This window comes from Heterocephalus glaber, unplaced genomic scaffold, assembly GCF_053883595.1.
Source record: "Heterocephalus glaber isolate CG9 unplaced genomic scaffold, H.glaber_assembly_v1.0 deba00001564, whole genome shotgun sequence".
In the NCBI taxonomy this organism is placed as follows: domain Eukaryota; kingdom Metazoa; phylum Chordata; class Mammalia; order Rodentia; family Bathyergidae; genus Heterocephalus; species Heterocephalus glaber.
The window spans coordinates 20,355,471-21,364,988 of NW_028258351.1; the positions used below are offsets into that span (position 1 = coordinate 20,355,471).

A 1,009,518-nucleotide genomic window follows, 5' to 3' on the forward strand; every position below is an offset into this window, starting at 1 on the left:
GAAAGAGTTTCCATTGGATGTTACTCTGATTGGACGGCTCAGTTCACACACTTGACCCCAACCATTGATTGTGGCCCTGGAGATGTGTTCAGTGGCAAGCTTGGATCCCAGTGTTTCTGTGTGTCCCAAAGAAAATCCTCTAGAGCCTTCATTCTGTTTTTCTTTAAAGCACCTGGGAACAGAGACCACTGATCTGAAGCATTAACTGTTCTGATAGGTAATCTGCTCTTACGGCACCTGACATTTTATTTCTGCTCACTTTTTTTGTTGTTCTTTTGAGACAGGGTCTCACTTTGTAGTTCAGGCTGGCCTTGAATTCACTATGTAATCCAGGCTGGCTTCAAACTCACGGCAATCCTTCTGCCTCAGCCTCCCAAGTGCTGGGATTACAGGCATGTGCCACCAAGCCTGGCTGCTCACTTCTTTTCTGGTGATTAATTTTCAAAATTACAGTACAATGAAAAGATATTCATTTGTTATCAGGGAATGTGAATTAAAACCACAATGCATAGCTATTTACCTATGAGAAATGAAAGCATATGTTTATACAAATACTTGAACATGGAAATTCATAAAAGTTTTATTTGTAATAGCCAAAACTAGAAACAATCCAATGTGCACTAACAGGGGTGAATGAATAAACAAATTATACACACAGTGGAATGCTACTCAGAAAGAAAGTAGGTTAAATTATTGATATATGTAACTACCTTATCTTGTATAATAATTAACATAATTTTCCTGTGTAATAATGAACATGGCCTTTGGCCTCTGTTCCTAGGAGGTAACCTGTAAATTCTTGGAATTTTCCAAGTTGTAAGGTTGTCTTTGGTACATTTGAGCTTAGGCTAGTGAAGCAATTTGTGAGGAGCCTTTTGGTAATTCATGCTAATGAACGAAGATGGATGGGGGCTGTCATAGCAGGGAGACCATGCGCGGAGAATGTCAGGACTTGGAGCCATTCGCGATCAGTCTGACTTCTGGGAGAGGAGAGGATGTGATGATTGAGCCACAGGCCAGCGAGTTCATAAAGCATGCCTATGTGACGAGGCCCTCATAACAGACCAGGCAAACTAAAGTCTGCTGCGTCTCCCTTGTGCATCGTTACGTGCCTGTGTGTCCATGCGCGTATCTTCTGGCTTGACTACGGAGGCTAGGGCTATGCATTTTGTTCATCCTTGAATTCCCTACAGTAAGTAACATGGTTCTTTACAAATAGACTAAATAATCAAAACACAAATGTCTTTGGACCCTTGCAGGGTGTGGTGGCACATACCTATAATCCCAACATTATGGGAGGCTGAGGCAGGAGGGTCAAAATTTAAGGCCAGTCTGGACAACTTAGTGAGACCCTGTCTCAAATTAAAAGTAAAATTAAAAAAGACAGGGGGACTGAGGCTGTAGCTCAGTGTGAAGTCCCTGGGTTCAATTCTCAATACCACACACATGCACTCAAAATCTTTGGATCCTTGGGCTGGGGATTTAGTTCAGTGGTACTGCCACCTGCCTCCCAAGCACAAGGTCCTGAGTTTAATCCCTGGTACAAAAAAAAAAAAAATCTTTGGATCCTTAAATCATGACTTCACTCTCCTCTAACCCATTCTAACCCAAGCAGATGCTAAAATTTCCTTGCATGGCATTCCTGCATGGAGGCATCCATCTGACCCTTTGAGCTGTGCTGTAGGCAGCTAAGAATGGCAAACACTCCTCCCTGCTTTCCCTTCCTTCTTCAGGCTAACCCACACTTTCTACCATAACTCTTATGCCAAGTCTTGTTCTTAATCATTTTGTTTATATCAAGGGGACATACTTGTGTTTGTATTTTTATATTATTGTGTGTTCTACTTATAATGGTAAATACTGTCTACTATCCAGTAAATTTCAAATGACAGTGACCTTAATTTCCCTCTTTTATTCCCCTGCCCCCAATTCCTGGCCAAAGACCACACATAGTGATTAGAATCTCAGGTCCTTGAGCCACCAGACCTGAATCCTGACTCTGCTACTAATTAGCTGTGTCTCTAGCAAGTTACTTTGGCCATCAGCTTGGCACTTGTACATTGGAGATGTTAATAAACATCTGTAAATTGAAAATGCTAAAATGACTACATCTTGGGATTGTTCTGAGAATTAAATAAGCTATGTTAAGTGTTTAGAGTAGTATTTGACCTGTAAGAAATGCTCAATAGCCATCATTTTTGTGTCTTTTTCTTTTGCTACATCCTTAACCTATTTTACTTATTTAATTTTGAGACAGAATTTCCCTAAATTGTCCAGGCTGGCCTTAAACTTGTAACCCTCATGCCTCAGCCTCCTGAGCAGCTGGGATTACAAGTGTGCAGCACTGTGCCTGGCAATGGCTATTATTCCTTTCACTGCACACTAGAAGCATTTGCTAAAGAAGTGCTTAGATACTTCTGTAAAGGGAACCAAGTGGATCAGCACTTGATTAACCACATCAGAATCACTTGGAGATTGCATGAAAAATACAAATTTCTGTGCTCCACCCGGGAAATCTTGATGACACCCAGCAACCTGTCTTTTCATATATGCTTCTCAGAATTGCATAGACAGCCAGGCCTAGGAACTACTGGTGTATAAGAAAATGCCCTAATTTTGGGATAAGGAGAATAGGCTCCAGTAGTGTGTCTGCCCATTACCCAGTGGGAGAATTTTCTGAGATTCCATTTTCTCATTTGTAAAATGCAGATTAAAATTTTGGTTTATTCCTAGAGTCATTGTAGGGGTCAAATTGCTGGAGTCATTTCTGTGGGGAAGCTGGCTGACCGGGGTGAAAGGAACGTGGGCTTTGGAAGGAGACAGATTTGCATGTGAATTCTGCTGCTGCTACTACTGTGGATGTTCCTCGCAGATGATCCTATATCCAGTGCTTCTTCCTAACACAACCCTAATTTTGCTGGAGGTGTCACTGTACCCAGCTGAAGATGCTCTGCTTCCCAGACTCCCTTGGGGTGAGTGTGGGAGGATGTGATACAGTTCACAAAGAAGTCAGCTGAGGAGTTCTGGGAAGGCTTTTGCTTTCCTGGTCCTGTTTCCCTCTTTGCCCTATTGTCTTTCCCCTTCCTTCCTTCCTACTGGGACATAGACAAGGGGCCTAAAGGTGCAGTGGCCATCTTGTTATTATGAGTACAAATATGGCAGCAGAGCCTATAGGCTGTGTGATGGAACCAAGAGATAAAAGGGTTTTAGGTCCCCAGTGGCATCACTGGGCAGCTTACCCTTCTCTGGACTGCCTATCCTTAGGCCTCTTCATGAGACAAATGTGTGGTTTATGGCAGACGTACTTTTGTGTTGGTTATTTGTATACTAAAGCTTGTCAGTGAGAATAGAAAGAGAAAAGTCCTAGAAAATGTCTGACCCAGTAGACAGCCATTAACTCTTCCCCTTCTCCAGCTATGAGATATTTTATGCATTTTCACAGTGGGGCTCCTTCTAAATCCAATATTCTGTTTACTTGACTATCAGGTAGAAGAACTGGGCTTTGGGGACTGGCCTCTGAAATAAAGGGCCTTTCTCTGGAGGACAAGGAGGGTTCTCCAGAAGTGGCTGGGCACGGGTACAGAGCCCGGAGGCCCTACCCATGGAGACTGCCACATCCCAATCCAAGCAGATGGCTAAAATCTCCATGTGCTCTTGGGAGGTGGAACATGAAGAATGTGAATCCACAGGACTTTAAATTGCCCTTGCTTTGATAAAAACATGGATGATGATTCTAAGGATCTTTTCCCTCTCAAACATATTTGAGAGTAAGAACGAAAACTACTGACTTCACCACTCCTCCCCCAACACACAGCACAGGGCCATCATTTTCTCTCATTGCAAACTTAAGTCCTACGGTGTGAGCAGGGGCTCCTGCTCATCAGCGGGGAGGGAAAGGAGCTAAGGTGTTCAGTGATATTCTTACTTGCCCAGTATGGCTTTCTTAGGGTCAGGCTAACGCTCCTATGACCCATGAAAATGCTCACAACTCATCCAAGACAGCGGCCCTCTCTGTTTGCTGCATCCTGTAAGTCCTCATCACCTTCCTGGCACCAGCCCTTGCTGGATCCAATACAAACCCGTGTCAAAATAGAATGAATACAAGGGTATTTTTTTTAAAAAGCAAATGCGTTTTCCTCCATTATTTTAAAAAGATTTAATGGCCAAAAAAGTCAAATCACCTTTCATTAGAAAAGTAAAGAAAATCATGCCTTCAGCATAGAATGCCTTCTCTCTCCAAGATCCTTGCAACCCAGGGTGGGATTCTGTTCTCAGCAGACTGAATTTTGTCCAACTCATTAGTTTCTTTCCGGATCAGTGCACTAAGACCTTCTCTCAGCCTCTGCAGTCTGAGTGCTCCTCCCTCATGGCCTTCACAAGCCAGTCCCGTTCTGACCCTGGCTCAGAGTCGCTGGTGTCACTCCCCTCCACAACCAGTAGCTTGGAGTAGTTGATTTTCCGCTCTTGGGGCAGCCTGGGCTGGATGCACAGGAAGACGGCCAGCCAGAGCAACAGGACCACACAGCAGGCACGGTAAAGCATGGCCAGGCTGAAGCTCATCACCACGAACCCCCCCACAAAACTGCCCAGGCTGGAACCCCCCCTGTGGAAGTGGCTTCGGAACATGGTACTCAGAGGCCTCTCTGTGCTGGGAGTGGCCAGGTCCTCCACGGAGGCCTCCACGGCCCACCACAAAACCCCATTGCTGATGGCACTCAGGATCTGAACAGGCAAGACTGACCACCAGCTCCAGAGGAAAGAGTAGTAGAGCAGCTGCCCTGCGAGGCATCCCAACCCCAGTCCCACTGCACCCACCCTGGACAGTTTCCGAAGCAACACAGCTTTAAACGGGTGGAGCAGAATTTCCCCCAGCAAGCTGAGGGCCACTGAGAAGCCCATGACCAGCTCACTGCTGCCATAGTCTTCCATGTGCCAAAAGAGAAAGTTCTGCACCGTGCTGGTGACAGTTCCTATCAAAAAGACAGTGAGGGCTAGGAGGAGGATGCGAGGGTCGTCCCCTAGGAGAGAGAGTGCTTTGATGGTTTTGTAGCCAGGCTCCTGCTGCTGGCAGGTGGGGATAGGAAAGGCAATGCTCACCAGTAAGGACAGGGTGCTGACCAGTGAGTAGCTATAGAAGTACACCACACCCCGAGTACCATTTGTCATCAGGGAGCAGTCCAGCCGCCCCACCAAGGCTGCGATGCCACACACACCTGTCGACATGCCCAGTAATCTCCAGAGCCCCAGGCTTTTGTATCGGTCAGTGGCATCAACAAAATCCAGGTATTCATAAAGGCTGTCATTGGCCACCTGCTCCTGAGGGGCTGTCAGCAGCTCCCAGAACACTAGGAAGCCCAAGGAGAGGAGGAAAGTCCACTGCAACCCTTCTGAGGAGAGATCCAGGGACCCGGCTTCCCTCTTAGCCTCTGACACATTGGCTGGACTGCCCAGCGCTGCATCGCCAGGAAGAAGGAGGGTAGTATTGACCACCTCAGAAGCGCCTTCCCAGGAATTATCTTCCACTCCTGAAGTGACAGGATGGAGAACTTGGGACGTGGCCTCAGCTCCTTTAAGGGAGCCCTCTAAGTGCAGCCCCTTGAAAGGTTCTTGATCACTTTCTCCAGGTCCATCTGGGAAGCCTGAGGCCTCCAAGCCTTCCGGCCTCCTCCTGGCTGGGAGGCTGGGCGGCCCCGCAGGGTGGGTTGTGACAGACTCTCGGGCAGAGGCGACGGTCACAGAGAGTGTGACGTCTGGTGGCAGGACTGTGGTGGTCATGCTACTGCTTCCATTGCAAGAGTGGTACAGAGCATCTCTGTTTAGCGGTGGGACCAGGACCATCAAGAGGCTGGCTCCCGCCGACCCGAGCAGGGAGCCTACCAGAAATACTCTCCTTTTCTGGCAGCTTTTGGCCAGAAAGGCACAGAAGGGACTCCAGCAGGCTGCGACCAGGAGCTTGCTTCCCATTAGGACGCCCACCCAGGGCGCGGCCAAGCCCAGCTGCCTCAGGTAGAGCGTCAGGAACGGGGTTACGCAGGCATCCCGGACTCCACACATCAGATGGAAGAGCCTGGCCACCCGCAGCGCTCTGCTGATGTCCCACTGGGGGTTGGCGCTCATGGCTGCCCCGCTCCGTCAGACTCGAGCCGAAGGAGAGCAGAGCTGCACGCAGGGCGAGCGCGGCGGAAGCCGGGGAGGTCGCGGCCCCATGTCCCCGGGAGAGGCCCGAGGGATCCTGGCTCACAGACAGCAGCACTCCGTCTCCGGGCTCGGGCAGCGCCGCGGTCAGCCGGTAAACCACCGCCCATGTCCGGCCACTGGCCCGGAAGTGGCCCCGCCCCGAGGGGGCGGCTCTGCGGGGCGGGACCCGCACACCTGCAGCCGCACCTGTCACGTCCCGAGGCCTCCGCTGCCCACCTGCCTGGATGTGCGCAGGTGCACGAGGGGCGCGCCCGTGTCCTGCAGGAAGCGCTCGGAGCCAGGCCACAGGCTCCACCCCACCCCTGGCTGCCCAGCGTCGCCCAGACATCCGGGCTAAATCCCTGAACTGGGATCCTTGAACTCAGGCAAGTAAAACCGTCAGGGTCAGAGTCAGGGTTGACGGAGCAAGAATGGATGAAAGTTACTCGTGAGGCACCATCCCTCGTCCTCTTCAGGTCTTTACTCCAATGCCCTGATCAGTGACCACCCCGTAGAGATTATCCCTGCCCACCCTAAGTGAAACTGCCAATCCCATCCCCAAGACACACCCTCCCCTTCCCAACATTTTCTCCATAGTACTTCATTATTTTTTTCATAGTACTTCATTATTGAACACACTACAGTTTCTATTTCTTGTATTTTACCTTGTTTATTGTTTCCATCAGAATCAAAGCTCCAAGAAGGCAAGTATTTTAGTTCCCAGGACCTAGAATTGTTTCACTGCATGGAAAATCTCCATGAAAGAGACATGACCTTGGGTGACACAATTTTCTGCAGCCAGGACAATCCCTAAAGAGGACTGACAGCTGAGGGCAGTCAGATCCAGTCCCAGCAGCACATCACAGCCACTGGACAGCATGTATGTACTGGATAGTTCTAAGCTACACTTATGGGATGTAAGTTGCCCTGTTTGTGTGAGTGCTTAGCTAGAGCCTAGCATAATGGCCTCCATCTGTAATCCCAATACACAGGAGACTGAGGCAAGTGGATCAAGAGTTCAAGGCCAGCCTGGGCTTGATAGCAAGACCCTGTTTCAAAAAAAAAAAAAAAGACACTTTAGAGGAAGCTAATACTAGCACTTCAACAGAAGTGGCTTCGTTAATTAACATAACGGTTTTCACTGGTGAAATTAGTGATATCTAGGTCATGTGGAATAGGTACAATTTTTTTCAGAGGTATTTCCTCTCACTTAAACAGAATATAAGAACCTACTCTGAGTAATTACTTGGAAGATAATGATACACAATATATTGACTGTTGTTATTCTCTTATAATTTTGTTATGAAATTTTATTTTATTTTTCATAAAATAAAAAGAATTTAAAAAAAAAGAATCTAGAAATTCCAGCTGTCAAAACCCTTTGGACTTTTAGGCTTTGCTCCAAAATGGTCTAGTGTCTAGGCACAGATTCAGTAAACTCATGCAAGGTTTGCTTGGAGCACCTAATTCGGGTGGGGTGAAGAGGGGCAGCTTGCTAACATGTCTATCTGTATGTGTATAGGATTTTGGTGTAAGACTTGCTTTCATTGTAAGCTGGTAGAGAGGTAGTTGTGGAGGAGCCCCAGAGCCCTCACCTAACCTTAAAACCTGGCAAACTCTGCAAATATTTACTTTAAAACTTAATGGTTATTAATGCTCAAATTGATATGAATCAGTTTATATCACCCAATGTAGAAGAAATAAAAGCTAGCCATTTCCAGGCAAATTCACTCAAATACAGTGATACTCTATTTCAGTGATACTGTCCTTTCAAGTTTTGACCCACCTCAGTCACAATGAGGCCTGTGTCTAGTCACTCTCCTCCCCAGGTCCTGCATCAGGACGCTGCAGTGGAGGATATAACATCCATCCACATCTTGCTCTTAACTTGCCCTGGGCTCAACTGTACCAGAAGGCAGGCACTTTGCCGTGCTGCTTTTTATCAGGTGCCCAGGTCCACATGTGGACTGCAGATGCCATGTTCCACACTGCTGCCCACAGCTGCACCCTTTATCATCTGAGACCTCCTGGGCTTGCCTGCTTCTGGCTATCTCGTAAAACCTTTGCTGCTTGACTTTCTTTAGGGCTACCCTTGAGTCCAGCTATCCAAGTGCCCTGGGCAATGCTTCTTACACTCTTCATGGCATTAAGAATATGAGACTTGCCCTTTCTCCTGGGGCAATGAGGCCAAGAGTGAAGGGCCCACCTCTTTACTGTTGGACCCCCAAACTTCAAAGGAATTCTTCCACCACCTCTGCCTCCACTGCCATCACCCGAGGGGACTCTGTCCAGGTGACAGGGATAGGCCTTAACCCAAGTATTTGTGTTCTTTCTCCCCCACCCCATACTAGTCCTAGAGCTGGGCTCAAAGTGGGAAAATACTGGAGCTGAGTTATTAATCTCTCCTATTTTACACCTGGATGCAAGTTCTTAAGTTCAGGTGCGAAGAATTTTGATACCTTTAATTTTTGGCTCCTCGAAACTACCTTGCATTCCCACCTATTTTGGTACAGTGCTGGTCAGGAGAATCCTTGAGTTAGGGATGAATGTAGAGAGGAAGGTGCAGGCAGAGACAACACAGCAGTTAATACTTCACAAAATCACTCTGGGTTATATTAAGAACTGTGACCTGTTTTCTATCAAAATACCAATGTTATCCAGTGTTAGATGAGAACAGAAACACATTAGTGTGCATTTATTGACTGACATTCTCCTCTCCACTGGGAGAGTCCCTGGCTGGGGGTGGGAGGGAGCAGGTCCAGTGGTCTTTATCTACTTCTGACTTTCCCCTCATCTACAGGGCTCTGGCTGCACAGCAGCTCTGACCTTGGCTTTAAGGCTGGGAGGGAAGTTTGAGTGGGCCAAGACAGTAGGAGAAGAGGGAGTTAAGATACACCTAAGAGTGGGCATTCTTGGGAGGAGCTGAGCTGTGTGGGTGCTCTCATGCAGTCACTGCTTTGCCTGAGTGATCCTCTGGCCTTGGTGTGGGTCCTTCTCCCTCACACACCTGCACAGCCAGGTTCCCTGGGCTCGCAGGCACTCACTGGCTCCTAATCAAATCCAGAGCTGCCCAGTGGAGCTGGGCTTGTTCTGGCTGTCAGTGTGAGTGCCAGGGATTTCGTAGGGATAGTAGTTCCTTCCTCTTGGGCCCTCTGCCCTTGGACCCAGCTCTTCTGCTATGCAGGCGGGCTCACTGGATGATGCCGGAGAATGTGTTGATGGGCATGAGAAGGGGTTTGGATGTGGCTTGGGTTGTTTCCATCTCCTTCGTTCCGTGGGAATTGAGCAATGCTGTCTTGGACTTCTGGGTCCTGGAACACGGCTCTGGGCAGGGACCCACTTCGAATCTGTGGTGGGAAGAGATGAGCTCAGGGGATCCACCTCAAGGATCAGCTCTGCCCTTGATGTTTGAAAGGTAGACCCATTATTGTAGGGTATATAGGAGAGGGCCACGCAGAAAGAAGAGGATGAGTCAGGAGGAGAAAGAGCCTCATGAACCTGTCTACCTGGGCAAGGAAGGAGATGCCTGCATTGAGTTGCCTGTGTCTCTGTGTTTGCCTCTTTACCTAAACACACACCCAGGAAACCTGAAAGAGTCACATCAACTGAGGCACATATGCCCCGGGGGGTATCCTGTGTGGGATAGGCCAGTGCCAGCAAAGAGGGTGGAATCAGAAGGTCTTCAGGCTGCATGTGCCTGTAGAAATCTTGGAAACATTTAATATCAGTCTTTGCCTAATGTCAGCCATTCATTTGCCCCTTCTTCCTGAATTCAAGTGATAAGGCAGTGGCCTGAGTCCATGTCCACCAGAGAGGGACACCTTCCTGGCTACAGGCTCTGCCTATGACAAGGTGCCCTGGGCTGGCAGACAGAAGGAGCTGGCTTTGGCTTACATCTGCCCCACGGGGCTTGGAGCGCTAGTGGTGGCAGGCTCAGCTTACCTGACCACATCCCTGAAAGTGCGCCGATTGTCCTTGTCCAGCAGTAGCATCAGCAGCCTCTGGTCTTGGCTCTGGATCCGGATGCTGGAGGTCCGGAAGGTGTGTGTCACTGCCTGTAACAGATGGAGGGAAAGAGAGAGAAAGGAGGGAGAGAGAGAGAGAGAGAGAGAGAGAGAGAGAGAGAGAGAGAGAGATGAATATGTAAGTGTCACCTTTGTTCAGCAGATGGCTCTGCCAGCATGATTTTCTATCCTGGAGCCTGGTGTGTTTCCTCCATCCAGCCCACAGGGTCCCTGTCTCTCTTCCTGCAAGTGATTCTGGGCAGTGACCACACTGTATCAACTGCCTCCCAGTTGTCCTTGGATCTCGCATTGTTTCTAGAGTGTTTTGCCCAACCTGTTGTCCTCAGATTTAAACATAGACTAGAATGCTAGGCTAGTGCATGCCAGATGTCTGGATTTGCATGTTGATTTATTCCACAAATATTTACCAAGCACCTCCAATATGACAGGCATGTTTCTATGTGTGGGACTTGGGAATACTTCAGGGTGTTTATAAGTCCTGACCCCAGTTCTGAGCATTCAGTTACATATAAAATTATTTACCTGGGGCATAGACAGAGGGTGTAGAAAGCAGCCAAAAACCCCCAATCTCAGACCAGGCTTAAGGAAAGCAGCCCTCAGGCATCCTTCTAACCCCCAGTCAGAGGGGCCTGCACTGGAGATGCCTGTCCCATGGGCAGAACATTGGGGCATCATGGGTGCTATGCAGGGCTCTCAAAGGACCTTTCTGCATCTCTGACTCACTCCACACATAGGCAGCAGCTTTGGGAAATTCACAGCCACAGAACTCTGGAGTTGAAGGAGGCCTTGGAGTTTGTTTCACTCAAGTGTTCTCAACCTTGGCTGCTTATAAGAATCACACATAAAATTAGACCTTCTGATTTAAGCAGCCTGGAGTTGACAGCAGGCAAGGCTGAGAACCACAGAGTCAATCCATTGTTTCATCATCAGATAACAGCAGCAACCTCAACTGGTGGTGGAAGAAGATGTCAAGCATGTCTGGACTTTCAGTTGGACTCTTGTGGGGTGGAGTAGGGCAGAGAGAAGCATGTGAGCAGTGTGCAAGAATGTCCCAGGAGGAGGGGCAAAAGCAGTCTCTGAGCCACACTGCCCAGGTTTTAATCCTGGCTCTGCCATTTACTAGCTGTGTGTTTTGGAGCATAGTTCTTACTCTCTTTGTGCTATTTAGAAAAAAATAATAATAAAAACTACTTTGTAGGACTGCTCTAAAGATGAAATGAGATAGTATATTTTAAGTGCTTGGAACATCATCTGGGACATAGTGAGAAATGTATTAATGTTCGTCATTTCTTGTAATTGTAACTGTAATTTCCGAGAAGGAGCCAAGCATAAACAGTGTCTCAGTTGCCACTGTGGATTCTTTCTGTCTTTCGTTTGTTGCCTAGGCTAAGCCTCTCCAGCCCAAAACACAGGTCAGTCTGAACAGGTGGATTGTGAGTAAAAACACAAAGATGTATCAAGTTCTCCAGAAGGCAGGAGGACCCCATGGCAGGGGGTGACAAGGGGCTGGGGAACCTCTGTCTGTGTATCAGAAGTGGTGGGCAACAGCTGTGGTGCCCGGGAGCTCTTATCAACAGGGGCAGATGTGGGCACAGCGCAGACAGTGGAGCCTAGAGGCACTAAGTGAACAACTCACCAGATGATTGTCAGCACTAGGAGGCAGGGGGAAGAGCAAGGACAAGTAAACAATTGAAAGCGATGGGTCAAAGAATTGAGAAACCAGACAGAGCAAGGACAATTATGTCAAAACATCAGGAAACTTAACAGATTAAGGTCATCTTATGCTCCCGTCTCCCAAGACTCCCAGGCAAGAGCAAAACCAAAAGTAAAGAACCCTGGCTTTGAACACCATGACACTTTCTCACTTCCTCTGAAAACCTTGTATGACCAGAAACCTCCTCTTGATGGGTGGGCTGAGACAGGTACTCCATTGGGCCATGATTCCTGTACATCCCCAGCTTATAGATCCTCCCATAATCCCAGGACCTTCAGAGACCCAGTACTTTCCCTCATCAGGGCCCCACTTCTACCCTGAGGAATGTACTTTTGCTTCTTTTGATTTTAATAAATCTCACTTATGTTACTCACTTTGAGTGTGTGTCTTGCTCCATTTATTGTGTAGGATATCAAGAACCTAGAAACAACTCCCTGAAATCCTCCATCTGATAACACCAGGATAGCATCGGTAACCTTCCAGAAATAACTGGAAAGACTGCAAGGGATATGGTCCTGCATGAGCTGAGGCATGAGGGAAGCCAGGTGCATTCATTTGTGGCACCTAACTGCACCTGGTGAGGGAATCAAGGTTCCTGCAGGTAAGGAGACTGAGGCCAGGAGGGACTGGATGTGACTAACTGAAGGTTGCACAGTGGCAGGTGTGGGGCCCGGGTTGCTGACTCCCAACTCTGTAGTGTTTCTCCTACATCAGGCAGCTGGGGGTGTCTCTGGCAGGACCTGGCCCTGCTCTCTAGATAATCACTTGCACTCTTGGGGCCTCCTCCTACCTGCCTGCAGCCTTTTCTTTCCCCCCTGTAGTCTGCAGGCTTAGATACACCCTACCTCCTGGGCTTTGGACTGCCAGAAGTCTTAACTACAGTCAATAAATGCCACTGTGGAAGTCAGCAGAGAGGGCCAGCTGCAGAATTTGCAAAAGGTGTGGTTCTCCGCAAGATGCAGGTGATAGGCAAATGCTGCCAGTTGCCTCCTGTTTTCTCTTGGCAGCTTCCTGCCTTCCACATCCTAGAGCCCCAGTTCCTCTGTTCTTGCCATATTTACCATTGCTATACACACTTCCAATTCAGCTACTCATATCTTTGCTGAGCCCTAACACACAGTGCCCTTACACAGCTATTCTCCAAGCTGGAAACACCTAGTCCCAGCTCACCATGAACTTACCCTAGCTTCCCAGTGTTTATTCTCTGATCTATCTGGAGAGAACATCAACATGGACCTGCTAGGTTCCAAGAGGAAGGCACAGCTACTGGATTTTTGCCCCCAGCAGATCCATGCAGGGACAGAGGGAAGTCTCTGGTGTGATAAGTATATAAGTTCAAAAAGCCCCTGACCAGGTTGTTTAAAGAGGTCATCAAAAACAGGCAGCAGTGTAAGGAACTGACATAAGAAAGAAAATATGACATAAGGGTAAATGGGCCCACCTTGCAGTTTAAAGCTTAAACACCATGCTGGTCTATGGGAAGGTTGATAAAAGCCGAAACTATCTCTCTCTCTCTTTTTTTTTCTGGTACCAAACACAGTGCTCCTATGGTGGATAGGCTGTCTTAGCGGGAGAAGAAGGACTTGGCGACTTGCTAACTTCCAGTAAGCCCTGCTGTGAGTTAGACACGCTGAGTGCTATAGGAAATGGGAAACAGGAGGACTGAGGTCAGGGCCCTGGGCCTAAGAAGCTACCATTCAATTTACAGAGTTGCAGATGCTTTTGTGCATGTGTCTCATGATTTTAGGGGAGCCCAGAGATGAGCCACATAACTCATCAGGGAGTGGGAGGAGGGGAGAGAGTGTGGAGGGAAGGGAAAGAACATCAGAAAAGGCCTAGCAGGATGTGACACATACGGTGATGAGGGCTAGGTTTTAGTGTGATTGTCTTTGAATCTGCCCCAGTACTGGTGGAACACACTTCTGGCTGTGATTGCATGGGTCAGGGAAGCATGGCCTTGAGGTCTTTGGGCCCTGGCCTCCTCCTCTCTGGCACTCTTCCCTGCTCTGCTTCCTGGCTGCCATGAACTAAGCAGATTTGCTCTGCCACACCGTTCTGCTGTGCTGTCTCAGCCTTGGAGCCAGCCAGTCAGGGACTGAAACCTTTCCTTTAAGTTGTGGATGTTGGCTATTCTGTCTCAGGGATGAGAAAACTAATACAACACCTGAGTCTCTTCCTGCAGGATTGGTAGGAATTACAAAAAAGGAAGAGTGGGGAAGAGGAAGGGAGAAAAAGGATCTCACAGCAAGCAAACAGCATGAGCAAAGGTACAGAGGTGTAAATTCCAGAACACTTCCAAACTCAATGGTAGAAATAGCCTGCAGGGAGTGGCTGAAGTTGCAGATGGAGAGGAAGAAGAACCAAGCTATGTAATACTGAAGAGTTTTTCTGGCCTTGGAGAATGACAAATGACCGAAAGCTTTGAGATTTGGAGTGATATGTCAGAGTTCCGTTTTAAAAAGATCACTTGGGTACAGGTGTGGAAGGTGGTCTTAAGGAGCATCAGACTGTGTCAGGGAGACCATCTTGGAAGCTACAGTGTTTGTCCAGCAAAGGTGGATAGAGGAAGGTCTGGACTTAATTTGCCATGTTTGCCTGAGACTTTCTAGTCTTAGTACTGAAAATCTCAAGTTTCTTTAGTCTCAGACAAACTATGACAGTTGGTCAAACTAGCTGGACCATAAGAAGGAGGAAAGTGAAGAAGGGAGAGATTTGGGAAGTGTTTGAGAGTGAAAACAAACAGGACTGGAGGAAATGAGGAAGAAGAGGCGTCTGGGGTGCTCTTGGGTTTCTGGTACAAAGAAAGAGTAGAAATGGCAGTGAATAACTAACCATAGAAGGGGAAGGTCATGCATAAGGATAAAAATCCTGGGAATAAGGTTTATAAGCTGGAGGCACTGGGTTCCACAGATGGTGGGGATGAGAAGAACCCTGACAAAGGGGGACTTGGCTGGAAGTTGGTATGAGGAACAGTTAGATTCTGTTGTTGTTTAGCTCTTAAATGCACTCCAGAAGCTCATGTGCTGAAGGCTCAGTCCCCAAGGTAGTCACATCTGGAGGTGGGGCCTTTGGAGGTGATTGGATCATGAGAGCTCCAATCTCAGGAATGCATTGATCCATTTATGGATTCACAGCTTAATGGGTTTGTGGGGGAGGGGCTTTGTTACCAAAGTGAGTTCTCTTTTCGTTTTCTGGCCACCATGGGGCGAGCAGCTGTACCACCACACGCTTCTGCCACAATCTATTGGTTCCCCACTGGCCTAAAACCAAGTGGGCCAAGCAGACATGGGCTGAAACCTCTAAAATTATGAGCCAAAATAAATCTTTCCTCCTTGTAAGATGATTATCTCAGGTGTTTTGTTACCTGATGGAAAGCTAACTGAGATCTCCAGTTTCCACTCAGCCTGGGCAGCCAACCACAGGCACCAGAGAGACAGAACCAAAGTCTACTTGGGGATGCCAGAGATGGAGGAAGATGGAATGGAGGGTGGTGGTGGAATGTGTGAATTTGTTCACAGAACAGGGAAGACCTTGTGCCTTTGTCCAACTCTGCTCCACAGTGACACACCAGCAGCCTTTCCTCCTGGCCTCTCACTCCCCAGAGCAGGAACCTGAAAGACTCTTCTGGAAAAACAAAGTTGTCCTGGGAAAGAGACTTGCAGATACTGAGATTGGGTTTCCTCTGTAGGAAGGACCATGACCACCTGACTACTCATGGAGAAGTCCACCATTGACTCAGCTTTTTAGTGTCTCACTCTTCAATTTGAATAGACAGCCAAAGATCACCAGATATTTGGAGATAAGGATAGAAAGAGAGAGAGAGAGAGAGAGAGAGAGAGAGAGAGAGAGAGAGACAGCGAGCAAACAGGAATTCAGAGGAAACAGGCTCAATTCAGGGAGCAGAAGATATTTTGGAATAAACCATTACATCTTCAGCGGGATAAGATGCTACATCCACGAAGCAGGCAGAGTATTAAAAATGAATAATCGGGGGCCAGGGATATAGCTCAGTGGTTCCACCCCCTGCTTCGAAAGTGCAAGGTCTCCAATTTGATCCCCGGTACCTCCCCCTCCCCCAAAACCCTGCAAAGTCCAAGTTCGATCCCTGGTAGAAAAAAAAAAAAAAGAATAACCAGAAAACATGAAAGATTTCTTAAAATTTGAAGGTTGAATAGGTGAATTGGAAGTACACTCCTCAAAGTCAAAGAAACAATAAACCAAAGAACAAGGAAAGAGAAAAGGTGAGAAAATGAGAGCATCCAGCTAGAACAACTCAACATCTGCCTATCTGTAGTTCCAGAAAGAGATAGCAAAGATATAAAGAGAAATAAATGATTCTTTAAATTGTATTGGAATATATCTCAGAAAATCTGCAGACTGAGAATGTCTACCAAAGGCTCAAAATAATGAAGAAAATAAAAGATGCCTTTGTATACAAAGACGGGACATACGAAGGCATCATATTTCACAACATCAGTAATGAAAACTAATAGAAAATCCAGGTTCCAAGAAATTGAAATGCAATCAACAAAATCAAAACCATGGTAAGAATGTTGACAAACCACTCTATTTTGGAAAGATGAAATGGACAAAAGATTTTTTTAAATGTTTAGATTATAATACTACCATGTGTTTGATTTAATAAACATCATACTTTGCCTTCTATACATAGAAAACACAAGTTTTTTTTGTTGCCATGGGATATTAAAAAGTTCATCATGTACCAGGCAACAAAGAAAATATCAATAAATTCCCAAGAAGACAGAGCTATGTAAGGCAGATGCTCTGACTGTCCCAGGGTTGTGTGCCAACCTCAGGAATCAGAGGCTTCAGGCGGATCAGCCATGGAGGGTGGGAGACAAAGCCTTGGGCCCACAGGAAGCAGGGATTTGAAACTGAGATTCCCTTCAAGGTCTCTTGACAGCTACCTTCTCAGTGAAAGACTAGGTTAGAAAAAAGTCGCCTAGCAGAAAGAGGAGACCACCAGGAAGCTGTCTGCTTCCGCTTGTGCCATGAGTGAAGATGAAAGGTCTTTCCTGAAAATTACCAACTCCAAGCCTGTGCTGATGTGGGTTTGGGGTACACATTTACTCCATCTCTGTCTTTTGAAAATAAACATATGACATCACTAGGGCACTTGGTGAGAGCAAATACTGAATTCTCTAGAAGGATGATTTCTATACCCAGGTTTCCCACAAAGACCCCAAAATAGATCTCATAATTGAGGAAACATACAAGGGGTCACATTACTGTGGGGGCCAGAGAACCCAAAACACAGAAAAATTAGACTCTTAATAGTTCCAGATAATGTAATCATGTAAATCAGACTCTAAAAATGTATAAAGAAATAAAATAAGGAATAAAACCACTAGGAAGTTGTCAGTCATGCTGCTTTTCTCAATTCTAAAACACATCCCTCCCCATATTGTAATATTTGTAAAATTAGGAAGTATCTTGCAACCAGTGTGATAAGAAAGCATTACTCATGTTCAAGCAGCATTGTTTCTTTCCTAATGCAAATTTCCTAATGTGTTTTAATTGCAATGAGATACAGTTTTCAGACATAGGTAATGTATAATCCTATCAAAGGTAGAAATCATTAAAAGAAAATGATTGGTAAATTTTGCTACATCAAAATACAAAGCTGTTTTAGGTGAAAAAATTTTAAGACAAACTAGGAAAAACATTTCCAGAATATATGACAAATAAAGGGTTGATGTCCTCATATTACAAAACAGGGACAGCACAGTAGTACCAGGGGATGAGAAAATAAATAGAAAATACATAAAGGAAGAAACAGAAATCATTCCGCATCACTAATTGGTAATGGCAGCAATGGAAATTAAAATAATGAAAAATTTGACAATTGAAATTACAAAAAAATCAATTAGGACCTGCCGGGTTTAATGGCTTTGGGTCTGCACAACTGCAAACACAGGCGAGGGGTTTGAAATGCAGAGGGACTTAGTGAGTTTCTCGCTGTCTCCAGCGGTGTGGGCTGGGTGAAGCTGGTGTCAGCAGGTTTCCAGAGTGCTGAGGAAGTCCTAGAGGTGAAACCCTCCGAACTCAGCAAAGAAGGTGGGATATCTAAAGAGGAAGCCTTAGAAACTCTGAAAATTGTAAGAAGAGAATGTCTCATAAATAAACCAAGAAATGATAGTACATCTGATACTTCATACAGGAAGTGTACAGCCCTGGTCCTTCTTGAACAGGACCATACCCAAGGCTTCATAGTTACCTTCTGTTCAGCACTAGATAATATTCTTGGGGGTGGCGTACCTTTAATGAAAACAACAGAAATATGTGGTGCACCAGGTGTTGGAAAAACAATTATGAGTGCAATTGGAATTAGATGTGCAGATACCAGAATGTTTTGGAGGAGTGGCAGGTGAAGCTGTTTTCATTGATACAGAGGGAAGTTTTATGGTTGAGAGAGTGGTACTCGCTACTGCCTACATTCAACACCTTCAGCTTATAGCAGGAAAACACATGGAAGAAGAACACCAAAAAGCTTTGGAGGATTTCACTCTTGAAAATATTCTTTCCCATATTTATTATTTTCGTTGTATGATTACACAGAGCTACTGGCACAAGTTTATCTCCTTCCTAATTTCCTTTCAGTTCACTCAAAGGTTCGATTAGTGATAGTAGATGGCATTGTTTTTCCTTTTCGTCATGACTTTGATGACCTATGCCTCTGTACTCAATTACTAAATGGCCTAGCACAGCAAATGATCAGCCTTGCAAATCATCACAGATTAGCTGAAATTTTAACCAACCAAATGACAACAAAGATTGATAAAAATCAGGCTTTGCTGGTTCCTGCTTTAGGGGAGAGTTGGGGTCATGCTGCTACAATTAGGCTAATTTTTCACTGGGACCAAAAACAAAGGTTGGCAACATTGTACAAATCACCAAGCCAGAAAGAATGCACAGTACTGTTTCAAATCACACCTCAGGGATTTAGAGATGCTGTTGCCACTGCCTATTCAATGCAAACGCAATGTTCGTTGAATTCCTGGAAATGGTCTCGAGATCCAGATGAAGAACAGTAACCCCAAAAGTAATCTCAAATATAGAAATATATTGATATTGTGAAGTTGATTGTGTACAAATAGTGTAATCATTACTTGAAAATATAAACACATATCGTGGCATGAACAAATCAGGATTGTATGAAGTTAATGGGAAAAATAAGGAATATGATTTTCTGAAAAAGGTTTTCTAAAGCACTTTTCTAAAATTAAAAAAAATCAATTAATGTATCATTTGTGCTGCACACCACAATGAGGACAGAATTTGAAAAGGCAATTTGGCAAAATATATTAAAAGTCTTGATGCTATATGGATGCATCTGAGTGATTAAAGTTCTGAGTGATTAAAGTTCTTTTTTTAAAAAAGTAAAACCATGATTTTTAACACATATTTAACCCTTTTCAGTGTGCTTACAATAGTGAAAAAGAAGCACACACTCACATGTCCCATAATAAATCATTTAAATAATTATAAGGCACATGGATCCATCATACAATAAATATTTCATTTTCCCCCAATCCCTTGCCCTCCCTTCAGCCCTTCCACCATTCCCTATTTACAAAGACTTTGTTTCCATTTTTTCCTTTCCCTTCTTTCCTTTCCCCTACCCCTCCCATTTCCCCTACCCCTATAGACATTTTCTTCCTATTTCACATTATCAATTATACATTTTGATCCTTATTTACACTTTTAGTTTCTCACACCAGAGAAACTATTTGGTATTTACACGTGTGTCCTATTTATTTCACTTAAGAGTATGGCCTCAATGTGTATCCATTTAGCTATAAATGTCTCTAGTTTCTCATTCTTTATGACTGAGTAGTACTCCATTTAATTAAAAAAAAACTACATCTTCTTTATCCAGTCTCTAGTTGATGGGCAATTGGATTGTTTCCAAGCTTTACCTATTACAAACTGTGCCGCTATAAACATAGGTGTGCATATATCACTGTGGTATGATTCTTTTCGTTCCCAATGATGAATGTAACTATATTGTATACCTAAAATGTACCAATAAAGTTAATGAAGAAAAAAAGTTAATAGTGTTGGGCTGAGGATTTAGCGCAGTGGTGCCACCATGTGCCACCCAAGTGCAAGTTCCTGAGTTTGATCCCGGGTACCACACACACACACACACACACACAATTAATGAGCTATATTTAATGATACAAACAAGGTCCCACCAGTACATACAGACAAGATATTAGTCTATTTTTTTTTTTTTTTGGTACCGGGGATTGAGTATGTTTTTGAGTAAAAACACCACTACATACTTTCACACACTGTAGTTATCAATTATGTAAAAATATATAGGAAAAAAGGCTGGGTTTTATATCTGAAAATGTTAATAGGCATCCTGACCAGTACTGGCATTACTAATGAACTTACTTCTTTGTATTTCCCCAAATAAAAATTGGAACTTTTGTTTATAGCTTCAAATATTATCTTGAAAAGGGGTCAAAGAAATGGACTAAAAAGTGACCCTTGGTCTTGGCAACATGGAGGCAACTCTGTCACAGTGTGTGTGTGTGGGGGGGTCACTGAAAGCAGATGGTCTCAGGCAGGAGAGTCACTGGTAAGGGACTGGAAACTTCTGGAGGTGTCTTTGAGAAGCTTGACTGAGAAGGGAAGGAAGGAGATACAGCAGGTAGGTAGAGAGGTAAAGGGGTCACAGTAGAGTTGCTTTGTTTTTTTGATACTTCCTGATCAAGACATGAGACTATTGTTTTTGTTTTTGTTTTTTTAGGACAGAGAAGACTGGAGCATGCTGGTAAGCTAACAGGGAGCAGTAGAGGGTGAGGTCAAAGCCATGAAAAAGAGAATTGCAGACAAATGAGAAGAGCCTGAGAGACCGTGAGAAAGGGGTTGAAGGACAGCAGGGGTCTGTGTGCACTGAGAGGCCACGAGGTTGCTGGTGCTTAGTGAAGGTGGTTGTAGGATTTCTCCCAAAAGCTCTCAGCCACCTAGGCATACAGCCTCCCAGGTGGCTTGATCTGGTGTCTGCTTAGTGAGTGGTGGACGGGAGTCGAAGATGTCAGCAAGAACAGTTCAGAAATAATCAGAGGTCTCTAAGGTCAAGCTGAGAAGAGTGAAGTCCAGAGAGCCTGCAGGTAGGGAGAAAATGTCTTGATCAGGAAGTAGGAATCAAGGCAAAGCCAAGGGGAAGGGCAGCCATGGGGACGGTGAACTTGAACAATCTGATCTGAGCCTGGCCTGTGTCGTGTGAGAGTCTGACCACTGTGAAGAGCCTGGGGATGACTGACATGGGTGCATTTTGTGGTTATCTGGGGATGTCTCAGTTCCTCAGCAGCAGGTGGACAGGGCCTCGCCTTTGTGTGCCTGACTTGTACCAGGTGGTACTCAGTATTTTAAGCGCACTGATGGGAAAGCAAATTCTTTCTGATGGGAGGCCCCACTACAGTAGAAAGCTCAGAGGCCAGTTCCGCTTCTTTGAATACCCTGCCCTGGGGCTCCCGCCCCCTCCTGGATCCTGTTTGACTGTCCTCCTTCCCCGTCCCCACTCAGGACTTACAGAGAAGGACCTTCCTGCCAGGTTGGAGGACTTCTCAAGCTTGGTCACGCTGACATTCAGACACGTGTGAGCCATCACAGGAGCAGCAGCTGGGGGGAAACGGGGGGATCCTGCAAGTGAATGAGACAGGGGGCTATGAATGGCTCTCCAGGGAAGTAGGAGAGTCTAAGAAGACTGCCACGAACCCATCCTGCCTGCCACCCCTCCAATTTAGCCCCCTACACTCTGCCTAGCCCCACTTCCTGATGCTGCCTTGGTCTAGCCACGTTTCAGGGCCTCCGTCACCATCCATCTCCCTTCCCTGGAAAATGAACAAAGTTTCAGTATCTCAGATCCAGCAGCCATCACTATCCCCAATCCCTATGCCCTACCCTTTCTTCATCCCCCACCCTGCAGCCCCCTTTTAAAAGAGGAAAGTTCTGTTGAATTTCTCTGCTGCTACTGGGTATGCTAAGAGCATAAGGACCACCTAGCCCCAGTGTCCTGTAGGTAGATTCGCCAGTGATTAGGAAGGCGTTAGTACCAAAGTGGAGAGTGTTTCGACTTTCTGAATAGGGCATAATTGTCAAAAGTCGTGATTGTGTGACTGCTACCAGGCCAAATCCCTTCCTTGCCTCCCTGCCCACTGGAGGGTTGGTAGGTGTTTGTGCCTCTAAGGAGGGTTCTGGCATCTCCAGACCAGTCCTGATGGGGTTTAAGGTGCAGTAGGAGAGGTGAGAGTTTTATGCAGGAAGTAGGAAGAATATAGTTTTAACCATACTAGCTAATATTTATCATTTACTACATGCACACAAAATAATTATCTCTATTTTTGAAATTAAAAATAAGTAGAGAGGTCACAGCTAACTTGCCCACCATCACACAGAAGGCAAGTGGCAAAGCTGAGGTTCAAATTCTGCCTCTCTGGCCCTGCTTGACCCACTGCTTTATGACCATCTGTAGGTCATAAGTCAGTCCGTAGGTCATGAGCCAGTAACAAAATTACTTGTCTCCTTTATGATGTTAAAGAACTACAAGTAAGAATGTCTTGCTTTGAGAGTTACATATGTCACCCAAAAATTCAACTCATCTGTAAGCAATTTTATAAGGAAGGGATTTTATTTGAGTTTCTTCTTTGTGCCAGATGTCAAGATAATTGAGGAGCTACAATGCCCTTAGAAGAACACAAATGCAGCTGGGCACACTGATGCATTCTTGTGACCTTGGCTACTGGAGAGGCTGAGACAGGAACATCGAAAGACTGAGGCCAGCCTAGACAACTCAGAGAGACCCTGTCTCATAGAAGACAAAAACACCGAAGAGCACAAATGCATTACCAACAGACAGAGGTCCCAAGGAATGCTAGCCAAGCCACAGAGAATTTTAGAGACAGAATCATTACTGGGCGTTGAATAGGAGAAGAGGGATTAGAGTCAGCTTCTTCATAAGCATTCCAGCTTGTAATGCATATTTCCACTCTATTTCTTCAGGAATATTCCAAATTCATTTGCCTAGTTTTAAAAACAATGCTTTGGTGTAAAGTAGCACTTCATTTATTCAACAAATGTTTATTGAATATCTATGTGCTAGGCACTGTGGACGGAGTGGTGAACAAGATATACATATTTCTGCCCGGTGAACTTTCTTGTTTGCTCAGAAATTATCTACAAGCCTCTGTGGGGTGATCGCTGAAGTCCAGTCTGTTGAGAGCTGGCAGTTCTAGGTATCCAGTGTGGGGCAGAGGTGAGGAACATAGTGTGAAAGCACCCACTCCCAACTCTCCCTCACAGCAGTCACCTTGGGGAAGCTATTTTTTTTTGCCTCAGTTTCCTCTGCAGTAAAATGTTACTGCTAATAATAGCTATTCCATGGGGTTCACTTGCTCCAAGGAGTTCATAGATTTAACATAGAGCATTGTGCAACCCCAACCAAATGCAAGCAATGGTTAGTAAAGCACACTGCCTTCCTTCTTTCTCTCTCCCTGTCTTTCTCTTGCCTTAAATAGGGTCTTACCGTGTAGTCCAGGCTGGCCTCAAACTCACTGTAATCCTCCTGCCTCAGCCTACCAAGTGCTGGGATTATAGGTATGTGCCACCATGCCCAGACAATCTTTCTCTTTAGTCCAGGAGTCCAGCAATCTCACAGTGACAGCTAATATTTATAAATTACTACATGCACATGAGTTGATATTTTTGGGGAAAGACAGTCAAAATCCAAAATTTCCAAACACAGTGTGCCTACCTCCTCAGGCCTAATTCTGACCAGGACCCTACCACACCATGTCCCTCCACCTTCCAGCCACAGAGGCAGAGTCCTGAGTCCTGAGCTAGAGTTCTGGTTACTTGACAGCCATCTGAGGCTGGAGAACATGCATCAGTGAGGACCGCATGAGGCTTGGCCCCTGCATGCCTGAATTCTCTGGTGGCTGGGATGAGGTGGGCCTCCCTGCTGGGTCTCAGCCCTCCCTGCCTCTCCCCAGTGTCCCCTTCTGATCCCTTCTCTCTTTCTCTGCTCTAATTCCCAGCTCCTCACCTTCAGTGTCACTGTCTGGAATGGCCTTCAGGACCAACCCTGTGGCCCTCAGGGAAATGGTGACCTCTTGGGGCCGGTGGCTGGGCAGAGCCTAGGAAGGGGGATGGAGGAGCAGACGGGGTCCTCAGGACATGCTCTCCCCATGAATCTCACATCCACAGTCCCACTTTCTGCCCTGCCCCGAGACCCTCGCCTGTGTCACTGCTTCCAGTGAGGGGCCTACAGAGAAGGCTTAAGAATATTCTAGCCCCAGAGGGCATGGCTACCTTCCAGTCCCAAAGGAACAAGTCTCCAAAGAGACCAGTTCAGGCATCTGGCCAGCTAGGGAGGAAGATAGTTTTTAGCGAGCCATCAGCCCTTTTGGTCCTTAAATCACTTCACCTTCCTGCACATAAGGTCAACAGTGACTCCCCACCTCCATCCCTACAAAACCCTCCAAAGGCTGAGAAACTTTGGCAGCAGCTTCCAGAAAGAGGAAGAAGCTTCATTTGGCTCCAGTGGTGCCCTCCATCCCTGCACAGGTCCCTCAGGCCAGCTTCTATCAGCTGTACCTTTGGCCTTCTCCTGGCCATGCCCATGCACACTGACCTTCTGGTAGCAGATGGAGAGCTCAGCACCTGGGCTCTCAGTGACCCCTCTCCTTCTTGGTGAAGATCCCTCTGAAGGAAGAGGAGGAGAGGCTTGAGGGGCTCCCCAGCCCTCTGCCCTGACTCCCCCTCGCTCAGGCTGGAGTGGAGCGAGAGGCTGTCCCGGCAGCTCAGCCTGGATGGAGAGGCAGAACCCCATGTGGACCAGGAGGCTTTCAGTCTGGGGGAGCTTGGAAGGAGCCGGGGACAGCAGAGGTGCGGGACAGAGCCGGTGCAGACCATTGGGGTGAGAGGAGGGAGGACAATTTCAAGGGAGGCTTAGCCAGGTAAGCTTTGGGAAAAGGACAGCAGGCGCTCACCTTTGGGGAATTTGGAGTCCTGGATCTTCACCTTCAGCTCAGTAAGGAAAATGTCCTCTATAGAGTCCTGGCTCAGGCCGCTGAAGATCTGGAGAGAAGAAAGAGCAGAGAGCGAAGAAGGGGAGGTTTGGCGAAGGCTTACTTGCTGGGTCAGAGGCAGCTGCTGTCTTTGCCTTCCACAGCTGAGGATATCTAGGGGTGGGATGTTGTCCCCACCCCTCCTGCCAGTGCTGAACTTGGAGCTGTGTGAATTGACCACCACAGTCTGAATATCCATAGCTGTAGCAATCGGATCTACAGCCATGAACCATGTAACCAGGGTTCTGTCCACAACAGAACGCATATGTGATGGTGGTCCCCTAAGATTACAGTGGGGCTGAAAAATTCCTCTTACTAGTGATAACATAGCCATTGTAAGGCTGCAAGTAGCACATTACCCACATGTTTGTGGTGACACTGGTGAATACAAACCACTGTGCTGCCCCAGTTGTATAAAAGTATAGTGCACAAAGCTGGACCTGTAATACATGATAACAATAGTGGCAGACAATGTTGCCTGTTTATGTTTTTCCTATGCTATATTTTTATTGTTATTTTAGAGTATTCTATATATTTTTAAAGTCCGGTTTACTGGAAAGAAGTATAATCTGTAAAGCCAGCAGCATCCTCTTATATGTCCTGTTTACTCAGTCTCTTGATCGCATCAAAAGGCCAGCTCAAGTGGCTGACTGCCCCATCCAGATTTATGTAAGTACACACACTCTGTGATGTTTTCACAATGACAGAACCAGCTAACGGTGAAGTTCTCAGAAGTGTCTCCATCATTAAGCAACACATGACTCTAAAGAGTAGGAGAAACTGCTACTGAAAACCCAAACTACCTGAAAACCACTTGTGGAATGGGGAGGGCAGGAGCAGGAGACGAAGCTCATGTCAGGGAGGGGTGGTGAAGTCGCTGTAGACACTGCAAGGACAGTGAGTTCTGGAGAGGACAACCTGGTTCCTCAGTGTGCACAGAGAAGCCGGGGCTGAGGGCAGCAGGGCTGCTGAGAGCTGACTGGACAGTGGGGAGACTCCGGGGCAGAGGGCGGAGAAGAGAGGAGCATGGGTGTGGCTGGGGGGAGACGAGGGGAGCCCCAGTGCCAAGGAAGCGTGGCCAAAGAGTTTCTGAGAACAAGGATGTGAGAAAGCGAGCTGAAGGCGCTGGAGGCTGAGAGCTGGCCTGATGTGCACAGTGAGGCCGTGGTGTGTCCTGCAGATCACAAACAACAACACAGAAGCTGATGCTATTGCTGTGACAGATCAAGCCAAAAACCAGACCACTACACAATCACATCCAAAAGTAGACACAGAAAGGGACCCTGAGCAGCTGTCTCCCTGCTCTGCCACCCCAGCTGTAAGAGTGATGGCTGACTCCTTAGCCTCACCAGAATTGTTGAGATACCCAATCATGGAATTACTTGCATCTCCTGCCAGCATGTAATCCAGAGCAGAATCTTACTTCGGGGAACCCCTACCAACCCTCCAACGTGAGTCCAAATCCCAGAGTAAGTTCCTCCCAGCAGCTCCCGCTGACACCCCCATAGTGTCACATGGCTCCCCCTGGTGGGCATCCTCCATCATTGCAGCGGGCCTGCAAGCGCCGCTGTTTGCACCTACAGTGAGCTCCTGGGGACTGTGGGCTGAAGGTCACTAACAGGTACCAAATCTCTAATCTCAAGTGATTTGTGTTGGTGCCATTGTGAGAGGCTTTTAGTTTATTTTATGTTTTTATTGTGGTTTTTTTTTTGCATTTGGGAACTCAAGGAAAGGACTGCATTGAGGACAAAATCAGAAAGGCGATAAAGAAAATATCTAGCCCAGGATGAAGAGTTAACAACAAGAATTCAGTAAGACAGGAAACTAGAAGTGGAGATGGCTGTGAGGAGTCGATTCCCAGGTGCTTACAGAAATCTCAAAGCCTTCCCTAGAATATATAATAAGCATCTATACTTGGAGTATACTAAGCCTTCCCTAGAATGCGCATTGGGGTTCAGGCAAATATTAATTAGATTTTCAGCAATAGCGTGACCCCAAAAGAGTTCTGGGATGACATGTCTATATGAGTCCATACGTCAGTGGTTGGCTCTGGACAATGAGTGGAATGGACCGTTAGATGAGCACAAAGGACAGGAACCTGGGAGGGCTCAGGAGTTCTTTTCGTCAAGATTTTCTTCTGGCCTAACCCTCTGGTAGGCACTTGACATTTCTGATCTCATGTAATCATCACACAATCCTCCAGGAAGGTATCATCAAAGGGGCCTGGAAACTCAGGCACTAAGATATCAAGCAACTTGCCCAGGGGCACAAGTAGCAAAGCTGGGTTCTATTCCAAGTTCTTCACCACTGTATCAGGATCCTCTGTGTATCTACCTCCTTACCCTCAACTTCCCCCAAGTCCTTATTATATTTTTCTACTGATTTAAATTGTCACAAGAGCTGTACATCTAGTGGAGATTGTTATTCCCACTTTAACTATGACAAAAGTTAATTTTAGAAAGGGAGAGGCATCCATGATCACTCAGTCAGCAAGCAAAAGGACCAAGGTGCATAATTATGAATGTTTTAGTGCACACATTGCTTGTGACTGTATGTTCATCCTACCAGCCAACTGCCCAGGACCTAAGTGACACATTCTCTGAAACACACACACACACACACACACACACACACACACTTTACTGTGTTAAGAATAGGAGATTCAAGATAAGCAGAACATAGTTCCTTATTTCAAGGGATGCCCAGTTTGGATGGGGAACAACACACATGCACAGGTTTATTACAGATTGACACATTACATGACATGCTACAGTCATGACCAGAGCATTATGGGACCACAGACGAAAAGTATGTCTACATTGGTCATCTTCAAAAGATTAATTTCTGTGGCATAGACAAAAGAGTGTTATTAGAAAGATGCTTTTGGGACCAAACTACATTGAAGAACATAAGGTTTTATATAATTGTGATATTTATTACTGCTCCTTTTCTGGTGGACAAAATGTATTCTTGCCCTCTAATTAAATGGGTCTTCCAACATGTTGTTTATGGTGATAATCTTTTGATTCAGACATTTGCCTTTCTCTTACGTTCCAGCCACCTATGATAATAAATACACTTATAGACTGATTTATTTTCCGTAGATGACATCCTATAAAAAGATAGCTACTTAGGGATTCAACCACAAGAACAACCATGATTGGCAATAATAACAGTCTTTTAACTATATTTTTATTTCAAAATGCTTAATATCCAGGTAAAATTATAATAGTTGAGTTCACTACTCCTCTTACAATGCTAATGTAATTGATCTTCTCTTCTGGGTGTTCAACAACCAAAGTTTAGAGACCAGAACTAAAAAGGTATCTGGGCTAAGATGACAGCCAATATTTTGGCCCTGGCCCTCCAAGGTCAACAACAACAACAACAACAACAGCAACAACAACAGCAATAACAACAACAAAAAGATCCAGGACATGAGGGAACCTTCTCTAAGATACTGCGCCTTAGCAAGCACGGAGGAGGTGAGCTGCTCCCAGTGCACAAAAGGAGGCTTCCGGGCCACCATACCACCCCCAAAAACACAGAGTAGGTGAGCCGCATGGGCACCAGCAGCAACACCCACCCCACTGAAATGAGAAGATATGTAAACAAGTCTCACAACCAGACTTCCAGATCACCTACAGCAACCCCAAAGGGAAATGAGATGGAACACTCTGACATTCAACCACCTGGACCCACTGAACTGGCAACAAAAGGGGATCTGGAAAAAATGAAATCAGAAATAATTTCTCAGATAACAGGAGAAATTGTGCTCCTAGTGTAAGACATGATTGACAAATCTAGAGAGGAGCTGAGGAACATAATGGAATCCTAACATGGGAAACAAATGGAATCCATAAAACAGATGCAAACAGATTTCCAAGAGATTAAAAACTCTATTGAAAGTCTATGCAGCAGAATGAGCCAATGTAAGGACAGAATTTCAGATATAGAAGATAAGATTGCAATTAGTGACCAGGAAAAGAAAAATTGCTTCAAAATTGTAAGGGACCACGAGAAATCAATCCAGCAGCTGCTAGACGATGCAAAGAAGAATAATATAAGACTGATTAGAGTCAATGAAGAAACAGGAGAGAGTGCAGATGACATAAGAAAATCTGTTCACAGAAGTGATGGCAGAACACTTCCCAAGTGGGGGGAAAAGAACTTGAAATACAGATAAGTGAGGCAAATAGGACTCCAGCTAGCCTTGATCAAAAAACATCTACACATAGGCATATAATTGTTAAGATTCCAGAAACCCAACAGAAGAACAAAGTTCTATAAGCAGTGAGAGAAAAGAAACAAATCACATGCAAAGCAAAGCCCATCAGAATCACAGCAGACTTCTCAATGCAAACCCTCAAGGCAAGAAGAGCTTGGAGTGATGTATTTCAAGCCCTAAAAGAAAACAGCCTCCAACCTAGATTGATGTACCCTGCAAAATTATCTTTCAAAATTTATGGAGAAATAAGATACTTTCATGACAAAGAGCACCTTGGGAACTTCATGAATACCAAACCAGCACTCCAAAAAATTTTAGACAATATCCTAGGAAAAGACAACGAGGATCACAACCCCAGGAAGCCCAGCAGAATGAATCTGTCAGGCGCGAAAAGAAATTAAACGCAAAGGGGGAGAATCCAACAAACAGAAAAAGTCATGACAATGATAATTCAATATGTATGAGTTACAAACATCAATGTTAATGGTCTCAACTCACCAATCAAAAGAAATAGACCGGCAAAATGGGTCAAGAAGAAAAATCCAACAATATGCTGCATACACAAAACACATTTAATTAAAAAAGAAACGCATAGTCTGAAAGTTAAAGGGTAGAAAACAATATTCCATGTGACAGGAACCCCCTCCCCCCAAAAAAGCAGCAGTAGCTATCCTCTTTGCAGATCAAGTGGATTTCAGACCAAAATCTGGAACACTCTGGTCCCAAGAATTTCAGATAAGGGATACTCAACTTGTATGTACAAATATATTGTGAACATGTGTTTTCATTCCTCTCAAGTAAAAACTTAAGAACAGGACTGTTGGTTCTTAACAGTCATACAAGAAATTTCTATATTGTTTTCCAAAATGGTTTTATTATTTTACATTCATGTTAGCAGTATTAGACAGTTCTAACTGGGTCACAGTTGACATTTGTTCATTTAAAACTTTTAACTTCATCTCCCTAATGAATGTACAATTCAATCTTGTTATTGTACTGATTAGTATTTTTCTGATTCTAGTGTTGCACACCTTTCCTTGTGCTGTACTGGCTATTTATCATCTTCTTGTGTCTACTTTTTAATTGGGTTGTCTATTAATAAGCTGTAAGGGTTCTTTATATATTCTGGCCATAGGTTATATGCATTATAAATATAAATAAGGACTAGTTTTCATTTTCTTAATGATGTCATTTAAAATTCTAAGTTTTGATGGAATCTAATTTATCAACTTTTTTCTTTTATACGTCATGTTTTTTATATCCTAGGAAATTCTTGCCTACCCAAACTTCATAAACATTTTCCCTTATAATTTCTTTTTAAAGTTTTATAGTTTTAGTCTTTCATATTTAGGTTCATAGATCCTTTCAAGTTATTTTTATGTATGGAAATAAAGGGTTGAGGTTAACTTTTTATATCCGGATACCAGGTGTACTAGTGCCATTTGCTGAAAATACTATCTTTCCCTCTGCTCTTGAATTGAGTTTATGTTCTATAAAATGTTAATGTTAAATAATCTTTCAAAACTCAGTGGACCATATATGTGTGGTTCTATTTCTAGATTCTCTGTTTTATTCCAGTGATCTGTATGTCTTTCCTTACACTAACACTGCCTTGATTACTGTAGCTTTAGAGGAAGTCTTAAAATTAGGTACTAAATGTCTTCCAACACCATTTTTTCTTTCTTTTTACTTTTCTAGGTCCTTTCTATTCCTACATAACTTTTAAATTTCAATATTCAATTCTTCGTTTATAACAAGTATACATAGACCTGAATTTTTATATATACCTTGTGTTTTCTAATCCTGCTAAATTCAAATACAAGCTCTAGGGGCTCCTAGAGATTTCTTAGTATTTTCTCTGTAGATGATCATTTCATCTACATATAAAGATTTTGCTTCTACCTTGCCAATCCTATCCTAATTGTGTCATTTTATTGCCAGACTATTTTGGTTTGGGCCTATGTTTCAAAGTTTAATGGACAGATGAAGAGTAGGCATATCTGCCTTTGTTCCGCACTTAGAGAGAAAGCATTGTATCTTCTCCATTCATATAAGGTATTTGTGCTGGAAGTATGGAGTACATGTCTTTGATCTGTTGAGAAGGTTCTGTTCTACTTCTAGTCTCCTGATAGCTTTTACCATGAACAGCTGTAGAATTTAGTCCAATACTTTTTCTCCAACTAGTGACAGGACTATATGGCTTTTTCCTTTCCTCTGTTAAAAGGATGACTTTTGGGAGTGGATCTTCCAATGCTGAACCAACACTGCCATCCCTATAACAAAGCCACTTTGTACATACTGACAGATCTGACTTCTAATAGTTTGTTTTATTAAACAAATTTCTATCTATGTTCATACTATTTTCTTCTATTATCTTTATCCAGTTTTAGTATTAGCACAATGTTGATTTCCTACAATGAGGGGAGAAGTGTTCCTTCTTTTTTCCGCTTTAAAGGTTTGATATAATTTATCAGTTAAAATGTATATGAGCCTGTTATTGTCATATGGGTAGGTTTTCAAGCTAGGAATATACTTTCTTTAATAGGTGCTATTCAAATTTTATATTTCCTCCAGAGTTAGTTTCATTAAGTTGTCTTCCAAGGTACTTCTTAGAAGTTGTCAAATTTATTTCAAAAAAGATTTTTGTAATATGCTCTCTATATCCTTTCAAATTCAGTAAAATCTGTGGTAATGTCTTCTAGATCTTGATATTGTAATTTAAAAAAATGTATAATTGATATTGTGTAATAGGAAGAAAAGGTCTAAAGGAGTAGGGGAAGAGGGAGGGGTAGGGGAAAGGAAAGAAGGGAAAAGAAAAGATATGAGAAAAGAAAAAAATGGAAACAAAGTCTTTGCAAATAGGGAAGGGTGGAGGGGGTGAAGGGAGGGCAGGGAAGGGGAAAAAAAATAAGAACCAAGATACTCATGTAATGGTACAAGATCCCAGTGATGAATGTTACTGTATTTTATATCTAAAATGTACCAATAAGCTTAATGGGGGAAAAAAAATAAGATCCTGCATCTTTGGTGAGTCACCCAACCTCCTGAGCAGGGAGGTTGCTGAACACCAAAACAATAAGATGTAACAAAAAGTGTGCCAAAGGAATGTCACCTGGAGAAAAGAAAATCTCCCATGCTCTCGAGGAAAGCAACATGGTCGAGCAAGGCCGTGACATAACCTGATGGCTGACACTGACAGAGGAGCTAAAGAGGCTCTATGCATGGTTCCAAGACAGTGCCTGCAGAGACTTAATTGACCTTGTTAGATAGCAAGAGGTTAATTTTATTTAATATAGATCTCACCGTAACTTGGCCTTAAACACCCAGTAGAAAAGTATAACTGAAGATAATATTTATTTGAGTTCAACAATAGTTTTTTTTTTTTGGTACTGGGGATCGAACTCCGGTCCTGGCACTTGGGAGGGAGGTAGCGGAACCACTGAGCTAAATCCCCAGCCCAAGTTCAACAATAGTTTTAAGTTTTCTAGCCAACATTGTTTTAAAAAATTATTAGATTTTTAATCCTTTTACAGCTTCAATTAAGAGAAATTTCACCCAAGAGATTTATTTCACCCAAGAGATTTCCAAAAACCGCCCCATGTGCAAAATTAAATTGAATGGCAAATTTTTTACAGGACTGATAGACACAGACACAGATGTGTCCGTGATTAGCACATGCTTTTGGCCATCATCTTGGAGGGAAAAAAACAACTAAAAACATCTCTGGTAGGCCTTGGCGCCCTCCAACAAGTTTTGCAAAGCTCCACTCCCCTGGCTTATGAAGGGCCTGGTGGTCAATTGGGACATATTTGTCCTTACGTAGCTCCCATACCTGTAAATTTATGGGGCAGAGATTTATTGGAAGAATGGAGTGTTGTAGTGACTACTTTGCCCCCTGAAACCTCACTAGGCCTAATCAAATGATTTTCCCCAAAATTATGTAGCATTGCTCCTAACAAAGCTCTCTTTCCACGGAGCTGCTAAGCCAGACAAATGTAGATGTGGAACGGCTGGTGATCATCTTGTCACGACGGCGAAAAAGAGAGAGGAGGAGGAGGAAGAAGAAATAAGTAGGGGAGAGGAAAGAGAGGAGAGAAACTAAGCTCCCAAATCCAACCCTCAGAAGTCATATCTCAGAAGCCATATCAGCCAAATCCTCTGCCACCCGTTAATGCCAGCAAGAGTATGAAGCTTGGAAACAAAGTAAGTGATGAGATGGAGGGCTGGAGAGAGTCTGATCTTGGGCTTCGCCCCCATCAAGCCCTATTGCTATGCATGTGCTTAATGGGAAAATAAGTGGAAACTTCACGGACTCAAAAGGTTTTGTTAGTTTTGGATTAGCAGCAGTGAATGATGGGGGAGGAACAGGTGAAAGCCTTTGGCTGAGAAAGAAGGTCCAGGATGAGGCAGTAGCAGACGAGACAAGAGCATCGACAAAAGGGTTTGTCCTGAACTGGACAAAGCCCCTGTCCACTGGAGGACACTGTGACGATAGCAGTTGGTGTGGATGCATTTTGGGGTGTGAACAGAAATTTGGAGAGGGGACCTAATGGCTTCCATTTTTCTTTCCAGGGGAGGAGTAGGTGAAAAAGGCGTTTGCTAAAGGGAGGGCCTTGAGGAAAATGGTGAAGATTGGAACAGCCATGGTCCCAGAGGAAGCAGCACACTGCCCAGGGAGCTCAGCTGTGGTCCTGGCAGAGGATGGACTCTAGGAGTGTGTCAAGCCACAGGGCCTTGGATTCATTTTCCCAGGTGGTGCTTGGAAGCCCAAGTTGAGTAACAGGTAGGACCCAGGATAGGCTGGTCTGAGCTTGGTTTTGCTGGGTGGGGAGACAGCAGGGAAGGAGTGCAAAGGGAAGTGAGGGACAAGGTAAGAAAGCAGCTCAGATGAGAGACTGAGTAGTAGGAAATGAGGGGAGGCAGCAGGGGACAGTGGGTGTGGGCAGATGTGGGGACCTGAAGGTCTCCATGAGGCTGAGGAGAGGTGTGGTGGGAGAGAAACGAAGTCTTGGAGTGATGGGAATTTGTGACCAAAGACTTTAAAACAGAGTATGGAGCAGACAATCCCTGAGTCCCAATCTTTTGCATGGATATGAGGTCTTATAAGTTAATAATTATGTGACTCATTCGGAGACAAAGAATATAAACTTAACAACCAATAGCCTCTGGGTGTGTTTATGACTAGCAACTTGGTAGCCAGTGTTTTCCTCGACAAGGGTCTTTAGGTTGTGGGGCCTTAGGGTCCAGCAGGCGGGCATGGTACGGCTGGAGCCCAGCAGGGAGGCTTACCTTGACTGTGTAGATCTGGAAATAGATGGGCTGGGTGCCCATGCGAACATAGTAGGTGATGACGTCGAGGATGAAGGGGTCCACAGTCTGAGTTGTGTCCAGACAGAGTGGCTGTGAGGAGATCCGGAATATCTTCAGCCACCTCCCTCCAGTCTACTGTGGTAGGCACCATTTTCTTAATAAACTCCGAAGTCCCTACATACTCTCTGGTCTACAAACCCAGCTGGTCCTTCAACACACTCCAAACCTTTCTGACCACTTGATTTCTATTCCTAATTAAAATACACTACTCCACAGGTCCATCTCCCCAGAGAATCTGATGCATTTCAATTCCACAAAGACATATCGAGCACCTGTATGTGTAAGGCACTGGGTGCTGGATTGGTTACTGGCAAGCCAGGAAACCTGGGGCAAATTACCCAATGCTCTGAGGCCTGAGTATACAGTCAGATGTCTTTTTCAGCTTTGGTGATCTCTGGATCTATCAGTGAACTAATTAGTAAGCTGGGTATGTGGCATCCCAGCTAGTTGGGAGGTTGAGGCAGGAGGATCTTGATTTTGAGACCAGTCTGGCCACACAGTGAGATCCCAAAATAAGTAAATACATAAACAAGTAAACAAATAAATAAACAAACTAAGTAATGTTTGTATGTTGTTGGGAAGGGACTTAGTGCCTTATCCTCCTTGCTGCTCTCAGTCCGACATGATTGTAAAGCATAACAATTGGAGATTTCGGGCAAACAGAACATCTACGTAGAATGTGATACAGGTAGATTGTCTTCTCTGAAATGCCTCAGACCAGAAGTGCTTCTGATTTCAGATTTTTTCAAAGGTTTGGAGCATATACTCATAGATAATGAGGTATCTTGGTGATGGGGTCCAAGTCTACATATGAAATTCATTTATTTCATATTCACCCTGTACCTAGAGCCTAAAGGCAAATTCGTATAATATTTTTAGTGCACCTGTGTTTTGACTGTGACCCTTCACATGAGATCAGGTGTGGAATTCCCCTTGTGGCATCATGTCAGTGCTCAAAAGCTTCAGATTATAGAGCATTTTAGATTTTGGATTTTCAGACTAGGAATACTCAATCTGTAGTATTAGACTTGGACAGAAGCTCAGATTTTATCTCAAAATGGAGCATTTAATACAGTGGCAAGTTTTAAAAAATGGGTAAAAGATGGTAAATTTTATGTTATATGGATTTTTAAAATCAGAATTTTAAAACACCAAAATAAATAAATATGTACAAATCAATAGCTTCCTTTATCATTAGCAATAATTTCTACTCTTAGATCTGTACTGGAAGAAGACCATTCACGACATCAAGAATTAACATGAGTGCTGGGATTTAGCTCAGTGGTGCTGCCACCTGCCTTGAAAGTGCAAGGTCCTGAGTTTGTTCCCCGGTACCAAAAAAAATTAACATGAGAAATAATTTAGCAAGAAAGGGGCAAAATATGTGATAAAATAGTACAGCCATACAAGCAGTCTTTCATAAATGAAGAGCTGTATTATACTTCCAGAGAGGAAAAGTTAACACATTAAAGATGCTAATTCTCCTCTGAATTTCAGTGGGAATCCCAATACAATTAAAAAATAATATAAAAACCAAACTGGAAATGCAATTCTAACATTTATCAGGAAAGATAAATAAGCACATTCTGAAAAATTGTTTAAAGAAGAGTAATGGTGTAGGTTTACCCTGCCAGATATTAAAACATAAACGTACCAATTTATACAAAACTTCATAGATTCATGAGAGACAACAGGTGCCCAGAAGTAAACTGAAGAATGTGTGAGGAGTTAAGTGAATGGTAACAGTGGCATAGCAAATGGATGAGCCAAGATGATTAGGCAATAAATAGCTTCAGGACAACTGGCTAAACCCTTGGAAAAAAACCAATTCCACATATCACATGAAACACTACAATTAACTATAGATGGGCTAATTATTTAAATGTAAAAACTAAGGCACTAAAAGTGTTCAGCCTGACTCCATAAAGAGTAAAAGTGCTTTGCCTGATTATACAAAACCATCAAACTCTTTATGTAAAAAACAACAACAACAACAACAATTAGATAAATTACGAAGTGGGGAAAAAAAAGATGTATAACATCTATGACAGGAAAAGGGGTCTCCTTTGGAATAGATTAAAGCCGTTTCAAGCCAGTTACTTAGAGCAAGTTATCAAATCAAATCTGTAGAATGAGGTTACAGCAATCAGCACCTAGCATTGAGAGGACCTACCTGGTAGAGCTGCTTCAAGAATTCAATGAGCAAGTCCGTTTGTGTAAGCACTCAGTGCAGTACCCGGCACATAGTAAGTGCTCAGCAAACACAGACAAAGGATCTAGGAAGCTCACAAAAGGACTGCAGTTGGCCTAGACACTTGTGAAAGTGTTTTCCTTTGCCTTTCCTAAGGAGGAGCCTGGTTAGGGTTCCCAGTGAACCCCAACCACTGGGCACACAGGACCCCTCTCCTGCCTCACTCCCTTCTCGCCTCATCTTCCCCCAAAGCCCTCTTAGGGCTGACTCTTCAGGTCCAGTGCAATATTTAAAAAGTGGCTCCTCCCATCCCTACCCTGCTTGGGTCCTTCCTCTGCCCAGAATCCAGCCGCTCTCTCCCACCCTCCCTTGAACCCTGGCTGCCCCTACCATCTCAGCCAGTTTGTGGATGGAGGAACACAGGGTGTTGACAGTGCTCTCGTACCAAGGATCTGCGCGGCCCAAGAAGGTGGCCAGCTCTCCCAGCTCAGGAGGCCTGGATGCTGCAGGCTCCTGGGGATAGAGGGACAGGGCAGACACGTCAGGCCCTTCTGGTCAGGTACCCCCCAGGTACCATGGCCTGTGCTTTGTGAACATGATTGGATCATCTGATTTCTTGGGGCCTCAATTTCTGCATCACATGAAGGCAAATTAGTTCTGTTTCACAAATTTAGGGGAAGCTGGAAGAGGCTTGGCCAAGGGCTGCCCTCTAGGGACACTGAAAAATGACCGCCAGCCAGCCTTAGAAGGGGAGAGACAAGTATCGCTTCGATTTGACCACTCCTGGTAGGAAGCAAAGTGTGCGGCAGAAAGTGAATCCTGCAGGTGGGGCTCCATCTCCCCCACTAGATTCATGAGCTTCCACTGCTTGAAACTTTCTCTGCTGTGATCCCAGGAATGGGGAGGGGGTGTGCATGCGCAGAGAGAGCCAGAGAGCACTAGTGACCCTGTTTGAGAAGTTTGCAACTAATTCTATTACACAAACAAAACAGAAGCCAACAGTGGGAAGGTAGCTCCTGTGAGAGAGCTTGACTCTGTCACATATAGACTCTTGAGCACTCATTGGCAGCTTCTAAATCAGAAGACTCTTGAGGCCTCTCCCAGCATCACATTGTAAGGATGGTGCTTCTGGTCCCCAAGCCAAGGGATGCCAGGCTGCAGGGGTGTCCTTCCCTTCTCTTCCAGGACCCCTCTCCTACCTACCCCCTCCTTCCCCACAGTCCCCCAGCCACCCCCTGACCAGTCACCTGGGGTGTCAGCACTGGGATGTAGTAGAGTTGCAAGCTGAGTCTGGGGGTGAGGCAGAACTTCTGTGTCTCCCGTTTCCTGGCAATGGGCAGCAAAGCATACTGGGTAAGAGCAGACGTTTGCTGTCAGAAAGACTCTACTCTGCTATTTATTAGCCCTTGACTTTTGACAGTTCACACTGGCTCTCAGAACTTCTGTTTGCTCATCCGTGAGATGGGTACATCACAACTCTGGCAGAGTATTGATGAGAATTAACTGGGTACAGTGCTCTGTGATGGCCACACACCTGGCAGACATCCCAGGCCCACTCTGGCCTCCCCTCCTGACCCTCTGTTGCCCCTTGCTCATCCTTCTCTAGTCCATACCAGGCCCTCCGACCAGCCCTAGTCCCCACTACCGTGCTTGGGGTCCTACCTGAGTCTGTGGTAGGCCTGGGCCAGGCGTCCCAACATCCTGTCATCCCCTAGCACCAGCACCCGGGCTGTGTGCACCCGGGACACCCCAGGCAACAGCTCCCCATCCCCGCTGGGCCTGCCCGTCCTCCGGTGCAGCCCTGGGGGCCCATCCCAGCTGCCGGGCATGGAGAAATCTGGGGGCCACACATGCTTCTTGATTCCCCCTCTGCGCTGCAGCCCGGCTCGCTCCATCTCAGGACTGCTGGGGGTAGGGAGTTCGTTGGCCCCCAAAGGAAAGTCCCGCTTGATACCACTGTCTGTGAACAGCATGGACACACGGGCAAAGTCCCCGTCTGGCCCAAAGCCCTGCAGGTCCAAGGCTTCCAAGTCAGCACTGAGGCGCAGCTGGGATTTCGGGTGCAGAAAGAGCACCAGCTCCTTCCCTGGGACAGGAGAACAGGGGGACAGTCAGGGTGGCAGGGCCAGGGCTCCAATGGTGTCACAAGGATGTGTCAGCCTCCTGGGTCTCTCTAGAAGGTCTCCCCCGAATCTGGGAACCATAATGTTTTGTGCTTGCCTCCCTCTTGGGAACACTGTTGGCAACATCATGGCCTTGTGGCACAATCTGGGTACACGAGACCCATGGCTAATGCACTGAGCTACTCCAGTGTCAAGAATGTGTGCACTTCTTTCAGACGTGCAGAACAACATGGGCAAAAACAAATAGCAAACACCGACACCCCCATAGACACACACACACACTGCGGTTTCCAGCCTGCTGCCCCTGGGATGTCAGAAGCAAGGGCACGTACAGAGCTGCTCCTGGTCAGTCCACAGGTGGAAGGTGATGTAGGGGCTGGGCAGGGGGATGCTTGGTGGCCGGTCCTGGGGAGGGTCACCTGAAGAAAGGAGCAGGCTGTGGAGACCATGAAAGGAGCAGTGTGGGCTCTTCCTCTGCCCTCTCCCATTTCCCACACAGCTCCTGATGGTACCAGGGACCGTCTCTGGCTTCTCTGGACTTGTAGAGTCTGCTTTTCTTCTGTCACCATCAGCTGGTCCAGGGCCTAATCTGCCTCTGCCTCCCTCCCTGGCCGAGAAGGCTCAGGGGCTCCCTGTTTCCTACAAACCTCCCAGCTCAGCCTTAGGGTCCTCTGCAAAGCAGCTTGGTCTTTTCCAGCCTTTCACTCATTGTCAACCCTGCCCTGATGCCAGTGCTGTATCCCAGCAGTCTGGCTTTCCACGTGTTCTTTAAAAAGACCTGCTTCTCTCAGGCCACTTCTGGTCATTTGTACGCTTCTGTTCCATGCTGCAGAGCCCTCATCACATCAGCTAAGTGCAGAGGGCAGCAGGAAGCCTGGGGGACCCAGGGAGAGAGCAGCGCCAGCCCCTCCTGCTGCCCCTCCTTTTAGAAGTTTCCTGACCACTCCAGTGGTCCACAGTGATCATTCTCTCCAACCAGAACTTGGAGGTCTGCACGTTGGACGCACCTAACCTGTGTCCTTCCGATTCTGTTGAACTCCACACATCAGAGTCATCCTACACCAACTGGGAAACGTGTATTCGGGGATACCTGTCTGGGCTCTTTTGGATTTCCCCATTCACATGGGGCTTCCTCCCAGCAGAGTATGGCATAGTCTATAAGTGTGCAAATAGAAAGGAAGATGCGGGATAAAAGCCTGTGACACCGCATATAGATGATGACTCATCTACTACCTTCGACACTCTGTAGAGGATCTTCTAGTCACCAAATCCCTTGGCTATGGTAGCAGAGTGGTGAAGACCTACTGCCTGGATTTGAAGCTTGGCTCTGCCCCTTACTAGCTGAGTAATCTTGGGCAATTTTAAACTTCGTTCTAACTCTGTTATCATCGCTGTAAAAAAAGGGGTAGTAATAGTTTTAATCTCAGAAGTTCACTGTGAAGATTATATGACTTAATATACGTAATTTAAAACATATTTAAAGTGCTTAGAATAGCTATTGGGGTATAGTTTGTGCTCCACAGGTGTGGGATATCACGACCACATTAGCCACCCTCCCAGCCTCAACTGCAGGCTCCAGGCAGATACAGCGCAGCTCTCTGGCGCCCCCTGCGGCCGCCTGTCCCAGCTAGGCTCCTACCAGGCTCCCCACCTCAGCCCAGCAGCCCGCCGCTTACTGCTGCAGCGCCCCCTCGCGGCCGCCGCCGGACCCAGCAGCGAGCCGTAAATCTCCTTCAGCCTCTCCAGGTGTCTGGCGCGGCTAGGGCTGGCCTCGCCTGCCATCTGCTCCACAGCAGCCACCACAGCGTGGAAGTAGTGCTCCAGGACGCAGCGAGAGGTGGCCTGCGGGGAAGGACGCCAGAGCCTGAGTCCCGGCCCAGCACCCACCCAGCCACCCACCCCAACTCCTATGCCAAGTGCTCAGGGCCAGGGCCAGCCCGGAGCCGCACCTCCTCCCTGCCCCAGCAGACCCATCCGAGAAGGCTCCAGAACCCCACGTCCTGCGCCTGCTCCTGCCCCTGCCCTGCTATAGCTGTTGTCCCATGCTGCCTGCAACTGGGGGTCCCTGTGCCTCTCACACTGTTAGGAGGAGGTGGCCTGGAACGGTTTAAGAAGGGAGATGGCAGTAAAAGGAAGGACCGGTCAAAGAAATGATCTAAGATGTAGGATTCAGACTGGAGAATTTCAGATGAAACACAGCAAGAAGAGCAATCATCCAATGCATTTTAATGAGCAAAGCAAGGTCTAAGTCGGGGCTGGAAAAAAAGGCCTGACCCCTCCCCTCTGCCTGGGCCAAGAAACAGGGTCTAGATTAGTCGGACTCTCCTGGAGCTGCACCCTCCTTCCTGGGTGCCCGGCCCACGCTGTAGCAGCAGGATCACTGTTGAGTCTAGCAGCTCCCCACCTCAGCCATCATCCGATCCAGCCGTCCTTATAATCTACTCATAATTAACCTGTATTAATTAGTTATTTATGGGGAGAGGGAAGGTGACGCGACACAGAAGCAGGTGAGGAGAGCGAGTGCCTGCCGAGGGTTTGCGGGGTTTGGGCATCAGTTACCTGCAGCTTCCTGTGCAGAGCGCCCGCGTGGCAGGCCTCCCCCAGAGCTGCCTGCAGGGCGTGGGAGACCACGTTGCGCATGCAGGCCTCAGGTGTCTGCTGCCCCTGGGCTACCTCGATCTCCAGCAGCAGGGCACTGCACACGGAGGCAGACACCAGCTCGGGATCCACGAAGAGGAACACTCTGAGGAAGGGAGAAGGGAGAGGCGGGGCAATCGGGAGTGGTGGGGACTATGGGAAATAGGAGCATGCGCGGTCCTGCTAGAGAACTGCTAGAGTCCCTTTGGCTGGAGTCCACTGTCTTCGTACAGGAAAGCCGTCCTGATCCTGTGTGTAGGGGAGTCCAAACCTACTTGCTCCTCCCTCCCTCAGCATCCTTGTCCACCCCCTGGGAGGGACCCTAAATCTATCCTGCCAGAAATGTAGCTCTGGATGCTGAATGAAGCCCAGCTTCTCTCATCACCCCCATCACACCAGAAAACCAGTCTCACCCACACTCTCCTCCTCAGCCAAATCTGTCACCCCCCTCTCCAGCACTAGTTCCTCTGGGTCCCCTTCAGACCTCCCTGTACCCTTCCTCAATGCATCTCCCGAAGCCTCAACTCAAGCTGTGTCTCTCAGGGCCAAGTGAGAGGAGACACCTGAGAGAGGAAGGCAACTTCATCACCATCTCTCCAATCTGAGCAATGGACCTTGCTCTACTCCCCACTGCTTCTGTCTTATCAGGATGGCTGCCATACACAGAGCAAAGCCCTCAGATGTCACCGTGGGACTATGGCCCCAGACCCCTGCACTGTGGATATTCTGGAGCCACCTCTGGTCACCTGGCTGGTTTGATGATATATCACAGCCAATGGCAGGATGGAGGTACAAGAGTAGAACTGCAAAGCTGCGCGTGCTGGCACACATATTTAGTCCCAGCATTCAAGAAGATTGCTGTGAGTTCAAAGCCAGCCTGAACTACTACATAGTGAGACCCTGTCTCCAAAAACCAAAAAAAAAAGAACTGCAGAGCCACACCAGAGCCATGTGCACATGAGCAGGGCAGCTCTGACACCAGCCTGTCCTTCCAGTGGTCTCTGGAAAAAGACATAAAGACATGGCCTGACCCTCCTAGAACTGCAAGTTCACTCCACTGCTGGTCAGACATCGTGGCTGCAAAGCTCTGCTCTGGCTTTTCTCAATCCAGCCTCCTCTCTTGTCCTCTGGCCAGCGAGCAGTCACACAGTCTCCAACACCTCTGGAGGTGAAGGCAACAAGGGTTCTGGGGCTACTCACCTCTCCTGGTAGGGATACACTTCACTCATCAGGTTCTGTTCAGCAAGGACCGTCCTCTGGTACAGCGTCCCTGCAAGCCAGTCCGTGTCAGCCCATAAGCCTCAGTCTCTGACTCCCTTTCTCCACCTTCCCATGGAAGGTGCAGAGACCTTTGAGCTCCCTAGCGTCCTGGAGAAGAAGGCTAGATCTTGGGTGGTGCCGAGAGACCAGGAGCTCTCACCTGGGACCGCTATCTCCGTTTTCAGCCTTATGGCGTAGTCCAAAGCGACTGTGCAGTAGGGGGTGGGCAGGGTCAGTAACCTGGTGCAGAAGGCATAGGTTCTACGGTAGAGCTCTTCCGTGATGCCTGTGGCCTGGGTGAGAGGGAGAAGTTGGGGTACCCAGAGCCCTAGTCAGGAAGGTCCTGGGTGGGCTGGAGGTGGGGAAGAGAGGAAGAGGATTGGGCCTAACAGACACACTTGGTTCATGGTTTGCTCCCATATTTGCACCTTCCAGCCCCTTCTGCACTGGGGAACCCCACTCCCGCTCACAAAATAGAAACTTGTTGCATCGCATGCTGCCGGCCAATCAACTCCCCTCCCAACCCTTCTGCTCAGCCCGTAGCACGTTCCCATGGTTCTCCAGGATTAGTGCCTTGGGGTTGCTCCTGAGAATCCATTGCTCCTCACTGGCAGAAAATACTCCACAACAGCCCGGAGACTCCCTTTGATCCCCTTCCTGCTCTTCATCACTGTGCCATTGGCCTTTGCTGGAGCCAAAACCTGTCCTCATCCTGGACGCTCCAGCTGCCCCAGGCTTGTCTTCCTGCTGCTCACTTTCCTCACCGGGCACCCCAGTCTCCCAAGACTGCCCATGGCTCCCATTACTTTCCCCGAGACATTAACAGATACTTTTCGTCATGTCTTTTCCCCATGTAATGATCAGTGGTGCTCACATATGAACAAGCCCACAGATCTCATCGGGGCTCTCAGGCTCTCCACACATGCCCCACACTGCCTCCCCTTCCCCACTGCCTCTCCAATTTTATCTCTGACTGGGAAGGAAAAAGGTGAGCTGGTGCTTACACACCCTTGTGCAGCAGGTGGTCCCAGACTTTTTCTAGGCACCCCTGGTGGAGATGAGGTGGTCACTGAAGGGAGAGAAGAGTAGGTCACCACAACCACCTTGACCCCCAGCCCCCAGCTCACCTTAGTGAGCACGTACATCAGGGTGTGCAGCAGGGGAATGATGATGTACCGGAGGTCCTCGCTCTCTGCCTGGAAAACAGGGAGATTCCCTGACACTGATGTAGCTTGGGCCAGGGCTGGGGTGGGGGGTCATCAGGGGATCCTAGCGGGAGGTGGTTAGGTTGGAGCTGGGTGGAGGGGGGGCAGCAGGCAGTGTTCCACTCTGCCAAGGGCTCCAGTCTGCCCTGAACAGAGCAGGAGTGTGGGGAGAAGTGTAGGGGCCCCTCTGTGTGTGTAGAGGGGGAGGTGAAGGAAACTGTAGGGGAGGGGTGGCACAGACTCAGGGCAGGAGCAGAGAGAAAAGTGACAAGCAAGCCCCTAAGTTGGAGCTCTCCTTGAGTGCAGTGTTTCCCAGTCACAGAAGATGGAGTGGTCTGGAGGAAAACTTCAGGCGCTTCAAGGATAATTGTGAAAAAGTAGAGCAGTTATAGACATACATTTAGAGGTGCTTTCTATCTCTGATGAGTGACATGAGTTTTCCATTAATGGCCATGTTATGGAGTTTCTTTTTGAAATGTTAACTCAAATAAAGCACTGGGAGTTGATGCAAAAAAAAAAAATACATTACTTAGGTAAAGGTCTAGGAGGGAGGTATGATGGTAGAAATCAAGCAGATGACCCACAAATGACCCCGAGCTGCCAGGACTGAGCCCCCAGCCTGGGGGGCCCCTCTTCTCTCTGCTTCATCCGCCTCCCCAAAGCCAGAGAACCCACCTTCTCCAGCTCTCTGAGCAGAATGCGGACCAGCACCGGGTTCCTCCCAGGGTCCCGCTCTACCTTCTTGTGCAGGGACCATCTCCACATGCCTGACCAGGAGAAAGCACAGCCCTGTCAGACCAGGCATGGAGGGGGCTCTTGGAGGAGAGTCCTCTTGGTGGGACCCCGAGCCTGGGCCTCACACTGACTCTCCAGCCATCTCTGACCCCATGGCTAACACTGGGCTCCACGTACACATAGGTGTGCTCTTCCCCAATGAGACAATTCTGATCCTTGGCCCTTTGTGCACAGTGAGTCCCCAAGTTAGAAAGGAGGGGAGGAGGACACAACTGGGGACAGGTGTGTGCATGAGGACCACAGAGCAGCACCGATTGCAGTTGTTAGCCAGCCACCCTCTGGAAGTTCTGCAGGCTGGAGAGGATTTTTGTTTGGAAGTGGAGCTGGGGAAGATGGTTAAGAAAGAGGGTGGCACCCATCTTCATAGCAGCACAGTTTGTAATAGCTAAAACTTGGAAACAGCCCAATTGCCCATCAACTGGAGACTGGATAAAGAAAATGTGGTTTTTAAAAATAAGAATGGAGTACTACTCAGCCATCAAAAATGAGAAATTAGAGACATTTATTGCTAAATGGATGCACATTGAGGCGATACTCTTAAGTGAAAAAAATAGGACACACATGTGTAAATACCAAATAGCTTCTCTAGTGTGAGAAACTGAAAGTGTAAACAAGGACTAAAAGGTATGAAAAATAACATGAAATAGGAAGAAAAGGGGCAAAGGGGAAGGGGAAGTGGGAGGGGTAGGGGGAAGGAAAGAAGGGAATGGAATTAATATGAGAAAATGAAAAAAAAGGAAACAAAGTCCTTGTAAATAGGGAGGGATGGAGGGGTTGAAGGGAGGGCAGGGGAAGGGGGAAAAATAAGAACCAAGGGATATTATGTAAGGATGAAAATTTCCAATGATGAACGCCATTATATTGTACACCTAAAATGTACCCATAAAAGGATATGAAAAAAAAAAGAAAGAAAGACGGTGCCAAGTCCCCAGTCTCTGTCACAGCTGCTAGGAAGGTTGAAGCAAGGTGCTGAGAGGCCTTCTTGGCTCCCCACGCTTAGGTATTCCCACTAGGATGGGGGCTGGCCTGGAAGGCTCTCACCCATGAGCTCCAGGCTGGGTCCTTTCCTGAGTGAGTGGATAGGGCTGGAGGGGTGAGATAGGGAGCCAGAGGGGCAGTTGCCACCTGCCTGTCAGCACTTACCCTGGTTGCTCTGCAGGGCTGGGGCCTGGGCACTAAGCTCCCGGAGCACAGCTTGCACGCTCCTCTGGAGGTCCAGTTCTGCATCTGGAGGGAGAACAAGGGGAATTGGAGGCTTAACTCACCTGGCCTCACTCCTATCCACTCCATTCCCCCCGAGAATGTCTTTAGCCCTCCTATGAACCACAAGGTGTGTCCCAAGGTAACCAACCTAGAGCTGGTAGGCAGCACACTAGTCAGGGCTGAAGACAATATTTTCATCAGAACATTTTCATGTGTAACATTTCCTAAAGTGGGGGATGTATGAAAATCCAACCCCCCCCAAGTTCCCAAAATATTAAGTAGAAAATTCTAGAAGTAAATAATTTATAGGTTTTAAATTGGTTGTCATTCTAAGTAGCACAATAAACCCCTACACTGTCCTGCTCTTTCCTGGCTGGGGCACAAATCATCCCTTTGTCCAGTGCTTGTATCCATGCTGTATACATTACCCACCTGTTAGTCACTTAGTAACGGTCTCAGTTGTTAGATCAACTATCACAGTATAGCAGTGCTTGTGTTTAAGTAATCCTCATTTTACATAATAATGGCCCCAAAGCACAAGAGTTACCAGAGCATAAAGATAAAGGACAGATTAACTCTGGTTCTATGTGGCAAAGCTGTAGGGCATATAGGAAAAGCTATAGGACATGTACAAATAAATATGGTCTATCTGTAAGGGTTCAGTACTATTATGGCTTCAAGGATCCACATACTTCCCATAGATAAAGGGAGACTGCTATATACAAAGTGACACACAAGACAATTTTAGGTGGCATACAAACTATCCTAAAATTTGAACAGTTATGCATTAATTTTAATGTGTATTTGGGAAAATATATATAACTATGTTATGGCTTGTGTTTAGATGTCCTCCTAAAGCCTCATCCAGTCATAGGCGGGGCTTTTACAGAGATAGCTGGATCTAGAGTGTGTGATGCTGGAACTGACTCATGGTGCAATGCTGGGATCAAGGGCACTAGGATTAAGAGTGTGAGTGCTACCTGCCCTAAGTAGCTTGGATAAGAAATAAGGGATGGAAAGAGCTGTGGTTGTCCCTTGTTGCTTTGCTACCTTCTGCTGATCATGAACTGTTTCTCCACTGTGATGCCCCTCTGCCATGCCTCCCTTCCTTGGAGCCAGCCAATTATGGACTGAAACCTCTATAAACTGTGAGATAAATAAACCTTTATTCCCTTAACTTTGGGTGTCAGGTATTTTGTCTCAGCAAAGAGAAAAGTAACTAAGACAGATTTTGGTACTAGAGAAGTGGGGTCATTGCCATGACTGTACTTGACTATGTGGTTTAGGAGCCTTTGGAGCTGGCTTGTGGGAAGAGGAAGAGTTAGGAAAGGTTTGGAGTTGCCAGCTGAAAAAGTAGAGCTGGAATGCCTTAGCTGTACTTGATGGGAGATTCTGCTGAGAACTCAGAAGACCAAAATGCTGACAGAAATTATCCCAGTAAAGACCAGGCTCAGGAGTCTTCTGCTGGGAAGAAGGAATGCATTGTCTGCTGGACTCCAGACAATGTGTGTTACACCATGGAAGAAATTTTGTCTGCATTTTGCTCATGTCCAGAGACTTGCCTGAGACTGGGATTAAGGGTGGCAGACTAATTAATCTGGCAGAAGAAATTTCAAGGCAGTCTAATGTTGAGACAGTGGCATGGTTACTGTTGGGGGATTTTAACCAGATCTATGTTGAGAATCAAGAGCAAAGAGGCCAGCAAAATGATTTAAAATGTTGCGAGTTTGGCCAGAAAGGAAGCTCCAGTAAAGCTGTGGACTGCACAGATGGAGCAGAGGAGATCTTAAATGCTGAGAAGGAACAGAAGAATACAAAAGATGGCCTGAGGATATCACATGAAACAACAGGACTCCAGCCTTTGCGGCCTCAAACTTGCAAAAGGGAAAGACTTTGCTCTGAGGAGAGAGCCACAGAGCACCATGTTCCATAATGGTGGTGCCCTAGGAAAGTCGTTTCTCAGGATTTGGTTCATAGGCACTCCACCCCAAGAGCCAAAGAGAAGGAAGCCTGGCTGCTGCTCTAGTTGGTATCATCCATGTGCTGCTGGTTTTAGGCACATGCAGAATGCAAGAGTTGTGGGGTCAGGGAAGCTTGCACCCAGATTTCAGAAGAAGGCCTAGGAGGCCAGGCAGTGTGCCCCTGAGAGGGCAGTGTGTGAAGCTGTGAGTGTGAAACTGAAGGTGTGGTGGAGACTCCAGAAAGTTGGAGAAGCCAGGAATGTGGATTGTCTGAGGAAAACTGAAGGGAGGGAGCAGAACCAGCCCAAGAGAGAAGCCTTGGGAGCCACAACTACAGGCAGTGCCACAGGGGTGGGGCCACCCAAGCCCTTTGGAATTCACAACTTGCCACAGATTGCCGGGAATGCTGGAAGCGGAACTGTGGGATTTAATGTTTACCCTGCTGGATTTCGGTTTTGCTTTGTTACCACTCCTTGCTATCCCCCTGTTTGTACCTTTTGGAATGGGAATGCCTATGTTGTGCCATTGACTGTTGGAAGTGTTTAACTTTCTTTTTACTTGCACAAGGGCTTGCAGCTAAGAGTTTGCCTTAAATCTCAGAGACTTTGGCTTTGGACTTTTCAGCAGGGTTGAAACTGTTAGGACTTTGGCAACTCTTGGAGTTGATGCCTTTTGCATAAAGGGATGTGCATGAGTCTTTGTCATAACATGACAAAGGTTATGGCTTGTGCTTAGATATCCCTCTAAAGGCTCATGCGTCATAGGTGGGGCGTTTACAGAGGCGGCTGGATCTGGGGTGTGTGATGCTGGAACTGACTCATGGTGCAATGCTGGGATCAAGGGCACTAGGATTAAGAGTGTGACAGGGCTGGGGATTTAGCTCAATGGTTTCACCACTTGTCTTGCAAGCACAAGGACCCAAGTTCAATCCCCGGTAACAAAAAAAAGGAGTGTGAATGCTACCTGCCCTAAGTAGCCTGCATAAGAAATAAGGGATAGAAAGAACTGTGGTCATCCCTTGTTGCTTTGCTACCTTCTGCTGATCATGAACTGTTTCTCCTCTGCGATGCCTGTCTGCCTTGCCACCCTGTCTTGGAATCAGCAGATTATGGACTGAAGCCTCTACAAACTGTGAGCTAAATAAATCTTTCCTCCCTTAACTTGTGGGTGTTGGGTATTTTGTCTCAGCAAAGAGAAAAGTTAACTCAAACAACTAGTTCCTCAATCTGTTCATGAAATGAAAATTTAGCCTACTTAAAGAAACATGGTCTGACCTGCTTCCAGCAAGAATCTTGTTGAGTTGGGTCAGCAGGAGCCCCTCCCTGTGTTGTCCCCTCTTAGGAAGTCCCCACCCCCTGAGGCCTCACTCCGTTCAGCACTGTACATCCTTAGCTGTCTTTTTCTCATTCTCAGAGTTAAGCTGATTTTCTGCTCCCTTCTATATTAACCTTGAATAAAGTGTTTCTTGCCATTTTGACAAGTGATAGGATTATCTTTTCCTTAACAATGGCATGATAATATGGCCATATGTTAAGTCAGTACAAGAATAAGCAAGAGATGTGTGGGAAATAAACCACCTTGCAGATCTCTCACTGCCTCCCTTCAGGGAGTTCACTCGACATCAGGCTCTGCTGCCGTGCTGTGAACTCCATGTCGGTGTGGAGCCAGGCTTACCAGCAACACAGCATAGCCGACTCCTACAGTGCCCCCAAGAGACATGTGTTCTGATGACTACCTTGGGTCCAAGGTTCCCTGACCACCCTGCTGACCATTTCTGGGCAAAGCCAGTCTGAGACATTTCCCTCTAGCCCTGCTTTCCATTCTCCTGCACTGGGATCCAATTTGCATTACTGCCAGGTAGCTTACCTTCCCAGCTCTCTCCCCATTTTCTTTTTCTTTGATTTTCTTTCTTTTTTAAAAATTTTGAGACAGGGTCTCACTATGTAGCCCAAGCTGGCCTCAGGCTCTCAGCGATACTCCTGCCTCAGCCTCTGAGTGCTGGGATTACAAGTATGCACCACCACACCTGACTTCCTCCCCATTTTCTGTCCTGCAAGTGTTTCCTGGAATAAATTCTTGCACATCTGATCTTGTCATGGTGTCTGCTTCTTGGAGAATGTAGAGAAAGATAGGAAGTATGGTGAACACTTCCCACCTGGTAAATTCCTTTTTGCAATGAGCTCCAACCAAGAGTTTGTCTCTACAGGCAAGTATGCAGTCTCCAGTCGCCAGACAACACAAACCACATGCCTCTGGGTTTCCCTTTTTGACTTGGCTGCCAGGAAACTTACAGCCCAACTGAACCCCAACCTCAAAAATCAGCTCATCTCAAAGGATAGGGACCTTTCCTCTTGGCTCCTCTTTGGTACTCTAGCTTTGTGTTCTATTTGATACATAACTTATGAGTTCAATCCCCGGTACCAAACAAAACAAAAACAAACTATATAACTTAAATGCCTCAGATTCTGAAGAATTCCTTCTTCAGAAGGAAGTAGGATAGAAACTACAAATTTCAAAATCAGCAGGTTACAGTCCAAGAGCTAAACTTTGTTTAGGCCAAGGCTCCTTGTGCCCATGGATTCACCAAGTCGTCCCTTCATGGCTCTGGGGTGAGTTGGTGCAAAGTATACTGGGGCCACCTAGCATTTCTAAAGCCTCGCTTTCCTCCTGGCTCTCACTTGCCCACTGTGAGACTCTTGTCCCTGTCAGGGCATGATCCCGAGTCTCCTCAAGGCTCAGAGTGGGCCGGGTGTTACAGCCACATCTGCCAACCTGGCCACTCTGCTGGCTAAGGCAACATCTCCTCAAACTGGCAAGGACACTATTTAGCCTAGCATGGAGGATGGTCACAATCTATCTTTCCATCTATCCATTTCCACCTTGCATGCAGGCTGAATTATTTAGAAATTAATTGGATCTTTCTTTCTTTCTTTCTTTCTTTCTTTCTTTCTTTCTTTCTTTCTTTATTTCTTTCTTTCTTCCTTCCTTCTCTCCCTCCTTTCCTTTCTCCTTCCAATTTTCTTTCCCTTCTTTCTCTCTCCCTCTCTCCCTTCCTCCTTCCTTCCTTCTTCCCTTTGATTTTTCCTTCTTCCTCTCCTCTCACTGTGGACTACACAGAAAGACCTAAAGCTGCAACAATTGATCTCCTCTCTTCCTCTTCATAGAAGGGCAGCCAAGCCTTTGTCTTTTGAGCCCATCACTCTCCTGTTTTGCAAGGGGAGTTATGTTTTTATGTTTCAGAGAAAAATAGAGAAGTTGCCAGTAGCCCTGGGATACAATGTAAATAAAGTTTATTTTCGAAAGTCTGGGCAGCTAGAACAAACTCTCCATCTTTGGTCCACATCTGGCTTGCAGACATGTTTTGCTTGGGCTGTGTAGTATCTTTAAAAATGAACTAACATAGCCAATACTTATGAATCAGGAGATTTGGCACAAAAGTCTGGGATTCTGGCATCACTTGAAAATCTGAGAATCTGTTGACACTGGGCATGGATGGGACAATCTGACCTGGGATAATCTGCAGGACCTGGGGAGCAGCTGCACCTTTGAGATGGATACAGTTTCTCTAATTCTTCACAGTACTTATTCTCTTGGGTTAACTCATTCATTCCCTCTAGCTGGCTTGTGGAGGCATGTGAGTTCAAGATCCCTGGCTAGCTAATTAAACCAATCCACTGGATTGTCCAGAAAGAGTGAGAACGAGGCTGATGCTTTTAGTTAAAGAGTGGGAGATTAGATTCTTCAAGACTGTGAGGGCACAGGGTTGCAGGTTCCAGGGAATGGGGAAGACCAGGGCCAACTTGAACCCAGCTTATGGGTAATAGCAAAGATCAGATGAGGGTAACTAAGCACTAAACTCTGTGCCTCGGCATGTCACAGCAGAGGTCTACTGGGCCACCTTTGTCAGAGCACAGAGATGTCCACCAGGGAGCTCCCATCTCCCTCCAGAGCCTGCACACCTGGCCAACCAGCGAAGTGGACGGAAGACCACAGACTCTTCCCACTACCCAGACTCTGCAAGGCCAGGGCTTCTCACAGCTGCCAAGTAGGGGGAGGCACCTGAGTGGTTGGCATTGGAATTCACATTGATTTTGGAGATTGAAGCTTGAAGTAGATTTGATTTGATTAAGCAGAAGAAAAAAATGGAGCATTTCTTGAGCCTCAAGTTTTTTTTATCTCTGCCCTTCATATACCATATGCATGGCTAATATGGCCATTGACTTAGAAGGGTCAAAAACAAGTGGTATCCATTATTATCATCCTCTTCTGGTAATACAAGATATTACTGTAAAGTATTATTAGTAACATTTAAATAGCACTCAACACAGATTATCTCACAGGTGTGGCAAGAAAATGCTATATGTTCATCAAATCAATTTCACTACATTGCAGGGAGACAGGACTACATTCCCCAGACTCTTGAACCTACAAAGGGGCCATATGATCAGTTCTGGCCAGTGGAATGTGGTGGAAGTGATGTACAGATGTAGTCATGAAATTCTCTGCACCACCCTCCATACTGCTCCATTCCACGGTGACCTTGAAGGACATATGTTGAAGATGATGGTGCCACAGGAAGGAGAAAGCCTTAGATCCTGCAGGATTGTTTGAAATACAGATTAGTCTGTGATATGAGGACAGAATGAGTACTTGTTGTGTTATTCTTCTAGTATTTGGAGTCATTTGTTAGAGCAGCTAGCATTCTCTGATTGACTTGTGATTTTTTTCCCCCAGTGTGTAGCCCATTTAATTCTGAAAAGAGCCCCTTGAGATTGGCAGGACAAATACTATTCTTCATTTTATAGATTCTAGGTCTAGAGCCCTTGCCCTCATCCTGTATTGCCTCTCCAACTGCTGAAGATCATACCTAGAGGGACCCCAGAGCTTCTATTCCCATTTTACAGATGGGGAAGAGAGGCTCAGAGGGGATATGTGATCTACTCAAGGCCACAGAGCTGTTGGAAGCAGAGCTTCTCAGTCAAGCACTCTTCCTTGAAAACCTCCCTCTTAGCTGGGACAATTTGCCTGCTTACTGGGGAAAGACCTAGGAGGGTATATCCAGGTCAGACTGTATGTCTATCTGTGTGCATGCAGCTGGAGTATGAAATGGAGAAATAAGCACTCCTGATGAAGCTGTCTGAAACAAGAGTCCTAGCTCTCACACAGGTATTATTACAGCTAAAGAGACAATAAAAGAGAAAAGAAAGGCCAGCAATATCCCAACCACAGTAGGACCCTGATAGTTCAGGGTCTGTGCCTAGGTTTCAAGCCTTTCCAGTCAGGCTCAGGACTTGGCAATCCCAACCCTCCACTGCCCTGTGACCAAACAGACCCCTCCCTCTGACCTACCCAAGAATGTTTCACTTTTCTGCTGGCTCCCAACTGCGCCTGCACATTAGAAGCACTGGAAAGCTTTAAAATCTACCCACGTGCTCCACCCAAGCCCCATTATATTAGATCTCTGAAGGTGGAGCCAAATCACTGAATTTTAAAAATAATTCCCCAGGAGCTTTGATGTGCAGCTAGTGTGAGAATAGTTGCCTTCGGTGACCAACTTGGAGCCCCAGGTAATTGATCTGTTCGACAAGGAGGGAATCAAGTGACAAGATGCTCAGAGTATAGAAGACCATCCTCCCTGAATTAAAGAGGAAGGTCACAGTGTCAGGATAGCTAGTTCCCAGCAGTGCTCCTGCCTGTCCTTGTGGTGGAAGGATATGCAGAAAAATATAAGTTGGAGAAAGTTGATGTTTGCTATTGTTTGTTAACTTCTTTTTCAATAGATGTAACATCTATACAGGTACATGTGTATATACGTAGTTGTCCTTGCCCAAGAGGTCCCTTCTCCTTTTTCAGGACAGGGATCTTCAAGGGCATTACAGTCTGTGCCCCATGAAGAGTGGTCTTTGACTTGCTGTGTGACCGTTAGATGATACACATTTGCAGGAAGAGTCATCTGTCCTTGCCCCAGGATGATACAGAGTGAAGAATCAAGACTTTGGAATTGGCCCCTTGAGGTTCCAGTCTTGGATTTCCCATGTACTAGCTGTGTGCCATTGAGGATTTTATATAACCTGCCTGAGCCTTAGTTTCCCTTCCATGGAAACAAGATAATCATAATGATATCTCTACATCATAGAATCCTTCTGACACATGAGATGATCCATAGCAAAATCATTAAGAGTACAGATGATGGAGCTAGATTTCTAAGATCAAATCTTGCTTTGATCATACAATCTCATGATTTTTCACATGCTTCAGTTTCCCCTCTGTAAAACAAGAGTAATAGTACCTATCTATGGGGTTGTTATGAAGACTATGAGTCAATATTTTTCAAGTGTTTTTATCACCCTTGATGCATCTTTTATTCAATTGCAAGTGTTTGGTAATACATCTTGGCTAGTCATATCATTATGGTCATTGTCCAGCTCAGTGACCTGCAAGCAGCTGGGGCCTCATAAATGAGTGTGTATGTGAATCATTTGAGATACTCTCACACTTGAGCAGCTGAGTTGAGGTCTCACAGCCTGGCTGGATGCAGGTAGTCCTGCCAGCCCTGGGGGTTTGCTCACCCACAACAGAGGCTTCCCCACTGAGCAGTCAGGCTCCCAGACCCTCTTCCCCCACCACACTGACCTGAGCTCTCCATGGGAGCCTGTGGGGTTTGTGAGGAGGATGTGGTTGTCTTGGGCAGCAGAATGAAAAGCAGAGTGGTTGTTTTTCTGCACAGAGGCGGTTCTGCAAAATAAGAGGCAGTTGGTGTGAGTGGTGGGAAGGTGCAGAAAGTGTATTTGGGACATGGATAAGCTCCTAGGGACCTTGGTTTCTAGCATACTAGAATTGAGAAATACTTTAATAATACTGAAATGGTAGGAAGTCTAGATTTATTTAAGAAATACAGAAATTTATTTAAGAAAGTACAGAAATACATATATGGCACTATGTATCTGTGTAGATTCAACCAACCACTAATGGAAAATAGTTGAGAAAAACTTGCATCTGAACTGAGAACATAAATATTTTTTCTTGTCATTTTTCCCTGAACAATACAGCATAATAGCTATTTACATATCATGTTTTACTAGGTATTGTTAGAAACCTAAACGGATTTAAAACATAAGGGAAGATGTGCACAGGTTATACGCAAATGCTACATCCTGTTATATAGGGGACTTGAGCATCCATGGATGGTGCCCTGAGGGGAGCCCTGGAACCAATCCCCTGGTGATATCAAGGAATGACACCTAAGTAAGACTTAAATACTTAAATGGTGCTTACTAAATGACAGGCATTCTTCTAAGCACTTAAAAAAATCAACTCTTTAATGTAAATATTAAGCTTATGAGGTGGGTACTATTTTCTACCTGTTCCACAGTGGAGGAAACTGAAGCACAAAGAAGTTAAATAACTATTCATGGTCAAATAGGCAGGAGGAAAAGGAATGTGGACTTGAACACAGATCATTTGGTTCTAGAGCCCAGAGCCTTTAGCTTGACCACAGGCTGCCCATTGTGACCCCAGCGGAGGCACCCCCAAAGTCTGGTCCCCAGAACAATAAGCCTGATAACTGAAAGAGAGGAATGGTGAACAAACCCAAGGGCTTGTTCTTTCAAGAGAAAACACTCAAGCACAGGCTTGGGAAAGCTGATGAAGAGAGAAGAAAGTGACAATTTTAAGAAAGATAAATGCCATATGTCAGACCTACGGAATAAAGAAAAATTCTGTTGTTCAAACTGCTCCAAAACATAGAGAAGAAGGTAAGGTTCTTGGTTTTTTGGAAAAAGTCAGCTTAATCTCAATCTCAATAGCTAATAAAAGTAGTTTTTAAAAATAGATCAAGCATTTCACACTCATTGGAATGGCTTATAAAAAACAAGCAAACAAAAAATCACCCCCCAAAAGCCCACATTATTTATAATGGAGAAAAACAAGAATAAATTTTAAATCCCAATAATAGAATATTAATTAAATATTTTATAGTCATTTGTGTTTTAGAATTCTATGAAATCATAAAACAATGATGTGTATGTGTAAACAAAAACCAAAAAAGACCTAAAAGTAAAAAAGGGTCTATTGGGGAAGGAGCAGGAAAAGGAGAAGGAAAGAAAGAAGAGCGCAAAAGAGGGTGGTAGTGTGGATGTGTATGATTAAAGCACAGTATGTACATATAGGGAAATGTTAAGGAAAATAGGAGTTAATATTTATACTAAGTTTTAAAAATGGTGATATGTATCTATATTTACTGAATTCAAAAGACTTTCCAAAGTATTTATTTGTAAGCAGTAGATAACAAAATATCACATTTCTCATATCAATTTTTAAGAGTATTTCTAAGTTTGCACATATGCATTGAAAAACTTCAGAAAAAACAAAGAGCAAAACATGACACAGGAGGTTCTGGTTCTGGAAAAGATAAAGTATGCCCCCTCTATAACTCTCCCACTAGACACAGCTGAAAAGTATGGATGGTGTACCTGGGGCAGCTTCATGAGGATTCTGAAAAGTAGAAGGTATCAGGCAGAATGTCTAAGGAAACTATTACTCAAAGTAAGAACAATCTGACAATGGATTTTGTGGTTTTGCCTCACTAGAATACCCTGTCTGTACAGAGACAGGGCAAGAACTTTTTTCTTTTTAGTTACTCCTGCTATGGCCCCAGGCAATCCTGCAACAGCAATAGGAGTGTTAGCCCTGCAGTTGACTAAAATTCTGAGGCAGGGAAACTCTTCTCTTATAACAAGAGGACCTGCGGTCTGAAGGGCATGGGAAGAATCTCTATTGCTTTTCTCCTTTTTAGAGGAACAAAAACAGCCAGAGCAAACAAAATGAACAATAAAATGGCAGATTTCCAAATGTAGTAAATAATTAGATTAAATGTAAAAGATCTAAACACCAACTAAAGGACTAACTTTATGCTGTCTACAATAAGTTCACTTCAAATACGATATAAATAAGCTGAAAGCTAAAGGGCAGGAAAGTAAAGGCTCTGTCATGCAAACACTAAACATAAGAAACCTTAAATGGCTAAGTGAAATAAATAGGACATACGTGTGTAAATACTGAATAGTTTCTCTGGTGTGAGAAACTGAAAGTGTAACTAAGGATCAAAATGTATAATTGATAATGTGAAATAGGAAGAGAAGGTCTAAAGGGGTGGTGGAAGTGGGAGGGGTAGGGGAAAGGAAAAAATATGAGAAAAGGAAAAAATGGAAACAAAGTCTCTGTAAATAGGGAGGGGTGGAGGGGTTGAAGGGAGGGCAGGGGAATGGGAAAAAAATAAGAACCAAAAAAAAAAATAAGAACCAAGATACTCATGTAATGCTACAAGAGCCCAATGATGAATGTAACTGTATTTTATACCTAAAATGTACCAATAAACTTAATGGGGGGAAAAAATAAGAACCAAGATACATCACGAAAAGGTACAAGTTCCCAGTAATGAATGTAACTGCATTATATACCTAAAATGTACCAATAAACTTAATGAAAAAAACGGTAAGTTAAAATGTGACCTAAGGTGTCTGAGGCAATGTCCTCTCGCTCTGCTAATTAAAAAGAAGAAACCTTAAGTGACTATATTAACATAAGACAAAGTGGATTTTAGAGAAAGAAGACGTACTAGGAGGAAAGAGGAACATTACACAGTGACAAAAGGATCAATTCATGAGGAAAATATAACAATCCTAAATGTACATGAACCTAACAACAGGGCTTAAAAATACAGAAAACAAAATCTAACTGACTTCAAAATACAGAAAAGAAAAACTAATTGACCTAAAGGATAAATGGACAGATTCTTCATTATGGTTGGAAATTTTAACAGGCCTCACAGTAGTTGATAAAACAAGAGATATAAAAGTAGCCAGAATATATAGAAATTAGGCAATTTTATTAACCAACTGAGTTAAATTGGCATTTATAAAACACCATGCACAACAATAGCAGCATACAAATTCTCTATAAGCATACATGCAACATTCCTCAAGATAGATTATATCATGGATCATAAAACAAGCCTTAACAAATTTAAAATGATTACATACAAAATATATTCACTGACCATAATGAAATAGTACTTGAAATTGATAAGATAAAGACTAGAAAAATCTCCAAATACTTGGATATTAAACAGCATGATTCTAAATAATATGTGGGCCCATAAATAAACATTTCCCAACTTATATTTAAATTTCAGCTTTACCTTGACAATAAAACCAAAGATAGTACAAGAAAAGAAAAAGGACAAATTCCAGTATATATGAAAAAATTCTCAACAAAATATTAGCAATCAAGTCCAGCAATATAGAAAAAGACTAAAACACAATAACGATGGGTTCATTTTAGGAAGCCAATACTGGTCCAAAATTTGACTACATCAATCTACTACATTACAGATTTAAAAAGAAAAAAGACCAAATGACTATAACAATTGATGCAGTATAAACTTTTGACAATTACAACACTCATTAATGATCAAGATTTACAGAAAATTAGGGAACTTTATATGAGAGAACTTTATTAATCTGATGAAAGATATTTATAAAAATAAAACCATAACTAACATCGTTAATAATGAAAGACTATTTCTCCTCAAAAATTAGGAACAGAAGGGGCCAGGGATTAAGCTCAGTGATGCCACCACCTGCCTCAAAAGTGCAAGGTCCTGAGTTCAATCCCCAGTACACACACCCCCTAAAAAAAATTAGGAACAGGCAAGGATGTCCACTTTCACCACGCCTATTTAATATAAATTTGAAGTCCTGGCCAGTGTGATAAAGAAAAAAAGAGGAAGGAGGCATGGGGAGGAGAAGGAGAAGCAGAAGGAGGAGAATGAGATGAAGAGGAAGAAGAAGGAGGGAGAGAAATATTGCAAAGGAAGAAATAAAACTATTTTCAAATCATCTGACTCTATTTGCAAGTAACATGCCTACATAGATAATACCAGAGTGAACAAGATGAATAATAAACACAAAGTGACTCTACAAAAATCTAGAATGAGAGGGAGGGAGTGTAGCAAGACCATAAGAAACAAAGTCAACATACAGCATCAGTCATGTTTCTACATACTAATGACAAACAATTGGAAACTAAAATTGAAAACACAACACCACTTACAAATAACTCCAAAAGGAAAAAGAAAATGAAATGCTAAGGTATAAATCTAACAAAACCTATGTAGGATCTGTGCAAAGCAAATTATAAAATGGCGATGAAATAAATCAAAGAAGACCTACATAAATGGAGAGATATGCTTTGTTCATAGTTTGAAAGACCCAGTATGGTAAAGATGTTAATTCTCTCCAAACTGCCTTATAGATTAACATGATTCCAATTAAAATATCAGAGGGATTTATTTTTGTAGGTACATATAAGTAGATTCTAAAATGTATAGGGAAAGGCATAGGATCTTGAGTAACCAAACAATTATGAAAAGGGATGTTAGGATTCACACTTCTTACTATAAAATTAGTATTGAAAAGACAGACTCATAGATCTGATTGCATTTCCTCAACTGTACTTGTACTTATTTATGTGTGACTTATCTATCACTAATACACACTAAACAACAACAGCAACAACAGCAACAAAGAAAGTGACATCACTTATTCAAGCTGTAGGGTTACAGATAATTTTTATTTTAATACATTTCTACATTTTTTGATTTCTTAATATTAAGTATGTTTGACTCTATTTTTACCATGCAGTGGATGGCACACACAAAAGAAGAGAGCTATCATATAGGTACATCATGAAGTATAATGAAAATGAGCTCCCATGAGCCCATCCACCCAGTTTAAGAACACTAACACTGGATTGTGCTACGTAACTTGAAATCTGAACAAAAATCAGATATTTTATTTATTTATTTTTTGGTACTGGGGATCAAACTCGGGTCCTTACACTTATGCAGCAAGCAGCGAAACCACTGAGCTAAATCCCCTGCCCTAGATCTTTTAAAATAATCATTCTTCTCTTCCTTTCTGGGCTGCAAAGACTGCTGAGCTGGGAGTCTGGTCTGCTCTACTCTGTGGGGCTGAAATCCAAAGAATTGAGTTCAAGTCCAGCTCTCCCAATGTTGGCCTGGAAGGTCCACCGCAGGCCTCTTTGAGCCTCAGCCTCCTTCTCCTCCAAAGTGCCAGGTAGAAAGTAAGATGTTGAATGACACCTGGACATGGAGGTCAGGGGATCAAAAGTCCACTGAAGAGAGCAATGTGTCAACCATTCATGCTGTTCTCTTTTAAAATGCTCCCTGGACCAGGCGAGGTGGTGCACACCTGGAGTCCCATCTACTCAAAGACTAAGATGGGAGGAGCACTTGAGTCCAGAAGTTAAAGACCAGCCTGGGCAACCTAGGGAGACCCTGTCTCAAAAAAAGAGAAAAAAGCAATGAACTGTGAAAATTTGACCATGAGTGAAAGACCGTGGTTGACTTGGAGCATTCCCAATTTAAGGGAAGGAGCTAAAAAGGGTCACATAGTATGATCAGAGCCCCCACAAGCAGCTGGACACGGGGCAGAGTTAGCTTCTAACCCCACATACAGTAGTGGGGCAGGGAGGTCAAGAGAAGCTTTTCAAAGGGGACCAAGAAAACCAGGGTTCCCAGGACTTCCTCTATTATCTATGTGGATACAAGGAATGATCTCAACCTTGCTCCAACTCACTGTGTCAAGATACCATTATGTCTTGCTTGGATGGTGGCAGGGCCCTCAATAGGTCTTGCAGCTTGATTTTTCCCCCTGCAACCCATTCTCTGATTAAAGCCCTCCAATAGGTTCTCTTGGCTCTTCTAGTAAAGAACATGCTTCTCTTCCTATGTGTAAGCAGGCCTGATGTGGCCCCACTCACTGCGTTGCACCAGCTTGTCAAGCTCAGCTCTGCCTCAGGGGCTTTGCATCCCTCTGCCTGGAAGACTGCCTTGCAGCTTCCCCCACAGCTGGCTCTGTCTCAACATTTGAGTCTCATTGTAACTGTCACCTCCTCGGAAAGGCCTTTCCTGACTGCCCTATCCTAAACTATCCTTGCAGTCATGCTGTTGCTTTGCTTTGATTTTTTTCACAGCTTTGGTCAATATTGGGAATTGCCCTGGGTCCTGATGAGTTTTCTTGACTAATGATTAGAATTTGCACCCCATCAACTCTGAGTCCTGCCCTATCTTGTTTGCTGTGGCATACCCAGCACCTAGAGCAGCACTGGCTCCCAGAAGACAGTGAATACACTTTTCAGATATTTGATGAATGGAGACAGGTGATGAATCTTGCCAAAAATCACACAGCTCCTGAATAATGGAACCAGGGCTAGAACTCAGGTCTCAGCCTTAGATTGCCTTCTGTAGCCCTTCCTCTCTCCCCTCCAAACCTCACAGAGCCCCCTCTGCCTAATGAATATTCAAGAAAATTTCTATGCAGGCGGGATCGGACAGATAAAGACTAGAAGAGAAGTGTATAGCCAAGGCACTACTGTGGACAGGTGAAGATGTTTGGGCTAATTTTCAATTGAAAATAAAATTGTAAAAAGCCTTAATAATTACTATAATAAGGCCTTCTCACTTTTCAGAAAGCCTCCTGATTGGTTCATTCATTTATCCATTCACTCACTCACTCATCAAACATTTATTCAGCATTTGTATACATTTGTGCAGGTGCTGGGGAAGCTGTGTGTTGCTCCCGTGCTCCTCCTACAGTAGACCTCTGCAATCTATTTCCTGTCCTTTGGGGCTGCTGACCACAAGGGCCCAGCTTGCACGCAGACAGGAAATGGAAACAAGCAGAACCCAGATTGTTCTCGAAATGCATCAGCCTCTCATTTGTCTTCACTTCCAGAATCAGAAGTGGAATAAAACTCATCCTCTTAAACAATACACCACGCCTCTGAATGTTTCCCCAAAGGATCTTGATGAGAGTTGTTGGATGGTGTGTCCATAACACAGTGAAGACTGCAGCACCATTAGTAGGAGAGGACAGGTGCTGTCTGTTGTGGAATGACTCCCACTCTTTGACCTCTAGTATTTGAATCCTCACTTTAGCAATGCTGACTGCACCCTGCGCAGAGGGAGTGAGTGGGGGCTCCTGTCCAGCCCAACACTCCACCGGCCCTTTTGTAATTGACCCAACCAGGGAAGGTGAAGTTTTGTAATTCGCCCATCCAAAAGGGCACTGGCTGCAATCTGTCTGCACAAAGGGGGCGCCTTTCTGATTTGGACAAAGTGCCATCTGAGTTGGCTGCAGCCCTCTCTCAGCCATCTCTGCTCTTTCACCTAGCTGCCAATTGGCCAAAAGCCAGGAAGCCACAGAAACATACATGATCATCTTGAATGCAAAATGCAGAACTGAAGCTTGAGAAACCAACCATTAAAAAAATACAACTTCCATCCATGGACTCAGAGCATCTACTGGCAGGGTGAGGGTAGGGGGTGGCTCAGAGGTCCCTCGGGCTCTATTCTTAGTTCTTGGCAGTGTTTTGAGGTTGCTGAGTAAATCAAAGAGCATCTATGGAACACTACCCATGTGGCAGAAATTGTGGAAGACCGGAGAGTCTATAGGTAAGTGAATGAGACACTTCCTTACGGGATGCTGGTCTACTAGTCTGTAACTCTTTATTGACCACTGTGTGACTGTACTTGCCCAAAAGTTTTGGTATAGGCCTTGCAGAATCTTGGCCCACCGTTAAGATACTGAAAACACCTTATAGACCTGATGTCTACAGCATGCTTCTGATGGTTAGTGTGTGTGTGTTTTACTGAGGATCTAACACAAGGGCACTCTACCACTAACCTACATCCCCATCCTTTTTCTATTTTATTTTGAGATATGGCCTCTCTAAGTTGCTAAGTTGCCCTGGCTGATCTCAAACTTGCCATCCTCCTGACTCAGCCTCCCAAGTAGCTGGGATTACAGGCATACAGCCTCACACCAGGCTTTGATGATTAATTTTAGGTGTCAACTTGATTGGGCCAAGGAGATGCCCAGATACTTGATAAACACTACTTCTGTGTATGTCTAAGCAGTTGTATGTTAGTCAGTATTCTACTATAACGAAATATCTGAGATAATTAACTTATAAAAGGACAGGTTTATTCTATCTTGAAGTTTTGGAAGTTTCATTGTGCAGTGGCCCTGTTGGCTTGAGCCTGTGGTGAGGCAGCACATCATGACAGGAGCACAGAGTGGAGCAAACCCACTTACTTCACAGGCCAGGGAGCAAAAGAGACAGAGGAAGGGGCTGGGGCCCCACAGTTCCTTTCAAGGGGACACCCCCTTGATCTCAACAACTCCCACTGGGCCCCGCCACCTCCCAGAAGTGCCACCCCAGGGACCAGGCCTGTCACATCGGTCTTTGGGACACGTTCAACATCCACACTCTAGCAGAGTCTCTGGAAGAGATTAGCATTGGAATTAGGGAATGAATAAAGAAGGTCAGTCCCACTACCATGGGTGGGCACCATCCAATCCTCTGAGAGCCTGAATGGACAAAAGGCAGAGGTGGGGTAAACTTGCTCTCTCTACTTAGGCTTTCTATTCCCCTGCCCTGGGGCATCAGTGCTTTGGCTCCTAAGCCTTCAGCCTCAGGCAGAAACTCACACCATTGGCTCCCCTGATTCTCAGGCCTCTGGACTTGGATTAGAACTATATGATGAGCTCTCCTGGGCCTTCTCAGCCTTTACAATCTCTGTGTATTCTACTGGTGCTGTTGCTCTGGAGCGCCCTGACTAATACAATCAACAAACTTCCTGTTTCACAGGTTTGCAGGAGGGCACCCTGGAGACTGCTCTGTGGAGCAGGCTCCAAAAGCCACGCACATGGTGAAACCCTAAAGGGCCCAGTGGCTGTATAGGGAAAAGCAAACCCCCTTCTGCCCATCCTCTGGCCCATCTGTTTCCCCAGGAGAACCCCACAGGTTTCGGACCTCTGAATCTGCGGCCAACATTTAAGTCAGACTTCACCTACAAATCAAAATTGGAACTTTTATTTAAAAGAAATAACTGGAAGACTTGGCAACATGGGGCCCGCAGTTCCCCACTGCAATAGTCAGCACACTGAAGAGCAGTTGCCCCCACTGAAGAGCCATGTGATCCCCAGGGTCTCATCCTCTGTGTCCACAACACAGAGGCCCTCAGCTGTGTTGGTGCTCACTACACGAGCACTGTCAACTGGTCTGTGTCACAATTTATGCTACCTGCTGGGCTCTTGAAGGCAGACACACTGGCCAACTGCTTGTTATATCATGGTTCAAGTCCTACTTCTCAAAGTCAAGAGTTAATTAATGCCTGATATGAGCTGGGCATTAGGGTTGCCCCTGGAGCCCTAAGAGTCATTCAACAAACATTTATGGTTCATCTTTGTACCTCTCCACAGCACCTGACACATTTTATTGTGTTTGTTGACTGACTAGTTGCCCCCACCTGAATGCAATTCCATGAAGGCAATGGAGGCAAGGATTCTGTTTTGTGCGCTGTTGTAACCCCATTCCCTGACGTTGTTTGTGTCACCTTTAATAACCTTCAATAAATATTATTGGATGAACAAATGTGAAGTGCTCATAAGAGGACAAGACAGAGTCACTGCCCCCAAGCCACTCTCAAGTTAGAGGACAGACACAAGTCTGCTTGGCACAGTTAGTACAGCAAATGGCTCAGGAAACAGAGACGAGAAGCATGCTGGGGCTTAACATCCTGGCTAAGAAGACAGTAGTCTCATAGGAAGGGGGGAGTCAGAAACCATGGTGAGAAGGACGCTGTGTGTTGTCACACTCACCTGTTGGCCACTCAGTCACCTCTGGTGGCTGATCTATCTCAGGCCCCACCTTGGATAACTCAGGCTACAGTGTCTGGCTGCTGCTTTTGTGCCTCCAAACAATGTGTGAGGCACCGACCAATCACACGGCCTGCCAGAGCCTGTCCACATTCCCTGCCCTCTCCCAGTTACCCCAGTATCATGGGACAGCCAGGATCGGCCTCTGCCCACAACCAGGAGGAAGCCCAGAAGCAGACACAGGGGTGAATCCCAACCACAGGGGCTGTGGCCTGTACTCTGGCCTCTCCCTGCCTCACCTGCTCCACTCATTTACCAGTTCACTTCTCCTCTCACCCATATGCTGGGCACTGTACTACAAAAAAGGTAGGAAAGCCAGGTCTCCCCCTGAAGACTAAGTGAGTAGATGAATTCATCTATTCATTCAATGAATATTTATTGAGCATTTTCTACAGGCCAGATATGGCTCCAGGCCCCAGGGACATAAGGATAGACAAGAATGCCTGTTCTCAAAGGTTGCATACTACTGGGTGTATAGTGGGAAGGGAGGGGACAGGCAATAAACTAACTATTTAAATTGTATATTAAATGAGGACAAATGCTATTAAAATAAGCTGGGAAGGGGAATGAGAAGTTCTAGAGTTGGGGAGGGATATTTGGGGTTTATTTTATATTTTAAAAATTTTTGTTTATATTTACGGTGATGTTATAATATATGTATACAGTGTGGAATTATTAAATCAAGCTAATTAACATATTCATCACTTGATTTAACTTCTTTTTTTTTTTTTTTTTGAGACAGGGTCTCTGTTGCCCTGCCTAGCCTTAAACTTGTGGTTCTCCTTCCTCAGCCTACCAAGTACTGGGATTACAGACAGGCATGTGCCTCTACTTAACCTTTTTTGTGGTGAGAACATTGAAATTTATTCTCTTTGCAATTTGGAAATACAGATGCTTATCAATTTATAGAGAGGTTACATCCTGATAAACCCTTAAGTTTGAAAGTATCATAAGTTGCAAATGCATTTAATGCATTTAAACTACTGACCATTGTAGCTTAGCCTAGAACACTTGAATTAGTCTATATTGGGGCCAAATCATGGAACACAAAGCCTGTTCTATAATAAAGCATTGAATGTCTCATGGAACTCAATACTGTGCCAAAAGTGAGAACAAGAGTGGTTGTGTGGGTATGCTTTGTCACTGTTGTAAAGCTAAAAAATCCTGAATTGAATCATCATAAATCAGGGACCATGTGTATACAAGTACTATTATTAACTATGGTCACCATACTATGCAAAATACTTCAAATAACTTCTTATTCATCCTAAATGAATTTTGAACCCTTCAACTAACATTTCTCCATTCTCCCTACCCACCCCCAAGTGTGTGTGTGACTTTAAAAGGGGACTTGAGTAGAAACCTGAAAGAGACGAGGGAGAGCCATGCCACACTTGCAGGGAAAGGACCCCTAGCAAAGAGAACAAGGAGACAGAGTCTTGAGGTGGGAGGATTCTCGGCGGTGAAATAAGTGAGGGGAGAATAGGGGGCTGTACTCACTTGGTGGGCTCTTTTGAAACCATCTTTTCAGGAATATTTATGTAGCAAACATCCTTGAAAGAGGCTGAGAGCAGATTTATTTGCCACCTATCGTAATAGAGATGTTGACAGGTTTGCTTGCAGCCCATGGGGAAAGCCCGAGGTTTCCTAAGCACAGGGATCCTCTGTTGTGATGCCCAACTCCCATATGGGCTGGCTCCGTGCTGCCACCTGGGACTTGGGTGACCAGAGAAACCAGTGGACATGACACTCACACTGCTCACTGTGTGGTAATAAAGTCCTTTGTCTTTGCAGTCTTGTGTCTTCTGCCTGAATCTACAAATTGTGGTGAGGTTAACTTGTTAGTTCTAAGTAGGACAAGAAGATCCTTCACAGTTTTTGACAAAAGGATGAGACCAGAGACGAAGAATAAACAAATGAATGAAGAAATGAAGGGATGAACAGGGATTCAGAGTGTATCCTTCCTGAAATTCAGAACATTCGCCATGACCTGTCCTCAGGGCGGATGCACACATAGCAGGTCCTTGTGGATAGAATAGGCCCAAGGAGTGAACAGGAGCCTGTTCACCCCTGTACTTGGCATGTGACAGTGTGGGGATGAGTTCCTGGCTACATGAAAACTGAAGAAAGAGGACTTGGAGGCAGATCTGAAGAAGCCTGGCTCAGGATCCTTGTCTCAGCTCTGAAGAATCCAGGTCTGACAGTTCCCTGCCCATGCCAGACCCCATTTCCTGCTCTCAGGGCAGCTGTTTGGACAGTAGGACACCCCTAAACACCTTGCTTCCTTGTGACCATGCCTGCAGGACCAATCCTGAGAAGGAAAGCCAAGGAGCTTCTGGGGGGCCTGTACATAGGCCTCCTTCCCGTCCTGCCCACTGCTCGGCACAGAGATGGCCTGTGTCACTTGTCATCTTCCTCTTTCACCTCCTCACAGGTTCTTTCCTTTCTTTCCCTCTCACAGAATGGTCTCACTCCAGGGTTCCAGGGTGTATCAGACTTGCCAGACAAAGGGTTTAGAGCATGGGATTCATGGACTCTTGGAGAGGGGGAGGGAGAGGCAGAGCTCTGAGTTTAGAGGGGACTCCCTCAGTCTCACCCCCAGGAGGTCCATGAGGATTCACAGATTGCTGGGATGGGGGAGGAGAGTGCTGCTTTCCTGACTGGCCCTGGTTTCCTCAGCCCAGTCTAACCCTGGCTGGGAAGGAAACACCTGGAGGGAAGAAGCCCATGGTGGCGGGAAGCATTGTTCCCTGGAGCAGGAGCCCAGCAGGATCCAAGGGGGCCAGACAGCAGGGAGACATCCTAGCATTCCTTCCCTCGTGCCATCCAGGGCACTCTCTGGAGACAGCATGGGGGTAGTGGGGGCATAGAGCAAGCCCTAGTGAGAGGTGGTGTGGCACAGTACCCTCGGCATGCTGCCTGTGTTCCAATCTGCTTTGTTGCTAGAACCTCTTGGGCCAGTTGCTTTAAACTTTTGTGCATCAGTTTCCCTATCTTTAAAGAAAATCTAATAGCAGCATCTATCTCATAGGGCTGTCATAAGGACCAAAGGAGGTAATATTTGAAAACCACCTAGGACTAAATGAAGGAATAGGCAGGCTCATGCATGAGAGTGCTCCTCAAATTCTACACTTTAATAGCCAAAAGGGGCCTCTTGCTGCCCGTCCCTGATCCTGACTTGTGCATCCCCTTTCTTGCATCTGGGTTTGGGTATTCTGTTTCCCTCCACCGGGATGCTCTTGCCTCATTTCTGCACACCAGGCCCTCCGTTCCCTGAAACCTCAGCTCAGATGCCACTATCCCCAGAGCCCTCCCTGGTCCTGCACCAGAATGTCTCTCCTCCCACTCCAACCACAGCCTATCTCCCTGGGGACCTCAGGGCATTTAATTTCTCTGTCGGACATTCACAGCCGTGCCTCAGCTCCCAGGACAGATGGTCAGCTCCTTGAGGACAAAAGCCAGGCCTCCGCCATGCTCTGCAGAGGGGAAAGCTGCTGAGGCCCTGTGCATAGACAGAATCAGCCAGACCAGTGTGACCCAGGAGAGGGATGGACAGATGAAGTCCCAGGGCGTCATAGACAAGGAGCCAGATGATGCACTTTAAGTCTTGCTGTTCTACCCACCCTGCAATTCTGGCAGGTTGCTTTGCTTTTCTAAACCTCACTCTCCTGACCTAAAAAATGGGCATGAATACATGTATCCAGCCAACTTCCAATTGCTAGTGAGAATCGAATGGGATAATGAGGATATGCTACATTTGGAGCATGGGTCATTAGTCTTGTTAGCACTGGCATGTATAGCATTGAAGGAGAAGAAAGGAGAAGGCCCCTTATAGGGCCCTGCATCCTTTTATTGTATGAAGATGGGTTGAGTGATCTTAACCATGCAGAATGGTCCTAGGAGCTGTGCATCTGGGTAACCCTGCTCAGAAAGGCAGGTTTCAGCAGCTGAGGACTTGGATTCCTGAGAGCCAGGGGTGTCCTGGCTCCTCAGGGGCTCTCCCTCCAATACCTCTCCTCCCCAGCCCCTCTGCCTGCTCTCTGCTTTGCTCAGATTTCTCCTGGCTCTCTCTCCAGAAGCCAACACCCAGCCAGCACCTACCTTGGCTGCACTACAGCTCCTCAGCTCCCCAAATCTTCCGGCGGATGAGCTCCCCCACAGTTCTGTCCCACAAAGCCAGCAGCCCAAGGAATCAGATGTGTGGGAGGATCCCCAACAAGGGTCTTCAGGACTGGCTGTTGGCTCCACATCTGCAGAGAAGAGCCCAGTGTTTCACAGGCTAGTGCTGTCCCTCCCCTTCCTTCCCCTTCCAGTCGCCCTCAAAGCTCCTCCCAGACACGTCCTGCTATGAGGCTGCTTTCTGAAGAAGTCTCTGTGGTCACCCTGAGTCACTGGAGGTTCTGTATTCTGATCTGGTACAACCAACACCATCAGGCAGGATGGGGCACCTCCTTAGGGACCCTCCCCGGCACTGAGATGGCGGAGGCACAGAAGCCCTGACCTCTTTCTGCTCTCAAGAGCCCCAGACCTGCCAACCCTCCCCCATCCCAGACATAGCCAGCCAGATGTTCTTCAAGCAACTCAGACCCAAGAAACACAAACCAAGTTCATCATTTCCCCCAGATACGCCACTCTGTTTCTCACCTCAAAACAGAACCCCCCCCACCTGTTCCATCTAAACTGCACAAAGTCCTGTCAATATTTTAAGAATTTTCTACTTTTTCCCACCCCTATGGCTGTCACTGGCTCATAAGGTCCTTGTGGTTTTTCTCCTGAAACACTGCAACGTCCCACAGGCTCCCTCTAATCCTGCTCCCTCCCACAGCTAGAGGGCTCTTTCTGACAGTGAAATGCAAATCTGATTGTGTACACACCTGCTACAACCTTTGATGGCTCCCTATTACTTTCAAGAGAGTGGCTAAACTCCTTAGTGTGACTTGCATGGTCTGATCTCTCCTTAACCTCCAATCTTGTGTTTTAGCCCCTTCCTCCGCCGCATCCAGGAGGTAATGTAGTTTAATAATCCAGACTGAAGGATTCTTTTCCCAAAGCTTCTCCTAGCTCACTCTTTGTCATCCTTCCCCCAGCAGGGAAGAGCAACAAAAGAAGTTAAAGAGGCAGAAACAAAAGCTGGGGAAGGAAAATGTCAAAGGGAGCGGTGGTCAAGGATATCAACAGTTTGCTCTGGGCAAGGACAGTGGAGCTGGGGAAAGCAAATCAACTGGAAGATGGGGCTGCTGCCAAAACATTTCTAGAACTTTGAAAAAGTTAGACAACATTTTCATCCTGGGCCTAGTAAGCAAATGGGTATGAAGAGAGACAGTTTGCAAACAGCCTGCTTTGAATGTCTGGATTCAGCTATGCCTGAAACCCTGATGTCTAATCTGCTCTTGAACCGATTGACTATATGATCCAATATATTCCCCATCTTTTCTGGATTAAGCCTGTTTGAATTGGGCTCCTGTCACTTGCAACCAAAGCGCTCTGGGGCTCTGAAGTCACTGATCTTTTTCTGTGAGGCCTTGACTGGATTCATTCTGATCTCTTATTTTGCAGAAGAGCCCATTTGAAAAAAAAAAAAAAAGTCCAGAAATGCAAGTCATTTACTGTACTGCTTGCCTCCCTCCCATGGCTCTCTCTCTTTTCTGTCCCCTCCTGTGACTGGAATCACACTCTATCTTGCATCTGCACTGGAGTTCTTAGATCACATGCCTTCCAGGTATCTCCTCTGTGCCCTCAATAAGTTTTGGGAGAGCAGCGGCCAGGGCTTACTCATTAATCTCTCCATCATGGGTTAAGCTCATCAAATAGAACAAATGAATGAATGAATGAACTGAATAAGCTGAGGACACGATTAAGGATCAAGACCTCCCTGCAGGCTCAAGCTTCAGCAGTGGCCAAGCAGCATGGCCCTCATGGGCAGCCCCCTCTGCTTATCAGCTTCTGCCTAACTGAATCGGAAATCACAAGCTGATGTTGGCTTCTTGTGGCTATATTGCTCTTATCATCTGCTGCTGCTTTGGATGTGGCAGCCAGGGAGGGAACATCTGGGTGTCTAGAGACAGCCTTGGAGCTGTCTCTTGCAAAGAGGACCTAAGGCTCCTATGTTTCTGAGGCCACGCACCTCGTAGCCAGCCAGGAACAAAGGACAAAATGAAGAAGTGGAGAAAGGAAAGATCAGTCCCTACCTGGCCCAGTGAGAGCACTGCTCCTACCATCACCACGGAACGGACCCTGTGACCATCCCATGCTGTCCTTAGGGCTTTTCTCACCTGGGTCCTCTGGGTTGTACTGTTAGCAGCCTTCTCATCTGCTACCCTTTCCCAAGAACCTCAACCCTGCCAACAAGGCCGAATTGTTCTTCAGCAACGGCACAGAGATAATGAGATTTCCAGCCTTTGTTGCACTAGATCCCAGATCACCTGAAGCCACCCACAAGGGATCAATGCCCAAGATACAGAAGAAGAAGCCCATCACCCATTCACTGCCACTCCTCTGTCTCGCTTGGCACCCCCTCTGCCAACAGAGGGCCCCCACTCCTTGCTGGCCCCACTGGGCAGAGCTGCTGTGTCATCTTCTCAGGTCCTCTCTCTCATCCAGAAGTCTGTTCTTATAATTCACCTGGGGGCTGTGACATAACTTACCTTTTCTCCAGAGGATGGATTGCTTCTGCTGCATCCTCCTCCTTCTTTCCAGGAGAGCCCCCTCTCATCTTTTCTAGGCAGAAAAATACATCTTAGTATTTCCCTACACACACCAAAAATTCAATCTTCTTGCAACTGTGAACAAGGCGAGAATGGAAGGACAGGTACTGGTATCTGTGAGCTCTGGAGGCCCGGGTATTGGAGTTAGGCAAGAATTATTGGCTCTGAACAAGGGAAACCCAGGGTCATTTGTGTCCTTGGCCCAGCTCTACCTTCTGTAGGAGCTGTCTCTGGGATCATTCAGCATCCAATGTAGAATTCGTCACCTTTGAGTTTTCTAAGGCATCCACTCACATCAAATACTAAGAAGCAATGTAAATTTTACTGAACATTACACTGGGGAGATGAAAGGAATGTACACTGCATACAGGTCTCTTAAACTATTCAAAAATTCTCTGTGGATATTTCTGTTGTCTAGACACCCCTCCTCGATGTCAGGCCATTGGATGGCCTAGGATAGGGCAGGATTTGGAGTTTTTCCCTTTCCTTCTTCTCCCCGAGTAATTTGAACTCACTAGATCCTGACTCCTCCCTCCTAGATTTTCACAGACACATGCAAGTTCTCTAAAATGCATTCAGAGCACTTCAGTTTTATTCTATCCTTACCTTCCAGCTTTGATTCCCAACCTCATTAGCAACACTCAAAACCCAGGTGGCCCTCAGGTTGGGTAGGACCCATTCTTAGAAAACAGTGAGAAGTAAACAAAGCAGAAAATGGCTGTTGAGTAAGAACATTTTACTTGCTTTAATAGGGCCAATTATAGAGTTGAATAAGCCAGAGTTTAAAGGCTCACATCTCTGATGGAAGGGGGACGAGAACCAGGGACTCCTCAGTCGACCTGCCCCACAGGAAGACTTGCAGCTGAGCCAACCTGAATTCCAAATTGCTTATCCTCACTCCAGGAAGGCCAAGGAAGTAGAATGGTTGGGATGCACCTGACGGGCACCTTTGCTTCTTTGTATCCTCTCCAGCTTTAAAACCCACTGCCCAGGGAAGCAGGAGAATGTCACACTCCGTGCCAGTGGTTTCCAGAGCATGGTCCCCGGAGCTGAAAGCATCAGCAACTAGTACTGTCTGCTCTGGCTATTGAAAGGGAGGAAGTGTGAGTACACTGGGAGATTTTCCATCCCTTTTAGCTGCGTAGTTCTGCAGAATGTGTGCATGCAGAATCAGGACAAATTGGGGGTGACGGTTACAGGATGCAGGTTTATGCTTAATATCCAACCTCTTACCTTTTCAGCCGTTCTTAGTTTTTGCTAGAGAGGTTTAAACACCATCAATATATATTATTTTCTTTTTTTGGGGGGGTGCATTTTGAGACAAGTTCTCACCATGTAGTTCAGACTGACCTTGAACTCACTGTGTAGCCCAGGCTGGCCTTGAACTTGCAGTAATCCTCCTGCCTCAGCCTCCTGAGTGCTGGGATTACAGGTGCATACCACCACACCTGGCTCAATACATTTTTTCAAGTTTTAGTGCTTAAAAAAGTATTCAAGCAATTTATAAATATATGTGTATTGTAAAGACACCCAAACATAGGCATATATATTAAGCAAAAAAGAGAGCTGCCTTTCTCCCTCATCACAATCTCTTTACCCTCCCCACCCAATTAACCCCCATTAATAGCTTGGGATGATTTATACTTGAACTGGTACTGTACAAATTGTTCTCCCATTTGCTTTGTTTACTGGGAGATCATTTTATACCAGTACATAAGGATCAACCACATTCATTTCTTAAATTAAATGTATGTATGTTTTGGACTAGTAACAAATTCACATCTACTCTGCAAAAGCAGGCCCTCAGGCTGATGGGAAGACCTTGAGATCCCCTCTTGCCAAGGCTTCCCCAGGTACCACTGTCCCTCTCATTGTCCTGAAGGGTGGGACCTGGCCTGGTCTTCCTCCTTCATTCCAGTGGCAGCCTTGTAAGAGACCAAGCCCACCCTCCTTTCCTGTCCCCAGCCCTGCGGCCTTTAGCTTAGGTCCCTCCCTGGCAGCTTTGGCTAGAGGAGCTGAGATGTGGAGCAGGTCTTCGAGCTGTCTGCATGTGAGGAGGGCCAGGAGTCTCTTGACACACACAGATGCACTCGCTATTTCTTTCCGGTAAAGATGGACAGGCTAAGTAAGCTGGGTGGACCAGGGAGAAAACGCAGAGTCCCACCCCCTCTACCTGTGTAAAAGTCCTGCCCTCTGTGCATGGGTTTGCTCATGCACACATCCACACGTGCATGTGCACACATGGGACATACCCTGTCTTAGTCACTTTCCTTGTTTCTGGGACAAAATACCCAGCACCTGCAATGTAAGGGAGGAGAGGTTTCTTCAGGCTCACTTTCAGTCCATGGTTACCTGGCTCCAAAGAAGAGAGCGCAGCAGAGGGCCAGGACAGAGGAAAACTGCTTACTCCTGGCAGTCAGGAAGCCCGCATGTAGGGAGGAGCAGGCAGGGAGATACACAGTGACCCACCTCTTCCAAACACACCCTACATCCTAGTTGCAAGTCAGCTATACCACCCCATGATCTAATCACCTTCCAAAGAGCCTACCTCAGTTTACCCACCACTCAAATAAGGGATTGAGGGCATTGTGCAATGTCACAGTTAAGAACAGGGACTTTGGACCCCACTGTCTGGGCTTGAATCTTGACACCCACCCCTCCTTTTTTTTTTTTTCGGTACTAGTGCCTGAACCCAGGGCCTTTGCACTAAGCTACATCCCCAGTCCTTTTTTAAAAATTTTAATTTTGAGACAGGGTCTAAATTGCCTAGGATGGGCTCAAATTTGTGATCCTGCCTCACATGTGGCACTGACTTCCCCTTTTGACTGCTTCTGTGACCTTGGGCAACTCAACTTCCCTGTGCCTCAGTTTCCCCGTCTAAACTGGGGTAGTGTACTGAAATAGAGAAGCGCCTGGTGCTTTCATTTCTTTTCTTTTCTTTTCTTTTTTTTTGGTACCAGGGATCGAACTCAGTACCTTGCGCTTACGAGGGAGGCACAGTGCCACTGAGCTAAATCCCCGGCCTTCTCCTTTTCTTTTGCAGCCAGAGTGGGGCCAGGTTTGGCAGAAGGTTGTCACGCGCCCTTCCTTCACTTTCCTCTGCCCTCGCCCCTCCAATAGACTGGGACAACTTGCCTCAGTGTCCTCCCTGGTTATTTAGCAGCTCCTCTCTCCAGGCCGCTCAGACAAGAGTAAAATTCAGACGTCAGCCTCTGTACCCCTACCCGACTTCCACCACTTCAGACACTGCTGCTGCCTCTTTGGAGAAGGGAGGTGGCACACTAATATGGCTAAGGTCAGAGGGGGAGGAATCTGGACCCATTATTAACATCCTCAAACTCCCCATATCCCAGTAGGATGTAAAGAACACAGTTAGCCCTCCAAAGAGTCCCCATTTTCAGCCCTGGAATTTCGCACAGAGATGTGACAACTGTCAATCAAACAGCCCTTGTTCATTGCCCCATCTCCTCACTGAATTGCAGCCCTGACAGCTGTACCTGTCAAAGAGCCCCTACATTCTTGAACCAATCACCTGCCTGCACTTAGGCCAATCAGCAGGCCTAAATTTGAACCAATCACAGGCCTACAATTGGACCAATCAGGTCTGCACCTGCTGTATAAGCAGCCTCCCCTAACATTTCTAGAATTAGTCTAACAGGAGTCCCTCTGGTATACTAACTGATCTCCCCCTATTCCTTATGCACTGGTCGTGTTAAAGACTCACTCTGGTGGTTCTGTAAATCTGCTTGTGATTTATTTTTCTGGTAGTGTGGGCTCAGAAGGTCTTGTAAATTTACTCAGGATTTTTATCCTGAGTAGTGTGGAAAGAGTGGTCATTTCAAAAGAAAGAGCAATAAACACTGCAGGCTCTTAGCCCTGAAGAAATCTAGAGACCAGCAGTCAATGAAAATCAGCAACAGAAACCACCACCCAGAAGGGTTGACCAATGACATCTGGCGTAAGCCAGCAGCAGCCAGCAGTGGTGCAGTGGCACTGACCAGCAGCCAGCTGTATCAACTGATGGCATCCAGTATTATGTGGTGTCATTCAGTGCCGTTGGGGCCACTAGCAGAGCTCATATGAACTGAGCAAAAGAACCTTCAACTGATTGGCGACAGTTCCTTCCTCATGGAGTTGTTGGGAGACATAGGCGAGTTAACAAAGGTGTGAAAAGGACAGGATGGTGCCTGATGAGGGAGAATAAGTGTGGGAGGTGTTTGCTGATAGCTTAGTGTACTCTGGCTGGACATTCACTGATGAGTCCCTTACAGTGACTAAGAGGCTGAGCCTTCCACCTCTAAACCTTCCAGCTCCCTCAGAGGGGTGCATCTACAGAGGTGCTATGGCCACAGCTGCCTTGCATAAGGCCACACATTCGGTCTCGGAGGCCTGATCAGAGCTGGGACATAGGTGTGCCTGCATGTTGGACCAAGAGAGAGAAGTTGGTATTCCTGGTGATGGTCTACTTTGCCCCCAGCGGCTTTCTTTACCCTGATTTCCCTAATAGAGTCAGGGAAAAAGAGAGATTCACAAACTTGGGGGAAGAGGGAACTCAACAGGGTTCTAGTCCCAGGGCCCCAGGTCCCCAGGCCCCTGAACACCTGGCCCTTTTCCTCAGTACTCAATGACTCATTGCAAGAGTGCAAGGACTAGATGAGATATTTTGGCTCAGAGCCCTTTTAGCCTGTGACATCTTAGCTCATGGATGACCTACAGACGATGGTGATTGTATCAGAGTGTGCATCTGATCTAAAGATATCTATCCATGGGTGTCCAACACTGTGGCTTGGCTGGGCCATATTGAGTGACAAGAAATTATCTAGGGCTGTGTATAAAATATATAATATAGTTAATGTATCGGAGCAACAAAACTTCCTTTCTTTTAAAATATTTTTATTATAACATAAAAGGGGAAAGCAGAGACAGGCAGCAGGTTGCACATGGCCACAGTAATTTATGCTGAGGTCTGGCCTAAGGAATCTTCCTAGTGGGGTGATAATAGTCAAGGTATCTGTTCTCTACCCTCATTCATCAGAGTGGCCTGGAGAGAACTTTTAAAATATGCAGATAGGGCCGGGGATTTAGCTCAGTGGTTTCGCCTCCTGCTGCACAAGCGCAAGGACCCGAGTTTGATCCCTGGTACCAAAAAAAAAAAAAAAAAAAAGAACTAAAACTAAAATATGCAGACAACCAGTCTTTATTTCCCAGAGGATCTGATTACATTAGTTTGAACAGTGACCCATATATGAGTCTTTTACAAATGATTAAGGAATTCTAATGTGCAGTCATAGTTGGGATCCACTGAATCAAGTCAATCATCCTGAACAAAAACATATTTTTTAAGCTTGTTAAGTATATTATAATTGTTGACTTAAAGTCCTTGTCTGTTAATCCCAATAACTAGGTTGTATTAGTTTTGGCCTTTGTTGGCTATCTTTTCCCTTAAGAATATGTCACATTTTAATTGAGCATGGTGGCTCACACCTGTAATCTCAGCACTCTGGGAGGCTGAGGCAAGAGGATCATAAGTTTTAGCCCAGCATGGTCAACTTAGTGTCTCAAAATTTTAAAAAATGAGTAAATAAAAAAGCTGTGAAAGGGACTGGGGACTTAGCTCAGTGGTGCTGCCACCTGCCTCGCAAGCGCAAGGTCCTGAGTTCGATCCCTGGTACCAAAAAAAAAAAGCTGCAAAGGGCCTGGATTCAATCCCCTGTACCAGAAAAAAAAAAGTCAAATTTTATTTATATTTTTTCCCATTAAGTTTATTGGTACATTTCAGGTATACAATACAGTTACATTCGTCATTGGGATCTTGTAACTTTACATGACATATCTTGGTTCTTATTTTTTCCCCATTACCCTGCCCTCCCTTCACCCCCTCTACCCTTCCCTCTTTACAAAGACTTTGTTTCCATTTTTTCCTTTTCTCATATTTTTACTTTTCCCTTCTTTCCTTTCCCCTAGCCCTCCCACTTCCCCTACTCCTTTAGACCTTTTCTTCCTATTACAAAATATCAATCATACATTTTGATCCCTATTTATACTTTTAGTTTTTCACACCAGAGAAACGATTTGGTATTTACACATGTGTGTTCTATTTATTTCACTTAAGAGTATGGCCTCAATATGCATCCATTTAGCTATAAATGTCCCCAGTTTCTCGTTCTTTATGGCTGAGTAGTACTCCATTTTATATAAAAAAATAACCTTCTTTATCCAGTCCCCAGTTGATGATCAATTGGGCTGTTTCCAAGTTTTACCTATTACAAACTGTGCCATTATAAACATGGGTGAGCACATATCACTGTGATATGATTCTTTTAATTCTTTGGGAAGATACCCAGCAGAAGAATAGCTGGGTCAAATGGGACTTTTAATCCTAGTTGTTTGAAGTATCTCCATATTGATTTCCACAGTGGTTGCACCAGTCTGCACTCCCACCAACAATGGAGAAGGATTCCTTTCTCCCCACAACCCTGCCACCATTTGTTATTGGTTGATTTCTTGATAGCAGCCACTCTTTCTGGGGTGAGGTGGAATCTCAGTGTTGTTTTCATCTGCATCTCTCGAATGACCAGTGATGTTGAACATTTTTTTCATGTTTATTTGATGCTTTTACTTGTTTGTCTGAGAAATGTCTGTTCATTTCAGATGCCCATTTTTTAATTGGGTCTTTATATTTGGGGAGTCTGATGTTTTTGAGTTCTTTATATATTCTAGATAGTAGACCTTTGAGGAACAGCTGGTAAAATTTTTTTCCCACATTGTAGGTTGTCTCTTAGCTCTGTTGGTGGTTACTCTTGCAGTGCAGAAGCTTTTTAAAAAGATGAGATCTCAGTTGTTGATTCTTTTTGCTAGTTCCCATGCTACTGAGGTTTTGTTCATAAAGTTTTTTCCTATGCCAATGTGTTCAAGAGTTCTACCTAACTTATCTTCCAGCAAGTTTAGTGTTTCTGTCTTAATATTTAGATCTTTAATATGCTTTGATTTTAGTTTAGTGGATGGTGAAAGATAGGGGTCTAGTTTTAATCTTTGGCAAGTTGAAACCCAGTTTTTCCAACACTATTTATTAAAGGGGCTATCTTTCCTCCAGTGAGGATGGTTGGCTCCTTTGTCAAAGATGAGGTATCTGAGTGTGTCTGGAGTTGTTTCTGCATCTTCTAATCAATTCCACTGATCCCCAGGTCTGTTTCTTTGCCAGTACCATGCTGTTTTTATCACAGTGGCTTTGTAGTATAGTTTCAAGTTGAGGATTGTGATATGCCCTGCCATGTCTCTGTTGCCTAGAATTGCTTTTGCTACTCTAGGTCTCTTCTGGTTTCAAATGAATTTTTGGATTGCTTTCTCCAGTTCTGTGAAATATACTGTTGGGATTTCAATCAGGATTGCATTGAATCTGTGTAACAGTTTTTGAAGTATGGCCATTTTCACTATATTGGTTCTTCCTACCCAGGAACAAGGGACGTCTTTCCATTTTCTTATGTCCTCTTCTATCTCTTTTTCCAGAGAGTTATAGTTCTCAGTGTACAGGTCTTTTGCTTCCTTCATTAGATTGATTCCTAGATATTTCATTTTTTGGGATTCTATTGTGAAAGGATTTGTTTCCCTAATTTCTCTCTGTTATTTGTGTACAAGAAGGCTGTTGATATTTTAGTGTTGACCTTGTATCCAGCTGCTCTACTGAGTCTGTCAATTAAGTCTAGAAGTCTTTTGGCAGAGTTTTTTGGGTCTTCTATGTAGAGTATCATAGTGTCAGCAAATAATGACAGTTTAACTTCTTCCTTTCCTATCTTTATTGCTTTTATTTCTTTCTCTTGTCTAATTGCTGAGGCTAATGTTTCCAAAACTATATTGAACAGAAGTGGTGATAGTGGACATCCTTGTCTTGTTCCTGATTTTTAGCGTGAAGGTTTTCAGTTTTTGACCATTTAGTATGATGTTGGCTGTTGGTTTTTCATAGATTGCCTTTATCAAATTGAGATAAAGACCATCAATTCCAATTTTCTGCAGGGTTTTTATCATGAATGGGTGTTGGATTTTGTCAAATGCTTGTTCTGCATCTATTGAGATGATCATATGGTTTTTGTCCTTGGGTCTGTTCATATAGTATTACATTTATTGATTTACATATGTTGAACCCTCCTTTCATCCCTGGGATAAATCCAACTTGGTCAGGATGTGTGATCTTCTTGATGACCCTCTGTATTCTGTTTGCCAGTATCTTATTGAGAATTTTTGCATGTATGTTCATTAGGGATATTGGCCTGTAGTTCTCTTTCTTGGTTGGGGCTTTCCCTGGTTTTGGAGTCAAAGTAACACTTGCTTCCAGGAATGAATTTGGAAGTATTGCTTCCCTTTCAATTTCATTGAAAAGTTTAAAGAGTAGTGGCAATAGTTCTTCTCTAAATGTCTTGTAGAATTCAGCAGTGAAGCCATCAGGACCTGGGCTTTTCTTTGTTGGTAAATTTTTAATTACATTTTCAATTTCACTGATTGTAATTAGGGTGTTTAGAATTTTTATATCTTCTTCATTCAACTTTGGTAATTCATATGCATCTAGAAATCTGTCCATTTCTTCTGTGTTTTCCATTTTATTAGAGTACAGATTCTCAAAGTAGGTATTGATGAGCCTCTGGATTTCTGCTGGATCTGTTGTGGCTTCACCTTTTTCATTCCTAATTGCACAGATTTGAGCCTTTTCTTTCCTTTTATGATAAGATTGGCTAAGGGTTTATTGATTTTATTTATTCTTTCAAAAAACCAACTCTTCAATTCATTGATTTTTTTGGATCGTTCTCTTAGTCTCCATTGCATTGATTTTTGCTCTGACCTTTATAATTTCCTCCCTTGTATGAGTTTTGGGCTTGTCTTGCTCTTCTTTTTCTAGGAGCTTAAGATTTACCATTAGGTTATTCATTTGAGCTTGCTCTGTTTTCCTAGTGTGGGCATTCACTGCTATGAATTTCCCTCACAGAACTGCTTTCATTGTGTTCCATAAATTCCTGTATGTTGTACTGGCATTATCATTAAATTATAAAAACTTTCTAATTTCTTCTTTAATTTCCTCTGTGGCCCATTGGTTGTTCAGGAGAGTGTTATTCAATTTCCATGTGTTTGTGAAGTTCTTGTGATTTCTTATGCTACTGTTCTCCAGTTTAATTGCACTATGGTCTGATAATATACACAGGATAACTTCAATTCCTTTGCATTTACTTAAACATGGTCTATGAACTAGTATGTGGTCTATTTTGGAGAATGACCTGTGTGCAGCTGAAAAGAATGTGTATTCTGATTTTGTATATTCTGATTTTGTCTACACTCTGTAGACGTCTATTCAGTCCATTTGTTCAAAAGCTTGGTTCAGTTCAAGTATTTTGTTGTTGATTTTTTTGTGTAGATGATCTGTCTATTTGTGACAGTGGGGTATTGAGGTCCCCCACTACAATTGTATTAGTGCTTATTTGGTTTTTCATGTCCCTTAATATTAGTTTTGTATAGTTGGGGGAATTTGTGTTTGGTGCATATATGTTTATGATTGTCATCTCTTCCTCTTGGATTGTTCCTGTTACAAGGATGTAGTGACCTTCTTTGTCTCTCTTAATTAGTTTTGGTTTGAAATTTACTTTGTCTGCAAATAAGATACCTACCCCTGCTTTTTTCCCAGTTCCTGTCACATGGAGAACTGTTTTCCATCCTTTTACTTTCAGCCTATGAGTTTCTTTTTGAACTAGGTGTGTTTCTTGTATACAGCATGTTGTTGGATTTTGCTTCATAATCCATTCTGCCAGTCTGTTTCTTTTGATAGGTGAATTGAGGCCATTAACATTGATGGTTATAACCAATCTGTATTAACTTATCATTGTCATGCTATTTTCCTGTTGTTGGCTCTTTTTAATTTTTCCCCCTCTCCCTTTAATTTCTTGCCTTTCCTGATGAAATATTTTGCATTTGCTCTGTTGGGCCTCATGGAGTTGTGACCTTCATTGTCTTTTTCTAGGATATTTTAAAAAATTGTTTGGAGTGCTGGTTTGGTATTCATGAAGTTTCTCAGGTGTTCTTTGTCATGAAAGTATCTTATTTCCCCATCAATTTTGAAAGATAGTTTTGCAGGATACCTCAGTATAGGTTGGAGGTTGTTTTCTTTTAGGGCTTGAAATACCTCACTCCAGGCTCTCCTTGACTTGAGGGTTTGTGTTGAAATGTCTGCTGTGATTCTGATGGGCTTTCCTTTGCATGTGATTTGTTTCTTTTCTCTAACTGCTTGTAGTATTTTGTTCTTCTGTTGGGTTTCTGGGATCTTGATTATTATATGTCTAGGTGTAGATTTTTTTTGATCATGGCTAGTTGGAGTCCTACATTCCTCACTTATCTGTATGTCAAATTCTTTTGCTCTGTTTGGGAAGTTTTCTCTCATTAATTCTATGAACAGTTTTTTATGTCATTTGTACTTTCTCCTGCTTTTTCATGGACTCCTAGCAGTTTTATATTTTTCTTCTTCACATCATCTAGGAGCTGTTGGATTGATTTTTCATGGTCCTTTACTATTTTTAAAAGATCTCTCTTTTCATGGTCACTGACCACCATCCTGTCTTCTATATCTGATATTCTGTCTTCAGATTGGCTCAGTCAGCTGTGTACACTTTCAATAGAGTTTTTAATCTCCTAGATATCTGTTTGAATCTGTTTCATGGTTTCCATTTCTTTCCTATGCTGGGCATTCATGGCTTCCATCATGGTCCTGAACTCATCTTTTTTTTTTTTTTATCTGTTTCTGTTCTAGAGCCTCTAATCATGTCTTTCACTCTGCTCACTATCTCTGTAGTTATCTGGGAAATTATTTGTGTTTTGAATTTCTCTAGAGCCTCATTCATCTCTTTTGTTATTTCCTGTGCTATCAGTTCAGAGTGTCCAGGTAGTTGATTCTCAGACTTTTCCACCTCATTTCCCCTAGAATTTGCCTTTGGTGAGGTGGAAGACTGGGTTTGTGCCTTGCTTAAATGTCTTCTCATTTCTATTTTTGTTGTTGGTACTGTCCTTGTTTTAATTCCTGGGTTGATACTTTAATATTGCTTATTGTAAGCACCTGTACCTGGATCCACACAACAGAGGCTCAGGGGGTCATAAAGGCCATTGTCCTGAGCTCCAGAAGACAGAGCAGAAGTGAACAACAGAAAGAGGGCCTTACTCCATTCTAAGTCCCCATCCCAAAGGGTAAAGTTGCTATATTGAAGAGTTTATTCACTATAAACATATTTTGGGCTAGACCTTGATTTTGATTTAATTCACAGGGTTAAAGGTGATAGATTAATAACTACTACAAATTGTCATTTTCTGAGCTGTGCTTGATAGTATTGTTGTTGCTGATTTTATCACTTGGGGTAAGGTGTTGTGATTGATCTAATCAGTTATCCTTCCTGGTATAATGAAAATGAGATTGCCCCAGTCATTAGCGACTCAAAACCTAAAGACCAGCTATATCTGGAAGACACCTCTAAGAAGCAATCATTCCATAAGGGTTCTAAATACAAGTATCAAAGATAGTCATGGATGGGGGTGGGGCAGTGCCAGTGGCTCCAAGCAGCTCCTTTTTATTTGTATGTTGATCAATTGTGAATTACATTCTGAAGGTCATGATTCATGATTCTGTTATATTCCTATGAGGAGTGTTTATATTTTTGCTTTTATAGGCCTTCACTTTGGTTAGACACAAGTTACAAATTCTATTACATCTTCTATGGGAAGCAGTTGAGATCTCAGTTCAGTTTATTTCATCTTATCTTCAAGATTCTCTGAGCCTAAACCAAAGCATGTATGCATGGCTCAGGGATCAAAGAAAGTCTTGGGTAGAATTTGTACACAGAATTAGGGACTCCATTTTTCTGGTTTTGTCCCCTACAGAATTTTCCTCTTCTGTGGTTTCCAGTAGCCTAACAGTCCTAGGTTTCATCCCTAGTTTCTTAAGTCGATTTTCTATAGAAATTTTAGCCATTTGCATCATACTATGACTCACAATTAATGTTTATTTTTCAGCCATTGGGTCAAGTGTTCTATAAATGTCAGACAGGTCAAATTGGCTGATAGCATTAAGTCTTCTCTCTATCATTAGGGATTTTCTGTCTAGTTGTTATATCTATTGAGAATGGGGTTTTTGAAATCTCCAACTACTTTTGTTTGTGTATTTTTTCTTCCAGTTTTGTTCAGTTTTGCTTCATGTATTTTAGGGTATGTATATACCTTTCTGACAACTATGTTTCTGATATAGTGACCCTTATGTCATTATGAAATGCCCCTTTTTGTCTTGGTGATATTTCTTAACTGAAAGTCTATTTTACCTGATAATAAAATAGCCACTCTAGCTCTCGTTGTTACTGTTTGCATGATGTTTTCCATCTTTTTACTTCCAGCATTTTTATACCTTTGAATCTAAGATGTCTTTTGTATACAGCAAAACTTGGCTTTTGTTTTTCTATCCAGTCCAGCAATCTTTGCATACAGAGTGTTTAATCCATTCACATATAGTACAGTTATTCTGTAGATTTACCTCTGCTATTTTTCTACTGGTTTTCTGTTGTCTCATATCATTTATTGTTCCTCTATTCTTCTGTTCTTCTCTTTGACAAACAATACTTGAAGGTTTCACTGTAATTTTTCTGTTGATTTTTAAATCTTATGTAAATGATTTTGTCTTGTTTTTGTTGCAAAGATTTGTCAACATCTTCACTTCATGATGCCAGAAATATGATTTCTTTATTGTTAAACTGTCCTTATTTATTTGGAATAAATCTTATCTTGTTTACATATAATTACTTAATATGCTAACTTTTCATTAAAGACTTTTAAAACTAAGTTTATGAAGGAAGTCAATCAATAATCTTTTCTAATAACTTTCTTATAATGTTTTAATATGAAGGTTATGATGGCATGAAAATAGAGCTGGAAATTTTCACAGTTAAATCTATTACAGCCTGTAATTTTCCTCTTCCTTTCCCTCCTCCTCCTCCTCCTCCTCCTCCTCCTCCTCTCCTTCCATTTCCTTATCTTCCTCCTCCTTCTCCTCTTCCTTTTCATAGTTAAAATGATGCCTTGACTTCTGATTTTCTGTCCTTCTTGTAAGGAGTTTGGTAGTTGTTCTCATCTTAATATCATGTAAAAAGGGAAATAAACTGAAAATCAATGCCTGTTAGATTCAGGAGAAAACTGTGTTCACAGGACAAATGTACTTCAAACATGAGAAAGATGGACAGATACAAAGTCACAGCTTACTAGAGCTGAAGGCCAAGAGCAGAAACCTCCACATGAACTAGTGCCACAATTAAGAAAGTTTAAACTGTACTTGATAAAACACTGGAGACTCAGTGTGGACAAGCTTGAGAGTTACAAACTGCTGGGGGACCTGTCAAGGATCCTACCCAATTAGGAGTTTTACCTTTAAGAACCCTATAATGTTCTTACAGTGAAGATCAGAGAAAAAAAATGTCTCATGATTCCAGCACTGGCAGATGTAAAGTAGCCATTCTGAAATATGCCCTTAATCAGGCCTGGCCTAAAGAAAAACTATTTGACCAAAGCATAATTGGGATTTTAGCAGACCAGTTGACCTGGGGGAAGGGAAATTTTGAGACCAGCCCACTCTAGGCTGCCTGTGGGAGAAGGGCAGAATACAACCCTAGTCTTCCCTAGCCATCCTGTGTCACCTAAGAGGGAAAACTGAGAAGCTCTTCTGCAGGTCACAGCCTAGGGGATGCAGGCTCCCTAAAAGATTGAGACCTAACCGCAGGGGAGTTGAGACGCGCGGGCGCCAACAGCACCCCCACCCCCACCCCCACCACCCCCGGGTCGAAATGAGAAGACACGTAAATAAGTCTCAAAACCAGACTTCCAGATCACCTACAGCAACCCCAAAGGGAAATGAGATGGAACACTCTGATACTCAACCACCTGGATCCACTGAACTGGCAACAAAAGGGGATCTGGAAAAAATGAAATCAGAAATAATTTCTCAGATAACAGGAGAAATTGTGCTCCTACTGTAAGACATGATTAATAAATCTAGAGAGGAGCTGACGAACATGATGGAATCCCAACATGGGAAACAAATGGAATCCATAAAACAGGTGCAAATAGATTTCTAGGAGATGAAAAACTCCATTGAAAGTCTACATAGAAGAATGAGCCAATGTGAGGACAGAATTTCAGATATAGAAGATAAGATTGCAATTAGTGACCAGGAAAAGAAAAATTGCTTCAAAATTATAAGGGACCATGAGAAATCAATCCAGCAGCTGCCAGACTATGCAAAGAAGAATAATATAAGACTGATTGGAGTCAAAGAAGAAACAGGAGAGAGTGCAGATGACATAAAAAAAACTCTTCACAGAAGTGATGGCAGAAAACTTCCCAAGCAGGGGGAAAGAACTTGACATACAGATAAGTGAGTCATACAGGACTCCAAATAGCCTTGATCAAAAAAAATCTACACATAGGCATATAACTGTTAAGATTCCAGAAACTCAACAGAAGAACAAAATTCTACAAGCAGTGAGAGAAAAGAAACAAATCACATACAAAGGAAAGCCCATCAGAATCACAGCAGACTTCTCAACACAAACCATCAAGGCAAGAAGAGCTTGGAGTGACATATTCCAGGCCCTAAAAGAAAACAGCCTCCAACTCAGATTGATGTAGTCTGCAAAACTATCTTTCAAAACTGATGGAGAAATAAGATACTTTCATGACAAAGAGCACCTTAGGAACTTCATGAATACCAAACCAGCACTCCAAAAAATTTTATACAATATCCTAGGAACAGACATTGAGAATCACAACCCCAGGAAGTAAAGCAGAATGAACCCATCTGATGTGACAAGAAATTAAATGTAAAGGGGGAGAACCCAACAAAAAGAAAAAGTCATGACAATGATAAGTCAATACATTTCAGTTATAACCATCAGTGCTAATGGTCTCAATTCACCAATCAAAAGAAATAGACTGGCAGAATGGGTCAAGAAGCAAAATCCAACAATATGCTGCATACAAGAAACACACTTGATTAAAAATGAAACACATAGACTGCAAGTTAAAGGGTGAAAAACAATACTCCATGAGATGGGAACCCGAAAAAAAAGCAGGAGTAGCTATCCTCTTGGCAGATCAAGTCAATTTAAAACCAACACTGATTAAGAGAGACAAAGAAGGACACTACATCCTTGTAAAGGGAACAATCCAAGAGGAAGAGATGACAATCATAAATATCTATGCACCAAACACTAGTGCACCCAACTATATAAAGCAAATACTAACGGACATGAAAAGTCATATATGCACTAATACAATTGTAATGGGGGACCTCAATACCCCACTGTCACAAATAGATAGATCAACTAGACAAAAAATAAGTAATGAAATACTAGAACTCAATTGAACTCTTGAACAAATGAACTTAACAGATGTTTACAGACTGTTCCACCCCACAAAATCAGAATGCACATTCTTCTCAGCAGCACATGGGTCATTCTCTAAAATAGACCATGTACTCGCTCACAGAACATGTTTAAGTGAGTGCAAAGGAATTGCAGTTATCCCCTGTATATTATCAGACCATAGTGCGATGAAATTGGAGATCCATAGCAAAAGAAACTGGAAACATTTCATAAACACATGGAAATTGAACAACACACTTCTGAATAACCAATGGGTCACAGAGGAAATTAAAGAAGAAATCAGACATTTCCTTCAATTAAATGACAATGACAATACAACATATCGGAACCTATGGGACACAATAAAAGCAGTCTTATGAGGGAAATTCATAGCAGTGAATACGCATATTAGGAAAACAGAATGAGCCCAATTAAACAACCTGATGCTGAACCTCAAGCTTCTAGAAAAAGAAAGGAGACCTAACCACAGGACTATAGAGTACTACCCATGCAATGCACTTACCACCACATTAACAGGGCTCTTATACATCTGGGACATCAAAACAAAGGATACAAGAGAAATTTTAGTCCCTGACACCTTATAGCAAACAGTAATTATAGCTTAAATGCTAGCCAGATACCCATAAAACTTAATGCTAAAGGACAATTTATTTCAGTTCCTCAAAACCAGTTGTACCATGTTGGCTTTAGCAAAAAGTTACAAGACATACTAAATGACAAACAACAAACAACAATAAAACCACCCACAGCAGCAACAACAAAAATCAGCATGAAGAGACAAAACAAGCATCAGAACCAGACTGAAAAATGGCAAAGATATTGAAATTATCAAAGTGAGTGGAAACTTAAAACAACTAAATTAACATGAGAAGAGCTTTAATTTAAAAAAGTGGACAATCTGTAAAAAACACATGTAGTAATGTAAGCAGACAAATAGAAACCCCAAGAAAGAATCCATCAGGGGTACTAAAAATCAAAGGCTTATAACAGAAACGAAAAATGCCTTTGAGAGCTAATCAATAAACTATGTATCACCAAGTGAAGAATCAATGACCTTGAAGAAATGCTAATAGAAACTTGCAAAACTGAAATGAAAAATGAAAAAAGAAAAAGAAAAAGAAAAAAGACTGAACAGAATATCCCACAACTGTGAGATAACTACAAAGGGTTTTACATACACATAACTGGAAAAGTAGGAAAAGAGAGAAAGGAGCAAAAAAAAAAAAAAAAATTGAAACAATAATGGCTAAAAATTCCCCCAAATTAATGACAGACACCAAACCACCAATCCAGGCAGCTCTGAGAATACCAAGAAAGATGAATATCAAAAAATTAGCCAGGTAGGGTGAAGTGGCCTATAATCCCAGCTCCTCAAGAGGCAGAGGCAGGAGGATTTCTTGAGCCCAAGAGCTCAAGGCCAAACTGAACAATATAGTTAGATACCATCTCAAAAAGGTTTGATACCTAGATATATTACATTGTAACTACAGAAAAATGAAAGACAAAGACTTGAAAGAAGGCAGAGAGAAATAAGCCTTGTTTATAGAGAAGCAAGGATAAGAATTACTCAAAATTTCCATTTCTTCTCTCAGATTGGAAAATTATATTTTGATCACTTTCTCCATTTTATCCAAATTGTCAAATTTGTTTAGTAATTTGTAAAATTCTCTTATCTTTTTAATATCTGTAAGATCTGTAGAGATGTCTTCTTTTTCATTCATCATATTGGTAATTCTCTCACCTCTTATGAGCCTTTTAGGGATTTTATTAATTAGTATGTTGATTTTCTAGGTCAATAATTTCTGCTATAGTACTTATTTCTTTACTTCTACTTTCTTAACATTGATATATTCCTCTTTTGCTAGCTTTCTTTTAAGATATAAATGATCACTTTTAGCCTTTATTCTGTTAGAAAATAATGCCTTTTAGGATAATAAATTTTCTTTTTTCATTCTTTCTTTTTTTTTTTTTTTTGAGATAGGGTCTCACTATGTAGTTCAGGCTTGTCTTGAAAATCACTGTGTAGTTTAGGCTGGCTTCAAACTCACAGTGATCCTCTTGCCTCAGCCTCCCAAGTGCTGGGATTACAGGTGTGTGCCACCACACCTAGCATAAATTTCCTTCAAAGCATTGCTTTAGCATTCCATTCATTTCAATATCATGTCTTTATCATCAAGAAATTTAAAATCTTTTCTAGTTTTGATTTTTCTTTTTTTGACCCATGGATTATTTAGAAATGTAGCCTTTACATAGTTGGGATTTTCTTGTAATATTTTTGTCACTGGTAGTTTAATTTCATTGTAACCAGAGAAAAATATTGATTTCTGTCTTTGATATTTCATATTCTACGTGTATCTGAAAATAATGTGAATTCTGCTGTTGTTGGGCATAGTGTTCTATTTCAATGAAATCAAATTTGTTAATTATATTGCTCAAATCTTCTTTACCTCTACTCTATCAGCTATTGAGAGCAGTATGTTAGTCTTTCGCTACAGTAGTGGAGACTTTTAATATGGTCAATGTTTGCTTCACATAGTTTAACGTTATGTTATCGAGTGCACACAGACTTCTAATTCTACTATCTTTTTGTTGGATTGACTCCTTGATCTTAATGAAATGTCCTTTATGTTTGTAATGCTTCTTGGCTTAAGTCCTTGTCTGACATTAGTATAACAGCATCAGCTTTTTGGCTGCCTGGGGTTATCCTTTTTGTTATTTTGCTCTCAACCTCTGAGTAATCTTATGTTTGAAGAGTCTCTCTTGTGAGCAGTATATAATTTAAAATGAAATTAATAGAAAATTCTAGGTGTAGAATTCTAAGTTCCCAATTGCTTTTTCAGCCCTTTAAAGACGTCATTTCATTGTCTTCAGGCCCCCATTGTTTCTGTTGAGAAAGGTACTCTTAGATGAATGGAACTTTATTTCTCTCTGGCTGTTTTTAAGATTTTTCTCATTAATTTTTTTTCTTCAGGAATTTGACAATGAGGGTTATGTGTTAAAAACTTAACTCCAAACTTAATTGAGGGTTTGGCAGTTTGTCCTCTGTTTCAGGATCCAATCCAGGGTTGCATACTGCATTTAGTTTTCAGGTTTACCCAATCTGCTAGATAGGTCGGTGGGTTTTGGAGTCTTTTCTTAGCTTTCAGGACACTGACAGTCTAGAGTAGTATGGCCAGGTCATGCTGTAGAATATTCCACAATCAAGGTTTGTCTGAGGTTTTTCTCATAAATCAACTGAAGTTGTGGGGCTTTGGAAATAACATGAGTTGAAGTGCTCTTCTGGGATTTGCTTTGTCCTGCATGAGATTTAACAAGTTTATCATATCTGCGGGTTGATGTGTCTGGTTAGTTTTGGCCAGCTGGATTTTGGCAGAAGAGATATTGCTCCAACTCCAGGTGCCAGCCCGTGGTGGCACCACATGTCTGTTCACCTATCTTGTTCTAGCATTCTGGCCCAAGGTGCCTGAGACACCCACAGAGCAGATCTGGACCCAACCTGCCGCTTGGACTCACTTAAGAGTCCAACCTAGATCAGGTGATTCCTAGATATCAAGTAGATGCATGGGCAAGAATAAATGCTCAGAGTTTGGATCCAGCAGGTTTGGGCATGCTTCATTACTGGCAATAGCTAGCTGACACAGAGCTAGAGCATCTCACTGTTCCTTCTCTCTCTATCCCAAGTAGTTGCTCTGGGACCTGGTACTTACCTATCTCTCCCAAGTCACAGGTGTCCTCCACTATTCCAACCTCTATGCTTCTCTCCTTCCCTTGACTCTAGTCTAAAATAATTCTCAGATGTGGAGGACCACTGTTGAGCTCTCTTCTCTTCCCCTCAGTTGCATGGTAGGTGCAGGGTCCCCTGTACACCCAACAAAGTACCCTCAAGCCTATCCCCTGTGGGGCTGGGATACAGGGACAGCGGTATACACAGGCTTATATTTCTCAAGTGAAGTTACACAGGAAACCCCAACTACTGAGTCCTTTGGTATAGGATTTTTTGCCAGTATGTATCATGAGGTTTAAATAAAACACTCTACAAATGTATTTTCTATAAAGTGGAAAATTACAAAAGTAGAACAATCCCTCAAGAGTCTTAGTTTTGTTAGGTGTGGAATGATTTATGTAAACTTCCCAACTAGTAGGTAATTGTCAAGCAGCAAAATAATGGTAGGTCATTAAATACAAGAAAATTTGTTTATTTGACAATAATATTAAATTTTATACATCAATTCTTGTATATTTATTGATCATGTAATAGATCAACTTGTTTGCACAATAAAAAGGATTGAAGTTATGTAGCTGACAACTCTTCTGGATGGTTGAAAATTCATAAGGCTAGGACAGGGAGAATGGTGACACAGTGGATCTGTGTACTTCTCTCAAGTCGTGAGTACTTTGGGCTAGGATTTCATGGGGTCCTATAAGCCTGGGACCTTTCAAGAAGCTTAAATTAGGAGAAGGACAGGAAGGAGGGGCCAGCATAGAAACCAAGGTTGTTTCCATGATCACTTTCCCCACAGGTACCAGCCCAAACCCTGGTCATGCCCTCCTCCCTGGAACCCAAGCCAACTTTGTGTCAACTCCTCAAACAAATCCAACCTGGTAGCTTCAAATTTCAGACTCTTCTGTTCTGTCATGTGCTGATCATTTCCCATGCACAAGCCCCATGTGTCCCCAGTCAGCCACTAAGCAAGCTCATGAAGTCAGTCCCTCTACCTCTATCCATCAAAATCTTGCCCGGATACCAGAATAGTGCCAGTGAATTTGTGTGGACTGAAATTGTGCACCAGTCTTTGGGATGAAATGGAAGAGGGAGCAATGGGACTTGTCTGACAGAGAAGGAGTGGAAGTAGAACACCTGGGTGGCCCTCCCTTCCCCCTGGCAAGCACAATTCCTTCTTTAGAAGGTACAACGGATCACTCCTTACTCTCTCAGTCTGAGTTCTGCTTCACTGTGGGTTGGGAAGGAGTGAGGAGCATCCAAGAAGCAGTGAGTACCCCTGAGACCAGAGACAGAGGGTTCAGCAGTGAGAGGGCAATATGCCAATCTTTGCTGAGCATTTGCCAGGAGGGAGGCACTGGGCGAGGAGCTTTATGGATAGTTTCAGCACTATAAGAAAGTCTTACTTCCCTCCCATTTTAGTGCTGAGGAAATGAAGGTTCAAAGAATTTCATTAACTTCCTCTGGCTCTTTAGTTAGAAAGCAATCGAGGTGCTCCAGAATGTAAGCCTGATCTGTGTTCCCAGAATCTCACATCCAGAAAGAGCTTCAAGAAAGAATCTGCACCAGGTCCTGATAGCAGATAGGTCAAATGTTACAAACATTAGTGCTGTTTTGTCAGAGGATGCAGGGAACTGAAGACAGAGAAACAGTGTGTGCGCACATGTGTGTCGGGTGATATGGGAAGTGAAAAGATGGTATTGAAGGTCAGGAAAAAAAAGATTCATCTAGATTTCTCCCACCTGTGTCCCAGAGAGCAGAGGACTGCACTTCAGAAAGACAGACGACAAGTCTTTGACAAAGTAAGGCTGGACCCAGCCAAGGGCTAGGAGCAGAGGCCTAACCATAGGGCGGAGCACCCTGTGGAGGCCAACTCTTCCTTCTTCCTCTAAGAGGAATCTGAGAGGCTATGTGGTCTGCCACTGTCTCCCAATTCCTCCTTCGTTTCCAGTTGTCTGAGGCCCTAGAAATTATCTGCCACCATGCTCGTGGTCTGTTGAAGGCTTATAGAGGGACCATGACCCAGCACAGGGCCATTTGGTTCTCCACAGAAAGTGACTGAGCCAGAGAGGGGTCTGGAGGAAACTGGTACCAGGGCCAGCTAGGGCAGAGCTCCGCTGAAAGTCATGATGGGCAGGCAGAGGAGGGAGCAGAGGTCAGGTGCAGCCTGGGCCAGTGGGTCGGGAGGTCTTTGGGGTGGTGGGCTGTTCTTCTCTGGCTTGTAGCAAGGTGACACTTCACACCTGTGGGACCAGGCAAGGGTGAGTGCGGAGCGATCCCTCCCCCAACCCCTCCAGGACTCTGAAACTGACCTCCCTCCTGGAGCCCTCTTTTGCTAAAGTCAAACTAGGGGCCCCTTTTCCTACCTGATTACACTCTGCAGGATCTTCCTCTCATCCTGGTCCAGACACACAGCAAAGGGGCAGCCGTTGAAGCCAATGATTTGCACTTTGTCCACTTTGATTTGTGACGTGCTAATCTGGAAGGGAGGCCTGTGTCAAACCCTGAGCCTTGGTGTTTCCTTCCCTCAGAGTTGCCCATCTGGTCTGGAGGAGTGAGGGGCAGGAATTAGGCTGGCATTCCTTCAAAGCTAATGACCACGTCAGGGATGGGGTCCTGAAGCCTCCAGCAAGCCCTGCCTTCTCTCTGGCCTCTGCCCTTTCCAGAGTCTGGAAGAAGCAAGTTCCCTAGAGGAGACTGCACTGTCCACCGCCGGTGTCAGAGCCCTGGGGCTCCCTGCCACGGAGCCTGCTCTTCCCTGGACTCAGGGCTCCCCTAGTGGCCCCCATACACAACCTCTCACAAGACACCCTTCCCTTCCTGACACGCCCAACACATGCTTGCGGATAAAATGCCACTGCCCTAGCCCATACCCCTCACATGCCTCTCCAGTCCCATCCATACACCTTGTCATGGACATCCCCTCTCTGCCTCTTACTCACATCCATGTACACATACATACACATGAATACACACACGCACACACATACACACATGCGCTCCCGCATGTGTGCGCGCACCAAGTCTTCCAAGGGTGTGATTGGGAGAAGAGGGAAACATTTACCTGGTTAAAGCCCTTCTTGGACTTGGGGTTCTGCCTTTTCACCACTTCTGTCAGGGTTAGCATCAGGGCCTCCGTGCTGGAGTCTGAAGGTCAAGGGGGGCTCAGGCCAGGCTCAGAACCCTTCCCTGCCAGGCTCCCCCGCAATGGCTGCCCCACTCACCTAGCTCCTCCTGCTTCCGGCAGGCCTTGTTAAGGTTGACAGAAGTACAGACTTTCTCCACATTGCTCCAGCGGCTCCGTCCACTGATGGCTCCCTGGAAGGCAGCACAGCCAGACCTTTAGCCCTGGCACCTGATGCCTTGAGAGGCTCTGGAAGCCAAAGGGATAGATCCCTGTTCCCTAGCTACCTTCTCTCAGCACTCAGGCAAGGGGCTGCTGCAGGGCACTGGAACATAGGAGCTGCCTTTGGGCCCAAGCTCTGGTGGAGGAAGGATCTGGGCAGGCTCCCCAGGGAAAGAGACCCGGAACTGGTCTTACCTTGCTGTAAATAATCTGTAGTGTTAGAGGGACGGCCTCCCGGTCGCCATCGATGCCCAACCGCTTGCTGCCAGGACCTGTGCAGTACACAGACACACTCTTCATACCCTCCTTCCGCTTGCGCTCTTGTACTCCGTAACCCCGCCTCCCTAGGGTACTCCCCCTTTCCCCGCCCCTTCTTTTCAGGGCCACACTCAGGGTTGTCCTGCCCGGGGCCCGCCCACATATAGCCCCACCCTCCTTGGCCCCACCTCCCTCTGGCTCAGACGCGTCTCACCTGAAGCCTTGATGGCTCGAGTGGCAGCAGAGTGACCCAGCTCCAGGGAGTGGATGAAGATCTCTGTTGTCTTCTCCCCAGTGATGAAGGTCAACTGGAGAGGGCGGGAGCACATGCGTCAGTGGGTATTTCTTGGGAGGGGTGGACTCACTTGGCTTTTCCAGCATGACTGATACCAGGGGGTGGGAGTTGGGGGTCTGCATGCCCAGCAGGGCACAGCTGGCACCTGGTGAGTGTGGGGGAAGGAGTGTCACGGCCTTACCTCTGTCTGATAGACCTGCAGTAGCACCGGGCGGGCAGCAAAGCGGCAGTAGTAGAGCAGCATGTCGGCCAGGATGGGCAGCTGAGCAGGGGAGCCCTCCAGGGACCTGGATTCAGCCTTCAGGGACTGCTGTGGCCGGTGCAGGAGCCAGGCCAGAGGGACGAGGACAGAGAACCAGGAGAGAGAAAGAGGCCATGAGAGAAAATGGCCTCATGAGAGAAATGGCCATGAGGGGCCATGAGGCAAAGGCACACAGGTAGAGGTGGACAGAAGGGAAGTTCAGAGGCAGACAGAGCAGGGGAGAGAGAAGGTGAGATGGAAGCAGGAGATGGATGGGGGTGTGGAAACACAGTACAGCCTCCACACACCCCTCACCTAGCATACAGTCCCCCAGGAGGCCCCTGGCCAAGTTGGACAAGCCAGGAGTTGAGGAAGGAAGGTGAAATCGAAGGTCCAGGGGACCCTTCAAGGCATCTCCTGTCACTCCAGTGACCCATGTCCTGTCCCCACCATCCTGAGTTTAGTCTCTGCCCTGCTTCTCACTCAACCTCCCTGATTTTTTCCAAGTGAGTCCTGGTCTTCCATGGAGGCCTCAAGCAGGCTCCCCCTAAAGCCTCAGCCTTTTGAGTGAGGTAGAGTGACAGCAGCCAGTGGGCTCTCCAACCCTACCCCGTGGGACACTTACCTGGCACAGGACTTCAGGGGGCAGGTGCATAAGGCCCAGCACGTTGCGCTCATACCAGGGGTCAAGCATGCCGAGGTAGTGGGAGATGTCATTGGTACTGTCCTCCCGTGGGCCCATGCTCAGCTCCTGGGACAAAGGATGAGAGCCATTCCTAGCTGCCCAGGTGGCCTGGCTATCCCACCTGCAGGGCCTGGGAGCAGAACTGCAGCCCCAAACTGAGCTTCTCCCTGCCCTTGAAGAATGGTGACAATTTCACTCATCGTCATATGGCAAAATGTCATGCCCAAGTGCTGAACAAGGACCTGGGAGTAGGGTGAGCAGGAGGAGGTACCCTGTAGACACAGGTGATTGCCTTCAATAGCTTCCAACAGCTCCCTTCTAGATTCATGGAACCTGTACATCCCCACTACACTTGCCCACCCCATTTGGCCCAGGGCTGGGGATATACTGTAGGACTGGGGTGCCTCAGGGAGTCTGTGGGGAGTGGAGATGTCTTGCTTGGAGGGGCTGGGCAGGTACTAGAGCCAGTACTATGGCTTCGCTTCACAGGCACGTAGAAGAATTGAAGCTTGAAGAACCGAGTGAGGAGTGGGCGAGTGTTCTCCAGCCTCCTGACAAAGAAAAGATGGAGAGAAGTGAACCCTGGGTCACTCTGAGACCGTAAGCCTCAGGCCCTGGTTTCCACCCGCATAACAATCCTACTACACAGATCTGAGGGATGTTTGGCACTGTGGCTCTTACCGGAGGTTACTATATGCCCGGGCCACCTTCCCCGAAATCCGATCAGAGCCAAAGACCACAACCCGTAGTGTGGAAGCCTTGGAGTCCTCATCCCCACTCAAAAAGGGGCGGCGGCGCTGGTGGCATGAAGGGGGTGCCAGGAGCCAGCTAGGCAGCTGGGCACTGAGCTGGGGCTGGGGCAGGGAGTGTGAGCGCTGGGCCCGGGAGTGGAGCTGCGCCGGAATGTCCAGGGGGCTGCAGAGGCTCCCTGCCCGCCGCAGAGGCAGCGCTGTGTCCGAGCTGCCCTCCAGGCCCCGAGAGTCCCTCCGCAGTACCAGCTGGCTGGTGCTCTTAAAGAGTTTATAGATCCTGTTGAATTTCTGTCTGGGCCTGCGGTGGCCCCGGCACTCCTCGCTGTCAGACCTTTTGGGCCACTCAGGGGAACCCTCCTCGCTGTCCTCCACATAGCCACTGTCCATGCCATCTGAGAGGCCCGAGACAAAGGAGGTCAGAAGGTGACGGGAGAGCCCCGGCCCTGAGGCTTGGCAGGAGGCAAAGGACAGGGTGGAGTCGTGAGATGCAAAAGAAATGGTGGAGAGCAGTGAGTCTCTCTCAGCACAATGCCCATGGGTTTCCAAGTCTTCCTCCTCTTCCTCCTCCTCCTCTTCCTCTTCCTCTTCATCATCTCCCAGGATCCCTGGCTGCAGCAGGTCCTGTTCCTTCAGTAGGATTTCCTGCAGGATATCTACAGGGAGGAAAGGGCACTGTCTGGGTGAGTGGCCCTTGAATCCCTATGGAAGGGCACCAGGCTCTTGCAGACTTGAGGAAGAGCAGGAGGGGGATCAGCATGTGTGGGAGTGCAAGGCAGCGGCAGAGACCCAGGGTCGGAAGGAGAGCTTGGGCATTGTGGGGCTGGGAGAGCCCAGGGCCCAGCCCACTCTTACCAAAGCTGTCCTGGTTCCAACTGTAGGTATAGCACCTGGCGACAGGGATGGGGATGGTGTGGAGCTTCCCGGGGTTTGCAGTATCTGTAAGCGCAAGGAGAGCAGGAGAAGAGGGCTGAGGAGGGGCCTTGGGGGATGGCCACCCAGCCTCCTTGCCTTAAAGAAAAGGTCAGACTTAGAAAAGGACTGGCAGAAGGCCAGGCATCTGGACGGGCCGAGGCTGAGTTAGAGCCAGGATGTCTGACTCCCAGCCAGAGGGCCTTCTTTGAGGCACGCCGTGTGGATGCCATGGCCTTTACTAGCTTTGCGGAGATGGCCAAGTCAGAGCCTCTGAGTGTCATCTTACTATGTCCAAATGCTCTATGGCCTGGGCAGGCCCTGTCTATTCAAGTCCACACAAGAGAGATGCCCTGAGGAACAGTGGAGCAATGAGATAGTGAACAGCCCAGACCCTGGCAGGCAGTGGGGAGCGAGTCCCCAGGCCCCCTGGACTGCACACCCTAGGCAGAGCTCCCTGTCCCCAGAGCCTCACCTAAGACCCCAGGGAAGCCAGCCTTTTCTCCTACTGCCTGCAGCTTTGTCCTGAGCCACTGCCGGGCCTCTGCCGCGTCCCCGATGCTGGATGCCAACTCCTGCGCTTCTGCTGTCTCTGAGAAGATGTCCTCGAGCTCTGCCAGGGTCTTTGACTGAAAGCCCAGGAAGAGACAAGGTTTGCTTCTGTGCTGTGGCCTGGCTACCTGCCTTAGTCAATTTCCAGGGTCTCACCAAGGGCAGCAGTGACCAGTCTGCTGCCCGGGCTCATTGCCCACCTCTATGATGACCATCCAGGGAGCTGGGCCTCCCCCTCCCTCCCCTGTACTCTCAGGAAGTGGTCAGGAGAGAAAGGCCCAGAGGCAAGGCATTGCGGAGCAGGAGGGACTTCAGATCCTCACTGTATCCCAGAGGGCCCAGAGTGGAAGAGGCTGTCCAGGGTGACACAGCTTACTGATCCCAAAGCCAGGACTAGGAGCCATTCTTTCATCCAAAACTCACTCCCATTGCCATGCTAAGTCCCTTCTTCTGAGGCACCAGGCGTCAGCCCCCCTGCCCACGGTGCCACCCAACCCTGGCCCTCCAACCACTGCCCTGCTGTGACCTTTGGGCTGAGGGAGGCCAGTGTATACCAGAGACGGCAGCCAAGATGGAGTACAGAAGGGGCTGTGACTCTAAAGAAGTGCTCTGTCAGGGCCCTGGGTCCCTACCTGTAGCTTGCAGTGCAGACCTGGGAAGTCACAGTGGGCCCCAAAGGTGGCCTGGAAGGCATGCAGGAGCAAGGTAGTGTAGGCACTATGGGGTGAGTGCCCAGGTGCACTCAGCTTATTTGCCACGGCGAGGAATTCGGCCTCCACCTCCACTGGGTTCAGCAACAGCACCGTGCTGAGAACACAGAGGGCCAGCTATGGGACACGGGCACAGGTTGCAGGCCGAGGTATTGCTGCATACCCCAGACCTCCTCACACCCCAGCAGGACCTGAGCAAGTGACAGCAGGAGGCCAGGAGGACGGCTGAGGGGCAGGAAGGCCCACTCTCCAATGGAGACATTTGAAGTTGACTTTTGAGTATTTTCAAAAACCTTTTTGAAACTGAGATTAATTTTTTTTTTTTTTTTTTGGTACCGGAGATCAAACTTAGGTCCTTGCGCTTGCGAGGCAGGCGGCCAAACCACTGAGCTAAATCCCCGGCCCTGAGCTTAATTTTTTAAAATGGATTTTGCCCTTATTTTTATATAAACATCTCTTCCTACTGGGTATCTGAGTGGACACAAATTACTCAAAAGAAGAGTTTAGTCAAGGTCCTGGGACCAAGTAATCATTTTGCGAGGGGTGGGGGGACTGCTGAAATTCCTCATGGTGTGGGGTGGCATCTGGTTCTTCTGCTCATGGGAACACCTTTTTGGTGTGCCCAAAGCAGACTAGCATCAGGCTGGGAGAGTGGTGTTACTTAGGCAGCTCCACCTCCCTTCCTGCTGGATCTATAGATTCCCTTTTGGTACCAGTGTTTAAATTTCTTTATTGTGGACCCTTTAAACATACCTAAATGGTAAGAGAATCATGAACCCCAAGGTGCTGGTAATAATTAACCACACGCAGCCTTCTCACTTCCCCCCACCAACCCTGCCACCACTGTGTGATCTCAGAGCAAGCTGGAGCCAACATGGGATCATATCCATAGGTGCTCTAGTACGAACTACTCTAGCTTCTCACAATTCCACACTGTATTGAAACCCAAGGTGAAGCAGCACCATGCAGGTAGGGTTCCTTTTAGGCTCTGTGGATATCTGTCTTAGAGCATGGAGACAGGACAGAGTCCGCATTGATTGGAGAGAAACCAGGTTTCTCCATTTGTGAGACAAGGGAGGCAGAGCCCCTTTATGCTGAGCATTAGATCGTCTTCCCATGGACATGTGCTGAGCACCACTTCGGGCAGGACCAGCCTAGACAAGCCCCTGACCTCACTGGCTTGCACAATTTCTCTGCTGAAGACCTTGTCATTATTCCCACTTTCTAGATTATGAAAGTGAGCCCATCTGCTAACTCTCAGACCTTCCCACTAACCTTTCTGTGCCTCGGTTCCCTTACCAGGAAAACACCTTTCTCACAGAGTTAACTTGAGGATTAAATCAGTTAACATATGTAAGAATGATTAGAATAATGGCCATAGCCCAGTAACTGCCTGAAAGGTGTGGGTGATTACTTACCAGCCCATCTGCCTCAGCCCCCTAAAGGTATCTTTTTTATTTGCCAAACTATAGTAGTCCCCCCTTATCCAAGGTTTCAGTTTCCTGCAGTTAGGCATGCTGTGAAAATATGAGATGAAAACGCCCAGGAACAAACAATCCATCAGTTTTAAATGGCACCACATTCTGTGTAGTGTGTTGAAGTCTTGGGCCATGCAGCTTCATCCCACTGGAACGTGACTCATCCTTGGTCCAACACATCTGAATTGTGTACACCACCCACCTGCTAGTCACAACGCTTGCATCGATTGTGTTTGGGCTCAAGTAAGCCTTATTTTTACTTAATAATGACCCCAGAGTGCAAGAGGAAGGATGCTGGCATTTCAGATACACCAAAAAGAAAATGAAGTGAAAAGTGTCAGAACATGAAGAATAATCAAAAATGTGATGAACGTTTACATTTTTAAAATTATTTCAGCAAAAGGTACATCACCATTAATCCCCCTCACTTTGAACGCACTTGTCCCATTGTTCTTGGCAATGTGTCTCTTACTGTAATGAGTTTAAAACTGGTTAAACATTCACTGTATTTTTCAATCACCCCTGTGTGTAGCGTTCGGTACTATCCAGTTTCAGTCAATGTGTTCCCAGGGGATAAGAGTGGATTGCTGTACAACATCTTTATGTCCTTTCTGTTTCTCTTGACACCTACCAGAGGCTTTCTTGTTTGCTTACTCTTACTTAGAAGTGTTTCGAGTGTCTCTGACCTGGCGGAGGCTGGGCTCCTGGGCTCCCAACATGGCAAAGTGACACAGACAGACAGCACCTACACATTTACAGGCCTCCAAAGGGGCCTCAGAATGGTCCCTCGTTCTGCTACTCTCAAACTGTAGGCCAGCACCCAGGAGCAGGTAATGAAACCAGTCTGGGAAGTCCCAACCAGAACTTATTATTTAAATGAAATCAAGCAGATTAGGCCAGAGAGCTTATCTTAGGTGGTAGGAGTAAGTTTCATTCCATGAAACTTGTTTAGCTCTGCATGTGGTGTGTGTGTATGTGCGCGTGCCAGACTATCATATAAAATGCACTTTTTTTTTTTGGACTGGGGATTGAACTCAGGACCTTCCGCTTGTGAAGCAGGCAGCGGAACCACTGAGCTAAATCTCCAGCCCCTATAAAATGCATATTTAATTATAGGCCTTGTTCAGAAACATTTGGAAAATGCTGTCATAGTAACAGAAGACACTGTGGAATAAGCACAGGCCTTTGAGTAAGATTAGAGATTGAAATGTTTGCTCAGCCATTCACTTGCTGTGTGACCTTGGGGAAGTTACTTGGCCTCTCTGACCGCCAGTTTCCTCATCTGGAAGGTAGAGATGAATGCGTAATGTATGCCCAGCACCTGGCATGATTGATGCAGATCTTTTTCAGAATCTGCAGTAAGATGCTCAGACCAGAACAGTGAGGTTATGCATAAAAATACCACCCATAATTCCAGGGGCTTCCTGGTCCCCTTGAAGCCAGCTGGCTGATGCCTGGCATGGGAGGGGTACAGTGACAGGGGATGGTATATGGATGGGAGGTCCTTGCCCCGCTAATCCCACCCCTCGACACTCACACAGTGGAGCTTCGGTGACTCCTGAGGGGCAGCCCCTGCTCAGCTCTCACCAGCCGCTGGTAGGAGATTCCTGTGGGACAACAACAAAGAGAAAGGGTTCGTGGGCCTGGATGACCAGGTTGGACATTGCTGGATGAGTCCCCAGATGACCCTAGGGAAGCAAGCTTCTGTTTGGGCCCTCAGTGTGCCCTGCACCAGTAACACCCCCAGCCTTCATGACTACAGCCTCTGCCCCAAATCCATCCTGAGCCTCGCCTGCTCTCCTTTGGTCTCCTCAGCCTCTCTGGCCGCCCTCCTTCCAAAGGGCTCCCCTCAGCCACTCTGCGCAGAGCCAGTTCCCAAACTGGGGCAGCCCAGCAGGACATGGAGGGATGCAGGGGGAGTGTTGGCTTTTCTGTGTGGCAGAGGAAGAGGAGGGTCATTTTACCCCCCGGGCCTCAGTTCCTCCCTATAAGAGGCAGCATGGAGAGGTGGCTACTGGGTGCCTGTGATTCCCAGGCCCCATCTAGGCTCCCCTGGCCTGCAATGTTTCCCTTTTAGAGACCTTAGAGGCAGAGCATCCTGGGAGCACCTGGGCCCAGGAGGCTGCCAGTCTCCCCCTGCCCAGCTGTTCCCAGTCCCTGACATCGCTCTGCCCATGGACCTGGCACCTTCCTGCAGTGAGGTGTGTGCCTGGCAGTTCTCGGTCCCTTTGCCCAAATTCACTTCTAGCCTGGCAACAACCTCCTAACCTCTGCATCTCTGCCTGGCTTCCCAGGACTCTTTCACTTCCCTCTCTCATGTGACTTCAAACATGCTAAGAGGAAAGCAGCCAAACATTTCTGCCACATGGCCCTGATTGACAAGTAGTCCCTCTACAGTACTATCCAGTTCCATATTGACCACAGCGAGGAGACTAAACCATCTACTTGGTCTGCACGACCAGGGTAAACACAGACGGGGCTGGGGCTTCAGTGAAGCAGGTCGCCCTCTTGTCAGAGCTTGGAGATAGTCACGGGGAAATCCCCATCTTGGGAGCAGGCCCTCTGGGACTAGGGCTGAGCTGGAGAGAGGGAAAACATCCCCCTGGATAAGCCAAGCCCAGACAACAGGTTTAGGGATGACTATAAACAGAACTGTCATGACTTTTGTTTAGTAAATGGCAGAAAATTGCCAAATCATATTCTTCTAACTTGGGACCTATTTGCTTCGATTGTTTGCCTTTTGTGCCATGTTTAGCTTTCGGAATTGTGCCATGGTTAGAAGCTAATGTTACATGTATTTTGCTAGCAAAGTCCTGAAAGAGTGGCTGTTACTCTCAGGATCTGGAACACCATCTGGTGGCTTATCACATACACTGCAGACAAGAGCCATCCTCAAGGAGATGGCTATTATTTGGAGAGGTCAAGCCTCTCAAAGTAATACTGCATATTCTCCCCAGTCTCCCTCACTGCAAAACACAGAGACAAGCAAAATCCTCTCTTGGCCTTGTTTCTCCCAAGTTTTTTTTTTTTTTTTTTTTTTTTTTTTGGTACCGGGGATTGAACTCAGGTCCTTGTGCTTGCGCAGCAGGCAGTGAAACCACTGAGCTAAATCCCTGGCCCCCTTATTTCTCTTTTCTTTTACTATTTAACTCTTTTTTTCAGTGTCAGAGATCAAACCTAGGGCCTTGCACATGCTAGACAAATGCTCTGCCTCTGACCTACACTCTTAGCCCCATTTAATGTTTTTAATGAGTAACTCACACCTCGCTGACCCTGATCTTCTGCCCCAATTCTGTCCCTGTGGACCCAGGATACACAGCCAGGCACACTTGATAGAACAGTGGGCTGTGAAGTCACCCACCCTCCACCTACAGTAGGTTTCTTCTAAAACCTCAGGGTGTCCCTTTCAACCCCAGTGTCCTCCTAAAGCTTCCTGGTATCTTCCTTGTCCCCAAACCCAAATGGCTCAGCCCTTTCATCATTTCTTTGGACATCTGTATTTGGGATGTTTGATACTGCTGACTACTTTCTCCCTGGAACTCCCTCTTCCCTAGTCTCCATGACAGGGAATGTTTTAACATTGTACATTCCTACACCTATGTATCGTGGGGTTGCAGTGAAGGTAGAGCTGGGGCTGCTTCCTGTTAGCCACTTGGATTCCCTGTATCTGTTTATTTTCCTGAGTTAATGGAGACATTTAAGAGGACACCTGTGTCTTCTAGCACACCCTGACCCAGAGGGAGCTGGTTGTTTGTCTGAATATCTGAGACACCAGCAGTTCCCAAGTGGAGCATACAATCATTGGATAAGTCTCCCAATTCCTAGACACCCCTCAAATTCCCTTCTTGGCCTCTTGTGGTGATGGACCCTGCTGCTTATCATGGAGTTTGGATTTAGGGGGGAATGGATTGGTGGGCTGGGGCCTCAGCATGGAACAAACTAGCAAAAACTGCAATGTGAAAGGAAGTCTGCAAATGAACTCTTTGAGTGGGAATTAGAAATTGTACTGCCAGCTTCCTATTGGTGGATCTTGTGAGGTTAAATTGGATCCCAGCATCTTGCAAGCCAAATGGAACTTGGTTTTCATTCTGTTACTTGGTGGCACTAGAAAGACCATGCCTGCTAAGAGGGATGGGCAGTTTCAATTTCAAGCTCACCCTTAACTCCATCCTCCACTCCCTTGGCAGGGAGGCTACAGCAGGGAGCTTGGGTCACCAGACACCTCTCTCCTTGTGGTCTCAGATCATGCCCTTCCAGTGCTACAGTTTGCATACTGAATGTCCTACAAAGGCCCATGTATAAAGGCTTGGTCCAGGGTGACACTACTGGGAAGGGGTGAAACCTTTGAGAATTGGGGTGTTGTGGGAGCCTCTTAGTCCCTGGGGAAGTGCCCTTGAAGGGTACAGCCCCTTCCTCTCTTGAGGTGAGCAGTTTTGCTCCACCATAGGCTTCCACCATGACATGCTGCTTCACCACAGGCCCAAAGCGATAGGGCCACTTGAAGATGGACTGGAACCTCCCAAACTGTGAGCCAACATAAGCCTTTTCTTTTTGTAAGTAAATCATTTCCAATCTTTTGTTATAGTGACAGAAAGCTGACTAACATACTAGGCCACCTGAACATGTGGGACCAACTTTCTGAGGCTGTGTCTTAGATTAAGGCTACAAGAGCTGAACAACAACACCACAAAAAACTTGCTTGGATTGTTCCTGTCTCAGGTCCTAACAAGTGGGTAATGAAGAGGATCCAACCCACATGGGCAAAGAATGGAGCCTGGCAGGATGGAGTGGCAGCAAGCAGTCATGGTGAAGTTCAAACTCTTTTCCCAGGCATTCAAGAACCTCAATGATTGAGTCAGGTTTGCCCATCTAGGCCTTCCTTTCTCTTTCTTCTCCTCTCCTCTCCTCTCCTCCCCCTTCCCCTCTCCCTCTCCCTCTCCCTCTCTCTTTCCTTTTTTTTCTCTTTTTTTGTGGTTCCAGAAATCAAACCCAGGGCCTCACACATGCTAGGCAAGCGCTTGACTCCTGAGCTACATCACAAGCCCGTTTTTCTTTTATTTTTGACACAGGTCTCATCAAATTGCTCAGGCTGGCCTTGAACTTACTATCCTCCTAGTTTCCTGAGTAGCTAGGATTACTGGCCTGACAACTGCCAAGAAATGGTCACTCTGCACAGAGCAGCTGACTGTGAAGACCAAGGACACAGGAAAACCTACACTTCTGCCATCAAGCAAGTACTGCCATTAGCAACACACCTGTAGATGTGTTGGTGCTGAGGATGTGGGGAGGTTCCTGGGCATAGGTGAGGCAGGCAGTAACTGAGCATTTCAACTCAGTTTCTTCTTACAAAGCAAATGGTGAGATTCTAAGGAACCAGCAGGGCCAATGCACAGCAGGGGCCAGCTTAACTGTATCGCAGTCCCAAAAGGAGACTGTCATGTTAGTTCTCCAGTTTGTATCATCAATGTCAGCTCATAGTTGACAGTTTGCAAGTCCAGCCTATAGCAGACCCAGGCAGGACACTCCCAGCACTCTATTTTTCTCCCAACTAGGGTTCTGTGAGCAGCAGCATCCTGCTCTCCCACCTTTGGAGTCCTGGATTCAGAGGAACTGGAGACTTGTGGCCATGTGGCCTCAGCAGGGCCTGGGTGGGGAGGTAGGAAAAAGCCTCCATGGGCATCAGAGGGGGATATAACCAGGGCAGCCTGGAATCCCTGGCAGCTGGGAGTCTGGGAGCAGAGAGGTGGGTGGGGGTGGGGAGGGCTGTGGTCAGGAAGGCAAGAGGAAAATACTAAAGGGGAGGAAGCTGGCAAACAGATCACTGTGTATGCAAAGTGGATTTCAGTTCATGAAATGAACAAGCCAATGATAACAAAAGACATACATAGCTGTGACCCCACAGAATGCCTGTGGGATGAGGTTTCCAGCTTCACAGAGCCACCAGGCCTGGGAGTAAGGTGATACCTGTCATTCTACCCCTTTCACCAACCTACCAAAAGTCCCCTTAACATGACCAATCTGAGTTTCCCATGCCACTCTTACAAGTCATATCTGGCAGAAACTCCTAGGTATCAACCCAGAATCCCTACTAATGGGACACTTGGCAAAAACACCAGTTGGCAAGTCACTTTTCTCAACTTCCCTTGAAGAAAGTGTTGGGCAGACCCAACTTCCTTCATTTTATTAACTGAGGTGTGGATGTGATGGTCAGAACTCCAGCAGCCATTTTAGACCATGAAGAGCCCTTGAAGACAATGTCTCCAGCTAAGGATGGTGGAGCAGAAAGATGAGAGAAGGATGTTCGTGGGTCACTATGCCAATACTGGACTATCTTCTTCCAAATGTGTGTGTGGATAAGAGAAAAATACACCCCTAGGAGTTTATGACGCTGTTATTTTGGGCTCTGTGAGATAGTCCTAAATGATCATATCCTGTGATTTCTGGGACATCTGTCCTCTGATCCTTTCCCTAAAGCTCCCCCACCCACTAATCAATGCCTGATGTTCATTCCTTCAAAGACACTAAACCTTTCACTCCACACCCATAGACAAAAAATATAAAATTCAAATGTCTGTGATGAGTAATAGCCCAAGGGAAATGTAGTGTCCTGCAGAACACTGACAATTCACCCACCACCAATTGGTAGGCAAAACCGGCTACCCAGGTTTTTCCCTGCAGGTATTTGTGGTGTCCCAAAGGGAGGAGAGTGGGAGAAAGTCCCCAAGGGAGGAAAGTGCTTATAAAAAGACTGCTAGGACAGCCCAGGGTCTTTCTATCACTTATGGTCACCTGTCTGTTTCTTTGTAGAAATAAAGTTTTATTCAAATGCGAGAAGAATATGCTATGGTTTTTGCAATCAAAGACACATATTCAAGTGGTAGAGGTGTGTTAGCCACATGACTGTAGGTAACCTTCAGTTTCATCATCTGAGAAATGGGCATAATACTGACTAGCCAGAGAGGTGATCTGATGGATGCATGGGACCAACATGTGGCAGTGGTTCATACACCATAACTGCATAGTAAATGCAAGCTTCACATCTTTGTCCTCTTCATTGTCACCGCCACCATCATCATCAACAACAATAAAAGTATTGCCTTTAGGGAGACTCAGAGAGCTTAAGCATCTAAGGGCATCAGGTGGTAAGTGGCTGTTGTGTCTTTTGTCTAGATGTTCCCCCAAAGCCTCTGCAGTCAAAGATGGAGCTTTTTGGAGGTGGCTGGATCTGGCTGTGTGATGCTGGGATGGAGGGTATGTGATTACTACATTAGTCCGCTGATTGGCTTAGCATATTTCTGGGTGTGGATAATGGAAAGGACCACCCTGAATGAATGTGAATGAATGGTACCACCCAAAAGGCTGGTAGCCTGGAAGGGATAAAAAGAAGAGGCAGGCTGCTGCTTGCTGCTACTTGCTGTTTTTGGCTGTGCTGCCTCCTGCCTGCTTTTTTCTCCTCTTTGATACCCCTCTGCCATGCCACCCTGCCTTGGAGCCAGCCAATTATGGACTGAAACCTCTACAAACTGTGAGCCAAAATAAACCTTTCCTCCTTTCACTTTGGGTGTTGGGTGTTTTTTTCTCAGCAACGAGCAAAGTAACTATAACAGTGGCAAAGTGTAGGTCTCTCATACCAGGGTTCATATGGCTTCTCTTACACTTGGCTTTGTAGCTTGCCCAAGGGACACCGAACTTCTCTTAGTCTGAGTCTTCTTACATACAAAGTGGGAATGTGAAGACTCCTTCTCACTTTGCAGGGCTGTGGTCTGGGCAAGATGTGATCCTTGACGTTTGTAAGCTTTGACATTGTTGAGAGACTCCTGCATAAGATGCCCACTGTTGCTGTTCAGGATTACAGATCAGTTCTTTCCTGGCAAGCATTGTGGTCTGCATTGCCTTTTGGCAGAGTTAAGTATTCAATAAAGCATGGGGGTGGAGCCCAAGAGGGCTGTGGTGGGCAAGCCAGTGGCACCGTGAGGTTTCCTGCCGCCCCCAGCGTGCAGGCAGAAAGTGACCCCAGTGGAGGTGAAGTCAGGAAGAAGGAGAAGGCCCTCAGCCTTGATAACCAGCACCTTTCCTTTGCCACTTGGCCACAGTCTCCATGGCAACTAGGTCCCTAAGGCTCCATGGGTGGAGGGCCCATCTCCCCAGGTCTCTTGTCCTTTTCTCCCTATGACCATGCCCAGACCCAAGTCTTCGCCTAACATCACCCCAACCCCTACTGCCCCCGGGAGTGTGAAACCAATGTAGGCAGCATCCATCCTCACAAACTGCTCTGAGAGGGAGGCATCACTATACTCCCATTTTATGGATGAAGAAACTGAGGCTCATTAAAGTCAAATGTCTTTCTGAAGGCCCACCACTACTGACCACCAGACCCAGACCTCGGATTTGAAACCACCATGGTCTGGTACTAAGTTTGGTTGACCACTCAGTTATCTGGCCTCTTCTCCAAGGTCAAGTTCCCTGGTTTCCATTCTAGCCTTCTCCCACTGCTACCCATTGCCTCCCTCAGCTAGGATCACTGGATTTGGGGCGATTTAGGAAAAAGCATCACCAAAAGTCATACTAAAGCGTTTTCTAACAAATCTACCTCAAGGTCATGTAGAAGAAGGAAATTTTATATAACCTACTCTTTGCTACTGATTATGGCTCAGGCTCTGTGAAATTAGAGGTTAACTTCTGGAGAAGAGATAAGTTGCAATTGATTTTTCTTTGGTAGAAAAGATTATTCCGAGCCAGGCACCATGGCGCATGCCTGTGATCCCAGGTACGCAGAAGGCTGAGGCAGGAGCTTCCCAAGTTTAAGGCCAGCCTGGGCAACTTAGGGAGACCCGGTCTCAAAATTCTAAAAAGGGTGGGGATATAGCTCAGTGATAGAGCACCCCTGGGTTCAAGCCCCTAGTACTACAAGAAAAAAAAGAAAAGGTAACCCTCAAAGTTACGGTATGGTTTTATTCCCCTCTATGATCATACCTAGCTTACGTGAGACTTACATCAGTTTCTCCTGTCTTTCTTTATATGGTCTTGCTGGTTGCCTCAGCAGTAGTGGAATACATCTCCCACACGGGCTCACTACATAGCTTCATGAGTTTTTCAACTGTTTGAAAATGATCTTCTGACATGAAGAAGAGTTAATGCTTTCCCATTTCAGTTTTGATTTCCCTTGAAAAGGAGAAATTTCCAGCATGGATAGCTGGGCTTGAGCTTTCCTGTCCAGGCACCTGCCCAGAATGGAACTCCTGCCCAGCCACTTACAAAAATATCCCCAGGCATAGCGTGCACTCACCAAAGGTGAGCCAGCTGGCTCTACTTAAAATTGGGAAGCAGTCTCCCCACAAGCGACGCCCCTTCCCCAACCCAACATCTGCCTTGCTGATTTCAAAATAAGGAGTCAGTCCGATGTTCAGTATAAACTGAAGGCCCTGCCATGGCTTATGCATTTAGAATACTCTTTATCTCTCCAAATTATAGAAGGGAAGAAGAGCTTTGCCTCCTGATAAAGGAACTCCAGTCACCAGCAAGAAGCCAAAAGAGGGCCAGATCCTTTTGATTTGGGTGAGTGGGAGGAGAGGATGAAAGACACTGACCTTAAACTCATCTGCTGCCTTGAGAGCTTAAGTGGGCAGACTTTTTCTAATGTTCCTGAGCACCTTTCCAAGCCAAATATCTTTTTCCAACACTGGTTTAAGAATGCCACTTTGTCATATAACAAATTTTTATATATTCATTCTATTTGTAGATACTGTATTTTGTTCAATTACCTAACTATTCTCATACCAATACAGTGGACCGTCAAGTTTACAACCAGCCTGGCATACGAACAACTTGGGTTGTGACCAGAATTTTAGTTTTAACTTACAACCAAAGTCTTGAGTTATGACCCGAAAGCTACAGATTTAACCCTTAAAGAGTTCTGGAAGGGGGCCAGGGATTTAGCTCAGTGGTTTTGCCGCCTGCTGCACAAGTGCAAGGACCCGAGTTCGCTCCTCGGTACCAAAAAAAAAACAAAACAAAGAAGGCTGTGTAGAGGAGCCTGAGCCTTCTGTTGACCAACTTGAGTTACAACCATCCCTCTTGAACAAATTGAGTTCCTAAGTCAAAGGTCCACTGTATATGCTGTCTTTTTGTGTGTGTGCTATCTTAATAACCATAGCCCTATACTACTTTTAAAAGATCTAGGAAGGCAGATATCTCATTCTGACTCTCCTTCAAAAATACATAAATAAAAGCCAAGAGCGATTGCACAGGCCTATAATCTTAGCACTCAGGAGGCTGAGCCAGGAGGATCTCAAGTTCTAGACCAGCCTGGACTATACATATACAGTGAGACCCTGTCTCAAACAAAACAAAACTCAACTATAGAAATATAAATAAATACATAATAAATGCATAAATAAATACTACTTCAGAGGATTTATTCTTTCAAATAGACTTTAGCATATTTTGTTAAAATTTAAAAAGATCTTGTTGATCATGGTTACATTTATTCCTGTAACATCTAATGCCATTATGATATTTATTCAATTCAACAACATGCCTCTTCAATTATCTGTCCTTCAGTAAAGTTGGTTTTCTCTATGTTGGTTATTCACATTTCTTTATTTTATATTTTTAGTTGTAACCATAACATGGTTGTTCCCCCCACTATGTTTTCTTATTGGTTGATGTATGGGAAAGCTCTTAACTCCCTGTTTTCTAGTTCTGAAAATTATTCAGTCAGGTGATTCTCATAGATTTGACAGATAAGCAATTGTACAGTATAATGTTACCTTCTCCAGATGAGGAAATAGTCTTTATGTCTTTTGCATAGGCAAAAAGGCCTATATGCAAAAAGAGAAAGATAACTGAATTTAGTGGAAACACCTCTAGTGTTTCACCTTAGGCTGTTGCCATATTTTATTTATAGCCAGGTATGGTGGAGCACATCTATAATCCCAGCTACTTGGGGGTAGAGGGCTGAGGCAGAAGAATCACAAGTTTGAGGGCAGCCTGGAATTCTTGGCAAGACCCTATCTTGACATTTAAAAACTAAAAATGGCTAGGGATGTAGCTTAACACTCCCTGGGTTCAACTTCCTTGGAATATTAATGTGATAAATTAATATGAGGTGACTTCTCAGTAAATCATACTTGATTATGTTTTTTCTTGCTCTATCAAAGTTTTCTTAGATGTCATTTTCATATCTATAACAGCATTTGCAATTTCTCAAGAATTTCTACTTTTCAGATCCTATACATTAAAATTCGGTCAGCCCCAAGTCCTTGTCCATACTTGTCATAGCGGCCGTGAACCTGTCCATTCCTACCACTGGCCACCTTCCTTGGCCAGAACTGAGGCAACGCATACGTACAATTTCCTTTCTGTTCCTGGAGAAAGAAAACAAGTGAGGGCTTCCAGACAGTATTCTGGGGTCTCCTCTGGCTGACCTGGGCAACCTTAGAGGCCCCTTGGCTAACCAGAACAGAAGCAGACAAGTGGTAAGCCTTGCTTGTACTAAAGACTCTGCTTTGAGTTCCCTCCTATGTTTGTTATCTTTGGCTTACACAGAGTTGGCCATCTGATCCTGCATGCACCACAAAGTGGAGACTCCGAAGTTTTGACCCAAGCTGCAGGCAGAGATGAACCAAAGGTTGCAAGGTGAGGAGAATCATATCTGCAGAACAGTTTCAGAGGCGATAGAAGCATTCTGAACACGTTAGCCCTGCATCTTGTGCCAGCCTCCCCAACACTTACCTGGGGCCTTGAGTTCTGCATTGATGAAGGTGAGCAGTTCCTGGCAGATGCTACAGTAAGGAACAGGCCAGGTCAGGAACTGGTGATAGGTCCTGGCTGCCTTCAGAAGGAGATCTGAGTCTGGTGGGAAATGAGGTGTCTAGGATGGAGAAGGAGCAGCAAGCAAAGATCTGTGTAAGAAAGAGCTCACTGCTATTCCAGGATCACTTCTACTCCCTTTCTGGGATGTTTTAGAAAGGATGAGCATCTTCTGGGAGTAGTGTATCACAGGACAGTGTTGGGAAGAACTAGAAGTGACTCACAGGGAATAAGTTACAGATGCAGGATAGTTCTACAATAAGAGTCTTGTTTCTACCTAACAGACCATGGTTTAGTCAACACTTGAGAGAGCTTCTCTGCAAAGCTATCACTTTAGAGGGCGTTCTAAATGGTGCCATTGCTGCCACTCATTTTGGAGTATGAATTTCAATGCTTAAATCACCTTTATTTAAATATCCTCAGTAGAGAGAAATGTTTATTCCTTGAATGGATTGTCCTGATGCACATGATGTCATTTGGTATCACTAGTCTGGTGAATACAGGGAAAATCAGTGAGTGAAACTAACCATTGGGATGGACTTAAAAAATCTCTCCACAGAATCTCTTTTGTGACTTCTGAACATGCTGTCACAGAAGTTTCTCTATGGAAGCCCAGAGATGGCAGGCACCATGGAGGCCACATGGAGATATTGGAAGCCTCTCAAAATGGCAGCTCTGAAGACATCAGGGATTGAAACCCATATCAATGTCATCACTTGATGGTTTCTCTTTCTGTTTACCCCCCCGGGGTGTGAGGGGTGTGCCCACTTTGGGGATCTTTCTTTCCTTTCTTCCCTCTCTTTCCTCTCTTGCTCTCCTGTCCTAGCCCACCTGGACTTACACAGAGGACAGTGGAATAGAAGAGCAGAGCCAGTGGGGTGAGGAGGTCATAGGTGCCCTTCTCTTGGACCTGCATAGAAAACAGAGAGGTTAAAATGACATAAGTCTCTTGGCCTACTCTGAAACTGGTGGGGGTTAGAGGCACTGAGAAAACCCTACCATCTCTTCTGAGCTTGACAGACTTCAGCAGGGTCAAATTTAGACCTCCCTTTCTCTGTACTATGAATAGAAGATGTGTTTGACATAACTGCTGTCTGAGCTCCTCTACAAAACCCTCTCCTACTGCTACACAGCAGTTGATCCTTTATATTTAGCTTTCTAAATTAAGCTCTCTAGAGGTGGGTTAGCTCTTGAATAGGTTTTCTTGTGATCAGCATATAAAAGCATCAGGCAGGGCCAGGGATTTAGCTCAGTGGTTTCGCTGCCTGCTGCACAAGTGCAAGGACACGAGTTCGATCCTCAGTACCAAAAAAAAAAAAAAAAAAAGCACCAGGCAAAAGATGATGCCAGAACTGTGACTTTGGGTGCCTTGATAAACTTTCTTCTTATAGGAGTGGCCAACTGAGGGAGAAAAATCACATGTTTTCCAAATCACTAGTGCTTCTAAAAGCAAGACAAAACTTAAAAGAGTCTTCTTTATAAAAAGAGCCAGAACCCTCTCTAGGGACACACAGCCAGTCTGAAACCACAGCCCAGGTCAGCATTAAACATACTCCACAGTCATAAAAGCCCCATACCAAACTGTCAGGAGAGGCCTCAGTTCACCTTCCCCATTAGCTTTCTCTTCCATGTCTTTGTTGTTATGTTTTCCTTTGGAGGAAAAGAATTCAATAAAGCTTCCTCCCTCCTTTCTAGCCAATACCCTGACTTACAAGCCATGCCTGTCCTAAGAAACAGCTTACACTTTTGCTCCTGGCTCACCTGTTACATATTCACCCTAGGAAGAATACAGCCCTTTCTAGAACCTCTCAATACACCAACACTGCTAGAATAACAAAACTCATGGGATCCAGGGCCTTGGCCAAGCACCCTCCATCCCTGGTTCAGGTGCCCCAGGACTGACCTATTTCTCAACTCTAGGAGGCCAACCCCCTCTCCACCCTCCAATCCTGGGCTTAGTCTCACCTCCTGGGTTTTCTGCAGGATCTGCTCCAGGAGGATGAGGAAGTGGCCTGGGTCCCTGCTGACGAGCTCCTGTAGGCTCCAGCAGTTCAGACACAGCCCGGCTGGAGAGAGAGTGAAAGAGGCAAGTGGTCAGTGCAGGCCCCGGCCAGCTGCCCTCAGGCAGGCGGTACAGAGAAGGAGAAATCTATGCTGGAACACACCTTACTGCATGTTAGGTTGCACTGGAGCATCGTTTTCTAAAGTAGGAGAGGCTTGGAGAAAATGTTGGACCAACACTCAACCCTGCTGTGCCCCCCTGGGACATAATGACCCATTGCCTATTCCTCTGTGTACAAGAGACTCAAGAGCCATGAGGACTGGGGCTCCAGGCTGGGATCCCCTCAGAGACCAGTGAACATGCCAAGACTAACCCTGCACCTCTGGGGGGGGCATTAGATCCCCACAGCCCTGGTTTCCTGCAGAGGGTGCCGGTACCTGGGAGACCCAAGGCAGTTAGATCAGAGGCAGAGAGGAGCCATGGTGAGCTCCACCTGGAAACCCAAGAGAAAGACTGAGACAGTCTGGGACTTCCCAGGACTGCCTGGCAGTGGAGCTGGGGCAGGGGAAGCTAAATTTATCTATAGTTCAAAAGATAGGATAAGCATTTGTCACTGTAACTTCCCCAGACTTTCTTAAATTGGTTGATCTCTGTTTCCCTGAAGTCAGCGAGGGCAAACCCCTAAAATTTAAGGGGTGGTCACAGGGATAGGGGCAACTGTGTGTCGATGAGTGGAGAGTGACAGCAGAAAGGGTGGAGATGAATTGACGGTGAATTTCATGGACCTCAGCCCCAATCCTCTCAGAGGCCTGGGCTTATTTCAAAGTTCTGGAGCCCCCTTAGATTGTGTTCATGTAGTCAAAGGTATCTGTAAAACTCACAAAAGTCAGATACTTTCATATCTTTTTACTTAATGCTGCCCTAGGCTTGGGCTCCATCAAAACCTGGGTAGGAGGCCAGAAGCAAAACCACTACTGACCACTTATTGCGTGCCAGTGTGGCACTGGGCCTTTGCATATATTTTCTCCAAGTCTCCTACCCTCTCTTTGGGAAAATGGTTCCTGTTATTATTCCCATTTTACAGAGAAGGCAAATAGGGCCCTGAGAGAATCATTGGCTTGTTCAAGGTTGTACAGCCAATGAGACAATTTTAATTCAGATCTGTCTAATTCCAAAGCCAGGAAAAGCTCTCTGAGGCAGTGACAGTTGAGCTGAGACCTGCTATGCACGATTTCACAGGAAGAATTCTAGGCAGCAAGAGCAAAGATCTTGGGGTTAGAAGCAACTAGGTCTGTTTAAAACTGAGACACTGTGGGTATCTCATAGAGCAAAATGAGATACAGGATATAAAATACCTTTTTTTTTTTAAACAAAGTCTCACTATGTAGCCCAAGCTGGCCTCAAACTGTGATCCTCCTGCTTCAGCCTCCTGAGTACTGGGATTGCAGGTATGTGCTGCTACAGCCAGCTCTAACTGGGATAAGGAATTCTTACAGAGAGACACCAGCCTTCAGAGATACAATAGCCCCAGCCTGTAAACACCCTGCTTCTCAGTCCTGGGGAGCATGGAGCAGAGGACTGTGTGGAGAACTGTGTGGAGAGCTACCTGCAAATGCCCAGCTGCTCTTTTGGAATCAGCAGCTGTGGTGTTTCTAAGCAGGGTTGGTACCCTCTTCAAGGGGCTATGCGTCTAATATATGCTAAGGGAGCACAGTACCACCCTGAGCAGGATGAAGAAGATACCTGGGAGAAAGCAGAAAGAGCCACACGCTAAGGACTTATTCTGCATCAGGTGTTATGTCAGGCACTTGACCAGATGAAGTCTAGCGACTTGCTCAAGTCACACACGCAGTGTTTGAACCAGAACCCTCCAGCCCCTACACTGGGCTCAAGGCTGCCTCTGGCCCTCAGAACACCTCCTCTGCTTCCCTAGACTGACCTGACCAAGATGTGGAGCAGCGGCCCAGGGTGAGTCCATGCAAGCAGCGCTCCAGGGCATGCTGGATGCGGTCCTCTGTGCATGTCGTGGCCCCTGGCTGCATCCTGAGTCATTGCCTGCAAGGGAAGACAGACACCAGGTCACCTTGTTGAGCTCCCTTCCCAGAAAGCACCTGGCTTGGGGAGCACTGGGCCCAGAAGAGCAGCAGCAAAGACAATTGGGAATTCCTAGCCCGGTATAGTGAGCCCACCACTGCTCTGCTTGGGTACCTCAAGCGACACATGAGAGGCCCAGCTGTCTCCAGGGCAGAAGCAGCTTCCAGAAGGTCACACCCCAGCCACAGGACTGAGCACTCAGAGGCAAAGCATGAATAGAGGAAGTGAGCAGCCAGGGATGGGAGCAGAGAGGGGAACACAGGCCTGCCTGTTGGCAGGAGGGCTGCCAAGTGCCAAGGAATGCCCAGAGAAAGGCCAAACCCCAGGAGGACCTCGAGGGGAAGTCAAAATCACTTGGAGGATTTTTTCTGAATCTCCAGGCCTGTGACCCCAAGTCCTCCAGGGACAGCTGCATTAGCTGTGTCCATGTACTGGGCACTCCGCCGGTGAAGTGCAGGGCAGGTCTGTGCCTACACATCCCCACTCCTCTCCCACTATGCCCTGGGCTTGGGTACCCAGGCCTCAGGCACCTATGTCCTTTCTGCCTTAACTTCTTCCTTTGCCATCTTTTCTTTCCTTTCTCTGAAGTTTGATGTCTCCAGTTATCCAAAGCTCTTGCCTGGTGCCCCTTCCTCATTCTCCAGGGGATCCTTAGCTTAGCCACAATGCCACCAAGGAGAGGACTTAAGAAAAGGCTTTAGCACCAGATGAGTAACTGGGAGCCTCCAGCAGGGCCAGCCCAGCTTCTTGGTTCTGGGTGAGGGCTGCCTGCATCACAGGCAGTTTGACACAGTGGGTAGGCCTGGCTCTGGCATCCAGCAGTCTTGGACTCAACTCTAGACTCTGATACTTGCTAGCCATGAGACTGACAATAAATGATTTTAACTTGTCTGAAGCTTGGCTTGCTCCTCTATCAAATGGGGATGGCACTGGTACTAATCTCACAGGGCTGCTGGGAAGGTGAAGGATCACAGTGGATGCACTGAGCAAGCCTCCATGGCACCATCACTATGGTACCACAGTCTTCACCACCAATCACCCCTGACCTGGGAATTTCACTACATTCACCCCTTTTGAGCAGATCTTGTCACTGGCCAGTGGGACCAGGTCACAGGCAAAGGCAAGGAAGTGGCAGGCTAGCTTCATGGATCTGGGGGCAGACAAGGAAACCAGGAAGAGGAAGCTTAGAGCATGCAAACGACATGCAAAGAGAGATGAACTCCTAATCCAGCTGTGTGACTGGAGCATTCAGACCTCAGAGTCCCCATGCAGGCAAATCCTACTTCCCCAACTAGTGGGGACCACACACCCAGAAACAAATAAGCCCTTGATGAGCCATTCAGCATCGCCTCATTGATGTCTCCAGGGGGCTGAGCATTAGAAAGCTGGGACTATGTAGGGGTAGGACACACAAAAAGTGGCACCCATAGGGGCCGGGATTTAGCTCAGTGGTTCTGTCACCTACCTCGTAAGCACAAGGACCTGAGTTCAATCCCTGGTACCAAAAAAAAAGTGCCACCCATGAGTCCATCCTGTCACTGATTTACTGACCACTTACTATGTGTTGGGCATGCTCCTGGGTGGGAGGCATACACATTGACAATTAAACAGACAAAGCGGGAAGGAATCCCAGGTGACAAGTGTATGAAGACATGATGGTGCTGTGCGGGGACATATGTAGAACCCATCTAGGTTTCTGGGGGCTCTGAAGAAGAGAGATTTCAGCTGAAGGAGGAAGCCCAGGGAAAAGGAAGGCAAAGAGTATTTCTGAAGGAGGTGACAGCCTGTGCCACCGTCTGGGTGCAGGATTTCACTGGCAAAGGCATTAGACTCTAGAGCATGGGATCCTGGGGCTGAGCAGGCCTCAGACACAGCCTGACCTTCCTTTTCTCTGGCTGCTGGAGTGGCAGACAGAGTCCGGAAAATCTTGCATGAGTGATTCAGGACTCAGGGCGCTGGCTGTTTCCACTAGTGATACTTGGATATACCAAGACATCTCTAGGCCCTTTCGTGGCAACAGCTACCATTGTTTTTGGACCAAATAGAGAGTCCACTGTCCCCAGCCAGCCTGGGGAGATTCCCAGTGCTTTGCCCCTCCCTCACCTTGGACTGTGCAGTGCCTGGCATGGATGAGTCCCTATGAGGATCAGCACGGTGATGGGGCTCTGCCCTCCTCCCTTCGGTGGCATCCCAAAAACAAGACCTGCTGGAGGAGCCAGAATACTGGGTACCTCTCATGGATGACTGGGGTGCAGGTGGCTGGCCCAGCTGTCCTAAGCCCACCCTTTGTCCTCACAAGCTGATTCTTCCCCACTAGCTCCAGGTTAAGTCTCTGGAGGGAGTTACAGGTCTCCCTGGCAGGTCCTTCATCTCACTGAAGAGGAAGATGGGAACTAGAGTGAGTAAGGGGCTTGTACACCGAAGGCAGGGATGGGCAGAGGGAGATCCACTATACAGACCAGGCAGCCTGCTAGGTACACACACTGCCATTGTAGGCTCAGCTGCTCAGCCAGCAAACCCACTCAGCTGCTCCTGTGGGGCCTGGGAACAATGGCAGGGCTGAAGGGCTGAGATGGGGCAGGCGGGGCATCTGGCAGGGCCACTGTAGGGCAAATCACAGACATGAGCTCCCTGGTGAGGTAGGGTGCTGGATGCCAGGATCAAAAGCTAAACTTGAGTGGATCCCTTATTACTTCACCCCAGTTGGCCACCAGCGGGGTGCCAGAAACCAACAGTAAGAGGCTGACAGCTGAACAACCATTGCAGGATGCTAGTGAGACAGGAGGAAGAGATGGGCAATTAGTGGCACAGAGAAGTCAAACAATTTGCCTGAGGTCAAACAGTTAGCAGGTGACGAAGTCAGGGCACTCACCCAGGAAATCTGGGTTCTTAGCCATTACAGTACATTGACCCTTGCCACAGTCAGATGCAGTTACTGGAAGAAAAGTAAAACCAATTTAGGCTTCTACCCAACAAGTGCAGACTCAGTTACCATGATAGAGCTGGGGATCTCAATTCCCGCCAAGTCTCCCTATGCCAGCCGCCCAGCACAGCCCTGCTTCCTCCAGAGAGGAAGATTTCAAGCTCAGAAGATAGCTGGCCAGAGAGGGGACAACCATCAGTCCTCTCCTAGGGAAATGACCATGGTGGCATGCAGGTGTGTGGATCCCAGAGCACAGGCTGAACTGTGTAAATGGGGTTTGAAGTGTCCCCTCAGCCCAGCCCCTGATGTGATGGACGGCTGGTCTTGCCTTGAAGCAAGCAGGAGCCACTTATGTGTCCTACACAGCCACGATGCAAACGCAAGACACAAATACACATTCTCAGCCAAGTCACTCCTACCATGCCCCTGTCTTTAAGGGTGTGAGGCTGTCAGAGCACAGTGTCCTGGGGTCGCTGCCAGCAGGCTTCTTGGAGCACCAACAGCTGCCCCCCAGGGCCCCCTCAAGGCCTGCTGACCATGGCTTCTCCCTCCCTTCTCCCTCTTGGTCTCAGTGTATCCGGTTCAGTGGAGACTGCCAAGGCCTTCTCCAAGGAAGCACCAGTACCCCCGAGTCTCTGGACCAAGTTTCCAGTGTGCCAGCCTCCCTGGCATCTTTGGGCCATCTAGAGCTTGGCCCCAGCTCTTCTTAGAGTCAAGATTTTCTGGGCACTGGACCTTAGGGGCCCAAGGAAGTCCAGTTGAGGGGCCCTCAGCTGAACTGCTCCGGGGTCAGCCCAGCACATAGTGGCTCAGCACCTCCGCCTGGCATGCTCATTTCCGCCTGATGACTCAGTCAGTCAGCAGTCATTCCTTGTGACTTGTCGGCAGAAGCGTGCTGGCTTTGAGGAGGGAGAAGATGGTGGGACCACCTCTCTCCAGGATGATGTTTTCAAAAGCTTGGCAGGCCAGGCCTGGCTTCCCTGATCCCACTCCCCAGCCCCGACTTGGTAAAAGGAGCCCCCATTGTGAAATTCCAGTACTGCCAGGAATGCCCCCCCCGCCCCACTTGGGATGGTGTTGAAACATTCACAGTGGGGCCTGCCCCACCTTCGAGTTCCTCTTCTGAGCCAGCATGGAGGACTCAGAATCCTTCCTGGGGACCCTAAATAGCACTTGGAATTGGGGATGGGTGTGTGGAACCCAGGGGGCACAGGGGAATGCAGGTGTTTCTACATCCTCTTCCCATGTTGACGTGATCCCTTACACAGGAGGGTCATCTGCCACCAGCAATAGGGCTGGTAAGAGGGATGGGGTCTCCCCTGATCTACTCCCCATGGCAGCACCCACAGGGCTTCTTTCCTTGGGGAACTTCTCAATCAGTGCTAAAGGGCAGAACTGGAGGGCCCACATTTTACAGGGAGGGAGACATGGTACTCAAGCTTCTGGATTGCACCTGGCTCTGTACTGCTTTCCTAGTGTTCTGGAATATTCCAGATCTCTGCTTTGCAGCCCTAGTCCCACAGATGGCAAGACACGGGAAGGAGGGTACAAACTATAACAAATTAACTTAATGGCACTGTAAGTGATGAATATAATCACATGGAAGGGGATAGAGACTAAAAGAACTAATTTAAGTAACTTCAGCGCATAGCATTTTGCATGGATACTGTGAAGCAAACACTGTGTTGTAAGAGCCAAAGCCATACATCTAGGTGTCCTGGAGAAGTGAGTGCTCCTCCTCCCCAGGGTGCCCCTCAACCTCAGAGTAACCAATCTCTTTAGCCTCTGCTGCATCCTTCCTGCGTTGGAAGTGAGAATTGTTTCACTGTGTCAGAGAGGAGATTGTGCCATAAGTAGCCACAAGGAGGAGAATGGAGCAAAGAAGGGTGAGTTGGGCCTTGGAGGATGATAGGAAGGGGGAGGTGAAGAGAGACACAGGACTGAAGTGGGTGGAATCAGCTGGAACTGTGGGCCTTGGTGCACTTGTGTTGGTGTCACCTAAAAATACAGAGCATGGCAGGTGTGTTCTTGGGGTCCAAAAGAGATCAAGATTAAACACAATGAATTTACATATGGAAAATGTTTAAAATAATGCCCAGTGCACAATAAGCATTCAATAGCTGCTATCTATTAGCTATCAAAGTGCTTTCATAATGTACATTTTTGCTGCCCGATTCTACATGACTTTGGGATTTCATCAAGAAGTATAATGATTCTGATCCAGTTAGACTTACTGGGGATATAACCCAGAGCCTTTCATATGCTAGGCCAGCCCTCTACACTGAGCTACATCCCCAGGCCCTAGAGTTTAGATTCTGGATGTCTTCCAAAGGCCTATGTGATGGGCCCCAGCCTGTAATGCTATTAGGGGTGGTGGGATCTTTAGGAAACAAGATAGACTTTTTGGGAGGGGGGGCACTGGGGATCGAACTCGGGACCTTGTGCTTGTGAGGCAGGCACCGGAACCACTGAGCTAAATCCCCGGCCCATAAGTTAGACTATTGAGGGCATGTCCTTGAAGGGGCTATACGATTCCAACCCCTTCTCATCTCTCTTTGCTTCCTGGCTGCCATGAAGTGATCAGTATCCTCTGCCAAGTGTTCTCATCATGATGTTCTGTCTCACCACAGGTCCAAAAGCAACAGGGCAATCAACCATGGACTGAAATCCCCAGAACTGTGAGCCTAAATAAAACTTTCTTCCTTATAAGTTGTTTAACTCAGGTATTTTAGGAAGGAAGGAGGGAGGAGGAGGTAGGGAAAGACTGAGGGACAGCAGAAAGAAAGTTAGGCAGGCAGGCTGTTGCTGAGTGGACATTTTCACCTGATTATCCAGTTTAATGATCATAATCACCCCATGATATAATAATAGTCGTCCATAATTCCTGCAGCTCAGGGATAAGCCATTTTCTGCTCAGGTTCCTGTGGTCACAGCTCTTACAGGCTGACAGAACTCCAAGGAAGTTCATCTAAAGTTGGCCTGACTCCCAAAGCCCATGTTCTTTCCTATATGCTGTTCATAAGAAATCATTTCTGCCCTTTTCTAGACATTCAAAGAGCTGAGTACGCTGTTTTGCCTGCGTGTTATAATTTGAGGTTTCCAGAGATGTTTTTCACAAAAATTGTCTGAATGTTTATTATTCATGATTCATTCTCCCTGAGTTAGTGCTGCTTACTTTCTCTGTCTTAGTTTATTTTTTAAGATATAAGAGTCCCAGAGGGATAAGATGAATGACCAGATGAGCCTATTACAGCAGTAACAGTAGATAATGGGCAGCAGATAGACTCCAGTGCCAGAACAGGGAGGAAATATGAAAAGGTAGGTGGCGATGGAGGGTGAGGGAATGGAGAGGAGGAAGATGAAGCAGAAGTGTGCAGAATGGGAGACCCACTAAGCCGTAGAAACAAGTCTTTACCGCTCTTCAACTTTGCGCAAGCCTTCTTCATCAAACACAGGGCACATGAATGCTCAGGAAGACCAAAGTTGTGGTTAAAGCCAAGAGTAATGGGCTGAGGATGGAGGGAGGGGAGGGAAAGACACTCACAGCACACGCCACAAACTCTGGGCCATATACTGTGCTCAGGGCTGTTAGTACAGCATCTCATTATTCTGCACAAACCTAGGACTCACTGAACATACAGCAATTAGGATGAGAAGCTCCGGGTGGCTAAATGATTTTCCCAAGGACACACAACTAGCAAGCAGCATAGGGAGACTTTAAATCCCGGTCTATCTGACTGCTCTCTACCTAAGTAGATAACTGAAAAGAAAACAGGATGATGGTGTTGCCTTCACATATAATAATTATAATAACAGCAGTTAATGGGAACTGAGTGCTTGGTATGAGCTGGGCATTGCTCTAAGTATTTTCTATGAATTAATTCCATTTGTGATGCACACCTTTATCTCCATTTTGTAGATCTATAATGTTGAGGCACAGAGCACTCTCTCTTCTGGTAGGTGGTGTGTCACTAGGAAATTTAGCACCTCTGTCTATGGAGAGGAAACTATCACGGAGCTAGAGATGGGCAAAGTAAGTTACTGCCAAGATGGGGAAGCAGAGATGGGCTGTAAGAATTTACCAGGGTATAAGTACCAGGCATCAACCAAATCCTAATGGCCTCTGGATTACCCATTGGCACCTGGCACTGGAGATTATTTAATCCTGCCACTTTTCACTTTTAGGCCTGTCTTGTTTGTTAGCAAATCCTCACAGTGCCATAAAGGGGCAAACAAATGTAAATACCCAATAAGGATCAATTACAGGTATATTGGCAGCTTTCTGAGTTTTCTAGGAGTAGAAGAATATTAGGGTTGTGACAAATAGCATTCATTATAGGCTGCTCACTCTGTATGGATAGAATCACGCCCCATTTGTTAGATGAATGTGAATATTTCACAGGTTGAGGCAAAGGAGATTTGCTTCCAGAGCACTGTGACTTCCAGATGCTTTACCATCAGATTAACCCTGGATCTAATCTATTACCTCCTTTCTCATCCAGCTTTGCTCCCCTCCTAGAGTAATAAACCATTTACCACCCTATCTTCTCCAATCAATCCAGCAGCAGAAAATTGTTCTCAATCACTGGCACATCCATGTAGTCTAAATTTTTTCACTTTCTCTAAACTCTTGCCCAATTATTTATATATATATTTAAAACCTCTTGCCTTCCCCCTCTCCATCCCATTCATGAATATGGCTTATTAGTGTAAACAAAACTTCTCTACGAGAAAAGAAACTATCAAGCCTTGTGAACAAAACTGAAATCAGAAACTCCCCAATATTTGGCCAGGTGTGGTTTTCATAATGTTTTATGAAGCAGACTCTGATTTCAAGACTCCCATTTAGCTTAGTCTAGAACTCTCCGGAACTCTAAGGGACTGTTTACTATGACATGAGGGTGCCAGGCAGTGATTCCATTTCTCACCCAACTCTCACTAAATACATCATATATTCTCCCATATATATATATGGTGTTTTGGGATACATAATGTATATCACATGTGTCTCTCTGAGAGAGACAGAAACATACATTTCTCTAGATACAGAAAAAAGTTGACATTTGCACACAATTCAAATCAAAGACCAACACTGACAGACCAGAATCAGGGCCCGTCACCTGCCTTCCTCTCCACAGCCTATTCTGTTGGGTCTTCTTGCCTATGATCCTATATTTGGTGATTATTCTCCTGTAATCACCAAAACCATCATGATAGCATAGGACAACATTAGGTCTAAATCAGATGAAAATGTGTGCAGGAAATCCAGGCTTCAGCTCAGGCCAAAGTCTTAACAGAAGTTGTGTGGAGCTGGTTTCATGGCTGACTACAGTTTGGCCCCCAAGGAGGTGTGCATATTTATCAGATACTTGATCTCCTTTTGTCTTCTCTTTTAATGAAGACTAGAGTGTAACATTTGCTGAGATGGAGGCGTTTGGGGAGAGGATAATTTGGGAGGAGAAAATAAAGTTCTACACTGTATAAGTTATGTTCCCTTCTGACCCCAATGGAGAGGTATGGGCTACAGCCTAACATCTGGAGGCTTAGAGAGATCAGTGGTCAGTGAGGCTGTGAATCATGTGAAGAGGAGAGTGGAGAGCCAGGCAGCTCATCCCAGGGCATGCTATGTTTAGAGATGGCACGTGAAGAATTGTCACAGGACACTGAGAAGATGTGGCTCATTGAGTAGGAGGAAAGGATGATGTCATAGAAACTCAAAACGAGGATATTTCAGTGAGGGAGGGTGGCCGCAGCTGCAAGGTCTCCAAAATGAGGCAGAGCAGTGGCCGCTGGATCTGGGGACACAAAGGATTTGGTGATTGTAGAAGGACTTGTGTAGGGCAAGAAGACCCAGCAGAATAGCTGAGAATATGGTTGGGTTTTACGAGATGCCCCATCATCCTTCTGTGGAATTCCTTCTTGTTTTTCCTTACCTAGCGTAAGTTTATTCTGGTAATTTTGACAAAAAGAACCTTAAGATGTTCCCAATCCTATTTTTTGTTTGTGTGTTTCAATCTGTATCTACATCTAAAAAAGAACTAGCCTATACTGGTTATGTGCCAAAGAGAAAATAGCAATTATCACTTAAAGGTAAAATTAGGTACAATAATATTTTTTATTTTGGAGTACTGGGGATTGAATCTATAACCTCTGCACTGAGCCATATCCCTAGCCTTTTAAATTTTTATTTATTTATTTATTTTATTTTTCTTCTTTTTTTTTTTTTTTTTTTTTTTTTTTTTTTTTTGAGACAGGTTCTTGCTAAGTCACTAAGTTGCCCAGGTTTTCCTATTCTCCTGTGAAGTACAACTACAAACCCTGGGTATTATACACATAAGAGACTCTGAAAGGTAGAGGGAGGGTAGACCAGCTAAGGATCTTGGGAACGAGGAATGACATGGTTCCCTGTGTTCTCTTTTTGCCTCATATATTCTAAACTTATAGCAGAAGAACTAGCTAGCAACCTGGAAAAACCAGTGGATACAGATTTCCTAAAGCCTCAAATCCAAAAGCCTGATTTCTTTAACCAAAGGTTGAGGAAAGAGGCAGCACAGCAAGACAGACAACTTTCAAACAGTAACTGCTTTATTCCAGCCAAATCTCACAGAGAAAACTGCGGTGCTGCTTCTACCACTAAAGGCCAAGGAGAAGCCTAGAGTTCCATGTTGGCCATCTATTATGGCTTGTGTTTAGATGTCCCCCCAAAGCCTCAAGCAGTCACAGGTGGGGCTTTTTCTGGAATTGATTCATGGTGTAATGCTAGGATCAAGGGCCTTAGAATTAAGGGTGTGAGCACTACCTGCCCTAAGTAGTCTGCGTAAGCTAAAAAGAGCAGAGAGACCATTGAAGGGCCCTCCCTTGATACCTTGTTGCTTTTGTTATCTTCTGTCTTCCATGGACTGTTTCTCCTCTGCAAGGCCTGTCTGCCATACCATCCTGCCTTGGAGCCAGCCAAATAATGACTGAAATCTCTACGAACTGTAAACTAAATACACCTTTCTTCCTTTAACTTTGGGTGCTGGATATTTTGTCTCAGCAATGAGGAAAGTAAATAAGACACCATCCTATAAAAAGTATCCCCAGCCCCCTGCCATTGGTACTGTCTAAGCCAAGAAGGGAGCCCGGTTTTTCATCCCCACGATGTCACAGACCCTGGGATCAGGGCTTCCACTGGGGACCCTGGACTTCCACTCCCACTGGACAATGAAGAGCCTCTATCCTCCAGTGGGATGGTGTTAGGGGAAGTCTGGTGGAGAATCAAGACTTTCAATACTGCCCAGAAAGTAATGAGATCATCTCATCTCTACACTCACCACCATTGGGATACGGGAGCAGTAATGACGTTTTCACACCCCTCCCAGCCAGATAGGTATCTGTGGAGGTCTAATAGGAAGCTAGAACTCCCACTCCTCCCAGCCAGATAGGTATCTGTGGAGGTCTAATAGGAAGCTAGAACTCCCACTCCTCCCAGCAATGATGAGGATCCCCTCCCCAAAGTCTGGAGACATTAAGTCAGTATAAGCCAGGATTTCCACTCCCACCTGGCAGTAGTGATGCAAAGCTCACCACTTCCTCTGTTGGAGAAGTATTAAAGAAAACCAGCTAAAGTATGATTTAAATATGATTCAGATCCTCATAACTCTCATAATGCCCAATATGTTCAAGATTCAACAAAATCTAACTTGCCACATTAAGAACAAGGAAGATCTTAAACTGAATGAGAAAGGACAGCCAATAGTGTCAATACCCAGATGACAGATGTTAAAAATTTTAAAGCAGGGGCTGGGGATTTAGCTCAGTGGTTTCGCTGCCTGCTGCGCAAGTACAAGGACCCGAGTTCGATCCCTGGTACCTAAAAAAAAAAAAAAAATTTAAAGCAACCATCAGTAAAAATACTTCAATGAGCAATGATAAACTACATGTGCACAAATGAAAAATAAGAGCCTCAGCAGATATATAAGTAAGTACTAAATGGAAATTTTACAACTGAAAAATTTTTAATCAATGGATGAGCTCAACAGCAAAATAAAGGATGCAGAGGAAAAATTGGTTAACTTGAAAATAGAATAATGTTACCTAATCTGAACAACAAGGAGAAAATAAACTGAAGAAATATGAACGGAGCCTCAGGGACCCTAGGACTATAATAAAAAGGTCTAACTCTCATGTCAGTGGAGTCCTAGTAGGAAAGGAGAGGGAACAGGGCTGAAAAAGTACTCAAAGAAACAATGGCTGAAAACTTGCCAAATCTGGCAAAACACATAAAACTACAGATTCAAGAAGCCGTGCAACATAAACAAACTAAAGCCAAGAAATGCATACAAAGACATCTTGTAATGAAACCTAGAAACAAAGAAAAAACTGAAAAACAGCAAGAGAGAAACAACACTTTACCTTGGAGAAAAAACTAATTTGAATGACAAAGGATTTTTCATCAGAAATCACAAAGGAAGTGGAACAATATTTTTCACATGCTGGAAGAAAAGAACTGTCAACCCAGAATCCTATAGCCAGCAAAAATACCCTTCAGGAATGAAGGGGAAATCAATGCATTTTCAGCTGAAAGAAAACTCAGATGCTGTGTTACCAGCATGCCCACCCTAGAAAAATGGCTAAAGAAAATTTTCTAAACAGAAATAAGATGATAATAGAAAAAAAATCTTGGGACATCAGGAAGGAAAAATAAGGTAGGCAAAAATCTGAGTACATATGTCTCCTCTTAAGTTTTCTAAATTATGTTTGATGGTTGAATAAAAAATTATAACACTGTCTAATGTGGTTCTAAATGTATGCAAATTAAAGATAATTACAAATAGGGAGGGTAGAGGGAAATGAAGGTAAGGTTTCTATACTTCACTAGAACTGAGCACATCAATAGACTGTTTTAAATTTTGTATTTATAATATAATATCTAGAGAAACTATTCAAAAAACTATATAAATGGGCTGGGGATTTAGCTGTGGTTTTGCTGCCTGCTGCGCAGGCACAAGGACCCGAGTTCGATCCCTGGTACCACAAAAAAAACCCAACTATATAAATAATATACAAAAACATTGTAGGTGAAATAAAAATGAATTCTAGGGCTGGGGATTTAGCTCAGTGGTTTGGCCGCCTGCTATGCAAGCGCAAGGACCCGAGTTCAATCCTTGGTACCAAAAAAAAAAAAAAAAAATGAATTCTAGGGCCAGGGATTTAGCTCAGTGGTTTCGCCGCCTGCTGCACAAGCGCAAGGACCCAAGTTCGATCCCCAGTACCCAAAAATAAAAAAATGAATTCTAAAAAGTTCAAGTAATATGTAAGGCAGAAAAATAGAAACAATAACTATGAGGGAGCAAGAAAACCAATAATAAAACAGTAGCCTCGGGCCCTGGCATATCAATAATTACATTACACTTAAATGGTCTGAATATATTAATTAAATGAAAGAGATTGGCAGTGAATTACAAAACATGATCCCAAGCATTTGCTGGTATGAAACTCACTTCAAATATGACATAGGGAAGTTGAAAGTAAAAGGATGGAAAATATATTATATTATGCCAACACTAGCCAAAAGGAAGCAGGAATAGCTATATTAACATCAGATACAGTAAACTTCCAAGCAGAGAAAATAATGAGACACAGAGATGGACATTATATAACAACAACAGGGTCAATTTACCAAAAAGATGGAGAAATCTTAAATGTGTCCACACAAAGCAGAGCTGTAAAATATGTGAAGCAAAAACTGAAAGAACATAAAGGAGAAATAGGCAAATCCATAACTGATAGAATAACTATAAAGAAAACCAACATTTAGCGAACACTCCACTCAACAATAGCAGAATACACATTCATTTCAAGTATCCATGGAACGTATATCAAGGTAGATCATATCCTGGACCTTAAGACCAACCTCAATTTCAGTTAATTGAAATCATAGACTGCATTCTATGACCATATGGAATCAAACTGAAAATCAATAACAGGAAGAGAAATTTTTCCAAGTACTTGGAAACTAAATATACTTTTAAATAATCCATAGGTCATAAAGAAGTCTCTAGGGAAAGAAACTTAAAATGAATATACAATGTATCAAAATTTGTAGGAACAGCTAACATAATTTTGAGAGACAAATTTATAACTGAAATTCATATATGAAAATTATCACATGGCTCAACAGTTATACTCCTGGGCAAATCTAGAGAAATTAAAATGAATACACAAAAATCTGGACATGAATGTTTATAGTAGCTTTATTTATAATAGCCTCATCTAGAAATAGTTTTAGAAAAGGACAAAGTTGGAGGATTCATGCTATTTAACTTTAAGATTAAAGCTACACTAATCAAGAAAATGTGCTATCAGCAATATAAAGATAAATAGATCAGTGTATTAGCCCAGTGGTTTGGAAACAGACTGCCACCTAGTTGGTTCATTGAATTTTCACAAAAGCAATCCAATTTGGAAAAGCCAGTCTTTTATCAGATGGTATTAGAACAACTGGACATCAGTTTGACCTGGATTATAGTTCTAGATGTAAAAAGCTAAAACTACGGAGAAGTTAAAACACAGAGGGCCGGGGATTTAGCTAAGTGGGTCCGGTGCCTGCCTCACAAGCACAAGGTCCTGAGTTCGATCCCCAGTACCAAAAAGAAAAACAAACACAAAAAGTGTTTGTAATCTTGCAGTCGGCAAAGTTTTCTTAAGGCACCAAAAGGATGAAATATGAAAGAAAATTTGATTAATTGGACTTCATCAAAATTTTTTAATTCTGCTCTTGAAAGATGCTATAAAGAAAATTAAAAAGCAAGCCACAAACTAGGAGAAAGTATTCAAAATGCATACATATGACAGATGACTTCTATCCCAGATAGATTGGACAGATACTTCACAAAAGATAAACAAGTAAGCAATAAAAACATGAAAATATGATCATCATTTTTAGTTATCAGGAAAAGGTAGATTTAATACCACAATGGGATGACCTGACACTACAATATCTAAAATTAAGAGGATCAAAAATGCCAAACTTATAAGCTTATGATATGATCATAAATTATTAGAACAACTGTGAAATGGCACTACATTGAAAATTAGTTTGCCAATTTTTAGTTACCCAATAATGGATAATGACCCCAATGGAATTATTGTTATTCCCTTAACAATATAGTATGATAATTATTTACATTATCATTCATATTTTATTTGGCATTGAGCAATCTAGAAATTGTTTAAAGTATATAGGAGAATGTACATATCATGTGCAATTACTACACCACTTTATATAAAAGACAGCATCTGGGGAGTTTTGCATCCATCGATGGAAATAGGTGATGACTCTGTACCATTCCCTCCAAGCTCTCTTAAACCTTTCTAGTGTTTTAATCGCTGCCTTAGGACAAATCCAGCCTCCTTATGTAGCTGACAAGACCCTAAGTGTTCTGGGCCCTTACCCAGGCAACGTCACACCCCCGCCTTCCTCTCTGTCATGAACTTCTTCCTGCATTTGCTCTCTACCTGAAAACTTCCCACAGCTTCTCATCGGATCCCAGCACACACTGTTCCATCTTCTGTTTACAGGTCACCTCTTCAGGGAAGGCCATCCAACCCAGGAAGGTGCTGCCCCACCCTCCCAGCTCCCACAGCGCCTCTGCTTCCCCAGTATAACTGCCTGTTTCCTCTACAGCAGTGGCCCATCTACCATGCTATCTGTTCTAGCCCCACTGCCTGGCCATCAAACCTGGACAAATTGTCCCTGGGCAGTGACATGAGTGTGCAAACCAAAGCCCCACCCAAATATGTGCCCATGATGCATGACCTTATGAGCAATCAGGGATATTCCTCAGGCCTCAAGGGGAAATCACATCTATGGTAATGCCCCAGTGAGTCAGTCTTCACAGGTGTTGATTAAGTCATTTTCTGGCCACCCACAGTGTGGGCAGGTTGCCTGGGAGACAAGTTCCTCCTATGTTTCCTCTGCCAGAGACCAAAGGAAGAGATCCGGGTCAAAACCCCAGCTTCCTGGGAGCTGTTCCTGAGATGCCAGTACAAAGACAGGACAGTGTACTGTGCTATTCATTTCCTTCTTTCTTACACTATTCTCTCCCCCTGGCCTGTCCCCATGTTAAAAAGGCACCCACTTGGGAAAGGTTTATGGTAGGAAAGTGAAGCCCTTGGAGTGGGGAGCTCCTGGTAGGAGGGGGCTCAGTGCTGGATTTCAGTTAATATATGATAAATGATTATTTTGTTCCTTTTTATAGACCTTAATTCCTTTTTGTTTTTTCTTTTGAGATAGGGTCTCACTATGTAGTTCAGGCTTGTCTTGAACTCACTATGTAGCCCAGGCTGGCCTCGAACTCACAGTGTTCCTCCTGCCTCAGCCTCCTGAGTTCTGGGATTACAGGTGTGCGCCACCACACCCAGCCTATAAATCTTAATTCTTAAAGGAGTTTTAAATTTACAAAACTACTGAATGGCAAGTACAGAGTTCTCATGTGCTGCCTCTCCTCCCCATCCCGCCCACAGTTTCCCCTATTATTAATAACTTCCATTAGTGTGGTGCATTTTACAATTGATAGACTGACATTGATAGATTTGTGTTAACTAGTTTGCATGTGGGTTGTACAAGTTTATGAAAGCTGCCAAATGTATAATGTTATGTATACACCAGTATAGTTTCATACCAAATATTTTCACTGCTGTGAACATTCCCTATATTATATTCATCCCTTTCTCTCCAGCCTCTGCCAGCCACTAGACTTTTTATTGTCTCCAGAGCTTTGCCTTTTGCAGAATGGCATATAGTTGGAATTATGTAATAAGTGCTTTATCAAACTGACTTCTTTCACTTAGCAATATGTACTTAAGGTTCCTCCATGGCTTTTCACTTTTTAAATCACTGAATAATGTTCCATTGTATGGATTGACAACTTGTTTATCCATTCATCTATTGAAAAACATCATACTGCTTCCACTTTGGGGCAGTTATAAATAAAATTGCTAAAATATTTGTGTGGGGCCGGGGATTTAACTCAGTGGTTCCGTTGCCTGCCTCAAAAGAGCAAGATCCTGAGTTCAATCCCTGGTACCAAAAAAAAAAAAAATTGTGTGTAGGTTTCTATGTGGACATGAATTTTCGATTCATTTGAGTAAAAAATGCCTAGGAGCACGACTATTGGGTGGTAAGAGTATGTTTAATTTTTAAGAAACTGCCAAATTTCCTTCCAAAGTGGCTATACCATGCTGCATTCCCACCAGCAAGGAATGAGCGTTCCTGTTGTCCTACACCCTGGCCAGAATTTGATGTTGTCAGTGTTTCGGACTTTACTCAGTTTAATAGGTATGCCATGGTTTCTCACTATAATTTGTAATTCTCTAAGGATATATGGTATTTTCATGTGTTTATTTTCCATTTTTATATTTTCTTTGGTGAGTTGGCTGTTCAAATCTTTTCCAACTTTTCATTGAATTGTTTATTTTACTATTTGTTTTACCAGTTCTTTGTGTATTTTGAACACAAGTCCTTTGTCAGGTAGGTGTTGTGCAAATATTTTCCCCTAGTCTGTGACTCAATATTTCATTCTCTTACCACTGTCTTTCACAAGAATAAAAGTTTTAAATTTTAATCAAACCCAAGTTATCAATTTCTTTCCTGGTTATGCTTTTGGCATTGTTTCTGAAAATTCATGCCCAAACTCATGGTCATCTAGATTTTCTTTTATGTTATCTTCTACAAATTTTATTTTATGTTTTATTTTTAGGTCTTTGATCCACCTTGAGTGATTTTTTTGTGAAAAGTAAAATATTTGTGTCCATGTTGTAGTTTGTATCTAGATGTCCCCTCAAAGCCTCAAGTGCTTATAGCTGGGGCTTGGGGGAGGTGATTGGATCATGGTGGGCAAGATCCTCACCAGTGGATTAGTCCACTGATGAGTTTATAGCTAAATATGATTTGGGAGGTAAAGCCTGGTTGGATGAAGCAGGTCACTCAGGGTATAACCTAGAAGGGTCTATCTCCCTCCCTCCTCCCTTAATATCTCTCTCTCTCTCTCTCTCTCTCTCTCTCTCTCTCTCTCTCCCCCTTCCTTCCTGTGTCATGCCATGAGCAACCTTTCTTTGCTGTGCCCCTCTGCCATGCCACCTGCCTTGCAGCCAGCTGACCATGAACTGAAGAATTTATAAACTGTAAGCCAAGTAAACCTTTAAATTCCTTTATTTACACCTTTAAATTGTGGGTATCAAGTATTTCATCTCACCAATGAAAAAGTAACTAAAACAGAATAGATTTACCTTTTGTCATGTCACTCTATGTGTTCTAGCACTGTTTGCTGAAAAGACTAAATGTTCTCCATTGGATTGTCTTTGTTCCTTTGCCAAAGATCACTTCAGATTTATACATGTGTGAATCTATTTCTGGGCTCTTTATTCTGTTCTACTGATCTACTGTATTTGTTCTTTCACCAGAATCACACTGTCTTGATTGTTATAGCTTTAGAATAAGTCTTGAAGTCAATAGTGTCGATCCTCTGACTGCCCTTTTCAATATTGCATTATGTATCTAGGTGTTTTCCTTTTCATATAACCTGTAGAATAAGTCGTCAAGATCTACAAAGTAATTTGTTTAGATTTTAGTTGGGATTACACTGAATCTATAGATCAAGTTGGGAAGACCTGGCATCTTAACAGTAGTGAGTCTTCCTAGCCATGAACATAGACTACTTCTCCCCTTACTTGGGTTTTCTTAGATTTCTTTCATCAGTTTTGGTGTTTTAATATATAAATCTTTACATTTTTGGTTAGATTATACCCAAGTATTTCACTTTTGAGGCCAATTAAGTGCTATTGTATTTTTAATTCAAATTCCAATTGTTCATTGCTGGTATATAGGAAAGCAATTGATGTTTATATATTCATCTTGTATCCTACAATCTTGCTACTACTGCTTACTGGTCCAGAAATTTTCTTGTTGTTATTGTTGATTATTTGGGATTTCATACATAAACAATTATGTCATCTATGAACAAAAATACTTTTATATCTTCTTTTACATTCTGTACACCATTTACAGTGGTACCTCAGTTCACGAATGCTTTTGTTTGCAAACAATTTGGCTCACAAACAGAAGCATTTGGTAAAATCTTGTTTTTGTTTGCAAACTCTGCATCAGGTGACAAACATGACCACAGCCATCTTTCCCACACAAACACAAACTCAACCATCTTTTCCAAAATCATGGTTAAGTTTGTAAACCAAATTACCACTGGATTTTCTTTTCTTGACTTTTTGTATTAGCTAGGACTTCCAGTATGATACTGACTAGGAGTGTTAAGAGTGGACAACTTTATCTTATCATAATCTTAATGAGAAAACATCCCATTTCTCACCATTAAGTATGATGTTATCTGTAGCTTTTTGTAGATGTTCTTTATTGAGCTGAGGAAGGTTCCTATGTTATTCATTTGCTAAGAATTTTTATCATGAATGGGTGTTGGATTTTGTCAGTGTTTTTCTGCATCTATTGATATGAGCATATGATATTTTCTTCTTTAGCCTATTGAAGTAATATACTACATTAATTGACTTTCAAATGTTGAATAAGCTTTGTATACCTAGAATGATTCTCTTTGGCTAGGAGACATCTTTTTCATGCATTGTTAGATTCAATTTGCTGTTATTTTTTTGAGAACTTCTACATTTATATGCATGAGAAATACTGATATGTAGTTTTTCTTTCTTGTAATATCTTTGTCTGGTTTTGGTATCACAGTAATGCTGGCTTCATAAAATGAGTTAAGAAGCTTTCTTTTATCTTCTATTTTCTGGAATCAATTGTAGTGAGTTGGTATCATTTTTTTCCTTAAATATTTGATAGAATTCATCAGTGAAACCATCTGGGTCCAATGCTTTCTGTTTTAAAGATTATTAATTATCAATTCACTTTCTTTAATAGGTAGATGTAGATCTATTCAGATGATTTATTTCTCTTTGTGTGAGTTTCAGTAGATAAGGAATTGGTCCATTTCATCTAAATTATCAAATAGGGTTGTCTATAATATTCCATTGTTGTCTTTTTACTATCCATAGAACTGATGCTGACTTTTGCTTTTATATTGAGATATAATTAATTAAACATAGGGGCCGGGGATTTAGCTCAGTGGTTTTGCCGCCTGCTGCACAAGCACAAGGACCCGAGTTCAATCCCCAGTACCAAAAAAAAAAAAAAATTGACATTTCAAAATGTACATGTCAGTGATTTTCATATATTCAATATGTTGTGTAACCATCACCACTCTTGAATTCCAGAACATTTTCATCATTCAAAAAGAAACTCATTTTATATGGAGTCACACAGTACGTGGTCTTTTGCATCTGACTTTTTCACTTAGCATATGTTTTCTAGGTTCATCTGTGTGGTTGTACAGAAGAGTACTTATTCCTTTTCATGACTAAGTAATATCTCAACATGTAGTATTTTTTAAGCAATTGAATTTATGGACCAAGATTCAAACTGGACATCTTCTCTCAGCCCGGTCAAATAAAGAATATTATCCAGGGATGACTCAAATTTACCCTTCTACAGGAAGAAAAATTTTCAAAAACTGAACCTAGCCTGGAGTTTCCTCTGTAATAGAAAAGAATCTTTCTCGAGTCTTTAAGTCCTTCTTGGGCTTCAATAAACTGGCACTACGAGCCACCAACCATGGTAAGACTCCTACTGCCTGCCTGGCGCTGTACTAGGCAGGCACTTACACACACAGCAGTCCTCCTAGGTGTGCATTCTTCATCTCTACTTCACATGAGGACAGCACTGCTCTGACAAGTCATTTTCTTAGGATCGACAGCCAGTGAGAGGCACAGATCTGCCGAACACCAAAGCCCTCCTCAGCTGTCAGGCAACACCAAGAATTCTTAACCTAATTGCTCCAGTAGCAGGCATTCTAACCTGTTTGTGCCATGGGCCTACTTGGCAGTCCAGAGAAGTCCACAGACCCTTCTCCAGAATAATGTTTTGAACGCATAAAATAAAATACATAAGACTGCAAAAGAAATGAATCACACTGAAATATAATTAAGCTATTTTTAAATAATCAGACTTATGAAGTAGTAATATATGTTCTTCAGATTAACGCATTGAATAACAAAACCAAGCGGTAAATCTAATTGATATTATCACTGTGAAGTATTAAAAAGCATAAATGACATTTGAGGTACCCGGCAACCACTGTGAAGTGATACAAACACATCTGGATTTCTGTTGATGACAAAGTGCCAGGTGCTACTGATATGACTGTGGTTTATTGTCTACATTCATAATGGAAGGAAATGCTAACCTTCAGTTAGGAGTGAAGATAATGATGTGATGTGCTCCCCATTTCAGTTCAAGGGCCCCTGGATGAGAATCTCTACTTCCCAGGAGTCCCACAACCCAGAGGAAGGGGGATATGGGCCAGGAGATGAGCGCAGTCCCTCCCCACTGCAGGGCCTGTTGTCACCTATTGGCATTCACTACATCCAGGAGTCCTGGAGTGAGAGGGGGTCACCTTTCTGCCCTCTCTCCTGCCCTAGTCCAGAGTTCCTCTTAGTTTGCTCCTTTCCTGGAAGCGCCCTAAATGTAGCATATTTCACTTCTCACACCAGCCCCCCATCTCAGCTTAGTCTCACACATCTGGACAGTTTAATTTCTCTTCAAAACAACAGCCTCAGTAAGATGTAGGGAGTTTCTAATCTCTCATATCAGACTTCTTATATGACTCCAGAAGGGCAGTCCCTAAGTCCAGTTCCCCTGGGAGAGGCTGGCCCAGCAGAAGGTGTAGGTCCAGCCTCCAGCACTGAATGGAGCCCAGGAGCAGCGCTCAGCAGGGAGGGGGCACCACAGGGCAGAACTTCTCTGTGGAGGGAGGCTCCCTCCTTCTCCTGTCCTGGGCCCCTGCTCAGGGAGTGGCAAACAATGGGTTAGGCCATGGAAGACCTCTGGACCTCAGTTTCTTCAGCCATCAAATGGGACATGGGCCCTTCATTAGTGGCACTTTAGGGGGTGTGGCTCTGCAGCAAGAAGGCTCCAGGATAACCCCCAACCACCTTCCAGACATCCTCCGGACTCATCCCAGCAAAATGAGACCCAGAAAGATGCCAACAGATGCCAGGAAGCAGCGGCAATTTCTGGCACTTTCCAAAAGACCCACCACACAAAATGACCACATTCCCATCTCCGGCCTGCTGAGTCTCAGAAACACAGCTGGGGCGGGGGGGGGGGGGACTGGTGGCTGGCTCAGCCTACTGAAGCTTGGACCTCCTCCTCCTCTTTATTCAAGGGCCCTGAATGAGTTTCCCTCCATCTCAGCCTCAGGGTCCCAACTGACAAAGTGACATCTGAGAGCACCTGCCACTCCTGCCTGGGCCAGCAGGGAAAAAGGACTTCCCATCCCACCCACAGCACCCCAGGTGTGTCAGCTACAGAAGGTCCCCATGAGCAGAAGCCACTTGGCCTATGGTCCAAGCACAGTGCAATGGGCAGGGTGACTGTGGGGCAGAACTGAGAAGGGTGACAGGTGTGGGGAAGCCAGACTCCCTCGAAGCACAGGCCCACTGTGGCGTCCATCACCATGTGTCCATGGTTCCCTCCATCCAGCTCCTCCCCACAGCAGTGACTGGGTTGGGGGAGAAGACAGCAGGATGCAAGAGGGAGGGAACAAAAAGAAGGCGCAGGGAAAGGGAAGGAAGGACAGGAGGAGGCTGGAAGGGCAGGGCCGTGCAGAAACACCCTTTAGACACCCTGATACTGACACAGATGAAAGAAGGTCAAAAACAAAAACAAAAAAAACCTTAAAATGTACAGCAGCAGCCCCAATGTTTCCTGTTTTTCTAGCAAATCACCGATGATTTCCAAGAAAAGCAAGCTGTGCTACACTCAGCCCCGGGCACAGCCGCAGAATTTGCACATCTGGCCTGTGCTTCGAGAGCAGCTCTCGTGCCACCAGGGCACAGGATGTGGCAGAGCAGCCCCAAGGGGCTGCAGCTTGAGGATCCCCAACCGAGCATGGCCAGGAGTGCTCCTACCAGCCCTGCTGTCCATGCCCGGAGAGGGCAGCCTGCTACTCCTGCCAGCCAGCATCCTAGAGCCTCCCAAAAGCTGCCATGCTGCACAAATGCAGACATTACACACATAGGAGGTGAGAGAGGGAAGCAAAAAGAGCTCCTCTCTTCAGAGAGCCCTGTGGAAGGGTTTACATGTGTCACCTTCCCCAGGTCCAGCTGACTTCTCTGAGAAATTCCAATCAGAAGAGCACAGGGCTCCAGGAGGCCCAGTAGGATTGGGATTCCTCAAAGATAAGGAGCTGACAGCTGGAGTAGATGCAGGGCCACCCTGTGTGCTCCTCAGGAGGGGACTGTCCCACCTAGTCTCCAGCTTCTCTCTCTTCTGTTGCAGAAAGTCTCAAAGGGTCTTGGAGCAATGGGCAGGCCCGGGGCTGGGGCTGACAATTAACCTGGTGACCACAGGACCTCCAGGCCTTCTCATGGCCTCCCCAGGAAGCCACACCCTGCCCGTCTGCCTGTCCCCATCCAGAAAGACACAGCCACCCCTGGAGAGCCTTCCATACCCCTTCCCATGCCTCTGTCCTCTGCCCACACTCAGCCTCCTTGGGAACTCCTCACCTGCGTTCTGATATCTCTGGCTTGGGAGAACATTTCACCTTACCTATGGGCCCTTCCGGACTGGGGACTTCACTTCACTCAAACTTCGTGTAATTCAGGTCTGACCAAGCCCAGCCTGCGGCCTGCTCAGTCCCACTGCAGCCCACAGAGGCAGGGCTAGGGGTAAGCTGTGGGGAGACTTGGATGGAAGGAAAGAAAGGGGAAAGGAGGGAGAGAGGAAAAGAAAGGAGGGCAAAAGGGAGGGAAGAAGGGAGGGAAGGAGGGAGGGGAGGAGGAAAGAAGGCAGGAAGGAGGGAAGGAAGGAAAGAAGCAAAAAAGGAAGAAAGAAGGGAGGGAAAGAAGGCAGGAAGGAAAGAGAGGAGGGAGGGAAGAAAGTTTTAAAGCCTCACTTACTCAAGTAAAAACCTTTCTTATCTAGTGACTGTGACCACGAGGAACCTGGCTGAAAGCTGCAGTAGATACAAAGATGACTAATACAATGCCCTTCATTTCAAATACTGAGCTTCACTGATGCCGGCATGGACGTCGCAGTGTTCTGAGGACTAGAATGATCACAGACCACACCAGACCTGCCCCGTCTCAGGCCCTTTGCACGCACTGGTTCCCCTGCTTGGGGGCTCTTTTCCCAGATGCATGCTTGGCTCTCTCTTCCCCTCTTCCTTGCAGTCTTCATATTCTGTCTCAACAAGAACTCCTGACAAATCCTCTTTCGTACAACCTGTCTTACTTTGCAACATCATTATGACAGACTGTCATGCTACATGTTTTACTCTTTTTTTTTTTTTTTTGGTGCCAGGGATTGAGCCCAGGGCCTTCACACTGAGATACATTATTTTTTCCTTTGAGACAGGGTCTTACTAAGTTGCTAAATTGACCGGGTTGGGCTTGGAACTTGTGATCCTCCAGCATCAGCCTCTGAGAGTGCTGGGATCACAAGTGTGCACCATTACACTGGCTCACATTTTACCTTATTATGGCACCTGTCTGTCTCTCACTTGAATTAGAACATAAGCTCCACTAGGGCTTACAAGACTGCCTGGCACATACTTGCTGAATGAATGTATGGATCAATGAGTAAATAATAAAGAGGGTTGAAAGAAGATTAAAGAGAGAGAGAGAGAAGCGCACACAGGAACTGAGGTCTGGATGCTGCTTTTCTCACATGGTTCATAAAGTTGACCCAGAATCAAGGTCTAGGGCTGGCAGGGGCCCTCACCCAGATAGCTGCTGGAAGGCTCCTGAGGATAAAAGCTGAGGATAATCTGGGTCCTCTGGTCTTCTCACCTCTTAGAAGGTCACAGAAAACTATGAAAACCACCATTCTGTTATCTACCTTTGATTCTGACCAAAAGCAATGCAAGGTTCATAAAGCAGAAGTGAGAGAACAATAGGCACAAAATGAGCATATTACCTCAAAGTTTGGAGTCATCATGGAAGAAAATGCTAGACATTGTCAGACACAAGTCACAGATTTTAAGGAAGCAGGTTTCCAAGAGGCCAGAAATCAGAAAGGATGATTTAGAGGGAAAAGAAAACTGAAAATTAAAATCTGAAGGTACAGGTATGGAGTGTCACAGGAAGGGAAGTGGGGAATATAAAGGGCCAGTGTGACTTTCTGAGGTGTATGTAAAGCTGGGAGAGGTGTCCCCAAATAAGAAGGGATACAAAAGAGTGAGTGAGCATCATGAAAACAACACTGAAGATATCAAAAATGACCCTTAAAGTTGTTCCCAGAGCCCAAACCAGGAGCGATCAGGCTAACTGCCCAGAACACTTACAGATGCATAGGAGGAAGTAGGATTCCACTACTATTGCCCTTTGTCACTTTTCTCAAGAATGGTTACCCTCTTGCAAGGGACAGCTCAAAGATGGTTTATTAAGTCAACAGAAAACATATATTAAGGTCTATGATTTGAGGAACTTCACTAGGAATAGGGAGCCAAGAAATTTCACAAAGCCCAAGGTCAGAGGGAAAATGGACCCTAAATGGTCACCACATAATGTTATAGGAACAAAGAAACTACTGTACAAAAACGAAGGACAACCCTATAGAAAAACAGGCAAAAGATATAAAGAGGTACTTCACAAAAGAGAACCTCCAGATGTCACTAAACATGAAGAGGTGCTTGATTTCATTAGTCAGAAAGGAAATGCAAATTACAACCACAATGTGATACTACCACATACCCACCAGAATGGCTAAAGTGAAGACGGAAAACACAAAGTGTTTGTGAAAATGTGAAGCAATAAGAATGCTCACAACCGCTGATGGAAAGGTAAGCTGGGATGACCATTTTCAAATGAAAAACCATTTAGCCATCCTGTCTAAACTCAACCTGTGCTGGCCCCAGGACTCAGCAATTCCACTCTTAGGTATATCTCCAAAGATCATGCACCAGACATTCCAGAGCAACAACATTCCAAATAACCTTCAAACAAGAAACAATCCAATAGGGTCAGTGTCCCAGTAAAGTTACCACGGGACAGGAGCAATAGGAAGTTGGAGAAGGGAGTGTCAACTGGCCAAGCTTCTCCAAAAGGGCACCACCTAGAAAATGCTTAGGCAGGAGGAGCTGGCCTGGAGGAGACTCAAGCATGGAAAATGGACAGGGTAGGAGGCATGAGACAGCATGGTTCCTTCAGGGAACCACCAGCCATTCAGCCCCGCTGGAGCGTAAAGTATGACACAGGGCGTGCAGGGAGATGGAGCTGCATGGGCTGGGTTAGTAGAATGCAAATTACTTTATGTGCCAAGCTAGGTGCTGAAGGACTTACTCAAGGGCCATATGGAGCCACTGCTAAATTCTGAGCTGGTAAATGACACATTGGCCTTGAGATTTTGAAAATCACACCCTGGGGTGAGTTACACTGGGGGAGAAGAGACTGATAGAAAAGGATCTGAGGTCAAATAATTTCACTGCTTAATTTGAGGAAGGGGGATGTTGGAGAGTGAACCCAGGGGCTCAGGCATGCTAGGCAAGTGCTCTACCACTGAGCCACATCCCCAGCTCCTATGGCTTAAATTGAGCTTTGGTTGTAGATGAGGATAAATACACCTGAGAGTCATAAAGAAACTTGGGGTTGAGAAAGGGAACTGCTACCCTTAATCTTTGCAGAATTGGAAAAAATGAAAGATGTGTAAGAGAAAGACAGAGGGAGGCAGAGAGAGGCTGCCCTCAATTAGGGAAACAGAAGAAGAGTAGAATCCTGAAAACTGAGTCTACCAGCGCTCCAACAATGTTCTCAGTGCCTCAAAAGACAGCTTATGAACACAAAGGAAGGGATCCAGGGACTGCCAGGGGTTAGAAGGGATTATAGAGTCAAAGCTAAATAAGTAATAAGAGAAAAATCCCAGAAAAATAATACCCTTTTTTGTTTTCAGTGCTAGGGATTGAACCCAGGGTCTCACATATCCTGGGCAAGGGCTCTAGCACTGAGCCACACCCTCAGCACAATAAGCTTTGCTATAGTCTTGTGACAATGTAAAAACTGAGAGCTGGGGCTGGAGATTTTAGTTCAGTGGTGCCGCTGTCTGCCTCACAAGCACAAGGTCCTGAGTTCGATCCCCAGCACCACAAAAAAAAAAAAAAAAAACAACTGAGAGCTGAATGGTAACATAGAGATGGTGTTACACTTGGCTTGATCATCTCACTCAAAGAGTGTTGAGTATTTTTATTTGGAGAGATAGCTCTTATAAAATGCCAGAGAATTCTAATGTTGGTCTTTTATAGTATGTTATTTTTAAATTGTGGCAAAATATATAGAATCCAAAAGTTACCATTTGAATCATTTTTAAGTATATAAGTACATTTACACTGTTGTACAACCATCCCCATCATTTATCCACAGAACTTTTTTTTATCTTCCCAAACTAAAATGTTGCACCCAATAAATACTAATCACACTTTTCCTTCCCTCCAATCCTGGGTAACTTCTAACCTACTTTCTGTCCCTATGATTTTGACTACTTTAGCTACCTCACATAAGTGGACTCAGATAGTATCCATCCTTTTGTGACAGATTTATGTCATTTAGCATAACGTCTTCAAGGTTTATCGACATTGCAGCAGGCATGAGAACATCTTTCCATCTTAAGGCTGAAGAACATTCCATTGCATGGATATCACTTTGTTTATCCACTTGTCCATCACACTTGGGTAATTAATTCTACTTTTTGTGGTATAGCATGTTTTTTTTCTTTTTTTGGTACCGGGGATCGAACTTGGGTCCTTGCACTTGCAAGGCAGGTGACAAAACCACTGAACTAAATTCCCGGCCCTAGCATGTTATTTTTTAATCATGGTTCTCAATAAGACTTAGAAGCCATGCTTACACCACAACAGAAGGGATAAAGAAAATTTATATGATAGTGAAGATTCCCAAAGAGTTCAAATGTGTATGAAACTGCTATTGTCTTTCCATATCCACTGTCCTTTCTTCAAAAGGACTACAATTTTTAGAAATTTTAGATGACATTTCCCAGACTCTCTGGCAACCAAGTGCAGCCACTGGAATATGAGAAGCCATTGATGAGTGTAATTTCCAAGTCATGCTTTTAAAAGTAAAAGGCATGCCTTTCCCTTCCCCTTCCTAGCTGGAATACAGATATGATGGCAATAGCTAGAGCAGTTGGACCATGAGATGAAGGCTATATGTTAAGGAAGGCAGAGCAACAAAATAAGAGAAACCTTGGTTCCTGACCTGTGAGGCTGCTATGCAATGCCTGGGTCCCTTATGCTTAGATGATTCTATGAGAGAAAAATAAACTATTTTGTTCAAACCTCTAGTATTTTGGGTCTCTCTAATACAGCAGACAAACCAATACACTAATATTTCAGCCAGTGCTGAGTTATCTCATAAATGAAATTACGTTTTTGTTTGTTACTATGTCATTTAGATACAACTGGTGAATTTCCCCCTAATTTGGATAGTATGTTTTATGGTCTGACCTTAAGTAGAGACTGCATGGTGCACCTGAAATTCTCTGGTAGAGGACACCTTATAAAAGCTGAAGTCAACCTTCAGAGAAGCAGCATAAACTTTCTGTATGGATTGTCCACCTGTATGCATCCTACTCTAGAGGGAGCAGCAACAAGGATAAAACAAAGGCCATACATTCTTTGGAGCACTGGATTAGGCAGCTAATTAGTAGTAAAAAGATGGTACCATGAGAATAAATTTTGGGAATTCCCAAACATTTCCTCCTTAAATGAGATCAAGCAAGTGGTAGTATAATAAAAATAGTATTACTACCTCCTCTACTGATCAGGTCTTAGGAGTAAAAGAGCTGATGAGAAGTACTCTCTCATCTTTGAAAATGCTGCATGGGTGGGGGGAGGAGGGGGAATTTTCTGAGAGGCCTGAACTCTGAACCCAAGGTGGACTTGCAGTCATTATCACATGGTGACCATAGCCCCAACCCAAGCCCTTCACCTTTCCTAGAGAGGAGCCTCGACGGGAAACTAGTGAAGCCAAGCTTTGGTCTACAAAGGGGCATCTTCCACAAGCCACATCCATTTCAGAGGCCAATGTTGGGCCATCCTATCCTGGTGCTTAGATCAAGGGGGTCAGAATAAGAGGAGTGGAAAACTGCTACCTCCTTGCTGATCCATGCGTCAGTACATGGCCCAGTATTGAGGGCTTTCTTCTGTTAATTCCACAAGTCCCCACCAACTTGTTCTTCTAACTTGAGTACCTTCTAAAACAATCTGGTGACCCAATCCCCAACTATCTCACATGCCTTGGCCTAAGCACCTTGGCCTCACAAGTTCAGAAATGTGTTTTTCTAAGATGAAAGTGGTGGCCCACATCTGTAATCCCAGCACTTGGGAGGCTGAAGCAAGAGGATACATAATGAGACCCTGACTCAAACAAACAAAACAATAGAAATTGTTTTCCTGACAACTACTAGAAGAAGATATCTAGTCTTGTCAACTCCACCTCTGATCTCCATCCTCCATCCCACCTCAGGCCAACCTTTGCTTTCTCAAAGAGGAGATTTTTATCATTGAGTTCTTAACAGGCCACATTTTTATCACTATTTTTTCTTCTTTTACCCTTTACAGCACACAAACCAACATTTTCACATGACGACCTGCAGAGCATTATGTCACTGTCACAGAAGCTTTGCACCTTGGCCCTACAGCTGAGTGGCTCACACTCTGCATTCTTTCTTTAAAACCATTAGAGAAAGGATGCACCCCAGAAACCAACCTTGGGTCTTCAGCAGCCAATAGTGTGGGTGGGCCCCATCTGTTGATCATCTTTTCTTGGGTCACTCATTTGTTAAAGGGGGAACATAGAGAATATCCCTGTTCCCAGGACCAAGAAATCCTGGAGCACCTTCCAAGACCTTTTCAGACATTTGCATCAGAGCCCAGAAACAAGAGGCTCTGGACACAAGTTTGTGCTTTTGTGGGTGACACAACAATGATTCTAGGCTGATGGGTGGGTGTCCCTAGGCAGCTATAGCTCTTACAGGAAGGAGGGAGACCAGTATCAGCCTTCCTGACCCCTGTGTCAGGTGGGCACGGAGAGAGGGGTGAACTCTGAATCAGAATGGAGGGTCCTTTTCACTGCTTGCTCCTTCCTCTTGAAACCCCTTTTTCCTCTCCAAAGCATAACTTCCCTTCAAAAACTAAAAGGAAAACCAAAAAAAAAAAAAAAAAGAACCATGTCCTTTCTTGCTCGAACTCCTGACTCCTGCTTGGGACTGAGAGAAGGAAGTCTATTTCATTCTAAAGAGTTCCACATTAGACTAAATAAAAGACCATCTCTATAAAGAAAAAATGCTTTGCATTTTTGCCAAGCTGTAAATCAACATGCAAATGCAAAACAACATGCAAATCAATCATAATTATTAGTAATGCTTTATTTGTTCTCAGTTTAAATATCTGTATTCTACATCTCCCTTGCCCTCTTCCAGAGTCAGGCACCTTCCTGGAAATGTTTGAAGAATCCCCAGAAATCCCTCCAAGCATTTCTTTGTCCAGCTCCCCCTGAAAATATGGCTCCTGATTGCCCCACAGCCTGCCAGGCAGGCAGGACAGGAAGCCCCTTGGCCTTGTAAACACCCTGTTGCAAAGAGACACTTCCCTCAACCTCTGCAGACTGGGAGTGGCTTGGGGAGGTGGGGCAGGGGAGGTTCCCTGGGCTTCCCCTACTCTCAGACTTAGAGAACTATTTGAGTCTTAAAGGGTAATTTAGTTTTAAACTACTAATTTAGTCTTTAAGCTGACTAACTTGGAGAGTGCTAAGAGGATTCCCAAAGAGAGGGGTCTCAACACTGGAGATTTGGGGGAGAGCCGCCCAGAGAAGGATATTTGCCTTGTGCTGTTACTCAAAGGCAATGTCTGTTGCCCTTTAGATGTTCATAGAAAGCCAGACATTCACTCAACATGCTAATGGAACACCACCAGGTGCTGGCCCCTGCTGGGTACTGGGGGGGGCGGGGGGGTTCCCACTGACCAAAATGCTTGGGAAGGTTTCCTCATCCTGAGAGGTGAAAGGCAAGTGTTAGTTAGGCCTTGGGAGAACTAGTCAGGCATTCAGCTGGAGATGAGGAGTCGTGAAGAATGGAGTAGAACTCGGCTTTGATCCCTGAACAGAGGACCAAGGACTCGACTTTCTCTGCGCAGCATCTGAACATGGCGATGAAGGAGTTTTCCTAAGAATCTCCCGGAAGGGCTGGGGATTTAGCTCAGTGTTTCCACCGCCTGCCTCGCAAGCGCAAGGTCCAGAGTTCGAACCCTTGTACCAAAAAAAAAAAAAAAAATAGAATCTCTCAGTAGACCAAGGAAGAGCCTGTGGACCAGAAGGCCCATCTGCAGGTATGCAGTGAAGAAAGCTGAGCTGGATGGCAGAGAGAACAATAGGGAAGTGAGAGATGAGACGCAAGAACCATGGTGAGGAGAGCTCCATCGCAATTGGCTGGGAGTGGAGAACAGGGAAGACACAGGGCATACTTGGAGATGACGCAAAGCCTTTGGCCAGGAGTCTAGGCTCAGCATGACAGAAATGGGGAAGTCCACCGAGAAAGCCTGCCTGGTGGATACAGCCAGGCTCCAGGCATATGTTTACACTGAAATGGAATCCAAGTGAAGACAGCCCATGTGTCCTTGGAGACAAGGGTTCAGTGGAGGGAGAGAAACATGGGGGGAGGGTCAAGAAGAAGAACCAGCAGAGGAAGGGCTGGAGGGGAAAGTGGGAAGAGGAAAAGCTCCAGGTGAGAGTCTTGGGTACCAAATGCTATAAAAGCTCCTAAGAAAGATGCAGGTTGGGAAGAGGCCATTGGAATTTGCCAGCACAAAACTACTAGTGACCTTAGAAGAAGCCATCCAATACAGGATTGTGGGCTAAAGGGAGGGATTGCCTCCCTTATGGTCTAAAGAGGGATGAAGAGTCACTGAGTCCTTCCACTAGAGGGGCACCGAAGGGAAGGAGTAGGTCCCCTCTCTGCTCAGCCATTTGGTGCAGCTCCTACAAAGCTACTCACAAAGAGCAATTTTGGAAGTTCTCAGGACAGAATATCAACAGGCTCAGAGAGATGAGACGGAAATCAGAGATAAGCATCAGAAATCATGTCACCCATTCCCTCCTGCATCCCAAACATCACACCACCATTCCCTGAGTCTTCTCAAGCACAACAGCAAGTCAAGGAGAGCTCTGAACTTCTGGTTTTCTCAAAATGAAACTCCCAAGATGTCACTACAGAAGTGAATGCAAAATTCAAAGGCTCATGAAACACTGGCTTGAAAGTCCCATGAATAAGACATCATTCATTCTCAGCTCAATGAGGAGGGTGAGTACTTTGACCCTGACAGCACATAGGACACCCACAGAGCAAGGAGACTCTGAAGTAGTGCTCAATTCATTTATTTCATCAGCAGAAGCCAAGAACAAGAGACCCAAGAAAAGCTCACCCTCCAAGTTTAGTGTATGGGCAAGGATCCCTGTGTCCAATGGAGCTCCCAGCTCTCCCACCATAAATGGTTATGCTTTTCTTTTTTTCTTTTTTTGGTACCGGGGATTGAACTTGGGTCCTTGCGCTTGCGCAGCAGGCGGTGAAACCACTGAGCTAAATCCCCGGCCCCAGTTATGCTTTTCTAACAGAGTACCCCTGCTCTGGGGGACATGCTGTGAAGAAGGGTTGTAGGATTTTTGAGGAACTGCCCTGTTTTGGAATCTAGGCCACTGAACTTCTTAAATTTAAAATGTTTTCAGAATAATCAACTTTTATACCACCAGTGTAAAATCCAGTATAAGCACGAGAGCTAGAGCTAGCTCAGTTTCTATTCTCACAGCTGTCATTTCCACAGTACCCAACATGTATTTTCCTTGAATACTTTCCCCCAGTGAGGAACTCACTACCACAATGCAGTTTCTCCAAGCTTCTTCTAGCAAGCTGATATTTATTTCCTTGAAATTTTCTTTCATTGATCCCTTTTCTATTCTGGAAAATGATCTTCACCTATTCCAAATGATGCTGCTCTCAAACATCTGAAAATAGACATTACCTCTCCTTTGTTTCCTTAGAGAAAATATCTCTACTGCTGTAATCATTTCAAGTTGTGTCCTCACCACATTGGCTACCTTTCTCTGGGTACAAAGTGGTTGGCTGATTGACGTCCCCACAAAAGGCACGCCTGAGATCGAGGTGTGCATCAGTGGTCCTGGCCAGCTCCGTGTGGAAATGGACCTTCCCACACACTCAAGGGCATATGGACTGGTAGGATTCAGTGGCTGACTGTTGAAAGCCAAGAATCAAAGATGACCTTCAAGTGTCAGCTTGGGACACTGAGGTCTACATCTGAAAGGACTGGGGAAGAGAGAAGAGAAGCTTGGGGAGTGGGAATCCAAGAATCCAGCAGCAGAAGAGCTAAACTCCAGAGCCATTCTCCCAATTGTCAAAGAACAGCTCATTTCCCTGCCCTATACTCTGGTCCAGAGTGCAGAAAATGAATTGCATCCAAAATATTTTGCAAAGCCAGCATATCAAAAGCTGATAACCACAACACAGGTAAGGAAAAGAGAGGGCAAACTCCTGAGTTGCTACAGTTTGGCTCATAAATATCTCCCAAAAGCCACTATGTTAAAGGCTTAATCCCCTGTTTAGTGCTTTGGGAGGCATAGGAACATTTAAGAGGTGGGGTCTAATGAGAAGTCTTTAGCTCACTGGGGGCAAGTTCTCAAAAGGCACAGTGGAGCCCCACAGTGGATCGATTTTGCTCCACCATGCACTTATGCCATGATGTGCTGTCTTGTCACAAACCACAAGTAACGGGCCAATTGATAATGGACTGAAACCTTCAAAACTGTGAGCCAAACTAAACCTTTTTGCTTTATACATTAGTTATCTCAATATTTATTATAGCAATGGGAAACTGACTAACACATGAGGACACACACACAAAATCCTAAAGAAGATCAGAGCAAACCAAGCCTAGCCCTGAATTAGCAGAAAAAAACAGCTTGACCAAATTGATTTCATTCCTGAAATGCAAAGAGGAGTTGGTATGAGGGAGTTAATGCTATGATATGTCATATAAAATCTATTGCAAGGTGAAAAAATTCCCTAGTAGGTTTTTATAAAAATATTTGACTTAAAATCCATTCATGTTTTTAAAATTCTTAGAAATGAGGAATGGAAGAAAACTTCCTTCAGACATAGCACTTTACTTCTAATGAATCATGACCAAATCAAAGAAATGAAGCCCCAAGCTCACGCCATTCCCTGGGAACATGGGAAGTTGTTTACATGTGTGGCAAAGAAACAGCAGGGGCCACCTCTCTGTGTCCTAGATTGTTTCTATTCATGCAAATGGCCACAAGCATATTTTCTCAGTTCTAACATAAATCTAGTTCCATAGTTGGGGGTCAGAGTAGAAGGGCTTTTTGTCAGGACTCCACTAGCAAAAGTAATGTTCATTAATCATCTGAGAAATAGGTTAAATTCTAAACTTGATGAGAAGTCCAAAAAACATGCACATGGTGGGTAATCAGGGTGCTCAGTACCCTACCACACCACCTTAAGCTCTCACCAGTGAGTCACTGGGGGTGTCTTGACAGTTTTCATTATCCATCACCAACCCAAGTTTGCTTCTGACAATAGCTTCCTCTCCTAGTGAGCTGTGCTGAGGGTTATCCAAAGAAATCAGCATAGAGAAAATCATGTTTTCTAGAACACAGCTTATTAAGGCCAGTTCCTTAGTGGACTGCAGAGATCTGCAAAGCCTTTGGGATTTTATGAAAATTTTTAAGAGAGAGAGAGAACATGTGATGTGTGCATGTTTATGCTAGTGTGTGTTTGCATGCTTACTGATCTATCACTTCCATCAGCTTTTCAAAGGGGCCCGGTATCTAGAGAGAGTTGGAGACGTTTTAGGAAGATCTGTAGGTACAGATGTAATCTAACAAATGCAAAAAAACATGAGGAGGTTGGCCACCTCAGCCAGCCTGGGTGGAAGTGGTTGTGTGAAGATTTGCCTGACAAGAAGCCACACCACCAAACAATGCAGGAACAAACACTGAGACTAAACACCAAGTAATATGTCTGCACAGGCTGCATCATTCTTGGAGGACAGCTTTGGATGAAGAAGAAAGATGTGAGAGCCAGACAATGACTTCTTAGATGATACAAGAAATCAAGAGTTGGATTCCTGAGCCCTACAAAAATAGCGGCTTCCAAGAGGGGCAGAATAAAAGTGCATGGGGGGGGGGGGGTTCTGAGGATGGGCTTCCTTAGTTACTTTTATTTTATTTTTTATTTTATTTTATTTTTTTTGGTACTGGGAATCAAACTCTGGACCTTGTGCTTGCGAGGCAGGCGGTGGCAACACTGAGCTAAATCTCCAGCCCCTTCTTAGCTATTTTTAAAAATCACATGTAACCTTATTTTACTTTACTTTCTGTGATGCTAGGAGTCAAGCCAAGGGTCTCGTCCATGCTAGGCAAGTGCACTTCCCATTCCCCAAGCTTCTTTTCTTTTCTCTTCTCCAGTGCCTGGTGCTACATCCCCAGTCCCCTCTCTTAGCCTCTAATGGGAAACACAGAGGCAGAAGATTCAGAGTGGGACATGCTCTCTGGTGATGATAGCAAAAAAGAAAAGGAAACATCCCTCTCCCCCACCCATAATGGATTTATGACCCTAATGTCCATAATATGGGGTGAAGGAGGAACATGGAAATGAGTCGCTGGTCCTTACCAGATGTAGAATTAGGTGACTGCCAGCAGCTGTGTGGTTTAATTCCCTTAGGAGAGGAACCCCACATACTGCCCCCCCAGAGTTGCTGAAAAGAATACATGAGATAATGCACCCAAAGAGCCTCAAGCAAGTGTCAATGTTAGGTATTATTATTATCATCACCAACATTTTCTTTTATTTCATATCTCTCAAGTATCAACTCAGATATGATTTCTTCAGGAGGTTCTCCTTAAACCTCACTGCATTAGGTTTGCGGTACACAATCTCACAGTATCACACTATTCTCACGATTGTAATTCAGTGATTTATGTGGCTTGACCACTAGACAGTCATTCTCATGAGGGCAGGAGCGATGTCTGTCTTGCTCAGTGTCCTCGGAGACCAGCCCATGCCCATACACAGAGGGTGCACCATACAAAAGTACTGAGCACAGAAGCCAAGCATGATGGGCCTAGCAGGAGCTGAGGCCTTAAGTGCCACAATCCCATTGTAGAGACAGGGAATCTGATGCCAGAGAGGCACAAGAACATAGCTAGGAGTAGAGGGGTCATGCCAATGCAGAGCCCCCTGACCTCACTCAAAGCAGAAGCTGGAAGCCACACTGAGCCCTCATACCCCAGCCCTGCCCCCTTGAGGAAACCCACAAGCTCATTTGCCTAGGTCAACAACAGCAACAAGAAGGCTCTGGAGGACATGAAAATGAAAAGCACAACACTCCCTGGTGACCCCACCCTCCCCGCTTGTGGATCCAGGCAGCTTCCTCTGGGTGTACACGGATGGGCTCCTCGCCTGTGAGATCCTGGGGAGATTCATGCTAGCAGGAGCTCCAGTGAGCAGACAGTAGCTGTGCCAAGTCACTCACTGGTCAGTCCCCTTAGTCCAGGGCGGTCAGAGCCACAGTGGCAGGCCATAGAAGGCTGCAGAAGGACAGAAAGAGGGATGCTTAGTGGTATCAGGTGAAAAGGGCAGTTGGGGAAGACTTCAGAAGTTTGAGCTCAATGTCAAAGGAGGTGCCTGCAGTTCACCAGGCAGGTAGGGGGAAGGAAGGAAAATCTAGGGAGAAAGAACAGCACATACAAATCCAGAGAGGTTTGCTTAAGAGGTGGACTTAGGCTGGGTGACAGGAGGCCTTGGTAGCCATGGTAATGGTACTGTTCTCCACCAAATGGTAAGGGCAGCTCTGCAGAGTTTTCAGCTGAAAAGCAACTAACTTGGATTTGCTATCTTATGTCACCATGGCAGCAGGAGTGAGACCAGAGGCTGGAGGCCCACTGAGGCCAAACTCTAATGCCTAGAGTCTGGCACCAACTATAGACTTAGTAGACTCATAAAGGACCTTTTTCTGCTTTGTGCCATGATAATCATTTGCTTTCCCCCTGATATCAGCTCCCCACCCCTTTTGTATCGTGGCACAACTATGTCTTGATTATCTGGAAGTCTCTTAATAGGTAGGCTCAATTATCCAGAACCTAACAGCCAACCTAGGAGCAAACAGAGATAAGAGAAAACACTCATGCATGGCCACAGTGCATGCTCCAAAAGGGCAGGGCATGCACTTGACACTCACAGACACACATCAGCTGCCTCTCATGCTTGCTCACCTCTGGTCAAGAGCAGAAGCCAGAGTGAACCCAGCTCTGGCACCTTCTGGTCGAGTGGCCTTGACCCTTAGTTTCCTGGTCTGTAAAATGCAGCAGTAGTTGTACCCATCTCAGAGTGTGGCTGTAAAGATTAAAGGACATGAAGTACTTAGCACAGTGCCAGACACCATAGCCAAAGGAAGAAAGCAAGGGCACAAAGAAGGATCAAAGAGAAAGAGCAGAAAATATGTCCTGAGCAGATCCAGTGTACAAAAGAGAATGGCAGATTAGAACCATTTGATACAAATTTCAAGAAATTATTAAATCAGAGCCAGGAACAGTGACACACACCTGAAATCCTAGCACTCTGGGAGACTGAGGCAGGAGGATCATAAGTTTGAGTCCAGGCTAGGCAACTTAGCTATTTGCTGAGATACTATCTCAAAATAAAATTTTTTTAAAAATCTGAGGATGTAGCTTAGTAGGAAGGCCCTGAGTTCAACCCCTAGTACTGCCAAAACAAACAAACAAACAACCACAAAACCTACTAAATCAGATCTAATGTGCTATATACCTCTTACAAAGATTTCCTTTAAAATGGGATACATTGAAATTTTTGGTGCTTAGAAGAAAGAGCTACTGGAAAAGTGGGCGAAATATGAGAACAACATAATTCTCTGTGTCTGGGTACATATGTAACATAATCTAAGATGCCATCAATTGTAAGATGCACCGTTATTTTTTGTGCCACTAGGAAGAACTATTGCTGCCTATTATAATCGTAAGATATCACAGCTGGTAAGATGCACCTTGATTTCGGCATTGCTAAAATGGGAAAACATTCAATCCTCAAACTGATGAAACCTATCAATATGTAATCTATGTTTCCTATAGAAGTATGTTATCTTCCCTTTGGGCAGAAGCCAGGTGGAGTGTTTCCTCCCTCCCTCTCAGCTATGCCAGAGGCTCAAAAATCAAACTAAATACTTCCTCTTTAACCTGGTGGTGATCACTCTATCATATTCCTCTAGAGGCTTCTTCTCTTAATAAATTGATTCAAGCTTTCAGCCCTCCAGTTGAAGCCAAAAAGGTCTTCTGGGTCCCATAAGCCTGGCCAGATCAGCCCCTCTTTAAACAAAAGCCCTATCTGCCAGCTTGAGTGCTCAGCTGAATCCAGGCTGGAGCTTCCAGATCCTAAGCTGCTCAGGCAAAAGGCTGCTGGGCCCTGTCCTCCCACCTCACACCATCAGCAGGATCCCTAATCAATGGTTAACCCAGCAGAATGGCGCAGCCTCTAAAAGCCAGTCACGCCCACGGCCTTCAACCCCTGCCTCCTCACTCACACCACCATCAACCCCGAAGACACTTGTTGCCCAGTACCACCAGTTAGCTGAGCTATTACCGCCCCCCCCCATTATTCTTGAAAGGAAAAAAAGTGCGTGGGAGAGAGGAAAGCAAAGCTGGGAGGCAAACGTGGTCTGCTTCCACTGAAGCTTGGGGAAGGGAGATAATGAATCATCCATCACCTAAGCTGCAGACCTGGGAACCCCACACAGGCCCAGCACACAAAGACCCCCACAGTCCTGGCTAGTTATGCTGCAAAAGGTACCGGGGTTATCCTGAAACAGAAAGAGCTTGACCATCTAACATGGCCTTCTCCTAGGTGAAAACATGCCAGAGTCCACTCAGACGAAGCAAGGAAACACTTATGCCCAATCTCATTCTACAAACGGCCCTGGAGCTTCTTCCATGCACAGCTGTGCTCATCACAGTTGTCTTCTTTAATTTTCCACACGGCCCTGTAGATCAGTATTAGAACCCATTTTACAGATAAGGAGGCTGAAGCTGGCACAGGGGTATAAAATGCTGAGAGCCACACAGTGGGCCTGCTTGAATTCAAGTCTCTTTTCTACCTCACACATGGTTCTCAAGCTCCAGTACCATCATTTAAGGGGCTTATTAAATTTTTTGAAAAATACAGATTCTAGACCCCACCCTGGAAAGCTGTGCTGCAGGGCTGGGGCTGGGGTATCTTGTGTTTTAACAAATACCCCAGGGGACCATCTCACCTTTGGGAACCAAGGCCTTAACAGACGTCCAGAGTGCAGGAAGAGGGAAAGCATGGATGGGAAGACAGAGCAGCACACGGGTGGGAGGAAGAGCCTGGCAATCCAGAAAAGTCCTTTGAGCCAGATTTGGCCTACTTTTAACCCTCCTTTTGCCTTAACACACCCCTCCTCTCTGCCAGAGGCTTAACTCACTTTATACCACATCCTGCTGCTTTCATCTTGCCTTCCTTTTCCCCCTGAACAATCTCCTTCCTCCTACAGTCCTGAACTTCTTGTGTATTTACCCCTGCCTGGGATGGGCCAGGGCGCCCGCGCACGCGCACACACACAGACACACACGTAGTCACGCGGGGACACTCAGTGTGTAAACATAGATCCTCTGACAGTGCAGAACGTGCACTTCTTAGAACTTCGCTGTCTGGAGGAGTCATGCTCACTAGTAAGAGGCCGCTGAGGCTGGACGGAGGGCACTTGGGCGGCAATTCCACAACTCCCAGGTCCTGACGTTAAAGGAGCTTTGGCCAATGCTCACGCGGGAGCTCTCTGGCTGAGAAGACAAGCTCCGTGACCTCAGGACCCAAAGCGGTCTGCGACTACGGCAGGAGGAGGCTGTGGACACATTCGGCCGAATAGAAGCGTCTAACGCCAGCTACCTAGGTTATGATGAACGGTGCCCTGATGCCCCTCCTGTCTCCGGGATTATCCGCAAAGTGGGTTTAAGACCGGATGCCTGCGCGGGGGACTTTATCCGCGGAATGGAGACAGCAGGTTCTGTCCAGCCTGCCTGCTACAGCTGCGGCTCTCAGCACACCCGACGGTCCCCAACCTGCTCTGGCTCCGCCTTGTGCTTTCACGCGTGCCCTCCTTCGGCGCCCGTCCCGCCACCCAGCCACACACCTGCAGTCCCCGGCGGGCGCCCGGCGCCGAGCCCCTCTCCAGCGGCGACTCCCGGCAATTCACGTAAGGATGGGGACCACTGCGCCGTGGCTGGAGCCCGGCAGCAAGTCCCAGCAGCTGCCCCGCCTCAACAACTCCAGCGGGCTGGGGGCGGGGCCTCGGGCGGAGGCTGTCCGGGGGAGGGGCCAGCCGCCTCGCCGGCCTCTCGCGCCACCTGCTGGCGAGGCCGAGTCAGCCAGGTGCCATCCTGGCCCCGGCCTTCTAGGACTCAAGGTCCGGAACCTGCGGAGCATCTGAGGAACAACCCCCGGCTCGGAGCCCGCCTGCCCTCGGGAGGTACAGGCCCTGCCGGTGTTTCTTGGTCGCCGAAGGACGCCAGCGCAGAGCCGGCCGACACCCCAGAAGTAAGGAGAGGTTCGGTAGGGGTGCGGAAGCACATTTTGGGCCGCGCGGGAGGGGTGGGAGGGGCAGGGGGGAGGCTGGGGGAGGGAGGGCTTCGGGGAAGGAGGAGAAAGAGGAAACTCGAAGAGCTGCTTCCTTCTCTCACTGCTACCCAGCGCCCCACTTCCTCCTACTACTTCTATTTTCTTTGGGTGCTCTTAACCCTTGTAATGCCTGCCCCTCCCACTGGATGAATGGGCACCTTGACCCTCGTCCTTCTACTACCGCCTTGGAAATTTCCGGCCAATCCACACCTAAAGCACAGCTCCTCCAGCCTCTGGTCTCACATCTTTCCCAAGCCCTGCAGCGCCAGGGCCGGCTGTCACTTCAACCGGGTCCCACCTTCCTGGGGGACAGAGATTGGGGGAGTTACTGCCTCCGAAGTCCTGACCCTCTTCTTGCCGCCCTGTTCCCCTCCACAGACAACATGTCAGGCCTTGTTACACCGAGAGTTGCAGTGACTCCTCAGGGAATCTCAGAAGACACTGCACTTCCCAGTGCCTCCATTTCCACTTTTACAAAGTGAGAATAAAAGGGTTTGCTACAGCTGAGGCAGCCCCTGCAATGAAAAACTAGCACTTTTGTTCTAGGGTTGAGAAAGGGCAAGTCTGAAATCTCCACTTCCACTATTGAACCGGACTCTGTCACAATATCTGTTTCAGGCATCCAAAGCCCGCCACGGGTTTATACGTTGTTGGTGAAAAGCCGCAGCCCTACCTGAGGCTTTGAGAGTTGCCAACGCCAATGACTTTTCTTTTCCTGAGTTCCTAAATACCAAGAAAAAGCAACTTCCTCAAATGGACAGAAACAGAAAGTACCCTTGGGTGGGGGCACAGAACTAGTTCCTCCCTGTAGTTAGAGATGGGAAGGGGCTCGGCACCCTTCTCCATCCACCATCCCCACCACACACACCACTGTGTTACATCCAGGGAATTGTTAACCCTAGGCGGCAGCTGTGGAAGGGCCCTCCTAACACCCCACAACTGGATGAGTGGACATGATCTCTGGTTTGTCTTCCCAGGCCCTACTTTCTCCACTGCAAAAAAAAAAAAAAAAAAAAAAAAAAAAAGATGGCATTTGGAGAAAGAGAAGGAGATGGAAGGTGGAAGCATGCCAGAGGTGGCCAGGGTAGGAAGGAAAGGGTAGAACTGTTCTAGAATTGGCAATCGAGTAGCAAGAATGACTCAATGTCTGGCAGCTTGAGATGTTGGATTTTGAAGGATAAAGAAACTGCTGGAGAAATTTGGGAAGCTTGACTTCTTCCTATGGTTGGTGTTCCAAAAACTGAAGATGGAAGAAAGCGGAAACAGAGTTGCTCACTCTGGGAAGCTGAGCATCTGGCAAAGCCAACTCTGTCCCATCCTGCATCCGGACATGGGCACTCTTCTCCACCAGCAGGTAGCACCCAGATGTGAACTTGCATGTTATTCCTCTTCCTACATTGAGCTCTTCCTGTGTCTCCCTGTCCTCACAGCCCAGGCAAATCTCAAGAGCACCCGGCATCCATCTATTGGCCAGAACCTAGAATGACTGCCACCGAGAAACTTCCCAAAGTCCTTCCCAAAGAACTCAAGGTTGTCTCTGTCACTCATCAGGCATCTAGTTGCGTACCACTTTATGTAGTTTTTTATTTTGTTTTGTTTTCCAGTGCTGGAGATTGAACCCAGGGCTTTCACACTGAGCCACATCCTAGCCCTTTTTTCACTTTTTATTTTGAGTCTTTTGCTAAGTCTCTAAGTTACCCAGGCTGGGCTTGAACTTGCAATCTTTCTGCCTCAGCCTCTCAGGAGGCTGGGGTTACAAGCAAGTATACCACGCCTTGCTCTTCTATTGCTTCATTTAAAATGTCTATTTGCAATAGGTCTCCTCCTTTTCATGGCCTAATGTTTTCAGAGAGGAGTCTGCTTTGTCTCTACTTCCTCATCTTACATTTATTCCTCAATGCTCTGAAAGAAGGTCACCAAGGAAACCCCAAATGCCAAATCCATTGTTCTTGTTTTCTTACCTCACTACAGTACTTGATATTATCTTTCCTTCAAAATTCCCCCTTTGGCTTCTGAATTTCCTCTACCTCTAACCACTATTTCTGTTTGCTTTTTCTGGTCTCATTTCCTTCATCATCTCTTGAAGACCGGAATGATGTAGGTTTTATGTGAGGCTGGTTCTCTTTTTCACAGCCAATTTCATCCATTCCCTTCACACTGATCCCTCTCAAACCTACAGCCCAGACTTCCCTCTTGAGGAAGGAATCTCAAGCCAAAGACATCTTATGACCTGATTACTTCTTGGTAGGCCCCACCTCTTAAAGGTCCCACCATCTCTTCACAGTCTCACATTGGAGAAAAAGCTTGCAAAATGTGAACCCTTGAGGGACAGACCACACCCAAACTATAACAGATGTTTACTTAGAAGTTGCATATTCTGCACTTTGTCAATTATATCTCAGTACACATAATATGTGAGAAAAGGAAGTCTGCATTGAGCCTTCATACCTCCTACCCTTCCTCACTCCAATGCCCTAAGCTTAGGTTGCCTCTCCTTGAATATTTACTTGACTGATGATTCCTTACTGTATATTCATGATGGTCAGCAGAATCACCTCAACTGCTATTCTTGGGAAAATATAGATTCCTTCTGGCGAGGATGGGCAAACAGAAAAACTAAAGATGCAAAAGCAAAAAGATTCAAACTTTCAAAAGAAGGGTACACAATCAAAGAAAGTTAGTATCCTTTAAACTAAATTTTCACACAAAAATAATTAAAACTTTTTTCATTCATGTTTTCAATATTTCCTATATAGATGTAGTAGACTGAAATGTGAAGAAATTACAAGCAGAGATTAGGAAACATTTTTTGCTTTCTAAATTTAAAGCTCAACAGAGATAGTGAACAGAGTACTGGGAACCAAAGAAAGCTGAATATATGAATTAGAACATAAAACTAATAATCTGTCCTAGAATTCAGAGGAGAAAAGATGAAAACTACTAGAGACAAGGTGAGCTGTGAAGGCTACAGTACAGAAATCTAATACACATAATAGGAATTCCACAATGAGGGAATAAAATATGTGGTAGAAGAAATTTTCTCTGAACTGAAGAAAGATTTGCATCTTCTACTCAAAATCTTAACTTTCCTAGAATGACACAAATGACCAAAAGTTGACCTAAGAAAAGATGCACCTGAAGTTTTAGAAATCATCAAAGAATTTCTCTCTTGGAAAGATCCATGTCCTGACATCTATCAAAATTTAAAGTACTATGCTTTTAAAAAATACTACAATAAAGAATAGAATGTGATACCTTTCTCATAAGAAGGAATGTGATATAAGAAAATATGCATGCATCTGCTCGTCTGTACAAAAAGAAATGCAGAAAGAACAGCCCAGAAATTAGTTACCTACACAGCGTAGATGGGGATAGCATGGGATGAAAGAAGAAATAGGAATTCAGATCAACAAGATGGAAGAAATGACAATTTTCCAAAGGTGCTTTTTTTGTTTTGTTCTGACTTTTAGAACCAAGATAATGTTTCATACATCCCCATCTCCTCCTAAAAATAAATAACCAATTAAAATGGTGGGAACCCAAAGTGGAATACAAACACTAACTAATGAATCTAACTCTATTGGAAATGAATGATATAACCATAATGAGGAAGGTGGCGATGAAAAGAACTAATTCAAGTCATTTAGGGAAAACATCTTTTGACTACACACTTCAGAGCAAAAGACAAAAGAACTGCACCACATCATGATGATGTTGTTGTTTGAGAGGTCTACAGTCTAGGTAGTAAATCTGTTTCTCGTGGGTGGATGCATTAGCTATTCTTTTTAAATATTTACTAAGATTGGACAAATAAGTAAAATATATTGTACATAGCGAGAACCAGGTTTCTTGGTGTTAATGAAAGAATTTACAAATAAGGGAAAGTAAAAGGCTAGAATGAATCATTGTGTTACACTGGAATCAGATTCAGCATGTATTCATGGTTTTTAAGAAATATATACAGCCATGCACACTGGTGCATGCCTTTAATCCCCAGCATTCTGGCAGGCTGAGGCAGAAAGATCACAAGTTCAATTTCAAGCCCAGACTTAGCAAGACCCTGTGTCAACATAAAAATAAAAAAGGACTAGGAGTGTAACTCAATGTGAAGGCCCTGGATTCAATCATGAATACAATGCACACACACACACACAGAAACACACACACACACACACTCACAAAAGATAGATGCATAGATATTAAAATAGCTAGATACAGATATGTGTGTATTTCATAGCTGTTTGCTGAGAGAGACTAAAAGAAATGATACTCCACCAACAATGAGCACACCTAGCTCCCAGATCTTAGTTTCTAAGTGTCATTCTCCAATGAAAGGAGAAATGGCTAATTCAAAATCCAGGACAAGGAAAGGACAAGATTAATCTGGAGCATCTTGTAGTATTAGAAAGCAATGAAAGCTCAAAAAACTGAAGCTTGTCAAAAGAACACAGGAACCAACTTGAAGGGACTCTCAGTGATGAAATACAGAACATATTGAGTAACACACTAGATAATGATGGCTATGGATTGGAAAAATTGTTAGAATATGACTTATATAATTCCACCAGGCACTCACGTATGAAGTGCTGCAAATGGCCTTTGCTGGCTCTCCTGGAGCCGGTGCATCAGTCCCATGTTCAGAGGGCCTGCTGTGTCCTTTGTAGCAGAACAAGATAAAATAAAGACCTGCCCAGGACCCCCCCAAAAAATATATAGTAAAATAAATATTTGTAAGACCATACTGACATAAATGAATAAACAAGTAAAAAATGAATGAGTAACGAAATGAGCGGAAAAAAAGATAATCCTTTCTATACAATTCCAATGATACTGTAGAATGATGGACATAGACAATCACCATTTGGTAGACATCACAATAATAATTTTTGTAGATAAGAATTGTCAGTAAGTCAGGCATGGTGCCACATGCCTGTAAATCCTGTACTTGAGAAGCTGAAGTAGGAGGATTGCTGTGAGTTCAAGACCAGTCTGGGCTATATAGTGAGACCCTGTCTCAAAAAAAACAAAAAATAAAAATTAAAAAATTGTCAGTGGATCCTGAATGCAGTGGGCCAACATATAATGATAAATGGTGGTATGGTCTGAATGTTTGCGTCCCCTCCCCTCAGTTCATATGTTGAAACCTAATACCCCAAAGTGGTAGTATTAGGAGATGATGTGTTTGAAGATGTGATTTGGCCATGAGGGTTACTCCCTCATGATTAGAATTAGTGCTCTTGTGGAAGAGGCCCAGGGTATCTGTTATGGCTCACCACATGAGGATATTTAAAAGGAGCCATCTACAAGGAACAAACACCACTATACACCAAATCTGCCATTACTTTAATCTTTGTCTTCCAGCCTCCAGAACTGTGACAAATAAATGTTGGTTGTTGATACCAAGTTTATGGTTTTGGTAGAGCAGCCTAGACAGACTAGGACAAATGGGATATTTGCTTAGTCAAGTATCACCCCATAAGATAGTTGGTAGTAGAAAGAAGATGGGAACTTTATGGTGGAGAAACCAGGCAGACACACACTAAGCCAAGTTAACATCACCATAAGGAGACAAAGTAAAATCACATTCTGTAATTCGATACACTAAGAAAGATGCGTTTCTATAGTATTCTTGCTGAAAATGTCTTACCTTGATCTGACTGTGAGAAAAATCAAACTAACAAACTGAGGGCCATTATGCAAAATTTCAACCTTGTCAAGGTTAGAACACATAGAGATTGAGAAAACTGTGTCACAGATTGTCATACAACACCTAAGTGTATTAGGAGATTATTGATTGGGTCCCGGACCAGAAGAAGGACGTTTAGTGGGACTATTGATAGAATTTGAATAAAGTCTGTAAATTACTTAATATTGTTGTAGGGAACAGGGGAAGGGGACGTTACCAGAACCTCTGCAGTAAGTCCTGGTCTTCTGTGAGCCACGGCAGCACACGGCAAATTACAGGAAAGTTAGACAAATGAGACTGGGAAGAAGCTGAGCTTTGGGTCTGATCAGTGCTGCTCTGGGCAGCAAAGACAAAAGCCCCCTAGCTTGCAGCACCTTTTATTCAGTACATTGGGAGAAACAGATGTAACAAGTGAAAAAAAGAGTTCAGTACTTCACATTGGGATAAACAAGGTGTAACAAAAACCTGGGGGGGCAGTGGAAATCTAAAAACAATGAGGAATTATGCAGATGAAGATTTGGTTCCTCCCTGGTGTCTCCCATAGATGTGGTCTTGTCCTGGAGATTGCAGCGTGGGGTGGTGGTGGTGGGGGGGGGGGATCACTCAGGTCTCAGTTGTGACCAGAGGCCAAAATGCAATTATGTCTGGAATGTCCTAGCTGGGCTGTAGGCAGGAGAACTAGGCCTACTCAAATGATTTTTCCTAGAATTATGTAGCATTGCTCCCAACATATTGTACCCATACTGATTTCCTAATTTCAATAATCATACTATATTAAGTATGAAGCTAGTATTTGGGGAAGCTGGGAAAAACCTTTATAGGGATTTTATGTTTGCAATGTTTTTTATAAATCCAAAATTATGTCAAAATATAACTTTAAAAAATCAAACGTTAACAGGTACAAATCTTACAGAGTTCTGAAAAACTTCCCATAACCGTATATTAAAATTACAAATCAGTTCTCCAAAATAGAGGTATAAAATCTGAAACAAAATAGGTACAAGTTGTGTCCAGCCTTTAAAATAGTAATGTGCCATGCCAAAGTAGGGTTTGTTCAAGGAATGGTGACATCCTAGAAGAGCCTAAAGGTAGGTGGACATATTTGATGTCACAACTGGACTGGGTGCCCACAAACAACTGCTGGGTGCCTTGAAAGTCAAGGGATCTGTAAGGAAAGGCTTATTAGTGGGTCCTGAGGTATAACATGAAGAACAGACCTACAGTGTAGTCTTCTTCTTTTGGGGGGCGGGGGCACTGGGGATCAAACTCTGGACCTTGCGCTTGCAAGGCAGGCAGCGGAACCACTAAGCTAAATCAACAGCCCTAGTGGAGTCTTCTTAATAGGCGAAACATAAGAGAGGTTTAGTATTTCTCTGCAGGGTGACCATTTTAAAATTTAGATCAAGGGCCGGGGATTTAGCTCAGTGGTTCTGCCACCTGCCTCGCAAGCACAAGGTCCCAAGTTCAATCCCCGGTACCCGCCCCAAAAAATTTAGATCAAACACATGAGAGAAGCTGATGGAGGTGGGGCCAACCTGCACTCCCATTGCTCTCAAGTTAGCCTTTTTGTATTGCTACTGAAACAGGTGGGACTTCTGTCCCAGATCAGCCTCTGTGGCAGTTACATTGGAGTGTCAACTTGGTTGCTTTGGGGTTTGGCCCCAAGAATTGGTGGAGCACACTTCTGTATATATCCAAGTGGGTCATGGAGGTACGGTCTTAGGGGTCTATGTCTGGTCCCTTGCCCCTTTCTTTCTGGTGCTGTTTTGCTCTGCTTCCCTACCACCATGAACTAAGCATCTCTGCTCTGCCACACCATTCCACCATGATGTTTCTGCTTTGGACCCAGCTGACCATGCACTGAATCTCCTGAAACCATGAGCCAAATAAAATCTCTCTTTAAGGTGTAGATGTAGGGTATTGTGTTCAGCAACAGGAAAGCTTATTAATACAGAAAATTGGTACCAACAGTGGGGTTGTTGCTGTGACTGTATCTAATCATGTGGTTTGAAGCCTTTGGAACTAGTTTGCAGGAGGAGTTTGGAAAGGTTTGGAGACACTGGCTAAAGAAGCCTTAGACTGCTTGTAAGCAGAACTTGATGGGTGATTCTGGTCTGAGCTCAGAAAACTGGAATGCTAATAGAAAAGTAGACAGTAGGGCCGGGGATTTAGCTCAGTGTTTTCGCCCCCTGCTGTGCAAGTGCAAGGACCCAAGTTCGATCCCTCGAACAAAAAAAAAAAAAAAAAAGGAAAAAAGAAAGAAAAGAAAAGTAGACAGTAAAGGCAAGTCTCAGGAAGTTTCAATTGGGATAAAGGACTCTATTGGGAGTTGGACTAGAGTTGTGTTTTATATTTTGGCAGAAAATCTGTCCACATTTTGCCCATGTCCTGACTCTTTATAGGAGACTGAGACTAGGGGTGGTAGATTAATTAATCTGGCAGGGGAAATTTCAAGACAGCCCAACATTTGGGTTGTGGCATGGGTACTGCTGACTGCTGTTGCCCAGATTTATAGTGAGATTTGGGGGGCAAAAGACAGAACAGAAAAAAATTGAAAATTTTAAGTTTTGGCTGAGAAGGAACCACATGTAAAGTTGGGACCAGAAGAGGCACAATTGCTGAAAAAATTAGTGCCATTAAAGAGAAACCAAGTACTTATATTTTGTACAGGGACAAGAATAAAGCTGCCTTGAGGACACCTCAGAAACCAGCAGGTTCAAGAGTACAAAAATGTGAACCTTTCATTTAAGAAGAGAGCTTCTGGGAGCCCTGCTTAAGGAGGACCTCCTGGGGAATTGGTTCCCCAGGATTCATTTCAATGTGTTCAGTCTTCCGGGAACCCAGAAGGCACCACAGCCATAGTTCAAGGATGCCCATCTACTGCTCAAGCAGGCAGCAGACCTAGGCATTGTTCACTCAGTGTTGGTTTTTCAGGCCTGCAGAATCAAGGATTGTGGAGTGAGGTAAGATGCCACCCAGATTTCAAAGGAAGCACTAGGAAACTAAGCAAGAAGTCTTTGAGAGGGAATGAAGCTGAGGGTGCAGTGGAATCCACAGAAAGTCGGAGATGCCAGAAATTTGAAACATCTATCTAGGAAAGCTGCAGGCCATGAGTAGAACCAGCCCAAGAGAGAGACCATATGGGCTGCAACCAGCAAGACCATGGGTGGGGCTGCCTAAGCTCTTTGGAACTCACTTCTCATTACCATGTACCCTAAATGGTAGTTATGGAGCTCTAGGACTTAAAATTTGCCCTGCTAGGTTTTGATCCAAGTCTTTTCTGTCCTCCTATTCCTCCCATTCAGAATGGGAATCTTTACTCGGTGCCATTGACCTTGAGATTATATAACTTGTTTCTGATTTTTGTAGAAGTTCACAGCTAAGAGTTTGCCTTGAGTCTCAGAAGAAATTTGGACTTGCACTTTTGAAAAATGCTGAAATTATTGAAACTTTGGGGGAAGTAACTGTGTTTCTGATTATATGCAGGTAGTTGTATTATGTTAGGTGGACTTATGAACTTGCTGTTGTCTTTATTTGGAGACTAAGTATGGTTTAAGGAGATGTGTTTGTATATGAAGTTGACAAGGGTTGGGATGTGGAAATTAGGATAGAGTTTCAACTAGACTGGTTTTAGGATCTGCCCAGGGGATTAGTGGAGCACACTTCTGTGGGTGTGTCTGGGTGGGTCATGCAGGTGTGGCCTTGGGGTCTATATCTGGTCCTTCACCCCTTTCTCTCTGGCATTGTTACTCTACTCTGCTTCTGGCCACCATGAGCTAAGTGTCTTTTCTCTGCCTTAGAGCCAGCCAACCATGTACTGAATCTCCTGAAACCATGAACCAAATTAAACCTCTCAATCTTTAAATTGTGGGTGTTGAGTATTATGTCCAGTGAAAGGAAAGCTGACTAATCCAGCCTCACAAGTTGGCATCTAAACTTTATGGAAAAACAGCTTCAGAGATAAGCAAAAAATCTATTTTCATTAGGGTCTTTGTGAGCTGGAGCATAGCAGCAAAACAAGGGCATGAGAGGGTCAAAGGAAACACACCTGGCCTCTGGCTCCTTGTAAAGGAAAAGTATTGCTTTAGAACCATTCCCTAGGGTGTTCAGGGAGACTGATGTTAGCACAGTCACTGCTATGAGACTGCCCTGGGGACCCTCAGCAATAACCAAGGAGACTCTGAAAGAATCTAGAGTTCCTGGAGCAGAGATCAGGAGCTCAAATATCTCCAAAGGCCAGGAAGGTCAATGAGATGAGGTTTCCTTAATATAATATGACATTTCATAACAGCATTGTTTATACTCTGCACCTCCTGAAAGAAACCTTGGTAAATGTCAGTCTTTTATTCCCCCAGATCAATAAGATTTTTCTCTCCCTGTATAGCTTTTCCATGTTCTTTTCATGATTTATTTTCTGTTGGCATCTTATATCTGATTCTACCAACAGACACAGTTTTAATATTAAACCTATAGGGATATTCTTCACTTCCTCCAAGCAGTATACTTGTGCTATTACTCTTGAAGCACATAGCCCTCTTGGCCACTTTTATTTTTTCTATATTTTCTAGAGACATAATTGCATGAAATATTTCCCTTTCACTTAATTCCATTATAAGGAAAGTGATTGCACAAACACAAAAATCTGGCAATTGACCCTTGACTCTGATATCTGGGAAACAATAGGATATGTAGACAATAGGGTTTGGAGAAGATGCTAATATGGTAAGTGAGGTGAACTCTAAGGGAGGTCCCTGGGGCTCAGCCTCAGCCCACTGTGGCCATGTGGAAATATAAGACTGGCATAGCCAGATCTTATGATTTTTCGAAGAAGAACCAGAAATTAGAATTCTTATCTGAAATCTACTAATTTTTAACATGGTAACTAATTCAAAACAGTATTTTAAAATCCTTTGCATGCCAAAGTGACATGACCTACAGGCTTTGAGTTTGTGACATCTGTTCTATATTACCTAGGTGGGAGCATGTGCCAGTGAAACCTGAGTTACCTCCATTAATGTGAGCTAATTTGTTCCCACTGGATGGGAGACAATTAGTTTATAAAGGGAAGAATCAATGTAGAAGTTTATTAATGTTGTTCATCACATGAATAGGGCCCAGGAGAAAAAAATCCAGTATAATTGCCCTGATAAGATGCCCCCTGATGAGAACTCTTAGTGACTAGAAATAAAGATGTCTTTGTCGACATGATAAATGGTATCTATCTCAATCAAGCACACAAGATGATACTTAATGATGACCTGGAATGAAGAACAAAGTGATTAATAACAAAATGATTCCTGAAAAAATGAGGAGTGAAATAAAGGTGATTATGTCTCAATAATTTCAACACTATTCTGAAATTCAAGGGAAAACAATGAGAGAAGAAAACAATAAGGGACACAAATTTTGGAAAGATAAATCAAGTTTATCATTGTTTGCAAATGATACATATGATTGTCTACCTGATAAACCATAGCTAATGGGCTCAGAAATGTTTAGAACTAATAAAAGAATTTAATAAAGTCACTGTACATAAAATAAATGTACAGTATTTAATAATTTTCTATACACCACCAATGTGCAAATAGGAAAACAAGCTTATTTGCCCAGCCACAAGAATGCATAAGAATAAAAATGTCAAGGGATCCAGAAGAGCCAAAACCATTTGAAAAAAATGAACAAAGTTCAAGGACTATTGATTTTAAGTCTTTCCAGAAAGCTACAGTGATCATGATGAGAGGTACTAACATAGAGTAGACACATACAACAGTGGAATGAAGCACAGAATCCAGTATAAGCTCTCAAATTTACTGTCAATTCTTTTTTTTTTTTTCCAGTACTGGGGATTGAACCCAGGGCCTTCTCATTAAGCATTCCTAGCCCTTTTAATTTTTTTTTAATTTTAAGACAGGGTCTTAGTTGCTAAGTTTCCCAGGCTAGGCTCAAATTTGTGATCATCCTGCCTCAGCCTCCCAGAGTAATGGGATTACAGATGTGCACCACCACAGTGCCTGGCTTACAGTCAATATTTGACAAGGGTGCCAAGACAACCCAAAGGGGGAAAGAGTTGTTTTTTCCACAAATAGTGCTGGAGACCACTGGATACCCAAATATTGTCAGATTGGATAAAATAGATAAATCCTGATTAGGCCAGCCATGGTGGCACAGCCCTGTAATCCCTGTTACTCGGGAGACTGAGGCAGAAGGATTGAAAGTTCTAGTCTGACCTGAATAATTTAGCAAAATCCTGCCTCAAAATAAACACTTTTTAAAGCTTGCAATGTAGCTCAGTGGTAGACCACTTACCTGCTGTACACAAGTCCTTTGGTTCAATCCTAAGTACTGCCAAAAAAAAAAGTTTAGTTACAGTTTATGAGAGATATTATCTGAGATATGAAGTCACAAAAGGGCTGGAAGTAAAAGGGTGGAAAAAGAAATAAGCAAATACTAACTAAACTAAAGGTGGTTAATTGTGTAAATTTCAGATTAAAATAGACAAGTATTTTTATATCACTTGTGGTTCCAGCTATTCAGGAAGCTATAGCAGTAGAATTGATTCAGCTCAGGAGTTTAAGGCCAACCTGGGTAATATAACAAGACTGTATCTCAAAAAATAAATAAATAAAAGTAGAGATATGGTATAGCAATACAGTCATAATTCACCAGCAGATAAAAAACAAATACAAACTTGTGATCAATTAATTTTAAAAATCTAAAACATACATAAAGCAATAATTAATAGTACTACATGGAGAAATTAAGAAGTTCAACATCATTACTGGAGATTTCAGTGAAATTCTTAGTTGTTAATATTTCAAAAGATAAAATGTAGGGCCAGGTGTAGCTCAATGGTAGAGCACTTGCCTAACATGCACAAAGCCCTGATGTAGATCCCCAGCACCACAAAAAAATTTTAAAAGGATAAAATGTGTAGCTATAGATTTGGTCACAAACAATTAAAATGGAGTTGATAAACATATATAGAACCGTGCACCTAGTAACTTTTTAAAAATCATTCTTCTTGAGCACATGTGGACCAGTTACTAAAATGAGTCACATGCAAGCCCACAGAGTAAGTCTCAATGAGTCTCAAAGAATTGATGTCATATAGATTATTTTTTCTGACCACAGAGCCACTAAATTCAATGTTAAAAACAAAAGAGAAAGTTTCAAATTACCATAAAACTGGACATTTCTAAATAGCCCCTGGGTCAAAGAAGACAAAAACACAGTGGAAAAAATTTTTTGAATACTTAGAACTGAATGATAAAATGTTATATATCAAAACTTGTGAGACACAGTAAAAGTAGTACAAGTCTCTACCCCCACAAAAAAGAGAACATAGAGCTCAGGATATAGCTCAGTGGTAGAACATGTAGTTAGCATACACAAATCCCTGAGCTCAATCCCCAACACTCAATTTTTTAAAAGGAGATAATAAAAATAAGAGCCCAAATCAGTGAAATAAATATTCAACAGAGAGAACCAAATAAAGCCAAAAGATGGTTATTTAAAAACACATTTGGGGCCGGGAATTTAGCTCATTGGCTCCACTTCCTGCCTTGCAAGCGAAAAGTCCTGAGCTCGATCCCCTGTACAAAAACAAAACAAAACAACAACAACAAACACAAAAAAACCACATGCATAAACCTGGCGAGATGGGTAAGAAATAAAAAAACACAAATAAATAATATTAAGGATGAAAAATTGAAAAAAGACAAAGTAATAACTATAAACAGAAATTATAGAAAATACTGTGAAGAACATTATGGTAATAAATATTAAAACTTGAATGGAGTTATTTTTTCCTAAATAAAAGAAAAAACTAGTCCTAGAAGAAATAGAATGACTATATAAATTATTTTTAAAATTGAAGTAGTCCGGGTGTGGTGGTACATACCTGTAATCCCAGCACTTGGGAGCCAAAAGCAGACAGATAACAGCAAGTTCGAGGTCGGCCTGGACTACAGAGTGGGACCCTGTCTCAAAAAAAAAAAAAAAAGAAAAGGAAAAAAAGGGGTAATTCTAAATCTTTTCACAAAGAAAATCCCAGGCCTAAACCATTTTACAGATGATTTCTTCCAAACTTCCAAGGAACAGATTATTCCAATCACACATAAACCCTTAAACCCTTTCAGATAACTGAAGAAGGAAGAATAGTCCCTAACTCCTTTTATGAGGGCACCATAATCATAATATTCAAACTAGATAAAGAGGGCCAGGGATTTATCTCAGTGGTTCCGCCACCTGCCTCGCAAGTGCAAGGTCCTGAGTTCGATCCTTGGTACCCCCCCAAAAAATAAACTAGATAAAGATAGTAGAAGAAAGGAAAATTACAGGCCAATCTTATTTGTGAACCTAGAAGCAAAAACATTAAGAAACCAAAAATGATTATACAATATGACCAGTGGGGCTTATCCCAGGAATGCAAGGGTAATTTGACAGTAGAAAATTCCATGATGTCATTCATCACATTAACAGTGTAAAACTGGAAACACCAAGAAATTATCTGGTTAGATGCTCAGAAGGCACCTGATAAGATTATTACTTTATGGAAAAAAAACCTCTTCGGAAACTAGGAATAGAACATCCATAATTTGAAATAAAGTGTCTAAAAACAGCTATAATAAGCAGTTTTAACAAGAAAACATTGGAAGTTTCCTCTTTAAAATTAGGCATAAGTAGCGGGATGTGGTGGCACACACCTGTAATCCTAGCACTTGGGAGGCTGAGGCAGGAGGATTGCCTTAAGGCCAACCTGGGCTACACAGTGAGTTCAAGGCCAGCCTGAACTACATAGTGAAATCCTGTCTCAAAAAACCAAATAAATAAATAAAACAATATTAGGCATAAGCTACAACATAGATGACCTTTAAAACACTAAGTGAAATGAAAAAGCTGCTATTTACAAAGGACCAGATATTGTGCATTTATTCCATTTATATGAGATGTTCAGAATTACGAATGCCTAAAGTCAGCAACCCAATTGGTGGTTGCTTAAGGTTGGGGTAGCTGTCGAGAAATGGAAAGTTACTGCTAATGGGCCTGGAATTTCTTTTTGATATGATGAAAATCTCACTGTGGTGATGTTGCACAATTCTGAGTATACTAAAGACCAATGAATCCCACACTTTAAATGGGTGCATTATCTGGGTGGGAATATTCTGTCAATGAAACTTTTTTTTTTGGTACCAGGAATTGAACTCCGGTCCTTGTGCTTGCACAGCAGGGAAACTTTTTTTTTTTTAACTAAGCAAAGGGGTTGGGGATTAGCTTAATGGAAGGGCACTTACTGAGCAAGCACCAGGCCTTGGGTTTGATCCTCAGCACCAAATAACTAAATAAATAAATAAAATTTTTAAAAGAAAGAAAAAGCAAGTGAACAGTGAGTTTGGAATAAAAAATATGGATCCAAAAAATGAATGAGGCACCAAACAAGAATGTGCAATAGTACCATTTCTATTCAGAAATGCATTAGAGATCCCAGCCAGAGCACTAAGATAACACAATTTAAAGGCATTACAAAGGATGGGGGGAAAAAAATCATTATTCATAAATTATATGATTCTCTACAGAGAAAAACAAATAAAAGAGCCAGAGAAATCACTAGAAATAAGAATAGAAGTCAACAAGGTGGTTGGATGGATCTTGTTAAAAAATGAATCATGTCTCTGTACCAGCAACTAACAAAAGACTTTTTTTTCCGGCGCTAGGGATTGAACTCAGGACCTTGCACTTGCCAGCCAGGCATGGTGCCACAGAGCTATATCCCCAGCCCAAACTTATTTTTGAAAAGTGTAGTTGGGCTGGGGATTTAGCTCAGTTGGTTCCGCCACCTGCCTCACAAGCACAAGGACCCGAGTTCAATCCCTGGTACCAAAAAAACCAAACAAACAAAAAGTGTAACAGCAGGCTTCATCCCAGGGACTCAAGAATGGTTCAACATACGCAAATTAATAAATGTAATACACCACATAAACAAAAATCACAGTCATATCAATAAATGCAGAAACAGCTTTTTACAAAATCCAATATCCATTCATGATTAAAAAAAAAACAAAACAGGGCCGGGATTTAGCTCAGTGGTGCTGCTGCCTGCCTTGCAAGCACAGTGCCCTGAGTTCAATCCTTGGTACCAAAAAAAAAAAAAAAAGCTCTGAAGAAAATAAGTGTAGAAGGACCTTACCACAATCTGATAAAAGCCATTTATAACAAACTACTGCCATCATCATATTAAATGGGAGAAAGCTGAAAGTTTTCCTTCTAAAATGAGGAATAAGGACACCCACAATCACCACCCCTGTTCATTATAGTTGGAAACATTAGCTAGAGCAATTAGGCAAGAGAAAGAAATAAAAGGGATATGTATAGGAAAGGAAGAAGTCAAATTATCACTATTTGCAGATGACAGGATCCTCTACATAGCAGACCCAAAAAATTCCACCAAACGACTCCTGGAATTAATAACTGAATTCAGCAATGTAGCAGGATACAAAATCAACACACAAAAATCAATAGCATTCCTGTACACCAAAAATGAACATACTGAGAAAGAAATTAGGAAAACAGTACCATTTACAATAGCATCAAGAAAAATCAAATACTTTGAAATTAACCTAACCAAGGAAGCGAAAGACCTCTACAACAAAAACTATAGTACTCTGAAAAAGGAAATCAAAGAGAACATCAGAAAATGGAAAGATATCCCATGTTCCTGGGTAGGCAGAACCAATATTGTCATAATGGCCATATTTCCAAAACTGATATGTAGATTGAATGCAGTCCTAATCAAAACATCAACAGCAATCTTCACAGAAGTAGAGAAAATCCTAAAATTAATATAGAATCAGAAGCAACTCAGAATAACAAAAAGCAATCCTGGGTAACAAGAGCAAAGCAGAGGCATCACAATTCCCAGCTATCAAACTATTACAAAGCTGGGCCTGGGGTTTGGCTCAGTGGTTCTGCCACCTGCCTTGCAAGCGCAGGGTCCTGAATTTGATTCCCGGTATCAAAAAAACCCCCCAAACAAACAAACAAACAAACAAAAACTATTACAAAGCTACTGTGATAAAAAACAGCATGGTACTGACACAGAGACATATGGATCAATGGAACAGAATAGAGGACAAAGAACCCCAGAAACATTCAGCCATTTGATCTTTGACAAAGGGGCAAATACATACACTACAAAAAAGATAGTCTCTTTAGCAAATAGCGCTGGGAAAACTGGCTATACACATGCAAGAAGATTGAAGCTAGACCTCTATCTCTTACCATGCCCTAAACTAAAATTAAAATGCACCAAAGATCTACATATTAAAACAGAAACACTTAACCTGATGGAAGAATAAAATAGGTAAAACTCTTGAGGCCATAGGCATAGGCAAGGATTTTCTGAACAGAACTCCAATTGTACAAGAAATAACATCTAGAGCCAGGTGCAGTGGTGCATGCTTGTAAGCCCAGCACTTGGGAGGCTGAGGCAGAGGAGAATTACCATGAATTTGAGGTCACTCTAAGCTACATAGTGGGTTCAAGGCCACCTGAACAACATAGTGAGACCCTGTCTCAAGAAAACAAACAAAAGTCAAGAATGAACAAATGGGATTATTAAATTAAAAAGCTTTGCACAGCAAAGCAAACAACCAACACAGTGAAGAGACAACCTACAGAATGGGAAAAACAATTTCCCAATTACACCTGGGGCAAAATACTAATAACTAGAATATATAAAAAACTCAAAAAAAATTAGAGTTCTCAAAATAAAAGACATGATCAAAAAATGGGTAACTGAAATAGACACTTCTCAGAGGAAGTACAAATGGCCAATAAATACATTAAAAAGTGTTCAACATCTCGGGCCACTAGAGAATGCAAATTAAAACAACACTGAGATTCCATCTTACTCCAAGAAGAATGGCTACCATCAAGATATCAAATAATAACAAATGCTGGCAAGGCTTCAGGGGAAAAGGAACCCTTCTACATTACTGGCAGGAATGTAAAATAGTATAACCACTATGGAAATCAGTATGGCTATACCTCAAAAAACTAAAACAAGAAATTCCATTTGACCCAGGTATTCTTCTTCTAGATATCTTCCCAGAAGAGTTAAAGACATATTACAGTAATACATGCAGATTCATTTTATAACAGCATAACTCATAATAACTAAATCTTGGAAGCAGCCTATATGTCAATCAACAAATGAGTGGATAAAGAAAGTGTGGTATTTGCCAGGCATGGTGGCACATGCCTGTAATCTCAGTACCTGGGAGGCAGAGGCAGGAGGATTGCTGTGAGTATGAGGCCAGCCTGGGCTACATAGTGAGTTCAAGGCCAGCCTGAACTATATAGGGAGACCCTGTCTCAAAAAAGTGTGGTATTTATACACAATGGAGTAGCACTCTGCTACAAAGAAGGATAAACTTGAATCACTTGTAGGTAAATGGATGTACCTTGAGACCATAATGTTAAGTGAAATAAATCAGACACACGAGATTAAACACCTCATGGTTTCTCTTAAATGAGAGACTCAAAGTAGAAAAAAAAAATCAAAGAACAAAATGAAAGATAGTTAATAGAAAACAGGGAGATAGAGCTTTCACAAATGGGAAAAGGAACAAGGGAGGAAGGGAGGGAATACGGGAAAAGGAGAAGGGACCTAAAAAGAATTAAGATGTGTCATGTACATGTACCAATTCCACACAGTGAATGAGATCAGTAGGTACTACCAACAAAAACAAAAATTAGATAAAATAAAAAATAAAATCTGGGAATGTAGGTCAGTGCGAAGGCCCTGGGTTCAATTCTCAGTATTGAAAAGAAATTAAATTACTAAGCTATGGGTATAGCTCAGTAATAGAGCCCTTGCCTGGTATTTACAAGGTCCTGAGTTCAATCCTCAGACCACACCAAAATATATATGTATATTATTAAAAATGATAATAACAACATAAGCTATAAGAAAAAGTATAAAACATATGCAAGGCAATATGTAGATTATTTCATAAAACATTGCTGAAAAACACTTAAGACCCAAATGATTGGTAAAATATTCCATTTTTCATGAATAAAAGACATAAAAATAGCAACTCTTTCCAAATTGATCTGTAAGATTAAACGCAATCATGGAGAAGTACTTCCAAAATGGCAAAGACCTCCAAAAATTTGTTCATTCATAAAAGCAGTGAGAACACTGGCAAAAAAAAAGACCCCAAAAACAAAAAACCCTGTTTCAGTACTCTGAAATCCAGTTAACCAAGGGTTGTAATAATCTGTGGAGCATTTATTTAAGAAAAATGGCTTACTGTCAGAACAGCAAGTTTTGTGGTATTTTTAACTTCCCTTCTTCTTTCCCTTCACTCACTAATTCTGTGGTAGACTTGAAAATCAGCAGCTGGGAACAACGGTGGCTGTGAAAAGCAAAAACTCTGCAGCCACTGGAGGAGGCAAATGGGTTTGGCACAACCCAAAAAGCCCCAACCCTGGAGAACTGTAACTATTTGACCTGTCTGGCAACTCCCCAGGAAAAGTCCCATTCACAAGTCTTGTATTTGTCTGACCTGACTCAGAACTTGCTCTGTGAGCAAAGTCCTACTTCCAGGACTTTTGCTGAAAGCAATCAATGGCAATTGTTTACCAGCACAGCTGCCTGAAGCAGCAATATCAGCTGGGAAAGACAAAGATGCTGGCAAAAAAACTTCAAAGGAAAATCTGAGGAATGAGCTGTCCACAGGGGGCTTTGAAAAGTTCTGACATGGTCCTAGAGACCTAGAAAGCCTTACACATGTTTAGGGCTATGTGCATGCCGAAGAAAAACTTGACAAGGTCCCAGTCTTTCTCCAATAGTTGACCTTGAGGCTCTGCTCCAGTAGGAAGTAAAAGTTAAGGCAGTGTTATAAAATACTAGAGGATTGAGAGAGCTCCCCAACACACACACACACACACACACACACACACACACACACACACACACTTGCAAAGGGCAGGAGATATATTGGCTTAAGAAATTTAACGAAAGCTCTATTTAATCATTAGCTGACCATTAGCTAAACAAACTAAGCAAGACTTTCTTGGCCTCCATTGCAAATAATACAGACTTTATAAAATTATTTAAGGAAAATCACCCAATAAAAAAAGCAGTAGCAGCAACAACAAAACCATCACCAGCGAGAGAGGGGAAAAAAAAAACTGCTGGGAAAGAGATGTGAATCTGATTTCCAGATTTAAAATGTTCTGTTTTCAATGAAAAATTACAAGACACTGAGAGAGAGAGAGAGAGAGAGAGAGAGAGAGAGAGAGAGAGAGAGAGAGAGAGAGAGGATAGTGTGTCCTTTACATGGGAAATAAAACAGTCAGTAAAACTTTAAAGAAGCCAAGAAGTTAGACTTACTAGACTTTATGTCACCTGGGGTTGTACCAAGGCATTTGTGTAGCATGCGCAAGACTCTGGGTTCAGTCCTCAGCACCACACACACACACACACAAAATCAGCCATTATAAATATATTCAAAATACTAAAGAAAAAGCATGCTTCCTTGGAAAGTATGAGAACAAATTTTCATCAAATTTGATAAAGACTTACTACATTTCCAAGAAAAACCCCAACACAGCATGCTAAGGTGTTTCAAAGCTGTAAGGAGAAGAGCAAGGGACTAAAGATACCTAAGACACTCCTTGAGAAGAATATGTGGGTGGGCAGAGAGAGTAGAGATCTCCTTACAAGAGATCAAAATTTATTATAAGCTATGACTGTGTGGTATTGGTGCAGGTATAGATAGGTGTTATGGCTTGTATTTAGAAATCCTCCCAAAGCCTTATGTGGTCATGGGTGGGGCTTTTTCAGAGGTGGCTGGATCTAGAGTGTATGATTGATTCATCATACAATTCTAGAATTAAGGTGTGAGTGCTATCTGCTCCAAGGGCAAGAGCCTTGATACAATATAAAGGACAGAAAGAGGCTTGTTGCTACTTACCTGTAGTTCCTTGCTTGCTTGTTTTGCTACCTTCTGCCCACCATGAACTGTTCCTTCTCTGCAATGCCTGTCAGCCATGCCACCCTGCCTTGGAGCCAGCTGATTACAGATTGAAACCTCTACAAACTGTGAGTCAAAATAAACTTTTCCACCTTTAACCTTTGGTGTCAGGTATTTTGTTCCAGAAATGAGAAAAAATAACTAAAACAATAGGTCTGTGAAAACAGGTCTATACCTTTGTGGAAGTGTGACTTATAACAGATGGCATTACAGACCAGTGAGGAAAGAAGAAGCTGATTGATTCAGTGGTGCTGGCCTAATTACTTACCCATATAAAATAAAATTGAGGGCAGGGGATTTAGCTCAGTGGTTTCACCGCCTGCTGCGCAAGCGCAAGGACCGAAGTTCGATCCCCAGTACAAATAAATAAATAAATAAATAAAATTGAATCCCTTCTGTCTTGTAACACAGAATTACTTCTAGTTGGCTCAGAATTTTTATTCTGAATAAACATTGAATTCATCAAATGCTTTTTCTGCATCTGCTGGGAAGATCATATGTCTTTTTATATTTTATTGTGTTAATATGATGAATGATATTGTTTTTTAAAATATTAAGCCAATTTTGCTTAATCCTAAAAAATACTCCAATTTTGTCAAAATTCATCAACTCATTTATATATTGATAAATTTAATTTGCTGCTATTCTGTTTAGGACTTTTGCATAATATTCATGCACAAATCCACCTGTAATTTTTTCTTCTTATAATGTCTTTGTGGGTTTTTGGTATCACAGTATATCAGGGTTAGAAAGTCTTTCTTCTTTATGCTGTAATAGAATGTGCATAAAATTGGTATTATTTTTTCCTTAATTTTTAAAAAGAATTTATCAGTAATGCCACAAGGAGGCTAGAGTTTTCTAAATTTTTATCCTTTCTGATGTGTGTGCAATGATATCTAATTGTGGATTCTATTTTTTACAGCTTTTTAAAGATACAATTGTTACACAATAAAGTCCACATATATAAAAAGGGTAATTTGAGAAGTTTTGTTGCATGTACAGACCCATGAAAATACATCACAGCAATCAGGATAATAAACATGTTTATCGCTCCCAAAGTTTCCTTGTACACCTTTTTTTAGTTCCTTCCTCCTGCCTATTCCTATCCCCTAGACAGCCACTGATCTGCTTCTTGTTGCTGTAGATCAGTTTTTGTTCAAATGACTGGAATCATACAGTATATACTCATTTTGTCTGGATTCTTTTATTCAGCATAATTGAACTGAGATTCATTTATTTGCATGAATCAAAAATCCATCCCTTTTTGTCACTAAATAATATCCCACCATATAGATTTATCATAGTTTATCCATTTACTTTTGATGGATATTTAAGGGTTTTCTCCCCAATTTTAGCTGTTTCAAATAAATATGCTATGAACATTCATGTACAAGTCTTTATAAGGATGTATACATTCTTTTTTTTTTTCCATTAAGTTTATTGGTACATTTAAGGTATACAATACAGTTACATTCATCATTGGGATCTTGTACCTTTACATGATGTACCTTGGTTCTCATTTTTTCCCCATTCCCCTGACCTCCCTTCACCCCCTCCACCATTCTCTATTTACAAAGACTTTGTTTCCATTTTTTTTCCTTGTCTTATATTTTTTCTTTTACCTTCTTTCCTTTCCCCTACCCCTCCCACTTCCTACATTCTTCTTTCTTGGGCAAATACCTAGGATAGAATGGTTAAATCACATGGTAGATTTATATTTACTATTATAAGAAACTGACAAACTGTTTTCCAAACTGCCATTCTACATTCCTACAAATAGATATGAGTTCCAATTGTTCCAGAACCTCACGAACACTTGGTATTATCTTTAAAGAATGTATCCATTCTAATAGGTGTGAAATGGTATTTAATTGTAGATTTACTTTGCACTCCCCTAATGACGAATGGTATTAAGGACGTTTTCATGTGTTTATTTGCCATTCATATCTTCCTTGGTGAAATATCTCTTCACTATTTTTCTGATTTGAGTATGTATTCATTGTATTGAGTTTTGAGAGTTCTTCATATATTCTAGATTCCATTCCTTTGCCAACTATACGCTAAATTTTCTTAGTTTATAGTTTCCAACTCACTTGTAGTGTTTTTTCAAAGTGCAGTTCTTAATTTTGATGAAGTCAAATTTAATTTTTATTTTATACAATTGTACTCTTGGTGTCATAGCTAAGAAATCTTTACTCAATCTAAGATCACAAAGATTTTTTCCCCTTTCTTTTCTTCTGCAAAGTTTATAGTTTTAGATTTTAGGATTTTTATCCATTTGAGTTTATTTTTTAAGGTATGTATGCAAGCTCCATTTTGTGTCTATTGTTGTTTTTTCACATATGGCTATCCCATTGTCCCAGCATAATTATTTCTTTGTCAAAAATCTATTGACTGGGGCCTGGGATTTAGCTCAGTGGTTCCAGCACCTGCCTTACAAGCGCAAGGCCCCCAGTTCCATCCCCAGTACCAAAAACTAACAACAACAACAACAACAACAACAATAATAATAATTGTCATATATGTTTTAAAAAATCTATTGACCATTTATGTGTGGGTCCAACGAATGGCTCTCTTTTCCATTTCATTGATCTGTTGTAACTATTCATGTCAATCTCATTCCATCTTTTTTTTTTGGTACTAGGAATCAAACTCAGGACCTTACACTTGACAGACAGGCACAACACCATGAGCTACATCCCAGGCCCACTGAGCTACATTCATGGCCTTCCATCTTGATTACTGTAGTTTTATAATTAGTCTGAAATCAGGTAATATAACCCTCCAACTTTGTTCTTACTCTTAAAAGTTTATAGTTTGGCTATCATATGTCCTTCTCATTTTCATATCAATTTTAGAATAATTTTGTTAATCTTAACCAAAAGTGAAATCCACTGGAAATTAAATTAGAACTGCATTGGCCCGGGGATTTAACTCAGTGGTTCTGCCGCCTGCTTTGCAAGCACAAGGACCCGAGTTCAATCCCTGGCACCAAATAAATAAATAAATAAATAAATAAATAAATAATAAATTAGGACTTAATTGAAGGCATAGATAAATTTGGGCAGAACTAATATCCTATAAATAGTCTTATAATCCATGAACATGGTATATCTCTCCATTTATTTAGATTTTTTATTTCTCTCAGCAATGTTTTGTAGTTTTCAGCATATAGGTTTTTAAATATTTTTATCAAATGTTTTGGTAGTTCATGATTGTTGATGCCATTATAAAAGGTACTATTTTTCATTTCAATTTCCAATTGTTTTCTGCAAGAGTATAGAGATACAATTGATTTTTGCATATTGATTTTGTATCCTGAAATATGGTTTGACTCACTTATTAGTGCTGGTATCTTTTTTTGTTTGTTTGTTTGTTTATTTTTGGTATCGAGGATTGAACTCAGGACCTTGCACTTGTAAGGCAGGTGCTGGAACCACTGAGCTAAATCCCTGGCCAGTGCTATTATCTTTTTATAGACTCTTTTTATAGACTCTGAGGGATTCCTATGTAGTTAATTGTGTTGTCTGTGAAAACAGACTATTTTCCTTCTTTTCTCATCTTTTTGCCTTCTATGCTATAGTTTATATATTTTTCTGTTGATCTGTGTTTGAGTTTACCAGTCCTGTGTTCTGCTGTCAACCTCATGAGAGTTTTTAACTTCAGATATAATTTTTAGTTCTTGATTCTTTTTCAGATCCATTTTTTCACTGGAATTCTCCATCTTTTCATCCCTTTTTATCTGTCTTTTACTCTATTTCATTTAACGTACTTATAATAGTCATTTTAAAAATCTTTGTTTACTTATTCCAACATCTGGGTCCCCTATAAGTCACTCAGTGTTTTTTTTTTCTGCTCTTGATTACTGGTCACATTTTCCTATCCCTATACATGTCATTTTAAAATTTTTATTCCTGACAATTTTTATGAAAGAACCACAGAGAGTCCAGCATGGTGGCACACACCTGTAATCTCAGCACTGGGGAGGCTAAGGTAAGAGGATTGCCTCAAGTTCAAGGGCAGCCTAGGCTATATAGTGAGTTCAAGGCCAGTCTGAACTACATAGCAAGACAATCTCTATAAATAAATAAATAAATAAATAAATAAATAAATAAATAAATGTAAAAAAGAAAGAAAGAATGAATGAACCGTAGAGATTGAAGTCAATATTTTCTGCTAGTGAGGGTTTTTCCTCTGTTAACACTTAGAATGAAGTAGTTCTGGAATGCATTGCAGCTTTTTATTTTTGTTTTGAGACAGGGTCTCACTATGTATCTCAGGCTGGCCTGAACTTACCACATAGCCCTGGTTACATGGCTGACCTTGAACTTGCAGCAATCCTGCTTCGGCCTCCCCATTGGTGGGATCACAGTCATGCACCACCACTCTCAGCTGGATTGTAGGTTTTGTTATTCACTATACCTCTGCTTTCAAATGTGGCCATGGTGACAGGATGTAGCTTGCACATTTGCCTAATATGCCTGATGCCCTGGGTTCAGCCTTCTGAACTACAACTACATACGTACACTACACAGACATATATAATTGTAATTTATCCATTTGTGTGTAGGTCTTGCAGCAGACATTTGCCTCTACTTACTATGTTCTACCTGAAAATAGAAGTCCCTCAGATGGGTTAAACACTGAAATGTGAAAAGCAAAACTTTAAAACTTTGAAAGAAAAATATATGAGAATATCTTGGTGACCCTAAGTTAAGGGGGCTTTCTTAAACAAGATACAAATGTCTTCATCATAAAATCAGGTTTAATTATTTACATTGCCTTAAAACTAATACTTGCTAGTATTTAGAAGATATTATAGCTGAGCATGGTGGTGCACACCTGTAATCCCAGCACTCAGGAAACTGAGGCAGAATAGCCACAAGTTCAAGGCCAGCATGGGCTACATAGTGAGACCCTGTCTCAAAAAAACCAAATAGTAACAACAACAATAATAATAATAAATTAAAAATAAAAATAAAAGTGATTATAAAGAAAGCAAAAAAACAGTCCTAAAGCTTGGAGAATATGTCTAACAAATACAGCTGACATTTAACATTCAGAATATGTCAGGTGCTCTCATAAATGAGTAACTAAAATATCTGAGTAGAAAATGGACAGAAAAAAAAAAGAAAATGGACAGAAGACGTAAACTTGCACCTCAAAGAAAAAAATTCATTGCCAATAGTCACATGAAAAAAATGCAAAACTTCATTAGTAATAAGCCAATTATTAAAGCCACAGAAGGGAGAGCATTGCAGTCTTGTAGAGGGAGAGGACATTTTATCTTTCTGTGGTGATTACACATTTTATAATTATTATAGCAAGTTATACATGTATGCTGTATGACCCCTTCTGATGTATGTTGCATTCCACAACAAGATGAATTTTTTTTCCAGTACCAGGGATTGAACTCAGGACCTTGTGCTTGTGAGGCAGGTGTGGCACCACTGAGCTAAATCCCCAGCCCAAGAAGAATTTTTAAGGTTTGTAAAAGCAGGCAACTCTTTTCTTCACATTGATGTAGGCAGCCATGGCGTGTCTCTTTGACCTGGAAGCTGTTTTTTCCCCTGAAGGTGATTCTGACTGGTTCTGCTAGACTCAATTCTATCTCACCACACCATCTTACTCTTTTTCTCAAAAGGTAACCACATTGCCAGCATTTGTTGGCACCTGGAAGAAATGCTCTGCCACCCTTGGGTGAGGGGAATCCAACTAGTCACATCTCAATTCAAACCACTGCATCAGCAGTGCATCAGTCTAAGGCAAAACATTGTAGTCAACGCCCTTTTTCCCATGCACCCCAGTCCTGGCTGTCCTGAATCCCTGCAGTCTCTACCTCAGCAGCAGAGGAGAGTCAGATTAAAGCAGCTCTTTCTAAAGCAAGGGTCCTTAACCATTTTTATGTCATAGACCCTTTTGGCAGCTGAATGAAGCCTATGGGTCTCATCTCAGACTGTTTTAAATGAGTAAAATTATACTGAATTACATAAATTTATAACTTTATAATATAGCTTTAACATAAATTTTAAAAACTGAAAATTACATGCTTCTTTATTAATGTATTTAATACACAATTTAGTGGTAGATCTAATAGCCAGCATAATTTCTGAGAAGTAATAGACATAAGGGATGTTTTGTGTTATCTCCTACATTAAAGTAATATCAGTTAATTTATTGGTGACAGAAAACACAGGTGGCGTTTGTTGACACCACTGCAATTTTCTGCCTGCGTTCATTCATTATTCAAGGCAGTGCTGAATTTCAGTAGAAGGGGATTGAATATTTACATTCAGGTACTCCATGAACTGGGCTGTGTGACTGGAGACTCATCCCACTAGGGGGTGCTGGCAATTTAGAAAGCTTCTTCCTCCAGCAGAGGGAGACATCTTCTGCCCTTGTCTGGCAGGTATCAGCCCTCACAGCCCCAAAGCATCTCCTAGGCCCTTCCATCCACTTCCAAACCCTCCCACGCCCACCCCAGTTGACAGTGGAGGTACAACTCTTGGTGTAAGGATAGTCCTACCTCTAGGCTGGTTGAGCCAACAAGAACCCACAACAGGTCCATAGGCTCTGATTCTGAGTCAACTGCCTAGGCCCTGGCTCACTTCCTTCTGTCTTGATGGGCAACCAGGGCTCACAGGTGGAGCTGCTGATGAAATCTGAAAAGTTCTCTCTTCCATATTTGGAGTCCCTTCATTGGAGACACTGGTCTGCAAGTCACCTGCACCTTGAGTTGCAATGATGTGATAGTCAGGGCTGCCTGTTTCTGTAAGAGTCCCTGCCTGAATCCTCTCAGGATGAGAATGGAAATAACTTCCTTTGGGACAGAGTCTGATGCTGTTGCTGTGCCAGTCCCCATATGCCAGGCAGGGAAGAGATTTGCTACCCTCACCTCCTGCTCCACGGTAGGTAAGCAGCTTTCAAAAACACTTATGAGGCAGTGTGACTGTGTGGTTAAGAAAGACCCTAGGAGCCAGGCATGGTGGTGCACATCTGTAATCCCAGCACTCAGGAGGCCAAGGCTGGAGAATTGCCACGAGGTTCAGGCCTGCCTGGGCTACATAGCAAGACCCTGTCTCAAAAACAAACAAACAAAAAACCTAGAGTATGGCTCTGTGGTATAGCTCTTGCCTAGCATACATGAGGCCTTTGGTTCAATTCTCAGCACCAGGCAAAAAAACTAAAAGCAGACCCCTGGCAATCTGTGTAAGAAAACCCAGGCCTGCCACCTTTATAACATGATTTTGGGCAAGCTATTTAACCTCTATGCTTCAATTTCCTTATCTCAAAAATGGAGAGGTTCCTCCACCTGCCTGGCAAGCACAAGGTCCTGAGTTCACTCCCCAGCACCAAAAAAAAAAAAAAAGATCAGGAGACAAAAATGGAGAGGGGAACTGGGCATGGTGGCACACACCTGTAATCCCAGCACTCCAGAGGCTGAGACAGGAGGATTGTCATGATTTCAAAACCAACCTGAACTACATAGTGAGGGACTATCTCAAATAAAAAACAAAAATAAAAAAATTTTTAAAATAGAGGGGGAAAGCAAGGAACTTATAAAGTCATTATTATATGAATTCAATGACATGAAGCACAGGACACTTAGAAGCCTACTCAGCCCATAGGAAGTAGCAAATGAGATTTCACTATTGTTAATAATTGAAATACTTCCCACTTTGCTTCCTCTTATCTGGACAACCCACTCTAGTTCCTCCCTCCCTCCCTCCCTTTGTGACTATCTGAGACATTAGGTTCTTTTTCTTAAATTTATTCTAGCTGGCATAGTGACACACACCTGTAATCCCAGCTACTTAGTAGGCTGAGGCAGAAGGATTATAAGTTCAAGGCCAGCTGGGACAACTTAATGAGATCCTATCTCAAAATAAAATTTAGAAAAAGGTCTGGTAGAGGTTTTGCTTAGTATGCACAAGTCCCTGAGTTCAAACTTCAGCAATTGAACAAGCAGCAGAGAAGAGCCTGGAGACGTGGGTTCTAGTCCTACTGCTGGGCTTCCTGTCCCAGAGCCCCAACTTGTTTTAAAATATGGATTTTCTTATTATTCAAGTATGCTGAGGCCAACAGATCAAGAGACAACTGCAACTGACAAGGTGGTATAATGGTGTATTTAGTCAGCTTCCCATCGCTGAGACACAATACCCAATACCCACAGCTTAAAGAAAGAAAATTGAATTTAGCCTGAGTTTTCAGGAAATTCAGTCTGTGGTTGGCAGGCTCCAAGGCAGAAACCTCACGATGAAACAAGATGTTTAGTTCATAGTGGTCAGGAAGCAGAGCAGGAAAATGGTGCCATGAGCAAAGGGTGAGAAACCATATATACTATCCAAGGCCATACATCCATGACCACCAGTCACACCCAGGAACTCAGTTTACTAATCTGCTGGGCATCTCTTAATCCAGTGAGGTTAACGTATCAGAATTAATGGTCACAGTGTTTAGACACTCATAGTTCTCAAGAGCAGGGTACATGCCTGCCAGGCCAGGTCAGGGCTGCACAGAAAAGTACCAAGGGTTCACAAGACAGGCAAGACAAGGCAGGGTAAGCAGGCTTAGGAAGGCTGGGTTGAGTAATTGTGGCAGATTCACAGGTTCAGGGGATCCCTCTCCTCTGACACCTGTTTCTGGTGTGATGACCAGGGAAGGGTGGTTTAACTAGTGAGAGTTCAAATATGGGCTCTAGACTGTTTCCCTTGCATGTTTAAGGGGAGTCCTTTGTTGTCTCTGGGGACCAGCTAACCCTTGTGGGTGGGAAGTCACTCCTGATTCAGAAGGCCCCCGATCCTACAGCATTAAGAATAGAGAAAATAGGGCCGGGGATTTAGCTCAGTGGTTCTGCCGCCTGCCTCACAAACACAAGGTCCTGAGTTCAATCCCTGGTAACAACAACAACAACAACAACAACAACAACAACAAAAGAATAGAGAAAATAAAAGCAGGAATGGTGATATACATTTGTCATTCAGCTACTTGGGAGGCTGAGGTAGGAGGATCAAAAATTCAGTACTCTACTCTGGGTAATTTAGAGACTTAACAAGACCTGTCTCCAAATAAAAAATTAAAAAAGGCTGGGGATGCAGCTCAGTGTGATGGCTGTAGGTTCAATCCCCAACACACACACACACACACACACACACACACACACACACACAAGCAAGCTTCAAATAAGGAAATATAATCAATCCACCCTTCTATTGACCACTTGTGGTATCCCAGGCACAATAGAGTTTCATCAGCCTATTTATACATGTCCAACACACATATTGCTACTGCGACACCATGACTTTTTATCATGGGAGACGCTGACACAGGGGTTAAGAATACTATCTCTAGGGTCAGATCCCTTTCATCCAAATGCTGGCTCTGCTGCTTTGTAGCTGAATGACTTTGGGATAATTACTTACCATCTCTGTGCCTCAGTTTCCTCACTTGTAAAATGAGCTCTGGGCCCTTTGCCTGCCCCATTTAGACCAGAGAGCCTGGAAGAGCATTCTTGAGGCATCCAGCTCCTTGCTGTGGTTGACCAGCTGGCCCAGAGACATCCACTAGCAGAGGTGATGGAATGTGTAAGAACCATGCAGCTGCCCTGCTCAGGAGAGACTTCAGTCTGGGTTTGCTAAAGCAGTCAAATTCCAGGAATACCAGTGAGGGGATCGGGCCATGTCATACCTGCCTCACAAGACAAACAAGCCGCAAGTTGAGGGGGGCAGGGAGATGCCGAGAGAAAGGAAGGGCCAGATGTACAGACCGGAAAAAGCCCCTTTGCAGGTGGAGGTGGACATAATTAATGGAACTTGGTGAGCAAGCCTGTGCATGCTAGTGTATCAAATCCTTGTACTGAGGAGCTGCAGTCTCACCAGCCTTGTCCCTGAGAAAGAGCAAGAATAGCTTGAGATTGACGTGCCCAGCAAATGTACCACAGGAAATCCTCCTAGGCTAGGGGTTTGATCAGAGGCCCTGGCCCCTGTGGCTAAAATCAGGATTATGTCTGTGCTGATTTACTTCCCAGCTGGGTTTCAGGAAAAGCCTCAAAAAGACCACTGGATTGTGCTTGAGATTGGCAGCCCAGCCTCCTTCAGTTCTCCTCTTTCTGGACAAAGGGCTAATACGAAAGGAGATACTCAGAGGAAAAGGCCCCTCTCTTTCTCGAAGCCCTCTCCCTTGAGTCCCAGCTCTAGTTCCAGACAAGAGTATTTGTGTGGGCTAGAAAAAATCAAATGCCTTTTACAAGTTGAGCCCTAAGCAGAGCAAGTGCCAGCTTTGCTAGAAATGCCCAAAGAGGTTTTGATCCTGGACTAGTGGGTCTCAATGGAGATGCTATTGTTCAATTGGAAATTTGTGGGGAAGTGGTTTTGGCTGCCACGGTGATTGGGGGTCACCACTACTATTTAGTAGTCAAGAATTAGAAGTGCCAGACGTCTGCAGTGCATGTAGGGGACAGTCATGCACAACAAAGAATTGTTCTTTTTCATTTAAAATTTTTAAATGTCCCAACGAGCATCCATGGAGATGAAAAATCACTGGTGCCCAGGACCTAACTTTATTTTGTCTATGAACACAAAGTTTCATTTTGTTTTCACAATGTTAATGTACACTAACATTTCCAGAATGGCAACTTGACTAAGAACTGTTGACGGGAAAATCGTGTTGCCCGGGGCAACGCTGCTGAAGGTGTTGGAATCAGGAATGCAACTCACCTCTATCCCGCCTCATTTGTTACTGTGGTCTTGTTGGTAATTCCACAAATACATGCAAGCATTTGTCTATTTCATCATGTCATCTAATTTCATTGTGCCCAAGTAATCTACATAGTAAATGCATATTATTTTACTATATGCGACTTTTTCTTTATATTACTATCAAGGCATTAAATTGATATGGGGGGAAGTTATGGGAATTGAAGTTTACATCATCTATAAATATCTGTTCAGGATGATAAGGAGGTGTTACAAAATCTGTGTTGTAAAACGGAGGGTGGTGCCATGGGAAAACTCTGACGCAAGCTCCAACGTGTTGGTTGCATGACAGTAGGTACCTGGGATGGAGTTGCCATTTTATCCCGACTATGCCCTGGATTTGTAGGCCTGCACTGGTTTCTCTGGATTGAAGAAAACTTTTCCCAGTGAGTGGCATCATTGAGAGAAATTTGCTGTATTATAGGTGATACGAGTATTTATAACTCAGAGATGAAGCCATAACCACAGTACTGTACTAGCACACTCTACCCATCATGTATCAAAGCCCCGGGTTAACGCTGCAAGAGCCCTGGGGGCCATTTTTATTGCCCAAAGTGGTGCGCCTGCGCCACCTAGTGGACTATGGGAAAGTAGTCTATATGGCATCAGTTGATGTGCTCTCCTTTGCAAATACCAACAGCGTGAATAATATCCGCTACCCCACGCCATCACTTTACAAATATTAACGCATTTAATGCTCACAAAATCTGTTTCCCTCATTCTGTACACGTGGAAACTGAAGCACAGAGAAGATAAGTGTCTTGACTTTCCTCAAGTAGCTAGTGAAAGCAGGGCTGGGATTTGAAGCCTGATACCCGGGCTTTAAGATTGTTACTCTTAATCACTCTGCTTAGGGCTTGCAGCTGCTCTCTTGGAGAGTCAAAGACTTTTACAGTGAGTCCCCGACTTATAAACAAGTTCTGTTCTGGGAGAACATTCTTTTTTTTTTTTGTACCAGGGATCGAACTTGGGACCTTGAGCTTGCGAGGCAGGCGATGGAACCACTGAGCTAAATCCCTGGCCCCCGGGAGAACATTCTTAAGTCGGATTCGTTGGGAAGTCCGACAAAGTGAGTCTTATACACCTTTGACACAAATATACAATGTAAAGCATAAAAAAAGAACATACACACAAAAATACAGTAAGTCCTCAACTGTACTGTACTACTGTACACTATCGCACTGTACAGCAAGCACACAGCAACACAACTGTGACAATGTCCAGTAGACACGTGGGCTACTTCTGTGATTTGATCTCATCTAGGAATGTTCATAATTCAAGTCTGTTCGTATCCATGAAAGTTTGCAACTTGAATGTTCCTAAATTGGGACTTGGTGTGTTGAGTCTATATGTAAAGACAGAGAGAAAGAATAGAAAGTTGATATCTCTTAGGAGATAGGAAAAAAAACCTTACCATGTATGGACCATGGAAATCTTTGTGCTAAATAGTGAGGAGGGTGTTATTTCAGCAGATCATTGGGGCCTGGAATGATACCCCCCAATCATGCTGTAAGATTCATGAGAGCAAGGCCCACATCTCCTTGTTCACATGGCTATAGCCAGTACTTAGCCCAGACCTGATATGTATTCAATGGAATAAGAGCTTGCTTGTTTGTTTTGCAGTATTGGGGATTGAACCTATGGCATTTACACTGAGCTACATCCCCAGCCATTTATTTATTTATATATTTATATTTTGAGACAGAGTCTCAATAGATCACCTTGGTTGGTCTCAAACTTGTAATCCTCTTACCTTAACCATCCCAGTGGGCTGGGATTACAGGTGTGGGCCACTATGCATGGCTTGAAATAATATTTTTAACACAACAATTATATTGAGATATAATTTACACACCATCCAACTCATCCATTTGAAGTGTCCGATTCAGTGGTTTCTAGTATGTTCACTGAGTTGCACAACCACCAGAACAATTGACTTTTATCACTCCAGAACAAACCTCACACCTGTTAACAATCACTCCTCATCCCCTCCTACCTACTTCTTTGCCCAGCCCTAGGCAATCACGAGCCTACTATCTGTCTCTACAGATTTGTATATTCTGGACATTTCATTGTAAGTGAAACCATGCAATGTATGTCTTTTGTGACTGGCCTCTTTCACTCAGCATTACATTTTCACAATTTATCCTTGTTGTAGCATGTATCAATACTTCCTTTCTTTTAATGGTTGAATAATATTCCTTTATACGGATGTACCACACTTTGTTTATCCTGTCTTTAGTTGATGAACATTTGGGTTGTCTCCAGTTTTTGGCTATTTATGAACAATCCTGTTAGAAACATTTGTATATAAGTTTTTGTGTGGATATATGTTTTCATTTCTCTTAGGTATACTTCTAAGAGTGGAATTGCTGGATTATACGGCAACTTCAGGTTTAAACTTTTGAGAAACTGCAGACTTTTCCACTGTCTGTACCAGTTGATTTACACTGATAGTACCAATGGATGAAGGTTCCAACTTTTCCACATTCTCAACATTGCAATTATCTACCTTTTTTTTCATACTCATCCTAATCATTGTGAAGTGGCTTTCTTTTTATTGTGGTGCAGGTCATGGCTTTTTAATTATAAGTGAGGAAAATCCCAGATTATTGGAGTTTGCAAGATCACAGCAATCATGGACCCCATTGACTTTATAGAAGCAGTGACAGTGAGGAGAGAATAAGAGAGTAGCCCAAGGTCACAGTTAGTGATAGAGATAGAACCCATGTTACTATAGCCCAATTAGTTATATTAACGGAACCTATAGATTTTTTTAAAGAAAGTAAACTAGAGGGCTGAGATATAGCTCAGTGGTAGAGCATGCACTTACAATACAAGGCCCTGGGTTTTATTTATGGCGCGCGTGCGCACACACACACACACACACACACACACACACGCAGAGAAATAAATAAAAGGAAGGAATAATAAGAAAAAGAAGAAAAGAAAAAGGATGAAAGGTCTAATCTAAAACCTGAATGAGAAAAAAGAATCCTGAGAGAACTATAAAACCAGAAGTCAATAAATGAATCAATAACTAATAACATGACCATAAATTGTTACATTCAGGGCTTCTCTACTGCGTCTTAGGCACATTGCAGAATGAGGTCGTTACATTGGCTCTGCTGTTTAATGCTCGTATGGTGCCTACTTTACAGGTTTTATTTAGTAAAAGAAAAGAAGTTATTTGAAGGTGGGGAAAGGGGGAAAAGGGAGAGGGGAGAGAACAGGCACGGCAGACAGCTACTCTGGAAGAGTAGGGAGAATTCAAAAGTGAATTGCTCCCTATTTTACAGAGTTGTTAAGTATAAAAGGGTCATGATCCTAGAATCCTGTATCTAACTAGCGTCTAAATTCAGAGATATCGAGACAGCACAGACTCAAGTCCGACCTCCAAAAGCCCTTCCTTCCCTCTAAAAGTTACTCCAAGTAGCATTTCAGTGGTGTGAGAAATGAATCAAAATAAGAAAGTCAGGAACGAGGAAGACGTTTACGTTAAAAGAAATGGCAATTAACAATGAAGCTGAAATATTAGTTAATAATCAATGCAGTTTGAAATCTCAATACCAGTGTCCAAAATAATCCTTGAAAGGCCCATGATGTTAAAGTTGAATAATGGCCTGCAGCTAGAGCCGCAGTTTCTGCCCGAAGTCCTCTGCCCCGTAGAAGCTCGATCTCTGCGGAGGGTTCGCAGGTGGCTTTTGGTGTTGGGACTTCAGCGCCAACCTGGAGCTTGGAGAAGGCCCGTGAGTGCTGTCCTCGCCGGGTGAATGCGAGGTTCCTTCCGCCTTCACTGGTGTCCTCCTAAAGTCCTGTTCCACGCTCGGAAATGTGGATGACCCATTTTCCTAACTTACAGTTTTATTTGATCTTCGGTCATTTTAATGGTAACTGGGGGAGGCGCGTCAGCGGGCCATCTTGGACCAAAGGCGAGAAGAGAGGACTGGTTAGCCCAGACTTGAGGCTTATCCTGAGGTGATGGCTATAAGGACCTAAGCGCAGGTCCTTGGGCAAAACTTCTCAGTCTTCTCCTCTCCCACCTCCATCCCTAGCAATGGTTGGAAAATAGATTCTTCCGACTCTCCAGGTCAAACCAAAGGTAGGACAGGTGTGTGGGGGGGTGATTTCTCCCGGATAAAAGTGCGTCTCAAGTTATATCCAACCTGTCCCCACCCCACCCCCACTAGTTCCCCAGGAGCCGGTGGGGAAGGGCTGGGGAGAGCCAGTGGCTGGGGTTCCGGCGGTGGCGGCGGGCAGGGAAGCCGGGTGGCCGCGAGGGCGAGGAGCTCGAGGGCCCGTCCGGCGTGACACCACCTGGCGGAGTCTCAGGGAAGTCTTAAAGGCGCGCGCTGCTCCGCGCCCCGCGCACTCCGGCAGGAGCCGCCCAGAGCTCGCTTCCCTCTGCCGCCCGGCTTCTCGGGGAGGTAAGTGCCATCCGCGGAACCCGAGTCGCTGCCAGGTGGAGGCGGCCCGCGGCGGCCCGGCACTCGCGAAGCTCTGGCCGGGGCTGCGATCTGAGGGCGGCGCCCAAGTTTCTGTAAGGCCTCGGAGGGCAGCTAGAGCCGAGTGTTGGGATCGCAGAGCCTGCGTGCGGGGCGATGACTAGGGTGGCTGCAATCTGCGGCCGTCTCGGGGAGCCCACCCCGAGCGGTGCATCGAAGATAGGCACCGGCGCATGCTGTGGGGCGCACGCCCAAGCCCCAGCCCCGCGCCCTGCGCGCTTGCTGCGCTCTGGCCGCGATCCCGACGAGCCCCAGCCTACTCGGGGCGGCGGCCCCAGCCTACTCGGGGCGGTGACCCCCGCCGCACGCCTTTCTCCCCCTGCCCAGCCTGGGCAGCAGGCTCGCCCCGCGGAGGCGCACGGTCCCGCCGGCAGATCGCGCTCGGCGGCCGGCCAAGCCGACCTCGCCGCGCCCGCGCCCCGGGCCACCCCGCCCTGCCCTCTCGGCACTGCGCCCCTCGCCTTCCCCATCTCCAGCCGCTCGCTATTTTCACACCTCCCAGTGCCCCGGCCCCGGCGCCTGATTCAGTGCTTAGTAATTAATTTGGCGTTTCAGAATGGTCAGCGGGCTGGATAATGGGCGCATTCATCCCCCGGGCTAATCTGAACAGAGGTGGGAAGAAAGGCTTTCACAGACAGAAAATGCCATTCGCTGAGCCCTCAAAGGGGCTGTCACTCCCGGAATAAATCGCCGCCGCGCCCGCAGGCTCCTCTGGCCATTTCCATACAGCCAGGCCTGCGCCGCGGACCCGCTGGCCTCCGCCCGCGCCCGGGAATCACTCACTCGAGGGCCTTCGACGGGAAAGTCGGGCGACCGCGGGACCCAGGCCGGGACAAGGCCGACCGGGAAACAGGAAGCTCGGGTTAAGGCCACGGGATGGGGGGGGGCGGTGACGACAAAGAGATTGATTAGGAAATCAAATGCTGAACTCGAAGGAGGCGCAGCTAATTTAAGGCGCGGAAGTTGGAGCGGGAGCTCCGTCCCTGTCCAGACCCCGTTGCTCCTAAAAGACCCAGAGCCCGTCGCTAGCGCTCCTGAGGTCACACAGCCAGCTCCACGTCTTCCACACTGTGGATGGAATGCGACGCACAGCATAGGCGGTAGAAGCAGGACCCGGCTCGTGCAATTCCGACCAGCACCAGACTTTTCATTTTGGGTTAAGATATCAGATCCTTTGCCCTAAGGACCTGGGAGGTGACTCTGGCGCCTTTTTTACTTTTCCTCCTAGCCTGGACCACAGAGCTCTCCCAACCCCGGGAGCCATAGCTATCAGGTGACGCTGGCTTTATCCTTTGACAGCTTCTCGACCTAGGATGGCCCTGAGTGTTGCACACACATGGCCTGCTGGATCTGAATGCTGATGCCTTTCCCTGGTAGTGCCTCTGGCTTTCTTGTGGAGCTGGCTCTTGTGGTCCGGCTGTGGCCCTAACCCTGTGGACTTGGCACGGATCAGAGCTCCTGCAGGCTCTGAACCCTCGTGGTGGGTAGGGTTGGCTAGGCTCTGTCCAGAGTGGAACTCTTGGAAGTTGGTTTTCTTGCAGTTGGGGCTCAGCACCTGCCCACCTCTCTGAGCAGATTTGGCCCTGGGTCCTACTGCCTAGTGTGACCTTCCCATTGGGAGAAGGGTAAGGGGTGTGCCTCTGAGTCCAAACCTTGGAACGTTGAGAGAGTGGAATGGCAGGGAAAGCTGCTGGAGCAAGAGGCGGTCTTGGAAAGGCCAAATGGGTGTTCCAGGGTGTGTAGGGGAGATGGAATCCCATGCCACTCACCAACTTCTGAGTGGAAGTCACTCCTCCCTGCTGAGGCTCAGTTTCCTCTTTTGCAAAACAAGGATAAAATGAGATCACACTTGGCCCTAAGTGCTGGAGGCCCTCAGTAGGAGAATCCCACACACTACTCACACCTCCAACCACCAGTCCTGCCCTCACACTCCCCTGGCATCTCTCCAAGTCTTCACTAACACCTCCCCTCGGAGTGTTAGTGACCCCATAGTTTCTCTCAGGATGTCTCCACCCAGTCCTTGCTGCTGGTATCCAGCACTCCTTAAACTGTGCTTTCAAAGACCTGAAAACTGCCTTGCAGAGATGCTAGAGCCATTATACAGATGGCAATGCTGAGATTCTAAAGCCATTGTATAGGTGGTGATACTGAGACCTGAAGTGATTTGTTGGTGTCACTCAGCTACTTAGAGGCCTTGGACTAGACCAGATTTCATGGCACAGTACTGGACTCTTTCCCCAGCAGTCCCCTTTCTTCCAGGTCCATGGTTCCTGCTTGTTATCCACGGTACCTATTTAATCAGCAAAACAGTCTTTTCTGCTACCTCCCCGGACTGGCAGCTATAGTGAGTGGAGTCTAGCTTAGGAGATACCTGAGATCTCCCAGAATGTGCAGCCAGCGAGGGAGCAGCAGCGAGTGAGCTCAGCGCCCTGCCAGATGAGGAATGGCCTAAGTGGGCTGTGGGCTGGCTGGACATTGAATCCCCAAACAGGGGCCCTCCTCATACCAACATGCTTTCACAGCTGGACCTAACACTGCATACCGCTGGCCCCACGCAGACAGAACAAATGTGCCCAGAGGCCCCCTTAGCAAGGCAAACCTGTCCACGCCAGGCACACAGCAGCCAGCAATAAGGGGGACCTGTGCCAGCAATAACCCAGGTGTGAGCTGTGGCCCAGAATACCCAGCACCTGCCCTTTCACCACACTGGGGCTCAGAGGAAAGAAGCCAAAGAGGTGGGAAGGGGCAGAGGGAAAGTGGAAGAAGGAAAGAAAGCAGTCAGGGGGCTGAGAAACCACGGAGGACCAGAGGGGGCCCGGGGAGGGACAAGCCCCTATTTATGTAAGCCATTTGTAGCTGTGGATTGTAAAACTGGGCAGAATCCTCCGGAGTAATTCATAGTGTTTGGACAAGACAAACATTGTTCTGCTTTAAACAAACCTCCAGAAAGGTCAGCTTGGTTCATCCCTTTGCTGCGAGTAGCTGAGACTATCCAGATGATGAGAAAATCAGATCTTAGCTGAGGGGGCCCAGGCAGGAGGCAGTGGTCTCCGGAGCCTTTGGGATGCTGGGAGATGACACCCAGTGCAGGGAGAGCCCTTGTCTCCCCTTGAAAAACCTGGCTGCCACTCTTGAGCTGGAAGATATGGGTTATGTGTGTGCACATCACAGATTATGGAAATCTGATAAGGCCAAGGACCATCCAAATTCTAGGGCAAGGCCAACATGACCCATAATGGGAGTTTTCTTTATTCAGGTGAAGAATTGATGGGAAATGAAGTTTCATGGAGAAGAACTGAGTTAGACCCACTAAGTTCATGCCCAAATAGGATCCCATACACCAAAAAAATCAATCTTCCTTACATGAGATGCCCCAGGCTCTTCCATATTCACTCAGCAATATTTCTTCAGTGCCTACAGTTACAAAGCTCTGTCAGGTGTTGGGGATAAAGTAGTGAGCAAGAAAGATGTTGCAAGCACTCAAGGGGCCTATAGTGTAGTGTGTCCTCCCCCTCCCTATCTTTCCTAAGAAGCAGAGCTGCTCACAATTTCATGGCCAGTGGCTCCACCACCACCATTTCTTCACCAAGCCCCAGGCCAAGCCACAGCACATCCGGTCCCAGAATGAGGTGTGACATTTAGCCAAGTGCTCAGTGTTAGCTGTCATTAGGGTTGTGATCACAATGATGACTCCACTCATAAGGGATCTACCTGAACCCCAGCTGAAGTGGATACTTTTATTGATATTTAGTAAGCAGGCTCCTTGTCTTTTTAAATTATGATTCATTAGTAATATATTTTTGTTGCTTATTAATACCAAAACCTGATATTTCTGTAGTGTCCATTGTCACTGTCCTAGTCATGATCTCTGCTTGCTCGGGCAGTTTGTCACCCTCTCAAGATGGCTGCACCCTTAGTGCTGCTTGGTGGTAACAGTGCTGGTTTTGCTGGTTCTATATAACTTAATTAAAATTGCTTAGGATTTTGGATACTTCAGGGTCTTTTGTATATGATTTTTTATTCATTACTCCTCTTATCTGTAGAAAGAAGGGAAAGTACTATTCACATATTTTAGGAGAGAAAGTCAGTGCCAGAGAGGTGAATGACTTGGCCAGTGTCACAGAGATGTCAGTGGAAGGGGCTATTAGGACGGATGCACAATCCAAATGTCCTCCTGGGTCTCTTGGGCCTGCTGACCACCCATGGAGCTCTGTGGGAGACCTCATAACACAGGTGCTCAGCCAGAGGCTAGGAAGTGGCTCCCTAGGTGAGGTCACATCCATCCAAGCTGTGTGTAGTCTCCGGCATCATTCTGGGAACTGGCATGGTGGCACTCCTGCCTGATATCAGCGTCCTTGGGTGGGAGAGAGGGGCCTTCCTGACTCCCAAATCTTAGCTTCCTTTGATACCTTATTACGGTTGAATAATCCATGCACTTTCCCAATGTTTTTGGACTCAGTGATCCATGTCTGTTCTTATCCTGCACTGCCTTTTAGAGTTAAGTCTCTAAATTTTCTCCCTGTGTGAGGTGCCAATAATGCCTCATTTTACTGACATGTGGGGAAAATAAGCTGTTCCACATAATCAATTTTTGCAGTTAACAAAAGCTTATCCCTTTAACTGTAGAAACTTTTTATGTAATCATTTTTCATGAAAAACATTTTTTTCCCAACAAAATCATGATTCTTTTCCCATCTAAATTAGTAGAATGGAATATAGCAGGTGTTGCCCAGGTTGGGTTGAATGGGTAACCTACAACCCATTTCCATGCCTCACAGCTGCCTTTGGGAACATCAGCTTTGGGGCCTCTTGGTCTCAGTTTCCTCATTTGTAATCTAATGAGCTCAGGATGGAGCACCAAGGCTGTACCTGTTCTTCCCTAACTCTGCCATCCTCTGGCAGTAATGCCCCTGGGGATTAGGAGGTTGCTGGACCTGTTTGGATCCCTGGGCAAGGGTAGGATAGATTCTACTGTCATCTGTCAACAATTCAGCATTCACCAGTTCCTCTAAGGAGCCAGGGTTCTCTGATCCCTGGAAAAATGGAAGATGCCCACTCTCAGTTTATAAATGCTTCTGAGTGAGGGACTCCTGGGGTCCCTGTGGACTGAAGTCCCCTGATATTGTGGCTGCTGTTCTCCACAATGCCCAGGAAATGATTCAGTTACTTCTGGACTGAGTTCTGGATCATGAAAGGTGTGGCAGTTTGGGCTCTAAAAAGGAGTTCATAATATGTTAATACAGGCAGCAAGCACTTGGCAACCTTCTGTAGAACACTCTGAACATAGTGCTGTGGGGAGGTAAAGAACAGTTAGATGTGATCACTGCCTGTAAGAGAACCCAAGGAGGACTCAAGGAATGTTTTAAGACTGAGTGTTAGTGATTCCTTTTGTTCTTTCATTTATCCTAAGCTTACTTTTTAAGATGTGAAGAGGATCCTCTTAATTCTGGCATTTTGGGGGGTTGCTGATATATCAGGTTCCAGTGTATGATGGTTTGGATCTCGAATATCTACTATATGTCCATGTGTTAAACGCTTGGTCACTGGGGTGGCACTTTGGGAGAGGGGTGGAGCCTTTAAGAAGTAGGACCTAGGGGGAAGGCTTTAGATCATTGAAGAACATGCACCTGAACAGGATTGCCCAGCCTTTCCTCTTCTTTTCTGTTTTGCTTCCTGTTGATGAGATGAATGGCTTTGCTCCACCATGCACTCCCACCATGCTATGCTGCTTCCCTACAGGCCCAAAGGAAAGAGGGCCAGTAGACCATGTACAGGAACTTCCAAATCTGTGAGCCAAAATCAATGCTTCATCTTTGTAAGTTGATGATGTCAGGTATTCCATTATAGTGATGGAAAGCTGACTAACACACTGAGGCTGTTATAAAATTCCCACAAACTTGGCTAAAAACAAGCGAAGTTTATTCTCTCAGGGTTCTGAAAGCTAGAAGTTTGAAATCCGTATCATCATGTTGAAATCAAGCTGGGTGTGGTGGCACATGCCTGTCATCTCAGGACTACTTGGGAGGCTAGCGCAGGAGGATCACCGCAAGTTTGAGGCTGGCCTGGGCTACAAAGTGAGTTCAAGGTCAGCATGAACTACATACAAGGTAAGACCCTGTTTCAAAAAAGAAAGAGAGAGAGAGAGAGAGAGAGACAGACAACCCCCTGCTCCATGCAGCTCAGCCTGAGCCCAGCTTCGTCACCCAGCTTCGTCACCATGGAGTCCCTGCTTTGTCCCAGGCTCCCACTGCGGGGCCAACTCCTGCCGCGCCTCCATCCTGTTATGCCTCCAGACTCCGGAGAAGCCCAAGGGACAGGGCCCTGCTGCCCGGACATGTGGATGACTGTGAGAAGGAAAACGAAAACCTAACTACACACAGACTTCTCTAGTAGAACTAATAAGAGTCAAGGGCTTCTGTTCAAGTACGGATGTGACTGCTGGTACCACAAGGGCCAGGGGCCACCTTGGGGCGCTGCTACTGAGATGGACGGGGAAGGGTCGCCTGCTGTCTCTGAGCAGTAAAGTAAAAGAAATTGCAAGCACAAGGTCCTGAGTTTGATCCCAGTACAAAAAAAAAAAAAAAGAAATTAGGGGCAAATCTCAGAGATGAGATGAAAACAGGTACACTTGGTAGATGGTGTGGTGGCAAACCTGGAAGACTCAAGAAAATCAACTACAGAACCACTGTGAAAAGCAAGAAAATGCAACTGATATTTGGGTCTAAAACTAAGATTTGTAGTCATCCATGAAATAATAAAATCCTAATATTTGTGGCAGCATGGATGAGTTTGGAGGACATTGTTAAGTGAAACAAGCCAGGCATGGAAAGACAAATGCCCCCTTGTTCTCTTTTATTTGTAAGCTAACAGCTGGAAGTTGATCACGGAAGTAGAGGGTATGCTGGCTGTGGTGTAATCCCTGCACTTGGGAGGCTGAGGCAAGAGGATTGCTGTGGTTCAAGGCCAGCCTGGGCTACACAGTGAGACCCTGTCTCAGAATAAAACAAATCAAGAAAAGGAGTGGAGGGTGGAATAGTGGTTACCAGAAGCTGGGGAGGTTAAGGCAGAGGTAGGGAGAGGTTGGTTAATACAAAATTAGAGACAAGGAATAAGTTCTAGTGTCCATAGCACAGCAAGGAGGCCACAGTTAGTAATTTATTGCATGCTTCAAAATAGAAGGGAGGATTTGAATGATCTGACCACAGGAGGGATAAGTGTTGGAGTGAGAGAACTTCTGCCACCCAAGCTGACTGTCACACACTGTCACGTGTATCAAAATATCCCTCACGTTGCATGGCTTCTCCCACATGAGAAATACAAAGTAGAATTAAACAGCAAAATAGAAGGTAACAGGAAACGCGGAGATAGATCTTTTGCAAATGGAAAGGGCAGCACAAAATGGGAAGGGAGTGAAAAAAGAATTAAGATGTGTTATGTGCATGCACCAACTCTCCATGAGAAATGCAATCAGTATAATTAATAAAATTAAATTGCACTGTACCCTAAAGAGAGAGAGGAAGGGAGGGAGGGAGAGAGAGAGAGAGAGAGAGGAAGAGAGAGAGGAAGAGAAAGAAAGAAAGAAAAAGAAAGAAGGAAAGAAAGAAAAGAAAGAAAGGAGGGAAGGAAGGAAGGGAAGGAAATAGCTCTGCTTCCTGTAGAGGCTGCAGGGGAGAGGGGAGACTATTCCCTGCCTTTTCCAGCAGCTGGTGGCTGTGTCCATTTCTTGCCTTGTGGCTGGACTGCTCTAGTCTCTGCCTATTTTCACTGAGCGTTCTCCTCTTCTATCTTTTAAGAGCTCTCTCTGCCTCTCTCTTATAAGGACACTTGTGATTTCATTTAGAGTCCATCCTGATAATCCAAGATGATCTCTCCATTTCAAGACCCTTAACTTAGTTTCATCAGCGAAGACTCCTTTTTTTCCATATAAGGCAACATTTACTGATTAGAGGGATTAAGGCATGGATATCTTTGGGAGGTCATTTTTCTGCTTACCAGAGCTAGTCACCACTTTCACTTGTCCTGATTCTGTGATCTTTAACTGATTAGTTAGTAATGCACTCCTGTTTTGTTCAAGGTGGGCTATTAAGCACTGAGGATTCAGAGGGCCCAGTTCTTCAAGCTTGTGCATTAATTAGAGAGACTACATGGCAGAGCAAGCAACCAAGGTTTTGGAGGTGCCAGGATGGATTCTGACAAGTTCAAATTCCTTATCATAGTTCTCAAGGCCCTGCATGTCCTAGCTCCTCCCTTGGTTTCTGCCTTTACTGTACCTCTACCACTCCCCACGTCACTCACCAAGCCCCCATCAAACCAGTCTCCTTCCTGTCCCTTACACAAGCTTTGGCTCAGGACCTTTGCATGTGCTGTTCCTTCTGCCTGAAGTATCCCCCGACACACACACAACCATATCCCATAGCTCCCTTCTGCATTTCCTTTACTTTGCTCTATTGGACCCTTCTTAGCTCCTACCAGAGTACTTTGTTTAAAACCCATCTTCCCTCCTGGCACTTTCTGTTTCCTCCTCTGCCTTATGCATGAGCACACCATAATGGAATTGCTCTTGTCTGGGCCACCTCTACCTCTTCAAGCACTCTGAGATGTGATGACTAGAACTTCCCAGAAGATTCTAAATGTATCCTGTTTTATTTCCCGTTCTCCTCTTAAGAATGTATTTAGACTTTTTTTTTTTTCCTGCTTAGGAGCACATTGATTGAATTTCAAATGGAACAGAATGGAGCTAGGAGTGCTCTTCTAAGGGGAATTAATACATGTGAGGAGTTGTGCGTGCGAGTGTGTGTGTGTGTGTGTGTAGGGGAACCTACCAGCATTCGGAAGACAGGACTTAGAGATGTTAAATGTTCCAGTGGTGGGTAGGACCATTCTGCTCTGGGAAGAATATTCTCATTCCAAATGCCAATAGCATCTTTGTGGAATAATACTGTTAAGGAAACTGGTTTTTTTTGTTTTTGTTTTTTGGTACTGGGGAACAAACTCACGACCTTGTGCTTGTGAGGCAGGCACGGTGCCACTGAGCTAAATCCCGGACTCTTAAGGAAACTGTATTGAGTCTCAAAATAATTTTTTTCTAATCTTAATTGATAACCATTCTGTAAGAGTAGTTCAAATTATTTATGCCCACAAACATCCCCTACTAAACCTGTCACACAATTTCTTGAGATCCTTTAAAGCATCCTTACTTTGGAAGCATCTCTAAAGCTGGAGGTCTCACCAAGCGGACCCTTGGTACCAGGGATCGAACTCAGGACCTTGCGCTTGTGAGGCAGGGGCCAGAACCACTGAGCTAAATCCCTGGCCCTGCCTTTGGATTTTATGTTAATGTTAATGGAACTGAGCCCCAACTGAGGGTCCAGAGGCCCCCCCAATTATTTTTTTCCACCCAGGGACTGTCCTTTTATTTGCACCCTTTGTAGCCTTCCTCAGCTGGGTCTTCTATCCATGACAAAGCCTCCAGCCCCCACCATGATGCATTTTCTTCATTTTAATAGCATTTATTATGGGACCTTGTCAAAAGCTTTTTGCAAATGAAAGTAAGTTACATCTGCTGGTTCCCCCTATCCACAGGCATTTTCACCCCTTCAAAGAGTCCTGGTAGATGAAAGGATTTGGCAGACTTCTCTGCCCAGCTCTGGAATCCTCAGCCAAGTCACCCTGCATAGAGGAGGCCTGACTTGAAGATGCAGATAAACAACATTGAGCAAAAGGATAAACCCCCAGGAACCCTACATACCATACAGGCCTGTTCCCCATGTTCTAAACCCTTTTCCAGACACTTATCTCTCTTGAAATTCTGTCCAGGGGCCTGAGATTTCTTGAACAATCCTTCATGTAGCCAACCAGGTGAGCTGGGCTCTAGAGGTCTTGAAAAGAAACGATGCCCCTAATTCTTCCAGCTGAGAAAGCTGGTAGACAGATCTAAGGATTATAATTATTCAAAACAAAACAAAACTGGAGGCCAGAAGTACAGCTCAGTGGTACAGAACTTGCTTAGCATATGTGAATTCTTAGGTTCAATACTGCACTGCCAAAAAAACCCAACAACAACAAAACAAGCTAAAAAACAAGCCAGGCATGGTGATGCATGCTTGTAATCCCAACACTCTGGGAGGCTGAGGGAGGAAGATCACAAGTTTAAGCCAGCCTGGGCAACTCCAAGACACAGCAAGAACCTGTCTTAAAACAAAAAATAAAAAGGGCTAGGGAATATAGTTTAGTGCCAAGGCCCTGGATTCAATCCCCAGTACTGCAAACAAAAACAAACTACTACCATATATTGAGCATACACCCTGAGCCAGCTGCTTTCCTTCTGGTTTCATCTTTTAAATCTCCACAGCAAGTCTAGAAGGTGAGTGTGATTACCCCCATTTCATTATGAAAAAACTGATGCTGAGGTGGGTAAAGCCACTCAATCAAAGTCATGTCAGTAGCAAGTGATGAACTGGAATGAGGCTCATCTGAGTCAGTCTCTTTCCATTTCTGAAGGCAACATAATCAATCCAGGCATGACTGACCATTCTGGAGAAACCAGATGCTTTCTGGTTACCCCTGGCTGCAATTTCCATGTTATGTTGGGGTTCTGGGAACCAAGTTGTCTAATGCCTATCCTTTAAATTGAACCAGAGGTGCCAGGCCACCACTCACTCATACTTCTGGTAGACCCGAAGCCTATCCTCCCACCAGGGATGACTAACACCCAGCCATACCTGTCTTATCATAGGTGTGGAGAGCTCCAAACTCTGGCATCAGACCTATTAGGGATGTGACCTTCAGTAGACTAGGTCTCTGTGTCTGTTTCCTCCTTGGAAGACACTGATAATAATATACTTATGAGGTTTTTAGGAAGATGATAAGTTAATGGCTGTTAAGATGCTTAGAAGAGGGGCTGGGGATTTAGCTCAGTGGTTCTGGCGCCTGCCTTGCAAGCACAAGGTCCCGAGTTTGATCCCTGGTACCAAAAAAAAAAAAGATGCTTAGAAGAGAGCTCTGTACACTCAGTATTATATACACACTTCATTTAAAAAGTAAAAGCCTTGGGTTAGGATGGATAGCTCAGTGGTAGAGCACTTGCTTTGCATGCAGGAGGTCTTAAATTCCATCCCCAGCACCACAAAAATAAAACACATACTGGCCAGCTTGTTTCTCCTAAGCCTTACTCTCTGGCCCTCTGTCGTTACAAACCATCAGCCTGTGCCATCCAGCACTGCCATCCCTGGGGCATGTTCTCACCCTCACGCTTCCCCACAGTGTGGCCCTCCCCAGGGTCTCACCTACACTGCAGTCCTCTTCCCCCTCCCCACATGTACCCAACAACCAGGAGTCCTCTCCAGTCTCAACATCCTTTCCATCTTTATTAAAACAACAACAAAACCAAAAAGCCTCCTCTTTAAGACCAGAAGCACACAGCTATTTTACCTCCTGCAACTCATCCTTAGAATCACCTTCTGTCTCCATTCTTCTCTTGCTCGGGGGACACAAGCACCTGGTTCAGTTTTTATCCCTGCCCTAAGCCCCTATGCTGGCCCCAGGTGCCTTTAATAACCAGGTGACAGCCCACCCAACCATCTTCCTCCTGCTTCATGGCAAAGACCCCTCCCTTGTCCTCAGAGGGTGCTGCCCAGCCCCAGAGCTGCTCCTCCTCTGTACTGCCTTGCCCAGACATCCATAATCCCCCATCACATCTCTTCTTCATCTTCCCGAATCCACCATACCAGTCTTGTCTGGGAGAACTTCCTGTAATGATGGGATTATTCTTTATCAATGCTGTCTAAACCAGGGACAACTAACTGGGCAACTGAGCTCTACATGTTACTAACTTGACTTAATTCAAGCTGGAGCTGAAATAGCCACATGTGGCTCCAGACTCTTGGCTTCTCTTTCCTCTGCTATCCCTACCTTATCTTCACTTCCTTCTCTTTAGCCTTGTCTCCACTCTCTTGTTCTTTGGTCCCACCTCCCAGAAAACACCCTCCAATCTGGATTAATCCACTTATCCTTTCTCTAGGTCTACACAGGGACTGCTAGGAGGAGTGTGTGTGTCCCACGACTTTGCAAGCTGGCCACCAACCTCAGGAGGGCCTTTAATTCTTCCTGGGCATTGTCCTCTCTCCCTAGTGACCAGATCCAGCTCCTCTGTCCTCAAGCCTCAATTCCCTAGCCCCTCTTCCACTCACAGCATGGGTGTCACTTCCTATTTCATTCAAACAAGAGAAGCTTGGGACCACCTGATTGCTGATTTTACAAGGATACTTTTATCTCTCTTCAGCTTCTTTCCTCCTGCTGGCTCCTTCCTATCAACATTTAGGCATGTTCAAATAGCTTTATCTTAAAAACAACAATGAAAAGCCCCTGGCTTCCCTCAATGCCATGTCACCTTCCTGCTGGGCCCTCTCCCCCACCACTTGTAGTCACACTTCTTGGAAGTTGTCTACACCTGCTATCTCCACTTTCTCACCTCCCTTTCACTCCACAACCTGTGGCAGTCTGGCTTCTGTCCCCACCACTGCCCTGTAACTTCCAGTCAAGGTCACTAAGGACTTCCTTGTAGTTTAATCCAAAGCACTCGTTTCAGATCTTATCTTGACCTGTAAGGGATGTGACACTGCTCCCTGTCCCTCCTCCCTCAAAACTCTGTTGCCCATTGGTTTCTAGGACACCCTGAGTCTCCAAGTCCTTCTCCTCCTGTGGCTGCTCCTAGGTTTTCTCAAAATTCTCCCTGTCCCGGAGTGCTCTGTTGTTGGTCTTCGCAGGTAAAGCAGTGTGCCAAGAATGGCAGCTCCCCCTCCTAATGCATTCCTTACACAAACACCTGGGAATTTGCTTTCTCACCCAAGAACCACACTGTTGTTTTGAACTCCAGTTTGTACCCAGGATCCTGCTGCGCTGCTCGGAGCCTGATGTGCCTTCTCCGGTGTGTATTTATAACCCTCACTTTGAGAAGCTCTTGCAGCACTTAGACATCTGTTTTTTTCATTTGTCCCCTCAAAAGGAAGCATGCTTTAGGAAGGGACACTGACAAATTAGAGGGCACTTGGAGAGACCGTTAGGCAGTCAGAAAACCATGTCCTACAAGAAATCATTAACTGGGAGCATTTTTGCCTAGAAGAGATAAAAGAAGAGAGAGAAGGAGGAAGGGAGGAGGGGAGAGAGAGAGAGCCAGTTTCAAAAGTCTAAAGAGACAGGCTTCATCTGGGCTGTGTGCACCATTGCAAGTAGACCAACTGTAAAAGTGACAGGTGGATTTTGTATAGAGGCAGCAATATTCTACTGTATTCCAGAAGATTACAGACTGCTTGAATTGCAAGGTGGTGAGACAGTCCTGCCCAACAGAAAGCACTAAAGAAGGTAAGGTTAGACCTAAGTGACCACAGTAAAAGTGGGGAGTGTCCCCCATGCCTTTCTGAAGATCACAGCCCAAGCCTGGCTAGCAGTGGAGCTGAGCCACATTCCACAGCACAAAATTTCAAATTTGCTGCCCTGCAAGATCCATCAAAGCTCTGTGGACAGAAACGATGCAGCAAGGAGGCTTGTGAAGCTCTCTGGAATTCAGTCTTGCAGATATTCTAGGTTGGGTAGGCAGTGAGCTGAGTGCCCCAATTTTGTCTCTTTCAGACCCCTCCTTCCCAGAATATCTTTCCCTGACTTGTGTTTTGGTGCAATGCCACCAGCTTATATTGAGGGCCATGACAGAAACAGCCCTAGGAGCTCACTGTTGTGACTATTATGGGGATGTTGCCGGGATATTTGCTCATTACCTCACACTGTGTTCCCTTTATGAGGCCCCCCAGGAGAAATTCCCGTTTCATTTTAGTACCAAGAATAGTTGTAGTTCTCTTGAGCAATAGGTCTGTTTTTATCTCATGGACAGTGGGAATTGTGTAACAGACATGGTCTCCTTTTCATTTTGGTTGTAGGAAAGCTTAGGGACAAATTGGTAGCCCACCCACAGGAGGAGAATAGGCTATCCCAGGGTGCATTTTGGCATTATTCCCTTCTCTACTTTGTTTTCCCTCTTGCTTTTTCTTTCCTGTCTTAGCTGTTCTTATTTTACTGTACAAAACTGAGAACATGCAAGGAAAGATAAATCACCTGTAGTCACACTCTCCAGAGATATACACTGTTAACAATGTTGTCTTTTTATGCAGACTTTTTAAAAGTAAAAATGCCTTCACACTGTGCATATTCAATTTGCTTTCTCTCATTTCATATGCCATGAACATCTTTCCATGTAATTGAATGTTCCTTAAATAATTAAAAATTTCTGGATAGCTCTAGCAATTTAATACTAATAACACCTTGTACATGGCTTTATGTGTATTTACATAGCCATATATGTCAAGATACATTCAGGGGTATTACATAACTACAATATGTATTGTATGTACATGCATTATAAGCAATAACATTCGTATGCATCAATTCATTTGATGTTCAAAATCCTATGAGGTGGATAACCTTGTCCCCCTTACAGACAAGGACCCCAAGGTACAGAAAGATGCAAAGGCCTGCTAGGGTCACACAGTAGCATTCAAAGCCAGGTTCTCTGGCTGCAAAGTGTGTCCTCCTAAATGCTATGGTGTCTTTCACTATACTGTTGGGATTTCACAGTCTGCAATGGTTAACTATTTTATTTCCTTTCACTTCACTTCTAATTTATGTTATCTTGCCATATTTTAAGTACCCTTGTAAGTCACCTGAAATCCTTTCTGCCACAAGGCAAGGCATAAATAAACAGAACAGAGTGGTAAATGGCACACAAAGGCAAAGCTGAAGAGCTACTCCCAGGAGAGGGTGAATCCAGGCTGTCCTGAGATGAAATGGATTTATTTCCTGGGGCTGTGGTGAGCCTCCTTTCCTGGAAGAACTGGCTTGGGTGGCCTGCTCTCACAGACTGGGGAAGGCTAGGAAAGGCCTTCTTCCCAAGACACTGAGCTGAGCCAGACAAGCATGAGGCCCCTATTTAGATTTTCAGGGCATATGAAGATGCCAGTAAAACAAAATGAAGCATTTAATGGAACTAATGAATGGGGCAAGACAGCCCTTGGACCAGAACCAGGACCTGAGGCTTTTCCCTTCAGGTCTGTTACTGGGTCACACTCTTCAGCTAAGAAATAAACCAAAAGAAATGTGGTTCCAAATGCTCAGCACAGTAGATCCTTTCCCCTAAGCCCTTTGGCTGCTGCAGCAAGATAATCAAAGGATACTGTCACTGTCCTCAGTCCTTTTGTTTAGGTAACAATGAGGCCAGAAGGATGAGTTTAGTGGCTCCCAGGATGCTCCATGAGTCTATAATCGAGTGGGATCAGCCATTTGACAAATGCAATGGAGAGCAAGGAGCCCAGGTTCCCCCCATACCCCATTCTCATTATGTTGCCCAAGCTGGCCTTGAACTCCTGGGTTCAAGCAATCCTCCTGCCTTAGCCTCCAGAGTTCCTGGGACTAAAGGAGAATGCCACCATATCTGGCTAGGAATCCGAGTTTCTATTTCTCCATTTGATTTTTACTAGCTGAGAGATGTTGGGTAAGTTTCTTCAACCTTCTGAGATCTCAGTATCCTCACCTGTAAAATGGAATAACTATGCTGCCAAGTTGTGGGGATCCCATGAGATACTAGTGTTCCAAAGCACCCTTAAAAATGCAAGTGAGGAGGTACCAATAAACCCCTTCGGGGCTTATCTGGAGGGCTGGGTAGACGACCTTTGAGTGGCGCTAGCCAGTATCCAGATGCATACTTAACCCTTCAGCCTACTGCCCACCACAGTACCCTGGCACGCGAGAAGCCTCCTTCTGGACAATAGGCCCAAGGCATAGTGACAGCTCTGGGGTTGGGGGTTAGGACAAGCAGCCCCCTCACCAGGCCCTTGGGCAGGAGTAAGGAGCAGGCAGAGGTCACTTCCTTCTCCCCTTCCTCACGCCCCGGGGCTGCGTGCCCATAGGGACACGGCCTTGAGCGCGGTGCCACCGGGACGTCAGGCCGGGTTAGAGGAAGGCCCGACCTCGGCACAGCAAAGAAAACAAACACAGATGTGTTTGGCTGGGATCAGGAGTCGTCCCCCCCCCCCCCCCGCCTGCGTGCTCCCCCGGGCGCGGGGGTCCGGGGCTGCACCGAGCGCGGGAGACGGGGTGCGCGCCGGGCCGGCCCTCTCTCCGGGGTTTCCCTGGGCGCTGCTCTGGCTTTCTCTTTGTCTCTGCTGCTCTTTCTCGGGCTCCCCCAGTTCCCACCCCCTCGCGCTCGCCCTCGCTTGCGTCCCGGGCCGGTTCCCTTTAACTTTTCTTCTTTCCCGGGGTTAAAACTTTGCTCGCGAGCGGGCGGCTGCTCGCCGACGTTATTGGCCGGCGCCCCACCCGGCGGCCCCGCCCCCGCTCCCCCCTCCGCCCCCCGCTCCCAGCGCTGGCTGAGGCGGCGGAGCCTTCGGGGGCGTGCGTGCGTGTGTGAGTGCGCGCCAGCGAGCGTGAGTGTGTGTGTGAGCTCTGGGCGCGGGCAGGGCAGCACTCCGACCGCGGCGGGAGCGGAGGGAGCCCGGCGGTCGCGTCGTCACTCCAGCGAGCGAGAGCGGCGGCGGTGGCTGCCTGGGCTGGGGCCGGGACAGCGGCGACCGCTCCGGGCATGGAGCTGCCAAGCCCGCGCTGAGGCTGGACGCGCCCGCAAGAGGCTCTCCGACGTCCGGCGTGCGGGGCCCCCCCAGCCGGGGCCAGACAAAGTTTTCTTTTTCTTTTGCCCTCGCTAGAGGTAAAGTCTCGAGCACGGTCTCCCCAGCGGGGACGCGATCGGGGGGAGCAGAGAGGGACCCCAGGGCTGCGGGACGGAGAGGCAAGGGATGTGCGGGGTTGGGGGACCCCGAGCTCTCCTGCGACTGAGATTTGGGGTGCAAGGCGGGTTGGCTGCGGACGGGCGGACGGGCGTGGGGATGCCCCTTGGGCGGCGTGGAGGCGGGGAAACTCGCGAGCGTTCGCCCGCCGCCCTGGCTCACCGGCGAGGAAGAAGGGGCACGGGCAGTGCGGGCTTGGAGGTGCCCCAACTCGCCTGCCTCCGGAACTTTAGGGGAGCGAGGCGGGCCGTTGCCGCGGGATTGGTGCTCTGCTCCCTGGCATTGGCCCGCACACCCGGCCACCACTCCACTGAGGGCCGGAGGGCGCGGGGCGGGTTGGCTGAGCGCAGCTCCCCTCTCTCCGCAGGCGCCTTCTGCGGCGGGCAGACCGACTCCTCGGCGCGGCGGGGCCGGGGCGAGCTGGAGGCAGCATGATGCGCGCAGTGTGGGAGGCGTTGGCAGCGCTGGTCGCGCTGGCGTGCCTGGTGGGCGCGGTGCGCGGCGGTCCCGGGCTCAGCATGTTTGCGGGCCAGGCGGCGCAGCCGGACCCCTGCTCGGACGAGAACGGCCACCCACGCCGCTGCATCCCGGATTTTGTCAATGCGGCCTTCGGCAAGGACGTGCGCGTCTCCAGCACCTGTGGCCGGCCCCCGGCGCGTTACTGTGTGGTGAGCGAGCGCGGCGAGGAACGGCTGCGCTCGTGCCACCTCTGCAACGCGTCGGACCCCAAGAAGGCTCACCCACCAGCCTTCCTCACCGACCTCAACAATCCACACAACCTGACGTGCTGGCAGTCGGAGAACTTCCTGCAGTTCCCGCACAACGTCACGCTCACACTGTCACTCGGGAAGAAGTTCGAGGTGACCTACGTGAGTCTGCAGTTCTGCTCGCCACGGCCCGAGTCCATGGCCATCTACAAGTCCATGGACTACGGGCGCACGTGGGTGCCCTTTCAGTTCTACTCCACGCAGTGCCGCAAGATGTACAACCGGCCGCACCGCGCGCTCGTCACCAAGCAGAACGAGCAGGAGGCCGTGTGCACCGACTCGCACACCGACATGCGCCCGCTCTCTGGCGGCCTCATCGCCTTCAGCACTCTGGATGGGCGGCCCTCGGCACACGACTTCGACAACTCTCCGGTGCTGCAGGACTGGGTCACAGCCACCGACATCCGTGTGGCCTTCAGCCGCCTGCACACGTTTGGCGACGAGAACGAAGACGACTCGGAGCTGGCGCGCGACTCGTACTTCTATGCTGTGTCCGATTTGCAGGTGGGCGGCCGCTGCAAGTGCAATGGCCACGCGGCCCGTTGCGTGCGCGACCGCGACGACAGCCTGGTGTGCGACTGCAGGCACAACACGGCGGGCCCGGAATGCGATCGCTGCAAACCGTTTCACTACGACCGACCCTGGCAGCGCGCCACGGCCCGCGAGGCCAACGAGTGCGTGGGTGAGTGGGGCGCCGCGGCGACGCGGGCGGTGGGTGGGGACGCGATAAATGGCTCCCAGGCCTCGAAGCGGTAGGTTCTGGGCATCGCAGAAACAGCTGTATCTTAAGGTTTCGGGTTGTGGGGGACATGGGAGGAACAGCAGGAAGCGTGTTCAGGGATGTCCAAGTCCTGAGAGGGCTGAGAACGGGGCTCGAGTGGCGCTCGAAGTGGACACCCGGGTTTGCGCCCAGTGCCCTCTGCGAAGCCAAGAAGCAGTGAGAGAAATGCTACCGGGGGTTGGGAGTGGGAGTTGGAGAAATTTTGTGGAAACACTTTCATTGCCTCCCTCTCAGTTTGGCTAGTCCCTGGGAGTCATCTCTATCCCATCCCCCTTTCCTAGGGCTGCAGCTGGGCGCGCAGTTGGGGACCCTGTCCCTGTTCCCAGGAAGTTTCAGCTCCGTAACTACTAATCCTTTGGGAGAAGGCAGAGAGCACTCTGCAGTTCGGGGCCAATTCAACATCCGGCAAATATCACTCTTGCACCCTCCATTTGTCTTTTTACGGTTTGAAAAATTTCCGTTTCTCTTGAACAGCGTGTTTGTGTTAGCAAAAGAAGAGTGATGTGATTTCAATTAATTACTATCTACAGATTACAAAGGAGGGTTCAGTAACTATTTTAAACTAATTCAATCCTAGTCCCCATAAAAGGAAGTAAACCAGATTTTTTTGTTAGCTTCAGGGTTTGGTGCAATTGAACAGTTTTGAATTAACTAAGGGCCCAGGGTCTGGATTTTTAATGGAGTTTTAATTCCTGAAAGAGAAATCTGTCAAAACCGAGCACTGGTGAATAAGCCTGGATCAGAAATGATGCTATAAAAAGGATACATACGTTCTCCTTCTGAATTGTACAACTTTGTTGGTGCAGAAATTCTCTGGCATCTATTTGTTACTCCCCAGAGAGAGGGGAAATGGGGGAGAGAGAGAGGGTTGGGAATGGGGGAGAGAGAGTTGTTCAGTGTGAGATGTAAATTTCCAAATCCCACATAGATTATAATGAAAAATCATTTTAGCCCATCTATGTGCCATTTGGTGAGCATCTTTTGTGAAGATATAGTTCTTTCCTTCCCCACCCCTCCCCCCAATCCCAAAGAGCCAGCGTGAATCTGTTCAATTGCTTCATCCTCTGAAGCACATTGCAGTTTGCTGGTCCCCACAGACACACGTTTTAACGTCTGCTTCTGATTAATTGTGTCATGTTGTTGTCGAATAGTTTGTGCCTCATGACTGCGGATGCAGACTTTTGAGCAAGCGAATGGAAAACATGTCTTAGAGGGTCGGCTCAGTACAGAGGCCCAGGCAAGGCGCCCTGGTCTGCAGACGCCCGCGCCTCCTGTTGCATGAAGGAGCCTCCATTTTTACTCACCGTGACCCGCTTTTGCAGACCTAATTGTTCATCCTCATCCTTCAAGGGGCAGAACTGGCTTCCAGTTTGAAGAGACTTTTCGGGAGTCTGCAGAGTAGTTATACCCAGACTTAGTGGTCTTGGAGAATTAAGTTCCTTTGATCTGCTCAGTTCCCTCAGAAGTGTTGGTTTTTCTCATCTCATCTGTTCCCTTCCTTTCTTCTTTTCTTTTCTTCCTTTTGTGTGTAAAAACCCTTTATTGACATTTAAAGGGATTCCCAGGGTTTTGCTATCAGTTTTTTTTGGTATATACGTATGAAAGATGACTTGTATGGTCACTAACAGGGCCTAATTGGACAAATGGAAGTGAAAACATTGAGGCAAATGAACTGAATGTCCTGAAAAATGTTACTGGCTTGAAGATTCCTCTTAGTCTTGGCATTGTTCAGATTCTCACCACCCCCATCTCTCCCTGTCACTTTGGGCCTGAAGACATAAGTTGTATTTCTTACAAGTATAGTTGAGCACTTGAAATAATCTATAGTTTAGGATATTTTGTCTTTCCACCAAAGCACTATGTACACAAATTGGATTGACCTTTTTTTTTTTTGCCAAATTGAGCAGTCAACATATTAACTAGTAATTAGCAAGTGTTTTGGTTCAAAAAGTTTAATTAAGCCTAATAAGTACATAATCTACATGACAAATGATGGGCAGAAGATATTTTTCTGGTTTTTACTGAAGTTATTTTAATTCTGAGTAAAATATCTTTAAATCTTGTCAATTATTCAGTCATTTCATTAAAGCAAAACCAATTCAACTCTGTTAAAGTTATTTATAGTTTCCTTTTTGAATAGATGTTCTGATATCTTGTAGATATAACTGGAAACATCAGATTGAAGTTCCCATAAAGTCTTAATTGAAGTCTTAGTGATTTTTCCATCATTCTGTAAAAGAGAAAACCAGCAAGGACAATTTAGGAGTGATTTACCATTAAAGGTCAAGCTTTTTATGAAAAGGTCCTTTAGTGGAGATACGTGAACGAATTAGTATTTGACAGGTGTTCTGAGATACTAAGGGATACTGTGCTAGGAAAAAGCATTAATAAATCCTTCAAACACCAACTTTATACTGTCAGAGACTCAGACCCCCCCCCACACACACTGTCCCATCTTGTGAATTTTACACTGTTGACACATAAAGTCAAGCTACCCAGACTATTTACAAACAAGACATAGTAAAGTACATTTTTTTAATTCCAAAAATCAGTCCTGATAAAAATGGGGCATTATCACTTTGTCATTCTGCTTTTGCTTTTATGAAATATGAGACATGATTTATAGTAGACTAAAATGGCATACTTCCCTAGATTAGTCTTCACTTCCCGCTAAAAATATCCCTAGAAATTTAGAACATGTTGGGGTTATTTGACTGAATAGTCTTTCTACGTAGGGCTGATATACTTACAGATTACTAAGAAATGCACATAGCCTACATGCTTTCTTTCCTCCGGCTTTCATTTCTGCTGTTATTTCAATGTCGGTTTCTCTACAGAAAAAAATGTGAACTCTTGTGAAGCCCAATTTTATTTTTAATACAATTTTGGATTTCTTCTTGAAAAAAAACAAACTCTAGAAACAATATGAAAGACAAGACTATAACATTATAGCCTTGACAGTCCTCAGTGGAATAACTAAGTACTTTCTTCCACCCATATGTATCAGCCACGTTCACATGCTTTTATATACACATGTGCACTTATATTCTCTGTGTAAAGAAACACCCACGCATGTTGTAGGTGTCTACATTCAAGGGAAAATGCGTGAACAATTTTAAACCACCTGGGTTGCTAGGCTTTTTTTCTCTTCCTCCTTCTAAGCTGTCTCTCTTTTTTTTTTTCAAAAGAGCATCTGAAGACCATATTGTGTTTCATAAATTATTGACATCAGTTTTAATCAGTGTCCCCCTGACGTTGGAGCTGTGTTAGTATTTAGTGCCTGACGAAGCATGCTGTTTAATCTTACTATGGGGATGTCAGCATGAGCCCGTGCCTAGTTTGTGACAATTTGAGCTTATGAAAACTCGTTTTGCTACTCACTCTATGGCTTTGCATTGCCCAGCTGTAATCCAAAACCCCCACAAAAGACGCCTCTGCAAGATGAGCACTGTGCTGGGCTGGCCTCCTATGGCCGTGGGTACCTGCAACATAATGCTCATAATTGTTTAAACATGGCTTTGAGGAGGGGCGTGGTCTCACGCTGTAAATGGCTGTGGTGCTTGGGCCCACCCTCGTCCCTGGCAAACAAGGGAGTTTATATTGAAGGTGTTGCCATGAGAAATCCAATGCCCTGCTAAAGATCCTTGCAAAATCAGAAGGCTAAAATTATTTGATGTCTCGTCCAGAGCCTTGTACATAGCTGTGGATGAGTGTATTTTTTAATAGTCATAGTAATTATCATAATTCCTGCCATTATGGTGATTAACCTTTGAGGGTTTATTCTTTGCCAAGCACTCACATTAATTTAGTCATTTAATAATTGTGACTGTGTTAATAATAAGCACCATTATTGTCCTTATTTTAGGGATGAGGAAACTATGGCCTAGGGACATTAAAAGGTTTACCTAAACCTCATAGTAGGTGGGGGAGCTGGAACTCTGGCCTGATTTTTGTGCTTTGGTTTATTGCATTTGCTCTGCTGCCTCTCAGAATGGATGGATGGAAAGATGATTGAGTAAATGATTAGATGAATAAATAGCTGTTACTTATCCGAGTATAGGAGAAAAACTGAAACAACCTGTTACTTTTTGCCAGCACTGGAGGTCGTTCCCTAGTTGTGTTGCGTTGCATTCTATCACATTAGTTTTTCATTATACTCAAACATATCTAAGTATGAAGTTGTATATAAGAAGTTTTCTTCAATATTAGCCAGTGGGCCTTGGGGGAGCTGGGAGGAAGGACTGTAAGTGAAGAGAGTATAAATACTTTGCTGTGGGTTCTTGGCATCCACAAGTGTGGCCAATGGCCAATTCTTCATTTCAGAGCATGTGGTCCTTCTCAAAGGTAGTAAAGCACAGCTGGTAATCTAAAAGTCCTCTTTAAGAAGGCCATGTCTTCTCACCTTCCTTACCATCCCACTGCTTCACCAGAATATATTGAAAGAATACAGAAAGCGGCTAAAAGTGGCACTGCAGTGTGCTTGAGTCAGGGTCTTACTAGCACCTGGTAGCAGAGACCCTTGAGGCGAGGAGGCCAGTACTCAATACTTGCAGCTCCACCCAGAGAAAGAAGGTAAGTTTGTCGGGGAAGGCCTTCTGGGCCATTGGTTTGTGTATTTCTAGGGTCTGCCGGGCTCTCCTTTTGCCCTGCCCAGACTCCTCTGACCTCCTCCTCCTGGAGAAAAATGAGATCCTCAGAAAAGTATTTCAGACTTTATGTCCATAGTGAATATTGGAAAGGCAGTGGGTTTCAATTCAGATGTTCCCTGGAAGGAATCCCCTCATTTTCTACTCACAGCTGGTATCGATATTTCCTTCTTGAGATGAGTTGTGCTTTTCATTAAGTAAATTTTTTGTCTTGGGATTAAACCAACATTGTATTCTTAATAGAGACTTTTATGTTTACACTTCAAAAGTCCACTGGGTTGTTACTCGTGTTATCTTGATGGCTTCTACAGTGTCTGCTATGCACACGGGCTTCACCAAAATAAATGGCTCTCTGGGGAACTGGATTATAAAACAGCCTTATCTGTGGATGCACAAGTACGGATGTTTTGTGAGCCAGTATTTTTTTCTTCCTTTCAGAAGTGATAATCATACCTTGGGTTTCTGCAGTGCCTTTCATTATAGGGAGACGGGAGGTCTCGGAGGGCTTTTGAAATGCTCAGGACTTAAGCCTCATACTTGGAGAGCGGTGCACAGTGTTTTGCCTGTCGTGTGGAAGCCCTTGTGGTCTCCACAGCCTCAGGAGGCGTGGCATTGGTTTGGGTGGCCGGGAAACTGCGGAGTTTAGAATGTCATTCCCAGGTGGTTGTCAGGTTACGTCCCGAAGACAGACCACAAACCCCTACTGAGGGCCAGGCATTGTATGAGGTGCTTTCTGTGTGCTTTGTTCAATTAATAAGATTGCCACAAGGAATGGAAGCTTTTCAAAAACAGATGTCCCCGCCACCAAAGGGCGGTTTGTACACACACAAGACTTAAGTGTGGACAGGCCTGCAGGGCCCATCGGAGAGAGCAGGGGGTATCAGCAGCTTTTGTTTCCAGGGCTGATCACATAAAAGCCATGTCCTATTATAATACCACTTTGAGGGACTGTTGTTCTAAATAGCACTTGGAATGAGTGAGTTGCCTGGGCCAGATCTTTAGACAGGGACGCTTGCCCAGAGCTATCTGCTGTCCTGAGGCTTGACTGGTGTATTGTACTGAGTTCCATGTTACATTTCTTGTATTCTTACTCTAAAAATGTACCTCTATTGCAAAGGCAGAAGTAGATTTCAATTTGCCTTTAAAACGTTAAGTACTTTATGAGTAGGTATGGCAGTACCTACCTGTAATCTCAGCTTCTCAGGAGGCTGAGACAGGAGTATTGCCTAGGCAATTTAACAAAACCTTGTCTCGAAATAGAATTAAAAACTGCCTGGGGATGTAGCTTGGTGGTAGAGTGCTTGCCTAGCACGTGAAAGGCCTTGAGTTTAATCCCCAGAACCAGGAAATTCTTTTTTTAAATTAAGTACCTTATGTAAATTACCCCATTGTCAAAAGGCAGACTGATTCTGGTAGTCACTTCTTACCTGTAGAAGTACTAGTTCCTTTCCATCAGCGACTCTTGGGATGCCTTGGCCAGGTACAGGTTTAGCTCTATCTCTTCTCAGAGCTTTTTTCTCCTAACACTTAAGCTCTTGCCCCAAGACTCAATTTTTGCAGAGGTTGCTGATGGCACTCAAAACACAAGAGGAGGTCCTGTCTAGGGGGACAGGTGTGCTGATGGTTTAGGAGTTCCACCAAGGAACAAAAAGGTGTGTCTGCCTCAGTTGTAGTGTTGGGACTATCCCTGGAGACCCCTGGGCCACATGCCATTGTTACTCATATACTGGCTACAGTTAGGTTGAGATGGATTCATGTTGCACTGCACTTATGTACGTAAAGGAGTTCCAGGAGAAACAGCTCTCCAAGTAGAACAGACTTCCAGATTATGTAAAGAGGTGGCTGTTCAGAAGTGAAAGTAAGTCTACTGGACAAGTATCTTGCAAGCCAGAAGATAATGCGCTGGATACATCCCAACATAGTCAGTGCCTGACTGGAAGAAGGTGCTAGAAGCGTGGCTCACTGGAGGATTCAGGATTAGCCTAGGTGAGGTCTCAGCTCCCTGTACACAGGGTCATGTTTTAGTTGGGGCCCCTTCCTGGCTGGTGCTCTGGCTAGCCATGGGTCCTTTTCTGCCTGCAGATAAGAGAGATTATTGATTATGGTGTCCAATTTTCACACATTCCAGAGGCTCCACACTTAAATTAGACAATCTGTAGGACCACAAGGATCTTTAAAGTGGCTGGCTTTGAAATCTAAGTTTTAGACAACTGAGTCCTAAATGAGGACATAAGATAGATCTCTTAGATTCCTGAGGGCCTGTGTGTTGTCCTAGATTCCATATTTGCATCCTAGAGTGATGGACACTTCCTGCCTGCTTGATTACAATTGTCAGGGCTTCTGATTTCATCTGTTCCTCCTTATAGTTGCTGTGGTGAGTACTGTAGTCCCTCTTATCCACAGGGGTATGTTCCAAGATTCCCATGGGATGCCTGAAACCACACATAGTACCGAGCCCTATCTATGCTATGTTTTTTCCTATATATACACACGAATGACAAAATTCAACTTATAAATTAAGCATAGTGAGAGATTAACTACAATAACTAAAAACAAAACAGGATGATTATGACACTATACTATAATAAAAGTTATGTGAATACACTCTCTCTCCAAATGGTGTTCAGTGGATCTTAGCAACTTCAGTGTGTGACTTTACCTTTCACTTTTTTCTCTTAAAAGAAGCACTTTATGGCTTCTCTTTGGCATATCTGCATTTCTAACGTCTCTCCTCTTGTACTTTGTGGCCTTTATTGAGAAAAATAAGGGTTACCTGAACCCAAGCATTGCAATATTGTAGCAGTTGACCAAATAATTGAGATGGCTACTGAGTGACTAAAATGGGTAGGTAACATATACATTATGGGTACTGTTGGTCAAGAGAAAATGCACATCCTAGGCAGGATGGAGCAGGACAGCTTGAGCTTTCATTATGCTACTCAGATGCCATTACCCATTTTAAAACTAAGAATTGTTTATTTCTGGGATTTTTCCATTTAATATTTCTGGGCTGTGATTTACTACAGGTAAACGAAACCACAGAAAGCAAAACCTGGACATGGGGGAACTACTGTACCTAGCAAATGCATCATGACTCCTCCATTCTGAAACCAGAGCAGACAGCACTAATTAATTGTAGCGTACTTTTCTCCTGAGTCCAGAAATGATCTTACAGTATTAGAATCTTTCTCAATTTCTTAGGTAGTCATTACGCTTTAGGCAGAATTAGCCCATGATGTGAAAACTTTGCCATAACTCATCTTAGAAGATCTTCCCTATGTCTGACTGCCCCCTCTCCCTCAGCCTGGATATCTTGTAAATGGACATTTCTGGAGCCTTCACTGTTCAGGTGACTCTGTCGAGTCTGGGGATGTAAAGAAGTGTAAAGCAGATGCCCTCTGTACAGGTGGAATAGGTTGTTGTGGAGGAGGCTGTGTGCATATAGAGGGTAATGCCTGTCCATGAGTGCTATGTGGTGCATGTGGATGGCCCCAGAGTGGGGAACTGTGCCAAGTGTCCAGAACATGGGGAGAGGCTGAGGTTCTTAAGGGAAAGCAGGTTTCAGATTTGACTTCCATACCAGGGAAGCACTACATTTTCGTCCACATCACACTTTCCCCCTTGATTTGTTCTGTTGTAGTGGTTTTGTTATTTTATTTTATTTTTTTGAAACTGGGTCTTGCTATGTGTTCCAGGCTGGCCTTCAACTTGCAGCGATCCTCCTGAGTGCTGGGATTACAGGCGTGCGCCACCATGGCCAGCTTGTAGTGTTTTAGTGTTCTTCCATATGCCAAGAACTTGAGAGACCACAGTTCCCTCAGAATGGTCATGTGGTCTTCCTAGAGGGTCATTTGGAAGTTCCCAGGCAGGTCCTCCTAAACCACCTTGGCTTTTGAGACAAAAGCTTATCTCTGCTCCAGCCTGGCACAGGGTCAAGATGCCCAGGGCTTCTCTCCCAAGCTTGTTCCCTCCATTTAAAACCACATCTGTGTGGTGTTGGCGGACAAGGAATCTTCAGAAGCCACTGCCCTCAGCACTCTGCTTACATTAGGGCCGGTGCAAAAAGTGCTGAACAATAACCGTTCCAATCCCAGCATGAAAAAGGAAACACATTGTGTTTACAGATACAGAATTTGGCATCTGAAACATGAAAGTACCTTGGGGTTGAGCAGCCCCCCGGGGAGGGCTGTTAGACACTGGCCCCCCTTCCCTCGGCCCTGTGGCCAACTTGTTTTCCTCTCCCTGAAGCCAAACCTCAGAGGTGGGCAGGTTGACTGCAGCCAACTCTTTCTTCCCTGACCCAGCCCTGTCTTACTCTGCTGCTCAGACCTGGAGAGAATTCACCGTGAGAAAGTGCTTAGCCTTCTGAGCTGCTATGAGGAAGAAAATTGCTTCTCACTCCAAGCCACAGAAATCGAAACGATGTTTTGAGGGGCAGATTTGCCTTCGTGGTACCTAGAAATGCTAGTAAAGAAGAGGGATGAGCATTCCTGTATGTTTCTCACTGCAGTGTATTGTTTTAACTAAGGCTAGAGAGCTGTTCTTTCTTCTTTTTTTTTTAATCACAAATATCTGGAGAAAAATATGATTCACATGTAAGTGATCCACATAAAGTGCTTAGTTCTAAATTAAGGTGAGAGCATAATTCTATTTTATAAGGTATGAAATATGAAGACTGTGTAAGGAGAAGTTCTGATGAAAGAAGTTGGCTTTGGTTTCAGGTGCTTGCATTTGAATCCCAGGTTCACCAGGAGTGCAAGCTTGGGAAAATAACTTAAGCTGTCTGTGCTTTTGCTACCTTGGTGGCTTGCAGACCTAGCTCAAGACCACCTTGTGTTGTACCTTAAATGGGGGCTCAGAGAACAGGTACAGGAAGGAGACCCAGAGGATTCTAGACTTAGGACTTTCATCAGCAAGAGTTTCTATAGTCCCTACTGTTACCGTGATCTCTGTCAAACACTTTATACATATTACTTCATTTAATTCTCATAACAGTCCTATGAGGTGGGTTCTAATATTATTATTGAGTAAATGTCTATGATGGTATGTATGCAGTGTGATATGTATAGAGAAAAACACATAGCTCCTGAGTGTTTATCGAAATCACCTGTCACAGAGTGCACACACCTGCATAACTAGCACCCACATCAAGAATACACCAGCACCCCAGAAGCTGGCCTGCACTCCCTTTAGTCATCCTGCCCCCCCACTTATCCGTCATGCGTTGGTTTCATTTTTGAATTTTGTGTAAATGAAATTGTATTTTGGCTTCTTTCTTTTTTTCTGGTCCTGGAGATTAAACCCAAGGCCTTGCATTGGTAGGTAAGTTCTCTTATCACTGAGCTATTCCTATAGCTTAGCCCTTCTTATTTTATTTTGAGACAGGGACTTGCCAAATTGCCTGGGTTGGCCTCAAATTTGCAGTCTTCCTGCCTCACTTTCTCAGGTAGCTGGGATTAGGTGTATTTACACCTGGCTGGCTTCTTTCTTCTGATATTTCCTTTGTGATTTTTACACATGTGCAGTAGTACTTTATCAATTTCATGGCTATCCAGAATTCTGTGCTATAAATGTATTGCATAATATTTCTCCATTCTACGTAGGGCAGATATCTAAGGTTTCCCCCATGATTTTGGCTGTTAAAAATAGCGCAGCTGTGACTGCACTTGTCCATGTCTTGATGCACGTAGGAATCAACTTCTGCCAGGAATGTGTGGAATTGCTAGGTCTTCAGGGTCAGCTGCCTGTTCAGCTTTAGTGTATAGTGGTTATATATTTAGTAGAAAGTAGCTGTACAATTTTGCATTTGTACCCCATTGCACAGGAGAAGAAACTAAAACACATGATGGAGGTTAGGTAACTTGTCCAAAGCCACATAGCTGGCAAATGGTGGAGATGGAATTAGAATCTAGGCAGTGTGGTTCTGGAATCTTGCTTTTCTCCAGGCTGGCCTGGCTGCTTCTCAGTTTTAATCTGTATACACCTTGTCAGGGGGAGCTGTTCATGCTGGGAACCAAAAGGGGCTTGGTGCATGTTCCTGTACTTCTGGGCCTCAGTTTTCTCCTGTAAAATGAAGGGCTACAAAGACCATCTCCGGCACCCATACTCTGCATTGTAGTGCATCGCTCGCCTCCTGGAGCTCTTTTTCCTCTACGTTCCCCATCCCACCTCATTCTGTGCTCACCTAGAAGCAGGTCTACAACTTGATGCATTTTCCTCCCTGCCCCTTCCAATTGGAGCTCCCTCAAAAGACTGCCCAAGCCCACGCCGGAGGCCCTCTTGAGGCCGCCCTCCGAGCCTGCTGGCAGTTTCTTTGGCTCGCACCACCTTGTTCTTCCCAAGGACTGGGAGGGGATGACGTGGGGCCTATTCCTTCTTTGCTCTGCCCAGTGTCAGGTAGCCAGTTATCTCTCCAACTCATGTGTGTTCAGCTAGATGCGTTCACAAAAGTATCTAGCCCTGACATAAAGAAAGAAAACATTTCCAGAAGGCCCCCTAAAGCCCCTCCCAAATACCCTTGCCCCATGGTAGCCACCATTTTGACTCATCTCACCATAGATTAAGTTTTGCCTGTTTTTTATCTTTTCATAAATGAAACCATACTGTATGTTCTCTTAAGTATCTGAGTTCTTTTGCTCAATATTATTCCCTATAAATGTCTTCAACATAGTTTATCCTATGGTCCTTGTTAGTTTGATGGATGATCTCAGCTTCTTGAGGGTACTAATCCTCCTGCTTGTTTTGTCTGCTGACCTTTGCTCATGGTGAATTATTTCCTTACGTATTTTATACTTCTGACTAGCAGCTTATCTTTATATGGGATTTTGTGGAAATCCTGCTGGTCTTAGTTATGGAAATGCCCCTATCCAGTGCTTTTGCATCAGTTCTACCAAACATTTTAGAGGTATTATTGGACTGGGAGCACTCTTTCCATTAATTAATCATCTTGGAAATTCTTATATCAAATGAGGAGTATGCACTTGGCCTCCAGACCTCCCCAGACCTGGGGTATCATTCTCATTTATTATTGACTTTTTTTTTCCCCCCTTTACTCAGAACTTTGGGTGGAGACAAAGTTTTCCTGTAATCTTGGACTGGTGGGCAAAAATTTGTAGTTTTCCTTTCACTTTGTGCATTTGGAAGGTCCAGGTTTTTGTCACCTGGATTGCTGCTACAGTTGTCCCTTTTCCCCACTGGTCTTTTCCCAGCACAGCAGCCAGAGGTGATTGATTGCCTGTGTATCAGCTCCCTGCCCCCTCAGAGGAACACCAAGTTCCTGCCATAGCTGCAGAGCCTGCCTGATCTAGTCCCTGCTTCTCTTTGTACTACCTCCTAGCATTGTCCCTCTCGCTTACTCTGTTCCAGCCCTCAGATATCCCTGCTCTAACACTCCAAGGATGCATACCTCTTCCAGTCTTGGTACTGGTGCTTGCCTGTGGGCAGCAAATGTAGCCACATGTCAAATCTTTGATCAAATAGCCCTTTTTTTTTGTGGTGCTAGGAACTGAACCCAGGACTTTTGCACTGACCTTCTTTTTATTTGTCTGCTTGTTTGTTTGTCGTTTACTAGGGATTACACCAAGGGCCTTTGCACTGAGCTACATCCCCAGCCCTTCATTGTTATTTTGGGACAGGGTCTTGCTAAATTGCTCAGGCTGGACTTGAACTTATGATTTCTTGCTTCAGCTTCCCAACAATGCTGGGATTATAGGTGTGCACCACCATGCCTGGCTAAATATCACTTCTCTAGGAGGCTTGCCCTGACTCACTTACTTAGTATTGGCAAGAGCTCCCCCATCTGTGTCTGTCTCTTTCCCTTATACATGCACACACACACATACACACATATACACACACGTGTGTGCACACATACACTTGTGAGATCACTCTTATTCTGCCCAACTTCTTTTCAGTGACGTGTACCACTTTCTAACATACTGTTTAATTTACTTATTTTTCATGTTCTTCATTGTCTTTCCATCCTTCCACTTGTTCCTTTGTAACACTTGCTTGAATGTAAATTTATGTGAGGCCAGAGGTTTTGTTCACAAGGGGTCTGGAATAAGTAGGAGCTCATTAAATATTTGATAAAAGAAAGAATGCAGACCTCTCATTTGCAGGGCTCATCTCCTATCTGCATGTGAGTGCTGAAACCCACACCCAAAGACTTTTAGCCTATCTGTGGGTCTAATAACCAACCTTTCTTTGCCATCATCTCTCTGTTCCCTTTTCCCTCTCTATTCTCACCTCATGATCATCTTGGACCTTGATGTTTCTCTGAATACTGTGGCTTTCAGATTCTTTTTCCCTCTAGCATGTGAGGATTTCCTTTATTTTTTATGAGATCTGCTGTGCATTAAATTTTTGGGGGAGGGGTACTGGGAATCGAACTCAGGACCTTGCACTTGCAAGGCAGGTGGCGGAACTACTGAGCTAAATCCTCTGCCCAAAATATTTTTAAAAATTGTGTATCATCTAGTATTTCTAGATGTTTTCAGTGGTAGGGGTTCTGTATTATCTCAGTCTACCATGTTGTCAGAACTTGAAGTCATATATTTTTAATCTTTTATCCATCTGGAATTACTTGCAACATATGGTGTGAGGTAAGGATATCCTTTTTTTTTAATCAAGTATTTAGCCACTCAGTGACAACTATTGAAAAATATCATTCTTCCTCATTGATTTGAGATCCTGTATTTATTAAATGCCCAAGTATTATATGAACTTGGATCTGGTTTGTGAATCTTCCATTTTGTTTCACCCATCTATTTCCCTGTCACTTCCTACCTGGATAGTTAGTACATTTCAATGTCTGGTATGCTTTGTATTTTACTCATTTATTCTTTTTCAGTTCTCATTGCTATTCTTTTTTTTTTCTTTTGGTTTTTTGAGACAGGGGCTTGCTGTATAGTTCAGGCTGCCCTTGAACTCACTATGTAGACCAGGCTGGCCTTGAACTTGTGATGATTCTCCTGCGTTAGTCTCCTCCTGCCTCAGCATCCTAAGTGCTGGGATTATGAGCATGCAAGACCATGTCTGGCTCTTATTACTATTCTTATTTATTTATTAATTGGCTTTAGATAAATTTGTCAGGTTTCATTACAAATGCCTTTGGTAATTTGATGGCAGTATTTTTGTGTGTGTGGCACTGGGTAGGGGATTGAACTCAGGAACTTGCGCTTACCAGGCAGGTGTGGCACCACTGAGCTACATCCCTAGCCCCTGATGACAGTATTGTTAGCGTGAACTTAGTGATAGTTGATTACTTCTGTAATTTTTAGATTGTGACTATCAATATGACCATTGTGTATAAGGATTTGATTTTTAAAAAATGTATCTCTTAGGATTGTTACGGTATCAAAAGTATAAGCCTGGAGAAAATCATAAACTGCACTTTGTGTTTCTCTCTGATTCTTCCAGATGAATTTTAAAAACAGATTTATTGAGATATAATTGCCATTCAAAAATTGCACATATTTAAAGAGTGTGATTTGATAGGCATTTACCTATTGCTGTGGTTTATATCTAGATGCCCCCACAAAGCTTCATATGCTCATAGGTTGGGCTTTTGAGAGGTGATTGGATCTTGGGGATGTGATACTCATCATAGATTAGTCCACTGATGAGTTTATAGCTAAATGTGATTTAGGAAGTGAAGCCTGGCTGGAGGAGATGGGTCACTGGGGTGTGGCCTGGAAGGGTCTATCTCCTTCCTTCCCTCCCTCTTGATCTCTCTGCTTCCTGCCTGCCATGCCTTAAGCAAACTTCTGTGATGCCCTTCTGCCATGCTGCCCTGCCTTGGAGCCAGTTGACTATGAACAAAAACCTCTTCAAACTGTGATCCAAAATAACCTCTTCTTTAATTTGTGGGTATTGAGTATTGTGTCTCAGTGATGAGAAAGTAACTAAGACATTTATGAAATCATCACCACAATCAAGATAAAGAACATATTGGGTTTGGCATGTGGCTCAGTAGTAAAGAGATTGCCTAGCATGTGTGAAACCTAAGTTCAATTTTAGTGCCCCAAAACTACGACAAATAAACATATCCATCAGCCCAAAATGTTTCCTAATGTTTCTTGGTGATCCTTCCTGTTCCTTGCCACTATTATGCCTTCTGTTATTGTATATTAGTTTGACTTTCCTAGAGTTTTATATAAATAGAATTATATAGAGTGTATTTTTTGATCTGGTTTCTTTCACTTTGCATTATTTGGGTTATTTGTTCATCCATGATGTATGTGACTGATAACGCATTATATAGATATACCACAATTTGTTTAATTCCCTGCTGTTGGACATTGAAGTTGTTTTCAGTTTTTGGCTGTTACAGATGAAGTAATGGTGAACATTTCTGTGTACATCTTCATGTAAACATATGCCTTTATCTCTTTGGGTTAAATTCCCAAGACTGGAATGGTTAAATGATGCCTTAGATGTATGATTAACTTCTTAAATAGCCAGACTGTTTTCCAAATATTCGTACTACTCCGGGGATCGAACTTGGGACCTTTTGCGCTTGCAAGGCAGGCGCCAGAACCACTGAGCTAAATCCCCAGCCCCACTACTGTACCTTTATACCAGCAGTGCATGAGTGTTCTAGTTTCTCCAGTTCCGTGCCCATCTTTTCAATTTTAGTCACTCTAATAGATATATACTAGATACTTTCTAATTTTGTCTTAAAATGCAGAAGCGTAAAATGTCTCCTTTTATTTGTGTCTTCTTTTATGTCCTTCACTCGTTTATAAATTTGTTTATATTTGAATCATATTTTTAGAAGTTCTCATATTTATAATTTTTTGTTATGAAAGGGAATTTTTTCATTTTCATTTTCTTTCCTGAGTATTGCTGATTTTAGGAAAACTGTCCCCCCCCCTCCCCCTTAGGAATTGAACCAGGGACCTTGTGCACAATAGGCAAGTGCTCTGTCACTGACATATATATATATATATATATATATATATATATATATATATATATGCCCACAGTTCCTGTAACTTTCATGTGTTTCTGCAACCCGCATTTTTACTGAACTCTTAAAATTTGTTCTCATAGTGTTCTTAGTTAATTCTGTTCTCTTGGACTTCAGCTATAAACCGCAAATCATGAATATTTTAACTCTTCTTTCCCGATACTTGAATCTTTTATTTATTTTTCTTGTCTTACTGCATTGGCCAGAGCTTCAAGTAATGATCCATAATAATAGTAAGTGCACCTTTGTCTGGGTCCTGATGAAGTGAGAAAATTTCTAGGGTGTCATCATTGAATATGTTGTTTGCTACTAGTTGTGGAGAGATATTCCTTATTGTATTCAATAGAGAAGACTATACCTGAGGTACTGGGAGGTTTACTCTTTTTATATTTTTTTATACAAGAATATGTAGAATGTTAATCCTTTATATGTCAATCAAAATAATCATACAATTTTTCTTTTTGTTTTTTTGAGACAGAGTCTTGCTTTGTAGTTTAGGCTGACTTGAACTCACAGCCTGACTTGGGCTCACTTGAACCCAAGCTGGCCTCAAACTCATGCTGATCCTCCTGCCTCAGCCTCCCAAGTGCTGGGATTATAGGCATGTGCCACCATGCCTGGCAAAATAACCATACAGTTTTTCTGCTTTGACTATTAACATATTGATTTCTGACATATAATTCACATACCATACAATTCACTTGTGGAAAATATACTATTCAGTGGTTTTTATTGTGGTGTGACCATCATTAAAATTAATCTTAGAACATTTTTGTCATCCTCAAAAGGAACTTTGTATCCTTTAGCAGTCACTCCCCATTCCCCACTCTTGCCTGGGCAGAGAGTCTATTTTTCAGTGCTATACATTTTCCTATTCTACAATTCCTATAAATAAAATTATAAGACACATATCCCTTTGCGACTAACCTCTTTCAATTAGTGTCGTGTATTCATGGTTCACCCACATTATAGTACTTATCAGTGCTTTATTCTCTTTTGTGGTTAAGTAAATACTCCATTGTGTGAACATACCAAATTTTATTTACTCATTCATCAATTGATGGACATTTGAATTGTTTTTAGTTTTTGGTTATTGTGATTAATGCTGCTGTGATCATTGGTGTACAGGTTTTTTTGTGTGGAGATTGCTTTTATTCCTTTAGGAATGGAATTACTAGGTCATATGGGAACTCTTGTGGTTTTCTTGAGGCACTGGCAGAGTGATTTCTCAGCAGCTGCACCATTTCATGTTCCCACCAGCAACATGTCAGGATTCCAGTTTTCCCATATCCTCATCAACACTTAATATATGTATCTTTTTTTTTTTTTTGGTACCAGGGATCGAACTCGGGACCTTGCGCTTGTGAGGCAGGCAGCAAAACCACTGAGCTAAATCCCCAGCCCATATATGTATCTTTTTAATGATAGTCATTCTGATGAGTATGAAATGGTATCTTATTGTGGTTTTAAAATTGCCTAAGTTTGAATAAAATTCTTGGGATGTTGGTGATGTTGGATGTTGGTGATTCTATTTGGTGATGTAGTGTTCTTTAAAATATTTTATTTTACATTTTTATATCTAAGTTCAAAAGTGATATTTCTCTGAACATCTCTGTCCTTATATTTGCCTTTGTATCAAAGCTGTTTTAGCTTTATAAAATGAAGTGGGGAGTTTCTTTTCTATGTTCTGGAGTAGTTTAAGTAGCATGAGAAATAGCTAGTCCTTGTAGACTTGCTAGAATTAGTCCATCTGGGCCCTTCCATTTTTGTAAATAGTTTTGATAACCATTTCAATTTATTTCATGCTTACATGTTTATTCAGGAATTTTCAACTGCTTTTGGAGTCAAATCTAGTAATTTATTTTCCAAGAAAATAATCTTTACCCAGATTTTCATTTTTTAAGCATAGAGTTATATATGGCAATCATTGAAAGTATATTAAAAATTTCCATATGTGGTGGTATCATCTTTCTAATTTCTAATAGCTGACATTTATTCTCAATCTTGCCTTGATTTGTGTACTTTCTTGATTATTTGTGAAAGTGATAATAATAATTGGTCATATTTGTTGAACACTCATTGTGTGCTAGGTCCTGTGCTAAGTACCTTGGTTACATTGTTTAATTTAAAAAATCTTTACAATTCTGTGAATTAATACTATGATTCTCATTTTAACGATGGTTGAGTGATTAAGGCATTTAAGTTGCCTAAAGTCACACAGCTATAAAACCCAGAGCTGGGATTCAAACAGGTTCTGTCTGCTCTATTTGAGGCTCTTGCTTGTTTTTGAACACTTGTTTTCTAATTCTTAAATTTTTTATCTTTACTAATTTTTGGGCTTTTTTGTTATCCTCCTAGTTTTTTTTAGTTCAATGCTCAAATTCAACTAATATTATTTTCTTATTCCTGTAGTAGCAAAACCAGTTAAGGCAATGACTTTTCCTTTCTAGATTAGCTTTGACTGCATAGGAATGTGTATTGTCCTTATTGTCGGTGTTAAAAACAGTGACTATTATCCCTGCAGTTTTGACATCCTTTTTTTTCCCATAGTTATTTATGAGTTGGTTTTTAATTTCCAAATTAGGTCCTTAACAAAATATTTTATGAACATTATTGACCAATTTTATTGCAGCTGATACTTTTTTGTTTTTTAGAATAGTCTTATATATGTAAGATTACCTATGTCAGTATTCCATGGATGATTAAAAATGAACTATATTTAGTGTACAGAGTTTAACATTTTTGTTAAATTAGTTCTGTTGTGATAATATTGTTTTGTTTTTGCCTGCTTGGGGCAAAAAACACATTAATGGAAGACTTTAACATATAACTCTCAATCTTTGACAAATAAAATGATATAGTCATTTAGCCTTTTAAAATTAAATATATGAAAGTATGTAAAGCAATTAGGTACAAAGTAAAAGCAGAGGGTCACAAAATAATACCAGAAAAGTAGAATTCAGAGCAGAGTGAATTATGCATTAAGTCTGAGGTTCTTTGTTTATTTTTGTGTGTGTGTTGGTGATTGAACCCAAGGACTCACATACGATAAGCATATTCTCTTCCACTGAGCTACACTGCAGCCCAAAGCTAGTTAACTTCCACTGACACTTCAGAAAGTGCACTATGCCATGAACTTGAATGGAGCATGATGTGGGCCTCGGTCCCAGTGCAAAGAGGGAATTGGATAGATGACTTCTCAGTCCCTTTCTGGACTCACATTCTATGATGATGGTTTGGGGGTTCATTATTAAGTAGTTCCAGGGATAGAAGTAACTGAGAATAAGGATTAGAAGCAAAGGAAAAGGACAAGATGATGATTCCTCGCCTGAAGCTGGAGCAGTTTGGGCTGACAGCTGGGGCTGAGTTTATTGCTTTGGCTCATTCTCGTCTTTACATGAGCATCTGCCTCATTGCCTTTTGGCCTGGCAAAGGAGATTTGCTGAAATACAAGTAAGCCTGCAAGAACAAGATGGTGAGGCCACAAGGACTCGCTGCCATAGGGTGCCACCTCCCATAGTAAAATATGACCCCAAATGGCTTGGTTTGGCTCTGGAAATACCAGCCCTCTGGAGTTCTCAGCTCTCAGGAAGAACATTTCCATAGATGACTTCCTACAGGAATGGGCAGGGTACCCAGCTTCACACCTGCCTCTGTTTCTCCCCTTGCCAAGGGGTGATTAAATCATGGAAGAAAAATGGATGCTAAAGAGAGAAGTGTGTTTCACAGAATACCAGAAGCACAAGAAAGGCTGAAAATCAATGAACTAAGTACATAATTTAAGAAATTGGGGAAAAATTTAACAGAATAAGCCAGGAAAAAAAGGGTAGGTATAAGGAAGAGATAAAAACAAGAGCAGAAGTCATTGAACTAAAAAAACAAATATTCAACAGAGAAGATCAACCAAAGGCAAGAGTGGGATGTTTGGAAAAACTAATGAAAATAAGCAAATATCTGGAAAGATTGGTCAAGAAAAAAAAAGAGGAGACACAAATAAACAACTTTAGGCATGAAAAAGAAACATAAATAGAGATTGAGCAAAGACTGAAAGAAAAAAGTGCTGGGAGTGTAGGTCAGTGGTAGAACATTTGCCTAGTATGTGCAAGGTCCAAGTTCAATCCCCAGCACCACCCTCCCAAAAAGAATAATTAATACTGTGAATAACTTTATGCCAATAATACATTTAAAAAAATATAACCTCCATGTTATCTTTACCAAACTCTTGGAAATTTCTCATAGATAGGTCCATAGACCACTTGCATCAAAATCCTTTGTAGAGGATGTGGTGGTGCACATCTGTAATCCCAGGACTTGGGAGGCTGAGGCAGGAGGATCCTTATGAGTTTGAGGCCAGCCTGAACTACATCATGAGTTCAAGGTCAGCCTGAACTACACAGTGAGACCTTGTCACAAAAAACAAAACAGGGCTGGGATTTAGCTCAATGATTCCGCCCGCCTGCCTTGCAAGTGCAAGGTCCTGAGTTCGATCCCCAGTACCACAAAAAAAAAAAAAAACAACAATTTAAAAACAGACAAGGGACTGGAGTAGATCTTTCTCCAAAGAAGATATACAGATAACCAATAAGCATATAAAAAGATGCTGAAGATGATTAACCTTCAGGGAAATGCAGATCAAAACCACAGTGAGATATACTATTTCATACCCATGAGGATGGCTTTAATCAAAAGGACAGATAATAACAAGCATTGTTGAAGATGTGGAGAAATTGGAACCCTCATACACTTCTGGTGGGAATGTAAAATGATGCAGCTACTTTTGAAAATAATTCCTCAAAAGGTTAAACACAGAGTTATGATAACAACCTACCAATTCCAAAACTCCTAAGGATATACCTAAGAGAAACAAAAATGTAGAGCCACTCAATAACCTGTCTAGTTCATAAGAGCATTATTCATAATACCTGTAGCTAAAAAGTGGTTATATGCCAAAAGTTCACCAGCTAATGTATGGATAAATAAAATATGGTATACTCTATTATTCAGCCATAAAAAGTAATGGAGTACTGATAAATTTTAAGATGTGGGTATACCTTGAAAACATGATACTAACTGAAGTGAGTCACAAACACATAGTCACATCTTATATAATTCTACTTATATGAGGAATTCAGATTGGGCAAATCCATAGAGACAGAAAGCAGACTAATTGTAGCCAAAGACCAAGGGGAACAGTGAATGGGGAGTGGTAATGGGTATGAGTTTCTATTTGGGGCAGTGAAACTACGGTACTAGAATTAGATAGTGGTGAAGCACAACCTTGTGAATATGCTAAAAGAAAACCATGGAATCCTTTCTTTCCTTCCTCTCCCCTGCCCTCCCCTTCCTTCCTCTCTCTTTCCCTCCCTTTGCCCTCTTCCTTCTTTCCCTTCTGTGGTACTAGGGATCAAATCCAGGGCATCCATCACATATGCTAGGCAATCACTCCACCATTGAGCTAAACCCTGGAATTGTAGTTGGGTAACTCAGTGAAACCCTGTTTCAAAATAAAAATAAATAAATAAATGAAAAGAGTTGCTGATAAAGCTTAGTGTGAGGTCCTGTTTCAATTCTCTATACCAAAAAAAATAAGTTGTATAATATGTGAACTAGATATGAATTTTTAAAAACTGAGCCTTGTGAGGGACTTGGGAATGCTTAATAAAGCATATATTTCTGAGCCCTGACCTGGTTTAATGAAGTCAAATCTCTGGGTATAGGGCCTAGAAGTCTGCATGTTGGTGAGTGCTTTAGATAAGACAAATGCACACAGAGTTTTAAGAGTCATTGTTTACTTTTCCTTCCAGTAGAATTGCAGATAGTAAATGTAGAGAGAATGGTGAATATAGAAAGTCACCATTTGTCAGAGAGTTCCCAGTAATAGTAGTTACAGGCAAGACTCGTGAGGTCTGCTAAAGCTATTGAGTGAAAAGCCAGGTGTTGTGGCACATGCCTATAATCCCAGCACTCTGGGAGGCTGAGGCTGAAGGATATCAAGTTCGAGTCCAGCCTGGACAAGTTAATGACTTGGTGAAACCCTTTCTCAGAATATAAAATTAAAAAAGGATTGGGATGCAGCTCAGTGTAAAGGCTCTGCGTTCACTCCTCAGTACCACACAAAGAAAAAAAAGTTAATGGGTGAAAATATGATGAGAAATAGGGTCTTCACACAGTACTAATCAGAGCAATTTCCTGCAGTTATATTAAAAGGAAAAAGAATGCTTTATAGTGAAGAAACCTGGCAGATGCCACCTTGAGGAAGTGATCCGAATTAACATCGCCAGTAACAGGACATCCTAACTTCATGTGCCATCTGATAGGATGCACTGAGAATGACACAGCATAGCTTCGGCAGGATTCTTGCTCAAAATACATGACTTGAATTTAATCATGAAGAAAAAACAGATAATCCCAAAAGAGAGACAATCTAGAAAATAACTGTATAGCACTCTTCAAAGGTATCAAGGTCATTAAAGACTGACAAACTGTCCCAGACTAAAGCAGACCAAGGAGAGATACATCCAAGATAAGAGTGTGGATTGGATCCATCCTGGGCCAGAAAAGGACCCTAAGGGGGGACAGTTGGTGAGATTTGATGAAGTTTGCAGACCAGATAAATAGTATTGTATCGATTTCAATTCCCTGGTTTTGATCATCTTAGGATGAGTCAGATAACGTTTGGGGAAACTGAGTACAGGATACACAGAAATTCTTTGAACCATTATGCAGATTTTGGTAAGTCTAAATTTACTTCAAGTTGAAACATTTTTTAAAAGTCAGTATCCACAAGTGTCATGAGTCCCAATTTAAAACCCTTGCATTTAGTGAGAAGATCTTGGGTTTTGGAGTCATACAAGCCTTAGCTGGATTTTAGCTCCATTGTGTACTAGCTGGAGCAGAAATCTTTCTTGGCTCAGTTTCCTCATGTGTGAAATCGGAGCATTCATATCTACAACCTGGAATCACTGGACATAGGAAATGATAAATGTGAAATGCTAAATGTAGTGCTTGCATTGCTGGGTGCCCTGGAAATAAATGCCAGTCCCAGCCATCCAAGCACTCAGACATTCCCAGCACCTCAGTTCCAGTCCCTCTTGCCTTGGAGGGAGAGAATGAATCCTCTCTTCTGGGCTGTTTCAGCCTGGCAAGGAGCCATCTCGGCCCCCTTGGTAGCTGGGAAAAGGTGCGTCTCAGGAGAGGAGGGATTCTGAGCAAATGTGAGATGGGGAAGTGGCCCTGGCAAGGGCAGAGAGCACTGTGGGGGCCTCGGGAAGCAGGCTGGCCTAGGAGCTTTCTCACAGGCTCTGCTTGGCAGGCTGCTTAAAGTTACACCGACTTCAAACAAAAAGGGTTTTTACACACAAAAGAAGGCTCAACCTGGCTGGTGCCAGGCCTGGCTTGGCATTTGAGTACAGAACTGCACCTTCTCAGAGCTTGCAGACAAGCCAGCCCATCTCTGATAGCCCCCATTCCAGGAATGCCAAGGACCTGCCTCGGAGCTCTCCTCTGGCCACTCCATTGCTGACCCTGGATGTACTATTCATCAGAGGCAGATCCAAGCCAGCACACCCCGGGGCTTGTTCTGCTGACAGTTGAGACTGTACTACAGGCCCAGAGCTAGTGGGTCTTGCACCTGTCTTTAGCTTTTCTCCGCTTTGAAGTGTGTGGCTGTATGTACTGGGGTGATTTCTTTACTGATTATTTCCCCTAGCTTTTTGAGGTATAACTGACAAAATTACAGATATTACTGGGCATGGTGGCACACACCTGTGATCCCAGTTCTCGGGAGGCAGAAACAGGGGGATTACAAGTTCAAGGCCAGGCTAAGCTATATAGTGAGACCTTATTTCAATCAAACCAAACCAAAATAAAATGAAAAGACCACACATTTATCAAATACAGCATATTTGGATATACATGTACAGTTTGTTCTCTGTATCAGCAAGCAGATTGAAAATGTTAACAAAATAATCTGAACATGTACAGACCTTTCATTATTCCCTAAACAGTACAGTACAACAACTATTAACATAGCATTTATATTGTTTTAGGTATTATAAGTAATCTAGAGATGATTTAAAGTATATGGGAGAATGTATGCAGGTTCTATGCAAATATTATGCCATTTTATGTAGGGGTCTTTAGCATCCGTAGATTTTTGGTATGCATGATGGGATCCTGGAACCAGTCCCCTATAGATACTGAGGAACCACTGTATTTTATTTTCCCTAGCTTTACTGGGGTATAATTGCTAAATAAAAATTGTACATATTTAAGATATACAACATGATATACATATATATATATATATATTTTTTTTTTTTTTCTTCTGGCACTGGGGATCCAACTTGGGACCTTGCAGTTGCCAGGCAGGCATGGAGCCACTGAGCTACATCCCTGGTCTAACAACATGGTATTTTGATGTACAAATATATTGTGAAATGATTAAAATTATTATCACAATCAAGTTAACATATCTGATCTCACATAGTTATTTTTGCATATCGTAAGAACATTTAAGATCTGTTCTCATAGCAAATTTCAAGTGCACAGTATATTATTATTTTGTTTTGTTTTGTTTTGTTTTGGTACCAGGGATTGAACTCAGGTCCTTGCGCTTGTGCAGCAGGCGACGAAACCACTGAGCTAAATCCCAGGCCCTGCACAGTATATTATTATTAATTATAGTTACCATCCTATGCCATAGATCTTCATAATTTATTCATCCTAATTGATCAGTGACTTTGTATCCTTTGACTATTATCTCCCTTTTTCCCAGTCCCCTTAATTATTTTAAAATAAAGCAAAATAGATAGTGTTAGGTAGTGTTAGGGCCATAGTTTTACATAGGCCCCTCTATGTTTTGTCTCTTGGCTCACCCAAATGACCAGAGGTATGCATTTGTAAGAGAGCAAGCCATGTGGTGTTAAGGGCACAGTCATGGAACACTGGTGTCACCCACCTCTCATTGCCCACCCTAGAGAAGTACACCTGCACACAAAAAGGCATCTTTCTATTGTTAATAGGTAAGCCTGTTTATCACCCATAAATCTGGAATAAATACATTTGCATATGCTAGCATCCTGCTAGGCCTTAAGAACCCAAAGATATAAGTCAGAGTCTGTCCTTGAAGGGATCCAAGTCTGCTAGGGTGGGGCAAGCACTTAGGACAGGAAGCATTTCAGAAGTTCTATAGCTAATGGCCACAGAAGACCTGGGTTAGAAAGGGCTTTTGCCAACAAATTTATTTGTGTATTGGAGAGACAAGGCCATATGGTGAGCTTTGTAATTAGTTGATTTGGAATATGAGGTGTAGGGCAAAGGGGAGTGCTAACACCCAAAGAAAAGCTACAGAACCAGTTGCTCAGGGAAAGGAGGCCTATACAGCAGTACATATGTCTGACTTTTAAAATAATCTGAACCACTGGATGACAATCCATGCCCTCGAGTGACTCTGCTTGGACACCTATCCATGTCATTCCTGGAATACCTTCAGGGTCTGAGGCACTGCATCCTCAAGGGGCATTTTTAAAGTATCATTTTTATGAGGTATGGTCAAAATATTTGGTGAATGCTTAAATTTTACAAATTACAATAAAAGATATATCACCTTTAATCCTCCTCAAAATGTTCCACTGTGCTTCAAACACACCTGTCCTTCACTCTTGCCACTTTGTAACGCAGTTAAGTAAGTCCTCTTTCGTGAGTGTCTTTAGTTGCACTGTCCTGGCTGCCTCAGTGTCCTGAATAAATTCAAAATGTTTACTTTTCATGGTCATTTTGACTTCGGGGAAAAGCCAGAAGTTGCACGGTGCCAGATCTAGCGAATAAGGTGGGCAAGGACTCACTGTAATTTTTACCAGATTGCCTTTCAATTGGATCACAGTTGACAGCAGCATTCACCATATTTTTGATCATGCCTTGTAAAGACACAAAAGAGGACTTCCAGAACTTCCTCAGAAAGTGGCATGAACATGGGATAAGTATGTCTGAAGTGAGGGAAAGTATTTTGAAAAAGAGCAATGTGTTTTTTGCTGTAATAATTTTTAAAAATTTAAACATTCACTATATATTTTGATCACATTTCTCATAAAGTACTTGATAGTCTAGGCTTTTACAACAGCTCTCCTAAGCCCCACTGAATTTTACAGCAGCAGCTGTGACAGCCAATTCCTTTCCATGTCCGTCCCCCAAGTCCTAGAAGAACTGGGGCTGGATGGGTAGAAGGGCTTAGGACACTAGTCAGTGAACTTGCAAATTTTTCTGTAATGCCTAGATAATTACTATTTTAAGCTTTGCAAGCCACATGGTCTCTGTTGCAACTACTTAACTCTGCTCTTGTATGGAATCCAGCCGCGGCTGAGACATAAACAAATGGGTGTGGCTGTGGTCCAGTAAGAGTGGATTTACAGAAACAGCCCACAGGATTTGCCACCCCCTGAGCCCTCCTACACTTTGCCACCTATATCCTTGTCCAGTTCAGCACTAGAAACTATCAACTTCAGGCCTGATTCTTTAAGGAATTAAATTAAAAATCCACTTAAATGAGTAGCAATAGCAAACTCAGTTAAGCAGCAAATTACCTGAAGCCAGTGCTATTCTAAAAACAGCTACTGAGGGCCTACTACATACCAGAGTTGTGATGGGGACAGAGATAACGTGTCTTGTATGTGTCAGTCATGGTTGTTGTCTTGATGCATACCTGGTACCACACTCTACATATCACGGAGTCCTGTCCATGAGCCACACCTATAGATCTTTGTTTTTACTGTAGCATTAACCTGAATGGTATGAATACTCTTGTTTAGTTAGCCATGCCATTCTTGGTAGATACTGAGGCTGTTGTCTCTCATATAGACACATCACTGAAAATCATAGAAAGCAGAGAAAAAACTAGTGTCTTGCACCTGGGTAGCCTGGGTAGCTTGCACCAGAAATGGAAGATATCTGTTTACTCAAATAGAATGACCAGTTGTAGAAAGAGCCAGCCAATGGCTCCTGGAGCTAGTAGTTTCATGGGTGAAAAAAGAGTGTTTTGCTTCCCATATTGGAAGGCTCATGCAGGTGGCCCATCTTGCCACGAATGTATTGGCCCCAGGCAGGCATACACATCTTTGTCACTCCAAGACAAGCTCCTCAGGGCTGCTGAGATACTTTTCCCAGGTCTGGGTGGTCTGCTGTTTGCTTGGCATGAATCCCCATCCAGTCCCTGACCTCTGATATTTTAAGCCATGTGTAGGAAATGTGAGGCTGCTATGATAAATGATAACCCAGTCTGTTGGGAATGAAAGGTGGATAGTGACTATGACTCTCTCCTAGAGAAAGAACTGAGCAACTGGGTTAGCATTTTCAGAAGGGGTTTTGTCTGATTTCCAAGCTAATTTCAGCAGCAGGGCAATACAACACTGTGCTACACAGGATAGATCCCTGATGAGCTGAGGTGTTACCTTGCCGGGGAATCACTCAGGCAGGCCTTTTCAGAGCATGGTGACACAAGACCCTTCACTGTGGCAAGCTGCCTGCCCAGGTTTGCCCTCATGGGGGAAATGGCTTCTGCATTCTCTTTGAATAGGGATGGAGGGTGAAGGGAAGGAGGGCGAGAGGAGGGAAGGATTAACCCCCCCCCACACACACACCGTGTTTGTTCTGTAATGGGGGTATTCATCCTCCCTTGTAGAAGGGGTCTTTCATGGAAATGAAAAAGTTCCCCCATGCAGTATTTATCAAAAGGTGCCCTTATGAGACAGAAAGAAAGAGAGAGGGGAGAGAAATTTTGCAAGAACAAGAGTCGGAGAAAAAGAAAACATGCTAAATATCTGAAATAAGGGGGGCAACTTGAGTTTGGCAGCGAGGAGAGAGATCATGCCAAGTGGCAGGGGCAGCATCAAGGGGCTGCATTTCAGCCGGTGCATCTCTGCCTAAGCCCAGCCGTCCATCAGGAACACAAGCCTCCAGCCGAGCAGCACAACAAGAGCTTTGGGATGCTAATGGTTCTTTAGGAATGCTAAATGGAGCATTTCTGTTGCAACAAAGGGGCAAAATGAGGGGAGAAAGGAATTTTAGTTTTGAAGTTTCCTTAGGGGAGGGCCAAACAATGGTGGTTTAAATTGACAGTGTAAAAGTTTTATCTATGTTATGAAAAAGAGGAACAGAGCACACATGCCTTCTTGGCAGCATCTTGGTTGGGTTAATAGCTGCTAGGCGGCTCAGGAGAGGCCGGATGGGAATCTGTAGGTTTTGGCCCCTCAGGGTGAGGGGCAGCCAGTTGATTTGGGGACTACTAGTGGGTCCAATCTGATCTGAGACACTTCTGCTCATTTTGCTGCATTCATTCATGCACTAATCCATTAATTCATGTGTTCATTCATTTTACTCACCCGTTCACTCACTAAACCCACAGTCAGCTACTGAACACCCACTATTTCCAGGAAGAGTTCTAAATGCTGCAGAGCCCACAATGGAAAAGTGAGGTTTCTAGAGCGAGGATGGATATTAAGGAAGTAAAGGATGGGAACTAAAACCAGGTAGTGATTGGAGGGCAGTTGTAAGGCAAGGGGCCAGTGGCTCCTTTTAAACCGAGACCTGAAAGAGGCAAAGGAGCCAGCTCTGCGGAGATTGGCGGTAGGGCCATTCCAGGTCAGAAGAACAAGTGTGGAGGTCCTGAGGCAACAAAGAGCTTGACATGCTTGAGGAGCAGAGAAGAGGCCAGCGGGGAGGAAGGAGAGAAGAGAGGAAGTTAGGAGGGCCACCATCTTGTGTGCACTGTGAGGAGTTAAGATTGTATTCTGAGGACTATGGAAGCAGTTGGAGGGTTTCAGGTAAGGAAGGTGGCCTGTCTGGTTGCTAGTAGATAATGGGAACAAAGGAGAAGCAAGGAAGGGTCCTGGACTGAATGATTTGGGTTAGAGCCCAACCCTGTAGGTCTGGCTGGATGGCCTTGGCCCTCACTCAGAGGCTGTCTGGTCTCAGGTGGATGGGTGGATTGCTGAAGAGGGCACTCTTAATGGTGTAGATCACTGTCCAGGATGAGTGAGGTCATTAGTTTAGCTCATTTGGGAATGTGCCTGTGACCCTGGAGTGTAATGCATGAGCACTTGATCCAGCTTGCCTGGGTGCTGCTGAGAGTCTAGAAGTAAGGTTTCCACCCTGTGAGATGTGATGAAGGCAGAGGACCCAGAACCTGGAGGGGAAACTTAGTAAGAGCAGTTATCTAGCATTGATGGAAGGAACCTTTTTTTCTGAAAGTGAAAGAAAGTATGTTCACACTGGCAGTCTGCTATGTAGCCCTCTGCCCTTCCTCAGGGTGTCTTCACACCCCAGTAGTTATTTCTATGGAACATCCTTTTGCCCTACACAATAGCTGCTAGAGTAGGTAGGGAGTGGCTTACTTGGTGGAGTCATAGAATGTGACTTGGATACATCATCTTCACTTGGGTTTCACCAGATTCAGTGGGGGAGGTCAGGAAGCACCTCCCCTCTCTGAAGCCTATATAGATGAGATTTGAGTAGGTCTCCCAAAAGCTCAGTGCTAGAAGCTTGGTTCTCAGTATGGCGATGTTGGGAGGTGGGACCTTTGAAAGGTAGGGCCTGATGGGAGGTCTTTAGGACGTTTGTGAATGTGCCCTTAGAAAGGATTGTGGGCCCTTTTGGGCCACTGATGACACCAGGCAGGTGAGCAGTATGGAGAGTGGACAGGCTTATGGGGGGACGGGCAGGTGGAAGCCAGTTGGGAGGCTGTTGCTGGAGTCCAGGAGAGGGGCACTCTGGCTGTGGGTGGTCTTTTGAAGGAGGAACTGATGGGTGTCTGGTCCAGTGCAAGGTGAAGAGAGCCGGGGGAAGGGGAGAGTAAAGGAGGTGCCCTCCATGCAATCCACTCTTCAGTCAGTGAAGCAGAGAACCCTCTGTATTGTTCCATGAGCTGCCTTCTTGCCCTAGCTGCTCTTCCAGTATGTTTTAGCCTCAGGAGTCTTTCTCCATACAGACTCATATGTGGAAACTCAGTGGGGAAATCAGGTAAAAGTTGAGTGGAGCTCTTCTAGCTGAAGAACATGTTATTGAACACTGGAGTGCATTGTCTTTGCCTCCCCCCTTGTTTGTCATCCCTGTCACCCCTTTTTATTCCCCTACTCCATTCTGCCATGACCAGAGGACCCCTAAGGCTTGCTGAGACCAACTTAATTTTTGACCACACTGAATTTACTATATAAACAATAGGCAGTGGGAGTATGTTGGCTGAAATAATTTCATCACTTAATCCTCAATTTCACGTGTGACTGATTGGTTGCCCGTGACCCCTGAGTTTGTTTCCTGGTGATTGCTAGCGTTAGCCTGTTCTTGTCTGCTTTCTGCTCTTCCCGGTGATCTGCTTTCCAGGTGTAATGGTGTGACATGTCTGCCTCCTGGTGACCTCCTGTGCTCTCTGGTTCACACACCTGTGTCTGTTTTCATTGATTTTTCAGGTATTTTCCATTGCTATTTCTTCCTTGTTATAATTCATCTGATTGTTGGTGTTTACAAAACATCCCCATTAAACCATCAGGTAGGAAGGCAGGACTGTTGACCCACAGTGAAGCCTCATGGACCAGCCTCATGATTAAATTTGAGAAGTTTTATGTCAGGAAAATTTCTAGCGCATGACGCTTGGCTCCTTGAAGTGTAGTACTTTGTATGTGTGTGTGTGTGTGTGTGTGTGTGTGTGTGTGTGTGTGCTGGGGATGGAACCCAGGGTCTTGCACATGCTAGGCCAATGCTGTACTGCTGAGCTACACCCTTAGCCCCCAAATGCAGCAGTTTCTACATCATCTTCATCATTTTGAATAATAGTCTCTCAAATGTTATATTCACCTGCCTTCTTATACAGAGCTCCCTAGGCATGATCCAGCTTTTTCTTATTGACTCAGGTCATCTGTATGAACATTAATTATTGCATTATATTGAATGTAGTATATGGAAGTATATAGGGCTCTATGTTCTGTCCCTAAATGGTCCCAGATGTCCAAGTCTTAAGAGTTAATGTTGTGCATTAAAATCTTCATTTTTCATATCCATAAAATGGGTATAATTATATCTGCCTTACTGGATTTTTGTGAAGATAAAGGCCTACAAGATACTGACCCAGGGTGGACACTCAACAAACAAACAAAAACAAAGAAAACAAAAGGTAGTTTTAAGGAAAAGAATGACAAATGACAATAGATGCTAAGGAGGCTAGATGTTTTACATTGTGTGATTCAGCCAGGCATGGTGGTACAAGTTTGTAATCCCAGCCCTCCAGAGGCTGCAAAAGGAAGATGGAGAGTTTGAGGCCAGCCTACGCAACACAATGAGTTCAAGGCCAGTGTAGACTGCACATTGAGACTTTGTCTCAAAACAAAAACAGTAGCAACAACAAAAGACTTATACAGATGGGAAAAGCCAAGAGAGAAAGTCCAGCCAGGAGGACTGCATTTGACAGAAAGGGTGAGTCTTTGAAAGGGAGTGTCAGGGAAGCCAGAATGACATCTGTCAGAGGAAACTGGACATGTTGCACATAGTAGGTATGTATGCAAGCAAATGTGTGTGTGCATATTTATAAAAATGGTAGCCACTTTGACTAGGGTAAGGTATATAAATAGAAATGTATACAACAACAGTCTTGGGTGGCCACGTTAACTACCTCCTGAACGATACGAAACATGAGCTTTAGGCCACGTGCAGCAGACAGTTTCAGGAAGTCATAATACTTTTTGCAGAGCACCAGATTGCTTATGTTTTGTCAGTAGCTATCTAGTACTCAAGTATAATCACACAGGGCAGGCAACAAATGTTTAGGAAAGAGCATAAAATTGAGAAAAATAATTCTACCACAATAACCTCAGTTGACTCCCCTTAGACTATTTGCTCTGCACCGGGGAAAGCCTACCATGTTCTTTTGGAGTGGTAGAACACTCTGGTCCAACCAAGAGTCCACAATTCCCAGAGAGGTAGAGAAGGCCTGGTGAAAGAGGTAGGGGAAGACCCAGTACCAGGTACCTTTCCTAAAAATAAAGAATGTGAGTGGTGGTAAAGAATGAGGTGAGGAAAGTATCCTGTTCCAGACATGTGAGTGGAGTGATTCTTATTGCCCAAAGGGGAGATTTTGAAGCTGGCCTTTCCAGGGGACATTCAGACTTGGAGATAGTCTGGCTAGAACTTGGGCTTCCAGTGGGAGATGGTGTAGAGTGTAGGCAAGTGGCTGTCACATTTTGGCAGACCTCAGATGCCCATGTTGATTGCTGGGCCCTTCTCTTGCTGGGCGGTAGGAGGAGGGAATATACCTGTCTAGTAAATGCCAAGGTGCTTCTGATACCCGTGGTCTGGAAACCATTCTTTGAGAATTGATGATAGTCAATGGGGATCCAGGACTAGGTTTTAGTAGAGAACAGGCCTGGAGAAAACAGTACATATGGTGACATGGGATATGGCTGTGAAAGCAGTAACTGATCAAATCTGATGGTTTTGTTCCCGAATCAGTCTTGTATTGCAGTAGATTTTTAGTCCCTGAGTCTCAGACTGCTAACAAAGAATCTTTAAGGTCATTGTTGTATTTTGATAACCAGATTTTCCTAGAATGAAGTTGTCCAAATTCAAAATTAGAGGCTGTGGCCTAACAAAAGATTTTTATGCTGCTTCTTAGGCTGGAGAAACAATCTAGAAAAATGTTGCTTTTATGTGTAAGCCAGCGTTTTGGGATTTCCAGGGTTCTTTAATGAGTTTTAGGGACACTGAGCTTAATATTTGAACTTAGACCATTCCTGAAAATTTCAGGTTGTATGATTATTGAACCAGAATGTTGCTCAAGCTTACTCACAGATTTTTTTGAGAATTCTTTGCAATATTCTGATAGAAAAATATGGCTTCTCCAGGTGTGCATGTAGCACTTGCTCCTTTGCAGAGAGGGGAACCTTCAGCCAAGGGAAAAAGCCCTCCTATCCTTGGTTTCAAAAGGTTTTGAAATGCTAATTCATAGCCTTGAGATATTCTGACAGCCAGGAATGTTATTCAGGGCAATCAGGCACCTTGATTATTACCGATGTGTGAAAGGTAAATTGCTGCTACCCAAGAAGTCACTCGGCTTTTCAAGAGAAAGCTCAGAAAAATAGGACATAAAATTACGTTCAGGGATTACATTTCATGTATCATGTGATGGGGCGATCTGACACCAGTGTATCTGTAGATGTGACAACGTCAACTCATAGTAGAACCTAACAGTATTCTCCAGCTTGCCTTTATGTTAAAAAAAAAAAACCCCACAGGATTATAGCAGAGGTTTTCAGAATTTGTTATATGCCTATCTGAAATCTGAAAGCAATCTTCTTGAAATACTTTTCCCATTTCCCAGTGAGGAATCCTGACCTAGAGATAAGACTATAGACCCCCTCCCTCTTTCTAAGGGAAAGACTGTTTTCCATCCATCTTTTATAAGCACTCTCATTAATGACTTTTAAAGCTCTGTTGTACTTTAGCCACAGTAAGCACAAAATGTGTTTCTCTGTGGTCTAAGCATGAAGGCAGGATTTAGTCCATATCCCAAAGGTCCAACACCCAGTTATGATAGAGGTTTGTTAATATGGGTGACTAGCAGAGCAAAGACTCCTCTAACCAAGACTAATGCTTGCCTTGAGGAGGGACCCATAAGCACTTATGGAAATGAGGAAAATCCATCTCCATCACTTTTCTGAACAGAGGTTTTCCATATAATTTCTTTGTTTTTTCAATCATTAAGAAGTACAGAGCATCCTAGTCACAGAGGTGCCTTACTTGACTATTGCATGTTCAAGGTCTAGTGGGCAGTTGTAGTTACTGCTATCCTTGGAGGAGTGGGAAAGAGGACTATATTGTTTTGTAGGTATTTAGATACCAGTCAGTGGGGACCACAATGAATATATTGAGTAAATCGTCCTGTTACTTTGCTGATTACAGCAGTTGGTTAGGACTGTTTGTATGTAAATCCTTTATATGCATGCATGCATGCATGCATCCATCCACCTATCCACCCACCTTCCTCCTTCCCAGTCATTTTTCTTGCTCTTTCTTCATCTGATCTGCACACTAGAGCTCACCCTTCTTCTGGGATCTTCTGGCTCTTTGCCTTGTCTCATTAAGCCACCCGAAGCCTCTCAGGTTTACCTCTGTGGTTCCAGTCTCCTATCCGAACTCCAGACTCCCCACCCCTCTCTTTCTCACCTCTGCTTGGATGTTTCGTGGACATCTCAAACTGCTCAGGCCAAATTTCTAGGAGAGCCACCCTTAATTCCTTTTTCTTTTGCTCCCAGCCCCCCAATCAGCTCATCCCTGAGACTGATCAGTAGCATCTCCTGCTCAGTCTGTTTGATGTCACCTCTTAAACCGCCGCCTGCCCTGTCCACCTGGATGGCTTGGAGGTCCTTTCCCTGTCTCCTGCTTCTGCTGGCATCTCAGTTTGGTTCATTTCCACATGAAATCAGTGAGCTTGTGAAAAAGCAGTGTCCTGTACTCCCTATCCTGAGGTGCTTCATTGTACTGCTGGTCTGACCCCATCTGCCTTTCCTTTATCCTGCCATGCTACCCTCCCATTCTTGCCACTCACTGAGCTCTGTGCCACCAATCTTCTCTTTTTCTTCGTAGGGTTTTATTTTTCCTTAGGCATGCTTTCCCCAACCCCACACATCCTTATGACCACAATCTTTCAATTTAGTGATTGAAAATTATCTTGTTTACATATTTGCTCATTCACCGTATGCCTCTCTCCTGACACTAGCCTGGGAATGCCTGGGGCAGGCACTGAGTATACTTTGAGATCTCCGGGTCCATGACCTGGTCCAGTACTGGGTCCAGTGAGAGAGTACAGTCACACCCTGCAAGGATAGAGGAAACAACGGCTGACTGTGAACAGGACTTTGCAGACTCTTTGGCCTGTCATTTGGGGATATACTCAAGCATAAGGGAAGAAGGTGGAAATTTAATCACTTTACTATTTACTGAGCAGTTCCAAGAAAAGCAGAAAAGCTTAATTTACACAAATTATTATAATTAACAGAGTTGACCATAAAATACACAAATGCCTTATTTATCATTTTGTTATTCCTAGTGTCTCTGCTAGAATATCTACCTGTTGCTGAGATGGCATAGGCTCATGTATCAGGAGAAAGGTATAAACTGCATGAACAGTATATACAGGTAGGGGAATGTGAAAGAATGGACTCTCCAATGTGGATTGTTAAGACATCAAGAAGAGACAAAATACAGTAATACATATTATTGGCTTATAAGGAAAATATTAAAAACATCATAGATTTGCATCAGTTGCTTTCTGTGTGGGGCAGTTGTAGGGATTTCAATAGGAGAAGTACCAAACAGTGGAAGTGAACCCATGGCATGTTTCAGTAGTGTTGGAGAGGGTGTGATTGGAAGAGTACATGTCCGATAATGATACCTGAGGTTATTAAACATTCAGTGGTGGTTGGAAGTCCAATGTGAGGAAGAAATGTGTGTTAGGAGTTGCACTGAGACACAGAAGGTACTGAATATTTTGGATCTTAGTTTTTGGAGCCTCCTTCTACCATACAATAGTAGTTTTCACTGTGCTCAATACATCTGTCAGTAGCATAAGGTACATTTCAGGTCAGTTCCCCCCCCCCCCGCCCCCGCCCATACATCTATGCTCATACTCATTGTGCATCTGCCCCATGGCCTCTGGGTCTGGCTTCCTTCATGACTATAATTCCATCCTCATCTCTTAGAGAACCAAATCCAAGCTCCTTGGCCTAGAATTTGAGGTCATCCTCCTAATCTCATTAGCCACCTCCTATGTGCCTTAATGCTTTTGCTTCTCAAGTACCTTAGGGTCTCTGAGCTCTTCCAGGCACCTCTGTCCAGCCCCTCAGCAAGTGACATGGGGTGGGGGCTCCAGGTGTGGCTCATGCCTCCAGGAAGTTTAGGCTGCATTTTCAAGCTCAGTGCCACAGGGTCTCCCAGAAGGTCTCACTCACTGAAGATGAATGGACACATGGCCAGGCTAAAAAGGGATTGATAGGTTAAGGAAGTATCTCTTTGGTGTGAAGAGAGGGTCAGGTTATGTTCTGTTTTTATAAGAGCGTGTCTCATTTCAGACCCTTAGGAGGGGGATCTAAGTGACAGGAAGAGGGCTGGCTGGTTTCCAAACCACATGGCAGCAGTATGGACCGACCGTAAGCTCCTCCTGGGTATGCGTCCACCCCTCCATGACGGAGTAAGCTTGTCTGTGCTTTGGAGTCGGAAGCTGAGTTTTTCTCTCCTTGCAAATAACCTCTGGCTTTCTTTCCCGGCTTCCTCCAGAGAGTGTGAATCCTTCATCCCAGGAGCACTATGTGGATGAATTTCACAATCCCATGGGGCCAGGGGGCTGCAAAAACACTTCTCTCAACTGTTAAATTGGAACCTCTTAGGCACCAAGTCTCACTTTCCCTCCCAGGAATTTTCCTATTAAAACATTTGAAAGGTCTCTTCAACTACTTTATAGTTATTGGAATTAAAAAAAAAAAGTAAGTGGAAATTAAGTTTTAGGGACATTTCTTTTTGGTCTTCTTTAATGATCAGTTTAATTTCCACTTTATTGGTTTTTTGTTATTCCAAAGCAGAAGGAGCACTTTTTTTTCTTTCCTATTTTGTAATTAGGAAACCCTCAGCAGCCTCTGTGTGTAAGCTATTTTGGTTTGACTGTGGAATAATCACTTTCACTGTGTTAAAAACAAAATAATGGAGCCAACGAGGTCATTTCCTTTTCAAGAGGAGTTTGAGTCTTCTGAGCAACATCCTCCCTTCAGCTTCTCAGATGCTTTGCCTTGGAGGCCTTGCCCTGGGTCTGTCTCCAGCTTCTTGCCACGAACTGGAATTTTGGGGTCCAGGGATCACAGAAGGGTCACAAGGCAGGAGTAACTTGAAGTAAGAATGTGAAGAACCTGAGAAGTGTTGTTCAGGCTTCCAGTTGCTTCCAGGGAAAAGACTGGCAAGGTTATCAGAATGTTTGAAGTTTTGAGCACTAATTTGTAGCCCCGATATGTCCCACCTTTGCCTCCCTTGGTGAGCATACCAAGGCCCCATATCACGCCACAGGCCAAACGAACCGTGTATGGCTCAACCTGGGAAGAGTTTGGTGGGTAACTCAGATACAAGCAGGCGCCTTTTGGGAGAAAAGGGTGAGCTGGGCTAGTTGCTTTCCCTGGCATGTGGCCAAAAGCTTTCATGGCCAAAGCACACTGGGTGTCCTGCATGCCCTTTTCTCAGGAGGCTGTGTAGTCTGGTGGGTTAAGACATTGACTGTGTGCCACATTGTGTGGGTGCAAACCCTGGTCCTGCCATGTTTTAACCCTGTGACTCTGCAAATGTTTCAGTTACTCTGTGGCTCAGTTTCTCATTCTGTCTGTTGGGGGTGATCATTGTCATTATCCTCATCATACGGTTGTGCCCGTTCATGTGATTGCTGTTAAATGAATTCATTCAAGTGCTTGAATCAGTGTTTGGTTCACGGCAAGTGCTCAGTAAATATTAGCTGTGAGCCTTCAGGGTGGATTTCACTTTAGTTGTGGGCTAGGATGACTTGGAAATTTTCCTCTGTGCTTGTTTCCCCCTCCAGAAAGGGATATGTTTTACTTTTGTCTAAACTCACTTCACTATTCGGAAAGGTCAGAGACATGGGAAATAGACACAGAGCAACCACTGCTTTTTCAGCCTCTTTGGAAAAGTGGAGTGTGATGGAAAGAGGGAATTAGAACCTCAGCCTCCTATCTCCTGGTCTGTGCGCTTACCACTGATCTCAGCTGCCACTGATTTGCTGCTCCTTTGATTTTTTTTTTCCCCCTGTAGCGCTGGGGATGGAATCCAGCATGCTAGGCAAGCACTCTACTATTGAGCTATACCTCCAGCCCCTCTATCTCACCTTTAAGAGACATGTGCTTCACGTTGCAAAGCTATCACTTTGTGGGGCTGGACCTCCAATTTGATCTTTCCAATACTTCTGTCGGGTAGGTACAGGTTTCACTCTGTTCCCATTCCATGTCACCACTTGCGACATTGCTTCTCACTGGAGCCTTTCTGTGGTCCAGGGTCTCCCCATCCCCGAAGACCTCATTTCCTCCAACCTATTGAGAGAAAAGCTGCAAACCACTAAGGCTGGAGCCCAGAAGAGCCCAGCTGCCTCTTACCTCTGTCAGCTACCGCAAGTAAGCTTGCTGTCTCTGGGGACACATATATATTTTCTTTGTGACATGGATGGACTGAAAACTGATAGCCTGGGGCAGAGTGAATTTCTTTAGTATTTTTCAAGCATCTCAAAGCAGCCTCTGAATGGCCATATTAAGCCCTGACATGGTCCAAGGCTTTGCTCTAAGCCTGTTTTGATCACATTTCTAGTACAATGATATTTCTTCACATTCTCCATAATTAGACTATGTAATCCCTCCATTTGATACTGTTTGACCTTTATCTTAAATTAAATTTTTAAATATGAAGTTAAAAAAACCCAATAAAGCCCACAAAACATATTTGCAAAGAAAAGCAGTGTATTACAATGAATTACAGTTTCTAAGTCCTAGACTGTCATGCCTCATAGAAACCAAAGGATTTGGCTCAGAACTGACAGGTCTGGGCAGGATGCATAGCTGCCTACCTGTTTGCCTGGTTGGTGGAAGATGCCTCCCACAAATCTTCAGCAGATTTGAATAGAGGCTGGGGGCAAGGAGGTAGCAATGTTGTGCCATGGTCCGTGACACTTGTATTGTTTTCCCTACACCCTAGAAAGGGACTGAAACTGTCAACATATATCTCCAAAAGTCATGTCCAGGGTCTGTTTCCTTCAAGAATTCCTAAGGTACTCTGAGACCTAGCTTGAAATCTGAATAGTTGCTGGATCTTACCATGGGACGGGGGTGTGAGAAATTGCCTTATATGGCGTGGTGGTACCTACGTGTCACATGTTGCAGTATCAGCATTCCTGCAGAGGAGTGAGAGAAGCCACAGAGGCCTCGAGGAGGTCTGAGCAGACAGGCGGTTGGGAGGGGAGCTGGACTGCGAAACGGCTCTGCCCTTCACACAGCTGAGGTCTGGCAAAATGCTTCTGGGGCTAGAGCCCAAGGGGAGCACCTTCTGTGTGTGACCCATCATTTCCTGGGGGTCCCCATGAAATCTCTCACCCTGGCCTCCAGCTTCATGCCAACTGCCTCCCTGGTGGCCCTGGAGCCTGAGTTATTTGCTGTTTTTTCAAGCACGCACCACACCCTTAGACTGTCTGCCAAGAAGGACCATTGTTCGTGAGAATTCCTCCCTGGCTTCAGCTAACCCTTAGATGCACTGTTATGGGTTTTGTGGATCTGAGTATGTTCTTTTCTTTTCTTTTTTAAACCCCTCAACCATCTCCTGACTTATTTTTGCCTCTTCTCAACCTGACCTCCTCACCAAGCCTCATTTTGCTGTCCAAAAAAACTTTGAGAGGTGGGCAGAGTGTGGAGGCAAAACTCTTCAGGAAAATCAAGAGGCCACTTGATCTGGTCTTCAAAGCAGCTTTGCATGCTGTCCTTGGAGAGGAGGCAGGGAGGCCCCTGAGCTCCAGGCAGAGGAGGATCTCAGGTGACCTAAGGTGAGGGGTGCAGCGGGAAGGAAAGTGAGTGAGAGTGTGGGGTGGGGTGGGAATAAGAAGGTAGAGAAGGTAAGCTAAGAAATGAAAACCAGTATCTCTCCCGAAGCACCGAGCTGATTAACCTGTAGAAATGGAGACCCTGCCAGCCCAACTTCCTTGTTTCCAGAAACCTTGGCACAGAGGCCCCGTCTCTGGCAGAGGCCTGTCCTCATCAAGGGAACCAGCAATGCAGCTGCTGTGATTTTCTTTTTCCTCTCTTTTCTGGCAGTCCTGAATGGGACTGTTTACTTTTTCCTTCCCCTTTCCCTCCCCACCCTCCTGTAGCAGGGAGTTGGTTCTGGTTAATGTTGAAGATCATAACATGATTATCCCAAAGTCTCATGAAATTAAATCACTTTTCTTCAAAGAGAAAGGGATGGGGGTGTGTCTGGCTGGTAGGCCAGTGAGGGACAAGCGGATATTGAGAGCAGGCTGGCAGCTGCACCACTCTCTGCACGGTGGAGGCCTGGCCAGCCAAGGAGCCATGCCTCAGGGCCGGGTCTGCCAGCAGTAGCTTGGAGGCCTTGGGTCTCCCACCTGGAGCCCAGACACCTGTCTCCTGAGTGCAGGGGCTTCACGGTGGGAAATGGGGATCAGAGCCAAGGATGAAGGTGGATATAAAGCAATTCAGAGAGATGAAGCTGAAAATGCGTTGTTGGGGAAGAAATTGAACTCTTTGTGTAAGTCCCTGAGAGAGTTCTCCATCACCTCCTGGCCTGGGAGTTTATGGGGTCACGGCACAAATCTGAGGGTGGCTTTCCTACCAGAATGGCCTTCAAAGGCAAGGCACCAATATTCTAGTGATTGGCTGGAGTAGGGGCAGGTACACATGCGACTTCCCTTGCAGCAGATTTTCCCGGACTCCTTAAATTTGAGGGCAGGAATCCTCTGTGCATTTAACCTCAGCATAGTCAGGTGCAGTTGTGTGCACCTGTAATCCCACCTACTCCAGAGGCTGAGGCAGGAGTATCATGAATTTGAGATCAGCCTGGGCAATTTAGGGAGCTCTTGCCTCAAAACAACAGAAACAGCCTCTGCAGTGCCCCCGCACCACCACCCCAGGGGTGGTTGTCTACTCTCTCATAAGGCCATTTCTTGGAGAGATTCTAGAAATTACACCTCTCAGTCCTGGTTGAATGTTTTAGGGACCCAGAGAACAGTGGTCTGGCTTGGACAGTACCCAGCTTAGAAAGTGCTCACTGTGAATGTGGCTTTGTTTCCAGCATGAGCAGCCTATGGAAGTTTTTCTTACTGGTGTAGCTGGTTCAGCAGCCCCTCTATGGGTGTTTTCCTGGGCTGTTTCCCACCATTTTTTAATGGTTTTGTGAAGGAAACAGGAAAGAAGGAAGTTGTTAGGAAATAGGACCTAGAAGAATCTGTGTGATTCTTATTGCTGGTGTCCCAGCATCCCAAGCTCTTTGGGAACAGAGGCTGACCCAAGAGGCCTAGGACTCAGTGGAGCCGTGAGTGAAGGCTTAAGGGATTGGTTTGCTGGTCAGACAGCACTGCTTTGGCAATGAAAGGAACATTCAACGGAAGATGGTGCGCTGGTCCTCAGTTCAAGGCAAGGAAAGCGAACCAGCGCAGGAAGGAAACTTGACATTGGTCGGGCGGCTTCCCTCAAGAAGTTCAGCAACAACATTTTTCTGAGGGATTAGGGATGGGATGCGGCCAGCTTGCTCCGGTTGGAGCTTGGTGCTGTGACTCATTCTCATCAGGGGTCACTGAATGTCTCTCTGCACTTGGCCTTGGGCTGAACTCCTCACCTGGCCAGCCTTCTCGAAAATGTGTGTCATTCCTTGCAAGGCAGAGCCATGGAGCGGGTAAGCAAGTGTGCACATCAGTGGAAATTCATCTCTACCATTGGAAAAACAACCCCAAGTTCATGACTTGTTGGCTTCAGAGGTGTGACTATGTAGGATAGAGCCGACTTTTTTGTTTTTCACCAAACACCCAAGTGGACAGATCCAGATGAGTGTCCTGTCCATATTAGTAGCCACCTTGGGAGGAGAAACCCTTCTTCCACTGGCTGGATAGCCCTTTAACCAGTCCCTGGGGAAAGCCAGTCTTGTTTCTTTACAGCCACAGTTCATGTTCATCCAAAAACAACAACACCCAAGCTTGATCCCTGAGCCCGTTCACCAGATTTGACACCTAAGGATTGGGGCTGGATGTGAAAGTCCTGCCCAGATCCAGGGGCCAAGGAACTGCCACCATCTGGAATATTCAGAAGTCCCTAAGGGAGCTCCCTGAAACAACTCTTGGAAATGCTTCAGGCACTGGTGGCACAGTAAGAATTAGTCCTCATCCTGCCTTCCCAACACCCAAGGGTCTTACTCAGAGGAATGTGTGGATGCAGCTGTGGAGTGTTCCAGCTTGTTAAAAAGTCACCTTTAGCCAGGGATTTAGCTCAGTGGTTCTGGCGCCTGCCTCACAAGCACAAGGTCCTGAGTTCGATCCCTGGTACCAAAAACAAAAACAACTCTACATTTTAACATCTTTTGTCTTAAAAGAACGCAATAATGTGTGTGCCATAGGTTCGCTACCACTGGCATAGTGGTTAAGAGGTATCACAGTGGAGCCAGGATATGTGAGTTCAAATCCCAGCCCCATCATTTGGTCAAGTTACCTACCTTTTCTGTACTTCTGTTTGTCCATTTATAAAATGGAGTTCTGTGAGTCTTACCTGGTTGGTGTTAGGATGAGTCGACCTTGGTAGGTGGCAGAAATGAAAGCAGAGGCCTGGAACCATCCTCTAGTTCATCATCATTGCCTTTCTTCCCTGGGAGGGGAAGGCCTTGAGAACCTCAGGGATTTCTTCCCTGGTCCTCTAGCTAGGATAGTGTGTGGCCCTGGGTTACCCTGCAGCCACCTGGGGGTATGGCCTTGTGCCAGTCCCAGAACTACAGGAAAGAGGCAGGGGAGAAGTGGGAAGAAAACATGTTTTTGTAGGGGAAAAATAGCTACTTTTGACCTGGTTGGTGCTTGGGAAACTAACTGTCTTTTAGTAGACAAAGTTCTGCATGGAGCCAGCATAGCTAGAGCAGAATACACCCCAGTTGCTTGGGCTAGTTATTGTACTTGAGTCAGTTCCACTAAAAAACTTCAAAAGCTGATCAGTGCCTGTACTTTAAGGCTCCCCAGGCTGGTCTATCCCCAGCGTCCAGTTAGCTCTTGAGGCGAAGCCACCAAACCCTGGAGCCCTTTTCAATATTTTTCAAAAAGTGCTGGTAAGTGATCCCAGAGTCACTTAGCTGGCTGCATTCATGGGAGCTGGTTTGAGAGCCCAATGCAGTGGAGGCCACACAATCCTATTGAGCTCACCACCTTCATTCACATCAGGGAGGACCCCCGTCCCACTGCAGGGGAATCAGCCCAGGTGGGTGGAGCCTGCAGAGTCCCCTGTCTACCCACCCCGTGTGTGCACTCCAGTCACAGCTGGCAAGTGCTTGAACACAGAGGGATGGGAATGCTGGACATGTGCCCTTTACATTTTCTGTTTTAGACTAGCTCATCGTTTCTCAGCCTTCAGCATGTCTGACAACTAGTCCAATGTGAATACATGGAACCATAGACTTGGTACCATTTTTGGTGATATTCTAATATATTTTCATCTGTTGTGTGCCTTATCAGCTACCTACCTACCCCCCCCCCCCCCAGGGAGGATCATCCCTTCATGGATTCAGAGTCCTTTGTCCTGGGTTCATGCCATCAGGCGTGCTTTTCTTGGTGGAGTGGCGGGCTCCCTTGCGCATGTTCTAAGGAAATCTGCTATAGACTCATCATTATCTTGTTGAAATGTGATGCATCTGTAGCACCATGAGTCCTGGTTTGCTGTCATGAGTGTCCGTCTGAGCATTTCACTGATGTTGCATAGCATTCAGGGGAGAGGAGGTTGTGCTTTTGAAGCCGGAACCTGGTCTACTGCTGCTTTTCCCTCTCTTTCCTGTCCTATCTTGTATCGGGTAGTGGTCAGGTGGCTGGGGGAGCATCAAATTGGCCATGTTCTTATGTTCTTTCCTGATTGGAACATCTTGGAATTAACAAAGGAAGAGGAAAGAACTTGATAACTCTTGGAGGTACGGTGTCTTCACAACCTGGGCAGCCAGTCCCAACACTCCAGTTGGAAATGGAAACATTCAAAAGGAAAAAAAAAAAAAGAAAGAGAAATGGAAGCAATGATGTAGATTTTGGCCAGAAAGAGGGACATGGTTTGGAGGAGCTAACCCAGGAGGACAGGAGTTCAGATAAACCAGAGGTGAGAGGGAGGGCATCCAGAGGCAACAGGATATCAGAGGTGGGGCAGCAGGCGGAGAGTCAGCAGACTTCGTTTCCTATTCAGGCCACACCATCAGCTCATTTTAGCAGTCTGAGCAAGTCATGTCTGCTTTGTGAGCCTCATTGTCCCCGCAGAGGATAGCTGAGCGGAGCCTGCAGATGAAGGTAATCATTCCTAGCCCCCTCACAGACCAAATGAGCATTAGCTTATTGGATCAAATCCACATCCCTGACCAATGTGCTACTCGCCTGCAAGGAGACCTGTAGTGCACAAAGCAGCCGGCCTGACCACAGCATGGTGAAGGTGACATTTTAACAAGCCAGAAGATTCTACATCCACATCCACATATTTCTTTGAATAAGACCCTGGGTGTTGAAAAACAGGGTAAGGACTGTTCACTAATTCCCACTGTCAGAAGTCAACACGCAGGCATGCCATTGGTAGTTATTATCATCAGAATAAAATGTAGCTCAGAGAAGGGGTCTTCTGAGAAGAGAGAAACCATCTCAGACCTTCAAATCTGAGGTGCTGATTTTGGTCACATAAAAGGAGCAGCAGCTGAGTTGGGAGATGGATCCAGTACAGCATCCATTCTGCCATTGTCACCATCACTGCCCTTGTCCTTGAAACCTAGGGAATGACTGCTCCTACCCTGCCTGGTGCTCAGGCCTGAATTCACACAGCACAGGCCCAGGTGTCTGGGAGAAAATCATCCCTGGGCCAGGGGGAATTTAGGACCATGAGCCAGACTCCCCACATCTTGTAGATGAGGAAACTGTGGCTTAGAAAACTCCACAAATATTCCAGTCAGCAAATATTTATGGAGTCCCTACTATGTGACAGGCCTATTCTGGGTGTTTGGTAGATCTCAGTGAGTCAAGCAGATGAAAAGTCTGCCTAGAGCTGATGTTCTGGACCAGTCACATGGCTTGTCCAAGTGACAGAGGGAGGTCCATTTTCCAGGCTTGTCTTACTTTGAACCTTTCTTTAGGGTACAAAGAAGCAGATTGAGCAGGTCTGAGGTATACCAGCAAGAAAGATATGGAATGTCTAGGATGTTTCTGGTGGCTACTGTTAGAGTCCTAATGGCTCCTAACATCTCCCCCTAATACATCTAGCCATGAGCTCTGGGGAAGGGGCCTCACTGGCAGAAAGCAAGGCCCCAAAAGACAGTGAAACAGAAGCTCAATGCTAACCCGGCTCTCAGACTCCTTACATAGCCTGGATCTGAGGTCATGGTGAAGGGCATCTGTAGAGCCCCATCCTGTGCTCTGGGAATAGAATTCCACTGAAGGGTAGCAGAATCATCATTCTTAGGGGTTGCAGGGTGACCTGTGGTGACTTGGGCATAATCCACTCTCCACTCTAGCTGTATCTTCAGTGTGTGAAACACCTCTTTCTGAGCTTTGGGCTTTTACTTAATTTGTTTAAAAAGTGTAGTGGTCTGGGGAGCTCATCAGTGTCTCATTCCACTACTGTATATTGGTAGCTTTGGTGGTAAAGAGTGTTTCTTTTTTCTTGAAAACCCTTCCCTTTCTTTGTAATTCTTGTAGCTGCCTTGGCCCCTGAAGGAGTGGACCCCCAGGCGGCCATGGTTTCTGACTCCTCCATCCATTGGGTCATGCCACACCATTAGTGCTTTTTAACTGAGGTATTCAATGACTTTGATAGCTAAATCCGATGTCCCTGCTGGACCTCTCTGAAACATTTGACCACATGGACCGTTCCTCCTGAAATTCTCTTCTCCCCTGGCTTCATGACCACAGCCGCTCCCATATCTTTGCTCAGGCCTAGCCTGGCTCCTCCTTGGCCTGTTCTGCAGCTCCTGAATGTAGGTGTGTTCTAAGGTGAGTCCCACTTTCCACTATGGCCTCTCTGTTTCTGGTCTTGGGCTTCATTCACTGAGCCTTGAGAAGTGGATGATTTCTATTATCCATCTGTGTTCTAGTCTTTCTTGAAACATCTAGTATTGTTACCTCTAACCTAGAACCTTTGCAATCTTATCTTTTGGGGGGGGGGATATCAGGGATTGAACTCAGGACCTTGTACTTGCCAGGCAGGTGTGGCGCCACTGAGCTACATCTCTGGCCCATGAAATCTCATCTTACTAACCGAGTGTACTTCCTCTGTGGCCTTCTCTCTTTATGGCCATCGGAGTCACCCAGGGGGTCCCTCTTGGTTCTCTAATAGTTAGTCACCCATTCACACTGGTTATCCCTTTGTGATGTCCCATTCATACCTGTTCCTTTCTCATTCAAGTTGCCACCACCCAAGCTCTGTTCACAGAGACCTTATTATTATCCCAGCCAGTCTTCTCACCTGCCACCCTCTTACACACACCCTCCAACCCATCTTCCCTGCACATCCACATTTGCTGCCATAAAGTACCACCTTCTGTCACAGCATGTTTTCTGTTGCTCTAACAAAATACCTGAGATGGGGTAATTTGTAAAGGATAGAGGTTTATTTAGCTCACACTTCTGGAAGCTGGGAAGTCCAAGAACATGGGACCTGCATCTGCTCGGTGTTTGGTAAGAACCTTCCTGCTGCATCATAACATGGCAGAGGGCATCACAGGGTGAGACAGAGCAAGCTGCTAGCTTGGGTTTCTCTTCTTGTAAAAGCCACTAATGCCATCACTAATGCGGTGGCTCTCACTCCCATGGCTTCCTCTAATTTTAATTACATCTTAAAGGCCCCATCTCCAAATGGCCTCAGTGTATGAGTTTGAGGATTAAGTTCCTGACACATGATCTTTTGGGGGACACATTTGAACCAGAGCACAGGCCAACAAGGAAGCAGACCTGTGGGCACAGAGCGTTCCAGTGTCAGGCCCGCCTTTCTCAGCATTCTTACTGCTTTGAGGAGACGGTTGATGACAGGCCCGTACAGTTATGAATGGCAGGAAGCTGGGGTGCGTAGGGGGTAGGCTGGCCATAGGGGAAGCTCTTTAATGTTCCACAGTTGAAGGCAGTAGTTGGCTGGATAATCAGATAAGTCAGATAAATATTTAAATGTTCGATTTTAACTTCAGACCTGGAAATGTACACCCATTTAGCAAGCTTTTGATGGAGAGCCAAGACTTCTTTGAATTGGGTCTGCAGGTCCGGTTCTGTGTTATCTGTGTTGCGTAACCCTTGTCCCCATATGTCCTCTCTGTTTCCAGTTTATTCATTAAAGTGAATTGATTCCTTAGAAACTTGTGAAGCTATCAACAATTTAGAATCTTATGTACATTTTAAAAACAATTTCCTCCCAGTCTTCTCCATATCTCATTTGACAGCACTTCTTTGGTAAATGTAGTAACTGGCCCTTTATTTATTTTTTATTATTATTTTTTTTGTGTGTGGTACTGGGGATCAAACTCAGGACCTCAGAACCTTGCACTTGTGAAGCAGGTGCAGTGCCACTGAGCTAAATCTCTGGCCCACTGCCCTTTTATTTTTATATTTGTGGTTCTGAGAATTGAAGCCAGGGCCTGATGATGCTAGGCAAGTACTTGACTACTGAGCTACAACCCCAGGCCTTTTTAAATTTTACTTTGAGACAAGGCTGTACTAAGTTGCCTATGCTGACCTCCAGCTTGGGATCCTCCTGCCTCTGCCTCCTAAGTAGTTGGAATTACGGGTGTGGGTCACCCTACCCTGTCTGGTGCAACTGGCTTTTGTTGAGTCTTTCCAGTTGAGTTTTCATAGGAATAATAGCACTTTTTACACTGTTTCAATTGGGCTGAGAACACACACAGCTGACTGGGGAAGAGCAGCTATGCTGGGACACAACATTAGAGTACCTGGTAGCTATCAGCAGCACATTCCTGGTCTGTGGGTCTCACAGCCAGAATAGAAAGTGTCATTCAGTTGTTGAGCATTTTGGGTAGAGACTGGTCATAGTTTTTTTTTTTTTAAGTTTGGATGACAGTATCATTTTACAAAATGCTCTTGACTGGCTAAAATGACTGAAGCTAATCTAATCAGATGTAAACTTGGGGGGATAAATCTGAAGTCCTTCCTGTGGGTCTAAAAACTGAATGGCACCACTGCATTGTAAACTGACATTACCATAGAGACTTAAGGTTTAGTGAAGGGAGGGTTTATGTGATCTCAGCCATGGGATGTGGCTCCCAAAGGAAGCTGGTGTAATCTTCATCCTACTTGTCTAGTGTTTAGAGTCAGGATGTTGGTGGGAATGCTGATCATCTATCTCCCTAACACCTGATCCAGCCCTCCTGTGTCCTGCTGGTGGCCTCGGGGGATTGTGAGTTGTGTAATTCATCAAGATGATTCCATCCTCTTTGTGACATGATGTAGATCAGATAGCATTTCCCTGGCTACAGAAACTGGTTCAGGAATGGACTTGTGACCCAATTTGGTCTAATGAAGCATGAGAGGCACTGGCTGAAGGCTTTTGTAAAATAAACTACCTAACTCTTATGGAGGTGGGAGCTGATTCTGGAAGCCAGCCTTCCCTATTACCGTGGATGGTGGTATGTGAATACAAAGCCTGGGACTGCTGTATCCATTTTGTCACCATGAGGACACCTACCTATGAAGACCTAGAGGACAGATGGAAGAACCCAAGTTCTTGACATTCCTGAAGAAAAATTAGCTGTACTCCTAGACCATCCAGTTATCCAAACCTATACAGTTCTCTTAAGCCATTTCAAGTTGAGTTTTGGCACAGTCTCAGTTGCCACAGAGATGAAAGCCCTTGCCTCCCCTAAGGGAGAGAGATATGCTTGGAATAGTCCATTTGCTTTTGAGAGATGCACCAAGCAACTACAGAATGGGTGATAAAGACTTGATAAGCTGGGGAAGGGATATGGAATCCCCAGTTAAAAAGCACCTCGAATAGGGACAATAGATTAATACCAGCACTCCTTTAAACCAAAAGCTCACCAGACTCATTTCTAAAAGGATGGAGTTTGTAGAAATGAAGAACTGAGTGCCACAGGCTACGAACCAAGCCTTCAACACATGGACCTTTGGGGAACCTTCGAGAGCAGACTATAGCCAATAGCTTTCACATTAAACCAGACTTGTGCATCCTAATGAGTCAGCTCTGTTTGAAGACTTCGACCTTGTAGAGCACAGATTGGGAAGGTTTAGATTTGAGTCCTCTTGTGAGTGCTCCAAGCTGTGGCCACTTGATCCTTAAACCTGGGGCTGTGGTTTAGGGATAGTGCAGTGTATCTGAGCCATCCATAAAAGGCTAAGTGTCTGCCTCTGAGCCCCAGGGTGACAGAGACGGCTCCTTGGTCATCCTACCCCAGGAACTTGTATTCTACTCAGGACCCAATGGAGAAGCTCCCACTGTAGCAAATGAAGCCTTTTAGTCCCACGGCTCCTGTGCTGTCTGTCTTCCCCAGAGGCTACAGTGGACTTTCCTGGAGAACAAGGCTGCCATGTCCAATGCTGAGGGCAACCTCACTGTGCTGCAGTGAGAGGCCATAATCCAGCTCCACTAAACTGCCATTTGTGGTGAACAGGCCAACTGGTAGGGAAGGGCAGGAGGCAGGAGTAAAGGGGGTTCTGGAGGCTCTATGGGTCCTTGGGGACATCCACCTGTATCTTGGCCTTAAGGATCTTTTGGCCAGCTCTTGTATGGCTTGAAATTTCCCATTGTCCTGCCCTTGATGGTTTTGGGGGACCTCTCATAAGTGAGGATCAGGATTTCTGGATCCTGGGCCTGGATCTATCACCAGCTCAATGGCTCATGTTGGCCTAGTCCCTTCCCCTCTCCTGGCCTCACTTTTGTTTTTATGGTTGACCTTAGATGCTCTCTCAGGTCCCTCCTAGCTGCATTGCTCTGCAGTTTCTGAGCTCCTACCACCCTGGCAAGATGTGCTAAATAGGTGCCCCAGAGAATTGTGTGGGTGAGCTCCGAGTCTGACCTCGTACACTCACAGGGGAGGTTGTACATCTGAGGACTGGGACCTTGTGGCAAACTTGGAAGCCTGGAACACGTTCAGATGTCACAGATGGAGCCTTTTTCTGCTTCAATTATCTTCTTTGCAGGTTTTGGGTTTTCAGACAAGGCTGGCAGCTTGGCTGAGCCACAGTAACCATTTCCGAGCTGGCTAGAGGCACAAGTGGAGGACCTCAGGGTTGAAAATCTGTTCTTCTAGTATCAAGAGTTTGAATGGTTCCAAGTACAGAGAAACAGGCTCTTTTGGAGTTGTGTGTGGCCAACCATCACGAAACTCTCTCACCTGTTTACTCTGTGAAGCGTGATGTGTGTGAAACACTTAAATGGTTGGGTCCACTGATGAATTTCTCCCATCCCCATGCCTGGACCTTGAGTAGCCACCATTGGTATGGGGATAACTGATGCCCACGGGCAGACTCTGTGTCATGGAGACCTGAGATGCTAGGGTTGAGGATCCTGCTTTGTGCTCTACCTTTCTTATGAAATAAATGGTATGTATTTTGGCTACTCAACACTTTCTAGTTTTCACGCTTTGATAACCCATTAGAGCCACATCCTGGTTGACCATGACTTTTTGTTGATAATGTACAATACATTTTGCCAGCAGACATTCTTAGATGTCCCTTGTTCCTGGTCCCTGGTGAGTTTCTTGTTACTTGGTGAAACACAAGCGTTGATTGCCCCATCTGAGAGCTGCTTGTGGGTGCTTCCTGCAGAAGCCACTTTGAAAGTGGCGGGGGCTCTCCAGCACTCTGGGACCTTCTACCTCTGCTCACCCTAAACTCTGCAGCACTGGGATTGTCTGTCCAGGTGGGAGGTGCAGCTCTCTTTTACCACCTGGCTTCCAACACCAGCTTCCTGCAGTTTCCGGGAAGGCTTTAATTGAGCAGCCACACAGATTAAAAAAAAAAACAAAACCCAAAAAACTAACAGAGCTCTTTGGACACAGAGGCATAGTTAATCAGCCAAATGCACATGGCTCTTTTCTGTGCCCCGGAAGTCTTGAATCAGCCCATGTACCGCCTGTCCTGTCTGTGAATGGGGAGATGGACATTTGAGGACAAAGTGGGAAAGAGAAGCTGAGGCCATGGGACATGCTATGACTGTTCGAGCAGAGATGGTGAGCACCTATCTCTTCCTGGCTTCCAGAGTTGATAATCATTTGGTAGGAACCAGGCCATTAAACTTAATTTTTCTCACCTTGCAAAGCCAGGAACACCAAGTGAGAAAGTAACTGAATGTCCCTGGCCATTTGTGAGCAGAAAAATGGCACCTTGGTGCTAGTTGTTAAAGCTTGATCATTCTGAGCCAGCTGCTCAGGAGACCTCGCTGTGGCTGGCTTCTTGCTGTGCCTTCTCTGGCCCCCTGTCTGCTTGGGTACAGAAACCAGGCCAAGTGCCGGGGGAACATTTTGCTTTCTGTTGTAAGAAGGGAGAATTAGAAAGTCAAATGCTGCTCTGGACTGGGAGCCAAGAGAAGGGGCCAGGGTGGCTGGGGGGCCTGGAGGAGGCTCAGTTGTACTTGGGGACCTTGCCCATCCCAAGACGCTACAGGCCAGGAGCTGAGTGGCCCCACTATTCCTTCCTGTGGGACCACTCTGCCCATGCCTGGCAGAGGGAGCAGGGCCTGGCAAGGGGAGCACAGGGCATGTGAAGCTGACCAAAGGGAGATGGACTGAAATAGAGCCAGCCTGAGAAAGGCACTGGATGCCAAATGGAGGAGCCAGCCATGCCAAATAAAAGGTCTCTGGGGTGTCGGTTATGTCTCACTTTCTGCAATCACACCTCATTTGTTTGGCATTATCAGAGAATGAGCTGTTCTTCACAAGTGACTTCTGAAGCGAAGCTCTTCTCGCAGACTTAAAATTGAACTATTTGTGTGTCACGGTTTTTTGTTTGTTTTACTGGGAATTGAAACCATGTCCTCATGCATGCAAGGCAAGCACTCTGCCACTGAGCTACATCTCCAGTACCTCTTCCTTTTTTTTGAGACAAGGTCTAAATGGCCCATGCTGGCCTTGAATTTGTAATCTTCCTGCCTCGGCCTCCTGAATACCTGGGGTTACAGGCATGCACTAATACACCTGGCGCAGGCTTTTAAAGTTATTATTTTAAATTGTGGTAAAATGTACATAAAATCTATTACCTTATCCATTATTAGGGATATAGTTCAGTAGTGTTAAGTACATTCACATTGTTGTCCAGCCACCACCTCTATCCATCTCTAGAACTTTTTCATTTTCCCATATTGAAATTTTGTACCCATTTCTTTATTTTTTCTTTTGGTTTTTTTGAGACAGGGTCTTGCTATATAGTCCAGGATGGCCTTGAACTCACCATGTAGCCCAGGCTGGCCTCAAACTCATAGTGATCCTCCTGCCTCAGCCTCTTGAGTGCTGGAATTACAAGTGTGCACTACCACACCCAGCTGTACCCATTTCTACCACCACCATCACTGGCCCCAGGAAATTACTATTATACTATCTGTCTCCATGAGTTTGATTATTCTAGCAACCTAATGCAATATAAGCAGAATTATACAGTATGTATTCTTTCATGATGGGTGTATTTCACTTAGTAGAATGTCTTCTGATTCTTCCGTGTTGTAGCATATGTCAACATTTTCTTCTTTTTAAAGTCTGAATAAAGTTGGGCATGGTGGTGCATCCTGTAATTGCAGCTATTTGGGAAGCTGAGGCAGGAGGATCCTGAGTTTGAAGTCAACCTGGGCAACTTAGCAAGATCCTGTCTCAAAATAAAAAAATAAAAAGGGCTGAGGATGTAATTTGGTAGAGCAGCACCCCTGAGTTAGATCCCCAGTGACACCACCACTACCAAAAAAAAAAAAGAGAAAAGGATAGAGTCCTGACTAACATCCTGTAGTGTGTCTGTACCACATTTTGTTATGCATTTGTTGATTAATTGGCTATTGTGAGTAATGCCACTATGAAGATAGATTACTCGAGCTTCCTTTTTACAGATAACTTTTTAGAAATGTTTTTCATGTTTCAGAACTATATTCATTTTAAAACATGTAGAAAATGTGGACAAATTAAAAGAAAAAAAATCCACGATCCCACCATTCAGAGAAACTTATGCTGTATATTCTGTTAACATTTTGGTATACAGGTATACAGGTTAAGTATCCCTAATTTGACAATCTGGAATCAAAAATGCTTCCTGAGCCAGAACTATATGAGCATCTACATGACAGCAAATTGCATACCTGACCTCATGTGATAGGTTGCAGTTGGAATTCAGGTAAATTAAAAATACTTTTTTAAGCGGCCGGGATGTAGCTCAGTGGTTCCACTGCTTCCCCCGCAAGTGCAAGGACCCAAGTTCGATCCCTGGTACCAAAAAAAAAAAATATATATATATATATATATATATACTGTTTAAAATTACCTCAGTGTTCGATAAGGAGTACATAAAACAGACATCAATTTTGTGTTTACACTTGGATCCTAGCCCCACGTAATTCATCATATGTACGCAAATATTCCAAAACCTGAAAAAAATTTGATAACTGAAACACTTCTAGTCCCAAGGCATTTCAAATATGAGATCCTCAACCTATATATACTCTGTTTAACTCTGTAAATGTACATGTTCAGCTAAAAACAGGATTTTACATTGAAACATACAACTTACTGATAATTTGACTTCCTCGCTGCTAATTTTTATGATTGCTTAGCAGTTTGGTATATAAGTATACTACAGATTTTTAAAAGTTTCCCACTTTGGGATCTGAAGGTGGTTTCTGGTTTTTCTTTATTACCAACAGCACAGAGAGTTGAACGTTGGAGCAAAACGTTTGATGCATGTAGATGTGTCAGAGGGTAAAGATACATTTAAAAATCTTTGGAGTCTTTTATACATCTTGGGAAATTGCTTGCCATGTACATTTTATTTATTGTTTTTGTGTTCTTCATCAGCAGTACCAGGAAGTGGCAGTTTCCCTCTAACCTTATTGATGCTGTATATTATCAATTTTAAAAATCCTAGTCGGCTTGAATGGTAGGAAATGCTGCCTTTAGTATCACAAGTATGCATTTCTTTGAACATTTACAAAATGTCTACTGGTCCCTTGTGTTCCTTTCCTGGGAATTGTTTACTCATGATCATTGTGTGTGTTTTGTTTTGTTTTTGCATTGAGGGACTACTATTTTGTTGTTCATTCGTGAGAATTCTTTGTGGAGGATGGTAGTGGAGGCTGGGTGTGTAGCTCAGTGATAGAGGGTTTACCTAGCACACATGAGGTCTCAGGTTCAATCCTCAGTGGGCTGGGATGGGAGTAGAAATTAAGCACTTGCAAGCAAAGGTCCCCCAGTTTGTCCTTTGCTTCTTCATTTTGCTTTTGTGCTTGTTGATATTAAAAAAAATACTTCTGGTATAAGAAACTGAAAGTGTAAATAAGGACCAAAATGTATAATAGATGATGTGAAATAGGAAAAAATTGTTCAAAAGGAAGGGGAAATTGGGGGGTGGGGTGGAGGAAGGAAGGAAAAAGAAAAAAATGAGAAAGGAAAAATGGAAACGTGGCATTTGTAAATAGGGAGGGGGAATGGGGGAAAAAAAGAGGAATCAAGATACATCATGTACAGGTACAAATTCCCTATGATGAATGTGATCATTATGTATATCTATATTGTACCAATAAAATTTTTAAAAATGCTTTTTATTTTTACATAGAGGTATTTCTAAGTATTTTCTTTTAAATTTCTGCTTTTGGTGTCATTCTTTGCAGCTCTAAGTTCCCTACAGTGTTCTAGCTATGCATCTATATTTTAGTTTATTCTAGCACTTGCATGCTTCATTTTCACACTTAAATCTTGAATTCATTCCTAAAATGATCTGAAGTCTAATAGAAGGGAAAGAATTCAACCTTAGATTTCCCCAACCTTGTTTGTCCTTTCTCTATGGTTCAAAATGCCCTCTTCTCACATGTTAATTCTCATATATTCTTGGGTCTGTTTCTGGAGTTCTTTCTGTCCAATGATACAAATCTTTGTTCTTTTGCCAACACCATGCTGTTTTAATATTTTAATTATTTCAGGGCATGAATCCCATGATTACAAAATTTCTTGGCTGGTCTCTTGAATTTTCTTTCCAAATGAACTTTAGAATGACTTGGTCAACTTAAAAAATAATTCTGCTGTGATTTTGATTGAAATTACATTAAGTTTAGAAATGTTGAAGGAATTGAAATATTTGTAATACTCAGTCTTGTCATCTGGAACTTCAGTATCCACATGGCTTTTTCATATAGGTTTCTACATATTTCTTAAGTTGATGTGTGGGCAAGGTGTCATTTTCCAGTTTATTTTTAAATTTTTTGCCATTGGTATATATGAAAGAAATTACTTTCTGTGTGTTTATAGCAACAGACGTGGTCACTGAACTCAGGAGTGGTCCTCTTGGTTTCATAGAAAGAACCTCATAACATCTTCAGTGATAATTCCATCTCTTCTTTTCTGTAATTTCTCCTATATTTTTCTTTTCTTGTCTTGTTGCATTGGCTACACCAGCTAGAACAATCAGTCTGTTTATTATTGGGAATTGAACTTGTAGCCTTTGCACTGAGCTACATCACCAGTCCTGTTTTTACTTTTTAATTTTGAGAGAGCATCTTGCTAATTTGCTAAATCGCTCAGACTGGGTCAAACTTGCAGTCCTCCTGCTTTAGCATTACAGGCATGTGTTGCCATGCCTGGCTTCGAACAACTTTAGATAGCAGGAGTGATGTCAAGCATCTTTGTCTTAATTTTGACTTTACTGGAAACATCTCTGGTGTGTCAAATTTTTATGTGTAAAGAGTGTTATATGTAACTTTATCTTCTTTTGATGTTTCAGAGGCATTGGTAATATATAATTTAATTTTGCTATACATTTATATCATCAGGAACCTATAGATCTCATATCTATTTGACTTGGGGGCCCAAATTCTTGTTTTTCTCCACCCTCATTCTTTCTCTTTTGCATTATTGACTTATTAAAACTTTCTTATATTTCTTCTCTTCCTCCAAACTGTTATCAATTATTTTACCTTCTAAAAGTTATCCTTCTGTCCTTTATTTTTCAAACCATTGTGTTAATTGAAGCCATAATTCACAGATGTGGAAAACATTTTAAACATTACAGAAGTGAACATTCAAAGGCCAAAAATCAAAATGCTGCTGTTTAACTTGAAAAAAGTGACATTTGTATCCCTTCAGATATGTTAAATGCCTGTGCCGGGACAGATACAAGTGCAGATTTTTGTATTTTTTTATTAAAAAAAAAAAGCACACTACTCACATGATTAAATGCTCCCCTCCCCACAATTAGTGCTTCTTTACTATGCCATTGAATACATGTAAAATAATTTTATTTAAAGATTCTTCCATATATCCAGGTTTTTCCAGTTTTGCTATAACTAAAACAGCCACAAGTGCTAGGTATAGTGGCACAAACCTGCAATTTCAGGTACTTGGGAGGCTGAGGCAGGAGAATGAATTTGAGTTCAGCATGGGCAGCTCAGTGAGACCCCATCTCAAGATAAAAAAATAATAAAGGATTGGGGGCATAGTGCAGTAGTAGAGAACTGCAAAAACAAAAAATACCTACAAATAAACATCCATATAAATAGAAGCTTTTATTCTCCTTTTCTGATTTTCTGCTCCTGATCTACTTGTTCTGACCTCCCTAAGGAAGGAAAAGAAACTTTTCAAAACTGAATGTAAACTAGAAATAAACGGGCTCTCAAGTTTGCCCCTCCCACTGCCATTGCCAGCAGTTTGGCTGACTCTGTTTGCCCCTGTCACCTGGATCTACCACAAAGATTACTCATCTATTCCTGGTTTCATCAGCGCCCATAGAGGTTTGTTGAGCCTTGCTGAGCAATGTAGAATCCTCAGGAAAGCTCTAGCACTGTGCCCTGGGAGGCACCTGTGCAGCAGGGAGAGTGCTCCCTTGTCAACAGTGACCCATGGAGGGATGAGATAGGACAGGTGATGACTTAAGTCAGTAAGTCTTGCAGGATAACCAGGAGGATATAGTGTATTGTGCCTACCACATCAGGTGGAAAGAGAGACATTAGTGCAGCCGCAGCATCAACTAGGAACTTATCAAGGCTCTTGCGGCGCGTGTCAGACACAGTGAGAAGCTGTTTTTGGACATCCTGGCTCGATGTGCCATTAGAAGATGCTGAGTGTTTCCAGCCACCCTGCACATGCAGAAAACAGCAACCTTAGGAACTAAAATGAGGACTAGGATTGTTAGTGAGATGTAAGGCATGGGGAGATTGTGGTTTGTGGAGAGATGAGCAGGTCTTCTCTTACTTTTCCCTCCCCATGACAGCTTTTGCTTTTAACTTCTAATATTCATTTTCTTTCCCATTCCAAAAACAATGTGTATTCATTTGAGGAATTCAAGAAAATTCAGAAAACACAAAGAAAATACTCTGAAGTCATTCCAATCTAGAGAAAGTATTGATAAAATTTTGGCAGACATTCTTCTGCTGTTTTTCCTGTTCTTTGTACATGAACTTTTAAATGGAATGTAATTATACATATTGTTTTGAATATATCATAACTAGCCCAGGAAAAGATCCAAATTCAAAACTCAACGTATGGTTTTTACTGAATGCATGCCACTTTCCCACTATCTTAAAATTGAAAAATTGTTAAGTCATCCTAGGTTGGGTACCATGTGTAATTTTTTTTACGTTGTGATGTTTACCTTGTAACTGTGGGCTTTGTTTTTTAATCTAGAGATTAATTTTTATGTAATCATAGTATCCTGCTTCATGATTTTGCTTCTGTCATTCTACTGCCAGGCTGAAACTTTTCAGCCAACCCCTCGTTCATGCTGCTCCCCCTTCTGGAGAGCCTGCCCTACTAGTTCTGGTTGTTCAGTCTTCTAGCCACAGCTCGAGTCCATCTCAAACTCCTCTTCCTTCATGAAGCCACTTTGATTTTCTATAAGCAGACATTTTCTCTCCATGAAACTCATTATGTTCTGCTTGGATCCTATTCAGATCTTGCTGGTGACATTTATTACATTCTGTCCTACCATTTAGCCACGTCCAACCTGCTGCCTACATTTTTTTTTTTTTTTTTTAGTGAAAGGGAATTTTCTTGAGTTTCATATAATATAGTTAATTTACATAAGTAAAATATCTTCACTTTTATGTTGTTATAACATTTAGAAAAGGAAAGCAAAAAAGGGGAGGTGGGCTGTAGGTTGGACATGACTAGTTATATTCCTGCAGACTTTAAGCTCTCTGAGGACTAGAACTATCTTTAATGTCTGTGATCCTAATATATCCAATTTAATGCTTGACACATGATAGGTCATCAATAAATATTTGCTGGATTGAGTCATATCAAATTTGGTTGGGTCAAAGGATTAGGTTCAGGTCAGGGGGATGGTTGGTGAGGCTCTTAAACAGGACTAGATCTTGGCTACTGTTATTCCTTTACTGGTTGCAGAATTCTCTGTGATGTTTGTGGTATGTGTCCCACAGAGGAACTTGTTGTTCCAAAGAATTGCACACTTGTATATATGGTATTGTTGGCTTTTTGTATCATTCGTTACCAACCCAATGATATCTGACACCCTTGGCAAAAGGCCTGGTTCTTGGGACACTGTTATGAGCAAACACAATGATTGAAGACTAGGCCTGCCGTGTCAGGTTCTAGCCCAGGGCTCATGACAGCGACCTGGCCAGGTAAGTGCAGTATTAGCCTTATCTTAAGTCATGCAGCACAAGCTAGGATTTCATCATGAACCCTGGTGGGGAGAGAGAGGCTTGAGGAAGCCCAGCCATGTATGATGTTGAGATCCCTGCTTGGTCTTCTTCCTGGAGTTTTGTGACCTGTGTCTAAAGCACAAGAGGGAAGAATAAACATGACCAGGTGCTGAGCTTCAGTAATTATCAGGAAAATGCAAATTAAAGCCAGAAAGCATTATCAGAATTTCTAAAATGAAAAAAGGAAAGAGGATATCAAGTGTTGCTGAAATATTCTGCTAGTAAGAGTATAAACTGGTACAACTATTTTGTGCAATTTGGAAATATCTATGAATTTGATCTAGCAGTTCCCGTCTTAAGTGTATACTCTCCAGAAATGTGTACATCAGCTCTCCGGGAGATATGTATTGGAATATTCATAGCAATGCTACTCATAATAGATCCAATCGGGACACTAGCCATAAATGCCCATAACAATAGAGTAGAAAAATAAGTTGTGATATATCATTTGGTGGAATGCCATGAAAGAGTGAGTATGAATAACCTACCAGTACACACAGCACCTGGCTGAACCCCACAAACATAATGTGGAGGAAAAGCAGCCAGACACAGACTATGTGCTTCCATTTGTGTAAAGTGCAAAAACAGGCAAAGGTCTTGTGTGCTATGGTCAGGATGTTGGCTACCCCAGTTGGCAGTGCGTGGAGTAGTGTAAAGGAGCTTCTGCTGGGTATAAGGTACCTGTCTCCCCCCAACCCTCTCCTGGGGATGGAACACAGGATCTCTCTCACATATCCAGCCCAGGGTTCTGGTTCTTGATCTGGATACTGATTCACATAGATATGTTCAGTTTGTGTAAGTTCCTGCCCAGGACACTGTACAATCAATTTTCTGACAAATTTCATATGCTTATAAAAAGCTGAAAGGTTACAGGGTCCATGCCCAAAACAATTGAAAGCAGGGACTTGAATAGATATTCATGTGCCCATGTGTTCATAGCAGCCCTGTTCACAGAACTGTGTGAACTCATGTCTATGGGTGGACGAGTGGATAAGCAGAATGTGGCATAGACACACAGTAGGATAGTATTCGAGCTTGAAAAAAGAAACTGACATGTGCTACAGCATAGGTGAACGATGAAGACATTCTGCATTCTGCTAAGTGAAATAAGCCAGTCACAAAAGGACAAATGTATGGTTCTACTTATTTCAGGTGCCTAGAATAGTCAAATTCCTAGAGCCGGAAGAATGGTAGTGGCCAGGGACCAGACAGGGTGGGAAATGGGGTAGGGTATTGTTTTACGGGTACCACATTTTGGTTGGGAAAATGAAAAAGTTCATGGATGTGAATGTACATAATGCCACTGAACCGTACACTTAAAAATGGCTAAGGTGGTAAATTTTGTTTTGTGTATTTTCCCATAGTTAAAAAAAATAGATGATTGCAAGTAGTAATAGTACACCAACACACACAAACAGGACAAGGGGCAGACAGAGCTTCAGAACCAAAAATAAACACTTAAGAAAGTGCTTCTGGGGAGCCCAGGATGGGAGCCCTGGGGACAGAGGGGCCCTGGAAAACATGGAGAGGACCCTGTGTGACCTTGGAGTAGCTGTAGGGTGAGACCTGCCAGGCCAGTGGGGTGACATGTAGAGCCTGGCACCTCGGAGTGTGCCCGTGCCAGCCAGAATCAGATTTCCCTCTCTGACTGGCACACATGGGCCATGCAGTCAACACCATGACACCCTGTTTGCTCATTTTCTGCACCCACACAGCATTCTCACCAGGCTGGAGACAGGGAGGTGACCTGGCCCATGGAAGGGTGGGATTTCCCATGTGGGCTTTATTCTGTGCAGTGAGAAATTGGGACTGCAGTCCTGAGCTGGCAGCCAAGGGGCTTTCTGCAAGCAGGATGTTTCAGAGTCAAATTCCTCAACCCTTACCAGGGTGTCCCTGTGCCAGATTGGGCTTTTGGGTGACAGCCAGTGCCTCTAAGTGGGGAGTGGTGGGTGACCTGTGGCTGGGCCTCTCTGTGGGAACGGAGATCCTGCTGACTATGTGGGGCCAGCCAGAGTCTTGGCCCCGAAGGGATCAGGTGTTTGGTTTTTAACATCTACGTTGGAATGGGAAGGCTGGTGGTTCACCCTCTTGCCAGCAGGGACATTCCCAGAGGAGCCTCCCCTCTGGCACCTGGCCTTAAGGAGAGCCTGAAGGAAGACTGGGCACCTGGGTTGGGCTTCCTGGGCCAGCCTCATTGGATCAGCTCAGGCCACTCTGGCTGCCTTGCTTAGGAAGCCTGGCTTCCCTTTCCAGCACCCTGGCCACCCCAGGTTTATTTGTCCTGCAGCAGTCACTTCCCTGTGCCCTTTGTGCAGGCTGTTGGAGCATGGTGTTTATGAATGGGGGTCCTGGACAGCTTAGGAACTTTTGGGGGCTGAAAAAAAGTGCTCCTGGCCAGCAGGAGGATATTGTAAGAAGGATTAATCCAAACTGATTTTTGCTGTTGAGATAGATTTGTTATAAATCTGTCAAGTATAGGAGTTCCTTAATGTTTGTTATATCCCTGGGTTCTGTAAGGAGAGTAGGATGGGGCAGTGGCCCCCTGCTGAGAAGCAGGATTTGCTCCTAGAAGGAATTTGTTCTCTCAATCTCACCCCACCCCCATGCTGTTGGTAGAAAATAAGCCACTGGGCCAGGGGATTTAGCTCAGTGGTTCTGCTGCCTGCCTCACAAGGACCTGAGTTCAATCCCCGGTACCAAAAAAAAAGAAAGAAAGAAAAGAAGCTACTTATTGCTGGTTCCTTAGGAACTATTGGATATCTTCTCTTCCAAAACTTGTGAGTAGGGTAGAAAAAGGAGGCAGCCATAATGTGGAGGGCAAAGAGTTGAAGAGAAGGAAGAGGGGGTAAATGGTGAGTAGACCTGCTCTAGTGCAGGGATGGCTAACCTTTTAAGAGACGAGTTCCCAAACTGCAGCCCAAAACCCACTTATTTATTGCAAAGTGCCAACACTGCAATTAAACTTGAATACTGAGGTTTTAGTTAGAAAAAACACTCATACATTAAAATGTTTTGTCTTAGAAAGAAAAACAAAACACATGCCATAGGTTCGCCCCACTGCTCTAGTGTTTTGGTTACAGCGTGCTCATCTGGGGAGGGTCATTGAGTGGGGGAACCAAGAAATCATCTGGACGAGCATTTCCCAGCAGGATTAGTATCACCTGAAAACTTTTTGGCCATGTAAACTTTTGCGATCCATCCTAGACCTACTGTATCAGAATCTGCATTTTGACAAGATTCTCCAAGTGATTCATGTGCATATTAAAGTTTGAGAGACCCTCAAGAGGCCCCATTTCCTGGTCTGGAGCCAGGAAATGACTTGTCTGTGGTCACACAGGTAGTTAAGTGACCAGATGAGACTTCCAGTCCACTACCTACTCTGACGGTGAGATGGGCAGTAGTACCTGACTCTAGGTGCTAAGGATTTGTGCCTGGGTGAGTTCGTGCAATTGTTTTTTTAAATCAGAATTTTTTCCATGAGCTTTTGTGGGAAAGTGGTAGGATAGTGAAGCTGTAGACTTGGCTCAGAGCTGAATAAGCCAAATGCTGTGGATTTGGTTCTGACCACTGATCTGGTCATTGGCATTTCAAGAATTTTGTTGTATTGTTTTAGTCATCATCATTCTCATTATCACAGCACTAATTCTTTATCAAAAGCTTACTGGGATCCATATCCCATGCTAAACACTTAGGTTATTTCATTTGTCACACCAACCATAAGCTGACCCCATTTAAAGCTGAAGAAATAGAGGCTCAGAAGGATAAAAAATGTGCTCACAGTCCCTCATCTAGATGATGGGGTTTGGACCAAGTCCTGTGTGACTCTAGCATCACACATATATGCTCTCAGGTTAGATGAAATATACAATTTATATTAGTGCTACTCTCCAAATTCTGTGATTCAAGGGCAGAAGTTATCCTTTTAAGTGCCACATTTGTTTAGATGTTATTACCATATGTTAAAGTGTTTCAAGACATTTTATAATACAAACACTAGTGTCTGTGTCAGTTTAAGTTTCCATATGCATTTTAATTGTATTTTAATTAAAGACTGAAGTGGAAATTCTGTGTGTCTCAGCCAGTTGAAAGCAAAGAATTTTAGATGTGCAGATAAAATATGATTTGTGCTATTGCAAAAAATGTGAAGGACATGTGGGTGTGCATTCCCCACTTATGACTGTTTCCAGATTATACATTTTAAGAGCAAGAGAAACGCTGAGAAGGACGATCCTTGTGAATGTGGAGCCACCGGGTTAGAATCCTGCATAGTCAGCTGGGAATGGGACGTACATGCCCAGGGTGTAGCCAACTTCTTCCAGTATCTTGCACAGATTGGAGTCATTTTGAGGATTGGTTTATTGTATTTTTGGCTTATGGTGGGTGGCAAATTGTAAACTCTGGCCCCTGGGCAGAATCCTGGCAGGCACCTGCTTTTGCAAATAAAGTTTTATTGGTACACAGCCACATCCATTTGTTTGCACACTATCATGGCTGGTTTTACATTATGATCATGGTGTTGAGTCATGGTGACAAAACTTGTGTGTCTCATAAAACATTTACTATCTGGTCCTCTACAGAAAATACTTTGCCAAACTCTGTCTTAATATCATCTTTTAGATACTTTCTAAATTTAATTTCTGCTGTATGTTATAAATGTGTGAAACTCAGTCATTCGCTGGCTTACTCATTCATCAAACATGGTTTGATCATAGTGGAATTTCAACTCGGGCTGTGGGTTCACAAGTAAAAATATAATCAAAGATTGTAGGCCTAGCATGAAGAAATGTGCGGTAAACTGGTGTAAGTCAGATCTTTGGCTGCAAATAATGGAATGTACTAATTCAAGCAGAATGGGATGCGTTAAAGATTTTAGATAACTCTCAGAATTGCTGGACATGGGGTCTAAAGAATAGACATTTGGCTTTCTGGAATAAACTTTCAAAATAAGCCACCAAACCATAGCCAGGAAGTTGTAGACAGTGGGGATATTGCTGCTAACGTCAGAACTACAGCTCCTGATAGAGCCCACCCCTTGAAAGAAGAGCTCACAACCTGCCTATTTCCTTACTGAGCTACATCAAAGCCAAGTCACACAGCCTAGCTGCAAGGGAGTCTGGATAAACTTTTCCATCCCAGCTCATGAATGTTGATCAGATAATCCATAGCCACCACCACAGTTTGTTTTTTTTTTTGTCTTGAAAGATATATAAGATGTTCAACTTATTTGCTTTTTACATTAACATTTGACCACTTGAAGCATTATTCAGTAAACATACCAGAATGCCTAAGTAAACATATCAGAATGCTCTGGGGTGGTAGGGGGGACATTCCTAGGCTCATCTCCAAATCCTGCAAATTCATCCTTCAAGGCTTCAATGCCCTATCCTCCAGAAAGCCTTCCCAAGGTGAACGTGTGGTCATCTCTGTCCTCAGCATCCTCATGACACTTGGTATACTATTCAGGAAATTACGATATTCTCCTTCATGGGATGGTTACATCTTACACATTTTATCTTCCATGTCTTTCTTTTTGATTTAAAAAAAATAAAACATGGTTGATAACTTTGAAGTACCTTTCATTCTCTTTAGTTTCATTCAATTCCTTTTCTCCTAGAGACAAATAGTAGTCAATTATCTTTTAGTATTTTCCCACTTTTATTACATATATGTATTTATACACAATACAAAGTGCTATTTTGTGAGTCAATAAGTTTTTCTAAATGCGGTCTTATTAGTACAATTAGAAACAATGGAGCTGAGGAAGTCACTCCCTTCCCTCCATTTAATTCTAAATAGTACCCTATAGTTATTCCTGCTTCCATTGTCCTTAGAGGGGTAAAAAATAAAATAACAAAAACCCAGGAGATCTCTGATTCTCTAGGCAAAAGCACATGTGTGTTGGATCTCCTAGCCTGACTGTCCAGTCGTCTTTATCTTACTCCTTACAGGTTCATAAATATATATTATATGTCATAAATATAACTAAAATCAGAGTGAATTCTGGGACAAGCATGCTTGATGAGAGCCCCTAAGATGACTCAGTACTCTGTCAATCATTCCTGTCAATCACAACTAGAGATTTAGTGGGAGGCACTTTAGCAGAGATGCCTGGCCTTTAAATTCCAAAAACCTGATTTATCTGTGCTTTTTGTTGTTCTGTTGCTTTTGCTACTTTTGTGTGCTTTGACCTGTGTGCAGTGCTTTTCTGTTTCCATGGTACCTTTCTCAGTCTGTGGTATGTCTTTGGTTGGCACAGACTTGCTCTCAACACAACTCCTGTGATCTTCAATAAATGTAGTTGCTTGCTACTTACTACTGGGTGAACACTTGCCAATTCTTTCCTCATCATACACAAGAGCCTAGACTGTTATTGGGCCTTTCTACTGCAATGTTATCAGATACACATTCTGCAATTTGGTTTGTTTTTGAGATGAATCCATGTTGTTACACAGAACTCTATTTCAATTTAAGGCCTATTTGATACTGCATTATATAAATAATATATAATATTCATTTCCTATTGGTGACTGTTCAGTCTTTCTCTTCGTAATAAGCAGCCTTATCTGTATCTCCTGGGGTCATATGTGTGATTTCTCAGGGTAGACACTTAAGAACCATAGTTGTCTGGTCATTTCGCTTTACTAGATAACTTCAGATTGCTGCTCAAGGTGATCACACAAGTTCCTTCTAGCTCTACATGGAAGTTTTCGCTTCCCTTGTTCTAACACTTGGTATTGTCAGACATGTATTTTTGCCAGTCTGATGCGTTTGTTGCTCAAATTTGCATTTGCATTGTTGGTTTAATTTGCATATGACTGACTGTTGGTGAGTTTAAGTGTCTTTTCATATGTTTATTGGCTCTTTAGGTTTCCTTTTCTGAGACATGCATCTGCAGAGCTATTGTATGTGTGTGTCTCATTCTATTGGTTGCCTTTTTGTTATTTATTTGTTGAAGTTCTTTATATATTCTGGTTATAAATCCTTTATTATATGTGTTCCCATTATTTTCTTCCAGTCTGTGTCCTTCCTTTTTCTCTGCTGTTCTTTGTATTTGCTGATGTGGTTTTTGCTTCATGCAAATGCCTGAAAGAGGACAGAAGGATGATGCCCCATCAGGTACAACTTGACTCAGACCGTTGTAGCCTGTATCAGTGAGAAAATCTGAAACCCCTGTAAATGTCCCTTCAAGTGGAAAGAGCAGGGCTGGGGATTTAGCTCAGTGGCACTGCACCTGCCTTGCAAGGGCAAGGTCCTGAGTTTGTTCCCCACCCTCCCCCCCTTAAATAAATAAATGCATGCTGGTGCACATTCTGGGGTCCCCAGGGTATGTAGCCATCCCAAGGACCAGCTTTCCTTTCCAGTGCACTGTCAGGAAGAGGAAGCACATTCCTAGCTGAGATGAGATCCTTGTCCACATGAGGTTCTTGGAGCTTGACAAATCCCGTCTGAATTTTGGAGAGGGATTCAATCTATGCTGTGAATGCTCCCCTTGGGTGTGCTGGAGTTAATTTGGAAGCCAGCATCCTAGCCACTCTCAGGGGGCCTCAGAAGGAAAGGAGATGGCAGGCAGGAGCTAAGGTCTGTGTCCTGACTCATCCTTCCCTCCCAGGGGCAGTGACACATGTCTGTGACATTTCCCGTAGCTACAGGCTCCAGAGACAATGAACAGGCCATGGCTGAGGCCTCTGGAAGCACTGGGCAACCTTGCAATGGAGTCTGATGCTCTTGGCCAGACCAGTGTGTACAGGGAGCCTTTGAGGCCATCAGAGCCAAGTCTTTACTGTCCCTCAAGCCTTGGAGGAAGGGACCTCAGGTCCTCTCTGTGAACAGTGGGAGAATTTTCCTCCCACTGTTTTCATAAAACAAATGTGAACAGAAGTGGGTAGAGGTCCTAGGGTAAGCTGAGTGGCCTTTTCTTTAACCTCTGCATTTTTCTCTAGGGGGCAGATTGTGGAAGCTTCTAAGAGGCCCAGAAAGTGCTTGTGGGTCCCGTCATCTTGTTTAGTTACCTAAGCACATTGTCTCTTGGTGCTGGCCTGGGTGTAGCCATTCAAGCCCTCTTACAGAGGCAAGTGGCTTTGCAGAATGCCCCATGGGGACTGGTGGGGCAAGTGCTTCTTGGTGGTAAGAGTCTCCAATTGATGTCAGCAAACATCTGTGGTGTTGTGACCTATTCACTGTCTAGCTAGCTGTGGAACCTTAGTCAAGTCCTTCACATCACTGGGTTTAGCTTTCCCATCTTCTGCTCCAGAAGTACAAGGTGGGTGACTTCTGGGGACTCTTTCGTTGTTTGAGTCCACTCACCAGTGAGGTGACAGTTTGTGATAGTGGAAGCTTCCTTCTGAGGCCCCAGTCCCCTGCTGTCCTCTTTCTCTTCCCACATCTCTGATTTGCCCATTTCATTTTCAAAGCTTAAATCACAAGCCTTGCTAAAGAGTAGTGGAGCGGCCCAAGATAGTCCTTGCCTTGGCTAAAATCCAGGGCCAGAAAATGACCCCATCCATCACATTCACATTGTCACTTTGGAAGCCTCAGGAGGTCAGCTTCCAGTGGCCTCTCAGCTCAGATTCGGGCTTGTATTGCTTTGGGACCAAGTACCCTTTCTTTCACAGAGATTGTGAAGAAATGCCTCTTCTCCCCAGAAAAGGTGAGAAAGGTATTATTTTAAAGGTAGGCAAGAAGCAGAAGGTGGAGTCATGGTCCACTAGGGTCAAGTACTGTACGCTTAAGGTATTTAAATATTTGTAAGGATGGAGAACATCCTACCTATCATTGATTGCAGATGTCTCGGCTGCTTTCAGGGAGCATTTGGACAGGAGGTACAAGGAGTGGCTTTTGATATGAAAATATGCATTGTGACTCTCTGAATGGGGAGTGGGAGAAGGGCCTGGATGGGAGAAGGACCAGTTTGGCCCGGCCGGGGAGAGGAGGGGCTCCCGTCTGAGCGACACCTGGAGAAACTGTGTGGTGCTTTTGAAAGGGTGCTTTTAGGAAAGTCTGGATCAGACATGATGTTATAGGAAAAAATGCAACGTCTGAGGAGGCAGCGTGTGAATAGAGAGAAAACCCAGAGATGGGCAAGGAAGCACAGAGGACATAAAGCAGATTGTCACTGGGAGGCAGGCAGAGGAGCTCCTGGCAGTAAGGTGGTGAGCTGGAGGGAAGATGGCATCGGACACTCTGCGTCTCAAGGAAGGCCCAAGCATTGGGGTCAAAGGTGTCTGGATGGTTGGGGACACCTGGAGTCGTGTCTGTGAGCCTCAGAAGAATGAGGGCAGATGTGCTGAGCCTCGGGTCCTTGATCTGCCCCCAGCAAGTGAGAAGCTTGTGTAGCTGTGTCCCTGCTGCCTCCACCCCTAAACCTTTGGACTCCACCTAGGGGAAATGGAGCCATCTTGTGCAAGACCCCCATTTTGGACAGCACTGAGGGGCAGGATCTGCCCTCCTTCCTTTTCTCCCTGTGTGGTGGAAGCCAAGAGTGACAAGGGCCCCATCTTGAGGCTGTGTGCCATCCCAGTGGTGCCTGAGAGCATGGACCCTGGATCCTGGCCCTGCACTCTCCAAGTATGTGACCTTGAGGAGGTCACTGATTCCCTCTGTGCCTGTTTTGTCACCTGTGAAAGGGGGAAAACATTAGTGCCTACTCCAAAAGGGTGTGAGGTTTAAGGTTATACTTTAAAAAAAAAATTTTTGAGATATGTCACATACTAAATAATTTCACCTATTTAAATACACAGTTTTAGTATATTCAGAATTGCACAACCATCACAGAAATCACTTTTCACCACCCCAAAACAAGCTCCATACCAATTAACAGCCATTCCCTGTCTTCTCCCTGCACCCTTCCCAGCCCCTGGGAGCTACTAATCTCTCTTCTGTCTCTATGGATTTGCTTCTTCTGCACATTTCATATAAATGAACTCATACAGTAAGATGGCTTTTTGTGACTAACTTCTTTCACTGCGAAGTAAAATGTTTTCAAGGTTCATCCATGTTTGATATGTATCAGTACTTCATTCATTTTTATTGCTGGATAATATTCCATTGTGGGGTATGCCACATGTCTTAGTTACTTTTCTTGTTCCTGAGACAAAATACCCAGTGCCCAAAGTTAACGGAGGAAAGGTTTATTTGGCTCACAGTTTGTAGAGGTTTCAGTCCATAATTGGCTGGCTCCAAAGCAGGGTGGCATGGTAGAGGGGCATCGCAGAGGAGAAATAGTCCATGGTGGGCAGAAGGTAACAAAGCAAGTAAGCAAGGGACAAGACAAGCCTCTTCCTGTCCCTTATACTGTGTCCAGGCTACTGGGATTAGGGCGGTGCCAAACCAATCAGTGCACTGATTTAGTAATCACACACCCTTAATCCTAGCATTGCACCATGAATTAGTCACACACTCTAGATTCAGCTACCTCTGAAAAAGCCCACCTGTGACTGCATGAGGGTTTGGGAGACATCTAGATGCAAGCTGTAACACCACATTTTATTTGTTATTGGACATTTGGGTTGTTTCCACTTTGGGATTATTAATGAAGAATGCTGCTGTGGACATGTGTATCCAAAATTTTGGGTGGACATGTGCTTTCATTTCCCTTGGGCATATACCCAGGAGCATTCACTCTGTTTAACTTTTTGAGAAACTGCCAGACTATTTTCCAAGGTGTCTGCACCACTTTATCTTCCCACCAGCAATACATGAAGGTTCTAATTTCTCCATATTCTCCCCAGCACTTGTTATTACAGGTCTTTATTTATTCTTGCCATTCTGCAAGGTCTGAAATGGTCATCAAGAATCATGTTGTGGTTTTGATTTGCGTTTCCCCGATGGCTAATGAAGCTGAGCATCTTTTAATTTGCTTAATGGACATTGGTATATCTCTTTTGGTGAAATATCTACATGGATCCTTTGTCTGTTTTTACATTTTTTGTTTTGAGATGGAACCCACTATGTTGCCCAGGCTGATCACAAACTTGTGATCCGCTCCTCAGCCTGCTGAGTGGCCCAGATTAGAGGCATGTGTTACTATACTGGGTTGCTCATTGAATTGGTAAATTAGTTCTTAGAAGTGTTTGAAAGGAGTGCCTGACACATGGGAAACACTGTATAGGTGACTAGTAGGGAGCTTCCCTGGGAATAGCATGCCAGGCTTCTCTCCTTCCTATGTTAAAGATTTAGAAGCCTGTGCCCACATCATTAGCCAAACATGTAGGTGTGTAGTATCTTCATGTTTTCTTTAATTTTCTTCAAATAATACCTTCACCTGGGGAGAGGATGGAACATTTTCCACCCACCACTAGCCAAAGTCCCATCTGACCCTTTTTTTGTTTTCCCCAAGTCCCCATGTGTAAGGGGAAATGAAGTCCAAGATGGCTGCACTGTGGTTCAAGGTGTGTGTGTGTGTGTGTGTGTGTGTGTGTGTGTGTGTGTGTGTGTCTGTGTTGGGCGTGGTGGTGGTGTGATTTCCAGGAGACATTAAGTCCAAGTCAACAAAATTGAGCACAGGCACACTTCCCAATGTCCCAGTGTAAATAACTGATATAACCAAGGTCAGCATGGCCAGTCTAAAGAACTGATATAACCAAGGTCATTACTGGGACATAGCCACTATTATGTATATAGTCCCCTTTATACAGCTAGACTGCCACGTGAGTGTGTGCGGCTGAGTCCACCTGAGAATGAAGACCTCTACGTCTCTTCTTCGGGCTGCCTGAATCTCAGGTGAACCTCCCCAGTCTGAACTGGTGACAAGACACCATGGTAGGGCACATGTATTGTCCATACCTGGCTACCTGTGGTGACAACTTCAGGGATGCTCAGTACAGCCAGGCATTGCTTAATGGTGAGGATACATTCTGAGAAGTGTACCATTAGATGATTTTGTCATTGTGTGAACATCACAGAGTGACCTAGATGCTATAGGTCACTCAGTGTGGCCTCCTGATGCAGTTGTGGGATGTGGTAAACATGGGAAGTGTGAGGCTGCTTCTTGTGTCACATGGCATAGTGTACATTAAACTTTTTTTTATAAGCAGGAATGTACTCATAGTATAATAAATATATAAGCCAGTGGACAGTCTATATATAATCGTATGTGCTCTGCTTTTATATGACTGGCAGCACAGTAGATTTGTTGGTACCAATGTCACCACAAACACTGAGCAGTGTGTTTCTCCATGATGTCCATCTTTTTGATGGTTACGGTGTCATTTTGGAAATAGGACTTTTCAGTTCTCTTATAATCTTATAGGACCACAGTGGTCCATGTGGTCTGTTGACTGAAACCTCATTCTGCGCATGGACTGTGTTTGGAGTTTGGTCATCTATAAGCACCCCCCAAGATCCTGCCAGTGAGAGTGTCGGCTGATGTCTGCAGTGCCGATGGGGACCTCATCTAGACTCCCCTAGTCCTGCCCATCCTGCTTTCTGTTGGCCTCCCACTGTGATGTCACCATGTTTATTTCATCCCTGTGTCTGCCTGTGCCAGCTGCTTGCTTTGGGGCTGGGTTTAAACTGTTCTTTTCATTTGTTTTTTTGCTTAAAAGAACTCAGGCTTTGATAGGCAAGCTAGCGCACACCTGTAATCCCAGCACTCGAGGCTGAAGCAGTGGGATTGCCACAATTTTGAGGCCAGCCTGGGCTACAAAGCAAGACCCTGTGTCAGAAAACGAAACAACTCAAGGGTTTCCAACAGTTGATTAGCCCTTGGTGGTGATTGAACTGAGGTCTGACTTGACTTTAGCATTTCCTTGGAGACCAACCTGTCCTGTCACACCACAGGGTAAAGGTGTCCAGAGTGGAGGGACCAGGGGAGAGGATCATCCCCATTTTGGTACAGGGCCCTGTGTCTGGGAATAAAAAAGGAAGCAAGTAGTCCAGATGGACACCTTGAGCCTGGAGCTGGATGTCATAATTAAAATCCCCGCAGGGACTGAGAGGGTCACGGAGAGAGCTTGTTCCTCACAGCCAGCTTGTCCATGAAGCCCTCCCAGTGGTGACATAGCTCCCGTTTCTTCCCAAAGGACAGTCTCCTTCTTTTTCTAGGGGCCATTTGTATTCAAGTTCTAGTTTCCTGTGGTTTGTACTTTTCCCCTGAAATCAGCACCTCCCCAGCCGCTCCCTGTCCTCTCCTTCCTGTGTGGGGGTAGTTAATTTCTCCTTCCACAGGAGAATATCTGGCAATTGTGCCTCTTCCTCTTTTTGCTTTCCTCCCCCTCCTTCTCTGTCAGTCCCTGCCTGCTCTAGGAATGCTTTCCCTGTGATTCCCCTTGCTGAGCCCTGGGGCTCACTTTCTGCCGGAAACCCTGCACAGTTCCGTGTGCACCTAGGATGATGCTGATTCTGGTGCTGTGATCACTTGTGCTCTGTGGAAGTGCTAGTGTCTCCTTTCACCCCTTTTTTGTGACTTTGAGCCATCCAGCACCCCACCCTACTATCCCATAGAAATGTGGTCTGCAGCATACCCCCCCCCCCCCCCCCCCCCCCCCCGGTCAACCAAGAAAGCCCTGGGCCCAGGTGGTGGCTCTGGTCAGTAGCTCATTTCTCCCTGTGCACCAGCTTCCCAGATGTTACAGACCCGCTGGCCTTCCACTCCCACACAGTGGCCCCTAGACATCTTTTCTTCCCCGGGCACTCTCGCCCCTGCTTCCCTGTGACCACTCCCAGTCTTCTCACTGTCTCAGTCTCCTCCCCTGGCATTGTCCAATTTGTCGATGCCACTCTTGATATGGGAAGGCTGGAATATGACTCAGTCTGTGCAAAGGGGATATTATCTTTCTCTTTCTGGATGTGTTTGGGGTTCTAGCAAGTTATAGAATTACTTTTTTTTTTTTTAAAGCAGCAACTCCTCCCTCCAAGCCCCAAAGTTCTCTGTAGTTTGGTTCATAATGAGCAGTTGGAGACTTGGATCGCAGGCTTGGGGATTGGACAGTGGCTTTTATTTCTCAGAGGTGCGAGCAGGCTAGAGGGGTGTGGTGGTCTGACCTGGAGAAGGTAGGGTGGGTCTCAGGGAGCATTAGATGTCAAGACCTGGATGGCTGGTCTAGGCATGACCATAGGCAACCTTGTGGTTTTGTTTCTGATCGACTATGTTATTGAATTTTTCATGTTGCAAAGGCCATGACTGTCCAGTGTACAAAAATCAGAATATACAGTTGGACAAAAGAAGAAAGCAAGTAATATAACAGTTTATCCACTTAGCCATAATGACTGTGTAGACACACAACACCCTAGTATGTCTACTGCCTTTGGATGTGCATACTTTCCTATCCTGTGGAATCACACTACTTTTTACTTACTACATTGTTGTCATCTTTTTATGTTGTTTCACAGTCTGTTTTACAGTTTTGTATGGCTGCATGTATTACATTTTGTGGAAGGACCCTGTCTCAGTTAGCCAGGGCTTTAAACTGGACATTTGGACTGTTTCAAATTTTTTCCATTCCATTTTGTTGTGTAGAATGCCCTTCCAAGCTGACCTTTGTGCCACTCTCAAAGTTCCATTAGAATGAATTCCTAGATGTGGAATTGCTGGATCAAAGTTAGAACTTTGGTCCATGTTGTGTCCTTGCCCTTCCCAGATTGTACCAATACAGAGTTTGGCCAATTTGTTTCCCTGTTTTCTCTGGTGTACCGGGTATTATTTATTCTGAAAAATGTCAGACAACTTGGAAGACAAAATGTGGCATTTGATTGTTTTAATTTGTATGTCTTTGACAATTAACAAAAAAGGTTGGGCACTTTTGAAAATTTTAGACTTTGTGAATCACCTATTGGGATACTAATATATTTTTCTAGTCAGAGTTCATCTTTTTTCTTAATGAACTTATAGAGTAAGATAGTAAATTCTTGTATACCTTTTGTCTTACAGATATTTCTCCTAGGTTGTTACATTGACTTTTTTTTTATGATTGAGGAGAATTTTTTTCAGAAGTATAAAATTTAATAGTAATCAGATGTTCATTCTGGAATCATAAAGACTGTAATAATATTGTTGGAAATGGTATTCAAATGTTTGCCTTACATTCAACCTAGTGTAGAGATACAATAATGTCCAGAATGTATAAAGCAACAAATTGTGCCTTTATGTGTTTTTTTTTCCCCATTAACTTTATTGGCACATTTTAGGTATACAATACAGTTACATTCATCGTTGGGATCTTGTACCTTTACATGAGTCTCTTGGTTCTTTTTTTCCCCCCTTCCCTTGCCCTCCCTTCACTCCCTCCACCCTTCCCTATTTGCAAAGACCTTGTATCCATTTTTTTCCTCTTCTTATATTTTTTCCTTTCCCTTTTTTCCCTTCCCCTACCCCTCCCAATTCCCCTGCTTTTTTAGACCTTTTCTTCCTGTTACACAATATCAGTTACTTTTTTTAAATTACAATATTAAGATCTAGGAGACATTGCCACAGATTTTACAGAATTTAAAAGGATATAGAAAGCATATTACAAAAATCTTTTTTGAAATAAATTTGACAACTTCTAAGAAGTAACTTAGAAAAATTAATGAAACTAACTCTGGAGGAAATTTTTAAATTTTGTGGTGCTTTTTGACATAAGTTTAAAATGATCATATATTCAGATACAGGTTGAGTAGCCTTTATTCAAAATGCTTGGGGATCAGAAATGTTTCAGAGTTTGGATTTTTTTTTTCTTTTGGATTTTAGAATATTTGCATAGATAAAATGAGCTGTCTAGTGGGTGGGACCCAGTTATACACATGTGAAATTCATTTGTGCTTCTTTTTTTTTGCAGTACTGGGTATTGAACCCAGGGTCTCACCACACCAGGCAGCTGCTGTGTCACTAATCTAGGCCTGCTCATCCCCCACTCCTGGCACTTTTTCTGTTTTACTCTGGGTAGGGTCTTTCTAAGGTGCGCAGGCTGGCCTTGAACTCTTAATCCTCTTGCCTCAGCCTCCCAAGTAACTGGAATTAAAGGTGTGTGACACCACATCTGACTTCATTTCTGTTTTTGTTCACCTAATACACATGGCCTGGCGGTAATTTTATATAATATTTTAAATAATTTTGGTCACGAAACAAAGTTTCATGATGTGGAACTTTCCGTTGTGGGGTCATGTGATATCCAGTAAGTTTCAGATTTTGAAGCACTTCAGATTTCAGATCTTAGGATTAGGGATACTCAACCTGTGTATATTTTATGGCTTTTGCTTTTGGTGTCATCCTTATAAAGGCCTTCTTAGTCCCAAGATTATATAAATATTTACTTACATTTTCTTCCAGTAATTCTTGCAGTTTCACTTTTTACAATTAAATACATTGATACAAGGCATGAAAGTAGTCTGTTATTCTCAGATGGTTGTCCCAGCACCTTTTTATCCCATCTGTCATTTCTCTCCCCAATTATTTCATTTTATGATATAGATGGGTCTCTTTTTGGACTTTCTGTTTGATTGAGTTTCTGCTCTGTTCTTATCACACTGGTTTAATTCTTGCAATCTCATGATACATTGTAAGACTTTGAGAGGTTTTGTGAATGGTACACCACCATGAGAACTACGAAAGACCCCTCACATTGTTCAGTCAAATCTATTTAAACACAGGATTTCGATCCTCCCTGGTGAGAATAAATCATCTGTATATTTAAAAAATTTTCTTCCAGAGTCCTGAGTACAGGAGCAGCTTTATCTTTTGGACCAGAAAATGCTCAGGTCTACTTAGCTACATGTGGTTTGTCTCCTGACCCTAAGCCTTGAACATCACCTATTGCCCGGGAAAAGCCAAGTCCCTCTGTTTCAGGGCAGCATCTCATCGTCACATCCATTTTTCTCAAAAATCAGCAGCTGAGCTCTGCTGACTCACGTTCTCTGACTCCTAGGTACTTTCTTTCCATTATTGGGTGTGCCGGCCACAGTCCTGGTTTTTTCCTTCCCGAGGTAGGGACGCAGGGTGGAAATGTGTGGAGGACACAGAGTTTATGTGACTGAGGGCCACCCCTTCCTCGCTGCATCTCTGGGCTGCTACCATAACAGTAGGGTGCACACATCTTGAGTGCACCCCCTCCTTCCTGCTCATCTCAGAACTCCATTTCCTGCCCTCCGAGTCGGCTTGTGGGTGGGAAGCCTGCTGGGTGGTCTGCCCAGATTTCCAGGAGATCCGTGGCCACACCTTATGTGAGGCCTTCTGTGGGCCTGGGCTGCACTCAGACCACACTCAGCTTGCTTTCTTTTCCGATGGGGCTGATGATGACAGTGACGCGGATGTGGAGCCCAGAAGATGACCAGACAGTAGCTGGATGATGAACTGGAAATCCTGCATAGGCTCTCACTCAGCAGTCAGGTTAATTTACTGAGCACCTACCTGCTTCCTGTCCTAAAGGATGGCAGATGCTGTGGAGGTAAAAGAAACCTGTTTTTGCTGTGCTTTTGCATCATCCCTCTGGCCAAACAGTAGAACCAAGTAGCTGAGCTCCCAGGCCCTGGGACCTGATTGTATTGCTTTCAACCCTGACATTGCCCCTGCTATGATCCTTGGAAGAATTAACTTTTCTGTGCCTCAGTTTCCTCACCTATTAAATTGGGATGATGTTTCATAAGGTTGATGTGAGGATTAAATGAATATTTGTGTACATTTTATAGTGTCTGGCAATACTGTGTTTGCAGTTACCATGGTTGTGATTGTGTGTGTGTCTTTCTTGTTGCACACCAGAGCTCTAAGAGAGCCTTTTATCTCTTTTGTATTCATCACACAACCTTCCATAGAATGGGTGCTCAGCATGTATCTCCTAAGTGATAACACTAATGCAGATTATTACTGTCACTTACTTTGTTGGACTCTGTGCTATATCATCAGATTTAGTCTGCACAAAGTCTTGAATTAGGTGTTAATGTCCATTTTATAGGTGAAAAAATTGAAGCTCGGGGAGCCTGAGGACTTGCCAGGGTTTTTTGCAGCTGACACGTGCAGGGCTGGGAGTTGTCCCCACGCAACACACCTACAAAATAGTTGGGATGAATGGGTGGGTGATGCACAGGGTGGAGGCAAGAGAAATGCTTTTGAAAGAATTAGAGAACAATATAGCATTTCATGAATTGAGTGGGATTCATGGCCTGGGTGAGATAGAGCTACCACACTGTTACTTGTTTTGTTAGGGAAATAAAGGCTGGGGGGAGGGCAGATGGAAAGTGCTTGGCACAAGAATGGGGTTTAAACACCCAGGAAGGATCCCCCAGGCTGGTGCTCTTGCCTAACCCCTCCTTCTTGGTTCATTGTGGGACCTAGGTGCTGGGAAAAGTCTCTGGAGACAAGGTGGGTTGGACCTCAGCTCTTGATGATGAGTGGGAGGACAGGAACAGGTGGGAACCATGAAGTCAACCAAGGTTGGAGACATAGCAGGCATATATTAGAGTTACAACCTTGAGAGAGACAGGGTAGAAGAGATAGCTTGGGAGAGGTTATCATTGGGCAGTTAGGTCATGGAGTGCAAGGAAAGGTGTTTAAAGGAGGAACTTATGAGTTCCTTTTCACCTCAGGGGAGAAGGCATGTGTCAGGCTACCCTGTGTCCTCTATCCTTCCTGAAGAAGGCCCTAGAGAGGTGGGTAGAGGGAGACTTGGGGGAGATGGGATCAGTGGTGTGCTGTGGGGGGGGATAGAACATGGGAGGCAAGAGAGGGAGTTTGGATTTTATTTCAACCACAAGGGAAGCTAAGGGTGTGTGTGTTGAGCTGGATGACACAGTTGCGCTTGTGTCCTAATAAGATCCCTGCCCCCCCAAAAAAGAGAAAAATTTGGGCTGGGGATTTAGCTCAGTGGTTCTGCCACCTGCCTCACAAGCTCAAGGTCCTGAGTTTGATCCCTGGTACCAAAAAAAAAAAAAAAAAGATTTTCCTAGTTGTTCTGTAGGAGGTGAGGTAGAGGTTGGGAATAGCCAGGAGGCCTTGGGAGTCTCCAGGTGAGAAATGACAGAAGTTTGGGTGGATGATGGCAACAAGTAGGCACATTAAGGATCTGTGTGTGAGGTAGTGTCTTGTTGGGAGCAAAAGGAAAGAAAGCAATGAGCCATGAGCCTTCTTGAGCATTTGTGAGTATGAAACTTGGTGTTACTCATTGCAGGATATAGGGTGACAGCAAGGGCTATGTTGTCCTCTCTTTGTGGCCTGAGGTTGCGGGGGGGAGGGGCGGGGTATGGTGCACATGGTGGCAGATGCAGGGGAGCAGGGACCAGGCTCTGTAGCTGGGATTATCTGAATTGTGGGTCTCAGATCAGGTCCCAGCCTCCTCTGGGCACTCTTGGTCTTAGGAACCACAGTGAGCACTGGGGGCTAAGGGGCCAGAGCCAGATACCCCAGACTTCTTCCAGCTCACTTGGGATCTGGAAAGTTGTCTGAGAAAACATATGTCACTGCCAGTGACTTTATTAATGACTGGACATGAGCGGCTTGGGTGGAGTTAGTTCTAGATTTCAGGAAGAGAGAGCTCAAGTTCATCCATGGCTATTCCAGACTGACCCAGCTCTACTATTTTTCTGGCTCACCAGTGAAATGGAAAGGGTATTGATGGGTGGGTGATGCTGATGCTGCCTATGGCAGGCTGCCCTGGACCAAGGGAGTCAGCTGGGGAACCAAAGATGGGAGGAAGAAATCCCAGGATCTTTGCCATGCTTGGTCCCTTTGGTCCCCCCCCAGGAACACCTCTTACCCGTTCCATGGGGACCCCTAGTGGAATGTTCCCTCCTAGCTTCATTCTCAGGGTTGCCTGGCTGGATCCCCTAACCCGACTGCAAAGAGTGACAAAATCAGAATCTTCCTAGGATTCCCAGGTGCCAACAGGACAGAATGAAGTTGTTCCTGGACTAAGTAAAAGTCCCATTTGCTGTTTAGTCCATCTGCTGTGGAACAGAAGAAAGAGAATTGAAAAATGAACGCAGGGGCCTGCACCTCTATCCTGACTGCTGTGTGTAGCTCCAGGAAGAAACTGCCTCTCTTCACTTGGAAAATCAAAGGGTGGCTCTGACATCCCTAGGTGTCTCTCCCTAGTAACACACTACTTGATACAGCTCTGGCTTTCATTGCCTCAACCAGCAAAAAGAGAGGTCTGAGATTAACTTTTCCCATAAGTAAGTCTTTGTGAAAGTCAGATTTGAAGAAAGTGAAAAACACCAGAGCTAGCATGGGGCTGGCCTCATAGTGGATCCATGAGGTGTGCCATTCAGGGATCTTCTTGTAGGGCTTTCCAGTGGCTAGGGAGCCCAGTCACCTGAAAACTTCAGAGAGCTGCTTCCACATGGAGGGAAGAATAGTCAGAGATGGAGGCAGAGACACTGAGCTGCCTGATGCCATGGAAAGAATGCTGAATTGCGAGTCTCAGGTCTGGCTTCTGGTCTGAGGCCTGCCACTCTCATTATTTTCATTGGCCTGATTGCTTTTCCTCTTCAGAAAGCAATGGGCTTCTCCAGCTTCAGCATTCAGAGTGATGGGTTGAATTTCATCCTATCTAAGGTTCTGTCAAGTCTAAGGGTTATTTATGTGTCAAAGAAAATATAAATGAAATCAAGAGACCGCCCCCCCCAAAGGACTTTCTACTCAGTGTTTATCACTCTGCATCTGTTTGATTCTTACTCGTCAATGCTTATGTTTCCCACACTGTCACCTCTTTGATGTTTAGAGCACATTGTCTCTGGACTCTGTGGTCATTGTTTCTCTCTCTGTAGGTGGGGACATTCATGAACAGCCAGTGACCATTGAGCCACTCCTGCCAGACCAACAGTGGTCCCAGACCTGGAAAATCTGGGGAAATGTGCATCTCAGGATTGATGAAATATGGAAAATCAGGACCCAACAAAAGAGTATACTAGAAAGTTGTGATTTCCTAGGGCCAGTGATGGTATCTAGACCTTCTCCAGCAGCCCAGCCACCTGAGTTTCATATCTGGATGAAGTGGTGTTTTGTTTGTGGGGAGGCTCTTGATGTGTTGGTGCTTGGGTCCCCAGAGAAGTTATGTCTTGGTGTCTGAAAACCATTGAGGACGTGTTCAGACACCCAGCTGGCAGTCTGGTGACTCTTGGGTCAGGCTAGTGGATGGCTGCCTCTGCTCTTTTTGTGTTGACTGTCAGCCTGGAGGGCTGGGTTCCTCACTTCAAAGACTGGGGTCAGTCTTTTCTCATCTTGTCTGCTGATAGGCTGTGTACTTTTATGAACATTATACATTTCCACCTCCAGACCTTTGCTTCTTCTGTTTCACCTGCCAGGAATGCCTTGCCCTTTGTCTCTTAAAAACTCTTGTGTATCCCTCATCTACTTTGAACCATTCTTCCTAAAGTATATGCTTTATATCCATCCTCCCTGGAAGGAACCTACTTCATGCCTGCCTCTTTGGTTTGAATGTGAGTTTTGTAAGCATAGCTGCTGTACTGTTCATCTTCATGCTCTCCTTTTGGTTAGATGATAGCACCATGTCTAGCTGACCTGTGTGTTTAGTAAATCAGCAAGGAAATGAAGGACACATCCACACTGATAAAACAAAGCTTTGTTTAACAGGATCAGAATGAATGTAGTCTAGCTTGACTCCTGGAGTATTTAAATGCCATTGTTTAAGGGTTCTGGCCAATACCTGCCTAGATTGTATATACTCTCAGCTTGAGATGGGATTTCCCCCACAACTGCTCTCATCACTGGGGGGCGTGTCTTGGCTGGAGGAATGAATTGTTATGAAGGGGCCTAGGGGCAAAACCACATAGGCTCTAGAATGTATGGTTAAAGATTAGGGAAGCATGCTAGGTTCAGCTGTTTTCCTTCCCCCTGCCTGATAAATTGCTTAGATTAACTTTAAAAATGTCATATAGCAGACCTTGTTGTTCTTTGACATCCAAGCTGTTTTTCTTCCTGTACAGCATTTCCCTGCAAAAAAAGCCAAAGAATTCTTGGTTTAGGATGGCTCCCTTGAGACTCCCTCTTGCTGGGTGCTTTCATTGTGACAGTCTTTCTTGGAGTTAGGAGGACCAAGTCTTGTCTCTGAGTAATCTTTTCATCCTCTGAGCCACCACAGTCCCACACTGCAACATTACTGACCACACCTATGGCAAGCCTGAGTCACCAACCACCCTGCCAACTTCTAAATCCTGGAAAACTGTTCAGTCCCCTCTTGTTCCCCTTGAGGGGCCCCGAGATTGTTCATGTGCAGTGGGGAGGTTAGTTGCCCTTGGGGGAGTCCAAGGGATGCAGCTCTTTGCCTTGGCCTGTTAGAACCCATCGTGGACCTCCAGAGAGGCAGATCAAGGTGTCTTTCCTGATTCACCTTTCTGGAGAGGTGGCTTGGCTGTGGTTCTCTTGTTTCACTTATAGAGCATGACTAAGAGGTGAGGCACCCATCCAAAGGCTTATCCCAGTGGTCCTGGTCAGCCAGTGGCAGTAGCAGCACCATGTCTCCCCCTTGCTTCCCTGGTGACTTGCTATGACTAAGTCTTGGCCTTAGGTTTATTTGGCAGATTGCACCCATACTAGTAGTGATTGTTGGTGGCTGTGAGTCAGGGGCCTTTGCATCATTCTTGTCCTGCAGGAAAGTGAGTGGACTGTGATCTTCTGTGCATAGACCTTCCCACTGGATGGTTAAAAGTCCAACCAATCACAGAAATTGGGTTTCCCTAAAATGTTTGCTGATACCCTTTCTTCTTGGGGGCACTAATAGTTCTCTGCCCTCCAAATGAATGATTTCTTGCCAGTCCCTCCTCAGTGATAACTGGGTGCTCACCTTTCTCCCCATCCCAGTATACCCCCCCTCAGTGTTCTTTGCCTGCTGGGGTTGCAGCCATGTCTGCCTCAGACAGGTCTCTGGATCTTGTTTGAAAACTGAAGTTTGGTGTGTTAGTTAGCTTTCTGTTGCTGTAACAGATACCTATGATTATCAGCTTATAGAGAAAAGGCATATTTTGGCTCATGGTTTTAGAGGTTTCAGTTTATGAGTAGTTGGCCACATTGCTTTGGGCCTGTGGCAGCACATCATGCACGGAGCACATGGTAGAGCAAAACTGCTTACATCATAGCCAGAGAGTGAAAGAGAGGAAGAAAAAGAGAGCAGCGTCCCTGAATCCCCTTCTAGGGTGTGCCCCCAGTGACCTCAAGATCTCCAACTAGGTCCCAACTCTTACAGTGTTTCCTACACCTCCCAGTAGTACTAGGCTGGGGAGCAAGCCTTTAATGCCAAGGCTTTTGAGGAACACTTGAGATCTAAACCATAGTAGCTGGGTATGTCATCAAGGCTGGTTGTTTATATTAGAATCACTTGGAACTTTAAAAAACTACCTGTATGATAGCCTCATTCCAGATGAATTAATTAATTGGAATCTCTGGAGCTTCCCAGGTGATTTACTGTGGAGTCAGGGTGGAGAGCTAGCCCTTACTCACAGGGCAGTGTGAACACTCCTGGCCCAGATGCATCTATGTGCATGCCCTCATGCAGACACACATGTATGCACACACACATTACATTCACGTACAACACCTGTCATCCTTGGTTCTTCCTTGCAAGCTCTGAGGCCACTTCCTCACACCTTCCTGGTGTTCTGCTTCATGCTGTTTTCTAGAATCCTCTTACAGTCAGTCTTCCCTAAGGAGAAACTGAGTCACTAAAGAGCAGCTGAGTCCCAGCCTAAGGAAGGGGCAGCTTTTCCCGAAATGTGTGGGCAGGAATATTTCCAGCACCAGGCCAGCAGCTAGGGTCAGCAGGGCCAGCACTGTCCTGCATACTTCAGTCTTTACAGAAGCAAACCAACCTGAACCTCACTATTTTAATCCCAAATCATTAATAATTAGAATAACGTAGTTACAAAAGAGCAGAGTGTAATGGATGCCTGCAGTGCCCACTTCTCAGCTCTATCAAATGGTAACATTATTCTCCATCCCTTTCTTCCTTTCTCTTTTCTTCTTTCCTTTCCTTTTGGAAGATAAGTTGGTCTTTATGACCCCTTCCTTGGCCTGTCTTGAAAACTGGGACACACACTGTGGGGCAGGGAAAGAACTCGGGAACCAAAGGCCAAGCCCTCCCCTCTGCTCCCACCACAGGCTCTTCTACAATGGGAGCCTCCTCTTGCTCTACCCTTTCCATCCTCATCTCTCCTTCCTGCTCCTTACTGTGGCTGAGACAGGAAGGCCTTTGACGCCAGCCCTGATCTCTATGAAAGGAATGTGCAAGGATGGTAGGGAAGACTAAGTGACTCCTCTCTGAGGCTTGTTCCCTGCCTCAGGGTCAGGACAGAGGCGATGGTTCAGAAGTCCCCGTGTCCTACATTTTTGCCATGCCATTTTCCAGTCTACCTGGAATTTCATAATTTTCTCCCTCCCACCACCACCCAGCTTCTACCTATTCCTCAAGGCCTGCTTCGGGTAACACATTGTCAGTGAAGATGTCTCTGATGATCCCCTTAGAAATGATACCTGCATTTTCTCCCACATTATCAATGCCTAGAATTTGAATTTTGTCCATTAATTGTCCTCTCCTGCCAGACCATGAACTCCTGGTAGCTAGTGGCTGTGTTTTGAGTTCATTTTTGTATCTCTGTCCTCCCTCCCAGGCCAGTTATGGTGTGAAGCCAGTGGACAGTGAGTGCTTGCTGAATGAATATTTGTTTCCAGCTGTATCTCCAGTACCCAGTGCAGAACTGGCACGTGGTGGGCACTCAGTGAAGATTTGTCAAAGGAATGAATGAACAGTGTGTAGAGTAGCCTGACCCTGGGTGGACCCATCTCTAAGTTGGTGAGCATCTCTGATCTTTGCGGCTGGACCTGGAGCTTTCCCTGGGTCTGAGTTTGGGAATGAGGCGGACGTTTCAGGATGCCAGGAAAGGGCTCTCATGCCTGTGCTGAGGCCAGTGGGTGGCCTCCGCTGAAGCCACACTGGTTAGTTGTGGAGCACAGGAGCAGTCCCTCCCCAGCCTGGCCTTTGCGCTCCCCACCAGGAGTCCTGTGAGACCTTCAGAAGCCACAGGGCCTCCTGGCAATTCAGGAACCCCATGTTTCCTTTTTCCTTTTTTTTTTCCCCCAGCAAGTGACTTTAAATTGTCTTTTAAATAATTGCTCAACTTGCAAACCCCTCCAGGCGGATGTCTGGGGTGGTTTGGATGGCTGTTCCGAATTTCATTCCTTTCCCCAAATTGCTCATTATTTTATTTGCATAAATTTTAGTGGCTAGATACTGCCCCGGGCCTAGGAAGTGCAAGTAGACCTCTTAATGGAGCAGCAGAGACCAGTGGCTGGGCCAGTCTTGCCCAAGTGCTTGACACTGCATTTTTCTCAGGGTCTGTTCTCAGCTAGAGCTCTGGGCTCAGAAAGGGGACAAAAGTGTCCACCTCCCAAGAGGCTTGTGTCCAGCGGGGCTCAGTGGCCGCACCCCAGACACCACCTCTCTCTGACCTCTGCCAGCCTCTTCTCTCGGCACATTGTCACCAAGGCCCCATGTGGGTAGGAGACAGAGGCCAGACCGACCTTGCTCCCACCTGGGCTCTGGCATCTCCCGCTCATCGGTCCATCCATCTGCACCTGCTTATTGGGCCAGGGTTGTGTACTGACAGCCACCGTGGGCTGCACTGGGGCAGACAGAGCAGCCAGAGACGCAGGAGATAAGACAGGCAGCTGTGTGTCAGGAGCCAGGGGAGAAGCTGGGCCGGCAGGGATAGGGGTGGGAGGAGCGGGGCCTGTGAACTGAAGACAGGGGCTTATAGGGGGTCTTAGCAGCTGGCCTTCCCACTCTGGCCATGAAAGACATGCCCAGGGCTCAAGGCCCCGTGGGTGCCCCCAAGTGTACTGCTTAGATGTTCCCCGTGTCTTGGCACAGTGTGGAGCAGGAGGTTGGTAAGACTGTGCTGGGCATGGCTGTGGACATCGTACAAGAGAAGTTTAGCCAAAGGGGTCTCAGTGACCAGTTGGGTGAGGCCGGAGCAGTCTTTCAGTGGAGGGGATTGTGGAGGTGAGGCCAGCACAGGGATTGGGGAGGTTGTAGGCACCTTGAATGCCGACCCAAGAAATCCGGTCCTTTCCTTTAGAGGCCAGGGCAGGTGAATGATCAGTTTAGGGGCCTGGAAAGTGAGGGCAGTGAGGTGGGTGCTGGAGAAGGGAGTGGGCCAGGAGCTTGGGGCTGATGCCTTGGTCAGAATGGGATTCAGGGAAACCCCAACAAACAGCCAGCTCCTCGACCTTGATCAGCCCCTCCCAACGCCATGTACTGAGGAACTGGTGGGTCTTCACTGTGCCTGGCTTCAGAGCCAAGGGTGAGCTGTTGGGGGACAGACTCTGGCTGTGCCCAGCAGAGCCCAGGCAGGAGCATGCTCAGCACTGACTGGCTTTAGTTACAAGGGAAAAAGTCCTCAGGCCTAAGTTTTCCAGGGACTTTTGCTGGGACAAAATACCTGACACTCACAAGTTAAAGGAGGAGTTTATTTTGGCTCAGAGTTTGTAGAGGTTTCAGTTTATAGTCAGCTGGCTCCAAGGCAGGGTGGCATGGCAGAGGGGCCTGGCAGAGGAGAAAGCTCATGGTGTGGCAGGCAGGAGGCAAAGCAGAGATCATAGGAAGAGGAGGGCAACAACCCTCTCAGGCTGTGCCCACAGGGACGTACGCTTCCCATCAGGCTTCACCTCCCAACATGACGCCGAGCTGTAAACCCATCAGTGGACTAGTCCAGTATCACACACCCACACCATGATCCACTCACCTCCCAAAGCCCCACCTACGAGTGCATGAGGCTTTGGGGGTCATCTAGATGTAAGCCATAAAGGCTTTCTCCCTGTCTCTAGAAACTCAGTCTGTCTGGTGTCTCTTAGTGTCTGCCAGGAGCCTCCTGTGCACTCACCATGCTCCTATGGAGAGAAATAAACTAACTAATAAATGGCATGCTATTTATTTATTTATTTATTTATTGGTACTGGGGATCAAAGTCGGGTCCTTGCACTTGCGCAGCAGGCAGTGAAACCACTGAGCTAAATCCCCGGTCCTATTTATTTATTTTTAAGAGATGGGATCTTGTTGTGTTCCCCAGGCTGAGCTCAAGCTATCAATGTTCCTGCCTCACCTTCCTGAGTACCTTGCATGCCAGCATGCCCAGGATTTTTTCTTTCTTTTCTTTTCTTTCTTTTGAGACAGGGTCTCATTGTGTAATTCAGCCTGGCCTTGAACTCACTGTGTAGCCCAACCTGTCCTCCTGCCTCAGCCTCCCTAGTGCTGGGATTACAGGCGTGTGCCCCCCACGCCCAGTGACACCATGCTCAGCTTCTTGCAACAGCACTTAAACATTTTTGGACTGTGATCCACAGTAAAAAAATATACAGTACTTATATTATGAATCATTACCTACTTCATCTAGATATCCTTCCAGTCATCTACTCACCCACCCACACATCCATCCATCCACATCTATCCAGCCAGCCAAAATAAAAGTTAATGAACTCTTACCATGTATGGTCCTCCCTGATACTTTCTATTTGCCTCTGTTTTTGAAGTATTGCCCACAGTCCTCTGAACTGATCTTGATCCACTTGCAGTGTGGTAAGTATTGGCCACACTGGAAAGCTGAAGCCAGCATCCCTACAGCAGCTAGCAGGTGGCCTAGAAGAGCTGTGTGCTACTGAAAGTCTGTTAGAAGAATGGGCTGTTTGTGCCCTGGGTCCTCAGGAAAAGGCAAGGTCATTGCTTGGATTGTGGCACACAGCAGCAGCTCTAGGGCAAGAGTGGCATCACCGTCATTTCACCTCTGACCATGTGGCAGAATGGATGTCCTGCCTCTGAAAAAAACAGAGACCAAGTACAGGATGAAGCATTTTAAAAATAAGCAAAAACACAAGTTTGAAATTAAACATGCACCACTGCACTGGCATTTGTTGTGGTGTCAAAGTGGAAGCAGAGTTTGTGGAGGTGAGTGAGAACCAGAGCCAGATTTGTATGTAAAGGATATAGGTCGAACCCCATGACTCTGAGTCTCTGATGGCTCGCTAGGACTCAGAGGATCAGAGATAAAGGCAGGGCTTCTCCAGGTAGAAAACTTAACAAGAGGCAACCACAGTAGTTTAAACCTGAAGGGACCACACTTGCCATTTCAGGGCTTTGAGAAATAAACCACCGATGAAGAGGGAGAAGTAAGCAGCCTGGCCTGCTTTGACTTTCATGATGTACTGAGGGGCAGAGGTCTCCTGAGAATATGTAAACACCTGCCACCCCTCAGGAAGGTTGAAAACCCAAATTTGTGACCCCTGTGTGGATCAAAGATGATGATGACTTGGAAGGAGGGAAAGAAGTAGAGGGATTTGGAATCTCAAAGATATAAACTCAGAAGTCATCTCTTCCCAAGGTAATTGAGTAGAATGAGATGCCCAAGGAAGATAGTGGAGTAGAGGAGGGAAGGCCCTACTTCTGGAAGGAGTCCAGCTTTAGTTAGGGGGTGGAGAAGGTCAAGCTTGGAAAGGAGTCAGTGCTGTGGGAGAAAAACCAGGCCTTTGTGGTGTTAGGAAAATCAAAGGAAGAGAGTAGAGCAGCCTCTCAGTATCCTCAAGGGGTTGGTTCCAAGACACCCCTCCCCCATTCCAGAATCTGTGAATACTTGAGCCCCTTACATAAAATGGCTTCTTGTTTGCATAGAATCCATGCACATTCTCTTATATACTTTAAGCTCCAGATGACTGACAGTACCCAATACAGTATGGCTAGGGTGTAAAGAGTTGTTGTACTGTATTGTTCAGGGAATAGTGACCTGAGAAAATCCTGTCTGTGTTCAGTACAGTTCATGCACAGATTCTGGTACCTGTGGAGGTCCTGGGATTAATCCCTCATGGGTACCAAGGCATGACTATGTGTGTAACGTAAGGTAATATATCCAACAAAGTCAGTATGTATTGGAATCAATCCTCTGCCTGGAAAGGGGGACAGTGAGGGCTAAAGAAAAAAGACAAGAGACTTTCATAATTTCAAAATATATGGAGGCCCGGGAGGTCAGTGCCTCAGAGTGGGCAAAGACAGACTCTCCAAGCTAGGAACTCCTTATTTGGTACACACAATAACTGAAGGGAGCATCAGGTGATTTAGGGGGCTGTGATAATCCTATGGCTATGTGGATCTTATGCTGATGAAGATCTTAGGTCCATGATGATCTTATGTTGATGAAGGCAGTAAGGAGAAAATTCTTAAAATAATAGGTGGGATGAGTTAAGCTGATAAGGAATCTATCTCTCCCCAGGTGGAACCTTTCTCTTACTACTTGGTTCTCAAGGAACCAGGATGTCTTGAGCTGATGTAATCTTGCCCTTGAGAATCACAGCATCATGGGACCATCAGCTGTAACCGGAGGCAAAACAGAGTTATGTTTCCGCATACCATAGCTGGCTCGTGGGGGTGGCGACATTGGGCCTTAGACAGCTATAGTCATACTTTAATTATGAAATGATTTTCCCCCAAAATTATGTAGAATGGCTCCTGCCAAGTATGCAAAGTGTATAGATTTTGATGTTGTAAATTGACATAGTATTCAAAATGTGTAAAGTATGTATGGTCCTAGATGACAGAATAGACATGAACAGTGAGTGTGTGCTCTAAGGCTAGAGGTACTATGTAGAAAGTAAGAGCCGAGGAGGAGCATGGGAGGCTGGGTGGGGGCCGCAGATTTTAACCAGGGTGGGCAGGGTTAGTTGCTGAGAAGGGACAGCTGAGCTAGGCCTCTACAACACTGAGGGAGTAAAGGGCAGCTGTGTGGCGATTCAGGTGATCATGGATTTGTGGCTGTGTCCATCTTCTTTGTAGTGGGCTTTGACTAGAAGGGCCAGCAGCTTGCATGGGAATAGAGAAGAGAGGAGAAGGTCATGGTAGTGATGGGCCATCCAGGGAGAGCCCAGGGCCTAGCTTGTTTGCTCAAGTGGATGCTGGTGTGACTGGAGGTTGGCAAGGTCAGGAGGGGAGAGAAACAGAGGTGTGGCCAGGTGGCTGGGTGGGACCTGCAGCAGGTGAACCAGCCCCTCTGGGATCTCACGGTGGTGCATTTTCCAAAGCTGGAACACGAGAGGCACAAGACATTGTCCCTGAGGACTCTGTCACTCTGTAGATGCCAGTCACTTTATTTTCCTCCAACAGAGGGATACTGAGGTAAACTTGCCCCTTCTCTGGTACCTCACACTGCTGTTGTCCCAGTCTTGCCTGTTGTGTCCTCCTTGCTGTCAAATCACAGCCATCCCCTCTTGATGCATTAGAATTCCATGTAAACAGCACGTAAAGACAATCCAGGGAGGGGAGGAGGCCTCTCTTTTGGCTGCTTAGAGAGATAGTTTTCTGTGTCTGTTGCTTTCAGCTGTGTTCTAGATGGTTTGGGTTCCCTAAAGGAGAATGTGTGACAATGAGAAGCTTAGATTTATAGGAACCAGCACAAACCATGTCAGACCAGGGAAGGAACAGTTACATCTTAAACTGGGAGCCCCTTGGAGACGAGCTGCCCTTGCTTCTTCAGTGGCTGAGGCTTCAGAGGCTATGGGGTCTCCTGAGTAAGCCCTGTTTGTGACATCCACCCACTCAGTGGTCCTGAGCACACCACAATTCGCTTTTATATCCCCTTCTGGTGATGAGCTTGTCCCATGTGTAGACCGTCTGTGACCTTGTGTCTTTGACATCCAATAGATCTGCTGGGGATTCCTGGAACTGTGTTGTCAATCATGATAAAAGTAACTTCAGCTGCTGTTGACAGGCGGCTTCATTATTGGTCCTCATTCCTAGATAAGGAAGCTGAGGCATGAGAGGTTAGCAGACACAGCCAAGGTCAAGTGCATGGTGCGAGTCTGGGATTTGAACTCATGCATCCGGCTCCAAGGCTCCAGACTCACCCTCTTCACCTCTGCATTGTAATGAGGCCAAGGCTAAGGCAGTCAGAGGGATTCATTGGCCTTATCTCATCTGATAATGGGGTGCTTGTAATTATTCGTCTTTCATTGATATCAGCTGGGAGGAGCAGGAGAGATCAGGTGACGGGCACAGACTGCACACGTGGGAAGTTAGAACAGCCCCCAGCTCCTTTGTACCAGCTCCCCTGTATCTGTGGTCTTCGCTGGTGACACAAAGGAGCAAATGAGGAAAGCCATCCTGGCCTCCAGCCTAATGAGTCCCGGGTTGCAGCTTGTTTGCATTTGTCAAGTTAATTCATTTTCCAGACAGAACCACAGACCAATGTCCTTGCGTCCTCAAGCGTGTCCCTCTTTTGGGGGTCCTGATGTCTGCCCCATGGGCATTTGGAGCACTAAGCCAAAGGAGGACTGGAGCGAGGAGAAGGGGCCTGGCTGGCCAGGACCAGGGGCCACTGGGGAGGACAGCACTGTGCCCCCTCCCAGGCTGGCCAGCTCCTGGGTGGGGCAGGCACATGAAATCCGAACTCAGGAGGGAAATTTACTGCACAATAAAGGAAGAATGGTCTGCTTTGGGGACAATTAAAGCCACATTACTGTGGAATTACAGAGGGCGCCTGGGGAATTAGCCACATCCAAAGTGGCCAGAAGTGTTGAGCCAAGAAATGTGGCGTGTTCACACATATCTCCCCCACCCCACCCTGACTTGTACAAGAAACCTGTCTGGTTCCCAAACCCCCTTATTTTAGGGACAAAAAAATTTCCAAAGACTGCCTCAGGATAACTCACCGAAAGATAACCTTTGGAGGCTCCCCTTGAGGCTTGAGGCTTGAGGCTATAGTCACCTGGGGAGGAGATGGGGGTGGGGAATTCAAACTTGCTATTTGCTCCTGGGAAGGAGGAAAGTGCCTGGAGCCCGATGGAATTCTAGTCTGTTTTCCCTGTGAGCTTTTGAGTTTAGTCAGGGCCTCAACATCCTATCTATGAAGTGGGGATAACAGAACCTTTCCCACCTGGTGTCTGAGCATGTTGGGTGGATACGACTAGGCCCCTGTGTCTCCTTTATTTTATGACTTGCTTCATGGAATGAAATTACATTTGGATTTTTATATCTGTGGGTTCCACATCAAAAGATTCAACCAAAGTGCAGTCAGTAGTAAAAAAAATTTTGCATCTGCAGTGAACATATACAGACCTTTTCTTGTCATTTTCTAAAAAGTAACAGTATAACAAATATTTTCATTTTATTAGGTATTAAAGTAACCTTGATGATGTAAAGTATACAGGAGGATGTGCATAAGTTACATGAAAATGTTATGCTATCTTATGTAAGGGACATGAGCATCCTCAGATTTTGGTATTGGTGGCGAGTACTGGAATCCATCCCTGGATACCAAGGGATGACAGTAAAATTATAAACCTGGGGTGTTTAGAAGAGCACTAGTTTTTTGTCTTAGTCTCTCATGGGTTAGAAGGTCAGATTTTTGTTTCTAAAGTCCTGAATTGGATGATATGAGCCATCTAGGGTTTGGGAAATTCCCTGGGAGGCCTGGGAACCCTTTCACACCCATTCATCATTTATCTTCAGGGCCAGGTGCATGTGTTTATAGAGGGGCCTGAGGATATGGAGGAGAGAGCAGCTTAGTAAGGTGTGAGGAGCAGCCTTGCAAGGGAGGCTGTGAACAGTGAGTGATCCTAAGTGCCTGGTGCTCTGCACAAGTCTGCTGCTCCATCTTGGAGTCCTGCCTCAACTTCTCCCTTCCACTTTCTTGCCTGTTTTCTACCTCCATCTCCTCTTTCAGCTCATGGGTTGGCATTTGTTCCATGTCTTTTCTTTCTTGGCATCCCTTGAGCTCCTGGCTCCTTCATGACACATCAGAGTTCCAGCACAGCGCTTCCTGCCTGCTTTGAGGCCTCCCAGAGAGGACAGTCTTTCTTATGAACACCTGAGACCCTTGGGACCCAGACCCAAAGCAGGTAGCTAGAGAGATCTGTCATCTCCTCCCTCCTACAACCTTTTGCTGGTTAGCAGGGTAGGAGGGCCCATAGGTTTTTGGAAGAACCCCACCACCTGTACCTGCCCTGGATGCTGAGCCAGAGCACAGTAGGTGAATATCTCTGATGTCAGGGAGCTAGGTGTGTAAGCTCCCTGTTGGCCCTCAAAACAAGTGGGAGAGGAGGGTGAAGGGTGAGGACCTGGAATGTCCTGTACCCTGTCCCTCTACTTGAATGCCGCCAGGGACAGAAAGGTCGCTCTGACCTGAGAATGGCCTATTTCAGGTCCCTTGATCAGTTGGAATCGGCTGCCCTCTGTCACTCCCTCTGTTCCATGGTAGGCCACCTGCATTCTTTTGCAAGATGATTTTTTTTTTTTTTTTTGCAATATGATTCTTAAAGCCTTTAATCATAATCTCATTAACACTTTACTGGTCTCTAAATTGTAACTACTGGTTTGAGTAAAATAACTGGATTCAGAAGTGGGGTTCCGATTTTGATCAAGAACCCTGATGAAAACAGTCTTTTGGTAAAGATGTTGAACCACTTGGGTAATACTTGCTTTCCTCTTTCTTGTCCTCCTCCTTGCTCCCCACACTGTGAAGATCTTTGCAAGTGAGGTTGGGATGTGCTAGGGACTCACAGGACCTCACTGAGAGGCTGGGTGGGGGCAGAGAGAGGTGGTTGGTGGTGGAACAGCAGGGAAAACACTTTTTACATCATATTAATAGGCAGCGTCTTTCCCTCCTTGCACATCTTCACATGGTCTCTGGCACAGGATTTCTGTTCTCAGCAGATGGGGAAAGACAAGTGATTAGGACGAATTGGCATGAACCAAACAAGACCTAAAGAATGAGACAACCCTTTGAGTTAAAGTCACACAGAGAAACAAAACCCAAATAGAAGTTTTCCTTCCTGGGCCTGTTGCATTGAGAGACCCTTTTAACCTCTCTGGGACTCACAGGTGCTAAGAAAATTAGAGTTGCCTTTGATAAAGACTGTCATGTGAACTGAATGCATAGGTTTGATAGGGACTCAGGACCTGTTGGAGTCAAGATTGTCATGCACTCTTCAGCATGGTTTACAAAAAATTATTTCTTACAATTTACATTTAAGTGAGCATCCTGCTTTTTTGGTTTTGTATTTTTTAAATTTTTTTGTGTGAAATCTGCAACCCTAGATGGAGAGTGAATTAGGAAAATGAGAAGGTTCTTTTGCATTGACCAGAATGGCTCACCAGGGCCCCTGTTTCAGCCTGTCCTCTCCACAAGCAGGATCTTCTGTGGATGGGCAGAGGCCAGAGTGCAGTGTGGAATTTCTGAGTGGCTGAGGCTGGTCTCTGGAGCTTACAACCCAAGGCAAAGTGAACTGGAGAGCTCAATTAAATAAGTGGTCAAGGAGAGAGGGTACAGCCCTGGGTGAGGTAGGGCTGGGGCAGGGTGAGTGGGGGAAGGGGAAGGTGCCTGGGAGTTGCACCATCTCCTGCCTGGTGTCAGAGAACAGAGTGGCTGTGAGTCATTAAGCCTGCTTGCAGCCAGCCTCCCCTGCTGCAGCTGGATCCCGCCTTGGGTCTCCGGCCTGGCATGTGCCAGCCTCAGTGATGGGACCCATTACAGATGGGAAATGACTCCAGGGAGCCCCAGGAGCCAGGCTTGGCTGGCTCCACTGGCAAATCAGCCCTCATATGTTCCTTGAAGAAAGTTCAATGGGCATGGGCACCACCTCTGGGGAGCGAGATTGGAAGGGAGCCCCTGGTGCTGTAAGGAGGCATCTGGCAGGGCGCACAAGTCACAAGGCGAAGAAGATTGCATGGCAACAAAAGCTGTAGGGGAAGCTTTGCCCAGACAACCCTTTCTGCTCTGAGAATTCTCTGCCTTTAGGAAGAATTCCAGTGGCCAGGCAGCAGTGTAGGTGGGCTTATCAAGCATCTTTCTACCCAAGACTGTGCCATCCTCCCCACTTGCTGGAGATCTGGAGAGAGCCTTGAAAGTTGTTAGGTGAGGAATTAGTCACACACTATTGCCAGGTTGGTGGCAAGCTCTCTGTCTCCTGGAGAAGAGACGTTGGTCATCTCTTCCATGACGGGAGAGTAAACTAGGAAATCTTGGAAGGCCACGTTACCCCCAGGCTCTTGTGTTTGCCCTGGAAGAACTGTATCCTCCTTCCCTGTTTGGTCTCCAGTGTGGATGGGAGTGAGGGTGTGAGTTCAGCAGGGTTGTTTTATAAGGTAGAAGTGAGGCCACTAGTCTCTGGACTTCCATTTTGCAACCATTTTAGCCTTGAGAATTTACATCTTGTGGGCAGTGTGCAACTATGGAAGGTTCCAGAACAGGGCAGTGACAAGATGAATTTTGAAGTGTGCTTTGGGGTGGAGGGTTACTTGGAGGAAGGGAAGGCCTAGAGTTGGGAATATCACCTAGTGGGCCAGGGCTGACATCCTAAGGGAGGTGACAGGGCAGGGCAAAGCCCACCCTCTGACGAGCCCATCTGGCTGCCTGGGGTGGGGCTCTGGAGAGGGAACAGCAGAGGGAGGATCTGAGGAATACTGCAGACAAAGAATTGATGACTGCTCCGGGCTTACCAAAGACTCCTCGGCATTTCCTCTGCAGAGAGGGGCCTGCCTGCCCAGCCTGCGGGAAGGAGGAGGCTGTTTGTGCAGAAGCCCTGAGCTGTCCTGAGCAAAGGGCCTGGGAGACGTTAGTTAGGAGGGGATCATTTCAAAGCCTTAGGGGGAGGCGCAGCAGCCAAAAAAGGGCAGGGGAAAGAAAAGGCTGAGATGTTTACACAGGAAAAAAATTCAGTGGAAAAAATGACGGTGAGGTCAAGTAGATTTGAGAGATGGCCCTGCAGTCAGTGGGGGAAGGGACAGTGGCCTCACAAGGGGAGAGCGTCACGGTGCCATGGCTCTGCTCTCTGGACTGTTTTGACCATAGCACCTTAATCCTACTGTGGCCCTGGTCCTGTCTCGGAAAAATGCCCTCTCCTGCCTGTTTGCAGGGTCTTCCTGCCCAGTTGGAGCTCACGTTTCTGCAGAAAGGAGACAGGACACTCCAGAACTCAGACTTATCTGGCCCCAACCCAGTCCCTCTCCAGATGCCCAAGAGGCTCTGGGTCTGCTGTGCTCCCTCCCTGCAGTTCTTTTGTCTGCCTTCTTGACAAGGTGTGTGTGTGGGGGGGGCTTTCCCAAGCCCCACAGGTGTGAAGGACTTGTTACTGTAGTGTTTGTTCAGCCCTATTAGTGGCCTGAAGGACTGTTGACAGAGGGCCCCTTTGTGATCAGATTTGGCTAAAGCTCTCTAAGCCCTCGACAAACACAGGACACTTATCTCCAGGGACTTTATCAGAAACCACCTAAAGCCTGTCTTTGGCAGGCCAGACTCCCTCACCCACTCACCCTGGGATCTGGGTTCCACAGGATTTCCCCAATTTGTCTTGTTTTTTTCCCCCCATTTCTCCTACCACCTTGATCCACCCCTGGTCTATTGTGTCCCTGTTATCAAAGCTAAAGCCCAGGTCCGGGGAGGGGTGGTGAGGGGCTTTTGTTTTCAAATTGGAGCTTCAGATTAAAAGGTTGTTTCTCTGGCTCCTGAGAGGACAGGCTTCGGGGGTCCCATGCTGAGGGAAGGCTCCTATTGCTCACTGCCATGCATTAAATCCTCCTACCAGACCCCCTGCCCTGCACATGACCCAGAGCAGGCTATGGTCGCCCCCCCCCTAACTACAGGGGATGTGTCCCCAAGATCCTATGGTTACACAACACCATGGACAGTACCAAACCCTATGGATACTATTTTTTTCCCAATAAGTACATACCTATGATACAGCTTAACTTATAAATCAGGCACAGTAAGAGATTGACAACAACAGTAATAAAATAGAACAAGTATAACAATACACAGTAATGAAAGTTAAGGAATGTGGTCTCTCTCTCAGACTATCTTCTCTCTTGTCCTGTGTTCACCCTTCACCTCTCGGTGGAGTGAGATGCTGCAGTATCTACATGGTGAGATGCAGTAGATGGTATAGGCACAATGATGGGACATCAGGTTGCCGCTGACCTTTCAGTGCCCTTGGCCACTCTCTTTCCAAAGCTGTCCCTTCTGCCTTCAGTGAGGTGAAAGTCTGAAAGATCCTTCTCAGGGCCACCCATGTTGGTGTCGAGTCTCAGGCCATCTGTGCTCCACCTGGGGTGGTCTTACTGCTCCCTCCACAGCCCTGTCACCTGTAGCCCCACCCTGTGGCTCCTCACAGCATCATCACTGCACATGGAGCATGCCCCTCCAACTCCCAGGCACCCCCCATCTGTAGTGACGTGAACCTTCAAATCTGTCCCTTCACCCTCCCAGGGGCTTAGGTATCTGGTCACAGATGTTTAGGGCCAGAAAAAAAAGACCTACAAATGGTCAAAACCAAATGTCATAATTTTTGCGGTGAACACAGAGGCTCAGAGGGGCCAAGTGGATTTCCAGGGTCACACGGGGGTGTGGAGGAGGGGGTGGAATGGGGACCAGAGCCCAAGCCTCCAAATTGGGTCCAACTCTTTCTCCTAGGGATGAATGGCTGTGTGTGGCATAATTTTACTTAGTAACAGCTACACTTGCCTGTGTCTGCCTCTGCTTGATGAGCTCCTAGGTTTTAGGGCTTCAGATACCCTTTTTATTCCTCTGCATTCTCAGTGATTCTCAGGTGTGGTGCTCAGATGGGCAGCACCTGTAACCCCTGAGGACTTATTAGATGGGCATCTTGTCATATCTGTGTGCCACCTATCATGTTAGGAGCTGTGGGGGTGGGCACTGCAGTGTGAGCTTTGGTAGGCAGTCCTGGTGAACCTGGACACCAGGTTTGAGAACCATCCCTTAATGGGGTTTTGGGAGGGGATTAGGGACCACTTGAATTAGAAAGTACAGGTAGAGAGAAGGTTAAAGGAGTCTGGGGTGTTGAGAGCTAAGTTCAGCAATAGAAGTGTCAACCCTGTAGCAGCTGCACCTCCAGACTCCAAGCCTGCCCCCCACCTGGGGGTCCCTTCATATTTGTTAAATGAAAAAACTGAATAAATAGTCACACACAAGGAGGTACTGATGGGGGTGTCACTAGTGGCCCAGGTACCACATCTCTGCTGTCTTGAGGGATTACATCCTCCTTCTTGTGTCATCTAAGAGCCCCATAGAACATTCTCCATCATGTGGGCTCTCTTGCAATGTGGATGGACCTGATATGGGATGATTTTTCTTTCAGACAAGTGAGTTGTGCAGTTCTGGCCATGCCTAGGGGATATTTGCCAGTGGTTCTTTAGATTCGAGGTGAAGCAAGGCAGCTGTAGGTGACTGCAAACCCTAGAGCCTTGCCTGGAACCAGATTGCCCCTGTGTCATGTCCTCAGTCCCCTTGGTGGTGACCCAATCTTTTTTTTTTTTTTGGTACTGGGGATCGAACTCAGGACCTTGTGCTTGAAGGCAGGCAGCGGCAACACTGAGCTAAATCCCCAGCCCAAAAGTGTGTCCAGGAGGTGAACTTTAACCACTCCTCTCCATTTTTTTTAAATTTTTTTTTTTGGTATCAGGGATCGAACTCAGGACCTTGCACTTGCAAGGCAGGCATGGTGCCACTGAGCTAAATCCCCAGCCGGTGACCCAATCTTTTTGGCTCACTCTGGCTGCTCACCATTGCACTGTATCCAATTGGTTGATGTCTCTGGTGACAAGTTTTAAGCCCTGTATTAGGGGTGGGCTTTGGAGTGAGGTGACCATGGCAGCGGCAAAGACGACTGCCCTGCTCACTCTTATAGCCTCAGCTACTTGAGTAGTTTCTGGAATGCAGATGCTCAGTAAAATATTTGTTGACTGCATAAATAAATGTACCTGCTCCCAGATTTGCCAATTATAAAATGAAACCTGTAGTCTGGGCTTTGATTGTTTTGTAAACTTATCTGCGTTCATGAGGCCCAGCTCACCTGTAGACACACAAGGCTGTGGGTCCCAGAAATGCCTGGGCCTGGCCTGCCTCAGCCCATCCCCATCTCAAAGGAAGTCCTTTGAGATCCCAGCTCTGAATGATCTCCAAGGGCCACCTGAAGCCAGGTGGGTGGGAGCCGAGTTTGCCTCCCCCAGGCCATTTCAGGAGCTGCTGAAAACTGGAGTCAGAAAGATACTTACCAGGGGTGAATACTTACAATTTATAAACAAGAGGCTAAATAAATAGCATACTCAGTAGAGTAGCAGAGTCTTAAATAAAGGGGAACATAAGTGACCTGAAACTCTTAAAAATAGCTCCCAAATATTTTTATATCTTTGAACCAATTGTTGAAGGAGAAGTTTCTTACAAATCCACACCTCTGATTTCTACCTCCTGGCAGACTCACCACTGGAAGCTCTCCCTTTACTTCCCTACAGGGCCCTCTCTCCACACAGTGGGTTTTATTCCAAGAGGGTTCTACTCCGATTTGGTCTACGCTGGTCTGCAGCCTGGCTGCATGGGAGGTGTCCTGGGAGCCTTTCGGAAGTGTGTTTGGTGGCCCCCACACAGGTGCAGCTGGAGCAGCCCTGGAAGAATATCCTGTCTTGTACTCTGACTATCTTCTCAGGCCCTATCCCCTCTTCCTTGTCCCAGAAGGCCCAGTAGAATGGCCTTCCTGGCTGTCAGTCCTGACAGCACTGCTCACAGTTGGAAATTGCAGATCTTCACAGATCTGTCACCCCTCTGAGATCAGAAGTACCCAAGGATGGGGCTCTGTCTTGCTTGCTGCCAGGTCTCCTAAACTTACACCAGAGTAGGTTTCCTGGTCCTCACCAGCAGCCCCAGACATAATTAGCAAAGGAACCAGTGGGAGAAATAGCCCCTGGCCCTGGCCCTTCCAGTGCCCCGCCTGGCCATGTGGCCTGGACAGGTCAGAATGTCCCTACAGTCCTGACAGATCTGAGCGGGATGTGTAACCTGCACGTAAGAAGCCCAGGGTTAGGGACTGATTTCTTCCATACCAAGCTCCTGGCCTGGGGTTGGTGGTACTTCTGTGGATTGGTTATTTTGGTCAGTTCATCTGCAGACATGTAAATCCAAAATTCTCTGTTACACAGCACAAATAATATGGGATTACTTTATCAAGAGAATTGCTCTGGAAGGGAGGGGAGACTAATCCTGTGTGCTAGCTGGGTAGAGAAAGGGCCTTGTGGCTGAGACCAGGCCCTTGGTGGGGACTGTCACCAGAGGGCCTTCCTGTTTCAATGGTAGAGCCCTTGAGCTACAAGAACTTGGAGAGTCAGGGCTAGAGTTCCTGAGAGGCAGGGTCAGGATATGGCTCCACAGTGTCTAGTGGATGTTTTCTGGGCCTAGAATCATACTGGTGGGATTAGGGGTTAGTTTGTGTTTTGATAAACTCACCAAGCCAATGCAGGCAGACTTAGGCTCTGTATGCAGGGCCCTTTTTAGATTCCTGGGAGGAGCCCATGGCACTTAAATGTGAATTTTTCTCCCTAAAGCACTGGAGTCTACTTGAGCGGACAGAAATTGAATTGATAAGTTAAAGCAGCAAGATGATTTTAAAGTAGTTACAAGCAGCAGTAAAGTAAATGTCACAAGGCTATGCCTTGTCAGGGTGTGGTCCAGGCAGTAAATCCTTTATCTGTCCTACCTATTTACCTCCTTACCTTCCTACCTGTTTATCCACCCATCTATCCATTCATTCATCTATCCTCTCTATTCTTCCACCTCACCCACCCATCCACTCACTCATTCTGTCCTCCATCTGTCCTTTTACCCACTTATCCTGTCCCATCATTCTATCCATCTTCTCTCTTGAAGAGTCTTGGTCTCTCTCTGATTTGTACAACAAAAAAGTATATTGAGGCTTGCCGTGGGCTGATGGGTATGAGAACAAGCACTATTCCTGTCTTCAGTGAACCTACACAGTTGATGAGAGTGTTTGTCCCACTTGTGTGTACTGATGTGAGTGCTCATCTGCCCCCTGGCACTGTTAGGTGAGGAGCCCCTGGACAAATGAGTGCATTTTGCATCTCTGTATCCTGCACAACCCATGAAGAGGCTGGTGTGCAGCTAGAGCACTGTAAATGTGTTGAATGCCAGTGACCCGGGGGGTGGAGAGGGGCTGGGCAATTCTATGTAGGTGGGGAATTGAGAAAGTCTTAAGGAATGCTGGGAGCTGAGGAATGGCCACAGGTATGAGTTACAGTAGGACTTTGAGGACCTGCCAATGGGGAAGGAAAATAGGAGCACATCTCTTGGTCCCTTGTCCCTGTTGGGGGTTCGGTTGTAGGGCAGTGTTGGGGAGCCCCTCCTCCTCCTCCCTTTGCTCTTCCTGATGCCTGGGTCTGTGATGCAGTCACATGTGATGCATCCTTAGTAATCTCTACATGATAGCTACTGGGGAGCTCAGAGATCTCTCTGGATGGCTGGGGGACCCCTAGGTAAAAGGCAGAGCTGTGCTGGACGGGCAGGAGTCCCTGTCTTGGCCATGCCTATCCCTTAGGAGTTTCTGCTTCCCTGCCCCCTCCTCTCCCAGGCTGACCTCTGTTCTCACAAAGCTGCCCTTTCCTTCCCGTCTTGAAATCTGATAATGAAACTAATACCCAATATTTTTGCCTCTGAGAGAAGCAGGAGATAAACAGGAAGGCACGAGGGATTAAGGTGTCTCTCGGAGGCAGGGAGGCAGGGGCACAGGACAGGCAGGGAGTTGGGTGACACCTCTGTGTGGAGCCAAAGGATCCAGATGTGAGCTGCTTTGCCTTGTGCATTTTTCCATTTGTATAGAGAAAATAAAACAAAGAGAAAAGAAAACAAGCCATAAAATACTTTGCAGAAGTCTGAGCATGGGCAGTTGTCACTTGATGTCCCCTGACAGCTGAGGGGGGGAGTGCTTTTTGATGTTTGGCCTCAGAGTTTTGTGCGTGTGTGACCAGTTGTTTGGGAAGAACCTTTTGTTGGTGTGAGGTGTGCATGAAAGAGCGATTCCAGCCTCAACTTCTCCTTGGTGTGGGGAAGGGGAATATTGAGCTTCCATAAGGGGTTCAGAGGCCTGTTCAGGTTCTGGAAAACTGGACACTCCTTTTACAGAGGAGGATGTGGGATGAAATCTACCTCCAAAAAGGACTGCAAGAAGCCACTCCAAGGCTTTTCTTAGTACAAGAGTGGCCAAGAGGATCTGGGTGATCCTTTCAGATCCCTGGCCCTGGGTAGTTGCGCCAGCCCCTGAGATTTCTTTGCTTTTGGAATGTTCCATATGCTGGCCTGTGATCCAGGCCTAGCTGTTACTTCCAGTGATTCAGGTCCTTTCCTCAGGGGCAGTGGACCAGGAGCTGGAAGACCGATTTGCTGTCCTGGTCCTCCATTCACTGGCTTCTTGGTGCTGGGCTTGCTGGCCATTTCACTTCTCTGAGTACTTCTCTTGGGTGACTAATGGAGAAATGATTTTGGGAAAAAGAGCATTTAAAGAAACTTGTAACATCAGAGAGGAAAATTAAACAGGCAATTTTAAAAAATCACAAATAAAAATAACTTATGAATAAGAAACTGGTAAAAATATTTTCAACTTGTAAAGAAAGCAGATGTCTTTTAATCCAGTCATACATAGAGAAGAGCACTAGGAAACATTAAAAGAAAAACAAATCCACCTTATTTGAAAACTGGGCAAATGGTATGAACAGGCAATGCACAGAAAAAGAAATATAAATAGAAAAACTCATGGAGAAATGCCCAACTTCCCTGGTAATCAAAGATATGCAAATTAAAATCATGTGCGAGTCTTTTCCCCCAGACGAACTGGCAAAGATTAAAAAAATAAGAATGCTGATACCAAATGCGCATTGTTATTCTTTTCAAGGATGTGGCAAAATAAGAGCTGTCACATCCTGCTGGTGAGAGGTGAAGCCAGTACAGCCTTCCTGGAGGGCAATTTTGGATTCAAAGTTAAAAACATGCAGATCCAAGATTTAACTCCAAATTCTGCCTTGAGAAATGTTCTGTACAATAGTAATCAGAGAAGCATACAAATGTGCATGTTCAAAGGTAGTTCAAGGTGATCACTATTGTGTTCAAAGGTGGTTACCATTGTGTTGTTTATAGTAATGACAAACTGGAGCCAGCCTAGCTACCCAGCCCTGGGAGGTCCTACTTCTAAGTGTATCTTCATACTGCAAGGAACCCATGACATATATATCCACATAATAGAGTACTAGGGCACCTTTGAAAATCACTAAGAATGAACTGGAAGTGGTGGCACGTACCTGTAATCCCACCACTTGGGAGACTGAAGCAGTAGGATGGAGAGTTCAAGGTCAGCCTCAAGGTGAATGTCTCACAAGCCATATGTGACTGTGCTGGGTCTGCAGGCTTCAGTGCATTTCTCCCAGATCTGGAGGCTGCAGATCTAAGATCAAGGTGTTGGCAGGGTTGGTTTCTCCTGAGGCCTCTCTGTCTGGCTTGCAGGTGGCTGCCTTCTCACCAGGATCCTATCAGATCTTTTTTCTGCTTGAATGCATCTGTGGAGTCTTTGTATCCAGATTTCCTCTTCTTATAGGGATGCCTTGGAGTAGGACCCAACTTGAAGGCCTTGTTATAGCTCAGCCACCTCTTTAAAGTTCCTGTCTTCAAACTGCACATGATGGTGCATGCCTGTAATCCCAGCTACTCAGGAAGTAGTAGCAGAGACAGGAAGATCTCAAGTTCAAGCCAGCCTAGGCAGCTTATCAAGACTCCATCTCAAAATAAAACACTAGGGATGCAATTCAGTGGTAGTGCACTTGCCTAGCATGCATTTAGGCCTTGTACCAACTCCTAGTACCAAACAAAACCAAATAAACAAAAATGTGTCTTCAAATACAGTGAAATTCTGAGGTGCTGGGGGTTGCACTTCCAACATAAGAATTTGGGAAGACTCTCAGCCATGGTACTTACTATAAGGTGTCCAATCTGGTTATGGGTACAAACCAGGGGAGCCAAGGAAAAGCTCCTAGAGCACAAGGCTGCCTCCCTGGGTCCAGCAGTGGAGATGAAATGGGGAGCTAAGCCCCCCCAGGTGCCCATCCTCTGGCACGCCCACTGCTGATGCTCTCTTCCTGTCTTCCCTGCAGCCTGTAACTGCAACCTGCATGCCCGGCGCTGTCGCTTCAACATGGAACTCTACAAGCTGTCGGGTCGCAAGAGCGGGGGTGTCTGCCTCAACTGCCGCCACAACACAGCTGGTCGCCACTGCCATTACTGCAAGGAGGGTTTCTACCGAGACATGGGCAAGCCCATCACCCACCGGAAGGCCTGCAAAGGTAGGATGCACTCTGGGGACAAGGGGCAGGGGGACCTTGGGGACACCAGTCTTTCCTCTCCTTCTCCTTTTCTGTTTTTTCTAGTTCCCATACAAAGCAGTATAGACTGAGGTCACACACACACACACACACACACACACACACACACACACACACACACACACACACACACACACACACGCCCCCTCCCTGGTATTCAGAGGTGTAAGCCAAAACAAAGTGGTGATGGAGACATGGCTTAAAGGAGAAGAAAGGAGAAGGTGTGATCCCCTACTCGGGGCTTGCTGCTGGCTCCCCCTGGTTCTCCCCCTCTGCACAGGTGTGCTGCATACCACAGGGACTCGAGTCATTTTCGCCAGGCTTACTGTTGGGACAAAAGACCCTCTTTTCCCAAACCCACGCAGACGTACTTCTTTGGATGTGTGCAGGCCACTCCCGCCCCTTGCTACACACACACAGACACACACAGTCACAGCGAGGTTGCCAGTTTCAGGATCGGGGTCTCAGAAGGAACATTTAATCCATCTGCAAATAGCTTTACTTCTCAGGACAAAAAAAAAAAAAAAATTAAAAGGAGACGGGAGACTCTATTTTTGTTCAATGAAGCAAGCACTAATGTTTTAACTTTCTGCTATTTGTTTTTCTCCCACTAATAAAAATGAAGGGATGGTCAGATGACTCAGAGGAGCTGATGAAATGCCAGGGAATTGAGTGATGGTAGAGGGTGAGAAGTAGGCCCCCTGCCCCACATTAGCTTTTGGGATTCCAGGAACCAGGGCTCTTCTGCTCTAAAACTTGGAGTCTGAGGCCAGGGCCTGTCATGAGCATGACTTTCCAAGATGTTTACCCCGGAGGGCCGCTATGCAACACCTTAGCACAACAGGAGGGTCCCAAGCCATGGCAGACCTAATCCCAGATGATGAGCTGCTGTCGAGGAACCCTTCTGGGCCACTACTCAGTCTTTGAGTGAAGCAGAAGTATCATCTTCACAACAGGAAACCCACTAGATGTTAGGCACTTGTGTGCTGAACTGACGACATCATTTGCAGGGTCCAGTGCAAAATGGAAATACAGAGCTTCTTAATAAAAAATGATGAAGATTTTCAAAGCAGTGACTAAAGAGCTTCGGCCAAGTATATGCCCTTTTGAGCATGAAGCTACCTCTGCTTGTGCAGAACCCTTTTCTCAAGCAGACAGACCAAACCAAACCAAACCCACCAGCTTCCAGTCTGTCTCCTTTGGGAGAGGTCTTACCAGTTCCCAGTGCACAGAGATGAGTAGGGTAAGTCCAGGATGCAAGCAACTCTCCCTCTAGGTCTGTGGGCTTATGGCCGTCTCTGTTGGTTACCAATAGAAATTTGAGCATAAAGGTAGCTGGGCTGTTTACACTTCGGAAAGACAACTGTTCCAAGGGACAGCCCCCCAGAGACTTTGAGAATGAGAAGGTGACCCAGGCAAAGGGACCCAAGAGAGGTCTGTGCTGTCAGGAAGATGTGAGCAGGGAGAGATGGCTTGGAGTTTGCAGGGAACATAATTGGAAAGTATCCAGCTCCTTTGCCTGTGCCCTAAGTGTTTATTGTCTCTCTTATAGAAGAAATTGAAACCAGGGTCTTGTAAACAACTGGCTTACACATAGATTAACTGGAGATTTGGCCAAGAAATTTCAGCCTACATCAGCTGCTTAGATGGGCAGACCTGTGCCCTGAGGTTAGAAGGTCTGAGCTCTGTGAGGAAGGGCACTAGTCATTTCCCGTTCTTCCCAGGTCTGTGGTTAGGGCAGAAATGTGTGTCCCTGAGAGAGGCAGAAGGAGCAAGCCCTTGCTCACCTCCCTTTTCCCTCTGTTGCTGAGGACAGAGATGGGGCCCTGTGCTGCACATTACTCAGAGTGAGAGATGTTAGGAAGCCACAAGTTCCTGGCAACCTCCAGTCATTCTCCAGGGTTGCCACTTTTGTTGAAAGGCATGTAAAAGCTCAGCTTCCTTTGGTGGTTTCTGGGGGACACATGCAAGCAGATGAGGGAATGTTCCCATTCTTTGACTTCAAATGTTGGGGCCAGCCTAGGTGGCCATCTTCCTTTTCAGTCCTGGCTAGCAGTTGCCTCTTCACTTGGTGGGAACCCTGGGAGAAGAACTCACAGAAGAGGAAAACCTAAGGATGGGTTCTGCACAAGGAGACACAAGCATATCTTGGTGAGGAAATGTGGAAGGGAAGAGTGGGGCTCTCAGCCTCTTGATTAGAGAAGCAAGACAGTGTTTCAAGGAACCTACCACCTGATTGGTGGGGAAAGACAGTGTTTCAAGGATCTTGCCTTTTAATTCATGAGGAGAAGCATAGCTTGGTTCATGATTGGTAAGAAAAAATCTGCTTGGGCCGGGGATTTAGCTCAGTGGTCTGGCGTCTGCCTCGAAAGCGCAAGGTCCCGAGTTCGATCCCCGGTACCAAAAAAAAAAGAAAAGAAAAAAATCTGCTCTCTGATTAACAAGCAAAAATGTGACCTGGAAGATCTAGCCACCTCACTGGTAAAGAAAGATATCTCCTGAAAGTTCCGGTTCTTTCCTCTCTACTCTTTCCATTCCTGGTGTCACCTAAGGGGATGTGGGAACTTTGAATCCTCAGTTCCCCTAAGGGATGCTTCCTGCCAAAAAGAAACCCTAAGATCTTGGTGAGAACTAGCTTTAGGAGAAGTTCAAACACTGCCTGGCAGGGGAATGTGTATCCCCGAGACCTTCTCTCGGGGGTGTCTTGGTCTACACCCCCACCCCTCTTCCATAACTCCTACCTCAGGAGCCTTCCTCCTTGCCTTTCCAGGGCCATGTGGTTTAAGAAATGCTTCCTTAGCCCCAGCTCCAGGGCCTATGATTGACCTCAGGGAGCCCCATCATTGGCCCCCAGGTAGAAGTCACACTTCTTTGCTTGATTCAGATGCATTTCATAGGGGGATTGGGACAATTGGCTCAGGACCTCCAAGTTGGCTTGGGAATGGCCCTGGGGCCCTCTTTACCCCCTGACTTCTCTAGGCCTGGGAGGGGCCTGGGCAGGGGGCCGAGGCCACCCATATACTGCTGGTGATTGGCTGACTCAGGAGCTTGTTCAATATAAGACAGGGGTGGACCCAGACAAGAACAGCTTGGAGCAAGGGCATTTGATTCCAAATGTTATTATGCAGTCCCCCATTTGGGAAGTTTCATAGCAACAAATTTGTTGGTTTCTTTCTCCCCTCCCCTGGTTTAGAAGCAAACCCAGGCTGGCAGGGTTGGTGCATACAAAAGACTGTAATAAACATGCCCAGGGAACAGGCTGCTGCACTCTCCAGCTATTCAGCCCAATTTCACAGCCCTGGGACGGCCTCATTATGGTGTGGGCTGTTGTCCTATACAAAGTCAGATGAGATGAATTTCTCCCTTTCTCCACAGAATGGATTGTGAATGATACTCCTCCTGGAATCTGTCAAAAGATAGGAGGTTTTGTTTACCATTTGTTTTCTTTATGGACTTTGGGGGCTTTCTTTTTAGAGCCCCAAAAAGAAGACATTGCTCTTTAACCATTTCAGCCGCACCTCTATTGATAACAATGTTAATTTATCATCTTATTAAACCATCTGTGATGGATAAAGACATTCCAGGAGTCTCCCGTGAACCGAATTGCGATGAGATTTAAGAAATTAGCCACCGCATCTAGCATCCCCATACAAAAGGCTTGCGTTCCATCTCACTGAGCAGCCCGTTCCGTTCACTCGTTGCCCTCCCCCTCCGAGTCTGCAGTGAATGTGGCTGAATGACTGCTGCTAAGAAGGTGCTTGAGCCCTAAGAAGATGCAATCATTAGCAGGGCAGAAGCATGTGACTGTCCTCATCATCTTTGCAGTGCATTATTGTAGCTCTCATCGGCCCTTTATTTCTTCCCTCAGCTCTGCCAAGGATTGGGGGTGGGGAGGAAGTGAGCACCTCGGGCCAGTTCCCTTTTGCTCCCTGGGCCACTTTGTGCAACTCCCATACCTTATAAGGGACTCTCAACCTTCATTCCTCTCCTGGCATCATCAGCACATTGGTCTGCAGCTTGTACTGTGGTTCTGCATGTGGGAATCACCTGGGGAGATTGAAAAACGCTGCCGCCTGGGTTCCACCCCAGAGATTCTGGCTTAATTAATGGGTCCAGATGAGACCTGGGCATTGGGAATGGGAAAAGCTCCCCAGGTGATTCCAAAGTGTAGCCGAGGCTGAGAACCAGAGACTAAGAACTGGATGAGAATGAGAAATGAAGGTGGTGCTTCACTGCTGGTGGTGTAGAGTCAGAGATGATGCACAGGTGGCTTAGGTCCCAGGATTTATTCCTGGGAGAGGAAAGATTTGTAATCAAGTGAATTTAAATATTTTATGCCTGTTCTGATGATCACTGGGTTGGGAGAACATTTACAAATTTTTACTATTTCAGTCTTGCTGGGCAAGGCTATGCAGCCTCCTGTCACAATGCAGGTTAAGGCAGGAGGTCATGCATGTGTGTACTTGCATGTATATTTAGATCTGGTCATGTCAGGGCTTAGTCTTAGCAAAACTAAATCCCTGGGACCCCCCTCCCCCTCTTGGTGTTCCTCAAGAGCACCCTTTCATTTTGTGCATCTTTTGTCATAGTTGCATTCCCTGTTGTGTTTTGGGGAGCTGCAGAGAAAGAGATCAGTCATCTGAGGGAGGAAGGTAGTCAGTGGCTGGAGCAGCTCCAGCTTTGAGGGCACAGACCCCAACCCAAGGAGTGGGCTCCATGTTGGCAAGGTAAAGCCAGTACACACCAGGAGTGAGGAAGGGAGCCCTCAGATCCTGCGGTCAGGAGAGAAAATTCCTAGTGGAATTTTCCTGGTTCCCTGGCGTCTGTGTATGTCAAAATCCTATTTGCAGATTTGGCTCCTGTTCAAAATCTATAGGGCATTGAGCCAGTTGTTTGACCTCCTTAGACTTCAGTCTTCTCATCTCTGGCATTAAATTCAGGTTTCTGGTTGCTGAGTCCCTTTCAGCTTTGACATTCCACATTCCTCATGCTGTTCTTGAAGAGTGAAAATCCTACAGGCCCCTGATAAAATAAGATTATTCCTAGTAGCGGTGAAGTTTGAGATCTGGTGACTTAGAAGAGCTGGTAGAGCCAGAAAATTGGGTGGAGGTGGTTTTGTCCCAAGATCTTCACATATATAGTGCCTGGTCCTGTGACTTGGCCTATGCAGTGCTCTGTGTTGAAGCAGGGTCCTCCTGGCCCAGCCCTGAAGCTCATTGCCTAGGCATCCTTGATGTCTTCAACCCTCTGGGTATGAGTATCCTCATCTTTCAGGCCCACTTTTAACCCCATTTCCACATGGACATTCACGGAGGATCCCCCAAAATGGCCTGCAGTCTTCAGGTTTATGGAGCATCCTGGCTTGGAGTATTTAAGGACATTTTACTTGGGAAATAGTGTTTTTGGACTCTTGCTTCCAGGAGAACACCAGGTGGGCCCCAGAAAGCAAGTGTGGGGTAAATAACTTTTAAAAGAACAAAACTTGGCTTGGGTGTGGTGGCACATGCCTGTAATCCCAGCACTCTGGGAGGCTGAGTCAGGAGGGTTGCGAGTTTGAGCCCAGCCTGGGTTCAATCCCTAATACTGCCCTTAAAAAGGAAAAAAGTGGAACGTGGTGTTATTGAGACCAGGGTTCAGGTTTCACCTGTGGCAAGACATTTCTTCAAAGCCTCAGTTTTCTCTTGTAGAAATGGGAATAATACCACACTCTCTTTTCTGCTAGGGATATGTTGCAGATTAAATGAGATGCCATATCTGTAGCCTGACACATAGCTGCACTCCATACTTATTAATGTTGACAATTACTTGTACAAGTCAAGGAAAACAGAAACACAGAATCCTCCATGATTGTCAGTGTACAAACACGGGAAATGGATCCTTTGGCTCTCTGGTTGCCTCTGTGGTTGGCTGTGTCCATGAGCAGTGGTGCTTGGCGAACTGGCCCCCCTGGCTCAAAGGGCTCAGCCCCTACACAGACTTTGTGGTTGATTCCCACAGGAATGGGTGCGGCTCCAGGGATTTGTCCTAATGCCATTGTACACTCTCTGTAAAGGATTTACATGCTTTGGGAGCAAAAATGACAAATGAGTTGAGGGCAGAGATGTGCCCAGCAGCTGCTTATGCAGACTCCGTGGAGAGGTGGGGTTGGCCATGCATGCTCTAGCAGGGATCTGAGAGTGCCACTCAGAAAGACCAGGTGGCCTCTGAGAGGCTCCCTGACCACACGGGTATGCAGCTGATCAAGGCCTGGGCTGGCCCTCACCGTCCTGCTGTACAGGGCCAGGTGTTCCCTGTTCCTGCCAGCCTCTGCCCTCCCACACCAGGCCTGTGCATGCATGCGCACCCACCCACCCACCCACACACACACACACACACACACACAGGCACGCTCACACACACACATGCTCGCACACTCTGGGGACCATTCTCGGGACCTGTGCTTCCCCCCTCAGCTGTAGAACAGGTGCAAGAAAACTGTAGTTAACTAGATCATGGAGGGTCAAATAACCAGTTTGGGATTATGGGGCTCCCCTCCCTTTGCACTTCCTGCTGTCTGCACCTTGATCTGATAGTGGCAGGGAAAAGGTGAAGCCATGCAACTGGAAACATTTATGCTTTTGTGCCTTGTTAGCAACTGCTGGGGGAGGGAAAGCTGGGCTGGGGAGGAGGTTGACATGGACAGCTGAAGTGAAGACTGAGGATTATCTCTGGATCTCAGCAGTCCTCGCTCCCTTGTGAGCATGGAGAATTTCAGAGTGGAGAGTGCTGCCTTGTTGAGGTTGCTGACGACCTAGGATGTGAGGGGATTATCATTCCCGCGTGCCTCCTCACTCTTTCCTCCAGATGCACAGGGGAAGGGAAAGAGGCTTTCACTCGGAGAAGGCAGCCAGTTGGCCCTGAGTTATGTTCCGCTCAATAATGAGATTATTCATTGATTCTTTGTGTTTTTGGAGTACCTACTATGTGTCTGGCACTAGAGTGGCCATGGTGACCAAGACTGACTCAGTCCCTTGGAGCTTGCTTCCTGGTGGGAAGTTGTCAATAATAAAGAAGCAAAAAGATAATTATAGAATGTAGGGAATGCTATGGAGGAAATAAACAGTAGAAAAGGAAAGTAGCTGGGGGAAGCTATTTACAAGCTGATGGGGGGGGGGGTGCCTCCGAGGACAGGATAGGGGAGATCTAGGGTGGGAGAAGGAGGCAAAAGCAAGTGCCAGACAGTCTCAGTCTGGAGACGGGAGAGGGCTTGGTGGGCCTTGGTCAGAAGGGAGGCATGGATGCCCCTGACATTATCATCTTGCACTAGGCCCTGCCCCTTAAAGCCCTTAAGATATTCTGCAAAAGGAGTGCAGGGCAGGGTGGCTCATTGGAGTGTAGGGAAGAGGTAGAGCCCCCTCTAAGAGCAAGGAGACCACTGAAAGTGCAAGGACCCGAGTTCAATCCTCGGTACCAAAAAAAAAAAAAAAAAAAAAGAAAGACTTTAAGGAGAAGGGTGACCTGGCCAATACGTCTGACTTTTCTTTTAAGAAGATCCTCCACGAGTTCAATCCCTGGTACCAAAAAAAAAAAAATTAAAAAAAAAAAAAAGAAGATCCTCCTATAAGACAAGCCATAGATACAGAGAAAATATGTGTGCATCCCGTATCTGACAAAGGATGTGAATCTAGAATATGTAAAGAACTCTCAAAACTCAACAAGAAAGTAAACAGCCCAATTAAAAGTGGACAAAATACTTGATTAGACACTTCTACAAAAATGGACAGATGGCAAATAAATGCATAAACCATCAGTAGTCACCAGGGAAATGCAAATTAAAACCACAGTGAGATGCCACTCATTGAAAATAACGCATACGAACAATTGCAAGTGTTTGGCAGGGACAAAGAACAACTGGAACTCTCATACACTGCTGGTGGAAGTTTCTAAATGGCACAGCCGCTCTGGAACAAACAGCTTGGCAATATCTTACACAGTTAAACGCAGCTCTGTAATAGTGCCCAGCAATCCCACTCCTAGATATTTACCCAAGAGAAATGAAAACCTGTGTTCATATAAACACTGGTACAGGGATGTTTCAACAACATTATTTCTAATTGCCCAAAATTGGAAACCGTCTAACTGTGCTTCAGTGGTTGAATGCATAAAGAAAAGGGTGCATTCACACCAAGGAATACTACTTAGAAATGAAAATGAAAGGACTATTGATTCACACCACACCATGGATGAAGCTTAAATATGTTTGGCTAAATGACAAAGATCAATCTCTATAGATTCAATCCCATTTGTATATGGAAACTTGGTAAATCCGTTTGTATATAGAAACATCGTAAGTACTGTACAATCCCTGAAGAAGACAGTCTGCAAGAGGTGACCCAAGAGGGACAGAGGACCGACAGGTCAGTGGTGGCCAGGAATAGGGGTGGGGGCTGGCTACAAAGGAGGAACAGAAGGGAACTCCTGGGAGGGCTGGGCTGTCCTGAATCCTGATTGTTGTGATAGTTACAAAAATTTATGTGTCTGATAAAATGCATAGAGGTGTATACCCAAAAGCAGCAAATTAAATAAATGTAACAGTAATAAGAAACTCCTTCCCTCAGGCTGTGCTGTGGTTTAGACATGGTATGAATTTGTCCCTACCAGGTTCGTGTCCTGAAAGCTTGGTCCCCAGAGTGGAAATGTTGGAAGGTGCTGGAACCTTTCAGAGGTGGGCCTAGTACAGGATGATTAGGGCAGGGCATCATCCTAGGGAAGAATTCATGTAGTTCTCAGGAGGTCACGGTTCCTGTGAGAATGTGGCTGGGGGTGTAGCTTAGCCTTGGATTCAATCCCTAGCACCAAAACATGGAAACACAAAGGGTGAGCCTAGCCCTTGAGTCTTTCTGGTTTCTTATGTGGTCATGTGACCTCTTCTCCATGCACTTGTTACCCTTTCTGCTTCTCCATTATCTTGTGATACAGCCAATGGGAACTTCATCAGAGGCCAGACTGATGTGGCTGCCCAGTCTTAGATTTTCAGCCTCCAAAACTGTGAGCTAAATAAACCTCTTTTCTTTATAAAGTTCCTAGCCTTGGGCATTTTGTTACAGCAAAGAAAACAGGCAAATATAGGCTTTCTGATACTGTCTTTGGGCCTCCTTATTTCCATTCCTCACAGCTGTGAACTCACTTAGAGGGCCTTTTCCCAGGTCAGGATCCACTGCCCCTTCCCTGGCCCTTCTGAGCCTTCCACCACATTGTGCTGCTTGTCTTATGTGTTACTTGGATCTGACATTAGGTCCCTTGGTTCCAGGTGCCCTGGCAACCGGGCTGGCTTATGTACCTCTCTCTTGATTGTCCACCCTTCACACTCTCTTTTGGGGAGTGAAAGAACAGGAGCCTGAATACCCTTTGTGTCTGACCTGTGTCCTCTCCCCTGTGCCACTTCTGGTGGTGGAGGATCCCCATCAGGCTTTCCCCAAGAGGCCTGACATGGATGCAGAAGATATGGGGACTTGGGGAGCCTTTGGCTCCTGTATTCTCGGAAGACACTTGGCCCTCTCTGTCTCCATGGATCCCGCCCCCCTGCACTGAGCTAGCCCTAATCTCCTTCCTCTCTGTTCTCTGAATCAGCCAGAGATCTGCTGGCCCTCCTGGCAGGGCCACTGTACACCCTGTCTTCTTTGTGGATGGCATTCAGTGTAGAGCTTGTGCTTACTCCAAGCAGAGAAGAATATGTCCCCTTAACCTGCGCAGGCCATGGGCAGATGGAGCCCTTGGGCATGAGCTGCAGGCCTTGGAGGCCCGTGTGTTCTCCTGACTGGCTCTGTGATCAGCCATCCTGGGGCAGCCTGGTGAGGGCCCCACATTCACTGATAGAGCAGTGTCCCAGGATGGGGGACCAGGTGACTTCTCTGCCTGACATTCCTCTACACCTTGGAGGCCTTGAGAGTCATTTCCTTCAGGACTTTGGTTGGTAAGGGTGCCTCTAGCACCTGCTGTTTGAGCACTTTCTTTTTCCAGGACTGGAGCATAGGATGCCCCTTGCAGTCGGGGCGGGCAAAGATGGGGCTGCTCATGGGGCCACGCCCCTGACAGAAGCTCTTACTGCAGGCCTCACGTATCTGTGCACACTGTGGCCTGCAGAAGGTCCTGGGACTCAGCAGTACTCCCCGTCCCAGGCCTCTGCCACCTGACCTTTTGGAAGTAGCCCTCGTATGTAGTCTGTGAGCTGGTATCAGAGCTGGAAGGGACTCTAGAGATCACATGTGCCCTGACAGCTGCTCCAGCAGCTTGTTGGGGCCTTGGAACCCTCAGTGACTTGCTGCAGAGCAGGTTCCCCTCCCCTAGCCAATGTGGTGACTTCCCCAGGGGAGCTGGGGCTGAGGGGGTGAGTGGCAGGGCAGTCTCCTGTGGAGGGGAGGGGTGGCCTGGGAAGGGCTGAAGGGAGAAGCTGCTTGCCTGAGGCTTCACACAGATGTCTTAGCTGAGGCTGCCAGAACACAGTGTGTATAACAGGTGACTCGAACCACAGGTATTTATTCTTCTCCAGTTCTGGAGGCTGGAAGTCCAAGGCCAAGGTGTGAGCTGTGAGGAAAGGATATGCTTGCTCCAGGCCTCTCTCCTGGGCTTGTAGAAGGCGATCTTCTTCCTGTGTCCCCATGCAGGCTTCTCTAACTGTCCTAATCTCCTCTTTAGGACTCCAGTCATGTTGAATTAGGGCCCACACCAGTGATCTGTTTTACCTAAATCACCTCTTTAAAGACCCTATGTCCAAGTCTGTCCCACTTATAGGCCCTTGGGGCTAGACCGTCCCCAAAAGCATTCTAGGAGTGGGAGGCCTGTGATTCAGCCCCCAACACAAGGCCGGCCAGAAGCTGTTTTCAACACTAACTGGAGGCCTGGGTGGTAGCTGGGCTGGTGTCTGAACTGAGGGTTGGTGCTGTAGTCCTTCTGTCTTTCTGGCTCCAGAGGGGATGACGCCCACTGGCTTTACCTCCTGCACAAGCAGAGGCCTGGATTGCTGTCATTTGAGGGGCCCACCTGATCCCCAGGGCTCCTGGAGCCAGAGTCCTCAGGAAAAGTGGCCAGAGCTCTAATGGGAGCTGAGGATGGACTTGCAGAAAGCCTCAATGTGAACTACAGGGGGCTGGGGCAGTCTTGGGCCTGTGGGTCCAGCTGATGGAGGTTGCAGGCCTTCAGGGATCCAGGACTAGAGTATTAGAGGGAGAAACAAAGGCCTTGTGCTGCTCAGGTATGGGAAGCCAGGGAGCAGAACTGGCTGCATTCTGGGCCAACTTTCCCAGGGCTCCTGCCAGTCCCTGGATAGCCTCCTGTTCATGGACAAACTGAGTCTTATCAGCAAGAAGCTCTAGCACAGTGTAGGCAGACCCTAGGGAGGTGGATAGGGAAGGGTGCCTCCCTGCCCCAGGCCAGGACACTGTGAACAATAGCACTAGGGATTAGGGTCCAAGGGTGCTGGCTCCTCCTGTGGTTCCCTTGGAGCTAAGGTGGACATGAAGCCTTATTTGACCCCTGTGGGAGCATAGACCTCCATGTTTACAAATGAGCCACATGGTGTCGAGAGAGAGATGAAGGCATTAACTTAAGGTTGTGGGCAGGGCAGGGCCAGGCCTGGTTCTCCTGTCATGCACCTGAAACCATTTGGGTCCCCAGAGCTGTCTGTCCCTGTCTGATGGCCCAGTGCAGGGACAGCCTGGGTTCTTGGCCTCACCAGGAGTCTGTGCAGCGTGCAGCTTTCGTGGGAAACCCAATCCTGCTGTGTTCTCAGGGCCTGGACTTCCTTCTGGTCTCACCTTTCTCTTTATGGAAAAAAATCTCCGGTAGATTGTTTCCTGTGACCAGGTGCTGCCTGCCCCGTGCAAATAGGGTGACCTTTCTTCTGAAAGAAGTGGCCGACTTCCAGGGAAATGGGAGGCACCAGGCGGGCTTCCTGTGGTGGAGGATGTTCGGACCCAGACCACAGTCTCAGAAGAATTAGGGAGGCTCTCTTTTCATCACCCTCCTCAGAACCATCTCCAAAAGAAAAGCTTTCTGTTTGCCTCACGTCCACCTTCTCCCCATCTCACTCCACCCCTGCCTGCTGCCCATCGTGGTTCCATGTGAATCTGTCTGCATGTCTGTCCGCGTCTGTCTTTGTGGGTCCGAGTATGTCTGTGTGTGAGACTGTAGCAATCTGTATTTTGTGTCTGAGTCTGTGTGAAAAAGAGAGAGAAGAGGAATCTGTGTGTGTTTCTGGGTGTATATGTGAGTCTGTGTCTGTACACTTCTGGTTAGGAAGCAAACAAGACCCTTTGCCTTTTTTCCTAAACCAGGCCCTGAGCCTCCTTTGGGATGCCAGGCCTTAAGGCTCTCCTTCTTTGACACTGATCTCAGGTTCTCTTTCCCCAGCTGCAGAGGCACCCACCTTGCTGGTGTTGTCATCAGTCAGCTCTTTCCATACCTTGAAACTCGTCCTTTGCACAGAGGCTGTGATTTGGGCCATCTGTCCTTCTTCCCAGGTTTTGGGAAAAGCTCTTGGTTTGGGGTCATTTGGCTGAGAATTGAGAGTGAGTGCGGTGCTGGTCTTGGTTAGGATTGGATTAGGGTGCAAGTAACTGAAAACCTACCTGATGTTCATTGAAAAAGATAACAAATTTGTCCATGAGAGACAAGAAGTACAAAGAGGGCCACTCAGAGATGGTGAGGGACTTGGGTGGTCCGCTCAGAGATCCGGGACCTTTCCCTCTCTGCGCCACCTTGTTTCTCCTGCGACTTCCTTGCCACCCTGTGTTCTCCCCAGTTCCTACAGTCACAGCAGTTCCACAGAGCTGTTGTGGAATTCCAGGAGATGACACATAGGAGTGTGCATGGGGTGAGAAGGTCAGCAGGGGTCTGGATGGTCATAGTATCGGTGAAGGGATGCTCTGCCACAGGCAGGTTGACACCTGGTGATAGTCACATTGCCTTGGAGAAGCCTTCAGAACCCCAATGCCTTCACTTCCTAGAACAACAATTTGCTGATGTATAAGTATAAACCATCCTACTGCCCCAGTTAGATGAGATGAATGGGTCCAAGTCTTTGCACAATCTTGGGAGAAAGATTTGGAAAGCCAGCAGTAAGCATAAGTTCCTGATCAATCAAAGGATGGACCGTTAGGAAGTGTAGGCTGCACAAAGCAGATGCAGAACTGCCTGCCATCACCAAGGACGCCTTAGGCTCCAGCAGACCTCAGCTGGTGCCTGGACCCTCCCAGCAGTGTGCCAGCCTGGGCAGCAGAGCCCAGCTGTGCAGGGTTACAGGGAGGACAATGCATGTTCCTGTCCAGCTTTCATCCAGAGTCCACACTGGGCCAGCTCCTGCCAAGGAAAAGATGACCTGGACTGACAGTAGTGTCCTTGTGTGACTTGGCTCAGAAACTTCAGTGACCGAGCAACCTTTTGTGACCTCCCCCAGCCAAGTCCGAGGATCTAGATGTTACTGGCACACAGCTATGTTCCATCAGCATCCAGGGGAGAAGGTCTTGGCATAACTTTTAGGTTTACCAGCAGCTTTGTGGAGCAGGCCAAGGGAGGTCAACTGGTCCAGCCCCTGGAGTCCCCATCCGCCTGGTGCCCTAGCCCATGTCAGAGGTTTAGGGACTGTGGGATGCTGGGCTGTGGGCCTCTGCATTCACACAGCCAACTTAGAGATTTGCCCATAATGGGGTGGATGTAAGGGGCCATAGGGAAAGTCCAAAGGACCCTCCAGCGTTCCCTTCCTTGCCACCATCATCTTAGCTGGCCCCATGGATCATCAAAGTCAAGTCTTTTATTACTGAGTTCTAAAGCAAACTATAGGGTACAGATTGAATTTAGGGTAGATTTAGGAAGACAGTATTCTAACAAAAGGCATCACTCTTAACTACAAAGGGCAAGATTGGAGGAGTCCTGTCACTCTTCCTAGGTCCTGCAGTGTGGGAACCAGCTGGCAGGTGGTCTGCCAGGCCCTGCCCTACTTTGTGCCCACAGGGGCACCTCAGCCAGGACCCTCTCTCTAGTGCTCCCAGAGGCTTTTTTGTCTCCAGACACAACTGCAACAAACAGCTCCTAGCATTCTTCTCCTTTTTGCTTTGTCCTTCTCTTCCTCCTCCTCTTAATTCTCCTCCTGGACCTTGGCCGCTGGGAGAGGCCCCAATTTCATCTGCACACTCTGACCCTCATGCTGAGCAGGGCTCGCTGGGGAAGTTACGCTTTGGCTCTTTTAGGATTCTGTTCTCACTTATTTTCCTGGATATTTTTGTCCCCTTTGGGGACAGAAACACATAGCAATGGGTGGCACTGATTGAAATGGGTGCAAGATAGGGAGGGGTGGAAGGGTTGAAGGGAGGGGAGGGGAAAGGGGAAAAAATAAGAACCAAGATGCATTATGTAAAGGTACAGATTTCCAATGATGAATGTCATTATACTGTATACTTTAAATGTACCAATACAATTAATTTTAAAGATATAAAAAAAAAGAAAAAGAAATGGCTGCAGGATGCCTGCTGTAGGCCACCCCTACCCTCTCTGGGCTTCCCTGGGGAAAGGGGACAGGCAAAACATTTGCCTCCTTTCCAGTCTCCTTGGCACCCACTGCTCCACTGCCTTAGTTCAGATGGGCAGGATTCAGCAGAGCCTCCTGGTGTCCCCTGTGTGCTGGGATAGCTGTTCTTGCCCAGTGCATTACGGTGTGGGTGGAGACATCTCCCAAAGTGCTTTGGCTGCCTCATTACTAGAAATAGACCCTTAGACCACAGCGAGGGGGCCCCAGGATGCAGTGGGACAGGGTGGTCTACCTGACTGTCACCCCTTTCAAAGTCAGTAGGAGTGGCGTGGGCTCTGCTCTTGGGTGCCATGGCCTCTGGCCTGAGAATCAGGGGCCCCACTTCATCTCCAGGCCTGGACACTGCCTTCCTGTGAGGCCCCAGGTGGTTCCTTTACTTCTTTAGCTTTTGTTGGCACATTTAATCAGAGTTTTAACTAAATTATCACTGTGGCCCTTTCTAGAGCTGTAGTGTATGGGTTTTGCGATTCAAAAGCCTGAACCTTGGACATCAAGCTTCCAGGCAGGCGGGGGCAGCAGCCCTAGGAGTTTCCCTCCCCATGCCTTTCTCTGATCTGTAGACCCTGGGGCTCCAGCAGGCCCCAGACCCCACTCCTCCACTCAGAGGGTCTGTAGAGAAAACTAGGGCCCTAGAGTGGGCTGAGGGCAGAGAGTGAAAATGCATCAACTTCTTAAGGGCCAGTGCACCTCAATTTCTAACTCCTCCACTCATATATAACAAGGACTGCGGCAGTAGGCTGTGTCTTTCTGTCTGTTGGTGAAGGGATGGGTAGTTCTGGAGATTTAACCCAGCCTCATGCATACTAATCACAGTACCACTGTGCTGTACCCCAAGACCTTTGAAAACATGTTTGATCATTGGCCTTCCTCTTGCTCTGTTATAGGGCTCCTCAGCTTACTTTTCCTCCTGCCAAAACAACCCTTTTAAGTAGATCCATTTTGATTTTTACTTCTCATCCCCAGGTATACAGGTGGCCAGCCTCAGAGCTTCTGGTCCATGTGTGAGCTTGGCCAGGCCTACCTCCCATGGTGGGGTTCCTGGGACACCCCTGAGTGGACAGGGACCCCATCCAGCCTCTCTGACCCTCCTGTTGTGTTCTTCACAGCCTGTGATTGCCACCCTGTTGGTGCTGCTGGCAAGACCTGCAACCAGACCACCGGCCAGTGTCCCTGCAAGGATGGAGTGACAGGCATCACCTGCAACCGCTGCGCCAAGGGCTACCAGCAGAGTCGCTCACCCATCGCGCCCTGCATCAGTATGTGTGGGACCCACGTTCTCAGCATTGGGATTGGGCAGAAGGAGCCCTGTGGGATGGCTGGTTACTGATGTGGAGTCATTATTGCTTAATGCTTGGTGCTCAGTGAGACCCCATGGGAGAGCCCAAGCTTGGGGCTGGGGGGAAGCATCCTGCAGGAGCAGCTGGAGGCTCAGCAGAGCAGCCTGTATGTGGCCCTTTGTCCTGACAAATACTGGATCTCTGCCTCCAGGGGGAAGGCAAGCCCTTTTCCTCGGCACAGGTCCTATTCTCACATTCTGCCTTGACCCCCAGATCTGGGGTGGGCTGCTGTGGCTGCAGGAATCCCAATCTTCCCTGCGCTGATGCATTGAGAACAGAAAGAACTGAAAGCCCAAGGCCTTTGAGAAAAGCTGGGCCAGGCTCCTGTGCACAGCACCACTGGCCCTTGTGAAGGGTGATATTACCCTAGGGCGGTGGTGGCGATCCTACGGCACATGTGCCGTGGCAGGGTGTTTGAATCATTGAAAGCTCTAAAAGGTTTACCATCACTGCCCTAGGGCCTCTGGAGACCTGTCAGATCAGAGCTACCAGAACATGGAGAGAAGCTAAGCAGGAGGGCAGGGTCACACAGAGGCCTTGACTCAGAAGGGTGTCGGTATTTTACATCTGGTGGGCTTGCGCTGGTGTTACAAGCAGAGAATTAGCCCTGGTTAGAAAGCCCAGGCTCATTGCAAGTTGGCTCAGCCTTGGTCCTTAGCCTTGTTGGTTCCTCCTGTAGTGCTGACCAACCCAAGAAAGGAGGGCAGGAGGAGGAGGAGTCAATCCCAGAAAACAAGGCAAGATCCCAGGAACGAAGTTTGGTTCTCTAGAGAGCAAGGTTGGCAGATGTGGCCGAGGAAATTAGCAGCTGCCTGCTTTTGTATGGCTCAGTAGTTTGTACCTTTTTGAATGGTTGAAACAGAAATCAAAGGAAGACTAGTATTTCATGACACATAAAAAATTATGTGAAATACAAAGCTTAGTGCCCATAAATAAAGTTTTATTGGAATAGAGCTGCACCCCCCCCCCCCCCGCATTTGCGGTCTTTCTATGACTGCTTTTGTGTTATTAACAGCAGAATCCAGTGTTGTAGCAGAGACTTCGTGGCCCACAGAGCCTTGAAATATTTACTACTTGGCCCTTTTGGGGGGAAGTCAGGCAACCCGTACTTCAGAGATTCTCTCTCTTAGTTCTGGGTGGGCTCCTGTGACTGTTAACATTACGAGGTACTTGGAACAACTGGAGAGTCATGAGGCCAGTGCCAGAGGCCACAGTGTGGAGGTGGGGAGTCTCTCACCCCAGCAGCAGTTCGAGTGCTTGAGTGTTTCAGGCCCTGCAGACATCCCTTCCCCTGGCAGGTGGGAGCCTTAGACATTGCACATCTCACCTGTCCTGGAGGAAGGGCCTGCACTTCCTCAACAGGTTGGCTGTGTTAGTCCCAGCAGCAACTCTGACTGGTTTCTGAATCAAGGAACATCTCCAGCTGATAACCACACTGGTCCTGACAGCAAATTACCAAAGTCTGAGCCTTGGGAAATGGAGCTTGATGTCCACCCAGGGCAGAGCAGGTTGAAATGGGTGGCTCAGTGGTGGAGTGCATGCCTAGCCTGGCCTGCACAAGGCCCTGGGTTCCATCTTAGCATCACCTTAAAAGAAAAAAAACCCAGCCAGGCACAGTGGTATGCACTTGTAATTCCAGCACTCCGGGATATTGAGGCAATAGGATCACACGTTCAAGCCTAGCCTGGGCTTGAACCAGGCTAGTGACTTAATAAGAACTTGTCTCAAAATTTGAAAAGAAAAAAGAAAAGAAAGAAAAAGAAAGGCCTGGGATTATATATCCATGTGAAGACCCTGGGTTCAATCCCCAGTTCTGAAAGGAAGGAAAGAAGGAAGAATTTTTGCAATGCCAGTTGTAGAATTTGTAAAAATCCTTTCCTCTGTCCATTCAGAAAGTTGCAAAATGAATATTTTTAGAAAGCCGGGAGAAAATCTGGGGTTATAAAAACATCGGGAGGAAGTGAAGTCTGTCCTTTTTTTTCCTGGTGCTGAGAAGGACCCCAGGGCCTTGTGCATGCTGGGTGGGTGTTGTAGCAGAGAACCACACTTCCAGCCCTAGGTCTTTCTTTTTCTTTATCTTTTTATTCTTTTTTGGCTTATTGAGATGGGGTCTCACTGTGTAGCTCAGGCTGGCCTCAAACGCATGGCAATCCTCCTGCCTCAGGCTCTTGAGTGCTAGGATTACAGGCATGCACCACCAAGCCCAGCTGCTAGGTGTTTCTTTTAAAGGTGTTAAGAGCTGTCAGTTTCTCAGAAATGGCTGGAACCAACACTTCCAACCCCCAAGTGGAAAAAAACCAAGTTTAAAACCAGAGCTGACATTTCAGAATCAGAAATGGAACCCCTGGGAGATGGGAACTCTTGCCTTCCCCCATGGTCTGTACTTTCCCCCCTTCCTCCCACGTAGGGTGGGGTGATGGCTGTAAGCATCCCACCCACCAGTCTCAAGATTCTGGACCCTGCTCTGCAAGGTCCACGAGTGTTGGCTGGGAGCCCTGTTCTGTCGCAGGTTGGAGAGCCTTGGACCCTGTCTGTAGTCCTGAGGCTGGGTAGCCAGTGGGGCTCCCTAGCCATTGGCCCCAGCCCTGTTTGTGGACTTGGAGGACCAGACCAAGCCATGCAAATGTGGCCTGCAGAGTGTTTCTGGTGGGGCCATGTGACTTTTTAGGGCTAAGAACGAGCCTGGTACAGGGTCCCCAGCTTCCCAATGGGCTCCTGTGCCGTGGCACCCATGGGTTGTTGCTAACAAAATCATCTGAGAGCAAGATGTAGTTCTGCATTGAGGACTGTGTCCTCCATCGCTTTTCTATAGGCACAAAGCCTGCTTTCTGAGGGGCTCTCACATTTGCGCTCAGCCTGCGTATTTCTTCTCCAGCCATCAAGCCTCTTCATCCTAGTGCACCTGAAACTGGGGATTAGAGGGAATTCTTACCCCAAAGAGTCAGATGATGGCTACTGTAGTGAGATTGGAGGTCACTACCTGGAGAAGTGAGTTCCTTTCCTGAAGAGACTTCTGACCCATGGTGTGGCCTTGTCCAGAAAAGCCCAGCTTTGATGCCCAGGAGCTGGATTGATAAACAGCAGTGACCTGTGAAACCTCTTCACCTTTGGGGAATACAGGGTCAGGTCCAGGAAATAATAGGAACCAATTGCTATTCCAGGTAGAAAAAGAATAATCAGAAGTATGTGCTTTTATAGGCCCTTTGATCTCCAGTGGTCTCGTCCCATTGTGCCTGTGGGCCAGGAGCCTGTGTGAAGCAGGGCTGGGCTGCAGACACATCTGTGCCGCTGTGACAAACCTTTCCAGGGCCAGGTTCTGGCCCCTTGCACACCATCCCTGCTGCAAGGTCCTTACCCATTCCTGAGTTGAGGTCACAGATGGGCAGGGTCAAGGTAGCCTTTGGAGCACAGAGCCTGAGGAAGACTGTCTGCACCATGCAGGCACAGAGCCGAGTTGATGATGACAGAGTAGAAGTGAAGAGGACACAAAGGCCAGGCCCAGTGCAGAGTTGGCCCTCCATGTCACCAGGAGCCATGACATCCCTTCCAGGAGAAGGGACAGGAGAATAGGACAACATGCCCAGGACTCCGGGACCCTGCTGCCAGCTTTCTCCTCATCTCTCTTTTTTTGAGCTGTGAAGTGGGCAAAGAAGGGAGGGCCCCAGAAAGACCGGGAGGAGTCTGCTGAGTCATTCTCTTTCGAAGGTCAAAAATAATGTCTTCTCACCGTTTTTCCTCCTACCTGTCCTGAACCTCACAAAGAGATCCCTGTAGCACCACCAACCACTGCAGCTAGCAGCGTGGAGGAGCCGGAAGGTAAGCTGTCTCCTGAGTTTCTTGTGTGTCACTTTTGCTCAGTGTGGAATGGGAAGGCGGATTAGAAGGTCCAGACTCCCTGTAACCCCCAGGGCTCTGTGTAAGTGGTACCCTATACTCCCTGCACTAAAGAGGAGGGAGCCATAGGGTACTTTTGGGTGATTTTGCTTCTGAGAATAAGGTAAAAGATGTTTTAACAGAGCCAAAGAGCCCGAGTTGGAGCTCCTGGTAATTGCTGCTGAGGTTAGAATGCTGCCTGCTGGCTACCAGCATCCGGGCCCTCCTTCCTGGAGCCACTGAGGAGGAAGGGGCAGGGCTGGGACTGAGACTTCCTGGGCACAGGTTCCACACTTGGGCATGGGAATTTGAGGGCCCATGGGGTGGACCAGGAGGAGAATCCCACCTTCACTTTCTTTTTTTTTGTACCGGGGATCGAACTCAGGACCTTGTGCTTTCGAGGCAGGCAGTGACACCACTGAGCTAAATTCCTGGTCCACCTTCACTTTCTTGGGCTTCAAACTGAAGATGTAACATTTCCTCCAGACAAACGTGGGCCAGCAACCACAACCTTGTGATGTGGCCACCAGTAGCAACCACAGCTGTGTTCATACCACATTACTGTTGGTACAGATATCATGAAATATTTATGCTCATGATTGCTTCAGAATTACAGGAGTTACTAGACCTATTGCTAGATCCTGATTTACAGTCATTTAAAAAGAAGCACATGTCATCCCAGCATGCTGGGAGACTGAGTCAGGAGGATCGCAAGTTTGAGCCAACACTGAGCTATAATTTCTGGCCCTTTTTATTTTTTATTTTGAGTCTCAGCCCAAACTTGCAATCCTCCTGCCTTACCTGCCCCAGCTTCCTCTTGACAGGTGCTCCTCGATTTAGGTTGGGGTTATATCCTGCAAATATCCTGGGTACAAAACACATTGAGAACACCTCACCCTAGAGTGTCCTCATTCAGCCATACAGTGCACCGAAGAGTATTGTTTTTTTTCCCCTCAAGATTATGGGGCTAATGGAGCTGCCCCTCCCTGATGCTGCCCAACATCAGGAGAGAGGATCAGGAAAAGATCCAAATTCAAAATTTATAGTTTCTATTGGCTATATCTTGCTTCCACACCATGGTAAAGTCAAAATTCTGTATTTCAAACTGTCGCAAGTCAGGACATCTGTGTTTTATTTTAACACTGAAAAATACTGAGAAAGGATCCACAGGTTCCCTGGTGCAGTTTGAAAGGCTTCCCAGCCCTGGCTTTGAGTATGCAGGGGGCACAGAGCCCGGCAATGTGGGGTGCCCTGCTGAGAGCAGTCCAGGCCCACACTGAGGTCCTGGTCGTGGGGATACGTGGCTTCTGTGTACTGGTACTTGGAGTAGGCAGAGTGACAGTGACGTGCGTGCCTGCCCTGGGGGTCCTTCCTCTCTCCAGATGGGACTGTGGAGAGGTGGGGGAGAGCAGCAAATCCGTGTGGTTGCCTGAACTTTGGAACAAAGTCTCTGGATTTGGGGGAGAATTGGCGGTACCGTGGGCACTTGACAGAAAACACATTTGAGCTTGTGCGTGCATAGCCAGCAGACAGCCTGCAAGAGGAAGGACAGAAATGCACTTCGAGGAGTGCCAGAGGCCACCCTGGGGAAAGCCAAAGATAGCCAGGCCTTGGATTGTTGGCCGAGGCTTCTGTTGCTTTGGTTGAGCAACTGCAATGGGAAGGGTTTGAAGGAAACCACATCACAGGGTGCCTGGGAGCTGGATGCCAGAGCTTAGGTGTGGAGGGAGAAAGCCCTCTGCCATAGTACAGGTTATAGCAGCATCCCAGGGTAGTTCAGCTCTGGGAACAATAGATAATTTTTTTTCCTAGTTAAAAAATTATTTTTTCCGGTTACTCAGGAGGCTGAGGCAGAGTCACTTGAGTCCAAGAGTTCAAGTCCAGCCTGGGCAACATAATGAGTCCTAATCTCGCGGGGGGGAGGCGGGAATCTGTCCCCTCCTGTACACTGAGAACAAGGGTAGACATTTTTTCTAAGTTTTTGGTTTTTTTAAATTAAAAACTAGTGGAGGGGCCAACAGTGCAGCTCAGTGGTTGGATGCATGCTGAGCGTGCGTGGCCCTGAGTTCATTCCCCAGCACCATAATCAATAAAAATGAAATGGGGGCAGTTTGGAAGCTAGAAGATACTTAAGTGCAATCTCTGTTCTTGAGACCACAATGGTGATAGTTGTTTAGCCAGTGGTATACTTGAGGGCACTCAGCTGCACAGGCCCTTGGCTTCATGTCATGGGTGCTTCTGTGTACACAGCTCACCTGAGGGCAGGACAGATCTTTTTCCTTTTAAATTATAATTATGAATGCATTTTAATTGTGCAGATTAATGGGTTACACTGTGACATTTAGGACAGACATTTAGGACTTAATGATCTTTCTTTGTCCCCTTTCCTTTTTTTCTACACTTTGCAACCTAATTTTGGATTTCTTGAAATATGGTTTGGCTTTTTCCTTTCCTAAGCAGAAACGGGCAGATGAGGGGAAGGGGGAAGCAAGAGGGAAAAATCCCCTGAGATAATACATAGGCCACACACAGCTGGTATAAAGCATCCAAGGCTCCTAGCTCTACTAGACAAAAGATCTCCCCCCCACCTCTCTCTCTTTTTTTTTTTTTGCAGGGCTAGGAATCAAACCTAAGACTAGGCAGGCATTCTTCCAGTAAGTTATACCCCCACTCCCCAGATAAGAGATTCTTGAGCAGTGCTTTTTATTTTTAATTTTTTTGATACCAGGGATCGAACTTGGATCCTTGTGCTTGTGAGGCAGGTGGCGGAACCACTGAGCTAAATCCCTGTCCCCACAGTGCTTTCTAACATCTCTAGCATCCTCTTTGGAAATGTCTTCCTTGACAGTCCTTGGTTGGTTAATGAACTTTTCTGACTCCTTTCAATGTTGTTGTTGTTGTTTGTTTTTTGGTACCGGAAATTGAACTCGGGACCTTGTGCTTGCAGGGCAGGTGCTGGAACCACTGAGCTAAATCCCTGGGCCTCCTTTCAATTTTGTGACTCTTTATTTCCTTTTTTCTTTCTTTACAAATATGATTTAAACACTTACAAAGTACTTTCCTCACAGGGGGGCTGGACAGTCAGGTTTGGGCCTTGGAGCTCTGACCAGACCCTTGACTTATTCTGGGAGCCCTGAAAGCACATCGTCCCGGGGACAGCAGTGCTGGCCTGCACACCCTCTTGTTAGAGAGAGGCTAAGTAGCCCTGTCTTTTTTTTTTTCCCATTAAGTTTGTTGGTACATTTTAGGTATAAAATACATTTATATACATCATTGGGATCCTGTACCTTTACATGATGTATCTTGGTTCTTATTTGTTTTCCCCATTCCCCTGCCCTCCCTTCACCCCCTCCACCCTTCCCTATTTGCAAAGACTTTGTTTCCATTTTTTTCTTTTCTCATATTTTTTCTTTTCCCTTCTTTCCTTTCCCCTACCCCTCCCACTTCCCCTGCTCCTTTAGACCTTTTCTTCCTATTACACAATATCAATTATACATTTTTTAAATTACAATGTCAAAATTTAGAGGACATTACCACAGATTTTACAGAATTTAAAAGGATATAGAAAGCATATTACAAAAATCTTTTTTGAAATAAATTTGACAACTTCCAACAAGTACCTTGGAAGACAAATTAATGAAACTGACTCTGGAGGAAATATAAAATTTGAATAGCACCTATTAAAGAAAGTATATTCCTAGCTTGTAAACCTACCTATATGACAACAACAGGCTCATATACATTTTAAATGATAAATTATATCAAACATTTAAAGCAGAAAAAAGAAGGAACACTTCTCCCCTCATTTTAGGAAATCAACATTGTGCTAATCCTAAAACTGGATAAAGACCATAGAAGAAAAAAGTATGAATGTAGATAGAAATTTGTTTAAGAAAATAAACTATTAGAAGTCAGATCTGGCAGGATGTAGAAAGTGGTTTTATTATAGGGATGGTAGTGTTGGTTCAGCATTGGAAGATCCACCCCCATAAGTCATCATTTTAACAGAGGAAAGGAAAAAGCCATATGGTCCTGTCACTAGTTGGAGAAAAAGTATTGGCCTAAATTCTACAGCTGTTCATGGTAAAAGCTATTAGGAGACTAGAAGTACAACAGAACCTTCTCAACAGATAAGCCATGTACTCCATACTTCCAGCGAAAACGCCTTATATGAATGGAGAAGATACAATGCTTTCTCCCTAAGGTGGGGAACAGGGCAGATACGCCTTGAGTAGCCCTGTTTTGGTGGGCTGAGAGCTAGAGGCCAGGCGGGCCCAGAAGTAGGGCCTGGGAGCGCAGCATCTCCAAACCTGTCTGCTCTTGCCGTGTTTGAGCAGGGAAGGCCTCTGTGAAGCTGCCTGAGAAAAGCTTATTTACTTTTGCCTGCCAAACAGAAGAGAGAGAATTAATAAGCCATGGATTTGTTCTGAAGGCTGACAGACATAACCTCAAACTGAACTCATCCCCTTTAAGGGCCAACTCAGGGAATGTGCTTTGCCTGCTCCTTGAGCTGGCTGACGAGCTGTCATAGGCCAGACGGCCAGAAAAGGAGAGAGAGACCCTCACTCCAAAAGGGTAGTGTGCCTGAGGCTCCCCAGGCACACACCAGCTTCTTGGTTGCAAAGGCCTCAACAGCCTTTGGTTAAAAAAAGGAACACCTGTCTCCCCTCATCCTCTCTCAACTTGAGGGAAGTCCTTGACTTGCAAATGGCTGGCTTTTGTGGAGGTCACTTGATTGATTGTATGAGCACTGGTTTGGAGCCAGCAGATCTGGGTTGCTCCTTCTCTGGAGCAGGGCTGACCCTCTCCTCCTGCTGGAGTTCCTTCCTCATCCACATCTGATGATTGACTCTACCCACAAGCCCTAGCAGAGGCCTGGGCCAAGATGCCTGGTAGGATATATTTCACACCTGGGATGATTTATAGCTTGTGCTACTTCCCTGGAGTAAATATTTCCACTTGTGGCCTGTTTCAGGTTACCCCATGGAAGAGACGTGCAGGGTTGGCACTCAGAGCCCACAGGAACCAAACCCACTGCACCTTGCTGCGGGCCTGTCCAGGAAGTGGGCTGAGGACCACGGAAAGGGAGGGCGCCTCTGGTGGTCTTCCCAGTTTGAAGTGCTCTGCTGCCTTGGAGTGCAAGCTAGGCCCAGGGCTGGGGTACAGGAGTGAGGAGCCAGCCAAGTCTTGGGCTGCCCCAGTTTCCCACAGGGGTCTTGGGCCCTTACCCCAGCCCTGTCTTCTTGTGATGCTCACCCATTTGGGCCCCTACCCAGCCCTCGTGCTCCAGTGGCCCCAGACTGGGGCTGAGGGTGGTTTCCAAGAGCACCTTGGCTGTACCTCGCAGCCTAGAGATAGAACTCTGCAGGCAGCAGCTGGACCCCTGGAGCTCTGTGTTCATGCCATCAGGTGAGCTGGGGTGGAGGTAATGTTTGCAGTGTCACATTGAGTGACCCCTCAGCATCTCTAATTTCTCACTAAAGAAAATGAGTTTGTATACACTTGCAACCTTGGATTGTTCTCAGGGTAGCCTTTTGTTTCCCAACACAGGGACTAGGTTGGTAAGAATAGAAATTTGTGGCATCAAGAATTGAAGTATGAGTGAGGTTTTGGTGGGCAGGACAGTGGGGAGAAAAAGGTTTTGAATTGGCAGCCTGAGTTCAGCTTGATCTCTTTTGGTTTCTTCCTCTGAAATGAGTAATAATAATCCTGCCGTGTAGGGTTGTTTGGGTGATTAAATGGGATGATCCAAGTAAAGCCTATGAGTCAGTGGGGGGTCTGTTATAAGTGTGCAACAAAAAAGAATAAAACCACATGAAAAATGCAAACACCACAGTGTACTGAGGGGTTGAGCCAAGCTGGCCACGTTTCTGCCAGCTTCTGTTCAGGATAGTGGGATGGGGGGGGTGCTGCGTGGCATAAGGACAGGTGTGGAGAGTTAGCTTGATGTAGGATCAGAAGTAACAAGTTGGGCTGCCTCAGGCAGGAGCAACTGAAGGAGCTGTTTGGTGGCCTTATTAGAGCTTTCTAGCTGCTAGTAGACCCTGAACCAAGCAGAATTAAAGTTTAGAAATTGATCAAAGGTCAAGTCCTTGACTTCATGATAGCCAAATGGTGGAAGTAGCCCAAATATCCATCAACAGGTGAATAGATAAACAAAATGTGGCACATCCATACAATGAAATATTACTCAGCTGTGAAAAAGAGTGAACTACTGACTTTGCTACAACATAGCTAAACCTCAAACATCATGCTAAGTGAAAGAAGCCAGTCAAAAAGACCACAAAGGGTATGATTCCATTCATAAGAAATGTCTGGCATATGGAAATCCAGACTTAATGGTTGCCAGGGACTGAAAAGGAGGAATGGGGAGCAGCTGTTTAATGGGTCCAGGCTTCCTTCCGGGGTGATAGGAAAGTTCTGAAACTAGGTAGCAGTGATGGGTTAGATGGCCTTGTGAATGGTCTTACTGCCACAGAAAGACACACTATAAAATGGTAAATTTTCCATGTATTTTGCCACAAATAAAAGCTAGGGGTTTAGGTCAGAAGCTGCAGTGAATGGTTGGTCCAGGGCTGGGGTCAGAAGGGACCACCACCTGTGGAAGAGGCACTGGGGCACAAACAGCAGTAAGGATCATGCTAGTCCTGTCTTCTCACTCAGTGGGAGCCTTTGGAAGGCAGGGGTGTTTTTTTTTTTTTTTGGTACTGGGGATCGAACTCAGGACCTTTTGCTTTCGAGGCAAGCGCCGGAATCACTGAGCTAAATCCCTGGCTCTAGGGATGTTTCTTAACTTTACTCATCTTCAAGCAGGAATGGCTTGGGACGCGGGCTGAGGGGTGAGGAAAGTGGTGGAAGTGCTGTGCCTTCAGCAGTACAGCTGTGGGTACTTCACCTTGAATTATGTAGGCAAAGTCAGGTCCCACACCTTCAGCCTCCTCTTCTTTGGAGACACCTTTGAAGGGTGTGGTTCCTTGAGTCCCGGGTGGGGGGGCACTTCAGTATTCCTGGAGTAGAGAAAGGGTGGTGACCACCCCATCATTCTGTCAGATGTTAGGTTGTTTGGTCACTTTAGGGTCCTTTTATTATTTTTTTTCTGCCCATGTGCGGCTTCTGATGGTGGTAAGGACCTGAAACCAAGGAGAGATGGGCCACTTAACAGCCAGTGTATGCCTGGGCATGGTGGTGCACACCTGTAATCCCAGCACTTGGGAGGCTGAGGCAGAAGGATCATTGTGAGTTCAAGGTCAGCTTGGGCTACATAGTAAGTTCAAGGCCAGCCTGAACTACACAGTGAGACCCTGTGTTAAAAACAAAAGCCAATGTGCTTTGCAGGTGCCAGTTGGGGCTCTCATGAGTGTGCTTGGTTGGTGGGTGGGGCTGCCAGGACAGGGTCAGGGAATAGGAGAATAGTAGAGTCCTGTCCCTTTGGTCACAAGGCAGCTGGTATGACAGGGCATATACATCAACTAATACCAGAAAGTGGGTGGGCATCATGAAAAAACAACACTGGCAGACAATCAGCTGCAAATTACTGGAACAAAAGAATTCTGGGAAAAGGTCATTACAAAGTTCACATGCAAAGGTTAGTAACTTTTATGCATCAGAAGTGACTGGTTACAAAAGTGTCATATCAAGTGAGTAAAAGCACACAGTGGAATGTTTTCCCTGTAGTAAGTGCTCAAGGGAATGCATCATTTTTGATATTGGAACAAATTTCAGTTAGGATAAAGTGGGGATGGAGGTAGATACGTGTAATGCAGCACTCAGGGAAACTGAGGCAGGATCACAAGTTGGAGCACAGCCTGGGCAACTAAGCAACTTAGTAAGATTGTGTCTCAAAATCAAAAAGGGCCAGGGATGCAAGGTTTCAACCCTCAGTACCACACACACATACAAATTTAAATTAGAGTAGCCATAAAAATGTTAAGCACACAGAGGAGGAGGCTTCCAGGTTGATGTGCCACCATTCCCAGAGCAGAGAAGGAGGCTTCCAGGCCAACATACCACTGCTCCCAACACAGAGGAGGAGTCTTCTGGGTTGACGTGCCACCGCTCCCAGAGTAGAGGAGGAGGCTTCTGGGCCAGCGTATCACCTCTCCCAGCTCGGAGGAGGAGGATTCTGGGCTGCCTTAGCACCACTCCCAGCACAGAGGATGTGAGCTGAGCAGGCACCAGCAGCATCCTCCCACCCCCTGGGGAAATGAGAAAATGTGTAAACAAGCCTCAAAACCAGACTTCCAGATCACCTACAGCAACCCCAGAGGGAAACGAGATGGTACACTCTGATACTTAAAAACCTGGACTCCCTGAACTGGCAACAAAAGAGGATCTGGAAAAAATGAAATCAGAAATAATTTCTCAGATAACAGCAGAGATTGTGCCCATAGTGCAAGTCATGATTAATAAATCTAGAATGGACACAGATGAAAAAATAGAGGAGCTGAGGAACATGATGGAATCCCAACATAGGAAACAAATGGAATCCATAAAACAGATGCAAACAGATTTCTAGAAGATTAAAAACTCCATTGAGGGCTGGGGATGCAGCTCAGTGGTGCTACCACCTGCCCCACAATTGCAAGGACCTGAGTTCGATCCCTGGTACCAAAAAAAAAACTCCATTGAAAGTCTACGCAGCAGAATGAGCCAATGTGAGGACAGAATTTCAGATACAGAAGATGAGATTGCAATTAATGACCAGGAAAAGAAAAATTGCTTTAAAATTGTAAGAGAAATCAATCCAGCAGATGCTAGATGATGCAAAGAAGAATAACATAAGACTGATTGGAGTCAAGAATCAGGAGAGAGTGCAGATGACATAAAAAAACTGTTCACAGAAGTAATGGCAGAAAACTTCTCAAGCAGGGGAAAAGAACTTGGCATAGAGATAAGATAAGTGAGCCATATAGGACTCCAAATAGCCTCGATCAAAAAAAAAATCTACACATAGGCATATAATTGTTAATATTCCAGAAACCCAACAGAAGAGCAATGTTCTACAAGCAGTTAGAGAAAAGAAACAAATCATGTACAAAGGAAAGCCCATCAGAATCACAGCAGACTTCTCAGTGCAAACCCTCAAGGCAAGAAGAGCTTGGAGTGACGTGTTTCAAGCCCTGAAGGAAAACAGCCTCCAACCCAGACTGATGTACCCTGCAAAACTATCTTTCAAAATTGATGGAGAAAATAAGATACTTTCATGACAAAGAGCACCTTAAGAACTTCGTGAATACCAAACCAGCACTCCAAAATATTTTAGACAATATCCTAGGCAAAGACAACGAGGATCACAATCCCAGGAAGCCCAGCAGAATGAATCTATTGGGCACAACAAGAAATTAAATGCAAAGGGGGAGAATCCAACAAAAAGAAAAAGTCATGACAATGATAAGTCAGTACATATCAGTTATAACCATCAATGTTAATGGTCTCAATTCAACAACCAGAAGAAGTAGACTGGCAGAATGGGTCAAGAAGAAGGATCCAACAATATACTGCATACAAGAAACACACCGAATTCAAAAAGAAACTCATAGACTGAAAGTTAAAGCATGGAAAACAATACTCCATGTGAGAGGAACCCCCAAAAAAGCAAGAGTAGCTATCCTCTTTGCACATCAAGTGGATTTCAAACCAACACTGATTAAGAGAGACAAAGAAGGACACTACATGCTTGTAAAGGGAAGAATCCAAGAGGAAGAGATGACAATCATAAACATATATGCACCAAGCACTAGTGCACCCAACTGTATAAAACAAATACTAATGGACATGAAAAACCATATAAGCACTAATACAATAGTAGTTGGGGACCTTAATACCCCACTGTCACAAATAGATAGATCAACTAGACAAACAATAAGTAATGAAATACTAGAACTCAATCAAACTCTTGAACAAATGAACTTAACAAATGTTTACAAAGTGTTCCACCCCACCAAATCAGAATACACATTCTTTTCAGCTGCACATGGATCATTCTCCAAAATAGACTACATAGACTCACAGAACACGTTTAAGTTAAGTGCAAAGGAATTGCAGTTATCCCCTGTATATTATCAGACCATAGTGCAATGAAATTGGAGATCAATAGCAAAAGAAACCACAAAAATTTCATAAACACATGGAAATTGAACAACACACTTCTGAATAACCATTGGGTCACAGAGGAAATTCAAGAAATCAGACAGTTCCTTCAATTAAATGACAATGACAATAAAACATCAGAATCTATGGACACAATGAAAGCAACCTTACGAGGGAAATTCATAGCAGTGAATACGCACATTAGGAAAACAGAGTGAGCCTAATTAACCTGCTGCCGACCCTCAAGCTTCTAGAAAAAGAAGAGCAGGACAAACCCAAGGCACATGCAAGGGAGGAAATTATAAAGGTCAGAGCAGAAATCAATGCAATGGAGACTAAGAGAACAATTAAAAAATCAATGAAGCCAAAAGTTGGTTCTTTGAAAGAATAAACAAAATTGACAAACCTTAACCAACCTTATCAGAAAAGGAAAGAAAAGGCCCAAATCCATGCAATTAGGAATGAAAAGGGTGAAATTACAACGGACCCTGCAGAAATCCAGAGGACCATTGATACCTATTTCAAGAACCTATGCCAATAGGATGGAAAACACAGAAGAAATGGACAGATTCCTAGATATGTATGAATTACCAAAGTTGAACGAAGAAGACCTAAAAATTCTGAACAACCCAATATCAACCAATGAAATTGAAAATGTAATTAAAAACTTATCAACTAAGAAAAGCCCGGGCCCTGATGGCTTCACTGCTGAATTCTACAAGACATTTAGAGAGGAACTGCTGCCACTACTGTTTAAACTCTTCAATGAAATTGAAAGGGAAGCAATACTCCCAAATTCATTCCTGGAAGCAAGCATCACCTTGATCCCCAAAGCAGAGAAAGACCCAACCGAAAAAGAGAACTATAGGCCAATCTCACTAATGAATATAGATGCAAAAATCCTTAAGAAGATACTGGCAAATAGAATGCAGAAGATCATCAAGAAGAACATATACCCTGACCAAGTGGGATTCATCCCAGGGATGCAGGGATGGTTCAACATACACAAATCAATGTAATACACGATATCAACAGAGCCAAGGACAAAAACCATATAATCGTCTCCATAGATGCAGAAAAAGCATTTGACAAAATCCAACATGCATTTATGATAAAAACCCTATAAAAAATTGGAATAGACGGTCTCTACCTCAGTCTGATAAAAGCCATCTATGAAAAACCAACAGCCAATATCATACTAAATGGTCAAAAACTGAAATCCTTCACACTAAAATCAGGAACAAGACAAGGATGTCCACTGTCACCACTCCTGTTCAATATAGTTTTGGAAACATTAGCCATGGCAATTAGACAAGAGAAAGAAATAAAAGAATAAAGATAGGAAATGAAGAAGTCAAATTGTCATCATTTGCAGATAACATGGTACTTTATATAGAAGACCCCAAAAACTCCACCAAAAGTCTTCTAGACTTAATAACCAAATTCAGTAAAGTAGCTGGATACAAGTTCAACACACAAAAATCAATACCTTTCCTCTGCATGAACCACAGACTCACTGAGAGAGGAAATAGGGCAAACAATTCCTTTCACAATAGCATCCAAAAAACTGAAATATCTAGGAATCAACCTAATGAAAGAAATCACAGACCTCTTCTCTGAAAACTATAGCATGCTGAAAAGAGAGATTGAAGATATCAGAAAATGGAAATATCCTGGGTAGGAAGGATCAACATAGTGAAAATGGCCACACTTCCAAAACTGCTATATAGATTCAATGCAATCCCAATTGAGATCCCCGCAGTATACTTCATGGACCTTGAGAAAACAATCCAAAAATTCTTTTGGAACAAGAAGAGACCCAGAATAGCAAAAGCAATTCTAGGTAACAGAGACGTGGCAGGGGGTATTACAACCCTAACTTGAAACTATACTATACTACAAAACTACTGTGATAAAAACAGCATGGTACTGGCCAAAAAGCAAACCTGAGGACCAGTGAAACAGATTAGAAGATGCAGAAACAACTCCAGACACACTCAGCCATCTCATCTTCGATAAAGGAGCCAAACACCCTCACTGGAAGAAAGACACCCTCTTTAATAAATGGTGCTGGAGAAATTGGGTTTCAACTTGCCAAAGATTAAAACTAGACCTATATCTCTCACCATGCAGTAAACTAAAATCAAAATGGATTAAATATCTAAATATTAAAACAAACGCTGAGCTGGCTGCAAGAGAGGTTAGGTAGAACTCTTGAAGATGTTGGTGTAGTAAAAGATTTTATGAACAAAACCTCAGTTGCCCACGAATTAGCACAAACAATTTACAAGTGGGATCTCTTCTTACTAAAAAGCTTCTGCACAGCAAGAGAAACCACCAACAGAAGAGACAGCCCATAATGTGGGAAAAAAATTTCACGTTCTGTTCCTCAGACAAAGGTCTACTATCTAGAATCTATAAAGAGCTTAAAAAAAAAATCAGACCTCCCAAATTTAGAGACCCAATCCAAAAATGGGCATCTGAAATGAGCAGACATTTCCCAAAGAAGTAAAAATAGCAAATAAACATATGAAAAAATGTTCACCTTCACTGGTCATTTGAGAGATGCAAGTGAAAACGCTGAGATTCCACCTCACTCCAGAAAGAATGGCTGCTATCATGAAATCAACCAACAACAAATGCTGGTGGGGCTGTGGGGAAAGAGGAAGCCTGCTCCACTGCTGGTGGGACTGTTGACTGGTGCAACCATTGTGGAAATCAGTATGGAGATACCTCAAAGTACTAGGACTGGAAGTCCCATTTGACAAAGCTACTCCCCTGCTGGGTATCTTCCCCCAAAGAATTAAAAGAATCATACCACAGTGATGTATGTGCACCCATGTTCATAGCAGCACAGTTTGTAATAGCTAAAACTTGGAAACAGCCCAAATGCCCATCAACTGGAGACTGGATAAAGAAAATTTGGTTTTTTATAAAATGGAGTACTACTCAGCCATAAAAAATAAAAAATTAGAGACATTCATAGCTAAATGGCTGCACATTGAGGTAATACTCTTAAGTGAAATAAATAGAACACACGTGTAAATACCCAATAGTTTCTCTAGTGTGAGAAACTGAAAATATTAATAAGGACTAAAAGGTATAATAGATAATGTGAAATAGGAAGAAAAGGGGCAAAGGGGAAGGGGAAGTGGGGGGGGTAGGGGAAAGGAATGGAATTCATATGAGAAAATGAAAAAACGGAAACAAAGTCTGTAAATAGGGAGGGATGGAGGGGTTGAGGGAGGGGAGGTGAAGGGGGAAAAGTTAAAAAAAAATACAGCAAGCACACAGAAATCAATGTAGCAATTGAAAATATAGGATATGTATTTTAAAAAAAGAAAAAGATAAAGGCCGACAAGAATTTAGCAAGGGACAATGAAGACCAGGAGAAAAACGGAAGGTCTTAGCATGTGCTGGAAGGCCAAGATTCAAAATTGTCAAAATCAAGTTGTTCTATAAATAATAATAAATTTAGCATAATTCTGTTCAAAATTCCAACTGGACAGATGATTTTAAAGTTCAGTTAGAAAAATAAACATGTAAGAATAGCCAAGAACTTTAAAAAAGATGACTAATGAAGGGTGATTTTCTCCACTAGACATTTAAAAATATTGTAAACAGGATATTTAATGTGGTAGAAGAGACATCACCAATGCTGAGTAGAAAGTCCAGAAACAGACTCAAACATAAACAGAACTCAGTATACAGCAAATCTCCGATTGCTAATCACTGTGGAAAAGAAGAAACCAGTTGGTATGTGGTACTGAGAAAACTGGCTAGTTAAAAATAACAAAATTATCAGGGCTTGATGGCACATGCCTGTAATCCCAGCATTGTGGGAGGCTGAGACAGGAGGATGGAAAGATCAGGCCCATCCTAGGCAACTTACCAAGACCATGTCTCAAAATAAAAATAAAGGACTAGGGGCCGGGGATTTAGCTCAGTGGTTCAGCCGCCTGCCTTGCAAGCGCTAGGACCCGAGTTCAATCCCTGGTACCAAAAGAACCCCCAAACAAACAAAAATAAAGGACTGGGGTTACAGCTCAGTGCAGAGGCCCTAGGTTCAATCCCCAGTGACAAAAAAAATAATTCATGAATGAATAAAAAGATACAGCATATTGTCAGTGACAGAAACAGACTGCACGACAGATAACACATTGGAGGGGTGACTTCCATGCAGTGACTGGTTCAGAGAACATTTCGATTAAATTGTTTCATTATGTTCTTATATTTCAGTGGTTCTCAACCAGGGACTGTTCTGTCCCCAGGGGACATTTGGCACTGTCTGGAGACATTCTCAGTTGTCACAGCTGGGGAGGGCGTTTCTACTGGCCGCTGGCAGGATGCTGCCAAACACCCCACGTTTGCATACATGGGACAGCCCCACAATAAAGAATCATCCACTCGCGATGCTAATAGTGCTGGGATTGGGAACTCTTGTGGGTTTATGCAGGATAAAATCCATGTGTTCTTTCTGAAAGTATGGAGAGATGCCACGACCTTTATCCATGGGCCCAGCTCACTTACGAGTTATACGTCACAATGACATGGACGCGGCTGAGGATTTAGAAAGCCACATGTCCCCAAGCCAGCAAGCATTTCCTGTGGGATGGAGCTAAACCTTTTGTTTGCCTGTTTCTTTATCTATGGTAAAATTCAGCTCAACCCAAAAGGAAACTTATCCCTAATTTTGAGTTTTACTATAAACTAGTATATTATGAATTAATGTGCTTTGACTCATTATTAAACTTTTTATCATGAGGCATCTCGAAGTAGAGAAAATAGAGTGACCTCATTCTCATCACCTAGACTTAACAATTCGTGTTTTGCCATATTGGCTTGAACAATATTTCTTTGCTGAAAAAACTTAAAACAATTTTTTTTTTTCTTTTTGTAGTGCTAGGGATTAAACCCAGGGCCTCACACATGCTAGGCAAATGTTCTATGACTGAGCTACATTTCCAGTGCTGCTGAAAAACATTTTTTGTTTGTTTGTTTGTTTGTTTGTTTTGAGACAGGGCCTTGCTATATAGGCTGGCCTGGAACTCACTAGGTAGCCCAGGCTGGCCTCAAACTTGTGGTGATACTCCTGCATTAGCTTCTCAAGTGCTGGGAGAACAGGCATGTGCTGCCATGACCAGCTACGTTGAAAAATTTTAAGGAAAAGTTTAAACATCATGGCATTTTACTCTGCAAATTTTCAGAACACATCTCTAAAAAATCAGAACATCTTTTCAGTACCATCATTAGCCTCACTAAATTAACAGGAATTTCTGTAATATCACTTGATACTCAGTCCATATTCAAAAATGTCTTGATTTCCTCCAAATGTCTTTTACATCTGGGTTGCTCAGTGGTTTGATAATATTAAGCCATTCTGCAACGATGTGATATACAAAGCTTATTTATTTATTTATTTATTTATTTATTGGTACTGGGGATTGAACTCAGGACCTTGTGCTTGCGAGGCAGGTGATGGAACCACCAGCACACAAAGCTTTATATTTAGAAATGCATGTGGGGCCCCAATCCTGGGCTGCTTTTGCAAATATAGTGCCCCTGCAGGGACCCGTATAGTGAAGAGTGCTGGGCCTGGGCCATCATTTACCCACAAGCCCTTCAAGAGGAGGTCAGGCCACATCCAGCCCGAGCCCAGGACCAGTGTGTGGCTGGTGAGGGGTGAACTCTGAGCTTCCTTCAGGCTGTCTCCCTGAGGAAGGGTCCCTCTGCACAGAGAGGACCAGGGAGTGTGGTCAGGGACAATATTACATCTTCCTGGTGGGCACAGAGAGTGTGGAAACTAAAAGACCCTGAGTGAATTATTTAAGGTATTTAAACCAAGGTTTTCTTTTTGTGTTATTGAGGCTGTCACACATGCCAGGCAAGTCTACTCCCCCTGAGCTTACACCCACCCCCAGCCCTTTTTACCAGAGTTTAAACCAAGATTACTCAGCCTCAGCACTGTGGCATCAGGGCTGGGAGGTCAGTCTAGCTGCTTTCAGATGTCCCCTGGTGATAAATCAGTCCCCGGTAGCAGCCACTGGGTTAAACTTAGGTGTCCTGACATCAGCTCAGGAGCAGAAAGCAGTGAAGAGCCATGGGGACAAGGGCCTCTTCTAGCCAATGGGACCTGCTCACTCCCCTGGCTTGAGATCAGACCAGTCCCATAGTATTAGGTTGAACTGTATGGAATTACCATTCGGGGCCCCCAAATGGCAATTTGATATGGTCCAACTGCTCTGGAAAGCCTCAGTGAATAGCTTCTCATTCCTTCTTTCCCATTCTCTTCTGTCTGCCCCATCTCTTTCTCTAGATTCTGTCTCTGGTTTTCTCAGTTTTTTGCTTGCTCCTTCTCTGTCTTCTACACCCCCTGCCTATTCTCTTGCTTTCTCTGGATGCCTCCTCCCCTCCCTTTTCTTCCCTTTCCTCTTTTTTGGGGCCTGCACAAAGGACAGGGGCAGAGGTCAGGATGGGGGTGAGCAGGGTGAGAGAGCTCCCCCACCCCCTGCCCTGCTGCCAGGAGCCTTGTCACCCCAAGGAGCACAAAGGAAGCCATTTGCATTGCTGGATTCAGGACCCCATTGTTCCTCAGTCCCTGGGCCTTTGCAGGTGGAGCTGCCACCAGCCTGGAAAAGGATAAAGGGATGAGCTGGGAGGCCAGAGGAGCAAGTGGGGGCGGAATATTTAGTCCATCTTGGGAGCTCTTCCTACTGGGGGCTCGGGGGACTTGGGTGATGGGACAAGTGACAGGTGTCAGGGATAGCAGGATAGGAAACCCCAGCACCCCACCCCCGTATCACAGAGCTGTCACAGAGACCTTACTGGCAGAGGCTGGTGGGGGTGGGGAGGTGCATGCTGTGGAGCTGGAGTGAGGCTGGAGTAGATGCAGAGCCCCCCCTGGGGAGCCCTGCCCAGATCTCTGCCTCAGAGCCCTCAGGATCCTTAGGAGGGCTGGGCTATGGTAGGAGGGGCCACACGCTCTGGCCTTTGGCCTTCGTGCACAGTTCCTGTCACTAACAGGCTCTCCTTGCAGAACCTCAACAGCTACTGCCCTCTGGGGTAAGTGAAGCCCCTTCAACCCTGAGGGAGCTGGGCAACACCCCCAGTGGTCCTTTGATTACTTAAATACCCCACCAAATCCAAAGCTACCCAAGACTTAAAGTAACAATAATATATATAATCATTGAGCCATACTTTGGATCTTGAGGTGTATTTCACCCCACTGCAGTGTAAGCATCTTGCAAGCCACTACTTGGCTCTTCTAGACCAGGTCTTCTCAATGAAGCAGCATGACTGGCTCAGTGACTTATTTGTTCCCCTCCCAGCTCCCAAATTTGGGGCTTCGTTGGAGGCTGCTGTGGATCACCTAGGCCATGCCCTTCATCTTCCCTCATTCTGTCCTCAGCAGCTGGGCAGGGCCTGATGGGCAGAGCCAGCCTGGTATTCTTAGAGGAGAAGGGAATGGACCAAGGACAGAGCTTGCCTAGGAGCCAGGTGCTTCCCTTGGGTGCATACAGGCCTTCCCAGCTGGAAGGACCTACATGGCTTGGAGGCCATGAGGCTATCAGCTGCCTCCTCCCTGGCTATATGATGCTCAGACTGTCTCCACTTCCACCGCAACCTCCTCTCTGCTGCTTTCTCCCTGGGCTCCAAAGCTCTTGGTGTGGCCACAAGAAACAAGTCCCCTGCCTCTGCCTCAAGCCTGGTCCAGAGATATGTCCATGCAGATCATGGACCTGGGTTTGCATGCAGCACAGAGCTTCAGTGTCAGTAAGAGCAGTGGGTTAGCGTCTCAGGAGGGTGGTGGGGTACTGTTCCCACTTCCAGAAAGGCCAGTGGCTTCCCAGGAAGATTGTGAAAAATGTCACATGTGCTGTTCTATGGTCTGCTTTAGAATAAAGTGTATTGTGGGATTGAGGAAAGGTGAGAGCCCTTTGTTTGCAGATGTCAGAAATCATCAGGAGTCTAAAATGAACTTAGCTTGCAGAGAGGTTTGTGAGACTTGGTGGTGCATGGGAGCTGGCAAGTACCTGCTCACACTGTCTCTCCAGAGCTGCTTGTGTGCATTTCATCCTAACTCTGCCTTTGGGTTATCATGCTAGTCTTTGAAATTAGCCATGGTGGGATTATTTACACCATCAAAATTGGCAAATTGTGCAAAGCAAAGCTTTTTTTAATACCCCAGAGAGTACTTGCTAAACATTTCTAATCATAGCGTTGTCCAAAAGGCACTTGGGAAGTAGAGTTCTGAATCTTGACATCAGGAAGAACCTAGAGATTTGTCATCTTTTCTGGTCTCCATGGTGGACAGATGGGAACATTAAAGTCCAGAGGAGGACAGTGACTTGCCCTAGGTCACAGGGATGTTGATGGCAGAACCAAGGTTCCCACTTAACTAGAGTGCCTCAAGCAAGCCATCCTTTTAATCCATAGGTGAGGGAGAGAAATCAGACACAGAGATTTGAAAAGAGCCCTCCTGTTGAAGGGACATTAGAAATTCAAGGATTGTTTGGAGCACTGGGGTGGAGAAAACTGCTTCAAGATTTTCTTTAGGCCCAAGCTGGACTAGGCTTTAATCTATTGCTTTCCTTCCTCTTTCCTTCCCCCACCCAAGCAGGTGGTACATGTCTCTACTTTACTGGTTGAACACTCCTTCTGTCATAGCATGCCACCTTCTGCAGCCCCAGGCTTGGAGAGTGCTCCCTTGAGTGTCTAAAATCTCCCTTTAGCCCTTTACATCTTCACAGGAACCTCCATTGTCAATTCTTAGACCTCTGAGAAGGCAGTACCTTGGGGGCCTGATGGCCCAGGGTTGTCTTGACTCTGGACTTCATCCCTGCTCTTCTTGTTTGTGGCCAATTTATTATTGTGGGTAGATGAAGAGAGGAATGCCAGACATCCATTCGGATGATTGGGGCCCTAGTATTTGGGCTTAGGTTCCCCAAGACCTTGGGGGACCAAGACAGGAATCTCTATGTGGGTGATTCATTGAAGGGTGCTCCAGGAGCAACCTGGAAGGGAGAGGGGAGCAAAAGAGTACAGAGGAGGAAGTCGGGAATACTTGTGGCTTCAGAAAATGTCTAGTCTCGGCCCCATCCCATAGAGCTCTGGAGAGGCACAGTGGTGCCTCAGTTCACGAACTTGATTCTTTCCATGATTCTGATTGCAAACTGAGTGGGATGAGAACCGAATCAAACTCATTGGTTATAGGGAAATTTGATTTGGTTCTCATCCCACTCAGTTTGTGACCAGAATCGTGGAAAGAATTGAGTTTGTGAACTGAGGTACCACTGTAATCATGCCAAAAGAATGGTTCTATTTAAAGGCAAAAGGACTGAGCAATTACACTTGCCCATGTTAGTTGACTATGTGGCTATGGACTGTCCCTTGGGAAGGGCCCTGTGTAACCTCCCAGATATCTGCAAGCAAAATAGTGTCCATCAGCCAACAGTGACCCTTCAGAGAAGGCTACATGTGTGTACCAGGGAAGCTGGCATTGTGGGATGGGTGTGCTGGGCCAGTATATGGGTCAGGGCAGGACCCCTATATCTGCCATAGTTAGCTCTCTGTATCTGTGGGTTGTGCATGTGTGTATCCAATCAACCACAGTTTAAAACTATACAAAAAGAAATTGTATCTGTGTCAAACGTAGACTTTTCTTGTCACTATTCCGTAAATAATAGAACAACTATTTATATAGCATTTACATTGTATTAGGGATTGTAAGTTATCTAGAGGTTGTTTAAGGTATAAGAGAGATTGTGTGTCATTTTTATGCAAATACCACACCATTTTGTCTGAGGGACTTGAGCATCCTCAGATTTTGATATTGGTGGAGGTCCTGGAATTAGTACACCTCTGGTACTGAGGGCCACCTGTACTTGGTAAGTACTGTAATTTCATAGGGAATTTTATTGGCATCTGGGGGCCATCTGTGGGCTTCTATTTCATTTACTGCCTGACACAGTGGTGGCAAACCTATGGCACACATGCTGTTTTTCTTTTTAAGACAAAAGTTGTTAACGTAGAGTTGTTTTTTCTAAACTAAAACCTCAGCATTCAGGTTTAATTGCAGTGTTGGCAGTTTGTGATAATTAAATGGATTTTGGGTTGCAGTTTGTGCAGTCATCTCTGAAAGGTTCTCCATCACTGCTCTAACAGCTCTACACTGTAGAAAGACCTGTTGGTTATGCTCTGGGCCCCCATGTCTAACTGGTCCATCTGAATATCTCACTCCTCTCTATTACCTTTCTTCTCTACTATGCACAACACTCCTGCTGCTGTTTTAGGATAGATTCTACTTACTTCTTATACCCTGCCCCTGTATTGGTCAGGCAGACTGCATGCTGTAAGAAACACCCCTAAGAGTCCAGGTGTTTCTGGCTCATACAGCAGTCATCACCCATAGCTATTCCTGGTTGAGTGGCTTCCTTCACAGCAGTGGGTTAGGGGCCGAGGCTCCTTCCATCATGTGGCTGTGCCATCCTTCGGAGCCTCAGAGTCATCACCGAGAAGTTCATTGGAGACTTTTCTGGGCTAGGCTGAAAGTTTTGGGCATTACTTGTACACTTATCCCATTGGACAGAATTGGTCACATGACTGCCTAACTGCAATGGATCCTGGGTAATGCAGTCCATATGCTCAGGAGGAAAATGAAATAGTATTTGATAAACCACATATAGTCTTTAAGATAGATCTTCTTGGATCACTGTGCTGATCTGTGGCTACCTGTCACTATGGTGTTGCAGCACTTGGAATCAGAAAGTAAGGGTGAGTCTTGAAGGCCTTTTCTCTGTGTTGGATGCAGTTTACCCTAGGCTTGGCCTGGGAGACTGCATCCTGCCCAACAGCTGCTGAGGTTTGGGGTACAGGCAGAGTAACCAAAGGCACCACTGGGTTCCAAAGTATGACCTCATCAGCACTGGCTCAACCTGCTGCTCTAACCAACCAGCCAACCAGCTGGGGGACGCTACAGGGTTTCCAGCATCCCTCTCTTTCACTAGCTTCCCAGGGAGCCCCAGCTTAGCTCATCTGAATCCCAATTTAGTATAACAGCAGTTCCAGTTTGTGTCCACTGTTGGCTGTCACTGGAGAAGTGTACAGAGAGCCAACTGGATCCCTGTTGGGACAGCTTTGTTTTCCCCACTGAACACAAAATCCCCTGTTCAGTGGGAGAGCTGACAAGGAGACCCTGTGGGGCAGGCCCAGTGGGAGCAGATACCAGTGAATACAGCTCCAAATGGCTTCAGCTTATTAAAGGCGAATACATGGGATAACTCTGCCCACCGAGTGGGAGCCAGAATGGGGGACACAGAGCTGTTACAGCAGATTAGCAGCCACAGACTGATGGAGGCAGGTGCAGCCTTTTCTGCAATGTGGAAGGGCTTATGGAGTATGGACCCTGTGTTGTATAAATTCTTCCTTTGGCCTCCTCTGGGCTATAGGCTGCAAATGGGGGATTTCTTGTTCAGCCAGGCTTGGTAGTGGCTTTCGTATTTCTCCTGTCCCCCTGCCAACTTCTAGAATTCCTTCAGAATTCTGATCAGAAAGTTTGTGCATTTGTCCACTTACATATTTTCTGTTCATTCATTCATTCATCAATCATGCATTTATTTCCTCAGGCCTGTACTATGTGCTGGAGTTACAGGGCCGAGAACATGAAGCTTTGCCTTCAAGGGACTATGATGTACCATGTGAGAAAGGCATGTAAGCAGGTAGATTATTCTAAATCATGGTAGTAAGTGTTAGCCAGGTCTCTCTGGTTAGCAGATGCTGGTGTCACTTTCTGTGGCCTGACTAGGAGCAGGCATTGCTGAGAGCCTACTGGGTCTTCTGCCTAATGAGTGCAGCTTTAAGTCTAAGGTGGCTTGTTCCCCTGCAAATGGGCTGCTGTTTCCTAATGGCACAGATGGCAGAGAGGAAGATACAGTAGTCCCTCTGCATCCTTGGGGAATTGGTTCCAGCCTCCCTACCACGAAAATCTACAGATGCTCAAGTCCCTCATATTAGGTAGCACAGTGTTTGCACATATCCTACACATATTCTCCCATATAATTATCTCTACATTACATTACTACTATAATGTCAGTGCTGTGTACATACTTGTTATGCTATATATTTTTAGAGAATGACAATAAAAAGTGTTCAGTACACACAGTTTTTATTCAATATTTTTGACCTGTAGTTTGTTGAATTCAGGGATGGAGAACCCATGATTACAAAGGGCCAAATGTACTTAGAACCAGTGGCATAGCTGGAAATTTGGGGTCTTCAAGCAGAAACTCTAGAAGGCTTATCTTATGAGGCAGAATTTGCATCTTGAAAAAGCATTAAGAGGGTGTCAGCAAGTGTTTCTTGAGTTCCGATGCAGATTTGGTCTACTTATCTTTTCTTCCTAGAGATGGGGAGCCCTCCTCATCTCCCCCATCTGACACTCGTCATCCAGCTAGGTGGTTCGTCTTCCACAGGCAGAAGCATGTACATCTCTGTATACTCTTCCCTCAGGTGGCAGAGCTCATCTCTAGGGGAGAGAGCTTGGAACTTGATCTATGGCTCAAGGTTTTAGTGAGCAAGTCACTGTGAGGAAGGGGTGGGTGGTGGTTTGGCCCTTAGAGCTACCAGAAAGCCCGACTTCCAAGGGAGGAGGCACATGTAACCAGGGGGCTCTGAGTTAGTCTGTGAACTTGTCAAGGGGCTGGGGACACTGTTCCCAGCCTCTGACATGAGCTGATGTTTATGGGTACAAGGAATAAAGCTAAATGGTGTCCTCCACACACAGGGCCTCCCTTGTAGGTGAAAACTGGCTAGTCTTTTCTTTTTTGGGGTACTGGGGATCAAACTCAGGTCCTTGCACTTGCAAGGCAGGTGTTGGAACCACTGAGCTAAATCCCCGGCCCATGGCTAGTCTTTTCTCCATCAGAATTGCTGCTCTGAAAGTGTCTCTCAGAGGCCTGTGTGTGAGCTTTCCAGCACTGGTCGGATGAAATGCGATGGTATCTTTAGGACCCAAAGCAATGCCTGAACTCCTAGGGTACACAGTCCTCTCGATCTACTTCCCTTTGGCCTGTGGATGGTAGAAAGCGACCCATAGGCTGTGAGGAAGTCCTCTAAAACTGGGAAACAAATATGGAATGGTAGTTGGAAATGGTATGTCTGAGAATTCTTGGAGAAAGAAGAGATGGTTAAGTAACAGAAGACTGATATAAATGATGAATTTGGCTTCTTGTTAAAAGCCCAGGATGTGTCCAGGTGAGGAGGGCAGGGCAGGGATGAAGTGCAGGGTATCCATGGGGTGCTTGGTGCATCCTTCCACTTCTGGGCTCCACACAGTACAGTAGCTCTTTGGGAGGGTAGCTTAAAATAGAAAATCCCATACCTGACCTATTATGGCTTATATCTAGATGTCCCCCCAAGGTCTCATGCACTTATAGATGGGGATTTTGGGAGGTGACTGGATCATGGGTGTGATGCTGGATTCGTCTACTGATTGGTTTAGCATAGTTCTGAGTGTGGATAATGGACTTACCGAAGAGGGAAGACCTACATTGAGTGTGGTTGGCACCAACCAATAGGCTTATAGCCTGGATGGAATAAAAAGGGAAAGAAGGAAGGCTTGCTGCTTCCTGCCTGCCACACCATTTCTCCTCTGCCATGCCCCTCTGCCATGTTGCTTGCCTTGGAACCAGCTGACTGTTGGACTGAGAACTCCACAAACTGTAAGCCAATATAAACTTTTCCTCCTTTAATTTGTGGGTGTCGGACATTTTGTCCCAGCAACAAGAATGTAACTAAGACATGACTTCATGTGACAGTGACAGTCGAAACACAGACACCCTAAAAATATACAAAATTACCTTAAGGCTATGTGTATAAGGTGTAAATGAAACGTAAATGAATACTGTGTTTAGATTTGAGTTCCATCCCCCAAATATATCATTATGTATATGCAAATATTTCAAAATCCTAAAAAATTCAAAATTAAAAGTCCAAAGCACTTCTGGTCCTAAGAACTTTGGGTGAGGGATACCTGTACTTTTCTTCTTCATGTGAGAAGGTAGCAGAGTTTGGTCTTGCCAACAAGGTCTTTAGTATCTTTCATGGTTGTGACCTTGTTGTGGCATGAGTGGGTCCCCCTAAATGCAATTTCCAGATTCCTGTGACATTATTCATTGACATGCCATAGAACTTTTCCAAACATATCACCAACTTTCTTGCCTTGTTAAGCCATGCACGCTGAACACAATTCATCTTTGGGGATGATTCATCCACAGCAAGTATTGTCACACAGCCATTGGCTCACATCTTATCCAGCTGTCCTAGGAATGGTGGTTGTATTCGAAATGGCCCTTAGATATCCCACATCTGCTTTCCATACTTGTGTTGTTTTCTGCCTCTTTGCCTCCTGTCCCTAAATAAATGTTGTTGGCCTCCCTGGCCACATGGTCTACATCCCTAGTATCAACCAAGCTCAGATGAAAAATATTTGGAAAAAAGTGCATCTACACTGAACATGTACAGACTTTTTTCCCTTATTACTCCCTGAAGAATATAGTATGACTGTTTCATGGCATTTACATTGTAATTAATCTAGAGCTGATTTAAAGCATTCAGGAGAATATGCATAGGTTATATGAAAATACTAAATTTTTTATAAGGGACCTAGACATCTGTGGATTTGGGTATCTGGGGCAGTCCTGGAGCCAGTCTGCACAGATACTGAGGAATGACTATATGTAGACCCTAATATATAAAGCTTTAGGCATGGCTCTTGCCTTTATGATCATTGTTTGTAAACAAAGAACAATTAAGCTATAAGTGACGACCTGAAGAGATTTCCTTTGTGATACCAATTTGGCAGTTTAGAATTCTTCCTTCCTCATCCTCTTGTAGTCCAGAGAACTGGGATATGCAGCTAAGTGGCTTTTGGTTTAAGTCTGAATTTATAGTCAAAAGCATCACTTTGGGTTTGCATTATACTTTCCAAAGAATATGAAGCAGTTTCACGCTCCACATGCTTACCCATATGGTAAAGAAAGGGATTAGTCTTCCGTTTGCACATCAGGAACTACAGAGCAGAGAGGTGAGGGAGAATGGGCACCGTGGGGCTTCTGAAAGCCATGCGTCTAAGTTTGCAGGAGCCAGGGAGCCTCAGGGTGGGAACATTTTCTCCAAAAGCCTTAAGGGCTGTTCTGTTGGTTAACCAGGTAGATTTGTGCTAGATTCTTCCCGAAGGTGAACATAAGCCACCTAGGGAAGTTGCAGAAGTTAGGTGAGGCTCAGGCGATGGCAGTCTTGGTCCATCCTAGAGCCAGTGGTGAGGGAGCATTAGGCAGTACCAATGGCCACAGGGTTGCAAGGGTGAACTGGCCTCCAGTCTTAAAAGAAGCTTTCAGTTGCAAACGGTGAGTTCTGTGGCCTGTGTCCAATCTGGCAGCCAGTAGCAAATGACAGAATGAATGGCAAGATTGTGTCAGCTTGTGTCAGCAACAAGGAAAATTTTATTGAGTTCTTGGCTTCTTAGGATGCTGTGATTGATTAGCAATGTCTGCTGTGTGGTTGGCTAGAGAACCTGGTGGTCTGTGTGCTGCTTATCCACTTGTTCTCTGTCAATTCTTCCTCTGTCAACCCTCAACTGGCTCCTCATAAGCCTTTCAAGCTAGTAACCCCAGGTGTTACACTGTCTTCTTTTTCTTTCTCCTCTTCTCTGCCTGGACTCTCATTCACCACTGAGGGCCAAAACTCATCTGCCATTTTGATGCAGAATTTCAGAAATAGTTTCAGGAAGAGGAGTTTCTTCCTTGTACCCAGAAATTTCTTGAATGTGACCTTCTTCCTCTGGCAGGCTATGAACATGGCTTTATTTCCTAAAAGCTTGCCTGGTAGCATGAGGAGCATCATGGATGTAGGGGCCACTCTTTGAGAAAGGGTTATGGTGGTGGGAATGGATGGGCCAGGCACATAGAGCTTCGTCCCTGAGGAGGGGGAAACAGAAAGGATGGTCCCTTGAGAAGGGACAGCCGCTGCATTGGGTTGGGAGCAGTTAGGCTTAGTGCCTGGCTGCAGAGCCTAACAAGTTGACAATGGTTTGGAGATAGAGACCTTACGAGTGGCCTATACTACAGCAAGGGCAGCTGATGTTAGTAACCTGTTCTCCTGGCTCACAGCCTTGGACACAACATTCCAGGCTTCCATTGTCTCGTGTGTAATGATCAGGGCAATTTTATACAGTGGACCCTCAAGTTACAACCAGCCTGACATAGGAACAACCTGGGTTGATTTAATGGAAAATTCACCTGCCTCTTGTCATCTATAGCGTGTGCTCAGGTAAACATCCAGATCTCTGCTGTATTGACTTACAACCAACTTGAGTTACAACCACCCCTTGGGAACCAAATGAGTTTGTAAGTCAAGGGTCCTCTGAACTGTACTACTTTCCCTGCCTCCTCCTGTAGTACGCAGGTCAGGTGGGTGAGGGCTGTGCGGGTGTAGCTCATCACCATCAGGTTTTCTTGCCTTAGATGCGACCCAGCTTCCCTCTGAGGCTGAGGCAGCATCTGCAGGCAAGAACTGGGTGACCCCCAAGTCTGGGACTGGTGGCAAGGCAGAGACTGGGGCGACCTTCATGGCAATCCCCTCTGCATATTTGACACTGGCTGGGGAGACCCGGGGGTGGTTAGATAAAATCAACAGATGATTCTGGATGTCCAGAAGCTGGTATAGCCAGTCTGTCTCCTGCCCAAAGTCAGGAGGGCTTTCTTGCAGTCCTGAAGGCTCTGGGCAAGAGGCTTTAATCTAATTACATGCTTTATTTGAGCCAATTTGTTTTTCAATCCATCTTGTTCAGCAAGAAGAAAGAGCATGCTGAGGACTCATTTTCACCCTCTTGTTCTGAGAGGGGAAGAAGGGTGGCACCCCCACTTCATGTGGTCAGTGCGGCCCCCAACCTCTCCCAGCCACCCCACCCCACCCCCGGGCTAGGCGGCAGAGCCCAGCCTGGTGGGTAGAGGGCTGGGGCCACTCAACACTGTCCTTTCCAAGGGAGGAAAGGCCTGGCTGTCTTGTCTCCCATCCCTGAAGCCCAGCCCAGGGCCACTCTGTGTCTTTCCCCCTTGGAGGTTCCTGTGTGTGAGGCAGGACTGAACCAGGATGGACTTGGAGGCCAGTGATGGGGATGCTCATTCATCTAGGGGCTTCCCCAGCTCAGTCTTCCTGGCTGTGCCTCTAAGAGCCACCCTCAGAATCCCAGACTCAGTATTTTAAATCTGCAAATATATTTTCATTATAAGGGAGTGAATTTAAGATCTGTGTTATTAAAGTCCAAACAAAACACCAAAGCCCTTCCAACCTCCCCGGAGAGGGAAGATTTATCGGCTCCCACTCTCTTCCCTAGGCAAGGAGCCGAGGGCTCCAAGCTCTGCCTTTCGTGTTTTGCAGCATATTTGAAAATTGCCTTTTTCCACCCTTCAGCATCCTGTTTCTAGCCTTTCCTTTTGTATACTGTTGGCCCAGATGGCCTCTCGTGCAGGTTCTTTGCAGAGCCCTCTGACTTCCACCTTTAGACAGAGTGGTGGCGAACCTATAGCACATGTGTTACTGTGTTTTTCTTTTAAGATAGAAGATATCTTAAAGACAGATGTCTTAAAAGAAGATGTCTTTTAAGACAAGATGCATGAGTTGTTTTTTCTGTACTAAAACCTCAGTATTCAGCTTTAATTGCAGTTTGGCATTTTGGGATAAGTACACTTTGGGCACTCGGCTCTAAAAGGTTTGCCATCAGTAGACTAGGGTGTGCAAGAACCGCTGGGGCCAAGGATCACTTTGCTGGCCACAGGAGGGTGGCAGCTGGGCCTGCTTTTATTCAACTCATTCAACAAATACTTGCTGAGGGCTATGATGTGTCCTGGGCCCTGGGGATATAGCAGTGATGCCCCTGACTTCTAGAGGAAATAATAAAAAGGGACAATAAACAAATTGAAAACTGTTGAACTGCACAGCATGACAAGGGCCTTGAAGGAACCACACCCCCTAAAGATGGACAGGACAGCCAGAGACCAGTCATTATTCAGTGATCAAGGACGTACTTGAGCTAGAAATATCTTTGGGGCTAAAGAAAAAATAAATGTGCCAGTAAGACAATGAAATGGGTTTTCTGTCATGGTTCCTAAATTAGGGTAAGAATAATATAACTAATATTTTTAGTGCTTATTATAGGACAGGCATCATCTTGTTGGAATTTTAAAAGATTACAGACTTTTATTTCTATTGAATGAATGAGGAATCTGAGGCTCAGAGAAGAACAGCAGTGCCCCAGGACACACAGCTGTGAGTCACAAAGACAGCATCTCGGTGCCTTCGTAGTCTTCCTGCTACCACTAGCCTGCTGGATCCTTGCTGCTCTCCAGTGTCCGGCTGCCCAGAAGTTCCTTGATGTGTGGTCCACCTTCCCACTGGGGCAGCTGATTCTGTTCTGAGGTCCAGGGAGAGTCAATCTGTTCTAGTAAAGCCACACCCAAAGGACAGCATGCTGAGATAACACAAAAGCTTGAGGGTGCCATTCTCAGATGACAGCCTGACTTTGGGTGCCTCTCATCCTCCCCTACCCAATTCATGCCTTCTTTGTTGTCAATGGACTTAGCAGGTTTCAAAGGTGCCGAGGCCCCTCTGTCAGGCTTTCTCACGAGGATCAGCAGAATGACCACATAGGGAGCCGATGACTGTCTTTGTTGGGGAACCTGTGTTTGTAGGTTTGTTTGCCCAGAAGGACTTGGTACCTCAGAAGCAACCACAGCCAGCTTCTTTTACCCTGCCTTGTTCACGGCCCCTGCCACTTGTGTGCCTTTGGGCTTCACCAGCAGTCAGTGGTGATCCACTTGGGCTAGGAGCTGGGAGACCAGCAGGTTTTAGGGTTTACATCAGTTGTCCTGGGCCTGGATCACTGCGTCTAGATCCAAGCTCTTCTTGCACCATGAGGCCTCAGTCTGGCTCTGCTTTTTCTCTGCTCCATCATTTTGCCCTCCACCCGCAGTGGGAGCCCCTGAGGCCTCCTGGAGCTGAAACGTCAGCCTCCGGCCTCCCCTTTCGTATGCACCATGATCATTCGCTCCTAAGTCTTGAGTAGCAGGTAGGTAATGGATCCTTTTTTTTTTTTTTAAACTAGACAGTGGCTTTCCCTGGAGCCCCTTTCCAGTGATTTCCACTTGCACCCTCAGGGTCAGAAGTGGGTCATGGCATGGTGAGCTACAGGTGAGACTTGGAAGAAGAGCATTTTAAGTTGCAAACACTGGGGCTTGCTATTTGGGAAGAGAGGATAATGGATATTGAGGAGCACATAGCAGATCTATTGCATTCTTACAGCATAACTGAGGAAGGCACAGCAGGTGGCTCTCCAGGGAAAGCATGAGAAAGAGGGCTGGCCCTGAGCGCGCCAGCCTTGTTGTATATGACCTTCAGGAGCCTGACCCTACCTGGTCTGACAGCAAAGGGAACCATCTGGATGGTGGCCACACTTGGGGAAGGAGCTAGAAAGAGGGTAGGGTTCCCCTGGGAGCACTTACTGGGGCCCAGTGTCCCAGCTCTAGCCAGCTGATCTTCCAGGTCCCCAGCACAGTGCAGGAGAGGAGCAGTGCTTGGGTTCACACATGCAGACAGCTCAGCTTTACACTTCACCATGCTCACCAGCAGTCCTTGGAAAGGATGAGGCCGATGTAGCGAAGTGCCCCTTAGGGTTCTCAGAGCCAGAACCCTGGCTCTTTGGAACTGTGGTACAGAGTAGAGATCATGTTCAAGTGTGAGGGGTACCTAGGCAGCCAGGGGACCCGCCCCTTAAGGGAGAAATGAGAGCTCATCTGGGCCCTGTGCATCTAAAGGCAGCACCAAGCAGCCCTGAGTGATGCAGGCAGCCAGACAGGCTCTGCAAGTTATCTCTCTGCTCCTCTCCTTGTCACTCTGTGCAGGGCACCTCAGCTTCCATTTCAGCCTCTGGGCCTTTGCACAGGCTGTCCTTGCTTTGCACTCCCTCCCTCAGATCTCCTTGCCCTCAACTCCTCCACACTGCCCAGGGCTACCACCCCAGGAAGCTTCCCCACCACCCTGGAAAGAGCAGCAGCCTCACTCCCAGCTGGGGTGTTACTGTGTACATAGCGGGTGTCCAGTAAGTACCAATTAGCTTGTTCTTTGTCCCTTGGTATTAACGTTCAAGGAGTTAGAAGATGCAGCTTCCCGCATGTACACACCTGCCACCCCTTAGGAAGGATGTAGCACTTCCCAGTGGTTAGGGATGCAAATGTCACCTTGTTGAATATAGATGTCACCCTTATGGGGGATTCTCAGCCCCCATAAGTAAATGGTCCCCATCATCTCCAAAAAAGAGACTCACCTTGGAATATTTTTTAGTATATTTTCTTTTTAACCCAGGAATTGTGTCTTGGTTGTAAAACCTAAAATACAGATCAGGCAGCAAAGCAAGTCTATGACATGCTTAAATTTTTTTTTTTTGTACCGGGGATCGAACTCGGGACCTTGCCCATGTGAGTCAGGTGCCGGAACCACTGAGCTAAATCCCCGGCCCCAAAGCAAGTCTAAAAACCAGCTGTGATCTCACCACCCCCAGCCTTTCTAGAATAAAATCGGAGCCCCCTGCCGTGGCTGACAGTCTCCCATGCAGCCCCTCTTTGGACTCCTTCCACCTGCCTGGGGCTTTGCTGCTGTGGGGCCTCTTCATCCAGTCGGGCCTCGGTGCTCCTCCTGTGACTCTCGGGGCCCGCTCCTTGACGTCTAAGTGTCCACTCCTCAGAATGGCCATCCTGTCTTAGTGGGTCTCCACCTGCCTCCCTGTTCTCTACCTCTGTACCTGCCGTACTGTCTTCATTTCCCCTGCGTCCTTCCTTTACAGATGTGTGATACTCATGGAATTACTCTCTCCCCTCCTGCTGCATTGCCACCAACTATTTTCATCCCAGGGTGCACCCAGCTCTTCCCAGAGCCAACTAGTAAACCTTTTTAAGTGAATGAGTGGCTTATGAAATAATAGAAGTGGGGTTGCTGCCTAGGTCAGCCCCTCCCCCTCCCTCCCTCCCTCCCTCCCTCTCTCTCTCTCTGTGTGGTGGGTTTTATGGGTATAACATTCAATACCACTTACTCTCAGGAAAGTTCATATTTATTTGTTTGCTGACCATATTGTATGAGTGTACATGTACTTACCTTTGCCTGTTTGCTAGGCGGAAGTGCCTGCCTTGCTCCCCCTGGTTTACGATGTGTTTCTTTGAGATTGAACATGTTTACATCTCCTTATCTCCTTTTTATTTCCCCTTTTGGAAATTGCCTATTTCTTTCTTTTGAATTTTAGGTTGCTTATCTTTTTATTACTTCAGAAGACCTCTTTCTATATTAAAGACACCAATCCTTTGCTCTCTGTGTTATAAACAGGGCTTCTTCAACTTGTTTGCAACAGAGGTTGCAAGGCACCCCATGTCCAGCTCTCCTGCCGGACCATTGCTAGAAAAGCTTCTTCATTTCAGGAGTCCTTGGCTTTTCTGTGCCAGGGCCCAAAGTTCAATGAGTGTTAATTGCTGTTGCAGCAGGTAGGGCATGGGGGTGATGGACTGGGGAGATGAGACTGGCACAGGATAGGAGAGGTGTGCAGTGGCTAAAGAACTGCCTGATGCCCAGCTGAACTGGCAAGTGCCTATACCACTGGACAAAGTATGTGTTGGTGGAAGTGGGAAAGTGTCCTACCTGGGAAGAGGGGAGTCACTAAGTCACCTCCCACCTGCGACCAAAAGGCAAGAGTTGGCATCAGGGGTAGTGCCTATCACCCCCTGCCTCCTCTACACTGGCCATCAAGAAACCTAGGCAGATGCCTACAGCACCCTGAAAACTGAACACATTGGAGATGGGGCTCTTGCCTAAGTGAGGATCTATACAGTTTGGTGGCTCCAGGTCAGATGGGAGCAAAACATGCTTTCTGGACCCCAGAAAGCCTGGCTCCACCTGCCTTTTGTCACCTGCTGGTGGGCAGAATGGCCCAGACGAACTGCACAGAGCCAGGTGGCTGCCTGTCCCAGCTCCAGCCGCTCTCCCTTCAAGCTCTTTCTCCCAGGATGGAAGGGACCAGGAACTGCTCTCCTCTGCCCTCAAGGAACCTCGAGGTTTCTCTACCCTGGGAGGCAGACCTCCCCGGCAGGGTGCCCGTGGCTCATTACATCCAGTACCCCTATTTCCTCGGCTCGACAGCCCACGAGCAGAAAGGCAGAGGTGTTGCAAGAAATCTGGCTGGGGCTGCCGAGAGTCAGACCTTTGCCAGCTCCCCGCCTTGCTCCGAGGGGAGGTGCCAGATGCGGTGCCCCTGGCTCCCACCGGGCTCTGCCTGCCATATGCTCAGAGATGAGACCCGAGCTGGCGAGCAGGCCTGCCCAGCAGGATTTTGGCACCTGGGAGAAGAGGCAGACCATCGAGGCCAGCTATCCAAGGTGGAAGGGGAGGTGGGAGGGAGGCGGCCACTGGGATTGGGCCTGCGGGGCCACCTCTTGGCACTTGGCTGTGGGTCGGTCAGGAGAGCAGGTGGAAGGAATGAAAGGGAGGGAAGGCTGCTCCCAGGAGGGGCCAAGATGCCAGCCAGCCAGGATGGGCCTGCTGAGAACTGGGCAGATGGCCACCTCCAGGTCTCAGTGGCCCTCCCCGGGACAGAGTGCGGCCCAACAGGGGGCCAGATGGTGTCTGTGTCCAGCCCTGGTATCCCCTGTCTCTTGTGGGTGAAGGGAGAGGAGGAAGGGTGGCTCTGGTACAGGGCCCCACAGAGATGCCACCATCTACCTGGGCTCCCAACCCAAGTCCCCAGGGCCCTGGAGAGTGTCTCGCGCTGGCTGCTGACTGGAGTCCCAGCACTAGGTGGGGTGGGGTGGGGTGGTAATTTGTTGCGCATAAAATGTTGGGTCTCTACTAGTAGATGAGACTGATGAATTGGCCTTAAGGGCTAGTGTGTATAAAAATACGCCAACTTTTTAAAGTTGCAAAGTGGTCTATTTTCAGTACTTTAAGGTGGTTCATCCTAACTTTCCATCTTTTTCTGCTTCTGAACAACACAGATAGCAAGAAATAGATGTGTCTTTATATGTTTACATGGTCCTGTCTCTGAAACTGGTTTCATCCAGACATTTCTTAAAACTAACTTAGTCATTCACATTTTCCTAGAAATAGTGCATTTTATTCATATTTCCAAGTTTTAGCCTAAAATTGTATACAATAGCCTTATAATTCGTAAAATGTTCTTTAGATCATGATAATATCCTTTTCTCATTATTTCCTAGTGTTCTGTCTGTTTTCTTCCTTTTATTTCTAATTAGACATGACAATGCTTTGTCTTTTTTTTTTTTTCAAGTTTGGGGTCTTTTCAGAGATTTAGGACTTGGATGCATTTATAATTTTTGAGGTTTTTTTCTGTGTTGTACTTTATTAATTTCTACTTCTGTTATTGTTTCTTCATGGTTGCTGTGGGTTTTGTTTTGCTCATTTTCTAATTCTAAAGCTGAATATACTTTGCTTATGTTCATTCTTTCCTCTTTAATAACATAATATTTATTACATTGTGGTCAGAAAACATGGCCTGTACAATTTCAGCTTCTTGGATTTAATTTAGCATTCTTTCATTACTTATGTGTGTGTGTCTGTTTCTCTTTGTATTTCTTTTTTCTTTTTTTTTTTTGGTACCGGAGATTGAACTCAGGACCCTGCACTTGCAAGGCAGGCGCGGCCCCACTGAGCTACATCCCTTGGCCCTTCTCTTTGTATTTCTAACAGTTTTTGCGTAATATATATCAATGAAATGTTACTCCACACTCATTTAAAATAATTCTTTTTTTGTTACTAGGTGATATTCTTTGTCAGTTTTAAACACATTGGCCTTGAATTCTACTTTTTCTGATGTTAGCATTTCTGGTCCTGGCTCATGTTTTTGTTATCATTTCATTTGCTGATATGCCTTTGCCACTACAGAAGTTGTAAGCTTTTAAAAAAGTAGTGTTTAATCTGTATCTTTTATTTATCAGAGTCAAGTATGAAAAAGCATCTTTTACATTCTATTTAAGAATTTTATTCTATTTAAGTATTTTATTCCCTACATCATTCTATTTATTTTTGTTTGTATGGTTCTGAAGTGTCAAATATAATTTTTATGGTTTTATAGACATAGTCTGGTATTTTGTTGTACATATTTAAAAATTATTTTGATATTTTCATTCCATTTTAGAACAAAGTTTGAAACTTATGTGTTTATTGGTTTTGGTGTTCATTACCGATATGTTTATACCATGCTTTTTCCCTAAGCTCATTTTATTTATTTCATAGTTGGTTGGAAAACATTGTCAAGTACTTATTTCAAAAAAGATACATGGATTAGAATCTTTTGTGAGCCCTTGCACACTTGAGAATATCTTTTGTTCATTGCAGCCTGTGTATATATAAGACAGTCTAGCTAGGTATAAAATTCTTGAGTTGTAAGTTTTCCCTGAAGTTCATGTAGGCATTGTGCCATGAGGATCTGACTAACTGTTGTTTTCTAATCTCTTGTGTGTGTGTGTGTGTGTGTGTGTGTGTGTGTGCATGCGTGTGTATGTATACATATATTGCTTTCCCTGGTATTTCATATATTTAGCAAAGGTAGTTGTTGGTTTTTCCTAATTTTCTAAAAAAAAATGTAAATTTCCCTTTCCTTCTGCTTATTAGTTCTGTCTTTGGTTGAAGAATCCTGTCTTTGCTTCTTATTACATCTCCATCTGGCCCCTGCTTCAGTTCTCTTCCAATCCTATGTCAACTCTCCACTCATATCTTTTCCTAGTTTCCATGTTTTTATCCTTTTCCACCAAGTTTTGTGAGTTTCTCTGATGTGTCCTTTATGTTTCTGCATCCTTGAATTAGTTTTTACAGTATCATTTTCTCTTTGCTGCTTCCAAAGTGGATTTAAATTATGCTACTAGGATCTAGATGTTTGCTTTAGTTTTTATTTTTCCACCTCAGTTTTCTTATGCATCATATGGCCTTTTCAACTTAGTTTCATTTCTTCTCCTATTTCATAGAGGCTGTATCTTTTTAGTTTTTCAATCTGCTCTGCCCATTTGGTTACATATTGTTGACAGTTTGTTTTTAACCTACAGTGACAGAATTGAATAGTTGTGACAGAAAGTGTATGATCCTCAGAGCTTCCAACATTTACTGTTTGGCCCTTTGCAGAGAAAGCTTTGCAGATGCTTGTGCTGAAATGAGGACGAGGTTCCCATCTTAGAGCTAAGGCGCAGCGTGCACAGCTCCGACTCCCAGTTGCCACCAGTCTCTTATTTTGCCTTTCTCTTATTTCCACTGCCTGACTTTAATTTAGATAAAATTATAAGTTCAGATAGGCAATTCAAGTGCTGTCTTTCTGGTCCCTACCCTTCCTTAACTTCCCTTCCGTGACAGAGGGGTCACTCCTAGTGCCCCCACTCACTTCCTGCCCATTTGTTTTCTAGTCACTGTCTTTCTGTCCTCCTCCTTTATTTCAGGATCTTTCTGTTCATCAGACAAAGAGCTGTGTCCTGAGGTAAAATCCAGATAGGTTTTGCCTCTTCTACCACCATCTGCCTTTAATTAATAGAGATTGCTCCCAGATTCCAGCATTGGGTCATCTATCAGTTTCATTCTTGGCATTCATGTGAATTTTCATTTTTCATTGTCTTTATAGCTATTTTGGAACAAAACAAGGAGAGGCCCCACGAGTGGCTGCCAAGTAGATGCCATATTGAGGAAGGAATCATGGTTGTATTTTAAAGCTGTGATTTGTCCATCTTGAAGCAGTCTCTGTAGCTTTGTGTGTACTTGATAAAAGCAGCAATACAGGGACATTCTTATTTAGGGACCACTTGTCCAGTGACCTCAGCTATCTGGAATACAACCCAAACAAAGAGCCCACAAGCAGCCAAAGAGCTTTCACAGTATCTGTGTTGTAAAGATTATTCATGTTCCCCACAGGAGAACTTTGCTTCACTCCTTCCCAGCCTGTTTACCTGTACTTTACACACAGTTTTAACAGGCTTGGTCTTTCTGTTTTCCTAGCTTATGATTAAGTTAGAGTCAGTTACACTGAAAGTAGAAGGGGACATTTGGCAACAAGTGTATTGACCTGGTAAGAATTGCCAGCTGCCAGAAAGGAAAGATAGATCCCCCACCCCCTTGCACATACACACCAAGGCAGATACAACTACCAATGCTCTGATATGGACATTGAGTTAACAACCACCTTTCTTTGCCTTTCCTCTGCCAAGCCAGGTGCTGGTTTTAACCCTAGGTGCATATTGGAATCACCTAGGGAGTGTTAAAATCCAAACACTCAGGCCACTCCTAGACCAAGGAAATCAGAACCCCTTGAGGGCAGAATCCAGTGCCAGGATTGGGAACTGGGTTGGGATCTCGGGCTCTGTAGCCAGCCTGCTGCATTACACATACACCCCCTTGGCGAGTGGGCCCCCAGTTTGTTTGGGCTGAAAATTCTCATCTGTGAAAGGAGGCCCCTGGAAGGGGTGAGGGGGACTCAGAGCATCAGAGTGGTACTCAGGCCTCGCCACTGCCCTGTGTCCCACCATCAGTGAGTACAGACTTGGAGATGCAGAGTGATGGAGGTAAATTGCCGAGTGGGGCCTGGGAGTGCGACCTTGCTAGGCAATGATGGGTGCCGTGCATGTCTAGGGTGATTTCTGTCCGAGGTGGGCCCTTGGCTCGGAAGAGAAGAGCTATGGCTATTCCTGCGCCTGGGCCAGTGGTGCCAGAATAGGTCGTGCCCAGACTTGTCTACCTCCCTTCTGCCCACGGGCCCCGGCTTCTCTTGAGCAGGCTGCCCTTGCACCTTTCTGAGCACTGGCTTCCCATTTGAAAGCTGAGCAGTACACCCCTCCTGCAGAGTCCCCATGGCCTCAGGGGAGCTGACAAGTTCAGAGGCGCCCGCTGGCCTGTATTGTCATTGAGTGCCTCTCTCGGGGATGATGTGAGGGGGTGTCCAGTGGTTTCTGACTAGAAATGAAAGTACTGACTTGGGTCAAAACTTCCCCCAAAATAACACAAAGGCACCCAGCAGATTTGAGGTTGTCCCCACAGTGGTGACACTCAGCAGCATCAGGTTCAGCTGCACAGTGGCTTTGCTATGAGCATCATCTGTCTGTCCCTGAGTTGCCACAAACTTGGCTCAGCACAGCTGTTCCCAGCCAGCAAGTACAACTGTGTTGGTTGTGGTAATGTTTGTGTGTTTGGGCTGTCATCCCTCCCATCTTGATCTCTTGGGCTTGGCCACAGTGGAATGAAGGCCGTGCTCTTTGGACAGCCTAGTTTCTGAGAGAGCCTCAAGAGCCTCCTGCTCCAGTAACTGACCCTCTGTCCATCTGGCAGGAGAGACTGATGTTATGGCCTCCAGTGTCCCTGGACCAGGGCATTCTTGGGGAGCTCCAAGGGCTCAACCACAGGGGAACAGGAAGGAGGGCTGTTTCTCTCCCATTTCCTGACACTGATTCCTAACTTTGGGCTGCAGCAGGCTAGCCTGGGGGCAGTTGGGGTTACCAGGCCCAGGCTCCTAGGCAGTGGAGTGGAGCTATGCTAAATAATTAAGGCCCACGTCAGTGTACCCTAGGACTTTGAAGAAGGCAGCTACCTTGTGTGGAACCAGAGATTGCCTCCAGGGAGCTCACTTCTGAATCTCCCCTTTCAACCTTCACTATAGGCTGGGGCAGGTGGCATGGAGAGGCTTAGCTTCCTGCCCTGGCTTTTTCTCCTCCTGCTTCCTGACCTTGCCAGGTGGCCTACTTCCTTTGAGGCTTGATTTTCTTGTCTGCAGAATAGGAAGAACTCTCACACATCCAAGAATGGCTGTAGGAATTGAGTGATTTCTGGCATGTCGAGTGGAGGAGGGGGGATTTAGTGGGACTTGTGATGGGCTGGATCATCATGTCACGTGGGGTCTAGTGATGGAATTGCATCTGTTTGGCCAAAGAGCAAAAAGCCTGGCAGAATTCCTGTCAGGAAGAGGGCAAGCAAGGTTGGAGTGGGGTCTGCCTTTAGGAGGCCAGTGAGACCACTGCTGGGGGCTGCAGTCTGACAGCCGGCAGGCCCAGTCCTATGCACATTTTACCCAGCTCTTGCTCGGGGTCTGGAAGCCCTGAAGTGATACCCAGTAGAGGCAGGCCTGCCTCCATGGCCCTGCCTCTCAGCAGTAGGGCCCATTAGAACGGAACTCTTCTTCGTGGGGCATTTTATTTGCACACTCCAGTGGAGTGGACACCAAAGGGGCTTTCTAATGCTTCATGGACTGCTAATTTCCTCTGTGACCTCTTTTGTTGGGGCCTGACCCCAGCCAGAGGCTCTGCGCCATGAAAGCCAGCGCCTGACACAGACCCGGAGCGAGGGGTGACAATGAGGCCTCTATCAGCTTTAATCAGGCTCCAGTTGTGCCTTAAGAACAGGGGGAATTTATGTGGTGCTCAGAAACCCTGGGTGGCATGATTCAGGAGCCCCCAGAGCCTCTCACAGAGGCCAAGGCAGCGAAAGGATTCGTCAGGCCAGAGAAGGGGGGTCGGGCAGGGGCCCTTTGTCCCAGGGGCCTCTTTAGAAGGCCAGGCCTGCCCTGAATGGCCGCCTGCTTGGCCTGGCCCATGGGTATCACAGGCCTCTGGGTATTTAGGGAGGCAGCCTCCCGCTTGGCCCGCCAGCCTATTCATGGCCAGCCTAATTAGTTTTTGTCTGTGTTCTCCCCCTCCTGCAGACTGCGATTCCTACTGCAAGGCCTCCAAAGGGAAGCTGAAGATTAACATGAAAAAGTACTGCAAGAAGGACTATGGTGAGTGAGAGCCCCCTTTTCTGGGACGAGGCGCATGGGGGTGGGGGGGCGCTGATCAGCAAGGGATGGAGTACAGTTGGCCTGAGGTGCGTGTTGGTCATGGCATCCTTGTGATCAGGGATCCCACCTCCCGGAATTTCTCATTTCTTTTACCTTGGCCCTCAGGGACAGACGGCAGGAAGGGCCACAGGGGCCTGGGTTCTCCCCCTCACCTTACAGAGGGGCACCCAGGCCAGTGAGGACTCCTGAGGCTGCAATTCCCAGGCTGGGCTCCAGCATTCACTCCGCTCTGTGGCTGCAGACTACTCACTTGCCCTCTCTGGTCTGCCACATCGTCATTAATAGAGTGGGCACTCACCTCAAGTCTGTGTTGCTCAAAGAAGTGTCCTCTGGGCATCAGAAAGGGAATAGGAACTCCTAGTGTGTTTAGAATGTTCTAGGCTGCAGCTGGCTGGGGGATCTGCATTGTAAATGGCTCCATCCCGTCCCTGACTCAGGGATCCCGCTGCCCTGCTCTGTAACCCAGGCCTCAGGGGATCCTAGCTGGGCCACCTGCTTCAGCTAGACTTAGAGGTTTTTTTGTAGTATGGACTGTGGTCAGGACCTCTCAGCATAACGAAATGAGCGGTGAGGCCCAAAGGAGTTTTGAGAACATCTGAAGCTTTCTTGTTTCACTGCCCGTGTGTGTGTGAGTTTGTGGGTGCACATGTACACCTCCCCCCCGCACTGAAGCCAGGGCAGGACCCCAGCTCTCTAGACCCCTCCTCACAGCCTGCCTGGCCTCCCACAGGAGGAAGCAAGTGCAAATGGCCTGTTTTATGTGTCAGTCAGAAGTTGCCAGGCTGTGGGCATCCACGTTCACGGTCCCTCTGGGATCCACAGTAAATTCCCAGAAGCCCTTTTAAAATGCAGGCATCGCAGGGCAGCTAGAAACTTCCGACTCCCATAGGGAAATAAACCTGGACCTTGACAACAAACATGTGGTTGTTTAAAGATGAAGGAAACTGCTGTCTCCAAGCCACAAGGAGGGACCAGGTGGTTTTGAAGGAAGCCACAGGGTGTCCTCCCAGCCCTGGGTCTCCAGCGTCTGCTGAGGGGGCTGTGGGGCTGAGGACTTGGGGCTTTTGCAAGGGAACGGGGGCTGCTGGGGGCAGGATTATTTGCTTGTTTGGAGTTCACTCTTAAAGTAACTTTTGGCTAGTGAGGCTGGGAGAAAAGAGAGTTAGATGGTCTTTTTGAAAGGTGCTGGCCTGCAACTTCTGTTCTTCAAGTGAATAAAAGGAAAAATCAGCCTCAATACCCCAAATTGACCTTGTTTTCTACCCGAGTCTCTTAGACTCAGTCTGGTTTCGTTCTCCTTGGACTTTTTTTCCTCCAGTGAATTCTGCCTCCACCACCTCTGGTATTCCAGAAGGCGTCTTGCCCCACTCAGAGCTGTCCTGGCGCCTGCACGCCTCACAGGCAGATCCTCTCTACCTTTCCCACCTGACCCCCTTCCTCTGTAGGCTCAGGAGTCCAGGGGCTTCCCAGAGCCCTTCCCTTGCTGTGGCACCCCTGGGAGTGAGCATCACTCTTGGGGAGAAGCATGGGACCAGCCTCTGGGGTCCCCGTGGACCTCTGTTCCCTGCCTGTCCCCTAGCCCATTCGTTGGACTTGTTCTGGTTGTCAGAGTGAAGCAGGCACCAGGGCAGTGGGCTTCAGTTCCCTTGGGTCACAGATGGGATGTGGGCTTGCTCAGTCACAGCCAGATGGTGGCCCTGCCTCCTCTGCGGTAATTTCCCCAGGACTTTTCCTTCCCTGTCAAGATCAGCCCCGGTACCCTACCTGGCACAAGGCCCAGAGAGGTAAGGAGGGGGCACATCAGCCTCATGGTGGCCCCCTCCTTGCCACCCAGGTGTCTTGCCCATGTCTGTTGCAGGATCAGACTTCAGAAGAAGCAGGTTGCAGGGGAGATGTGAGGTGCCACCACTAGGAGCTGATGAGGCCTGGCACTGTTGTGTCCCCCACTTTAATGTCCTAATCATGTCCCTAGCCTGCTGCGTCATACCACCTTCTCTCATTCTCCAGTATCCTTTGGTGGTGGTGTGTGTGTGTGTGGGGGGGGTCTATATTAGTCTGCATTACGTTTCTGTAAGAAAATACATGAGACTGGGTGATTTATTTTAAAAAAGCAGTTTATTTTGGCTCACAGTTCTGGAAGTCCCAGAGCAAGGTACTAGCACCCATTCAGCTTCTAGTGAGGGTCTCGTGCTGTGTCAGCTCCTGATAGGAAGTGGGCTTGTGCAACAGAAAGGAGAGGATGAAGGAGCAGATGGATAGTTATAAAACCCTATCTCAAGGTCGCTGATCCACTCTTTTGAGAACTACATTAGTCCCTTCATGAGGGTGGAGCCCTCATGACCCAAAATACCTCTGAAAGGCCCCTCATCTCTCAGTGCTCTTATACCAGAGACCAAGCCTCAGCACAAGTTTTGGTGGGGACAAACCACATTCAAACCATAGCAGGAAGCTTCTGGTTCCAGGACTGTCCCTGCCACATAGGGCCATCTAAAAGTTGAGTCTCCCCACCCCAGTTTAGTGTCCAAAGTGTCTGGCAGGGGAGCATGGCTTGGGAAGGAAGGAGTAAGTGGCATCCATGGAGGCTGCATGGGCCACCTGGCAGCAGTGTAGACCTCGCTGTAAGGCTGGGGGCGAGGGCTCTGCTGTGCCGTGTGGAGAATCTTCCATGCATCCTTGGTTGGGACCCTGGATCCTTGCATGAGAAGTGTTTGGGGTGTATCCATCCCAACCCTAGGGAAGATGTAAGCCATGCCAGGGAAAAATGGACAGGAGGGAGCTGGCCTGGGGATCAGAGAGGAGGTGAGGCCAGGCAGGGGTACCCAGCTCCCTGGATGCAGAATCTCTTCTTGCTCTCTGAGTGACACCTCACAGGGGGCCAATTAGGAAATACATTTCCTTTCATCCAGGTACTTAGATATTCCAGAAGCCTCTAATTAGAACCTCAGGTTTGCCACCCCTATTTTGCCAAGAGTGAGGCCCAGCCCAGGTGCCCACAGGCCCTGACCTCTTCTTCCTCCAGACCTGCTCAGGAGAGGCTTGATGAGCTACCAGTAGAGAACACTGGTTTAGGGCTCTGCCTGACCCTGTGCAGTGGCCAGTGGCCAGAAGACTGCCGGTTGAGGAGGCTGATGGGAAAAGACCTGGGCTGGCTGGTCCAGTGTTTTCTGGCTCTGCCCCATACTCTACTCCCATACATGTCTTTCTGTTGTTATGACAAAATAGTTGAGAATAGCAACTTAAAGGAGGTAACGTTACTGGGTTCTAGGGTGCTGGAGTCTCCTTCTGGAGGTTTTTTTCTAGGTTCTTGCTGTCCTGAACAAAGAATTGGACAAAATAAGTGCAAAAGTAATGAGGTTCTACATTTATTAAAAGTAGGAAAAGAATGTGCTTAGCACAATGAGTGTGGGCCAGTTAAAAGCAGGAAATGGGGTACACATTGAGAGCGAACCACTGTGGGAGAGGGAGTACAGTGGCCAAGAGCTCAATGGCAGCTGTCTTTTGTATCTCCCACCCCTCAGGCTGAGGTCAGATCTAGGTTGTCCTATCAGAAGCCTGCTTGAGTTCTCTTGAGAACAATTGAAGACAGCTCTCTCTGATTGGTTCCAAGTGCAAGGCTTTGGGAAATGCTCTGTGCCTGTTTCCTGGAGCTCAGTGATTGACAGGTCATGCTCACTTCCCCAGCGAGTTTGTCATGCCCTGATCTCTTGCCTTAGTGAGGTTTATTTCGGCTCACAGTTTCACATGGTCAGCTGGCTCCATTGTTTTAGGCCTTTGTTGTAATGAGGCAACATCTTGGTGGAAGGGTGTGGTGGAGGAAGACTGCTTACCTCATGGCAGCTTGGAAGCAGAGAGAGGGAAAGAGCCTGTGCTGGAAGACTTCCTCCTCCTTCCCCTTTTGTTGCACCTAGAACCCCAGCCTATTAGATGATGCCACCCACATTCAGGATGGGTCTCCGCCTCGGTTTTCTGTCAACATGCTGATTGTCTCACCTCCACAGACACACCCAGAAGTGTACTTTAATTTCCCAGGTGGTTCTCAATCCAATCAAGTCGACAGTCAAGATTAACTCTCACAGGCTTGAGTCTGGAGACATAGATTCCTAATTTGTTGTGTGACTTTGGACAGGGTCCTTTTCCAGTCTGGCCATCAGTTTCCTCATGTGTTAGATGAGGTACAGTCAAGGGGACCTGATATTGTTCTGAGACAGGGACCACATCTCCTGCCAAGCCAGGCACCATTTCTAAGGGACAGGAGCCCATGATGACACTGTTATCGCACCTGTCCCCACCTCTCCTGGGCTGCCGCAGTCCCCTGTTGCTCTTATGGAGTGGAGCTCACCTTACAAATGCTTGAAAAAGAGCCAAGGTGGGTGTGATAATGCAGGCCTGTGATCCCAGCAGTTTGTGAGGCTGAAGCAGGAGGATCACAAGTTGAAGCCCAACCTGGGCAATTTAGTGACTTAGCAAGACCCTGTCTCAAAATATAAATAAATAAATAAATAAATAAATACATAAATAAATAAATAAATAAACTGCTGGAGAAGTAGCTTAATGCAGAGACCTGGGTTCAATCCCTAGTACTGTCCAAAAAAAAAAAAGTCAAGGAGAAGGGTAAATGTGGAGCCCTTGTTCATAGAAGACAGGTTTTATTCTTTCCAAGTATCTTAGCAACTCCTGCCAACTTTTCAGGACAACCTCGCCTTGGAGGGGCCCTTTCTTGGCGGGATGCTCTAAGTCAGTGTTTGGGTGTGTATGAGTGTGTAAGTGTGCACATTCGCCATCAAGCATACCTCCCACTGGGTGGGCTCAGACAGCAGAGCGAATCCTGGCTGAGTTACCTGCCCTGTCACACATTCGCATGGAGGCCCTGGCTCCAGAGCCCTCCCCTGAGGCCTAGCTTTGACAAGCTCCTTCTCATCTGTCTGCTCTCCTTTCCTGTCTTCCTCCCTCCTCAAACTGTGTCATCCTCCACCCCTGGAGGGAAGGCTTTGCAGTCTGGCCCCCACTCACCTGTTCTTGTTTGCACAACCTCCCTCCTCAGCTCATACAGCTCCTGCTCACAGACACACACACACACACCCCACATACACTAGCACAGCAATGGACATCCACAGAAGTCCCGGTCTCTCACACTCATTCTCTACCCCAGCCATAGCCCCCATGCACATCCACTGAGTGCCTGCTGTATGCCTTATTCAGTTCTAGGTGCCATACTTACAGATTAGCATGACATGGTCTTGGGCCCCAGGGAGCTCACAGTCTAGGAGGGGAGACGGACACACAAGAGCCACAAAGGGTGGGCATGCAGCCTGACAGCTAAGTGGGCCTGTGCAGGACATGGCTTCTCCTCTGCAGGAGCTCAAGAAGGAAGGCTTCCTGGAGGAAAGAGCCGAGTACTGGTGATCACCTGGCAAAGCAGGGATGCCAGGCAGAGGGGAGTCTCCCTGCACAGAAGCTAGACACAGGCTGGTGAGATGGGAGAAGTGCCAGTGTGGGAGTAGTGGGTATAAGACAGCTGCCCAGGGAGACCGGAGAGAGAGAGGACAGTGTTGGCCTCCTAGCCATGTCCAAATGCACCACTCTGATCCCCCAAGAGCAACTCCTGCCCCCTGCTGGCCACCTCAAGTTGCCTGGGCGCTGCTGCCCATCTCTTCCTTTTCCCTGGGATTCAGACAGCACAGAGAAGACAGCTCCCATTCTGAAAGGTGAGATCATCTCACTTGCCAGTTCTTGGAAAAATGATTCGTTCCCAGAAATGTTTATTAGTCACCCCTTTTGTTGAGAGACATTTTGGCACCACCAGATGGAAAAATCAGAATGCTTTTCACCAGATGATCCGTCTCGAGTATTCCTCCTGAGGGTCCCACAAGGATGATTGTGGGGGACACAACTCAAGGGGAAGTGCTGTTGGCATCAGTGGAGAGAAGCCGAGTCTGTCAGGTCCTTTGTGTGTGTGTGTGTGTGTGTGTGTGTGTGTGTGTGTGTGTGTGTGTGCTGGTGTGCATCCTTGGGGACCCTGTGGCCACACAGCCTGGAACCTTGGCAGAGTTTTGATTTGTCTCAGCACCCCGCCACCACCCAGGGTGCCCTGACACCTCCAGAGGCAGGAGGAAACCCAGAGAAACCACTGAGCTGGTGCTGTTTCCTTCCCCTGCAGGCCCAGACTGGGCACTCTGCAGCCCTGCTCTCATCCTTCCTTAATCCCCACAGACACTGTGGGAGGGAGGGATTTTTTATTCCTGTCAGCAGGACACCAAGACTCAACCAGGTAAAATGATGTGATTCAGTGCTCCTTAATGCCAGGGCCTGAGATCTGTCTTCTCCCCTTGCTCCCCTGGCTCCCACCACCAGGAGTTGAGGCTCTAGTGACCGGGAGTGGGCACAGCAGTCCCTTAGAAGGTTCCAGAACTGGTATCTCCACTGGCGCTGGGCTTCTGATAGAACTCAGAGAGGCATCTTTCTCTCCCAGCATCTTCATGGGCAGGCCAGCAGGCACAGTCCCCGTAGTGTGGGAAGTGCCTGAGATGAGAGTGGAGGCCATGGATGTTGTGGCAGGGATGTCAGTGATGGTGGTGGAGGTGGGATTGGCACGACCATTCCAGTGGCAGCCTGGCCAGATGGTAGAAGAATGCCATAGAAGACCCACAGTGGTGGTGGGGGAGACCCGGCAGGCAGTGGAGGTGGTGGTAGAAATGACTGGGTGGTGTGGAGCTTGTGCGGATTACAGGGCATGGCAGCAGTGGTGATGCTGTAATGGTGGAGGTACCAGTGGGGACAGTGGACAGAGCCCAGTCCTTGCTCAGCTCTTATCCAGGGGCTCAGACTGGGAATAAGAGGAGTGTGAGAGACAGGAGCGTCTCTCGAGACTCTGACTAGCCCCAAGGACAGGAGGCCTCCATGGATGATAGGCTCTCCCCTTCCTGAGCACCATTCCCGTCCCCTCCCCTCACTGACCTCGGGGTCGGTAGCTACTCCCAGTCTGGCTCAGTCCTTTCAGGTGCAGAGAACTGGATAGGTCATCAGCCCTGACATGGAGATGACGTTATTACATCTATGGCAAGGAGTGGCTTCGCGGGCTTGGATGTGGGCATGGACATTAGGGGTGCACTGGGGGACTGTCCCCCAAAGGCAGGGCACAGAAGCTCCACTGGGCATCATCCCTGGGCTCAGCAAACAGGATGCACACTCACCAGCAGCATGTGGCATGGTGTTGCAGAGGCTCATGACCCCTCCCTGGGGTCACCAGCCCCCTGGGGATCCTCCGATTTCCCCAGCAGATGTGACCTCCTCCCAAGAGTGCCAGCCCCATATGGAGTCCAGATGTGGAGCTGGGTCTGAGTCAGCCTGAGGTCCTGGAATGCGGGTGACCACCAGGTTGGACAGGGAGGGCCAGTCAGCCTCAGGGACAGCTGGACAGAAAAGCCCTTGTGCCCACATGTGCGTCCCTCCCTCGGGAGCCTGGCTGGGTGCTGTGTGGATGAGGGGCGGGGTGGGGGATGGAGGCAGACTGTTGGCCTTCCTGGCACTGCAACTCCCTGACCCCACAGATGGGGGCCCCGAGCCTGCTCACCCTGCCAGCACAGAGGGGAGAGGCTCGCTGAGGTCTGAGCAGCCCCTGGACCACTCCTTGGCCTAACATCCTGCTTGTAGGAAGGAGGGTGGCTAGGGACAGTTCGAGGGCACCACAGAGGCCATCTGGTGAATAGTGACTCTTTCTGTATGACAGGTGGGGACACAGCCACACAGAGGCTGTTCCTGGGGCTTCTTCCCCAAGACCTTCCTGATTGTCTTCACACAGCCAGCTGTGCTGGGCTTGGGCCTTGAGGTGGTAAAGGGCGCAGGCCCCGGTCCTCCCCAGGCCTGGTACATAGTGCTGCTCACTGTTCTTTGGCTCCTGTTTCAGGATAAGAGACCCTTTTTTTAGGTGTCCTGGTGAAAGCAAGTTTTAAGGGAAGTTTGACTTTTCGGAGCCGAGAGGTTCAGAGCTGAGTCCCATGTGTAAAGGGTACGTAGGTGCTTGCCTTGCTTAGCACCAAGCTCCACATGTGGGTGTCCTGGGAGCAGTCCCCAAGTGAGAGCCCTGCAGCTGGAGGAGGGGAACACTCTTTGCTCTCCTGTAGCTCCCAGCAGGGCTGTCTGTACCTCTTGGTGGGGTGGGTATAAATCTGTAGCCTTGCAGGGTCTCTGGCTGGAAACACCTCCTCACTGGGCTTTCTGGGAGGCCTGCCAGGGAGGGCCTCATGGGGACAGGGTCTCGACCAAAGCCATGCCTGGGAGACACACCCTTTTCCATCTTTTCTTCCCCCAGAGGCCGGGCCCCATTGCTGCCGAGGGGAGTGCTCTTTGCCACTGGGAGGTTCTCGATGATGCATCCAGCAGGCCCCCACATACTGCTGCCCTTCATGGACGGGGCTGGGTTGGGCCACCCCGCCAACCTGGTCTGGGAGTGCCGAGGTTGGGAGGCAGGAGTGAGGGTCTAGAGCTCAGGAAGACATGCTAGGCCTCAGGGGCAGGGAGGAGCCCTGGGCCCATGGGCTCGTCCCCTCTGAGCAGCTCTCTGGCAGCCTTGTCCATCTTGGTGCTGTGTTCCTCCGGAGGTCACACAAGAACACCCTGTGGCATGAGGTGCCAATGCTGACCAGGCCAGGGAAAGGGTGAAGGGCAGAGCTCTGGGTTAGGAGGTGGCCAGGCTATTTTGGTTTCTCCTCACAGGGGAGAGGGAAGCAGCCCTCAGTCCCCAGCCACTAACCCTGGGCAGCAGGCTCCCTGACGGGCTTGCTGCCAGGACGGGGCCGGCCCCTATGATGATGGTGCTGCACCTGGGTCCAGAGAGGCCCTGGGTCCCTGCTCTGACTTGCGCCTCCTGCAAAGCAGGGTGAGCAGGGTGACCTCTCTGACTTGTGAGCCTGTGGGTACAGTGGGGTAGGCCAGACCTGACTGCCCACCTCTCGGGGAAGTGGGTTGATACCTCGGCCTGAGTCTAGCTGATTCTCAAACCTCCTGATGTCCCTTCTTCCAGGGGTCCCCAGGCAACCAGATAGTCCCAGGCACCTGGCCCTTCTCCCCTCCCAAGCACCAGGAGCTAACAGAGGAAACTGAGTCAGTACCCACCTTACTCTTGGTTTGGAGAGAGGGAGTCACGCTGGCACTTCTTTCGTTGAAGGGAAAGCCCTCTACTAGCCCTAGGTTGGATGTGCCCATCTTACCCCAGGTCTAGGCAGGGACTTAAGGGGCATGTGGAGGGAGGCGGCAGTCTGGGATTTCTGAGGCTGAGGCTGGCCACAACCACCTTCCTTTCCACTGATGAAAAACTAGGCAGGGCTGTGACCCCATCCTTGGGCATGTCGCTCCCTCTCTGCACTCCCCAGTAGGGACTCCATGCTTAAATGGGCAAATGAGCACCCCTGGATAGGAAGCTTGGGTGGACTGCAAAGCATGCGGTCAGAGGTACATCTTGGGAAGCAGCTGTGGCTCATGACACGCTTTCTGTACCAGAAGATTTATGGGGCTGTGTGGCTTTAGTGGTTTCTGTGTGGTTAACACGCACCCTCATTTGTTCTGGCTGCTGCCTGAGAGACAGATGGGTGACAAGCTTTCCCTAGCTGGACTGGCCCAACAGGAAGGTATGGCTGGGTGCGGGAGGGGCCGGGAGTCGAGGGTCAGCCACTCAAGCCTCCCTGGGAAGGGCAGCTGCAGGAGGATCGGGAGGCCCACCCCGAGCAGGCCATAAATTAGGAGACCTCCAGAGACGGGAAGCCTTCCTGCTGAGGTGTTCCGCGTGTTTAGGCCTTGCTGGGGAGAGGGGATTGGCCAGCAGGCCCAGGGTCTTGGCTGTTCCCCCAGGGCCATCCCAACAGGTGGCTTATCCTACACCAGACCTTTTCTCTTTAAGTCAGTTCCCAGCAGGCACAAAATGAACTGCATCAGTGTTCCGCTGGCCGGACAGCTTTCCTAGAACCTGGCTCAGGTGGGGAGCTTTAATATCAGCTGGAGTTCCCTCAAATCTTCATGCAGAGGTATCAGTCCATCTGAGCGGACCAACATTCCCTAACATCCCAGGGTGGCAGCAATGCTAGGTTTTCAGAAGGCCCAGAGCTCATAGGCCCTGATGGCCCCCGGGCCAGGGCTGGAGCAAAGGAGCTCCCTCAGTTATGGGTGAGCTGGGGCTCTGGGCGGAGGACAGGACTACTATGGGGCCTCAAGCCTGGAACAATCTGCCTTGCAGTTTGCCTTTGAAGACTTGGCAATTTCCTCAGTGTTGGGACTCTGGGGAGGTGGAGCCCCCCTGGGAAGGATCGGCAGATGCCTGCTCCTTTGGGAAGACATGCAAGTGTCTCACACTGCAGCACCAGTGCAGCAAGAAGCAGGTCCAAGAGGAACATGTCTCAAGGCACCCAGCCTGCCTCCTATCCTCCTGTCTCTTGGCCAGGACCAGCACGGGCCACCCTCAACAAATCTGCTCCTGTGGGCCCTGCCTTCGGCTTCCTTACTCTGGGACCAACAATGAGGCCTCTGGCAAGGCAGCGGGCTTGAATTAGGGCCAGGGATCACTTCTCGGCCTTTTGGCTAAGATCAAGTGTTGAATTAGGGCCAGGGACATCCGTCCTGTGGCTTGCCTTGCCCTGGTGGCTCAGAAGCATTCCTTGTGTGACAGTCCTTCCTGTGAACCCCAGAATTGCTGGATGTGGGGCAGCTGCTGAGCCCTGCTAGATTCTGCAGCTAATACAGGAAAGGGGAATTTGCTATAGTGACGTGAGGAGGCAGCTCACAGACTTCAAAGCCTGGAGACAGTCTAGCCAGAGCTCTAGGCCAGGGATCCTAGAAGCCACCTCCTGGGCTCTTGGGAGACCGTGACTCTCTCCATGCTTTTCCCTGGGGATTTGCTCAATCTGTCAGCCTTGAAGGTTCGAGGTTCCTGATTTTGTTTACACCAAGAACATTCTTTGGTGCAGACCCTGAGAGACAAGTACCTTGCTTTTGGGAGTCACTCAGGCTGGGCCCTCATTTTCTGAGCAAGGGCTCAGAGGAAGAGAGGATGGGTTTGCAGTGCAGACCCCGAGATGGAGCCACTTCTCACTTATGGCAGGCCAGAAGCACCAGCATCTGCCTCATTGACTCCTGTGTATGTTTTAGATAAGGGCCACTTTGGCTCCAGGCTGGGACCTTCTTCCTTTTGACTAGCAGTCTCAAATGCAAGGGACCTCTCATCTCCCAGGTCTGATTTTGCAGTCTGTCCTCCTGAATCCAGTTAGGGATCCTCACCAGAGCCCATGTTTTGGCCTTATTGAGGACGTTTAGGACGTTAGCATAAAGATAGGGAGGGTTTAGGTATCCTAAGGGCTGAGGCCTGGGTTGAGTTGCTTTGGATTGGGTGTGCCTTAGTCTGTTCTGCATGCTGTAACAGGACACTTCAGACTGGATAATTTGTAAACCACAGAGATTTATTGCTTATCGTTTCAGAGAATGGGAAATTCAAGATCGAGGTGTTTGCAGAGTCTGTCTGGTGAGGGCTCATCTCTGTCTCAGAGATGTCACCTTCTTGCTGTGGCCTCACATGATGGGAAGGCCAAAGGGCACTAAGTCCTGTTTGTGAGGTCAATCCTTCATGAGTTGGTCACAACCCAAAGACTTACCTTTTAGCCCTTCCACACTGTGTATTAGGTCCCCGGAGGGACACTGAAGAGCAGGGTATAAGGGCTCTGTCCCTGGGGCCATGGTCCTAGGAATGGGCAGCACTTCCTACAGCTCACACTGCTTAGCCCCCCTGCTTGAGTGATGTAGCAGGGACATCTGGGTTTGTGGGGCCCCTGAGTTCCTTGTAGCCCAGAGACCCTTGGCATTCCCTGCTCAGAGCCAGCAGCGGTGAGAGGTGGCAGCAGCCCTGTGGTGTGCCACTTGCCACCAGAGAGCACATTCCCTGAGCGGGGAGCAGGTCTGTTTGAGGTCACCATTGAAATGTGTACCGTGCATATTTTCAGCTCTATGTGCACTGCAGGGACCTGGCATGTGTGCTGCGTGTGCAGCTTCATACTTGGTGGGCTGTGTAATGCGTGGAGGTGTTGCCAAGGGCAGCGGAAATGTGGAGTATTTCCAGCATAATCATATGAATCCTCAGCACCACCCTCCTCTGCCACCCTATGGCCAGGGTGCTCCCACCTTGGGAGTTACTGGGGCCAGCTGGGATCGGAAGCCAGTTGCTCTGTCCTAACTGACCAGTTCATTGCTTTGTTCCTCTGGATTCTTGAGGACAGAGGTGTCTAGGGGGTCCTCAGTGTTTCATCCTCAGTATTAAGCAGGTCCCTTCAGGCCTGTGCTGGCTGTGGGGAGGGAGGGGATGGGCTGCCCCTAGTGTCCTGTGGGTTTTGCAGGACATTCACCAAGAGGAGAGATGCCTGGGGTGGGGTTAGACTTCCACCATGAAGGGCCGTGTTCTGCCGGGTCTCCTGGGGCACTAGTCCGAGGCTAGACCTTTTCCAGTCAGCTTTCACTCTGACCAGCTCTTCTCAGCCAAGTTGAGAGACCCCAGCAGCATGCCTCGAGTCCAGTTCCTTGAGCTGCCAGACAAGGTACCACAGGTTGCGTGACATCAAAAATCAAAATGAATTTTCTCACAGTTCTGGGCCCAGCAGTCTGAGATCAAGGTGTAGACCTGGTTTTGTGCACAGCCTCACTCCGTGGCTTGTAGATAGGTTCTTCTCTGTGTTCTCAGGTGGTTGCCCTGTGTGTCTGTGTCCTAATCTCCTCTTTTTATAAGGACACCAGTCATATTGGATCAGGCCCACTCTCAGGACCTCATCTTCGTTACTTCTGTAAAGACCCCGTCTTTAATATAGTCACTCTGTAAAGTACACAGGTTAGGGCCTCAGTGCATGAACATGGGGTGGGGTGTGTGGGTTCAGCCCACAGAACCAATCAGTGCTTAGGGCTGGGATCAAAGCTGCATCTTCCAGGGGCCCCAGCCAGCGGTGGCTCTGCAGCAAGCTGGGGAGGCTGGCCCACCCCTGCTGGCTGGGGGACACTGTGGCTGGGCCAGAGGTCTGAGGTGCCATGTAGGGGAATGGCCGTGGCCTGAGGGAGGCCCATCCTGTATTCAGCTCAGCCTTGGGGAGAGGAAACCGGGGCTCTCAGGGATACCAGGTGGCTTCCCCATTGCATAGCTGAAGGGCACTCAGTTGCCACGGTGACCTCCATCTGCACAGTCAAATACACACAGCCCAGCCACTTCTCTGGACTGGAGGGCTCCCCGCCCCCACCCCTCAGAGTTCACACTGAATGTTGAGTCCCTTGGTGACAGAAACATGGAAACGGTTGCCATGGCAGCCATTCTTTGGAGCCCTCAGACTGGAGTGCAAAGTTCAGGATGCCCAGGAATAGCTGAAATGAAAATACAGGAAAGTCTGCCCCTTCCCTTCCCCAGGAGGATGGTTTGACAGTGTTCAGTATACCCCAGGGCCCTGCAGTCCCTGCCCCTCCTGTCACCCTGGGCCAGTCCCCGGGGAGTGAAGGTGGCAGAGTGGCCCCTAGAGACAAGTCACAGGGATGGGGATGTGGCTCAGTGGGAGAACACTTGCCTGGCACGTGCAACTCCCTGGGTTTCATCCCCAGCACCACACAATAGAGAGAGAAGCCAGACAGTGCAGGAGGGCAGGCAGGGCTCTGGTTGGGCCTATGCCTAGGGCTGCATGGTAGGGGTCTGCTGAAACCACTGAGCCACCTGTGTCTTAGTTTCTTCAGGCTGCTTCCTTCCTATTTCTCAGGAGGGTTCAAGTGTACTCGGTGGCCAGGGAAATCCTCAGGTCCACAGGGAGCGTCTCTGCTGAGTGGGATAGAGGGTACGGGGTGTGGAGAGTGGCTCAGCAGGGCAGGCCCCTTTTGACTGTGAGGATGAGGAAGATGGCTGCTTTCTGTGAGTGGAGGTGAGTGCACTGAGGCCTTTTCCAAGTACCCCTAGGACCAGTGGGAAGTGTCCCTCAAGCCCCAGCAGTTTCCCATAAGGCTCTGGTGACCTCACTGAAGGGTCTACAGTCAGGGTTTGGGAAACAAAGTAACACACACATGATTCAGAGATTAAAGGTCCTGAAAAGTTTTGCAGGAGTTGACTTTGGTCAGATAGGTTTTGGAAGCACCAGGTTAAACAAAGTCCCCACCCCTTTTTAAAGCATTTCTTCCTGTTTTTAGAATGTCCCTCAGTGTCCCGCAGAAATACAGTAGTGTCTGTTACTGTGCACTGGATCCTCCATGGCTGATGGGTCAGCAGCATCAGCACCCTGGGAGTGTGTGAGAAATGGGTGCTCTGGGCCCACTGTAGTTAAACTGAATCAGAAACCCTTGGATGGCCCCACAGTGTGTTTGCAGAAGCCTCCAGGGGATTCTGATGAATGTTTCAGTTTGAGAAACAACCACCCCCACCCCCACCCCGGGTCCAGGGAAGGTGCTGACAGGGAATCTGGCTGAGGTGGCCTGGGGAAACTGGGCGGATCAGGGGGAGGCAGCCTGGCAGGGATGTGACAGTTCAGGCATGTGGGGCAGGAGGAACAAGGACCTGGGACTCCAGAAGAGGCACTGGGGCCGCCTTGAAGGGAAGTTCAGTCCTTCACACTTTGGTATTGAGGCTGGGTCAAGATCAGACCTGTGTGTCCATGAGCGTCATGAGGTTCGGTGTCCAGTGAGGGCTCTGGGAGGTGCAGACATCAAGGAGGGTCTCTTCTGCAGCCTTCGAGGAGTGGCCAGCACTGCTGTCTGGGCACCTGCCTTGAGGGTGGAGTGTGGTCATCTCTAGGTCGTCCCCCGCCCTAGAGAGATAGTGGATCTTTAAAAAGCCAAAAAGGTAGTGTTGGGTGGCATCTTCACAGTAAGCAGAAGGTGGGGCTTCTTGTCATGGCCTTGGCCCAGGTCTCAGCAGGGGTGGCTGTGAATCACCCTTGCTCCTACTCACCTACTGCCTCTTGGGTACCTTCTGCAGTTACTGCTTTGGTCTCCTTTTCCTTTGCCCCAGGCCCTGGGAGAGGGAGGAGCAGGGCTGGAGCCCCAGGCCTTGCTCTCCCACCTGTGGCCCACCTGCTGGCCTGTGCTTCCTTGCAGCCGTCCAGATCCACATCCTGAAGGCAGACAAGGCAGGGGACTGGTGGAAGTTCACAGTCAACATCATCTCCGTGTACAAGCAGGGCACGAGCCGCATCCGCCGCGGTGACCAGAGCTTGTGGATCCGCTCCCGTGATATCGCCTGCAAGTGCCCCAAAATCAAGCCCCTCAAGAAGTACCTGCTGCTGGGCAACGCTGAGGACTCGCCTGACCAGAGCGGCATCGTGGCAGACAAGAGCAGCCTGGTGATCCAGTGGCGGGACACGTGGGCACGGCGGCTGCGCAAATTCCAGCAGCGGGAGAAAAAGGGCAAGTGCAAGAAGGCCTAGCGTGGCGCAGCAGGGCGCCACGGCCGGGTGAGCGCGAGCAGGCGGCCGCGGTGGACTTTTGGCCCAGGAGGGCTTTTCCAGGTGGGGGGAGGGGGGCGGGGCCAGAGCCGGCGTGGGGCGGGGCCCTCAACGGCCCCTCCCCCAGCCCCACCCTGTGCGCCCCTGGCGGGAGCTGCGTAAACACACACCATGCAGATTGCCAACGCAGGGTGCAGGGTGCGCAACAGGCCAGGCCCTAGAGAAATGAGGACGAGACGTAGCTACCTCACGGGGCTCCTTCCAGAGCTGAGATGTGCTTCCCTAGGGCTAGGTGGGGTCACCGTGGAGGGGCTGGGGGCAGCCTTCCCTGGTGCCAGGGGACAGACACAGAATGGCACAGGCAGGCCACAGACGCAGGTCGTTGATGGTTATGGAGAAGGGGACATGAGGAGAACTGTGAATTTTTAGGTCCGCAGCCTGGACAGGGGTGCTGAGCAAGTAAACTACCACCCCAAGCCAAGAGACAAAGTCCCTCCTTTTCCCCTGACTCTCTGCTGTCTAGGAATCCCCACAGGGTGCCTAGCTGTGACAACTTGGGCCCCATCTGAAGAGGCTGGGGTGGCACTGCAGGGGGTCTGTCCAGCCAGCGTTCTGCATGTCAGCCTCTGGTCTGCATGGCCACCTGCTGGGTTGGTTCGCCTGCTGGGTGGAGGGTGTGGGAAGGGGGTTCATCTGTGGGGAAAGGTGAGGCTCCCGCTGGTGCCTGCCCTATCTAGCGGGGGGGGGGGGGGGGCTGGCCCATGCCTCTGGCTAGTCCAGCAGTGGGCCCAAAGACACCCCTGAGAAGCCCAAGCCGGGTGGTCACTGCCTCACGCTGGAGCTGCCTGTGGGAGGAGGCATTGCAAAGGCAAAACCTCCCAGAGAGTTTCCTTTCTGGAAACTTGGAACCAGCCCCTTTAATGACATTTTCCAGGGGAGAGGGAAGGGGCACGGGGCACTGGCTGGGTTTACAGCAATGACACTATTTGTGTAATGACATCAGCTCCCACAAGGCCCCTCAGCAGTGTCAACAGCTGGAAAGGGCCTGGACAGGCAGGGTATGCAGCGGCAGGGCGGGCCTTGGGGGAAGGGGCTTGCTGGAGTCAGGACAGGCTTTGCTGGCTTAGCGAAGTGCTGGGGTGCCTAAGCCACAGGTGGGCAGGGCCAGGAATGGCCAGGTTCCTGGGAGCCATGGAAGCCTCGACCACTTCCTGTTGCTGCCCTCACTGTTGGCTTCCAAGGGAAAAGACGAGGCTACTGGGCTAAAATAGCCTGCTGCAGTCACCCTGGGGGCTGTCATTGTCTAGGCTGGGTAGCACCTCACCCGGTCCTTTCAGGGCATCCTCTTTGAAGAGCCCCCCCCCCACCGCCAATGTGCCCAACCCCTTGTCAAACCCTTAGAGACTGTTCTCAAGCAAGCGGCCCCCAGCCTTTTGGTCTGGTTGTCTTGTGGGACCTATTCCTGTGCTCCAGAGCCGCGCGGCTCCCTGCCTTCCTGAGCTGTGCACTATGCTGGGCCTCTGGCCCCATCCAAACACCCGGCACACAGAATGAGAAGCCTGGCTCCCTCTCAGGCAGGAAATTGGTTTCATTTTCCCTGCCAGAGCTTGGCTGCTCTGTATACCAAGAATGAAGCTTAGCCCCTTGGCGATTGGGATTCCCTCTGCTTCCCTTACTTCTGCCCACGTCACCACTGCCATTTATGCAGCACCTGCTTTGTGCCAGGCACTTTATCCCCACACTTCCAGCCTGTTCTCATGACAACCCCGTGGGGATTCTCAACCGTTTTCCACCAGGGAGGGAGCTGGTGTACACTTGCCCAAGGTCATGCTGCAAGTGTGTGGCAGCACTGGGTCGAAGACCCCAGAACCCGCCCCAGCTGCCACCTGCCCTCAATTCCTGTAGCAGGCTGCTGCCTACACCATGGCACCTGCCTCCTGAGGACCTCCGAGCTGGCCTAGAGACAGGAGCCTGGGGTGGCGTAGAAACACGCACAATGTCTTTAGGAGGGACAGCCAGAGTGGTGGGTGGCTTCATCTGAGGGGAGCCCTGGGAGACCCCATGTTCTAGGAAGGCAGGCCTCAGTTCTGAGAAGTGGTTTGGCTGCTCTGAGTGTGGGGCCTAAGGCTGGAGGGATTCTAGGAGAGACTGGCAGAGATGCCTCTGGAACAAGGAGAAGACAACTGCCCTAGGGAGGGGCATTTGCTCCCTGAAACCCAAGCCTAAGGCTGGAGGACAAGGACCTCTCACCAGGCTCTAGGCCTAGCATCCTGCTGCTGGAGCAGTTGTCCTGTTTCTGTCTATATCACCTTACCTAGAAGGACTATGGCAGCCCCAGTACGCCGACTCTGGGTCTGGGTGTCATCTACAGTGAGGACCCCTCAACGGTGGAGCCAGGGGCCTGCACAGCAATAAGGCATCTTGCTGATAATCAAACCAGCCTCCAGCCTTGCCTTCTGGCTCAGCCACCCCTTTCCTCAACAGGGCAAAGGCCATCCACCCAGTGGTGTGGCCCTGGAGGGACTGTGGCAGGGTGGTCAGATCAGCCAGGTCGGGGATATGGTGACTGTTGGGATTGCAAAGTCCATCCCAGGCTGCCTCCCTCATCTTGTGTACCCAGCCAGAATCCAACCCGCCACTCCTCTGCTTCCAGCCTTTGACCTCCATGGTAAGGACCCAGCCTCAGCAAAGCAGCTGCCTTTCCGCTCCGCTCCCACCCCAGGGAGGAGCTATGGAAATAAGAATCAAGGTGTTGCAGTTCCAGTTTGTACAGTTAGAAAGGGATGTAAAACGGAATTAGATTTTAATTTTAAAGAGTATATTAACCAGAACTGTGATACGTAGGTTTTTGAGGACCAGATTAGTCTTTTTTCGTTTTTTAAAACGGCTTCCCAGGGCCTCTTGTCCCTTTTACCAGCTGGGCGGTCTGGTGCTCCTGACAGCTGAGTACCTGCTTTACTGATGCACAGAAACTCAAAAGGTGTGAGGTGGAGGGAAGGGGGAAGGAAACAGGCTGCCCCCCAGAAGCACCTGCAGGCTGTGGCCTCTGCTTACAGCTTCTGTACTTGGAAAGCAAGGTGGGAGGCAGCAACCACAGGTAACCTCAGCTGGGAGGGAAGGACACCTGTGGGGTCAAAGCCCAGAGAGGCTGGGAGCTGCCCCAGTAATATGCAGGAAATGAGTACAGACTTTGTTGGAGTTGCCCCAGGTTGGAATGAGACCGGAATCAGAAGAGACCCTTAGGGACTGGGAAAAAGTTCCTTTGGGGTTGCAATACTTGAAGGACCCCTCCTTTCCCGGAGCCTAGAGAGAGAGCAAAATAGACTCACTGATGTGCCACGGTTCAGGACAGTCATTCCTGTAGACCACAGCCACGCCATACCCGGGGTACAAAAACTGTCCTGTGGGGCCTCGCCCCTGCCCAAACCCACGCCACATCCCCTCCTTGTGTCCTTGGACAGCCCCTCCCATCCCCTGCTCCCAAATGCACTTCCCATCCCCCCACCCCGAGTTCCCTCTTGTGTTGCAGATTTCTGTTCACTCAGAATTGTAAATGTTTAGTTGTGACCATGACATATTGTTTGGGTCAGTGTTCCTTTCCAAGGCATACTAATATATTATGGTTATTATATATGAATATATTTAATGACATGGAAAAAGTTGTGGATTTTTTTTAAGGTTTTTTTTTTTCCTGTTAGAGTTGTAATGGACCCAGATGGAACTTGTAATTTGGGCCCCACATGATAGAACTAAATTCAGATATCATTAAATAAACTCTTGTATACTGTTCTGTCTCCAGTCTTTCTTGGTGGCCTGAGCTATGGGTGATGGGCACGTGGGGAGGCAGAACAGTGAAGTCTTCCCACAGCATTAAGGAACGTGGCCTCTTGCCTTAGGACAACTCCCCAGTAAGACAGAGCCCTGGATTTTTATTTACTTTTTGGTAAAGAGCCCTAACTACCCCCCAAAAGAGGAAAAGGGCAGCTTGCCTTGGAGAGTCTGAGGGACTTGCTGGCTCTGAGTGCTATTTTGAGCTAAAAGGCTCTAAAATGGTACAATACGTATTTCAGTCACCGCTCCTGGGGTAGATCCATGCTGTTCCCTGGAGCTCCCAGACACGGAGGAACTTAGGGTACAGGGAAAAGAGGGTTTCTTCTCACTTGCCCCACATGCAGCAGCAGGGAGAGAGCAACCTTTGACCTTTCCTTGTTTGATTTTGAACCTGGAAGTCATTTTTTTTTTGCCTTTTATATAACTTGTTTCTTAAAGCCAAGTAGAGACCCACAAGGAAATACAACAGGGTTGGTGAAACTCAAGAGATCTTGCAAAAGGCATTTTTCCAATCCATTGCTGAAGGCTTCATGTGGTGCACAGACTGGGCCGGTGCCAGCACCACACAGCTACCAGGAGCTGAGCTCACTGGGTTTCAGAGAGGCTATATTTAAACCTCCAAATGGTTGTGATTTCTGTATTAAATAAACAATTCAGCCATTAGGAACACATTGTGTTGCCATGCAGAGTGGAGCTGATGGGTACCAGGAAGCGATCATTTCTGCACCCAGCTGTTTCCAAGACCAGGCTCAGCCACAGCCTGGTCTGGACCCTCAGTGATGCGGATTCCACTGGCCGCCCTTCCTTGAAAGGCCCAGGAAGCCTTACCTTGCCATGTGGCAAGCTGGCTGGAGGTCAGCTGCTTCTTAGGATGATACTGTGATGGCCCAGCCTCCTCAGGGGCCTGGCTGCAAGGATAAGGAGCTGGGCGCTCAGAGCACATCCATGGACCGAGGGCATACCAGTGAATCTCAGGAGTGAGTCCCTGCTGAATGACAATGACTGACAGTGGTTAGGTGGGGACAGGGCAGGTCTCAGTTGCTAAGGCCAAGGGTAAGCAAGCCTTTTCTGCAGTCTCAGACATTCACCAGGGCCAGCTGGACTGCTGGCAGGATTTAGGACCCACTGACACCCGGGCTAAGAGGTTTATGATGCACTTGGCAGTTTCTCAGCTATGGCCATTTTAGGTCAAGGGTCCAGTTCCCAAGGACTTTCATGATGTTGCTTTTCTCTGTCTAGAAAGTTGTCTGTGCCTGTGAGTGCTGTGCGTCTTTTGGGACTCCAGGACACACAGACCCTGTGCTGGCTGGTACAGCCCCAGACCCATGGCCTACGGGAAACACTGCTGATCAGAATGAGAGCCATGAACAGCCACCTCACAGGGTCTCGCATTCTGGCTGAGGAGACAAGGCATTGACATCTGTCCAACTTGAAATGAGCTGCATCACTGCTAAGCACTGGCCCAAGGTGGTGGGAAAAGCCCATTTTAGAGTCTAGAATGGTTAGGCACAAGAAAGCCCAGGATCCTCATCAGGAATCCTGGGGCCAGTCAGAGGGCCTGCCTGGCCATCCGAGCAGCTGTCAGGTTGGCTCCCATTTACCAGGCCCTCTCTCCGTCCCTGCATCTCCCAGGGACAGGGCCTGGTATGGGGATGCCCACTTGCAGCAGACACACCCCTTGCTCTCAGATTTTGTTTAATACACATCTCTTTCCGTGTTCTTTTTAAGACTAAATAAAGACATGAGAAATGCGCCAAGAAAAACGGGGAGTGAAAGGAAGAACAGAGCCAGTGAGGAATACAGTACAGGGATGGATTAACTTATTGCTTTAGCACACTGGAGACTCGGCAGGACGGCAGGTCATTTCTGGAAAGAGGTCAATGCCTTTTGTTACTAGCATGTAGTTGGGAGGAAGTCTGAGAAATCGTACAATGCAATCAGAGAAAAGAGTCTCAACACACCTTTTAATATAAATAAGGGGGAACCCCACTTAACTTCAGCTAGGCTCAGTTAGAAAATCCAACTAGATAAGAGATGATTTTCAGTCTGCAGAGGCTGCCAGTGTTATCTCTGAACCCGAGAAAGCAGGAAACAGGATTCTGAGGCAGCGAAGGCACTGTTTTCTGACAAGGAGGGAAAAGAGCAACACAGCCAGCTGCTGCCAGTTCTCTGACTAGTCAGGAGAGAGCTGGTCGGACAGTTCTGGAAGCAGAAGGGCATTAAGGAATTCTGCAGCAGCCCCAAGGAAGGAAAGTTCCAGGGATATGAGCTCAGGAAGAAAGCACAATGCCAGCCAGGCTAGCTGGCTGTGCGCAGCAGAAAAAAGAAGCGCAAGGATTTTCCGTATCAAAGCCACAAAGGCCTGGGTGGAGGCTGTGTCCAGGCAAGGCCTGTGGGGTTTGAAAGAAGCAGACTGTCCTGGGGCTAATGACAGCTAAAGTTGAGTGCAGTTATTAATAATCATGAAGCCGAAATGGAACAAAAGTACCAGTTGTACCTGGGTATCTGGATTTCTTTATATGGTATCCTGACCTAAAATGCTTATAATTAATAATCTGATAAGTTAAACAATTCTTATGCTGTTATTTTAATAAAGTTTATTTTCATTGAAAAAGCACCCGAGGTGATGGGTGCTATGCCCCTATGCTGCTGCTCTGCTTTATGCTAGGGGTGAGGGCTTAAGACGCCACCAGCCAATTCCAGAGCACTTGCTGCAGCTCACTCAGGGCTGTGGTGGTGACATGTCTGAGGAGAAAACCAGGCCTTGCAAAGCATGCTGAAAATACTACTACTACTACATGAGCCACGTTACTCTAGGGTAGGTCATGAGGCATTAGGTCCCCCCAAATGGCACAAGTCAGCCACTCGGATATGCCTTACCACCCCCAGCCTGACAGGGATGGTGGGTGTCTCACGTGAGAAACCCACCCCTTGATGAAGACCAAGGGTGGCTGGGACTTTCTTCCTGGCATGTCTGCAGCCTACACTGCCCACAGCATAGATGGCAGGTCCTTGTACTCTACGCTCCTGGGCAGCTTTCCTCACCCTCCACTGCCCATTGGCCCAGAGAAGTGAAGAAACTTGTCCAGGGTCACACAGCTAGCAATGCTAGGGCTGTGCCTAGAGCCCATTCAGCCAAAAGAACAGAAGCTGCTGTGTGCAGACATCGGCTCAGTGTTTTGCTTGAAAGGGCCTTTCAGTGTGATTGAGCCAGGACGCCATGGCTCTGGTTCAAAGATGCCCCACGAGTTGCCGGGGCTCCGTGCTGAGCAAGTCAAGAGGAGGTGAGAAAGTCAAACAGGCTGTCAATGCCACCTCCCCTGAGCCCCCAAGTGGGGGGCTCCAAGGAGATGCTGTTTGTACAGATTTGGGGTTTCACACAGGACTGGTGATGTGGTTCTGGGAATTCTTGGTCTTCCTTTGGGTGATCCATTAGCAACCACCCCACCCTGACAAGAATCGAATCCCAGGGTAAGTTTTGTCCAAAAGCCCTGGTCTCCATGCTGGTCTCTCTCCTTCAGGAACTTACCCACCTGCAACAAGCTGCTTCTCCCTTCCCTTCCCTTTGCAGCCAGGCTCCCTGACAGCAGGGCTCTTTGCCATGGCTGCCCTGGCCCTCATCTGCTCAGCCTCTTGTCACCTCCCCACTGGACATGACCCCCACCATCCTCCTAAGTCTGCTGCAAGGGCCTCAGCATTGTCAGGAGGTCAGTGGGCATCGGGGTCCAAACAGACAGGAGAGCTCTTTTGCCTGGCTGGCTCACTTTCACATCCTCACCAGTTCATCCTGTTGTTCTAGGTTCAAAGCAGGTGGTAGGATCTTGGACTCTGGACTTGGAGACCATATGGCCCACAGGGCCCAGACTTGGGTTAGAGAGAATCATTTTCTCAGCTAAGCCAAGGGGCAGGCCCTGTGCTTGCACGTATAACTCAGTGCTCACAGCAGCCATACCAGGTGGGAAGGGGGTCTCCTTTCCTCCATTTTCTAGATGAGGCTCTGGTCACAGCTGGTACATGGTGTGGTCCTTTGGGCTATCTCTGCATATTTCAGGCACTCTGCCATCAGGAACCTCCTGCCCCTGTGCCGGAGCAGGGCTGGGTAACTAGTTCAGGGCAATGAGTTATAAGCAGAGGTGGTGGATTTGCTTTTGGGCTGACCATGTCACTACTGGCCTCCAGAATTTCCTTTTCCTCTGCCATAGAGTCCTCAATAACTGTCCCATTGGCCTGGGTTCTGGAGTAAGGAGATATGTCAGAGCTGAGCAGCTGTCTGGACCCCTGGACCCCGGATCTCCCTAACACATCTGGAGTCTTTGGTCTCAAAGTTCTAGGAAACAACACCACACCAGGCTGCACTGTGGCTTCCTTCCTGGTGGTTGTGCTTGTCCTGAGGGGACTTCTCAGATCACATTTGAGGAAATCCACAGGAGATTCTCCCACCCCAAGTCCTACCACAAGCCCATTTTTTTTCCTCAGTGAAACTGTGTACTTTGGCAATTACTCTGTCATTTTCCTCCTTCTGACATGAGGACAAAGCAAGCCAGCTGCCCATCCTGCTTCCTGTACAGAGAGAAGGGAAGGCTGATGATGGGCCTTCGGTGCCCTTCTAGCTCAGAACTCACCTTCCTGTGGGCCTGGCATTCTTTGCAGGCCACCCCACTGGCCTGGCCTTTGTGAGACAGGCACCATTGACAAGCACACGTGCACACATTAAGGGTTGTCAGAACCAGTGTCTGAACCAAATAAAGGCAATGCTCTGGCTGGTTGTGGTAACACATGCCTGTAATCTTGGCTACTCAGAAGCCTGAGGCAGGAGGATCACAGTCTGAGGCCAGCCTGGGCGACTTAGTGAGATCCTGTCTAAAATAAATAAGTAATGGCGGCAGATGTACTTCCGTGGTAGAGCACCTGCCTGGCATGCATGAAGTCCCAGATTCAACCCCCGGTACTGCAAATGAGCAAATGAATGAATGGTGACATTCTCCTCACATTGTAACTGCATCTATCTATCAACAGCACTCCCTACACGACCTCACTGGATTCTGGCCTCTTAGATGTTTCGGCCTTGAATAACAAGTTTACTATCACAGAGAAACTGAATAAGAATGTGTCTGAAGGATGAAGGTCCCCCGAGTAGAGCCGAGTAATACTTCTGAGCAGTGGCAGCCAGCACCACTAAGTGTGCTGAACCCCTTGGGGTGCCTTGGGCAGGGTGGGTGGTGGGATGGCAGTTAACTCTCAGACATGGATCTCCTCGGCCCTTTCCGTACAATCTCATGTCACTCCACTACTGGAGTGACAGTGGACACTGGACACAAAATGGCCATTCATTTCCCACATGGGCACACAACTGACTTTCCCAAGCAGACCAGATGTCAAGGTTACAACTGCCTTCTGGATACCCAGCACACTGGGGTGGCTGCAATCCACTGGCAGCACAGGGGCAGTGGTCACCTGAGGGGCCTCTGGTTAGCACCAAAATGACTAAGGTGGAGACCAGAAGAGCCACACTGGGCCAGTGTTCTAGCTCTGTGCCTCTAGTGAAGCAGTGTACATCAAGAGTTCAGAGCTTTGGGAGAGTTTATTGAGAGTAGGTTTTGCATACCAAAAAGATGCTGGGCTTTTATTGGGCACTGGCAGGTGTCACAGCAGGTGGTCTCTTTAATGCTATTAGTTGGTTGGCCAGACTGCAATGACCACAATAGCCACGAGCAGCAATAAAATCACCATTATCATCCCTGAAAAACAAAAGCAGAATATGTCTCTTTTAGTGATCAGACCAGAACAGCAATGCACATTCTATCAAGTACCTACGGAGAGGGAGGCAGACACAGCTCTGGCTTTGCAGGCTGGTGAGTGCAGCAGGCAGGGCCACCAGGGAACCCTGAAACAGCCCTGCCCCTAGAGAGCTGTGCCACTGCTCCAGACTGCGAGACTGAGATGCTGGTGCAGACAGGTGAGGACGTGGGTGCCTGGAAACTCCAGTTCCAACCATGTGGTTACACAGGCACAGATCCTTGCTACAAAGTCAGTATCCATGCTGGACACAGGCCTGAGAGAATGCAGTCCTTTGCTCACTGCCTTCCATGTTCACCGACCCAGTGTTTAAGACTGTGCACTTCCCACACGCTAGGAACTGCAGGGGACCAGTGTAACCTAACAGAGACAGTGCAGGGCCACTACAAAGCAAGCATCCAAGCTGGATGTGGTGGTGCTGGCCTATAATCTCAGTGTTTTGGGAGGCTGAGGCAGGAAGATCACAAGTTTGAGCCCAGCCTGGGCAACTTAGTGAGACCCTGTCTCAAAAATAATAATACATAAAAGGCTGGGGATACAGCTCAGTGCAAAGGCCCTGGTCACCCAAGACTTCCTTGGCCGCCAAGGCCCAAAGCGGGGAAGCAAGCAGATGAGGAAAGGGACATGAAAAGTAACAGGGGGAGCCAAGTGCACAGGGTCACGAGGCCTGGCCAGCAGGGAGGCCTGTGGAAGACCAAGGAGGCTAAGACGGTCAGGATTCCAAGAGTTCAACTCCTTATTCTGCCCAGGAGGCCACAGGTTTCAGGCCAGTCACCAGCATGAGCCACCCTCTGGGCAAGCACTGGCCACCTCTGGTTATTTACATTGGAATAATTAAAATTAAATAAAGTTGAAATTCAGTTTCTCAGCTGCCCTAATCATCTTTCAGTGGTTCAATCATTGTGCACAGCCAGTGGTTACTGTGGCGGACATATATCCCTAAGACTACAAGTTTTGATATGGTGTGATTTCATTGTTAGTTTCTGAATTCTAAGTATTTTTATTTTTTAATTTTTTTTTGGTATTGGGGATCAAACTCAGGACCTTGAGTTTTCAAGGCAGGCAGCGGCACCACTGAGCTAAATCCCTGGCCCCTAAATATTTTTAAATGGTCAGCAATGATTTCTTTCTTGGCCCATCATTACTTAGAAGTATGTTTTTAAATTTCCAATTATACTGAAACATTATAATAAAAATATATGTCTTTTAAATTCAGAGAGCTGTGCGTGGTAGCACATGCCTGTAATCTCAGCACTCTGGAGGCTGAGGCAGGAGGATCACTGTGAGTTTGAGGCCAGCCTGGGCTATATGAGTTCAAGGCCAGCCTAGACTACATAGTGAGACCCTGTCTCAAAACATCAAAACATTAAAAAAAAAAAATTCAGAGATAATATATTGTGATGTGAAAAGGTAGTCACAATAATACTTCTGTGGTTTGCTACCTACATTAGTACTTGAAGGAAATACTAAATCTCAACAAGACATTCATGAAAGAAGAATGCAACTTGCCTTTCCATTCAAATCCACAGACTTCCTGAATTTGATCCACAGATCCTTAGGGTTCAATGTATATCACATAGTGTAAGCTTTAAACCTAACTCATGAAGTACAGCTTGCCCATGGTTTTGAATATTGAGAAAGGAATTAAAATATATGTTAAGCTTCCTTGTCACTTCCCTGGGTGAGTTTTCCTAATGTGCCTTCTTTCTTGGGAATCCTATCTTGTGAGAGTTTCTCCTCTCTAGGAGCCAGGGCTTCTCTTTTTCCCTGTCTTCATGGAACACAAAAACGAAGCTTCCACATCAGGGATCTGCAGACTACAAACTGCAGTCCATGGATCAATTCTGTCTGTGGTCTGTTTTTGCACAATCTATGAGCTAAGAATAGTTTTTATATTGTTAAAGGGTTGTCATAAAGGTAAAAGGAGGAGGAGATGTGACATGCCATCTGTGGTCTGCAAAGCCTAAACCATTTATCATCTGGCACCTTATAGAAGATTGCTGACCCCTGCTGTGTGTCACCAGGACTGATAATGACCCAGCTGCAGCATCAGTTCATTCCCTTGGGTTCTGGTCTTCAATCTGCTCATTTCTTTTATCTAGGGATTTCCTTCCTTCCTTGTGAATTCAGCTATGCACTAACATTGTGCGGTGGAGTATAATATTTTAGCTAGGATTTCTTTTAAGACGCTTGCAGTGAGAAAGGGTACATGTGTGATATTAGTTTAACTTCTAGCCAGAACTAGAAAAATACATCTTTTCATTTACTTCTATCTCCTGAAACATCTTCAGGTTGACCAAAAGTTTCATGGGGATGGGAGCCGCAGTTTGTCACTCTGCTCCATGAGTGATGTTTGGTTGAGAACTTGCTCCTGGCTGGGGTGAAAAGATTACGTGGTGCAGTATGAGGAGAAGAAGAAGATGTGGGGTGGTGGACAGAGCAAGGGGACCTATAGGGCCTGGGCTCAATCCTGGATAAGGGGAGGGCTGACTGAGGAAACAAGGGAGATGAGTAGCAGAGTTTGGGCCAAGGCATGACCCCTGGGTGTGGTGCAGGCGGGCTCACAGTGGGGGAAACGCTGGAGGCCGGAATGCTCCTTGTGCAGCAAGTGGTCTCTACTGAGGCTGTGATGGCCCAGGGCTGAAGCTCATTCAAGTGACCCTGACTTCCAAACCAGGGTGATAATGAGAATAGCTAAACGGGTGACTAGAACAAAGGAATAAAGAATAACAGATGGGGAAGACCAAATCATCCACCTGGTTTATTCACACACATGAAGCTTGAAACACAAGGGAAGAGGCCTTGAGGTGTGGGTGGCTCCCCCAGCTCAGACTCCGACCACTGCAGTGCTGTGCTCCTATGCTCCACGTAGCCCAGGCCCCAGCCATCTTTTTCAATGGAAACTGATCAAGTTGCCTCCTTGCTTCAAGGCCTCCGATGGCTTACACAGATCAGACACTGTGGTGGCCCTGCTGCCCCGCAGCCACACTCTGTGACCTGTGCTCTGGCCACTGGGCCTTTCACTCTCCAACATCCCACGCTCCTGACTGCCCAGAGGCTGTGACACATGCTGTCCTGTCTGTCTAGAGTTCTCCCCTTCTTGCCCCAGCCAGTCCCCCAAACCTCAGCATTGGTGTCGTTTCCTGGACTAACTCCTTGACCTGAAATCAACAGTACCCCTTTGCCACAGTACCCTTTGTCTCCACAGTAACTATCATCAAAATCATTTGGCATCAGCTCCTGTGCATCTCTCCTCTGCAACAGGGACTGTGCCTTCTTGTTCAGCACATATCCTGGTTTCAACCCTGAGCTGGCACACAAAAGAGGTACCATGTAAATATTATAAAGAAATAAATTCACTGAGTATTTGAGAGGGACAAGAAGAGACAACATGAAAGACATAGGAGTGGCAGTAAACAGGGAGGGAGAAGCTTAGAAGCTATGTCAAAGATGATAGTTAAGGAAAAAGTCCAAAAAGTGGTCAGTGTCAACAAACAAATACTGTGGAGAAACACTAAGACAGGGAAAGCTCCTGGGTTCTAGACACCTTTAATAGGACAGTTTTAGCAGAAAGGTGGGTGGGCCTATTGGAATTATTAATATAAGAATGATGTGTGTGGCGGTATGTGTGTGTATTCAGGGCCTGGCATACTGGGCAAGTGCTCTATCACTACTGAGCCACACCCCCGGCCCCAGTGATGCCTTTTAAAAGAGGATCTGTCATTGAAACTGTGAATTAGACAAATTGTGCCTCTGTGAAGGGGTACACACTACCCATGAGTAATCAAAACACAGTTCACTCTTGACACCTTAGATGGTGATTGATAACGTGATAAACTAGGTCCTTGCCCAAAGATGAAAGGGGGAACTTTAAGAGCAATGACAAATGACATTTTTACACCTTAAACCCTTAAACAGCAAACACTGGTTCTCAGGGTGTGTGTGTGTGTGTGTGTGTGTGTGTGTGTGTCAACAGGCTTAGGTAAACTGGTGTGTACTGAAGGTCAGCCGAGGAAGTCATTTTAAGATGGCAAGTGACAGTGATAAGCAAAAGCCAACTGCAGCCTTTGTGCCTAGGAGAAGGTATTTACAGACCTTATCGCTGCAATCCTTTCTTGTGAAGAAGTGGCTCTCTTGGAATGTGAGCACAGGTCTGGTACCTTCCTGATGGGGCCTCTCTCCTCTGAGGGATGTTTTGGGAAGAGTAACTAGGACCTTTCCAAAGCTCCCCTGGACACAGAATATGCTGGGATGCCTGGTTTTGTGCTACAGGCTATGTGTATTGCCTCTCCTCGATCCCCACAATAAATCAATCTCCTTTCCCCTTCAATCTCGAGGAAGTGGAAGCTCTGGAAGTGAACTGTCCTGACTAAGAACCTGGAGCTGGTAAGAGGATGAGCTAGAATGGAATCCAGGTGGGTCTGGCAGGCGGCCATGCTCTTGACCTCTCATTGCACCAGTGGAGCCATTCCAGGGGTCCTGAGCCCCCACAGAGCATGGGGCTTATGAAGCAGAGACCCAGACTCCTTGGGGCTCCAAAAGTGGGATATAGAATTTCTTCTCTTTTCATCCTCTCCCCTTTTCTCTGTCCTTCACTTTTTTATGTTGGAAAACTAAACAGACACAAAAGTAGATAGAAGAGTACATGGAACCGTGATGATCCCATCACTCAGCTTTAGCAAGGGTCAATTCATGGCCAGTCTGGTTTTATCTGCATGCTCACCTGTACCCTGTCTCCACTGTGTAGCATTTGGAAGCACATCCTAGGCACATTTTATCCATAGGCATTTTAGTGTCACTAAAAGATAAGGGACCATGTTAAAGAAGCACCACCACACACACATAAGCACAGAGAGTTGAAACTTCGCAAAGGGAGAGGCAGGGCAAAGCCTCCAACCCATACCAGCCTCCAGGACGCAGGAGGGGCCTGATTCGAGCCATACTGAGTCACATGTGAAAGACAGAACTTAGTTCTTTTGCCTCTGAATAGTGCTCAAGCCTCAGGGGGTCTCGTCATCCATCCCCCAGCTAAGGAAATGTTTGACATTTCAGAACAAGAAAGACAGTTGAACTTCTGGGAACCTGCCAACTTCTAAACAATGACTGCTCTCTGCCCCTGACCCCAGCATGGAACACCTGGCGATCTTCCTGACTCCGGGATCGTTTCCTCCACACTTCACTCAGCTCCTTCCCTGGTACCAGCAGCACCTGGAAGGGCAGATGTCCCCTGCCAGTACTGAAGAGCCCCTTTCAAGGGCAGACATGGGTGCCAGGGTTACAGGAGTGGAAAAAAATGTCCACTTCCTTTGGTCAGTTTACCAGATGAGTATTACTCAACCACTTACAATATTTACAAGTCCAGCTCATGGCAATTAAAAAACGATGTAAGAAAACAAACTCCTTTTCAAACTGGAAAAGGACATTAAACACAGTGTCTCGGGAACAGGGCTGTGTTTTCTAAAGATTGTTCATCTAGATTAATGGTCCATATTTTTTTCCAGTGAAACACTGGAAACCAGCAAGTGACGGTGTAGGTAACAGCTCTCCATGTGCCCTGGCATGGAGGAGGAGAGGAAAGGAGAGCTGAGTACAGAGCCTGCCTTTTCTTGGGAGCCAGAGGATGGGTCTGTATGTTGGCCCCTTCTACCTGTGGCTATAGGCAGCTGGGGAGGGGATAATGACAGGAAGGAGGATGGCAGGGTGTGGGGGAGGGAGGGAGAGGGAGACCCGGGCACCCTTATCTGGAAGTCTTTCTGTCTGCTTTTGTCATAAGGAAATCCATTCTGGCTGCCCACCACTTTTGGTTGTTTTGAACCAAAATACCTATTCTTGTCTGACTTATACTTCACACTGGAAGAGTCAGGACCACCAAGCAATGCCCTCTAACAGTGAACAGAGCACCGTTATGAACGAATCCTGTAGTGGGCTGGTTTTTCTTTTCAGTTGTGCTGCCAGTAGGTGACATTTGCTTATGTATTACCAGTAGGTTCTCACTGATTAAACATGGATTTTTTTTAGAGCAGACTCCTGAGCTGAGGTAGGGAATAAACAGGAGAAGAGACAAAATGGGAATATTTGTTTTCAAAAGTTCATGTAAATGTTCCCTTTAATCCTATTACTAGGCAAATAAGTTAAGAAAAGAGTAAAGGTGGAGAGAAGGTAAGCATATTTACATTCTGATTTTGGGGGAACTGAAGCCACCCTGGAGCTCTTCACCCAGACCTGCCTGCTCTGCTCAGCAGTCTGTGGTGTGGACACGAAGAGAACTAGCAGCCCAGCAGGACCAGAGAACTAGACACTGGTGACGAGAGGGGCATCCCCCTGCCCCTCATCTTGTCCCTCTTGAATCTATCCTATGGTTCTACATGTTAATTTCCCACGAAGAATGCTTTCATTAAAACACTACGCAAAAGCTTTCTCTGGTTTTGTTCTCGGTGTGGCATCTACACCATCCCTCCAGCCTTTCCTTTCTGCTTTGTGGGGCATCCTTTCTTTGCACCTCCATGGCGTTACCCTCCATCTCCTCTGTGGACTTCACACTGTGTGTAACCTCGTCTTGTTCACAGAGTGCTCCAGGGCTGCAGCCTTGATACTCAGCTCAGACTACATGTTCTCCCAAGAGATGCCCAGGCCTACATGTCCTGTCTCCAAGGAGCATTGACATGAACGCTATGGCCCACAAATGACTGTCCTGCATCTCTCAATTCTTCTACTGTTAATAGTTCTTTCATCACAAGATCTCCCAAAACAGTGCTGTCCAATGTGGTGGAGGGACACTGGTTTTACAGTTAAGGATGCTGAGCTTCAAATCTATCACTTATTAGCTATGACATGTTGGAAGTTTCTTAATACTGAATTTGCTTTCACTATCTCTTAAAACAAGACTAAAAAATACCAACTTCATAGGCTTGTTGTGATGATTTGATGATGGGGTTTTTTGTTTGTTTGTTTTGTTTTTTGGTACTGGGGATCAAACTCGGGACCTTGAGCTTGAACCACTAAGCTAAATACCCAGTCCTGTTATGATGATTTGATAAGGGAAACTACATAAAATTTCTAGAACATAACCAGATCTCCATAAGTGGTAGCTGTGGTGACATAATGATCACTCCTATCTTGCACCTGCCTGAGAATTGTGACTTGTATGTACATACATAGTGCCCTGGATATATGACGGATACTCTGTGGACGTCCTATGAAAGAACTGGTCTCTCAATTTAATGAGAGAAATAACATATGTCATTCATTCCAAAAGAGAAGGAAGAGGAACAAAAACAGAGGAACACCTGGGTGGCATTTGGTGCAGAAACAGAGCGCCCAATTCTAGCTGGGCTTGGTGGTGATGACGGGCATCCAGGAAAGGTTGGAAGTTCAGAGTGGAATATCTGGCAGCATCCGCTTCGGCTATTAGCTACAGGAAGGACAGCTGTGCCGGGCGAAGTTCTGGCTGGAGCCAAAAGGCAAGCAGAGCACAGCCAAGTGGACACCAGGTGAGAGAAGCTGTGAAAAACCAAAATGTAAAAGCCTTTGAGGAAGCAGAGGTCAGAGCCAGGGCACAGGCAGAGGACGAGGTCACAGGCAAGAGAATGAGAACGTTAAAAACAAACCAAAAGGAGGACCCAATGCTACCGCACATTCAGCTGAGTGGGAGGAGGGGCAGAGAGGAACCTAGGGGCTGAGGAGCCTGGGGGCCTGGCAAAACTAGGAGTAGTTAATGAAGACGATGCTTAGAATGACCATAGCAGTATAATAAGAACAGAAGTCATAAAATAAGAGTACCCTTATGCCAGTAAATACATGTGCTCATAAAGCTTTACAGTGCCCAAATCCCGTGCTATTCTCATCATAAGGCAATGAGGCCAGTAGGGCAATGATTTCCCCCAACTTACAGGTAAGAAAACAGAGGCTCAGAGGCCAAGCAGGATAAGAAGAGTAAGGCTCCTAATGCCAAAACCATGCCACATTCCCCCAAGGGAGCCCTAGGAAGGCGGCCAGCCAACTGCAGGCCTGGCTTTGGGCAAACAGCCACATTCCCTGACAGGAAGCATTGTGAAGCTGGGCTGAGCTCGGGAGCTGGGAGGTCAGGACAGGAGCAGGGAACCTGGGCAGGACGCAGGAGTCCTAAGGGTGAAGGTGACAAGCCATGGTCTGGGACACACAAGTGACAGTGTGACTCCAAAAACACATTACAAGGCAAAAGCAAAACAAAACAAAACAACGCAAGCAAAATGCCACCAAGTAGGATTGGCCTGTGTTTTGGCTCTGACTGAAAACAGAGAAACACTGGAATTAAACAGATCTTCACTTTATCTCAGCTTTGTGTCATGCTGACTGAATGTAATAAACAGTCTCTGCCTTTTGACAAGACCATGGTCTAGGAACGCAGCACAGTGGGAAGAGGAAGGGCTTGCAGACACCAGCCTGGCCCTCCTCAGCCATCTGTAAGCAACTCAACCAACACGTCTGTAGCCCACTTGCACGAGGCCACAAGAGACAACGCATGCATTTCCCAACCTGGTGGAGACTGAGTGACATTGCGTAAGAGCCCGAGGCTTGGCACAGGGATGGTGCTAACTGGTAGTTGCTTTCTTCTAAAAAGTACCAGCTTTCTGAACGTAAGAACTGGGGTCTTTTTTGAAGTCACTCTGGAGTGGCCAGGCCGGTGCTAACAGGTATCAGCGTTGGATTTCAGCTGAGGTGACTTTGGGAGGACAGAAATATCTCCCTGACCTTGGCACCCCATCCCCCACTGGGAGAGGAGACACCTCTGGGTTCCTGTGGTCCCAGGGCAGTGCCCCATGCAACGCTGACAAGAGGTAACAAATGCTCTGTGGAAATACAGGAAACAGAAGGCAGCAGCTGAGGGAAGAGCGGTGGTGAGAGAGACATCTGGGGGCCAGAGGGAGCAAGAGCACTCTCAGCAGGAAGTAGGGATCAGGGAGGTGACCTGAAAGGAGTGGGGATAGGGATGAAGGGAAAAAAGAACTGGTCTAGAAACAGGAAATTAAAAGGAATTAAGACTGTGAGAGCGGGGGCAGAGAAGCTGGATGGCGGCCTAGTGAGAGGCAGGCTCCGAGTCTGGGCTCCGGAATCTGGTGCATGAGCACCTGGCCAGGCGTCAGGTGGCTTTGGAGCAGCAGTTGCAGCCCCAGGCCACAGCCAGGCCAACACTTGGTTGACAGAGACCCCCATAAGAACTCATCTCACCAGCCAGGGCAGATCAGGTTGCAGCAAGGGCTGCTGACCAGAAGCACTGCCCTGGGTAGGATTTACCTGAGATAGTTAGGTGTACCCACACCAGAACCCGGCTCAACAAATGTTTGTTGAGTGCCTATGTGTGTCAGGTCCAATGAGTACAACAGTGCATATTTGGCTCTTTTGGGACTGCCAGTCTCATGAGCAAGAAAGAAAATCCATTCCATCTCTACTCATCCCTAAAACAAAAAAACAAACCCCTGCAGATGATAACCATTCCCTAGTGGCAGTAGGTAAAACACTTGGCCATTATTGTTGCTTCCTGCACAGAAAGTGCTGAGTAGTTTCTAAGGCCCATCTGTGTTCTTAGAGTGTTATTCATTTCCCTTCCCCGAAATAAGTTCAGCTCAGCAATCACACAATTCAACAGCAGAATTCAATTGTAAATAGATAATCCTTCATATCAGCAATCAAAAGCAGCCTATTATGAGTTGTCAAGTCAATAATTTAATGCCAATTCTCTGGCGCATTAATATTTGCTAAGAAATCTCTCCTTATTGTGCTGCAAGTTACCCCTGGGAATGTGAATCTGTCTGGAGTCTGGCAGGAATTCAAGTGTCTTGGAAAAAATAGTCAGGAACTCTGTTATGGATATCTTGTTTTGACAATTCCCTCCTGACTGAGTGTCAAAAGATTTCTGGATGGCTCCAGCCAGGCAACGGATTCACCACTACAGACCCCTTCATCTGGATTGGGCTACATCAACTGGCACTAATTAGGCACACCTGGCAAGGTGACACAAGGTTACTGCCACTGAAGTTCTCACTCGGATAGAGAAAGGCAAGGCAGAGAGGCACAACTTTGTCAACAAATCAGATGCAAGTCATCTGACCAAGATGTACCAGTAGTTCCAAACCTCAGAACAACATGTCGTAGGTATGGCTGGCACCATCTGTGTTCAACTTGACCCTCTCTTTGCATACACAACTGATGCGACACCCACAGGAGGCCAAACAGGTCATCTTCTCTGGGAATTTTAGATTTTGAACAGCAACTGCCTTCCTTCTGACTCTTCCCTCAACTTGGCTGTCTCCATCATGCCTTAGATACTTCAAGTAACCCATCCTCATTCCAATAAATTCTGCATTTTTTAAAAACCTAAATGAGCCAGGGTCATTTCCTCTTACTTATAACCAAGCTCTTTCAGTGAAGAGATCATCAGCAAGAATAGTTGTCTCTACTCACTTGGAAAAATGCAAAAGTAACATAAGAATGATTTTACTTTACCAGCTTAGTCTTTCTTTTCTTCTTTTTTTCTGTTTTGTTTTGTTTTGAGCAGCCAAGTGTGGCCTTGAACGCACAATCCTTCTGCCACAGCCTCTCAAGTGCCAGTATTACAGGCATGTCACCATCCCTGGTTTCTGGCTTAGTCTTGAAAGGACAGTTCAGAGGCATTACTCCTTGGAGCGTGCAGTCATAAGTTGCATCTCCTTTCTCTGAATGAGTCAAAGACCCAATAGAAATAGCTGGCATTATTAAAACAGGGCCTTCTCAGATACCAAACTCCTCTCTTTCCTTTATCTTTTTTTTTTTGGTACCGGGGATTGAACTCAGGACCTTGCGCTTGTGAGGCAGGCGTCGGAACCACTGAGCTAAACCCCCAGCCCTACAAACTCCTCTCTTTAACAATCACATATCTATTATTATTGCGAAAATATTTTTTGACTAATGCTACAGATATTGTCCTGAAGAGTTGAAATATATAAAAGATGGGCTCATATTCTGGGGCAAAGGTTCTTGGAGCAAATATCAGGGAATAGAGCTCACCCACTGTAAAGAAAGCTAATGATAAAATGGTAAATGGAGCAAACAAGTTGCTTTGAGCCTTCCTGATGGGGAACCCTCCTTATGTTGGGCACCAGTGTAAGAGGCCCACTGAGTACTGTTTTTAGCAGGTTCCAGGTAAACGTATGAAGTTACTGGTACCACAGTGCCTTTTAAAAAAGGACAGTCTCACTATGTAGTCCAGGCTGGCCTTGAATTCAAGATACTTCAAAGCTCAGCCTCCTGAGTGCTGGGAGTACAGGCATATGCCATCACATCTGGTTCAACCATAGCGCTTCTACGCTTCTGGCAAGGGCCCTATCCATCACCATTACTGGTGCTAGGCCTTTTAAATACACTTTGTATACATTATGTACATTACACATTGAATCAATATTTAATCAAGAACAATGTTCAATCAATATTTAATCAAATGATTACACACTGAACTGTTCAATCAATATTTAATCAATAAAGGAAATAGAAAGTTCTCACTCCTGATATGGTTAGGAAAGCAAAAACAATATTGATATCTCTGTATTCTCCATTTCTGGGGGGTAGCTTTTGATTTAGCAAATTCTGATTTAGAATCTATAGTAATGAACAAATCAGACAAAAATTTTTACCCTCACTGACCTGATGGAAGTCATGGGGACAGAAGGCAAAACATGAGTAAATAATGGCACTAGAAGATGCTAAGTGCCATAAAGAAAAATATAATTTATCTCTTTGTTATGTCTTGTATCTAGATGTTCTCCCAAAGCCTCATGCGCCCATAGCAGATGGATGGATCTAGGGTACGTGATACTGAGATTAAGGGTGTGTGGTACTAAATTAACATAGTTCTGGGTTTGCATAATGGAAGCCCCACTCTGTGTTGCATGGCATCAATCAATAGGCTTATATCCTGGAAGGAATATAAAAGGAGAGAGGGCCAGGGATTTAGCTCAGTGGCCTGCCTCGCAAGTACAAGGTCCTGAGTTCGATCCCCAGTACCAAAAAAAAGGGAGGGGGGAGGCAAGCCTGCTGCTGCTGCTTGCTGCTTCGCCACTTTGCTGCCTTCTGCCTGAAACATTTCCCATAAAATATTTATCCTCTGTCTTACCCCTCTGCCATGCCACTTTGCCTTGAAGCCAGTTGACTATGAACTGAAAACTCTACAAACTGTGAGCTGAAATAAACTTTCCTTTCCTTAACTTGTGGGTGTTAGGTATTTTGTCTCAGCAATGACAAAAGTAACTGAGACACTTTTCCTAGCATGTATCCTAGGTGACAGCTCAAAGGCACATGTCTCTTTCCCTCAGGTCTGAGGGGCATATGGGGCAGGGAGTGCTAATACTTTCCAGAAACTGCCACTCTACAGTGGGATTTGGAATAAGATTAGGGTACCTTCCTACATGGCATAGGAAGCTGCCATCCTTAAATGTTAATAATATGTAAGCTTTGAAATAACACATTACGCAGGTTTGCTGGAATGAAGGGTGATGTAATGACAACTGGAAACAGAACGGAGACTTATTATGGAGCACAGAAAGGGAGAATAAGAGAGGAAAAATTTGTCAATGGGCTCCAGCACTTTCCAGGACAGTGGTACCTGGCAAATGAACTGTGTGGTACCTGCATGGTCTGCAGGGGACACAGGGTCTCATGTGATATGAGAAGGAGTGTGCTGCTTCTTGGGTAGCAGTTATTCACCAAATAGTCTGTTTTGACTGTTCTATGCCAAAATGAAAACTATACTTCTTAAACTAATGGCTGTTGCCTTTATTAAGGGCCATTTCACTTCAGCACAGTGCTGGCTCAGAGCTGCAAACTGCTGGCCACCAGCTGGTTGCTGAAATCCAGAGGAAGCCGGTTTTTGGTAGAAGTTAAATAAAACAGGAGAGACAACATGTCACCTAGAGTTGGGAAGAATTCAAGTAAATGCGTTCCTAATAAAGCTGGGATTGCGAGCAGCCCTTCTGATGCTTTAGGTGGAGAGCCATGCTGTCATCCTGGGCAGCACATCTGCCCTCAACTATTCTCACATTCCTATGGCCCCAAGGTGATGCAGACTACATATAACTGAGGGCCATGGTGGTTAGGGCAGCAGAAAGATGACTGTTCAAGACCGAGGGAGAAAAGAAAAATAAGGGCCGGTGAAAGAACAGCCAGACATGGGCCTTTCACTTTAAGAGCTGAGTGTTTTCCCAAATAACCAGAACATAAGTCATAATTACTCAGCATGGCTGTGAGGCCTTATCCCGTTACTGAAGCAGAAAAATTGGTTCCACTATATTCAAAGGTTCACCTCAGCTTTCAAGTGGTCAGCACTAAGTGGTCTTAAGCTCTGTGGCCCACTAGCTTCCAGCACTGCATCATTTTTCACATGTGCAGCAAAATGACAGAGGAAGTCACTGTGTGAACATATGTGTGACTACAAAGTTTCCCTCTTTGGGAAGCTGAAGTTGCATCATGGGCTGAAAGGTCAAACTGCTTATGTTCAAATCACGGATCTATCATGTAGGTAAGAGACTCAAACTTCTAAGCCTAAAATTGAGAGAATAACAACTCTTAGCTCAAAGTTGCCATGGAGGAGAAAGGAGATGTGACGTTCAGTGCTAACTAAGCATACTACCTGGCACATGGTCCCTGCTAAGTTGTTCTTGCTACAACAATGGCATCCACAATCATTGATCCTTTGCTACAAAACACTTTGATCCTCCTCCACCAGTGATCACCTTCAGTCTTCAACACACTGCCCACGTCCTTCCCACTGCACAACACAACCCCAAGAGAGGGACTCTGAGGAGAGCTGGCCAGGCTCCTGCCCTTGGGCCTGACACTCAGCACAACCATACATGGACAACAGGCCCCTCTCCAACAACCTTCCCTCCCTCCCTCCCACATGAGGAGCACAACAGGAAAACTCTTTTTTTTTTTTCCTTTTTATGAAAAAATAAAACAAATTTTTATAACCAAGTAAGAGAATAACAGTAGTTATGATACTGTGCATTATTTTATTTCTTTTTTTTTTGGGTACCGGGGATCAAACTCAGGACCTTGAGCTTTCGAGGCAGGTGCAGTGCCACTGAGCTACATCCCTGGCCCAATACTGTGCATTATTTTCAAAGTAGTTTCGCACTACAAAACATAAACAAAAAGATTCTGACAAAAAAACAGATAACACAAATTAGCATATATATTGAAAAAATTTTTTTTCCTTTGGTACCAGGGATCGAACTCAGGACCTTACACTTGCAAGGCTGGCGGCAGCACCACTGAGCTAAATTCCCGGCCCCCTCTTTTTACATTGAAATATTTTTAAGGCAATGGAATATGGAATTTGGGGAAGTATTTGAACTTTTCCCTACTTCCTACTTATCTTTCTTCATATATATATAAAATTTCTTATATGAGAAACCATGCAAGATTTGAGCTTGTGTGTCTGACTTATTTCACTTAATATTGTGTTCTTGAGTTGCATTCATTTACCTACAAATGTCTCAAGTTTCTCTTTTTTCATGGCAGCATCATATGCCACTGTATATAAATATCACATTTTCCTTACCTATCTGTTGATGGACATATTAGACTGTGAAAACATTTTTTTTTTCCAGTACCAGGGATTGAACTCAGGACCTTGAGCTTGCTAGGCAGGTGTGGTGCCACTAAGCTACATCCCCAGCCCTGTGAAAACATACTTTGAAATTTATGTCCACATAAAATTATCCAAAAGCTTATATGTCTACATGAATAAACATACCTAAATTGAAAGCACATCAATAGAGTGCAATTCACATTTGCTCTATTAGAAGGGAAGCGTATCTTCTGTCCATATTTCCCCTCTTCTTAGGGCTTGGAACATGAATTTAATGCTATTGCTGTGACACGATGCTTAGTGCCAAGGATGGAGTAGAAACTACACACTGGTCATCAGCTAACTTTTCATTAGGAGCAGGATGGGAGCCATCAGTTCTGCGCTGCGTGGGCTTCACCAAGACTGGGGGAGTAAGAACAAAAGCAGAGATTTTGAAGCTGCTCTCTACTGGGTCATGAAGACAAGGGCCTCTTACCCCAAGCAGCATCAGAGCTCACAGGCCCATCTAGGAAACCCAGGAGCACAGGGACATTCTGGCCACAGGGCTCCCACACCAAGTGCACTGTAGGAATATGGGCTGTTCACAGTCCAGTGAAGGAGCTCTCCCTTTGTGACGGTGATCTGCAATGATGTCGCTTCCATTCACTACTACCATCAAACGCTCTCACAACCCCCAAAGGTGAGTGAACAGCCTATCATCTCGGATCTGTAAAACCTGCCCTCAGATAGGGAGGCTTCTACTTTCAGAGCTTGTTGTCAGTGTAGCAGCAAACTGTCAGTATTCCCAAGTGAAAACTCAGGCGAGACCTTGTGCCCTCCTACTGACTTCATGTCTCTGGGACACATGTGCAGGTGTTGGGAGCAGATTTAAGAGCTACCGCTGAGCCTACTGAAAAGACCCAAACAAGGTCCCAGGCCAGAAGTTTTAGAATATTTGAAAACTGGAGCAGAGATTCTACTGGGAAGGAGGATAACTAGAGCTCCCAAGGATTCAGTGCACAGAGCTAAAAGATTGGGAAGCATCTGTGGTCTGTGGGAAGCATTCTGGAGTGGGGCTCAAATCACTTTGGAGGATAAGGCAACCAAGGTGGAAGTCCTTTCTCCCTTCTTAAGATGTTCAGTATGTGTGGCTCAGTTCAGCCACAGAACACATGCTTAGCACATACAGGGAGGCCCTGGGTTCCATCCTCAGCACCACAGTGGGAGCATGTGTGTGGGGAGATGTTCAGTGTGTAAGGGGCTGAAAGAGACTAGAAAGATAATCACAGCAAAAGACACACTGATGACTGTAACTCAGTGTTAGAGGTTACACATTAGCCTATTCAAGCCGATACCAGGGTTTTGCCTGTCACATACCACACAAAGAACAAAAAATATCTGCCTTTCAAATGTGTGCTGTTAGTGCCAATAATAAAAGGTGTTTTGGGATAATATTAAAATGATGTCATCAACTCCTGCTTATCCACTGTTCTGGAAAAAAGGATAGGCAATCCAGAAAGTCAGATTTGGCTGTGAAATATTTGCTGGTTTACAATACACATGGTCTGTCAGACATTTCAGAGGTTTCAGATATTTCAAAGCAAAAAAACAAAAAACAAAAAACAAAAAAAGGTGAGTCATGACACATTCCCAATGAAATGATCCAGTTCTCCCTCCTTGGCCTCCCACGTCCAACACGCCAGGCTCGCTCACACCTCTGTGCCTTGGCAGGGATGGTCCACGTGGACTCTAAGCCTCCTCCAGCTTCCATGTACCCAGCACACTCTTTCCCCAGGAACACTCTCCCTACCCTCACAGCATCTGAGGGCTACTTTATGTGTGTGCATACTAAACACATTCCATACAGAAATTAACATATTACTTAGGTAACAGTTAACTGGGTTTGTGAATTACCACTCCTGATAGTCTGAAAATTCCTGCAGACAACAGGCCATGTGTGTCCATGTCTGTGTCCCCGCGTGAACTGCAGGTGCCTAGCACAGAGATCTTAAGATATGGTTAAGTATTGCTTAACAACAGGAATGGGTTCTGAGAACTGCGCCACTGGGTGATTTCACTGTGTGTGAACATCAGTACAGTGCACTTATGCAGACTAAGATGGCCACAACTTCAGTAGGTGATACAGTCTTTTGGGACTGCTATCATACATTTGGTCAATCACCGACTGAACTGACATTATACAGGGTGTGACTTCATATGTTCAACATACATTTAATGCATTTTGGTTGACTGGACAGCAGCTTACAGTCTAGAATCAAATACTGCCTTGAATATTAGGAGTCACTAGTGTGACTTATTGACAGTTAATGTGGGGATATTTTAGTTGCTAAAATAGTACTTGACACATAGTAAGTGCTTGATAAATATGTGAATAAATGAATGACTAATAAATAAAACTAAACTATCAATAAATGAGGTATTAGGGAGTAATGGTTTAAAAAATCTATAAAAGTTTCAAGTAAAATAAGTACATCGAAATTGATACGCCACTGGTAGGTAGTGGCATGAATATAAAGTTGGGAGGTCATACTCTATTCTTACCTTTCAAATCAATAGTTACATTCTGGTGAAATGTTGGGGTTTCACCAGATGCTCATGGGTTTTTTTCTGAGTTAATCCAGCCATGTGGATCCTTTTCTGTACTGACTCAAACAGCCCCAGTTCACATTTCTTTCATTTTCTGTAACTTTTTAAAAAAAATCACCCTCTGTTCAAAGAAATTCCGGAGAAGGAAGTTACCAAAAGTTATCTAACAACAGAAAACTATGTTGAAATCAGTGCTACTATGATGGGGACCATGCACATTGGATCACCTGAGAGCTTGTGAGAAATACAACTTCAAGGGTGGCTATCCAGGAATCTATATTTTAACAAGATTCTTCTGGTGCTAAAGTTTGAGAACCTGAGGTTTAGAGGTTAGGATCAAATGCCGTGCAACAAAATTTCTGTTAACATGATTGGAAGAAGTGCAGTTTTCTCTGGGCACTACAAGATAATCGTCTGGGGGGATTCTACCCAGAAGGAAGGCCACTGTCCTAGAGGTGAGGTAGGTACCCAGTGGACATATTGTTGATGATACACAGCCTCGTGAGAAGTAGGGCGGCCTGGAATGTGTCTGACACACAACACTTGTTTGCTGTCACAATTCACTCCCAATTTTATGCCAATACTCCCTTGGCTTCATTTGCTCTTGACAAAGAAAGACGGCTTTGTCCTGTGGAGGTCTGCAGGGCCCAGAGCAGCAGCTACAGTGGCCAAAGGACCATTCCTTCTTAGAATAAATAGAGACTTAGATGAATGATCTCCACCAGGTTGCCAGATTTTTCTATCTAGTACTAGGTTGACACAGATGACCTTGGCTGCTAAGAACTCTGACTTTTCTCCCCACAGAGCCTAAGGAAAGGCCTTAAAAGAGGAAAAAGAATCAGAGATGAAGACTATCCAGCAGGAAGAAGGTGGGATGGTTTCGGCTTCAAATGGTCCAGTCTGACATTCATTTCTGTATATCAGGGTCCTAATCTTGGATAACATTTGCATTTTTAAAGCACCCAAAGGACAAAGATTCCAGATTCTAAAGGTGCAAACTAAGTCAAAGGAGGACTGTGTCAGTGCCTGTCACCCTGGACGGTACACCTAAAGCTAGCATGCTGAATAGTTAGTTTCTATGCACAGGCAGCCTCTTCGTGAATGGACTTCTTCGAACACTGTGGGCAAGGAAATGGGAGAGGGAATGTCTAATGATTAGTTCCTTATGGTCCTTACATTCTTGAAGTCTATCTTTACACTCACTGGAACACTTCTGCATTCTTGATAGCAGATTGCAATATAAGTTCTTTTCCTTCTGCGCACTGTCTTTTATTGACACACTAAAATATACTAGGAGCAAGCTTTGCCTCCCTCCCTCCTTGCACTCCTCCTTCCCCACTGCCACACTCTGCACACCGTTCCTTGTTCTCTTTCTAAGAATGCAATAAACATTTCAGCACAATCTTTTCAATCCACATTATTTATAATATTCTGAACATCCATCGAGCCTGGCTAGAATGCTAAGTAATAAATCAAACTTAACAACAACAAAGAGGGAAGGGGAAAAAAAAATCACCCTTTGGCGAGGCTAGAGCCCAAGACGTTTCGTTCCCCAAAGGGTTTTGTTATGTTAGGAAAAGTGAGATGGGGATGAGTCTTGAGGTTTAGAATGACACAGAGTCAGGAACTTGAATCTATAGGCATAATCATAACTTTGTATAAATCTCAAACAAACTTACCTCTCAGGGGTGTCATGAGGATAAATGAGATACGTGGGAAGCAATCTGAGTGCCTTGAATAAAAGCAACTGGAGCCCAGTTCTCCCTTCTGGGTCCCAAAGGTCATCTTCTTGGACCGGAAAGGGCTAAACACACTCCTCCTCTCCTGGAGCTGCAGTCTTTGCTAATTAAGATCTCCTGTAGGTTTCAATAAGGTAGGGGTGTACAGGGGCAGGCACATGATTACGACAGCCTGGTCCCCAGGTTCTGGCTGAGGCTCCGGTCACCAACCTCAGCAGGGACCCTTCCCCCACTGCTATGAGGACCATGCCAGGCCACACACAGCCAGAGGTCTCTCTGCAGGCGATTCATTCTGCTCCTGCTGGTGGGGGCGGGGGGTGGGGTGGAACTTGTCCCACAGCCTTACTGCGTGGCGCTATGCAGGTTTATGTAGTCTGACTTTCTCCTCGCAATGAAAGGATCTGGCTCAAGAGCTTGCTGATGATTTCAAAATTTATCTTAACAAGCATGGAGGCCAGCACAAGCTATGGGCTAATTGCATAACTGGCTTGAGGCCCTTCTGCTTTGGCGATTTCCCACCCATTCTGAAGTCGCACTCTGGAAATTCAAGCTGCTCAGCCTTGCCATGGAGCAGGCGTGTGTTTATGTGCCTAGACCTCAGTTCGGCGGCTCCACTGGTGTATAGTCTAACACATTGTGCAATCTGCTCTAAGTGGTCCCTTCTGACAGTTTCCTGGATGTGAGGTGCTGCTTCTTTTTCCATTCTTGTTCTGTGGGATTGAATATAAGATCTGAATAACTGAATCACAACCTATACTTTTATACTTGATCTTAGCCAAAAGGCTGAGAAGCGATATAACCTGTACTTTTATCATTACAGTCTTATGTTGATTCTGAGGAAATGACTACAACGAGGCCCTCATCATGAAATTTTCTACCAAAAAGCTGACTTTTAACCTTTTTATATAAGATAATTTTTCTTATTCAAGTTATAAAGTCTGCCATCTAATCTAGCTTCACCACTGTACCATTTTGCCTTTGAACTTCATTGGTCTTGTTGCAGGAAAGAAAATGCTTTCCTGTTCATATCTTTCACCCACTTGCTTGACTTGGGGTGATCAGGTCCATTGTTCTAGAATGGATTTGAGCGTTGCTTTGTTCATGTCTAAAGAAACTAATTTATGAGTGATATCCACAAAGTTTTTAAACAAACTCTTCAAAAATGCAATGATTTCTTTATACTCTCCTTAAGTCACAGAAACCCCCACCATCTCCATTACTCGGCTATTAAAGTTAATGATCTGTTTACAATATCCGCTTCTTTTGCTTCTGATGACACAACTATCCATCCTTTTAGCACCAGCCTATCAGGACTGAGCTCTGGGTCCTTTCCTCAGTATACTTCCTTCTCACTCCAAGCATCCATGAGAGTTTCTTCCCCACAGCTGTTATCTCCTAAGCAGAACTCTTTTATCCTCATAACGTTCCCATCACCTCTATATAGAAGCTGGCCTGACGGAGGCAGGGAGACCACGACTCCTCTCTGCACCACCATTCATGCCTTCTCTCTACTCAGTGCAGTTCCATTATTCCCACTTGTCCATTTACACTTGCTATCATCTGTAGAGTAATGAATGAGTGAGCCCAGGGATTTGGTGCAGACTGCCTTGGTTCAAAACCTGGCTACTCTACTTTCCATCTGTGTGATTATGAGCAAGCCACTTAACACATCTGAGACTCACTTATAAACAAGGATAACTGCAGTGTATACAATGTACTGGGAATTGTGTCTATAACACAGTAAGTGCTAAATAATCACTTTCCCATTATGAAGGCTTTGGCAGCCATGCATCATGGTATGCCCACAGCCCATCCCAAGGAAATCTGGTCTGACCAAAGATCCGGCTGAGCAGCGAGCCAAGGTAGCTGTGAGTGATTTATGCACCGTGGTCCTACCCATTGAGGCATGGGGACCTGGGCATACAGAGTGAGGCCAGTACATGAGGCTGAGGTAGGAAAACAGATTCATTTTCTCTGCAGTTCAACTATGAATAGGAGCAAGGCAAGCTGACCAAGTCCCGAACAACGGGAACAAGGCCACTTTTTGTGAAATTGAGTGAGTCTCTGGGCACACTCTGATGAAAAGATTCCCCCAAAGAACAAATGTTTAATATCTGTCTCATACTCTAAATATACATTCTTTAAATAAAGGACAGATTTCAACTAAAGAATAAATTTCTAGCTGGGAGATTTTGGGTCACCAGCAGAATGTGTGCAAGGCTTCCAGCAATTCTGAATTTAGACCTCCCAGGCCATCATTGAGGTTTTCAAGATATGAACAAACATAGTTGCAAGGGGAATGGGGAAAAAATAAGAACCAAGATATATCATGTAAAGGTACAAATTCCCAATGATGAATGTCATCGTATTGTATACCTAAAATGTACCAATAAACTTAATGAATAAAAAAAAGTAGTTTCAGTCACAGTTCTCCTTTCAAACTCACTCCCATTTCAAATCTAGATTCTACAACGTCCACAAGTTTAGTCAGGATGAACACTTTCATGACTTAAGGTGAGTACAGAGCACAGTCCTCGTTAATTTCTTCATCACTCTGGAGAATATCCCTACCACAATTTCTCAAATGAGAAAACCTCTGGAGGACAAGGTGTGGCTGGAGAAACAATGGAAGGAATAGCTAGAAATGAAAGCTGGTGGAGGTTAGTGAAAGCAGGACTTACATGACTCAGAATGGGATCCAAGCTAAGTAGAGAGGAGAAGCCAGTCAGCCTCCGTCCACTGCTAACCCACTCGGTGGAAGGTACCATGTTAGGTTCTGGGAATACAGCAATGCTCAAGATGGACAAGGTACCTGTCCCTAAGGTTTTATAGGTTAGTGAGGGAGACAAACCTTCAGATGATCATACAATGGAACAACACAGATCATGGGTACATGCTAAGCAGGAAACAAACAAGGTGCTATGATAAGAGGTATTTTAAGGAGATGGTCAAATGATGCCCTCTGAGGAGGTGATCTGTTGAGGGCTAAAAGTGAAGTTGGTCAAAGGAAGAACTGATCACAGAATGGGAAGAAAGCCACAATGGCTGGGCATGGCGGCCCATGCCTATGACCCCAGCTATTCATGAGGCTTAGGCAAGAAGATCATGAGTTTGAGGCCAGTCTGGGCAATGCAGTGAGACCAATTTAAAAAAAAAAAAAAAAGCCACCGTGGTTAGAACTGGCCAGGGAGGAGAGAAATAAAGATAAGTTCATCAAGCTAAATTCAGTGAGAGTCAGTACTGACTCTATAGATCCCTGGAGGTCACAATCAGCAGTTGGATTTGATCCTAAGTACAAGGGAAATTATCAATGGGTTTAAGGAGGGATTGGCAATATCTCAGGTTAACAGTCACTACTGCCCCTGGGTGGAGACTGGATGGAGGGCAATGTTCAGGTACAAATCAGCTCAAGACCTGTTTCATGAACTACTTGAGAGAATGCCACCCAGGCAAGAGAGGTGGAAGTGGAGATGGAGAGATCTGGAACATATTTTAGACTAGGATTACTAGAGCTTCCTTTTGGATAAGAATGGGAGGGGGTCATGGTGAGAGAAGGAGAAGAAACAAGGTCTCTACCTTGGATGCTTGGATGAGTGCATGCCATTTGCTGACACAGAGAACAGCAGGGGCTTCTAGATACGTGGAGGGATTTGAGAGGACACAGTGCAAGTAGTAATATAACAGAGCTCAGAAAAGAGGTCTTGAGGGGTGGCAGTGACAGTGAAAGACTGAGAGCCCAAAGAAGTACTGAGAGGAGGGACCAGAGGAGGCCAGAGCAGTAGGGGTCAAAGAGGAGCAGCAGCCAGAAGCTAGGAGAGGGCAGGTGGAAAGAGGGAGCTCAGAGTCTGGGATGGCTGTCTAGGGCCAAGGGCTGGTGGAGGGGCTGAAAGAAGAGTTGGCTTTGCCAGCAGCCACGGTGGACAGCAGCAGCAGCTACTGACAAGATTTCCTGAGGGCTGCTGTGCACCCAGAACTAGGCTCTCCACCTCATATACATCATCTCTAATCCCCTTAGTCACACTGGAAACTGCCATCATCATCACTACCACCACCACCACCCCTGCTGTTACTACTCTTGATGAACCTGAAGCTCAGGACCACTAAGCAGATTATAGATGATTTCGATTTTCTCTTCAGTGTCAGGCTTGGGACTTAAGCCCAGGTCTGAGCAACTCCAACAGTCATAATCATAAAGAGTATACAATTAAGTTATTATTATATATGAAATAGACCCAAGAACACTACTATGGTTAGAATGTTCCCACCAAAACTCAGGGTGAAATGCCACTTCATTGTGAGGTCTTAGGAGGTGGGAGTAGTTGGGACCTTTAAGAGGTAATTAGGAAATTTGCACCTTTACATAGTCTCTCTTGGTTCTTATTTTTCACCCTTTCCCAGCCCTCCCTTCAACCCCTCCATTCCTCCCTATTTACAAAGATTTTGTTCCTATTTTTCCATTTTCTCATATTAATCCCATTCCCTTCTATCCTTTCCTCTAGCCCTCCCACTTCCTTCCCCTTTGCCCCTTTTCTTCCTATTTCACATTACCTCTTATATATTTAGTCCTTATTTACACTTTCAGTTTCTCACACCAGAGAAACTATTCGGAATTTATTCATGTGTGTCCTATTTATTTCACTTGAGTATCGCCTCAATGTGCATCCACTTAGCTATGTAAAGGTGCAAATTTCCAATGATGAATGTCATTATATTGTATACCTAAAATGTACCAATTATTAGAATGAATAATCGATAATGTAAAATAGGAAGAAAAGGTCCAAAGGGGTAGGGGTAGTGGGAGGCACAGGGGAAAAGAAAGAAGGGAAAGGAAAAATGATGAGAAATGGAAAAAATGGAAATAAAGTCTTTGTAAATAGGGAAGGGTGAAGGGCATGAAGGGAGGGCTAGGAATGGGGAAAAAATAAGAACCAAGATGCATTATGTAAAAGCACAATTCCCAATGAGAAATGTAATTGTGTTGTATACCTACAATGTACCAATAAAAGAATTTAATAAAAAAAATAAGAGATAATTAAGTCAAGGGGCCTGTGCCCTTAAGAATTGATTAATGGTTAACAGCTTATCTGGAGAGTGGGTCTATTGTTTAAAGCCACTTATATGTGCATCTCTCACCATATGATGATGGCCTGGCTGCCTCAGGACTCTTCAGAGTCTCCACAAGCAAGAAACCCCTCACCATATGCACCCCCTCAACCTTGGACCTCCCAGTCTCTAGAACAGTGAACTGAATAAACCTTTGTTCTTTATAAATCATCCAGACTGTGGCATTTAGGTATAGCAACAAAAAACAGACTAAGACCAATAATGCAACTTCCAAATCATCCACAGCCAGATGCCGAGTTCTAGACTAGGTGATCAGAGATTTCTTACTTCTTCCTGACCACAGAACATCCCTAGTATCAACATAGTTTTGTTTTTGCTGCTCAAGTCAACCTTCTTAACTGTGAACTCAAAAGCTTAACCACTCCTATTCCTTGGTTTCCCTTCAAGAGCTAGGAGACAAAGTTATTATTTATAGATAACAAGAATGCCTAATGTGGAAATAACAAAATGTAATCAAATGAAAACCTATCTGAACTAAAGTAAAAAGGTTAAAAATACACTGATAGCTTCTAACTCCCTTCTAATAAGCTAGTCATATTCAATTAGAAAATGCAATAAAAAAAGTTACCAATAACTAATGAACAGAAAACAAGGGAATTAATAAAACTGAGCAGAAGCAAAATTTAGAAAATTCTGTAATGTTACTGAAGGACACAAAGGAAAGACATACTATACTTCTGGCTGGGCAGACTGAGTGCTGTGTGCATGTCAATTCTCTTCAACAGAAACATTGAGCTATTTCTCTAAGTGGCCTGAGGTGGTCTGTGAAATTGGTTTGCCATTCACGTGACCAAGATACCCCCACAAAACCACACACATCAAGTTCAAATCTTCACAGTCTCTTAAGGAACACTCATTAAACTGTCCAGGCCATCAAGGATATGCAGATTTGAAAAGCTACCAAGTATCTGAAAGATGTCACTTTAAAGAAGTAATATGTGCCATTCCAGTGTTAAAAATGGTGGAGTTGGTAGGTGTGCCTGGGCCAAAGAGTAGGACTGGACACAGGGTCAGTAGTCCAAAAAGAGGGCTGAGAGCTTTTGCTGCATATGCTTAAAAAGGGACAGAGTAATGCTATGTGTAAGAGTTTAGATGTCGCCTGGACACTTTCTAGTGTACAAAGCATGCAGCATGCACCAGTGCATTGACAGAGCTCATGGTTAGATCAGCCCATACTCCAGCACCCTCATCACATTGAGATGATCCTCACTGAAAAGGAACAAACTGTCTCCACACTAGAGAAGGAGGGTGCACAAAAGATATCCCTGAAGAAAGTGAACAAAAACTTATGACAGTGGAATAAATTCAGCACAAAATATATGCAAATAAAACAACAACAAAGCATTTAACCTAATTATAATAAAAACAGTAATAGACTCTTTTAGGAACTTGCCAAATTACAGAGAAGCAACTAGTACTATTCTCATTTTGCAGATAACAAAATTAAGGCTCAGGTAAAGAAGGCAGAATCCATTTTAAGGAGATGAACACGGGAGCACAATAAGGCCCAGCATAATAATAATCACATAGATGTTCGATGCTGAGCTGTGTGTCTATGTGCGTCGGCCTGAAAGGAGCAGAGTAAGTCACAGAGGGCCTTGAGTGTGGTTACAATGAATATGGGCAATGGAGAGTCTCTGAAAAGTTTTAGCAGGAATAGTGATGGTGGAGGGAAGAGTTTACAAAAGCAAATCTGCATTTTCCAAAGCTCCTTTGAGCTTCCATGGGGAGCCAGGGAGATGGGGTAGGAAACATCCAGAAGATGACAGGGAGCTGCAAGAAGGCTGAAGAAGTGGGGAAGGAAAGCAGTGTATGGATTTTGTAGGCACTAAGGAGGTGGACTCAATGAGAATGGGCCTCTGACAGGATGTAGGGGCTGAGCAGAATCAGGGATGATGTCTGGGGATTTGGCTTGAGGAACTGAGTGGATGGTGGTCTTGTTCATCAAAATAGAGAAAGAGAGAAAGAAAAGTAGGGCTGGAGAAGATCACAAACCCAGTTCTGGATATCTTGGAATTATTGTAAGCAAGTTTTGACAGCACAATATTTGTTTTTCTTTCACTGGGATTACAGAAAACTTGTTGGGTAGCAAGCCTTACAGGAAATGTTCCTATTCTGGTGGTGGTGGGGAGAGTTGTGCACAGACCTACAAGTACTTTGAGTATCAGAAACATGAAGCAGACACAGCCCATCAAATGACTATAGAAGTGTTAAAGGGGCTCTGGTATGGGTCCAGCATCAACAGCTGGTAAAGACTCCCCAGAAAGGCCCTCCTTAGGGTATTCTTCCCTCTCCCCTATCAGTGACCAAGTCAGATGCCACTCTTCTGTTTTTTTCCTCTACTCTGAGACTCCCAGATACACCCTCCTCCCTATTCTAGTACTGGGGTTTGAACCCAGGGCCTTGTGCAAGTGCTCTAGCACTGAGCTACACATCCAGCCTATTTTATTTTATTTATTTATTTATTTATTTTTGGTAGCGGGGATCGAACTCTGGACCTTGTGCTTGCGAGGCAGGCGCCGCAGCCTGTTTGCTTTTATTATATTGAGAGGGTCTCATTAAGTTGCCCAGGCTGGGCTCAAACTTGGTGATCCTTCTGCCTCTACCTCCCAAGAGGTTGGGATTACAGGCATGGGCCATCATGCCCAGCTGCATATTTTTTCTTTTTTTGGTACATTTGATTTTTTTTTACTTGATGCTGATATTTTATTAGAATCCCTCCTTATTTGACACACTAGAATGCATTCCTTCCTTCACTGTATTTTTTCAAACACACTTTCAAATCATGAAAAAGTTTTCAATGGACATGCATGTGACTCGAAGCGTCCTTTCTACTAAACATTAGTGTTATGACTTGGATCTTAAATGTCCTCTAAAGGCTCGTGTGTTGAAGGCTTGATCCCCTGCTGATGGCACTGAGGGAGGTGGTGGACCCTCTGGGTGGGACCCAGGGGAAGGAAGTTCAGTCACTGGGGGTATGCCCTTGAAGGGGATACTGAGACCCTGGTCCCCTTTCTTTCTCTCTTTGCTTCCTGACCACTGTGATGTAAGAAGCTGTGCTTCATGATGAATTCTCCACCATTATGTTCTGCCTCACCACAGGCCCCCAAATATGAGAGCTAACCAACCATGGACTGAAACTTCTGAAACCATGAGCCAAAATAAATTTTTCTCATGCTAAGTTGATTTTCTCAGGTATTTTAGCACAGCAGTGGAGAGATAACACAATTAGTGTCTCCAGATATTCATTTTCTTCACTTATAATTATCCATATCACCTTATAACTTAGACTTAAATATTTATCATTGCATAACAACAACAAAATCAACCAAAGGAAAGAGAGCCTTTTACACTCCTCTGCCCAACCTACACTGCTAAGAAAATTGGAATTTGCCTCTCACCTAGTGGCAGTACATCTAAATTAAAAATTCTGAGAAAAAAATTATTCAGGCAAGAAATAAGCTTACAAACTTGAATACATGAGAGAGCAGCTGGTGGATATAATTTTTTCTCTCTCTCTTTCTCTTTACCAAAACTAAAGAATCGCACATATCTGTGCTCTAGCAAATGGGTATCTAAGGCACCAATAGAGGTTAGGTGGAAAGTCATGAAGCAAGGGACATTACATGCTCATCAAAGTACACAGACAGGGGCTATGCAGGGGATGAAGGATCCTAAAAACCTGATAGGTACCCTCAAGAGGAAAAATGGACCACTCAGAATTACAGACCCCTAACTGAGGTGACCCTGTATGTTTAATATCTAAAAGAATCTATTGGATGAAGCTCACAGTTCTGCTTATGATAACATCTGAGCCTCCTGCCATTGAATAATATTTTTACTGTGACCAAAAGCTGTGAGATAATTAGACATTACTTTTCCTGAGCTGGGGGTGCAGCTCAGTGGTAAAGCATTTGTCAAGCATGCACAAGGCCCCAAGTTTAGTCTCCAACAATGTAGGGGAAAAAATATATTTCTTAAATGAAAGAGCTTTTTTCCTTTCTATAAATATTTGACATTATTCTGTTTGAAAGAGAATGAGTCTGGTACAAATGGGAAGGGGACCAAGAGGCGGAGGGGGATGGGATGGAGGGGAGGGAAAGGGGACGTAAAAAGAATTCAGACGTGTTATATACATGCACCAACTCCCCATGAGGAATGCAATCATCATGTACTGTAGACATGTACTAATACAAATTTTAAAATAGGTACTAATAAAATTTTAAAAAGAAACAGAATTCTTAAAGTTTTCATGTCACTAGTTTAAAATATAAATTTAAGAGAAGTACTCTCAGGTGGGTTGTGCATACTTTTTTTTGGTACCTGGGATCGAACTCAGGTCTTTGTAACTTTTAATCCCAGCACTCTGGGAGGCTGAGGCAGGAGAACTGCAAATTCAAGCTCAGTGTGGGAAACTTAGCAATTTAGTAAGACCTTGTCTCGAAATAAAAATTAAAAAGAATTAAGGATATTGCTCAGTGAAAAGGCCCTGGGTTCAATCCATGGTGCTTTCTTCTAAAAGTACTCACTGTAACAACTCAGAGTGTAGTTTTTGCATCAATTGTATACATTTTTTTTTTTTTTTTGGCGGTGCAGGGAATGGATCTGAAGGTCCATACTAGGCAAGTGCTCCACCAGTGAGTTGAGTTCTATCCCAGCCCTCTACTGTGTGCGTCCTCTTAAGTTAAAAACAATTGGTTAGGGCTGGGGATTTAGTTCAGTGGTTCCACCACCTGCCTTGCAAGTACAAGGTCCCGAGTTCGATCTCCCGTACCAAAAAACAAACAAAAACAATTGGTTAAACAACTAAAATGTTTCCCAAACTTGCTTGAGTCTCTGTGAATTAAGTTACAGTTCTTTTCATTTTTTTGGAATTATTTTACTAATCAAACACAAATTTATTATAGTCTTCAGAAAAGTCTGGTGGAAACTGTAACCTGAAAAATATTTGAGGATTTTCTTTTGAAGCTGAAAGCCAGCAATTACAGTACTGGAAAGGCTATTTTACTATGGTGCATTTCCTCAGGAGAGGAAATGATTTTTGAGAATACTGAAGTCTTTCTTATTCTAAAGCAGGCTAGCAACACCTGTACACAATCTTTCTAGACAACAGACTTTTCTGAAGTTTCATGTCATGACCATTTAATTTAATAGCTCTGAGAGTTTAAACAGGACACTAATACCTCAGTTAACTGGCACGTTTGGTGAACTGGGGATTCTAGTTAACTTAATTTTTCCATCAACTAATAGTAACCCTTTTATGCAACGAAATTTCCTCAGCAGGATATAGGGGATCTGGACAGCTCTTTTCAGGTATGTACAATTGTATGGTTTGTCTCTTGGTTTTCTGTTTTTCTTTTCTTAAATCAGCATTTTACTTTTCATAAATCTTCAAATTAATAAATCAATACTCAAAACACATATGAAAAGGCTCACCAAAACAAAAACAAACAAACAAGGTTAAGGTTAACTCTGATATTCTTCTTTCTATTTCTTTTGGTACAGGGTCTTGCTATGTAGTTCAGGCTGGTCTTGAATTCATTCACTATGTAGTCCAGGCTAGTCTCACACTCATGGCAATCCTCCTGCCTCAGCCTCCCAAATGCTGAGATTACAAACATGTGCCACCATGCCCTGCAAATTTTCTTTTCTTTTTAGATAGGGTCTAGCTATGTAGTTCAGGCTGACCTTGAACTAACTCTGATATTCTTAGCTAAAGAAAATAAACCTAAAGACAAAATAAAACATTTTCATTGTAATTCACGCAGCATTCATTTATCTGCACCTTGGAGATTCAGAGATAAACAATACATTTTTTTAAATCTCAGAAGCTCATAGTTTACATACAGATGAAGTAGGAAACTTCAGAAGATATGAGAAATGACAGTTGTTTAAAGAGCTTTTCCTTAAAAGCCTATTAAACTAGTCTTGCTTTTGAAAAGTCATGGCAAATGAAGAATACTCTTTGAAATAATCAGTGAGAAGAAAATAAATGCAATGTTGCCTCTAGATCTTTTAACCAGTTAGAATAATAGCTGACTTTATTATTTACAATTCAATGTGGCAGAATTAGGAAGCTCCTACAATTCTTAGAAAGGTAATAGCTAAACAAGTTAAATTAACCTAAAAACACTGATTCAACTTGGTTAGGGCCCAAATCTCCTTCTCAGTCTCTCCCTTGGTTTTATGTTTTAATTAAAGATGCAAAGGTTTTTCAAAGTCATGGATGAGGCTCGGTCTATTTCCTCTGATGGTTTCCAGCAGGCAACCTTGGCCTCAGCATCTTAAGTTTTCTGGAATCTTAGGTTCCATTCTCTCAGCTTCCCAGGCCCTAATCCTGGAGATTTTGATTCAGTGGTTCCAGGACAAGGCCCAGGAATTTGTATTTTTAGAAGGAATATTATGTGATGCTTATCATTAGGGAAATTGGGAAAATATGGATCTGGATAAAATGATGTGCTTACCAAGGAAAAGCTGGGACTGGTGCTGGAAGGAAAAGCAGATTCCCAGACTTTGAGGCCCAGAAAGCCTGTGTTGGACTCAGGAATCTCCAATTTTCATTTTACAGTGCTGAGAATTGAACCTAGGGCTTCCAGCATGCTAGGCAAGCTCTCTACCACTGAGCTACATCCCCAGCCCAGGAATCTGCATTTTTAATAAATAACCTCAGGAAGCATCTGGTTGACTACAACATGGTCTTTGGTTCTGAGGAGCCACAAAACTATTCTGCCCATGTTGAATATGAAATATCTACATTCAGGAAAAAGTAATGGGGAAACCCAAAGAAGTGATGATTTTTCAAAAAGAGGCATATCCAGGATATTTCTGTGTACCTCTGGCCCAGACTACTTGCTGTCTTAGATGCAACAGTTTCTGATCTGAGCTACTTGGGTTCATTTCTCTAGGCCTGCCTCCAGAATCAGGGCCAAGCCCAGTGAATTACAGAACATAAGATACCCATGTGTACATATACGGGACAGATCTAGGTGCGTATGGATGCAGGCCTGGTAGTCTGAAACAGTGATCACAAAATAGCAAAACATCACTTGAAATGGTTATGGACTGCTTATATCATCTCTGAAAACTGCAAGTGAAATTATTACTTGTACCATCCACTGGCTGGTTGTAAATGAACACATTGTTTATTACAAATTCTGCTGAAATAAACCTGTCTTCACATACAGTTGCTAAGGTACTTGTGCTTAGGAAAACAAATACTTTAAAGACAAACAATACCTTCACATTTTCCCTTCAAAAATGACTAATTTAAATACTTCTGAAAAGCTGTAACAGGCTTGTTCTGGAATCCTCATGTTACAGCACTTCATACTTGCCAATGACTATATGGATCTCTTTGGAAACGCCAAGGGAAATATCAGACTGGTAAGGCTAAAAAAAAAAATAGGGCAAGGTCATAAGTGGGATGAAAAACTGCTCTTGAATGCTTCCCCATGAAGTCAGTCAAAGTTTCACCCAAATATTTGAACTCCAAAAGCACCGCAGCAGTTCAGATGTCTTGGTTTCAAACCCCTGCCCACATGGCTCAAATTTGCAATGTACGTATTCAGTATAAAAACAAAGTCCTTTAACTGTTAGCACAGAATTCTTCTCCAAAAAAGAGGAAGAAAGGCGCATGGTTCAGCCCACCCACATACAATGATCTTTGACTTCTAAATATCAGTGTCTCACACACAATTACTTTGGCTTTAGAAGACTACGCTGTCTGCTCTGTTGGGGTGGGCAGGTACAAAAAAATACTGTCCCAAACATGCCAGAGCTGACGATTTTATGCATGTACAGTACAAGTGGTTCTTTTTCATTTTGGAAAGAAAACTCACTTTAAAAAGGTTTGGTGGAGTGGTTTGGCAGCAGGATTTCAACTCAATACATCTTTCAAGTTTGGTAGCTTGTAAGCTCAAGGCTTTGGTTCTTGTCTTCAACCTTTAGACAACTCCAAGCTGTCCACGGCAGCTGCAGAGGGTGAGTCTTTAAATGAAATAAAGAAATAATTGCTTCAGGGAACAAAGGTAAGAAAAAGAGCCCTGTTAGCTGAACTATGTGGCTCCATGGGATTGTGTGTGGTATGTAGTCTTGATTAATACTGTCCGATGTGGAAAGGAGGAATCCCTGAGCAATTCCAGAGAATCAAAAAAAGTGTGACGGGGTGGGAGGACGGTGGGTTTCTGAAGTGTGCCTGGGTTCCTGCCACTCATCAGCCAAGTGACCTGAAGAAAGGACCTTCCCCTCTCTGGGTCCTTGCTCCTGGTCTGTGATAGGGCACTAACACTGCCTTCTCCACAGAACTGCAATGAGGATGGGGGTGGGGGGCATGACATAGAACATCCCCCTCCCCATAACATAGAACAACTCCCCTCTACCTAAAGAAAAGAGGGAGAGATGGTATAAAATCTATTAAAACAAAGCAGGAGAGAGAACAATCAGATATAGTAATAAAATATTCAAATATGGAAGGTAAATAGGTAAGTGATAAATGACTTTCAGAAGATGAAGGGACCTAAACAACTGATTAGGGGAAGGAAGGAGGCTGGGGATCCAAAACAGGAAGTGGTTGGTACACTAGGTCCCCAGAAGGCTCAGGGATGAGAGGCGTGGGTCACTCATACTGGGAGCTAAAGGCTGTGATAGGGCACAGGATACATGAGTGCCAGAGTTGCACATTAAATCCCCTTGGCCACCTCCCAACAACCAGCAAAACTTCCTCTGCTCTATATTCTCAGGGGAGTTCACATGAGCCACTGGGCCCAGGGGCTCAAAACATGGGGACATGAAATGCTAGAGGAGGAAGGAAGATGTAAGGTTGAAAGGAGATTACATAAAAGTTTTCATGGAGAATGTTGAGCTTGCCACTCACCTCTCTGCCTGCTGGGCTCCCAGACACTAAAGGCTAAGCTTCCACTTCCAGGTGGTGACTACAGTCCACTGAGCAGAAATAGACTAACCAAAGAGAGAGCACCTACAGACACAAACATTTGGCATCCCCAAATACAATGGACAGGTCCTTCACTGCTTGATAATCCTATGAAATCCCCAATTTAGCAGACCCTATCCATGCGCATGGAACTTTCAAATACTTTTCAGTGCTTTGTTCTTAAACATTAATGGGTAGCCAAGCATTATTAGATATTTGGAAAAGCAGAAAAACAAAACCAGTAACAACAACAAAAAAACAAAACACTCTCTGCAAAACCAGCCAAAGAAATTCAATGAAAAGATACATTGCAAAGAACAAAGGAATATTTCAAAGAAACAATAATTAATATTCTCAAAGAGATAAGGAAACAGAACAACATTTTAAAAAATCAGAAAACTTGGGAGTGAAAAATAAGACAGCAGGAATAAGAAAATCCAATAGAAGGATTTTTAAGATGTAATTGAACTGTCACAGAAGTGAATAAAAAGACAAAGAAATGAATACAGGACAGAAAATAAGAGAATTGGATGATGAAGTCAGAAAGCCTCATATCTGGGTGCACCAGAGAGAAAAGAGAATGCAGACAAGGGAATTACCAAAACTGTAAGAATTTCCAGAACTGAAGGACATTAATTTCCAGAATGAATGATGCACAAAGTACCCAACACAGTTGCAGGGAGTGAAAGAAGAAATTATTCAAAGGCCTTCTGTGTGAAATTTCCAATTCTGGGGCTAAAAAGAGGCTCTTAAGAGCAAAATATGGCATATACTAGGAAGCAGAATGGCACTGAAATTCTCAGCATCAGTACTGGAAGCCAGGGGACAAGGAACAATCCCTTCAAAATTCTGAGCACAAACTCCCACTTAAAATTCTATAAGCAATGAAGTATAAAGGGGTAAAATAATATTTTCAGATGTGCAATATCTCAAGAAATTTATTTCTCAGGTATTATTTCTCAAAAAGCTAGGAGAACATGTATTTCATCACAGAAACAAATTAAATCTAAAAAGAAAAGGGCCGGGGATTTAGCTCAGTGGTTCTGCTGCCTGCCTTGCAAGTGCAAGGTCCTGAGTTCGATCCCCAGTACCATAAATAAATAAATAAATAAAATAAAGAGAAAAAAGTCACAGAAGAAGGGCTCCAACAGAAGAGAGAGGTGATACAAGTCATAAGACAATATTAGAGAGAACTCCTCAAATAGAGGGGGTACAGCAGGAGAGAAAAGAGGAATATATGCTCATGACAGTTTCTTCTTGAATACCCAAGCCATGTGTGTACATTTGCACACACACACACACACAATCTCAATAATTCACAACATGCTCATCAACTCTCCCAAGTGCAACCAAAGCTGTATTAATTCCCTTCCCAAAGAGAGAAAAATCTCAAATCACAAGTTGCTACTGTATATAGAAGAAAAAGCCATGATACCTGTTAAAAGAACTATGACCAGTTCAATTAAACAGTTTACTTGAGCAAGAAAAAGCTTCTAGAACCAGGCAGCACTCTATACCAGAGATTTTTTTTTTTTTCTTTTTGAGACAGAGTCTTGCTATGTGGTTAAGGCTTGAACTCACTGTGTAGCCCAGATTGGCCCCAAACTTGCAGTGATCCTCCTGCCTCAGCCTTCTGAATGCTGGGATCACAGGCGTGAGCCACCATGCCTGGCTCCAGAGACACTTTTGAATGCTCCCCTTTGCTATTTTTATAACCAGAGAGACAAGAAATGAATACAGAGATTAACTGATCGGTGCAACTTGGCATTTACTTTATTAGGGGATGATATGGGATTGGCTGTGGGGTTGGCTACTGTGATTTGTTCAGGCTGAGTTGCTTAGTTACAAGAGTACCCTTTGGTTAGGTTACAACTTGCATGCACATTAAGTTAGGCTGTGTTAATTACATATGGAGGCCCCTTTGAGGGCTAAATCTTTAAGGAGGCTGGTTTAGGCAAAAGATTTACTTCAGTTCAACAGGACTCTGCTCTGTAATCCCAGCATCTGGTTTATGGTTATTCTTTTCAATCCACATTATGACTAAATACTATTTTTACCGGGGATCAAACTCAGGACCTTACACTTGTGAGGCAGGGGGTGGAAATGACTAAATACTTTAATCACTTCCGATACATCCAATATATGCCCATAGATGAAAACCTTGACAAAGCTCCTATTTGGAAAGGGAAGTGGAGAACAGCAATCATTGCTAACCAGACCAAAGCATACCCCTCTTATGTTAGGCTGGAATAGCTGTTCCTCAGGCGACCCATTCCTGAGGAGTGTCCTCTGCTGAGGATTACTCTCCCTTTGATCAGTTTCAGAAAAAGAATGCAGCACAACCATGGGAAATATGGAAACAAATTCTAGGTAGAAATGAGGATGTCATCAGATATAGAAGCAGGATTAACCCAAACAAACATTACTATCACCCAAATGGAGAGGGTTCCTGTGTCCTCCATAAAGTCACTGTAGAATTAGATGCTTCAATTACTATGATAAAATATCCAGTAGCAGGAAAAAGCTTGGCTTTCTTGAAGAAAATGCTTTTTCTTTCCTTTTCTATTAGATATTATCATTGTGTAACACATCATATCTCCCTTTTTGTGTTGGGTTTCCAGGATTCTATCCTTGGTGCTACATTTAATCCTTAAACATGGTATTAGTTTAGGGTTTTGATACATTCTGTTTATGTTCTCTTCTACATTTAAACATTTTCTATTCTCTAACAGCTCTGAAGCTTTTATGTATACACATCTTTTGTTATAAGCTCCCCCATAGCCTCTTTGGAATACATATGTTATAAATTATAAATCCAATCTGTCTTGGAATAAAAATTGGGCTATCTTTTTAAAATTTTGCTCTACAGGGTTCATAGAGCCTGAGATGGGGGAAGAAACTAGAGTTTGGCTAGTCTGCAGGCTTTGCTAGCCAGTCTTCCTTGCTATTTTATCCTTCAGTCTTGGACTACAGGCTAAACTCTATGAATTTATCCATTTATTTATGCTTTTGTGTATATTTTGGTGTTGTTTCCAAGGAAAAGTTCTTTTTGAATTCCTCCAGCCTTGCCTTAGTTGAACTAAGGGGAAAAGTGATTGTTTTTCTCATCTGTCTATGCGTTCTTGAGTGTTGGACATGGTGTTGCCAACTAACCAGACCAGAACTAGATTTGGGGAAGGACCCATTAAGAGTTGAGGGGCAGAGGCACTATGAATCCAGCAGGTACAGAACTGGTCCATGTGTGGATGGCTGATATCCTTGCCCATGAAGTACCTTTACATGGTAAAAAAACAAAACACTAAATGTATGAATCCTACAAGGGTAGAGCAAGGGCATCTTAAAAATGACTGACACAATTCCAGTCATGGCACCAACCAGCCGGCTTTGTTGCTCACTGGCTCTGGAGACCCACCCCTGCTGGTTAGGTGTGTCACTCCTGTGTGGTGGAAGGGGGAGTAACAGGCACACAGAACCAACTGGGCTCCTGGTTCAGAGATTTAGAATGCTTTTCCAAGCCACAGTTCAGAACAAAAATAGACTCTGTTTATTAAACTTGTCTCTTTCATAATACAAAACAGACTTACAACAAAGATGGACTTAGAGCAGTCAAAACAAGAGAAAGTATTGATATATTTCTCTAGCTACCTGCTTATAGCTAATCTCCAGCATGATTCATTCTGAAGCCTACAGGAAGAAGTGTCCTCTTCCCACCTCCAGTTAAAGAGAGGCCCCTTTTGCACTTGGGCATTGAACCCTCAGCAGCACAGTTCTTAATCTGGCTCCAGCTCAGCAGGCCTTGCAGAATCATCTTCCTTAACTACCTCAAGCTGGACTGGAAATGTCAAAATTTTCTTTGGAGCCAAAAAGCAAGCCTCTCACTGTCCTCAGGCTGTTTTCCAGAATTTGCTCTCTAGGTTCTTGCCAAAATGCGCACAAACTACTGATACCCACATATCATGCCCCACCCCTTTCCCCATGCCCACAGTGTCATACTTAGCCATAAAGCAGGTTCTTTGGAGCCCATGCAAAAAACAGATTCAAGTAACTTGACGCAAAGGGGAATACAATGTGAATGTCTGATAGCTTCCATAATGGGCATTGCTTGGTAAGCAAATTTAAATTCACTTTACCAACATTCTTGAATTGGGTTGAATCACTAAATAACCCTAGGGAGATGGTCCATTTCCACTGAGCTGATGAGAAAAATAATAACTAATGGGCTGGGGATTTAGCTCAGTGGTTCTGCCACCTGCCTCATAAGCACAAGGACCAGAGTTCAATCCCTGGTACCAAAAAAACAAAACAAAACAAAACTAGTACAGAGTGCTTACTATGTATCAAGTATTGCTCTAAGGGCTCTATGTGTTATAATCTACTTAATCCTCACAGATCCCCTAATATCAGGCAGATAACATCAATGCCCTTAGTTTCCGGTTAAAGAAACAAAACAGGTGATACAACTACTAAGTGATGGAGCTGGAGTTCAGCCCAGGAAGAGTGCAGAAGCCTCACACTAACCACTGCACGACACAGCAATCCAGGGAAGTCATGCCCTACTTCTCCTCAGTTTAGGAAGGCAGCACTGGAGGTCTGAAAGTTTGGAGACTTTTTTTTTAAGTGAGAGGATTATAACTTAGGCATGGGAAATGGATGTTTTGGGTTCACCAGGCAGCTTTGGAGAATTCTCAAAGACCTCATTAAGGTCTTTTGAGCATGTGTAAGATAGGAGATGTGAGAAGGTCCAATGATCTCAAAAAATGTTAGTATAAAAAGAATTAATTTTGAAATGAATACTGTGCTTTGTACTTTGCAAAAAATATATATACATATATACAAAAACATATATACACATATATACATACATATGTGTATATATACATATGTACATATGTATGTATGTATACATACATATGTACATACGTATGTATGCATATGTTACTTTGACCTTTGCAGTAACTCCAGGATGTTACATTTAACTTATTTATTGATCACAATTTATAGTCATAAGTCTATTTTCTCTATGTTACAGATAAACAAGTGATGACGGTTCTGTGACTTGGTCCATGGATGGACTTTGGTTTGGATCCTCTGCTGCACTATTTGCCATCACATCTTGCTAATTTGGCTCTGGGGTCAGCAAAGAGCTATTAGTGAGAGGAGTGAGCTATTAGTAAGATAGGAACTTAGGGCTGGAAGGTCTGGTGTTGCTAAGGGAAAAGGGGAAGGAAATTACATTTTCAGGGCCCTTACTATGTACAAAACCCTATCCAGGACCCTTAAGGTTCAGGACAGCTGGAAACACAAACAGGATCAGGGAAAGGGAAAATTCCCACACAAAAGATAACTACTGCTTCTCCGTTATGATCACTTTGGAGAATGGGAACATCTGAAGTGAGGTGTTTCTCACACACACACACACACACACACACACACACAACACATCAGTGTCTTGTACTCTTTCAGACAGACGGCAGGAGGGCCAGGGATTTAGCTTAGTGGTTCTGCCGCCTGCCTCACAAGCACAAGGTCCCGAGTTTGATCCCGGAAAAGAACAGACGTCAGGAGCAGGACAGTAACACTGACTTTAAGGGTTTATATCTAAATGACCCCTGCCCCCAAAGCCTTGCACACTCATAGGCACTTCTAGGAGGTGACTGGATTATATGGGTGTGATACTCATCAGTTGATTAGTCTATAACCTAGATGTGATTTGGGTAGTGAAGCCTGGGTAGAAGAGGTAGGTCACTGGGATGTGACCTGGAAGGGTCTATCTCTCTCCTTCTTCACTTGAACTCTCTCTACTTCCTGCTGCCATGCCATGAGCAAGCCTCCTCTGCCATGCTGCTCTGCCTTGGAGCCAGCCGACTATGGACTGAAATCTCTAAACCTTTCCTCTAAATTGTTGATGTTAGTTATTGTGTCTCAGTGATGAGAATGAAACAAAGACACTGACTTAAAGACTCCCTAGGGCTGTGAATTTAGCTCAGTGGTGTCACCGTGTGCCTCGAATGTGCAAGGACCTGAGTTTGATCCCCGGTACCAAACAAAAAAAAGACTCCCTAGGACTGGGAAGATGAATTGCAGATTCTTTGAAAAGCATATGCGAATACAGGGTACCTCAGTGATAACATCAAGAAGAAATGGGGGCCAGAGAACCCCCAGGTATGATATTATACACTGAATTGTTAACACCCCCCACACCCCCACTTATGTTGAACTCCATCCCTCAGTGTGACTGACTGTACTTAGAGACAGGGCCTTTAAGGAGGTAATGAGGGATAAATGAGGTCATAAGGGTGGGGCACTAACCCAGCAAGACTGGAGTCCTTATAAAAAGTGACACTGGAGGGCTCTCTTTCTCTCTGCACAGACACAGAGGAAATGTCATGGGAGGACAGATAAAGAAAGAAGCAGTGTACAACCCAAGGGGAGAGCCCTCACCAGAAACCAACCCTGCTGGCACCTCAGTCTCAGACTTTCAGCCTCCAGAACTGTGAGAAAATAAATTCTTATTTTTTTGTGTGTTTGGCACTGAGATTGAATCCAAGCCCTTGCACATGCTAAGCATATTATCTACCACTGAGCTACACTCCCAGCTCCAAATTTCTGTTCTTTTTAAGACACCCAGTCTGGGGTGTGGCCTTGGCACACCCTGGGGCACCAGCTAATAATTATCTTTCAAAAGATCATTTCAAAAAGTCACACTCACTCTTTCTGTGAGGTCTTCCTTATTCACCACAGGTACTTCCTCCTTGATGTTTCACCTCTACCTAAAGAGATCTGAAATTGGAACGAACCTATAACCCTTTATTGATTTAATTTTTAAAACATATGTCTGTCAGGGGCTGGGGATTTAGCTCAGTGGTGCCGCCACCATCTGCCTCGTAAGTGCAAGGTTCTGAGTTCAATCCCTGGTGCCAAAAAAAAAAAAGGTCTGTCTGCAGGACTTTGGGTCCCTTGAAAGAAGAGATCATCTCATTCAACTTTATAGCCTTAGTCCTTGGAATGCAACAGGTATTTAATTATTTATGGACTAAGTGAAGAAATAAATGAATCTAGGACATTGTCTTAAAAATGTGCATTATGACATGATTTATCCATTCACTCATTTCTTCAACAATCAAGAAGTAAATGCTTGGGAGAAAGTAAAAGAAATAAATTATTCAGAGAAAACTGAAAAAAATTACAAGGGCATCTCTAGTGTAGAGAAATGTCCAGATGAAAGATTCATTGTATAGGAGAATAAAAATACCAGCTATTTCTATTAACCGCTTACCATGTGGCATGATTTATTTATGAACAAATATAAAGGGTGGCTGTATAGAATATAGGCTAAGTGAGCTCCAAAGTGAGACAAATGGGGTAGCTGAATTCTGCTTCTGCTAATACTACCTGGGTGACTTTAGACAAGTAACTAAACTTCTGAATTTCATTAATCTCAACTTATTTTTTTATATGAATTTTACTGAACAAATATACAGAAAAACACCCAAGTTGTTAAGGAAAGAGCTCAATGAATTTACTAGTTGCCTTGTCTTGTAGATGGGGATAATGATAACCACGATCCCAACAAGGAGGTATGAGGTGGAAGGACACGATGCTTTCTTGTGAAACAGTCAGCGGGGAGCCCAATGCACACTGCACCTCTATGACTGCTAGCTTTCATTCACAGTGCCCTCGTTGAATTCCAGTTCTAAACCCAATTCATAGATGTTCAAACCTTCAGTCATTTTGCATATAGCCTAGCAGTACAGGCCAGAATTCACAAAAAAGAAAATAAACGACTGTTAGTTGGGGAGGAAGTCAGAGGCACTTTCCTCGAGGACCATTTGGGAGCCCGCTGTACATTAAGCAGCATTTCTATAAACAGAGCTTCTGCCTCACACTAACAAGGCAGGCAGAGTGGTCACTAATAAGGAGACCCTGATGAGTACAAAGGTGTCCTTCCTGATCCCGAGGTCCATTCCAGCAAGAGCCAGTGAGCCTGAAATCCCACAACAGGTGGATTCCTGTTTGTCAAGGTTGTCATCTTCCTCAGTTTCCATGTAAAATGGAAATGCTGGTGGGAATGTAAACTAGTATGAACACTATGGAGAGTCCTCAGAAAACTAAACATAGGAATTCCATTTGACCCAGCTATTCCCCTTCTAGGAATCTTCTCAAAAGAGTTAAAAGTCATCAGATTACAGTAATACATGTATATCCATGATTATGGCAGCACAGCTCACAATAGCTAAATCTTGGAAACAGCCTGTATGCCCATCAAAAGATGAATGGATAGGGCTGGGGATTTAGCTCAGTAGTTCCGACGCCTGTCTCGCAAGCGCAAGCACAAGGATGTGAGTTCGATCCCCAGTACCAAAACAAACAAACAAACAAACAAACAAACAAACAACAAAAGATGAATGGATGAAGAAAACGTGGTGTTTATACACAATGGAGTACTATTTTGCCATAAAGAGGATATACTTGAGGCATTTGTAGGAAAATGCCTACAACATAGATGCACCTTGAGACCATGATATTAAATGAAATAAATCAGACACATGGGCTTAAACATTGCATCCTTTCTCTATTATGAGAAACCCAAAATATAAATAAAGAGCAAAATAAAAGATAACAGGAAGAAGCAGGGAGACCTTTTCAAATGGGAAGGGGAAGAAGAGATGGAGGGAGGAGGAAGAGAAGGGAACAAGATTTTTTAAAAAAGAGAGAATGGAAGGAAAAAATGAAAATGGAGTCCCCTTCCCCTTTTTTTCCTGCTTTTTGAGACAGGGTGTCACTATGTAGTCCAGGCTGGCCTTGAACGCACTGCAATACTCCTGCCTCAGTTTCCAGAGTGCTGAGATTATAGGCATGCACCACCACACCTGGCCAAAATGGAAATAAAGCTTTTACAAATGAGAAGGGGAACGAGAGAGTGGGAAGGAGCAGGGAGGGGTGGGAGGGGGAGGGTACAAAAAGAATTAAGGTGTGTTATGTACATGTACAAACTCCCCACGGTAAAGGTAATCATTATACACTGTGAACAGATTCTTACTAATAAAAAAATTAAAGAAAAAAACCCGGAAATGTTGCTGTCTAGCAGAACACATTCCGTCTCTGTATCTGAATGGACTCACTGGAGTCCTCTGCTCTTGAGCAAGACACTAGAAAGCTAGGTTACCTGGTGACTGGAGAAGAGTGGATGTAAGTGTAGGAATAGAAGGTGGAACTTTCTTGTCTCTATACCTGTGCCCAGCACCAGCCTGGCACTGAGCATGGCAGAGTCTCTGGCAATGGCAAGGCTGAGGAGGAAGAAGCCCAGGTTTTCCTGCATGCTCTTCCAGCCTCTTCCTTCTGCTGCCCTAACTACTCTCGCCTCATCTTTCTCTCTTTCAAGTAACTCTGTATGCAGATACATTTCTGTTGTTTCACTTTAAAAACCAAAAGCTCTGAGTGGCATCCAGCCCCGCAAACATTCCTGGGCAACTTCTCAGAAGATCCAGGTTCTTCTATGTAGCAAGGGCAGATGTGGCTGAAAAGCAAGATGCTTGAGGGGGATTTACAGCCTGAGACCAATTAGCCAGATGTGCTAACCTTCCCACCTGGTTTTTGTCTTCTTGTTGTTTTGTGAGCCCCTTTCTCTTTCATTTGCTCTCTATTTCTTGAAGAAGATCATTTCCCTTTGGCCCGGGGCTGCAGCAGTCTGAGGGCCAGTTTACATGTGTTCTTGGTCTTCAGATGGCACCGGTGACCGGGACCAGCCTTCTCCAACATGTGTTTAGCACAGGCACATGACCTTCTGTTAGATTCTTATCACACCACAGTTTTCCACACAGATGTGAGTTCCAGCTTCAGCTGGTGCAAATGTGGTCACATGAATAATTTTCAACATATGCACTACAGAATGTTGAATCTTACCATAACCGTACATTGTTTCAAAAGGAAACCGAGGAACTGATTTTCAGCTAGAAGGCCTAATGATTTGTTTCTGTCTTCATTCATTTAAGGTTGCTCTTAGCAGTTCTTGCCTCCCATCAGCTGGGCTATGTTGCCTTCCTCCCTTCAGGCTGGCACTCTAAGTGTAAGGGAAACTCCTCCGCTTTCAGTTTGCGTTTGCCACAGCACACCAACTTTTCCAAAATGAGGAGAGGAAGACAACTTTAAGTGGTTATCTAGCTGAGTTCTTAGAAGCTAGGTATGGCATGAACATAAATCACACAACATAAACATTTATCTCACCTACTTTTTTTTGGTACTGGGGATCGACCTCGGGTCCTTGTGCTTGCGCAGCAGGCAGCGAAACCACTGAGCTAAATCGCCGGCCCCTATCTCACCTACTTTTACAAATTTCTGAAGTTGAAAATTTCCCCATTGTTTCAAGAGCTGAAGAAATTTGATATGACACATACTTCCAAAGATGCTATCATGAATTATACATTCTCTTTCCTTTTCAGGCACAAGTTTGCTTTCTCAAAAAAGTGCCGTTTGCAAACATAAAACAAAATTGCAAATGTCAGTTTTTCAAACAGTTTTTTTAAACTGACATTTCCTCTCCATTTCTTTATACCTTTGGCTAGTGTATGTAGTACATGCTTTTTTATTTAAGTCACCTCTGGCATTCTTGAAAATGTTGTTCAACTTCAAGTTTACTCTTACTGCAGTCCAAAAATAGCCTCACATTTAAAACCCATGTCATCCACCAGTGTTCTCAATAATGTGAAGTTAGCTAAAGCTCTTCACCAACCACCCCCCTCAATTCTTCAGATCTTTTGCACTTTTTCTGTTCTTTTCATTTTGGAAAATTTATTCCCCAAAGCATATGCAAAAATGACAAATTTACAATGTTTAATACCCGCCTTTAGTTGAAAAAGCCAAATATAGCAAGTAATGAGTAGGAAGGGAGAATGTCTTCTACATCTATTGAAATCTCATGCAATCTAGTATTTAGCAAGCAGTCAAATAATTTGAGTGATGGAAGAGTTCAGATGTTAGGTCTCTGAACATCTGATTCAGTAACTCCCTAGGTTATACAAAAACTGTTCAGAGAGATATGCTTTAATAATTAGCAGTTGATATTGGTGGTGACAAAGGATCCATATCTCAAGGCTAGGAAAAATAAAATCATACTGAGATGAGAACATGCAAATTAAGGTGCTTCCTTTTCACTGGGCAGAATTTTCTGAGCTATTCTCAACTACATGTGTTTTTTTCAGATAAACTTAGAATCACGATGCTAAGAAGCCCCAAACTTCCTTTGGAATTTTGAAATCAGAGTGTGTGAAATACATAATTTGGGGAAATCTCTATCTTTACTGTTTGGGAATATGGTATATCTGTACATTTATTCAAATCATCTCTGTCTGTAGCTTTCATCTTTCCTGCCTAGCAACTGCCACCCCAACCAAGTAACACATACTTCTAATAAAATAATTCTGCGTACACCTTTGACCACAGCCAAACATAGTATAACCCATGGCACTATTTCAGGGATAGGCTGGAGATCCCAAATAGGCCAAAGAGAAACTTTCCCCATGACTTCTCACATTACTTTAACAAGGGACACTTCCACGGAGTTAAAAAGAACTTGAATGTGAGGCTGCAAGGGACCATGTTCTCCACCACAAGGAAAAATCAGTCTTTGTAAAGAGTTAGACCAAAGCAGAGATCGAATGTGGACCTTCCCACCACTAACCCAAATGGTGTCATTGTACAAATGAGAAATGAGCACTCTTCTTGAAATGCCATGAAACTGGTGTCCTAGGTATATAAATCTATGATGGCCATTGCCATCATTGTGACAATGAATGACACTTCCTTTGTTCATTCACTGAACAAAGCTTCCCAATGCATACTTTCAACAACTGTATCTTGCAGCCCTAATACAGAGCCCTAGCAGCTTTTTGGAATTGTGTTTTAATCCAGAGCTGCCCTGACTCCTGCCCTGATTTCCTTTGAGTTGCGACCTACCCTGAGTATAAACATAACTGCTCTCCCTTTATTTTGCTTCGGTTAGTTTGAAATGGATTTTAAACCTTAAGAACATTTTATAATTTTCATCACAGATCCTATTTCTTATTGAGCATTTGTAGCTATTGTTAATGTGATGTGTTCTCTGTGACATTTTCTAATTGGTTATGATGCTATATGAGAAAATAATTTTTGTACATTTCTTTTATATTTGGCAAAGGACTTGGCTTTATTTTTTTCAGTTGATTCTCTTGATATTTCCAGGTAGAAAATTAGATTTGCAAATTATAATAATTTTGGTTTCTCCTCTATTATTAATTTTTTTGCATATGATAGAAGTTAGGTCTTCCAAATTAATGATATGTATTAGTGGTAAGAGGGGACATTCTTATTTTGTTCTTGATCTGATCTTCTAATTTTTCATCATTAAGCAAAATGGTAGTATTTAGTTTGTGATAATTATTATTTAGCATGATAATGAATACCCTTTAATTTCTAGTTTCTGAAGAGTTGCTTTAAAAAAAAAAGCCCTAAGAAAAGACACCGAGTTCTATTGAATTCCTTCTGAGTATCTATTAGTGATCGTAGGGCTTTTCTCCATTCTTTAATGAGATGAATAATGTTAATATATTTCCAAATACTAACTTCTCTTTGCATTCTTGAGATTAATTTGGCTCGGGCACAGTGCTTTATTCTTTTAATAGGAACTGGATTCATTTTGCTTGTGCTGAGATTTTTCTTTTTACCATAATTATATTCATAAATGAGACTGGCCTGGAGATTTGTGTGTATATGTTATCTTTGTTAGGTTTTGATATAAAACTTATTCTAATGTTATAAAGTGAAATGGGAAGCTTTATTTGCCTGTTTCCTGAAACAGTTTATACAACATGGAAATTATTTTTCCTGGAAAGTCTGAAAGAATTTGCCTATAAAACTGTCTAGCACCAGATCATTCTTGGAAGATAGTTCTTCGTATTTTTGCTGTTTCTTTCTCAGTTACTGTTCTAAGTTTTTTCATTACTCTTTAAACTGGGAAATTTAGAGTTTTCCAGAAGAACATCTTCATTCAACTACTAGTTGATTTATGTCTATAAATAGTATTTTTTTCTGTATGTGGTACTGGGGACGGAACATAAAACATCATGCATACTAGGCGAGTGCTTTACCACTGAGCTACACCCCCAGCCCTTCTCTTATTTTGAACTCAGCATTTGTGTTTGTATTCTCTTTGCATTTTTCATATGACAGCTTTGGTTTTTTCTTTGTTGCCATTATACTTGACATAATTTATCTTTGGTATTAAAGTACCTTTTTAAATAGACAGTTTTATATTTATTAATAAACCTATTGTTTATATGTTTTCAAACGCACTGATCTCCTTTTTTGTTCTGCATCCCTTAAGTTAATTTTAATCTAAATTCTTTATTGGAATCCTTAAATTATCTTTGCCATTTTCCCCCCAGGGTACTGGGGATTGAACCCAGGGTCTCATACATGCTAGGCAAGCACAGTACCACTGAGCTACATGCCTAAATCTTTTTATTTTGAAATAGGGTCTTATTAAGTGGCACCAGCTAACCTCAAACTTGTGATATATAAGTTATAGATGCATGCTACCACACTTGCATTTTTTTTTAATTCCTTGCATGATTTGAATTCATATCTGTGCTAAAATGGTCACCCTACTCTAAGTGCTATAAATTAGCCTTTTCTGGTTGAGGATAGCAGTTGTGTTCCCTATATTGTATCTCATCTGCTTTAACAGAAATCTTCAAACAAAGAGCTGGGGTGTACTGCATCTTATCTGTAATGACCTCACAGAAAGGCAAAAATCATAAGGCTGGGAATCAGTTTTCAGGGGCTGAGGGGCAGGTTGAGGTTAAGGAGACACTGATCACAAAGAAGTATGAAGAAACTCCCTGGGATGGTGGAGATATTCAGTATTTTGTATTTTGATTGTGATGGTGGTTGTACAAGTATACACTTATCAAAATTCAAAGAACTAATCACTTTAAAATGATGAATTTTACAGAATATAAATTAAACCTAATACACATAACTGAAAAAAAGAAAGAAGAAAAAGACTAACCTCATGGATAAAAGACCTTTCCCTTCAACTTAAGACTATTCACTGCAGAGCTGTTCTGGGAAGTAAAGGTATAAAATGTACTTCTGTGTTCTCTAAGCCCCTATACTGTTAGGACATGGTTGGGTTTCTGTGTTGTAGTAGCTTAGCCTTTATCCTAATGTGTATGCTCATGTGTGTGTATCATACATACATAAAAGTGTTAACATTGGTAATGGTATTAGGGTTATTTCATTTTCGAAGTTTTGTACATCTATATTTTCTTCAGAAAATATATATTAATTTTGTAACATGTAAAAGAAGATATTATAAGGAAAACTGCATATGTTAGATAAAGTTCCAGCCAAAAAGTTAAAATAAATTGCTAGGATTTGAGCCAGGTGTGATGGCAATGCTTGTGGTCCCAGCACTCCTGAGGCAGGAGAATTGCTGTGAGTTAAAGGTCATCCTCAACTACATAGGGGTACTGTCTTAGTTACTTTTCTTGTTGCTGGGACAAAATACCCAACACCCACAGTTAAAGGAGGAAAGGTATATTTTGGCTCCGTTTTTAGAGGTTTCAGTCCATAGTCAGTTGGCTCCAAGGCAGGGTGGCATGGCAGAGGGGGATCTCAGAGGAGAAACAGTCCATGGCAAAGCAGGGCAGGCAGAAGGCAGCTGAGCAATGTAGTAGCGAAGGAGGAGCAGGAAGCAGCAAGTGACGCAGCAGCCCTCTTTCTGTCCCTTATATTCTATCTAGGCTGCTTCTCAAGACAGGTAACACTCACACCCTGGGTGGGGGACCCTTAATCCTAGCACTGCACCATGAATCAATCCCAGCATCACATCTTTAATCCCAGTATCACATATTCTAGATCCAGCCATCTCCCAAAAGCCAGACCTACGACCACATGAGGCTTTGTGGGGACATCTAGATACAAGCCATACTATGTACCCTGTCTCACAAAAACAAACACAAAAATGCCAGGATTTACATCTAATCTTCAAAATTAGTATGTCACAAACAGCACTAGTTTCTCCACAGCAACTGTTGCAAAAGTTAAATGAAATAATCTGTGTGAAGCACTCAATTTATCACCAAATATGCCATCAAAAGAAATGGAGGCCTCAGGAGATTAAGAAAAACCTATTAAGTTTACTCAGGAAAAGCAATATGTGTACCTATGTCATCTGCCTCCACTGTCTTAAGCTTTTGACATCAAGGCTATAATATTCTAAATTCTTGAATTTTATACTTTATAACTTATTTAAATAAAGTAGTATGGCTGGAAAACTCTAAAAAATTAGTATGTCATTAAGATAGCATTCAAAATCAGTAGGAATAAGGATGGACTTTTAAAATGAGTGATGCAGGAACCGAGAAGCCATTTAGAAAGGATATGTCTCACATCAAGATAAATTTTACATGGGTCAAAAATTTAAATGCAACCAACAAAACTATTAGAAGTATAGAAAAATTCCATGAAAGAATTCCTTCACATCTTTGGAATGAAAATAATCATTTTACCATGACTTAAAATCTAGATCTTAAAAAAGACTGATAATTACCACATAAAATCATAAAACTTTTGGGCTCAGATGTAGCCGATGGTAGAGTGCTTGCCTAGCATGCATAAAGCTCTAGGTTCAATCCCCAGCACCCCTTCCCCCCAAAAGAAAATATTTAGAAACTTTTAATGACATAAAAACATCATGAAGTCAAAAGACAAATAACAAATTAGGAAAAAATATTTTGAAACTCATATCACAAAGCATTACTGTCTCCCTAGTTTATGAAGGGTCCTTAAAAATTGATTTTTAAAAAAAGAACTAGCAGTCTCTAGAATACTACACCAGCAACATATCAATAGTTTGATTAGGGAAAAGACAAAAATGGCCATTAAAATACATGAAAAAGTATTCTATTTCACCCACTGTTACGGTTTGGGTCTAGATGTCCCCCCAAAGCCTCATGAGGGGGCTTTTTTGTAGAGGTGGCTGGATCTAGCATATGAAGCTGGAAGTGATACATGGTGCAATGGCTCAAGGGCACTAGGATTAAGGATGTGAGTGCTACCCATCCTAAGTAGTCGCACAAGATAAAAGGGGGCAGAAAGACAGTTTAGATCCCTTGTTGCTTTTGCTACATAGTGGGCACCATGAGCTGTTTCTCCTCTATGACGCCCCCCTGTCATGTGCCACTCTGCCTTGGAGCCAGCCGATTATGGACTGAAACCTCTACAAACTGTGAGCTAAATAAACCCTTTCCTTTTTAACTTTGAGTGTTGGGTATTTTGTCTCAGCAATGAGAGAAAAGTAACTAACATACCCACAAATAGAATACAAGGCTGGGGATGTAGCCCAGTGATAGAGAGCACTTGCCTAGCATGCACAAGGCTCTGGGTTCAATCCTTAGCACAGAAAATAAACAAATAAATCTATGAAATTGAACCAGAAGAAATTACCTGTTTCCTACAGTTTTTAATCTATATAAATGGAAATTTCACGTGGCTCAATCTAAAATCATGAAATAACTTATTTATCAGTCCGGCAAAATTCCAAAGGCCAAGCACCATATTCTTTTGGCAAGCCTGTGAGGAAATAGCCTCATACACTGCAGCTGGGAATATAAAACCATACAGTCCCTATGGAGGACAATCTAGCAAAATTGATCAAAATTCCCATTTCTGGGAATTCATCCTTCAGATACACCTCTATACATACATATAACATAATGTGTGTGCTAGGTATAAGTGAGTGTCCCAAATACGCTCTCTTCCATACAGTCAGGCACCTCATAATGACATTCTGGTCAGCAACAGACATATATGACAGTGATCATGTCAGACGGTATGGCCTAGTGATGGTGTAGTTGGCTAGGTAACTGTGTTGTGCCTTCTGTGTTCCTGTTGGGTATTGCCGATGAAGGAACTACTCAGAGGTTAGAGGTTAGGAGAGGAGTTGGGATGTTTCTTCTCCAATTCTCTCCTTGCTTCAAAAGAGAGTGGTTGTGGCAAAGGTTGCATGCTCTTACAAGAACACTGTGTGCTGGCCTTGTCAATGGTTCTAGTTATCACTAAGCTCTAATAACACTGTTTTCTCCTCTTGTTCCTTGGGGCCAGGGGTAGGAGAGTAGGGGTTTCCTAGTACTGCTGATCCTTAAGGGCCTATCTAGCCTCACAGCACCCTACTCCAACGTACAGTGCTTTTGTAAGCTCAGTCCTTGGAACTGAAGGAGACTGGAAGGCTTAGAAGCAAGACCTTTCTGGCTTTTCCCAGCCTCCTGTCTCTTGTCTACTTTCCCCTGCTAAGCAAGTCACAGAAGCCAGAATCCTCCCCCAAAGCCGGCCATAAAACCTAGAAAGGTAATTCTCTCTTTTCCCTTGAATATCCTCACTCCAGATAGTCCTGGCCCTGGAAGAAGGAAAGCTACATAGAGAGGCCAAGAAAAATCCTGAGAGGCCTGGCTGGGACTGACTGTCTTGCCATTCAATTTTACTTTTTTGTACAACCACATGGCTGTCCACTCTTGACAGAACTTAAATGTAAAAATGGACCATTTTCCCCAGGACTCTTGAGTCTTTATTTCTGAAAGCTCTCATGTCATGTAAAACTTTGATTATGTAAATTTGTTATACTTTTCTTTTGTTGACCTGTCATTTGTTATTGGCATGTCAGCTGTACCTTTTCAATGAGTTAGGAGAGGAACCAAGCTTTTCTGCCCCTACATGCCCTAATATCTCTTGCTGGTTCCTTGTTTCCTGTTTATACCTGAGTACCCAGTTTATCCAGTACACTTTTTGTTTTCTACTAGAAACCTGGCTGATATTCAATCATCTGTTTCTTGGGAAAACCACTCAAGATCTCACTCTTTCTCATTTTTATACTCCAAGGTTCATCTGTTCACAATTTCACACACACACATTTCTGCTCCTGACATATCTTCATTTCCTTCTGTGTATCTATCAGTTGACCAACAAACTCACTTCAATATCCCATACCAGGCATCTAACAGTTCTACTCTCTACTATACAGCATACATTTTTTGAGAGCCTATCACTTACTAGGATGGCAACAACATGTCAAAGCAGACAAGGGTTTTATACCTTCATGGGAGGTTCACTACTTGTGGGGAGAGAGAAATGATAATTTGATCATTAAAAAATGTACAACTAGAGGGGAAAGCCTGAGCAAGGAGTTGATGGGGGGTAAAAATGATCAAAGTATGTTATGTCAATGTACAAATCTGCCAAAATGAAACCCATTAATCTGTATAACTAATATGCACTAATGAAAAAACACATGTGAAAGTACAATTGTAAAACTGCTCTGAAAGAAGGTGTCAGAGTACGTGGACTTCCTGGGATGAGGGTTAGAAGAGATTCCTTGAGGAAGGGATGTGGGAGCTGGGATCGGAAGGTTGGGAAGGCACTGGCCAAGCCAAGAGGGACACCAGAGAGCAGGGCTTCTGGCCATCCTTTCCCACAGCCTCTGTCCCACGGAAACCTGCTCTCTTCCCTCCAACAAACATTCTCAGTTTTACCTGGTGTAATGTGGGAATAGTATCTTTGTTCTCCCCCTACATTGCTTCACTCTCATCTCACTTTCATACCTTAATTTCTATTTTATATCCCATGCATCCCTCTCTTCCTCTAATGATATAGGGCATAATAGTATAATTCCCTCCTTTTGGAGAAAACTATTATTTTTTTCTCAAACAGAGAAACTAGGCTAGAGATGTGGCTCATTGGTAGATTACCAGTGTAGCAAGTTTGAGGTTCCATCCTCAGTACCACAAACAAACAAAACAACTGTACTTTGTACTTAGTGACTGATGTGTTATCATATTAAAAACACCAAAGATAAATGTAAAAAGAATCTCTTTTTAAAAAGTATAATCAGAAAATTTCAGGAAGCCTATTCAATGTTTTTCCTGGACATGATTTTTCTAGTTGTTTGTTTGCAATGAGCAGCTTATTCTTTAAATTCTGACTTAACATAAGGGGGGGGGAGCAAATTAGTGTGATCCATTGGAAGCACAAAAACAAAAACCTCCCCAGACTCTTCTAAATAGCCAACCTTTGCAAAACTCTAAGTCCTATCTCGAGAAGGACTTTTTTCTCATCCATTTATATTGCAAAGGGAAAATATCTTCCATGAAGTAAACATTTATAAGATTTCAGCTTTTCAAATGCATGGTACTTGTGATAAAGGGTGTTTTTAAGCCCCCTTCTTCACTTAACCTGCCAACTCACATGGGAAACCATTAGCTCAGGCTGCTACAATTAACTCAGGGCTGCTTCTAGAAGGCTCACACAATTCCCAGCTACTTATCATGCAAACAACCTGGGAGACTCATTTTCCTTGCAATGCAGTAGGAGGGGTAAATTACTGAGATAAGTAGATTATTGAGGAAAAAGTCACACTCAGAGGCCTTATGAAATGATTAAACCCTGGGAAATTCATCCCCCTAAATCCCTGGCCCCTGATAGTATACTCCCTACACATTCATTATTGGATCCTGGATAATTTACAATGAAGAACCTTCTCTAGAAGCAATAAATACTCCCACTCCACTGAATTTTCATTTAACTTTTCAAACAGTGAGTTCTTTAGTTTTGATGACAGTCATCACATGTGAGGCAAATTAAAGGAAAGAGGGAGGTGATCAGACTTGTAAAATTGTAAAAATTTTCTAAAATCAGAAAAGTACATTCACTATAGCCAATAACATATAACTCTAGGGGAATATGGTCTTACTGACTTCCTTGCATTTACTACTTCATAAATTCTGTATCAACAGAAACAATTTCATATTTGATTAATATCATGTTCAAATCTATTGGGACAAAAATGTATCTTCACTGTAAGAAGGGCTTCCCTCTAGCAAATATTAGTCAATAGTCAAGTTAACTATTAGTAGTCAAGTTGATGAACAGCCTGAAATGATGTTTTAGAAAGGAAATATCCAAGTGACTTAAATAATGCAGCAGTGAGCTGGAGACAGAAAATGAACTCTCACCTTCTGGCAAGAAGGAAAACAAAAACAAAAACAAAAACACTCAATAGCCCAAGAATTCTGATACCCAAAATCTAAATAAGAGAACTTTGTGTTGGAAGCTGTTGCGATCAATGCTGACTTTGTACTTCCAGCTGCCAAACTGTGAACAGGTGGTATGGACAAGCATGACGCTGTACTATGAGGAACCCAACAGCAACCAGGCCATTCCAAAATGTAGCCAGGACCATGCTCAAGGTCACTCTTGGGAATACCAGAGGACTCAACTTTTTAGGTATAGCTGAGCCTATTTGCTTGTCTGATAATCAGCAGTCAGTGACTCTGGAAGTTAGGCCTCCTCCACCTGTCTGACAGAGCAGAGGCAATGGAATGAGGATGCCCTGGAGGGTCATGACCAGAGAGGCTGAAGGAAGCTGCTGGGGCGAGAGCAGTGGGTGAAAAAGTGGTGACTCTGGGCCGGGGATTTAGCTCAGTGGTTTTGCCACCTGCTGCGCAAGTGCAAGGACCCAAGTTTGACCCCCAGTACCAAAAAGAAAAAAAGTGGTGACTTTTTAAAAAAAATTTCATTTTTTCAGTAAAGATTGCTTGGGGGGTGAGGGGTGGGGATATAATCTGCCCCTATGTCCCACTGTGAAACCTTCAGAAAGGCTATGAGCTGGTTTTGTGTGTGAGCGAGGGGCATGTGCTTGTGGAAGGAGAATGAGTGACGATGTGCTGAGATTACTGTAATATTGGTGGGTGAGGTCCATGTCTGTCTGTTCACATTAATTTGACAATGTGGCTATCCCCATTTTTGCAGAAGAAACAGCTAAAACTTAGAGAGGTAATTTGCCCAAGATTTCAATGCTAGAGCAGGAATTCAAACCACACTGCCGATTTGAGGATGCAAAGTCTAAATACTACATTATATTTATCTTAGAAGACAGTAGGGAAAAAATATTAGTTGATATCCCAAATTACTATACTTTATTTGTCAGTGTATGCCTTACTGGAGGTAACAGAATTGATACTTTGAAAGAGAAGGGATCTGTGGGGTAATATAGAAAATCTACCAACCAAGCTCTTTAACAGCTGCCTGAAATATTTATCTGTAAGAGTATCACACTATATTTTGAATTGAGAGTCAAATCAGAATAATATGAGAAAGAGAAATAATTTTCATTAAAAAAAAAATCTTAATGGCTGGGGGTGGTGGCACATGCCTGTAATCCCAGCACTCAGGAGGCTGAGGAAGGAGGATTGCTGGAAGGTCAAGGCCAGCCTGTACCACACAGTGAGACCCCATCTCAGAAAACAAAACAAAAACCTTTATGAATATCTTAATAGTGTATGGCTTTAAGAAACTGCAATATGTAATGTTAACAGTGAGATATTAATCACAACTAGAATTAAATATGGAAATTTTTTTTTTGGTACCAGGGATTGAACTCGGGTCCTTGCACTTGCGCAGCAGGCGGCGAAACCACTGAGCTAAATCCCTGGCCCGGGAAATATTTCTAATATGCCTATAATGATGCATAAATATATTGGGATGCCTAAATTTTCACTAAAATAGATTGAGGGAATCAAAATATAGTTAAGAACACAGACTGAATTCCAGTTCAACCATGTACTAGCTTGTGTGGCCTTGGACAAATCACTGAACATTTCTGTGCTTCAATATCTTTATGTGTAAAATCTGGACATTACATGCCTCAATGGACTGTTGTGAGGATTCAGTGAGTTACTCTATTAAGGTGCTTGGAATAGTGGCTGGTAGATGGTAAATACTATATACACTAGCTAGTGGTATATTCTTATTATTAAACTTAGGGAGAAACCTACACCAGCATGGAGCACTGAGAGAGACATCCTAAGCATGGTAAATACACAGGAAGGTCAGTGGGGTGGAGACTGAATGCTCTGGGAGTGGAGCTGAATGTGCGCAGGTTTGGTGCTCAGAAGGAAAGCAAGCAGGCTGGACTGACTTTGTAAGAGGGATGCACTGTGAGACCAAGGCCACTCTGCAGCTGAAGAGCAGACAGGATGACAGTGAGAAAGTGGTCAAAGAGAGGAATTTTTAAAATTAGAGGTGGAACCATTACTGATATTCGAACTCCAAGCTGTAACCATGGAGATGGAGATATCAGGACCTAGAGGGTTGGAAACACTGCTGCGGTAGAATCTGGCTTCCTCTGTGTGGTGGCAGGGGAAAGGATAAAAGTGGTCCCTGTGAACTGAATGTCAAAATCCTCAAGGAACATGGGTGGGGGACTAGAAAGTCAAAACATATGACGTCCGTGAGGGTTTTAGCATGAAGATGACAACAGCCACTCTGGCTAGTTTATCAAAAGAGGATTTTTAAATTTTTAAACTTAAATTGTTCCTTTACTCTTTATACTTTTGTTAGTGCCTATTAATTTCACTGAATATAATATACTTTGATCATACCCACCCACCCTCATTCCCTTCCTCAAAAGGGGATTTTTTAAAATAAAAGGCCATTGGGACCTTAATCAAGAAAGACGAAGCCAATAAGACATCAGGACAGTTCCAGTAGAATCAGCACCACAGTAGCTCTTGCCATGGGTTACATAGGATGACAGAAATCACATGGGACCAATCACAGTCTTTGCTGAGCCCCCACAAGAAACCAAGCACCCTCCATCCCCAGCCCCTAGAGAAGCTTATCTTCTCCAAACAGCTGACACCTCACACTGGCCATTTCTAGTGCCACGTCTTAGAAGACAGAAGCCAGGTCACCAGTGGAACCCTTAGACAAAGGGGCTGAGAAGTGGACTTTTCTTTCTAACTTTCCAACCTCTGTAATTCCAGAGAGAAAGTTAGGAAGGAGTGGACATGAGTGAGGCAAGAGCCAATCCAAACTATCTGCCTTCCAGACACCAAGGGGTGGGCCTGTAATCTCAGCTACTTGGAGGGCTGAGGCAGGAGCACGGCAAATTTGAGCCAGCACAGGTGATTTACTAAGATCCTGTCTGAAAATAAAATAAAGAGGGCTGGGGCTGTAGCTCAGTGGTGGAGTGTTTGCCTAGCATGTCAGAGGCCCTGGGTTTGATCCCCAGTACCACATACAAAAACTACATAAAAAACTACCTGCCAGAGATGGTAATGAGGAGGCTGAAAAGATGTTGGCATTACACTGCATAGACTGCCCTGGATAGGACAGCAGGAAAGCAGGGTGCTGAGAAGGGACAGAGGAAGGGGGTGTTTTTCTTGTTCTGAGATGCTAAGGTCATGGCAGGGACATGTGCCTCAACTGAACAAGGTGCTATCAGAGGAAACTTGGCCTTCAGTGAAGCCATTGCTGGAAGCAGTGTTCCAGGAAAGGGAACTCCCTCACCATGACATGGTACAAGCACCTTCTGGTTCCAGTCAGGATGAATGTGTCTTTGTGGCCTAGACTCAAGTACCTCCCTCTCTACTCCTTTGTCTCCAGTTGTCTGTGTCCTTGCTTTCAATGAAACATTTTTCAATGGGCCTGCTTTAATTTCCCTTACCCCCCCCACACACATGTGCAAGAAGTAATCTCTCCATTTCCTTTATTTTTTTTTATTTTTTATTTTTTTTGGTATCAAGGATCGAACTAGGGACCTTGCGCTTTCAAAGCAGGTGGCAGAACCACTGAGCTAAATCCCTGGCCCTTCCATTTCCTTTAAATTCCCTTAACATTTTACCTGTACACCTTTTACATCATTGACCTAATTTTGTCTTGTACTTAAGAGGTATTTATACACTTGAATTATCTCTGCCCACTTGAGGCATATATTTGAATGACTTCTGTGTTCTTCCCAGCAACTAGTATAGTGCCTTATACTCTAAAAACCTTTGATGAATGAAGAATGAGTGAATGATTATATACTCTCCAACATATCATTTGGCAATTACCTACATTTGTGAGGAAAAGGACTGCTAGGTAGTCAGCCAGTCCATTTGAAGTTTACTTAATCCAAATTTTAAATCTTTAAAAATGTTCATAATTCTGAGCCTTGCTCTACTTGTGCTATGGGCTTCTCATTAGATTATAAGAATATAAACATATCTTTTACATCTGTATTACCCTATAATGCCTACACACTCAAAGAATGTCTGTTGCCAAAGTCCAAATGTTATCTGTAGCATGAGGATGGGCCCTGAACTTTGTGGCACTAAGTGCAATATTGTGATTCATAATAAGAAATAAGTATTTGGTCATCATCCAGTTTCCTGGCAGTGGATCTTTACACATTCCCACTGTCCCATCAGGAAGCTTGTACCATCCAATGGTAGTCCCATCAGCCTGAAGGGACAGTCATGTATGTACCACTGGTGGTTCAGAGCCACCCAGCTGTGAGACATAGGAATTAAGGTCCCAATGTGTTAAGCCTTTCCAATCTACAAAGTTATGCTTTTTGTGTGCTTATGAGATGACAGATAGCTGGATGCTCCTGGAGAGCAACAAGATGAAGGGATGAAGGCTGGTTGTCAGGAGAACCAACCATCTTGATTACAGGGTTGGAAATTTCAGCCCCACCCCATAGCCTCAAGTGGGAGGAGGACAGAGGGGCTGAAGGTTGAGTTGTTCCTCAGTGGCCAATTATTTAAACCTGCTTACATAATGCAGCCTCCATAAAAACCCAAAGCACATGCTTTGGAGAGCTCTTGGGTTGTGGTTGCTGAACTTATGGAGATGCTGGGAGGGTGTCACGCCCAGCATGGTACACCAAATGATACAATGGAGAGCATCATGGACAAATTCCATGCTCTTGTCCACCTACTTTGCTCTTCTCTTCCATCTGGATGTATTCCTTAATAATAAGTGGGTAAATATAATTAAAGTGGATTTCTGAGTACAAATAATCAAACTTGAGTAGAGATCCTGGAACTCTCAATTTATGGCCAGTCAGTGAGAAGTTCTGCTCAGGCTGCTATAACAAAAGGTCTTACACTAGGTAATTCATGTATAATAGAAATGTGTTTCTTACAGTTCTGGAGGCTGGGAAGTTCAACATCATGGCAACCACAGATAAAGGGTCTGGTGAGGCCTGATTCTCTCTGCCTCATACAAAGTATCTTATTGCTAGGTTTTCACATAGTGGAAGAAAGCAAAGATGGTTATTTCAACCTATTTTTTTTAATAGGGGCACTAATCCCATTTATGGAGGAGGAACTGCATGATTTAAACACTTTCTAAAGGCCTCCTGATACCACCACAACAGGAATTTGGTTTGCTCAAGTATTCTGGAGGAACATAAACATGCAGGCCATGGCAGCATCTGTAGTGGGTCATCATCTTGTGGGGCTGAGTCCTTAATCTAGAGGATCTAACTGTAGGTATACAATATCAGAATTGAGGGGCCAGGGATTTAGCTCAGTGGTTCTGCCGCCTGCCTCGCAAGCGCAACCTCCTGAGTTCAATCCCTGGTACCAAAAAAAAAAAACAAGCTCAATATCAGAATCGAATTAAATTGCAGGACACCCATTTGGTACCCACCAGAAAAATGGTATGTGGGAAAACCCCACACATCTGGTGTCAGAAGTGTTGAGAGCGATGAGAATAGAGTAGGAGAAAACAGATGGTTTTTCCCCCCAGACTCAAACTAAGCATGTAGGCTATAATTTCTATAGATATATTTGAGTAGGTGAATAAAGATAACAGACATTAGATCAGATTTACTCTGCAAGAGATCTGATTTAAGAGGAGATAAAGAGGGGCTGGGGATTTAGCTCAGTGGTTCCACTGCCTGCAAGCGCAAGGTCCCGAGTTCAATCCCCAGTACAAAAAAAAAAAAAAGGTGATAAAGAGCAAAAGATGTTTTTCCAGCTAGAACCATAATGTCAAAGAGAAGAAAAAGAAGGTTCCTGCTGTGTCCAAACCCCTTAAGAAAAAGTGAAGATATTCACAGAGCTGAAGGAACAAGTCTGAGAAACAAGTCTGCCCAAAAGATGCTGTGAAAGGCAAGGAGAAAGCTCATCTATGAAGAAGCCACACAGTATCATAAGGAGTATAGACAGATATACAGAACTGATATTTGAATGGCTAGGATGGCAAGGAAAGCTAGCAACTTCTATATACCTGCAGAACCCAAATTGGAGTTTGTCAAGTCAGGACAGGGCTATCAATGGTCAGAGCCCAAAGGTCTGCAAGGAGTTGCAGCTTCTTCATCTTTGACAGATCTTCAATAGTACCTCTGTTAAGCTCAATAAGTATTCAATTAATATGCTGAGAATTGTGGAACCATATATTGCATGGGGGTACTAAACAAACTAATCTGCAATCATTGCTATGACAAAATCAATAGGAGGTGAATCATCTTGATAGATAACTCATTTACTGCTTGATCGCTTGGTAAATATGCCATCATCTGCATGGAGCATTTTATTTATGAGATCTATTCTTTTGGAAAATTCTCCAAAGAAGCAAATAATTTCCTGTGGCCCTTCAAATTATCTTCTCCGTGAGGAAGAATGACAAAAAAGAACACCCATTTTGTGGAAGGTGGAGATGCTGGAAATAAGGAAGACCAAATCAACAGGCTTATTAATCTACCATGGTACCTTTATGATTGAGTCATTTAATAAAAAGTGGTTGCCCTCACCCCCCCAAAAAAGAAAGATGAAGCGAGGCATGAAAGGGTTATATATAGCTCTTTAACAATGAAGAGAAACAAAAAGGAACCATCAGTGAAAGAGAGAGCTTCACAAACCTCTGGAAGACAAGATGGTAAGCATGACAGGCTAGGCATGGTGGCATATACCTGTCATCCCAGCACTTGGGAGGCTGAGGCAGGAGGATTGCCAGGAGTTCGAGGCCAGCCTGGACCACATAGTGGGTTCAAGGCCAGCCTGGACTATATAGCGAGACTGTCTCAAAAAAAGAAAAGAAAAAAGTAAGTAAGCATGTGAAGGCTGACTACTAAACTGAGGAGGAAGCTGTGGCCTAGAAAACATGTGAGGAGCAGCCAGAAGTAAAGGGGCCGCCAGCTTGCCAAGCAAAACCCCTCAGAGGCTCCAGAGGAGAGAAGAAAGCAAAAGTCAGAGAGGGGGCCCAAAGCTAGGATTTACTGAAGATCTTTACATGGACCCAAGTATTTTCTCTGTCTTAAAAAAATTTTTTTTTCTCTAAAAAAATTGAGCAAACTGTCTCATCAGTACAGCTGCTAGTATAGGCCAACACTGTATTCTAGAGCAGAGGCCTACAGTGGGGGTCTAGGGGCAGGAAGTGGGAGGCAGTGAGGCTTTTCAGTCAACCAGATCAGTTTGTTCAGAGTGAGCATCCTATTAGTCTTTCTACTAACATAGGAACTCACTCCCAAGATCCATCCAGGATGTAAGCAGGACTCAGTACACAAATAGATACCTTGGGGTGTTATCGGGTGAATTTTCCCATGTGAAAATTCCACAAGTGCATTAAAACCAAACAAAAGAAAAAAATGGAACTGTGAATACCTGAAGTCAAAGTTATATAAGATGGAAAATGTAATAGTAGCATACCACTTGATTCAGCAGAAAATGTTATTTATGGTCATAATTCCATTCAGACTGGAAGGAGAGGCCTGAGAGTTTAAAGATCCAGGTCTCCAGGAAGAAAAGGAAATCTAAGTCAGAAAATAAATAAAATAAAATAAAAGCAACTAAGAACTCTAGGAAATATAAAAAACAGTATATAATTTTTTAGTTTAAGTAGGTAGCAACTCAGAGCAAGCAGTCAATGGGCTTCTAGAAGACTAGATTGGCTTCTAAGTAACAGAGTTTGGTAGAAGTTGGAAGATATTAGGAGTATATTTTTAAAAAAAAAAAACACTTTTTTTCTCCCAACAGAAAAAAAAAATTCAGAAGAATTACAAAATAACATAGCTTTAAAAAGTTTAGCAAATTAAAAGGTGGTATTGGTTTAAGTCAATGATGTAAGAAAAAGAATAGATTTGGATATTCTCCTTTGATTAACAAAGGGATCATGACTTAGGAATTGTATAGAAGAAAATACAATCAACAATAGCTCAATTCTTGGTTTTCCAGTGTACAGTATTCATACGGACAAAACATGAAAGCTGTTTAAGTCAGCTTCCAACTTCTGGAATCAACTTTAAAATTACAATATAGAAATCTTGATTGTGGATGAAATGGAATGGAAACTGATACCAATAGTCGATAGAAGCGAAAAGCAGAGAGAGAGAGAAGGGGGGGAGGGGGAGAGAGAGAGAGAGAGACATGGAGGGAGAGGGAGACAGAGACAGAGAAGAGAAAGGTGAGGCAATCATGCTATTTTTAATCAATGGAACAGAAAACAAAGTTTAAGCATATTACTTAAGTTACAAGAATATACAGAGAAATTAAAACAATGATGTAGGACAGCAGAGAGGTATGTATAAAGTACGCGTAACACCCTAAACCCCTACATCAGGAAATCAGTATAGGTAATGTCTAAAGTTGAGAAGTCAAAGGTGAAGTACATAAATATGGTCATACCTCCATATCCAAGGGTTCTTTATCTCTGGATTCAACCAAGGATTGAAAACATTCAGAGAAAAAAAACTGTAATTGTACTGAACAAACAAACTTTTTTCTTTCATCTCCTCCCTTACTCCCAGCCCCCTGCAGTAAAGGGGACTGAACACAGGGCATCTGCACTGAGCTACATCCCCAGCTCCTTTTCCTTTTTTGAGACAGTCTCAATAAATTGCCCAGGCTAGTCTTAAACTTTCAATTGTCCTGCCTCAGCCTCCCAGAGTGCTAGAATTATAGACCTACTCCATTACAACCAGCTTCAGATTTTTTTTTCTTTTTTTTGAGACAGGGTCTCCCTATATAGTCCAGGATGGTCTAGAACTCAGTTACCCTCCTGCCTCAGCCTCCTGAGTGCTGGGATTATAGGCATATGCCACCATGCCCGGCTTAGACTTTTTTCTTCTCATTATTCCTTAAGCCAGTGGTGGTGAACCTATGGTATGTGTGTTATTTGTTTTTCTTTTAAGACAAAAGACACTAATGTATGAGTTGTTTTTCCTAAACTAAAATCTCAGTATTTGGGTTTAATTGGAGTGTTGGCACTTTGCGATACATGGGTTTTGGGCTGCAGTTTGAGCTATTGGGCCAGGGATTTAGCTCAGTGGTTCCACCGCCTGCTGCGCAAGTGCAAGGACCCGAGTTCGATCCCTGGTACCAAAAAAAAAAAAAAAAAGGTCCGCTATCACTGCCCTAAACAATAGACTATAACAGTTATTTACAAGCATTGACATTGTATTGGGTATTGTAAGTAATCCAGAGACGACGTATGTAGGAGGGTGTTTGTAGATTCTATGAAAATACTATGCCATATTATAGAAGAAACTTGAACATCTGCAGTGTGGTACCCTCAAGGGGTCCTGGAGCCAATATGTACATTATTTAATAATACACAAGTAATCAACAGAAAAAGGAAAGGCAAAAATGAACTAAAGTGACTGACTCTAGGGGTCAGGACAGGACATAAGGAGGGATGGGGGAGTGGAATGGTTGTTTTTGTTTTGCTTTGAATTGTGTATATGTATTATTTCTTTTAAGAGATTTAAAAAATATATATTTACTATGAATTCTGGACTTTTGGGTTTGTGACTGCTAAGAAATTAACTGTTGACATGTACTACTAGATATATTTATTTTCTATTAGTACAGTTTCAATCTTTATGTTATCCAGACATGGACCAGCAGTACAAAGGTCCTAGGTAGAAGAGTACCCAGATGGCATCCCATAGGGCATGATATAAGGGGTGTGGGAAGTATAAACTCTGGGTTATCGGTCATCTTCCAGAGTTCTACCCTGAGTCATTACAGAGAGGAAGATCTTCCCCAGGATTACTGCCAGAATTAATGCCTTGGGTCTTACCAGACTTCCATGGTCCTGCTGGACAGAATAAGTAAAATGTCTTATATTTTCCTTTTGAAAGCACTAGGAACAGCTCAAAAATTTGCACAGTAGAATGAAAGAGAAGCTGTCACTGAGTTCCTTAGGACTCACAGCTTGAAAGGAAAGAGGAGGCCCCCAGGGGGCCTGAGGACCAAGCCCTGCAAGGAGACTGAGCACTTCCACAGCCCAGGGGGTGGGACCAGAGCTCTTAAAGCCACAGATCTCCTCTGCGGGCACAGAGACCCTCACAGCAGGGAGCCATTCACACCAGTCACCCTTGGAGACTGCTATTTATGCTAAAGAAATTTATCCCACTCCATTGTATGCTTCTTGTCCAGAGTTCTCTTGGATCCCTTGTTTACGGCCTTAGTTTTATATTGTGAACGGTGCAATGGACAGGCCATTTAAGAGGGCAGAGATGGCTAATGATGGGTCTGTTAGTGCTGCAGTCAGTGTTTCCTTTGTGAACCAAACCCAATTTGGGTGCATTTGCTTAAAAAAAAAAAAAAAAAAAAAAAAAAAAAGCAGAAACCTCATTTGAAGTTGAAGAAATGCTAGCTCTGTTCCATTCTTTTTTCAAGGAAAAACCTGTTGAAAAAAACCAAGAACTTTATATATTTGTGGGTGGCTGAAATATGAAGCCAATTATTGCAGGTGTAGATGCAAATACTGCAGTGGTAGCTTCTTAAAATTAGGAAGACCTTAAAAATTAGGGGGCCTTTCATCACTAGAAAGATGCTAATTTTTATCTTGCAAAAAGTTAAGGGGAAGCCCCTTCTGAAATGTTTTCTTTTGAGGCAGAACTTAAACATATGCCTTGCTTTCATGAATTCTGTGAGCCAAATCCTTTGAGTTGACAGATCAATTATTCCTTTTAAAAGCTAATGAACTAATAACCCTTGGAAATTTTCCTTCTCTGGGTTTATAACGGGAAAAACGCTTTAGAGGGAAAAAATCAATTAAAGAGTACATGGCAATAAAAAACAATTAAATTCATTATAGCTTTTTAAAGAGGGCTATACTTTGTTCAAGAGCTATGATTTTTAAATTAAAAACACATCAAATAACCCTGTATTTTATAAACATCAAATATGCTTAAAAATGCTTTAACCTTATATTGTGTCCAATCAAGGGAAAGGAGCTAAGAGCAGGGGTAGAAAGGGACACAGATGCTGGAGAAGGCAATCAATCAATAGGAATGGTGGGTCCCTGAGCACATCTCTGTGTAAGGCACTGGGACAGGTTCTTGGGGAACCAGAGAGAAGAAAGGGACACATATGTAGAGCACTAGAGAAGCGGGGGTGGGGATTGTGTTCCTCCAGGCTGCCCTGGACTCCACGGTAAAGAGAAGCAGCCTGTACAATGTGTTTTGCTGATGTAGGAGGAGGTGGTGGATACTACAGACTGCCTGTTCAATACAATTGGAACACAGAGCAGGTGGCAGAAAGGAAATGTGTGTGGGCTCTGGGTTGAGCTCTGATCCCAAAAGTGAGGTGATGCTTGCTGGGTGAACAGGGCATGGGAGGACAGAGGCGTGGGTCCTATATCATGAATCCTATATTATGGTCAAGGATTTTTTTTTTTTTTGGTACCGGGGATTGAACTCTGGTCCTTGCACTTGCGCAGCAGGCGGTGAAACCACTGAGCTAAATCCCCGGCCATGTTCAATGATTAACTGATGGGAAAACTGAAACAATGGGCAGTACAGTCAACATCTTGCTCAAGGTCAAGAGACATTCCACACAGGTGTATGTACAAAAAAGTATTTTGGCTGGGGTTTTTTTTGGTACTGGGGATTGAACTTGGGTCCTTGCACTTGTGCAGCAGGCAGCGAAACCACTGAGCTAAATCCCCGGCCCTTGGGTGTTTTTAATTGAGCAAATAGAGTGTTGTGGTGGTCCAACTACTAGCTGATGACCACTGTTCTCCTTCCTTCTGGTGGTGCATTTCTTAGAAATAAAAAGCAAAGTTTCGTTTTCAGTTGAGTGAGTGGTTCATTTTCTATATCATTCTCAGCTGTAGAGAAGGGTGCCCAGAAAACATCATGCTTATTCCAGGGGAAGTCACAGCTGTCCCCTCTGTGAGCTCCTAGTGCCCAATGTGACATGTTCAAAGCAAGGAGAACTTAGGAATCAAGAGAAATGGATTGCAATCACAGATTCCACTGTTATTTAGCCTAAGCTGCTGTGACTGTAGCATGCAGATAATTGCAATTATATCACAAGTCATGAACAGGAAATACAATAAAATAACAATGTTGCTGAGACAAAATACCAGACAAAAGGGGAAGGGGTTTATTTGGTACACAGTTCATAGTTCATAGAGGTTTCAGTCCATAATTGGCTGGCTCCAAGGCAGGGATCACAGAGGAGAAACAACATGATGTACACAAGGTAGCAAAAGCAACAAGAGAGTTTAACAGCATCTTCCTGCTCCTTTTATCTCTCTCAGACTACCTGGATTACCATGGTGCTAAAGCACTCACTCACATGTAGTGGTTTAGTAATCACACGCCCTTAACCCCAGCATCACACATTCCAGATTCAGCTATCTCTCACCGAATGGGGCTTTGGGAGGACATTCAGACCCAAACCTTAACGAACACTGTTACCAGACCATTTGTATGGGTTTAAGATTTGCCCAAGGGTCAACTGTGCACCAATAAAGAACCTAAACCGGGGCCAGATTCATGGGTGTTGACTTTTGTAGTTGCACAGGGGGGCCTAAACTTAGAAAGGTCCGTGGTTGGTTTAATGCCCTACTATCACCATCTTGGTAGTCTTAATAATTCCTGAACAAGGGGTCTTGCTTTTTCACTTTGCACTGGGCCATATTGATTACATGGTCTGTCCTGGATAAAGGTGAATAATTTAATGAGAGAAGCTTAGGAAAAGAATGTCCATCTTTGACAACTCCCAATGGAGCTGGAAGTTTACAGTGGACACATGTTGATTTTTTTTTAGCTGCCAGTATCTGAACCCATTTCTTGTATTTGAGGAATAGTTTGCTATACAAATCTAGATTGGAGGCAGGACCAATCTGGGGTTTCCCTGCCCTCCTACCAGCTGCTGGGCAGCCAGGTCAGAGACTATGACTTTACAGCATGTGATGCTTAGAAGTAAGAGAATTCATTTTGCTGAATTCTGGCAACAGAATTAGTTCTTCAGGGACATCCATAGTGGCAGGTATGGCCGCTGATATTCAGCACTAGCCATGCTAAACAGGTGGGTAGTGGGGTATCTAGCAGTTGTAGCAATGAGATTCTCCCTAGAGGAACTGTGGTAGGGTTGTGGTGATGATTCCAGCTACCTTTGGTTCTTCCCCTCTTTCTAGCCTGATCATCCAGCCTTCACAATTTTTTTTTTTTGGTACCAAGGATCAAACTTGGATCCTTGCACTTTAGAGGCAGGTGGCGGAACCACTGGGCTAAATCCCCAGCCCTCAATGCTTTATTTTTAAAAAACCTATTCAATAACCTTTTATAAGCCGGGTGTGGTGGCACACACCTGTAACCCTAGCACTCCAGAGGCTGAGGCAGGAGGAGTTCAAGGCCAGCCGGGCTGGGGATTTAGCTCAGTGGTTCTACCGCCTGCCTCACAAGCGCAAGGTCCCAAGTTCGATCCCCGGTACCCCCCCCCAAAAAAAAAAATCAAGGCCAGCCTGAGCTACATAGTCAGTTCAAGTCCAGCCAGCACTATGAAGTAAGACCCTTTCTCAAAACATCAAAAAAAAAAATCAATATACTTTTACTAACTGCTTCTGGACTTAAGTAAGTGTCCAGAGATGGTTCATGCTGCTTACATAAGTAAGAGCTTTTCTTGACACAGAGCTGGATTCTGCTATGGAGTTATTACCCTAGGAATTGTTCAGCTGGCTGACAGCTGTGTGGACAGTCCTGTGTCCCGAGGAAAATGCACTGCTGGTCTTGGACTTGGACTCAGTGCTCATGCCCAACACAGAAAAGGGTCCACAGTCCCTCTGAAACTAGGAATCCTTCAAGAGTAACTCAGGATCTGAATAATATTCAATATAGATGCTCCTAATAACCAGACGGTGTGCTAGCAAAAAGCCTTAATCATGGGTGAAACTGAAGTTGGTCAGCTCCTACTTATACCATTCAGGTTCAATGACCATCTTAGGGCTTGTAAGGATATTCCCAACTGTCATCAAATTGTCAAGGCTTAAGTTTGGGGAAATTCCACATCACTTATGGCCAGAATATAAAATGTCACTCCTTCAGAGTAAGTAATTATGATAGTGGCTGAATCCCCAACAGACTTCTTATTCCAAGGGAAACCATATAGCTGTGCACCGTGCGACATGTTCAAGGCATGATGGGCCTAAGATATTCTAGGATTTAGAAAATCAGGGACCCCTTGCCTCAAAGGATAGATTCCATGTACATCTTATGAACATAAGAAAACAAAGGCAATCAGAGGTGCCAAACACAGTGATGCTGCTTCTGTTATCTGAATCAAGATAATCCAGGAAATTATTTTTTCTTCTTTTTACAGGCATGCTCTAATGATGTCAACAATATTCTTCATTTTGCCAAGGTCTGGGAGAAGACAGAGTTCAGAAAAACTAATTTTTTAATATTTGAGCTGAACTCCTGGCTCAAACTAAATCACTTAATCTTTAGCACCACATCTCTTATTTCTACAGTGTCACTTGGCTGGCTGATTTTCCAGCCAGTGGGTGAGCGACACAGGGTCCAGGACAGGGCTATTAGCCTATAAGCACAGAAAGACTCAATTGTGAGGAACTTCCTGGAAAGCCCAGAAGGAAGCCCATGCAAACTCATCTGAATAGCAGCAGCCCTGTCTGTGTATGCTGGGGCAGAAGAGCTGCAGGTTGTTGAGGGGAAGACACAGAGCCATTTGGAGTCTCATTTAGGAGACCAACAAGACAGTCACAAGGTTGGGCTCTGACTGGAACTCACAAGGCAGAGCACTTAATGCCACAGAAGGCGTAAGATTCCATCAGTCAAGCAAATAGCAACCAGGACAGAGATGGCCAAGGGCTGCCAGATCATCACAGATCAGAAGGACTAACACAGATATGACAATGAGGTGGCTATCATTTCTTTGGGAGGGAAGAGATTGAATTCTGTAAACTAATATGATGAAGGGGAGTCAGAGGCCTCAGAGGGACCAGACAAACAACAGCCACGGTTGGTTTACTGGACAGCAGATCTGGAGGGACAGTTACAGCTGGTCACAGACAACAGGAAGGCAAAGGCTTGTGGGACCCTGGCCAGAGGGGGGCGTAGGACAGAGGTGCAGATACCCTGGGAGGTCCCACCAGCTTCAAAGGGAAAGGGAGAGATGGGCAGGGAGAGAGAAACAGAGGGAAAACCCCTCTGTAAGCTTTCCAGAATGAGTAAAGTACTCATACCCAGGGCTTTATTTGAATTTATCACCTCTTATTAGTGCCTTTTGAAATGCGAATTAGCTGATTAACCACTGCTCACAGCCTTCCAACTGTTTTTTATTCTTCAGCATTCAGCAACTTTGTTCTAAATAGGGTAGGTCACAGTAGCCCACCAGGGAGAAATTATTCTCAGGGTTACAAGAATAGCGATGACTGCAAAATTGCGCCCAAAGCCGGATGGGACCAAGTTGAAGGTAAGGCTGTGCCTAGAGCCAGGCTTTGGCCACTTCTGGTTTACATACAAAACATGAGTTTGGGACATTTGTTTACCTCCAGTGTTAGTCTTGTGTCCCAGCACTAGGGCTGGAGAATAGACTCTCTTCTGCCCCCGCCCTGTTTTTTGTTTACGATCTTCATTTTCTGAAAGGCTCATTAGTTCTAGGTCCCTCGGGACTGTCCGTGCACAGGCTGCAGTGCTCTGTTTGGGACGCTGGTGCACATGTATGAACAACAAGGGCTGGCCTCTGGCAGAGCCGCGCTCACACTTGCTCCTGCCTCCAGTTTGGCAACACGACACAAAGGCGGTCTGGCTTGTATACACTTTCCAGGCTGAGCCCCTATTCAGAGGGGGCTGCAGCTTTCGCGTAATGGGCCCCCTACAGACAAAGCCAGCAAGTTTCTTAATTAAGTCTAAGTGAAAGACAGATCCCGCTTACATCTTCAGAGAACCTTCCTTCAGAACTTCAAAAACACCCTAGACTGCCTATCAAATCCGGGCACAAATAACTAGCGAACAATTTTTCCTCTTTTTAAATATAGAAAGCCAGGCCCCCGGCGCCAACTCTTCAGCCCCCTCTCACTTTCCCTGCAATTTTAGACATGCCTCTGGTTTATAAAACAGGAAACAAAGGGACTTCTTGTGTGTCAGAGAAGCCCTCAGAGGGTCTGCATTTCATTCTGGCCTTCCCCAAAGCTCTGTGCTGTCTAAAGAGCTCTTTAACTGGTTTAGTCTCATTAACATTTCTCAGAGGTATCAAAGGGTATGCTAAGAACCCAGCACCCGGGCATATATCACATAAGGACAAATCCTAGTAAGGAACGATATTAAAAATTTAATTATTAGCTAATTGCCTTTTTGGAAATGTGATTTTTCACATCCCTCTGCCCTCCCCCTGCAGCCGTCTTCCACTCTAGCCCCAGAAACCCTCTCTCAGACAGGCTTTCTGTTTTCTGAGCTTTGCTGTAATAATGTTCTTTGCAAACAGAAACCAATTATTCTGCAGCAGTAAGTCACCAGGAGTATGAATTGCTTTAATTTTTTCCCCTTTTAGCAGCTGCCCAGGGTGGGTTGTGAGGTGGCTGCAATAATGAAGCTGGAATGAATACCAAAGCAGCACCGAGGCCGGGTGTCCTGTGGGGAAAATGATGTTCAGAAATAACAGTGTGTTTCTGTGGTGAGCAGCTAATCAATGAGTTAGACATTCCCCAAAATGCGCTTTCTGCTTTGCGCTCTGAATTTGCATCACCAATGCTGCTTTCCCCAATGAGTCTTGTGCACCTGACTAGCTTATAAAAATGTCACCTTACTGTTAAAGTGCTAAACACGCCGTTTTTCCTCGCCTGTTCTCCCTCTTTGCCTTTTTCCTTCTACAATTCTTTGCTTTCTCATTAGAAATGCCCAGCAACGTCTGGCAGACAAAGACATTGCAAACAAAGTGTATGGAAAGGAAAAAAAAAATTAAAAAGGAAAAAAGTGCAGAGGAATTCTTCATTCACTGATCTCTAGAATACATTAATATCTGAAACTGTTGGCACAGCCTAAAATACTTAGGCAGTTAACAATGCAAGCAATGATTCGAAGTCTGGGATCTTCAAATAAACCCCAAATGCTGTCATGGCCACCAGGAAGGAGAATAATGGTGATATTAGCTGACCTTCATCTTGTTGTTTCTTCAGACCTGACTGCTGGACCTCTGTTTGCTTGTTACTAGGATTTCTTGGCTAAAAAATTTTAGCATTTCCCAGGCAGTACAAGAGCCAGTTTATTAGGTAAATAAACCAGGCCTTAAGCAGCCTTTTCTGCTCCATAATGGGAACGGGGCAAAGGGGGAATGAGGGCTGAGTTGGAAGGGGACGAGCAGCTAAGAGGTAGGGAGCTCATCCTATTCCCCTCACCCCAAACACCAATGAACAATGAGGACAGAGTTTACAGATCAGCAAATCAATGTGCTGCCTTGGTTAGCTTAGCCAACATCATCCACCAAGGAAGGAAGATTGGGTTCATTTATAAAAGGAAGCACTGAAAATAGTGGCTTTCTTCTTCTGGAAATCTGGATCTCCCATGGCGTTTCACTTATCCTGAGTTTACGAGTAACTGAAAACTATCTTATAATGCATTCAAAAGGAGCTAATGGTATTGTGTTTCATTCATCTGTCATAATTACTTAAATGCTCTTATGTTATCCAAACCACTCTCTAGTGATGATCTTAATAATGCTGATAAAATGAGTAATGCAGAACTGCATTTATTTTTTCAGAAGATATACAGGGTCTCTTAGCTGTCTAGATTGGTAATGATTGTGTGTGTGTGTGTATACTGTCTCTCCTCCCTCCCACAGCACAATATAAGCTCCCTGAGGGCAAAGACCACTGCTGTATCCTCACCCAGTGTAGCACTGAGCACCCAAGACATATTTGCCAAGGGAAGTGATGATAGCTTTTGGTTACCTTTGGAAAAATGCATCATGTCTTTAAAAGCTTTGGCTGCCACACCTAAAGGGATACAAGATAAAAATGAGATACAACATAGTCCTCCCTCAGTATTCACAAGGGGCTGGTTCCCTCCCCCAACCAGGATACTGAAATCCATGTATACTCAAGACCCTTACATATGCAGAGTATTTTCCTATAACCTATACACATCTTCCCATGTACTTTATTTTAGTGGTGCAATGAATTGAACTCAGGGCCCAAGTTATACCCCTCTGTCCTTCCATATACTTTAGTTCATTGCTAGATTACTATATAATATCTAATATTATGGTCCATCTACATAAATAGTTACACTGTATTTTTTAGAGAATAATGACAAGGAAGAAGAATGTGTATATGTTCTGTACAGGTGTAATTTGTTTTTGGAGTATTTTAGTTGGTTGAATCTGCACATGTGGAACCCATGGGTATAGAGGGCTGACCGTACTTCCTAAAGAGGGATATTTCTTTGCCAACAATCATGAGTCCCAGTTTTCCATGATACTCTATTCTCAAATTATAATATACCATAATGAATGCTAAAAAAGTTTACTCTTGCTTCAAGTAGGAGGTCATGTAGATATATAAACACATTTTTAAAAATTAAAAGTTACAGTCATTTTGTTGGAAAATATGCAAAGATACAGATAATTCTCAGGTAAGTCCCAGCTGGGCCTGGTACCATACCCTTGTAGTTTCAGTACTCTCAGAGGCTGCACAGGATTATGAGTTCAAGACGAGCCTGGGCAACTCAGCAAGGCCCTGTTTCAAAATTTTTAAAAAGAGCCGGGGATGTAGATCAGTGTGAAGCCTCTGTACTGCTAAATAATTAAATAAACAGGAAGGGCTGGGGATTTAGCTCAGTGGTTCCGCCGCCTGCCTTGGAAGCGCAAGGTACTGACTTCAATCCCCAGTACCAAAAAAAAAAAAATTCTCTTTATTAAACAGGAGGAGCACCAGCAGCAGCAAGCTCCATGGTATGTAAGATGGGATCCCAAAATGGATAAAAAAAAGGAAAAGACAATTTACATAAAGCATATGTACATGTAGGAAAAAAAAACCCTGGGAAGATATATCTACAATGTTAATAGCCATTTCAATAAACTTTCTGTAAAAAGACAATATATTAGTAAATGACCCAAATTTCTGATTCAAGAATTTTGATAAATACATATAAATTACAATTATATTAATATAAGAGGTACTTGCGGTATCTCTTACATATACACATACACAGAAAGCATATACACATTGACTTCTGCGCCTAAAGTTACACTTAAAACTATATAGAAACAAAGGAACAGCTGTCTGTGGCTATTTGCTTATTTATTTCTTGAGACAAAGTTGGTACGGGAATCTCAAGGAAGTTTTCTCTTTCTTACCTTGAAGGGACCAGGTTTCACATTTCTGGTTTTAAAGGAGATTATATTCAAGGATGCTCAATTACTTTGAATAGGTGTGACATTCCAGGCTGATGGGTATTCATACCTGTCAACAGCTGTGAATTAGCATTTCAAACCCTTCTAAAGTGACTTATGAACTTGTTCCGAGCCTTTGGCACCTTGCAGAAAAGCAAATGCTGAATGCAAGCCAGGGTGAAAACCCTTTCCGTTGGGAGTACAGTAGTAGCCAAAGGAAGGTTAGAGATCCAGCTGCCAAACACAACTTCACACACCTATAGGTGCAAAATCCCCATGCAAGGAATTAGGAATATAAACACTACTTTAGATTTTTAATTGGGTACTTACAGGGATGGTAAAATGTACCGGGGGGTGGGGGGCTTTAATATGAAATGGGACATTTGGTATTTACTCATCAAGATTTTCCCCTTTCAGTATCATTTTTGTTTCCATTCTTATTCTTACAAGGCCACAGACAGAAAAGGGTAGGAGAGAAATGAATTTCAGTACATTTACATAAATGTCTATTTTAACTCAAAACGTTCCCTTGGAAGTATAATTTTAACATAAAATAGAATCAGGCAGTCCTAACTGCTAAAGAAACAATAAAGAGAACTGAGAGCTTTACATATCAAAAAAACTCTTGGACAATGACTAAGAGGATTACAAATAGATTTTTTTTTTGGTACCGGGGATCGAACTCAGGACCTTGTGCTTGCGAACCAGGCGGAGGAACCACTGAGCTAAATCCCCGGCCCTACAAATAGATTTTAAACCACTCTGTCTCTACAAACACATGAAATATATATCCATGCGAAAAAGAAACTCTGGCATACAAAATTAAAATGAAGAGTTTGCTTGAACCTCAGCACTTTGTATGGGCCACTCCAATGGCCCTTGGAGTGGCTGCTCTATTTCTGCAGTTACATTTTGTCTCAGAACATAATACCCTGCTTAAGGTGTAGGAGAAAGAGCTCAGCAGGGTTTCAAGCAAAGGTGATAATTTATTCTAATTCATCCACCACTAAGACAGCAGGATGGGCAGAATCCTGAGATCACTCACTCTGCCATCCCAAAGCAGCCCAGTCTCCTTTCTGCATGACTGCTACTTAATTTTCTCCTGGGACTCTCATATCATCTATTGGACTCCTCTCTCTTATTTACTGTTATATTTTTAAGCTCCTTACTATTAATTTTTCAAGTACAGTATCATAATTCAATTATAGTAACCTCTTCCTTAATATGAGAAGAGCTTCAAATGCCCACTGTTGGAGAGATTTCAGTCGAGGGACTTAAAAGTAGTGGGTTTAAAGTAGTGAGTGAAGCTGAGAAAGCCCTTATAAAAGAGAGTATTAAAAGGCAGAACCATTTATAAGGAGACCATCAAGGACATCTTATATTTTGGATTTCTTTTTATTTTTTTGGTACTGGGGATTGAACTCGGGTCTTTGCGCTTGTGCAGCAGGCAGCAAAACCACTGAGCTAAATCCCTGGCCCGGCATCTTATATTTTGGACAGAAGTAATATTTGTAACTGTACAATTACTTTCCATTTACCAAACCTACTCATGAGCTCCAAGTCCCCTCTCCTGCAGTATCCAGTCAATTCATTTGCCTGGCTACAGATACATATGCTAAGCAACATATTTCTCTCCTATAGCTGGCTCTTCTTCCAAAGGAGTAATCAGTTGGCTCGACAGTCAGGGAGACATAACCCCTGATCTTGGGTAGCTAAGAGTCTAGGGAGGGTAACAGGTAAATATGGATCTGTAAATCAGTGCATGATGATACACCTTGTGTTACCCATCATAACCCACTCTCGGGAAGTTAAGGAAGAATTTCGAATTCAGTTGCTCAACTGAAACATGAGTATCTCCAGACAAGCTCTGAAATCTCAAGGTACTACACCTTGGAACTAACAATTAAATCAGTATTTTTTGGGGGGGGGGTCCAGATACTGATTATTTGTTGAGCTCTCCAGATACTTCTGATGTGTGTTCAAGCAGGGAAGTGCCGTTCCAGTTCTTTACACTCAACAGGTCATCCTTGAACCAGCAGCACCCACTCAAAGTCACATACTTAGAAAGGCAGACTCTCAGACCCTTCTCTAGATCTACTGATCCAGAATGTACATTTGCGTGAGACTCCCTAGAGACTATATACGAACTGCTCTGGGGGCTGTGAATCTAAAATGGACCCTGAGGACTAAAATTCTAGCAAAGCAAAATGAGGACTAGAAAAGAGTGGGTGTTCTGAGTAGAGGTAGGGCTGTGCACAAAGCTATAAAGAAAGGGGTGTGGCGACTGGTTCCAGATGGCTAGATTATAGTCCCAGGGAAGAAGGGAAGGATAATGTGCATGCTGGGGATCAAGGCCTCTCTGTGGCCCAAGGAGGAGTAAACTGGGGGTAGGAAAGTAGAGATTCTGTCTGGGACTAGATACTAATTAGCTATGGAAAACATGCTAAGGAGCCTGGACTTTAAGGTCAGAGCCCTGGGGTGCCACAGAAAGGGATTTTATTGGGAGTGACGTGAGCTAATTCCCTGAAGACACACACTCCTCTCCTTTGCCTCCGTGTTTCAGTTCATCCTAACTCCCTAACCTGAAATTCCTTACTCTTCAAACTACCAAGATCTCACCCATTTTTTCCTTCATTAACTCAACTGCCTTCTGGTCATGGTGACTGAAAATGAGCTCTCTCAGCCCTGAACCACAGCACTTTGGATAGATTGCTCCAATGGCCTTTGGTATGGCCACTCTGTTTCTGCAGTTACATTTTGTCTATAGTCTTCTCTCTCATACTACTAGGCCATAGCTTTTCAAAGAGCTTCCAAGGACCATCTATTTCAGGATCATTGAGGGATATTAAAATCAAACTCCAAGGCCCAAGGACCCCTGAATGGCTTTTCTCTGGGGCCCAAATTTCTGCATTTAAAAAAAGCATTCTAGGTGAGGTTCATGAGTACCAAAGCCAGAGAATCTTGTACAAGTGTAGTCTCCTGAGAGTGGAGCTATCTCATAAATTCTGGAATTAGACATTATTTCTGCATACAACCTTGGTGTAGCATTGCACAGACAGGTGAACAAGTGGGAGTGTCTTAAGTTCCTCTATGCTCATCCATGATTAAAAAACGAATCAAATGAGAAACTAGAGACATTTATTGCTAAATGGATGCATATTGAGGCCATACTCTTAAGTGAAATAAATAGGACACACATGTGTAAATACCAAATAGTTTCTCTGGTGTGAGAAACTCAAAGTGTAAATAAGGATTAAAATGATTAAGACGAATAATTGATAATTTGAAATAGGAAGAAAAGGCCCAAAGGGGTAGGGAAAGTGGGAGGGGAAGGGGAAAGGAAAGAAGGGAAAGGGAAAATTATAAGAAAAAGAAAAAATGGAAACAAAGTCTTTATAAATAGGGAAGGGTGGAGGGGGTAGAGGGCAGGGAAAGGGGAAAAAATAAGAACCAAGATACATCATGTACAGGTACAAGCAACCAATGATAAATGTAAACATATTATATACCTAAAATGTACCAATAAAAGAATTTAAGCAAAAAACAAAACAATTAATCAAAGTAATTTCCAAAAACAATAAATGAACAAACCAACACAACTTACAAGAACTGAATTAAACACAGCAGGAAAGGGTGCCCTGTTCCTGATTCACTTAGTCAATTGGCCTATGCTCAGAAAAGGCTTCTCTAAGAGCCAGGAATGTGCCTGGGTTTTCTCATCGCTATTATAAGACACACAGACTGGAATCAAATCTTCCCCCAGAATAGATGGAAGGACCAAAAGAGGTATTATGTATCCTTTGAGAGCTCTATAGAAAATGCTTACTCTTATTACTATTATTAGTGTTTTAAATTGGTCATTTAGATACTAAGAAACACCAACCAGATGCTACTGTGTATCCTTGTGGCTGTGTTTCTTCTTTCTCTCTCACATCAGACTTGAAGGTGGGACTCTAAGGCCACCACACTTCAGACTCCTCCTGGGTAGCACGGTACTGCTGAAGGGACTTAGTAACAGTGTGATGAGCGGATGAAAGATGACTATGTCATAGAAGCCCAAATGTAATAAATAATCATTCAATTGGAATCTGCACCTGTGTGAGAACACTCTGAACACCTGCAGAGGCCAGTTACTCCTGTTTTCTCAGCCTATGAAAGGGGCAGCAGCTTTGTTCCCTCCTGTGACCTCTCATTCATTGAACTAGGAAAGGCCTGTGATTTTCTCCAACATACAGCCTCACTCAACATTTAATGTGCAAACAGACTTTCCTTTTAATGTCAGTCTAGTAAAATTCCATTTAAAATGCTTTCATTGAACATTTTCATAAAATGAAAATAATTATTAAGAAAAGCATCTGGTTACATTAATGGGAATGTTATATTACTAAATTCATCTGTGAAAGGAAACAGTGATACACACTAGCATATTTTTCAGTGATTTTCTAAATCCCAAATTCTTGATTTCTAGAAAACCCACTTTAACAGATGCAAAACATCCTGAAAAGTAGAATATTTACTCTATTTTATATCTGGACACTGACTCTTACTGTTTCATATCCACGGTGTATGTGAAATGGTCTTTAAATAATAATTTTAAGAGAGAATGTTCCTCTGTTGGCCCCTACCTATAAAGTATGGCATAAAAATCTAAAAGTTAAGAACTTAAGGTTTATGCCTCTCCTTGAAAAATCAGAAGAGCTGGGAGTGTAGCTCAGGGGTAGTGTGCTTGCCTTGCATGCACAAGGCCCTGTGTTTGATCCCCACTGCTGGCCCACAGTCACAGGTGGGTGGCCCTGGTGACCAAGGAGAGGCAGGCACTCTGCTGGATGCCTGCTCCCTTCTCACTATACCTGGCCCAGTGAATGCACAGAAGGAAGGTGTCTTAGTCACTTTTCTCTCATTGCTGAGACAAAATACCTGACACTCAAAGTAAAAGGAGGAAAGGTTTATTTTGGCTCACAGTTTGGAGAAGTTTCAGTCCATAGTTGGCTAGCTCCAAGGCAGGGGTGGCAGGGCAGAAGAGCATCGCAGAGGAGAAACAGTTCATGGCAGGCAAAGGCAGTAAACTACTAGTGACAATAGCAGCTTCTTTCTGCCCCTTTTATACTCTATCTAGGCTACTCGGCTTAGGGCAGCTGCCAAACCAATCAGTGGATTGATTTGGTAATCACACACCCTTAATCCCAGAATCACACATTCTAGATCCAACCACTTCTGAAAAAGCCCCACCTATGACTGCATGAGGCTTTGGGGGACATCTAGATACAAGCTATAACAGAGGGCTGGCTTCTTTCTCAAAGATCCTTATGTTCATGTATCTTTAATAAATTGAAGAGTAAAAATATATGCTTGGCACAGAAGGAAAATAGAGAATTAGTTGCAAGGCATGAGATTTAAGTGAAGTTGAAGGCAAAGTTTTAAAAATTTTACAGTGGTGTATTTTCATAAAATAATGATATCATTCTCTATGTGAATCATCTTTTTTATCCATCCTTATTATCCTCCTCTTCTCCTCCTTCCCTCCCATGCTGTTTTTATTACTGTGGTATTGTATAATTTGAAATTGGATAGTATTGATACCCTGCTCTTCATGCTTAAGATTGCTTCGGCTATTTTGGGTCTTTCTGTGTTTTCATATGAATTTTAAGATTGTTTTTCTGATTCTGTTCAGAATGACATCAGTATTTCAATTGGGATTCATTGAATCGGTAGATCACTTTTGGCAATATGGCCACTTTAACAATATTCTGCCATGAACATGGGAGGGCTCCCTCCTTTTCTCTCACTCTTTTCTCTTTCCTCCTTTCCTCCCTTCCTTTTGTTCTTTTCATCTTCTGGTATCATCTTTTTCTGTTTTTTGGTACCGGGGATCGAACTCGGGACCTTGCGCTTGTGCGGTAGGCGCCAGAACCACTGAGCTAAATCCCTGGCCCCTGGTATCTTCAATTTCTAAAATTTTCAATGTAGAAGTTTTTCACCTCTTTGGTTAGATTAATTCCTGGATATTTTTAAAAAGCTACTGTGAATGGATTTTTTTTTATGATTTCTCTTTGCTAGTTCATTATTGGTGTATGGAGACACTATTCATTTTAAATTTCATTTTATATCCTGCTACTTTGCTCTAAAAGTCTTTTGGTAGAGTCTTCATGTTCTAAGTATAGGGTCAGACTGTCTGCAATTGGGTTTCTTATTTTTGGTACTGGGGATCGATCTCAGGTCCTTCCACTTGCACAGCAGGCAGCAAAACCACTGAGCTAAATCCCTGGCCTGACTGTCTGCAATTGAAGGTAGATTTGACATGGACCAGGTCTGTGGAGAGGTCATCAGTATGAGTGAAGAAGTGAACAAGCTGGGTTTGGAGGGGTAGAAGGTTTCCACACAGATATGGGAACACAGTGCCAGATATGACAAAAGGTAAAGAGACCACAGAGGGCTTTAGATCCAGAGGTGAGGACTGTGGATGTGTATTCTAGGGGCAGACTGGGGATCTGGAAGGTTTGCTACCAATAGTCTGGCAAAATGAGAATGGTGTTTCAGAGTGATCATGTGGGTGGCTGTATCTAATGGGACTGGGGCCCAATCAGGAAGGTTAGGTCATAGCAATCCAGCTCATGTGACAGTGGTGACAGAAACAATCCAAAGGGGGACTGAGCACATAAGAAGTGTCATGTGGCCTGAGGAGCAGCAGGCACTGAGGAAAGAGGGAAGAAGAGTTCCACTGGGAAGGAAACTACTGTAAGCTACTGGAAGAAAGAATGGTGTTGCCCATTACAATACTGGGCTGGCTTTGAGTTTTTGGTTTCAAGTGTGTGTGGTACGTGTGTTTATGGTAGTGGGGTGAGGAGATGCAAATGATAAATTTAGCTTATACATGTCGAGTGCCAGGAAATAACAGGGTGTTCAAGAGACAAATGTGTAGATTAAAGGTGCAAATGTAAGGATGCACTGAGTGTCAAGGACAGCTGGAGGCAGAGGATGGAGAAGATTTCTAGGAAAGAAGCACAGATGCCTGAAGATGATATGGGCCATAAAACCCAGGAACTCCACTACTCTAGGTCAGGAAATGGTGGATGAGCTGCAGATGTGGCTTAGTGGCAGAGTGCTGTCCCAACAAGAGCAAGGCCCTGGGTTCAGTTCCAAGCACCACAAAAGAACAAAAAAGAAAGAAATGGTAGAGATGTAATACCTGTAGCCTTAGAAACTCAATCATACTGTTGCCCTGGGCACTCCTAACAACTTCAAGTTTTTAGCGAGCCTTTGGAATGACAGATGGGGCTCAGTTTACCTACAGACAATAAAAATGAGTTAATTATGGCTATTGTCCCTACTTCTAAGTTCAAAACAGCCACAATGGAGCCAGGATAAAGCTACCTCTAGTTAAACAGCCAAATTGACCACTGTAACTGTTTTCCCTCTTAACCACCAACAAAGAGAAAGTTAAAGAAAACCTCCACAGTTTTAGCCATGTTCATGCTGCTGAAAGGCTCTCATGTAAAGAATCCAAAAGTGAAAGATGCCAAAATAATCCTGGACTTTAGAGAGGCTTTGATTTATCAGTTCACAACTGGTTCCCATGCACCACCCCTTTTCTGTGCCCTTTCCACTTTTTCAGAACTTTGCTATAAATTCTGCCATCAGATCAGGGGAGGCCGGCATGATGGTGATGGATGTCAGACCAGCAGTGAGGAAGGTGAGGTGCAGAGCCCAACTGGGAACAGATGAGCTCGTGCCCTGGCAGATTGCTAGCAGACTTCTCCAAGACTGCTCTTGTTACTCGACTTAACCCACTCCCTCCTCCTGTTCCCAGGGCCTCCCATCTACAGATCAGGGTTTCGTTCCTGTAGCATGTTGGTTTGGGTTATTTTGTGAAAAAACATCAGGTTAATCTTGATACTGAAAAATAGAGGGAGGGCAGGGAAAGGGGAGATACTGGGCAACAGGCACAAAGTTACAGTCACAGGGGAGGAATGTGTTGGTGTTCAGTTGCACAGCACAGTGACTATAGTTAATAGTAATTAATGCCCTGTATATTTCCAAATAGCTAAAAGAGAAGATTTTAAATGTGCCCATCACAAATAAATAAGATGATAGATTTGCTAATTACCTTGATTTGGTCATGCCACAAGCTATATATCAAAGCATCACACTGTACCCCACAAATACGCAAGTACCAATTAAAAATAAAGTAGAATTAATTTTCACCAAGGCTCTCTTAATTTTTCAAAAACTTCTTTTAAAAAAAGAGCACCCCAGGTTATAAAATAAAGTACAAAGAATTAACAAACTATAGAAAGAATCACTTGAAGCAAAGTTAATCTACCCTGTTCATCATCCCAGTGTGTTTGTGTATAGGTATAGGATGTTTCCTTGCACACACCTGTAGATTTTTCCTTTTCAGCAAAGGGGACATTTTCCATTTGATTTGGAGATGGGGGAGTGGGGTCAACAGGGGTCAATACTGAGGAGGCTCCAGGTAAAACGCTCAAGTTGGGCAATATGCATTTTTTTTTCCCCAGAGAGTCTAAGTTGTCCAGACTTGGCTCAAACACATGATCCTTCTGCCTCAGCCTCCCAAGAAGCAGTGATTACAGGCATGTGCATGTACCCAACTAGTCATTAATACTATATGTCTTTCTTTCCTTTCCCAGTGCCTCCTTTATTCTCCTCTGCACAGAGCCAGGCACTCTGAGACCTCATGCCACTGTCTCTGGCCTGCCAAGATACACGGGACCGCCTAATCTGGGCCTGCCCACCCAACTCAGACTGTAAAATTATCTTCCCATCAAAGCTCTTACTTCCCAAATATGGATGATTTCCTGGTAATAATATTTTTTAAAGCAAATTCAATGAAAATGCTTCCAAAAATGATTAACAGGGAATGGAATTAATATGAGAAAATGAAAAAATGGAAACAAAGTCTTTGTAAATAGGGAGGGATGGAGGGATTGAAGGGAGGGCGGGGAAGGGGGAAAAATAAGAACCAAGAGAGATTATGTAAAGGTGCAAATTTCCAATGATGAACGTCATTATATTGCATACCTAAAATGTACCAATAAAAATTTTAAAAAGCGATTAACAGCTGGGTGTAGTAGCACAAACCTGTAACCCTAGCACTCTGGAAGACTGAGGTGGGAGGACGATAAGTTCAAGCCCAGCTTGTGCAGCTCGGTGACTTAGCAAGATCCTGTTGCAAACAAATAAAGGGGCTGGGGATGCAGCTCAGTGTAAAGGCCCTGGATTCAATCTTAAGTACACAAAAGAGAGGGGAGAGGAGGACAGGAGAAAAAAAAAAAAGAAAAGACAAAAGGAAGGAGGAAGTAAGTAAGCAGAACTGGTTAATAAACTCACTGCATTGACCTCCACCTACTCCCTCTACACCACATTCACTTTTTACACCTGCATTAGTAATTTGACTTAAATCCCTGGTCATAATTTGGCAGCAAGAGAGCCAGGATGAGTTTTGAGTTTACAGGTATGTTGTGATCTGGACAGTGCTTTAAAAATTGACAAATTTAAGCTGGGCGTGGTGGTGCATGCCTGTAATAGCACTCTGGGAGTCACAGGCAGGAAGATCACAAGTTTGAGCTCAGCCTGGGCAATTTGGAGATTTAGTGAGATCCAGGGCCAAAATTTAAAAATAAATAAATAAACAAATAAATACAAACAAAAAAGGGCTGTGGATGTAGCTCAGTGCAAAGGCCCTGGGTTCAAGTCCTTATACAAAAAAAGAAAAAGAAATTGGCAAATTCAGCACAAAAGCAGGTTTCTCAGAGGGAAGGAGGAAGAAAGAGGCAGCAGCTGGTCTGGGAGCCTGGGGCCCACAGTCCCACATGGCAGCTAACAAGTAGAGCTGAAGATCAAGGCCCTGCCTAGGTAGCTGGTTCACTCCAAGGTGCAGGGGCCCCTGCCACTCCCAACTTGCAATCATTTGGTCTGTGTCTCTCAGTTTCTTTACCTGCCTGGCATTTGTGTTTGTAATTCCTGGCCTAAATAACTGTAAATGGTAGCATCATTAAATCAAGAATTTTTCAGAAGTAAGCACAAGCAACATATGTTTTTAACTTTTTATTTTTCACTTACCAGTAATAGTTACATATATTTATGGGACACAGGCTTAATGCTCTGATATACTGTACTGTTTTCCTTCATGGCTATACTAATTCATCCACATTCCCACCAACAGTACAGGAGGGATTCTCCACAACCTCACAAAACACTTTAAGGGGAGAATCTTGAGTTATGAATCTTTCCTAGCTTTCTGCTTCAGATCTAGCAACCTGCAAAGGCTAATCCAAACACATTTTTCACATTTAAAATGCATTCATTAAGAAAAGTGATCATGCATAGGAAAGCAGATTGAACTCAAGAACATGAAGGCATTCTCGGAGATCTCTCTTCTTTACCTTTAAGTACCAACCAATCTTTTTTTTTTTTCGGTACCGGGGATCAAACTTGGGTCCTTGTGCTTGTGCAGCAGGCGGCGAAATCACTGAGCTAAATCCCTGGCCCGCAACCAATCTTTTTACCTTTTCCTCTTTTCTTACCTTTAGTCTTCTTCTTCTTTTTTTTTTTTCTCCAGTGCTGGGGATCAAATCCAAAGTGCTCTACCACTGAGCCACACTCCGGGCCCCCTTTTTATCTGTTGAATTTCCTTTCTTTCACCTCTCTGTCTATCCAATCCTCTCCTTCTCTGTCCTTGACTCAACCATGTATTACCACAAGAGCAAACTGCTTATACAGCAGCCTGCTCATCCATCCCACTTAAACTCAATCCTCAACACTCTGGTGTGTCACGGAAAATCACAAACTTTTGAGAAGTACCATGGAAATAAAAAGTTTAGCAAGCAAAAACCACTAGCCTCTAACCCTGGCACATCTTGTCACTCTTCTTGACAAAACTCAAAAACTTTATTGAACACTCAATAGGGGGCCTTCTAGCCTATGAAGGTCTGAGGGTTCCTTTCATAAGCATCCAAATAAAGTATTTTAGGAAAAAAGAAAATGAACTCAGAAACCAGGAAGTCAGAAGGTCCCCTGGAGCTTCCAACTTGCTGAGTGGCCATAGGAATGCCCTATGACTGGCCACAGAGTCAGATCCAGTACTCTACCCTTACCTGTTTTATGACCGTGGCATGAAGGGACACAATCAGAAATGTCTCCCCTTGTCATCTGCTTCAAGAGTTACATGTACTCTCAAAATATCATAATTTACTTATTTATTTGGTGCTGGGAACTGAACAAAGGGCCTCCTGCATGCTAAGCACATGCTCTACTACTGTTTACACTCTCAGCTCCCTTAGTTTAATAACCTGCTGTCATTCTGTACAAAACTGTTTTGAATCTTTTAAAACAGGAAACACCTACCTTCCCAAATTGTCTGTGGTGCCCACAGGAGCCTAGAGAAATTACTCTTTATTAAAATTAGTCTTTGTTTTTTGCTTTTGCTTTTTTTTTTTTTTTTTTTGGTGCCAAGGATCAAACTCAGGACCTCGCACTTGCGAGGCAGATGTGGTGCCACTGAGCTAAATCCCCGGCCCAGTCTTTGTTTTTTAAGAGTTGTATTTAGAAGCTTTTTCTTTTTTTTTAAAATTGTGGTAAAATACACATAACCAAAAGTTACTATTTTAACCACTTTAACATGTAAATTTGTCAGCATTAAGAACATTTACAACACTATGCAACTGTCATTCCTGCTTATTCCAGAGTGTTTTCATCACCCCAAAAGGAAACCGTGGACCCACTAAGCAGTCTCCTCCCATTCCTCCCAACTCCACAGCCCCTGGTAACCAGTACTCTGCTTTCTGTCTCTATAGACTTACCTATTGTGGAAATTTCAAATAAATGGAATAATACAGTATGCAGTTTTTTGTATGTGGCTTCTTTCACTTACTATGTTTCAAAGTTCATCCATATTGTAGCATATATTACTACTTCACTCATTTTTAATGTCTGAATAATATTCTAATACATGTTGTATGTGGAAGCTCAAAAAATGAATAATGGCGGCAAGCCACTAAACTGAAGGAATTTTCCCTATGTGACACACTGGTGGTATTCCTTTTAATGGTCCCAAATATTTGAATATTGAAGAAGGAGATCCAATCCAAGTAAAACGTAGCCATGTCATTCATAGTAAAATTTTTATCCTACTCAAACTTCATCTTTCCATACTGATAAGGCTTCTAAAAAAAAGTTTGAAGACACATAAAATCCTTTTCCATGTTATTTCAATTGCCTTTCAAATAAATCCAACTGGAAGCCAGTCATTTTGCCTCATGCTAGAAATCACAATTGTAAGATATAGTCCCTGTACTCAAGAAGGCTGGTCTAGTAAGATGATTAACATCCAATTTCCCCACAGTGTAACAACTTGATGGATGGAAATCTAACCTGTGACAACTCAAGTTTACCAAGAATTCCAGCTGAGGAAGCTTCAGTAAACTCAGTATGATGTAGATGACCAGCTATAAAAGTGGTTATTAGTGACACACCTAGAAATATCACCAGCTATTCATTCTCTTTTTAGGTAACATATCAAAATGTAAACTAAGACATTAACCTCTAGGAATTTTCACTGTCTGTATGTTTCCCCTTTTTTTCTCTCCAACTCTTTTGAAAGATTTCAAACACACAGAGAATATAGTACAATAAGGACTTTTGAACCTCTATATATACTCTAGTGTTAAATAATGAGCGTGTATTTAATTTAGTTATATTTAATAATAATCTATTTTCTCTTTATATATAGGTATGCATGTGCTGCTGAAATTCTGGAAGGTAAGCTGAAAACATATAATATTTCATTTCTAAAAGCTTTAGTATTCATCTCTTAAAAACAAGGGGATTCTAGGGCTGGGGATTTAGCTCAGTGTTCCGCTGCCTGCCTTGCAAGCGCAAGGTCCCAAGTTTGATCCCCGGTACCAAAAAAAAAAAAAATTCCCATAATATCACTGTTATGCCTAAGAATTTTCTTATCACCAAGAATTTTAACATTGATACAATAATATTACCTAATACACAGTCCTTATTCAATCATGCTCATTTTCCCAAAGCACTCTTTTATTGTGTTTTGTCTCTCTCTTTTTTTTTTTTGGTATCGGAGATCGAACTCAGGACCTTGTGCTTGCAAGGCAGGTGCAGTGCCACTGAGATAAATCCCTGGCCTTGTCTTTTGTTTTTCTGAGACAGGCTCACTATGTAGCCCAGGCTGACCTCAAACTTGCAGCGATCCTCCTGTCTCAGCCTCCCAAGTGAGTGCTGGGATTATAGGCATGTACCACCATGCCTGGCTTTAGATGTGTTTTTATAAACCAGAATCCAATCAAAATCACAAGACATATTTGTTATGTCTTTTTAGTTTTCTGCAATCCATAGCCCATCTTTCTTTTTTCCTTTTTTTCCTTTCTTTTTTCCTGATACTCCACTTGTCTTATGGACTGTCCCTCAGTCTGAACTATTCTTATGGTATCGCTTAATTCAAGCTAACACTGTTGCCTTAAATACGATAGACTTGGTGATGTGTTAATTCTCCTGCTACTGACTTCAGAGCCTCCTAATCTAGTTCTCACTCTACTGGTGATGCTAAATTTTATTACTTTGTTCAAGTAACTTTCTTCCTTTGTAACTAATGATCTGTAGGGTAATACTTTGAGAGTCTGAATATTCTGCTTTCTTCAACCTTTCACCCAACAGTTTTCTCTTTCTGTCCCTGTTCTCTTTCTGAGCCTGTGTTTTTTCTTTTCTCTCTCTCTCTTTTTTTTTTTTTTTTTTGGTACTGGGGATCGAACTCGGGCCCTTGTGCTTTCAAGGCAGGTGGTGGAACCACTGAGCTAAATCCCCAGCCCTTGAGCCTGTGTTTTTTCTGAGTCTATGCTGCTCAGGATGAACCCAAACTCCTGGACTCAATGATTCTCCTCCCTCAGTCTACCACAATAGGTGATTTTCTAATATTATCATTCTTCTATATTTCTTAGTTGGTAGGATCAGTCTCTCCCCATCCTCACTTACTTCCATTTTATTCAAGTTTCACAGTGGATTCAAATACATGGATGCATTTTTTAAAATAAGTAGTTATAATGGATTACCAATGTTATTCTTTTCATTTCTCCAATTACCCCAAATTTGGCTCCCCTCCAGTGGGAGTCTCTTGAAGTCACCTCCTCATCACTGCCTATGTTCTTCCTTGGTTTCTGACACAAGATGTTCTAGGGTTGCCTTATGTTTCCCTATCCTAGACCAGGAATGTGCTGTTTCTGCAAGGAGTCTTAATGCCTGTATGGTTTGAAGATCATGTGTGAAAGGCTTGGTCCCCAACTCATGGCACCATTCAGAGGTGATGGAAACTAGTAGGTGGGGCCTCACTGGAGGAAGCAGGTCATTGTGGAGTACTATCCTTGGAGGTTACACTGAGACCCCGCCCCTTGTTCCCTCTCTGCTTTCTGGCCACCATGAGGTGAGCAGCTCTCACCAGGCACTCTCTGCCACAAAGTTTAGCCTCCCCATAGGCCCAAAGCCAGGGAGCCAAGCAACTATGGACTGAAACCTCTGAAACCATGAGCCAAAATAAATCTTTCCTCCTTTCAGTGGGTTTTCTCAAGTATTATGTCACAATGGCAGAAGGAAGATTAATGTGGTTCACTTTTGTGATGAACAGTATCTAGAAACCAATTTCTGGGTCCCATGGTACTCACTGCAATGAAAGCATCACTGTTTCTAGGGTCTTTCAGTAGTTAAAGGTACAACATTTACTTTATTTTACTTTATTTTTTTCCTTTTTGAAACAGGGTCTTGGTGTGTAGCTCAGGCTGGCCTTGAACTCATTATGTATCCCAGACTGGCCTCAAACTTGCAGTAATCCTCCTGCCTCAGCTTCCTGAGTGCTGGGATCATAGGTGTGCACCACCATGCCCAGCTAACATTTACTTGTTTTAATCAGAAGCTCATGACAATACTTCCAATTCAAAGCTAACATCAAAAAGACTGTTCTTTCTTTTCCCATTCACTACTTTGAATTTTATTGCCCAAGACAATAGAACATATAAGCCTAAAACTTCAACACTAAAAATTATTTTATCAAAACAATTAATATACAAATAAAAATCAAGGGGCTGGGGATTTAGCTCAGTGGTTTCGCCGCCTGCTTCGCAAGTGCAAGGACCCGAGTTCGATCTCTGGTACCAAAAAAAAAACCAAAAACAAATAAAAATCAATTCTAAAAAGGCCTGTAATAAACCCCAGCAATTTCTCTACCTGTCCCTTCTCATTCCTTCCCCTGTCTCAAAGTCATTAACTTCATATACTTTGGTTGTTTCTTCTGTTATTTACCTCCACACTTTTTTTTTTTTTTTTTTTTGGTGCCAGGGATCGAACTTGAGACCTTGTGCTTTCGAGGCAGATGCCAGAACCACTGAGCTAAATCCCCAGCCCCTCACAGTATTTTTTTTGTACCGGGGATCGAACTCAGGACCTTGTGCTTGGGAGGTAGGTGTGGCGCCACTGAGCTAAATTCCTGGCCCAACCTCCACACCTTTAAACAACTTACTGTACCAAATGTTAGTCAGCTTTTCAACTGCTATGACAAGCACCTGAGAAAAACAACCTAAAGAAGGAAAGAGTTATTTTGCTCACAGTTTCAGAGGTTTCAGTCCAAGACTAGCTATCTGTGGTGAGGCAGAAGCATCACCGCAGAAGGACAAAGCTTCTCACCTCGTGCAGCCAGGAAGGAGAAAGAAATGGAAAGAGCCAGAGAGGAGAGTGCTAGGGATAAGGTATATTCTTCAAAGACACATGCTCCCAGGGACTTAGTTTGTCCAACTGAGCCCCACCTCCGGACAGCTCATTTATCTAGGAGTCATCAATGTCTTAATTCACTGATTAAGAGAGCACCCATATGATGCGGTCACCTCTGTAGGCCCTGCCTCTGAATATCGCTGCATTGGGGATCAAGCCTGTGATACATGAGTCTTTGGGGGGACACTCATATTTAAATCCTAACAGCATACTCTCTAAATTCCATCAGTTTTAGATAAAGCATAAGTATAATCACTTCTTCTTTTACCATAGGAGGATTAAATTCTCTAATACCTTACCTCTTTACTCTCTCATTTATCTTATAGTTAAATCTTGTATGGTTGAATTAAAATCTAACATCTACGTTATTATGGCTATGCTCATATTCATTCTTAAGTAACATACTATAATCATGTTCCCTCTTTTTGTATTACTTTTTGTTTTCCTGGAGCTAATGCAGTAGTTATCTCATTTTTTTTCCAGTCTCCTCCTACTGAATCTCACATCCTCCAGCACCCTGTTATTGCAATTTTTCATGCAGGAAAGCATATCATTCTGATTTTCCTTTTACTTGTAATTCTGTTCTTAAATGGTGATTCTCTCGGTCTGTTTGTCTTTCACTGCTATCATCTCGAGTGTTCTTTTCACTTCTTTCCCTTGTTTCTGGTATCCCTTATCTTTCTAGGGTTACTTTCTCACTTAAGGACACTGTATCTTTCAGCAGCTTCTGTTTCTAGCAGCTTCTCTATAGGTGTCTACAGGCCTTCAGTGAGCCCAGTGACAGTGGCAGCAGTCTCTCTATAACAGTTCAAGATGAGCCAGGCAGGCTGTCTTCATCAGTCCAGGAGTCCGACCAGGTCCACAGCACTGTGTGAGTGGCAATCTCAAGAGGCAGCAGTGCTCATGCCCTTGCTCTCAGCAATATCATTTTAGGCACCTCATTCAGGGGTGGCAGCTGCTTTATACCATTACACATTTTTGGATTACTTCACCTTCCCCTTTTCATTCTCAGTCCTTCTTACAGTACTGTAACAAGTTCTCTGTATTAAATTGTCTCTGGGTGAAATACCTCACATGGTTTTACTGCCTGGCTCCTGACAGTGAGAGCCTCTCTGAGGGTTTAAAAAAAGCAAAGGTCTCTAGAAGCACTCACTGTCAGAAAGAGAAGAGCACAGTGTCTCATATAAGGTTATGCTTGTAGAAATACAAGCTGTTTTTTTTTTTTTTTTTTGAGACAGGGTCTCCCATTGTAGCTTAGGCTGACTTTGAACTCATTTCGCAGTCCAGGCTGGTCTGGAACTCATGACCTTCCTGCCTCAAACTCCCAAGTGCTGGGCTTACAGGTGTGTACCACTTCACCCAGCCTCAAACTGATTTTAATTATAGTATTTTATTAATGAAGTCATAGAAGATAGCATGGTTGCTCTGATGTGGAACCCTAAATTAAAGAAGATATCCACCAGTTTCCAGAATAGTTAAATGCACAACAGGCCTCTCTGCACAAAGTGTGACTGATATAAAACTAAGGAAAATGCTTTGCATACTGCTAGGATGACCAAAACAAAAATACTTTCCATTGAGGGGACGAAACTGAGTTGGGAGAAGTCTACTTCAACCTTCAAGGTTGCAAAAACCAGCAGCCATGCTACACTACTCAGGTGTTAATTCATTGTCATCAACACACTTTAAAATTCATACTGGAGGGCCGGGGATTTAGCTCAGTGGTTCTGCTGCCTGCCTTGCAAGCACAAGAACCCGAGTTCAACCCCCAGTACCAAAAAAAAAAAATTCATACTGGAAATGGCAAGAAAACAGATACAAAGGTATTACTGCGACTGGCAAACAGATATAAAAGGTAAATTGCAGAGTATACCATGAAGATATTACACAATAACAGTTTAAAATGCATTTCTTGGGTCTATTTCTGTGTTCTGTATATTCTGTAACACACTTCCTGATGAGTCTATGCTTGCGACATATCAAGGACAGAAAGCTGCTGGATGGGGCAGACAAAACAAATCAGAGATGGCAGAGTTTTATGGGTATTGGATGGGAGGTAGAACGAGGCCTTTCAAAAGGATAATCTTGATTGAGAGGATGAATACAGAAGGGAAGTGAGGAGAGGAAGACAGAAACTGAAAGAAAGTAGGAAAATAAACAAACACAAAATAATAATAAATAAATAAATACATAAATAAAATTCAGGATAGAGGATAGGAAATCAGGAAGTAGACTTCTGGAGATGGGGAAGGGAACAAGCAGGAGGGGAGAGGAAAAGAGTGGGAATGGGATTGAAATTGATTATGATATGTTAAATGCATATGCTAATTTCCCAAAATAAACCCCACATCATATAATATTAATATGCATTGATAAAATAAAAATTTGATAGAAAAAGAAAACAGGAAAAGAGACGGGGGAAGACTAGAAAGAGAGGAGTATAAGAATTCAGAGAAGAACCCAGCACAGCAGAGCTGGAGATACGATTTAAAGATGGGTGAATACAGCTCCATTTGATTAGTTTATGTGTAACAGTCCACAGTGAGCCCCTTGAGGGTTGCCAGCTCTGTAGGGCTGTTTTCCCAGACACTCTGCCTAGGATTCTTTCCAGCATTCTCTCACCAGAGCTACGGCTCCTAACCCCAACTTTGAACATTAAAAAGGAAGAAAAGAGGTATCACTATGGGAGTCACAAAGCTCAAAATAAATACCTCCTCCCTGGGAACAAAGACTGAATGGAAAGCCTCAAGTCCTCAAATGGAGATTCTTCAAAGGCTCCCTATTTCCTTCTGTCTCCTACAAATGGAATGGTTTTGCAGGTAGTTAGCAATGCCAAAGATGCTCGGTTGAATTTATTTGAAATGACCGTTGTAGATAAATACAATTTGTATGTCACTTTAGAAAAATCAGGTAGCAAAACTACTGGGTCGATTTTGGATGATGCTGCTGGCATAATCAGAAATTTTATTCCTTTTTTCAAAGAACCTATGTATGTATGTATGTGTACACCTTTAAATAGCTGATCCTGTTAATTTGCTAAAGACAACTGATGTTCAATTTGACGAGTTAGAGGAAGCAGTCATAGGACTTAGTTCTTCTTCAGCTCTCCCTTTAGATATAAAATTATATCACAACCAATCTCCACTTTGCAAAGTAGGAACCATGTTCATTTAGTTCTTATACCCTAAAAGGGCTTTTTCCTGAAATACATGTCTAAGGTCCAGAATTTATTCATATCACTGGCATAAGACACTTTTATAAGAGGAGGTGAAACATTTAAATTTAAGCCAATTATGACTAACAATCAAATTGATTGGAGCCATCACATGTCACACAAATTAAGACACAGCTTAAGAAAAAAAATAAGACACAGCTTAAGAGAAAAACCACAGAAGTCTGTTCCAAATTATATTTCTTTTTAAAAATAAGAAAACTAGAATTGGAGATGCAGGAAAAAAAGAACCCTAACTCAAAGTAAATCTAGATTGCAAAGAAGATAATCAGGTTTTGGAAGAACTAGAAGTTGAAACTTTGAAGGAAGAGAAAGTATAAAATCATAAATTCAGTGTCACAGTAAGATATGCCCGTTGCCTAACTAAAACGAAAAGCAGGTCCTGAACTCTTTGAGGCTTGATTATGTATAAACAAGATGGAAGTCAGAGTAGCAAAATGGATTAAAAGGCACCTCTAATTTATCAATGATAAAAAGACTATGCCACTAGGCATGGTGGCACATGCCTGTACTTGAGAGGATCGTAAGTTCAGGCTCAGCCTGGGTTAAGTTAGTGTATCAAAATTTTAAAAGGGCTAGGGATGTAGCTCAGTTGTAGAATGCCTGCCTAGCATATGCAAGGCCCTAAGCTCATTCCCTGGTACTGAAAAATAAAGCAACGATAATGCTTAAATCATTTATATTTATTTTTGAAATACCTTCTAGTTTTGAAACAATTTTTGTTCTTATTTCTACTTTGTTTAGGCAAATCTACATAGATATAATTATGACTCTATTACATTAGAAGCCTGTATGGAGGGCCAGGGATTTAGCTCAGTGGTTCCAGCACCTGCCTCGCAAGCGCCAGGTCCTGAGTTCGATCCCTGGTACCAAAAAAACCCAAAAACCAAAAAACAAAAAAACCTGTAAGGAGCAGTATCACACAGTTATTTTGAAGATGCCAGGGAATTTTAGAAATGATATTATTCCAGTTGTGCATGACTTCACAGAATGGTGAACACCAAGTATTTATTCACTTTTTAAGTTAAAAACTTTATTGTGATAAAATACATGACATAAAATTTACCACCTCCTCCATTTTTAAGTGTTCAGCCTTTGTGCATGGCAAGAAGCACACTCCAATGGCATGTTTATTCATTTTTTAAAATAACCATTTTCAGTTTTCCTTCCAGGTCATAAGTTATACCAGACAAAATGTCAACAAAATGAAGAAAAATTTTAGATGCCATATCTTCAAGAAATAAGATTATTTAAAAATATAAGACTCTGCAGAAATCTAAAAGTCATTTTTAAAAGAATGACTGCTTTAAGGGCTAATAGCGAAACATGGGCTCTTTGGAGCACAGATCAAAGTGTTGAAGAACATCTGGAGACTGTTCAGTAGCCAGGTGCTCTCTCAAGGATAACTGAGTCACATCAGCACCAGCACTCAGCAGGCACCTCCAGAGCAGTAGAAGGTGAGATACAATTAGCAGTTCGCAGCGCCTGCCATGGAGGAGGCTGGGCTCCAGCTGACACTCAAGTCTGACACAGAGACCAATTTACTGCTAAATATAGAGAAATGGACCTTAGTATTTAGACTCATGAGCAGAGAACACCAACAGTGATTTTAAAATGAAACTCAAATCAATTATTCTAGGGAATTTAACACGGTTCACTGACTGAAAATTGTCACTACTGCCTGACTCTGAAACAGAAAGGAAAGGTGAACTGAAAGATAAATACCAAGTTTGGAGCCAATTAATGTATCCCCAGAGCTGATAAAAATCTTCATTAATGCAGCAACATCTGGAGTCAAGTTATTTACAGCTAACATCAGAGCTTATGACACTGCATTTCTGAGGGATTTGGTAAAAGAGAATTACATTTTCTAACTAGCACAAATTCCCATGTGCTACCCAATCCCCCTACTTCATTCAAACATGTGCAGTCTCAAGTAGGCATCAACTTCATTACTGCCAAAAATAAGTCACCAGGGCTGAGTCTCTGGACTGCAGGCATCACTCTGCAGTTGAGCCCTTTCTCGAGGGTGTGGCAGGAAGCATGCTCCACAGGCAAGAGGAACAGGGAGAGGGATTTACCCACAGACAGACAACCAATCTGACTGGCAGAGGTGCACTGTACAATCACAAATTAATGAAGTCACATTTTCACTATGATAATTTCTAAAAATATAGAGAATTAAAAACTTTCTTTGGTTGCTATTCCTTCTTTAATTCTATTTCCTTCTGTGTAACTTTATTTAACAATGCTATCATTTCTCCAAGCAATGGTGGAGATCAGAGCTAATATTAAAAGTAAATCTGTATCTCCTGTTCTGAGCACACACCAGCAACTGACAGGAGCTCGGGGGCCTCTTAAAACTGAGTGGCAAAAGCTAGAAAGCCACAAAGGTCATGTGATATTAGAATTTACTTTTAGACAGTACACAAAGAGGTAACACCTTGTGAATAACTGTGACTTACCCTATAAGCCACCCACACTTCCATTTAATCCATTTTGTAATTATAACTTTTAAAGGAGGAGAAGCATGAAAAGCAATAGCAAAAATTCCATTTTAGGGAATTTAAAAAAAAAGTCTAACACTTCATTTTAAACATGTAACTAATGATAGCTCTAAAAGACAAATACAAGTATCTTATCATCAACACAGGCCTAGGAGTGGTGGGTGCCTCACTCCATTCCTTTGCTCTCCTAATCTAGCACCTACTAAGCGCGTCAAGCTTTCTCCTTACCTTTCATTAAAACATTTCCCTAAATTTCTTATTTTGGTCTGACAAGAAAAAATATACACATATATAAAAATTTTTGACCAGTACAACAGTATGTAATACTGGAGGTAAGAATCCTGGGTATGATTTCACAGGTACCTAACCTGGCAGTAGTTACCCTGTAAAGATACATGAAGGTCTTGCCTAGACCCCTCATCCTTATTTGGTTATTTGAGATGGCCAGGGAGGAGAGGTTATGAGAGCAAAGGTTGGAGAATGGTGTTTAATTCTCTTCAAGCAGGTGGATAGAACTGCAAAGATTATCTGGTCTAAACTATTGATTTTTCATATGAAAAGACATAAAGGGACTTCCTCCCCTCAATCTTACCCAACTGGGTAATCTCAGGCATAAATAGAATGTAATTCTTCATTTTATTTCAATTTATAAATATAAATGAAAATCAGCATGTGAATGAGGAGCACTAAGAGTGTAATGATGAACTCCTGAAGGGTTAGGCTGAGTTAGCAAAGTACATTGAACAGGTGTTGGGGTGCGCTTTCTCCCAAGAGGAGGTAGACAAACAGTATCAGTAAAGAACATTGTGAGTATGCAAAATATACTCTGTCCCAGGACTACTGGCGTTCTTCCAAACCAAGTTCACATGTGGTGGTCATACGGAGATGTAGAAACCAGATGAATTAACTGGTGAACAAACATTACCAGAAAACTTGTACAAATATGTGCATCAGTTAACATCATTGATCAAAACCTATATACAGTGTAATTATTACTCAATGAGAACAGAAACCACTTCAGAAATCACAGAAACCTCTTCAGAAGTTGACACCTGATTGTTTCAAACCACACTAAGCAAAAATAATTAAAGAAAGATTGTATTTTGTGATCACTTCTGACCCCTGGATGATAGCAAACATCGGTGCCTCCCCCCAGAACCTAAGAAGCATGGAGGTCTCTGAGGTGGTCATGGTGACGCCTCTGAGGCTGTCAGCCCCTATCAATCATCTTCCATTAAGTAAAGGGTTTTCAATTTTGCGCCTCTCTCAAAGGCTTCATTTTGCCTGGATCAGGCTGAAGCATCAACATATGAACTTACTGTTCCTATTCCCACTTCCCAAATAAATGCTATTAGCAGAAAAACAGGCTTTTCCACACTAAGAACTCAAAATCAGGGCAGACATCAGTGGTGCGGTCACATATAAAAGACATTTTGATTACAAGCACTTAACAGGTGCATCACACAAACTTCATGAGCAGCCACAGGGCACAGGATGGGGCAAGGGTCTGAAGGGACCAAGAGAAGCAAAAGTCTATGAAGTGGACATTTTAATTCCTGGAATAAATATCAAACAATACTGATATGTACACTGCCGTGTCATAGCATTCTCTTGGATTACAGCAGCCAGTTCCCTACTACATAGTTTCACTACTTATTACCTATTATCCCTATGATAAAGTCATTTTTCTAAAAAATTCCAGAAATGTCTGGGAGAGAAACAGTTTTAAACTAATTTGAAAAGGTATGTGCTAAAAAAAAATAACAACTCTTAGGGAGAAGAACCCATCTTGTTTATTTGTACAATATTGAGGGCTGGGGAGATGTAACACCTCATACGCTAACCCCAAGATGGGGCCACATTTCAAAGAAATCTGATCAAAGTTACAATCACACACATTTTTCTCTACCAGCAAGGACATTTCATTACTATTATTATTATTTTTTGGTACCGGGGATTGAACTCTGGTCCTTGAGCTTGTGAGGAAGGCGGTGGAACCACTGAGCTAAATCCTCGGCCCTCATTATTATTTTTTAATGGCTACATAAATGTAACAAAGAACCACAAAGAGAATGAGGAGGACAGAAAGTAATGAGCAAGGAAGAGAGTTCAGAGTTTAGAACAAACAGGCTGAGGGGCTGACCAGATACATAGAGAAACGAGATCCCAAAGTAGTACACTGTGACATGTTTTATTTGGCCCACATGGTATTTCTTAAAATGTGACTTTACTGTTAACACTAAAATATTGGGAGATCTCACTTAAGATCCAGATTTCAGTTTTCTCTTTAAAAAAATAAACAAGCAGATGATCTCAGCATGTGCTCCTCTTTGGCAGAAGTCTGCTGTTTGCTTTCTACTTTGCCACTGGACATAATCACAGTTGCTCACTTCAATCATGAAGGTTTCCTATCTGGCCACAGAAGGCAAGAGAAGGGATGAGGAAGGACTAAGCCTGAAAAAATAGGAAGCATAGAAAAGGAAGCTGATTTGAGGAGGAAGACTACGAGTCCACAAGGAATTGAGGACAGAGTGAGAGGATGCCACTGGCAGTCACGAGAAGCTAGCTGGCAGCAGCTGAAGTCACAGGCCTAGGGATTTGGAGGAAGCTGGGTCTGAGAGGCAGACTTCCAAACAACTTCTACTTATTTTCCAGGGTTAGGGCTACTTAGGCCATTTTCCATGGGTGCTTCCCACAGTCATTAGCAATTTACACCAGGTGTCCCTCTCCACACTCCAAGTGCTATCCACATTTAAGCTCCAGTTCCCAATCCAGTGGCTGGAACACTGGTGATGCCTGGTAACAGTGCTGGCAGAGAAGAGAATGAACGAACAGGAAAGCCAAAGGACAAGTTAGCTTTGAAGGCCGACATTCACTGGTGGTCGACTGGGCATTTCTCCAGTGAGACTGAATTATGGATGGTGTTGGGGGTACAGAAACAGATACCCACATAGTATGGAAAACAGGGGCTGAAGCATTTCATTAGCTTTATCTCAATGAACAATGACCAAGAAAAGGAAAAAAGGAAAGAATAGCCAAGAGAAAATATTCCTGATAATCAATAACATAGATAAAAGAACCTACATAGTTATTTCTTGCTTCAGATTAAATGCTTATGTTTGTGGTAGGGACTTTATTTTTTAAATTAAAAAAAACTTTTATATATGCATATAGTATACTTATGAGCATAACTCCCTCATATTCCCTTCCTTTAAGGAAAAGCAAGTCTTTGAAAGACAAAAGTAGTAAGGCAATGTTGTTACAAATCAACATATGCACCAGAGGTGCCAGCTACTAATTTCATGATTGATAGTGGGTTTCAGCTATAATATTTCAAATTTCCATTTATTTTTTGAAAAAACTCAACACCACTTCTAGATAAAAGAGAATATTAACTTCATAGTTCCAAAATATTTCTGTATAATTCACTCATGTTATTGTTATTTTCCTTAAAGGCTCTTCTATGCTGACTGCAAACAGAAGGGGGAAGTCTCTTGATTCTCATTGTGGTTGGCAACCAACTTAAACCCACATGTTTAAGTTTACAAAGCTAGTGCTCACTAGTACCAATCGCTGTGCAATCTAACTTGCTCTCATTTAGTACACAGAATAAACATGTGCACTAGTACAGGCTAAGTATTCCTTATTCAAAATGCTTGGGACCAACGGTGTTTCAGATTTCAGGTATTTTTAATTTGGGGCTATCTCCATATACATAATGAGATTATCCTGATGAAGGGACTCAAGTCTAAACATGAAATTCATTTATGTATTATACACATAACCTGAAGGAAATTTTGTATGATATTTTTAGTATACTTGCATTTTGACTGCAACCTATCACATGAGATCAGGTGTGGAAATTTCTGTTCGTGGCATCATTTTATCAGTCAAAAAGTTCAAGTTTTGGAGCATTTCATACTTCAACATTTTGGACTAGGCATGTTCAACCTGTAACTGCAATCCTCAAGTTATACAGAATGAAACAGTTTTGGAAGTATGGCCTATATTAATCCTTCCTACCCAGGAGCAGGGGATGTCTGTCCATTTTCTGATATCATCTTCAATCTCTCTTTTCAGAGTGCCATAGTTTTCAGAGAAGAGGTCTTTGATTTCTTTTGTTAGATTGATTCCTAGGTATTTGAGTTTTTTGGATGCTATTGTTTGCCCTATTTCTCTCTTAGTGAGTCTGTCATTTGTGTAGAGGAAACTATTGCTTTTTGTGTGTTGACCTTGTATCCAGCTACTTTACTGAGTTTGGTTATTAAGTCTAGAAGACTTTTGGTGGAGTTCTTGGGGTCTTCTATATAGAGTATTATGTCATCTGCAAATAATGACAATTTGACTTCTTCATTTCCTATCTTTATTCCTTTTATTTCTTTTGTCTAATTGTTGTGGCTAATGTTTCCAAAACTATATTGAACAGTGGACATCCTTATCTTGTTACTGATTTTAGTGTGAAGGATTTCAGTTTTTGACCATTTAGTATGATATTGGCTGTTGGTTTTTCATAGATGGCTTCTATCAGTTTGAGGTACAGACCATCTATTCCAATTTTTTGTAGGGTTTTTATCATAAATGCATGTTGGATTTTGTCAAATGCTTTTTCTGCGTCTATGGAGATAATCATATGGTTTTTGTCCTTGGCTCTATTGATATAGTGTATTACATTGATTGATTTGTGTATATTGAACCATCCCTGCATCCCTGGGATGAATCCCACTTGATCAGGGTGTATGATCTTCTTGATGATCTTCTGCATTCTGTTTGCCAGTATCTTATTAAGGATTTTTGCATCTATGTTCATTAGTGAGATTGGCCTATAGTTCTCTTTTTCAGTTGGGTCTTTCTCTGCTTTGGGGATCAAGGTGATGCTTGCTTCCAGGAATGAATTTGGGAGTATTGCTTCCCTTTCAATTTCATTGAAGAGTTTAAACAGTAGTGGCAGCAGTTCCTCTCTAAATGTCTTGTAGAATTCAGCAGTGAAGCCATCAGGGCCCGGGCTTTTCTTAGTTGATAAGTTTTTAATTACATTTTCAATTTCATTGGTTGATATTGGGTTGTTCAGAACTTTTAGGTCTTCTTCGTTTAACTTTGGTAATTCATATGTATCTAGGAATCTGTCCATTTCTTCTGTGTTGTCCATCTTATTGGCGAATAGGTTCTGGAAGTAGGTATTGATGATCCTCTGGATTTCTGCTGGGTCTGTTGTGATTTCACCCTTTTCATTCCTAATTGCATGGATTTGGGCCTTTTCTTTCCTTTTTCTGACAAGGTTGGCTAAGGGTTTATCAATTTTGTTGATTTCTTTCGAAGAACCAACTCTTGGCTTCATTGATTTTTTGTATCGTTCTCTTAGTCTCCATTGCATTGATTTCTCCTCTGATCTTTATAATTTCCTCACTTGTATGAGCTTTGGGGTTGTCCTGCTCTTCTTTTTCTAGAAGCTTGAGGTGCGGCATCAGGTTGTTTAATTGGGCTCGTTCTGTTTTCCTAATATGCGTATTCACTGCTATGAATTTCCCTTGTAAGACTGCTTTCATTGTGTCCCATAGATTCCGATATATTGTATTGTCATTGTCATTTAATTGAAGGAACTGTCTGATTTCTTCTTTAATTTCCTCTGTGGCCCATTGGTTATTCAAAAGTGTGTTGTTCAATTTCCATGTGTTTATGAAATTTTTCAAGTTTCTTGTTGTGGATCTCCAATTTCATCACACTATGGTCTGATAATATACAGGGGACAACTTCAATTCCTTTACACTTACTTAAACATGTTCTATGTAAAAGTGCAAATTTCCAATGATGAATGTCATTATATTGTATACCTAAAATGTACCAATGATTAGAATGAATAATCGATAATGCAAAATAGGAAGAAAAGGTCCAAAGGGGTAGGGGTAGTAGGAGGGGCAGGGGAAAGGAAAGAAGGGAAAGGAAAAATGCTGAGAAATGGAAAATATGGAAATAAAGTCTTTGTAAATAGGGAAGGGAGGGCCTAGGAATGGGAAAAAAATAAGAACCAAGATGCATTATGTAAAGGTACAATTCCCAATGAGAAATGTAATTGTGTTGTATACCTCAAATGTACCAATAAAAGAATTTAATTTAAAAAAAAAAAAAAAGAACGAAACAACACCCAGGTCCCTCAGACACCAGTCTGTGCTGTATGGCACTACTTTTATCCACTGTTCTGCTGCATGCCCAGGAGGGCTAAGGCAGACCCAATCGTTCTAGGTTGACATAACGTTTGTGCAAGGTCAGCTGGGCTGATCTCCAACCACATCACCGGAACGCTGCTAAAATCACAATAGATGTGCTTAGACCACATTACGTAATAGTCAATATGCTGAGAAGCAAGACTGTCCCTCAACCCAAGTCATTCAGAATTCTTAGTCTGGGCTTTCACAATTGGCTCCCTCTGTCAGACTCAGACAAGGCTCTATTTTGAATTCTAATGAGGATCAGGCACACTGAATATTTAAACTGCAATTACAAAGATCCCACTTTTATGTAAATGTCCTTAATATAAGAAACAGATTCGAAAATACACCCAGGTACCAGAGGAACATATCAGTTTAATTTGCTTTTAGAATCTAGAAAACCCCCCCTGATATTGTTTTCTACTTGATGCTATCATTGGGGTGCAACTGGGAGAAGAAAAGGGAGATGAAAACACACACACACAAAGATCTCAGTAAAAATTTTAAAGCCCAGACTCTGGAGTGAAAGGTCCACAAAGAGGTGCTTGAATCCTTTGTTAGCAACTGAACAAACAAATTCATCATCGGGCCCTTCTCCTGTGTGGCCCCCTTGCAATTCGGTCTGTATTTATAACTAGAAATTCGCTCACTGCTCAAGCATCTATGACTGATATGTCAGACCATCAAGAAAGATCTGGGTAGGCCAGGGAAACAAAAGGCCATTTCATGGTTCACAACCTATTTCTGCACGCTTTTGAGGAGAATGATGATGCGTGCTGGCTGCTATCTGCCCCTCACTCAGGTCCTCATAGTTACGAGTAACACAGGGCCATGTGAGCAAACAGTAATCAAGTTACACTTGACAGAGTTATTCCCCTTCCTCTAGTTCAAACATACTTTGCCTATATTTTCATGTATATATGTGTATTTGTTTACATATAAAACAATTGATCGAGCCTTGCATTTGAGAAAGTCAGGTGATTATTCTTTATTATGTTTTGAGGCTCCTGAACCAACCCTATGCCCCTCAAATGCTTCTACTTTTCAGATAGTAATTTAACTTCCAAGGCGTTCTGGATGACCTCCTCTAAATGCTAGCATATATGAAAAGGGAATATGACTGATTTTTTTTCTGATTTTTCGTCTGATTGAGTCTTCCTTTTTCAGTACCAAGTGTATTCCATTTTGAGTTTTCAGGGTTCTTGGTTTTTTGGTTTATTTAAACAGTGCCAGGAATCAAACCCAGGGCCTTTCACATGCTAGGTAAAAGCTCTACCACTAAGCTATACCCCCTTCCCCAAGTTTCAGTTATTTTTAATTTCTAGAAGTTCTATCTGGTCTCTTTTAAAACTTTCTGTGTTGTTTATAGTTTCTTCTATTAAGATGCTTTCAAGCTGACGTGTTTTAAATTCAAAAAGTAGCACTGATTTTATAACAGATTTTAAAATTTGTTTTTTTGTTTTTGTTTTTTGAGACAAGGTTTCACTATGTAGTTCAGACTGGCCTCGAACTCACTATGTAGCCTAGGCTGGCCTCAAACTCGTGATGATCCTCCTGCTTCAGCCTCCCAAGTGCTAGGATTACAGGCATGCTCCACCATGCCCGGCTTTCGCATCTGCCAATTCTAATACTGCGAGCCTGCACGGACTGGTTTCCATGATCTACTGCCAGTCCATGCTCATACTACATTGTTTGCATGTATACTAGCTTATCTTTAACTGCCTGCTGATCACTGCCCTTGAAGTATAATTTGGTTATCTCCAGAGACCTAGGATAAATATACTTTCCTCTAGAGAAGCATTCCATTGTTTTTGATATGTAACTAGAACTGAAACAGGTGAGTCTGTCTCAAACCAAATTTAAGGTTTGAGGTTTCCTGGGTTACCCTGATATATACAAGTATGTCCCGAACAGAAATGCACATGAAGGGCTTTCTGTGACCCCAGCTTACCAGGAACCGTATTGTTGTTTCCTTTCTTTTTCCTCCTTTGGACTCCAGTTTAATGTGGGAGGGTCTCTCGTTATACTTTCTAGTTAGAGTGGGCCTAAATTTTACTTGCCTGCTCCTCCTAGACTACGGAAGACCCTGACTTTTGCCTGTGAATAGGGTTTACCAGACACTAGGTATTAAAAAATCAGCAACAGTACAAGAAACATTCTGCATTCATTATGTATTCAAGAATATGTGCTGAAGGCTGAAAATACAAAACATATCAACACATCTATGAATATATTCATTTCAAATGACAAGATGACTGATTAGAAGATAAGCAAATTGAGAAGGCTGAATTGTGAACTCTTCCTTTGTATATAATGATAATAGCTAAAACTTGCTCAGTGCATACAATATACCAAATATTAAGTGCAAAATAGTATATATATACATATATGTGTGTGTATATATGTATAACTATATATCTATATATCTACATCTATATATGTGCATGTTTTAGCAATTTTAATGCTGCATCAAGTGGTACTGCCTTTTTAGAAGGGCAACCAAATTCCTGTGGTAATTAGACAAATATAGGAAACTTAAAGTAGAGTAAATCTTCAAGGGATTAAAAAAGCAGAGCCATAATGACTACCATCTCTTACCACACGAAGTTGACTTTCTGTCTACCAAGTTCACACGCCTAGTTTCAGTGTGAAGCTTTTCATTTGTGTTCTCTACGAGGTTGGCAAGGTCATCAATTATCTCTGGAAAGGAAAGGAAAGATGTATGATTAATATTCCCCAAATGCCCAGCTTGTATTACAGTTCCATAGCTGTGGTAGTAATGTCTCAAGTGCAGTGACTGAAAAGATACAGAATTCATGTATAGTCTCTGAAAACTAGAAGTCTGACTTTAAAAGGCAAAATCAAAACCAAATATTATTAAAGAAAAAAAAATTGGCTGGACATAATTCTAGCCCACAGAAATGTCAGCAACTTAGAGAAAGAAAGCACAGCCCAACAAATTTATGCTCAGCCAAGTTGTCATTCAAGTATAAGGTGACTGATAGACAGTACAAAAGACTTCCGCACTTCTTGAAAAAAACCACTTGATGATAAAACTAGCCAAGCAAGAGATGAATAAAAATAAAGAACTCTAATGAAGAAGCCAGAGACCATGACATAAGAGACGATGGTTAGAACTGAATCCATTTAAAAACTGAACTGAGAATAAGCAAATATATGCATGACAGGAAGGTATATAAATGTTACAAACCACATGTGACATATAATTGCAACTGAAAAATTAGGAAGCAATTGGGAGGAGGAAGGAAGATGAAAAGCAGTTGAAAGCACTAATTTCTCCATCCCTCACAGCAAGACATATCAAGCTGTTGAAAAGTTAAACATACAGAAATGTATAGCTTTTAAAATCACCAAAAATTCAATGTTTTATGTCATTTTTGACGAACCTTTAGTAATTACCATCTTTCAGTAATTATTATCTCTTGTAAAGATCCTTTTTGTGAAGTTCATCTATTGTATGGTGATCTTTTTAAAGTGATAGTAACACATTTAAATTTATTCTAAATGACAACACTTAAAACAGCACATATATTACAATCTTAATTATGTGAAATTATTTCTAACCATTATTTTATATTTATACACCCACAGAAATATATGTGGAAAATGGTAATCTAATGTTATTGAAGATTATTAATGGGTGGTAGGATTCTCTCAAACTATGAACCAAAATGAATCTTTCTTCCCTTTTTTTTTTTTTTTGGTACCAGCGATTGAACTCAGGACATTGAGCTTGCAAGGCAGGTGGCAGAACCACTGAGCTAAATCCCTGGATTAATCTTTTTTCCTTTTGAATTGTTTATCTCAGATATTTTTTCACAGTAACAGAAACATGAGTAACAAATTGTACATTATGGGGGATGTCTTACTTTCTTGTTTCTGGGACAAAATACCCAAAACTCACAAGTTTAAGGAGGAAAGGTTTATTTTAGCTCACAGTTTGTAGAGGTTTCAGTCCATAGTTGACTGGCTCCAAGGCAGAGCAGTATGGCAAAGGGGGATGACAGAGGAGAAACATTACATGGCACCCCAGGAAGTACCAGGTCCATCTTCCTTTCCCTTTTCAATTCATCCAGGCTATAAGCCTATTTGTTGGTGTCACTCATATCCAGGGAGAGTCTTCCTTTTTCAGTAAGTCCATCATCCATACCCAGAACTAGGCTAAACCAATCAGTGGACTAATCCAGTATCACACCCATAATCCAGTCACTCCCAAGAGCCCTGCCCATCAGTGCATGAGGTTGGGGGTGAGGGCATCTAGATATAAGCCATAAGAGGGAAAAAGGGCAAAAAGATTTGAAAAGATTTGCAGATAACATGAATCTATTTAACTATTAGAATAAATGAATTTCATAAATTTGTTGATACAAAATTAATATGTGAAAGGCAATGCAATCCTAAACATTAATAACTGAAAAGTGAAAATAACGCAATACTAAGTGTAACAGTGTAACAAATATATTAAATAATTTGGTATGTAACACCTTTAACACTGTAAACTGTAAAGCATTCTTGCAAAAAGTTAAAGAAGACCTAAATAAATGGAAAGCTAGACCATATTCATGGATTGGAAGACTCAGTAGATACCTATTCACTTTTCTCAAAAAGTATATAGATTCAAAGCAACCCCCCAACAAATATGAGCAGGCTTTTGTAATGAAACTAGCCAGCCAGTTCTAAGATTCATATAGAAATAAGAATTTTAAATACCCAGAATAATCTTGATGAAGAAAAACAAAGTTGGACATATGAAATTCAAAATTCAAGATTATATATATAAACCTATAATAGTTTAAAAAATATGGCATTAGAATATGACAAACAGATCAATGACAAAACAGAAAGTCCAGAGGTAGATATCTAAGTGTGTGGGCACACACATACACTCAGTTCTCAATAGCGTTATCAACCACAAAGTTGGGCCGGGGATTTAGCTCAGTGGCACCAAGCCTGACTCGCAAGTGCAAGGTCCTGAGTTTGATCCCTAGTACCAGAAAAACCAAACAAAAAAAGGAAAAACAAAACAACAAAGTCAATCAAATGGGGAAAGAAAGGCCTTTTCAATAAATGATTCTGGAAAACTGGATACCTATACATATGGGGAAGAAAAAGATGCTTCTCCCTCTATAGAGATCTAACTGTAAACCCTAGTACTATAAAGCTTTTAGAAAAAAAAATAGAAAACTAAAACAGGAGAAAATCTTTACAACCATTGTGGGCAAAAATTTCTTATAAAGTAAGGCTATACACAAAGGAATGGATCAGATATTATCAAAATAAAATTTGTAGGGCCCAGGATTTAGCTCAGTGGTTCCGCTGCCTGCTTTGCAAGCACAAGGTCCTGAGTTCGATTCCTGGTACCAAAATAAATAAATAAAATAAAATAAAATTTGTGCTCATCCAAAGATACTATTACAAAACTGATAAACAAGCCACAGTCTGGTAAATTAATATTTATAAGTCATATACTTGACAAAGTATTTATAAATCTAGGACACAAAAGAATCTCTACAGTTAATCTCTTAACAGTAAAAAAAGACAACCCAGTTTTTAAAAAGGCAAAAAACCAAAAAAAATCTGAATAGAGGTCTTGCAAAAGAAGATAGATAAATGGCCAACATAACTGTAAAAGGACATCAACATTATTAATCATTACAGAAAATACAAATTTAAATCACTATATGGTATTTCTTCACATGCACTAGATGCTAAAATTAAAGGCTAACAATGCTAATTGTTGGAGAAGTGGACACTGTACAAGTATTAATCAGTTCTAATCAAGTTAATCATATGTCTAGTCTCTATTCAAAATCTTCACAGCTAGACATTTACCAAACAGAAATAAAAACATAGTTTTTAAACTTTTTTTTTTTGGTACTGGGGATCGAACTCGGGTCCTTGAGCTTGCTAGGCAGGTGGCGAAACCACTGAGCTAAATCCCCGGCCCAAAACATAGTTTTTAAAAAGATCTGTACAATAATGTACACAGAAACCTCATTCAATAGAACCCTAAACTAAAAATAACCAAAATATCCATCATTAGGTAAATGGATAACTTGAGTATTTGTAAAATGAAATATTATTTAGCAACAAAAAGAATAATTATGAGTGCAACAACTATATAAATCTAAAAAGAATTGTTACCTAAAAGTAAAACTCAATATATATTTAATAATTTCATTTATGTGAAATACAAATTTAATTCATAGGACAGAAATTAAAAGTGGTTGCCTCTGGGAGTGTGTGGGATCGCTTCTCGGCCTTTTGGCTAAGATCAAGTGTAGTATCTGGGAGTGTGTGGGTGAAAAGATTGATCAGAAAGGGATACAGGAACTTTCCAGAATGACAGAAATGTTCAAAATGATCACACAAATACATAATTGAGAATGTAAGTCAGGAAAAATTAAAGGTGCATATGATTATGATACTCCTAAGAGTTTCTGGTAAACAAGAAGGAAGAAGGGAGGAAGAAAGAAAGGAGAAAGGGAGAAAGAAGGAAGAGAGAAAGGAAAAGATGAACAAATGTTGTAGAATAACAAAATTTTGGACTGGTGAGAAGTCAGGTAATCACTGCGTAGCTCCTTCCCTTTTTATACTATCCCTCATGGTGGGATGGTGTCTCACTGAACACTCCAGTGACTGGTCACATGGAAACTTGTGAGAAAGTCAGTTTTATGGCTAAAGTACAAGGTGGCTCTAATTATTATTAAGTTCTTTATAATAATCTGAAAATCTGTCTTCTTTTATTAACTCAATACCAGTGTTTTGTTTATATTCTCCTTTATCTCTTCTTGTAGGCTAAAGACAGCTCCACATATTAGCAAGTCTAAGAAAGTGGCTTCTAAATCTTGTGACATTTTGGGGTGGGGGGGGTACCAGAGATTGAACTCAGGACCTTGTGCTTGCAAGGCAGGCGGCAGAACCACTGAGCTAAATCCCTGGCCCAATCTTGTAACATTTTGATAATGTGGACACATATTCTTCCTAAAAAGTTATGGGAGGACTTGGATACCTATCATTTCAGTTCTTATCTGATATTTAGTAATATTTAAAAGTTGAGTATTTTTTTATCTGTCTCACACCCTATGGGGATATTCCATGGCAATATGAGTACATTGTTGTCATGCAACTGATTTCAGTCAGGATTTCATGACATGTTCTAATATTGCAATATATAATATAAAATTCAGGCTTAATGTATTCTAATATAGGAAAATCAAGTGCAAAATATTCCTTGTCTGAAAATAACTATGTCAGCTGTTATATGTTAATTGGGTTTCTAGATGGACTTCTTTTTAAATTTATAAATATTCACAAGTATGACAGCAGTAAATCAACACATTTGTAGCAGACTAGATTAGCAAAAATTATTAGTCAACACTGAAAGGGTTAAGATTTTAATCTATGCCAAATACAAAGCTTGCATTTTGGTTGATAAATCTCTCCTGATAAGTAGAATTTTTTTAAACAACTCTATTTTTATAAGGGCCAGGGATTTAGCTTGGTGGTTTCACTGCCTGCTGTGCAAGCTCAAGGCCCCGAGTTTGATCCCCGGAAGCAAAAAACAAACAAACAAAAAAAATCTCTATTTTTTTAAGATCCAAAAATTAGAGAAAGAGCCAAACGGAGAAATGGAAGTACCCTACATGAGATTCTGCAAAACAGAAAAATCAGAGCAACAAAATAGAAACTTTATTTCAAGGAGAGAAAGAAAGAACCAACAAAGAAGTGATGGGAAACCCAAACATCACAGAGAATCAGAAAGGCAATCCCAAGGAAAATACACAGCAACTTTCAACTTCAACAGGGCAGGGAATTCAACACTGCCCGCACATACAAGGGTGGGTGCTTTGCTGCTGAAGTACACCTCCCAGCCTAGCTGAGAGAAATGGAACCAACCTTACTCCAGCCATGAACTAGTCCCATTTAAACGTTGGCAGGTGTTCAATTTAAAGAATCGGGGATATAAAAGCCCATAACCCCTAGGCAGGGCTAGCAGTGGTAAAGTCCTGCTCCTGGACATTCTACCCATAGCAACAGACCATATCTACAAGGGACCTCAGCATAGGTCTCTAACACTGTACTTTCAGATCGCACTTTGTTAACAAGAGTGGAGGAATAACCACAGAGGGTGCCCCCTATATACTCTGCTGCCTACATCACACGTGCTCAAACTGCTCTAAGGCCCCCGATCTTGTGAGACTCTAGAGAAAGCAAGTTCCTCAGGCTCCAACATGGTATGCTTTGAGTCAAAAACCATGAGTCATAGCAAAAGAAGCTACATGGAAGTTTGGAATTACATACACAACAAACCAATATCTCAGTGTATCTCATCAAGAGAAGGCTGCTTATTAAGAAAGCCCTCGAGTAAAAACAGAAGAAACATCCATCCCAGCAACTGCACAGATATCTCTACAGAAACACAATACCCATACACACACACACACACACACACACACACACACATGACACTTCCTATAGTTCCTAACTCTAGTAACTGATTCCAAAGACATCAAACTGGATGAAATGCTGGACAAAGAACTTAAAAGAATTATTTCTTAAAGTAAATTCTAAGAAGCAACAAGTAAACAGCTGAATGAATTAGGGAAGACAATGCAGATATGAATGAGTAATTCAATAAAGAGATTTTGAAAAAGAACCAAAGATCTTGGAAATAAAAACCTCACTAAGTCACAGAAAAGTCTCAGTTGAAAGCCTCATCAATAGATTTGGTCAAGTGGGAGAAAGAATATAAGGGCTTGAAGACTAGTCTGGTGAATTATCACATTCAAGCAGCAATAAAGAAAAATTAAGAAAGAATAAAGAGAACATACAAGATCCCTGTGACACCATTAAAGAGATTAATCAGAATATATGAAGGACAAGAGCTACAGACTGAAGGCATAGAAAACCAGTTCAGTGAAACAGCAGAACATTTCCTAAAGCTTAAGAAAGACAGGGCTATTCAGGTATAGGAGGCACATAAAACCTCAAACAGACATGACCAGAAAAGAATTTCTCCATGATGTATTACAGTTAAACTGCCCAAAGTATAGAACAAAGAAAAAAATACTAAAAGATGTAAGAAACATCAAATGACATTTAGTGGCAAGCCTATCAGAATAACAAACTTTCTTAGCAGAAATCTAAAGGGCAGGAAAGAACAGAATAAAGTATTTCAAGTCCTAAAAGAACACAATTGCCAACCTGGATTATTACATCCAGCAAACTAATCTGTCAGAATCAAAAGAGAAATAAAGACCTTCCAAGACAAGCATAAACTAAGGGAACTCATGACCCTTAAACCAGCATTATAGAAGATACTTGTAATCCTATGGAATAGAAGAAGAAAGAGGAGGAGGAAGAAAGACAAGCATGAAAACTTGGGAAAGAATAAATCTCACCAGAAGACCAGATAAATGAAAATTAGGAAAGAATTAAACACTACTAATACAGTAAACTATCAGCCTTCTATGATAAAAAAAGAGCAGAAAAAATAAACAAAAAATATTGAAAGCAACCAGAAGAAAAAGAACAAAATTACGGGGACAAGTATATGCCTTTCAATAATAACCCTAAATATAGTCTTAATTCTCCAATTAACTGTTGAAGATAGTTTGACTGAATTAAAAACAAGACCTGGGCCGGGGATTTAGCACAGTGATTCTGCTGCCTGCCTCGCAAGCACAAGGTCCTGAGTTTGATCCCCGCTACCAAAAAAAAAAAGAGACCCAACAATGTCCTGCCAGCATATTCATCTCCCCAGCAAAAACATATACCAACTGAAAGTGAAAGGATGGAAAATCACTTTCCAAGGAAATAGAATTTGAAAGTAATCAGGAGTAGACATACTTACATCTAGCAAAACAGACTTCAAGCCAAAATCAGTCAGAAGAAGCAAAGAAGGTCACTACATATTGATAAAACGAACAGCCCATCAAGAAGACACAACTACTATATACATTGAAAATTGGCATACTTAATTTCCTATAAAAACCATTATTTGACACAAAGGAGCAGATAGGTCCCAATATAATAATAGTAGGTGAATTCAGTAGTCCATTCTCATTAATAGGCAGGTCTTCTAGATTAAAAAAAAAAATCAACAAACATCAGAGTTAAACTACACCATAGAGCAAATGGACTTAACAGACATCTACAGAATGTTCTATCCAACAACTATAGAATACACATTCCTTTCAGCAGCTCATGGAATTTTCTCCAAAATAGGTCTTATTTTAGAATATGTGAAGCAAGTCATAACAAACATAAAAAACAAATAATTTATTGCATCTTATCAGATCACAACCAAAGACAACTAGATGCCAACAGTAAGAGAAATCACAGAACCTGTATAAACATGGAGATTGAACAATTAGTGGATCACTGAATAAACCAAGGGAGAAACTTAAAATTGTTAGAATCAAATGAAAATGGAAGCGTAACATACCAGAATGTGTGGGACAGAAAAGGCAATTCTAAGAGAGAAGTTTATTGCTATGAATGCCTATAAAAAAATCAGATATATTGCAAAAACATAATCTAATGATGCATCTCAAGATCTCAGAAAAACAAGAACAATCCAAACCTACACTCAATAGAAGAAATAATATCAGAATTAAAAGGAATAAAATAGAGACTAAAAGAACAAAAGGATCAACGAAACAGTTGGTTCTTCAAAAATATTTAGAAAAAAATCTTAACCTTAGCTAAAGCTAAGAGTTTTTTCTAACCAAAAGAAAGAAAAGACAAAAATCTATTTGAAGATATCTTGTTTATAAATGTTTTTCAGACTCTAATTTTTTCTTTTCTTTTTTTTTTTTTCTTTGGTACTGGAGATCGAACTTGGGACCTTTGGCGCAGTGCCACTGAGCTAAATCCCTATCTCTAACTTTTTCTTTTTGTATTAAAATTCAACTATGGATGTATATGAAACAAAATAAATGGAGATGATTTTTCTCCCCCCTCCTCACATAAAAGAGCCAAAAAGCAGGACAACAGATACCACTAAAACTCACAGGTTCATTAGGGAATATTTTTAAAACTACATGCCAATAAACTGGAAAATCTAGAAGAAAAATAAATTTCTGGGCACATACGACCTACCAAAATTGAACAAAGAGGATATAAAAATCCTACAGGGACCAATAACAAGCAATGAGATTGAAGCAGCAGCAGCAGCAACAAAAATTTTTACAAGACTTTTAAAGAAGAACTAGTACCAATATTCCTCAAACTATTCCGTAATATAGAAAGGAAGGGAATTCTTTCAAACTTATTCTATGAAGCTATTATCACCCTGCCACCAAAACCTTATAAGGCTGATGTCTGTCTGTCTCTCTCTATATATAATATTTAACAGCTATACACATATATATCCTTGATGAAAACAGATACAAAAATCCTTAAAAAAATACTTATAAGTAGAATTCAACAGCACATTAAAAAGACCATGTGGGGCCAGGGATTTAGCTCAGTGGTGCCGCTGCCTGCCTCACAAGCGCAAGGTCCTGAGTTCGATCTCCAGTACCAAAATAAAAAATAAATAAAAGTTGGATGCATTACAGGGATACAAGAAAAGTTCAACATGTGCAAATCAATAAACATAATGCCACATATAAATGGAATCAAAATAAAAATCACATGGTAATCATGACAGACGCAGGAAAAGCATCTGAAAATTCAACATCCATTAATGGTAAAAGCCCTGAGTAAATTATGTATAGAAGGATCATAGCTCACTATAATAAAGTCTTTATGTGACAAACTCATATATGACATTACACTGAATGGGGCCATACTGAGTGGGGAAAAACAAAAATAAATAAAAAGCAGGAACAAGACAAGGTTATCCACTCTTACCATTCATATTCAATATAGCACTTGAAATGCTAGCCACAGGAATCAGATAAGGGAAAGAAATGAAGGGAAATAAATAGGTAAGGGGGAAGTCAATTATCCCTATTTGCAGAAGATAGGATTCTATACTGAGAAAACTCTAAAACTTCACCAAAAGGCTCTCAGAACTGATAAATTCAGGAAAGTAGGAGGACATAAAATCAACATACAAAAATCAATAGCTTTTCTATATACCGATAATGAATTCACTGAGAAAGAAATCAAAAAAATAATCTCATTCATAACTGCCTAAAAAAAATGAAATGAAATACCTTGGAATAAATCTAACAAGAGAAGTGAAAGACCTCTACAATGAAAATTGTAAAACACTGAAGAAAAAAACGGGAAGATTTCCCATCTTCATAGACTGAGAAATTATTTATTATTATTATTATTATTTTGGTACTGGGGATTGAACTTGGGACCTTGCGCTTGTGAGGCAGGTGGTGGAACCACTGAGCTAAATTCCCAGCCCAAGAAATTATTATTAAAATACCATACTACCAAAAGTAATATACAGGTTCAATAAAATTCCTATCAAAATACCAATGCCAATCTTCACAGAACTAGAAAAAAACAATCCTAAAATTTATATAGCAGCACAAATGACCAGAGAGCAATGCTGGAGGCATTATAATTCTTGATTTCAAAATACACTACAGAGCCATATTAACAAAAACAGCACGGAACTGGCATGAAAACAGACATGTAGACCAATGGAATAGAACAGAGGGCCCAGAAATAAACTCATGCAACCACAGCTACATGGATTCTCAACAAGGGTACAAAACACATAGATTAGAGAAGAGACAGCCTCTTAAATAATGCCGGGAAAAAAGGGGATCCACATGTAGAAACTAAACCCCTTTCACTCTGTACAAAAATCAACTCAAAATAGAACAAAGACCTTAATGTAAGACCAGAAACTTTTAACTACTAGAGAATGACACAGGGGAAACACTTCAACATACTGGCATTGGCAACAATTTCCTGAATAGGATTCCAATAAATCAGCAAACAAAAGCAAGGACTGACAAATGGAATTATATCAAATTAAAGTTTCTGCACAGCAAAGTAAGCAGTGAAGTGAAAGACAACCTACAGAAACAGAAAATCTTTGCCAGCCATGTGACAGAAGATTAATACATAAAGAACCAAAAAACTTAACAACAAAAGAATAGTAATCCAATCAAAAATGGGGAAAGGATGTGAACGTACCCTTTCAAAAGAAGAAACATAAATGTCCAATAAATATATGAAAAATGCTTAATGTTGGGCTGGGGATTTAGCTCAGTGGTTCTGCTGCTTGCCTTGCAAGCGCAAGGTCCCGAGTTCAATCCCTGGTACCAAAAAAAAAATGCTTAATGTCTTTAGTCATCAGGGAAATGCAAATCATAATTACAAAGAGATTTCATCTCATCCCAGTCAGAGAATGGCTACTATAAAAAGAAAAAATTACAAATAGCTCCCTGTTAAAGTACTTGCCTAACAAGCTCAAGGCCCTGGGTTTGATCCCTAGTACCACCAAAAAAAAAAAAAATTAATAAAAATTTTTAAAATGCTGGTGAGGATATGAAAACAAAGGAATAGTTATACCTTAGTGGGAATGTAAATTAGTACAGCCACTATGGAAATTCCTGAGAAACTAAAAATAGATCTACCATATGATCCAAATAAACCACTCCTGGGCATACAAGGGGGTGACTGACAATTATGGTGAATGTTTAAATTAAAAAAAAAAAAAACTACAGTAAAAGATATTTGCAAGAATGATAGAATAAGTGTGTTTGAATTGAAGGGGAGTATTTTAAGTACCCTGAGGGGAATTCATGCCAATGTGTCTTTTACTGTAATCATTTTTTAATTTAAACATTCACCATATTTTTTTAACTCACACCTTACCGGTCAACCATTTACGGAAATTTCTGTCAAATAAAAACAATGTGGTGTGTCCTCATCCAGCTTAATCACTAGATCTGGCACTATACAACTTGTAGCTCTTCCCCAAAGTCAAAATGATCGTGAAAGGTAAATGTTTTGAACTGATTCAGGGCACCGAGGCAGTTGGGACAGTATAACTAAAGACAAAAAAGACTTTCAGAACTGCTTCAGAAAGTGGCGGGATTGATGAAATAAGTATGTTTGATGTGAATAGGAATAATGGCAATGAGTCTTTTACTATAATAATTTTTTAAAATTAATTTTTACTGTATTTTTTGATCATCTCTCATATATCAGAAAGTAATGAAGTCAGTATACAAAAGAGATACCTGCATACTCATGTTTATTGGGGCACTATTCACAGTAACCAAGATATGGAACCAGCATGGGTGCCTGTCAACAGATGAACAGATAAAGAAAATGTGATGTGTGTATATACACAATGGAGTATTATTTAGCCACAGAAAAGAATGAAATCATGTCATTTGCAGGAAAATGTATGGAACTGAAGGACATCCAATTAAGCAAAATAGATCACAGACAATTATCATATAGTTTATCTCACATGTAGAAACAAAGAAAAGGAATGACCTGAAAGTAGGAGACAGACTATTAGGGTAGAAGAAGAGGACTGTGGGGGAGGAGAGGGAAAGGGGAGAAAAAGAAAGGGTAAAAGAGTGGATAGATATGATCAAAGCATGGTAAATGCGTTTATGAAAATGTAATAGAGAAATTCACTAATTTGTGCAATTAATATGCATTAACAGTTATAAAAAGATATAACAATAGCAGAAGTAGCAGATAATGTGGAAGCACTTTTGGAACTGAGAAATAGGTGGAAGCTACAAAAATTAGGAGGAGCTGGCTAGAAAAACTTCAGAAGATTGCTATAAATAGAACATTAAGGGTAATTTTGGTGAGGGGTCAGAAGAGAACTGTAGGGAGAGTACAAATCTTCTTAGAGATTACTTATGTGGTTGTGACAAGAATACTGTTAGAAATATGGACAGTAGGGCTGGGGATTTAGCTCAGTGGTTTCGCTTCCTGCTGTGTAAGCACAAGGACCGGAGTTCAATCCTTGATACAAAAAAAAAAAAAAAAAAGGACAGTAAAAGGTCATTCTGATGAGGTTTCAGATGAAAATAAGGAATGATACATTGAAACTGGAGTAAAGGCAATCCTTGCTATATAGTTGCAAAGCATGTAATGACACTGAGTCCATGTCCTAGGACTTTACGGAATGAAGAGACTCAAGGGTGATGAACTAGGTTATCTGGTGTAAAAAATATCAAAGTATCAGCAGGTGTGGTAGTGCACACCCCATAATCCCACCATTTGGGGAGGCTGAAGCAGAAAGATCAACTTTGAATCCTGTCCAGACAACTTAGAACCTGTTTCAAAATAAATAGTGAAAGCCAGCTGGGGATGTAGCTCAGGGCAAAAGCCCTGAGTTTAATCCACAATACTGAAAAATAGAAAAGAAAAAGAAAAAAGTAGCCATGCAGCACAATGAATGTTTTGATGCTTAGATTAGTCACTGAATCTTTCTTTTTATTCTTTTTTATTTTTGGATGAGGTAACTTAAAGATGATTTACAATTAAAGGTAAAGTAGAATGACCTGGAAAAATTTCAGGCTGGTCATGAAAAGAATGAAAAAGCATGTTCAGGAGAGAATGCTAAGTGTATGGCCAGGTGACCGACCATTTATTAAAAAGATTCACAGGCTTAGAAGGGAGCCAGGTGCTATTCAGTAAGACAATGGAGAAAGACATTTCAGAGCTCTCTGAGGTTGGTTCCCATCACCAGTCCAGACTCTCAAAGGGCAGAAAGGTTTCAAGGGATAGGCCCAGAGTGGCATCCATGGGCTTGTTGCTCAGGGCTGCCTTAGGGCTCTGCTCCTATAGCTTACCATGATATAATTCAACCATCCCAATCCTGGTTCAGTTGGACCTATTGCTCTGGAAGGTACAGTCAGAAAGCCTTGGGACCATCCACATAATGTTAAGACTGCAGGAAGCATGGCTTTCTTCTCACAGTTTCAAAAGAGGTTACAGAACCCTTGAGGGCCCAGACAGACTTATTGCAGGGGTGGAGTTACTACTCCATTAAGACAATACCTAGTGGAGTCAAGGGATTTGCATCACCCTTAAGACCCCAGAACTGTAGAGCTATCACCATACACTAGCCTGGGAGAACTGAAGGCACCGGACTCCAATTTGGAAGAGCTGCTCCTTGGCTTAAATCCAGTTCTGGGGCTGGGGGCCATCCCCCAGAGCCTTGGAGGCCTACTTTCCACTCCAACGTGCCTAGGATATGGATCATGGAATCAGAGATTGTTCCCTGGGTTTAACACTTAAAAATCACTTTCCCCTTTGGATTTACTTAAGACCAATTAGCCTTATTTTCTTGCCTATATTTTTCTCTTTTGGGATGGGAATGTCTGTCCTCTGCCTGTCTTAGCACTGTATTTTAGTAGCAGACAACTTGCTTGATTTCACAGGTTCACAGCTGGGGAGAATTTGCTTTAAGATGAATTGTGCCTTGAGTCTCATCTGTATCCCAAATTAGATTAGATTTGACTTTTTCCTTTTCTTCTTTTTTTTTCACTTGCCTTTTAAATTGGTGTTGGAACAAGACTTTGGGACTGTTGGGATAGAATGAATTTATTTTGCATGAGTGATGGACATGAATTTAGGGGGCCAAATGCTATGGTTTCAATTTGTTCTCCAAAAGCTCATGTGTTGGAAACTTAATCTCAAAATTAATAAATTGATGGTATTTGGAGGTGGGACATTTGGAAGGTAATTAGGGTCAGATGAGGTCATAGAGTGGGGGCCCATGATAGCAGTAATGATTTTATAAGAGAGACCTAAGCTTGTGTACTTGTTCTGTCTTGCCAGGTGATGCCCTGTGCCATACTATGACACAGAGGGCCCTTACTAGATAATAGCTCTTTGATCTTGAACATTCCAGGGCCAGGAATTTAGCTCAGTGGTGCTGTCACCTGACCTGAAAGTGCAAGGTCCTGAGTTCCATCCTTGGTACCAAAAAAAAAAGTGGATCTATCTCCAGGGGCTGGGGATTTAGCTCAGTGGTTCCACTGCCTGCCCTGCAAGCACAAGGACCCCGAGTTCGATCCTTGGTACCAAAAAAGAGAGAGAGAAAAGTGAACATCCCAACCTCCAAAATACAAGAAATTTCTTTTTTGTAATAAGTTACCCAGACTCTGGTATTATAGCAATAACAAATGAACTAAGCCAGTTCTTTTCTAAGAATTGATATAAATAAATGTTTTTCATATAACTGCAATATTTAAGCCTCCCACAAAACACAGTATCATTTGTACTCTTTCATGTAACTATCAGGCTTCAAAGTTATAATTTCTCATGGTAACAAAATATTCATTACATTAAATAACCATTCATTATGGAATAGCCCTTATTGAATACTGAGAATGCCTTTTCTATTTCTTAATGAGTCAATGAATTCTTTATTCCATTATCATTTTCATTCTCTTGTATCATTTCCTTTTATTTAAAAAGTTCGATATGACTGTTTTATGAACTTCAAAACAGACTGCCAAATTATTTTTTAAAAGGTTTACACTGCCACTGTTGGTTGGTTTGATATAATTTATTCCACTTGTCAGTAATTCTGACCTCAGAAGGTGATTTTCTAGCCCCGGGAGCCTAAGGGAATTCCCACCCTGCAGACCACAGCTACTAAGGTGGGAATTCCCCTAACCACAGTCTATTAAGAGCAAATTAAATACAGCTTTCAGAGTACAGGCTGTGAAACAACCAGCTGATTATTTCAGATTCCTGACAGTTGAGCCTCCAAAGAGAAACTGATATCTTATTTCCTGACAAGTATTTACATTTGTTTCCAAGAAGGAACTTACATTTCTATCATGTGTTAATTTGAAATACCAAGTGCCACAACAACACCGAGTGGGAAAAAATGGACAATGTAAAGTTAACAAAAAACTGATAATCAGGAACAGTAAGAAATGCTGTATGATATCAAAATGTTGGGCTCTGTTCAGTTCATTTGCCCATTTATTGATCAGATTATTTGTGGGGTTTTGTTGCTGCTGTAAAGTTTCTTGAGTTCTTTATATATTCTGGATATTAATCTTTTGTTGGAAGAGTAGCTGGCAAAAATTTTCTCGCATTTTGTAGGTTGTCTCTTCACTGTTATTTCCTTTGCTGTACAGAAGCTTTTTGATTTGATGCAATCCCATTTGTTGTTTCTTGCTATTATTGCTTGAGCTATTAAGAGTCCTATTCAGGAAATTGTTGCTGGTGCTTATGTCTTGAAGGGGTTCCCCTATGTTTTCTTCTAGCAGTTTTCCAGCTTCAGATCGCATACTTAGATCTTTGATCCATTTTTAATTAATCATATTGTGATGCAATTCACAATAACTAAGCTAGGTACCTATTTACTCATAAGTGGATAAAGAAAATGTGGTATAAATGCAGAATGGAATATTATTCAGCCATAAAGAATAATGAAATGATGTCATTTACAGAAAAATGGATGAAACTGGAAATCATCATGTTAAGCAAAAAAAAAAAGCCAGACTCAGAAAGACAAATACTGCATGTTTTCTCTCAAATGTAGAATCCAGAAAGAAAAAAATAGACAATATGAAAATAGAAGGGAGACTGACTAATTAGGAATGTAGAAGGAAATGGGGAGGTGATAGAAAAAGGGAAAGAGGGGAGTTGAGGAGTGGAAATAATCAAAGTATGTTAAATGTATGAATATGTCAAAATGAAATCCATTATTCTATATGACGAATATGTACTAAAAGGAGAAAAAATATTGGTCTCCAGTTATATTTCATAATTTTTTCTACTCTCAATTACAGCCTCAATAAATTCTATATAAAAGAACAACATGTGCTATACATTATCAGACAAATTTGGTGCCTTTTTAAACTCATAATGGACTCCAAAGATTGTAGAGTTATGTTACTATGGCTTTCTTCAATATTGCTAATAACATTTCAAGACAAATGGTAAAACACAGACAATGAATAGAGTTTTCTTGAATGCATTGTTGAACTCCCTCTAGTCTGTACTTTTTTTTTTTTTTTTAATACAGGATTTCACTAGGTAATTCAGTCTGGCCTTGAACTCACTAGGGTAGCCCAGGCTGGCCTCCTGCCTCAGCCTCCTATGTGCTGGGATTATAGGTATGTGCCACCACACCCAGCTTTAGTCCCTATATTTGAGTCCATATTAAAAATGCTCAATGGAAACTAAAAACGAGGTGGGGTATAGTGATCTCTAATAATACTGTACACTAGGGACAAATGTTAAATATATTACAGAAAAATAGGGACAGAAGGAAAGACTGACCTTTAACAAAGGGAAAATAATAACTCACCCATGGCACTTATGGCAGGACAGTTGGAGGAAAACTCAACACAGCCCCAAGCAAGCCTCTACAAACTGTTCACAATTGGAAACCTAGGGAACTGTCCCTGCCTGGGAGAAATCTCCCTTGGCCACACCTGCTTGCCCTTTATATATGGCCAGGTGGGCCAGGCTAGGCAGAAAGCACAGGTTCCTCTTCTATTTCCTCCTGACCATAATGTAAGGCCTTTCATCTGGGCCTGAAATGTGCATTACACTGCAATGGAACTCTTCCCAACTTCTAAAATAGACATGTATGTCTGAGTGCAAAGATGAGCACATGGACAACAGATATAAATAAGGAGTTCAAAATAAAGGAATATCCAAGCATTATTCCAAAGAATGTTATCCTGCCTTTCTCCTTCTACCTGGGAAATACAATTCTGTCATGAAATGGACATAACGAAAAACTGTATGGATTCACTCATTCATGGTACTGATAATTAAATCCAGAGGCACTTTACTGTACAGCTATATATACTGCCAGTTGTTTTTATTTTTTGTTTTGAGACAGAGTCTTGCTACGCTGCCCAGGCTGGCCTCAAATTTTCAATCTTTGGCAGAGTAGATGGGATTGCAGGCATGTGCCATCTTAAGCAGCTCTGGGTTTTGTTTTTGTTTGTCTTTAATAAGATTCAAGAATACACTAAATCGGGCTGGGGATTTAGCTCAGGGGTTCCGCCGCCTGCCTTGCAAGTGCAAGGACCTGAGTTCAATCCCTGGTACCAAAAACAAAACAACAATAAGAATACACTAAATCAGTGCAGTAAGATCAGAGAGCCATCCTGTTAATGCAGGGAATGAGGTCATGGAAATAGAGCACTGAATGATATCAAACTATATAGGTTTCCTAGAGTCAAGTTCTTGAGAGTATCACAGAATGGCAATAACTCATATCTCTGCTTGTGGCCCCTGAAGCCACGGCAGTCAGATCTTTGGCCAGAGTTCCCCCTAGCTACCTGCATCATACAGGCACTTCTTGGTTACTCCTCCCATATTACAATAAGGTTTGCACAATGTCCTTCTTAACAGCATCAAAGGATTGCCCCAAACCTTATCTGCCCACCTTTAATGTCCGTGTACTCTAAATTACCTGGAGCTGCCATAAACATACATTTTTAAAATATAAAAAAACTTCTTAGTACATTTCTTTATGACAAACACACCAATATCACTTGCACGCTTCTGTCAATCATTAAAGATCCAAACTGTAAGAACACAAGATAAGTGGCAGAAAGACCCAATAGAGTAAATAATATATGCAAAACACATTCAGTGTAGAGGGCTAAATGGCTGAGAGCATTTGCCCCACGCTGCACTAGCTTCCATTGGCAGAAAGCATGCAGAAGGATTTAGAGCTAGAGAAAAATATAAATGAATAATGTGTCAAAATGAACTGTTAGAAGTGCACATGCACATAGATACATATATATATAATTTTGTTTCTATATACACAAATGTATATACCTATTTTATGTATATTAGGAGATATATTTTATATTATATGCTATTTTTCTGAGACACGTCTCTCTTGGAATATTTCAAAGACAAAAAACATAACATTCTCCCAAGGTATATGTGTATACCTCTCAAGTATCATTTCTGAAAAGTATTTTCAGATGATGAAAAAATGAATAGGGAAAAAAAAAGAAAAAATCGGCTGAGTTACTATATATGAAATGTAATATACATTATAACTGTTAATTGTGATTATCAACTAGACTGGATTAAAAGCTGCCTAGTAAGACTGGTAAGGCACAATTCTGGATGTGTCTGGGTGGCCACGGGTGTGACCTCAAGGATTGTGTCTGGCTCCTAGCCCTTTCCTCTCAGGAACTCTTTCCAACTCCCTCTCCTTCCCAGCTACCATGAAGTGAGCATCTTTGTGCCACCACACTCTTCTGCCACGATGTTTCTTTCTTGGAACCAACCAGACATAAACTGAAACTTCTCAAACTGTGAACTGAAATAAATCTTTCCTCTTTTAAATTGCAGGTATAAGGGATTTTGTCCCACCATTGGCAAAGTTGACCAATATATACATCATGGTAAGCAACAAACCCATCAAAGATAAATCTAAATATAATATTGCTGACATTTAATGCTGAAATTTTAAACTTTTTATCGTAAAACATAAACTCAAATACAGAAAAATTCAAAAAATACATTAACAGTTTAGTTGACTATTAGAAGTATGTGTACTTGGTTTTTGTTTTGTTTTGTTGTGCTGGAGATCAAATGTAGGGCCTTGCACATGCTAGCCAAGTGTTGTACCACTGAATTATAATTCTAGCCCTATTTATTACAAAGTGAATACTCATTTAATAATTACCTAGCCCAAGAAAAAGGTAAAAGGCTGAAAAAAAATCTCAGTAACATCATTCTTACCCCATGCTCTCTTCTAATTATTATTTCCCTTCCTCTTCCCCTAAAGTAAATACCACTCTGACTTTTAATAATCACTTATCTTATACATGTTTCTGTACAGTTTTACCACGATAAAAAATATCAAAGACTCATATCATTTTGCCTCCACCTATGTAATAACTAATTCAGGGAAGAATCGCCAACGGATGTTAAATACTGGATAAACAGTTGTTGGGAAACCAGTATATTTACAGTCTCAAGGTATCATCCCATGGTTACATCCCTGTAGGATTTAAACCAGAGCCAATGTCTCATAATATAATAATTAAAATGTCCAGGATATAATACAAAATTATGAAGCATACGAGGAACCAAGAAAATCTCATTGTTGCAGAAAAGATAGTCAACAGATGCAATGCTAAGATGCCACAATTGCTGGCATTATCTGACAAAGATTTTAAAGCAGCTATAATAAAAGTGTTCTAATAAGTAATAGTAAATACTCTTGAAACAAATGAAAAGATAGAAAATTTCAGCAGTGAAGATCTACATGTAAATTTTGGAGCCAAAAATTAAATAACAAAGTAAGGAAACTCACTGTAAGGGGTCAGTAGCAGAATGGAGAAGATAGAGGAAAGAGGCAGTAAACTGGAAGATAGTTCAATAAAATTACTAAGTAAACAAGAGAAAAGAGACTGAGAAAATAAAAATAAATAGAGCTTCAAAGGCTATAGGACAATGAGCAAAGATTAAATATTTAAGTCACTGGAGTTCCATAAAGGAAGGGAAAGAGCACAGGGGAGCAAAAATAGTTGAGGAATTAATGGCTGAATTTTCCTAAATTTGACTAAAAACATAAACTTACATATTAAAGAAGCTCAACAGATCCAAACAAGATAAAAACAAATAAAATTTCCAGAAACATCATAACCAAACTATGCATACTAAAGACAAAGAAATCTTGACTATAACTAAAGAAAATTACATGGTACTTACAGGGAACAAAGATTTCAAAGACAGTGAATTTCTCATTAGAAATTAAAAAGGCCAGAGGAAATGCAACAATGCTTTAAAAGGTTTAAGAGAAAAGAGCTGTCAACACAGAATTCTAGATCCAGTAAATGTACCTTTTAGGAATAGAGGTAAAATAAACATTCTCAGGATTAGGGGGTGTAGCTCAGTGGTACAGCACTTGCCTAGCATGTATGAGGCCCTGGATTTGACCCCCAGCACTGTAAAAAGGATAAAGACATTTGCAGATAAAGAAGTACAGTACTGAGAAAATCTTTTCTGAGCAGATCTACTCTAAATGAATCACTTGGAAAAAAAAAAAGAAGAATCACTTGAAATTCCTCAGCTAGAAGGAAACCTGGAACATTGAAAATGAAGACAGAGCAAAAGAAATAGTAAATATCTGGATAAATGTTTCACCAATTGACTTATTTAAAATATGTCTAACAGTTAAAAGCAAAGCTTGTACTGTCCACTTTTCAATGTATGTAAGTGTAATACCAAAAGAGAACTAAAAACAAAAGAAGGAGGGCTGGTAATGTTTCTACACCCATTTGAAGAGGCTAAAAATTGATTCTATATAGAGTACAAAATTTTAAATATATTTTTAGTAACCACTAAAACAATCTATGCAAAGAGACACAGAAAAATCAATAAAAAATTGAAATGGAACACCAAAAACCTTCACATGTATGATATAATTTATGGGATATTCACCAAGAAACACAACTTTAGTGATAGAAGACAAGTCAGCCAGTGGTGACAGGGGTTAGGAATGAAGGACAATATGACTGCAAAGCAAGAGCAGTGGGGGAGTAACAGAATTGTTTTGTGTCCTGATCATGGTAGTGGTTACACAAATCTATGCATGTATAAAAATTCTCAGAACTACACATAGACACACACACAATTTTATTGTGTATTGATTTTAAAATTAAAGAACAAAGAGAGGTATGGGTGAAAATACCATCTCAGAGAACACCAGCACCTAAAGAACAAGTGGAGCAAAAAAACATGGAAGCAAAATGGGGCAAAACCAAACAGAACAGGAAGGGAATGCTGTAATGAGGCGCAGCAATGTAAGCAGATGTAGCACATGCCATGTCTACTGGATTAGCAACTGGACAGTTGATGTCGACTGTTAGGAGTTAAGCTGCTTTAGATGTGGGAGAAAAGGGAGGGAGGGCGGGATTTGCCTGACTTGTAGCAGTGAATATATGCCAAAATGTGGGGAAGGGAAGACAGCCAGACTAGACTAGCCCATTACTAAAAGCTCATAGTATTTAAAACCATAACAACAACTACTAATATTTACTGAAAACTTGCCATGTGCTAAGCAATGGTTTCCCAATCTTGAGGTGCATATGATTGGTTATAAACTTTCAGTATTCTTCTACACCCTTTAGTATTAATGTTACTGTATTTAAATTATTTAATTAAAGATAAAATACATGCAAATATATGTTCTTTATGTTTATGGCTCTTTATATTTTCGGAAATAAAAAACTATTAGTCAAGGGTGTAGCTCAGTTGTAAAGTGCCTGCCTATCATACATAAATTCTTGGGTTCAAATTCCAGCACCACATAAATCAATCAACCCCCCCACTCATCCTAAAATTACAAAACTAAAATTCTACTTTGATAATAATTTAATGTTGACAGATAAGACTTGTTTTATAAATACTAAATTGCTGCTTAAAACATGAACATGTTACAGGCTAAGGGATAGGTCCTTTGAGGTTGCCCTGATAATCTTTATTTCAAATGTAGAGTTACCCTTTACACATTGCTTAGTGACAAGCTTTGGAATTCTCTTAGAAGAAAACACATTACTACATATTAAATACACCTTCTTGTCTCATCAGCCAAGAACTACTGGGATCCAGGAGCATTATACACACAGACACCAATGTCAGCTGGAAGTGCACAGCAAGACACAACACAGAGATCATCCACATGATCCAGAAGTCCTTTAATTTTTAAATAGCTTCATCATTGTCAAAACACAAAAATTCTAAACACCCATAAAAAAATCATAGGGCTCAGAGAAGACACCATTTGGCTTAGTTTCAAGAAATGGAGCTAAAAGTGTTACATTATCTTATTTAGGCATTAAAAGGACCTAAGATAGGTGTGTTAAGTAAGGACTTCAATTTTTTTAGACCTTCAATTAAAAAAAAATAAAAAAAAAAGAATTAAAAGAATCATACCACAGTGATATATGTGTGCCCATGTTCATAGCAGCACAGTTTGTAATAGCTAAAACTTAGAAACAGGCCAATTGTCCACCAACTGGAGACAGGATAAAGAAAATGTGGTTTTTAAAAATAAAATGGAGTACTACTCAGCCATAAAAATGAGAAATTAGAGACATTTATAGCTAAATGGATGCACATTGAGGCAATACTCTTAAGTGAAATAAATAGGACACACATGTCTAAATACTGAATAGTTTCTCTAGTGTGAGAAACTGAAAGTGTAAATAAGGACTAAAATGTATAATAGGTAATGTGAAATAGGAAGAAAAGGGGCAAAGGGGAAGGGGAAGTGGGAGGGGTAGGGGAAAGGAAAGAAGAGAATGGAATACGAGAAAATGAAAAAGTGGAAACATAGTCTTTGTAAATAGGGAGGGATGGAGGGGTTGAAGGGAGGGCAGGGGAAGGAGGAAAAAATAAGAACCAAGAGAGATTATGTAAAGGTGCAAATTTCCAATAATGAATGTCATTATATTGTATACTTAAAATGTACAAATAAAATTAATCAAAAAAGTAAGCCACATCAGAATCCTTGCTAAATAAGGTAACAAAAGCAAGAAGGACAAAAAATCACCTTCCATTACTTGAAAATACTGGAATCCTGATAATAATGTATTCAGCTCTGACTGAAATGATTTACAGATAGCCAACACGTGTTTTGTAGCAACCTGCATGCATAAAAGCCCACAATATACTATATGATTCCAATTATATGACATTTTGGAAAAGACAAAACTACAGAGAATAAAACAATCCATTCTTGCTAGGAGTCTGGGAGGAGGACAAGAGAGATGAAGAGATGTTTGTTGCCCAGGAATTTTTAGGGTGGTAAAAATATTTTGTATGACATTGTAATGGTGAAGAAGTGACATTATACATTTGTAAAAACTCATAGATGTTACAGTACAAACAGTGAACTTTAATATATATTATTTTAAAAAAAGTTTTGGGAGGTTAGGGACTGCAGAAGCCACTGGAGACTGTGATAAGAGCATTTAACTGTACTACAAATGTACGAAACAGTGTCCCTGAAAGAGGCAGAAAAAGTGCAGACCTAGGTGGCTCTGAACAAAAGACAAGCATCTGTAAGACAAGACAAAAAGAACTGCACATAAGCACTGAATTCTAGTTGATAACATTTCCTTCAGAGTACAAGTGAACAATTCTCACACTGCTATACAGGTACGATGGAACTGAGTAGTTTAAGGAAATAAAGGCAAGTAATAGGAACCAAATTTTCCCAGGCGGAGCTGAAGTTTATAAATAGTAAGGGGATGAAGCTAGAACACATGTGCGGTAATGGCGTTGAGCTAAGACATTAGTATGAACTCATATTTAGCTTAATGTAGACATATGAACGTGTGGATATACATAGGTTAGTAAATTATCTCTTCTGTATTTTGTTAGCTGAGAAAGCCTCCAGTAGGAACAATCACACTTAGTGCCTAGATCTTCCTTCAATAAAAAGAACCAGGGGGGCGGGGATTTAGCTCAGTGATTCTGCCGCCTGCCTCGCAAGCACAAGGTCCCAAGTTCGATCCCTGGTACCAGAAAAAAAAAAAGAACCAGGACTCCTTAGGGAAATGATTGATTTCGAAGACTGAAGCAGGAACTACATAAGAGGAGCCAGGAGGTATCTTGTGCTGCCGAACAGTAAGGAAGTGCCTTAAAGAAAAAAAGACACTGGTAGGTATGTGTTGAAGGAACGCAAAAGCCAACTAAAAGAGTCCGCAATGGCCAAAGGTGGAAGATTATGAACAACAAATAATTGGGATAAAAATCCAAAATATAAAATAGATATTAATCCATCCATACTGATATAAAGATATGGTTAAATAAATTAATAACAGAGAAAAAAAAGACAGCTTGTAAGTGGAAAAGTGGGGCCTGAACTGCAATCTGCCCAAACCAGAGGCTTTTTCACAACATCCAGAAAAAAGAGGACACGAGCTCACACACCTAAGACTGCCTTGTTTTGTTTTGCTTTGTTTGAAAGATGAGATCATTCAAGCAGCCCTTATGATTGTCTTCCAAAATAGTTAATATTTAATTATTATTTACTAAAATGAACATAGTCTCTATGAGGCAAAATTTATGATCCAGTTGGGTGTTTCTATATGCTATGTACATATTTTGTAGTAACTTGGGTATTTTCATATAGTCAGGAGCATGATTTAGATGATATAAAACTAAAAATATAATCTTATGTTTAATTGTTATAAAAATGTACAATTGTTACTTTTTTGTGTCTCTTGTTGGTGATCATGATTACCTAACATCAAGTCTTAGGTCAGAGTACAACAGTCAACTGGGAGCCAAGGTCATGTGCTACATTTCCCCTCACAATTACAGAAAACCCTGGACAATGTTTACACCTCTACTGTATCACTTGAGCTTCCTGAAGAGTCTCTCAGGAAACATCAACACCCGACCCTTAGAGTTCTGTTCCCTTTGAAAATAGCCTACACCTCAAATCTAACAGGATCTGTCTGCCTGAGAAATCTCCTTTCCTTTGGGACTCAGAAATGTCAACAGGATGACAGCCTACTTTCCTCTATTTGTCCCCGTCACTGAATATTCACCGCATGTTTAATTTCTTATACATAACACTGAACAAAATATGTAAATTCCAAAAGAGAACATGAGAGATTGAGAAAGTCTTGAGCATTACTTCTGGCTTCTTCCTTTCACATTTCAACAAAATAGATTAGTTTTTCATGAAATTCATAAAACCACATTGTTCATTTCGTGTGTGTGTGTGTGTGTGTGTGTGTGTGTGTGTGCATGCACATGCTGGGGAATGAATTTAAGGACTTATACAAACTATATTATTTCTCTATTAGGGTTTATACTCTGTTTCCATCTGATTTCATATAAATGAAGTTTTTAAAAATATGTAGGATGATGCTAACATAGTTTTAAAGCACTGTAGCTATGTATTACCTCATCTGTTCCTCCTATCAATCTTGAAAAGTAGATAGGGAAACTGTCAACGCATTTTGCAGATGTTGAAACAGGCCCATGCCGATTATGTAACTTGTTCATGTTACCTCACCAGTAAGTGGTAGGGCACAAGAAGACGAGGTCTCTAGATTTCAATGCAAATGCTTTGCTCAGGAGCTCATGCTGCTCATGTCTCAAATTTCAGGTCTATGTCTAACTCCAGACTAAACATAGTCTGCATTTTTCCCATTCCACAGGAACATCACCTAGGTTTCTCCATATTTCCCTTTCTTACAAACCTCTGAAGAAGCCCAGGTAGTGGCTAAGACTGAGGTCCTGAGAGATTCAGCACCATGACATCTGCCAATCAGAAAACTTAAGTTAACCATGTACTCCTGTTTTAAGAAAAGTAATTTGGGTTGTGTAGCTCAGTGGTTAAGTGCTTGCCTAGCATGTGCAAGGCCTTAGGTTTAATCCCTAGGGCTGCATTAAAAAAACCAAAAAAACAAAAACCACACACACACACACACACACACACAATAACAGCAACACACATGCAAAAGAAATATTTCTTCTTTTAGGAAAAGAACATTTCTCCTGTACAGAAAGGTTACCTTTCTTTTTATTACAGCTCAGATATATTTTTAGGTGAGTTTCTCCATTCTAAATGGGGAGTAGAGGGAAGAAGACCATGCCAGCATTTTCCTGAAACAGGTGCTTACACGCAGGTCTCTCAGAGCTGCATTTGGCCCAGGTATACATTTGTACACTATCTCATTTATACAACAACTCATTTTGTTCCAATACTGCCTCTTAGATTTCTTTTTAAGCAATTCAAAAGTATCAGATAAAATATACTACTACCCTGAGAAATTAAAGAAATGCTGACTTGCTAATGTCCCAATTCTACAAAATGTATCAACAGACTGCTACTTTGCATTAAGTTGTATTCTTCTATACTAGTTATCAATTTACTGCTTCTCAGCTCTGAATTTACCTTCAGTACCTACTCTACACTAAAAGGCTGAACTCTCTACCCATTTCTGTTTTGCAGTGAGCATGATATTAAGCTTTCAGCAGAGGGCAGTGGAAGGGCAGAGCCAGAGGAAAGGGCTTCTCCAGGATCTGGGGTGTTGTAGTGACTATGGATATGCAGAAGGGCGCTCCTTCCTGACTGTAATTCCAGAGCAGACAACCACTTGAGGAGCTCACAGGCCTGGCCTGGTGACCACTTTGCCACAGCCTCCCTGATATGGACATCGCATACTCCAGTGCTCACAGCATTCTGCTGGTGAACTGGCTCCCAATACCTTCCTTCCACTGTGGGCAGGCCCATCTACCCTGGCTTGCCTCATGCCCTAAAGGATGTGTGCTGCTCACCAAGCCGGTTGGGGTTCTCCACCTGCCAGACTCAGCTGCCTTCCCCCAAGAGCAGTGTTTTCTGCCTCCCTGTGATTGTGGAGCAGCTCTGGCCAGAGCAACCCTAAAAGCCTATCTGCTGTCAGTGGGCTCTGAAGAAGGCCACACCTCTTCCAATGAGGTCTGAATCCCAAACAGGGGCCTTGTGTCCAGCACACTGTGTGCAGCTGAGGCAGAGGGTTGAGTGCAGTAAAACCAGGATGCTAAGTGAAAGTCAGCCTACTAAGGACTGTCACCTAACCCCTCCCAACTTCTTTTAAGTCAGCACCCAGAACCTTTTCAGCAGATACTACCTAATAGGAAATGCCAGGATTACTCTGCAGAAATGGAATAGGCCAAGAGAAAGAGTGCAAATTTTGGTCTCTGAACTTCTTACAATGCAATGGTTAGGAGTCCCTATGCTATCCTAAAGTGAGGCCCATCAGTTAACATACTTCAACCTACACAAAGTCCTCCCCATCAACTTTGAGTGCCTCACTTTTAAATGAGAGCATTTGGTCAACAATCAACAGATACCTGAGAAAAGTTTCCCCCAAAACTGGGGTGGGGACTCAGAGGAAATAGCCTGCACAGAATCAATGATCAACCTCTCTCTCTGTCACACACACACACACACACACACACACACACACACACACACATCAGAGAGCTAAGCCAATGCATCCACCAGATTAGAACAGAAAGATACAAACAAATATAAAAAGATATTTTCAGAGAACAAAGAAGCATTCTTAGAAATTAGGTAAGCAATAATAGTTCTGATACTTGACTGCGGTAATGGTTACATGGAATCTACATGATAAAGTCATATACTCCCAGTATACCAATGTCAAATTTCTGGTCTTGATATTGTACTATAATTATAGAAAATTTAATCATTGGGGAAAACTGGGTGAAGAGTAAATGAGACCTCTGTCAATCTTTGCTACTTCCTATAGATCTGTAATAATTTAAAAATAAAAAGTTAATTTTTTTTAAAAACAGGATATTCACACATGAGAGAATTGGAAAACAGAGTTAAAGACATAACTCAGAAGATAAATTAATGACAAATAAGACAGAAAAAAAGTGTGAGTGTGCATGCATGTGTGCGTGTATACGCATACATACATGCAAGCATGTATGTATTAAGTGCTGGGGATGGAATCCAGGGCCTCATGCATGCTAGACAAGTGCTTTACCACCAGAACCACACCCCCTGGGTGTGATGTTTTAAATGGAGAATTAATTTGGAAGCTGAACACTGACAAAAGGAGCTATACAGAGACAGAGATAAAAGAAGACTAAAATCACATAGAAGACATTAACAAGAAAATAATCCAAGAAAATTTCCCAGAATTTAAGGACACAAGTTCCCAAGTTAAAAGAGGGTATTAAGTGCTCATAGCAATAAAAGGGAGAAAAAGTCACACACCTTCAGTGTGAAATTTCAGAACACTAGACAGGAGCAAAAGATTCTCAAAGCTTTTGGAGAGAGAGGAGAAAAAATAGCTCACACACAATGGAGACCAGAATAGCAGGCTTTTCAAAAGCAACAGTGAAAGCTAATAGAACAATGCCTTCACAATTGTGAGAAAAAACTTTTAGCCTAGAATGCAGTCATTCTTTCAATCAAGCATGAAGGAAGTATATAGCGATTTTCAAACACGCAAGGTCTTAAAATGTTTTCCTCCAATGCACTTTTTCTTTAGAAGGTCACAGAGAATCTCTTCCACACAAAATATGAATGGAAAGAAAGAGGAAGACTTGGAGTCCAGAAATCCATAAGATACATCAAAAAGAGACAAAGGGAGAGGCAAGAATGCATCCAAAGAGTCAGGCAGTACTCTGAGTAGTCTGTCCAGATTGGACCAGTGAAATAAAAGATAGAGTTCCCAATCAAAACATGAAACTGACAAGCAAACCCTAACCACTCTACCAATAAATACTGAGAGGAATTTCACAATCCCAGGAGAAGGATGGGGGCTGGTAGTGAATGTGTCTACAAAGTCAATGGAGCACATCAAGAAATAAGAAACAATTTCTGTCGTTAGAGGGAAAAGGTATACTAATGAAGTAAAATCTAATCATAGCACACCCTATGGCTCAACTATAAATAAAATTTACATAGCCATGTACCATGAACCCTGATTCAGCAGAAAATATGAGCTATAGGGAAGAGGGAAGTATGTGTGTGCTGGCTTACTGTAAATTATATTAATATCTTCCTTAGGAAGAAATCAGCATGTCTAAGATTGAAGACATTAATAAATAGCAGCACATTTTAAAAAATGAATACTTAACTATATTTACACTGAAATATAACTATATTTACACTGAAATACAAACCACTAAAAGAATTACAAGCATTATTTCTTTAAAGTAGGGCTTAGCAATCTGGATGTCCAATAGAGCAAACTTCTGCTTCTCCCAATTTGCCTAATTCTGATTTTCAAACTATGCACAACCATTATTTTGATAACACAGAGAATTGGATTTTATTTATTTACTTATTGTTTGTTTGTTAGGGACAGCATCCGGCTTTGTAGTTTAAGCTGGCCTTGAACTCAGTATGTAGCCCAGATTGGCCTTGAACTCACAGTGATTGTTCTGCCTCAGTCCCCTGAATGCTGAGATTACAGGGGTGCACCACCACATCTGGCTGAGAATTAAATTTTAAAAGATTAACTCCAAAGAACAATTTATGAATAACAGTGTGGGTCAATATGACAAAAACCATGAGGTCTTGGAAACAATGCTTAGGCAATGAGGAACCACTGAAGGGTTCTACCAAGTAAGAGAAGTGATCAGGACTATAGCAGCAACAACAAAACCCCAAGTATTTCTAGCAAATACCATACTAAATTCAAGAAAGAATGCTCTGTATGCCATTTCTCTGTTTTTGTTTTGTGGTGCTGGAGATCAAACCCAGGGCCTTGCACTTACTAGGCAAGCACTGTAACACTGAGTACATTCCTAGTATTAGACTCCAGTGGTGTCAGGAATGTCACAAGGTACCAGTGTCCATGACAAGGACATCTTAATCTTCATTCACCTAGTCATTCCTTGACTATAAACTAGTTTTCAATATAAGAGAGGGCATAGGCAGTTGGCAGATGTAAACATTGTAGTCTTTGTTGGAGAACATTCTCTCCTCCATGGATAAAGAACTACCTCATAAATCAGTCTTTCAAGAGATTTCACTTTATATGGAATTTAACCATGTCCCAATCAGACCACCCTTGAGTAGAGCATCAAAGTCCTGGACCTAAGGCTAAGAATCCAAACCTTGAAGTACTGATGCTTGGATAAAAACCACAAAGCCACAGTTACTCAATACATCCTTCCACTCACAAGGGCTCTGGACTATGTGTTTAGAAACACAGATTAAGGAGTACCAAGTTAACCTTTTAAAAAAATTTTCTAACATGGCAGTGAAAAGATAGACTAGAGAAAATGAGGCAGGCAATATATGTGGAGTCCAAGAAGATACACAACAAAAGACTGAAGCTGTTGTCTCCTCTGGCCAATCAGAAATGTGTCTTCTTCCACAAAACAGTCTACCGTAGGCCCTATGAAGATCCAGAAGAACTGATGATTCTAAGAAATAAGTTAAGGACATCTACTAGGAAGAAAAGTTAGAGTCATACCTCCCCAAATAAACTTAGAGCCCAACCACAAGTGGGAAACCAAAGTTAAGTTCAGGTGTCTCCTCTCACTGTCACACACACACAGGACTGCTTAGAACCTTGCTCCTTCAACTGTGGTCCTCAGCCAACAGCAGCAGCTGTCCCTGGGAGCTTGTTATTCATGAAGAATTTCAGGCTCCACCTCCTATCTAGTGAATCAAAATCTCCATTTTAATAAGATCCCCAGGTGATACCTATGCCCATTAAAGTTTGAGACAGACTGACTAGAAGATAGAGAAAGGAATCCTTCCTGCCCTTATGTTTCCCTAACATTCCCTGCAGGTGTAGGAACCAGGGAAATCCCAGGTGTCTAAAGCTGTGTAGACAGTAAGAGTCATTTATACAGTATGAAAGTGCTAAGGAGGCTCTGGCAACTATGTATCTCCTAGAGTATGTGCTGATTCCAGGACACCAATTATTTTTGAGGAGCTTGATTTTAGAGTAAAATAAGAACACAAGTATGAATCACAGATTTCCCTTTATAGCTGCATATTTTATTTAAACAAAAAAAATGCTAAATGTTAATTTTAGTTGTACTTAATTGAATAATTTCTCGAGGGAATAGTTCAGGGAGAGTTTAAAACTGCCTGTTTCCAAAAGCCATTACAAATTGGCATATACTATAATGTCACTCTGCCAACCCAAACAGTGCGCTTTAATGTCCCTGGGGCTGCCTTCACTCCAGATGTGTTCAGAACTCCTAGTAATATAATGCAGACAAAAGCCATATTTACACGAAGTAGTATTTTGAATATCCTTTTCCAATTATCTGGAATGAGATAATAGATCCCTAATTGGAAGCACAGAGGAGATGGGGGAGCCAGGTCAGTGGTTCCTCCCTTATGAATGGTTTTATTAGTAAAAGCTAAAACAGTCTGTAAAAGAGTGAAATAAAATCTCCTTTGCTTCAGCTAATCATTTGAACATCTATAAACTTAGGAAGTGCCACATGGTCACCTCTAATTAACTAGCTGATTTTTAAAAGACTGGTCTTGTCTTTTCCTATGAATCTTAAGTATGAAAGGACTGGGTTTGGGGGAGCGAGGAGAGGAATGCAAGTGAAAAAAAAATCCGAAAACCACTCTGGCAAGAGAACAGACAGAAGTGATGGGAGTGCAGGTGTTGCTCCCCCGCCAAGCCCACCCAAATATCTTTATTTCTGTTTCATGCTCCCATAAATGGCACAGATCATGAACTTCTTTTGTATTACTGACTATAATGGTTAGCACACCATTGCCAAGGAAGTAACTTTTGTCATTGATTTGTAACTTGTATTCCATATTAAATCCACTGATAAGAATATTTTTATTCTTGAATTTAAGCATGTGTAAATAAAAATTACGTAATGTGCTATACTCTTTTTCGCTAACATTGGAAGTTTTTTGCCCTTTACCATTTATTATCTAACAAATGAAATTTAAGTCAAAGAAAGTATTTTTATACAAATCAGCACACTGTTGCAGTGGAGACTCTGGCCGCAACACATCATAAAAAGCTGCAATGTGCCATGCAATCAGGCACACTCAGTTATTGAAGTTGTCTATTTACACAGATGTCACAGGAAAGCCATCTGAAAAACTATGCATAATGCAGCTGTTCTTGGCTGTAAGATATACTTGGAAACCTTGTTCCTTAAAATGTTCAAAATTGGAACAGGTTTTCCAAATATAAATTAATTACTAAATTTCATGTGTTGACAAGTAAATACTCTAATGTTTATGCTTCAACTTGACGAAAGAAATTTAAGCCTATTACTCATAAACCTCTACAGGAAATAATCTCCATGTATAGCAGTTATGTCATTATATTTCCCCTTAAAATGTTTAAAAACATTTTTATCATGAAATGTAGTATGCAAAGCAAAAAACAAAACATACATACAGTTTACCAAATAGTTACAAACCAAAAAACGGTATAACTATCCCATGCTTGCCCAACTTGGTGGTGTGATACCAGACCTATCAACCTTATAAAAATCTAAACTGATTCCCTCAATAATCAATCCAAAAGTGTTGACAATATGCCAGGCAGTGTGTTAGGTGCTATTCTGAATACTTGGCAACCATTACCTCCTAGCATATACACTCAAATAGCAACCAGTACCAAGTACTTCAAAGTTACCTGAGTTTCAAAGCAAATAAATATTTAACTTTATCATATGGGCAAGGAGTATTTCGTTTCAATAAATCTACCCTAAAGATTTGTGCTCCAGGGATGTTTAACAATATATCACTTCTGAAAGCACAAGAAAGAGCCTGGTGGTCAGTAACACCCAGATGTGAACTTTTCTCTTTGACCTGAAATAGCAGTGACTGATGTTCCTTGTGTCCCTCTGATTAACCATTTAAATTAGGCCTCTTTCTCCAGAACAAAGACCTCCCTTCTTGGGAGATACTTAGAACTTTACCAAGCACCTAAGTCTTATTTTTCCATACTGGGACTAGATTTGGAAAAAAAGCATTTGCTCCATTACAGAGAGACCAAAACCTTTCGTTGTAAGACCAATGTTCTTTTAACCCCAAGAAAAACATAATCCATAGCTTTGCATTGAGAAATAATTTTATTTCATTAATCACTGAGTTTTCAAGAAAACTTGGTTCATAAGATTCTCAGAAGCAGTTCAACTGTTCCCACATCACACATCAGAAAATTCCTGCATTACACAGACCGGATAATGTTAAAACAATATACATAACAGCATCACTTTCTCACTGGGTTCCATTTCTACTGGGAAAGGAGGGAGAAATTTAAACCAAGATGATTGAAACCTACAAGATGATTCATTGGAATGTGAAAAGAAAATACTAACATTTCTATAAACATTCTGCGTACACTATATACTTCTTAATCTCAACCTTTAAAAATGTCTACTTTTGAAAGAAGGGAAAAGAAAAGGAAACGAGAAAAGAAGAAAAAAATGGAAACAAAGCTTTCGTAAACAAGGAGGGGAAGAGAAGTTGAAAGGAGGGTGGGGGAATGGTAAAAAAAGAATCAAGATATATCATGTACAGATACAAATTCCCTATGACGATGTGATCATTATATGTATCTAAAATATATCAATAAACTTAATTACAAAAAAATAGTTTCATTAATATCTAAAGAATAACTTGGAGTATTTTGTGTTGCTAATATACAAAGAAAGTATAACAGGGGAATACAAAGATATAAATAGTAGAACTAATTTTTTTTTTTGGTGCCGGGGATCGAACTTGGGACCTTCTGCTTTCGAGGCAGGCGGCAGAATCACTGAGCCAAATCCCCGACTCTAGTAGAACTAATTTAATACATTACCTATAATTGACTGTTTCCATAATAAGAATACATAGCAAGAAACATGTTTGCATGCTGGGGATTTAGCTCAGTGGCACAGTGCCTGCTTTTGCAGAGCAAGGTCCTGAGTTTGATCCCCAGTACTAGGGGAAAAAAAAAGAGAAAGAAAGAAACATGTTTGCAATATCACTTGTTTCTATGTTGTTAGGTGAAAGAGGTGGATCTTGGCTCTTAAACAATCAGGCATATACAACATTCATTGGACATTCTATTTTCAAACTAAAACATGGCAAGTAAAATAAACCTTGTCCTTTGTATCATTTTTTAAAAATTCTACTTTTAAGAGCCATATAATACACAGAACACTAGTATATGTAATTTTTATATAAATAAAACTATAAAAAATTTCTAGAATTTTTTTTTTTTTTGGTGACACTGGGGACTGAACCTAAGAAGTGCTAAGCTTCATTCCCAGTGCCCCCTTCACCCTTAAATTTTTAGACAAGGTCTTGCTAAATTGCCTAGGCTGGCCTTGAACTTGCCATCCTGAGCAGCTGGGATGAAGGGCATGAACTAATCTACCAAACTGTTTTTAGTTTTTGGTGCTGAGGATTAAATTTGGGGCTTTGTACACTAATGAGTTACTAATTAGTAATTATAAACATGGCTGGGTGTCTTAGTTACTTTCTTGTTGTTGAGACAAAATATCTGATACTCACAAGTTAAATGAGGAAAAGTGTATTTTAGCTCACAGTTTGTAGAGGTTTTAGTCCATAGGTGCTGACTCCAGGGCAGAACAGCATGGCAGAGGAGAAACAGTCCGTGGCCTGGCAGAAAGGAAGCCACAGCAGCAAGTCTCCCTTTCCCTTTTTATTCCATTCAGGCGCCAACCCTGTTGATTGGTGCTACTCACACCCAGGGTGGGTCTTCCATTATCCACACCCAGAACTATGCTAAACAAATCAGTTGGCTAATCTAGCATCACACACCCATGATACAGTATCTCATACCCATGATCCAGTCACCTCCCAAAAGCCCCACCCATGAGCACATAAGGCTTTGGGGCAGCAGTGGCTAACCTATGGTACACATGTTATTTTTTTTTTTTTAAGACAAAAGATGTTAATGTATGAGTTGTTTTTTCTAAACTAAAACCTCAGTATTCAGGTTGAATTGAAATGTTGTCACTTTGCAATAAATAAGAGGGTTTTGGGTTGCAATTTGAGCGCTTATCTCTAAAAGGTTTCCCATCACTGCTTTGGAGGGACATCCAGATATAAGCCATAAAACTGGGGGTGTAACTCAGTGATAGAACATACACTTAAGATATATGCTCTAAAAATGTTGGAGAGGGATGGTTTGGGACTGAGAGTGTGGGGCTCAATGGTAAAGAACTTGCCTAGACCTGGGCTCAATACCCAGCACTGAGAAAACAACAACGAAAATATTGGAGGCCACTGCATTAAGACTGCTAAAGACTATCTATGAGAGGATACAAATACTGTATATACAACCCAAAAGTTAAATATCTTCAACACTGTTCAAGAAAGTATTAAGGTCCTAATAGTAACAAGTGATATTCAGTCCACTTGAATTGGGGGAGGATTAAAAATTACACAAATATATAGTCCAAGAAATATAGTGATGTGATTATTATTGGGGAAAGTGGGGTGTGGGAGATGAGATTTTATATTTTTGCAACTTTTCTATAAATCTAATATTAGTTCAAAGGAAAATAAAGAGTGATTTTAATTAATCATGGCAGTGAAATTTGAAAAATCATTGTAAATAAAGCAGTCTGGAAGTTAACTCTTAAAATGGCACATTTACTACATTACCCCATACCCAGGGCTCTCTTTTCCATGCCACAGATTACCATAACTGATGTATCCAACATTAATAAGGGGCAATTAGGGTTTAACCTCAGATCATGCCCCTATAGATATCATTTTGAGAACATCTGAAAATATGTATTTGTGCATAGAGTGCTCATCACATATTGTCTTAGTCACTTTCTGGTCACTGAGACACAATGCCTCATACCTGCAACTTAAAGAAGGAGACATTTATTTTGGCTCATGTTATCAGCTCATGGTCAGCCAACATGGAAGAAACTGGTGGATGAAAGGTGCTCATAGGCAAGGAAGCAGAGAGAGAGAAAGGAGGGGTTGGGGAGGAAGATATACCCTTCTAGGTCCTGGCCCCAGTGACCTACCTGGCTCTAATCAGGCCCCAAGTGGCCCCCACCACATCACTATCCAATCACCTTCTACACACGTGAGAATTCTGGGGAACACCCCAGATCTAAACCATAACACATGTAAATATAACTTGTCTTTGGAGGGCTATAAGACAGGAGGACCCAACATACACCAAAAGACATTTTTATTCTTCAGCAGCCCCAAATGTCTTACAGCCGGCCTGGTTACATCAAGCACACTGCAGTGGCTCTGGGAGACATTTGGTTCGGCTCTATAGCAGGTTTTAGTCACCATGCTAACCCAGATGACTTTGTCCTGCAGCCTCTCTGGATGATTCTGCCCCTCTCCTTGTACAGATCTCCAAGGGTCCACTCTATGACCCATGACCAAACAGAAAATCTGGCAATGAACATGAGTGAGCCCGTCTTTTTTCTTTTATCAGCAACTGCCTAATTCTCTTAGCTGTTTCCCTGTATACTGCAGAATACATCTTAATAAAGCCTCTTCCACATGGAATATTCTTCTCTATTCATAATTTTTATTTCAAGCACAGAATGAGGAGCTGTTATATGAGGAGCTGGTAACACCAAAGGCCATAATAATAAAGGCAGCTAGCAGAAGAAAAGGACAGAGAACTATGAAGAATAGCCAGGAGCCACCATCTTTGGTGGCTAGAACAGTTCCTAAGGCCTGCAGGTAGCTGCTTGTTCCAAGTTAGCAGCAAAGAGAACTGTTAACACCAAAAGAGTGAACAGTTGCTAGCATTCAAAGCTCAGGGCTAGTAACACTAAAAAGAGCTACACTTTTTCAGTTCACAATTTCTATATGAATTGAGCAAGAACCCTCAAACACTTGGCAATATCTTAAGACAGGGACCTTCTTCTGTAGGGCACCCTTAGAAGAGGGCAGACAGTGATGGCAGCCATCAGCAGGCTCAAGAACTAGCCCATCTTAGATATAGCTAAGAACCCATGCTAAGTGGTGACAACAGAAGATGACAAAATAGGTTGCTCAACCACAGATGAATGCATGTAGAGAAAATAGAGAAAGGGCATAATCACAGGATAAGACACTGAGAGTTTCAGGACATGATTAGATATTTGCTTTAGGGAGAAAAATAGTGATAGAATGAAGAGGGCCTATTTAATAGTTATTAGACATCAAATATGTATCAGATACTGTATTAAATACTAGGAGGTATACAAGAGAGATTGATACAAAGCCCCTATCCTTAAAAGGCTTGAACTCTATACTAGAAAAGAATATACTGATAAGGATGCCATCAACAGCACTGAGAAGTAACAAGGGGCTGAAGTAGGCCACTGGCAGAAGCCTGGAAGGGAGAGGCAAGGAGGAGGGACTGAGAGAACACACACACAAACTGACTAGCACTAAGTGATCTTTTCACTTGAGACAGAATGACAGAGAAAACCCCTCTACTGTTCCTGTACATAAGCCAGTAAGCATGCGGATGAGGATGCAGAAGTCTTGGGCTGATGGCTGTGGATGTGGAACTGTGTTTTAGAGAACTCCCCAGAACTCTGAGCAATTCTAGAAAACACAGCAGTGAATATTGATGAGCAGACCTACTCTTTGAAATGTGTGAGTTATTCACATCCAAGCAACTGAGAAAAAAGGCTTCCCTGAGCATCAAGCTATAATTCCACGGGCAAGAGCTGAGAATTTTGAATAGTAGTCTTTATCTTTCCATTGTTGCTGTTTTCCATTCTTATCTACCTCAGGAAAGGCATTATCTAGACCTAAAGAAACAAGCCCCAGTCCTTGGTGACCATGGTGAAGTTTCCAATGCTTCAAACTACCCTGATACCTATGTTTGTGGAATAGTTCCTGAATAAACAGTTGAAAACAAAGAAGCCCAAGAGCAAGAGCACCTGAATGAATGTGGGGCTGAGGGTGGCTATGGGAAGGCCACTGCCAACAGGGACAAAGGTTGTGCTTATGTATAAGTAGCTAGAAAACTCACAGGGACTGGCATGAATATATGTAACCATCTTTCCATCTACCCAACCATCTATCAATTAACATACATCCATCTAACCATGAAAGCAAATGGCAGCACCTAAAGAAGTGGTGAAAATCTCACACAAAGTGCTAAGTGGAGATAAGGGATAGCCACAGAATCCAGGAAAATGCTATACTTACAGCTTATCATCAGGATATGAATGAACAGTCAGATGAAGAGGTACTTAGGGCAAGGTCCAGAAGGTCCTGAGCATAGAAGCTTCTGTCCATATGAAGGTAGAATGTCACCCTTCTCGCATGTGCATATGTCTGCAAACTTGGGAGCTTTCTGGGCACCGTCATTTAGAGGGTTTTATTTTTGTTTTGTGTTGAGATTAGAAGTCACTCCAGCATGGACCCAGAGCTTCTGTTTCAGCTCACATTCTGCTATTACTATTGTTTCTCAATGCTAGGGATTAAACCCAGGGCCCCGTGCATGCTAGGAATATACTCCATCAGTGAGCTATATCCCCAACCCTTTTATTTTGAGAAAAGGTCTCACTAAGTTGCCCAGGCTGGCTCTGAAACTGGCAGTCCTCCTGTGTTGGCCTCCCCAGAAGCTGTGATTATAGGTCTGCAACTAAAAAACCATTTACAGGATTTTTACGAAAGTCCATCAGGTAAGTATGATTAATTAAATAATTGGCTATGGGTGTTAATCTCTAGCGCCACTCCCCTCCTGAGGGCATGGGAGTGGGGCTAAAAGTTCTAACCACAAGCTTGGTTCCTTTTGGTAACCAGCTCCCATCCTGAAGCCATCTAAAGGCTCCCTAAGAGTCACCTTTTAGTATGAGCTCAGGTATAAAAGACACGTTATGACTGAAGATATTTCAAAAGTTTTAGGCCTTCTGTGCTCAAACAAGACAAAGAAAAAAAATTTTTTTATTATACCATAATCAACTAAATCAGAATTTCTGGGAATAGAAACCAGGCACCTGTATTTTTAAAGCTCCTCAAATGTGCAGCCTATTAGAGGAGAATTAATCTTTTTTTCCTTCCTTCCTTCGCTCCCTCCCCTCCTCATCTTCTTCCTTTTCCTCTTCCTCCTTCTTTCTCTGTTTCTTGCCCTCCCTTCCCTGGGATCGCATGATGTTGCCAGGCTGGCTTTGAACTCAAGATCCTGTGTCTTCAACCTGCTCAGTAAAGAAGGATTATTCTGGGACAATAGTTATACATGCTTAAAACTAAAAAAAGAAAAAAATCAAACTCCCAAATCCTGAAGTCTTAGCCCTATGTCCAGGCTCACTAAATCAGACTCTCTGAATATGAAACCCAGGTATGGTGTGACTTAACACAGTCCTGGTGCTTCTACTGTACAAACAGGACAAAGAAGCACATATATGACAAAGGCAGGTCCTGAAGACACATGCAGATAGACAACTAGAGCTCAAAGGAGATGACTGCCTGGAGTTGTCCACTTGGTGGTGGGGGGAGTGCAAACTACAAATAAATTCTAGCACACTCATTACCAAGGAAGACAGACCGAGGCAAAGGGCTGGGGAAACTCGAGAGCACAAAAAAGGTGCCAGCCCAGAAGTCATAGGTAGAAGACAGAAAAGGAGTTAGCATATTCCATGCGATTTGTAGAGGAAAGTTTGAAACAGGTAGGGTAGACAACCTGTTTGAAAAGCCATGCAGGGGGGCTCTATAAGAGGACTGAGAAGAAAAGAGTACAAGGGTTTCTCATGGTGGGTACTGAAAATCTTTCTGTTACCAGAGGCAGTCACTGGCCTCAGGACTCAACCCAGATACCTCAGTTTGAAAACATGCTGAAATCTTTCCTTTGCCATGAAAACCAGCCCTCAAACTCAAGCTTTTTAAGCTTCTGTCTTTCCTTCAGTATCAACTCTTTTGAGAGGTTAATCTAAAATTCTGTCCCCAGAACTTCAATCCTCACTCATTCATGTTACAGTTTATATCTAGATGCTCCCCCCACCCCAAAGCCTCTTGTGCTCATAGGTGGGGCTTTGGGGAGGTGACTGGATCATGGGTGTATGATACTGAATTAGTCTACTGACAGGCTCAGCATAGTTTTGGGTGTGAATAGGCTTAACAAAGAAGGAAGACCCACCCTGGGTATAGATGGCACCAACAAATAGGCTTGTGGCCTGGATGAAATAAAAAGGGAAAGAAAGAAGTCTTGCTTCTTCCTGTCTGCCATACCATTCCTCTGCCATTCTACCCTGCCTTGGAACGAGCCAATATGGACTGAAACCTCTATACACTGTGAGTTAAAATAAAACTTTCCTCCTTTAACTTGTGGGTGTTGGGTATTTTGTCCCAGCAATGAGAAAGTAACTAAGACAACTCTCAACCCATCACAGCCTTCAGTACCACTGACACTGTTCCTGTTGAGGTAACCAATAGCTTAATTGAGAATTCTAATTATTTTCTTCAGGCCTGGAGGTTGAATTCAGGACTTCCAAACCAAGCTACATCTCCAACTCTTTCTAAATTTTTAGACAGGGTTTTGTTAAGTCACTAAGTTGCCCATGCTGGGCTCAAACTTGAAATCCTTGTGCCTTAGCACCCCAGAAAGCTGGGATTACAAGTAGGCACCACAATGCCTAGTTCAATGGCTTATTTTCAGTCTTCATTCTATTGAGTTTTCTACAGTGCTTAAAACTTCTCAAAATCTTTGACACTGTCATATCTTACTGTCGATCCCCTAGGAGTTTGAGCACTAATCCTACAGAGAGCGTCTCAACTTGGAATTGTGTACAGTCATTTTTATAACCAAAATTTATGTATATACACATAAGTAAATTGGAGGATAGTGAGGAGTCCTGTGGTTTCATCAGTTTCTCAGAAGATCACTGATCTCCACAGTGAAGAAATACAACTGGACTACTGCCATAACTTCCTGGCTAGTTTCCCTGCCTCAAGTCCTAGTATCTGCTCAATCTTTATCTCTATCTAATCCTACCCTCACATTACTATCAACATTATGTTTCAGATTACACCACAGGTTGGTTAACTACTGCCTAGGGGCCAAATTTGGCCTGTCTCCACCTATTGTAAATAAAGTTTACATATAACAAATTAGAATACACTATGTGCATTCATTCACATATTGACTATGCCTGCTTTTTTCTACCCACTGGGCTATGGATTGCTTTTTCTTTTACTGCGGTGAAATTCTTGTACATAAAATTAGACATTTAAATTGAACAATTCATGGCCATTCAGTACATTTAATGATGCAGAACAATGGGTACCTCTATGTAGATGTAAATATTTTCCTCAAACAAAAAAGCCTCCCTACCCATTAAGCAGGTGGTTCCCTGTTGCCTCTTATTCCTGGAGCCTGCGATTTATATCTCTGCATTTATCTATTGCAGACTTTTCAAGTAAATGGAATCATACAATATGTGAGTTCTCATGTCCAGCTTCTTTAGCTTAGCTCAATGTTTCTATGTTCATTCTGTTGCAGCATATATCAGTAATCACTCCTCTTGTGGGTGAATAATATTCCATTGTATGGACAGACTATATTCCACTTATACAACTATGGCTGCTTTTATACTATAACTGCAATGGTGAGCAGTTGCCACAGAGATTGGATGGCCTGGCCTGCCAGGTTGCCATCTGGCACCTGGAGTTTGCCTACCATCAGATAGTATTACACCCCACATTCAGAAGTAGTGGTTTTGAGGATCAGTTTGTATTAGTGAACATTGTTTGTAAAAGAAGAAATGCTGGAAATAAAATGTCTATCAATGGGGGACTGGTTAAACTATGGTAAATATATACTGTGCAATACAATGAGGTTCCTCAGAAAGGTAAATCTGTATATGCTGATACAGAAGGACTTCTGTGGTTGGTGAAATTAAAAAGCTAAAATGTACAATGCACATGGTATATCCTTTCTTTTTCTTAAAGAAATAACTTATAAGTAGGTATACATATCTGTGTAAAATTTCCAGTAGAATCACAAATTTTATTTTTCATTTTGTACCTACCTGGATTGTACAAAATTCTAATCTTACATATGAATTTTTCTAATTTTTAAAATAAAAAATTTTATGTTTCTTGGGCCAGAGATTTAGCTCAGTGGTGCCGCCAACTGCCTCACAAGTGCAAGGTCCTGAGTTCAATCCCCAATACCAAAAAACCCCACAAAAAACAGAAAACAATTTTATGTTTCTTGATTGACACATAATATTTGTACATATTTATGAGGTATAATGTGATATTTTGATTCATGTATACATTGAGCAGCGATTAATTCAGAGTAACTAGCATGTCCATTACTTTAAACTTTTATTATTTCTTTATGGTGGGTACATTTAATTTCCTCTCTTCTAGTTTGAGATATATAATGTATTACCACTAATTATTTTTCATCCTACTGTGCCACTGAACACCAAAACTTATTCCTCCTATTAAATAATAACATTGTACCTGTTGTCTGACCTCTCTCCCCTCATCCCATCCATTTCTTAGCATTGTCAATGAAGATTAACTAAATGAGGAAATTATACCCTATTTAGTTTTCTTCTTAATAAATCTACTTTTTAAAAAACAGTAAAAAAAAAATAAAGCAACCAAATAATGCTTTTAAGGAAGAAAAAAATAAAAGAGAAAAACTTAAATACCACATTAAAACCTATCCTCCAAAGAACATTCTAAGGAAAAAGTCCCCTACCACAGGTTACATTTTCATCTGCCAGTAAGCTACATGCTGTACCAGACAATTTTTTAAGAAGCCATCCATGTCAGTCCTGGGCTAGGTTTCAGTCCTAGTTTTTCTGATTATTATTGAAAAGCGTATCACATCTATCAGCCACAGGACACTGCAAATCTTCTGCTGCCACAGAGCTCTGCACAGCAATGATGTGGACTTCAGCATGCAAATCAGCCATGACAGGTTGGTCTGCAGGGTTTATCTACGCATCCTGATGGTCCCTAATGTTTTCCAGATGTGTAGACCTCATAAAACTGCCACCTCCCATGGGCTGTGAATGAATTGCTCAAAGCCTGGATTTTCCCCACCCAATTCCAGCAATACCCTGGGCTCTATGGCTGGGTGGCCCTCTAAGGTTTGAAGCTGGGTTGGGTACCAGACCCAAGCCTGGATGGAGAATAATAACTGAGAAGCTCAAGTGGTAAGGCATTTTTACATCTGCCCAGGCTCACACTTGGTTCCCAGTGCCAGGAACTAGCCCATTCCTTCTGGGGCTTATGTTTCTGCTTTGTTCTTGGTGCATGCAAGGTGGAGGGCCCTGCCTAATTTCTCAACTAGTCTGACCCTCAACTCTGCTCCCTGAGTCCCTTTAACTTAACTACTGCAGCTCCCAGCCTATAGCCAGACTATCAACCCCACTACAGATGCCCAGATGGACTGATGTAGTCTTCCTACCTCTCTCCTAGGATCTCTTCCTGCCTCCTTGGGTCTCGCTCTGCCTCTTCCTCTGCATAGGGGTCATGTTGTAGAATATCTGACCATCTTCCCTTCACTTACAACCAGGCTCTCCATCCTCCCTGATCCTTTCTACACCAACTGTGAAACTCTGGTTACTAGATCCTGCACCTCCTCCCTCTGGGTCAGACTTGGCCCATTATTGATCAAGCCCTAGGTATAGTATCAGTTTTCTCAAAGAAGTATTCTGGACAGGTCACTGGGGCCCAATGGATATGTGTGGTATATTTTCTTAAAAGTCACAAATAAAATGTACTAAGGAACCAATCCAAAATTGAAGATATCTTTTCTTGGTGTTGCCTATGTACAAAGCACTGTCTTCTAAGGGTACAACGATATGCCAGGCCTCTTTCCTTAAGGCATCTGAAATTTAGTCAAGAAAAGACAAATTTAGAAATAACTATAAATCATCCAAAGTAAAGGATACCACATAACACAAGGGCATTTAAAGTGCCTCAGTGTATAAGGCTGAAGAGTTTATGGCTAACTGGGAATGCATAGGAAAAGACTCATGAATGAGGCAGCAGCTGTGACTGATCATGATTTCTAAGAGGTTGCTCTCAGACTAGTTTTTGAGTAGAAGAAAGTGTACTTTTCAAATTCTATGTATTAGATGATGGAGAAATCTGGCCTTCTGTCAATATGTTCTTTCTAATGAGCTAGCTTTTTGTCTAAAACATTATACACTATATCATCCAACATTGTACAGAGAAAAAAAAATGTCATTCAGAGACATTAATCAACCTTTTACAAAATCTCAGAAACTTCTAATTTATCACATATACCTCTATCCAGGTTTGCTCTTTTTAACAGCCTAATTAACCACATTATTCACAGATTCATTGTATTTTAAAAGTATACATACTATTAACTTCCACATGATAAATGGCATGATTCTTCTGTCATTAAAAGAAAGATGTGCACTTGAAATGAAACAGGGCCTTCCACTTAATGATAATAGCTGCTAGCTCTTGAGCTACCAAGCACCATGTGGACTTTAAATATTACTACCTAAAGATTTTCACAGTGAAAAGCGAACCATTTAAAAATCTTTCCTTGGAGGCCTGGCAGTGCACATCTGTAATCCCAGCACTAGAGAAGCTGAGGCAGAAGGATTGTGAGTTCAAGGCCAGCCTACATAGAAGGCCATACTACACAGAAGACCTGTCTCAAAAATAAAACTTTCCTCTTGATCCATTATAATCAATTTTCAATTTATCAAGATGTTATCTTCGGTAATATCTGCAAAACAACTGCAGCACAAGATCTAGTTCTTCCAATTGAGCAAAGGGTAAACTGTGCTGCTGCTATAAGCTAAATAAGTACGGAAGTTTCCCTGAGACAGCTCAGATCCCTAGTTTTTACTGGACTCATGGAGTTCAACCCAGGCAACACCACCACCAAGAAAAGCTTGCTACACACATCTAAAGGTCTGGACTTCTGTAAAGGGGTCAGTCTCAATTTCTCCCCCAACTCTTACATGCACACGTGTGCATACACACACCCCTGAAACAAGGCTTCATGGTCACATCCTGTCATAATTGTCCTCTCCTCTTGAGTAGGATCAGCCAACCACTAAAAGGCACCCTGTTAATTAAAACCCAGATATTGTCTTTTAATTTGATATAATGCCCAAACAGCCTCAAAATCCTGAATTTTGATATTCTGAAGGCTTCTTTCTTTGTCAATAAAGAACTAGGGTCACAGAATCTATTGTCTAAAGATATTCAGAAGTTTTGAGGTGAGAAAAACAAAGTAATTACATATAAATTATATTTACATGTATTTATCAGATGTAGATAGTATATAGTTTATTTTACTACTAATTCCCTTTTAATTTCAATGATTTTTTAAAACTTTTATTTCATTTCATTAAAAAAATGTTTGTACAATGATTCCAAAGTAATGCCTGAGGAGACTTAACTAACCTTGACAGACAGCAAGAGGTTAATTTTGATTGACACAGATCTCACTTTAACTTGGTCTTAAACACTCAGCAGAAAAATATAACCAAAGATGTATGAAAACAATACCACAGTAATAAACACTAGATATAAAAAGGGCTCCAATCACTGACCCCTTCTGGAAATTTCCAGCTACACTAATAGCTGACCACTGTTATGGTTCAGTGAAGCTAAAAAAACTATGGTGGAAGCTATAAAAGCTCAACAAACATCTTTAAATTCCTTAGCTAAAATTGTCCTTCAAGACCACCAAACTCTCCATATTCTTATAGCTAAAACTAAAGGGACTTATGACAAGAAATATCAGCCTTATAGATAACCTTCATCAATTGGGGGGGGGGGGTGTCTAAGAGCCAACTGGTTACAATCACTATTCCAGTCCCTTAAAAGCAGTGTCTGGATGTGGCTTTTCTCCAAGCTGCCTTTCTATTCTAGTGCTCATGCTTTGCTTATACATGCTTTAATCTCTTAAAAAATGTGTTTATTCTGGCCCAGAGGCTGCCAAACTCCAAGGGATCATGCAGATGGAACCAATGACAAATGTGCCAAACTCCTTTACCAGGATCCACTAGATCAACCTTGTGAAGGGAGTTCATAACTGCTAAATTGCAACATGGCTTCTAGCCAAGGCCCATTAGATTACCTCTCTGGAGAAAGCCCCTGACTGCGGTCCCCCCTGTTCTGATCCTTCTCAGCTCAAAACAGGGGCCTGGGATTTAGCTCAGTGGTACCACTGCCTGCCTCACAAGCGCAAGGTCCTGGGTTCAATCCCTGGTACCAAAAAACCAACAAGGAAAAAAACAAAAACAAAAAATAATAGGGCTGGGGATTTAGCTCAATGGTTCCACTGCCTGCCTCTCAAGTATAAGGTCCCAAGTTCGACCCCCAGTGTCAAAAACAACCAAACAAAAAGTAGTCCTTGTCTCAGCTCAAAGTAGCTAGAGAAAAACTATACACATTTTCCCCTAACCATAGTTAGGGATACCTCTTCATGGGGGCAATATTATAGTTAAATTAGGTAGAAATATTATAGGCAGTCAGACAGGGAGTCAGTGCAGAAGATAAGAAAACATTAAAAACTGTGACTGGAGGCACATCTGAAGATTAAAATCACAATAGCCAGATCTACAAACTTCCCTAAGGGAAGAATGGAAGCTTGAGATTAAGGGCACTACCCTCTTGAGATTTCCCATATAGATAAAACATTATCTCCTTAGGGGTGGGCCATCCTCTCCCACCCACTAAGACTAAGACAAGACTAAGACTACTAAAACTAAGTCTAAAGACAAAATTAAGACTATAGTTTATTGACCAAGGTTAACAATGTCATCCATGTGCCCTTGCTACTACTGGATCAATATTAGCCATACTTGTAATCTTATTGGTTGATTATAATTTGACCCATATTGTACCCATCCCTCGTGACTTCGCTCTATAAAACTTTTTCAGAGAAGTGGGCTCGTTGGCAACCCATTTGGGATCCCTCCTGTCTCTCAGGAGCTATTCCTATTCCCCAATAAATTTTCCTACTCTTGACATTTTTTTGTACATTTGCAGTACATAATTATTACACTCATTGTGGGGAGTTGGTGTGTACATAACACATCTTTTTATTTCTCCTTCCCTTCTCCTTCCTCTTCCAAATTTCTATGATTTTTATAACTACTTTCAGCTTTTCAAAATTCACTTTTCCTATTTCCTCTCTGCTAACTGATGGTGGAGGTGAGAGAATTATCCAAAGATTTACAGGCATTCAAAAGGTTGCAGAGAGAAAGAGTTCCAAAACCAGAATAGTCAGTTGGTTGTTTAGAACTCAAGATATTTTCCCACAGAAATAATGTATACTGCAGAGCTGTTGCTCAGTATCTGTGGAGGGTTGGTTCCCAGAACTCCTATGGATACCAAAATCCAAGGATGCTCAAGTCTTACAAAAATACCACAGTATTTGCATATAACCTATATACATCTTCCCTTATATTTTAAATAATCTCTAGATTACTTATAATACCCAATATAATGTAAATGTTATGTAAATAGCTGTTACATTGCATTGTTTAGGGAGTAACTGCAAGGCAAAAAAGTTTGTACACGTTCACCACTGATGCAAACCATTAGACTAACTACATTTTCAATTAGTCTGGTTGAATCCAAAGACATGGAACCCACAGATATTGAGGGCTGACTGTATATGGTAGACCTGTTCTCAGACAGCCCACAAAGCCTGTTACAGCATTATTTTAAAAGTAACAGAATTAATCCAGCCATATCTGATCATCATGAATGCCAGTCTAAACCCAAGTCTACTGTGCTACCCCAAGAACACATCTTACTGATGTGTCAGGCAGTCACCCCTTGGTAGCCTAAATCTTGCCTACTGAAAGTGCAGGACAAAGTACATGAGGTATTTCTGCTACAACGTGATACATGCATTTCTAAAAAATCTCACATCTTGCAAAATTGCACTCTAAATATAACAAGGTTTCTGGTAGAAAGCACTGTTGGGGCAGACCCCTCAGGCTCCATGTAACTTTGTAACCAGAGCCCTAACCAAAAGGATAATATCGAGGGAGATGACTTGGACAGCCCAGGCAAGCAGCTTGGCTGTGGCTGCCGCAAGGGATATTAAATATGCAAATGACAACAAAGTGGCAACACTGGCTTACAGACATAAAGCAGTTCTGAGCCAGGGGGCTGCTGTTAAGGTAGCGCGGAGGGGGGATCCTTGCCAGAAGGCCAGAGTGCTACAGGGTTGGTGGTGCCTACTTGAGAGAGCGAACCCTGAGCACAGGCTCTCATTTTAAATTTCCGTAAGATGGGGTTGAAAGGACATCTGTTGCCTTGAGGGCTCTTTCCTTTCCTGCTGAAGGCTGTAACTCTACTGGGGTTTTTTTTTGGTACTGGAGATGGAACTCAGGATCTTGTGCTTGCAAGGCAGGTGGCGGAACCACTAAGCTAAATCCCCGGCCCTGTGTAACTCTACTGTTATTCCAGCTTTCTTGCCAAAGAAACACTGCCTCTGAATCAACTCAGTCCTCTGCTTTTCAGTTGAGCTAACTGGTGGTGTGGAACCGAGAGCAGTGGCTTGTGGGCTCCTCAGAGCTCTTCACCTAGTTAGACAAGGCTTTTTCCTAACTCTGCCATTTCTAAGATGGCTAAGAGGTACTGCCATCCTTTGGGAGGTAAATTCTCTCAACATCCAGGACAATTTTGGGGATCCTGGATATTCTACTTAATCATTAGACATGATTCTTAGTCCTATTCAAAGTATGCTAATCCTAGGGGATCCATCTGATTTCTAGATGACTCTTGTCTAACAGAAACACAACCTATGTAAATTTTTGTGGTAACCATATTTAAAAATAAAACCCCAAATATATATAGTAGTATATTTTATCTGACCCAACACATATCTAAAATATTATCATTTCAACATGTTAGCAATATAGATTTTTTGTGGTGCTGAGAATTGAACACAGACTTTGTGCATGCTAAGCCTGTGCTCTATTACTGAGCTATACCCAGTTCATCAATATGGAAATTATTAATAAGAGCTTTTGTGTTTTTATATCAAGTCTTCCAAATCCAGTGGAATTTTATATTTAAAGCACATCTCAATTCAGGGTAGCAACATTTCAAGCACTGAACAGTCAAGAGTGGTCAGTGGCTACTACAGTACCCAGCAGTTACATTCAGAGGCTCTGTAGATACCAAAATATTATAATCTGAAAGAAACATAATTCAAAGAATATTAAACCAAATGAAGCACAAAAATTTATTTTAAGCTCATAATCTTATACTCTGTGAAAGGGTACTTTTTGAGTTGGTCAGTTTCTAGGCAAATATTAATCCTTAATTACCCAGAACATTCAGTTAGCCAGAACATTCTACTCCCTAACTACACTCAATGGATTTTTTGTAGTACAGGTTAGATATAATTCATACACTATAATTCTGTGTACTTAAAGTGTAAGATTAAATGACTTTTGGTATGTTAAATTTTTAAAATTGTAATAAATTTTGTGATGTAAATTTTGTCATTTTTACCATTTTAAGTTTACAACTCAGTGGCATTAATTACATCCAGAACATTGTGCACTTATCAACCACTATTTCCAAAACATTTTCATCTGTTTGGACAGCAACTCTAGGCATTACATCATAATTCCCTCCTGCCTTTAACCTCCAGTAACCTCTAATCTATTTTCTCTATGAATGTGCTCATTCTAGATGTTCCACCTGAATAAAAACATATGATATTTGTCCTTTTGTGTCTACCTTGCTTCAGTTAGCATAATGTCTTCAGGACTGATCTATGTTGTAGCATATATCAGAACTGCATCCCTTTTCATGGCCAAATAATATTTCATTGTATGTATATGGCATATTTTGTTTACACATTCATCTATTGATGGAGACTTGAGCTTCATATTTTTGGTTTGCTTAGTAAATAATGGATTGTTGAGCACTTCATTGGTTGAGAGGTTTTAAGGAAGGGAAAAAACAATCACGATGCTGATACTGTGGGTAGAGTTTTGGAAGGTAGCCATTCTCTCAATTTTGCTTATTTAAAATTAGTAAGTTAATAATACAGTGATAACAAGCACCCTGACAGCAACATAACATCATGGTATTAGGACTGTGAGTGTTATACTATCTTCAAATACAGGTCAAGGTCCTTTTAGTTGCACAAGCTTCCCGGAAACTTCCCTTCCTTCTCTATTCTGTAGTTGGAGTGTTCCTAAGATAACACTTTGCTTCACAAAATGTTTTGTTAATATAATAGGTACCACCCAGTCTAACCCCCTTTACTCAATTTCCTTACTTCCTAACAATTACGTCAAACATTTTAAAAATGGCATTGCTATAATGGATGAAAGATCCACAACTTCACTCTACTTTTAAGTTAAAAAGAAATATTTGAAGGAATAAATTCTAATTCTCATGCTTGTTATTCTCTAACATCTGCTTTAAGTGAGAAAACACTGCTTTATAGGTTCTTTTTTTCCCTCCTAGTTTTTTTTTTAAGTTCTCAAGCAAAAATAAAGAAGTTCCAATTCATTTTATAAGTTTTATTATGGTAAAACAAGATGTGCAGCAAACAGTTCAGAGTACCAAACAGAGTTAATTAATTCCAGTATAACTTCCTCACATAAGACCAGTGCTTGCAAGCAGATGTGCTGGCTAAATATTTCAGGTCAATCTTAGCACATTATTGAAAATAACCTCCCATTCCTCAGAAAAAGTCTGGCACACAGCTTGCAATCTACAGCAAACAGTTCAGACACATGGAAAAGTGGAATTTAACATCTCTCGATTTGTACTATTTATTTCCAAACTTTGCATCTAAATAGAAAGAAAACTGCCCCCCTCCCCATACTCATATACACAATACTAAGTATCACTGGCTAAAATAAAAGATGAGGAAGCAATTTTGAATGCAGTCACCACAAATGTGTTTTGGGAACCTTCACCTTGTTTCTCATAAAATAGAAAGTGTACTTCATGTTCTTTTTGATTTCTAATGACCAATGCATTTAAACTATTAACATTTCATTTCCAACACATGCCTGTTTCAGAGCTAGCAGCTGGACTATTTATTTTGCTAGCTGGTGATAGAATTAAATACAGAGTCTTTGAAAACATTTACAAGCTTTCCCTCTAACCTTCTGTGTACTTTCCAAATTAAGCTACTTTGATTTTTATTAGCTAAAGGTTTACATACTGCAATACTAACACTGTTACCTTCAGAATAAATTGTTTATAGCTCAGGTGTGGTTTAAAACATTTTCCTCCATAGAATACCCTGGAGATTGAGGAGACAAAAGTTGAAATGGTTCACTCTGGATCAACAATTTTCCTTTGTGAATCAAATAATATTAAGGCCACACAGAAATGGATGCAATCACGGAAACCAGTTGTGAAAATAATTCAAGTCTTCTAAAAACCACAGGCTTCTTCTGTGAGCTCCCAAGTGCTTTATAATCACTGAAGTGTTATCCTCACAATGCACTCTTAAGATATATTCTTTGACATTAAACAAGGCATACACTTGGACTTGAGATGAATCTCAACTCATATTATTATGACTCCTTCACTTATTAGTTGCATAGTCTTACCCACAATTTAACTAGCTCTATTAAATGAAAATGATAATTACTATCTCATAGTTTTATCATGAGCACTTGCACTAAAGAGATCTTTAATTAGTGGTTCTAGATGAAGTCAACAATCCTGTATCACAAGCATTTCTCAACATCATCACCCCATAATGTCACTGATTAAATTCAGTCCTTCTTGGGGCTGGGGATTTAGCTCAGTGATTCCGGTGCCTGCCTCACAAGTGTAAGGTCCCAAGTTCGATCCCTGGCACCCGCCCCCCCAAATAAATAAATAAATAAATTAATTAATTAATTCAGTCCTTCATTAACTCAGTCAAAAACTATTGGCTCTACTGGAGATAGAAATCAAATCAATTTATTTCCTTTATAATAGGTATGGTGATGGTTTCCAAGGTATATAATTATTTCCAAACTCAGCAAATTGTACACATTAAATCTGGACTTCTGGGCTGGGGATTTAGCTCAGTGGTGCCTTGCCTGACTTGCAAGTGCAAGGTCCTGCGTTTGATCCCTGGTACCAAAAAAAAAAAAAATCTGAACTTCTGGGAAAATGGCGGAGTGGTGAACAACAGAGAAACAGCTTCTCCAAGCCTTGGTGTCTAGTAACTGGAATATAACAACATGAGGAAGAGAAGGAGAGGGACTGGGGCTACTGAGACCCAGCAAGGATCTGAAGGAAGAATTGAAGCCCATGGGGAGAGTAAAGAAAGAGACTGGTATGCAGAAGGAAGAAGGGCAGGCAGCACTTTCTCCTTTGTCATTGTATGGGAGGAGTAGCTCAAATCTGTGGGTACATGGTGTCTACTGGTAACCCCAGACACACCACAGAGAAACACCAGTAGAATGGAGCGATGGATATAGCAGACTGCAGTGGCTGGTGAGGTATTCAGGTTCAGACACCCCCAGGAGAGGGCAACTGGCAGGTAGCCTTCTTGGAGAGAGGTCAACTGAGCTCTAAACTCAGAGCTACTGCTGAGTCCATCTGGCAACTCATAGCTTCGTGGTGAGGCAGAACTGAGTTCAAGTTTGCAGGAGGTCAAGGAGCTAAGTTCAACCTGGCAGGGAGCTGAGTTCAAGCTGGCAGGAAGCACACAGAGTATTGCAGGCTGAACAAATCAGGTTCTAGTCTCATAGCCAGAAACCAGCCTGACCTTGGGTGGAACTAAAGGTGCAAAGTTTACATAAAATTCCTTGCCTCTAATCTCTTCTTCTCCTTCCATTTCTCTATTTCCTTCCCCAACCCCTTTAAAAGGGGTTTTCTCCACTGAGGCCATATTTACTATATATAATTTTATGGTTTTAGATTTTGTTATATAGCCACAAATACGGTTCATACAGTTAAACTTGGCAAACTAATAGTTACCAGAGTTTATCATTTTCTAGGCTTTGTTTGATGCTATTGTTATTACTGATTATACTACTTTAGCCAAGGTGACACAATTATTCTAATCAGTTGTTCTTCCTGGTATGCCAAGACTGAGATTGCGTAAGGGTCATAAACAATACTATAGGCCAGTGCCAAAGAACCAGGAGTTAGGCCAAGTAGGCAGCAATTTCTCATTTCTAATAAATTGAAGAGGTTAAGATTTCTGAACAGACTCAAAACCCAAAAGCCAGCTACACCCAGAAGACATCTCTAAGAAGTAGTCATTTCCTAAGAGTTCTATATACTAGCAATAAAGCTACCTGTCATAAACAATTTATAAGCATAAATGCAGGAGTTAAAATAATAAAATAAAATAAAATAAAATAAAGAAAAGAAGAAAGAAAATGAGAAGACACTTAAGCAAGATGCAACCCCAGACTTCCAAATCACCAAATCCAGGGGGCAATGAGATGGAACAATTCAAAACTCACTCAACCAGACTCTTTGAAATGGTAACAGTGGAGGTAAAAAAGCAGATGAATAAGGCTCTAGAAGAAAATCAAATTAGAAATAATTTCTCAGATAACTACATAGATGGTCACATACTGAAAGACATGGTTAGAGACTCTAGAGCAGACACAGATAAAAAAACTACAGAAGCTTAGGAAAATGATGGAAACCATGGACACCAACATAGGAAAGAAATAGTATCTATTAAACAGATTCAAACAGATATCTAGGAGACTAAAAATTCCACTGAAAGTATATGCAGCAGAATGAGCCAATGTGAGTCAGTATCTGATTGTCAGGTAAAAAAGACAGGATTCTGGTTAGTGATCATGAAAAGAAAGACTTCTTTTTCTTTTTTTGTTTCAGTACGGGGGATCAAACTCCAGACGTTGGGCTTGCTAGGCAGGCACAATGCCACTGAGCTAAATCCCCAGCCCCAAGAAAGACTTCTTAAAAATGGCAAGGGACCACAAAATATCAATCCAACAGCTGCTAGGTGACGCAAAGAAGAATAACATAAGATTGATTGGAGTCAATGAAAAAACAGGAGATAGTGCAGGCAACATAAAAAACCTGTTCATGCAAGTAATGGCAAAAACCTTCCCAAGCATGGAAAAAGAATTTGACATACAGATAAGTGAAGCATGTAGAACTCAAATTAGCCATGATAAAAAAAAAATCATAGTCAAGGCATAGTCAAGATTCCAGAAATTCAACACAAGAACAGAATATTACAAACTCTTAGAGAAAAGAAACAAATCATCTATAAAAAAAAGTCCATCAGAATCACAGCAGCCTTCTCAACACAAATCGTCAAGTCAAGGAGAGCTTGGACCAAAGTATTTCAAACCCTAAAAGAAAACAACATCCAATCCAGATTGATGTAGACTGGGGATGTACTTCAGTGGAGCTGGTGCCCAATCCAGATTGATGTACCCCTCTAAACAATTTTTCAAAATTGATGAATAAGATACTTCCATGACAGAGAACACCTGAAGAAATTCATGAGCACCAAATCAGCACTCCAAATTGTTCTGAAGGATATTCTAGAAAGAGATAACAAGGACTATAACTCCAAAAACCCCAACTGAATGAATCCACCAGGCAGGACAAGTAATTAAACAGGGGGGGAAAAGGGAAAAAACAATAGGAAAATAAAATGACAAGGATAAGTCAATACATATCAGTTATAACCATCAATGCAAATGGTCTCAATTTACCAATCAAAAGAAACAGATTGACAGAATGGATCAAGAAGCAAGACCCAACAATATGCTGCATACAAGAAACACATTTAATTCAAAAAGAAATTCACAGACTAAAAGTCACAGGATAGAAAACAATACTCCATGCAACAAGAACCTGAAAAAAAGCTGGAGTAACTATTCTATTTGCAGACAAAGTGGATTTCAACCCAAGACTGATCACGAGAGATAAAGAAGGTTCTACGTCCTTGTAACAATCCAAGAGGAAGAGATAATAATCACACACACACACACACACACACACACACACACACACACACACACCCAACTATATAAGACAAATATTAATGGACATGAAGAATCAAATAAGCACTAATAGAATTGTAATGGGGGAACTCAATACCTTACTGTCACAAATAGATCAACTAGACAAAAAAAATCAAGGAATATTAGAACTGAACCAAACTTTTGAACAAATGGACTTAGTAGATGCCTACAGAGTGTTCCACCCCACAACATCAGAATACACATTCTTCTCAGCTGCACACAGGCATTCTCCAAAATACACCACATAATAGCACATAGAACATGTTGGGAGCAATGCTACATAATTCTAGGGATAAATCATTTGGTTAGCCTAGTTCTCTTGCCTACAGCCCAGCTACAGAATAACTCCAGTTTGGCCTCCGGTCACAACTGAGACTTCAGTGATCCAGTGATGCTGTGATTCTCCAGGACAAGAAACATCCTGGGAGAACAAACACCTGCTCAGTTCCTCATTGTTCTTGGACTGATCAACATCTTGTTTGCCGGAGATGTACTGAACTCTCTGCAAGCCTTCCGTTACACCTTGTTTATCCCAATGTGAACTATTGAACTCTCTGCAAGTCATCTGTTACATTTGTTTCTCCCGATGTACTGAATAAAAGGTGTGGTAAGCTGGGGGCTTTTGTCTTTGCTGCCCAGAGCAGCACTGATCAGAACCAAAGCTCAGCTTCTTCTCAGTCTCGTTTTTCTACCTTTCCTGTAATTCGCCGTGTGCTGCCGTGGCTCGCAGGAGACCAGGACTCACTGCAGAGGTTCTGGTAACGTCCCCTTCCCCTGTCCCCTACAAGAACATGCTTAAGATAATGCAAAGGAACTGATTCCCATGCCTATTATCAGACCATAGTGCAATAAAATTAGAAACCAATGGCAAAAGAAACCACAAAAACTTCAAAAACACATGGAAATTAAATAACACCCTCCTGAATAATGAATGGATCACAGATGAAATTAAAGCTAAAACTACACAGTTTCTACAATTAAATGATAATGCCAATACAACATACCAGAACTTACAGTTTGCAATGAAAGCAGTCCTACGAGGGAAATTTATAGTGGTGAATTCCCATATGAGAAAAAGAGAGTGAGCTCAAATAACAACTTAATGTTGAATCTCAAGCTTCTAGAAAAAGAGAACCAAGTCAAGCCTAAAGCTTGTACAAAGGAGGAAATTATAAAGAACAGAGCAAAAATTAATGCAATGCAGACTAAGAAAACAATACAAAAATCAATGACTAGAAGTTGGTTCTTTGAAAGATTAAAATTGACAAATCTTTAGTCAACCTTCTAAAAAAGAAGACTCAAATCCTTGCAATTAGGAATGAAAAGGGTGAAGTCACAACAGATCCTGCAGAAATTCAGAAGATCATCAATATCTACTTCAAGAACCTGTATTCTAATAAGATGGAAAACACAGAAGAAAACTGTAAGTTCTGGTATGCTGTATTGGACAGAGTCTTAGATACATATGAATTACCAAAGCTAAATGAAGAAGATATAAAAAATCTAAATAAACCAGTATCAGTCAATGAAACTGAATATATAATTAAAAATGACAGATTCACTGCTAAATTCTATAAGAAATTTAGAGAAGACTTAATGCTGCTACTCCTCAAACTCTTTAATGAAACTGAAAGGGAAGCAATATTTCCAAAGTTATTCCTGGAAGCAAGAACTACCCTGATACCAAAACCAGAAAAGGATACAACCAAAACAGAGGCCAATCTCCCTAATGAGTAAGATGTAAAAATCCTCAATAAGATACTGGCAAACAGAATGCAGCAAATAATCAATATTATACACCATGACCAAGAAGGATTCATCCTAGGGAAACAGGGATGGTTCAGCACACACAAATCAACAAATATAATACACTGTATTAACAAAGCCAAGGAAAAAAACCATCATCTCAGTAGATGCAGAAAAACCATTTGACAAAGTCCAACACCCATTCGTGATAAAAAAAAAAAACCCTACAAAAAATTGAAATAGATGGTCTTTATCTCAATCTGATAAAAGCCATCTATGACAAACCAACAGTCAACATCATACTACATGGACAAAAAAACGAAAGCTTTCACTCTAAAATCAGGAAAAAGACAAGGATGTCTACTGTCAGCACTCTTATTCAATGTAGTTCTGAAAATATTATCCAGAGCAATTAGACAAGAGAAAGAAATAAAAGGAATAAGGATAGGAAGGGAAGAAGTTAAATTATCATTATTTGTGGATGACATGATACTCTACATAGAAGACTCCCAAAACTCCACCAGAAGACTTTTAGATATGATAACCAAATTCAGTGGTGTAGCTGGATATAGAGCCAACACTGAAATAAATCAATAACATTCCTGTACACAAATAACAAACTCACTGAGGGAGAAAATAGGGAAATAACACCTTTCACAATAGCACTGAAAAAGATGAAATACCTAGCATCAATCTAACAAAGAAAGCAAAAGACCTTTACATGGAAAACTACAGTACTCTGAAAAAGGAGATCAAAGAGGATATCAGAAAATGGAAAGATATTCCTTGTTCTTGGGTAGAAAGAACCAATATAGTGAATATGGTCATACTTCCAAAATTGTACAGATTTAATGCAATCCTGATCAAAATACCAAGAGCATACCTCACAGAACTAGACAAAACAATCTTAAAATTCATTTGGAACCAGAAGAGACCTAGAATAACAAAAGCAATTCTGGGCAACAAAGGTAAGGGAGGGGGCACCACAATCTCTGACTTGAAATTATACTACAAAGCTACTGTGATACAAACAGCCTGGTACTGAAAAAAAAAAAGAAAGAAAAACCCTGAAGCCTGAGGATCAATGCAACAGATCAGAAGATGCAGAAACAAATCCAAACACACTCAGCTACCTTTACCTTTATATTTATTTATTTATTTATATATTAATTGGTACATTTTAGGTATACAATACATTTACATTTATCATTGGGTGTTTGTACCTGAACATGATGTATCTTAGTTCTTATTTTTTTTCCCCATTACCTGTGCACCCTTCAACCCCACCACCCTTCCCTATTTACATAGACTTTGTTTCCTTTTTTTTTTTTTTTCACATAATTTTTCCTTTCCTTTCTTCCATTTCCCCTTCCCCTCCTGCCACCCCCCTCCACCTTTGGACCTTTTCCTATTTCTTTTTTTTTGGTACCAGAGATTGAACTCAGGTCCTTGTGCTTGCAAGGCAGGCAGCGAAACCACTGAGCTAAATCCCTGGCCCTATTTTTTTTGTTTTGTTTTTTTGGTACCAGGGATTGAACTCGGGACCTTGTGCTTGCAAAGCAGGTGGCAGAACCAGTGAGCTAAATCCCTGGCCTTCCTATTTCAAATTATCAATTATTCATTTTAATCATTTTCATCCTTATTTACACTTTCAGCTTCTCACACTAGAGATACTATTCAGAATTTACACGTGTGTCCTATTTATTTCACTTAAGAGTATGGCCTCAATATGCATCCATTTAGCTATAAATGACTCTAGTTTTACCTTTGACAAGCCAAACACTTTCACTGGAAGAAAGATAGCCTCTTAATAAATACTGCTAGAAAAACTGGCTTTCCACATGTCAAAGATCAAAACTAGACACATATCTTTCACCATGCACTAAGCTAAAATTGAAATGGATCAAAGATCTAAATATTAAAACAGAAACACTAAATCTGCTGGAAGATAGAATAGGTAGAACTCTTGAAGACACTGATGTAGGCAAAGACACTATGAACAAAACTTTGGGGCCGGGGATTTAGCTCAGTGGTTCCTCCACCTGCCTCTCAAGTGCAAGGTCCTGAGTTCAATCCCCAGGATCAAACAAAACAAAAACAACAAAAAAAACCCCAAAAATCCGATTCCACAGGAAATATCAAAGAATCTACAGCTATGATCTTATTAAAAAGCTTAGGCACACCAAAAGAAACCACTAACAATGTGAGAAAAATTTTTGCCAGCTGTTCCTTAGACAAAGAACTAATATCTAGAATATATAAAGAACTAAAAAAACAACTCAGACCCTCCAAATTAAAAAACCCATTCCAAAATTGGGCATCTGAAATAAAGAGGCACTTCTCAGATAAAGAAGTAGAAATGGCAAATCAATATATGAAAAAGTGTTCAACATCATGGTCATTCAAGAGATGCAAATGAAAACAATGCTGAGAGTCCATATCAACCCAGAAAGAATGGCTGCTATTAAGAAATCAACCAACAACAAATGCTGTTGGGGCTGTGGGGGAAAAGGATCCCTTCTCCACTGTTGGTGGGAGTGTAGACTGGTGCAACCACTGTGGAGCTTCATCAAAAAATTAAAACTAGAGGTTCCACTTGACTCAGCTAATCCCCTTCTTGGTATCCTCCCAAAAGAATTAAAAGCATCATCCCACAGTGATACATGTACACTCATGTTTATAGTGGCACAGTTTTTAACAGCTAAATCTAACCGATGAATGGATAAAGAACACATAGTTTTTTAAACAACGCAGTAGTACTCTGCCATAAAGAAGGACAAACTTGAGACATTTTTAGCTAAACAGATGCACCTTGAGACCATACTCTTAAGTGAAATAAATTGGACACACATTTTAAATACCATACTGTTTCTCTGGCAAAAGAAACAAAAAGTTTAGATAAGGACCAATATGTATAATAGATATTGGGAAATGGGAAGAAAATGTTCAAATGAGTTGGGGAACAAAGATGGAGGGGAGGACAGGATAAGAAAAAAAGAAGATAAAAGAAAATAATGGAAACAATTGTTTTGTAAATCAGGAGGGGAAGAGGTGTTGAAAAGAGGGGAGGGGAATGGGAAAAATGAGGAAGCAAGATATATCATGTACAGGTACAAATTACCTATGATTAATGTTATTATTCTATATATTTTAAATCTGTACAGTTTTTGATATGTGGAAAAAGAAATTAACACACACACACACACACACACACACACACACAACCAACTTGTCCTTTCTCTTGAAGATACAAAATAACTAAATAAGTTCCTCGGGTCAGAGATATTAAAATGAGGGAATCCAAAATAGCAAATATTTTAGTTACTGCATAGAGTATTATAGGGTCACCAAGAAAGTGGCCAACTTTTCCTAGGATAGTGGGGAAGAATTTTATGGAGAAGATGACATCTGAACTCTGACAGTGTCTTTGAGATAAGGAAGGTAGAAAGAACATAATATGCAGAGGGAATAATTTATGAGAAGGTACAGAGTTGTGAAATGGTTTTCTGTAATCAGTGTGGCTACAGAATAGATGAGGCTGCGTGGGGCCAGAGTCAGGCTGCAAGATGCCAGCCTCTGGACTTTGCTATTTTATCCTGAACACGACAAGAAGCCATTAGAAGTTTTTAGCCTGAAAAAAATACAGATTCATTTTTAAAGAAGCTATTTCTATCAGCACAGGGGGAGACAGTCTAGAGCACTGAAAGACATGTGCCAAGAAAAGCAGCCAAATACAGCAATGGTGTCCAAAGGGAGAAGAGAGGATCTCAGATCAGAGCTGAGGCAGGAGGAGTGGGGAGAACAGATGTGATGGATCATTTCAGAGAGGACATCAATTGAATTGAATGACTGCAGATGTCTAACCTTGAAGGTAAGTTGGATGTGATACCATAACCAGGATAACGAATGTAAGGAAGGAGTGTGAAAGGTTGGTGCTGAAGATATCGGGCTACATTTTAGATATATTGTACCTGAAAGATCCCTCCAGGAGAAATGCTGAGTAAAGTTGGAAATATGGATCTGGAATTGTGGAAAATACAGACTGAAACATTATTAGCACCTATACAAGATTGGACCCACAGGAATAGACTAGACAGTGGTGGTGAACCTATGGTACACGTGTTATTTGTTTTTAAGACAAAAGATGTTAATGTATGAGTTGTTTTTTTCTAAATTAAACTCTCAGTATCCAGGTTTGATTGCAGTCTTGGCACTTTGCAATAAGTAAGTGGGTTTGAGGTTACAGTTTGGGCATTCATCTCTTAAAAGGTTCGGCATCACTGGACTAGGATGTGCATTAGACCCCAATAGGAGAGGACTCCAATAAGACCATGCAAAGTAAGAGAAAACCAAGGACAAGGCCCTCCACATATCAATACTGACATGATGCATACCTGTATGAATCAGTTTGTACTTATTCATGTGCACGTTGCCTGTTATCAGTATTTATCTGCATTGTAAAAACATATCCTGTCTCCCCACAGAGATTAAAAATCTAAAATTTTATACCCACTGTTTAAAGAGCACCTAAAACAGTAATAGGTAAATAAAAGATATACATTGAATTACAATACAAGTTGTTTATAAGAGGAGAAGAAAATTAGGGGAGGATTTGAAAAGGCTTAAATATCCAGGTTTGCGTGCCACGGCTCCCAGGCAGGGGGAGGCTTCTGGGTAGGCATGCCGCAGCTCCCAGCACAAGGGAGGCCTCCAGGTCGGCGTGCCATGGCTCTCAGCCCAGAGGAGACTTCCAAGTTGGCCTGCCACAGGTCCCAGGTAGGAGGAGGATTCTGGGTAGGCGTGCCATGGCTCCCAGCATAGAGGAGGCTTCCAGGTGGGCGTGCTGCAGCTCCCAGCACAGAGGAGACTTCTGGATAGGCATGCCATGGCTCCCAGCACAGAGGAGGCTTGCGGGTAGGCATGCTGCAGCTCCCAGCACAGAGGAGGTGAGCCGCATGGGCACCAGGAACCAGCCCCCGCCCCTCGCATCAAAATGAGAAGACAGGTAAACAAGCCTCAGAACCAAACTTCCAGATCACCTAGAGCAACCCCAAAGGGAAACGAGATGGAACACTGTAATACTCAACCACCTGGACTCCCTGAACTAGCAATGAAAGAGGATCTGGAAAAAATGAAATCAGAAATAATTTCTCACATAAGAGCAAAGACTGTGCCCATAGTGCAAGACATGATTAATAAATCTAGAGAGGATACAGATAAAAAAATAGAGGAGCTGAGGAACATGATGGAATGCCAACACAGGAAACAAACTGAATCCATAAAACAGATGCAAACAGATTTCCAGGAGATTAAAAACCCCACTGAAAATCTATGCAGCAGAATGAGCCAATGTGAAGACAGAATTTCAGATATAGAAGATAAGATTGCAATTAGTGACCAGGAAAAGAAAAATTCTTTAAAATTGCAAGGGACCATGAGAAATCTATCCAGCAGCTGCTAGACGGTGCAAAGAAAAATAACATAAGACTGATTGGAGTCAATGAAGAAACAGGAGAGAGTGCAGATGACATAAAAAACTGTTTACAGAAGTGATGGCAGGAAACTTCCCAAGCAGGGGGAAAGAATTTGACATACAGATAAGTGAGGCATATAGGACTCCAACTAGCCTTGATTAAAAAAAAATTACACATAGGTATATAATTGTTAAGATTCCAGAAACCCAACAGAACAACAAAATTCTACAAGTAGTTAGAGAAAAGAAACAAATCACATACAAAGGAAAGCCCATCAGAATCATAGCAGACTTCTCAGCGCAAACCCTCAAGGCAAGAAGAGCTTGGAGTGATGTGTTCCAAGCCCTAAAGGAAAACAACCTCCAACCCTGATTGATGTACCCTGCAAAACTATCTTTCAAAATTGATGGAGAAATAAGATATTTTCATGACAAAGAGACCTTAGGAACTTCATGAATACCAAACCAGCACTCCAAAAAATTTTAGACAAAATCCTAAGAAAAGACAACAAGGATCACAACCCCAGGAAGCCCAGCAGAATGAATCCACCAGGCACGACAAGAAATTAAAAGCAAAGGAGGAGGATCAAACAAAAAGAAAAAGTCATGACAATGATAACTCAATACGTATCAGTTATAACCATCAATGTTAATGGTCTCAACTCACCAACCCAAAGACTGGCAGAATGGGTCAAGAAACAAGATCCAACTATATGCTGCATACAAGAAACACACTTAATTCAAAAAGAAACTCATAGACTGAAAGTTAAAGGGTGGAAAACAATATTCCATGTGACAGGAACCTGAAAAAAAGCAGGAGTAGCTATCCTCTTTGCAGATCAAGTGGATTTCAAACCCACACCGATTAAGAGAGACAAAGAAGGACACTATATCCTTGTAAAGGGAACAATCCAAGAGGAAGAGATGACAATCATGAGTATCTATGCACCAAACACTAGTGCACCCAACTATATAAAACAAATACTAATGCACACGAAAAACCACATAAGCACTAATACAATAGTAGTGGGGGACCTCAATACCCCATTGTCACAAATAGATAGATCAACTAGACAAAAAACAAGCAATGAAATACTAGAACTCAATCAAACTCTTGAACATATGAACTTAACAGATGTTTACAGAGTGTTTCACCCCACAAAATCAGAATACACATTCTTTTCAGCTGCACATAGGTCATTCTCCAAAATGGACCACATACTTGCTCACTGAATATATTTAGGCAAGTGCAAAGGAAATGAAGTTATCCTCTGCACATTATCAGACCATAATGCGATGAAATTGGAGATCAACAGCAAAAGAAACTGCAAAAACTTCATAAACACATGGAAGTTGAACAACACACTTCTGCATACCAATGGGTCACAGAGGAAATTAAAGAAGAAATCAGACAGTTCCTTCAAACAAATGACAATGACAATACAACATATCGGAATTTATGCGACACAATGAAAGCAATCTTATGAGGGAAATTCATAGCAGTGAATACTCATATTAGGAAAACAGAGTGAGCCCAATTAAACAACCTGATGCTGAACCTCAAGCTTCTAGAAAGAGAAGAGGAGGACAAACCCAAAGCTCATACAAGGGAGAAAATTATAAAGATCAGGGCAGAAATCAATGCAATGGAGACTAAGAAAACAATACAAAAAAATCAATGAAGCCAAGAGTTGGTTCTTCGAAAGAATCAACAAAATTGACAAACCTTTAGCCAACCTTGTCAGAAAAAGGAAAGAAAAGGCCCAAATCCATGCAATTAGGAATGGAAAGGGTGAAATCACAACAGACCCAGCAGAAATCCAGAGAATCATCAATACCTACTTCCAGAACCTATACGCCAATAAGATGGAAAACACAGAAGAAATGGACAGATTCCTAGACACATATGAATTACCAAAGTTGAACAAAGAAGACCTAAAAATTCTAAACAACCCAATATCAATCATCAATGAAATTGTAAATGTAATTTAAAACTTATCAACCAGGAAAAGCCCAGGTCCTGATGGTTCACTGCTGCATTCTACAAGACATTTAGAGAGGAACTACTGCCACTACTGTTTAAACTCTTCAATGAAATTGAAAGGGAAGCAATACTCCCAAATTCATTCCTGGAAGCAAACATTACCTTGATCTCCAAAGCAGAGAAAGACCCAACTGAAAAAGAGAACTATAGGCCAATCTCACTAATGAAGATAGATGCAAAAATCCTTAATAAGATACTGGCAAACAGAATGCAGAAGATCATCAAGAAAATCATACACCCTGATCAAGTGGGATTCCTCCCAGGGATGCAGGGAGGGTTCAACATACGCAAATCAATCAGTGTAATACACTACATCAATAGAGCCAGGGACAAAAACCATATGATCATCTCAATAGATGCAGAAAAAGCATTTGACAAAATCCAACACTCGTTTATGATAAAAACCCTACAAAAAATCAGAATAGACGGTCTCTACCTCAATCTGATAAAAGCCATCTATGAAAAACCAACAGTCAATATCATACTAAATGCTCAAAAACTGAAATCCTTTACACTAAAATCAGGAACAAGACAAGGATGTCCACTGTTCAATATAGTTTTGGAAACATTAGCCACAACAATTAGACAAAAGAAATAAAAGGAATAAAGATAGGAAATGAAGAAGTCAAATTGTCATTATTTGCAGATGACATGATACTCTACATAGAAGACCCCAAGAACTCCACCAAAAGTCTTCTAGACTTAACCAAACTCAGTAAAGTAGCTGGATACAAGGTCAACACACAAAAAGCAATAGTTTCCTCTACACAAATGACAGACTCACTAAGAGAGAAATAGGGCAAACAATAGCATCCAAAAAACTCAAATACCTAGGAATCAATCTAACAAAAGAAATCAAAGACCTCTTCTCTGAAAACTATAGCACTTTGAAAAAAGAGATTGAAGGGGATATCAGAAAATGGAAAGACATCCGTTGCTCCTGGGTAGGAAGGATCACCATAGTGAAAATGGCCATACTTCCAAAACTGCTATATAGATTCAATGCAATTCCAATTAAAATCCCAGCAGCATACTTCACAGACCTTGAGAAAACAATCAAAAAATTCATTTGGAACAAGAAGAGACCCAGAATAGCAAAAGCAATTCTAGGTAACAGAGACATGGCAGGGGGTAAACTTGAAACTATACTACAAAGCTACTGTGATTAAAAACAGCACAGTACTGGCAAAGAAATAGGCCTGAAGACCAGTGGAACAGATTAGAAGATGCAGAAACAACTCCAGACACACTCAGCCATCTCATCTTTGACAAAGGAGCCAAACACCCTCACTGGAGGAAAGACAGCCTCTTTAATAAATGGTGCTGGAGAAATTGGGTTTCAACTTGCCAAAGACTAAAACTTGACCTATATCTCTCACCATGCACTAAACTAAAATCGAAATGGATTAAAGATCTAAACATAAAAACAGAAACGCTGAACCACCTGGAAGAGAGGTTAGGTAGAACTCTTGAAGACATTGGGGTGGGAAAAGACTTTATGAACAAAACTTCAGTTGTCCGTGAACTAGCACAAACAATCAACAAGTGGGATCTCTTTTTACTAAAAAGCTTCTGCACAGCAAGAGAAACCACCAGCAGTGTGAAGAGACAACCCACAATGTGGGAAAAAATTTTCACCAGTGGTCCCTCAGACTAAGGTCTACTATCTCGAATCTATAAAGAACTTAAAAAAAATCAGACCTCCCAAATTTAAAGACCCAATTCAAAAATGGGCATCTGAAATGAACAGACATTTCTCACACAAAGAAGTAGACATGGCAAATAAACATATGAAAAAATGTTCAACATCACTGGTCATTCGAGAGATGCAAATGAAAACAACACTGAGATTCTACCTCACTCCAGAAAGAATGGCTGCTATCATGAAATCAACCAATAACAAATGCTGGCGGGGCTGTGGGGAAAGAGGAACACTGCTCCATTGCTGGTGGGAGGGTAGACTGGTGCAACCACTGTGGAAATCAGTATGGAGATACCTCAAAGAACTAGGACTGGAAGTCCCATTTGACCCAGCTATTCCCCTGCTGGGTATCTTCCCCAAAGAATTAAAAGAATCATACCACAGTGATATATGTGCACCCATGTTCATAGCAACACAGTTTGTAACAGTTAAAACCTGGAAACAGCCCAAATGCCCATCAACTGGAGACTGGATCAAGAAAATGTGGTATTTTTAATAAAACGGAGTGCTACTCAGCCATCAAAAATGAGAAATTAGAGCCATTTATTGCTAAATGGATGCACATTGAGGCCATACTCTTAAGTGAAATAAATAGGACACACACATGTAAATACCGAATAGTTTCTTTAGTGTGAGAAACTGAAAGTGTAAATAAGGACTAAAAGGTATAATAGATAATGTGAAATAGGAAGAAAAGGGGCAAAGGGGAGGGGGAAATGGAAGGGGTAGGGGAAAGAAAAGAAGGGAATGGAATTAATATGGGAAATTGAAAAATGGAAAAAAAGTCTTTGTAAATAGGGAGGGATGGAGGGGTTGAAGGGAGGGCAGGGGAAGGGGGAAAAAGTAAGAACCAAGAGAGTATGTAAAGGTGCATATCTCCAATGATGAATGTCATTATATCGTACACCTAAAATGTACCAGTAAAAGGATATACATAAAAATAAATAAATAAATAGAAAGGCTTAAATAATGGCTGATGGAATTTTAACTTTGTCCTTTAGATTATTAAAAAACAACCAACATTTATTTTGAGCATGGACATATGGCAAAAATAGTATTTTTTAAAGTTTAAGTGTACAAAATAATGTGTACATTAATTAGCTTGATTCAACCATTCCACAATGCATACATATGTGTTGTACACGATAGGCTTTGTCAATTTAAAAATTTAATACACAAAAAAATCAATAAAAAGAGAGACTGTGGCATGAAAAGTAGAAGAAAAACAGAGATTCTAGAGGGAAAGACTCCACTACAAGCGAACTAGGGGAATCAAGTCTTCTGGCAAGGTTGAATGAACCAAAGAAGACATTACCCATCCAGTTCAGTGAACAGAACAATAACACATGAGCCCTAAAATTTTTTTATAAAACATTATTTTTTGATTGACACATAATATTTGTACACATGTATGAGGTATAGTGGGATATTTTGATTCCTATATACGTTGGGTAGTGATCAACTAGGGGTAGTTAATATATTCATTACCTTCAACTTTCGTCATTGCTTTTGGTGAGTAAATTCAAAATCTTCTTTAACATTTTGAAATATATAAAGCATTATTATTACTATCATTTGCAGTGTTGGAGATTGAACTCTCTGCATGCTAGGCAAAAACTCTACTAAACTACATTCCCAGCCTCTAGAATGTAGTATCATTAACATGTTTCCTAAAAGCATTCTTCCTCTGACTTACCAAACAATAGACAACCATAATAAACTCAAGATTTGCATTAAGAAGTAAGCAGGCACATTGGGAGGAGTAAACAACCACATCTGGGTATCTAAAATGATTATAATTTTGAATAATCCCAATATACAGGCACAAACACAAACACACCACTGAGGGTAAGATCACTAACATGCTCGAGACAGAATCCATACTCTGAACCTCTCAGGTTTTCAGAGTCAGTGTAACAGCTCTGACGACAAACACCTTAACATGGTAGATGCTGAAGAACTCTCTCAAAGCCGGAAGGAGCTGAAAGACTTTTGGCCTGTATCACCATAGCCCAGTTCTGGGATGGAGGGATCCAGGCGGATTTACAAAAGAAAAAGCAGCATTGTCTATACTCTACCTCCCACCATCTGTTCTTCCCGTAAGTTGGTGGAATGAAACAAATTCTCTGGGCAAGATACTGACTCACATTTTTCAATTGCTGACCCCTGGTTTGGTTACAGAGCTGAGGTCAGAATTCTTGTGTCCTTTTTCAGCCAAAGTGACTTTAGGACAGGCAGGCAATCAAAGGGCCCTCTTCCGCACAATAAATATGAAAATACTTAACCTCCTGGAGGTATTAGGAAGCATAAATCATGTCTTTAAAGGTCAGTGACAAGCTTAAATGAAAAGTATTCAAGAGTGGAAAAATATAACAAGACCACTACTACGGGCATTTACTGGATTTTGAGAGTATTGTTAACTTAGTGAGTTTCATGATTTTGAAATTCATCGACAGCTAAATATCAGATTGCTGAAATATTCCACGACTCACTCATCTGTCTAAATGTGCTACAGTCTCTAACATTTACTGGCTTGTTCAAAATGGCTAGTTTCTTTCCTTTTTTTTTTTTCCTAAAATATTTCTTAAAGGAGCCATTAACAAAAGGATTCACTCGTCAGGGCCTAAAATGACTTGCAGCTGGTAGATCAGACTACAAATGTACATCTATTCATTAGGCTGATAAAACATATCTTGGGGAAGGAATGAAGAAGAAATTACCACAAGGGAAGAACAAGGAAGGCGTTATCTTTGAACTGGTTTGGTAGTGCACAACTGAAACTGTGGAAGTCTGACAATTTCAGCTTTTTCAGCACACAGAAGTAACACTAAGTACAAATTAAATTATAAAATTCACAACCGAACATTTACTCTTTATGAGTTTATTTAACATAGGGCCTCAATAGTTTGTTAACCTGTTATAGAGGTAACTAACGATTGTGCCACTGAAGAGAGAGAAATCCAACTGATGCATACCTGTGAGGCTAGGCCTCCTACCTAAGCAGAATTCAGTGTCTGCCTTCTGGCCTCATCTTTTCTCTTTGCCTTCTCATTGTCAAAGGCTATGAGCTGGAAGAGATCTCAACCTCCAATTTAGGAATCTCCTCTCTTAATTCTCCCAGATTAACTTCCACTTGCAGCCAGTGAAATAATTCTGTAATTATTTTAAATCATTAGAATGTTCTTTCTATAGTAAAAATCATACTGGCACCCACCTGTTGGTCCTTATTCTAGCCTTTGAAGTAAAGTAGAAAAAGCCTATTTCTGTTTCAGAATGTTTGATAGTTTCTCCTCTAAAGTAGACTGGGTGGAGGGCTGTGTGCTGAGGATTGAACTCAGGGCCTTGTGCATGTCAAGCATGTGCTCTACCACTGAGCTATGCCTCCAGCATCATTCCTCTGTTTTTCCTCTTAAATACCCTTGGCAAATACAAGAGTGTTTTAGGGATCAGTAGCTGTGGCACTGTCTGAGAGCCTGTCAAGAATGCAGACTGGTGGGCTGGGGATTTAGCTCAGTGGTTCTGGCGCCTGCTGCGCAAGCACAAGGCCCTGAGTTCAATCCCCAGTACCGAAAAAAAATAAAAAAATAAAAAAGAATGCAGACTGTTGAGTCTTACGCTGGACCTCCTGAAACTGATTCCGTATTTTAGAAGGGTCCTCAGTTAATTCATAGGCACACAGAAGTTTGGGACACACAACTTTAGATCAGGAGTTGGTGCACATTTTCTACAATGGGCCAGATGGGTAAATATTTTAAGCTTTTCAGGCCATATGTTTCTGTTGCAAATATTCAACACTGCTGTTGTGGTAATATGACAGTGGTAATATGTAGTCAAACAAGCATAGTTATATTAAAAAAATACAACTTTATAGACACTAAAGTTTGTCATATAATTCATGTGACACAAAATGGTATTGCTTTGGGGTATTTTTCCAGCCACTTAAAAAATCTTTAAAACTTCTTAGCTCATAGGGTGTATAAAAATAGGCAACATGGTGTAGTTTGCAGATCCCTGCTCTATATTTTGGCACTTCACCTGACGCTATTTTCCAGTTCTATATGGGCCTAGTCCCCAGCTCTAGATAACATACACTAGTTCATACACTGAATCAAACATGACAGATGTAGTGAGAGATGTGGCTCAGTAGCATACCATATGACTAGTATGCGTGAGGCCTTGGTTTTGAGCACCAGCACAGAGAGAGAAGGGAGTGGGAAGGATGTTTCAGTAGTACTGAGTATAGCAATCTCAGGATTCTAAAAGTTATTCAATGCCTAATATACTTATTTTAATATAGCAGTATACAATGCAGCTGGGTAATAGTTATAAAAAACTAAAATTTGATGTCGTTTTGTAAAATGAACATATCTTCAACAGCTGTGTCTTCTCCATAGTACAGTAGTTAGCTATTATCATTATTGTATTTTGCTCCATATAAATTTTGCAATTTTTATCAGGAAGCACTGTCAATCTTCCTCTTGTAGGGTAACGAGGAAGTCTGGAAATGGGACACATTGCCACACAGTATCATTTTCTTCCTTTTTAATTCTCATCCCAATGTCCCCTACTAAAAATGAAAAATAAAAGATACATGGCAAAGGACGTCTGTAATTAAATTCCTGTTCATATGGGATTTTTCAAACCTTGGTTAGGATGGATAGGGTAGATTCAGAATGAAAGTGACATACACTAGCTCATTTCTGGAACCATGGGAAATCTCACTGGAAAAGGATAGTACACATACTGGTCAGCTTTCCCATTTCTGTGACAAAACACCTGGCACTTAAAGGAGGAAAAGTTTATTTTGGTTTCAGAGGTTTCAGTCCATCCTCATCTGGCTCCAAAGCAGAAACATCATGGCAGAAGGGCACAGCAGAGAAAGCTGCTCAATTCATGGCATCCAGAAAGCAGAGAGCAGGGAAGAGACAGAGAGGAAGGAGCAAGGAACACTTAAAGTCCCAACATTACACCTCATGATCCACCTCTTTAATTAGGTCTCAGCTCCTAACCTATTCAGGTTAGTGTCCTCACAACCCAATCACTTCTCCAGGAGTCTCAATCTAGGCAAGATGACAATCAAGATTAACTGACACAGGCCTAAGAAGAACTGAGAATTACTCTTTCAGTCAAATGGCTTCCAATGTAATGTACCTCTTCACAGTCTAGGTGAGAAACATTTAATCAGATGACTTTAAAGATATTTTCTAACTCTAAGTGGAGACTCATCACTGGTACCATTACTTAGTCATACGGGTTTCATGGCTAAAAGTCATCTCTCATTTATTTTTTCCTCTCCCACCTTTTGGATCTCTCTCAAAGGTACCCCGTCTTTCCATTCTTAGTGTTACCATCCTAGGTAGTGCTTCACCCCAAACTTAACTGCAGTCACTTCCAACTGGTCACGTTCATGATATTTCACATCGCTATCCAATTCAGTCCAGAATGAATCATGGTTCTTTATCACGGTAACTATCACTCTAAATAATATTCAGTAGCTGCCCAATAAATAAAATATTAGCCCAGAGCAGTTTTCCCAAAGCTATCATCTACTCCTTAATACTTCCCTATGACTGGCCTCCTCTTAGTCCTTAGCACCCAGGAATGATCTCACTCCTATGCCTCCACGCTTCTCACTTGCTTCCCTCACATCCAAGCTGGGGTCAACATTTCTGCCTATGGTGAAGTGGAAGGCATAACCCTATACTTGGATAGTGATAATCTAATCCTGAGCATGGAAGGGCAAATGCTAAAATGAGAATAAAATAGAATAGATTAAAATGAAGAGGAAACTTTAGAGCCAAAATATCATTTGACTTTGTTAATCCCACTCTGATTTTCCTAGGAGATAATGGTGTTCCTCAGAGCTCTGCCCCAGCCCTTAGCTCTTCTCTATGTGACTACTATCCATGTGCTGACTCTCAGATCTACAGCTCTCCCATGAGCTCAAGTCTCCAAAACTGGATACCACTTCTAACATATCTAACCTGAGTGGACCTCAGGCATCCTTGAACTCCATGTCATCTCATTTTACCTCCATGCATGGGTACCTTTTCCTAAATGCCCTATATCAGTAGATGCCACTGTCATCTATGCGGCTGAACAAGTCAGAGTCCAATGATTTACCAAGTCTTACTAATTTTGCCACCTCTAACATCTGCCCATTTCTCTCTTTATCTTCTTCTCACCCCAACCACACCAATGGCCAGGAAACCAACTCCTGACTGGTTTCCCTGAATATCATTCTAACCCCCTCTTACTCATGACTTACATTACCCCAAAGTCATATTTTCTTTATGTAAATTTAATTAGTCATCTTGGATCACAAGAGGTGAATGGCAGTGGTGACAAGTCATGGTGATGGGAGGCAAGCACTGTCTCGAAATGGTAGCCGAGCAGATCAGCAGCTTAGATTCCTAAGCACAGGTGCTATTCTGCTGAGATTTACTAAAGCATTTAAAGTCAGGGAGATATGGATAATAATGTTACTATATCGACATTGGCATTAAGATTAATGTGAATTCATTTACACTCAAAATCTGGTGAAATTTGGAGAATTCTGGTTAAAGACTAGACTAAATTTCCTAGATAAAAGGGCCAAGAGGGACTATGGAGAGTTGCTCGGGTATTTGAGAAGATAATAGTAATGATGGCAGTTAATATGAAAGAAGATAATCATGTCCTTCTGTCATGTGTCTTCCTTGTATACTACCTTCAGAAGCAGGCTTGAGGACTAGAAGGGTCACATATCCAACCCAAGAGGGCATCATCACAATTCTTTAAGTTGAGATTATCCATAGTTGGGGCTAAATTGTTAAAGTGATTACTGACAGCAGGTGTAAAGTCTTTGATTCTTTTCTGTTTGCCAGAATAAACATAAAGACAGAGTAACTCATCCACCAAGCACCTATTGTGTGCTTACTATATGTAAGTGGAGAACACAGAGATGGGTCACATATGGTCCCTAACTTGAAGGAACAGTAAGCAATGATACAGTATGCTAGTTTCCTGTGGTATGATTTTGGAAGTGCCACTAAGCTCACTTACTGTTAACTGCTTACTAACCCAGAAATTCCTTCAACAGCTCAAGGGGAATGAGCCAGCTGAGCATTAATTTGAGGCCAAAGTAATTTCAAACTGTTTCTTTTCAGGGTTCCCATCTTTTGAACTCATTTATATTATTTCTACTGGCTCCTAGATAGGTCTGGGGATATCATATCTCCAGGGAAAAACAAGGAACCCCATCTCTAAAGGAGAAGTAATTTCATTGCTCCTTTGTATTTCTCTACTAAATGACAACTAAACAGAATTTGTTTATCCACTGGTCTAATACAGTCACAGATAAAGACCAACAGTTCTTTTTTTTGGAGACAGGGTCTCATTATGTAGCCCAGGCTGGCCTTGAATTTTCAGCAATCCTCCTGCCTCAGCCTCCCAAATGCTGGGATTACAGATGTGCGCCACCATGCCCAGCTGAAGACCAACAGTTCTTGTTAATAAATCCACACCACACACCTTTCCCTTTTGATCCTTTTCAAAGTTCCCCACCTTATCTATTACTCCACGAACAATTCCAATTTCTGTTATCATTCATTCATACTACATACCCTAATGTACCACAGATGAGTCTGACATGAAAAGATTTGCCTTGTATTTTTGTTTTCCATCCACTAATCCTTCACAAATTGTTCTCTTAATTCCTGTAGATCTTCAGCTCTACTAATGGGAAGTCTGACTGCTAGGCCATGGTTTCTGGAGTATATTGGTTCCTTTCTCCCATAACCTTAAGAAAGCTCATTTTTAAGTGGTTCACAGTGGTAAGACATATCATATGTGTTCTGCTTATCTTTGATTATCACTGATTCAGTAGAATTGCTTCCAGCCTAGACTTAGTCATTCTGTAATTGGGTGATGATAGTAATAAACCTCAAACAAAGCTTTGCAGCCTTTTTCACAGCAGCATCACAATTTTGGTTTCACCTTGAACTCAGAGAACTCAATTAACAACCTAAACCCCAGGATCTTCTGATTTTTAAGTGAGAAGTCTCCAAAGATGGTGAAACTAGTATCATCAGTACATCATCTTTACTGAAGAAACACAAAAGCTATCACCTTATATGTATGCCTGTACACACACACACACACACACTTATGTACAGTTTTTCTTTTTTTAGTGCAACTTCCTGACTTCTCAAAAACAACTTCCTTGGGATCTGGCTGTGAATCTTTGCATGGACTGTTCAATAGCTGGTTGTGTAAAAGGAGACAGACCTTTTGTCTTTACCTCCAAAAAGAATTGAAACAGATTCTTTCTTTCAAAAGTTGGCAGGGATATGTGGCAGAGGGGTCCAGCTCATTTGTAGAGCCAAACATGTTGCTGTCTAACACAGATTGATCACCAGCTGGGAAGCAAGTCATTCCACTGTAGGTTCACAATAACATTGGCTCTTTGCTGCACTGCTGACCATCAGTGACAGATTGATGTGCAATTCTTTGAGCGGAAAAGCTGGCTCAAGAGGAGAACTGGAGAAGCTAAGCAGGTTGCAAGTGTATTATTCATGTACTCCTTGCCTAGAAAAATAAAGCTTCCCACCTTTCTGACCCATGTTTGGAGAACCATTAGGGACTGAGTTTGCTTTGTGACTTAGAAGACTGCTTACAGCAGAACAACATAGAAAATGAATACCTATTGGCACTTTCCAATGAATGCCAAAATCCACAAAGAGAATGACCAAGGAGCATTTTTCGTCCTTTTCCCACTGCGAGAGAAAAAGAAGAGACATGATATTTTATGTCACTGCTAAAGAGTTTGTTCTTTAAAAACAAACGAAGAGGTACAGCTTGTTACACCACTTGTGGTCCAGGATCTCAAAAAAAGAACAACATGTTGCAGGGCTGCTTTCAGAATACAGAGTTTTCACAAAATGAAAAGCTTCGAAACAGCAAGCAAGCAGGCAAGGCATACATGAAAACTGATGTGTGCACTATAATTTAAACAATAAATCAACCTGGTGAAATGTTCTATTTTGTATAAACTTAAGTTACTAAAACTTCTAAAATTATTCACACCCCCCAAACTATTTACCTATTTTTTAAACCATGATGATACCTTATGTACACTTTTATTTTAATAGCTGTTTTTGCCCTTCTTTCCATTATATTCCAATAAAGGCCATTGTAACTAAACATACTCTGCACAAGAAAATAGAATTACATAAAGTCAGGACTGCCTAATTTACCACTGTGTCACTGAGCCTAGAAGAAATGGCACATAATAGATCCTCACTAAATATCTGCTGACTGCCTATTTGTTGCAAGCCAACTTAGCAACACCATGATTTATTATTCTAGCCTAGTAGGTTTAATAATACTAAAAATATGAGCAATTTCCCCATAACTTTCAAAAACCATTTTAATGAAGGAACACGATCTTAACTGCCATTTCTGCTATTATCACCTGGGTCAACAGTTGAAACCATTAATGTAAATGAAAGTAGAATAGCAAGAAGAAATTAACCTGTGGGATTAATTTCTTTAAGTCTAGTAAGGGGGAGGCAGCAAACTACTGTTTTCCTTTTCATGGGAGTGCTGTGTGGGTTACTGTCCACCAAGATAGAGAGGAATAAATATATAGTAGTTAATGATGGGGAGAAGTAACATGTTTTTGGCAGTAGTACAAAGCCAGGAAATTTAGCAGTTTCCAGAGAGTTGCATGTGCTTTGCAGTGGAAAGGTTTGTGATAGCACTTCCTAATGAAATGCCAAAATCCACACGAAGAATGACTGAGTAGCAGTTTTTTCCGTTTTCCCACTGAGAATGAGATAGAAGATACATGATGTTTCATGTTGCAGCCAAAAGAATGTTTTGTAACAATATATGAAGAGGGGCAGCTTATTACACCACTTGTACTATACTATTTGTTAACATTTTAATAGGTAATTAATCTTGATTTGATAGGATTTAAGATTTTTATTTTTTGGCACATATGCTCAAGCTATTATGTTATAAATCTCAGACATTTCAGCAAATGTCATCCCAATTGTTCCCCACAGCATAGAACACTACCAGTGAAATATTCAAGGTCAAGAACTTGGATTCTTTACCCACTGTATTCAGGAAAACCAATTTATTGTTCTGTCCCAGTAAAGAGGGGTGATTTCTTTGGGACCTATATCATATTGGCAGTCAATCTAGAAAACTTATAATTACTTTTAGGCAATGGAGGTTTGTTAAGTGCATTAATCTGTCTCTGAATTTAAATATAAACCTTGAGGTGATTACAATGAGAAAATTCAGAGTTCAGCATTTTATATTAAAAGAATGAAGTGTGTGCTTTGTTTGAACAGTATACAAGATCTTCTAACATAAAATCAAGAGTATATCTTTGCACTGGCCTGGGGATAAAATTTTGGAAGGGTTTGAAATATCTTTTAAATAACTTTTATATTGAATGGTCCTAGCTTTGGCAAGGTAATTTTCATATCACTGTATTGGAATAAAATATTTAATTGTTATATATTAAACTGAATCACTAAAAAGTCATTTAAACTGAACTAAATTTAAGCAATTTCTAAAACACATTTGATCCTCATTGGATTCCATGGGTAAATATGGCCAAGTTCTATATTTGTGTATGATTCCATGTTTATGAATTTGCCTGCTTCCTAAAATTTACCTGTAACCCCCAAAACAACACTAGCAGAACTTTCAGAGTCATTTATGGACTTCTGTGGAGCTATGAGTCACTCAATCCACACATCCCCTACAGAGGTTGAACAAGGTAATGCTGTGCCTTCATATTTCCACTCCCACAGTGGATGTAAACAAGTATGCTTTTAGTGGCCTCTCTGTGGCCGTGCTCTTCACATTTCTGTGCTTTTGTTAGTGGGTTTGCTTGTTTAAAATGCTCCTCAGATACAGTGTTGAAGTGCAGTCTGTTGTTGCTAAGCACAAGGTGGCAATGATGCTTTCTCTCGCAGAGAAAATACATATATAAATTTCATTCAAGCTCCTGACCACGAGTTTGATAAGAATGAATCAACTATATTAAAAATAGAAACATAATCGGCTAACAAAAATGTTGCGAGCTCCATGAATTCCATGAAGCTCACCTTGTTTTCCCCTAGGAACAACGGTGCTCAGAGACTTTACAGAGCCTAACAACCACAAATAAGAAGCGCTGACTTATTTTCCAAAATGACTTCAATACACATTTTTCACTGTTCAAAAAGAGACTGCTCTTAAGTGCTACATTATAAAAAGTATTTATGGAACAAATTTTTAAAGAGATTCTAGAAATGCTTTAAAAAAAAATTTTAAGTGACAATACCAAGAGCTGGTGAGAATGAGGCAACTGAAACCCTCATACATCACTGGTGGGAATGCGTATGGGCCAGTCACAATGGGAAAGTCTGTGAGTTTGTTAGAAAGTTATACATAAACTAACTATATAAATGAACAATCCTACTCCTAATTATTTACGCAAGAGCAATAAAAACATTTGTCACACAAAAGCTCAAAAACAAATATTTGGCTTTATTCAAAGCTGTTCAAAACAATCCAGTGTCCTTCAACTGGTGAATGAAGAAACTGTGGTATGTCCACAGAATGGAGTATTTGTCAGCAATAAAACGAAACAAGACAGGCACAGTGATGCACTCCTGTAATCCCACCTACTCAGGAGACTGTAACTTAGCAAGAATCTGTCTCAAAGTAAAAATTAAAAGGGATGGGGATGTAGCTCAGTCATAGAGTACTTGCCTAGCATGCATAATGCCCTGGGTTCCATCCTCACCACCAACACACACACACACACACACACACACACACACACACACACACACACAGGAACAATTGCTCAGACATGCAACAACAAGGATGAATCTAAAATGCATTTTGCTTATTGAAAGCAGCCAAACACAAAAAGCTACAAACTTCACGATCCTGTTTTATATTCCCTTTTGGAAATGGCAAATCAGTGGGACCCAGGGGCTGACTACAGGGGCATTTCTGGTGCAACATTCCTATTTCTATGTCCTGATTATGTATGTTTATCAAAGCTCATGAGCCAGGGATTTAGCTCAGTGGCAGCGTGTCTGCCTTGCAAGCACAAGGTTATGAGTTTGATCCCCGGTACCAAAAAAAAAAAGCTCAGGAAACTGTTCACAAAAAGAACGAAATCTGTTATGCATAAATTTAAATTCCATAAGCTAAACACCAAAACGTAATAAAGCAGCATATAATGTTTTAATAACAGATATTCTTTTAAATTCTCCTCTGATTTTACCAATGTGCACAAGCTCATGGTTAGCTAGCTAACACATACTTTGATCATTTCATTTTGAAAATTTTCATTTATTTTACCAGTCCATAAAAGACTAGCATGATGATCTGGCTGGGTAGAACCTATTAATTTCAAATCAGCATCTTTGTCCACTCATGAAGGAATTTCTTGGTGATGCTGCCAGTATTTTGTAGACATATCTGCTTTAAACCACCAATGCAAGGAGTCATACCAGATATTGAAACAAGGTCTCTTTATGACCTTCCTCCACCAGAGGTGCTACTCCTGTCCCCTTCCAACAACAGGACAAAAAGGGATCATATACGCGGCCCCACGCTCAGCACCAGGAACCCAAGAATAAGCAAGAAAATCTTACTTCTGTCTGTTCCTTACTCTGTTCTAAAGCACTAGTGCCTACACAAATGTAATCCCTCAAAGCTGGGATATTTTTAAATTCTCTTCTTTGTTTATACTGTCCTTCTCTTCCAGCATTTGTCTTCTGAATTAACTTCAACCCTGAAGAAGCTGGAGTAGTTCAGAAAAGGTGCAGCTTGATTCCACTTAAATCTATCTTAGCAGAAAGAAAAATAGGGTCACACAGCTAATGTCCTTTTATCTCATCTTTCATCTTGGACTTTATTATTAAGTGTGTCATTGATGGAGACAGGCGTCACAGTTTGAGAATGTACAGAGGGCATCATTTCAGTTCAGCTCTCCCAAAGAAGGCTTATTGCCAAGGCCTTATGTAAAAGCTTTTTCCTTTTCACTTCAGGCTGGCCTTGAACTCACAGCCATCCTCCTGCCTCAGCCTCCTGAATGCTGGGATTACAGGTATGTGCCACTGTGCTCAGCTCCAAATAATGTTTATAATTTTACAAATAAGTCCATTTCTAAATGATTTCTCACTGGACTAAATATTACCTAAGTAACTGTACTTGTAATCTTATTAGTTGACTATAGTTTAGCCCACCTTGAACCCACCTCACCTCATGGCTTTGTCCCATAAAACACCTTTGAGAAGGTGGGTGAGTGGGCAACCCACTTTCCAGTCCCCCTTCTGGCTCTCTTAGAAGCTATCTTTCTCTCAATAAACTTTTCCTACTCTTCAAAAAAATATAAGTAAATTTTCCTTTAAATTAAAAACTGAGTATTTAAAAAAAAAAAACTGAGTATTTAAAAATGGAAAAGTACTCAAGGCCCTGCTTTTTCCCCCAAAATGATCACTGATTTAATATTTCTAAGAAACAAATGTGCAACTTAGATACAAATGTAAATATGTGTGTATGTATGGGGGGGTAAGTGGAGAGAGAGAGGGAGGAAGGGAGAGAGAGGAAAAAAAAGAGATGAGATAGAGACAGACAGACAGTAGGCAGGCAAGACAGACCAACGGACTAACTATGGATTCTTAGAAAACTAAAGTTTCACTGTTTGGTAAATTTCAGTTTGCTTCTTTTTTATATTTGGTTTAATTTAAGCGGTATATGATTTATGCTCTTCTCTGAATCCAATTATGTTACCTTGACAATTGTAGTTACCACGTAGATGTGCTTATTGTAATCTCATTTATTATAAAGTGAATAGATTATTCTACTGGGGTTAAATAATAATATGTAACCATACGATCTATTACCATGGAAATTTCATATTATGACCAGGCTGGTATGTGAGTAAAACACAGTTACTCAGAAACTATAACTTAATCCGGTATATTCTTTGACATCTTATTCTGATCAAGATGTTTTCACTCTAGATACTCGCTGTATGTGAGATCTTCTCGGTGAATCTTTTCTCTTACTCAAAAATAACTGAAATGATTAACTCTATTCGCCCCATGTTTAAAGATAAGTGTGCTTGCACGGAAGAAAACTGATGCTGGAGAAAGGTACAATGAGAGAAAAAAAATCTCACCTATCTTTGATGAAGTCTAGTTACCAAATACAGAAAAATAAACCTTTGCTCAACTGGAAGTTAAATATAAATGTATCCCTATATTTAAACACTAGTCATAGTTACACAGTTTTAATACAATCTACAAAAAGTAATTAGTCCCTTAAAACACATGGAAGGTTCAGGTGGGTGGTAACAGGGGCCCAATTTGGGAGGCCTGATGCAGTAGAAATAAAGAAATGAACACATGGGGCAGATGACTTCCCAAATCAATGGTGGCTATGGCTCTCTAGGTGACAGCAGAATGAGGGGTTCCTGGATATAGGTGGGCACCTGCAAGATGCACAGGGCTCAGTTACATATAGACAGTTCTCAAGGAATGAGTCCCTCCAGCTGTTAATGACCCCAAGCCCAAAATCAACCTAGGAACTCTCAGCTAACTGCATGCCACAGCAGGATAGACTGGACTTTATCCTTCTTTTAGCTCCTTCTCACCTCTAGGGTCCAGTGTCACTAGAAATCTGTGTGGGGAACCAAAAGGTTAATATCTTAGGATTTGAAAATCACCGATTCCAGTTCATAGCACAAGTTCATCCAATTCACTGTAAAACTTCAGGGAAACCAAGAAAGATCACTGTAAATCACTTAGGTGCCGCTGAAATGTTAATTTCATTGTTGTTGTTGTCATCATCATCATCACATTGACCCCATGCAGAAAATACTACAGTTACTAACTGACTATGCTCTACTCGGCAGACAGATAGATCATGAAGGACATCTATGCTTAGACATATATGCTGGATTACACTTGATCTTAGCCAAAAGGCTGAGAAGCAATGCTTAGATCTGGATTAGACAGAGGACAGGAACTGTAGAGCCTTTCAAACAGTAATTTATACCTCATTCGTCTTTCTTGTAAAATATTGTAATTCTCTGTTCACAATGCTATCATTCCCATCAAAGTGTACATTCCTTTGGGAGTTAGGGGAAAGCCAGGCAAAAAGAGTCCAATTCACCTTTGTACCTAGCACCAAGCACAGTGTCACAAACTGAGATTAGATAAATACTTGTTAAACTAATAAATAAAATGTGCCATGAAATTCCTGCTCTCCCAAAGAAGACTTATTGTCAAGGCCTTCAGCAGAAGCCTCTGGTCCTACTGAACACATGATAGGGATGCACAGATTGCATTTGAGAAGAGAGAGGTATAGGCTGTGGGGGGATGCTGCTCTCTCATGGACGTCAGTGACAAAAATACTAATGCAAAGGAGGCACTTGAAAAAAGTTATTTCATAAAGTTAAAGTAGAAAAGGCATTAAGATGTATTATGTAGGGCCAGGGATTTAGCTCAGTGGTTCCGCTGCCTGCCTCACAAGCGCAAGGACCGGAGTTCGATCCCTGATATCCAAAACAAAAACAAAAACAAAAAGATGTATTATGTACATGTACTAATTCCCCATCAGGAAGGTAAACATTATGTACTACGAACATGTACTGTACTAATAACAGAAGTTATTTTAAAAATGAAGTGGAAGGAGCGACATTTCTAAACATGTTTCTAATGTTGTTTTCAATAGCTAGCATCAGATAATTTGAATAACATAAGTAGACATTCTGTCATCTCTTCTGCCTCCCTCCCCGCCCCTTCCCTCTTCTTTCCTCCTCTTCCTCTTCTGTCATCTTCTTCTCTGCCATGTTCAATGAGAGCAACTATCTCCTCTGTGGTATACAGTTCATCCTTCACCTGGGATTTGGAGGCACAATTTTCTATTCCCAGCAAGTCCTCCCCATTACTCTAACAATACAACCTTGAGGCACACCAGATTCAGGTCCTAGTACACATGCTCACGAGCAAGACTGTTAAGCATTTAAATATGAGAAGACTTGCATCACTAGATAGGCAGTGGCTGGATGCCACCATAAGTGAAACCCTTTTTTTCCATGGACGCGAACTTCATTTTAGAAAACACTTTGCTGGAGGAGGGGAGTGGAGAGAGGAGACAAGACTGAGTGAGTGTATTTGCAAGGTAGCAGATGGAGCAAGTGCAGAGGGTGTTGTGGATCTCATGATGGTCTTTGGAACAAAAATTACAAAAATTAATTGGAAACCCAGAAGTGGTAGAGAAAAGCCTTGGAAACCAATTGAAATAGCATTTGATCTTTGGCCTCTCTGATCTTACACTGGGCTGAGCCCCCAGCTGAGTTCACAGAGGCCACTGAACAGCTGTCCGATGATAACCACATTCATAGTTGTCAGCAACATTTTTGTTTAAAGCCAGTACTAGGCTGTTCCTACTCTGTAGAGATGGAAAAACAGCCTATGTTTCCCTTCATTTCTACCTCTGCTTGAGCTATCCTAAATTAGGAAATCATCTGGATTTGTAAAAATAATCACTTCTTGGCATGTTCACAGGATGTGCTGAAATGTTATTTCGGAAAAAGAATTTGGATGCCTGGAGGTCACAATAGGAAATGAATCTGGCAATTTGAAAGTGCACCTGCTGAAGTTCCAGGCCATCTCGGTATTCAAATAGTACATCTATCCTTCCAAACAACTTTTGCGTCTTAATATTAAAAAAAAAAAGTTTTAAGTTATTGCACTTAACATGGTCAGAAAACAGCTCTGCTTCTTTAGATGTGGATTCTGGGTTTTTTACATCGTGCTCTGCAGGTATGCATTATGCTTAGGAGAACTGAGGCTGCAGGTGGCCAAAAATCTGACTCAAACTGGATTAAACAACACAGAAATCTGTCTTTCATGATAAGAAACACAGGGCTGGTTCTAGGGATGGCTGATTCAGAGGCTGAGGAGAGACATGAAGTACCCGTTTCCTTTCCTGAATTAGTGTGCTACTGTTGTTCCAACAAATTATCACAGACCCGGTGCCTTAAAATGACACAAACATTATCTTATGGTTCTGAGGTCAGAACTCTGATATGGGTCTCACTGGGTAAAAATCAATGTGTCTGCAGGGCTGTGCTCCTTTCTGGAGGCTCTAGGGGAGAATCCATGTCTAGAAGCTGCCTGTGTGCCCCAGCTCATGGTCCCCCCTACCCTCCTCAAAGCCAGCGAAGACTGGATAAGACTTTCGCAAGTCATATCACTCAGACACTGACTCTTCTGCTTTCTTCTTCCATCTTTAAAGACCCTGTGACAATGGACTCACCAGATAACCCACAGTAATCTTCCTATCTCAAGTGCTAGACCCTCAGTCACATCACAGATCTTCTGCCATGTGAAGTAACACATTCACAGATTCCAGGGGCTGGGCCACAGATGCCTATAGGGGTACAGTTATGTCTATCACAATCTCTGGCTTGTTCCTCTCATGGTCATACAACAGCTATTAGAGTAGTTTCAAGCTCACATCCATCCATACCTTCCAGAGAACAAAAGGGCAGGCCACCTCTTTCTTGCACTTTTTTTCTTAGAAGGGAGAAAACCTTTGCCAGAGGCCCTAGAGATTTCTATGTTTAATTGGCTGAGGTGGATCACTATACATCCAGTTATTGACACAGAGAATAGGGTCACTGTGAGACTATATAGACCAATAATTTGGGATGGATGTTTGAGAGTATGCAGCAAACACCAAGAAGACAGTTACTAACCTGTATCTTATACTTATCACTGAAGGTCCAGCACTGTGCTTGAAGTTTTATATATCACTTCACTTAATCTCATATCAGCTCTGTGAGGGAGATGGTAAAATAATTTCACTAAGAAAACTATGGCTCGGTTTCAATTTTATTATGTATTCTACTTATAGATATTTACGTATGTACTATTACACTTGGCCTTCAGTATCTGTGGGTTCTGTGTTTGTGAGTTCATCCAAACCCAGATCAAAAATATTGTAATCACAAAAAAACTGCATCTGTACTAAAGATGTCTATACTTTTTTTGTCATTTATTCCTTAAGTGGTACAGTTTAACAACTATTTTCATAGCATTTACACTGTATTAGGTATAAGTAATGTAGATATAACAGAGGAGGATGTGTGTAGATTATATGCAAACACTTCACCACCTATAGAAAGGATCTGCAGACATTAGTGTATGCAGGGGTCTTGGCATCTACACCTTATGGACACTGAAGAATGACTATACTACTATATATGTAGATGTAGACATGCTAGCTATTAAGGATGAGGGAGTTGAATTGAAATCCATTAAAAAGACAACTCTTCAATACTACGACAGTGCTATCAGAAGTAACCATGACGGGGCCCGGGATTTAGCTCAATGGTTCCGCTGCCTGCCTCACAAGAGCAAGGTCCCGAGTTTGATTCCCTGTACCAAAAAAAAAAGTCACCCTTAAGACCTCGAATGTGAGAGAGCTCTGGGGAGGGCTTCCCAAAGTCATGGTTACTTCTTTTTTTTTTTTTTTTTTTTTTGGTACCAGAAATCAAACTCGGGACCTTGTGCTTGTGAGGCAGGCGGCGGAACCACTGAGCTAAATCCCTGGCCCTGTTATCACCCTCTTACCCTTGAAGACTGTCAGAAATCCAGCATCCCAGATGTAGTCCAGGCACGCCTTCAAGCTCACTCAGAGGACAGCTCCCTCAGATGAAGGCAATGACACGATACAATGAAGCTGAAGCTAAGCGGCAAAAGTCTGAATATTGTATCAGTCAGTGTCCCAGAAAGAGACAGAAATCACACCATTTGTTTTAAAAGAAAGGATTTAATATAAAGACTCATTAACAAGGTATAGCATTGTTAACTAGGTGATAGGGTACAGTACACAGAGAACTCTTAGGTGCAATGGGAGAAATACAGGAAACAAAAGGTAGGGGTTAGACTTATTAAAATTTGTACCCTGGAGGACAGCTCCAGGGAACTTTCCAAGCAGGAGGTGCTGCCCAGTTGGTGCTAGAGTCCCCATGGCGCCTGAAGGGACAATTCCACAAGTTTCAGAAAACACTGAGGTGAGTTCAGCTGCTGCTTCAGGAAAGAACTACCACTGAGCTGTGCGGCGCAGCAGTTTTGCTGTGTGATGCCTGTGCCAGCAGAAGGCCTACCGGAAGTGCGCAACGCTTCTCAGTCCCCTAGCCCAGCAGCATCCTCCTGGTATTCCCTACTAGCAGAGCCTAGGAAAGTAGGCAAAGCATAAATGTGGCTTGCAGAGTCCCAGCTCTAACATCACAAAGGAGAGTAGAGAAAGGTGTGTCGATAAGGATTTAATACAGGGCACAACAGACAATTAGCCTATGAAGCCAGTTGGCAAAGACTCTTCATTTTGTAGTTGAGCAGTACATCTTTTTGAAAGAGAAAGTAGATGCATGGACGAGTGTTAGTAATATGTAAAGTTTTGGTTTTGGGGTTTTTTTTTGTGGAAACCTTTTAGATTGTAGAACTTCTTATTTAGCTTTTGGGACTGCAATTGCTCCCTCCTTCTACAATCAAAGTGTTCATCACTAATGCTTGGATATTACTGTCACACTTATTTGTGTGTGTGTGTGTGGTGGAGTAGACAAGGATACAATCATATTTGTTTTTCAAATATCTTAAAAAGAATTACTAAACTTAAAAAAACTTATTTTCAGCATGTAGGGCGGCAGTAAGTATGTACCAAGGCTAAAAGAACACTCTGTCATCAAACAGATATGGGTTCAAATCCAGAGTTTGACACTTATCTGAGTTCCTTAATCTGCCTTAGTCTCACTTCCCCCAGGTATCATATGGGAACAATGATAGTACTAATTTCATAATGTTGAGAATATTTAATCAGCCACCATAAAAATCATTAAGTTGGCCATGAACTGTGGTTTTTTTCCCTGTGAGTCAACAGCCTGAAGAAAAATGTTTCCCATCCTTACTTTTGAGAGAAATGTTTATAGCCTTTCCATCGCATTTCTACCTTAGTGACAGCACTGACAATGTGTGTTAGAATTATTTTTATAATAATCTTCCCAAATAAGAATTATTTCAAAGTACAACTTATTTTTTCACCAGGTACACAGCTCTTGAAAAATGTTATCTTCTCCAACAAACCTGACCCAAAACACCGGCAAGTTCCCATGGAATCCCATATTCCGATGCCCACAGAGGGGATGGAGCCAGGACAGGTCAGTAGAGACAGAAAGGTTATTTTCACTGGGAGATAGGATGGTGAGGGTGTGTGTATCCAAATCAACTATAACTTTTCCCAAGAACACACGCCCTCCATCTAATCCCCACCCTTATCTTCTGGCTCTGTCTTCTTAGGAAATTATTAATACAGGATTTCTTTGGGAGCTAGGGACAGAAGCCAAGTCAAAGTAAGGAAGGCACAATCTTGCAATCCCATAAGACTGGATTTGCAATCAGCCCAAATGGTAGCTAAGCCATCCAGGCCCAAGGGCAAGGAGAAAGTGTGAATTTGCATGAAGAGTCTCAGCATCTGTGACAGGTAAACTAGAGAATCAGGAGGCCAATGCCAGGAGGACAGGCACAAATGGGTCTCTTGCTCTGTCACACACAGACTGAACCTAAGAAGAAAGGGGCTGCATGTAAGCAAACTTGATATGAGACAGACAGACAGACAGACAGAGGAAAAGAGAGAGGTGCTCCTGCAGTGAGCTAAAGAAGAATCTAGCAGCTCAGTAAGGTCTCGACCAAGCCTAGTGCTATGGTTTGGGTAAGTGACCCCATGTGTCTATGTGTGAAGGGCTCCGTCAGCAGGGTAGTGCTAGAGCCATTAGGGGTGGAGCCTAGTGTGAGGTCCTGAGGACCTGGAGGCATGCCCTTAAAGGGGACTGTAGACTCTTTCCTCTTACCTACTTGTTGCTCTCTGACTCGTGATGTAGGTGACTTTGCTATGCCACGTGCTCCTACCATAATGTGTGGCCTCACCACAGCCCCAAAGCAATTGATCATAAACTGGAACCTCTAAGATGGTGAGCCAACATAAACCTTTTCTCTAAGTTAATCATGTCAGGTATTTTGTTATACTGATGGAAAGCTCACATACCAAGGCAGAGATAATTTATGACTGAACTATGAACAAAACCTCATGTCAAGCCCAAGTTTGTTTCTTTTTCAAGACTTTCCATCAGGAAAAAAAGTAGATGAGGTGATAAAACATCCAGTAAGAGTCTAAATAGCAGTTGCCTGGGGGAAAAGTTCCTTTTAATAAAGTAAGTCTGCACAAAAAAAGCCTGCTGGGGGCACATTTTGAGTTCCTCTATCCAGGAGGAGAATTCACTGAGGAAGATTCAGAGACTTTGCCAGAGAAAGGGACCAGCCAAGGAGTTGTCCATACCTCCCAGAAGATGCAGTCTATAAAATCCAAGGAAGAAACATCCATTTGACCTGAGCTCTAAAGACAGTGAAGCAGTATCTTTTTGAACTTCTAATTAGAAGGGAAGAGAATCTCACTGAGGAATAATTTTGTAAAAGAATCCTCATCCCAGAGCATTATCCCAGTGCCAAATAGGTCAAGTGGATTACAGCTTGGGCAGACTCTGCTACTTTAACAGCTGTGTGATCTCACACAAGTAATCAACTGAGCCTCAGTTTTCTCATCTGTAAAATGGGAGAGCATTGCCGGCTGTGGCAATGCCACTGGGTTGCTGTGAGGACTAGATAAACACTTTCCTGTAAATCATGAAGAACAGTTTGCAGGCCCCCAATATGCAATTTACATGTTTGTTTTCCTACTACAGGATGCCAATAAAACACATCAATGCTACAATTTCATTAATATTAAGTTCTTTGTTCTAAATCAAATAATTTTTGATTTTGTCAAATAGGATTGAAATAGTCTGCTTTGAGAGAATCACCATATATGCTTCTATTTTTCCTTAAATCTGCTTTTGAAAATCACCAACCGCAAAAGGCAATTATCAAAATGAGCAGTTACTTTAGAGAAAGATTTTCTAAGGCATACCTATAAATAGAAAGGCATACTGAGGGAGTGAAATTATGATCTACAACTATCTTTCAATTATGACATGCAATTATATTAAGAATATACCTATGGCCTAAGACAAATATTTACGTTAGTATTATATGCTAGGTAGAATCTTTAAAGTCTCAAATTTAGCTTGTGATTTATACAAAGTAGGCTGAATAAATGATCGCTGAACAATTTGAGATGTGTAAAATAGCACAAGATGGAAGGTAATTAAATGTGAAACCAAACCATGATTTCTGGTTTCTAATACAGTACTTCCTCAATATAATACTGAGATTCTTGGAGGGCTGTATGTGCTGAAAAATCGCAAGTGTGTGTCTTAAGTGAAGAGGGTCAGTAGACACACGATAAATATTCAAAGCAAGTGCACAACTCTGCAAGCAGCTCCAGAACATAAAGTGCACTCTGATGCCAGTCCCATTCTCTCATATACACACTTTGAGTCATGCCTTTGCCATTTTTTAGGTTGTAATGTATTCTCCCCCATGAAGCTATTTGGAAATTATCCTTCTCCTCTAAGTCATCCAGTTTTTCCTCCTTTCTCACCAAAAACACTTCCTCCATAATGGGCAGAGGATTATGACTTGAGAGGTTTTTTTTTTTTTTAACCAGAGAAATGTCAGGCATGTTATTTTCAGAGTGATTTAAACAGCTCTGGTGTTATAACTAAATGAAAGAACAAAGATGCTAAAATATTAATCATCCTGCCCAGCTGCCCACTGGGAGTAGCTGAAAATGGCAACACACTGCTGTCTTCTGGCCTTGTGTCTACATTACTGCCTGTGCAGCTCACAAACACTCCCTTTCCTGAACATATGGAGCAATCTTGGGAAAGAATTTGCCTCAGTGAACCCTGACTAGCCAATCAAAACCAGAAGGTTCCAAGTTCAGTGACTAATGCCAGGAATGAATTGTGTGTGGTGAAAAGGAAATTTTGTGTGCTGGGGAAATTTATACCCTGAGATCAGCCGTATCACAGGTGTGCAGGATCACCTGGAGAGACTGAACTTTAAAAAAGGCGAGTTCAAACATTTCTTCAAGCAGCATGCCTGTCATCACAGAGTATGAGAAACCCAACAGCCCTGTGCGGTATCTGATCACTAACAACAGCAGCAGCAATAGCTGCTATTGAAGAACTCTGGGGACTGAACCTGGGAGGGGCAGTTGCCACAGTGAATCCTGGTCTACGGAAGCGTATTTAGCTTAATCCTCAAAACCCGTAACGGAGGTGTTATCAATCCCATTCTACAGATGGGTGACAAAGCTCAGACGGGGGCAGGAGGGTCTGCTATTCCAAAACCTTGCTTTTTACTATTGTCCATTTGATATTCTTTCCTCCTTGCTCATGCCCTGATGTTCATGGAAAAGGTTTAAAAAGGGGCGGGGGGATTAGATGGAAGAATCATTCAAACATTAATAGGTACAGGCTGTACAGAAGGGCCTGGGAAAACATGGGTACTTATTCCAAAAGTGGATTAAATCCATTAACTACCTTGGGAGATAAATGAACTATTACAGGCTAAACATTCCAAATCCAAATCCAAAATCCAAACTTTGCCTAGTGTTGACATGATGTCACAAGTGGAAAATTTCACGCCTAACCTCATGTGACAGGTCAGTCAAAAAACAGGTGCACTCAAAATATTGTAGAAAGTCACTTTCTGCTGTGTGTACATGGTGTGTGTAAAACATAAATGAATTTCATGTTTCGATTTAGGTCTCCTCCCCAAGATCACTCATTATGTCTACGCAAATATCCCAAAATATGAAAAAGAATCCAATACTTAAAGCACTTCTGGTTCCAAGTATTTCAGATAAGGGATATTTCACCTGTGCTTGCAAGATGAAAGACATTTTTGGCTCCTTAGAAGGCCTAAATGTTCAATATAAGACATGGAAATAAGCACTAGAGAGATATTTACTCACTCGTCAGAATCTAAATAAAACAGGAGAAACTCAAGAAGGGCATTACAGATTCCTAGTCAGGTTTATCCTCAAAGGTACAGTGACATGAAATCCTCACATTGTTTCCAATAATGAAAGTGACATAGACCTTTGTCCACCATACTCTGGCCCGGACAGAGATTAACTGGAACAACACGTGGACCAGTGAGTGCCTCCATGAGGACCAGGAGAATCTCAAAAAAGCAAACCTTCACGGACCACCTACGACTCAGGAGATATAGTAACACCAGCCACAACAACATTCATTGAGTGCTTACTGTATGCTGGGCAGTGCTTCAAGCCTTTTACATGCTTCATCTCTCTCTCTCTTTTTTTTCTTTTTTTGGTACCGGATCAAACTCAGGTCCTTGCACTGGCGAGGCAGGCGGCGGAACCACTGAGCTAAATTCCCAGCCCTACATGCTTCATCTCACTTAACCATCCCAACAAAGCCCATGAGGTGGGCTATTCTCCCTACTTTACAGATGTATGTAACTGAAGTATATAGAAGTTAAGTAAGTTACTTGATTCCCAAAAGCTTCCAGAGTCTTCACTCTGCATCACTAAGGAGTGGACCCAGGGCCTAGGTCCAGGAGTCTGCCATAGTATAACAAGGTTCTACTCTCCCAGGTTAAGAAGTAGAGCAAATACCCATCCACTTTCTCCCTCCTTGATAATCCTGCATGGAATAAAGCTAGCTAGGAAGGCCTTTCCCTTTTCCTGGAGGGATGAGAAGTGTGTTTGGCTATTTGAGGGGATAAAGAGCTTCCTGGAGAAGGGCTCATTCTGGAAAAGGAGGAAGAAAGGGGGAAGAAAAGACCAACAACAAGAAGCAGGTGACCCAAACCACAGCTTCCATGCACATGTGCTTCCCTGCAATGCAGAAGATGGCCTGTCCCTCAGCAGGAGCCTGGGGTACACACTAGGGTTGCTCAGGGCATTGGAAAATAAATGAACAGAGACTCTCGGATGCAGCATCCAGGGGTCACCTCCTCTGACCCTCTGGCTTGATCTGGTCACAGCAAGGGCCTGTTATCTGACACAGCAATTATTGTCCCTCATTATTTTAACAAAAGTTAATTCACCATGGATTGAGGCAGTAGTAGATTTAAAAAACTAAGAAAACTTCTTGGGAAGGAAGTATTTGTTAATTTTAAGAGATAAAAAGAGCAGATAAGCTAGGTTCTAAGAGGGCCCATCTGATTTCCAAATAAAATAAGAGAGTTGGGGTCTTTAATTCCTTTTTCTTATGACCAAGTGTATCAGTCTCTCTCAAAATCTACCCATTTCATCTTTACCTTTACAGATGAATTAATAGTCAGAATTACTAATGAAGGATAAAATTTTTGAAAGAGTAAAACCATAAAGTCTGGGGTTGGGCACACAGCTCAGTGGAAAATCACATGTTTAGCACCCACAAGGGCCTGAGTTCAATTCCAGCACTGCAAAAAACAAACATTAACAACAACAACCACAACAACAACAAAACAACTACAAAATTTGACTTTATAAAGTTTCAGGGCTGAGATGCTGAAACTGTAGTCAGTAGGATACTGGTGCATATAATATATAAAGTAATGAATACTCCTTTCTACTGAATTTGTGTTTTTAATTCTTGGCAATTTTTTTTTTTTGGTACCTGGGATTGAACTCAGGACCTTGCGTTTTCAAGGCAGGTGGCAGAATCACAGAGCTAAATCCCCAGCCCTATGTTTTTAATTTTTATTTCACAAGTTCCTGAAGAGAATCCTCTATCTGGCTGAAAGACTGATACCAGTTGTTTTTGAAAGCATTGTAAATAATGGTTTTTAAACATAAAAATTCCTAAAATATATATAGCTCCCCAAATATCACACTTTTAACCCTAGAGAACAAAGGGGAAAAACACAAAGTTCCTTATTTTTATCATAACTAACAAAGCTATTAGAAATAAGGTAGAAGGGATCTTAGTTTTATTTCAAGGATTTCTAAACATCTCCCAAAAATGTTGAATGTAGTAAATCATTTTCAGGGATTTGCAGTTTATTTAACTCACTTGATATCAGACCTGATTGATTTCTTACTCTACCTTAAAACTGGTAAATAAATAATTCACGTATGGTGGACACAGACATGCGCCATCAGTCTCCCCTCCAAGAAAAGCTTTCAGCTCAAGCTACTAGGAGTGCTGTTGGCAGGCAGCCTTCAACTTTGGCCTCTTTAGGGGTTATCTCAAGGGCACAGAGCTGCCTTCCCAAGGTTGAGGCCTTCCCAGGATGTCCCATATCCAATGACTGATCAAGACCCCACTAGGGACCCGGGACTTAGCTCAGTGGTTCCGGCACCTGCCTCGAAAGCGCAAGGTCCTAAGTTCGATCCCCATTATCAAGAAAAAAAAAAAAAAAGACTCCACTAAATGAATTCAACAGGGACAGCTCTGATAGGCCACTGTGGCCCCTGAGCACCCCATGGGTTGGATGAGGGTGTCCTCAAGTTCAATCTCTCCCTTACCAGTCCAGCTGTCCAACCTCTCTCTCACAGATGTTAATCCTCTAGGGACTCCCTGTTAGTACCCTGCACACCAAACTCCTTCCTGAGTCTGCCACTGAATGCCTCTATGGGTCAGAAAAAGAAATGCAGTTTTCAAGGTAACTGGCATGAGTTGGCATGACAGCTGAACAACAAGCTTCTATAATTACCTTGCTCCCTTTCCTCAATACAACCTTGTTCCAGCCTGTTGGTCTTTTGCATTATTCTAATGAGATAAAGGAATACATCAGAACTCTTAGTGAGGTGAGCTAGGTACCTTGTCTGCCTCCAATCTCCCTTGAGCAAGGCAAGAACTATCATGACACACTTTATGGATGCTGAACTCCTGGAGGATCAGACGTATTCCCATTCAAATCTAAGTCTAGGCCTGTGTCCACCTGTCTGTCGCTCTCTCACACACATTCCCACCCACCCTTTAAGATGTCTCATGTCTCTTTCACATCCTTCACATGGAAGACTGAGGTCCCACTACAGTTTGATGGTACTGAGACAGGGTAGAGGAAATAAAGCTAGGTAGAAAGGAGAGAGGAAAATTATAATTTTAAAATTGTACTTTTAAGAGAACTGTAGCTGTCGTGCATGGTAGTGCACACATGCAATCCCAGCACTCTGACAGGCTGAGGTAGGAACAAGTTCAAGGCCAGCCTGGGCAATTTAGTGAGATTCTCTCTCTAAATAAAAAAATAAAGAGAACTATGAATATAGCTCATTGTGAGCCCCTGAATTTGATCCCCAGTGTCTGTCTCTGTCTCTCTTTTTCTCTGTCTCCTTCACCCCAATCTGTAGCTTCAGGACCTGTTTTCTTTTTTTTTGGTACTGGGGAATTGAATTTAGGACCTTGCACTTGTGAGGCAGGCAGTGTAAGCCTGGTTTTTTGGGGGGTTTTTTCCCTTCCAGGTTACTCATTCCTAGAGTCCTAAAAGATAAAATAAATCTGTAAATTGGGCCCATGCCTTTCACCTGTAAATTGGGCCTATGCTTTTCTTCTGATACTACAGATTCAAAAATTCCATAGACTTCCACCCCCCAGGACCACATACATAAATACCCCCAGACCCAAACCATAAAACTCTCACCTCTTGGGCATCCACACTCCTTTCTGAGTGTATACTTCTGTGATTCTGGTTCATAATTCTGCCTGTGCCTCTCACTGACACATCCTGAATGCGTTTCTATAATGAAAGTCTATGAATCTACTCCAGTGGGCTGTGGAAGACTTTGGGTTCCCATATTAGTCAGGTTCTATGTGCATTAAGAAATATAAGATGAAAAAGACATAGGTTGGCTTTATTAATACATCCCAAACTATTCCTTCAAGACCAAATTCTCACGGACCAATGCTAAATATCTCCCATACACAAAATGGCTTTTCCTTACATGTTTTGCACATTTCTTCCAAGAAAAAGTATTCTTTCCAAAACAAAGCAGAACAAAAATGGCTACTCTTAGGCTCCTTGAAGAGATAACTAACAAATATGACAAAATGAGCATTCTCCTTTAAACTCAGAGTTTAGCAGCATGAATTCTTCATGAGTTAGAAGTTCAGGAGCTGAAGTGAGGGTCACTCCTCAAATTATCCCATCCAAATGACCTCACAGGGCACGGAAACACACTGGAGGCCTCAAGTTCACTGATTCAGAGCTACACAACCCTTACCACTAAAGCACGTCAAAGGCTGGCCATACACACTGTCTAAATGACTAGGTGACTTGGTAGCACATGATAAACATTTTAAAAAGCTATAGTATTTATCTATTTATAACTAACCAAATTAGATGAGTTTATCTTTGATACCAATCCAGTACCTAAAACTTCTGTTTGAATGGTTAAAACAACAATAAAATAAAATAGTCCTTATCACTGCATTCAAAATGTTTTCTCTGTGATTTCATTCTCCAGGCAGGACTGTCTGGATAAAAAAAGAATGTTGTGTCCCTCCCCAAAATAAACTGTCAAGACCACATTACCTTTCGGCTCAAGCTCCTTAAGGATTCTAAATCAAGTGAAACTACTATTCAGCAACTCCAGTTCCTTTCTTATGCTGTCTTTCCCCTCTTAAGCCCTTGGTTCTAATCAGACCACTTCCTTCCTGCTGCTTTGGTTTTTATTACCAAAGTTCTTCAGTCCTTTTCACCACCCCATATGCTAAACAACTTCTACTCTTAGAAGCACATTCTCTCAAACCCTAAAGAAGAGTCAAGCTTAACCAAAGGACTTCATTTCAATAATGGAAATGGCCTTCATATATTCTACTTGAAATTGTAAGAACTAAAATTTGTCTTTGGTGGCTTTTGCCTTCTTTTTGTATCTCTTCCCTTGTGAAGACCACACTTATACTTTGCTCAAGAATCGAGCATTCTCATTTTTAGATCATCTACCACAGTAAGCATAAACAAATCATACTTGGTGTAGGCCCCTATAGAGAAGCGTTTACACAGTAGGCCCACTCACTCTCCTTATAAAGGACTGCTTTTAAGGTTGGCTCTTGACTGGTATTATAGTTTGAATCTAAAATGGTCCTCAAAGCCTCATGTATTTGGAAGGTGAATAAATCATGGGGGTGCTGTAGCTGACTTGCTGTTACCAAGTGGGCCCTGGGTGGAGGTGGGTTGCTGGGGATGTGATTGGAAGGTATGTCTCCTTTCCTAGCTCCTCCCTTCCCTCTTGGCTTCCTGGACACCATGATGTGAGCAGGTTTCCTCCGCCATGCTGTCCTGCTATGCGATTTCCACCCTGGAGCCCACCAACCATGGGCTGAATCCACTGAAAACATGAGCCAAAATAAACCTCTCCTAAGTTGTGGGTGTCAGATATTTTGTTCCAGTGATGAGAAAGTAACTAAAACAGCTGATGTCTGGAAACTTGGAACTTGGAAGGGTTCCACTGTTAACTGGTAAGAATGGCTCACTGTGCCTGAATTGCGTAAACAGTGCAGTTTAAGCTAAACACCTGCCTTCCTTCTGGGGATTAGAATTTAGGTGGCTGCCAAGCAGAAGGCAACTTGCCTATGTGACCAACATCCTCAAAAATCTCCAGGCACTGACTTTCTAACCAGATTCCCTGGGTGACAACATTTCACACATGTTGTCACAACTCATTTTTAGGGGGAATTAAGCACATCCTATGTGGCTTTGCTAGCATAGGCCCCTTGGAAGTTTGCACTTGGTTTCTCCTGTACTTCACCCATGAGCCCTGTGATTTGTTTTTGTGTGGTACTGGTGATTGAACTCAGGGTCTTCACAGTGAGCTATATCCCAGCCTTTCTTTATTTTTTATTTTCAGACAAGGTCTCATTAAGTTGCTAAATTGCCCAGAGTGGGCTCGAATGTGCAATCCTCCTGTCTCAGCCTCCCAGAGTGCCAGAATTATAGATGTGTGTCACCATGCCAGGACGCTAATTTGGATTTGTGTCCTTTTGCTGTGATAAACTATAACCATGAGTATAAACAGTTGACTCATGTTATTTACAGTAGTTACATTCTATCTATAAAGTCACCACACTGAATTAGCAAACACTTAACCTCTCTATTCCTGAAAGAAATCTGTACATCTCTATATATCCATACCGCATATAGAGTATAATCTTAAATACTAGTAATAACTCATCCTAGCTGATTCTATTTTGCTTATATTCCAAAGGGAAAACTGAGATTCTGAAGTGTTGAGTAACTTGTCTGAGGCCAGCACACTAAAAGGAGTCACAGTTAGGATCTGAACCCATCCAACTGGCCCCAGTGCCAGAGTCTCCATGCACTGGTCATCTCTGCAGAGCAGAAACAGAAAGGAAGAGCATCACCTTGTTGGACCTGGGCTGCAAATGTGCCCCCTGGGGAGAATACAACTTTTCACTGCCTTGTACATGCCTGGGAATAGTTACAAAAACACTAGGAGAACTGATTTTAGGTTGACAAGTACATTTTAGCAAGTGATGAGCATACACTGAATTCTGTGAGTACTCCTAGTAAATCACCAAAGCTGGGACCCTCATCATAGTCTCCAAGAAGAGCTCCAGGCTTCCCCTTCTTGAAAAGACACAGAGAAGTGATATCATTATTGTGCAAGAGTAGTAGGAAGTGGTACTTTCAGTGTGAACTACTTTGAGATTCTCTTTGGCCTGTCTTTTTGGCTCCGCATCTTGAAGTGCATTCTCCAGTTCAGCTGCTACAGTTGGGCAGACAGGTCTGTGGTCACCTCCTTCTTGGAGGTCAAATACAAACTGTGGTGAAGCCCAGTGGGAAGGAAGCCCGATGAGTCACCTGCATCGGCTGTCCCAGGGCCTGAAGATGAATGTCCTTTTCCTTGACAAGTCTTCCTACAAGTTTTCCTCTGGAAAACCCTTGCCTCTCTCTAATTAGATGGCCTTCTAGATTGGCTACTGGGCCAAATCAAGATCAACATATGGGCCTAGAAGAAAGCAGCAAAGGAGGACCTAGGCCAGAAAACGAAGGAAGTCCTTGTGGGCCAAACTTGGTTCACCACCAGAGGGAAAGCTAGCAGCAAAGCCATATGGCAAGTACCACGTGTATATCTGAGAATCATTTTTGCACAGTCAACAGATTGACCAGACTCTGGATTCCTTGCTTGATGTAATAAAAAATATATATATTTGGTCTGTATCCCTGGTTCGTAACAAGAGCTTCAAACACCCTTGAAATTTCTGTTATTCATAAAGAGTCTTTTCAGAGTTAAGCTAAAGAGGTAACTCATGGACAGCCCTTAGATAATTTTGAGACAAAGGCTGGCAATACAAATGATTAAAGTGTTGAAATCTTCAGGCTGAACCTCCAGGGAAGGGAGAGAGGCTGGAGGCCAGTTGAGTGGCCAGTGATGTAACCGACCATACCTGGGTAATGAAACCTCCATAGAAACCCTAGAACAGGTTCAGGGAGCTGCTAGGTCAGTGAAGACATGGATGTGCCATTGGCACCATGTACCTGGAGCAGGCATAGAGGCTCTGTGCCATCACCCCTCACCCCTACACTCTGCCCTATACAACTCTTTAATTTGGCTGCTCTTGAGTTGTAGCCATTATTAAAAAAAAAAAATGACATTATACAGATAGCTCTCCCCAAGTTCCATGTGTTGTCCTAGTAAATTATCAAATTCTGAAGGGAGGGCCATAGCAATCCTGAATTTATAAAGTCTATCTATAAAGTCACCACACCAAATTAGCAATTTATAGGGGATATGCAGGACTTAGAGCTGGTATCTAAGTAGGAATGGTCTTGTGGGACTGAACCCTTGAACCTGTGGGGTTTGATATCAGACATCATTGAACAACCAATTGATGTCAGTTGTTGGAATGACATTCTTTCTTGCTCTCTTATCAGCCCCACTAGTATAAACTAGCTCCATCCCTAGAGATGAATGGATGTTCTGATAGAGAACTGAATATACTCTCACCAAGTACTTAATATCATAAGTGCAAGGAAAATAATTACCTTCCTCCAGGTCTCTAATTGTATCATTTTATCTTCAGGGAAATTCATTTATGAACACATCAGATTACAACTTGATGGTACCACTTAAATCACAGAAGCCCTAGAAACACCTTCTCCAGGCTATTTTAAACATGTATTTTACATGTAATAAATACATTTTAAATGTATTTTACATTCTAGAACACCAATTGTTTCTAGTCAACAATTTATATAGCTACTATGACCTCATTTTAAAAAATCTAAAAGAGACTTTGAGCTCAAGACATGAGAGTAAGCATATATGGTTGCCTCCTTCCTTCCAAAGAGCACAATGAAATAGCAGTGAAAATATTTTTTATAAGAATGAATCCATGATGGCACTGAAAACACAGAGGAGTGCTATCAGTGGGCAGGTCATTTAAAGATTCACTTGCTTAAAGAAGAGAGTTGGGACTGTATTGAGAAACCAAAATTGGCAGGGAGGGCGGTGCAATTTGCAGTACACAAGGCTACAGAGAGAAGCTCTTTATTCCTGATAGAACCCTGGAGAGGCGCCAAGCTTGCAGTCAATGGCTACTGGCAGCCACAGAATGGCCGACACAGAAGAAACCAGGGCCTCTGAGCCACCAGTTGTCAGCTGAGCCCATCTTCCCTGATCCTTGCCAGGGATGGGCTGCAGTGAGCAGGGTGTGGTCCCAGCTGGAGCCCTGGACAGCTACCTCCCTCTGGCAAGGTCTGCATAGTGAGTGCCCACAGTGTTGGTGTCCAGGCTAGGAAATGAGTCAAGAAGAGACTCAAGGACAGACACAGGAGTAAAAAGTAGAGTAAATGAAAGATGTCATGTCATCCCAACCTTAAAGCTCTCCTTATCTTGTTAATTTTGTGGTGAGAGTTACAGCAAAGGATCCTGATTCTGTTTGCACCTCTGCTGTCTCCCTAAACACCCTAAAGGGAAAGCTGCCCACTGATCCACTCTGCCCAGTTACAGAGTGCATGGCCAGCCCCCACCCTCATCAAGAAGGAAGGCTTTCTAGATTATAGCAAGAAGCTCAGGGTACTATTGCACAGCAGGGTGACTCCTGCTAACAATTATGTGCTGAGCATTTCAAAAAGGTAGAAGAATTTTGAATTTTTTCCTCAGAAAGAAATAATGCTTGAGGAGACAAATATGCATAATCTGATTTAAACCTTATGCATTATGAATCCAATATTACTATATATGGTAACCCACTATTATGTACAATTTTATGTTTTTGTGTATCAGTTAAAAATTAAAATATTGGAAAAAGTTGTTTTTTTCAGGTAAATACAATTGCCCCAATACTTGCACTAATTAACATGGACCTTCCTTCATAAACATGAAGAGTTAAGGAAAGAATTAGCAGATACATAAGGAAAAGTCCACAGCATGTGTACATTTTGCAAGGGCTACCACAACAAAGTATTATACACTAGATGGCTTCTACAACCTTTATTTCTTCATAATTTTTGAGGCTGGAAGTTCAAAATCAAGATGTACAGAGGGCTGGCTTCTTCTGAGGCCTTCACTCCTTAGCTTGTCTTTTCCCCGTGGTCTCCTCTCTGTGTCTGTGTTTCAATTTCTTCTTCTTATAAAGGACACTTGCCATATTAGATTAGGATCTACTCTAATGATGTCATTTTCACTTAGTTATTTCTTTAAACATGTTCTCTCCAAATAGAGTCATGTTCTGAAGTACTGGTTTAGAACTTCAACATATGATGTTTGGAGGGTCATAATTCAGCCCATAACAGAATGAAACAGAAAGACTGGGATGAACAAAGCAAACATATAAGAGAAAACATATAATCCGAGGAGCAGAAGAAATACCTTAAGGCTCTAATATCATTCAAAGGTTTTAAAAGATTTTATAACCTTAAAAACACACTTCTGTGGAAAACAGCAATCATGAGCATTAAAGTTTCTTGCTGTTTAAAACTCTAGTTTCCCCAAATTAAAAAAAATCAATTAGAAAAACCAAAGAATAGAAGGATACAACAATTATAACATAAGTCAGTAAAACATGAAGGTAAATCTAAATAAAATACTGATGATAGAAAAGAGGAGGAGCTTCCCTTTAAAACAATGCAAAAGTTGAGGAGCTTCCAGGGAAGTTTAAGAACTTCAAAACTTGATTTATTCAGGAATATTTATTTGCTCTAGCCTTTGTTAGAAAAACGTAAATTTAGGTATACATGTTAAAAATGCTGTGGGACCAAGGTGGGTGGCCTGACCAAGTATCCCATTCTTAGGTAGGGAAGAAGGAACTAGTATTGCCATAAAACTGCCATTTCCCAGCTTCTAGCTTTATCTGGAAAACCCATCTTCAGATGCTCAAGAAGCATAGGATTTCTAGCTCCATCTCTGCATGGGCGTGCAAACACCAGGCCCAAACACCAGGCCTGGCTTAGTTATCTCTGAGGACCAGGAGGCTGGCATCTACTCACTGTCATAGATTAGCATCTGAATTATTGGCACCTGGAAACTTCCCTTTGATGCTTTTAAGCTCAGGTAAAAACTGCAGAACAGTTTGCGAATGTTTTACCTAATATTTTCACGTGTTAAATAAAAATTATAGGAGGCCACTGATTTGGACTGGACTCCTACACTAGGCCCAACAGACCAAATCAATATGGAGTCATAACAAATATCAGTTGGTTACAGAAGCTGAGTCTAGTCACTCATGGGCAGCCAACTGATTCAAATAAGGCAAACCAATTAAGTCCTATCCCTCACTCCTGTCCCTATGCCTCATCTCCATGATTATACATGCTGCCTGATCACACTGTAGCCTCTGAGTTCTTTCAACTTGTTCTGGTTAGGAGCAATGCTTAACTCTAGAACCATTAATCAAAGTCAATTAAAACCTTTAAGCTAAATTTGTTGTTAATTTTGTTTTGTGACACATGTGTTAGGAGAAGGGAGTTGGCAGCCTCTCTAGACTCAGCTCATCATTTTAACCAAAAATCCCTATTGTTTATATTGTGAAGAGTCAGTAATGGAAAACACCTTTAGAGTGCTAATGTGAGCATCACACATATTCACCTTTCATGTTCATAATACCTTGAATTGGTTCTATAAATCCCCACTTTACAGATGAGAAAGGATATAGAAAAATTAACCTGCTCAAGGTCACACAGCTAAGTATCACAGGGAGTTTGGCTCTCAACTAAGCAATACTGCCACTGTGATATTCATTCACGCCATTCAACAAATATCTTCAGTCCCCCTCTTCCCTCTGCCAAACAAATTGGTAGAATTATACCTCCTAGTGGCTGGATGAGGCACCTGGTTGGTTGTATGCAATGAGGTGGGCATGAAATTGACTTGTCACTTCTGGCCCAGAGCATTTAATTGCAGAACAAGACCCCCTAGGGCTCTCTTGCTTCCTGCCACAGTATCCAGCAGTGTTTGAAATGGTAGTAGCTATTCTATCAGCCGGTGACTTGAAGTAATCATCCCCACCACTGATCTACAATGAAAATACATTTAGAAATTTTTTTAAAATTTTGTTATTTTAAGCCACTTATATTTGGGGACTATTTGTTACTGCAGAATAACTTATCCAGATTGATAAAATCAACTATTTATGTTGATGAAAAGGGGTAAGACAAAGAATATTCACCTAAAGAAGAGAAACAGAATATATAACTTCCAAACTAGTGGAGTTATCCAGAAGAAACTAGACATCATAGCTAGTGCTCAAACAAAGCTTAAGAAACCGAATTCTTACCAAAGCCAAGAAACTTAATACTAAAGCCTGTATGCAACCACTGGTTAGCAGTTAGCAACCACAAAACCAGAGGGATGATTCTATGATCCAGAACCCCCTGTAGGACCCTCTTCAGAAAATAACACAAGATAGATAATCTCACAGAAGAGAAGTCACAAAGTACATAATAATCACCATGAGAAGTCAGCAAAACAATAAAGAAAAAGTTAATCTTGAAGAACTTTACAACAGCACAACCAGAAATGAGCTTTAAATGTTTAAAATTCTCAACAAGATCAAGACAGGAATGGAATCAGTATGGCAAGAAAGCGGTGTTATGAAAGAACAACAAATGATTTTGATAATACACTCAGATATACTCTGGTTAAAGACAAGTGAATAAATTCATTTATTGGTCTCCACTCCTGTAAACCCATGAAAGTGTGTGTTGTTGTTTTTTGTTGTTTTTTTTTTGTACCGGGGATCAAACTCGGGACCTTGCGCTTGCGAGGCAGGCGCCAGAACCACTGAGCTAAATCCCCGGCCCAAACCCATGAAAGTGATGGCATAGAGATTTTTGTTTTTAAGATATAAAGGACAAGATAGACGGAAGAGAAGACATCAGCAACAATACTTGGCAACTAAAAATCTTGGATACTTGGCAGACATTTTCTTGAAAATAAAGTGAGCATGTCCCTTCAAGGAAAACAACCATGTCATTTGCTGCTAATAAAATTTGAGTTTTCAAGTGGAAATCAGAATCTCGGAAAACTTGTATCTGCCACTGCAAGTCTGACTTAAAGACTTTCCTGATGAGATCAGTGGCTACTTTAAATGTGATTTTGAAAAATACTGTATAATGAATGTGTCAACATTTGGAAGATCTGTTTAATTCAGTGAACCAATATTTTCCAAATGATCAATGCACAATTTTACAAAATCTTGCATGGGAAAAGATTCATTTAAAGTGTGAGACCCACAAACTGTAATGGTACACAGTACAAAAAATAAATTGGTAGGGTTTCAGATTCTACATTGCAACTAACCTTTAAGAAATTATTGCTTGTTAAATTTTGGTGTAGTATCTTTTTTTGGTACTGGGGATCAAACTCGGGACCTTGCACTTGCAAGGCAGGTGGCAGAACCACTGAGCTAAATCCCCAGCCCTTGGTGTAGTATCAAAGAAGAAAAACTACAATATCTGGAAAGATTATTAAATACTTCCTTTTTTCAACTATATATCTGTATGATCTTTTGTCTACACCATTCAAAATAACATATTACAACATATCGAATACAGAAACATATACAAGAATCCATCTGTCTTTTATTAGGCCAGACATAAAATACGTCTGTAAAAATATGAAACATTGTGATTTAATTTTTTGGAAAAGTTATTTTTCATAAAAGTATTTATGTTAACATACAATGGCTTATTGTCATTTTAAAACTACAGTAAATGTTTTTTACAGACTTTTAATTTCAAATGCAGTTAAGTATGAACAGAAATAGCTCTAATAAATAAAAGCTCTTAGGAATTCTCAATAATTTTTTTTTTTTTAAGTATATAAAAGGTCCTGGATTCACAAACTAAAAATTGGCTAGGAGGGAAAGGTAACCAAAAGAAAGCCTATATAGTGATATTAGTGAGGTGTTTTTTTTTGCTTCCAGGGATTGAACTCAGGACCTTGTGTTTGCAAGGCAGGTGGCAGAACCACTGAGCTATATCCCCGGCCCTGATATTAGTGAGATGATGACTTAAAAATAAAATGCACTGAAGACAGATATTTCTATAATAATATATAGCCAACAAAAAATAATGTATGTGTATAGAGATAAACTTTCCCTGAAATTTATAAAATAAAAAGTCATCCAATTACATGGAAAAAAATGCTACATTCACAACACTGAAGGAGATTTTATCACATCTCTTTTAGTGTCAAGGGAAACACAGACGTAGTAAAGGCAAATAAAATGTGAACAACATAATTAATAAGCCTGATCTAACAAATACACATAAAACTCTGTCTCCTCAGACTATATATATATATTTTTTTTTCTTTTCTCTTCAGCCACACATGGAGAAGTTATAAACCTTAAGTTCTTACTAAGCCTCAGAGGAAATCTTAAGTTCAAAAGAACTAGAATTAGAACATAATTCCCTGATTCTTTTGCAACTCAATGAGAAAATCAACAACAAGACGGATGGTGGTATAATTAGGGTACTGATGTCATCCAAAGGCCCGTGTGTTAAATAAAGTCTGGTTCCCCACGGCAGTGCTACTCAGATGGTAGAACTTTTGAAAGGTAGGGCCTGGTGAGAGGTCCTTAGGTCGCTAAGGTGCACCCCTAAAGTGAATTGTGAAGCTCCAAACCCCTCCTTTTCCCCTGGCTTGTGAGCTGAACAGTTTTGCCCTGCCACATACTCCTGCCATGATGTGCTGCCAATCCAATCATGGATGGGAACCTCTAAAACTGTAAGCCAAAATTAAGCCTTTCTCTTTCTAAGCTAATTTTCTTGAGTATTTTGTTTTTTTGGTACCAGGGATCGAACTTGGGTCCTTGCGCTTGCACAGCAGACGGCGAAACCACTGAGCTAAATCCCCAGCCATTGAGTATTTTGTTATAACACAAATAGTTTTAAAATGTATATGTTTTAAAAGTTAGAAAAAAAAGAATGAGAAAAATCAAGTATAAAGGACACAATACAATAAAAGCAAATCAATATTTGTGGAGTGAAAAAGTGTTATTTGAAAGAGATTTACAGTCTTAGGTATTTTTCAAAAGAATTAATAGTATAAATTAGCATGGAGTCCTAGATCTATTCAAAATTACTATTAACATAACTGTTTCCTGACCAACACTACTGCTTGTGGCTAAAATACCAAGAGTCCTTCCTAGGAAAATATAAATTCTCTGTAGGTTTCAGGGCCTGTGAGGTTTTCACACTGTGAAACCCTCCACACCCTGGCTCCCAAGCCCTCTACAACTTCATCTTGGTACATTTTCCTTATTACTCACTATTTTCCAGCCACAAAAGCCTTTTGATTTCTGAAGCTTGCAAGGTTCTCCCCAGTCTCTGAGGCTTCATATGAGATGTGTCCTGCCCCTGGTCACGTCACTGGCTATGTCTTCACTGCCTAAGTGCAGCCCATTCTCAAAGTCCCAGCCTCCACCCCACCATTCAGACTTAGACCTCCCTGTCACCCTGTTCCATAGCCATCTGCTCTTTTCTTTTTTTTCTTTCTTTCTTTTTTTTTGTTGGTACCAGGGATCGAACTCTGGACCTTGTGCTTGCAAGGCAGGCAGTGGAACCACTGAGCTAAATCCCCGGCCCCTGCCACCTGCTCTTTTCTTTCATAGCACTTAATCATAATTTGATAAAATACATTTAAGATATATTTGCTTAACATGTCTCCTGTTATTGCTGATTCTTACTTTATCAGAAGCTAGCCACACATGTAGCTGGTACCCAGCAATACTTGTTGGATATTTGCCAATGTAGTTATGTCTTCTCCCAAAAACTGGCTAAATTCTTAGTGTAGATATGCTATCTGCTGTGGGACAATGGAAAAAAAATACAATACATAAATATATATTTAACATATAAACATTTACAAAGTTATATAAATATATTAAAACATATTATAAATTATATATATCTGAATTATATTGTCTCCCTCATTTTAAGTAAATTATATAGACAAAACTGCAGAATCTATGAGTAGCAAACTAAGTAGTTTTGTATAGCTGAAGTCATGAGCCTACTGTCTGGCAGAGGCCCACACTTACAACTCTGCCCTGAGCCCTGACTCCCCTCATGGCTGACTCATCTCTCATGTTTCCTCCCCCTGTTCCCTGGATCTGGGTACAACAACTGGCCTCCTTCCCAAGTTTTTCAACAATGTTTGTTACTTTGCAAACAAGGGCCTTTGCACATGCTGTTGCCTCCATTTGAAATGGTCTTCCCTTTTCTTCTTTTCCTTTGGTACCAGGGATCCAACTCAGGACCTTGTGCTTGCAAAGCAGGCACTGTGCCAACTGAGCTAAAACCCCAGCCCTTCCCTTTTCTTTTTATACAGGTAACTCCTATTTCTTTGTTTGTTAGGATTCTCAGGACCAAACCTAAGCCTGACACATGCTGAACACATGCTCTACCAATAAGGTCTACTCCTAACTTCCTTGTTTATCCTTTTAAATCTCCAGGCAACTATTTCCTCAAGGAAGGCTTTCCTCACCCTCAAAGCATGCCAGGTTCTTCTGTCCCATGTTCTAACCCTACCTACTACCCAGTCTGACCGTCACATGTGTGTCTGTCCAGCAACTCCCTCCCACCTGCCTCCCTCAGAAGAACAAAAGCTCCATGAAAGCAGAAGCCATGGCCTTTGCTACATAAACCGAAATGGATTCTGGCCCAATGCTTGACACACAATTCCCATTCAAATCTGGTGCTTAATGAATAAACAATTCGGAGAATACGCTCAGAAAGGAAAAACCAGTCCCTGGTGCTAAAAAGGTCAGGGACCGCTGCACGCCCTCCATTCATCTAACTTATCATAGTACCAGGAAGGCCAAGGAGAAATTGCCCAAATTAAGTTGCATGGCACCATACTAGGGCAGGGCCAAAATTGAAATAAATATTCTACAGCAATCTAGATTTAACAAAGGAATCTTTCTACAGCTATAGCTAAATTTAACAAAAATGATCTTCATGTAGCCATGCCTAGAATTTACAAAAATAATCTTCCTACAGCTGCATTTCCCAGACTTCAGATTTCAAATGCCACTCTCAGAACTTTTTTGCCATGTTCATATTTCACCTGTGCTATATAGGCTTATATTTTTCTTTATATCAATTTGCTATCATCTCCTGACTTATACAAGTTAATTGAATAAGGAAATTTTACATCGCTGTGAAATCACAGGTTTCAAAATCAGTCATTTTTATTTCTACATACGGTGAGATATACAACTATTAAAATGTAAGATGTTTCCTACATAAAATCTAAGATAAGCATGATTAACGTACTTTAGAAAATTCTGATATTGGATAATATGCTGAGATGCCTTTGCCAAATTGCTCCTCCTATGAAGCCAGCTTTAAAGAAATCACCTGAAGAGGTAAGAGAGATACAGACACATAGGTAACTACAAATACATCTTCTAGCAGAACCTGAATTCACTGACAATTGATAAAAAGACACAGTGATTATTCATATTAGTTTCCTGTTGGCATCTAAACAATGATCACAAATGTAGTAGCTTAAAGCAACATTTATTCCCTTACAGCTAGAGATATAAGTCTGAAGCTAGTTCCTCAAGGTGTCCTTCCAAGATCTAGGGGAAGATCTATTTTCTGGTCTTTTCTGGCTTCTAAAGCCTTATTCCTTAAGTCCTCAAAGCCAGCAGGGTAGCATCTTGCTTCAGTCATTGAGGTGCCTCCTTCTTCCTTTTTTTTGCAGGGCTAGGGATCAAGTCCAGGCTCTTGCACGTGCTAGGAAAGTGCTTTACTTCTGGGTTGTATCCCCAGCCCCTGCTTCCCTTTTATAAGGACACCTGTGATTGCACTTGGCTCTCACTTGGGTGATCCAGGATAATCTCCCCATCTTGACAAGCTTAACATTACACATCTGCAAAGTCTCTTTTACTACATAAGGTAACACTCACAGATTCCAGGCATGGAGCTATAGATCAGCGGGGGTGAGGGGTTGGGGGTTGGGGGAGGTGTCATTTTTAGTCCATCACATCCTTTTCTCCATTTTCCACACAAAAATTCAACTAGGTGTTCTAACTAATTGGTGAATGTAATTACTGATATGTATGTGACATCTTTGATTATTCTGTGTCCTTCAAGGAGCATGATCATGTTTTCCAGCTCTTCCAAAGGACACAATGGTCTCAATATCAGTATGAGTGTTAAAAAGGCAAGTGCCTTTCTTTTCACAGCGGTCCCTAGAGTGGCACACAAGGAGGGAGGAGACACTGCCCTCGCCCGTCAGGCCTCGCACTGCTTCTCTACTTTAGGAATACGGGGAGAGTAAAATGTCAATAATCCAGTGTTGAGTGCAGGCAGAGTGGGAATATGAAGGTTTATTTTGTTGTTGTTGTTGGGGGGGGGTACTTTGCAATGAACCACACCCCCAGCCCTTTTTTTAGTTATTTTTTAAAATTTTGAGACAGTTTCACTAAGTCACTAAGTTATCCAGACTGAGCTTGAACTTCCAATCTTCCTATCTCAGCCTCCCAGAGTGCTGGAATTACAAGCATGTACCCCCATGCTCAGTTTGTATATGAACTTCTTTTAGGCAAAAAGAAGACTGATTTTTTTGGTAAGATCCTTTAGTAAGACATTTCCATCTGTCTGCCAGCATCTACAGTGAAGCTGAACTGCTGCCTCACGAGCAGCAGTTTTCATAAATGCCCAACAAAGCTAGGCATAGTGGTGCATGCATGTAATCCCAGCTACTGAGGAGGGTGAGGCAGGAGGATTCTGAATTCAAACCCAGCCTTAGCCAGGGCAACTTAGGAAGACTCTGTCTCAAAATTTAAAAAGGGCTGGGGATAAAGCTCAGTGGTATAGCACTTGCTTTGCATGTAGGAGTATTTAAAAAAAAAAAGAAAAAGCCTAACAAAACTTTTCTAATTGAACACATATATAATAACTTTCCTTTTCATTGGAGTTAGATCCTGATTTCTGAAAAAACAAAGTATCAGTTTCTGAAGCCTCATTTCTGTTCATTCATTTACCAAGTATTATCAGTCACTAGCTACCTGCCATGTGAGTTAGGCACTGGAGATAGAACAGAGAGCAAAAAGGTGCACCCACCCCAGGAGTTTCCAGTACAGTGGTAAAAATGGACCCATACCTGTGAGCCAGTGAGGAACACTCTGTTGAGGGCATCCCAGGGCTCTGGGGAGCACACAGGAGGGGAAGAATTCACAGAGAAGATGATGTGCCCATCCACACTGAACTGAAAGGCTGAGCCAGTGCTGGCCATGGCTGGGGTGGGAGTGGTGAGAAGGAAAGATGCAGAGGGGACCAGAGCAACTGCCCCAGGGCTCTGGGCACTGGAATTTTCTGCACAGTGCTGGAGGCCTGGCCCTGCTTACAGGTGTCCCCAAGGAGCCTGCTGTGGTGTATCCATCCCTTGACAGGAAATGCAATGACTTCATCACGGTGATCAAGTTTAGACTTTTCAGGAGGGGAATGGGAAGCTAATCGAAATTGATAATGTGATCAGGTCTGCGTTCTAAAATGAATACCCCTGATACAATGTGGAGGGAAGCTGCAAAGGAAATAAGACCCGAGGCAAGGTCTCAGGCTGCAAATAATCCAGGCAAAAGGGACAGAAGCAGACAAATTTCAGTGATCTTTAAGGGACACCAGCAACAAGATCTGGTGACTCATTAAGGTTAAAGGAGTAATTGCAGATAGAGAGGGCATTCATGGGTGGGAGAGAGAGTGGGGACACAGCATGCGCTCACACGTGTGTGTGTGTGTGTGTGTGTGTGTGTGTGTATAAAAAGGAAAGAGAAAAAAGAAGGAAGGGAGGGAAGGAAGGAGGGAGGTTCAATCCCCAGTACTGGGAAAAGAAAAGAAAACTCAAGAAAAATAAGAGATTTATAAGATTAATCCATGAGGTCTAAATCTGGCCAGTAAAAGTTGCAAAGAGAATGGAGAAAAACAAGAGGAAGTTAGTTATAAAGGGAATTTTCCAGACTAAAGCTTCTAGATTATATGGCACCTTAAGCACCCAACACAATGGATGAAAACATACCTACATCGAGGCATTTTGATAGAATTTCAAGATATCACTGGTAAACAGAAGACCCTAAAAGGTTCCAGAGAGAGAGGAAATAGGTTGCTTGTAAAGATCAATCATAATGATAGCCGGGCATGGTAGCAGAAAATCTGCAGACCCAGCTACTCAGAAAGCTAATGCAGAAGGCTCTTTTGCACCCAGAGGTTCGAGACCAGGTTGGGAAAGACAGAGAGACCCCAACACATATGTGCGCGTGCACACGCGCACACACACACAAAGGAATCCTAATGATATGATGATGAAGGACCTAAAAGCAATGACACCCCAGTGGCAGTGGGCATAGCCTGCACTGAGATTCTGGCTTCTAAACACCATTTCCCATAAAGGGAACAAGGGATACCTGAAGAAACAGCTGACTTCAAGATTAGGAATCTCTGAAAAGGATGAGCCTGGAACATCTTATTATCCCAGAAAGCAAGGAAGTGCTCACAGATTGACAAGGAAACATCAAATGGATTGGCAACCTGGGGACAACCGAGCATCATAAAGATTGATGATGACCTACACATACTAGTAGAAATTCGATCTTGGGGCCATGTCAGCTATCAGAATTGCACCTCTATGGTTCGATGTAGGGCTGATGTTGAGGGCTGGCCAATGCTAAAATCAGATCTCAGAGCAGGTCAAGTCAGGTCAGTCCTATTGTTTTTGGTCTTAATGTTCTCTTTTTAAAAGCCTGTGTTCTTGGGTAAAGAATTTTTTAGTAAACTGATACAACAACTCTTAATTTTAGAACAGGCTCTGTGTGGCCTGTCACCTGTTCATCGTGCCCAGCCATCCTCACAGGTCACCTGGAGCTGAAGAGCACAAACTTGATGGTTCCATGAGGAGAGATGATTGACTCAGGGCTCCACTATTTCCTCCTGCCACCCTCACAAACCAGTGTACATCAAGTTTCTCATCTCTGAGACTTCAACTTCACTGTTAATCCTTTCCTTAGCATATGAACAGGGTAATGGCTGGGGTCAGTCAGACCTTTAACTCTCTATGAGAAGGCTGAAAACTGAATTCCTAAATTGAAGATAATTTGACCCTTCAGCTTTGTGGTTATAGTCTAAGTACAATGAATTCTGGTAGTAAGTTTTGATACTTGATTCTAAAATGGCCTGTCTGCCCATTATCCTGGCTTATTGTTTCTCTCATTTAATGAAAACCAAAAGAATAATTCACGATTCAGTAAATCATATGGAGATATTTACAACAAAAGCGGTATCCTTTTCCAGTGTCCCTGACTTCTTACTACACACTTGGATCACAATAAAGATCCAGATGGGGCTGCAATCCTATTCTTACCACTTACAGATAAAATGATCTTTGTTCCCTTTAGTGATGGAATATAAGCTGACTATAGTCCTGGCAGGGATATAATTTTTTATCCTCAGAGAGTCTCAGCTCCTCTGAGAGAAAATGGCTGACTCTGCCCTATCTCTGAGGAGAAAATGTGCACATTAGAAAACCACCAGCTTAATGGCTGTCTCCGTGGGAGGCCACCACAGAGAAAACCCAGCTTATGTTGGCAGATAAAGGAAAAATACCTCATGTTTGTGTATGTCATGTATCCATCCGGGTCTGGGATAGAGATGAAGGTGGGGGAGACGTGGACAGTGACGCAAAGAGCTGGGGTAAAATGTGTGAGAGCAAAGAACTCTTGACTGTGACTCAGCTGCATGTGATGCCATGTAATTATGTGAATGCTCTGTACATGTGTGGGGTTTGTGTCATGTGAGCATCGGAAATGCAACAGAGAAGTACTGCACTAAATATATTCTCTCAGCATATTCAGCAAGGGCACTGGTTCTCCAACTTGGTGGCATACTGAAATCAATCCTGGGAGCTTTAAAAGATTCTGATGTTTTAGGTCCTACCTCTGAGGTTTATTTGGTATAAAGTACTATAGTAGAAAGAGTAATGGTTTTCTGGAGATGTCCATGTCTTAGTCCCTGGAACCTGCAGATATGTGAGGTTGTGACAAAAGAGCACTAAAGTTGCAAGTGGAGTTAAGCTTACTAACCAGCTGAGCTGCAAGTAAAGAGATGGTCCTGGACTATATGAGTGGGTCCAGTGTAACACAACGGTCCTTAAAAGTGGATAGTTTATATGGTGCTGTGCACCTATAAACCCAGCTACCTGGAAGACTGAGGCAGAAGGATCACAAGTTCATGCCAGCCTGGGCTACATACTCAGATCTGGTCTCAAAATAAAACTAAAAGGGGATTGGGGTATAGCTCAGTGGTAGAACGCTTGTGCCCTTGTCTGACATCTGTGAGCCCCTGGGTTTGATCCCTAATACTCAAAAAATAAAAGTGGAGGAGGGAGGCAACATTAGTGCTGACAGTGATATAACATGAGAAGGATTCCACCTACTATTGCTGGAGGAGGGGACCCTGAGCCAAGGAATGTAGGTGCCTCTACACAGGATGAATTCTCCCCTAGAGTCTCCAGAAAAGAATGTGGGCTTGTCAACATCGTGGTTTGAGCCTAGTGAGACCCATATCAGTTTTGTTTCCTACAAGTCTGTAAGACACTCCATTCACATTATTTTAAGCCACCAAGATTGTGGATAATTTGTTACAGCAGTAATAGAAAACTCAGAAAGTCACAGCCTGGGACCAGGTGACTAATTTGCAGCACATTATAACCACTGAAAACAGGATAAAGATGTGCTGGCCTGATGAGTTATAGTAGAAGAGAATATAGTGATTTCACCTGAGAAGTTAGTCAGTTCCCGCCCCACCAAATTATGCTCCTTCACTTCTTAGCCATCTCCTCATAGATACTGTGGCTCCCACATGTTACAGGATGGACACGCTTTGCCAGTATTGAGCCAATGTCTTTTTTTAGTCTGACTTACTAAATGTGCTAAAATTTCTTTGGGATAGGCCAGGGATTTAGCTCAGTGGTTTTGCTGCCTGCTGTGTAAGCACAAGGACCCAAGTTCAATCCCTGGTACCAAAAAAAAAAAAAATTTCTTTGGGATAAAGAACAATTGCATACTAGATAAGCAGATTTTTCCTCTTTCCTTCCTTTCTTTTTTGTGGTACTGGGGATCGAATTCAGAGCCACACTCATGCGAGGCAAGTGCTCTACCACTGAGCTGCATGCCTAGTCCTGGTAGATTTTTCTATATTTTCTTATTACATTGTTTCATGGAAGGAATTGGCCAGTAACTGAATTATACCGAAACACATAAACTGCCCAGGTCACATTAGCAACATCAAGAAAAGGACCAAACTATTTTCCTCTCTGCATTGAAACTATTAAAAACCACTATTACAACTGAAAGGGCTTCTCAATTTGCTTTAATAATCTATTTATGATGATAAACAGATGGCATTTGTTTACAATAGACAAATGGAATGATACTGTGCAAGTAACTGAACTCATTCTTTCTAGAGATCAAGAAAAGTGTCCATTATACAGTTCTGACAGGTGCAGCCCTACCTTCAGAGCGAGCCTTCGCCCACTGCCAGGACACCTGTGCCTGCTCATGCATGATAGTAACTCTTCTTAAAAGCTGTCCCATCATGGTACTGTCACCAAAAGGTAAGACCTCTGAAACTTTTACTATGTACTCTTCTCCCCTTATTTGCCTTCCTGGGAGAAGAAGCTGGTACAATCGAAAAGACAGTTATGTGGGAATCAGAAGACCTGAGTAAGAATTTCAGCCATGTCACTTACAAATGGTATGGCATTAAGAGTTCTTTCAGCCACTCGGAGCTTTGTCTGTAACAAATGAAGATGACTCACCTTCGTGACATGTGTGAAGTAAATGAAATGCTCAAGATAACAGCACCTAGCACACAGTAGGGACTTTCACCCACTCCTGGGCTTTTACATACCACCTCTATGCTAAGCTTCTCCCACTCTTCTCTTTTCTGTCCTCTCACTGAGCTCTGGTGCATGGCAACTCAGTATTTCCACTTGGACCTCTTGCTGGCATCTCTGACTGGACATGTCTAAATGGAACTCATGCTCCCTAGTTAGAAAGCAGCAACTCCTCTCAATTTCCCTCATTGTGTTCATAACAGGAAAAGCACTTCCGGTTTCTTGCATCCCTTTCTTCTCTATCCCTCCTGCTGTGTCTCTCTTGGACTCTGCTCCCCTCACACCCCACAGCCCAAGCACAAGGGCCTCACTGATGGCCCTCTTGTCTTAGGGCTCTGTCTCTCCCAGTTCAGTCTGCTATGTGTTCAAGATAATCTTTCTCCAATCCGATTTGTCACATCAAGCTCTGAAAAAGACCTTTAAACACTTTTTTGCCCACTGTCTAATATTTTGATTGAAAAGCAAACACCTCGAAGAATGTAGTTGATATGAGGACCACACAGCCATGCTATGCATTGCATCAGAGTGTACCAAGCCCTGAGCAAGTTCACATCACTGCCACATGAAAGAAAAGCTCTTGGGATAAACAGACCATAAAACAAAGCATTTTCAAAAGCAGTTACTGAAAACTGGACATTTTAAAATCAAATTTCTTTACATAGTGTTTTATAGCTATAATCTAAATTGGCCACAAACCACCCTCAATTGCATTAAACCACAACAATCCACTGACATTAAAAAACCTGACATGTTATATAACATTAAAATCATTCAACAAATATCTAAGTCCACAGAATTTCTATCAAAGGGCAAATCTGATCAATCTCATACTTGTTCTTACCATTTTGTTCATCCAACTCATTCCCGATTTCCTGCCCCATTTGTTTTTGGCGACTTATGATAGAGGAAAGGGCATCAAGGCCTGCATCCTGTTCTGAAAGAAAAAGACAAACAATTAACTAAAAATCAAAGAAAAACAATCTAAAGTCCATAAATATAACCAGGCATGTAACACAGTTCAATACACAAGAGATAAGATAGTTAACATCATTGGAGCAAAAAAATACCTTACACCTTATTCTAAAATGATATCCAGAAGATTTAAATTTTTAAATGTGGAAAATGAAATAAAATTTGGCTATATAAACATTTAAACTTTAGCATCTATAAATCAGCAATAAGATTTTATGTCTCAATTTTTAAATGCATAAAGGATATAAACAGTAAACGCATAAGAGAATTTTATTTATTTTTTTACAAAAAATTTAAAACGGAAAAACACATAAAAGCTTTTAAAAAATATTTAACCAGAATGAAGGATTAAAGAACAACGAATGACACCCAAATGGGAAGACCCAGAAGCTCCCAAGAGCATATGTAACAGGATAAATTAAATTTTCCAATTGAAATATTTCTCAAAGATACCCTTTTAATCTACCAAGTCCGAGTCTAGGAATGTATGTAAGAAGACATTCAGGGCCAGGGATGTAGCTCAGTGGTGTCGCACCTACCTGGCAAGCAGAAGGTCCTGAGTTTGATCCCCGGTAACACCCCCCCCTCCAAAAAAGACATTCAAGTAGTATGCAATGAGACATTTATGAAGATCTTTCCTAAAATATGTGTTTCTTGCACTGGATATCAATTTACTGCCTCTCTGTTCTAAATTTACCGACTGCTCTTGTAACACGGATCTCGACCCCTTATTTTTTTTTCTCCAGGGGTTTCACTTCCAGTATCTCTCTGCTGCTGGAGATCACAACCAGGGCCTCCTTCACGCTAACCACATGCTTTACCACTGAGCTTTACTCCCAGGCCCCCCAGCCTTCTCCTCTGACAGGATCCTTCAATAGACAATGGCACCCAGAGGCCACCAACTCCCCCTACACAACCCCTCCCCTCGGGAGTTTTATAAAAGGAGTGCCTCTACTGAGATACTTCCCTGTGAGCAGTTTCCACTGCATTCGAGAAGGTGGCACCCTCAGGTGTGGTGGCCCATTCCTCTAAGTAATGTCAGCACTCTGGGAGGGTGAAACAGGAGGATTCCAAGTTTGAGCCCAGCCCAAGCAACTCAGCCAGACCCTGCCTCAAAATTAAAAAGTAAGTAAAAAGGGCTAAGGATGTAGTTAAGTGTGAAGGACATGGGTTCTGACCCCAGTACTGGCAAAAAAAAAAAAAAAAAAGAAGAAGAAGAGAAGAAAGAAAAGAAAAGAAAAGAAAAGAAAAGAAAGAAAAACAAGGTGGCACTCACTACCATGATTTCTCTGAAATCCAGAGACCACAGCTGGTACTTGCTCTGCCCAGAGGGCCCGCTCCTCTCTGGACACACACACTCTGCCTGAGATTAGTGACTGCACCTCGTACCTATTTCTGTATTCCTCAGTTTTCTTCACTTCTTGCTAGCTAATCCCTCATTACTTTAACTCCCGGTTGTAGTTAATTCTTTTTTTTTTTTTTTCGGTACCGGGGATCAAACTCAGGACCTTGCATTTGCCAGGCAGGCTTGGTGCCGCTGACCCACATCCCTGGCCCTTAATAATTCCTTATATTAAAATCCACCCTGTCAAATTTTTGTCTCCTGATTAGAGCCAGAGTAATACATTTCTAACAGTGAGAAACCAGAAACTACCTAAATGACCAAGCACAGGGATTTATAATTTTACAGTATACCCAGATAGTGAAACAGTACATATGATTTAATAATCATATTATGTGTGTACATTTTGATATTGAAAGTTCATGATATGTTATTAAGGAAAAAAGTAGGATACAAAACAATGTATACTAAAATAGCACTTTTCTTTAAAAGACAAAGATATATTGCTTTTCTGGTTCTTGAAAATTCAAAGGGAAAAGTGAGTTAAATTCAAGTTAGGCTATTTAGAGATCCTTTAAAATTTGATGTTGATTTTTTTTTTCAACAAGGCAGTCTCAGGGGTCTCTTGGTAAGATCTTTTTTCCTTTGCTTTCGGGTACATTGGGAAGAACATTCTGAGGCTGAGTCCACTGACTTTTCACACAAGTAATATGCCAGGTTAAAGCAGCATTCTGCCAGCTGCAGCTCCATGTGGTTAGGAGTTTTTTCAGTGGCTGTTTAACCTAGAGGCACATCTACTAAAGTAGAAATCACAAAGGTCTTCTTGCTTAAGATTACATTAGCATCTACTTATATTTTTTCCAAGTCTTTTTATGGAATTAAGCCATTACACTTAGTTCTTTTAATTCATCTGGAATTTATTTAAACTAAAGGTGTGAGTTAAGGATCCCTTAGTGACATTTTTTGACACTGTGCACTTTTTAAAAACTACAAATGACCTGCTGCCTCTAGAGACCATTCCAAGGCACCATTTTCTAGCAAAATCACTTTATAATGAGGTCCTTTTGGTCTTTAGTAACAACCTCTTGGATGGTCTCCAAGAGAAATCTATCATCAACCTAGCAGTGCTATAGGATGTCCAATGCTATAGTAAAATTCTAAATGTGTCCAAAGAATAATCTATATTTAGGATGGAGGGTCCAGTGTCAATGTAAATTAAAAGGTAAAACAATTTAAAAACAGGACAGGAGATTCCTCTAGGGTTTTCAATTAGGAAAAGTGTCATTGTATCCTGAAGTTGTCTTGTCTAAAAGAAACAGATTATGAATGAAAAATACCTACATTACACTTTTTGCTCACACACTTATTGTCTGACTTAACTACCTAAAGGTCATCTCTTTAATGTACCACAGAAAGAAGGCTAAAAATTCTGCTTTACTCAAATAACCTCTGTAAGACCTTGGCATCTCCTCAACATGTTTAACTGTTATAATAAATTTTCATTTCATAATCCAAAGATACAGAAGATAATCAAAACACTGTGTTGGTAATAATAATCACAATGACCTTAGCTTCTTGATATTCTAAAGCAGCATTTCTAAGGGAAGGTCATAGCCATCTAGAGATAATGATCAAAATAAAATGTTGCTGTTTACAAAAATATAAGAATCAAGAACCATGCAATTTATTATAACCAGCAAACTACTACAAATGTCATAACAATAGTTCACTTCCATAATCTACCCTACTCTATCACATAACCTGAGGCATTATGATATCATAATAGGTCATTTGTGACATAACACACTGTATGAATCATTCTTCAATTTTACAGTGGTATAAATATTAAAAGATGGATGATCACTGTGGTAGGAAAAATAATAGACCCTCCTCCACATTCACATCCTAATCCCTGGAACCTGTGAATAGCTTACCTTACATGGCCAAAAGGGACTTTGCTGATGTGATTAACATTAAGGAATCTGAGATGGAAGATTGGCCTAGACTGTCTTTGGATCCAACTTAATCATATGAGTCCTATAAAGCAAAGAACCTTTCCAGCTGCTGTCAGGGAGAGATATGAAGAAGGGTCAGAGAGATGCAGTGACTGGCTCTGAAGATGAAAGAAGGGGACCGTGAGACAAGAGATGTGGGCAGCTGGCAAGAGAATGGCTTCTACCCCAGGGCCTCCAAACCGGAACACAGTCCTGCTCACTTCTTGATCTTAGCCCTGTGAGACCTGTGTTGAACTTCTGACATACCGAACTATATGGCAATGAATACATTTTAAGTCACAGTGTGCTATTTTATTATGGCAGCAACAGAAAACTAATACAATCATTTTTGAAAACCCCTATGGAACAATTAGGTGTGTGGATACTTCCTATCTTTAAATATTCAGGAAAACCATTTTCCAAATAAATATCATGTAATTGTAGAAGGATAATTGGTGGCTGTAGATTAAAAAAATTTAGGAACAGTCATCAGAATGTATTCCTGCCAAAAATAACAAACCTGATTATGATCAAGGCACTAAATCTAGCTATCACTTTCTAGAAAATATCTGAGACAGAATAAGCTAAACAACATATGAGGAAACAAACAGAAAGCTCTAGACAGTGTAAAACTACAGGACAAATGACCCTGTTCCATAAAGAAACTGCAGAGAAGAGAGTTGGAAAAGGATTCTATATATTAAAAGAACTTAAGGAACATATCAATTAGTTGCAATGTATTGGCCACATTCAGACCCCAAATTAAATAGTCTAAAAGAAGACGTCATAGGACAGTCGGGAATATTTGAACACTGGATATCTGATTATATTGAGGAATTAATTCATTTGATGTGGGTGATCAATGCATTGTGACCTACTTTTTTGTTATCTTTTTCAAACATATTTTAGAGGTATATTCTGAAATACTCACTGATGAAATGATATGTGGGATTTGGTCAAAAAGTAATTCAGGTGGTGGATAGTGGGTAGATATATAAATAAGATCAGATTGGCTATGAGGAAACAATTATTGAGTCAGGATGAGAGGGGAGATTAAGTCATTACTCTCTCTACTTTCATGTGTTTGAAATTTTCCATTGCAAAGAGTTATCACTATTTTATTTTTTATTTTATTCATTTATTTATTTACTTACACAGGGTCTTGCTGTGTAGTTCAGGCTGGCCTTAAACTCACTCTGTAGCCCAGGCTGGCCTTGAACTCACGGCAATCCTTCTGCCTCAGTCTCCCAAGTGCTGGGACTCCATGGTGGCATATGCCACCATGCCAGGCGAGTTATCAATATTTTAACAAATAAAACAGAGAAACATTCCTAAGAGGTACAACCACCGTCCTCTGTCAGAGCACACGACAAGGACAAGGGGTGAGATTGTGCCTTCTTTTCCTGTCTTTGCCCCAGTGTGAGCCCAGCTGTGGCACAGAGCATTGCTATGTTTAACCAAGGACTTACACATGTAGTACTTGCTGTTTACATCAGTGAGTGACCACAGAGGGCCCTCTAGCTTTACAGAAGAAACAAAAACAGTCTCTGCTAGGTGGGAAGGCTCTGGCTAATACCAGACAGCCTTCTGAGTTTAAAAAAACAGGTGACACTGTATTGCCCAGTGCCCAGAGAGAAGCAATAGAACTTCTGACACTTACTATTCGAGAAGGAGCTCTTCCTGCACAAGGGGAAGCAGGAACAAATGAGGAAATGACAGATCAAGCTAGATGAAGAAGTTGATCATATGTTAGGACCCTCAGAGCAAGTTCTAAGAATAGATACTTTCATTTTTGTTTTAGTTTTAAGATTTTAAGAAAGGAGCTAGGTGGGGTGGCCTGTAATCCCAGCACTTGGGAGGCTGAGGCAGAGGGATCACCATGAGTTCAAGGCCAGCCTGGGCTATATAGTGAGTTCAAGGCCAGCCTGAACTATACAATGAGACCCTGTCTCAAAAAACAAGAAAGAAAGAAAGAAAGAAAGAAAGAAAGAAAGAAAGAAAGAAAGAAAGAAAGAAAGAAAGAAGGCAAGCAAGCAAGCAAGCAAGCTAGCAAGCAAGCTAGCTAGCTTTCAAGAAATTTGTGAAGTTGTGATCACAAAAGCTCAAAGATTAGCTAGTAAGATTTCTCAGTGTAAAATGGAGTCTGTCTGGCCACCTTCCCAACCCCTATTTCACATGAAAATACTGAGACTTAAGAACATAAAGATTTAGAATGGATGTACTTCTTTCTCAAATCTAGAAAGAACATCTACAAAATAATAAGATTAGATTGCGTTAAGAAACCCCATCAATAGACACTCTGACATACTTCTCCACGGTCTGCTGTCTGACACAGGGACAAGAGTCTACACCATCCACAACAGTACCTCAGAGGCTTTGCTCTACTTCAGGGATTTTTAAGGTAACCAAGTTATGGTCATCACGACAGTCGTGTTCTGCTTGGTGCCTGTGTGTGCCTCAAGTGACAGTTTAAGGAACACGGAAGCCAGGAAAGGCTAAGTGGTGATGAGGCTTAGGTTAGGCAAAGAAGGCAGTCACTCCCCTCCAGTCTAAGTTTTACTAATAAAATGTTATTGTGGATGATTTCCCAAGTGTTTCTAAGGCTCAACTAACATACAGAAAGGTTGACAGATTCCCTGGGCAAAAGGGAGTTAGAAATGAGCCTCTTTGGCTCTTCATGTTCACCTAGTGCGCGACACAGCCACAAAGCAGAGCCACAGTGATCTCATAACATCAGGTCCTGGGGCAGAGAAAAGGCTAATAAGAGTTTACTGTAAGGATTATTTCCATGTTTGTGTTTATCTCTGAAAAACACCTTGCCAGCCAGCAACAAAGGACATGGCATTTCAAAACACAAAAATAGAATAGGGAGGAAAAAAACCCCTCATATGCATTATATGTTGCTATGTCCTCCATTTCTCCATCTCCTCATCCCCAAAAGCCAAAGGCGAGCCAGCTTTCAGAGTGAGGATCTGAACACAGTTGTGCCCTGCTTTGGAGCCTCCATGGCAGAAATGTGCAGAGCATCTTCTCACTCAACCCACAGCAATCCCTGAATGTAGCTCCTTCTTGGGGATAGGTTATTTTTTCCTGGCTGAAAACAACTTATTTTGGCAAAAGCAACAATGCCAGGAAAACTCATTAGTATTAGCTATAAGACAGATCTTTCAGAAACAGGGAAAACTAAAGAAGAAAAGACTGCACTGCTTTTCATTTTTCTATTTTCCTTCAAACAAGGTAATGGGTGAAGTATGTAAAACTGAAGATACAAGAGAGTCACAGTGTTTCATTTACTAGATAATTTCACTGTGAAGAGGAAATTCAAAAGAGAACAGACTTCTGCTTCTGGCCAAGATGGACAGGGACCAGATTTCCCTCCAGCCTTAAACAGTGGGATTGGGAAGGATAAGGCAAAACATACACAACAGTTTCAAGACACGGACCGCAGCCAGGACATAAAGAGCAGAGACTGCTGAGACACGGCCAACAGACAAGAGATGAGCTCTAAGACCGCCCAGATCACTGCCGCACCAGACTCCCAGCTGCAGCGTGCAGGGGGAGCCCAGGCAGAGCCGGCAGACCTGTTGAGCTGAGAAGAGTCCATGTAAGTCAAGGCTGCTCAAGTCTGCAGGGCACAGAACGAGAGAGGAGCAAACTGCACACGGTGCTCTGCTAACCTGCAGAGTCCATGCTGAGGCTTTGGCTGGTGGTGTTGGGGGCTCACATGAGGAGTAAACAAATGACCTAAGGCTGGGGAATAAAAAAACTCCAAGAGCAGAAGAATGATTCTCCACGCTCCACAGGGTCAGACAGACATAGTGCCCATCCCAACAACCTCGTCACCTCCCTATTCACAGAGCACCACAGAGGCTCAGTAGGGGGGGTAAACTACCTCTAGACCCAAACATTGTCTGGGAAGGGCCACACAGTAACTACTCTAGGCTTTGGGGATCATGTGATCTGTACAGCAAATACCCAACTCTGCCACCGTAAGCAGGAAAGCATCTAAAGATGATATGTAAGTGCATGAGCATGACTGTCTGTGTTCCCATAAAACTTATTTGTGAGCCCTAAACTTTGAATTTTGTACAAATTTTGCAGGTCACAAAATTGTCTTCCTTTGATTACTTTTCATCATTTAAAACTTTTAAAGCCACTTTTTAACTTGTAGACTATACAGAAACACATAGTTGACCAGATTTCGCGCACAGGTCATGGTTTGTGGTACCTGTTCTAAAATAAATGCCTCTATGGTCTAAGACCCAAATAACTTAACTGGATCCCACAGCAACTCTCAAGAATATTTCTAGAAATTCAAGAATAGCCATTATTGAAAAAAACCCACAATAACTGGCATCCCAATGACTGTTTCTCCCACTAAGGTCAGAAACAAGGTGAGCAGGTTGACTCTCCACATTGTACTAGAGGGTGTAGGACATGCAGTTAGGCAACAAAAATAAATAAAAGGCATCCAGATTAAAATGAAGAAGCAAAACTATTCACAGAAAACATGATCATTTGTGTGGAAAATTCTATTTATCCTCAATAAATATACTATTTTTTTTTTTTGGTACTAGGGATTGAACTTGGGTCCTTGCACTTGCGAGGCAGGCGGCGGAACCACTGAGCTAAATCTCTGGTCCCACTATTTCATTTTTTTTTAAATGAGTGAATTTAGAAGACTGCACAATCCAAAAACAATATACAAAAACCTGTGTGTGTGTGTGTTACTGGCAATTAAACCCAAGGTCTCTGCACTGAGGTAAATTGTACTCGGCCCTTTTAAAAAAATTTTTATTTTGAGACAGAGTCTTGTTAAGTCACTAAATTCCTTAGGCTGAGCTTGAACTTCCAATCCTCAGCCTCTGAGAGTGCTGGGTTTATAGAAGAGCAACAATCAGACATTGTATTTAAAAATTTTAAATGCCAGGTGTAATAATAAAATATATGCTATTTATAATAAAAATATGAAATACTGATAAATTATATAAAAGATATACATAGTGAAAACTAAAAAGCACTGCTGAGAAAAATTAAACAACTACATAGAGAGATTTGCCACATTCCTAGATTAAGAGACTCAATATCATCAAGATCTCAGTTCTTCCCAAATTAATCTTAAGATTCAAAGTAATCCCAATCAAAATTCCAGAAGGCCTTTTTCTTTTCTGGTGCTGAGAATTGAACTCAGGACCTCAAGCACACAGGCAAATGCTCTACCACTAAGCTATAACCCATGCCTGAAGCCCTTATTATTTTTGGAGAAACTGAAAGCTAATTCTAAAATTCATAAGAAAATGTGAAAGATCTGGTAATATCCAATAAAACTGTTAAAAAGAACAAACCTGGACAACTTATCTACTTGACTTAAAAATCTGTCACAAAGGCACAATAATCAAGACAGCGTGGCACTGGTATGAACAGGCCAATGTAAAAGAATAGACTCCAGAAATAGGGCCATAGATACACATTATCAAAAAACAAAAGATTATAAAAGTTTGACAAAGATGTGGAGAAAATAGAACCCTTGCCATGTTTTTTACCACTCTTGGTGGCAGTACAAATTAGTGTATCTATTAAGGAAAACAGTATGGAGGTTCTTCAGAAATTTAAAAATAAAACTACTAGAGCTGGGAATCTAGCTCAGTGGTCCCGGCACCTGCCTCACAAGCGCGAGGTCCCAAGTTCGATCCCCAGTACCATAAATAAATAAATAAACCTACTATATGGTGTAGCAATTTCACTACTAGGTATATAAAGGAAATGAGATTAGTATGTCAAAGAAACGTCAGCATTCCCATGTTCGCTGCATTACTCCCAACAGATAAGATTTTTAAAATCCATCTGAATATGCTTCAATGGATGAATGGATTTTTAAATATATATGTGCAATGGAATACTATTCAGCCATAAAAATCCTTCCATTAGCAACAAAATGAATGAATTTGAAGGACATTATGGTAAGTGAAATAAGTCACAGAAAAACAAACACTACATGATCTTACTAATATGGGGAATCCACTTCAAAGGATACAAAGTTCAGTTAGGGAGTTGAAGAGCTCTATTATATATCATGCTAATACACTTGAAAATTGCTAAAAGACTAGATTTTAAGTGTTCTCACCACAAATATGTGAGGTAGTGCACATGTTGGCTTGATTTAGCCACTCTACAACTGTACACCATAGATATATACCATCTTGATTTGCCAATAATTTTTAATTTTAAAAATAAACAGTTAAGGGCTGGGGATTTAGCTCAGTGGCGCCACGCCTGCCTTGGCGCAAGGTCCTGAGTTCAAACCCTGGTACCAAAAAAAAAAAAGCAAATAAATAAACAGTTAAGGGCCTGGGATGTAAAAATGTCTGCCTAATATATGCACAAGGGTCTAGGTTCAATTTTTAGCATCATGCACACAAACACAAAAGCATTAAACATACACCTTTTATATGACTCAATCATTCTACTTGTAGGTATTTACCTAAAAAAACATGAAAATTTACGTCTATACAAATACTTATGCATGAATGTAAATAGTTGTTTTATTTGTAAGACACCCATCCCCCCCGACTGAAAACAACCCAAATACCCATCGACAAGTATATACAGCTTGTGGTAAATTCGAGCAATGGAATACTACTATGATTCCACAGCACAAGCGAATAAAATGCTGATACAGTGACAACATAGGTGAATTTTAAAGTAATTATGCTAAGAGAAAGAAGCCAGATCTCCTTTTTCACTTCCCCCACCCCCAAGTTAATACTGTATGATTCAATTTATGTAAAATTTTAGAAAACAGAAACTAATTTATAGTGACAGAAAACAGATCAGCAGTTGTCTAGAGATGGAGGAGGGAGAATGGGAAGAATTACAAAGAGACATGAAGAAAACTTCTATTAAAGAAGATAATGAATGTTATTTTCATATTATTATGTTTGTTATTTTGACTGCAATCATGATCTAATAGGTGTATACATATGGCAAAGCTTATCAAATTTACATTTCAAATATGTGCTGTTTATGATAATGTCAAGTATACCTCAATAAAGCTTTTTTGATAAGTAAAATTAGAAAGTAAACTTATCTGTACAGACTGACATGACAAAAATGTCCATAACACATATTTAGGTTTAAAAAAAAAGCTGTGGAATTATATATATATATGGTATCTATAGACCTCATGACCCCACTTACGTAAAATATATGTTTATACTGAATACATGGTGTGAGTTCAAGTTTAAAAAAAAAATTATTACAATAAAAAAACACATTGCCATTAACCTCGCTCAAAATACTTCCCTCTTGCTTTGAGCACATTTATTCTATTGTTCTTGCCACTTTCTGAAGTAGCTGATAAGTCTTTTTTCATCCCTTTAGTTACACTGTTGTGGCTTCCTCAATGTCCTGAATTGATTCAAAATGTTGAGCTTTCACTTGGCTTTGGGGACGAGCCAGAGGTCATGGTGTCAGATCCAGGGATGGCGCTCAGCAGCAACATTCACTATGTTTTTGATCACATCTCATAAAGACTCAGAAGAGGACTTTTAGAACTGCTTCAGAAAGTAGCAAGAATGATGGGACAAGTGTGTTCAAAGTGAGGGAAAAATTTTGAGGGGATCAATGACAATGACAATGTCTCTTTTACTGTAATAAATCCTTTTAAACATCTACCATACATTTTAATGACACCATACACACACACCGATATATACATATGTGTATACACACACACACACACACAGAGGAAGTACATGTTAATACATTCAGTTTGAGACCAGAGAAACAATATAGAGAGCTTTTCATCTTCTCTGTTCCTATACTGTTTTGACTTTGTATAGCAAATATGCATTACTTCTGAAATTTAAAAATATGAGAAGTTTAAATCTAATTGGCAGGTTTAAAAGTTCATGTGCAAGATGAACTTGCAGGTAAAAGTCAAAATAACTTCCTTTACAGAAGAAAAAGATGGAGGTGTGTGTTTGGAGAAAAATCAAGGGCACATGCATCGAGTTCACCAGGACCTATCAGACTCAGATCTCTTCTCTGCGCTCAGGAGTGGAAAAATCACTACTTCTCTCAGCTACACAGTCCTCTATTCCTCAGGTATTCTGAGGCACAAAAAAGACCAAGAGCTTGAAAATACCAACAGTTTTCACTCCAATATTCTATAGGGTAAGGAATACAAAAAGCCACAGATACAATCTGGCACGTTTCTGAGCCCCACCACTTAGGTATTCGGTACCTTGGATAATTTTCTGCTGCTGCTGCCGGAGTTCATCAAATCCTAAGCCCCTGGTCTCCTCTGGCTCCTCAAAGAGCCAAGGGTTGGGGACTCCTCGTTTAGCCTCTTCCCTCATCAGGCTGGACCTAAGAACAATATAAAATGCATTACACACCTCAAAGACTACAGCTCAGCTGCAAATTGTTCCCACAAGGGCTGAGATGGCCAGCCTTGCATGCTTTGAAATTTCAATTTGAACAATTTACTGCACCCTTAGTTTATGCCAGGAACTGTGTTTGATGCAGTAAAGGATACAGAAATGAATAAGGCACAAACCTAGGGCCCAAGAATTACAGCCTATGGAACAGATGATGAGATAACATAATACTTGTACTAATCCTCCATGATATATTTGATTCAATAATCAGAGGTGGGTAAATGAGCTCTTTAAATTTCAAAATCACAAAGCCCATTGGAAGTGGACTTTTCATTCAAAGTTTGTCTCACACCCTACATGACACCAAAGGTACATACATTATTTCTCAAGCAGATATAATGTTGTGATTATAAATTACAGCATAAAGAAAAGGCCACATAATTTCTCATTAAAGGGCACTTGGTTCAAAATGTTACATGCATGCATGAAAATATTACACTGAAACCCAACATTTCATAAAATTAATATGAATAAAAATACATTTTAAAAGGATATTTGGTTTCTCACAGAAACTCAGTTTCAAATCCAACTTTGTGAATATAATGCAGCATTCACAACACAATCAACCCACTCAAATTATCAATCTTAACCTTGCTCCTTCTAGTAGTGCCCCTTTTGCACCAGACATATCAATCTTGTTGTCCAAGGAACAGAGAAGACAATTTCCACCTCAGCCCCCTGCTTACAGGATTCTTTTCAATCAAGTCCCTCCTCTCCTGCCCCGACCTGTCCACATTCTTTCCAACCTACAAGGATCATTTTGTCCAGGAAACCATTTCTGATAACTTCAACACAGAGATGAACACTCACTCTACAGCTCTCATTAGCATCATAAAAAATGATGTCACAGTAGGAGTGGTAACAGTAATAGCAGAGATTGAGCCTTAGTATGTGCAGGCATGGCTCCATGGGATTTATAGAATTCCCTCTTTTCTCCATTATTTATCATTCTTCTCCTGTCACAGTCTCTCCCATTGTCTTGAAGTATCTGCTACTGTATTGTTTAACCTTTTATGTGGATAAGTTTCCTGTCCACTAGATAGAAAGCTAAAAACTAAAAAGCACCCATCACTGTACTGTAGTGTTCCCCAATACGAAGTAAAGCGCTAACAGCACATCACCTCCCAGTAATAGATGGCTGGTTAGAGCAAGTTCAGGGGCTTGCTGGAGGATTAAGTGTAACCACTCATTCAAAAATCATCTACTCAGTACAAATTATGTGGTACGCACTGTTCTAATCATTAGGATAAAGAAAAAACAAACAATAGACAATATAGACCACAACCTCTGCCCAGACAAAACCAGGTGCTGCTTTTATTCTGGTGTGGGGTGTGGGGCACACAACAAGTAAAATTGCTCAAGTAGTGCTTGGTAAAAAAATCATTCAATCAATTAACTATTATCATTATATAAATGACTGCGTTGTATTCAGAAGAGACACTGAAGTATTACTTTTTAATAAGTATATCTCAAATAGCTATATGAATTTCATTTTAGTTCAGTACTTTATATCCAATAGAATATAATATATCAAGAAACAAACCCAGGCCAACCTGGAAGAATCTGTGATTCCTTGGACTGATTTCAAGCACAGAGCTCGTCTCTCTTATGCAAGTGTACCAATGAACATGGCAAACAGAAGTGTCATTTCTTCCAATTTATCAAAAAGACAGATGTGCTCTTTAAAATCTTACTTTACATGACTGGCCCCAAGAATTTAAGATGTCAAGATTTTGGATTTATTCTATACAATAATCATTCAATTTCACCTAGCTTTGAAGACAGGGGAAAAAGCAATGAGAAAGGAAGGAAAAAAGGAACTTTGCAATCAAAGCATACCTCTTAGCTTTTAAACCATCTTGCAAATGTCAACTTTGTCAAAATAAAAACAAAAATCGTGATGGGATTCCATCATGGCTAATTGCAAAAGCCTGGATCAGAGGCCTGTAAAGTCACCTCAAAAGTGCACCACGACCAGCCATGAATATCCATTCAAATGAGTATATGCAACTAGTTATACTGGCCCCCAAGTTAGAGTTGGCACGTCCAGCTGTTGGCGGTTGTGCTGCTTAGAATGTACTTTTAAAAACTAATAGCCAGGGCGGGAGATTTAGCTCAGTGGTTTTGCTGCCTGCTGCGCAAGTGCAAGGACCCAAGTTCAATCCCTGGTACCAAAAAAAACCACCCAAAACTAATAGCCAGGTGTGGTGGTGCATGCCTGTAATTCCATCACTCAGGAAGCTGAGGCAGGAGGATTGCTGCAAGTTCGAGGCCAGCCTGGGCTACATAGTGAGTTCAAGGCCAACCTGAACTACATAACGAGACACGTCTCAAAAAACCAAAATAAATAAATAAATAAATATTAAGATTAATGGGCTGGAGGTGTAGCTTAGTGGTCACCATTCATTCAAGAAACCATCTACTCAGCATGAATGAAGTCATGAGATCAATCTTTCACATACACACAAAAATTAATATTTAAGGGAGAAAAAACAATAAACGTGAATTTCTTTCTTTCTTTCTTTCTTTTTTTTTTTTTTTTTTTTTGCGGCACCAGAGATGGAACTCAGGACCTTGGGCTTGCAAGGCAGGTGTGGCACCACTGAGCTAAATCCTGGCAAATGTGAATTTTTTTTTCTTGGTGGTGCTAGAGATTGAACCCAGGGCCTTGTGCATGGTAGGCAGGCACTCTACCATTGAGCTACATCCTCAGCCCTAAATGTAAAAATTTTTTTTTTAGCAATTTTTAAGAAAATGACACATTAGGACTTCAGCCATATGAATGTGTGAAATATTTTAAACTACCTACTGGAGAATAAAAGTGACAACATAGGCACAATTTAATATTAATATTAAACACAAAACCATAAAATACATAGAAAAGATTTTACAGGGTTACCTAATTCCTAAACCTGAACTAGCCTCTTACCCCTATTTTGGTGTTTTTATTTTGCTTGTCTATTTTTTTTTTTGGTACCAGGGATTGAACTCCAGTCCTTGTGCTTTCAAACCAGGTGGCAGAACCACTGAGCTAAATCCCCGGCCCTCTATTTTGCTGATGTTCCAAATCCACTGGGAAATCCAGTAATGGACGGGCTTCACTACTAAGAGCAAAGCAAGCAAGGTGTTGTTAAGATCATAGGTGTATCCTGTACGCAGGATATTTGATTTTGTCATTAGCTTTCATCCTCAACTTAACATTTGGAGTGCTGCTTATTAATATGCAGTGGGCCCTACTAAAACTATATGAGAATCTGGGGGTAGGGGAAGAAATAGCACATGAACAGTTGAAAAGAAGCCCCATATAAAAATTCAGGCAAGGGATGTCCTCACACCTCTTACCCTGCTTGAAAACACTGTGTTAAAGACTTACCAACTATCTGTACCCCTCATGTCTCCCTACAGGTACTCTATCTGGATTTGTACCCTCTCAGGTACAAATATCTCCTATTCCTCTCCAGACTCAACATGTCTGTGCTGGTTACTTTTCTCCTTGCTGAGACAAAATATCCAACACCCTAAGTTAAAGGGGGAAAAAGTTTATTTAGCTCAGTTTGTAGAGGCTTCAGCCTATCATCGGCTGGCTCCAAGGCAGGGTGGCACATGGCAGAGGGGCAACAGTTCATGGTGGACGGAAGGTAGCAAAGCAACAAGGGAACCTAAACAGCTTCTTTCTGCCCCTTTTAGCTTATTCTGACTACTGGGACTAGGGCGGTGCCAAACCAGTGTACTGGTTTAGTAATCACAGGCCCTTAATCCCAGTGTCACACACTCCAGATTCAGCCACCTCTGACCGCATGAGGCTTGCGGGGGGGACATCTACATACAAGCCATTAACAATGTCCAAAGTCAAATTCACTACTTTCACCCTCTAAGCTTTTCTTCTCCTGTGCTCACTATCTTGGTTAGCAAGTCATCCACGCATGATCTTTGTCTCCTCCCCCACACCCATCAATGACTAAGGCCTCCTTGGAGACACTTCCCAAGCCCACATCCTCATCTCCAGCCCCGCTGGAACAGTTTTGGCCTAGACCCTAGTCTTCGGTGCAGGTCACAGTAATGATCTTCCAACTGGTCTCCTTGTTGCCAGTCACCTTTTTGTCCATATCATCTTACATGCTGATGCCAGAATCCTCTCTTTCAAATATCTCATCAAATCATTTCCCCACTCTCAAATGCCTATGTCCAAGAAGCTACAGGTCCAGCAGAAACTGACAAGACGGCCCCAGGGGTCTGTGACATCATTTCTCACCATGCCCCCTTCCACACTCTGCTTCCCCTCCACACCCCCACACTGCTCACCACCACTCAAAGGCACAAACTTTCACACTCTCAAGTTTTTGCATGAGCCTGAAGTGTCCCCACCCCCACCCCTTCATCCATCTGCCAAAATTCTATTCATCCCCTAAGGCTCCACTCAAATGTCACTTCTTCTGCTTAGTCCTTCCTGATTCCCACCCCAGCCCCCTTCCCTCAAATCAATCACTCGCTGGTGCTCCCATGGCACTCTGTTCACAACCTCTAACGTGGCATTTATCAAGCAGGATTGTAGTTAGTTATTTACTCATCTGTCTCCCTTCCTAAATTATGAGCTCTGTGAGGAAAGAAGCCACATGACAGTCATGTTTATATCCCCAGTACCAAAAAACAGAGCAGAGACTATGCCAGAGAAGCAGCATTCGGCAAATGTTTATGAAACAAAACTGGGAAAACCACTAAGGGTTTTAAGCTAAAGAGACAAAATGAGAGATGTATTTAACATTTTATTTTGAGAGATTAAAAAACTTAATCAACTGCTACCCACCTTCAAGACTTTAGCAGCAAAAGCTAATACTGTTCAAGCAGATGGAGAGAATTTACTTAAGAGAATTCTGTCATTAATGTACCTTGTAGCTCAACTTTGCCTTTGGAAAGACAAGTTAAGGAACATTTCTCCTTTTCAAAGTTAAGTTAAAGAAAGGAAGTGCTAATTACTATGCTGTGGAGTTTAGACTTGTTTTTTGTTTTTTTTTTGGCGGAGGTGGGGGCGTGGGGGGGGTGGCTGTGCTGGGGAGCAAATCCAGGAACTCACACACACTAGGCAACCTCTATGACAATGATAATGAGTTACACCCCCAGGCTTGTTTTTTGTCTATTCGAGATGAGGCTTTATTGTATTACCCAGGCTGGCCTCAAGTAGTCCTCCTGCCTCAGCCTCCCAAGTGGCCGGGGACCACAGGCCCATCCCATTGTGCCTGCCTCATATATTGTTTTTAAATAAATCAATAATTTGTATCCTTATTCTTTCAAGATGGAACTTACCTGATAAGTAGATCTTACCAAACAAATGCCATATTAATAAGTATGTTAGAATTGTCTTACCTAGATTTTACCCAAAGGTTTCATAGTCACTTCTAAGGATATAAAGTGATTTCATTTTAATCTCCAAAACAAAATAGTGTACATTATTAAATTATAATGATATAGGGGGCACAGATCTCTCTGCTGACAAATGAAGTTTAAACTTGCTTGAATACATAGGGAACTACATTCATTTCTTATCAACTGAATACAGAGTTGAAAAAGCATTGAATTCCAAGAAGTAGCTTTTCTTAGCATTTCAAAAAGATGTCAGAATGACTACATAAAATGTTTGTTTTGTCTGGGAAAAGTATCAGTGTTTGAGTATTCACAGACCACAGGGAAGTTGGCAGTGAGGACTAGCAAAGCTGTTTCTAGGGTGTCAATGAATTGTGCCTACAAAAACTCATAATGAGACTCACCTATGGATGTGAGAACGCTACTAAGTTATGAAAGGGCAGTTCCTTTTTCAAAACTATTCGTTCTTTGAATATAGATATGCACAGAGGTTCAAATTTCAATCGCAAATAGATTCTTTGACATAAATTCTTTAGAAATAAAGTCTGGCAATGATCTGTACACTAGGTTACAAAGAAGAACGGCTGCAACAAGGAGGTAAGCCAACAGGCTCTGCAGGAACGTAGAGGGCAGGATAAGGGAAATGACAAGCGGGAAGAGAGAAAGGGACACTCAGTACACTGACTCAAAGGGAACTCCCACAAGTGTTGGTAAGCAGAGTGGATACAGGGATAAAGATTCCCAAACCTGGTGCATTGAGGAAATTGACACAACTTAGGGAAAGGGATGTTTCTCATTACTTTTCAAACCTTAACATAGCTCCTAAAGACAACCCCAGAATAGCACTGCTCTTTCACAATTCTGATCTATGGATCTATGGATGAATGTACACTTGTAGCCGCATTTATAGAATGTTTACTTCTTTCATTCCAATCTCCATCCTACGGTATTGTATTTCTGTATCTCATCCATTCTTCTATCCATCCATAAAACAAATAAATGAGCACTGTGTATGTATCAGGCACTAATCTAGGGGGCCTGGATGTGAATAAGAGAGACATAAATACCGGACCTCATGAGGGACAAAACAAAAACAAAACATGGTGCCTAATGCAAAACAGATTCTCAAAATACTCTCACTGATGACTGGGGATTTAGCTCAGTGGTTCCGCCACCTGCCTCGCAAGCGCAAGGTCCTGAGTTTGATCCCCAGTACCAAAAATAATAATAATAATAATAATAATAATAATACTCTCACTGTTAAGTTTGAATTTAAAATCTCTATTAAGTATTAGTCCAGAACACCTAAGAACTTAAAACAAGGGAAATATCTTCCTTATTATCCAAGGAAATTTCACCAAAGAACCCTCAAAACCTACCACAATCAAATATTTTTCTAATTTTAGACAAATGCCATTCCTCCCCCCGCCCATGCATTGCTGGCCTAATTTATGTGGGCATCTTGGGGCATTTGACAAAACTTAGAAAAAGGGAAATTTTTTATTACCTTTCAATATAGTAGCTAATAAAGTCAAAGTGAAATTGCTCCTTCAAGATCATGACCTATGGATGTATGGATACTTGTAGCCATATTTACTAAACTGTTATCTTCAGGCCAGCAGTCCACCCTGTTCTTTTGTATCCCATCTGTCTTAATAAAAAGTTTTAATGTTAATGAAAACCCTAATGAAACAGTTCAATGAAGAATAAAAATACAGGGTAGAAAAGGCCATCAGAAGTCATTATTTCAGCCTCCAATCCAAATTTCAGAAATTCCAGAGTATTATTCCTGACCCATCCAGGCAATCCAAACTCCAGTAGCCAAAAGGTAGTGTTCTTTACCTTAAGTTTTCAATTGCCATGGGTACCTTACAAGTAGAAGAGGCTTCCAGAAGGAACAATATACAAAAACACTAAGAATTCCACATGCGAGCTGCCTTGGCTGCTCTGCCAACTTAATAGTGACTGAGTGCCATCTTCTGGTTAATGGTTAAAGCTCAACTACAACTATCCAGGGGTCAACACTTATTGCAGGCAGTTCTGTGCTTTATTATTAAATGGTGCATATTGAACACTTGCTTAGAAACAGCGTGCAGAAGTCAACCATATGCTCACACAGTGTGAGAGCTTTTCCGTTCCTGGAGCCAGACCGTCTGAACACTACTCTCAATAACAACTCTCCCCTTCTTTCACTTGGTTCTTCACAATCAACCAGGTAAAGGACAAATCCAATGAACTGTCCAATTGAAGAGAACAGTTTGGACTCGTACTTAGGAATGTGGCATCTCTAATGATTTCCAACTTTGTCTCAACACGATTTCTCATCTTATTTAGCAATATTTGCTTCCGTTCTGACTTATTTTATAAAACTGAAAATGAAGTATAATAAAATGCTCAATTGTGGAAATTATCACTGTTATTTGGACAAAGATACAAGTCTAGCATAACAAAATCATTTCATTAGCTGGCAGGCAGTGCCAGCAACAGTAGTAAAAATGTATGTTTGTTGACTGATATACAAAAATACAAATTCACGAGGCATGGTGGCACACGCCTGTATTCCCAGCACTCAGGAGGCTGAGGCAGGAGAATCTGCCAGTGAGTTCCAGCCCAGCCTGGGCTACATAGTGAGTTCAAGGCCAGCTTGAACTACAAAGTGAGACTGTCTGAAAACCAAAACAAAACAATCAAACAAAAAACCAAATTTGTTTAAGGATGCCAATGAATGCATATAAAGATACACCAAAGCCAAGACTGCCTATACCACAGTCATTTTCACCTCAATGACCTTGGTTTTATTACACTAATTCATCTAGTTCATATCTAAAAATGCAAATTATTGAGATGGATGTCTACACTTTTAAACATGGCATCCCTTCTCTCTAGGGGCAGGGGCCAAAAGTCTGTTAAGCTCCCTCAAATTGCCTTTTTTTTTTTTGGCACCAGGGATCGAACTTGGGTCCTTGTGCTTGAGAGGCAGGCGGTGGAACCACTGAGCTAAATCCCCGGCCCTTCAAATTGACTTTTACGCAACCTGCTGGATGCCAATGTGCAGAGGGATATGGAAGCTATCGCTCTAGAAAAAGTAGGAGTCAAGAAAGTACACAATATGAGAAAAAATGCCAGGTATACAAAGTCCACTCATTCTCACAGGGTTCTCTCATCTCAATTCTTCCAGTCTCTCAGTCTCCTCTCCTTCACATGAATTCCTCCCTTTTCTAATCTAGACCATTCAGGGCCCACGCCACACAATTCTGCACTTCATTACTCACCATTATAGATTATCTTCTGGTTGTTTTATGCAAAATAGAAGGAACTCACCAAACAGCATGCAATTTCTGTCTTCCCATCTGCTAAGATAAGTGTCAAGCATTCATCCAAGTTTACAGCACACTTTCCTACTGACAAAGGGGACTCATATACATTCATCTCGTTTGAACTTCACAATAATTTGAGTAGTCAGGAGTCTTCACTTTACAGAAAATGAAGTCAAAACTCAAACCAAGGTTTCCTAACACTGAGCCTTTGTTGCTTGTACCCAATCACACAATACAAAGTTAGCAATATGCTGCCTGAACATCCAGCAGAGGAAAATATTGTCCACAGAGGCAATGAAAGAGAACAGTAACAAGGTATTCAAAGCCAGTGAGAAATGAACAGATGTGGGATCCTAAAAGGGAACCAGGGTAAGAAACCAAAATCCAGAGACAAGACTGGGAAATGAAACTCAGCAAAGGATAAACAGACTTGAGTTCCAGTTCCCTCTCAGGTCAAGGTATGCCCTTCACCATGGGGACAAGGACTTCTCTCAGATTCAGTTCCCTCATCTGTAAACCAAAAAGTAATCCCTTCTCTGCTACTGCTGAAGATGATTTATGAAGGTCAAGTGAAATCACAGAGGTATATTAATGAGCTTCGTAACAGGAGAAGAGAAAAATGGAAAATTCTTATTTTTAGCAAACAAGTAAGTAATGTTTTAAAATTTCTTTAAATAATTTATAAAAGTACAAGTTGGAAATGTCAAGCAATTTAAAAAAAAAAATCAACAGAGCCAGGTGTGGTGGCGCACAGTATAATAATCCCAGCAGTCAAGAGGCTGAGGCAGGACTATTGCTGCGAATTTGAGGCCAACCTGGGCTGCTCAGCAAGACCTTGTCTCAAGAAAGCTTTCCACCACAAAAAATCAACATGATGAACTAAAACAGAATGTGGACAGGTAACTGCTCTTTCTTCTTGTTCATTAATGGACTGGAACTTTCCTTTTTCCCATTTCCAAATTACTTTTATTATTTAAAATGAGTGCATGCAGGAGTAAGAAACCCTTTATTTTTCATATCCAAAGTCACAGGACTTAAGAAGTTAAAATTCAAATCAGATATCATATTTTACCCATGGACTAATCAAAACTTGTCACAATGTGTGACACCCACTGACAGCTAAGGTGAGCAAGTGGGCTCTGCCACACCCCGCTCAAGGAATGTGGAGTACCGAAATTCCTAAGAAACAAACAGGACAGTCCTTGTTAAATCTTTTTATCATTTTTTGTGGTAATGGAGATTGAACCTAGGGCTTTTCCAATGCTAGGGCACTCTATCCTCACGCCACATCCTCAGTTCAGTTGCTGCTCAATTTTGAACACCTATACCTTTTGTCACAGTCCCCCTACCATGAGGACTCTGTCCTACTGAAAGAGATCACAGTCCTTGTGGACATTTAACACAGCATCTTGCATCATGGCTACAAACAAAACAACTTGACATCCATCAAGTGACTCCATATGGAATTTGGAGAATACTAGCCATTGAAAAGTATCTGTCAAAATGAGAAATTAGAGACATTTATAGCTAAGTGGATGCACATTGAGGCGATACTCTTAAGTGAAATAAATAGGACACACATGTATAAATACCGAATAGTTTCTCTGGTGTGAGAAACTGAAAGTGTAAATAAGGACTAAAATGTATAATAGGTAATGTGAAATAGGAAGAAAAGGGGCAAAGGGGAAGGAAGTGGGAGGGCTAGAGGAAAGGATAGAAGGGAATGGGATTAATATGAGAAAATGGAAAAATAGGAACAAAATCTTGGTAAATAGGGAGGAATGGAGGGGTTGAAGGGAGGGCTGGGCAACAGTGAAAAATAAGAACCAAGAGAGATTATGTAAAGGTGCAAATTTCCAATGATGAATGTCTTTATATTGTATACCTAAAATGTACCAATGATTAGAATGAATAATCGATAATGCAAAATAGGAAGAAAAGGTCCAAAGGGGTAGGGGTAGTGGGAGGGGCAGGGGAAAGGAAAGAAGGGAAAGGAAAAATGCTGAGAAATGGAAAAAATGGAAATAAAGTCTTTGTAAATAGGGAAGGGTGGAGGGGGTGAAGGGAGGGCTAGGAATGGAGAAAAAATAAGAACGAAGATGCATTATGTAAAGGTACAATTCCCAATGAGAAATGTAATTGTGTTGTGTACTGAAAATGTACCAATAAAAGAATTTAAAAAAAAGTATCTGTCAAATCAATTTGAAGGAATTTCCAAATTTAAATGAAAAAATTATAAAGAAATACATATAATACAATTCTGTTCTTTAAAATTAGAAAGGAAAACTCACACTATGTCAACATATTTGTAAACATTTGAATAAGCACTAATAAGAGCAAGGAAACCCTCCCGATTTAGTAGTAGTTACTGTAGGAGAATGGCCATGAAAAAAGGAAAGGGAGAGAACATTAACTGTGCTTACACAAAAGTATGCTTTGACTTATTACAATGAGCATGGATCATGTTGACCATTTATTTCAAATCCAATTAAGGAAGAGTCCTTTCCTCATGAGATAGACACACAAGGAGTGGGCAGGAGGATGGATGATAATAGGGAACTAAGAACCACAAAAGTAAGTGACACAACTTTATGTTTTATGTCTCAGTTAAAAATAAGTTTTAGTAAGTAAATGACAATTCATGTGGAAACTATTAGAAGATGTATTAAGAGTACAACTCAATTTAAAATCAAGAATAGAAAACAAAAACTAAAATCAAAAAATGCCAAAATCAAGTATATTTTTCCATGGGGAAAGAGCAACAGGAGAAAAAGATATGAAAGTTTTATAAAAGAAAGGAAGATGAAGGAGAAACAGGGATGAACAGACTGGGGAAGGGCACTGCCGGCAGTTATGAAAGAAGACATATAAAAATGACGTTTGCAATTAGTTACACAGGGGAAGTAAAAATTAAAGAGAGCTGGAAGATCATATAATTCCTCTCCTAAATTCTGGAAGCATCAGGAGTCTTAACATCCTCTCCCTGCTTTACAGGAAGAAAACCCCAACTCCAACATCTAGCAACTAGGAAGCAGAGTTAAATTTCCTCTTCTATTGACTCATAGCCCCATCTTGTGGTCAGTTCAGGTATAGCTCTTAGAGTTGTGTACACACATGAAAAGTGTATGGAGGAATATACAGGGAAGTGTGTACAGGTGGATACAGACAGGTGTATACAGACAAGTACATATGGCTATATACATATATTTACATATAATTTATATATTCAGGTAGTTCATAAATGTATGTATGCACATATTTGTACACACATTAAACATACATACATCATAACATACTTAGATACATGTAGAACACATGTTTGTATACATGTAAGTACAAAGTACAAGTACAGATAGGTGCATAAATATTTTTAATTCAAGTGGAACATAGAAAAAGAAAAGTCATTTGGCCCAAAGATAATTCACATAGCAAGTAACCCCAGCTAACCACTACCCAGGGCAACTAGCAGATAATTACTAGCACGAGGAACCCCTGGCCCTCCTCCTATTCACTGCTCCCCCAAAGGGAACTGCCTCCATAATATTATAAAGGTGACCTTTATAGATGGCATCATACAGTATATACTCCTTTTCTTTATTATGTATTTTTATTAGTTCATGTTTATAATACACAATTACACTTATCGTGGGAAGTTTATACATGCACACAACACATTTTTGGTCCTCTTCCCCTCCCATCTCTCCCTACTTCAACTCCTGATCCCCCTTTCCATTTGAATTTTTTTTTTCTGTTTTTGGAGACAGGGTCTCACTATGTAACCCAGCCTGGCCTTGAACTTGTTGCGATCCTCCTGCCTCAGCCTCCTTAGTGATGGGATTACAGACGTGCACCACTATACCCAGCTCCCTTCCCATTGGAAAAAGCTCTATTTCCATTTTTTTCTTCCATTCTCTTTTTTAAATCTTTTTACCCTTTATTCCCTACCGCTCTCTCTTTTTCCCCTTCCCATTTGAAAAAGATCTGTCTACTTCCTATTATCTATCCTTTATTTTGCTCTGTACATTTTCAACAGGTTGTTTGTGAGCCCCACAGATAGTATAGCATGTAGACTGTTCAATCTCATTTGCCGTGCGGTATCACTGTAGGAATCTGATATTGTGAATTTAGCCATAATACTACAGAGGTCAATGGATTGTTCCCAGGACGGATTATTAAGAACAGCACTGCTAGCTGGTGTGGTGGTGCATGCCTGTAATCCCAGCACTTGGGAGGCTGAGGCAGGAGGATCACTTAGTTCAAGGCCAGCCTGAACTACACAGTGAGACCCTGCCTCAAAAAAAAAAAGCACTGCTATCAACATTCTTATATGTGTCTGTAGTACAGTTGTACTAAATATAAATGGTTTTCTAAAGAGACTAAAATGTACCAGTAGTCTATGAGAAATACAATTGCTTCTCATCACAGCAACACTTGACCTATCATTTTTTTTAGACTCTAGGTATAATGGTATGATACCATGGTTTAAGTTCATAATTTCCTGATGACTAGTGAAGTTGAACCGCTTTTCATGTTCCATTAGCACTGGCCATCTCTTTTACAAAACCCACATTCAAGTTCTGTGCCTTTTTCTAACAAGTTGTCTGCTTGTTATAGGGTTGGCTTAGAGGGTGTAGCCAACCCACCTGGCTGGCCTTTGCCACCAGTCTCAGGTCCCTCCCTCCCCCATGGGGAGCCAGGCCACTCCTCCGAGTTTCCCCCACCCAGGCATCACTTGTTCTTCCAGACCCAGGGGTCGGGGGGACAGGGACAGATAATGCCCAGCATCTGGCTCATCTTGCCTTTATTCACCCAAACCCGGCTACAAGCCATCAAAGTAACACAAGATTCATCTGCTTTCCAATATCCATCAGTACATGCTCAGGTAAACAACTTGATCTCAGCTGTCTTAACTTTTCCCTAGGACCTGCAGTATGCCATCCCCTCTGAGTGCAGCCTTTCTCCTTCGTGCTCACAGAGGAGGGCGATTAGGCCTCGATGGGATGGGTTCTTCGCCTATACTGGATACACTTTGGTGTCAGACTTACACATTCTGCAGCTCCTCCTTACTCTCTGTGGTAATCCTGGCAAACAGAAATTCTAATTTTTTTTTTTTGGTACCGGGGATCGAACTCAGGTCCTTGAGCTGTGCAGCAAGTGGCGAAACCACTGAGCTAAATCCCCAGCCCTAGAAATTCTAATTTTAAAGAAGCCCAACTCCTCCTGTGTGTATGGTGCCTGTGGAAATCTGTTTTAAGGAATCTTTGCCTAACCCAAGGTCATCAAGACATTCTCCTATGTTTTCTTCCAAATGTACTCGTTTGACCTTTCACATTAGCTCTACAATCTTTCTGGAATTGATTTTTTTAATGTAGGGTGATAGCAGAGGCCAAGATTCATTTTTTTTCCCATATAAACATCCAGTTAACACCACTTATTGAAAGGACTATCTCTTCTCCACTGTACTCAGTGTCAAATTTGTGATCAATCAGGTGAAATAAGCTTCATGGCTTTCAGTGTAGAGGTCTCATTTGACCTATTCCATATATTTCATGTTATTTTAAGTACTACAGCAAACAGAATCTTTTGAAATTTCTGTCACTGAATATTTCTTTGTTGCCTGGCTTAAAAAACCTTCAGAGTAGAAAAACCTCCATGGCTGCTGCTCCCACTTTTGGACAGACCATGTTTTCTTACAGCCCCCCTGGTAACAGCTGGATACCTCTGCTGACTTGATCAATGACACGGAGTTGCAATGACTAATATTCGTTCAGAACTAAGGGTCTTTGGTTTCATTTGCTTGATCAATCATCCAAATGGATAATCTCTCCTTATAGCTAGTATCTCTGGAAGTCAGCCTTACGAGAGTAAGCTCTTGTCTATCTCATAGAAAAAAAATCCATAATAAATGACTACAGATCTCTCCAACCAACAACCACTCTTATAAATATAACCTAAACGCTTCACGGCTACTTTGCCAATTTCTGAAACAGTTGCAAGATGTTTATGAGAAATACTTTAAACATTTCACTTCATAATCTCCCAAGATATACTGCCCAGCAAAATAGATAATGCACAGGAAATCATGTATGTTACACAACAACTCATCTTAAAAAATAAAAAGGTGGGAGACTGAAAGTGTGTGTGTCATTGTACTTGTGTAGAATCTTTCTGAAAGGATACACAAATGACTGTTAAAAGTGGCTGCCTCTGGGCTGGGGATTTTAGCTCAGTGGCACTGTGTCTGCCTGGCAAGTTCAAGGTCCTAAGTTCAATTCCCAGTACAAAAAAAAAAAGTGGCTGCCTCCAGGGAGGAAATGGGAAACTAACTGCAGGTCAGAAATGGGAGGGAGTCTTGATTTTCACTGATTACCCTTTCTACACTTTGATTTTTTTTACCACATAATGCAGAACTTTTAAAATAAATTCATATTTTAAAGTATTCTTCAAAACCAATCTACTAGCTCCCATAAACCTCTGCAACATCTCAAAGTATAAACTTTTTTGACTTGACAACCTCAACTAAACTGGTCCTTCCATCAGTAAGCGTCATAGGATGAGGATGTAGTTCCGAAAGAGAGCACCTGCCTAACATATGGAGGGCCTCAGGTTTGCTCTCCAGCAATGGGGAATGTGGGAGAAATCTAAGAGTCAAAAAATACTTTGTCATGAGACATATCCAGTTCCTCTCCCCCAAAAAACATGGTCACCGTACACACTAAGGCTAGTATCAGACCACTGGTTTACATAGAAAACAAGACCATATACACATCAGATTTTTCAGGTCAGGCCCTACTCAAATACTACTCCTTATACTATCGGCTCTTGCACCAAATTAATCAGTAACCTTTCTCCAGATTGTGGAGACAAGGTCAGAAGCTGTTACTTCTTAAAATAAAATTAAATAAGAATTAACATACAAAGCATAAGATTGCAGAAGAAACCAGCTCTATGAATCTGTATAAACACAACACTGTTAAAACTAGGTTGTACCTGGGGATTTAGCTCAGTGGTGCCACCACTGCCTCACAAGTGCAAGGTCCTGAGTTTGATCCCTGGTACTGCAAAAAACACCCCAAAACTAGGTTGTACTTTCAAAGTACTTCTCTGCCTCTTCAGGAAGACAAGTGGTAGGTGTAAATATCACAGCTTCTTTAAAAGGTGAATTGGAGATTAAAAGCAATGATCCAGGTTGCACTTGAACCTAAACAAAACAACCTAAAAGGGCAGTGAGCTAGCTACTACTTCTCTGGGATTTCAGGAACAGCCATAGCAGGAGATGAAGGCTCTTTGCTCCTATCTCTTGTTTTATTGGTTATACAGATGAATGCATTTCATTTTGGCAGACTCATACATGCACATAACATACTTAGATGAATCATCATCTATACTTAAAGAGTTGAATCTATCAACTAAAAGTCTTTTGGTAAAGTTTTAAATTTCTTCTTCTCCTATTTGTATCCTTTTTATTTTTTTCTCTTGTGTAATTCCTCTAGCTAAAGTTTCAAAATCTATATTGAATAAGAGTGGTGAGAGTGGGAATCCTTGCCTCATTCCTGATTTGAGAGGAAATGTTTTCTGTTTTTCCTTTCAGAATGATGCTGGCCACTTGTAAGGCTGAGGCAGGAGGATTGCTGCAAGTTTGAAGCCAGCCTGGCTTACACAGTGAGTTCAAGGCCAGCCTGAACTACATAGCACAACCCTGTCTCAAACAAAACAAAACAAAACAAAACAAAAACTCCCACAAAACTACACACACAAAACCACAGAATGATGCTGGCTATGGATTTGTCAAGTTTCTCTAGGGCTATTATCATGAAGGGATGTAGAATTTTATTGGCTTTTTCTACATCAGTTTTGAAGGTCATTTTTATGTTAGGTTCTATTTATGTAGTGTATTACATTTACTGATTTGCATATGTTGAACCATCCTTGCATCCCTGGAATGAAACCAACTCGATCATGCTGTGTGATCTTTTTAATGTATTGTTGAATTGGTTTGTGAATATTTTATTAAGGATTTTTGCATCAAGTATATTGATCCATAGTTTTTTTGTTGTGTCCTTGCCCAGTTTAGGTATTAGGGTGATGTTGTCCTCATAGAATGAGCTTGGGAGTGTTCCTTCCCTTTCTTTTTCATGGAATGGTTTGAGGATCACTGCGTTCTGAGATAAAGATTCTTACTGAATTAAAGAATTAAGTCTCTGGTTCCTCAAGGAACTTCAAAATGAGAGTGTTGATGCTAAGGGAACTGTGGAGAGGAGCCGAGGCAGCCACTGCGGTTTGCCCAGCCAACATCTTTCCATCTCTTCATCCCGTTTTCAGAATCTCAACTTCAGTCAACTCCACCACCCAGAGAACATGATTCCATTCTCATCTTCAGTTCTGGAGATGCAGCTTGTCTAAAAAGAAGGTGACCAGAGCAGCCCTATGCTCTCAGTTTCTGGTATAACATGGTCATGTGATACAAACTCATCTATTTCTATTATAGGTCAAAGTCAATTAGGAAGCTTCCAGGAAGTACCTTACACACACACACACCCTCCTGGAGAAAATAAGAGAATCAAAAGAAAAACTACTAAAAACAATCAGAATTAAGAAAGTGACCATAGTATTAATAGCAGATATCAAGTATCAAAAACTTTTATACAAACAATTGAAAAGCATGGTGGAATAAAAAACCGAATTTAAAGCAGCAACTAAAAAGAATAACCAGAAATAAATTTAACCAGAAATCTATTAAACTTAATTAAAAAAACACTATAAGGAGGGAAAGAAGGAACTGTTTCCCCCTTTTCAGGATCAGGTTAGCTCAGTATAGAGTTCATGAAAAAAAAAGCAAAATCCCTAAAATTAAGACGGAAGACAGGATACCAGCCCTATCACATATTAAAATTAAAAATCTCAGTATTTAAAAGAATGTGACCTGAGTTCAATCCCTGGTTGGTACTAAAAAAAAAAAAAAAAAAAAAGAATGTAGTGCTAGCACAAGTACAGAGAACCACCAGGGGAGAACATCATTAAGACCACAGCTACTCCATAGGAACATGTAAAACAAAGCCAGCATCTCAAATTTGACAATGAGATGATGAGCACCTCAATAAAAAATGTAGTCACATGCAAAAATACGGTACCAGGCAGGGTACAGTGAGATCGTACTCTTTATGAATTAAATTTCAAATAGATCAAATATTTAATAGTTATAAAACAAAAGTACTAGGAAAAACACAGGATACTTTGTAACCTTAGTTCACTATAATTATCTACAAAACTTACATGAAACTTTACTAAGCTATTATTAATGTGATGAAACTATCTGTATATATTAGTTTGAAGTAAGATACAAAAGTTTAATAACTCTCCTTGGGGAAGACTACAGGGAAATAGGCTCTCACATCAATTGCTGGCACAAGTCTAAAACTTCTAGCCCTCTGGAGGGCAATCTGCCAAATCCTATTGAAACTGTAAATACATATATCTTAGACCCGGCCATCCTATTTCTGAGACAGATACTTTCATACATGTGAAATCTCTTATGCTTCAAATATTTCACTGTTATATTTTATAACAGAAAAAGACTGAAAATACACATATCTATAAATAGACTAGGTTAAATTAACCTAATGTGCACATGCACACAATGAAATATTCTAAGGCTCTAAACACTGTCACAAAAGCTTATGTCCTGAATGAGAAAAAAATCTCCCACACACTTGATCAAGTGACATGTTGTACATGGTAGGTATAATATGGTATTACTTGTATGAAAGATGAAGGAAAACAAAAAACTATTCATATTTGTTGGTATATGCTTAAGAGAATTCTAGAAGGAAATGCCAAAAAATTATTAACAATAATTACTTTGTTGAGTAGGGGGAACATAATGGAAAAGTCTTCACTGAATCCTGTGAAATGTTTTTTAGTTTTCTTAGCCATATGAATATATTACTTTTGCAAAATATCGACTTTCTTTCCTATTGTTGCACTTGGTGTGTGGCTGGAAGCTGGTGTAGCTATTCTGAGACTATGAGAGAAGTCAGTCTAAAGAGAAAGCCAACAGCCTGAGGAAGGCAAAAGAGAGAGAGATACCAAAGACTCCCAGATCAAGGATGGCATCACTGGGCTAAATTAATCAACCTTTCCACTTCTCTAACTTGGAACTTATAACATGAGATGTTTTCTTTATTTCCACCATTTTGTATAGTAGTATCTGTTGCATGTAGCTGAGGGTATCCTAACTGCAAGACCAGAGGAGCTAAACCCAGGCACCCACTTGACAAATGTTGGCTACAGTGGACAGAATAAAGCCCATCTTCTTTATTTACACCCTTACTTAGTCCTCCTCCCACTGCTTAGAAACAACCTTCCCTACTAGTCCTCATAAGACATCTACATACCTGTTTGCACTAATTTTACTTTATGATTTTTTGTTGTTGTTGTTTAGTGATTTTTGTTTTTATGTTTCCCTTACCTGGTCAACTCTCTAGAATTGGCATTATAAATAATGAACAAATCCAATTCCTCAACCCTCCTTGTGCACCTCTATTAACTTCTGGTTCTAATCTTTGTTGGCTCAAAGTTACTTATCTTTTTATCAAATTACAAAAAATAATCAATGAGGTAGACACAGCCAATGCTTCAGCCTGTCCCATTTCAATTCCTTCTTGGGCAGAGAAACATTACAGTCCCAACCTCCCTCACAGTTAGGTTGGAGCCACGTGACTAGTGAGGGCCAATGGGCTGGATGTTAGAAACGTCCAGGCCAAAGCGTATGAGGGGGCGAAAGTTCTCCACATCTCTCTGCTCTGCCATGGGGAACATGGAGGCCCAAGACGGAAACAGCCTGAATCTGAGTCATGATTTGCAGAGAGCTATCCAACAGAACCCCCAGACTTGATACGGGGCAGGGAGGCAGCTTTTGTGTGTTAAACACCTGACCGCATGTTCCCAGATCTGTTTAGGTCAAAGCATGGTCTATAATATCCTGCACTGGTCAATCTTTAGATCAACAAAAATCTGAGTCACAAAGTTGCCCACCATGGGCCAGGGATTTAGCTCAGTGGTTTCGCCGCCTGCTGCACAAGCGCAAAGATCCGATACCCGGTACCCCTTACCCCAAAAAGAGTTGCCCACCATATACTTAACTCTGTGCTGGGTGAACACACAAAAATATTCAATGATATTCATTCATTAAAGCCTTGTGTAAGCTTTGGTCCTTATCCTCAACGTATTTAAAATCTCCAAGAAGGGACAAAGAACAGCATGCATTTATAAAAGTGATTAAAAATGTGGTCTCATTTAAAGAAGAACTAATGCCATTACTCTTTAAACTCATCAAGGAAATTGAAAGGGAAGCAAGGCTTCCAAATTCATTCCTGGAAGCAAGCGTTACTTTGATTCCGAAACCAGGGAAAGACACAACCCAAAAAGAGAACTATAGGCCAATCTCCCTAGTTAACATAGATGCAAAAATCCTCAACAAGATACTGGCAAACAGAATACAGAGGGTCATCAAGAAGATCATACACCCTGACCAAGTCGGATTTATCCCAGGGATGCAAGGATGGTTCAACATTCGTAAATCAATAAATGTAATACACTATATTAACAGAGTCAAGGACAAAAACCATATGATCATCTCAATAGACGCAGAAAAGGCATTTGACAAAATCCAACACATATTCATGATAACAACACTACAGAAAATTGGAATAGAAGGTCTTTATCTCAACCTGATTAAGGCTATCTATGAAAAACCAATAGCCAACATCATACTAAATGGTCAAAAACTGAAAACTTTCACACTAAAATCAGGAACAAGACAAGGATGCCCACTATCACCACTCCTGTTCAATATAGTTCTGGAAACATTAGCCACAGCAATTAGAAAAGAGAAAGAAATAAAAGGAATAAAGATAGGAAAGGAAGAAGTGAAACTGTCATTATTTGCTGATGATATGATACTTTACATAGAAGACCCAAAAACCTCTGCCAAAAGACTTCTAGACTTAACTGACAGATTCAGTAGAGTAGCTGGATATAAGGTCAACACTCAAAAAACAACAGCCTTCTTATACACAAATAGCAGACTCACTGAGAGAGAAATTAGGGAAACAATTCCTTTTACAATAGCATCCAAAAAAAAGAAATATCTAGGAATCAATCTAATGAAGGAAACAAAAGATCTCTGCACTGAAAACTACAGCACCCTGAAAAAGGAGATCGAGGAGGATATAAGAAAATGGAAGATATCCCTTGTTACTGGGTAGGAAGAACCAATATAGTGAAAATGGCCATACTTCCAAAACTACTACATAGATTTAATGCAATGCCAATTGAAATTCCAACAATGTCCTTCACAGAACTAGAGAAAACAATCCAAAAATTCATTTGGAACCAGAAGAGCCCTAGAATAGCAAAAGCAATTCTGGGCAACAGAGACATGGCTGGGGGCATCACAATACCTAACTTGAAGCTATATTACAAAGCTACTGTGATAAAAACAGCATGGTACTGGCAAAGAAGCAGACCCGAGGATCAGTGGAATAGAAGACGCAGAAACAACTTCAGACATACTCAGCCACCTCATCTTTGACAAAGGAGCCAACCACCCTCATTGGAGGAAAGATAGCCTATTTAATAAATGGTGTTGGAAAAACTGGATTTCAACCTGCCAGAAATTAAAACTAGACCCGTATCTATCACCATGCACTAAACTAAGATCGAAGTGGATTAAAGATCTAAATATTAAGACAGAAACACTAAATTTGCTGGAAGATAAGTTAGGTAGAACTTTGAAGACATTGGCATAGGAAAAGACTTTATGAACAAAATCTCAGTAGCATGGGAACTAGCAGAAAGAATCAACAACTGGGATCTCATCTTATTAAAAAGCTTCTGCACTGCAAGAGAAACCACCAACAGAGCTAACAGACAACCTACAATGTGGGAAAAGAATTTTTAGCAGCTATAACTCAGACAAAGGGCCACTATCTAGAATATATAAAGAACTAAAAAAAAATCAGACCCCCCAAATTCAAAGACCCAATTCAAAAATGGGTATCTGAAATGAACAGACATTTCGCAAAGAAGTAAAAGCAGCAAACATATGAAAAAATGTTCAACATCATTGGTCATTCAAGAGATGCAGATGAAAACAACACTGAGATTCCACCTCACCCCACAAAGAGTGGCTGCTATCAAGAAATCAACCAATAACAAATGCTGGCAGGGGTATGGAGAGAAAGGAACCCTTTTCCACTGTTGGTGGGAGTGCAGACTGGTGCAACCACTGTGGAAATCAGTGTGCAGATACCTCAAAGAACTAGGACTAGAGGTCTCATTTGACCCAGCTATTCCCCTGCTGGGTATTTTCCCAAAAGAATTAAAAGAATCATACCACAGTGATATATGGGCACCCATGTTTATAGCAGCCCAGTTTGTAATAGCTAAAGCTTGGAAACAGCCCAAGTGCCCACCAACTGGAAACTGGATAAAGAAGATGTGGGTTTTTTATAAAAAGGAGTACTACTCAGCCATAAAGAACGAGAAACTAGAGTCATTTATAGCTAAATGGATGCATACTGAGGCCATACTCTTAAGTGAAATAAATAGGACACACATGTGTAAATACTGAATAGTTTCTCTAGGGTGAGAAATAACTAATAATTGATACTTTGAAATAGGACAAGGTCCAAAGGGGTAGGGGTGGTGGGAGGAGATGGGGAAAGGACAGAAGGGAAAGGAAAAATTATAAGAAAAGAAAAAAAATGGAAACAGTCTATGTAAATAGGGAAAGGTGGAGGGGTGAAGAGTGCACAGGTAATGGGGAAAAATAAGAGCCAAGATACATCATGTACAGGTACAAGCACCCAATGATAAATGTAAATGTATTGTATACATAAAATGTACCAATAAAGGAATTTAAGCAAAAAAAAAAAAAATGTGGTCTCCCTAACTTAATCTGCTCCCCATTTAGTCTCTAAAAGTACAATATACTTTTCTACTGAATTTATTTTATTTATGTGATTTAAAAATTTTATATCACTGTATATATCTCACTGGACTATACTCAGCTAAGCTGCAGAAAGTAGGTCTGTTATTTGGGCTTTTGGCCATCATATTCCCAGTGCTGGTGCCTGACAAGAGGCACCAGTAGACAACTATTTAATGAAAGCTTCCCTTTACCACACTGCTCTTGCTTCCCTATTTTTCACTAAATTGCAGGGGATTTTTTTTTTTTTTTTTGGTACCAGTGATCAAACTCAGGACCTTGTGCTTTCGAGGCAGGTACCAGAACCACTGAGCTAAATCCCCAGCCCTATTACAGGAGATTTTAATATTTTTGACTACCCTCAATGTCTCCTTCACTCCACTATCTTTGGGCTTACCTACAGAGAAAAGCAGAACTGATTTCTGCATATCCTCCCATGTCAGAAAAGCTTGGGAGTAACCATATTTCTAGGAATACTTACAGCCCATCCACTCTCTCACATGAGCTGGACCATGATGTGGGTGTGTATTACTGAACAACTTCCTATTTCTAGTAGAGTATGCTTGTTATGGATTAATAACACAGATAGGTGCAAAGCAGTGATTCTTTAGGAAATCTACTGTCAGGTACAAATTATCTTTCCTACAAACCAAGTGCTAAACCAAAACGAAACAGTTAATAGTTAAACTTAGCAATGGGGTATTTTTAATGTAAGATTTAATGTAAATTTTTCTTTTGCCCATCTTGGGCTACCCACACAGTGATATGAAATATACATTGAACACCCAATACATTTTTCAGTATCTCAAGGGAAAAGTATACACCCCAAATTAAAGAATTTGTATTCTCAGAAAATCTGAACATTTCATTATCATCTCCTTTTGATGTTTTTAACATTCCCATCCTGACATGTAACTACCATCGCACACTCTAAATAACTTCCTCTTGCCTATAATCCTCTACATAGTTGGTGGTGTGAAGATTAAAGCTTAGCCAATTAGCCGTCCACTACAGCTGCGTTAATCACATAATCTTTGAGACAGCCACAGAGCAGTGGAGTATGGAATGATTTTTTTCTTTCTCTGTACAAAGATTTAACTAATTGTAAGATTAGCAATGCTCTCCAATATAAAGGGCAGTAAGCTTTTAATCAGAAGCTGTGTCACTGCTTTATAAATCAGGGCTTATCTTCTTCTAAAAGACATTGTTGCACAGAGACTTCTTTAACAAGTTTCCAAATACCCTAAGTTAGTCAACCATTGCTTATTCAGACCAAGGCTTACTGCTTTAGAATAATGACTGGTAATCCTAAGGTAAGAGGAAGATTCCATCACAACAGTTACACACTCAATTACGTGATTGGCACATCAATGTCTGTTTAAAGGAAATGCTAATCCAAACTGATGTTTGGAAATACTCTTCTTTCCCTAATAAGACCACATCTGAGGAAGATGAGAAAGGAGGAGGAAAGGGCCAGGTAGGAGGGCTCCTGAGAATGAGAAATGGGGAGGAAAAGACGACTGCACGAAGCACACAAGAAGGAGAGAAACTAAGGTTGGGGGCTCTAGGAAGAGAGGTACGCAGGGCTCCAAGCGAGTCCCACTTTGGCAAACTCATCTTGAGTTATTGCCGTAAGATATTAATGGGGCTCTGAAATACAGATAAGCAGACAGTTCTCTAACTAGGACAATCTGACACTAATGACAAAAGATGCCACAGCGTTCAGGTCTATAACATTTTCAAGTTTTGACAAGGCTTTCTGGTTAATGTGTTTCTATAGTCACGGCCCAAGGGAAAGATGTGTGTGTCCCCCCAAACCTCATCCCAAAGTTGGCAACCCATCTGACCTAATATCAAGAATTACAGAAGCAAGCTGGGCATGGTGGTGCACACCTGCAATCCCAGCACTCAGGAGGATGAGGCAGGAGGATCACCAAGAGTTTGAGGTCAGCCTGGGTTACACAGTGATTTCAAGTCTAGCCTGAACTACGCAGTGAGACCCTGTCTCAAAAAAAAAAAAAAAAAAAAAAATAGGGGCTGGGGATTTAGCTCAGTGGTTCTGCCACCTGACTCGCAAGCGCAAGGTCCAGAGTTCGATCCCTGGAACCAAAAAACTAAAAACTAAAAAACAAACCAACAAAGAATTACAGAAGCAACTAAAATGTTGGAGGAGCACAGAATTAGGGATTGACAATGGAGACGTCTGAGAAAATCATCATGAGTCATTGGAGATATCAGGAAAACCAACCGGCAGAGAAAAAATGAAGTTTCTCCAAAGACATAATGGAAAGGTCCTAAGAGTTGGTATTAGAAATGACTAAGAAACCCAACAATTAAGAGGTAAAGGATATGATCAAACTATGATCCCAAACTGGTCGTGTCTGCAACTGAATTCAGATCCTCTGAATTATTAGGGATGAGAAGATGGGGATGGAAGAGGAGTCCTCAACGGTGGGGATTAGAGGGAAAGATAGCAAATGTGACTGACATAGGCAGGTGAACCAAGTCAAAGACCAGCAACTCTGACCTCAGAGGTAAGACATTTGGCTTTAACATTCTTCCACTCAACTCTTCAATACACTCACCATTTGTAAGTCCCCGATGGTGCTATCCTCCCTGGCTAGCTGGAGTATGTGTTTTGCCCATTCTCATAACCCTTCAGCAGAGCTCCCAGTATTCCAGAATGGCTGAATCTAGTAGTATAGGTTTTCTTACTGTCTAGATTCCCCAAGGACTTCTATGAGATTTGCACTTTTTGGACATGTTACTGATAGGGTGGGTAGAATGGGTCTAAGGCAATCAGAACCTAATAAGGAGTCACTAACAAAGTGAACAAAGAATTCACCTCCCATGTCAGCTAGCATTCTTTTTTTTTTTTTTCACCTGCAATGATTTTTATCTCTTCACGGTGATTGATATTTATTTGCCACAGTGGTCTCTTACTTTTGGCCAGACTCCGTGTCACCTGGAGTGGACCGTCACTGTCTGTCGTGCCCATTTGTACCTTCTTCACATCACGCCTTGGGAGTCTTTTCTCCTCCATAGTGCTTACACACTTTTCTGAAACAGAATTCTTCTGGAATCTTACTCTGAACTATTCTAACCCTCTGTTTCTGAACAAAAACGGTAGAACCATATACATGTTGCCTTCAGTTTCATCTTGACTACATGTAAATAAGTCTGGCCAGTTACTTTAGTTATTGCAAACCTCAAAACTGTGGCTATCTTTGCTTCATAGTTTCTACTCAGTCTGGTCTCTCTGTCCCCAAACAACCCCAATCTTTCACCAATAAACCAACAGGTAACACCAGGTGAATCAGCCTTACAGAAAGAGTATGAGGCAGTCCTCGTAGTGGGACTTAAGATATCCTCAGAAAACTTCCTTCCACCCAAACCAAACAGACAACATTCACTTCTGCTGCTAACCTGTCAATTTCCCTAAAATTCTCCTATCAATTAATTTATTTAGCTCAAATCCTAGGGTTCAAGGAGGCTTTGGTCAAAATATTTCCAGAATACAAGTCACTGCTAGACATTGGTTCCACAGATAAAATTATCAAGAGATTATGTACCAATAAGATGACAGGCAGCAAGTTAGGCAGTGAGGAAAGAGGACAGGAAACAAATGAGATCTGGGAGTAGGGGAGGGGATGACAGAATGAGGTGCAGCACAAGGATCAGCACCATGGAACAAGACTGGTCAAGGAGGCCAGGTCTTCAGGGCACTCAGGGAATATGACAAGTGGGACAGATGGTCTCAGAGACGAGATAGAGGCATGAGCTCCCTCCTAGCCTCAAGGGGACACAACCCTGTAGTGACAACATCTTGTATTTGAAAAGGTTTTAAAATTCAGAGCCTTCAAATAGCAGTTACCTCACCTGGTCCTAACAACAATGAGAACAGGGCAGAACACATGCTTGACTTAAGGTCAATGATTGTTGTGCTCAGATGACTGAGGGACTGGTAAGTTACAAAGCCCAGTCCTTCTGTATTGTGGTTCAGTTTGTATAGTGCCAAGGTTAGGAGCTGGGATCTGAAATCCAACTGTGAGACTGATTAGTTTTAGAATCAGCACTCCCCCCAGCCTCAGTTTCTCCTCTGCAAAATGGGATGCTGTACATAGGGCCTGAAAAAATGCACATGAAAGGCTCAGCGCAGTGTCTAGAACACAAAACAAATAGTAGGTGTAAGCTACTGGTATCATTACCACTGCACAGTGACAAAGTAGTCCTAACCCTGCCACCTACTGGAACCACCTGGGGAGCCTCCCCCGGCCTACTGCCATCCAGCCCTCACCCCAGAGTACTAATCAGACTCTCCAAGTACATGGATCAGACACTTGTATTTTTTTGTTTCTTTCTTTCTTATCCTTTTCTGTAAATCTCTTAGGTATTCTGATGCAAATGCCACAATTATAAACAGATTAATACAAAGCAGTATTTCTCAAATTGTAACATGTTTTCCAATCACCTGATGATCTTGTTAAAGTGCAGGTTCTGATTCAGGAGTTCTGGGTTGGGAGCTGAAATTCTGAATGTCTAACAGGCTCCAGATGATGCTGATGCTGCTCATCTGTAGGCTGATGTGGAATAGCAAGGATACAGAGATTATCAATGAGGCAGAGAGGGATGGGAGAAAAGACAGGCTAAAGGGGACTGGAAAACAGCAAAACTCTTAAGGGCCTAATTCTTAGGTTGGCCCCATTAAATATCATTAAATGACACAGTTAATGAAGAGTAATAAATGGAGTGTAAGGCAGGCCCAGTGGCTCATTTCTTTAATCCCAATACTCTGGGAAGCTAAGGCTAAGCCTGGGCAATTTACCAAGAACCTGCCTCAAAATAAAAAATTGTTAAAAGGACTGGGGATTTAACTCAGTGGGAAAGCCCCAGGTTGAATCCCCAGTAGTGCAAACACACACACACACACACACACACACACACACAAATAAATAAATAAATGGAATCTGGCATCTAATAGCCTCTTTCTTTTGGTGCTGAACATCTTCCATCTCCTTGACCACCCCACCCTCCCATGAAACATGCTCCCCCCAACCCACCGGTATTAATTTGACTAAAAAGACCTCTTCTTTCGATGTTTAGGTCCTTCTTGGAAGATAGTAATTTCTTTCCCTCTTGCATTCCTTTGGTTACCTGTTCTATTTCACCAACTCAGACCATCGTCTGCATCCACTCGCTTCACAAGACTGAATACTGCCAGAGAGCCATGGGGGGCGGGGGGCGGGGCGGGGATGACAATAAATGGAAGCACCGCGGGCTCCAGCCTGCATTTAAAACCCTGCCCAGGTCACTGCTGAGAGAGGATCGCGACTCCTCCCTCACTGACTCCGGGCTTCATCTAGCTTCTTGTATTTTATAATTTTTTTTCCTAAGAACTCTGGACTGCCCACTTCTGACAAGACCTGGAAAGAAATTGCTGCATCCTCCACGGCTTGGTCTAAAACAGTGGGTTGCGATCCTGGCTGCTTATGAGAATCACCTGGGACCCTGCCCTGCCCCCGCCCCGCACCCTACTCCCAATCATACTGAATTGTCTGAGACAGAGTCTGATAGTGCATGGCTGGGGTCAAAACCCTCTGCCCTTGGGGCATATTACAAATATTCCTAGCTGTGAACTAAGCAGAAACGAGCTGCCTCTCCACCATGAATGCAACATCCCTAGTGGGAAAGAGGGGCAGAATTGGGTTTCCCTCCTGAGCTCAGTTCTTTCTGTGAAGGAAGTGAAGAGAGTTCTAGAAGCAGGCAGGAGGCCAAACTAAAGAGGTAACATGTATAGCTCATTAACCGCAGGCCTTGGAAAGCTGGACACCTTCTCTGGGTCTTCCAACAGGGTCTAGTGCTGAGCAGCTGTCAGCTTCGTAAAGTGTCAATTACTCCCAGAGAGGAATTGGGAGAGTACTCCAACTGCCATACACACCCTCCTCCATAAGCCCCGAATCGCAGTCTAGCCAAGACAACAGTTTTCAACATGTCAATTAACAAACAAAACTTACTTTTCTACACAGATAGAGAGTGACTTCAGGACCATGTAAGGCAGCTACCAATGCAGAAAATTCAACCAAATACTACAAAAGTCTCTAAACTTCGTATTTTACCTCAGTATACTATGCTCTGCGCAAGATAGGAGTCAGCTGAACACACCAGGTTTACTAAATCTAGAAAATGAGGGCCTGGGGATTTAGCTCAGTGGGTCTGCTGCCTGCCTCACAAGCCCAAGGTCCTGAGTTCGATCCCAGTACCGCAAAAAAAAAAAAAAAAAATGAAAATGAAAACTAAATGAATAGAAAATTACAGCCAAACACTATAAATGAACAGAAGATACTTGTTTATAAAGAACTTAAACCACTGAGGATACAGCTGTAAAAACTTCAGTAAATCCTCATCTGCCGCCAAGCTATTCCTGTAAATGAAAACTCTTACCTGATTAGATCTGGCTCTGCACCCTCACTCTTGAAGGATGCCAGAAGTAGTCTCTCTCGGGTTACGAGATCATCCAATAGGTTCTGTCTTCGATCTCCTTCCAGCTGTGTTCTGTAGACATTGTTAAGGTCCAGTGGTGGATGGATTACCTCATCTCACCCATTATATTTCTAAATTAATTAGTTCTTGGAGTCACTCTTATCTCTACTCTCCAAAAGACATCTATCTGAACCATTCTTCACCTTTTCCTGCTCTGATCTTCAGCTTAGGTAAATGATCTTGATGGTAAGGGACATAAAACACTGACAAAGATCATTACATAAATTCTTTTACTAAAAAGCATACTAAGTAAATAATATTTTCCACCCAGTCAATAGAGCAAACTGGGTCAGCAATTCCTTAGGTTTTGAGTTACAGGTGTCAGTGTTCAAAGGTGTATTCCTACACATAATATCCTAGGGCGGGGCTGGGGATGTGGCTCAGTGGTACAGCACTTGCCTAGCTTGTGTAAAACCCTGATTTTGATTCCCAGCACTGATAAAACAAAAACAAACAAACAAAAAATCCCAAAGCTACCCTGTTTTAAAAAGTAGAGGAGGACATACTCTATACTGTCTGCTTTCTTCCATGTTAACACCTGTTAACAGAACTGGACTGTCTTGTAAAGTGGTACTTCATGCACCAATGTACTGTAAAAATTGTTACTATCAGTCATTATTTAAAATATATTACATGATCTTTAAGGAAAATTACAAAGAAATGATAATATTTTAATGCGTTAGTCTAGTAAGCGTGCTAAACTAGGAGCCCGAAGGGCAGAGTTTTAGTCCTATGTTGTCCACTGTTCATGACAATGAACCAGCTACTTCACCTTTTGGGTTCTCTGTTTCTTTATATATAACACAGATCATCTGTCACATCTTTTCCAGCACAATTCACAAGTGATGGTTAAAAAAATAAATCGGGGCCAGGGATTTAGCTCAGTGGTTCCAGCACCTGCCCTGCAAGCGCAAGGTCCCGAGTTTGATCCCTGGTACCAAAAAAAATCAATCAATCAATCAGAACCTAACCTGAAGGGACTTTTTTTTGTTGTAGTGGTTTTTTGGTCCTGGGGACTGAACCCAGGCCTTGTGCATGCTAAGCATGTGCTCTACAGAGAAAGAGAGGAAAAAAGCTAAGAAACATTTTTGAAAGGATATATCTGACACTGCATAGAAAAAGCCCCAAAATAAGCTACCTCAACTCAAAAGTTTTTTGTTTTTCCCTTTGTATCTCTGTTTTATTAGATGTGAAAGGCTGGTGATTCAAAGAAGCCCTGGCCACAAATACCAAATCCTAGTAAGACATTGTAAGAGCACTGCTTTGGGTTTAGTTTTCTCCTTAAAGGAGGAACTTAAAACATTGCACTCAGGCCTAAAAACTTTTGAGAAATTGGCAGAACCAAATAGTAACATCATCATTGCCTCGGTAGGAACACCATAGCCTAGGGAATGGACAATTTTTGTTGCTAAGTTTGGACAGAAAAAGAGCTGGCTTGCTAGTAAAATAGTAAACGGGGGCGGGGATTTACCTCAGTGGTTCCGCCACCTGTCTTGCAAGCACAAGGTCCCAAGTTCGATCCCCAGTACCCCCCAAAAAAAAAATCTACAGTAAAATAGTAAACAGTCCCAGGCCAAAAAAAATTTCTCGAGTAACATACGGCCCTTAGAAAATCATAAATCTCCCACACCAATGTAGCTAAGCAGTGTTAGTAGCTTTAAATATTAAAATAATATTTTATCAATAGCAAATTAATAGTTAACAACTACTATTAATAAATTCTCTCCCCATTCCAGAATGCCACACTTTCCTGGGTCAAATTACTACCATTATTTTTTCCATTTCCTGCTTGACAACAGTTACTAAGTACCCTATCCTGGAAACCATGAAGGAACAATTGCAAGATACTGTGACTTTAAATACTCAGTTAACAAAAGGGGCCAAATATTAATTTTTTGATCAATGCACTATTAAGAATAACAATTTTTGGACCAGGGATTTAGCTCAGTGGTTCCGGCGCCTGCCTCGAAAGCGCAAGGTCCTGAGTTCGATCCCTGTTACCAAAAAAAAAAAAAAAAAATACTAATTTTTAAGTTAATGGTAAATTATCTGTAAAGTGTAAGGCTATATATAAGCTCCCCCCAAATTAAAATAAAACAAGCAACTGAGACAAGAATTATATAGGACAGCTGGGTAGGTGGCACACGCCTGTAATCTCAGCATTCAGGAGGCAGAGGCAGGAGGATCACAGCATGTTTGAGGCCAGTCTGGGCTACATAATGAGTTCAAGGCCAGCCTGAACTACAGAGAGACCCTGTCTCAAAAAAATCAAAAAAGCAAAAATCATATGGGGCAAAATGGAAACTAATTTAAATCGTGGAAACTGTTAATTATATCCCAAAATTAGTTAGACTTGTCTTGTGTGCCACATTCAACTCACCTGGCAACTTCTGATTTTGTTAGGATTTCAGTATCCAACCATCCAAGCAAACAAATGCTGAACTGAAATCCAATATTACAGCTAAGCACATTTATAAACATTTAAAAATAAAATTTTAGAAATATTATTAGAAGAATATTGTTTCTTAAGACAGGGTCTCACTATGTAGTTCAGGCTGGCCTTGAACTCACTATGTGGTCCAGGCTGGCCTTGAACTCACGGCAATCCTCCTGTCTTAGCCTCCAGAGTGCTGGGATTTTATGTGTGCACCACCATGCCCTGCTGGTAATTTTTTAATAATCTTGGAGTAGGAAAAATCTTTTCAGACAAAATTTTAAAATCTAGAGATGGAGCTGGGTGTGCTGACGTATACCTGTAATTCCAGCACTCAGGAGGCTGAGACAGGAGGATCACCACAAGTTTGAGGCTGCTCTGGGCTACACAGTGAGTTCAAGTCCAGCCTGAACTACACAGAGACCCTATCTCAAAAAAAAAAAAAATCAAAAAAGGTACAAAGTAAAACAATTTAAGTGACAAATAAAAAGGCAAAGGACATAACAGAACACAGAAAAAATTAGCACTAATATCTCTAATCAAATGAAAGGCCATTGGGTTTCACATCAATAAAAGAAATGCAAACTAAAACAAGGTACCCTTTCACCTATCAGAGTAGGAAACTGTGACAAGATAGTTTTGGAAAGGAGCTGAGGAACAAGGCACCCTCCTACATTCCTGGTAGGAATGTAAACAGGTTGTATCAACTACCAGACTGCCTTCTGTATACCTAACGATTTAAAAGGCACATTCATACATTCACATGGGAACTTCTGAGCAAAGATTTTCAGTGCAGCATTATTTACAATAGCCAAATACTGGAAACATACTAAATGTCCATCAATAAGGCATTATGCAATGGAATATTTTGAAGCCTAAAAAAATGAACAAGAAAGCTGTTCCTGTACTGATGATAATGGGAATCAACATTTCTGGGCACTTACAAGTGTTCATATGAATTACCTGATATGGAATAAGCTCTCAAATAGTTTTAACCCCAAAAGGGGGTAAGGGAGGGGAGACAGCAATAGCAACAAGGAACTAAATAGTGAATAGTATGTTTGCACTATGCTAAAAAAGAATAGACACATAGTCTGAAAGTATATACACAAACAATGGCCTCTATAGAAGGGAAACAAGACATTCAGGATTCCAGGGAGACTGAATACTGTTTTGTATTGTTGGACCAACAGTACATATAGTAATTAATAAAAACAAGTTCCAGAACCATATATATAGTACAATCCCTTTATTACCAAAAGAAGTGTCTATCTTCATATATATATATATTTATGTATACAACATGTTTCATGTCTAAGAAAGCCTGGGATGAGAAGTACCAACTACCAACACTGAACTATGAAGAATGAGATGGGACAGGACGAGGCTGAGGAAGAGAGAGAGGCCTTTAATGAAAACTAACAATGACACGTGTACAGGTAGAGAGTAGTTTTTATAATAAAAACAACAAAGGTTAAGTTTTAAAATTTAGCAGATACTAGTTACGGTTTTAAACTAATGTTAAGAATGAGTCAAATAAAAATCAGTTTCAAAGGCAGTAAAAACTGGTGATAATATTTTGTAGATTAGTAAATGAAGAACAGAATCATAGACATTTGGTGCTTAAAGAAGCCTTAGAGATCCCCTAAGCCCCAGGTGGCAAAACTATGGCACAAGTGCCACAGAGGATTTATTTGTTTCATTGAAAACTCTAAAAGGTTCATCATCAGTGCCTTAAGCCAACTGTCATTTTTCTGACAGGAATTTAAGAAGCAGCATAACTAAGTCGCTCTACTGGTTAACTGGGCTAGAGCCTAGCTCACCTACCACACCCCATCACCTGGGCTTGCCCACCAACATCTGGGGCTTGTCCACCCTGGGGCTGCCAGCACTGCTCATATCACTTGCACTTCTTTATTTTAGAGACAGGGTCTCACTCTCTAATTCAGGCTGATCTTGAACTCACTATGTAGCCCAGGCTGGCCTTGAACTTAAGGCCATTCTCCTGCCTCAGCCTCCTGAGTGCTGAGATCACAGGCATGTGCCACCACACCCGACTCTCTTGCCATCTAAAAATAATACTGTATTGATACAGATTGAACATCCCTAATCTGAAAATCTAAAATACCCCACCCCAGCAAGCACCACCACACCTGGCAAGGAAACACTCTTACCAGTGAGCTACAACCCAACTCTTTTTAATTTTATTTTGAGTCATGGTCTCACTAAATTGCCCAGGCTTGCCTCAAACTTGTGATTTTCCTGCCTCAGCCTCCTAAATAGCTTGGATTGCAGGCATGTACCACCATGCCTGGCAAAGCACTCATCACATTTGAAAGTACTACTTTAATACCTGTGTGTGCTTTAATACAACCATTTTGCCTATAAATTCTCATTGGTAGCAGTAACTTTTATAAGAATGATAAAATAGTAGTAGCAGTCAATCCCCAAGTTGGACTTACTATATGTGATGCAACTTTTTGCATATAGTCTAATCCTCACAACAGTAATACAAGCCGGGTGGACTTTTGTAACCTCTATCTCACATGAGAAAAATAAGGCACAAGGAGGTCAACACGAACCACTGCGGGGGGGCGGGGGGGATAGTCCTGCAAAGTGCTTTATAAATATTTTCTTCAATTTTCAACAAATTTGCAAAAGTAGGATTATTCCTACTTTATAAATAATGAAACGAAGACCCAGAAAGACTGAACTGCTGTTTGGCCTCAATTAAGTGACAGCACAGTCTTCCGTCGCAGCTGTGCCTGCTTCCAGAGCTGATGCTGCTCCCACTATTCTGAGGCCCAACTTCCAGATTTCATGGACCAATGCTTCCAAACAAATCGGGGACAGAAAAAATACTTAGCTGAGAATTACCAATTACACATTTTGCCAGGTATGGACTGGACATTCAAAAAACAAACAAAACTATCTACTTTTACTATCATGGTGAAAAATCAAAAAGATTTTAACATAAAAAAACTAGAAACAGCGATTTAACAACATATATACTTATATTTATTTAAAAACTGTCACAAACAGGTGGTGTTTGAGAACCACTGTACGGTACTGCAGCCATCAGCCATCAGGGGATACTTTTAGAATCTACTCAGCCTCTCCACACCTGCCTTCATGTGGGTTTATTATATAGCGATTGTCACATCTATCTACCTATCCATTTCCCCCAAAATAAAGAGTTCATAAAAGTTAACAGATTTAAAAAAAAAATATTTTCACAGGCCTTCTCCTAAGGCACCAAAAATACCTTTTGATACTTAAATCCTTTTGTTAAAGAGATTATTCTTACTCTCTTTAAAGAGGTAAAGGTGCTGCCACTGAAAAACTAACAAAAGTACAAGCTTCGGATGATAAAGCTAGCGATAAGAATATTTTTAGTACTACCTGAAATTTCACATGCAGCCTCCTATAGCACATTCTTTCAACTAGGGAGATGATTATAATTCATCTCTCTGCAAAGCACTGTGAATAGAAGTCAATGTTTTCTGGCAATTCTAAACTTTCTGGCTGCAAGACTTTGGTTTATTAATTGCAAACTAATGGATTTAAAAGCACAGAAATTTCATTTTAATTTCATATTCACTCTTGCCAGGAGTAAAGTACTTTTTCAGTTAAGAGAATAACAGCTTAGACCTAAACTCCATGAATTTAACTGTTTAGAAAACACTGTCATAGGACTTATCATTTTGGCAACTCCTAGTATCCTTTGGAAAACTCCACAAATGCAGAAAAGCATAAATTTAGTGAGTACCATAAACTCTTAACTACCCAGCACAGTGAGGAAATGTAGTCTTCAAATATTGACACCGAAAAAGTCACCCAACATTAATTATGCCTCAAAAACAGGATTAAAAAGTCACTCTATTTGGTGAATTACAACGTCATACAGTAGTGTAGCTAATAAGCCACATGGAGCAGTGTTTAATCTTCCTGATGATTAAGTACATTCTCCAGGATTTGCCTTATAAACAAGATTTGTCTTGGCACTACAGCAGTGTACCAATTACTAGGAAGTTGCAGTGGAAGACACGCCAGGTGATAACTTATTATTTCTACTAAAATAAAAGTTAGCAGTAAACAACTGACTTGGGGCCAGACTGTGTTTGAATTTGGCTCTTCTATTTCCCAGCTGTGGGGTCCTGGGCAAAACACTACAACTCCTAGTTCTCTCCTTGGTGTAAAATCCCGCTGGAATGCTGGATTCTCTTTCTAACTGCATCAGGTTCCTGAGGGGCAAAGTCTGACCTGCCCTCAGTATCTCTTTGTAAAGAGCAAGGATCACCAAAACTAACCAGTAACATGAGGCTATCAGGACTGACAAGATGCTGTCTAATATACCCTAAGTCTGGAGAGTAACTTACAAAATTATTTAAAATGCTAGGGAAGAGGAAGGAAGTCAAAGGGAGATGGGAACGAGCAGAAGGATTATAAAGAGGCTGTCTGGAGCTGGGAGTGTAGCTCAGTAGTAGACTGTATGCCTATCATGTTCAGGGTTCAATCCCCAGCACCAAAAAGGGGGAGAAGGGTCACAGTACAGAAGCTACCTAGACGGACTTGGTGGTGCAGGCCTGTAATCCCAGCACTGAGGAGGCTGAGGCAGGACGATTGTGTCAAGTTTAAGGCCAGCCTGGAATACATAGGGAGTTGGGAGTTCAAGGCCAGCCTGCACTATATAGCAAGACCCTGTCTCAAAAAAAAAAAAAAAGAAAGAAAAAGAAAAGAATCTACCTCCTTCTTTCCATTCTATCTAAAGAAAAATAGCCTTCTTGAAAACACAGAGATTTAGGAGCACCCCCAGGGGGTGGATTGTCTGCATGCCATGCCTTGCAGTAGTGGCTGTAGTCACAGTACAGATACTGTACATTCAATTATTTGGGGGGAAAAAAAGAATTGTAAAGAAAACCCTTTTATTCCAGTTGAGTTTTTTAAATTTCTCCTAGGAATTTCTGAACTATCCACATTAAGGTCACTAAATATTTTTGTAATGTTTTAAATATCTCTGTTCAGTGCTTTTAATGCTTAGTGCTTAATTCAGCAATTTGGGAGGTAATTCTGAGACCGCCACAAAACCACACCAAAACCCCAAGAGATTACAGATGGTCAGATTTTAAGCATTAGGAGAACAAAGTCAGTTATTCCTATGGTATACTTAGTGTTCTCTAATTAATAACTAGCAGAAATTATTAGGAAAGGATAAAGTAAGACTTTTGTTATTCTTCTGTTTTTGTTTTGTAGTACTGGGAAATGAACCTGGAGCCTTCACACTGAGCTATATTCCCAGCATGTATTTATTTTTTAAAATTTGAGGCAGGTTTTTGCTACATTGCTCAGTTTGGGCTTAAACCTGTGATTCTCCTGCCTCAGCCTGGAATTGGCGCTATGATCCACTGTATCTAGCTAAGTAAATTTTTAATGTATAGACTTCCCTTGCTCTATAGGTTTAGCATATAAATGAGTAATACGTAATTACCTTAATGGAAGCTAGCAAATACACAGGTACCAATACTCTACCGTGAAACAATTAAAAGGTATTTACTTGCCTTTCTACCATATGTGTTAGGTGACACTAAAATGAATTTGACACCTTGACTCCATGTGCAGACTTCCCAGCACCTAGTAATGAAGGCAGAGGAAAGAGCCCTGCCCATCAGCAACAACCTGAGGTTTACAAATTCAGACTTCTTTATGTTGGTAAAATAAAATCAGAGACTTTTATAATAGACTAACTGGGCAGTAACAAATGATACCAGATGGAAAATAAAGTTACAAAGTGTTTCATAATACTCCAATTGTGTTACAAAGAAGGCCCCAACTATTTACTGAAATTAAAATTTTACTTGAAACCTTAGTGGATTAACAACTGGATATATGGAAAGCCATGCAACTAATCTAAACTAATCTTGGAAACATAAAAGGGTTACATGTGCACAAAAATGTTTTCTTTAAACACTTTTATTTTATCTAAAAAGCTATATTCTATATAATTTCTATATATTCTATATGATTTTCCCATGGTTCAAACCAGGATGTTACTTCCTCTAATATCAAAAGCTGGGTCTTTGGCCTGGTGTGGTGGCATACACCTATAATCCTAGCACTCAGGAGGCTGAGGCAGGAGGATCACCTCAAATTGGAGGCCAGCCTGGGGTACACAGTGAGTTCAAGGCCAGCCTGAACTACATAGTGAGATCCTGTGTCAAAAAAAGAAAAGAAAAAAGCTGGATCTTTGGCATGAACTACGGACAATTTGGAGTAAAATGAGAGAAAGCTATTTGAGATCAGTTTTCAAATTAATATCAACTCAGGTTTAAAGGGTTAGTTTAGGTAACAGTCCACACATATTTTCCTACATTGATCAGATCATGAATTTCCAAGAAAAATTTTAATGTTTGGGGGGAGGCTAAGATGATGGCCCAACTTACTTCCAACAAGTCCCACTCCACCCTCCACCCCAAAGTTTCCAAACTAGAGCCAATATCTGCGCCCCTGAAAGAATAATAAGGCAAACAATTCATATCTCAATGACCTACACAAGTGGTAAAAACAACAGCAAAAGATGTATGCTTTCTACTGGTACTGGCCTCTCCAAAACGAAATGGATCGTTACAAACTCTGGGCAGTCAGAAAGTAGCATCAGGAGCACAGTCTGCTGCTGGAGCAGGGCCGGGCCATTCTCAAGGCAGCAGACAGAGCAACGTGGGGCTCTGTACATGTGACACTGACAGCATCAGCTTCCTGCCCTCTAAAGGTTGTACCCAAGCCAGTTAATTCCTCAGGCAGGTCTTTCCTTGCCAGCATATTCACTGTAAGATATGTAACTGACACTTAAAATAGAACTCAGGATCATAGGAACGGTGTGGAAACCAGGTCCTCCTCAAACTGTAGAAAAATCTGGGTGGCCCAGATTCTTCCTTTCTTAAAATAAGATTGCTTGTCCTCCCACTCTAGCAAAGAGGTGGAATTGTTTGCATGGATACATCTGATGTGTTGACACCGCTCTTAGCAATAAGTCCTTCAAAAGGGCGATCTTCTCCTTCAGGTTCTGTAACAAAGCTCTGATTGCCACAGTAAGCTGAAAAGAAAAGAACATATCCTAAGTATTGCAGTCCAGTGATGCAGAATCTACTCAATCAAATCAAGTAAACATGGTTTCCCAAACCAGGATTCAATCAAGGAAGGGCTGGAAGAGATGCTCAGCCTTCCTGCACCAAGAAGTAGAGCCAGTTGCCTTCCCACGGTGGCCTTCTGATGCTTGAGATCTTTTTACTTGTTGATGTTCCAGGTTCAGCATTTTCCTACTGTCTGTGCATCTGAGACTTCCTAAGTGTCATTTCCAAGCAGCGCATCCCAGAAACTTTCATCTTAAACATGTTTTCTGAATTCTGCATGGAGATTAATCCAGCTAGATTGATTATGTGAGATTTAATCCCAGCTCTGCATCTTCCTGGCAATGAGACCCTGGGCAAGTTGCTGTACCCTGCTGAGGGCCACTGCCTCCTGTGTAAAGCCAGGATAAGAGTTTGTACCCTAGAGGTCTACTGAGGGATGAGTAATTTATACAAAATGTCTCGGACAATGCTTGGTTTAACATACTGCTCAATAAATTAAATGCCGATAATAAGTGAACTCGTGGTAACTTCTGGTAATGGCTGAGTCAGAAGACTTGGGCTCTAAATCTACTTCAGTTATATTGGAATTCGATAGGACAAAGCAGATGTATATAGACAAAGTACACTTAAATAAGATGATAATTGTATGTATTAGTCTCCTTGGAATTGAAAACTTCAAGACCAAAAAATTAATCTTTGTATTCTACAGTGTCAGTATTCTTCAAACCCTTAGTAAACATATTTCCCTTTGTGGGAAAAAAAAAAAAAGCAATAAAACAGTGACCGGGCCCAGCCTTGGACCCTCTAGAAAGCCTGCCCAAGGGCAACCCAGACTCTGTCTGACCGTGAACACTGACGGGAAACTGCCAAAGTATCCTCGTGCTCAGCTGAATTCTTTTCCTGAAGCTTCTACCCACCGATCTTGTTTATCTACCCTGGAACCATGCAGGAAACTGTTCCCAAGTCTCCACTCAACAGCAAAATGCCACAGTTCCCACAACCATCCTTCAAAAAACATGGTGTCAAACCCCATTACCATCTGAACCAGACTCTGAACCGGTGTATTTATAACCCATTTGAACAGTTCATAGCAATGTGTTCTTTTTATACAAGAGGAATGTGAATCACACATGACTCTCTTTCCAGGACTGTATGAGTTTTCTCCAATCATTCTAAAAGACCAGAGGAATCTTTTGTCTGTGACTCTAAACTGAGACATTAAAGAACGGAGGAGCATGGGGGAGTGCCTTTCTGGAATTTGGAAATGTGAAAAATAAAACTGCCCACTTAAATGAAAACATATTAGACCATGGATGAACATGTTACAGAGGGAGAATACCACAGGTTTCATTTGCTGCCTTGTAAAAAGCAGCAATGATACAACTTGGGTAGAAGGCTGCCTCCTCCTTAGATTACTGGGTCACATCTGAGAGGCTGGCCATGGTCTACATACATCAAGCAATGCTCCAAGGTATCAAGAGCCAAGGAATAAAGTCATTTAACTTTATTCTGATGCCTCTGGAAACCAAGGAAGAGCCCCTAACATTCATTATAGGGATGTTCTTACTGAGAAAATAAAGAGCAAAACAAAAAAGTCCAACCTGATTTCAGTGGTGGGCACCTGGAGTCCTCTAACTGGGAGGCTAAGGACAGCTGGGACAATGCAGTGAGACGGTCTCAAAAGCAAATAAATAAATAAAGACCAAAAAGCATCACACACACACACACACACACACACACACACACGCACGCACGCACACCAGGCCTATAAAGACTATAAAATTAAAGACTCCAAAAGTATTCAAGAGATGAAAGAATACATAGTCATTAAAAAGTATGATTCAAGTTTCAATCTGTTAGCTTGGAAGATAGCTACCGTAATTTCTTACAAGAAAATTTCAACTGTAATATGTCACCCAAGCAGGGCACGGTGGTACACGCCTGTAATCCTACCATTTGTGGGGGGTGAGACAGGAGGATTGCCAGGTGTTCAAGGCCAACCTGGGCTACATAGTGAGTTCAAAGCCAGAGTGAACCACAAGGAGATACCCTGTCTCAAAGAAACAAAACAAAACAAAACCAAAGAGGGGAAAAAAACGTCATCCAAGTAGAGGAAAAAAATAATACAAAAACTAAATACAACAAAATGCCTAGGAAATTATCTTAAAATGCTGAGGGTAGTTATCTTTAAGCAGGGATTTCTTAATATTTTACAAGAAAATGATTATTTTGATGAGAAAGAAAAAAGGTTCTACTATCATAATTAAACAGAAGCTTCCAGAGCATAGAAAAAGATGGAAAGCCTAATGACTAATTAGTATTTTAAAGTAACCTGATCATTAAGACAAAAAAAGGAGCCAGGCCTGGTGGCACACACCTGTTATCCCAGCACTTGGGAGGCAGAGGCAAAGGGTCACTGAAAGTTCAAGGCCAGCCTTGGCTACACAGTGAGTTCTAGGCCAGAAATCACCTATCAATCTCACTTATGGGTTATAAATGTAAAAAAGGTTTAAAATGTTAGTAAAGCAAACTCAAAATTGTATTAAAAAAGACAACATGCCAAAGAGAATTTATTCTAATTTAAGAACAGTAATTTAAGAACAATCTGATGCTAGGAAACCTAAAAATAAAAGCTTGTGGTGTTAATGATTAAAAACAGAATAAACATATGATTAATACAGTATGGGGGAAATTAAAAACAAAACACAAAGAAAGAAAGATAACTAAGAATAGAACACAACTGCCAAGAATGCATTTTCATTTAACTCTGGTTTAGAAGTTCTAGCCAATGCAACAAGAAATTAAAGAAATAAAGACTGAAAACAAGATGAAAAAGTCTCATTTGCAGATTAACAGGCTACTTGGAACAGCTAATGAATCAACTGAAATATTACCTGAAAGAACAAAAGAATTCAGTACAGTGATCGATCATAAAATGAAAAAAAAATCCCAAAGATATTCCTAAACTTTAGGTAATAACTAGCGAGAATTTTTTAAATTATTATTTTCAAATTTCATGACCAATACTAACAAAATCTTAAAAATATGTATCCTAGTGTCTGTCACATAATAACTACAGTAAATATTGCTGAAGGAATGAATAAAATGAGAATGAAAGGAAATATTCAATATTTTTTAAATGCTGTTTTCTTCTTCTTTTTTTTTTTTGATACCAGGGATCGAACTCAGGACCTTGCACTTGCAAGGCAGGTGCAACACCACTGAGCTACATCCCTGACCCTAGTTTTCTCCTTTTTAATCCATAAACATACTACATATCTGTTCAAAATCCCATTTAGAATTTTTTATTAGAGAGGCGCTAAAAATTAAGGCCCAGCACAAAATTTTCTTTAATAGTGCTTCACAAAATCGCTCTAAAAGCAGGATATATGAAGAAAAAAATGATATGAATACTAAGAGCCCTAAATAATCAGATATGATGCTATTATTTAAAAAATACAAGAATGTGATGCTGGCAGTTGCCAACTGTGTCAACAGTGCAACAGTACAAAAGGCCTAGGAACACTGTAGTTATTAAAAACTTCAGTGAGTGAAATATGAAATATTTTGTATCTTGGGGTAGGGATTTTTAACCTAGCAAATGCGGAAAAATAAAATTAGACATCTACAAACATATCGCAATAAATTAAAAATGTTCAGATTTACATACACATGCACACACTCAAACACACACACAGCCTTAGGTATGGGAAGGTTTTCAGATCTCCAAGTTCAGAATCATTTAAGTGCTAAGCTGGCCGTGGCAGTGCATGCCTGTAATACCAGCACTTGGGAGGCTGAAGCAGGAAGATCATGCAGAGTTCAAGGCCAGCTGAACTACATAGCAAAACTCTGTTTCAAAGAAGAAAAAGAAAAGAAAATATCTTTTAAGTACTAATTTTCTCCTGGTATTACCTTGGGTGTCTTTTCACCTCTTCTTTCATACTGATTTCGTTGTTGAATTTTCTCAGCAATTTCTTGGGCAATTTGACAGGTGGAATCATATGTGGAGAACCTGCATCAAAATCATACAAGAGAAAAATGTTTAAGGTTCTTTAAAAAGAAATTCCTGAGCTGAGTGCAGGCCAGCACTTGGGAGGTCAGCTCGAGAGTTTGAGGCCAGCCCGAAAGTTTGAGGCAAGCCTGGGCTACACAGTGAGTTCAAGGGCAGCCTGAACTACAAAGGTAGACACTGCCTCAAAAAAACAAAACAAAAAAAATCCTATGGCCAAGTATGGTGGTGTATGCCTGTAATCCCAGCACTTAGGAGGCTGAGGCAGGAGGTTCACTGTGAGTTCAAGGCCAGCCTGGGATACATGGCTGTGTTTAAGGCCCGCCTGTACTACATAGGGATATCTTCTCAAAAAAAAAAAACAAAACAAAAAAACCAATGAATGAATAAGTGAATGGAAAAAAAAAATTCCTCACTTGTCCAAGCTGAGCTTTTAATTCTAGTCAAAGGTTCAAACAGGAGAGGAGGATAATAAACAGGACCAGTAATAGCAACAAGTACTGAATGGTACTCACTATGGCTAGGGACCCTTCCCAATGCTTCATTTGTAACCACTCACTCAATGCACTCAAGAACACAGAGAGGGGGCACTGTTACCACCTCCATCTGTACACTATGAAATGAGGCCCAAAGAGGTGGCCTGACTCGCCCAACTGGGATCCCAAAAGAACAAGGCTGGCTGACCCTAAGACCTGGGCTCTTAACCACCTTGCTGTTGGACCATGATAAAACATTTGCATTCATTCATTTGTGAAATTAACAAACATCCCTGAAGGGCCTGCACTGTAAAGACCACTGGTTCCAGGCCCTGTGAATGAATAGCGCTGTGAACAAAGTGGATGGTCCCCAAATAAACATGCTGTATGTCAGGTGTTGATATGTGCTAAAGAGAAAACTGCAGCAAGATAAAGAACGTGACAGGGAGGTGCTCTGAAGACAGGTGACCCTGAAGAAGGTGAGAAGCGAGTCCCACTCATCTACCTGGAGAAGCAAGTCCTGCTGATCTACCTGGAGAAGCGCTCCACAGTGCTGGAATGGCAGGTACTGTGCATCCTGCAACAAACTGCCTGGCTACAAAGGTTACACATCCATCTGACATCTAGGTTGGCTAGAGTTCTCTCCAAACACTTAACTGACCTTCTACTTGCTGTTTAAGTGCTGGAGTTTTTGAGAGAATCACAATGAACCCCCAATGGCCTTGGTTTTATCTTTCTGTTACAACACCTTTGCTTGTTTTCAGGAAAATACTTGTGTACACAAACATTTTATTTCTCTTACCAGCTGGTCTGTTCATAAAAGTAAGGACCCTGCTGTACATATGGAGTGAACATATTTGAAATACTGAAAATTGCGGTTTGATTTCATATCCCAATATTTGCTGGAAAAAAGAAAACAAATCCATTTTTTAAGATCTTCCAACTCCCATGTGCATCACTTGTGCATGCAGGGAGCTTGGTAAGTGATTTGTTTTTGGTTTTGTTCCTGAGACAGGATTTGGCCATGTTGCCCTAGTCAGTCTCAAACCCCAGACTCCCAAAGAGCTGGGACTACAGCGCATGCACCAGGATGCCTAGGTGTTAAGTGGTTTTTTGTTTTTTATTTTTTTTAATGAAGGATGATTCTCCAATTGCATCCCTTAGGAATCTTACTAAAGTAATTATAGCAGCAGCTAACAGCTGAGCACCTGATCTGAGCCAGGTCCTTTCCTAAGAGCTCTCATTATAAACTGCATAAGGACCTTAGGGAGGTGGGGTTTGGGCCACTAACCCTAGATTCTATAAAGTAGCGTCATTCATATACATACACACATACACATATATATATATCCATGTGTTACATCATTCATATATATTCAGGTATATGTGTATATCAAAAAAGAGCAAGTAAGTCAACACATAATTATGAAAACAGAAGGAAAATTGGGTCCTGGTCCCAGCTTTGCCACATTTTGCTTCTTTTCCTCCATACTATCATCTGTGAAAAGAGGACCTTAGTTTTGGCTCTGTGGTCCCACACCAAATATATAAAAATCCTGCCAAATATGAAGTCTAAATTTCTTTCTGGAGCTAGAAGATGGGAGAGATTCCTGTTGACCGAGGCACTCAGCTGGGCTGGGCCACACTGTGACATCTTCAGCTGACTGTGAGGTTGAAGAGGCCTCTTGTTCAGGCAGTGGGAAGCAGCGCATGCCATGCATGGTGAAAGGCATACAGAACCAGCAAATGTGACAGGAGGAAGACACACGAGGCGTGTTCACCCAGGTGGTTGCCCTGGCGGGAGAGTAAAGCATAAAACAGTGGAGATGACAGAAGTTAGTTTCTGCAGGGCCTGGAACATCAGTCTAATGTTAGGCTCAAAGGATAATTTCAGAGCCATACAGGACACTTTTACACATAAAGAGTAACCCTCAAAAGCTTACATGAAATGCTGAAGGTCACAAAGCTAGGATGAACTGCCAAATGTCTTGCCTTGCCCCCCACCCAACCCCTATGTTCTTGTTGCACATTGAAATCACTGGGGAAGGTTGTTTTTTTGAGGCGGAGTCTCCCTTTGTAGTTCAGGCTGACTCTGAATTCACTTTGTAGCCCAGACTGGCCTCGAACCTGTGGTGATCCTCCTGCCTCAGCCTCCTGAGTGCTGGGATTACAGGCATGCGTCACTACGCCCCACTAGGGGCTAATGTTTTTCTAAAGCCTGGCTCTCATTCCACCTCCAAGTCTGACTAAATTAGTGTGAGATTTGACCCAGACATGGGGATTTTTTTTGGTACCGGGGATCAAACTCTGGTCCTTGCACTTGCGCAGCAGGCAGCGAAACCACTGAGCTAAATCCCCGGCCCAGCCCAGACATGGGGATTTTTGAAAGTTTCCCCAGTGATTCCAATCTATAGCAAAGTTTGGGGAACACTGGCCTAGCAATCATGGGCAATGTCATCAGGGTGTCAAGCACACTGGTGCTTAAATTACTATTTAGGAAAACTAATCTGAAGATTTTTTTGAGACAGGGTCTCACTTTGTAGTGCAGGCTGGCTTTGAACTCACAGCAACCCTCCTACCTTAGCCTCCCAAGTTCTGGGATTACAGGCGTGTGCCACCATGCTGGCTAAATTTATTTATATAAATAGTAATGACAGAAAGTAAGAAGGTAGCAGCAGAAGGCTAGTAGATTTCTCAGATTATTAAATTCTGCAACCAATTACCAGTACTTACTATGGGCAAAATATAAAGAGCTGGATGATGGTAGAAATGGACACCGGAAAAGAGATGTTAGTGATCTTTAAAAGAAGGAACCAATGGAAATCAGTGAATAATGTGATATAAGGAATGAGAAAAGTGAACAACTGATATGTTCAGGGTGAAGTCACTAAAAAGATAGTGATGTCACCCCAGGGCAGAGGCACTGGCAAGAGGAAAAGAAGTTTCCAGGCTATGAACTAGGCCTCTGTTTTTAGAACCAGAAAAGCAATGAATGTATAATTATATTAATGATTTAAAATATACCTAGAAGAGAAAAGATGGTGTGAAGGGCAGTGATGAAACAAATGGCAGAACATTGATAATTATAGAAACTGAGTGATATAAAGGAGTCCATTATACAATTCTACTTCACTATCCTTTACCTTCCATGCTAACATTTTTTTCAAAAAGCCCACCGCCCCCCCGCCAAAAGACAAAAACCACCAATATTTAAGAAGTCCAACCAGAATACTGAGATTTAACTAAATTTTCCAGAAATGTAGCTAGCCATTGTGGTGCACACCTATAATCCCAGTACTCAGGAGACTGATGTAGAAGGATCACTGTGAGTTCAAGGTCAGGTTAGGCTACATAGTGTGTTCAAAGCCAGCCTGAACTACACAGCTAGACCCCATCTCAAAAAACAAAAATAAAAAAACATAAATGGTACTTCATCAAAAAATAAGTTGCTCTCATAGTAAAGCTAATTAACTTTAGCAAACAACCAGCTGAAACACAGTAATCACCTGCCATTTCTATTAAACAGTAAGCTTACTACTTGCTTTGATAAGGCATTTAAAAAGTAACTGCTATATTCTGTTTCTAAATATTAGAACACAACTCACAAGGAAGGCATTGATTGGATAGGATTTTCAGTAGCACAGACACAAAACTAGAGTAACTGTGTTCCTAGGTTTGGGTTTTTTGGATTTTTTTTGTTTTTTGGTTTTTGTTTTGTTTTGATTTTTTCAGTATCAGGGATCAAACCCAGGACCTTGCATTTGCAATTTGTTTTTTTTATTTTTTTCAGTACTGGGGATCAAACCCAGGACCTTGCATTTGCAAGGCAGGCACGGTGCCCGCTGAGCTAAATCCCCAGCCCTTGTTTCATTTTTTGAGACAGGGTCTCACTATGTAGTTCAAACTGGTCTTGAACTCACTATGTAGCCCAGGCTTGCCTCGAACTCACAGCAATCCTCTGGCATCAGCCTCCAGAGTGCTGGGATTATAGGCGTGCACTATCACACCTAGCTTCTAGGTTTTTCAAAATCCCTTTCCATATTCCTTTCTACCTTCCTAACCAGTAACCCACTGTGTAAGGCAATGGATCAGAACACAGTAAAGGTCTATTTCACTTCTGACTGTCAAATGAGAAAGTCACTTGGTCAAACAACTGAGTAACAGGAAAAGTATAACAGCATGGTACTGGCAAAGAAACAGACCTGAGGACCAGTGGAACAGATTAGAAGATGCAGAAACAATGCCAGACACACTCAGCCATCTCATCTTCGACAAAGGAGCCAAACACCCTCACTGGAGGAAAGATAGCCTCTTTAATAAATGGTGCTGGAAAAATTGGGCTTCAACTTGCCAAAGACTAAAACTAGACCTATATCTCTCACCATGCACTAAACTAAAATCAAAATGGATTAAAGATCTAAATATTAAAATAGAAACTCTGAACCAGTTGGAACAGAGGTTAGGTAGAACCCTTGAAGACATCGGTGTAGGAAAAGATTTTATGAACAAAACCTCAGTTGCCCGTGAACTAGCACAAACAATCAACAAATGGGGTCTCTTCTTATTAAAAAGCTTCTGCACAGCAAGAGAAACCACCAGCAGTGTGAAGAGACAACACACAATGTGGGAAAAAATCTTCACCTCCTCTTCCTCAGACAAAGGTCTACTATCTCGAATCTATAAAGAACTTAAAAAGATCAGACCTCCCAAATTTAAAGACCCAATCCATAAATGGGCATCTGAAATGAACAGACATTTCTCAGACAAAGAAGTAGAAATAGCAAATAAATACATGAAAAAATGCTCAACATCACTGGTCATTCGAGAGATGCAAATGAAAACAACGCTGAGATTCCACTTCACTCCATAAAGAATGGCTGCTATCATGAAATCAACCAATAACCAATGCTGGCGGGGCTGTGGGGAAAGAGGAACCCTGCTCCACTGCTGGTGGGAGTGTAGACTGGAGCAAGCACTGTAGAAATCAGTATGGAGATACCTCAAAGAACTAGGACTGAAAGTCCCATTTGACCCCGCTATTCCACTGCTGGGGATCGTCCCCAAAGAATTAAAAGAATCATATCACAGTGATATATGTGTGCCCATGTTCATAGCAGTGCAGTTTGTAATAGCTAAAACTTGGAAACAGCCCAAATGCCCATCAACTGGAGACTGGATCAAGAAAATGTGGGTTTTTTTATAAAATGGAGTACTACTCAGCCATCAAAAATGAGAAATTAGAGACATTTATAGCTAAGTGGATGCACATTGAGGCAGTGCTCTTAAGTGAAATAAATAGGACACACATGTGTAAACACCGAATAGTTTCTCTGGTGTGAGAAACTGAAAGTGTAAATAAGGACTAAATGTATAATAGGTCATGTGAAATAGGAAGAAAAGGGGCAAAGGGGAAGGAAGTGGGAGGGCTAGGGGAAAGGATAGAAGGGAATGGGATTAATAGGAGAAAATGGAAAAATAGGAACAAAATCTTGGTAAATAGGGAGGACTGAAGGGGTTGAAGGGAGGGCTGGGCAAGGGTGAAAAATAAGAACCAAGAGACACTATGTAAAGGTGCAAATTTCCAATGATGAATGTCATTATGTTGTATACCTAAAATGTACCAATTATTAGAATGAATAATCGATAATGTAAAATAGGAAGAAAAGGTCCAAAGGGGTAGGGGTAGTGGGAGGGGCAGGGGAAAGGAAAGAAGAGAAAGGAAAAAATGCTGAGAAATGGAAAAAATGGAAATAAAGTCTTTGTAAATAGGGAAGGGTGGAGGGCGTGAAGGGAGGGCTAGGAATGGGGAAAAAATAAGAACGAAGATGCATTATGTAAAGGTACAATTCCCAATGAGAAATGTAATTGTGTTGTGTACTGAAAATGTACCAATAAAAGAATTTAATACAAAAAAAAAGAAAAGTATAAATTTTCTTTCAATATTAAGCAGGGAAGAGGCAAAGGGTCTGGTTATCATTTCTACCAATCTAAATGGGCAACTAGGGGGTGAGGTCCTCTGTTATTTCTTACTTTATGTGTAAATGGCGGGAATTTTCTTTCAGAAAGTGGAGACCAACTTAGCCAAAATGTATCCAGGGCGCTAAAAATGTTCATATGTTAAATCCAATAGTTCTACTTCTGTGGCAGAATCCCAAGGAAATAGATGGGAAAAAAATTTTGCCTTTGGAACAGCAAAAAAGCAAAACAACAACAAAGGCAAAACCTAAAATAAATTTTATGTTCATATGACACACTGATATGCACCATAAAAAATCTTGTTCTCAGAAAATATTTAGTGACATGGAGAAATGCTTCCTATAAAGCGTATCTTGTAAAACACATATATAGAATAAGAAATAAATTGTAAAAATCAATGGCTTTTCCCAAGTAAGAGTTAAAGATGTAATTTATTTTCTTCTCTGCAAATACTCTGTACCCTCTAAATTTTCTATCAGAAGTGTATACTATTGGTTTTTTTTTAAAAAAAAAAAACAAAACAGTATTATATTAAGCAACGGGTCCAGATAATCTAGATCCTAGGTAACTTTGACATTGGAATTTATTCTTCTAGTATCCAAATTAATTGCAACTTAAACAATCATAAACTGTATTAGAAACACCAACAAAAAACACATACTCCTAGTAAGAACTTTATAAAGCTACAATATGTTATAAATTATTAAACAGAAAAGGTCAAGCCTGTTATGTACAGCAATTTGTTCCTTGGGATCAGAGTTTGTATCTTTAATCATTCAGCCCTTGGGATTTAATTGCTGAAAGAATGACCCTTATCAACTGTTGTTTTTTTGCAGAAGTTGTGGCTGAAGGAATGACTTAACAACATGGATTCAAGGAAGAGTAAAATGTCTTATCTCAAGGGCTTAAATTTCCTGCTGGATTCCGACAAGATTTTTGAAGGGCCCACAAGATCTGCCTCTAATCAGTAGCTGATGACCATGGATTCTGAACCTCGATTTCTCCAACTAACGGGGTTTAGCAGATGGACTGATATTCCACAAACAGGTTATTTCTACTTCACTTTTACAGCGGTCCAGAGAAGTCTGCACCAGGCAACCCCACCACCAGGATGGGCGGGAAATCCCCGCGGCTAGATGTAGCCCAAAAAAGCCGGAGGAATATTCAGAGATTCGGGTCCGGTCCTCAGCTCCCCAGGAGTCCTGCTGGTCTCATTCCTGGGTCATCCACAGAAGGACCAAGAGTGGTGGGCTGTGGCTCAGTTCCCTCAGCAGGGGTCCCCAGGATCCTCGCGGCCCCTTTCCTCATCCCGAAAGGCCTTCACCCTCAGAACTACGCAACTGCCGGCTCCTTGGAAGCCCGATCTGCCCTCAGGTTCCCCAGCTCACAACCGCCCTCACCCGGGTCTCACCAAGGGTCCGGAGCCATCGTGCAGTCTCCACTCGCTTCTCGCACACTTCCTGCTCCAGGCAGCTGACTACGGTGGCCTGCATGGCTCATTCCCCGTGGTTCAGCCGGTGCGCGACCGGAGTTTGCAAAGTGACTATTTACACTAAGGCCTCAGAGTTGTAACCAAAAAATAAACGTTCAGGGGTTCCCGGCAGAAGAGAGGTTGGAGCAATATATTCTTACTTGGAAATGCGAAGTGCTAGGTGAAATTAAAATCAATTGTTGCTGAACAGAATCTAAGCGTTTTCACAAGAAGACCCTAGCGCTTCAAGAGACCTTCAAGCTGCTCTCTCTCACAGTTCTTTAAAATTTTTATCCTCCTTCAAAAAAAAAAAGTTGGGTTGTGGTGATAATTAAATGCTAAATGAATATTATGATAAGTAAACTATGCCTTAGTAAATCTTTTTAAAAATCTTTAATTTTTTTTACCTTGCTTAAAGCAAAGGGCTCACTCATCAGAGGCAATTCTGTTCAGTTGCTTTAAAAATGCCAGAAGATGCTTAGTTATATAGTTACCAAAAAGGTCACAAACTACACGAAGTATGGAGGAATTTGTTCTGTGCATTTAGTACCCACCCTACCACCCGCCGCCTAAATTTCCAGAAAATAGGAAAAAGATGCCTTTCCCACGTTTGCTAGAGGACAAGTCAACTCCGGCGCTCCAAATTGGTTTCCAGGAGAGCTTGGACCTGATGCGCATGTGCGCGACCGTTACCATAACGACCAGGAGACGCGACACAAGCTGGTGCTGAAAGAATTTCTGAGCCGGCTATGGATGAGAAAATTTCGCCCGAGGCCAAAGAGGTGGCAGACCTGGAACTTGACGCTGTGATTGGCTTCAATGGTGAGGTCTCAAGCGTCCATGGGCTGGGTGGTTTAGGAACCCCGAGGACGTGTAGTGCAAACAGGGATATAGAGAACCCAGTGGCATCTGAAAGGCAGTGCGGAGCAGTGGTAAGGGCCCTACCAGGGCCAAGCACTGGGACACCAACAGCCTCTGCTGCCCAAGGGTCTTGGAGAGTCACTTTCTTGTTCCCAGTGCCCGGGAGCCTCAGCTCAGACAAACGGCAGCGCCTAAAAGGCACTGCAACCAGGGCCGACAGGAGGAGTCCTGCCGAGTCGCCCATCCAATCTCGGAGCCCCACACCGACCGCAAAAACCTCGGTCAACACCGGATGCTGTGTGTGCAGCCCCGGGGACCAACTCACCAAACTTCTGAACTTCTCGCTGTTTAGCAGTTGAGAAAGGGATGTTTCTAAGAAGTGAAGATTTCAGACCAAGCTAGAAGAGGAAGGGGACGCCAGAGGCCGCTCTGAGCACATCTTTTGCCTGCTTGTTAGGCTGAGAACATTAGAATGGAAAAATACTGCGTTCTTTGATTTTGTTTTGTTTTCTCTTTTTTTGTTGAGGCATATTTTTAAAAAAAGCAACGAAGTGTATTTTGAAAAATGAAAAAGTGTGTTGTGATACCTGAAACTTTAATATTGTAATTATGTAGACACAGGATAATCATTGACAAAAATTTAAGCACATTCTAGGATTTAGCTCTTGAGTCTGCCTTTACTTTAACAGTCGGACAGAAAGCAGGTGCTTCATAATCTGAGATATTGACCATTATTAGGGATGTTACAAGTTCATTGGTGAAGGAACTGAATGGCTTCCAGTTGCAAAGGGACCCTGGTGATTCAACGCTCAGCCACACAGCTCTGAGGCTGAATTGTGCTGCTTATGAATTGTTTCTGGAATTTTCAATTTAATATTTTCAGACCTCAGTTGACAGCAAGCAACTAAACCCTTGGAAAGTGAAACCACATATAGCAGGACTACTGTATGGGGATAATTAATACAGCATTATTTCTTGTAGCTAGAAACTAGAAACAACCAAAATGTCCATCAAAAGTACAAAGGTCAAATCAATTGTATTATAGTCATATAATAAACTACTCTGCAGAAGTAAAAGCACAAACTGCTGCTGTACACAACATGGATCATCTCACAAACACAATCTTGAATGAAAAAAGCCGGACACAAAACAGTACACATTATTGTCATTCCATTCATGTAAAGGTCCAAAGTGAAGGAAATGAACCTGTAAAAAGTCAGAACGGTGACTACCTTTCAGGAGATAGCGACTGGAGGGAGAAATTACATTTAAGACATCTAGATGTGATAGTGGGTTTTTTTATTTTGTTTTGTCTTTGAGACAGAATGTAGCCCAGGCTGGTCTTGAACTCACAGGGATCCTCCTGCCTCAGCTTCCCAAGGGTTGGGACCACAGATGTGCATCACTACACCCAGCTTGATGTTCTGTGTCTTAATCTGGGCTACGGTTAAATGAGTGTGTTTAGTAAAAAGTCATTAAGTTTTCTGTATTATGTCTTCAATGAAAAATGTTTATTTAAAAAGGCTGTAGCTGTACTAGCTGTTATGGCTTGAGTGTGTCCCTCAAATATGCTGGGAGCTTGGTCCCCAGTGTTAAGGTGTTGGAACTTTTAAACTGTGGGACCAAGTGGGAGGTGGTTAAAATACCAAGGGCACTGTCTTCAGAAGGGATTAATATGGTCCTCAGAGGATCAAATGTCCACTCACAAGAAGTTAGCTGAAAAAATTATAGTCCAGAAATGTTTTGGAACTAGATGGAGGTGGTTGCATGATGTTGTGCATATACTAAATGCCACTGAAATATCTACATTAAAGTCGCTAATTTTGCATTATGTGAGTTTCACTCCAATAAGTTATTTTTAAATTACACACACACACACACACACACACACATATATATTTGCCATGGGCCACCATGCCTGGCTCATATGATTGTTTATAAGGAGCCTGCAATTAATAAAAAGATAGAGCCAGGCATGGTGCCACACACCTGTAATCCCAGCACTTGGGAGGCGGAGCCAGGAAGATCACTGCAAGTTCAAGGCCAGCCTGGCTACATAGTGAGATCAAAGCCAACCTAAATTACATAGTGAGACCTTGTCTCAACCCCCTTCCCCAAAAGATGTATTTCTTAGTAGGTGAAGATCACCCTAAAAGGACAGGAATCTTAGTTTTTGTTTGTTTTATTCTGTGCAGTACTGGGGATCAAACTCAGAGCCTTCACATTGAGCTACAGCCTTAGCCCTTTTATTTTTCATTTTGAAACAAAGTCTCATTTTATCAGTAAGTTACCCAGGCTATGTTCAAACTTGAAATCCTTCTGCCTTGGCCTCTTAGAGTGCTGGGATTATAGGCATGTGCCACTCCCATGCCCAGATGAACCTTATTTTTATAAAAATTATGAAAAAAGTATACTCACAATTAAAATGAAAGGAATCACTTATTCAATAACTACATTGGTCATTTGGACCAAAAAAGTCCGTTTAATTGTGAGACTCACATATACACCAAATTAATTCCAGAGAGAATTAAATATAAAAGAACAAATCATTTCCAGAATACTGGGGATAGTACATTAAGTGAAATAAATCCATCACAGAAAGACAAATACCATGTGCTCTGACTTGTTTGTGAAAGACTGCAAGTTCTTAAAGAAGTGGGGAATAAAATAGTGGCTACTAGGGCCCAGGAGGTTGTGGGGCAGGCAGGGATGAAGACAGGGAGGTTAACAGGTACAGGGGTGCAGTTGGATAGGAGGAGAAGTAACTCTGAATATTCTACAACACAGTAGCGTGACTCTGATTCACAGCAAATAACTGAATATTTCAAAAGAGCTGACAGAGAATATTTTGAATGTTCCCAACATAAAGACAAATGTCTTTATCAAAAATGATTAATGTCTTAGGTGATAGATGAAGATTACCCTGATCTGATCATTACTCATTATATATGTGTATTGAAATTTCACAATGAAACCTATAAATATGGACCATTGCTATGTGTCAAGTAAAGATTCTTTTAAAAGATCCAGAAGACTGAGCCGGGCATGGTGGTGCATGCCTGTAATCCAAGCACTCATGAGGCTGAGGTGGGAGGATCACTGTGATTTCAAGGCCAGCCTAGGCTACATAGTGAGTTCAATATCAGCCTAAACTACAAATTTTTTTTCCTTAAATTACTCTGTATATTTAATACCATATCACTAAAAATACAATTATAATTTGTTTGTTTTTTTCTGAGATAGGGTCTCATTACATAATTCAGGCTGGCCTTGAACTCACAGCAATCCTCCTGCCTCAACCTCCTGAGTGCTGGGATTATAGGCATTTGCCATTTTTTTAACTAGTCAAACTCACTTTAAGTTTTATATTGTAAAATAAACATAAAATAACTAAAATATTTTGATCTAAGATGGATAATAAGGGAGAATTTATATCCAGTTTGTATTAAAACATATTACAGAGATATGTCATTGTTCAAACGATTCTTAGTAAATACTGTATTTGAAGGGCGGTGGCTGTCTGGAGAAAGATCTCACTGGGAACGTTCCCAGGATTCTTCAGAACACCTCGTGGTCACTTAGAACAGAAACAGAATTTAAATTTTCTTTTCCCATTTTATTGAGATATACTTAACTAATAAAAATAGTATAAATTAATTTAATTTTTTTTGTTGTTTTTTAAAGACAAGGTCTCTCTTTGTAGTTCAGGGTGGCCTTGAACTTGCTATCCTCCTGCCTCAGCCTCTTCAGTACCGGAATTAGTATATGCCACCACACCAGGATAATTGTATAAATTTAATATCTACATGTGTTGATATATGTATACACTGTGAGGTGATTCCCACAATCAAACTGATTGACCTGTCCATCTCATATAATTACCAGTTGTGTGTGTGTGTGAGAGAGAGAACATTGAAGATCAACTCTCTTATCAAATATGCAATACAGTATTGTTAACTGTGGTCTCCATGCTGTTCCTTGGGTCTCCAGGACTTAGTCATTTGGTGTAACTGAAACTTTCTATTTTTTGACCAAGTATCTCCCCATTTTTTTCATACTCCTAATCCGTGGCAACCACTATTCTACTCTCTGCTCCTATGACTTCAGCTTTTCAAAGTTCCATATAAAAGGGAGATCATTTAGCATTTGCCTTTCTCTGTCTGACTTATTTCACTTAACATAATGTTCTTTAGGGCCATTAAAAAATGGGCTGAGGACCAGAATAGATATTTCTCAAAAGTATGCAAATGGCCAACAGTTGTATAGAAAGGTACACAGTCATTCACTAGTGAATTGTCAGGGAAGTGCAAATCAAAATCACAATGAGATATCCTTTCATATCTGTTAGAATGGCTATTATCAAAAAGAAAAATGGCTAACAAGAGTTGGTGAGGATATACAGAAGAGAGGACCTTCATACACTGTTGGTAGGAATGTGTTTTGGCCAGTTTTTCATCGCCATAACCAAATTACCTGAGAAAAGCAACTAAATGGAGAAAAAGTTTGTTTTGGTTATTGTCTTCTGCAGTTTCAGTCCATGGTTAGCTGGCTGGCTTCAAGGTAAAAACATCATAGTTGAAGGATATGGCAGAGGTAAGCTGCTCAACTCTTGGAGGAAAGTAGCTCATGAGAGGTAGGAGCCAAGGAAGAGAGGGTCAGGGACCAAATGTAGACCCACTAAAAAGTGTACTTTATTCATCTCCTGGGTGTCTCTTAAGCCAGTCACACTGTCATTAAGATTAAGCATCTCGGGCTGGGGATTTAGCTCAGTGATTCCGGCGCCTGCCTCACAAGCGCAAGGTCCTGAGTTCAATCCCTGGTACCAAAAAAATAAATAAATAAAAAATATTAAGCATCTCAGAATATAAATTGGGACATCCTTTATGGAAAACAGCATGGAGGTTGCTCAAAAAGTTTAAAAATAGAACTACTCTATAATACAACAATCTCATTTCTGGATATATATATATCAGAGAGGTATCCACACACCTATGTCCATTGCAAGGTTATTCACAATAGCCAAGATATGAAAACAGCCTAAGTTTTCATTGACAGATGAATAGATAAAGAAAATGTGAAATATACAAACACACTGTAATATTAGACTTCAAAAAGAAAGACGTTAGCTGGGTGTGGTGGCACACATCTGTAATCCCAGCCCTGGGGAGGCTGAAGCAGGAGGATCACTGAGAGTTTGAGGCTAGCGAGACCCTGTATCAAAAAACCAAAACCAAACCAAACAAAAAAGTTATGCTGTTTGCAAAAACATGGATGAACCTGGACAACATCATGCTAAGTGAAATAAGCCAAACAGTTGCCTGAGGTATGGGATTCACCATCCCCCTATGCCCACACTTTCACCTAAACAAGCTGCCATGCCCCATGTGCTCATGCTATTATGGGTTACAGGAACTGGGCCTAGGGCCTTGCTGTCCAAAGTGAAGTTTCTGCACCAGCACCAGCATCTTTGGGAGCTGACTGGAAATGGAGAATCTCAGCCCCGCCCCAGACCTGAAATCAGGACCGGCATTTTAACAGAATCCCTTAGGGATTTTATACACATTAAAGTTTAAGAAACAATGTACCACACCAACCTTCTTGTCTATGGGATGAAATGACTTATCCACCTTACTTATTTTAATAGAACCTAGGGTTATTTCAAAGGTATTTTCTGTTTTCATATTCTTGTAAAATATTACCAGCCACTTCTGCACCTGATTATGACTTTTGTTGTTGTTGTTGTTGTTATTGTTTCTGTTCATTTGCTATAGGAGACAGGTTCTCAATGTACATAGTCCTGGCTGGCCTGGAACTGGCTACATAGCCTAGGTTCATTTCAATCTTGAGATTCTCCTGCCTCAGCCTCTCAGGTGTTGATATTATAGGCATGTGCCACCATGCCCACCCTGACTCTAATGATTTTTTAATCTGTCTCTTTTAGGACATGTTCCCAATGGTCTCAAATGCCATCCTGACCAGGAGCATCTGATTTATCCTCTGGGTTGTACAATACTCATTCAGGCAATAAATACTCAAGAGCAGAATTTCCTACATGGTCATAGTAACAATGTCTCCTGTTTGACCATCTCCAAGAATGGAGATTACATTGCCTCCGGACAAGTCACATTCATGGGGTTCAAGGTGAGCAGAGGGAAAACAATTTAGTGTGCATGTGTGCAGAAATGCCTTCCTAGAATTGCCTCATTCCAAGCCCTTGGCCCTGTGTCACTGCAATGTGTTCTGCTCTTCCTTCTTCCTTTTGACCTCTTGCAATTTATTTTCACCTCCTCAGGCTGACAGTGAAGGAATCTGATGTTTTTATACCAGCTGTTGCAGCTTGTGACTGATGAAGTTCAGGAACAAAAGTCCCCACTTAAAACTATTTCCTTATTGTTGTCTGCCATGTTTATAAAATGTGATCTCACTTCCAGAAAAGTGTACTATTACCCCCCAAGAGGAGTAGCCATCCCTCAGATTCTTAAGCCTGGTTAGGACCTGACAGTATATTCTCACCCACAGGCAGATATCATTTTGTGGGATTATAAGGAAAGGGAGCTGATTGCTCGGCTGTCACTTCACAAGGGCAAAATTGAAGCTCTGGCCTTTTCACCAAATGATTTGTACTTGGTATCACTAGGAGGCCCAGATGATGGAAGGTAAGGAATTAATTCTACTTGTTTTCTACCAGGTCTATTTCCACATGTGTTAACTATGCTGTCCCCTCTAATGTCCTCTGTTGGTCCAGCCGTGTTTGAGCACTCGAGGTGTGAAAAGTCTATGAGAAAAGCACCACACATAGTGGTTCTCAGTTCTGGGTGCACGCTGCAGTCAGCTGCTGAGCTCTGGCAAACTATGGATACAGTGCCTGACTCTACTTTCAGGAGTTACAAAAGCTTCCCAGGAGATTTGAATGTGTAGCTAAATTCAAGAACCACTGCTATCAAAGAAAGACGATGGTCATGACTAGAATGATGATCGTAACTAAAGACAACAGCTAAGCATGTACTACATGACAAGAGCGTGCTGAGCACTTTCATGGCATTACCCTATGTAAGTTTCACAACCTCCCTATGAGGTGGAAGCTACTGGTGCTCAGTGACAGTCGAGGAACTTAAGTCACCAGTGAGGGAATGACAGAACTGGGAGACAAACCCTGGAGGTGTGACTCCAGAGATAGAGTTTAATTTGCCTCACCGAGACAGGAGCTTTGCCCCTTGAAGAACTCTCGGTAAAGTTTGGCAGACAGAGAACACATACAGATGAAACTGGGGGAAAGTATATTTTAAACATTATACGGTATTGGGGAAAACAATAATGTGGCACATATTCTTATGTAAATATTAAAGAGACATAGTCTGCAGGAGAAAAATAATAACACCTGAGGTTTGTGTAGAATTTAATATTTCGATATACTTTTACATATACAGTGTTTTCTGGTTTGAGCTTCCTGGGTCTGTTACAAAGTTTCCATGCTGACAATTCTCTTAATGTATAGAAAGTCAACACATTTTTCATGATTTTTCCTCCTTTAGTAGTCATTTGTAGGTGATCATACCATCCCTGGACCATATGACTGATTTTGTTGGTGGTGGTATTGTTATTTGTTTGTTTGTTTGTACTGGGGATCAAACCCAGGGATGTTCTACCACTGAGCTATATCACCAGCCCTTTTTATTTTTATTTTGAGATACAGTCTCACCAAGTTGCCAAGAGTGGCTTCAAACTTCTGATACTTCTGCCTCAGCCTCCTGAGTAACTAGGATTACAGTTGTGTGCCACTAAGCTTGGTTCCCATTTAACTGTCTTTAATGAAAAATATATTGAGAACACCTACCAATATTCTAATCTCAACTTAAAGCAGTTGTTCTCAACCTAGGATGAATGTTGGAATCACCTGGGGAGACTGAAAATATTCCAAAGCCTGAGTCTAACCCCTGGAGATTCTTGAAGATTGGCCTAAGGCAGGCCTCCCCATCTCTACGCCCTGCCAGAGGGAGTAGGTCTAAGGGGAGAAAAATGGCCACTTCACCAAGGTTAATCTGGCAAAACTGTTATTCTCCCTGCAAATTGAAACTTGATTTTAGGCTGCCTACAATTTGCTTGCAGAAAATTGGGGAGTGTAGATGTAGAGGAGCCCACGAAAAAAGGATAAGCGAACTTTACTGTACTAGGAAAATGCAGTGTGCACATCCATGATTAGTCACTAGGGTGAGGAGGACGGGTTCTGCTGATTGATTTCAGTTGATCTGGGGTCAACCCTGTGGAACCTGAACCATATGGCTTCCGTGCAGATGGAGAGAGACAAGGAAGATGCGAACTGCAGTGAACTTTCTATAGTTTAGTCTTTCTGTGAGTACCTGTTATATTTTGTAACCTATTTATGAAAGTGTTTTAGTATCAATGTTACACCACCCATATTGTAATATAGCCGACACCAAGGACATCTCTGTATATTTCATTATTCTAGACTTATATCTTAGTCTTTGCAGTAAGCGCGTGCAATTCCATGGTACAGATTGCCAGAATTATTTGGCCAACTCACCACATATGTTAGTACCCTTTATTTATTTTTAAATTTTTAACTTACTTCTGAAAAGGCAAAGCTATACTTGGCCAAGATTTATGAAGAAACCATGTTGACTTACTATGCAGAATGACCCAAGATGCAAAAGTATAAGACTCCCAGTGCCACTCCTCATGTGGCGTCACTAGGAAGAGCTTACTCTCCAGAGGCTTTTGGATTTTTGTTTGTTTTGTGGCTTTATCGAGATATTTTTCATGTACTATGAAATTTCCCATCTAAGGTGTACAGTTGGACAGTTTTTCTGTATTTGTGGAGTTGTCAACCATCACTACAATCCATTTTAGAATATTTTCGACACCCTAAAAATTTAACTCCCATATCTGACTAGCAGTCATGCCCTATCTCTTCTCTTTCCAGTGCCACTCTCCTTTCTGCCTCCACGGATTTGCCATTTCTGGACCTTTCACATAAATGAAACCATAGCATGTAGGGCCCTTTGTGTCTAACTTTTCACTATGCATTATGTTTCCAAGGTTTATCTACTTAGGGTATGTCATTATTTTATTGTCAAATAATATTCAAATAAATTGTGTGGTTATGCCACATTTTATTTATCTATGTACCGGTTGATGGATTTTTGGGTCATTTCCACTTTTTATTGTTGTGCTAGGGCTTTTACAGTCTCTTCTCCTTCCCCTTCTCCTTCTCTCCCCCTCCTCTTCCCCCTCTTCTTCCTCCTCCTCCTCCTCCTTTTTTCCCTGTATTTTCTGGTTATCATTTTCAACTTTTATATGAGCTGTCTCTCAATTTTTCCTTGTTAGATGCTATTTCTACTATGAAAAATGAAAACATATATAGCTTTTACACCACTTTCTCATTCCTGATGATCTTGGCTATACCTAGATTTTAAACTACCTATAATAATAATGTATTCTACTTATAGAAAAATTGGGAAGTATGGATGAGTGTGTTTTAACAAGGTTTGTGACATTTGCATTCTTTTACTTTAAACATTTTGATACAATCATTTGGGGATTGTTTGTTTTTTAAGACAAAGTCTTGATATGCAGTTCAACCTGACCTTGAACTCACCAGGTTGGTCTCAAACTCATGGCAATCCTCCTGCCTCAGCCTCCTGAATGCTAGGATCACAGGTGTGCACCACTGTGCCTGGATTGGTGCAATAATTTGACATTATACCCTGTTCCCACCATTCTTGGTATTGCTATCCAAACACTATTCCATTTAGGACTAAGTTGTGTGGTTGCACCCAGAAAGAAGGAGATGTTATCCTAAGATAATGCTTCTTAAAAGTGTAGACCCCAACAGTTTGTAATAGCTAAATCTTGGAAATAGTCCAAATGCCCATCAACCAATGAATGGAGAAGGATGTGGGTTTTTTAAATACATGGAGTACTACTCTGCCATAAAGAAGGATGAGCTTCAGACATTTATAGCTAAATGGATGGACCTTGAGACCATACTCTTAAGTGAAATAAATCAGACACACATGTTTAAATATTGCATAGTAAGGGCCGGGGACTTGGCTCAGTGGTGCTGCGCCTGCCTCACAAGCACAAGGTCCTGAGTTCAATCCCCAGTACCAAAAAAAATTTAAATTAAATACTACATTGTTTCTCTCATGTGAGAAACTAAAAGGGGAAATAAAGACTAAAATGTATAATAGATATGGGAAAATAGGAAGAAAATGTTCAAATGGGAAGGGGAACAAGGGAGGAGGGAGAAAGAAAGGGAAGAAAGGGACAAGAAAAAAGTGAAAATAAAAAGAAAAATGGAAACAAAGCTTCTGTACATAAGGAAGGGAGGGGGCTTGAGGGAAGGTGGTAATGGGATAAAATTAAATTAAATAAAATTGAAGTCTATGCCCCAGACAGCAGCATCTGCTCACCTGGGATTTGTGAGAAAAGCAAATTCTCAAACACTAGACACTCAGTGTGTAGGGCCCAGCAAGCAGCCTGTCTTAATAATTCTTTTATAATTATTGTTTTAATTGTATAGCTGGTTATGGTGCCACATGCCTGTAATCCCAGCACTTGGGAGGCTGGGGCAGGAGGATCACCTCAGGTTCGAGGCCAACTTGGACGACACAGTAAGTTCAAGGCCAGCCTGAACTACATAGTGAGACCTTGTCTTTAAAAAAAATTGTACAACTTCTAGGGTACCGTGTGATAATTGGACACATGTGCAGGTTGTATAACCACATATAATGATCAAATCAACTGACCTGTCTTAATTATTCTGATTTGATGCACGTTCAAGTTTGAGAACACTACCCAATTTCATTGCTGGAAAATGTCCCCAAAGAAAAATTTTACCTGAAACAAATGGGTGGTAAACTTTTAGGCCTTGCATGTCTGAAAATGTCTTTATTTTAGCATCTGACTTGATTGATGGACTCACTAGCTTCAGCCTCATAATGATTTTCCTTCAAAGCTTTTAACAAGTGTCACCTATTCTATTATCCTGGATAATATCACTGGATATTCTAATATGCAGTGTGATTGAAGAGATGTGGAGGTGGTCAGTGCAATTTATTTTTATTGTCGTTCCTTTGTTCATAACCTGTTTTGTTTTATTCTCTTTCTAGAGCCACTGAAATAGGTATTTCTTTTTCTGAAAGCACGATTTTCTGTGATTTGTTCCCTTCTTGCTTTGACAGTGTGGTGGTATGGAGCATAGCCAAGCGAGATGCTATCTGTGGCAGCCCTGCCGCTGGACTCAATGTCGGGAATGCCACCACCGTGGTCTTCTCAAGGTGCCGGGACGAGACATTTGTCACTGCTGGAAAGTATGTCTCTGCAGTCAGAGTGTCAAAACCCACAAGTTACTATGTTTTCTTGCACAGAAAACATGGTCCAGTCCACTTAGGAGAACATGTATTTAATCCCAAACAAACACCTTACATCATAAATTTTGCAGTCATTTAAAGTCCTTTTAGTTAGATGTCTTTTAAATATGATTCTTTGAAAATGCTGATTTCTACTGAAGAGATTTGTTGACCTGCTGAACTCATCTCATATTGTTTTTTGTCACCAAAACACATTTTTTTCCATCTGTGCTCACAAAGTAATTTGCACAATTGCACGGATTCACTTACCGTTGATATTTCTTACCACCTGCACTCGATTTAGGTCTCATGCAGTGATATTTTGCAAATGAACTGTGCCAGGAAGTTTCAAATGTTTAGCCTGTTAGTCATATGTCATAATCTCCGGTAAGGCCAGCTTTAAACAGCTCATGGTGACCAAGGTGAATGCCTGAACAGAGGCCTCTGCTTCTTTCTAATAGAATAAGTTAATTTATCGATGGGCAATCAGAGCCCTTTTTGGAGTTGCAGGAAAGGCTAAGCATCCTTTTTTCATGTCATTCAGTAGTTCAAAGGAAAGAAATCAGAAAATGTCAAAGTAAATGTTGGGTGGAACTGTGCTTTTCAATCCATCTGTCATTTCCTATCTATGAAAGGTACATACTATTGGTTACTTTTCCAGGCGGACTAAGGAATTTGTGCTGTGCTATATCTATGTGATTTCCTGTTCCTACCTTGTGACACACTGTATGCATTCCGTATGTATTCCATGGCTAATTAGGAGGAAGGATTCATGAAGAGGTCTTGAAATCTCCTGCCCAACATAAAAGCCAGCCCCTTTTGAGCAAACCATACTAGGACAGGACTCTGATACTAAAGCAGTTGGCCGTGTCCTACTCTATCTCCTGGGGCTACCCATGCCCATGAAGCTCCTCTATTTCTATCAAGTTTGCAGAGTGGCTTTATGAAGACTTTGTGTTAAGGGGATCTTTTGTTTCTCAGTGGCTGCTTGGCAGAAGGCATCAGTCCATTTTAATGGCCACAGACAACATTTCTCCAGGAGTTAAAACTGAAATTATATACCAAAGAGAATGTTTCAAGGATAATTTGTATTCTCAATCTGCCTCAGCTTCAAGTGACACTAGTACAGTAACCAGGAAAGTTAACATTCTTCAGTCAGTTTCTATTATGGCTCTTGTATTGCCTGGGTTCTCTAGAGCAGCCCCAAGTTCATGGATTCTATTATATTGTCCCCATGAGAAAGTCTGCAGATTCCATTAGGGTCAGAGAAAAGCTCTTTTTATTTTTAATTTGGAAAATACATTTGAAATATTTATAGAGCATACTCTATTTATACACATACTACAGGTATGTGTATAATTTTGAAGGCTAAAAAAAAATCCCTGAACTTGATGTATTTTTAAATTAATCTTTTCTACCTTATAATATTAGTTGGAATCTGACTGTGATGTTGACCTTGATATTTTTAAACAATTACTAATTCAGATAACTCAATATACAATGACTAAAAAACAGCCATATATCAAGTCCTGTATTAGGTGCTATCTTAGTTTAACTTTTAGGTGATTGGTCTCATTTGTCCTTTTTTAAAGACAAAACTTTCCATACTAAAGTGTTTCCCTTAAAATTTTCTACCCAACTCAGTACCTTGACATTCCTCCTAACTGCAGTGTACCGTCCCAAACAAATGTCTCCCCGCTTCCCCTTCCCTAGCCTCTGCTAATGACTATTGTACTTTCCGTTCCTGTGAGGTCAACTTTTTTAGATGCCACATGAGTGAGGTCACGCAATGTTTGTCCTTCTGTGCCTGGCTTATTTCACGTGTCCTCCAGGTTCATTAAAATTGTCACAAATGACAGGATTTCCTCTTCCTTAAGACTGACTAGTGTTCCTTTGCATATATATACCACATTGTCTTTTTTTTTTTTTTTTTTTGGTATCAGGGATCGAACTTGGATCCTTGCGCTTGCACAGCAGGCGGCGAAACCACTGAACTAAATCCCCAGCCCTACATTGTCTTTTTGATGCATGCTTAGGTTGTGTATGTCGCAATGACCACAGTTCATAATAACATATTTAAATATATGTGATGTAGAATATATGAAACAGTATATTTCAAATGCTTAGAGAGTAGACTTTAAGTGTTCTCACCACAAAAAGAGGAGTATATGAAGTAATACATATGCTTAATAAGCTGATTTAGCCATTCTACAATGTATACATATATCAAAACATCATGTACACTTTTTTTTTGGTACCGGGGATTGAACTCGAGTCCTTGCCCTTGCGAGGCAGACGATGGAACCACTGGGCTAAATCCCCAGCCTATGTACACATTTTTTACTTGTCAATTAGTAAAGAAGAAAGAGGGAAAGAAACTTAAAGAACTCCAATTTGCTCTGCACATTTCCTTGCACATCTCATGTTTGGTTTTGGGATAGTGAGTAGACTACACACTTCAAAGGGAGAGGGCTAGGTGTAAAGCCTCGCTTTGCGATGTACAAGCTCTGCATTACCTCATTTGGAGAGTGAGGTATCTTATAACCCTACTGTTAGGATCGTCATGGGGACTAAGAGAAAGATCTTAAGTAGAGCACTATGCTATTTTTTTAAAAAAAACTTTAACAATGTTTAATTCTCTTCAAATTATCCTGCAAGAGGACACAGAAAACATAAAAGAGGTGAACTGGCTGTTAAATGGATATTCATTTAATTGTGATTTTTCTTCATAGTGGGACAATTCGAGTGTGGGAACTGGATCTTCCAAATAGAAAGATCTGGCCAACTGAGTGCCAGACAGGACAGATGAAAAGAATAGTCATGAGTATTGCAGTAAGTGTTACTTCCAGGAGTATTTTCAGTAACTGTCAATACAAGTTCCTGATAATAGTACTGACCAAAGTGGGTGTGCTTGGGCTGCTTGCAGGAAGGTCAAAGGTGGACATGGGGAATGTTAGTGAGGGAATGTGCCTGCAGGTGGGAGGGCATCTCAGCTCTGGTGTGCCCTCAGGAGCGGGGGAGGAGCTGCCTAGGCAGCACTGGGAGACTCAGAAAAAACTGGGACCTGAGCTGCCATCAGATACCCAAAGCTGCTTCACCTGGAGGGAAGCAGAATAGCTAGGTGGCACTCACATCTCTATGCTGCCAATCCTATTTCTGCCACTGGAAATAAAGTTTCTGATAGTAAAATTCATTGTTGCAATTTCTTCCATAAAGAAAAATATTAATATATTTTTAATGTGGATATATACATTCATGGTTATAACTTTATTCTCCATTGACTTATTCCTCTTGTTTAATGCATAGTCATTGTATGAATAGAGACTTTGGAGGTGATGAGGCAAAGCAATGCAGATCCTCTTGGGAGAAGCACAACTTCATCCCAGGAGCCCTTGACAGTAGCTCAGGAGTCAGCGCTGGCAGCTGTGTCTTGAGTGATATTAAGCAGACTGTGCAGCCTAAGTGGAGTCTAATATTCCTTCTAGGCCTACATAGAGGCCTGATTCTGCTCCTCTTGGAGCTGCTCTTATCCAGCTTGATTTGACCACTCCACAACGTGGACATAGAAGGAGCCAGGTGTATCTTTGTGGGTCTTCATGGGGTTTCAGAGGACACTCATCTCCTCCTTGGTCAGGAGCTCATGAATCACAAAGAAAACATGGCTCTTCAAGTTTCTTTTCCTCTCTTCCCAGATGGCTGACGATGACAGTTTTTTCTACCTTGGCACCACAACTGGAGATATTCTCAAAATGAACCCCAGGACAAAGCTGCTGGCAGACACTGGGCCTGCAAAAGACAAGTACAGTTTGGTGAGTAAAGATCATCAGGGTCTTATCTGCTCCTCCATATCCTTCTCTTACATTGGCAGCACAGTCTTTCATTAAGAGTCTGTACATAGCCAGGTGTGGTGGCACACATCTGTAATCCCAGCACTTGGGAAGCTGAGGCAGTAGGATCGCCTTGAGCTTAAGGCCAGCCTGTGCTACATAGTGAGTTCAAGGCCAGCCAGGACTGCATGGGAAGACCCTGTCTTTAAAAAGAAAAATGAGGGGGGGGCAGGGATTTAGCCCAGTGGTTCTGGTGCCTGCCTTGAAAGTGCAAGGTCCTGAGTTCCATTCCCGGTACCAAAGAAAATCTCTTGTTGCCTTTGCTACCTTGTATGTGCCATGTTGTTTCTGCTCTTCCATGCCTGTTTGTTGTCCCTGCCTTGGAGTTAGCTGATTATGGATTGAAACCTCTATGAACTGTAAGCCAAATAAACCCCTTCCACTTTAAAAAAAATAAATAAAAACAAAAAAGAGGGCCAGGGATGTAGCTCAGTGGCACTGCACCTGCCTGTCAAGCACAAGGTCCTGAGTTTGATTCCTGGTACCAAAAAAAAAAAAAGAGTTTATAGAAAAAAAATGATTGGTCAGTGATATACCCGAGGCCATATCTACATTTGCAAAGCACACTCCAAGTTCTCTAAGCCTTTATCTCTATTTTTCAGGACAAAGATATTCCTAGGTGTCTTTCATTAGGGAATGAATATCATACCCTCTTTTTCACCCCCTCAAAGCACAAAGTCTGTCACTTTGTGATTTGGAATTGCACTGGTTGTGGCCAAATTGTCATATGTAAGAAAAGTATTATATATATATATATTCTTTTTTTCATCAACTTACTGGTGCCTCAGTTCTTAAACTTTTGACCACAATTCTGGTTGCAAATCAAGTTGGATGAGAACTGAGTCAAATTCAATGGTTAGGTTCAATGTTGAACTTATGGGGAAATTTTATTTGGTTCTTGTCCAATTCTGTTTGCAACCAGAATCATGGAAAGAATTAAGTTCATGAACTGAGGTACCACTGTATATATGTAAACATTGGATGTGTAAAATCTTTTTTCTACTCTAGGAACTAGATCTTGAATTTTAGCCTCATCTGACATTATAAGTCATAAATGAGACCTAGGAATAGTTGATTGTTCATATTTACAGAATTCCTATCAATTCTGGTTAAGAGTCCAGTAAACAATGTTGGTATTTAAGCCAAAATAAAAAGCCAACTATAAAATAATATCTTTTTATTACAAGTGTGACAATTTCCAGCATCCCCAGCAAGTTTCAAGGGTTATTTCTACTAAACTTTGTGTGTTAAAGTTTGTGTTAAGTTCTGCACCTGCCTATCTCATTTCTGATAACAGAACAGATGGTTCTAACTAGGCTTAGATACTTTTCCACTTAGCAGATTTTCTTAAGAAACTTGGAAATATTGCACCCGGTTCCTGGGAAAATGTCAGTTTTATTAATCATATAATCATATAATAGTCAAGTTTTAAGGAGGAAAGCTACAGTTTAGGTAGAGAAGATTTGGAATAATTCCCAGGAGGTCAAAATATAGCCTAAATGGGTGTTTTTCTAATTATTTGTGGGAGAAGGATTTCAATGTATTAAACAGGTAAAAGCAAAGCAGATCAGGCTAAAGGAAGGTGAGGCTTAGAGCCTTGCTACTTCCACCTCCTGAGATGTCTCCACATATGCTACCTGAAAACTACTGATTTGGATATTTTTTGCCTGCCCAGAACTTATGATCTAAGTTCCTCTCCAGCTGTCTTAGTGTCCCTCAAACCTTTGGCATTCAAAATTAATTTCTAATCATTGAAGTCAGGTGGTAAGTTCCACAAAGCAATGATTCCAAGACACTGTTTATTGTTGTTGTTGATTTTTCTGAGACAGGGTCTCACTATGTAGTCCAGGCTGGCCTCAGACTCACAGCAATCCTTCTGCCTCAGCCTCCCAAGTGCTGGAATTATAGGCATGGACCACCATGCCTTCTCCAAAACACCTTTTACATGGGTGGGAAGAAAATAATGTCTGTGGGATAAAGGATAGAAGATGCTAATGAAGATGTTTGGTTTGTATATCAAGGGATCTCGGGAAGTTGTCTCTTTTGAGACTCTTCTTAGACGTTTGGTTTATGGTTAGAAAGGTAAAGAATTGGAATGGCTCTAAACGGACCTAGTAGATGTATAACATTAAACTAAAAAGACAGTGATGATAATAGTAATAACAAAAACACTATGTTTACAACATTTGTATAACAAAATTACATAACTCTCCAAAAGGAGATCAAAGAACTAAACAGAAAAATATTCCATGTTCATGAGCTTAATACTGTCAAGATGTCAGTTCTTCCAACTTGTCCCATAGAGTCAATGTAATTGTCATAAAAATCACAACAAGGTACTTTGTGGACATTGATAAATTGATTTATATAGAGAAGTAAAGGATGCAGACTGGCCAACACAATACTGAAGATTGAAGTTGGAAGCCTGACACTACCAACCTCCAAGATTTGCCATAAAGCCATAGTGAGCAAGACAGTATAGAGCCAGGTGGGGTGACGCACTCCTGTAGTCCCAGCACTTGAATGGCTGAGGCAGGAGGATCCTGAAAGTTTGAGGCCAGCCTGGGCTACATAGTGAGTTCAAGGCCAGCCTGGGCTACATAGCAAAACCCTGTCTTGAAAAACAAAGGGCCAGGGATATAGCTCAGCAGTACAGAGCCTGACAGGCAAGCCTAGGGTCCTGAGTTCAATCCTGGGAAGAAGAAAAGAAGAAGAAGATGAAGGAGAAGAAGGAGAGGAAGAGGAAGAGGAAGAGGAAGAAGAAGAAGAAGAGGAGGAGGGGGAGGAGGAGAGGGAGGGGGAGGGAGAAAAACAAACAAAACAAAAGTGGGGGCTTTGGTGAAAGATCAATGGAATAAACAGAGAGCCCAGAAATAGACCTGCATAAATATACTCAACTGATCTTTTTTTTTTTTTTTTTTTTGGTACCGGGGATCGAACTCGGGACCTTGTGCTTGCGAGGGAGGCGCCAGAACCACTGGGCTAAATCCCCAGCCCCTCAACTGATCTTTGACAGCAGGACAAAGTTAATATAATGGGAAAAAAATATAGTCTTTCAAAACATGGTGCTGGAACAAGTGAACATCCATATGCAAAACAAGACAAAACCAAAAAACCATTTAAAATCCCCCCAAAAGAAAAGAATCAGCCAGGCATGGTGGTACATACCTATAATCCCAGTACTCTGGGAGGCTGAGACATGAAAATTCCAGATCCAAGCTCAGTCTGGGCAATTTAGTGACTTAGATCCTGTCTCAAAATAATTTTAAAGAAAGAAAAAAAATCTAGACACAGACCTTATACACTTCATAAAAATAACTCAAAAATCACAGACCTATGTGAAAAACATAAAACTCCCAGAATACAATAAAGAAACTCTATATGACTAAGATTTAGTGATGACTTTATTATTAGCAATAGTATTATTATTTTTGTTTTGTTTTTTGAAACAGGTTCTAGCCATGTAATTCAGGCTGGCCTTGAACTCAATATGTATCCCAGGCTGTCCTGAAACTTGCAGTGTTCCTCCTGCTTCAGCCTCTTGAGTGCTAGGGTTACAGGGGTACACTATCACACCTAGCAAATAGTGATGACTTTTTAGATACAACACCTAAGATATGATCCATGAAAGAAAAAAATTCATAAAATAATACTTCATAAAATATTTATTTTATGAAGAAAATAATACTTTAACCTCTGTAAAACGCAGTCAAGAGGACAAAAAGTCAAGCCATAGAGTGGGAGAAAATATTTGTAAAAGATACTTCTGATAAAACATGTATTTCTGGTCCTGCCTTTACATTCATGAGCTTTAGTTTCTTGTCTCAGACAGAGTGGAATGTCTTTTGAGCTAGAACAGGCAACATTCAGATTAAATTAATTTGGAGCTGGGTGTGGTGGTGCATGCCTATAATCCCAGCACATCAGAGGCTGAAGTAGGAGGATTGCCACTAGTTAGAGGCCAGCCTGGACTACATAGTGAGTTTAAAGCCATCCTGAACTGCATAGTGAGACCCTGACTCAAAAAAACCAGAAAGGAAAGGAAAGAAAAGGAAGGAAGAGAAAGAAAGAAAAAGGAAAGAAAGAGAAAGGAAAGAAAGGAAGGAAAGAAAGAGAAGAGAAAGAGAGAAAAGAGAGAAAGAGAAAAGAAGGAAAGAAAGAGAAGGAAGGAACTTGGAGCCAGGCATGGAGGTGCACACCTATAATCCCAGCTCTTGAGAGGCTGAGGCAGGAGAATTGGCACGAGTTTGGGGCCAGTCTGAGCAACATAGTGAGTTCAAGTCCAGCCTGAACTACATTGTGAGACCCTATCTCAAAAAAAAATAACTTGAAAGGACCTATTTGTTTTATAATACTCAAATTTAATGATGACATATGCCTATATAGTCATTAGATATATTACTTTTGTATGTTTTACTTTTAAAATTTTATTAGTACATATGTATAGTATATAATGTTTACATTCCTTGTGTGGAGTAGGTCCATGTACATAACATATCCTAATTCCTTTTTAATTCTTCTATCCCTCACCTCCAATCCCCTCCCTCCAACTCTTGGCCCCCTGCCCTTTGAGAAAGACCTATCTCCCTATTTCCTACTATCTATCTTTTATTTTGCTCTTTATTTTTACTATGGGCTTCTCATATAAGAGAAACCATGTGATACTTAAGTTTGTGTGTCTGATTTATTTCACTTAACATTATGGTCTCAAGGTGCATCCATTTCCTACAAAGGACTCAAGTTTATCTTTCTTTATGGCAGAGTAGTACTCCATTGTGTATAAATACAGCAATAAACTTCCTTTCTTAGGACTCCTTTCATTGAGTCCCATAAGTTCTGATATGATGTACCGTCATAATCATTTAGTTCTAGAAGCGATCTTATTCCTTCCTTAATTTTTTCCATAGCCCATTTTGTTTATTTACAAGCATATTGTTTAGTTTCCATGTGTTTGCATTATTTCTGTGCTTTCTTTTGTTGTTGATGTCTAACTTCATTTCACTATGGACGCATGTAATAATTTCAATTATTTTACATTTGCCTAAAGCCGATTTATTGACTAGTATGTTGTCTGTTTTGGAGAAAGTTCTATGTGCTGCTGAAAAGAATCTGTATTCTGGGCCAGGGATTTAGTTCAGTGGTTTTGCCGCCTACTGCACAAGTGCAAAGACCTGAGTTCGATCCCCAGTACAAAAAAGAAAAAGAATCTGTATTCTGCTCTTGGGTGAAACACTCTGTAGAGATCCAGTAAGTCCATTTGTTTGAAGATATTGTTCAACTCTGATATTTACTTGTTGACTTTTTGTCTAGTTGAGCTGTCTATTTGTATTAGGGGGATACTAAGTTCCCCCACTATAATTGAGTTCCCCCATTATAATTATATTTATGTTTGTCTAATTTTTTTATGTCCAGTAGTGCTTGTTTTAAGAAGGTGGGTACACCATTGTTTGGTGCATGTATGTTAATAATTGTTACCCGTTCCTCTTGGATTGTTCCTTTACACAAAATTGACCTTAACCAAAAAAGGTCAATATGTAGGACCTTCTTTTGCCTCTTTTGATCAGTTTTGGCTTGAAGTCCACTTTGTCTGAAGATAACTACACCTGTTTTTTTTCAGGTTCCTGTTGCATGGAATATTGTTTTTCATCCTTCAATTTTTAGTCTATGAATTTCTTTTTAGTTTAAACGTGTTTCTTGTATATAGCACACCACTGGATTTTGTGTCTTGATCCATTCTGCCAGTCTGTGTCTTTGACTGACATAGTAATGGTAATTGAAACCATTCACATTAAGAGTTATTATTGATAGGTATTGACTTATCCTTGTCATTGCTTTATTTTCCTGTTGCGCTGATACGCTATCTTTGCCTTCTACTTAACTAGTCCCCCTGCCTGGTGTGTTCATCCTATTAGACCTTTTGTTATTGTTATCTTCATTGTTTCTTTTTAGGGTAGCCTTGAGAATTTTTTGGAGTGCTGTTTGGAGGTTATGAATTTCTTTAGATGCTTTTTATCATGAAAATATCTTATTTCTCCAATTTTGATGATAGTTTTGCAGGACATGTCAGGCTGGGTTGAAATTGTTTTCTTTCAGGGCTTGAAACATCTCGCTCTGAGCTCTCCTGGCCATTAGTGTTTGTGTTAAGAAGTCTGTGATAATTGTAATGTGGAGAAATACTCCCCTGTCCATGGATTTACAACATTTACATTCACAAGTTAGTGCTATTAGTCAGGCACAACTACAAACCTCTTCAACAGAAGTAATAGCTAGTTCCTTCCTGTCTTCCCTCTCCTCCTTTATTTCAACAAAAACCTTTTTCTCTTTTATTGTCAATCTGGGAATCACCATTTTAGTCATATTAATCCTCTTATTTTGTCTTCCAGTCATCTTCAGACAATTAATTCGAGCCCTCAAAAATATCCAACTTGAACTCCACGTCGCTAAATTAAAAAAAAATAAAAAAGGGTGAGATGGCGAAGCCCAAGCCCAACCGACCTCCATTGCTGCTTGACAAAGTTCCAGCTGGGGGGAAAGAAAGGGTGGAACACATCGTACCCTCATGTTTTATTTTTTCTTGCCATAATGTTTATAATTGTTACTCTGGTCACAGGAGTCATTGTGTTTTTGACTAACAACAAATTCTCCATGAGGCAAATTGGCAATGGTATACTGAAATCTGATCTGGCTCAAAAGTCCCAAATTCCAGTTTCTCTTAGTTCTATTACCTCATCTACTTCTAAAGAAACCTCTCCTAAAACCCCCTCTGTTTTCCCACTGCTATAACTCCCTCTCTTATTGCTGACATTCTTTTTACTAAAGGGGTCTTATAAAGAGATTGGAAGGATAGACTTTAGATGTAAGAAATAGTGAGAAATGGAAAGAGAAAGAATGTTAAGACAGGTAAATGCATTAAGGAGGCAAGTTACCCAGTATTTCTCAAAGTGCTGTAAATATCTCCTGCTCATGGACTGTGAACCCAAATGACACTTAGGTAAGATAAATAGAGGTATAGAAAAATAGAGAGCTAATAACAAACTATTTTAACCATTGTGCAGTTTCTCAAGGGCTAGCTGGTGACCACAAGTTTGACATTTAATTAATTAAATCTTGCTTGTACCCCCGCTGATATAGAGATTTTGATTAAGTTACTCTCTGGAGATTTTGATTAGTTACATTCTGTTCTGCTTAGGTATGGGAAAATAAGGGGACAATTGTAATTTTTAAAAATATATTCATGATGTTCAATGAAATGAATCAGCTTAGAAAAAATATACTGTTTAGTAAAAAATAACCTTTACTTCATTAGATATGGCTAAGGCAACCTAAAATGTAAACATGTTCTGCCCAATGCCTCTTAGCTATTGCTTAAAGATATAAAAATAAATCAGACCCTGAGACTTATCAGAGGGAACCTGAACATTGCTTGTGAAGGTTCTTTTCTCATTGCCGGCCCAGGACATCTCCCCTTCCTACCCTACATCGACATCGACTGCAGCTGGTCTGCGGCAGTAATGAATTTTCCTTTATAAGTGATTCATTGATTTTCTCTATCTGCTTTTAAGATTCTGTTCTTGTGTTGGACTTCCAAAACTTTGACTATGATGTGTTGTGAAGAGGTGTTTCTCTGACATGGCTATTTGGAGTAATATATTCCTCACTTAACTGTATGCTAAATTCTTTTACCTTATTTAGAAAGTTTTCAGCTATTTCAACAAACAGGTTTTTGTGCCATTTGTGCTATCTTCTGATCTTTCACTAATCCCAACTAATCTCAGATTAATATTTTTTGGGTCATCTGGGCATTGCTTGATCCATTTTTCATTTTCTCTTGTTGTTAACTATGGTATCTCTCATAAATTGGTCATTGACAACAGTCTTGTCTTCTAGTTCTGAGACTGTGTCCTCAATTGGTCACTCTTGCTGCCCATATTTTCCATAGAATTTTTAATCTCCTGAGTCTCTATATGGACCCCTTTTGAGAACTCTGATTCTTTTCTACATTGGTCATGCATATTTTGCATTGTTTTATTTAGTTCATCTATTTATTAATGCCTTCTTTAGAGTCACTGATGATTTTGTTTAATTGGCCCAATATCTTATTAGTTATATCTCCTGTGAGCTTGCAGAATATCTCATTGAACTGTTTTGTTATCTACCCTGATACTATTTTAAATAATTTGTAGGTGAGGCTTTGGTTCTCCTCCACTTCAATGCCCCATGGATGAGCTTTGGGTGAGTTGGAAGTTTTGTTGTCTTGTTTTCTCATGCTTCTATTTTTGTTTGTTTGTTTTGTGTTGAAGCTTGTGGGTTTATCATAGTGGAAAGTTTTATTTCTAGTATGGAGATCTAGTATGAAGTTAGCACCTATTTCCAGTGATGTCCTCTGGGTATAACTAACTGCTGGCTTTTTCCTCTGTCCCAGGATCCAACCATCTCCATTTACTTGAGATGGGAAGTTGCAGCATATTTGCCTCAGTACCCAATTTTCCCAGAATAAGCCATGGTATTTTTAATGATCACAAGGCAATCTAGATATTGGCATCTCAAGAAAATGATATAATAGCAACAGCTGTGTCACCTTGGCTATGGTAATAAATTGATGGTAATATGGTAATAATTGATGCTGACATCAATTACAGCATTAAATACAGTACAAACTGAATATTGACAAATCCTAAGGGTCAATAAAATACTACCCTTGCCCATAGAAAAGGGATCTATAATTATAGTATGTACACTAAGAAAAAACAAATATTGACCTACTGTTGACCTATAGCATGTAGCTACTAAATGGAACAATTTTACCTCTATTAACAATAGCACAGTATTCAACAGGAGTAGCATAAATTTTTTTTTTTGGTACTGGGGATCAAACTTGGGGCCTTATGCTTTTGAGGCAGGTGGCAGAATCACTGAGCTAAATCTCCAGCCCAGTAGCATAAAATTAACTAACTAGAGATCCATAAAGCTTAGTAGTTATAATAGTAAATCTGGAAGAGGTCAGGAACTAGAGAATGAAAAAAGCAAAATTTGAAAAATTAATTGATAGGTTATGAGCAGGAGGATACAAAGTAAGATAAGGGGTCCTGTTGAGGAGTAAAAGGAAAGTAATAGTGATAGAGAACAGTTGCTGGAAAGAACAAACAACAAAAAGAAAAAAAAAGACAAGCAAAAACAAGAGATATCAAGGCCAGCCTGGGCTACATAGTGAATTCAAAGTTAGCATGTACTACATAGTGAGACCCTGCCTTGAAAAAACAAACAAACAAATAAACACTGGGAGATAAAAGAAAGAGAAGAAGGAAGAGGGAAAAAATGTTAAAAGGATAAAAAAATTAAAAGAAAAGAAAAAAGGGGGAGGAAAAGCCCCAAACCCTGAAGAAATCCAATGAAGGGAAAGTAAAAATAATATTAAGTAGAAAAATTTTAAAAAGACTAAGGCAAAGAAAAATTTCTATATTATTGAATGAGTGGTTTCTTTCCATGATTTGCTGTCTTCAGATCTAGCTAGACGTGATTTTCTATGCCTAGCTCTAGGCTCTAGGGGTCTTTGAGGTATCCCCCTTGCAATAGAGGCCCCTCTATTTTTTCATCTCAGATGTGGTTAACGTCCATGCCAAGGTGTGCACTTGCTCCATTTGGTAGATGGGAGTGCTATCAGCCCTCTGTTCTCTGCCAGAGGTAGACCACAAGGCCAGTGTTCAAATGAGCTGTTGGACTTAAAGTCAACACTAGGGGATCTTGTTGCTCCCTTCTCCCTCTAGGTATTATCCTCATCCAGGATTGGGTCAGTTGGCTAGCCTCTGTCTTTGTTGCACCATGATTTGCTCTCATGGTAGTGGGGCACTACTTCTCTGGCACAGGTCAGCTCTTGCATGTGGCAGCAGGAACCCACTCCTCCAGAACCAGTGGGCTCTCCCATGTGGGAGTGGGGTGCTGCTCTGGGTTGGCTCTTTCATGTGGGGGCAGTGGGGCCTTTTGTATATTTTTAAATCAAATATTGCTGATTGTCATGGTTTTTTTTCCTGTTGCTATAATAGAATACCTGACACTAAGTAATTTATAAGCAATAGAAGTTCATCTGGCTAATGATTCTTGGAAGTCCAAGAGGATGATAATGGCATCTGATGAGAGGCAGTGTTCTATGTAATTCCGGGGGGAAGCAGAAGAGCAAGAGAGTGCAAGAGCAAAAGAGCGAGAAAGGGAAAATTCACTTTTTATCACCATTATTATAATTATTTATAAAACACTGTATCTAAAAGCCTGAGAAGAGCACAAAGCAGAGAAAATGAAAGCCATCTCACTATACCCAATGTGGTTGTTATTTAGGAATGGATAAAACATGTTATAAAAAATGTCACCACAGTTAGATTAACACATAAAAAACCAACATGCCACATCTACTTAAATAAATTTTTGTAAAACAGCTGAAAAGGCAAAGTTCATAAAATTTAGCTTACCGTGGAATAAATAAGAATGCTGAGACATTAAGCAATCCTCAATTTCACAATGGGCAGCTTCTAGCCAGTTCCTTGGAGCAGGATCTTGGTCACTGGAGGGTCACTGGGCAAGAAATCAGTCAAGTTGGACTAGAGCCACTGAGTTGTCTTAATAATGAATGCTCTACACTGTTTTAATTGCTTCAGTCTGCATCACAGGCACAAGCATAGCAATGGCACTGGGAGCATAAACTTGGTGGTATGTTGCTTGAACTCCATGATCAGTATGAGGCTCTGGAACAGAAGCTTCCATCAGAGAGGAGGAACACATCCATCATCTTGTGCAATCTCCATGGGCTGATAAATTACCTCAGAAGGTTGCAGGTATAGACACTGTGCTGGGGCCTGGTAGTGATATGCAGTTGCTGATAAATGGGCTGAGCTTCCATCACAGGAGAGTTAGATATGGAAGGTGAAAGGCAAGGTGGTGGGACAGAAGTTTCCTCTGGAGTATGAAAAGTGTAAGTGTAGGGATATTGGGTTGAAGTGGTTAGATACATTGTTCTAGCAGCTGGTGTTACACTAGAAAGAGAGAGATCCCTACTTCTTGTTTTCTTATTGCTGGACCAATGAACAGTTTCTTATCTTTATAGTTAAGTTTTTCAGCCTCTTGCAAAATTTTTTGTGCATCTTGTGTTTCAAAAGTGTCAAAAGCATACCCTTTAGACACTCTAGCTCTGTTATTTACAATCTTTACTTCTTTTACAGACCCATACTGGGAAAAACATTTTTTAAAAATCATTTAAATTTGTCTTTAAGTCAATTCCTCCTACAAAGATGCGGTAGGGTATCACAATTCCATATCTTGGGGCACTTGTGTTATTCAAAGGCACTGATGACAAAGGATTAGGGGATGGAGAATCTGTTTGTGTCTGATTTGATGTTTGCGTCTCCATCTCCGATAAATGTCTCTCTTCCCTCTCCTGTTCCAACTGCAGATGTATTCCATACTCAGCAGCAGCAGCAGCAGCAGAAACAGGACATATGCCCAGAGTTTCCCCAAATGTGTCAGGTAGGGTGTTTTCCTCTGAAACCATGAATATATCTGCCAGTTAGATGGTTTCATGAGAATGGTAGGAACCTGTGGATGTATACCAGCATACTGAGGGCTGATCAGACCCTCAGCTACCTTTTTGGGGAAAACGAGGAATAAAAAGAAAGAGACAGAGACAATTTTCAAGATATAAGGGGGGGAGGATCAGGAGAAGACCTGCCTCTAGCAGGCAGACTTGAATAAAACTCCAGGGTTGGCCCACTTTTATTAGCCAGAGAGACGTCCAGGGGGAGGGGTAGCACAAATTTCATGGAACAGCAACTATAGAGAATGAGTGGATAAGGATTAAATTAATGAGGAACCAGATTTTCTCTACACCCAAATGCCTACGTATTGACAACTGTCCTCAGTAAACACTGTCTCACCTCAGGAGTGCTGGGTTTATGGGCCTTCCACCCATAGCCAGGAGGTACGCAGCCTTCCACATGCTTTCTGTTCCAGAGGCAAGATAACACGTGAGACTGTGAGATCTGAGTTACGTAGTCTAGTCCCCAACACTAGTATAGGAGGACCTTGTGTGCATTACTTATTCTCAGTTATAGAAATATAAATAGACTAAGTCCCACAATGAAATTTCAAAAGTTTTTTTTTTTTTTTTTTGTACTCGGGATCGAACTCAGGTCCTTGTGCTTGTGAGGCAGGCAGCGGAACCACTGAGCTAAATCCCTGGCCCTCAAAAGTTTTTGTTCTGTAAGTGAAAAAAAAAAAAAATGTAACCACTGATGTTAGAGATCATCTTTTAATAGCATTATCCTTGAGAATAAAAAAGTTGATTGTTTTGATATTTAAATATCCAACAGGATGTTAAACAAATCCTGAACTGTTAATGAAAAGTGTTGTATTAGGGCTGGGGATTTAGTTCGGTGGTTTCGCAGCCTGCTGCGCAAGCACAAGGACCCAAGTTCGATCCCCGGTACCAAAAAAAAAAAAAAAAAGTGTTGTATTATTGAGCAAGGAATTTGGAAAATAATTGATATCCAAGAATGTTTCTTCCACAGTTATATAGATTATGTGCATTCACACACATTTATATTATGTATACGCACACATGTAGACTATATGTGTACCCTGTATACATTATATATACACATATACATATAATTCATACATGTACTTTCTTAGAATTTAGCTTTATTTTTTATTTTTTTGTTACCGGAGATCAAACTCAGGTCCTTGCACTTCCGCAGCAGGCGGCGAAACCACTGAGCTAAATCCCTGGCCCAAATTTAGCTTTATTTTGAGATGCTGATAAAACTGGAATTTATTGACAATCTGAATATGTAAGTGATAGCATCCGTCTTTCTTCACGGCCTAGTTTGATAGTGGAAACATACTTCTAAAAACAAATAGATTGAGAAGGCAAAAATTTTTCTTACATGCAAGAAGTGTAGCCCATTTTATTTTTTCTATTTTGCAGTATACCTCAATCAATAATTTTTAAAAGCTTTTACATAGTACACAAAATTTCAAACTAGTAAACTAATAAATTAAGGATTTCCAATTTTATCATTATTTTTAGGCATGCCACTTAAAATAGTATCAATTAATGTAATTCCAATCCTGGTTATAATTAAACAAAAGCACACAGAAAGACTGAATAGATAAGACATTTTATTTAAGGTAGCAGTGGTGAGTGATACCATATTTATATCTTTGTAAAAAATCTACTTTATAGATTTTCCATTTGTTGATTGTTTTCCTCATTGATAATGTATTTCTTAGTTAACAGAGCCCAAAACTTGATGATTTAATGTTTTGTTGACAATTTCCTGAGTGAAGCTAGTATGTCAACCCCAGGTTTGCATTTCTATCAAGTTCTATCAAGGTTCTATCACGTTACCTATAAAGTAATTATCATGTAGCATTTCTATACAGGTGTTATTGGTCATAAATATCTCTTTGGTGTGCTTCTTCTCTTTTGAAAGCAGGGGTGTCCCTCCTCTACTAGTCTTTTCACATCAGCTCTCTTATTTATTGGTGGTTGCTCATCAGAGAAAATTTGGGGGACTTTAGATTCTTTCTTCTCCATTTCTTTGTTTGTGGAATAGTGTCGAAAAAAACATATCTCACCTGGGTGAAATTTTAGGAGATGGTAGTTTTTGTATTATTTTGTTGTATAAAAAGAATCAAGTTTCTTTCCTGAAGTATACAGGCTTCAAAGTGAGTGTCCTGAATTTCTTAGCATTTATTTTCTCCCATGACTTACTACTGACAAGTTTTATGGCATTCCGTCTAGATCCTTGTTGTTAATAGGTTTTGGTGCTTTGAAAAACATTTTCCCAGTGGAAATTTTGAAATAGAAATGAAACTGTATACCTCTTGTCCCACGAGCCCCTAAGCCTACTAGTTGGCTCCTTCAGCCTGGGGACAATTCCCTGTCTACCCACCCATCTCCTTTCTAGCTTATTCCCCAAGTACCTCACCCTTATTTGGATCGATTGAAAAAATCTGAGTATGCTGACATTTAGAATGCCCTCCCTTCATTCTGGCTTTCCCCTTTTCTGGCCCCTAGCATTCTGAGGGATCTCTGTTTTCAGTTTTGATAGGATTTCTCCAAAGTTTTAGAGAAAACAACTTTTTGGCACATTTTTTATTAGTGGATAATGGTTATGCAGATTAATGATTTTCATTTTTTCAGATTCAAACATCCACACAGCATACTTTGATCATCTTCCCATCACCTTGGACTCTTCTCATCCACCTAATTCAGCTAATCTTCTTGGCTGAAAATGATAGGACTTAAAGATATTTATTTTGTACCCATATCTACTTTCTCTTTCAAATAAAGCATTAAGCTAAAAAATGCAATTAAGAATACTTAATTTTGTAAGAGCTTTGCCCAATTCAAACCATATTACAAACGATGTTTAAATTAGTAAGGTTGAAAAAAATGCTGATACTGAGCTATATGAATAGAATTCTAGATTTGGAAAGTTTCTCAAAAGCAGGAGAGAAAAAATATCTTTCTCTGTCCAAGTTCCCTAAGAAATGATTAGAAACCATGTCTATTAACCCAAAAGATTTAATCCCATTTGGTAGAATTTTCCACAGTATAATGTAACATGATAAACTTCAGGCAATATAGGGAAAGATATTTTGGCTTAATTAATCCTGCTTAAATGCATCTAATCTATACTTCAGAATGCCACTCTTGGTTTTCACAGCTTCTTTTTCTTCCATTTCTGAATTCATTGATACTCTTAAAACTCCAAGTTTTTCCATAATGACTTCTAATAATAATAACACAAGCATTTTGGAAGTACAAATATGAAAGAGAACCAAGCCACTTTTGCTTGAACATGGAGTGCTATGGCCTTTTAATCCTCAATTAATTTTGCTTTATATATATATTGAGATAAATTTGAAAGGTGACAGGCAGAAAGTTACTTTTTGTGATTAAATCCTAAAGATCAGTAGAATTAGGAAGGGAATGTTAACACAAATTTTTTTTGTATATTTTTATTTATTTATTTATTTTAATAATTTTTTTTTTTTTTTTTTTTTTGTGGTACTGGGGATCAAACTCGGGTCCTTGTGCTTGTGCAGCAGGTGGCAAAACCACTGAGCTAAATCCCTGGCCCTTGTATATTTTTATTTTTAAAGAGCTATTGTGTTTCCTCAAAAGATGTCATAGCCACAACCCTCTGTAGTAATGAAATGCAGATATTTCTTCTGCTCTTTAGTAGACTTGTATTTGGGAGGAATGGGTCCCTCATAGCTATGAGTTAGCCCAGTAAAGTATATTTTCTGTCAGGTGGGGCCTGGGATGTTTACAGTAATAAACTTTCACTCACAAAACATTTTAGATAAAAATATTTCTAAGTTCATCCTTAAGTATCTCCATACTGTTTGATTGTCAGATACCCATTGTATCATCTTCTGTTTTGTTTAATCCATTTGAATGTAGTCTGGATCATCTGACATTTTAGGCTTTGTGGTTATCTATAGTAAAGTCCATTTATAGAAATGCCTGGCTGATTAGAGCTTTCTTTTATCATATACACATGCATGCATATGATATAGCAAGGAAATGTGTATGAACCAGAACAGCCAATATCATTGTAACATTCCTCACTAACTAGCAATGTGGCACCCCTTCTAGGCATCTGGACTGGGAAGCTAAGGCTAGGGACATGTTCTCATTTTTTTAAACAAATTGGTCTTTGCAGCTTCATCAGATGTTGTTCTATTTCTTTGTAAAAAGTATCAAACAAGCAACTGATAAATTCCCACCTGTAATTATTAGATCCAATCTCTGCTAAAAAATGATCAACTGTAAGGAAGCAAATGCGTGTGGAAGTGGGATGGGGGAGGGATGAGAGGCAAAAACCTTTAAAAACACAATACTTTTCAGAAATGATTTTTGTTCTGTCCAATAAATGTGGACCATTTTTGTTTAGTCACTAAAATGTCTATTTCTGAAGTCTGAATCAGAAAATACTTCAATTCTCAAATAAGGAAACAAATCATAATAAACATCGAAAGTGTTTAATTATATTTTTATCAGTAACCTAAGAATGAGCTAGTTCCCTAATCATATAGTGGAAATACAGTTAATCTAGAATTTTAACTTTTTAGATTGCCCATGGAAATTTTTCTTTAAAAGCACTGTGCATACCAGGTGTGATGGCACACACCTGTAGTTCCAGCACTTGAGATGCAGAGGCAGGAGGATCGCTGCAAGTTTGAGGCCAGCCTGGGCTACACAGTGAGTTCAAGGCCAGCCTGAACTATACAGTGAGACCTGTCTCAAAAAACAAAAACAAAAACAAAACAAGTAAATAAACAAAAGCACTGTGCAAGTAGCATTCTGAGAAATGTAAGGAACATAAGGTGAGAAAAAAGGGCCTCATAAAGTCCAACAAAAACAAGTGTTGTTTTTCTTCTTTGTTGTTTTCCATTCTTGCTTCATAGCTATGATATAGGCATTTAGCCACCTTTGTATAGAATCTGTGTAATATTTGCTTCTCTTGGAAAGGGTTATTCAAGATATATATGCCCACACCATTTTTGTTTTGTTTAATTTGATGTAATTCTAAAATACAGTGGTCATTATCATAATTGTCTACTTAAGTCTTAGCTCAAAAATTGTAAAAGTGCCTAAAGCTAACTATAGTTTGATGTCACAATTTTCTCACAACACTTATTTTAATAAACTCTTTAATGATAACAGTAAAACAAAAAATAAAACAAAACACAAGGTCTTGTTCTATGGCCCAGGCTGACCCTGAATACTTGGGCTCAAGACATCCTCCTACCTCAGCCCTGAGCAGCTGGAACTAAAAGTGGATGCCAGCATACTTAGCTAGACTCTTTGCAATGAGCATACTCTCTTCATAACCAACCTATTCCCTCAGTAATGATGTTAACCATCCCTGAAGTCAGAGCCTCCGTTACCTAATTACCCCTTCTTAGCCACCACCTCCCAACACCATTGCACTAAAGTTTAGGTTTCCCACACAGAAACTTTATACAGCCACATTCAAACCATAGCAATCATGTACAGTTTAAAATTAGAAATTCATATTGGGAGCCAGGCATGGTGGCTCATGCTTATAATCCCAGCACTTGGGAGGCAGAAGCAGGAAGGTTACTATGAGTTTGAGTCCAGTCTGGGCTACACAGTGAGTTCAAGGCCAGTCTCAACTACATAGCAAGACCCTATCTCAAAATAAATAAATAAGTAAAAATAAAAAAGAAGGTTGAGACTACTTAGCCTTTGTCAAAGAACTGCTTTCTTCTTCTAGGGTGTGTCGGCCATCAGATGCCTGAAGATGGGGGGTTTGTTGGTGGGCTCTGGAGCTGGATTGGTGGTCTTTTGTAAAAGCCCCAGCTACAAACCTGCCAAGTAAGTTCTGGGCCCCCAAAAGTTGGGATAGATAGAGACTCACTGGAGGAAGGTTCACTTAAAGCCAGCTACTAAATGGTATTAGCAAAGTGATATTTTATCAGAGAATTTCATCTTGCTATTGAGTACCTGGAATCAGAGTAGACTGATTTTTTTTCCCAATTAAAAAGCTTGTGTTGATCAAACCAAAGTAATCCACTAGGACCTAGCTGGACACTGCCCTTTTAATAAATATATGTTTTTATTGCACCAACACATTGAAACATGACAAAGAAAATAATGATGTTATAAACATATTGCTAAAAAGGAAAAAAGATTCATTTACTGAGTGCGTACTAAACACCGGTTGCAGGATAAAAGAGAAAGGAGAGACCACTGGGAAACAGGAGGATCTATTTTAGGTTTTAGGTGAACACTGGCTCAATGGGCCGTCCCAAGGAAGAGCAGAGAACAAAGGAAAGGTTCCAGTTTTTATACATTTGGTCAAAGGAGGGTGGTCTTTCTAGTGACATAGCAAGGAGTTTACAGAAACAGGACAAGGACAGACAGTTTTGTAATTTATCTTTGAAAGAAAATTGAGCCTTCTGAATAACAGAGTGTTATAAACTTTATTTACAGGACATAGCTGTCAGTTTTACCTGTACCAGAACAAAGAGTTACAGCTACAGGGGAGGTGTTGTATGTGCATTGGGGGGCGGGGGGGGGGCGGTATCTGGGGGCAGGGAAACGGCCCAAGGCTGAGAGGAACTTGTTTTTCTTTAAGTCCTGCTTCACACCAAATGCTTTGCTTAAATCATCTCATTTAATCCTTACAATGAGAAAAAGTTGTAGGTTTTCTTTTGATAATGCTAGGGACAGTTGGTGGCATCATGGATTCCATTTAATCATTTTATGCTTCAGCTACTAACCAATAGGTTTCTGGAATGTTAATGAAATATTTTTTTTAATCAGGATTTTATTTACAAATAGGACACACAAAACAATTACATACATTTATTTATTTATTTATTTATTTATTTATTTATGGTACTAGGGATCTAACTTGGGACCTAGTACTTTTGAGGCAGGTGCCAGAACCACTGAGCTAAATCCCGGCCCAAAACAATTACTTTTAAATCAGAGTTCACTTTTAGATGTATTGGCCAAGTTGAACTACAATAGCCCTTTCCTAGTTTTAAGTTTAGAACCATCAATAGACTAGTCAGTTAGAACTTTATCTATGGGTCATCAATTAGTGGTTTTTAGGTGAGTAATAACAGAGATCTCTTGTAATAAGTTAGCACAAATAAGGGTTAGAAGGGAAATGAAAGAAAAAACCTTTTTTGCCCATGAAAGCAAGGACTATTTTTAAAGGACTTTAGATTGATGGCTTACCTTAATCTTTGGAATAGCTAGCTGCTCCATACTCTAGGCTCCTAGGATCCCCTCTAGTAGATTCACTGTGGTAAACTGCTCCATTGATAGCCACTGCTGTTTCTTATGTAAAAGATCTCTCCAAAGGGGCAGAGTGTTAAAGGTACAGTGCTGTAATTTAAAAATTTTCTTTTAGCAATCACTTTTTTATTTTTTAGGTCCAGGTATGGGTGTAGAAAAAGACTATGCATGCTGAGGAAGAGAGGGAAAGACACTGGGTCTTTTAAATGAAAGAATACAGGTTTTGCTTTACTGCTGGCTCTAGTTTTAACAGTTCTGTACAGACTTGGATTAACACCTCTGTCTCCCTTAGGGAATGGTACTAACTTGGTTTTTTGTTTTGTTCTGTTTTGTTTTGGTACTGGGGAGTGAACTTGGGACCTTGCGCTTTTGAGGCAGGCGGCAGAACCACTGAGCTAAATCCCCATCAATACTGACTTTGGATGCACATAAATGATAGTGTTTATGCAAGATAAGATACCTCGTCATAGCAGGGGTTTAGAGCTTTCTGGCATAATCAGAAAGGCATGAGAGAATAAAAAATAAAACTACAGCAAAGGGACTGTGAGAAATATCTGACACTTCCGACAGTTGTACTGACTGCAGGCCAGGATTGGAGAGAACAGCAATAGCAACTCCTGAATTTAGGAGGAGATTAATTTCTCTCTGCAGTTAGAATCACCCAGGGCTTCCGAGTGGTGATCAGTCCAATTTAAGGGAGCTCGTGAAGGGTGCCTTGGGCCTCCTTAGTCTCCTTGTTGGACCAAGTGGAAGGCTGGGTTTGATCCTGATTCCCCTTACAGAATGGGCAGGGGACAGGTGGCTCTTTTCCCTACTGGTGCCGGGACTGTGATCAGTGCCCACAGAAATGTCTTGGCTTTCTTAGTTATTGCAAGTGCATGAGTTACCTTTAGAGCCCTCAACATTCCATTGCCCCTTCCCCAGAGGGCAGCCATGGGTGCAGCTCCCTATTTGGGACCTTGATCTTCCTTCTCTTTGGTCTCCTCTCAGTCTTGGTTATAAAAGACCTCAGGGCTACCTTGACAAGTGAATCTAAAGAGCCATCATGACCAAATACCTTCTTTTGTAATTTTCTCCTGCTGTCTGGGGCAAATTGGTTTACAAATTTATCATTAAGGATTACCTGCCCCTCTGAGTCTGAGGATGGGAGGGTAAATGTAGTTAAAGACTTCTGGAGTCTCCATAAAAAGGCTGAGGGATCTTCTTTACTACCCTGATCAATGATTAATAACTTGCAGGAATCCTTCTAGGATACAGGCCTGGAAATATTTAATGTGCTCTCTGGTCCTCACTATCATCAGGACCCAGTAGGGCTTACCTCCTGCTATGGCCTGACTCCCTGTGGGAAATGGTCTTTCCCTGGCTGGAGTTCCTCAGGCCTCCTGTGACAAATCATAGGTAATTCATCTCCAAAGACCTGCTGCATGTAAAGCCACTCGCTTTTCACTAGGGGTTAATGTTTGATTTTAAAAGGAGTATAATAACCTATCATGCTAGAGCGAAAGATTGAGCTAAACTTTGAAATGCCTCTCTGTGTTTACCAGGATCACCAGAAAGTCTTCCTAAATCCTGTTTAATCCATTTTAAGACCCCAATTCTGCCCTGCTCACCTCCTGAAGTGGGTACAGTCCCTCTGTGGGGGCTTCTTTTGGTCTTGGCAGCAGTTTGGGTCTTGGGGGGTGGACTAGAAGCCTTAGATGGAGCTGCCTGAGTCTCAGCCAGACCTCATGAGCCACGAGTGACCTGGGCTCCAGGCTGCATTGTTGGAGCAGCTTGGGGTTGCCTCTTCTTTTTGGTACCAGGGATTGAACTCGGGTCCTTGGTCTTGCGAGGCAAGCAGTGGAACCACTGAGACAAATCCCTGGCCCCAGGGTTGCCTCTTAAAGCAAAAACTATCTGGACATGGGAAATTTCTGACCATTTTCTCTCTTACAAACTGATCTAATTGAAGGAGAGTTTTTTAATTCATAAAAGTTCCAGTTAGTATACAATCCAAAGGTGTGTGGGAAGCTGGTGAGTTCCTGTATTCATTCTGAAAGACAAACAGAGAGAGGCCCCCTCTTCACCTGCCCGTTTCAGCCAATGGCTTGGGGTGTCCCCCAGCTTGGACCCCTCCAAGGCTAGTGGCAGCTGCTGGAGTTGCCTGAAGGAAGTGGTGGCCAGAATCTGCTTTTACTGACTTGTCCAGAGCCACAGACCTCTAGTTAGAAACGGGGCTGGGATAGGACTTGTGGTTTTCCTTTCTTCATTAACCAGCTCTGTGTCCTACCAACTAACAGATCTTGCTCAAATGTTGCATTACTCATGCAGGCTCCTTCACATTGAATATTGTCTAGACTAAATTAGGTGTAAAGCAATGTTGAGTTCCTTGAGTCTTCTTCATTTATGTGTTCTATTTCTTTTTTTTTGAGTTCATATTTATTAAGCTGGGATTATTAAACAGGGTAGGAGGCCAGGTGTGGTGGCGCACACCTGTAATCCCAGCACTCTGGAGGATGAGGCAGGAGGATCACTGTGAGTTCATGGCCAGCCTGAGCTACATAGTGAATTCGAGACCAGCCTGAACTATACAGCGAGTCCTTGTCTCAAAATTTCAAACCAAAACACAATCAAAACAAAACAAAACAAAAAAACAGGGTAGGGAAAGAGGGAGAAGTCAGAAATGTGGAAGAGGGCCAGGGATTTAGCTCAGTGGTTTTGCCACCTGCTGCACAAACGCAAGGACCCGAGTTCGATATCCGGTACCAAAAAAACAAACAAAGAAAACAAAAAACAGAAATGTAGAAGAAAAGAAAATAATGTCTGAAAGTCAGGCAAAGACAACCACTATTAATATTTTGTTATTTCTTCTTGTCTTTGTTATTAATATAGATCTGGAAATAATTGTGCTTATATTATATGTAAAGTTTTGTTTGCTGACATTTTTACATCATAAAGGTATCAAAAATATTTCCAATATTACTACACATTATTTTTATCATCATAGTAAAATATATATAAAGTACACAATCTTTTAAACATTTTTTGGCCAGGCAAATAGTCTATGAAGTTTATGTCTTATTGATCGTTTAACAATTCCATTACAATTGGATATTTAGGTTGTTTTCATTTTCTCACAATTTTACATAAGGTTTCAGTAACATCCTTTGACATAAATGGCCTCCCCTCCTTGACTTTAGGGTTATTTTCCAGAGACAGAATTAATAAAAGGTTTAAATTGTCATAGTTATTTGTACCCATAACCTCACCTAGAGTGTTCGTCCTATCAAAATCCTGCCTGTCTTGCACAACCCATTTCAGACTGTATCTGACTAATGAATCTTCCGACTGTTTTAGGTACACAATACTGTGAATAGCTCATGCTTTTCCAACTGTGTCACTTCCTTGAGGGTATGTCCCAAATCACATGCCTGATTTGTATCTTCTGTAAGGCTTCAGATGGATAATAAATACTTGATGGTTGAGTGAATCTACTTTACCATATTTTTTTTCCTTTAAAGGAAAATTCAGTTACAAGGTGGCATCACTTCTATCACACTTCAAGGAGAAGGACACCAATTTTTTGTAGGAACAGAAGAATCACACATTTATCGCATCAGCTTCACAGAGTTCAAAGAGACTCTCATTGCGACATGTCACTTTGAAGCTGTCCAGGACATTGTCTTTCCATTGTAAGTAGAAGAGGAAAATTAGGACATGGCGATTTGGTGCAGTGTGCAAGAAAAATTAATTTTAGTACTGCATATTTAACATCTAATAACATAAGTGTGATTTTTCTCCTTAAATTTTTCTAATGTACTAAATTAATTTCACAACACTTTCTTTTGCCTTTACCATGAAATTACATTAGTTTTCCCAATTCAAATATGGGCTTCTTTAGAATGTGGACTTTTAAAAGTAAACCTATCATGGAAAGAGTATATTTGGCAAAACTTTCCTGTCTTCCCAGTGCCATCTGGGAAAAGCTTAGTTGTGCCTTTCTCCCAACGCTTTTCCAGTTACTCATCGGACCCTCTTGGCCTCTTCCATATTTGCCAGACTTTGTGGTGGGCATGAGGTCTTCTGGGTCTAGTGGCTGTAGTTCTTGGTAAATCCCACCCAAAACAAATAAATATTCATCAGCATTTTTACATCAAAAAAGAGCTTTAGTTGTAGTGGGCCACTGCTTGGTTTTGAAACACATTTTGTCTTTGGTGACATCCATTCCATGAAGTTTGTCAGAGTTTTTGTTCTGAACTTCCTTAATGTTCAGCTTGAATTTAACTCAGAAAAACCACTGTTGTCAAGATCAGCAAGACTTCAAAACCAGCTCCTGAGATAATGAGCAAGCTGTAGCTTTTGTTCCTTAAATCCTTGTGATTCCATTCTTCCAAATATTTCTAGTGGGAAAAATGGTGCTTGCCAATTAAGTGAATCTTTATTTGAAAATGGGTCATTTCCTTTCAGTCTTGATTTTTATAGAACTTGGTAGCATCAATCTGTAAAACTGTTTGGTTCTGGCTCATTTTAAGAGGGTGGAGTTTTCAAGTATCTTTGGAATTTTTATACAGTTATTGATCTGTTCAGGTTTTATACCTTTTATTTTCTTTGTTTTTAAAAGAGATTTATTAAAGTATAATTTATGTACTGTGAGGTTCATCCATTTAGAGTTTTTAGCATACAGAGTTGTACAATTTGCTATCTAATTTTGAAACATTTCATATTTCCTCTTGACCAGAAAACAAACAAAAAAAGCCCTCTGGCAGTCAGTCCCTCCTCCCCCAGTGCTAGGCAAACACTGATCTACTTTCTGTCACTGGATTTTCCTATGCTGGACATTTCATGTAAAAAGTATCATATAGTATCTGGCCTTTTGTGAATAGTTTTTTTAAATTACCATAATATTTTTGAGAATGACCCATGTTATAGGTTATATTAATACTTCATCTCTTTTAAAAAATGAGTAAATTCATTGAATAGATATACTATGTTTTTTTATTCACCAGTTGATGGATATGTGAGTTGTTTCTACAACTTGGGAACTATTTCTTTTATTAATTCAGTAGTTTCCCTAAAATTTTTAATATATATATATTTAAATTTATTTTCTGTCAAAGACTGAAGTTAACCAACATTTATGTCCTATCCATTACTAAGAGAAGAATTAGTATATTTTTATTTTCTTCTTAACTTTTCCTCCACAATCTCCTGTGCTAAAATTATTGGGAATTAAACAAACAAAACAAAACAAACAAACAAATAAATAAAATTATTGGGAATTATAGATCAAGGTAACATTTTTATTGTTTTCTTTAAAGTACTTGGTTTAACTTTAAACTTTGCTCTTTGTTTTTATTACTCTTTTGATCTCACACATCAACCCCCCCCCCCCCGTTTTTTTTGATACAGGGTCTCATATGTAATTCAGACTCACCTTAAACTTGCAACAATCCTCCTGCCTCAGCTTCCTGAGTGCTAGGATTACAGGCATGTGCCACCATACCTGGCCCCTATATATTTATATTTAAAGTACATTTATTGAAACAGCAGATAATTGATTCTTGCTTTTCTATAGTCAGAAAAATCTTGCTTTTTATTTGGAATATTTAGCCCATTTACATTTAATATAATTTGTTTAGTTTTCCCTCATCTATTGTTTATTCTGCTATTTTCTTGCTGCCTCTTTTTGTGATGATCAGCTATTTTCAGCATTCCAATTAATTCCTGTATAGGCTTTCTAGCTATGTATCTTTGTATTGTTTTTTAGTGGGGCTCTAAGGATGGCAATATGAATCTTTAATATTTCAAAGTCTAATTACAGTTAATATTTAATTACTTTAAGTAAAATACAGTACAAGAATTCTATAACAGTAATACCTTACCCTGTTAATAAGACCATCAATACAATATTATGTTTATTTTAAACAATCATAAATCTTTTCTAGAAATGGAGGAGTAAAACATTTAAAAAATTTTTGTAGTTACCCACATATTTGAGCCTTCCAGGTCCTTTTTTTTTTTTTTTTTTGGATGGTAGTGGAATTGAACCAAAGGACTCCTTCATGTTAGGCAAGCACTCTACCACTGAGCGACATCCCTAGCCTATTTTATTTTTGAGACAGGGTCTTACTAACTGCCTTGGCTGGCCTCAAACTGGCAATCTTTCTACCTCAATCTCTGGAGTAGCTGAGATTACAAGCATGTGCTATATACCAAACTTCATTTTTTTTATATAGCTAATTATCTGATATCTTTCCACCTCAGCCTAGAGAACTTCATTTAGCATTTTTAAAAAGGCATAAGTCTCTGAAAAAATTTTTCAGAATTTTTGTCTAATACTATTTTTAGCCTTCTTTTTTGAGTTCTTATCTCATAGTTTTCTATTTGATCATGAGTTTGAATATATTATTTGAATGTTTCTGGATTCCATAGACTATTGAGAAGTCACTCTATATTCTTATTGTTCCCTTCTTTATCATGTGTAATTTTTTTCTACTTACTTTTGTTAAAACCTAAAATTTGTTTTTATAGTTTTCACCTGTAGAAAAATATACAATTATAATATAATACATAATAGCTTCTAGTTCTCTGTTGAGATACCTATCTGTATATTTATCGATATCAGAGTTTCCTTCAGTTTTTTTCCACACTGAGTATTGAACCCAGGGTTTTGTGCATATTAGGAAGGTACTACTCTACTAAGCTCCATCTCCAGCCTTTTTTATATTTTATTTTGAAAAAGGGTTTAAGTTCCCCAGGCTGACCTTGAACTTGGGATCCTCCTGCCTCTGCCTCACAAATAGTTGGGATTTATGGATGTGTAGCACCACTGTCAGTTCTAATATTTTGAATGTATTTTAAAATTTTAAAGAGTTGTTTTGAAGTTTTTATCTGCTAATCTAATACTTGGGTTTACTTGGAATCTGCTTCTTTCTTCCTTTCTTGTTTTCTTCCCGACCCTTCCCCTCCTTTACCTTCCCATCCCCTCCCTCTCTTCCTCCCCTTCTTTGTTTCATTGAAGCCAAGTCCTCACACATGCTAAGCACACATTCTCTCCCTGAGTGCCAGGATCAGCTTCTTTCGACTACCTTTTCCCTGAATCATAGTTTCTTATTTCTTTGCTTGTCAATAGTTTTTTGTTGTTACTGTTGTTGAAAACTTGGAATTATATACTATACACTACAGCAACTCTGATCTCTGAGCATTGTTGGTACAGACTCAAACTGTCAATTTTGTCTTTCCCATGGTATGTGTAAACTGATTTTCTTGTAGCTTCCCATTGCTGCATTTTTAGCCTGGCCTTGCTTTCTCCTGTGGGCTTGCATTGTTTTGCACTAACCTCAGGGTTTGTGTAGAGATGAAACTATCCCCATGATTTCTTTGCTTCTAATGATTCATGAATCATTGGGGAAAATATATATGAAAAATATATCTATGTCTGAATCTCTATATATCTTCATTTCATAGTATTTTATCACATTTCCACTAACTTGAACCACAAGTGGTACATACATGATTGTCCCATCAGGCGGCTTGTACCATTGTGGTACAAACAAATCTAATCACTTTCATCAGTCTTTTTGCTAATAAGAAGCTGCCCAATGGGACAGTCATGCATGTACCACCAGTGGTTTGAGCCACCTGGCAGTGAGACACATGAATTACTACCCTATTGTGAATGTGGTAAATGAGAGCATCAGAACCTAGATTGTCACCATGATTCAGTCGCTTTGGTTCCTTCTGGACCTTGACCTGTCAGAATTGAAACTAAGGACATTTTCCTACTTGAGGGCCTCATTTTCAGATTAGGTTTGAGTGTTTACACCCCAGATGGCTGAGAAAGTGGATAGTCCATTCAGGAGAGGGAGTTTGAAAGTTCTCCAGGGCATTTGTTTCATGATACTTGAGTAGTCATCCATCTACATCATTATGAGCTCATTTTTATTTTAGATATATTATTTAAATACATTTACATTTAAATGTATTTTATATATTAATACTATATTATTTATTTTCAATATACTTATTAAATATATTTATTATAATATGATAAATGTATTATTCTAACACTGGCTTGATTTAATCTCTGTTAACTGAGACTGTATGGCTAGGAGCGTGACCGCGTCTGCCATCTTGTTCCAGCACTTGCTCTTTTTAACTAACTAGGCCTGCATCATAATTTTAACTCTGAGCCCCAAAGCTAAATGTGTAGAAGGGACCCGCTTTTTTATTCTGTTAATTCCAAACTGAGGAGACCCTGAAATAAGGAAGAAGGACACTTCCTTTTCTTTGAAATGTGTTTGTGATGGAATGTAGAAATTGCTTGAGAAGTATTTAATCTAAATGTTAGCTTTAGTCTCTGAAGAGACTAACTAAACATTTATGTTTATAAATAAGATGGTTTGTTATACCCCAATAGTATTTTTTTTCTTATTAATCTTGGAGTAATCTGTAACCTTTTGATATATTGATAATTTAAATTCTATATACAAGTTGCGTGCGTGGGTGCTTGAGCTTGTGTGTGTGTATGTGTGTTTTGTTTCTGAGCCTGACAGACTAATTACTCTGGGATACTCTTGCTTGTTCATAATCTCAGATGTCTTCTCATTACTAAGCAAAGAAAGACTTTCAGCTGTCTACAAATATGAATTCTATCATCTTTGTCTTTTTCTTCTTTTAATAAGATTTTCTTCAAATGGTAAAGAGTTTCCTCTTTTAAATATTCTATGCATGTTTTTATTTCTAGAAATGTCACTTACCAGGTGTATATTTATCTCCAAACTCATCAAGTTAGATATATTAAATGTATACAGCTTTGTGTGTCAATCATACTTTAATAAAGTGGACTTTTTTAAAGAAATGTGACTAACCCCCAGTTTTCCAAAACTAAGAGAGATTCCAAATTGACTTTTTCTGAGCAATTTTGTCCTAACCCTTCCTAAGGAGAAAGGACTGTAAGAGATTTTCCACGGGCAATCTGAAGGTGTTGAATGCTGCTTTGCACAAGAAATCTCTAAGATCCTCAAGCCTTCAGATAATTCGTATTTGAAAGGCACCACGCCTATATCTTGTGAAGCACATTTTGGTGTCAAATAAGCGTGTAAGAAACACTGTGTCTTTTATGGCCTCATCTCTTATCCCTTGATGGCTCCTTTGCAGTGGCACCGCTGAGCTATTTGCCACCTGTGCCAAGAAAGACATTAGGGTCTGGCACACGATGTCCAATAGAGAGCTGCTGCGGATCACTGTGCCCAACATGACCTGCCATGCCATCGATTTCATGAGGGACGGCAAGAGCATCATTTCAGGTAACGGCCACCTGTCAAGACTTGGCCCCATGCTGAGTGTGGTGGCACACACCTGTAATCCCAGTGCTTGGGGGGCTGAGGCAGGAGGATCACCGTGAGTTTGAGGCCAATGTGAGTTACATAGTGAGTTCAAGGACAGCGTAGGATACAGAAGACTGTGTCTCAAAACAAAAACAAACAAAAAAATATTTGGCCCCAGGTCCTGGCTGTGGTTATGATCCTTGTCATCCCCCTAGTTTCCCCAGTGATAACCTGGAACAGCCTCCTGATGTCCATCCCTCCATGTCTGTCATCTAGCCTCTCCTTAGAGTTCTCTTTCAGCTGGGAGATATTCTGAGCTTGGCAGAACCAAATATGCAATTTCTCTTCTCTCAAATTGCTGCAGATACCATGGATCTTTCTCTTAGAGGGAAATTTAGTAATTCAATTTTTAAATGAGTTTGAGGCCTTAGTGAGTACAGGACACCTGTGTTAGAACACTTTTGTTGTATAAAAGATAAAATCTTTTGGGAGTAGTGCCACATGCCTGTCATCCCAGCCCTTGGGAGGCTGAGGCAGCAGGATCGCTGTGAGTTCTCAAAAAACAAAAACAAATAAAGAAAAAAGATAAAACTTGATTCAAACTAAGTTCGGCTTGAAAGAGTATTTGCTTGTTTGAGACAAGGTCTTGCTTTGTAGTTCAGGCTGGCCTTGAACTCAGTATGTAGCCCAGAGTGGGCTTGAATTTATGGAGATCCTCCTGCCTCAGCCTCCCAGGTGTTGGGATTATAGGCATGCACCACCATGCCTGGCTTAGTGGGAATTTTTAAAAGCTTAATTTATGGCAAAGTTTTTTGTTTTGTTTTTGGCTTATACTGGCTATTGAACCCAAGGAACACTGAGCCACATCTCTAGACCTTTTTCCTTTTTTTTTTTGAGACAGGGTCTCACTAAGTTGCCCAGCCTGGCCTAGAACTTGGGATATTCCTCCTTTAGCCTCCCAAGTAGCTAGGATTACAGTTGTGTACCACACCTGGATATGACGAAGTATTTTAACAAGTTATAGATACCATGATATTCTACCTCTAAATTTTTCAGTGTACATCTCTAAGAGTATTTCCTCAGAAAATGATAATTTCTTAATATCATCATGTCTGTAATCTCTCAGCACAGTTCCCCAGTGGTCACAAAGTAAATGTCCTGGTTTGCATCAATGAAAAGTCAGATAGGCCTTTAGGTACAGCCATTGGTTGTTTTTTGTTTTTTGGGGGGGGTATTTTGGTACCTGGGATGGAACTTGGGTCCTTGTGCTTGCTAGGCAGGTGGCGGAACCACTGAGCTAAATCCCCGGCCCTAGGTACAGCCTTTGGAATGGGACCTCAGGAGCCCATCCCATGCACTCTAGTCCTGGTGCTGTGCCTCTGCTGTCAGTTTCCTGGCAGGGGTGTCTTTTCCAGAGTGGCCACTGGGAGCACTTGGCTTGTTACTCTGAAAGCTGACCAATCCACAGGTCACAAACCTTGAGGTCATTACTGCGGTCCCCTTTTCTCTCATCCCCACACCCATGTGCCCCGATGGCCCTCTTTACCATGTGGCCAAGGGTCTGTCCATCACTTTTCACCATTCCCACCTTGTCTCAGCCACCACCCTCTCTTACCTGGTTCATCTAACCAGGGCTCTCTGCTCCTGCCATTGCCCATCACTCCTTCCCAGTGTGTTCTCACACAGAAGCCAGAAATCTTTTTTTAAAATGCCAAGTCTGATCATGCCATTTACAGGGCTCAAATGTCTTTTACTCTCTGAAAGGTGAAATTCCAGCAGTTGCCTGTGGCTTAGTCACTTTCTCATCCCTGGGACACAATACCAGACACCCACAACGTAAAGGAGGAGTTTAATTTGGCTCAGATTTCAGTCCATAGTCAGCTAGCCCCAAGGCAGGAGGACAGCATGGCAGAGGAAATGCTGCTTACTTTATGGCATCCTGGAAGCAGAGTGAAAGAAGGAGCCAGGAAGGGAGATACACCCTCCCACATCACATGACCACCTCTTCCAGCCAGACCCCAGCACCTACCAGGAAGTCAGCTCTGCCAGGGCCATAATAGTTACCTTCCCAAAGCCCTGCCACTGAGCCCATGAAGCTTTGGGGGACATGAGATACAAACCAGCACAGCCTGCACGTCTCTCACACAAACTTTGTTCTCCACCTCTCCTCTCTCCCCCGTAACTTCTCCTATTTACCCTTTCCAGCCATACTTGCTGCATTGCTATCCCTCTAACACACCAGGCATAGCACTTTTTTGCCAGCTGCTCCATCTTTCTGGAATGTTCTTCCCCCAGATCTTCCTGGGGTACATCCTCTCATCCTCTCACTTCCCTGAGTCTTTGCTGAAATAGGATCGACCTGAGCATCCTATTTAAGATTGCTAAAGTCAAGAGTTCACACACACACACACACACACACACACAGAGTTAAAGCAAATGAGAAAGTGTCAGCCATGTGAAGTCCTGGAGGCAAAGCATTCCAGGCAGAGGGGACAGCAAGTACAAAGGTCCTGAGGTGGGAAATCATTTGGTATAATAAGAGGGTCACTGTGTCTGGAGCTTAGTGGTCATGGTTGGGTTGAGGGTTTAGAGAAAGAAATCACAGAGGAGAGGTAGGTAGGGGCAGAGACTACTTACTGTGCTGGATAAAAGAGTTGTATTTTACTACTGCATGCTAAAAGCTTGATCAAAGAAGGTGACATGGCTTTAAAAGGTTCATCCTAACACCTGTACAGATGACTGATTTTAAGAAAGAGTGAAAGGCAAGGGAGGGACCTGTTAAAATAATCCAGGAGGGTCAGGTAGGATGGCGCCCATCTGTAATCCCAGCACTCTGGGAGGCTGAGGCAGGAGGATCACAAGTTCTAGCCCAGGCTGGGCAGCTTAGTGACTTAGCAAGACCTGGTCTTAAAACAAACAAACAAAAAATTAATAAAAAAGGCTGGGGGGATATAGCGCACTGTGAAAGTCCTGGGTTCAATCCCTAATCCCCCCCAAACAAACAAATGAATGAATATCCAGGGCAGATGTGCTTGTGGCTTGAGTAGAGTGGTACTAGTGCAGGGTGGCTAGCACTAGTGGCCAGGTTCTCAGTGGGTGTTTTTGGGGGTTTTTTTTGGTACCGGGGATTAAACTCGGGTCCTTGCACTTGTGGGCCAGGCGGAGCCACTGAGCTAAATCCCCAGCCCTCTCAGAGTTTTTAATGGCAGAGCTGATGGGACTTGCTGATGGGTCAGATGTCAGATTGGGTGGAGTAGATGGAACATAGAGGAATAATCAGGATGACTCAGGCTGTTGGTTTAAGGCACTGGATAGATAGATGATGGCAATGATCATTGAGGTGGGAAAGAAGTGAGAATGGGGAAGGATCATCATATTTAAAGGTAGGGGTGGTAGGAAGCCAATAACCATTTGGAATTGTTAAGTGATATGTGCCAAGCCTGATTCCAGCTAGCTAGTTGCATGTACAGGTCTGCAGCTCATGGCGAGGTGGGAGCTGGCCTCCTTCCTCTCTCCCTTCCCCACTCTCCCTTATTTGGGGCTCAATATCCTCGCAGGCAATTTCAACTAAACAAACCCCTCCTGTCTCTCAGCCAGGCCTGGCCTGTTTGGGGACTGGGGGTCAAGGACATGTGATCACTGGACCTTAAGGGGGGCTGGCTTCTTTCCTCCATCCTTGCCACTCCTCCCAGTTCTCACTCTCACGGATCAGTTAGAAGAGCATGGTCTGTAGAGAGGACGTGAGTGTGCTGATTCTGCTGCCCTCTGTTTCCCTCTCACCCCAGCATGGAATGACGGTAAAATCCGGGCCTTCACCCCTGAGACGGGCCGACTGATGTATGTCATTAACAGTGCTCACAGGATCGGAGTGACTGCCATCGCCACCACCAGTGACTGCAAAAGGGTCATCAGCGGTGGTGGGGAAGGGGAGGTAATGTTCTTGAAAACAGAATTTTTTTAAAAAAATTCAAAACTTTGAATTAGAGCAGTTAACTCATAGGCCATTTATTTGATTTTTTAATATGTACCTGTACTAGGATTCAGGCAGAGCCGAATTAAGATTTTGATGAAACCTTAAAGTACATCATAAATTAAAGTTCTAATCATATAAATAAACACATAAGTGTACTTGTTCACAGAAAAGACGTTTAAGATACAGATGTGCGAGCACTCTATGTGGAATTCAGCTATGAATCCAGGTTGGTGTTTTGCCAGAGCTTTGACATACTTTTTCTTTTTCTCTAAGAACCATAGTTGTTTAAATTGTCTGTATCTTTTAAAGCTGGTAATATTTTTAGAATCAACTACCTGTATTTAATATACCAGATGTTTTGGGTATTATTTTACAATTACTACATTCAACCTTTTCATCATTTCAAGGGACCTAAAATACCTTTCATTCACAGATTTATGTCAGAATCTCCCTTCCCCTGTGCCCCAACTTTTTTTTTAAATCCTAAATCCTTCCCTTTGTCTGCACAGACATTATCTTTTCCTTTCTTTTCTCAGCTCTTGTAGGAAGATTTGTCAGGCAGAAGAAAGATACAACATCTGGAGGGAGCCTTTGGCAGAATTTAAGCAAAGCAGATGAATGCCTGGGCTCAAATTTCCCTCTGCCACATCTACTTACATGTCCTGGACATGTGCTTTAACTTCTCTGTGGTTCGGTTTCTTTAAGTCTAAACTGAAGAAAATGTTTCTATTAATGAGCTATCTTATGTTGTTTATTTTCTATCAAGTCTTTATAATCTAGTCTATGTATTTGACAGTCAGGGGCGCCCCCTGTCTAAAGAGGTATATCCCCCTAACTACTCATTCAGCCAAAGGTGGCCCCTGCCCCACACCTGTCACCACCCCCTGGCTTTATTGCAGCCCTACTTCACCTCAGCCACACCTATGCTGATGTCCCAGCATCCTTCCTTGCTCCTTCATACTTTGGAAGGACTCTGCATTCTAAGGACCTGAGCTCAAGCTGGTGAGAGCTGCCCAAGGAAATTACATTTTCCAATTGCATTGCTCAGCTGGGTGTATTCCAGGCCTGTATTCCAGCTACTGGGGAGGTTGAAGCAGAGGAATCTTAAGTTCAAGGCCACCCTGGGCAAGTTAGTGGGACTCTGTCTTAAAATAAAATGTGCTGGGGTGTAGCTCAGTGGTAGAGCTTTGTTCATGCCCAAGGCCCTGGGTTCAATCCATAGCACTGCAGCAAGCAAACAAAACCCAAAAAGGCACGCTCTGGGCCTGCTCAGCCATCTTTTCACAGTCCCACATCAACTCCTCCTCCTGTTTGCTCCACTCAGCTATTGCAAGTCTCTCCTTTCTCAAGACAGCCTTCAAGGTCTTTAGAAGTATACTACAGGTCAGAGCTGCTAGTCAGCAGGTATGCACAGAAAGGAATGCAGCAGTTGCTAAAATGCTCAGACACTTCCATTTGCTAGGGTAAATGGCATTGCCCAAGTGACCACTTGCCAATACTTTAACTCCACCACCTGTCTCCTTCCCCTAAGTGTACCCTAAGCTCCCTACAATTCCACAACTAAAGGATTAATGCCTAGCATAGCCAAATGGCTTCTAAGACCCTGGTTCTAATCCTGGGCTGTTTGGTGGATACTGACACCTTACTTGCTAAATACCTTCAGTATCACCCCTGCTAAAGATTAAAGCTTCACAGGTAGTGGGGATCCTGATACATTTGGTGTGTATGGCTCAGTGGTAGAGCACATACTTAGCAGGCACAAGGCTTGCATTGGATCCTTAGCACCGAAAAAAAAAAGAAAGAAAGAAAAAAAAAGAAATTTGTTTTCTTTGATGCTGGTAATGCCATAATAATTTGGATACTATAGAAATGAAATCCCTGCTCATTTGGGATGACCTCACACTTTGTCATTTTCTTTGACAATGCACAAAATATCTTACGATGTTTTCCTTATCTCCTTTAAGGTTATTTACCTCTTATCAGGTAAAGTAAGTCCAGTCTGTTACTATTTGTCCAAACACCAGTTTTTAATCCAGTGTTCACTTGGACCTCTGTCCCCTCACTGTCCTGGACTACTTGTACAGAATGGTTTCTGCTCTTCTTCCTTTGTTTTGAAACAGGTTCTCACTATGTACTTCAGGCTGGCCTTGAACTCACTGTGTAGTCCAGGCTGGCCTCCAACTTGCATCAATCCTCCAGCCTCAGCCTCCTGAGTGCTGGGATTACAGGCCTGTGCCACCACAACTGTCTCCTTTTATTTTTTACAATCTAACATATTCATTCTAAGATGGTGTAAGCATCTGACTACATGACCGTGTTTTCTGGTGTACTTGTAACAGAGCCTTTATTTATAAAAGGACATATTATAATAACTAAATGAATTTCCTTTTATTATTAAAATTAGGGCCATATCCATATTGACTGAAATTTTGTGTGTAGGTATTATATTACCTATGAATTTCATTTCAGGAGAATAAACAGGTATTAGAAAATACTTGCAATAGAAAATGGGAATTGAATTCCATAGGATTGAGAACCATTGGTTTTAAATGATTAAAACTGAATGGCTGATATGAAAGTTTAAATATGGCTCCAGGTATCCAAAAGATTTCCTCATGGGACCAGAAATTTGAGATCAATGCTAGGCAGAAATGAGTAGACATTACTGCACTTGGTTTAGTGGAGGCCATTATATTATCGATTTTCCTTGTGGGTGTCTGATAAATTTCTCAGCCTGAAAGTAGAAGCAGGTACAGGATCATTGGTACCAGTCCTCAAGTTCCATAGAAGATGACTGCATCTTGTCCATGAATATTCTTGCCCTTCAACATGGCATTCCCATCTCACCCAACTGAGAGCAGGATAGGGAATTGAAAACACAAACTGGGTACGATGGCCCACACCTATAACCCCAGCACTCCAGGAGGCTGAGACAGGAAGTTCGAAAGTTTGTGCCCAGCCTGGGCAACTTAGCCACCTAGTGAGACCCTGTCTCAAAATTTAAAAAGAAAAAAAAAAGAGGACTAGGGAGATAGATTAGTGAGAAGGCCCTGGGTTGAATCCCTAGTACAAGAAAAACAAAATTAGTCACAGACACTGTAGGGATGGAAAGGCTTTCAGGATCCTTTTTGATCCCTTCCAAGTTCCCAAGTTGGTACTGAGAACCTGTGCTTTGGGGCCCTCAGGTGAGGGTGTGGCAGATAGGCTGCAAGACCCAGAAGCTGGAGGAGGCCCTGAAGGAGCACAGATCCTCTGTGTCCTGCATTCGGGTGAAGAAGAACAACGAGGAATGTGTCACAGCCAGCACAGATGGCACTTGCATCATTTGGGACCTCGTGTAGGTACCTGGGATGGGGAGGACAACATGACACTCACAGAACCCAGCCATGCCTGTGCTTTAGTGAACCCGGGTGGAGAGTGTAAAGGTGGGCAGGAATCTAATTGGGTTGAAAGCAACAGTAAATGGATGTTCCTCAGCAGCCCTCAGTCTCCAGGAGTGGCCAGGGTATACAGATGCTGGTGGGAAGAGGACAGTCTCTAGGAGGAGCCAAGCAAAACTTTTGGGCAGATAAGGAAGTAGCTTTTGGAATACACACAGCAAAACATGATTTAACTTGCACCAATTCAGGTCCAGAAAAGGAGCAAGAGAAATAAGGGATTCAGGCAATTTTCCTGGTCATTCTACTCTGTCACATGAGGCCCAGAATGAGCTTGCCATGGGAGGGGGGACAAGATTGCCCTTCCCCTCAGTTGGCCACATTGCCAGGACCTCTTATACTGTGAGCAGACCATACCCCACAGAATGTGTTAACTGCTGAGCAAACTAAACTGAAGCATGTGAACCTCGCCACAGGAATAACTCAAAGAATTTTCAAAGGTGATTTTTGAATTTTTGACATAAGCATTTTTGCTGTGTGTTTGTATTTTGGAATCAGACCCTATTCTCCAACCCCTCCTCCCAGTCACCCCTTTACCCCTCCTGGAATGCAGTGCCTCTGTATGACTGCATAAGAGACTGGAATAAGTATAGAGATGGAGGGACACAGGTTTGGCAAAAGAATAATATTCTTGATGAGAGAGAGAAGAGAATGAGGACTGAAATCAGAGACAAAACACTTTTTATTTACATTGAAAAGGAAAAAGCAGCCAGGTGCGGTGGTGCACACCTGTAATCCCAGTGGCTTGGGAGGCTGAAGCAAGAGAATTACAAGTTCAAGGTTAGCCTGAGCAACTTAGTGAGACCTGGTCTCAAAATAAAAAATAAAAAGAGCTGAGGATGTAGCTCAGTACCCTCTGGATTCAATCTCCAGTATTGGGGGGAGGGGTGGAACAAAGCAAGCCTCTGTCTTCTAGACCTGCGTGTCTCCAGCTTTGATCCTCAGTCACCTAGAGATCATGTCAAAAATGTAGATTTTGGTTCAAGACCATACTTGTAGAGGGGATCAGTCTACACTTGACCTTTCCATTGGGAAAATGTGCAATAAGAAGAGAATGTTTAAGCTTATTCCCATGGATGGTTTGTGACTGCCTCAAATCCTTACAGCCTTCCTGTTGCATAGCAGGAACATTACGTTAATCTGTACCAAAATCTTTAAAAATGCTCAGCTCAGTTACCATATTTGGAAACTTCCTGATGAGAAGAAACTGCAGAAGGTGATTTTTTTTTTTAAGGCAGGAGAGCTGGGCCTTTGAGATGGTTACCCAGCACATTTATCATGGAAGGAGAAATGATATTTATATATTTCTTGGTACTGATCTGAAAATCTGAAATCCAAAATTCTCCAAAATGGGATGCTCAACTGGCAAAGCTTATGGAGTATTCCAAAATCCCTAAAACTTCCAAATCCAGGATACTTTTGGTCCTAAGCATTTTGATTAAGGAACACAACCTATCTCTCATCTAAGGCAGAAGTTCTCAAACTCTCGTGCACATAACAGTACATTGGGAGGTAGGGTTCAAATGAAGATCTTTGGACCTCCTCCCAATCTACCAAGTCCAAATTCCTAGAGGTGGGGCCCAATAACATCCATTTAAAAAATCTGTCCCCACTCTGCCACTTACCTTATGGGAAGCTCCATGTGGCTCCAGATGGTGGTCTTGAGAATGAATGCATTTTGTAGGAGGCAGCAGGTTGGCTGTGAGTTCAGCCTCTATCTGGAACTTAAGGTTCCTCATTGAATTCTGCACTGTCTCCAGAAAGGGACCCCATATTGGACTGCTACTGACAGATGCTATAGGAGGACACAGAAGCAGAAAAGGCAGAGTATCCAGAAGTCATTTTTTCCCCAACATTGGGGATTGAACCCAGGGCTCCACACACATAGGCAAGCAAGTACTCTACTGTTCAGCCACAAGTGCTACTGTGTGGAGTCACATGAAAAGTTTGAGACAGATAAACCAACCCAAATCCAGGCTTGTACCAAATGCGATTTGAGTAGTAAATACAGTTTCAAGGGCAGAGAAAGTTGACTTTCACAGCATCTGAATCTACTTTTCAGGCGTCTTAAGAGGAATCAGATGATCCTGGCCAACACCTTATTCCAATGTGTTTGTTATCACCCCGAAGAGTTCCAGATCATCACTAGTGGGGCAGACAGAAAGGTGAGCACAGCAGGCTTTCCATATCTGCGGGTTCCACACCCACACATTCAAATCAGCTCTGAAGGACAAAAGTATTTTGGAAAAAAGTTTGCACTTTTACTGAACATGTACAGACTTCTTTTCCCTATACCATTGTTCCAGACAATGTATTATAACAGAGCATTTACATTGTATTAGGTGTTATAAATAATCTAGAGATTATTTCAAATATACAAGATGCCGGGCACAGTGGTGCACACCTGTAATCCCAGCACTTGGGAGGCTGAGGCAAGAGGATCGCCCATGAGTTGAAGGCCGGCCTGGGCTCCATAGTGAGTTCAAGGCCAGCCTGAACTACATAGTAAGACCCTGTCTAAAAAAAAAAAAATACAGGAGGATGTGCATAGGTTCTATGCAAATACTATACCATATCATATAAGGGACTTGAGTATTTGTGGATTTTCATAGCCTTGGAGGGCCCTGGAACATATCACTCTGGCTGATACCCATGCATGACTATGACTATATATTTAAAGACCCCCCCCCCCCCCCATCTAGTTCTCATTCCCTGCAGGGATCAAGGTTTTCAGTCTGGCTTTAAGCCCCACCCTGTGGGGTTTAAAGCAATATTTTATTGCTTTGTGGCAGAAGGGGAAGTTGGGACTAAGGGTGGGTCAGAGAAGAGGGAGAGTCCTTCTGGAGTGGGGTTTGTGACTGTGTAGGCCCAGTCTCTAGAATCCTCAGTAGAGTCCTTCCTCACCCCTCAACCCCCACCACAGAGAAGGAACTTTTTCTCCCACAAGGCTGGTAGCTTTGCTATCCTCCTCTAAGAGCAGAAGCAGAGGCTGCTCTCTTGTTTATTTTACATCTTGCTGTAGACTCAATCTGCTTAGTCTTATCAAAAGCTCTTTCTGTCCCAATGCAGGTTTATCAGCATATCAACATCTCTTTAAATAGTATGCAAATTTAAAAACCAATACTAAAAATATTAGGATGGGTTCTCCACCCCCTACTGTAGCCTATTTATAATTTCAAGCCAATACCCTCCCATGATGTATTTTTGCTACCTTCTATATAAAGTGGAAACATTTTTTGTTCGCATGTGCGTGGATGATTCCACTGAGCCGAATCCTGCCTAATGTCTCTTTCTGGAATTTCAGATTGCTTACTGGGAAGTATTTGATGGGTCAGTCATCCGAGAGTTGGAAGGTGCCTTGTCTGGGTCAGTAAATGGTATGGATATCACACAGGAGGGAGCGCACTTTGTCACAGGTCAGTCTGGGATAAGAAAAGAAAATTAATTGTGGCTTATTTAGGTAGGAGGCCGTTAGAAGATCTGGCAGAAGGTGTTAAGGGGGATTCAGAGCTCAGCAGGACAGCCAGTGTGGCTGGAAAAGAAAAATCCTAAAGTCACATTTCAGTGAGAGGAAATGTCTGCATAGGCACCATAGGGTCACAAATAAAAGCTAAGCCTTATGCTGCTTTTTTTGTGGTGGCCATTTGATGATAGAAATGGGCCTTTAAATGCCCTTGGCCAGTGATGGTGAACCTTTTAGAGTTTTCAATGATACAAACAGCCCTCTGTGACACTTGTGCCATAGGTTCATCACCACTGTCCTAGGCTGTCCAATACCTTTCCATACTGTTTTCTACTGAAGTCCTATACACTATTTTTTTTTCTAGTACTAGGAAAAAAACCCAGGGCCTTCTCAATGAGCTACATCCCAAGCCCTTTTAAAATTTTTTATTTTGACCCAGGGTTTTGTTAAGTCATCAAGTTGCCCAACTGGAGTCAACTTAATACCCTTCTCCCTCAGCTTCCCAGAGTGCTGGGGTTACATGTGTACACCACCATGCCCAGCCCAAGCAGTCTTTTTCATTTCCTTTCATTGTTGAATGATATGGTGCCTTCCCCCAAGTAAATGAATTGACTAGTATTCCCGGGGGACATTTATCACAGAACGTGTCAACTGGAACAACATCACTTAATTAAAGTTTCACAAACACATTGACTAGAAGCAAGAACTGAACACAGAGTGATCCCAATCACACATCCAGATATGTGTGTGTATACCCATACACCTCTAGAGAAGACTGCAAAGAACTGAACCAAAATGCTGTCAGCTGGTAGGATAAAGGATGATTTCACCTCTTTGTATATCCTCCCCCTCCAAATTTATTGCAACATGATTTTTATAACCAAGCAAAAGCATTATATATAGATTTTTCTTTAAATTGGCACATGAGGAATTGTTGAAAATGATCTGGTTATTTGAAACCAGAGCTGGTTCTATTCTATTGCAGCAGTGCCATGTAACTGTGTTTTTCAGGTGGAAACGACCATCTGGTCAAAGTTTGGGATTACAACGAGGGTGAAGTGACTCATGTTGGGATGGGACATAGTGGCAATATCACTCGTGTCCGGATAAGTCCCGGAAATAAGTACATCATTAGCGTAAGTGCTGATGGGGCCATTCTTCGATGGAAGTACCCCTATGCCTCTTGAAGCCACCAGGACCTCACCAGCCTCTGCCCTGTGTGCAGTCCTGAAGGCTGAGTTTGGATATTTCAACACTAGTCTTGATTTCTTATCTCTCAGGTTTTGCTCTTTAGTCAAAACATTTTATCTCTAAGTTTCTCCTTTCTAGAATGCATCTTGCATTCTTAAACCGTACCTTAATATTGAAATGTTCAAAAATAATTTGCCCAGACTGTAATTTTAAGGGGTTTTAAAAAATTATGAATAAATTCCCAGTTGTTGGCTTCCTGTCATAATCTCTTTTCTGTGACTCTGCGAAACCCACAGACTTTCTGTATAAGTCCACAGATACAGCATTGTTATCTTCCAAAAATGAGGTGAAGTGAATTTCCCTTCTGAATCATCTTTTCCCTAATCAAGCTGTATGGAGCAAGACAGGTTTGAACCCAGATCTCGGGCAAGCTTCTAAAAAACTCTCAGCTCTAGTTTTCTCTTTTGTCAAGTGCGAATAACTTCCTCTCTGTGAATTCGAGGCCCGCCTGGACTCCATAATGAGTTCAAGGCCAACCTGAACTATGTAAGCAAGACCCTGTCTCAAGAAACAAAATAAAACAAAACAATTCCTCTCAAAAGGTTATTGTGAGAACTGAGTGAAATATTGTTAAAAAAATCAGAATTCCTTCCACAGAGGGTTAAACTTGTGTGCTTTCTCAAACAAATTGCATGTTGTGGCATCTTGAGATTTTCAAAGATGAACTTACAGAGATGTTGGATTTGGTCATAAACTCTTTGTCCAGTGCTCACCGCCAGAAGGCAATGAGATGGACCTTGTGTACTAATTATTCAATAGGGTATCTTTTCCCAGGGAATGTAGATGGTAGTATTTTCCAAAAACATTTCAAGTCTCCAGGTCACAGTACATTCTTGTGTTCTAGGCATATTCTTTAACCTTTAACTAAGGCTACTCTCTCGTGGATCAGGTAATTGCTGAGACCCGGTTTGAAAGATCAAGGAGGATATTTAATAAATGACTATCACTTATTTATTAAATAAGTCACATTTCAGAGAGCTGAGGTAATACTACATCTTGCTGATCTCTTTCTGAGAGAGAAACTGATAAGAAATTCATTTTGCAAGACGGCTGCCTGGTTAATTATGAACCCGACAGTTAAGGAATAAAGTGAGCAGAGGCCCCCCGGGTTACCCAAGGAATCAAGGGCGGGGCGGGGCCGAACTAGTTCTGATTGGGCCACCATTCAGCCAGGATTTTGCGTCGAGGCTTGAACAAGCCAAGGGTTAGGGGGCGCGCCTGAGAGCTGGAAAACTTCCTGCTGAGCAAGTACTGAGCTTGGAAGAGGCCTGTGCCGAGCATGGAGCGGAGCCGGCTCCAGTTCCGGTTTCTCTGCGTGCGGGTCCGATGGCCTCTCTACATGGTTTGAGCCCGAGCCCACCTTTCCACTTAAAGTGAAGATGATCAGGTCTTGCAAGTTTTTGGAGAATGACTCTAACCTCGCCTGTAATTAAAAACAAACAAATAAACAAACAAGCAAACCCACAACTCTGTTTCTTCACAGAACAACACGCTGCACTCAGTTCAGGTCCCCATACAGCTTCGAGGAGGTGGCGCGCCGATTGGCGCCCACCCGAGCGCGGGAAGAACGCGCGGCAGAAAGGCGCTGCCCACCCTTCGAAGCTCCCAGCGCGCGCCTCTCCACACCCGATCTGCCCTTGGGAGACTGTCCCTTTCCTCTGTCTTCGCCTGGGCGTAATTACAAGAAACTTGGCACTAGCCTAGGTTTTGCAATTTCCTAGGCGCTTTCGGATTTTCCGTTCCTGTTATTTCCGCGGCTTGAAGGATGGGAGGGGAACAGGAGCAGAGGTAAAATCCAGGCCCGCTGGTTTACAAGAAGCGAGGAAGGGTGGGGAGTTCGAGTGCGACAGCTCCGGGGGCTTTTCTCCCGCTCGGGTTTGGGAGGGTCCCCGGGTGGCCGGATTCCCGCGCGGGGCGGGGCGGGGCGGGGCGCACCCGCCCTCGGCTCCGCCCTCGTCCGTCCCCGCACACCTGGTCCGCAGGTAGCCGGTGCCGGCGGCCTCTCGGAGCTGGAAGGGCCTGGGAGCGGCGCTCGCGCTCGTCCCAGGCCCCGGGGGCTGCGCTGTGGGAGCAGCGCCGGCGGGAGCTATGGAGCCGGGCCTGGGGGACGCGGCGGGAGAGGGGCGGCCCGCGCCCCGGCCCCGCCGCCGCCGCTCCCTGCGCCGCCTGCTTCACCGCTTCCTGCTGGCGCTGGGCAGCCGCTCTCGCCCTAGGGACTCTCCGCCCCGGCCCCAGCCCCACGCCCAGCCCGGACACTGCGATGGCGACGGCGAGGGGGGCTTTGCCTGCGCCCCGGGCCCGGCTCCAGCGGCCCCCGGGAGCCCCGGAGCGGAGCGACCCCCCGCGCCCCAGCTCCAGCTCCCCGCGGGCAACGGGGCGCGGCCGCCGGGCGCTCAGGGTTTGAAGAACCACGGTAACACCTGCTTCATGAACGCCGTGGTGCAGTGCCTCAGCAACACCGATCTGCTGGCCGAGTTCCTGGCGCTCGGGCGCTACCGGGCGGCGCCGGGCCGCGCCGAGGTCACCCAGCAGCTGGCGGCGCTGGTGCGCGCGCTCTGGACCCGCGAGTACACGCCCCAACTTTCCGCCGAGTTCAAGGTAGGTGGCGCGCAGCGCTCCCTTCTGCTTTCGCTTCTCGGAAAGTGTGTGCACCTCCGGGAAAGGGTTTTCTTGGGGTCCTCCGTGGATGGCCATTTACCACGGCAGCCTCGGGATACTGCTTTTGTTTCGAAGCGAGGCGTCACGTTTAACTGGTGTACTTAATCAATTAATTTCTCCCGGTTATTTTGAGCAGGAGCGGAGAAAGCTGACAGGTTTAGTGTGTACCAGACCTGTAACTCCGGGGTTGGTTACAGCTTCCAGTCTGAAAGGTTAGAGGTGGGGAATCGATGGAGGTCTCAGGGAAAGGAGGGGATACTCGCGTTTTGAAGACTGAGAGAGACGCAGCGGAGCCCAAATCTAGGAATAATCCAGGCAGAGGGACCCGGTGTAGGCCCTAAGGAGCTGAGACACATGAACAGAAAACCAGTGTCGCTGGAGGTCAGGAGGTAGACGAGCGTCAGGAGATCAGGACGACCTGTGGGCAGTGGTAAAGACTGGATTTTAGTATATATGCTGCTGAAGCGAGCATAGTAAAGACTGGATTTTATTTTAAGCCCAATGGGCGCTGAGAACCGGTGGGATAGGTCCTGTGCTGAATGCCAGAGAAAAGGCAGTGGGTGTGCTATTTTGGAGATGTCAAACTTTTTTTTTTTTTTAAGACAGAATCTTGCTTTGTAGTTCAGGTTGCCCTTGAACTCATTATGTAGCCAGGCTGACCTCAAACTCTTGGCAATTCTCCTGTCTCGGCCTCCTGAGTGCTAGGATTACAGGCATGCGCCACCACACCCAGCTATTATTTTGTTTAATGCACAGTAAATCCCCTGCAATGTTTTGGCATGGGTTGAACATTTATTGTCTGCAAGATCGTGGTCCAGTTGCTCAGGGTGCTGGGAGTTCCTGAGACTTGGTGAATTGTGTGTATCACTTCACCTGGGGTTAACGTGGAGTGTGGATTTGAGGGTCCTCATTGGATTAAAGAGTTCCTGATAATTGATGCCCATGGCTTGCTTCCTGCTAAAAACTGCAGCTCTGGGCAGAGAGCTGAAGCTCCTCACAGAATAGTGATTGTTGTTCTTGGGGGAGGGGAACCTGTCCGTGTTCATTCCACAAGCATCACTGCTCTTGAGTTTCAGCCCCAGAAGGCGGTCTTGGCCATGTGACCTGCAAGGATGCCAACCTCCACCTTCTTTCCCCCTGCTTCAGTTAGTGAAGAAGCCCTGTTCTGCAGCTGTCACTGTTTTTGGCAATAGTTGCTTTTTAAATATGAGAGGCAGTATATATTGGTTAAGAGCAAAGTGGCCGAGACTTTGTGACCTTGAGCAAGTTACCATATTTCTTTGTGCCTCGATTTCTCTCATCTGTGAAATGGGGACACACCAGTACATACATTATTATAGGGTTGGTGTGAGAATTTAAAACACTGCCTGGCCCCTGGGAAGTATTCATTATTCTAAAATTACACCCCCTGACCTCCAGAGACTTAGGAGGAAGGTAATCTTTGAGTAAGTTTTCCCTTGCCTTATGGATTCCCACCCAGTTAGAGCAGTGACAAGAGAGATGGAGTAGTTTGGAAAAAACTCAAATTAGTAATCGTCTTCAGTGACTCAGTATGATTTTCTCTCTCTCTCTCCGGCTGTCAAATACACAGGGCCTGGGATTCCCCAGTGAGCCTTGGGGAATTAAGGATAATTGTTAATATGTTAATAAGAGAGATGTAATCTGGGGGGTTTTCTGGGACTTTCAGGTAACTGGCCTTGGAGGGTTGAATATTGGATTCCAGAGTCAGGGCCTTTATGCATTAGGAATTGAAATCTAGGTGTGCTTATTTTATTTATTTATTTATTTATTTATTTATGGCTTTTAAAATTTTACTAATGATGAAACATTCATTCCACACATATTCATTGAACGTCTAGACATGCTATTGGAAACACAAAATGTGTGGTGAGGAATGGGCACAAACCCAGGTCCTGTAGCTGCTCTCCAGAAGTTCACTACATGTAGAGTGAGAAATGGATGTTAAGGAAATGGTCACACAAGCTCATGATTAGAACTGGTGGCATGGTAGGAGGGAAAAACACAAGGTGTTGTGACAGGTGTGGCAGGAGGGTGTGATGGGGGGAGCAAGGTAAGCTTTCTCAGAGCGGTAACCCACCCCTCAGTGGGGTTTTGAAGGATGAGAGGTGTCAACTAAAGCTAGGAAAGTGCATTCCAGCCCTGGGAATGGAAGCTGCTAACCCCGGAGTGGGGCAGGGCTGTGTCCCTCTGCCAAGTGAGTTAATAAAATTCTATGTTTTATCAAAACTGGAGAAAGAGAGTCAGGGGAGTTCGCTTGCTAAGGAAATGTAAAGGACTTTAAGATGGCTGCAGTGTGGGTGAGTTTGTGGTAACTCTCCTTCCCGAGTGCAGGCCACCTCAGCCTCCCACTGACGGTAGGACCACTCTGTTTCAAACACAGCAAATGAATTAAATGCATTAAAACACTTCTCCCTACAATATTGTACATTATTCCATGCTTTCCCAATGATATAGTTAAATATACGTATTGAATAAAATTGGAAAGTGTACAAAAAAGATCTGTAATTCCACCCCCTAGAGAGAACCATCATAAGCATATTAATTGGAGGGCCAGGGATTTAGCTCAGTGGTTCCACCACCTGCCTTGAAAGTGCAAGGACCTGAGTTTGATCCCTGGTACCAAAAAAAAAAAAAGTATATACAATTGGAAATTCTAGTTTTGTATTTTGTTTTTTTTCATATAAGTATTGTCATAAGAATTTCTCCTGGTCACCAAAATAGTCTACAAAACTTGATTATTATTATTACTCTTTTTTGAGGTGCTGGGAGGACCCAGGGCCTCAGGAATGCTAGGTAAATACTCTACCACTGAGCTGCAACCCCTAGACTACAAATCTTGATTTTTTTTTTTTGGTACTGGGGATCGAACTTGGGCCCTTGCACTTGTGACAAAACTTGATTTTTAATGATTGTATATAGCATTAAATAAATCAGTCCCCTATGGCTATATTGATGTACTACTGTAAGGCTTTCCAATGATCACACTGTATTGATATTTCTCCTGTTTAAATCCTTGTCCTCAGCTCTGTTCATTTTCACAAACTTAATTTCTACAAGTGCAATTACACAGTCTAAGCAAATATATGACTTTTTAATCTGTTTTTACTTTTAAAATCAACTTTATTGATATATAAATTAAATACAGTGATGTGTACTCATTTTAAGTGTAGAATTTCATGACTTTTAACAAATGGCTGTACCTGTGTAACCAATTTAAATCAACTTTATTGGGTTTTATTATTTTTACCACCCATATTGACATTTTTTTTTTCCAAAAAATGTTTTTGGATACATCAGTATGGTATATTTTCTTGGATCTTGACTATTCCTCCCATCAGTTTTTCTCCCAGCTTTATGAAGATTGTAATTGACAAATAAAAACTGTATATAGTATATGTGATCATGTTTTATATACATTTACATGGTAAAATGATTGATTCAAGCCAAGTAACATGTCCAGTAACTTACATACTTAGGATTTCTTTGTGGTGACAACATTTAAGATCTATTCTCTTTGTAATTTTCAAGTATATAATACATTATTATTACATGACACATATTTTCTATACAGTAACTGTATTCCTTTTTTTTTCCTTTCTTTTTTGTTTTTTGATACTGGGGATCGAACTCAGGTCCTTGCGCTTGCACAGCAGGTGGTGAAACCACTGAGGTAAAGCCCCGGACCACATTAGTATTACTTATAATCACTCTGCTACATAATAATTCTCCACTACTTAGTAATTTGTCAAACAAAAAGAAATAACATCTTGTTTTTATTTTCATTTCTTTGTTTAGGAGCAAGGTGGAAGAATTTCCATGTTCCTTGACTATTTTGTTCTTGGAATTGTCTCTTTATGTTGTATGTGTATCCACCTCCTTTATCTTAATGTTCTTTTCATAAGGTTCTTCAACCCTTGCCGTATTTGCTACAAATATTTTCTCTGAATGATCTCCTTCTACCTTCTAACCCAACATTGTAAGCTTTAGATTTATTTATGTTATACCTTTTGATAAATATTCTATTTTGCATACTTCTAGCTTTTCTGCAGTTATATTAAGGACTTAAGCCATCTGGAACTTAGCTTATGTGCTTAAAATCAATTTTAGATCTACAGTGATGTACTAGAGGCATTGCTTTTTTAAAAAGGATTCCTTCATCACTCTTAGTTTTACAAGTTCTGAACAATAGGAAGATGTAAAATGGAAATGTAATAAAAATATCAAACAAAGAAAATTGCTAAATGATTCTAGAAATCCACACTTTAGAATTATTGCTCATAGGTGTTGGGGAAGTGGGAGAGGTAGGGGAAAGGAAAAAATATGAGAAAATGAAAAAATGGAAACAGAATCTTTGTAAATAGGGAAGGGTGGCAGGGTCGAAGGGAGGACAGGGAAATGGGGAAAAAGTAAGAACCAAGATACATCATGTAAAGGTACAAGCTCCCAATGATAAATTTAAATGTATTGTATACCTAAAATGTACCAATGAAAGAGTTTAAGGGAAAAAGAAAAGAATTATTGCTCATATTCATGAGGTCAGATATAAGACAGGAAGTCAAAAGCAGTAACAATTTGGAATATGTAAAAATTAGATTTCACTCATCAAAACAACCAGAAATATGAACAACTAAATATTTTTAATAAGAAATATGTTAAAAGTTATCAGTGTTGGAGTGAAAAGCACGTGTCCTGGCCCCTGCCTTTGCAGGGTCCCTTTGTCAGGCATGAGCAGAGACCAGACTTGAGCCTGGGTTGAGGCTGGAGGCTTGGCCCTGCTGTCTCAGAGGACACAGCCACGGTGCACTGGTGCACACACATATACACACACAGATGGGGATGTGCTTACATTTGGTTGCTTGTGTTCTTGCACACACATAGCAAAAGTCCCTGGAAAGATGCAAAGGAATGGCTGAGGCTGGCCATGTATTGGGAAGGGACCAAAGTGGGGTGGAGACTGGGCAGAACAAAGACTTTATTATTGTTCTTTCTTATATTTTGAATTCTTTTAAAAAGTAGCATGTACATACATTACCCTTTGAAATAAGCTTTTCAAAAGCTAGAATATGCATTTACTTAAAAGATGACCAAGTTGTTATACAATTTAATGAAAGGACAGTACAAAAAGTGCAGGGGACCACAAGGGCAGGGAGTCTTGTCTGTTTTGAGACGGGGTCTTTCTATGTAGTTCAGGCTGGATTGGACGCACTATGTATATCCCAGGCTGGCCTTAAAGTTGTGGTGATCTTCCTGCCTCAGCCTCCCTCCCTGGTGCTGGGATTACAGGTATGCACCACCAACCTTAGCTTGTTTCTTCATTGTTGTACCCCAGTCCCTACATGTAGGATTGGCTGGCCCATTTCATGATCAAGAATTTTATATTCTTAAATTTTCAACCATATCTGAAAGGGGTGGGAAAGGAGCTACATACATTGTGTTTTAAGAAGTTAGCTTTGCAGCAAGAGTGGTCATTGCCAGAGGATGGAAGCCATGGTGTAAGTGGAATTAGTGAGGGAGAGAGTAGGTTGTGAAAACTCTGCACTGCTGTGGGTTGACTGGAGAGAGAGAGCGGGGGTGGGGGGGTAGGGGGGATGGATGGCGGGGAGGCTACTGCAGTGTGGGAGGAGCTTCAAGGAGAACAGATGGTCACCAGCATAGACGTGTTCAGCAGACAGCCCCGTGGACTTTGAAGGGATAGGGCGTATTAGTAGATCTTCTGTAAGAAAGGGGGTCATCCTACACCAAGCATGCTCAGACCATTTGGGAGCAGGTCATCAGCAGGAAAGAGCATTTCTACCCCAGGATACTTGTGCATTGTCAACCCTTGTGATGATTACTTGGTAGCTTAGTGCCTGTAGGACTTGGGTTCTTGCGTTTGTATGCAGGGCCCAAATGACCTCTGTTTTTCTTTATTTCCTTTCAGAATGCTGTTTCCAAGTATGGCTCCCAGTTCCAAGGCAATTCCCAACATGACGCCCTGGAATTCCTGCTCTGGTTACTGGACCGTGTCCACGAGGACTTGGAGGGCTCTTCCCGAGGGCTGGTCGGTCACTCTCAGAACAATGCATTGTACTGAATTTTCTGGTTTTGTTTTTTCCCTTTGAATATTTACTCAACTCCTTAAATTCCTGGATATTCTGGCTACTGTCTACAGAGAGTGTTCTCTGCTTCCTTCTTTTAGCTCTTGTTTCTTTTAGACAAGGCATTTCCTCCCACTGCAGTATTTCTCATCCTCTGTAACCCCAGTGAGATAGTGAATAGGGCTCAGATTTTGAGAAAAAAAATGTGCCTTTCTGTCTGTAGTCTTTGCATTAGTCTGGCCATCTGAGGCCATGAGGGCCATTCCTTATTATTTCCGGATGGCGTCATTTCAACTCTACTGTTGCTTTTTCCGTTAGGTACCCCACAGAGCAGCAATTCCTAACCTTTTCTCTCAATTCCCAGGATGGATGATTTTTACATTGTGCATTTAGAATTTCTGGTTTTGATGAAACTCCAGACCTTTGGAAAGAGGCAAGCATTACAAAAATCTGTAATGGCCACAGTTAGTTGATACATCAGCTATTTTCTTTATGGACTTTGCTAAATAAAGATCAATAATGGCCTATGCTTTAATATGACCCCTTTATCTCCCACTTAAGAAAGTAGAAGTGAATGAAGTTATTATATCATGAGTGAGCAGTTATTATAACAATATCTGTGAATAACCTGCTGTAATTTTTTTTTTCTGGTACTGGGTATCAATCTCAGGACCTTTCACTTGCCAGGCAGGTGTGACACCACTGAGCTACATCCCCAGCCCGACCTGCTGTAATTTAGAAAAGTGTTTCATAAGCTTTGGTAACTAATCAGTAACACATTCCTTTTGATGTATCTCATGATTGATCCAGGTATAGTGCCAAGAACTGTTTCATCATTCTTTTCTTTTGGTTTCTTTGAGACAGGGTCTGTAGTTCAGGCTGGCCTTGAACTTGTGGTAATCCTCCTGCCTCAGCCTCCCGTACTGCTAGTGCTAGCATCATAGGTGTGCACTACCATGCCTGGTTGCTTTATCATTCTGTTGTTGTTTTAAATCAGGACACTTGAGCCAATCCCTCTCATGAATAAACTGAAAAACCCTTGGAAAGTAGTTAGGTCTCTCAACCATTACCCTCCCTGCTCTTCATGATTTTCTTGGAGCCCATCATTGAGATTAATAGAGAAGGAATGTTTCCAGAAGCTCAGCCTTTTGTTCTTTTTTGAATTTGTTGACATAACTGACTGTTCTCTTTCTGATTCTGTTTTATTTTATGGTTTTCTTGAGACAGGATCTTGCTATGTATTTCAGGCTGGCCTTGAACTCACTAGGTAGTCTAGGCTGGCCTCAAACTTGTGGTGATTCTCTTGCCTCAGCCTCCCAAGTCACTCTTTTTTTTGGGGGGGTGTTGTCTTTCTCTCTCTCTCTCTTTTTTTTCCTTCCTTCCTTCCTTCCTTCCTTCCCTTCCTTCCTTCCTTCCTTCCTTTCTTCCTTTCTTTCTTTCTTTCGAGACAGGGTCTTTGTATACAGTTTAGGCTGGCTTCAAACTTGAAGCGATCCCCCTGCCTCAGCTTGCTGAGTCATTACAGGTATCCACCGCCATGCCCAGCTTTTCTGTTTTAAAATGTCAATGTGGAACTTTAGGAAAAGAAGCCCATGACCATATATGTCCCATATATCAGAGAGGCTGGGTAAACTTGAAACTGCACAGGTAAGAGAAGGGGCAGAGTCAGGATTCTAGCCTATTTTTTAGTTTTGAAAAGGGTTACCTCAGTGAACCCCAAAATGCACAGAAACAAAGCCAGTGATCACCGCAACAAAACCTGGGAGAAACAGGCACTCCATGGTTATGGGGGTTTCTCTGGGTTGTGTGTGCTGCCATGCTTGGCTGCTTTATCATTCTGTTGTTGTTTTTCTTTTATTAACAGTGATTTTCCTTGCTAGGCGACGCTGAGGCAGGAGGATTGCCATGGGTACGAGGCCAGCCTGGGTTACATAGTGAGTTCAAGGCCAGCCTTGACAGAGCAAGACACTGTCTCAGAAAACCTAAAACAACAAACAAACAAAGAAACAAACCATAGTGATTTTCTGTCAGTCTTATCCAGACCCTTTTAGTTGACAGAAATTTAATTTGATCCAATTTTTTTGGATCCAGTTTAGGGGAAAGGCAGCTATTGGCTTCTATACTCTGTAAGTCCAAGGATTGAAGAAGCATCAGGTAGGGCTGGATGCAAGAGCTCAACTATTTCCAGGCCCTTTCCTGTGTCTGGCCTCATTCTCACACTGGCTCTCCTACATGGCAGCGAGGGGTGCTTCTCATTGTCTCTCTTTAGATCCTGCCATTCTAGAAAAATCCCAGGGCAGAGTTTGATAATCCTAGCTTGGTTCACAGGTCCATTTCTGAGCATGTGGCCAGAAGAATGGGATATTCTTACTGGGCAACATGGTCACAGGCCTGTGGGATGAACATGGGCTAAGAAGGACTTTGTAGAGCCAGCACCACTTGCTTCCCCAAGGAATAGAGTATTGAGCAGGTAAATGTAGGTCCACTATACTGTGTACTCCACACATTTAAGAGAACACATTTTGAAATTAAAAACGTTCGGATACTGTTTAGTGAATGTTTCTTGTGTGCCAAGCATCTAGCTTGGTGCTTTTCATGACTCATTTTATTCCCTGGAACATGGCAGACACTTGATAGACTCTTGAATTAATAGTCATCATGCTGTAATATTTATGAGGACAGCTCTTGTTCTGTAGTTAAGGGAGATTTCAGTTAAGTAAGTTGTTGAGAGTGAATCATCCTCTACTGGGTGGAAATAGAACCAACCAAACCTGGGCCTGTCTGCTCCAAATCCAGTGTGCTGGGTGCCCTTACGAGTGATTCATGTCGTCTTAGTCACCCACTGAGGGAGAGGGGACTTAGGGACAGGTGGTCCTGCTCATGTTGCTGTATAGGAAAGGCCTCTTGCACTGTTTTCCCCTTCCCCTCTCCCTGACTATACCAGGGACTTCCTCGTACCTGGAAAGTAGGTGGACAGACAGCTGCATTAGCTTCCCATGACTATAATAAAATACCTAAGATCATTAGAAAGAGGAAAGGTTTATGTTGGCTCACAGTTTTGGAGGTTTTGGTCTGTGGTTGGATGGATCCATTGCTTTTGGGCTTTTGGCAAGGCAGAACATTGTAGCCCAGAGCCCAGGATGGAATGAGCTGCTCATGTCATGGCAGCTGGAAAGAAGAAAGAATAGCAAGTAGCTGTGTCCCTGCAGTCGCCTTTGAGGGGACACCCTTGTGACCAAAGATCTCTACCAGGCCCCACCTCCATCCCTAACAGCACCAAGCTGGGACAAAATCTTTCACATGTGGGACTTTGGAAACATTCTAGGTCCAAACATTGATCTTCCAACTTGCCTTTGGTTTTCCCCTTCAGTCCCTTGGTAACAGGAAAAGTCATTGAGCTTAAGAATGGGAAAGATCACAGAGAGGTTAAGTAACTTGGCCCAAGCCACACAGTTATTAAATGGGAGAGCCAGGACCCAATCTAAAAATGCAACTCTATACCAGGCTTTCTTAATCTCAATACTTTTGCAGAATGAGGGGTTTTTTTGGTACCAGGGATCGAACTCTGGTCTTTGCGCTTGTGCAGCAGGCGGCGAAACCACTGAGCTAAATCCCCGGCCCATAATCTCAATACTTTGGACTCTTTTTTTTGGTATGTTTGTTTTTGTTTTATAGATAGGGCCTCACTATGTAGTCCAGGCTGGCTTCAATCTCATGATTCTCCTGCCTCAGCCTCCCAAATCCAGGGATTACTGGTGTAAACCATCATGCCTGGTCCACTTTTGACATTTTGAGTAGATAATTCTTTGTTGGCTGCCTTGACTATTGTAGCATCTTCCCCTCTACATGTAGATGCCAGGGGCTATCAACAGTTGTGATAATAAAAAAAAAAGGTCTCCAGACATTGCCAAATGACCCTGATGGACAAAACCACCCTCAATCGCAAAGCACTGCCCTAGAACCTTTGTTCCTAACTGCAGTGTACCACCCCCCAGCCTTCCTGTAAGATAACCTTCAGATTATTTAAGCCAAGAGGGCCTGCCAGTAATTCTTTTTTCATAACTTCAGTAAGAAGTGAAAGCAGCCATAAATGGTCTCCCAACTTCCTTCTTTTTTTATTCAAAGTAGTACTGGGGTTTGAACCCAGGGCCTTGTCTCTGTAGGCAAATGCTGTACCACTGATCCACATCTCCAGGCAGCCACTACAGTGTTCTCCACTGCGCAGCCAGATCTCTTCAGAAAGAACATCAGATTGTCATGCTCCTTCCTACATTGCATCAGTGGCTTCCTGTCACACTGAGAACAAAATCTAGACTCTTATGTTGTTGACAAGGCCCTACCCGACTGGTCCTGCCAATCAATCCCTGACCCCTTGCCCCTCTGACTCACTATCCTTGGCACCCAAGCTGCTTCCTGTCCCTTACTGGGCCCAGCCTCGGGGTATGGCATTCCGCAGGATGCCCATGGTATGGCTGTTGGCCAGAAACAGAAGCTTATGCAGCCCTTACTTGGACCCAAAGAAGGCAGGAACCATCTTTTTTCTCTGTCTTGGGGTTAGGTCAAAATCTGTGCTGAAGTTTGCACTCAGAAAATCCGGCTGCCTGTGGAGGCCTGCCTGCGTGCACTTGAAGGTAGAGAGCAGAGCTGTCGCGATTATTCGGCATGAAATTTTATTTTCCGTTTCCAAGATGGAAAGTTGCTGTCCTCTCATAACTCCAAATGATTTTTCATTTTGAAGTTATTTTTGTTTTGAGGACATAGGAAAGCCATATAGCTAGATTTATTTGTAACTGGAATAGAAAACATGAGGACTACTTTCTTTTCCATTACTTTAATGATGCTCAAATGTTTTCATCCTGCAAAAAGGGTATATTTTTACTACCCTATAAACACCAACACATAAGCAATCTTGTGGCAGTTTGTTTTCCAGAGAATGCCACTCTTGCAGAATACAGGAGGAGGATGAAGCTGGGCAGAGGACCAACAAGCAAGCTTGTATTAAGCACATACTGTGGGCCAGGCAAAAGGTAGATGGCATCTCTTGATTTGTACAGTTGCTCCATGATGTTGAGGGACTATTATTTCTTTTAGGCATAAGATGGAGCTTTAAGGATATTCCAGGGTCACTGAGCTAGCAGAGTGGAGCTGTTCATCTGACCTCTAGTCAGTCGTGGTGACTTCCTCCTTCCTGTCACCCCGGCCTTGTTCAGGTTTTTCTTTTTGTACCTCATCCCTGTTTGATCCCTTCCACAGTGGCTGCCAGTTTCTCATATTGTTACCTTGATGCAGAAGCCTCCTATGTCATTTTGAGTTCTTTGGTTGCAAGTGACAGAGCCAACCTAAGATGACTCCAAAAGGACACGTAAGAGAAGACCAGGGAGGAGCACGTGGATTAGAGAAACTAAAGAGTCAGGCCCTCTGGGAGAGGGAGGAGTCCCAGAGGCATGACACAAAGCTCTCTGGCATGGATGTGACTGCTGGAATCAGTGTTTCACCTTTGGGTCACTCTGCTCATGGTCCACATTCAGGGCAGGAACATTTCATCAGTGTGATATGGGTCAAAGACTTGCATCCTGGTAGGGGTGGGCAGGAACCCTGGTGAAAGAGCCCTCCCCACCCAGGAATGGATTCAGGGGCTCCACTGGGGTGCTCTCACTATAGAGGAGGAGTGAGTCCTGGCAGCCAGAGTATCCCCATGTCTACTGTATGTCCACGTTCACTCCTCAAGTTCACACCTTTACCTATTTGTAGTTAGATGTCTCTGCCTGGATGTCATCAAGTCACCCTCAAAGTTGGCATGTCCTTCTGAAGCCCACTTCTTCCTTTGACTCTTCCATTTCTGTTGATGGAACTGGTATTGGTGTCAGATTGGAACCTTGGAGTCTAAGGTCATGTTTATCCCTTCCTTTCTTCATCCTGTCTGCTTTCTGGTCAGGTGCAGAGCTATGAGCTATTCACAAAGGTGTCTTGAATCCAATCCTTCTTTCATCTTCATGACTTCTCCTCTAGGTACCTTGTTGTTACCTGGACCCTTACCCTCCTTTAACTGTATTCTATCTTCTAGACTTATTTCCTTCAGTGGGAATCGCTGTTGAATTAAAACATCTCTCAAGCATGTGGCCACCACTTAGGGTCAGAACCCATTGGATACTTCCCATCATGAAACACTGCCACCTATAAAGGGCTGTTCAGTGCTCACTTTGTGCCAGGCACTGTTCATATATATATTTAAACCCTCAAAACATGCCATCAGATAGATATTATAATCTTATTGCAGTAGAGAAATTGTTGTGGCTTGAATGTGTCCCCCAGAATTTCATGTGCTGGAAACTTAATCTCCATGTTAATAGATTTGAAGATGGGATTTGGGGAGGTAGCTAGGATTAGATAAGATCATGAGGGTGTGTCTGCTTTAATGGCATTAGAGGCTTTAAAAGATGAGGAAAATACTGAGTACAGTTGCTCTGTCTGTCCACGGGGTGCCCTTTATCATGCTATTATGCAGCAGGAAGGCTCTCACCAGATCCAGCGCCATGCTCTCAAACTTCCCATCCTCCAGAACAGTAAACTAAATATACCTCAGTTCTTTATCAATCACCTGGTCTTTGGTATTTTGTTATACCAACAGCAAATGGACTAGGAGAAACCATGGACCATATAAGAGTCATTTTTTAAGTGGCCTATAGAGGTTGAGTAACTCTTGAAACCAACTCTCAGGGCAAGGATTTGAACCCAGCAGTCTTGAGTCCTGACTCCTCATTTTTGACCCTGGTCTTATGTTGTTCATTGCAGCAGGTGCAGTGTCTTCCTTGGGACTTTGAAAGCCCTACCCAGTGTGATACCAGACTTGCTCCCCAGCCCTGTTTTTTTTCTTCCCTTTGCATATCCTGTATTCTAGTCAAATTGGGCACATTAAAATATTGGGACAAATAAGAGCAACAATCCCAAATACTCAGTACTTGTCCCATATTTTGTTATGAAAAATTTCATAACACAGAAATGTTAAATTAATTGTACAGTGAACACTCATACCTACCACCTAGAATCTGCATTTTACAGTTTACTAAATTTGTGATACTTAGCCATCTGTCCATTCTTTCATCCACTCATTTCTCCCTCCATCTTTTTTTTTTTTGCTCATCTTATTTTTCTGATATATTTTGAAATACATTGTACACTTCAGTACACTTTACCCCAGGTGTTTCACACGCATTCCTTTTGTCTGGTTCCAACCTTTGCTTTCTCAAATCCTTCAACATTCACCTTGAATCCCACCCAGATCTTCACCTGCCCCTCACTATCAGGGCATTCTCCTAATGAAAGTTCTTTCATTCTCATGGGGGATGATAGCACAGAAGCACGGAAGACCCCAAAGTTCCAAAACTTGGTCCTGGGAGGCAGATATTCATACAGTCTATAGACACATGCAAAGTATATCTGTGGTATTACCACCTCATGTTGGGAGTGGAGGAGGAGGAAGATGTCTAAAAAGACTCCTTGAAGCTAGGTGTGATGGTGCATGCCTGTAATCGCAGCAGTCTTGGAGGCTGAGGCAGGAAGATAGCAAGTTTGAGCCCAGCCTGAACAACTTAGTGACCTAGTGAGACTCTGTCTCAAAAAAAAGTTAATAAAAAAGGGCTGGGGATGTAGCTCAGTGTGAAGGCCTTGAGTTCAATCCCATGAACCATTAAAACAAGAAAAGAAAAGACTCCTTGAAGTGAGTGATCATGAAAAAAGCTGAGAAGCATTGTTCTGGGCAGTGATGGTGAACCTTTTAGAGCTTTCAGCTATACAAATGCCTGCTGCAACATGTGTGCCATAGGTTCATCACCACAGTTCTAGGGCATCTTTTATGTGTGGCCACATGTGAACACTCATAGGTAATTCAGTATTTTACTAAATAGCTTTATATAATGAGTGGCTTTGATTCTGAGATGGTCCTCAGATACAGACCTTTCAAGCACAAAGATTTTTGCCTGTCAAGGCCATGATAGATACTTGTGTCCCATGTGTGGAGGGAGTAGGGAATAGGTTAAAGGGTGGAGAATGAATGTAGGAAAACTAGAAACTGTAACAATTCATATTGGGAGTGGTAGGAGGCCATAGGAGTTTGGTGGCATTAGGACAGGCATGAGCCCCAGGGTAGGCTTGCTAAAAAATGACCCCCACGCTATCAGATCCAAAACCCTGCATCCTATAATGTTCTCTTACATATGGTAAAGACTTTACAGATGTGATTCAGTTAAGGATCTTGAGTGAGGGTAATTAAGCTGGATTATCCAGGTGGGCCATTAGTTCAATACTGAGTGTTTTCATAGATGAGGCTGAGGAGAAGTGATGTGGACAAAGCAGAGGGAGATTTGAAGATGCTGGCCTTGAAGACCAGAGTGACATGGCCACAAGCCAATGAATCTGGGCAGCTAGCAGAAGTTGGAAGCAGCAAGAGTGGGTTCCCCCTTGGAGTCTGCAGGGAGCATGTCCCTGCCAACACTGTGGTTTGAGCCTGTCAATACTGATTTTGGATGTCTGGTCACAAGAATTGAGAAAATTAATTTGTTGTTGAAAGCCATAATTTGTAATGATTTGTGACAGCAGCCACAGGGAACTGCCACACAAGGCGATAAGTACACAGCACAATGTAGAATGAAGCAAGTTTATACATCAAATTGTATAATTTAAGTCTGCTTTGTCTGTGAACAACGGTACATACTTAGAGGAAAACTGGCTTGCTGAAAGTGTGGGCAGGAACAATTAAGCAGGTGGAGGATGGAGAACTTCGGTGTGACCCAGCTAGAGGTGATGATTGTCCACCCAAGTGGACATACAAGAGGCATCTAGTCAGGGAGGGCCCAGCAGGTCAGAGCAGGGGCTATCTGTCCCCAGGGAAGGGTGTTTACTGAGGTTTACACTTTCACTTTGTTCTGTTCTTTTCTTTTCTTTCTTTCTTTCTTTTTTTTTTTTTTAGTGTTTTTGAGACAGGGTCTCATTGTATAGTCCAGGCTGTCTTGATCTCACTATGTGGTCCAGGCTGGCCTCAAACTTGTGGCAATCCTCCTGCCTCCACCTCTGGGTTTGCAGGCATGTGCCACCATCCCCAGGTAGTTTTGCTCTTTTTTTTTTTTCCATTAATTTTTTGGGTACATTTTAGGTATACAATATGTTGACATTCATTATTGGGAGTTTGTACCTTTACATAATATATCTTGGTTCTTATTTTTTCCCCATTCCCCTTGCTCTTTCTATACATTCTCTTTCTTAGGGATTTTGGGGATCAAAAGGTTGAGAGTACTGACTGACATTGAAGATGGATTCAAAGGGCTGACATGGGCCCAGGAGGAAGCTTTGTGGTCTGGAAGCAGTCATGTGATACACAGGAAGGTGGATTTTGTTCGTTTGCTTATAAGAGGGTCTTGCTGTGTCATTCAGGCTGCCTTTGAACTCATTATGTGTAGCCCAGGCTGGCCAGGAACTTGCAGCAATCCTCCTGTCTCAGCCTCCCAAGTGCTGGGATACAGCCGTGAGCCACCACGTAGGGCCAGGAAGGTGGATAGTATCTAATCTTGCTTCCTTTCCTGTTTCTTTGCAGCTGTTGCCTGAAGCCAGTAAAACCCCTGAGAACCTCCAGTCCTCATCAGCTCAGCTTTCTCTAGGCCAGAGCTTTGTGCAAAGCCACTTTCAAGCACAATACAGGTGAGACCAGGAGTGTTTGGAATGTGTTGCCTGGGGGCTCAGTGGACTTGACCATTTTCCCATTGCCGCTGACCCTGAAATCACACAACAAAGCTGTAAACCTGGCTCTATCTCCCCTGTAAATTCCCATCAATCATTTGCACCTGTTTTACCTCCCCTTGAAGCAGGGGTGATGCAGGGCCGTTCCACAGTGAATGTGGAAGCTGGGGGATCCCCAGCAAGCGATCGCCCTGAAGCCAGTGAGACCCTGTTTGCCCTTTATGGTCAGAGAGCCCAGCTGAACAAGTCATTCTGGGCACAAGCGTTACCCACATTCTGGAGGACACAAAAATAAATATAATTCCATGGCCTTTGACTTCAGAAAGCATGTGTGCTCTTTGGGCACTCGTACATAAGCATATCAGGACCCACACAAGGCAGAGTATGTCCAAGTACTATAATGTTTAGTGAAGGCACTCGCTGCAGCAAGAGGTCAGAGAGGCTTCTCAAAGGAGGCCCGCCTTTGGAGGGGCTGAGGGATGAAGAGGATCCAATGGGTGGGACAGATTCAGCTTAAAGCTGGGAATGAGCATAGGCATCAGAATTTAGGGGAAGCCACTGGTTACAGAAAATTTCCTTTAGGTGGAATGCCTGCCCATATGCATTAGCTTTAAAAAAAATATTTACTTATTTAGAGACAGGTACTCGCACTTTAATTCAAGCTGGCTGTGAGGTCATTATGTAGCCCAGGCTGACCTCAAACTCGTGGCAATCCTCCTGCCTCAACCTCCCAAGGTTACAGCTGTGTGCCACCATGCCTGGCTTAAATGTGTTTTTTAGCTGATACATAAAAAGAGACATTGTACATATTAATGGGGTGTGTCGTGTAATGTTTTGATACATGTATGGTTATACATTATGCAATGTTTAAATCAGGTGAAATATACTGGTACCTCGGGTCAGACCCCCGCCCAGGCAGAAGAGAAAAACTTCCCAGGCAATGTAGTTACACATCCTGTAAGGCACAAAGGATAACAGGAAGCTCAGGTCTGGGTTCTAGATAAGCAGCCTGTCCCATGCAGCAACATCTGTGGGTCCAGATACCCCTGGGGACCACCAGCCTTCCCCTGCCCCATAACAAAAGACTTCCTCCATTCCAGGACAAAATTTTCCACTCCTCCTGGCACTAACCCTTCTCTTCCCAGACTCCCCTATAAAGTTTCTCCTTGCCCAAGCCCCCAGGGTCAGTGGCTTTGTTGCCCTTGACTAGCCTGCACCCAGGCTGAAAATGAAACCTCACTTGTTGCTTTATTTTTGCCTGCTCTGGAGGTCTTGGTCATGCCTCTGTTACCCTAACATCTCAGTTCACAAACTCGATTCTCTCTATGATCCTGGTTGCAAACTGAACTGGATGAGAACCCAATCAAATTTCCTCATAAGTCAACATTGAACTTAACCATTGAATTTGATTTCGTACTTGTCCAACTCAGTTTGGGACTAGAATCATGAAAAGAATCAAGTTCATGAACCAAGGTACCACTGTATATCTAACTCCTCAAACATTTATGATTTCTTGATGGTGAAAACTTTTAAATTTCTTATAGCTTTGTAAAATGTATAGTATGTTAACTGTCATCTATAGTCACAATAGCAACTGCACACCAAAATTCTTACTCCTATCTAACTGTAACTTAATACCAGCTGATCAACCCCCATATTCTACTTGGGCTCTGGTAACCACCATTCTACTCTCTCACACAGACAATTTTTTAGATTCCATATGTTTTATTTTTGTTTTTGTTTTTGCTTTTGTTTTGGTACCAGGGATCAAACTTGGGACCTTGCGCTTGTGAGGCAGGTGGTGGTACTACTGAGCTAAATCCCCAGTCCAGGTTCCATATGTATTTATTTGTGTGTGTGTGTGTGTGTGTGTGTGTATTATTATTATTTTTAGGTTTTTTTGAGACAGAGTCTTGCTGTATAGTTCAAGCTGGTGTCAGACTCATGGCAATCCTCTGGCCTCAGCTTCCTGAGTGCTGAGATTATAGGTGTGCACCACCATGCCTGGCCTAATTAGGTATGGCTTTACAGGGACACAGTGAGTAAGAGACAGCTTCTGGCCTCTAATTTCTCAGAAGCATGAGCCCTGTCTTGGTTTTCTTTGGCATTCTTCCTCTTCTGTTCTTTTCCAGTTCCTCTTGTTCATTCATTGTGATTTCTCTGATTTTCAGTTGCACCAGTGCTGGCCTGTCTTGTTTTCTATGATGGATACCAAAACATCACCGAGTTTTTTCCTTTGAGATGTCCCATCAAGTCATTTCAATGGAATGCTTTGCAATGTTTCTCTCTGGGTCTTTTAGATGACTGTCCCTTTCCTTTGCTCTGTGGGCTTTTCATAGCTCTCCTGTTGGTTTTCTTCTCTTAATTACTTCTCTTCAAGCAAGATGACACTCAGTCTTTTAGAATTTTCCACTTCTGGCCATTTGCTTCCATACTTTTTTGGGATTTATATTCTTTGTGTTTCACTGAGAGGAGGTTGTTTAACATTGCTTGGAAACTGTCCTGCTTTAGGAATTATGTTCAGTAATTACAGGTAAAGTAAGTAGGAAGTGATCATGGTCTTTGAAGGTGAGGCCAGATAGTCTCTGAAACATGTGTGTGCCCACTAGAGCTGCTTGCCACTGGAGCAAACTGATCTGCAGCCTGTGAAGAGCTCCGTCACTGCCCCCAGGAGAAGAGGACCCTGAAGAAAGGATCAGAGTGATAAGGACAGGGGGTGCTCCATTCCTGCCCTTGATTGCTGAAAATATTTCCAGGAGAGAAAAATCCCTTCTGATTGAACCTGACTTTTACCATTACACTGACTCATGCCCTGAGAGGCATGGGATGCTGTAGGAGGTGTGAAGAGTGGAATCCCAGCTTTGCGGCTGTGGACCCAGAAAGCTGCTAGCCATGACAGCCACTTGTTGGCCATCTCTCTTATCCCTGATTGTCCAAAGCAGAGGCTGCCAGCAATGAAAATAAAGAGATAGAGGAAGAGAAGAAGGAGGAACAGACGGTGTCTAAGGGGAGGGTATGTTGGGGAGTGGGGAGGGGTCACCATCACTACCTTGTATCATAAATCCACTCATTTCTTGCTTGCTTTGTTTTCTCTACCCTCCTCTTTATATTCACTGTCTTCCTTTTCCTCTTCCATTGATTCAACTGCCTGCTATTATGCTTGGTCCAGTGGTTACCATGAGGGGCTAACTCCTTGCCCACAAGAAAGAAATACAACCAAGCACATACAGTTAGCTCTCTTATCCACTGGTTCTGCCTTTGCAGATTAAACCAATCACAGATTCAAAATATTAGAAAAAAATCGCATCAGTACTCCACATGTGCAGATTATTTTTTGATCATTATTCCCTAAATAATACAGTATAGCAACTCTACATAGCATTTACATTGTATTAAGTGTTATAAGTAATCTAGAGATGGCAAAACATACAGGAGGATGTACATTGGCTTTATGCCAATGTGATAACATTTTTTATAAAGAACTTGAGCATTCTGATATCAGTAATGGTGTTAGCTATGAGTTTGTTTGTTTGTTTATTTGTTTGTTTGTTTTTGGTACCAAGGATCGAATTTGGGACCTGGCTTTTGCGAGGCAGGTGGTGGAACCATTGAGCTAAATCCCCGGCCCTGATATCTGCAATGGTGATGGGGCCTGGGAGCCAATGCCCCAAGTATACTGTGGGACAGCTATTCTCCTGATACTTCCTGCATGCTGTCCTATGTGCCAGGTTCTCTTTTGATGTCACAAGCCACACCCAGACCCTATTCTCATGGAGCTCACATTCTGTGGAGGGGATGTTGGACAGCATACAAGTCAACAGACAGCTGGCGCTAGTGCCCCCTGAGTGATAAGGAGTAATTTAGGAGGAGGGAGGTGGAACTTTAGATAAAGGGGTCAGGAAGGCTACTTTGAAGAGGGCCATTTGAACCGAGAGCTGAATGACAAGGAGTCTGCCATTCAAAGGATTGGAGACAGGGTATTTCAAACAGGAAATAGCAAAGGCAGAGGGCCTCAGGTAGGAATAGTCTTGGCAAGTTCTATGAACCAAGGTGATCGGCAGGTATGGGAGGGGGCTGGGGAGGTGGGCAGGGACCTGGCGGGTAGGGTTGTAGTCCAAGTGTGGGTTTCAGCTGAAAGGGCACAGGAAGTCACTGCAGTGGTAAAATGAGTGTGGTCAAGTTCATCAGTTTAAGGGGTACTCTGGTTGTTAGGGGGGTTGGAGGAAAGTGGGAGAGGAAGCAGGAGTATCCCTGGGGGACAAGGGTGGCTGGAACCATGGAAGTGGTGGTAGAGGTGAAGGGCTATAGCTAGGTTTGGAATATGTTTCAAATGCAGAGTCACCAAAACTTGCTAGGGGGTTTAAGGGTGAGCGGCAGAGGGCCACAGAGAAAGATGAAAATCTAGGGCAACTCCGTGTTTTTATAGAATTGTAACTAGTAAGTGTTTTGGAGGAAAAATTCAGGGTTACTGAAATCCATGTTACAGGTGCTTGATCTGGTGTGGGACGAGCTGGGCATGTGTGGATTCCTCAGGAAGTAACATTTGAGCTGACCAGATATTAAGGACTAGCAGTGCCTTTTGGGTGGATTTCTTTCCATAGGCTAATGAGGAAGAGATGAGGTGTTCATGCTAAAAATGCACTGGTAACAGCTAAAAATACCTGCTTTGTTCTTGAGAGTCTGAAGTGGAGAAAAAGTATCATTAGGGATCTCATCAACATAAGGGCTTTCCAGGTGTGGAAAGTGATTTGCTGCAGTAGAAGTGATTGGAGCCCTATAGGCTGATGCCCATGCACAATGGTACCTGTTGTGTCTGCCCTCTCCGTGGAGCAGGGCTTGCCTGGGATAAGATCAGTCTGCTTTATGAAACTGGGTGTGGATGTTGGATTATGGGTTAATTCACAAACCTCTCTTCCATGAGGTTCTCCTGCTTTGATTCCCTGCCCCCCCACCCCCCATTTTGTAATAAGGGGATTGAACCCCAGGGTCTCATGCATGCTAGGCAAGGGCTCTACCACTAAGCCACACCTCCAGTCCCCCTTAATCCCTTTTTAAGGAGATGGCTTTTTGTCTTTGCCTGGAGGGATGATGAGGAAATAGTAGTAGAGTGCTGGAGGCTATGGACTATAGGAAAAATACTGTTATTCTCTATGATTAGTATCACAACCTAAAAATGCCTACAAGCTTAATAACTAAGGATTGTTGCTACATTGGAGTATTGGCTGGAGGAGGGAGTGTATATATGTGCGTTTTCCAGGTTCTTCATGTCATTTGTACCCTTTATTCCTAGAGAGTCTAATCTGTTGTCTCTATCACAGGCTGCATTCCCTTTTAGGCAGAGGATATCCATCCATCCATCCATCCATCCATCCATCTCTTTTTTTTTTGTTGTTGTTGTTTTGAGACAGAGTCTTTCAATGTGGTTTAGGCTGGCCTTGAACTTGATATATAGCCCAGACTAGTCTTTTTTTTTTCTGGTACCGGGGTTTGAACTTGGGTCCTTGTGCTTGTGCAGCAGGCGGCGAAACCACTGAGCTAAATCCCTGGCCCAGCCCAGACTAGTCTTGAACTCACAGTGATACCCCTGCCTCAGCTTTCTGCCTCACAGCACCCCTGCTGGGTGCTTGGATTACAGGTGTGTGCCACCGTGCCCAGCCAGGCAAAGTATATTTTTAAAGCCTTCCTCAGAACTGATCTTGGAAAGGTGAACTCATGATTCTGTACTGTCAGGATGATTGCTCTCTGCACAGGCATCAACCTACTGTCCAGCGAGGAGTCAGCTTGCCTAGGTCTGAGTTGTAAGATGTGTACATATCCAGCAGTCAAAGGGAAAGGTGTGCAGGCCCAGGTCTGGGCCCATTTCTGGGCATTTGAAGCAGGTTGCAGTTCTGACTTTTAGTAGCAGATGACTAGCAGATTAGCTTTACAACCAAAGTAATTTGAGCAGGAGAGCAAACACCACAGAGAGGTGGGTTCTGACCATTGAAGGGCAGTGGGACAATTTTCTGTCCCCTGCAAGTGCTTGGGGGACAGTAGGACAGGACAGCAAATGCTCTGGAGGGGATGGTGAGGATGAAAGGCTCTCTCAGGCCACATTTTGGGTACTGTGATAGCCTGGTGAAATAGCCAGAGTTTTCCTTAAAGGTGAAGCTGACTCTGTCTTCTTTTGGATCTGTTGGTCACATTCACTTTGTCTTCATTTCTCAATCTTTGAGAAAGAGGTGCAGTTCCCACCCTCTCTGTAACTTCTTAGGAAAATGATACAATTTCTGTGACAGCCAATCTTGACTGTCAACTTGATTGGGTTGGGAGATGCCTAGGAGTTTTGTAAAGCACACTGTTGGGTGTGTCTGGGTGGGTCTTGGGGGAATAACCTTGAGGACTATATCTAGTCCCCAGTCATTCCCTCCTCTCTGGAGCTTTTCCCCCACTCACTTCTAGGACGCCATGGGTTGAGCAGCTCCTGCCACAGTGTTCTTGCCTCGGAGCCAGCAGATGTACACTGAAACCTCTGTCACAGTGAGCCAAAATAAACCTCTCCTCCTAAGTTGTAAGTTGTGAATTTTGTTCCAGCAATGAGAAATCTGACCAATACATTTTCTTTGTTCCATAAATCTAAAATGAGGGCTGAAGATGTAGGTCAGTGAGTACATGCTTAGCATGTCCAAGGTCCTAGGTTCTATCTTCAGTACCACAAAATAAATCAAATAAATAAACTTAGCCCATTCTATTTTTTTTCTCCCAAACCACAAATCTCTTGCTACCTGGTGCAGATTTGGGGCTCAAACTAAAGGTCACATCCCTGAGCCAATTTAATATAATGCAGTCTATGAGAAAAATGCAACCCAGCTTGGTTTTAGATGGCTGAAAAAAAATGAAGAAGTCAACAAAAAAATATCCTTTTTCATTTGTTTGTGTAAATGTGAAACTGGGATTTGGAAATTTCCCAAAGACAAAAATACATCCTGCAGGCTGATTTTATGCCTAGGTATGCAGCAGCGAGTGAAAGAGAAGGAGGATTGGAAGAGAAACAAGGTAGCGAGGGACTCCACAGACACCAGGTCCTTGGCTCTCTGACACCAACCATTCCCCTGCTTCTCCCGAGGGGAAATCAGTGAGAGGCAGTGATCAGAACTGAATGTTAGCTTGAACGTAAGAGCTGGGGGATGACAGGGATGTAGCTCCATGGCAGAGCGTTTGCCTAGCATATGTGAGGCCCTGGGATTTAATCCTCAGAAATGCAAAACAAACAAAACCCATTGGCATCTATTTTCTGAAATCACTGTGACCTTCTGATGACCCGTGTCCATTCTGATAACCGAGTGGACTAGCAGCAAGCAGAGCCACAGGCTCACCTGGGGCAGCGCCCCTAGGTCCATGTTCTTGCTGGTCTCTGGTTTTCCCTATTTTGCTTGTTTAGTGGAAAACCACTCACGCAAGACTAGTGCTTGCCACATGGACTTGGGTCCTGAGCCCTGCTGCGGTGTCCTGGCTGATGGCCAGTGGTGAAGGCGCAGACGACAGCCAGGCTGCCACCAGGCAGTTGTTCTTAAGTCTCAAGGAAGTGCATGCAGATTTTAGGATACATTTAACACAGTGTGCAGAAGTCCCTTATGTCCTGGAAGAATATGGTGCATTATACAATTAGGGAAATAAAACCGGAGCACCCACATGGAATATAGAAGTTGGGCTTCACTTTTGGAGATCCCGCTTGAACTTTGGGAGGGACAAATTTATAAGAATTGAAAAATATAAATAAACAATATGCATAGCTACTGTGAAACAAACAATTTCTCACTCATACCAAAGACCACAGGAGTGATGGTGAGTCTGGATTTACCTTGTTACATAGCAGCTGTGTGTACTATGGCAAGTTACTTACCCTCTCTGTACTCAGTTTCCTCTTGTAAAATGGGTATTATTCTGGTTGGTATGTGTAGTAAATAGATTAATATATGCTCAATCTTCAGAATAATGCTCAGTTTCTGGTAAGTGCTGTTTCGATGTCAACTACTCTTACTATTAGCTACTATTTTCTGACTTTTATTTTTTCTTCATCCTTTCAATAAGGGGTGGGGGACTTTTGCAATTCTGATGCCTGGCCTTCCTCACCTCCTTTGAAGTAGAATCTCTAGGAGTAAAGTCTGGACACAGAAAGGTGCCTGAGTGGCTCTGGGGCACAGGAAGGCTGACAACCAGAGGAAAAGGTGGTCCCCAAAGTTCGCATGCTGGGTTTCTATCTGGAGGGCTTATGGTGTCCCTTTGCATACTCAGTGCACTGTGTGATTAAACTTTCTTCTTCATCTGTTGCCTTAGTTACCTTCTCATTGCTGGGAGAAAATAGCCAACATCTACAATTAAAGGAGGAGCTAACATTTCAGTCAGGCCCATTCCCTAGTGGCCGGCTCCAGGGTAGGATGGAATGGCACAGGGGCATGGCGGAGCAATAGCGGCTCACCTCATGGGAGCCAGGAAGCAGCATGAAGGGAGGTGCCAAAGAGGAAAGTGCATCCCTAGATCACACTGCAGGTGACCCACTTCTTCTGGCCCGGCCCCACACATTTAGCCAGAAGCTCATCAGTGGACTAATCCGCCAATGAGTATAGCACCCCATGATCCAATGTCCTTCCCAAAGCCCTGCCTGGGAGCACATGAAGCTTGAGGGGTATCTACATATAAACCATAATACCTATTTTTTGAGATGAAAATCCTCAACATAAAATTAACCATTTTTACTTTTTTTTTTTAATCAATTTTTTTTTTTTTAACGTTTGCTTTTTTTTTTTTTTTTGAGACAGGGTCTTGCTATGCTGTCCAGGCTGGTCTTGAACTCCTGGGCTCAAGCGATCCTTCTGCCTCAGCCTCCCAAGTAGCTAGGATTACAGGTGCATACCACCAGGACTGGCTAAATTATCCTTTGAAAAGTGTGCAGTTCAATGGCATGTACCATCACAATACTGTGCAACCAACACTGCTTTCTATTTCCTAATCATTTTTATCACCCAGAGATATAATCTGGTACCTAATAAGCTGTCACACTCCTCCCTCTTCTTCCAGCCCCTGGCAACCACCAATTTGCTTTCTGTCTTTTTGGCTTTACCTATTCTGGCTATGCCACACAAAGGGAATAATACAACATGTGGCCTTTTGTGCCTGGAGTCTTGCTCTTGCTGAGTCCTTAGTATCATGTTTGCAAGGTCCATTCACATTGTCTCAAGAGTCTATTTTCTTTTTATAGCTGAGTTGTGTTCTACACTGTAGATCTACTGCATTCTGTTTACCCACTGACCTGTTGGTGGACAGTTGGGTTGTTTCTACATTTTGGCTATTATGAACAGGGTTGCTAGAAAGAACATTTACATCCAAGTACCAGTTGAACAGCTGTTTTCAATTCTTCTGGGTATGTACCCAGGAGGGGAATTGCTGGGATGGATATGCAGTGGTAATTCTATATTTAACTTTTCAAGGGGCCACCAAGCTATTTTTACATGTGATGACACTTTCATCTCTCTTCTTTGTCCTCACAGATCTTCCTTGACATGTCCCCACTGCCTGAAACAGAGCAACACCTTTGACCCCTTCCTGTGCGTGTCCCTTCCGATCCCCTTGCGCCAGACGAGGTATGTGAGACTTGGCGCTTGCCCAGTGCCCTTGACTTCCCTCTTGCTGGTTACTGATGGGGTCCATCTGACCTTGAACTCTCCCCTTTTCTGTTTTGCTTCTCACTGAGCCTTTCTTTCTCTAGGAAGCTGTCTCATAGGCCGGTGACATTCAGTTATTAAGTGTGACAGTGTGAAAGGGGGCCTTGGCCCTTCTTTAGCAGGGAGAATGAGCCTTGGGCTGTGGAATTGGGTCTGACTCTGAGCTGTGTATCAGTGCTGTTGCCAGGTGTTGATCTTTGGTCCATTCAGGACCTGGTGCAGGCCCCTTGGCTAGACAGGGACAAACCAGAGCCAATTGGTCACCACCTCCTCTTCCTTGCTTTACTTCAAAATTCTTTTTCTTCTCTGTGAAGGTGTGGGAAAATGATTTCTTGAAGAAACAAAAAGAGAGGAAAGGGTTGTTTTGGGAGAGGAGAAAAAGAAAAGCAGAGGCAGGGTTGGGTGAGGGCAAGGTGTGCAAAGCCAGAAGCAGGTCTTGCTGCTGCCTCACAGATGCCATGGCTCAGCAGTGCTGTGGAGGCGATTGGCCGGTGTCAGCGCCATAGTGTGTTGGTGAGCTGCTACTCGGGGAGCTGTCGCTGGTGACCATTGTGTTCTCCACCTCTGTAAGCACCATGTCTCCTGCCCTCCAGCTGTCCACAGTCTGTCCTCAAGATGCAGCAGACACCATAACCTCTCTCCGTCTGTCTGCTCCCTCCCTCCTCTCTCTTTTCTTCTTTCTTTCTTTCTTTCTTTCTTCCTTCCTTCCTTCCTTCCTTTCCTTCCTTCCCTTCCTTCCTTCCTTCCTGCTTTCTTTTCTTGTCCACTGTCTGTTCTCAGGATGCAGCAGACAGCATAATCTCTCTCTCTCTCTCTCTCCTGGAGATTGAACCTAGGGCCTTGAACATGCCAGGCAAAGCTCTCTACCACTGAGCTACTGTTGCAGAAATCTCGGAAAGAAATACACAGAGACACAGAATTCAGATAAAATAATAAAATTTCTTCTTGTGAGCAGGCGGGAATGCCAGAAACCAGTCTGGTCCGTATCCGCGTCCTCTTTGTTCAGCATTTCCTTTTTTATATCCTTTTTAGCTATTATCTCATCCCTAGTGGTCTTTGATATGTAAATACAATTCCAGTTCCTATTTTCAAGTCACAGACGTGAGATGGGCCATATACATTGTAAATTCACCCTGGCATGGTAACTTTGTTAGGTTAATGAAGTTCCTGGTTAGAGTCAGATAATCCTCACCTTAAACAAGGAGTTACAGGAAAAGCAAATCTTAAAAGAACACATTACTTATTTTGCTTCTACAACTGCCTTAATATTCAGTCCATCAAGTTATCTAAAACTTTTCTGTATCATTACATTCTCTTTTAAAATTTTATTTTGAGACAGAGTCTCACTTAAGTTATGCAGGCTGACCTCAAATTTGTAATCCTCCTTGCCTCAGACTCCCAAGTAGTTGGAATATAGGTGTGCACTACCTTGCCTGGTTTAACCTCCCTTTCTGTTCTGAAGCCCTGTGCTGTCTGTACCACCAGTGTAATTTATACTATATGACATGACTGATGCTACCCTTAGATTGATTGTCTGTTAATCCATGTAACTTGGCCTGATGCATCATAGTGCAGTGGTTAGGATCACTGGCTCTGGGACAGTCTGCTTAGGGTCAAATCCAAACTCTACTAACTAGCTGTGCAACTTGAACAGGATGAGAGAAATAATAGTCAGAAAACTGAGCTGCGGGAAATAGTGGGAGGTAGAAGTCAAGATTTCCAAGGAACAATTTCATTAAGACAAGGAGAAAATCATTCATAAGGTTGACTTGTTCTTGAAGAAGCAGTTTGTTTGCTTTATTTTTCAAACTTTATCCGCTGGACAATTAGAGTCTTGAGATCAGAGAGCCATATAGTGATTCATAATCCAATACCTTCTACTTTCAACTCTCTGGAAAACCAGTTTAGGAGATTTGACTCTCTACTTCCACCTGGTGGGAGCACGGCTAAAGTGCAAGGGGCCAACCTGGAAGCTGAGATCGTTCTAAACTTGAGCCATTGTCAGCGGTATTGGTGACACTTAACGTCAGTCCTTTAAGGATGTGGCCCCCTTTCTGTTTTCTAGATTCTTGACCGTCACGTTGGTCTTCCCCTGTAAGAGTCAGCGGTTCCTGCGGGTTGGCCTGGCCGTGCCAATCCTAAGCACAGTGGCCGCTCTGAGGAAGATGGCGGCGGAGGAAGGCGGAGTCCCTGCTGATGAGGTGTGATGGGGCTGCACTGGGCTGGCCCCAGGGGCAGGATGCTGACGGGCTGGCAGCCTGTGCTGATTTGTGGGGTCCCAGGCCAGTACGACTCCTGGTTTCTGTCTGATTCCTAGTCCCTGGTGTCTGAGGAGACTGGGCCTTGCCTTCTCCTTTGGTACCCATGAAGGACACCTGCCTTCCTAGAAGGTGGTAGTGATTATGGTGGGAATACTTTCAACAGCACCTGACCTCAGTTGTGCTCGCCAAGTTCTGGACACTGTCTAGAGACCTTTACATTCATTTCTCCTCATAGTTGATTTCATGCCAGCCACTCTAAAGTAGACATTATAATTGTCCTCATTTTGCTAGCGAGGAAAAAGAAGTCCTCAGGGGTTGAGTGACTTGCCCACAGTCACACAGCTACGAAGTGGGAGTCAGGGTTTGAACTTCGGTGGTTTGATTTCAGACCCTGAGTTACTACTCTGTATTTTCACTTGTGAGAACATAAACCAGGCTGCTGAAGGGACAGTAAGCAGCTGCTGAGCGAACTGAGCATGTCTGACATGGGGAAGGTGGGCGGCTATGCTTTTTCACTTTTTTTAAAGGAGTTTTGGTGAAGGATTGGAGTCACTGTGACTGTAACAGCTTCCATGACATGGAAGGGTAGAGCCAATGGTGGTGACAAGCCGGGTGGCAGGAGTAGAAGGGTTCTGAATGGGGTTCTAACTGTGATTCAGTTATCCTCTAGCTTTCTGACCTTGGACCATGTAAGTGATTGCTGGTCCCTCTGTTTCTTTACCTTTTATACCTCTCTGACTACCTCATTGCTAAATAAAAAAGTATTTTTAACCTTTTTTGTTAAGGTATAACTTACTTACAGTACAGTGTGGATATCCTAAGGTTGCAGTTTGTCGAATTTTACACCTGCCTACATCCGTATAATCACCATGGTTACTGAGGAGCCTTTCCAACACCCCGGCTCCTTTCTGTCCCCCACCCCCACCCCAGAAATGCCTTTGACCTCCATCACTCTGTATAGGTTTCTTTTTTTTCTTTTCCTTTTTTTTTGGTACTGGGAATCAAACTCAGGACCTTGCACTTGCAAGGCAGGCACCGGAACCACTGAGCTAAATCCCCGGCTGTATAGGTTTCTTACAAGGATCTCAAAAAAAGGGGAAATATGGGCCAGAGATTTAGCTCAGTGACACTGCACCCACCTCACAAGCGCAAGGACCTGAGTTTGATCCCCAGTATCGGAAGAAAAAAAAAGGAGATATATATGTATCTTGCTTTCTACACACTAAAGTGCACTAGGGGGCCTATTTGTGTGTGTGCATGTGACAGGGAGAGGGAGGGGGGGAGAGAGAGAGAGAGAGAGAGAGAGAGCAGTAGAAAAGAACCAAAGTGGAACATCTGAGAGAGATAGAATTTGAAGAATAGTAGGACTGTCAGGAATGTGAGCAGTGTGATATGTTCAGGGAGATAGAAATCTCTGGGGATGTTTGTATGAGTATTTTGACCAGAACTTAAAAAATCTATCTTGATATTTTATTTTAAATGGCAGTTTTATTCCACTTGTATTACCTATGATCACAGATGTCTTTGGGTGCATTCCCACCATCTTATTTTATGTTTTTTATTTACTCAACATTTCCTGCTTTTGGGAGGGGGAAGCTTCCCCCTCTCATTCTTTTACTGCTTTGTTTTTTAGTTGAGCAGTTTTTTCTTATTCTGTCTTCTGATTTGGGGCATACATACTATATTTCTTTCTTTTACTATTTATTAAATGTCACAATGTATAATTGACAAAGTGTAATGTTACTATTAAACAACACAAAGATCCTGATATACTTTCTTTTTATACCTTTATATTCAGTACATGTTTACACTTACCAAATTTTACCATTTTCTTTTAAGTTATTAATTTTACCTTACAACTCAGGTTTTACTTCTAATTGTTATTGTTTTTTCTTTAATCCTGAAATGTATTGTTTATAAGAGAATTTCCTAGCTGATGTGCCTCAGATGGGTTCTGTGAGTTGTGTGTTAAGATGTTGATTCCTTTATCCTTGGGGAATCAGGGTGGAGTTTGGGTTAGCCATGACACCCAAAGTAGTCACTACTTTCCTCCCTTCTCCAATATAAAACTATCCCCATAAACCTAAGTTCCAAAAATATTTTTCATGTACAACATAATATGAAAAAGGTTAGTAACACTTTTTAGATGTTCACTCAATGGAGCTCTGTAAGTGGTAAACATTTTTTGTTTACCCGAAGATGGCTTTATTTAATTTAATTCTAATCCTTACACATAGTTTAGCTGGGTATAAAACTATAGATTTAAAAACAATTTTTTTGGTTGCAGTTGAAATGTCTGTGGTCAATCTGTTACACCCTCTGTGTTTTATTACTTAAAATGTAACCACTTAGAAGGGAAGGGTATAAAAGACTTTTAAGGCTTTCAGTCACTTTTTGATTTCTTATTTGTTAGGTTCTCCTCGAGAAATCAAAAGGGAAAATGATCCTTCTCATTCCAGGTCATCTTAGTTGAGCTGTATCCCAACGGATTCCAGAGGTCTTTCTTTGATGAAGAGGACTTGAATACCATAGCAGAGGGAGACAATGTGTATGCCTTCCAAGTCCCTCCATCTCCCAGCCAGGGGACACTCTCAGGTACAACAGTGTTTTGTATGATTTTATTTGGTTATTATGAGTTATAGATTTGAGATGGTTCTCTGTGGTCGCTAAAGCATAAAACATTTAGTTTTAGCACTTGGAACTGTCAGGCTTATTTTCCCTGCAATTTTGTGTATAGGTGGTTGATTGATGATTGATACTAAAAATTATTTTGCTGAGGGCCAGGGATTTAGCTCAGTGGTTCCGCTGTCTGCCTCACAAGCACAAGGTTCTGAGCTCGATCCCCAGTACCAAAAAAAAATTATTTTGCTAATACTGAGGTTCTCAATACCTTAGTGAATATTAGAATCAGCCAGAGGGTTTGTTAAACTAGATTTCTGGGCCTTGCCCCCAAGAGTTTCTGATTCAGTTGGCCTGGGGTGGGGTCTGAGTTTGCATATCTAACAACTTCCCAAGTGATGCCAGTCCAGGGATATTTTGGGAATCACTGTTTAGTGTGGTTGCTGGTATAATCTTTATTTTCAGGACTCTTGTGATTTAAGGTCTGTGCTTAAAATAAAATTTGAATGACCAAAGAAATTAGAAAATAACTTTCTTTTTAATGGCTACATTTTGTAATGCTTTTCTTTCTTAAACCTCACACTAGCTAACATGGTCAATTGTTTTGTTTTTGTTGTTTTGTTTTGTTTTTTCTTTTTGAGACAGGGACATGCTATGTAGCTCAGGCTGGCCTTGAACTCTTCATGCAGCCCAGGCTGGTCTTGACCTTGGGACAATCCTCCCTCCTCAGCCTCCCAAGTGCTGGGATTACAGCCATGCAGCACCAACCGTGGCAACATGAGCAATGACTAATAGCCTGTTGTTGTCAGCAATATACATTTTGGCCCAGTCAGGCAGTCTAGAAGACCAATATTAAAGGACCCTGTGCCAGTGTTACAATATACAGCAACCTCCTTGATCTGTGGCTCCCCTTTCTGCAGTTTCAGTTACTTGTGCTCAACCATGGTCTGAAAATATTAAATGGAAAATTCCAGAAATAACAATTCATTTTTGTGTTTGGTTTTGTTTCTTCTGTGCTAGGGATCACACAGAGGGCTTTATATATGCTAGGCAACTGCTCTACCCCTGAGTTGCATCTTAGCCCCATATTGCATAAGTCTTAAATAACTTTTAGTACTCTATATTGTTGTAATTATTTTATTTTATTACTATTGTTAGTGTCTTACTATACCTAATTTATAAATTACATCCTAACATAGGAACGAATTTTTGGAAAAAAACATAGTATATGTAGTTTGTTTGTTTGTTTTTTAAGTGTTTGGTACTTTGATATTTTCTGAGGTTTTAGACAGCTACGGACTGTCTTGGAATGTGTCTTTCACTGATAACAGGTGACTACTGTGTCTCAGATGAATCCTATGCCCTGGCCCTGTATCATGACCCAGCTTAGGTAGCAGGCTGTGGGGACCAGATGTTTGATATTCTCCAAGACAACATGAAAACTCTGGGCATTGGAATCTGGGAAAAAATATTAACTGATTTTACAACCTAGTGAAACAAGTCTTCATTTCTAATTTAATCACGAGTGACATATATTTTCCTGAAAGTCACAATTCAGACCGGAAATGGAGAATAGTGAAGTCCTTCTTTCTCCATGGGAAACTTTTGCCTTCTTGATATACTTCTTGTGTTGGCTTCCAAAGACTGTAGGTGCTCTGGGGGCTGTCTGATCAAGGCATAAAAAGAGCAAAATTATTTTGGAGTACTTTTCAGGTTGCTTTGGAAAGAGTTAACTAAACTCTTGCCCGTATTTTAAAATTATTGGCTGGCATAATTGCACATTCACTGCCATGCACATGATGTTTGTATGCCAGGTGTCAGATGGCACAAGTGCCATGAACCTTTTTATCATCTCCCAAAAGCCACCAGGTGTCCTCCCACTGGTGGGGAATAGGTGCTCAGAGAGAGAAAGAGCTGGAAAACCCAGGGCTCCGGCCCACACAGGGGCTCTTTAATGCCATTCTTTCTCTTTCAGCTCATGCACCCAGTCTGCCATTGTCCCCGCGCTTGGTGGCCCAAGAGGGTCAGCGATTCTCCCTGCCTCTCCACAGTGAGAACAAAGTGCTCATCCTCTTCTGTAACCTGGTGGGCTCAGGCCAGCAGGCCAGCAGGTACGTCTAACTTCATCCTTTTCTCACACCGTGTCTGGGATTTGTAGACCTGTACTTGGGGTATTGTGTAAAATACTAATTTGATGAAATTAAATATCTATCCCCAAGATTAATAAAATTAGGAGAAGGGAATAGGGTACTTCCTGAACAAGAGGATTGGAAATAATTGCTTTAAGCATATGGTTAACATCATCCTTAATTAAACATCAGAGCTTTCCTGTTCATTGAAGGAATAATTACTATGGCCCTCACTACAGTTATTTTATACAGTATTGTGTTATAAGAGCTATGTGTGTCTATAGTCCCAGCTGCTCAGGAGGCTGAGGAAAGAGGCTCAAGAGTTCAAGGCCAGCCTGGGCAGTATAATAAAACAACAAAACAAAACCAAGAACCAGAAAGTGATTAGAACTAATGAGAAGGGAAAGGGACTGTCTGCATTACAAATTTGCGAAAACATAGCTTTTTTATATAGTCCAGATAAAGTGTTTACAAAGAAATGATAACTGTTTGCAGTGATGAATATTGTAATTACTCTGATTTGACTATCTCATGATGTATGGAAACATTGCTTTATATTCTATAAATATGTATTCTTGGCTGGTCATGGTGGTGCATGCCTGTAATCCCAGCACTCAGGAGGCTGAGGCAGGAGGATCACTGTGAGTTCAAGGCCAGCCTGAACTACATAGTGAGACCCTGTCTCAAAAAAATTTTTTATATGGAATGATAAAGTACTAAGAATAGCCAGAAATATTGGGGGAGAGAGAAAGGAAGAAGAGGAATTAGTCTATTGAAATAGAATAAATTTTAATTATTAAAATATCGTGACCTGGGCAAAAGAGTATACAATTAAATCAACCAAATAGAATAAGCCAAAGTCTTTAAATATTTATTATATGATAAAACAGCATATTTCATATTTTATAGGATAAAAAAGTGAATAAAGGGCCGGGGATTTAGCCCAGTGGATCCGCCGCCTGCCTCGCAAGCTAAGGTCCCAAGTTTGATCCCCGGTACCCCCCCCAAAAAAAGTGAATAAATTATTCAATAAATAAGCCCAAACTAATTGATTTCTTTCTTTTTATTTTAAATAATTACTTTTTAATTTTGGGGGGTATAGGAGATTGAACCCAGGGCCTTTGCACTGAGCTGCATCCCCAGCCCTTTTTAATTTTTTTTGAGATAGGATCTCACTAAGTTGTGCAGGCTGGGGTCAAACTTGGGATCCTCCTGCCTCAGCCTCCCAGAGTACTGAGATTACAGTCATGTGTCACCATATTCAGCCCCAAAATTACATTTTTACTCTTGCCATAAATTCATATGCATAAGTCCTTGATTGATTAGAAAAAGAAACCTTGAGATATTTTTTAAAAGGATGAGCATGGTGGCACATGCCTATAATCCTAGGATTTGGGAGGCTAGGCAGGAGGATCACCAAGAGTTTTAAGTCCAGCTTGGGCTTCCTTGTGAGTTCAAGGCCAGCCTAAACTGCATAGTGAGATCCCATCTCAAAAACCAAAACAAAACAAATAAAATACATAAATTTTAAAGAAAATATAGGGGCATATTTGTGTCTCTGGTGGAGGGGGTTATTTTCACACATTCATGACAGGGCCATAATTTGTCTCTCTGCTAGGTGGCTTGAACTATACATGCTTGGCTGTATCACCTGTATCACCAGTGGTACAAGCCACGTGATGGGATGGTCATGCATGCACTGGTGTTAAGCTGTTCCTGCCAACTTTACACCTAAGACAGGAGGCTATAAAGGAGAAGGCTGGTGTTTTAAATATATTTAACATTCTAAACTAAGAGCACATTTAAAGTCAAAGGACAAATGTGGCAGAATAGCTGTCATGTGCAAGGTGAGATATTAATATCCATCATGTAAAACCTAGTGCTCTCTCAGTGAGATAAACATTCTGTCAATAAAATGATCACAGAAGGTGGGCAAGGTGCTGCACACCTGTGATCCTAGCATTTGGGAGGGAGGCTGAGGCAGGAGGATTGTCATAAGTTCGAGGACACCCTGGTCTACACAATGAGTTCAAGGCCAGTTTGAACTACATAGTGAGAGCCTGTCTCAAAAACCACCACCACCACCACCACCAACAACAACAGCAAAACAAAACTGACCACTAAGATTAACATGAGTTCACAAAAGAAATACATTCCCAGGTTAAAGTATTCAGCATCATTAGTAGTAGGGGACATTCTGATTGCAATAGCAAGATAGTATTATTTGTTTTATTTTGTTTTTTGAAATAGAACTATAATTCAGTCTGATCTTGAACTCATAGTATGGCCCGGGCTGGCCTTAACCTTGCAGCCTCAGCCTCCCTGGTGCTGGGATTGTGCACCATCATGCCTGGCTCAACTGCAAGATACTATTCTTTTTTTTTTTTTTTTATAGCAAAACATTTATTGTTGCGTTTTAGACATACATAATAATAACACTTATCATTGGGAATTTGCACCTATACATGATACATCCCACCTCTTTTTTCACATTGCTCTCTCTCCCCTCAAGCCCCCTCACCTCCCTATGTACAAAAGCTTTGTTTCCATTTTTTTTCTTCTATATTCACTTTTTTTCTTGTCCTTTCCTTCCTTTCTCCCTCCCCCCTCCCTTGTTCCCATTCCCATTTGAACATTTTCTTCCTATTTCTCTATATCTATTATACATTTTAGTCCTTATTTCCACTTTTGGTTTCTCACACCAGAGAAACAATGTGGTACTTAAACATGTGTTTCTTTTTGTTGTTGTTGTTGTTGTTTTGGTGCCGGGGAACGAACTTGGGTCCTTGCGCTTGCTAAGCAGGCGGCAGAACCACTGAGCTAAATCCCCAGCCCAAAAACATGTGTTTCTGATTTATTTCACTTGAGTATGGTCTCAAGATGCATCCATTTAGCTATAAATATCTGAAGCTCGCCCTTCTTTATGTCAGAGTAGTACTCCATCGTGTAGAAAAACCACATCTTTATCCATTTGTCGGTTGATGGGCATTTGGGCTGTTTCCAAGCTTTAGCTATTACAAACCGTGCTGCTATAGACATGGGTGTGCATGTATCACTGTGGTATGATGCTTTTAATTCTTTTGGGAAGATACCAAGAAGAGGAATAGCTGGGTCGAATGGAATCTCTAGTTTTAGTTTTTTGAGAAATCTCCACACTGATTCCCACAGTGGTTGCACCAGTCTGCACTCCCACCAGCAGCGGAGCAGGGTAGCAAGATACTATTCTTAACCTTTCATATTGTTAAGGAATTTTTAGAAATTGATAATACTCATTCTGGGCAAGACCAAAGCTAATTTTTTTTTTTTTTCTGTACTGGAAATTGAACCAAGGCCTTCACACTGAGCTACATCCCAAGCCAAGTCTTTTTTATTTTTATTTTGAGATAGGGTCTCACTGTTGCGAGTTGCCCAGGCTGGACTTGAACTTAAGATCTTCCTGCCTCAGCCTCCTAGAATCCTGGGGTAACAGGAATATACCATCACTATTTACTCAGGAAATTGGGCACTTGCCTCATTGCTAGGTTGGTGTGGTTTTTCTGGAGGGCAATTTGGGAATAAAGCACTTTGGTCTGCCTTTCCACTTCTGGAACTTTATCCTGTGGAAACAATTGGTTATGTGCAGCTAGAGGTACATGTACAAGAAAATACATAGTTCCTGATATAAGCAAGCATTGTTTACATAAAAATGAGAAGCAAACTGAATGCTTGTGATTCAGGATTAGTTAAATGAACAGACCTCGCTACTCAGTGGACACACAATGCCCTTCCCTGTCCAGACCCATCACTGCCTATTTGTGCTACATTTTAAGCAGTGTTTACAGAACAGTTTCACAGTCCACAGTGGGTCTTCACATGACCCTGGAACAGTGAGTGGTCAGTGATTTTTCAGCAGCGCTCATGGTACAGCTGGAATGACAGCCACAAGAACATCCATGTTCTTTGCACTACAAGTTCCCTGTGGTGTGTTTGTTAGGATGGGATGTGGGAAACAGTCCCAGTACTGAGATATTTCTGATGCATAAAACCTACAGCCATGTTGTCTGGATTTATCCCTGCTTTGCTTTCTTTTGCTCCCTTACTGTTCTCTCCACCGTGAGAAGGGTCTTCCCAGCCAGTCCAGCACAGGGAGCCGCTGTTTGAACTGCCCTATGTCTCTGGCTGTGCCTCTCTGGCCCTCTTTTGCCTAGCAGTATCTTCCTATGTAATGCGGGTCTCTGATTGGCAACTGTGCTTTGTGCTTGGCTCTAAACTCTTCACTCATCTAATTCAGAGGAAGCCATGAGTAGAGCAACACTCATGACTGTAGGGTGTGGTTGGTTTTCCTTTGCAGAAATAACCTGATTTCCTTGGATTTCCAGGTTTGGACCTCCTTTCCTGATAAGGGAAGACAGGACCATTTCCTGGGCCCAGCTCCAGCAGTGTATCCTCAGTAAGGTCCGCTGTCTCATGAGGAGTGATGCCCCTGCCCAGGTAGGGTATGTGTATGTGTGTGAAAGTGGAATCTAGAGGTAACTCGGGAGAGGGAAGGATTTGCTGTGAATGAGAGTGCTCATGTTGTTTTATCATACAACTCTGATTTATGTGCAAGGGAGTAAACCATTTTATGCCCTTAATGTTTTAATCTTTGTGCTATTACAAAACATATTTCATAGCCAGAGCTTTTTCTTGTTAAATCTTTCCAGACACCACTGGAATAAAGAGCAGTACTTACATTGTTATTCTAATTTTTGTATATTTGTGATTTTCTAGTTTTCCCTAGAGGATGGCATACTGTAGTAAATTGTATCTTACACATCTAGATCAACAATTTCAAAGGACTTGAGATATAATTTTTGTGGCAAGGTAAAATTCATGATTATGTCTGTGTGTGAAAATCTAGATATTAAAATGAATTTGTCCAGTCTTACAGAAAGTGAGATTTAAAGCTCAAAGGAAAACACTTTTTTGCCATATTTATTTATTCTCAGATTGATAGTTCCCCAATTTAAAGAAACTATTTAAAAATCATAGATTTTTAGTACCTATAAAGCCATTAATGTTTTAGCTCCTATAATATCAGAAACCATTCCGATGGCTGCCTGGCATGGAAGATGTTGAAATTTTTAGGGACAACTCAGTCGCATCAGAAACTTCTTTCTCGCCAACTGTTCTCTTAGTAAGAGTCTTTCACTTGGGTGATCTACCAAATTTATTTCAGAGCTAATTCCTCATAATTCAGGTTCCTTTCTGCCCATACCTTTGATTTAGGGTTCATATCAACTATCATTTTGTTAAAGGCCTTCACTACATTTGTACCAACCTTTATCTCTCCAGAGTTTTGTGTGTTGTACTACAGAGTAGATCTGCCACAGTGCCCAAATTAGAAACTAACTTCTCTACAAGTAGGTCAGAATATCTAGTAATAGCTTTAGCCAGCCCCCAAACCTGGGTGCTGCTGATTGTTGAAAGTGGGCAAAACCACTTTCATGTGAACATTTATCTCAGCTGACCTTATTCTTTACCTCATTGCATACACATAACTTTGGCTTCTGTACGTCTATTGTCATTTCAATATTAAGAACTGACCTGGCCCAGGATGTCGAGCGGCTGTGCCTGATAGCGTGTCTGACGCAAGCTCGGGTCGGGTAGAGAGTAGGGGGCCGTAGTCAGGGGTGGTGGGAGAAGGAGGTGGCGAATCACTTATAAATGGCGCCCAAGCAGGACCCGAAGCCCAAGTTCCAGGACGGTGAATGAGTACTGTGCTTTCATGGCCCTCTTCTTTATGAAGCAAAGTGTGTAAAGGTTGCTATAAAGGACAAACAAGTAAAATTCTTTATACATTACAGTGGTTGGAATAAAAATTGGGACAAATGGGTTCCAGAAAGCAGAGTACTCAAATATGTGGACACCAATCTACAGAAACAGCGAGAACTTCAAAAAGCCAATCAGGAGCAATATGCAGAGGGAAAGATGAGAGGGGCTGCTCCAGGAAAGAGGACATCTGGTCTGCAACAGAAAAATGTTGAAGTGAAAACAAAAGAGAACAAACAAAAAGCCCCTGGTAATGGAGATGGTAGCAGTACCAATGAGACACCTCAGCCTCCTCGGAAGAAGAGGGCCTGGGTAGATCCTACTGTTGACAATGAAGAAACATTTATGAACGGAGGTGGAGTTAGAGTAAAGATCCCTGAAGAGCTAAAACCGTGGCTTGTTAATGACTGGGACTTAATTACCAGACAGAAACAGCTCTTCTACCTTCCTGCCATGAAGAATGTGGATTCCATTCTAGAGGACTATGAGAATTAGAAATCTCGAGGAAACACGGATAATAAGGAGTATGCTGTTAATGAGGTTGGAGCAGGGATAAAAGAATACTTCAGTGTGATGCTGGGCACTCAGCTCCTCTACAAAGCTGAGAGACCACAGTACGCTGAGGTCCTTGCTGGCCACCTTGATGCACCCATGTCCCAGCTGTATGGAGCTCCACATCTACTGAGATTATTTGTATGAATTGGAGCTATGTCAGCTTACACACCTCTGGATGAGAAGAGCCTTGCTTTATTACTGAATTATCTTCATGATTTCCTCAAGTATCTGGCGAAGAATTCAGCAACTTTGTTTAGTGCCAGTGATTATGAAGTGGCCCCTCCTGAGTACCATTGGAAAGCAGTGTGAGGCCCTCTCACCCGTGTTTGGATCTTTGTCAACATGTTTTGTTCCTAGTCCTTCTCTTGTACAAATGATGTACTTTGAAGATGTTAGTATATAACAGAGTTGATGTTTGTTTTGATTTTAAAAAGAGAAAATAAAAGGGGTTGCAGCCCTTTTTTTCTTTTCATTTCAAAGTTGCTACCAGTGTATTCAGTGATGGAAAACAGAGACATGGTGTAGAGTGTTTCATTGCCTAGTTGACAAAGCTGCTCTTGAATGCTGGTCGTTCTATTCCTTTGACACCACACACTTTTATAATATGTGTTAATGCTATATGACAAAATGCTCTGATTCCTAGTGCCAAAGGCCCAATTCACTGTATATAACTGAAGACACTCATCCATCTGTGCTCTTTTTTTTCTAATGGTGCTTAAAGAGCCCATCCTTTGCAAGTCACCCATGTTGTTCCTTAGCCATTTTCTCTTTGCTCAAATTGTTGAAGAATGGTGAATTGTTTCATGGTTTTTGTATTTGTGTCTAATGCACGTTTTAACATGATAGATGGAGCTACAGTTTTCTGGAAAAGTCAATCTTTTAGGAATTGTTTTTCAGATCTTCAATAAATTTTTTCTTAAATTTCAAAAAAAAAATTAAGAACTGACCAAGTCATCAGTAGGACCAACGACATTCAAAACAGGAAAACTCCACTTGGCCCTGGATGCTTTCCCATATATCCATTAGTAAATGTGTGGTTGGGTATGGTTTTCTGTAAAAATAATATGTTCCAAAAAGTTCTGAGGTCCCCAGGCTAGTCCATACTATATAATGGTGTAGTAAACATCGAGTCCATATGATAATAACTCGAAAAGAACATATTCAGAATTCTCAACGTTGAACTGAAAAGATGAAGCATAGTGAACATGCATTGAGGCCTCTTGAATGAACTGGCTTAGCCAAGAACAGAGGACAGGAAAATGTTTCTTATGCAAATGAACAATTTGTTGGAAAGAATTACTTTGCCTGAGTTATGAAGAAAAGGTTTATCATTAGGGGAAGGTGTTTGTGGTCGCTCTGTAAACTTTGGTGGGGGTGGCAAGGTTTGTTTGTGTGTGAGCTGAGTCAGCTGTTCCACCCTGTGTTGTGTCTTGTTGATGGATGGCCTTGCCGTGCAGATAGCAAGTTTCGGGTAGGGGTCGCAGAAGAAAAGATTCTCCCCTAGATCGAAGTTAACATTCTTTGTAGGATGCATAGTCTTCTGTGGCCAGCCCTGACTCAATCCCTTGAAGTCAGCTGGCTTCCAGTTATTGATTTTCTCTCTCTGAAAGCTGTGGATCAACTAGAAGATGGGTGTACTCCAGGTAAATGTACAAGCTCCCTGAACTTCACATTCAAGACCTTTGTACTTAGCCCCCTGTTACTGCAGTGAAATACCAAAGGAAACTCATTTATAAAGAGAAAAAGGTTTACTTAGATCACAGTTCTGGAAGTCCAATGACATGGCACCTGTGTAGACTTGGTTCTGGTGAGGGTAGCAGTTGATGACACCTATAGTGGGAATGTATAGGAGCAAAGCTGTCATATCACCAAGTGGAGAGAGGCAGACAGACAGACAGACATGCCCACAGTGACCAAAGGGCCTCTCACAAGGCTGCATATTCCAAAGGTTCCATCATCCCCCTATACTGTAGTGCCACCTGTAGACCAAGGCTTCAGTTACCTTGGGGGACAGTTAAACAGTTAAATAAACTAAACCAGAGCAACCCTCCACAGCTAGGTTCTGGTTCATCTGCTGACCCCAGGCCCTGATACTTCCTGCACAATAGAGCTGGTGGAGTCTACACACAACTCCCTCTATCTGGATCTTTCTGTCCTCCCAAGTGTTGACTGTTCCTCTTTCCTGGAATTCTAATGCTTTCCTTTTCTTCTTCCATCATAATTCAACATATAGTTGTATGTGTGTATCTTTTGTGGGGGGCGTTGAGAGAAGATCTCACTGTGTAGTTCAGGCTGGCCTTGAATTTCCTATGTAGCTCAGGTTGGCCTCGTACTTGTGGCAATCCTCCTGCCTCAACCTCCCAAGTGCTGGGATTACAGGCATGCACCACCACACCCGGCCTCTGTTTTTGTTTGTTTTTTTAAATTTTAAAACAAAGTCTTGCTAAGTTGCCCAGGCTAGACTCGAATGTGCAATTTTCCTGCCTCAGCTCTCTGAGTAACTGGGATTATTATGTCATATCTAGCTCATTAAAGTTTTTTAAGCAAAAGTGTCTGCCTTTTTACCTTTGAGTTGGAAGAATTTTTTTTTTTTGGTTGTAGCTAAGGTCATCATTGATAACATGAGCACTGTGTTTCTTCTATTTGAAATATACATTTATCCTAACCATTTATAAGTGTACATTAATTACATTCACAATGTTATGAGAACATCACCACTACCCATATCCCCAGTTTTTCATCATTTCTGACAAAAGCATAGTGCAGATAGCTGCACTAAACAATTCCTCATTCCCCTTTCTTTCATCTCCCCAGCCCCTTGTAATCACCATTTTACTTTCTAACTATGAATTTGCCTATTCTGGGTATCCTATATATACTAAGAATCGTGTAATACTTGTCCTTTTATACCTGGTGTTTTTCACTAAGCATCCTGTTTTCAAGGTCATCCATATTGTAGCATGTGCCAGAATCATATCTCCTCCTCCTCCTCTTTCTCCTTTTTCATTTTCCTTTTTTTTTTTTTGTACTGGGGATTGAAACTAGGGCTTTGCGCATGCTGTGAAAGTGCTCTCTGCCACTGAGCTACCCCCCTCCCCAGCCAAGGCAGTGGCTCAGGTTGAATGAAGATATTAGTTAATGAGTGAGTTGCTAACACATAAGCGGCAGCTTTTTTGTTTTCTTCCTGGGGATCAAACATAGGACATTGGAGAAACAAAGGACCTGTTATATCACTGAATTTCGTCCTCAGCCTTTTGCTTTTCTTTTTTCTTTTTTTTTGGTACTGGAGATGGAACTTGGGACCTTGTGCTTGCGAGACAGGCAGTGGCACCACTGAGCTAAATCCCGGCCCTTCTTTTTTGGTTTTTGAGACAGGGTCTCGCTATGTAGTTTAGGCTGGGCTCCAATTTGCTATGTAGCCCACGCTGGCCTCGAACTCATGGTGATCCTTCCTCGGCCCCTGAGTGCTGGGATTATAGGTTTGTGCCACTACGCCCTGCTCCTTTTTTTTTCTCCTTTATTTTTAAAATGAGAAAAATTCCAGTGTGAGTCTATACCATACTTTGTCTACCCATTCATCTGTTGATAGGGATTGGGTTGTTCCTATCTTTTGATTATCATGAATAATGTTGCTGTGAATATATCTGTTTGAGATTTTGCTTACAGTTCTTTGTGGGTGATATGTTAATTCTATGTTTAACTTTTTTACAACCTGCCAAACTATTTCCACAGCAGCTGTACTGTTTTACATACCCACAGCATTCCAATTTCTCCACATTCTCACCAACACTTATTATTTTCCTATTTATTTTATTAAAAAATTTAAAATTATAGTTATCCTAGTAAGTATGAAGTGCTTTTGATTTGCATTTTCATAATTACCAATGATATTGACCATTTTTTGGTGTACCTATTGGTCATGTGTATATCTCAGGAAAAGTGTCTATTCCAGTCATCTGCCCATTTTTGAATTGAATTCTTTTTGCCAGTAAATTTTTAAGAGGCACTTTCAATTTAGACATATCATTGTAGAAGTCACTTCAATGCCAGAAATGTTGGAATATGATAAAATGTATATTGAAATATACAAATATGATTTTGTATGTAAAACATACATTAACTTGCCTTTAGATAATTGCCTCAGCCTGGTGATAATTATTTTAATAGAGTAGGTTAAATTATCCATTAATACAGAGGTACCTTAGTTCATGAACTTAATTCTTTCCATAATTCTTGTCACAAATTGAATTGGATGAGAACTGAATCAAATTTCTCCATAAGGTCAACATTGAACATTGAATTTGATTTGGTTCTCATCCAATTCAGTTTGTGACCGGAATTGTGGAAAGAATTAACTTTGTAAACTGAGATACCACCGTAATTGATTTATTTTCCACTAACTATCAATATCTGCACCAGTTAAACACTTGTTATTCAAATACACTGTTCTTACTTTTGGGGGACGTTTAACGTGTTAAACATAGTAATAGCTTACTGTGTTAAGAGTGTGAATCTTTTAAAAAAAGTTGTCTGTTGATTTAAAATACTAATCATACAGATATGTTCAAAATACATTGTAGAAAAAAGTGATTACATGTTTGAGTAATTTAAGTGATACCTAAGAGTCTAACTGAGACCCCATCTCCAAATGCAAAATTTTAAAAAGGTCTGGGAGGGCCAGGCATTTAGCTCAGTGGTTCTGCCATCTGCCTCAAAAGCACAAGGTCCTGAGTTCGATCCCCTGGTACCAAAAAAAAAAAAAAAGGGACTGGGAATGTAGCTCAATGTGAAGGCCTTGGGTTCAAGCCCCAGTACTTAAAAAGTCTAATTTAAATCAACACAAGGACTTGATGATAGTGCTCATTTCGGCAGCACATATGCAAGGACTTGATGATAACGTGTCTCTGTTTTTGTCTTGGCAGAACCTGGGGTCTCTGTTCTCCATCCGGGTTGTGGGACTGCCCTTGGCCTGCAGCTACTTGTCCCCACTGGACAGTCGGCCCCTTTGCCACTGGGCAGTGGACAGGTAAGGGGAGGCTCTAGTTAGGTAAGAGAATGAATGTGCTCTTATTTGACTGGACTTCTTTGAGGCTGTATATCAATAAAATTATAGTAGGGGTCGGGATGAAGCTTGGTGGAAAAGCCTGGATAAGAGCCCTTACCCTGAGTTACTTCCCCAGCACTGTAACAGACAAACAAACAAACAAGGTTGCTTACAATACTAGCTGTTCTAGGTCACTTACCTCTCTAGCACCAGCCACCTTGATGGGTCCTTCAACACATTATGTTCTTTTAACCTTTACATCCAGGGAGGTATTATTATGGCCACTTAAAAAGATGAAGGGACACCAAGCTTCTCAGAGATAATTAACTTGCTCACATTCGCACCACCAGTTAATGGCAAGCCCAGATCTGAACCCAGATTCAAACCAAGACACTCATATCCATTTGATTAGGTCACGCTACTGCACTGGCAGGGGTGTCCCCTCTCAGGTGGGTGAGGATGTGGCCCCTGGATCATTGGCCCCAAACTGTAGAAGACTGTGACTGTGACTGGGGGATAAGGCCAGCATGGCTGTGTCTCCTGGCTCTCCCCGTGTCCACCTCTGCTGCCTGTCCCTGTGCAGAGCCTCCACAGGGCCAGCACGGTAGCTAAGGGCCATTTTGCTCTGTATTTTTTGTTCATTTTCCTACATAGTCAAAGTTCTTAGGAATGTTCAATGATTTCCTGACTTGGTGAACCAAAGCTGACTGATGACAGAGAATCAGGATGGGACAATCCAGAAGGTTCTGGAACCTATGTCATATGGTCAAATATATAGTGAATGTTTAAATTTTAAAAATTATTACAATAGAAGACACATTGCCATTAATCTCCTTCAAAATACTTTCCTTCATCTCAAGCACAGTATTTCATCATTCTTGTTATTTTCTGAAGCAGTTCTGGAAGTCCTCTTTCATGAATGTCTTTATGAGGCAGGATTAAAAATACAGTGAATGCTGCTGCTACAGAGTGCCATCTAACATACAGGCAAACTTGTAAAAACATTGCAGTGTCTTCATGTTCCTTATTCATTGAGTTTGGTACCTTGCAACTTCTGGCTCTTCCTCAAAGTCAAAATGATCATGAAAAGTAAACATTTTGAATTAATTCAGGATTCAAAACCTGTGTCTGATTGATTTCATTTCACTTAGCTTTATGATCACTTCTATAAATTTATCGTTCTACATGGCTACTACTTCATTATATATAATTATTCATGATATATAATATTTATTATTCACGAATAATGTCTCAATGACAAAAAACATAATGGGAACACATATAAAATACATATTCTATTATTTAAAACATTATTTTCAATATATATTTCACATTTTCTTTTTCATTTATCTATTAATGAGCATATAGGCCATCTCTAAGATTTAGCTGTTATGAATTGTGCTCTTATAAGCCTTAGTATTGATGCCTCATTGCAATATGATGTCTTTAACTCTTTTGGGAAGGTACTTAGAAGAGGTATGGCTGGATCAAATGGAGTTGCTATTCTTTTTTTCTTGAGAGAATATTACTTTAATTTAACATTGACAGTGGGTCTATGTAATAGCATAGGGAAAAGATAGTGGAGAGAGAATATGGTTGGACTTCTCATTTCCTAAGCAGCCTGAATTTTAACAGCTGAGCTTCCACTGGCATCTTGCCTGGCCTCTCAGTGAAGTGGGAGGGTTTGGTTGGAAACTTTATGAATTTGATTACTCTAGATACCTAAGGTAGGTGGAACAGTGCAGTATTTGTCATTTTGTGTTTGGCTCATGTCACTTAGTATCATGTCATCAGGGTTCATCCATGTTGTAGCATGACAGAATTTCCATCCTTCTTATGGCTGAATAATCCATTAAGTGGATATACTACCTTGATATTTCCTAGCATTTTTTTCTTTTTCTTTTTTCTTTTTCTGGTCTTCTTGAGGTGTTCCTCTCTGGGTATGCAGCTCCACATGTTGTTGGGCCTCAGCACTGTCCCCTTGGGCCTCTGCTGTCTCCTGTGTTCCATCCTGGGTTACCTTGCTCTTAGTTCTGTCTGCCACCTTTAGGTTGAGGGCCCCAGTTCTGCTTCTCCAGCCCAGATTTTTCTCTTATGTGGAGATCAGCTTGTACTAGTATGTGTCTTACAGATACAAAGCTTTTACCAATCTGAACACTTCTTGCTTCTCCCTTTCTTCTTCCCATCTTCAGTATCTACATGGGGACTCCCCATGGGCTCAGTAATCTAAGCTAGGAACCTCAGAACTACTTCTGATTCCTGCTTCTCACCTTCTCTTTACATTCAATCCATCACCAGGACCTTCCTCTTCCAAATCCTGGCCTTCCTCAGCTCCCTTCTCTCCTCTCCACACTCACTGTCCTGTGAGTTCATTGTTGATCCCTGTCACATGAGTTTGAGCCCTGATTTCTTGCTTGGATCGCTCTGCACCTCCTGTTTGATTTATGTGCCTCCAGACCAGTGGCCCTCTCCTCCCACTGTCACACCTGTTTGTTATGCTGCCTTCACTGGCTGCTCAGGGCCCACTGCATAATGTCCATGTGTCCAAGGGCAGCAGATAGCCCTCCCTCTCATCAGATGGCCTGACACTCACAATGCCTACATGTACTAGCACACACCCTCACTCCTCCTGAGCCCTCTGCTGCGACAGACTTTCCCCTGGCTAATGCCTGCCTACCTGCCCTCCAGAGCAGAACTCAAGAGTTCCTCAGTTCTGGTACACAGCCTGGGTGCATTCTATTGGTGTCTATGTGCTTCCTCATTAGACTCCAAGCTCCTTAAAGTAGAGGTAGTTATATACATATAGTACTTGGAATAGCATGTCTTCTCTCAATTTCAGATGATGCCTCTCTCCTCTGAATCAGGGCTGTAAGAGGAGATGATTGTGCTGTCAGACCACTGATTGTTTCCATGTAAAGAGCAAATCTCGGGATACAGCCATCCATTTTCCTCTTCTGTGCCCCTAGGAGCTTGGTATAACAGAGTTGGAGGGGAAGCCCCATTCTCCTTTTCTACTCCTAGGTTTAGATCCCACAAGTAGACTGAGGACTGGGGCAGGAAAAGACCCATACTGTAGTTGTTGTTGAAAAGATTGATTAAAAAATGTGGTTTGGATATGAATCCAATTTGGGTTTTTGAATATGTTCTCACCAATTTAAATCATGCCTCCACCCCTGTCCCCCATCAAGGCAGAGCCTCCCAATTGTAGGGCTCCTTCATAGTGGAAATGGGGAGTTTGGGGGTCCTAAAGAAAGAGACTTAGATATAGGGCTCCCTAGTGTGTCTACTGAGTCAAATATTTATCCCAAACACCCAATCTCACACTTGCAGGGCAGTGGTGTTTCCAGGGAGCTCGGGGCACTGGTGAAGGAGAGTTCCAGGCTGCTATGCTCTGGACTTGGAAAGGAGGAACAAGAGGGGAGAGCCAGTGGCTTCTCCCAGTTCTACTGATCAGAAAAGGCACTTCTCTTGGGGACTGAGGGCGCAGGGAGCAACATGCTCATAGCTTAGTTCTTCCAAGTCTACAGGAAGATGAGGAAGGACAATCACTCCAAACAAACAAGGCTCCACCAACAAGAGCCTGGAGAACTACTCCCAGCTCCACCTTGCTCCCAGCCCCCTCTGGCTCTTGGTCATGCAGGAAGGTACCACAGCTCTACCCTAGATCCTGAGTCCTTGTCTAGAGGTCTTTGTGACTTCCATGAGCTTGAAAGTATCTCCTGAATCATTTGGCTCTGACTTCCCCCTCTTTATTTTGCTATAAATTCTTAACATCTTTTGGGTATGGACTTGCCTCCCGTCCTTGTATCTGCCCTTGTTGATGTCAGAGTAAAACCTCATGCCTTTCACTTCTGACTTGTCCCATCTCTTGTGTTAAGGCCTACCAGCCTTTTCTGAAATGGGTCAGGCCATAGCAGTTGGAAAGAGGCATAGGTTAACTCACACAGATTTCCCGGAGGGCTTGGAAGGCCGAGAATTTTTAGGTGTTGTGGGTGAGTTGGAGTGTGCTTCACCCACATTCTGTTTTGGGGACAGTTAGCAGCTCTTTGGGGCTTTCTCGGCATTGGCTACTGGTGTAGGATGTTCATGTAGAACTTTCTGTAGACACTGAGAAGGAAACTGGGGACTAATGGGACAGTCGGTCTGTGGACAGTTGATCTGTGTCCTTGTAGTGACCCCAAATCCTAGGAGCTCCCAACCTCACAAGGGCATGAGGGGAGTAAGATGTAGGTTTAAGACTAAACCTTCAGTAGAGTTTGCAACCCTAGATAGCTTGGGTTTTGGTCAGTTTAGGGTGTTTCTGTTTGGAACACCCATCCCAGCTTGCAGACCAACTGCTAAGCCCTGCAGGACTATGGGAAGGAGGCTCTGTGTTTCCTGACAGGCTCCCTTGCTGTCTCCTCAGGGCTTTGCACCTCAGGAGGCCTGGAGGCCCACCCCATGTCAAGCTGGCTGTGGAGTGGGACTGTGCCACCAAGGAGTGGTGAGTCATGGAGTCTGCCTCCTGCAGCACTGAGATGGGGGCTGCCTCTACTCTAAATCTTCTCTGGGCCCTCTTCCCCCAGTCTGGCTGTAAGGCAGTGTACACAGCCTGAAGCCATGTGCCACATCCCTCTGGGAGACCTTAGTGAGAGTTGTTAGTGCAGTGGTGGTCATGATAGTGATGCTAGGAGTAGTAAATGCTTGTGTAGTTCTCACCCTGTGCGAGTAGTCCCTACTTGCAGCACTTTATTTGCTCTGAGCAACTTACTGAGTCTTCATCCATGTGGAAACCAGGAGGTAGAGGGTACTGTTATATTTTGCATTTCTCAGAGGTGGAAATGGATGCACAGAGAGGTTAAGCAGTTGCTTAAGGTCACACACAGCTCATACATAGCAGAGCTGAGATTTGAACCCAGGTGGTCTGGTTCAAGTCCATGGTCTTTATCAGCCTTATTTTGAAAAAGGACATTTTTCAGTCCAATTAGTATGTATTAATCTCCTACCAGGTGTGAGGTCTTGTGCTAGAACAAGGAAAACAAACATGGGTAAGCAAGAACTTGGTCCGTTGAGGAGCTGGGAGGGAAGACAGATGGCAGTGAGACAGAGTGAGTATGAAGTCAGGAGTATGCATAAGAGGGCCCCAGGATCCCATAGGAAGGGCACTGCAACTTCACCTGGCCAGTGCTGTCTGCTGGGTTTGCTGTGGGGACAGACAGAGAAAGCCCTCTTGGAGGCAAAGGGCCCAAACGCCATGGTGTCCTCTCCCTCCATACAGCCTGTTTGGGAGCCTCCAGGAGGAGCAAGTCCCTGACGCAGACAGCGTGTGGCGGCAACAGCAGGCACACCAGCAGCCCAGCTGTACCCTGGATGAGTGCTTTCAGTTCTACACCAAGGAGGAGCAGGTCCCATCCTGGGTCCACTCCCGGTTGGGAAGGGGGCTGGCACCTGGCAGTGGGTTGGCTGTGTGCTGCAGGGTACCTCATGGTCCTGGTGGCTTCCTTTTCAGTTGGCCCAGGATGACGCATGGAAGTGCCCCCACTGCAAAGTCCTCCAGCAGGGTATGGTGAAGCTGAGTCTGTGGACACTGCCCAACATCCTCATCATCCACCTCAAGAGGTTCTGTCAGGTGGGGGAGAGAAGGAACAAGCTGTCCACACTCATCAAGTTTCCACTCTCGGGACTCGACATGGCTCCCCACGTGGCTCAGAGGAGTACCAGCTGCAAGCCGGTGCCAGGTCCCTGGCCCTCCTGGAAGCAGCCAGCCAGCCTGCCCACCTCCTACCCAGTGGACTTCCTGTACGATTTGTATGCTGTCTGTAACCACCACGGCAGCCTGCAAGGTGGGCATTACACAGGTGAGCCCTGCCTTGCCTCTCTGCACACAGCAGTGATGGCTGTGAGTCTTGGCTCTGGCCTGAGCCTCCCGGTATCTCTAGAATTGGCCCCTTTCTATGCTGAGCTGCCTGTGTACCCACTGTGACTGACTCCTCACCCACTGCACAGCAGGACACCAGGGTGTGTGCAAGAGGGATGGGTGCCTGGTGCCAGCTGTAGAGCTGATGTTGCTTAGGCTGGTGGCTAGAATATGAAGTTATGCTGCCCAAATTTTCAGGAGTGTCAAATCTGAGAGGGTGATTATTGGAACCAAGAGAGTGTTGTTTATCATCATCCATGATTCTTCTACACAATGAATCTTACTTCTCTCAGATTGGTAATTTTAATTTCTGCTGCTCTAGAGTACTTGGGAGCAGTGGACAGAAAAAAACAAATTGCTAGGTAACACTCTCAGTGATTCATCCCTAGAAACCGTTTTAGAGTGTTATAACTGATCCCTTCATGATTATGTCCTTCCCTGCTTCTATCCCATCAGGGTATCTCAGGGGCCATGGGAAGCCTGCGGGAGAGCTGTTGGCAGAAGCAGCAATTGAGTGTCCACTGTGTAGATAGAGTGGAGGCTGATCCAAGTGATCCTTGTGATTCTGAGAGGTTTAGGGTGTGGGCTTCCACTGGAGGATGGTGCAGGCAGCATGGAGAGAGACATGAGAGTGCCAGGCTAGGGACAGAGAAGAGTCAGAGGACAGGGCTGGCTTGGTCACATTGGAGTTACAGTGGACACCAGAGTTGCTCTTGTACTGCTGTCTGGTGCCATCCACTTTTTCCACAGTTGTCCTTAGCTCAAGGACCATTCTGTCCAGCCCCTTCCCTGATCTTTCTTCTGTGGCCTCAAAAATAGCTCAGCAAAATTCCTTCATGACGTACATATTCCTTGGGAGATATTTCTCTTGGTATATTAACCTCAGATTTTTTTTTTAACAAAAAGTGTCATAGCTAAATTAGTCCTTGTATTCACATTAATGATGAAAATAAGGACAACTGAAAGTTGGGTCTTGTCGTTTCACATGTGGAATGTGCCAGTTTCTCAAATAAACTCCTGGAAAGGCCCCACTGTAAATTAAAAACACTGATGTAGAATCACCAGGGGACTTAGAAGCAGTGTAGGAATAGGGAGGGTTGGTAGGTGTGTGCACTGTGAGCTTTGCCTTATCAGATACAAAATCCAGATCCCTCCCACGAGTGAGCATTAAGGGGAGAAATCTACAATTTTGAAGTAACAAGGGACCCATTTTCTGCAGAATTCTCCCAGGGTCTGTGTTTGCTCACGTTACAGGGTACCACTCACTAGAGAAGACTGCTTAATACGAAACCAAAGAGAGGAGAGCCCTAAGGGAAGGGAGAGGGAACCAGCAAGGGTGGAGGCAGTACAGTGTGTACAGCCAGCACTGCTGAGAGAGGTCTGGGCAGAATGCTGTCAGCTGTGGCACCTCACAGTGTCTTCCTCCTCACCACAACCTTGCATAGCTGGTTAATGACAGAGCCAGAGGATCACCCCTGAGCCACCTAGCCTCAGGGTCCATAGCTTCTGCTTGCAGAGGGTGAATGAGTTCTAACATGAACAAGACTCTGAATCATGCAGGGTGCTGTGGATGAGGACCAACTTCTTCAATTGGAGATATAGACCTTCTTGTAGCTTCCTAAGAAGGGGTGATGGAGTGTAACATTTTGAGTCCTTGCATGTCAGAAAACACCTTTTTGGTTGACACGCTGGTTGGACATAGAAGCCTAAATTGATGATTGTTGTCCCACAGACTTGGGACAAGGATGGTTGGCAGGGAATGGGGTCTGGAATCTTACAACATGTACCTTCGCGCCTGTCTCTTTCATTCATTGTGCTAGGCACTGAGGAAACTTTGGTCTGATCTTCAGGTCTGGAAATTTCCTTATGGTCATTTTTTTACAATTAAAATGTTAATTGGCACATAAAAATTGTACATATTTGTTGGGTATCATGTGATGCTTGATACATGTATACATTGGGTAATGTTCAGATTAAGGTAAGCATATCTATATCCTCAAATATTTATCATTGTATTGTGATGAAAGCATTAAAATCCTTTCTTCTAGCTTTTAAAAAAATATACAGTACATTATTGTTATCTGTAGTCCTCCTACTATGCAATATAACACTGAAACTTACCTCTCCTGGCTGAATATCAGTCTCCCCCCATTGCTCCTCCTTCCCTGCTGGAATCCGCAGTGGCTGGTAACCCCATTCTACTCTTGTCCTCTGTGAGATCAACTTTTTGAGATCTTATAACTGAGTAAGATCCTGTGGTCCTTGTCTTTCTGTTCCTGGCCTATTTCATTTAATGTGTCTGCTTATTTTTAAAATTCAATTTTAAAAATAGGTAATATATTCCTGTGGCTCAAAAATCAAATGATACAAAGGAAATGTGCAATGAACAGTCTTGCCCTTAACTGTTGTCCACTGGACTCCAAACCAATTTTTTTTTTTTTTTTTTGGTACCAGGGATTGAACTTAGGACCTTGCTCTTGCAAGGCAGGCATGGTGCCACTGAGCTAAATCCCCACCCATGCAAACCATTTTTATTAGTTTTCTGTATTAGGGTTTCTATATGCAAACACAAGCAGACATACAGTTAGATACTCTAAAGCTTCTCTCTTCTCATACCTTCTCAACACAAGGGTAAAATACTGTACCTGGCTTTTTTCACTTAGTGAAAGATCTTAGAGAACTTTTCATAAGGGTACACAGAGAATTAGGGCATTCTTTGTTTTTAAAAAATTGTTTAATATTTCATTGTGTACATGTACCAGTTAATTTTACTAATCGCCTACTCATGGGCATTTAGTTGCTTACAAACTTTCATTTTAATACAGGTAGAATAAGCAGAATAAGAATAATGATCTCTCAAATATGTCTATGTCCTACATCTCAGGACTATGAATACATTATCTTACCTGGTAAGTACTGTCAAGATGGTTGATCAGCTGATCTTAAGACAAAGAGATGTATTGCCTGGGTGGGCCTCATGAAATACCAGAGACCTTTCAGTGTGGAGAAGGAGATAGGAGAGTTAGTGACATGGGTGAGAGGAACTCAACTTCAACTCATTATCAATGGCTTGGAAGATGGAAGGGGCCAGAAGCCAGGGAATGTGGGTGACCTTGAGAAGTTGGAAAAGACGAGAAAGCAGACTCCTGAGAGCCTTCGGGAGGATTACTGCCCTCTTGATTTTAGATCATTGAAGCCCCATTTGGGGTTTTGGCTCTGTGGACTCTATAATATTATATTTGTGTTGTTCTAAGTAGTTGTAGGGTGATTTTTTGCAGCAGCCCTAGGAGACCTAATGATCCACAATAGTCTCTCATTTTCATTATCTTTTCCCTCTTATTTTCCATTTTATTCTCTCTCTCTCTCTCTCTCTCTCTCTCTCTCTCTCTCTCTCTCTCTCTCTCTCTCTCTCTCTTTCTCTTTCTCTCATACTCTAGGAGATTTTTTCAACTTCATCTCCTAACTCTGGTATTGCATGTTCTTATTGTGGCTGTCATGATTTTAACTGGTTACTGCTCTTTCTCTTGTCTTGGATTTCTTCACTAGAGCACCCTGGATTGTTTTTGGCTCTCACCAGGCCCAGCCTTTTGGGGTACCTGTTACTTCCAGTCCTGAGTGCCTGAGTGCATCCCAGTGAATGGGCCCTCCCTGCCTCCCCAGCATGGCAGGCACTGTGAGCCGGCTAAGCTCCATCTGCTTGCTGGGCTCTCAAAACGGGGGCTGTTCTTCCTCTCCCACTGTCTTTTGACACTGTGGTTTTACTTCTTTCCACCTTCTGGAAGTATGGTCATTTCACTGCATTTCAGAAATGTACATTTTTAGAAATCTGAAATGCCTTCTGTTGCATTTTAAATTTGTAGAGTAGGTATTGCATTTCTATATTTCAAACGCATGCAGCCTAAAAAAACTGGACAGTGGAGAGTCTTGATCCCATCTTTGTTCCTCATCATCCCCTCCCCTTCAGTTACTTTTAATAGTTTGTCTGTTCTTCCATACTTTATGTAAGTGCAAGCAACTGGGAGTGTATCTTCTCATTTATACTCATGTAGTTCCATTATACCCCTAATTTAAGTGAGTTCAATTTTCTGAGTTGTATCTGGCCCCTCGCCTTAAAGTCTGTCTTGGGAATCTTTGTAGATTTGTAGAAAGCTCCCCTAACCTCTGTAAATGCACTACAGAGACGAATCAATTTATTTATTAAATAAGTGCCCTGTGGATAGGCTTTGGGCTGGTTTATCTTTTTGCATTACAAACATTGCTGTCATAACCTTTTACATGCGTCATTTCCTACATGAACAAGTTTGTTGGTAGGAAAAAGTCTTAGAATTGGGATAGCTTGGTCTGTGAGGTTTTTTTGTTTGTTTGTAGGTGAGTGCTTTTACCACTGAACTATACCCTAGCCTTGGGTTGGCATTTTGACAGATACTAACAAACTGCTCTGCAAAGGTTTGTAGGAATTTGCACTCCTACAAGCAGTGAGTGCTTGTTTCCCTATAACCTCCATTCTAGTGTTATTACACCTTCGGGTTTTTGTCAGTCTAATGAGGGAATGGTATATCAGTGTAAGTGGAACACTCAGCTTCTCACAGTGTAGGTAAGTTTAAGCCACTTCTCCTGTATCTACCAGCTGCTGTGGGTGCTTTTCTGTGAGCTTTCTGTCCCTATCCCTTGTCTGGCCAATGGATTATTGTAACAAGCCCTGCATAACTTCTGTCACTTGACTGTTCCTGTAGTCATTTAGCACCATGCAGAAGATTGTTATTTTTTTCTAGGTAACCAAATTATCAATTGTTACTTTTCTTGTTTCTCAAGTAAATAATGATTGGAGAGCCTTTTTTTTTTTTTTAACAATATGTTTTGCCTGTGTTTTCTACTAGTACTTTGTGGTTTTACACTTTTAAATCTTCAATTTGGAGTTTCTTGATACTTTTAAGAAAATGGGATTCATTTTTTTCCCCAAGAAGATACTGATTTATCCCAAGAAAAGTCTACTTAATTTCTTGAAACCCCTTCTACCATAGCAGATACTACATTTTTTTCTTTATGCATGTAGCCCTATGTAGCCCAGGCTGGCCTTGAACCTGCGGTGATTCTGCTACCTCAGCCTTCCAACTGCTCAGATTACAGGCGTGCACCACCATCCCCAGTGGATATTACATATTTATGTTTGGATCTTTGTTTGTTTGTTTGAGACAGGATTTTACTATGTAGTTCAGGCTGGCCTTGAACTCTGTATGTAGGCCTGACTAGCCTAGAACTTGTAGCAATCCTCTTGCCTCAGCTTCCCAAGTGCTGGGACTGTAGATGTGCACCACCATGACTGGCTTAAAATGGTTTTTATAATGTTAAAGGTGGTTAAAAAAAAAAAAAAAAAAAGAGCAAGAAGAGTATGTGACCAAATGTGACTTGCAGAGCCAGAACTATTTGCTTATCTGGCCCACTATAGCCTAAGGATTCAAACTTAAAATAACAATACCCTTTATTAGTAAGAATCTGGTATTGATCATTTCTGATTCCACAGAATTCATTTCTAGCCCCCCCTATTGACTTCTTCTCATTCTGTTCTAAGTGTGTCCACTTATCAGCCATGCCAGTGAGGAATGTCCTCCTGCCCTTTGGCATTCTGATGATTGAGACTGGGGTTTGGACCTTTGCAGCTTACTGCCGGAACTCTCTGGATGGCCAGTGGTACAGCTATGATGACAGCACAGTGGAGCCCATTCAGGAAGACGAGGTCAACACCAGAGGGGCATACATCCTATTTTATCAGAAGCGGAACAGTATCCCTCCATGGTCGGCCAGCAGCTCCATGAGAGGTGAGGCTGCTGCTTGTTGGGGTGGGTGGAGGGGAGGCTTGGGAAATTTCCTTAAGAATCAGGAGAGTTCTCAGTGGAACATCCAGGACCAGGAAGGCAGGCAAGGATTGAAAAGAGAAAGCCTTGGATGCTGCTATACAAATCTGAGCACCACAGGCTAGCAGCTCATTTGTTCCGATGTGGGATGGATATAGTATAAGTCAAGAAAGGGGAAAAGAATGATGTTGCTGGCATGGTGGTGCACACCTGTAATCCCTGCACTCAGGAGTCTGAGGCAGGAGGATTGCTACAAGTTTGAGGCCAGCCTGGGCTACTTAGTGACGCCTTGTCTCAAAACAAACAAACAAAACAAAGAATAGTTTCAGTCAGAGCAGGATGACTGGGGGTGTGGGATTCCATATTCTCAGTCTTACTCATATGAGCCAGATTTAATTAAGCTTGTGACATATAAACTTATAAGCTTGTGTTAGTCCTGTGGTAAGAAGGGTACAAGGCTCTCTAGAAAGTGTAGCTGCTTAATGGTACCCTAGAGATTCATTTATTAACCTCAAACTTGCTTCGAAGTCTAGAGGAAAAAAGTGCCAAAGCTGACCCTTTTGTGCGACTTGTTCCAGTCTGCAAAGCAGCTGTCCTTATTTTGGGGCTGGGAGAGCATTTAGCAAAAAGTGATCAGATTTTCTCTTAACCATTATTGAAAAATGGCCAAATAAGCCAAGAATTCTCAGCAAGTCTCAGCTAAACCTAATATGAGTCTAGCTTCTACATACTTACAGAAAGTAGATATTGAAAGAATAATAAAACACCATATTAGAGAAGGGCAGATTTTCTTACTGTCCAGTGCAATAAAGATAATATTGCCCTGTAGATCAAAGAGTAGACATCTTTAATGATTATTATGAAAGACTTGGTTTCCCTAAATATGGCATATGCTCCTGTAACATAGCTTATTGCACGGTGACCCTTGGGAACTGAGACCATGGGACCTAGGAATAAAACTTGGACTATGGCTATTGCTGTGAGTAATAAAGTCCTTTGGTTCTGGAAAAACAGATAAAAAACATATTTATGAAGCCAGAGTCGGTAACCAGTAATTTCATGGAAAGCATTTCAGTACTCACCAGTATTCTTTCCTTTCTGTGCCCACCTGCCTCTCCCGAAACCCGGAAGGCTGGTGGCATGGGCACTGCTGTAGGACTCTTGGGCATGCAGCACTGTCTCTTCAGGGACAGAGCCCTGGTGGGGGGGAAGTGCCCCTTGGTTGCTAAAGGGAGCGTTGGGTGCAGCCTCCTCGTGCTTCCTCTGCAGGCTCCACCAGCTCCTCCTTGTCTGACCACTGGCTCATGAGGCTCGGGAGCAACAGCGGCAACAGCACCCGAGGCAGCCTGCTGTCCTGGAGCTCTACCCCCTGCCCCTCACTGGCCCGGGTGCCCGACTCTCCTATCTCCACAAACAGCCTCTGCCACCAGGAGAAGGGTATGTGCATTACATTTGCTGATTTTCTGTAACAGCTATTGTCCCTCCTCTTGGTCAAAGTGTTGCTCTTTCTAGGCCTGAGCACAGTCAGTGTGTTCACCTGTCACGCAGGGTCTCCATGACCTGCCCGCACCTGTCCCTCCTCCTCATTCACAATCCTCTATCTATAGGTACAGTGGGCCTTCTGTGTGCACAGGTCGCATGTCTGTAGAGCCAACCAACTGCAGATTGAAAATATTTGGGAAAAAAACCCCACATCTGTACTGAACATGAAGACTTTTTTCTTGTTATTATACCTCAGCCAACTATTTATATAGCACTGACATGTATTGGATATTGTAAATAATCTAGAGATCATTTAAAGTATACAGGAGAATATGCATAGGTTCTACGCAGACACCATGCTATTTTATGTCAGGGACTTGAACAACTGAGAATTTTAGTGTCTGCAGGGGGACCTGAAAGTGATTGCCCATGGATCCCAAGGATTATTCTGTGTTCTTTCTTGGCTCCCATGGAGCTTATTGTCTCATGGGGCAGACAAATGATGAAGGCAGCAATGTGACTGAGAACAGGGATAAATACTCAGGAAGGAAATGTGGAGGCCAGGAGAGGGAAAGGGGCACAAAGTTCAAAGGGTCCAGTGGGGAAGTGCCCGAAGCGGCATTCTGAGGAGGTGGCACTGAGTGAGAGAGGGTGACTCATGGGGCAAGTCTGGGGAGTACATTCCAGGAAAGGAGCATCAAGGGAAACAGCCAGGGTGGGGTGGGGGTTGTGTGGAGAAGGGGAGTGGAGTAGAAGAACCCAGAGCTGTGGCCAGAGCTGAGTTCCTTAGCATCCATTCCTGTGCATTCCTGCTTTTTTGTTTTGTTTTCCCAGTATTGGAGATTGAACCTAGCTGCACCCCCAGCCCCTTTTTATTTTTTACTGAGGCAAGGTCTCCCTAAGTCACTTAGTTGCCTAGGCTGTTCTAGAACTTGCCATCCTCCTGCCTCAGCCTCCAGAATGCTGGGATCACAAGTCTGTGCCACCACGCCCAGCTCCATTCCTACTACTTACTATAGTGGGTTGCAACCCACCCTGGCTGGCCTTTTTTTTTTCTCCCTGCATTTTCACGACTTCACATTTAGGAGAGTGTCTGTAAAACGAGGAAGTGTTCTTCAGACTTGTTCATCCCTGCAGCACTGCCTGTGATAAGCTCATAAATTTGTCTCAGCTCCATCCCTCTAAAGGCACGTTACCTGGGCCATTTTTCAGTTCTCCCAAGGAGAAACGTGTCTGACATTGTCCCTGGTGGAGGCAGCTCCAATGGACGAGCAACTTCTCAATGGGGCTCAGGAAGTGTCAGGCACAGTCCCCAGGGCCTGGGGTTTCCACGTAGAGGAACAGTTGTTCATCCCACTCTGCAGGGTGGTTTCCTTACAGTCCCTGAATGCAAGGAAAATTGCTAGGGATCCTCCCTAGCAGAGGGGCCCTGGGGCTTAGACTGCTCCACTTTTCAGGACAGGAGTTTTTGTTGATAAATTTCCACTGTGGCTTTTATTGGGCCTCAAAGCTTTTGTTTTTCTCTTTTTCAGCTCTTTCCAGATAGTATTTCATCTCAGTTTTCATTTCTTCTTTGATCTAGGTGTTATCTGGAGTTTCAAGTATTTCCGATTATTTTTTACTTTCACCTTCTTATTTTTTATTTCTAATTTGGTAGATTATGATCCAAGAGTGTGATTTTCAAAAGTTATTCTTTTTGTGATCAAGTTCTTGATTATTTTGTAAATGTTTCATGTACATGTCAAATAATACATATTGTCTATTTGGGAAATGTGAGCTTTATTTAATAACTGTTAGGTGAGCTGGTCATTTATTCAACTCCCCTATGTCTTTTAATTTACCTTCTCTAGGGCTACCTGACTGGGAAGATGTATTGAAACCTTCCTGCAGAGCTGTATTTTTAATCATGTACTCCTTGAATTTTATTAATTTTGTTTTATATTGTTAGCTGCTTTGTTACTAGGTAGCTGCAACTTTATGACTGTTGGATCTCTATTTTTAAAAAATAAACTGTGCTTTTTATCATTATAATGTTGCTCTTTATCCTGCTTAATATTTTTAACCCTAAATATACTTTGTTCAAGGTTAAGAATTCCATCCCTTCCACCTTTCTTTTTGTTTGCCCTTGCCTGGTGTCATTTTGCTTTTTTGCCTTTCTCTTTTGCTTGGTGAATTTTCTTTTTGAATTAGACTCAAGTGGATTGTGATAAATAATATGTTGCTGGGTTTTTGTTTGATGGTTTCATGTCGAAAATTCAGAGCCGCCCTCCCCGCCCTGCCCGCTTTGTTATACTGCTGGGGATCAAACCCAGGGCCTCACTCAAGCTAAGAAAGTGGTCCTCCACTGAGCTGCCCTCGGAGCTTCAGAGCTGGTCTTATAATTGGAGAATTCAGTCCACTCATACTAATGGGACAACTGAAATATTTTTTTTGTTTTGGTACTGGGAATCAAACTCAGGACCTTGCGCTTGTGAAGCAGGTGGCGGAACCACTGAGCTAAATCCCCAGCCCACAAGTGCAATATTTGATCTAATCCATTTCATATTTAAAAATTTGTTTCTTTTTCCTTTCTCTGGTCGTTGTTGATTTGATCATGTTGTTATTTTCTCTTTTTCCCGTGTTCATTTGAAGTTCTGTTCTTTTCTACCTTGTTACAAGTACTTGGTATTTTCTTGATATTTATAATCAAGCACATTTTCTTACTATTAAATGGATGTAGGAAGTCAACTATCTCCCCCAAGGAACTCTTTCTTTCTTTTCCTTTTGTTTCTCTCTCCCTCTTCCTCCCCCCTTTCCCTCCCCTCTTCTTCCTCCTCTTCTGCTTCTTTTAGTTACTCTGGTGATTGAGCCCAAAGAACACTTAGCTACATCCTCAGCCCTTATAGAATTTTATTTTATTTGTTTTTTTTTTTTTTGAGACAGCATCTTGCTTTGTAGTTCAGGCTGGCCTTGAACTCAGTATGTAGCCCAGACTGGATTTGAACGCCTGGAAATCCTCCTGCCTCAGCCTCCCGAGTGCTGGAATTACAGGTGAATGCCACCATGCCTGGCTAAAATTTTATTTTGATACTGGGTCTTGCTAAGTTGTCCAGGATGGCCTCAAAATTGTGATCCTCCTTCTGCCTCCTGAGTAGCTGCGATTACAGGTGCGCACATTCTGTTTCATCCCTACCTTCTTTTCTCTCCCTCAATAAGATAACTGTACAATATTTTTGCTGGCTCTCTTTTCCCTGCCAGTCCATCCAAAATGAGAGCTTCGAAGTGCTTTCATGTGCTTCTGGTCTGTTTTGGTCTCTTACCTCCCAACTATTAGGTTTTATTGAGAAAATCTAGTACTCTCTGTTCCAGGCTGTCCTTAGAATTTCTGTCCCACCCAATTTAACCTTAGGTGACCTTCTGAGGCTGTCACAGTTCCTCACGCACAGTGGATAGTTCGCAGATGTAGGGTCTGCTGTATTCTGGTTCTTCTCCTTTGTGTTCCTGTTTGTCCTGAGGTCTGGGCTCTGCTTCATTCTCACTTGGTCAAAAGCTGTTTTGGGCACGTGTGCTGTGCTATCTGAACCCTTGCAGAGCTACACGTATCCCTTGCAGCTGGGAGCGCCAGGGTGGCAGGATGCTTGGGTTGCATTCCTTTTCTTTCAGGCAGTTCTAGCTGTTTTCCCACGGTCTGCCTGGGCCCAGGGTAGCAGGTAAGAAGCCTAGGCTGTTCTTTGTCGCGTGAATTTGACTTGTTTTTGTCTTTATGTTTTTGGCTGGAAGCTTTTAAGATTCTCTTTGGCCTTTGAGTTCCAAAATTCTACCAGCAAATAGCTGGGTATGTGTTTTTGTGCATCAACCCTACCAGGGACCTGGAGATTCCTTTTTTCTTACAGACTCCGGCCCTTCTTTAGGAAAGTTTTTTTTTGGTCCTGAGGATCAAACTCAGGACCTTGCGCTTGTGATGCTGGCGTGGCACCACTGAGGTATATCCCCAGCTTTTTGTTGTTGTTGTTATTAATTGTTATCCTTCCCACTTTCACATTTGTCTGATTTGCTTGTTGGTCTTCTGAGTCTGTCTTCTCAGTGTGCAGCCTTCTCTGTGGTTACTACCTCTTTGTAATTTTGGTCTGTGCTGTGAGATGTGTCTTTATCTTTCAGGTCCCTTGGTTGACTCTCAACAGTGATCCTGCAAGCCTTCAGCTCCTTTATTGAATTTCAAATCTTGAAGGCCACATTTTCCAGTCCCCAGTGTTCTATGCTTGAATCTCCTTGAGGTTCAAGTTAATTGGTTATTTAAAGTTGTCACCTGTTTCCTCTGTTGGCTCTGTTTCATTAGGAACCTGTTTTCGTTGTTCTGGGTTTTTTTTTTTTACTTTCTGATTCCTGGACTCCTTTACTCGTGCTGTTATTTTTCTGTTTCTACCCCTGGGGCTCTGCTCTGCCCTTTCTGGAGTGGTGATGATTCCTGGACAGCTGGAAGGGACAGTGGCTTCGGCTCCTGAGGGCTGCTGGTGTGACAGCCAGCCTCTCTTCCCCAGCCTCATCCTGGGGGCCCCCTAGTGTGTGCCCCTTTCTTTGTTTCCACCCACAGGGTTGTCTTTGTTGCTTTCCTGCTGCTGCCATAGGGCCTTTGCACTCACTGCCTCTTCTGCCTGGAGCCTCTTTTTTCCCCAGATTCCCACATGTCTGCCTCTCTCTCATGAAGGTTTTTCCTCAGATATTGCTTGTCACTCCCGTAGCACCCATTTCCCCCTTCCTCTCTGCCTTATTCTTTATTGTAGCCCTTATCACACACAACATGATATATAATTGTGCTTTGGTCAAACCCAGTAAGGACAGGCACTTTATATTTGTTCCCTCAGCTGTATCCAAAGCAATGAAAACAGCCCCTGGCACATAGTATGCTCTTGTTAAATACTGCTGTGGTTTTTTTCTTTTTGTGGTACGGGGATCGAACTCAGGACCTTGTGCTTGTGAGGCAGGTGTGGTGCCACTGAGCTAAATCCCCAGCCCTCATTAAATACTTTCTGAATGAATCACTAGGTGGCAGCCCTTAGAGAAACTGAAAGCACTTGCTCTGTGGCAGGTGGGCTAGGGATGGGGAAAATAGGCCCCCAGGCTCCCCACTGACATCACACAGGGTGAGGTCACAGTGATGCCTCACTGCACTAGCTGAGGATTGAAGACAGCTGGGAATCAGCATGGCCACGCATGGACAGGAGCAGAGGTGGCATCTCTTGGAGCAGTGTCTGCCAGCTTCAGGGCTGCCATGTGGGTGGCGGCTATGCAGAGGGCTCTGGCCTGGCAGCTTCTTATGTGTACTGTGGGGTGGGGTGGGGTGGGTATAACTCTCAGGAAGATGTACCTGTTTGTACCTGTAATGCAGCTTAAGCTGCCCAGTTCTCAGGCCACACTGGCCCACAGTAAGGAAGGCCCTAGATTCCCTTGTGGGGGGCAGGGGAGTCAGAGTTAGTGCTTAAGCCTACCACCCAGAACTCTCCAAGGTCCATCGCCCCAAGGGAGGGACTTCAGGTCTTATGTCCACCTGGATAAGAAGTAGGGTACTTAGTAGCCAGTGAGCAAGTATCAGCGGCTGTGTGTTCTCATTTCCTCCCATCCTTCTGCTGTTATTTCTCAATTGTACAGAATGCCCCCCACCCGGATCCTGTTAGAATAGTGTAGCAGATAGAATGAGAGAAAACGAAGGTAGGGTGCTTGTCACCGCTGCCTTGAGAAAGAGGAGAAGCGGTTCCATGGGCATCTCTGGCTCCTGTGCTGTGTGGCACAGGCATTGATGTCAGCCCTGGCCTCTGGCCCTTTCATACCAGGAAGAAAGGAAGGACGCTATTTAGGGCAGCTGCCAGCCCTCCAGCCACCTGCCACCGCTCCAGGTGACGCCCTTGAATCATGAAAGGCGAAAAGTCGCAGCTTTGTCCTCCCTACACAAAGCTCCCCTTTCTGCCCTTCCTGGGGGTGAGGAACAGGAAAAGAGAGAACTTCACACACATCTCAGACTCCAGAATGGTGTTTTATCTGAAATATGGGGATTTAATGATGGAGCAACAAGGTCAAGCCAAAGTGAAATGACAAAGTATTTTGGGTGAAATTGTATCTATTCCCGGCTAATCTACAGGAATGCTGTAAAGAAAAAAGCATCAAAAATTATCTGTGAAAAACCTGAAAGGTGAAATCCTTGTGGAGCTTCTGAGGTGCTTTCACACTCCTATGGTCAGGAACCAGCGATCTCCTCCTTCCCCCTTGGGTCATTTCTTTTCAGGGTGCTTGGCTGTTGTGCAGTTTACCTCCTCCCGCAGCATGCAATGCGACCCCGTGGTTCTCCTGGGCTCTCACCTGTGCACCTGAAAGTCTCAGGTCCCTCCCCTGCTATCCCTGGAGGGCTTTTAGTGGCAGTGGTCCTTACTCATTCCTGGAGTTCCTCTCTGTTGCAGCCCTTTGGATGGCTGTAGAGTGGGTGGATTGTCAACAGCAGGAATTTGTTCCTCACTGTTCTGGACATCTGAGATCAGTTGCCAGTGTGGTCAAGTTTTGTGGGGTTTTTTGCCTGTTTTGAGGGATCCACCTTCATAGTCTGATCACCTTCCAGAGGCCCTCACTTCTTTACCATCCTCTTGGGGATTCAAATTTTAACATATGAATTGAAGGGAACATAACCATCAGTTTGTAACACTCATGTTTTACGGTGAAATAGCATGTTGATAGCAGCCAGCTGTGGGTGACAGGCTTGGGTGGTTGACCAACAGCTTCTCTCCAAATGCATGTGACTGTCCTTGTGCCGTGTAGCTTGTAGATTTCAGTTGAAGATTTCTTCCTCAATGGTTGTAGACATGTGTAAATCAAGACACTGTAATGGTACAGTGAGGAGGACTGGGAATTTCTAAGGAAAAACAGACAACATTGGTTATATGTATGTTCTCCTTCGAAATGTTGAAATACGGGGAAGAACTAAAAAGAGAAGCAGTTGTACACAGCACCTCACATACCTTTTGTGCTGCTGTCTGTTTTTCCATCCTTGCTTGTATGTTTCTACATGCATGCGTAATATAGACACATGTGTATATTTTTTGCCAGTTGGCTTATACTATTTTTTTAGACTCTTATTTCTCACTTACCACTATATATCAAAAACATCTCCCCAGCTATTTATAGATATTACGAATCACAATGAAGGCATATGGGCAGCTCTGATGGAATTAAACATAGTTCGGTTTTTTTTTTTTAGCTTGTGGGAGAATTTGTATTTGAAAATACAAGTACCTAATTTGACTTGGAAAAGCAGGGACTTCTGCTTAGCATTCTGGTTCATGGACATATATAAAGATGGGTGAAGCTGGGTGTGGTGGCATATGCCTGTAGTCCTAGCTACTCAGGAGGCTGAGCAGGAAGATTGTAAGTTTGAGGCCTGCTTGGGCAACTTAGTGAGACCCTGTCTCAAAATAAAATAAGAAAAAGGACTGGGATATAGCTCAGTGCTCCCTCAGTTCAATCCCCTAGTATCACCTTCTAGCCCCCAAAAAGAAAGAAAAAAGCTGGGTGATGTTAAATCTTAGGGTAGTTTCCCCTAAGATTGAGCTTTATCAGCAGTCTATACTGCCGGACATTGAGGCACAGAGAGCCCTCTGTTTCCATAGGTTGTACACTGGCAGATTCAACCAACTACTGTCCAAAAATATTTTTTTAAAACTGCATCTGAAAAGAATTTAATAAAAAAAAAAGAATTTAATAAAAAAAAAAAAAGACTGCATCTGTCCTAAACATGTATAGACTACTTTTTCTTGTCATTATTCCCTAAATAATACAGCGTAGAAGTTATTTACGTAACATTTGCATTATATTAGGTTTTAGAAATAATCTAGAAATGATGTAATGTACCGTATATGGACAGATGTGCATGGGTTATATGCAAATACCCAAGTTATATGCAAATACTGTCTATATGAAGGACTTGAGGATCTATAGAGTTGGTCCTGGACCCAATCACCCCGAATATAAAGGGGTGACCTGTTCCTTCTTTGGCTTTGGCTTTCGCTATGACTTCAATGCATGAGTGGACTCTGGGTTGGTGACTGGGACCATTGGTCCTGAGAACAGGAATGCCATGCATCCTGCTCGGTGATAGACACATCCCAGGCCCGGGCCGAGTCTCCTATCTCGGAGGTGCTCAGTGAGTGTTTGCTAGATGGCTGGCGCTACAGTTTCACCTGTTGCAGCTGGAGGGTTATTTGGGTGCTAATGGTCTTGGTGTCTCTTTCAGGAGGGTTGGAGTCCAGGCCTCTGGTTCGGGGTGCCTGCAGCAGAAGCATTAGCATGAAGGTGCCCACCGCATCCCGAGCCAGCCAGGGGCCCTTTAAGACCATGCCCCTCCGGTGGTCCTTCGGGCACAGGGAGAAGCGACCTGGTGCATCTGTGGAGTTGGTGGAGTACCTGGAGTCCAGACGCAGACCTCGTCGAACTACCAGCCAGTCCATTGTGCCACTGCTGACTGGCTCGGCTGGAGGGGATGAGAAGTCAGCATCTCCCAGGTCACATGGTACCCTTTCTGTTGAAGACAGTGGCCAAGCTAATGGGAGGGTGCCCCGTCCCTCAGGCCCCCCAGACCACCCCCCGGCCACTGGAAACTCTGATGTTCTAAACACAACCAGGACACGGAAGGAAAATGCAAGTCAGGATATCCGGCTTCCCAAAAAGTTTGACCTGCCCCTCACTGTGATGCCCTCCCTTGGGAATGAGAAGCCAGCCCGCCCAGAGGGCCAGAAGACCTCCAGCTGGAAGGGAAGCCAGAGCAGCCCACCGTCCCCCTCCGTAGGTTTGTCTAGAAACTGTCAGGACAGTGGCCAAGGGACCTTACCCAAGGTGAGGGCTGCAGCGGAGGAGAGGGCCTCCGAGAAGGACAGACTCCCACAAAGCACGTTCACCCTGCTGAGGTCTGTGTTTTGGAAGAAGGAGAGCCGGAAGCCAGACAGGGCCTCCGGCTCCCTGGGGAGTGGCCGGCTGAGCCCTGCTGTGGACAAACAGGCTCCAGGCTCCTCTCCTGCACTCAGGATTCCCGAGGGCCTGGCCAGAGGCCTGGGCGGCCGCCTCGAGAGGGATGTCCGGTCTGCGCCCAGCTCGATCCACCTCCCCCGCAAGGCCAGCAGGTTCCCAAGACCCAGTGCCACCAGCTTCTCACAGAAGAGTGTTCCCGGGGAGCAGACTTCTTATGGCACCTTGCAGAGGGTGAAATACCACACTCTTTCCTTAGGGCGCAAGAAAACCCTACCAGAGTCCAGCTTCTGATGGAGCATTTCAGTACCGTGTGAAGCTGAGGGGATGGGAATTTGCAGGGAGTAGCTGAGGGCAGTCTGTGTTCAGAGTGAATTTTCAGGACTCCAGTTGTCTTGTAACCTGTGAAAGAAAAAATGTGTTTGATCTCTATAACTGGACTCTGAGCGCCTCCTGTTCAAATACCGTCCAAATACTGTACATACCCTATTGTATTGTTGGGTGCTTTGATATAGCCTTGCCACTAGAGGGCGATGTTGGGTCAACATTACTATTTCTAGGCACGAACTGATGATTTTGTTTAAATAAGGTCATGGTCTGAGTGCCTGTGCTAAATGAATCCAGTGTCATGTCAAATATTGTCACTGGCTTTTTCTTTTTCTTTCTTTCTTTGTTTTTAAATGGTGGGCTTACAAGGGAAATCTTTTCCCTTTAATGCTTCTGTGCATAAATTTAAAAGATGCCAAAACAAAAACAGAAACAAATAATAAAAGAAAAAAATGATAGTTATGGTAAGACAAGGTTCTAGGAGAGATGGAAGAGAAATGATTGCTATTTTAGGAGAGTATTTAATATATAACAATGTAACTATTAGACTTTAACAAGGTATTTTAAAAAGATAACTATTTTGATACCAGGGGGAAAAAAGGAAGTTTTAACAAAAAATATAAGTAAGAAATCTATGTGCCATTTTAATAAAATCGCATCAGTGAAATGTGCAAATGGCTGGCTGAGTTACTGATGTTTGATAAATGGCCTTATTCCTGCTGTGGTTACTTGGCGCACTGCCGTGGCTCTCCATGAGTAGTTACTTCTTTCTAAAATTTAAAAGTACTGATCATTAAAATGACTTCTTTTTGTTTAGAAGTGGAAGTCTCAGGTCTGCCTCTCTGTGGAGGGCTTGGACTTGCCAGCACCTGAGACTAGCTTGCCTCGGTGGACTGTGTGTTTTCTACAGCTTTATGTGCACGTCAGTAGCATTTGTTCTTAAAAATGTTCTGTCATTTCTTACTAAGGAGCTGTTAAGCCTGACCCCAGGCCGGGGGACCCACAGTTAAGATCACTGGCAACTCTGCACATTACTGTTTTCCAGAAATGCTTCCTTTCTAATGGGAATCATTAGTTCAAACATCTGGCCCCAGGAATTCAGTCTTCCCTCAGATACATAGTGTGACTTGTTGGCATGGCTCTGCTGTGGTGCTTTTAAAATTGTTTCCTTAAGGAGGAATGGTGTCCTATTTTATTCCAATGGAAAAGTCAACTTAACCTTTGTTCTGAGCGACAGTTGGGAAGGATGGAAAGAACTGAGATAATGAAGAAAGTGAAAGAAGCAGCTTCCTGACCCTAGCAGGCAGTACGTATCCTGAGGCCCGTGGTTTTGGATCCCAACAGAAGTCCATATTGCTTTGAGTCTTACTTTGATGTGCTCTTGGGCCATGTGGAAGACAAGGTTGTCCAAGTCCTCTGGGGTGACAGGAGTTTAGTATTCTTCCTGCATTAGTTGGTTGTTTCTCCTGTGTTGGTGGTCAGAGCAATTTATTCCTGTGCTCCCAGCTCAGCTTCACTTTCATTATCTGCTAAGAGGCTGAGTTATAACTCACATTCTCCAGGCTTAGTTCCTATAAGGATTAGCTTTGGGATAGCCTTGTATTTTTTGGAGTATCATGGAAGAGTTCTAGTTGTTAGCAGTGTTCTCTGATGCATCATGAGTTGGGACATCGACTCCAGGCTCCCAACACTGGAGGTTTAGAAAGAGGTCAGACCCTGGTGGATATCTCTGCTATCTCAGGTTTTCAACAAGGATGCTCGAGGTCCCATTGCATCCCTCTTTTGAGGCTGCTTCTCCCTCTAGAAGGAATCAGTAGGAAGGTTCATAAAAAGAAAGCATAGGAAGTGGGTGAGACAGATTTCTGCCCAGATTGGAGTGGTAGAACCACGGTTCCATCTCGACATTGCATCTGACTGCTGGCTGCAGGCATCCAATCAGATGATGCTTAATGGGGAGGTACAACAACTACTTGGGTGCTTCTTTTTCAATCATAAGATCTCCCTGGAAATTTGTAAGTCAAGGTTAGAGAAAAGTTGAAAGCCACTGAGCCAGATGGGAGCATAGACAGGGATGGAGTGGGCTCAGGATGCAGAAAAGCTGCCTCCCACACCTCCTCTGGCAGCCAAATCCTTGGCCTGGGTCTCTCTCTGCTGTATGGGGGATGGATGGTCACTGGTCTGCTGGTGATAACCCTCCCCTCACTCCTAAAGTGGCCCCCAGATTGGGTCCTCCTCCTCCATCCTCCATTTGTCTGCTAGTGCAAGGAAGGGCTTGCAAGCTTTTGGCTGGGAGGTCATACTGGTGATGCTGGAATCTACACGGGCCCAAAAGCCCCAAGGAAAAGGTGCCATAGTAGAGAAGAATTACACAGTCACAGTACTGGGAACAAGTGTCTGCTGACTGCACCCCATCTTGATATCACCTACAATGGGCCAGCGCCACCAAGTCCAGAGGAACGGTGAGTCAGAAGCACCCTGATGACTTGAGTTCATCTTGGAGCTACAAAGATAGTTAATAATTACAGCCGACTAGCATTTATACTGCACTGAACTGTGTGTCAGACACTCTTCAAAGCACTTTACAATATGAAACTAATTTGACTCGTAATATTTTGAGGTAGATACAGTTATCTCTCTCTTACAGTTGAGGAAACAGGCTCAGAGAGGTTAAGTAATTTGCCTAAGGTCACACAACTAGTGAGTGGCAAAGCCCGGATTCAAACCCAGGCAGTGGTGGCTCTGGGGTTCTCCCTCCATTTCAATGCTGCACCTTTGAAGATAGACTACTAATCCTGTCAGCAATTTGTCAGAACCAAATTGCTTCTGGTATTTCCTGTTCATCAAAATGAAGAAAAATGCATTTTCCAGATCAATAGTTTATTTCCAAGTGCTGTATTTCTTTCAGCCAGGACACAGCATTTGGAGAAGGCCTCATCATTGGCCTCACCACTTGATTAAGTCTTTGATAGATATTCTCCAAATACCACTAACTTTTTGCTCTAAACTGGTGAGCTGAGTGAACATATAATAGCAATTAGGATATAGCAAGTTGGACTTGAGTCTTTATGGCTCTAATTTCTGGGGTTGCAATTGCCTTTGATTTGCTTTATCTATTGGGAGGGCCAGCTCCAATAACACTTGTCTGATCCCAGCAGAATTTATGAACACCTGAAGGTCCACTAGATAGGAAACACAATTTCCATCTGGAACATAAGAGGAATCATTTAAATGTGGTTCTTGCTTTTAAGCAATTGGGTATTCTTGTTGGAGAAGACAAGGAGCTAGAAAACATAATTTTAGGTAAATAAATGTAAATAATTCTCGAGTATGGAAGTATACAGGTTACATGAAACTTGGTGAGAGGAAACTAGTACGGCATTCTGCTATTTCCTATTTACTATAGCCAGTGAATGAAACACTCAGAATATTGAACTATCACCAGAAAGGGCCTAGCTTCCATGGGCGTGCCAAGATGCAAAGTTGGGTTAGAACTATTTATTCCTCAGTCACTATAAGCAATCATTCAAAGTGACAAAGCTCTCTGGTATTCTGGGTTCCAGAGAATTTGTGTTCAGCCCAGGCTAATGACCGCAGTTTCTTTTGGGGATTGCTGGGAGAGAAGCTTCTGTGGCAGATGTGGTAGGTGAGTACAATGGTACCCAGACATCCTGTCACTCAAGGGAGTCTGGATCCATGAACTGACTCAGGTAAGGATAAAAAATTGACTACTGCCAGATCTGGTGGCACACAGGTTAAATCTTGGCTTCTCAGGAGGTTGAAGCAGAAGGACTGTAAATTCGAGGTCAACTTGGGCAAATTAGCAAGACCTGGTCTCAAAAAATAAAAAGGGCTGGGGATGTAGCTCAGTGATGCACCACCCCTGGGTTTGATCTTTACAAAAAAGGAAAGAAAGAAAAAGAAGAAGGAAGGAAGAAAGGAAGAAAGGGAAGAAGGAAGGAAGAAAGACTCCTTAAAGCAAGTTAGGTTTCTAGTTTTCCATACCTGAGAATTTTTGGTTGTCAGAAGTAATTAACACCTGAGTAGCCTGCCTGGTGATTTAACTTCTGGAGCACCAAGCCATCAACAGCATTCTCCAATTACATATGACCCACTTGACTCCTGATGGTTAATCAGCATTACACAGGATTGGCCCCTTGGGACTTCTCCTATTGCTACCAAGGTCAAGGTTCTTTTTGAACAGCAGCCTTACCCAGCAGCATTCCTATTTAACTTGAGTGTGGCCATGATGTGCTTCACAAAGACCTTGTTGCTTACATCATTCATCTGTTATTCATAGCCAGATGGAAAGTTTGGTAAATGTATGAAGCCATGTGTGACAGAACACACAGGAGAGAGCCACGGCCCCTTCCTGTCTCCTGAAGACTTTGGATTCCTTCCTTTAGTAGCAGTCATTTGATTCCTTTTCTTTTCTTTAACCACAGTTAGGTCTGGGTTATGTTAGCCAAACCTGCAAGCTCTTAGAATCATAGCAAGCTGATTTTTCAAGATAGATTAATTGTATCCATATCATTGTTGAGCCATATTCCAAGTCTCATTTTTATCTACTCTGACTCACTACTCAAAAAAAGTCATCTTCAAAAAGTTTTTTCCTATTTTAAGGAATTTCTAAGACTTTTCCTTGAAATCCCTCACTGTGCCTCCTTTCCCACCACCCAGCTCCATTGCATTCTAAAGCTGTGTTGAGTTTTGGCTTTGACTGCTAAGGAAGAAACAATGAAATACAGAGTATGAGGGAAATATTAGTATGATTCCAAAAGGGGGCCATAATTTGATCAGACAAGAAGTATAATGGGAATAATTGCAAAGGAGTGCACAGATTCAGTAGAGTTTAAGCCTTTTGGATCCTCTCAGATACCCCAGTTCCAATGGTCATAGCTCATTTTTCATCAAGCAATTTCTTAGCTTTCCTACATGAAACATGGTAAAATCTCACCTCGTAGAGTAATCCAGCAGCCTATAGAATCTATGAATTTATTTCTCACAAAACCAGAATTTTTGAGTTCTTAATGTATTCTAGATACAAGTCATCTTTGGAATATTTTCTCCCAAACTGTAACATGTTTCTTTTTTATTCTCTTTACAGTGTCTTTTCAAGAGTATTTTTTTTAATTTTGAAGAAGTCAAATTTATCAAAATTTTTCTTTTAAAGATTATGCTTTTGGCGCCATATCTAAGAAATCCGTCTAGCCCAAGCTTAGAATAATTTTTCTCTTATGTTTTCTTCCAGACATCTTATAATGTCGATGATGCATTGGAGTTAATTTTTGTATAAATCAATGAAAAAAATATCTTTTTCCCTATTAAATTACCTCAGCATCTTTGTTGAAAATGAATAGACTATTTATGGGTGTATTTTTTAGGGTCTATTCCACTAACCTACTTACCCAAAATCAATACTGCATTGTCTGGTTATTTAACTTTACAAAAATCTTGAAGTCAGGTAGTGTAAGTTGTGCCATTTAATTGTTCATTTTCAAACTTCTTTTGAATCTTTTGGGTTCTTTCCATTTCTATATAAAATTTAGAATCAACTTGTCAATTTCAATAAAGCTCTCAAAATGTTACTTGGGACTACACTGAATCAACAGGACAACTGGGGAGAACTTAATAGACAGTTCTTATGTTAAGGTATCTTAACAATCCATGGACTTCCAATCCATGGACATGGTATATCTCTCCATATATTTAGGTTTTTTTGTTTTAACTTATCTCTAAGTACAGTGGTATTTTGGTTCATGAACTTAGTTCAAATTCTGCAACCAAAATTGTGGAAAGAATTAAGTTCATGAATCAAAATTCCATTGTACTGTCTTGTAATTTTCAATATACATGTCTTGCACATATGTTGTCAAATTTATCCTTAAATTTTCATATTTTTGATGGTATTGTAAAAATCTTTTATTTATTTTTTGCTGGTATTTAAAAATACAATTAATTTTGTCTATTGACCTTGTATGCTGGACCTTACTTCAATAATTTTTTTCTAGTAGTTTTTGTATAGATACTGGAGTACTTTCTACATAGATAATTATATGTAGATAAAGATAATTTTCCTTCTTCCTATGATCTGTATGGCCTTATTTCCTTTACTGATCCTATTATGCTAGTAATATGTATTGGCCAAATTGCACCAGAAACTCTAGCATAATGTTAAATACTAGTGAGGGCAAATATTACTGTCTTCTTTCTTATCACGAAGGGAAAGAGCTCTGAGTTTCTCCATTAAAAATGTGTTATACATTTTTTTTGTAGCTATTCTGATTAAATTGAGGACTTTTCTTTTATTCCTTTTAAAAAACAACAATAATGAACTTGGATTTTGGAAATATTCCTTCTTCCTCTTTTGAGATGATCATGAGATTTTCTTTTTAATCTGTTAGCATTGAATTATATGGATTTATTTTTGAATTGAAACAGCCTCATATTCCTGGAATAAACCTTACTTGGCTATGATATTCTATTCTTTTTTTTACATTGATGGATTTTGTTTTCTAAAGTTTTATTTACATTTTTTGTATCTATGCTCATGAGAGTTATTGATCTGTTTCTGTCCTTGAAATATCTGTCTAGTTTTTGTATCACAGTAATGCTAGATATATACAATGAGTTGAGAAATATTTTCTCCTCTTTGATTTTCTGAAGAATTTGTTTAGTGTTATTTATGCCATAAATGTTTGGTAGATTTTGTCAGTGACATCATTTGAGCTTGAAGGTTTTTATTGGGGAGGGGGGGAGGTGGAAGCTTTTAACTATATATTTATTTATTTATTTATCTTTGGTACCAGGGATCAAACTCAGAATCTTATGCTTGCCAGGCAGGCATAGAGCCACTGAGTTACATCCACAGCCCAGAGCCCAGATTCAATTTTTTTTTAAAAGAAAGTAAACTATTCAGATTATCTTGCTTCTGGTGTGAGCTTTGGTAGTTTGTATCTTTCAAAGGATTTACATATTTCATCTAAGTTGTTCACCTTACTGGGATAAAATCTTGGTATTGTTCTTTGAAAATCTGCTTAATCTGTAGTGATGCTACTGCTGTCATTTCTGATATTGGAAATTTGTGTCTTCTCAATTTTTTGCCTGATCACTCTGGCTAAAACTTTATCAATTTTACTTACATTCTCAAGAACCACCTTTTGGTTTCCTTGATTTGCTTTAATTTTTTTCTTATTTCTATCTCATTTTTTTCTGTTCTTATCTTTATATATCCTTTCTCCTGTTTAATGGGGATTTAATTTGCTCTTTTTCTAGTTTTTAAAAGGACACTGAAGGGCTTGATCAGAGATTCTTTTTTTGGTACCGGGGATCGAACTCGGGTCCTTGCGCTTGCATAGCAGGCATCGAAACCACTGAGCTAAATCCCCAGCCCAATCAGAGATTCTTTTTCTTTCCTAATAAAGAAATTTCATGTCCTAAATGTTGTCCTAAGAACTGCTTCAGTGATATTCCAGATTCTGATATGTGGTGTTCTCTTTTTCATTTAGGTCAAAATACCCTCTGACTTCCCTTTTTATTGCTTCTTCAACTCATGAGTTATTCAAAAGTATATTTTTAATCTTGAGGGACAGAAATTGTGACTCTTAAGTCCCTCTCTGGTAGTGAAAATAGGAGGCTGTAATATGAAATGGGTGCCAATGCGCCCACTCTGTGGACATGCTGGTCTTCAGTGCCAGACAATGAGGCAGACATGTAGCCAAGAGAGGTGGGAGACGAGGCAGAGGAGTCCAGGAGCACTCACTGAGGCCCAGCTCCAGCACACCTGTCCTGCACAGACCTCTCCCCACCCGATAGGGAGCATCTCAGTAGTGACAGGATCGTTCCTCAGAGCTGCATCCAAGGGCATTGAGCCAGATATAATTTCAAATGTGATCTGTCTAAAGTGAATCTTCATGTTTCTACTTTTAGGAGAATTGCTTTTTGTTCTTCTAGCTTTATTTTCTCATTTTTTTCTGACAGCATGGAAAATTGCAGCAAAAAAAATAGAGGTACAGCATCCTCTTATAGCAGCTGAGATTGATGTAAATTGAGCTAAATTGGACACATTTTGAGGCATTTCCATATTTCTTGATGGGTTCCTGCAAGCTCTGTCAGCTCTTCAAACACTTGCCCCCAGAACTTCTACTTAAATGAGCAAGAAAAGAAAAAGGTCTCTAATAAGAGCCTTCTCTGAATAAGAAGAAGGGTGTAATCACTGTATTTGTTGTGGAAACAGATTACTCATATGCACTACTAAATCCTGGTCCCTCTCTTTAGATTGATGGCAAGTTAACCCCACAAGTGAAACATGCCAAGGTGGCCTGAGAAGTTCTGTGTATGAACAGTACCAATTCTTACATGCCAGCTTTAAATCTGGGCAAGAGAGAACTACAAATAAGCCATGAGAGTGATCCAACTTCATCTTCCTTATATCTAAATTCTAAAATGTCCTTTATATGTATGAATATATTCTCTTATACCACAGATTATATTTTCATCTGGGTGGAATTTGTTGCCCCCAGATGTTTCCAAAAACATCCTCAGTGAGCAAAACTTGGTGTGACATTACCACAACACCACAATGGAGGCCAGGACTGTTGTTGCAGGAGGTTTCTGTGCCCATACATTTCCTGTAGACATCAGGACAGGACATGGATGTACATGGTATGGTCAAGGACAGGGCAGAGGCTCTGTGATTTCACAGGATGGAGGTTGAAAATCAGGGTTAATTTCGTTCTGCAGATTGGGGCATGAGAAATTGGGAAGTTCAAAGGGCTGGACCTGAGAAACAGCTCTATGTATGTAGTAGACATGGCCCGAGTAGCCACACTCAGGAGAGCGAATTGGAACCCATGGAGCTGTTTTTCAGGGCGCACTGGGTTGGGTCCAAACTGAGATTGCAAAGACACTGGGATCCAGTAATGTCTGCTTAACCTTTGGGTCTAAGGGGAAGGACTTCTGAAGTCTTGGTTGGTTTGGTCTTTGGGCACTTTCGCGTCTGACCTGATGGCATCTCCCTATTCTGCTTGCCACGGAGAGGCACCTTGAACTAGGGCACAAGAGCCTAAGTGAAAGTTTTGTCATGGAGTAGCTGAATAACATCAGCGAAGTTACTTCTGTCTAGTCTTCCTGTCCCTTGCTCTCTGGAGGCCTCTCTAGGCCTAAGAATCTTCAGTTAGTGGATATATAAATACCAGACTGCTTGGGTTCAAAGCCTACTCTGCCATCATCTAGCAATTTGACTTTGGGCTGGTTACTTACATCTCTGTGCCTCCTTCCCTCATCTGCTAAGTGGAGATGTCACAGGACCTAACTCATAGCACTGCTGCAGTAGATGAGTTCATCAGCAGACATTAGATATCACTATTACCAGGACCCTCTGTGATTCAAGTTAGATGTGCTCTAAGAACTAAAGATCTTTGTTTCTAGGACACCTTGCTCTGGGACCTGAGGAGATAGCCCAAGTGACATAGGGTGGATTTTCAGAGGGCTAATAAGATGCATGCATAAGGCAGCTAGGTGAAATGAATTGATTCTGGAGATTTAAAATCTTCTAGTCCACTACTACAGAAGAAATAGACCAATGGATTTGTTTGGTTTTTTTTTTTTGGTATTAAATTCTTTTATTGGTACATTGTAGGTATACAACACAATTACATTTCTCATTAGGAATTGTACCTTTATATAATGCATCTTGGTTCTTATTTTTTCCCCATTCCTAGCCCTCCCTTCACGCCCTCCACCCTTCCCTATTTACAAAGACTTTATTTCCAATGGATTTGTTTTTAGAGATCCTATCACTTCGTCAGCTGTTCAGCCCACTTAGAGGCTGTATTTATTCTTGTCCATGCTGAACTTAGTTCTCTCCTACCCAGGACAAAATGTTGACAAGTTAACTAGCAATTCTGTAAAAACTATTAAAGAGGCCCCACCCACCTGCATCCAGGAGACTGTGAGGACACCCCACTGGGCAGGCACACTGGCTGCCAGTTTGGCCTTGTGGCCAGACACGGATAGCTGTGCCCTGCTCTGTTCAGCTTGCCCTGCCCACTTGCATTCAGGAGACCGTGAGGACATCCGCCCACACAGGCCCACTGGCCGCTTGGTTGCCACTCCCCCCATCTCTGGCCTCTTGGCTGTGCAGCTACCCAGTTCCACACTACAGAGCCACAGGGAGACATAAAGGCCATTGTCCTGAGTTGCAGAGATGAACAGCAGAGAGAGGGCCTCTGTCAGGCTCCCTGATGAAAACTGAAGCTCACTGGAAAAGTGAAGATAATCTCTGCAATATAGGTACACCAGACCGCTGCACTTGGTAAGTTGGAGGGATCGTCACCTCCCAGACTATTTTCAGGGGAAAGACAGCTGGAACCTGTAGTAGAGCCTTGTGGAGTTCAGCCCTGTGGGAGTGGGGGGAGCTCAATTTGGGACTTGGAGCCGGAAGTCTGCCTGAATCTCACAGGTTTGTGATTGGCTTACTGGGACTCATTGACTTATAACTGACAGTACCAAAAACAAAAATGAGAAGACATTTAAGCAAGTCACAAACTCAGGCTTCCACCCCACAAAAGGGGAAAATTTCCAATTTCTGGGGAAAACGAGGTGGAAAAGTCTGATAATCAACCACCTGAACACCCTGAACTGATAGCACAGGAAGTAACAAAACAGATGAATGAGGCTCTAGAAAAATTCAAAGCAGAAATAACCTCCCAGATGACTACAGAGATAATGGGCAGAGTGAAAGACATAATTAGAGGCTCTAGAACAGAAACAGATAAAAAAAAAAAATAGATGAGCTCAGAAATATGCTGGAAGCCATGAATGCCCAGTATAAGAAAGAAATGGAATCCATGAAACAAATTCAAACAGATATTCAGGAGATTAAAAACTTGATTGAAAGCATGCATAGCAGATTAAGGGAATCTGAAGATAGAATATCAGATATAGAAGACAGGATTTTGGTTAAGGACCATGAAAACAGAGATTTCTTAAAAATAGTAAGGGACCATGAGAAATCAATCCAGCAGCTGCTAGATGGTACAAGGAAGAATAACGTAAGACTGATAGGAGTCCATGAAAAAACAGGAGAAAATACAATTGACATAAAAAACCTGTTCACAGAAGTAATAGTAGAAAACTTCCCAGACAGAGGTGGAGAATTGGACATACAGACAAGTGAGGCATATAGAACTACAATTAGCCATGATCAAAAAAAAATCTACACCTAGACACATAATAATTAAGATCCCAGAAACCCAACAGAAGAACAGAATCCTACAGGCAGTTAGAGAAAAGAAACACATCACCTATAAAGGAAAGCTTATCAGAATCATGGCAGATTTTTCAACACAAACAGTCAAGTCAAGAAGAGCATGGAGTCAAGTATTTCAAGCCCTAAAAGAAAATAACTTCCAACCTAGACTGTTGTATCCTGCAAAATTATCTTTCAAAATTGATGGGGAAATTAGATACTTTCATGACAAAGAACACCTGAGAAATTTCATGAATACCAAACCAGCACTCCAAACAATCCCAAGCAATACCCTAGAAAAAGACAATGAAGATCACAACTCCATGAGGCCCAACAGAGGGAAGCCACCAGGCAAGGTAAGAAACTGAAGTGAAAGGAAAACAACAACAACAACAACAACAGCAACAACAAGAAATAAAAGAGCTAACAATAGTAAAACATCATGACAAGGATGAGTCAGCATCTATCAGTTATAACTATCAATGTTAATGGTCTCAATTCATCAATCAAAAGAAATAGACTGACAGAATGGATTAAGAAACAAAATCCAACAATATGCTGTATACAAGAAAAACACCTAGCTCAAAAAGAAATACATAGACTGAAAGTAAAAGGATGGAAAACAGTTCTCCATGTCACAGGAACCCAGAAAAAGGCAAGGGTAGCAATTCTATTTGCAGACACACTAGATTTCAAACCAAAATTAATTAAGAGAGACAAAGATGGTCACTACATCCTTGTGAAGGGAACAGTCCAAGAGGAAGAGATGACAATGTTAAATATATATGCACCAAATACAAATACCCCCAACTATACAAAACAAATATTAATGGACATGAAAAACCAAATAAGCTCTAATACAATTGTAGTGGGGGATCTCAATACCCCTTTATCACAATTAGACAGATCATCTAGACATAAAATTAACAATGAAATTCTAGAATTAAACCAAGCTATTGAACAAATGGACTTAATAGATGTTTACAGAGTGTTCCACCCCAGAAAATCAGAATATACTTTCTTTTTGGCGGCACATGGGTCATTCTCTAAAATAGACCACATGCTAGCTCATAGGACATTTCTAAGTAAATGTAAAAGAATTGAAGTTACCCCCTATATATTATCAGACCATAGTACAATAAAAGTGGAGATCAATGACATAAGAAATGGCAAAACTCCCATAAACACATGGAAATTGAATAACACCCTCCTGAACAAACAATGGGTCACAGAGGAAATAAAACAAGAGATTAGACAGTTTCTACAAGTAAATGATAATGCCACTACAACATACAGGAATCTATGGAACACAATGAAAGCAGTTCTACATGGGAAATTCATAGCACTGAATGCCCATATTAGGAAAATAGAACTCAAATAAATAACCTAATGCAGAACCTCAAGCTCCTAGAAAGAGAAGAGCATAACAAACCCAAAGCTCATATAAGACAGGAAGTTATAAAGATTAGAGCAGAAATCAATGCAATGGAGACTAAGAGAATGATACAAAAAATTAATCAAAGAGTTGATTTTTTGAAAGAATAAATAAAATTGATAAACCCTTAGCCAACCTTATCAAAAAAAGGAAGGAAAAGGCTCAAATCCATGCAATCAAGAATGAAAAAGTGAAGTCACAACAGATCCAGGAGAAATCCAAAGCATCATCAATACCTACTTTGAGAACCTGTACTCTAATAAAATGGAAAACACAAAAGAAATGGACAGATTCCTAGATACATACGAATTACCAAAGGTCAATGAAGAAGATATAGAAATTCTAAACACCCCAATTACAATGAGTGAAATTGAAAATGTAATAAAAAATTTACCAACAAAGAAAATCCCAGGTCCCGATGGCTTCACTGCTGAATTCTACAAGACATTTAGAGAAGAACTATCACCATTACTCTTTAAACTCATCAAGGAAATTGAAAGGGAAGCAAAGCTTCTGAATTCACTCCTGGAAACAAGTATTACTTTGATTCCACAACCAGGGAAAGACATAACCCAAAAAGAGAACTACAGGCCAATCTCCCTAATGAATATTGATGCAAAAATCCTCAACAAGATACTGGCAAACAGAATACAAAGGGTCATTAAGAAGATCATACACCCTGACCAAGTCGGATTTATCCCAGGGATGCAAGGATGGTTCAACATTCATAAATCAATAAATGTAATATACTATATTAACAGAGTCACAGACAAAAACCATATGATTACCTCAATAGACACAGAAAAGGCATTTGACAAAATCCAACACCCATTCATGATTAAAACCCTACAGAAAGTTGGAATAGAAGGTCTTTATCTCAACTTGATTAAGGCTATCTGTGAAAAACCAACAGCCAACATCATATTAAATGGTCAAAAACTGAAAACTTTCACACTAAAATCAGGAACAAGACAAGGATGCCCACTATTACCACTCCTGTTTAATATTGTTCTTGAAACATTAGTTACAGCAATTAGAAAAGAGAAAGAAATAAAAGGAATAAAAATAGGAAAGGAGGAAGTGAAACTGTCATTATTTGCTAATGATATGATACTTTACATAAAAGACCCAAAATACTCTACCAAAAGACTTCTAGACTTAATTCACAGATTCAGTAGAGTAGCTGGATATAAGGTCAACACTCAAAAAACAATAGCCTTTTTATATACAAATAATAGACTCACTGAGGGAGAAATTAGGGAAATAATTCCTTTTACAATAGCATCCAACAAAATGAAATATCTAGGAATCAATCTAACAAAGGAAGCAAAAGACCTCTACACTGAAAACTATAGCACTTTGAAAAAGGAGATTGAGGAAGATATAAGAAAGTGGAAAGACATCCCTTGTTCCTGGGTAGGAAGAACCAATATAGTGAAAATGGCCATACTTCCAAAACTACTATATAGATTCAATGCAATGCCAATTGAAATTCCAACAATATCCTTCACAGAACTAGAGAAAACAATCCAAAAATTCATTTGGAACCAGGAGAGACCTAGAATAGCAAAAGAAATTTTAGGCAACAGAGATATGGCTGGGGGTATTACAATCTCCAACTTGAAACTATACTACAAAGCTACTGTGATAAAAACAGCATGGTATTGGCAAAGAGGATCAGTGGAATAGATTAGAAGATGCAGAAACAACTTCAGACACGCTCAGCCACCTCATCTTTGACAAAGGAGCCAACCATCATCATTGGAGGAAAAATAGCCTATTTAATAAATGGTGTTGGACAAACTGGATTTCTACCTGCCAAAGATTAAATCTGGACCCATACCTATCACCATGCACTAAATTAATATTGAAGTGGTTTAAAGATTTAAATATTAGGACAGAAACACTAAATTTGCTGGAAGATAAGTTAGGTAGAACTCTTGAAGATATTGGTATAGGAAAGACTTCATGAACAAAACCTCAATGGCATGGGAACTTGCACAAAGAATCAAAAACTAGGATCTTATTAAAAAGCATCTGCACTGCAAGATAAACCACCAACAGAGCTAAGAGACAACCTACAATGTGGGAAAAAATTTTCAGCAACTGTACCTTAGACAAAGGACTACTATCTCGAACCTATAAAGAACTTAAAAAAAATCAGACCCCCCAAATTCAAAGACCCAATTCAAAAATGGGCATCTGAAATGAACAGACATTTCTCAGACAAACAAATAAAAGGAGCAAATAAATATATGAAAAAATGTTCAACATCACTGGTTATTCGAGAGACGCAGATGAAAACAACGCTGAGACTTCACCTCACCCCAGAAAGAATGGCTGCTATCAAGAAATCATCTAATAACAAATGCTGGTGGGGGTGTGGGGAGAAAGGAACCCTTCTCCATTGTTGGTGGGAGTGCAGACTGGTGCAACCACTGTGGAAATCAGTATGGAGATACCTCAAAGAACTAGGATTAGATGTCCCATTTGACCCAGCTATTCCCCTGCTTGGTACCTTCTCAAAAGAATTAAAAGAATCATACCACAGTGATATATGTGCACCCATGTTTATAGCGGCACAGTTCATAATAGCAAAAGCTTGGAAACAGCCCAAGTGGCCATCAACTGGAAAATGGATAAAGAAGATGTGGTTTTTTAATAAAATGGAATATGACTCAGCCATAAAGAATGAGAAACTAGAGACATTTATAGCTTAATGGATGCATATTGAGGCCATCCTCTTAAGTGAAATAAATAGGACATATATGTGTAAATACCTAATAGTTTCTCTAGTGTGAGAAACTGAAAGTTTAATTAAGGATACACACGGATGAAATGGCCTAATAACATATTTCTCGGATTGTGTTTCCATGGTGTGTCATATGACTGTATCGAAATTTAAATTAAGGAGAAGTTTGGCTTATGTGGAGTCTGCTCCAGATCATTATTTGTTCAATGTTGGTTTTGGGGATCTTTCTGAAACAAATCACATCCTCTGGTGCCTTGTTGGTGCTTGAGATGCTTTTTTAAGTTTTACGGAAAAATGTTTAAGTGCTTTTCAGTTTTGTTTTGGTTGAGTTCTACTGTATTTGAATATTATTGTAGTTTTTTTCCCCTTGCATTGTTCTTCTTTGAATGGTTTTAATTTTTTGTATATGTGTGTGTTTGATAATAAAGTTATTTTAAAAATTTAAAAAAATCTATTAAAGAGTTGTGTTCAGGAAATCATTTTGAGACTGACCTAAATCCTGGTTTCTTTCAGATAGGTTCTCATCCACCCCATAGGTGATTGGCAGGGTCTTTGGGCAACAGGTCACAGCAGGGGGTGTTATTCACATCTTGGCAGACCTGACCCTTTGGAATGAGGAATGGTGCTTAGTGGGGTACCCTGTTGTGACCCTGTATGTGGCTGGTCTGGAGCTGCCCTCAGTGTTTTTAAAGGCCCATCTGTGACTGTGAGATCCTGCACTTTAGGATGAAGAAAAAAGAACCCCAACTTCCTATAGAAGTTGCATTTATCAGGAACCTATTACTTGCACATATCAAGGATGCCCAACTCCAATCAGTTTAAGCCAAAAATTGAATTTATTGGCTCAGGTAACTGAAAAGTCAAGAGGTTGTATTAACTCCACATATGATTGAATCTTGAGACTCACATTGTGGTGTCAGGATTTAGTTTTGCTCTGCGTCTTAACACTGTTTTCCTTTTTGTTGGCTTTGTGGGGAGGTAGGCTCTCCTTCAATGGGGAAGGGAATTCCAGACATTTATCCTGCCAGCATAGCCTTTTTCCCAATAGTTCTAATCCCAGCCCCAGCATTCCCTCTGCCTGGCTTATTTGAATCGATCCATGTGTGCACAAGCAGGCCTAGGCCAGAGGTATGTTGCACGCTCATCCATCATTCCTGGGCTGAAGGTCCATTTTGGGAGCCAGGGGTAGGATCAGTTCCAGCCAAACTCTGTGGGCTAGGAGTGAAAGTCCATTTCTGGGAAGACGGGGCTCTTCCCAGAAGATGGGAGGAGAGAACAGCAAGTGTCCACTGCTGTAACCTGGAGATGTTATTTTCTTATTCCAGTTGATTTCTGTCTGTTCTAAGATCTCTGCATCATGTTCTCTCATCTTCCTTTTTTTCTTTTTCTTTTTTTTTCCTTTTGGCTTTTTAAGACTGGGTCTCACCATGTAGTTCAGGTTAGTCTTGAACTCACAGTGATCCTTCAGCATTAGTCTCCAGAGCGCTGGGATTATAGGCGTGTGGTACCACGCCCAGCTCCATTTTATTTTCTTTTTCCTTTCATCTCTTACCTTTGCTTGTTTGTCTAGGACCTTCCATTTAGACAATCAGGTAGACAAAGAACCTCAATTAGTGTCCAAATATTGAAAAAACTAAATAAAATATCAAATTATAAGAACGTTTGTTATTCAAGAAGGGACTTTGAAGTATGTGTTTGTTAATGATGCTTTTCTCCTCTCCTTACTTGGTATGTGTCTAAAAATGGAGTACTGAAAATAATGCATGGCCTTTTTGTAGAAGTCTTAAGTTCAAGTGAACTTAAGCAATTGATTATATGACCTAATGATGGTTGTGTGGCCTCACTTGGATTGTTCATCCGTCAAAGGGGAACCCTGCAGTAGGATGCTGTGGTGGACTTGTGCCAGCTCCTGAGGGCCCACTATTATAGTATAGGAACTTCACTCGCCATTGGCATTTTGAAATTGGCCACAGTAGTATTATTTTGGCATAGAAACCAGTAAATGTTACAGACTGGGGCTTTTTTTCCCTTTTCTTGGAGACCAATTTACCAGCACAGCACTGGAATTATGAGACTTCCACTTGACAGCTCACAGCATTATTTAAGAAAACATCTCTGAAATCTGGAGAGTGAAGAGTTTACGAAGGGGTTCTGAGCCTGCACTTTGGACTCAGCTAAGCATAGTCTCAGACCCTGCTCCTCTACTTCATTGTTTGTGAATTTGGCAGGTTACTTCTTCTCTCTAAGCCTAAGTCTCCCATTAGATGATGTACCCATCTTGGAGTATTGATAAAAACCCTATGAACTAAGAAAAGCCAGATGGAATCACTGCAGAATTTTACCAGCTCTTCAGGCAAGATCTAATGCCAATACTTCCCAAACTCTTCCAGGACACCTAAAGGGAAGGAGCAATGCCAAATTCATTCCTATAAGCTAGCATTACCCTGCTGCCAAAACTAGACAAGGACTAACAAAAAAGAAAAACTACAGGCTACTCTCCTTAATGAGCATAGATGCAAAAATCCTCAACAAGATACTTGCAAACAGAATGTAACAAATCATTACAAAGATCATATATTGTGACCAAATTGGCTTCAACCTACAGATGCAAGGATGGTTCAACATACATAAATCACTAAGTGTAATACACCACGTAAACAGAAGCAAGGATAAAAATCACAAGATCACTCAGTAGAGGTAAAAATGCCTTTGATAAAATCCAACATCCATTCATGATTAAAAACCCTGACACAAATAAGTATAGAAGGGCCTTACCCCAAATTGCTAAAAGATATTTATGACAAATCCACTCCCAACATCATACTAAATGGGGATAAACTAAAAACATTCTTTCTAAAATCAGGAACAAGGGCCAGGGATGTAGCTCAGTGGCGCTGTGCCTGCCTGGCAAGTGCAAGATCCTGAGTTGAATTCCCAATACTGAAAAGAAAAAAAAAAATCAGGAAAAAGACAAGGCTCTCTACTCTAACAACTCCTATTTGGTATAGCACTTGAAACTGTAGCCAGAGCAATCAAATAAGAGAATGAAATAAAAAGGATATGTATTAGAGAGTAAAAAGTCAAACTATCCTTATTTTCAGATGACACAATCCTTTATATAGAAGAACCAAAAAAAAAAAAATCCAACTCCACCAAAAGACTCCTAGAATTAATAAACAAATTCAGCAAAGTAGCAGGATACAAAACCAACACACAAAAATCAATAGCATTTCTGTACACCATAATGAATCCACTGAGTAAGAAATTAGGAAAACAACTGTTCACATTAGCTTCAAAAAATTAAACACTTAGGAATTAACCTAATCAAGGAAGAGAAAGACCTTTTTAATGAAATCTATAGGACTCTGAAAAAGAAGACTGAAGAGGATATCAGAAAATGAAAAGACATTCCTTGTTCTTGGATAGACAGAATTAATACCATCAAAATGGCCATATTTCCAAAACTGATATATAGATTTAGTGCAATCCCAACCAAAATACCAGCAGCATTCTTCACAGAACTGAAAGACTATCCTAAAATTCAATACGGAACCAAAAGAAACTCAGAATAGTAAAAGCAATCCTGGACTTTGACAAGAACAAAGCAGGAGGCATCATGATCCCAGATTTCAAGTTATATTACAAAGCTACAGTGATAAAAAGCAGACGTGTGTCAGTAGAACAGAACAGAGGATGCACAAACAAACCCAGGCACGTTCAGCCATCTGATTTTTGACAAAAGGGGTGAAAACGTAGAGAGAAAAGATAGTCTCTTCAACAGATGGTGCTGGGAGTACTGGTTATCCACATGCAGAAGATTAAATGTAGATCTTTATCTCTCATCCTGTACTAAAATGTATCAAAGACCTAGGTATTAAAACAGAAACATTGCCCAGGGATTTAGCCCAATGTTTCCGGAGCTTGGCTTGCAAGCACAAAGTCCCAAGTTTGATCCCCGGTACAAAAAAACCCCCCAAAAAACCAGAAACATTAAATCTGATGGAAGATAAAATAGACCAAACTTTTGAAGATGTGGCATAGACAAGAACTTCCTGAATGAACCCCAGTTGCACAAGAAATAACACAAAGACTCAACAAATGGGATTATATCAAATTAAAAAACGTTTTCACAGCAAAGGAAACAGTGAAGAGGCAATGTATAGGATGGAAAAATTTTGCCAGCTACTCCTTGGACAGAGAACTAATATCTAGAATATATAAAGAAAGACTCAAGAAATGTAGACCCCCCAATAAAAGAACGAATAAAAAAAATGGGCAATTAAAATGAATAGGCACTTCTCAAACAAAATACAAATGGCCGATAAGTACATAAAGAAATGGAACTGGGGATTTAGCTCAGTGGTGCCCCTGCCTGCCTTGCATGTGCAAGGTCCCGAGTTCGATCCCCTGTACTAAAAAAAAAAAAAAAAAAAGAAATGTTCAATATTTTTGGCCATTAGAGAAATGCCAATCAGAACAACACTGAGATTCCATCCTACTCCAGAGAGAATGAGTATCACCAAGAACTCAAAAAAGCAAAAAGAAACAAAATAAAACATGCTGATGAGGTTGAGCAGAACCCACCTACATGGTTGATGGGAATGTAAACTGGTACAACCACTATGGATATCAGTATGGAGATCCCCAGAAAAACTAAATATGGAAATTCCTTTTGACCCAGCTATACCTTTTCTGGGTGTCTTCCTGAAAGAGTTAAAAAAATCAGATTACAGGGCTGGGGATTTAGCCCAGTGGTTTCACTGCCTGCCTCACAAGTGCAAGGTTCCGAGTTTGATCCCTGGTACCAAAAACAAAAAACAAAAACCAAAAAACCCCCAAAACATCAGATTACAGTAATACCTGCACACCCATGTTTAGGGCAGGACAATTTATAATAGCTAAATCTTGGGAGTGGACTATATGTCCACCAACAGATGAATAGGTAAAGAAAGTATGGTATTTACACATAGTGGAGTACTACTCAGGCATAAGGAAGGATACAGTTGAGTCATTTGTAGGAAAATGGATGGACCTTGAGACTATAATGCATATGGAATTTAAATATTTAATGTGGATCACATTTATCTGTTCTAGTTCTGTTTAATTTGGATCAGATTTATCTCCCATGTGTTTTAAATCTATACAACTAGCACTTTAATGTGGTTCAGCCCAATCATTTGATGAAGGTCATCCAGTTAGTTGTAGGAGAACTGGAGTCTGCCCTCTATTCAGACTATGATTTAACCAAATAATCCCAGAGTCTGAACAAACATAACGAAAGATGAAGAGTACAGGACAAAAAATGAAGAGCAATGGACCTCATAATTTACATCGACAAATCTGAAATAGAAATAGAATGCAGTTGGAATTTAAGATATAGTGAGGATTATTGAAACACAAATGATTATAAGGAAAGAAAGGGCTAATAATAATTTTAATGCAAATAGTGAAAATTATTTCAGCAAAATCAAGCCAAAATGTAGACATCTAGACGAGAGATTTGAAATACAAATCTGGCAAGGAGAAAATCTTGTACTTCTTATTCATTTTGCTTTCCTTCATGTAGTGATCTTTGAGTTTATTTTTAATCTTTGAGTTTAATTTTAATGTGTGACTCTTTGCTTCCAGTGAGCAATTGATATATTCTCAGTTGGGCTTAGGTGGGGAAAGGTTAGGAGGCTGTTTCCAGGTTGGAAGACATACATTCAATAAATCTACTCCACTACAGAAAATTTATCTTTTGGGTTTTTTGGGGGGTGTTGCTAGGGATCAAACTCTGGGCTTTGCACATGGTAAGTGTGTATTCTACCCATAAAACACACCCCTGTCTCTTTGTTTTTAATTATATATCACCATACTATAATTGTTGTTTTGCTACTTGCTTTTTTTTTGGTACTCAGGTCCTTTCGCTTTCGAGGCAGGTGGTGGAACCACTGAGCTAAATCCTGGCCCTGCTACTTGCTTTTTTAGAACTTTAAATATTCTGGCGCTTTTCCCAGATCTCGCTAGATCTCTGTTCTTTTCGAATACTGCTTATAACTTGCTACAGCAAATGAGCCATAATTTAACTGTCTCCCAATTAAGGTGCATTTAGAGTATGTCTAAGTCTTTGCTATTAAAAACAAGAAGGTCCCTCAAAAAAGAAATGATCTCCTGAGTGTCATTTTTTATAAATTTCATAAGGGAAAAACTTTCTCTTGTTACATTGAGTTACATTATGGTATGAAGGGATTTGTATATCTAAAGATATTTTTAATGGGAAAAAAAAGAATTGTTATTGGTAGAATGGAAAGAAAGCCTCTCTTTCCTTAGGTGATGACTATTGCAGTATTATTTGCCTTCTATTTGTCCTTGACTGTTGCTGTTAGTGAATCATGGGAGCTGGACATCAATCATAACTTTTACAGAATACATTTGTCTGCTTGGATCTGACTTCTCCTTCCTCCCATGTGTATTCCCTTGGACCACTCTACCCTATGCACACACATTTCCCACAATGGTATCTCACAGATGACCCTGTATCTTCTGTTTGCATCAGGGGCTGAGGACAATGGAGGAAATACTTCCAATGAGAGCTTCTACACTGGCCTGAAGGAAGACATTAAACCCTTATCTACACCTAAAGAAGAGTGAGCCAACCCCTGACAAAGACTTTATGAAGCAATTCAGAATTATTTCCTGACAAAAATAAAGGAATCTTAGTGTAGGGCTTATATGAAGTAAAGGGAAGAAGAGCATGATAATTCCATGTGAGACAGAATAACAGGACTGCCTGAGTTTTGGCTCACAGTTTTGGAGGCTTTGGCCTGTGTTTGGTTGACCCTTGGGATTTGGGCTTGTGGTGGGGCAGCACATCCTGGTGGGAGCATGTGGGGAAACTCTTTACTTCATGGCTGGGACAGGAAAGAGAGAAAGAGGAAAATACTGGATCCCACAGTCTTCTTCAAGGCTGCACCCCTAGTGACCTAAAATCTCCCACTAGGACCCGCCTTTTAATGGTTCCATCACCTCCCAGTAGTGCCAAGGTTAATACATGGGCCTTTGTGGGGCATCTCAAACCTAAACCATAGGCTCTGGAGTCAGATTTTCTGGATTCGATGACCAGACACACTACTAGGTACATGTCGGTTAGTCTGTTTTGGGTTGTTATAACAAAATATTTGAGGCCAAGTAACTTACATAGAAAAGAAGTTTATATGCCTCATGATTCTGGTGGTTGGAAAGTCCAAACAGCGTGGTGCTGGCCTTTGTCAAGTGTTTCCCCCCAGCTGTGTCACAACATGGGGAGAAATGAAAGGGGAAATGGCCATCTGCAGAAGAGTCCAAGTGTATGGGGGTAGCCTTGCTTTATAATAATCCACTGTTGTGAAAACTAACTCAGCTCTGCAAGAACTATGTTCAGCTTCTCTGAAGACCCAATCACCTTCACTAGACCACATTTCTTAAAAGTTCCATTACCTCAACATGGCTACCTACCCTGGGGACCAAGCTGCCGGCACAAGAACCTTTGCAGGACAAACCACATCCAAACCATAGAAACATGATTTGGGCAAATTTCTCATCTGTGAAATGAGGTTGGTAATAGAGCATATCTCCCTGAGTTATTATGAGAATCATACTTATTTTAAATATTTGGAATAGTACCTAGGATATTAAAATGTTCAGTGAATTCTCATTTTTATTGTGTCTATTTCAATCTAATTAAAGACAGCATTATAAATTTTAAGGGAAGATTTAGGAAGAGAGTGAAACAAATGTTTCAACTGGCAAACAAGTCTCTTGCAGAAATAGCATTCTTGGGGTGTGCAGGACTTAGGAAGAACTTGAATTTTAAAACTGAGAGAATAGTTGCATTCAGTTATGATATATTTTGCCCATCAGGACACTGGATCTCCAAGAAGGAAAGGCTACTCTTGAACCTGCTTCTGGTTGTTTGGAGGTTGGGTTTTCTGCCAGGCCCCAGAACAGCAGAGAGAAAGTTGAGTTTATTTCCTTTCCATCCTTTTCTTGGTTTCAGATCCTGTTGCTGTGTTCATGTCAGGGTCCAATCAAAAGACAGATACCATACAGTTCTTTCAATAAATTTAATGTTAAGAAATATACTATATAAATTATATCATGATGAGCATATTGAGGAGTTGCCTCATAAGAAGTAAAGAGCATTCTAAAGGGCTTAGATAGCAGATATAAGGAACAGCCTTGGGCTGGGGATTTAGCTCAGTGGTTCTGCCACCTGCCTTGCAAGCGCAAGGACCCAAGTTCGATCCCTGGTACCCAAAAAAAAGGAACAGCCTTTATCTATGGAGCTGAGATAGAACATTCAAGGTTGAGATCCCATCTCCTCTAGGGCTGAGATGTTCACCTGACATCCAGCACAGCTGTGGCCCACTGGATGGCAGAACACTTGAGTGGGGTTGTGTTGGAAATCTACTTTTCAGGGGGTTGGGGGAAACTTCATGGGAAGTGTCTCCCACTGAATATTTCAAGGGTTTGCTGGGAAAGCTGCTCGTACTGGGCCCTGCTGATTGCCACACACTGCAGGAGCTGGGCATTAGAGAAGCCACCTGCACTGAAGACCCTGGAGCTGAAATGCTGCCTGCACTGCCAGAGATGGGTAGTGGGGAAGCCATGCACACACTGTAGAAGCCTGCTGAGAGAAACACCCCAGACACTGGACAGAAAACCATTTCTTTCTCCAACCTGTCTCCAGTGCTCTCTACTGGCAAAACTTGGCATCATACAAGTAGAAATGGAAAAATATTTAAGGAGCTCAGATCAGTTTTCACCAGCAGGCTACAAAGGGTGAATTAGAAGGCAATACATTGATAACTGCAAGTAAAATTCTTCTATTCCCATTTCGTATATGAATGGGCATCTATCTCTTCATGGGCACAAGCTTTGTACGGATAGCTCATGATTATGCCCTCTTGTCCAGCCTTCCAGAGATAAAACTCCTTTAACCCTACAGGGCATAAAAACCCAACCATTGTTCAATTCCAATAGTCTTTGAGCTGTTTAACATCTGTTCAGTGTTCTGACTTTGAAGTTCTTTTTTAACCAGCAACTGGAGAAATCCATTCTTTATTTTTGAGCTTTACTATACCTTGTAAATACCTTTGGTTGTTTTATATCATTCCTAGAATAAGAGGAAAAAGTCTTTTATTTCAATTCAGTCTGCATACTGACTGGAAGCTGACCTAGTAGTTGTGGACACCACAGAAAATGAACCCGTAAAGAGAGATGGGGAATGGGATATTTTACATGTTAGTTTGTACATCCATGATGTAGTTTTGTAAATACAGAAACGGATAAGATCACCTCTTGGTATTTTTCTTATACAGCAAATAAGTTTTTAGCCTGAATTGGTCTGTACATTCCCTAAACAAGTGAATATCCTTAGAAAAAGTGGTGGTGGTGGGGACTCATTGCATTGTCTATAAAATGTTTACTGCTTTTCATTAATTACTTTTGCAATTAAAACTAGTGCATAACCATGGCAAAAACTTAATTAGCACAGAGGAGGAAAACAGACCCCTTAACCTTTTATTATAAAAAACTGAGTATTTGGAAAAGTCGAAAGACCAGAAAATGCCATGAGCATGTTGTTGTCCCTTTCTCCCCAGATTCAACAGTTAATAGCATATTGTCATTTTGCTTTATATCTTTAGTATATACATACATATATTTTAAAGATAAACCATTTGAAAATAAGTTGCAGACATCAAGAAAATTACTCATAAATACTTTAATATGCATTTCCTAAAATATAGGGACATACTCCTATATAACATCATTGTTATAGTTAAAAATAATAATTTTTCTAGTATCTAGTTCATATTTAAATTTGTCCAACTTTTTTCATGAAGGTCTTTTATAGTGTTTTTTGGAAAAAAAACTAGATGGATTTAGATCTTTAAAATTTTTTCTCAATAATTATAGATTTCAGTGTGGAATTCTCCCTTATATTTTATTGTGTTTATCCTGTTTGATTAAACATCTAGATAGAAGCATCCATTCTTTAGAGTTTATACTTTCTGATATTGTCTTTGCTTTGTTATGCCTATCATTCCTTTTTTATGACTTCAGTTGGATACATAGGAACTCACGCATTGTCTCATAACATCTTTTTTGGATTCTTCATTTCTGCTTTTCTGAGTTATATTTTATATAATTTCATATAATCTTATTTTATAGTGTTAATTAGCAATATAATATTTTCTATTTAAGGTCATTGTGGGGCTTGGGGGTTATTTTATTACTAGAAGCTTTTGTTTTTCAGTTCTGACAGTAATTATAGTTTATTATTCACCAAAGCCAACATTAGAGTTATCTTTTTCTTTCAAAAACATCATAGGCATTAATTGTTTCCTAATTTGTGTTTCTATTGTTTAGTTTCTCACTTATAATGGCCTGTTGTCTTTTTTTCTGTGTGCATAATTATTTTTTACTTCGAATTTGACATTTTAGAATAGATACTGTTTTTGGAGTACAAACTCCTTGAGGCCTATGGTGGTAGTTCCTCCACGTAGGGTTTGCTCCTTCCATGACTTAGGGACATTAAAAGCCCCAGAATTCTTCAAGCTAACTCAGTACCAGGGTTCCTGGAGATCCCAGATAATATAAATCTATGCTTCAAATTCACAGGAAGACGTACTTACGGTAATAATTTCTTACTGCATGTACACTGTCCCTTGTAGTCCTCTGATATTGGAAGAAAGATTATAGGCTTACTGTTGGCTAACCCTGACACTGAGACTCAGACATCTGGGATCAAGCTTCGTGAGTGTATTACTAGATTTTGCAATGATAACAAATAGTGCCAAAGTCTCAAAGATTGTAAGAGTAAGCATTTATTTCTTACATATGGATCTACAGGTCAACTACAGTGGCTTGAATGGGCTCAAAGAAAATCACTTGCTGAGTTCCAAATCATTAAGCCAGTTATATACTCTATTTCATTTACTTGATGTCATTCTGAAATTACTTGGCAAAAGATGTGAATCTATAATCTTATTACAGGAAGACAGATATGAGAGTAATAATCTAATAGTTTAATCACAATATTATTACCTATTTGTGGGTCTCCTAGGGTTTGTTTCCTGTTACTTACATCACAAAAGTCATGAAAATGGAAGACCTAGTTTTCTAGGGCAGTAGATATTCTCAGGATAAAAGCAGCTTTTATGAACTTCTTTGAGCTTCCCTTTTTGTTTAGAACCACTCCTACAAAATCAGCCACTCCAAAACAAAAAAATTGGTGTTTTTCCCCCTTGACATTAATTCAAAGTCTTGAAATTGGCATTGATGGGCCTGAGACAACGCTTATGATCATCTTTGAACGCAGCCAGGAGCAATATGCTGATATGCTAGGTATGGCAGATAGGACCTGTTACAGTTTAGATCTAGAATGTTCAAGTCTTAAGTGTCTAGAGAAAAAAATATGGATCCAATAGAAGGATTATTTAGTTTGGCCAGGTTCTGGCCAAACATTCAGATAGTCTTTCGATCTTATTTGGGGAATAAGATTCCCAATGGGGAATCCCTAATTAAAATATTTCCTATAAATTTCTCCTCACCAGCATTATCAGATGGCAGAGAAAGACAAACAATAAGACCAACATATACCAGGGAAGGAACCATGGTAAAAAAACAAAAGACAACTGTTTAATGTGAGTCAGGGTAAAAATAACTAAATCAAAGCAGTGGACAAGGAGAGACTAGGGACTGTCAGAGAGCAGAGGTGAAGGCTTTGGTTCCAGAAGGCAATGTCTAAGCGTGGACATCCACTGGACACTCCCAACCCCATCAAAGGAAATAGTGTTACCAGCAGGTGTCAGCACAGAGAGAGTGACACCGACAGTCACCAGCAGTGAGCCAGCCATTTCTCAGCTCTTGTCTCCCTTCATCTGATTCATTTCCAGGTGCATTTTTTCCTGCAGTCTCCCTGTTTTCCATGCAGGTTTTAACAGAAACATTATTCAGTGACTTTCATGCTGTTTGTTTCCAGTCCAGCTACTTCCCTACCATCTACTGAACAGATTTATCTCATCATGTCATGTTTTCCTCTTCAGAATTTGAGTTTCTCATTTGTCAAACAGTATTGCTTTGTTGCTCCAATTTCTTTGGGCTCTAAAACTTTCTAAATCCTCGAAAGCTTTATTCCTTCTCCCATCCCCTATGACTTTCTTTCACAAACTTACCAAGCCTCCTTCTGGTCACTTCTCCTTGTCCAGTCAAAGTCTATATGCCAGTAAATCCAGCAGCAACATGTACAGTTCAGATAAACTGAGGTGTTTTCCTAATTTATTTATTTACTCATTTATTCAGTACTAGAGATCAAACCCAGGGCCTTTGTACTAGGCTACATCTCCAGCCCTGTTTTTTAATTTTTTATTTTTGAGACAAGGCTCATAAGTTGCTGAATTGTCTAGTCTAGGCTCAAACTTGCAACTCCCCTGCCCCAGCTTCCCAGAGTGCTTCTGTTTAATCTCGGACTATAAATTCTTCTTCAATATGGGCTAAATTTTCATAGTTCCATGAAAAACATGTTTATTTGATTTTTATAGGTAGAAAAATGTGTGAAATGGGGTAAGGGAGGCTAGAATAGAAAATAAGAGCTCCTATGTGACCTATTTTCTAGTTATGTGACTTAAACTGTTTAGATGAGATTAATATTTGACTTGTTGCATCTCAGGGATGCTATGAAATGCCAGTGAGAAAATAGGTCCACATAACTTTTCAAATGGAAATTTGTACAAAAATGTAAAGCACAATAATGAGCTTGATACTTTCAGAGTGAGTACCATGTTCAAAAGCCAACTGCAACTGGAAAGTAAAAGGAGCCAGAGCTTACAGAGTTAATCTAAGAGCGATACAGATCATCTAAGAGCTGAGCATTTCTCCCCATCTACACAACTGTTGTTGTAGTCTACACACAACCAAATACTTCCTAGACAATGCGATAGCCTCCTCTCCACTTGCCCTCTTACAGTCCCTCCTACGTAGGATCCAGAGTAAAATTGTGGATGTGGAAAGTGGCTCATGGTTCCCTCCTGCTTCAAACCCACCGGCATGGACAATGGACATCCTCATGTTGTACCACGACTCCCTTTTTTTGGCACTGGCCACAATAATCTTTGTTTCTGTGCCCGAATCTTTCCTTCATTTTACAACACTGGCTTTTGCTCATCATCCAGAAAGGTCCCAAACATCACCTCTCATGACAAGCATTTCTTGAGCACCTTCTTTAGAGTTGCATTTGTTTATTTTCCTAACAGCACAATTGCTGTTTAGTATCCATCAGGGATTAGTTCCAGGACCTCCATCAGATACCAAAACCTTGATGCTCAAGTTTCTCATATGAAAGGGCACAGTTTTTGCATAAAACCTACACACTTCCTCCCATAGACTTTAGATCATCTTCAGATTACTTATGATATCTAATATGGCATAAATGCTACATAAATGGTTATTATATTATATTGTTTGGGGAATAATCTGCTTGAATCTCAAGGGTCTGGGACTAGCTTACTGAGACAAAATTGACTTATAACTGCACACTGCTGCACACGTTGTCTATTGTGACAGCACAGACATACCTTGAAGGAAGCCCTTCAATAACTACCACAAATTGTCATTTTGTAAGATGTATTTGATGCTACGGTGTTACTGATTGTATCACTTGGGCCAAGGTGTTCTGATTGATCTAATCAGTTGTCCTTTCTGGTATAATGAAAATGAGATAGCCTCAGAGCCATTAGAGAGTCAAAACCTAGAGATCAGCTATAGCTGGAAGACACCTCTGAGAAGCAATCATTCCATAAGGGTTCTAAATACATCAAAAAGGTTCTTACAATAAGCAACTTCAAAATATCAACCCAGGAACTAAACCAAGGACAGTACCAAAAACGAAAATGAGAAGGCATTTAAGTAAGTCGCAAACTCAGACTTCCACCCACCAAAAGGCAAATTCTGGGGGAAATGAGGTGGAAAAGTCTGATAATCAACCACCTGGACACCCTGAAATGATAGCACAGGAAGTAACAAAACAGATACATGAGGCTCTAGAAAAATTCAAAACAGAAAAAATCTCCCAGATAACTACAGAGATGTTGAACAGAGTGAAAGACATGATTAGAGGCTCTAGAACAGAAACTGATAAAAAAAAATAGATGAGCTCAGAAACATGCTAGAAGCCATGAATGCCCAGCATAAGAAAGAAATGGAAACCATGATTGCCCAACAAAAGAAAGAAATGGAATCCATGAAACAGATTCAAACAGATATTCAGGAGAGTAAAACCTCCATTGAAAGCATGCAGAGCAGATTAAGAGAATCTGAAGGGAGAATATCAGATATAGAAGACGGGATTGCGGTGAAGGACCATGAAAACAGAGGTTTCTTAAAAACAGTAAGGGACTATGAGAAATCAATTCAACAGCTGCTAGATGATGCAAAGAAGAAAAACATAAGACTGATAGGAGTCCACAAAAAAACAGGAGAAAGTACAATTGACATAAAAAACTGTTCACAGAAGTAATAGTAGAAAACTTCCCAGACAGAGGTGGAGAACTGGAATACAGATAAGTGAGGCATATAGAAGTACAGCTAGCCATGATCAAAAAAAATCTACACCTAGACATATAATAGTCAAGATCCCAGGAACCCAACAGAAGAAGAAAAACCTACAGGCAGTTAGAGAAAAGAAACAAATCACCTATAAAGGGAAGCCCATCAGAATCACGGCAGACTTCACAACACAAACCCTCAACTCAAGGAGAGCCTGGAGTCAAGAATTTCGAGCCCTAAAAGAAAATAACTTCCAACCTAGACTGTTGTATCCTGCAAAATTATCTTTCAAAACCAATGGGGAAATTTGATACTTCCATGACAAAGAACACCTGAGAAATTTCATGAACACCAAACCAGCAATCCAAACAATTCTAAGCAATATCCTAGAAAAAGCCAATGAAAGTCACAACTCCATGAGGCTCAACAGAGGGAAGCCACCAGGCAAGGTAAGAAACTAAAGCGAAAGAGGGAAAAAGAAATAAGAGCCAACAACAGTAAAACATCATGAAAAGGCTGAGTCAACATCTATCAATTATAACTATCAATGTTAATGGCCTCAATTCACCAATCAAAAGAAGTAGACTGACAGAATGGAGTAAGAAGCAAAATCCAGCAATATGCTGTATACAAGAAACACACCTAACTCAAAAGGAAATTCATAGACTGAAAGTAAAAGGATGGAAAATGGCTCTCCACATGACAGGAACCCAGAAAAAAACAGGCGTAGCAATCTTATTTGCAGACAAACTATATTTCAAACCCAAATTAATTAAGAGAGACAAAGATGGTCACTACATTCTTGTGAAGGGAACAATCCAAGAGGAAGAGCTCACAATCCTAAATATATATGCACCAAATATGAACTCCCTCAACTATACAAAACAAATATTAATGGACATGAAAAACCAAATAAGCACTAATACAATTGTAGTGGGGGACCTCAATACCCCACTATCACAAATAGACCATCTAGACAAAAAATTAACAATGAAACTCAAGAACTGAACCAAGCTATTGAACACATGGACTTAATAGATATTTACAGAGTGTTCCACCCCACAAAATCAGAATACACATTCTTTTCAGCTGCACACAGGTCATTCTCCAAAATAGACCACATGCTAGCTCATAGGATAATGTCCAAGTCAATCTAAAAGAATTGAAATTACCCCCTGTATATTGTCAGGCCATAGTACAATAAAATTGGAGATCAATAACATGAGAAACTGCAAAACTCCCACAAACACCTGGAAATTGAATAATACCCTCCTGAAAAAACCAATGGGTCACAGAGGAAATTAAAGAAGAAATTAGACAGTTTCTACAAATAAATGATAATGCCAGTATAACATACAGGAATCTATGGGACACAATGAAAGCAGTTCTATATGGGAAACTCATAGCAGTGAAGGCCCATATTAGGAAAAAAGAGAGAACTCAGATAAATAACCTAATGCAGAACCTCAAACTCCTAGAGAAAGAAGAGACTAACCCAAAGCTTGCACAAGAGAGGAAATTATAAAGATCAGAGCAGAAATCAATGCAATGGAGACTAAGAGAATGATACAAAAAATTAATGAATCAAAGAGTTGGTTTTTTGAAAGAATAAATAAAATTGATAAATCTTTAGCCAACCTTATCAAAAAAAGGAAAGAAAAGGCTCATATCCATGCAATGAAGAACAAAAAAGGGGGTAGAGGAGGCTTCCGGGTAGGTGTGCCATGGCTCCCAGCCCAGAGGAGACTTCCAGATTGCCGCTGCATGGCTCCCAGACAGCAGGAGGCTTCTGGGTAGATGTGCCATGGCTCCCAGCATAGAGAAGGCTTCTGGGTAGGTGTGCCATGGCTCCCAGCCCAGAGGAGACCTCCAGATTGGCACGTCATGGCTCCCAGGCAGGAGGAGGCTTCTGGGTAGGTGTGCTGTGGCTTCCAGCATAGAGGAGGCTTCTGGGTAGGTGTGTCATGGCTTCCAGCCCAGAGGAGACTTCCAGATTGGCGCTGCATGGCTCCCAGGCAGCAGGAGGCTTCTAGGTAGGCGTGCCATGGCTCCCAGCATAGAGGAGGCTTTTGGATAGGCATGCCATGGTTCCCAGCCCGGAGGAGACTTGCAGATCAGCACGCCATGGCTCCCAGGCAGGAGGAGGCTTCCCAACAGGTGTGCTGTGGCTCCCAGCACAGAGGAGGTGAGCCTTGCAGGGGTCAGGAACATACACACCCTGCCTGCCGAGTCAAAATGAGAAGATAGGTAAACAAGCCACAGAACCAGACTTCCAGATCACCTACAGCAACCCCAAAGGGAAACGAGATGGAACACTCTGATACTCAACCACCTGGACTCCCTGAACTAGCAATGAAAGAGGATCTGGAAAAAATGAAATCAGAAATAATTTCTCAAATAACACAAAAGATTGTGCCCACAGTGCAAGACATGATTAATAAATCTAGAGAGGATACAGATAAAAAAAATAGAGGAGCTAAGGAACATGATGGAATGCCAACATAGGAAACAAATTTAATCCATAAACCAGATGCAACCAGATTTCCAGGAGATTAAAAACTCCATTGAAAATCTATGCAGCAGAATGAGCCAATGTGAAGACAGAATTTCAGATATAGAAGATAAGATTGCAGTTAGTGATGAGGAAAAGAAAAAATTTAAAAAATTTTAAGGGACTATGAGAAATCAATCCAGCAGCTGCTAGATGGTGCAAAGAAAAATAACATAAGACTGATTGGAGTCAATGAAGAAACAGGAGAGAGTGCAGATGACATAAAAAAACTGTTTACAGAAGTGATGGCCAAAAACTTTCCAAGCAGGGGAAAAGAATTTGACATACAGATAAGTGAGCCATATAGGACTCCAACTAGCCTTGATAAAAAAAATCTACACATAGGCATATAATTGTTAAGTTTCCAGAAACCCAACAGAAGGACAAAATTCTACAAGTAGTTAAAGAAAAGAAACAAATCACATACAAAAGGCCCATCAGAATCACAGCAGACTTCTCAGTGCAAACCCTCAAGGCAAGAAGAGCTTGGAGTGATGTGTTTCAAGTCCTAAAGGAAAACAACCTCCAACCCAGATTGATGTACCCTGCAAAACTATCTTTCAAAATTGATGGAGAAATAAGATACTTTCATGACAAAGAGACCTTAGGAACTTCATGAATACCAAACCAGCACTCCAAAAAATTTTAGACAAAATCCTAAGAAAAGACAACAAGGATCACAACCCCAGGAAGCCCAGCAGAATGCATCCACCAGGCACGACAAGAAATTAAAAGCAAAGGGGGAGGACAAAACAAAAAGAAAAGTCATGACAATGATAAAATATGTATCAGTTATAACCATCAATGTTAATGGTCTCAATTCACCAATGAGAAGAAAGAGACTGGCAGAATGGGTCAAGAAACAAGATCCAACAATATGCTGCATACAAGAAACACACTTAATTCAAAAAGAAACTCATAGACTGAAAGTTAAAGGGTGGAAAACAATACTCCATGTGACAGGAACCCGAAAAAAAGCAGGAGTAGCTATCCTCTTTGCAGACCAAGTGGATTTCAAACCCACACCGATTAAGAGAGACAAAGAAGGACACTATATCCTTGTAAAGGGAACAATCCAAGAGGAAGGGATGACAATCATGAATATCTGTGCTCCAAACACTCGTGCACCCAACTATATAAAACAAATACTAATGGACATGATAAACCATATAAGCACTAATACAATAGTAGTGGGGGACCTCAATACCCCATTGTCACAAATAGACAGATCAACTAGACAAAAAACAAGCAATGAAATACTAGAACTCAATCAAACTCTTGAACATATGAACTTAACAGATGTTTACAGAGTGTTCTACCTCACAAAATCAGAATATACATTCTTTTCAGCTGCACATGGGTCATTCTCCAAAATAGACCATGTACTCGCTCATTGAACATATTTAGGCAAGTGCAAAGGAAATGAAGTTATCCCCTGTATATTATCAGACCATAGTGTGATGAAATTGGAGATCCATAGCAAAAGAAACTGCAAAAACTTCATAAACACATGGAAGTTGAACAACCCACTTCTGAATAACCAATTGGTCACAGAGGAAATTAAAGAAGAAATCAGACAGTTCCTTCAAACAAATGACAATGACAATACAACATATCGGAATCTATGGGACACAATGAAAGCAGTCTTATGAGGGAAATTCATAGCAGTGAATACACATATTAGGAAAACAGAGCGAGCCCAATTAAACAACCTGATGCTGAACCTCAAGCTTCTAGAAGAAGAAGAGCAGGACAACCCCAAAGCTCATACAAGGGAGGAAATTATAAAGATCAGAGGAGAAATCAATGCAATGGAGACTAAGAGAATGATACAAAGAATCAATGAAGCCAAGAGTTGGTTCTTCGAAAGAATCAACAAAGTTGACAAACCCTTAGCCAACCTTATCAGAAAAAGGAAAGAAAAGGCCCAAATCCATGCAATTAGGAATGAAAAGGGTGAAATTACAACAGACCCACCAGAAATCCAGAGGATCATCAATACCTACTTCCAGAACCTATATGCCAATAAGATGGACAACACAGAAGAAATGGACAGATTCCTGGACACATATGAATTACCAAAGTTGAATGAAGAAGTCCTAAAAATTCTAAACAATACAATATCAATCAATGAAATTGAAAATGTAATTAAAAACTTACCAACCAGGAAAAGCCTGGGTCCTGATGGCTTCACTGCTGAATTCTACAAGACATTTAGAGAGGAACTACTGCCACTACTGTTTAAACTCTTCAACGAAATTGAAAGGCAAGCAATACTCCCAAAATCATTCCTGGAAGCAAGCATCACCTTGATCCCCAAAGCAGAGAAAGACCCAGCTGAAAAAGAGAACTATAGGCCAATCTCACTAATGAACGTAGATGTAAAAATCCTTAATAAGATACTGGCAAATAAAATGCAGAAGATCATCAAGAAGATCATACATCCTTACCAAGTGGCATTCATCCCAGGGATGAAGGGATGGTTCAACATACACAAATCAATCAAAGTAATACACTATATCAATAGAGCCAAGGACAAAAACCATATAATCATCTCAATAGATGCAGAAAAAGCATTTGGCAAAATCCAACATGCATTTATGATAAAAACCCTACCAAAAATTGGAATAGATGGTCTCTACCTCAGTCTGATAAAAGCCATCTATGAAAAACCAACAGCCAATATCATACTAAATGGTCAAAAACTGAAATCCTTCACACTAAAATCAGGAACAAGACAACGATGTCCACGATCACCACTCCTGTTCAATATAGTTTTGGAAACATTAGCCACAGCAATTAGACAAGAGAAAGAAATAAAAGAAACAAAGACAAGAAATGAAGAAGTGAAATTGTCATTATTTGCAGATGACATGATACACTACATAGAAGACCCCAAGAACTCCACTAAAAGTCTTCTAGACTTAAGAACCAAATTCAGTAACATACCTGGATACAAGGTCAGTACACAAAAATTAATAGCTTTCCTCTACACCAATGACAGACTCACTGAGAGAGAAATAGGGCAAACAATTCCTTTCACAATAGCATCCAAAAAACTGAAATACCTAGGAATCAACCTAACAAAAGAAATCAAAGACCTCTTCTCTGAAAACTATAGCACTTTGAAAAAAGAGATTGAAGGGGATATCAGAAAATGGAAAGACATCCGTTGCTCCTGGGTAGGAAGGATCAACATAGTGAAAATGGCCATGCTTCCAAAATTGCTATATAGATTCAATGCAATTCCAATTAAAATCCCAGCAGCATACTTCACAGACCTTGAGAAAACAATCAAAAAATTCATTTGGAACAAGAAGAGACCCAGAATAGCAAAAGCAATTCTAGGTAACAGAGACATGGCATGGGGTAAACTTGAAACTATACTACAAAGCTACTGTGAGAAAAACAGCATGGTACTGGCAAAGAAACAAATGTGAAAACCAGTGGAATAGATTAGAAGATGCAGAAACAACTCCAGACACAGTCAGTCACCTCATCTTTGACAAAGGAGGCAAACACCCTCACTGGAGGAGAGATAGTCTCTTTAATAAATGGTGCTGGAGAAATTGGGTTTCAACTTGCCAAAGACTAAAACTAGACTTATATCTCTCACCATGCACTAAACTAAAATCAAAATGGATTAAACATCTAAACATAAAAACAGAAATGCTGAACCGTTTGGAACAGAAGTTAGGGAGAACTCATGAAGACGTTGGGGTAGGAAAAGACTTTATGAACAAAACCTCAGTTGCCCATGACCTAGCACAAACAATCAACAAGTGGCATCTCTTTTTACTAAAAAGCTTCTGCACAGCAAGAGAAACCACCAGCAGTGGGAAGAGACAACCCACAATGTAGGAAAAAATTTTCACCAGCGGTCCCTCAAAGGTCTACTATCTCAAATCTATAAACAACTTAAAAAAATCAGACCTCTCAAATTTAAAGACCCAATCCAAAAATGGGCGTCTGAAATGAACAGACATTTCTCAGACAAAGAAGTAGAAATAGCAAATAAACATATGAAAAAATGTTCAACATCACTGGTAATTCAAGAGATGCAAATGAAAAAAACAGTGGGATCCCACCTCACTCCAGAAAGAATGGCTGCTATCATGAAATCAACCAACAACAAATGCTGGTGGGGCTGTGGGGAAAGAGGAACACTGCTCCAATTCTGGTGGGAGTGTAGACTGGCGCAACCACTGTGGAAATCAGTATGGAGATACCTCAAAGAACTAGGACTGGAAGTCCCATTGGACCTCGCTATTCCACTGCTGGGAATCTTCCCCAAAGAATTAAAAGAATCATACCACAGTGATATATGTGCACCCATGTTCATAGCAGCACAGTTTGTAATAGCTAAAACTTGGAAACAGCCCAAATGCCCATCAACTGGAGACTGGATCAAGAAAATGTGGTTTTTTAATAAAATGGAGTACTACTCAGCCATCAAAAATGAGAAATTAGAGACATTTATTGCTAAATGGATGCACATTGAGGTAATACTCTTAAGTGAAATAAATAGGACACACATGTGTGAATACTGAATAGTTTCTCTAGTGTGAGAAACTGAAAGTGTAAATAAGGGCTAAAAGGTATAATAGATAATATGAAATAGGAAGAAAAGGGGCAAAGGGGAGAGGGAAGTGGGAGGGGTAGGGGAAAGGAAAGAAAGGAATGGAATTAATATGAGAAAATGAAAAAATGGAAACAAAGTCTCTGTAAATAAGGAGGAATGGAGGGGTTGAAGGGAGGGTAGGGGAAGGGGAAAAAAAATAAGAACAAAGAGAGTATGTAAAGGTGCATATCTCCAATGATGAATGTCATTATATTTTACACCTAAAATGTACCAAGAAAAGGGTGTACAAAAAAAAGAACAAAAAAAGGGCAGTCACAACAGACCCAGCAGAAATCAGAGGATCATCAATACCTACTTCCAGAACCTATGTGCCAATAAGATGGACAACACTGAAGAAATGGACAGATTCCCAGATAGATATAAATTGCCAAAGTTAAATGAAGAAGATATAGAAATTCTAAACACCCCAATTACAATGAGTGAAATTGAAAATGTAATAAAATATTTACCAACAAAGAAAACCCCAGGTCCTGATGGCTTTACTGCTGAATTTTACAAGACATTTAAAGAACTAATGCCATTACTCTTTAAACTCATCAAGGAAATTGAAAGGGAAGCAAGGCTTCCAAATTCATTCCTGAAAGCAAGAGTTACTTTGATTCCAAAACCAGGGAAAGACACAATCCAAAAAGAGAACTACAGGCCAATCTCCCTAATGAACATAGATGCAAAAATCCTCAAGAAGATACTGGCAAACAGAATACAGAGGGTCATCAAGAAGATCATACACCCTGACCAAGTCAGATTTATCCCAGGGATGTGAGGATGATTCAATATTTGTAAATCAATAAATGTAATACACTACATTAACAGAGTCAAGGACAAAAACCATGTGATCATCTCAATAGAAGCAGAAAAGGCATTTGACAAAATCCAACACCCATTCATGATAAAAACCGAACAGAAAATTGGAATAGAAGGTCTTTATCTCAACCTGATTAAGGCTATCTATGAAAAACCAACAGCCAACATCATATTAAATGGTCAAAAACTGAAAAGTTCCATGCTAAAAATCAGGAACAAGACAAGGATGCCCACTATCACCACTCTTGTTCAATATAGTACTGGAAACATTAGCCACAGCAATTAGAAAAGATAAACCAATAAAAGGAATAAAGATAGGAAAGGAAGAAGTGAAACTGTCATTATTTGCTGATGATATGATACTTTGCATAGAAGACCGAAAATACTCTACCAAAAGACTTCTAGACTTAATTGACAGATTCAGTAGAGTAGCTGGATATAAGATCAACATTCAAAAAACAATAGCCTTCTTATACACAAATAGCAGACTCAGTGAGATAGAAATTAGGGAAACAATTCCTTTTACAATAGCGTCCAAAAAAATGAAATATCTAGGAATTAATCTAACAAAGGAAGCAAAAGACCTCTACACTGAAAACTACAGCACCCTGAAAAAAGGAGATTGAGGAAGATATAAGAAAGTGGAAAGACATCCCTTGTTCCTAGGTAGGAAGAATCAATATAGTGAAAATGGCCATACTTCCAAAACTGCTATATAGATTTAATGCAATGCCAATTGAAATTCCAACAATATACTTCACAGAACTAGAGAAAACAATTCAAAAATTCATTTGGAACCAGAAGAGACCTAGAATAGCAAAAGCAATTTTGGGCAACAGAGACATGGCTGGGGGTATCACAATACCCAACTTGAAGCTATATTACAAAGCTACTGTGATAAAAATAGCATGGTACTGGCAAAGAAACAGACCTGAGTATCAGTGGAATAGATTAGAAGACGCAGAAACAACTTCAGACATACTCAGCCACCTTATCTTTGACAAAGGAGCCAACCACCCTCACTGGAGAAAAGACAGACTATTTAATAAATGGTGTTGGAAAAACTGAATTTCAACCTGCCAGAAATTTAAACTAGACCCATATCTATCACCTTGCCCTAAACTAAGATCAAAGTGGATTAAAGATCTAAATATTAAGACAGAAACACTAAACCTGCTGGAAGATAAGTTAGGTAGAACTCTTGAAGACATTGGCATAGGAAAAGACTTTATGAACAAAACCTCAGTAGCACGGGAGGTAGCACAAAGAATCAACAACTGGGATTTCATCTTATTAAAAAGCTTCTGCATTGCAAGAGAAACCACCAACAGAGCTAAGAGACAACCTACAATGTGGGAAAAATTTTTTTTAGCAGCTGTACCTCAGACAAAGGGCTATTATCTAGAATATACAAAGAACTGAAAAAATCAGACCCCCCAAATTCAAAGACCCAATTCAAAAATGGGTATCTGAAATGAACAGACATTTCTCAAAGAAGTAAAAGCAGCAAATAAACATATGAAAAAATGTTCAACATCACTGGTCATTTGAGAGATGCAGATGAAAACAACACTGAGATTCCACCTCAGCCCACAAAGAGTGGCTGCTATCAAGAAATCAACCAATAACAAATGCTGGCAGGGGTGTGGAGAGAAAGGAACCCTTTTCCACTGTTGGTGGGAGTGCAGACTGGTGCAACCACTGTGGAAATCAGTGTGGAGATACCTCAGAGAATTAGGGCTGGAGGTCCCATTTCACTCAGCTATTCCCCTGCTGGGTATTTTCCCAAAAGAATTAAAAGAATCATACCACAGAGATATATGTGCACCCATGTTTATAGCGGCAGAGTTTGTAATAGCTAAAGCTTGGAAAGAGCCCAAATGCCCATCAGCTGGAAATTGGATAAAGAAGATGTGGTTTTTTTAATAAAATGGAGTACTACTCAGCCATAAAGAACGAGAAACTAGAGACATTTATAGCTAAATGGATGCATATTGAGGCCATCCTCTTAAGTGAAGTAAATAGGACACACATGTGTAAATACCGAATAGTTTCTCTAATGTGAGAAACTGAGAGTGTCAATAAGGATTAGTATATGTGCTGCTGATGCAAGCACAATTTTTTTTTTTTTTTTGTACCTGGGATTGAATTCAGGACCTTGAACTTGCAAGGCAGGCACTGGAACCACTGAGCTAAATCCCCAGCCCTGAAGAAACTTTTTGTAAATTACTTATATAAAAACCTTAATGAGGGGCCAGGGATGTAGCTCAGTGGTTCCGCTGCCTGCCTCGAAAGTGTAAGGTCCAGAGTTTGATCCCCAGAACCAAACCAAACCAAACAAAAAAACCTTAATGAGGGATTAAGTTGCCAGAGTAATTTCTTTTTTGCCAGAATAATTTCTAAAAAAAAAAGAAATCATTATTTACTACATTTAGCATAGGAAGGAGGGGGCAAAAAATGTGTTTCATGCCAGTAGGAACTTAATTTGGAGATTATTTAACTCCCCCTACAGTCCTAATGTGTTTTGTTTTGAAAAGATAAAATCGTTGCCTTCTGTAAAAGTATTCGAAAGTTTTTCCATGTAGAAGCATAACTTTAGTTCAATTGAAATGAAACCAGCCAAGGGAACTTCAAATATGAAGAAGCCTGTCATCCTGTGAGACGTGACAGGACAGAGTCAGAACTGATTTCAGAAATCTAATCATGTATCAGACCCACCCCTAAATGAGGCGACTTCAGAATCAGTTCCCTTTTAAAACCATCACCATATGCCCAGCCATGTGCATGCCCAGCCACATGCCTAGCCATGTGCCCATCATCACACTGGGATGAGAGGATGGAGCATCTTCTTGGATCTTATATGCTAGGGCTGTGGCAGGCAAGAAAGAAGTAGCACAATTAACCTAAGAAGAACTGTGAAGGAAGTCGATCTGGAGTAATGTTTCTGGAAAAGAATTTACCCTGCCGATTTTAATGTCTTGTCTTCTCCATGTGTACGCACCAGGTAGATCTCGGAAAGGTGGGGTCATGTCTAGACCAGTGACTACATTAAGCCCCAGTGGAATTGGGAGAGTCCCCCTCACCGGTGTAAACAGCTGTGCACTGATTCAAACCTTGTCACTCAAGATTCAAGTGCCCACCACCCAATCCTTTCTTGCAGAAATTGTGGAGTCATCACAATGTGAATGTCTATGAAGCCCCAACCTGACAGAGGAATGAGTTATGAAACATGGAACCCCTTCCTGAGTTCAGAGCAAGTGGCAGGCAACAACAAATTGCCTTTATATGTGTTCTCCTGACTCCACCCCAGCTGCTCCTGATTTTGCAGGTAGGTTGCTTTGCTTGGAAGTGGTGCAGCCAAGGGGAAGAAGACTATCTCTGCGGTTTCAGCATGGAGGAGGAAGAGCTCCAGTTGCCACAGCTGGACCAGTACTTCTAAGCATCCTAAGGCCTAGCCCTGACTTCCATGGGAAACTCTGCCCCACCCCACCCCATGGCTGCTGCAGGCCCAAGGCCACCCAGTGCAGGCACACATCCTGCATTGCTATGGGGAAGAGGCCCTGAGAAAGGCCACTGTCACTTTTAAGGGAAAGGGAATCAGGCCTGGTCACTGATGGGCAAGCCCTGATAAAGGTTTCCTCAACTATGATGTCATGAATAAAGGGTGGGGTGTGGCAGAATGGGGTGAGCACTGTTACCAAGGCACTTGCCACACAGGTGGCTGCCAGAAAGGTTCTAGCAGACCTAGGGTCAGCACCCTAGTGGCCTAGATCGGTGCAACCGAACCTTGCCCTGTCATGTTTTTGCTTTGTTTCTGGGCTGCATTGCTGCTGGCCTGGCCACAGTTGTGGCTGCCCATCCTGGCTGTCCCACAGCCAGACTGGACCCCATACCCAGTTCAGCTGAACTCCAAGCCCATAGGACCAAATAAGCCTTCTTCCACCAATTCTGAACTCCTACTTGAATCGCTTTGTGCCCTTACTTCCCCAGAAGAGCCTGGGGCTGTGATTACCTGGATTCCTCTGTGCCTACCAAGATGTTGTCTCCACCTCAGAGGTTCACTGGACAGCTGTCTTCGAGCTGGATAAGGTTGCTGCTTCACATCAAAGTCTGCATGCCAAGCTACCTTGGCAAGAGAGGCTGGTTCTGATCCTAGATGAGGTCAGAATCAATTTCTAGCTCTGCCTCCTCACCTCAAAAGAAAGATGCAGACTGCCGGGCCCCATCAGGCTGCTGAGGACCAGGCTACCTCTACATAGATGGAAGTAAAAAGTAGCAAAGCACCTGAACAAGGAAGAGGAGCCGTCTCAGCACCAGCCGCTGGCTGAGGTGGTGGTTCAAACTCCACATGAACTTGTAAAACCTAAGCTTCAGAAGCAAACCTCCCAGGATGATTATATCTGCACAAGGATGGACAGAGCTAAGCATGACAGCCTTGATCCGGAATCCCAGGAGAACCCAGATGAGCCTCCAGAGTCCCCTGGACAAACTGCACCTTCTCAGTGCCAGCTGGAGGCCCAGACTCTCCACCCAGAGAGACTCCTTGGGTCCAATCCTCTTCACCTCAGCAAGAAAGAGCAGGTCACCTCTCACAGTGCCCCGAGGAAGGGGAACCTACTTCCACTTAACAGGAGGCCCAGATTCAGCAAACTTGCTGCTGAGGAGTGTGTGGATCCGCTGTTGGTGCCTCAGGAGGTAAACACTCAATCTCCCTGTAGGAGTGAAGCTCCTCACTCACATTCACTATTGTTCACAGTAAATGGGACTGTGGAGGTTACAATGACCATGCAGGTTAGGAAGGAGGCTCACCTTACTCTAAGTAAGCAGCAGGCCCCAGCCTCACCTTCAGCGAGTCCTGAGGAAGTGGAACCTTCTCATACTCAGCAGGAGACCCCATCTCACCCTCTATGATCTCTTGAGGAGACGGATCCTTCTCCTTGTGAGCAGGAACAACTGTGTCAACCTTCTGAGGCTCCTGAGGAGGTGGAACCTTCTGGAAGCCAGGCAGAAGCTCCAGTTCAAATTGAACATCCCCTGGAAGGAGTCAGAGTTCCAGTTCAGAAAGACAGTGAAGCTCCAGAGGCCCCTCTGTAGAGTACAGGTGAAATCCCACCACTTCAGGAAGTGACACTGCAACCTCCAGGTCAGGTTCTAGCTCTTGCTCATAACTTTTCTAATGTGACAGGTAGGCCAGCAGATGTGGAGGTTACAAAAACTTCAGAGCCCATTGAAGAGGTTGAATCTTCTCCAGTCCAGCAGGAGGCCCCATCTCAGCCTCCAGGCTCTCCTACGGAGCCTGATTCTTCTCCTAGTGAGCAAGAGCAGCCATTTTCAACTTCTGAGGCTCCTGAGGAAGTGGAAACTTCTGGAAGCCAGCTGGAAGCTCTGCCTCAGACTGAAAATCCCTTGGAGAAAGTCAAATCTCCAGTCCAGGAAGATACTCAAGCTCCAGAGGTCCCTCTGGATAGTCTAGGTGAAATACCACCTAGACTAGGAGGTGACACGTCGGGGTCTAGGTCCTGATCATAATTTCTCTAATGTGACAGGCCAGCAGAGGTGGAGGTTACCATAACTCATGAGCCCACCAGGGTGGTTAAATATTCTCCAGTCCAGCAGTATGCCCCATTTCAGCCTCAAGGCTCTCCTAGGGAGACTGAACTTTCTCTTAGCCAGAAAGACCAGCCAGTTTTGACTTTGGAGGCTCCTGAGGAAGTAGAAACTTCTGAAAGCCAGTTGGAAGCTCTGTCTCAAACTGAAAATCCTCTGGAGGAAGTCAAATCTCCAGTCCAGGAAGATACTCCAGTTCTAGAAACCCCTTTAGGGAGTATAGGTGAAACTCCATCACATCATGAAGTAACAATTTCAACCACAGGTCATCATCATTCTAAGCATTCACACTCACCCAAGCTGACAGTGAACCCTCCAGAACTACAGCTCACCATAATGCCAGAACCCCCTGCCAAGGTGAGAACTTCCCTAACCTACCCTGAGGTTACAGCTCAAGTCTCAGTTCTACTGGATGATGTGGAACCCCCTGTAACCCTGAAGGAGGCCCTGACACAGTCTCCAGAGAAAGGTTCATCTTCTGTAACTGCTTCAAAGCTGATCTGGGGCAGTTGGCCCTGCCTACTGGAGGAATAAAAAATCTCTTGATGACTGCTCTGAAGAACCCTTTAGAAAGATTGGATCTGGGGGCCAGGGATTTAGCTCAGTGGTTTTGCCACCTGCTGCGCAAGCGCAAGGACCAGAGTTCGATCCCCGGTACCAAAAAAAAAAAAAAAAGAAGATTGGATCTGTCTCCATAACTATGAACATAATCAAAATGTGGAAAGTACACTCGTTTAACTAATTCCTTATTGAACATGAAATGTAGTGATTAGTCGTTTGAAGTTTTGGCCTCCTGTGAAGTTTATTTGTGCATCCTCCAAAGCTTTACTGTCTGTCTTTCTCTCCCTAGATCTTGATGCAGACTCAGCAATGTACCTACTTTGGGAGTCCAAGCTTCCATTATTTGCATTGTAGCATCAGGTGGTTATGGTTTACATGCTTATGCCTCAGAAGATGTGATCTTCAAGCCAAGGGGGAATAATGATGGATATTGTTAGTGAAAGGGGAAAACATAGGGGCATATAACACTATAACCCAGGTGGAGATACTGAAGTCCAATGCATGAAATGACCTAGGTCAAGGAATTTGTTTACGGCATAACTGAGGCAAGACATAGTACTTTAGGACATGATCTCCTAAAGTCCCCTCCAGCTCAATAATTCCATGTGTCCATTTTTGGACATCTAGTTCAGTAGCCTTCCCACAAATATTTGTGAAAATCTTTCCAAAAACATAAGATTTTTTATCATTATAAAACATGATGAACACATTGTATTAAAGTAATTTCTTTTTCTTTTTTTCTTTTTTTTGGAACTGGGGATTGAACTGGGGACCTTGCGCTTGCGAGGCAGGTGCCGGAACCACTGAGCTAAATCCCCAGCCCTATTAAAGTAATTTCTAAATGATAATTGTAATTCAAAACAGTTGGTTCACAAATAATTTGATGTAAAGTTTTAGCCATGGGAAGCTGGCTAGAACTTGGATTGAAAAGACTCATGTTGGGGCTGAGCTTGAGTCTCCCCCTCGGTGTGACCATTTTGAAAACTGTGATTTTGAGTTTTCTAAAAGGGATCAGAGTTAGGGATACCATGAGGGGTACTGTAAGTGGGCAAGCAGCATCAGTCCTTGTCTTTAACTGAATTAGACTCATGGGAGCAATGTTAGTGCCACATCTTTTCTCTCTCTAGAACTCAAAGGCTGATGACATTAACAGCCCTTATCAGCACTTGATTGGCCCAGTGGCTACCTACACTCTTCACTCCTCTCTGGAGGGTCCCTGAGGGCATCTTGGGTCTTACATTTTGTGATAACCTATAGGAGGAAGGTAAGAAGTTCAATAAAGAGAAGGGATATGTGAAATTTTATCATCCGATATGGTGTATATTGGAAGAAAAGACTAAACATTTGTAGTGATTCTTCTTTCAATGGTCTGCCTCTTACAATTTCTCATTTTTTAAAGAACTTTTTTCTTCATTTTCTTTCTTTCTTTTTTTTTTACTTCTTCTTCTTTTAATCTCTTAGTAGTTTCCTTGCCAGTCAACAACCTCAAATTACAGACATGCTTTTATTTGCATATGAATTACTCTTCAAAGGAGCACTAACTACATAGCAAAAAGGTGACTTGGATAATAATGTTTTAATATGATCTTTCTCAAATTAATTTGTATTTAAAAATATACTGAGATAGATTGAATAACAAACAACTTACATAAAATGGTTTCTAAAAATTGAAATCCTAAAAGAATTGGAAAAATACAGTGCCTGGTAATTGGGAAATTCTTCTTAATTTAAAAAACCAAGGAAGAACTGTAATAGGAAAGAACACATTTTTTTTTAGAACAAATATTTGATTGCATACAAATTTTAAATGTTCTCTACATCAGAAGCAAGCTGAAAATATTTGTGTCATATACAGCACAAAACATTTAATATGTAAAGTGTGGTTTTATGGATAATAGGCAAATAGTAAAAATGGCAAAGGTAGCAAAATAAAATTCATAAGACATATAATTGGCCAATTAAAATGTTTTAAATAAGTGATATACTCAAAACCTGTAAAGGTTAAATGCAATTAAGTTAGCAATTAAGTTACCTAATATATGGAAAGTGTGGGGAATGACTAATCTTTTCGCATATTTACTGGTCAAAGAAAAAGTTAATGAAACTTTTTATAAAATATATTATGCAACAAAATACTTAAAGTGATCATGACTGAGAATTGATACTTCTAGGAATTTATCTAGGAGAGAGATGAGCTAGTAATTGGGAAAGTGTTTATCATATACTTTCTAACAAAAATAGGTTAAATTTATATTTATATATATATGTATAATTATTTCCAATCTTATTAACATACAACTTTTAAAAATAACAGAGTGGAAGGATTTACTTAAAAATGTTAATGATAGGTAGGTAGACTGGGGGATTTTTTTCTTTTTTATACTTTATAACTTTTTCATATTTTTTCTATGGAGCCATACATTGCATAATAAAAAGTTTGTGCTTTACAATAAGTACTTGCTACAAATATCAAAGGTGCTAAAATTTGGCAGATTTAGGTAGCAAACTAAGCTCATCTATCCATAGGATGGTACAATAATTCTCATTTCTGTTTTCATTATTTTTCCTTCAGTCTGAAGCAGAACTGGCCACTAGAACTTTCTACAAATATGGAAATGTTCTCTATCTCTGCTGTCTAGTATGGTATCTACAAGCCACAAGTGACTAGTGGGTACCTGAGTGTGAATAGTACAACTCCAAACTGTTTATTCATTTTATTTAGTTTCAATTTAAAAAGCTATATATGGCTAGTGGTCTACATCCTGGTTATGGTGTCAAGGAGTACCAAGGTTGAATCATTGTCCACTGGTACACCTGTCCAAACTATCTCTTGATGGTCTCATCCATTTTTTCCCTTCAATAAGGGATTACATAAGCCACATCTCAAGTCCAGATTATTTACTTTTAACTTTTTGCTGGACATTTCCACTTGACTTCCTCTTCACCATCTCAGATTCAACGTGCTTAACTCTTAAACTTTTGCTTTTCTCACGGAAAAAACTATCTCTACACTGTAAATGATACCATCAATCTCTTGGTGACCAAGATTATAAACCACGGAGCGATCTTTTGCACCCTATTTTCAGCCTCTAAGATTTGAATTTCATTATCTTCTGCATCTCCTACTACCTTCATTTCCACTCATAAGTGGAATACAAACCTCCCAATCAGTCTCTCTGCATCTTTATGTATATTCTCAGGGGCCCACCCTGAATCCATAATATATGTCATTAATTCGTATTCATTCCAAAAACATCTTAGCACATTTGGTATATTAATGACATTGTGTAGGTGCTGTGAAGCTGCAAAATATGGGTATAGATGTCCTTTCCTCTTGTAACACACTTAGCCTTGTTTATGGTTTGCAATTTTTATATAAGGAAGAATGTTCCAGGTACAGTAGTAGAATACAGAGGGGCTACGGAAGTTCTGGGAAGCAAGAAATTAGAATGACAGAAATAAATGGAAAGGCAGGTTTGAGATTTAAATTTAAAATATTTGACGAAGGACTGGGGATTTAGCTCAGTGGTTTCACCGCCTGCCTCGCAAGCTCAAGGTCCCGAGTTCGATTCCCAGTACCAAAAAAAGAAAATTTGACAAAAGTTGTATATATCCAAGGTATACACAGATGTATGATTGATTAGATGAGAGGCATCTTGAGGGAAGTGTTGGGAATTCTGTTGAGATTTCAAGGGAAGACAAAGGCAGAAGTGGGCCAAGGCACTGACACTTTGTAACCTTTAAGGTGCAAGGGAGGCAGGAAGAGCAGAAGTGGTGGAAAGTGACTAAGGACATTGGGCTTCATTACTGGAGCATTTAATTTGGGAGGAGATAAACTATGTATCCTGAAGAAAGAAAGTTATAAAATCTACACTTGCTAAAGTGACCAATGTGTGTTTTTCACAGAATATGGTCTGTAACATAAGCCAAGTATTTCATATGATTTTTCCAACTAAAAAGAATATTATGGCTTACTGAAAGAAGGCATAATATATTTAAGATGAACAATACTTTTTATGGATGACTTGTGGGATTTTTCAAGGGAAAAACTGACAAATTTTAATTTAGAATGCCCTCTATTTGGTCAATTATATTACCTACTGGGATTTCAGAGGCGAATGCAGAATTGCCTGTGTCCTTTGAGAGCCCATAGACAATAATATCATAGGAACTACGTGGAGGAAGGAGTCTTGATTGAAGTGTAGTTTGACAGTTCAAATAATCACATGAAACTGGGACTGTCTCAGTCATAGGATCAGGAAGCTGCTAGCTTAGCTGGAGCAGCAAGTTTATGTAATACTTTAGATTAAATACAAATCTGAGAGAGAAGTCTCTGGTTGCCAGGATAGGTAGTAAGGAGTCACTGAATACTTCGGACTAAGAAAGTGATATGATTTTCATTTCAGGAAAATTTCTGTCTTACAACTTGTTATCCTTTCCCAATTTAGAAAACCAAGATATATGAGCCACATCCAAAGCTAAATGAAAGATTTGAACCAGGTAGGAAGTACTCTTACTGCAAGCATTGGCTAAAAGAACAAAAAAATCTGAAGCTGTAAAGTTCTTGGGAAAGAGTTGGGTTGGTGGGAGGGAGGAGGTCAAGCACAATGATATATTTTGACTTTGATGCTTTATGACCCACTAGAGCAAAATCATAGACCATTTCATCTTTTAAAAAAATTCTTTTATTGGTACATTGTAGGTATACAACACAATTACATTTCTCATTGGGAATTGTACCTTTACATAATGCATCTTGGTTCTTATTTTTTCTCCATTCCTGGCCCTCCCTTCACCCCCTCCACCCTTCCCTACTTACAAAGACTTTATTTCCATTTTTTCCATTTCTCATCATTTTTCCTTTCCCTTCTTTCCTTTCCCCTGCCCCTCCCACTACCCCTACCCCTTTAGACCTTTTCTTCCTATTTTGCATTATCAATTAGTCATTCTAATCTTTGGTATATTTTAGGTATACAATATAATGACATTCATCATTGGAAATTTGTACCTTTACATAGTCTCTCTTGGTTCTTATTCTTCACCCTTGCCCAGCCCTCCCTTCAACCCCTCCAGTCCTCCCTATTTACAAAGATTTTGTTCCTATTTTTCCATTTTCTCATATTAATCCCATTCCCTTCTATCCTTTCCCCTAGCCCTCCCACTTCCTTCCCCTTTGCCCCTTTTCTTCCTATTTCACATGACCTATTATACATTTTAGTCCTTATTTACACTTTCAGTTTCTCACACCAGAGAAACTATTCGGTATTTACACAGGTGTGTCCTATTTATTTCACTTAAGAGTATTGCCTCAATGTGCATCCACTTAGCTATAAATGTCTCTAATTTCTAATTTTTGATGGCTGAGTAGTACTCCATTTTATTAAAAAACCACATTTTCTTTATCCAGTCTCCAGTTGATGGGCATTTGGGCTGTTTCCAAGTTTTAGCTATTACAAACTGTGCTGCTACGAACATGGGTGCACATGTATCACTGTGGTATGATTCTTTGAATTCTTTGGGGAAGATCCCCAGCATTGGGAGAGCGGGGTCAAATGGGATTTCCAGTCCTAGTTCTTTGAGGTATCTCCATACTGATTTCCACAGTGGTTGCACCAGTCTACACTCCCACCAGCAGTGGAGCAGGGTTCCTCTTTCCCCACAGCCCCGCCAGCATTTGTTATTGCTTGATTTCCTGATAGCAGCCATTCTTTCTGGAGTGAAGTGGAATCTCAGCATTGTTTTCATTTGCATCTCTCGAATGACCAGTGATGCTGAACATTTTTTCATGTATTTATTTCCTATTTCTACTTCTTTGTGTGAGAAATGTCTGTTCATTTCAGATGCCCATATGCGGATTGGGTCTATAAATTTGGGAGGTCTGATCATTTTAAGTTCTTTATAGATTCGAGATAGCAGATCTTTGTCTGAGGAAGAGCAAGTGAAGATTTTTTCCCACATTGTGTGTTGTCTCTTCACACTGCTGGTGGTTTCTCTTGCTGTGCAGAAGCCTTTTTTTAACAAGAAGAGATCCCACTTGCTGATTGTTTGTGCTAATTCATGGGCAACTGAGGTTTTGTTCATGAAATCTTTTCTACACCGATGTCTTCAAGGGTTCTACCTAACCTCTGTTCCAACTGGTTCAGAGTTTCTATTTTAATATTTAGATCTTTAATCCATTTTGATTTTAGTTTAGTGCATGGTGAGAGATATAGGTCTAGTTTTAATCTTTGGCAAGTTGAAGCCCAATTTTTCTAGCACCATTTATTAAAGAGGCTATCTTTCCTCCAGTGAGGATGTTTGGCTCCTTTATCGAAGATGAGATGGCTGAGTGTGTCTGGCATTGTTTCTGCATCTTCTAATCTGTTCCACTGGTCCTCAGGTCTGTTTCTTTGCCAGTACCATGCTGTTTTTATCACAGTAGCTTTGTAGTATAGTTTCAAGTTGGGGATTGTGATACCCCGTGCCATGTCTCTGTTACCTAGAATTGCTTTTGATATTCTGGGTCTCTTCTTGCTCCAAATGAATTTTTGGATTGTTTTCTCAAGGTCCATGAAGTATGCTGCTGGGATCTCAATTGGAATTGCATTAAATCTATATAGCAGTTTTGGAAGTATGGCCATTTTCACTATATTAATCCTTCCTACCCAGGAGCAGGGGATGTCTGTCCATTTTCTGATATCATCTTCAATCTCTCTTTTCAGAGTGCCATAGTTTTCAGAGAAGAGGTCTTTGATTTCTTTCATTAGGTTGATTCCTAGGAATTTCAGTTTTTTGGATGCTATTGTGAAAGGAATTATTTGCCCTATTTCTCTCTCAGTGAGTCTGTCATTGGTGTAGAGGAAAACTACTGATTTTTGTGTGTTGACCTTGTAACCAGCTACTTGACTGAATTTGGTTATTAAGTCTAGAAGACTTTTGGTGGAGTTCTTGGGGTCTTCTCTATAGAGTATCATGTCATCTGCAAAGAATGACAATTTGACTTCTTCATTACCTATCTCTATTCCTTTGATTTCTTTGTCTTGTCTAATTGCCATGCTAATGTTTCCAGAACTATATTGAACAAGAGTGGTGATAGTGGACATCCTTGTCTTGTTCCTGATTTTAGTGTGAAGGATTTCAGTTTTTGACCATTTAGTATGATATTGGCTGTTGGTTTTTCATAGATGGCTTCCATCAGGTTGAGGTAGAGACCATCTATTCCAATTTTTTGTAGGGTTTTTATCATAAGTGCCTGTTGGATTTTGTCAAATGCTTTTTCTGCATCTATGGAGATAATCATATGGTTTTTGTCCCTGGCTCTATTGATATAGTGTATTACATTAATTGATTTGTGTATATTGAACCATCCCTGCATCCCTGGGATGAATCCCACTTGATCAGGGTGTATGATCTTCTTGATGATCTTCTGCATTCTGTTTGCCATTATCTTATTAAGAATTTTTGCATCTATGTTCATTAGTGAGATTGGCCTCTAGTTCTCTTTTTCAGTTGGGTCTTTCTCTGCTTTGGGGATCAAGGTGATGCTTGCTTCCAGGAATGAATTTGGGAGTATTGCTTCCCTTTCAATTTCATTGAAGAGTTTAAACAGTAGTGGCAGCAGTTCCTCTCTAAATGTCTTGTAGAATTCAGCAGTGAAGTCATCAGGGCCCGGGATTTTCTTAGTTGATAAGCTTTTAATTACATTTTCAATTTCATTGGTTGATATTGGGTTGTTCAGAATTTTTAGGTCTTCTTCGTTCAACTTTGGTAATTCATATGTATCTAGGAATCTGTCCATTTCTTCTGTGTTGTCCATCTTATTGGCATATAGGTTCTGGAAGTAGGTATTGATGAATCCCTGGATTTCTGCTGGGTCTGTTGTGATTTCACCCTTTCCATTCCTAATTGCATGGATTTGGGCCTTTTCTTTCCTTTTTCTGATAAGGTTGGCTAAAGGTTTGTCAATTTTGTTGATTCTTTCGAAGAACCAACTCTTGGCTTCATTGATTTTTTGTATCATTCTCTTAGTCTCCATTGCATTGATTTCTGCCCTGATCTTTATAATTTCCTCCCTTGTATGAGCTTTGGGGTTGTCCTGCTCTTCTTCTTCTAGAAGCTTGAGGTTCAGCATCAGGTTGTTTAATTGGACTCGCTCTGTTTTCCTATTATGTGTATTCACTGCTATGAATTTCCCTCATAAGACTGCTTTCATTGTGTCCCATAGATTCTGATATGTTGTATTGTCATTGTCATTTAATTGAAGAAAGTGTCTGATTTCTTCTTTAATTTCCTCTGTGACCCATTGGTTATTCAGAAGTGTGCTGTTCAATTTCCACGTGTTTATGAAATTTTTTGAGTTTCTTTTGCTATGGATCTCCAATTTCATCACACTATGGTCTGATAATATACAGGGGATAACTTCAATTCCTTTGCACTTACTTAAACATGTTCAATGTTTGAGTATGTGGTCTATTTTGGAGAATGACCCTTGTGCCGCTGAGAAGAATATGTATTCTGATTTTGTGGGGTGGAAAACTCTGTAAACATCAGCTAAGCTCATTTGTTCAAGAGTTCGATTGAGTTCTAGTATTTCATTACTTATTTTTAGTCTATTTGATCTATCTATTTGTGACAGTGGGGTGCTGAGGTCCCCCACTACAATTGTATTAGTGCATATATGACTTTTCATGTCCGTTAGTATTTGTTTTATATAGTTGGGTGCACGAGTGTTTGGTGCCTTGATATTTATGATTGTCATCTCTTCCTCTTGAATTCTTCCCTTTACAAGGATGTAGTGTCCTTCTTCATCTCTCGTAATCAGTGTTGGTTTGAAATCTACTTGATCTGCAAAGAGGATAGCGACTCCTGCTTTTTTTTGGGTTCCTGTCACATGGAGTATTGTTTTCCACCCTTTAACTTTCAGTCTATGAGTTTCCTTTGGAATGAAGTGTGTTTCTTGTATGCAGCATATTGTTGGATTTTGCTTCTTGACCCATTCTGCCAGTCTATTTCTTTTGATTGGTGAATTGAGACCATTAACATTGATGGTTATAATTGAAACGTATTGACTTGTCATTGCCATGACTTTTTCTTTTTGTTGAGTTCTCCCCCTTTACATTTAATTTCTTGTTGTGCCAGATGGGTTCATTCTGCTTTGCTTCCTGGGGTTTTGATCCTCAATGTCTGTTCCTAAGATATTGTGTAAAATTCTTTGGAGTGCTGGTTTGGTATTCACAAAGTTCCTAAGGTGCTCTTTGTCATGAAAGTATCTCATTTCTCCATCCATTTTGAAAGATAGTTTTTCAGGGTACATCAATCTGGGTTGGAGGCTGTTTTCTTTTAGGGCTTGGAATATGTCACTCCAAGCTCTTCTTGCCTTGATGGTTTGTGTTGAGAAGTCTGCTGTGATTCTGATGGGCTTTCCTTTGTATGTGATTTGTTTCTTTTCTCTCACTGCTTGTGGAACTTTGTTCTTCTGTTGAGTTTCTGGAATCTTAACAATTATATGCCTATGTGTAGATTTTTTTTGATCAAGGCTATTTGGAGTCCTATATGCCTCACTTATCTGTATGTCAAGCTCTTTTCCCCTGCTTGGGAAGTTTTCTGCCATTATTTCTGTGAAGAGATTTTTATGTCATCTCCACTCTCTCCTGTTTCTTCTTTGAGCCCAATCAGTCTTATGTTATTCTTCTTTGCATTGTCTAGCAGCTGCTGGATTGATTTCTCATGTTCCCTTATAATTTTGAAGCAATTTTTCTTTTCCTGGTCACTAATTGCAATCTTATCTTCTATATCTGAAATTCTGTCCTCACATTGGCTCATTCTGCTGTGTAGACTTTCAATGGAGTTTTCATGTCCTGGAAATCTATTTGCATCTGTTTTATGGATTCCATTTGTTTCCTATGTTGGGATTCCATCATGTTCCTCAGCTCCTCTCTAGATTTATTAATCATGTCTTGCACTAGGGGCACAGTTTCTCCTGTTATCTGAGAAATTATTTGTGATTTCATTTTTTCCAGATCCCCTTTTGTTGCCAGTTCAGTGGGTCCAGGTGGTTGAGTATCAGAGTGTTCCATCTCATTTCCCTTTGGGGTTGCTGTAGGTGATCTGGAAGTCTGGTTTTGAGACTTATTTACATGTTTTCTCATTTCGACTTGGCCGGGGGGCTGTTAGTACCTGCACGGATTGCCTCCTCTGATCTGGGAGAGGTGGGACAGGGGCTGGGAGCAGCGGAAGGGATTGTGGCCCAAAAGCCCTTTCCTGTTGGCTGGGAGCAGCGGGAGGGATGGTGGCTGGGCAGCCCCTTCCTCTGGATCAGGAGCAGTGGGATGGTGGCTCAGAAGCCCCTACCTCTGGGCCGGGAGTAGCGGAACTCAGTACCTTGGTCTGGTGTTCTGGTGTCCTCTGCATCTTTGTAGTGTGGAACCAGGTGGCTGCCTGTCTGCAGCGGGGTGATTTGGCGTGTTCCGTGAGACTCTGGCTTTGCACCTTTCTTAGTAAGGATCTTATGACTCTCAGCTGGTGATGGACATCTTTGTTTTGGCCCAGTATCCATTCTTCTTTCTTTTAATCAGATGCCCCATGTGTCACTTGGGGAGTGATTCTTTCTACGTGCAGGCCCAGAGTCCGACCATTTCATTTTTGAACAGCCTCATGGGAACCTTTAGATGACCTGTTAGGATGTTCTTAAGTGTAATATGGCTCCTGTATGAACCTGATAAGCATTGGTTTATTTAAGGAAATTGGTGAGTCATTTAGTCTCCAAAGGAACCCCAAGGTCAGTGTATGAAGGGATCAGAATGATCTGTTGGAAATTCTCTTGGCAGTAAATCTCAGAAGTTACAGACTTGAAATAGCATTTTGAATTGAAGCTACAAGGAAAGTTGTATAATGAAGAACATATAACATTTAGTTAGATATTGGAATGAGCCAACAAGGATTTTAAAATAGTTCGAATTAATTCAAGAAAAGAGAGGAAAGAGTGGAAAATTTCACTACAGAACTGGAATTTTTTAAAAAAGTAAAATGAGAATTCTAAAAGTTAAACAAAAATTTAGCATCAAAATTTAAGTGCCGGAGTCCAGCTCCAGGGGGTTCAGGTCCTGAGAGGAGGTGTGGAGTCGGCAACGAGAGAATGAAACAGACACTGAGTGGAGGGTCGGCAGCTCAGCTTGCCTGTCTGAGTTATGCCGAAACCACTTTACTTATATTTGTTTTGATTACACAAGGCTTTGGTAAGCACGAGGGTCGTACACAGTGTGTTTTCATACAGAGTTAAAGGGCAAGCTGATATCATCTAAAAAACTATTTTAGACCACCCAGTTCTAAATACTCCTCTGGGTGCTACGTGAACCCTTGTTAACTTAGATTTACATTTGAGGAACAAGAAGCATTCTAGCAAGGTCAGGCTACCTCTTTAGGCCAAGTTTTGTCAGATCTCATTGTTGTATGCCCTGTGGTTATATAGGTGTTGGCCAAGGGTGACCTTCCAAGAGCCATAACTGCATCATGAATTTGTTGATGTCCCAATTTCCCTTTGTACAGTCAGGGCATATGGATGTCACGTCCCCACTACTCACGGAGGTATGAGTGAGGGGCTTTCCTGTAAATGGATTTACAATTTCTTCCTGTAATCCCGGCCTAGTAACCATTTCCGAAGTAATGACTTTTATCCTTTCAGTGATTTCCGGGGAGTACAGCACCAAGGTAATTACTACCGAGGAAAGCGAAAGCAAAAGACCGAGTCCTGGTTTCAGCCATAGTCTCGGTTTCACTGGAGCTGTGTCAAGCAGTGAGATTGTGACCATGGCCTGTGGCATTTAAGAATTTAGGATTAGCATCAGAAAGGACATAGCAGAAGATAAGATAACACAACTATAGGTGTGTCAACCAGTATCCCTTCAACTAAATACCCAAGATAATCAATTTATAAAGAAAAAGGTTTATTTTGGCTCACAGTTTTGGAGGTTCAGTCCATGACTGTGGCTAAGATGAGGCATATCATGGTAGGAAGTGCATGGAGGAGCAAAACCACCATCAGGAGCCAAGAAGCAGAGGAAAAATGGGTCCGACTCCCACTATTCCTTTGAGGGTGCAGCTCCATTGACCTAAAGATCTTCTGCCAGGGCCCCTATTCTGAGAGGCCCAACCACATCCCAGTAGCACCACCTTGGGGACCATACTTTAACATATGGGCCTTTAGGAGACATTAAAGATCCAAACCATAGCAACAGGTTGATAGAAAATATTCCTAGAATGAACAGATACATTTTTGAAATATTTATTTCATTTCATGAAATGCTTCACAATAAACCAAAACAAAAATAATATAAACTAATATATGCAGCAACCTGAATGACTCACAAAGAAATTAAGTAACAGACACAAAACACACAAAAAGAGACGTACTCTATGATTCCAATTGTATGAACTTCAAGAACAAGTAAAAATAATCTATGGGTGAAAAATATTAAAATGATGGTAATGTCAAAATGGGATAAGTGCTAACTGGGAATGGGGAAATATTCTGGGGTGATGATAAAAATGTTCCATAAGTTGATTTATGTATTGGTTACTTTATATTTCATGTAGCTGCACACTTAAGGTTTGTGTGCTTTGCTGTGTGTAAGACATAGCTCAGTTTAAAACATACTAAAGAAGATATTCTTTCCCCATCCCATGTGATTGGTGCTATTTACTCTTTTTCATCTTTTTTTTTAATGCTGGAAGGAAGGCCCCCTGGTGTCCTCAATTACTTCTACAGAAGCTGGAAAATCTATCAAGGAAGAAGGAGCGTGAGTGTCTTTAGGAAGCTGTGGAACGCATACCATGAGTCATTGCCCTCGGAGGTAAGAAAAGTCAGGTGTCCTTTAAAGAATATCTATCCTGAGGTCAGGAGGAAGGCAGCCAAGACCTTGGCTGTCTGGAGAGTGAACTCTGCAGAAGTGCTGAGATGGCAGAAAGGGGCCACCTCAGGGCCTTGGAAAATGCTGGTAAGATCTATCTATCTATCTATCTATCTATCTATCTATCTATCTATGTATCTATCCCTTTTTTTTTTTTTTGGTACCAGGGATCAAACTCAGGACCTTGCACTTGCGAGGCAGATGCCTGAACCACTGAGCTAAATCCTGGGCAAACAATCTGTCTATCTATCTATCTATCTATCTATCTATCTATCTATCTATCTATCTGATCTGTGCTTATTGGGCCCTAAATATACAGCAGAGGAATTGAAAGGCATAATTGTGGCCTAATCGAACAGCTACTTTTTATTTGTCTTCATAGCAAGAAGAATTGAGCAGTGAGCTCTGGGGTCCTGGTGAAGAACACAACAGGAGTTACCGCTGAGAAGGCTGAGGTCAGCAGGGAGGTCGGCACAGACCCCCACAGTCCTTCATGTCTCTGCTCATTCCACTGCACTTTGCCTGATGCCGCTGCTTATTCCTCAAGAGCCTTTGCTGGCCTTTTCCTCCAAGTACAGATCAACTAGTAGCACCCATGCAATTTAGGATGTGAAGGACGGGTCACTAGGCTTTGCCTTGTTGGCTTTTAGTTTAGATTTCCAGGAACTATTGAGTCCCTAAGCGGGGAATGCAGATAAGTAGGGAGCACTCTAAAACTGATGGGGGTGGGAATCTGACTGGAAGGGAAGAGGGATGAAATTCTGTGACTCAGCTCAGAGGAGCCCATATAGCCGGTAGAGACCCATGGCCCTCATAGATGCCAGAGACCAGCCCAAATTTTTAGCCACATCAATTTTCTTTGAGACAGGATCTTGCTGTGTAGTTTAGGTTACCCTTGAACTCACTATGTAGCCCAGGCTGCCCTCGAACTTGAGGCAATCCTCCTGCCTTAGCCTCCCAAGTGCTCCCAAGATCACAGGTGTACACCACCAGGCCCAGCAGCCAGATAAACTTTTTTATCAGCTTTTTTTTTTTTTTTGAGTATTTGAAGCATTCTGTGTTGAACAAGAGCATCTACTTAGCCTGACATTTTCAAAGGGGTTACATTATATGCAGAGCAAAGGCAGAGAATATTTATACATGCCTTGGGTCAGAGATGGAAAAACTTTTAGAGCTTTCAATGATAACAAACAGCCTGCTGTGGCACATGTGCCACAGGTTTGCCACCACTGCCTTTGGTTATTTATTATGTAAACCCTTGATGTGTATCAGTGTCTAAAATGAGCATGTCTTTAATACATACTAAACGTGAATCCTTTTCCCTTGGATGGAATCCCTAGGAATGATCATATTTCTCTCTCTTCATGACCACTATTCAGTGTTAGGCCACAAGGGAAACAGAATAGGTCTGAGGCCCTCCTCTTCCCTTGAGGGCCCTGTTTCACAATCCACAGAATCAGTGTAATCTGAGACTAAGGTCTTCTCACCAATAAATCTCAGGTTGAAGTAATTCTTTGGATCTGAGAAGGTAACTGTCATTCTGCATTACTTATGACTGATCAAAGAAGGCGATATTCTGATGGAATCCACCTTCCTGCTTCCTAGTGAAGAGGCATCTGGAACAGAAGATAAAAAGGTCAGTCAACATCTTTTCCTCGTGTGAACATTAAAAACTCAGTTTAATTAGGGTGGAATTAGATTATAATCAGAGCCTTGGTGGACCCTTTTGGGGGTGGGGTTGTACAGTCTGAGAGATAGATCAACTAACCTGTCCTTCCAGCCATCCTTGCATCTATCCATCCACCCACTCACCTACCCATCCATTGATCCATCCATCTATCCATTCACCCACACCCATCATTCATCCACCACCCATCCACTCATTGAGCCATCCATCCACACATCTACCTACCCAATCAGCACTTACTGACCATATGGTATGTATCAGACACTGTTCTAGGCTTTGGGGTATCCTGCTGATGAGAATTTGCTTTCATGAAACATACAGAGTATTATGAAGGCAGATGAAAATGAAAATTAAGACTTTCTTATAGTGATATGTGCTATGAAGAAAAGGAAATGAGGCAGACAGCTGGCCATTACTGTGGGTTCCAGTTCAAGCCTCTTGCATCATAGACCTTCTTCTCCCATAATTAAATTTTTCTCCCCTAAATTCTTCAGTGAATATTTGTGTCAGCTCTCTTTATGAGATTTATGTTTGGTTAGGTCAATTGCAGTGGTGGGACAGGATTTATTGTGCTTATTCAAGTAACAAATATATTTGTGTGTAAAATCTGCCCAAAGAAGTACACAGGAAGGAACCTATTGAGATAAAGAGAGGCATGTGGAATTCTAGAAGAGGAGATAAGTGGTAGAATTTACTTTATAGCTCTTTAAGTCTCCAGGGATCATACATAAATCAATGTCTATTTATCAAACACATATTTTGCTATCTGTTAAGAAGGGAAAAGACTCCAGGCTCTTTTCAACCTCTGTAGGGAGGGCTCAGTGGCATATCACTGCTCCACATACATGGCTCATTGCTGGAAGAAGAGATGAGCACTTACACACAGCATGATCAGGTTTGAACCCAGGACCCTGGTACAGAGAGTGAGGTGGGTAGACTGTGAACTATGCTCTCCATGACTCTTCCCTGGATGTCTCCCTTCTTCCCTTATTTCCTTTCACCCTTTTTGGGCTTTTTTGTTTGTTTAGTTTTGATTTTGTTTTTTTGAGGCAGAGTCTTGCTATGTAGTTCAGGCTGTCCTTGAACTCACTATGAATCCTAGGCTGACCTCGAACTCAGAATGATCCTCCTGCCTCAGCCTCCCAAGTGCTGGGACTACAGGCATGTGCCACCACACCTGGCTCCTTTCACTGTTTAATCTGTTGCATTGAGCCATCCACCCCAAACCCATGAGGCTGCTCTTGTTAAGCTGTTAGTGACTTCTTCAATGTATTATCCAATGGATTCCTAGAAATATTAAATGAAATGGCTTCCTTTCCCATCTCAGTCTGCCCCACTTTTATACAGTGTTGACACTGTGAATCCTTTGTTTTTCTTGAAAGGTTCTTTCTCTTTCACATTTGTGACACCAACATCCTTCAAATTCTGAGGGGAAACCAGAGTGGCAATTGAGATGGTGGAAATGGGCAAAGCTTCAGGAGGCAGACACCATCTAGCCTGGCTTAGAAGTACAAGGAGTGATTTCATCATCTGGTGAACAAGGCACCAACATGCCTTCACCACCGCTCCTAGTTTATTCTCTAAAAGATGCAAGTAACTGAAATAGCATGTTGTTCTCTTTTTCTAGAATTTCTGGGAACAGCTCATGCCAGGTGGGTAAGTGATGTCTTCAGGCACTTTAAGGTCAAGTTCTATATGAACTTGCTCCCCTGGGGACATCTAGCACTATCTGACAACACTTTTGTCACACACTGAGAGGAAGGACACGGGGGGGGCAGTGTTACTGGCATCTACTGAGTAGAGGCCAAAGATGCTGCTAATCACCCTAGAGCTCATAACCTCCACTCACCTCCCAGTTTAGACCATGCCCACTAGATCAAGCCCAGCACTCCTGGTCTCATAACAGGTTGTCTCTTTGAGATTTATCCACAAATAATTTAACTTTTCACTTTTATTTTGGTTATATTGACTCCAACCTAGGATTAGCAATCAAGAAACAAAATATTCAAACTAGTTTTTTTTTCACTTTGAAGCCCCCAAAATTATTAAATTCTGCCTACCATCCTCAAACTCTTTAAAAATATTTTACGCATTGGATTCAAGCTAATGTTATATGGAAATGAGCAGTCTAAGTAGTTCAGTTCTCTTTAGAACTTTAGTGTTCTTAGAACACTTCACTATAAGTGACATCTTGTGATTTTTTTTTTCAGACAGCACAAAAGAAAATAGGAAACAAAATGCCTCTTCTGACCCACAACCTGGTCAGATTTGGCTGGAGGACCTTTGTGGATACTGAAAGAGCAGCAGATATTTTGGACCAATGAATAGATTTGATTCTGTAGGAATAGTGAGGTAGAGGTAGGGAGTTGGACAAGCAGATGTGGGGACCACAGATATCACAGATCTAAAGGATGGTAAAGTTAAAAGGAATTTTAGAATGCAGCTAGCTCAACCCAATCATTTCATAGCTATAAAAAGGACAGAGTACTTGCCATGACCATGGTCACCTGGTGATAGAAGAAATGTGATTCACCTGAAAGATACCTGGTCTAGGGCTACATGGGGAGCAGGCCACTACCATTTGAGGTTCCACTATCCTGGGACAAAAGTAAAAGAAAGAATAGATTGAAGGATTTTTAAGAATGAGCTTGCTTCGTGGGTCCTGATACCAATCAGTAGTGGCTTCAAGTAAGAGCAGGTAAATTCTATGAGGCTCAAACATTTTGTTTTCCATTCTAGTTTACTTTTATCCATAGTTTGTTAGAGGCAAAGATGGCCAGCTTAATTTTGCAGGCATTTTTTCTTTAACAATTGTGGATTGAAATAATCTCAGAAGTGAGCTAGAACATGGGTAAATATAATATCAGTTTTAGGTTAAAAAAAGTGAAGTCCATAAACAGTTTTTTAATAGGCAAAATCACCCTTGCAGAGAGGAGCGCAGGTCCCCTAGCGGCACGGGACATCCGGTGGCCCCGCCTCTTTGGCTCGGAGGAGTAGAGCCCCCCCACCCCGCCCCAGCCACTGGGCCAAGCCAGCACTTGGATCCACAGCATAGAGCGGCAGTGGGTCAGAAAAGACATTGAGCTGAGCTCCAGAAGATAGAACAGAAGTGAACAACAGAAACAGGGCCTCTCTGAGGCTCCTAGATGAAAATTGAAGCCCACTGGAAAAGTGAAAAAAATCTCTGCAATAAAGGCACACCAGACCACCGTTAGTTGGTAAGTTGGAGGGAACATCACTTCCCATCGGAACCTGGACTATCTTCAGGGGAAGGGCAGCTGGAACCTGCAGTAGAACCTAGTAGAACCTTGCAGAGTTCAACACAGCAGGAGGTCAGAGATCTCAATTTGGGCCTTGCAGGCAGAAATCAGCCGGAACTTCAGGAGACAGCTGCTGGCCTGCTGAGACCAACTGACTTAGATCTGTACACTCTTGCCCATACTGTCTATAGTGACAGCAGAGATATACCCTGAAGGAGGCCCTTTATTTTTATTTTTTATCTTCAAAGTAATTTTTCTCTTATTTTTAATATTTTTTCTAATTTTTATCTATTTTTTCTTTTCAAATTTTTCCCTTATTTTCTCTTCTTTCTCTTTCTCTTGCTCTCTCTCTCTCCCACCTTGTTCTTCATTTTTCTCCCTTTTTATTCCTGTTCCTGTCCTAATTAGAATTTCTTTTTTTCTGACTTTTTCTTTTCTTTTTCCTTTTCTCGATTGTCATTACTTTTAAAGGAAAGTGAATACAGTTTCTATCCTCCCTATTATTGTTAGGTTGTTCTGTTTTTGTGTTTGTTGTTTTGTTCTGTCTTCTCCTCTTCTCTTCAACAGCTTCCTAGAATTTGTGTGATCTTCCTCTGCCCTCCAGCCTGACTTCTAACCTTTCCCTATCATACCTATCTATTCCTCCCTCCCCAACTCCTTCTAAGTCCCCATCCCAAAGGGAAAAATTGCTATATTGAAGAGTTTATTCACTAAGGCATATTTTGGGCTGGTCCTCAATTTTGACTTAATTCACATGTTTAAAAGTAATAGATTAATAACTACCACAAATTGTCATTTTCTAAACTGTGCTTGATGCTATTGCGGTTGCTGATTGTATCACTTGGGCTATGGTGTTGTGATTGATCAAATCAGATGTTCTTCCTGATATACTGAAAATGTGATGGCATAAGAGTCATTAGAGACTCAAAACCTAAAGGCCAGATATATCTGGAAGACACTACTGAGAAACAATCATTGGATAAAAGTTCTAAATATAAGCAACAAAGATACTTACAATAAGCAAGATTGAAGTATCAACCCAGGAATTGAACCAAAAGCAGTACCAACAACAAAAATAAAAATGAGAAGGCACCTAAGCAAGACACAAAATCAGGCTACCGTTTTACCAAAGGCAAATTCTGGGGGAAACAAGGTGGAAAAGTCTGATAATCAATCACCTGGACACCCTACACTGATGGCACAGGAAGTAACAAAACAGATGAATGAAGCTCTAGAAAAATTCAAAACAGAAATAATTTCCCAGATAAACACAGAGATGTTGAGCAGAATGAAAGACATGATTAGAGACTCTAGAAAAGAAACAGATAAAAAAATAGATGAGCTCAGGACCATTATGGAAACCAGGAATGCCCAACATAGGAAAGAAATGGAATCCATGAAACAGATTCAAACAGATATCCAGAAGATTAAAAACTATTGAAAGCATTTGCAGCAGAATGAGCGAATGTGAAGACAGAATATTAGATATAGAAGACAGGATTGTGGTCAGTGACCATGAAAAGAGAGATCTCTTAAAAATAGTAGGGGACCATGAGAAATTGATCCAGTAGCTCCTAGATAATGCAAAGAAGAATAATATAAGACTGATAGGAATCCATGAAAAATCAGGAGAAAGTACAAATGACAAAAAAACTGTTCACAGAATTAATGACAGAAAACTTTCCAAAAAGAGCAAAAGAATTTGACATACAGGTAAGTGAGGCATATAGGACTCCAACTAGCCATAATCAAAAAAAATCTATACCTAGACATATAATGATCAAGATCCCTGAAACCCAACTGAAAAACAAAATACTACAAGCAGTTAGAGAAAAGAAACAAATCACATACAAAGGGAAGCCCATCAGAATCACAGCAGACTTTTCAACACAAACCCTCAAGTTCAGGAGAGCCTGGAGTGAGGTATTTCAAGCCCCAAAGGAACACAACCTCCAACCTAGACTGATGTATCTTGCAAAATTATCTTTCAAAATTGATGGGGAAATAAGATACTTCTACAACAAAGAACACCTGAGAATTTTCATGAATACCAAACCAGCACTCCAAACAATTCTAAACAAAATCCTGGAAAAAGAAAATGAAGGTCACAACTCCATAAGGCCCCACAGAGCAAATCCACCAGGCAAGGGAAGAAATTAAAGGGAGAGGAGGAGAAATAAAAAAGCCAACAACAGGAAAATAACATGACAAGGATAAGCCATGTATATATCAGTTATAACCTGAATTTTTTATTAAAGTTTGTGCATTTTAATGTAAGTGATGTCAATAAAAACAAGAAAAATGACACACAGAGAGTGTACAAGAAAACTGTTGTTTCCATAAAGAAAGAAGTAAGAGAAACAAAAGGAACAAATTAAGTCCATGCAAATCCAAGAACCAAGGATAACCATGAATGTTAACGGCTTCAACTCACCAATCAAAAGAAATAGGCTGGCAAAATGGATTAAGAAGCAAAACTCAACAATATGCTGTGTATATATGTATAAGAAACCCATTTAGTTCACAAAGAAATTCATAGACTGAAAGTGAAAGGATGGAAAACAGTTCTCCATGTGACAGGAACCTGGAAAAAAGTGGGGGTAGCTATCTTATTTGCAGACAAAATAGATTTCAAACCAAAACTAATTAAGAGAGACAAAGAAGGCCATTACATCCTTGTAAAGGGAACAATCCAAGAGGAAAGGATGGCAATCATAAATATATATGCATCAAATTCTAATGCCCCCAATTATACAAAACAAATATTAATGGACATGGAAAACCAAATAAGCACTAATATAATTGTAGTGGGGGACCTCAGCACCCCACTGTCACAAATAGACTGATCATCTAGACAAAATATCAACAATAAAATAATAGAACTGAACCAAGCTTTTGAAGAAATGGACTTCATAGATGTCTACAGAGTGTTCCACTGCACAAAATCAGAATATATATTCTTTTTTTTTTTTTTTTTTTTACCAGTTACAGTCTATCTATTTATGATGAGACAAAACACTACAATCTATTCAATACTGGGCTAGACACTGCCATGATTAGAGAACAGGAGGGAGGGCAGGGCAGGGCAAGGCCTCTGAGCTGGATTGTAAATGTCCAAGAGAGAACCTTCTGGAAGACTCTCTTTGATCACATGGGACAGAAATGAAAATCATATGATCACTGTTGAGGACTCAAATATGGGGCCTCAGCACACAGCCGATGCTCGTCAGCACAATTTGGGCCACCTGCTGGCCAACACTGTTGAGGGAGGGGGACCTTTTTCCTGCCTGGGGCCTGCCTGCATGGTGAGGACCCTTTGAGGTTGCAAGGAGGCCTGGTCCAGGAAGGAAGCACTCAAGTCACCAAGGGCCCATCTGCAGAGCTGTTCCTCCTCTCCTTCAGGCTGCACAGTGAGGGATTGCAAGGGCATTCTTCCTTGATTCCTGTGACAGTGCAGCAGTGATGGGCAGGACATGGCAGCAAGCAGCCTGCGGGTCTAGGGTGAGGGATGCTAGAAGCATGTGACATACACACACCGAAAGCATGATTTATGAGGTTGACACAGGCTTTGCTCTCAGAGACTAAAGGGCCATAAGCATGGACTGCCTCCTGCCTGTAAGACTAGGCCACACCAGCCCATGGCAGCAGGGTTGCCCAATGTGGGGCTTCACCTCCTCTTATATCTGGCCAGGCCTTGGAGCTTTAGCTCATAGAAGACAGTCAGGGCAGGGCCTCAGGAGCCTCACTATCACCTGTCTGCAGGCCAGCTCCCAGCACAGGTCAGCTGCATGGAGCACACTGGGAGCAAACAGGCAGGATGATCTCTCCAGACAGTGGGAAGTATGTAGCAGGAGGCCATTGAGGAGCAGGTAACTGTCCCATGGTCTAATTGCCTGGGCCAGAAGCTATGCTTTTGTGTAGAGCTATGCCCCTTCTGCCCACCCCTTGCCAGCCTCTCTGCCTTCTTCAGGCTGGTCCTCAACAAAAGGCCTGGCATTTCCTTGACTGCAGTTCTATTGTTCTGAGGTTCGTATGTCTTCAGGCTCAAGGGTGTCCACACTGTTTCTCCTTTGCAGCAGAAAGTCCATCTGGATTTGCAGGAAGGAGTTGACAGGAGGGCAGTGCAGTGAGAGAGGCCTGGCACAAGTCCACTAGGTGGAGGCAGAAGTTTCTAGAAGCAAGGAGGAGAGCCAGGGAGCCTGCTGGAGGCTGGATGCAGGCTCAGCTCCTGAGCCCATGTAGCACTGGGCCTGCAGCTGGGGCAGTCCAACAGGCTGGCAAGTGGCTGGCAGCTCCTTGCGGAGAGCAGCAGAGGTCAGATGGAGAGGAAGGTGAGCTCTGTAGGGTGGTAAGGTGTGGGGCCTGGTGGAGGCTGCCACAGTGGTGTCACATGGTGTGGCTATACTCGATGCCGCTCTTGGTGGAGATGCCTGACCATGGCAGGAAGCTGCAGAGTAGGCTGTGGGCTTGGCGGTAGATCCTGTGCGGGATGGAGCAAGGGCTCAGTTGGCCAGTGCTGAGCCCAGGTGCTGGATGTAGTCTAAGATGGTCCAGGGAGGGTGGCCACCATTGATGTATAGGGCATAAGTGAAGTCATCTTTGAGGACACTGTGGATGGAATAGTAGTAAGGCAGATAGTGATGCTGCCTAAAGTCTCTGTTTTCATAGAAGTTTATTGCTGTGTTGTTGGTGGTGAGGACATGCAGGTAGATGGCTTTGCAGTGATCCTGGGCAGTGGTTGATATGTGATCCTTTAAACTTTCAAGGAAAAGGGAACCTATGCTGTGCTTTCTGAATTCCTTCACTACTCCCAGACTTAGAATGTATGCAACCTGTGTGTCCACAGAAAAGTTGGAAGCTAGAATATCTCCATCTGTGTGCATGGTTCTCTACCCAAAGGAAGGATACTGGGCAACTCAGACTTTCTACTTCCTGTCCATAGGGTGGGCCCAGCCTGCTCCCTGCTCTGTCTGAGCAGCTCCATGCTGCAGTGAACCTAACACGGCCACCTCAGAGACAAGGCATCCTCATTGCTCTTGTTACTGGAAGCCCTGGGCCAGTGTGGGGGTGCAGAGGGTCCCTCTCTGGAGATGGCCCTTCAGAAGCAAAAGGGTCCCCATGCCACTTTATGTCTTTTGGTCCTGCTCTTAATTTCAGCTACTATCATTCCCACGATGGCGCCTCTATAGGTGGCAGCAAGGGAGAAGAGAAGAACTTCTTGTTGGATGTGACATCACGATACCATGAGTCTGGGTACTCAATGGGGAACCAGTTGCTGCATGGGTGCTTCACGGTGTCTATGTCGTCGTGGCAGAGGAGGTGCAGGCTGACCTTGCTGAGGGCACTGGACGGCACCACCTCTGTCATTCACACCTCTGGCCGGAGCTGGCCGCAGCTATGGGGGTCATGAGGCTCAGCGCATCCTGGGCTAAGGGAGATGAGACCAGAGGGTGCTAGCGGCCCAAAATGTGTTATCCAGAATATATATTCTTTTTGGCTGCACATGGGTCATTCTCCAAAATAGACCACATGCTAGCTCATAGAACATGTTTAAGTAAATGCAAAGGAATTGAAGTTATCCCCTGTATATTATAAGATCATACTGCAATTAAACTGGAGATCAATAGCATAAGAAACTGCAAGAACTGCACAAACATATGGAAATTGAATAACACCCTCCTGAACAACCAATGGGTCACAGAGGAAATTAAAGAAGAAATTAGTTTCTGTAATTAAATGATAATGCCAGTACAACATACAGGAATCTATGGGACACGATGAAAGCAGTTCTACGAGGGAAATTCATAGCAGTAAATGCCCATATTAGGAAAACAGAGCGAGCTCAAATAATCTAATGCTGAACCTCAGGTTCCTAGAAAAAAAAAGAGCAAGACAAACCCAAAGCTCATACAAAGGAGGAAATTGTAAAGATCAGAGCAGAAATCAATGCAATGGACACTAAGAGAATGATACAAAAAATCAATGACCCAAAGAGTTGGTTTTTTGAAAGAATAAATAAAATCAATAAACCTTTAGCCAACCTTATCAAAATAAAAGGAAAGAAAAGGCTCAAATTCATGCAATTAAGAATGAACAAGGTGAAGTCACAACAGATCCAGCAGAAATCCAGAGGATCATCAATACCTACTTTGAGAACCTGTACTCTAATAAAATGGAAAACACAGAAGAAGTGGACAGATTCCTAGATACATATGAATTACCAAAGTTGAACAAAGAAGATATAAAAAGTCTAAACATCCCAACTACAATCAATGAAATTGAAAATGTAATTAAAACTTTACCAACAAAGAAAAGTCCAGGTCCTGATGGTGTTACTGCTGAATTCTACAAGACATTTAGAGAAGATCTATTGCCACTACTCTTTAAACTCTTCAATGAAATTGAAAGGGAAGCAATACTTCCAAATTCATTCCTGGAAGCAACTGTTACTTTGTTTCCAAAACTAGGGAAAGACCCAACCAAAAAAGAACTACAGGCCAATCTCCCTAATGAACATAGATGCAAAAATCCTCAATAAGATACTGGCAAACAGAATACAGAGGGTCATCAAGAAGATCATATACCCTGACCAAGTTGGATTTATTTCAAGAATGCAAGGATGGTCCAACATATGTAAATCAATAAATGTAATACACTATATTAACAGAGTCAAGGACAAAAACCATATGATCATCTCAATAGATGCAGAAAAAGCATTCAACAAAATCCAACACCCATTCATGATAAAAACCCTACAGAAAGTTGGAATAGAAGGTCTTTATCTCAACCTGATTAAGGCTATCTATGAAAAGCCAACAGCCAACATCATACTAAATGGTCAAAAACCGAAAACCTTCATGCTAAAATCAGGAACAAGACAAGATGTCCACTATCACCACTCCTGTTCAATATAGTTCTGGAAACATTAGCCACAGCTATTAGACAAGAGAAAGAAATAAAAGGAATAAAGTTAGGAAAGGAAGAAGTTAAACTGCCATTATTTGCTGATGATACATAGAAGACCCAAAATACTCTGCCAGAAAGCTTCTAGACTTAATTGACAGATTCAGTAGAGTAGCTGGCTACAAGGTAAACACTCAAAAATCAATAGCCTTCTTATACACAAATAGCAGACTCACTGAGAGAGAAATTAAGGAAACACTTTTTTTCACAGTAGCATCCCAAAAAATGAAATATCCAGGAATCAATCTAACAAATGAGACAAAAGACTTCTACACTGAAAACTACAGAATTTTGGAAAAGAGAGATCGAAGAGGATATAAGAAAATGGAAAGATATCCCTTGTTCCTGGATAGGAAGAAGAAATATAGTGAAAATGGCCATACTTCCAAGCTGCTATACAGATTCAATGCAATCCTGATTGAAATCCCCACAGTATATTTCACAGAACTAGAGAAAGCAATCCAAATATTTGTTTGGAACCAGAAGAGACCTGGAATAGCAAGAGCAATTCTAGACAACAGAGACACGACAGGGGGTATCACAATCCCCAACTTGAAACTATACTACAAAGCCACTGTAATAAAAACAGCATGGTACTGGCAAAGAAACAGCCCCAAGGATCAGTGGAATAGATTAGAAGATACAGAAATAATTCCAGACATACTCAGATATCTCATCTTTGACAAAGGAGCCAACCATTCTCCCTGGGGGAAAGATAGCCTCCTTAATAAATGGTGTTGGAAAAACTGGATTTCAACCTGCCAAAGCTTTAAACTAGACCCCTATATTTCACCAAGCACTAATCTAAAACCAAAGTGGATTAAAGATCTAAATATTAAAACAGAAACACTAAACTTACTGGGAGGAAAGTTACGTAGAACTCTAGAAGATATTGCATAGGAAAAGATTTATGAACAAATCCTCAGTAGCACAGGAACTAGCACAAAGAATCAACAACTGGGATCTAATCATATTAAAAAGCTTCTGCACTGCAAGAGAAACCACCAACAGAGCTAAGAGACAACCTACAATGTGGGAAAAAAATTTTGCCAGCTTCTCCTTAGACAAAGGTCTGCTATCTAGAATACAGAAGAACTCAAAAGACCCGGGAGGAAGCTCCCTGCCTCCATCCCAGGCTCCTAGGGCAGAGAAGCTCAGCTGGTCCCGGCACCTGGAAGGAAGCCCCCCACCTCCATCCCAGGCTCCTAGGACAGAGAAGGTAAGCCACATGGGTGTGAGAAGCACACCTCCCCCGCCCCGTGGAAATGAGAAGCCACATAAACAAGCCTCAAAAACAGACTTCCAGATCACCTACAGCAACCCCAAAGGGAAACGAGATGGAACAATCTGACACTCAACCACCTGGACTCTCTGAACTGGAAACAAAAGAGGATCTGGGAAAAATGAAATCAGAAATAATTACTCAGATAACAGCAAAGATTTTGCTCATGGTGCAAGACATGATTAATAAATCTAGAGAGGACACAGATAAAAAAATAGAGGATTTGAGGAACATGATGGAATCCCAACATAGGAAACAAATGGAATCCATAAAACAGATACAAACAGATTTTCAAGAGATTAAAAACTCCATCGAAAGTCTGTGCAGCAGAATGAACCAATGTGAGGATAGAATTTCACATATAGAAGATAAGATTGCAATTAGTGACAAGGAAAAGAAAAATTGCTTTAAAATTGAGAAATCAATCTAGCAGCTGCTAGACAATGCAAAGAAGAGTAACATAAGACTGATTGGAGTCAATGAAGAAACAGGAGAGAGTGCAGATGACATACAAAAACTGTTCACAGAAGTGATGGCAGAAAGCTTCCCAAGGAGGGGAAAAGAACTTGACATACAGATAAGTGAGGCATATAGGACTCCAGCTAGCCTTAATCAAAAAAATCTACACATAGGCATATAATAGTTAGGATTCCAGAAATCCAACAGAAGAACAAAATTCTACAAGCAGTGAGAGAAAAGAAACAAATCACATACAAAGGAAAGCCCATCACAATCACAGCAGACTTCTCAATGCAAACCCTCAAGGCAAGAAGAGCTTGGAGTGATGTATTTCAAGCCCTAAAGGAAAACACCCTCCAACCCAGACTGATGTACCCTGCAAAACTATCTTTCAAAATTGATGGAGAAATAAGATACTTTCATGATAAAGAGCACCTCAGGAACTTCATGAATACCAAACCAGCACTCCAAAAAATTTTAGACAATACCCTAGGAAAAGACAATGAGGATCATAACCCCAGGAAACCCAGCAGAATGAATCCATTGGGCGTGACAAATTAAACACAAAGGGGGAGAATCCAACAAAAAGAAAAAGTCATGACAAGGCTTTTAAAACTTTTAACTTCATCTCCCTAGTGAGTGTATAATTCAATCTTATTATTGTACTGATTAGTATTTTTCTGATTCTAGAGTTCCACACCATTTCTTGTGCTATACTGGCTATTTATCATCTGATGTCTACATTTCAATTGGGTTGTCTATTAATGAGCTGTAAGAGTTCTTTATATATTCTGGTCATAGGTTATATGCATTGGAAATATGGTCTGTTTAAGGACTACTTTTCATTTTAATGATGTCATTTAAAGTTCTAAATTTTGATGGAACCTCATTTCTCAATTTTTTTCTTTTATACATCATGTTTTTTGTATCCTAGGTAGTTCTTGCCTACCCTGATTTCAAAAACATTTTCCCTTATAATTTTTTCTTAAGGTTTTATACTTTTAGGCTTTCTTATTTAGGTTCATAGATCCCTTCAAGTTATTTTCATGTATGGAAAAAAAGGATTGAGGTTAATTTTTTATATATGTATACCAGGTGTTCTAGTGCCATTTGCTGAAAACACTATCTCTTCCTTGGCTCTTGAATTGAATTTATATTCTATAAAATGCTAATGTTAAATAATCTTTCAAAACTCAGTGGACCATATAGTGTGGTTCTATTTCTAGATTCTCTGTTTTATTCAAATGATCTATATGTCTTTCCTTACACCAACACTGCCTTGACTACTGTAGCTTTAGAAGAAGTCTTAAAATTAGGTACTAAACATCTTCCAACACTGTTTTTGTTTTTGTTTTTAACTTTTCTAGGTCCTTTGTACTCCTACATAACTTTTAAATTTCAATATCCAATTCTTCATTCATAGCAAGTATACACAGACCTGAATTTTTATATATACCTTGTGTTTTCTAATCCTGCTAAATTCAAGTACAAGTTCTAGGGGGTCCTAGAGATTTCTTAGTATTTTCTCTGTAGATGATCATTTCATCTACATATAAAGATTTTGCTTCTGCTGTGCCAATCCTATCCTAGTTGTGTCATTTTATTGCCAGATTATTTCGGTGGGGACTAGGTTTCAAAATTTAATGGACAAATAAAGAATAAGCATATCTTCCCTTGTTCCCCACCTTAAGGAGAAAGCATTGTATCTTCTCCATTCATATAAGGTGTTCTCCCTAGAAGTATGGAGCACATATCTTTAATCTGTGGAGAAGTTTCTGTTCTACTTCTAGTCTCCTGATGGCTTTTACCATGAACAGCTGTAGAATTTAGTCCAATACTTTTTCTCCAACTAGTGACAGGATCTTGTGGCTTTTTCCTTTCCTCTGTTAAAATGATGACTTTTGGGGGTGGATCTTCCAATGCTGAACCACCACTGCCATCCCTATAACAAAACCACTTTCTGCATCCTACCAGATCTGACTTCTAATAGTTTGTTTTGTTAAACAAATTTCTATCTGTGTTCATACTTGTTTTTTCTGTTATCTTTATCTAGTTTTAGGAATAGCACAATGTTGATTTCCTAAAATGAGAGGAGAAGTGTTCCTTCTTTTTTCTGCTTTAATTGTTTGATATAATTTATCAGTTAAAATGTTTATGAGCCTGCTGTTGTCATATAGGTAGGTTTTCAAGCTAGGAATATACTTTCTTTAATAGGTGCTATTCAAATTTTATATTTTCTGCAGAGTCAGTTTCATTAATTTGTCTTCCAAGGTACTTCTTAGAAGTTGTCAAATTTATTTCACAAAAGATTTTTGCAATTTGCTTTCTATATCCTTTCAAATTCTCTAAAATCTGTGGTAATGTCCTTTAAATTTTGGTATTGTAATTTAAAAAATATATAACTGATATTGTGTAACAGGAAGAAAAGGTCTAAAAAAGCAGGGGAATTGGGAGGGGTAGGGGAAGGGAAAAAAAGGAAAGGAAAAAATATGAGAAGAGGAAAAAAATGGAAACAAGATCTTTGCAAATAGGGAAGAGTGGAGGGGCTGAAGGGAGGCCAAGGGAAGTGGAAAAAAAATAAGAACCAAGATACTCATGTAATGGTACAAGACCCCAATGATGAATGTAACTGTATTTTATACCTAAAATATACCAATAAAGTTAATGGGGAAAAAAAAGATGAACTCAGAAAAGTTAGATCTCTCAAATATAAAAACCCAACTGAAAAATGGGCGTCTGAAATGAACAGACAGTTCTCAGACAAGTAAAAGCAGCAAATAAATATATGAAAAAATGTTCAACATCACTGGTCTTTTGAGAGATGCAGATGAAAACAACACTGAGATTCCACCTCACCCCAAAAAGAATGGCTGCTATCAAGAAATCAACCAATAACACATGTTGGTGGGGTTGTGGGGAGAAAGGAACCCTTCTCCCTTCTTGGTGGGAGTGCAGACTGGTGCAAGCACTGTGGAAATCAATATGGGGGTACTTCAAAAAGCTAGGATTAGAGGTCCCATTTGACCCAGCTATCCTTCTGCTGGGTATCTTTCCAAAAGAATTAAAAGAATTGGGCTGGGGATTTAGCTCAGTGGTTTCACCACCTGCTGTGCAAACGCAAGGACCTGGGTTTGATGCTCGGTACCAAAAAAAAAAAAAAAAGAATCATACCACGGTGATATATGCACACCCATGTTTACAGCACTGCAGTTTGTAGTAGCTAAAACTTGGAAACAGCCCAAATGACCATCAACTGGAGACTGGAAAAAGAAGATGTGGGTTTAAAAAAAAAAAATGGAGTACTACTCAGCCATAAAGAACGAGAAACTAGAGACATTTATAGCTAAATGGATGTACATTGAGGCCATACTCTTAAGTGAAATAAATAGGACACACATGTGTAAATACCAAATAGTTTCTTTGGTGTGAAAAACTAAAAGTGTAAATAAGGTTCAAATGATATAATTGATAATGTAAAATAGGAAAAAAGGTCTAAAGGAGTTGGGGAAGTGGGAGGGGTAGGGAAAAGGAAAGAGGAGAAAAGAAAAAATATGAGAAAAGGAAAAAATGGAAACAAAGTCTGTAAATAGGGAAGGCTGGAGGGGGTGAAGGGAGGGCAGGGAATTGGGGAAAAAATGAGAACTAAGATACATCATGTAAAGGTACAAGATCTCAACGATGAATGTAACTTTATTTTATACCTAAAATGTACCAATAAACTTAATGGAAAAAAAATCATCCTTGCATATTGTGAGCTAATCAAACCACGCTTGGAGAGAGCCATAAGTTCTGGAAAACTTGTTTCTTTGTTTTTAATATATTTTTATCTTTAATTGAGATACTAGTTGTACATACTTTTGGGGTATGTGTGACATTTCAATACATGTGTGCGACATGTGATGACCAAATCAGGATAGTTGATATATTATCATCTCTGACATTTTTCATTTCTTTGTATTGGAAACAAAGTTCAAATACTCCACTGCTGTTTATTGAAAGAGACCATCCTTTCTTTAGTAAATTATCTTTGGACCTTTCTTAAAAATGAATTGGCCGTATTATGTAGGCTTACTTTTGGACTCAGTTTTGCTTCATCCTTGTGTTTGTCTCTTCCTTTCACTAATACAGTGTTGTCTTGATGACAGTAAGAGGCTCACTTTGGTTTTTAAACTGATAGTGCTTTACTGATGGCATTTGGCCTATCTAGATGATGTAAAATTCAGATCCAAGCTCAGTTTACGAAGTGGTAAAAATCAAAGGTCTAAAAAAGCTCCCAAAAGCTGAGGTTCAAAACTTCTGAATGTGTCCAGGGCTGAAGCTTTTCATTTTACTCTGAGTAGGTAACACTCAGACTTTTCGTACTCTGTATCTGTTTTAATTTGAAAATAGTTGGCTAATACCAACTTTTATTATTTAAAAATAAATGATTAGAAACAGGTGAAATATAAATGGACCTTTTGGGGATGCTGGTAATGTTGGTCTGGGTGCTAATTACCAGGTGTTTCCCCTTTGTGAAAATGCATTGAACTTCCACCTAAGACCTCTGTACTTTTCTCTGTATGCATCTAATAATTTAATTGAACAGTTTACCAAAAAATGTAGAAAAGCTTATTTTAAAAAGTAGATATCTCTAGATTGTGACTTGAGAAGTAGATAAAGACTTTTCTTTGTCACTTTTTACTCTCCTGTTTGTTCCCTCCTTTTTTTTTTTTTGTATATCATTTTATTGGTACATTTTAGGTGTACAATATAATGACATTCATCATTGGAGATATGCACCTTTAGGCTCCCTCCTTTTTGATTTGTTGCCTTTATAAACTATTTCAAGGGATTTTCAGCATGTTGACAATAAAAAAGAAAGAAGTAAACTTTTAGGTATGCACATGATGAGGATGGCCAAGACTTATACCTAAGAGAAAAAAACAAGTTATAAAACAAATATTCGATAGTGTGATGCTTTCAGAAAAAGATCAAAAAGCTACACACCAACTGATTGATAGCATTTCATTCCTCCCTTGCTTTTCTTTAGAATTTAATCACATATATGCTGATGCTTAAATAGTACATTGAGTCGTTATTTCCGAACTTTAAATACATTTGTTCTGTCTTTACTTTTATTTTTTTTATTTTTATTTTTTTGTTTCTTTTTTTAAATTAAATTCTTTTATTGGTACATTGCAGGTATACAACACAATTACATTTCTCATTGGGAATTGTACCTTTACATAATGCATCTTGGTTCTTATTTTTTCCCCATTCCTAGCCCTGCCTTCACCCTCTCTACCCTTCCCTATTTACAAAGACTTTATTTCCATTTTTTCCAATTCTCATCATTTTTCCTTTCCCTTCTTTCCTTTCCCCTGCCCCTCCCACTACCCCTACCCCTTTGGACCTTTTCTTCCTATTTTGCATTATCGATTATTCATTCTAATAATTGGTACATTTTAGGCATACAATATAAGGACATTCATCATTGGAAATTTGCACCTTTACATAGTCTCTCCTGGTTCTTATCTTTCACCCTTTCCCAGCCCTCCCTTCAACCCCTCCATTCCTCCCTATTTACAAAGATTTTGTTCCTATTTTTCCATTTTCTCATATTAATCCCATTCCCTTCTATCCTTTCCCCTAGCCCTCCCACTTCCTTCCCCTTTGCCCCTTTTCTTCCTATTTCACATTACCTATTATACATTTTAGTCCTTATTTACACTTTCAGTTTCTCACACCAGAGAAACTATTCAGTATTTATACATGTGTGTCCTATTTATTTCACTTAAGAATATCGCCTCAATGTACATCCACTTAGCTATAAATGTCTCTAATTTCTTATTTTTTTATGGCTGAGTAGTACCCCATTTTATTAAAAAACCACATTTTCTTGATCCAGTCTCCAGTTGATGGGCATTTGGGCTGTTTCCAAGCTTTAGCTGTTACAAACTGTGCTGCTATGAACATGGGCGCACATATATCACTGTGGTATGATTCTTTTAATTCTTTGGGGAAGATCCCCAGCAGCGGGAGAGTGGGGTCAAATGGGACTTCCAGTCCTAGTTCTTTGAGGTATCTCCATACTGATTTCCACAGTGGTTGCACCAGTCTACACTCCCACCAGCAGTGGAGCAGGGTTCCTCTTTCCCCACAGCCCCGCCAGCATTTGTTATTGCTTGATTTCCTGATAGCAGCCATTCTTTCTGGAGTGAAGTGGAATCTCAGCGTTGTTTTCATTTGCGTCTGTCGAATGACCAATGATGTTGAACATTTTTTCATGTATTTATTTCCTATTTCTACTTCTTTGTCTGAGAAATATCTGTTCATTTCAGATGCCCATATTCAGATTGGGTCTTTAAATTTGGGAGGTCTGATCTTTTTAAGTTCTTTATAGATTCGAGATAGCAGACCTTTGTCTGAGGAAGAGCAGGTGAAGATTTTTTCCCACATTGTATGTTGTCTCTTCACACTGCTGGTGGTTTCTCTTGCTGTGCAGAAGCTTTTTAGTAAAAAGAGATCCCACTTGTTGATTGTTTGTGCTAGTTCATGGGCAACTGAGGTTTTGTTCATAAAATCTTTTCTACACCGATATCTTCAAGAGTTCTACCTAACCTCTGTTCCAACTGGTTCAGAGTTTCTATTTTAATATTTAGATCTTTAATCCATTTTGATTTTAGTTTAGTGCATGGTGAGAGATACAGGTCTAGTTTTAATCTTTGGCAAGTTGAAGCCCAATTTTGCCAGTACCATTTATTAAGGAGGCTATCTTTCCTCCAGTGAGGGTGTTTGGCTCCTTTATCGAAGATGAGATGGCTGAGTGTGTCTGGCATTGTTTCTGCATCTTCTAATCTGTTCCACTGGTCCTCAGGTCTGTTTCTTTGCCAGTACCATGCTGTTTTTTTATCACAGTAGCTTTATAGTAGAGTTGCAGGTTGGGGATTGTGATACCCTGTGCCATGTCTCTGTTACCTAGAATTGCTTTTGATATTCTGGGTCTCTTCTTGTTCCAAATGAATTTTTGGATTGTTTTCTCAAGGTCCATGAAGTATGCTGCTGGGATCTCAATTGGAATTGCATTAAATCTATATAGCAGTTTTGGAAGTATGGCCATTTTCACTCTATTAATCCTTCCTACCCAGGAGCAGGGGATGTCTGTCCATTTTCTGATATCATCTTCAATCTCTCTTTTCAGAGTGCCATAGTTTTCAGAGAAGAGGTCTTTGATTTCTTTCATTAGGTTGATTCCTAGGTATTTCAGTTTTTTGGACGCTATTGTGAAAGGAATTATTTGCCCTATTTCTCTCTCAGTGAGTCTGTCATTGGTGTAGAGGAAAGCTATTGATTTTTGTGTGTTGACCTTGTAACCAGCTACTTGACTGAATTTGGTTATTAAGTCTAGAAGACTTTTGGTGGAGTTCTTGGGGTCTTCTCTATAGAGTATCATGTCATCTGCAAAGAATGACAATTTGACTTCTTCATTACCTATCTCTATTCCTTTGATTTCTTTCTCTTGTCTAATTGCCATGCTAATGTTTCCAGAACTATATTGAACAAGAGTGGTGATAGTGGACATCCTTGTCTTGTTCCTGATTTTAGTGTGAAGGATTTCAGTTTTTGACCATTTAGTATGATATTGGCTGTTGGTTTTTCATAGATGGCTTCCATCAGGTTGAGGTAGAGACCATCTATTCCAATTTTTTGTAGGGTTTTTATCATAAATGCATGTTGGATTTTGTCAAATGCTTTTTCTGCATCTATGGAGATAATCATATGGTTTTTGTCCCTGGCTCTATTGATATAGTGTATTACATTGATTGATTTGTGTATATTGAATCATCCCTGCATCCTTGGGATGAATCCCACTTGATCAGGGTGTATGATCTTCTTGATGATCTTCTGCATTCTGTTTGCCATTATCTTATTAAGAATTTTTGCATCTATGTTCATTAGTGAGATTGACCTATAGTTCTCCTTTTCAGTTGAGTCTTTCTCTGCTTTGGGGATCAAGGTGATGCTTGCTTCCAGGAATGAATTTGGGAGTATTGCTTCCCTTTCAATTTCATTGAAGAGTTTAAACAGTAGTGGCAGCAGTTCCTCTCTAAATGTCTTGTAGAATTCAGCAGTGAAGCCATCAGGGCCTGGGCTTTTCTTAGTTGATAAGCTTTTAATTACATTTTCAATTTCATTGGTTGATATTGGGTTGTTCAGAATTTTTAGGTCTTCTTCGTTCAACTTTGGTAATTCATATGTATCTAGGAATCTGTCCATTTCTTCTGTGTTGTCCATCTTATTGGCATATAGGTTCTGGAAGTAGGTATTGATGATCCTCTGGATTTCTGCTGGGTCTGTTGTGATTTCACCCTTTCCATTCCTAATTGCATGGATTTGGGCCTTTTCTTTCCTTTTTCTGACAAGGTTGGCTAAAGGTTTGTCAATTTTGTTGATTCTTTTGAAGAACCAACTCTTGGCTTCATTGATTTTTTGTATCATTCTCTTAGTCTCCATTGCATTGATTTCTCCTCTGATCTTTATAATTTCCTCCCTTGTATGAGCTTTGGGGTTGTCCTGCTCTTCTTTTTCTAGAAGCTTGGGGTTCAGCATCAGGTTGTTTAATTGGGCTCGTGCTGTTTTCCTAATATGCATATTCACTGCTATGAATTTCCCTCATAAGACAGCTTTCATTGTGTCCCATAGATTCTGATATGTTGTATTGTCATTGTCATTTAATTGAAGGAAGTGTCTGATTTCTTCAATTTCCTCTGTGACCCATTGGTTATTCAGAAGTGTGTTGTTCAATTTCCACGTGTTTATGAAATTTTTGGAGTTTCTTTTGCTATGGATCTCCAATTTCATCGCACTATGGTCTGATAATATACAGGGGATAACTTCAATTCCTTTGCACTTACTTAAACATGTTCAATGTTTGAGTATGTGGTCTATTTTGGAGAATGACCCTTGTGCAGCTGAAAAGAATGTGTATTCTGATTTTGTGGGGTGGAAGACTCTGTAAACATCTGTTAAGTTCATTTGTTCAAGAGTTCAATTGAGTTCTAGTATTTCATTATTTATTTTTAGTCTAGTTGATCTTTGTATTTGTGACAGTGGGGTGCTGAGGCCCCCCACTACAATTGTATTAGTGCATATATGACTTTTCATGTCCATTAGTATTTGTTTTATATAGTTGGGTGCACGAGTGTTTGGTGCCTAGATATTTATGATTGTCATCTCTTCCTTTTGTATTCTTCCCTTTACAAGGATGTAGTGTCCTTCTTCATCTCTCTTAATCAGTGTTGGTTTGAAATCTACTTGATCTGCCAAGAGGATAGCTACTCCTGCTTTTTTTGGGTTCTTGTCACATGTAGTATTGTTTTCCACCCTTTAACTTTCAGTCTATGAGTTTCCTTTTGAATGAAGTGTGTTTCTTGTATGCAGCATATTGTTGGATTTTGCTTCTTGACCCATTCTGCCAGTCTATTTCTTTTGATTGGTGAATTGAGACCATTAATGTTGATGGTTATAATTGAAACGTATTGACTTGTCATTGCCATGACTTTTTCTTTTTGTTGAGTTCTCCCCCTTTACATTTAATTTCTTGTTGTGCCAGATGGGTTCATTCTGCTTTGCTTCCTGGGGTTTTGATCCTCAATGTCTGTTCCTAGGATATTGTGTAAAATTCTTTGGAGTGCTGTTTTGATATTCACGAAGTTCCTAAGGTGCTCTTTATCATGAAAGTATCTCATTTCTCCATCCATTTTGAAAGATAGTTTTGCAGGGTACATCAATCTGGGTTGGAGGCTGTTTTCTTTTAGGGCTTGGAATATGTCACTCCAAGCTCTTCTTGCCTTGATGGTTTGTGTTGAGAAGTCTGCTGTGATTCTGATGGGCTTTCCTTTGTATGTGATTTGTTTCTTTTCTCTCACTGCTTGTAGAACTTTTTTCCTCTGTTGAGTTTCTGGAATCTTAACAATTATATGCCTATGTGTAGATTTTTTTTGATCAAGGCTATTTGGAGTCCTATATGCCTCACTTATCTGTATGTCAAGCTCTTTTCCCCTGCTTGGGAAGTTTTCTGCCATTATTTCTGTGAAGAGATTTTTATGTCATCTCCACTCTCTCCTGTTTCTTCTTTGAGCCCAATCAGTCTTATGTTATTCTTCTTTGCATCATCTAGCAGCTGCTGGATTGATTTCTCATGTTCCCTTATAATTTTGAAGCAATTTTTCTTTTCCTGGTCACTAATTGCAATCTTATCTTCTATATCTGAAATTCTGTCCTCACATTGGCTCATTCTGCTGTGTAGACTTTCAATGAAGTTTTTCATGTCCTGGAAATCTATTTGCATCTGTTTTATGGATTCCATTTGTTTCTTATGTTGGGATTCCATCATGTTCCTCAGCTCCTCTCTAGATTTATTAATCATGTCTTGCACTAGGGGCACAATTTCTCCTGTTATCTGAGAAATTATTTGTGATTTCGTTTTTTCCAGATCCCTTTTTGTTGCCAGTTCAGTGGGTCCAGGTGGTTGAGTATCAGAGTGTTCCATCTCATTTCCCTTTGGGGTTGCTGTAGGTGATCTGGAAGTCTGGTTTTGAGACTTATTTGCATGTTTTCTCATTTCGACTGGGGCAGGGGGCTGTTAGTGCCTGGATGGATTGCCTCCTCTGAGCTGGGAGAGGTGGGACAGGGGCCAGGAGCAGAGGAAGGGATGGTGGCCCACAAGCCCTTTCCTGTAGGCTGGGAGCAGTGGGAGGGATGGTGGCTGGGAAGTCCCTTCCTCTGGACCAGGAGCAGTGGGATGGTGGCTCAGAAGCCCCTCCCTCTGGGCTGGGAGTGGTGGGAGGGATGGTGGCCCAGAAGCCCCTTCCTCTGGGCCCGGAGCAGCGGGACTCAGTATTGTAGTCTGGTGTTCTGGTGTCCTCTGCATCTTTGTAGTGTGGAACCAGGTGGCTGCCTGTCTGCAACAGGGTGATTCAGTGTCTTCTGTGCTACTGGGGACCTCGGTAGGGCGTGCACAGACCTGCCTGTCTATAGCAGGCTGATTCGACCTGTTCCTCTCTTTACTTTTAATATTGTAAGTTTTAATTTAAAACTATTTGAATCTATAGTTAGCAATTTGTCCTTATTTCTTTTGTGAGTAGCTATCTCTGAGCTGGAAATAATTTTTCTATTGACTTTCTTATCTTTTTTCATGAGTCATGGGTGTGCTACACTCATCCATTGATGATTTCAGTAGCTGAACACAGTGTTAGGAGGTGGGGTTTGTTTGGAGGTATGTCACTTTAAGTGTGATATGGCAAGATGTATTCTTGTCCCTGGCTCCTCCCTTTTCTCTTAGCTCCTGGCTGCCATGGATTGAGCAGCTTTCCTTCTCTGCTGTGCCAGTTTTTCCCTTGCAGCCAACCAACCATGGACTGAATCTTCTGAAAACTGTTAGCCAAATAACATTGTCTCTGTTAGGGTCTTTCCTGTCTCTCCAATAACATTGTTCCCAGTGATGGGAAACCTAATCTATTCCCCTTAATGTATACAGAACACTATCCCATCCAGAGAAACTTCTTCCACTATAGTTCAGCCATTCTGGAGGGTACTCCATGGCTTACTATTGCAACCTAAGCTTCCCCAATCATGCTGCTGATTAGAGCACACAGAGCACATGTCTGACCTGACTCCATGTGAAGAGGCCCCACCCACTTCTAACATGGAGAGGAATGACAGTTTATTGACCTTGGTCCATGAATTGTCTGGCTATCTCCATTCGCAAGTCCCAGCTGGGCCATTAACCAGCAGTGTGACTTTAGCCAAGTTATGCACCAAACTTGCTGAGCTTCTGTTTTATTCATCGGTAGCAAAGGCTTCCTGGGAGCACTGAATAAAGTGATGAATGAAAGACTCAAGTAAGGTAGCAGGGGAGTTGCAAATGCTCGGTTTATGTTTGTTCCTTTGCCTTCCCCAGGGATAAGCATTTAGAAAGAAAGGCTGTTTTGCCTAGAAAATATATATTCACCATTTCTCCTTGGAAGAGAATCGAAGATTCATCTTGGGAAAGCACCCTTCTGCCTCTGTTCAGACACAGGTGCCCTTAATACAATTTTTAAAATTTTGTAGATTTTGGGGGGAAAACCCAGAAAATCTCCTTCATCTTTCCTAGCTTGGAGTCTGAGACTGCTCAAAGGTCACAGTGTGCTGTGTTGGCCATTCTGTGGTCTGGGACACTCACTGGCTCCCCTGACCTCCTAAAGCCCAGTCTTTTTGCGTCCCAGGGGTTAACCGTTTCCCTCCTGCTCACAGCAGCAGTATCTCACCAAGCATGTCACCCTCAGCTTTCTCATCTGTGAAACAGACTGTTGTTAGCCCTAGCAACAAATTAAGGTTGATAGGAAGATCAAATGGAAAGGGAATGCTCATTGGAGATCATGAGGGGCTTCCGTGTAAAGATAACAAAATACTGTAGCTTTGAGGCCATAGTGACACCTCGTGGCCATTACTCATATTGCATGACACGTCTCCCCTCCCTTGCCCTTACTCCTCCCAGCCCAGCTTCTGTCCCCCTTAACGCTAAAAAATTTTTTCTTACCCTATGTTTCAACATAAGAGTTGGGGGGTTTTCATTTACTAGGCTTCTATGACACCAAATCCTGAGAGTGTAGTAGGGGCTGAACGGACACAGGGACATAGGGACATCTGGAAGTAACTAATCAGCATTCAGCCAGAGGGAGACCAAAGTGCACGGACAAGAATTTGGGCACTTCAGGTCAGTCTCACTAGTCATCCAATCTCACTAGGTCCTGGGCAGGTCTCTGAACTCCCTCTTCCAGCTCTGCCCAGAGCCCAGTACTGGTGAGCCCCAGGTTGTCTGCCTATGGTCGAGACTCCCTGCCCTTCAGTTCTGAAGCTGTTCTCTGGCCACCATTCAAGTTTCAGCCACATTCCTGGTGCTGTTGTGTCCCCAAAACCTTTACCCACCCTCTGCTGGCTGTGGTCTGAACACTCCTATATTTCTCCCAACCACCCCCCAGAATAAACCCTCTCAGTAGAAAGTTATTGCTGACCCTCCCAAATTCTTTCCCCGCATCTTGCTTCCTATGGCTGCAGGATGGGACCATTAGTAGTGTCCTGGGGTGGTCTGGGCTCCAGGGTGATTATGCGATTATAAGTATTTTTTTTGTATTAAATTCTTTTATTGGTACGTTGTAGGTACACAAGACAATTACATTTCTCATTGGGAATTGTACCTTTACATAATGCATCTTGGTTCTTATTTTTTCCCCATTCCTAGCCCTCCCTTCACGCCCCCCACCCTTCCCTATTTACAAAGACTTTATTTTCATTTTTTCCATTTCTCATCATTTTTTCCTTTCCCTTCTTTCCTTTCCCCTGCCCCTCCCACTACCCCTACCCCTTTGGACCTTTTCTTCCTATTTTACATTATCAATTATTCATTCTAATCATTGGTACATTTTAGGTATACAATATAATGACATTCATCATTGGAAATTTGTACCTTTACATAGTCTCTCTTGGCTCTTATTCTTCACCCTTGCCCAGCCCTCCCTTCAACCCCTCCATTCCTCCCTATTTACAAAGATTTTGTTCCTATTTTTCCATATTCTCATATTAATCCCATTCCCTTCTATCCTTTCCCCTAGCCCTCCCACTTCCTTCCCCTTTGCCCCTTTTCTTCCTATTTCACATTACCTATTATACATTTAGTCCTTATTTACACTTTCAGTTTCTCACACCAGAGAAACTATTCAGTATTTATATATGTGTGTCCTATTTATTTCACTTAAGAATATTGCCTCAATGTGCATCTACTTAGCTATAAATGTCTCTAATTTCTCATTTTTGATGGCTGAGTAGTACTCCATTTTATTAAAAAAACACATTTTCTTTATCCAGTCTCCAGTTGATGGGCATTTGGGCTGTTTCCAAGTTTTAGCTATTACAAACTGTGCTGCTATGAACATGGGTGCACATATATCACTGTGGTATGATTCTTTTAATTCTTTGGGGAAGATCCCCAGCATTGGGAGAGCGGGGTCAAATGGGACTTCCAGTCCTAGTTCTTTGAGGTATCTCCATACTGATTTCCACAGTGGTTGCACCAGTCTACATTCCCACCAGCAGTGGAGCAGGGTTCCTCTTTCCCCACAGCCCCGCCAGCATTTGTTATTGCTTGATTTCCTGATAGCAGCCATTCTTTCTGGAGTGAAGTGGAATCTCAGCGTTGTTTTCATTTGCGTCTGTCGAATGACCAGTGATGTTGAACATTTTTTCATGTATTTATTTGCTATTTCTACTTCTTTGTCTGAGAAATGTCTGTTCATTTCAGATGCCCACATTCAGATTGGGTCTTTAAATTTGGGAGGTCTGATCTTTTTAAGTTCTTTATAGATTCCAGATAGTAGACCTTTGTCTGAGGAAGAGCAGGTGAAGATTTTTTTCCCACATTGTGGGTTGTCTCTTCACACTGCTGGTGGTTTCTCTTGCTGTGCAGAAGCTTTTTAGTAAAAAGAGATCCCACTTGTTGATTGTTTGTGCTAGTTCATGGGCAACTGAGGTTTTGTTCATAAAATCTTTTCTACACCGATATCTTCAAGAGTTCTACCTAACCTCTGTTCCAACTGGTTCAGAGTTTCTATTTTAATATTTAGATCTTTAATCCATTTTGATTTTAGTTTAGTGCATGGTGAGAGATACAGGTCTAGTTTTAATCTTTGGCAAGTTGAAGCCCAATTTTGCCAGTACCATTTATTAAGGAGGCTATCTTTCCTCCAGTGAGGGTGTTTGGCTCCTTTATCGAAGATGAGATGGCTGAGTGTGTCTGGCATTGTTTCTGCATCTTCTAATCTGTTCCACTGGTCCTCAGGTCTGTTTCTTTGCCAGTACCATGCTGTTTTTATCACAGTAGCTTTGTAGTATAGTTTCAAGTTGGGGATTGTGATACCCCGTGCCATGTCTCTGTTACCTAGAATTGCTTTTGATATTCTGGGTCTCTTCTTGTTCCAAATGAATTTTTGGATTGTTTTCTCAAGGTCCATGAAGTATGCTGCTGGGATCTCAATTGGAATTGCATTAAATCTATATAGCAGTTTTGGAAGTATGGCCATTTTCACTCTATTAATCCTTCCTACCCAGGAGCAGGGGATGTCTGTCCATTTTCTGATATCATCTTCAATCTCTCTTTTCAGAGTGCCATAGTTTTCAGAGAAGAGGTCTTTGATTTCTTTCATTAGGTTGATTCCTAGGTATTTCAGTTTTTTGGATGCTATTGTGAAAGGAATTATTTGCCCTATTTCTCTCTCAGTGAGTCTGTCATTGGTGTAGAGGAAAGCTATTGATTTTTGTGTGTTGACCTTGTAACCAGCTACTTGACTGAATTTGGTTATTAAGTCTAGAAGACTTTTGGTGGAGTTCTTGGGGTCTTCTCTATAGAGTATCATGTCATCTGCAAAGAATGACAATTTGACTTCTTCATTACCTATCTCTATTCCTTTGATTTCTTTCTCTTGTCTAATTGCCATGCTAATGTTTCCAGAACTATATTGAACAAGAGTGGTGATAGTGGACATCCTTGTCTTGTTCCTGATTTTAGTGTGAAGGATTTCAGTTTTTGACCATTTAGTATGATATTGGCTGTTGGTTTTTCATAGATGGCATCTATCAGTTTGAGGTAGAGTCCATCTATTCCAATTTTTTGTAGGGTTTTTATCATAAATGCATGTTGGATTTTGTCAAATGCTTTTTCTGCATCTATGGAGATAATCATATGGTTTTTGTCCCTGGCTCTATTGATACAGTGTATTACATTGATTGATTTTCGTATATTGAACCATCCCTGCATCCCTGGGATGAATCCCACTTGATCAGGGTGTATGATCTTCTTGATGATCTTCTGCATTCTGTTTGCCATTATCTTAGTAAGGATTTTTGCATCTATGTTCCTTAGTGAGATTGGCCTATAGTTCTCTTTTTCAGTTGGGTCTTTCTCTGCTTTGGGGATCAAGGTGATGCTTGCTTCCAGGAATGAATTTGGGAGTATTGCTTCCCTTTCAATTTCATTGAAGAGTTTAAACAGTAGTGGCAGCAGTTCCTCTCTAAATGTCTTGTAGAATTCAGCAGTGAAGCCATCAGGGCCCGGGCTTTTCTTAGGTGATAAGTTTTTATGATTTCTTCTTTAATTTCCTCTGTGACCCATTGGTTATTCAGAAGTGTGTTGTTCAATTTCCACGTGTTTATGAAATTTTTTGAGTTTCTTTTGCTGTGGATCTCCAATTTCATTGCACTATGGTCTGATAATATACAGGGGATAACTTCAGTTCCTTTGCACTTACTTAAACATGTTCTATGTGTGAGTATGTGGTCTATTTTGGAGAATGGCCCATGTGCAGCTGAGAAGAATGTGTATTCTGATTTTGTGGGGTGGAAGACTCTGTAAACATCTGTTAAGTTCATTTGTTCAAGAGTTCGATTGAGTTCTAGTATTTCATTACTTACTTTTAGTCTAGTTGATCTATGTATTTGTGACAGTGGGGTGTTGAGGTCCCCCACTACAATTGTATTAGTGCATATATGACTTTTCATGTCTGTTAGTATTTGTTTTATATAGTTGGGTGCACGAGTGTTTGGTGCCTAGATATTTATGATTGTCATCTCTTCCTTTTGTATTCTTCCCTTTACAAGGATGTAGTGTCCCTCTTCATCTCTCTTTATCAGTGTTGGTTTGAAATCTACTTGATCTGCCAAGAGGATAGCTACTCCTGCTTTTTTTGGGTTCTTGTCACATGTAGTATTGTTTTCCACCCTTTAACTTTCAGTCTATGAGTTTCCTTTTGAATGAAGTGTGTTTCTTGTATGCAGCATATTGTTGGATTTTGCTTCTTGACCCATTCTGCCTGTCTATTTCTTTTGATTGGTGAATTGAGACCATTAATGTTGATGGTTATAATTGAAACGTATTGACTTGTCATTGCCATGACTTTTTCTTTTTGTTGAGTTCTCCCCCTTTACATTTAATTTCTTGTTGTGCCAGATGGGTTCATTCTGCTTTGCTTCCTGGGGCTGTGATCCTCAATGTCTGTTCCTAGGATATTGTGTAAAATTCTTTGGAGTGCTGGTTTGGTATTCACAAAGTTCCTAAGGTGCTCTTTGTCATGAAAGTATCTTATTTCTCCATCCATTTTGAAAGATAGTTTTGCAGGGTACATCAATCTGGGTTGGAGGCTGTTTTCTTTTAGGGCTTGGAATATGTCACTCCAAGCTCTTCTTGCCTTGATGGTTTGTGTTGAGAAGTCTGCTGTGATTCTGATGGGCTTTCCTTTGTATGTGATTTGTTTCTTTTCTCTCACTGCTTGTAGAACTTTTTTCCTCTGTTTAGTTTCTGGAATCTTAACAGTTATATGCCTATGTGTAGATTTTTTTTGATCAAGGCTATTTGGAGTCCTATATGCCTCACTTATCTGTATGTCAAGCTCTTTTCCCCTGCTTGGGAAGTTTTCTGCCATTATTTCTGTGAAAAGATTTTTTATGTCATCTCCACTCTCTCCTGTTTCTTCATTGAGCCCAATCAGTCTTATGTTATTCTTCTTTGCATCATCTAGCAGCTGCTGGATTGATTTCTCATGTTCCCTTATAATTTTGAAGCAATTTTTCTTTTCCTGGTCACTAATTGCAATCTTTTCTTCTATATCTGAAATTCCGTCCTCACATTGGCTCATTCTGCTGTGTAGACTTTCAGTGGAGTTTTTCATGTCCTGGAAATCTATTTGCATCTGTTTTATGGATTCCATTTGTTTCTTGTGTTGGGATTCCGTCATGTTCCTGAGCTCCTCTCTAGATTTATTAATCATATCTTGCACTAGGGGCACAATTTCTCCTGTTATCTGAGAAATTATTTGTGATTTCATTTTTTCCAGATCCCCTTTTGTTGCCAGTTCAGTGGGTCCAGGTGGTTGAGTATCAGAGTGTTCCATCTCATTTCCCTTTGGGGTTGCTGTAGGTGATCTGGAAGTCTGGTTTTGAGACTTATTTGCATGTTTTCTCATTTCAACTGGGGCAGGGGGCTGTTAGTGCCTGGACGGATTGCCTCCTCTGAGCTGGGAGAGGTGGGACAGGGGCCAGGAGCAGAGGAAGGGATGGTGGCCCACAAGCCCTTTCCTGTGGGCTGGGAGCAGTGGGAGGGATGGTGACCAGGAAACCCCTTGCTCTGGACCAGGAGCAGTGGGATGGTGGCTCAGAAGCCCCTCCCTCTGGGCTGGGAGTGGTGGGAGGGATGGTGGTAGCATATATTAGTAGATAAGTGTATATGATTGTCAATAATATATTACCCATTAATATATTATTAGCCATGAATGACAGAGTGGGGATTGAGCCCAGTGCCTGACATGTGCTAAGCGAGGGCTCTACTCTTGGGCTCCCTGAGTATACACTCCCAGTCCTTTTTGAACTTCATTTTGAGACAGTATCTAGCTAAGTTGTGCATACTGGCCTCCAACTCCTAATTTTCTTGCCTCAGCCTCGAGAGTATCTGGGATTACAGCTATGTATCACCGTACTCAGCTTATTTTTATCTTATTTATGTAATATTTATGTATTATCTGTGTATTTATATATATGAAATAGTCTTAATATGAAAACTATTACTATAAATTAAAGCTTAATATGAGTAATATGGGAATTACCATACAATTCTTAATAATATTAAGTATAAATTCATCGCAACAAACAAAGTTTAAAAATCAGCCCCTCAAGGGCCAGGCAGCCACACAAGGCTGGTAGCTGCCATACTAGATGGTTCTGAGGGAAAGGACGTGTCCACACTCACAAAAAGTCCAGCCGCACAGTCGTGCCAGAGGGCGCTGAGTCCTGTAGCCAGGTCACCTTGTGTGAGGTGGCAGTGGACTTCGGTGGCCTCTGAGCAGGGTGTCTCTGCTCAGAGACCTGTGGCCACAGTGTCTGTATAACGCGGGGTTTGGTGAGTTAGGGCCATTGTTTTGGTGAGTTAGGGCCACTGTTTTGGTGAGTTAGGGCCACTGCTCAGTTGAGTTCCGGAAAGGCTCAGTGGGAGGCATCTAGAGGCCCTGAAGTTCTGGCCTGGCTCCAAACCCTTTGCTAATGGGGAGCGCCTTCCACAGGGAGGCCCCGAGGTTAGAGAGCAGTGTTTGGGAGGGATCCGTGCTGGGGAGAGGACAGAAGAGGCTGTGCTGTCCAGAAAAGCCTTTATTCCTACAGGGAGGTGGTTGGGCTTCTTCCCGTTAACCTTCCCCCAGGACATCGAGCTTCTCCTTCACCCCACAGGCCACCACGGCGAAAAAGAACTCGGGGAAGAAGGTGCGGATGAACAGGGCAGCTTTGGGGATGGGGTTGGCCATGAGCACCTCCTGCTTCTTCCGCTGCACTGTGCGCATCACCTCCTCCGCCGCCTCGCCCGGATGCACACCGTAGGCCAGCTTCCTGAAAAAGACTGAGAGGCCCCGGAGGGCAGGGGCTTAGGGCTAACAGGTGGGCAGCAAGCAGGTCACAACCCTCTGCTGCCCAAAGACGGGGGACAAGAGGGGTGCCTATGGTGTCACGGTGTCTGAGCCACAATTTGACAGCCTTGATGTCTGGGGGAGACACTGTACCCCTCCGGGCTTCCACTTCTTGATCAACGAAGTGGGCCTTGTTCTGGCCTTGATAGTTTGGCAGGGGCATTATGGGCAGTAAAAGAGAGGCTTAGGAAATAAGGTCTCATCCCAGCACTCCGAGAGGCTGAGGCAGGAAGTTAGCAAGTTTGAGCCCAGCCTGGGTAACTTAGCAAATTAGTGACCCCTGTTGCAAAATTTAAAAATGAGTAAGAGGCTGGGGATGTAGCTCAGTGCAAAGGCCTTGGGTTCAAGCTCCAGGACAGAGGGCGGGGTGGGTGTGCTGGGTGAATTAAGGGGCTGGCTTGTAACTGTTGAGAAACTCTGTGCTTGTCCAGAACCTCCTGAATCTCTTGCTCTCCCAGCATGGCTCATCTTGGTTCCTCAAGGTAGACAGAGAGCTCCGGACCAGGTGTAGTGTCTGTGTTTAGAGTATTATAGAACAATGATAAGAATGTGCATTGATTGAGCCCTCATGTAGGCCAGTCATAAGCTGGTGAGTGGCAACCTTCAGTCCACCCAGGAATTCTGAGGTAGGTATAAGTATTAGCCCTCATTTCTGAAGGCGAAACCAAGGCACAGAGATGAAGGGCCTTGCTGGTATTCACCCATCTGATCTGTGGCAGAGGCAGGCTTCGCGTGTTGATGGTCTGGGGTGACACTCAGCCTCAGCTCTGGAAAGAGGGAGCTGGCCAGTTCCCAAAGGCCAAATCCTGCCTACAAAAGAGCCCTGCCCTGAGGCAGGTGGGGGCGGAGCTAGGCTGACAGCAGTTAAGTTGAGTGACAGCGCAGCCGGGCCATAGATTTCTAGCTATAGGCTGGGATTCTCTTGTACCAGGGGCCTCAGGCCTGAAGTTGTGGGGCCACATCACCCCCAGACTCGTGCTTCAGGAACACCCCTCTGGGCCCACCCCCAGGAGCTTCCCCTGAATTCTCACATTTCCAAATAGAGGCATCCCAGTTTCCTTGCTCTGGGTAAACATGGAAGGACCGGATGAAAGTCGGGCTCACAGTGCTGATGATCACATCATATTCCTCCACTTCTGCTCGCAGGCAATCAAAGAAGCCTAGGGCAGCATGTTTGGAGGCAGCGTCTAGAACAAAAGGCAGCCGGAGGTGGATGTGGCCCTGCTTCCTGGGTAGTTAGTGCGTTTCACACAAGAAGTCTGACACACACATTCCTGTACAAGCTGACAGCAGGAAATCGCTTCAGAAGTTCACATCTTGCTTTATAGATAAGGACAGAGAGCCCTTGTGAAGTGGAGGAAAGAAGCAGAGCAGGGATTGAATCCAACTCAGCCACTTGCCCACTGTGTCACCTTGGGCAGATCACTTTACCTTTCGGACACTCAGTTTTCTTATCTTTAAAACGGGGATGATATTTCCATTGGCAAGTTTTTGTGATGTTATTTCTCCTTTGTGAAGATCAAATGATTACAATGTTTAAAATGTTCCACACAGGCACAGATTCCTGTTCCTTTCCAGGAAGGCTAATCACACCCACGGGACTTGTCCCAGCTTGGGGCCGGCTGGTGGCTATGATGAGCCTGGAGCACAGACAGGCCTCCCTTTTGGTTCTCATCCCCCTTTCCCTTGGAGAAACTGTCCATGCCATTTAGCACCAAATTCAGTTCAAGTCATGGAGGCCAGGGGTTGAGTAAAGAATCGTTCCAGGAATTAAAAAAAAAAAAATGGAATGAGAACTTCTCAAATCTTTGGAAAGCTCTGGGATGTGGTGGGCTCTAAGTCACATTTCAGGGGTGTCCAATGGAGATGGAGGGGTGCAGAAGGGAGATGTTTTATGGTCCCTCCCACTGTGCCCAGATATTACGACCAAATGCCTTTCCCAGTTGTCCAGCCTGAAGAGCTAGGCTGTCCTCTCCTCTCCAGTCCAGACTGCCTGGGGGAAAAGCATCTGACACCCTCTCTGCAGGGGCTCAGAATGCAGGGCTGGGGCTCAGGTTCATCACCATAAAATGAGGCTCGGTAAGCCTCATGGAGATGCCACAAGCACTGAACAGGACAAGATTGTACAGTGCATCCCATGGGTGCCTGACCCTCTGGAGCTCTTGGAGAAGTGGCTGGTATTTGTGTGACAACTCTAGTTTGCAGCAGGTACAAAAGTAGAAGTGTCTACCCCGAGGAATGGGCAAAGTGCAGTTGAGGGGCACTCTAGGGGCTGGTAGTGAAGGAGAAAGGCCAGGTTCTGCCCACGGCTAGACCCCAACACCTGTTGCCCTAGAAGATGAACCCTGCCCTGGCTAGAGTGTTCAGGAGAAGCTGAAAATTATGGTATTTATCGAAATGTTCCAATATTTAAATAATTAAATAACAATAGCCCCATCATCGTGCTGGCTGAACCAAACCCAGCTGGGCATTTGAATCAGCCTGTGACCTCCTCCCAGGTTGTTCTTCCCTGGTTTATGCAATGAATGTATGTGCATCATTTCATTTGAGTCTCTTGGCATCTTTGTGAGACCTGCTGTCTTTTTAATTTAATGCAGTTGGCCTCTTTATCTTTGGGTTTCATATCTATGGGTTCAACCAACTGGGAATTGAAAATGTTGAGAAAAAGTACTGAACATGTATAGACTTTTTCTGTCATTCCATAACAAAACAATGTAACAACTATTTGTGTAGCATTTATATTGTATAAGGTTCAATGTTTTATGTACTCTAGAAATGACTTAAAGTACAAAAGAGGATGTGTGTAGGTCACATGCAAATACTACATCGTTTTCTATAAGGGACTTGAGCATCCTCGGGGGTCCTTCACAGGTCCTGAGGTCCCACTGTACATTGAATCAAGAAGGACAGAGGAGCTACTATGCCCACTTTGTGAGCAATGAAGAACAAGAAGCTGAGAGGTTATGAGACAGTGATACCATACGTTGCGCAACCACAGGAGACTGAGCCTCAACCAGAATCCTGGCTTCCTGTTTCCTGTCCCTGTTAGGACCATCCTCAGTGGTTCACAGTGAACCCAATTCTACCTGCACCAAACCAGCTATGGTAGCTATCAGGGAAGTGCAAATCAAAACCACAATAAATTACTACTTCACAGCATTAGGATCACTGGACTCAAAATGCATAACAACAAGTGTTGGCAAGGAGGGGAGAGACTGGAACTCTGGTGCATTGCTGGTGGGAATGGAAATTGGTGCAGCTGCTTTGGAAATGATCTTGCAGTTTCTCAAACATTTAAATATAGAAGTGCCACGTGACTCAACAATTCCCCTCCTAGATTTGTACTCGAGAGAAATGAAAGCGTCTGTTTTCACAAAACCTGTACAAGAATGTTCATAGTAGAATTATTCACTATAGCTCCAAGTGGATACAACCCAAATGTCCATTCACAGATGAAAAGATACATAAAATGTAGTATATCCATATGGTGGAATATTATTTGGTCACTAAAGGAAAAAACTGACATATGGTACAACGTGGACGAACCCTGAAGACGTTCTACAAAGTGAAAGAATCCACAAGGGCCCACATCCAGTGTGACATGTCCTTCTAAGAAGAGGAGATCTGAACACACAAAGAGAGATCACACACACGAACACACACACAGAAGAGGCCATGTGTGGGCAAGGCAGGTAGGTGCCCATTTACAAGCTAAGGAGAGAGACCACAGAAGAAACTAATGCTATGGACATCATGACTATGGATTTTTAGGTTCCAGAACTATGAGAAAAACAGATTTCTGTTGTTCAAGATACCCAGTCAGTGGTATTTTTATTTTTGGTACTCGGGACCTTGCGCTTGTGAGGCAGGCACTGGAACCACTGAGCTAAAGTCTCTCTCGCCCCTACCCTTCTATCAGGGGATCTTTGATGAGCTCCTGTTTTTCACACAGTACTGTAGGCCACAAAGAACTGTTAGTGGCATGTTCCCCACACTCACTGGAGGTGGGAATGTCTCCAGAACTTTCCCAGTGGATCCCAAGAGCATATACTTGGAAGTCTTTCTTTTCCTTGGAGGTCTCACCTGGGGAGCTACCCCTCTTTTGGGATTTTGTTCCTGTCCTTCTCCCCTCTTCCTTCCTCTGGATGTCTCCACCCCTCTCCTATTTTGTAATGTGTACTTAACTTCCTCTTTCTCAATTGTAATCTTTCTTGTCCTTCAGTGGCATCTGCATGAAGGAAGGGACATTTGAGCTGGGGTTATGCATCTGGGGAGAAGTACAGTCTTCTTCTGACAGTGTCGTGTTCAGCCAGGGTGTGTCCTGCCCACCTGTGAGACTGAGCTTTATCTTTTACATCCCAGCCTCTCCCACAGAGACCTGCCTGCTGCAGATGTGCCAAAAATAGGAGGAAGGAAAACCCAGGGAAGGAAAGAGAAGCCAGCAGACACCATCTCCTTTCCAGAGGAGGCATCCCTTGCCCTGTGTCACCCTATGCTTGGTCTTAGACATAAAGGGGGCTTGTCTTGCTATGTAAAATGTACAACATGTTGAACATCATTTTTGTGCTAGTAACTTACAGGCTGTCCGGAATGGGAGCCCAAACTTCCCTTGGATGTTATTCACCAGCACAATCTGGCCTGTCCTCCGGGAGATCATGTTAGGAAGCAGGACTAGAAGACACAATGAGCCACAGTTAGACATCTGAGTCAGGCCCTTCCCCACACTGCTTCATCACACAGGACTCCACTCTCTGTAGCAGTCACACTGCCACTGGGGAAAGATGCAGCAGACCCGGACAGTCATCAATCCAGTGTTTCCAGAGAGGGCTGGCTCAGCTGGCACTTTGCTGGATGATTTTAAGTGACTCACCAATTACATTAATTCAGTGATGCCGATGTCAATAATAGGAAGGTATTTTCTTTTTAATTATCTATTGCCTCAAGAAGAAAGTATCATGTTGGTTCTGTCTTCAACACCTATCTTGCAAGTGCTCATCTTTTAATAAAAAGAGGAAAGAACTACATTCTTGAAGCTTCATTTAGTTTCAAGTTGCCTTGTAATGACTGAGAGTGAATAGGGGATTTATTTTGAACTGGGGATGGGACCCAGAGCCTTTTGCATGTTAGGTAAGCCTGCTACCATTGAGCTACCTTCCAAGCCCTTTTTATTTTGAGACAGAGTCACACTAAGTTGCCCAGGCTGGTTTCGAAGTCGTAATTCTCATACTTTAGCCTCTGGAGTAGCTGGGATTACAGGTATGCACCACTGTGCCTGGCTGCAAAGGGTTTTAAATCTATGTTGGTATTATAAAGATTTCTTCCTAATGTGCATTTAATTTTAAAATGAGAAAATATGTGCAAAGATATTAAGTAAGTTAATAGTACAGGTGGAAAAAAGGATAGACCAAAAATGAAAAGATAGTGCTTAAGAAGACTTAACTTTCAGAACGTTTACCTAAATCCAGCCCCTTCTTGATAGACATGAGCAAACAGAGGCCCAGAGTTGGTGACCAGACTCAGGTCCCTCAGCTTGAGAGAGTTTCAGCCAGTCCTGGCCTTTCCCATCTTCCTTGTCTCATTCCTTGCTTTGTTATCATTAAGTGGTCCCTGGCAAAGGCTCATGGGATGACATACTTCTGCTGACCTGCTTAGTGTGTCTGAAGACAGTGGGCTGGGGGAAGCTCTTCTCTCTGTGGTACCATTCTAAAAGCTCTGGAAAGTCATCTTTCTCCCCCAAATACTTCTTTTTCCTCACCTGTCTCAGAATCCCATTACTAGAAGTGCCCAGCATGGGAACTAGCTGTGCCTTCCTACCTCTACCAGGACACCCTATTACCTATGCGGAGCTGTTCTTCATGCTTACATTCTTCCCTGAGCATTTGCTTCGACACATATTTATTTTTTTGAGAGGTGAAGCTTCAGTTTATGACTGTGTTCCATGGCTATCTCCAGTCCTAGCTTCCCAGCCTGCTGCCCCACATTGGAACTCAATGGTGAGAAATCTCCCCCTAGACATCTTGTCGGCTCCTCTAGTAGGTACACATGGAACTCAGCACTTTCCCCTCTAAATGGAAATGTTTTTTTGCCTCCCTTGTTTCTGTGAAGGGGCTGAAAGAATACTGGGTTTCTTGTAATTTGGGGATAACCTCTTTTTCTTCTTTATTTCTGAGGACAGAACCTTTGACCAACTGGCATGGTTAGGAGTAGACCAACTGTGAGGATGAAATAGCAAAATGTTTGCAAAAAATGAAGCCAATTGTTCAGAGATACTGAATCAGAGGAGAATAATATGTGTGGGTATGAAGAGAAGGAAGGAACAGCATTTGGGTGGGGAGAAGGGTTTCATAGAGATCTTGGAATATATAAGTAATATATTTTCAAAATCTTATTTCTTCACCAAAATTTACAGTGAGAAAGTTTAAAACTTTCATCAGGTAAGTAAGGAATTTTCTGATGAGACGGGGAGTCCCATCCAGAATCGGATGACTGACAGGCTAGGAAACAGAGCCCTCCCTAGCAGTCCCAGAAACCTATGGGAAAATGAAACTCACGAGACCTTTGGTCAAGGTGATGGGCCCAAAGTAATTGGCATCCATAATCTTTTTGTCGAGCTCCAGAGAAATCGCATGGGCAGGCCCCTTCACCTTCACACTGCTGTTGTTGATGAGGATGTCCACACAGCCATAGCAATCCAGGACTTCTTTTGCCACATCTTGGACACAGCTGATGTCTGAGAGATCCAGTAGGACCAGCTTGGGGGTGAATGTCTGCTAAACCAATGAAAGAGTCAGGGCATGTGTGGGATCACTTCCTTCTTGCAGACCTCAGTGCCCTCAAACTAAGACCCACCCCTTTTGACATTCAAAACTCATGGAATGACAGTAAAACAACAACACAAAGATGAAAGAGTGGAACAGACTCTGGGGGAATCCATTCTTGGGGACCAAGGAAACAATAGAATGAATGTGACAATAATAAGCCTACACTTTTGGCCATAGTTCCAGAACGGATAAATCCAAATGAATATCACCCTTGATAGTGGTCTCCTTTGGAGGCCTCTTACTGATTCCAGTGGGGAAATCATCACTTTTAACATTTCTGAGCAATTTCTTGGAAGTTGCTTTTCAAATTGACTTATAAGCTGCAAGAAAATCCATGACTACTCTGTGTCCACATTTTGACTTGAGTCAAAAATCATATAGTCAACACAGAATTTTTGGAGCACCTACTATGTACAGGCACTGTGCTCAGCCCTATGCACTTGGTGGCATCAAGAACGTACTTGTGTAGAATGGGGGACAGAAAAGAAAATTGGTGGTATCATGTGTTCAGTGCAACCCCAGTGTTGGACAAACACTGGTTCTGAGATAGGTCCTTGAAGGTAGGTTCCCTGGTCAGATTTGTTTGGGAAGCACAGAATATCCTCCAGGTTCTTCTTGGAGATTTGCAATGCACACTAGCATATTGAAGGCTCCTTAAAAATCCTGCAGTAAAAAAACTAAATGAGCCTGCCCTGACTCAATATTTCCCACACAAAGACTGTAGAATCTTAGTTTTACCCCAAACCTAATAATTTCCCAGGAAACACACATGGAGAATTCTGTGTTGTCCTATTTGCTCTGTTCCATCAAATACCATATTTAGGTCTGAGTGACTCCTGGTTATTCCAAGCACCAAAACCAGCCTCACAGTAAAGATATAGAAAAATAATCCTGAAAGAAGTGCTGAGACAGTTCCTTAAACAATGCTCCTGAAATGCTTTGAAAATTGTAGCTGCTTTGGAACAAGTGCTCACTTGCTGGGTGACTTCTTGGGAGGGGATTCCATTGTCCTGATTTCTTTGAAGGATGTATTATTTTTGTTGTTGTTTGTTTTAAAATCAGGCATATTTGTAATCACAACCCTTACCTGGGACAGCCCCTGTCTCTTTTTGGTTCTAACTTTCATAGAATTAGGATGAGAGTAAGTGCTGAATTTTAGGCATAGTGAATTGTCAGAACAGCCCTTATGACAGGCAGACATGCCTATGTCAAAGTCAGCGGGGCCATTGCATTACATTTATTTCTGCGGAGCAATCACCACATTTCCTCCACCTGGCCCAAGAGGTTCTCCTTCATCAATGGTGACCAAAGATGGCCAGCAGTGATCCAAGCTGACTTCCGAAAGCCTTACCTTGCTGGGGTCAGCCACGCTGATCAAGGCATCATATAGGCTCTCTAGTTTCTCCCAGTTCTTTCCACATAGCACCAGTCTTGCCCCACCTGTATGGAACACCCGGGCACACTCTGTGGAGAAGAAAGAAGTAGGACAGGGTGCACTATGTAAATGAAGCCACTGACAGTGACTCCCTACACGCTTATGGATTTCAGAAGTCAAAGAATTCAAAAGACTTAGCACTTCAAGGCCTTCCAGAGGTCATTTCATGCCATCCCAGGCCCAGGCTAGAATCTGTGGTTGTTTTCAGCCTCGGCTTGGTTGCTTCCTGTGAGGGGAAGCTTGCAGTGAGGTGAAAGAGCCCCTTTAATGTTGTTTTGATAAGTGGAAGTTTTTCCTTAGCTGAACAGAAAGTCACCTGTCCACATAGTATTTAGGGCCCTAAGGAGATCCCAGGGTAGAGATATTGGAAACAGCCTCCATGTCTGGCTCATTCCTATCCAATTTTTCTGTGTATATATCTCAGATAAGGCTCTTTTATATGAAAAAAGTGAATCTTCTTTCTAATTAATTTTACTCTGGACTAGTTGCTGATTCAACCAATATAGGATTTTCCCAACTGGGCAATAGTTGGTAACAGTATCCTGATACTTACAAGCAGTAAGAGCACACATATTTTAATAATTTACTTGTTCTAGGAACTATTGAAGGAAATTTACATATATTAGCTCATTTAATTCTCACTATAACCTCAGGAGGTAGTATCTTAGGTTAGGTCCCCTTAGAAGGAGAATCTGAGACAGAGATTTAGGTGGCCAGGATTTACTGAGAGAGTGCTTTTCAGAGAAAAACTTCCAGGAAGTGAGGACCTGGAGCAGGTGCCAGGCAAAGGCAAAGTTGTGGTCCCAGGGAAAGTGTAGCCTTGGCCTGATCCAAAGAGGACTGTAGAGTCTGAACCCCTCTTCAGACTGTTCTGTGTGGAGTTAAGAGGACCAGCCTTTGGCACTCCTGTGCCAACCAGTCACCGACTGTGGGCTCTCCCCTCTGGGATGAGGGCATAGCAGTACAACTCCTTAGCAAGGGCAATGTCCACTGGAATCCCAGAGTGAAACCAGGACACAAACCCAAGGACTCTGATGTCTAGGTCAGGGATGACTTGTTCTTCACATTAGGCAGCCTTGGAGGCAATCCCCACTGCTGGGGAAGGAACATGTTTCAGGTCTGCAGTTGCCCATCCATCCTGTCCTCCCCTTGAATTATGATGGGCACATACGTGCAAGCTGGGTGCTAAAGAAGGGACCTGTAGCCAGGAGCCAGACTTAGCCTCTGGCCTTGGCCTCTTTTGCTTCTTGTCATTCCATATCCTCCACTGCACTAACACCCTGCTTTCCCACATGTGCTTTGGAGGCTGGAGCCCAGGATGTGCTTGGCACAGCAAGCCCAGAGGCACTGCTCCCAAATGAGCTGTTCTTGCTGAAGCCAGGCCTTCAGTATACCAGTTTCTCTTATTTTTATTCTTTATTAGCTCAGCTTGGCATCTATCTTATGTCAAGCACTTTGAGACTGACCTTTTCTTTTTTAACCAATAAACAAAAATTGAGCCTTCCTTCCATATTTCATCACATCTAAGATGCCATTGACTATAAGGTACCTCTTGATTTCAGAGATAAGAAAATGAGAAAGGATGACCTACAGGAAGGATGAGAAAGGATGTTGATTCCAAGATGGCCTGATTCCAGCAATGTTTGAAGAAGAGTAATCTGGCATTTCAGAGGTGGTAGGAAGACAGGTGAAGTTAATGTTTGGTTGGTAATCCCTGAAGCATTTTATATGCATTGGTTAGACATTTTGATTGTCACTCTTGCTGCAGACACAGTGGGTACAGGTGACACAATGCCTGACTTGGCTGAATTGTGCAGTCTGGGGCAAGGACTGTTGGTTTGATTTCCCTAGTACATAGTCTGACGCTGCCTCCTTGTTGCCACTACCCAGGTGCTATCCAGGGAGTTCATCAAGTTTTGTGGTTCCAGGGTGTGGAGTGAGCTGTATGCCACCCACATTGTCCTGTCCATGCCCCTCACTTTTTTCTTGCCATGGACTTAAGAAATGGGGCAATTGGAAGCTAGAATCATGGTCCTCAGTGGTACTTTGAGGCCAGGAACTTATTTAAGGTCATACACACCCAGCTTCTCAAGTTACTTTTAAATACTTGGACTTTATTTCTTTCTGCTTTGCATTTCTTTCCAGGGTGGGTCAATAAGATGAAGTAAAAACAGAATGTGGACTGTAGTCATGGTAGATGAGGTCACATTCCTGTGGAAATGTCATTTTGCTCCTGACATGTATTTCCTGGGGACCTGATTTAAATAATGTCTGATTACAACTGAATGAGATTTTAAAAACTTAAAAAGACCAGTAAAACAAACATCCAATGGGGAGAATAGTAGTTAGTCTATTTACCTGCACAGAAAATCATCAAGGACGTAGAAAAACTAAACACCCTTTTCAAACAACAACATCTAGTTGATACTCATAGGACCTTCCACCCAACGACAGCAGAATGTACATTGTTTTCCAAGACCTCACAGAACATAGAGTGAAACAGACCACATCCAGGCCATAAAACAGACCTCAACCAATTCAAAAGAATTGAAATTATACTCTCTGTGATTATACTCTGACCATATTGGTTTCAAACTGGAAATCCGTAGACCAAATATGCAGGCACATACTTTTCTACAGTAAATGTGTGTGATTCCTTCAGCAAGTGGTTAAATAAATAAATAGACATTGTCTGGGTATGTACTGGATGCCAAGCACTGGGTTAGGTGCCAAGAATTCCAGGGTGAACAGATGACAGGTTTACCCATTAGGAAGCTGTGGATCAACTGAGAAACAGTGGTACTGCACAGTGCAGATGCCTGGATGATGCAGGAAGGAGCCAAGGAGATAAGGAAGGGGTGGTTCCTCGTGGACCATCCAAGAGGCAGTGGCAATTAAGATGGTAGGGAAGGCTCCAAGGAGGAAGCTGTATCAGGGGCCACATATTGGCACCCTGGCCTTATTCTAGTCCAATACATTCTAATTGGGGAGCAAAATTGTCCCAAAGCTTTTGACTGAATGGCTTTAGGTGAGGATATCTTCTCCAATTTTCCAGGACAGCATTGTCATCTTGGGTCTGGTCTGCTTGACATACATGACTCGCCCTTAGACAAGCTGGGGTTTGAGTTCGAGTACCCCTTTCTCCCTTCTCAGTACTGATTCTAATGGGGAAGGATATTCTCTTTGGGAATTGCTTCTGGGACCCTTGGAAGAGCCACATAGACTGTCATGTCTGTCTGCCTCATGCTTTGCTTTTTCAACCTGTTATGGTTGACCCAAAATGATTACTTGCTGAAATCTAACCTATCCTCAGAGCATGTGCTTTAGCTCCCACTGGGATGCCCAAGAGAATGAAAAGTAGACTTTGAGCAAATTCTCAAAGAGGGGGTCACAAATATTCTCACAATGGCCACACCTAGCCCTCCAGAGAGACACTTTGGAAGGGGCAATGGCCAGGGCAAAGTGGACCTATAGTCATTTGTTGAGTGACTAATAAATGCTTGACTGTGTGCATTCTATGCTTGATTAAAAATAACAACTAGCAAAAATCGTCCCCAAAGTATGCAGTAGGTAGGGTTACACTATCACTGTTTGCAATGATGGAATCGGAATCTTGCAAAAGGACAAAGGACATCTACTTCTCATGTCACAGATGCAACCAGGAGAATGGCTCCCAGGTCTCTCTAATTTAGGGTTGCAATCGAAACTAGGAGGTGAGATGGTAGAAAGAAGCAGGCCAAGGGTTACACACTAGGGAGTGGCAGGGTGTGTTGCACACAGTAGTGGCCATGCGCTGCTTGAATTTATTCTATATTGTGATCACTACTAACACTCGGGTGGCACACACTACAGCTCCTGGTGCTCTTCTAAGTGCTATCCATCTATGAATTCATTTATTACTCACCACTACATTATGAGGTAGAGACAGCTAGCATTCTCACGTTTCAGATGAGAAATTCCAGGCAGAGAAGTGAAGAAACCAGCTAGTAAGTGCTGGAGCCAGGAACTGAACCCAGCACCCTAGTGGGGGCTCACAACCAGTATGCAGCCCCAACTAAGAGCACTGGATTTAAAAATTCCTGGAAACACCATGAAAGCAAAACCAACCATATCCATAGACCAGTGCTGGCCCTCAGACTGAGCTTGCACCCTCAAGCATTCCAGTCCCCTTATCTACCAGGCAAAGAAGCTGCAGCCTTAACAATAAACCTCACTAACATGCTGGTTAGTGACAGGGGCTAGGAGAGAACCCAGGATCAGCCCCCTCCACACCTAGCACATTTGCCCACATGCCGCCTGCCACCCTGCCACTAGCAGTCCCCTCTGGGCAGGAAGATAGGCACATATCAGAGCACAGGCAGCTTACCCTTGCCCAGTCCTGAGATGGCGTCGGTGATCACCACCACTTTGTTCTGCACGGCTGACTTTGACCACAGCCTAGACACCTCCTGGTAGATGAAGAGGAGGCCACTGATTCCCAGCAGCAGCAGGGGCAGCATCAACACAGCCATGATTCCCATTTTGCTCTGGGGGACAACACGGTGAAAAGAATTGGTGTTCCAGAGACCCTGATTGTGTTGCCTAGGGCAGGGATAGACTTGAGCCTGCAGAGTACATTCACTCCAAGCATGGAGCCTCTCCTCTCCAGGGAGCTTGGCTCTGTTCCTAGGAGGCTGCTTCAGGGCTAAACAACCATCCCAAATGCTAACCCCCCAAACTTCAACAAATAGGAAATTACTCACGGTGTCTCCAAAAGCAGACCAAATGCAGGGGGTCTGCCCTCCCCAAAGGTTAATTACAAATTTAATTAAAATGGGCTTGCATTTTTGGAAGGAAATCCATGTGTTAAGGCCACTTGCTCGGGCCCTAATGGTTATTTATAGCTCTCAGTTGCACTAAAGGGCTTTTCAGGGTAAATATAGAGTCTCTCCTGATATTCAGGGACACATGCTGGCCAGGTCTGATTTCAGGGTTCTTGCCAGGACTTTTCAAGCTTCCCTGGCTCACTGGGCAATGAGAGGTTTCCCATTTGGAGTTGAGCATTTAGGGATCAGACCCTGGGATTTTCAGGACAGATATCCTTGCCTTTATTTCCTGTATCAGGTAGCTTCTAGATAGCTCAGACCCATGTGGCAGCGAGCCATCTGGCCCTGCCTTCCTGGTTGGGAATGAAAAGCATTCGAAGGAAAACTGCTAAACAGAATGGAACTGTTTGCAGAAGGAGCCACTTGGAGATGTAACATGAATTATCAGAAAGAGCACTGTTTCTGGAGTATTTCTTACCTCGCTGAGCCTTAGATTCCTCATCTGTAAAATGGGCAAAACTGTCTTGTCTGGCAGGATTGTTGAGAGGATTATAATAAGACATTACATATTGTGAACCTGGCATAGACCCTGGCCCCCAAGAAGGTAGCTATTGTCATCTTTTGTGATTAAAAATACTAAGCACTTATCCCAAATGTTAAATATTTAGTAACCAAAGGGGACTCAGTATGATTAGAGATGCAGAGACATAAATCCAGTCAAGGCACTCAGAACACCAAAAACCAGAAGACTCATCAAATGATGTTCTCATTTGTGTGGTTAAGACATTGGGGGTGACCAGGAAGTGGGGCAAAGAGCAGTGTGCAGGCTTGGGAATGCAGGAAACCGCATTTCTCCCTTGGAAATTAGGAATAAACAAGAATAGTTTTTTAAAAAAACAAACACAACTCTTGTTGGCATGTACTCTACGTATTAGAAATGTGCACTTACCATGAGTGAATCTTCATAAGCTGACCACATCCATGGGCCAGCACCTTGAACCAGAAGCAGAGGGCCACCTGTGTGACCCTGTCATGTCTCTTTCCAGCCCTGAACGGGAAACCATTTCCCAATTTTTAAAAGCATATGAATTTTGCCTCGGTGTGTATTTCCTTTTATCAATTTTATTTAAGCGGATTCTCAAGCTGCCACTTTTTATTTTTGCTCAACACTGCATTTGCGGCATTCACCTCTATTATTGTATAAAGTTAGAGATCATTTATTTTCATTGCATGAATATATCTCACCTTCTAAATTCGTTCTTCTGAGAGTGGGCATGTGCAAAGGCTCTGAGGCAGAGTGAGCTTGGTTTTCCCATGCAGCAGCAAAGGGGCCAGTGTACTACAGCACAGTGATGAGGGTAAGAGTGGATAACAGATGCAGTGAGAGAGGTAGATGAGACTAGAAGATACTATCTCGCAGGACATGGTTACATCTTGCTCACATAAACTTTTAAAGCATCAAAAGTTGTTCCTTTAATAGATGATTATTGGTGAGTTTTTCCCCTTTTTTATTAGTCTATGTATGTGGTACATAATAAATACATTATTGGTGGGGATTTGGCATATCCCTAAGCTGAAAATCTGAAATCTAGAATGCTCCAAAATCCAAAACTGTTTGAGGGCTGACGTGGTGCCACAGGTGGAAAATTCTGCACAATAAAGCTTTGTTCCATGTACAAAATTATTTAAAACTACCTTCAGGTTGAAGATATAAGGTGTATATGAAATATTAATGGATCTTGTGGTTAGACTTGAGTTTCATCCCCGGGATATCTCATTATATACATGCAAATATTCCAAAATAATTTTAAAAACAAAAGAGAAACCCCAAACCATCAAATCCGAAACACTTCCTATCTCAAACAGATAAGGGATGCTTAACCTATGATCTTCATCACTGCACCGCTGTGTAGAATTGGAGTGGTGATGCATACACAGCACCTTGAAGAGGCCAGGTTTCAGGCCTCTCTCTTCTTCCTGGCATTCTTTTCTAGCCTGTGTTGGTTCTCCCATCGCCATCTGTCAGTGCATGTCCAGACCCATTCCTGAGGACCCTGGACAGATTGGGCAGAAGGACTGGTCAACAGTTCTGGAGGTAGCTCTCATGAATATAGAAAAACAGTATCCCTGTGGTGTGTCTTAGGTCTTGAAGGCCCAGTGATGTTCATGGGGTTCACAGGTGAATGATGCTAGAGCTAAAGGAGGCAATGTGTGCATGTATTTTCCCGAACAGTAGATTGTCAGTTCCCTGTGCATATTTTCCAGGCTGAAACCCAGCCTGGTTAGCTTGCTATTTACTTTCTAGCCAGAGATAGCTCTTGTTTGGCTTCACGAAGCTGCTTCCATTCTTGTCTCTTTGATAGGGCATGTACCCAGTTCACGGATCCTTCACATACTGGGGACAGAGCTGGTATGGGGGAAGCAAGGATGAGATGAGGTGGTGAGTTGTTAGACTAGCCTGACATCTTGCAAAATTAGTTGTCTGAAATATTATTTAGGCTTTAAAAAGGACATTCTGACACAATTCCAACACTGATGTACCTTGAGTATAGTCTGCTGAGTTAAATAAGCCAATTACAAGAAAGACAAATATTGTATGATTCCACTTATGTGAGGGACCTAGAGTGGTCAAATTCATAGGAACAGAAAGCAGAATGGGAGTGGCTGGAACCCGGGCAGTCAGAGAATGGGGAGTTAGGGTTTCATAGGTACAGGGTTCCAGTTGGGGAAGATGGAAAAGTCTTGGAGGTGGACGGTGGGGTTAATTGTAAGACCATGTGAATGTACTTAACACCACTGAACTGGACACTTCAAATGGTTGAGACAGTAACTTTTAGGGGGGTGTATTTTACCATAATTTTAAAAAGTGGAAAAAAAAAAGTGATCTGACCTCTGTTGAGAGAAAATCCCGGTGTGACATGATGCTGTTTGTGTGTAACGCCATAGACATCTATGTGTGGCGAATGTGCACCACTGTGGAAGGGTTGCTACAGTTCTCAGATGGTGGTTAGTTCTTGAGAGATCCTGGGGAGATAGGGAAGGGAGGGGGGATGTGAGGCACAAGTTGTATGTCTTGCATTTTATTTCTTTTCTTTTTTTTTTTAAAAGACATCTGTGGCAGCCATGACAAAGCACTTACTTCTATGAAATCAGAGTAGTGGCTACATGGATGTCTGTGACATTATACATATTGAAATATTTCATAATTTAAAAGAGAAGATATAAAATAAGCAGTGAGATAACTGGAACCCAGTGGATTCTGTTAGATGTTCTTGTTTTCTGTCTGTCTTTCCAAATTCTCTTCTTCTATTCTAGTTCTTCATGTCTCACCTTCATGTTCTTTTTGTGGCACAATGCAGTTGATTCATCAAGAGTAAATAATATTGACAGTCATCTAAGAGATCGAAACGTCCTTTAATCCTCAGAAAATTTGGCTCTTTTCCAATCGCCCTAATGTCCCCTCTGCACTGAAGTGTTTTTACAGTTGGCTTGTTGGGGGCATGTCTGATTCTCAGACATGCTTGTGTCTCTCACACAGGGATTTATATACATGTACTCTTTGTAGGTGTTTAATGAATCAAAATGTTTACATGGGCAACTCTAATTCCAGTCACATTAACTAGGCCTACTAACCTTATTCTGGCCTCCAAAGAAGTCTTTCCCTTAGGTCTAGAATGCCCAGCTGTATTCCCTGGCAGGGGTTGGGGTGTTATGGCATTAGTGGCTAATGTCAACTCCATGAAAACAAGGGGAACGCTGAGTCAAGTGAGTTCAGGGCCAAATTCACCAATTCTGGAATAGAGCTGCCTTATTCAGAAGAAGTGACAGCTGGTCGCTGCTACATAGGTGTGATACATAGGTGATAGACATGGATTTGGTTTTCAACAACTGACCCAACAGTATGTTGCTAATACTGTACTAGGGAAGAAATTCTAACTTACGTCATCCAGGAGAAATGGCATGGTGCCTGGAATCTTATAGACACCCGATAAAAAGCACTCATCTGTTAACCAAGGCCTGACAGCTTCCAGGCCAAAAATGGTTGATGGGTTTGGACTCATTTGATCCTGGGACACAGGCACTGAGCTTTTCACTATTGTTTCCCCAACTCATCAGCCTGGTTCAGCCCGCAGTGTTTCCTGTCATGACTGAACCCAGTGATTTAACTTGACGGGTACCTGTGGTTCATCCTTCCACTCTGCTTCCTAGATACCAGGTGTTGTTCTAAGATATTCACATTCACTAATGTGCCTATTCTTCCAGCTCTTTAAAACAGGAGGACTATCATTCCCATTTTACAGATGAGAAAACTAAGGCCTAGGGAGACAAAGTGATCCGTCCAAGGTGAAAATGAGGAGCTAGGATTTATAGGCAATTTTTCTGGCCCCAGAGTATAAAGTTCTTACATAGAGAAATATCAGTCTCTAAAAGAGAATAGATATATGAAGAGATTACTTCAATAAGGTGAAGAATGAAAATGCAGCTCTCTCATAGCACAGGTGGATAAGAATGAGACCCTTTAGTTCTGCTTCTTGATCCGCAGCATTGGTCGCATGGGAATACTCACTTTCTGAAGATTCTTCATGCTGTACGTATGATTCCTGTACTTTTCTCTTTGTGTGTTATACTATAATATATTTGACTTTTTAAAAATGTAAAAGCATAAAAAGTTAAAGGGAAGCGCAGTGCCGTGGGAGCTCAGAGGAGGCAGCGAACTTGGCCTCGAGCCGCGGTGACCCCCGGCCTTCTGTCCTACCCGAGGGTCCAGACAGACCAGCTCCTCTCTCCACGCTGCGACCCTAGCTCTCCGACTTCTCTCTTCCGAAGCCAGAAAACTCATTTCTTCGGTGGCATCTTCCGCTGCAGTCTCCCCAGGTACCTTCCCCCCCGCCCCCAGGAGAGAATGAAGTTTTTCTTCGGCAGCGTTTTCAGTGGATTTCCTTTCCTCTAGAATCAGAGTTGACTGGATACCATGACAGTCAGGCAGGATCTACTCACAAAGGGTGACAGACCACATAAAACAACCTGCACCTTGCAAAGGACAGAGGCTGTTGGGGACAAACGCTTCTGGGTGAGGAAATGGCCAAGGGAACCCCGAGGCTATTTCAGCAAAAATCCGTTTTATATCTCTTTAAATACACTCGGTATTATACAACACAACATTCCATGGGACCAGCATTTATTAGACAGGCACTCGACTGGAAAGCCAAACATGAAGGAGTGAACTGGATTTCTCCCCTTTTTCTATGACAGCATAATTTTTATGGTTGAGCACAAACAGATTGAGTGTTTTATTGGAAGCAGTCACCTTTTTTCAGAAATGACATATTTACTAAACATTTAAGTACAACTTTAAAAACCTACTCTGAGCTGGGACATGTTCAAGGTTGTTAGAATTCGACAACCAGTTTCCCCACCTCCACCTCCCTCACAAGCCCTCAAATTAATGTGTCTGACAACCTGTGGTCTCAACCATGCATTAGCTTAAAATGCAAGATGAAATGATATGATATTGTAACTGAGCACACTGGAAAATCCACTGGCTCAGATAAGACTTGCACTTGGCAGTGTTTATTTTTAGAAGCAAAAATGTCTGGCAATTAAGCATTTGTTAACTGTGATAAGATGTCATTCCATTTGATTATGTTTTCAGTTTCTCTATCCTTTGACTATCTTTCCAAACTAATTTACTGTAGGTAGAAATTATGAAATTCCAAAGAAAAATATTTTTAAATAACGAAACATTTAAAAATCTCTATTTTCTTGATGAAAATGAAAAAGAAAGCATGAGATAGTACACATGCCTTATTTTTTGTGTTGACTAGGAGGAAAATTCTGGGCTTTTCTGTCAATAAATCTTTCTGGCCAAGATAATTTGTATATATTATAAAGGCTTTCTGTTCCCTTTCTTCATCTTTTCTTCCCCATAATAGTTGGCACATTCCCCACATTCTTAACTATCAGAAAAGCTTAAGGAGCTCATTTATACTAGAGTGTCAATGTTCAATATCTTTTGTAAGAGTTATCTGACTTAAAGATAGTGGTATACAGGAATGAGAGGCTAAAGCCCAAGATGTGAAGGGTGGGATGGGGAATGGAAGGTTTACTCAGACTACAGTCTTCAAAGCCCACCCCAGAAATGTGTATTGTGGATACAAGTGTCCGGCTCAGCTGCATGTGCACACATGGCAGCCACTGCCTTCGGGCTAGCACACAGACACCTTGCCTGGGACACTTGGTGGCAGGTGTCTAGTGACCTTCAGAACAGCATGTCCAGCAGGGCTGGGAGCACCTCCTGGAGCCCAAACACTCTGTGAAGCCTCAGGCACTGGGAGGTTATGCTGAGGCTACAGTGGGCTCTTCTGTGCCTTCTGCTTCTGTCTGGATTCCAGGCAGGCGGCTGTGTACCTGCTCATGACCATGAGGGACACAGCCATGCAGAGGGTGAAAGAAGCCCAGGCGAGGCTGCCAATAAAAGGCACAGTTAGGGAGGGGCCTCGGCTGTGCTGGCAGGGATTCCTTCGGGGTCAGTAGGGTGAAAACCATCTCCTGGTTCTATCCAAATTCAATCTGTAGGTTCTACTTCAAGTTCAATCACAAATTCCATGGCCCAGCCAGTATGTTTTACAGATCAGTGGCTAAGAGGACAGATTCTGCCGTCCTTTTGCAGGGTTTGCACCAAAGCCCCACCCCTTAGTGTCTATGTGACCTTGAGCTGGTTAATTTACCTGTTTGTACCAGATTCCTCATCTGTAAAACTGGGATAATATCAACTCTGTCACACAGGGTTGAATCTAGGAATTCAACAAGCCAGTGTGTGGGGAGTATTAAGTGTGGTATCTGCTACATGTGTTACTTTTCGCCCTTAGCTTTACTCCAGGACATATATCCCCATCTAGGCTGGAAGCCAGTTGCTTTCTGAGATGACGGTCTATTCTTTGCCTGCTACATGGAACCCAGCACTGAGTTGATATGGTAATTAGCATCTGCTTGATTCCAAAGAGTGTTTAAATGTTTGATTATTATGAGATAGAGAGAAGGGGTGTGTGGTGGCCAAGAAGCCAATTTAGAAAAGATGACCAATGTGTAGAGCTAAATAGACACACTTCTGGGTGGATAATAACAATAATTAAGCCAGGCATGGTGGTGCATGCCTGAAATCCCAGCACTCGAGAAGCTGAGGCAGGAGGATTGCTGGGCATTTGAGGTCACCCTGGGCTACATAGTCAGCTCAAGGCTAGCCTAAACTACACAGTGAGATCCTGTCTCAAAAACAAAACAAAATAAAACAAAAAAAAATAATACTTTTGTACGCCAGATGTCACTGGCTTATCTAAAGTAACATCAAAGCCATCCTTGTTGGGGGTACTATCATGACCCTCATTTTACAGATGATGAAAGAAAGAGAGAAGTTAGTCATCTTGTCCACAATCTTCTTTTAGAATATGGGACATCTGGATCTGGCTCAGACCCCGTGATCCCAGAGACAGCTGGCTCCTTCTCTGGCCTTTGCTGCATCCTGGTACTCTATGCTTGGTTAACCAGGGACATCCTTTGGAGATCTGGTTGAAGCCTGGCTTTGTTCAATGTTTTCATTATTCTGATTGGAATGGGAGCAGGAATAGGAAAATAGTTGAAGGTAAACCCTGACAGTGGGAAAATATCATTTGGGGGAGAAGTTCCAACTATTCGCAGAGGATGCTGTGTTCTGTGCTCTTAGATAAAATTCAGGACAAGAGAAGGAGAATTTCATCCAGTGTCTTATGATCCCACCAGGCAGATTGGCTGCTGCAAAGGCCAAAATGTGATAAAATGCTTTGTGGCATGCAAAGACGTGAGCGAGAGGGACTTCTAGGGTTAAGGAAAGGTTGAATTCAAGGCCCATTCCTGCCCTCTGTATCCCAAGGAAATGAGAACCCTGGTGGTGAACACACAGGGAGAAAGAAAATTGGAGAGGAGATGTGGGAGGCTGGAAGGCAGCTGGCAGTGGGATGACTAACTCACGGGAGAGATGGTGCACATAAAACACCTACAGAATAGGCTCCCACAAGATAAGGAGGAAGTCTTTTGGATTAGCCCAACTGAATCCTTGAGAAGCTCAGTACTTTGAAGCACACACACACAGACACACACACACACACACAAATCAGGGCATTGATTAAATGTATATATAGATGGTTGGTCCTAGGTATCCTCCAAACACGTTCCCCCTCTTTCCTCTTTCCCCAAGGGAGCAAAGGTTTATTCTCTAGAGAAGGTGAGCAGGAGCAAACCCTCAGAGACAATAGGCCCAGTAGAAGGCAAAGGAAAAACCTGGTCTGAAAACAGAAGGTTCATGAAAATTTGTATTTGGATTGGGAAGCTTCCCAGCCCCTTTCTTATGGTTAACCTTAGAAATCATTAGTGAGGCACACAAGCTCACCCCACTTTCTGCAAATCTGGGAGATACTGAGAGATTGCAGAGAGAGAACCTTCACAAACTGACATGTATGTGTTTTTATGGGGTGGAATTTCCAAATAAAACAGCTGGCCCTATACCTAATCACATTTAAAAAGAGCCTATCAGTAGGTAAATTCCAACTTCACTCAAGAATTTCCAGTTATTTTTAAATATGACTTGACAGTCAAGGGCACCAAGATCTGGAAGAAAGGCCCAACCACATACAGAAAAGAGAATTTTAAAGGCAAAAGATAATGGGAGAAACTAAAATAGCAATAAAAAGAAAACTTTAGTCAATATCTTTAGAAGCACGTGAAAATGCTTCATCCACAAAGCAAAGCAAAGAACAATTAAACCCCAAGGAAGAGCTTTCAGGACTTAAGACCCCAAATAATTCAGCTGAAAGGTTAGAAGATAAGCAGAGGAAAATTTTTCAGAAAGCATAACAAAGGAGAAAAAGATACAAAATATAAGAAAGCAATTAGACATTTCAATAATTAACCAAAGAAACCCAATATCTAACTATCAAGAATTCTCTAAAAAGAGAACAGAACACTGAGGAAGGGAAATAATCAAAGAAATAATACAAGAAAAATATCCAGAATTCTAGGACATGAATGTTCAGAAGGGTCCACCAAGCACAGGAAAGAAGAATGAATGTAATGTGAAGAAAATCCCCACCAAAGAACATTATCCTGACATTTCAGAAGAAAAGAACCAACAAAGATATGTGAATCAGAATGGTATTGGACTTTTGACAGTAATAATAAATGCTGGAAGAAAACAGAGCAGCATCTTCAAATTTCTAAGGGCAAAGAGTTTCAACAAAGAATTCTGCACTCTGCCAAATGATTAAATATGGAGCATTGAACAAATACATTTCCAGATATGCAAGGAATAAAATAAGTGTTCTCTCATTGAATCCTTTCTTAGGGGTCTGTTGGAGGATGTGTTCCCACAAAATGTGGCAATAAAGTAAGTAGGCTAATGCTGTGGAACAATGATGTCTCCATTTCTTGAGGACTTTACTGTACACTAAAGATTTTATAACAAAACCTCTTTAAATCCCTATGAAAACATTTGAGGCAGGTATTCTTACTTTACAGATGAGGCAGCTGGGCTACAGAAAGTAACAAAACTTACCCAAAGTTATAAAAGTAGAAGGTGTCAGCACAATGACCACTGTCAATTGTCCTCCAAAAACCTATGTGCATCTCTGCTGGTCCATCAAGGTTTGAGCTCCATGAACAAGTAACTTACCAGTATGACCAGCCATAGTCCCACATCCGAGGCTTCCAATCTTCTGGTCCATGGTTCACAGTAATTTGAAAAATAGTTGTGTACATCACATGAATCACCATGCCTGGGAGCTCTGAATAAGGAAAGCTTGGTGAGCCGCAATTAAGAGTGAGAAACACAGTGGAAGAGTTTCTCTACCTTGTGCGAGTCAATGTTAGTTCTCCAGCATCCATAAAGTCCTTATGATGTATCTATACCTGCACATCCTTTTAAACATTTCATCTGGCACCTTGTGTCTGCAGTTGAAACTGAACAGCTAGAAAGAGGTCTAATCACAATTTGGGAGGATCTTGGTGGCTGCCACATTCTGATAGGTAATTTAGAGAAGCTAAGTAAATAGTCCAGGACCACAAAACCAGTAAGAAGCAGAGATCTGAACCTGGCAGTCTTCCTCCACAGACTCATGCTGAAACTATTTTGCTAAATGAGAAGATTTCTGTTCCCAGATGCAGCACACCCCCTTCCCTGGTTGTGACAAGGATGTGCTGATGAGTTTACTCTCCATCTATGCCTATCCACTTTCTTTTCATCAGTCACTTAAAGCAACATTGCTTCCATGCAGTGGCATTAATTCTGTGACTTTCCAGGGGATGTTGTCCAGATGAGTTGACCTTGACAGGAGGAAGCCAGTCTGTTCTTTATCAGTGGGTGCACCACCCTGAAACACTGTGCTTCTTATAGGGCAGGCAGTGGGTAATCTGCATGTTCTAATGATGCTGCTGGGAAGAACCTGCGAGCACCATAAGGATGGCTACTGAGGCATCCACCTTGAGCCAGTTGAACCCAGGGCTGTGACAACTCACTCTAGAGTCCAGGAGGATGGCACTTGTCAGCATCAGAAAGATATCCAGGACTTCAGCCCCAATGGAGAGCCACAACACACCTGCCAAAGGAAAGAAATGTTGGGCATTTGAATTCAGAAGTAGTGGAAGATTTAAGCCTTGGATTCAGTTTACTTCTGTATTAGTTCATTTGCTGTTACTGTAACAAAGTACCACAGCTGGTAGTTTATAAAGAAAAAGGGTTGATTTGGCTCACAATTTTGGATGCTGAATGTCCAAACAACATAAACCTGGTTATTGTAAAGTCACCCTTTAATGCATTATATCATGGTGGGTGGCATCATGATCCCTCATATATGACAGGAAGAGACACATGGCAATATAGGAAGCCAGAGAGAGATGGGGAGAGGCTGGGCTTGCTCCTTTGTAAGAACTCTCACAAGAACTAATTCAGAGTTGCATGAGAACTACACTAATCCCTTCTTAGTGCAGGACCCAAGTTACCATAACACAAACTGGTATTCAGCACCTCTTAAAGGTTCTTTATCACCTCTCAGTAGCACTGCACAGGGGATCAAACTTCCAACGCATGAACTCCTGGCAGACACACTCAGACCATATGGAACCATAGTGACTTTTATAGCAAATCACAAAAAGCCTTGGAGTAAAAATCACAGACGCCTCTGTTGCATCTTGGAAGGCTGGCAAATAAAAGAGGCTCCAAAGGCCAGAAAGGGATGTTTGTACAGATTCGCCATAGTTGGAATGGAGAAAAACTAAGTAAATTTCCAATGTGAGGGCATGAAAGACTCTAAGGGTCTCCACTCCCCAGTTCAAAAGGTAATATATTGTTTTGATTCCATCAGAAAATATTGTCTCTATCTTTTTTAAGAAGATACACAAACTTAAAGATGAGGACAGAAGAGCCTGAGAGTTGAAGAGCCCTATTTAGAAGCCCCAAGACCCTACGTGTCTCTATGCAAGCTGCTTGTTCATTTTCTGATGGGATCCTGCCTGCTGTTTTCAGGAACTACATTGGACACGGAGTGAATGTCCATTGGGTAAAGGGGATGAGAAAGGAAACTTACTTTTATAAAAGTAAGTTAGGAGAGGGGATATAGCAATAAATGAAACAAATGTGATCTATTTTGTACTTTTGCAAAACCTCTATTCCAGCTGGGAAAACAGATACTATGAAAGTAATTACAACTTTAATGAGTAATACAATGCAGATAAAGTGCTATAAGCAGGGATATACTAGATCTGGTCTGTGATGGTTTATATCTAAATGTCTCCCCCAAAGGCTTATGCACTCACAAGCAGGGCATTTGTGAGGTGATTGGCTCATGGGGGCCTAGAGCAAAATGTGATGTTAGGAGGTGGAGCCTGGTTGGGAAGGGACAGGTCACTGGGGATGTGACCTAGAAGGGGTAGATCTCCCTCCCTGGCACCTCCTTTCACATTCTGCTTCGCAGCTGCCATGATGTGAGCAGCTTTCCTAGCCCAGGCCCTTCCAGCATGACATTCTGCCTTGGAGCTGGTCAACTAAGGACTAAAAACATAAAATAAACCTCTCCTCCTTTCAGTTATGGGTATCAGGCATTGTGTTTCAGTTATGTGAAAGTGACTAAGACACAGTCTCTTCCTGTCTCTGACTTCACCTCACATGGATAGCTTAAAATTGGCCACGATGGGACTATTTCCACCATAGCAAGTGGGAGATACTACCAATTAGGGCTTCCCCTGCCCCTTGCAAAGTGAATCTTTTACATATGCCAGCACACCGGGGCTATAGGGCTCATGAAGAGAGCATTTGCCTCTGGCTTTTGGACTTGACTTCAGAGAAAAATGACAAATACCTGTTTCATCTTTTCCCACAACAAATAATAAAATAAAATAATAAAAATTAAGAATAAGGGATTTACCTTGTTCCTCAGCTGGTATTATACTCTGGAAACTTACATTGCTCACCTAAAAGGTAAAGATATTGCAGCCATAAGTAGGGTTAAATGTGACACTAAGGGAGAAACTGGTGTTTCCAGCTCTTTAACTGCATCATAGTTCATTTTGAATAAGGAAAGGAGAGTGTGGAAGACTACCTTTGTGCTCATAGACATGTGGTTCCTTCTCTGTGGGTATGGTACATCTGCTTTATTGAGTTCCTTGTTATGGTTTGGATAAAAATGTCCCCCCAAAGTCTCATGTGTTCAGAGGCAACGTTTTGGAAGGTGATTAGATCATGGGAGAACTAGCCCTATCAGTGGGTTAGCCCATTGATGAGTTTATAGCTGAATGTGTTGTTAGAAAGTGGGGTTTGGTTAGCGGAATCAGGTCATTGTGGGTGTAGCCTGCAAGGGTGCATTCTTGTTCTTAGCTATTCACTCTCTTTCTGGATCTTTCCAATGTTCTCTGCTTTCTGATTGCCATGAGGTGAGCAGCATTTTCTGCTACGCCCTCCCACCACGATGATTTTGCTTTGCCACATGCTTAAAAAGTAATGGAGCCAGCCAACCATGGACTAAAACCTCTGAAACCATAAGCCAAAATTAATCTTTATTCTTTTAAGTTGTTTATGTCAAGTATTTTGTTACAGTGACCAAAAAAGTGACTAATACAATTAGACTTGGACATATGATCGCTACCAATGAATTGGGAACAAAAATGGGGTGGGTCACTGCTGGTCAGAAGCTTTAAGAGCCAATGCATTGTTTTTCTGGTTCTTGTTCCTTTGCCTCTATAACTACAGAAGCATATGTCAAGATGATGTTTCCATCAGCCTGGGTTTCTGAATGACTAAAATGAGGACACTTCTTGATAAAATGAAAAGTAAATATAAAACGAGCTAGATATAAATGTGTTGATTTAAATGACTGGAATTTTGAGGGTTGTTTGTTATTGCAGTACATCCTAGTCCATCCAGGCTGATATTGAGAGCCTTAGACCAAGTATTCTTAACTTGTGAGACAGCATTCATTATTATATGAATCTCAAATATGTTGTTTCTGATTAAAGATGGTTAAAGGAAAAGTATCACAATTTGTAGTTTTTTGTGAAGTAGAGCAGATACAGAAATGTGTCTGTTTACTAAGACCCTTAGTTTGTAAGTGGCTCAGTGTCTTGAAATCCACCATGATTTCTTGACTGAAAGAAAAGGAGTTGGTGTGTGTGTGTGTGTGTGTGTGTGTGTGTGTGTGTGTGTGTACATACATACATGCATGCTAGATATGAGCAGGACCTATTTTTGTGTGTTTAGTTATTGCTAAAGGCAAGTACAAGTATTTCTATTTTGGAGATTTGGAGGCCAGGTCCAAACAAGTTGGTAGAGACAAGAATTGAAAATGGAGTTTCCCTACCTGGGAATCAGTACCTTTTTCTATAACACCACCTACTATCTCTCTACCTACTGCATGGAGGAGTGTATTAGTCTATTTTCTTTTGCTATAATAAAATACACTAGACTGTGTATTTTCTGAAGAAACAGTTTTGCTTAACTCACTATACAAGAGCATGGTGTTAGCTTCTGCTCATCTCTGGTGAGATTATTCTAGCTATTTTAACAACATGGTGGACAGTATCATGGTGAGAGTACATACAAGAGGGAGAAAGTAGCCACATTGCCAGATGGGAAGCATGAAAGATTCAAGAGCCAGATTTGCTCTTTTTATAAGAACCTACTCTCTTGGAAACTAACTAGGGTCCCATGTGAACTACATTAATCCATTCTGAGGGTGGCTCCCCAATGACCTAATCATTCTTCACTAGGCTCCACCTCTCAAAGATTCAACCACTCTAATACCACCACACTGGGGACCAAGTTTCCAGCACACAAAGCTTTGGGGGACACACTCAAGCCATGTCCAAACTATAGCAAGGAGTAAGGGTCTTTTTTTTTTTTTTAAAAGGGGGGGTACCTAGGGGCCTGGGAATTAACTCAGTGCTTCCACCGCCTGCCTCGCAAGCACAAGGTCCTGAGTTTGATCCCCAGTACCAAAAAAAAAAAAAAAAAAGAGAGAGAAGGCTACCTTTTCCAACAAAATAAAGAGGCCAAGAACAGAGCCAGGGGCAGAGAACAGGGAGAATGACAGCCAGGCAAGCGGATTAAGATAATTCCCAATAGCTTAGAAGGGTGAGATTAGCTTCAGCCCAAAGAGTCTGACCATATTGACCCCTTGATTAACATGAATCCTCAGAAATGATGTTCATTTTGAATAAAGCCAGCAGGATTAAAAGGAAAAATCTTTATAAATCCCACAAAGCCAGAGAGCGGCTGTTACATAGCTTGGCAGTGTTTTGGTGGTCAAGTGGCACGGAAGGCCAGCACTGAGACATGGCATCCAAGTCCTTGGAGCTTGACTCTTCCACCCCCTGTCTGCGCATCCATCCCCCTGGTCACTCACGCACCCCTCATGGCTGCTCATGTCCTTCTCTCCTTGAATTTTTTGAGCTTAGCAGAATAATGTAAAATCTAAAAATCACATTTTGATGATTAATGGACTTGCCTAAGAAAAAGAGCATCTAAGCAATGGCCCAACCAGAACTTTTCATTTCAAATCTTCATTTCAGGATGTGGAAGGAGAGGCAAGTTTCCCTTTTGGGAAGAAAGGGTTGAACTATTAGAGGTGTCAGAAATGGCATTCCAGGTAAGGGCTTCCTGGGAGAGTCAACATTTAGGGAGAAGGAGCTGATTCTGAAGGAAAATCCCAATGAGTCCCATAGGGCAGCAGAGCAGAGGGTACTGGGACAACCAGAAATCCTTTTCCTGGCCTGTTTAGGGCAGAGTGTCTTTCACAGACTGGAGTTCTTACTGCTAGCAAAACTGAGCTCACTTCGCCCCTCCTGACCCTCTCCACTGCATGTTTGGGCTCTGTCCCATTTGTCTCCAGCCTAATCCTTTCCTTTCTTGTGCCCCAAATGTCACAGGCCTTTGTGATAAATTAGACTGAACACCAGATGATCGTGTGGTAAATTCTCCAATGGGGGCTCCCAGGCTACACTCCAGTGCAAACATACATTCTTGGGCTCATACAATGTCCTAAAGATATTTTTAAAATGGGAATTTAACCAAAATTCCAAATATCTTGCTTCTTGTGAAAAATCAGATCTGACTACAGTGGGCTCATCAGTACAAATGACCTCAAAGGTGAGCTGAATAAGAGGTTGTCCCTTTGGCCAGGTGTGAAGTTTCAACGTCATTGTCAATCCTAGCTGCTTCACCTACTTTTACTTCTTTTTTTATTTTTAAAAAATTTTTTGGTACCAGGGATTGAACTCAGGTCATTGCACTTGTGAGGCAGGAGGCGGAACCACTGAGCTAAATCCCTGGCCCTACCTCTATTTTTTTTTTTCCATTAAGTTTATTGGTACATTTTAGGTATAAAACACAGTTGCATTCATCATTGGGATCTTGTACCATTACATGAGTATCTTGGTTCTTATTTTTTTCCCCATTCTCCTGCCCTCCCTTCACCTCCTAAACCCTTCCCTATTTGCCAAGACTTTGTTTCCATTTTTTTCCTCTTCTCATATTTTTTCTTTTCCCTTTTTTTCTTTCCCCTACCCCTTCCACTTCCCCTGCTCCTTCATACTTTTCTTCCTATTATACAATATCAATTATACATTTTTTAAATTACAATATCAATATCTAGGAGACATTACCACAGATTTTACAGAATTTAAAAGGATATAGAAAGCATATTACAAAAATCTTTTTTGAAATAAATTTGACAACTTCTAAGAAGTACCTTGGAAGACAAATTAATGAAACTAACTCTGGAGGAAATATAAAATTTGAATAGCACCTATTAAAGAAAGTATAGTCCTAGCTTGAAAACCTACCTATATGACAACAGCAGGCTCATAAACATTTTAACTGATAAATTATATCAAACAATTAAAGCAGAAAAAAGAAGGAACACTTCTCTCCTCATTTTAGGAAATCAACATTGTGCTAATCCTAAAACGGGATAAAGATAATAGAAGAAAAAAGTATGAACATAGATAGAAATTTGTTTAACAAAACAAACTGTTAGAAGTCAGATCTGGCAGGATGTAGAAAGTGGTTTTGTTATAGGGATGGCAGTGTTGGTTCAGCATTGGAAGATCCACCCCCAAAAGTCATCATTTTAACAGAGGAAAGGAAAAAGCCATATGACCCTGTCAGTACTTGGAGAAAAAGTATTGGACTAAATTCTACAGCTGTTCATGGTAAAAGCTATCATGAGACTAGAAGTAGAACAGAATCTTCTCAACAGATCAACGACATGTACTCCATACTTCAGGGAGAATGCCTTACATGAATGGAGAAGATACAATGCTTTCTCCTTAAGGTGGGGAACAAGGGCAGATATGCTTACTCTTTATCTGTCCATTAAACTTTGAAACCTAGGCCCAACCAAAATAGTCTGGCAATAAAATGACACAATTAGGATAGGATTGGCAAGGTAGAAGTAAAATCTTTATATGTAGATGAAATGATCATCTACAGAGAAAATACTAAGAAATCTCTAGGAGCCCCTAGAACTTGTATTTGAATTTAGCAGGATTAGAAAACACAAGGTATATATAAAAGTTCAGGTTTGTATATACATGCTATAAATGAAGAATTGGATATTGAAATTTAAAAGTTATGTAGGGGTACAAAGGACCCAGAAAAGTAAAAAAAAAAAAAAAAAAGGACAAAAAAGCAGTGTTGGAAGACATTTAGTACCTAATTTTAAGACTTCTTCTAAAGCTACAGCAATCAAGGCAGTGTTGGTGTAAGGAAAGACATATAGATCATTTGAATAAAACAGAGAATCTAGAAATAAAACCACACATATATGTTCCACTGAGTTTTGAAAGATTATTTAACATTAGCATTTTATAGAATATAAACTCAATTCAAGAGCTGAGGAAGAGATAGTGTTTTCAGCAAACGGCACTAGAACACCTGGTATCCATATATAAAAAATTAACCTCAACCCTTTATTTCCATACATGAAAATAACTTGAAGGAATCTATTAACCTAAATGTGAAAGCCTAAAAGTGTAAAACTTTAAGAAGAAATTATAAGGGAAAATGTTTATGAATTTAGGGTAGGCAAGAACTACCTAGGATACAAAAAAACATGATGTATGAAAGAAAAAAATTGATAAATGAGATTCTATCAAAACTTAGAACTTTAAATGACATCATTAAAATGAAAAGTAGTCCTTAAACAGACCATATTTATAATGTATATAACCTATGGCCAGAATATATAAAGAACTCTTACAGCTCATTAATAGACAACCCAATTAAAAAGTAGACATAAGAAGATGATAAATAGCCAGTACAGCACAAGGAAAGGTGTGCAACACTAGAATCAGAAAAATACTAATCAGTACAATAACAGGATTGAATTATACACTCATTAGGGAGATGAAATTGAAAGTTTTAAAAGCCTTGTCATGACTTTTTCTTTTTGTTGGATTCTTCCCCTTTGGTTTAATTTGTCATGCCCAATGGATTCATTCTGCTGGGTTTCCTGAGTTTGTGATCCTCATTGTCTTTTCCTAGGGTATTGTCTAAAATTTTTTGGAGTGCCAGTTTGGTATTCATGAAGTTCCTGAGGTGCTCTTTATCATGAAAGTATCTTATTTCTCCATCAATTTTGAAAGATAGTTTTGCAGGGTACATCAACCTGGGTTGGAGGCTGTTTTCCTTTAGGGCTTGAAATACATCACTCCAAGCTCTTCTTGCCTTGAGGGTTTGCACTGAGAAGTCTGCTGTGATTCTGATGGGCTTTCCTTTGCATGTGATTTGTTTCTTTTCTCTCACTGCTTGCAGAATTTTGTTCTTCTGTTGGATTTCTGGAATCCTAACTATTATATGCCTATTTGTAGAATTTTTTTGATCAAGGCTAGCTGGAGTTCTATATGCCTCACTTATCTGTATGTCAAGTTCTTTTCCCCTCCTTGGGAAGTTTTCTGCCATCACTTCTGTGAACAGTCTTTTTATGTCATCTGCACTCTCTTCTCTTTCTTCATTGACTCCAATCAGTCTTATGTTATTCTTCTTTGCATCATCTAGTAGCTGCTGGATTGCTTTTTCATGGTCCCTTACAATTTTAAAGCAATTTTTCTTTTCCTGGTCACTAATTGCAATCTTATCTTCTATATCTGAAATTCTATCCTCACATTGGTTCATTCTGCTGTGCAGACTTTCCATGGAGTTTTTAATCTCCTAGAAATCTGTTTGCATCTGTTTTATGGATTCCATTTGTTTCCTATGTTGGGATTCCATCATGTTCCTCAGATCCTCTGTTTTCTTATCTGTTTCCTCTCTAGATTTATTAATCATGTCTTGCACCACGAGCACAATGTTTGGTGTTATCTGAGTAATTATTTCTGATTTCATTTTTCCCAGATCCTCTTTTGTTGCCAGTTCAGAGAGTCCAGGTGGTTGAGTATCAGACTGTTCCATCTGGTTTCCCTTTGGGGTTGCTGTAAGTGATCCAGAAGTCTGTTTTTGAGGCTTGTTTACATGTCTTCTCATTTCCATGGGGTGGGTGGGGGGGATGCTTCTGGTGCCTTCTCACCTTCTCTGCCCTAGGAGCATGGGATGGTGGTGGGGGAGCTTCCTTCCAGGTGCTGGGACTGGCTCAGCTTCTCTAAAATGTAGAACTTTAAATGACATCATTACGAAAATGTAAAGTAGTCCTTAAACAGACCATATTTATAATAAATATAACCTAAGACCAGAATATATAAAGAAGCTCATTAATAGGCAATCCAATTAAAAAGTAGACACAAGAGGATGATAAATAGCTAGTACAGCACAAGGAAAGGTGTGCAACACTAGAATCAGAAAAATACTAATGAGTACAATAACAAGATCATATTATACACTCATTAGGGAGATGAAGTTAAAAGTTTTACAAGAACAAATGTCAGCTTAGGTGTGAACCAGTTAGAACTGTCTATTACTGCTAATGTGAATGTAAAATGACAAAACCATTTTGAAAAAATATAGAAATTTCTTGTATTACTGTTAAGAACCAACAGTTCTGTTCTTAAGTTTTTACTTGAGAGGAATGAAAACACATGTTCACAATAGATTTGTACATACAAGTTGACTATCGGTTATCTGAAATTCTTGGGACCAGAAGTGTTTCAGATTTTGGTTTGAAATCTACTTGATCAGCAAAGAGGATAGCTACTCCTGGTTTTTTGGGGGGGTCCTGTTACACGGAGTATTGTTTTCCACCCTTTATCTTTTAGTCTATGAGTTTCTTTTTGAATTAAATGTGTTTATTTTATGCAGCATATCATTGGATCTTGCTTCTTGACCCATTCTGCCAGTCTATTTCTTTTGATTGGTGAATTGAGACCATTAACATTGATGGTATAACAGATACGTATGGATTTATCATTGTCATGACTTTTTCTTTTTGTTGGATTCTCCCCCTTTGCATTGAATTTCTTGTTGCACCTGACGGATTCATTCTGCTGGGCTTCCTGGGGTTGTGATCCTTGTTGTCTTTTCCTAGGATATTGTTTAATATTTTTTGGAGTGCTGGTTTGGTATTCACAAAGTTCCTAAGGTGCTCTTTGTCATGAAAGTATCTCATTTCTCCACCAATTTTGAAGGATAGTTTTGCAGGGTACATCAACCTGGGTTGGAGGCTGTTTTCCTTTAGGGCTTGAAATACATCACTCCAAGCTCTTTTTGCCTTGATGGTTTGTGTTGAGAAGTCTGCTGTGATTCTGATGGGCTTTCCTTTGCATGTGATTTGTTTCTTTTCTCTAACTGCTTGTAGGATGTTGTTCTTCTGTTGGATTTCTGGAATCCTAACTATTATATGCCTATGTATAGATGTTTTTTTATCAAGGATATTTGGAGTTCTATATGCCTTACTTATCTGTATGTCAAGTTCTTTTCCCCTCCTTGGGAAATTTTCTGCCATCACTTCTGTGAACAGATTTTTATGTTGTCTGTGCTCTCTCCTGTTTCTTCATTGACTCTGATCAGTCTTATGTTATTCTTCTTTGCATCATCTAGCAGCTGCTGGATTGATTTCTCATGGTCCCTTACAATTTAAAAAAAAATTTTCTTTTCCTTGTCACTAATTGCATTCTTATCTTCTATACTTGAGATTCTGTCCTCACATTGGCTCATTCTGCTGCATAGACTTTCAATGGAGGTTTTTTTTTTTGTTTTTTTTTTTTTTTTTTTGGTACCGGGGATAGAACTTGGGTCCTTGTGCTTCCACAGCAGGTGGTGAAACCACTGAGCTAAATCTCTGGCTCCATCAATGGAGTTTTTAATCTCCTGGAAGTCTGTTTGCATCTGTTTTATGGATTCCATTTGTTTCCTATGTTGGGATTCCATCATGTTCCTCACCTCCTCTATTTTTTTTATCTGTGTCCTTTAGATTTATTACTTATGTCTTGCACTATGGGCACAATCTCTGCTGTTATCTGAGAAATTATTTCTGATTTCATGTTTTCCAGATCCTCTTTTGTTGCCAGTTCAGGGAGTCCAGGTGGTTGAGTATCAGAGTGTTCCATCTCGTTTCCCTTTGGGATTGCTTTATGCGATCTGGAAGTCTGGTTTTGAGACTTTTTTATGTGTCTTCTCATTTTGACAGGGAGGGGGACTGATGTTGGCTCCCACGCGGTAGCTCACCTCCTCTATGCTGGGGGGGGGGTGGTACAGCAGACTGGAAGCCTCCTCCTGGGTGTTGGGAGTGACCCTACTTCTACTTCTTAAAGGCATTTGAGTTTGTAACTTTTTCCTCTTTTTGCAGCGCTGAAGTTCAAACTCAGAGCATGGTGTATGCTAGGCAAGTGCTCTACCACTGAGCTACACTCCCAGTCTTGTAACTTCTGCTATATAGCTTTCCATTTATTCTCTGGTATGGTTGGTATTAATTTATTGTCTATTAAGCAAAAATTGACCAAGGTCTTCAGCAGTGGATTCCAGAAACAAGGAATTCTGAGGACTCCTTAGGCTCAGACCTACAGAGGGAGACACCACAGAGGATGGCTGCTTGCTCCAGGGACTCAAAGATGCAGAGTCCCTCAGGGTCCAAGTGCTCTGCACCTGTGGGAGGGTGATATGGACTTTGGTTTGGTGCAGAGTTCAGCATCATCCTGGGACCTCAAAAGCTGTCAGGCAGAGCCCTCTGCACCTTCACTCATGCCCTCCGCAAAGGGGCCACTGACAGGAGCAGTGGTGTTGATGGTGCTAAGGGACTCTGGTTTTCTTTTTCTTTTTGGTACCAGGTATCGAACTCAGAACCTTGCGCTTGTGAGGCAGGTGGCAGAACCACTGAGCTAAAACCCCGGCTTGCTAAGGAACTCTTTGGATATATGGGAGGGTAAGACTGGGTACTGCCCCTTGGAGGCCACCTCTGGGGTAATGTTTCATTCATATTGCCTTTAACTTAGTCCACAGGAATAAAAAATAAAAAGCTAGGAGGATGAGAAAAGAAAAGCAATTAGAAACTCTAGGAATAGTAAAAAGCTATATGAGAAATTAATAAGCCTGAGGTCTGGAAAGAATGGCGTGAGGGCAGAAGATTCTGCATAGCATCTGAAACACACAACTTCTTAATTTCCTGTTAGTTCCTGAAGACCTCCAGATATAACTGAGGACCTATCTGCCTGCCAGGTAGGAGAAGAGGGCAGTGACCTTTGGGCTGATTGCACTCTGCCTGATGTCTTTCCTGCTGGGGAAGCCGGAGGACTTGTGTTCCATGCTCTGAACAGCCTTACAAACTGGTACATTTGTGTTCTGGTTGGCCACTGTCTCAGGGAAAGAAGTTTTACCATGTTTTGTCACTAGATGGCATCCATCCGTCCGACAAGCTGGAAAGTCATGAGTGGACCCAGCCCGTCCCCTCAGAAAACAAGTTTTGTGGGGTTTTTTTGAGAAAAAAGTTCAAAGAAAGGGGATAGAATATTCAGCCAGAGTAGGCATTTTACTTACCAGCTCGAAACTTGGAGAATCGCCTTTTGCTGTGCGGTAATAGAATGGTTTCACAGCCAGCTCCAGAGGACTGGAGCCCATCACTTCCTCCCTCCCTGTCACTTCATCCTGCTCTCTGTGGCACCACGTTGCTTTCAGAGGTCATATCACCATAAAGGCCTATTTCGGAGCTCTCTGTTCAGATTCAGCATTTACTACCAAGGTTTAAAATCTTGCCATGTGGGATTTTGAAGGTTTCTTAGGGATTTCTACTGAGTAGTGCTCACGTGTATTTTCCCAACTATTCTGAATGCACTCCATCAGATAAGTTAACAAGATGAGCTACGGTTTGACTTAAATAGGAAAAAAGAAGGAAGAAAAGGAGAAAGAAGGAAGAGGAGAAGGAAAGAGGGGAGGAAGGAAAAAATAAAAGGAGAGAAAGAGGAACTCTGCATGCATGCCCTTCCTGCTTCATTGCTGTGATTTATCCCAACAGAATGCCATCCACCAAGGCCTCCAGTTTTGGAGGCTGGGAAAGGTTGGAAAGGATGCTGAAAGCTGGCCAGGGGAGGGGGGTGGGGTGGGGGGGTGAGAGTAGAGCCTTTTAGGAACAAGTGATGAGTCTCCTGGAGAACAGGAGCCATGTGTATGAAACTGCACCTTCCCAAACAGCAGCGCCCAGTAACTGTTCAGAAGGCCTAGCTATCCAGGCCCTGCTATTTACTTGGGGTGTGGTCTTTGTGCAAGCAAAATAACCTCTGTGAACCCCAATATTTCTCAGCTATCAAATGGAGCATGCATCACACCCTCAGAGGGTTCTGGTGTGGATGAATGAAGTGGGATAGTGGACATAAAGATTTTGCAAATGTGAATTGGGGTAAGAAAGTATGGGTGGGTACGTTGGTTTGTAAGTGATGGATCATGAATTCCATGAAAAGACCTCCAGGTGGGCTGAGGAACACTGTCTGCAGAACACAATGCTGTGCTCAGCACGAGCGGGCATTGAGAGGGCTGAACGCTGGCTTTGTCAACGCCTGGTTCTGCTGTCGTGCAGAGAGAACCCAAATCACTGATTGGGGTTTCAGGTAATGCTGTGTACCTGCCCCTACTATCTTCTTTGTATAACCAGGGCTCAGAAGTGGCCCTGCCTCTGTGGCTGGTCTCAGCCCATCCTGGACCAACTTCATGCCTAAGAAAGCAATTTCATCCCCTTGCAAAGACTGCCTCCCAACTGGCTCAAGGTTCTACTCTCTCTACCAGCTGTTCCTGAGTGGCCTGAACACCAGCGGGTCTCACCCCTGCTCTGTGCACCGAGAAAAAACCCTGAAGTGGGTCCCACTCACTGCTTTGCTGTTTCTTCTGGGCCTGCTGAGGAAGTCTCAGGGACTTGGGGAAAGTCTGGGAAAAATCTCCCTGCTTTGGGGGGGCCGGCGGGGGATGAGAAACAGGGAGACTCACTAGTGCTCCTTACACTGCTTCAGAGGCTCCCAGCAGCGTGCAGAGGATTTGTGCAAACACTTCCTCTCTGGAAGAAGAGGAATGCAGGACGCAGCCGCCTGTGGTCCATCTCAGAGCACTGGAGGGCTGTGCCCACACTTGTGAAAGTGCCCAGGGGGATGAGGCCCCATTTGAGCCAGCCAGGGCCCAGGGCAAGCAGCAAGGGACCCTGGCCCAGGGTCTGGGTGTTGTCCATGGACCTCCCTACTGCCCGGGGGGCTGCTCCTCTCTGCTCCCATAGGACTCGGTTGCTCTGGGCCCCGGGTAGGCCCTTCTTCACTCTGGTGCTGCTGGCTTCCATCAAGCAAGTAAGAGAAATTATTTATTCTTTATTCTTATCATTAATGTTGCCAGTTATTTATATTTTCTGATTATAGAAACAATTTCCGCTCCTGGTAAGCAATTTGGAAAATATAAAATGGTATTAAGGAAATAATGATCAACCACAACCCTAATGTCCAGGGGAAATCACTGTTAATATTTGGCATACTTTTCTTAAATCCTTTTTCTATGCATTTTTTTCCACACAGCTGAAATGATGAAGCATAAACTATTTTGTATCCAGGTTTTCCCTTTACATCATATTGTAAGCATTTTCTCATGTCAGTATGAACTCTGAACAGCATTTAAATTGCTGCCTGTATCTTCCTCTATGCCTTTAGCATTCTCTCAACCTTAAGAAATTATTTTCTATGCTTCTTCTTTTGGTTTTTCTTCCTTTCCTTTCTTCCTTCCTTTTTTCCTTCCTTCCTTCCTACTTATCATAAAAATACATAATGTTCAATATTAAAAATGACATATAAAATCTAAGGAAATATAAACTACAAATCACAGCGATTCCACTAGCCAGAGATCACCCTTGTTTACATTTGGGGACTTATTCTTCTAGTCTTTTTTCTGCTATTCATTTATATAATATTTAAAACAATAATCATAGGCTCACAATGTAAATATGAGTTTGTAGTATAAATACTGGTTTGTATTTTTACACTTGATCTTAGCTAAAAGGCCGAGAAGCGATGGTTTGTATTTTTAAATAGCAAAACACACTAACAACATGAACGTACTGACACCTGACTGGCACTTGTGCTCTCAGCAATCCTGTCTTGTTGATCCTCTTTTACAGATGAGTAAACTGAATTTAACTGAGGTTAAGCAACACTTTACTGTGTCAATAAATGCCATGGCTATGGAGTGAGAGTTGAGGGCTTTTGGGATGTATTATAACATAGTTAGCTGCCCTCTACAGTTGGCTCTGGTAACTTGTCTCATTCTTATCCAAGAAGATTAGATCTTCACTTTTTTCCTTTTTAAGGCCCCATTTTTATATGAGGCTATGATGAGAAGGAACCACAGCTCCACTTGTTTGATTAAGCGGGAATGGCTCTCTGCTGTTTTGTTCCTTGGGCAGAGCTAGTCCCTGTTGGCAGCCTTGGAATTTGAAATCTTCTCTACCTCACAGAGGGAGGACTGTGGTGCAAGACCTCATAAATGTGCCTTTATCAGGCTTTCTTTGATGCTAGCTCAGAAAAAGAGGGCCAGAAGACTGCTGCTGAATTCTCTGCATGCGCATTCTCCCACATGCTGCCCTCAAGCCCTTGTGGCAACCCATGGCTTCAGGGAATTCTTGCCATGGTGGCATCCTCTTGCTAAGTGACCTGAATATCCATGAAGGTCAGTGGCCCTGGTCTGTCTCTGGGCCCAGGACTGCCATTGCTAGTGGTGAAGCTGATACCGGAAGAGGGGATACAGATCTCTCACACTGGCTTCCATTCTCTGAAAGTCTCCTATGAGGAAATGAATGTGTGTCCAGTTAACTGCCTGGTTTTCCCACCTTCTGTCTCTAGGCCTGTCTGGATTACTTGCCACATGCCAAGCACTGCCACAGCACTTGAGGAATCAAATGATTCCTCACACATTATCAGCTCAGTGCTCACAGCAAGCTTCTGAGAACAGTATTATTGCTGAGTCCATTTTTCAGAAGGAGAAATAAGTTTCGGACTGCCCTCCATGTAGCTCGTGATCAGGGGAGCCGTTGTGTCGCCTTGGAGGATGAAGTCCTGTGTTCTGTCTTCTTAGCACTCTTGGGAACTGTTGACATGGACTATTTATATATAACAAGAGCAGCATCTGCAGTGCTTCAGGCTGGCTTACAATGCTGACGAAGCCATACCTTTGCTTTTTTGGTGCTGGTATTTCCATAACCAATTATACACCTGTACCTGCCACCCCGTCTGTGTGCACCGAGCTCTTGGCCCTGTCTGTCCTTCAGTGTGTGTCTGTAATTCTGATGACCCCCACTCTTGGTTCTCCATCTTCAATCTCACATTCTTTCTCCAGATGTTTATGTTACCAGGCTTTCCGTAGACATTCATGAAGAAGTTTGCTCATAGATGCTTTCCCTGCCTTGATTATAAATGACAGTGGTGTGTGTGCTGGCAGCAAGTCTTCATAAAATTCACTTAATGAGAAATTCTAAGGGATAGTTTAGTTTCTAAGTACAAGCAAAGAAATAGTGCTAGCTCTGTACATACCCATTCTACTCAGTTACATTATTTAGCAGTGGCTTTGGCATTCAAAAACATAAACTTGTGAAGGCTCTTAGAGAAGTGGATTTTATACATTCCCAGAGGGAGTATAATATGGTTATAGCTTGAAATCAGAAAAACAAAAGAGCTTTTCGTGAGGATAAACTGTTTGGCAGTGCATTATCAAAAACCTTTAAAAATGTGTATACTCTATGACCCAGAAATTCCAATTCAAAGAATTTCTCCTAGGAAGATATGGACCTAGTCTTTCTCTCTGCCTTCCTTCCATTCTTTCTTCCTTTCTTCTGGATTGAATCCAGGGCCTCATGCATACTAGGCAAAGGCCTTACCACTGAGCTACACTTCCACCTCTGCTTTCAAATGTTTAACTATGAGAATTTTCAACACAGCATCCTTAATATTAGAAAATGTTTAGAAAACTTGGATATTCAGTGTTGGAGGATTTAAAAACTAAATCAGATCACATTCATCCATTGAATAATATATACCTATAAGACAGTGATTTATTTATTATATATTTCTTGAAATAGAAATACATTCTCCATATTATCTAAGTGAAAAATAAAAGGCTACAAAACAATATCATTTCCCATTTGGTTAGAAGAAAAAAGAAAAAAGTAGAATAATATGTGTGTGTGCAGAGAAGCATCTGGAAGTAGACAGTAATTTCTGAGTAATGAGGTTATGATTCCACTTTGACCCCTTTAAGGTACATGTGACTTCTATTTTACCTACAGTGAAGCATATTCTTTCCTTAACAAAGAAAGATTTATTTAAATAGAGTCAACAGGATTTTTCCCCTTTTTCTTCGTCCCTTCTCAGCCAAGCTAGTTATAGATATTGGTTGCAAAGAAAAGATGTATCAAGGCCAGGCTGAACTTTTCCATTTAGAAAAAAATCCACCCACAGATCTTTCCTCAGTACTTTTGGAATTTAGCTGATTGAACTTGGATGCTCCTCCAAGTACCTAGGAAGACAGACTGAGCTTGTCCAGCTCCCCTAATCTGACCAAATTCAGTAGGTTTTAGATCTAGTTTCTTTTTCTGCTTTTTGACGATGACCATTAGTTATGGCACAGAGCAAGGGTTTAGGGAAATGTTAGTTCAGGGACCGATTTTATTGTCTCTTCCTTGGGCAGGTCCAGTGAGGTCCCTGAGGACATAATTAGTACTTTATGCAAGAAAGTCATACTTTGACAACTTTTGAAGATTTGGGAAACTTCTTGTTTGGTTTTTAAACCATCTGCTGATTTTGTAATATGAGTTAGGTACTGTCCCATTAGGATGTTTATTTCTTTAAAAAATATGTTAATAAACTTACTTGTTGCTTCTTGAGCCATAACTCAGAGAAGGATTATTAGCAGAGATTTAAAGCACATTGCAAATTTAAACTAAGGGATAAATGTCAATTATTGTATCACCATCGTTACCCCTTATTGGCCCCCCCCCGATTCCCAAACCACATGCTAAGATGAGGCACCACTTTGAGTTCACAGGGTATTTTTCACTAGATATTTTAATTTTTTGAGGAAACAGAGTGATACTTGACATTTGCCAGGCACTGTACAAACTGCTATCTCAAAGTAGTCGTGGTTTGCTATTAGGTCATACTTCATTCTTTTTGATGATGTGGTATCTGAAAAACTGGGCTTTCTGTAGGCACTGTGATAAAATGCAAGTACCCACCAAAACAAAACCCAGTGTGGAACAGGAAATGGTGTTGGCATCCAATCTGATTCTAAAGTTTGAGAAGTTGTGTAATACCCAACGGCACTCAGTTGTTAAGACATAAATATTTATTAGCTGTTTGGACCTATCTACTTAACAAATAGAACTGTAGATATATCTTTTGACTTAGGAACGTTTTGGAAAAATTACTGTAACAGTAAGGGTATCATGAGCTGATAAATTTGGGGAAACTGGTTCATGATGACCACATGAGCTCTTCTTCAAAAAACTGGCTGTGTGGCTCTCTTGGGAGGATATAAAGGAGCCACCCCAGGCTCCATCGTGACTGCCAAGTGTTGGGAGGGCAGGTGTGCTAGGCAGAGGAGGGAGAAGGTGGGTCTGACTAATGGGTCTGACTAAGCAGGCCACCTCTTGGGCTCATAGATGGGGTATATTTTTGCGGTAGGGCACGGGGGTGTGTGTGTGTGTGTGTGATTAAATTTGGATACATTTAAGTAGAGCATCTCTGAAAGGATTACAATAAGTTATTCTACTATTTATGGTTACATCTTTTGGGTAATATACCTGGCTTAAGAAAGCCTTTGAATTTGTTGCCCCTTATGAGAGGAGACGAAACTCAAAGCCAAGGACACAGCTACGCAGGCAAGGAGCTGTAGGGACATGGGGTGGAATGGTCCTGGACCTTGTTTCCCAGCTGATTATCTAACTGCTTTATCTTTAGTAGCCCCTATATGCTTTTTAGGACAAGAGACACTCTCTTCTTTGTATTTCTGTAATTCCTCCTAAACACGAGGCCCACTATACAATGGGTCCAGTGAAAAAATGAGTCAACTGAATGAACAGTGGAAGGAAAAAGTCCTTTTTAAAACCAAAAGAAGTTGTGCAGGTATACAATGAGAAATTGTTAGGCAACTCAATTATCCAAAAAGCCGCCAAAATGTGGGCTGTATTTCCAAGGTTCTGTGGAACAGAAAAGTCAATGTCATGAAAAGAAAAACCCAGGACTTCAGTACGGTAGCACAGAATCTGTGTACTTCGTGTCTTTGACTGTGGACACACAGGCACCTAGAGGGTGCAGGCCTTTCTCAGCTGTGTTATTGAGCCCCTCCTAGAGTGATACTTCTCTCTTTGGGATCTGCATAGTCTTAGAAATGTGCAACCTCCACTAGTGTGGAGGTTGTGCAAATTTAAGATAAATGTATTGTATCCTCTTGCAATGTCAACCTCACATAATGATTTTTTTTTGTTTTTGGTACTGGGGATCAAACTTGGGTCCTTCCGCTTGCGAGGCAGGTGGCAGAACCACTGAGCTAAATCCCCGGCCCACATAATGATTTTGAAGAAAAGTTTCATATTTATATCAAAACCAGTATGATTCAATTATGGAGTAAATGTAAAATTCATACGTGTTTTTACAGTAGCATGTAAGATGTCAAAGCAATTGTTTCTCAGTGCAGCCCACTGTGAATGCTTCAGTGGGAAGCAGTTTAAGGATCACGGTGTGAGATAACAAGGCAACTTCTGGGCTTGTAGCTAACTGGAAGTGACTATGCTTTTGTCTGCTCAGGTTACAGGATCTCTGCTTGAGGAGACAACTCGGAAGTGGGCTCAGTACAAGGAGAAGTGTCTGCGAGACTTACTCAAGGAACCTTCTGGTAAGCACGTGTAGTAGTTATCAATAGCTGTGTAACAAGTTGCCCCAAAGTTAATGACTTAAAACAATGATAAAACAATGGAGTTACATGAAGGCTGATGCATGGCCATGTCTTTTGGTTGGTATCACCTCGAAGCTGAGAATCAAGCAGCAACTGGTGGCCAGAACATATCTATACAGCCTCTCCAAGTGGACTGGGCTTCCTCACAGCATGATGGCTGGCTTTCTCAGGAAGAGATAGCCTAAGCCAGATTGCCTCTTATGACCTGGCCCAAGAAGTCACATGATATCATTTCTGCCACGTTCTATGGTGAGAGAGTTACACAGGTCTACCTAGGTTCACAGGAAGAAAAGACAGACCCCCACCTCCACTTCTCACTGTAAAATAATGTAAGATGAGACATATGTGGGTGCAGCCTTCTTTGATAAAAGCCACCTCCCACAGCACACTCACTGCCTGTGAGTCATCTCACCTGTGGAACTATTGTAAAGCGACTGGGAAACTATTAGGTGAGTTGGAGGGGGAGGTCCTCCCCATTTCCCAGGGCATTAGTTGTATCTGAGGAATAATATTTCTCTTTTTCCAGTTTCTACAAGGTTTAGACTTTAGTGCATTCTAGCAAATCTGTATTAGTTTGGTCAGTCTGCAGCCTCACCTGTCTGCATGCTGACTCTGGATGAATCCATATGTACCTACCCACTTTAAGAAGAAGAAAACAAACTGGATGTGGTGGTGCATGCACTCAGGAGGCTGAGGCCGGGGGATCTTTGTGAGTTTAAGGCCAGCCTGAACTACAAAGCAAGGTCCTGTCTAAACAAAAGGAGAAGGAGAAGAAGGAGAAGAGAGTGCCTCTGCATTGAAGACTGTGGATAAAGGCTGCACCCCTCCTCATGCTTCTGAATCCTTTCAGATCATCTCAGGAGCCTGGAGGCTTCAGAAACTATCAATTATCTTTTCCTTTCTGGACTCAAGTAGCAGCTTTCAAGTCCCCCTTTGGCCCAGAAAGACGGCAATCAAGTCCTGATATCAGCTACCAGAACCCACCTCACTTCAGGGAGTACTGCTTCTAAGGTCAAAGTAGGGTGGGTTGTCTTCTTTATCCATGGCCATCCTGTGAGTGGTGTGGCCATGTGAACGCTGCCTTACACAGACCAGGTGCTAACACCTGGCAGCCAGGTGGCCAGAGGGCCCCAAGCCAGCTCCTGACCTGGCACATCTACAATGCAGTAACCTGGCTGTTCCACTTGAGAAGCCCTGAACTTTTAGCTTAACAGAGAGAGGTTGAGGGTGGAAGGAACAGAGAGGATGATGCTTGGTTTATAGTAATTCAGGAGCTTGCAATATGGAAGTTTGAGACACACCTTAAAACACCGCCATTTCACTTTGGGAGGCCTGCCAAGCAGAGTTCTAAGTTTATAGCTTCCCATTACCAAACATTGAGCTATAAACCATCCCTGAGCTGTGATGATACAAATTCCCATATGATCATTTAATTTGTATCAGAATGGAGAGGCTTGACTTCATAGAACTTGTGTTGTGTACATGTGACTAAGAACCTAGACTCCACGCTTCCCCTTATGCCCACTGGTCATCATGCACATTTCACAGTTGATATGTTCTAGGGTCTAACTGGTAAAGGCTTGGCAATTGATTGGTTAATTAAGGACCATAAGGCATTGGTGGGGCCTACACATGTCCTCCTACCCCAAGTTTCTGAGAGAGTTTAGGTCATGTAAAATAAAGCAAAATCAGCATGATATGTACATTGCATTAACTGACTGGAGGTCAAGTTGGGTAGACAAAGACACAGTATTTGGGGCTGCACTCAGCATTCCTATGCTTCCCAAATCATGCTCCATCCTTGGCCATCTAGAGAGAGGTAGGCACGTGAGGGTCTCTGCGGAGGTTGCACAAACTTTCAATGGCAGAAGGTGTGCTCTGGGCTCCTGATTCTATCAGCAGACCCTGTGGTCATACACAGATGTTCATTCTGGCTCCTTTTCCCTTCACAGGTATATTTTGTAATGGAACATTTGATCGGTATGTGTGCTGGCCTCATTCTTCTCCTGGAAACGTCTCTGTTCCCTGCCCTTCATACTTGCCTTGGTGGAATGAAGGTAATAAGTCTTATTTTACCAACTGCTCAGAGTTTCTCTCCAAACACCCTTCCTCCTGGGTTAAGCAGCCACTAGCTATTTAGAGAAAGGGCTCCACCCAAGTATGTTCCCCAAGTCCTCTTGCCCACAGAGGGCTCCATCTAGGTGTTCAGTATTACATCTTCCTTCTCCTCTTGTCTCCTGCTATTTTTATACTCCTTATATTCCATTTATATAGTAGTTCTTTTTATCTTGAAGGCTGTAGAGTATAGACCTGGATACCATGCAATCTGGCTACGTTGAGGGTTAAGACTTGTCACATTCATAACAGAATAAAGAGGTAATGGTGTAAGATCCAAAAGCTCATAACATGCAACTTTGGGTTTGTTCGACTGGGGAAAGGGTCTTTGAACCTTCCCTTGTATCAGCCTTGGAAGGAGATGTCTTTGAATTAGTGTTTGTCAGCCCCTTGTGGCTTAGATGAAGAGTTTAGTCACTCCACTTGCTCTAATCATGATAAAAGGAAGTGAATACTATTACTTAGAGACCTAGGATAATATCCCACCTCCACCTGCCACAGAAGCCTGACCTCTTGGTCATTTTATTCTGGAAGGGGAGAGTAGCAATTTTAGGTTAGAATTCTGTTGTCTCTGACCAATGACTGTGGGAAAATATAAAGATAGCTAAACCTCTTCTCAGGAAACATAAGCAGATATGAAGCTCCAGTTAAAACAAGGTGAGGAGGAGTTTCTGAAAAGGTAAAATGACAGCATCTTATAATCTTATATTTAATTTCAGCCCAATAATATTTCACATCTATGGTACTTTGGTTTCAATATTTTGAGGATGACAGAGAGGGAGGAAGGGAGGGAAGGAGGGAGGGAAGGAGGGAGGGAGGGAGAGAGAGAGAGAGAAGGGAGGAGGAGGAAGAGAAAGAAGAGGAGAAAAAGGAGAAGGAGAAGAGACATTTCTGTGTGGGAGAGTTAGTGACATATTTTGTGGGACTGTCTTCTGATAAAGCCCAGTTTGAATGAACCTAGAAGGTGTGAGGATCTGAGGCTTCATGAAGGGTAGCAAAGAAGGCACTAGAGGACTTGCTGGATGAGAGAGGTCTAAATGACTCAAGTAAACAGTCCCTGTATGAGCCAGTTGGCAGGGTGCAAAGAGCACTGGACCTGAAGCCAGGACCCTGAAGTCAGTGCCTCTAGTTTACCCTTTGAAACTTTGAGCGTATCCGGGGCCTTCCTAAGCTGTGTTTACCTCATATGTAAGGTGAAGTGAATAATATCCAACTCTCAAGTTCATTTTGAGGAATAAATGAGAAGGAACACAGAGTTTCTACCACCTGGTGGGTATTTTGTCAGTGTGAGCTGAAGCTGAGTTCACAATTGAGACCTGTGGATTCCTTCGGGTCATTAAGGCCCCAAATGTCCACAGATTCCTCAATGGCATGTGGAATAGGCTACCACCTCCCAGCTCCACCTTCTACTGTTTCTTCCCAGGAGCTAAGAGTACAGATCTATTCCACTTTAGGAGGAAAAAGTGGTCCAGGGTCCAAGTCTACAATGAAGTAGAGTTAAAGGCTTTTTAAAAAAATGATTTCTGGGCTTTGGAATTGTACTAAAAGGAATGTGACTTGCCAAAAGTGGGAAGTGACCCTGCCACTCAATATTTTTTTGTATTAAAAATGCAGAATAATGATTTGAGATACAGTCAGAAGAACGAACATGCTCTAAGAAAGGAGAGAGTCAGATGATGTTTGTATGCTACATCGGCATCCACACCTGGCTATTGAGGCTGGGGCTGACTAGGAAGGAATCTGCGTGTTACACTGAAGATTCCATCACAGGGGAAGGTGACGCAGAGCCAGGCAGGTGCGAGGGCATGAGAAGCTCATAAATGCTGTGTAGTTCAGGAAGACAACATTGACAGCATGCAACTGTCAGACTGAGAAAAGGAGGGGAATCAGAAGGTACTTTCCTGGTCTAGAAGAATAGATGACAAAGGTTTGGATTCAGGCAGAGGTGAGAGATTGGAGAGAAAGGGAAAAAAAGATTAAAGAAAACCACTGGAGGTGGGATGGTCAGGACTTGTCATTAGGAGTCAAAACCAAAGGGTAGAGAGAAGTGGGAAATAGAGAAGAGTAAACAAGCTCCTCCTCGTCTGTTGTCCAGCTCAGGAACAGTCATGCAATCCACCTGTCCCACTGGGACGCACCCCTCGTCCACTTGGTAGCGGGTCCTCTGGCTCCCCTCCCTCCCATACCCCCCGCTGATGCTTTGGTAGGGGGCTCACCTGCACCCTCGTGCTGCTTCCTGTTTTCCTCGTTCCCAGCCTCAGATCTGGCACTTTCTAACCACCCTCCACAAAGCTTTCTAAAATGCCAACCAGATTATGTTGGTTCCCATTTGCAATACTTGCAAATGGCACGGGTTACCTTTTGTCCCCTGGCCTTGCCAACCCGTCTACCACTCTCTCCTTTATTTCTGCCTCAGCCGAATGAACAACTCCACCTGCCCAGCCATCGCCACCCAGTTCCTGTGCTCACTCTTCTGTCCAGGCTGCCTGCACTCTTTTTTGCCTATAAACTTCAATTCTCACTTCAAACCTTTCATCCTTCTAGGAAATTTCTCCAGCTTCTCCCCACAATACAATGAACCTCTGCCTTTCCAAAGCCTCTCCCAAACCTGTATGGTCTCTGTCTTAGCATTTAAAGCAGTTGATGGCCTTTTTATTTGTATTCTCCTGGCTAGAAATCAAGGCGTGCCTTTTCCTCTTAGCATCTTCAGCACGAAGCATTTGGACTGGCACAGAGGACACAAGGGTCAATGACATTACTGTCATTCACTCATTCAATAATTTTTTAAATATTATCACTATATAGTTCAGGCTGGCCTTGAACTCACTATGTAGCCCAGCCTGGCTTTGAACTCCCAGCAATCTTTCTGCCTCAGCCTCCTGAGTGCTGGGATTATAGGTGTGTGCCTCCATGCCGGGCTTATAACAAATATTTCTTAAACACCTACAGTGTGCCAGGTATTATTTTTAAGTACTTGGCTCGTATTAGTGACTAGAACAGAATGATTTCCTCTCTTGTGGGACTCATTCTAGCAAGAGAGATAGACAGTAATCAATAAACATCATGCATAAGTATAGATGCGATATATTTTAAACAAGATGGAGCAGTAGGAAGGGATAGGAGGACTGGGGTTGGGGGAGTGAGTTGGAATCATAAATTGGGTAGTTTGGGAAGACTTCAATGACCAGGTGGTGTTTTACTGAAGGGTTAAGGGAGACAAAAGTTTTAGCCTATGGGGGACGTTCAGGACAGAACGCACATCCATGCTGAGGCCCTAGGTGGGGAGCATGCCTGGTCTGCTCCAAAGAGAGGAGGTGAACATTGCTGGAGTGAAGAGGAAGAGAGGCTATGCAGAGAGATTTAGGGGCCAGATCTTGCAGGGCTTTGTGGTAGGTCATAAAAGGACACTGATTTGTTCTCGTGTCTTTGGAAGATTCTGAGCAGAAGCATGACATGATGCCACTGAGATCTGATCCATCCCATTGGCTGCTGGGCTACCCATAGATGAGAGGGGAAGACCGGTGGGAGAGTTTGCAATAATCCAGGGAGAGAGATTGGTTCCAAGGTGGAGAGATGCAGGAGGTGAAAAGCAGTGGTCAGATTCTGGGTATATTTGGAAGTAGAGATGATCAGCTAATAGAACAGGTAAGGGCTACAGAGATAGAGAGGAGGCCGGGATGACTCTAAAGCAGTGGTGGTGAACCTACAGCACGTGTGTTATTTGGGGTTTTTTTTAAAGACAAAAGATGTTCATTTTCTACACTAAAACCTCAGTATTTGGATTTAAGTGCAGTGTTGGCACAGCTTTAAGGTTTGGATGAGAGGACTGGCAGGGTGGGTTTCCACCCACTGAGGCAGGAAACTATGTAGGTAGAGCAGATTTTGAAAAGAAGACGAAGAGCTTGGTTTGATGCATAGCATCTGAGATGTCAGTTAGAAACCCTAGCAAAGCTCTTCACCCGATAGGCAGGTGAACATATTATGTAGCTACCCATCCATTAGTTAAGCAAGTAGCTACTGTTGGTCTATGATATGTAGAATCTGGACTAGGAAATTCCAACAACTTTCTATTTCTCATTTGTAAATCCAGTCCCTGTTTCTTCAGGTAGGAGGACTTTTGGGGAGGGGCTGCTGGGGCAGATGTGCCTGAGTCACAGCAGCACTCAGCCTGGCAAGGTGACTTACCCATCCCGTGTGCACACACTTTCTTATCCAATCTTCTCCTATATCACAGAGGGTGGGCACAATTACCATCTCCAATTCCTGGGGCTCAGGAACTGGCAGGCTCAGAGACTGAGAGCCTGGACCCAGGACACCAAATCACTGGTAGATGGCACATGAGGTTTCACCCCTGGGTCAGTCTACTTTGTGCTCATTGCTTTCTCTTCCTCATGGCTGGTGGGGCTTCTTGGGCATCAGGAAGACATGCCCCACTCTGAGCAGACCTGGGAGTCCAGGTTGGTCTCTCTCAGCTAGGTTGTGCCTTACTCCAGTTATGACATTTCTTAGCCACCGGGGGGCTGTTCTAACTCTGGAGACTTGCGGTAAACACAGCAGACATTGGTGGATCCTGGTATGTTAGGAAATCTCGAGGCTTCTGTGTTTTCCTTTCCATCCCAAATAAACAGCTGGGATGCTAATGGGCCCCAAAGGGGGAAGTGAAATTCCCTTTTCCCTGGGATTTTCCACAGCTCTCCAGCCAGGGCAAGGGCTTTTCAGCATGCTGGGGGAATGAGCTGTATGTTCTGACCTTTCCTCTAGAGCTTTGTTTACTTTCAGAGAGCTCAGGAAGGGCCTACAGACACTGCCTGGCTCGGGGGACTTGGCAGACATTAGAGAACACCACAGATATTTGGCAGGATGACTCCGAATGCGCCGAGAACCACAGCTTCAAACAAAACGTGAGTCTGCCCAGCTTGGTGATAAGGCGTCCAAGGCCCAGGCCAGCCACCCACCTCCAGGGCAGCCAGGAGGCCAGCTAGCTTTAGGGGTCCTACGAAGAGATGTTTTCCAACATGTCTGCCCCAAGCTCAGCTAAGGAAGGTCCACAGTCATGCACAGCAGCAACAGGTACCCCAGCTCCTCTGTGGCGGACTCTTTCTCATCATTCAAATTCAGTTCAATTGTCTCCTTCAAAGAGAGATCTCCATGACAACTCCATCCATAATGGCCCCCATGGTCACTTTCTACCACAGCCCTGATGTAGTTCCTTTATTGCACCTGTTACTCCTTGAAACTCTCAGGTGATTGCTTATTTGTTATCTAGCCCTCTCACCAGAATGTACATCCAGTGGTCACAAGGGACTTGTGTGCCTCAAGGAGGGCAGCACAACACAGAGTGTGGGGTCAAGCAGGCCATGTATTCAGACCATATGTACAGACTCTTCACTTCCTGACTATGAACTTGGCACAAATTTCTTCACCTTTCAGTGCCTTTGCTTCCTCATCCAGCCCAAAGGGATTTTATTTGTTGCATGTGATCATTGTGAGGATTTAGAGAGTCAACAGACATAAATTTCTTAGAAGAAAATTTGACATGTAGTCAGCCAGCTCTGAGTAGGAGTTACTGCCCTGTCGCCAGGATCCAGCGTTAGTCAGGGCTCAGCAAATCATCCTGGCAGCTGGGATGAGCAAACAGATCCATGCTTCAGACTTCTCTCCACGTGTTTTCGTTCCAGGATCCTATTCTGTAGTCCCCTTGGGCCCAGCTCGTCTCTGCTTACTTGCTGGGTTTGTGTTCTTCTTCCTATCCATACAAATCCTACCCACTTTCCCTCAAATGCAGGTAGAACAGAGGAGGAGGTGTCTGGGGACCAGATGTCTTGTTTTCTTTTTTCCAAACAGGCCACAAACATTAACGAAGCACCTACTATGTGCAAAGATTTTGCACTAGGCACTGAGAGCAGTGACTGAGATGTGGATACCAACCTCAGGGAGCTTAAAGTTTCATAGACTTTAGAGGGAGAATAGTAACTGATGGGACAGAAGTATAGGGTGCCCATGGTCTCAGCAGAGGGGGACACGGATGCTGACTGGGGGCAGAGAAGGCTGACCAAGCTGAGTCCTGAAGGGTGAGAAAGAGATGGCTAGGGGAAGAATGAGAGCAAGATCTCTTGGCCGAAGGAAAAATACTCACCCAGGTCCAAAGAACAAGAGGGTTTCTACTACTGGGGTGAGATGCAAAACCCTAAGTGAAGTCGGTCTGCAGATTGGTCTTAGCCTCTGTATTTGCTGTACTTTGTGCCTGGCACATGTTTTCCAGATCCCCTGAGGCTGGCTCCTCTTCATCATTCAGGTTTCAGGTCAATGGAGGGCTGCTGTGCAGGTGAGGTAGAATTTAGGAGGACACAGGTGGAGGTAGAGACCTCAGGAGAGGTGAGATGATGAAGGCCTCCTGTGCCTTTGAAGGATTAGGACTTTGCAAGTTCAAGTGGAAGGAACATAACTCAACATAGGTGGTGAGAGGCTTGCTCTGGCAACTTGGAGAAGGCTGGGGGCAGGAGGTAGAGTAGCCAGGTAGAATCATCTCTGTATCTCAGCCCAGATGTTATGAGAACACCAGTGAAATGGAAAGAAGAAGGAGGGTTGGTTTGCAAATTCCCAAGGACAGATGGTAGGAAGGCTTGAGAGCATAGTTGAGAGCATAGTTGAGAGCACAAAGGTCAAGTTTCTGGACTGAACCTCTGAGGAGATTTGAAATGTACCTCACTGAAATGGAGGAATACAGGAAGAAGCTTTGCCCCTCCACCTCTAGATGTTTTCCTACATAATTCTTATCCCAACTTGAGCCTGTGAAGCACCCTTCTCCCTGACACCTTTAGCTGTGGCTAACTTTTTTCATCATATAATTGGATTTGGTTTCTTATATCATTTTAATACTCTCCCACCAACACTAAATGTATTTTAATTGTTGAAAGTTTGGGGCAGGACAAGGAAGGAATTCAGTTTTAGAAACATTATCTGTGTGATCTGAGCACCTATCTGTCTCCTGGCATGCTCAACATGGGGTTGATAGAGCCCTCTTTACATGGTTTCTTTGTTAGTCAGCTTTCTGTTACTGTAATAGATACTTGAGATAAACAATTTGTAAAGATAAAAGGTTTATTTGGCTCACAGTTTCAGAGGTTTCAGTCCATGACTGCTTGGGTCCATTGCCTTTAGGCCTGAGGCAAGGCAGTACATTATATTTGACCGTGTGGTAGAGGAAACTGCTCACCTCACGGCAGCCAGGAAGCAAAGGGACAGAGAGCAGGCCTTCATGACCTAACTTCCTCCCATTAGGCCCCACTTCTTAAAGGTTCCACCACTTCCCAATAGCTCCACAGGTTGGCAACCAAGCCTTTAATGCATGGGCCTTTGTGGGACACTTCCAAACCATAGAAGCCTAGTTGTGAGGCTTGAAGGGGCAATTAATTCATTCATTCATGTATTGGTATCAATTAGGCTTGCAAAAGTTACCATTATTGAATTTCTTTTCAGAATGTCTTCCCTGGATCTCTCCCTCCCTGGTCTCTCCTTTGTCTATGCCTAGGGCTGTTATAGACAATGTTATAGACAATGGCTTTTCTGTGCTGTCTTCTTGGTTGTTTTTTTAAATGTAATTTTTCATTTGACTTTCAAAAATCAAAAACCTAGTTTTCTGTGAAGTTATTAAGGTCAACTTATAGAATATATCATTCTGGGCTGGGGATTTAGCTCAGTGGCACCATACCTGTCTCAATCCCCAATACCCGGCCCCCCCCAAAAAAGAACTTATCATTCTATTTTTTTTGTATTTTTTGTATCATTCTATTTATAAATCTAGCAAATTTTAATGTTTTCAAGGATGTCTTTAATTAATTTTTGTTGCCACTGCATACTAGTTATTTAAAATACCATTTTACATTTTGAGCTTCATTAGCACATTTAAGATATCAGATGTTTTAAATAGTTTAAATATATGCTGTAACAAGCAAATCCTTCTTAGTTCTCATGTAATTCTAGTTCACTGAATACATTAAGATTACATACTGGGCTTTAAATTTTTCTTAAATATGTTAATACTGTTTTCATTAAGTTTCCACTTAAAGTCTAAATCAAATACTTATTGACATATTTCATATTAGGACCACAATACTAATCTATTAGATCATCTACTATACCATATTCTCTAAATAGTAATGCAATTATATACAGCATGTGCAAGTAATTTAAAAATCTCCATATAGAGGATGGACGGAAGGTCAGATGTGTGATAATGCCAAATAAAGTTTAATTTTAGAATCTGAGTGGTGCATATGCAAGTTTTATTTAATAAAATTCTTTCAGATTTGATGTATGTTTGAAATATTTCACAATAAATATTAAGAAAACTACGGAAAAATACTATATCCAAGTTTGACATAAAACTATTGGTAAATGTAATGATTTGGTTAAACCTTGCCATGGCTGAGACAAAAAACTAAAATTTTCACACCAAGGAAAAAAACTGTCTCAAGAAAATAGGGGTTTCCATCACAGGGGACATGGTTTCCTATGGACCAAAGGTTTGTTTGGTCTGGTTATCGATGCCAGTAGAGTGGCTGGACCAGTAAATGTTTAACTAGCCCCCTTCTTCTACCTCTGGGGAAATAAAAGGCCTCTGGTTTATAATATTTGCCAATTCCTGTGGTATAAATACTCCCACTGTGCTGATTTCAAGTTGTCAATATGATGTCACTGAATACAGAGTAGGGAAGGGAGGTATGGTAGCCTTCATTAGACAGTGTTTCCACCAGGAAGATGTAACAGCGAAAAGATCCCAATAGTACTAACTGTAGACATGCAGAAAGCTAATTAGAAAATGAGTTTTGAGAATTCATTACTTTTATTTTTATATAGTTGATTTCATTGTAAATTTACATAGTTTAATTTCTAACAATGTGTGTATTTTCCAATCAGCTCACTGAAAATTGGCCAGTGAGCACTCACAAATTAGTATAACAACACCATGGGGGCCATCAGGGTGGTTTTTTCCACTCTTGCCAACACATTGAGCCCGAAGTCCATGCCCTTTGGAGGGTATTGATCTTTTTCAGGTTCAAGGTACAGTACTGCACTACCTAATTATTTCACCCTAATTCAGTGTGGGTCTTCAGTGGTTGTAACTTACTTCCTGAGAGGCTGGCTGGGGGCTGACATGTCCTTAAGTCTATACTGTCTTCCCATCAGATATGAAAGGCCTTCCCACAGATCCTCCACATCTTTTAAACCTTATTATTTGGCCCAATGGCAGAATTCTGTGTTCCTTATACAGTTTTACTATAATGACAGGTCACACCTCTTAAAGGGATCAAAGTGACACCTGTAGATGGATTGGGTATGGTTTATCTCAGGAACTGGCTTGGCTTTGGTCCCAGCACCATGGTCATGCTAATTGCATGCCTTGAGTTAAGAAAACTGTACGTTTTCTTATCTTCCTTCCTGGAGTGTGAACGGTTTAGGAACAATCACAAAGTTATACTCATACTTGAACACCATCCCTAAACTCCTGGCCTAGTACTGGGACACAATAGCCTTTGTATAAAGTAGCCACTTAATAAGTGGTGAAGGAAGAATTTCACAAATTCAGAAGGTCTTGGCTTCAGTACTGGTGCTAAAGTTCTCCAGGTGATCCTCATATGCTGCCAAGATTGAGACCCAACTGTCCACAGGTATGCACCTGGCTTAGGTCCACCGAGGCACCACACTGAACCAGTGAAGAGGAACAGTAAAACAAGACCGGAAGACTGAACTTGCAAAGACAGGAAGTAAAGATTTCTCTCTTTAGAAAAGTGAGGACAAGGGCATTGCTTTTTTCCTTCTGCAAATAACCATATTTCCAAGAATTCAAATACTTTAAAAAAAAGCCCTTCTGGCTATGTTTACCTGTTTCTTATTGTGGGTTGAAATTTTGCCCAAAAAAGGCCAGTGTTAGTAAATTTTTTCTCTTCAGAGTTTTGGCAGGCAAAATATGTTATGTTCTTCTAACTAATGACACACGGGGGGTCCTTATGCATGTTAAGTGGCCCTTTTAAAGGAGTATGTGTGTGTGTGTGTGTGTGTGTGTGTGTGTGTGTGTACTTTCCTGAGCATTAACAAGTATATTTAGACTCTTTGGTGTGGAACAGTGTTTAGTAGTATGGAAATAAATTGTTATTTCCCCTTACTTTAAGCTGTTTTCTTTGCCCTTATAAAGAGGGTTTTCTATTGTTACATACAGAATTTAATTGATATAAATCAATTAATATTGATGTGTGGGGCATAATTTCAATATATAGTATGTCATTTTAATGATAAAATTTAATTTCAATTGATTATATATAATTTTATAAGATTTTACTTTGAAAGATTCAAACATATAAAAAAGTTAAAAGAATAATGCAATGCCTACTATTTAGATTGAAAATGTATTAACCTTTGCCCATATTTGCTTTCACTTTATCTCTCTCTTCCTGAAATATTTATAAATCATAAGATTTTACTCTAAATATTTATCAGATATCTCCTAAGATTAAGGATATTATGTCACATAACTACCACAATCCCACCTAAGTAAAATTGAAATGATTTCCTCCTATTGTGTTATTTCATCTATTTTCAGTTTTCCCCAAGTATTTCTAGCTTTTCTGACCTGGACTAGGATCTAATCCAGGTGCATATACTACATTTAGTTTTATATCACAGCATTATCTTTTAATCTACAACAGTCTGCCCTACCCAGACATTGGCTTTTTGAAGAGCCCAGAGAGGTAGTTTTTTATTTTTGTTTTAGGCATTAGTGATTGAACCCAGGGATTTTGCACAGAGCTACATCTCCGACCCTTTTCTGTTTTTGAGTTTTGAAACAGGGTTTCACTAAGTTGCTAAGTTGCCCAGGCTGAGCTCAAACTCAAACCAATACCTCGGCTTCCAGGAGCACTGGGGTTAAAGGGATAGGCCACCATGCCCAGCTGGGGCTTTTAGTAGAATGTCTCACCATCTGGATTTACTTGAGTATTCCTTGGTTTGTCATTAAACTGCATTTCCTTGTACTAGTAGTTAGATTAACGTTTTGATGAGACTCAAGTTAAATGTTCCCAGATGCTGTGTGCCTGGTGTAGCATTACCCCTGTGGACCAGAGTGGCAGACGTCACACTAGAATGATGCTACATAGAATCACTTGGTCAAAGTAGGGACAGACAGACCTTTCCATGATAAAGTTACATTTCTACTTCTATACTTGATAAGTAATCAGTGGGGTGATATTTTGGTACCCTGTGTTCATCTTGCTCCCTAACAAACAACCATCTATGTTTTAAAATTCTTTAATGTTTATCTAACTCAGTTAAAGTCTATCATTCCTTCTACACTTTTGAGCCAGCATTCTTCTGCAGAGAAGACCTCTCCCATCTACCTCCTTTTTTGGGTCATTATGAGCCTATAGTTTGTTTTATTTAGTTATATTCATTTTTTGTTTGTTTTTTGATACAGGGTCTCGGTATGTAGTTCAGGCTAGTCTTGAACTCACTACATAGCCCAGGCTGGGCTCAAAATCACAGTGATCCTCCTGCCTCAGCCTCTCAAGTGCTGGGATTACAAGCATGTGCCACCACACCCGGCTCATTTTTCTTTTCTTTCTTTTTTTTTTTGTACCAGGTATTGAACTCGGGTCCTTGTGCTTGCCCAGCAGGTGGCGAAACCACTGAGCTAAATCCCTGGGCCTCATTTTTCTTTTTGATGTTCAGTGTTTTGTAGATTTAGCTAGTGAAATCCCTTCAAACTAGCTCTTTTGTTCCTTATTATAGCTCCATTATTCTTTGAGTACTTTCTTATTTTCTGGGATCCAAGATTATTTGGAAATTTTCCTGTTCCACACCCAGAATCAGCTGCTTTTTCAAAGGAGTGTTGGATTCTTTAAGTGGAATGGTAATAGAAGCCAAGACCTCCGTGTAGGACGTGCCCATTACTATTACTTTTGTACAGAATTAACTCAATTCTACAGTGTTAGGGAAAACATTTTAATCAAGACTTTATATTGACAATTCTGATTTAAATTTGACATTTAAGATTTTTGTTTATCTTCTTTCACTTTGTATTTGTATATCTTTTCCTTTTTGGTGAAACCTTACTTCCTAATAATAGTATCATAATTATTTATCTTCTCCCACAATACATGCAAAATAGCTTCAAAATTAAGATATTAAAATTGCCACTGAAAATATAAAGCTACTTGGTAAATGTTAAGATTGTTTTCCCCTTAGGCTGTATACTAAGGGCAGAGTATCATGTTCATAATTGTTTGAAATACTTATTTTCTGCACATGTTCATCTAATAAATTTAATATAGTCTTCTATTTGATTCTATAACTGTGAAAGTTTTGCCCTTTCACCTTTTTCTCTTTAATTTTATTTTTTAGTACATAAGATATTGGCAAAGGTTGAAAGCCCAAACTGCATAAAAAGACAGCTTGATCTTATCACCATGTCCTCTGTTCTCTTCCTACCTACCCCTGTAGACAATTATTTTATTATTTTTTGGCTCATCCTTCTCTGTTTCTTTCTTTTTTCCTTTTAATTTAATTATAATACCTGTCTGTGTTTCCTTTTGCCAAGCCAAGCAAATATATGAATATGTTATTTCTCATTTTTCTTACACAGAAAGCTGTATACCAGATACCCTTTTGTGTATCTCCTTTTCATTTAATAATATATCCTGGAAATCATTGTACATCAGTTCCTAGATATATGTTTTTATAGCTGCACTGTACTTCATCCATGTATCTACTATAGTTTATTCAGCCTAGAGACATTTGGGTTATTCGCAAACTTTTCTTCCCAAAGTGTTGCAGTGAATAACTTGATAAGTATAAGCCCTTAGGAATTATACCACTTCATCATTCCTTCCTCAGCGTATGAGCTCCAGTTTCCACGTTGGATGTCCATCACACACGGGTGTTTCATAAAAGTGTCTAAGAGACTAAGAATTCACCTGTTGGTACTAAGAATGAGCTGGAGACTCAATGTTTTGGAGCCTATAAGGAAGTGGCAGATTTTGGTAGATACAGTTGAAAAAAATCCTCCAGAGAAACAATTAAACCAATTGTGTCAGTGCAATGGTGCTCTGCCCATATCAGTTCAGCATACTGCTGTCCAACTTCTTACCCCTAGCACATGCATTTCTTTACTGGTTCTCTGTTTCCTGGAGCTCACCTTGCCAAATAAAACACAGGCCAGACATACCACTGGGAGTGGCTCTCAAACAATGACTGGACCCCTGGGTCTTGAGGTGATAAACTCTGAGCTTTCCATAGCTTCCCTGGTGGTATTAAGCTCCAGCTTCACACTGTGCTAACTGGCTTAATGGTGCATACTTTATGTGTCCTAAGTCTCCCTTCCCCTGCTGATGAGTTTTTTCACTTTCCTTGCAAACTGCTTCCATTCCAATCCTTGGCTGAGGATCTGCTTCTTAGAAATCCAAACTAAGACCCAGACAAAACCTAAACAGTTCTCTTAATTTGTTCCTAGAAAGCATAAAACATACACATATGTTTTTAGAAATAATAACTCAGAGATAATTAGGTTATTTAATTAAATCATTAGTCTCATGTCTCCAATACAATAAATGAAATCAAAATGACCCAGTAAAGTTTTGATATGCAGCCTGAATCATCAGTTTTTAGAAAACACCTCACTCTGTAGAAACACGAAACACTTCTCTACTTTCAAGATGTTTATCATCTATTTGGAAAGACAAGTTGAATACAAACAAAGCACTAATGAATAAGATAATTGATGCCTCAGTCTGCCAAACAGACTACAAGTACTTTTACAATAAAATCTGACAATGAGCAGAGAGGAGTTTCAGGAGGATTTGTAAGAGGCAAGTTTGTGCTCATTTTAGGGGAGTTAAGACAAATGAGAGAAGTTAGAGACCTGGCAGAATTTTAGGGATCCTGATGATGTCCACAGAAAACAGTTCTAGGTAGAAATATAATTGGGATTGATTTGGAAAAGCTCAAAATCTATGCAGACATTTTTGCATCTAGGCCTCCATTACAAAAAATGTTAAAGGAAGTCTTTAATTCAGAAAGAAAAACATACCCCATGGACGTTTTGATTATATAAAGGAACAAAGAACAGTTACAATGTATTATGAAGTCTATAATATATGTTGAAGTAAATGTATAATAGTAATAGCAAAAAGCCCAGTATGAGAGACATGGCAATTTACTTTTGTAAGATTCTTTGTTTTTTGTTGTTTGTTCATTTGTTTGTTTTGGTATTGTAAGGTTTTCAAACCATACATTAAGTGATAAAATATTATTTAAGGATAGATTATAATTTTAAAATGTACTGTATAAACCTTAAAGCAACCACTAAAAAGCATGAAAAAGGAAATATAGCATAAAAATCTGCATGAATAAAGAAAATATGGGACAAAGAGAAACCTAATGAATTTTAAACTCAATCAGATAAACACATGAAATGTAAATGATCTAAATACCTCAATTAACATAAATATTCAGGCTTGATTAAGAATAAAAACAAAGTAAAACTCAACTATATGCTATCTACATGCCATTTACTTTAAACTTAAAGATTGAGGTTAGAATTTTAAAGATGAAGAAAAAGATATACCATGCAAACAAATTCTAATCAGAAGGAAGGAAGGAAGAATGGCTGTACTGATATCAGACAAAATAGCCTTCAGAGCAGTGAATATTACTAGGGATATAGAGAATAACCATAATAATGAAGAAATAAATTTACTAGGAGACTATATCAATGCTAAAAATGAATATCTAGTAACAGATTCTCAAGGCTCATAAAACCAAAACTGATTAAATTTAAAGAAGTAGAGGAAAAAATAATACCACTTCCTCACAAACTGTTAGAAAATTGAAAAGAAGGAAATACCTTCCCAAATTAATCATTGAGGTCATCATTAGACAAACACTAAGACCAGACAAAGACATTGCATGAAAATAAAACTACAGGCCAATTTCTCTCAGGAATATACACAGAATTGGACCAAGAGATAGAGGGAGGGAGGAGGGTGAGGAGGGAGAAGGAGACATCAAAATAATTAAGATGTGTTATCTGCAAGTACCAACTTCCCACAATGAGTGTAATCACTATGTACTGCAAACGTACTAAGATGAATAAAAATATAAAATTTTTTGCCAAATTGAATCCAATAATATGGTTTTTTTTGTATTAAATTCTTTTATTGGTACATTGTAGGTATACAGACAATTACATTTCTCATTGGGAATTGTACCTTTACATAATGCATCTTGGTTCTTATCTTTTCCCCATTCCTAGCCCTCCCTTCACACCCTCCACCCTTCCCTATTTACAAAGACTTTATTTCCATTTTTTTCATTTCTCATCATTTTTCCTTTCCCTTCTTTCCTTTCCCCTGCCCCTCCCCCTACCCCTACCCCTTTGGACCTTTTCTTCCTATTTTGCATTATCGATTATTCATTCTAATCATTGGTACATTTTAGGTATACAATATAATGACATTCATCATTGGCAATTTGCACCTTTACATATTCTCTCTTGGTTCTTATTTTTCACCCTTGCCCAGCCCTCCCTTCAAACCCTCCAGTCCTCCCTATTTACAAAGATTTTGTTCCTATTTTTCCATTTTCTCATATTAATCCCATTCCCTTCTATCCTTTCCCCTAGCCCTCCCACTTCCTTCCCCTTTGCCCCTTTTCTTCCTATTTCACATTACCTATTATACATTTTAGTCCTTATTTACACTTTCAGTTTCTCACACCAGAGAAACTATTCGGTATTTACACATGTGTGTCCTATTTATTTCACTTAAGAGTATTGCCTCAATGTGCATCCACTTAGCTATAAATGTCTCTAATTTCTCATTTTTGATGGCTGAGTAGTACTCCATTTTATTAAAAAACCACATTTTCTTGATCCAGTCTCCAGTTGATGGGCATTTGGGCTGTTTCCAAGTTTTAGCTATTACAAACTGTGCTGCTATGAACATGGGTGCACATATATCACTGTGGTATGATTCTTTTAATTCTTTGGGGAAGATCCCCAGCAGTGGAATAGTGGGGTCAAATGGGACTTCCAGTCCTAGTTCTTTGAGGTATCTCCATACTGATTTCCACAGTGGTTGCACCAGTCTACACTCCCACCAGCAGTGGAGCAGTGTTCCTCTTTCCCCACAACCCCGCCAGCATTTGTTATTGGTTGATTTCATGATAGCAGCCATTCTTTCTGGAGTGAAGTGGAATCTCAGCGTTGTTTTCATTTGCATCTCTCGAATGACCAGTGATGCTGAACATTTTTTCATGTATTTATTTGCTATTTCTACTTCTTTGTCTGAGAAATGTCTGTTCATTTCAGATGCCCATTTTTGGATTGGGTCTTTAAATTTGGGAGATCTGATCTTTTTAAGTTCTTTATAGATTCGAGATAGCAGACCTTTGTCTGAGGAAGAGCAGGTGAAGATTTTTTCCCACATTGTGGATTGTCTCTTCACACTGCTGGTGGTTTCTCTTGCTGTGCAGAAGCCTTTTAATAAGAAGAGATCCCATTTGTTGATTGTTTGTACTAGTTCACAGGCAACTGAGGTTTTGTTCATAAAATCTTTTCCTACACCGATGTCTTCAAGGGTTCTACCTAACCTCTGTTTCAACTGGTTCAGAGTTTCTATTTTAATATTTAGATCTTTAATCCATTTTGATTTTAGTTTAGTGCATGGTGAGAGATACAGGTCTAGTTTTAATCTTTGGCAAGTTGAAGCCCAATTTTGCCAGTACCATTTATTAAAGAGGCTATCTTTCCTCCAGTGAGGGTGTTTGGCTCCTTTATTGAAGATGAGATGGCTGAGTGTATCTGGCATTGTTTCTGCATCTTCTAATCTGTTCCACTGGTCCTCAAGTCTGTTTCTTTGCCAGTACCATGCTGTTTTTATCACATTAGCTTTGTAGTAGAGTTGCAGGTTGGGGATTGTGATAACCCCTGCCCTGTCTCTATTACCTAGAATTCCTTTTGCTATTCTGGGTCTCTTCTTGTTCCAAATGAATTTTTGGATTGTTTTCTCGAGGTCTATGAAGTATGTTGCTGGGATCTCAATTGGAATTGCATTAAATCTATATAGCAGTTTTGGAAGTATGGTCATTTTCACTATATTAATCCTTCCTACCCAGGAGCAGGGGATGTCTGTCCATTTTCTGATATCATCTTCAATCTCTCTTTTCAGAGTGCTATAGTTTTCAGAGACCAGGTCTTTGATTTCTTTCATTAGGTTGATTCCTAGGAATTTCAGTTTTTTAGATGCTATTGTGAAAGGAATTATTTGCTCTATTTCTCTCTCAGTGAGTCTGTCATTGGTGTAGAGGAAAGCTATTGATTTTTGTGTGTTAACCTTGTAACCAGCTACTTGACTGAATTTGGTTATTAAGTCTAGAAGACTTTTGGTGGAGTTCTTGGGGTCTTCTCTATAGAGTATCATGTCATCTGCAAATAATGACAATTTGTCTTCTTCATTACCTATCTCTATTCCTTTGATTTCTTTCTCTTGTCTAATTGCCATGCTAATGTTTCCAGAACTATATTGAACAAGAGTGGTGATAGTGGACATCCTTGTCTTGTTCCTGATTTTAGTGTGAAGGATTTCAGTTTTTGACCATTTAGTATGATATTGGCTTTGGTTTTTCATAGATGGCTTCTATCAGTTTGAGGTAGAGACCATCTATTCCAATTTTTGGGAGGGTTTTTATCATAAATGCATGTTGGATTTTGTCAAATGCTTTTTCTGCATCTATGGAGATAATTATATGGTTTTTGTCCTTGGCTCTATTGATATAGTGTATTACATTGATTGATTTGCATATGTTGAAGCATCCCTGCATCCCTGGGATGAATCCCACTTGATCAGGGTGTATGATCTTCTTGATGATCTTCTGCATTCTGTTTGTCATTATCTTATTAAGGATTTTTGCATCTATGTTCATTAGTGAGATTGGCCTATAGTTCTCTTTTTCAGTTGGGTCTTTCTCTGCTTTGGGGATCAAGGTGATGCTTGCTTCCAGGAATGAATTTGGGAGTATTGCTTCCCTTTCCATTTCATTGAAGAGTTTAAACAGTAGTGGCAGGAGTTCCTCTCTAAATGTCTTGTAGAAGTCAGCAGTGAAGCCATCAGGGCCTGGGCTTTTCTTAGTTGATAAGTTTTTAATTACATTTTCAATTTCATTGGCTGATATTGGGTTGTTCAGAACTTTTAGGTCTTCTTCATTCAACTTTGGTAATTCATATGTATCTAGGAATCTGTCCATTTCTTCTGTGTTGTCCATCTTATTGGCATATAGGTTCTGGAAGTAGGTATTGATGATCCTCTGGATTCCTGCTGGGTCTGTTGTGATTTCACCCTTTTCATTCCTAATTGCATGGATTTGGGCCTTTTCTTTCTTTTTTCTGACAAGGTTGGCTAAAGGTTTGTCAATTTTGTTGATTCTTTCGAAGAACCAACTCTTGGCTTCATTGATTTTTTGTATCATTCTCTTAGTCTCCATTGCATTGATTTCTGCCCTGATCTTTATAATTTCCTCCCTTGTATGAGCTTTGGGGTTGTCCTGCTCTTCTTTTTCTAGAAGCTTGAGTTTCAGCATCAGGTTGTTTAATTGGGCTCATTCTGTTTTCCCAATATGCTTATTCACTGCTATGAATTTCCCTCGTAAGACTGCTTTCATTGTGTCCCATAGATTCCGATATGTTGTATTGTCATTGTCATTTAATTGAAGGAAATGTCTGATTTCTGCTTTAATTTCCTCTGTGACCCATTGGTTATTCAGAAGTATGTTGTTCAGTTTCCATGTGTTTATGAAATTTTTTGAGTTTCTTTTGCTATGGATTCCAATTTCATCGCACTATGGTCTGATAATATACAGGGGATAACTTCAATTCCTTTGTACTTACTTAAACATGTTCTATGTGTGAGTATGTGGTCTACTTTGGAGAATGACCCATGTGCAGCTGAGAAGAATGTGTATTCTGATTTTGTGGGGTGGAAGACTCTGTAAACATTTGTTAAATTCATGTGTTCAAGAGTTCGATTGAGTTCTACTATTTCATTACTTATTTTTAGTCTAGTTGATCTATCTATTTGTGACAGTGGGGTGTTGAGGTCCCCCACTACAATTGTGTTAGTGCAAAAATGACTTTTCATGTCCATTAGTATTTGTTTTATATAGTTGGGCACACTAGTTTTTGGTGCATAGATATTTATGATTGTCATCTCTTCCTCTTGGATTCTTCCCTTTACAAGGATGTAGTGTCCATCTTCATCTCTCTTAATCAGTGTTGGTTTGAAATCTACTTGATCTGCAAAGAGGATAGCTACTCCTGCTTTTTTTCAGGTTCCTGTCGCATGGAGTATTGCTTTCCACCCCTTAACTTTCAGTCTATGAGCTTCCTTTTGAATTAAGGGTGTTTCTTGTATGCAGCATATTGTTGGATTTTGGTTCTTGACCCATTCTGCCAGTCTATTTCTTTTGATTGGTGAATTGAGACCATTAAGGTTGATGGTTAATACTGAAACGTATTGACTTGTCATTGCCATGACTTTTTCTTTTTGTTGAGTTCTCCCCCTTTCTTTTTGTTTGTTTCCCCCCCTTTTGTATTTCTTGTCATGTCAGATGGGTTCATTCTGCTTTGCTTCCTGGGGTTGTGATCCTCAATGTCTGTTCCTAGGATATTGTGTAAAATTCTTTGGAGTGCTGGTTTGGTATTCACAAAGTTCCTAAGGTGCTCTTTGTCATGAAAGTATCTTATTTCTCCATCCATTTTGAAAGATAGTTTTGCAGGGTACATCAATCTGGGTTGGAGGCTGTTTTCTTTTAGGGCTTGGAATATGTAACTCCAAGCTCTTCTTGCCTTGATGGTTTGTGTTGAGAAGTCTGCTGTGATTCTGATGGGCTTTCCTTTGTATGTGATTTGTTTCTTTTCTCTCACTGCTTGTAGAACTTTGTTCTTCTGTTGTGTTTCTGGAATCTTAACAATTATATGCCTATGTGTAGATATTTTTGATCAAGGCTATTTGGAGTCCTATATGCCTCACTTATCTGTATGTCAAGCTCTTTTCCCCTGCTTGGGAAGTTTTCTGCCATTATTTCTGTGAAGAGATTTTTTATGTCATCTCCACTCTCTCCTGTTTCTTCATTGAGCCCAATCAGTCTTATGTTATTCTTCTTTGCATCATCTAGCAGCTGCTGGATTGATTTCTCACGTTCCCTTATAATTTTGAAGCAATTTTTCTTTTCCTGGTCACTAATTGCAATCTTATCTTCTATATCTGAAATTCTGTCCTCACATTGGCTCATTCTGCTGTGTAGACTTCCAATGGAGTTTTTCATCTCCAGGAAATCTATTTGCATCTGTTTTATGGATTCCATTTGTTCCTTATGTTGGGATTCCATCATGTTCCTCAGCTCTTCTCTAGATTTATTAATTATGTCTTGAACTAGGGGCATAATTTCTCCTGTTATCTGAGAAATTATTTGTGATTTCATTTTTTCCAGATCCCCTTTTGTTGCCAGTTCAGTGGATCCAGGTGGTTGAGTATCAGAGTGTTCCATCTCATTTCCCTTTGGGGTTGCTGTAGGTGATCTGGAAGTCTGGTTTTGAGACTTATTTGCATGTTTTCTCATTTTGACTGGGGCAAGGGGCTGTTAGTGCCTGGACGGATTGCCTCCTCTGAGCTGGGTGAGGTGGGACAGGGGCCAGGAGCAGCGGTAGGGATGGTGACCCAAAAGCCCTTTCCTGTTGGCTGGGAGCAGCGGGAGGGATGGTGGCCAGGAAACCCCTTCCTCTGGACCAGGAGCAGTGGGATGGTGGCTCAGAAGCCCCTCCCTCTGGGCTGGGAGTGGTGGGAGGGATGCTGGCCCAGAAGCCCCTTCCTCTGGGCCAGGAGCAGTAGGACAGAAGGTGGCCCAAAAGCCCTTTCCTCTGGGCTGGGAGCAGCAGAAGGGATGGTGACCAGGAAGCCCCTTCCTCTGGACCAGGAGCAGTGGGACGACAGCTCAGAAGCCCCCACCTCTGGGCCGGGAACAGCGGGACTCAGTACCTTGGTCTGGTGGTCTGGTGTCCTCTGCGTCTTCGTAGTGTGGAACCAGGTGGCTGCCCGTCTGCAGCGGGGCGGTTCGGTGTCTTCCACGCTACTTAGGACCTCGGTAGGGCGTGCACAGACCTTCCTGTGTGCAGCGGGCTGATTCGGCGTATTCCACTTGACTGGGGACCTCGGTAGGGCATGGGCAGACCTGCCTGTCTGCAGCGGGGTTATTCGGCGTCTTCTGTGTGACTCAGGACCTCGGTAGGGCGTGCCCCAATGATATGTTAAAAGATATCATTACCAAGTGCAGCTAAACAAAAAATAGATAAGTTGGTTTACTATCTGGAAATTAATAATGTAATTGACCAGATTAGCAGGCAAACTATGTGCTTTTGTCATTAGATGATGACAAAGCAGGTGACAAAATTCAACTTCCATTCATGACAAAGCTCTCAGCCTGTTAGTGTTAAAAGAGAACTTTTAACAATCTCAATCAGATAAAGGCATGAAAGGTTGAATAATGGCTCCCCAAAGACATCCATGTCCTAATCTCTAGAACCTGTGAATATTTATTTTATGTAACAAAAGGAACTTTCCAGGTGTGAATAAGTTAAGGATCTTAAATGGGGAGATTATATTGGATGATCTAGGTGGGCCCAATGTAATCGTAAGTGTCTTTATGAAAGGGGGGAAGTGATGTTAGGGTCAGAAAAAGAAGATGGAAGGAGGGCAGCGCAGGTCAGAGAAGAGAGAAGATGCTACACTACTGGCTTTGAAGGTGAGAAAGGAACCTGAGCAAGAAATGCAGAAGTTAGAAAAGGAAGCGAACAAATTTTTCCCTGGCACCTAATACTTTGAATTTAGCTCAGTAAACCTGACTTTAGACTTCTGATTTCCAGAACTGTCTGACAATGAATCGTATTATTTAAAGCTGCCAACTGTGTGATAATTTGTTACAGAGCCATCAAAAATTAATATGAAAGGGCATCTTCATACTAGTTAGTGAAATGTTAACATCATATCAGGTAGCAAAAGAGTGAGTACTTAACCCCTAGCATCCTTAGCATCTACTCTACTTCTAGTCAACATAACACTGAAGATGCTGGAAGCGGTGGCAATCCCAGCATTCAGGAGGCTGAGGCAGGAGTATCACCTCAAGTTCAAGGCCAACCTAGGCTACATAATGAGTTTGAGGCCAGCCTGGACTCCAAGGTGAGACCCTGTCTCAAAACAAACAAACAAACAAGCAAACAAAAATAAAACCATTATACTGTGGGCCTTAGACGGAACAATAAGGCAGAAAAAGAGATGAAAAGCATAGAGTTTGGAAAAGAATAAGTAAAAATGTAACAACATTCAGGCAGCATGATCATCCATAGAAAAATCCAAAGAAATCTACATAAGACACTACATATGTGTTTTTAACAAGGTTGCAGGACACACATCAAATTTTGAAAATTAATTATATTTTCATACACTAACAATGAACAATTGAAAAGCAAATTAAGAGAAAATACCATTTATAACAAAATAAACTAAATTCCTTTATGATATTGTGACTCCTGGAGGATCAATGTGGGGCTGTGGGTTCCATCATGGGGGTGAGACCCACTGTGGGCTCTTCACTCCCTGGGCTCCTCGGCCTCTGAGATGTGCCAGAGGGCGGCCTATGACACCTTACTAGGTGTCTGCATGGATAAGGAAGGAAAGGTTTATAAGCACGTTGGGGACTGCAGCAAGTCTTCGTCATTGCTTAGACCCTTGGTGGCCCTGGGCATAAGCTGCAGGTTGTAGAAGGTCTTGGTGCTCATGTCTGCTCTTCCTCTGTGTCCAGGTGGATCATTATGCCTTACTGTCAACCTTGCAGCTGATGTACACTGTGGGATACTCCCTCTCTCTTATCTCCCTCTTCCTGGCTCTCAGCCTCCTCTTGTTTCTTCGGTAAGTGGAACTTCTGACATACAGGTTCATGCATATGTCATGTAATTTACTCAATGGCTGCCTCTAGAAGGCCATAGAAAATAGGGTGCATGATGTCATGGACCATCAGAGCTGGAAGTGGACTAAGAGAGCACTGAGTGTGTCCATCTCATTTTGCTGATGAATGGGAAGAAACGAGTATCTAAGTTCAGGTGAGAGGCATTGAGTTGCTACTGTCCCTAAAGCCAGTTGGTCACCCATGCAGAATTTAAATCCAGGACTCCTGACACTACCTTTGGGATTTGATACCTTCTATGTTCCCACAACCAAGCAGCCAGGGCCTAACTCCTTGATCACACCCGGTAATACCACAGACCACTCTTACTGAAACTCTACCAGAGGTATTATTTTTAAAGGACTAAGAAACTTCCCCAAGGCAAGTGAGAGGTAGAGCTGGGATTTTAATCCAGGGCCCTAGCTATCAATTATTGAAGTGCTTCTTCCTAGCACTTTATGTACATGAAATCATTTAAGTCTCATTCCAATTGAATTAAGATTAATTCTAATCTTAGCAGGTTACTGCTATTACTGCTCCATTTTACAAGTGAGTGCGCAGAAACATGGAGAGATGAGGTACCAGGTGTGGTCAAAGTATTCGATGAATGTGTAAATACAAAAATGTATTACAAGAAAAGACCCACTGCCATTAATACCCCTCAAAGTACTTCCTCTCTCTTTAAACGCACTTATCTCATAGTTCTTCCCACTTTCTGAAGCAGTTCTGGGAGTTCTCTTTCATGAGTGTCTTTACTAGGTGTGATAAAAATGATGGTGAATGCTGCTGCTGAAAGCCTTCCAAATGGAAAGGCAGGCTGGTAAAAATATTACGGGGTGTGTCCTGTCTACCTTATTCATCAGATCTGGCACTGTGTGAATTACGGCTCTTCCCCAAAGTCAAAATGACCATGAGAAGTAAAAGTTTTGAACTGATTCAAGACACCAAGGCAGCTACAGCACAGTACAACTAAAGACGTACAAAAGAGAACTTCCCGAACTGCTTCAGAAAGTAACAGGAGCAATGGCAAGAGTGTGCTAGAAGCAAGGGGGAATATTTTGAGGGGGATCAATGACAATGGGTCTTTTACTGTAATTCATTTTTTAATTTAAATAGTCACTGTATTTTTCCATCACACTTAGTACCTTACCCAATGCCACCTCAGCTGGTGGGTGATGGACCCAAGATCACAACCGAGCAGTCCAGGGTCTGAGTATTTTCACTCCTTCGTACTCTCTTTCAGAATCCAAAGGCTTGGTGCATTATTAAATTGCACTTTTAGTCCTCACTCAAGTGAGATACTTATGGAGCCACCAGGGAATCCTCCAAAGCTGTCCCTTGGTCTCAGCCCTTTCAGGACCCTAAGTGAGGAAAACCTGGCAGAATGAGCATATGGCACCGATGCAAGAGGCCTGGTTGGGAACTCTGGAGACCTGACTGCTAGTCCCAGAGCAGCTCCTCACCTGAACTCTACTAGCCCAGGTCTGGCTTCATTTGATTCCTCAATTCCAGAATTTTCTGTGGCTCCAGGACCAGTCATGACCTTCCTGGAAAAGGCACTTGAGCTACAGGAGAATTCTACAGCCTGTGGCCACGATAATCTGAAATGTCCCTCCATATACCTTCCCAAAGTCCCAGAATCCAACCAGAAGAAAATAACTCCCTGGCCCTGCAGGAAGCACTGTTTTCTGAGTCTGGGTTGGATAAGTGTCTGTACTGCCTCAGGCTCCAACATGAGCAAGTCCCTGCCTTCAAATCGCTTCTGGTCTAGTCAGGGAGAAGCATGCATACATGATAAAACACAATGCCTCGGAAGTAAAAAATGTGATAATAGCTTTCAAGCAAAGGAGGATGGGGTAGGGGCTGCACAGAAAGCACAGTAGTGGAAAAGGTTCTTCAGGCTAGAGAGACTGAGGATGTTCAGTGTCACATCAGCCTGTATGCCAGAGAGCTAGCAGGACATTCCAGAGACAGGCCATGCTAGCTGGCATTTTCCGGGGCACTTATTACATGCACTTTACAAGAATTGACTGATAGGCCCAGGATTTAGCTCAGTGGTTCCAGCGCCTGCCGCGCAAGTACAAGGTCCTGAGTTCGATCCCAGGTACAAAAAAGATTCTAAGAATTAAGTGATAGAACTTCCTTCTGAGATAGATGTTGTCATCCTCAGAGGCTATACAGCCTTAGAGAGCTATACTTTGGCCTCAGAGTTTCTGGGTCTGGGTCTGGATATTCACTCTGCTACTTATTGCTCTGGGACTTTGGACAGGTGGCTTAACCTTTTGCGTCAGTGAAATAAGAGTACCCACTCCTCTGATGGTCACAAGGAGTAAGGATACCTGAAAGTCCCTGCAGGTGTAAATGGGCTGGAACATGGCGTGGCATGGCCAGCAGTTACACAGGGGAAGCTATCATTACCCCATTTTATACATGGGGAAAATGAGGCCCAAAGAAGTAAGATCACCTAACTCAGCAGTCCAGGTCTGGAGCCTTTCTTTAGGTAGGTCAGGCATGCACCCGCTGGTCTGAGCCATTCTTCACTGAGGGAAGGCACTTGGTTTTCTCTTTGCACAGAAAACTCCACTGTACTCGCAACTACATCCACATGAACTTGTTTGCGTCGTTCATTCTGAGAGCCGTGGCTGTACTGGTGAAGGATGTCGTCTTCTCCAATTCCTACTCCAAGAGGCCTGACAGCGAGAGTGGGTGGATGTCCTACCTGTCTGAGGTAAGTTCCTCCCCCATCTAAATTGGCCCTTCCATTGATTGCCCCGGGCTGAGCAGGGGAAGAAGGAAGTAAAGGTGTCCAACTCTTACGGGTTGGAGATAGCATGTGTTCTACAAGCACTACAACCTCCCTACAGTGGGCCAAGAAAAGGAATCAGAAGCAGATAGGTTTACTACCTCTACTGTGGGTTCTTGGGTGGGAAATTTTTCATCTGTAAGCAAAGTAATTGGACCAGCTTAACCTTTTTTACAATTAGTTTTTTTAAAGCAGCAAAGCTTTTCCACATTGAAATATACGGGTTGTTTGTCCAGTAACCTGCTGCAATAACATTGCATTCCTAAATTTTGATAGATTATTCTTTCTCCTATATTTCTGATTTCAGTTTGCTAATATTGTGTTTTGTTTAGTATTTCCTCACTGATATTCATGAGGAAGATTGGCCTATTATTTTCTTTTCTTGTAATACCTTTGTCAAGTTTGTGTATCAAGTTTGTGCTGATCTCTTAAAATAAATTGGTATATGTTCCCTCTTTTATTATTTCTGGATGAATTCATTTAAGATTTATATTATTTCTTACTTGCATGTTTAATAGATTATACCAGTGAAGCCAATTGGACATGGAATTTCTGTATTGGAAGGTTTTGAATTATAGGTTAATTATGAATCTTGTGTTTTCTATTCTGGTGTCAGTGGTAGTAATTTTTCTAGGAATTTGTTTACATAGTTCATCTAACTTATCAAATTTATTGATATAATATCATTCATGGTATTCTCTTTGGATCTTGTTAAAGTCTGTAATTGTGTTCTCATTTTCACTCCTGATATTGATGATTTCTATCTTCACTCTTTCTCCATTTGATCATCTTTACAAGGAGTTTCTCAAATTTATTGAAATTTTCAAAGAACAAGCTTTTGGCATTGTTGATCTCTTTCATTAATTTCTGCTTCTATTTTTATTATTTCAATCCATATACCTTCTTTGGATTCAGTTTACTATTCTTTTTTTTAACCTTCCTGGCATGATTTTAGATAACCAGTTTTCAACTTTTATCTTTTAAATAAGTGTACTTAAGGCTGTAAGTTTCATTCTAGGCTTGCTATTAGCTGCATACCACAAGTTTGGTATGCAGTATTTTCCTTATACGCAGTTCAGGAATATTTTCTAATTTCTGTAATAATTTTCTCTTCAATCCCTGGGTTACATAGAAGTCTGTTTTCTCATTTCTCATCATATAAAGATTTTTAGTTATTGATTTCTAGCTTCATTGAGCTCAGGTGAGCAAATACTTTTAGTGTTTCCATTAGGGCAGGTATCGATGATAAATGTTCTCATTTTTTTGCTTAAAAATATCTAGAATGTTAAGGAAGAACTACTTGAACCCCTCTTGATGTTTTATATTATTGCCAACTTCTCTGGGATGATCAGCCAGGGCTGGGGAAGACAGGGGAGGCCTTATGCCTCAGGAGGTCTTTCTCTGTCCACTCAGGGTCCAGATGCTGGGGAAGCCAGGGCTCACCTTCAGGTTTTCTTCCCCATAGGTGTCCACCTCCTGCCGCTCTGTCCAAGTGCTGCTGCACTATTTTGTGGGCGCCAATCACTTATGGCTCCTGGTTGAAGGCCTTTACCTCCACGCTCTTCTGGAGCCCACAGTGCTTCCTGAAAGACGGCTGTGGCCCAGATACCTGGTGGTGGGTTGGGGTGAGTGACGTGACTTCCCAGCCTCCTCTCCTGAGAACTCATCAGAACATGGGAGCCCTATAAAGTCTTAAGAGTTAGGAATCTAACTGGAGGGGAACTTCTGGGACAGGTAATTCCTGGATGATAAGAGACTCGGAAGAGAAGTGCACACAGGTGTGTGTGTGTGTGTGTGTGTGTGTGTGTGTGCATGCTGCATATGTGCAGATACTGTATGCCCAATGCAAAAATGGAAAGGTCTTGGGGAGGGGATTTAGCTCAGTGGTGCCACACCTGCCTCGCAAGTGCAAGGTCCTGAGTTTAATCCCTAGTAACAAAAAAAAAAAGAAAAAAAAAAGGAAAGGTCTTTGGTGGCATCAGATGACAACACACTGTTTCCAGCTTCATTAGGTATGCTCATGGTGCCATAAGAAAATACCGTTGTGGCTTAAATAACAGGCATTGATTTCTTGTGCTTCTGGAGGCCAGGAAATCCAGCATGAATGTGCTCTCATGAGAGCTGTCTTCCTGGCTTGCAAGCAGTTGGTTTCTTGCAGGGAATATGGGGTTGGCAAGGAGAGAGAGAGAGAGAGATCGCTCTCTGGTCTCTTTTTATAAAGACATTAAGAGCCAGGGATTTAGCTCAGTGGTGCCGCTGCCTACCTTGCAAGTACAAGGTCCTGAGTTCGATCCCTGGTACCAAATAAATAAATAAAGGCATTAAGCCCATCATGAAGATGCTATCTTTGTGACCTCATCTATCCTTGATTGTCTCCAAAGGCCTTACCTCCAAATACAATTACATTGGGAGTAGAGCTTCAAGATGTAAATTTGATAGTACAACATTCAGTCTATAACACCAAGTATTTAAAGTGATGTTTTTGATTTAAAGAACAAAAGCAAAAGTATCCAGATCTGGAACCCTATCTCCACAAACCCTTGGAGAATTTGATGCTGCAGGATTCAGACAAAATAACCTAAGTCTGTGATTCAGGAGATTTTGGTTAATGTGTTTAGATTTATTCTAAACTGTAGTTTAAACTCTTCTTTGGGTGCTGCTTTCTCTGAGAGTAAAGGAATGGAGAGGCCAGTGCTGCCTTAGCTCTCTCCAGCTCTCACAGTTCGTGATTCTATATTTGGGTTTTTACAAGTTTTAATCAGCTGTTCTGGGCCCCATTAGGCTGGGGTGGGAGGCAGGCATGTTTGACTGGTCTTCTCCTAATTACATTCCCTGTCCTTTCTCCATAGCCTTCCCTATGCTATTTGTTGTCCCCTGGGGCATTGCCCGTGCACTCCTGGAAAACATGGGGTAGGTAATTCATCTGGTTTTACTCTTCCATCAGCCAGTAATTTCCAGATATACCCAAATATAGGAATGACACCATTTCCCCAAAGAGAACATTTAACTCCCCCAACTTTGTCCTTTTAGAATATACTTAGAAATGTAGACAAAGTGATCAAAGATCTTGTAGTAATTAGTTTATTAATTTACTTACACAGGCAAATGAACATATATATATATATTGTTGTATAGGTATGCTCGGTATGTGAGGATGTAAGCACAGGAATACTTCTTGCAGCATTGTTCACAGTGAGGAGAAAAAAACCCCCCAAAACCCCAAAAATCCCTGAATGGCCATCAGTATGAGAATCATTGGCTAAATGGTAGCATATCTATATCTTGGAATATTATGGAAAAGAACAAGTTAGTTCCTACTTTTTCACTTTAAAGCCTGTTGCTGAAAAATGTATGTTGTGTTCCAAATAATCACCATCAAAAACAAGGAAAAACAGTTTTCTTAAGTAATAAAGAATCTGTACCTAAGGATTTATATTTGTATGATCATGTAGAAAAATTTAGAAGGATCCATACACTGTACTGTTAAGAATGAAGAACAACTTCAAGGTAAGAAAAGCTGACAGTACCAGGACTGACACAAGGATTTTAGTCTTCTTTTCTCCTGTCCCACTCCTTAGGAGAACAATTGGCAGAAAGTGTTTAAAGTAAGGTTTGCTCCACAGGGCGTGAGATTTTGCCATTCAACCTCATCTCATTTTTGTCTTCTCCTGCCTGCTCTTTGCCCTTAGATGCTGGGCAACAAATGGGAACAAGAAAATCTGGTGGATCATCCGAGGACCCATGCTGCTTTGTGTAACTGTAAGGACCATCCCACTCACCTCTGTCCCCTCTGAGCTCAGCAGCTGGGGGGGGACATCTCCTTATTCCTATCTCCCAAATTCTCTGGCGCCTTGAGAAGGAGAAGCCGAGGTGTGAGCAGTTTCTGCTGAATGAGAATTTAGAGACTTCTTTTTGTTTGGGTTCAGGATCTAAATTCAGAGTTACACTTAGGTCTCCTTCTCTCTGGGCCTGCAGAGACCTGCAAAGACATGAAGTCAGCTCTGTGACTCATACTGAAGGACTGAGAGGCCGAGGAGGCCCTGGGGCAGGGCAGGAGGAGCCAGCAGAGCCATCAGGCTTGTATCTTCACACCCTTAGCGGGAGGGAGGAAGACATCGAGGAAACACAACCAGTATTAACATGAAGCTGTTATGGGTAGTAGAATCAGGACATGGATGTTACTCTGAGATCTTAAGGGGGAGGGGCTTTGATTCATTACAGTCAGAGTATTTGGGATGGGAAGAGATGTCCGACCTTGAGTCATAAGGTCCCTTTAGATTGGAATGTGTGAAGATGAAATCTGTCAGAGATGCTTGAGGAAAAGGCCAAGGAGTTAGCCAAAAGTGGGAAAGACTGACAAGATCCATGGGTGGAGGGCAGAAAATCTTTGGCCTACACATAGTGACCTCATGGCTGGGTGTTAGGCACTGCATTCCATGTTCTGCTGACTCTCTTCTCTGAGAAGTTGCTTGATTTGCTATTTTATGTAAATAACATGGTGTCATGAAAGAAAAAAAAAATCTAGTTTTCATAGAATGTCAATATTGGTCAATAATAAAAGGCAGCTCTCTGCTCAGACCTAGAGGGAAGAATGTTTATAAAAAAGGTGGGAGACCAGGGGCGCAGAGAGACCCCAGCCTCCAAGGGCTAGGTCATGTCACATCTGGTGTATGAGGTGATGCACAGCTGCTGATGTCTTCCCTCCGGCCACTAGAAACACAGCTGAGAGTAAATGTTCCGAATGAAGTCAGGTGCACATGCCACTCGCAGCTCTGGGAGCCCTGCCTTACACCCCCATCTCTCATTACTCCACAATCCACCCTTTCTGGCCATGTAACCCAGCTGGGGTCCCAGCATCCACCTCCTACCCAGGCACCTCAGCTATTGCCTGGTAGCATTTATTGGATGCTTCCTACCTAGCAGCTCCAGTTCTAAGTGCCCTGTGTGTATGAACTCAATTAATCTTCCCAACCGACTATGGGATAGGTGCTAGTATTGTATTTATTTTGGGGCAAGGACACTGAGGTGAGAAGTTACTGAGAAGTCATAGAACCAGTAAGTGGGAGCTGGATCTCAGCCCAAAGGCTCTGCCTGGGTGGCAGCTGGCACCTGTAACTATAACACTGTGCAGCTGCTCAAAACATATTTATTGCCTCTAGAGCCTGGGCCTGGAATGTTGACTGTCGCAGACTGTTTCAAACATTAGTACCTTGGTTCAGATTCTCCCTGGGACCCAATTTCTTCACTCCACCATTTATTCACTGTTGACCTACTGCTTGTCTTCTAAGTCTCAGATCAAGCATCAACTTCTCTGCTTCTGAATCTGGACACTCAGATCACAAAGTAGAAATGGTCATATCCTCTTTTGCATCTTTCCTGGTTCTCATTCAGGCTTATCTCCAGCCCCTGTAAATGTCAAGTGCTTATTTGAAAACTATTTGGTGCCACTGTAAACTGCATGTTCTATTTATCCTGGCAAGCTAGCCCAAATATATGGTGAATTCAATGCATTTATTCAGTGGGTGTTTGTGACCCACACTCCAGGCCCTGGAAGATTCTCACTAGCTAATAATAAATCAGGAGAGAAGCCAGTAGTCCTCTCCATAAAAAGGTCAGACTCTATCCAGCTGGATCCCTAATACTCACTGCAATCTTCTAGAAGCTACATCGATAGCTTACAATATGTCTCAAACTTAAATTCACTTAGAAACAGTAGGGATGTCTTTACATTCTTTTGGCTTGAGTGTGTCTCCTGGACATTTATGTTCCATTGATCTTAGAAGTGGCTCCCAGAGAGTGGGTTTTAATGTACAGCTGAAATTGAAAAGCATTTGACTCACCTTTGCTCTTCAAAAAGTGGTTCTGGGACCATTAACACCAACATCAGACTGTGATATGCTTGTTCTAAATTCAGGTTCTCATCTCCTACCTGCCATACCTACTGAATCAGAATTTGCATTGTACCAAGATCTCTAGGCTTTAGGTGCACATTAAAGTCTGTGAAGCTCTTTGTCCATAGCTATGATTCTCAAAACTGGTTGTGTGTTAGAAACAGCACAGTAGCCCAAACCAATGACATCAACAATTCTAAGAGTGGGATCCAGGCAGCTATAGTTGTTTGTTTGTTTGTTTGTTTGTTTTTGGTACTGGGGGTTGAACTCAGGACCTTGCACTTGCCAGGCAGGCGGGGCACCACTGAGCTAAATCCCTGCCCTAACTATAGTTTTAAAAGCTCTCAAATAACTCTAATGAGTGGATAGGGCTGAAACCACTGCTCTAACCTCACTACTTCAGCCTTCCATGGCTGGCTGACCAGCATGCCAGCTTCTCCTACTGCTTCCTAGTTCCTGGAAGGACATTGTCTCCTAGCAGGGCAAGCAAATGCACTCTATCTTCTTCCCTTGGATAAAATAAGCTTTACTTGCTGTAGCTTCAACAGCTCTAGTAGTGGTTGACTCCACAATCACCTTAGCTCACAATGGATTCTTTGTCTTCCCTTCCAAATGTTCTTCTCCTGCTTCTTACCCCACTTAGTAAATGATTCCACCATTCACTACCCATACACCCATTACAAAGCTTGGTATCCTCCTAGCCTTTATCTTTTTATTCCCTGCAGTATCCACTCAGGCTTCAAAGCTTGTCTACTCTTCCTCTAAAGATCCTTACAACTCATCTCCTTTTCCTTAATTTCACTTTGATGGCTCTTATTTATTGCTCCGATATTTCTTATGCAGACTTTGCACATGCCTCCTCTTTGGTCTCCCTTGCTTCATTCTTGCTCCTGGTAATTAATTCTCCATATTTCAGCCAATTTCTTTTCAGTGCTGAGAATTGAACCCAGAGCCTCATACACCAGAAACAAGAGTGGCCTTTTTAGAGTAAAAGTTGATTATGTCTCTTTTCTACTTATAACTCTTAATGGATCACTATTTCCCTCAGGCATGGTTCCAAACTCCTTAGTGTGGTAAGCATATCCAACCACAGTACCCCATGTTCTATGTACTGAAGTGAATAAACTCAATGTTCTCCAAATCTAATTCCCCCCTCCCTTTATATTCCTTCTTTCTGAAATGCTCATCTTATGGCTTCACATCTATCTAGTGAACTTTTTCTCCATGGAAACCAAGCCCTGAATTACCCACCCTCAATTAACAGAAATCAATGAGCATGCCTGCAATGGACTATTTCATAACAATATTAGAGAAGACAGTGCTAAACTATTGTTGCCTATGTCTATAGAGGCTTGGACAAGAGAAAATGACCTTGAGTAGAAACTGAGGAAAATTCCCTCTGGTCAGAGGCAATAATATTGAACCACGAACTTGTAGAACACTGACATGGACCATAGAGAAAGACTTTGGAGTATCCATCTCTATCAGTTTCCAAGAAGAGACTCGGTCCTGAACAATAGGGACTTAAACCTGATGACTTCTCAGCATGCACAGCTGTAGGATTTTAGGATTCTGTGCATTGGTTTCAGGGCTTCCCAGAAGCAAATCTGTAGGAATCTGTATGTTCTACCAGACAGGAAAGGGAAACAAAAGGCCCATAGGAGCTGATCTAAGAGTCAGGAGCGGAGGCCTGATTTGTAATATACTTTTGAGCCAAGTGATTTGACCTCTTTCACTTCTATTTATTTAGAGTTGGACCAGGTGATTCTGCCCTTTGGAGGCATTTGGCCGTGTCTAGAGAAATTTTTAATTGTCACAAATTGCTGAGGGGGTTACTACTGGCATCTAGTGGACGAAGTGCAAGGATGCAACTCAGTATCTTAGGATGCACAGAACATCCCCCAGAACAACTAATTATCCTGCCCCAATGTTAGTAGTGGTGAGGTAGAGACACTCTTGGCTGGACAGTGGCTGTGCATTGAAAAACCTGGGCAGGCTTAGCAATACCCAGCCTAGACTCCACCCAGATTGATGGAATCAAACCTCCTGCCATATAGAACTTTCTTAGTGCTGGACTCTCAGTTACCCATCTTTTCCTATAGCATTCTTTGAGCACCTTCTCTGTGCTGGCTTGGTGCTAGGTTCTTTCACAGTTTTCTCTTCAAGGATTTAGAATTTAGTAATTATCATTCTGAGACTCATTAGATTGAATCATATCTGCCTTCATGCTTGGTCATATGACCACATATTGCAGTTTCCAACAATCTGAGTAGGCATAACCCCAACTCCAAAAGAGAATTCCTTTTGGAGCTTAGGTCCCTGAATGATTGCATGGATCAGTGTTCTCACAGTGCACTAGACTATGACACAAGAAAAAAAATGAAACCTTTGTTATATTAAGAAAAAATATATTCCTCGACCCTTGTATATATTCTATATAAACTAAAATACCAAAAAAGTAATATAGTAATTGAGATTGAGCTGGTAGCACTTGGCATTTCAGGGTACTTAACACTTTTCTTACATCTTGGCCAAATTTGAGCCTGAGCCTATTTTCTTAAGCATCACTCAGGGGCTTCTGGGGAAAAGCCAGCTGTTCATGGTGAGCAGGGCCTTTAGACAAGAAGTATCCCACCGCAGATGTAGGTTCCATAGTGAGCATCCCAGCATCACAGGTGAACCTCTCCACACCCCTGCTTTGGCTCTGCATTTGCTTGTCAGAATCTGAGTTGAAGACATGTTGGAAGACTTCATCTGATGCTCTGTTGGTACCTGGTTTCCTGTTTTGAAAATGCCCATAATATGACAACCTGAGGAATCCAAATATTCTTTGGGTCTTTCACCAGACACAGAAATCTGAGAATTCTCACCTCTTTCTTTGTATAAGACATTGTGTAGTACTTCAGTACTTAAATTAACCTGTTGTACATTTAGAGTTGAGTCATATTGGAACACAATATATTCTTTTGCCTAAGCCTCCCCAATCCCCATAGGAAATTGATAAAGCTTTGCTTGGTCCAGCCTTTTAAGTTATTATAGTGTGCAAGGTCATTCTATCCATATCCTGCCCTCTGGAGTTAACAGATGGGCCAGACTGAACACCCAATTGAAAGACATTTTTTGAATCAACAATTTGAATGAACCATGAAGTCCCAAAGTCAAAACTGTCATTTATGCTCCTTGATTTTCTTCTAATAATCTAAGAACATTGCAAAACTGAGATATAGGCAAGATGAGTCATTATTGGCCTTATATCTCTTTAGGTCCTCTGCTCTACCAGGGACTCAGGGGCTGTCTGCTGCTCCAGGCTTCTCAAGATATCTCCTCACTCTCATATTCTCTTCTGAAGAGTTCTAGTGGGAGTTTCCCTATAGTGTATTTTCTTACCTCCATCAAAACTTAACTTTTCTGCATCCTGTCTTCAACTTTCCATGGTGAAAGTAAATCAGATCATAAGTATTTATTTATCAAAATGAATAAGAGAATTTCCTCCCTCCTCGCTCATCTCCCTCTCCCCATCATTCCTTACCTTCTATGGGACACAAACACTTCAGCAGGGCTCTTAGAGAAAGTGTATTTTCTCCACAAGAAGTAGCTCTAAGGGTAGACATTTTAGTCCACATATTAGGCCACAGAATCGGGGACTTGGGGTGCAGTGGCAGAGTTAGGGGGTACATGAGAACGCCCTCTGAGTTCCTGCCAGGTTAGCAACCACCTCTGTCAACCTGTAGGCCTTGTGCACAGATGCTGGAGAGGACAAAAGTATATAACATCCAAAAATGCAGCTGTGGTGTCTAGGACCTGGAAGGGTGCCTTATATGACCCATTGGTTGATGCCTGTTTTCTCTTGTCCAGTCTCTGGAAGACAGAAAGAAGAGAGAATCCACATGCTGCTCATTCCTGCTTCATTTCCTAGGAGACAGTGCTGATTGAAATTAATTTGCTGAAATATGTGCCTTTCTCCAGTTAAGCTTACTTTGTGAGAAAAAATGACTGTGTTCAACAAATCACTATTCTCTTTATGACGAAAAACAGATATCCCATTAAAAGGATATATTACTTGTTACATTTAGTTTGTATTTAAATTTTCTGTTGCTAAATATCCTTTGGCTGGGAAGCTCCATCATTCCTGCTGGCTCACTGATTAGATAAATAGCCACTTGCCTGAAACTCGAGCTTGTTAGCGTTGAATATTGATTCCCTCAAGGCCAATACAGCAATTAATAACAGGTACATATTGGATTCTATGGCTTGTGTTTAGTTAAAGAATTTTGTTTCTAGACAGGGACATTAGTACGGGGCTGGATCAATATCAGTAGAGACTTTATTCCATTAATTGTCACCTGATCGCCCTTTTTGTTGGCTCTTTCTCCACTGCACAGAAACATCAAGTCTTTTCAATTTTAAAGAGCAACTGTCACCCAAATCCTCATCCAGCCCTGCAAAAGAAAGTGGAATGACATTATCTCCATTCTGTGCCCCTTGTCCACTTCTGCTCTATCACTCTACTTACCTTCACAGATAAGCCTTTTAACTATTGCCTACCCTGTCTCTATTCTCTAGATTTCATTTTAAAAACAAAGCATTGCAATCTGGCTTGTGCCCTTTCTCTGCCCAGCAGCTTCTCTTAGTGCTTTGTTGCTACATGCAGTCATATTTTGCCTAAATTCCAAGTAACCTTTAAACTTTCTCACCATTCTTCCTTGCTTGGGCTTTCAAGATTTCACTTTCATGTGGCTCATTCCAGCTGCCTCATGGTTCTTTCTTAGTCTCCTTTCCTGTCACCACTCCCTCCACCATTCTCTTCATTCTCTCCCTCCCAATTTACAGTCTTTGTGGGTAATCTCACCATATTCATGGCTTTCTGCTCTGGTGGGGATCTTTCTGTTGAGATCTAGATGTGCTTCCTTGGTACATCTCTATTGAATGCCTCCTCACCTTCCCATCTCCAATGCTCTTCCTCCTCCACACTCTCCCTCTCTTGATGATAGGTGTTATCACACATGTGAGATTTGTGATGAAACATCAGGATCATCTTTGACCTCACATGCAACCGGTAACAAAGTTCACTTGACTCTAACTTAATAATTTCAGATGGCCCACTCCTCTCCATCACTGAAATCCCAGGGCAGCTCCTTGAGTTCACCTCTCCATCATCTTCCCTGAAAACTGAAAATCCCTCCCAGCTGGTCTTCCTTCCTCCAGTCCAACCCATTCTCTATACTGATGAGAGAAATGAGCTTTCTGAAATGCAGAAGTACAAATCTAATCAGGTCACTTGCCTGCTTCAGATTAATCATGGGCTCTCCATTCCTTTGGAAAGGCAACTTGAATCCTAAGTATGACCATGATTGACCCTCCTTCCCTCCCTCTCCAGTCTCCTCACATACCCTGTCCCCATTCACCAGGCCCATGTTCAATCAATTTTCTACACCTCTGCTCGAGGGTCAGCTCAAGGTGGCTCACACCAATGGCTGGAGAGCAGTTCTGGTTGGTGGTGGGAAGACTCCATTCTCTCATGTGGGTCTCTCCTCAGCCAGCTAGAACATCCTCATAACATGGCTACCAGCTTCCCTCAGTGTGAGCAATCCCAGAAAGAGCATGCCAGGTTGGAAGCCATCCTTTTGAGGACCTAATTCAGACATCATGTAGCATCATTTCCACCATATTCTTTTTATTAGATCCAGGTTAATAAATCTAGCTTATATTTGGGGTTGGGAAAAGTAAGGGGGAAAATGAGCTCTGCCTTTTGAAATGAATTTTGTATACATACTTTATAATTTCTACCATGGTTAATAATAAAGGGCTGGATTTGTCCAGTTGGGAGGATCACTGAGTTTGAGGCCAGCCTGAACTATATAGCAAGACCTAAATAAATAAATAAATAAATAAGACCCTGGGGAGGTAGCTCAGTGTGAAGACCCTAGGTTTATCTCTGGTACTGCAATGTGATGATGATGATGATGATGATGATGATAATCATAATCATGTAAATGTCCATCCACCTTTCTCTGATGGCTTCAAGACCAGGGCCTCCTTGAGGCAGAAGATTAAACTGAATGATGAGCCAAGATCCCTTCCAGACTTTCAGATCACATGGCCTTGGGACCATGGAGATTACTATAAGCACTTACTAAGATAGCTGTCAAATTGCCCTGGGTTCACACGGGTGAGGAGCTGATGGCCAAGCCCCAGGTGACCTTGATATTCACAACAATATGGAGTTCACCTCTTACCCACATCTGCTTTTTTCTTCCCCCAAGGTCAATTTCTTCATCTTCCTGAAAATTCTCAAGCTTCTCATTTCTAAGCTCAAAGCCCATCAAATGTGCTTCAGAGATTATAAATACAGGTGAGTGGCCTGAGGTCAGTGTTCAGAACTCCAAGGTTATTTTCAATCTTTCTGATGGGAAGAAGGGAAAAAGCTGCTTTCGTATATTTGTCTCCCAAGGCTTTTTGAAAAAGTTATTATTGCCTATGACAAAAACCTTCAATCTCATGAAAATGAGGTGAGTGGTAAGTAGTAAAGCGCACACTCATTCCCCCCAGCAGGGGACTGTTATAATGTCCCTAAGAACAAGTGATTTATGGACAAAGTACAGCCTTGGTCATTACTTTCCTTGGGGAAGAATTTGAGGCAACAGAATAAAAGATATATTCGTAACTCAGAAGAGAGTATATGGGTATTTTTGAGACCTTGACAAATAAAGCCACAAATTTCTAGAGTCTAAGGAAATACTCTCAACAGAGTTACTTTTCTTTGTGACTCACTTTTTCCATGACTTGCCCTCTTCTTTCTGTGGTGATAGCAGCCCTTGTTTGTCATAAATCAGACATATATTTGAGATCTGCATAGATGTGAAAATAAAGAATGAACAAATGAATGAAAGGTAGGGGGCTCCTTTCCTCTTTTGTTAGTTATTCTTTGCTTTCCAGCAGCAGGTGCATTTCAGCAGGGCTATTAAGGAGATAGTGTTTTAACTCAAGTAATAGGGAATTTAGTCCACATAGCCATCCAGAGAAAGAGGGTGTGAGTAAAGACAGGTCCAGTCCTGCTTCTCACTCTTTATAAGGCTATCCAAAGGCCTGGAAAGGTAGTTTTTCCATTTACCAGACAAATAATTAATAAATGCGGCCCAAATCCCTGGCACTGTGCTTGGAACAAAAGGCAAATGCAATGTAGACCCAATCTTTGAGGTATATGTCTGCTACTTTATTAAGGACTAAGACATTGGTGTGGGGTATGAGACAGCAGAGAGTGGGCTAGCCACACCCCCAGACCTTAGGGAAGTGGCTTGGTCTCTCTTAGCCTGTTTTCTGGTGTTTAAAATGGGAATGTCATGGCAGAACCATCTCCTATCTGTTATGATGATTCAAGGAGGTTGTAGATATGGGTGGCCCAAACTAATCAGATGTGGGGAGAAGCATTTGCTCAATAGCCAGACCCCAAATCCTATCTTCCCCAACTCCTCCCTCCAGGAGGTCTAGAAGGATAAACATAATGCGTTCAGGAATGGGCAAAGATATATTACAGTTGCTAGTTAGGGCTTTGGCCCAAACATTCTGCAGAAACCCCTATCCCTGGTTAACTGGCCTGGCCTAAGCCTGGGGGAGGGAGTTGTGCTGTCTCTCCTGGCACCTCTAGCCAGGCCTCCAAGTGGCTAAGCAGCCTCTTTGGCACCTTTCCCAAGGCTGAGCCTCTCCAACTTCTCTGAAGATAGAGCTCCAAGAGCTGTTTGGGTCCATTCAGGGAGAGTGATCCTCTTCATAACCTCATAGAAAGGCGGACAGGGTGCCCCACACACTGGACAGAGGTAAATACCCCCAGGAGACAGAAACTGGCAGCAGATGAGTTGCAAGGGGCTCCAAGCCCCATCCCTGTAGCTTTGTGCTACCAGAGCCCACTGTGTCCCCCTGGGATCTGCTCCATGTTCTAGACCTTCCGTGATCCTGACAGTAGTTTTCCATCCTGTCTGCTTGTAAGCATCCCCCAAAAGCCCACTCAGAGCACAGCCTTGTGAGCCATACTACTGGGTATTCTGACTCCAGAAATGTGAATCCCATCATATGGACTTTTTACAGACTTCCCCAGGAGATTCAGAGTGAATGACTACTGATCAGCTGCTCTAGTGACATACAACACATGGAATTTTCAGCTTGGGTGATGGTGAATGTGTTTCTATACAGCTGCATTATCCTCTTTTCCAAGGTCCCCTCTACAGTTGTCCAAGAGAATGGTTTCTAAGATTTTCTGATCATGCATCTTGACAGTAAAGAAATTTTGAGCCTGCCCCTCATCATATATATGCAGTCTAATAATGAACTAGTATATATATAGAGAGAGAGATAGATAGATAGATAGCAAAAATGGAAAACAAAAGATAAAACTGATACACATAATACTCCTATTATCTTTTATGATTATATTTTCTCCCAATATTAAATCAATTGGTTTACACAGCCCTGAAGGGTGTATACCCACTTGGGAGCCATAACCAGGAGAAGGTTAAATAAAGACTTGGAGAGACCCTTCCCAGGATAGGTGTTTGAGGAGTGAACATGTAAGCCTTGCTGACATACACAATCTGTCTGGAGACTCCTTTTTCCTCTCCCCACCCTGTTGAAGGAAAATGGGTGAGAAGAGGAATCTGGGTAAGGGTCTACCCAAAGGCTTCACCTGGGCAAGTTTGTAGACACCTAGAGGCTGCATGGCAGACCTCTCTCAGTTCCTATGTGGCTGACTGATGACACTGAACTCACAAGTAAAAGCTAATGTCTATAAAGTAGACTGTTGTTTTGTTTTTTGTTTGTTTGTTTGTTTGGTACCAGGGATCAAACTCCAGACCTTGCACTTTCAAGGCAGATGGCGGAACCACTGAGCTAAGTCCCCAGGCCCATTGTTCGTTTTTAATGTCTTTGGAAGTGGGGATAGGGTAAGCATTTCTTTCTAGGACCCACAAGCTTCACAGAGTTTCCTGTTCCCAACATTAGAAGATCCAGAAATCAACAGAATATTGTTTGGTGAACACACTGTCAAAGTAGAGTGGTTGGAGTTGCTGGATACCTGAGAAACCACCACTGGCCATATGCCATCTACTCCTTGAGAAGGAGGTTCATCCCCCTGGCCAGTGCACCTTCCACTGAGCAGGGTGGGATAAGCACCTATTTTCCTCCTTCTCTGTGCTCCTACCACCTACTGGTTGGCCATTTCCTTTCTGTTTACTTACTCATTTTCTGTCTCTAATACAGGTCATTAGTTTATGCTTATTAATTAGCTAAGCGTCAGAGATTCATCTCTCAGGAAGCCCCAACCACTTTATTTTACCTCCTGAGCTGGAGAATCTTACAGCATCTATGATCTCATTTGCCTACTTTGCTCTCAAAAATCAGCGGGAATTCCCTCATTTCTGTGTTCTGGAGCACTGTCTACAGTCACCCAAGGGATCATCAGCCTGCTGCTTTCACAGGACCCAACCCAATTCCCTCCTCCATGTTGGCTTTCCCTGGAAGCCCTCTGAGGGGTAAGGAAGAAGGGGCCACGGGGTCCAATACATGTCATCCAAACTCCTGTAGATAATGGCTGCCACCATCTCTGAGACTTAGAGAATTTTCAGAATGTAATGTTCAAGATCTGGCACCCCTCCAGGAGTATATTTTAGGAAAATTTAAATTAAACACATTTAGGTCCTGCCAAGGAGGCAAGCTGCTAGGAGCTAGAGAGCCTTCTGTATTCTTAGCCCTCATCCCCGAGCTTCCACCATCAAGCAAAGGAAACAGTAAATGCTCGTCTCTCTGGATTGGTGAGGGAAACTGAGCCAAGCAGGAAGGAGGAACTTCAGACCTATAAACAGGGCAAGCAGTGACCTTGGAACTTGGACAGGGCCCAGCAGACTCTCAGCTCCTTTGGAATTGTCTGTTCTTTTCAGTTCCCAGTAGGGAGGTAGCTCTCGTCCCCTAAATGAGTTTAGCTTTCCATGTGGTATTTGAGGACTAGACTTTATAATGAATTTATAAAAGAAAATCATTTCTTAACATGCTAAATCTCATAGACTTTTCTGAAAAGATCTCTCTGGTGGGCAATGGAGAGGGAAAAAAGGTTTTGTTCGAACTTCTTAGAGCCTTTGCCTGGGTCTAAAAACAAATCAATAAAACACATTAACAGGAGAAAAAGCGTACAGGGTTTATTTAGAAGTTTTATGTGACTCAGGAGTCTTTATAAGGAAACGAAGACCCAAAGAAACAGTCAGATTTGTACATTTTTATGCTAGGTTTGGTAAAGAATCATTGAATAAAAGGGATGTGATATAATGGTAATAACTGGGGAGAAGCTGGCATGGCCTACATATTCAGATTCTTCTTTCTGCCCCCATGTCTTCAAAGATAAGGTTGTTCCTTTGCTGTGGGTAGAGGGAGGGCACCTCTCCAATAGGGTCTTACAACCTACTTCCGGGGAAGGTCAGAAAGTCCTTCCTAGGGTATTTGAGCTACTTTAGAGGAGAGAGTTGGAGGGAAGTCAGAGAGTGATCTTCCTGCTTCTGCAGTTTTCTCAGAACCTTCAGCTTTAAAACAGTCTGTTCAGGTGTCATATTTGGGAGTAATGTATTCTGAATCCCATCAGCAATCACCAACTAAAAATGTCATGAATGGAAGTTAAAAATTGACAAAAAATCAGTGATGTGATAGTAAAGGGGAGAGATGGCTTCTTTAAAAATAGTTATAAACTACACCTATCGATCATTTATCATGCATTAGATACCCTCTATTCTGAGAATTTACCCCATGTTGTTTGCTCAATGTTTATGATGACCCTGCCATATAAATGCTATTATTAATTTAATCCTCTTTCAACAGATGAGGAAACTAACAGAGAGCTTAAATAATGTGCCCAAGGTCACCATGCTAGTAACTGATGATATTGGTATTTGAACCCAGACCCAAGACGTGGGTGCCCCACCCTGCTGCCTTTGGCTACTACTACTCCCCTCCCTCTGTACTTGCTCATGTACCTAGAGCTGATGTTCAGTAAACATTTGTCAAATAGTTAAATGCTACAATAAACTATACCATTTAAATAAACAAATGGTTGTGGGTGAAAAATAAGTGTACGCACGGTCCATAAGAGTAAACTGCTATGGCTATTTATGGATTTTCATCTGAACTGGGACAAAAATAGTACTGTAGTCTAAGGAGAAGTTAGAATAACAGAAGTAGTGGCAGATCTCTTGTTGCAGCCATCCAGAGGGGTGGGAGTGACTAAAATGACCCAAAACTTTATTAAAAGATATTTTATTCTTTAAAAACAAGCATCCCATACTAAATGAAATGTGAGAAAATGAGTAAAATCCAAATAAAGTCTGGTGTTTAGTTACTAGGAATGTTTCGATCGATGCTGTCTCCCTGGTTTTGACAAATTACCACCTTCGTGTAACATGTTAACATTAGGGGAAACTGAGGAAACGGTATCTGGAGACTCTCTGTACTACCTTTTCTGTAAATCCAAAATTATTCCAACATAAAAAATTTATTTTAAAAACCCAAAATAATTTGCTGGTAAGAGAAGGGCTCACAGGTGAGCATGTCAGTATGTTCTATTAAAACCCAGAGCAAAGGTCATTTTGCAAGGGCCAAACAAATAACACAAGTGAGTAGTTCAGGCCCAGCATGGGCTGGAGATTCCAGGTTCCATCTAGAGGGTCAGGGATAGGAATCACCTGGCTGTGGCCAGCAATTGCCAAGTAGTTGTCTTGGGCCATGTGTTGCCAGATAACCCATTTTCCAAGGAAGCTGAAAATTTGGATATCTTTGCCTGAAATTTCCTTACTATTTAAAGATGTCAGTAGTAGCAAAAATCACTATATAACTTCAACTAAACTGTCTGCAGCTCAAACCCAACCCATAATCACCATTTTGCAATCTTTGAGGCAGAGGGTTTTAAAAACCTTCCTGGAAATAAAACACACCCTTGGGGGCTAGGCATGTAGCTCCAGTGGTAGATACAGTGTATGCTTAGCATGCATGAGGCCCTGGGTTCGATCCTCAGGAGCGAGTTACTGTTCTCTACTAAGTGACTCCTACACATGTGGGGCTGGGGTTGGGAGTAGATCTGAGCTTGGTCTGCACCTCATCTGCCCACTGTGGTCCTCCCCTGAGGGTCAAGACTCTGGGACACACAGCCCATGTGGCCAAGTGGAGTCTGTCCTGCACAGTAGCTTCTGCTTTCCTCTTCTGGGCTTTACATGCTTTCAGAGCACAAAGTGAGGGGTTTTTGTTTCACTGATGATACTGCATTTGAATGGTCTTACAGACAGGATTCTAGTAAGCTCTTTCTCTTGGCTAGAGTTCATTCTTCTTGAAAAACAACCCATGAAACATTGAGGGCACTGTGGGTTTCTACATCTTTGCCTTCAGGGGATTCGGCATTGGTGTTGGGGGGACTTCCTCTAGTCTGGCTCTTTCAGAGAAGCAGCTTGAGCTAAAAATGCATTACAATTAAGCTCCTTTTTTTCTATGTGTATAATACATAGCTTTGCTTGTACCCTGAATGAGTCACCTGTGCTAATGTAGTTCATTTCAAATGAAGAAGCAACTCAATAATAAAGAGGAGTCCGTCTCTAAATGTGGCTACTGTGGAACCCTATGGGCAGTTCTACAAAAATTTCACCTTCTCAAGACCCATTATGTAGAGGTTTGGATCCAGGGAGTTGACTCTGGAGCCCTGGGAGGTAGTGTATACCACATATAGGCATCCTTTGGTTCCAGGACCCCTCTCCCCAGATACCAAAACCCACAGATACTCAAGTCTCTTATATAAAATGACACAGTATTTGCATGTAACCTACACACATCTTCCCATATACTTCAATTGTTTCTAGATTATTTCTTTTTTAAAAAATTAATTTTATGGGTACATTTTAGGTGTACAATATAATGACATTCATCATTGGAAATTTGCAACTTTACATAATCTCTCTTGGTTCTTATTTTTCCCCATTCCCCTGCTCTCCCTTCAACCCCTCTATCCCTCCCTATTTACAAAAACTTTGTTTCCATTTTTTGATTTTCTCATATTAATCCCATTCCCTTCTTTCCTTTCCCCTACCCCTCCCACTTCCCCTTCCCCTTTGCCTCTTTTCTTCCTATTTCATATTATCTATTATAAATTTTAGTCCTTATTTACACTTTCAGTTTCTCACATCTAGATTATTTCTAATACCTAAAACAATGTGAAGCTATATAAGTAGTAGTTGTAATGGTGTATTGTTTAGAGACTAATGACAAGAAAGAAGTCTGTACATGTTCAATACAGGCACAATTTAAAAAAATATACTTTTGATCCACTTGGTTGAATCCATGGATGTGGAACCCACGTGTTCAGAGGGCCCACTGTATATATTTTTTAAGCTCATAAGGAATTTTAACAGCCACATTTGAGATCCACCAGTTGGAAGGATTTGAGCTCCAGCTGTGCACTTTACATGTGGGTGGTACAAAGGAATGTTTATCTTTTTTGTGTAGACTGTATACAACTGGGAACCACCCCGTCACACTTTTTATGAGGTGGATCAGTTTTTCATTTCCTGCAGCCCTTTGCTATCACAGGTTGAAAGGCAGCCAGAGGGCTGATGGCAAAGCCCAGCATGGAGTATGCAGGGCCTGGTATTAAGTCAGAGGCCCCACTTCTGAGGGGCTGGGAGTTGCCACTTAGTATCTGCCTGACCCTGGATAACTTATTTCCTTTTCCTTCTCAGGCTAACATTGAAAGTACTGACATTGACACACTTGAGTATTGAAAGTGATACTGGCACTTGCTAACCAGTCAATGGGAAACTTGTCTAACATGGGAAGGGTGGAGTGTCTTAGGATGACAGCCTCATCCATGGAAATCTATTCACTGTGCAAAACACTGAATCTATTCATCAGGCAGAAGATATAAGGGTAACCTATATGATAGGATTCATGCATTCATTCAATTCATGTTTCCTAAGCCTCTATTATTTGTCGGGATGCGACAACGAATGAGACCATAATGACCCTTAAGCATTAAATGTGTAGTCGAGGAGATGAGCTGGCAAATCTACTGTTTATCAAGAGGATAAGAACTGAAACAAAGACATGCACAGATGAGCAGGAAATGTTGCCTAGTCACAATGTGGCCATCATGATTGTCATTTGATTGTCATTTGCAGATTGGCAAAGTCAACACTACTCCTCATTCCTTTGTTGGGTGTTCATGAGATCCTCTTCTCTTTCATCACTGATGATCAAGTTCAAGGATTTTCCAAACTTATACGACTCTTCATTCAGTTGACCTTGAGCTCCTTCCATGTAAGTAGGAGTCTGACCTTGATGCCTTGGCTTTGGAGACAATAAAATTCACATGTTCTGAACAGGCTCAGAATTGAGAGCACCCCTGGATGAAAATAGATTTCTAGCATCAGTAGTCTTTATTGGTGAGGGTCCTTAATGTGAGAAGGGCATGCAGAAGAGGAAGTGTTTCCTTGATCCTGCCAGCATGATTCAGTGACTCAGAAGGGAAAAACATTCTGTTTCCTGAACTATAATAGTTGATGTGACTCATGATCATATTAACTGTGAGTGTCAATATGAAGCCTTTTATTAAGGGCCTATTTTTGCTGAGTTTTCTGAAGGGCATTGTGCAAAGTGAGCTTTGTGTACACTGCAGGTGACATGAACACAGAACACTACACAACTTGAGTAGGGAGGAGTGAGCCTGCCCTGGGGGCTCTTGAACCTGACAGATGTGTGTGGGCTGCAAGTAGGCACAGGAGGCTGGCTGCGGTTAGATTTTCTGAATATTTTGGTTATCCATTGATTAAATTGCTTGTGATTTAATAGCTTAAGAGGGTCATCATTTTTTATTATTTCTCATGATTCTGGGAATTGGAAATCCAGGAAGGACATGGTAGAGATGGCTAACCTCTGCTTGTTTATGAGGCTTGTTGGGATTGGACCTTCCCCGGTGATGGCTTCTTCACACATGCAGGGGTCTAAGCTGGCACTGACTCATCTGAGACAAATTTCTGGGGCCTCCTTTCTCAAAGTTAACTACTTTCCTTACTTCCATATGGTCTTAGGGCCCCTCACTTTCTGAATGTTCTCACCTTATAGTCTTTTCACAGGATGACTGAACTTCTTATTGGACTATTTGGTCTCTCAAGAGCATAAAAACAGGAGCTGCTTTTTTAGTGTTTAGGCCTGGAACTGGCACCTTGATGTATCTGCTACATTCTGCTGTTGAAAGCAAGTCACAGGCCCATCCAAGAATAAAGGGTAGGCGACTTTACAAGGGCATGAATACTGGGAGGCATGACTCATTAGCAAAAGCCGTTAATGCAACAGATGACCGTTAACAGCATGGACATAGTCATCCTCATACAGTAGTAATCTTAGAATTAATTACCTTTAAATGCTAATGTAGAAGCAGGACTTCTAGAATGGAGAAGAGAGAAACTTGGCAAATCCTCTCCCCAAAAAGCAATTTTTGAATACAATTGGGCAACTGTCAATTGCTATCATTTTAGGGCCATTTCATGTCTACAAATCAACCAAAGGCATAGAAGAGATTAAGTAGGGTTTATTAAAAAACATTAACGAACTGAGTAAGAATAGTGGGAGTCTGTGGTTTTTGTCTGTGATTGCTTTTTTTCTTCAATCTCCACTCCGTTGTTGAGGAAGTTCTAGTGAAAATTCGCAGTTTCTGTGTAGAAGAGAGCTGACTTGACTTGGATCAGAGAGTAGGAAAATCTCCCATGCCTGTGCATTACCAAATATAGTAGCAATCTTGGTGGCAAAGGAGCAGGGAAGGTCAATGTCACTGCCTGAGGTTACAATCCTATTTAGGGTAAGAAACACACTAGTGAGCTGGCCAGAAATTTCAAAGAGATATGAGGAATGAGACTGCCATAGTGAGATTTGATAAGTTCCCACCTTGCTGTCTGGTGGACAAAAGTGTTTTACACCTGCACAAAGTTGCCTACACACTGAAGAGAGATCAGAAAAGATCTCTCACATTCCTTGCGGAATATAAGTTCCTGTGCACACATAGAGGAGGCATGAGAGGACCTGGTGGAAAGTAAAAGTTAAGGAAGACTTATAAACTTCTGAACTTTCAAATTGTTCCCCACACGACACACAGATCCACTGGCAAAGACTATGGGAGATTTAATAGCCCAAGATGATTGAGCACAATTTCTGATTAATCAATGGTTGACCATTAAGCTATTATAAATGGGCTGGAGACCAGACTTACAGAAAAATTTTTAAAAACAGAACTTTCAAAATTAGCACAAATATGACTGGCTATATACCACAGGGGAGACAGATTCTATAGAACTAGTAGTCCAGAAAAGTTACTATGCCAACAAACAACCACCACTACTCTAGGAGTAGGAAGTGAGGAATCAAAATCCTGAATTGCTATAATATATTATCTAGAATTTCTATCTGTGAACAAAAATATACGAGATGTACAGTGGAACTCTTGGAGGATTGAGATGTTGGAACTAGGAGACAGCAACTTCAAAGAAGTCATTGTAAATGTGTTCCAAAGATGAAAGGAAACTATCTTTAAAGAATTAAAGGAAAGTATGATGATGATGATTCATGAACTAAAGAATTTCCCTTCAAAGAGAGAAAGTACCAACTAAGACTCAAATGGAAATCCTGGAGTTGAAAAGTACAGTAATTGAAATGAGCATATCACAAGAAAGATGAACTCTCAGATTTCAGATGGCAGAAGAAAGAATTAATGAAAATGAAAGTAGATCAACTGAGATTTCTCTAGTCTATAAATGGTAAGCAGAAAGAAAAATATCACAGATTCGGAGACCTGTGGGATGCCTTTAACATACCAATACACACTGAGGGTGTAGCTCAGTGGTCCCACTGCCTGCCTCGCAAGCACAAGGACCCAAGTTTGATCCCTGGTACCAAAAAAAGAAAAATCCATTCAACATACCAATATACAGTGGACCCTCAAGTTGTGACTGGCTTGACATACGGACAACTTGGATTATGACCAGAGTTTTAGTTTTAACTTACAAACAAAGTCTTGAGTTATAACCCAAATGCTGGCCACTTGTGCTTCCAGGTGGTCTCAGATACAGATTTACTCTTAAAGAGTTTTGGAAGGAACATGACAACATTCTTTCCTGTGTGGGGTTAATTGAGAAATCCTGGGTCAATGTCTCTCTAAGGACACTGAGATCTGCCCGTGTACAGGAGAGAGATTTTGAAGGCTGTGTGGGGGAGCCTGAGCCTTCAATTGACAACTTGAGTTACATCCAGCCCTTAGGAATTAATTGAGTTTGTAAGTCAAGGGTCCACTGTGCAATTATCAGAGTCTTAAGAGAGAAGAGATAGAAAGAGGGTAAAGAGGTGTTAGAGAAACAGTGTTGGAAATGATGAAAAATATTAATCTACACAGCCAAGAAGCTCGGTGAACTCCAAAAAGCATTAAATAAAAAGATTCACACCTAGAAATATTAAAGCCAAATTGTTGAAAGCTAAACACAAAGAAAAAGTACTGAAAGTAACAAAAGAATGAGGATTTATGACAGGTAGGACCAGAAATACAATTAACAGCTGACTACTCTTTAGAACAATGGCAATGATATGAGATATTCAAAATGCTGAAAGAAAAAAAACCCTATCAATCAAGAATTCTATATCCAGCAAAACTGTGTTTCAAAACAAAAGAAAAATGAAGACATTCTCAGGTGAACAAACCTCAATTTTCTAAGAGGGAGGAAATGGAAACTTCCAGGTTTCATAAGCCATAGTCTCAAAAGTCTGTACTTGTTGAGAATGCCATTTCAACCACATTGTGTTGGTAAAATGAGTTGCAGGGTAATCCCAGATTCAAGGAGAAGGAAAAACAAGGTCCATTTTTTGATGTGAGAATAGCCTGAGCCTATGTGAAGAGAAATCATGGGGGCCATCTCTGGAGCCCTTCTACCTCGTGGATCATGGTTCTGCAACCAGCTGAGATTCAGCTCACCACTTCATACTTTTGAGGGATGTGAGGAGTCAGAGTATCTGCAGGGTGTTTTGCACCAAGCCTAAACCAGAAACCACACTTGGAGGGTTTATGTGAGTGCAGAGCCTCCAAGCTTCTGAAAACTTCTGCGCTGTTTCCCTCCATCCCACCACGTACAGGTAAGAGCACAGGTAGATAGGTGTGTGGAGGCATATTAGGTGGATCACATCTTAGTGGGTCCACCAGCAAGAACAGGCATTAGCCCTAAAAGCTTCCTCCCCTTGCTGCTTTAGAGGGTCCTTCACTCTTCCAAACATTTACTACTTAGAGAGTTTCACCAGACTGCTGTGAGCAGATCTGTGGAGAGGCTGCCAAGTGATGGTTATATGTGAAGGGAAGGCCATGTGCCATGTGGGACCTATTCCCTTCACACTTGCTTTGCCTAGAATGGGAAGCAGACTCCAGGGTGCTCCAAACAGTGAAGCAGGAACCTGAGGAAGTGCAAAGATACTTTTGTCATGTGGAATCCTATTTTAGCTAACTTGTTTGAGAGCATTCCAGCATGTTGAAAGCTAGCTCTTCTTATCTCATGGCAACCACAAAGGAAAGCTGTCAACCTCTGATGAGATTCCATGTGTGAAGATGATTAGCTGGTACCACCATGCCCCTATTTAGAAGCTGTAGCCATGGAATATCTAGGTGCATAAGAGAAGGGAAATTTCATACTTGTGGCCACAATTCAAGCATTTGATTGATGTGTAGCTAGAATAGAGACTTGGCCTGGACCCAGAAAAAAAAACATGCAGAAAAACCTTCCCCGCACTCCATAGTTCATTATTTTCAAGAGGTTTCAAAGGAGTCAGCCTGATATTGAGACTTTCACCCTTTATTTGGAGATGTATCCTTTCCTTTTGAGTTCTGGGATTTTATGAGATTTTTCCCTAAAAACTCTTCAAGTACTTGACTCCCACACACATATCCAGCTCCGATGTATCAGACATGTAGCCCAAATTCCATAGACTCTCAGTTCTATTAGGGAAAGCCAAGCCACGGAGGTTATCACAGGAAGTATAAAAATCTGGGAGAACAATGGTAAATAAACATTAGCTAAAGCATCTTTGATTCCAGACCTCTGGCAGTTAAATAGTGAATCCAGAAAAAAATTTCAAAATTCAAGAGATTATCTCTTTATCGAAACTTCCCAATATAAATGCTTTGTAAATGAAAATGCCATTACATGATGGCTTATAATGTTTTCAGGGGAATCTTTGTATCCACAATTCTAAATAACTATATATGGAACAAAAAAGAAGCAGCTTGACACTGTACAAGGGAAGACTCTTAATTGTAAGTGGCAGCAACCCAACTCATTCATTCACTCACTCAACAAATATTTGGTGTGTTCCGTTACATTTCAGGCACTGTTTCAGGTGCTGGGGATCTGATAGTGAAAAGAGTAGGTAAGGATGCTAGTCTTATGTGGGTGGGATTAAGAAGGACAGATAATAACAAAGTAAACAAATGAATAACAATATAATCCTGGTGCTTTGAAGATAAAAATAGACCCCTGTGGTAATTACTGGAGGGGCTACCAAAAGTTGGGTGGTCTGAAAAGACTTCTTTTTGGTGATATTTGAGCCAAGAAATCAGTTAGACAGATATTTGAGGTAAGAAAGTTCTGGAAAACAGAAAGTGTGAGGGGACTTGGGGAAGAAGTGAACCGTGGTAGCCCCCAACATGGCTCTCACTGGCACCCTTGCCCTTGTTTAGTCCCTCCCACATTGCATGGGGTTGACTTGTGTTCCCATTAGGATATTGTGATTTCCTGGGGTAGGTCATAAAATGGATTGCAGCTTATGCCTTGCTGTCTTGGATCACCTCCTCTGGAGAAGGCCAGCTTCCATGTCAAGAAGGTACTCAAAAAATCTGTGGAGCCAAACCAAACTTCCCTACCAATAACCACATCTGACATATTCATCATCATCTAGCTAAATGAGAAAATAGGGAAGCTGACCACAAATATTTCTGATTCTGAAACCTGGAAGAGTAGAAAGTATTCTGCAAAGTTGTTTGCACAGTAATTAATGATCACTATGATATGAGGGGGGAATCTTACCTTTTTATTTCTATGGCTGTGACTATGTTTTACCTTGAAACTGAGATGTCTAACTGACATATACGTGCATCGATTTTTTAAAATAATGATCCTGAATTCGTTTACAAACTGCAATACTACAGTCAGAACAACCAGTACCAGCTTGCCGACCATATGAGCCACTTGGAAGAAAGTCCAGCCTGTAGATGACGCAGTTATAACCAACACTTTGAATACAATTAAGAGTGACCTTTAGCCAGGACATCCAGCTAAGCCTCTTCCAGATCCTTGGCAATAGAACATGTATGAGATGATAAAATTTTATTGTTTTGATTCACTAAGTTAAGCAGCAATAGATCCCAAATGCATGATTGTAACATGCTAGAGGAGCCCAGAAGGCCCATGTCGGTGAAATACAGTGGCCAAGGGGAAGCAGAACATAAGATGAAATGAACAGAGACAGAGCTTCAATCACCTAGGACCTTCCATGGATAAGAGAGTTTATTTTCTTCCAAGTGTGGCAGGAAACCACTGATGGGAAATAATTTATCTCTTCAAAAGGAATATTCTGACAAAAGAAAAGGGTATTTATTATGTCACATAAATGAAATTTTTAGGACCAGACACAGCTGGATACAGACAATATCACCAGGAATTTCTGTCTTGCCATGTCTGACCTCGTGTTGGCTTCACCTTCAGGTGGGCTCTCTCCATGTAGCTGGGAAAATGGCAGCAGTATCTCTGGGTTTACATGGTCTATAGAGTTAGCCAATACACTATAGAGTGTAACCCTCTGCCCTTTTCCATTAAAAAAAATGCTGGTTGGCCTTGCTTGGGCCAATTATTGTAGTGATGGCCATCCTAAAACATGGGAACCACATAACCGAAAGCTGTCTTAGAAGCCCAAGCAATAGAGAAGAGTCAGTTTCCAAAAGGAAAGAATGCAAGTCGGACAACATAAACTAGCCAATGACCACTATGGATGAGTGGAAATGAGATAGTGATCTTAGCCAATATTTGTATAACAGAATGACTGTCATAGGGTCTTAACGATTTAATCATCACTGAGCTTGTATATGCATTCATGAGCACCTAAACAAACACCTGGGCTGATACAGGGCTGATACAGGTGGTGGATGTCAAGGTAAAAAGAGATGCCATGGAAATCTAAATTAGCATAAGCAGTATGATTAACTTTGTTTAGTGTAAGGAACGTAGTTGCACGCCTCTTCTGGAGGTTCCTTGGACTTTGAGAAGAGCTCTCAGATACATCTTCTCTCAAGTTAAAGTTCATGCCATGTCTTCCTTTCATTCCAGGGATTCCTTGTGGCCTTGCAGTATGGCTTTGCCAATGGAGAGGTATGTTTTTCATGTGGCTTTTCTGAGGCCATGGCTAGCATCCTGTCCACAGAGGTTTCTGCTCATGCTGAGACAAATTTGTATTGTGAGCATCTAGTAGAGAGAACACGAGGCAACCTTAATAAAGGGAATGGGTATGAGGAAACTCAGAACCCCAACCTGATCCTGCTGGAGACCTGCCAGAATTAAAGTGTGATGGAGGAAACAAGCACGAACTCTGAGTCCAAAACTCTGTGATCAAGCCTTGGCTCATCCACATAGGAGCTTTGTGAGTTAGTCAGGTTATTGTCCCTTACTTAGCCTCAGTTTCCTCATCTGTAAAATGGAAATAACAACTGTTCTTAGCTTATAGTGGTACCCTGGGCACAGAGCACATAATAAAGGCTCAGTCTCTAGGAACATTAATTTTGATTAATATTATTGCACAGCTCCCACCAGCTACCTGGTATGTTAGTTTTTTGTTATTGTAACAAATATCCAAGGTAATCAACTTAAAAAGGAGGAAAAGTTTATTTTGACTCATGGTTTCAGAGGTTTCAATCCATGGTTGCTGGGCCCCATTGCTATTAGGCCTGTGGCAAGGGAGAATGCCATGGTCAGAAGCGTTTGGTGTGGACAAGCCCTTCATCTTATGGTGGCGGAGGGAGAAGGGAAATAGCTCCAACATCCTCTGCAAGGCCCTCCCACCAGCCCACAACCTAACTTCCTTCCACTAGGATCCACCTCTTAAAGTTTCCACCACCTCCCAACAGCTCCACAGGCCAGGGACCCAGCCTTTATCATATGGGCTTTTCAGGGTCATGTAAGATCTAAATATAGCAACTGGGAAAAGGTTTGAAGAAAGGAAGGGCAGAGGCCAGAAGAGGTGTTTTCTCTTGTCTTGAGGAATCAGGAGTTTCCAGCCCTCTTTTACTTCCCTTTCTTCGAGTCCATATTTATTTTTGTCTCCTCCCACTAGAGCTTCTTAGCAGCGAAGCCCTCTTTGGTTTGCTCATTGCTTCTGCTTCTGTATCTTCACACAGAGGCTCCTTGTCTATCAGGCAGGCATCAGTTCAAAAACCACCCTACAGAGTTCTTTCCTGAACTCTGTATCTCAAGTTTTTAATCTCTTGTGAAAAGGACAAAAATTACAATAATTTATTTTGAAGCTCTTAATTGGCTTTATTGCAATTCTAGAATCAGCCAGCATTTCATTCTACAAAATAGAATGAGTATTCTGATGTGCTGAGCAGAGGAGGCTCCTTTTATAAAGACGAGATGAAGAAAGGAGAAATAAAAAGACAAAAAAGCAGATTAGTCATTTCAAAGGGACAAGGAGGCAGAAGGATAGAATAACAGATTGGTTATTCAGGTTACCTTCAGGTTACCTTTCTGTGTAAGGGTTAAGGGAGAGGGAATCTCATTTTTATGCCTCATTGAAACTGCCCTGTTTGGAAAAATTGGCTGTCATCTCTCTCTTCTGATTTCCTGGAAGGTCAGAGAGTTTCGGCCTGATGATGTGGAACATTAGCAGGGGTGACTCCATTTTGAATTTTAGTCTAATCTGTGGGGGCCTATTGTAGGAGCTTAGTCCAAAACTATGGCCTCCTATAATATTTAACACTCTTTATAACATTGTTTTTAGTGGTCTCACAGTGTCATTTTCTGATACACTTAGTGTCTTTGTTTCTTTTTGTCTCCACCAGTTAAAAGGTAAATTTTCCAAGGGTGGCACCGAGTAGTTACTCAATAAATATTTGTTGAATGTAATAGACTCTGAGACCATAAACCCACCTTTGTCTTTCTTGCCAGGTAAAGGCTGAGCTTTGGAAGTCCTGGGCCCGCTTCTTGCCTGTCCAACATTCAGGCTGCAGAGCCTGGGTCCTGAGGAAGAACTTCGGGTTCCTGGGGAAGTGTCCCAAGAAGTTCTCAGAGAGAGATGGCACCCAGAGAATTTGTAAGCCGCAGGCCTCAGCAGACAGCTCACACCTGGCCTCACAGGGCATGGGGGAACTGGACACCCGGCCTCACCAGGGCCACGCAGCCTGGCCCCGGGGCATCAGCCTGTCTGAGAGCAGCGAGGGGGACTTCACTCTGGCCAACACCATGGAGGAGATTCTGGAAGAGAGTGAGATCTAAGGCAGAGGATGCCACTCCAGCTCTGCAGGCTGGTGACTCCTGAGAAGGACAAGGATGCAGGATGGAAAACAGGATGGATGTGACCAAGTGCAGAATCGTTCTTTCCAATCCCCCGTGCCCACTTGGATGTGAGGTCTAGATCCAGGTCCTTCAAACTCTGTATAAACGAAGCTGTGTGGTGCCCCCAGCTTCTGCCAGCCTGCCTCTTAACCCTCACCAGTGTGCTTTCCTGAATGACCACCAGTCTGTGGGGTCTGCCTCTAAATTAATGAATGGAGCCCCAGGATGCAGAGAAGTCTCTTATTAAGTAGACTCTAACCAGTACCTTTTCCTTTCCCTCCCATGACACATGGTTTCCTTTGGAGGTTGGGTTTAGGGTACACAAGACCTCCCTAGGGAGCTTTTTAAATGCAGAATTTCAGGCTCATGGCTGAGAGTCTACAAGAGTAAATGTGGGATGATGGCTGGGAATTAGCACTACCTAACTAGCCTCTCGGAAATTCTGATGCAAGTTCACCCTCAGAAAACACTGGGCAGGGTGTGAGGGAACATTGTGCTGGCCTGACCCACAGCAGGGTGAAGTGAGTGGTATGCTGCATCTGCAGTCCAGCTGTGAGACACCTGCCTCCTGGGACAGTGTGTGAGCCCATGTCACCCACCAGACCCCACTCCTTCATTGCTTCTCTTTTCCTCTGCTGTCAAATCTTCTCTTCCTCTCTCCATCTCAGTCCTCTGTCTGTGGTCAGCATAAAACTCTTGTTTCAGCTGTCATCCTACCCTTCCTTGGACGGTTGTCCCCAGCTCTCGGGAACCTGCTGAATGTCATCATTGGTCCTCTCTTCTCCTTTCTGGCCCACCTGCCTTTCCAAGCTTGGCTTCTACAAGCCTGACTTGCTCTAGCACCCTCTATACTTGGTTTGCCTTTGATGGCCATGCCTTCTGCTCCAGCTGTTTATCCACTACTCTCCCTGACTCCAGGCCCTGCTGATAAGAACTCTACTCCCCAGGTGGGTATCAGGGAGTAGCCCTGAAAGACAGAGGGTATTGAGGTAAAGCAATAGGGCTGTAGCACCAAGAGGCCCAAGACTATGCCAGCTGGGCCTGAGGGACCTGTCCTACCTGTGGGAAATCTGAGTTGTGCGCCAGAATCTGACCTAGGGAGGCTGGGGAGGGCAAGACAGTAGATCAGGCGCAGTGGCTGAGCCCCAGAGCAAGAGTCTGAAGGAAGATGAAAAGAGGAATAGCCTAGGGCAGTGTCGTGCTCATGTCTAGGAGTGTTGCTTTTATAGTGCGTGAAATGTATGTGCAAGTGGGTGAGGTATGTTGCTGTGGAACTAAGTACTGTTATGTCTTGTGTGTAGAAGTTATGATGCTTTCCATGTTGGGCTGCCAAATTTAGAAAAAAACAAAAAACTGAACTGGACTCGGTGGCTCATGACTATAATCCCAGCATTTTGAGAAGCTCAGGCAGGAGGATTGCAAGTTTGAGCCCAGCCTGACCAATCTAGTAATTTAGCAAAACCCTGTCTCAAAATAAAAAGTAAAAAATGTTGGGAATGGAGCTTAATATGAAGGCCCTGGATTCAATCCTTAGTACCTCAAAAATAACACTTCAAAAACATGATACTGGATTACATTTGAATTTCAGACAATCAAATCATCGTCTTGTATAAGTATATCCCATGGTGCATCATCTGAAATTTGAATTTAGTCATGCATCCTGTCTTTTACCTGGCAACTCTGTTTTCAAGGATATTTTATAGCAGGGCCAGGACAAACATGAGACCGTTCCAACATTCACCTCTAAGAACTTCAGTGATCAGAATACATTACACTTTAATGTAATATTTTAGAAAGCCAAATCCACAAATTATAGCCCACTAGTCATATAAAGATAAAGTTTCACTCACACCAGGGCTGGGGTTAGCATGAGGCAGGAGAAGCCAGCTCATGCAAGCTCAGCACTCACCCTGATTCTATTTAAAATGTTGATATTTGGTTCATCAGGGACTTCGTGACACTAGTTTTCATTGCTAAATTACTACATTAAAATGTTATCTATCTTGGGCCGGGGACTTAGCTCAGTGGTTCCGCTGCCTGCCTCGCAAGGGCAAAGTCTGGAGTTTGATCCCTGGTACCAAAAACATTAAAAATAAATTTTAAAAATGTTATCTGTCTTGACTATGAAGTGCCCCCTTGAATTTTACACTGACTTGCAGGATGGGGACAGAAGCCAAGGCATCAGGCAAGTGCATAAAGAAGCAAAGTTTTATTTTTGGTGTCCAGAGTATGCATAGTTCAATCATTAAAATATGTGTCCTGCTACTTGCTCCTTTCTGCGAATGTCCCTCCCTTGTGCCGTCAGTTTATCAGCTCCTGGAAAGCTGGGATCATTTCCTATTCCCAGCACATACCCAGCACGTAGGGCTGGCTAGAGTAGGTACCTGGTACACAACCACCAAGGGAGGCTGGACTGAAAGTTCTCTCAGGAGCATCAGATGCTGTCCGCAGAAAGTTATCAAGGATCCTGCCATGAAGAGGAGAAACTTTCATTTTATATGGTCTCCTGCCTCCCTCTACAAATAGGGTAGCCTTCCCACACTGCTTGCTCTCACCCTGCTAATGATTAAAATGAGTTTATTTAAGTTGATTTGCATTTTGTCCATTCTTTTACACTTGTCTCTCACTGGAGCTGAAAGTCCTCGGGTGTCTGGAGAATCTGGTGCAGTTTCTGAACAGAAGAGGGGAGAAAGGGCTGTGACTTTAGTTGGTGACCAGATGGTGTGTTGCTTTAGGAACCAGAAGAGTGGGCAGATGGGGAGGGACCTGAAGCAGAGGTCAGAGGTCAAAAAGGGAAGTAAGTGCCTCCCTTTAAAAAAAATAATAGTCATCCTAATGGCTGTGGTTTTGACTTGCATTTATTTATGAATGAAGATGTTGCGTATCTTTTATGTGCTTACTTATTGGTAATTTTTATGTCTTTTTTAGAAAAATGTCTATTCATGTATTTGTCCACTTTATAAATTGGATTTTTAGACAGGTGTGGTGGTGCACACCTGTAATCCCAGCATGAGGGAGGCTGAGGCAGGAGGATTGCTGTGAGTTCAAAGCCAGCCTGGGCTACATAGTGAGTTCAAGGCCAGCCTGGACTACATAGAGAGATCTTGTCTCAAAAAACACTGGAATTTTTGGGTGGTTGTTGAGTTGTAGGAGTTTATTATATATTCAGGATGTTAATCCATTATCAGATACAGTATATCATTTGAAAATATCTTCTATCATTCTGTGGAGTATCTTTTCCCTCTCTTGATAGTGCCCTTTAATGTACAGAAGTTTAAAATTTTGTTGAAGTCTAGTTCATCTATTTTTTCTTCCTTGTGTATTAAGGACACCTGAGTGATTTTAATATGTGATCAAGGTTAACACTGGATGAGCCAGAGGAGAAGAAGATGAATCCTTCCCTGAAGACTGAAAATACCTTGTTGAAGTCCAAATAAATTAATCCTTCCACGTGTAGCACTTAGAACTTAATTCTTCCCTGGAAACACACTCAGCAGATTCTCACAACTCTAGTGAAGTGATAGTGTGTGTGGCTGGCCAAGTTTTGTGGTTTCTAAGGGGTGGTAATCCCAGGTGCAGCCTGAAACCCAGACACACAGACTGACCTGGGCTTTCCTGGTGAGTCTATCTAACCACAGGAACCAGGTGAGTGGCAGCAGCATGGTGCCTGCTGCCCTCTGGCTCCATGGGAAATGTTTGAGCCTGGTGAGAGAAGAGAAGCTGCAGACGAGTCTAGGAGAGCTGGCCCAGAAATCAATGATGAGAGCTATTTCCACATCATATGGGGCCTATGGGGCCCTTCTCACATACTCTAACCCAGAAGGCACCCTAGCAGCTATGTGCACAGCTTGGACTCAACAGGAACACTGTAGCCATGACTGCGGTGGGAAATGTGGGACCCAGGGCTACCAAAGGCACCTAGCACTAAGGGACTTACTGGTGAATCTGTGGGATATATGCCTGTTGGGGGTGCTAAGAAATGTTCAATGGGCACTGTTCAGTTTGGATTATTGTTCTTAGTGAGATAATACTCTGTTTCTGCCCTTGAGTTGACATGCACAGGAGGAGGTGCAGGAGTTTAAAGATGTGATTTTTCCTAAGGTCTCTAGAATAGACACCTATTTTTACAAACGTTCGTTCTCATACTTACAGCACCTCAATTTTCCTCTTGGACTCCACACATCTTCTACTCTCAGTTCATGAATTTTGAGTCTTCATAACTCCATCTTCAGCTCCAGGAATAGCAATAAAAAATCTCCAGGGCATTACATCTTCTAGGTGTCAGACACTGGGTCAGGGACAGGCATATAATCAATCAGAGGCAGGGAGACACATTCTGGGACTTCGGTGGGAACTATTAACAGAAAGAGATTGTCTCATTTCTACTGAAACTGGGACCATAAAGAAGTCAGCCCGAATCTGCTGTAAATATCTTACCAACAAAGAAAGAATCTCCCCGAGGATCATGCTCATGCCTGCATCCATGAAATACTGCCTACCGAGTCTTGCGTGGTACTTGACTTATAGGAAGCACTTCATACCTAAGCATTTATTCTCTGTTCTCTCTCTACTAAGAGAAGTCTTCTCTGGGGATGGTGAATAAGCCATCACTGTGGCTAAAAATTGAGATGTGGAGTTATCACCCACCTCCCAACACCAGCAGAGATGCTTCAGCCATGGAATATTGGACATAAGTTGGCCAATAGTGCAGAGCAACCATATATTTCTTTAGTCTTATCTTGGAACCTAAGGATGGAGAATAAATGGACCTTCTAAGCAATGAATGCAGTGAAGCTGGAGAAGCCACTCATGAGTTCCTAGATGTCCTAGGCTCTGGAGCTCTGAGGAGGCAGTGTGGGCTAGTGGGGAGTGCTGGTTTGGCCTCTGCTTATCAGTTGACTGACTCTGAGCCAGCTGTTTCCTGTCCCTGAGCCTCAGTTTCCTTTCCTTGTCTCTAAGGCCCTCAGGATATCTATGGCTCAGTCTTCACCACTCACTAAGTCAAAGTTGAACTCATTATCTGCTGAAATCAGTAACACTCCCAGGTGTCAGTAGATGGTGTCACTGTTCACACAGGGCTCAAGTCACAACCTGGCCACCATCCTTGCTCCTCTTTACACCTGCGCCTGCGGCCAATCAGATGGACGCTACGCATTCTTTCAAGGTCTTGTCCTCTCCATCCCTCGGTATTTCCTGGGCCTGGCCAGGAAAACCTTCATCGCCAGCCTTCTTGCCCCCAGTCTTGCTCCCCTGCTTTTACAAATATAAATCCCTCTTACTTCCAACTGTACAGTCGCCTTAGCACCCTCATGGTGATGCCCAGCACTCACCGACAGCTGCAGGGAGGCCTCTGGGGACCTGGCCCCACCTGCCTTTCAGGCTCAGCTCACACTTCTCTCTCCCTCCCTCTGCCCCTTAGCCACCCTGGCCTGCTTACAAATCCTGTACTACAGATGCTTATTCCTGCCTCAGTGGCTCAGTGTACCACTCTCTGAGACACAAGCTCTGCCACCTCCACCCCCCTTACACAGTCCGCTGGGTCTGAATATGTGTCCCTTCCTCAGGAATGTCATCCCTGATCCTTCCTGATAAGTCAACCCTAGTGTTCTGCATGTCTCCATGGTAACCTTGGCCACCACTTGTGGCATCTTTGAGATCCATCGTCTCAAACCATGGGCTCTGCAAAAGCAAGACTGTGAGTCTTCTTCAGCACTCTAGCTGGCCTAAGACTGCAATCGCAGTGCATTCTTTTCTTTGAGGTAGAGTTGGCAGAAACTGTTTCCTTTTCCAGGGGGAGAAAGACCAGCCAGTTGTGTGTCCATTTCGTCTTGAATTTATTGGAACCCACTTACTCAGCAATTCGCAAAGGAGCTTAGGCAGGGGCTAACATTTAGGACTTCTGTTACTTAATCCTGGGATTATCATGCACCCATGGCAGCCAGGGAAGGGGGAGGGAAGACAGGAGGAAGAAGGAGCTGGTGGATGGTCAAAGATGCTTCAGTTGGGCTGGGGGTCTGAAGGCCTCTCCCTTGACCCTGGGAGTGCATGTGTGTGTGTGTGTGTGTATATGTGTGTGTACATGTGTGTAGTGTACATGTGTGTGTTCAAAGGTGTTTAAGTGGGCAGTAGGAGGGAGGAGCTGAGCAGTTGGCATCATTGTTTCTTTTCCTTTATCCTTTCCTTCACTTTTTGAGGCTCAAACTGGATCAGTCGCAGAATTTCATTATTGGCCAGGGTCCCCTCAATGAATTCTTTCTCTGAAAGTTTATCTGCAGGTAGGGAAAAAACATCAGTCAGAACTGGCTATCTCAAGCTGCAGTGAGGCTGACGTCCAGCCACTGTGCCCAAGGTGACTATATCGATTATGAAAATACCGAATACACAGTGCCCCTATGGGTCTCTCCACCCGCCAGATGCCTAGCTCCTCCAAGATCCTTGGCTGTTCCCATGCATCAACAAGAGGGTAACAACCAGGACTGAAGAGGTCTCCAGGATGACCATCTGGGTTCTGTGTCCCTTCTGATCGGCCAGTGCCCCTGCCTTGCTGGACATTAAATGTTTAAATAATTAATAATAATAACTATTTCTCTTCTATCCTCTCAGTATTAACCCAAGTCTCAACCCTCAAGTTCTGGGGGGACCTACTATGGGACTGAGCAAAGCAAAATAACCTGTCTGGCAGGCTCAGGGCTTTTGTGGAAAAGCCAGGGAATAGGGAGTAAGAAGTGAGGGGAAGGATGTCAGGGAGAGCCTGGCTTGCAGAAAGGTCTCTTTGGTCCCCATGGTGCACAGGCAGCCTCATGAGTCCCAGAAGCTGACAACTTCTATACATCTGTCCTCATATCCCCTGATCTGATCTCCTGCCTCACTCGGGATCAGGACTAAGAGCCTTGCTCCACCCGCCAGGCCCAGCTTCCCAGCATCTCCATCAGCTGCCCACTGTATTAGGTTCAGTCCAGCTAAGTGCCTGTTACCGGGCCCTTTTGTGTGGCAGATGCCACTGGGCTTGGGGCCGAGGCCATCACAGGGGCTGGAGGGTGGGGTGTGGCATAGAAGAGTGAGTTAAAGTCTCTCCCTAGGAAAGTCCTGATCTGGTGGGGAAGACAGTCCACACAGAAATAACTCTAGGGTGAGACAGATGGTCCTTTCTGGTAGTGGTTTTATGCTCATGGTGCCTAGCACACAGTAGGTGCTCAAAACAGCACTGCTGACCTAACTGATTGCCACTGGCTTATATCCTAGGCCTTTTAAGCATCCTAAATCCATTTTGGGTTAGGATCCAGGATGGTTCCCTGCACTAGTCTGGGAGGTGGAATTTGGATTTTAGAGTTCCAACTGCCCCACTGGCCTTCTTGCAGCGCTTGGAACTCCCGGAGCCTGACCCGGAGATGCGCTATCTCCTGATGGGCCATGGGAAAACATGTCTCCCCACAGCCCTCTGACACCACCCACTCCTGCGATGGTCACATTGGTCCCCATTTTCAGAAGAGCAAATAGCAGAACCACAAGAGGGAACCTGACACATAGACCCAGAGGAAGGTCGTGAAGGGGATTAAAGAGCCTAAAAAGCCAGTGGGTAAGTGAAGTCACAGGAGAGTGGCTAAGCAGCCAGGGTTCCTGTAGACCAATGGGGTGAAGTGCTCAAAGGAGAGGTGCTCAGACCAGGGTAAAGCAGTTGAAGTGCCTGGGCATAGAATTTAAGGAGGTGCTCCCTGCTGGGTCATGAGAGCACAGGGCCAGCACCTGAGAGTGAGCACCTCCTTAAATGTTATGGCCTAGGCACCTGCCTGCATCACCCTGGCTCCCACCAATGATGTTCTGTGTCTTCATCATTTGGCTGCAGATTAGTAGGAACAGATCATCGCTGCCTGCCCTATTAAGCATCCTGCTCAGGGCTTTCTTCTTGAAGCCAGGAGGAGTAGCCCAGAAGTTACAAAAGGGGAGAGTATTGGCCTGTCAGATGTGTTTGGGTCAGGGCATGTTTTATTAATTGAGATATATCAGGATTTAAATATCTCAATTAATGCTAAATGCTCTTTTTTTTCAAAAAAAAAAAAGTCAGATGACACAGGATCAGTGGACTTCATAATCCCAAGTGGAACCTCCTGGAAGCCATCGGATCAGACGGCCACTCCCTACTATATGTTAGCTGTCATCATTTAGTGGGGTTACAGTCCAGTTCACTCGCTTTCATCATCCAGGCCCCTGTGGCTTCTACATTTTAGCTCATCTAAATTCACGCCCGTTTCTCTACTACAGCCTTGCAGTAGCAGCCATGAGCATAATGAGTATCAGCTCCAGCTGCCAACTTCTGGAATCCATCACTGCTTTCACTGCAAAACCACACTGCCGGGGGGCTGCTTTCAGACAAGTACTGAGCAGGACAGGAGCACACTGAGGATGCTCCATCAACTAGCCAATACTTTCTAGAAAGGCACTGCAGTTCATGTTTCTTACCCACCCTTCCTTCCTTTCCTCTCTCCTTGGCAGGAAGTGGCTCCACATGACAGTCCGATGGTTTTCCCAGCCTCCTCTAGTTCCCTCCCCATTTCCCTCATTGGCCTTCCTCCCAATAGACCTCCAGCATTCTAATTTAAATCAAATCTCCACTTGGTGCTTCTTGGAGAATGCAAACTAAATTCCTAGAGTGAGATCAGATAAATTTAGATCCCACTTACTTGGGTTGATGCTAATTCAAGTCTAAGCTGAGCTGCAGTTCACCCTTGTTCTAAGTGTGCAGAAAGCATTTTTAAAAACAAGTAACTGCAAGTGTCTAAGAGCAGATTCTCCATTTAAAAAGAAAGGCTCTTGCAATTCCCCTAAACTGGCCACTTGAATACAAATAGCCAATGAACTTACTGCTTTCACATTTTCCTATTCCTTAAGTGTAGGTTAGTTCTACTATAACAAAAGATGTTTTTCTTCAAAAGCACTCTATAACTTAGAAGTTTCTTTCTTCCTCAAAGGACCCCAGGTGGCAAATGAGTTTTGTAAGTGATAGGCTTGCGGTGGTGTCACCTTCCCACAAGGTCAGCTCCAGAGTGGCCTCAGAACTGGCCCCTGCTGGTCCTCCTGGCCACTCCCACTTCAGATCCCCACAGTTGGCCCTGGCAAAGCACGATGACAGGAAGTGTCCTCAGTCCTGCCTAGGTGCTGTGAATCAGAAGAATACATCTGGAGCTCTCTAGGAAGTGGCCCAAGACTATAAAATCAAAGACAAAGAAGAAAAAGGAATTCACCATCATCTTTCTTTCCAAAGAATGCCCAGATCTTCTCAGCCCGCTTTTCCGGTGTGTTTTCATCATCAGGAAGGTGCTTCACATCCTCAGGGTTGATCATTTTGAAAATAGCCTGTACCAGATCAAGAGAAAGAATGTGTTAGAGGGAGCAGTAAGGGGCTGACAATCCTGGGAAAACCCATCTGAAACCACACACAAAATCCCTTCAAAATGGATTAAAGACTTAAACATGGGACCTGAAACTGTATAACACCCAGAAGAAAACATGAGAAAAGCTTTGTGATACTGGTCTTGACAATGATTTTTGAAAAAGTGGGATTATACCAAACTTTAAAAAGCATCTACATAGTAAAAGAAACAACAAAACAAGCAACCGGTACAATGGGAAAAATACTAGCAAACCAGATATCTGATAAGGAATTCATATTCAAAATACTTAAGGAATTCCTACAACTCAATAGTAAAAGAACAAATAATCCAATTAAAAATGGACAAAGGACCAGAACAGACATTTCTCCAAAGAAGACACATGAATAGCCAATAGAGATATGAGAAGGCGCTAAACATCAGAATTCATTAGGGAAATTAAAATCAAACCATAATGAGATCTATCCTCACACACCTGTTTGGATGGTTACCGTGAAAAAGACAAGAGATGTGGCTGCATGTAGCTCAGTGTAGGTCTTGCCTAGCATAAAAGACACTGGGTTTGATCTCCACCACTGAAGAGAAAGAAAAGACAAGAAACAGCAAGTGTTGGCAAGGGTGTGTAGAAAAGGGAGCCCTGACACATGGTTAGTGTGAATGTAATCGCTACAGCCATTACTGAAAACACACTGGAGATCTGGGGACTTCGGGTTACCTCCATCACAACTCCCTTCTCTCGGTCCCCAAATTACCAAGGGGATCAGAGTCCACCAGTGAGTGGGAAAAATACAGAAACACAGATCCTCACCTGATCTACTCAAATAAAATTCCTGGAGGGTGAGGCTGAGGCATCTGAGGTCCTTGTAAGAGACAGGGAACATGGGGAAGGGATAAAAGAAGGTTTTACTTCTTATTTTGCATCTTTCTGTACTGTTTGTTTTCTGATCCTGTAGATACAATAGTTTCATATTTTTAAAAAATGAGAACAAGAAATAAAACCTTCCCACTGATAATCCTGCAGTTGCTCTAAGTCTGGAGTTTGAGAACCACTAACACAGACCCTAACACCCTGAGTTTGGGCATATCAAACGGCTTCTTCTTGGCCTGTGAGGTACCTTGATTTCCTCACAGAACTGGTTTATGGAAATAATGGCTCATATTTATTGACCACTTAGCTGCCACTTTTCTAAACATTTTAACATCTAACCCTTACAACAGTCTTCCGAAATGGTCGACTTCATAGATGAAGAAACTGAGGCAACTAACTTGCCCAAAGTTATCCAGCAGACAGCAGAGATTCTAACCCAGGTAGTTTGGTTCTAGAACCTTCCTCATGTGTTACACCAAAGTCTGCTCGTCTCATTGGTGGAGCACAGGCTGAGGCTGGGGAAGGGGGAAGCTAAGTGTCAGACGGGTCCAAAGGTGTCCCCAGAGCACAGAAAACCCTTCATGTATCCTACCACTCTGGGCTCATGGAGCCTTCTCACCTCCTTCTCCCCTCTCTTGGCGAGGAGCCCGCCGTGTCACGCAGGGCAGAGCAGGTAGAGGGACAGAATGGCCTGGGCGTGCCTGTCCCGCCCTGCAGCTCTAGGATCTTACTGGCTTAGGAATTTCAGGGCTGATCCAACCCCAAGAGGACACCCACGGCCAGAGATCCTGGGTGCTGGGCAGGCTCAGGTTCAGCAGGTGTTTGGGGATGAGAGGCAGGAGGCTGCTACCTCTGGCCAGAGGCTCTGCCTCCTTGGAGACACCAGGAACAGGTCAGGCCTGTGAAAGTAGCCTGAAGTCCAGGAAGGTCAACAGCTTTGGAAGTTCCCTCTCAGTCCCCTGACAAGGGCAGGGCAGGGTAGCAATGTCGCTGACAGGACAGGCTCTGAGGTGCCCAAGGTGCAGGTGGCTCCATCAGTCCGGATTCACAGGCACCAGGGGTAGGCATGACCTACACATTACACATGCCTGCCCCACCCATTCCCGACATGGGGTGTGTGGTGTGTGGTGTGTGCCTTCATGGCCCCAGGAAAGGCCACAGAGATCACCAAATCCTCACCTGGGCACAGGGGGGCTATATGGTTTTCCCACAGCCACAAAGCCAGTCGGTGTCAGAGCTGGGACTAGAACTCATTACTTCTGGCTTTCAAGCCGGTGCTCTAACCACGACCTTGCCACCCTGCACAGCCTCAGCCAATGACACCTTCCTCCCTCCCTCCCTCCCTCCCTCCCTCCCTCCCTCCACCCTCCTGCCCTCCAGCTTCCTTTTCTTTGTGGGCCACCAACTTACTGGCCTCTTCTGGGTCCAGCATCCTTCAGGTGGCTCTGAAGAAGTGGGCCCCAACCTTGGCCAGTTAGAAACCCCAGTGGCAGCTCAAAGGAGGCCACTTTGCAGGCTGAACCCTAATAACAGTGTGGGGAACACAGCCTGCCCTTAGCAGAGGATGGAGCCGAGCTCCAGGGATGACCACAGCTGCACGCTCTGCTATTTTATTTATGAGTTCTCCTAATAAGGGTGGAAGAATTCCCCAAATAAAAGTATGATTACCAACACAGAAAAATATTGTATAAAATATGAAAAATATTCTCCCTCCTAAGAGGAATGGAATTAGAAAAATAAAGCAAGTGGATGGGGCAAGGAGGTTAAAAAGAATAAGTGAAAAGACATTTTTAAAGGGACCTTAAATAATATAACAGGAATAAATTGGGTGTGGTGGCACAGGCCTGCAATCCCGGCCCTCTGGGAAGCTGTGGCGGGAGGATTGTATGTTCAAGTTCAAGGACAACTTAGTGACTTGCAAGACCTTGCTTCAAAATAAAAAATAAAAAAGGGCCAGGCAAATAGCTCAGTGCAAAGGCCCTGGGTTCAATCTCCAGTACAATCAATCAATCAATCAACAATCAATGTGTGAATCACTTCTCGGCCTTTTGGCTAAGATCAAGTGTAACAATCAATGTGTGTTTAAATAACCTTATGGCAGTTCCATAAGCTGTAGGTTTTTTTTTTGGTACTGGGGATCGAACTTGGGTCCTTGCGCTTATGCAGCAGGAGGCGAAACCACTGAGCTAAATCCCCAGCCCTCATAAACTGTAATGTTAAGCAGCTATTAAAAATAATTTTGAAGATTGTGCAGTGATACAGAAAACATGATAAAAGAGTAATTTAAAATGTATGGTAAAAATCATATGTGAATATGTTATAGTTCTAAAATTGTTTAAAATTATATAGACAAAAGATTGAAAAGTTATACAACTATGTTTGTAGTTGGTTTCCCCGGATGTTAGAATTAAAGGCAATTTTAGTTTTGTTATGCATATGTTTCTAAATTTCATGGATTACTTATATGTTAGATAAAAACTATTTTCCAGAAGACACCTAAACTAGTCAGAGCGAATGGTGTGAGCCCGGGACAGCATGAGGCGGGCAGGATGCATGTCGGGGGCCTGAGGGGAGCTTCGAAAGTGCAGGGCACTTGACAGATGACAGGCTGAGGCTTAGACTTGCAGTGCCCGCCCAGTGGTGTGAGGAAGACTGGGGAGCTTTCTCCACTCCCAACCGTGACCACTTTCTGCTTTCCATCTGAACATGCTGATTGCTCACTGCAATTGAGTTAGAATCGGAATGTGTGCACGGCTGAAAAAATTGAAGATTCTGATGAAGAAAGGAGGGAGAGAGAAAGGGAAGGAGGAAGAAAGGAAGGAATGTGGGAGGAAAGAAAGGGGAAGGAAGGAGGGAGAGAGCGTGGGAGGAAAAGAGGGAAGGGAGGGAAGAGGGAGGGAGCGAGGGAGGGACGGGAAGGAGGAAGAAAGAAGTGTAAGCTGGGCGTGGTGCTGCCCATCTCTAATCCCAGAACTCTGAAAGGCTGAGGCAGGAGGATCACAGGTTCAAGCACAGCCTGGGCAACTTAGTAACTTAGCAAGCTCATGTCTCAAAATAAAAAATGGCTAGAAATGTAGCTCAGTGTGAAGGCCCTGGGTTCAATCCCCAGTGGTGCATGAATAAATACATTAAAAAATTTTAAAAGTAATATTAGGAAACCCCCAGATTCCTCTCGGGAAGCAGCAACAGCAGCAGTTGTGAACAGGTGCCTCTGTCCATCCCACAGCAGCCCAGAGCCCGCCTTCCGTGCTCTCACAGACACCCCCAACCCCCAAGCCCCTCCACCCTGCCCCGTCCCTCCTCCCCTCCCCCTCTCCCTCCTCTTCCTCCTCCGCAGCCTGAGGGCCTGGGGCCAGACTGACCATGACGATCTCCAGCACTTCGTTTTTGCTAATGGCCCCGTTGCCGTCCACGTCGTACAGGGAGAAGGCCCACCCCAGCTTCTGGGTGGGCTTGCCCGCGGTGGTCATGTGCAGGGCAACGACGTACTCCTTAAAGTCCAGGGTGCCGTCGTTGTTGGCATCGAAGCTGCGGAACACGTGCTGCGCGTAGGCCTTGGGGTCGGCGTCTGGGAAGAACTTGGAGTAGATGCTCTCGAACTCCTGCCTGGTGATGCGGCCGCTAGGGCACTCTTTCAGGAACGTCTGGTACCAGGTGCACAGCTCCTCCTCTGTGAACTTGGTGTTCAGCTGCAGCTCCTCCAAGATCTCCTTGGACAGCGCCCCGCTTCTGCTGTTCCCCATGGGTGAGGGCGAGTGAGCACCGGCTGGCGGCGGGTGGGATGCGTGGTCTGGCTGCCAGGGCGCTGCATGGAGGAGCAAGGCTGAGGTGCTCGTGGATTAGGGGGATTTGCAGCCGGTTCTTCCCAGTTCTTGGAGGGAGGAGGGGTGGGGAGCTGCCAGCACCCTCCTGAGATTAAAATAAAGAGCTGAGAGCAGGTGAGCAAACCATTTTGGCTTCCTGGGAGGAAAAGAGGGAGGAGAGACCCTTGGGCCAGAGTGTCCCCTGGCCCCAACTCCACCCCTTAGTGCCATGATGTCCAGGCCTGTCTTCTGCACTAATGCCCAGTGTCTCAGCGTCAGGATGGCATCTCATGTGGAGACTTGTTATGCAGTGGCTAAGAGCACAGACTTCACTGGCTGTGTGACCTGAGGCACTTTATTTATTTACTTGTTTGCTTGTTTTGCTTTTGTGCTACTGGGTATGGAACCTGGGGAGCACAGAGCTACATCTCCAGCCCTTTGAATTATTTTTTTTCTTTCTTTTGAGATGGGATCTTTATAGATTACCCACGTTGGCCTTAAACTTGCAATCCCACTGCCTCACCCTGCTGAATACCTGGAATTACAGTAGTGTTTCTTAACCTCTCTCTGGTTGGGAGGTTCTCTTCATCCTTTGCCTTGGTCACATTTTGGCTTCAGTGCTACCTTCTCATTTCCAATAGCACAACTCGCATGCGCAATCCCATCCCCATGGGTGTACTCCAAACTACTCTCACCAGAGGGCTAGCTCCAGAAAGGAAGAGATTTTGTGTTGCTTCTTGCTGCATCTGCATTGCCAGAATAGTGCCTGGCAGGTTTGGGCCCTCAATAAATATTTCTTGAATGAACAGGCAGAATAATGTCTACCTAATTGTTATTATGAGGCTAAAATGAGTCAATATGTGCAATAGAATAAAATAAACCAATCTTGGCACAAGGCAAGTGCTAAGCACCCACAGACAGTCCTGGATTTACGATGGTTCCACCTATAGTACCATTTTTTTTCCCAGTGGTGCAAAATCCTCCTATATCTACTGGTTTACATTCTTTTCTTTCCTTTTTTTGTACTGGGGATTGAACTCGGGACCTCACGCTTTCGAAGCATCAGAACCACTGAGCTAAATCCCCGACCCTGGTTTTCATTTCTGATATTCAATAAATTGCATGAGATATTCAACTCTTTAATATAAAGTAGCTTTGTATGAGAGGATTTTGCCCAATCACAGGCTAATGTAAGTGTTCCAAACATGTTAAGGCAGGCAAGGTTAAGCTATGGTGTTCAGTAGGTTAAGTGTATTAAATGCATTTTTGACATGATGTTTTTCAGTTTCCAATAGGTTTATCAGGACGTGGCCCTCATTGTAAATCGAGGAGCACTTGTAGCCATTTTTCTTATTGTTCATCAATAACAAGGAAATCTAGAAATCAGATTTTTAAATGCAATGTTCACATTTTAAAACTCTGGCAATTCAAAATTTAAAAAACAAACAAACATGCAGGCCAAACACAATGTATCTGTGGCTTAGTTTCAGCCTGCAGGTTGTCTGTTTTTCATGCAGCGTGGAACTGGGATCTAGTAGGCAATAACGTGTATTTTCAGAGTGAGAGGATGGATAAATATATGCGGGGCAGGAGGTGGGGAGCTGCACAGAAGGGCTCACAGCAGGCTGCGGCTCAGGGATGAACACAGAGCACAAGAGGAGGAAGCCTCGGTGCACATTGTATCCCTGGATTCTTGTCCCCCAGAGGGAGGCTGGCAGTGCCCTTGGCTTAGCTGAGCACATTCTGGAGGGGTCACACTCCCAGCTGCAGCATTGGCCCTGGGGTAGGAAGCTGTTTCCTCTTCTTTGGGGGTGAGGTTCATGAAAGATAAGCTCTAATATCTTCAGGCAGGTAAGAGGGGTTTGTATCCCATTTCCTCAGAGGCTGTTGGTAGGGAAAGCGAGGCCTCACTGCTGGGAGAAAGCTACCTTCCAGGCCCACTCTATTCATCAGCTATCACTGGGACAAAACTCCTGAGAAAATCAAAAAAGGAAGGATTTATTTTGCCCCACAGTTTGGAGGTTTTCATTCCCAGTCAGCTGACCCCATTGCTTTTGGCCTGTGGGAGCACATCACAGCATGGAGTGCATGGCAGAGCCAGCTGCTAGTCTCATGGTGGCCAGGAAGCAGAAAGACAAAAAGAGACAGGAAGGGGCCTGTGTCTCCAGGACCCCCTTCATGGGCACACCCCCAGTGACCTAACTTCCTCCCGCTAGGCCTCCCTGGGAAAGGTTCCACCACCTCCCAGTAGCACTGCAGGCTGGATACCGTACCTTTTACACACAGGCCTTTGAGAAGTACTTAACACAGGGCCAGGGATTTAGCTCAGTGGTTTTGTCGCCTGCCTCGCAAGTGCGAGGTCCCAAGTTTGATCCCTGGTACCAAAAAACCCCACAAAACCCAGTAAGAAAAATACTTAACACAAACCATACCCCCATCTTGACCTTGCTCAGGAAGGACCTAGAAGGTCAATATCAAAGTGTTGACCTACCCTTCCTGCATATCCCACTGGATATGGTTCCAGAGTTCTCAGGGAAACTTAACGCTAAGGGTATGTGTGTGTGTTTGTGTGTGTACTTTAAAATTTTTCCACATTCACTTATGGAGCCTCCATGCAGCCTAGTACAGCCCTGACGGTTGAGGGGTAGAAAGCAGCTGAAGCCAGAGGTTTTGGCCCCTGCTCTGAGCCTTGATGGGTGGCGGGAAATGTCTCCTGGTGCCAGACCTGTCTACAACAAGCCTGTGCATGGGGCAAGGCCAATGCCACTGCTGAGAACCAGGGTTCCAAAAGGCACATCTCCGGCCTGGGTCTCATGGTTGCTCGGTGGCCAAGCTGGGAGAGCTCAGCTTTGCCAGCTCCCTGTTCTGGCTTCATTCATGACAGCTGCCTCTTTGCCAAGCAGGCTCTGCCAGGGGCCCAGAATCACCATCTCTGTAGGTGAGGATCTGGGGCTGCCATGACCACAGAAAAGATCCTGGGTGAAGAGATAGGCGGCCTTGGGTTTAACAGAAGTCTGCCGGAGCCCCTCAGGCTTTTCTGTCCCTTCCAGGGGTGAGGAGGAAAGAGGAAAGCAGGTCAGAAGTGGTATAGTACAGTCCACATCCTTCAGCGTGCTGTGCCCAGGAGAGCCACCCTCTGCTACAGGGGACTCAGGCAGGGGACCACAGGCAGCTGTGTTGATGCGGCTGAGACTGGGAGGGGTCATGACCTGGAGGTTTGTTTGAAAACCTGCATAAACATCTTCTACCAGAGGGAGTGCTTCTGCTCCTTAGCCAAACAAGTTGTTGCCGATGATGTATAGTGAATGGATTTGTTAAGTCTGAGCTGGGGCCATAAACCCTCCCGGTACCCTAAAGACTGCTGACTGCTGCTGCGGGAGAGGGCTGTTTGTGTCTCCCCCTGCCAGCCTTGCCTGGACTGAAAGAAGCAAATGCTTGCAGGAGGCTGGGCCTGCTGCCCCCAGGCAGGACCTTGGTCTTGACTGTTTATTTGGGCTCAGACCACAGCCCTGGCCCTATTCTTCTACCTCCCCTGCTATGAGCTAAGGACAAAGTGAGCCTCCCCCTTCAGAAAGCCTGCACGGAGGGGAAAGCGGAATGGAGGTGTAGGGAGACAGCCTGATGGCCATCTGCTTGCTCTAAGTAGCCATCCGTCCTTTGGGTTGGCGTCCTTGGTGTCCTCCGCAGCACTTTCCTTTCTGCCACACCCCACTCTGACCTGTCATCATCTCTGCACCTGGCTGCTCTCTTGGGGAGCCCTGCCTCTGCCCGTATCTGCATGATGTCAGGCTGTGCACCTGGCTGCTGAGGTCCCCCAGAGTAGCTATCAAGATACCTGTGATGGCCAGCACAAGCCTGCACTTCCAGCCCCGTTCCACAGCCACCCCACTGAGCTTGCC

The 1,009,518-nt window shown here is 42.7% G+C and overlaps 11 protein-coding genes, 3 long non-coding RNA genes and 6 pseudogenes across 37 annotated transcripts; 10 read left to right on the forward strand and 10 right to left on the reverse strand.

Annotated features, from left to right (window-relative positions):
* Window positions 1-623: 623 nt before the first annotated feature.
* On the reverse strand, window positions 624-6,716 carry Mfsd6l (major facilitator superfamily domain containing 6 like). Its single transcript, XM_004857511.3, has one exon. It carries the CDS (start codon window positions 6,115-6,117, stop codon window positions 4,336-4,338), a length of 1,782 nt encoding a protein of 593 aa, XP_004857568.1. The 5' UTR covers window positions 6,118-6,716; the 3' UTR covers window positions 624-4,335.
* A 120-nt stretch (window positions 6,717-6,836) lies between these two features.
* Pik3r6 (phosphoinositide-3-kinase regulatory subunit 6) lies at window positions 6,837-69,597 on the reverse strand. Of its 3 annotated transcripts, XM_004857512.3 has the most exons (20): window positions 68,899-69,595; window positions 54,626-54,727; window positions 45,972-46,055; window positions 44,709-44,800; window positions 43,956-44,024; window positions 42,989-43,121; window positions 42,769-42,838; window positions 41,491-41,674; window positions 40,608-40,773; window positions 39,264-39,350; window positions 38,471-38,894; window positions 38,056-38,134; window positions 37,199-37,321; window positions 34,537-34,647; window positions 24,942-25,029; window positions 24,584-24,654; window positions 23,996-24,086; window positions 21,485-21,594; window positions 10,120-10,232; window positions 6,837-9,524 (listed from the first exon to the last, which is right to left on the reverse strand). In XM_004857512.3, exons 2-20 carry the CDS (start codon window positions 54,636-54,638, stop codon window positions 9,368-9,370), a joined length of 2,265 nt encoding a protein of 754 aa, XP_004857569.1. In that variant the 5' UTR covers window positions 54,639-54,727; window positions 68,899-69,595; the 3' UTR covers window positions 6,837-9,367. The 3 variants fall into 3 exon arrangements, with proteins under 3 accessions (XP_004857569.1, XP_087047940.1, XP_087047941.1); XM_087191814.1 differs by lacking the exon at window positions 44,709-44,800 and having other exon boundaries at window positions 68,899-69,597; XM_087191815.1 differs by lacking the exon at window positions 34,537-34,647 and having other exon boundaries at window positions 68,899-69,596.
* Window positions 10,226-23,278, forward strand: LOC147823914 (uncharacterized). Its single transcript, XR_015443236.1, has 3 exons — window positions 10,226-12,517; window positions 20,699-20,722; window positions 22,608-23,278. It is a non-coding gene; the product is annotated as an uncharacterized LOC147823914 (long non-coding RNA).
* Window positions 14,817-19,278, forward strand: LOC147823915 (DNA repair protein RAD51 homolog 3 pseudogene; annotated as a pseudogene).
* A 21,524-nt stretch (window positions 69,598-91,121) lies between the features above and the next one.
* Pik3r5 (phosphoinositide-3-kinase regulatory subunit 5) lies at window positions 91,122-155,255 on the reverse strand. 5 transcript variants are annotated; one of them, XM_087191816.1, is made up of 21 exons: window positions 155,102-155,255; window positions 152,157-152,277; window positions 118,668-118,730; window positions 115,641-115,756; window positions 113,665-113,765; window positions 112,541-112,609; window positions 111,622-111,760; window positions 101,426-101,495; window positions 98,333-98,507; window positions 97,624-97,777; window positions 97,092-97,175; window positions 96,169-96,892; window positions 95,876-96,038; window positions 95,428-95,553; window positions 94,743-94,871; window positions 94,481-94,574; window positions 94,204-94,280; window positions 93,887-93,980; window positions 93,727-93,809; window positions 93,029-93,141; window positions 91,122-92,905 (listed from the first exon to the last, which is right to left on the reverse strand). In XM_087191816.1, the coding sequence occupies exons 4-21, from the start codon at window positions 115,741-115,743 to the stop codon at window positions 92,764-92,766; spliced, it is 2,640 nt and encodes an 879-aa protein (XP_087047942.1). In that variant the 5' UTR covers window positions 115,744-115,756; window positions 118,668-118,730; window positions 152,157-152,277; window positions 155,102-155,255; the 3' UTR covers window positions 91,122-92,763. The 5 variants fall into 5 exon arrangements, with proteins under 5 accessions (XP_087047942.1, XP_021093931.2, XP_004857570.2 ...); XM_021238272.2 differs by lacking the exon at window positions 118,668-118,730 and having other exon boundaries at window positions 94,743-94,868; XM_004857513.3 differs by lacking the exon at window positions 118,668-118,730.
* LOC147823916 (uncharacterized) lies at window positions 154,543-176,734 on the forward strand. Of its 2 annotated transcripts, none has more exons than XR_015443238.1 (3): window positions 154,543-155,164; window positions 155,367-155,505; window positions 163,943-176,734. It is a non-coding gene; the product is annotated as an uncharacterized LOC147823916 (long non-coding RNA). The 2 variants fall into 2 exon arrangements; XR_015443237.1 differs by lacking the exon at window positions 163,943-176,734 and adding an exon at window positions 155,965-158,836.
* A 14,708-nt stretch (window positions 176,735-191,442) lies between these two features.
* Ntn1 (netrin 1) lies at window positions 191,443-390,293 on the forward strand. Of its 3 annotated transcripts, none has more exons than XM_021238312.2 (7): window positions 191,443-191,494; window positions 208,763-209,844; window positions 312,086-312,274; window positions 327,980-328,129; window positions 331,973-332,026; window positions 370,944-371,018; window positions 386,160-390,293. In XM_021238312.2, the coding sequence occupies exons 2-7, from the start codon at window positions 208,827-208,829 to the stop codon at window positions 386,486-386,488; spliced, it is 1,815 nt and encodes a 604-aa protein (XP_021093971.1). In that variant the 5' UTR covers window positions 191,443-191,494; window positions 208,763-208,826; the 3' UTR covers window positions 386,489-390,293. The 3 variants fall into 3 exon arrangements, with proteins under 3 accessions (XP_021093971.1, XP_087047948.1, XP_004857571.1); XM_004857514.3 differs by lacking the exon at window positions 191,443-191,494 and adding an exon at window positions 207,979-208,316; XM_087191822.1 differs by lacking the exons at window positions 191,443-191,494; window positions 331,973-332,026 and adding an exon at window positions 207,977-208,316.
* LOC110344393 (uncharacterized) lies at window positions 211,894-215,211 on the reverse strand. Of its 2 annotated transcripts, none has more exons than XR_002386970.2 (3): window positions 214,022-215,211; window positions 212,694-212,774; window positions 211,894-212,173 (listed from the first exon to the last, which is right to left on the reverse strand). It is a non-coding gene; the product is annotated as an uncharacterized LOC110344393 (long non-coding RNA). The 2 variants fall into 2 exon arrangements; XR_015443241.1 differs by having other exon boundaries at window positions 215,043-215,202.
* A 5,606-nt stretch (window positions 390,294-395,899) lies between the features above and the next one.
* Stx8 (syntaxin 8) lies at window positions 395,900-675,590 on the reverse strand. 8 transcript variants are annotated; one of them, XR_002386969.2, is made up of 11 exons: window positions 675,334-675,588; window positions 667,374-667,473; window positions 663,327-663,421; window positions 653,799-653,909; window positions 624,497-624,621; window positions 612,785-612,877; window positions 605,325-605,408; window positions 603,734-603,852; window positions 498,883-498,984; window positions 467,112-467,156; window positions 396,012-396,075 (listed from the first exon to the last, which is right to left on the reverse strand). XR_002386969.2 is itself a non-coding variant. In XM_021238313.2 (9 exons), exons 1-9 carry the CDS (start codon window positions 675,420-675,422, stop codon window positions 396,008-396,010), a joined length of 828 nt encoding a protein of 275 aa, XP_021093972.1. In that variant the 5' UTR covers window positions 675,423-675,583; the 3' UTR covers window positions 395,900-396,007. The 8 variants fall into 8 exon arrangements, 5 of the variants coding, with proteins under 5 accessions (XP_021093972.1, XP_087047949.1, XP_087047951.1 ...); XR_015443239.1 differs by lacking the exon at window positions 467,112-467,156 and having other exon boundaries at window positions 395,900-396,075; XR_015443240.1 differs by lacking the exon at window positions 467,112-467,156 and having other exon boundaries at window positions 395,900-396,075; window positions 603,734-605,408; window positions 675,334-675,590.
* Window positions 454,925-455,695, forward strand: LOC106010429 (large ribosomal subunit protein uL30 pseudogene; annotated as a pseudogene).
* On the forward strand, window positions 502,554-502,643 carry LOC147823917 (U2 spliceosomal RNA; annotated as a pseudogene).
* Window positions 675,591-676,086: 496 nt separating the features above from the next.
* Cfap52 (cilia and flagella associated protein 52) lies at window positions 676,087-733,698 on the forward strand. 2 transcript variants are annotated; one of them, XM_004857516.3, is made up of 14 exons: window positions 676,087-676,215; window positions 682,196-682,395; window positions 682,774-682,910; window positions 687,459-687,587; window positions 690,359-690,458; window positions 691,319-691,435; window positions 708,814-708,914; window positions 713,849-714,019; window positions 719,487-719,635; window positions 723,442-723,587; window positions 726,815-726,966; window positions 729,129-729,231; window positions 730,371-730,482; window positions 731,541-733,696. In XM_004857516.3, the coding sequence occupies exons 1-14, from the start codon at window positions 676,143-676,145 to the stop codon at window positions 731,714-731,716; spliced, it is 1,866 nt and encodes a 621-aa protein (XP_004857573.2). In that variant the 5' UTR covers window positions 676,087-676,142; the 3' UTR covers window positions 731,717-733,696. The 2 variants fall into 2 exon arrangements, with proteins under 2 accessions (XP_004857573.2, XP_021093970.2); XM_021238311.2 differs by lacking the exon at window positions 713,849-714,019 and having other exon boundaries at window positions 731,541-733,698.
* On the reverse strand, window positions 702,111-702,973 carry LOC106010435 (protein boule-like pseudogene; annotated as a pseudogene).
* Window positions 733,699-733,754: 56 nt separating the features above from the next.
* Usp43 (ubiquitin specific peptidase 43) lies at window positions 733,755-806,792 on the forward strand. 4 transcript variants are annotated; one of them, XM_021238309.2, is made up of 15 exons: window positions 733,755-734,378; window positions 740,380-740,499; window positions 750,123-750,226; window positions 759,793-759,885; window positions 762,032-762,167; window positions 764,687-764,822; window positions 766,822-766,957; window positions 771,334-771,445; window positions 778,243-778,346; window positions 782,770-782,847; window positions 783,622-783,748; window positions 783,853-784,186; window positions 789,918-790,076; window positions 791,382-791,549; window positions 799,846-806,790. In XM_021238309.2, the coding sequence occupies exons 1-15, from the start codon at window positions 733,869-733,871 to the stop codon at window positions 800,865-800,867; spliced, it is 3,339 nt and encodes a 1,112-aa protein (XP_021093968.1). In that variant the 5' UTR covers window positions 733,755-733,868; the 3' UTR covers window positions 800,868-806,790. The 4 variants fall into 4 exon arrangements, with proteins under 4 accessions (XP_021093968.1, XP_012932183.1, XP_087047946.1 ...); XM_013076729.3 differs by having other exon boundaries at window positions 783,853-784,201; window positions 799,846-806,789; XM_087191820.1 differs by lacking the exon at window positions 759,793-759,885 and having other exon boundaries at window positions 783,853-784,201; window positions 799,846-806,792.
* Window positions 772,588-777,532, forward strand: LOC147823918 (mortality factor 4-like protein 1; annotated as a pseudogene).
* A 60,493-nt stretch (window positions 806,793-867,285) lies between the features above and the next one.
* Window positions 867,286-868,297, reverse strand: LOC101724594 (N-alpha-acetyltransferase 60-like; annotated as a pseudogene).
* Window positions 868,298-890,794: 22,497 nt separating this feature from the next.
* Dhrs7c (dehydrogenase/reductase 7C) lies at window positions 890,795-904,276 on the reverse strand. Of its 3 annotated transcripts, none has more exons than XM_004857521.4 (7): window positions 904,119-904,276; window positions 903,743-903,902; window positions 899,293-899,405; window positions 897,677-897,890; window positions 895,699-895,791; window positions 892,152-892,307; window positions 890,795-891,053 (listed from the first exon to the last, which is right to left on the reverse strand). In XM_004857521.4, exons 2-7 carry the CDS (start codon window positions 903,894-903,896, stop codon window positions 890,845-890,847), a joined length of 939 nt encoding a protein of 312 aa, XP_004857578.1. In that variant the 5' UTR covers window positions 903,897-903,902; window positions 904,119-904,276; the 3' UTR covers window positions 890,795-890,844. The 3 variants fall into 3 exon arrangements, with proteins under 3 accessions (XP_004857578.1, XP_004857579.1, XP_021094093.1); XM_004857522.4 differs by having other exon boundaries at window positions 897,677-897,887; window positions 904,119-904,275; XM_021238434.2 differs by lacking the exon at window positions 892,152-892,307.
* A 5,704-nt stretch (window positions 904,277-909,980) lies between these two features.
* Gsg1l2 (GSG1 like 2) lies at window positions 909,981-926,736 on the reverse strand. The gene is given in 5 exon segments (XM_021238447.2): window positions 909,981-910,646; window positions 913,882-913,993; window positions 914,651-914,803; window positions 916,628-916,673; window positions 926,656-926,736. Coding segments are annotated over 5 exon segments (651 nt in total). The 3' UTR covers window positions 909,981-910,387.
* Window positions 926,737-927,885: 1,149 nt separating this feature from the next.
* On the forward strand, window positions 927,886-994,147 carry Glp2r (glucagon like peptide 2 receptor). Its single transcript, XM_004857524.3, has 13 exons — window positions 927,886-928,439; window positions 933,936-934,023; window positions 936,036-936,140; window positions 940,978-941,099; window positions 959,098-959,204; window positions 961,813-961,966; window positions 963,507-963,666; window positions 964,891-964,951; window positions 965,731-965,800; window positions 974,196-974,284; window positions 982,119-982,257; window positions 989,343-989,384; window positions 991,176-994,147. Exons 1-13 carry the CDS (start codon window positions 928,251-928,253, stop codon window positions 991,500-991,502), a joined length of 1,653 nt encoding a protein of 550 aa, XP_004857581.1. The 5' UTR covers window positions 927,886-928,250; the 3' UTR covers window positions 991,503-994,147.
* A 3,126-nt stretch (window positions 994,148-997,273) lies between these two features.
* Window positions 997,274-1,005,767, reverse strand: Rcvrn (recoverin). The gene is made up of 3 exons (XM_004857525.3): window positions 1,005,179-1,005,767; window positions 1,000,802-1,000,913; window positions 997,274-997,831 (listed from the first exon to the last, which is right to left on the reverse strand). The coding sequence occupies exons 1-3, from the start codon at window positions 1,005,557-1,005,559 to the stop codon at window positions 997,716-997,718; spliced, it is 609 nt and encodes a 202-aa protein (XP_004857582.1). The 5' UTR covers window positions 1,005,560-1,005,767; the 3' UTR covers window positions 997,274-997,715.
* Between the last annotated feature and the right edge of the window lie 3,751 nt (window positions 1,005,768-1,009,518).

Bases quoted from the DNA above. Each gene is read 5' to 3' on its own strand.
- Mfsd6l (XM_004857511.3), bottom strand. From the start codon at position 6,117: ATGAGCGCCAACCCCCAGTGGGACATCAGCAGAGCGCTGCGGGTGGCC.
- Pik3r6 (XM_004857512.3), bottom strand. The intron at 44,801-45,971 runs GTAAGTGCTGAC...TCTCCTGGTCAG, and splicing joins AGCCCTGCAGAGCAACCAGG to GCATGTGGAGATGGTCCCTG. The intron at 25,030-34,536 runs GTAAGCCTCCCT...TCTTCTCTCCAG, and splicing joins TCCAGATCTACACAGTCAAG to ATCTTCAGCGGCCTGAGCCA.
- Pik3r5 (XM_004857513.3), bottom strand. From the start codon at position 115,743: ATGCAGCCAGGGGCCACGACATGCACAGAGGACCGCATCCAGCATGCC. The intron at 96,893-97,091 runs GTAAGAGTGGGC...TCCTCCCTGTAG, and splicing joins TTGGAACCAGGACAGCTTTG to ATATCCTGCAGGAAATCCTA. The intron at 94,872-95,427 runs GTAAGTGTCCCA...CACCGGCCACAG, and splicing joins CCCCTGAAGTCCTGTGCCAG to CAGTCCCTGAAGGCTGAATC.
- Ntn1 (XM_021238312.2), top strand. From the start codon at position 208,827: ATGATGCGCGCAGTGTGGGAGGCGTTGGCAGCGCTGGTCGCGCTGGCG. The intron at 328,130-331,972 runs GTATGTGTGGGA...AACCTCACAAAG, and splicing joins ACCCATCGCGCCCTGCATCA to AGATCCCTGTAGCACCACCA. The intron at 371,019-386,159 runs GTGAGTGAGAGC...GCTTCCTTGCAG, and splicing joins GTACTGCAAGAAGGACTATG to CCGTCCAGATCCACATCCTG.
- Stx8 (XM_021238313.2), bottom strand. From the start codon at position 675,422: ATGAGCCATGCAGGCCACCGTAGTCAGCTGCCTGGAGCAGGAAGTGTG. The intron at 653,910-663,326 runs GTATCCATGCAA...CAATGTCTACAG, and splicing joins GCGGTGTCAACACATCAGAT to AACACAGCTGGAAGGAGATC. The intron at 396,076-467,111 runs GTAACCAAAAGC...TTTGTTTTTCAG, and splicing joins CATGATGCATTTTTCCAAAG to GGATGATAATGGTGATTTTA.
- Cfap52 (XM_004857516.3), top strand. From the start codon at position 676,143: ATGGATGAGAAAATTTCGCCCGAGGCCAAAGAGGTGGCAGACCTGGAA. The intron at 687,588-690,358 runs GTATGTCTCTGC...TTTTCTTCATAG, and splicing joins ACATTTGTCACTGCTGGAAA to TGGGACAATTCGAGTGTGGG. The intron at 691,436-708,813 runs GTGAGTAAAGAT...TTCTTCTTCTAG, and splicing joins CAAAAGACAAGTACAGTTTG to GGTGTGTCGGCCATCAGATG.
- Usp43 (XM_013076729.3), top strand. From the start codon at position 733,869: ATGGAGCCGGGCCTGGGGGACGCGGCGGGAGAGGGGCGGCCCGCGCCC. The intron at 762,168-764,686 runs GTGTGATGGGGC...TTCTCATTCCAG, and splicing joins GCGGAGTCCCTGCTGATGAG to GTCATCTTAGTTGAGCTGTA. The intron at 783,749-783,852 runs GTCCCATCCTGG...CTTCCTTTTCAG, and splicing joins TCTACACCAAGGAGGAGCAG to TTGGCCCAGGATGACGCATG.
- Dhrs7c (XM_004857521.4), bottom strand. From the start codon at position 903,896: ATGGGAATCATGGCTGTGTTGATGCTGCCCCTGCTGCTGCTGGGAATC. The intron at 895,792-897,676 runs GTCTCGTGAGTT...TGTGTCTTCTAG, and splicing joins GCCCATCACCTTGACCAAAG to TCCTGCTTCCTAACATGATC. The intron at 892,308-895,698 runs GTAAGTTACTAG...CTTTTGTTCTAG, and splicing joins GCTCCCATTCCGGACAGCCT to ACGCTGCCTCCAAACATGCT.
- Glp2r (XM_004857524.3), top strand. From the start codon at position 928,251: ATGAGGCCCCATTTGAGCCAGCCAGGGCCCAGGGCAAGCAGCAAGGGA. The intron at 963,667-964,890 runs GTGAGTGACGTG...CTTTCTCCATAG, and splicing joins ATACCTGGTGGTGGGTTGGG to CCTTCCCTATGCTATTTGTT. The intron at 989,385-991,175 runs GTATGTTTTTCA...CTTTCTTGCCAG, and splicing joins ATGGCTTTGCCAATGGAGAG to GTAAAGGCTGAGCTTTGGAA.
- Rcvrn (XM_004857525.3), bottom strand. From the start codon at position 1,005,559: ATGGGGAACAGCAGAAGCGGGGCGCTGTCCAAGGAGATCTTGGAGGAG. The intron at 1,000,914-1,005,178 runs GTCAGTCTGGCC...GATCTGGTACAG, and splicing joins AAGTGCTGGAGATCGTCATG to GCTATTTTCAAAATGATCAA. The intron at 997,832-1,000,801 runs GTGAATTCCTTT...CCCTACCTGCAG, and splicing joins CTTTGGAAAGAAAGATGATG to ATAAACTTTCAGAGAAAGAA.